The 992,721-nt window shown below is 48.6% G+C and overlaps 1 protein-coding gene and 1655 non-coding genes across 1656 annotated transcripts; 1117 read left to right on the top strand and 539 right to left on the bottom strand.

The window, feature by feature from the left end:
- The first annotated feature begins 121,908 nt into the window (after positions 1–121,908).
- Trnav-aac lies at positions 121,909–121,981 on the top strand. Its single transcript has one exon. It is a non-coding gene; the product is annotated as a tRNA-Val (tRNA).
- A 6,465-nt stretch (positions 121,982–128,446) lies between these two features.
- Trnav-cac lies at positions 128,447–128,519 on the top strand. Its single transcript has one exon. It is a non-coding gene; the product is annotated as a tRNA-Val (tRNA).
- A 156-nt stretch (positions 128,520–128,675) lies between these two features.
- On the top strand, positions 128,676–128,748 carry Trnav-aac. The gene has a single exon. It is a non-coding gene; the product is annotated as a tRNA-Val (tRNA).
- A 194-nt stretch (positions 128,749–128,942) lies between these two features.
- Trnap-agg lies at positions 128,943–129,014 on the bottom strand. Its single transcript has one exon. It is a non-coding gene; the product is annotated as a tRNA-Pro (tRNA).
- A 402-nt stretch (positions 129,015–129,416) lies between these two features.
- Positions 129,417–129,489, top strand: Trnav-cac. The gene has a single exon. It is a non-coding gene; the product is annotated as a tRNA-Val (tRNA).
- Positions 129,490–129,645: 156 nt separating this feature from the next.
- Trnav-aac lies at positions 129,646–129,718 on the top strand. Its single transcript has one exon. It is a non-coding gene; the product is annotated as a tRNA-Val (tRNA).
- A 194-nt stretch (positions 129,719–129,912) lies between these two features.
- Positions 129,913–129,984, bottom strand: Trnap-agg. Its single transcript has one exon. It is a non-coding gene; the product is annotated as a tRNA-Pro (tRNA).
- Positions 129,985–130,386: 402 nt separating this feature from the next.
- Trnav-cac lies at positions 130,387–130,459 on the top strand. The gene has a single exon. It is a non-coding gene; the product is annotated as a tRNA-Val (tRNA).
- A 156-nt stretch (positions 130,460–130,615) lies between these two features.
- On the top strand, positions 130,616–130,688 carry Trnav-aac. Its single transcript has one exon. It is a non-coding gene; the product is annotated as a tRNA-Val (tRNA).
- A 194-nt stretch (positions 130,689–130,882) lies between these two features.
- Trnap-agg lies at positions 130,883–130,954 on the bottom strand. The gene has a single exon. It is a non-coding gene; the product is annotated as a tRNA-Pro (tRNA).
- Positions 130,955–131,356: 402 nt separating this feature from the next.
- On the top strand, positions 131,357–131,429 carry Trnav-cac. Its single transcript has one exon. It is a non-coding gene; the product is annotated as a tRNA-Val (tRNA).
- Positions 131,430–131,585: 156 nt separating this feature from the next.
- On the top strand, positions 131,586–131,658 carry Trnav-aac. The gene has a single exon. It is a non-coding gene; the product is annotated as a tRNA-Val (tRNA).
- A 194-nt stretch (positions 131,659–131,852) lies between these two features.
- On the bottom strand, positions 131,853–131,924 carry Trnap-agg. The gene has a single exon. It is a non-coding gene; the product is annotated as a tRNA-Pro (tRNA).
- Positions 131,925–132,326: 402 nt separating this feature from the next.
- Positions 132,327–132,399, top strand: Trnav-cac. The gene has a single exon. It is a non-coding gene; the product is annotated as a tRNA-Val (tRNA).
- Positions 132,400–132,555: 156 nt separating this feature from the next.
- Positions 132,556–132,628, top strand: Trnav-aac. The gene has a single exon. It is a non-coding gene; the product is annotated as a tRNA-Val (tRNA).
- Positions 132,629–132,822: 194 nt separating this feature from the next.
- Positions 132,823–132,894, bottom strand: Trnap-agg. The gene has a single exon. It is a non-coding gene; the product is annotated as a tRNA-Pro (tRNA).
- A 402-nt stretch (positions 132,895–133,296) lies between these two features.
- On the top strand, positions 133,297–133,369 carry Trnav-cac. Its single transcript has one exon. It is a non-coding gene; the product is annotated as a tRNA-Val (tRNA).
- Positions 133,370–133,525: 156 nt separating this feature from the next.
- Trnav-aac lies at positions 133,526–133,598 on the top strand. Its single transcript has one exon. It is a non-coding gene; the product is annotated as a tRNA-Val (tRNA).
- Positions 133,599–133,792: 194 nt separating this feature from the next.
- Trnap-agg lies at positions 133,793–133,864 on the bottom strand. The gene has a single exon. It is a non-coding gene; the product is annotated as a tRNA-Pro (tRNA).
- A 402-nt stretch (positions 133,865–134,266) lies between these two features.
- Trnav-cac lies at positions 134,267–134,339 on the top strand. The gene has a single exon. It is a non-coding gene; the product is annotated as a tRNA-Val (tRNA).
- Positions 134,340–134,495: 156 nt separating this feature from the next.
- Trnav-aac lies at positions 134,496–134,568 on the top strand. Its single transcript has one exon. It is a non-coding gene; the product is annotated as a tRNA-Val (tRNA).
- Positions 134,569–134,762: 194 nt separating this feature from the next.
- Positions 134,763–134,834, bottom strand: Trnap-agg. The gene has a single exon. It is a non-coding gene; the product is annotated as a tRNA-Pro (tRNA).
- A 402-nt stretch (positions 134,835–135,236) lies between these two features.
- Trnav-cac lies at positions 135,237–135,309 on the top strand. The gene has a single exon. It is a non-coding gene; the product is annotated as a tRNA-Val (tRNA).
- A 156-nt stretch (positions 135,310–135,465) lies between these two features.
- On the top strand, positions 135,466–135,538 carry Trnav-aac. The gene has a single exon. It is a non-coding gene; the product is annotated as a tRNA-Val (tRNA).
- A 194-nt stretch (positions 135,539–135,732) lies between these two features.
- On the bottom strand, positions 135,733–135,804 carry Trnap-agg. The gene has a single exon. It is a non-coding gene; the product is annotated as a tRNA-Pro (tRNA).
- A 402-nt stretch (positions 135,805–136,206) lies between these two features.
- Trnav-cac lies at positions 136,207–136,279 on the top strand. Its single transcript has one exon. It is a non-coding gene; the product is annotated as a tRNA-Val (tRNA).
- Positions 136,280–136,435: 156 nt separating this feature from the next.
- Positions 136,436–136,508, top strand: Trnav-aac. Its single transcript has one exon. It is a non-coding gene; the product is annotated as a tRNA-Val (tRNA).
- A 194-nt stretch (positions 136,509–136,702) lies between these two features.
- Positions 136,703–136,774, bottom strand: Trnap-agg. The gene has a single exon. It is a non-coding gene; the product is annotated as a tRNA-Pro (tRNA).
- Positions 136,775–137,176: 402 nt separating this feature from the next.
- Trnav-cac lies at positions 137,177–137,249 on the top strand. Its single transcript has one exon. It is a non-coding gene; the product is annotated as a tRNA-Val (tRNA).
- Positions 137,250–137,405: 156 nt separating this feature from the next.
- Trnav-aac lies at positions 137,406–137,478 on the top strand. The gene has a single exon. It is a non-coding gene; the product is annotated as a tRNA-Val (tRNA).
- A 193-nt stretch (positions 137,479–137,671) lies between these two features.
- Trnap-agg lies at positions 137,672–137,744 on the bottom strand. Its single transcript has one exon. It is a non-coding gene; the product is annotated as a tRNA-Pro (tRNA).
- Positions 137,745–138,146: 402 nt separating this feature from the next.
- Trnav-cac lies at positions 138,147–138,219 on the top strand. Its single transcript has one exon. It is a non-coding gene; the product is annotated as a tRNA-Val (tRNA).
- Positions 138,220–138,375: 156 nt separating this feature from the next.
- On the top strand, positions 138,376–138,448 carry Trnav-aac. Its single transcript has one exon. It is a non-coding gene; the product is annotated as a tRNA-Val (tRNA).
- Positions 138,449–138,642: 194 nt separating this feature from the next.
- On the bottom strand, positions 138,643–138,714 carry Trnap-agg. The gene has a single exon. It is a non-coding gene; the product is annotated as a tRNA-Pro (tRNA).
- A 402-nt stretch (positions 138,715–139,116) lies between these two features.
- Positions 139,117–139,189, top strand: Trnav-cac. The gene has a single exon. It is a non-coding gene; the product is annotated as a tRNA-Val (tRNA).
- A 156-nt stretch (positions 139,190–139,345) lies between these two features.
- Trnav-aac lies at positions 139,346–139,418 on the top strand. The gene has a single exon. It is a non-coding gene; the product is annotated as a tRNA-Val (tRNA).
- Positions 139,419–139,612: 194 nt separating this feature from the next.
- Positions 139,613–139,684, bottom strand: Trnap-agg. The gene has a single exon. It is a non-coding gene; the product is annotated as a tRNA-Pro (tRNA).
- A 402-nt stretch (positions 139,685–140,086) lies between these two features.
- Positions 140,087–140,159, top strand: Trnav-cac. Its single transcript has one exon. It is a non-coding gene; the product is annotated as a tRNA-Val (tRNA).
- A 156-nt stretch (positions 140,160–140,315) lies between these two features.
- On the top strand, positions 140,316–140,388 carry Trnav-aac. The gene has a single exon. It is a non-coding gene; the product is annotated as a tRNA-Val (tRNA).
- A 194-nt stretch (positions 140,389–140,582) lies between these two features.
- Positions 140,583–140,654, bottom strand: Trnap-agg. The gene has a single exon. It is a non-coding gene; the product is annotated as a tRNA-Pro (tRNA).
- Positions 140,655–141,056: 402 nt separating this feature from the next.
- Positions 141,057–141,129, top strand: Trnav-cac. The gene has a single exon. It is a non-coding gene; the product is annotated as a tRNA-Val (tRNA).
- A 157-nt stretch (positions 141,130–141,286) lies between these two features.
- On the top strand, positions 141,287–141,359 carry Trnav-aac. The gene has a single exon. It is a non-coding gene; the product is annotated as a tRNA-Val (tRNA).
- A 194-nt stretch (positions 141,360–141,553) lies between these two features.
- Trnap-agg lies at positions 141,554–141,625 on the bottom strand. The gene has a single exon. It is a non-coding gene; the product is annotated as a tRNA-Pro (tRNA).
- A 402-nt stretch (positions 141,626–142,027) lies between these two features.
- On the top strand, positions 142,028–142,100 carry Trnav-cac. The gene has a single exon. It is a non-coding gene; the product is annotated as a tRNA-Val (tRNA).
- A 157-nt stretch (positions 142,101–142,257) lies between these two features.
- Positions 142,258–142,330, top strand: Trnav-aac. The gene has a single exon. It is a non-coding gene; the product is annotated as a tRNA-Val (tRNA).
- Positions 142,331–142,524: 194 nt separating this feature from the next.
- Trnap-agg lies at positions 142,525–142,596 on the bottom strand. Its single transcript has one exon. It is a non-coding gene; the product is annotated as a tRNA-Pro (tRNA).
- Positions 142,597–142,998: 402 nt separating this feature from the next.
- On the top strand, positions 142,999–143,071 carry Trnav-cac. The gene has a single exon. It is a non-coding gene; the product is annotated as a tRNA-Val (tRNA).
- A 157-nt stretch (positions 143,072–143,228) lies between these two features.
- Trnav-aac lies at positions 143,229–143,301 on the top strand. Its single transcript has one exon. It is a non-coding gene; the product is annotated as a tRNA-Val (tRNA).
- A 194-nt stretch (positions 143,302–143,495) lies between these two features.
- Trnap-agg lies at positions 143,496–143,567 on the bottom strand. The gene has a single exon. It is a non-coding gene; the product is annotated as a tRNA-Pro (tRNA).
- Positions 143,568–143,969: 402 nt separating this feature from the next.
- Positions 143,970–144,042, top strand: Trnav-cac. The gene has a single exon. It is a non-coding gene; the product is annotated as a tRNA-Val (tRNA).
- Positions 144,043–144,199: 157 nt separating this feature from the next.
- Trnav-aac lies at positions 144,200–144,272 on the top strand. The gene has a single exon. It is a non-coding gene; the product is annotated as a tRNA-Val (tRNA).
- Positions 144,273–144,466: 194 nt separating this feature from the next.
- Positions 144,467–144,538, bottom strand: Trnap-agg. Its single transcript has one exon. It is a non-coding gene; the product is annotated as a tRNA-Pro (tRNA).
- Positions 144,539–144,940: 402 nt separating this feature from the next.
- Trnav-cac lies at positions 144,941–145,013 on the top strand. The gene has a single exon. It is a non-coding gene; the product is annotated as a tRNA-Val (tRNA).
- A 157-nt stretch (positions 145,014–145,170) lies between these two features.
- Trnav-aac lies at positions 145,171–145,243 on the top strand. The gene has a single exon. It is a non-coding gene; the product is annotated as a tRNA-Val (tRNA).
- Positions 145,244–145,437: 194 nt separating this feature from the next.
- On the bottom strand, positions 145,438–145,509 carry Trnap-agg. The gene has a single exon. It is a non-coding gene; the product is annotated as a tRNA-Pro (tRNA).
- A 402-nt stretch (positions 145,510–145,911) lies between these two features.
- Trnav-cac lies at positions 145,912–145,984 on the top strand. Its single transcript has one exon. It is a non-coding gene; the product is annotated as a tRNA-Val (tRNA).
- Positions 145,985–146,141: 157 nt separating this feature from the next.
- Positions 146,142–146,214, top strand: Trnav-aac. Its single transcript has one exon. It is a non-coding gene; the product is annotated as a tRNA-Val (tRNA).
- Positions 146,215–146,408: 194 nt separating this feature from the next.
- Trnap-agg lies at positions 146,409–146,480 on the bottom strand. Its single transcript has one exon. It is a non-coding gene; the product is annotated as a tRNA-Pro (tRNA).
- A 402-nt stretch (positions 146,481–146,882) lies between these two features.
- Positions 146,883–146,955, top strand: Trnav-cac. Its single transcript has one exon. It is a non-coding gene; the product is annotated as a tRNA-Val (tRNA).
- A 157-nt stretch (positions 146,956–147,112) lies between these two features.
- Trnav-aac lies at positions 147,113–147,185 on the top strand. Its single transcript has one exon. It is a non-coding gene; the product is annotated as a tRNA-Val (tRNA).
- A 194-nt stretch (positions 147,186–147,379) lies between these two features.
- Trnap-agg lies at positions 147,380–147,451 on the bottom strand. The gene has a single exon. It is a non-coding gene; the product is annotated as a tRNA-Pro (tRNA).
- Positions 147,452–147,853: 402 nt separating this feature from the next.
- On the top strand, positions 147,854–147,926 carry Trnav-cac. Its single transcript has one exon. It is a non-coding gene; the product is annotated as a tRNA-Val (tRNA).
- Positions 147,927–148,083: 157 nt separating this feature from the next.
- On the top strand, positions 148,084–148,156 carry Trnav-aac. The gene has a single exon. It is a non-coding gene; the product is annotated as a tRNA-Val (tRNA).
- Positions 148,157–148,350: 194 nt separating this feature from the next.
- Positions 148,351–148,422, bottom strand: Trnap-agg. The gene has a single exon. It is a non-coding gene; the product is annotated as a tRNA-Pro (tRNA).
- Positions 148,423–148,824: 402 nt separating this feature from the next.
- On the top strand, positions 148,825–148,897 carry Trnav-cac. Its single transcript has one exon. It is a non-coding gene; the product is annotated as a tRNA-Val (tRNA).
- A 157-nt stretch (positions 148,898–149,054) lies between these two features.
- On the top strand, positions 149,055–149,127 carry Trnav-aac. Its single transcript has one exon. It is a non-coding gene; the product is annotated as a tRNA-Val (tRNA).
- Positions 149,128–149,795: 668 nt separating this feature from the next.
- Positions 149,796–149,868, top strand: Trnav-cac. Its single transcript has one exon. It is a non-coding gene; the product is annotated as a tRNA-Val (tRNA).
- A 157-nt stretch (positions 149,869–150,025) lies between these two features.
- On the top strand, positions 150,026–150,098 carry Trnav-aac. The gene has a single exon. It is a non-coding gene; the product is annotated as a tRNA-Val (tRNA).
- A 194-nt stretch (positions 150,099–150,292) lies between these two features.
- Positions 150,293–150,364, bottom strand: Trnap-agg. The gene has a single exon. It is a non-coding gene; the product is annotated as a tRNA-Pro (tRNA).
- Positions 150,365–150,766: 402 nt separating this feature from the next.
- Positions 150,767–150,839, top strand: Trnav-cac. Its single transcript has one exon. It is a non-coding gene; the product is annotated as a tRNA-Val (tRNA).
- A 157-nt stretch (positions 150,840–150,996) lies between these two features.
- Trnav-aac lies at positions 150,997–151,069 on the top strand. Its single transcript has one exon. It is a non-coding gene; the product is annotated as a tRNA-Val (tRNA).
- A 668-nt stretch (positions 151,070–151,737) lies between these two features.
- Trnav-cac lies at positions 151,738–151,810 on the top strand. Its single transcript has one exon. It is a non-coding gene; the product is annotated as a tRNA-Val (tRNA).
- A 157-nt stretch (positions 151,811–151,967) lies between these two features.
- Positions 151,968–152,040, top strand: Trnav-aac. The gene has a single exon. It is a non-coding gene; the product is annotated as a tRNA-Val (tRNA).
- Positions 152,041–152,234: 194 nt separating this feature from the next.
- Trnap-agg lies at positions 152,235–152,306 on the bottom strand. Its single transcript has one exon. It is a non-coding gene; the product is annotated as a tRNA-Pro (tRNA).
- Positions 152,307–152,708: 402 nt separating this feature from the next.
- Trnav-cac lies at positions 152,709–152,781 on the top strand. Its single transcript has one exon. It is a non-coding gene; the product is annotated as a tRNA-Val (tRNA).
- A 157-nt stretch (positions 152,782–152,938) lies between these two features.
- Positions 152,939–153,011, top strand: Trnav-aac. Its single transcript has one exon. It is a non-coding gene; the product is annotated as a tRNA-Val (tRNA).
- Positions 153,012–153,205: 194 nt separating this feature from the next.
- Trnap-agg lies at positions 153,206–153,277 on the bottom strand. Its single transcript has one exon. It is a non-coding gene; the product is annotated as a tRNA-Pro (tRNA).
- Positions 153,278–153,679: 402 nt separating this feature from the next.
- On the top strand, positions 153,680–153,752 carry Trnav-cac. The gene has a single exon. It is a non-coding gene; the product is annotated as a tRNA-Val (tRNA).
- Positions 153,753–153,909: 157 nt separating this feature from the next.
- Trnav-aac lies at positions 153,910–153,982 on the top strand. The gene has a single exon. It is a non-coding gene; the product is annotated as a tRNA-Val (tRNA).
- A 668-nt stretch (positions 153,983–154,650) lies between these two features.
- On the top strand, positions 154,651–154,723 carry Trnav-cac. The gene has a single exon. It is a non-coding gene; the product is annotated as a tRNA-Val (tRNA).
- A 157-nt stretch (positions 154,724–154,880) lies between these two features.
- Positions 154,881–154,953, top strand: Trnav-aac. The gene has a single exon. It is a non-coding gene; the product is annotated as a tRNA-Val (tRNA).
- Positions 154,954–155,147: 194 nt separating this feature from the next.
- Trnap-agg lies at positions 155,148–155,219 on the bottom strand. Its single transcript has one exon. It is a non-coding gene; the product is annotated as a tRNA-Pro (tRNA).
- A 402-nt stretch (positions 155,220–155,621) lies between these two features.
- Trnav-cac lies at positions 155,622–155,694 on the top strand. The gene has a single exon. It is a non-coding gene; the product is annotated as a tRNA-Val (tRNA).
- Positions 155,695–155,851: 157 nt separating this feature from the next.
- On the top strand, positions 155,852–155,924 carry Trnav-aac. The gene has a single exon. It is a non-coding gene; the product is annotated as a tRNA-Val (tRNA).
- Positions 155,925–156,592: 668 nt separating this feature from the next.
- Trnav-cac lies at positions 156,593–156,665 on the top strand. Its single transcript has one exon. It is a non-coding gene; the product is annotated as a tRNA-Val (tRNA).
- A 157-nt stretch (positions 156,666–156,822) lies between these two features.
- Positions 156,823–156,895, top strand: Trnav-aac. Its single transcript has one exon. It is a non-coding gene; the product is annotated as a tRNA-Val (tRNA).
- Positions 156,896–157,089: 194 nt separating this feature from the next.
- Trnap-agg lies at positions 157,090–157,161 on the bottom strand. Its single transcript has one exon. It is a non-coding gene; the product is annotated as a tRNA-Pro (tRNA).
- Positions 157,162–157,563: 402 nt separating this feature from the next.
- On the top strand, positions 157,564–157,636 carry Trnav-cac. Its single transcript has one exon. It is a non-coding gene; the product is annotated as a tRNA-Val (tRNA).
- A 157-nt stretch (positions 157,637–157,793) lies between these two features.
- Trnav-aac lies at positions 157,794–157,866 on the top strand. Its single transcript has one exon. It is a non-coding gene; the product is annotated as a tRNA-Val (tRNA).
- Positions 157,867–158,060: 194 nt separating this feature from the next.
- Positions 158,061–158,132, bottom strand: Trnap-agg. Its single transcript has one exon. It is a non-coding gene; the product is annotated as a tRNA-Pro (tRNA).
- Positions 158,133–158,534: 402 nt separating this feature from the next.
- Trnav-cac lies at positions 158,535–158,607 on the top strand. Its single transcript has one exon. It is a non-coding gene; the product is annotated as a tRNA-Val (tRNA).
- A 157-nt stretch (positions 158,608–158,764) lies between these two features.
- Trnav-aac lies at positions 158,765–158,837 on the top strand. Its single transcript has one exon. It is a non-coding gene; the product is annotated as a tRNA-Val (tRNA).
- Positions 158,838–159,505: 668 nt separating this feature from the next.
- Trnav-cac lies at positions 159,506–159,578 on the top strand. The gene has a single exon. It is a non-coding gene; the product is annotated as a tRNA-Val (tRNA).
- Positions 159,579–159,735: 157 nt separating this feature from the next.
- Positions 159,736–159,808, top strand: Trnav-aac. Its single transcript has one exon. It is a non-coding gene; the product is annotated as a tRNA-Val (tRNA).
- A 194-nt stretch (positions 159,809–160,002) lies between these two features.
- Trnap-agg lies at positions 160,003–160,074 on the bottom strand. The gene has a single exon. It is a non-coding gene; the product is annotated as a tRNA-Pro (tRNA).
- A 402-nt stretch (positions 160,075–160,476) lies between these two features.
- Positions 160,477–160,549, top strand: Trnav-cac. Its single transcript has one exon. It is a non-coding gene; the product is annotated as a tRNA-Val (tRNA).
- Positions 160,550–160,706: 157 nt separating this feature from the next.
- Positions 160,707–160,779, top strand: Trnav-aac. Its single transcript has one exon. It is a non-coding gene; the product is annotated as a tRNA-Val (tRNA).
- A 194-nt stretch (positions 160,780–160,973) lies between these two features.
- Trnap-agg lies at positions 160,974–161,045 on the bottom strand. The gene has a single exon. It is a non-coding gene; the product is annotated as a tRNA-Pro (tRNA).
- Positions 161,046–161,447: 402 nt separating this feature from the next.
- Positions 161,448–161,520, top strand: Trnav-cac. The gene has a single exon. It is a non-coding gene; the product is annotated as a tRNA-Val (tRNA).
- A 157-nt stretch (positions 161,521–161,677) lies between these two features.
- Trnav-aac lies at positions 161,678–161,750 on the top strand. The gene has a single exon. It is a non-coding gene; the product is annotated as a tRNA-Val (tRNA).
- A 668-nt stretch (positions 161,751–162,418) lies between these two features.
- On the top strand, positions 162,419–162,491 carry Trnav-cac. Its single transcript has one exon. It is a non-coding gene; the product is annotated as a tRNA-Val (tRNA).
- A 157-nt stretch (positions 162,492–162,648) lies between these two features.
- Trnav-aac lies at positions 162,649–162,721 on the top strand. The gene has a single exon. It is a non-coding gene; the product is annotated as a tRNA-Val (tRNA).
- Positions 162,722–162,915: 194 nt separating this feature from the next.
- Trnap-agg lies at positions 162,916–162,987 on the bottom strand. The gene has a single exon. It is a non-coding gene; the product is annotated as a tRNA-Pro (tRNA).
- A 402-nt stretch (positions 162,988–163,389) lies between these two features.
- On the top strand, positions 163,390–163,462 carry Trnav-cac. The gene has a single exon. It is a non-coding gene; the product is annotated as a tRNA-Val (tRNA).
- A 157-nt stretch (positions 163,463–163,619) lies between these two features.
- Trnav-aac lies at positions 163,620–163,692 on the top strand. Its single transcript has one exon. It is a non-coding gene; the product is annotated as a tRNA-Val (tRNA).
- A 194-nt stretch (positions 163,693–163,886) lies between these two features.
- On the bottom strand, positions 163,887–163,958 carry Trnap-agg. The gene has a single exon. It is a non-coding gene; the product is annotated as a tRNA-Pro (tRNA).
- Positions 163,959–164,360: 402 nt separating this feature from the next.
- Trnav-cac lies at positions 164,361–164,433 on the top strand. Its single transcript has one exon. It is a non-coding gene; the product is annotated as a tRNA-Val (tRNA).
- A 157-nt stretch (positions 164,434–164,590) lies between these two features.
- Trnav-aac lies at positions 164,591–164,663 on the top strand. The gene has a single exon. It is a non-coding gene; the product is annotated as a tRNA-Val (tRNA).
- A 194-nt stretch (positions 164,664–164,857) lies between these two features.
- On the bottom strand, positions 164,858–164,929 carry Trnap-agg. Its single transcript has one exon. It is a non-coding gene; the product is annotated as a tRNA-Pro (tRNA).
- Positions 164,930–165,331: 402 nt separating this feature from the next.
- On the top strand, positions 165,332–165,404 carry Trnav-cac. Its single transcript has one exon. It is a non-coding gene; the product is annotated as a tRNA-Val (tRNA).
- A 157-nt stretch (positions 165,405–165,561) lies between these two features.
- Positions 165,562–165,634, top strand: Trnav-aac. Its single transcript has one exon. It is a non-coding gene; the product is annotated as a tRNA-Val (tRNA).
- A 194-nt stretch (positions 165,635–165,828) lies between these two features.
- Trnap-agg lies at positions 165,829–165,900 on the bottom strand. Its single transcript has one exon. It is a non-coding gene; the product is annotated as a tRNA-Pro (tRNA).
- Positions 165,901–166,302: 402 nt separating this feature from the next.
- Positions 166,303–166,375, top strand: Trnav-cac. The gene has a single exon. It is a non-coding gene; the product is annotated as a tRNA-Val (tRNA).
- A 157-nt stretch (positions 166,376–166,532) lies between these two features.
- Trnav-aac lies at positions 166,533–166,605 on the top strand. Its single transcript has one exon. It is a non-coding gene; the product is annotated as a tRNA-Val (tRNA).
- Positions 166,606–166,799: 194 nt separating this feature from the next.
- Trnap-agg lies at positions 166,800–166,871 on the bottom strand. The gene has a single exon. It is a non-coding gene; the product is annotated as a tRNA-Pro (tRNA).
- Positions 166,872–167,273: 402 nt separating this feature from the next.
- Positions 167,274–167,346, top strand: Trnav-cac. The gene has a single exon. It is a non-coding gene; the product is annotated as a tRNA-Val (tRNA).
- Positions 167,347–167,503: 157 nt separating this feature from the next.
- Trnav-aac lies at positions 167,504–167,576 on the top strand. The gene has a single exon. It is a non-coding gene; the product is annotated as a tRNA-Val (tRNA).
- A 194-nt stretch (positions 167,577–167,770) lies between these two features.
- On the bottom strand, positions 167,771–167,842 carry Trnap-agg. The gene has a single exon. It is a non-coding gene; the product is annotated as a tRNA-Pro (tRNA).
- Positions 167,843–168,244: 402 nt separating this feature from the next.
- On the top strand, positions 168,245–168,317 carry Trnav-cac. Its single transcript has one exon. It is a non-coding gene; the product is annotated as a tRNA-Val (tRNA).
- Positions 168,318–168,474: 157 nt separating this feature from the next.
- Positions 168,475–168,547, top strand: Trnav-aac. Its single transcript has one exon. It is a non-coding gene; the product is annotated as a tRNA-Val (tRNA).
- A 669-nt stretch (positions 168,548–169,216) lies between these two features.
- On the top strand, positions 169,217–169,289 carry Trnav-cac. Its single transcript has one exon. It is a non-coding gene; the product is annotated as a tRNA-Val (tRNA).
- Positions 169,290–169,446: 157 nt separating this feature from the next.
- Positions 169,447–169,519, top strand: Trnav-aac. Its single transcript has one exon. It is a non-coding gene; the product is annotated as a tRNA-Val (tRNA).
- A 194-nt stretch (positions 169,520–169,713) lies between these two features.
- On the bottom strand, positions 169,714–169,785 carry Trnap-agg. The gene has a single exon. It is a non-coding gene; the product is annotated as a tRNA-Pro (tRNA).
- A 402-nt stretch (positions 169,786–170,187) lies between these two features.
- On the top strand, positions 170,188–170,260 carry Trnav-cac. The gene has a single exon. It is a non-coding gene; the product is annotated as a tRNA-Val (tRNA).
- Positions 170,261–170,417: 157 nt separating this feature from the next.
- Positions 170,418–170,490, top strand: Trnav-aac. Its single transcript has one exon. It is a non-coding gene; the product is annotated as a tRNA-Val (tRNA).
- A 669-nt stretch (positions 170,491–171,159) lies between these two features.
- Trnav-cac lies at positions 171,160–171,232 on the top strand. The gene has a single exon. It is a non-coding gene; the product is annotated as a tRNA-Val (tRNA).
- Positions 171,233–171,389: 157 nt separating this feature from the next.
- On the top strand, positions 171,390–171,462 carry Trnaf-aaa. Its single transcript has one exon. It is a non-coding gene; the product is annotated as a tRNA-Phe (tRNA).
- Positions 171,463–172,131: 669 nt separating this feature from the next.
- On the top strand, positions 172,132–172,204 carry Trnav-cac. The gene has a single exon. It is a non-coding gene; the product is annotated as a tRNA-Val (tRNA).
- Positions 172,205–172,361: 157 nt separating this feature from the next.
- On the top strand, positions 172,362–172,434 carry Trnav-aac. The gene has a single exon. It is a non-coding gene; the product is annotated as a tRNA-Val (tRNA).
- Positions 172,435–172,628: 194 nt separating this feature from the next.
- Trnap-agg lies at positions 172,629–172,700 on the bottom strand. Its single transcript has one exon. It is a non-coding gene; the product is annotated as a tRNA-Pro (tRNA).
- Positions 172,701–173,102: 402 nt separating this feature from the next.
- Trnav-cac lies at positions 173,103–173,175 on the top strand. Its single transcript has one exon. It is a non-coding gene; the product is annotated as a tRNA-Val (tRNA).
- Positions 173,176–173,332: 157 nt separating this feature from the next.
- Trnav-aac lies at positions 173,333–173,405 on the top strand. Its single transcript has one exon. It is a non-coding gene; the product is annotated as a tRNA-Val (tRNA).
- Positions 173,406–174,074: 669 nt separating this feature from the next.
- Positions 174,075–174,147, top strand: Trnav-cac. The gene has a single exon. It is a non-coding gene; the product is annotated as a tRNA-Val (tRNA).
- A 157-nt stretch (positions 174,148–174,304) lies between these two features.
- Positions 174,305–174,377, top strand: Trnav-cac. The gene has a single exon. It is a non-coding gene; the product is annotated as a tRNA-Val (tRNA).
- Positions 174,378–174,571: 194 nt separating this feature from the next.
- On the bottom strand, positions 174,572–174,643 carry Trnap-agg. Its single transcript has one exon. It is a non-coding gene; the product is annotated as a tRNA-Pro (tRNA).
- A 402-nt stretch (positions 174,644–175,045) lies between these two features.
- Trnav-cac lies at positions 175,046–175,118 on the top strand. Its single transcript has one exon. It is a non-coding gene; the product is annotated as a tRNA-Val (tRNA).
- A 157-nt stretch (positions 175,119–175,275) lies between these two features.
- Positions 175,276–175,348, top strand: Trnav-aac. The gene has a single exon. It is a non-coding gene; the product is annotated as a tRNA-Val (tRNA).
- A 669-nt stretch (positions 175,349–176,017) lies between these two features.
- On the top strand, positions 176,018–176,090 carry Trnav-cac. Its single transcript has one exon. It is a non-coding gene; the product is annotated as a tRNA-Val (tRNA).
- A 157-nt stretch (positions 176,091–176,247) lies between these two features.
- Trnav-aac lies at positions 176,248–176,320 on the top strand. Its single transcript has one exon. It is a non-coding gene; the product is annotated as a tRNA-Val (tRNA).
- A 6,141-nt stretch (positions 176,321–182,461) lies between these two features.
- Positions 182,462–182,534, top strand: Trnav-cac. Its single transcript has one exon. It is a non-coding gene; the product is annotated as a tRNA-Val (tRNA).
- A 157-nt stretch (positions 182,535–182,691) lies between these two features.
- Trnav-cac lies at positions 182,692–182,764 on the top strand. The gene has a single exon. It is a non-coding gene; the product is annotated as a tRNA-Val (tRNA).
- A 194-nt stretch (positions 182,765–182,958) lies between these two features.
- On the bottom strand, positions 182,959–183,030 carry Trnap-agg. The gene has a single exon. It is a non-coding gene; the product is annotated as a tRNA-Pro (tRNA).
- Positions 183,031–183,432: 402 nt separating this feature from the next.
- On the top strand, positions 183,433–183,505 carry Trnav-cac. Its single transcript has one exon. It is a non-coding gene; the product is annotated as a tRNA-Val (tRNA).
- A 157-nt stretch (positions 183,506–183,662) lies between these two features.
- Trnav-aac lies at positions 183,663–183,735 on the top strand. The gene has a single exon. It is a non-coding gene; the product is annotated as a tRNA-Val (tRNA).
- A 194-nt stretch (positions 183,736–183,929) lies between these two features.
- Positions 183,930–184,001, bottom strand: Trnap-agg. The gene has a single exon. It is a non-coding gene; the product is annotated as a tRNA-Pro (tRNA).
- A 402-nt stretch (positions 184,002–184,403) lies between these two features.
- Trnav-cac lies at positions 184,404–184,476 on the top strand. The gene has a single exon. It is a non-coding gene; the product is annotated as a tRNA-Val (tRNA).
- A 6,633-nt stretch (positions 184,477–191,109) lies between these two features.
- On the top strand, positions 191,110–191,182 carry Trnav-cac. The gene has a single exon. It is a non-coding gene; the product is annotated as a tRNA-Val (tRNA).
- Positions 191,183–192,054: 872 nt separating this feature from the next.
- On the top strand, positions 192,055–192,127 carry Trnav-cac. Its single transcript has one exon. It is a non-coding gene; the product is annotated as a tRNA-Val (tRNA).
- An 872-nt stretch (positions 192,128–192,999) lies between these two features.
- Trnav-cac lies at positions 193,000–193,072 on the top strand. The gene has a single exon. It is a non-coding gene; the product is annotated as a tRNA-Val (tRNA).
- Positions 193,073–193,229: 157 nt separating this feature from the next.
- On the top strand, positions 193,230–193,302 carry Trnav-aac. Its single transcript has one exon. It is a non-coding gene; the product is annotated as a tRNA-Val (tRNA).
- A 669-nt stretch (positions 193,303–193,971) lies between these two features.
- Positions 193,972–194,044, top strand: Trnav-cac. Its single transcript has one exon. It is a non-coding gene; the product is annotated as a tRNA-Val (tRNA).
- A 157-nt stretch (positions 194,045–194,201) lies between these two features.
- Trnav-aac lies at positions 194,202–194,274 on the top strand. The gene has a single exon. It is a non-coding gene; the product is annotated as a tRNA-Val (tRNA).
- A 194-nt stretch (positions 194,275–194,468) lies between these two features.
- On the bottom strand, positions 194,469–194,540 carry Trnap-agg. The gene has a single exon. It is a non-coding gene; the product is annotated as a tRNA-Pro (tRNA).
- Positions 194,541–194,942: 402 nt separating this feature from the next.
- Positions 194,943–195,015, top strand: Trnav-cac. The gene has a single exon. It is a non-coding gene; the product is annotated as a tRNA-Val (tRNA).
- Positions 195,016–195,172: 157 nt separating this feature from the next.
- On the top strand, positions 195,173–195,245 carry Trnav-aac. The gene has a single exon. It is a non-coding gene; the product is annotated as a tRNA-Val (tRNA).
- A 194-nt stretch (positions 195,246–195,439) lies between these two features.
- Trnap-agg lies at positions 195,440–195,511 on the bottom strand. Its single transcript has one exon. It is a non-coding gene; the product is annotated as a tRNA-Pro (tRNA).
- A 402-nt stretch (positions 195,512–195,913) lies between these two features.
- On the top strand, positions 195,914–195,986 carry Trnav-cac. Its single transcript has one exon. It is a non-coding gene; the product is annotated as a tRNA-Val (tRNA).
- Positions 195,987–196,143: 157 nt separating this feature from the next.
- Positions 196,144–196,216, top strand: Trnav-aac. The gene has a single exon. It is a non-coding gene; the product is annotated as a tRNA-Val (tRNA).
- A 194-nt stretch (positions 196,217–196,410) lies between these two features.
- Trnap-agg lies at positions 196,411–196,482 on the bottom strand. The gene has a single exon. It is a non-coding gene; the product is annotated as a tRNA-Pro (tRNA).
- Positions 196,483–196,884: 402 nt separating this feature from the next.
- On the top strand, positions 196,885–196,957 carry Trnav-cac. The gene has a single exon. It is a non-coding gene; the product is annotated as a tRNA-Val (tRNA).
- A 157-nt stretch (positions 196,958–197,114) lies between these two features.
- Trnav-aac lies at positions 197,115–197,187 on the top strand. The gene has a single exon. It is a non-coding gene; the product is annotated as a tRNA-Val (tRNA).
- A 194-nt stretch (positions 197,188–197,381) lies between these two features.
- Positions 197,382–197,453, bottom strand: Trnap-agg. The gene has a single exon. It is a non-coding gene; the product is annotated as a tRNA-Pro (tRNA).
- Positions 197,454–197,855: 402 nt separating this feature from the next.
- Positions 197,856–197,928, top strand: Trnav-cac. The gene has a single exon. It is a non-coding gene; the product is annotated as a tRNA-Val (tRNA).
- Positions 197,929–198,085: 157 nt separating this feature from the next.
- On the top strand, positions 198,086–198,158 carry Trnav-aac. The gene has a single exon. It is a non-coding gene; the product is annotated as a tRNA-Val (tRNA).
- Positions 198,159–198,826: 668 nt separating this feature from the next.
- Positions 198,827–198,899, top strand: Trnav-cac. Its single transcript has one exon. It is a non-coding gene; the product is annotated as a tRNA-Val (tRNA).
- Positions 198,900–199,056: 157 nt separating this feature from the next.
- On the top strand, positions 199,057–199,129 carry Trnav-aac. The gene has a single exon. It is a non-coding gene; the product is annotated as a tRNA-Val (tRNA).
- Positions 199,130–199,323: 194 nt separating this feature from the next.
- Positions 199,324–199,395, bottom strand: Trnap-agg. The gene has a single exon. It is a non-coding gene; the product is annotated as a tRNA-Pro (tRNA).
- A 402-nt stretch (positions 199,396–199,797) lies between these two features.
- Trnav-cac lies at positions 199,798–199,870 on the top strand. Its single transcript has one exon. It is a non-coding gene; the product is annotated as a tRNA-Val (tRNA).
- Positions 199,871–200,027: 157 nt separating this feature from the next.
- Trnav-aac lies at positions 200,028–200,100 on the top strand. The gene has a single exon. It is a non-coding gene; the product is annotated as a tRNA-Val (tRNA).
- A 6,288-nt stretch (positions 200,101–206,388) lies between these two features.
- On the top strand, positions 206,389–206,461 carry Trnav-cac. The gene has a single exon. It is a non-coding gene; the product is annotated as a tRNA-Val (tRNA).
- A 158-nt stretch (positions 206,462–206,619) lies between these two features.
- Positions 206,620–206,692, top strand: Trnav-aac. Its single transcript has one exon. It is a non-coding gene; the product is annotated as a tRNA-Val (tRNA).
- Positions 206,693–206,886: 194 nt separating this feature from the next.
- On the bottom strand, positions 206,887–206,958 carry Trnap-agg. Its single transcript has one exon. It is a non-coding gene; the product is annotated as a tRNA-Pro (tRNA).
- Positions 206,959–207,468: 510 nt separating this feature from the next.
- Positions 207,469–207,541, top strand: Trnav-cac. The gene has a single exon. It is a non-coding gene; the product is annotated as a tRNA-Val (tRNA).
- Positions 207,542–207,699: 158 nt separating this feature from the next.
- On the top strand, positions 207,700–207,772 carry Trnav-aac. The gene has a single exon. It is a non-coding gene; the product is annotated as a tRNA-Val (tRNA).
- Positions 207,773–207,966: 194 nt separating this feature from the next.
- Trnap-agg lies at positions 207,967–208,038 on the bottom strand. The gene has a single exon. It is a non-coding gene; the product is annotated as a tRNA-Pro (tRNA).
- Positions 208,039–208,548: 510 nt separating this feature from the next.
- Positions 208,549–208,621, top strand: Trnav-cac. Its single transcript has one exon. It is a non-coding gene; the product is annotated as a tRNA-Val (tRNA).
- Positions 208,622–208,779: 158 nt separating this feature from the next.
- On the top strand, positions 208,780–208,852 carry Trnav-aac. The gene has a single exon. It is a non-coding gene; the product is annotated as a tRNA-Val (tRNA).
- Positions 208,853–209,046: 194 nt separating this feature from the next.
- Trnap-agg lies at positions 209,047–209,118 on the bottom strand. Its single transcript has one exon. It is a non-coding gene; the product is annotated as a tRNA-Pro (tRNA).
- A 510-nt stretch (positions 209,119–209,628) lies between these two features.
- On the top strand, positions 209,629–209,701 carry Trnav-cac. The gene has a single exon. It is a non-coding gene; the product is annotated as a tRNA-Val (tRNA).
- Positions 209,702–209,859: 158 nt separating this feature from the next.
- Trnav-aac lies at positions 209,860–209,932 on the top strand. The gene has a single exon. It is a non-coding gene; the product is annotated as a tRNA-Val (tRNA).
- Positions 209,933–210,126: 194 nt separating this feature from the next.
- On the bottom strand, positions 210,127–210,198 carry Trnap-agg. The gene has a single exon. It is a non-coding gene; the product is annotated as a tRNA-Pro (tRNA).
- A 510-nt stretch (positions 210,199–210,708) lies between these two features.
- On the top strand, positions 210,709–210,781 carry Trnav-cac. The gene has a single exon. It is a non-coding gene; the product is annotated as a tRNA-Val (tRNA).
- A 158-nt stretch (positions 210,782–210,939) lies between these two features.
- Trnav-aac lies at positions 210,940–211,012 on the top strand. The gene has a single exon. It is a non-coding gene; the product is annotated as a tRNA-Val (tRNA).
- A 194-nt stretch (positions 211,013–211,206) lies between these two features.
- On the bottom strand, positions 211,207–211,278 carry Trnap-agg. Its single transcript has one exon. It is a non-coding gene; the product is annotated as a tRNA-Pro (tRNA).
- A 510-nt stretch (positions 211,279–211,788) lies between these two features.
- On the top strand, positions 211,789–211,861 carry Trnav-cac. The gene has a single exon. It is a non-coding gene; the product is annotated as a tRNA-Val (tRNA).
- A 158-nt stretch (positions 211,862–212,019) lies between these two features.
- Positions 212,020–212,092, top strand: Trnav-aac. Its single transcript has one exon. It is a non-coding gene; the product is annotated as a tRNA-Val (tRNA).
- Positions 212,093–212,286: 194 nt separating this feature from the next.
- Trnap-agg lies at positions 212,287–212,358 on the bottom strand. Its single transcript has one exon. It is a non-coding gene; the product is annotated as a tRNA-Pro (tRNA).
- A 510-nt stretch (positions 212,359–212,868) lies between these two features.
- Positions 212,869–212,941, top strand: Trnav-cac. The gene has a single exon. It is a non-coding gene; the product is annotated as a tRNA-Val (tRNA).
- Positions 212,942–213,099: 158 nt separating this feature from the next.
- Positions 213,100–213,172, top strand: Trnav-aac. The gene has a single exon. It is a non-coding gene; the product is annotated as a tRNA-Val (tRNA).
- Positions 213,173–213,366: 194 nt separating this feature from the next.
- Positions 213,367–213,438, bottom strand: Trnap-agg. The gene has a single exon. It is a non-coding gene; the product is annotated as a tRNA-Pro (tRNA).
- A 510-nt stretch (positions 213,439–213,948) lies between these two features.
- Positions 213,949–214,021, top strand: Trnav-cac. The gene has a single exon. It is a non-coding gene; the product is annotated as a tRNA-Val (tRNA).
- A 158-nt stretch (positions 214,022–214,179) lies between these two features.
- Trnav-aac lies at positions 214,180–214,252 on the top strand. The gene has a single exon. It is a non-coding gene; the product is annotated as a tRNA-Val (tRNA).
- A 194-nt stretch (positions 214,253–214,446) lies between these two features.
- On the bottom strand, positions 214,447–214,518 carry Trnap-agg. Its single transcript has one exon. It is a non-coding gene; the product is annotated as a tRNA-Pro (tRNA).
- A 510-nt stretch (positions 214,519–215,028) lies between these two features.
- Positions 215,029–215,101, top strand: Trnav-cac. Its single transcript has one exon. It is a non-coding gene; the product is annotated as a tRNA-Val (tRNA).
- Positions 215,102–215,259: 158 nt separating this feature from the next.
- Trnav-aac lies at positions 215,260–215,332 on the top strand. Its single transcript has one exon. It is a non-coding gene; the product is annotated as a tRNA-Val (tRNA).
- A 194-nt stretch (positions 215,333–215,526) lies between these two features.
- On the bottom strand, positions 215,527–215,598 carry Trnap-agg. The gene has a single exon. It is a non-coding gene; the product is annotated as a tRNA-Pro (tRNA).
- Positions 215,599–216,108: 510 nt separating this feature from the next.
- On the top strand, positions 216,109–216,181 carry Trnav-cac. Its single transcript has one exon. It is a non-coding gene; the product is annotated as a tRNA-Val (tRNA).
- Positions 216,182–216,339: 158 nt separating this feature from the next.
- On the top strand, positions 216,340–216,412 carry Trnav-aac. The gene has a single exon. It is a non-coding gene; the product is annotated as a tRNA-Val (tRNA).
- A 194-nt stretch (positions 216,413–216,606) lies between these two features.
- Positions 216,607–216,678, bottom strand: Trnah-aug. Its single transcript has one exon. It is a non-coding gene; the product is annotated as a tRNA-His (tRNA).
- A 510-nt stretch (positions 216,679–217,188) lies between these two features.
- Trnav-cac lies at positions 217,189–217,261 on the top strand. Its single transcript has one exon. It is a non-coding gene; the product is annotated as a tRNA-Val (tRNA).
- A 156-nt stretch (positions 217,262–217,417) lies between these two features.
- Positions 217,418–217,490, top strand: Trnav-aac. The gene has a single exon. It is a non-coding gene; the product is annotated as a tRNA-Val (tRNA).
- Positions 217,491–217,684: 194 nt separating this feature from the next.
- On the bottom strand, positions 217,685–217,756 carry Trnap-agg. The gene has a single exon. It is a non-coding gene; the product is annotated as a tRNA-Pro (tRNA).
- Positions 217,757–218,266: 510 nt separating this feature from the next.
- Positions 218,267–218,339, top strand: Trnav-cac. The gene has a single exon. It is a non-coding gene; the product is annotated as a tRNA-Val (tRNA).
- A 158-nt stretch (positions 218,340–218,497) lies between these two features.
- On the top strand, positions 218,498–218,570 carry Trnav-aac. Its single transcript has one exon. It is a non-coding gene; the product is annotated as a tRNA-Val (tRNA).
- Positions 218,571–218,764: 194 nt separating this feature from the next.
- Positions 218,765–218,836, bottom strand: Trnap-agg. Its single transcript has one exon. It is a non-coding gene; the product is annotated as a tRNA-Pro (tRNA).
- A 511-nt stretch (positions 218,837–219,347) lies between these two features.
- Trnav-cac lies at positions 219,348–219,420 on the top strand. Its single transcript has one exon. It is a non-coding gene; the product is annotated as a tRNA-Val (tRNA).
- Positions 219,421–219,578: 158 nt separating this feature from the next.
- Trnav-aac lies at positions 219,579–219,651 on the top strand. Its single transcript has one exon. It is a non-coding gene; the product is annotated as a tRNA-Val (tRNA).
- Positions 219,652–219,845: 194 nt separating this feature from the next.
- Trnap-agg lies at positions 219,846–219,917 on the bottom strand. The gene has a single exon. It is a non-coding gene; the product is annotated as a tRNA-Pro (tRNA).
- Positions 219,918–220,433: 516 nt separating this feature from the next.
- Trnav-cac lies at positions 220,434–220,506 on the top strand. Its single transcript has one exon. It is a non-coding gene; the product is annotated as a tRNA-Val (tRNA).
- A 162-nt stretch (positions 220,507–220,668) lies between these two features.
- Positions 220,669–220,741, top strand: Trnav-aac. The gene has a single exon. It is a non-coding gene; the product is annotated as a tRNA-Val (tRNA).
- Positions 220,742–220,935: 194 nt separating this feature from the next.
- Trnap-agg lies at positions 220,936–221,007 on the bottom strand. Its single transcript has one exon. It is a non-coding gene; the product is annotated as a tRNA-Pro (tRNA).
- A 392-nt stretch (positions 221,008–221,399) lies between these two features.
- Trnav-cac lies at positions 221,400–221,472 on the top strand. The gene has a single exon. It is a non-coding gene; the product is annotated as a tRNA-Val (tRNA).
- Positions 221,473–221,630: 158 nt separating this feature from the next.
- Trnav-aac lies at positions 221,631–221,703 on the top strand. Its single transcript has one exon. It is a non-coding gene; the product is annotated as a tRNA-Val (tRNA).
- A 194-nt stretch (positions 221,704–221,897) lies between these two features.
- Positions 221,898–221,969, bottom strand: Trnap-agg. The gene has a single exon. It is a non-coding gene; the product is annotated as a tRNA-Pro (tRNA).
- Positions 221,970–222,361: 392 nt separating this feature from the next.
- Trnav-cac lies at positions 222,362–222,434 on the top strand. Its single transcript has one exon. It is a non-coding gene; the product is annotated as a tRNA-Val (tRNA).
- Positions 222,435–222,592: 158 nt separating this feature from the next.
- Positions 222,593–222,665, top strand: Trnav-aac. The gene has a single exon. It is a non-coding gene; the product is annotated as a tRNA-Val (tRNA).
- Positions 222,666–228,835: 6,170 nt separating this feature from the next.
- On the top strand, positions 228,836–228,908 carry Trnav-cac. Its single transcript has one exon. It is a non-coding gene; the product is annotated as a tRNA-Val (tRNA).
- Positions 228,909–229,066: 158 nt separating this feature from the next.
- Positions 229,067–229,139, top strand: Trnav-aac. The gene has a single exon. It is a non-coding gene; the product is annotated as a tRNA-Val (tRNA).
- Positions 229,140–229,333: 194 nt separating this feature from the next.
- Positions 229,334–229,405, bottom strand: Trnap-agg. Its single transcript has one exon. It is a non-coding gene; the product is annotated as a tRNA-Pro (tRNA).
- Positions 229,406–229,797: 392 nt separating this feature from the next.
- On the top strand, positions 229,798–229,870 carry Trnav-cac. Its single transcript has one exon. It is a non-coding gene; the product is annotated as a tRNA-Val (tRNA).
- A 158-nt stretch (positions 229,871–230,028) lies between these two features.
- Positions 230,029–230,101, top strand: Trnav-aac. Its single transcript has one exon. It is a non-coding gene; the product is annotated as a tRNA-Val (tRNA).
- A 6,087-nt stretch (positions 230,102–236,188) lies between these two features.
- Positions 236,189–236,261, top strand: Trnav-cac. The gene has a single exon. It is a non-coding gene; the product is annotated as a tRNA-Val (tRNA).
- A 158-nt stretch (positions 236,262–236,419) lies between these two features.
- Positions 236,420–236,492, top strand: Trnav-aac. The gene has a single exon. It is a non-coding gene; the product is annotated as a tRNA-Val (tRNA).
- A 6,083-nt stretch (positions 236,493–242,575) lies between these two features.
- Positions 242,576–242,648, top strand: Trnav-cac. Its single transcript has one exon. It is a non-coding gene; the product is annotated as a tRNA-Val (tRNA).
- A 158-nt stretch (positions 242,649–242,806) lies between these two features.
- On the top strand, positions 242,807–242,879 carry Trnav-aac. The gene has a single exon. It is a non-coding gene; the product is annotated as a tRNA-Val (tRNA).
- Positions 242,880–248,824: 5,945 nt separating this feature from the next.
- On the top strand, positions 248,825–248,897 carry Trnav-cac. The gene has a single exon. It is a non-coding gene; the product is annotated as a tRNA-Val (tRNA).
- Positions 248,898–249,055: 158 nt separating this feature from the next.
- Trnav-aac lies at positions 249,056–249,128 on the top strand. The gene has a single exon. It is a non-coding gene; the product is annotated as a tRNA-Val (tRNA).
- Positions 249,129–252,382: 3,254 nt separating this feature from the next.
- Positions 252,383–252,455, top strand: Trnav-cac. The gene has a single exon. It is a non-coding gene; the product is annotated as a tRNA-Val (tRNA).
- A 158-nt stretch (positions 252,456–252,613) lies between these two features.
- Trnav-aac lies at positions 252,614–252,686 on the top strand. The gene has a single exon. It is a non-coding gene; the product is annotated as a tRNA-Val (tRNA).
- A 194-nt stretch (positions 252,687–252,880) lies between these two features.
- Positions 252,881–252,952, bottom strand: Trnap-agg. The gene has a single exon. It is a non-coding gene; the product is annotated as a tRNA-Pro (tRNA).
- A 402-nt stretch (positions 252,953–253,354) lies between these two features.
- Trnav-cac lies at positions 253,355–253,427 on the top strand. Its single transcript has one exon. It is a non-coding gene; the product is annotated as a tRNA-Val (tRNA).
- A 158-nt stretch (positions 253,428–253,585) lies between these two features.
- On the top strand, positions 253,586–253,658 carry Trnav-aac. The gene has a single exon. It is a non-coding gene; the product is annotated as a tRNA-Val (tRNA).
- A 194-nt stretch (positions 253,659–253,852) lies between these two features.
- Positions 253,853–253,924, bottom strand: Trnap-agg. The gene has a single exon. It is a non-coding gene; the product is annotated as a tRNA-Pro (tRNA).
- Positions 253,925–254,326: 402 nt separating this feature from the next.
- On the top strand, positions 254,327–254,399 carry Trnav-cac. The gene has a single exon. It is a non-coding gene; the product is annotated as a tRNA-Val (tRNA).
- A 158-nt stretch (positions 254,400–254,557) lies between these two features.
- On the top strand, positions 254,558–254,630 carry Trnav-aac. The gene has a single exon. It is a non-coding gene; the product is annotated as a tRNA-Val (tRNA).
- Positions 254,631–254,824: 194 nt separating this feature from the next.
- On the bottom strand, positions 254,825–254,896 carry Trnap-agg. The gene has a single exon. It is a non-coding gene; the product is annotated as a tRNA-Pro (tRNA).
- A 402-nt stretch (positions 254,897–255,298) lies between these two features.
- Trnav-cac lies at positions 255,299–255,371 on the top strand. The gene has a single exon. It is a non-coding gene; the product is annotated as a tRNA-Val (tRNA).
- Positions 255,372–255,529: 158 nt separating this feature from the next.
- Trnav-aac lies at positions 255,530–255,602 on the top strand. Its single transcript has one exon. It is a non-coding gene; the product is annotated as a tRNA-Val (tRNA).
- A 194-nt stretch (positions 255,603–255,796) lies between these two features.
- Positions 255,797–255,868, bottom strand: Trnap-agg. Its single transcript has one exon. It is a non-coding gene; the product is annotated as a tRNA-Pro (tRNA).
- Positions 255,869–256,270: 402 nt separating this feature from the next.
- On the top strand, positions 256,271–256,343 carry Trnav-cac. Its single transcript has one exon. It is a non-coding gene; the product is annotated as a tRNA-Val (tRNA).
- A 158-nt stretch (positions 256,344–256,501) lies between these two features.
- Trnav-aac lies at positions 256,502–256,574 on the top strand. Its single transcript has one exon. It is a non-coding gene; the product is annotated as a tRNA-Val (tRNA).
- Positions 256,575–256,768: 194 nt separating this feature from the next.
- Trnap-agg lies at positions 256,769–256,840 on the bottom strand. The gene has a single exon. It is a non-coding gene; the product is annotated as a tRNA-Pro (tRNA).
- Positions 256,841–257,242: 402 nt separating this feature from the next.
- Trnav-cac lies at positions 257,243–257,315 on the top strand. The gene has a single exon. It is a non-coding gene; the product is annotated as a tRNA-Val (tRNA).
- Positions 257,316–257,473: 158 nt separating this feature from the next.
- Trnav-aac lies at positions 257,474–257,546 on the top strand. Its single transcript has one exon. It is a non-coding gene; the product is annotated as a tRNA-Val (tRNA).
- A 194-nt stretch (positions 257,547–257,740) lies between these two features.
- Trnap-agg lies at positions 257,741–257,812 on the bottom strand. The gene has a single exon. It is a non-coding gene; the product is annotated as a tRNA-Pro (tRNA).
- A 402-nt stretch (positions 257,813–258,214) lies between these two features.
- On the top strand, positions 258,215–258,287 carry Trnav-cac. Its single transcript has one exon. It is a non-coding gene; the product is annotated as a tRNA-Val (tRNA).
- Positions 258,288–258,445: 158 nt separating this feature from the next.
- On the top strand, positions 258,446–258,518 carry Trnav-aac. Its single transcript has one exon. It is a non-coding gene; the product is annotated as a tRNA-Val (tRNA).
- A 194-nt stretch (positions 258,519–258,712) lies between these two features.
- Trnap-agg lies at positions 258,713–258,784 on the bottom strand. The gene has a single exon. It is a non-coding gene; the product is annotated as a tRNA-Pro (tRNA).
- A 402-nt stretch (positions 258,785–259,186) lies between these two features.
- Positions 259,187–259,259, top strand: Trnav-cac. The gene has a single exon. It is a non-coding gene; the product is annotated as a tRNA-Val (tRNA).
- Positions 259,260–259,417: 158 nt separating this feature from the next.
- On the top strand, positions 259,418–259,490 carry Trnav-aac. The gene has a single exon. It is a non-coding gene; the product is annotated as a tRNA-Val (tRNA).
- Positions 259,491–259,684: 194 nt separating this feature from the next.
- Trnap-agg lies at positions 259,685–259,756 on the bottom strand. The gene has a single exon. It is a non-coding gene; the product is annotated as a tRNA-Pro (tRNA).
- Positions 259,757–260,158: 402 nt separating this feature from the next.
- Positions 260,159–260,231, top strand: Trnav-cac. Its single transcript has one exon. It is a non-coding gene; the product is annotated as a tRNA-Val (tRNA).
- Positions 260,232–260,389: 158 nt separating this feature from the next.
- Trnav-aac lies at positions 260,390–260,462 on the top strand. Its single transcript has one exon. It is a non-coding gene; the product is annotated as a tRNA-Val (tRNA).
- A 194-nt stretch (positions 260,463–260,656) lies between these two features.
- Positions 260,657–260,728, bottom strand: Trnap-agg. Its single transcript has one exon. It is a non-coding gene; the product is annotated as a tRNA-Pro (tRNA).
- A 402-nt stretch (positions 260,729–261,130) lies between these two features.
- Trnav-cac lies at positions 261,131–261,203 on the top strand. Its single transcript has one exon. It is a non-coding gene; the product is annotated as a tRNA-Val (tRNA).
- A 158-nt stretch (positions 261,204–261,361) lies between these two features.
- Trnav-aac lies at positions 261,362–261,434 on the top strand. The gene has a single exon. It is a non-coding gene; the product is annotated as a tRNA-Val (tRNA).
- Positions 261,435–261,628: 194 nt separating this feature from the next.
- Positions 261,629–261,700, bottom strand: Trnap-agg. The gene has a single exon. It is a non-coding gene; the product is annotated as a tRNA-Pro (tRNA).
- A 402-nt stretch (positions 261,701–262,102) lies between these two features.
- On the top strand, positions 262,103–262,175 carry Trnav-cac. Its single transcript has one exon. It is a non-coding gene; the product is annotated as a tRNA-Val (tRNA).
- A 158-nt stretch (positions 262,176–262,333) lies between these two features.
- Positions 262,334–262,406, top strand: Trnav-aac. The gene has a single exon. It is a non-coding gene; the product is annotated as a tRNA-Val (tRNA).
- A 194-nt stretch (positions 262,407–262,600) lies between these two features.
- Trnap-agg lies at positions 262,601–262,672 on the bottom strand. Its single transcript has one exon. It is a non-coding gene; the product is annotated as a tRNA-Pro (tRNA).
- Positions 262,673–263,074: 402 nt separating this feature from the next.
- On the top strand, positions 263,075–263,147 carry Trnav-cac. Its single transcript has one exon. It is a non-coding gene; the product is annotated as a tRNA-Val (tRNA).
- A 158-nt stretch (positions 263,148–263,305) lies between these two features.
- Positions 263,306–263,378, top strand: Trnav-aac. Its single transcript has one exon. It is a non-coding gene; the product is annotated as a tRNA-Val (tRNA).
- Positions 263,379–263,572: 194 nt separating this feature from the next.
- Trnap-agg lies at positions 263,573–263,644 on the bottom strand. The gene has a single exon. It is a non-coding gene; the product is annotated as a tRNA-Pro (tRNA).
- Positions 263,645–264,046: 402 nt separating this feature from the next.
- Positions 264,047–264,119, top strand: Trnav-cac. Its single transcript has one exon. It is a non-coding gene; the product is annotated as a tRNA-Val (tRNA).
- Positions 264,120–264,277: 158 nt separating this feature from the next.
- Trnav-aac lies at positions 264,278–264,350 on the top strand. Its single transcript has one exon. It is a non-coding gene; the product is annotated as a tRNA-Val (tRNA).
- A 194-nt stretch (positions 264,351–264,544) lies between these two features.
- On the bottom strand, positions 264,545–264,616 carry Trnap-agg. Its single transcript has one exon. It is a non-coding gene; the product is annotated as a tRNA-Pro (tRNA).
- A 402-nt stretch (positions 264,617–265,018) lies between these two features.
- Trnav-cac lies at positions 265,019–265,091 on the top strand. The gene has a single exon. It is a non-coding gene; the product is annotated as a tRNA-Val (tRNA).
- A 158-nt stretch (positions 265,092–265,249) lies between these two features.
- Positions 265,250–265,322, top strand: Trnav-aac. Its single transcript has one exon. It is a non-coding gene; the product is annotated as a tRNA-Val (tRNA).
- A 194-nt stretch (positions 265,323–265,516) lies between these two features.
- Trnap-agg lies at positions 265,517–265,588 on the bottom strand. Its single transcript has one exon. It is a non-coding gene; the product is annotated as a tRNA-Pro (tRNA).
- A 402-nt stretch (positions 265,589–265,990) lies between these two features.
- Trnav-cac lies at positions 265,991–266,063 on the top strand. The gene has a single exon. It is a non-coding gene; the product is annotated as a tRNA-Val (tRNA).
- Positions 266,064–266,221: 158 nt separating this feature from the next.
- Positions 266,222–266,294, top strand: Trnav-aac. The gene has a single exon. It is a non-coding gene; the product is annotated as a tRNA-Val (tRNA).
- A 194-nt stretch (positions 266,295–266,488) lies between these two features.
- Trnap-agg lies at positions 266,489–266,560 on the bottom strand. Its single transcript has one exon. It is a non-coding gene; the product is annotated as a tRNA-Pro (tRNA).
- Positions 266,561–266,962: 402 nt separating this feature from the next.
- On the top strand, positions 266,963–267,035 carry Trnav-cac. Its single transcript has one exon. It is a non-coding gene; the product is annotated as a tRNA-Val (tRNA).
- A 158-nt stretch (positions 267,036–267,193) lies between these two features.
- Positions 267,194–267,266, top strand: Trnav-aac. Its single transcript has one exon. It is a non-coding gene; the product is annotated as a tRNA-Val (tRNA).
- A 194-nt stretch (positions 267,267–267,460) lies between these two features.
- Trnap-agg lies at positions 267,461–267,532 on the bottom strand. Its single transcript has one exon. It is a non-coding gene; the product is annotated as a tRNA-Pro (tRNA).
- A 402-nt stretch (positions 267,533–267,934) lies between these two features.
- Trnav-cac lies at positions 267,935–268,007 on the top strand. The gene has a single exon. It is a non-coding gene; the product is annotated as a tRNA-Val (tRNA).
- Positions 268,008–268,165: 158 nt separating this feature from the next.
- On the top strand, positions 268,166–268,238 carry Trnav-aac. Its single transcript has one exon. It is a non-coding gene; the product is annotated as a tRNA-Val (tRNA).
- Positions 268,239–268,432: 194 nt separating this feature from the next.
- Trnap-agg lies at positions 268,433–268,504 on the bottom strand. The gene has a single exon. It is a non-coding gene; the product is annotated as a tRNA-Pro (tRNA).
- Positions 268,505–268,906: 402 nt separating this feature from the next.
- On the top strand, positions 268,907–268,979 carry Trnav-cac. Its single transcript has one exon. It is a non-coding gene; the product is annotated as a tRNA-Val (tRNA).
- A 158-nt stretch (positions 268,980–269,137) lies between these two features.
- On the top strand, positions 269,138–269,210 carry Trnav-aac. Its single transcript has one exon. It is a non-coding gene; the product is annotated as a tRNA-Val (tRNA).
- Positions 269,211–269,404: 194 nt separating this feature from the next.
- Trnap-agg lies at positions 269,405–269,476 on the bottom strand. Its single transcript has one exon. It is a non-coding gene; the product is annotated as a tRNA-Pro (tRNA).
- Positions 269,477–269,878: 402 nt separating this feature from the next.
- Positions 269,879–269,951, top strand: Trnav-cac. The gene has a single exon. It is a non-coding gene; the product is annotated as a tRNA-Val (tRNA).
- Positions 269,952–270,109: 158 nt separating this feature from the next.
- Trnav-aac lies at positions 270,110–270,182 on the top strand. The gene has a single exon. It is a non-coding gene; the product is annotated as a tRNA-Val (tRNA).
- Positions 270,183–270,376: 194 nt separating this feature from the next.
- Trnap-agg lies at positions 270,377–270,448 on the bottom strand. Its single transcript has one exon. It is a non-coding gene; the product is annotated as a tRNA-Pro (tRNA).
- A 402-nt stretch (positions 270,449–270,850) lies between these two features.
- On the top strand, positions 270,851–270,923 carry Trnav-cac. Its single transcript has one exon. It is a non-coding gene; the product is annotated as a tRNA-Val (tRNA).
- A 158-nt stretch (positions 270,924–271,081) lies between these two features.
- Trnav-aac lies at positions 271,082–271,154 on the top strand. The gene has a single exon. It is a non-coding gene; the product is annotated as a tRNA-Val (tRNA).
- Positions 271,155–271,348: 194 nt separating this feature from the next.
- On the bottom strand, positions 271,349–271,420 carry Trnap-agg. Its single transcript has one exon. It is a non-coding gene; the product is annotated as a tRNA-Pro (tRNA).
- A 402-nt stretch (positions 271,421–271,822) lies between these two features.
- Trnav-cac lies at positions 271,823–271,895 on the top strand. The gene has a single exon. It is a non-coding gene; the product is annotated as a tRNA-Val (tRNA).
- Positions 271,896–272,053: 158 nt separating this feature from the next.
- On the top strand, positions 272,054–272,126 carry Trnav-aac. Its single transcript has one exon. It is a non-coding gene; the product is annotated as a tRNA-Val (tRNA).
- A 194-nt stretch (positions 272,127–272,320) lies between these two features.
- Trnap-agg lies at positions 272,321–272,392 on the bottom strand. The gene has a single exon. It is a non-coding gene; the product is annotated as a tRNA-Pro (tRNA).
- Positions 272,393–272,794: 402 nt separating this feature from the next.
- On the top strand, positions 272,795–272,867 carry Trnav-cac. Its single transcript has one exon. It is a non-coding gene; the product is annotated as a tRNA-Val (tRNA).
- Positions 272,868–273,025: 158 nt separating this feature from the next.
- Positions 273,026–273,098, top strand: Trnav-aac. The gene has a single exon. It is a non-coding gene; the product is annotated as a tRNA-Val (tRNA).
- Positions 273,099–273,292: 194 nt separating this feature from the next.
- Positions 273,293–273,364, bottom strand: Trnap-agg. The gene has a single exon. It is a non-coding gene; the product is annotated as a tRNA-Pro (tRNA).
- A 402-nt stretch (positions 273,365–273,766) lies between these two features.
- Positions 273,767–273,839, top strand: Trnav-cac. Its single transcript has one exon. It is a non-coding gene; the product is annotated as a tRNA-Val (tRNA).
- A 158-nt stretch (positions 273,840–273,997) lies between these two features.
- Trnav-aac lies at positions 273,998–274,070 on the top strand. The gene has a single exon. It is a non-coding gene; the product is annotated as a tRNA-Val (tRNA).
- Positions 274,071–274,264: 194 nt separating this feature from the next.
- Trnap-agg lies at positions 274,265–274,336 on the bottom strand. Its single transcript has one exon. It is a non-coding gene; the product is annotated as a tRNA-Pro (tRNA).
- Positions 274,337–274,738: 402 nt separating this feature from the next.
- Positions 274,739–274,811, top strand: Trnav-cac. The gene has a single exon. It is a non-coding gene; the product is annotated as a tRNA-Val (tRNA).
- Positions 274,812–274,969: 158 nt separating this feature from the next.
- Trnav-aac lies at positions 274,970–275,042 on the top strand. The gene has a single exon. It is a non-coding gene; the product is annotated as a tRNA-Val (tRNA).
- Positions 275,043–275,236: 194 nt separating this feature from the next.
- Positions 275,237–275,308, bottom strand: Trnap-agg. Its single transcript has one exon. It is a non-coding gene; the product is annotated as a tRNA-Pro (tRNA).
- A 402-nt stretch (positions 275,309–275,710) lies between these two features.
- On the top strand, positions 275,711–275,783 carry Trnav-cac. The gene has a single exon. It is a non-coding gene; the product is annotated as a tRNA-Val (tRNA).
- Positions 275,784–275,941: 158 nt separating this feature from the next.
- On the top strand, positions 275,942–276,014 carry Trnav-aac. The gene has a single exon. It is a non-coding gene; the product is annotated as a tRNA-Val (tRNA).
- A 194-nt stretch (positions 276,015–276,208) lies between these two features.
- On the bottom strand, positions 276,209–276,280 carry Trnap-agg. The gene has a single exon. It is a non-coding gene; the product is annotated as a tRNA-Pro (tRNA).
- A 402-nt stretch (positions 276,281–276,682) lies between these two features.
- On the top strand, positions 276,683–276,755 carry Trnav-cac. The gene has a single exon. It is a non-coding gene; the product is annotated as a tRNA-Val (tRNA).
- A 158-nt stretch (positions 276,756–276,913) lies between these two features.
- Trnav-aac lies at positions 276,914–276,986 on the top strand. The gene has a single exon. It is a non-coding gene; the product is annotated as a tRNA-Val (tRNA).
- Positions 276,987–277,180: 194 nt separating this feature from the next.
- Trnap-agg lies at positions 277,181–277,252 on the bottom strand. Its single transcript has one exon. It is a non-coding gene; the product is annotated as a tRNA-Pro (tRNA).
- Positions 277,253–277,654: 402 nt separating this feature from the next.
- Trnav-cac lies at positions 277,655–277,727 on the top strand. The gene has a single exon. It is a non-coding gene; the product is annotated as a tRNA-Val (tRNA).
- A 158-nt stretch (positions 277,728–277,885) lies between these two features.
- On the top strand, positions 277,886–277,958 carry Trnav-aac. Its single transcript has one exon. It is a non-coding gene; the product is annotated as a tRNA-Val (tRNA).
- A 194-nt stretch (positions 277,959–278,152) lies between these two features.
- On the bottom strand, positions 278,153–278,224 carry Trnap-agg. Its single transcript has one exon. It is a non-coding gene; the product is annotated as a tRNA-Pro (tRNA).
- A 402-nt stretch (positions 278,225–278,626) lies between these two features.
- Positions 278,627–278,699, top strand: Trnav-cac. Its single transcript has one exon. It is a non-coding gene; the product is annotated as a tRNA-Val (tRNA).
- A 158-nt stretch (positions 278,700–278,857) lies between these two features.
- On the top strand, positions 278,858–278,930 carry Trnav-aac. Its single transcript has one exon. It is a non-coding gene; the product is annotated as a tRNA-Val (tRNA).
- Positions 278,931–279,124: 194 nt separating this feature from the next.
- Trnap-agg lies at positions 279,125–279,196 on the bottom strand. The gene has a single exon. It is a non-coding gene; the product is annotated as a tRNA-Pro (tRNA).
- Positions 279,197–279,598: 402 nt separating this feature from the next.
- Trnav-cac lies at positions 279,599–279,671 on the top strand. Its single transcript has one exon. It is a non-coding gene; the product is annotated as a tRNA-Val (tRNA).
- Positions 279,672–279,829: 158 nt separating this feature from the next.
- Positions 279,830–279,902, top strand: Trnav-aac. Its single transcript has one exon. It is a non-coding gene; the product is annotated as a tRNA-Val (tRNA).
- Positions 279,903–280,096: 194 nt separating this feature from the next.
- On the bottom strand, positions 280,097–280,168 carry Trnap-agg. The gene has a single exon. It is a non-coding gene; the product is annotated as a tRNA-Pro (tRNA).
- A 402-nt stretch (positions 280,169–280,570) lies between these two features.
- Trnav-cac lies at positions 280,571–280,643 on the top strand. Its single transcript has one exon. It is a non-coding gene; the product is annotated as a tRNA-Val (tRNA).
- A 158-nt stretch (positions 280,644–280,801) lies between these two features.
- On the top strand, positions 280,802–280,874 carry Trnav-aac. Its single transcript has one exon. It is a non-coding gene; the product is annotated as a tRNA-Val (tRNA).
- A 194-nt stretch (positions 280,875–281,068) lies between these two features.
- Trnap-agg lies at positions 281,069–281,140 on the bottom strand. The gene has a single exon. It is a non-coding gene; the product is annotated as a tRNA-Pro (tRNA).
- Positions 281,141–281,773: 633 nt separating this feature from the next.
- Trnav-aac lies at positions 281,774–281,846 on the top strand. The gene has a single exon. It is a non-coding gene; the product is annotated as a tRNA-Val (tRNA).
- A 194-nt stretch (positions 281,847–282,040) lies between these two features.
- On the bottom strand, positions 282,041–282,112 carry Trnap-agg. Its single transcript has one exon. It is a non-coding gene; the product is annotated as a tRNA-Pro (tRNA).
- Positions 282,113–282,514: 402 nt separating this feature from the next.
- Positions 282,515–282,587, top strand: Trnav-cac. The gene has a single exon. It is a non-coding gene; the product is annotated as a tRNA-Val (tRNA).
- Positions 282,588–282,745: 158 nt separating this feature from the next.
- Positions 282,746–282,818, top strand: Trnav-aac. Its single transcript has one exon. It is a non-coding gene; the product is annotated as a tRNA-Val (tRNA).
- Positions 282,819–283,012: 194 nt separating this feature from the next.
- On the bottom strand, positions 283,013–283,084 carry Trnap-agg. Its single transcript has one exon. It is a non-coding gene; the product is annotated as a tRNA-Pro (tRNA).
- A 402-nt stretch (positions 283,085–283,486) lies between these two features.
- On the top strand, positions 283,487–283,559 carry Trnav-cac. Its single transcript has one exon. It is a non-coding gene; the product is annotated as a tRNA-Val (tRNA).
- Positions 283,560–283,717: 158 nt separating this feature from the next.
- Positions 283,718–283,790, top strand: Trnav-aac. Its single transcript has one exon. It is a non-coding gene; the product is annotated as a tRNA-Val (tRNA).
- A 194-nt stretch (positions 283,791–283,984) lies between these two features.
- Trnap-agg lies at positions 283,985–284,056 on the bottom strand. Its single transcript has one exon. It is a non-coding gene; the product is annotated as a tRNA-Pro (tRNA).
- A 402-nt stretch (positions 284,057–284,458) lies between these two features.
- On the top strand, positions 284,459–284,531 carry Trnav-cac. Its single transcript has one exon. It is a non-coding gene; the product is annotated as a tRNA-Val (tRNA).
- Positions 284,532–284,689: 158 nt separating this feature from the next.
- Trnav-aac lies at positions 284,690–284,762 on the top strand. The gene has a single exon. It is a non-coding gene; the product is annotated as a tRNA-Val (tRNA).
- Positions 284,763–284,956: 194 nt separating this feature from the next.
- On the bottom strand, positions 284,957–285,028 carry Trnap-agg. The gene has a single exon. It is a non-coding gene; the product is annotated as a tRNA-Pro (tRNA).
- Positions 285,029–285,430: 402 nt separating this feature from the next.
- Positions 285,431–285,503, top strand: Trnaa-cgc. The gene has a single exon. It is a non-coding gene; the product is annotated as a tRNA-Ala (tRNA).
- A 158-nt stretch (positions 285,504–285,661) lies between these two features.
- Trnav-aac lies at positions 285,662–285,734 on the top strand. The gene has a single exon. It is a non-coding gene; the product is annotated as a tRNA-Val (tRNA).
- Positions 285,735–285,928: 194 nt separating this feature from the next.
- Positions 285,929–286,000, bottom strand: Trnap-agg. The gene has a single exon. It is a non-coding gene; the product is annotated as a tRNA-Pro (tRNA).
- Positions 286,001–286,402: 402 nt separating this feature from the next.
- On the top strand, positions 286,403–286,475 carry Trnav-cac. The gene has a single exon. It is a non-coding gene; the product is annotated as a tRNA-Val (tRNA).
- Positions 286,476–286,633: 158 nt separating this feature from the next.
- Trnav-aac lies at positions 286,634–286,706 on the top strand. Its single transcript has one exon. It is a non-coding gene; the product is annotated as a tRNA-Val (tRNA).
- Positions 286,707–286,900: 194 nt separating this feature from the next.
- On the bottom strand, positions 286,901–286,972 carry Trnap-agg. Its single transcript has one exon. It is a non-coding gene; the product is annotated as a tRNA-Pro (tRNA).
- A 633-nt stretch (positions 286,973–287,605) lies between these two features.
- Trnav-aac lies at positions 287,606–287,678 on the top strand. The gene has a single exon. It is a non-coding gene; the product is annotated as a tRNA-Val (tRNA).
- Positions 287,679–287,872: 194 nt separating this feature from the next.
- Trnap-agg lies at positions 287,873–287,944 on the bottom strand. The gene has a single exon. It is a non-coding gene; the product is annotated as a tRNA-Pro (tRNA).
- A 402-nt stretch (positions 287,945–288,346) lies between these two features.
- Trnav-cac lies at positions 288,347–288,419 on the top strand. Its single transcript has one exon. It is a non-coding gene; the product is annotated as a tRNA-Val (tRNA).
- A 158-nt stretch (positions 288,420–288,577) lies between these two features.
- On the top strand, positions 288,578–288,650 carry Trnav-aac. Its single transcript has one exon. It is a non-coding gene; the product is annotated as a tRNA-Val (tRNA).
- A 194-nt stretch (positions 288,651–288,844) lies between these two features.
- On the bottom strand, positions 288,845–288,916 carry Trnap-agg. The gene has a single exon. It is a non-coding gene; the product is annotated as a tRNA-Pro (tRNA).
- A 402-nt stretch (positions 288,917–289,318) lies between these two features.
- Trnav-cac lies at positions 289,319–289,391 on the top strand. Its single transcript has one exon. It is a non-coding gene; the product is annotated as a tRNA-Val (tRNA).
- Positions 289,392–289,549: 158 nt separating this feature from the next.
- Trnav-aac lies at positions 289,550–289,622 on the top strand. Its single transcript has one exon. It is a non-coding gene; the product is annotated as a tRNA-Val (tRNA).
- A 194-nt stretch (positions 289,623–289,816) lies between these two features.
- On the bottom strand, positions 289,817–289,888 carry Trnap-agg. The gene has a single exon. It is a non-coding gene; the product is annotated as a tRNA-Pro (tRNA).
- A 402-nt stretch (positions 289,889–290,290) lies between these two features.
- Trnav-cac lies at positions 290,291–290,363 on the top strand. The gene has a single exon. It is a non-coding gene; the product is annotated as a tRNA-Val (tRNA).
- Positions 290,364–290,521: 158 nt separating this feature from the next.
- On the top strand, positions 290,522–290,594 carry Trnav-aac. The gene has a single exon. It is a non-coding gene; the product is annotated as a tRNA-Val (tRNA).
- A 194-nt stretch (positions 290,595–290,788) lies between these two features.
- Trnap-agg lies at positions 290,789–290,860 on the bottom strand. Its single transcript has one exon. It is a non-coding gene; the product is annotated as a tRNA-Pro (tRNA).
- A 402-nt stretch (positions 290,861–291,262) lies between these two features.
- Trnav-cac lies at positions 291,263–291,335 on the top strand. Its single transcript has one exon. It is a non-coding gene; the product is annotated as a tRNA-Val (tRNA).
- Positions 291,336–291,493: 158 nt separating this feature from the next.
- On the top strand, positions 291,494–291,566 carry Trnav-aac. Its single transcript has one exon. It is a non-coding gene; the product is annotated as a tRNA-Val (tRNA).
- A 194-nt stretch (positions 291,567–291,760) lies between these two features.
- Trnap-agg lies at positions 291,761–291,832 on the bottom strand. The gene has a single exon. It is a non-coding gene; the product is annotated as a tRNA-Pro (tRNA).
- Positions 291,833–292,234: 402 nt separating this feature from the next.
- Trnav-cac lies at positions 292,235–292,307 on the top strand. The gene has a single exon. It is a non-coding gene; the product is annotated as a tRNA-Val (tRNA).
- Positions 292,308–292,465: 158 nt separating this feature from the next.
- On the top strand, positions 292,466–292,538 carry Trnav-aac. The gene has a single exon. It is a non-coding gene; the product is annotated as a tRNA-Val (tRNA).
- A 6,040-nt stretch (positions 292,539–298,578) lies between these two features.
- On the top strand, positions 298,579–298,651 carry Trnav-cac. The gene has a single exon. It is a non-coding gene; the product is annotated as a tRNA-Val (tRNA).
- A 158-nt stretch (positions 298,652–298,809) lies between these two features.
- On the top strand, positions 298,810–298,882 carry Trnav-aac. The gene has a single exon. It is a non-coding gene; the product is annotated as a tRNA-Val (tRNA).
- Positions 298,883–299,076: 194 nt separating this feature from the next.
- On the bottom strand, positions 299,077–299,148 carry Trnap-agg. The gene has a single exon. It is a non-coding gene; the product is annotated as a tRNA-Pro (tRNA).
- A 402-nt stretch (positions 299,149–299,550) lies between these two features.
- Positions 299,551–299,623, top strand: Trnav-cac. Its single transcript has one exon. It is a non-coding gene; the product is annotated as a tRNA-Val (tRNA).
- A 158-nt stretch (positions 299,624–299,781) lies between these two features.
- Trnav-aac lies at positions 299,782–299,854 on the top strand. Its single transcript has one exon. It is a non-coding gene; the product is annotated as a tRNA-Val (tRNA).
- A 6,215-nt stretch (positions 299,855–306,069) lies between these two features.
- Positions 306,070–306,142, top strand: Trnav-cac. The gene has a single exon. It is a non-coding gene; the product is annotated as a tRNA-Val (tRNA).
- Positions 306,143–306,300: 158 nt separating this feature from the next.
- Positions 306,301–306,373, top strand: Trnav-aac. Its single transcript has one exon. It is a non-coding gene; the product is annotated as a tRNA-Val (tRNA).
- Positions 306,374–307,254: 881 nt separating this feature from the next.
- Positions 307,255–307,327, top strand: Trnav-cac. The gene has a single exon. It is a non-coding gene; the product is annotated as a tRNA-Val (tRNA).
- A 158-nt stretch (positions 307,328–307,485) lies between these two features.
- Trnav-aac lies at positions 307,486–307,558 on the top strand. The gene has a single exon. It is a non-coding gene; the product is annotated as a tRNA-Val (tRNA).
- Positions 307,559–307,752: 194 nt separating this feature from the next.
- On the bottom strand, positions 307,753–307,824 carry Trnap-agg. The gene has a single exon. It is a non-coding gene; the product is annotated as a tRNA-Pro (tRNA).
- A 402-nt stretch (positions 307,825–308,226) lies between these two features.
- On the top strand, positions 308,227–308,299 carry Trnav-cac. The gene has a single exon. It is a non-coding gene; the product is annotated as a tRNA-Val (tRNA).
- A 158-nt stretch (positions 308,300–308,457) lies between these two features.
- On the top strand, positions 308,458–308,530 carry Trnav-aac. The gene has a single exon. It is a non-coding gene; the product is annotated as a tRNA-Val (tRNA).
- Positions 308,531–308,724: 194 nt separating this feature from the next.
- Trnap-agg lies at positions 308,725–308,796 on the bottom strand. Its single transcript has one exon. It is a non-coding gene; the product is annotated as a tRNA-Pro (tRNA).
- Positions 308,797–309,198: 402 nt separating this feature from the next.
- Positions 309,199–309,271, top strand: Trnav-cac. The gene has a single exon. It is a non-coding gene; the product is annotated as a tRNA-Val (tRNA).
- Positions 309,272–309,429: 158 nt separating this feature from the next.
- Trnav-aac lies at positions 309,430–309,502 on the top strand. The gene has a single exon. It is a non-coding gene; the product is annotated as a tRNA-Val (tRNA).
- A 194-nt stretch (positions 309,503–309,696) lies between these two features.
- Trnap-agg lies at positions 309,697–309,768 on the bottom strand. Its single transcript has one exon. It is a non-coding gene; the product is annotated as a tRNA-Pro (tRNA).
- Positions 309,769–310,170: 402 nt separating this feature from the next.
- Trnav-cac lies at positions 310,171–310,243 on the top strand. The gene has a single exon. It is a non-coding gene; the product is annotated as a tRNA-Val (tRNA).
- A 158-nt stretch (positions 310,244–310,401) lies between these two features.
- Positions 310,402–310,474, top strand: Trnav-aac. Its single transcript has one exon. It is a non-coding gene; the product is annotated as a tRNA-Val (tRNA).
- An 885-nt stretch (positions 310,475–311,359) lies between these two features.
- Trnav-cac lies at positions 311,360–311,432 on the top strand. Its single transcript has one exon. It is a non-coding gene; the product is annotated as a tRNA-Val (tRNA).
- A 159-nt stretch (positions 311,433–311,591) lies between these two features.
- Positions 311,592–311,664, top strand: Trnav-aac. The gene has a single exon. It is a non-coding gene; the product is annotated as a tRNA-Val (tRNA).
- A 6,057-nt stretch (positions 311,665–317,721) lies between these two features.
- Trnav-cac lies at positions 317,722–317,794 on the top strand. The gene has a single exon. It is a non-coding gene; the product is annotated as a tRNA-Val (tRNA).
- A 158-nt stretch (positions 317,795–317,952) lies between these two features.
- On the top strand, positions 317,953–318,025 carry Trnav-aac. Its single transcript has one exon. It is a non-coding gene; the product is annotated as a tRNA-Val (tRNA).
- An 883-nt stretch (positions 318,026–318,908) lies between these two features.
- Positions 318,909–318,981, top strand: Trnav-cac. Its single transcript has one exon. It is a non-coding gene; the product is annotated as a tRNA-Val (tRNA).
- A 158-nt stretch (positions 318,982–319,139) lies between these two features.
- Positions 319,140–319,212, top strand: Trnav-aac. The gene has a single exon. It is a non-coding gene; the product is annotated as a tRNA-Val (tRNA).
- Positions 319,213–319,406: 194 nt separating this feature from the next.
- On the bottom strand, positions 319,407–319,478 carry Trnap-agg. The gene has a single exon. It is a non-coding gene; the product is annotated as a tRNA-Pro (tRNA).
- A 402-nt stretch (positions 319,479–319,880) lies between these two features.
- Trnav-cac lies at positions 319,881–319,953 on the top strand. The gene has a single exon. It is a non-coding gene; the product is annotated as a tRNA-Val (tRNA).
- A 158-nt stretch (positions 319,954–320,111) lies between these two features.
- Positions 320,112–320,184, top strand: Trnav-aac. Its single transcript has one exon. It is a non-coding gene; the product is annotated as a tRNA-Val (tRNA).
- A 194-nt stretch (positions 320,185–320,378) lies between these two features.
- Positions 320,379–320,450, bottom strand: Trnap-agg. Its single transcript has one exon. It is a non-coding gene; the product is annotated as a tRNA-Pro (tRNA).
- Positions 320,451–320,852: 402 nt separating this feature from the next.
- Trnav-cac lies at positions 320,853–320,925 on the top strand. Its single transcript has one exon. It is a non-coding gene; the product is annotated as a tRNA-Val (tRNA).
- A 158-nt stretch (positions 320,926–321,083) lies between these two features.
- Trnav-aac lies at positions 321,084–321,156 on the top strand. Its single transcript has one exon. It is a non-coding gene; the product is annotated as a tRNA-Val (tRNA).
- An 884-nt stretch (positions 321,157–322,040) lies between these two features.
- Trnav-cac lies at positions 322,041–322,113 on the top strand. The gene has a single exon. It is a non-coding gene; the product is annotated as a tRNA-Val (tRNA).
- A 158-nt stretch (positions 322,114–322,271) lies between these two features.
- Positions 322,272–322,344, top strand: Trnav-aac. The gene has a single exon. It is a non-coding gene; the product is annotated as a tRNA-Val (tRNA).
- A 194-nt stretch (positions 322,345–322,538) lies between these two features.
- Positions 322,539–322,610, bottom strand: Trnap-agg. Its single transcript has one exon. It is a non-coding gene; the product is annotated as a tRNA-Pro (tRNA).
- Positions 322,611–323,012: 402 nt separating this feature from the next.
- Positions 323,013–323,085, top strand: Trnav-cac. Its single transcript has one exon. It is a non-coding gene; the product is annotated as a tRNA-Val (tRNA).
- A 158-nt stretch (positions 323,086–323,243) lies between these two features.
- Positions 323,244–323,316, top strand: Trnav-aac. Its single transcript has one exon. It is a non-coding gene; the product is annotated as a tRNA-Val (tRNA).
- Positions 323,317–323,510: 194 nt separating this feature from the next.
- Trnap-agg lies at positions 323,511–323,582 on the bottom strand. Its single transcript has one exon. It is a non-coding gene; the product is annotated as a tRNA-Pro (tRNA).
- A 402-nt stretch (positions 323,583–323,984) lies between these two features.
- Trnav-cac lies at positions 323,985–324,057 on the top strand. Its single transcript has one exon. It is a non-coding gene; the product is annotated as a tRNA-Val (tRNA).
- A 158-nt stretch (positions 324,058–324,215) lies between these two features.
- Positions 324,216–324,288, top strand: Trnav-aac. Its single transcript has one exon. It is a non-coding gene; the product is annotated as a tRNA-Val (tRNA).
- Positions 324,289–324,482: 194 nt separating this feature from the next.
- Positions 324,483–324,554, bottom strand: Trnap-agg. The gene has a single exon. It is a non-coding gene; the product is annotated as a tRNA-Pro (tRNA).
- A 402-nt stretch (positions 324,555–324,956) lies between these two features.
- On the top strand, positions 324,957–325,029 carry Trnav-cac. Its single transcript has one exon. It is a non-coding gene; the product is annotated as a tRNA-Val (tRNA).
- A 158-nt stretch (positions 325,030–325,187) lies between these two features.
- Positions 325,188–325,260, top strand: Trnav-aac. The gene has a single exon. It is a non-coding gene; the product is annotated as a tRNA-Val (tRNA).
- A 1,113-nt stretch (positions 325,261–326,373) lies between these two features.
- On the top strand, positions 326,374–326,446 carry Trnav-aac. The gene has a single exon. It is a non-coding gene; the product is annotated as a tRNA-Val (tRNA).
- Positions 326,447–326,640: 194 nt separating this feature from the next.
- Trnap-agg lies at positions 326,641–326,712 on the bottom strand. Its single transcript has one exon. It is a non-coding gene; the product is annotated as a tRNA-Pro (tRNA).
- A 402-nt stretch (positions 326,713–327,114) lies between these two features.
- Positions 327,115–327,187, top strand: Trnav-cac. Its single transcript has one exon. It is a non-coding gene; the product is annotated as a tRNA-Val (tRNA).
- Positions 327,188–327,345: 158 nt separating this feature from the next.
- On the top strand, positions 327,346–327,418 carry Trnav-aac. The gene has a single exon. It is a non-coding gene; the product is annotated as a tRNA-Val (tRNA).
- A 194-nt stretch (positions 327,419–327,612) lies between these two features.
- Positions 327,613–327,684, bottom strand: Trnap-agg. Its single transcript has one exon. It is a non-coding gene; the product is annotated as a tRNA-Pro (tRNA).
- A 402-nt stretch (positions 327,685–328,086) lies between these two features.
- Trnav-cac lies at positions 328,087–328,159 on the top strand. Its single transcript has one exon. It is a non-coding gene; the product is annotated as a tRNA-Val (tRNA).
- Positions 328,160–328,317: 158 nt separating this feature from the next.
- On the top strand, positions 328,318–328,390 carry Trnav-aac. Its single transcript has one exon. It is a non-coding gene; the product is annotated as a tRNA-Val (tRNA).
- A 194-nt stretch (positions 328,391–328,584) lies between these two features.
- On the bottom strand, positions 328,585–328,656 carry Trnap-agg. Its single transcript has one exon. It is a non-coding gene; the product is annotated as a tRNA-Pro (tRNA).
- A 402-nt stretch (positions 328,657–329,058) lies between these two features.
- Positions 329,059–329,131, top strand: Trnav-cac. The gene has a single exon. It is a non-coding gene; the product is annotated as a tRNA-Val (tRNA).
- Positions 329,132–329,289: 158 nt separating this feature from the next.
- Trnav-aac lies at positions 329,290–329,362 on the top strand. The gene has a single exon. It is a non-coding gene; the product is annotated as a tRNA-Val (tRNA).
- Positions 329,363–329,556: 194 nt separating this feature from the next.
- On the bottom strand, positions 329,557–329,628 carry Trnap-agg. The gene has a single exon. It is a non-coding gene; the product is annotated as a tRNA-Pro (tRNA).
- Positions 329,629–330,030: 402 nt separating this feature from the next.
- On the top strand, positions 330,031–330,103 carry Trnav-cac. Its single transcript has one exon. It is a non-coding gene; the product is annotated as a tRNA-Val (tRNA).
- A 158-nt stretch (positions 330,104–330,261) lies between these two features.
- On the top strand, positions 330,262–330,334 carry Trnav-aac. The gene has a single exon. It is a non-coding gene; the product is annotated as a tRNA-Val (tRNA).
- Positions 330,335–330,528: 194 nt separating this feature from the next.
- Trnap-agg lies at positions 330,529–330,600 on the bottom strand. Its single transcript has one exon. It is a non-coding gene; the product is annotated as a tRNA-Pro (tRNA).
- Positions 330,601–331,233: 633 nt separating this feature from the next.
- Positions 331,234–331,306, top strand: Trnav-aac. The gene has a single exon. It is a non-coding gene; the product is annotated as a tRNA-Val (tRNA).
- A 194-nt stretch (positions 331,307–331,500) lies between these two features.
- Trnap-agg lies at positions 331,501–331,572 on the bottom strand. The gene has a single exon. It is a non-coding gene; the product is annotated as a tRNA-Pro (tRNA).
- Positions 331,573–331,974: 402 nt separating this feature from the next.
- Trnav-cac lies at positions 331,975–332,047 on the top strand. The gene has a single exon. It is a non-coding gene; the product is annotated as a tRNA-Val (tRNA).
- Positions 332,048–332,205: 158 nt separating this feature from the next.
- Positions 332,206–332,278, top strand: Trnav-aac. The gene has a single exon. It is a non-coding gene; the product is annotated as a tRNA-Val (tRNA).
- Positions 332,279–332,472: 194 nt separating this feature from the next.
- On the bottom strand, positions 332,473–332,544 carry Trnap-agg. Its single transcript has one exon. It is a non-coding gene; the product is annotated as a tRNA-Pro (tRNA).
- Positions 332,545–332,946: 402 nt separating this feature from the next.
- On the top strand, positions 332,947–333,019 carry Trnav-cac. Its single transcript has one exon. It is a non-coding gene; the product is annotated as a tRNA-Val (tRNA).
- A 158-nt stretch (positions 333,020–333,177) lies between these two features.
- Positions 333,178–333,250, top strand: Trnav-aac. The gene has a single exon. It is a non-coding gene; the product is annotated as a tRNA-Val (tRNA).
- Positions 333,251–333,444: 194 nt separating this feature from the next.
- Trnap-agg lies at positions 333,445–333,516 on the bottom strand. Its single transcript has one exon. It is a non-coding gene; the product is annotated as a tRNA-Pro (tRNA).
- Positions 333,517–333,918: 402 nt separating this feature from the next.
- Trnav-cac lies at positions 333,919–333,991 on the top strand. The gene has a single exon. It is a non-coding gene; the product is annotated as a tRNA-Val (tRNA).
- Positions 333,992–334,149: 158 nt separating this feature from the next.
- Trnav-aac lies at positions 334,150–334,222 on the top strand. Its single transcript has one exon. It is a non-coding gene; the product is annotated as a tRNA-Val (tRNA).
- A 194-nt stretch (positions 334,223–334,416) lies between these two features.
- Trnap-agg lies at positions 334,417–334,488 on the bottom strand. The gene has a single exon. It is a non-coding gene; the product is annotated as a tRNA-Pro (tRNA).
- Positions 334,489–334,890: 402 nt separating this feature from the next.
- Positions 334,891–334,963, top strand: Trnav-cac. The gene has a single exon. It is a non-coding gene; the product is annotated as a tRNA-Val (tRNA).
- Positions 334,964–335,122: 159 nt separating this feature from the next.
- Trnav-aac lies at positions 335,123–335,195 on the top strand. The gene has a single exon. It is a non-coding gene; the product is annotated as a tRNA-Val (tRNA).
- Positions 335,196–335,389: 194 nt separating this feature from the next.
- Trnap-agg lies at positions 335,390–335,461 on the bottom strand. Its single transcript has one exon. It is a non-coding gene; the product is annotated as a tRNA-Pro (tRNA).
- Positions 335,462–335,862: 401 nt separating this feature from the next.
- On the top strand, positions 335,863–335,935 carry Trnav-cac. Its single transcript has one exon. It is a non-coding gene; the product is annotated as a tRNA-Val (tRNA).
- Positions 335,936–336,093: 158 nt separating this feature from the next.
- Trnav-aac lies at positions 336,094–336,166 on the top strand. Its single transcript has one exon. It is a non-coding gene; the product is annotated as a tRNA-Val (tRNA).
- Positions 336,167–336,360: 194 nt separating this feature from the next.
- Trnap-agg lies at positions 336,361–336,432 on the bottom strand. The gene has a single exon. It is a non-coding gene; the product is annotated as a tRNA-Pro (tRNA).
- Positions 336,433–336,834: 402 nt separating this feature from the next.
- Positions 336,835–336,907, top strand: Trnav-cac. The gene has a single exon. It is a non-coding gene; the product is annotated as a tRNA-Val (tRNA).
- A 158-nt stretch (positions 336,908–337,065) lies between these two features.
- Positions 337,066–337,138, top strand: Trnav-aac. The gene has a single exon. It is a non-coding gene; the product is annotated as a tRNA-Val (tRNA).
- Positions 337,139–337,332: 194 nt separating this feature from the next.
- On the bottom strand, positions 337,333–337,404 carry Trnap-agg. The gene has a single exon. It is a non-coding gene; the product is annotated as a tRNA-Pro (tRNA).
- A 402-nt stretch (positions 337,405–337,806) lies between these two features.
- Positions 337,807–337,879, top strand: Trnav-cac. The gene has a single exon. It is a non-coding gene; the product is annotated as a tRNA-Val (tRNA).
- A 158-nt stretch (positions 337,880–338,037) lies between these two features.
- Positions 338,038–338,110, top strand: Trnav-aac. Its single transcript has one exon. It is a non-coding gene; the product is annotated as a tRNA-Val (tRNA).
- Positions 338,111–338,304: 194 nt separating this feature from the next.
- Trnap-agg lies at positions 338,305–338,376 on the bottom strand. The gene has a single exon. It is a non-coding gene; the product is annotated as a tRNA-Pro (tRNA).
- Positions 338,377–338,778: 402 nt separating this feature from the next.
- Positions 338,779–338,851, top strand: Trnav-cac. Its single transcript has one exon. It is a non-coding gene; the product is annotated as a tRNA-Val (tRNA).
- A 158-nt stretch (positions 338,852–339,009) lies between these two features.
- On the top strand, positions 339,010–339,082 carry Trnav-aac. The gene has a single exon. It is a non-coding gene; the product is annotated as a tRNA-Val (tRNA).
- A 194-nt stretch (positions 339,083–339,276) lies between these two features.
- Positions 339,277–339,348, bottom strand: Trnap-agg. Its single transcript has one exon. It is a non-coding gene; the product is annotated as a tRNA-Pro (tRNA).
- Positions 339,349–339,750: 402 nt separating this feature from the next.
- Positions 339,751–339,823, top strand: Trnav-cac. Its single transcript has one exon. It is a non-coding gene; the product is annotated as a tRNA-Val (tRNA).
- A 158-nt stretch (positions 339,824–339,981) lies between these two features.
- On the top strand, positions 339,982–340,054 carry Trnav-aac. The gene has a single exon. It is a non-coding gene; the product is annotated as a tRNA-Val (tRNA).
- Positions 340,055–340,248: 194 nt separating this feature from the next.
- Trnap-agg lies at positions 340,249–340,320 on the bottom strand. The gene has a single exon. It is a non-coding gene; the product is annotated as a tRNA-Pro (tRNA).
- A 402-nt stretch (positions 340,321–340,722) lies between these two features.
- On the top strand, positions 340,723–340,795 carry Trnav-cac. The gene has a single exon. It is a non-coding gene; the product is annotated as a tRNA-Val (tRNA).
- Positions 340,796–340,953: 158 nt separating this feature from the next.
- On the top strand, positions 340,954–341,026 carry Trnav-aac. The gene has a single exon. It is a non-coding gene; the product is annotated as a tRNA-Val (tRNA).
- Positions 341,027–341,220: 194 nt separating this feature from the next.
- On the bottom strand, positions 341,221–341,292 carry Trnap-agg. Its single transcript has one exon. It is a non-coding gene; the product is annotated as a tRNA-Pro (tRNA).
- A 402-nt stretch (positions 341,293–341,694) lies between these two features.
- Trnav-cac lies at positions 341,695–341,767 on the top strand. The gene has a single exon. It is a non-coding gene; the product is annotated as a tRNA-Val (tRNA).
- A 158-nt stretch (positions 341,768–341,925) lies between these two features.
- On the top strand, positions 341,926–341,998 carry Trnav-aac. The gene has a single exon. It is a non-coding gene; the product is annotated as a tRNA-Val (tRNA).
- Positions 341,999–342,192: 194 nt separating this feature from the next.
- Positions 342,193–342,264, bottom strand: Trnap-agg. Its single transcript has one exon. It is a non-coding gene; the product is annotated as a tRNA-Pro (tRNA).
- A 402-nt stretch (positions 342,265–342,666) lies between these two features.
- Trnav-cac lies at positions 342,667–342,739 on the top strand. The gene has a single exon. It is a non-coding gene; the product is annotated as a tRNA-Val (tRNA).
- Positions 342,740–342,897: 158 nt separating this feature from the next.
- Trnav-aac lies at positions 342,898–342,970 on the top strand. The gene has a single exon. It is a non-coding gene; the product is annotated as a tRNA-Val (tRNA).
- A 194-nt stretch (positions 342,971–343,164) lies between these two features.
- On the bottom strand, positions 343,165–343,236 carry Trnap-agg. The gene has a single exon. It is a non-coding gene; the product is annotated as a tRNA-Pro (tRNA).
- A 402-nt stretch (positions 343,237–343,638) lies between these two features.
- Positions 343,639–343,711, top strand: Trnav-cac. Its single transcript has one exon. It is a non-coding gene; the product is annotated as a tRNA-Val (tRNA).
- A 158-nt stretch (positions 343,712–343,869) lies between these two features.
- Positions 343,870–343,942, top strand: Trnav-aac. The gene has a single exon. It is a non-coding gene; the product is annotated as a tRNA-Val (tRNA).
- A 194-nt stretch (positions 343,943–344,136) lies between these two features.
- Trnap-agg lies at positions 344,137–344,208 on the bottom strand. The gene has a single exon. It is a non-coding gene; the product is annotated as a tRNA-Pro (tRNA).
- A 402-nt stretch (positions 344,209–344,610) lies between these two features.
- Trnav-cac lies at positions 344,611–344,683 on the top strand. Its single transcript has one exon. It is a non-coding gene; the product is annotated as a tRNA-Val (tRNA).
- A 158-nt stretch (positions 344,684–344,841) lies between these two features.
- Positions 344,842–344,914, top strand: Trnav-aac. The gene has a single exon. It is a non-coding gene; the product is annotated as a tRNA-Val (tRNA).
- A 194-nt stretch (positions 344,915–345,108) lies between these two features.
- On the bottom strand, positions 345,109–345,180 carry Trnap-agg. Its single transcript has one exon. It is a non-coding gene; the product is annotated as a tRNA-Pro (tRNA).
- A 402-nt stretch (positions 345,181–345,582) lies between these two features.
- On the top strand, positions 345,583–345,655 carry Trnav-cac. The gene has a single exon. It is a non-coding gene; the product is annotated as a tRNA-Val (tRNA).
- Positions 345,656–345,813: 158 nt separating this feature from the next.
- Trnav-aac lies at positions 345,814–345,886 on the top strand. Its single transcript has one exon. It is a non-coding gene; the product is annotated as a tRNA-Val (tRNA).
- A 194-nt stretch (positions 345,887–346,080) lies between these two features.
- On the bottom strand, positions 346,081–346,152 carry Trnap-agg. The gene has a single exon. It is a non-coding gene; the product is annotated as a tRNA-Pro (tRNA).
- Positions 346,153–346,554: 402 nt separating this feature from the next.
- Positions 346,555–346,627, top strand: Trnav-cac. Its single transcript has one exon. It is a non-coding gene; the product is annotated as a tRNA-Val (tRNA).
- Positions 346,628–346,785: 158 nt separating this feature from the next.
- Trnav-aac lies at positions 346,786–346,858 on the top strand. Its single transcript has one exon. It is a non-coding gene; the product is annotated as a tRNA-Val (tRNA).
- A 194-nt stretch (positions 346,859–347,052) lies between these two features.
- Positions 347,053–347,124, bottom strand: Trnap-agg. Its single transcript has one exon. It is a non-coding gene; the product is annotated as a tRNA-Pro (tRNA).
- A 402-nt stretch (positions 347,125–347,526) lies between these two features.
- On the top strand, positions 347,527–347,599 carry Trnav-cac. Its single transcript has one exon. It is a non-coding gene; the product is annotated as a tRNA-Val (tRNA).
- Positions 347,600–347,757: 158 nt separating this feature from the next.
- Trnav-aac lies at positions 347,758–347,830 on the top strand. Its single transcript has one exon. It is a non-coding gene; the product is annotated as a tRNA-Val (tRNA).
- Positions 347,831–348,024: 194 nt separating this feature from the next.
- Positions 348,025–348,096, bottom strand: Trnap-agg. Its single transcript has one exon. It is a non-coding gene; the product is annotated as a tRNA-Pro (tRNA).
- Positions 348,097–348,498: 402 nt separating this feature from the next.
- Positions 348,499–348,571, top strand: Trnav-cac. Its single transcript has one exon. It is a non-coding gene; the product is annotated as a tRNA-Val (tRNA).
- Positions 348,572–348,729: 158 nt separating this feature from the next.
- Trnav-aac lies at positions 348,730–348,802 on the top strand. The gene has a single exon. It is a non-coding gene; the product is annotated as a tRNA-Val (tRNA).
- A 194-nt stretch (positions 348,803–348,996) lies between these two features.
- Positions 348,997–349,068, bottom strand: Trnap-agg. Its single transcript has one exon. It is a non-coding gene; the product is annotated as a tRNA-Pro (tRNA).
- Positions 349,069–349,470: 402 nt separating this feature from the next.
- Trnav-cac lies at positions 349,471–349,543 on the top strand. Its single transcript has one exon. It is a non-coding gene; the product is annotated as a tRNA-Val (tRNA).
- A 158-nt stretch (positions 349,544–349,701) lies between these two features.
- On the top strand, positions 349,702–349,774 carry Trnav-aac. Its single transcript has one exon. It is a non-coding gene; the product is annotated as a tRNA-Val (tRNA).
- A 194-nt stretch (positions 349,775–349,968) lies between these two features.
- Trnap-agg lies at positions 349,969–350,040 on the bottom strand. Its single transcript has one exon. It is a non-coding gene; the product is annotated as a tRNA-Pro (tRNA).
- A 402-nt stretch (positions 350,041–350,442) lies between these two features.
- On the top strand, positions 350,443–350,515 carry Trnaa-cgc. The gene has a single exon. It is a non-coding gene; the product is annotated as a tRNA-Ala (tRNA).
- Positions 350,516–350,674: 159 nt separating this feature from the next.
- On the top strand, positions 350,675–350,747 carry Trnav-aac. Its single transcript has one exon. It is a non-coding gene; the product is annotated as a tRNA-Val (tRNA).
- Positions 350,748–350,941: 194 nt separating this feature from the next.
- Trnap-agg lies at positions 350,942–351,013 on the bottom strand. Its single transcript has one exon. It is a non-coding gene; the product is annotated as a tRNA-Pro (tRNA).
- A 402-nt stretch (positions 351,014–351,415) lies between these two features.
- Positions 351,416–351,488, top strand: Trnav-cac. The gene has a single exon. It is a non-coding gene; the product is annotated as a tRNA-Val (tRNA).
- A 158-nt stretch (positions 351,489–351,646) lies between these two features.
- Positions 351,647–351,719, top strand: Trnav-aac. The gene has a single exon. It is a non-coding gene; the product is annotated as a tRNA-Val (tRNA).
- Positions 351,720–351,913: 194 nt separating this feature from the next.
- On the bottom strand, positions 351,914–351,985 carry Trnap-agg. The gene has a single exon. It is a non-coding gene; the product is annotated as a tRNA-Pro (tRNA).
- A 402-nt stretch (positions 351,986–352,387) lies between these two features.
- On the top strand, positions 352,388–352,460 carry Trnav-cac. The gene has a single exon. It is a non-coding gene; the product is annotated as a tRNA-Val (tRNA).
- A 158-nt stretch (positions 352,461–352,618) lies between these two features.
- Trnav-aac lies at positions 352,619–352,691 on the top strand. The gene has a single exon. It is a non-coding gene; the product is annotated as a tRNA-Val (tRNA).
- A 194-nt stretch (positions 352,692–352,885) lies between these two features.
- Positions 352,886–352,957, bottom strand: Trnap-agg. The gene has a single exon. It is a non-coding gene; the product is annotated as a tRNA-Pro (tRNA).
- A 633-nt stretch (positions 352,958–353,590) lies between these two features.
- On the top strand, positions 353,591–353,663 carry Trnav-aac. The gene has a single exon. It is a non-coding gene; the product is annotated as a tRNA-Val (tRNA).
- A 194-nt stretch (positions 353,664–353,857) lies between these two features.
- Trnap-agg lies at positions 353,858–353,929 on the bottom strand. Its single transcript has one exon. It is a non-coding gene; the product is annotated as a tRNA-Pro (tRNA).
- Positions 353,930–354,331: 402 nt separating this feature from the next.
- Positions 354,332–354,404, top strand: Trnav-cac. The gene has a single exon. It is a non-coding gene; the product is annotated as a tRNA-Val (tRNA).
- Positions 354,405–354,562: 158 nt separating this feature from the next.
- On the top strand, positions 354,563–354,635 carry Trnav-aac. The gene has a single exon. It is a non-coding gene; the product is annotated as a tRNA-Val (tRNA).
- Positions 354,636–354,829: 194 nt separating this feature from the next.
- Positions 354,830–354,901, bottom strand: Trnap-agg. Its single transcript has one exon. It is a non-coding gene; the product is annotated as a tRNA-Pro (tRNA).
- A 402-nt stretch (positions 354,902–355,303) lies between these two features.
- On the top strand, positions 355,304–355,376 carry Trnav-cac. Its single transcript has one exon. It is a non-coding gene; the product is annotated as a tRNA-Val (tRNA).
- Positions 355,377–355,534: 158 nt separating this feature from the next.
- Trnav-aac lies at positions 355,535–355,607 on the top strand. Its single transcript has one exon. It is a non-coding gene; the product is annotated as a tRNA-Val (tRNA).
- Positions 355,608–355,801: 194 nt separating this feature from the next.
- On the bottom strand, positions 355,802–355,873 carry Trnap-agg. Its single transcript has one exon. It is a non-coding gene; the product is annotated as a tRNA-Pro (tRNA).
- Positions 355,874–356,275: 402 nt separating this feature from the next.
- On the top strand, positions 356,276–356,348 carry Trnav-cac. Its single transcript has one exon. It is a non-coding gene; the product is annotated as a tRNA-Val (tRNA).
- A 159-nt stretch (positions 356,349–356,507) lies between these two features.
- Positions 356,508–356,580, top strand: Trnav-aac. Its single transcript has one exon. It is a non-coding gene; the product is annotated as a tRNA-Val (tRNA).
- Positions 356,581–356,774: 194 nt separating this feature from the next.
- On the bottom strand, positions 356,775–356,846 carry Trnap-agg. The gene has a single exon. It is a non-coding gene; the product is annotated as a tRNA-Pro (tRNA).
- Positions 356,847–357,247: 401 nt separating this feature from the next.
- On the top strand, positions 357,248–357,320 carry Trnav-cac. The gene has a single exon. It is a non-coding gene; the product is annotated as a tRNA-Val (tRNA).
- Positions 357,321–357,478: 158 nt separating this feature from the next.
- Trnav-aac lies at positions 357,479–357,551 on the top strand. The gene has a single exon. It is a non-coding gene; the product is annotated as a tRNA-Val (tRNA).
- A 194-nt stretch (positions 357,552–357,745) lies between these two features.
- On the bottom strand, positions 357,746–357,817 carry Trnap-agg. The gene has a single exon. It is a non-coding gene; the product is annotated as a tRNA-Pro (tRNA).
- A 402-nt stretch (positions 357,818–358,219) lies between these two features.
- On the top strand, positions 358,220–358,292 carry Trnav-cac. Its single transcript has one exon. It is a non-coding gene; the product is annotated as a tRNA-Val (tRNA).
- Positions 358,293–358,450: 158 nt separating this feature from the next.
- Trnav-aac lies at positions 358,451–358,523 on the top strand. The gene has a single exon. It is a non-coding gene; the product is annotated as a tRNA-Val (tRNA).
- A 194-nt stretch (positions 358,524–358,717) lies between these two features.
- Trnap-agg lies at positions 358,718–358,789 on the bottom strand. Its single transcript has one exon. It is a non-coding gene; the product is annotated as a tRNA-Pro (tRNA).
- A 402-nt stretch (positions 358,790–359,191) lies between these two features.
- On the top strand, positions 359,192–359,264 carry Trnav-cac. Its single transcript has one exon. It is a non-coding gene; the product is annotated as a tRNA-Val (tRNA).
- Positions 359,265–359,422: 158 nt separating this feature from the next.
- Positions 359,423–359,495, top strand: Trnav-aac. Its single transcript has one exon. It is a non-coding gene; the product is annotated as a tRNA-Val (tRNA).
- A 194-nt stretch (positions 359,496–359,689) lies between these two features.
- Trnap-agg lies at positions 359,690–359,761 on the bottom strand. Its single transcript has one exon. It is a non-coding gene; the product is annotated as a tRNA-Pro (tRNA).
- A 402-nt stretch (positions 359,762–360,163) lies between these two features.
- Positions 360,164–360,236, top strand: Trnav-cac. The gene has a single exon. It is a non-coding gene; the product is annotated as a tRNA-Val (tRNA).
- A 158-nt stretch (positions 360,237–360,394) lies between these two features.
- On the top strand, positions 360,395–360,467 carry Trnav-aac. The gene has a single exon. It is a non-coding gene; the product is annotated as a tRNA-Val (tRNA).
- A 194-nt stretch (positions 360,468–360,661) lies between these two features.
- Trnap-agg lies at positions 360,662–360,733 on the bottom strand. Its single transcript has one exon. It is a non-coding gene; the product is annotated as a tRNA-Pro (tRNA).
- A 402-nt stretch (positions 360,734–361,135) lies between these two features.
- On the top strand, positions 361,136–361,208 carry Trnav-cac. Its single transcript has one exon. It is a non-coding gene; the product is annotated as a tRNA-Val (tRNA).
- A 158-nt stretch (positions 361,209–361,366) lies between these two features.
- Positions 361,367–361,439, top strand: Trnav-aac. The gene has a single exon. It is a non-coding gene; the product is annotated as a tRNA-Val (tRNA).
- Positions 361,440–361,633: 194 nt separating this feature from the next.
- Positions 361,634–361,705, bottom strand: Trnap-agg. Its single transcript has one exon. It is a non-coding gene; the product is annotated as a tRNA-Pro (tRNA).
- Positions 361,706–362,107: 402 nt separating this feature from the next.
- Trnav-cac lies at positions 362,108–362,180 on the top strand. Its single transcript has one exon. It is a non-coding gene; the product is annotated as a tRNA-Val (tRNA).
- A 158-nt stretch (positions 362,181–362,338) lies between these two features.
- Positions 362,339–362,411, top strand: Trnav-aac. Its single transcript has one exon. It is a non-coding gene; the product is annotated as a tRNA-Val (tRNA).
- A 194-nt stretch (positions 362,412–362,605) lies between these two features.
- Trnap-agg lies at positions 362,606–362,677 on the bottom strand. The gene has a single exon. It is a non-coding gene; the product is annotated as a tRNA-Pro (tRNA).
- A 402-nt stretch (positions 362,678–363,079) lies between these two features.
- On the top strand, positions 363,080–363,152 carry Trnav-cac. Its single transcript has one exon. It is a non-coding gene; the product is annotated as a tRNA-Val (tRNA).
- Positions 363,153–363,310: 158 nt separating this feature from the next.
- On the top strand, positions 363,311–363,383 carry Trnav-aac. The gene has a single exon. It is a non-coding gene; the product is annotated as a tRNA-Val (tRNA).
- A 194-nt stretch (positions 363,384–363,577) lies between these two features.
- Trnap-agg lies at positions 363,578–363,649 on the bottom strand. Its single transcript has one exon. It is a non-coding gene; the product is annotated as a tRNA-Pro (tRNA).
- A 402-nt stretch (positions 363,650–364,051) lies between these two features.
- Positions 364,052–364,124, top strand: Trnav-cac. The gene has a single exon. It is a non-coding gene; the product is annotated as a tRNA-Val (tRNA).
- Positions 364,125–364,282: 158 nt separating this feature from the next.
- Trnav-aac lies at positions 364,283–364,355 on the top strand. Its single transcript has one exon. It is a non-coding gene; the product is annotated as a tRNA-Val (tRNA).
- A 194-nt stretch (positions 364,356–364,549) lies between these two features.
- Positions 364,550–364,621, bottom strand: Trnap-agg. Its single transcript has one exon. It is a non-coding gene; the product is annotated as a tRNA-Pro (tRNA).
- Positions 364,622–365,023: 402 nt separating this feature from the next.
- Positions 365,024–365,096, top strand: Trnav-cac. The gene has a single exon. It is a non-coding gene; the product is annotated as a tRNA-Val (tRNA).
- A 158-nt stretch (positions 365,097–365,254) lies between these two features.
- Trnav-aac lies at positions 365,255–365,327 on the top strand. Its single transcript has one exon. It is a non-coding gene; the product is annotated as a tRNA-Val (tRNA).
- Positions 365,328–365,521: 194 nt separating this feature from the next.
- Trnap-agg lies at positions 365,522–365,593 on the bottom strand. Its single transcript has one exon. It is a non-coding gene; the product is annotated as a tRNA-Pro (tRNA).
- Positions 365,594–365,995: 402 nt separating this feature from the next.
- Trnav-cac lies at positions 365,996–366,068 on the top strand. Its single transcript has one exon. It is a non-coding gene; the product is annotated as a tRNA-Val (tRNA).
- Positions 366,069–366,226: 158 nt separating this feature from the next.
- On the top strand, positions 366,227–366,299 carry Trnav-aac. The gene has a single exon. It is a non-coding gene; the product is annotated as a tRNA-Val (tRNA).
- Positions 366,300–366,493: 194 nt separating this feature from the next.
- Positions 366,494–366,565, bottom strand: Trnap-agg. The gene has a single exon. It is a non-coding gene; the product is annotated as a tRNA-Pro (tRNA).
- Positions 366,566–366,967: 402 nt separating this feature from the next.
- Positions 366,968–367,040, top strand: Trnav-cac. The gene has a single exon. It is a non-coding gene; the product is annotated as a tRNA-Val (tRNA).
- Positions 367,041–367,198: 158 nt separating this feature from the next.
- On the top strand, positions 367,199–367,271 carry Trnav-aac. Its single transcript has one exon. It is a non-coding gene; the product is annotated as a tRNA-Val (tRNA).
- A 194-nt stretch (positions 367,272–367,465) lies between these two features.
- On the bottom strand, positions 367,466–367,537 carry Trnap-agg. Its single transcript has one exon. It is a non-coding gene; the product is annotated as a tRNA-Pro (tRNA).
- A 402-nt stretch (positions 367,538–367,939) lies between these two features.
- Trnav-cac lies at positions 367,940–368,012 on the top strand. Its single transcript has one exon. It is a non-coding gene; the product is annotated as a tRNA-Val (tRNA).
- Positions 368,013–374,572: 6,560 nt separating this feature from the next.
- Positions 374,573–374,644, bottom strand: Trnap-agg. The gene has a single exon. It is a non-coding gene; the product is annotated as a tRNA-Pro (tRNA).
- Positions 374,645–375,046: 402 nt separating this feature from the next.
- On the top strand, positions 375,047–375,119 carry Trnav-cac. The gene has a single exon. It is a non-coding gene; the product is annotated as a tRNA-Val (tRNA).
- Positions 375,120–375,277: 158 nt separating this feature from the next.
- On the top strand, positions 375,278–375,350 carry Trnav-aac. Its single transcript has one exon. It is a non-coding gene; the product is annotated as a tRNA-Val (tRNA).
- A 194-nt stretch (positions 375,351–375,544) lies between these two features.
- Trnap-agg lies at positions 375,545–375,616 on the bottom strand. The gene has a single exon. It is a non-coding gene; the product is annotated as a tRNA-Pro (tRNA).
- A 402-nt stretch (positions 375,617–376,018) lies between these two features.
- On the top strand, positions 376,019–376,091 carry Trnav-cac. The gene has a single exon. It is a non-coding gene; the product is annotated as a tRNA-Val (tRNA).
- Positions 376,092–376,249: 158 nt separating this feature from the next.
- Trnav-aac lies at positions 376,250–376,322 on the top strand. Its single transcript has one exon. It is a non-coding gene; the product is annotated as a tRNA-Val (tRNA).
- Positions 376,323–376,516: 194 nt separating this feature from the next.
- Trnap-ggg lies at positions 376,517–376,588 on the bottom strand. The gene has a single exon. It is a non-coding gene; the product is annotated as a tRNA-Pro (tRNA).
- A 402-nt stretch (positions 376,589–376,990) lies between these two features.
- On the top strand, positions 376,991–377,063 carry Trnav-cac. The gene has a single exon. It is a non-coding gene; the product is annotated as a tRNA-Val (tRNA).
- Positions 377,064–377,221: 158 nt separating this feature from the next.
- On the top strand, positions 377,222–377,294 carry Trnav-aac. Its single transcript has one exon. It is a non-coding gene; the product is annotated as a tRNA-Val (tRNA).
- A 194-nt stretch (positions 377,295–377,488) lies between these two features.
- Positions 377,489–377,560, bottom strand: Trnap-agg. Its single transcript has one exon. It is a non-coding gene; the product is annotated as a tRNA-Pro (tRNA).
- Positions 377,561–377,962: 402 nt separating this feature from the next.
- Positions 377,963–378,035, top strand: Trnav-cac. The gene has a single exon. It is a non-coding gene; the product is annotated as a tRNA-Val (tRNA).
- A 158-nt stretch (positions 378,036–378,193) lies between these two features.
- On the top strand, positions 378,194–378,266 carry Trnav-aac. Its single transcript has one exon. It is a non-coding gene; the product is annotated as a tRNA-Val (tRNA).
- A 194-nt stretch (positions 378,267–378,460) lies between these two features.
- Trnap-agg lies at positions 378,461–378,532 on the bottom strand. Its single transcript has one exon. It is a non-coding gene; the product is annotated as a tRNA-Pro (tRNA).
- Positions 378,533–378,934: 402 nt separating this feature from the next.
- On the top strand, positions 378,935–379,007 carry Trnav-cac. Its single transcript has one exon. It is a non-coding gene; the product is annotated as a tRNA-Val (tRNA).
- Positions 379,008–379,165: 158 nt separating this feature from the next.
- On the top strand, positions 379,166–379,238 carry Trnav-aac. Its single transcript has one exon. It is a non-coding gene; the product is annotated as a tRNA-Val (tRNA).
- Positions 379,239–379,432: 194 nt separating this feature from the next.
- Positions 379,433–379,504, bottom strand: Trnap-agg. Its single transcript has one exon. It is a non-coding gene; the product is annotated as a tRNA-Pro (tRNA).
- A 402-nt stretch (positions 379,505–379,906) lies between these two features.
- On the top strand, positions 379,907–379,979 carry Trnav-cac. The gene has a single exon. It is a non-coding gene; the product is annotated as a tRNA-Val (tRNA).
- Positions 379,980–380,137: 158 nt separating this feature from the next.
- Trnav-aac lies at positions 380,138–380,210 on the top strand. Its single transcript has one exon. It is a non-coding gene; the product is annotated as a tRNA-Val (tRNA).
- A 194-nt stretch (positions 380,211–380,404) lies between these two features.
- Trnap-agg lies at positions 380,405–380,476 on the bottom strand. Its single transcript has one exon. It is a non-coding gene; the product is annotated as a tRNA-Pro (tRNA).
- A 402-nt stretch (positions 380,477–380,878) lies between these two features.
- On the top strand, positions 380,879–380,951 carry Trnav-cac. The gene has a single exon. It is a non-coding gene; the product is annotated as a tRNA-Val (tRNA).
- A 158-nt stretch (positions 380,952–381,109) lies between these two features.
- On the top strand, positions 381,110–381,182 carry Trnav-aac. Its single transcript has one exon. It is a non-coding gene; the product is annotated as a tRNA-Val (tRNA).
- Positions 381,183–381,376: 194 nt separating this feature from the next.
- On the bottom strand, positions 381,377–381,448 carry Trnap-agg. The gene has a single exon. It is a non-coding gene; the product is annotated as a tRNA-Pro (tRNA).
- Positions 381,449–381,850: 402 nt separating this feature from the next.
- Positions 381,851–381,923, top strand: Trnav-cac. The gene has a single exon. It is a non-coding gene; the product is annotated as a tRNA-Val (tRNA).
- Positions 381,924–382,081: 158 nt separating this feature from the next.
- Trnav-aac lies at positions 382,082–382,154 on the top strand. The gene has a single exon. It is a non-coding gene; the product is annotated as a tRNA-Val (tRNA).
- A 194-nt stretch (positions 382,155–382,348) lies between these two features.
- Trnap-agg lies at positions 382,349–382,420 on the bottom strand. The gene has a single exon. It is a non-coding gene; the product is annotated as a tRNA-Pro (tRNA).
- A 402-nt stretch (positions 382,421–382,822) lies between these two features.
- Trnav-cac lies at positions 382,823–382,895 on the top strand. Its single transcript has one exon. It is a non-coding gene; the product is annotated as a tRNA-Val (tRNA).
- A 158-nt stretch (positions 382,896–383,053) lies between these two features.
- Trnav-aac lies at positions 383,054–383,126 on the top strand. The gene has a single exon. It is a non-coding gene; the product is annotated as a tRNA-Val (tRNA).
- Positions 383,127–383,320: 194 nt separating this feature from the next.
- On the bottom strand, positions 383,321–383,392 carry Trnap-agg. The gene has a single exon. It is a non-coding gene; the product is annotated as a tRNA-Pro (tRNA).
- Positions 383,393–383,794: 402 nt separating this feature from the next.
- Trnav-cac lies at positions 383,795–383,867 on the top strand. Its single transcript has one exon. It is a non-coding gene; the product is annotated as a tRNA-Val (tRNA).
- A 158-nt stretch (positions 383,868–384,025) lies between these two features.
- Positions 384,026–384,098, top strand: Trnav-aac. Its single transcript has one exon. It is a non-coding gene; the product is annotated as a tRNA-Val (tRNA).
- A 194-nt stretch (positions 384,099–384,292) lies between these two features.
- On the bottom strand, positions 384,293–384,364 carry Trnap-agg. Its single transcript has one exon. It is a non-coding gene; the product is annotated as a tRNA-Pro (tRNA).
- A 402-nt stretch (positions 384,365–384,766) lies between these two features.
- Positions 384,767–384,839, top strand: Trnav-cac. The gene has a single exon. It is a non-coding gene; the product is annotated as a tRNA-Val (tRNA).
- A 158-nt stretch (positions 384,840–384,997) lies between these two features.
- On the top strand, positions 384,998–385,070 carry Trnav-aac. Its single transcript has one exon. It is a non-coding gene; the product is annotated as a tRNA-Val (tRNA).
- A 194-nt stretch (positions 385,071–385,264) lies between these two features.
- On the bottom strand, positions 385,265–385,336 carry Trnap-agg. The gene has a single exon. It is a non-coding gene; the product is annotated as a tRNA-Pro (tRNA).
- A 402-nt stretch (positions 385,337–385,738) lies between these two features.
- Trnav-cac lies at positions 385,739–385,811 on the top strand. Its single transcript has one exon. It is a non-coding gene; the product is annotated as a tRNA-Val (tRNA).
- Positions 385,812–385,969: 158 nt separating this feature from the next.
- Positions 385,970–386,042, top strand: Trnav-aac. The gene has a single exon. It is a non-coding gene; the product is annotated as a tRNA-Val (tRNA).
- Positions 386,043–386,236: 194 nt separating this feature from the next.
- Trnap-agg lies at positions 386,237–386,308 on the bottom strand. The gene has a single exon. It is a non-coding gene; the product is annotated as a tRNA-Pro (tRNA).
- Positions 386,309–386,710: 402 nt separating this feature from the next.
- Trnav-cac lies at positions 386,711–386,783 on the top strand. Its single transcript has one exon. It is a non-coding gene; the product is annotated as a tRNA-Val (tRNA).
- Positions 386,784–386,941: 158 nt separating this feature from the next.
- Positions 386,942–387,014, top strand: Trnav-aac. Its single transcript has one exon. It is a non-coding gene; the product is annotated as a tRNA-Val (tRNA).
- A 194-nt stretch (positions 387,015–387,208) lies between these two features.
- Trnap-agg lies at positions 387,209–387,280 on the bottom strand. Its single transcript has one exon. It is a non-coding gene; the product is annotated as a tRNA-Pro (tRNA).
- Positions 387,281–387,682: 402 nt separating this feature from the next.
- Trnav-cac lies at positions 387,683–387,755 on the top strand. Its single transcript has one exon. It is a non-coding gene; the product is annotated as a tRNA-Val (tRNA).
- A 158-nt stretch (positions 387,756–387,913) lies between these two features.
- Trnav-aac lies at positions 387,914–387,986 on the top strand. The gene has a single exon. It is a non-coding gene; the product is annotated as a tRNA-Val (tRNA).
- Positions 387,987–388,180: 194 nt separating this feature from the next.
- Positions 388,181–388,252, bottom strand: Trnap-agg. The gene has a single exon. It is a non-coding gene; the product is annotated as a tRNA-Pro (tRNA).
- Positions 388,253–388,654: 402 nt separating this feature from the next.
- Trnav-cac lies at positions 388,655–388,727 on the top strand. Its single transcript has one exon. It is a non-coding gene; the product is annotated as a tRNA-Val (tRNA).
- Positions 388,728–388,885: 158 nt separating this feature from the next.
- Positions 388,886–388,958, top strand: Trnav-aac. The gene has a single exon. It is a non-coding gene; the product is annotated as a tRNA-Val (tRNA).
- A 194-nt stretch (positions 388,959–389,152) lies between these two features.
- Trnap-agg lies at positions 389,153–389,224 on the bottom strand. Its single transcript has one exon. It is a non-coding gene; the product is annotated as a tRNA-Pro (tRNA).
- A 402-nt stretch (positions 389,225–389,626) lies between these two features.
- Trnav-cac lies at positions 389,627–389,699 on the top strand. Its single transcript has one exon. It is a non-coding gene; the product is annotated as a tRNA-Val (tRNA).
- A 158-nt stretch (positions 389,700–389,857) lies between these two features.
- Positions 389,858–389,930, top strand: Trnav-aac. Its single transcript has one exon. It is a non-coding gene; the product is annotated as a tRNA-Val (tRNA).
- A 194-nt stretch (positions 389,931–390,124) lies between these two features.
- Trnap-agg lies at positions 390,125–390,196 on the bottom strand. Its single transcript has one exon. It is a non-coding gene; the product is annotated as a tRNA-Pro (tRNA).
- A 402-nt stretch (positions 390,197–390,598) lies between these two features.
- On the top strand, positions 390,599–390,671 carry Trnav-cac. Its single transcript has one exon. It is a non-coding gene; the product is annotated as a tRNA-Val (tRNA).
- Positions 390,672–390,829: 158 nt separating this feature from the next.
- Positions 390,830–390,902, top strand: Trnav-aac. The gene has a single exon. It is a non-coding gene; the product is annotated as a tRNA-Val (tRNA).
- A 194-nt stretch (positions 390,903–391,096) lies between these two features.
- On the bottom strand, positions 391,097–391,168 carry Trnap-agg. Its single transcript has one exon. It is a non-coding gene; the product is annotated as a tRNA-Pro (tRNA).
- A 402-nt stretch (positions 391,169–391,570) lies between these two features.
- On the top strand, positions 391,571–391,643 carry Trnav-cac. Its single transcript has one exon. It is a non-coding gene; the product is annotated as a tRNA-Val (tRNA).
- Positions 391,644–391,801: 158 nt separating this feature from the next.
- On the top strand, positions 391,802–391,874 carry Trnav-aac. The gene has a single exon. It is a non-coding gene; the product is annotated as a tRNA-Val (tRNA).
- Positions 391,875–392,068: 194 nt separating this feature from the next.
- Positions 392,069–392,140, bottom strand: Trnap-agg. The gene has a single exon. It is a non-coding gene; the product is annotated as a tRNA-Pro (tRNA).
- A 402-nt stretch (positions 392,141–392,542) lies between these two features.
- Positions 392,543–392,615, top strand: Trnav-cac. The gene has a single exon. It is a non-coding gene; the product is annotated as a tRNA-Val (tRNA).
- A 158-nt stretch (positions 392,616–392,773) lies between these two features.
- Trnav-aac lies at positions 392,774–392,846 on the top strand. Its single transcript has one exon. It is a non-coding gene; the product is annotated as a tRNA-Val (tRNA).
- A 194-nt stretch (positions 392,847–393,040) lies between these two features.
- Trnap-agg lies at positions 393,041–393,112 on the bottom strand. The gene has a single exon. It is a non-coding gene; the product is annotated as a tRNA-Pro (tRNA).
- Positions 393,113–393,514: 402 nt separating this feature from the next.
- On the top strand, positions 393,515–393,587 carry Trnav-cac. Its single transcript has one exon. It is a non-coding gene; the product is annotated as a tRNA-Val (tRNA).
- Positions 393,588–394,012: 425 nt separating this feature from the next.
- Positions 394,013–394,084, bottom strand: Trnap-agg. The gene has a single exon. It is a non-coding gene; the product is annotated as a tRNA-Pro (tRNA).
- A 402-nt stretch (positions 394,085–394,486) lies between these two features.
- On the top strand, positions 394,487–394,559 carry Trnav-cac. The gene has a single exon. It is a non-coding gene; the product is annotated as a tRNA-Val (tRNA).
- Positions 394,560–394,717: 158 nt separating this feature from the next.
- Positions 394,718–394,790, top strand: Trnav-aac. Its single transcript has one exon. It is a non-coding gene; the product is annotated as a tRNA-Val (tRNA).
- A 194-nt stretch (positions 394,791–394,984) lies between these two features.
- Positions 394,985–395,056, bottom strand: Trnap-agg. Its single transcript has one exon. It is a non-coding gene; the product is annotated as a tRNA-Pro (tRNA).
- Positions 395,057–395,458: 402 nt separating this feature from the next.
- Positions 395,459–395,531, top strand: Trnav-cac. Its single transcript has one exon. It is a non-coding gene; the product is annotated as a tRNA-Val (tRNA).
- Positions 395,532–395,689: 158 nt separating this feature from the next.
- Trnav-aac lies at positions 395,690–395,762 on the top strand. Its single transcript has one exon. It is a non-coding gene; the product is annotated as a tRNA-Val (tRNA).
- A 193-nt stretch (positions 395,763–395,955) lies between these two features.
- Trnap-agg lies at positions 395,956–396,027 on the bottom strand. The gene has a single exon. It is a non-coding gene; the product is annotated as a tRNA-Pro (tRNA).
- A 402-nt stretch (positions 396,028–396,429) lies between these two features.
- On the top strand, positions 396,430–396,502 carry Trnav-cac. The gene has a single exon. It is a non-coding gene; the product is annotated as a tRNA-Val (tRNA).
- A 158-nt stretch (positions 396,503–396,660) lies between these two features.
- On the top strand, positions 396,661–396,733 carry Trnav-aac. The gene has a single exon. It is a non-coding gene; the product is annotated as a tRNA-Val (tRNA).
- A 194-nt stretch (positions 396,734–396,927) lies between these two features.
- Trnap-agg lies at positions 396,928–396,999 on the bottom strand. Its single transcript has one exon. It is a non-coding gene; the product is annotated as a tRNA-Pro (tRNA).
- A 402-nt stretch (positions 397,000–397,401) lies between these two features.
- On the top strand, positions 397,402–397,474 carry Trnav-cac. The gene has a single exon. It is a non-coding gene; the product is annotated as a tRNA-Val (tRNA).
- Positions 397,475–397,632: 158 nt separating this feature from the next.
- On the top strand, positions 397,633–397,705 carry Trnav-aac. Its single transcript has one exon. It is a non-coding gene; the product is annotated as a tRNA-Val (tRNA).
- Positions 397,706–397,899: 194 nt separating this feature from the next.
- On the bottom strand, positions 397,900–397,971 carry Trnap-agg. Its single transcript has one exon. It is a non-coding gene; the product is annotated as a tRNA-Pro (tRNA).
- Positions 397,972–398,373: 402 nt separating this feature from the next.
- Trnav-cac lies at positions 398,374–398,446 on the top strand. Its single transcript has one exon. It is a non-coding gene; the product is annotated as a tRNA-Val (tRNA).
- A 158-nt stretch (positions 398,447–398,604) lies between these two features.
- Positions 398,605–398,677, top strand: Trnav-aac. The gene has a single exon. It is a non-coding gene; the product is annotated as a tRNA-Val (tRNA).
- Positions 398,678–398,871: 194 nt separating this feature from the next.
- Trnap-agg lies at positions 398,872–398,943 on the bottom strand. Its single transcript has one exon. It is a non-coding gene; the product is annotated as a tRNA-Pro (tRNA).
- Positions 398,944–399,345: 402 nt separating this feature from the next.
- Trnav-cac lies at positions 399,346–399,418 on the top strand. The gene has a single exon. It is a non-coding gene; the product is annotated as a tRNA-Val (tRNA).
- A 158-nt stretch (positions 399,419–399,576) lies between these two features.
- On the top strand, positions 399,577–399,649 carry Trnav-aac. The gene has a single exon. It is a non-coding gene; the product is annotated as a tRNA-Val (tRNA).
- Positions 399,650–399,843: 194 nt separating this feature from the next.
- Trnap-agg lies at positions 399,844–399,915 on the bottom strand. Its single transcript has one exon. It is a non-coding gene; the product is annotated as a tRNA-Pro (tRNA).
- A 402-nt stretch (positions 399,916–400,317) lies between these two features.
- Positions 400,318–400,390, top strand: Trnav-cac. The gene has a single exon. It is a non-coding gene; the product is annotated as a tRNA-Val (tRNA).
- A 158-nt stretch (positions 400,391–400,548) lies between these two features.
- Positions 400,549–400,621, top strand: Trnav-aac. The gene has a single exon. It is a non-coding gene; the product is annotated as a tRNA-Val (tRNA).
- A 194-nt stretch (positions 400,622–400,815) lies between these two features.
- Positions 400,816–400,887, bottom strand: Trnap-agg. Its single transcript has one exon. It is a non-coding gene; the product is annotated as a tRNA-Pro (tRNA).
- Positions 400,888–401,289: 402 nt separating this feature from the next.
- Positions 401,290–401,362, top strand: Trnav-cac. The gene has a single exon. It is a non-coding gene; the product is annotated as a tRNA-Val (tRNA).
- A 158-nt stretch (positions 401,363–401,520) lies between these two features.
- Trnav-aac lies at positions 401,521–401,593 on the top strand. Its single transcript has one exon. It is a non-coding gene; the product is annotated as a tRNA-Val (tRNA).
- Positions 401,594–401,787: 194 nt separating this feature from the next.
- Positions 401,788–401,859, bottom strand: Trnap-agg. Its single transcript has one exon. It is a non-coding gene; the product is annotated as a tRNA-Pro (tRNA).
- Positions 401,860–402,261: 402 nt separating this feature from the next.
- Trnav-cac lies at positions 402,262–402,334 on the top strand. Its single transcript has one exon. It is a non-coding gene; the product is annotated as a tRNA-Val (tRNA).
- A 158-nt stretch (positions 402,335–402,492) lies between these two features.
- On the top strand, positions 402,493–402,565 carry Trnav-aac. Its single transcript has one exon. It is a non-coding gene; the product is annotated as a tRNA-Val (tRNA).
- A 194-nt stretch (positions 402,566–402,759) lies between these two features.
- Positions 402,760–402,831, bottom strand: Trnap-agg. Its single transcript has one exon. It is a non-coding gene; the product is annotated as a tRNA-Pro (tRNA).
- Positions 402,832–403,233: 402 nt separating this feature from the next.
- Trnav-cac lies at positions 403,234–403,306 on the top strand. The gene has a single exon. It is a non-coding gene; the product is annotated as a tRNA-Val (tRNA).
- Positions 403,307–403,464: 158 nt separating this feature from the next.
- Trnav-aac lies at positions 403,465–403,537 on the top strand. The gene has a single exon. It is a non-coding gene; the product is annotated as a tRNA-Val (tRNA).
- Positions 403,538–403,731: 194 nt separating this feature from the next.
- Positions 403,732–403,803, bottom strand: Trnap-agg. The gene has a single exon. It is a non-coding gene; the product is annotated as a tRNA-Pro (tRNA).
- Positions 403,804–404,205: 402 nt separating this feature from the next.
- On the top strand, positions 404,206–404,278 carry Trnav-cac. The gene has a single exon. It is a non-coding gene; the product is annotated as a tRNA-Val (tRNA).
- Positions 404,279–404,436: 158 nt separating this feature from the next.
- Positions 404,437–404,509, top strand: Trnav-aac. The gene has a single exon. It is a non-coding gene; the product is annotated as a tRNA-Val (tRNA).
- A 194-nt stretch (positions 404,510–404,703) lies between these two features.
- Positions 404,704–404,775, bottom strand: Trnap-agg. The gene has a single exon. It is a non-coding gene; the product is annotated as a tRNA-Pro (tRNA).
- Positions 404,776–405,177: 402 nt separating this feature from the next.
- On the top strand, positions 405,178–405,250 carry Trnav-cac. The gene has a single exon. It is a non-coding gene; the product is annotated as a tRNA-Val (tRNA).
- A 158-nt stretch (positions 405,251–405,408) lies between these two features.
- On the top strand, positions 405,409–405,481 carry Trnav-aac. The gene has a single exon. It is a non-coding gene; the product is annotated as a tRNA-Val (tRNA).
- Positions 405,482–405,675: 194 nt separating this feature from the next.
- On the bottom strand, positions 405,676–405,747 carry Trnap-agg. Its single transcript has one exon. It is a non-coding gene; the product is annotated as a tRNA-Pro (tRNA).
- A 402-nt stretch (positions 405,748–406,149) lies between these two features.
- On the top strand, positions 406,150–406,222 carry Trnav-cac. The gene has a single exon. It is a non-coding gene; the product is annotated as a tRNA-Val (tRNA).
- A 158-nt stretch (positions 406,223–406,380) lies between these two features.
- Trnav-aac lies at positions 406,381–406,453 on the top strand. Its single transcript has one exon. It is a non-coding gene; the product is annotated as a tRNA-Val (tRNA).
- A 194-nt stretch (positions 406,454–406,647) lies between these two features.
- Positions 406,648–406,719, bottom strand: Trnap-agg. Its single transcript has one exon. It is a non-coding gene; the product is annotated as a tRNA-Pro (tRNA).
- A 402-nt stretch (positions 406,720–407,121) lies between these two features.
- Positions 407,122–407,194, top strand: Trnav-cac. The gene has a single exon. It is a non-coding gene; the product is annotated as a tRNA-Val (tRNA).
- Positions 407,195–407,352: 158 nt separating this feature from the next.
- Trnav-aac lies at positions 407,353–407,425 on the top strand. Its single transcript has one exon. It is a non-coding gene; the product is annotated as a tRNA-Val (tRNA).
- Positions 407,426–407,619: 194 nt separating this feature from the next.
- Positions 407,620–407,691, bottom strand: Trnap-agg. Its single transcript has one exon. It is a non-coding gene; the product is annotated as a tRNA-Pro (tRNA).
- A 402-nt stretch (positions 407,692–408,093) lies between these two features.
- Positions 408,094–408,166, top strand: Trnav-cac. Its single transcript has one exon. It is a non-coding gene; the product is annotated as a tRNA-Val (tRNA).
- A 158-nt stretch (positions 408,167–408,324) lies between these two features.
- On the top strand, positions 408,325–408,397 carry Trnav-aac. The gene has a single exon. It is a non-coding gene; the product is annotated as a tRNA-Val (tRNA).
- A 194-nt stretch (positions 408,398–408,591) lies between these two features.
- Trnap-agg lies at positions 408,592–408,663 on the bottom strand. The gene has a single exon. It is a non-coding gene; the product is annotated as a tRNA-Pro (tRNA).
- Positions 408,664–409,065: 402 nt separating this feature from the next.
- Trnav-cac lies at positions 409,066–409,138 on the top strand. The gene has a single exon. It is a non-coding gene; the product is annotated as a tRNA-Val (tRNA).
- Positions 409,139–409,296: 158 nt separating this feature from the next.
- On the top strand, positions 409,297–409,369 carry Trnav-aac. Its single transcript has one exon. It is a non-coding gene; the product is annotated as a tRNA-Val (tRNA).
- Positions 409,370–409,563: 194 nt separating this feature from the next.
- On the bottom strand, positions 409,564–409,635 carry Trnap-agg. The gene has a single exon. It is a non-coding gene; the product is annotated as a tRNA-Pro (tRNA).
- A 402-nt stretch (positions 409,636–410,037) lies between these two features.
- Trnav-cac lies at positions 410,038–410,110 on the top strand. Its single transcript has one exon. It is a non-coding gene; the product is annotated as a tRNA-Val (tRNA).
- A 158-nt stretch (positions 410,111–410,268) lies between these two features.
- Positions 410,269–410,341, top strand: Trnav-aac. Its single transcript has one exon. It is a non-coding gene; the product is annotated as a tRNA-Val (tRNA).
- A 194-nt stretch (positions 410,342–410,535) lies between these two features.
- Trnap-agg lies at positions 410,536–410,607 on the bottom strand. Its single transcript has one exon. It is a non-coding gene; the product is annotated as a tRNA-Pro (tRNA).
- Positions 410,608–411,009: 402 nt separating this feature from the next.
- On the top strand, positions 411,010–411,082 carry Trnav-cac. The gene has a single exon. It is a non-coding gene; the product is annotated as a tRNA-Val (tRNA).
- A 158-nt stretch (positions 411,083–411,240) lies between these two features.
- On the top strand, positions 411,241–411,313 carry Trnav-aac. The gene has a single exon. It is a non-coding gene; the product is annotated as a tRNA-Val (tRNA).
- Positions 411,314–411,507: 194 nt separating this feature from the next.
- On the bottom strand, positions 411,508–411,579 carry Trnap-agg. Its single transcript has one exon. It is a non-coding gene; the product is annotated as a tRNA-Pro (tRNA).
- Positions 411,580–411,981: 402 nt separating this feature from the next.
- On the top strand, positions 411,982–412,054 carry Trnav-cac. Its single transcript has one exon. It is a non-coding gene; the product is annotated as a tRNA-Val (tRNA).
- Positions 412,055–412,212: 158 nt separating this feature from the next.
- Positions 412,213–412,285, top strand: Trnav-aac. Its single transcript has one exon. It is a non-coding gene; the product is annotated as a tRNA-Val (tRNA).
- A 194-nt stretch (positions 412,286–412,479) lies between these two features.
- On the bottom strand, positions 412,480–412,551 carry Trnap-agg. Its single transcript has one exon. It is a non-coding gene; the product is annotated as a tRNA-Pro (tRNA).
- A 402-nt stretch (positions 412,552–412,953) lies between these two features.
- On the top strand, positions 412,954–413,026 carry Trnav-cac. The gene has a single exon. It is a non-coding gene; the product is annotated as a tRNA-Val (tRNA).
- A 158-nt stretch (positions 413,027–413,184) lies between these two features.
- Trnav-aac lies at positions 413,185–413,257 on the top strand. The gene has a single exon. It is a non-coding gene; the product is annotated as a tRNA-Val (tRNA).
- Positions 413,258–413,451: 194 nt separating this feature from the next.
- Positions 413,452–413,523, bottom strand: Trnap-agg. The gene has a single exon. It is a non-coding gene; the product is annotated as a tRNA-Pro (tRNA).
- Positions 413,524–413,925: 402 nt separating this feature from the next.
- Trnav-cac lies at positions 413,926–413,998 on the top strand. The gene has a single exon. It is a non-coding gene; the product is annotated as a tRNA-Val (tRNA).
- A 158-nt stretch (positions 413,999–414,156) lies between these two features.
- Positions 414,157–414,229, top strand: Trnav-aac. The gene has a single exon. It is a non-coding gene; the product is annotated as a tRNA-Val (tRNA).
- A 194-nt stretch (positions 414,230–414,423) lies between these two features.
- Trnap-agg lies at positions 414,424–414,495 on the bottom strand. Its single transcript has one exon. It is a non-coding gene; the product is annotated as a tRNA-Pro (tRNA).
- Positions 414,496–414,897: 402 nt separating this feature from the next.
- Trnav-cac lies at positions 414,898–414,970 on the top strand. Its single transcript has one exon. It is a non-coding gene; the product is annotated as a tRNA-Val (tRNA).
- Positions 414,971–415,128: 158 nt separating this feature from the next.
- Positions 415,129–415,201, top strand: Trnav-aac. Its single transcript has one exon. It is a non-coding gene; the product is annotated as a tRNA-Val (tRNA).
- Positions 415,202–415,395: 194 nt separating this feature from the next.
- On the bottom strand, positions 415,396–415,467 carry Trnap-agg. Its single transcript has one exon. It is a non-coding gene; the product is annotated as a tRNA-Pro (tRNA).
- A 402-nt stretch (positions 415,468–415,869) lies between these two features.
- Positions 415,870–415,942, top strand: Trnav-cac. The gene has a single exon. It is a non-coding gene; the product is annotated as a tRNA-Val (tRNA).
- Positions 415,943–416,100: 158 nt separating this feature from the next.
- On the top strand, positions 416,101–416,173 carry Trnav-aac. The gene has a single exon. It is a non-coding gene; the product is annotated as a tRNA-Val (tRNA).
- A 194-nt stretch (positions 416,174–416,367) lies between these two features.
- On the bottom strand, positions 416,368–416,439 carry Trnap-agg. The gene has a single exon. It is a non-coding gene; the product is annotated as a tRNA-Pro (tRNA).
- A 402-nt stretch (positions 416,440–416,841) lies between these two features.
- Positions 416,842–416,914, top strand: Trnav-cac. Its single transcript has one exon. It is a non-coding gene; the product is annotated as a tRNA-Val (tRNA).
- Positions 416,915–417,072: 158 nt separating this feature from the next.
- Positions 417,073–417,145, top strand: Trnav-aac. The gene has a single exon. It is a non-coding gene; the product is annotated as a tRNA-Val (tRNA).
- A 194-nt stretch (positions 417,146–417,339) lies between these two features.
- Positions 417,340–417,411, bottom strand: Trnap-agg. Its single transcript has one exon. It is a non-coding gene; the product is annotated as a tRNA-Pro (tRNA).
- Positions 417,412–417,813: 402 nt separating this feature from the next.
- Trnav-cac lies at positions 417,814–417,886 on the top strand. The gene has a single exon. It is a non-coding gene; the product is annotated as a tRNA-Val (tRNA).
- A 158-nt stretch (positions 417,887–418,044) lies between these two features.
- Positions 418,045–418,117, top strand: Trnav-aac. Its single transcript has one exon. It is a non-coding gene; the product is annotated as a tRNA-Val (tRNA).
- A 194-nt stretch (positions 418,118–418,311) lies between these two features.
- Trnap-agg lies at positions 418,312–418,383 on the bottom strand. The gene has a single exon. It is a non-coding gene; the product is annotated as a tRNA-Pro (tRNA).
- Positions 418,384–418,785: 402 nt separating this feature from the next.
- On the top strand, positions 418,786–418,858 carry Trnav-cac. Its single transcript has one exon. It is a non-coding gene; the product is annotated as a tRNA-Val (tRNA).
- Positions 418,859–419,016: 158 nt separating this feature from the next.
- Trnav-aac lies at positions 419,017–419,089 on the top strand. The gene has a single exon. It is a non-coding gene; the product is annotated as a tRNA-Val (tRNA).
- A 194-nt stretch (positions 419,090–419,283) lies between these two features.
- Positions 419,284–419,355, bottom strand: Trnap-agg. Its single transcript has one exon. It is a non-coding gene; the product is annotated as a tRNA-Pro (tRNA).
- A 402-nt stretch (positions 419,356–419,757) lies between these two features.
- Trnav-cac lies at positions 419,758–419,830 on the top strand. Its single transcript has one exon. It is a non-coding gene; the product is annotated as a tRNA-Val (tRNA).
- A 158-nt stretch (positions 419,831–419,988) lies between these two features.
- Trnav-aac lies at positions 419,989–420,061 on the top strand. Its single transcript has one exon. It is a non-coding gene; the product is annotated as a tRNA-Val (tRNA).
- Positions 420,062–420,255: 194 nt separating this feature from the next.
- Positions 420,256–420,327, bottom strand: Trnap-agg. Its single transcript has one exon. It is a non-coding gene; the product is annotated as a tRNA-Pro (tRNA).
- A 402-nt stretch (positions 420,328–420,729) lies between these two features.
- Trnav-cac lies at positions 420,730–420,802 on the top strand. The gene has a single exon. It is a non-coding gene; the product is annotated as a tRNA-Val (tRNA).
- A 158-nt stretch (positions 420,803–420,960) lies between these two features.
- Trnav-aac lies at positions 420,961–421,033 on the top strand. The gene has a single exon. It is a non-coding gene; the product is annotated as a tRNA-Val (tRNA).
- A 194-nt stretch (positions 421,034–421,227) lies between these two features.
- On the bottom strand, positions 421,228–421,299 carry Trnap-agg. The gene has a single exon. It is a non-coding gene; the product is annotated as a tRNA-Pro (tRNA).
- Positions 421,300–421,701: 402 nt separating this feature from the next.
- Positions 421,702–421,774, top strand: Trnav-cac. Its single transcript has one exon. It is a non-coding gene; the product is annotated as a tRNA-Val (tRNA).
- Positions 421,775–421,932: 158 nt separating this feature from the next.
- Positions 421,933–422,005, top strand: Trnav-aac. Its single transcript has one exon. It is a non-coding gene; the product is annotated as a tRNA-Val (tRNA).
- A 194-nt stretch (positions 422,006–422,199) lies between these two features.
- Positions 422,200–422,271, bottom strand: Trnap-agg. Its single transcript has one exon. It is a non-coding gene; the product is annotated as a tRNA-Pro (tRNA).
- A 402-nt stretch (positions 422,272–422,673) lies between these two features.
- On the top strand, positions 422,674–422,746 carry Trnav-cac. Its single transcript has one exon. It is a non-coding gene; the product is annotated as a tRNA-Val (tRNA).
- A 158-nt stretch (positions 422,747–422,904) lies between these two features.
- Positions 422,905–422,977, top strand: Trnav-aac. Its single transcript has one exon. It is a non-coding gene; the product is annotated as a tRNA-Val (tRNA).
- Positions 422,978–423,171: 194 nt separating this feature from the next.
- On the bottom strand, positions 423,172–423,243 carry Trnap-agg. The gene has a single exon. It is a non-coding gene; the product is annotated as a tRNA-Pro (tRNA).
- A 402-nt stretch (positions 423,244–423,645) lies between these two features.
- Positions 423,646–423,718, top strand: Trnav-cac. Its single transcript has one exon. It is a non-coding gene; the product is annotated as a tRNA-Val (tRNA).
- A 158-nt stretch (positions 423,719–423,876) lies between these two features.
- On the top strand, positions 423,877–423,949 carry Trnav-aac. Its single transcript has one exon. It is a non-coding gene; the product is annotated as a tRNA-Val (tRNA).
- A 194-nt stretch (positions 423,950–424,143) lies between these two features.
- Positions 424,144–424,215, bottom strand: Trnap-agg. Its single transcript has one exon. It is a non-coding gene; the product is annotated as a tRNA-Pro (tRNA).
- Positions 424,216–424,617: 402 nt separating this feature from the next.
- Positions 424,618–424,690, top strand: Trnav-cac. Its single transcript has one exon. It is a non-coding gene; the product is annotated as a tRNA-Val (tRNA).
- A 158-nt stretch (positions 424,691–424,848) lies between these two features.
- Positions 424,849–424,921, top strand: Trnav-aac. The gene has a single exon. It is a non-coding gene; the product is annotated as a tRNA-Val (tRNA).
- A 194-nt stretch (positions 424,922–425,115) lies between these two features.
- Positions 425,116–425,187, bottom strand: Trnap-agg. The gene has a single exon. It is a non-coding gene; the product is annotated as a tRNA-Pro (tRNA).
- Positions 425,188–425,589: 402 nt separating this feature from the next.
- Positions 425,590–425,662, top strand: Trnav-cac. The gene has a single exon. It is a non-coding gene; the product is annotated as a tRNA-Val (tRNA).
- A 158-nt stretch (positions 425,663–425,820) lies between these two features.
- Positions 425,821–425,893, top strand: Trnav-aac. Its single transcript has one exon. It is a non-coding gene; the product is annotated as a tRNA-Val (tRNA).
- Positions 425,894–426,087: 194 nt separating this feature from the next.
- Positions 426,088–426,159, bottom strand: Trnap-agg. The gene has a single exon. It is a non-coding gene; the product is annotated as a tRNA-Pro (tRNA).
- A 402-nt stretch (positions 426,160–426,561) lies between these two features.
- Trnav-cac lies at positions 426,562–426,634 on the top strand. Its single transcript has one exon. It is a non-coding gene; the product is annotated as a tRNA-Val (tRNA).
- Positions 426,635–426,792: 158 nt separating this feature from the next.
- On the top strand, positions 426,793–426,865 carry Trnav-aac. Its single transcript has one exon. It is a non-coding gene; the product is annotated as a tRNA-Val (tRNA).
- A 194-nt stretch (positions 426,866–427,059) lies between these two features.
- Positions 427,060–427,132, bottom strand: Trnap-agg. The gene has a single exon. It is a non-coding gene; the product is annotated as a tRNA-Pro (tRNA).
- A 401-nt stretch (positions 427,133–427,533) lies between these two features.
- Positions 427,534–427,606, top strand: Trnav-cac. The gene has a single exon. It is a non-coding gene; the product is annotated as a tRNA-Val (tRNA).
- Positions 427,607–427,764: 158 nt separating this feature from the next.
- Trnav-aac lies at positions 427,765–427,837 on the top strand. Its single transcript has one exon. It is a non-coding gene; the product is annotated as a tRNA-Val (tRNA).
- Positions 427,838–433,743: 5,906 nt separating this feature from the next.
- Positions 433,744–433,816, top strand: Trnav-cac. Its single transcript has one exon. It is a non-coding gene; the product is annotated as a tRNA-Val (tRNA).
- A 158-nt stretch (positions 433,817–433,974) lies between these two features.
- Positions 433,975–434,047, top strand: Trnav-aac. Its single transcript has one exon. It is a non-coding gene; the product is annotated as a tRNA-Val (tRNA).
- Positions 434,048–434,241: 194 nt separating this feature from the next.
- Positions 434,242–434,313, bottom strand: Trnap-agg. Its single transcript has one exon. It is a non-coding gene; the product is annotated as a tRNA-Pro (tRNA).
- A 402-nt stretch (positions 434,314–434,715) lies between these two features.
- On the top strand, positions 434,716–434,788 carry Trnav-cac. The gene has a single exon. It is a non-coding gene; the product is annotated as a tRNA-Val (tRNA).
- A 158-nt stretch (positions 434,789–434,946) lies between these two features.
- Positions 434,947–435,019, top strand: Trnav-aac. The gene has a single exon. It is a non-coding gene; the product is annotated as a tRNA-Val (tRNA).
- A 194-nt stretch (positions 435,020–435,213) lies between these two features.
- Positions 435,214–435,286, bottom strand: Trnap-agg. Its single transcript has one exon. It is a non-coding gene; the product is annotated as a tRNA-Pro (tRNA).
- Positions 435,287–435,687: 401 nt separating this feature from the next.
- On the top strand, positions 435,688–435,760 carry Trnav-cac. The gene has a single exon. It is a non-coding gene; the product is annotated as a tRNA-Val (tRNA).
- Positions 435,761–435,918: 158 nt separating this feature from the next.
- On the top strand, positions 435,919–435,991 carry Trnav-aac. Its single transcript has one exon. It is a non-coding gene; the product is annotated as a tRNA-Val (tRNA).
- Positions 435,992–441,897: 5,906 nt separating this feature from the next.
- Trnav-cac lies at positions 441,898–441,970 on the top strand. Its single transcript has one exon. It is a non-coding gene; the product is annotated as a tRNA-Val (tRNA).
- Positions 441,971–442,127: 157 nt separating this feature from the next.
- Trnav-aac lies at positions 442,128–442,200 on the top strand. The gene has a single exon. It is a non-coding gene; the product is annotated as a tRNA-Val (tRNA).
- Positions 442,201–442,394: 194 nt separating this feature from the next.
- Positions 442,395–442,466, bottom strand: Trnap-agg. The gene has a single exon. It is a non-coding gene; the product is annotated as a tRNA-Pro (tRNA).
- A 402-nt stretch (positions 442,467–442,868) lies between these two features.
- Trnav-cac lies at positions 442,869–442,941 on the top strand. Its single transcript has one exon. It is a non-coding gene; the product is annotated as a tRNA-Val (tRNA).
- A 157-nt stretch (positions 442,942–443,098) lies between these two features.
- Trnav-aac lies at positions 443,099–443,171 on the top strand. The gene has a single exon. It is a non-coding gene; the product is annotated as a tRNA-Val (tRNA).
- A 194-nt stretch (positions 443,172–443,365) lies between these two features.
- Positions 443,366–443,437, bottom strand: Trnap-agg. The gene has a single exon. It is a non-coding gene; the product is annotated as a tRNA-Pro (tRNA).
- Positions 443,438–443,839: 402 nt separating this feature from the next.
- On the top strand, positions 443,840–443,912 carry Trnav-cac. Its single transcript has one exon. It is a non-coding gene; the product is annotated as a tRNA-Val (tRNA).
- A 157-nt stretch (positions 443,913–444,069) lies between these two features.
- On the top strand, positions 444,070–444,142 carry Trnav-aac. The gene has a single exon. It is a non-coding gene; the product is annotated as a tRNA-Val (tRNA).
- A 194-nt stretch (positions 444,143–444,336) lies between these two features.
- Positions 444,337–444,408, bottom strand: Trnap-agg. The gene has a single exon. It is a non-coding gene; the product is annotated as a tRNA-Pro (tRNA).
- A 402-nt stretch (positions 444,409–444,810) lies between these two features.
- Positions 444,811–444,883, top strand: Trnav-cac. The gene has a single exon. It is a non-coding gene; the product is annotated as a tRNA-Val (tRNA).
- Positions 444,884–445,040: 157 nt separating this feature from the next.
- On the top strand, positions 445,041–445,113 carry Trnav-aac. The gene has a single exon. It is a non-coding gene; the product is annotated as a tRNA-Val (tRNA).
- A 194-nt stretch (positions 445,114–445,307) lies between these two features.
- On the bottom strand, positions 445,308–445,379 carry Trnap-agg. The gene has a single exon. It is a non-coding gene; the product is annotated as a tRNA-Pro (tRNA).
- Positions 445,380–445,781: 402 nt separating this feature from the next.
- Positions 445,782–445,854, top strand: Trnav-cac. Its single transcript has one exon. It is a non-coding gene; the product is annotated as a tRNA-Val (tRNA).
- A 157-nt stretch (positions 445,855–446,011) lies between these two features.
- On the top strand, positions 446,012–446,084 carry Trnav-aac. The gene has a single exon. It is a non-coding gene; the product is annotated as a tRNA-Val (tRNA).
- A 194-nt stretch (positions 446,085–446,278) lies between these two features.
- Trnap-agg lies at positions 446,279–446,350 on the bottom strand. The gene has a single exon. It is a non-coding gene; the product is annotated as a tRNA-Pro (tRNA).
- A 402-nt stretch (positions 446,351–446,752) lies between these two features.
- On the top strand, positions 446,753–446,825 carry Trnav-cac. The gene has a single exon. It is a non-coding gene; the product is annotated as a tRNA-Val (tRNA).
- A 157-nt stretch (positions 446,826–446,982) lies between these two features.
- Trnav-aac lies at positions 446,983–447,055 on the top strand. Its single transcript has one exon. It is a non-coding gene; the product is annotated as a tRNA-Val (tRNA).
- A 194-nt stretch (positions 447,056–447,249) lies between these two features.
- Trnap-agg lies at positions 447,250–447,321 on the bottom strand. Its single transcript has one exon. It is a non-coding gene; the product is annotated as a tRNA-Pro (tRNA).
- A 402-nt stretch (positions 447,322–447,723) lies between these two features.
- On the top strand, positions 447,724–447,796 carry Trnav-cac. Its single transcript has one exon. It is a non-coding gene; the product is annotated as a tRNA-Val (tRNA).
- Positions 447,797–447,953: 157 nt separating this feature from the next.
- On the top strand, positions 447,954–448,026 carry Trnav-aac. Its single transcript has one exon. It is a non-coding gene; the product is annotated as a tRNA-Val (tRNA).
- A 194-nt stretch (positions 448,027–448,220) lies between these two features.
- On the bottom strand, positions 448,221–448,292 carry Trnap-agg. Its single transcript has one exon. It is a non-coding gene; the product is annotated as a tRNA-Pro (tRNA).
- A 402-nt stretch (positions 448,293–448,694) lies between these two features.
- Positions 448,695–448,767, top strand: Trnav-cac. Its single transcript has one exon. It is a non-coding gene; the product is annotated as a tRNA-Val (tRNA).
- A 157-nt stretch (positions 448,768–448,924) lies between these two features.
- On the top strand, positions 448,925–448,997 carry Trnav-aac. The gene has a single exon. It is a non-coding gene; the product is annotated as a tRNA-Val (tRNA).
- A 194-nt stretch (positions 448,998–449,191) lies between these two features.
- Trnap-agg lies at positions 449,192–449,263 on the bottom strand. Its single transcript has one exon. It is a non-coding gene; the product is annotated as a tRNA-Pro (tRNA).
- A 402-nt stretch (positions 449,264–449,665) lies between these two features.
- On the top strand, positions 449,666–449,738 carry Trnav-cac. Its single transcript has one exon. It is a non-coding gene; the product is annotated as a tRNA-Val (tRNA).
- A 157-nt stretch (positions 449,739–449,895) lies between these two features.
- Positions 449,896–449,968, top strand: Trnav-aac. The gene has a single exon. It is a non-coding gene; the product is annotated as a tRNA-Val (tRNA).
- A 194-nt stretch (positions 449,969–450,162) lies between these two features.
- Positions 450,163–450,234, bottom strand: Trnap-agg. Its single transcript has one exon. It is a non-coding gene; the product is annotated as a tRNA-Pro (tRNA).
- A 402-nt stretch (positions 450,235–450,636) lies between these two features.
- On the top strand, positions 450,637–450,709 carry Trnav-cac. The gene has a single exon. It is a non-coding gene; the product is annotated as a tRNA-Val (tRNA).
- Positions 450,710–450,866: 157 nt separating this feature from the next.
- Positions 450,867–450,939, top strand: Trnav-aac. Its single transcript has one exon. It is a non-coding gene; the product is annotated as a tRNA-Val (tRNA).
- Positions 450,940–451,133: 194 nt separating this feature from the next.
- Trnap-agg lies at positions 451,134–451,205 on the bottom strand. The gene has a single exon. It is a non-coding gene; the product is annotated as a tRNA-Pro (tRNA).
- A 402-nt stretch (positions 451,206–451,607) lies between these two features.
- On the top strand, positions 451,608–451,680 carry Trnav-cac. Its single transcript has one exon. It is a non-coding gene; the product is annotated as a tRNA-Val (tRNA).
- A 157-nt stretch (positions 451,681–451,837) lies between these two features.
- On the top strand, positions 451,838–451,910 carry Trnav-aac. The gene has a single exon. It is a non-coding gene; the product is annotated as a tRNA-Val (tRNA).
- Positions 451,911–452,104: 194 nt separating this feature from the next.
- Trnap-agg lies at positions 452,105–452,176 on the bottom strand. The gene has a single exon. It is a non-coding gene; the product is annotated as a tRNA-Pro (tRNA).
- A 402-nt stretch (positions 452,177–452,578) lies between these two features.
- Trnav-cac lies at positions 452,579–452,651 on the top strand. Its single transcript has one exon. It is a non-coding gene; the product is annotated as a tRNA-Val (tRNA).
- Positions 452,652–452,808: 157 nt separating this feature from the next.
- Positions 452,809–452,881, top strand: Trnav-aac. The gene has a single exon. It is a non-coding gene; the product is annotated as a tRNA-Val (tRNA).
- Positions 452,882–453,075: 194 nt separating this feature from the next.
- Trnap-agg lies at positions 453,076–453,147 on the bottom strand. The gene has a single exon. It is a non-coding gene; the product is annotated as a tRNA-Pro (tRNA).
- Positions 453,148–453,549: 402 nt separating this feature from the next.
- Trnav-cac lies at positions 453,550–453,622 on the top strand. Its single transcript has one exon. It is a non-coding gene; the product is annotated as a tRNA-Val (tRNA).
- Positions 453,623–453,779: 157 nt separating this feature from the next.
- On the top strand, positions 453,780–453,852 carry Trnav-aac. Its single transcript has one exon. It is a non-coding gene; the product is annotated as a tRNA-Val (tRNA).
- Positions 453,853–454,046: 194 nt separating this feature from the next.
- On the bottom strand, positions 454,047–454,118 carry Trnap-agg. Its single transcript has one exon. It is a non-coding gene; the product is annotated as a tRNA-Pro (tRNA).
- A 402-nt stretch (positions 454,119–454,520) lies between these two features.
- On the top strand, positions 454,521–454,593 carry Trnav-cac. The gene has a single exon. It is a non-coding gene; the product is annotated as a tRNA-Val (tRNA).
- Positions 454,594–454,750: 157 nt separating this feature from the next.
- Positions 454,751–454,823, top strand: Trnav-aac. Its single transcript has one exon. It is a non-coding gene; the product is annotated as a tRNA-Val (tRNA).
- A 194-nt stretch (positions 454,824–455,017) lies between these two features.
- Trnap-agg lies at positions 455,018–455,089 on the bottom strand. The gene has a single exon. It is a non-coding gene; the product is annotated as a tRNA-Pro (tRNA).
- A 402-nt stretch (positions 455,090–455,491) lies between these two features.
- On the top strand, positions 455,492–455,564 carry Trnav-cac. Its single transcript has one exon. It is a non-coding gene; the product is annotated as a tRNA-Val (tRNA).
- A 157-nt stretch (positions 455,565–455,721) lies between these two features.
- Trnav-aac lies at positions 455,722–455,794 on the top strand. The gene has a single exon. It is a non-coding gene; the product is annotated as a tRNA-Val (tRNA).
- A 194-nt stretch (positions 455,795–455,988) lies between these two features.
- Trnap-agg lies at positions 455,989–456,060 on the bottom strand. Its single transcript has one exon. It is a non-coding gene; the product is annotated as a tRNA-Pro (tRNA).
- Positions 456,061–456,462: 402 nt separating this feature from the next.
- Trnav-cac lies at positions 456,463–456,535 on the top strand. Its single transcript has one exon. It is a non-coding gene; the product is annotated as a tRNA-Val (tRNA).
- Positions 456,536–456,692: 157 nt separating this feature from the next.
- Trnav-aac lies at positions 456,693–456,765 on the top strand. Its single transcript has one exon. It is a non-coding gene; the product is annotated as a tRNA-Val (tRNA).
- A 194-nt stretch (positions 456,766–456,959) lies between these two features.
- On the bottom strand, positions 456,960–457,031 carry Trnap-agg. Its single transcript has one exon. It is a non-coding gene; the product is annotated as a tRNA-Pro (tRNA).
- Positions 457,032–457,433: 402 nt separating this feature from the next.
- Trnav-cac lies at positions 457,434–457,506 on the top strand. Its single transcript has one exon. It is a non-coding gene; the product is annotated as a tRNA-Val (tRNA).
- Positions 457,507–457,663: 157 nt separating this feature from the next.
- Positions 457,664–457,736, top strand: Trnav-aac. The gene has a single exon. It is a non-coding gene; the product is annotated as a tRNA-Val (tRNA).
- Positions 457,737–457,930: 194 nt separating this feature from the next.
- On the bottom strand, positions 457,931–458,002 carry Trnap-agg. The gene has a single exon. It is a non-coding gene; the product is annotated as a tRNA-Pro (tRNA).
- Positions 458,003–458,404: 402 nt separating this feature from the next.
- Trnav-cac lies at positions 458,405–458,477 on the top strand. Its single transcript has one exon. It is a non-coding gene; the product is annotated as a tRNA-Val (tRNA).
- A 157-nt stretch (positions 458,478–458,634) lies between these two features.
- Trnav-aac lies at positions 458,635–458,707 on the top strand. Its single transcript has one exon. It is a non-coding gene; the product is annotated as a tRNA-Val (tRNA).
- Positions 458,708–458,901: 194 nt separating this feature from the next.
- On the bottom strand, positions 458,902–458,973 carry Trnap-agg. Its single transcript has one exon. It is a non-coding gene; the product is annotated as a tRNA-Pro (tRNA).
- A 402-nt stretch (positions 458,974–459,375) lies between these two features.
- On the top strand, positions 459,376–459,448 carry Trnav-cac. Its single transcript has one exon. It is a non-coding gene; the product is annotated as a tRNA-Val (tRNA).
- A 157-nt stretch (positions 459,449–459,605) lies between these two features.
- Trnav-aac lies at positions 459,606–459,678 on the top strand. The gene has a single exon. It is a non-coding gene; the product is annotated as a tRNA-Val (tRNA).
- A 194-nt stretch (positions 459,679–459,872) lies between these two features.
- Trnap-agg lies at positions 459,873–459,944 on the bottom strand. The gene has a single exon. It is a non-coding gene; the product is annotated as a tRNA-Pro (tRNA).
- Positions 459,945–460,346: 402 nt separating this feature from the next.
- Positions 460,347–460,419, top strand: Trnav-cac. The gene has a single exon. It is a non-coding gene; the product is annotated as a tRNA-Val (tRNA).
- Positions 460,420–460,576: 157 nt separating this feature from the next.
- Positions 460,577–460,649, top strand: Trnav-aac. The gene has a single exon. It is a non-coding gene; the product is annotated as a tRNA-Val (tRNA).
- A 194-nt stretch (positions 460,650–460,843) lies between these two features.
- Positions 460,844–460,914, bottom strand: Trnap-agg. The gene has a single exon. It is a non-coding gene; the product is annotated as a tRNA-Pro (tRNA).
- A 402-nt stretch (positions 460,915–461,316) lies between these two features.
- Trnav-cac lies at positions 461,317–461,389 on the top strand. The gene has a single exon. It is a non-coding gene; the product is annotated as a tRNA-Val (tRNA).
- Positions 461,390–461,546: 157 nt separating this feature from the next.
- Positions 461,547–461,619, top strand: Trnav-aac. The gene has a single exon. It is a non-coding gene; the product is annotated as a tRNA-Val (tRNA).
- Positions 461,620–461,813: 194 nt separating this feature from the next.
- Trnap-agg lies at positions 461,814–461,884 on the bottom strand. Its single transcript has one exon. It is a non-coding gene; the product is annotated as a tRNA-Pro (tRNA).
- A 402-nt stretch (positions 461,885–462,286) lies between these two features.
- Trnav-cac lies at positions 462,287–462,359 on the top strand. Its single transcript has one exon. It is a non-coding gene; the product is annotated as a tRNA-Val (tRNA).
- Positions 462,360–462,516: 157 nt separating this feature from the next.
- On the top strand, positions 462,517–462,589 carry Trnav-aac. Its single transcript has one exon. It is a non-coding gene; the product is annotated as a tRNA-Val (tRNA).
- A 194-nt stretch (positions 462,590–462,783) lies between these two features.
- Trnap-agg lies at positions 462,784–462,855 on the bottom strand. The gene has a single exon. It is a non-coding gene; the product is annotated as a tRNA-Pro (tRNA).
- Positions 462,856–463,257: 402 nt separating this feature from the next.
- Trnav-cac lies at positions 463,258–463,330 on the top strand. Its single transcript has one exon. It is a non-coding gene; the product is annotated as a tRNA-Val (tRNA).
- A 157-nt stretch (positions 463,331–463,487) lies between these two features.
- On the top strand, positions 463,488–463,560 carry Trnav-aac. The gene has a single exon. It is a non-coding gene; the product is annotated as a tRNA-Val (tRNA).
- A 194-nt stretch (positions 463,561–463,754) lies between these two features.
- Trnap-agg lies at positions 463,755–463,826 on the bottom strand. Its single transcript has one exon. It is a non-coding gene; the product is annotated as a tRNA-Pro (tRNA).
- A 402-nt stretch (positions 463,827–464,228) lies between these two features.
- Positions 464,229–464,301, top strand: Trnav-cac. Its single transcript has one exon. It is a non-coding gene; the product is annotated as a tRNA-Val (tRNA).
- A 157-nt stretch (positions 464,302–464,458) lies between these two features.
- On the top strand, positions 464,459–464,531 carry Trnav-aac. Its single transcript has one exon. It is a non-coding gene; the product is annotated as a tRNA-Val (tRNA).
- Positions 464,532–464,725: 194 nt separating this feature from the next.
- On the bottom strand, positions 464,726–464,797 carry Trnap-agg. The gene has a single exon. It is a non-coding gene; the product is annotated as a tRNA-Pro (tRNA).
- A 402-nt stretch (positions 464,798–465,199) lies between these two features.
- Trnav-cac lies at positions 465,200–465,272 on the top strand. Its single transcript has one exon. It is a non-coding gene; the product is annotated as a tRNA-Val (tRNA).
- Positions 465,273–465,429: 157 nt separating this feature from the next.
- On the top strand, positions 465,430–465,502 carry Trnav-aac. Its single transcript has one exon. It is a non-coding gene; the product is annotated as a tRNA-Val (tRNA).
- A 194-nt stretch (positions 465,503–465,696) lies between these two features.
- On the bottom strand, positions 465,697–465,768 carry Trnap-agg. Its single transcript has one exon. It is a non-coding gene; the product is annotated as a tRNA-Pro (tRNA).
- Positions 465,769–466,170: 402 nt separating this feature from the next.
- On the top strand, positions 466,171–466,243 carry Trnav-cac. The gene has a single exon. It is a non-coding gene; the product is annotated as a tRNA-Val (tRNA).
- A 157-nt stretch (positions 466,244–466,400) lies between these two features.
- Positions 466,401–466,473, top strand: Trnav-aac. The gene has a single exon. It is a non-coding gene; the product is annotated as a tRNA-Val (tRNA).
- Positions 466,474–466,667: 194 nt separating this feature from the next.
- Trnap-agg lies at positions 466,668–466,739 on the bottom strand. Its single transcript has one exon. It is a non-coding gene; the product is annotated as a tRNA-Pro (tRNA).
- Positions 466,740–467,141: 402 nt separating this feature from the next.
- Positions 467,142–467,214, top strand: Trnav-cac. The gene has a single exon. It is a non-coding gene; the product is annotated as a tRNA-Val (tRNA).
- Positions 467,215–467,371: 157 nt separating this feature from the next.
- On the top strand, positions 467,372–467,444 carry Trnav-aac. The gene has a single exon. It is a non-coding gene; the product is annotated as a tRNA-Val (tRNA).
- A 194-nt stretch (positions 467,445–467,638) lies between these two features.
- Trnap-agg lies at positions 467,639–467,710 on the bottom strand. Its single transcript has one exon. It is a non-coding gene; the product is annotated as a tRNA-Pro (tRNA).
- Positions 467,711–468,112: 402 nt separating this feature from the next.
- On the top strand, positions 468,113–468,185 carry Trnav-cac. Its single transcript has one exon. It is a non-coding gene; the product is annotated as a tRNA-Val (tRNA).
- Positions 468,186–468,342: 157 nt separating this feature from the next.
- Trnav-aac lies at positions 468,343–468,415 on the top strand. Its single transcript has one exon. It is a non-coding gene; the product is annotated as a tRNA-Val (tRNA).
- A 194-nt stretch (positions 468,416–468,609) lies between these two features.
- Positions 468,610–468,680, bottom strand: Trnap-agg. Its single transcript has one exon. It is a non-coding gene; the product is annotated as a tRNA-Pro (tRNA).
- A 402-nt stretch (positions 468,681–469,082) lies between these two features.
- Positions 469,083–469,155, top strand: Trnav-cac. The gene has a single exon. It is a non-coding gene; the product is annotated as a tRNA-Val (tRNA).
- Positions 469,156–469,312: 157 nt separating this feature from the next.
- Trnav-aac lies at positions 469,313–469,385 on the top strand. The gene has a single exon. It is a non-coding gene; the product is annotated as a tRNA-Val (tRNA).
- A 194-nt stretch (positions 469,386–469,579) lies between these two features.
- On the bottom strand, positions 469,580–469,651 carry Trnap-agg. Its single transcript has one exon. It is a non-coding gene; the product is annotated as a tRNA-Pro (tRNA).
- Positions 469,652–470,053: 402 nt separating this feature from the next.
- Trnav-cac lies at positions 470,054–470,126 on the top strand. Its single transcript has one exon. It is a non-coding gene; the product is annotated as a tRNA-Val (tRNA).
- Positions 470,127–470,283: 157 nt separating this feature from the next.
- Positions 470,284–470,356, top strand: Trnav-aac. Its single transcript has one exon. It is a non-coding gene; the product is annotated as a tRNA-Val (tRNA).
- Positions 470,357–470,550: 194 nt separating this feature from the next.
- On the bottom strand, positions 470,551–470,621 carry Trnap-agg. Its single transcript has one exon. It is a non-coding gene; the product is annotated as a tRNA-Pro (tRNA).
- Positions 470,622–471,023: 402 nt separating this feature from the next.
- Trnav-cac lies at positions 471,024–471,096 on the top strand. The gene has a single exon. It is a non-coding gene; the product is annotated as a tRNA-Val (tRNA).
- A 157-nt stretch (positions 471,097–471,253) lies between these two features.
- On the top strand, positions 471,254–471,326 carry Trnav-aac. Its single transcript has one exon. It is a non-coding gene; the product is annotated as a tRNA-Val (tRNA).
- Positions 471,327–471,520: 194 nt separating this feature from the next.
- Trnap-agg lies at positions 471,521–471,592 on the bottom strand. Its single transcript has one exon. It is a non-coding gene; the product is annotated as a tRNA-Pro (tRNA).
- Positions 471,593–471,994: 402 nt separating this feature from the next.
- Positions 471,995–472,067, top strand: Trnav-cac. Its single transcript has one exon. It is a non-coding gene; the product is annotated as a tRNA-Val (tRNA).
- Positions 472,068–472,224: 157 nt separating this feature from the next.
- Positions 472,225–472,297, top strand: Trnav-aac. Its single transcript has one exon. It is a non-coding gene; the product is annotated as a tRNA-Val (tRNA).
- Positions 472,298–472,491: 194 nt separating this feature from the next.
- Trnap-agg lies at positions 472,492–472,563 on the bottom strand. The gene has a single exon. It is a non-coding gene; the product is annotated as a tRNA-Pro (tRNA).
- A 402-nt stretch (positions 472,564–472,965) lies between these two features.
- On the top strand, positions 472,966–473,038 carry Trnav-cac. Its single transcript has one exon. It is a non-coding gene; the product is annotated as a tRNA-Val (tRNA).
- A 157-nt stretch (positions 473,039–473,195) lies between these two features.
- On the top strand, positions 473,196–473,268 carry Trnav-aac. Its single transcript has one exon. It is a non-coding gene; the product is annotated as a tRNA-Val (tRNA).
- Positions 473,269–473,462: 194 nt separating this feature from the next.
- On the bottom strand, positions 473,463–473,533 carry Trnap-agg. The gene has a single exon. It is a non-coding gene; the product is annotated as a tRNA-Pro (tRNA).
- A 402-nt stretch (positions 473,534–473,935) lies between these two features.
- Trnav-cac lies at positions 473,936–474,008 on the top strand. The gene has a single exon. It is a non-coding gene; the product is annotated as a tRNA-Val (tRNA).
- Positions 474,009–474,165: 157 nt separating this feature from the next.
- Trnav-aac lies at positions 474,166–474,238 on the top strand. The gene has a single exon. It is a non-coding gene; the product is annotated as a tRNA-Val (tRNA).
- Positions 474,239–474,432: 194 nt separating this feature from the next.
- On the bottom strand, positions 474,433–474,504 carry Trnap-agg. Its single transcript has one exon. It is a non-coding gene; the product is annotated as a tRNA-Pro (tRNA).
- Positions 474,505–474,906: 402 nt separating this feature from the next.
- Trnav-cac lies at positions 474,907–474,979 on the top strand. Its single transcript has one exon. It is a non-coding gene; the product is annotated as a tRNA-Val (tRNA).
- A 157-nt stretch (positions 474,980–475,136) lies between these two features.
- On the top strand, positions 475,137–475,209 carry Trnav-aac. Its single transcript has one exon. It is a non-coding gene; the product is annotated as a tRNA-Val (tRNA).
- A 194-nt stretch (positions 475,210–475,403) lies between these two features.
- On the bottom strand, positions 475,404–475,474 carry Trnap-agg. The gene has a single exon. It is a non-coding gene; the product is annotated as a tRNA-Pro (tRNA).
- A 402-nt stretch (positions 475,475–475,876) lies between these two features.
- On the top strand, positions 475,877–475,949 carry Trnav-cac. The gene has a single exon. It is a non-coding gene; the product is annotated as a tRNA-Val (tRNA).
- Positions 475,950–476,106: 157 nt separating this feature from the next.
- On the top strand, positions 476,107–476,179 carry Trnav-aac. Its single transcript has one exon. It is a non-coding gene; the product is annotated as a tRNA-Val (tRNA).
- A 194-nt stretch (positions 476,180–476,373) lies between these two features.
- Trnap-agg lies at positions 476,374–476,445 on the bottom strand. Its single transcript has one exon. It is a non-coding gene; the product is annotated as a tRNA-Pro (tRNA).
- A 402-nt stretch (positions 476,446–476,847) lies between these two features.
- Positions 476,848–476,920, top strand: Trnav-cac. The gene has a single exon. It is a non-coding gene; the product is annotated as a tRNA-Val (tRNA).
- A 157-nt stretch (positions 476,921–477,077) lies between these two features.
- On the top strand, positions 477,078–477,150 carry Trnav-aac. The gene has a single exon. It is a non-coding gene; the product is annotated as a tRNA-Val (tRNA).
- Positions 477,151–477,344: 194 nt separating this feature from the next.
- Positions 477,345–477,416, bottom strand: Trnap-agg. Its single transcript has one exon. It is a non-coding gene; the product is annotated as a tRNA-Pro (tRNA).
- Positions 477,417–477,818: 402 nt separating this feature from the next.
- Positions 477,819–477,891, top strand: Trnav-cac. The gene has a single exon. It is a non-coding gene; the product is annotated as a tRNA-Val (tRNA).
- A 157-nt stretch (positions 477,892–478,048) lies between these two features.
- Trnav-aac lies at positions 478,049–478,121 on the top strand. Its single transcript has one exon. It is a non-coding gene; the product is annotated as a tRNA-Val (tRNA).
- A 194-nt stretch (positions 478,122–478,315) lies between these two features.
- Positions 478,316–478,386, bottom strand: Trnap-agg. Its single transcript has one exon. It is a non-coding gene; the product is annotated as a tRNA-Pro (tRNA).
- A 402-nt stretch (positions 478,387–478,788) lies between these two features.
- Trnav-cac lies at positions 478,789–478,861 on the top strand. The gene has a single exon. It is a non-coding gene; the product is annotated as a tRNA-Val (tRNA).
- A 157-nt stretch (positions 478,862–479,018) lies between these two features.
- On the top strand, positions 479,019–479,091 carry Trnav-aac. The gene has a single exon. It is a non-coding gene; the product is annotated as a tRNA-Val (tRNA).
- A 194-nt stretch (positions 479,092–479,285) lies between these two features.
- On the bottom strand, positions 479,286–479,357 carry Trnap-agg. Its single transcript has one exon. It is a non-coding gene; the product is annotated as a tRNA-Pro (tRNA).
- A 402-nt stretch (positions 479,358–479,759) lies between these two features.
- Positions 479,760–479,832, top strand: Trnav-cac. Its single transcript has one exon. It is a non-coding gene; the product is annotated as a tRNA-Val (tRNA).
- A 157-nt stretch (positions 479,833–479,989) lies between these two features.
- Positions 479,990–480,062, top strand: Trnav-aac. Its single transcript has one exon. It is a non-coding gene; the product is annotated as a tRNA-Val (tRNA).
- A 194-nt stretch (positions 480,063–480,256) lies between these two features.
- On the bottom strand, positions 480,257–480,327 carry Trnap-agg. Its single transcript has one exon. It is a non-coding gene; the product is annotated as a tRNA-Pro (tRNA).
- Positions 480,328–480,729: 402 nt separating this feature from the next.
- Positions 480,730–480,802, top strand: Trnav-cac. The gene has a single exon. It is a non-coding gene; the product is annotated as a tRNA-Val (tRNA).
- Positions 480,803–480,959: 157 nt separating this feature from the next.
- Positions 480,960–481,032, top strand: Trnav-aac. The gene has a single exon. It is a non-coding gene; the product is annotated as a tRNA-Val (tRNA).
- A 194-nt stretch (positions 481,033–481,226) lies between these two features.
- Positions 481,227–481,297, bottom strand: Trnap-agg. The gene has a single exon. It is a non-coding gene; the product is annotated as a tRNA-Pro (tRNA).
- Positions 481,298–481,699: 402 nt separating this feature from the next.
- Positions 481,700–481,772, top strand: Trnav-cac. Its single transcript has one exon. It is a non-coding gene; the product is annotated as a tRNA-Val (tRNA).
- Positions 481,773–481,929: 157 nt separating this feature from the next.
- Trnav-aac lies at positions 481,930–482,002 on the top strand. Its single transcript has one exon. It is a non-coding gene; the product is annotated as a tRNA-Val (tRNA).
- Positions 482,003–482,196: 194 nt separating this feature from the next.
- Positions 482,197–482,268, bottom strand: Trnap-agg. The gene has a single exon. It is a non-coding gene; the product is annotated as a tRNA-Pro (tRNA).
- A 402-nt stretch (positions 482,269–482,670) lies between these two features.
- Positions 482,671–482,743, top strand: Trnav-cac. Its single transcript has one exon. It is a non-coding gene; the product is annotated as a tRNA-Val (tRNA).
- Positions 482,744–482,900: 157 nt separating this feature from the next.
- Positions 482,901–482,973, top strand: Trnav-aac. Its single transcript has one exon. It is a non-coding gene; the product is annotated as a tRNA-Val (tRNA).
- A 194-nt stretch (positions 482,974–483,167) lies between these two features.
- Trnap-agg lies at positions 483,168–483,239 on the bottom strand. Its single transcript has one exon. It is a non-coding gene; the product is annotated as a tRNA-Pro (tRNA).
- A 402-nt stretch (positions 483,240–483,641) lies between these two features.
- Trnav-cac lies at positions 483,642–483,714 on the top strand. The gene has a single exon. It is a non-coding gene; the product is annotated as a tRNA-Val (tRNA).
- Positions 483,715–483,871: 157 nt separating this feature from the next.
- Trnav-aac lies at positions 483,872–483,944 on the top strand. Its single transcript has one exon. It is a non-coding gene; the product is annotated as a tRNA-Val (tRNA).
- Positions 483,945–484,138: 194 nt separating this feature from the next.
- On the bottom strand, positions 484,139–484,211 carry Trnap-agg. The gene has a single exon. It is a non-coding gene; the product is annotated as a tRNA-Pro (tRNA).
- Positions 484,212–484,612: 401 nt separating this feature from the next.
- Trnav-cac lies at positions 484,613–484,685 on the top strand. The gene has a single exon. It is a non-coding gene; the product is annotated as a tRNA-Val (tRNA).
- A 157-nt stretch (positions 484,686–484,842) lies between these two features.
- Trnav-aac lies at positions 484,843–484,915 on the top strand. The gene has a single exon. It is a non-coding gene; the product is annotated as a tRNA-Val (tRNA).
- Positions 484,916–485,109: 194 nt separating this feature from the next.
- On the bottom strand, positions 485,110–485,181 carry Trnap-agg. The gene has a single exon. It is a non-coding gene; the product is annotated as a tRNA-Pro (tRNA).
- Positions 485,182–485,583: 402 nt separating this feature from the next.
- Positions 485,584–485,656, top strand: Trnav-cac. Its single transcript has one exon. It is a non-coding gene; the product is annotated as a tRNA-Val (tRNA).
- A 157-nt stretch (positions 485,657–485,813) lies between these two features.
- On the top strand, positions 485,814–485,886 carry Trnav-aac. Its single transcript has one exon. It is a non-coding gene; the product is annotated as a tRNA-Val (tRNA).
- Positions 485,887–486,080: 194 nt separating this feature from the next.
- On the bottom strand, positions 486,081–486,151 carry Trnap-agg. The gene has a single exon. It is a non-coding gene; the product is annotated as a tRNA-Pro (tRNA).
- A 402-nt stretch (positions 486,152–486,553) lies between these two features.
- Trnav-cac lies at positions 486,554–486,626 on the top strand. The gene has a single exon. It is a non-coding gene; the product is annotated as a tRNA-Val (tRNA).
- A 157-nt stretch (positions 486,627–486,783) lies between these two features.
- Trnav-aac lies at positions 486,784–486,856 on the top strand. Its single transcript has one exon. It is a non-coding gene; the product is annotated as a tRNA-Val (tRNA).
- A 194-nt stretch (positions 486,857–487,050) lies between these two features.
- Trnap-agg lies at positions 487,051–487,121 on the bottom strand. Its single transcript has one exon. It is a non-coding gene; the product is annotated as a tRNA-Pro (tRNA).
- A 402-nt stretch (positions 487,122–487,523) lies between these two features.
- Trnav-cac lies at positions 487,524–487,596 on the top strand. Its single transcript has one exon. It is a non-coding gene; the product is annotated as a tRNA-Val (tRNA).
- A 157-nt stretch (positions 487,597–487,753) lies between these two features.
- Trnav-aac lies at positions 487,754–487,826 on the top strand. Its single transcript has one exon. It is a non-coding gene; the product is annotated as a tRNA-Val (tRNA).
- A 194-nt stretch (positions 487,827–488,020) lies between these two features.
- Trnap-agg lies at positions 488,021–488,092 on the bottom strand. Its single transcript has one exon. It is a non-coding gene; the product is annotated as a tRNA-Pro (tRNA).
- A 402-nt stretch (positions 488,093–488,494) lies between these two features.
- Positions 488,495–488,567, top strand: Trnav-cac. The gene has a single exon. It is a non-coding gene; the product is annotated as a tRNA-Val (tRNA).
- Positions 488,568–488,724: 157 nt separating this feature from the next.
- Positions 488,725–488,797, top strand: Trnav-aac. The gene has a single exon. It is a non-coding gene; the product is annotated as a tRNA-Val (tRNA).
- Positions 488,798–488,991: 194 nt separating this feature from the next.
- On the bottom strand, positions 488,992–489,062 carry Trnap-agg. Its single transcript has one exon. It is a non-coding gene; the product is annotated as a tRNA-Pro (tRNA).
- Positions 489,063–489,464: 402 nt separating this feature from the next.
- Positions 489,465–489,537, top strand: Trnav-cac. The gene has a single exon. It is a non-coding gene; the product is annotated as a tRNA-Val (tRNA).
- A 157-nt stretch (positions 489,538–489,694) lies between these two features.
- Trnav-aac lies at positions 489,695–489,767 on the top strand. The gene has a single exon. It is a non-coding gene; the product is annotated as a tRNA-Val (tRNA).
- Positions 489,768–489,961: 194 nt separating this feature from the next.
- On the bottom strand, positions 489,962–490,033 carry Trnap-agg. Its single transcript has one exon. It is a non-coding gene; the product is annotated as a tRNA-Pro (tRNA).
- A 402-nt stretch (positions 490,034–490,435) lies between these two features.
- On the top strand, positions 490,436–490,508 carry Trnav-cac. The gene has a single exon. It is a non-coding gene; the product is annotated as a tRNA-Val (tRNA).
- Positions 490,509–490,665: 157 nt separating this feature from the next.
- Positions 490,666–490,738, top strand: Trnav-aac. Its single transcript has one exon. It is a non-coding gene; the product is annotated as a tRNA-Val (tRNA).
- A 194-nt stretch (positions 490,739–490,932) lies between these two features.
- Positions 490,933–491,004, bottom strand: Trnap-agg. The gene has a single exon. It is a non-coding gene; the product is annotated as a tRNA-Pro (tRNA).
- A 402-nt stretch (positions 491,005–491,406) lies between these two features.
- Positions 491,407–491,479, top strand: Trnav-cac. Its single transcript has one exon. It is a non-coding gene; the product is annotated as a tRNA-Val (tRNA).
- A 157-nt stretch (positions 491,480–491,636) lies between these two features.
- On the top strand, positions 491,637–491,709 carry Trnav-aac. Its single transcript has one exon. It is a non-coding gene; the product is annotated as a tRNA-Val (tRNA).
- A 194-nt stretch (positions 491,710–491,903) lies between these two features.
- Trnap-agg lies at positions 491,904–491,975 on the bottom strand. Its single transcript has one exon. It is a non-coding gene; the product is annotated as a tRNA-Pro (tRNA).
- Positions 491,976–492,377: 402 nt separating this feature from the next.
- Positions 492,378–492,450, top strand: Trnav-cac. Its single transcript has one exon. It is a non-coding gene; the product is annotated as a tRNA-Val (tRNA).
- Positions 492,451–492,607: 157 nt separating this feature from the next.
- On the top strand, positions 492,608–492,680 carry Trnav-aac. Its single transcript has one exon. It is a non-coding gene; the product is annotated as a tRNA-Val (tRNA).
- Positions 492,681–492,874: 194 nt separating this feature from the next.
- Trnap-agg lies at positions 492,875–492,946 on the bottom strand. Its single transcript has one exon. It is a non-coding gene; the product is annotated as a tRNA-Pro (tRNA).
- A 6,643-nt stretch (positions 492,947–499,589) lies between these two features.
- Trnav-aac lies at positions 499,590–499,662 on the top strand. The gene has a single exon. It is a non-coding gene; the product is annotated as a tRNA-Val (tRNA).
- Positions 499,663–499,856: 194 nt separating this feature from the next.
- On the bottom strand, positions 499,857–499,927 carry Trnap-agg. The gene has a single exon. It is a non-coding gene; the product is annotated as a tRNA-Pro (tRNA).
- Positions 499,928–500,329: 402 nt separating this feature from the next.
- Positions 500,330–500,402, top strand: Trnav-cac. The gene has a single exon. It is a non-coding gene; the product is annotated as a tRNA-Val (tRNA).
- A 157-nt stretch (positions 500,403–500,559) lies between these two features.
- Positions 500,560–500,632, top strand: Trnav-aac. The gene has a single exon. It is a non-coding gene; the product is annotated as a tRNA-Val (tRNA).
- Positions 500,633–500,826: 194 nt separating this feature from the next.
- On the bottom strand, positions 500,827–500,898 carry Trnap-agg. Its single transcript has one exon. It is a non-coding gene; the product is annotated as a tRNA-Pro (tRNA).
- Positions 500,899–501,300: 402 nt separating this feature from the next.
- Trnav-cac lies at positions 501,301–501,373 on the top strand. Its single transcript has one exon. It is a non-coding gene; the product is annotated as a tRNA-Val (tRNA).
- Positions 501,374–501,530: 157 nt separating this feature from the next.
- On the top strand, positions 501,531–501,603 carry Trnav-aac. The gene has a single exon. It is a non-coding gene; the product is annotated as a tRNA-Val (tRNA).
- A 194-nt stretch (positions 501,604–501,797) lies between these two features.
- On the bottom strand, positions 501,798–501,868 carry Trnap-agg. Its single transcript has one exon. It is a non-coding gene; the product is annotated as a tRNA-Pro (tRNA).
- Positions 501,869–502,270: 402 nt separating this feature from the next.
- Positions 502,271–502,343, top strand: Trnav-cac. The gene has a single exon. It is a non-coding gene; the product is annotated as a tRNA-Val (tRNA).
- Positions 502,344–502,500: 157 nt separating this feature from the next.
- Positions 502,501–502,573, top strand: Trnav-aac. The gene has a single exon. It is a non-coding gene; the product is annotated as a tRNA-Val (tRNA).
- A 194-nt stretch (positions 502,574–502,767) lies between these two features.
- On the bottom strand, positions 502,768–502,839 carry Trnap-agg. Its single transcript has one exon. It is a non-coding gene; the product is annotated as a tRNA-Pro (tRNA).
- A 402-nt stretch (positions 502,840–503,241) lies between these two features.
- Trnav-cac lies at positions 503,242–503,314 on the top strand. Its single transcript has one exon. It is a non-coding gene; the product is annotated as a tRNA-Val (tRNA).
- A 157-nt stretch (positions 503,315–503,471) lies between these two features.
- On the top strand, positions 503,472–503,544 carry Trnav-aac. Its single transcript has one exon. It is a non-coding gene; the product is annotated as a tRNA-Val (tRNA).
- A 194-nt stretch (positions 503,545–503,738) lies between these two features.
- Positions 503,739–503,810, bottom strand: Trnap-agg. The gene has a single exon. It is a non-coding gene; the product is annotated as a tRNA-Pro (tRNA).
- Positions 503,811–504,212: 402 nt separating this feature from the next.
- Positions 504,213–504,285, top strand: Trnav-cac. The gene has a single exon. It is a non-coding gene; the product is annotated as a tRNA-Val (tRNA).
- Positions 504,286–504,442: 157 nt separating this feature from the next.
- Positions 504,443–504,515, top strand: Trnav-aac. The gene has a single exon. It is a non-coding gene; the product is annotated as a tRNA-Val (tRNA).
- Positions 504,516–504,709: 194 nt separating this feature from the next.
- Positions 504,710–504,782, bottom strand: Trnap-agg. The gene has a single exon. It is a non-coding gene; the product is annotated as a tRNA-Pro (tRNA).
- Positions 504,783–505,183: 401 nt separating this feature from the next.
- On the top strand, positions 505,184–505,256 carry Trnav-cac. Its single transcript has one exon. It is a non-coding gene; the product is annotated as a tRNA-Val (tRNA).
- Positions 505,257–505,413: 157 nt separating this feature from the next.
- Trnav-aac lies at positions 505,414–505,486 on the top strand. Its single transcript has one exon. It is a non-coding gene; the product is annotated as a tRNA-Val (tRNA).
- Positions 505,487–505,680: 194 nt separating this feature from the next.
- Positions 505,681–505,752, bottom strand: Trnap-agg. The gene has a single exon. It is a non-coding gene; the product is annotated as a tRNA-Pro (tRNA).
- Positions 505,753–506,154: 402 nt separating this feature from the next.
- On the top strand, positions 506,155–506,227 carry Trnav-cac. Its single transcript has one exon. It is a non-coding gene; the product is annotated as a tRNA-Val (tRNA).
- A 157-nt stretch (positions 506,228–506,384) lies between these two features.
- Trnav-aac lies at positions 506,385–506,457 on the top strand. Its single transcript has one exon. It is a non-coding gene; the product is annotated as a tRNA-Val (tRNA).
- A 194-nt stretch (positions 506,458–506,651) lies between these two features.
- Trnap-agg lies at positions 506,652–506,723 on the bottom strand. Its single transcript has one exon. It is a non-coding gene; the product is annotated as a tRNA-Pro (tRNA).
- A 402-nt stretch (positions 506,724–507,125) lies between these two features.
- Positions 507,126–507,198, top strand: Trnav-cac. The gene has a single exon. It is a non-coding gene; the product is annotated as a tRNA-Val (tRNA).
- Positions 507,199–507,355: 157 nt separating this feature from the next.
- Positions 507,356–507,428, top strand: Trnav-aac. Its single transcript has one exon. It is a non-coding gene; the product is annotated as a tRNA-Val (tRNA).
- Positions 507,429–507,622: 194 nt separating this feature from the next.
- Positions 507,623–507,694, bottom strand: Trnap-agg. The gene has a single exon. It is a non-coding gene; the product is annotated as a tRNA-Pro (tRNA).
- A 402-nt stretch (positions 507,695–508,096) lies between these two features.
- On the top strand, positions 508,097–508,169 carry Trnav-cac. Its single transcript has one exon. It is a non-coding gene; the product is annotated as a tRNA-Val (tRNA).
- Positions 508,170–508,326: 157 nt separating this feature from the next.
- On the top strand, positions 508,327–508,399 carry Trnav-aac. The gene has a single exon. It is a non-coding gene; the product is annotated as a tRNA-Val (tRNA).
- A 6,873-nt stretch (positions 508,400–515,272) lies between these two features.
- On the top strand, positions 515,273–515,345 carry Trnav-cac. Its single transcript has one exon. It is a non-coding gene; the product is annotated as a tRNA-Val (tRNA).
- A 157-nt stretch (positions 515,346–515,502) lies between these two features.
- Trnav-aac lies at positions 515,503–515,575 on the top strand. Its single transcript has one exon. It is a non-coding gene; the product is annotated as a tRNA-Val (tRNA).
- A 194-nt stretch (positions 515,576–515,769) lies between these two features.
- On the bottom strand, positions 515,770–515,841 carry Trnap-agg. Its single transcript has one exon. It is a non-coding gene; the product is annotated as a tRNA-Pro (tRNA).
- Positions 515,842–516,243: 402 nt separating this feature from the next.
- On the top strand, positions 516,244–516,316 carry Trnav-cac. Its single transcript has one exon. It is a non-coding gene; the product is annotated as a tRNA-Val (tRNA).
- A 157-nt stretch (positions 516,317–516,473) lies between these two features.
- Trnav-aac lies at positions 516,474–516,546 on the top strand. Its single transcript has one exon. It is a non-coding gene; the product is annotated as a tRNA-Val (tRNA).
- A 668-nt stretch (positions 516,547–517,214) lies between these two features.
- Trnav-cac lies at positions 517,215–517,287 on the top strand. The gene has a single exon. It is a non-coding gene; the product is annotated as a tRNA-Val (tRNA).
- Positions 517,288–517,444: 157 nt separating this feature from the next.
- On the top strand, positions 517,445–517,517 carry Trnav-aac. Its single transcript has one exon. It is a non-coding gene; the product is annotated as a tRNA-Val (tRNA).
- Positions 517,518–517,711: 194 nt separating this feature from the next.
- Positions 517,712–517,783, bottom strand: Trnap-agg. Its single transcript has one exon. It is a non-coding gene; the product is annotated as a tRNA-Pro (tRNA).
- Positions 517,784–518,185: 402 nt separating this feature from the next.
- Positions 518,186–518,258, top strand: Trnav-cac. The gene has a single exon. It is a non-coding gene; the product is annotated as a tRNA-Val (tRNA).
- A 157-nt stretch (positions 518,259–518,415) lies between these two features.
- Positions 518,416–518,488, top strand: Trnav-aac. Its single transcript has one exon. It is a non-coding gene; the product is annotated as a tRNA-Val (tRNA).
- A 668-nt stretch (positions 518,489–519,156) lies between these two features.
- On the top strand, positions 519,157–519,229 carry Trnav-cac. The gene has a single exon. It is a non-coding gene; the product is annotated as a tRNA-Val (tRNA).
- A 157-nt stretch (positions 519,230–519,386) lies between these two features.
- Positions 519,387–519,459, top strand: Trnav-aac. Its single transcript has one exon. It is a non-coding gene; the product is annotated as a tRNA-Val (tRNA).
- A 194-nt stretch (positions 519,460–519,653) lies between these two features.
- On the bottom strand, positions 519,654–519,725 carry Trnap-agg. The gene has a single exon. It is a non-coding gene; the product is annotated as a tRNA-Pro (tRNA).
- A 402-nt stretch (positions 519,726–520,127) lies between these two features.
- Trnav-cac lies at positions 520,128–520,200 on the top strand. The gene has a single exon. It is a non-coding gene; the product is annotated as a tRNA-Val (tRNA).
- Positions 520,201–520,357: 157 nt separating this feature from the next.
- Trnav-aac lies at positions 520,358–520,430 on the top strand. Its single transcript has one exon. It is a non-coding gene; the product is annotated as a tRNA-Val (tRNA).
- A 194-nt stretch (positions 520,431–520,624) lies between these two features.
- On the bottom strand, positions 520,625–520,696 carry Trnap-agg. Its single transcript has one exon. It is a non-coding gene; the product is annotated as a tRNA-Pro (tRNA).
- A 402-nt stretch (positions 520,697–521,098) lies between these two features.
- Trnav-cac lies at positions 521,099–521,171 on the top strand. The gene has a single exon. It is a non-coding gene; the product is annotated as a tRNA-Val (tRNA).
- Positions 521,172–521,328: 157 nt separating this feature from the next.
- Positions 521,329–521,401, top strand: Trnav-aac. Its single transcript has one exon. It is a non-coding gene; the product is annotated as a tRNA-Val (tRNA).
- Positions 521,402–521,595: 194 nt separating this feature from the next.
- On the bottom strand, positions 521,596–521,667 carry Trnap-agg. The gene has a single exon. It is a non-coding gene; the product is annotated as a tRNA-Pro (tRNA).
- Positions 521,668–522,069: 402 nt separating this feature from the next.
- On the top strand, positions 522,070–522,142 carry Trnav-cac. The gene has a single exon. It is a non-coding gene; the product is annotated as a tRNA-Val (tRNA).
- Positions 522,143–522,299: 157 nt separating this feature from the next.
- Positions 522,300–522,372, top strand: Trnav-aac. The gene has a single exon. It is a non-coding gene; the product is annotated as a tRNA-Val (tRNA).
- A 194-nt stretch (positions 522,373–522,566) lies between these two features.
- On the bottom strand, positions 522,567–522,638 carry Trnap-agg. Its single transcript has one exon. It is a non-coding gene; the product is annotated as a tRNA-Pro (tRNA).
- A 402-nt stretch (positions 522,639–523,040) lies between these two features.
- Trnav-cac lies at positions 523,041–523,113 on the top strand. Its single transcript has one exon. It is a non-coding gene; the product is annotated as a tRNA-Val (tRNA).
- Positions 523,114–523,270: 157 nt separating this feature from the next.
- Trnav-aac lies at positions 523,271–523,343 on the top strand. The gene has a single exon. It is a non-coding gene; the product is annotated as a tRNA-Val (tRNA).
- A 194-nt stretch (positions 523,344–523,537) lies between these two features.
- On the bottom strand, positions 523,538–523,609 carry Trnap-agg. Its single transcript has one exon. It is a non-coding gene; the product is annotated as a tRNA-Pro (tRNA).
- A 402-nt stretch (positions 523,610–524,011) lies between these two features.
- Trnav-cac lies at positions 524,012–524,084 on the top strand. Its single transcript has one exon. It is a non-coding gene; the product is annotated as a tRNA-Val (tRNA).
- Positions 524,085–524,241: 157 nt separating this feature from the next.
- Trnav-aac lies at positions 524,242–524,314 on the top strand. The gene has a single exon. It is a non-coding gene; the product is annotated as a tRNA-Val (tRNA).
- Positions 524,315–524,508: 194 nt separating this feature from the next.
- On the bottom strand, positions 524,509–524,580 carry Trnap-agg. The gene has a single exon. It is a non-coding gene; the product is annotated as a tRNA-Pro (tRNA).
- A 402-nt stretch (positions 524,581–524,982) lies between these two features.
- Trnav-cac lies at positions 524,983–525,055 on the top strand. The gene has a single exon. It is a non-coding gene; the product is annotated as a tRNA-Val (tRNA).
- Positions 525,056–525,212: 157 nt separating this feature from the next.
- Positions 525,213–525,285, top strand: Trnav-aac. Its single transcript has one exon. It is a non-coding gene; the product is annotated as a tRNA-Val (tRNA).
- Positions 525,286–525,479: 194 nt separating this feature from the next.
- On the bottom strand, positions 525,480–525,551 carry Trnap-agg. Its single transcript has one exon. It is a non-coding gene; the product is annotated as a tRNA-Pro (tRNA).
- Positions 525,552–525,953: 402 nt separating this feature from the next.
- Positions 525,954–526,026, top strand: Trnav-cac. Its single transcript has one exon. It is a non-coding gene; the product is annotated as a tRNA-Val (tRNA).
- Positions 526,027–526,183: 157 nt separating this feature from the next.
- Trnav-aac lies at positions 526,184–526,256 on the top strand. The gene has a single exon. It is a non-coding gene; the product is annotated as a tRNA-Val (tRNA).
- Positions 526,257–526,450: 194 nt separating this feature from the next.
- Positions 526,451–526,522, bottom strand: Trnap-agg. Its single transcript has one exon. It is a non-coding gene; the product is annotated as a tRNA-Pro (tRNA).
- Positions 526,523–526,924: 402 nt separating this feature from the next.
- Trnav-cac lies at positions 526,925–526,997 on the top strand. The gene has a single exon. It is a non-coding gene; the product is annotated as a tRNA-Val (tRNA).
- A 157-nt stretch (positions 526,998–527,154) lies between these two features.
- Positions 527,155–527,227, top strand: Trnav-aac. Its single transcript has one exon. It is a non-coding gene; the product is annotated as a tRNA-Val (tRNA).
- Positions 527,228–527,421: 194 nt separating this feature from the next.
- Trnap-agg lies at positions 527,422–527,493 on the bottom strand. Its single transcript has one exon. It is a non-coding gene; the product is annotated as a tRNA-Pro (tRNA).
- Positions 527,494–527,895: 402 nt separating this feature from the next.
- Trnav-cac lies at positions 527,896–527,968 on the top strand. The gene has a single exon. It is a non-coding gene; the product is annotated as a tRNA-Val (tRNA).
- Positions 527,969–528,125: 157 nt separating this feature from the next.
- On the top strand, positions 528,126–528,198 carry Trnav-aac. The gene has a single exon. It is a non-coding gene; the product is annotated as a tRNA-Val (tRNA).
- Positions 528,199–528,392: 194 nt separating this feature from the next.
- Trnap-agg lies at positions 528,393–528,464 on the bottom strand. The gene has a single exon. It is a non-coding gene; the product is annotated as a tRNA-Pro (tRNA).
- Positions 528,465–528,866: 402 nt separating this feature from the next.
- Positions 528,867–528,939, top strand: Trnav-cac. Its single transcript has one exon. It is a non-coding gene; the product is annotated as a tRNA-Val (tRNA).
- Positions 528,940–529,096: 157 nt separating this feature from the next.
- Trnav-aac lies at positions 529,097–529,169 on the top strand. The gene has a single exon. It is a non-coding gene; the product is annotated as a tRNA-Val (tRNA).
- A 194-nt stretch (positions 529,170–529,363) lies between these two features.
- Trnap-agg lies at positions 529,364–529,435 on the bottom strand. The gene has a single exon. It is a non-coding gene; the product is annotated as a tRNA-Pro (tRNA).
- A 402-nt stretch (positions 529,436–529,837) lies between these two features.
- Trnav-cac lies at positions 529,838–529,910 on the top strand. The gene has a single exon. It is a non-coding gene; the product is annotated as a tRNA-Val (tRNA).
- A 157-nt stretch (positions 529,911–530,067) lies between these two features.
- Trnav-aac lies at positions 530,068–530,140 on the top strand. The gene has a single exon. It is a non-coding gene; the product is annotated as a tRNA-Val (tRNA).
- Positions 530,141–530,334: 194 nt separating this feature from the next.
- Positions 530,335–530,406, bottom strand: Trnap-agg. Its single transcript has one exon. It is a non-coding gene; the product is annotated as a tRNA-Pro (tRNA).
- A 402-nt stretch (positions 530,407–530,808) lies between these two features.
- Trnav-cac lies at positions 530,809–530,881 on the top strand. Its single transcript has one exon. It is a non-coding gene; the product is annotated as a tRNA-Val (tRNA).
- Positions 530,882–531,037: 156 nt separating this feature from the next.
- On the top strand, positions 531,038–531,110 carry Trnav-aac. The gene has a single exon. It is a non-coding gene; the product is annotated as a tRNA-Val (tRNA).
- A 194-nt stretch (positions 531,111–531,304) lies between these two features.
- On the bottom strand, positions 531,305–531,376 carry Trnap-agg. The gene has a single exon. It is a non-coding gene; the product is annotated as a tRNA-Pro (tRNA).
- Positions 531,377–531,778: 402 nt separating this feature from the next.
- On the top strand, positions 531,779–531,851 carry Trnav-cac. Its single transcript has one exon. It is a non-coding gene; the product is annotated as a tRNA-Val (tRNA).
- A 157-nt stretch (positions 531,852–532,008) lies between these two features.
- Trnav-aac lies at positions 532,009–532,081 on the top strand. The gene has a single exon. It is a non-coding gene; the product is annotated as a tRNA-Val (tRNA).
- Positions 532,082–532,275: 194 nt separating this feature from the next.
- Trnap-agg lies at positions 532,276–532,347 on the bottom strand. The gene has a single exon. It is a non-coding gene; the product is annotated as a tRNA-Pro (tRNA).
- A 401-nt stretch (positions 532,348–532,748) lies between these two features.
- Positions 532,749–532,821, top strand: Trnav-cac. Its single transcript has one exon. It is a non-coding gene; the product is annotated as a tRNA-Val (tRNA).
- Positions 532,822–532,977: 156 nt separating this feature from the next.
- Trnav-aac lies at positions 532,978–533,050 on the top strand. Its single transcript has one exon. It is a non-coding gene; the product is annotated as a tRNA-Val (tRNA).
- Positions 533,051–533,244: 194 nt separating this feature from the next.
- Trnap-agg lies at positions 533,245–533,316 on the bottom strand. The gene has a single exon. It is a non-coding gene; the product is annotated as a tRNA-Pro (tRNA).
- Positions 533,317–533,718: 402 nt separating this feature from the next.
- On the top strand, positions 533,719–533,791 carry Trnav-cac. Its single transcript has one exon. It is a non-coding gene; the product is annotated as a tRNA-Val (tRNA).
- Positions 533,792–533,948: 157 nt separating this feature from the next.
- Positions 533,949–534,021, top strand: Trnav-aac. Its single transcript has one exon. It is a non-coding gene; the product is annotated as a tRNA-Val (tRNA).
- A 194-nt stretch (positions 534,022–534,215) lies between these two features.
- Positions 534,216–534,287, bottom strand: Trnap-agg. The gene has a single exon. It is a non-coding gene; the product is annotated as a tRNA-Pro (tRNA).
- A 402-nt stretch (positions 534,288–534,689) lies between these two features.
- On the top strand, positions 534,690–534,762 carry Trnav-cac. The gene has a single exon. It is a non-coding gene; the product is annotated as a tRNA-Val (tRNA).
- Positions 534,763–534,919: 157 nt separating this feature from the next.
- Trnav-aac lies at positions 534,920–534,992 on the top strand. The gene has a single exon. It is a non-coding gene; the product is annotated as a tRNA-Val (tRNA).
- Positions 534,993–535,186: 194 nt separating this feature from the next.
- Positions 535,187–535,258, bottom strand: Trnap-agg. The gene has a single exon. It is a non-coding gene; the product is annotated as a tRNA-Pro (tRNA).
- Positions 535,259–535,660: 402 nt separating this feature from the next.
- Positions 535,661–535,733, top strand: Trnav-cac. The gene has a single exon. It is a non-coding gene; the product is annotated as a tRNA-Val (tRNA).
- Positions 535,734–535,889: 156 nt separating this feature from the next.
- On the top strand, positions 535,890–535,962 carry Trnav-aac. Its single transcript has one exon. It is a non-coding gene; the product is annotated as a tRNA-Val (tRNA).
- Positions 535,963–536,156: 194 nt separating this feature from the next.
- On the bottom strand, positions 536,157–536,228 carry Trnap-agg. Its single transcript has one exon. It is a non-coding gene; the product is annotated as a tRNA-Pro (tRNA).
- A 402-nt stretch (positions 536,229–536,630) lies between these two features.
- On the top strand, positions 536,631–536,703 carry Trnav-cac. The gene has a single exon. It is a non-coding gene; the product is annotated as a tRNA-Val (tRNA).
- A 157-nt stretch (positions 536,704–536,860) lies between these two features.
- Positions 536,861–536,933, top strand: Trnav-aac. The gene has a single exon. It is a non-coding gene; the product is annotated as a tRNA-Val (tRNA).
- A 194-nt stretch (positions 536,934–537,127) lies between these two features.
- Positions 537,128–537,199, bottom strand: Trnap-agg. The gene has a single exon. It is a non-coding gene; the product is annotated as a tRNA-Pro (tRNA).
- A 402-nt stretch (positions 537,200–537,601) lies between these two features.
- Positions 537,602–537,674, top strand: Trnav-cac. Its single transcript has one exon. It is a non-coding gene; the product is annotated as a tRNA-Val (tRNA).
- A 157-nt stretch (positions 537,675–537,831) lies between these two features.
- Positions 537,832–537,904, top strand: Trnav-aac. The gene has a single exon. It is a non-coding gene; the product is annotated as a tRNA-Val (tRNA).
- Positions 537,905–538,098: 194 nt separating this feature from the next.
- Positions 538,099–538,170, bottom strand: Trnap-agg. Its single transcript has one exon. It is a non-coding gene; the product is annotated as a tRNA-Pro (tRNA).
- Positions 538,171–538,572: 402 nt separating this feature from the next.
- Positions 538,573–538,645, top strand: Trnav-cac. Its single transcript has one exon. It is a non-coding gene; the product is annotated as a tRNA-Val (tRNA).
- Positions 538,646–538,802: 157 nt separating this feature from the next.
- Trnav-aac lies at positions 538,803–538,875 on the top strand. Its single transcript has one exon. It is a non-coding gene; the product is annotated as a tRNA-Val (tRNA).
- A 194-nt stretch (positions 538,876–539,069) lies between these two features.
- On the bottom strand, positions 539,070–539,141 carry Trnap-agg. The gene has a single exon. It is a non-coding gene; the product is annotated as a tRNA-Pro (tRNA).
- Positions 539,142–539,543: 402 nt separating this feature from the next.
- Positions 539,544–539,616, top strand: Trnav-cac. Its single transcript has one exon. It is a non-coding gene; the product is annotated as a tRNA-Val (tRNA).
- Positions 539,617–539,772: 156 nt separating this feature from the next.
- Trnav-aac lies at positions 539,773–539,845 on the top strand. The gene has a single exon. It is a non-coding gene; the product is annotated as a tRNA-Val (tRNA).
- A 194-nt stretch (positions 539,846–540,039) lies between these two features.
- On the bottom strand, positions 540,040–540,111 carry Trnap-agg. Its single transcript has one exon. It is a non-coding gene; the product is annotated as a tRNA-Pro (tRNA).
- Positions 540,112–540,513: 402 nt separating this feature from the next.
- Positions 540,514–540,586, top strand: Trnav-cac. Its single transcript has one exon. It is a non-coding gene; the product is annotated as a tRNA-Val (tRNA).
- Positions 540,587–540,743: 157 nt separating this feature from the next.
- Positions 540,744–540,816, top strand: Trnav-aac. Its single transcript has one exon. It is a non-coding gene; the product is annotated as a tRNA-Val (tRNA).
- A 194-nt stretch (positions 540,817–541,010) lies between these two features.
- Positions 541,011–541,082, bottom strand: Trnap-agg. The gene has a single exon. It is a non-coding gene; the product is annotated as a tRNA-Pro (tRNA).
- Positions 541,083–541,484: 402 nt separating this feature from the next.
- Trnav-cac lies at positions 541,485–541,557 on the top strand. Its single transcript has one exon. It is a non-coding gene; the product is annotated as a tRNA-Val (tRNA).
- Positions 541,558–541,714: 157 nt separating this feature from the next.
- On the top strand, positions 541,715–541,787 carry Trnav-aac. The gene has a single exon. It is a non-coding gene; the product is annotated as a tRNA-Val (tRNA).
- Positions 541,788–541,981: 194 nt separating this feature from the next.
- Positions 541,982–542,053, bottom strand: Trnap-agg. Its single transcript has one exon. It is a non-coding gene; the product is annotated as a tRNA-Pro (tRNA).
- A 402-nt stretch (positions 542,054–542,455) lies between these two features.
- On the top strand, positions 542,456–542,528 carry Trnav-cac. The gene has a single exon. It is a non-coding gene; the product is annotated as a tRNA-Val (tRNA).
- A 157-nt stretch (positions 542,529–542,685) lies between these two features.
- Positions 542,686–542,758, top strand: Trnav-aac. Its single transcript has one exon. It is a non-coding gene; the product is annotated as a tRNA-Val (tRNA).
- Positions 542,759–542,952: 194 nt separating this feature from the next.
- On the bottom strand, positions 542,953–543,024 carry Trnap-agg. The gene has a single exon. It is a non-coding gene; the product is annotated as a tRNA-Pro (tRNA).
- A 402-nt stretch (positions 543,025–543,426) lies between these two features.
- Positions 543,427–543,499, top strand: Trnav-cac. The gene has a single exon. It is a non-coding gene; the product is annotated as a tRNA-Val (tRNA).
- A 156-nt stretch (positions 543,500–543,655) lies between these two features.
- Trnav-aac lies at positions 543,656–543,728 on the top strand. The gene has a single exon. It is a non-coding gene; the product is annotated as a tRNA-Val (tRNA).
- Positions 543,729–543,922: 194 nt separating this feature from the next.
- On the bottom strand, positions 543,923–543,994 carry Trnap-agg. The gene has a single exon. It is a non-coding gene; the product is annotated as a tRNA-Pro (tRNA).
- A 402-nt stretch (positions 543,995–544,396) lies between these two features.
- Trnav-cac lies at positions 544,397–544,469 on the top strand. Its single transcript has one exon. It is a non-coding gene; the product is annotated as a tRNA-Val (tRNA).
- A 157-nt stretch (positions 544,470–544,626) lies between these two features.
- Trnav-aac lies at positions 544,627–544,699 on the top strand. The gene has a single exon. It is a non-coding gene; the product is annotated as a tRNA-Val (tRNA).
- Positions 544,700–544,893: 194 nt separating this feature from the next.
- On the bottom strand, positions 544,894–544,965 carry Trnap-agg. Its single transcript has one exon. It is a non-coding gene; the product is annotated as a tRNA-Pro (tRNA).
- A 401-nt stretch (positions 544,966–545,366) lies between these two features.
- Positions 545,367–545,439, top strand: Trnav-cac. Its single transcript has one exon. It is a non-coding gene; the product is annotated as a tRNA-Val (tRNA).
- A 156-nt stretch (positions 545,440–545,595) lies between these two features.
- Positions 545,596–545,668, top strand: Trnav-aac. Its single transcript has one exon. It is a non-coding gene; the product is annotated as a tRNA-Val (tRNA).
- A 194-nt stretch (positions 545,669–545,862) lies between these two features.
- On the bottom strand, positions 545,863–545,934 carry Trnap-agg. The gene has a single exon. It is a non-coding gene; the product is annotated as a tRNA-Pro (tRNA).
- A 402-nt stretch (positions 545,935–546,336) lies between these two features.
- Trnav-cac lies at positions 546,337–546,409 on the top strand. The gene has a single exon. It is a non-coding gene; the product is annotated as a tRNA-Val (tRNA).
- A 157-nt stretch (positions 546,410–546,566) lies between these two features.
- Trnav-aac lies at positions 546,567–546,639 on the top strand. Its single transcript has one exon. It is a non-coding gene; the product is annotated as a tRNA-Val (tRNA).
- A 194-nt stretch (positions 546,640–546,833) lies between these two features.
- On the bottom strand, positions 546,834–546,905 carry Trnap-agg. Its single transcript has one exon. It is a non-coding gene; the product is annotated as a tRNA-Pro (tRNA).
- A 402-nt stretch (positions 546,906–547,307) lies between these two features.
- On the top strand, positions 547,308–547,380 carry Trnav-cac. Its single transcript has one exon. It is a non-coding gene; the product is annotated as a tRNA-Val (tRNA).
- A 157-nt stretch (positions 547,381–547,537) lies between these two features.
- Positions 547,538–547,610, top strand: Trnav-aac. Its single transcript has one exon. It is a non-coding gene; the product is annotated as a tRNA-Val (tRNA).
- Positions 547,611–547,804: 194 nt separating this feature from the next.
- Positions 547,805–547,876, bottom strand: Trnap-agg. The gene has a single exon. It is a non-coding gene; the product is annotated as a tRNA-Pro (tRNA).
- Positions 547,877–548,278: 402 nt separating this feature from the next.
- Trnav-cac lies at positions 548,279–548,351 on the top strand. The gene has a single exon. It is a non-coding gene; the product is annotated as a tRNA-Val (tRNA).
- Positions 548,352–548,508: 157 nt separating this feature from the next.
- Positions 548,509–548,581, top strand: Trnav-aac. Its single transcript has one exon. It is a non-coding gene; the product is annotated as a tRNA-Val (tRNA).
- A 194-nt stretch (positions 548,582–548,775) lies between these two features.
- Positions 548,776–548,847, bottom strand: Trnap-agg. Its single transcript has one exon. It is a non-coding gene; the product is annotated as a tRNA-Pro (tRNA).
- Positions 548,848–549,249: 402 nt separating this feature from the next.
- Trnav-cac lies at positions 549,250–549,322 on the top strand. The gene has a single exon. It is a non-coding gene; the product is annotated as a tRNA-Val (tRNA).
- A 157-nt stretch (positions 549,323–549,479) lies between these two features.
- Trnav-aac lies at positions 549,480–549,552 on the top strand. The gene has a single exon. It is a non-coding gene; the product is annotated as a tRNA-Val (tRNA).
- A 194-nt stretch (positions 549,553–549,746) lies between these two features.
- On the bottom strand, positions 549,747–549,818 carry Trnap-agg. The gene has a single exon. It is a non-coding gene; the product is annotated as a tRNA-Pro (tRNA).
- Positions 549,819–550,220: 402 nt separating this feature from the next.
- Trnav-cac lies at positions 550,221–550,293 on the top strand. The gene has a single exon. It is a non-coding gene; the product is annotated as a tRNA-Val (tRNA).
- Positions 550,294–550,449: 156 nt separating this feature from the next.
- Positions 550,450–550,522, top strand: Trnav-aac. The gene has a single exon. It is a non-coding gene; the product is annotated as a tRNA-Val (tRNA).
- A 194-nt stretch (positions 550,523–550,716) lies between these two features.
- On the bottom strand, positions 550,717–550,788 carry Trnap-agg. The gene has a single exon. It is a non-coding gene; the product is annotated as a tRNA-Pro (tRNA).
- A 402-nt stretch (positions 550,789–551,190) lies between these two features.
- On the top strand, positions 551,191–551,263 carry Trnav-cac. Its single transcript has one exon. It is a non-coding gene; the product is annotated as a tRNA-Val (tRNA).
- A 157-nt stretch (positions 551,264–551,420) lies between these two features.
- Trnav-aac lies at positions 551,421–551,493 on the top strand. Its single transcript has one exon. It is a non-coding gene; the product is annotated as a tRNA-Val (tRNA).
- Positions 551,494–551,687: 194 nt separating this feature from the next.
- On the bottom strand, positions 551,688–551,759 carry Trnap-agg. The gene has a single exon. It is a non-coding gene; the product is annotated as a tRNA-Pro (tRNA).
- Positions 551,760–552,161: 402 nt separating this feature from the next.
- On the top strand, positions 552,162–552,234 carry Trnav-cac. The gene has a single exon. It is a non-coding gene; the product is annotated as a tRNA-Val (tRNA).
- A 157-nt stretch (positions 552,235–552,391) lies between these two features.
- On the top strand, positions 552,392–552,464 carry Trnav-aac. The gene has a single exon. It is a non-coding gene; the product is annotated as a tRNA-Val (tRNA).
- A 194-nt stretch (positions 552,465–552,658) lies between these two features.
- On the bottom strand, positions 552,659–552,730 carry Trnap-agg. The gene has a single exon. It is a non-coding gene; the product is annotated as a tRNA-Pro (tRNA).
- A 401-nt stretch (positions 552,731–553,131) lies between these two features.
- On the top strand, positions 553,132–553,204 carry Trnav-cac. The gene has a single exon. It is a non-coding gene; the product is annotated as a tRNA-Val (tRNA).
- Positions 553,205–553,360: 156 nt separating this feature from the next.
- Positions 553,361–553,433, top strand: Trnav-aac. Its single transcript has one exon. It is a non-coding gene; the product is annotated as a tRNA-Val (tRNA).
- A 193-nt stretch (positions 553,434–553,626) lies between these two features.
- On the bottom strand, positions 553,627–553,699 carry Trnap-agg. Its single transcript has one exon. It is a non-coding gene; the product is annotated as a tRNA-Pro (tRNA).
- Positions 553,700–554,101: 402 nt separating this feature from the next.
- Trnav-cac lies at positions 554,102–554,174 on the top strand. Its single transcript has one exon. It is a non-coding gene; the product is annotated as a tRNA-Val (tRNA).
- Positions 554,175–554,331: 157 nt separating this feature from the next.
- Positions 554,332–554,404, top strand: Trnav-aac. The gene has a single exon. It is a non-coding gene; the product is annotated as a tRNA-Val (tRNA).
- A 194-nt stretch (positions 554,405–554,598) lies between these two features.
- Positions 554,599–554,670, bottom strand: Trnap-agg. Its single transcript has one exon. It is a non-coding gene; the product is annotated as a tRNA-Pro (tRNA).
- A 402-nt stretch (positions 554,671–555,072) lies between these two features.
- Positions 555,073–555,145, top strand: Trnav-cac. The gene has a single exon. It is a non-coding gene; the product is annotated as a tRNA-Val (tRNA).
- Positions 555,146–555,302: 157 nt separating this feature from the next.
- Positions 555,303–555,375, top strand: Trnav-aac. Its single transcript has one exon. It is a non-coding gene; the product is annotated as a tRNA-Val (tRNA).
- A 194-nt stretch (positions 555,376–555,569) lies between these two features.
- Trnap-agg lies at positions 555,570–555,641 on the bottom strand. The gene has a single exon. It is a non-coding gene; the product is annotated as a tRNA-Pro (tRNA).
- A 402-nt stretch (positions 555,642–556,043) lies between these two features.
- On the top strand, positions 556,044–556,116 carry Trnav-cac. Its single transcript has one exon. It is a non-coding gene; the product is annotated as a tRNA-Val (tRNA).
- Positions 556,117–556,272: 156 nt separating this feature from the next.
- On the top strand, positions 556,273–556,345 carry Trnav-aac. The gene has a single exon. It is a non-coding gene; the product is annotated as a tRNA-Val (tRNA).
- A 194-nt stretch (positions 556,346–556,539) lies between these two features.
- Positions 556,540–556,611, bottom strand: Trnap-agg. Its single transcript has one exon. It is a non-coding gene; the product is annotated as a tRNA-Pro (tRNA).
- Positions 556,612–557,013: 402 nt separating this feature from the next.
- On the top strand, positions 557,014–557,086 carry Trnav-cac. Its single transcript has one exon. It is a non-coding gene; the product is annotated as a tRNA-Val (tRNA).
- Positions 557,087–557,243: 157 nt separating this feature from the next.
- Positions 557,244–557,316, top strand: Trnav-aac. The gene has a single exon. It is a non-coding gene; the product is annotated as a tRNA-Val (tRNA).
- A 194-nt stretch (positions 557,317–557,510) lies between these two features.
- On the bottom strand, positions 557,511–557,582 carry Trnap-agg. Its single transcript has one exon. It is a non-coding gene; the product is annotated as a tRNA-Pro (tRNA).
- A 402-nt stretch (positions 557,583–557,984) lies between these two features.
- Trnav-cac lies at positions 557,985–558,057 on the top strand. Its single transcript has one exon. It is a non-coding gene; the product is annotated as a tRNA-Val (tRNA).
- A 157-nt stretch (positions 558,058–558,214) lies between these two features.
- Positions 558,215–558,287, top strand: Trnav-aac. Its single transcript has one exon. It is a non-coding gene; the product is annotated as a tRNA-Val (tRNA).
- A 194-nt stretch (positions 558,288–558,481) lies between these two features.
- On the bottom strand, positions 558,482–558,553 carry Trnap-agg. Its single transcript has one exon. It is a non-coding gene; the product is annotated as a tRNA-Pro (tRNA).
- A 402-nt stretch (positions 558,554–558,955) lies between these two features.
- Trnav-cac lies at positions 558,956–559,028 on the top strand. Its single transcript has one exon. It is a non-coding gene; the product is annotated as a tRNA-Val (tRNA).
- Positions 559,029–559,185: 157 nt separating this feature from the next.
- Positions 559,186–559,258, top strand: Trnav-aac. The gene has a single exon. It is a non-coding gene; the product is annotated as a tRNA-Val (tRNA).
- Positions 559,259–559,452: 194 nt separating this feature from the next.
- Trnap-agg lies at positions 559,453–559,524 on the bottom strand. Its single transcript has one exon. It is a non-coding gene; the product is annotated as a tRNA-Pro (tRNA).
- Positions 559,525–559,926: 402 nt separating this feature from the next.
- Trnav-cac lies at positions 559,927–559,999 on the top strand. The gene has a single exon. It is a non-coding gene; the product is annotated as a tRNA-Val (tRNA).
- Positions 560,000–560,156: 157 nt separating this feature from the next.
- Positions 560,157–560,229, top strand: Trnav-aac. The gene has a single exon. It is a non-coding gene; the product is annotated as a tRNA-Val (tRNA).
- A 194-nt stretch (positions 560,230–560,423) lies between these two features.
- Trnap-agg lies at positions 560,424–560,496 on the bottom strand. The gene has a single exon. It is a non-coding gene; the product is annotated as a tRNA-Pro (tRNA).
- Positions 560,497–560,897: 401 nt separating this feature from the next.
- Trnav-cac lies at positions 560,898–560,970 on the top strand. The gene has a single exon. It is a non-coding gene; the product is annotated as a tRNA-Val (tRNA).
- Positions 560,971–561,127: 157 nt separating this feature from the next.
- Positions 561,128–561,200, top strand: Trnav-aac. The gene has a single exon. It is a non-coding gene; the product is annotated as a tRNA-Val (tRNA).
- Positions 561,201–561,394: 194 nt separating this feature from the next.
- Trnap-agg lies at positions 561,395–561,466 on the bottom strand. Its single transcript has one exon. It is a non-coding gene; the product is annotated as a tRNA-Pro (tRNA).
- Positions 561,467–561,868: 402 nt separating this feature from the next.
- Trnav-cac lies at positions 561,869–561,941 on the top strand. The gene has a single exon. It is a non-coding gene; the product is annotated as a tRNA-Val (tRNA).
- Positions 561,942–562,098: 157 nt separating this feature from the next.
- Positions 562,099–562,171, top strand: Trnav-aac. Its single transcript has one exon. It is a non-coding gene; the product is annotated as a tRNA-Val (tRNA).
- A 194-nt stretch (positions 562,172–562,365) lies between these two features.
- Positions 562,366–562,437, bottom strand: Trnap-agg. The gene has a single exon. It is a non-coding gene; the product is annotated as a tRNA-Pro (tRNA).
- Positions 562,438–562,839: 402 nt separating this feature from the next.
- On the top strand, positions 562,840–562,912 carry Trnav-cac. The gene has a single exon. It is a non-coding gene; the product is annotated as a tRNA-Val (tRNA).
- A 157-nt stretch (positions 562,913–563,069) lies between these two features.
- Positions 563,070–563,142, top strand: Trnav-aac. The gene has a single exon. It is a non-coding gene; the product is annotated as a tRNA-Val (tRNA).
- Positions 563,143–563,336: 194 nt separating this feature from the next.
- Positions 563,337–563,408, bottom strand: Trnap-agg. Its single transcript has one exon. It is a non-coding gene; the product is annotated as a tRNA-Pro (tRNA).
- Positions 563,409–563,810: 402 nt separating this feature from the next.
- On the top strand, positions 563,811–563,883 carry Trnav-cac. Its single transcript has one exon. It is a non-coding gene; the product is annotated as a tRNA-Val (tRNA).
- Positions 563,884–564,040: 157 nt separating this feature from the next.
- On the top strand, positions 564,041–564,113 carry Trnav-aac. Its single transcript has one exon. It is a non-coding gene; the product is annotated as a tRNA-Val (tRNA).
- A 194-nt stretch (positions 564,114–564,307) lies between these two features.
- Trnap-agg lies at positions 564,308–564,379 on the bottom strand. The gene has a single exon. It is a non-coding gene; the product is annotated as a tRNA-Pro (tRNA).
- Positions 564,380–564,781: 402 nt separating this feature from the next.
- Positions 564,782–564,854, top strand: Trnav-cac. The gene has a single exon. It is a non-coding gene; the product is annotated as a tRNA-Val (tRNA).
- A 157-nt stretch (positions 564,855–565,011) lies between these two features.
- Trnav-aac lies at positions 565,012–565,084 on the top strand. Its single transcript has one exon. It is a non-coding gene; the product is annotated as a tRNA-Val (tRNA).
- Positions 565,085–565,278: 194 nt separating this feature from the next.
- On the bottom strand, positions 565,279–565,350 carry Trnap-agg. The gene has a single exon. It is a non-coding gene; the product is annotated as a tRNA-Pro (tRNA).
- Positions 565,351–565,752: 402 nt separating this feature from the next.
- On the top strand, positions 565,753–565,825 carry Trnav-cac. Its single transcript has one exon. It is a non-coding gene; the product is annotated as a tRNA-Val (tRNA).
- Positions 565,826–565,982: 157 nt separating this feature from the next.
- Trnav-aac lies at positions 565,983–566,055 on the top strand. Its single transcript has one exon. It is a non-coding gene; the product is annotated as a tRNA-Val (tRNA).
- Positions 566,056–566,249: 194 nt separating this feature from the next.
- On the bottom strand, positions 566,250–566,321 carry Trnap-agg. Its single transcript has one exon. It is a non-coding gene; the product is annotated as a tRNA-Pro (tRNA).
- A 402-nt stretch (positions 566,322–566,723) lies between these two features.
- Trnav-cac lies at positions 566,724–566,796 on the top strand. Its single transcript has one exon. It is a non-coding gene; the product is annotated as a tRNA-Val (tRNA).
- A 157-nt stretch (positions 566,797–566,953) lies between these two features.
- Positions 566,954–567,026, top strand: Trnav-aac. The gene has a single exon. It is a non-coding gene; the product is annotated as a tRNA-Val (tRNA).
- A 194-nt stretch (positions 567,027–567,220) lies between these two features.
- Positions 567,221–567,293, bottom strand: Trnap-agg. Its single transcript has one exon. It is a non-coding gene; the product is annotated as a tRNA-Pro (tRNA).
- Positions 567,294–567,694: 401 nt separating this feature from the next.
- On the top strand, positions 567,695–567,767 carry Trnav-cac. The gene has a single exon. It is a non-coding gene; the product is annotated as a tRNA-Val (tRNA).
- A 157-nt stretch (positions 567,768–567,924) lies between these two features.
- On the top strand, positions 567,925–567,997 carry Trnav-aac. Its single transcript has one exon. It is a non-coding gene; the product is annotated as a tRNA-Val (tRNA).
- A 194-nt stretch (positions 567,998–568,191) lies between these two features.
- On the bottom strand, positions 568,192–568,263 carry Trnap-agg. Its single transcript has one exon. It is a non-coding gene; the product is annotated as a tRNA-Pro (tRNA).
- A 402-nt stretch (positions 568,264–568,665) lies between these two features.
- Positions 568,666–568,738, top strand: Trnav-cac. Its single transcript has one exon. It is a non-coding gene; the product is annotated as a tRNA-Val (tRNA).
- A 157-nt stretch (positions 568,739–568,895) lies between these two features.
- On the top strand, positions 568,896–568,968 carry Trnav-aac. Its single transcript has one exon. It is a non-coding gene; the product is annotated as a tRNA-Val (tRNA).
- Positions 568,969–569,162: 194 nt separating this feature from the next.
- Trnap-agg lies at positions 569,163–569,235 on the bottom strand. The gene has a single exon. It is a non-coding gene; the product is annotated as a tRNA-Pro (tRNA).
- A 401-nt stretch (positions 569,236–569,636) lies between these two features.
- Trnav-cac lies at positions 569,637–569,709 on the top strand. The gene has a single exon. It is a non-coding gene; the product is annotated as a tRNA-Val (tRNA).
- A 157-nt stretch (positions 569,710–569,866) lies between these two features.
- Trnav-aac lies at positions 569,867–569,939 on the top strand. Its single transcript has one exon. It is a non-coding gene; the product is annotated as a tRNA-Val (tRNA).
- A 194-nt stretch (positions 569,940–570,133) lies between these two features.
- Positions 570,134–570,205, bottom strand: Trnap-agg. The gene has a single exon. It is a non-coding gene; the product is annotated as a tRNA-Pro (tRNA).
- Positions 570,206–570,607: 402 nt separating this feature from the next.
- Trnav-cac lies at positions 570,608–570,680 on the top strand. Its single transcript has one exon. It is a non-coding gene; the product is annotated as a tRNA-Val (tRNA).
- Positions 570,681–570,837: 157 nt separating this feature from the next.
- On the top strand, positions 570,838–570,910 carry Trnav-aac. The gene has a single exon. It is a non-coding gene; the product is annotated as a tRNA-Val (tRNA).
- A 194-nt stretch (positions 570,911–571,104) lies between these two features.
- Positions 571,105–571,176, bottom strand: Trnap-agg. Its single transcript has one exon. It is a non-coding gene; the product is annotated as a tRNA-Pro (tRNA).
- Positions 571,177–571,578: 402 nt separating this feature from the next.
- On the top strand, positions 571,579–571,651 carry Trnav-cac. The gene has a single exon. It is a non-coding gene; the product is annotated as a tRNA-Val (tRNA).
- A 157-nt stretch (positions 571,652–571,808) lies between these two features.
- On the top strand, positions 571,809–571,881 carry Trnav-aac. Its single transcript has one exon. It is a non-coding gene; the product is annotated as a tRNA-Val (tRNA).
- A 194-nt stretch (positions 571,882–572,075) lies between these two features.
- On the bottom strand, positions 572,076–572,147 carry Trnap-agg. Its single transcript has one exon. It is a non-coding gene; the product is annotated as a tRNA-Pro (tRNA).
- A 402-nt stretch (positions 572,148–572,549) lies between these two features.
- Trnav-cac lies at positions 572,550–572,622 on the top strand. The gene has a single exon. It is a non-coding gene; the product is annotated as a tRNA-Val (tRNA).
- Positions 572,623–572,779: 157 nt separating this feature from the next.
- Positions 572,780–572,852, top strand: Trnav-aac. Its single transcript has one exon. It is a non-coding gene; the product is annotated as a tRNA-Val (tRNA).
- A 194-nt stretch (positions 572,853–573,046) lies between these two features.
- Positions 573,047–573,119, bottom strand: Trnap-agg. The gene has a single exon. It is a non-coding gene; the product is annotated as a tRNA-Pro (tRNA).
- A 401-nt stretch (positions 573,120–573,520) lies between these two features.
- Trnav-cac lies at positions 573,521–573,593 on the top strand. The gene has a single exon. It is a non-coding gene; the product is annotated as a tRNA-Val (tRNA).
- A 157-nt stretch (positions 573,594–573,750) lies between these two features.
- Trnav-aac lies at positions 573,751–573,823 on the top strand. The gene has a single exon. It is a non-coding gene; the product is annotated as a tRNA-Val (tRNA).
- Positions 573,824–574,017: 194 nt separating this feature from the next.
- On the bottom strand, positions 574,018–574,089 carry Trnap-agg. Its single transcript has one exon. It is a non-coding gene; the product is annotated as a tRNA-Pro (tRNA).
- A 402-nt stretch (positions 574,090–574,491) lies between these two features.
- Positions 574,492–574,564, top strand: Trnav-cac. The gene has a single exon. It is a non-coding gene; the product is annotated as a tRNA-Val (tRNA).
- A 157-nt stretch (positions 574,565–574,721) lies between these two features.
- On the top strand, positions 574,722–574,794 carry Trnav-aac. Its single transcript has one exon. It is a non-coding gene; the product is annotated as a tRNA-Val (tRNA).
- A 194-nt stretch (positions 574,795–574,988) lies between these two features.
- On the bottom strand, positions 574,989–575,060 carry Trnap-ggg. The gene has a single exon. It is a non-coding gene; the product is annotated as a tRNA-Pro (tRNA).
- Positions 575,061–575,462: 402 nt separating this feature from the next.
- Positions 575,463–575,535, top strand: Trnav-cac. Its single transcript has one exon. It is a non-coding gene; the product is annotated as a tRNA-Val (tRNA).
- Positions 575,536–575,692: 157 nt separating this feature from the next.
- Trnav-aac lies at positions 575,693–575,765 on the top strand. The gene has a single exon. It is a non-coding gene; the product is annotated as a tRNA-Val (tRNA).
- Positions 575,766–575,959: 194 nt separating this feature from the next.
- Trnap-agg lies at positions 575,960–576,031 on the bottom strand. Its single transcript has one exon. It is a non-coding gene; the product is annotated as a tRNA-Pro (tRNA).
- Positions 576,032–576,433: 402 nt separating this feature from the next.
- Positions 576,434–576,506, top strand: Trnav-cac. The gene has a single exon. It is a non-coding gene; the product is annotated as a tRNA-Val (tRNA).
- A 157-nt stretch (positions 576,507–576,663) lies between these two features.
- Trnav-aac lies at positions 576,664–576,736 on the top strand. The gene has a single exon. It is a non-coding gene; the product is annotated as a tRNA-Val (tRNA).
- A 194-nt stretch (positions 576,737–576,930) lies between these two features.
- Trnap-agg lies at positions 576,931–577,003 on the bottom strand. Its single transcript has one exon. It is a non-coding gene; the product is annotated as a tRNA-Pro (tRNA).
- Positions 577,004–577,404: 401 nt separating this feature from the next.
- Positions 577,405–577,477, top strand: Trnav-cac. The gene has a single exon. It is a non-coding gene; the product is annotated as a tRNA-Val (tRNA).
- Positions 577,478–577,634: 157 nt separating this feature from the next.
- Trnav-aac lies at positions 577,635–577,707 on the top strand. Its single transcript has one exon. It is a non-coding gene; the product is annotated as a tRNA-Val (tRNA).
- Positions 577,708–577,901: 194 nt separating this feature from the next.
- On the bottom strand, positions 577,902–577,973 carry Trnap-agg. The gene has a single exon. It is a non-coding gene; the product is annotated as a tRNA-Pro (tRNA).
- A 402-nt stretch (positions 577,974–578,375) lies between these two features.
- Positions 578,376–578,448, top strand: Trnav-cac. The gene has a single exon. It is a non-coding gene; the product is annotated as a tRNA-Val (tRNA).
- A 157-nt stretch (positions 578,449–578,605) lies between these two features.
- On the top strand, positions 578,606–578,678 carry Trnav-aac. Its single transcript has one exon. It is a non-coding gene; the product is annotated as a tRNA-Val (tRNA).
- A 194-nt stretch (positions 578,679–578,872) lies between these two features.
- On the bottom strand, positions 578,873–578,944 carry Trnap-agg. The gene has a single exon. It is a non-coding gene; the product is annotated as a tRNA-Pro (tRNA).
- Positions 578,945–579,346: 402 nt separating this feature from the next.
- Positions 579,347–579,419, top strand: Trnav-cac. The gene has a single exon. It is a non-coding gene; the product is annotated as a tRNA-Val (tRNA).
- Positions 579,420–579,576: 157 nt separating this feature from the next.
- Trnav-aac lies at positions 579,577–579,649 on the top strand. The gene has a single exon. It is a non-coding gene; the product is annotated as a tRNA-Val (tRNA).
- A 194-nt stretch (positions 579,650–579,843) lies between these two features.
- Positions 579,844–579,915, bottom strand: Trnap-agg. The gene has a single exon. It is a non-coding gene; the product is annotated as a tRNA-Pro (tRNA).
- A 402-nt stretch (positions 579,916–580,317) lies between these two features.
- On the top strand, positions 580,318–580,390 carry Trnav-cac. Its single transcript has one exon. It is a non-coding gene; the product is annotated as a tRNA-Val (tRNA).
- A 157-nt stretch (positions 580,391–580,547) lies between these two features.
- Trnav-aac lies at positions 580,548–580,620 on the top strand. Its single transcript has one exon. It is a non-coding gene; the product is annotated as a tRNA-Val (tRNA).
- Positions 580,621–580,814: 194 nt separating this feature from the next.
- Trnap-agg lies at positions 580,815–580,887 on the bottom strand. The gene has a single exon. It is a non-coding gene; the product is annotated as a tRNA-Pro (tRNA).
- A 401-nt stretch (positions 580,888–581,288) lies between these two features.
- Trnav-cac lies at positions 581,289–581,361 on the top strand. Its single transcript has one exon. It is a non-coding gene; the product is annotated as a tRNA-Val (tRNA).
- A 157-nt stretch (positions 581,362–581,518) lies between these two features.
- On the top strand, positions 581,519–581,591 carry Trnav-aac. Its single transcript has one exon. It is a non-coding gene; the product is annotated as a tRNA-Val (tRNA).
- A 194-nt stretch (positions 581,592–581,785) lies between these two features.
- On the bottom strand, positions 581,786–581,857 carry Trnap-agg. The gene has a single exon. It is a non-coding gene; the product is annotated as a tRNA-Pro (tRNA).
- A 402-nt stretch (positions 581,858–582,259) lies between these two features.
- Positions 582,260–582,332, top strand: Trnav-cac. Its single transcript has one exon. It is a non-coding gene; the product is annotated as a tRNA-Val (tRNA).
- Positions 582,333–582,489: 157 nt separating this feature from the next.
- On the top strand, positions 582,490–582,562 carry Trnav-aac. The gene has a single exon. It is a non-coding gene; the product is annotated as a tRNA-Val (tRNA).
- Positions 582,563–582,756: 194 nt separating this feature from the next.
- Positions 582,757–582,828, bottom strand: Trnap-agg. Its single transcript has one exon. It is a non-coding gene; the product is annotated as a tRNA-Pro (tRNA).
- Positions 582,829–583,230: 402 nt separating this feature from the next.
- On the top strand, positions 583,231–583,303 carry Trnav-cac. The gene has a single exon. It is a non-coding gene; the product is annotated as a tRNA-Val (tRNA).
- A 157-nt stretch (positions 583,304–583,460) lies between these two features.
- Trnav-aac lies at positions 583,461–583,533 on the top strand. Its single transcript has one exon. It is a non-coding gene; the product is annotated as a tRNA-Val (tRNA).
- Positions 583,534–583,727: 194 nt separating this feature from the next.
- On the bottom strand, positions 583,728–583,799 carry Trnap-agg. The gene has a single exon. It is a non-coding gene; the product is annotated as a tRNA-Pro (tRNA).
- A 402-nt stretch (positions 583,800–584,201) lies between these two features.
- Positions 584,202–584,274, top strand: Trnav-cac. Its single transcript has one exon. It is a non-coding gene; the product is annotated as a tRNA-Val (tRNA).
- Positions 584,275–584,431: 157 nt separating this feature from the next.
- On the top strand, positions 584,432–584,504 carry Trnav-aac. The gene has a single exon. It is a non-coding gene; the product is annotated as a tRNA-Val (tRNA).
- A 194-nt stretch (positions 584,505–584,698) lies between these two features.
- On the bottom strand, positions 584,699–584,770 carry Trnap-agg. Its single transcript has one exon. It is a non-coding gene; the product is annotated as a tRNA-Pro (tRNA).
- Positions 584,771–585,172: 402 nt separating this feature from the next.
- Positions 585,173–585,245, top strand: Trnav-cac. Its single transcript has one exon. It is a non-coding gene; the product is annotated as a tRNA-Val (tRNA).
- A 157-nt stretch (positions 585,246–585,402) lies between these two features.
- On the top strand, positions 585,403–585,475 carry Trnav-aac. Its single transcript has one exon. It is a non-coding gene; the product is annotated as a tRNA-Val (tRNA).
- A 194-nt stretch (positions 585,476–585,669) lies between these two features.
- On the bottom strand, positions 585,670–585,741 carry Trnap-agg. Its single transcript has one exon. It is a non-coding gene; the product is annotated as a tRNA-Pro (tRNA).
- A 402-nt stretch (positions 585,742–586,143) lies between these two features.
- Trnav-cac lies at positions 586,144–586,216 on the top strand. The gene has a single exon. It is a non-coding gene; the product is annotated as a tRNA-Val (tRNA).
- Positions 586,217–586,373: 157 nt separating this feature from the next.
- On the top strand, positions 586,374–586,446 carry Trnav-aac. Its single transcript has one exon. It is a non-coding gene; the product is annotated as a tRNA-Val (tRNA).
- Positions 586,447–586,640: 194 nt separating this feature from the next.
- Trnap-agg lies at positions 586,641–586,712 on the bottom strand. Its single transcript has one exon. It is a non-coding gene; the product is annotated as a tRNA-Pro (tRNA).
- Positions 586,713–587,114: 402 nt separating this feature from the next.
- On the top strand, positions 587,115–587,187 carry Trnav-cac. Its single transcript has one exon. It is a non-coding gene; the product is annotated as a tRNA-Val (tRNA).
- Positions 587,188–587,344: 157 nt separating this feature from the next.
- Trnav-aac lies at positions 587,345–587,417 on the top strand. Its single transcript has one exon. It is a non-coding gene; the product is annotated as a tRNA-Val (tRNA).
- A 194-nt stretch (positions 587,418–587,611) lies between these two features.
- Trnap-agg lies at positions 587,612–587,683 on the bottom strand. Its single transcript has one exon. It is a non-coding gene; the product is annotated as a tRNA-Pro (tRNA).
- Positions 587,684–588,085: 402 nt separating this feature from the next.
- On the top strand, positions 588,086–588,158 carry Trnav-cac. The gene has a single exon. It is a non-coding gene; the product is annotated as a tRNA-Val (tRNA).
- A 157-nt stretch (positions 588,159–588,315) lies between these two features.
- Positions 588,316–588,388, top strand: Trnav-aac. The gene has a single exon. It is a non-coding gene; the product is annotated as a tRNA-Val (tRNA).
- Positions 588,389–588,582: 194 nt separating this feature from the next.
- Positions 588,583–588,654, bottom strand: Trnap-agg. The gene has a single exon. It is a non-coding gene; the product is annotated as a tRNA-Pro (tRNA).
- Positions 588,655–589,056: 402 nt separating this feature from the next.
- On the top strand, positions 589,057–589,129 carry Trnav-cac. Its single transcript has one exon. It is a non-coding gene; the product is annotated as a tRNA-Val (tRNA).
- A 157-nt stretch (positions 589,130–589,286) lies between these two features.
- On the top strand, positions 589,287–589,359 carry Trnav-aac. Its single transcript has one exon. It is a non-coding gene; the product is annotated as a tRNA-Val (tRNA).
- Positions 589,360–589,553: 194 nt separating this feature from the next.
- Positions 589,554–589,625, bottom strand: Trnap-agg. Its single transcript has one exon. It is a non-coding gene; the product is annotated as a tRNA-Pro (tRNA).
- Positions 589,626–590,027: 402 nt separating this feature from the next.
- Trnav-cac lies at positions 590,028–590,100 on the top strand. Its single transcript has one exon. It is a non-coding gene; the product is annotated as a tRNA-Val (tRNA).
- Positions 590,101–590,257: 157 nt separating this feature from the next.
- Positions 590,258–590,330, top strand: Trnav-aac. The gene has a single exon. It is a non-coding gene; the product is annotated as a tRNA-Val (tRNA).
- A 194-nt stretch (positions 590,331–590,524) lies between these two features.
- On the bottom strand, positions 590,525–590,596 carry Trnap-agg. Its single transcript has one exon. It is a non-coding gene; the product is annotated as a tRNA-Pro (tRNA).
- A 402-nt stretch (positions 590,597–590,998) lies between these two features.
- On the top strand, positions 590,999–591,071 carry Trnav-cac. Its single transcript has one exon. It is a non-coding gene; the product is annotated as a tRNA-Val (tRNA).
- Positions 591,072–591,228: 157 nt separating this feature from the next.
- Positions 591,229–591,301, top strand: Trnav-aac. Its single transcript has one exon. It is a non-coding gene; the product is annotated as a tRNA-Val (tRNA).
- A 194-nt stretch (positions 591,302–591,495) lies between these two features.
- Positions 591,496–591,567, bottom strand: Trnap-agg. The gene has a single exon. It is a non-coding gene; the product is annotated as a tRNA-Pro (tRNA).
- Positions 591,568–591,969: 402 nt separating this feature from the next.
- Positions 591,970–592,042, top strand: Trnav-cac. The gene has a single exon. It is a non-coding gene; the product is annotated as a tRNA-Val (tRNA).
- Positions 592,043–592,199: 157 nt separating this feature from the next.
- On the top strand, positions 592,200–592,272 carry Trnav-aac. The gene has a single exon. It is a non-coding gene; the product is annotated as a tRNA-Val (tRNA).
- A 194-nt stretch (positions 592,273–592,466) lies between these two features.
- Positions 592,467–592,538, bottom strand: Trnap-agg. Its single transcript has one exon. It is a non-coding gene; the product is annotated as a tRNA-Pro (tRNA).
- Positions 592,539–592,940: 402 nt separating this feature from the next.
- On the top strand, positions 592,941–593,013 carry Trnav-cac. Its single transcript has one exon. It is a non-coding gene; the product is annotated as a tRNA-Val (tRNA).
- Positions 593,014–593,170: 157 nt separating this feature from the next.
- On the top strand, positions 593,171–593,243 carry Trnav-aac. Its single transcript has one exon. It is a non-coding gene; the product is annotated as a tRNA-Val (tRNA).
- Positions 593,244–593,437: 194 nt separating this feature from the next.
- Positions 593,438–593,509, bottom strand: Trnap-agg. Its single transcript has one exon. It is a non-coding gene; the product is annotated as a tRNA-Pro (tRNA).
- Positions 593,510–593,911: 402 nt separating this feature from the next.
- Trnav-cac lies at positions 593,912–593,984 on the top strand. The gene has a single exon. It is a non-coding gene; the product is annotated as a tRNA-Val (tRNA).
- A 157-nt stretch (positions 593,985–594,141) lies between these two features.
- Positions 594,142–594,214, top strand: Trnav-aac. The gene has a single exon. It is a non-coding gene; the product is annotated as a tRNA-Val (tRNA).
- Positions 594,215–594,408: 194 nt separating this feature from the next.
- Positions 594,409–594,480, bottom strand: Trnap-agg. The gene has a single exon. It is a non-coding gene; the product is annotated as a tRNA-Pro (tRNA).
- Positions 594,481–594,882: 402 nt separating this feature from the next.
- On the top strand, positions 594,883–594,955 carry Trnav-cac. Its single transcript has one exon. It is a non-coding gene; the product is annotated as a tRNA-Val (tRNA).
- Positions 594,956–595,112: 157 nt separating this feature from the next.
- On the top strand, positions 595,113–595,185 carry Trnav-aac. The gene has a single exon. It is a non-coding gene; the product is annotated as a tRNA-Val (tRNA).
- Positions 595,186–595,379: 194 nt separating this feature from the next.
- Positions 595,380–595,451, bottom strand: Trnap-agg. The gene has a single exon. It is a non-coding gene; the product is annotated as a tRNA-Pro (tRNA).
- Positions 595,452–595,853: 402 nt separating this feature from the next.
- Positions 595,854–595,926, top strand: Trnav-cac. The gene has a single exon. It is a non-coding gene; the product is annotated as a tRNA-Val (tRNA).
- A 157-nt stretch (positions 595,927–596,083) lies between these two features.
- Trnav-aac lies at positions 596,084–596,156 on the top strand. Its single transcript has one exon. It is a non-coding gene; the product is annotated as a tRNA-Val (tRNA).
- A 194-nt stretch (positions 596,157–596,350) lies between these two features.
- Trnap-agg lies at positions 596,351–596,422 on the bottom strand. Its single transcript has one exon. It is a non-coding gene; the product is annotated as a tRNA-Pro (tRNA).
- Positions 596,423–596,824: 402 nt separating this feature from the next.
- Positions 596,825–596,897, top strand: Trnav-cac. Its single transcript has one exon. It is a non-coding gene; the product is annotated as a tRNA-Val (tRNA).
- Positions 596,898–597,054: 157 nt separating this feature from the next.
- Positions 597,055–597,127, top strand: Trnav-aac. Its single transcript has one exon. It is a non-coding gene; the product is annotated as a tRNA-Val (tRNA).
- A 194-nt stretch (positions 597,128–597,321) lies between these two features.
- Positions 597,322–597,393, bottom strand: Trnap-agg. Its single transcript has one exon. It is a non-coding gene; the product is annotated as a tRNA-Pro (tRNA).
- Positions 597,394–597,795: 402 nt separating this feature from the next.
- Positions 597,796–597,868, top strand: Trnav-cac. Its single transcript has one exon. It is a non-coding gene; the product is annotated as a tRNA-Val (tRNA).
- A 157-nt stretch (positions 597,869–598,025) lies between these two features.
- On the top strand, positions 598,026–598,098 carry Trnav-aac. The gene has a single exon. It is a non-coding gene; the product is annotated as a tRNA-Val (tRNA).
- Positions 598,099–598,293: 195 nt separating this feature from the next.
- Trnap-agg lies at positions 598,294–598,365 on the bottom strand. Its single transcript has one exon. It is a non-coding gene; the product is annotated as a tRNA-Pro (tRNA).
- A 402-nt stretch (positions 598,366–598,767) lies between these two features.
- Positions 598,768–598,840, top strand: Trnav-cac. The gene has a single exon. It is a non-coding gene; the product is annotated as a tRNA-Val (tRNA).
- A 157-nt stretch (positions 598,841–598,997) lies between these two features.
- Positions 598,998–599,070, top strand: Trnav-aac. The gene has a single exon. It is a non-coding gene; the product is annotated as a tRNA-Val (tRNA).
- A 194-nt stretch (positions 599,071–599,264) lies between these two features.
- Trnap-agg lies at positions 599,265–599,336 on the bottom strand. The gene has a single exon. It is a non-coding gene; the product is annotated as a tRNA-Pro (tRNA).
- A 402-nt stretch (positions 599,337–599,738) lies between these two features.
- On the top strand, positions 599,739–599,811 carry Trnav-cac. The gene has a single exon. It is a non-coding gene; the product is annotated as a tRNA-Val (tRNA).
- A 157-nt stretch (positions 599,812–599,968) lies between these two features.
- On the top strand, positions 599,969–600,041 carry Trnav-aac. The gene has a single exon. It is a non-coding gene; the product is annotated as a tRNA-Val (tRNA).
- Positions 600,042–600,235: 194 nt separating this feature from the next.
- On the bottom strand, positions 600,236–600,307 carry Trnap-agg. Its single transcript has one exon. It is a non-coding gene; the product is annotated as a tRNA-Pro (tRNA).
- Positions 600,308–600,709: 402 nt separating this feature from the next.
- Positions 600,710–600,782, top strand: Trnav-cac. Its single transcript has one exon. It is a non-coding gene; the product is annotated as a tRNA-Val (tRNA).
- A 157-nt stretch (positions 600,783–600,939) lies between these two features.
- Positions 600,940–601,012, top strand: Trnav-aac. The gene has a single exon. It is a non-coding gene; the product is annotated as a tRNA-Val (tRNA).
- A 194-nt stretch (positions 601,013–601,206) lies between these two features.
- On the bottom strand, positions 601,207–601,278 carry Trnap-agg. The gene has a single exon. It is a non-coding gene; the product is annotated as a tRNA-Pro (tRNA).
- A 402-nt stretch (positions 601,279–601,680) lies between these two features.
- Trnav-cac lies at positions 601,681–601,753 on the top strand. The gene has a single exon. It is a non-coding gene; the product is annotated as a tRNA-Val (tRNA).
- Positions 601,754–601,910: 157 nt separating this feature from the next.
- On the top strand, positions 601,911–601,983 carry Trnav-aac. Its single transcript has one exon. It is a non-coding gene; the product is annotated as a tRNA-Val (tRNA).
- A 194-nt stretch (positions 601,984–602,177) lies between these two features.
- Positions 602,178–602,249, bottom strand: Trnap-agg. The gene has a single exon. It is a non-coding gene; the product is annotated as a tRNA-Pro (tRNA).
- Positions 602,250–602,651: 402 nt separating this feature from the next.
- Positions 602,652–602,724, top strand: Trnav-cac. The gene has a single exon. It is a non-coding gene; the product is annotated as a tRNA-Val (tRNA).
- Positions 602,725–602,881: 157 nt separating this feature from the next.
- Trnav-aac lies at positions 602,882–602,954 on the top strand. The gene has a single exon. It is a non-coding gene; the product is annotated as a tRNA-Val (tRNA).
- A 194-nt stretch (positions 602,955–603,148) lies between these two features.
- On the bottom strand, positions 603,149–603,220 carry Trnap-agg. Its single transcript has one exon. It is a non-coding gene; the product is annotated as a tRNA-Pro (tRNA).
- A 402-nt stretch (positions 603,221–603,622) lies between these two features.
- Positions 603,623–603,695, top strand: Trnav-cac. Its single transcript has one exon. It is a non-coding gene; the product is annotated as a tRNA-Val (tRNA).
- Positions 603,696–603,852: 157 nt separating this feature from the next.
- On the top strand, positions 603,853–603,925 carry Trnav-aac. Its single transcript has one exon. It is a non-coding gene; the product is annotated as a tRNA-Val (tRNA).
- Positions 603,926–604,119: 194 nt separating this feature from the next.
- Positions 604,120–604,191, bottom strand: Trnap-agg. The gene has a single exon. It is a non-coding gene; the product is annotated as a tRNA-Pro (tRNA).
- Positions 604,192–604,593: 402 nt separating this feature from the next.
- Positions 604,594–604,666, top strand: Trnav-cac. Its single transcript has one exon. It is a non-coding gene; the product is annotated as a tRNA-Val (tRNA).
- Positions 604,667–604,823: 157 nt separating this feature from the next.
- On the top strand, positions 604,824–604,896 carry Trnav-aac. Its single transcript has one exon. It is a non-coding gene; the product is annotated as a tRNA-Val (tRNA).
- A 194-nt stretch (positions 604,897–605,090) lies between these two features.
- Positions 605,091–605,162, bottom strand: Trnap-agg. Its single transcript has one exon. It is a non-coding gene; the product is annotated as a tRNA-Pro (tRNA).
- Positions 605,163–605,564: 402 nt separating this feature from the next.
- Positions 605,565–605,637, top strand: Trnav-cac. The gene has a single exon. It is a non-coding gene; the product is annotated as a tRNA-Val (tRNA).
- A 157-nt stretch (positions 605,638–605,794) lies between these two features.
- Positions 605,795–605,867, top strand: Trnav-aac. The gene has a single exon. It is a non-coding gene; the product is annotated as a tRNA-Val (tRNA).
- Positions 605,868–606,061: 194 nt separating this feature from the next.
- Trnap-agg lies at positions 606,062–606,133 on the bottom strand. The gene has a single exon. It is a non-coding gene; the product is annotated as a tRNA-Pro (tRNA).
- A 402-nt stretch (positions 606,134–606,535) lies between these two features.
- On the top strand, positions 606,536–606,608 carry Trnav-cac. Its single transcript has one exon. It is a non-coding gene; the product is annotated as a tRNA-Val (tRNA).
- A 157-nt stretch (positions 606,609–606,765) lies between these two features.
- On the top strand, positions 606,766–606,838 carry Trnav-aac. The gene has a single exon. It is a non-coding gene; the product is annotated as a tRNA-Val (tRNA).
- Positions 606,839–607,032: 194 nt separating this feature from the next.
- Trnap-agg lies at positions 607,033–607,104 on the bottom strand. The gene has a single exon. It is a non-coding gene; the product is annotated as a tRNA-Pro (tRNA).
- Positions 607,105–607,506: 402 nt separating this feature from the next.
- Trnav-cac lies at positions 607,507–607,579 on the top strand. Its single transcript has one exon. It is a non-coding gene; the product is annotated as a tRNA-Val (tRNA).
- Positions 607,580–607,736: 157 nt separating this feature from the next.
- Trnav-aac lies at positions 607,737–607,809 on the top strand. Its single transcript has one exon. It is a non-coding gene; the product is annotated as a tRNA-Val (tRNA).
- Positions 607,810–608,003: 194 nt separating this feature from the next.
- Positions 608,004–608,075, bottom strand: Trnap-agg. The gene has a single exon. It is a non-coding gene; the product is annotated as a tRNA-Pro (tRNA).
- Positions 608,076–608,477: 402 nt separating this feature from the next.
- Positions 608,478–608,550, top strand: Trnav-cac. The gene has a single exon. It is a non-coding gene; the product is annotated as a tRNA-Val (tRNA).
- Positions 608,551–608,707: 157 nt separating this feature from the next.
- Positions 608,708–608,780, top strand: Trnav-aac. Its single transcript has one exon. It is a non-coding gene; the product is annotated as a tRNA-Val (tRNA).
- Positions 608,781–608,974: 194 nt separating this feature from the next.
- On the bottom strand, positions 608,975–609,046 carry Trnap-agg. The gene has a single exon. It is a non-coding gene; the product is annotated as a tRNA-Pro (tRNA).
- A 402-nt stretch (positions 609,047–609,448) lies between these two features.
- Positions 609,449–609,521, top strand: Trnav-cac. The gene has a single exon. It is a non-coding gene; the product is annotated as a tRNA-Val (tRNA).
- A 157-nt stretch (positions 609,522–609,678) lies between these two features.
- Positions 609,679–609,751, top strand: Trnav-aac. Its single transcript has one exon. It is a non-coding gene; the product is annotated as a tRNA-Val (tRNA).
- A 194-nt stretch (positions 609,752–609,945) lies between these two features.
- On the bottom strand, positions 609,946–610,017 carry Trnap-agg. The gene has a single exon. It is a non-coding gene; the product is annotated as a tRNA-Pro (tRNA).
- A 402-nt stretch (positions 610,018–610,419) lies between these two features.
- Positions 610,420–610,492, top strand: Trnav-cac. The gene has a single exon. It is a non-coding gene; the product is annotated as a tRNA-Val (tRNA).
- Positions 610,493–610,649: 157 nt separating this feature from the next.
- Trnav-aac lies at positions 610,650–610,722 on the top strand. Its single transcript has one exon. It is a non-coding gene; the product is annotated as a tRNA-Val (tRNA).
- A 194-nt stretch (positions 610,723–610,916) lies between these two features.
- Trnap-agg lies at positions 610,917–610,988 on the bottom strand. The gene has a single exon. It is a non-coding gene; the product is annotated as a tRNA-Pro (tRNA).
- Positions 610,989–611,390: 402 nt separating this feature from the next.
- On the top strand, positions 611,391–611,463 carry Trnav-cac. Its single transcript has one exon. It is a non-coding gene; the product is annotated as a tRNA-Val (tRNA).
- A 158-nt stretch (positions 611,464–611,621) lies between these two features.
- Positions 611,622–611,694, top strand: Trnav-aac. The gene has a single exon. It is a non-coding gene; the product is annotated as a tRNA-Val (tRNA).
- A 194-nt stretch (positions 611,695–611,888) lies between these two features.
- Trnap-agg lies at positions 611,889–611,960 on the bottom strand. Its single transcript has one exon. It is a non-coding gene; the product is annotated as a tRNA-Pro (tRNA).
- Positions 611,961–612,091: 131 nt separating this feature from the next.
- Trnap-agg lies at positions 612,092–612,163 on the bottom strand. The gene has a single exon. It is a non-coding gene; the product is annotated as a tRNA-Pro (tRNA).
- A 402-nt stretch (positions 612,164–612,565) lies between these two features.
- Positions 612,566–612,638, top strand: Trnav-cac. The gene has a single exon. It is a non-coding gene; the product is annotated as a tRNA-Val (tRNA).
- Positions 612,639–612,795: 157 nt separating this feature from the next.
- Trnav-aac lies at positions 612,796–612,868 on the top strand. Its single transcript has one exon. It is a non-coding gene; the product is annotated as a tRNA-Val (tRNA).
- Positions 612,869–613,062: 194 nt separating this feature from the next.
- On the bottom strand, positions 613,063–613,134 carry Trnap-agg. The gene has a single exon. It is a non-coding gene; the product is annotated as a tRNA-Pro (tRNA).
- Positions 613,135–613,265: 131 nt separating this feature from the next.
- Positions 613,266–613,337, bottom strand: Trnap-agg. The gene has a single exon. It is a non-coding gene; the product is annotated as a tRNA-Pro (tRNA).
- A 402-nt stretch (positions 613,338–613,739) lies between these two features.
- On the top strand, positions 613,740–613,812 carry Trnav-cac. The gene has a single exon. It is a non-coding gene; the product is annotated as a tRNA-Val (tRNA).
- A 157-nt stretch (positions 613,813–613,969) lies between these two features.
- Trnav-aac lies at positions 613,970–614,042 on the top strand. Its single transcript has one exon. It is a non-coding gene; the product is annotated as a tRNA-Val (tRNA).
- Positions 614,043–614,236: 194 nt separating this feature from the next.
- On the bottom strand, positions 614,237–614,308 carry Trnap-agg. Its single transcript has one exon. It is a non-coding gene; the product is annotated as a tRNA-Pro (tRNA).
- Positions 614,309–614,710: 402 nt separating this feature from the next.
- Positions 614,711–614,783, top strand: Trnav-cac. The gene has a single exon. It is a non-coding gene; the product is annotated as a tRNA-Val (tRNA).
- A 157-nt stretch (positions 614,784–614,940) lies between these two features.
- On the top strand, positions 614,941–615,013 carry Trnav-aac. Its single transcript has one exon. It is a non-coding gene; the product is annotated as a tRNA-Val (tRNA).
- Positions 615,014–615,207: 194 nt separating this feature from the next.
- Trnap-agg lies at positions 615,208–615,279 on the bottom strand. Its single transcript has one exon. It is a non-coding gene; the product is annotated as a tRNA-Pro (tRNA).
- Positions 615,280–615,410: 131 nt separating this feature from the next.
- Trnap-agg lies at positions 615,411–615,482 on the bottom strand. Its single transcript has one exon. It is a non-coding gene; the product is annotated as a tRNA-Pro (tRNA).
- A 402-nt stretch (positions 615,483–615,884) lies between these two features.
- Trnav-cac lies at positions 615,885–615,957 on the top strand. The gene has a single exon. It is a non-coding gene; the product is annotated as a tRNA-Val (tRNA).
- Positions 615,958–616,114: 157 nt separating this feature from the next.
- Positions 616,115–616,187, top strand: Trnav-aac. The gene has a single exon. It is a non-coding gene; the product is annotated as a tRNA-Val (tRNA).
- Positions 616,188–616,381: 194 nt separating this feature from the next.
- Positions 616,382–616,453, bottom strand: Trnap-agg. The gene has a single exon. It is a non-coding gene; the product is annotated as a tRNA-Pro (tRNA).
- Positions 616,454–616,855: 402 nt separating this feature from the next.
- Positions 616,856–616,928, top strand: Trnav-cac. The gene has a single exon. It is a non-coding gene; the product is annotated as a tRNA-Val (tRNA).
- A 157-nt stretch (positions 616,929–617,085) lies between these two features.
- Positions 617,086–617,158, top strand: Trnav-aac. The gene has a single exon. It is a non-coding gene; the product is annotated as a tRNA-Val (tRNA).
- Positions 617,159–617,352: 194 nt separating this feature from the next.
- On the bottom strand, positions 617,353–617,424 carry Trnap-agg. The gene has a single exon. It is a non-coding gene; the product is annotated as a tRNA-Pro (tRNA).
- Positions 617,425–617,826: 402 nt separating this feature from the next.
- Trnav-cac lies at positions 617,827–617,899 on the top strand. The gene has a single exon. It is a non-coding gene; the product is annotated as a tRNA-Val (tRNA).
- Positions 617,900–618,057: 158 nt separating this feature from the next.
- Trnav-aac lies at positions 618,058–618,130 on the top strand. Its single transcript has one exon. It is a non-coding gene; the product is annotated as a tRNA-Val (tRNA).
- A 194-nt stretch (positions 618,131–618,324) lies between these two features.
- Trnap-agg lies at positions 618,325–618,396 on the bottom strand. The gene has a single exon. It is a non-coding gene; the product is annotated as a tRNA-Pro (tRNA).
- Positions 618,397–618,527: 131 nt separating this feature from the next.
- Trnap-agg lies at positions 618,528–618,599 on the bottom strand. Its single transcript has one exon. It is a non-coding gene; the product is annotated as a tRNA-Pro (tRNA).
- Positions 618,600–619,001: 402 nt separating this feature from the next.
- Trnav-cac lies at positions 619,002–619,074 on the top strand. The gene has a single exon. It is a non-coding gene; the product is annotated as a tRNA-Val (tRNA).
- Positions 619,075–619,231: 157 nt separating this feature from the next.
- On the top strand, positions 619,232–619,304 carry Trnav-aac. The gene has a single exon. It is a non-coding gene; the product is annotated as a tRNA-Val (tRNA).
- Positions 619,305–619,498: 194 nt separating this feature from the next.
- Trnap-agg lies at positions 619,499–619,570 on the bottom strand. Its single transcript has one exon. It is a non-coding gene; the product is annotated as a tRNA-Pro (tRNA).
- A 131-nt stretch (positions 619,571–619,701) lies between these two features.
- Positions 619,702–619,773, bottom strand: Trnap-agg. The gene has a single exon. It is a non-coding gene; the product is annotated as a tRNA-Pro (tRNA).
- A 402-nt stretch (positions 619,774–620,175) lies between these two features.
- On the top strand, positions 620,176–620,248 carry Trnav-cac. Its single transcript has one exon. It is a non-coding gene; the product is annotated as a tRNA-Val (tRNA).
- Positions 620,249–620,405: 157 nt separating this feature from the next.
- Trnav-aac lies at positions 620,406–620,478 on the top strand. Its single transcript has one exon. It is a non-coding gene; the product is annotated as a tRNA-Val (tRNA).
- A 194-nt stretch (positions 620,479–620,672) lies between these two features.
- On the bottom strand, positions 620,673–620,744 carry Trnap-agg. Its single transcript has one exon. It is a non-coding gene; the product is annotated as a tRNA-Pro (tRNA).
- A 131-nt stretch (positions 620,745–620,875) lies between these two features.
- On the bottom strand, positions 620,876–620,947 carry Trnap-agg. The gene has a single exon. It is a non-coding gene; the product is annotated as a tRNA-Pro (tRNA).
- Positions 620,948–621,349: 402 nt separating this feature from the next.
- Positions 621,350–621,422, top strand: Trnav-cac. The gene has a single exon. It is a non-coding gene; the product is annotated as a tRNA-Val (tRNA).
- A 157-nt stretch (positions 621,423–621,579) lies between these two features.
- On the top strand, positions 621,580–621,652 carry Trnav-aac. Its single transcript has one exon. It is a non-coding gene; the product is annotated as a tRNA-Val (tRNA).
- A 194-nt stretch (positions 621,653–621,846) lies between these two features.
- Positions 621,847–621,918, bottom strand: Trnap-agg. Its single transcript has one exon. It is a non-coding gene; the product is annotated as a tRNA-Pro (tRNA).
- Positions 621,919–622,320: 402 nt separating this feature from the next.
- Positions 622,321–622,393, top strand: Trnav-cac. Its single transcript has one exon. It is a non-coding gene; the product is annotated as a tRNA-Val (tRNA).
- Positions 622,394–622,550: 157 nt separating this feature from the next.
- Positions 622,551–622,623, top strand: Trnav-aac. Its single transcript has one exon. It is a non-coding gene; the product is annotated as a tRNA-Val (tRNA).
- Positions 622,624–622,817: 194 nt separating this feature from the next.
- On the bottom strand, positions 622,818–622,889 carry Trnap-agg. Its single transcript has one exon. It is a non-coding gene; the product is annotated as a tRNA-Pro (tRNA).
- Positions 622,890–623,291: 402 nt separating this feature from the next.
- Trnav-cac lies at positions 623,292–623,364 on the top strand. The gene has a single exon. It is a non-coding gene; the product is annotated as a tRNA-Val (tRNA).
- Positions 623,365–623,521: 157 nt separating this feature from the next.
- On the top strand, positions 623,522–623,594 carry Trnav-aac. The gene has a single exon. It is a non-coding gene; the product is annotated as a tRNA-Val (tRNA).
- Positions 623,595–623,788: 194 nt separating this feature from the next.
- Positions 623,789–623,860, bottom strand: Trnap-agg. Its single transcript has one exon. It is a non-coding gene; the product is annotated as a tRNA-Pro (tRNA).
- A 402-nt stretch (positions 623,861–624,262) lies between these two features.
- Positions 624,263–624,335, top strand: Trnav-cac. Its single transcript has one exon. It is a non-coding gene; the product is annotated as a tRNA-Val (tRNA).
- A 157-nt stretch (positions 624,336–624,492) lies between these two features.
- Trnav-aac lies at positions 624,493–624,565 on the top strand. Its single transcript has one exon. It is a non-coding gene; the product is annotated as a tRNA-Val (tRNA).
- A 194-nt stretch (positions 624,566–624,759) lies between these two features.
- On the bottom strand, positions 624,760–624,831 carry Trnap-agg. Its single transcript has one exon. It is a non-coding gene; the product is annotated as a tRNA-Pro (tRNA).
- A 131-nt stretch (positions 624,832–624,962) lies between these two features.
- On the bottom strand, positions 624,963–625,034 carry Trnap-agg. The gene has a single exon. It is a non-coding gene; the product is annotated as a tRNA-Pro (tRNA).
- A 402-nt stretch (positions 625,035–625,436) lies between these two features.
- Trnav-cac lies at positions 625,437–625,509 on the top strand. The gene has a single exon. It is a non-coding gene; the product is annotated as a tRNA-Val (tRNA).
- A 157-nt stretch (positions 625,510–625,666) lies between these two features.
- Trnav-aac lies at positions 625,667–625,739 on the top strand. Its single transcript has one exon. It is a non-coding gene; the product is annotated as a tRNA-Val (tRNA).
- Positions 625,740–625,932: 193 nt separating this feature from the next.
- Positions 625,933–626,005, bottom strand: Trnap-agg. Its single transcript has one exon. It is a non-coding gene; the product is annotated as a tRNA-Pro (tRNA).
- A 402-nt stretch (positions 626,006–626,407) lies between these two features.
- On the top strand, positions 626,408–626,480 carry Trnav-cac. The gene has a single exon. It is a non-coding gene; the product is annotated as a tRNA-Val (tRNA).
- A 157-nt stretch (positions 626,481–626,637) lies between these two features.
- Positions 626,638–626,710, top strand: Trnav-aac. Its single transcript has one exon. It is a non-coding gene; the product is annotated as a tRNA-Val (tRNA).
- A 194-nt stretch (positions 626,711–626,904) lies between these two features.
- Trnap-agg lies at positions 626,905–626,976 on the bottom strand. Its single transcript has one exon. It is a non-coding gene; the product is annotated as a tRNA-Pro (tRNA).
- Positions 626,977–627,378: 402 nt separating this feature from the next.
- Trnav-cac lies at positions 627,379–627,451 on the top strand. The gene has a single exon. It is a non-coding gene; the product is annotated as a tRNA-Val (tRNA).
- A 157-nt stretch (positions 627,452–627,608) lies between these two features.
- Trnav-aac lies at positions 627,609–627,681 on the top strand. The gene has a single exon. It is a non-coding gene; the product is annotated as a tRNA-Val (tRNA).
- Positions 627,682–627,875: 194 nt separating this feature from the next.
- On the bottom strand, positions 627,876–627,947 carry Trnal-aag. The gene has a single exon. It is a non-coding gene; the product is annotated as a tRNA-Leu (tRNA).
- Positions 627,948–628,349: 402 nt separating this feature from the next.
- Positions 628,350–628,422, top strand: Trnav-cac. Its single transcript has one exon. It is a non-coding gene; the product is annotated as a tRNA-Val (tRNA).
- A 157-nt stretch (positions 628,423–628,579) lies between these two features.
- On the top strand, positions 628,580–628,652 carry Trnav-aac. The gene has a single exon. It is a non-coding gene; the product is annotated as a tRNA-Val (tRNA).
- Positions 628,653–628,846: 194 nt separating this feature from the next.
- Positions 628,847–628,918, bottom strand: Trnap-agg. Its single transcript has one exon. It is a non-coding gene; the product is annotated as a tRNA-Pro (tRNA).
- Positions 628,919–629,049: 131 nt separating this feature from the next.
- Positions 629,050–629,121, bottom strand: Trnap-agg. The gene has a single exon. It is a non-coding gene; the product is annotated as a tRNA-Pro (tRNA).
- A 402-nt stretch (positions 629,122–629,523) lies between these two features.
- On the top strand, positions 629,524–629,596 carry Trnav-cac. The gene has a single exon. It is a non-coding gene; the product is annotated as a tRNA-Val (tRNA).
- A 157-nt stretch (positions 629,597–629,753) lies between these two features.
- Positions 629,754–629,826, top strand: Trnav-aac. Its single transcript has one exon. It is a non-coding gene; the product is annotated as a tRNA-Val (tRNA).
- Positions 629,827–630,020: 194 nt separating this feature from the next.
- Trnap-agg lies at positions 630,021–630,092 on the bottom strand. Its single transcript has one exon. It is a non-coding gene; the product is annotated as a tRNA-Pro (tRNA).
- A 402-nt stretch (positions 630,093–630,494) lies between these two features.
- On the top strand, positions 630,495–630,567 carry Trnav-cac. The gene has a single exon. It is a non-coding gene; the product is annotated as a tRNA-Val (tRNA).
- Positions 630,568–630,724: 157 nt separating this feature from the next.
- On the top strand, positions 630,725–630,797 carry Trnav-aac. The gene has a single exon. It is a non-coding gene; the product is annotated as a tRNA-Val (tRNA).
- Positions 630,798–630,991: 194 nt separating this feature from the next.
- Trnap-agg lies at positions 630,992–631,063 on the bottom strand. The gene has a single exon. It is a non-coding gene; the product is annotated as a tRNA-Pro (tRNA).
- A 131-nt stretch (positions 631,064–631,194) lies between these two features.
- On the bottom strand, positions 631,195–631,266 carry Trnap-agg. Its single transcript has one exon. It is a non-coding gene; the product is annotated as a tRNA-Pro (tRNA).
- A 402-nt stretch (positions 631,267–631,668) lies between these two features.
- Trnav-cac lies at positions 631,669–631,741 on the top strand. Its single transcript has one exon. It is a non-coding gene; the product is annotated as a tRNA-Val (tRNA).
- Positions 631,742–631,898: 157 nt separating this feature from the next.
- On the top strand, positions 631,899–631,971 carry Trnav-aac. The gene has a single exon. It is a non-coding gene; the product is annotated as a tRNA-Val (tRNA).
- Positions 631,972–632,165: 194 nt separating this feature from the next.
- Trnap-agg lies at positions 632,166–632,237 on the bottom strand. The gene has a single exon. It is a non-coding gene; the product is annotated as a tRNA-Pro (tRNA).
- A 131-nt stretch (positions 632,238–632,368) lies between these two features.
- Trnap-agg lies at positions 632,369–632,440 on the bottom strand. The gene has a single exon. It is a non-coding gene; the product is annotated as a tRNA-Pro (tRNA).
- A 402-nt stretch (positions 632,441–632,842) lies between these two features.
- Positions 632,843–632,915, top strand: Trnav-cac. The gene has a single exon. It is a non-coding gene; the product is annotated as a tRNA-Val (tRNA).
- A 157-nt stretch (positions 632,916–633,072) lies between these two features.
- On the top strand, positions 633,073–633,145 carry Trnav-aac. The gene has a single exon. It is a non-coding gene; the product is annotated as a tRNA-Val (tRNA).
- Positions 633,146–633,339: 194 nt separating this feature from the next.
- Positions 633,340–633,411, bottom strand: Trnap-agg. The gene has a single exon. It is a non-coding gene; the product is annotated as a tRNA-Pro (tRNA).
- A 402-nt stretch (positions 633,412–633,813) lies between these two features.
- Positions 633,814–633,886, top strand: Trnav-cac. Its single transcript has one exon. It is a non-coding gene; the product is annotated as a tRNA-Val (tRNA).
- A 157-nt stretch (positions 633,887–634,043) lies between these two features.
- Positions 634,044–634,116, top strand: Trnav-aac. Its single transcript has one exon. It is a non-coding gene; the product is annotated as a tRNA-Val (tRNA).
- Positions 634,117–634,310: 194 nt separating this feature from the next.
- Trnap-agg lies at positions 634,311–634,382 on the bottom strand. The gene has a single exon. It is a non-coding gene; the product is annotated as a tRNA-Pro (tRNA).
- A 131-nt stretch (positions 634,383–634,513) lies between these two features.
- Trnap-agg lies at positions 634,514–634,585 on the bottom strand. The gene has a single exon. It is a non-coding gene; the product is annotated as a tRNA-Pro (tRNA).
- Positions 634,586–634,987: 402 nt separating this feature from the next.
- Trnav-cac lies at positions 634,988–635,060 on the top strand. The gene has a single exon. It is a non-coding gene; the product is annotated as a tRNA-Val (tRNA).
- Positions 635,061–635,217: 157 nt separating this feature from the next.
- Trnav-aac lies at positions 635,218–635,290 on the top strand. The gene has a single exon. It is a non-coding gene; the product is annotated as a tRNA-Val (tRNA).
- A 194-nt stretch (positions 635,291–635,484) lies between these two features.
- Positions 635,485–635,556, bottom strand: Trnap-agg. The gene has a single exon. It is a non-coding gene; the product is annotated as a tRNA-Pro (tRNA).
- A 402-nt stretch (positions 635,557–635,958) lies between these two features.
- On the top strand, positions 635,959–636,031 carry Trnav-cac. The gene has a single exon. It is a non-coding gene; the product is annotated as a tRNA-Val (tRNA).
- A 157-nt stretch (positions 636,032–636,188) lies between these two features.
- Positions 636,189–636,261, top strand: Trnav-aac. Its single transcript has one exon. It is a non-coding gene; the product is annotated as a tRNA-Val (tRNA).
- Positions 636,262–636,455: 194 nt separating this feature from the next.
- On the bottom strand, positions 636,456–636,527 carry Trnap-agg. The gene has a single exon. It is a non-coding gene; the product is annotated as a tRNA-Pro (tRNA).
- A 131-nt stretch (positions 636,528–636,658) lies between these two features.
- On the bottom strand, positions 636,659–636,730 carry Trnap-agg. The gene has a single exon. It is a non-coding gene; the product is annotated as a tRNA-Pro (tRNA).
- Positions 636,731–637,132: 402 nt separating this feature from the next.
- Positions 637,133–637,205, top strand: Trnav-cac. Its single transcript has one exon. It is a non-coding gene; the product is annotated as a tRNA-Val (tRNA).
- Positions 637,206–637,362: 157 nt separating this feature from the next.
- Trnav-aac lies at positions 637,363–637,435 on the top strand. The gene has a single exon. It is a non-coding gene; the product is annotated as a tRNA-Val (tRNA).
- Positions 637,436–637,629: 194 nt separating this feature from the next.
- Positions 637,630–637,701, bottom strand: Trnap-agg. Its single transcript has one exon. It is a non-coding gene; the product is annotated as a tRNA-Pro (tRNA).
- Positions 637,702–638,103: 402 nt separating this feature from the next.
- Positions 638,104–638,176, top strand: Trnav-cac. The gene has a single exon. It is a non-coding gene; the product is annotated as a tRNA-Val (tRNA).
- A 157-nt stretch (positions 638,177–638,333) lies between these two features.
- On the top strand, positions 638,334–638,406 carry Trnav-aac. Its single transcript has one exon. It is a non-coding gene; the product is annotated as a tRNA-Val (tRNA).
- A 194-nt stretch (positions 638,407–638,600) lies between these two features.
- Positions 638,601–638,672, bottom strand: Trnap-agg. The gene has a single exon. It is a non-coding gene; the product is annotated as a tRNA-Pro (tRNA).
- A 402-nt stretch (positions 638,673–639,074) lies between these two features.
- Positions 639,075–639,147, top strand: Trnav-cac. The gene has a single exon. It is a non-coding gene; the product is annotated as a tRNA-Val (tRNA).
- A 157-nt stretch (positions 639,148–639,304) lies between these two features.
- On the top strand, positions 639,305–639,377 carry Trnav-aac. Its single transcript has one exon. It is a non-coding gene; the product is annotated as a tRNA-Val (tRNA).
- Positions 639,378–640,045: 668 nt separating this feature from the next.
- Trnav-cac lies at positions 640,046–640,118 on the top strand. The gene has a single exon. It is a non-coding gene; the product is annotated as a tRNA-Val (tRNA).
- Positions 640,119–640,275: 157 nt separating this feature from the next.
- Positions 640,276–640,348, top strand: Trnav-aac. The gene has a single exon. It is a non-coding gene; the product is annotated as a tRNA-Val (tRNA).
- A 194-nt stretch (positions 640,349–640,542) lies between these two features.
- Trnap-agg lies at positions 640,543–640,614 on the bottom strand. The gene has a single exon. It is a non-coding gene; the product is annotated as a tRNA-Pro (tRNA).
- Positions 640,615–641,016: 402 nt separating this feature from the next.
- Trnav-cac lies at positions 641,017–641,089 on the top strand. The gene has a single exon. It is a non-coding gene; the product is annotated as a tRNA-Val (tRNA).
- Positions 641,090–641,246: 157 nt separating this feature from the next.
- On the top strand, positions 641,247–641,319 carry Trnav-aac. Its single transcript has one exon. It is a non-coding gene; the product is annotated as a tRNA-Val (tRNA).
- A 194-nt stretch (positions 641,320–641,513) lies between these two features.
- Positions 641,514–641,585, bottom strand: Trnap-agg. The gene has a single exon. It is a non-coding gene; the product is annotated as a tRNA-Pro (tRNA).
- A 402-nt stretch (positions 641,586–641,987) lies between these two features.
- On the top strand, positions 641,988–642,060 carry Trnav-cac. Its single transcript has one exon. It is a non-coding gene; the product is annotated as a tRNA-Val (tRNA).
- A 157-nt stretch (positions 642,061–642,217) lies between these two features.
- On the top strand, positions 642,218–642,290 carry Trnav-aac. The gene has a single exon. It is a non-coding gene; the product is annotated as a tRNA-Val (tRNA).
- Positions 642,291–642,484: 194 nt separating this feature from the next.
- Trnap-agg lies at positions 642,485–642,556 on the bottom strand. The gene has a single exon. It is a non-coding gene; the product is annotated as a tRNA-Pro (tRNA).
- A 402-nt stretch (positions 642,557–642,958) lies between these two features.
- On the top strand, positions 642,959–643,031 carry Trnav-cac. Its single transcript has one exon. It is a non-coding gene; the product is annotated as a tRNA-Val (tRNA).
- A 157-nt stretch (positions 643,032–643,188) lies between these two features.
- Positions 643,189–643,261, top strand: Trnav-aac. Its single transcript has one exon. It is a non-coding gene; the product is annotated as a tRNA-Val (tRNA).
- Positions 643,262–643,455: 194 nt separating this feature from the next.
- Trnap-agg lies at positions 643,456–643,527 on the bottom strand. Its single transcript has one exon. It is a non-coding gene; the product is annotated as a tRNA-Pro (tRNA).
- A 402-nt stretch (positions 643,528–643,929) lies between these two features.
- Trnav-cac lies at positions 643,930–644,002 on the top strand. Its single transcript has one exon. It is a non-coding gene; the product is annotated as a tRNA-Val (tRNA).
- Positions 644,003–644,159: 157 nt separating this feature from the next.
- Positions 644,160–644,232, top strand: Trnav-aac. Its single transcript has one exon. It is a non-coding gene; the product is annotated as a tRNA-Val (tRNA).
- Positions 644,233–644,426: 194 nt separating this feature from the next.
- On the bottom strand, positions 644,427–644,498 carry Trnap-agg. Its single transcript has one exon. It is a non-coding gene; the product is annotated as a tRNA-Pro (tRNA).
- A 402-nt stretch (positions 644,499–644,900) lies between these two features.
- Positions 644,901–644,973, top strand: Trnav-cac. Its single transcript has one exon. It is a non-coding gene; the product is annotated as a tRNA-Val (tRNA).
- Positions 644,974–645,130: 157 nt separating this feature from the next.
- Positions 645,131–645,203, top strand: Trnav-aac. The gene has a single exon. It is a non-coding gene; the product is annotated as a tRNA-Val (tRNA).
- A 194-nt stretch (positions 645,204–645,397) lies between these two features.
- On the bottom strand, positions 645,398–645,469 carry Trnap-agg. The gene has a single exon. It is a non-coding gene; the product is annotated as a tRNA-Pro (tRNA).
- A 402-nt stretch (positions 645,470–645,871) lies between these two features.
- On the top strand, positions 645,872–645,944 carry Trnav-cac. Its single transcript has one exon. It is a non-coding gene; the product is annotated as a tRNA-Val (tRNA).
- Positions 645,945–646,101: 157 nt separating this feature from the next.
- On the top strand, positions 646,102–646,174 carry Trnav-aac. The gene has a single exon. It is a non-coding gene; the product is annotated as a tRNA-Val (tRNA).
- A 194-nt stretch (positions 646,175–646,368) lies between these two features.
- Trnap-agg lies at positions 646,369–646,440 on the bottom strand. The gene has a single exon. It is a non-coding gene; the product is annotated as a tRNA-Pro (tRNA).
- A 402-nt stretch (positions 646,441–646,842) lies between these two features.
- Trnav-cac lies at positions 646,843–646,915 on the top strand. The gene has a single exon. It is a non-coding gene; the product is annotated as a tRNA-Val (tRNA).
- A 157-nt stretch (positions 646,916–647,072) lies between these two features.
- On the top strand, positions 647,073–647,145 carry Trnav-aac. The gene has a single exon. It is a non-coding gene; the product is annotated as a tRNA-Val (tRNA).
- A 194-nt stretch (positions 647,146–647,339) lies between these two features.
- Positions 647,340–647,411, bottom strand: Trnap-agg. Its single transcript has one exon. It is a non-coding gene; the product is annotated as a tRNA-Pro (tRNA).
- A 402-nt stretch (positions 647,412–647,813) lies between these two features.
- Trnav-cac lies at positions 647,814–647,886 on the top strand. The gene has a single exon. It is a non-coding gene; the product is annotated as a tRNA-Val (tRNA).
- Positions 647,887–648,043: 157 nt separating this feature from the next.
- On the top strand, positions 648,044–648,116 carry Trnav-aac. Its single transcript has one exon. It is a non-coding gene; the product is annotated as a tRNA-Val (tRNA).
- Positions 648,117–648,310: 194 nt separating this feature from the next.
- Positions 648,311–648,382, bottom strand: Trnap-agg. The gene has a single exon. It is a non-coding gene; the product is annotated as a tRNA-Pro (tRNA).
- Positions 648,383–648,784: 402 nt separating this feature from the next.
- On the top strand, positions 648,785–648,857 carry Trnav-cac. The gene has a single exon. It is a non-coding gene; the product is annotated as a tRNA-Val (tRNA).
- A 157-nt stretch (positions 648,858–649,014) lies between these two features.
- Trnav-aac lies at positions 649,015–649,087 on the top strand. The gene has a single exon. It is a non-coding gene; the product is annotated as a tRNA-Val (tRNA).
- Positions 649,088–649,281: 194 nt separating this feature from the next.
- Positions 649,282–649,353, bottom strand: Trnap-agg. Its single transcript has one exon. It is a non-coding gene; the product is annotated as a tRNA-Pro (tRNA).
- A 402-nt stretch (positions 649,354–649,755) lies between these two features.
- Trnav-cac lies at positions 649,756–649,828 on the top strand. Its single transcript has one exon. It is a non-coding gene; the product is annotated as a tRNA-Val (tRNA).
- A 157-nt stretch (positions 649,829–649,985) lies between these two features.
- Positions 649,986–650,058, top strand: Trnav-aac. The gene has a single exon. It is a non-coding gene; the product is annotated as a tRNA-Val (tRNA).
- A 194-nt stretch (positions 650,059–650,252) lies between these two features.
- On the bottom strand, positions 650,253–650,324 carry Trnap-agg. Its single transcript has one exon. It is a non-coding gene; the product is annotated as a tRNA-Pro (tRNA).
- A 402-nt stretch (positions 650,325–650,726) lies between these two features.
- Positions 650,727–650,799, top strand: Trnav-cac. Its single transcript has one exon. It is a non-coding gene; the product is annotated as a tRNA-Val (tRNA).
- A 157-nt stretch (positions 650,800–650,956) lies between these two features.
- On the top strand, positions 650,957–651,029 carry Trnav-aac. The gene has a single exon. It is a non-coding gene; the product is annotated as a tRNA-Val (tRNA).
- Positions 651,030–651,223: 194 nt separating this feature from the next.
- On the bottom strand, positions 651,224–651,295 carry Trnap-agg. Its single transcript has one exon. It is a non-coding gene; the product is annotated as a tRNA-Pro (tRNA).
- Positions 651,296–651,697: 402 nt separating this feature from the next.
- On the top strand, positions 651,698–651,770 carry Trnav-cac. The gene has a single exon. It is a non-coding gene; the product is annotated as a tRNA-Val (tRNA).
- Positions 651,771–651,927: 157 nt separating this feature from the next.
- Trnav-aac lies at positions 651,928–652,000 on the top strand. The gene has a single exon. It is a non-coding gene; the product is annotated as a tRNA-Val (tRNA).
- A 194-nt stretch (positions 652,001–652,194) lies between these two features.
- Positions 652,195–652,266, bottom strand: Trnap-agg. Its single transcript has one exon. It is a non-coding gene; the product is annotated as a tRNA-Pro (tRNA).
- Positions 652,267–652,668: 402 nt separating this feature from the next.
- Trnav-cac lies at positions 652,669–652,741 on the top strand. Its single transcript has one exon. It is a non-coding gene; the product is annotated as a tRNA-Val (tRNA).
- Positions 652,742–652,898: 157 nt separating this feature from the next.
- Positions 652,899–652,971, top strand: Trnav-aac. The gene has a single exon. It is a non-coding gene; the product is annotated as a tRNA-Val (tRNA).
- A 194-nt stretch (positions 652,972–653,165) lies between these two features.
- Positions 653,166–653,237, bottom strand: Trnap-agg. The gene has a single exon. It is a non-coding gene; the product is annotated as a tRNA-Pro (tRNA).
- Positions 653,238–653,639: 402 nt separating this feature from the next.
- On the top strand, positions 653,640–653,712 carry Trnav-cac. Its single transcript has one exon. It is a non-coding gene; the product is annotated as a tRNA-Val (tRNA).
- Positions 653,713–653,869: 157 nt separating this feature from the next.
- On the top strand, positions 653,870–653,942 carry Trnav-aac. Its single transcript has one exon. It is a non-coding gene; the product is annotated as a tRNA-Val (tRNA).
- A 194-nt stretch (positions 653,943–654,136) lies between these two features.
- Trnap-agg lies at positions 654,137–654,208 on the bottom strand. The gene has a single exon. It is a non-coding gene; the product is annotated as a tRNA-Pro (tRNA).
- Positions 654,209–654,610: 402 nt separating this feature from the next.
- Positions 654,611–654,683, top strand: Trnav-cac. Its single transcript has one exon. It is a non-coding gene; the product is annotated as a tRNA-Val (tRNA).
- Positions 654,684–654,840: 157 nt separating this feature from the next.
- Positions 654,841–654,913, top strand: Trnav-aac. Its single transcript has one exon. It is a non-coding gene; the product is annotated as a tRNA-Val (tRNA).
- A 194-nt stretch (positions 654,914–655,107) lies between these two features.
- Positions 655,108–655,179, bottom strand: Trnap-agg. Its single transcript has one exon. It is a non-coding gene; the product is annotated as a tRNA-Pro (tRNA).
- Positions 655,180–655,581: 402 nt separating this feature from the next.
- On the top strand, positions 655,582–655,654 carry Trnav-cac. Its single transcript has one exon. It is a non-coding gene; the product is annotated as a tRNA-Val (tRNA).
- A 157-nt stretch (positions 655,655–655,811) lies between these two features.
- Trnav-aac lies at positions 655,812–655,884 on the top strand. Its single transcript has one exon. It is a non-coding gene; the product is annotated as a tRNA-Val (tRNA).
- Positions 655,885–656,078: 194 nt separating this feature from the next.
- Positions 656,079–656,150, bottom strand: Trnap-agg. Its single transcript has one exon. It is a non-coding gene; the product is annotated as a tRNA-Pro (tRNA).
- A 402-nt stretch (positions 656,151–656,552) lies between these two features.
- Positions 656,553–656,625, top strand: Trnav-cac. Its single transcript has one exon. It is a non-coding gene; the product is annotated as a tRNA-Val (tRNA).
- Positions 656,626–656,782: 157 nt separating this feature from the next.
- Trnav-aac lies at positions 656,783–656,855 on the top strand. The gene has a single exon. It is a non-coding gene; the product is annotated as a tRNA-Val (tRNA).
- Positions 656,856–657,049: 194 nt separating this feature from the next.
- Trnap-agg lies at positions 657,050–657,121 on the bottom strand. Its single transcript has one exon. It is a non-coding gene; the product is annotated as a tRNA-Pro (tRNA).
- A 402-nt stretch (positions 657,122–657,523) lies between these two features.
- On the top strand, positions 657,524–657,596 carry Trnav-cac. Its single transcript has one exon. It is a non-coding gene; the product is annotated as a tRNA-Val (tRNA).
- A 157-nt stretch (positions 657,597–657,753) lies between these two features.
- Positions 657,754–657,826, top strand: Trnav-aac. The gene has a single exon. It is a non-coding gene; the product is annotated as a tRNA-Val (tRNA).
- A 194-nt stretch (positions 657,827–658,020) lies between these two features.
- Trnap-agg lies at positions 658,021–658,092 on the bottom strand. The gene has a single exon. It is a non-coding gene; the product is annotated as a tRNA-Pro (tRNA).
- Positions 658,093–658,494: 402 nt separating this feature from the next.
- Positions 658,495–658,567, top strand: Trnav-cac. Its single transcript has one exon. It is a non-coding gene; the product is annotated as a tRNA-Val (tRNA).
- A 157-nt stretch (positions 658,568–658,724) lies between these two features.
- Trnav-aac lies at positions 658,725–658,797 on the top strand. Its single transcript has one exon. It is a non-coding gene; the product is annotated as a tRNA-Val (tRNA).
- A 194-nt stretch (positions 658,798–658,991) lies between these two features.
- Positions 658,992–659,063, bottom strand: Trnap-agg. Its single transcript has one exon. It is a non-coding gene; the product is annotated as a tRNA-Pro (tRNA).
- Positions 659,064–659,465: 402 nt separating this feature from the next.
- Positions 659,466–659,538, top strand: Trnav-cac. The gene has a single exon. It is a non-coding gene; the product is annotated as a tRNA-Val (tRNA).
- Positions 659,539–659,695: 157 nt separating this feature from the next.
- On the top strand, positions 659,696–659,768 carry Trnav-aac. Its single transcript has one exon. It is a non-coding gene; the product is annotated as a tRNA-Val (tRNA).
- Positions 659,769–659,962: 194 nt separating this feature from the next.
- Trnap-agg lies at positions 659,963–660,034 on the bottom strand. Its single transcript has one exon. It is a non-coding gene; the product is annotated as a tRNA-Pro (tRNA).
- Positions 660,035–660,436: 402 nt separating this feature from the next.
- On the top strand, positions 660,437–660,509 carry Trnav-cac. Its single transcript has one exon. It is a non-coding gene; the product is annotated as a tRNA-Val (tRNA).
- Positions 660,510–660,666: 157 nt separating this feature from the next.
- On the top strand, positions 660,667–660,739 carry Trnav-aac. Its single transcript has one exon. It is a non-coding gene; the product is annotated as a tRNA-Val (tRNA).
- Positions 660,740–660,933: 194 nt separating this feature from the next.
- On the bottom strand, positions 660,934–661,005 carry Trnap-agg. The gene has a single exon. It is a non-coding gene; the product is annotated as a tRNA-Pro (tRNA).
- A 402-nt stretch (positions 661,006–661,407) lies between these two features.
- On the top strand, positions 661,408–661,480 carry Trnav-cac. Its single transcript has one exon. It is a non-coding gene; the product is annotated as a tRNA-Val (tRNA).
- Positions 661,481–661,637: 157 nt separating this feature from the next.
- On the top strand, positions 661,638–661,710 carry Trnav-aac. The gene has a single exon. It is a non-coding gene; the product is annotated as a tRNA-Val (tRNA).
- Positions 661,711–661,904: 194 nt separating this feature from the next.
- Trnap-agg lies at positions 661,905–661,976 on the bottom strand. Its single transcript has one exon. It is a non-coding gene; the product is annotated as a tRNA-Pro (tRNA).
- A 402-nt stretch (positions 661,977–662,378) lies between these two features.
- Trnav-cac lies at positions 662,379–662,451 on the top strand. Its single transcript has one exon. It is a non-coding gene; the product is annotated as a tRNA-Val (tRNA).
- Positions 662,452–662,608: 157 nt separating this feature from the next.
- On the top strand, positions 662,609–662,681 carry Trnav-aac. The gene has a single exon. It is a non-coding gene; the product is annotated as a tRNA-Val (tRNA).
- Positions 662,682–662,875: 194 nt separating this feature from the next.
- Positions 662,876–662,947, bottom strand: Trnap-agg. Its single transcript has one exon. It is a non-coding gene; the product is annotated as a tRNA-Pro (tRNA).
- A 402-nt stretch (positions 662,948–663,349) lies between these two features.
- On the top strand, positions 663,350–663,422 carry Trnav-cac. The gene has a single exon. It is a non-coding gene; the product is annotated as a tRNA-Val (tRNA).
- Positions 663,423–663,579: 157 nt separating this feature from the next.
- Positions 663,580–663,652, top strand: Trnav-aac. The gene has a single exon. It is a non-coding gene; the product is annotated as a tRNA-Val (tRNA).
- Positions 663,653–663,846: 194 nt separating this feature from the next.
- Trnap-agg lies at positions 663,847–663,918 on the bottom strand. Its single transcript has one exon. It is a non-coding gene; the product is annotated as a tRNA-Pro (tRNA).
- A 402-nt stretch (positions 663,919–664,320) lies between these two features.
- Positions 664,321–664,393, top strand: Trnav-cac. Its single transcript has one exon. It is a non-coding gene; the product is annotated as a tRNA-Val (tRNA).
- Positions 664,394–664,550: 157 nt separating this feature from the next.
- Trnav-aac lies at positions 664,551–664,623 on the top strand. Its single transcript has one exon. It is a non-coding gene; the product is annotated as a tRNA-Val (tRNA).
- Positions 664,624–664,817: 194 nt separating this feature from the next.
- Trnap-agg lies at positions 664,818–664,889 on the bottom strand. Its single transcript has one exon. It is a non-coding gene; the product is annotated as a tRNA-Pro (tRNA).
- A 402-nt stretch (positions 664,890–665,291) lies between these two features.
- Positions 665,292–665,364, top strand: Trnav-cac. Its single transcript has one exon. It is a non-coding gene; the product is annotated as a tRNA-Val (tRNA).
- Positions 665,365–665,521: 157 nt separating this feature from the next.
- On the top strand, positions 665,522–665,594 carry Trnav-aac. Its single transcript has one exon. It is a non-coding gene; the product is annotated as a tRNA-Val (tRNA).
- Positions 665,595–665,788: 194 nt separating this feature from the next.
- Trnap-agg lies at positions 665,789–665,860 on the bottom strand. Its single transcript has one exon. It is a non-coding gene; the product is annotated as a tRNA-Pro (tRNA).
- A 402-nt stretch (positions 665,861–666,262) lies between these two features.
- Positions 666,263–666,335, top strand: Trnav-cac. The gene has a single exon. It is a non-coding gene; the product is annotated as a tRNA-Val (tRNA).
- A 157-nt stretch (positions 666,336–666,492) lies between these two features.
- On the top strand, positions 666,493–666,565 carry Trnav-aac. Its single transcript has one exon. It is a non-coding gene; the product is annotated as a tRNA-Val (tRNA).
- Positions 666,566–666,759: 194 nt separating this feature from the next.
- On the bottom strand, positions 666,760–666,831 carry Trnap-agg. The gene has a single exon. It is a non-coding gene; the product is annotated as a tRNA-Pro (tRNA).
- Positions 666,832–667,233: 402 nt separating this feature from the next.
- Trnav-cac lies at positions 667,234–667,306 on the top strand. Its single transcript has one exon. It is a non-coding gene; the product is annotated as a tRNA-Val (tRNA).
- Positions 667,307–667,463: 157 nt separating this feature from the next.
- On the top strand, positions 667,464–667,536 carry Trnav-aac. Its single transcript has one exon. It is a non-coding gene; the product is annotated as a tRNA-Val (tRNA).
- Positions 667,537–667,730: 194 nt separating this feature from the next.
- Trnap-agg lies at positions 667,731–667,802 on the bottom strand. Its single transcript has one exon. It is a non-coding gene; the product is annotated as a tRNA-Pro (tRNA).
- Positions 667,803–668,204: 402 nt separating this feature from the next.
- On the top strand, positions 668,205–668,277 carry Trnav-cac. The gene has a single exon. It is a non-coding gene; the product is annotated as a tRNA-Val (tRNA).
- Positions 668,278–668,434: 157 nt separating this feature from the next.
- Positions 668,435–668,507, top strand: Trnav-aac. The gene has a single exon. It is a non-coding gene; the product is annotated as a tRNA-Val (tRNA).
- Positions 668,508–668,701: 194 nt separating this feature from the next.
- Positions 668,702–668,773, bottom strand: Trnap-agg. The gene has a single exon. It is a non-coding gene; the product is annotated as a tRNA-Pro (tRNA).
- Positions 668,774–669,175: 402 nt separating this feature from the next.
- Trnav-cac lies at positions 669,176–669,248 on the top strand. The gene has a single exon. It is a non-coding gene; the product is annotated as a tRNA-Val (tRNA).
- A 157-nt stretch (positions 669,249–669,405) lies between these two features.
- Trnav-aac lies at positions 669,406–669,478 on the top strand. Its single transcript has one exon. It is a non-coding gene; the product is annotated as a tRNA-Val (tRNA).
- A 194-nt stretch (positions 669,479–669,672) lies between these two features.
- On the bottom strand, positions 669,673–669,744 carry Trnap-agg. The gene has a single exon. It is a non-coding gene; the product is annotated as a tRNA-Pro (tRNA).
- Positions 669,745–670,146: 402 nt separating this feature from the next.
- On the top strand, positions 670,147–670,219 carry Trnav-cac. The gene has a single exon. It is a non-coding gene; the product is annotated as a tRNA-Val (tRNA).
- Positions 670,220–670,376: 157 nt separating this feature from the next.
- Positions 670,377–670,449, top strand: Trnav-aac. Its single transcript has one exon. It is a non-coding gene; the product is annotated as a tRNA-Val (tRNA).
- A 194-nt stretch (positions 670,450–670,643) lies between these two features.
- Positions 670,644–670,715, bottom strand: Trnap-agg. The gene has a single exon. It is a non-coding gene; the product is annotated as a tRNA-Pro (tRNA).
- A 402-nt stretch (positions 670,716–671,117) lies between these two features.
- On the top strand, positions 671,118–671,190 carry Trnav-cac. The gene has a single exon. It is a non-coding gene; the product is annotated as a tRNA-Val (tRNA).
- Positions 671,191–671,347: 157 nt separating this feature from the next.
- Trnav-aac lies at positions 671,348–671,420 on the top strand. The gene has a single exon. It is a non-coding gene; the product is annotated as a tRNA-Val (tRNA).
- Positions 671,421–671,614: 194 nt separating this feature from the next.
- Trnap-agg lies at positions 671,615–671,686 on the bottom strand. Its single transcript has one exon. It is a non-coding gene; the product is annotated as a tRNA-Pro (tRNA).
- A 402-nt stretch (positions 671,687–672,088) lies between these two features.
- Positions 672,089–672,161, top strand: Trnav-cac. Its single transcript has one exon. It is a non-coding gene; the product is annotated as a tRNA-Val (tRNA).
- A 157-nt stretch (positions 672,162–672,318) lies between these two features.
- Trnav-aac lies at positions 672,319–672,391 on the top strand. The gene has a single exon. It is a non-coding gene; the product is annotated as a tRNA-Val (tRNA).
- A 194-nt stretch (positions 672,392–672,585) lies between these two features.
- Positions 672,586–672,657, bottom strand: Trnap-agg. Its single transcript has one exon. It is a non-coding gene; the product is annotated as a tRNA-Pro (tRNA).
- A 402-nt stretch (positions 672,658–673,059) lies between these two features.
- Trnav-cac lies at positions 673,060–673,132 on the top strand. Its single transcript has one exon. It is a non-coding gene; the product is annotated as a tRNA-Val (tRNA).
- Positions 673,133–673,289: 157 nt separating this feature from the next.
- Positions 673,290–673,362, top strand: Trnav-aac. The gene has a single exon. It is a non-coding gene; the product is annotated as a tRNA-Val (tRNA).
- A 194-nt stretch (positions 673,363–673,556) lies between these two features.
- Trnap-agg lies at positions 673,557–673,628 on the bottom strand. Its single transcript has one exon. It is a non-coding gene; the product is annotated as a tRNA-Pro (tRNA).
- A 402-nt stretch (positions 673,629–674,030) lies between these two features.
- Trnav-cac lies at positions 674,031–674,103 on the top strand. Its single transcript has one exon. It is a non-coding gene; the product is annotated as a tRNA-Val (tRNA).
- A 157-nt stretch (positions 674,104–674,260) lies between these two features.
- Trnav-aac lies at positions 674,261–674,333 on the top strand. Its single transcript has one exon. It is a non-coding gene; the product is annotated as a tRNA-Val (tRNA).
- A 194-nt stretch (positions 674,334–674,527) lies between these two features.
- Positions 674,528–674,599, bottom strand: Trnap-agg. The gene has a single exon. It is a non-coding gene; the product is annotated as a tRNA-Pro (tRNA).
- Positions 674,600–675,001: 402 nt separating this feature from the next.
- Trnav-cac lies at positions 675,002–675,074 on the top strand. Its single transcript has one exon. It is a non-coding gene; the product is annotated as a tRNA-Val (tRNA).
- A 157-nt stretch (positions 675,075–675,231) lies between these two features.
- Positions 675,232–675,304, top strand: Trnav-aac. Its single transcript has one exon. It is a non-coding gene; the product is annotated as a tRNA-Val (tRNA).
- A 194-nt stretch (positions 675,305–675,498) lies between these two features.
- On the bottom strand, positions 675,499–675,570 carry Trnap-agg. Its single transcript has one exon. It is a non-coding gene; the product is annotated as a tRNA-Pro (tRNA).
- Positions 675,571–675,972: 402 nt separating this feature from the next.
- Trnav-cac lies at positions 675,973–676,045 on the top strand. Its single transcript has one exon. It is a non-coding gene; the product is annotated as a tRNA-Val (tRNA).
- Positions 676,046–676,202: 157 nt separating this feature from the next.
- Positions 676,203–676,275, top strand: Trnav-aac. Its single transcript has one exon. It is a non-coding gene; the product is annotated as a tRNA-Val (tRNA).
- A 194-nt stretch (positions 676,276–676,469) lies between these two features.
- Positions 676,470–676,541, bottom strand: Trnap-agg. Its single transcript has one exon. It is a non-coding gene; the product is annotated as a tRNA-Pro (tRNA).
- A 402-nt stretch (positions 676,542–676,943) lies between these two features.
- Trnav-cac lies at positions 676,944–677,016 on the top strand. The gene has a single exon. It is a non-coding gene; the product is annotated as a tRNA-Val (tRNA).
- A 157-nt stretch (positions 677,017–677,173) lies between these two features.
- Trnav-aac lies at positions 677,174–677,246 on the top strand. The gene has a single exon. It is a non-coding gene; the product is annotated as a tRNA-Val (tRNA).
- Positions 677,247–677,440: 194 nt separating this feature from the next.
- Positions 677,441–677,512, bottom strand: Trnap-agg. The gene has a single exon. It is a non-coding gene; the product is annotated as a tRNA-Pro (tRNA).
- Positions 677,513–677,914: 402 nt separating this feature from the next.
- Trnav-cac lies at positions 677,915–677,987 on the top strand. The gene has a single exon. It is a non-coding gene; the product is annotated as a tRNA-Val (tRNA).
- A 157-nt stretch (positions 677,988–678,144) lies between these two features.
- Trnav-aac lies at positions 678,145–678,217 on the top strand. Its single transcript has one exon. It is a non-coding gene; the product is annotated as a tRNA-Val (tRNA).
- A 194-nt stretch (positions 678,218–678,411) lies between these two features.
- Trnap-agg lies at positions 678,412–678,483 on the bottom strand. Its single transcript has one exon. It is a non-coding gene; the product is annotated as a tRNA-Pro (tRNA).
- Positions 678,484–678,885: 402 nt separating this feature from the next.
- On the top strand, positions 678,886–678,958 carry Trnav-cac. The gene has a single exon. It is a non-coding gene; the product is annotated as a tRNA-Val (tRNA).
- A 157-nt stretch (positions 678,959–679,115) lies between these two features.
- Positions 679,116–679,188, top strand: Trnav-aac. The gene has a single exon. It is a non-coding gene; the product is annotated as a tRNA-Val (tRNA).
- Positions 679,189–679,382: 194 nt separating this feature from the next.
- Positions 679,383–679,454, bottom strand: Trnap-agg. Its single transcript has one exon. It is a non-coding gene; the product is annotated as a tRNA-Pro (tRNA).
- Positions 679,455–679,981: 527 nt separating this feature from the next.
- Trnav-cac lies at positions 679,982–680,054 on the top strand. The gene has a single exon. It is a non-coding gene; the product is annotated as a tRNA-Val (tRNA).
- A 157-nt stretch (positions 680,055–680,211) lies between these two features.
- Positions 680,212–680,284, top strand: Trnav-aac. Its single transcript has one exon. It is a non-coding gene; the product is annotated as a tRNA-Val (tRNA).
- Positions 680,285–680,478: 194 nt separating this feature from the next.
- Trnap-agg lies at positions 680,479–680,550 on the bottom strand. The gene has a single exon. It is a non-coding gene; the product is annotated as a tRNA-Pro (tRNA).
- Positions 680,551–681,077: 527 nt separating this feature from the next.
- Trnav-cac lies at positions 681,078–681,150 on the top strand. The gene has a single exon. It is a non-coding gene; the product is annotated as a tRNA-Val (tRNA).
- Positions 681,151–681,307: 157 nt separating this feature from the next.
- Positions 681,308–681,380, top strand: Trnav-aac. Its single transcript has one exon. It is a non-coding gene; the product is annotated as a tRNA-Val (tRNA).
- Positions 681,381–681,574: 194 nt separating this feature from the next.
- On the bottom strand, positions 681,575–681,646 carry Trnap-agg. The gene has a single exon. It is a non-coding gene; the product is annotated as a tRNA-Pro (tRNA).
- A 402-nt stretch (positions 681,647–682,048) lies between these two features.
- Trnav-cac lies at positions 682,049–682,121 on the top strand. The gene has a single exon. It is a non-coding gene; the product is annotated as a tRNA-Val (tRNA).
- Positions 682,122–682,278: 157 nt separating this feature from the next.
- Positions 682,279–682,351, top strand: Trnav-aac. The gene has a single exon. It is a non-coding gene; the product is annotated as a tRNA-Val (tRNA).
- A 194-nt stretch (positions 682,352–682,545) lies between these two features.
- Trnap-agg lies at positions 682,546–682,617 on the bottom strand. Its single transcript has one exon. It is a non-coding gene; the product is annotated as a tRNA-Pro (tRNA).
- Positions 682,618–683,019: 402 nt separating this feature from the next.
- Trnav-cac lies at positions 683,020–683,092 on the top strand. The gene has a single exon. It is a non-coding gene; the product is annotated as a tRNA-Val (tRNA).
- Positions 683,093–683,249: 157 nt separating this feature from the next.
- Positions 683,250–683,322, top strand: Trnav-aac. Its single transcript has one exon. It is a non-coding gene; the product is annotated as a tRNA-Val (tRNA).
- Positions 683,323–683,516: 194 nt separating this feature from the next.
- Trnap-agg lies at positions 683,517–683,588 on the bottom strand. The gene has a single exon. It is a non-coding gene; the product is annotated as a tRNA-Pro (tRNA).
- Positions 683,589–683,990: 402 nt separating this feature from the next.
- On the top strand, positions 683,991–684,063 carry Trnav-cac. Its single transcript has one exon. It is a non-coding gene; the product is annotated as a tRNA-Val (tRNA).
- A 157-nt stretch (positions 684,064–684,220) lies between these two features.
- On the top strand, positions 684,221–684,293 carry Trnav-aac. The gene has a single exon. It is a non-coding gene; the product is annotated as a tRNA-Val (tRNA).
- Positions 684,294–684,487: 194 nt separating this feature from the next.
- Trnap-agg lies at positions 684,488–684,559 on the bottom strand. The gene has a single exon. It is a non-coding gene; the product is annotated as a tRNA-Pro (tRNA).
- A 402-nt stretch (positions 684,560–684,961) lies between these two features.
- Trnav-cac lies at positions 684,962–685,034 on the top strand. Its single transcript has one exon. It is a non-coding gene; the product is annotated as a tRNA-Val (tRNA).
- Positions 685,035–685,191: 157 nt separating this feature from the next.
- On the top strand, positions 685,192–685,264 carry Trnav-aac. Its single transcript has one exon. It is a non-coding gene; the product is annotated as a tRNA-Val (tRNA).
- Positions 685,265–685,458: 194 nt separating this feature from the next.
- Positions 685,459–685,530, bottom strand: Trnap-agg. The gene has a single exon. It is a non-coding gene; the product is annotated as a tRNA-Pro (tRNA).
- A 402-nt stretch (positions 685,531–685,932) lies between these two features.
- Positions 685,933–686,005, top strand: Trnav-cac. Its single transcript has one exon. It is a non-coding gene; the product is annotated as a tRNA-Val (tRNA).
- A 157-nt stretch (positions 686,006–686,162) lies between these two features.
- Positions 686,163–686,235, top strand: Trnav-aac. The gene has a single exon. It is a non-coding gene; the product is annotated as a tRNA-Val (tRNA).
- Positions 686,236–686,429: 194 nt separating this feature from the next.
- Trnap-agg lies at positions 686,430–686,501 on the bottom strand. Its single transcript has one exon. It is a non-coding gene; the product is annotated as a tRNA-Pro (tRNA).
- A 402-nt stretch (positions 686,502–686,903) lies between these two features.
- Positions 686,904–686,976, top strand: Trnav-cac. Its single transcript has one exon. It is a non-coding gene; the product is annotated as a tRNA-Val (tRNA).
- Positions 686,977–687,133: 157 nt separating this feature from the next.
- On the top strand, positions 687,134–687,206 carry Trnav-aac. The gene has a single exon. It is a non-coding gene; the product is annotated as a tRNA-Val (tRNA).
- A 194-nt stretch (positions 687,207–687,400) lies between these two features.
- Positions 687,401–687,472, bottom strand: Trnap-agg. The gene has a single exon. It is a non-coding gene; the product is annotated as a tRNA-Pro (tRNA).
- A 402-nt stretch (positions 687,473–687,874) lies between these two features.
- On the top strand, positions 687,875–687,947 carry Trnav-cac. The gene has a single exon. It is a non-coding gene; the product is annotated as a tRNA-Val (tRNA).
- Positions 687,948–688,104: 157 nt separating this feature from the next.
- Trnav-aac lies at positions 688,105–688,177 on the top strand. The gene has a single exon. It is a non-coding gene; the product is annotated as a tRNA-Val (tRNA).
- A 194-nt stretch (positions 688,178–688,371) lies between these two features.
- Trnap-agg lies at positions 688,372–688,443 on the bottom strand. Its single transcript has one exon. It is a non-coding gene; the product is annotated as a tRNA-Pro (tRNA).
- Positions 688,444–688,845: 402 nt separating this feature from the next.
- Trnav-cac lies at positions 688,846–688,918 on the top strand. Its single transcript has one exon. It is a non-coding gene; the product is annotated as a tRNA-Val (tRNA).
- A 157-nt stretch (positions 688,919–689,075) lies between these two features.
- On the top strand, positions 689,076–689,148 carry Trnav-aac. Its single transcript has one exon. It is a non-coding gene; the product is annotated as a tRNA-Val (tRNA).
- A 194-nt stretch (positions 689,149–689,342) lies between these two features.
- Positions 689,343–689,414, bottom strand: Trnap-agg. Its single transcript has one exon. It is a non-coding gene; the product is annotated as a tRNA-Pro (tRNA).
- Positions 689,415–689,816: 402 nt separating this feature from the next.
- On the top strand, positions 689,817–689,889 carry Trnav-cac. Its single transcript has one exon. It is a non-coding gene; the product is annotated as a tRNA-Val (tRNA).
- Positions 689,890–690,046: 157 nt separating this feature from the next.
- Positions 690,047–690,119, top strand: Trnav-aac. The gene has a single exon. It is a non-coding gene; the product is annotated as a tRNA-Val (tRNA).
- A 194-nt stretch (positions 690,120–690,313) lies between these two features.
- On the bottom strand, positions 690,314–690,385 carry Trnap-agg. Its single transcript has one exon. It is a non-coding gene; the product is annotated as a tRNA-Pro (tRNA).
- A 402-nt stretch (positions 690,386–690,787) lies between these two features.
- On the top strand, positions 690,788–690,860 carry Trnav-cac. Its single transcript has one exon. It is a non-coding gene; the product is annotated as a tRNA-Val (tRNA).
- A 157-nt stretch (positions 690,861–691,017) lies between these two features.
- Trnav-aac lies at positions 691,018–691,090 on the top strand. Its single transcript has one exon. It is a non-coding gene; the product is annotated as a tRNA-Val (tRNA).
- A 194-nt stretch (positions 691,091–691,284) lies between these two features.
- Trnap-agg lies at positions 691,285–691,356 on the bottom strand. The gene has a single exon. It is a non-coding gene; the product is annotated as a tRNA-Pro (tRNA).
- Positions 691,357–691,758: 402 nt separating this feature from the next.
- On the top strand, positions 691,759–691,831 carry Trnav-cac. The gene has a single exon. It is a non-coding gene; the product is annotated as a tRNA-Val (tRNA).
- A 157-nt stretch (positions 691,832–691,988) lies between these two features.
- Trnav-aac lies at positions 691,989–692,061 on the top strand. The gene has a single exon. It is a non-coding gene; the product is annotated as a tRNA-Val (tRNA).
- A 194-nt stretch (positions 692,062–692,255) lies between these two features.
- Positions 692,256–692,327, bottom strand: Trnap-agg. The gene has a single exon. It is a non-coding gene; the product is annotated as a tRNA-Pro (tRNA).
- A 402-nt stretch (positions 692,328–692,729) lies between these two features.
- Positions 692,730–692,802, top strand: Trnav-cac. Its single transcript has one exon. It is a non-coding gene; the product is annotated as a tRNA-Val (tRNA).
- A 157-nt stretch (positions 692,803–692,959) lies between these two features.
- On the top strand, positions 692,960–693,032 carry Trnav-aac. The gene has a single exon. It is a non-coding gene; the product is annotated as a tRNA-Val (tRNA).
- Positions 693,033–693,226: 194 nt separating this feature from the next.
- Trnap-agg lies at positions 693,227–693,298 on the bottom strand. Its single transcript has one exon. It is a non-coding gene; the product is annotated as a tRNA-Pro (tRNA).
- Positions 693,299–693,700: 402 nt separating this feature from the next.
- On the top strand, positions 693,701–693,773 carry Trnav-cac. Its single transcript has one exon. It is a non-coding gene; the product is annotated as a tRNA-Val (tRNA).
- A 157-nt stretch (positions 693,774–693,930) lies between these two features.
- Trnav-aac lies at positions 693,931–694,003 on the top strand. Its single transcript has one exon. It is a non-coding gene; the product is annotated as a tRNA-Val (tRNA).
- A 194-nt stretch (positions 694,004–694,197) lies between these two features.
- Trnap-agg lies at positions 694,198–694,269 on the bottom strand. Its single transcript has one exon. It is a non-coding gene; the product is annotated as a tRNA-Pro (tRNA).
- A 402-nt stretch (positions 694,270–694,671) lies between these two features.
- Trnav-cac lies at positions 694,672–694,744 on the top strand. The gene has a single exon. It is a non-coding gene; the product is annotated as a tRNA-Val (tRNA).
- Positions 694,745–694,901: 157 nt separating this feature from the next.
- On the top strand, positions 694,902–694,974 carry Trnav-aac. The gene has a single exon. It is a non-coding gene; the product is annotated as a tRNA-Val (tRNA).
- Positions 694,975–695,168: 194 nt separating this feature from the next.
- Trnap-agg lies at positions 695,169–695,240 on the bottom strand. Its single transcript has one exon. It is a non-coding gene; the product is annotated as a tRNA-Pro (tRNA).
- A 402-nt stretch (positions 695,241–695,642) lies between these two features.
- Positions 695,643–695,715, top strand: Trnav-cac. The gene has a single exon. It is a non-coding gene; the product is annotated as a tRNA-Val (tRNA).
- Positions 695,716–695,872: 157 nt separating this feature from the next.
- Trnav-aac lies at positions 695,873–695,945 on the top strand. The gene has a single exon. It is a non-coding gene; the product is annotated as a tRNA-Val (tRNA).
- Positions 695,946–696,139: 194 nt separating this feature from the next.
- Positions 696,140–696,211, bottom strand: Trnap-agg. The gene has a single exon. It is a non-coding gene; the product is annotated as a tRNA-Pro (tRNA).
- Positions 696,212–696,613: 402 nt separating this feature from the next.
- Positions 696,614–696,686, top strand: Trnav-cac. The gene has a single exon. It is a non-coding gene; the product is annotated as a tRNA-Val (tRNA).
- Positions 696,687–696,843: 157 nt separating this feature from the next.
- On the top strand, positions 696,844–696,916 carry Trnav-aac. Its single transcript has one exon. It is a non-coding gene; the product is annotated as a tRNA-Val (tRNA).
- Positions 696,917–697,110: 194 nt separating this feature from the next.
- On the bottom strand, positions 697,111–697,182 carry Trnap-agg. Its single transcript has one exon. It is a non-coding gene; the product is annotated as a tRNA-Pro (tRNA).
- Positions 697,183–697,584: 402 nt separating this feature from the next.
- Trnav-cac lies at positions 697,585–697,657 on the top strand. The gene has a single exon. It is a non-coding gene; the product is annotated as a tRNA-Val (tRNA).
- Positions 697,658–697,814: 157 nt separating this feature from the next.
- Trnav-aac lies at positions 697,815–697,887 on the top strand. Its single transcript has one exon. It is a non-coding gene; the product is annotated as a tRNA-Val (tRNA).
- A 194-nt stretch (positions 697,888–698,081) lies between these two features.
- Trnap-agg lies at positions 698,082–698,153 on the bottom strand. The gene has a single exon. It is a non-coding gene; the product is annotated as a tRNA-Pro (tRNA).
- Positions 698,154–698,555: 402 nt separating this feature from the next.
- Positions 698,556–698,628, top strand: Trnav-cac. Its single transcript has one exon. It is a non-coding gene; the product is annotated as a tRNA-Val (tRNA).
- Positions 698,629–698,785: 157 nt separating this feature from the next.
- Positions 698,786–698,858, top strand: Trnav-aac. The gene has a single exon. It is a non-coding gene; the product is annotated as a tRNA-Val (tRNA).
- Positions 698,859–699,052: 194 nt separating this feature from the next.
- Trnap-agg lies at positions 699,053–699,124 on the bottom strand. The gene has a single exon. It is a non-coding gene; the product is annotated as a tRNA-Pro (tRNA).
- Positions 699,125–699,646: 522 nt separating this feature from the next.
- Trnap-agg lies at positions 699,647–699,718 on the bottom strand. The gene has a single exon. It is a non-coding gene; the product is annotated as a tRNA-Pro (tRNA).
- Positions 699,719–700,120: 402 nt separating this feature from the next.
- Positions 700,121–700,193, top strand: Trnav-cac. Its single transcript has one exon. It is a non-coding gene; the product is annotated as a tRNA-Val (tRNA).
- A 157-nt stretch (positions 700,194–700,350) lies between these two features.
- On the top strand, positions 700,351–700,423 carry Trnav-aac. Its single transcript has one exon. It is a non-coding gene; the product is annotated as a tRNA-Val (tRNA).
- A 194-nt stretch (positions 700,424–700,617) lies between these two features.
- On the bottom strand, positions 700,618–700,689 carry Trnap-agg. The gene has a single exon. It is a non-coding gene; the product is annotated as a tRNA-Pro (tRNA).
- Positions 700,690–701,091: 402 nt separating this feature from the next.
- On the top strand, positions 701,092–701,164 carry Trnav-cac. Its single transcript has one exon. It is a non-coding gene; the product is annotated as a tRNA-Val (tRNA).
- Positions 701,165–701,321: 157 nt separating this feature from the next.
- On the top strand, positions 701,322–701,394 carry Trnav-aac. Its single transcript has one exon. It is a non-coding gene; the product is annotated as a tRNA-Val (tRNA).
- A 194-nt stretch (positions 701,395–701,588) lies between these two features.
- On the bottom strand, positions 701,589–701,660 carry Trnap-agg. The gene has a single exon. It is a non-coding gene; the product is annotated as a tRNA-Pro (tRNA).
- Positions 701,661–702,062: 402 nt separating this feature from the next.
- Trnav-cac lies at positions 702,063–702,135 on the top strand. The gene has a single exon. It is a non-coding gene; the product is annotated as a tRNA-Val (tRNA).
- Positions 702,136–702,292: 157 nt separating this feature from the next.
- Positions 702,293–702,365, top strand: Trnav-aac. Its single transcript has one exon. It is a non-coding gene; the product is annotated as a tRNA-Val (tRNA).
- A 194-nt stretch (positions 702,366–702,559) lies between these two features.
- Positions 702,560–702,631, bottom strand: Trnap-agg. Its single transcript has one exon. It is a non-coding gene; the product is annotated as a tRNA-Pro (tRNA).
- Positions 702,632–703,033: 402 nt separating this feature from the next.
- On the top strand, positions 703,034–703,106 carry Trnav-cac. The gene has a single exon. It is a non-coding gene; the product is annotated as a tRNA-Val (tRNA).
- Positions 703,107–703,263: 157 nt separating this feature from the next.
- Positions 703,264–703,336, top strand: Trnav-aac. The gene has a single exon. It is a non-coding gene; the product is annotated as a tRNA-Val (tRNA).
- Positions 703,337–703,530: 194 nt separating this feature from the next.
- Positions 703,531–703,602, bottom strand: Trnap-agg. The gene has a single exon. It is a non-coding gene; the product is annotated as a tRNA-Pro (tRNA).
- Positions 703,603–704,004: 402 nt separating this feature from the next.
- On the top strand, positions 704,005–704,077 carry Trnav-cac. Its single transcript has one exon. It is a non-coding gene; the product is annotated as a tRNA-Val (tRNA).
- A 276-nt stretch (positions 704,078–704,353) lies between these two features.
- Trnav-aac lies at positions 704,354–704,426 on the top strand. The gene has a single exon. It is a non-coding gene; the product is annotated as a tRNA-Val (tRNA).
- A 194-nt stretch (positions 704,427–704,620) lies between these two features.
- On the bottom strand, positions 704,621–704,692 carry Trnap-agg. Its single transcript has one exon. It is a non-coding gene; the product is annotated as a tRNA-Pro (tRNA).
- A 402-nt stretch (positions 704,693–705,094) lies between these two features.
- Positions 705,095–705,167, top strand: Trnav-cac. Its single transcript has one exon. It is a non-coding gene; the product is annotated as a tRNA-Val (tRNA).
- Positions 705,168–705,324: 157 nt separating this feature from the next.
- On the top strand, positions 705,325–705,397 carry Trnav-aac. Its single transcript has one exon. It is a non-coding gene; the product is annotated as a tRNA-Val (tRNA).
- A 194-nt stretch (positions 705,398–705,591) lies between these two features.
- Trnap-agg lies at positions 705,592–705,663 on the bottom strand. The gene has a single exon. It is a non-coding gene; the product is annotated as a tRNA-Pro (tRNA).
- Positions 705,664–706,065: 402 nt separating this feature from the next.
- Trnav-cac lies at positions 706,066–706,138 on the top strand. Its single transcript has one exon. It is a non-coding gene; the product is annotated as a tRNA-Val (tRNA).
- Positions 706,139–706,295: 157 nt separating this feature from the next.
- Positions 706,296–706,368, top strand: Trnav-aac. Its single transcript has one exon. It is a non-coding gene; the product is annotated as a tRNA-Val (tRNA).
- Positions 706,369–706,562: 194 nt separating this feature from the next.
- Positions 706,563–706,634, bottom strand: Trnap-agg. The gene has a single exon. It is a non-coding gene; the product is annotated as a tRNA-Pro (tRNA).
- Positions 706,635–707,036: 402 nt separating this feature from the next.
- On the top strand, positions 707,037–707,109 carry Trnav-cac. Its single transcript has one exon. It is a non-coding gene; the product is annotated as a tRNA-Val (tRNA).
- A 157-nt stretch (positions 707,110–707,266) lies between these two features.
- Trnav-aac lies at positions 707,267–707,339 on the top strand. The gene has a single exon. It is a non-coding gene; the product is annotated as a tRNA-Val (tRNA).
- A 194-nt stretch (positions 707,340–707,533) lies between these two features.
- On the bottom strand, positions 707,534–707,605 carry Trnap-agg. The gene has a single exon. It is a non-coding gene; the product is annotated as a tRNA-Pro (tRNA).
- Positions 707,606–708,007: 402 nt separating this feature from the next.
- Positions 708,008–708,080, top strand: Trnav-cac. Its single transcript has one exon. It is a non-coding gene; the product is annotated as a tRNA-Val (tRNA).
- Positions 708,081–708,237: 157 nt separating this feature from the next.
- Trnav-aac lies at positions 708,238–708,310 on the top strand. The gene has a single exon. It is a non-coding gene; the product is annotated as a tRNA-Val (tRNA).
- A 194-nt stretch (positions 708,311–708,504) lies between these two features.
- Trnap-agg lies at positions 708,505–708,576 on the bottom strand. The gene has a single exon. It is a non-coding gene; the product is annotated as a tRNA-Pro (tRNA).
- Positions 708,577–708,978: 402 nt separating this feature from the next.
- Trnav-cac lies at positions 708,979–709,051 on the top strand. Its single transcript has one exon. It is a non-coding gene; the product is annotated as a tRNA-Val (tRNA).
- A 157-nt stretch (positions 709,052–709,208) lies between these two features.
- Positions 709,209–709,281, top strand: Trnav-aac. The gene has a single exon. It is a non-coding gene; the product is annotated as a tRNA-Val (tRNA).
- Positions 709,282–709,475: 194 nt separating this feature from the next.
- On the bottom strand, positions 709,476–709,547 carry Trnap-agg. The gene has a single exon. It is a non-coding gene; the product is annotated as a tRNA-Pro (tRNA).
- A 402-nt stretch (positions 709,548–709,949) lies between these two features.
- Trnav-cac lies at positions 709,950–710,022 on the top strand. The gene has a single exon. It is a non-coding gene; the product is annotated as a tRNA-Val (tRNA).
- A 157-nt stretch (positions 710,023–710,179) lies between these two features.
- On the top strand, positions 710,180–710,252 carry Trnav-aac. The gene has a single exon. It is a non-coding gene; the product is annotated as a tRNA-Val (tRNA).
- Positions 710,253–710,446: 194 nt separating this feature from the next.
- Positions 710,447–710,518, bottom strand: Trnap-agg. Its single transcript has one exon. It is a non-coding gene; the product is annotated as a tRNA-Pro (tRNA).
- A 402-nt stretch (positions 710,519–710,920) lies between these two features.
- Trnav-cac lies at positions 710,921–710,993 on the top strand. Its single transcript has one exon. It is a non-coding gene; the product is annotated as a tRNA-Val (tRNA).
- A 157-nt stretch (positions 710,994–711,150) lies between these two features.
- Trnav-aac lies at positions 711,151–711,223 on the top strand. Its single transcript has one exon. It is a non-coding gene; the product is annotated as a tRNA-Val (tRNA).
- Positions 711,224–711,417: 194 nt separating this feature from the next.
- On the bottom strand, positions 711,418–711,489 carry Trnap-agg. Its single transcript has one exon. It is a non-coding gene; the product is annotated as a tRNA-Pro (tRNA).
- A 402-nt stretch (positions 711,490–711,891) lies between these two features.
- Trnav-cac lies at positions 711,892–711,964 on the top strand. The gene has a single exon. It is a non-coding gene; the product is annotated as a tRNA-Val (tRNA).
- A 276-nt stretch (positions 711,965–712,240) lies between these two features.
- Positions 712,241–712,313, top strand: Trnav-aac. Its single transcript has one exon. It is a non-coding gene; the product is annotated as a tRNA-Val (tRNA).
- A 194-nt stretch (positions 712,314–712,507) lies between these two features.
- Trnap-agg lies at positions 712,508–712,579 on the bottom strand. The gene has a single exon. It is a non-coding gene; the product is annotated as a tRNA-Pro (tRNA).
- A 402-nt stretch (positions 712,580–712,981) lies between these two features.
- Positions 712,982–713,054, top strand: Trnav-cac. The gene has a single exon. It is a non-coding gene; the product is annotated as a tRNA-Val (tRNA).
- A 157-nt stretch (positions 713,055–713,211) lies between these two features.
- Positions 713,212–713,284, top strand: Trnav-aac. The gene has a single exon. It is a non-coding gene; the product is annotated as a tRNA-Val (tRNA).
- A 194-nt stretch (positions 713,285–713,478) lies between these two features.
- On the bottom strand, positions 713,479–713,550 carry Trnap-agg. Its single transcript has one exon. It is a non-coding gene; the product is annotated as a tRNA-Pro (tRNA).
- Positions 713,551–713,952: 402 nt separating this feature from the next.
- Trnav-cac lies at positions 713,953–714,025 on the top strand. The gene has a single exon. It is a non-coding gene; the product is annotated as a tRNA-Val (tRNA).
- Positions 714,026–714,182: 157 nt separating this feature from the next.
- On the top strand, positions 714,183–714,255 carry Trnav-aac. The gene has a single exon. It is a non-coding gene; the product is annotated as a tRNA-Val (tRNA).
- Positions 714,256–714,449: 194 nt separating this feature from the next.
- On the bottom strand, positions 714,450–714,521 carry Trnap-agg. Its single transcript has one exon. It is a non-coding gene; the product is annotated as a tRNA-Pro (tRNA).
- Positions 714,522–714,923: 402 nt separating this feature from the next.
- Trnav-cac lies at positions 714,924–714,996 on the top strand. Its single transcript has one exon. It is a non-coding gene; the product is annotated as a tRNA-Val (tRNA).
- A 157-nt stretch (positions 714,997–715,153) lies between these two features.
- On the top strand, positions 715,154–715,226 carry Trnav-aac. Its single transcript has one exon. It is a non-coding gene; the product is annotated as a tRNA-Val (tRNA).
- A 194-nt stretch (positions 715,227–715,420) lies between these two features.
- On the bottom strand, positions 715,421–715,492 carry Trnap-agg. Its single transcript has one exon. It is a non-coding gene; the product is annotated as a tRNA-Pro (tRNA).
- A 402-nt stretch (positions 715,493–715,894) lies between these two features.
- Trnav-cac lies at positions 715,895–715,967 on the top strand. Its single transcript has one exon. It is a non-coding gene; the product is annotated as a tRNA-Val (tRNA).
- Positions 715,968–716,124: 157 nt separating this feature from the next.
- Trnav-aac lies at positions 716,125–716,197 on the top strand. Its single transcript has one exon. It is a non-coding gene; the product is annotated as a tRNA-Val (tRNA).
- Positions 716,198–716,391: 194 nt separating this feature from the next.
- Trnap-agg lies at positions 716,392–716,463 on the bottom strand. Its single transcript has one exon. It is a non-coding gene; the product is annotated as a tRNA-Pro (tRNA).
- A 402-nt stretch (positions 716,464–716,865) lies between these two features.
- Positions 716,866–716,938, top strand: Trnav-cac. The gene has a single exon. It is a non-coding gene; the product is annotated as a tRNA-Val (tRNA).
- A 157-nt stretch (positions 716,939–717,095) lies between these two features.
- On the top strand, positions 717,096–717,168 carry Trnav-aac. The gene has a single exon. It is a non-coding gene; the product is annotated as a tRNA-Val (tRNA).
- Positions 717,169–717,362: 194 nt separating this feature from the next.
- Positions 717,363–717,434, bottom strand: Trnap-agg. The gene has a single exon. It is a non-coding gene; the product is annotated as a tRNA-Pro (tRNA).
- A 402-nt stretch (positions 717,435–717,836) lies between these two features.
- Positions 717,837–717,909, top strand: Trnav-cac. The gene has a single exon. It is a non-coding gene; the product is annotated as a tRNA-Val (tRNA).
- A 157-nt stretch (positions 717,910–718,066) lies between these two features.
- On the top strand, positions 718,067–718,139 carry Trnav-aac. Its single transcript has one exon. It is a non-coding gene; the product is annotated as a tRNA-Val (tRNA).
- A 194-nt stretch (positions 718,140–718,333) lies between these two features.
- Trnap-agg lies at positions 718,334–718,405 on the bottom strand. The gene has a single exon. It is a non-coding gene; the product is annotated as a tRNA-Pro (tRNA).
- Positions 718,406–718,807: 402 nt separating this feature from the next.
- Positions 718,808–718,880, top strand: Trnav-cac. Its single transcript has one exon. It is a non-coding gene; the product is annotated as a tRNA-Val (tRNA).
- Positions 718,881–719,037: 157 nt separating this feature from the next.
- Trnav-aac lies at positions 719,038–719,110 on the top strand. The gene has a single exon. It is a non-coding gene; the product is annotated as a tRNA-Val (tRNA).
- A 194-nt stretch (positions 719,111–719,304) lies between these two features.
- On the bottom strand, positions 719,305–719,376 carry Trnap-agg. Its single transcript has one exon. It is a non-coding gene; the product is annotated as a tRNA-Pro (tRNA).
- Positions 719,377–719,778: 402 nt separating this feature from the next.
- Positions 719,779–719,851, top strand: Trnav-cac. Its single transcript has one exon. It is a non-coding gene; the product is annotated as a tRNA-Val (tRNA).
- Positions 719,852–720,008: 157 nt separating this feature from the next.
- Trnav-aac lies at positions 720,009–720,081 on the top strand. Its single transcript has one exon. It is a non-coding gene; the product is annotated as a tRNA-Val (tRNA).
- Positions 720,082–720,275: 194 nt separating this feature from the next.
- On the bottom strand, positions 720,276–720,347 carry Trnap-agg. The gene has a single exon. It is a non-coding gene; the product is annotated as a tRNA-Pro (tRNA).
- A 402-nt stretch (positions 720,348–720,749) lies between these two features.
- Trnav-cac lies at positions 720,750–720,822 on the top strand. Its single transcript has one exon. It is a non-coding gene; the product is annotated as a tRNA-Val (tRNA).
- A 157-nt stretch (positions 720,823–720,979) lies between these two features.
- On the top strand, positions 720,980–721,052 carry Trnav-aac. The gene has a single exon. It is a non-coding gene; the product is annotated as a tRNA-Val (tRNA).
- Positions 721,053–721,246: 194 nt separating this feature from the next.
- Trnap-agg lies at positions 721,247–721,318 on the bottom strand. The gene has a single exon. It is a non-coding gene; the product is annotated as a tRNA-Pro (tRNA).
- A 402-nt stretch (positions 721,319–721,720) lies between these two features.
- Positions 721,721–721,793, top strand: Trnav-cac. Its single transcript has one exon. It is a non-coding gene; the product is annotated as a tRNA-Val (tRNA).
- A 157-nt stretch (positions 721,794–721,950) lies between these two features.
- On the top strand, positions 721,951–722,023 carry Trnav-aac. The gene has a single exon. It is a non-coding gene; the product is annotated as a tRNA-Val (tRNA).
- A 194-nt stretch (positions 722,024–722,217) lies between these two features.
- Positions 722,218–722,289, bottom strand: Trnap-agg. The gene has a single exon. It is a non-coding gene; the product is annotated as a tRNA-Pro (tRNA).
- A 402-nt stretch (positions 722,290–722,691) lies between these two features.
- Positions 722,692–722,764, top strand: Trnav-cac. Its single transcript has one exon. It is a non-coding gene; the product is annotated as a tRNA-Val (tRNA).
- A 157-nt stretch (positions 722,765–722,921) lies between these two features.
- Trnav-aac lies at positions 722,922–722,994 on the top strand. The gene has a single exon. It is a non-coding gene; the product is annotated as a tRNA-Val (tRNA).
- Positions 722,995–723,188: 194 nt separating this feature from the next.
- On the bottom strand, positions 723,189–723,260 carry Trnap-agg. The gene has a single exon. It is a non-coding gene; the product is annotated as a tRNA-Pro (tRNA).
- Positions 723,261–723,662: 402 nt separating this feature from the next.
- Trnav-cac lies at positions 723,663–723,735 on the top strand. Its single transcript has one exon. It is a non-coding gene; the product is annotated as a tRNA-Val (tRNA).
- A 157-nt stretch (positions 723,736–723,892) lies between these two features.
- Trnav-aac lies at positions 723,893–723,965 on the top strand. The gene has a single exon. It is a non-coding gene; the product is annotated as a tRNA-Val (tRNA).
- Positions 723,966–724,159: 194 nt separating this feature from the next.
- Positions 724,160–724,231, bottom strand: Trnap-agg. The gene has a single exon. It is a non-coding gene; the product is annotated as a tRNA-Pro (tRNA).
- Positions 724,232–724,633: 402 nt separating this feature from the next.
- Trnav-cac lies at positions 724,634–724,706 on the top strand. The gene has a single exon. It is a non-coding gene; the product is annotated as a tRNA-Val (tRNA).
- A 157-nt stretch (positions 724,707–724,863) lies between these two features.
- Positions 724,864–724,936, top strand: Trnav-aac. The gene has a single exon. It is a non-coding gene; the product is annotated as a tRNA-Val (tRNA).
- A 194-nt stretch (positions 724,937–725,130) lies between these two features.
- Positions 725,131–725,202, bottom strand: Trnap-agg. Its single transcript has one exon. It is a non-coding gene; the product is annotated as a tRNA-Pro (tRNA).
- Positions 725,203–725,604: 402 nt separating this feature from the next.
- Trnav-cac lies at positions 725,605–725,677 on the top strand. Its single transcript has one exon. It is a non-coding gene; the product is annotated as a tRNA-Val (tRNA).
- A 157-nt stretch (positions 725,678–725,834) lies between these two features.
- On the top strand, positions 725,835–725,907 carry Trnav-aac. Its single transcript has one exon. It is a non-coding gene; the product is annotated as a tRNA-Val (tRNA).
- Positions 725,908–726,101: 194 nt separating this feature from the next.
- Trnap-agg lies at positions 726,102–726,173 on the bottom strand. Its single transcript has one exon. It is a non-coding gene; the product is annotated as a tRNA-Pro (tRNA).
- Positions 726,174–726,575: 402 nt separating this feature from the next.
- Positions 726,576–726,648, top strand: Trnav-cac. The gene has a single exon. It is a non-coding gene; the product is annotated as a tRNA-Val (tRNA).
- A 157-nt stretch (positions 726,649–726,805) lies between these two features.
- Trnav-aac lies at positions 726,806–726,878 on the top strand. The gene has a single exon. It is a non-coding gene; the product is annotated as a tRNA-Val (tRNA).
- Positions 726,879–727,072: 194 nt separating this feature from the next.
- Trnap-agg lies at positions 727,073–727,144 on the bottom strand. Its single transcript has one exon. It is a non-coding gene; the product is annotated as a tRNA-Pro (tRNA).
- Positions 727,145–727,546: 402 nt separating this feature from the next.
- Trnav-cac lies at positions 727,547–727,619 on the top strand. Its single transcript has one exon. It is a non-coding gene; the product is annotated as a tRNA-Val (tRNA).
- A 157-nt stretch (positions 727,620–727,776) lies between these two features.
- Trnav-aac lies at positions 727,777–727,849 on the top strand. Its single transcript has one exon. It is a non-coding gene; the product is annotated as a tRNA-Val (tRNA).
- Positions 727,850–728,043: 194 nt separating this feature from the next.
- On the bottom strand, positions 728,044–728,115 carry Trnap-agg. The gene has a single exon. It is a non-coding gene; the product is annotated as a tRNA-Pro (tRNA).
- A 402-nt stretch (positions 728,116–728,517) lies between these two features.
- Positions 728,518–728,590, top strand: Trnav-cac. Its single transcript has one exon. It is a non-coding gene; the product is annotated as a tRNA-Val (tRNA).
- A 157-nt stretch (positions 728,591–728,747) lies between these two features.
- On the top strand, positions 728,748–728,820 carry Trnav-aac. The gene has a single exon. It is a non-coding gene; the product is annotated as a tRNA-Val (tRNA).
- A 194-nt stretch (positions 728,821–729,014) lies between these two features.
- Positions 729,015–729,086, bottom strand: Trnap-agg. The gene has a single exon. It is a non-coding gene; the product is annotated as a tRNA-Pro (tRNA).
- A 402-nt stretch (positions 729,087–729,488) lies between these two features.
- Trnav-cac lies at positions 729,489–729,561 on the top strand. Its single transcript has one exon. It is a non-coding gene; the product is annotated as a tRNA-Val (tRNA).
- Positions 729,562–729,718: 157 nt separating this feature from the next.
- Trnav-aac lies at positions 729,719–729,791 on the top strand. The gene has a single exon. It is a non-coding gene; the product is annotated as a tRNA-Val (tRNA).
- Positions 729,792–729,985: 194 nt separating this feature from the next.
- On the bottom strand, positions 729,986–730,057 carry Trnap-agg. The gene has a single exon. It is a non-coding gene; the product is annotated as a tRNA-Pro (tRNA).
- A 402-nt stretch (positions 730,058–730,459) lies between these two features.
- Trnav-cac lies at positions 730,460–730,532 on the top strand. Its single transcript has one exon. It is a non-coding gene; the product is annotated as a tRNA-Val (tRNA).
- A 157-nt stretch (positions 730,533–730,689) lies between these two features.
- On the top strand, positions 730,690–730,762 carry Trnav-aac. Its single transcript has one exon. It is a non-coding gene; the product is annotated as a tRNA-Val (tRNA).
- A 194-nt stretch (positions 730,763–730,956) lies between these two features.
- Positions 730,957–731,028, bottom strand: Trnap-agg. The gene has a single exon. It is a non-coding gene; the product is annotated as a tRNA-Pro (tRNA).
- A 402-nt stretch (positions 731,029–731,430) lies between these two features.
- On the top strand, positions 731,431–731,503 carry Trnav-cac. The gene has a single exon. It is a non-coding gene; the product is annotated as a tRNA-Val (tRNA).
- Positions 731,504–731,660: 157 nt separating this feature from the next.
- Trnav-aac lies at positions 731,661–731,733 on the top strand. Its single transcript has one exon. It is a non-coding gene; the product is annotated as a tRNA-Val (tRNA).
- A 194-nt stretch (positions 731,734–731,927) lies between these two features.
- Trnap-agg lies at positions 731,928–731,999 on the bottom strand. Its single transcript has one exon. It is a non-coding gene; the product is annotated as a tRNA-Pro (tRNA).
- Positions 732,000–732,401: 402 nt separating this feature from the next.
- On the top strand, positions 732,402–732,474 carry Trnav-cac. The gene has a single exon. It is a non-coding gene; the product is annotated as a tRNA-Val (tRNA).
- Positions 732,475–732,631: 157 nt separating this feature from the next.
- On the top strand, positions 732,632–732,704 carry Trnav-aac. The gene has a single exon. It is a non-coding gene; the product is annotated as a tRNA-Val (tRNA).
- Positions 732,705–732,898: 194 nt separating this feature from the next.
- Trnap-agg lies at positions 732,899–732,970 on the bottom strand. The gene has a single exon. It is a non-coding gene; the product is annotated as a tRNA-Pro (tRNA).
- A 402-nt stretch (positions 732,971–733,372) lies between these two features.
- Positions 733,373–733,445, top strand: Trnav-cac. Its single transcript has one exon. It is a non-coding gene; the product is annotated as a tRNA-Val (tRNA).
- Positions 733,446–733,602: 157 nt separating this feature from the next.
- Trnav-aac lies at positions 733,603–733,675 on the top strand. The gene has a single exon. It is a non-coding gene; the product is annotated as a tRNA-Val (tRNA).
- A 194-nt stretch (positions 733,676–733,869) lies between these two features.
- On the bottom strand, positions 733,870–733,941 carry Trnap-agg. Its single transcript has one exon. It is a non-coding gene; the product is annotated as a tRNA-Pro (tRNA).
- Positions 733,942–734,343: 402 nt separating this feature from the next.
- Positions 734,344–734,416, top strand: Trnav-cac. Its single transcript has one exon. It is a non-coding gene; the product is annotated as a tRNA-Val (tRNA).
- A 157-nt stretch (positions 734,417–734,573) lies between these two features.
- Positions 734,574–734,646, top strand: Trnav-aac. Its single transcript has one exon. It is a non-coding gene; the product is annotated as a tRNA-Val (tRNA).
- A 194-nt stretch (positions 734,647–734,840) lies between these two features.
- On the bottom strand, positions 734,841–734,912 carry Trnap-agg. The gene has a single exon. It is a non-coding gene; the product is annotated as a tRNA-Pro (tRNA).
- A 402-nt stretch (positions 734,913–735,314) lies between these two features.
- Positions 735,315–735,387, top strand: Trnav-cac. Its single transcript has one exon. It is a non-coding gene; the product is annotated as a tRNA-Val (tRNA).
- A 157-nt stretch (positions 735,388–735,544) lies between these two features.
- On the top strand, positions 735,545–735,617 carry Trnav-aac. The gene has a single exon. It is a non-coding gene; the product is annotated as a tRNA-Val (tRNA).
- A 194-nt stretch (positions 735,618–735,811) lies between these two features.
- Trnap-agg lies at positions 735,812–735,883 on the bottom strand. The gene has a single exon. It is a non-coding gene; the product is annotated as a tRNA-Pro (tRNA).
- Positions 735,884–736,285: 402 nt separating this feature from the next.
- Trnav-cac lies at positions 736,286–736,358 on the top strand. Its single transcript has one exon. It is a non-coding gene; the product is annotated as a tRNA-Val (tRNA).
- Positions 736,359–736,515: 157 nt separating this feature from the next.
- On the top strand, positions 736,516–736,588 carry Trnav-aac. The gene has a single exon. It is a non-coding gene; the product is annotated as a tRNA-Val (tRNA).
- A 194-nt stretch (positions 736,589–736,782) lies between these two features.
- Positions 736,783–736,854, bottom strand: Trnap-agg. The gene has a single exon. It is a non-coding gene; the product is annotated as a tRNA-Pro (tRNA).
- Positions 736,855–737,256: 402 nt separating this feature from the next.
- On the top strand, positions 737,257–737,329 carry Trnav-cac. The gene has a single exon. It is a non-coding gene; the product is annotated as a tRNA-Val (tRNA).
- Positions 737,330–737,486: 157 nt separating this feature from the next.
- On the top strand, positions 737,487–737,559 carry Trnav-aac. The gene has a single exon. It is a non-coding gene; the product is annotated as a tRNA-Val (tRNA).
- A 194-nt stretch (positions 737,560–737,753) lies between these two features.
- Positions 737,754–737,825, bottom strand: Trnap-agg. Its single transcript has one exon. It is a non-coding gene; the product is annotated as a tRNA-Pro (tRNA).
- A 402-nt stretch (positions 737,826–738,227) lies between these two features.
- On the top strand, positions 738,228–738,300 carry Trnav-cac. The gene has a single exon. It is a non-coding gene; the product is annotated as a tRNA-Val (tRNA).
- A 157-nt stretch (positions 738,301–738,457) lies between these two features.
- Trnav-aac lies at positions 738,458–738,530 on the top strand. Its single transcript has one exon. It is a non-coding gene; the product is annotated as a tRNA-Val (tRNA).
- A 194-nt stretch (positions 738,531–738,724) lies between these two features.
- Positions 738,725–738,796, bottom strand: Trnap-agg. The gene has a single exon. It is a non-coding gene; the product is annotated as a tRNA-Pro (tRNA).
- A 402-nt stretch (positions 738,797–739,198) lies between these two features.
- Positions 739,199–739,271, top strand: Trnav-cac. The gene has a single exon. It is a non-coding gene; the product is annotated as a tRNA-Val (tRNA).
- Positions 739,272–739,428: 157 nt separating this feature from the next.
- Trnav-aac lies at positions 739,429–739,501 on the top strand. Its single transcript has one exon. It is a non-coding gene; the product is annotated as a tRNA-Val (tRNA).
- Positions 739,502–739,695: 194 nt separating this feature from the next.
- On the bottom strand, positions 739,696–739,767 carry Trnap-agg. The gene has a single exon. It is a non-coding gene; the product is annotated as a tRNA-Pro (tRNA).
- A 402-nt stretch (positions 739,768–740,169) lies between these two features.
- On the top strand, positions 740,170–740,242 carry Trnav-cac. The gene has a single exon. It is a non-coding gene; the product is annotated as a tRNA-Val (tRNA).
- A 157-nt stretch (positions 740,243–740,399) lies between these two features.
- Trnav-aac lies at positions 740,400–740,472 on the top strand. Its single transcript has one exon. It is a non-coding gene; the product is annotated as a tRNA-Val (tRNA).
- A 194-nt stretch (positions 740,473–740,666) lies between these two features.
- Trnap-agg lies at positions 740,667–740,738 on the bottom strand. Its single transcript has one exon. It is a non-coding gene; the product is annotated as a tRNA-Pro (tRNA).
- Positions 740,739–741,140: 402 nt separating this feature from the next.
- On the top strand, positions 741,141–741,213 carry Trnav-cac. The gene has a single exon. It is a non-coding gene; the product is annotated as a tRNA-Val (tRNA).
- Positions 741,214–741,370: 157 nt separating this feature from the next.
- Positions 741,371–741,443, top strand: Trnav-aac. The gene has a single exon. It is a non-coding gene; the product is annotated as a tRNA-Val (tRNA).
- Positions 741,444–741,637: 194 nt separating this feature from the next.
- Trnap-agg lies at positions 741,638–741,709 on the bottom strand. Its single transcript has one exon. It is a non-coding gene; the product is annotated as a tRNA-Pro (tRNA).
- Positions 741,710–742,111: 402 nt separating this feature from the next.
- On the top strand, positions 742,112–742,184 carry Trnav-cac. The gene has a single exon. It is a non-coding gene; the product is annotated as a tRNA-Val (tRNA).
- A 157-nt stretch (positions 742,185–742,341) lies between these two features.
- Positions 742,342–742,414, top strand: Trnav-aac. The gene has a single exon. It is a non-coding gene; the product is annotated as a tRNA-Val (tRNA).
- Positions 742,415–742,608: 194 nt separating this feature from the next.
- On the bottom strand, positions 742,609–742,680 carry Trnap-agg. The gene has a single exon. It is a non-coding gene; the product is annotated as a tRNA-Pro (tRNA).
- Positions 742,681–743,082: 402 nt separating this feature from the next.
- Positions 743,083–743,155, top strand: Trnav-cac. Its single transcript has one exon. It is a non-coding gene; the product is annotated as a tRNA-Val (tRNA).
- A 157-nt stretch (positions 743,156–743,312) lies between these two features.
- On the top strand, positions 743,313–743,385 carry Trnav-aac. Its single transcript has one exon. It is a non-coding gene; the product is annotated as a tRNA-Val (tRNA).
- A 194-nt stretch (positions 743,386–743,579) lies between these two features.
- On the bottom strand, positions 743,580–743,651 carry Trnap-agg. The gene has a single exon. It is a non-coding gene; the product is annotated as a tRNA-Pro (tRNA).
- A 402-nt stretch (positions 743,652–744,053) lies between these two features.
- Positions 744,054–744,126, top strand: Trnav-cac. The gene has a single exon. It is a non-coding gene; the product is annotated as a tRNA-Val (tRNA).
- A 157-nt stretch (positions 744,127–744,283) lies between these two features.
- On the top strand, positions 744,284–744,356 carry Trnav-aac. The gene has a single exon. It is a non-coding gene; the product is annotated as a tRNA-Val (tRNA).
- Positions 744,357–744,550: 194 nt separating this feature from the next.
- On the bottom strand, positions 744,551–744,622 carry Trnap-agg. Its single transcript has one exon. It is a non-coding gene; the product is annotated as a tRNA-Pro (tRNA).
- A 402-nt stretch (positions 744,623–745,024) lies between these two features.
- On the top strand, positions 745,025–745,097 carry Trnav-cac. The gene has a single exon. It is a non-coding gene; the product is annotated as a tRNA-Val (tRNA).
- Positions 745,098–745,254: 157 nt separating this feature from the next.
- Trnav-aac lies at positions 745,255–745,327 on the top strand. The gene has a single exon. It is a non-coding gene; the product is annotated as a tRNA-Val (tRNA).
- Positions 745,328–745,521: 194 nt separating this feature from the next.
- Trnap-agg lies at positions 745,522–745,593 on the bottom strand. Its single transcript has one exon. It is a non-coding gene; the product is annotated as a tRNA-Pro (tRNA).
- A 402-nt stretch (positions 745,594–745,995) lies between these two features.
- On the top strand, positions 745,996–746,068 carry Trnav-cac. Its single transcript has one exon. It is a non-coding gene; the product is annotated as a tRNA-Val (tRNA).
- Positions 746,069–746,225: 157 nt separating this feature from the next.
- Positions 746,226–746,298, top strand: Trnav-aac. The gene has a single exon. It is a non-coding gene; the product is annotated as a tRNA-Val (tRNA).
- A 194-nt stretch (positions 746,299–746,492) lies between these two features.
- Positions 746,493–746,564, bottom strand: Trnap-agg. Its single transcript has one exon. It is a non-coding gene; the product is annotated as a tRNA-Pro (tRNA).
- A 402-nt stretch (positions 746,565–746,966) lies between these two features.
- Positions 746,967–747,039, top strand: Trnav-cac. The gene has a single exon. It is a non-coding gene; the product is annotated as a tRNA-Val (tRNA).
- Positions 747,040–747,196: 157 nt separating this feature from the next.
- Positions 747,197–747,269, top strand: Trnav-aac. Its single transcript has one exon. It is a non-coding gene; the product is annotated as a tRNA-Val (tRNA).
- Positions 747,270–747,463: 194 nt separating this feature from the next.
- Positions 747,464–747,535, bottom strand: Trnap-agg. Its single transcript has one exon. It is a non-coding gene; the product is annotated as a tRNA-Pro (tRNA).
- Positions 747,536–747,937: 402 nt separating this feature from the next.
- On the top strand, positions 747,938–748,010 carry Trnav-cac. Its single transcript has one exon. It is a non-coding gene; the product is annotated as a tRNA-Val (tRNA).
- Positions 748,011–748,167: 157 nt separating this feature from the next.
- On the top strand, positions 748,168–748,240 carry Trnav-aac. Its single transcript has one exon. It is a non-coding gene; the product is annotated as a tRNA-Val (tRNA).
- Positions 748,241–748,434: 194 nt separating this feature from the next.
- Positions 748,435–748,506, bottom strand: Trnap-agg. Its single transcript has one exon. It is a non-coding gene; the product is annotated as a tRNA-Pro (tRNA).
- A 402-nt stretch (positions 748,507–748,908) lies between these two features.
- On the top strand, positions 748,909–748,981 carry Trnav-cac. Its single transcript has one exon. It is a non-coding gene; the product is annotated as a tRNA-Val (tRNA).
- A 157-nt stretch (positions 748,982–749,138) lies between these two features.
- On the top strand, positions 749,139–749,211 carry Trnav-aac. Its single transcript has one exon. It is a non-coding gene; the product is annotated as a tRNA-Val (tRNA).
- A 194-nt stretch (positions 749,212–749,405) lies between these two features.
- Positions 749,406–749,477, bottom strand: Trnap-agg. The gene has a single exon. It is a non-coding gene; the product is annotated as a tRNA-Pro (tRNA).
- A 402-nt stretch (positions 749,478–749,879) lies between these two features.
- Trnav-cac lies at positions 749,880–749,952 on the top strand. The gene has a single exon. It is a non-coding gene; the product is annotated as a tRNA-Val (tRNA).
- Positions 749,953–750,109: 157 nt separating this feature from the next.
- On the top strand, positions 750,110–750,182 carry Trnav-aac. Its single transcript has one exon. It is a non-coding gene; the product is annotated as a tRNA-Val (tRNA).
- Positions 750,183–750,376: 194 nt separating this feature from the next.
- Positions 750,377–750,448, bottom strand: Trnap-agg. The gene has a single exon. It is a non-coding gene; the product is annotated as a tRNA-Pro (tRNA).
- Positions 750,449–750,850: 402 nt separating this feature from the next.
- Trnav-cac lies at positions 750,851–750,923 on the top strand. The gene has a single exon. It is a non-coding gene; the product is annotated as a tRNA-Val (tRNA).
- Positions 750,924–751,080: 157 nt separating this feature from the next.
- On the top strand, positions 751,081–751,153 carry Trnav-aac. The gene has a single exon. It is a non-coding gene; the product is annotated as a tRNA-Val (tRNA).
- A 194-nt stretch (positions 751,154–751,347) lies between these two features.
- Trnap-agg lies at positions 751,348–751,419 on the bottom strand. The gene has a single exon. It is a non-coding gene; the product is annotated as a tRNA-Pro (tRNA).
- A 402-nt stretch (positions 751,420–751,821) lies between these two features.
- On the top strand, positions 751,822–751,894 carry Trnav-cac. The gene has a single exon. It is a non-coding gene; the product is annotated as a tRNA-Val (tRNA).
- A 157-nt stretch (positions 751,895–752,051) lies between these two features.
- Trnav-aac lies at positions 752,052–752,124 on the top strand. The gene has a single exon. It is a non-coding gene; the product is annotated as a tRNA-Val (tRNA).
- A 194-nt stretch (positions 752,125–752,318) lies between these two features.
- Positions 752,319–752,390, bottom strand: Trnap-agg. The gene has a single exon. It is a non-coding gene; the product is annotated as a tRNA-Pro (tRNA).
- A 402-nt stretch (positions 752,391–752,792) lies between these two features.
- On the top strand, positions 752,793–752,865 carry Trnav-cac. The gene has a single exon. It is a non-coding gene; the product is annotated as a tRNA-Val (tRNA).
- A 157-nt stretch (positions 752,866–753,022) lies between these two features.
- Trnav-aac lies at positions 753,023–753,095 on the top strand. The gene has a single exon. It is a non-coding gene; the product is annotated as a tRNA-Val (tRNA).
- Positions 753,096–753,289: 194 nt separating this feature from the next.
- Trnap-agg lies at positions 753,290–753,361 on the bottom strand. The gene has a single exon. It is a non-coding gene; the product is annotated as a tRNA-Pro (tRNA).
- Positions 753,362–753,763: 402 nt separating this feature from the next.
- Positions 753,764–753,836, top strand: Trnav-cac. Its single transcript has one exon. It is a non-coding gene; the product is annotated as a tRNA-Val (tRNA).
- Positions 753,837–753,993: 157 nt separating this feature from the next.
- Trnav-aac lies at positions 753,994–754,066 on the top strand. Its single transcript has one exon. It is a non-coding gene; the product is annotated as a tRNA-Val (tRNA).
- A 194-nt stretch (positions 754,067–754,260) lies between these two features.
- Positions 754,261–754,332, bottom strand: Trnap-agg. The gene has a single exon. It is a non-coding gene; the product is annotated as a tRNA-Pro (tRNA).
- Positions 754,333–754,734: 402 nt separating this feature from the next.
- Positions 754,735–754,807, top strand: Trnav-cac. Its single transcript has one exon. It is a non-coding gene; the product is annotated as a tRNA-Val (tRNA).
- A 157-nt stretch (positions 754,808–754,964) lies between these two features.
- Trnav-aac lies at positions 754,965–755,037 on the top strand. Its single transcript has one exon. It is a non-coding gene; the product is annotated as a tRNA-Val (tRNA).
- Positions 755,038–755,231: 194 nt separating this feature from the next.
- Trnap-agg lies at positions 755,232–755,303 on the bottom strand. Its single transcript has one exon. It is a non-coding gene; the product is annotated as a tRNA-Pro (tRNA).
- Positions 755,304–755,705: 402 nt separating this feature from the next.
- Positions 755,706–755,778, top strand: Trnav-cac. The gene has a single exon. It is a non-coding gene; the product is annotated as a tRNA-Val (tRNA).
- Positions 755,779–755,935: 157 nt separating this feature from the next.
- On the top strand, positions 755,936–756,008 carry Trnav-aac. The gene has a single exon. It is a non-coding gene; the product is annotated as a tRNA-Val (tRNA).
- A 194-nt stretch (positions 756,009–756,202) lies between these two features.
- On the bottom strand, positions 756,203–756,274 carry Trnap-agg. Its single transcript has one exon. It is a non-coding gene; the product is annotated as a tRNA-Pro (tRNA).
- A 402-nt stretch (positions 756,275–756,676) lies between these two features.
- On the top strand, positions 756,677–756,749 carry Trnav-cac. The gene has a single exon. It is a non-coding gene; the product is annotated as a tRNA-Val (tRNA).
- Positions 756,750–756,906: 157 nt separating this feature from the next.
- Trnav-aac lies at positions 756,907–756,979 on the top strand. The gene has a single exon. It is a non-coding gene; the product is annotated as a tRNA-Val (tRNA).
- A 194-nt stretch (positions 756,980–757,173) lies between these two features.
- Positions 757,174–757,245, bottom strand: Trnap-agg. The gene has a single exon. It is a non-coding gene; the product is annotated as a tRNA-Pro (tRNA).
- Positions 757,246–757,647: 402 nt separating this feature from the next.
- Positions 757,648–757,720, top strand: Trnav-cac. Its single transcript has one exon. It is a non-coding gene; the product is annotated as a tRNA-Val (tRNA).
- A 157-nt stretch (positions 757,721–757,877) lies between these two features.
- Trnav-aac lies at positions 757,878–757,950 on the top strand. Its single transcript has one exon. It is a non-coding gene; the product is annotated as a tRNA-Val (tRNA).
- A 194-nt stretch (positions 757,951–758,144) lies between these two features.
- Trnap-agg lies at positions 758,145–758,216 on the bottom strand. The gene has a single exon. It is a non-coding gene; the product is annotated as a tRNA-Pro (tRNA).
- A 402-nt stretch (positions 758,217–758,618) lies between these two features.
- On the top strand, positions 758,619–758,691 carry Trnav-cac. The gene has a single exon. It is a non-coding gene; the product is annotated as a tRNA-Val (tRNA).
- A 157-nt stretch (positions 758,692–758,848) lies between these two features.
- Positions 758,849–758,921, top strand: Trnav-aac. Its single transcript has one exon. It is a non-coding gene; the product is annotated as a tRNA-Val (tRNA).
- Positions 758,922–759,115: 194 nt separating this feature from the next.
- Trnap-agg lies at positions 759,116–759,187 on the bottom strand. The gene has a single exon. It is a non-coding gene; the product is annotated as a tRNA-Pro (tRNA).
- A 402-nt stretch (positions 759,188–759,589) lies between these two features.
- Positions 759,590–759,662, top strand: Trnav-cac. Its single transcript has one exon. It is a non-coding gene; the product is annotated as a tRNA-Val (tRNA).
- Positions 759,663–759,819: 157 nt separating this feature from the next.
- Trnav-aac lies at positions 759,820–759,892 on the top strand. Its single transcript has one exon. It is a non-coding gene; the product is annotated as a tRNA-Val (tRNA).
- A 194-nt stretch (positions 759,893–760,086) lies between these two features.
- Trnap-agg lies at positions 760,087–760,158 on the bottom strand. Its single transcript has one exon. It is a non-coding gene; the product is annotated as a tRNA-Pro (tRNA).
- A 402-nt stretch (positions 760,159–760,560) lies between these two features.
- Trnav-cac lies at positions 760,561–760,633 on the top strand. Its single transcript has one exon. It is a non-coding gene; the product is annotated as a tRNA-Val (tRNA).
- A 157-nt stretch (positions 760,634–760,790) lies between these two features.
- Trnav-aac lies at positions 760,791–760,863 on the top strand. Its single transcript has one exon. It is a non-coding gene; the product is annotated as a tRNA-Val (tRNA).
- Positions 760,864–761,057: 194 nt separating this feature from the next.
- Trnap-agg lies at positions 761,058–761,129 on the bottom strand. Its single transcript has one exon. It is a non-coding gene; the product is annotated as a tRNA-Pro (tRNA).
- Positions 761,130–761,531: 402 nt separating this feature from the next.
- Trnav-cac lies at positions 761,532–761,604 on the top strand. Its single transcript has one exon. It is a non-coding gene; the product is annotated as a tRNA-Val (tRNA).
- A 157-nt stretch (positions 761,605–761,761) lies between these two features.
- On the top strand, positions 761,762–761,834 carry Trnav-aac. Its single transcript has one exon. It is a non-coding gene; the product is annotated as a tRNA-Val (tRNA).
- Positions 761,835–762,028: 194 nt separating this feature from the next.
- Positions 762,029–762,100, bottom strand: Trnap-agg. The gene has a single exon. It is a non-coding gene; the product is annotated as a tRNA-Pro (tRNA).
- Positions 762,101–762,502: 402 nt separating this feature from the next.
- On the top strand, positions 762,503–762,575 carry Trnav-cac. The gene has a single exon. It is a non-coding gene; the product is annotated as a tRNA-Val (tRNA).
- A 157-nt stretch (positions 762,576–762,732) lies between these two features.
- On the top strand, positions 762,733–762,805 carry Trnav-aac. Its single transcript has one exon. It is a non-coding gene; the product is annotated as a tRNA-Val (tRNA).
- A 194-nt stretch (positions 762,806–762,999) lies between these two features.
- Positions 763,000–763,071, bottom strand: Trnap-agg. Its single transcript has one exon. It is a non-coding gene; the product is annotated as a tRNA-Pro (tRNA).
- A 402-nt stretch (positions 763,072–763,473) lies between these two features.
- On the top strand, positions 763,474–763,546 carry Trnav-cac. The gene has a single exon. It is a non-coding gene; the product is annotated as a tRNA-Val (tRNA).
- A 157-nt stretch (positions 763,547–763,703) lies between these two features.
- Trnav-aac lies at positions 763,704–763,776 on the top strand. Its single transcript has one exon. It is a non-coding gene; the product is annotated as a tRNA-Val (tRNA).
- A 194-nt stretch (positions 763,777–763,970) lies between these two features.
- Positions 763,971–764,042, bottom strand: Trnap-agg. Its single transcript has one exon. It is a non-coding gene; the product is annotated as a tRNA-Pro (tRNA).
- A 402-nt stretch (positions 764,043–764,444) lies between these two features.
- On the top strand, positions 764,445–764,517 carry Trnav-cac. The gene has a single exon. It is a non-coding gene; the product is annotated as a tRNA-Val (tRNA).
- Positions 764,518–764,674: 157 nt separating this feature from the next.
- On the top strand, positions 764,675–764,747 carry Trnav-aac. The gene has a single exon. It is a non-coding gene; the product is annotated as a tRNA-Val (tRNA).
- A 194-nt stretch (positions 764,748–764,941) lies between these two features.
- Trnap-agg lies at positions 764,942–765,013 on the bottom strand. Its single transcript has one exon. It is a non-coding gene; the product is annotated as a tRNA-Pro (tRNA).
- Positions 765,014–765,415: 402 nt separating this feature from the next.
- Trnav-cac lies at positions 765,416–765,488 on the top strand. Its single transcript has one exon. It is a non-coding gene; the product is annotated as a tRNA-Val (tRNA).
- Positions 765,489–765,645: 157 nt separating this feature from the next.
- Positions 765,646–765,718, top strand: Trnav-aac. The gene has a single exon. It is a non-coding gene; the product is annotated as a tRNA-Val (tRNA).
- A 194-nt stretch (positions 765,719–765,912) lies between these two features.
- On the bottom strand, positions 765,913–765,984 carry Trnap-agg. Its single transcript has one exon. It is a non-coding gene; the product is annotated as a tRNA-Pro (tRNA).
- A 402-nt stretch (positions 765,985–766,386) lies between these two features.
- Trnav-cac lies at positions 766,387–766,459 on the top strand. Its single transcript has one exon. It is a non-coding gene; the product is annotated as a tRNA-Val (tRNA).
- A 6,559-nt stretch (positions 766,460–773,018) lies between these two features.
- Positions 773,019–773,091, top strand: Trnav-cac. The gene has a single exon. It is a non-coding gene; the product is annotated as a tRNA-Val (tRNA).
- A 157-nt stretch (positions 773,092–773,248) lies between these two features.
- Trnav-aac lies at positions 773,249–773,321 on the top strand. The gene has a single exon. It is a non-coding gene; the product is annotated as a tRNA-Val (tRNA).
- A 35,281-nt stretch (positions 773,322–808,602) lies between these two features.
- LOC124593767 (serine protease snake-like) lies at positions 808,603–899,947 on the bottom strand. Its single transcript, XM_047132116.1, has 7 exons — positions 899,910–899,947; positions 891,099–891,205; positions 888,511–888,770; positions 877,725–877,866; positions 873,631–873,755; positions 840,954–841,120; positions 808,603–808,909 (listed from the first exon to the last, which is right to left on the bottom strand). Exons 1-7 carry the CDS (start codon positions 899,910–899,912, stop codon positions 808,736–808,738), a joined length of 978 nt encoding a protein of 325 aa, XP_046988072.1. The 5' UTR covers positions 899,913–899,947; the 3' UTR covers positions 808,603–808,735.
- Positions 899,948–992,721: the final 92,774 nt, after the last annotated feature.

Genomic DNA, 992,721 nt, shown 5'->3' with positions numbered 1-992,721 from the left:
AAAAGGTCAAAGAGGAGATACAATAGATGCTCTATCAGGGGATAATTGAGTTCGCTGTGAGTTCATACATCAGCCTATTACACGTTGTTGAGAAGACCGACGATTCTATTACAGTTGTTCTCGATTCCATACAGATGAACAGTACAATACAACCGGAAACAGATCGACCACAAACACTGGACGAATTATTACAGACATTTCATGTTGTAAAGATAATGTCTTCTCTACATTTATCTTTTAGCAAATCGAATTACATCCTGAATGTAGGAAACGTACCATGTTTCTATGTTTTGGAAACTGCTGTCAGTTTCGAAAATTACCATTTTGTCTCAATGTTTCATCAGCAGCATTTGTTCAAGCTCTGAACACTATCTTAAGAAAACTCTTGAAAGATAGGATCTTCACGTGTGTTGACAACATTTTGATCACCGAATATTCGTGGACAGAACACAACCAAGTACTGAGCGAACTATTACAGACATTCCTTGAACATTGCATTACAGTCAATTTAGAAAAATCATGATACGGTAAAACGCAAATTAAATTTCTTGGTCACATTTTCTCTACGAAAGATATCTTATGCGATCCAGTAAATTTGAAAACAATATTAAGAGATGCCTATACCTACAAACAGAAGACAACTTAGGAGATTCATAGGTCTTTGGATCCTCTTAGGCCTTTTGAAGTTTCATCGGCGTTTCATCAGCTTACAGAGCTGGTCTACACTTAGACTATTTCGACTCACAGATAAGAGTACAGTTTGGGGTCTGGGATGATGGGGCCTATACCGAATATGATGATCTGAAAACTGCACTGCATAATGAACCCGTATTATCACATTCTGATTTATCTCGTGATTTTTGCGTTTAGGCGGATGGCTCAAAATTTTGTCTCCGTGTTCACTTGTTTCAAGTTGTAGAAAATTGAATTCTTACGCAGAAAAGTGCAGCCTTTGCCAGCCGAGTTTCAACCAAAGGTGAACATAACGATTCTGTCACCGAGCTAGAACATTAGCAATAGTATGGGCATTTGATAAATTTCGTTACTTTCTGCTAGGTAAGCACACTAAAGTATATATCGATCATTGGGCGCTTCAGTTTCTTATGATAAATAAACTAAATCATGATCATTGTTCATTCAGGAATTCAATTTCACTGTGATTTACTTTCTGGGTTCAGAAAACATTATTTCTGATGCACTCTCACGTGAACCTGTCAGTTTAGTCCAGAATAATGTGGAAGATTACAAAGAAAATAATTTTAGAGCGTTATATACGTGAACCCGAGCTTTTGAAAACTTTATTTTACCTTCATAATGTGATAATTCTCATGAACAGGAGAAGGATCCAATCCGGAAAGACATGAAATAGAAATCGGAAAACAAATGAAATACTGGGAGATGATATTTTACCTTGCACGTAACAGCATTTTATTCAGAGGTAGATGTCCTGACAGTCCTATTGGGGTTTTGTGCCTCCCAGACGAACTCGTCAATAAATTCATTTAGTACACACATCTCAGTTACGCACACTTTGGTGCTAAGAATTTTTTTCAGAAATTACGGGATGCATGTTACTTCAACGATGTGGCAAAGCGAATTTGTATAGTCTTAGCAAAACGCAAACTCTGCCGAAAGACAAAACCACCCATCGTTAAGCATAGAATACCACTAGTTCCGACTATTCCTGTGAAACTAAGAGAATTGACTATTGTTAACATTTTCCATCCAATTACGAGATCGAAACATCATCATTCGTGTCATTCACACCTTTATGGAAAGCAACTGCAAACTCTGTTTCTATAGCATTCGTAAAGCATTTTCTGGAAGAAATAGGGCATGTTACAAAGTAATTTCTGATGATGGCTCACAATTTCGTTCTAATATATGGATAAAATATGAGACACAGAAAAATTAAACCAATATTAATACCACGTTTTATGCCATCTTGTAACCCTTCTGAACGCATCATGACAAGATTAGGTAAACGTTGGGAGATATTATTGCTGTTGTCAACACAGAAACTTGTCTCATGTTGTCAGGTTTTCAAAATATCATTCTAACTACCTAATTACTCTACAACCTTACCTCCACTCCTTGTATTAAAGACTAAACCATCACCAGTTCATATAAAACAATTAATAGCCTTCCCTACGCCATGACATTTAAGACACCGTGAACTAATTTAGCATTGGAAAATATGAAGAAAGTTGGAGAGGAAAGGAGGAAGCTATAGAATCCGTGAGTTAACATTAAGTACTTACAGATGAGTCAGATAAGTCAGGAAGTGTTGCTTAAATACTATCATTTATATCATAACGAAAATTCTTTAATTAGCCAGCGTTTATTGGTGTATGAAGGTCCTTTTTGCGTACACCGAATCACACATGGAAACACTGTTGAACTGGAAACCATTCGCCCATCTAAATCTCGAGTTCTTCATCATCTATCAAACATTAAAGTACGCAAAGAGTAATACACTACAGGGTTTACAGTTCTTTATCAAACATATGCAGTGTAGAGCTTAAGAGCCCCAGCTGTTGAGTGCATTTTCTTCCTTAGCTTTCAACACAGTTTCATACCCTTCAACTAATATGTGTATCTGTTAATGAATATTTTACTGTCAATCTAATTAACAGGGAATTTTAAAAAATAATAACTATCTATGATTTATGTTGTCTGAAGAAAAGTACTTTGAATTTGCTAAGCATAAACTGACAAGGTAGTAATACAATGAAAGTAGACAATTTTCTTTCATCTATATATGCATTATTACAATAAGGAGTGTAATACTGTTATCTTATTTCTTGAATCTGGAACTTTTCTTTTGAGATCTTGGTATAGCGGAGTAGACTTGATTTTGAGTTTCTAAGATAACGACTTTTTTCAGCAACATAGTTTGCACACATAATGAAGTTTCTCGAATAAAATGTTCTCGTGTTTCCTACCGCGTCAATTGCTTAAAACTACACGAGCTTTCGGCCAAGCACTCCTTCGCCATTGTCAAGTCTTATAACTGCCAGTGGCTGTTGGTGCACCCTTATATACGCTAGCTGCCGGCTGTGACGTCACTGGTGCCCATGACATTGCCATATATGGGCATGTTTGAGTCGGCGTTCGATGTGCCCTCTTCAACCGCGCGATCGCTGGATCCCACGCAGTGCTGGGCTGCAAGTCACCGTCTCTATACAGGGTGTTTGCGGTAATTTTTATTTCAATTGCTTTCTTTATTAAACTGTCCCATAAGCCATTAGATCGAGCCACGACAGAGGTATCGTCAAATTTTATGTGGTGACCATTTTCTAACGCATGCTCAGCTAACGCAGATTTCTCTGGATACCGTAGGCTATAATACCTCTCATGCTCTTCCCTGTGTTGTTCCACAGTGCGCACTGCTTGTCCGATGTACTTCCAGCCACACTGACGAGGTACCTTGTATATATATATGTGTGTGTGTGTGTGTGTGTGTGTGTGTTTGTGTGTGTGTGTGTGTGTGTACATTTCTCTTAAGTATCTACTACAGAAATTGGATTATATGAACTTTTACTTTGTTTGCATATCTGTAATTCTGAATGTGATAATTTAAATCACATTTAATTAATATATATATATATAAACTATGCGATCTAAGATTAATTGCAACATTTTTTTGAATGTGTCACTATTAATGACTTTGGACGAGTTTCTATGTAATTCATTGATGTTATGTATCACATATTTCGCATGTTGTAGATCAAAATATGTACTTCATGGTATGCTGTATTCTGCACCATGAGAAAATGAATTTGTATAGCAAGTCTGTCACAATAACTGTGTGCCGGACCGAGACTCGAACTCGGGACCTTTGCCTTTCGCGGGCAAAGGTCCCGAGTTCGAGTCTCGGTCCGGCACACAGTTTTAATCTACCAGGAAGTTTCATATCAGCGCACACTCCACTGCAGAGTGGAAATCTCATTCTGGAAGTCTGTCACATTTAGGTAGTCATCTACGGTCATACAAGAGTCATTTACTGGGCACTGAGCCAATGTGCATGTTCACATGATGTACATTTCATACTGAACTGTATATAACTTACTCGATATAACTCATTTCTGCTATTATGTCATATAAGAGAGTTTTGATATTCTGTGTAAATTATGAGAACCTGTTTTCTCAAAGAGATCCAACTTCAACACTTTTATGATCTTATCTCGAAGTTTTTGGATTTTGATAAGGTATTCTTGTGCCTTATAAGATCAGTGTTGATTATGTACAGTATCTTTATCTGAATTTGAAAACGAGTTACACACTAAAACATTTTGGTGTGGTTTTCAGTGGATATAGTGTACATAGCTAGTCTCTGAGTCTGCTTACACATCCTACTTGTGTGTCCTCAAATGAATATATTATCATTTCAGCGTGGTTGTCAGTGGACACAGTATAAGCAACTAGTCCCTAAGTCTGCTTACAATTCAAACCTGTGTATTCTTAAACGAATATGTTAACATTTTGCGTGGTTGTTAGTAGACATAGAGTATGTAACTAGTCCTTGTGTCTGCTTACACCTTAAACGTGAGTCTCCTCAAACGAATAAGTTAACATTTTGGTATGGTTGACAGTGGGTGTGTATATAACTGGTCCTTGAGTCTGCTTATACCTTAAACTTCCATATCCTCAAATGAATATATTAACATTTCAGTGTGGTTGTCAGTGGACATAGCGTTTGTTCCCTGATTCTGCTGTACCAAAACATGTGTTTCTTTACTTTGTTTTCTACTGCCAGATGATTTTTACTTTCTAGAAGAACTGTAAATAAGATTTTGTTGTTTTGTCAAATGAACTACCGCCAAGTCATGCAGACATGAGTGTTTATCTACACAATGATTGTGTACGTATTTTATCTCTTTGCACTGTTTACAGTTCTACGTAACATTTGTATCTACACAATTGAAGGACATTTTTACATTCTTGGAGAACTGTAAATAACATATTGTTGCCCAGTCATATGAATTACTATTACTGTTGTGTGAATATGAGTGCTCATAGGCCAAATATGATACTTGCATATTTTTTTCCTTGACTACACTGTTCAGCTTAACATTTTCCTACTATGTAAATAAGTTATGTAATCTTCTGCTTATGTGCACGAATTTAATCACTTGTGTAAAGCACCTGATGCTATTTTTCTAAGTTTTAATATGTAATAATTTTGCATTTGCTGCTTGCTAACATATTACCCAAAAACCACCCCACAAAACTCTTAAAGTTGCTGGTTGAGGTTATGAAAATTGGACATTTATATCTTTTTTTTCGTTTAAAAGTTGGCTCCAGATTCTGCTGTTGCGCATACACAGACTCTGAGGTATTATTATCAAGAGTGGCAGCAGGCAAAAACCATATGGCAGAAGTCAGATGCAGAGTGGCATGGAGAGAAGCCACATCAGGAGAGGTTGCAGCCTGCCGTTACCATGCTAATAGCGCTGGAGAAGATTTTGGAATTAATAGGGCATTTTTAGCAATTTGCCTTTTTTAGTGCACATAGTTGTTACTTATTTGTGCAGTGAAGGGTTTTTTGTCAGATTTGTGTATGCATGCATTAAAAGAATATTCATATCTTTATTGTGACCGGATATGTGATTACTGATTATAGTCACTCTGGAATAACTAAAGCTTTTTACTAATCAAACTTTCCTAGGGAAAGAAAAGTGTGACCAAAGTTAGTCAGTGTATGAATCTTCAATTTTCAGGCTGTAGTAAATTATAAGTTTTTATTGATTTCTTTCATTTTTTTACACCGATTAAGACTTGTTGACCAAACCCCTCCTGATCATTCAGTTTCTATAAAAACAAAGGCGTAGTTGCATTAGTAGATGTGACCATGCACTGCACTCAGCGTGGATCGCAATATTTGTTTTGCATTATTTTAGCACTTGCTGGATGCTATATATTTACGCAGTTGCAGCAGCAAGAAGAGGTAAACTGTCTGTTGCATCAGGACCATTGCAGCAGAATTGTTAGGAGACGTTGGATAATATTTTTTTATTTTTCATGGTTTATAGGAAGAGTTTTTAATTTCTGTTTTTGTTCCCTATCCGAATACTGATGTGTCCGATAGTAGGAGGTCCCAGAAAATGTTTGAATAGTGTCATGTCAGAATAAGAGTTTCCCTTATACAAGTTTCGCAACTACTTATCAGATTTTACGATAATGATATTAAAGTTTCACTAAATTGCCTTGCAATGTTTAGAAAAAGAGTATGGGTAAAGATGTTATACATAAACAAACATATGCAAGACATTTTTAATTTTTCGATGGCATGTTATCTTATTACTATTAACTTATTTTGTACCATCCTATTAAATTTATATGTCAAATGTTCACTTTTGCTATAGTGATTGGCCCTCCATTACATTTTTTGGTCAGCTTTTATACAGTGGCTCTATATCCCACTAGATCATATGAAATTTTGTTAGGATACTTTTCCTGCATTTGTTTACAGATCTGAAGATGGTTGTGGAAATCAACCGAAACTATTTAATGTAATTTAATTATAATATGAAACTGCGGTCTTTTTTTATACTTTAAAAATATTTAGGCCTAATATACTACATTTAGACAGCCGTCTCCTCCTTGAAAATGTCAGACTTCACAAACGTTCTTTCAAGTCCTTTGCTGTCTCTGACAGAATTACAGTGTCATAACAAAACCTCAAAGTTTTTATTTTTTATCCATGAACTTTCATTCCTTCGTCATATTTATCTTTGTTTCACTTTTTTGCTTACTTACTGTGCATATTGAGTAACATCAGGGATAAGTTACAATTGTGTCTCATTTCCTTCTCAACTACTTCTTCCTTGTCATGCCCTTCGATTCTTTTAACTTCAGTCTGGTTTCTGAATAACCTGTATGTAATCTTTCACTTCCTGTACTTTGTCACTGTTGCCTTCAGAATGCCAAAGAGTCCATTCCATTCAACACTGGCAAAAGGTTTATCTAATTCTACAATTGCTATAAACGTAGGTTGGGCTTTCTTTAACGCTTCTTCTAAAGTAAGTCATAGGTTCAGTATTTCTAGACCCCAGTCTGATGTTTCCTGAGGTCAGCTTCCATCAGTTTTTCCATTCTTCTGCAAATATTAACGTCAGTATTTTGCAACCATGACTTACAAAAAGATTCAGAAATATCCCCCCTTTCTGACCCCTCCCAGCCAGCAGCTGCTCTCTTTGGAATTATAATCATTACATTCCTCTTCAAGCCTGATGGTATTTCATGCGTCTCATGTATCTTAGACACACACACACACACACACACACACACACACTTACAGATGGAACAGTTTCGTCATGGCTGGCTCCCCCATGGATCTCAGTAATTCTGAGGGAATGTTTTCTACTCCATGGGTCTTGTTTCTACTTAGATCGTTTAGTTCTCTGTCAGTTTCTTGTAGGAGTATCATTTCTCTTTTCTTATCTAAACTTACATGGTGTTTTAAAAAGAATGACCAGATTTCGGATGGCAATAGTTACGAAACATGGGACGTGCCGCCAAGGATATGTTAAACTTATAGGACTCTGTTTCTACCACTGCAGCGCAATGTGATTCTCAATCAATTGTCTGCAACAAGGTTTAGAGTGTAAAGACAGAAATGCCCATTTACTTCATTAAAGTAAAACAGCAAAATTAAGTTAAAAGAAATTTTGATCAGAGCTAATTCTCTGTGTAACGGGTGCTGCTAGTGGTAATTAGGAATAAGTGTAGAGTATTTCAGTATCGCAGCATCTATATAAATTACTTTTGATTAATTGACTATATTTTGCGATGAATCAACTACACTCCATATCCTCTGTTTTACTTCGGCTTATATGCATTTTGATTTCTCTTTTCAAGACACTCGCCATTCCGTTCAGCTTATCTTCTAATCATTATCTATGCCAGAATTAAATCATCGACAAACACTGAAGTTATTACGGCAGAGTGACTGTTGTAAAAGTTTCAGGTAACTAATCCCTTCCTAGATTTTATCTCTAACAACTTCAGAATTTCAAACATTCTGTTCAAGTCAAATTGTCGAAAGTGTTTCTAAATCGCAAATGCTATAAATATATGTTTGATTTTTTCATTCCAAGGTAAGACGTGAGGTCATTGTTGTCTACTTATTTCTATGTTTCTCCAGAATAGGTTCTCCCCTAAATCTCCTTGTATCAGCCGTTGCAATCTTTTGTTAGTAACTCGGGTATTTTGCAAACATAATATACGGTCTGGTAATACACCTGTCCTCTTCTGCCTTTTTTTTGTATTGCGATTATAGCATCATGAAGTCTATCTCGTCTGTCTTATACACTCTACATACCAGGTTTAACAGCCTCGTCATAGTTTAGTCTCCCTAGAATGTTAACGATTCCGTGAGAATGTCGTTCAGTACTGTAATAAATTCTTCACGCAATGTATTATCCACATCTCGTCTTTGTCCAGTTTATCTCCCATTTTAATAATATTCATTGCAAATACCTGCCCTATATTTATTCCCTCTATATATTACTCCCATATTTCAGTCTTCCCTCCCTTGGTTATTACTGGATTTACATAAAACCTGTGATGTTCATGCAACTGTTTCCCATTGCTCCAGATTTATTTCATTTTCTTCATGCAGCATCTAGACTCCTACCGATTTACATTTACCGCTAGCCATTCCTGCTACGCGTTGACTTAATGTCAATTGTAACGAAAAAAGAAATATATGGCCGGAGTTTTATGGCGCCGAAACAATGACGAACATGGACAGCACCAAACCTCGAACAGCGACATGTCGTACCTAGACTTTCTATTCACGGCTTTTATCATCTAATCTGCAAAAACAAAACTTAACACGACCCAACCACAACAGGAGAACGTGGACTGTGTAACGAAAAAATGGCTCTGAGCACTATGGGACTTAACTTCTAAGGTCATCAGTCCCCTAGAACTTAGAACTACTTAAACCTAACTAACCTAAGGACATCACACACATCCATGCCAGAGGCAGGATTCGAACCTGCGACCGTAGTGGTCACGCGGGTGTAACGAAACCTTTGGACGATATCACATAGAACTGTGCAGTAAAAGAGTGAAATCGATAAATGAATATGCAAAAATATAATATGTAAATGTAAAATGTTAAGCGAAGTAACTGTTTATGGCTATTTGGGTGAAATTTTATTAAATAATGTGATTTTTCGGAGGTGTTTCCATTTTGCACGCATCATTTGCTGCTTTTTATAGATTCTCCTTCTGTTAATTGCATTTAATGTCTACAGTGTTGTCGAATGAATATATACTTGGCCTTGTCCCTTTTCCCAGTTCTTTCTCTGCTGTGACAGCCAGTTCTTCTGACATAGCTATCCACGCTTCTTGCGTTGTATTTCGCATGTTTAAATCAGCTGTTGTTAACGCTTCCTCTGAAACTCTGAACATCATCTGGTGATGACTTATTAAATGTAGCAAAATTTACTGTTACATATTTACTTAGGTTGCTAAAGAAACACATAGTTACATTTGCAGTAGCTTCACGTTGTAGTACTAGCACAAGGACTACCATTGCAATCAAATGTTTCGTTCTCTGAAGTAGCACAGAAGAAGGCGCTGTTGTGGGAGAAACATCTTCCCCGACGGACCTCCGTAAAGCGCGGCGCGTCTCATTTTCCTCCGTGATTTACGGCCGAAGCTGCCACGTCTTGTTTGCCGTGGCAAGGGAGCATTAAAAGTCAGGCTGGAGCGTGGCGCTTTATGGGCAGTTTGGTGGTCACGGCAGGAAATTTATTTACTTTCGTAGTGAACAACACAGATTTCCCACGCGACGTTTCATCATCCAGCCCTGATGGCAGAAGCGATTATGGCGCAACGATATGCTTATAAAGCTGATCTTACTCTCAATTGACGTGCCACATTTGAAAAAAAAGTGTATGAGGTAAACCACAAAAGAACAGAAAATAAAGTACCATCACTTCAGTCCGCATTCTTCATCGGACACCAACTAGCTGTAACTTCCAAGAGAAATCCTTCGCATATGTTAACGACATACAACTTGTTTCAGAAGTCGTGATAAATACCTCAGGAAACTGTAGTACGGACGACACTGAATTACAAAATCGTTATAAATATGCGACAATTTTTTGTGGACGTAAAGCATGTCTCTCAGAAATGATCAATAGCAGACAAATCACGACTATAAAAATACTTAAATAATTAGCAATAGTTTAAATAAATTATTAGTTCAATACCCTTTTTAGCTCTCTTCTGACGAGGGGAGGGCACGACGTTTGGATCACGGGTTTACTTCAAATTTTGTACGCCATTTGTACGCTATTTAATAAACTAGCTGAGTCAGTTAAGAGTCTGAAGCTGAAAAAATTTACGATATTTGTAAGAACTTTATTAATTCAAAATTGTTTTCATACAATGGAAGATTTCTGTGAGCATAATTTCTAACATACATTAATTATTTGTGTATTTATTGTCATTGTTGTTTGTACATTTATTGACGTTGCTTATACAAGCTTTACATCCCTGTAAATGTTTTGTTTTTGGGCAATAAAAATCAATCAATCATTAAAACAACATACTTTGCAAGTAGTGACGTGCACTACTCTGACAATTCCGAGACAATCGCAAGAGAAATTTTACACTTCTATTTATGTAACTGATGTACCTATACGTCGATTCTGGACGTCAGAGTTCATGGTGGTCAACTAGTTAGCGTTTGAACTTCATAAGCTAAAGGTGTATCAGGCGACGGTTCGTCTCGCGCTGAAAACTTCATTTCTGTTGCACAGGTGTAGATTCTGTGAAATTAAAAAATTGGCCCCTACACTATTCGCTGTTGCTACATTAGCAACGTCGTGGCAAATGAGGCCTGCCTCTATGTCTGCAGCTCGAAGCGTCGAGGTGCAACGTAGTTCTGGGTACCTTACTAGACTGCGTGTATATGGGATTTCGCAAATCACGACAGGCATACATTTTCAGGAAAACTCTTTGAGTTTATTCATTTACTTGTCGATAGTTATAAATATGTTTGTTCTAATAATTAAATTTAATTATAAATAGTAAGTAGTCAAATAACAAGAAATTCACCAAAACGTCATTCAAACACACGTGTTTTTTAAAATTATGTTAGCTCTCCAATGCCATATAAATTAAATAATATGACCAGCGATGATAAACATTTAGATTAAAAGTTTAGTTTGAGGTGGTGGCTAGCCGTCCCCTCACACCCATTCGTCTTTCGTATCTTGTACGCTAACCACCTGACCATCATGAATTGTAACGTGCGGCACTTACGCAGGGGTACATCAGGTATATAACAGGCGCGTAAAATTTCTTCTGCGATTATCTCGGAATTGCCATAGTAGTGCACCTTGCTACGTGCACATTACGTTGTTTTAATGGCGTACTAAAGGTGAGCAATATTTGAAGTAAATCTGTTATATGAACTTTGTGGACTCACCTTGCCAGTGTTTAATGAAGCTTTACTAAGGCTGTTTTGGTATATTCGTCTGTGAGAACTGTTCTTATTGCAAGTGACAGTCCTCTGTGTTCTCTTTGTAACACGACCGGGAGTACTAATAGGTGTGGGGGACCCTTTTAAACTGGTAGTCGTTTCGGACCGTGCGCCCTGTCCACACCACGTACTTGGTAATCCCGCTGCGATCGTAATGTTCTGCTCCACACTGCTGCTGGCTTGCCTGAAATTATCTATCGAATCATGCAAGCGGGTTTAGGGGAGCCACTCAACGTTAAAACACAACACTGTTCGACGTCTGGTATGAATAACTGTATTCTGAGACGATTAAAGGAAAATCGCAGGTTGCACTGTTTACATTCTAATTCAGAAATGTTATCCCAATTAATGGATGATTAACAGTCCACAATATCATTCGAACGAGCGTACGCGTAACCGACACGACGCGGGTGATTGTTGACGATGCGGAAGCCGAACGATCGCACGAAGTTCTTACGCTCGTCACGCATGCACAGATAATTGGTGCCAGTCCTCCTTGACATTAGTAATGTGATTTTCACACTGTTCGTAAAGTTAGTTTTTCAGGTCTCAGTTCTCACTTGTACGAGCGTGCGCGTAACCGTCGCGGCGCGGCTGATTGTCGATAATGCGGAAACACGATGACCGAACGCACGTTCTCACATTCGCTACAAATCAGTGGCACTTGATTGCACTCTTTTATGGTAACTAATTTCTACTGATTCACATCAGTTCATTCTGGGAGACCGAACACGGCGCGGATGACTGATACTGTACGGTACGCGACGCAACGAGAGGATACACATATACTTTATCACTGTTCATTAGTACTTTACTTCTAGACGCACTTTCCTCTGAATCATTTACTTATTTTATCACTTTACTGTAATAACACTTGTAGCAACACTTCAACTTCCATACTAACAATACCTCTCACACGCAGACTCTCAAGACGCTGCAGCCCGCAAAGATACTCCACAACTAAACCAGCGATATGACAGTAGACTTACATCTTCTTCACTCTCTTCACTTAGCGCGACAGACAAAACTGTTTAATTGGGTGTCAAATGAAAATGATGGAAATGGAAAAAAATTAAGTAAACTGTTTAATGGTTCAAAGGTAATCGCAGTAATTCTCAATACAACTACCTTACTGAATGGAAAACTGTTCGCGGTTGCCGACATAATCATAACTGTACCCAGGCGCTCACCTCCTCGTCCGAAGCAAATCGACACCCACGATTGTCTTTCTTCAGAGCTTCAAAAATACGGAAATAGCATAGGGAGATATCGGGACTGTATGGATTATGTAGAAAGACTTCGCAGCGAAACTTCTGCAGCGTACTTCAGACAATTTTGGCAACATGTGGGCAGCCGTTATCCTACGTCGTAATGACTACCTTCCGACAACGTTCATGGTCGTTTGGACTAGATGGCGCGCTTCAGTTTTTGCAGAGTGTCCATGTACCACTGTACGTTAACTGTGAAGCCATGCTCCAGAAAGTCATGAATGAATAGTGGGTTAAGGGACGGCATCATTCTGTTGCGGGATGATTCCCGCGCACACGTTGCCATGGTTGTTTCGACTACGTTGCAGACTTTTCGCTGGGAAGACCTTACACATCCCCCACACAGTCCCGATCACTCCTCACACAGTTTTCATATTTCTGGAGTCCTGAAGAAAGACATTCGTGGCCGTCGATTTGTTTCGGAAGAAAAACTTTGTTCCGTGAAGACTTTCACCATTCTGTGTCAAAATCGGAGAAATGCATTAACAGTTATGGGGATTACTCTTGAAATAATGGACAGTTTATTTACTATGTCCCCTTTTCATTTGACTGGTCCTTTTAACAGATTAAGGTCCAGCAATGTTCGTGATGAGAATGATGAACAGCCGGACACAGATTTAACTGATATATTAAATGGCAAGTACATTCTCATTTACATCTATATTCCGCAAGCCACCTTCGGTGTGTGGTGGAGGGTACTTCGTGTACCACTGTCACTTCCCCCTTTCCTGTTCCAATCGCGAATAGTCTGCAGCTGGTAAACCTCTGTCTGTCCTACAATCTGTCTAATTTGACACTTTTGGGAAACGCCACAAACGAGCCCTGCACCATGAACTCGCTAAGAGGCCCAGATGACCAGATGATTATCACGTTGAATCAGAGAGAAGAGATATTAAAATTGTGCCCTAAATGATACACACATTTTCATCGGATCATAGAAACGAATCACATGTGAAAGAAGCATTATCAATCATAGTATGAATGGAATTATTCGGTAATTCTATGTAACCCACCAACAAAACACCTGTTGTCGATCTTGTGTATCAAATCTAATTTCCCAGATATTCTTGTTATGTCACTTCGGACCCCTATGTGGGGTGAGGGGAGGCAGTAATATTTTGTCCACCTCTTTACAAAACATACTCTCTCGAAGTATTAACAGTAAACTTCTCCATTATGCACAATGCCTCTCCTGCAGCGTCAGCCACTGTAATTTGTTTATCATCTCGGTTCAAACTGGCTCTGAGCACCATGGGACTTAACTTCTGAGGTCATCAGTCCTCTAGAACTTAGAACTACTTAAACCTAACTAACCTAAGAACATCACACACATCCATGCCCGAGACAGGATTCGAAACTGCGACCGTAGCGGTCGCGCGGTTCCAGACTGTAGCGCCTAGAACGGCTCGGCCACGCCGGCCGGCGATCATCTCGGTAACGCTCTCTCGCCAGGCGATTCCGTGATGAGAGCCGGCTTTTCGTTGGATCTTGTCTTCCCGCCTATTAACGTAAAGTGGTAAGGGCCCGAGACTGATGAGCAATAACTGAAAAATAGGTCTAACGAGTTTCGGGTCACGACTTTCGCTAAGGAATTAAATTTCCCTACGGTTCTTTCTACGAATCTCATTGAACAATGTGCTTTTATTACTCTTTGTTTTATGTGGTCATTCTATTTTGGATCCCATCTCGTTCGATATAGATTATTGTCACAATGCGTAGCCATCAGTTTCAAGAGTGTACACATCGGAACTCTGGCCAAGCAACTGTACATGCTTAGCAACAGAATACAGAACACCATAGTCCAGTTTAAGGTAGTTGTCACTTGAGAGTTAGCAGGATGGACTGTTCCCGCCAGGAATACACCAGTGGGAGTCTGGCAATGCCTTCTCTCATTTGTATTCGTTTTTCAGCTGACTGAAGCAATGATCCTGCCAGTTTTCAAATAGTAAACTTTTCCTGACGCAAAAGTTTCACCTGTTTAGAAAGAAAATGTAATCTGGATGTAATGATATCCGGTCACTGGGAATTCTGGTCAGAATCTCGACCCCTGGCTGGCAGCTTTCTCTTTTTATGCTGCGTGTCAGGGGCCAGAACGACGGACGCTCGCTAGTTTTACAATGTCTGTGGTCACTTTTCTTGGGAAGGATTCATGTTTTGGGCAAAAGGGAACCCGGCTGTTCGGCGCCACGCAGTGCTATTGTCTAGGACGTTTCGCCGAGCTCCTCGGGATAGCTGACAGAATGATGCCATAGGTAACAACCCAGTTATCATATACCGCTGGCGAACATCACCAGGAAGATATCCGCGCAAAGTCCTGGTAGAGGCTTTGACCGTCATATCTGTTCGCGGTTGCAGTCACCGTCGGGCACTGGCAGGAAGGAATCGTACTGGAGCCTAGGCTGACGGAGTAGTGTAGTGGGAGTCTAGAAGCATTTCTTGTAAGGCTATAATTGGCGGAAGCTTTCTATTTCAGTAACGACTGACTAAGTTCTTACGCAAGCAGTGCGGTCGCTCTCTGGGTGCAGGGCGGAAGAGCATCGGAGAGTTGTTTCTTGACGACCACGGGAGTCGCTCACCTACTTTGCCGCCCTTGTTGCAGAATAATATCGTTTTCAGTTTCACTTGTCCGGCCACTCGGACAAACCCTCCAATCAGCCTCCAAGGCGGAGCCCATCTCCTTGCAATGATCGACCACGAGTAACAGCCTTTCTCAGCACACCGCCTTGTGTTGTACTGTCGGTAATACAAGCAGTTCCAGCCTGTGGGGTTTCAACTGATTTTTCACCCGCCCAAAATCAGGTTTCTCAGCCGTGGCATCTGTAGAACCACTTGCTCCTTAGGTGACATCCTGATACTGCATCTGATTACCCACTTGTTTGTTGATATTATTCATTTCAAATATTCTCTTTGCTCCCTCTTCTCGTAGAAGAGAAGCACTCTAGATTCCATGCAGTGTCGTTTTTATGAGGTTCTCGCCGACACCTCAGTCAAGTGTTGTCTATTTACATGTGTTGTTTACATTAATATACATGACTGTTTGTTGTACAAATCCATGATCGGTTTTGTGTTCCATTTACAGAAAATAAATGTAATTGTAGATATTTTAGAATGGTATTTATCTGTTAAAGAGTCACACTCACCATAATCCTTCCCGATCATCATTTTTAGACGGGAACTTTGATCAATTAATTTGACGAATAAATTACGTGAAAAGCTGGCCACGCCATATAGGATTTATCCCAGGGCCACTATAAGATTGCATTACATACGTTGCGTGAATTCAGTATAAATCCACCTGCGTGTTATTTTCCTTAAATCATGATTCTACCCCCCAGATTGCATATCAGTTACGGGACCCACAATAGCAAACACGCGCCTAGTTTCTCATATACGTTAGATACTTTTCGGCAAAAAAATTGATTTTTACGGCAAATACCCCAAGTACTGAGCTAGAATGTAGAGCATATTTCTCGATACCAGTGGGATTCCCTCATTAGAAGAATTCTTGGGGTGTGTGGAGGGGCCGAGCTTGTACGACATTGACAGGCAGCACGATGACATCGACGAGTCAGGGGTTTGGGGGCCTGCAACGTGGAGATTTGGGGATTCGCGACAGCCTTTACGAGTCAGTGACACGATGATGTCTGGTTTCCGGGAGATATGGTATCACACTTGGCCAGAGCCAATGGTGTCAGAGTTCCTGAAACGCTTGCGTCAGAAAAGTGCTGACATAAGTGATTTTTGCCAGAATCGGCAGCGATACTCTACTTCGATGTGGTCTGCCGAAAGAGATTTATATAGTATGAAACATGAGACTTTGTATTCATTTTCTGAACAATATACGAGAATTAAGTGTGCACATAACTTGGGGTTCTTACAAATCTACTTTTAACTCCCCTGATCTTAATTAAAATTATCTCTGATGTGTTCCATTTCTCTGTATGTTTTTAGTTAACTATCATCTCGGACGTACTACCTTCTTTTTAACTGCATTTAAACCCTAGAAGGAATATACTGCCTTCAACAGTGATGGTGTTTTAATTTTAAATGAAATTTTACAGCTATGCAGGTAACTTCACGTTGCTGTGGAACGTCAAGATACGTGTTTGCGGAGACAGACTTCGATATAAAATTCTATTGTCACAGTAGTCATGTCTTTTGAATTTACTAGGTGTTGAAGGATATAGATCTCAAAAACACTTCCATCGCATGAATTACATCTATAAGGTGTAATTCATACACACGTACAAGAAGTGGTAGCATAAGGTATGTTTTCAGAATTACGGTTTCAGCTGTGTCTTGGTTTGGTTTCTGTTAACCCTGTTGCGCTTTGAGGAAGTTCTTGGCAACACTAAATCTGAAAACAAAGTTAGTCAAATTGTTCTCATTTGCACATTTGTCAGGTTTCATTTAAAGGGGAAATGTTTCTGGGCATTATGAGCTCAGAGATTACTGCAAAAAGAAGTACAAGGCTTCATTTGTTAAGCAGGATTCCTTCACTTAACAATCCTTTCACATATTCAGAAAGGTGGGTCATTGGATCAGAAAACCTTCACTCTGCATCCAGTTTTCCTTCTGGACCGTTACTTTGAACTAGGCATTTTAGAAATTACAATAAAATGAACACCCTTAGCTGCTTACAGGCGTTGACGTATGTCATCGGGGACAGATGAAAATGTGTGCTCCGGCCGGGACTCGAACTCGGGATCTCCTGCTTACAGGGCAGACGCTCTATCCATCTGAGCCACCAAGGATACAGACGATAGAGCGACTGCAGGGATTTATCTCTGCCACGCCTCCCGCGAAACCCACATTCTCAACGTATTGTGCCGCACTAAATTCGTCGTACCCCCGCCCATTATACTCGGTTATGTCCGAAAGAACAGATACCATCTTCGTATATATATTTTAGAAATTCACGTCTTTGGGCTTGGGTGAAAAGTAAAGTTTTCCTTACGCTATTACTCGGTATGCTTTGCGTCGCACAAAATTCGTGCAGCCCTGGAAACGGATGGAACGAACTGTAACTAAGAATGGATTGCTGGGCGGAGTTGTCCTGACCTGCTGCTGGCCGGGCTGCCCACGTTATCTGCGCGGCGCAGGCTCCGCCTCTCCCCCGGCTCAGTGTGCACCGGCAGCGGCGCGCTGCGTTACGCAAGCACGCAGGGGAGGCGCCGAGTAGTCCGTGACGAGAGGGCGTCGTGGCCTGGTTGTGGGGGATGACGGCTGCGGTGGGCGCCCTTGTCTCCTGCAGGAAACAAGCAACAGGCGAAAGGTGTTGCCAAGTGACGGAGGGCGTACAGCACCACACGCAAACGTAGCTACTAACAAGGGAAGCTCCCCATCGCACCCCCCCCCCCCTCAGATTTAGTTATAAGTTGGCACAGTGGATAGGCCTTGAAAAACTGAACACAGATCAATCGAGAAAACAGGAAGAAGTTGTGTGGAACTATGAAAAAAATAAGCAAAATATACAAACTGTATAGTCTATGTGAAACATAGGCAACATCAAATGGGAAGTGAGATCAGGAGCGCCGTGGTTCCGTGGTTAGCGTGAGCAGCTGTGGAGAGAGAGGTCCTTGGTTCAAGTCCTCCCTCGCGCGAATATTTCAATTTCTTTATTTTCGCAGTCATTATCCATCCGTTCGTTCATTGACGTCTCTGTTCACTGTAATAAGTTTAGTGTCTGTGTTTTGCGACCGCACCGCAAAACCGAGCGATTAGTAGACGAAAGGACGTGCCTCTCCAATGGGAACCGAAAACATTTGATCGCAAGGTCATAGTTCAGCCGATTCCTTCACAGGAAAACACGTCTGATATATTCTATACGACACTGGTGACGGCATTTGCGTCACATGACAGGAATATGTTGTCGACCCACCTAACTTGTGCACTTGGCGAATGGGTAAAAAGATTCTTCTACCTTGCCCGATTGAGGTATTCTTGTGGATGTGATAATCACTCCCAAAAAAGTGATGAAAACATAAGACTTTGTCTCATAAACTGCAACAAATGAATACAACAGTTTCACAGTCACACAGTTTTCCCTGTGCTCTGTCCAAACATATGTTTTTAACGCTTTCAAATTTTTCCGTGTGTAGACCGTCAAATCCTGCACATGTCCAAGCAAATCTGAACGTGTCCTGGAATTTTGGAGAGCGAAGTTGATTGTGTGTGTGTGAGCCTGAGCTTTGATAATTGTCTGAAAATAAAAAATTAAAATTATCTCTCGAGGGAAGACTTGAACCAAGCACCTCTCATATCTCTGCTGCTCACGCTAACCACGGGACCAGGGCGCTACTGAGGTAGAACTCTCCTTAATGTTTCCTATCTTGAGCGTGGACTACTCAGTTTGTATATTTTGCTTATTTTTTTCATAGTTCCACACAACTTCTTCCTGTTTTCTCGATTGATCTGTGTTCAGTTTTTCAAGGCCTATCCACTGTGCCAACTTCTAACTAAATCTGAGGAGGGTGCGATGGGGAGGTTCCCTTGTAAGCTTAGTGGCCGCCGTTGACCGCGTATGTTGAAAAGTGTTTGTTTTGTAGGAACTTTTCTTGTTCTGGATGTCTGAAATCGCGCTTGCAAGATCTGAAGTGCTTAGACACGCGCGCACAGCCTCGACAGAGATGCTGCACCGATCAGAGATGAGTCTTAGGTGATCTTCGTTCTGCCAAGATGCGCGCCAGATTTATCCGTTGATCGCAAGGAGAAGAAAGGAGACGGTTAGTAGTGCTTTGGTGTTAGATGTGAACAGTCGATTTTTGCTTTAGTGGCGGCAAGGGATAATGGAGATTTTAGGAATTATATTATGGGTCAGTATACAGTAGAAATCTGGAGGGACAAAAATTGATTTTTTACATTCGCGCGATTATATTTGTGAAGAATGGATTACAGGTAATGATTACGTTTGTTTTATTTACGGCAGCGGTTTGATATGGCTGCATTCTTGGTTCGTTAGACATACAGCATTCGCGTCCGAAGACATCTGGCATAAGAAGTGACCCTCATTCTGCCAACGGCCTTGTGAAAGAGGGGGGAGGAAGGGACAGAGGTTCTTGTCCTAAGGGTGGGAAGCTGCGCCTTTAGGGCGGAAGAATCAGCAATGATCAACGGAATGAGGATTCAGAAGGCAATGGAAAACCACTGCATTAAAGACACATAATGTGTATCCACAGTACATGGGACCTGTAGTTGAAGATTCCGGAATAGTCCCCCATACAGATCTGAGAGAGAGGAATGCCAAGTGGGAGGTTACCACGGGAAAAAAATTGAATAATCAACGGAGGGATAACATTTGTAACGCCGGAAATGCATATCCTCCTATCCTCCTATTTCCATCTATTGTACTATACATTTTTTTCCTTATTTTGTTACCTGAGGATATGACATTTCTGTGTTTTTATATATTGTAATCGTTTTACTATATATATATATATATATATATATATATATATATATATATATATATGTGTGTGTATGTATGTATGTATGTATGTATGTATGTATTTATGTCGATGTATAATTGGTTTGAAACTTCCTGGCAGATTAAAACTGTGTGCCCGACCGAGACTCGAACTCGGGACCTTTGCCTTTCGCGGGCAAGTTCTAGGTTCGCAGGAGAGCTTCTGTAAAGTTTGGAAGGTAGGAGACGAGGTACTGGCAGAAGTAAAGCTGTGAGTACCAGGCGTGAGTCGTGCTTCGGTAGCTCAGTTGGAAGAGCACTTGCCCGCGAAAGTCAAAGGTCCTGAGTTCGAGTCTCGGTCGGGCACACAGTTTTAATCTGCCAGGAAGTTTCATATCAGCGCACACTCCGCTGCAGAGTGAAAATCTCATTCTGGATATAATTGGTTTGTTTTGTAAATATTATTTGTATTTTTACGCTGGGTTTGGCCTAGAGAAAACCATGCTATCGAACGATTACATCGATAGGTCGTGTGGAGAACCAAAGTGTTTAGGATCTTTGGTAGTGTTGACTCTGCCGCATGGAGCACGTGCAGAGAGAGTCTGGCTGGAGTAGGGCGGTGGAGCAGGTGTGTTGTGTGACGCTCCCGCGAGTTGCCGCGCTTTCAGGGTTTGGCTGCATGTAATTGCTATGATGGTTTCTGACACGGTGTCGCGGACGGGAAGCATTAGCTGGCGCACATCAAGAGCCCATTTCGCCTGGTGACCATGTCGAGAAGAAGGCGCGTCAACGAGCAGTTTCTGCAACAGCTATGGCCGACAATGAGTGATTGTCGCCACCTCCTCGATCGACGAATTCAGACCTTCAATCAACCAACAAGGAAGACTGAAAGCACGTAAAGTTTTAGAACTGTACGGCAGCCGTCAGCTTTTCAAATTATTCCATTAGCAAAATACAGCAACTTAGCATGAACCTTTGTTGCTCGTTGTCCCAATTGCATTACCAAGCAGGATCCCTTCCATTTCCGGAATGAACCCAAGTGTCGTTGAAATTCAAACGCCAGCATTAAAGTAATATCATTCCATTTCACTGCTTTAATTTCAAAGTTCAGTTTAAGTATTCATAGATGGCTACAATATTTAGATTACACAAGCACAAATTAAGATTGCGAGTTTTGTTACCATATTTTAGCTTACCTGTGACTGCAGCTCAGCTTGGTATGTACTAAATTTTACTATTGTTAATTGTTCAGAATCATTTAATTCAAGTTCAAAGTTAAGTCTCTTATTTGTAAATTCCTTAGATTCTAGTAGCTTTTGAAATGATTGTTGAGGTAGCCCAAGACTGACCTTATTCTATTGAATTTCGTAGTGCTTCAGAAACAAAGTTCACTCTTAATTTCAGTCACTAAATTAACTTTCAGTTTTCTGGTTTCATTAATTATTTTGCTAAATTTAAGTCAGAGTGTAGCGAAATTTATTACTTCTGACAAACATTCAGTTTTCACACAACATGTGTCAACCTTCAGTTGCCACGCTTTTAGTGTCAATTATATGTGCATTAATCTTTCATTTTCAATTATTATAGTAGTTGTCCATAGGAATGGCGACTGTAATTTTCCCCAAATCTCAAATATCTAATTAACGCCAATTAATTGTTTATGTAACGACCGCTCATTTACTTTCTTTATTAATTTTACCCTTTTCTCAAAATTAATTTCCACCAATTTCATTTGCATTTTTCCTTTCATTAAGATGTAACCCTTTCCTCCCTCTTCACTGACAAATTAACTTCGGTGACGATTGCTTTTCCCAAATTTCCATTAGGTGCAGGGGGTTTAATTTTTCACTGTGATTAAGGTCGATAAGTGAGGGGGAGGTTACGCGTTGTACGAGTCGGGCTTGGAATGTCAGAAGCTTGAACGTGGTAGGAAAACTAGAAAATCTGAAAAGGGAAATGCAAAGGCTCAATCTAGATGTAGTAGGTGTCAGTGAAGTGAAGTGGAAGAAGACAAGGATTTTGGTCAGATGAGTATAGGGTTTTTTATATATATATATGGGAATATTACCTTGAATGGAGAACCCCTCAAAGTGGTAGAAAGTTTCACTTATTTAGGGATTGAAATATCTAGGGATGGAAGAATAACTAACGAAATTAATAGGAGGTTACAGAAGGGAGGGAATTTCTACCAAACAATAAAGCACCTGATTTGGAATACGGAAGTTTCAGAAAAAGCAAAACTCCTTATGTATAAGAATTATTTCCTCCCTATTGTCACCTATGGACAATGACAGAAAGGGACTGGAGCAGACTGCAAACAGGGGAAATGAAATTTCTCAGGGCAGCTAAGGGGAAAACAAGAATGGACAGAGTAAGGGATGTAGAGATTAGAAAGGACCTTAAACAACAAAGAATGAGAGAAGAAATTGAAAAAAAGAGATTAAGATGGTATGGGCATGTTAAAAGGATGCATGGGCAGAGACTCCCCAAAATTATGGAAGAACTAAAGGTGGATGGGAAAAGTCCTAGAGGGCGCCCAAGAACACTGTGGAAAGTGGGAGTGAGAATTTCTGTAGAAAGGAGAGGTGTGACTTGGTAGCAAGTGGAGGAAGAAAAGTGGTGGGAGGACTGAGCCAAATGGAGAGGACTCGTCAGCACCCAGACCTGGCAGTAGCTGGAGCGGGATTCGGATATAGATAGATAGATAGAGTATAGGGTATTATCAACAGCAGCAGAAAATAGTGTAACAGGCGTAGGATTCGTTATGAATAAGAACATAGGGCAGAGAGTGTGATTCTGTGAACAGTTCAGTGACAGGGTAGTTCTTATCAGTATCGACCGCAAACCATCACCGACAACGATAGTTCAGGTATACATGTCGACGTCGCAAGCTGAAGATGAAGAGATAGAGAAAGTGTATGAGAATATTGAAAGCTTAATAATGTATGTAAATGAGGATGAAAATCTAATAGTCATGGGGGATTGGAATGCAGTTGTAGGGGAAGGAGTAGAGGAGAAGGTTACAGAAGAATATGAGCTTGGGACAAGGAATGAGAGAGGATAAAGACTAACTGAGTTCTCTAACAAGTTTCAGCTAGTAATAGCGAATACCTTGTTCAAGAATCACAAGAGGAGGAGGTAGACTTAGGAAAAGATTTCAGTTAGATTACTTCATGGCCACACAGAGATTACGAAATCAGATACTGGATTGTAAGGCGTATCCAGGAGCAGTTATGTCTCAGATCACAATATAGTAGTGATGAATAGTAGGCTGAAGTTTAAGAGATTACTCAGGAAGAATCAATATGCAAAGAAGTGGGAAACGAAAGTACTGAGGAATGACAAGATACGCTTGAAGTTCTCTAAGGCTATAGATACAACCATAAGGAATAGCTCAGTAGGCCGTACAGTTGAAGAGGAATGGACATCTCTAAAAAGGGCCATCACAGAAGTTGGGAAGGAAAACATAGGTGGACAGAAGGTAACAGCGAAGAAACCATGGGTAACAGAAGAAATACTTCAGTTGATTGATGAAAGGAGGAAGTACAAAAATGTTCCGGGAACCTCAAGAATACAGAAATACAAGTCGCTGTGGAATGAAATAAATAGGAAGTGCAGGGAAGCTAAGACAAAATTGCTGCAGAAAAAATGTGAAGACATTTAGAAAAAAAAATTATTGTCGGAAGAACATATTCAGCATACAGGCATATAAGTGTAGATTAGATGTAGCTTGAATTCAGAGAAATAGTATAGGCAGCAATTGAGAGAATTATACCAAATAAATTAACGAACGACGGAGCTGATCCTCCTTGGTACATAAAACGGGTCAGAACACTTTTGCAGAAACAACGAAACAAACATGCCAAATTTAAACAGATACAAAATCCTCAAGATTGGTGTTCTTTAACAGAAGCTCGAAATTTAGCGCAGACTTCAATACGAGATGCGCATAACAGTTTCCACAACGAATCTTTGTCTCCAAACCTGGCAGATAATCCAAAGAAAAATGGTTCAAATGTCTCTGAGCACTATGGGACTTAACTTCTGAGGTCATCAGTCCCCTAGAACCTAGAACTACTTAAACCTAACTAACCTAAGGACATCACACACACCCCTGCCCGAGGCAGGATTCGAACCTGCGACCGTAGCGGTCGTACGGTTCCAGACTGTAACGCCTAGAACCGCCCGGCCACCCCGGCCGGCAAAATCCAAAGAGATTTTGGTCATATGTGAAGTATGTTAGCGGCAAGAAACAATCACTGCCTTCTCTGAGCGATAGCAACGGAGTTACTATCGAAGACGGTGCTGCCAAAGCACAGTTACTAAACACAGCCTTCCGAAATGCCTTGACAAAAGAAGACGACGTAAATATTCCACGAGCGGTCTAAGGCGCTGCAGTCATGGACTGTGCGGCTCATCCCTGCGGAGGTTCAAGTCCTCCCTCGGGCATGGGTGTGTCTGTTTGTCCTTAGGATAATTTAGGTTACGTAGTGTGTAAGCTTAGGGACTGATGACGATAGCATTTAAGTCCCATAAGTTTTCACACACATTTGAACATTTAAATATTCCAGAATTCGCATCAAGAACTTCTGCCAAGTAAACATCCTCAGAGTAGTGAAGCAACTTAAATCACTTAGTAAAAGCAAGTATTCTGGACCAGACTGTATACCAATTAGGTTCCTTTCAGAATATCCTGATGCATTAGCTCCATACTTCACAATCATATACAACCATTCGCTCGACGAAAGATCCGTACCCAAAGACTGGAAAGTTGCAGAGGTCACACCAATATTCAAGAAAGATAGTAAGAGTAATCCACTTAATTACAGGCCCATATCATTAACGTCTTTATGCAGCAGGATTCTGGAACATATATTGCGTGTCAAACATTATGAATTACTTCGAAGAAAGTGGTCTATTGACACACAGACAACATGGGTTTAGAAACATCGTTCTTGTGAAACCCAACTAGCTCTTTATTCGCATGAAGTGCTGAGTGCTACCGATAAAAAATTTCAGAGCGTTTCCGTATTTCTGGATTTCCAGTAGGCTTTTGTCACTATACCACACAAGCGGCTTATAGTGAAATTGCGTCCTTATGGAGTGTGACTGGATTTGTGACTTCCTGTCACAGAGGTCACAGTTCGTAGCAATTGACGGAAAGTCATCGAGTAAAACAGAAGTGATTTGTGGCGTCCCCCAAGGTAGTATTATAGGCCCTTTGCTGTTACTTATCCATATAAACGATTTGGGAGACAATCTAAGGAGCCGTCTTAGGCTGTTTGCAGATGACGATGTCGTTTATCGACTAATAAAGTAATCAGAAGATCAAAACAAACTGCAAAACAATTTAGATAATATATGTAAATGGTGCAAAAATTGGCACTTGAGCATAAATAACGAAAAGTGTGAGGTCATCCACATAATTGCTAAAAGTAATCCGTTAAACTTCGGTTGCACGATGAATCAGTCAAATATAAATGCCGTAAATTCAACTAAATACCTAGGAATTGCAATTACGAACAACTTAAATTGGAAGGAACACATAGAAAATTTTGTGGGGAAGGCTAACCAAAGACTGCGTTTTATTGGCAGGACACTTAGAAAATGTAACAGACCTACTAAGGAGACTGCCTACACTACGCTTATCCGTCCTCTTTAATCTTGAGTAAAAATTGTTATCACCAGATATTGAATAATAAAATAAACGAAAAGAATAAGAAGCAGTTAAAACAGTAGGGAAAAAATAAAGAAAAATATTAAACAATTAATTCATCTCAAACAAACCATTTCAAGAATTAAATGAATATTGCTGGGCGGTGTGGGAGCCTTATCAGATAGGAATGACGGAGTACGTCGAAAATGTTCAAAGAAGGGCAGCACGTTTCGTTTTATCACGAAATATGGGAGAAAGTGTCACTGAAATGATACAGGATTTGGGCTGGACCCCATTAAAAGAACGTCGTTTTTCGTTGCGACGGAATTTTCTCACGAAATTCCAATCACCAACTTTCTCCTCTGAATGCGAAAATATTTTGTTGACATAGACCTACATAGGGAGAAACGATTACCAAGATAAAATAAGAGAAATCAGAGCTCGTACGGAAAGATATAGGTGTTCGTTCTTTCCACGCGCTATACGAGATTCGAATAATAAAGAAATGTGAAGGTATTTCTATGAAGCCTCTGCCAAGCACTTAAATGTGATTTGAAGAGTATCCGTGTAGATATAGATGTAGATTTAAAACCAATTGTCAAAAACGTATGAACCAAGAACGACATCAATGATTTAAGAGTACACATTGCACGTCTGCTTATCTCTGTAGTTAGATTTTGCAGATCTGTTATCGAAACACGGAGTAACTACCAGAGCAGATTACACCCGAGTAAGACAAACTGAAAAAGGGAAATGGATAGGTTAAAGTTAGATATCGTGGGAATTAGTGAAGTTCGGTGGCAGAAGGAACAAGACTTCTGGTCAGGTGACTACAGGGTTACACACACAAAATCAAATAGGGGTAATGCAGGAGTAGGTTTAATAATGAATAAGAAAATAGGAATGAAGGTAAGCTACTACAAACAGCATAGTGAACGCATTATTGTGGCCAAGATAGATACGAAGCCCACACCTACTGCAGTAGTACAAGTTTATATGCCAACTAGCTCTGCAGATGACGAAGAAATTGAAGAAATGTATGATGAGATAAAAGAAATTATTCAGATAGTGAAGGGTGACGAAAATTTAATAGTCATGGGTGACTGGAATTCGAGAGTAGGAAAAGGGAGAGAAGGAAACGTAGTGGGTGAATATGGATTGGGGGAGAGAAATGAAAGAGGAAGCCGCCTGGCAGAATTTTGCACAGAGCATAACTTAATCATAGCTAACACTTGGTTTAAGAATCATGAAAGAAGGTTGTATACATGGAAGAACCCTGGAGATACTAAAAGGTATCAGATAGATTATATAATGGTAAGACAGAGATTTAGGAACCAGGTTTTAAATTGTAAGACATTTCCAGGGGCAGATGTGGACTCTGACCACAATCTATTGGTAGATTAAAACTGAAGAAACTGCAAAAAGGTGGGAACTTAAGGAGATGGTACCGGGATAAACTGAAAGAACCAGAGGTTGTACAGAGTTTCAGGAAGAGCATAAGGGAACAATTGACAGGAACGGGGGAAAGAAATACAGTAGAAGAAGAATGGGTAGCTTTGAGGGATGAAGTAGTGAAGGCAGCAGCCGATCAAGTAGGTAAAAAGACGAGGGCTAGTAGAAATCCTTGGGTAACAGAAGAAATATTGAATTTAGTTGATGAAAGGAGAAAATATAAAATTGCAGTAAAAGAAGCAGGCAAAAAGGAATACAAACGTCTCAAAAATGAGATCGACAGGAAGTGCAAAATGGCTAAGCAGGGATGGGTAGAGGACAAATGTAAGGATGTAGAGGCTTATCTCACTAGGGGTAAGATAGATACTGCCTACAGGAAAATTAAAGAGACCTTTGGAGATAAGAGAACCACTTGTATGAACATCAAGAGCTCAGATGGAAATCCAGTTCTAAGCAAAGAAGGGAAAGCAGAAAGGTGGAAGGAGTATATAGAGGGTCTATACAAGGGCGATGTACTTGAGGACAATATTATGGAAATGGAAGAGGATGTAGATGAAGATGAAATGGGAGATACGATACTGCGTGAAGAGTTTGACAGAGCACTGAAAGACCTGAGTCGAAACAAGGCTCCCGGAGTAGACAACACTCCATTGGAACTACTGACGGCCGTGGGAGAGCCAGTCCTGACAAAACTCTACCATCTCGTGAGCAAGATGTATGAAACAGGCGAAATACCCTCAGACTTCAAGAAGAATATAATAATTCCAATCCCAAAGAAAGCAGGTGTCGACAGATGTGAAAATTACCGAACTATCGGTTTAATAAGTCACTGTTGCAAAATGCTAAGACGAATTCTTTACAGACGAATGGAAAAGCTAGTAGAAGCCGACTTCGGGGAAGATCAGTTTGGATTCCGTAGAAATACTGGAACACGTGAGGCAATACTGACCTTACGACTTATCTTAGAAGAAAGATTAAGGAAAGGCAAAGCTACGTTTCTAGCATTGACTGCTGACTGGAATAGTCTCTTTCAAATTCTGAAGGTGGCAGGGGTAAAATACAGGGAGCGAAAGGCTATTTAAAATTTGTACAGAAACCAGTTGGCAGTTATAAGAGTAGAGGGACATGAAAGGGAAGCAGTTGTTGGGAAGGGAGTAAGACAGGGTTGTAGCCTCTCCCCGATGTTATTCATCTGTATATTGAGCGAGCAGTAAAGGAAACAAAAGAAAAATTCGGAGTAGGTATTAAAATCCATGGAGAAGAAATAAAAACTTTGAGGTTCGCCGATGACATTGTAATTCTGTCAGAGACAGCAAAGGACTTGGAAGAGCAGTTGAACGGAATGGATAGCGTCTTGAAAGGAGGATATAAGATGAACATCAACAAAAGCAAAACGAGGATAATGGAATGTAGTCGAATTAAGTCGGATGATGCTGAGGGAATTGGATTAGGAAATGAGACACTTAAAGTAGTAAATGAGTTTTGCTATTTGGGGAGCAAAATAACTGATGATGGTCGAAGTAGAGAGGATATAAAATATAGACTGGCAATGGCGCGGAAAGCGTTTCTGAAGATGAGAAATTTGTTAACATCGAGTATAGATTTAAGTGTCAAGAAGTCATTTCTGAAAGTATTTGTATGGAGTGTAGCCATTTATGGAAGTGAAACATGGACGATAAATAGTTTGGACAAGAAGAGAATAGAAGCTTTCGAAATGTGGTGCTACAGAAGAATGCTGAAGATTAGATGGGTAAATCACATAACTAATGAGGAAGTATTGAATAGGATTGGGGAGAAGAGAAGTTTGTGGCACAACTTGACCAGAAGAAGGGATCGGTTGGTAGGACATGTTCTGAGGCATCAAGGGATCACCAATTTAGTATTGGAGGGCAGCGTGGAGGGTAAAAATCGTAGAGGGAGACCAAGGGATGAATACACTAAGCAGATTCAGAAGGGTGTAGGTTGCAGTGGGTAGTGGGAGATGAAGAAGCTTGCGCAGGATAGAGTAGCATGGAGAGCTGCATCAAACCTGTCTCAGGACTGAAGACCACAACAACAACAAGACAAATTGTGTAGAGAACAGATTCTTTGTTAAATTTCACAGGGGCCAACTTCACTTTCAAAGTAATCCGTTTTCTTTTATCAAAGTTCATAATCAGATTTTGTGACTACAAGAAGTTTAAGAAAGAGCATGATTTTCATAAGAGTCTTGCACTTACGCTCGTTGTGAAGTTGAATTTTTGTCATCAAATGATAACATTACATGATCTGATGAAGTGTTTTTCGCTCACAAAAACAATTCGAAATATATATCTTTCAGTGTATTATTCCAGTTCTGCTAGCCCATCTCCTCCATTCCCCACTCTTTATCCACCTGTTCCGCTCTCCTCTCTGCCAATCTTCTTCTCCTTCTCTCCTCGTCCACCAACCCACACCGTTTACATCCCACTGGCCCTCTCTCTGTCCCTTTGCAACTGCGTCCCCCTCTTGTCTGCCCATGTCTTCCTCCTCCCTTCTCTCTCCACGTTATCACCCCCATTCCAATAAGATATTGCTGTTTCTGATGCCCAAAGTATTTCCTTCCAGATAGTACTGCACCAGGAGACTGTTGGGAGGGCGGAAGCGCAGATGGCTCGGTGTCCGGAGGCACTCTCCCAGTTCGCTTCACGGCAGTTCATCTCGGAAGGATGGTGGTGATTTGTTGTCGATTAGAGGTACAGTGGAAGACAATGCAGATTTACTTATTTTTTCCGTAAGTTACAATAAGTGACTTGACCTGCTGTTGACATCGGCTGTCGATGACCAGCCTTCAGCCCGCCCAAGGCAGCTTACGCTGTACTCGCCGTTCCTGGCCGGATCCTGCCATTGCGACTTGCCACCCGCAGAGGCTCTGAAGCTGATTGTATCGCGATGCTGTAGCAGTGAGTGAAGGTGGCGCGTTTGTTGGATTTACACAGGCCGGCGTGAAAGGTGCTCTGTCCCGCTCACCGCCGTTCTTCTCCATCTGTTGAATCGAGATGAGCCTCGCGGGGTAGCCTCACGGTCTGAGGCGCCTTGTTACGGTCCGTGCGGCTGCCCCCTTCGGAGGTTCGAGTCCTCCCTCGGGCTGCCCCCTTCGGAGGTTCGAGTCCTCACTCGGGCATGGGTGTGTGTGTTGTCCATAGCGTAAGTAAGTAGTGTGTAGGCTTAGGGACCGATGACCTCAGCAGTTTGGTCCCATAAGACCTTACCACAAATTTCCAAATTTGAATCGAGATGACTGTTGCCGTGTAGCCCGACGATCTTGGCCTGCCTTTCAGGTAGGCCCTGTCCATTCCACAGAAGTATCAGGAATGCTGATGTCCTGATCCGGGAAACCCCCCCCCCCCCCCCCCCCCAAAGGTCCACCCATTTGCGACAGCGGCACCCTGTGCTGTTAAATTTTGCAACTGGTGATTATGGCAGCCAACTCTCCCAGTAGCAGTTGTTATAGCTCAGTAGCATGCAGTAAGTCTACAAAAGACTTGTTCCAAACGTCACATTATTGTAATCAGGGTCCGCCATCGAACTGTCTGACCAAATGCCGTACGAACTAAAATGCACAAGTGTATATGGAGTGATGTAGTGCTTAATGTTTACCTGACGTCACTTGTCATGACCTCATGGATCTTGTTATTACGAAGGTGTCAATGGTGTCACTCTGCCGTGCTTGGTTAATGAGTTTGTTATGGTACAGAAATGGTTCGTAAAGGCTCTTGATATGCACTGTTGAATTAATAATAGCGTTTTTTTCATCACGTAACGAAGGTGAAGTTGTCCTTTTTAGCTGCTACGATCCACTACATTTCTGCTGAGGTCCATTGTCTGGCTTTCCAGAAGCGCGATTATTGTGTTTTCCCCAAACCCACTCTCGGTGGTGAAATGTTGTTCTTCGTGCCCACCTCGGGTCGACACCGCCTTAACGTAAACGAGATAGTTTCGCTCTGGAACTTCGAAATTTTCAACCAATTTCTATGAGTCAGAATGAGATTTTCACTCTGAAGCGTAGTGTGCCCTGATATGAAACTTCTTGGCAGATTAAAAATGTGTGCCGGACAAAGACTCGAAGTTGGGACCTTTGCCTTTCGCGGGAAAGAGCCCTACCATCTGAGCTACCCAAGCACCACACACGACCCTTCCTCACAGCTTCAATTCTACCAGTACCTCGTCTTCTGCCTTCCAAACTTTACAGAAGCTCTTCCGCGAACCTTGCAGAACTGGCACTCCTGGAAGAGAGGATATGGCGGAGACGTGACTTAGCCACAGCCTGGGGGATGTTTCCAGAATGAGATTGGCCATGCAGTGTGTGTACCAAGTCCGGTTGAAATCGATCCATGGGGTTAGGAGGACCCTTTTACCCGCGGCTTTGCCAGAGTACGCACATGTCACACATATTTAATACACGTAGTTCTACAGATATTTCACCTGTGTCTGTAGTGAATACGTTATGTAGTTTCCATTTCACACAACTCAACCTCCGTGGCGCCATGTCTCCTGAATAAATCTTTATACGATGCTAAAATTTTGCAGATAAATTCAGTTGTATATTTTTATACTCTCCGCGGAACACGCTGCAAATGCAGTTAGTAGTGAAGACAAAATAAATTAAAATATCATACAGGATGAAGCATTTTTCTCACGCACCTCAGTGTTTTCGCTGGTCGCCAGGGTTCAGTTCGAAGCGGGACTCATCACTGTACACAGTTCTAAGCTAGTTTTGTATTATCACGTAGTAGGGGAGAGAGTGTGGCAGATATGATACGCGAATTGGGATGGAAGTCATTAAAGCAAAGACGTTTTTCGTCGCGGCGAGATCTATTTACGAAATTTCAAACTTTCTCTTCCGAATGCGAAAATATTTTGTTGACCCCAACCTACATAGGTAGGAATGATCATCAAAATAAAATAAGAGAAACCAGAGCTCGAACAGAAAGGTTTAGGTGTTCGTTTTTCCCGCGCGCTGTTCGGGAGTGGAATGGTAGAGAGATAGTATGATTGTGGTTCGACGAACCCTCTGCCAAGCACTTAAATGTGAATTGCAGAGTAGTCATGTAGATGTAGATGTAGATGTAGTGAATGTGGTTCGAGGCCAAAGACGTGTCTGGAGATGCCCCGCCAAGATTTGGGACACAAATCTGACTGCCGCTGGCCATACGCCCCAACAATCAGAAGTGATGGTCTAGAGTGCCACTTCATTTCATAGCAGGACCATTTTGGTTGTTATCAGCGGTATCCTTACAACACAGTGGTACGTCGAAGATATTCAACGCCCTTCATCGCAAGCCATTCTGGGTCTACATTTCAGCAAGATAATGCCCGCCCGCACATTGCTAGAGTTTCTATTGCTTGTCTTCATACTTGCCAAACCGTTACTTTCGTCAACAAGGTCATTGGATCCCTCCCCAACTGAGAACATTTGGAGCATCATGGGAAGGGCCCTCTAAGAAGTTCGGGATGCATAACATCCCTCAGGAGGGCACCCAACAACTCTGTCAATCGATGACAAGCCGAATAAATGCCTACATATGAGCCATAAGTGCACCAACGCATTATTGAATTGCACAGTTTGTTAAGCTTTTTTCTCTAAAATGAAGCATCCAATTTTTCTGAAACCGTTATCATTTGTTTACTCTGTACATGTGCAGCACATCTATCGATTTCCGTCCAATTTGGATCGTTCCTTTCGTGGTGCGCCTTTTTTTTTTGTTTTGTTTTGTTTTGCTGTAGAGTGTATATCTTTCACCGTACAAAACAGGTATTGCTTAATGATTTATGGAAATCATTTAAGGACAAAGTGTTATCACAAAGGGGAAATAGGATCTCTCCCCATCGCTAGCAAGTTACTTATCACAACAGTCAGCATTCCTGACCAGAGTCTATCTCTGACATGAAGAACACTTGGGATAAAGAAAGTCAAATTTGCAAATCCGGAGTATTGGTAAATGGTTAGGACGAACACAGGCAGTCGTAGCAAGGACGAGAATTCACACGGTTAGCTGAACTCCCGACGCAGTTTCTTTACGTGATTTGGCTGTGAAGTCTGCAGTTTAGGCGACAGCTTCTTGCTTTGCGACAGCGCAGCGTCGGTGAATTACTAATGAAACTGTGACACAGTTGGTAAAATTAGGTCGCGTAAATCGTTAATGTATAGAGGAATGCCTGACCCTCCGCTAGCCAATACTTGCTAAACATTTGCATGTCTGCAACGCAGACAAAATGACCTCCCTAGGTAACGGCTTTTCTGCCAACGGTCCATATTCTTTGCTCTACCCAGGAAAACTCATCTCCAACAAAATCTAACACGAACAAAGCACAGGCACACTGTGAGAGTGATGCGAGAGATCCGCTAACAGTTTTATTAGCACGATTTTAAAAAAAGGAATGAATTAATTAAAAAAACACTTTGTTTGTGGGGAGAGGGACCTGAACGAAGTAACTGTGGTCAGATGTGCAACACAGTCCTCTCATTAGCCACCATATCGTGCATTTTAATTAATGAATCGACAACCAACGTCATCAACCGGAGTCACTTAGTTATAATGACTCCAGTAACTGCAGACGTTATTGACAGTTCTCCTTGCGCGTTCCAAAAATTTTACATGTGAAAAAATTCACCGTAAAGTTCCAGTGAGTCTGAACTAACTGACGTATCAAAATTTAAATTATTTGATCACTTCCCTCTAATATATACTATTTAAATAAATGTTCTTTAAGACAAAGCTCTCAATATATGATGTGCTACACCAACAGTGTCAAGTTGTGCCCTAAATTTCTTTTCTCCTCAGGTAGATCCATTGCTTCCTGATAATTAATTTGCTTCGCTTTTTTATAGCAGCACATCTCAAAATCTTCTGTTCTCTTCTTATGTAACCCATTTTCCGTACGACTCACTTCTGCTCAACACTTCAGCCTTCTGTGCTAGTATCTCCTGTGCAGATTTCTGCACCTCTACGTAATAATTGCATCCTGCATCTGTTTGAATCTGCTTACTGCAATCAACGTATGGTCTTCCTGTACAATTTGAAACCCACCCTCCCCACATCACTTTCATTTGTGCATCATCAACAAGTGCAGTCATAATATTTCTTCTTTCATGTTCACTAGCCTAAAACTAAAGTCGAAACTTCGTAACTGCGTGGCCATCAAGCGTGGACAGACCATTAACGTTTTCTGTTACTATTTACTTGGAGATCTGGATGAACAGGCGTTAATGATGATCGACAGCCGTCCAAAATTAATTCAGAATAAATTCGCTGAATGCTAATATCTTGTCATCAGCTAAGTTAATAATTGGTATACTTCCTAACAGAGATATGAAAATTTGTACCGTACCAGGACTCGAACCTGGTTTTCCAGCTTAACATAAACGGTCGCCTCAACCACTTCGGCTATCCGTGCACGCTTCCCGCACTGACCCAAAGTTCCAGATGCCACACTGTTTACATCACTATAACATAGACCTATAAATTCATAGAATTAATTTTGAATGAATTTCCGATGGTTGTCAATCCTGATTAATGTCTGTTCACATAGTGTTGCAAGGAAATATTAATGCCAGGGTGGGCACAAGACGACTATATCATGGGTCCCACCTCCTCGTAGTCTCGTTCTCACTTAGCTGGGACACACACAATGGGGCTCCGAACATTGACCACGGATGGCCGATTTATTTGAGGCGACCGCTCGCGACAAGCGAGAAATATGGTTTCCAGACTCGGTCTGGCACAAGTTCTCGTGTGACACCAATATACCTACCACAGCAGATGGCAAGATAGTTGCTTTGAGCGAATTCATTTGGAATTTATTCTGTTACTGGCCAATGGGCTATGCCCGCAATACCAGTACGTGGTCCAAGCCACCTAGAAAGGGGCATGGGCCGCTAGGAGGGTCTGGAATTATTTAAACCTGACCATTATTATGTCGTCAACATAAAACAAATAGTTTAGTTCAGCGAAAGAAAATGTGGTAGAGTCACAGCCATTGTGAGATTTATTTTTAAAATCAGTAACATGAACAAATATACACTACTGGCCATTAAAATTGCTACACCAAGACGAAATGCACATGAAAAACCGGTATTCATTGGACAAATATATTATACTATAACTGACATGTGATTGCATTTTCACGCAGTTTGGGTGCATAGATCCTGAGAAACCAGTACCCAGAACAACCACCTCTGGCCGTAATAACGGCGTTCATACGCCTAGGCATTGAGTCAAACGGAGCTTGGATGGAGTGTACAGGTACAGCTGCCCATGAAGCTTCAACACGATACCACAGTTCATTAAAAGTAGTGACTGGCGTATTGTGACGAGACAGTTGCTCGGCCACCACTGACCAGACGTTTTCAATTGGTGAGAGATCTGGAGAACGTGCTGGCCAGGGCCGCAGTCGAAGATTTTCTGTATCCAAAACGGCCCGTACAGGACCTCCAACATGCGGTCGTGCATTATCCTGCTGAAATGTAGGGTTTCGAAGGGACCGAAAGAAGGGTAGAGCCACAAGTCGTAACACATCTGAAATGTAGCGTTCACTGTTCACAGTGCCGTCAATGGGAACAAGATGTCACCGACACGTTTAAGCAATGGCACCCCATACCATCACGACGGGTGATACGCCAGTATGGCGATGTTGAAAACACGCTTCCAATGTGCGTTCACGGCGATATCGCCAAACACGGATGCGACCATCATGATGCTGTAAACATAACCTGGATTCATCTGAAAAAATGACGTTTTACCATTCGTCGTTTAGTACACCATCGCAGGCGCTCTTGTCTGTGATGCAGCGTCAAGGTTAACCGTAGCCATGGTCTCCGAGCTGCTGCAAACGTCGTCGAACTGTTCGTGCAGATGGTTGTTGTCTTGCAAACGTCCCCGTCTGTTGACTCAGGGATCGAGACGTGGCTGCACGATCCGTTACAGCCATGCGGATAAGATGCCTGCCATCTCGACTGCTAGTGATACGAGGCCATTGGGATCCAGCACGACGTTCCGTATTACCATCCTGAACCCACCGATTCCATATTCTGCTAACAGTCATTGGATCTCGACCAACGCGAGCAGCAATGTCGCGATACGATAAACCGCAATCACGATAGGCTACAATCCGACCTTTATCAAAGTTGGAAACGTGATGGTACGCGTTTCTCCTCCTTACACGAGGCATCACAACGTTTCACCAGGCAACGCCGGTCAACTACTGTTTGTTTATGAGAAATCGGTTGGAAACTTTCCTCATGTCAGCACGTTGCAGGTGTTGCCACCGGCGCCAACCTTGTGCGAATGATCTGAAAAGCTAATCATTTGCATATCACAGCATCTTCTTCCTGTCGGTTAAATTTCGCGTCTGTAGCACGTCATCTTCGTGGTGTAGCAATTTTAATGGCCAGTAGTGTATACATGAAAAGCTTTCGAGAACGTCATGACACAATAGGATATGGAGTTGTGATCACACAATTATGCTTTCACCTACAGATTTTACGTCTAAAGGATAGAAGGTAGATTAAGATTTAACGGATGAAGTCATCGGAGGTGGAGCACAAGCTCAGATTCATAGGATCCATCCCGATATTCGCTGGAAGCGATTTAAAGAAATGACCGGAACTCTACATGTACACTACTGGCCATTAAAATTGCTACACCACGAAGATGACGAGCTACAGACGCGAAATTTAACCGACAGGAAGAAGATGCTGTGATATGCAAATGATTAGGTTTCAGAACATTCGCACAAGGTTGGCGCCGGTGGCGACACCTACAATATGCTGACATGAGGAAGGTTTCCAACCGATTTCTCATATACAAACAGTAGTTGACCGGCGTTGCTTTGTGAAACGTTGTTGTGATCCCTCGTGTAAGGAGGAGAAATGCGTACCATCAAGTTTCCGACTTTGACAAAGGTCGGATTGTAGCCTATCGAGATTGCGGTTTATCGTATCGCGACATTGCTGCTCGCGTTGGTCGAGATCCAATGACTGTTAGCAGAATATGGAATCGGTTTGTTCAGGAGGGTAATACGGAACGCCGTGCTGGATCCCAACGGCCTCGTATCACTAGCAGTCGAGATGACAGGCATCTTATCCGCATGGCTGTAACGGATCGTGCAGCCGCGTCTCGATCCCTGAGTCTACAGATGGGGACGTTTGGAAGACAACAACCATCTACATCAACAGTTCGACGACGTTTGCAGCAACTCGGAGACCGTGGCTGCGGTTACCCTTGACGCTGCATCACAGACAGGAGCGCCTGCGAAGGTGTACTCGTCGATGAACCTGGGTGCACAAATGGTAAAACGTTATTTTTTCAGATGAATCCAGGTTATGTTTACAGCATCATGATGGTCGCATCCGTGTTTGGCGACATCGCGGTGATCGGACATTGGATGCGTGTATTCGTCCTCGCCATACTGGCGTATCACCCGACGTGATGGTATGAGGTGCCATTAGTTACACGTGTCGGTGACCTCTTGTTCCCATTGACGGCACTGTGAACAGTGAACGCTACATTTCAGATGTGTTACGACTTGTGGCTCTACCCTTCTTTCGATCCCTTCGAAACCCTACATTTCAGCAGGATAATGCACGACCGCATGTTGGAGGTCCTGTACATGCCGTTTTGGATACAGAAAATGTTCGACTGCTGGCCTGGCCACCACATTTTCCAGATCTCTCACCAATTGAAAACGTCTGTTCAATGGTGACCGAGCAACTGGGTACTGATTTCCGAGGATCTGTGCACCCAAATTGCGTGAAAATGTAATCACATGTCAGTTCTAGTATAACATATTTGTCCAATGAATACCCGTTTGTCATCTGCATTTCTTCTTGGTGTAGCAATTTTAATGGACAGTAATGTAGATGCCCGGAATCCGATTTAAGCTGCAGTTCTCCCGAATACGAGTCCAGTGTCTTACCACTAGGCCCCCTCGCTCCGTTACGCCTGCCATATAAAACAATGTATTGACTCCATGTAAATAAAGTTTTACAATTTCCTCCTTTTCTTTGCCAGCATTTTATATTAGTTCTCCTCCCAACGGGCGTCGCAGATATGTAGTAAAGGCAACGAATAAGTAGTTTGTTGTACATGTACTTACAGTAATTACAATTCATTAAACATGTAACAATATTTCGTATCACCCCTTGCGGCCGCCAATGTAACGCATCCTTCGTCGAGCGGCAGTGAACAAGGTTCAAAGTTTAATGAACCCGCCGAGTAGTATGCAGTGAATGAATTAAGGTTTGCGACGGAAGGAGGAGTAACAGAATAACGGAAGCGGTTGCGTGCCGTATTGAACATATTATCTCATTGAATATTAACGCGAATTTTTGTAAGAAGAGTGAAATTCCTATCGCCTACTGATCAGTGAGTGCATGAGGCCGTGGATGCTGATGGACGTACCGTACGATACGCAGATTGACCACGACAAGTCGTGCTTTAATTTCCACCTTAAACAGTGGTAGCAAAACTGAATCATACTTCGTATCTAAAGATGCAGGTTGTATTCGGAATACAATGCTCAAACAGCAAGACTCAGTCCACGATCGGTCCGATTGGTTTCGAATAATGTACGTTACCGTTCCTGACACACAGTCTCTAAAACAAAAAATACGTAACATGAAGATATATGTGAGATATCTATAGGTGACTACAGTAACGGTAGCCACTTTTGATAAATATGCCAAGCTATTATTTAGAACAATACAAAGTACAAGCTTTGTCAGTTACTCATACCTAAGTGTGCTTTGTGAGGCCGGAAAAATGAGAGTGATTAACGGGAAAGAACTTCTTCCCGCAACAAACTTACACTGCGTAACAATTGACTGATAATTTTATCATACATCGACATTTTGCCTCTCTACTGTTATGAACAGTCTATTCTCTTTTCATCATCTGGGTAAGTGCAAATTTTATTTTGACAGTATGGATACATAAAAAAGAATGTCCCATTATTTTATTTCTTACATTTGATTACCCTCCTGAATCCTGGAATTTATGGTTATATATGACCTCGCTTCCAGAGGTCAACCAATAATAACCATAATAACGCGCTCATTCAGTTGAACTGGTATTAGATTTACTTTTTGTTGTGTACGTGTTTTATAAATTGACAACTTATCACTTCGGAGCACATGTTTGGGCGTTTAATTGATCTTAAATTTATTTACATACATTTAGGTAATGTCCGATAACATTTTTTTTAATGCGTTCACCATCTGGCGCTGTACCAAGGGAAATGGAAAACTAAACCTCAGTATGAACGCTCAAACACCCAGAATCACATTGCCTTTTTTTTTTTTTTTTTTTTACAGAATATCTCGGATAACGGATGTATTGACGTACGTTATTAAAACAATGAAATATTTCTTTAGTTACTGGTCATTATAAATGCCATAATAAATATTTTAAACCCTCGTCGCCAGTTTTGTAAAGGCGTAGTTGCTGCTACTGTAACGGTAGGCCTAATTAATGAGTTCGTGAAACTGCTTCTGGTGCAGTATACCGCTAAGACAATTTCTCACTGTCACAATTACCCAGCTATGGCCCAGTGTCAGGTAACAGACTAAGAGAACGAAGGTTCTACAACTCTCCAACAAATTAGTCATGAAGACACACAAGTGAGTTAAAAAGCTTTACTTATCTTTGTGAGTAGTCGAATAAAAAAGTCTGCAGCACTGCTTGTAATATACCACAAAAAAGGTCCTCAATGGCTAAGTGCAAATAATCGTAAGCAGACTTCACAGTACATAGCACATGCAATTTACAACAACTGTATGTTCACTTCTAAGAATTCACTAAACAACGTTCCCCGTCTAAATCAGCCCTGGACGATGATCTATAACCAAGATGGCGCGAGCTGATCTTCTGTCTTCCGAGTAGGCCTCTGTCCTTTGGTCATTGGCAGGTTGTACTCGGCCGGTAATTTGCCAAGGCGAAGTCTATATCTTTACCCCTAGGGCCGCCCATGGCGCGAGTGGTACTCGCGCAACTGGAGAGTCTCTATGCCACGGTCACCAGCTCGCATCTTTGCGTCTGTGGTCCTTTTTCAATGGCTGTGTCTTGTTCAGACGACACAGCAATAAGCTCTTTGATCCCATTTTTTTGTTGTAACAGTTATTACCATTGTAGGAGATTTAATAGTGAATTTACGTTTATTTGTTTCATAACCAAGGAGTTTACTATATTCGTGACATGTCTTTTATATTATAACGAAATAGTTACATTTAATAACAGGGATTAACGTAGCTTCGATGTCCAGTTTTTAGGTAACTAGTCTTACACAAATAGTACCATTGTCGTCGTTAGGAACAAAGCATAGTTGAGTATATGCGTCGTGTATAGATGATTTGCTGTAACGCCCGGCTATCGTTGACAGGTGAGTGATCACGTGCTGGGCTGCCGCTTGCATTAGTCACAGTTGAGCTTCGGCGACAGAGTAACGGTTGGTTCGGCTTCGTGTTGAGATGCAGTTCCCCGTAGTTGAATGCATGAAAAATTCAGACAAGTATCAGTCTTCTACAAATACAACGTGTTCTACTGTGGAAAATGACAATATCTTTATTCGGTGTACGACTCGTATAGCTTTCTTAGTTCACAGTATTTTAAGATATCGGTTTTTAAATGCCTACATATATTTTATTTGAATCATGTTTTCGCATCGGAGAATTTCATTACGTATTTGTCATTATTGTTAAGTTTATTATAAGTTTATTCTCCTTTACATCCACAGTAAAATTATGCAGCCCTTCATTTATACGAGGCGTTATGTCCATTGTTAGTTTGTGTACAACCACGCTGAGTTCACTATCACATGTACTGCTTACAAACGTCCACGCATGGTAGTTCTTTTATTTGTAGCCTCTATCTAGTTCATTGTCACCGTGGTCATATACTTTCGCATTTCGAATACGACAACTGCCGCGCGTTGCTCTTCCTATAGTCGAGAGCGTACGGCGTTAGCTTAGCTCCACATGGTTGCCACGACAGTACACAGGGTTCAAAGTTCGAAAGTGTGCAGCATTACCGTCGTGGGAAGTGCAACACTTTTATTTTAAGAATTCGTTCGTTGCAGAATCTGTACTTGGATTAACATCAAAGCTCACGATTCGCCTAATGTAAGTGAACATTATACTGATTTTTATTCTTCACTGTTCTTTGTATCGAGGAACAAATCTTTGTTAACCATTAGCACTTACTAGAGCGCTCATGATTGTCCTTTCGTGTACTAACACCATCACTGCACTCACACTACATAGTTCAGGCATGAAACAGTTTCCTTTTTATATTGAAATACCTCGTGATCATTTTAATATTTCGTCTGGGAAATCTTGTTTTATTTCTATCTCATTGCATTTTATTTACAATACTTTGCAGAAAACAAAACCTAACATGTACATCCAGAATTAGAATATATTCATCCACTCCAGGGAATACATATTGGACCAACGGCCAGATACGAACAACCTTCTAATTTCGCGTTTTATTTATTTTTAGTTTGTGATTTTTGTGATATATACGTATATACATCCTAAATAATTCCTTTGCTTTAATTAGGACATTTCCGGTTACGCTCTCAAACCCAAAAACCTTTAGCTCCCCGAAAATAGCGTTCCAGAGCAACAACATACTACAGTACGCACCAAAAACATCTCCCGAAAGCACAAGCATGCCATATCCTACTTGGTCTAAGTCAATGAATCTTCAGATCTAGAGGAAAACTATCATAGCCCTTCCGTATATAGTTTTATCTACAACTAGCTTGGAAGTCGTTCATGAATGTATGAATTATCTATTAGCTAAAGTTTTCTCTTGTCCTACGCACTTACAAATACTATTACAAGTTACGACTTACATATACATACTTTATGTTTCTCTGTTGCTTTATTAGTGAAGGTCACTTAGCCTTTCTGCTACTTCAGCTCCTTGACAACTTACAATTGCTATCTCATAGAAACTAACCGCGGCCTTTATTTTACTACTGTTATTCTTTCCGTATCTTTGCAGATTAATATTTTATCATCATTCCAGCATTGATCGCCTTATACATTAAATGTAACCCACTATATAAAACAATAAACTTACATCGATCCTCATTTAGGGTTCTCATACACATCAGTACGGTTTGCTGCGGATACGCATGTTTCTCGTACATTATGTATTCAAGTTACGAATTTATATTCAAATTACAAAAACATTCATGAAAATAATTTGTTTCTTAGACTATAACAAACTATGTACAGATATCTATGTTTGTATACATCACTTTCCTTGTTCACTGCCCAGTTGTGCTATGGGTTGCTTGGTGCAGTACCACAAAATTATTACAACTTAGCGCTAAACATGTCCTTTATACGTTTATCTCAGTTTACGCATTAATGAAACACTACATAACCTATTTATATGTACTTCATATGTTAGAAGAATTGCTTGTCCACTATTGCTATTGATATACAGTAACATGTTCATGACATATATGATGATGATGATGATGAGGTCCCATACTCCTTGACAGAGAGTAGGGGACGATGCAAGAGATCCGCACCGCCGTACTCGGCAAGGTCCTAGCAGACGTGGTTTTCCATTGCCTTCCTCCGACCGTAATGGGGATGAATGGTGATGATTAGGAGGACGACACAACACCCAGTCATCTCGAGGCAGGTGAAAGTCCCTGACCCCTCCAGGAATCGAACCCGAGACCCAGCGTTCGGGAAGCGAGAACGCTACGGCGTGACCACGAGCTGCGGACATTACTTATACAACGGATTAACAACAGAAAATATTACTGCTAACACTACTAAGAGATAGTAGTACGGCGAGATCCGCTGTTCTATTACTCTCCAGTTGAACATTTTCATTATTTCTGTTTTTACAATATCACGCGTTGTTCACGGAATGGGCTATGTTGAGGAACTACCATGATACGCTGGTATCCCTTGATTTTTCCGAGATATTTCCGAAAATGCATCCATATATTTATTGTGGTACGTTGAGGCATTGCGACTGCGTACCTAAGCCCTAATGCGACTCTTGTTTATTTTCACATCGGCTCTTTTATGGGTCAAATGGCTCTGAGCACTATGGGACTTAACTCCTGAGGTCATCAGTCCCCTATAACTTAGAACTACTTAAACCTAACTAACCTAAGGACATCACTCACATCTATGCCCGAGGCGGGATTCGAACCTGCGACCGCAGCGGTAGTGCGGTTCCAGACTGTAGTGCCCTGTTATCTTTACATGCTTCTGGTTAATCCGTGTAATGAACCATATTTCGTTAACGTACAGTAATTTGTTTTATATTTACTGTATCCTTTTGCCTTGACAATTTCTGCCATGCTATGCTTCCGTCCTCAATAGTTCTACAAAGATTTCTTCACTATCAACATTTAACATCCGTATACCATGAGGAAGATCAGTTACACTGTTCCTTTCTCTCAGGATTTCTACCACAATTATGTAGCTCGCATTTAGTCCTTTTCTATTAGGAATGTGCAACTCTTGACTTCATTGTCCAGAATTATCTGCGTCTGTCAGTTTCCAGTCTGCTACGTGGCACCAATAGCACCTGGAATCATGCAGTTTTGCATAAGTAAAGTCGGTGTAAACTTTTTTTTGCTCATCCTGTCATAAGGGTTGCTGTCCATAACGTTTGTCATAGCTCCGATATAATTATTATGAGAGTATAAAATACTAACATTTTTACACTCATATCTGCTTGTACTAGATCTTTCATATGTTCATTTCACATGTCTGCGTCATCACACAATTCATCTAGAATACTAGGTTATCGTTGTGTTGCAGAATTTACATTTTATGATTTTCTGTACTGCCCTCATAGCCGCCTTTAGTTTGTGATTCGCCTTGGTTCAATGAAGGTAGCTCGTTTGTCGCCTCCACTACTGTGAAATGGTGTTGTGGTATCTAGTCCGGATTATTTTGGTGTGACCAGTTTGGGTTATTATGTGGCGACCAGTTTGGGTTGCTGTTATGCCTACTTCTGTCGTTATTTGTTTGATTCGTGTGGGGCAAAGCATTACCTATATTTTTAAAGTGATCTACGTGCTTTTCAAAGCATAATTTGAAGCTTTTTGCACAATTAATGTGAGCTCGATGGAATCGGTCAGAATTTCCGTCGATTTTAGCACAGTGACTGGTATTGCGTTCTGTCACTTGGTTTAAATTTGCATTCTTCATCGAGTAAACTTTCTGTTTCAATCAAAGGGAGAAAGCACGGAGAACAAGGAACCACTCCAAATGACCTCTTCTTCCAATCCAGTGAGGAAAATTGTCATTCAATCAACCTCTGACAGCTACAATAAAATGAGCAGGGACCCAACCTGCTGAAACGAGTCTGGAAGTCCCTCACCCAAACGCCCAATTTGAGGCATCTATTTGTGTTTCAGTTTGTTCAGGTAAGTTTTACCCGTTGCGTGTTCATCAAAGGAGAAAGGTCCTATCAGATGAGCTTTCCACAAACCACACGACACCATCAGCTTTCGTCAGCACTGCCGTCTGAATGGACTCATCTAGTGTGGATTGTCTTGAGACCAGTATCGAAGATTTTGTCTGTTCACTCCACCATGGACATAACTATTAATATTTATAGATTATACAATGTTTATTAGAATTTAGTAGAATTCCCTATGTACCCAGACTTTGTGGATGTCCTACACATGTGTGAGTTTCTCCTTCATGTCGTCTGGCAAGAAGGGCGTTAACAACTTCATCTCATTGTTCTTTGCCATCGGCTCGTCTTAGTAGCTAGTTTTATTTAAATAGCGCTCAAAACATATTCTAGGGTTATCTTGCTCTGGATTGTAGGATTCCGAATCACAGTGTTGTTTCCGTAATTTTTCCTGAACTGACGCGGCCAAGTACTGATATAGGAAGCCCTTTCGAACACACCATATGTTGGTGCCATTGTGTTTCATATACTGCATGTCTTACGGTGGTCGTTTATTACCATAAGTCGCTGACTTGTGTTTTGAATAGTTCCAATTCATGTGTCACATGATTATTAGGGATACTACACTGGCGTACTGTACACTCAGTTACATTCTGTGCTGCCACATGTAATTCGGTGTTAAAGGAATCTTTTATATGCTTTTCCTGTGCCTTTAAACTACGCAGAACCATCATTTGTCAGTTCCTGACGATGTGCGTCAAAACCTTCTTCCACATTATTTTCGTGTTCCATTGCTGAAGTTTGGAACTGGCTCGTTAGCTGACGCATTAAAGTTTTCGTTCTGGTCTTCTCTTTGTTCATTGCGCCTACTTCATCCTACAGTTGTCGTAATGTCTGCAGTACTGAGCGGTATGCTTCTTGTATTTTTGAAATAAGAAAGTCAAAGGAATTGGCCCTCCAGACGGTTGTTGCGAAACTGTTTCTACATGATCTGCATGAATTTCTGTACCAATTTCAATGGAGTCGCACCCACAACTTTGGCGCCCATCTAATCCATGTTGCCATTTTTCGACGTTTTGTAGGAGCTAAAATATATTTGTAGGTTCAACGATTTCTATTTTACCAGTTTTAGCCTTACCACAAAATATGCTTTAGTATTACATTCAATCGCTTTTCCTTCATTAGCATACTTATGGAAATGATCGTATGGTACTGTTGGCCAGGAGACCCCCATTTGGGGGAGTTCGGTCGCCTTATTGCAAGTCCTTTTTAGTTGACACCACTTCGGGGACTTGCGAGTCAATGATGATGGACACACAACACCCAGTACCCTGCCGGGAATCGAACCCGGGCCCCCTAAATGGTAGGCGGTAACCCTACCGCTACGCTACGGAGACACTTGCCATAAATAGCAATATTAAATTATCTCGCTCGAAGAAGTGCGCTGGAATGACAAACAAACTAGCGTCACATCGCCATCTTAACTACAATACAGGCATCAGCAGCCCTATTGAAGTTGCAGATTCTGAACTGAACAATGCTTACAACTAAATGTCTTGAAATTCAAACTGATATACGATGATGGGATAAGACAGTTGCCGGCCGCGGTGGCCGAGCGGTTCTAGGCGCTTCAGTCCGGAACCGAGCGACTGCTACGGTCGCAGGTTCGAATCCTGCTTCGGGCATGGATGTGTGTGATGTCCTCAGTTTAGTTAGGTTTAAGTAGTTCTAAGTTCTAGTGGACTGATGACCTCAGATGTTGAGTCCCATAGTGCTCAGAGCCACTTGAACCAACCATTTGATATGGCAGTTTACCTGCAAACTTCAAGGTTCGTGACAGCCGATGTTCAGAAACAAACTAAGAATGTCTTTACCTGATAAACTGTTCTTCGAAGAGCCAACAGATTTTCGTCTCTGATTGTGTTTGTCATATATGTATTGACTTTATGTAAATATAATTTTACAGTTTCTGCTTTTTCTTTGTCTGCATTTTACATTATTTTTTCTCTCCTCAGGAGTCGCATAGATGTATTACACCCAACAAAGAACTAACTTGTCACACATTTACATACTGTAATTACAATTCATAAAACATGTAGCAATATTTGAAATCGTCCATTGCGGTCACCAGTGTAACGTGTGCTTCGCCGCGAAGCAATGAGCAAGTATGAAAGTGATAAAGTTAAATGAATCTGCTCAGTCGTACACAGAGCTTGAATTAAAGGTCATAGAAGAGATAGCATGACGTATTGAATTTACAACCACACACCAAAAAATATTATCTCATTGAGTATTAATGTGAATTTCTGTAAGAAAAGTGAAATCGCTATCGCATGTTGATTGATGAGTAAATCAGGCCGTGGGTGGTGATGAACGTACCATTGTTCTATAAGCAATCAGACCGATCACAGATGGCGTCTTGCTGTTTGACCATTGTATTCCGAACAGAGCCTGCACCTTTGAATATGAAGTGCGTTTCAGTTTTGCTACCACTGTTTAAGGTGAAAGTTAAAGACTTTTCACGCTCAATCCGCTTATCGAACAATGGCACGTTCATCAGCACCCACGGCCTAATACTCTCACCAATCAGTAAGCGATAGTGATTTTACTTCTCCTACAGGAATTCTTATTAATACTCAATGAGATAATATTTACTGACGTTTGTGTGTTCATCCAATATGTCACCCTATCGCTTCTGTGATGTGTCCTTCCGTCGCCAAACCTTTAATTCATGCTATTGAGCAGATTGATTTAACTTTATCATTTCCATACTTACTCATTGCTGCTCGACAAAGAATACATTATAGCCTCTACACTCCATTACGTCTGCTGTACGATACAAGAAACAGCCTCTACATTTGATTTAGAGTTTAGGAAATAAAAATCAAGCAGAGTTTTCAAAATGTGGGGATCATAAATTAATGCGTAGTGTCTAGTAACTAAGAAAAATATAGAAAGCTCGTTCCAGTGATACCAATACCTCGGACAGAGCTGTGATCTGAAACAACGCAACTGTAAACGCGTGGGAAGTTTTGTGGTGAATTCCGTGTGAACTGATGCGAACGCTGATGCGGTTGGTAATGTTTGTGAATACGACCGCATTTCTACTTTGAATTAGATGAAAGGGCTACTAGATACCTCTCTAAAAATTACCCTACATGCTATTGTAATTACTTAACCGCTTATGTCACAAAGGGAAAGCCCATTTAGTTTCTGTGTACCGACTGCTATGACAACGAGACGATGTACAAACAAATCATTTACTTCAAAACTCTTTTACTAGTGGTTTTGGTGTATAACGCCTCCATTTATAAATTAACCTATAGTGAAATGGAATGAAGTGAATAAATATAAAAACTACATTGGTGTCTATGAGTCAGGAGTAAAACACCAAAAGATGATTAAGAGTCGTATTCATAAGTATTTTAAGTAGGCTGTTTAGGTTTTCTTACTGTATGAAAATCACTGGCTGTGCTGTGTGCAGTCTGTGGCTAGTTTGCATTGTTGTCTGCCATTGTAGTGTTGGGCAGCGGCAGCTGGATGTGAACAGCGCGTAGCGTTGCGCAGTTGGAGGTGAGCCGCCAGCAGTGGTGGATGTGGGGAGAGAGATGGCGGAGTTTTGTAATTTGTCATGAACTGCTATATATATTATGACTATTAAGGTAAATACATTGTTTGTTCTCTATCAAAATATGTCATTTGCTAACTATGCCTATTAGTAGTTAGTGCCTTCTGTAGTTTGAATCTTTTATTTAGCTGGCAGCAGTGGCGCTCGCTGTACTGCAGTAGTTCGAGTAACGAAGATTTTTGTGAGGTAAGTGATTTGTGAAACGTATAGGTTAATGTTAGGCAGGGCCATTCTTTTGTAGGGATTTTTGAAAGTCAGATTGCGTTGCGCTAAAAAAATATTGTGTATCAGGATAAACACAGTCATGTATAATTATTCTAAGGGGACGTTTCAGTATCAATTTTAAACACAGTGTAAAACAAATTCCTTTTTTAAATTTCTTTTCAGTTTTCTGACTGGTTTAAAGCGTCTCGCTATAAATTCTACCCTCGTGTAAACGTCTACATTTTCTAAATTATTTGTTAGATATATTTCAATGTCAGTCTCCTTCTGCAGTTTTTGCCCTCTACGGCTCGCTCAGGTAACGCGGAGGTTGTCCCTTGATGTTTTAACACTTGGCCTATCATCCTGTCCCTTATTCTTGTCATTGCTTGCCACATGTCCTTCATCCCACCGATTCTGTCAAGAATCACCTCATTTCTTATTAAACCACCAAATTTTCAACATCTTTCTGTAGCATCAGATTTCAAATGCTCCGATTCTCTTTTGCTTTGTTACAGTCCATGATTCATTGCCATACAATGGTGTGCTCCAAAAGAACATTCTCAAAAATTTCTGTTTCAAATTACAGCCTATTTCAGATACTAGTCAGCTAATTTTGTCCAGAAATGACCTCTTTTCCAGTGTTAGTCCGTTTTTTGTGGTCTCCTTGCTTCGACCGGCCTGTGTCACTTTGCTTCCAAGATAGAAGATTTCCTTCACTTTGTGGGTCCCTATTTTAAAGTTCAGTTTATCGCTAATCACATTTTTTCTACTCTTTATTACTTTCGCCTTTCTTCAGTTTACTCTGAATCCATAGTGTATACTCATAACTCTTCTTTCCGTTCATCAGGTCCTACAATTAATCCTCACGTTCGCCGAGAATAGCAATGTAGTCAAAGAATCTTGTTATTTACATCCTTCCACACTGAACTGACATCTATATTTTTTACCACTGCTCGCTTTAGAACGTCTTCCATAAAAAGCCACCAAGTTCCAGACAAAGATCTGATATAATATACGTTTTTATGTACGAAACCGATGAATCACTGTGTTTATGCACAAGTAACGTCAATACTTGGGCAGAGCAAGATGAATCTGCAGTTAGCAACTAACGTATTAGTAACAGGCAGGCACATGATGAGAGTAGCATACTACTGAAACGCATCTTGCCAATAAATATTCGAAAATAAATTTGACTGAAGCTGATAGAGCATTATTTTATAAAAAGACTTCAATACAGTGTACGACTACCCAAGGAGCAATACAGTTCACAGAGAACTCTGTGACCTTTTAGTAACGATGTCTATGAGGTTCAACAGCGCGGAAAAGTTCTTGAAAAGAAAATGAGTGCACCAATATGCCTCCCAGACACTGCACGAAATTCGGAACGACACGACGAGCTGGCCGCTCCACTCGCGAAAGTGCTATTCGTCCGTGAGGTGAGCCCCTTCTAGATTTGTGCTATCGTGTTGTCAGCGAATTGCACCGACATAAGACAGCACATGAAAAACAGGAATTGCGCTTCACAGTGCTGAAAGTCAAAGTTCTTCTGCCAAAGCCACGAAATTATAATTTAGGAATTTTGACAGCTGATGTTCAACTTACTTTTGCAAACAAATATTTCTAATTCTCCCATACTGTGATGTAGTTGGAACATATGAAAACACAGACATCGTTGTTTTGAAAAAAGATCTGCTTTAAGCGGAGCTTTCTCACAAACTTACCAGCAGCTTTAAATCTTCAATGTTAGGAAGAAAAATATGTGTGAAATACAATTGCAAAACGATGGACTTTCTCATACCAGACAAGAGTATACGCAGGGAGCCTTACAAAGTCCTTTTTACACAGATTATAAATGTTAGACATGTATAATGGTTTCTCAAAAGTTGTAACTATCCTGCAATTGGCAGAATACATTTGTCTTTATTCCACAGCCACGTCCGATAAAACAGCGAAAGAAGTTGCAGACCAAGTTGTTTGACATCTCATATCGAAGCTGTGAATTCGACAGAAAGAAAAGGATACGGAAACATCCGCAGGAAAGTCGTCAGCAGCGGTAGTCGTCTCTACGCGTAAAAGATTTCCGCACTACCTAGGCACTACACAGTGGGTGGAATAAATATGCCATTCACATGTCGAACAAACTTTCTGATCACAACAATTGGCCTTCATAATTCGAAAACTTGTTCCAATAATATTTCTACTGAGACAGTCGTTTCCACGCATAAAAGAATTCCGCACTACCTAGGTACTATGCAGTGGGTGGAATAAATATGCCATTCACATGTCAAACAAACTTTCTGATCACAACAATTGGCCTTGATAATTCTAAAACTCATTCCAATAATATTCCACTGAGATAGCCGCTTCCATGCGTAAAAGAATTCTGCACTACCTAGGCAATATGCAGTGGGTGGAATAAATATGCCATTCACATGTCGAACAAACTTTCTGATCACAACAATTGGCCTTGATAATTCGAAAACTCGTTCCAATAATGTTTCTACTGAGATAGATACAAATGTGATTGCAATGGGATACGTGGTCGGCACATTATCAAGTGTTTATTAAGAAATTCCCCTCTTCTTGAACAAAAGAGGCCAGGTCTATGGAAGCGTATGTTACGACAATAAGGAAAGAAACAGTATAACATAGCCTTCGGTATAGTTGAAATCAAATATGCATGACAGCCATGCTATCCACACTAAGAATTGATTCACTTTAACATCTTGGTGTTAAAACTCGAGAGTAAATACTTGTTTAAGCGAATCTCACAAACGGAGCGGACCTCACTTAACATATTAGCAAAGTATCAGAGAGACAGTAAAAAACGTAGGTACCTCACGAGAAACGAAGAACGCTGTTGATAACAAAATCTCTCGAACCGTGGTTGTTCTTTAATACAAAAACAGGAAAATTCTAAACTTTCTATGCCAAACCACAACACTGAATTTCATTTAACTACTGTAATGAAAAGTATTAGTGTTCGATGCAATTATTTAGCACAAAGACTGTCGTAACTAGACCTTACCGGCCGCTGTGGGCGAGCAGTTCTAGGCGCTTCAGTCCGGAACCGCGCTGCTCCTACGGTCGCTGGTTCGAATCCTGCTTCGGGCATGGATATGTGTGATGTCCTTAGGTTAGCTAGGTTTAAGTAGTTCTAAGTCTAGGGGACTGATGACCTCAGATGTTAAATCCCATAGCGCTTAGAACCACATGAACCATTTTGAACTAAACCTTGAAATCAACGTAATGTGACGCACCATATCTGTGAAATTAAAACAGATACAGATTGATCGAAGATCGCACACGTGTACACAGTGCCATGGGTAATACACTCGTAGCATATTATAACAGCCTAAGGAGGAGGCCTACAAAATCATTGTTTATAAGCCGTAGCAATTAGAGAATCTTTATATAAATGCAGATCTTGCATGCAAGGCTGTGTAGTGAATTAACTGTTTCCTTAATTTTTGGTGTCACAATTGTAACAACAGTGATTTTCTTTCGCAATATAAGAAAAAATAGTCAGTTGTAGCTCACAACAACAATCCATTTTCCTTTAACCGATTTCAGCAGAGAAAGAACATCTTCAGACCAGTATGCAACTCTGCAGTTAGTGAAGTAGGCCAAACATAACACAGCCATTCATGTTATGAAAAATTATGTAAGCAACACAGCTACAAAATAAAATATGTATAGGAAGAGGTCAGAATGATTCAAATCTAAGCCTAACAGTCTCGAAAAATGAGATTTCACTACGTATCGACTGTGTATAGGTAGGGGCATCTACTGCTGAAGTGGTTTGGTTATTTTTCAACAGATGGTGCAATAATATAAGCATATTTTAAATCATTAAAACTTATTGACTTGATTTATAAATTTTTCGAAATTTTTATTTCATTCTTCTCTTGGCATACGGTTGAATCATTGTGATCTCTTCATAAACACACTCAAGACGCGTGGAGCCAGTGGATAGAACTGCTCTGCCTGCTAAGTGGCACCAGTCAACAACTGCCCTCTAGCATACAGATACTAGACGTTATACCGAGAAGGCTCTGCCCACTGTTCCACGCATTATAGCAACCGATGAGCAATGTGATACACAATTAGCGTATGCACAATTATAATAAACTCATACTGTACCGTATGTATCGTGCCGTTGTAAATGTCAGTCAATGCAGTTCTTTATAAAATCTGTGTTATTAATGCAACTGCGTTAATTTAATGCAGACCAATGGCCACTAAAAGGCAGGACAAACAATAATGAAATGCAGAAACGGATTAAGAGAAACGAGTTCTGCTTGTGCGCAATCACAGACACTGTACTATCTGAAGGAAAACTGATAGGCGATGATTGGTATGCTGCCACACTGAAAGCTAAAATACGATCCGTTCGGAAAAAGAATAAGTTCACCAACGATCTACAGACCACTAGATACACTGATTCCCCGAAACATAACGACCACCCGATCAGCCTCGGATCTACGATATATACGAACCGAGAAAAAACTTGGTAGTAGTGCCCCATCCCCCTCCCCTCCCACTCGACGTTTTTTTTTTATTTTTCAAAAAACCGACTTTTGAAAAATATATTCATTTTGTAGCGCACTTTTTTCTGAAGACATTGATATATGTAAAACGTATATGTTTGAGTAAGTGTAAGACATATTATTTGGTCCTTGGTCTTAAGTGTGCCAAAGTGCCAGGTCACACCTCTTCACACAGCATCTTATATCGCACTTCACTGTATTTCGCTCCGTGAAATTCGAACGTGTTTAATTTGTAATGGAAGCCATCACACCTATATTCAGGACAGTGGAAATTAAAATGTCTTTTGATGCCTTCCAGTCCGCCGGTTTGGAAGCCGTCACTTTCATATTCAGGACAGTGGAAATTAAAATGTCCTGTGGTGCCTCTCCTGCTTCCAGTCTGCCGGTTTGACATCCTACTTTTCTTTAAGGTTAGACTCACAATTAATACTGGGTGGGATTGTTTGTGACCCGGAGAATAAGAACTCTTCAGAAAATTTGCACTCTTTGTTGCCTATTAGCTAATATTTTTTTCTTTTGCGTGACATGAAAGCAAAAACCAGTAAAGCTAAGAGACAAACAAGACAGTATACGTTTCTTCAATTCTTAGGTCTCAGCTTTTCTTTCTCTCTAATCTTGTTACTTATAGCTTTACAGCCTCGTGCTTCCTTTTCTCCGAAATAATCTATTACCTCATCAAAGTTCGTCGAACGTTTTGCTGCATGTGAAATCAAAATGTCGTTGTCCAATATTGAAAAAGTTGTTAATACGTATAGTACACAAGACTGGTGTGGTTTCTATTTGATTACGTCTCTTTTGTCACTGTCTGCTAGAGAAAAGAAAAATAGGCCTTGCTAATACTGCAGCAGTTGTAACACACGCCAAATAAGGGAGACTGTTTTGGCACTAATGGTCATTTTTATCTACCTCATTTACGTAAATAACACTACACAATATATTTGACGAAGAACTGGTGTCAATTGCCTATTACGCCCACTATAAGCAAAAAATTTTATTTTAGGAAATAGTTTCACACTTCGTTCATATGCCCTTGGAATCGCCATATTCTTCCATATAAGTTTTCTAAGGATGTCAAATTACACATCTTTCAGCTGTCAATTTTCAACCGTATTTTATTTGGCAACCAGTTTCAGCGTTTTAGCACGTCATCTTCAGGCCCCTGACCGATGTGTAGGAATAATCTACCTCGCTTGTGACCAAAACAGGTGCCAGCAATATTGGTATTGGTAGATATCTACTTGCTACAGTGATCATTTCGGTGATCTTCGGACCACGCCTAACTTGGATGGCAGGCGAAGTGGTTCGGCTGTAAGATCGGAGCTGGTTCGGCAGTGTCAGAAGACAGACATGTTGGCTGCCGCAGTCTGTGTCAGTTAACACTTTGTTAGCAATGCATGGGTTATAAATATCAGAGCTGGTTCGGCTATGTCGGGTGACAACATGTTGTCTGCCGTGGTCGGTGTCAGTTAAGACTTTATTAGTAATATGCCGTTTGATGTGAGAGCTGGTTCGGCAGACTCGGAGGACAGGCAGGTTGTCTGTTGCAGTCGGTGTCAAGACTTTTTAGCAATGTACGGTTATTTGGACATGTAGCTGTGAACGGTGTGATAATAATTGTGGAAACAAGCAATTCATTATTTTGTTGAATAATGGAAATTATTTGTAATTCTAATGTGTATTGTAATTGTGCAGTTTCTCATGTTCTGCTAATAAAAAGCGAGTGGCATCCCGTACAAATTAAATAATTGGAAATTTAATTATTCACATAATATCAGTTCCTCGCTGAGAGTTTCTCACAACCTAAAGATGGCGGATTCACGACCTACGTGTTGTTTTCTGAGCAATGGACAACAGCTGTAAAAGACTGCAGGTTGGTGAGCATTAACTAGAACTTATGCATTCCACTCAGAGCGGTGGAAGCGAATAGGCACTTCACGTGTACTGCAGTCGTAGTACAAATGAGATCACTGACACGTTATCTGTCGTAACACAGAGGTGGTATGAAGGAGAGAGTTTGTGGAAGGAAGAGGTTTAGGGTAGCACGTATATTTGTCCCTCTGTCTCCCGCTCTCTCTCTCTCTCTCTCTTTCAGCTTGCCATAGCAGCAATGTCGTCGATCATATTTTCACTGCTATTGCGCAGAGAAGGCATTGATAGCGTCTTGCCGCTAGCATACTTCACATACGACCAGACTCTCTGTGGATATTCTTCCCGGTCTCGAGACAAAATTTCGTTGTGGAAACTATTCTATTCACCTTGCATTGAAGCAAACGCTAAATTTCGAACTTCTCTGAGAGATCGCTAATCTAGTAGATTTTGCGTTCGTTTCAGTTTGGCATGATTTTTCGTTGTTTCTGCAACGGTTTTCTGCCCAGTTTTGTATACCATAGGGTATCAACTCGGTTGTTTGTTAATTTATTTGGTACAAATCTCTCAATTGATGTTGATACCATTTTTTTAAATTCAATCACATCTCGTCTACAATTACATTGTTAATTTGGAAGGAGTGTAGATTGTCTCCCAGGACGGCGTGAAGCGAATTTTATCTACTTTATTGAATAGGAATATTTTCCGTTTGGAGGATTTGGGGGCTACAACATTCAATCACGCTACAACAGCCCCGTGTTCACTGATCCATGTATTCGTTTTGATGCTCGTGTTAATTCAGGATTTTTGTTGGTAAGAGCTCAAGTGTGTTTTCACAGTCGTTCACTATTTGCCTTGCCTCATGAACTAACTGCTCGAAATAATTTTCAGAGAATGCGTTTAGCACAATTTCGTATGATGTTTTACACGTACCTCCGAATATAAACATGTATTTTCGCCAACGTATCGAGGGCAAAATGAAGTTGCTTCAAACTATAATTTTTTATTCAGGTACATGTTCGAAATTAAACTGAAATTGTCTTGAACCTTTCAGCAATTGTATCATTTGAGTTAGGAGGTCGATAAAAGAATCGAATTATTATTTTATTCCGGTTGCAAAAATGACCTCTGTCGATATTAACTCACAGGAACTATCTACGAGTACTTCAGTTTCACTACAAGATAAACTACCTCTAACAGCAACGAACACGATACTGCCAGTTATGTTTAGCCTGTTCTGTCGGAACACCGTTAGCTTCTTCGAAAAATATCAAGGGAACTTATCTCCGGCTTTAGCCAGTTTTCAGTGAGTATAAAGATTTGAGCATCATTGCTTTCAATTAGCGCTTGGTGCTCTTGTGCTTTCCCAGCAAAGCAACAACAATTTACTCCTGTTATACCGATGGTTCCTGTATTTACGTCCATTCTTTTTTCAACCTGTGCGCTCTGAAACTGAAGCCCTCTAACCCAAAAACCACCCAGTCCACGCCACACAGCTCCTGCTACCCGTGTAACCGCCTCCTGCGTGTAATGGACTGCTGACCGTTTCAGCGGAACCCGAAACCCAACCACACTATGGCGCATGTCGAGGGATCTGCAGCCTACACGGCTGCAAATCCGTCTGAGCCTTTGATTGAGACAGTCCACTCGGCTCTATACCGGTTGTCCGCCTTTGATTTGTCGACTATGCTGCAGATGGTAAGCCCTGTTTTCATCTCGCAGGCAAGACTGGCAGCCATTACCACTTCTGTTAGCCGCTGCAAACCAGAGAGAATCTCTTCTGACCCAAAGCAACACACATCATTGGTATCGATGTGAGCCACTACCTGTAGTTGTCTGCACCCTGTGATCTTCAGGGCATCCAGAAGGATCTGTTCCATGTCTGTGATGACTCCACCTAGTGTGCAATCCGAGTGCACCCATTGGCTTTCTTCCTCTACTTGGCAGCCATGTCCCTAAGGGGCCCCATAACGCGGCTAACATTGGAGCTCCCAACTACCAATAATCCCACCCTATGTGATTGTCCGGATCTTGCAGACTGAGAGGTTTTTTCTGAAACAGGACAAGCGACTGCATCTGGCTGAAGGATCGTGTCAGCCACAGACAGTACCTTGAATCTGTTTGTGTGATTAATCAGGGAGGCCTTACGTCCGGCCCCCTGGGAAGTCTTTCGCCGCGTGCGACGCCTGAGACGACCTCTCACTCAACCACAGGCGAGGGGTCAACCTCAGTGCGAGCAGTAACTGGGCTGGCCACCGGTGCCGAGCGATCGGCGGACTCAAGACGTGCTGGACGCACATTGGATCCCCACGGCCCGCTCACAACAGTGATGCCCATCCGCTGTAGCTTCAAGCTGTGTAACCGTAGCCATCACAGCCTAGAACTGAAAAAGAAGTGTTACCAACTCGCCTCGCATCCACACACAGCACTCACAGTCCCTAGCCATGCTGAAGATGTGGAAAACTACACTATGCAGACAAACAAGGACTATTGAAACACTCTACGGAGCTCTACTGTACTCACATAGTAAAATTCAAGGACAGTGTCCAACACATTAGATTAACACGATCTGACCTTAAGCTGGTCTATATGACTGCCACTTTTGTTCTTATGAATGAAAGTATAACTTCTGACTGGAAAAATAATTATTGTAAAAATTCAGCAAACCTTCTTTACACCAAATCCTATTCTTTACTATCCTGCGGTACATAAAGTTAAATGTGGCCACTGTAATTGTACTAGCGTAAGATAGTGTGGTTTTGCATACTAATATTAGATTATTTCTGGTTTTAATAGTCATTGCTTGTATACTCCATTTAACAGAACCTGTACGGAGTTTATTTTTTTACGAATTCTGATGTTTTATTAGGTTACATGGTGTTCATTTACTCAGTAAATATGTTTTAAACGCAACCACACAAACCGAAGCTACTCAGTAACTTTGGCTTGAGCAGAAATTAGTCTGTTTTTCTAAAGAGAGAAAATCAGAAATCCTAAAATGAGTGCAAAGCAAATTATTATGTACAGTCTGTGCCCATAATTCAAGGAAGAACAGAGGTGTTGTTTAACGCTGTCTCATATTTCCCTCTGCTGCGAAAAATTTATAGTTGATGCCCTTGAAATATAACTACAATCCAGAAAAGAAATTTTGCATAATCTCCTTGTTCTTAAATAAAATAATATTAGAGGTCAGTTATAATATCAAATTTATATGCCTTTATAGATGTCATCGTATTTCTATGAGTCTTCATGTTCAGTTTCATAAACAAGGTTGTACGATATGATTATGAAAGAATGAATGATTTGTATGTAGTACCTAATTATTAAATCGATTTCGAGTATGTGTATATTTTGAACACAAGACACAGACATGTGTGTGAGGTCTTTAGGAAACTGCCTTAATTCATAAATGTTATTAAACCAATTACTACATCTGGTCCTTCCCTTTTACTTACAAGTATCACAATTAAAGTTACGCTTACATCAGAGTACATGCATGTTGGAAGACTTCTGAGTAAGTGAGTATATGTATTTTCACGTTGTTGCCTTGGCAGCAGGTCAACCTTAGTCACATGATATATGATGGGTTACTCATCAGTTGATGATAATGCAAAACAAAAATAAAAAGTATTACCTATAGCTCAACAAAATGAACTTGCGCTACAGATTAATCTCAGAATAACTTCATCAACAACTATTTTGGAAACGATGAGAAGGCGATGTTGTGTATCAGTTTATGCCCAAACTGTCACAACACGTATTTTCTTACTTAGTAATGCAGATCCCATTAGTCAGTGTAGTCGTTTGTTTAACGGTTCTTGAAAAATGCGAACAGGGTTCACCACTGCCAATTACTGCACCGTTAATTACTTATTCACCTCTTTTGCTACTAATACAGTGAGGGGTCCAGTTTCCTTGTGGGCTTTTTGGCTGGCTCGTGACAGGGACGTTAACTTAGGAGAACAGGAGTGTCATAAAGTTGTTTTGTGCTGAAAGCCATCTCCACGCAGGGATGATAGTCTGCCATGTCTGCACAGCAGGAGCATCGAAGATGCAGGGCTGGATTCCATAAAAACTGTATTGTGCGAGAAACAAAAAGGAATTAGCTAGAGAAGGTCACAAAGCCAAGCGCAAACGTAGAGCTTCAGAGCTTGGGACTAGCCCTCAGAGCACTGCTGTGCTTTGCAAGAACAGCTCCTAGTGAGGGATCCTACGATTGGCTCAAATCAATTATTTCGGAAGTAGTGGTGAGTCCCTGCACAAGCATATGTGCAAGACTTCTGGTTCGCTGTGTCTGAAAATCAGTCGTCTATTGGGACAGATTTACTGGCTTCTTCCCCATGCCTTTATGGGTTAACCATTACAAAATCTGTGAAAGTAGGAAATTAATACACGCACTTATAAAATCGTTACAGGTCTGCTGTAGTTGGGTAGTGAGATTCAGTTACTGGGGAAACAGCTAAGTTTTGTAGGGTAGAGTCGTAAGACACTTGCAGCAGAGACACTGAAGGATCTCTTGTTTCAGGGACACCACCACAAATACTCACAGAGAGAAGTATCTCTCACCTATTGCAAAGTACAAAGGCTGAGCTGGGCTCAGAATTTCTAGCTGCTATTGCAGCCATCTTCCGCACTCATACCGTTTAAACCTGTAATCATTCGCCTCTGATGCACCCACCAAGGTGAGGGATGGAAATCTAGTTAATTTTCATCAGTGATTCATTGCGCAGATTTAACGTACACAGCCAGCACTCACCATGCACTTTAGCAAAAGTATAGGTGACCGTTCTTGCTTTTCCTGAGATCTTTCTTCAAACTACACTCCTGGAAATTGAAATAAGAACACCGTGAATTCATTGTCCCAGGAAGGGGAAACTTTATTGACACATTCCTGGGGTCAGATACATCACATGATCACACTGACAGAACCACAGGCACATAGACACAGGCAACAGAGCACGCACAATGTCGGCACTAGTACAGTGTATATCCACCTTTCGCAGCAATGCAGGCTGCTATTCTCCCATGGAGACGATAGTAGAGATGCTGGATGTAGTCCTGTGGAACGGCTTGCCATGCCATTTCCACCTGGCGCCTCAGTTGGACCAGCGTTCGTGCTGGACGTGCAGACCGCGTGAGACGACGCTTCATCCAGTCCCAAACATGCTCAATGGGGGACAGATCCGGAGATCTTGCTGGCCAGGGTAGTTGACTTACACCTTCTAGAGCACGTTGGGTGGCACGGGATACATGCGGACGTGCATTGTCCTGTTGGAACAGCAAGTTACCTTGCCGGTCTAGGAATGGTAGAACGATGGGTTCGATGACGGTTTGGATGTACCGTGCACTATTCAGTGTCCCCTCGACGATCACCAGTGGTGTACGGCCAGTGTAGGAGATCGCTCCCCACACCATGATGCCGGGTGTTGGCCCTGTGTGCCTCGGTCGTATGCAGTCCTGATTGTGGCGCTCACCTGCACGACGCCAAACACGCATACGACCATCATTGGCACCAAGGCAGAAGCGACTCTCATCGCTGAAGACGACACGTCTCCATTCGTCCCTCCATTCACGCCTGTCGCGACACCACTGGAGGCGGGCTGCACGATGTTGGGGCGTGAGCGGAAGACGGCCTAACGGTGTGCGGGACCGTAGCCCAGCTTCATGGAGACGGTTGCGAATGGTCCTCGCCGATACCCCAGGAGCAACAGTGTCCCTAATTTGCTGGGAAGTGGCGGTGCGGTCCCCTATGGCACTGCGTAGGATCCTACGGTCTTGGCGTGCATCCGTGCGTCGCTGCGGTCCGGTCCCAGGTCGACGGGCACGTGCACCTTCCGCCGACCACTGGCGACAACATCGATGTACTGTGGAGACCTCACGCCCCACGTGTTGAGCAATTCGGCGGTAAGTCCACCCGGCCTCCCGCATGCCCACTATACGCCCTCGCTCAAAGTCCGTCAACTGCACATACGGTTCACGTCCACGCTGTCGCGGCATGCTACCAGTGTTAAAGACTGCGATGGAGCTCCGTATGCCACGGCAAACTGGTTGACACTGACGGCGGCGGTGCACAAATGCTGCGCAGCTAGCGCCATTCGACGGCCAACACCGCGGTTCCTGATGTGTCCGCTGTGCCGTGCGTGTGATCATTGCTTGTACAGCCCTCTCGCAGTGTCCGGAGCAAGTATGGTGGGTCTGACACACCGGTGTCAATGTGTTCTTTTTTCCATTTCCAGGAGTGTACTAATCTATATCACGATTATTAGTTATATATGTGACACAGTTTCAAAGTGTTCTCTCATGTGCGCTCCTACTTGTGGCGAGCCTATAGTTCGTTTCTGCGATCTATTGTATACTTATTAAAGGTTTTATGTTTGATTCAGAGGGTAAATTTTATTTCATGTCTTATGGCAATAACCCAAAATTTTGTAGTGACCACTAGTTTCCTTTTGTAATTTGGTGGACCCTTCCATTAACACAATGAAGCGCCAAGGGAACAGGTATACGAATGCGTATTCAAATACAGAGATACGTGAACAGACAGAATCCGGCGCTGCGGTCGGCAACGCCTGCATAAGAAAACAAGTGTGTAGCGCAGTTGTTAGATCTGTTACTGCTGCTAAAATGTCATGGTATCAAGATTTAAGTGTGTTTGAACGTTGTGTTATAGTCGGCGCACAAGCAATGGGACACAGAATCTCCCAGGTAGCGATGAAGTGGGGATTTTCCCGTACTACCGTTTCACGAGTGTATCGTGAATATCAGGGATACAGTAAAAAATCAAATCTCCGACACCGCTGCGTCCGGAAAAATACCCTCCAACAACAGGACCAACGACGACTGAAGAGAATCGTTCAAAATGACAGAAGCGCAACCCTTCCACAAATTGCTGCAGATCTCAACGCTGGCCCATCAACAAGTGTGCGAACCATTGAACGAAACATCATCGATAGGGGCATTCGAAGCCGAAACCTCACTCCTGTATCCTTGATGACTGCAACACACGAAGCTTTACGCCTCACCTGGGCCCATCAACACTGACATTGGACTGTTGATGACGAAACAAGATGCATGGTCGGACGAGCCTCGTTTCAAGTAGTGTCGAGTGGATGGACGTGCACGGGTATGGAGACAACCTCACGAATCCATGTGCCCTGCACGTCAGCAGTGGACTGTTCAAGCTGGTGGAGGCTCTGTAATGGTGTAGGGCGTGTGCATTTGGAGTCATATTGGACCCCTGATACGACTAGATACGATTCTGACAGATGGCACATACGCAAACATCCTGTTGATCACCTGCATCCGTTCACGTCCATTGTGCATTCCGACGGACTTGGGCAATTCGAGCAGGACAATGCGACACCCCACACGTCCAGAATTACTACAAAGTGGCTCCATGAACACTCTTTTGTGCTTTCACACTTCCACTGGCAACCAAACTCCCCAGACATGAACATTAATGAGCGTATCTGGGATGCCTTGTAACGTTGTGTTCAGAAGAGATCTCGACCTTCTCGAACTCTGACAGATTTTTGGACAGCCCTGCAGCATTCATGGTATCGGTTCCCTCCAGCACTACCTCATACTTAAGTGGAGTCCATGCCACATCGTGTTGCGGGGCCCTACGCCGAATTAGGCAGGTGTACCAGTTTCTTTGTCTCTCCAGTGTATATTCGTGTGAGTTTTCGCCCCAGTCTTTCATGCTTAGTGGGAGCACGTCTGGTAGTTTTCATTTAATAAGACTTCCTCCATTTTGTCACATTGTTTCTCTTGAATCTGCATTTTTTGTGGGGCTTCCCATTCCTGTAGGTTACGAGGAACCAGATCCGTAGCTTATTAGGCGTATGCTTTTGTTTCAGTTGGAAAATGCCGCCTTTGTTGACTGTGGAAGAACGGGCAAAAACAGCAACTCGTTATGAGGTCTGGCGATCTGTGGTGCTAGTATAAAGGTGATGGGTGGCTGAACGAAGGATCTATGCAACATTGAATGAAAAAGCAATTAAAAATTGCCATACCAGATTACTAACAACAGGAAGTGTCACCGATGCAAGAAGATAAGTAAGCTCATCAGCTTCCGGGACGTCAGAGATTGTTGACAGAGTTCATGAAACGTTCACAAGGAGCCCCAAGAAATCACTGCGACAAGAATATCATGAAAGTGGTCTTTCACGTTACGCAGTTGCAACGATTCTTAAGAAAGATCTCACTTTTACCCCGTGGAAGCCAAATTATGTGCAGCAATAGTTTCCTTATGACTGTGACAGAAGAATGGAGTTTGGAGAGATTTGGTTGAATGGTGATAGAGCTGAACATTCTGTGAACTGATGACACAGTTTTCCATATTGGAGGATTTGTAAAGTGGAGTAACTGCCACTACTTGGCAGTCGAAAACCCATAGGAATGTGTTGAAAAAGCACAGGGGCGTCCGAAGGTGACAGTATAGTGTATTATCACATCATCCGAAGTTGTTGGTCCTTTCTTTTTTGCGGGGCACAATGAGTGGCGGAAGATACCTCTAATGCTGCAACATCGTGTATTGCCAATAATTTCACAATGGAACAAACCCACAGGTTTACTTCATGCAGGACGAAGTACCTGCACATTAGTGTGTCGGTTAGACCGTCAGCGAGAGCAGCATCGCTAGTTCCTGCTACTAATAAGGCGAGTACACCGTTCGCTTGTTACATATTTTTACGAGCCTCAAACAAGGGCGACTTATTTTCTGTTATCTGGATAGTTACTAGTTTATTTTTGTAATTTCTTGCGTGTTTGAGTGCTTACTAGGCACAACCTTTTGTTTAAATAACAGTGTAGCGTAGACTACCGCCGTTGTTATCGACGCTTGCATCGACCTTCGTATCGTACTGGCTTTTGTTTGTTTGGTTAGAACAGCTCAGTGTCGGTTAGAATGTCAGTGACAGCAGCACCGCTAGTTCCTGCTACTAGTAAGGCGAGTACACCATTCGCTTGTTACATATTTTTACGAGTTTCAAACAGGAGCGACTGCAGTAATGGAGAGGAATTATGATTGTTGTGTACAGACGTGAGCTGAGTTGGCGACCCTTCGCTCACAGCTCCAGGCTGCTTTGAGTTCCGTCACACAGCTTCAGGCTGCTGCCAAGGGGCGTCACTGTGTTGGATCGGACGCAGGGATGTGAGGGACGTTGAACACGTCCCACATGTCCTCCAATCAGTCCACTGCTGTGACCTTCCTGGGTACTGCCTGCACTGAGGTTGACCCCTCACCCGTGGTCGAGTGGGAGATCATTCCAAAGTCTGGCAGGCAGCGAAAAACTTTCCGAGGTGCCGATCGTAGGGCCTCCCCGGTTCGTTTGACGAACAGGCTTCGGGCGTTATCTGTGTCTGACGATGTCTCTTAGCCAGATGCACTCGTCCACCCTGTTCCAGAGGAAGTTTCTCGGCCCGCAAGATCTGGACATTCACGGAGGGTGGGATTGTTGGTAGTTGGGAGCTCCAACGTTAGACGCGTAATGGGGCCCCTTAGGAACATGGCTGCCAAAGAGGGGAAGGAAGACAGTGTGCACTCCGTGTGCATTCTGGGCGGAGTCATTCTGGATGTGGAAAGGGTGCTTCCAGATGCCATGAAGAGTACAGGGTGCAGCAAAATGCAGGTGGTGGCTTACGTCAGTACCAATGATGTGTGTCGCTGTGGATCGGAGCAGATTCTGTCTGGTTTCGGGTGGCTAGCGGAAATGGTAAAGACTGCCAGTTTTGCTTTCGAGATTAAGGCGGAGCTCACCATCTGCAGCATCGTCGATAGAACCGACTGTGGTGCAGAGCCGACTGTGGTGCAGCCGAGTGGAGGGTCTGAATCTGAGGCTCAGGCGGTTCTGTGAGCGTGTAGGTTGCAGATTCCTTGACTTGGGCCATCGGGTGGTGGGTTTCCGGGTTCTGCTTAATAGGTCAGGAGTCCACTACACACAGGAGGCGGCTACACGGGTAGCGGGGGCTGTGTGGAAGGGACTGGGCGGATTTTTAGGTTATAGGGCCTCAGGGAACCACAGAAGGGACGTCCGTCTAAAAGTGGGCAGGTAGAACACAGTAAGGTAGTTGCAGAAACGATTGGTACTGTAGTTGTAAATTGTCGTAGCTGTGTTGGGAAAGAACCAGAGCTGCAAGGCCTAATAGAAAACAATGAAGCTCAAATAGTTGTAGGTTCAGAGAGCTGGCTAAAGCCGGAAATAAGTTCAGCCGAAATTTTTTCAAACGATCTAAAAGTGTTCAGAAAGGATAGATTAAATACAGTTGGTGGTGGAGTAATTATTTCTGACAGAAGTAGTTTGCCTTGTAGCGAAACTGAAGTAGATAGTTCGTGTGAAATAGTCTGGGTAGAGGTTATACCTGACAATCGGACTAAACTATTAATTGGATCGTTTTACCGACCCCAGACTCAGAAGATATAGTTGCTGAACAGTTCAAAGAAAACTTCAGTCTCATTTCAAACACGTACCCCGCACATACAATTAGAGTCGATGGTGACTTTAATCTACCCACTATATGCTGGAAAAATTACACGTTTAAAGCTGGCGGCAAGCATAAAACGTCATCCTAAATTATACTGAATGCTTTCTCAGAAAATTATTTTGAACTATTAGTTCGTGAGCCCACTCGAAACGTAAAAGGTTGCGAAAGCTTACTTGATCTCTTAGCAACAAATAATCCTGAACAAATAGTGAGTATTGTGACGAATACAGGGATTAGCGACGACAAGGCAGTTGCTGCTAAGGCTGAATACCGTAACACCTACAACCATCAAAAAGAAACGCAAAGTATATCTATTTAAAAAAACTGATAAAAATGCTCTTATTGCCTTTTTAAGAGACATTCTTCACACATTCTGATATGATCATGTAAGTGTAGAAAAGTTGTGGAAGGTTTTCAGAGAGATAGTTGTTGTTGTTGTGGTCTTCAGTCCTGAGACTGGTTTGATGCAGCTCTCCATGTTACTCTATCCTGTGCAAGCTTCTTCATCTCCCAGTACCTACTGCAACCTACATCCTTCTGAATCTGCTTACTGTATTCATCTCTTGGTCTCCCTCTACGATTTTTACCCTCCACGGTGCCCTCCAATGCTAAATTTGTGATCCCTCGATGCCTCAAAACATGTCCTACCAACCGATCCCTTCTCCTAGTCAAGTTGTGCCACAAACTTCTCTTCTCCCCCACCCTATTCAATACCTCCTCATTAGTTACGTGATCTACCCACCTTATCTTCAACATTCTCCTGTAGCACCACATTTCGAAAGCTTCTATTCACTTCTTGTCCAAACTAGTTATCGTCCATGTTTCACTTCCATACATGGCTACACTCCATACAAATACTTTCAGAAACGACTTCCTGACACTTAAATCTATACTCGATGTTAACAAATTTCTCTTCTTGAGAAACGCTTTCCTTGCCATTGCCAGTCTACATTTTATATCCTCTCTACTTCGACCATCATCGGTTATTTTACTCCCTAAATAGCAAAACTCCTTTACTACTTTAAGTGTCTCATTTCCTAATCTAATTCCCTCAGCATCACCCGACTTAATTTGACTACATTCCGTTATCCTCGTTTTGCTTTCGTTGATGTTCATCTTATATCCTCCTTTCAAGACATTGTCCATTCCGTTCAACTGCTCTTCCAAGCCCTTTGCTGTCTCTGACAGAATTACAATGTCATCGGCGAACCTCAAAGTTTTTACTTCTTCTCCATGAATTTTAATACCTACTCCGAATTTTTCTTTTGTTTCCTTTACTGCTTGCTCAATATACAGATTGAATAACATCGGGGAAAGGCTACAACCCTGTCTCACTCCTTTCCCAACCACTGTTTCCCTTTCATGCCCCCCGACTCTTATAACTGCTATCTGGTTTCTGTACAAATTGTAAATAGCCTTTCGCTCCCTGTATTTTACCCCTGCCACCTTCAGAATTTGAAAGAGAGTATTCCAGTTAACATTGTCAAAAGCTTTCTCTAAGTCTACAAATGCTAGAAACGTAGGTTTGCCTTTTCTTAATCTTTCTTCTAAGATAAGTCGTAAGGTCAGTATTGCCACACGTGTTCCAACATTTCTACGGAATCCAAACTGATCTTCCCCGAGGTCGGCTTCTACCAGTTTTTTCATTCGTCTGTAAAGAATTCGCGTTAGTATTTTGCAGCTGTGACTTATTAAACTGATAGTTCGGTAATTTTCACATCTGTCAACACCTGCTTTCTTTGGGATTGGAATTATTATATTCTTCTTGAAGTCTGAGGGTATTTCGCCTATCTCATACATCGTGCTCACCAGATGGTAGAGTTTTGTCATGACCGGCTCTCCCGAGGCCATCAGTAGTTCTAATGGAATGTTGTCTACTCCCGGGGCCTTGTTTCGACTCAGGTCTTTCAGTGCTCTGTCAAACTCTTCACGCAGTATCTTATCTCCCATTTCGTCTTCATCTACATCCTCTTCCATTTCCATAATATTGTCCTCAAGTACATCGCCCTTGTATAAACCCTCTATATACTCCTTCCACCTTTCTGCCTTCCCTTCTTTGCTTAGAACTGGGTTGCCATCTGAGCTCTTGATATTCATACAAGTGGTTCTCTTCTCTCCAAAGGTCTCTTTAATTTTCCTGTAGGCAGTATCTATCTTACCCCTAGTGAGACAAGCCTCTACATCCTTACATTTGTACTCTAGCCATCCCTGCTTAGCCGATAGTATCGACAGCAATTGAAAGATATATATACCACATAAATTAATAAGTGATGGTACTGATCCCGCATGATACACAAAACGTGTCAGATCGCTTTTCCAGAAGGAGCGAAAAAAGCATTCCAAATTTAAAAGAACACAAAATCCCCAAGATTGGCAAAGTTGTACAGAAGTTCGAAATATTGCGAGTACTTCAATGTGAGTTGCGTTTAATAATTTCCACAGCGAAATTCTGTCATACATAAAGCACACCAGTGGCAAGACGTAATCAATACCTTCACTGCGCGATGATAACGGTAAAGTCATTGATGACAGTGCCACTAAAGCAGAGTTATTAAACACGGTTTTCCGTTACTCCTTCACCAAAGAAGACGAAGTAAATATTCCTGAATTCCAATCAAGAACAACTGCCAAAATGAGATACATAGGAGTAGATATCCTCGGAGTAACGAAACGGCTTAAATCACTTAATAAAGGCAAGGCCTCCGGTCCAGATTGTATACCAGTCAGGTTCCTCTCAGTGTATGCTGATAAAATAGCTCCATATTTATCAGTTATATGCAACCACTAGCTCACAGAAAGATCCGTACCTAAAGACTGGAAAATTGCTCAAGTCACACCAATACCAAAAAAGGGAAGTAGGAGTAATCCGCTGAATTACAGGCCCCTATCACTAACGTCTATTTGCAGTACGGTTTTGGAACATATACTGTATACGAACATTATGAAGTACTCGAAGAAAAGGATTTATTGACACACAGTCAACACAGATTCAGAATATATCGTTCTTGTGAAACACAACTAGCTCTTTATACTCATGAAGTAATAAGTGCTATCGACAGGGGATGTCAAATTGATTCCATATTTTTAGATTTCCAGGTTTTCGACACCGTTCCTCACAAGCGTATTCTAACAACACTGTGTGCCTACGGAGTATCGCCTCAATTGTACGACTAGATTCGTGATTTCCTGACAGAAAGGTCACAGTTCGTAGTAATAGACGGAAAGTCATCTAGTAAAACAGAACTAATATCCGGCGTTCCCCAAGGAAGTGTTATAGGCCCTCTGTTGTTCCAGATCTGTATTAACGACATAGGAGACAATATGAGTAGCCGTCTTAGGTTGTTTGCAGATGATGTTGTCATTTACCGTCATGTAAAGTCATCAGATGATCAAAACGACTTGCAAAATGATTTAGATAAGATATTTGTATAGTGCGAAAAGTGGCAATTGACCCTGAATAAGGAAAAGTATCAGGTTATTCACATGAGTACGAAAAGAAATCAGCTAAATTTCGATTACGCGATAAGTCACACAAACCTGAACGCTTTGAAATCAATTAAACACTTAGGGATTACAATTACATATAACCTAAATTGGAAAAAACTCATAGATAATATTGTGGGTAGAGCAAACCAAAGACTGCGATTCACTGGCAGAACACTTAGAAGGTGCAACAGGTCTGCTAAAGAGACAGCTTACACTACGCTTGTCCGCCCTATTCTGGAGTATTCTATCTACATCTACATCCATATTCCGCAAGCCACCTGACGGTGTGTGGCGGAGGGTACCCGAGTATCTCTGTCGGCTCTCCCTTCTATTCCAGTCTCGTATTGTTCGTGGAAAGAAGGATTGTCGGTATGCTTCTGTGTGGGCTCTAATCTCTCTGATTTTATCCTCATGGTCTCTTCGCGAGATATACGTAGGACGGAGCAATATACTGCTTGATTCTTCGGTGAAGGTATGTTCTCGAAACTTTAACAAAAGCCCGTAACGAGCTACTGAGCGTCTCTCCTGCAGAGTCTTCCACTGGAGTTTGTCTATCGTCTCCGTAACGCTTTATGGAATTAACTGCTTCCAGTTGCTGACCTGCTATTTTGTAGCTAAATGATAAGGGATCTATCTTTCTATGTATTCGCAGCACATTACACTTGTCTACATTGAGATTGAATTGCCATCCCCTGCACCATGCGTCAATTCACTGCAGATCCTCCTGCATTTCAGTACAATTTTCCATTGTTACAACCTCTCGATACACCACAGCATCATCTGCAAAAAGCCTCAGTGAACTTCCGATGTCATCCACAAGGTCATTTATGTATATTGTGAATAGCAACGATCCTATGACACTCCCCTGCGGCACACCTGAAATCACTCTTACTTCGGAAGACTTCTCTCCATTGAGAATGACATGCTGCGTTCTGTTATCTAAGAACTCTTCAATCCAGTCACACAATTGGTCTGATAGTCCATATGCTCTTACTTTGTTCCTTAAACGACTGCGGGGAACTGTATCGAACGCCTTGCGGAAGTCAAGAAACACGGCATCTACCTGTGAACCCGTGTCTATGGCCCTCTGAGTTTCGTGGACGAATAGCGCGAGCTGGGTTTCACACGACCGTCTTTTTCGAAACCCATGCTGATTCCTACAGAGTAGATTTCTAATCACCAGAAAAGTCATTATACTCGAACATAATACGTGTTCCAAAATTCTGCGACTGATCGACGTTAGAGATATAGGTCTATAGTTCTGCTCATCTTTTCGACGTCCCTTCTTGAAAACGGGGATGACCTGTGCCCTTTTCCAATCCTTTGGAACGCTCCTGTAGAGACCTAAGGTACACCGCTGCAAGAAGGGGGGCAAGTTCCTTCGCGTATTCTGTGTAAGATCGAACTGGTATCCCATCAGGTCCAGCGGCCTTTCCTCTTTTGAGCGATTTTAATTGTTTCTCTATCCCTCTGTCGTCTATTTCCATATCTACCATTTTGTCATCTGTGCGACAATCTAGAGAAGGAACTACAGTGCAGTCTTCCTCTGTAAAACAGCTTTGGAAAAAGACATTTAGTATTTCGGCCTTTAGTCTGTCGTCCTCTGTTTCAGTACCATTTTGGTCACAGAGTGTCTGGACAATTAGTTTTGATCCACCTACCGCTTTGACATAAGACCAAAATTCCTTAGGATTTTCTGCCAAGTCAGTACACAGAACTTTACTTTCCAATTCATTGAACGCCTCTCGCATAGCACTCCTCACACTACATTTCGCTTCGCGTAATTTTTGTTTGTCTGCTAGGCTTTGGCTATGTTTATGTTTGCTGTGAAGTTCCCTTTGCTTCCGTAGCAGTTTTCTAGCTCGGTTGTTGTACCACGGTGGCTCTTTTCCATCTCTTACGATCTTGCTTGGCACATACTCATCTAACGCATATTGTACGATGGTTTTGAACTTTGTCCACTGATCCTCAACACTATCTGTACTTGAGACAAAACTTTTGTGTTGAACCGTCAGGTACTCTGTAATCTGCTTTTTGTCACTTTTGCTAAACAGAAAAATCTTCCTACCTATTTTAATATTTCTATTTACGGCTGAAATCATCGATGCAGTAACCGCTTTATGATCGCTGATTCCCTGTTCTGCGTTAACTGTTTCAAATAGTTCGGGTCTGTTTGTCACCAGAAGATATAATATGTTATCGCCACGAGTCGGTTCTCGGTTTAACTGCTCAAGGTAGTTTTCAGATAAAGCACTTAAAAAAATTTCACTGGATTCTTGGTCCCTGCCACCCGTTATGAACGTTTGAGTCTCCCAGTCTATATCCGGCAAATTAAAATCTCCACCCAGAACTATAACATGGTGGGGAAATTTACTCGAAATATTTTCCAAATTATCCTTCAGGTGCTCAGCCACAATAGCTGCTGAGCCAGGGGGCCTATAGAGACATCCAATTACCATGACTGGGCCTGCTTTAACCGTGACCTTCACCCAAATTATTTCACATTTCGGATCTCCGTCAATTTCCTTCGATACTATTGCACTTCTTATCACTATAAACACACCGCCCCCTTCACTGTCCAACCTTTCTCTGCGGTATACATTCCAATCTGAGTTTAGGATTTCATTACTGTTTACGTCTGGTTTCAGCCAACTTTCTGTCCCTAGTACTATATGAGCGTTGTGACCGTTTATTAATGAGAGCAGTTCTGGAACCTTTCTGTAGACGCTCCTGCAGTTTACTATTAGCACATTAATATTGTTATTCCCTGTTGCATTTTGCCTACTCCTACCTTGCCTCGTCTCAGGAGGCGTCTTGTCGGGCCTAGGGAGGGAATTCTCTAACCTAAAAAAAACCCATGTGCACTCTACACTATAAAGGCACATTTGCATGCCGTGCGTGAGTTTCCTCGGAAACGCGAAATCTTAATTATATAATTAATCTCTGACAAATAAATAAAGCCTATGGTACAGAACTGCAGCGCTATGTCGCTGATAAAACAAAATACAATTAGGACACTCTTATGTTTCATTAAGAAGAAGGTCATGTACAACAACTGGTGCGGGAAGCACGTATATTTAATTAACTGGCACACCGCCATATTTGATGTTATATAAGAACACTGCGAGTTGTAATCTTACTAGGCACTCGATTCTGTAAAGAATTTATATTTATGAAAGTAAGTAGAATTATTTAAGTGTAGGCTTATTCGTTGAAAATATCTGATTTAACTAACTGTGTAAATTTCTTATGTTTAGTAGACAGTCACCTCTGTACGATGTATTGACATGGCTGGCAAATTATTCTAATATTGAGATTTAGATTTGAGTCCGCACCCACCGCAGCAGTCTTTGGAAACGATTTAAATACGAAGTCCGATTATTTGAATCACATTTCACGGTCAACTACGAATAACATTGCATTTACGAAAAAGCCATTGTCAAGCGTCTGATACCAAATAATTAAGCGTCCACGTTCCAGATAAGCAAATATTAATTACAACCAATCACTATCATACATATACAATAAATTAATATTTATTTATTTTATTTATTTTATATTGGCGACTGCGTGTCGGACTTGTTATTTTGTCATTTGTTACAATGTTCTCTTTGTTTCATGTGAAAAACCAACTTTCTGGACCTAGACGTGAATGTATGAGAAATAACAAAAATCTGAAGATATTTTCCAATTCTAAAATTTTGCGGGAAGACGCTATGAAGCTTCCAGCAAAATAAGGTAAGACGCAGCATTTGTTCATTGGCAGGCTTGACCAGACGCATAATTCAGTGTATTAGCTCTTCAATAGATTCTGTACTATTTCTTTCGCGCGTAGCAGTTTTCAGTGATAAATTTCATTTTCAGTGCTTTTCCTTAAACAATAACTTCTGCAACAATACCAATACACGAGTGTACAATATGGCCGACTTCTGTACGATACGTTGTTACATGGCCAGCAGCCATTAAGAATAATCCGATATTCAGTTTACATTTTTAAATTAACAAACAGCCATTGTTGCTAAGAGCGATTCATGTTCAACTGCATTTTATTTTAAAACCAGTGTCAAACTTTATTTTCGTGAAGCATACCATACGTGTGGCATGGTCATAACTAGAAAACAATACGCAAAGATGGAACAGCAAAGACATACTATTCAGACGCAATCCGACTCGGACGAGAGACAAATGTTAGAAAATGACTTTACGACAGCAACCGGTAGTGACGATTCATCAAATATTGACGCAAGCGTTAACGGAAATTTTGACAATAGGCCGTCCACCACAAAAATTTCAAAGTCTCAGTCAGAGCCCATGTTAATACATGACGTCACGTCTAATGACGCGGCGGGGGCAGAGACCTTGCAAACAGTAAACATTGCCAACATGTTACAAATGCTAATGAAACAAAACGCAGAAAATATGGCAACCTTAAGGATGCAGAACGCGTAAAACCTGACAACCTTAAAGACACAAAATGAACAGTTAAAGACACAAAATGACGAAATTAAATCTGACCTCATAGCAAACAAGGCATGTAATGACACTTTATGTAAACGTGTGGAACTTATAGACGCCACACTGACCAAACAGATGACTGAACTCAGTACGAAATTTTCCAAGCTTAATACGAGACAAGAAAAGACTACAAATGACGTGGCACTTTTACAGACACAAGTAAAAAACCTTAATGTCACGTGTGAAGCTCTTACTGAACAAATTCAAACATATCCTTCAGTACATGACAACCTTGAAAAACGAATTACTGATGTGCAGAATAAATATGGCGATGTTGAACAACAACTGACTGACAGATTACAATCTGATGCCACAGCTCATTTTCAAAATATTAGTAAAGAATTTCATGATTGGGTAGAGAGCAAAGCCAAACATTTTGATAGATGCATACGTGAAAATTTACCAACAATTGTGCACGACTCGGTAGTGGAATACATCACTAATAAGAAACAGCTGATTAGTGACGCAGTACAATCCGTCACTTCACCCATGAGACAATTCACCGATCAACCACAGTCTGAAGGTAACGAAAATATCGGTCAAAATGTACAGTTCAGAAACCAATATACATTCGAGTATGACGCACACATACCGCACACGACAAACACACAAGAACAAAACACACCACGACAACAACACATACCACAACGTGCAAACACAAACACAAGGTATTATCATGGTAAACCACAGCAACATTATCGTAATTACTCGCCATCTGAACATTACAGTAATTACAGTGGAACAAATCCATATCATAATGCAAAGGAAGAAGAAAGCTTAATAATACACAGGCAATTTCAGACTTTTATCCCAGAAAAACGAACCATTCATCCGGTGATTTTTCTTAAATCTTTTAGTAACGCATTTCCACGCACTTGGAGTGACCGGAAAAAGATTTCATATATTGTCGGTTACATCCAAGGCGATGCAGCTGTCTGGACATACAGTCAAGCTGACGTATGTACCACGTACAGTGAGTTTGAGCGTGCCTTTCTGAACAAATTCTGGTCGCAATCCGTCCAGGAGCGACTCAGGAGACAAATTTTAGAACCTGAAACTTTTAACAGTAAAAATGGTAACTTACGCAGATATTTTGAAAAATACTTGAACATGGGACATTTTTTTGGACGAACCAGTCGCAACACGTGATATACTCCGTGCGTTGAAGGCCAAATTGCCTTTCAACATTAAAGAAAACTCTTACATATTCCGAATGACGATCCAGATTATTTTTTAACGGCTTTAGATTCGGTTGACATGTTACTAGAAGATCAGCGCTTCGCGCGGCAAAACAGCAGCCACAATGTTTATACTAGTAGTATGGAAAACATGCAGGCTTGCCAACTCAATTCTGGCGCGCCCACAGTTGGATACGCGGTACAGCAAAAACAGCAAACTCACATGCCGTCTCAATACGGAAATCTAGATCAACACGCGTATTCCAATACAAACAACAATTACAACAGTAATAACACTTCATGCGGCAATCCATACAAAAGGCACCGCGGTAATAACAACAACGGTAACAACGGATACAAATGTAACAACAAAACACAAACAGAAATAGAAATAATAATAACTACGAGCCAAGACAGCATCAAGGCTGCACTCGTAGCGATCAATACTTTCATTCAAACACTGCTATACCACAGCAGCCACCAGGACAAAATTGGAGCATACCTTACGACCGACAGGTAAGTTATAATGCGCAACAGCAACAACAACCGCAAAAGTTTGGAGATCACAACAGGCAGTATCCGAATGTGAATACAATAGAAATGACACCTGATACACAACCTCAATCTGTGTCAGTACCTAATACAAATGCTAATCCAACAAACTAGAAACAGTCACTTCTATGCCCCGGGTCGTGGCTGAAGAATTCTTGGGGGGCGACTTCAATGTTAATCTGTTATTTGACACCACCATTGAACAACAAAATATTGATTTACCTAATAATTCTAAACAAAAACTACCTGCTTTATTTATAAGATACAACCACAATGAGAATATATCAGATGAACTTTTGCCAGACAGTACACAATGTCGTTCAAACACAAATGAAATTGTTTTAGCCTCTACTACTGGTGTAGTAGGTGGGATTCCAACTACTATTATCTTAGATACAGGTGCAGCTGTGAGCGTTTTGTCTTTTAATTTCTATAAAAAGATGTGTGAATTGGAGCCTGCGCCTGAGTTTCCTGCCCAAACCTGTAAAATAACTACTGCTCTAGGTAATAAGTCATGTAGGGTTACGAAGCAAGTTTTTGTAAACATTAAAATAGGTAATGGAATCGTACAATGGCCATTCCTGGTTGTACAAAACCTTTTGACAAATTGCATATTAGGAATAGATATTATGAGCGAGAAGGACTGCATTATAGACTTCTCCAAAGGTAAATGTATTTTAAATGATAAAGGCAGTGTAATTATTATTGATTTGGACAGGAGAACTCTAAAGCATGACAAACGCTGTACAGGGTACAAGGTTCAGTTAGTACTTGACAATGACATTCAAGACACGCACACACACTCATCTGACACAGAGCTAATGGACTTGAAAACATTGCTTGATCATAAGCTAAATGAAGCTACAGCTCTCAGTGTACATGAACGTATGAAACTACAGGAAGTGCTATCCAAAAATTTACAAGTTTTTACCAAACGATTAGGTGTTATCAACACGTATGTCTACAAGATTAAAGTTAAGCCTCACTAGATCTTCTACCACAAGACATATAACGTACTGTTATCTCAACGACCTGCTGTGTGGCAAGAACTAAAACAAATTACAACATAGATAATAAGTAGTACAGGAATTTTCATTTCAGCTGTACCAGTGACGCAGTTGAAGACAGAAGAACTTTTCTTTCAACGCCGCGGCACTACCAAGAAGACTGAATATTAAAGTAAAATTTATGATTACGTAGCAGTGAATGATATATTAATTTTTCACGGAACATTTGTGACTGTAGGTACCACTGACTTGGTATGACACCTGACGAACCGACAGGCGTCATCTGTGAAGGGACCTTTTACTTCGAGAAATGGATTAGACGCACATCTCTCAGCAAGAAAAGCATCTACCAGTAGCCAAGGCCACACAGACACAATAAACACACGCACAAAACGCGAGGAATCTAACAGTTTTCCGTCTCTTATTATTTTGAATATTTGTTGAGTAGTGAAAACGCCTGGTCTTGCCTACTGATGTAATGAATGTTGTGTCTAACCTATCTTAATTTCAGACGACATCACAAAAAAAAACATCGATAAAATCCCAGCAAAACCGTTAAAGAGAACGTAAATATCTGCAGTTCATGTAATCAAATGTGACACAATGTAATAATTTATAGCTATGTAACTGTATTATGTTTATGCTAAGAAAATATGTGAAGTGTATATGTATGATTACTTATGTTTTTTTTAAAAAAAATGATGTGTAATGTAACTGTTACTATGCGAAAATTTGAACGATAACGAGTGCCAAAATGTGAAAAACATAAAGAAAATTGCTTAGTGAACCACTGTTCACGGACATTAACGTACATTACTAAGTCTGCAACTACGCAGAAACCTATGTGAAAGGAACTGTTAATGACATTCATCATGCATCTTGTCTTTGTAAACGCGATGAACAATTTCTTTGATAAGTAACTACGAACATTTAGGTGAGCTACATTTTAAAAGAAAAACTGAAAATGTGAAGTGCATAATTGGTGCATCGTCTAGTGACATTACTACAGTACCTAACTTCAAGATGTTAACTGGATTAAATGGTCACAACGTGCCTGTCCAGAAAACAACACGACGAGTGGAAGAATTTTGGTTGGAAGTTCAGGGAATGGAATGTTCTCGAAATGTGACGGACACACTTACCTGGACTGTCCATGGATCGACGCCAGCTATGTGCCGTCTGAGGTTCTGCAACCAAGCTTCCACGGAATATCGAAAACGAACTGCATATGGACCAATTACTCGACGGGTCACGTCTGATCTGTAATAAACAATGCTTTTTGTCACAACGAACTGCATCACAACGACTGTAATGGAAATAGGAAATGGACATGCTTATGTATCAATTACGTTGCTATACAGCGATGTTACTGTGATCAAAAAACTTTACCACGACGACACTAACTTGTGAAAAATTATTGAGCAGCAGATGAATATAAACTGTAATAACGACACGATGTGTATAGGTCAACGCACCTGAAACAAAAAGACAATTTTCTTTGAAGCATTTCAATGCAATACTATGTAACTAAGAACATTCAACAATCTTAAGTTGTATTGTATTATAACAAATATTGTAATTTTAAAACTAAGTTACCTGTCATAGAATGTAGTCTTCATATGTAATCTTGGTGGAATATTTCCTTTATGCAACGACTAAAAAACGCGCGCGCACACGAACAATATGAACTGCAATACTGTGCCGCGTGATCTAAATTTACGATATAACGGCAGTGCCGGAGTCACATAGACGCTTCTGCGCATGCGCGCACTCTATTTTGCCAACATAAGAACTTTTACGGCGCACGCGCGTCATTCAAATTTTGTATATAATATACTGTATAATGTATGCCATGTAAATAGTTGTAGATAACTTAGATTTTCTTGTGCCTTTAGGTGAATTGCTCGCCTGCAGGTGTGTCCTTTCGCCTTGCAATTCAGGGGGCAATATAAAGGCACATTTGCATGCCGTGCGTGAGTTTCCTCGGAAACGCGAAATCTTAATTAAATAATTAATCTCTGACAAATAAATAAAGCCTATGGTACAGAACTGCAGCGCTATGTCGCTGATAAAACAAAATACAATTAGGACACTCTTATGTTTCATTAAGAAGAAGGTCATGTACAACAACTGGTGCGGGAAGCACGTATATTTAATTAACTGGCACACCGCCATATTTGATGTTATATAAGAACACTGCGAGCTGCAATCTTACTAGGCACTCGATTCTGTAAAGAATTTATATTTATGAAAGTAAGTAGAATTATTTAAGTGTAGGCTTATTCGTTGAATATATCTGATTTATCTAACTGTGTAAATTTCTTATGTTTAGTAGACAGTCACCTCTGTACGACGTATTGACATGGCTGGCAAATTATTCTAATATTTAGATTTGAGTCCGCACCTACCGCAGCAGTCTTTGGAAACGATTTAAATACGAAGTCCGATTATTTGAATCACATTTCACGGTCAACTACGAATAACATTGCATTTACGAAAAAGCCATCGTCAAGCGTCTGATACCAAATAATTAAGCGTCCACGTTCCAGATAAGCAAATATTAATTACAACCAATCACTATCATACATATACAATAATTAATATTTTATTTATTTTATAACACGTACTCCGCTATCCTTGTAGCCGCTTCCGGCGTGTAGTGCACGCCTGACCTATTCAGGGGGACCTACATTTCTCCACCCGATGGCGGAGGTCGAGAAATTTGCACCCCAGATCACCGCAGAATCGTCTGAGCCTCTGGTTTAAGCCTTCCACTCGGCTCCAAACCAGAGGATCGCGATCGGTTCTGGGAACGATACTACAAATAGTTAGCTCTGATTCCACCCCGCGAGCAAGGCTTTCCGCCTTCACCAATTCCGCCAACCGCCTGTACGAACTGAGGATGACCTCTGAACCCAGACGGCATGAGTCATTGGTGCCGACATGAGCAACAATTTGCAGTCGGGTGCACCCAGTGCTCTCTATCACCGCCGGCAGGGCCTCCACATCTCGGATGAGACCCCCCGGCAAGCAGACAGAGTGAACAGTGGCCTTTTCCCCCGACCTTTCCGCTATTTCCCTAAGGGGCTCCTTCACCCGCCTAACGTTGGAGCTCCCAATAACTAATAAAACCCCCGTGTGCCTGCTCGGACCTTGCTGAAGGAGCGGCCACATGTCCACTCTCAGGCAGAGCAGGCGGTGCCACACGGCCAGCCTCCACATTGACGCTCCGTCTCGTGCGCCGCGAACGCCGCTGAACCCGCCACTTCCCTTGGGCAGAGGGGGCCCAACTGCGCCCGGTACCCGCGAAGATGTCTCGACAGCAGGGACAGTGGCTGAAGCATGTAACACCTGGGGTGTGCCATGCGACGCACCAGACTCCCCACTGCCGCTACACTCCAAGGCAGCAGCCTGAAGACGGCTGACCGCGGCCATCAACACGCTCAGCTGTTCCCGAACAGTGGCCAGCTCCGCCTGCGTCCATACACAGCAGTCACACATCCTATCCATCATAAGAAATCAATTTTCTGTAGAGAGTTAATCAACTTTTAACTAGACTGCTAATTCACTAAAGGCGGCTGATTGTTGGCTAACCTGTGGCTGCTGGCCACTTCTTGTAGAAAACAATGAAAATAACACTACCTGTCTCTGGACTGTATTGAAAACAAACACTAGCACTACTGGCACTATGGTCGACTAAAGGGACTCTCTCTGACTGTATTCAAAACAAACACGAAATCTCTGAGGTGTGGGAAGCGCATCAGATGGGACTGACGGATGACATCGAAAAAGTATAAAAGAAGGGCAGCTCGTTTTGTACTATCGCAAAATAGGGGAGATGGTGTCACAGACATGATACGTGAATTGGAGTGGCAATCATTAAAACAATGGCGTTTTTGTTGCGACGGGATCTTCTCATGAAATTTAAAATACCAGTTTTCTCTCCCGATTGTGAAAACATTCTGTTGGCAACTACCTACATAAGGAGAAATGATCATCACGATAAAATAAGAGAAATAAGGGCTCGGACAGGAAAATTAAAGTGCTCGTTTTTCCCGCTTGCCGTTCGAGAATGCAACCGTAAAGAGAGTTTGAAGGTGGTCCATTGAACCCTCTGGCAGGCACTTTATTATGAATAGCAGAGTAATCACGTAGACGTAGATGTTGAAATGATGTCTGCGAATGGCTCATGATGATTTACCGTGTCGTTGGACTGTCGCACGTGGTGCACATAAATGGCTTTCTCGTAGGCGTGACGTAATGAATTGTGATTTTTTTTCTCTGGGGGTGTGCTAAGGAGGGTGTTTACGAGAGAAAACCATGGAAATTGGATGAACTGGAAGCAGTAATACCTTATGTATTAGCCAATGTTCCACCTAGCATGTAGCAAGCAGCAGTATCGCACGTACCAGTTCGTTTAAACAATGCGTAGTGAATGCTGGAGCTCATGTGAAGGTTTAGAATGATGTTAAACACAACGTCAAGGAGTTCTGGTTCTAACAAAAGAAATTCTAAGAAAATTGGTTCACAAATAAGGAAATTATAGCTGTTTAAAAATAGGGTGTGACTTACCACACAACCCGTAGAAACAAGATCATATATAGAGAGGGGTCCAAAAAAATGTACCCACTGTTTAAAAGTCCATAGTTTGCAAACTAATTGACGCAGTTGTCTCAGTTTTGGTGAAAGTGTGGCTTAACGTCCAACTTAAAGATATCACTATAGGTGTTCGAAACGGTCACCATTAACATCCACACACAAACGATGCCGCCGAACTGCAGCACGAACTACTGACTGCAACGTGTTCAGCTGGATATTTGCACATGAATGTACGATGGATTCTCGAAGTTCATCCAATGTGCGTGGTTTTTGTCGATAAACGACGTCCTTTAGTGTTCCTTACAGGTAAAAGTCCAGAGGCGTTAAGTTTGGCGAACGTGGTGGATACTCCACAGCACCTCTACAGCCTATCCATCATCCTGGTAATTTTCGTCGAGATATGCCCTAACACGATTTTGGCAGTGGGCAGGGCCACCGTCTTGTTGAAAGTAAACTCTTCCGTCTCCATACAAGTCTCGGATGACAGATAAAATGAATGTCTGAAGCTTCTGAAGGTACACTTCACCGGTAACTGTGCCGTCAAGGAGAATGGCCCAATCAAGCCCAGGTAAGACAACCCACATCACACCTTTACTCCTGGCAAAGTCACGGCTTTGTCTACATGGACGTTCGGATTTCCGGTGGCCCAGTAGATGCAATTGTGGCGATTTACTGTACCATTGAGATTGGACTGTGCCTCATCAGACCACACAGTCATCTCTGCAAACTCTTCATCGTTGCGCACCATGTCAGTAAACCACTCGCAGTACTCCACTCTACGATCTCGGTCGTCCTCGTTCATTGCGTGTAGCAATCGAGGGATGTACAACGCTTGTGTGGCGATTGCTGAAACTACAAACTATGACACTACCAAAGATGAGACAACTCCGTCAATTAGTTTGCCAGTTATGGACTTTTAAACAGTGGATACATTTTTTCGGACCCCTCGGTGTATTCCCTACCTGCAGTACATTTCAGTCTCAGCTCTATGTCTTCTCTTACGGCGAAAATAAAGTAGGAGGGGCGAAGATTTGGTACAGTGGAGGAGATTAAAGTGGAATTGCAGAGGACACTGAACTTCGTAACAAGAAGGATACCTGGATTCATTCCAAAATTGGAAGAAACCTTAGTACCGTGTATTTGCTCGCAAGGGTGGGAATGGGAACTAATAATGATTTTAAATAATATATTTCGTGAAATTTTTGAAGCCATCTAGTACTTAATGTCTTATCGAGGTGTCCCACGACCGCACTCGTTTCATGTGCTTTCCTTCCAGAGGAATGGTCTGAGAGTTTGTTCTCTGTGCAACTCGCCTCGCCTCTCTTCTCTCGAGTCGCAATAAAGCGGGAGCAGAAGGGGTCGAGAGACAGATAAGGCCTGACCCGTGACCAGGGACGCCTGAAAAGCCGTGTTGCCACTGCCGACGTTAATGGAACACTTTTTCAGAACAGATAGCGGCGGCTGGTCTGTGTCACCGCGTCGCCGCGGCTCCGCGGACGCTGCTACACAGTGCTGTGGACAGCAGCGAAGAGCCATGAGGCTCCCACAAGTACTGCACTCTCGGAGATCCTATTGCTTTGACGAACGAACAGTGTTTTGTATAGGTACAAACGTGAATCGCCTGTTATGTTAGATTCTGTGACCATTTTGGCTGATCAAGTCCATACCATGATACAATGATTTTTGCCCGATGACGATGCTGTGTTCCAAGACAACATTGACATCTGTTGTCACAGCTCATTTCGGCCAGGACTGGTTTTGTGAGCCGTGGAAGATGTGTCTCGTCCTTCCGGGCCAACGCAGTCACCAGATCCCAGTATCATTGAGCTTTGTGATTTAATTTGGAGAGAGAGTGCATAACCTACATCCACTTCCATCAACATTAGCTGAATATGCCACTATTTTGCAGGAATAAAATTTCATTTAAATCCGTACATGACTTGTAATTATCCACTGCTAAGCAACTAGATGCTGTTTTGAATGCTTGGGTCCTGCACCATTTTAGCAATGATACTGTGTTTTTGGTGTTTCCACATCTTCTTCCAGTCCTGTAGCCGACCGTAACACTTTGCGACATATGAAAATCAGTTGTCATATATGCTCAGCCGTCGGTAAGAGGGGAGGCAGACTTAAGAAGAATGGATGCTGAACGTGTGTACAAAGAAAGATAGCACGAATGCTCGCAGTTGTGTTTGAGTCGTGAGAGAACACTTGGGGATACACGCCATTTATCCCAGGACAGCCTACTTAAAAAGTTTCAAGAACCAGTAATAGGCGAATAATCTAGAAATATCCTTCAAGCCCTACATATCACTCCTGTAAGGACTGTATCTTACTTACGGATCTCGAAAATAGGGAATGTGACATTAGGGCGTTTGCACAGGCACAATGACAGACAATCTTCCTTCTCTTCTTTACTGAACGGGAATCGGAAGAAAGCCTCATATTTGGCATGCTCTCACTTGGTCCGAAAGATAGGCATACTATTCGACAGCTTTTGTTTTACCCGTTGATAGGCAGTGAGTAAGAAGAATCAGTTTTGCGTAGCAGCAAACACTAATTACAAACTTCCCAGCCGATCACAACGACCCCCTTTCTCCGTGTTGATGGGCACAGCCTTCCACGAGCTACACTCTTTCTTAATTTCAGCTCTTGCGTGAAACTGTGGTTCTACTTCTCACGAGAACGACAAACAGACACTCTGTAACACTCGTATTCTTTTCTAAAAGATGAAAATATTGAGCGAAAATTCCTTTATATCATATTTTTGGTAAGCACCGAACAAAAGAGACGTCCACCCCGCACGCAGCTTGCTCAGGGCCGTTTCTTCGTTTAAATTGTACCATGGTTTAGTTCTAATAAATTAATGACGTCTTTAACTTCTTAATCTCCTTTCACCCCACATCACATTATCCACCTTCCTGCCATACACTGAAGAGACAAAGAAATTGGTACACCTGCCAAATATCGTGTAGGGCCCCGCGAGCACGCAGAAGTGCCGCAACACGACGTTGCATGGACTCGACTAATGTCCCAACTAGTGCTGGAGGAAACTAACAGCATGAATCCTGTAGGGCTGACATTAAATGCGTAAGAGTTCGATGGGGTGGAGATCTCTTCAGATGTGCTAATTAATTTTCATGTCTGGGTGGTTTGGTGGCCTGCGCACATGTTTAAACGTAGAAGACTCCTCCTAGAGCCACTCTGTAGCAATTCTGGACATGTGGGGTGTCGCATTGTCCTGGTGGAATTTCCAAGCCCGTCGGAATGCACAATGGACGTGAATGGATGCAGGTGATCAGACAGAATGCTTACGTACATGTCACCTGCCATAGTCGTATCCAGTCGTCACAGGGGTCCTACAACACTCCTACTGCACACGAACTACACCATTACGAACCTCCACCAGCTTGAACAGTCCACTCCTGACATGCATGGTACGTGGATTCATAAGGTTGTCTTCATACCGGTACACGTCCATCCGCTCGATACAATAGGAAACGAGACTCGTCGGACCAGGCACCATGTTTCCAGTCATCAACAGCCCAATGTCAGTGCTGAAGGGCCCAGGCGAGGCGCAAAGCTTTGTGTCGTGCAGATATCAAAGGTGGGCCTTCGACCACGATCGCCCACACCGATGATTTTCCTTTGACTGGTTCGCACACTAACGCTGGTTGATGACCCAGCATTGAAACCTGCTGCAATTTGCCGAATGGTTGCACTTCTTTCACGTTGAACGATTGTCTTCAATCGACGTACGCCTCGTTCTTGCAGGATCTTTTTCCGGCCTCAGCGATGTTGGAGATTTGATGCTTTACCGGATGCCCGATTCTCACGGTACACTCTTAAAATGCTCGTACGGGAAAATCCCCACTTCATCGTTACTTCGAAGATGCTGTGTCCCGTCGCTCGTGCGCCGACTGTAACATCACGTTCAGACTCACAGAAATCTTGACAACCTGCCATTGTAGCAGCAGTAACCGATTTAACAACTGCACCAGGCGCTTGTCTTACGTAGGAGATGGCGACCGCAGTGCCGTAGTCTGCCTGTTTACATATCTCTGTATTTGAATATCTGTGCCCTTATCAGTTTCTTTAGCACTTCAGTGTATGATTCTGTGATAGTAGTTCTGGGACTTTTAAGAGACTTCCATCACGTGAGTTATCGTCTAGAGAAACAAGACCTCGTTTGAATTCTAGATAACTCTATCTTGCTATACAGATCTGTGCAGACTACGCATAAATTATCACCATCTTTAGAATAATTTTTATTGCTAATAAAATTTCCATAACTAAGTTTTTTACAGGTTATGTGGCATTATCTGGTATCGATTTGAATGAAACATGATAAGAGGACTTCGAAGAAACCTGTCCTTCAAATCAAGTTCATACTGGATAAAAGCAAAATTTATTGATATCAACACCATTTAGATGTCAGGATGACAACTTTCCAAGTCGCCCACGTAAGTGTGATATGCCTATGAGTTAAAAAATTGCGAGCACAGCCCACCAGATCGGTGGCGGCTGCGATAGTGCAATGTGGTAAACAATGAAGACTGAGTGGACACAAGTCATGGCATACCTCCTAATATGTCAGGCCTCCTTTTGTGCGGTACATTTCAGCAATTCGAAGTGCCATGGACTCGTCAAGTAGTTGGAAATCCCCTGCAGAAATAATGAGTCTTTCTGCCTCTATAGCCGTCCATAATTGCGATAGTGTTGGCGATGCAGGATTTCGTGCACGAACTGACCTCTCGATTACGTCCCAAAAATGTTCCATGAGATCAATGTCGGGCGATCTGGATGGACAGATCTTTTGCTCGAATTGTCCAGAATGCTCTTCAAACCAAACGCTAGCAGTTTTGGCCCAGTGTCATGGTACATCATTATCCACAAAGATTCCACCGTTTTTTGGGATCATGAAGTCCATGAATGGATGTGGTCCCCAAGCAGCTGAACATAAACATTTCCAGACAACGATCGGTTCAGGTGGACCAGAGGACCCAGTCCCTTCCATGTAAACACAGCCCATATCATTATGTAGCCACGACCATCTTGCACAGTGCCTTGACAACTTCGTGGGGTCTGCACCATACTCAGAATCTGCCATTAGCTCTTGCCAATTGAAATCGGGACTCATCCTAGCAGACCATGGTTTTCCAGTCTTCTAAGATCCAACCGATATGGTCACAAAACCAGGAAAAGCTTGCCAGGCGATGTCGTGCTGTCAGCAAAGGCACTCGCGTCGGTCGTCTACTTCATAGCCTTTCAACGCAACATTTCGCCTAACGGATACGTTCGTCGTACTACCCACATTGATTTCTGCGATTATTTCGTGAAACGAAAAAAAAAAAAAAATGGTTCAAATGGCTCTGAGCACTATGGGACTTAACATCTGTGGTCATCAGTCCCCTAGAACTTAGAACTACATAAACCTAACTAACCTAAGGACATCACACACATCCGTACCCGAGGCAGGATTCGAACCTGCGACCGCAGCGGTCACGCGATTCCAGACTGAAGCACCTAGAACCGCACGGCCACACCGGCCGGCTCGTGCAACGTTGCTTGTGTGTAAGCACTAACAACTCTTCGCAAACTGAGCTGTTCTCGATCGTTAAGTGAAGGGCGTTGGTCACCGTGTTGTTCGTGGTGATAGATAATGCCTGAAATCTGGTATTCAGGGCACACTCTTAACAGTGTGTATAACACTCCCCGTCTGCTAACTACTGTACCATAACCTCAATGCCAGAAGCAGGTTGTAACATAAAACAATTTTGTAAAAGTAACTATGGCACAAAGCAACAGAGCAGTGTTACCCTCTGAGAGGAATTTTGTTAAGTTGACCGTATTGTTCCTAATGGAAGTGGCTTATCGGAAATGAAAGTCAGAATTACGTTAATATTGGAATAGTGACAAACAAAATTTTGCCTAGCTATACTGATTATAGAATAAGGGAAACGGTCGCCAGCCTAATTAGGCAAGAGAAAGATTAACATTCTCGTTTATGAAAGTAGGTATAAGTAACTATAATGGACAACACAACAGACACAACCTAGACTTAGCAACACGCGAGTGCAATGAACTCTAACACACATATGTTTTAAGATTGAAGCTAACAGTTAGAGCAGCAGGAACTATTTTCAAAATTATAACAGGTACAGAAAAACACTATCACTTTCAGGGTTTACACAAACTGAGTGGTCTTTATACTGTTAATATGCACACAAGAGAGACAAACACTTGGCATACATGAGAATGTAACGTTTCACAACTGCAGCTTTCTCACTTTTACTACAACGAAACACGATGTTGACAAAATTGCAAGGAACTGACTCTCCTTTTTAGAATTTACTACAGACAACAACGTGATCATTTACTTTATAAGACTCAGCCTAAAGTTTGAAGTTGGTAACAGCACTTTAAATAACAGTTTCAATAGGAAAATTATTATTGGACAAATAACATTTGCTTTAACTCACTCTGTTACCACATTAGCTTTAACTATCTTTCTAATAAGTTCAAGAGGCATTATTTAACAAAGCTCTAGGCTTCAACGTACTTTCAGTAAGGACACTCGGTAATCACTTTACTTCAAACGGAGAGGACCCTGAGAGGTGTTATGATGAGGAGTAAAATCAAGGTAGGTAAATAAATTCCGATATGAATTACCTTATATTTCAGCACACTAACACATCCATTAGGCTGATCCTTCACTGTACATCAATATAGTATTACGTTACAGTGATTGCGCAATGTGGTGGCAACTGCATGCTGGTAGGTGGAATTACAGGTAGAATTGCCGGACTTTATCGTATCTTCATGGCGATGATTCATACAAATTCCAGAATAGATCCAGCTATTTATCCACCCATCCGAGGCATTGGAAAGAAGCAGTAAAAGCCTCTCTCTGAATCAGCATGATATGCACCTTTACATTGACAGTGCACAGACTGGTAGCTCCTTTCCGACTGGTGGCTCGTCTCCGACTGACTATCAGTTCCACCTTTTCCACCTATGCCAACCACAATTTGCGCGTGCTACGCATTTCCGTTCCAGAGGGGAACCACTACACCATTTACATACAAACTAACTAAGAACCCTAAGTGAGGATCAGCAATTTACATAACAGCAAACAAATACATTAAATAAAACAGAACATTTTCACATATTGACACTTCTACAAAAAATTATTCACACAAAATTACAATTACATACAATAAGTTCTGTTCCCTCCAAATGGGACAAAGAATACAAATTGCAGATACACTACTTTGCATAGAATCAAATCACGACATCAAAGGTTTGACAAAGAAAAGAATACACAATTTTATGCTATCGATTTGAACACATTCACAGGCGATCAACAATGTAACATTAAATAAAGCAAAATGAATCCATACAGCATAAGAGCTGTGGTGTTACATGTGGATCTCGTAATACTGAATTACCTAACGGTTTACGAAACATATTTACCCATGCTTGTTGCTCCAACTACCATTCCGCTTTCAAAGTCTGCTTACTCTCGTCGAGCGGCCATAATCGCTTCTGAAATTTTTCCATACGAATCATCTGAGTGCAAATGGAAACGGCGAAGGTGCTCGGATTTTCGCTCGCTGCTCTCATGTTCGTCTGTGGAAAGTGGTTGAAGGCTGTTGAACCCGGCACAGGCCACAACATGCTGGATGTCCACGCCTCTCTAGAGAAAGTAGAGGTCGGAGGCTTGCCCACTGTGTAAAGTAGAATAACAACGCTCTATGACAGAAGACAGACCTGACGACGTAGTATAATGCTGACGCAGGCACAAGTGTTTCGGCGAACACCGTTCAGTGCACATTCTTGAACATGGAGCCCCACAGCACACAGCACCTACATGTTTCCATTTTGACCCAGCTATATCGTCAATTACGATTGTAGTGGACATAGGATTATCGAGACTGGACCTCGTATACATGGAAAGTGACACCTGGTAGGGTGAAATACGTTTGTTCTTACAGCAGGTCGATGGTGGTACCATGAAAGTGCTTCTTAGAAAAATGCACCGTTACACGGACGCAATCCGGTGGGTACTGTATTGTGCTATGAGGGGAGGGGGGATATATATCTAGGATTCCATAGGTCTTGTGGCAGTAATCAAAGGCGTCATGATAGCTCTAGACTGTGTGAACATTATTGCGGACTACAATCTGCATCTCTTCATGCTTTATGTCTTTCCCGATAACGACATCTTCCAGCAAGACAACTGTACACTCTAAACCAGACTGAATACATATACACTACTGCCCATTAAAATTGCTACACCAAGAAGAAATGCAGATGATAAACGGCCATTCATTGGACAAATATATTATACTAGAACTGACATGTGATTACATTTTCACGCAATTTCGGTGCATAGATCCTGAGAAATCAGTACCCAGAACAACCAACTCCGGCCGTAATAACGGCCTTGATACGCCTGGGCATTGAGTCAAACTGAGCTTGGATGGCGTGTACAGGTACAGCTGTCCACGCAGCTTCAACACGATACCACAGTTCATCAAGAGTAGTGACAGGCGTATTGTGACGAGCCAGTTGCTCGGCCACTATTGACCAGACGTTTTCAGTTGGTGAGAGATCTGGAGAATGTACCGGCCAGGGCAGCAGTCGAACATTTTCTGTATCTAGAAAGGCCCGTACAGGACCTGCAACATGCCGTCGTGCATTATCCTTCTGAAATGCAGGTTTTCACAGGGATCAAATGAAGGATAGAGCCACGGCTCGTAACACATCCGAAATGTAACGCCCACTGTTCAAATTGCCGTCAATGCGAACAAGAGGTGACCGAGACGTGTAACCAATGGCACCCATACCATCACGCCGGGTGATACGCCAGTATGGCGATGACGAATACACGCTTCCAATATGCGTTCACAGCGATGTCGCCAAACACGGATGCGACCATCATGATGCTGTAAACAGAACCTGGATTCTTCCGAAAAAATGATGTTTTGCCATTCGTGCACCCAGGATGGTCGTTGAGTACACCATCGCAGGCGCTCCTGTCTGTGACGTAGCGTCAAGGGTAACCGCAGCCACGGTCTCCGAACTGATAGTCCATGCTGCTGCAAACGTCATCGAACTGTTCGTGCAGTATGGTTGTTGTCTTGCAAACGTCCCGATCTGTTGACTCAGGGATCGAGGCGTGGGTGTACGATCCGTTACAGTCATGCGGATAAGATGCCTGTCATCTCGACTGTTAGTGAATCGAGGCCGTTGGGATCCAGCACGGCGTTCCGTATTGCCCTCCTGAACCCACCGATTCCATATTCTGCTAACAGTCATTGGATCTCGACCAACGCGAGCAGCAATGTCGCGATATGATAAACCGCAATCGCGATAGGCTACAATCCGACCTTTATCAAAGTCGTAAACGTGATGGTACGCATTTGTCCTCCTTACACGAGAGACAACAACGTTTCACCAGGCAACGCCCATCAACTGCTGTTTGTGTACGAGAAATCGGTTGGAAACTTTCCTCATGTCACCACGTTGTAGGTGTCGCCACCGGCTCCAACCTTGTGTGAATGCTCTGAAAAGCTAATCATTTGCATATCACAGCATCTTCTTCCCGTTGGTTAAATTTCGCGTCTGTTGCACGTCATCTTCGTGGTGTAGCAATTTTAATGGCCAGTAGTGTAGAATACATCTGGCATGCTATCAGCTGCTAGCTCCACACCCACAAACTACCAGCCCCAATCTACAGAAATTTACTTACCTGTGAGTTAACTCTCGTTGCCATACATCATCGTATACATACTAAGGAATTGTTGAATCCATGCCACGGGTACTTGCTTCTGCATTGTGTTCCAAAGATGCACTAACACGCCCGTTGGCCGCTGGTCACTATATTTAGGCTCATCAATGTCCGTGTGCTGTCATAAAATTGAATGAATGGACTCTGAGCCAGAGGTTGCGTCTGCGAATGATACTTCACTGTGAACAACAATAAAAAACACTCAAGACTCAGTAACCATTCAAATTATGATAAATATTATAACAATTAAAAAGTCAAGAATATTGAGGTGTTTCCAAAAGCCGTTTAGCTGTACGAAGGTGCTTCATTCGTAAGTCCCGGTTTCATATCGGTATATACGCATATTCTGGTTTATAATGGTTATATTTCCATAATGTAGATAGATAATTACGGAGTCCCAGCTATCGCGAAGTTATCCACGTTAAGCGTCAAACCATAATGGTGGGTTGTCATAATGAGATGTAGAAAACCTCAGTGTATTATTAGCCTCCGCTGGCTGATACATCACATCGTCCTGTTAGCAATATGGCGGAGGTACGCACATCACACGACGTTTTAAGTTTTACTTACACTGGTTTTGCACAGCTGGTGTCTATCGGATCATATAATATATCCTGCAATGTGTTATCCGGCCGAGCTCATTCAGCAGTCATGCTTTGTACATTTCGACAAGCAACTCTTCGATATGCTCAGTTTTATTATGACAACCCACCAATATTGTTTGTATTTTAACGTGGTTAACTTCTCAAAAGCTGGAACTCCGTAGTTGTCTGTCTGCATTATGAAAATATAACCGTTATAGACATGAAGATTTGTCTATACTGATGTGAAACCGGTAGATGCGAGTAAAGTACCTTCTTACATCTACGCAGCTTTTGGAAACACTTCATCATTCTTGACATTTTAATTATTGTAAGTTTTGATTGCAAGCTGTTAAGTGTATCTTAATTCACTTCATTGTGAATTGGCCTTAATTTGTGCACCCGCAATGCTGAAAACTTTAAATAAGTACCGAAGCAGTCGATACACCACACTGTTGCGGAAACTGTCTGAGGTATCGGCGTAGGAAACTTCGATAACCTCTAACAAAAAAGCTATAAACTTGGCAGTCTGTGGTTGATGTCGTGGCACGCTGTGGCACTGCTGGAAACAAAATATATGTGAAAAACATAAATAGATAAATACAAGCAAGTATTATTCTTTACATAATCCGTGGGTTCTGTGTTGGTTTACATGCAACTAGTAGAGAGTTGTCACACATCGATCCCTAAGCGCTCTTTCAATGTTCATTCTGAATCTGTATGATAATCGTAGTAGCTGCGAATTAGCGTGAGATTAAACAACTAATTCTATTGCGGGGTTGGGGTACGGGAGAGGGGTTGGTACGTAATTACGAAACTCGAACGCCTGGTGTAATCACGAATAACACACACCCGTTCCCTGCTTCCACACCCGCCCAACAGTAAGTAAGGCCCCATTCGTCATCGCAGATTATGCACTCTCCACATAGCTACTTTCCCCAGTTTTCATCAACTTTCACACCCACTCTCCTCTCATTATTTAGCGTTAGTCCAGATGACTGTCCTGTGGCCAGATAATCACATTCTCTAAGAGCACCGCATGCACCCCTCTCGCAATAAATCCCCCACTGCATTACGGCTTGAAGCAGAGAAAGGAGAACGTGAAAGCCAGTGACTGTGATGGTTGCGAGCTTAGCATCCTTCTGTCTGAGGCAGATACAGGGTTGGTGTTATTGTTAGAATCATTTTACGTATAGATTTAATGGGCGATATGCCGCAGTAGTTAACACTCGGGACTCTGCAGTGGTTCCGCTCATTTTCAATTAGTCCACTTGTAATGTATGTCAGGCAGATTTTATCTTCAAAAGCTTGCGCATACCCATCTTCAACGTGGCCTACATTCACCTTGTTCGCTTTGAGAGCATAATAATTAGAATACTTCTGCAGTTCACTTAATCCTCCCGGATTTAGGCGTTTTAATATATTTTTGTGTGGGATCTAAAATTTAAAAACCTCTCTCACACCGGCCTGATTTAGCTTCACTGATCAGGATAGTAAAAACATGCGTATATTAAGGGAATTTTCATTGACAAAGCAGGCTTATCACATTCACACAGTTCAATACTGTTCTATCCTGATCAAATTGAGCTTAACTTAAACTCCATAAGGCAGTGAAGCAATTTCGAAGTCTCGGTGCGGCGAAAATTGTCAGTCGATCTCCTGGAAACATTGTAATAATTATTAACTTTCGGTGATCACGTGGGGAAAACCGGAGATCTGCTGGTAAGACCGTGTTAGCCTATTTATTTGAAGTAACTGGATATCTTGAGCATACAAAACGGCAGGTTCGTCCAGTGTAAATCAGACGTTCCCCACTGATCCAGTGCAACACAGCGTAGTAAGCAGACACTGTTAATAATAAACAGTTAAATAATACGCGAACACACTTACTTTAGTTTAGTTCATGTATTAAATTCCTTCTCATACACAATCTCATCAAGATGGCGACTAGCCCAACAATACATACATATACATCCTTCTCTCATGACTAATCGGCGAGAAGTCCTCTATTCTTTTCATAAGAGAAAACATAGATAACAGAGAAACTATTCCATGGAGTAAATGGACGCTCCAAGGAGTAATTGGGCTTGAAACTACTTTGCATTTATAATCGGTAAGATAAGAACAGATATTTCGAGATATGTACTGAGTTATATAATTTATAAAATTTCTGAAAATATCGCGGAGAGACCGCTGCAAGAGACATTACATCGCCCCTCGCAGCGCGCAAAGTTGATATGTATCCACTTTGCGAGCTAACTATTGGCTTACCTAACTAGTTAGAATTTGTGGAACATACGGTCCTATAAATTTTAAGAAGTTAGTAAGATTTTTTTTAATTACAAGAACTGAAAGAGATTTTTTATCTTCGTTACTAGATACCTAGTTGTTGCTTTCACGTGTACTGGGGCATACCCGCATCCCACGTACACAGCCAGGGAAGATGGACTTATATAGTTGTTAATCAGGTCTACCTATTCAGGAACTGGCCTTCACAGGGAAACCCCGGAAAACCTGGAGGCTTAGACCCCAACTAGGTATCACAGATGATAGGAAAGACAGAATAATTTAGAAATTTGAGAGTTATCTAGAATTCATAGGAAAGATAAAATCTGCCTCATAGCCAAAAAAAAAAAAATCTTTACACATGCAAATTTTTTTAAAAATCTTCTGAAAAATTTTCTTCATCGATGTCTTGCTGAACTGCGGTGAAACTGATCGAACAGGAACATGGGACACGGCACGGAGGACAGGCGTCGCATTGGCGTACCGGACAGGAGACGTAACGGATTTGAGAGACCAGAAGGAACCTCAGAAACTGGTACTCAGGATTGTGGCATGAAACAATCGAAATTCGTCTAAGGAATGGTCAACTACTAAAGATTCCTGGAAGAGAAGGGTTACTCGAATTTTTCCAGATTCATTTTGAACTCAAATATGGACCTGATCCATCCAATCTTCCATCTGAGGAATGGGAAAATCCATTCGTCTTATACTTTCCACACCTAGGTGCCTTAATCGATACTGTAGTTGCACAATATCACAACTCCAATCTTCCATCTGAGGAATGGGAAAATCCATTCGTCTTATACTTTCCGCACCTAGGTGCCTTAATCGATACTGTAGTTGCACAATATCACAACTCCAGATCGGAAAACAATTTTTGAAAACATGGATAATTTCATCCATCTTCTTGAGTAAGCCGAAAGGTTCTAATCCTGGATTTAATTATTTATTTATTTAATTTGTTTTTTCGTTGGCTTTTCCAGGTGGAAGTAGATCTGAATATTTCCTAATTTGGTTTCAAGTACGAATGTGGATAGCATGTCAGAATATTAAAAACTTTATTATTTGAGACAATTTCCAAAAAAAATTGTATCTTACTCATACATGATTAAAATGAAATTTTGCTGAAAGAGAACGTTTAATTAAGTCTTGCTGCATGATTTCTCCAGCTGAAATTAATCTTTGTTATTGACGATAAAATTTTTTCTCTTTTATACTCCAAATGCCGCATTTTCTCATGAACATATATGAATGCAATATAACAATAAACAAATCCAACTGGAAAATGACACATTATTACAAATTCAATGAAGAACTTTCTTATTAACTCTAATTTTATAAACACATACTAAGCTGGTTAATTAAATTCTCTTGAATAGAATTTAGCTCGCGCAAAACAAAAAAAAAAAAAAAAAACAGCGAGTCTTTATATCTGTGGACAGTAGCAATCGATTCTAATTTCCTAACGCGGTTCATTTGTTCTCCTGTGAACTGTCAGTTTACAAACACTAACTTCACACGCAAGCGCCGTATTCGACCATATAGTTTCAGTAAACTTATTCTCACTGGAGATTAACACTCCCTGAATGTATATTACTTCACACGTACAAGCTTCTTTGGTGATCATCGTGTAGACAGATAAACGTAAGTCTTCACAGCAGCAATAGCTACAGTTCCACTTACTTTTCTAAATATTCCTATACTATCACAGAAGCAATCGCTTACTGTTCATTGAACTATCACAGATGCTTGGCATGCTGTCATTTAACCTATCACAGTAGCTGAGGCATACTGTCCTTCGCACTTCATTTTTAACACCCAAATACTTCATACAGACTTTTCATTTAATTTGAAACATTTTCCTTAAAAGTACCTCTTTAGGTCTACTTGGGGAAATAATCCTTTTATTCTTCCAGAATCCGGATATGCTAATAAATACGCACCAGGATTCGGTATATCAACTATTATATATGACCTGTATAAATTAGATTCCATTTTCTGATGGTCTTCTTCAACCTTGATGACTTGATGTGTCTTCTTAAAAGAATTTTTTGTCCGATATTGAAAGTCTGAATCAGTTTGATGTTTCTGTCATGGATTTCCATTCGCTGTCTTGCTTTCTCCGTAATATTAATGAGAGCATTGCGAATTATTTCTTCCCATGACTTTTTTGTGTCCTCGAGTTTAGGCAAGTTATCTACCCAAAAGTTTCTTTCGTTATCTCTGAACATCAGTTCATTCTGGGTAAAGTTTGTAGAACTATGTGGTAAATTATTATAAATCTGCTCAAACTCGGTCAAATAGTTTATCCAGGTAGTTTGTTTATCATGACAGTACGTTTTCATGAATCTGTTTAGTTCTCGAAAAACCCGTTCAATTAAATTCCCTTGTGGATGATAGCAAGATGTAAATATCTGTTTTATTCCTAGTTGTGATACTAATTTTCTCCATAAATATCCAGTAAATATCTTCGCATTGTCGGAGATTATAGATTTTGGAATCCCTGCATGAGGAATGTAGTCATTTACAAACTTTACTGGGGCAGCTCTTGCAGTTGCTGATTTTATAGGATATAGTTTAACATATTTTGTAAACACATCACAGAATCCAATAACGTACTTAACACCACCTCTGGCTCTAGGAAGTGGTCCACAAATATCACATGATATAAGTGATCTTGGTGCTTCAGGTATTATTGAGTGAAGCGCAATTTTATTTCCCTTGTTGTCCGGCTTTGCCTTTTGACAGAGAACACATTTCTGTATGACTTTGTGCACTTTTCGCCTTATAGTTGGGAAGTAACAATAACATCTAATCTTATTAGCACACTTTACAACACCAACATGACCCCAGGTCAAATGTGTAAACCAAATTAATCGTTCCTTATATTCTTCGGGTATGCAGACACACCACTTTGGATTCTCAGCCTTCCCAGATTTAAAAAATAAAATATTATTCACAAGCCGGTACTATTCCAAATTGACCATAGGATTTTGTTGATTGAATTGTCGTATTATAGCATTCCATTGTCGATCCTTCTTCTGAAGCTGAGCCATTGTCTTACATAAATGAATATAATATAACTTGTAATTATTTTCTTGAAGAAGAAGCACTGGAAATTCTGCCTTGTTATTTACATCTAGTTCAGGTGTTATTCCTTCTGGAGATCTTGACAACGCGTCAGCTATAATATTTTCTTTTCCGGCTACATGAATAATTTGAAACTGATATTCTTGCAGCGCCAGCGTCCACCTTGACAAGCGAGGATGCAGCAACTTACAAGTTTGTAAAAATGCTAGTGATTGGTGAGAACAATAAACGGCTATCCTTGAGCCATATACATAATAATTAAACCTTTTCAAAGACCAAATAACTGCTAAAGCTTCTAATTCCGTAGTGGTATATGCTCTTTCACAGGTGTATAAAACTCTGCTATCAAATGCAATTGGACAAAAGGTTTTTACACCATCGATGTACCTAATTTGAGATAAACAAGATCCTAATCCGACATCTGATGAATCAGTGGCTAAACAGAATCCGACATTCATATCAGGGTGGTATAATAACGGAGCATTTATCAGTTGATCCTTAATTTCACAAAAAGCCTTTTCACAATCATTAGACCATTGCCATGGTACATCTTTCCTCAGGAGCCGGTTTAGTGCTTCAGAGTTCATTGCATGAGTTTTAATAAATCGACGAAAAAATGAAGCTAAGCCTATAAAGCCTTTCAGTTGTCTTCTGTTTCTTGGAGCTGGAAAATTTTTTATCGCACTAATCTTTGCTTATGTTGGAAGAATGCCTTTTGCATTTAATTCTCTGTAGAGAAAATTGGGATTTTTTAGATTTGCAGTTATACCAGTTTGTTTGAACACAGCAAAAATCCTCCTAATAAGTTGTACATGTTCCTCCCAAGTTTTAGAGGCAATTAATAGATCGACCACAAAAATTGTTATTCGACTACGTAGTTCTGGTCCTAGGGCATAGTCGAACGCAGAAATAAAAACTCCAGAGCTGATATTGAGACCAAACGGAACGACCTTGAACTGATTGCTTCTCCTTCCATATATAAAAGCAGCATATTTTCTTGAGTCCTTGTCTAACTGGACTTGCCAGAACGAACTTCTCAAATCAATACTGGTTAAATAGGATGCATCTTGAAATTTCTGTATTAACTCATCGATGTTCTCCGGATGTGTGCGCACAGGTACTATAATTTTGTTAATTTCCCATGCATCTAATACCAATCGAACTTTTCCTCCTGGCTTTGGTACAACAAGCAACGGAGAACAATATGGGCTGTTCGACGGTTCAATTAGATTCCAGTTTAACATTTTTTGTATCTCTTCCTGAACGGGTTGTTTTAATCGCCAGGGAATGGGACAGTGTGTGCGGCAAAATGTCTTATGGGGCTTAATCTGTAATGTACAAACATATCCACTAATAATTCCGGGCTTTTCATCGAAAACTGACTCATATTCTGTTAATATATTGAATAATTGTTCCCTCTGACTATCCGTTAGGCAATCTGACTCAGCAATCTTCTGTTCGACTGTTTGTCTGAAATCCTCTTCCTGAATTGACTTGATCGGCAGTCTGTACATATTATTATTTTCAGCACAAATCAACTGCACAGCAGCACCACGGAAATATCGCTCATACACTGCCTCCTTTCTCAGTAAGATCAGTGTAACAAATTGATCTTCGATTTTAAAATGCACCTTTCCTTCTACCAAGCCCAACTTGCAATTGCAGGCTTGCAAAGTTCCAATGCCAAGAATACAATCTACTAACAACTTTTCCACTACAAGGAATGTGCAGTGTTTAGCTACATTTCCCAATTTTATCTCTATAAGCGTTTGTATCTTGACGTTCCGGGATTTTGCTCCCACTGCACCTATAACTCGGCAATTTTGTACTGGTAGGACAAGGATTTTCTTAATTTTACTAATTCTGCGAAACAAATTTCCGGATACTATGTCTGTAGATGAAGCTGTGTCCAATACAACATTGGTTAAAATTCCTCCCACTTCTGTGATGATCTTAGACACAGGACCCTTTTATCTTCGACTACACAGGCCTCTAAGTCTCTTGTCAATTCATCTGTCATTAATTCGCCTTCATTATAGCTCAACACGGCCACGGAATTAATTTCGTTTAAAACAGGTTTTCCCCTTTTGTATTCCCCGGCCGACTTTACGGAGCATAAAGTGGCCCTCTTCAGTTTAAATGTCGATTATTATTTCCTCTTGAATCATCTACTACTTCTGTTATGACTGGTTGTTGTTGATGTCTGGTTGTGTTATTTGCTTCAAATCGAGTGTCAGAATCTCTGTACGCATTATTATTATTTGAAAACTGCTGGTTCTGATAATCTCTTGCATTTCCAAACATTGGGTTGTATCTGCGACCTGTTCGATTGTCTCTGAATCTGCCCCTCGCAGCACTGTTATTGAAATTTCCATTTCCGTTGCAATTGTTTCCGTTGAATCTCTGACTATTCCTAGTACAATAATTATTAAATCCGTTTCCTTTCCGGTTTGCATTTGGCGCCTCAATCGCTCTCCTCTGCATAACCGGTTGTCTTGGCCGATGTTCATCTTCCTCGATCATATCTATAGTGTCAAGCGTAGTCATGAAAGAGTCAAGGTCATGCTCATTAATATACAGCATTCTATTTCTGATGCTGGCCGGAAGTCGATATTTTAATATGCCAATCACGTCTTGTAGAGGCATAGGCTTATCCCCATACCGCGATTTGTTTATATATTCCTCAAAGTATTTCTTTAAAGACCCACGTGAAAAAGAAAAAGGTTCCGACCTCCTGCCTTAAACGTTCTTGTACTCCTTCGGACCAGTATTTGGATAAAAATGCTCGTTCAAAATCTTCATATGTGTCCCAAGTTGATATCATATAGCTCCTGACCCCTGAATATAACCGGTCATGAAACTAACCTTTTGCCACTCACTCCAAATTTTTGGCAATACTCCCCTAAAACTTCTTATAAACACTACGGGATGAACATTTTTCTTGTCTGGCTTGTAGATCTGGAATTGTCGTTGTTTCAGCATTTTCTCCTTAGTATTGCTTTTACAATTACAGGCATTATGACTACCCTCATAGTGTTGTGATTGATGTTGATTGCAAAACCGAACGTGTGCATTAATGTCCCTGTCTGTACTTGATCGGGTAAATAATGTAGCTTCATTGATAGATCTTGTCATGGGTTCATTTCCTTGCGTGGAACACAAATCTTCTCGAGATAGATTTAAAGATCACTCAATGTTTTCTTTCCATTGTTTAAGTTCTTCGCCTAGTTGTTCTTTGGCTTCTCGAAAACCTTTATTAAATAAATTTTCTTCAGAACTCACGGTCATAGAATGTATAGCTGCTCTGACCGTATGTTCAATATTGTCGGAACACAAATCTTCTCGAGATAGATTTAAAGATCTCTCAATGTTTTCTTTCCATTGTTCAAGTTCTTCGCCTAGTTGTTCTTTGGCTTCTCGAAAACCTTCATTTTAAGTTCTTCGCCTAGTTGTTCTTTGGCTTCTCGAAAACCTTTATTAAATAAAATTTCTTCAGAACTCTCGGTCATAGAACGTGTAGCTGCTTATTTTAAGTTCTTCGCCTAGTTGTTCTTTGGCTTCTCGAAAACCTTTATTAAATAAAATTTCTTCAGAACTCTCGGTCATAAAATGTGTAGCTGCTCTGACCGTATGTTTTTTTTTTTTAATGGACTTGTAGTCCGGGGTGATATGTTAAAATACAGCATCACCGGTCTATTGCGGTCTAACTGTGTTGGTGAGGCAGTAAATTTCCACAGGGCAGTGACTGCGTCACTGCAATTCACTTTGGAGGTGTGGCGGTGGGACTTGTGGTCCCGTACCACCCTCTGACGGTGATAGTTCTGCATGAGTCAGGCAGGAAAGTATTGCCTAACATGGGCAGGTGAAGGTGTGGCGTTTGCCATACGGTTATTTGCATGCTGACCGTATGTTCAATATTGTCTGAAGAAATGCTTTTCCTTTCTAAACTTAACTGCGAGAATTTTCCCGCGAGAATGTTTACCTTATGATCAACCTCGTCTTGTCTCTCCTTTATGTTATTTATGGATTTATCCAAATTTTGGATGTCCTTCGGGATCTTGTCTTGTGATTGTCTCAAATCTTGCATATCTGCTGACATCTCGTTTACTTGTTGCTTTAACTCATCTTGAACTTCAACTAATACCGGAATTACCGCGATAGAACATTGCCTCTGTTCTTGTGCTTGAACTATCTGTGGGATTGACTCGACCTGCTCTTTAATAGTATCAAGCTTAGTAGCAACATACTCAGTTAGCTCTAGGCGTAACTTCTTCGCATTTTCATTACACTGCTGAGTGACTTGCTCAATTTGAGCAGCTAATTTTAATTCTGTCTTTTCATTCTGAATTTTCAATTCTTCCGCAGTTTTATTTAATTTATCATCAAGTTTCTGAAAACCCTCTACTAATTTATTATTTAATTCCGCTTGATTAGCTTCTAATTGCTCCTGGAGTTTCACTTGATTGGCTGCTAATTGTTCATTTATTTCCCTTTTAATCTCTATTTGCGCTTTAGTTAATTCCCTTTTAGTCTCTATTTGCGCTTTAGTTAAGTCTGTTACATTTTTGGCTAACAGTGTTAACTGCTACATGATTACAGTCAATGGGTTTATTTCGTCCTGCTCAGATGACATCGAAACACTTAAGCTTTGTTGTGGGGCCTGACTAATGCTGCCGCTAGGCACTACTACAGTTAAGCTAGCGTCTAATTTTTCACTAACCTCAGAGTTGTGATTCGCTCTGTTGTTGCATTGCCATTTTATAAGCCGCCCTAGTAAGAACCATTAATATACAGAACAACAAACATATAAAGTCACTCGCATCTCAGTAAACAATGTTACTGACCTAAACTTTGGATAATACTCACTTCTAATAAACACTTCGTATCTAAAGCTCAACCCAGTCAATGTCACTGACCTAAACTTTGGATAATACTCACTTCTAATAAACACTTCGTATCTAAAGCTCAACCCAGTCAATCTGATTCAAACCGATAGACATTTAGATAGTTATTATAAATTTCTATCTACAAAAATTTAATTGTATATTGTCTGGCCTGAACGACGTTCTCGTGGGTTGTGGCGAAATTGTGACTTCTGGAACAGGCCTCGTCTTCTTTTGTCTCGTGCACATGCAACATAAAATTCACACAATGTTTAAGTAATGCTCAAAAATGAGTCCTGTCACAGTGAAGCCAAATTTAATATCTTTTTGTGTGGGATCTAAAATTTAAAAACCTCTCTCACACCGGCCTGATTTAGCTTCACTGATCAGGATAGTAAAAACATGCGTATATTAAGGGAATTTTCATTGACAAAGCAGGCTTATCACATTCACACAGTTCAATACTGTTCTATCCTGATTAAATTGAGCTTAACTTAAATTCCATAAGGCAGTGAAGCAATTTCGAAGTCTCGGTGCGACGAAAATTGTCAGTCGATCTCCTGGAAACATTTGTAATAATTATTAACTTTCGGTGATCACGTGGGGAAGACCGGAGATCTGCTGGTAAGACCGTGTTAGCCTATATATTTGAAGTAACTGGATACCTTGAGCATACAAAACGGCAGGTTCGTCCAGTGTAAATCAGATGTTCCCCACTGATCCCGTGCAACACAGCGTAGTAAGCAGACACTGTTAATAATAAACAGTTAAATAATACGCGAACACACTTACTTTAGTTTAGTTCATTTATTAAATTCCTTCTCATACACGATCTCATCAAGTTGGCGACTAGCCCAACAATACATACATATACATCCTTGTTTCACGACTAATCGGTAAGAAGTCCTCTATTCTTTTCATAAGAGAAAACATAGATAGCAGAGAATCTATTCCATGGAGTAAATGGACGCTCCAAGGAATAATTGGGCTTGAAACTACTTTGCATTTATAATCGGTAAGATAAGAACAGATATTTCGAGATATGTACTGAGTTATATAATTTATAAAATTTCTGAAAATATCGCGGAGAGACCGCTGCAAGAGACATTACAGCGTGATACAACTGAAACGACTATCAAATTAGATAAATTACTTAAATTTTTCGGAACGTACTCCTTAATTTGCCTTGGTAATGTCAGAATACCCTATCCTAAATACATAAACAGTATTTTTGTTGCAAATTTAATCACTAAGTTGGAAACATTTTACTGGAAACACTAGTCAGTAAAATTCAAAACCTTAACCCACAACTCTGTATTAAACAAAATAAATCCGACTTATATACGTATCACGTTTGTAGTTTCACAGTCTATTTCTATGCGCACACATTCACAAAAGCTATCATACTTATTACTTGGAAGCTTTTACACAATATACCTACTACATAGGTACAAGGCGACGACTTGCGTAAGTTCAATCTAACTTCTGCACCATTTCAGTGCAGTAATGTGTTCACTGTAAATAAGTATTACAGTAGTTGTATTACACTTTTATTACCTTATAAATAAATAAATAAAACATTTTTTTAGTTTTTTAAATTCAGTGCATTAATATTTGTAAAATGATTCTTTCATATAGTGTTCATTAAAAAATGACGATCATTCCACTTGGGCCCTGTGGAATGGTACATTAGCTTATTTGTTTGAGTTTTAAATATTTGTCATGTAATTTTGTTTTTCTGACATGTTCTTCATCCTGGAGGACCTCCACACTACGGATCAATTGGAATGAAAGAAAATCTAATTTAATCTAAACTACGTTTGCCATTAAGTAACAATCATCTTTCTCCGAAACGGAAGCGTTGTGTTGTTCAATTCATTAACTTTAAGCTAGCTTACTGTTAAGACTTTCAACACTGAGAGTTAATGATTTATTAATAAATGAAATGATCGTACGGCATTGTTGGCCAGGAGACACCCTGCGGAGTGTTCGGCCTCCGGAACTGGAGGTCCTTTTTAGCTGACGCCACTTCGGCGACTTGCGAGTCAATGATGATGAAAGACACACAACATCCAGTCATCTCGAGGCACAGAAAATCCCTGACCCCGCCGGGAATCTAACCCGGCACCCCGTAGGCGGGAAGCGAGAACGCTACCGCAAGACCACGAGCTGCCGGCTGTTTATCAATCTTTTGTTATTATAAACTGTGCAAGGCATTCTGTATAATAGAAATTCAGTGGACTGGGAATAACAGCAGACAAGTTCCAAAGTACAGGTTTATGAAACCTTGATCATAATTTCGATACTTCCTGGCAGATTAAAACTGTGTGTCCGACCGAGACTCGAACTAGGGACCTTTGCCTTTCGCGGGCAAGTGCTCTACCATCTGAGCTACCGAAGCACGACTCACGCCCCGTACTCACAGCTTTACTTCTGCCAGTTTCTCGTCTCCTACCTTCCAAACTTTACAGCGGATACATGGCTTAGCCACAGCCTGGGGGATGTTTCCAGAATGAGATTTTTCACTCTGCAGAGGAGTGTGCGCTGATATGAAACTTCCTGGCAGGTTAAAACTGTGTTCGAGTTCGAGTCTCGGTCGGGCACACAGTTGTCATGCTCAGAAAGTTTGCAAAAGTTTGCTTCTAGTTTTTTCTGCGTTTCTGCCATGTTGTGCTGCATGGCCAGATATGTAACAAAATCCTCCTCGTTCTTAACTTCAATACTAAAAATATAGTACACTGTGAGACCTATTAACCAGTTAACAGCATTTCGCTTTGTCTTGGAAAATAGGGTTGCATCAGGGTTGAGAAATTCGGCTGGCGTTATTGCAGACGTTTAAGTTCTCCTGATGTTTGACAATTTTTGCGTTGTGTAATCTTATATATTTTTCGTGGTACTAAGGACGAATATGTGTTCTTCGCTGTCAATTAGGTTACACGTTGTACACACTGGCGAGTCTGTTAAATGAATTGCATGAAGCCTAGACGGCTTCGGGATTTTTCTGTATACGGCAGCGTACCACGGCGCTTTCACCACACGGCGCTTTCACCTGTGAACTTAAGTAAGGACTGTCGGTGTTTACCCACGTCATATGCCAACTGTTGTTTGGAAATTTGTGTTGTATTACATTCCTTGATTTAGTTGCGATAATGGTCTTGTAGATTTTCTTAACTTTCGTTATATTCTTTTAAGGGACTGTCGTTTGTATATAACTTTACTCTAAGAGAAATTGCCAGAAGCGCTAGAGCGCCATAGGTACGAGGTGTACAACAACAAGCGGCTGAAGATCAGCTGGTAGAATTCAGTTCTGCAGATGGGTGGTCAGACTAGTCGGTGCCGTTTTCTACATCTCGTAGGTTTCGCATAAATAAAGAGTTTGCGCCCTTTTCTGCATATCGGTGACCTTCAGTCCTCCATCTCGTGTCGGTAGAGTCAAGGTCTCATATCTTACTTTAAAAATATGGCCACGACATATAAAGTGTCCAAGAGCTGACAGCATACTTTTGGCTAAATCTTTACGTATGGACAGTACTTGGGCCACATAATTTATTTTTGCAGCGATATAGATACTGGTTAGTACAACTTGTTGAAGCTCCTCTAATATCCTGAAACTATGTAACTTCTCACAAGCGCGAACTTTGATGAGCAACTGCTTATAACTGGAGGCGACGGTGTGGTAGATTGTGCTTCGAAAATCAACACCCAGACATTTCATCCTAGCGATCTCTTTTAATTGACCACGACGTACTGCGCCTATTCCTTTGCAAATGTTCATGATCCCGTATTTCATCCAGTTCAGTCGTGCACCGGATGTTCGTTCATATTTCGTTATGACCTGAAGAGCCCTCTCTACCTCAATGACATTAATGGCCAGGAAGGCAACATCTTCAGCGTAACCTCTGCACACCATCTTTTGTCTGTTTACTCGCAGTCCCTATAAGTGTCCCTTCAAGGTGACCAGCAGATGGCAAACAGCGCCATCGACATAGGGCGTCCCTGCCTAACAGAACTGTTTATCGGAATTGCGCTACGTGGCTGACCGTTAATGATGATTTCCGACGTACTATTCCGTAACAAATTCTGTATGATGCCGATGAACTGCGGAGGAAAACCCCGTGTCTTCATTACCATAAAAAGCTACGCGTAGTTCACCCAGTCGAACGCCTTTTCGAAAGCTTACACAGCAGATGTGATTCTGCAGGCGTCTGCAACAGATATTATATCGTTGTAGTGGGCTAGTGTTTGCGATATGGATCTGTCCTTTCTGGCTCTCGTCCGATGCGATCCAATGACGGTGTACATCACTGCTTTCATCTTGTTACCAGAATGCACCATATTCCATGTAAATAAATTTCTGCCACCTCTTGAAGCAAGGGGATGTCAATGTCGGCGGCATATAATAGATCTTTGATGTTGTTAAGATTGAGAAACTTCGTATCACATTTATATTTAAGGGACCATTTTTACATCGTTCAGGATCAGTCATTTATTTTCGTTTTAAAAGAATTGAGAGTCCTCTACTTTGTCTTCCTGGTGTGTATCCATAATCTCATCATCTTCTTCTGTTTCTGTTGTCCTCGAACGCTGTTGAGTAAGTCTGGAAGCCGCTGGAATCTTCTTCGCATTAGCATCCGCAGTCAGTGTTGCTGGAGTCCTTTGACATAAGAGGGTGACGTTGTTGATGTTTCTGTAACTGGTGTCCAACACTGTCACCGTAGTCTATCGACGTCTGTCTGGTAGCTTCGTGATAGTGCTCAGCTAGTATCACTGCACTATCCCCATCCTGCAGTAGTGCAGATGTTTCCATCTGTTGCTTTGAGGGTTCTAATGATGACGCAGTGAGTTTTTTCACTATTTGCTGCACCTTTCCCCGCAGCGATGCTGCCGCTTCCTCGTCATGCTTGTGGGCTAGCCTTCGTTTTACATTCTTCCGTGGGAATTTAGCAGTTTTTTTGACGCTCATAGGAATCCAAGGTTTCGTGTTGTGGTTGTATAGACAAGCATTCGTCAGTCACTGCTCTTGCCAGCATCTCGTTGCTGGAGGAATTTTGTTCAGGTGACACAGTCTGACATAGCGCTATGGATTCAGTTACTTCACGTACAGCGACTTGTTGCTCTTTCCTCTCAGGAACTTCCGTAGATCTCTCAGCCAATGACGGAATGTTAGCTTGGGGACGAAGTTCTACAACGGTGTCCACGGGCAGTTGGTCCGTCGGTTGGGAACGCGCCGACGTTGCGTAAGTATTGGACAGAGTTGTCATTTCCGGAGGCTTCATTGGTTCTCCTGTCAGCAGCTATTTTTTTTTTTTAATTGAGGGAATAGTCTCGGTGGTAAAGTGAACAGGGGTCACTGTACGAGGCCTGGACATGATGTCTCCGTCGCCAAACAGGAACATATGAAAGGGGCAAATGGCCAGGGAAGAATATTTACTTATATATTAACAAAAAATAAATTCGATTTTTCCATGACTTGTCTCTGAAAAAAAAAGAAAAAAAGATTGTGGAACACGTACATGGGGCGTCGATCTCCACAGACGCCGTCGCCCCATTTTCATAGCTTGTCTTCTTGTAATGCTGTACATGTACCGTTATCTATTCAACTCCTTGTGTGAATGTATCAAATTTATCTCCTGCAGTGAATGACCCAGCTACGGGGCGGATGGTGGAAGATGCTCCTCAAGAAGTTCAAAACATATTGACTGTACTCACGTTCCTTTTCAATAGCACAATGACGACCGTTTAAATAGTTCCAAAAATCCATGAGTTCTGTAACACCACCTCCAAATAAATGACCTCTGATCCATGTGGCAGCGCTGTATTTCGTCCTCGGGTAATGAACAGCATCTGGGTAGAGAAACGCTGCAGATAAAGTGGTTCAAATGCCTCTAAGCACTACGGGACTTAACATCTGAGGTCATCAGTCCCCTAGACTTAGAACTACTTAAACCTAACCAACCTAAGGACATCACACACATCCATGCCCGAGGCAGGATTCGAACCTGCGACCGTAGCAGCTGCGCGGTCCGGAATCAAGCGCCTAGAACCTCTCGGCTACAGCGGCCGACAAACAATGCAGCCGGCGTTCGTCTGCATCCTGGACGTTGCAGTTCACACGTAAAGGCGTTGACGTCCGCCATACTACGTTCCAGTGCACGGTAGGACATGTCGGTTTAACGACATTAAGCGACCGGCGGCGAAGTAGCGTGCAATAGATGTCACTGGCCTGTCACTGGCCTGTTCTTTAGAACCTTGAACCCTGAATATCATTCCAGCTCCGACAAAGGAACCGCATGCCGCCATGATGCTCCGAGCTATGCGTTTCGCCATCGATAGTGTTCGCGCTGCATGCGGAATTCTTGATGCCCGATAGAGATTTAAAAATTCGGTCTGTTGAAGGTCCAAAGCAAGAAGACGATGATCCACAAGTCCAGCACAGATGTGTTGCAAGAGGCTCCGATAACACAGGACAACGAAATTTTTTTTTTCCAAATTTTCTTTACTTTGATAGCTTCTTTATAGATTTTTATAAGCTGAATCCAAATCTAGCCTTAGTTTTTCCTTAGCACCCATAGTTTTCGAGCAATATACTTTTTACTAAATAGTATAAAAATCCTATGCTGTACGGTAAACGGGGAAATTAATGAAACGCTTTGTTACAACATAAGCACGGTTTGTATTTACAGTAAGCTACTTAAAAATGATGTGTGTTAATAGAGGTTTGATTTGTCAGCTAGGATTTATATTTTGTTTCTCTTTTTTGTTTGAAGCTTCTTGTGTAGCTTTTTCAACGATGAGTCGCTTGCCGAACTTCTCAGTGAAGTGACCAACAATAGCTCCCCGGCATGTTGGTGTTCCAGCGGCCTTGGTAGCGTTTTTCCATCACTTTAACGTCCTGGCGAAAACGTTTTCCTCGCTCCTCACTAACATCCCCCATATTGTCTGGGAAGTAATCAAGGTGACTGTTCAAAAAGTCAACTTTCAAGCTCATTAAACATCCGAAAGTTTTAAACTTCTTTAACATTGTAGCTGTAATAGAAATATATTCTCGATCTTTTTCATGTCCCAAGAACTTTGTAACCACTTGCTTAAATGATACCCATGTTTCTTTCTCATTTAAGGTCATTGTGGATTCAAAGTTAACATCAAACATCAATTTTCTAATGTCAGGTCCGACAAAGACGGATTCTTTTAAAAATTTCCTTGCAGATTAAAACTGTGTGCCGGACCGAGACTCGAACTCGGCTCTAGACTTCCTCTATTACAATGGAATTCATCATCATCTGGTTCATCTAAATCACACTGTACATCAAAAATACTTGTGTTGGAATAGAATTTAAATCATCTGGTGGCTCAGGAACAGGCAAATCTACACCATGCCTTACTGGTCGGATGGTGGACAGAAGGTTAGAGTAGCTTATTACCTTCTTGTTTTTCGAATTATGACCAGTAATATCAACACTGCAAAAGTAGCAATCATCGGAATGATTTCTTGGCTCCCTCCATATCATAGGAACAGCAAATATAAAGGCTGTTTTCTCCTTTTTGGGACATTTTATCAGATCTTCAACAAATGCATATCATAACTTGTTGTGCTTGGGTAGCTCAGTTGGTAGAGCACTTGCCCGCGAAAGGCAAAGGTCCCGAATTCGAGTCTCGGTCCGTCACACAGTTTTTATCTGCAAGGAAGTTTCATATCAGCGCACACTCCGCTGCAGAGTGAAAATTTCATTACGGATTCTTTTAGTTTAGCTTCTGAAAGGTGTGGAAACTTTTGGCAGTGATACTTAAAACATGGTCCATCTTTAGGCAAAGCCTTTACTAACTGTTCAATTTGAACTAACTTTATATGTAGAGGTGGTAGAGTACGTTTTTTGGATATACACGGTTTTTGTTTAGAATGTTCTTCTCACCAGGTTTTAAATACTCCCTGAAAGGTCTGCACCTGTGATGATCCCTAGCCCTACTTCCCATTCACACAAGAAAAATGGAAATTTGGTAAAGCCACCTGGCGGACCAAGGAGCATACATGTTACTTCTAGATCGCCACATATCATCCAACCATGAGCTGATTAGCCTATTTTATTTAGCACTATTTCTAGGTTTTCATAGCTTTCTTTCATATGTACAGAATGTCCAACAGGTATAGATGAATACATGTCACCACTTTGTAATGAAACAGCCTTTAAACTAGTTTTGGATGAATCAATAAACAGTCTCCAGATTTATAATCTGTGTAAAAAGGACTTTGTAAGGCTCCCTGCGTATACTCTTGTCTGGTATGAGACAGTCTATCGTTTTGCAATTGTATTTCACACAGATTTTTCTTCCTAACATTGAAGATTTAACGCTGCTGGTAAGTTTGTGAGAAAGCTCCGCTTACGGCAGATCTTTTTTCAAAACAACGATGTCCGTGTTCTCGTTAGTGATATAGGCCTGTAATTCAGCAGATTACTCCTACTTCCCTTTTTGGGTATTGGTGTGAATTGAGTAATTTTCCAGTCTTTAGGTACAGATCCTTCTGTGAGCGAGTGGTTGTATATAATTGCTAAATATGGAGCTATTTTATCAACATACTCTGAGAGGAACCTGACTGGTATACAATCTGGACCGGAGGCCTTGCCTTTATTAAGTGATTTAAGCTGCTTTTTTACTCCAAGGATATATACTTCTATGTTTCTCATCCTCGCAGTTTTTCTTGATTGGTATTCAGGAATATTTACTTTGGCTTCTTTGGTGAAGGAGTTTCAGAAAACTGTGTTTAATAACTCTGGTTTAGTGGCACTGTCATCAGTGACTTCACCGTTGCTATCGCACAGTGAAGGTATTGAATGCGTCTTGCCACTGGTGTGCTTTATGTATGACCAGAATCTCTTTGTGTTTTCTGCCAGATTTCGAGACAGAATTTCGTTCTGGAAATTATTAAAAGCATCGCGCATTGAAGTACGCACTATATTTCGAACTTCTGTAAAACTTTTTCCAGTCTTGGGGATTTTGCGTTCATTTAAATTTGGCATGCTTTTTTCGTTACTTGTGCAACAATGATCTGACCCGTTATGTTTACCATGGGGGATCAGTACCATCATTTATTAATTTATGTGGTATATATCTCTCAACTGCTTTCGATACTATGGCTTTGAAAACATTCCACAACTTTTCTACACTTACATGATCAGATCGAAAGGAGTGAAGACTGTCTCTTAAAAAGGCGTTAAGAGCATTTTTAACTGCTTTTTTAAATCGATGTACTTTGCGTTTCTTTTTGATGGTTGTGTATGTTACGGTCTACAGCCTAGCAGCAACTGCCTTGTGGTCGCTAATCCCTGTATTCGTCACAATACTCACTATTCGTCCAGGATTATTTGTTGCTAAAAGGTCAAGTATGCTTTCGCAACCATTTACGCTCACGGATCAATGTCCTGTGTCTGCGATTGCTTTCCATGGCTATGTGGTACTTGGAGGGCCGTTCGCTGGCGATTCCGACAGTTTGATGTGTACGAATGATGGTCCCTTTCAGGTGTTGACGCGTCAACGTAGAAATCTTCGCTTTTGCACGATTGACAGTCACCAGGCGGTCAGGTGTTGGGGGCTTAACGGAACACTACCTGAGAAATGCGTGGTAGAACTCTGTAGGGATGCGCCTCCATACCGCAGCTTCTCTACTAAAAGTCTTCAAAGTCTGTCGAAGGCTCGGCTTGGTACAATTCAGCCACCACTGTAAAGCAGAGGTATACCGGTATGTTCCTCGTCGTCGTAGGCACAGTTCCCACGTGTCACCCACTGCTGCTTGACATTCTGGTGAGGCCAGCTGAGTGGTGTTAAATTGCCAAGGGCTGCGCCTGTGCCACATTTGAAGGCGTCGAAGCGTGATGGTACTGACGTCAGCAGTGTGGTCAGTAAATGCTGCTCGCCACAACTCGGCTGCCGTCACCGCATCCCTGAGAGAGCGGGAGGTATATATCCTATCAATTGTGCTAGACAAATTTCCGTAAAGTGCGTGAAACCCTGTCTATCAGCATAGATGATGTCTCAGGTGTCTACCATGCCGAGCTCGCGAATGAGGGCGCTAGGTGGCGTGCATTATGAATGCTGAGGAATTAGGTCCTTGGGACACTGTGTACAATTTAAATCGCCCCCGATCACCATATCATCTATCCAGCCTTAACATAATTGTGTTAATTCCTCAGTAAAGAATAGCGAATGGTCACACTGAGCCGTGATAAAATTTGCTGGTTTGGAGAGCGCGCCACAGCGCATAGTGTAAAGCAGCCGCCCTCCGTTTCTGGCGGTGGCGCCGCTGTGCCAATCGCCTCTTTGGTGTCTCCCTCTGGTGTGAAAGGGGAAAGGTAGCCTGTTCACGTGCATTTAAGGGTCGCTATGAGCTCTCTAGGCGTAGGCAAAACCACCCCTTCCTTCCGCCTCCTCGATTTCTATGTCACCATCTATGGCCGTCCTATCGCCCTCAGCCCGACCCTTAAGTACTTTGGCGTCACCCTCGACTGTCACCTCTCCTGGACTCCCCATCTCCGGACAATCCAGGCTAAGGCACGCTCCTGGCTCCGTCTCCTCAAGCTCCTATCTGGTCGTACATGGGGTCTGGACCCGTCCACCATCCTCCACACATATAAAACCCTCAAAATGGTTCAAATGGTTCAAATGGCTCTGAGCACTATGGGACTTAATAGCTGTGGTCATCAGTCCCCAAGAACTTAGAACTACTTAAACCTAACTAACCTAAGGAAATCACACACATCCATGCCCAAGGCAGGATTCGAAACTGCGACCGTAGCAGTCGCACAGTTCCGGACTGCGTGCCTAGAACCGCGAGACCACCGTGGCTGGCTATAAAACCCTCATCTGCTCTATCCTCTGTTACGCCCATCCTGCCTGGATCTCTACCGCTCCTACCTTTTACAAATCCCTTCAAATCCTTGAATGCCATGCTCTCCGCCTCACCTATCGTATCCATCTCCCCTCCCCCATGTGAATCCTGTATGATCTTATTCCGTTCCCCCACCTCCTCCTCTTCTTCGAATGGATACGGATCCTATACACCTCCCATAAACTAGATCCCCCTCACCCGCTTGTCTCTCACATCCTCTCCCACCCCCGTCTGCTGCCGCACTTGTATTTCCACATCCCACCTGCTCTCCATCTCTCCACCCTCCTTACCCTCTCCCGAGGTGGCTTCCACCAGCTCCCCCTCCCTGATGATGCCCTCCTCCCCTCCATCTACCCCTCCTATCAACTTTGATCCTCCCCTCACACTTCCTGTGGTTTTTTTCCTTAGGGCAACCTCTCTCCCTTTTCTCCCCCCTCCCTCCCTCCTCCCTTTCTCCCCACTCCTCTCCTGGTTTCCCCTACCACCTTACCTTCATTCCTCCCCCCATCCCCTCTGCCATTGGCAACTTTGTTCTCTGCTCTCCCCCCTCCCCCTTCTTCCCCTCTCGGCAGGTCCCCAGACTCGCACACGTTACATGGACATTCGCGCGCCAGAGATAATCGCCATCAGTTTCTCATGTGTGTGCCATCGTGTTTGTGTGCTTTCACGCTCCTTCGTTCACCTGTGCCGTCGAAGTCGTCAGAGTTTGTGCGCCGTCCTGACAGTTTTTTGTGCTCTTTTTTCGTCGAGTGTGAACGGCTTCATGTTCTTTGTTTATGTGTCTACAGTTTTCTTGCCCACCGCTTTGTATTGTATCTTCTGTGTCTCCTTTGCATTTTCATTGTACAACTTGAGGCTGAAGAGTAGCGTAATATGCTGCTGCCAGCCCACCTTTTGTAAGGTGATTAAATAACAATAGTGTCTGTCCGTCTGTCTGTCGGTCTGCCGTACGTTAATAGCTGCCTCTGTCATGTTTGTTGGAATCGGTGTTAACGAATTTATTGCTTAAGGTGTAAAGGCCAAATTCCTCAAATATGTTTTTATCTTGCCTATCATCTTGAGAGGCGGTATATGTGTAATGTAGAGCATGTTTGTACATTTTATGTAAGCTGCGTTTAATGGGTTTTTATTTAAATGGTCATTTTAGTATATAAAGTTGCCACCCTTCTACCATAAGAGTTTTCGTTAAAAACAAGTTGCACATTCGATGGCAAGTTCTTTTTTTTTTTTTTAATGTGAGAGTTCTGTACCATTTCCATCCCTCCTACGTGGTGCATAGTTTATGTGTTTGTGTGAGTTGTTAAAATTTTTAGATTAAAGTAATCTGGTGTGTTGCAGATTTACACCAGTGTAGTCTTTCAGAGTTCGTTGTGAGCGGTCGTGACTAAGGCCGTGTTAAAAGGGAGCGGCAAGCTTCTCAGCCCAAAGCTCATACTGGTTAAAATAAATTGTTATTTCTGCCTCTCAATAAATTGTAACTTGATATTTAGAGGGTGCTTTCTGATTATAATTTTTAAATCTGTTTTTTTTTAAAAAAAAGGATTTTTACGAATAAAAATTTCCAGTTGTTGAAAGAAATTTGTTTTCATCAGTTACCTATTGGCAACTACTTCCACGCTCACATAGTGTGGTTAAATGCGTTAATGTTCTTGATGAATCGCTAGTAAATAAAGTAAATTCGTTAAGAAAAGGTTTTGAAAGTAAATTCGCGGTTCACACACTTCTTCCTGGTACTGGACTGTGCGTAAACTTTGACGAGGTGCATCCCTTAGACCGTAAGTACCATGCTCCTGGCATTCGGTAGGTAATGTATATCGGTGGATACTAACCCTTCTTTGAGAAGTATTCAGACGCCACTGCCCATATCGATATGCATGTCGTGTACCCAAAGATGTCCTGGAAGCCAAGGACGTATACCTCCTGCAATATGGCAACGTCGATGTCGTCCCTTTAAAGTGTGTCGCGTAACAATGACAACTTCTCGGCGACCGGATGGTACTGATTGAGCCGTGGCGCCAATGAATTAGTAGGCTGTTCTGTCTGGCGCCACTGACTCAGATCTAGTATCGATTTTCCCTCTTGCGGCCCCATTGCCAATATCTATGAGGAAGAGCTGTTATCTGTGGGTTGTGTCCTGAGAAGGTCTTTGCTTGCCGATATATAGACGCGGTTCACGGGCCCGAGAAGCAGGCACGAAGTTTGGGGATTGGCGGTAGCGTCACGACAAGAGGTGGTCACGAGGTCCGAGTGACCGAACCCACGAGCTGCGAAAGGAGGGTCTGTGCAGAGCGAAGATACCGGAGTACTTCACCGGGGTCAGCGTCGACTACAAGCAGCAGGCCGACATCCCGTCAGTTGGTTGGCGACATTCGTGTCGGACGACCGCTCGTGGCCTGGTTGCTCTCTTCTACCTGGCTTTCATCGGCACCATCAGTAACCGCTTCGACGCTCCGTGGATCCATGGAACAGCTTGCTGATCAAGGGGAATAACATTCTGTAACCCTCGTGGTGATTTGTTTCTTTTTCTACCTGCTCTCCTTATTATTTTCTGGTTTGTCTCCGACCCTCAGAGTCGTCTCTTTCATCGTAAATATAGGCAGTAGTACTGCACTAAGACACTAGTTGTCGTTTGAAATGGTATGGAGTCAGAAATGTCTGTTCCGGTCACGTTTAGCCACATTTTGTGTAAGTGCATGTGAAGTGAACCAGTGACCAAACATTGTGTGAAAAACCATGTGGAAACAGTACACTGAATAGCCGTTGATCGAGACACCAACCAGACACGCAACAGGACGCAAAAATCTGACATGCTGTCAAAAAAAAAAAGACGAAAAAGAGGACAAAAGAAACGGTATGTAATAATGCAGTTCAGTTAGTAGCGATGTAATTTTAAGAAACAAAAATTTGACCCAAACGAGATGACACATAGGTGTCGATACATGTCTGGGTAAAGTACAAAAATAAACAAATTGTGTCTGCATAAGGCTGAATTTCAAAACAACCCAAGTTTGAAAATTTGTCCCACTAACAAATTGCCCTTCTTTTCTGGTTTGTACCCGATTATCAATGTTCTAATTAATCAGTTCTTGGTCGTAAATACAGAAGGGACAATTGTACTAAGGCACAGGTTGCCGTTAAATAGAAGAGGGACCTTGTGGTTAAATTTATCTGTTAACCTGTTCGGTTCTTTGATTGTAATTGCATTTCTTAGTCATTAGTTATAATCTGAAATAGGTGTTGTACTGAGCTGCTCGTTTCCATGTTTGAAACACCGGATCATTATTGGTGTATTTTAGCTGTATCCTGTGGTTCCGTCGAGTGAGTTCTCTTCTAATAAGTGCCCACAAGTGATGTTTTAAGGCCGGCCTTGGTGGCCGAGCGTTTCTAGGCGCTTCAGTCAGGAACCGCACGACTGCTACGGTCGCAGGTTCGAATCCTGCCTCGGGAATGGATGTGTGTGATGTCCTTGGTTAGTTAGGTTTAAGTAGTCCTACGTTCTAAGGGACTGATGACCTCAGATGTTAAATCCCATAGTACTCAGATCCACTTGTACCATTTGATATTTTAAGACGTTCCTTCAGAGCGGTCTTAATAGCTGACAATCAGTTTAACCTTGAAAATATTAACAGCCAACTGTCATCAAGCCTTTGGTCAATTGTCTGAAAGGACGGATAGAGCTCCAGTTGCACCCTGGTTGCCGATTGAAATTAAGAGGTTGTTTGCTTCCAAGCAAGTCTTATCCTTTGCTACTCTGTTTTACCTTTAGGCACAGGTGCACATCATAACCCCGAACCTTTCAACACACTGCTTTCAAATTAAAAGTTAAGTCATTTCTTTTGAGTAATTGAATCACTCTTGTCGTCAATGGTGCTCATATAGTTTTCATATAATGCAGAAAGGCATTTAATAAGAGAGACTGCGTCCAGCGCGGTAGTAAACATCGCTGTTTCACCCGATAACGGGCGGGCTGCACGCCGGCCTTCTTGTAAACATTGTCATATTGTTTGCTGTTTTGCAGTACAGCACTCCAGATTTCTTTCGCAAAGATTAAAAGCTTATTCAGCTTGAGGTTTAAGGTCAAAAGAAATTTGCAAATTCGTTCATTTTGCTAAAGAAAATTTTATGGTTAAATGCTTCGTTTATCTGTAAAACACAGTTTATAAATTGTTAAACAAACGGGTGGTATGAAAAGAAAGTTATATTGGTGGGTCCCCCCTTGCACGTTTTCCTTAATTCCAGGAAGTACCACGTATCACTGGCGTTCATCATCGCTATCGATTCGACAGTAGTTCGTCCTCGAAGGCAGCGGCAGTCATCGGTGTACGCAGTGGCGACGAGTTTGGTCACCCCCGCACCACCCTGTCATATCTATTATCATGCTGTCTGCAGGAGATGTGGAGGATTCTACATCTACATCTACATTTATACTCCGCAAGACACCCAACGGTGTGTGGCGGAGGGCACTTTACGTGCCACTGTCATTACCTCCCTTTTCTGTTCCAGTCGCGTATGGTTCTCGGGAAGAACGACTGTCTGAAAGCCTCCGTGCGCGCTCGAATCTCTCTAATTTTACATTCGTGATCTCCTCGGGAGGTATAAGTATGAGAAAGCAATATATTCGATACCTCATCCAGAAACGCACCCCCTCGAAACCTGGCGAGCAGCTACACCGCGATGCAGAGCGCCTCTCTTGCAGAGTCTGCCACTTGAGTTTGCTAAGCATCTCCGTAACGCTATTACGGTTACCAAATAACCCTGTGATGAAACGCGCCGCTCTTCTTTGGATCTTCTCTATCTCTTCCGTCAACCCGATCTGGTAAGGATCCCACACTGATGAGCAATACTCAAGTATAGGTCGAACGAGTGTTTTGTAAGACACCTCCTTTGTTGATGGACTACATTTTCTAAGGACTCTCCCAATGAATCTCAACCTGGTACCCGCCTTACCAACAATTAATTTTATATGATCATTCCACTTCAAATCGTTCCGCACGCATACTCCCAGATATTTTACAGAAGTAACTGCTACCAGTGTTTGTTCCGCTATCATGTAATCATACAATAAAGGATCCTTCTTTCTATGTATTCGCAATACATTACATTTGTATATGTTAGGGGTCAGTTGCCACTTCCTGCGCCAAGTGCCTATCCGCTGCAGATCTTCCTGCACTTCGCTACAATTTTCTAATGCTGCAACTTCTCTGTATATTACAGCATCATCCGCGGAAAGCCGCATGGAACTTCCGACACTATCTGCTAGGTCATTTATATATATTGTGAAAAGTAATGGTCCCATAACACTCCCCTGTGGCACGCCAGAGGTTACTTTAACGTCTGTAGACGTCTCTCCATTGAGAACAACATGCTGTGTTCTGTTTGCTAAAAATTCTTCAATCCAGCCACACAGCTGGTCTGATATTCCGTAGGCTCTTACTTTGTTTATCAGGCGACAGTGCGGAACTGTATCGAACGCCTTCCGGAAGTCAAGGAAAATAGCATCTACCTGGGAGCCTGTATCTAATATTTTCTGGGTCTCATGAACAAATAAAGCGAGTTGGGTCTCACACGATCGCTGTTTCCGGAATCCATGTTGATTCCTGCAGAGTAGATTCTGGGTTTCCAAAAACGACGTGATACTCGAGCAAAAAACATGTTCTAAAATTCTAAAACTGCTCCTCGTCTGTGGGTAATGGGCCTACCAAAGAGCCGTCTTCCACGTCGTTCCCCCACGAGTCAGAGGAAAGAGGCTGTCGGTGCGGTTCGTCGGCTACCAAAGAGGCCATTGTTCTGATCCCTCGCGACTGCGAAGAAGTTCTATTTTCCCCCTTCATCTCCGAACGGGTGTACAGGAGAAAAAAAAAGTCCATCGTCTCAGTTCCTAAATTGTTAAATAAACAGGTGGTGTGAAAAGAAAGTTATATTGGTGGGTCCTCCCTCCGGAGCAAGGACATACACGACACTGTCGAAATCAGTACGATTGTGTATATCTGTCCCCAAGAGACAGTTGTCAAACGGAATCCGTCGGCGTTTCTTGTGTTTGAGGGGTGGTCGCTTCTCCCGAACGTACGTCTCCGTGCTAGAATGCGAATGTAGATCTGACTCTTCTGCGCCTTCCGAGAGGAAAGCTTGAGTTGGCACGACTCGTGGATCAACATCCATCCGCTCGTTTCGCGGTGGCAGTCGCTGATCGGTTTACCTGGCGACTCCGTCCGCTGAGAACGGGTGGTGTTTGCCTGATGAATAACATGTCCGTCTGTTTGCCATGGTAACCTATCGCGATCCCCACCGCTCGACGTCGCAAGTGCCGTATTTTGTGCGCCAGACGTCATAGGTGCCGCCACTTGTGCATAAGTAATTAGCATAATCGATGGAGGAACATATTGTACCACTTCTCCCGGTAGAGTCTGTGTGATCCACCGCTGCAAACAATTAGAGCAGGGCTTAACAACTGGCCGGTTTTGAGCGCGAGTACTCGCGTCTGCTCAGGAATGTGCTCGCGAGCAGGTGCACGGTCGCGGAGTAGGGAAGGAGGGGAGGGAGGGGAAATGCGCGCGCACGTTTGAATAGGGCCGCAGCATGCCTATTGAATTCGCACCGACTGTGTAACGTTTAAAAGTACTAAGATCAGCTCTAACAGTCACTTCGCTGGTTAAGGATCATGTCAAGTCGCCGTTGTGTAACCCCAACCATGCTTTCGCAGTTCAACCCCCATTGGGAGGAATTGTATCGGTTTACAGAAAAAGATGGAGTTGCAAAATGTTTAGTATGTCACAAAACGCTGAATTCTTTTAGGAAATTTAATTTGCAGCGACATTATCGTATGTCGTACCACGCGAAAGACTACGGAAGTGGAAAATGTGATGGACCAGATCGTGCACAGGAAGTTATTAAACTTAAAAGGAAGCTATCCGAAGAAGATCTGGACGACGAAGAAAAATCAACTGAGGCAGCTCTCAGAGTGAGTTACAAAATTGCTTTGCTTTTGGCAAAATCCCTGCGCCCCTTCACTGAAGACGATTTAATAAAAGAATGTTTGGTAACTGCAGCGGAACATTCGTGTCCATCTCAAGTTGAACAGTTTCTGATTGTGCTACTATCTAACATGACCATTATGCGTCGCATACAGGACATGGCAGACGACGTCCAGAGCCAGCTTGCAAATATCTGTAAAGATTTTATGGCGTATTCTCTAGCTCTGGACGAAAGCGTTGATATCACTGGAACACCGCAGCTTGCCACATTTATTAGAGGTGTTAATAGAGATCTTCAGGTGAGGGAGGATCTCCTCGATGTAGTAGCCATGAAGAACACATCAACTGGAGGTGATATTTTAAGTAGTGTTGAAGAAAGTGTTGAAAATATAGGATTGTCGTGGAATTCTTTAGTTTCAGTGTCTACAGACGGTGCACCAGCGATGACAGGGAAAAAATCAGGTTTCGTTGCGCTGTTGAAGGAGAAGATGCAAAAACTAACCGTGCCGAATGAAATAAGGGGCGTTCACTGTGTGATCCACCAGGAAAACTTATGTGCAAAGAGTATCACTCTAAAAAATGTGATGAGTGTTGTTCGTACAACCAATTATATATGGAAGCATGGGCTACAACACAGACAATTTAAAAACTTTCTTGAGGATGTAGAAAACCAGTATGGTAGCCTGCCTTATTACAGCGAAGTCCGCTGGCTTAGTCGTGGCGAATTATTAAATCTATTTTTTTGCCTATTATATGAGATAAATATGTTCATGGAAATAAATAACACGTGTGTTCCTGAATTGAAAGAGCCTTCATGGAAATGTGATCTCGCGTTCTTAGCAGATTTAACTAGCCATCTGAATGCTTTGAACATTTCACTACGAGGTAAAGATCTGCTAAGTACTCATTTCATAGATCGAATACGAGCTTTTAAAATGAAATTGACACTTTGGGTGAGTCAGCTGGAAACAGGGAATCTAGCTCATTTTCCTAAATTACCATCCATGCAAGATGTTCACAAAAACTGTGAACGTTATTCACATAGTTTAGTTGCCCTTAAGGAAGAATTTGATCAACGCTTTCAAGATCTGACAGCACTAGACAGTGATTTTGATCTGTTCTCCCCTCCATATTCAGCGAATATTGAAGAGATTCGTCCTGAGCTGCAACTAGAAATTATTGACCTGCAGTGTGACAGAGAATACAGAGACAAATTTCAGAACAGGAAAAACATTTTGGAATTCTACAGACACTTCCCTCAGCATAGAGTTCCTCGTTTGCCCAAACTGGCGGCTACAATAATATCAATGTTCGGTTCCACGTATGTTTGTGAACAACTGTTCCCTGGAATGAAATGTAACAAGACGCGCCTGAGAAACGCATTTTCTGATCGAAATTTAAATTGCACGCTGCGCCTACAATGCACAACAACAATCACTCCGAACATAAACGCAATTGTAAAGGGCAAAAAGTACAAGATAACCTAGAATCCCACACTTCAGTGACACCTTTTATTGTGTAACAGTTCACAAATTAATACGAATGTAGATGCATACACTAAGCTAATAAAATTATCTGGCACTGTACATTCTCATTTATTTGTTTCATTTGTCGCAGTAATAATTCGTGAGTGATATCCCTGCAGGTGGCCGCGGATTTACATTGACTGGCGGCAGCTGTTGTGTGCCCCACGTGACTCTCCCCACTCTACGCTCTGGTCCGGTAGTGGGGGTAGCGTGCTCGCGCTGCTCCGTGCTCGCGCCTTGCTGCTCACAGCTTGCTCCGCGAGCACGTATGTTGTGAAGCCCTGAATTAGAGCGAACATGACCCTCCTGCCCACATCCTGAGCATGTGTGCGATTGTCCATCGTACATGATAATTGCACGAACTCTGACAATGTTTTAATATGAGGAACTTATTCCGTCTATTCGATTTTGACATGTCTTACTCCGTTGAATATGGAAAACGTAGTAAAAGTCTCGCTACTAAGCTACGTGGCTAGCAACAATCCCGCACGGCTAAAAAGCGCAGATAACGGACTCCATGGGTACCTCAAAGGATAAATCAAATACCAGAAGGGTCCTCATGCCAAGGCAACGGTATTCAAAGGTAACAGCGCAGAAACGTCCAGGTTTGATTACAGCGCAAATAACTACCTTCGTGAACACTTCTTGATAACCATCTTACCATCAACTACACAGAGCGTGGTTGAAGTGTGAATGCCAGTTATGTCCTGGGGATCTGCACATAAAATGTTCGCGTCATGGTCGGCGGGGAGCTATTGGTTTCTACATGTAAAGCTACTGCAACTGGACTACCACTGCCTGCTGCTAGAAAAAAGGTTGAGGCAGTCAAAATAAATACCGTGTGCGCAAGCACGTACGGAGAAGAGCTGAGGCACCGTCGAATAGTCAAGCATGAAACCTTCATCACGTGTGCTTCACACGCAGAAGGTCCCCGGTTCGATCCCGGGCGGGAACAGTATTTTCCTGCCTATGTCGCATACTACTCCAGTGAGCCACGTCATGTGTGGATCTGCTGCATGTACCTTCGTCATGCAAGTGCCGCATTTATTGAATTTTTAAGTTACGATGGCAACCTTGTTACAAGTTCTCTGTGGAGCATGCATGGAAGCAGTAGTTTCCGTGGTGTAGCGGTTATCACGTCTGCCTAACACGCAGAAGGTCCCCGGTTCGATGCCGGGCGGAAACACTTCTTCATCACTTTAAACAAGACATACCGACAAGCATTTGCTACGATCTGTACCGAAATCTTGGTAATCACCTTCATACGTCGGACCAGAGGGTCAGTTCCTTAGAGCAAATATGAAATTAGTTTTACATTGACGAGCAACTTTTTGCGCTGACTCAGCCACCGACGTGCGACCACTTTGCACAAAACGCTAGGGCTCGTCTGGGATTTGAACCCGGGACTTCCTGCACCCTAAGCAGGAATCATACCCCTAGACCAACTTTTTTTTTTTTCTTAGAAAACCTCTGAGGCCAGTAGAATACTTGTCATAGGTTGTAGAACATCCCTTTCATTCAGTGTACTGCCATGTGTTAGATGCTGCTCGAGATAGCTCCGCTCCTTGCAGGAAGGTTTAAAAAATGAATGCCTTCTGTGAGGTTCAAACTCACGACCCCTGGTTTACGAGACCAGTGCTCTACCACTTTTTTTTTTCAGAACTGGAAAAAGTCGACCGTGACAGGATTCGAACGTGCAATCTTCGGATCCGAAGTCCGACGCCTTATCCATTTTTTTTCTTTTTTTTCTCTACGACTTTTTTTTATGTTTCCCTGTTTCTTTTGACGCCTTAACCACGTTTTTTTTGCTTTATTATTTTTTTATTTGTTTTGTTTTTTTTAATATATTTTTGTATTATTTTTTTTATGAAAAACGAAACCCTTAACCTTCTATGAAAATAAATTGGAATGGTGAAAATGACAACGAAAAGACTTCGCCCTTGGGCATAGTAGAAGTGCTGCTCGAAGAATAAACGTAACATAAACACAGCTTCTTATCTCACTCAATGAAAGGTCCTGTAGCCAGTGTCCAGCGAGTCAGTGAAGGCCGCAGTGTGAGGGGGGTCTGGACGCGACACAGAAGCAGTGGGGCCTCTTCGCGGCACTACTGGTGTCCCGCGGCCCGGCCTCACCCCTTCACACTCAGTTGACCTATCCGATACCCATGCGATGAAACGCTATTTTAAGCATATTGCCGAAGAGTTTCCCATGATTCGGGTACGTGCATGTTTTGGCGAATTCGATAGCCATAAACATCTTGAATTGCAAATAATTGTCACCGCCAAAATTATTAAAGATGTAGCTGGAATAGGTACCCAGCAACCACAAAACTGCATTGTTTTTCGTCTGCGGATAAAAATGCATATCGGGACGAGACAGTAGTGCTGACGAAACATTGGCGGTTGTAGTCCTGGTAATAAGAGCTATTTTTTCTCGAAGCCAAACCCAGTTCTGGAGACGTTCCCCGCAGGTGTAACGGTGGATAACTGTATCCGTCAGTTGGCAGCGACGACAGAGAGGGGTGTCACTGAGCCCGATTTTATGTAACCTCTCGTTCGTGCTAACCACATCATTGATGGCTTTGTACCAGGCAGTGCGAGCATCGGAACTGAGAACACGGGAACTGACATTGCGCCATACGATATCCCAGTTCATGCCACCGAGCTTCGTTGCCAATGGATTCGTTCCTTCGTGTTGTCTCCAGTCCGCTATTATGGCTTGTGCAGTTAAATGTTGAGAGTTTATGACCTCTTTACTGATGTAGCTCCGTGAAAGGTAATAATCTCTGATATGTTTTAGCCGATAACTGATGGGCTGAATATTCAGCGGTGGGTCAAGACTTTGCGGCCTGACGGCAGTGAATAATTGCGCTGTAATGCCGGAAGGATCATTGTTAATTATAGCGGCCGTCCTTGTAACATAGAGAGCCATCGCTTTCACCTTGATATCAACTAATCCCATCCCTCCATTCTGGGGGTGGAGTGTCGCAGTTTTGGCAGACACGCGAAAAATTTCCCCTCGCCAAATAAAATTGGTTACCTTCGACATAATTTGCTTAGCAATGACTGCAGGCAGTGGCAGGAGCTGCGCCGTGTAGAAGGCTTTGGATAAAATACAGGAGTTGACCAGATGAATCCGATCAAATTGATTGAGGCTTCTATGGGAATTGTCAATGAGAGCACCGTTAAGTTTACGCACTATTTCCCTCCAGTTTGTCGCCGCCATCTTTAAAGAGGACGCCGTCAATATGATGCCGAGAGCCTTGTGGACGCTGACTTCCTGAGCGTAGCCAACTCGCAAATGCTGGAGGCCACAGAGGTTAATAAATTTACTTTTCTGGTCATTCAATTTAGCCCCCGACGCCAAACAGTATTGCTGGAGGTGAGCCGCTAAAGTGGTGACGTCATTCTCATTGCGGACAACCACACCCACATCGTCGGCATAGGCGCCTACGACAGTTTTTTCTCCTTAAAGTGTTAGCCCTGTGAGTTTCGCCTGCAGTTGGAGTAACAGAGGTTCGAGTGAAAGAACAAAAAGTAACATGGACAAAGGGCTGCCTTGTGCAATCCCTCTGTTGATTTGAATCGGTTGGGTTAGTTGCGAGTTGACAGAAAGTCTTGCGTTGATCCCCAGTGCCATGTTTTTGATCATGTAAATCGCGTTCTGCAAGAAACCGAATCTTTTCATGGTTTCAAGGAGGTACTCGTGAGTGACGAGGTCAAAGGCTTTAAAAAAGTCCAGAAAGATCAGCCCACACTTCACGTTACTGGCGCTCGTTAAAGCAATGATATCCCGGTAGAAAGCTGCCGTTTGCAATACATTTCTCCCGAAGGCACATGTCTGCTGACGTCCAATGAATTTTGCAGTGAGGGGCATCATTCGCGTGTTGATTGCACGGGCGACTATTTTATAATCGGAGTTTAACAATGAAATGGGGCGGAAGTTGGCGATATTTTTGGTACCTCTGCTTTTAGGGAGAAGCACAATTGTGCATTCCTTAAAGGCAAGTGGTACAGGCTGCCCTTGAAAAACTTCGTTCACTAATTGGGTGATTTTGTCCCCGATGATGTGCCAATACCTCCTGTAAAATTCAATGGGTAATCCGTCAGGACCAGGGGACTTCCTGATCGGCGAGTGGCAGACAATCTCCAAAACATCTTTATTACTAAATGCTAATGAAATTGTGTCATTGTCTTCTCTAGTTATAGTAGAGGAAATGGCACTAAACAGTTCGTCATAGCAGCCGTCATGAGTAGCCGCTGACGTGTAGGTGTCAACAAAATAGTCGTGTAGTGCCTGGATAATCTCTCGCTGGGTGTCGACAGTCGTGCCATCACCGAGTTTCAGGGCCTCAATAAAGGTCCTCCTTCTGTTCTTAGCATGTTTGACAAGGTGGTATAGAGCGGCTGTTTCATCGTCCCTGACCGACTTCACTTTAGATTTGATCTTAAGATCTTCCAGTTGCATCCTCTTAAGATTGATTAATTTCGCCTTTATTTTTCGAATGTCGTCTATTCTGGTGTTCGCGGCGTCGGCTCTATCACAGAGGTCGCGTAGGATAGTGTAGTAGAACTCCATCGTCTTCTTTATCGCGGCTGCTCTGTCAATACCGAAGAATATAACAACTTTTCGCAGTTTGGGTTTTGCATGCTGAGTCCACCACGCTATGGTGCTACGAAAGTTTGTGGTAGCGCGCAAGGACTGCTCCCAAGCGCGTCGCACCGCCGCCTCTAGGTCAGCATCCGTTAATAAGGAGACGTTCAAGTTCCATTGATTTTTATACCAACGCGTTGGTTGTGGCACCAAATTCAGGCACGCAACGACACCACTGTGATCAGAGAAGCTGGAGGGTATTGTTTCAATTTGTAACAAGACATTCTCTAAAACGTCGGAAACATAAATCCTGTCAATTCTGCTGCAGGAATTCGCGACAATATGTGTGAATCGTACCAAGGTCGGGTACCTAATTTCCCACGCGTCTTTCAGTCTGAGGTCGGTCACGAGACGCTTTAATTCAGGCGAATAATTAAAATTCGGGGACTGATCTTTCTGGGATAAAACACAATTAAAATCACCTCCAATGATAACACGTTCGGGATTTTTCCGTAACAAATAGATGATTTGTTCATTAAAAAAGTTTGCTCGTTCCGCTCTATAGGTACTGCCAGAAGGCGCGTACAAGTTAATGATGGTGACGCCAAGAACGGTGACACCCACACCTCTACCGGAATCTAACTTGTCAACCTGAGTGGCGGGAATGCCTTCTCTAAGTAAGATGGCAGGCCCCACGTTCGAGTCGGGGGAAAAATTTGTAATAGCAACAAAACCAGGAAGAGTTAAGTGTGGCATGGCCACCTCCTGCAAAAGAGCGATATCGGTTCCCGACTCATAGAGATATTGTTTTAAGGCACTCAGTTTCACCTCCGACCGGATTTTATTAATATTTAATGTCGTGATCGTATATGCCTGCGACATAATGACAGTACGTTGGAGAGGCGGAAGGAGCAAATATCTTTAAAGGGCAACATCTTCATGCCATTCCATATTTGTGGCCGGGAAATTCGTGTCTGTGACGTCACTGAGTTGTATTCTTGCGTCTTTGTTCTTACTCTTTTTACGCACAGCATTTACATTAGGTTGCACTCGGATCCTGGGGCGGACACTGTGAAGCACCTCCGCAGCTGGCGGCGTGGGAGGGTCGTGGGTGACGTCAAGCTGCTCTCCCGGCACATCCCGCGAAGGGATCGCACGCGGCGACACCGCCGGCGAGCGAGCAGCTGAACTATCACCCGCACTATCAGCCTGTTTGGCAACATTCTCTGCCCGCAGCGGTTTGTTGTCACCGACAGACCCGGACAGCTGTGTTTGTATTATTTCCTGGAGTTGTTGACATTCCCCTTGTTGTGAGTCCTGAACCGAAGCGGCTGCCACGTGATGTGTACCGTCGGCGCTCAGAGATGTTTGTATACCACCATCACAGGCCTCTGTGTGTGTACGTCCTGCAGGAATGTGAGCCACACGTACAGGTTGGTCGGCCTGAGTTGGCTGTAGCGGAAGTTCTAAGGCACTAGCCAGTGGCAACTGCTTAACTTCCACGGAAGTATCGGCACTTGAAATTGTGGGAGGAGAAGCGTCCACAATAGCCTCACCTATTGGAGCTTTCGCTTCCGAGCCGGATTCCCGATCGTCCTTTATCGCGGTCTCATGCGCACTAGAGGTGTCGTTATCAGAGCCACTGCTGTCACAAGTTCTGCGCCTCTTATTGGTCGCGGCATCGAGTTTTGCAGGGGGCAGCGCACCTTTTTCTCTCCGAACCAGAACCGGAAATTCATCAGAGCGAATTTCTTGTTGCTGTTCCGAAGGCATTTCAGAACTAGGGAGCCCAATCTCTGTCATCGGCTTGGCCGCCACTACATCCGCCAAAGCAAGCCTTTTACGCTGCTGGAGGGAATTCTTTAACACAAACATGCGCCTGGGGCAGTCTTGACGCAAGTGACCACTCTCATTACAGATATGACAGGTCGGTGTTTGGCCAATGTAAGTAACGTGAGCCTTATAGTTACAAACAAGGATATGGGATGGAATATTCTGCTTGACATGCATTTCTACAGATCGAACGCCACTGTAACATTGCAACCTATGTTGACTTGACCACCGTTCATGTCGAATCTGTTTAACGTCACCGAATTTGGACAGTACCTCCTTCATATAACAATTTTCTACATCAGGGGGTAAGTTAAAAATACGCACGTTCGTGTAGTCTACATCGGCATTGGAAATGAGCACTGTACTTACAGAGTCGTCCCGGTGTCGGAAAATAGCACTTCCTCCGTACTTCGTCACGATCTTCTCCAGTAATACAGGATTCAGTAATTTAACAAAGAAACAATACTGCTCGGTATCATAATAGGCGGTGTGCACTTGGTCGGATGTAATCCCAATAACATCAACGATCCAGTCATGTATCTCCAGTGAACTCGGTTGCACAGATCAGGTGGACTTGTCGAAATCAAAACGGAGTGTACAGTTTCGCGAAAATAACCTGGACATTGCAGCAGATAGCGAGCGGTTAACCCGCTACAATGAGACCGCAACAAAAATACAAATGGAAAACGATAGAAACTGCAGAATAACACAACACTAGCAAACAGAAATATGAGTGAAAACACGCCTTGTGAACACGCGGCGGAGCGGAGCACTGATACGTCCGACCAGCACGGTGTCGCAAGCGCGACTGGACCAACGAGCCCTGTGACACGGCGAATGCCAATTATTCCAGTCCCTCGATGTCGTCCAGGGTGCCCCGGAAGTCTCGTGTACGCTGGCGAAATTGGGGCGGCGCGAATTCCCGCGGTCGGCGGCCTTCCTGGGCTACTGGTACCTTCATGTAGAGCTGCCGCTGGGCTCGCACTGCCTGCTGCTGAGAAAGTGATTGCTTTTGCTGATATGACTTGCAATAACGACTGCGCGAAACGCCGCTATCTCGTTAGGGGTGCTACGGCAGACACCCTCTCGAGCACCCCGAAGACTTCTTGAGCCCTCGGCTGTGATGGGCTCCAGGCTGACAAAAGAACTGTCGAGTGTGCATTCGCGGACGAGAGAAAGTCTGAGGCAAGTTCGAGTGAACAAGGATGGACTCCTCGGGTCCGTCGTTTCCGTAGTGTAGCGGTTATCACGTCTGCTTCACACGCAGAAGGTCCCCGGTTCGATCCCGGGCGGGAACAGTATTTTCCTGCCTATGTCGTATTGTCCTCCAATGAGCCACGTCGTGTGTGGATCTGCTGCATGTCCCTTCGTTTGCAAGTACCACATTTATTGAATTTTTAGTTACGATGGCAACATCACTATAAGTTGTCTGTGAAGTAATGTGCACACAGGCAGTTTCCGTGGTGTAGCGGTTATCACGTCTGCCTAACACGCAGAAGGTCCCCGGTTCGATCCCGGGCGGAAACACTTTTTCATCACTTTAAGCAAGACGTACTAACATGCATCTGCTACCATCTGTACCCGAAACCTTCGTTATCGCCTTCACGCGTCGGACCCGAGTGTCAATTGCTCACATCGAATAAGAAATTCATTTGATATTGACGGCGAGCTTTTTGCGCTGACTCAGCCACTGACGTGCGATCAGTTTGCACAAAACGCTAGGGCTCGTCCGGGATTTGAACCCGGGACCTCCTGCACCCTAAGCAGGAATCATACCCCTAGACCAACGAGCCCTGTGACACGGCGAATGCCAAATATTCCAGGCCCTCGATGTCGTCCAGGGTGCCCTGGAAGTCTCGTGTACGCTGGCGGGATGGGGGCGGCGCGAATTCCCGCGGTCGGCGGCCTTCCTGGGCTACTGGTACCTTCATGTAGAGCTGCCGCTGGGCTCGCACTGCCTGCTGCTGAGAAAGTGATTGCTTTTGCTGATATGACTTGCAATAACGACTGCGCGAAACGCCGCTATCTCGTTAGGGGTGCTACGGCAGACACCCTCTCGAGCACCCCGAAGACTTCTTGAGCCCTCGGCTGTGATGGGCTCCAGGCTGACAAAAGAACTGTCGAGTGTGCATTCGCGGACGAGAGAAAGTCTGAGGCAAGTTCGAGTGAACAAGGATGGACTCCTCGGGTCCGTCGTTTCCGTAGTGTAGCGGTTATCACGTCTGCTTCACACGCAGAAGGTCCCCGGTTCGATCCCGGGCGGGAACAGTATTTTCCTGCCTATGTCGTATTGTCCTCCAATGAGCCACGTCGTGTGTGGATCTGCTGCATGTCCCTTCGTTTGCAAGTACCACATTTATTGAATTTTTAGTTACGATGGCAACATCACTATAAGTTGTCTGTGAAGTAAGGTGCACACAGGCAGTTTCCGTGGTGTAGCGGTTATCACGTCTGCCTAACACGCAGAAGGTCCCCGGTTCGATCCCGGGCGGAAACACTTTTTCATCACTTTAAGCAAGACGTACTAACATGCATCTGCTACCATCTGTACCCGAAACCTTCGTTATCGCCTTCACGCGTCGGACCCGAGTGTCAATTGCTCACATCGAATAAGAAATTCATTTGATATTGACGGCGAGCTTTTTGCGCTGACTCAGCCACTGACGTGCGATCAGTTTGCACAAAACGCTAGGGCTCGTCCGGGATTTGAACCCGGGACCTCCTGCACCCTAAGCAGGAATCATACCCCTAGACCAACGAGCCCTGTGACACGGCGAATGCCAAATATTCCAGGCCCTCGATGTCGTCCAGGGTGCCCTGGAAGTCTCGTGTACGCTGGCGGGATGGGGGCGGCGCGAATTCCCGCGGTCGGCGGCCTTCCTGGGCTACTGGTACCTTCATGTAGAGCTGCCGCTGGGCTCGCACTGCCTGCTGCTGAGAAAGTGATTGCTTTTGCTGATATGACTTGCAATAACGACTGCGCGAAACGCCGCTATCTCGTTAGGGGTGCTACGGCAGACACCCTCTCGAGCACCCCGAAGACTTCTTGAGCCCTCGGCTGTGATGGGCTCCAGGCTGACAAAAGAACTGTCGAGTGTGCATTCGCGGACGAGAGAAAGTCTGAGGCAAGTTCGAGTGAACAAGGATGGACTCCTCGGGTCCGTCGTTTCCGTAGTGTAGCGGTTATCACGTCTGCTTCACACGCAGAAGGTCCCCGGTTCGATCCCGGGCGGGAACAGTATTTTCCTGCCTATGTCGTATTGTCCTCCAATGAGCCACGTCGTGTGTGGATCTGCTGCATGTCCCGTCGTTTGCAAGTACCACATTTATTGAATTTTTAGTTACGATGGCAACATCACTATAAGTTGTCTGTGAAGTAAGGTGCACACAGGCAGTTTCCGTGGTGTAGCGGTTATCACGTCTGCCTAACACGCAGAAGGTCCCCGGTTCGATCCCGGGCGGAAACACTTTTTCATCACTTTAAGCAAGACGTACTAACATGCATCTGCTACCATCTGTACCCGAAACCTTCGTTATCGCCTTCACGCGTCGGACCCGAGTGTCAATTGCTCACATCGAATAAGAAATTCATTTGATATTGACGGCGAGCTTTTTGCGCTGACTCAGCCACTGACGTGCGATCAGTTTGCACAAAACGCTAGGGCTCGTCCGGGATTTGAACCCGGGACCTCCTGCACCCTAAGCAGGAATCATACCCCTAGACCAACGAGCCCTGTGACACGGCGAATGCCAAATATTCCAGGCCCTCGATGTCGTCCAGGGTGCCCTGGAAGTCTCGTGTACGCTGGCGGGATGGGGGCGGCGCGAATTCCCGCGGTCGGCGGCCTTCCTGGGCTACTGGTACCTTCATGTAGAGCTGCCGCTGGGCTCGCACTGCCTGCTGCTGAGAAAGTGATTGCTTTTGCTGATATGACTTGCAATAACGACTGCGCGAAACGCCGCTATCTCGTTAGGGGTGCTACGGCAGACACCCTCTCGAGCACCCCGAAGACTTCTTGAGCCCTCGGCTGTGATGGGCTCCAGGCTGACAAAAGAACTGTCGAGTGTGCATTCGCGGACGAGAGAAAGTCTGAGGCAAGTTCGAGTGAACAAGGATGGACTCCTCGGGTCCGTCGTTTCCGTAGTGTAGCGGTTATCACGTCTGCTTCACACGCAGAAGGTCCCCGGTTCGATCCCGGGCGGGAACAGTATTTTCCTGCCTATGTCGTATTGTCCTCCAATGAGCCACGTCGTGTGTGGATCTGCTGCATGTCCCTTCGTTTGCAAGTACCACATTTATTGAATTTTTAGTTACGATGGCAACATCACTATAAGTTGTCTGTGAAGTAAGGTGCACACAGGCAGTTTCCGTGGTGTAGCGGTTATCACGTCTGCCTAACACGCAGAAGGTCCCCGGTTCGATCCCGGGCGGAAACACTTTTTCATCACTTTAAGCAAGACGTACTAACATGCATCTGCTACCATCTGTACCCGAAACTTTCGTTATCGCCTTCACGCGTCGGACCCGAGTGTCAATTGCTCACATCGAATAAGAAATTCATTTGATATTGACGGCGAGCTTTTTGCGCTGACTCAGCCACTGACGTGCGATCAGTTTGCACAAAACGCTAGGGCTCGTCCGGGATTTGAACCCGGGACCTCCTGCACCCTAAGCAGGAATCATACCCCTAGACCAACGAGCCCTGTGACACGGCGAATGCCAAATATTCCAGGCCCTCGATGTCGTCCAGGGTGCCCTGGAAGTCTCGTGTACGCTGGCGGGATGGGGGCGGCGCGAATTCCCGCGGTCGGCGGCCTTCCTGGGCTACTGGTACCTTCATGTAGAGCTGCCGCTGGGCTCGCACTGCCTGCTGCTGAGAAAGTGATTGCTTTTGCTGATATGACTTGCAATAACGACTGCGCGAAACGCCGCTATCTCGTTAGGGGTGCTACGGCAGACACCCTCTCGAGCACCCCGAAGACTTCTTGAGCCCTCGGCTGTGATGGGCTCCAGGCTGACAAAAGAACTGTCGAGTGTGCATTCGCGGACGAGAGAAAGTCTGAGGCAAGTTCGAGTGAACAAGGATGGACTCCTCGGGTCCGTCGTTTCCGTAGTGTAGCGGTTATCACGTCTGCTTCACACGCAGAAGGTCCCCGGTTCGATCCCGGGCGGGAACAGTATTTTCCTGCCTATGTCGTATTGTCCTCCAATGAGCCACGTCGTGTGTGGATCTGCTGCATGTCCCTTCGTTTGCAAGTACCACATTTATTGAATTTTTAGTTACGATGGCAACATCACTATAAGTTGTCTGTGAAGTAAGGTGCACACAGGCAGTTTCCGTGGTGTAGCGGTTATCACGTCTGCCTAACACGCAGAAGGTCCCCGGTTCGATCCCGGGCGGAAACACTTTTTCATCACTTTAAGCAAGACGTACTAACATGCATCTGCTACCATCTGTACCCGAAACCTTCGTTATCGCCTTCACGCGTCGGACCCGAGTGTCAATTGCTCACATCGAATAAGAAATTCATTTGATATTGACGGCGAGCTTTTTGCGCTGACTCAGCCACTGACGTGCGATCAGTTTGCACAAAACGCTAGGGCTCGTCCGGGATTTGAACCCGGGACCTCCTGCACCCTAAGCAGGAATCATACCCCTAGACCAACGAGCCCTGTGACACGGCGAATGCCAAATATTCCAGGCCCTCGATGTCGTCCAGGGTGCCCTGGAAGTCTCGTGTACGCTGGCGGGATGGGGGCGGCGCGAATTCCCGCGGTCGGCGGCCTTCCTGGGCTACTGGTACCTTCATGTAGAGCTGCCGCTGGGCTCGCACTGCCTGCTGCTGAGAAAGTGATTGCTTTTGCTGATATGACTTGCAATAACGACTGCGCGAAACGCCGCTATCTCGTTAGGGGTGCTACGGCAGACACCCTCTCGAGCACCCCGAAGACTTCTTGAGCCCTCGGCTGTGATGGGCTCCAGGCTGACAAAAGAACTGTCGAGTGTGCATTCGCGGACGAGAGAAAGTCTGAGGCAAGTTCGAGTGAACAAGGATGGACTCCTCGGGTCCGTCGTTTCCGTAGTGTAGCGGTTATCACGTCTGCTTCACACGCAGAAGGTCCCCGGTTCGATCCCGGGCGGGAACAGTATTTTCCTGCCTATGTCGTATTGTCCTCCAATGAGCCACGTCGTGTGTGGATCTGCTGCATGTCCCGTCGTTTGCAAGTACCACATTTATTGAATTTTTAGTTACGATGGCAACATCACTATAAGTTGTCTGTGAAGTAAGGTGCACACAGGCAGTTTCCGTGGTGTAGCGGTTATCACGTCTGCCTAACACGCAGAAGGTCCCCGGTTCGATCCCGGGCGGAAACACTTTTTCATCACTTTAAGCAAGACGTACTAACATGCATCTGCTACCATCTGTACCCGAAACCTTCGTTATCGCCTTCACGCGTCGGACCCGAGTGTCAATTGCTCACATCGAATAAGAAATTCATTTGATATTGACGGCGAGCTTTTTGCGCTGACTCAGCCACTGACGTGCGATCAGTTTGCACAAAACGCTAGGGCTCGTCCGGGATTTGAACCCGGGACCTCCTGCACCCTAAGCAGGAATCATACCCCTAGACCAACGAGCCCTGTGACACGGCGAATGCCAAATATTCCAGGCCCTCGATGTCGTCCAGGGTGCCCTGGAAGTCTCGTGTACGCTGGCGGGATGGGGGCGGCGCGAATTCCCGCGGTCGGCGGCCTTCCTGGGCTACTGGTACCTTCATGTAGAGCTGCCGCTGGGCTCGCACTGCCTGCTGCTGAGAAAGTGATTGCTTTTGCTGATATGACTTGCAATAACGACTGCGCGAAACGCCGCTATCTCGTTAGGGGTGCTACGGCAGACACCCTCTCGAGCACCCCGAAGACTTCTTGAGCCCTCGGCTGTGATGGGCTCCAGGCTGACAAAAGAACTGTCGAGTGTGCATTCGCGGACGAGAGAAAGTCTGAGGCAAGTTCGAGTGAACAAGGATGGACTCCTCGGGTCCGTCGTTTCCGTAGTGTAGCGGTTATCACGTCTGCTTCACACGCAGAAGGTCCCCGGTTCGATCCCGGGCGGGAACAGTATTTTCCTGCCTATGTCGTATTGTCCTCCAATGAGCCACGTCGTGTGTGGATCTGCTGCATGTCCCTTCGTTTGCAAGTACCACATTTATTGAATTTTTAGTTACGATGGCAACATCACTATAAGTTGTCTGTGAAGTAATGTGCACACAGGCAGTTTCCGTGGTGTAGCGGTTATCACGTCTGCCTAACACGCAGAAGGTCCCCGGTTCGATCCCGGGCGGAAACACTTTTTCATCACTTTAAGCAAGACGTACTAACATGCATCTGCTACCATCTGTACCCGAAACCTTCGTTATCGCCTTCACGCGTCGGACCCGAGTGTCAATTGCTCACATCGAATAAGAAATTCATTTGATATTGACGGCGAGCTTTTTGCGCTGACTCAGCCACTGACGTGCGATCAGTTTGCACAAAACGCTAGGGCTCGTCCGGGATTTGAACCCGGGACCTCCTGCACCCTAAGCAGGAATCATACCCCTAGACCAACGAGCCCTGTGACACGGCGAATGCCAAATATTCCAGGCCCTCGATGTCGTCCAGGGTGCCCTGGAAGTCTCGTGTACGCTGGCGGGATGGGGGCGGCGCGAATTCCCGCGGTCGGCGGCCTTCCTGGGCTACTGGTACCTTCATGTAGAGCTGCCGCTGGGCTCGCACTGCCTGCTGCTGAGAAAGTGATTGCTTTTGCTGATATGACTTGCAATAACGACTGCGCGAAACGCCGCTATCTCGTTAGGGGTGCTACGGCAGACACCCTCTCGAGCACCCCGAAGACTTCTTGAGCCCTCGGCTGTGATGGGCTCCAGGCTGACAAAAGAACTGTCGAGTGTGCATTCGCGGACGAGAGAAAGTCTGAGGCAAGTTCGAGTGAACAAGGATGGACTCCTCGGGTCCGTCGTTTCCGTAGTGTAGCGGTTATCACGTCTGCTTCACACGCAGAAGGTCCCCGGTTCGATCCCGGGCGGGAACAGTATTTTCCTGCCTATGTCGTATTGTCATCCAATGAGCCACGTCGTGTGTGGATCTGCTGCATGTCCCGTCGTTTGCAAGTACCACATTTATTGAATTTTTAGTTACGATGGCAACATCACTATAAGTTGTCTGTGAAGTAAGGTGCACACAGGCAGTTTCCGTGGTGTAGCGGTTATCACGTCTGCCTAACACGCAGAAGGTCCCCGGTTCGATCCCGGGCGGAAACACTTTTTCATCACTTTAAGCAAGACGTACTAACATGCATCTGCTACCATCTGTACCCGAAACCTTCGTTATCGCCTTCACGCGTCGGACCCGAGTGTCAATTGCTCACATCGAATAAGAAATTCATTTGATATTGACGGCGAGCTTTTTGCGCTGACTCAGCCACTGACGTGCGATCAGTTTGCACAAAACGCTAGGGCTCGTCCGGGATTTGAACCCGGGACCTCCTGCACCCTAAGCAGGAATCATACCCCTAGACCAACGAGCCCTGTGACACGGCGAATGCCAAATATTCCAGGCCCTCGATGTCGTCCAGGGTGCCCTGGAAGTCTCGTGTACGCTGGCGGGATGGGGGCGGCGCGAATTCCCGCGGTCGGCGGCCTTCCTGGGCTACTGGTACCTTCATGTAGAGCTGCCGCTGGGCTCGCACTGCCTGCTGCTGAGAAAGTGATTGCTTTTGCTGATATGACTTGCAATAACGACTGCGCGAAACGCCGCTATCTCGTTAGGGGTGCTACGGCAGACACCCTCTCGAGCACCCCGAAGACTTCTTGAGCCCTCGGCTGTGATGGGCTCCAGGCTGACAAAAGAACTGTCGAGTGTGCATTCGCGGACGAGAGAAAGTCTGAGGCAAGTTCGAGTGAACAAGGATGGACTCCTCGGGTCCGTCGTTTCCGTAGTGTAGCGGTTATCACGTCTGCTTCACACGCAGAAGGTCCCCGGTTCGATCCCGGGCGGGAACAGTATTTTCCTGCCTATGTCGTATTGTCCTCCAATGAGCCACGTCGTGTGTGGATCTGCTGCATGTCCCTTCGTTTGCAAGTACCACATTTATTGAATTTTTAGTTACGATGGCAACATCACTATAAGTTGTCTGTGAAGTAAGGTGCACACAGGCAGTTTCCGTGGTGTAGCGGTTATCACGTCTGCCTAACACGCAGAAGGTCCCCGGTTCGATCCCGGGCGGAAACACTTTTTCATCACTTTAAGCAAGACGTACTAACATGCATCTGCTACCATCTGTACCCGAAACCTTCGTTATCGCCTTCACGCGTCGGACCCGAGTGTCAATTGCTCACATCGAATAAGAAATTCATTTGATATTGACGGCGAGCTTTTTGCGCTGACTCAGCCACTGACGTGCGATCAGTTTGCACAAAACGCTAGGGCTCGTCCGGGATTTGAACCCGGGACCTCCTGCACCCTAAGCAGGAATCATACCCCTAGACCAACGAGCCCTGTGACACGGCGAATGCCAAATATTCCAGGCCCTCGATGTCGTCCAGGGTGCCCTGGAAGTCTCGTGTACGCTGGCGGGATGGGGGCGGCGCGAATTCCCGCGGTCGGCGGCCTTCCTGGGCTACTGGTACCTTCATGTAGAGCTGCCGCTGGGCTCGCACTGCCTGCTGCTGAGAAAGTGATTGCTTTTGCTGATATGACTTGCAATAACGACTGCGCGAAACGCCGCTATCTCGTTAGGGGTGCTACGGCAGACACCCTCTCGAGCACCCCGAAGACTTCTTGAGCCCTCGGCTGTGATGGGCTCCAGGCTGACAAAAGAACTGTCGAGTGTGCATTCGCGGACGAGAGAAAGTCTGAGGCAAGTTCGAGTGAACAAGGATGGACTCCTCGGGTCCGTCGTTTCCGTAGTGTAGCGGTTATCACGTCTGCTTCACACGCAGAAGGTCCCCGGTTCGATCCCGGGCGGGAACAGTATTTTCCTGCCTATGTCGTATTGTCCTCCAATGAGCCACGTCGTGTGTGGATCTGCTGCATGTCCCTTCGTTTGCAAGTACCACATTTATTGAATTTTTAGTTACGATGGCAACATCACTATAAGTTGTCTGTGAAGTAAGGTGCACACAGGCAGTTTCCGTGGTGTAGCGGTTATCACGTCTGCCTAACACGCAGAAGGTCCCCGGTTCGATCCCGGGCGGAAACACTTTTTCATCACTTTAAGCAAGACGTACTAACATGCATCTGCTACCATCTGTACCCGAAACCTTCGTTATCGCCTTCACGCGTCGGACCCGAGTGTCAATTGCTCACATCGAATAAGAAATTCATTTGATATTGACGGCGAGCTTTTTGCGCTGACTCAGCCACTGACGTGCGATCAGTTTGCACAAAACGCTAGTGCTCGTCCGGGATTTGAACCCGGGACCTCCTGCACCCTAAGCAGGAATCATACCCCTAGACCAACGAGCCCTGTGACACGGCGAATGCCAAATATTCCAGGCCCTCGATGTCGTCCAGGGTGCCCTGGAAGTCTCGTGTACGCTGGCGGGATGGGGGCGGCGCGAATTCCCGCGGTCGGCGGCCTTCCTGGGCTACTGGTACCTTCATGTAGAGCTGCCGCTGGGCTCGCACTGCCTGCTGCTGAGAAAGTGATTGCTTTTGCTGATATGACTTGCAATAACGACTGCGCGAAACGCCGCTATCTCGTTAGGGGTGCTACGGCAGACACCCTCTCGAGCACCCCGAAGACTTCTTGAGCCCTCGGCTGTGATGGGCTCCAGGCTGACAAAAGAACTGTCGAGTGTGCATTCGCGGACGAGAGAAAGTCTGAGGCAAGTTCGAGTGAACAAGGATGGACTCCTCGGGTCCGTCGTTTCCGTAGTGTAGCGGTTATCACGTCTGCTTCACACGCAGAAGGTCCCCGGTTCGATCCCGGGCGGGAACAGTATTTTCCTGCCTATGTCGTATTGTCCTCCAATGAGCCACGTCGTGTGTGGATCTGCTGCATGTCCCTTCGTTTGCAAGTACCACATTTATTGAATTTTTAGTTACGATGGCAACATCACTATAAGTTGTCTGTGAAGTAATGTGCACACAGGCAGTTTCCGTGGTGTAGCGGTTATCACGTCTGCCTAACACGCAGAAGGTCCCCGGTTCGATCCCGGGCGGAAACACTTTTTCATCACTTTAAGCAAGACGTACTAACATGCATCTGCTACCATCTGTACCCGAAACCTTCGTTATCGCCTTCACGCGTCGGACCCGAGTGTCAATTGCTCACATCGAATAAGAAATTCATTTGATATTGACGGCGAGCTTTTTGCGCTGACTCAGCCACTGACGTGCGATCAGTTTGCACAAAACGCTAGGGCTCGTCCGGGATTTGAACCCGGGACCTCCTGCACCCTAAGCAGGAATCATACCCCTAGACCAACGAGCCCTGTGACACGGCGAATGCCAAATATTCCAGGCCCTCGATGTCGTCCAGGGTGCCCTGGAAGTCTCGTGTACGCTGGCGGGATGGGGGCGGCGCGAATTCCCGCGGTCGGCGGCCTTCCTGGGCTACTGGTACCTTCATGTAGAGCTGCCGCTGGGCTCGCACTGCCTGCTGCTGAGAAAGTGATTGCTTTTGCTGATATGACTTGCAATAACGACTGCGCGAAACGCCGCTATCTCGTTAGGGGTGCTACGGCAGACACCCTCTCGAGCACCCCGAAGACTTCTTGAGCCCTCGGCTGTGATGGGCTCCAGGCTGACAAAAGAACTGTCGAGTGTGCATTCGCGGACGAGAGAAAGTCTGAGGCAAGTTCGAGTGAACAAGGATGGACTCCTCGGGTCCGTCGTTTCCGTAGTGTAGCGGTTATCACGTCTGCTTCACACGCAGAAGGTCACCGGTTCGATCCCGGGCGGGAACAGTATTTTCCTGCCTATGTCGTATTGTCCTCCAATGAGCCACGTCGTGTGTGGATCTGCTGCATGTCCCTTCGTTTGCAAGTACCACATTTATTGAATTTTTAGTTACGATGGCAACATCACTATAAGTTGTCTGTGAAGTAAGGTGCACACAGGCAGTTTCCGTGGTGTAGCGGTTATCACGTCTGCCTAACACGCAGAAGGTCCCCGGTTCGATCCCGGGCGGAAACACTTTTTCATCACTTTAAGCAAGACGTACTAACATGCATCTGCTACCATCTGTACCCGAAACCTTCGTTATCGCCTTCACGCGTCGGACCCGAGTGTCAATTGCTCACATCGAATAAGAAATTCATTTGATATTGACGGCGAGCTTTTTGCGCTGACTCAGCCACTGACGTGCGATCAGTTTGCACAAAACGCTAGGGCTCGTCCGGGATTTGAACCCGGGACCTCCTGCACCCTAAGCAGGAATCATACCCCTAGACCAACGAGCCCTGTGACACGGCGAATGCCAAATATTCCAGGCCCTCGATGTCGTCCAGGGTGCCCTGGAAGTCTCGTGTACGCTGGCGGGATGGGGGCGGCGCGAATTCCCGCGGTCGGCGGCCTTCCTGGGCTACTGGTACCTTCATGTAGAGCTGCCGCTGGGCTCGCACTGCCTGCTGCTGAGAAAGTGATTGCTTTTGCTGATATGACTTGCAATAACGACTGCGCGAAACGCCGCTATCTCGTTAGGGGTGCTACGGCAGACACCCTCTCGAGCACCCCGAAGACTTCTTGAGCCCTCGGCTGTGATGGGCTCCAGGCTGACAAAAGAACTGTCGAGTGTGCATTCGCGGACGAGAGAAAGTCTGAGGCAAGTTCGAGTGAACAAGGATGGACTCCTCGGGTCCGTCGTTTCCGTAGTGTAGCGGTTATCACGTCTGCTTCACACGCAGAAGGTCCCCGGTTCGATCCCGGGCGGGAACAGTATTTTCCTGCCTATGTCGTATTGTCCTCCAATGAGCCACGTCGTGTGTGGATCTGCTGCATGTCCCTTCGTTTGCAAGTACCACATTTATTGAATTTTTAGTTACGATGGCAACATCACTATAAGTTGTCTGTGAAGTAAGGTGCACACAGGCAGTTTCCGTGGTGTAGCGGTTATCACGTCTGCCTAACACGCAGAAGGTCCCCGGTTCGATCCCGGGCGGAAACACTTTTTCATCACTTTAAGCAAGACGTACTAACATGCATCTGCTACCATCTGTACCCGAAACCTTCGTTATCGCCTTCACGCGTCGGACCCGAGTGTCAATTGCTCACATCGAATAAGAAATTCATTTGATATTGACGGCGAGCTTTTTGCGCTGACTCAGCCACTGACGTGCGATCAGTTTGCACAAAACGCTAGGGCTCGTCCGGGATTTGAACCCGGGACCTCCTGCACCCTAAGCAGGAATCATACCCCTAGACCAACGAGCCCTGTGACACGGCGAATGCCAAATATTCCAGGCCCTCGATGTCGTCCAGGGTGCCCTGGAAGTCTCGTGTACGCTGGCGGGATGGGGGCGGCGCGAATTCCCGCGGTCGGCGGCCTTCCTGGGCTACTGGTACCTTCATGTAGAGCTGCCGCTGGGCTCGCACTGCCTGCTGCTGAGAAAGTGATTGCTTTTGCTGATATGACTTGCAATAACGACTGCGCGAAACGCCGCTATCTCGTTAGGGGTGCTACGGCAGACACCCTCTCGAGCACCCCGAAGACTTCTTGAGCCCTCGGCTGTGATGGGCTCCAGGCTGACAAAAGAACTGTCGTGTGTGCATTCGCGGACGAGAGAAAGTCTGAGGCAAGTTCGAGTGAACAAGGATGGACTCCTCGGGTCCGTCGTTTCCGTAGTGTAGCGGTTATCACGTCTGCTTCACACGCAGAAGGTCCCCGGTTCGATCCCGGGCGGGAACAGTATTTTCCTGCCTATGTCGTATTGTCCTCCAATGAGCCACGTCGTGTGTGGATCTGCTGCATGTCCCTTCGTTTGCAAGTACCACATTTATTGAATTTTTTAGTTACGATGGCAACATCACTATAAGTTGTCTGTGAAGTAAGGTGCACACAGGCAGTTTCCGTGGTGTAGCGGTTATCACGTCTGCCTAACACGCAGAAGGTCCCCGGTTCGATCCCGGGCGGAAACACTTTTTCATCACTTTAAGCAAGACGTACTAACATGCATCTGCTACCATCTGTACCCGAAACCTTCGTTATCGCCTTCACGCGTCGGACCCGAGTGTCAATTGCTCACATCGAATAAGAAATTCATTTGATATTGACGGCGAGCTTTTTGCGCTGACTCAGCCACTGACGTGCGATCAGTTTGCACAAAACGCTAGGGCTCGTCCGGGATTTGAACCCGGGACCTCCTGCACCCTAAGCAGGAATCATACCCCTAGACCAACGAGCCCTGTGACACGGCGAATGCCAAATATTCCAGGCCCTCGATGTCGTCCAGGGTGCCCTGGAAGTCTCGTGTACGCTGGCGGGATGGGGGCGGCGCGAATTCCCGCGGTCGGCGGCCTTCCTGGGCTACTGGTACCTTCATGTAGAGCTGCCGCTGGGCTCGCACTGCCTGCTGCTGAGAAAGTGATTGCTTTTGCTGATATGACTTGCAATAACGACTGCGCGAAACGCCGCTATCTCGTTAGGGGTGCTACGGCAGACACCCTCTCGAGCACCCCGAAGACTTCTTGAGCCCTCGGCTGTGATGGGCTCCAGGCTGACAAAAGAACTGTCGTGTGTGCATTCGCGGACGAGAGAAAGTCTGAGGCAAGTTCGAGTGAACAAGGATGGACTCCTCGGGTCCGTCGTTTCCGTAGTGTAGCGGTTATCACGTCTGCTTCACACGCAGAAGGTCCCCGGTTCGATCCCGGGCGGGAACAGTATTTTCCTGCCTATGTCGTATTGTCCTCCAATGAGCCACGTCGTGTGTGGATCTGCTGCATGTCCCTTCGTTTGCAAGTACCACATTTATTGAATTTTTTAGTTACGATGGCAACATCACTATAAGTTGTCTGTGAAGTAAGGTGCACACAGGCAGTTTCCGTGGTGTAGCGGTTATCACGTCTGCCTAACACGCAGAAGGTCCCCGGTTCGATCCCGGGCGGAAACACTTTTTCATCACTTTAAGCAAGACGTACTAACATGCATCTGCTACCATCTGTACCCGAAACCTTCGTTATCGCCTTCACGCGTCGGACCCGAGTGTCAATTGCTCACATCGAATAAGAAATTCATTTGATATTGACGGCGAGCTTTTTGCGCTGACTCAGCCACTGACGTGCGATCAGTTTGCACAAAACGCTAGGGCTCGTCCGGGATTTGAACCCGGGACCTCCTGCACCCTAAGCAGGAATCATACCCCTAGACCAACGAGCCCTGTGACACGGCGAATGCCAAATATTCCAGGCCCTCGATGTCGTCCAGGGTGCCCTGGAAGTCTCGTGTACGCTGGCGGGATGGGGGCGGCGCGAATTCCCGCGGTCGGCGGCCTTCCTGGGCTACTGGTACCTTCATGTAGAGCTGCCGCTGGGCTCGCACTGCCTGCTGCTGAGAAAGTGATTGCTTTTGCTGATATGACTTGCAATAACGACTGCGCGAAACGCCGCTATCTCGTTAGGGGTGCTACGGCAGACACCCTCTCGAGCACCCCGAAGACTTCTTGAGCCCTCGGCTGTGATGGGCTCCAGGCTGACAAAAGAACTGTCGTGTGTGCATTCGCGGACGAGAGAAAGTCTGAGGCAAGTTCGAGTGAACAAGGATGGACTCCTCGGGTCCGTCGTTTCCGTAGTGTAGCGGTTATCACGTCTGCTTCACACGCAGAAGGTCCCCGGTTCGATCCCGGGCGGGAACAGTATTTTCCTGCCTATGTCGTATTGTCCTCCAATGAGCCACGTCGTGTGTGGATCTGCTGCATGTCCCTTCGTTTGCAAGTACCACATTTATTGAATTTTTTAGTTACGATGGCAACATCACTATAAGTTGTCTGTGAAGTAAGGTGCACACAGGCAGTTTCCGTGGTGTAGCGGTTATCACGTCTGCCTAACACGCAGAAGGTCCCCGGTTCGATCCCGGGCGGAAACACTTTTTCATCACTTTAAGCAAGACGTACTAACATGCATCTGCTACCATCTGTACCCGAAACCTTCGTTATCGCCTTCACGCGTCGGACCCGAGTGTCAATTGCTCACATCGAATAAGAAATTCATTTGATATTGACGGCGAGCTTTTTGCGCTGACTCAGCCACTGACGTGCGATCAGTTTGCACAAAACGCTAGGGCTCGTCCGGGATTTGAACCCGGGACCTCCTGCACCCTAAGCAGGAATCATACCCCTAGACCAACGAGCCCTGTGACACGGCGAATGCCAAATATTCCAGGCCCTCGATGTCGTCCAGGGTGCCCTGGAAGTCTCGTGTACGCTGGCGGGATGGGGGCGGCGCGAATTCCCGCGGTCGGCGGCCTTCCTGGGCTACTGGTACCTTCATGTAGAGCTGCCGCTGGGCTCGCACTGCCTGCTGCTGAGAAAGTGATTGCTTTTGCTGATATGACTTGCAATAACGACTGCGCGAAACGCCGCTATCTCGTTAGGGGTGCTACGGCAGACACCCTCTCGAGCACCCCGAAGACTTCTTGAGCCCTCGGCTGTGATGGGCTCCAGGCTGACAAAAGAACTGTCGTGTGTGCATTCGCGGACGAGAGAAAGTCTGAGGCAAGTTCGAGTGAACAAGGATGGACTCCTCGGGTCCGTCGTTTCCGTAGTGTAGCGGTTATCACGTCTGCTTCACACGCAGAAGGTCCCCGGTTCGATCCCGGGCGGGAACAGTATTTTCCTGCCTATGTCGTATTGTCCTCCAATGAGCCACGTCGTGTGTGGATCTGCTGCATGTCCCTTCGTTTGCAAGTACCACATTTATTGAATTTTTTAGTTACGATGGCAACATCACTATAAGTTGTCTGTGAAGTAAGGTGCACACAGGCAGTTTCCGTGGTGTAGCGGTTATCACGTCTGCCTAACACGCAGAAGGTCCCCGGTTCGATCCCGGGCGGAAACACTTTTTCATCACTTTAAGCAAGACGTACTAACATGCATCTGCTACCATCTGTACCCGAAACCTTCGTTATCGCCTTCACGCGTCGGACCCGAGTGTCAATTGCTCACATCGAATAAGAAATTCATTTGATATTGACGGCGAGCTTTTTGCGCTGACTCAGCCACTGACGTGCGATCAGTTTGCACAAAACGCTAGGGCTCGTCCGGGATTTGAACCCGGGACCTCCTGCACCCTAAGCAGGAATCATACCCCTAGACCAACGAGCCCTGTGACACGGCGAATGCCAAATATTCCAGGCCCTCGATGTCGTCCAGGGTGCCCTGGAAGTCTCGTGTACGCTGGCGGGATGGGGGCGGCGCGAATTCCCGCGGTCGGCGGCCTTCCTGGGCTACTGGTACCTTCATGTAGAGCTGCCGCTGGGCTCGCACTGCCTGCTGCTGAGAAAGTGATTGCTTTTGCTGATATGACTTGCAATAACGACTGCGCGAAACGCCGCTATCTCGTTAGGGGTGCTACGGCAGACACCCTCTCGAGCACCCCGAAGACTTCTTGAGCCCTCGGCTGTGATGGGCTCCAGGCTGACAAAAGAACTGTCGTGTGTGCATTCGCGGACGAGAGAAAGTCTGAGGCAAGTTCGAGTGAACAAGGATGGACTCCTCGGGTCCGTCGTTTCCGTAGTGTAGCGGTTATCACGTCTGCTTCACACGCAGAAGGTCCCCGGTTCGATCCCGGGCGGGAACAGTATTTTCCTGCCTATGTCGTATTGTCCTCCAATGAGCCACGTCGTGTGTGGATCTGCTGCATGTCCCTTCGTTTGCAAGTACCACATTTATTGAATTTTTTAGTTACGATGGCAACATCACTATAAGTTGTCTGTGAAGTAAGGTGCACACAGGCAGTTTCCGTGGTGTAGCGGTTATCACGTCTGCCTAACACGCAGAAGGTCCCCGGTTCGATCCCGGGCGGAAACACTTTTTCATCACTTTAAGCAAGACGTACTAACATGCATCTGCTACCATCTGTACCCGAAACCTTCGTTATCGCCTTCACGCGTCGGACCCGAGTGTCAATTGCTCACATCGAATAAGAAATTCATTTGATATTGACGGCGAGCTTTTTGCGCTGACTCAGCCACTGACGTGCGATCAGTTTGCACAAAACGCTAGGGCTCGTCCGGGATTTGAACCCGGGACCTCCTGCACCCTAAGCAGGAATCATACCCCTAGACCAACGAGCCCTGTGACACGGCGAATGCCAAATATTCCAGGCCCTCGATGTCGTCCAGGGTGCCCTGGAAGTCTCGTGTACGCTGGCGGGATGGGGGCGGCGCGAATTCCCGCGGTCGGCGGCCTTCCTGGGCTACTGGTACCTTCATGTAGAGCTGCCGCTGGGCTCGCACTGCCTGCTGCTGAGAAAGTGATTGCTTTTGCTGATATGACTTGCAATAACGACTGCGCGAAACGCCGCTATCTCGTTAGGGGTGCTACGGCAGACACCCTCTCGAGCACCCCGAAGACTTCTTGAGCCCTCGGCTGTGATGGGCTCCAGGCTGACAAAAGAACTGTCGTGTGTGCATTCGCGGACGAGAGAAAGTCTGAGGCAAGTTCGAGTGAACAAGGATGGACTCCTCGGGTCCGTCGTTTCCGTAGTGTAGCGGTTATCACGTCTGCTTCACACGCAGAAGGTCCCCGGTTCGATCCCGGGCGGGAACAGTATTTTCCTGCCTATGTCGTATTGTCCTCCAATGAGCCACGTCGTGTGTGGATCTGCTGCATGTCCCTTCGTTTGCAAGTACCACATTTATTGAATTTTTTAGTTACGATGGCAACATCACTATAAGTTGTCTGTGAAGTAAGGTGCACACAGGCAGTTTCCGTGGTGTAGCGGTTATCACGTCTGCCTAACACGCAGAAGGTCCCCGGTTCGATCCCGGGCGGAAACACTTTTTCATCACTTTAAGCAAGACGTACTAACATGCATCTGCTACCATCTGTACCCGAAACCTTCGTTATCGCCTTCACGCGTCGGACCCGAGTGTCAATTGCTCACATCGAATAAGAAATTCATTTGATATTGACGGCGAGCTTTTTGCGCTGACTCAGCCACTGACGTGCGATCAGTTTGCACAAAACGCTAGGGCTCGTCCGGGATTTGAACCCGGGACCTCCTGCACCCTAAGCAGGAATCATACCCCTAGACCAACGAGCCCTGTGACACGGCGAATGCCAAATATTCCAGGCCCTCGATGTCGTCCAGGGTGCCCTGGAAGTCTCGTGTACGCTGGCGGGATGGGGGCGGCGCGAATTCCCGCGGTCGGCGGCCTTCCTGGGCTACTGGTACCTTCATGTAGAGCTGCCGCTGGGCTCGCACTGCCTGCTGCTGAGAAAGTGATTGCTTTTGCTGATATGACTTGCAATAACGACTGCGCGAAACGCCGCTATCTCGTTAGGGGTGCTACGGCAGACACCCTCTCGAGCACCCCGAAGACTTCTTGAGCCCTCGGCTGTGATGGGCTCCAGGCTGACAAAAGAACTGTCGTGTGTGCATTCGCGGACGAGAGAAAGTCTGAGGCAAGTTCGAGTGAACAAGGATGGACTCCTCGGGTCCGTCGTTTCCGTAGTGTAGCGGTTATCACGTCTGCTTCACACGCAGAAGGTCCCCGGTTCGATCCCGGGCGGGAACAGTATTTTCCTGCCTATGTCGTATTGTCCTCCAATGAGCCACGTCGTGTGTGGATCTGCTGCATGTCCCTTCGTTTGCAAGTACCACATTTATTGAATTTTTTAGTTACGATGGCAACATCACTATAAGTTGTCTGTGAAGTAAGGTGCACACAGGCAGTTTCCGTGGTGTAGCGGTTATCACGTCTGCCTAACACGCAGAAGGTCCCCGGTTCGATCCCGGGCGGAAACACTTTTTCATCACTTTAAGCAAGACGTACTAACATGCATCTGCTACCATCTGTACCCGAAACCTTCGTTATCGCCTTCACGCGTCGGACCCGAGTGTCAATTGCTCACATCGAATAAGAAATTCATTTGATATTGACGGCGAGCTTTTTGCGCTGACTCAGCCACTGACGTGCGATCAGTTTGCACAAAACGCTAGGGCTCGTCCGGGATTTGAACCCGGGACCTCCTGCACCCTAAGCAGGAATCATACCCCTAGACCAACGAGCCCTGTGACACGGCGAATGCCAAATATTCCAGGCCCTCGATGTCGTCCAGGGTGCCCTGGAAGTCTCGTGTACGCTGGCGGGATGGGGGCGGCGCGAATTCCCGCGGTCGGCGGCCTTCCTGGGCTACTGGTACCTTCATGTAGAGCTGCCGCTGGGCTCGCACTGCCTGCTGCTGAGAAAGTGATTGCTTTTGCTGATATGACTTGCAATAACGACTGCGCGAAACGCCGCTATCTCGTTAGGGGTGCTACGGCAGACACCCTCTCGAGCACCCCGAAGACTTCTTGAGCCCTCGGCTGTGATGGGCTCCAGGCTGACAAAAGAACTGTCGTGTGTGCATTCGCGGACGAGAGAAAGTCTGAGGCAAGTTCGAGTGAACAAGGATGGACTCCTCGGGTCCGTCCTTTCCGTAGTGTAGCGGTTATCACGTCTGCTTCACACGCAGAAGGTCCCCGGTTCGATCCCGGGCGGGAACAGTATTTTCCTGCCTATGTCGTATTGTCCTCCAATGAGCCACGTCGTGTGTGGATCTGCTGCATGTCCCTTCGTTTGCAAGTACCACATTTATTGAATTTTTTAGTTACGATGGCAACATCACTATAAGTTGTCTGTGAAGTAAGGTGCACACAGGCAGTTTCCGTGGTGTAGCGGTTATCACGTCTGCCTAACACGCAGAAGGTCCCCGGTTCGATCCCGGGCGGAAACACTTTTTCATCACTTTAAGCAAGACGTACTAACATGCATCTGCTACCATCTGTACCCGAAACCTTCGTTATCGCCTTCACGCGTCGGACCCGAGTGTCAATTGCTCACATCGAATAAGAAATTCATTTGATATTGACGGCGAGCTTTTTGCGCTGACTCAGCCACTGACGTGCGATCAGTTTGCACAAAACGCTAGGGCTCGTCCGGGATTTGAACCCGGGACCTCCTGCACCCTAAGCAGGAATCATACCCCTAGACCAACGAGCCCTGTGACACGGCGAATGCCAAATATTCCAGGCCCTCGATGTCGTCCAGGGTGCCCTGGAAGTCTCGTGTACGCTGGCGGGATGGGGGCGGCGCGAATTCCCGCGGTCGGCGGCCTTCCTGGGCTACTGGTACCTTCATGTAGAGCTGCCGCTGGGCTCGCACTGCCTGCTGCTGAGAAAGTGATTGCTTTTGCTGATATGACTTGCAATAACGACTGCGCGAAACGCCGCTATCTCGTTAGGGGTGCTACGGCAGACACCCTCTCGAGCACCCCGAAGACTTCTTGAGCCCTCGGCTGTGATGGGCTCCAGGCTGACAAAAGAACTGTCGTGTGTGCATTCGCGGACGAGAGAAAGTCTGAGGCAAGTTCGAGTGAACAAGGATGGACTCCTCGGGTCCGTCGTTTCCGTAGTGTAGCGGTTATCACGTCTGCTTCACACGCAGAAGGTCCCCGGTTCGATCCCGGGCGGGAACAGTATTTTCCTGCCTATGTCGTATTGTCCTCCAATGAGCCACGTCGTGTGTGGATCTGCTGCATGTCCCTTCGTTTGCAAGTACCACATTTATTGAATTTTTTAGTTACGATGGCAACATCACTATAAGTTGTCTGTGAAGTAAGGTGCACACAGGCAGTTTCCGTGGTGTAGCGGTTATCACGTCTGCCTAACACGCAGAAGGTCCCCGGTTCGATCCCGGGCGGAAACACTTTTTCATCACTTTAAGCAAGACGTACTAACATGCATCTGCTACCATCTGTACCCGAAACCTTCGTTATCGCCTTCACGCGTCGGACCCGAGTGTCAATTGCTCACATCGAATAAGAAATTCATTTGATATTGACGGCGAGCTTTTTGCGCTGACTCAGCCACTGACGTGCGATCAGTTTGCACAAAACGCTAGGGCTCGTCCGGGATTTGAAATCGGGACCTCCTGCACCCTAAGCAGGAATCATACCCCTAGACCAACGAGCCCTGTGACACGGCGAATGCCAAATATTCCAGGCCCTCGATGTCGTCCAGGGTGCCCTGGAAGTCTCGTGTACGCTGGCGGGATGGGGGCGGCGCGAATTCCCGCGGTCGGCGGCCTTCCTGGGCTACTGGTACCTTCATGTAGAGCTGCCGCTGGGCTCGCACTGCCTGCTGCTGAGAAAGTGATTGCTTTTGCTGATATGACTTGCAATAACGACTGCGCGAAACGCCGCTATCTCGTTAGGGGTGCTACGGCAGACACCCTCTCGAGCACCCCGAAGACTTCTTGAGCCCTCGGCTGTGATGGGCTCCAGGCTGACAAAAGAACTGTCGTGTGTGCATTCGCGGACGAGAGAAAGTCTGAGGCAAGTTCGAGTGAACAAGGATGGACTCCTCGGGTCCGTCGTTTCCGTAGTGTAGCGGTTATCACGTCTGCTTCACACGCAGAAGGTCCCCGGTTCGATCCCGGGCGGGAACAGTATTTTCCTGCCTATGTCGTATTGTCCTCCAATGAGCCACGTCGTGTGTGGATCTGCTGCATGTCCCTTCGTTTGCAAGTACCACATTTATTGAATTTTTTAGTTACGATGGCAACATCACTATAAGTTGTCTGTGAAGTAAGGTGCACACAGGCAGTTTCCGTGGTGTAGCGGTTATCACGTCTGCCTAACACGCAGAAGGTCCCCGGTTCGATCCCGGGCGGAAACACTTTTTCATCACTTTAAGCAAGACGTACTAACATGCATCTGCTACCATCTGTACCCGAAACCTTCGTTATCGCCTTCACGCGTCGGACCCGAGTGTCAATTGCTCACATCGAATAAGAAATTCATTTGATATTGACGGCGAGCTTTTTGCGCTGACTCAGCCACTGACGTGCGATCAGTTTGCACAAAACGCTAGGGCTCGTCCGGGATTTGAACCCGGGACCTCCTGCACCCTAAGCAGGAATCATACCCCTAGACCAACGAGCCCTGTGACACGGCGAATGCCAAATATTCCAGGCCCTCGATGTCGTCCAGGGTGCCCTGGAAGTCTCGTGTACGCTGGCGGGATGGGGGCGGCGCGAATTCCCGCGGTCGGCGGCCTTCCTGGGCTACTGGTACCTTCATGTAGAGCTGCCGCTGGGCTCGCACTGCCTGCTGCTGAGAAAGTGATTGCTTTTGCTGATATGACTTGCAATAACGACTGCGCGAAACGCCGCTATCTCGTTAGGGGTGCTACGGCAGACACCCTCTCGAGCACCCCGAAGACTTCTTGAGCCCTCGGCTGTGATGGGCTCCAGGCTGACAAAAGAACTGTCGTGTGTGCATTCGCGGACGAGAGAAAGTCTGAGGCAAGTTCGAGTGAACAAGGATGGACTCCTCGGGTCCGTCGTTTCCGTAGTGTAGCGGTTATCACGTTTGCTTCACACGCAGAAGGTCCCCGGTTCGATCCCGGGCGGGAACAGTATTTTCCTGCCTATGTCGTATTGTCCTCCAATGAGCCACGTCGTGTGTGGATCTGCTGCATGTCCCTTCGTTTGCAAGTACCACATTTATTGAATTTTTTAGTTACGATGGCAACATCACTATAAGTTGTCTGTGAAGTAAGGTGCACACAGGCAGTTTCCGTGGTGTAGCGGTTATCACGTCTGCCTAACACGCAGAAGGTCCCCGGTTCGATCCCGGGCGGAAACACTTTTTCATCACTTTAAGCAAGACGTACTAACATGCATCTGCTACCATCTGTACCCGAAACCTTCGTAATCGCCTTCACGCGTCGGACCCGAGTGTCAATTGCTCACATCGAATAAGAAATTCATTTGATATTGACGGCGAGCTTTTTGCGCTGACTCAGCCACTGACGTGCGATCAGTTTGCACAAAACGCTAGGGCTCGTCCGGGATTTGAAATCGGGACCTCCTGCACCCTAAGCAGGAATCATACCCCTAGACCAACGAGCCCTGTGACACGGCGAATGCCAAATATTCCAGGCCCTCGATGTCGTCCAGGGTGCCCTGGAAGTCTCGTGTACGCTGGCGGGATGGGGGCGGCGCGAATTCCCGCGGTCGGCGGCCTTCCTGGGCTACTGGTACCTTCATGTAGAGCTGCCGCTGGGCTCGCACTGCCTGCTGCTGAGAAAGTGATTGCTTTTGCTGATATGACTTGCAATAACGACTGCGCGAAACGCCGCTATCTCGTTAGGGGTGCTACGGCAGACACCCTCTCGAGCACCCCGAAGACTTCTTGAGCCCTCGGCTGTGATGGGCTCCAGCCTGACAAAAGAACTGTCGTGTGTGCATTCGCGGACGAGAGAAAGTCTGAGGCAAGTTCGAGTGAACAAGGATGGACTCCTCGGGTCCGTTGTTTCCGTAGTGTAGCGGTTATCACGTCTGCTTCACACGCAGAAGGTCCCCGGTTCGATCCCGGGCGGGAACAGTATTTTCCTGCCTATGTCGTATTGTCCTCCAATGAGCCACGTCGTGTGTGGATCTGCTGCATGTCCCTTCGTTTGCAAGTACCACATTTATTGAATTTTTTAGTTACGATGGCAACATCACTATAAGTTGTCTGTGAAGTAAGGTGCACACAGGCAGTTTCCGTGGTGTAGCGGTTATCACGTCTGCCTAACACGCAGAAGGTCCCCGGTTCGATCCCGGGCGGAAACACTTTTTCATCACTTTAAGCAAGACGTACTAACATGCATCTGCTACCATCTGTACCCGAAACCTTCGTTATCGCCTTCACGCGTCGGACCCGAGTGTCAATTGCTCACATCGAATAAGAAATTCATTTGATATTGACGGCGAGCTTTTTGCGCTGACTCAGCCACTGACGTGCGATCAGTTTGCACAAAACGCTAGGGCTCGTCCGGGATTTGAACCCGGGACCTCCTGCACCCTAAGCAGGAATCATACCCCTAGACCAACGAGCCCTGTGACACGGCGAATGCCAAATATTCCAGGCCCTCGATGTCGTCCAGGGTGCCCTGGAAGTCTCGTGTACGCTGGCGGGATGGGGGCGGCGCGAATTCCCGCGGTCGGCGGCCTTCCTGGGCTACTGGTACCTTCATGTAGAGCTGCCGCTGGGCTCGCACTGCCTGCTGCTGAGAAAGTGATTGCTTTTGCTGATATGACTTGCAATAACGACTGCGCGAAACGCCGCTATCTCGTTAGGGGTGCTACGGCAGACACCCTCTCGAGCACCCCGAAGACTTCTTGAGCCCTCGGCTGTGATGGGCTCCAGGCTGACAAAAGAACTGTCGTGTGTGCATTCGCGGACGAGAGAAAGTCTGAGGCAAGTTCGAGTGAACAAGGATGGACTCCTCGGGTCCGTCGTTTCCGTAGTGTAGCGGTTATCACGTCTGCTTCACACGCAGAAGGTCCCCGGTTCGATCCCGGGCGGGAACAGTATTTTCCTGCCTATGTCGTATTGTCCTCCAATGAGCCACGTCGTGTGTGGATCTGCTGCATGTCCCTTCGTTTGCAAGTACCACATTTATTGAATTTTTTAGTTACGATGGCAACATCACTATAAGTTGTCTGTGAAGTAAGGTGCACACAGGCAGTTTCCGTGGTGTAGCGGTTATCACGTCTGCCTAACACGCAGAAGGTCCCCGGTTCGATCCCGGGCGGAAACACTTTTTCATCACTTTAAGCAAGACGTACTAACATGCATCTGCTACCATCTGTACCCGAAACCTTCGTTATCGCCTTCACGCGTCGGACCCGAGTGTCAATTGCTCACATCGAATAAGAAATTCATTTGATATTGACGGCGAGCTTTTTGCGCTGACTCAGCCACTGACGTGCGATCAGTTTGCACAAAACGCTAGGGCTCGTCCGGGATTTGAACCCGGGACCTCCTGCACCCTAAGCAGGAATCATACCCCTAGACCAACGAGCCCTGTGACACGGCGAATGCCAAATATTCCAGGCCCTCGATGTCGTCCAGGGTGCCCTGGAAGTCTCGTGTACGCTGGCGGGATGGGGGCGGCGCGAATTCCCGCGGTCGGCGGCCTTCCTGGGCTACTGGTACCTTCATGTAGAGCTGCCGCTGGGCTCGCACTGCCTGCTGCTGAGAAAGTGATTGCTTTTGCTGATATGACTTGCAATAACGACTGCGCGAAACGCCGCTATCTCGTTAGGGGTGCTACGGCAGACACCCTCTCGAGCACCCCGAAGACTTCTTGAGCCCTCGGCTGTGATGGGCTCCAGGCTGACAAAAGAACTGTCGTGTGTGCATTCGCGGACGAGAGAAAGTCTGAGGCAAGTTCGAGTGAACAAGGATGGACTCCTCGGGTCCGTCGTTTCCGTAGTGTAGCGGTTATCACGTCTGCTTCACACGCAGAAGGTCCCCGGTTCGATCCCGGGCGGGAACAGTATTTTCCTGCCTATGTCGTATTGTCCTCCAATGAGCCACGTCGTGTGTGGATCTGCTGCATGTCCCTTCGTTTGCAAGTACCACATTTATTGAATTTTTTAGTTACGATGGCAACATCACTATAAGTTGTCTGTGAAGTAAGGTGCACACAGGCAGTTTCCGTGGTGTAGCGGTTATCACGTCTGCCTAACACGCAGAAGGTCCCCGGTTCGATCCCGGGCGGAAACACTTTTTCATCACTTTAAGCAAGACGTACTAACATGCATCTGCTACCATCTGTACCCGAAACCTTCGTAATCGCCTTCACGCGTCGGACCCGAGTGTCAATTGCTCACATCGAATAAGAAATTCATTTGATATTGACGGCGAGCTTTTTGCGCTGACTCAGCCACTGACGTGCGATCAGTTTGCACAAAACGCTAGGGCTCGTCCGGGATTTGAAATCGGGACCTCCTGCACCCTAAGCAGGAATCATACCCCTAGACCAACGAGCCCTGTGACACGGCGAATGCCAAATATTCCAGGCCCTCGATGTCGTCCAGGGTGCCCTGGAAGTCTCGTGTACGCTGGCGGGATGGGGGCGGCGCGAATTCCCGCGGTCGGCGGCCTTCCTGGGCTACTGGTACCTTCATGTAGAGCTGCCGCTGGGCTCGCACTGCCTGCTGCTGAGAAAGTGATTGCTTTTGCTGATATGACTTGCAATAACGACTGCGCGAAACGCCGCTATCTCGTTAGGGGTGCTACGGCAGACACCCTCTCGAGCACCCCGAAGACTTCTTGAGCCCTCGGCTGTGATGGGCTCCAGGCTGACAAAAGAACTGTCGTGTGTGCATTCGCGGACGAGAGAAAGTCTGAGGCAAGTTCGAGTGAACAAGGATGGACTCCTCGGGTCCGTTGTTTCCGTAGTGTAGCGGTTATCACGTCTGCTTCACACGCAGAAGGTCCCCGGTTCGATCCCGGGCGGGAACAGTATTTTCCTGCCTATGTCGTATTGTCCTCCAATGAGCCACGTCGTGTGTGGATCTGCTGCATGTCCCTTCGTTTGCAAGTACCACATTTATTGAATTTTTTAGTTACGATGGCAACATCACTATAAGTTGTCTGTGAAGTAAGGTGCACACAGGCAGTTTCCGTGGTGTAGCGGTTATCACGTCTGCCTAACACGCGGAAGGTCCCCGGTTCGATCCCGGGCGGAAACACTTTTTCATCACTTTAAGCAAGACGTACTAACATGCATCTGCTACCATCTGTACCCGAAACCTTCGTAATCGCCTTCACGCGTCGGACCCGAGTGTCAATTGCTCACATCGAATAAGAAATTCATTTGATATTGACGGCGAGCTTTTTGCGCTGACTCAGCCACTGACGTGCGATCAGTTTGCACAAAACGCTAGGGCTCGTCCGGGATTTGAACCCGGGACCTCCTGCACCCTAAGCAGGAATCATACCCCTAGACCAACGAGCCCTGTGACACGGCGAATGCCAAATATTCCAGGCCCTCGATGTCGTCCAGGGTGCCCTGGAAGTCTCGTGTACGCTGGCGGGATGGGGGCGGCGCGAATTCCCGCGGTCGGCGGCCTTCCTGGGCTACTGGTACCTTCATGTAGAGCTGCCGCTGGGCTCGCACTGCCTGCTGCTGAGAAAGTGATTGCTTTTGCTGATATGACTTGCAATAACGACTGCGCGAAACGCCGCTATCTCGTTAGGGGTGCTACGGCAGACACCCTCTCGAGCACCCCGAAGACTTCTTGAGCCCTCGGCTGTGATGGGCTCCAGGCTGACAAAAGAACTGTCGTGTGTGCATTCGCGGACGAGAGAAAGTCTGAGGCAAGTTCGAGTGAACAAGGATGGACTCCTCGGGTCCGTCGTTTCCGTAGTGTAGCGGTTATCACGTCTGCTTCACACGCAGAAGGTCCCCGGTTCGATCCCGGGCGGGAACAGTATTTTCCTGCCTATGTCGTATTGTCCTCCAATGAGCCACGTCGTGTGTGGATCTGCTGCATGTCCCTTCGTTTGCAAGTACCACATTTATTGAATTTTTTAGTTACGATGGCAACATCACTATAAGTTGTCTGTGAAGTAAGGTGCACACAGGCAGTTTCCGTGGTGTAGCGGTTATCACGTCTGCCTAACACGCAGAAGGTCCCCGGTTCGATCCCGGGCGGAAACACTTTTTCATCACTTTAAGCAAGACGTACTAACATGCATCTGCTACCATCTGTACCCGAAACCTTCGTAATCGCCTTCACGCGTCGGACCCGAGTGTCAATTGCTCACATCGAATAAGAAATTCATTTGATATTGACGGCGAGCTTTTTGCGCTGACTCAGCCACTGACGTGCGATCAGTTTGCACAAAACGCTAGGGCTCGTCCGGGATTTGAAATCGGGACCTCCTGCACCCTAAGCAGGAATCATACCCCTAGACCAACGAGCCCTGTGACACGGCGAATGCCAAATATTCCAGGCCCTCGATGTCGTCCAGGGTGCCCTGGAAGTCTCGTGTACGCTGGCGGGATGGGGGCGGCGCGAATTCCCGCGGTCGGCGGCCTTCCTGGGCTACTGGTACCTTCATGTAGAGCTGCCGCTGGGCTCGCACTGCCTGCTGCTGAGAAAGTGATTGCTTTTGCTGATATGACTTGCAATAACGACTGCGCGAAACGCCGCTATCTCGTTAGGGGTGCTACGGCAGACACCCTCTCGAGCACCCCGAAGACTTCTTGAGCCCTCGGCTGTGATGGGCTCCAGGCTGACAAAAGAACTGTCGTGTGTGCATTCGCGGACGAGAGAAAGTCTGAGGCAAGTTCGAGTGAACAAGGATGGACTCCTCGGGTCCGTTGTTTCCGTAGTGTAGCGGTTATCACGTCTGCTTCACACGCAGAAGGTCCCCGGTTCGATCCCGGGCGGGAACAGTATTTTCCTGCCTATGTCGTATTGTCCTCCAATGAGCCACGTCGTGTGTGGATCTGCTGCATGTCCCTTCGTTTGCAAGTACCACATTTATTGAATTTTTTAGTTACGATGGCAACATCACTATAAGTTGTCTGTGAAGTAAGGTGCACACAGGCAGTTTCCGTGGTGTAGCGGTTATCACGTCTGCCTAACACGCGGAAGGTCCCCGGTTCGATCCCGGGCGGAAACACTTTTTCATCACTTTAAGCAAGACGTACTAACATGCATCTGCTACCATCTGTACCCGAAACCTTCGTAATCGCCTTCACGCGTCGGACCCGAGTGTCAATTGCTCACATCGAATAAGAAATTCATTTGATATTGACGGCGAGCTTTTTGCGCTGACTCAGCCACTGACGTGCGATCAGTTTGCACAAAACGCTAGGGCTCGTCCGGGATTTGAACCCGGGACCTCCTGCACCCTAAGCAGGAATCATACCCCTAGACCAACGAGCCCTGTGACACGGCGAATGCCAAATATTCCAGGCCCTCGATGTCGTCCAGGGTGCCCTGGAAGTCTCGTGTACGCTGGCGGGATGGGGGCGGCGCGAATTCCCGCGGTCGGCGGCCTTCCTGGGCTACTGGTACCTTCATGTAGAGCTGCCGCTGGGCTCGCACTGCCTGCTGCTGAGAAAGTGATTGCTTTTGCTGATATGACTTGCAATAACGACTGCGCGAAACGCCGCTATCTCGTTAGGGGTGCTACGGCAGACACCCTCTCGAGCACCCCGAAGACTTCTTGAGCCCTCGGCCGTGATGGGCTCCAGGCTGACAAAAGAACTGTCGTGTGTGCATTCGCGGACGAGAGAAAGTCTGAGGCAAGTTCGAGTGAACAAGGATGGACTCCTCGGGTCCGTTGTTTCCGTAGTGTAGCGGTTATCACGTCTGCTTCACACGCAGAAGGTCCCCGGTTCGATCCCGGGCGGGAACAGTATTTTCCTGCCTATGTCGTATTGTCCTCCAATGAGCCACGTCGTGTGTGGATCTGCTGCATGTCCCTTCGTTTGCAAGTACCACATTTATTGAATTTTTTAGTTACGATGGCAACATCACTATAAGTTGTCTGTGAAGTAAGGTGCACACAGGCAGTTTCCGTGGTGTAGCGGTTATCACGTCTGCCTAACACGCGGAAGGTCCCCGGTTCGATCCCGGGCGGAAACACTTTTTCATCACTTTAAGCAAGACGTACTAACATGCATCTGCTACCATCTGTACCCGAAACCTTCGTAATCGCCTTCACGCGTCGGACCCGAGTGTCAATTGCTCACATCGAATAAGAAATTCATTTGATATTGACGGCGAGCTTTTTGCGCTGACTCAGCCACTGACGTGCGATCAGTTTGCACAAAACGCTAGGGCTCGTCCGGGATTTGAACCCGGGACCTCCTGCACCCTAAGCAGGAATCATACCCCTAGACCAACGAGCCCTGTGACACGGCGAATGCCAAATATTCCAGGCCCTCGATGTCGTCCAGGGTGCCCTGGAAGTCTCGTGTACGCTGGCGGGATGGGGGCGGCGCGAATTCCCGCGGTCGGCGGCCTTCCTGGGCTACTGGTACCTTCATGTAGAGCTGCCGCTGGGCTCGCACTGCCTGCTGCTGAGAAAGTGATTGCTTTTGCTGATATGACTTGCAATAACGACTGCGCGAAACGCCGCTATCTCGTTAGGGGTGCTACGGCAGACACCCTCTCGAGCACCCCGAAGACTTCTTGAGCCCTCGGCTGTGATGGGCTCCAGGCTGACAAAAGAACTGTCGTGTGTGCATTCGCGGACGAGAGAAAGTCTGAGGCAAGTTCGAGTGAACAAGGATGGACTCCTCGGGTCCGTCGTTTCCGTAGTGTAGCGGTTATCACGTCTGCTTCACACGCAGAAGGTCCCCGGTTCGATCCCGGGCGGGAACAGTATTTTCCTGCCTATGTCGTATTGTCCTCCAATGAGCCACGTCGTGTGTGGATCTGCTGCATGTCCCTTCGTTTGCAAGTACCACATTTATTGAATTTTTTAGTTACGATGGCAACATCACTATAAGTTGTCTGTGAAGTAAGGTGCACACAGGCAGTTTCCGTGGTGTAGCGGTTATCACGTCTGCCTAACACGCAGAAGGTCCCCGGTTCGATCCCGGGCGGAAACACTTTTTCATCACTTTAAGCAAGACGTACTAACATGCATCTGCTACCATCTGTACCCGAAACCTTCGTAATCGCCTTCACGCGTCGGACCCGAGTGTCAATTGCTCACATCGAATAAGAAATTCATTTGATATTGACGGCGAGCTTTTTGCGCTGACTCAGCCACTGACGTGCGATCAGTTTGCACAAAACGCTAGGGCTCGTCCGGGATTTGAAATCGGGACCTCCTGCACCCTAAGCAGGAATCATACCCCTAGACCAACGAGCCCTGTGACACGGCGAATGCCAAATATTCCAGGCCCTCGATGTCGTCCAGGGTGCCCTGGAAGTCTCGTGTACGCTGGCGGGATGGGGGCGGCGCGAATTCCCGCGGTCGGCGGCCTTCCTGGGCTACTGGTACCTTCATGTAGAGCTGCCGCTGGGCTCGCACTGCCTGCTGCTGAGAAAGTGATTGCTTTTGCTGATATGACTTGCAATAACGACTGCGCGAAACGCCGCTATCTCGTTAGGGGTGCTACGGCAGACACCCTCTCGAGCACCCCGAAGACTTCTTGAGCCCTCGGCTGTGATGGGCTCCAGGCTGACAAAAGAACTGTCGTGTGTGCATTCGCGGACGAGAGAAAGTCTGAGGCAAGTTCGAGTGAACAAGGATGGACTCCTCGGGTCCGTTGTTTCCGTAGTGTAGCGGTTATCACGTCTGCTTCACACGCAGAAGGTCCCCGGTTCGATCCCGGGCGGGAACAGTATTTTCCTGCCTATGTCGTATTGTCCTCCAATGAGCCACGTCGTGTGTGGATCTGCTGCATGTCCCTTCGTTTGCAAGTACCACATTTATTGAATTTTTTAGTTACGATGGCAACATCACTATAAGTTGTCTGTGAAGTAAGGTGCACACAGGCAGTTTCCGTGGTGTAGCGGTTATCACGTCTGCCTAACACGCGGAAGGTCCCCGGTTCGATCCCGGGCGGAAACACTTTTTCATCACTTTAAGCAAGACGTACTAACATGCATCTGCTACCATCTGTACCCGAAACCTTCGTAATCGCCTTCACGCGTCGGACCCGAGTGTCAATTGCTCACATCGAATAAGAAATTCATTTGATATTGACGGCGAGCTTTTTGCGCTGACTCAGCCACTGACGTGCGATCAGTTTGCACAAAACGCTAGGGCTCGTCCGGGATTTGAACCCGGGACCTCCTGCACCCTAAGCAGGAATCATACCCCTAGACCAACGAGCCCTGTGACACGGCGAATGCCAAATATTCCAGGCCCTCGATGTCGTCCAGGGTGCCCTGGAAGTCTCGTGTACGCTGGCGGGATGGGGGCGGCGCGAATTCCCGCGGTCGGCGGCCTTCCTGGGCTACTGGTACCTTCATGTAGAGCTGCCGCTGGGCTCGCACTGCCTGCTGCTGAGAAAGTGATTGCTTTTGCTGATATGACTTGCAATAACGACTGCGCGAAACGCCGCTATCTCGTTAGGGGTGCTACGGCAGACACCCTCTCGAGCACCCCGAAGACTTCTTGAGCCCTCGGCCGTGATGGGCTCCAGGCTGACAAAAGAACTGTCGTGTGTGCATTCGCGGACGAGAGAAAGTCTGAGGCAAGTTCGAGTGAACAAGGATGGACTCCTCGGGTCCGTTGTTTCCGTAGTGTAGCGGTTATCACGTCTGCTTCACACGCAGAAGGTCCCCGGTTCGATCCCGGGCGGGAACAGTATTTTCCTGCCTATGTCGTATTGTCCTCCAATGAGCCACGTCGTGTGTGGATCTGCTGCATGTCCCTTCGTTTGCAAGTACCACATTTATTGAATTTTTTAGTTACGATGGCAACATCACTATAAGTTGTCTGTGAAGTAAGGTGCACACAGGCAGTTTCCGTGGTGTAGCGGTTATCACGTCTGCCTAACACGCGGAAGGTCCCCGGTTCGATCCCGGGCGGAAACACTTTTTCATCACTTTAAGCAAGACGTACTAACATGCATCTGCTACCATCTGTACCCGAAACCTTCGTAATCGCCTTCACGCGTCGGACCCGAGTGTCAATTGCTCACATCGAATAAGAAATTCATTTGATATTGACGGCGAGCTTTTTGCGCTGACTCAGCCACTGACGTGCGATCAGTTTGCACAAAACGCTAGGGCTCGTCCGGGATTTGAACCCGGGACCTCCTGCACCCTAAGCAGGAATCATACCCCTAGACCAACGAGCCCTGTGACACGGCGAATGCCAAATATTCCAGGCCCTCGATGTCGTCCAGGGTGCCCTGGAAGTCTCGTGTACGCTGGCGGGATGGGGGCGGCGCGAATTCCCGCGGTCGGCGGCCTTCCTGGGCTACTGGTACCTTCATGTAGAGCTGCCGCTGGGCTCGCACTGCCTGCTGCTGAGAAAGTGATTGCTTTTGCTGATATGACTTGCAATAACGACTGCGCGAAACGCCGCTATCTCGTTAGGGGTGCTACGGCAGACACCCTCTCGAGCACCCCGAAGACTTCTTGAGCCCTCGGCTGTGATGGGCTCCAGGCTGACAAAAGAACTGTCGTGTGTGCATTCGCGGACGAGAGAAAGTCTGAGGCAAGTTCGAGTGAACAAGGATGGACTCCTCGGGTCCGTCGTTTCCGTAGTGTAGCGGTTATCACGTCTGCTTCACACGCAGAAGGTCCCCGGTTCGATCCCGGGCGGGAACAGTATTTTCCTGCCTATGTCGTATTGTCCTCCAATGAGCCACGTCGTGTGTGGATCTGCTGCATGTCCCTTCGTTTGCAAGTACCACATTTATTGAATTTTTTAGTTACGATGGCAACATCACTATAAGTTGTCTGTGAAGTAAGGTGCACACAGGCAGTTTCCGTGGTGTAGCGGTTATCACGTCTGCCTAACACGCAGAAGTTCCCCGGTTCGATCCCGGGCGGAAACACTTTTTCATCACTTTAAGCAAGACGTACTAACATGCATCTGCTACCATCTGTACCCGAAACCTTCGTAATCGCCTTCACGCGTCGGACCCGAGTGTCAATTGCTCACATCGAATAAGAAATTCATTTGATATTGACGGCGAGCTTTTTGCGCTGACTCAGCCACTGACGTGCGATCAGTTTGCACAAAACGCTAGGGCTCGTCCGGGATTTGAAATCGGGACCTCCTGCACCCTAAGCAGGAATCATACCCCTAGACCAACGAGCCCTGTGACACGGCGAATGCCAAATATTCCAGGCCCTCGATGTCGTCCAGGGTGCCCTGGAAGTCTCGTGTACGCTGGCGGGATGGGGGCGGCGCGAATTCCCGCGGTCGGCGGCCTTCCTGGGCTACTGGTACCTTCATGTAGAGCTGCCGCTGGGCTCGCACTGCCTGCTGCTGAGAAAGTGATTGCTTTTGCTGATATGACTTGCAATAACGACTGCGCGAAACGCCGCTATCTCGTTAGGGGTGCTACGGCAGACACCCTCTCGAGCACCCCGAAGACTTCTTGAGCCCTCGGCTGTGATGGGCTCCAGGCTGACAAAAGAACTGTCGTGTGTGCATTCGCGGACGAGAGAAAGTCTGAGGCAAGTTCGAGTGAACAAGGATGGACTCCTCGGGTCCGTCGTTTCCGTAGTGTAGCGGTTATCACGTCTGCTTCACACGCAGAAGGTCCCCGGTTCGATCCCGGGCGGGAACAGTATTTTCCTGCCTATGTCGTATTGTCCTCCAATGAGCCACGTCGTGTGTGGATCTGCTGCATGTCCCTTCGTTTGCAAGTACCACATTTATTGAATTTTTTAGTTACGATGGCAACATCACTATAAGTTGTCTGTGAAGTAAGGTGCACACAGGCAGTTTCCGTGGTGTAGCGGTTATCACGTCTGCCTAACACGCAGAAGTTCCCCGGTTCGATCCCGGGCGGAAACACTTTTTCATCACTTTAAGCAAGACGTACTAACATGCATCTGCTACCATCTGTACCCGAAACCTTCGTAATCGCCTTCACGCGTCGGACCCGAGTGTCAATTGCTCACATCGAATAAGAAATTCATTTGATATTGACGGCGAGCTTTTTGCGCTGACTCAGCCACTGACGTGCGATCAGTTTGCACAAAACGCTAGGGCTCGTCCGGGATTTGAACCCGGGACCTCCTGCACCCTAAGCAGGAATCATACCCCTAGACCAACGAGCCCTGTGACACGGCGAATGCCAAATATTCCAGGCCCTCGATGTCGTCCAGGGTGCCCTGGAAGTCTCGTGTACGCTGGCGGGATGGGGGCGGCGCGAATTCCCGCGGTCGGCGGCCTTCCTGGGCTACTGGTACCTTCATGTAGAGCTGCCGCTGGGCTCGCACTGCCTGCTGCTGAGAAAGTGATTGCTTTTGCTGATATGACTTGCAATAACGACTGCGCGAAACGCCGCTATCTCGTTAGGGGTGCTACGGCAGACACCCTCTCGAGCACCCCGAAGACTTCTTGAGCCCTCGGCTGTGATGGGCTCCAGGCTGACAAAAGAACTGTCGTGTGTGCATTCGCGGACGAGAGAAAGTCTGAGGCAAGTTCGAGTGAACAAGGATGGACTCCTCGGGTCCGTTGTTTCCGTAGTGTAGCGGTTATCACGTCTGCTTCACACGCAGAAGGTCCCCGGTTCGATCCCGGGCGGGAACAGTATTTTCCTGCCTATGTCGTATTGTCCTCCAATGAGCCACGTCGTGTGTGGATCTGCTGCATGTCCCTTCGTTTGCAAGTACCACATTTATTGAATTTTTTAGTTACGATGGCAACATCACTATAAGTTGTCTGTGAAGTAAGGTGCACACAGGCAGTTTCCGTGGTGTAGCGGTTATCACGTCTGCCTAACACGCGGAAGGTCCCCGGTTCGATCCCGGGCGGAAACACTTTTTCATCACTTTAAGCAAGACGTACTAACATGCATCTGCTACCATCTGTACCCGAAACCTTCGTAATCGCCTTCACGCGTCGGACCCGAGTGTCAATTGCTCACATCGAATAAGAAATTCATTTGATATTGACGGCGAGCTTTTTGCGCTGACTCAGCCACTGACGTGCGATCAGTTTGCACAAAACGCTAGGGCTCGTCCGGGATTTGAACCCGGGACCTCCTGCACCCTAAGCAGGAATCATACCCCTAGACCAACGAGCCCTGTGACACGGCGAATGCCAAATATTCCAGGCCCTCGATGTCGTCCAGGGTGCCCTGGAAGTCTCGTGTACGCTGGCGGGATGGGGGCGGCGCGAATTCCCGCGGTCGGCGGCCTTCCTGGGCTACTGGTACCTTCATGTAGAGCTGCCGCTGGGCTCGCACTGCCTGCTGCTGAGAAAGTGATTGCTTTTGCTGATATGACTTGCAATAACGACTGCGCGAAACGCCGCTATCTCGTTAGGGGTGCTACGGCAGACACCCTCTCGAGCACCCCGAAGACTTCTTGAGCCCTCGGCTGTGATGGGCTCCAGGCTGACAAAAGAACTGTCGTGTGTGCATTCGCGGACGAGAGAAAGTCTGAGGCAAGTTCGAGTGAACAAGGATGGACTCCTCGGGTCCGTCGTTTCCGTAGTGTAGCGGTTATCACGTCTGCTTCACACGCAGAAGGTCCCCGGTTCGATCCCGGGCGGGAACAGTATTTTCCTGCCTATGTCGTATTGTCCTCCAATGAGCCACGTCGTGTGTGGATCTGCTGCATGTCCCTTCGTTTGCAAGTACCACATTTATTGAATTTTTTAGTTACGATGGCAACATCACTATAAGTTGTCTGTGAAGTAAGGTGCACACAGGCAGTTTCCGTGGTGTAGCGGTTATCACGTCTGCCTAACACGCAGAAGGTCCCCGGTTCGATCCCGGGCGGAAACACTTTTTCATCACTTTAAGCAAGACGTACTAACATGCATCTGCTACCATCTGTACCCGAAACCTTCGTAATCGCCTTCACGCGTCGGACCCGAGTGTCAATTGCTCACATCGAATAAGAAATTCATTTGATATTGACGGCGAGCTTTTTGCGCTGACTCAGCCACTGACGTGCGATCAGTTTGCACAAAACGCTAGGGCTCGTCCGGGATTTGAACCCGGGACCTCCTGCACCCTAAGCAGGAATCATACCCCTAGACCAACGAGCCCTGTGACACGGCGAATGCCAAATATTCCAGGCCCTCGATGTCGTCCAGGGTGCCCTGGAAGTCTCGTGTACGCTGGCGGGATGGGGGCGGCGCGAATTCCCGCGGTCGGCGGCCTTCCTGGGCTACTGGTACCTTCATGTAGAGCTGCCGCTGGGCTCGCACTGCCTGCTGCTGAGAAAGTGATTGCTTTTGCTGATATGACTTGCAATAACGACTGCGCGAAACGCCGCTATCTCGTTAGGGGTGCTACGGCAGACACCCTCTCGAGCACCCCGAAGACTTCTTGAGCCCTCGGCTGTGATGGGCTCCAGGCTGACAAAAGAACTGTCGTGTGTGCATTCGCGGACGAGAGAAAGTCTGAGGCAAGTTCGAGTGAACAAGGATGGACTCCTCGGGTCCGTTGTTTCCGTAGTGTAGCGGTTATCACGTCTGCTTCACACGCAGAAGGTCCCCGGTTCGATCCCGGGCGGGAACAGTATTTTCCTGCCTATGTCGTATTGTCCTCCAATGAGCCACGTCGTGTGTGGATCTGCTGCATGTCCCTTCGTTTGCAAGTACCACATTTATTGAATTTTTTAGTTACGATGGCAACATCACTATAAGTTGTCTGTGAAGTAAGGTGCACACAGGCAGTTTCCGTGGTGTAGCGGTTATCACGTCTGCCTAACACGCGGAAGGTCCCCGGTTCGATCCCGGGCGGAAACACTTTTTCATCACTTTAAGCAAGACGTACTAACATGCATCTGCTACCATCTGTACCCGAAACCTTCGTAATCGCCTTCACGCGTCGGACCCGAGTGTCAATTGCTCACATCGAATAAGAAATTCATTTGATATTGACGGCGAGCTTTTTGCGCTGACTCAGCCACTGACGTGCGATCAGTTTGCACAAAACGCTAGGGCTCGTCCGGGATTTGAACCCGGGACCTCCTGCACCCTAAGCAGGAATCATACCCCTAGACCAACGAGCCCTGTGACACGGCGAATGCCAAATATTCCAGGCCCTCGATGTCGTCCAGGGTGCCCTGGAAGTCTCGTGTGCGCTGGCGGGATGGGGGCGGCGCGAATTCCCGCGGTCGGCGGCCTTCCTGGGCTACTGGTACCTTCATGTAGAGCTGCCGCTGGGCTCGCACTGCCTGCTGCTGAGAAAGTGATTGCTTTTGCTGATATGACTTGCAATAACGACTGCGCGAAACGCCGCTATCTCGTTAGGGGTGCTACGGCAGACACCCTCTCGAGCACCCCGAAGACTTCTTGAGCCCTCGGCTGTGATGGGCTCCAGGCTGACAAAAGAACTGTCGTGTGTGCATTCGCGGACGAGAGAAAGTCTGAGGCAAGTTCGAGTGAACAAGGATGGACTCCTCGGGTCCGTCGTTTCCGTAGTGTAGCGGTTATCACGTCTGCTTCACACGCAGAAGGTCCCCGGTTCGATCCCGGGCGGGAACAGTATTTTCCTGCCTATGTCGTATTGTCCTCCAATGAGCCACGTCGTGTGTGGATCTGCTGCATGTCCCTTCGTTTGCAAGTACCACATTTATTGAATTTTTTAGTTACGATGGCAACATCACTATAAGTTGTCTGTGAAGTAAGGTGCACACAGGCAGTTTCCGTGGTGTAGCGGTTATCACGTCTGCCTAACACGCAGAAGGTCCCCGGTTCGATCCCGGGCGGAAACACTTTTTCATCACTTTAAGCAAGACGTACTAACATGCATCTGCTACCATCTGTACCCGAAACCTTCGTAATCGCCTTCACGCGTCGGACCCGAGTGTCAATTGCTCACATCGAATAAGAAATTCATTTGATATTGACGGCGAGCTTTTTGCGCTGACTCAGCCACTGACGTGCGATCAGTTTGCACAAAACGCTAGGGCTCGTCCGGGATTTGAACCCGGGACCTCCTGCACCCTAAGCAGGAATCATACCCCTAGACCAACGAGCCCTGTGACACGGCGAATGCCAAATATTCCAGGCCCTCGATGTCGTCCAGGGTGCCCTGGAAGTCTCGTGTACGCTGGCGGGATGGGGGCGGCGCGAATTCCCGCGGTCGGCGGCCTTCCTGGGCTACTGGTACCTTCATGTAGAGCTGCCGCTGGGCTCGCACTGCCTGCTGCTGAGAAAGTGATTGCTTTTGCTGATATGACTTGCAATAACGACTGCGCGAAACGCCGCTATCTCGTTAGGGGTGCTACGGCAGACACCCTCTCGAGCACCCCGAAGACTTCTTGAGCCCTCGGCTGTGATGGGCTCCAGGCTGACAAAAGAACTGTCGTGTGTGCATTCGCGGACGAGAGAAAGTCTGAGGCAAGTTCGAGTGAACAAGGATGGACTCCTCGGGTCCGTCGTTTCCGTAGTGTAGCGGTTATCACGTCTGCTTCACACGCAGAAGGTCCCCGGTTCGATCCCGGGCGGGAACAGTATTTTCCTGCCTATGTCGTATTGTCCTCCAATGAGCCACGTCGTGTGTGGATCTGCTGCATGTCCCTTCGTTTGCAAGTACCACATTTATTGAATTTTTTAGTTACGATGGCAACATCACTATAAGTTGTCTGTGAAGTAAGGTGCACACAGGCAGTTTCCGTGGTGTAGCGGTTATCACGTCTGCCTAACACGCAGAAGGTCCCCGGTTCGATCCCGGGCGGAAACACTTTTTCATCACTTTAAGCAAGACGTACTAACATGCATCTGCTACCATCTGTACCCGAAACCTTCGTAATCGCCTTCACGCGTCGGACCCGAGTGTCAATTGCTCACATCGAATAAGAAATTCATTTGATATTGACGGCGAGCTTTTTGCGCTGACTCAGCCACTGACGTGCGATCAGTTTGCACAAAACGCTAGGGCTCGTCCGGGATTTGAACCCGGGACCTCCTGCACCCTAAGCAGGAATCATACCCCTAGACCAACGAGCCCTGTGACACGGCGAATGCCAAATATTCCAGGCCCTCGATGTCGTCCAGGGTGCCCTGGAAGTCTCGTGTACGCTGGCGGGATGGGGGCGGCGCGAATTCCCGCGGTCGGCGGCCTTCCTGGGCTACTGGTACCTTCATGTAGAGCTGCCGCTGGGCTCGCACTGCCTGCTGCTGAGAAAGTGATTGCTTTTGCTGATATGACTTGCAATAACGACTGCGCGAAACGCCGCTATCTCGTTAGGGGTGCTACGGCAGACACCCTCTCGAGCACCCCGAAGACTTCTTGAGCCCTCGGCTGTGATGGGCTCCAGGCTGACAAAAGAACTGTCGTGTGTGCATTCGCGGACGAGAGAAAGTCTGAGGCAAGTTCGAGTGAACAAGGATGGACTCCTCGGGTCCGTTGTTTCCGTAGTGTAGCGGTTATCACGTCTGCTTCACACGCAGAAGGTCCCCGGTTCGATCCCGGGCGGGAACAGTATTTTCCTGCCTATGTCGTATTGTCCTCCAATGAGCCACGTCGTGTGTGGATCTGCTGCATGTCCCTTCGTTTGCAAGTACCACATTTATTGAATTTTTTAGTTACGATGGCAACATCACTATAAGTTGTCTGTGAAGTAAGGTGCACACAGGCAGTTTCCGTGGTGTAGCGGTTATCACGTCTGCCTAACACGCGGAAGGTCCCCGGTTCGATCCCGGGCGGAAACACTTTTTCATCACTTTAAGCAAGACGTACTAACATGCATCTGCTACCATCTGTACCCGAAACCTTCGTAATCGCCTTCACGCGTCGGACCCGAGTGTCAATTGCTCACATCGAATAAGAAATTCATTTGATATTGACGGCGAGCTTTTTGCGCTGACTCAGCCACTGACGTGCGATCAGTTTGCACAAAACGCTAGGGCTCGTCCGGGATTTGAACCCGGGACCTCCTGCACCCTAATGTAGGAATCATACCCCTAGACCAACGAGCCCTGTGACACGGCGAATGCCAAATATTCCAGGCCCTCGATGTCGTCCAGGGTGCCCTGGAAGTCTCGTGTACGCTGGCGGGATGGGGGCGGCGCGAATTCCCGCGGTCGGCGGCCTTCCTGGGCTACTGGTACCTTCATGTAGAGCTGCCGCTGGGCTCGCACTGCCTGCTGCTGAGAAAGTGATTGCTTTTGCTGATATGACTTGCAATAACGACTGCGCGAAACGCCGCTATCTCGTTAGGGGTGCTACGGCAGACACCCTCTCGAGCACCCCGAAGACTTCTTGAGCCCTCGGCTGTGATGGGCTCCAGGCTGACAAAAGAACTGTCGTGTGTGCATTCGCGGACGAGAGAAAGTCTGAGGCAAGTTCGAGTGAACAAGGATGGACTCCTCGGGTCCGTTGTTTCCGTAGTGTAGCGGTTATCACGTCTGCTTCACACGCAGAAGGTCCCCGGTTCGATCCCGGGCGGGAACAGTATTTTCCTGCCTATGTCGTATTGTCCTCCAATGAGCCACGTCGTGTGTGGATCTGCTGCATGTCCCTTCGTTTGCAAGTACCACATTTATTGAATTTTTTAGTTACGATGGCAACATCACTATAAGTTGTCTGTGAAGTAAGGTGCACACAGGCAGTTTCCGTGGTGTAGCGGTTATCACGTCTGCCTAACACGCGGAAGGTCCCCGGTTCGATCCCGGGCGGAAACACTTTTTCATCACTTTAAGCAAGACGTACTAACATGCATCTGCTACCATCTGTACCCGAAACCTTCGTAATCGCCTTCACGCGTCGGACCCGAGTGTCAATTGCTCACATCGAATAAGAAATTCATTTGATATTGACGGCGAGCTTTTTGCGCTGACTCAGCCACTGACGTGCGATCAGTTTGCACAAAACGCTAGGGCTCGTCCGGGATTTGAACCCGGGACCTCCTGCACCCTAAGCAGGAATCATACCCCTAGACCAACGAGCCCTGTGACACGGCGAATGCCAAATATTCCAGGCCCTCGATGTCGTCCAGGGTGCCCTGGAAGTCTCGTGTACGCTGGCGGGATGGGGGCGGCGCGAATTCCCGCGGTCGGCGGCCTTCCTGGGCTACTGGTACCTTCATGTAGAGCTGCCGCTGGGCTCGCACTGCCTGCTGCTGAGAAAGTGATTGCTTTTGCTGATATGACTTGCAATAACGACTGCGCGAAACGCCGCTATCTCGTTAGGGGTGCTACGGCAGACACCCTCTCGAGCACCCCGAAGACTTCTTGAGCCCTCGGCTGTGATGGGCTCCAGGCTGACAAAAGAACTGTCGTGTGTGCATTCGCGGACGAGAGAAAGTCTGAGGCAAGTTCGAGTGAACAAGGATGGACTCCTCGGGTCCGTTGTTTCCGTAGTGTAGCGGTTATCACGTCTGCTTCACACGCAGAAGGTCCCCGGTTCGATCCCGGGCGGGAACAGTATTATCCTGCCTATGTCGTATTGTCCTCCAATGAGCCACGTCGTGTGTGGATCTGCTGCATGTCCCTTCGTTTGCAAGTACCACATTTATTGAATTTTTTAGTTACGATGGCAACATCACTATAAGTTGTCTGTGAAGTAAGGTGCACACAGGCAGTTTCCGTGGTGTAGCGGTTATCACGTCTGCCTAACACGCGGAAGGTCCCCGGTTCGATCCCGGGCGGAAACACTTTTTCATCACTTTAAGCAAGACGTACTAACATGCATCTGCTACCATCTGTACCCGAAACCTTCGTAATCGCCTTCACGCGTCGGACCCGAGTGTCAATTGCTCACATCGAATAAGAAATTCATTTGATATTGACGGCGAGCTTTTTGCGCTGACTCAGCCACTGACGTGCGATCAGTTTGCACAAAACGCTAGGGCTCGTCCGGGATTTGAACCCGGGACCTCCTGCACTCTAATGTAGGAATCATACCCCTAGACCAACGAGCCCTGTGACACGGCGAATGCCAAATATTCCAGGCCCTCGATGTCGTCCAGGGTGCCCTGGAAGTCTCGTGTACGCTGGCGGGATGGGGGCGGCGCCAATTCCCGCGGTCGGCGGCCTTCCTGGGCTACTGGTACCTTCATGTAGAGCTGCCGCTGGGCTCGCACTGCCTGCTGCTGAGAAAGTGATTGCTTTTGCTGATATGACTTGCAATAACGACTGCGCGAAACGCCGCTATCTCGTTAGGGGTGCTACGGCAGACACCCTCTCGAGCACCCCGAAGACTTCTTGAGCCCTCGGCTGTGATGGGCTCCAGGCTGACAAAAGAACTGTCGTGTGTGCATTCGCGGACGAGAGAAAGTCTGAGGCAAGTTCGAGTGAACAAGGATGGACTCCTCGGGTCCGTTGTTTCCGTAGTGTAGCGGTTATCACGTCTGCTTCACACGCAGAAGGTCCCCGGTTCGATCCCGGGCGGGAACAGTATTATCCTGCCTATGTCGTATTGTCCTCCAATGAGCCACGTCGTGTGTGGATCTGCTGCATGTCCCTTCGTTTGCAAGTACCACATTTATTGAATTTTTTAGTTACGATGGCAACATCACTATAAGTTGTCTGTGAAGTAAGGTGCACACAGGCAGTTTCCGTGGTGTAGCGGTTATCACGTCTGCCTAAAACGCGGAAGGTCCCCGGTTCGATCCCGGGCGGAAACACTTTTTCATCACTTTAAGCAAGACGTACTAACATGCATCTGCTACCATCTGTACCCGAAACCTTCGTAATCGCCTTCACGCGTCGGACCCGAGTGTCAATTGCTCACATCGAATAAGAAATTCATTTGATATTGACGGCGAGCTTTTTGCGCTGACTCAGCCACTGACGTGCGATCAGTTTGCACAAAACGCTAGGGCTCGTCCGGGATTTGAACCCGGGACCTCCTGCACTCTAATGTAGGAATCATACCCCTAGACCAACGAGCCCTGTGACACGGCGAATGCCAAATATTCCAGGCCCTCGATGTCGTCCAGGGTGCCCTGGAAGTCTCGTGTACGCTGGCGGGATGGGGGCGGCGCGAATTCCCGCGGTCGGCGGCCTTCCTGGGCTACTGGTACCTTCATGTAGAGCTGCCGCTGGGCTCGCACTGCCTGCTGCTGAGAAAGTGATTGCTTTTGCTGATATGACTTGCAATAACGACTGCGCGAAACGCCGCTATCTCGTTAGGGGTGCTACGGCAGACACCCTCTCGAGCACCCCGAAGACTTCTTGAGCCCTCGGCTGTGATGGGCTCCAGGCTGACAAAAGAACTGTCGTGTGTGCATTCGCGGACGAGAGAAAGTCTGAGGCAAGTTCGAGTGAACAAGGATGGACTCCTCGGGTCCGTTGTTTCCGTAGTGTAGCGGTTATCACGTCTGCTTCACACGCAGAAGGTCCCCGGTTCGATCCCGGGCGGGAACAGTATTTTCCTGCCTATGTCGTATTGTCCTCCAATGAGCCACGTCGTGTGTGGATCTGCTGCATGTCCCTTCGTTTGCAAGTACCACATTTATTGAATTTTTTAGTTACGATGGCAACATCACTATAAGTTGTCTGTGAAGTAAGGTGCACACAGGCAGTTTCCGTGGTGTAGCGGTTATCACGTCTGCCTAACACGCGGAAGGTCCCCGGTTCGATCCCGGGCGGAAACACTTTTTCATCACTTTAAGCAAGACGTACTAACATGCATCTGCTACCATCTGTACCCGAAACCTTCGTAATCGCCTTCACGCGTCGGACCCGAGTGTCAATTGCTCACATCGAATAAGAAATTCATTTGATATTGACGGCGAGCTTTTTGCGCTGACTCAGCCACTGACGTGCGATCAGTTTGCACAAAACGCTAGGGCTCGTCCGGGATTTGAACCCGGGACCTCCTGCACCCTAAGCAGGAATCATACCCCTAGACCAACGAGCCCTGTGACACGGCGAATGCCAAATATTCCAGGCCCTCGATGTCGTCCAGGGTGCCCTGGAAGTCTCGTGTACGCTGGCGGGATGGGGGCGGCGCGAATTCCCGCGGTCGGCGGCCTTCCTGGGCTACTGGTACCTTCATGTAGAGCTGCCGCTGGGCTCGCACTGCCTGCTGCTGAGAAAGTGATTGCTTTTGCTGATATGACTTGCAATAACGACTGCGCGAAACGCCGCTATCTCGTTAGGGGTGCTACGGCAGACACCCTCTCGAGCACCCCGAAGACTTCTTGAGCCCTCGGCTGTGATGGGCTCCAGGCTGACGAAAGAACTGTCGTGTGTGCATTCGCGGACGAGAGAAAGTCTGAGGCAAGTTCGAGTGAACAAGGATGGACTCCTCGGGTCCGTTGTTTCCGTAGTGTAGCGGTTATCACGTCTGCTTCACACGCAGAAGGTCCCCGGTTCGATCCCGGGCGGGAACAGTATTTTCCTGCCTATGTCGTATTGTCCTCCAATGAGCCACGTCGTGTGTGGATCTGCTGCATGTCCCTTCGTTTGCAAGTACCACATTTATTGAATTTTTTAGTTACGATGGCAACATCACTATAAGTTGTCTGTGAAGTAAGGTGCACACAGGCAGTTTCCGTGGTGTAGCGGTTATCACGTCTGCCTAACACGCGGAAGGTCCCCGGTTCGATCCCGGGCGGAAACACTTTTTCATCACTTTAAGCAAGACGTACTAACATGCATCTGCTACCATCTGTACCCGAAACCTTCGTAATCGCCTTCACGCGTCGGACCCGAGTGTCAATTGCTCACATCGAATAAGAAATTCATTTGATATTGACGGCGAGCTTTTTGCGCTGACTCAGCCACTGACGTGCGATCAGTTTGCACAAAACGCTAGGGCTCGTCCGGGATTTGAACCCGGGACCTCCTGCACCCTAATGTAGGAATCATACCCCTAGACCAACGAGCCCTGTGACACGGCGAATGCCAAATATTCCAGGCCCTCGATGTCGTCCAGGGTGCCCTGGAAGTCTCGTGTACGCTGGCGGGATGGGGGCGGCGCGAATTCCCGCGGTCGGCGGCCTTCCTGGGCTACTGGTACCTTCATGTAGAGCTGCCGCTGGGCTCGCACTGCCTGCTGCTGAGAAAGTGATTGCTTTTGCTGATATGACTTGCAATAACGACTGCGCGAAACGCCGCTATCTCGTTAGGGGTGCTACGGCAGACACCCTCTCGAGCACCCCGAAGACTTCTTGAGCCCTCGGCTGTGATGGGCTCCAGGCTGACAAAAGAACTGTCGTGTGTGCATTCGCGGACGAGAGAAAGTCTGAGGCAAGTTCGAGTGAACAAGGATGGACTCCTCGGGTCCGTTGTTTCCGTAGTGTAGCGGTTATCACGTCTGCTTCACACGCAGAAGGTCCCCGGTTCGATCCCGGGCGGGAACAGTATTTTCCTGCCTATGTCGTATTGTCCTCCAATGAGCCACGTCGTGTGTGGATCTGCTGCATGTCCCTTCGTTTGCAAGTACCACATTTATTGAATTTTTTAGTTACGATGGCAACATCACTATAAGTTGTCTGTGAAGTAAGGTGCACACAGGCAGTTTCCGTGGTGTAGCGGTTATCACGTCTGCCTCACACGCGGAAGGTCCCCGGTTCGATCCCGGGCGGAAACACTTTTTCATCACTTTAAGCAAGACGTACTAACATGCATCTGCTACCATCTGTACCCGAAACCTTCGTAATCGCCTTCACGCGTCGGACCCGAGTGTCAATTGCTCACATCGAATAAGAAATTCATTTGATATTGACGGCGAGCTTTTTGCGCTGACTCAGCCACTGACGTGCGATCAGTTTGCACAAAACGCTAGGGCTCGTCCGGGATTTGAACCCGGGACCTCCTGCACCCTAAGCAGGAATCATACCCCTAGACCAACGAGCCCTGTGACACGGCGAATGCCAAATATTCCAGGCCCTCGATGTCGTCCAGGGTGCCCTGGAAGTCTCGTGTACGCTGGCGGGATGGGGGCGGCGCGAATTCCCGCGGTCGGCGGCCTTCCTGGGCTACTGGTACCTTCATGTAGAGCTGCCGCTGGGCTCGCACTGCCTGCTGCTGAGAAAGTGATTGCTTTTGCTGATATGACTTGCAATAACGACTGCGCGAAACGCCGCTATCTCGTTAGGGGTGCTACGGCAGACACCCTCTCGAGCACCCCGAAGACTTCTTGAGCCCTCGGCTGTGATGGGCTCCAGGCTGACAAAAGAACTGTCGTGTGTGCATTCGCGGACGAGAGAAAGTCTGAGGCAAGTTCGAGTGAACAAGGATGGACTCCTCGGGTCCGTTGTTTCCGTAGTGTAGCGGTTATCACGTCTGCTTCACACGCAGAAGGTCCCCGGTTCGATCCCGGGCGGGAACAGTATTTTCCTGCCTATGTCGTATTGTCCTCCAATGAGCCACGTCGTGTGTGGATCTGCTGCATGTCCCTTCGTTTGCAAGTACCACATTTATTGAATTTTTTAGTTACGATGGCAACATCACTATAAGTTGTCTGTGAAGTAAGGTGCACACAGGCAGTTTCCGTGGTGTAGCGGTTATCACGTCTGCCTAACACGCGGAAGGTCCCCGGTTCGATCCCGGGCGGAAACACTTTTTCATCACTTTAAGCAAGACGTACTAACATGCATCTGCTACCATCTGTACCCGAAACCTTCGTAATCGCCTTCACGCGTCGGACCCGAGTGTCAATTGCTCACATCGAATAAGAAATTCATTTGATATTGACGGCGAGCTTTTTGCGCTGACTCAGCCACTGACGTGCGATCAGTTTGCACAAAACGCTAGGGCTCGTCCGGGATTTGAACCCGGGACCTCCTGCACCCTAATGTAGGAATCATACCCCTAGACCAACGAGCCCTGTGACAGGGCGAATGCCAAATATTCCAGGCCCTCGATGTCGTCCAGGGTGCCCTGGAAGTCTCGTGTACGCTGGCGGGATGGGGGCGGCGCGAATTCCCGCGGTCGGCGGCCTTCCTGGGCTACTGGTACCTTCATGTAGAGCTGCCGCTGGGCTCGCACTGCCTGCTGCTGAGAAAGTGATTGCTTTTGCTGATATGACTTGCAATAACGACTGCGCGAAACGCCGCTATCTCGTTAGGGGTGCTACGGCAGACACCCTCTCGAGCACCCCGAAGACTTCTTGAGCCCTCGGCTGTGATGGGCTCCAGGCTGACAAAAGAACTGTCGTGTGTGCATTCGCGGACGAGAGAAAGTCTGAGGCAAGTTCGAGTGAACAAGGATGGACTCCTCGGGTCCGTTGTTTCCGTAGTGTAGCGGTTATCACGTCTGCTTCACACGCAGAAGGTCCCCGGTTCGATCCCGGGCGGGAACAGTATTTTCCTGCCTATGTCGTATTGTCCTCCAATGAGCCACGTCGTGTGTGGATCTGCTGCATGTCCCTTCGTTTGCAAGTACCACATTTATTGAATTTTTTAGTTACGATGGCAACATCACTATAAGTTGTCTGTGAAGTAAGGTGCACACAGGCAGTTTCCGTGGTGTAGCGGTTATCACGTCTGCCTAACACGCGGAAGGTCCCCGGTTCGATCCCGGGCGGAAACACTTTTTCATCACTTTAAGCAAGACGTACTAACATGCATCTGCTACCATCTGTACCCGAAACCTTCGTAATCGCCTTCACGCGTCGGACCCGAGTGTCAATTGCTCACATCGAATAAGAAATTCATTTGATATTGACGGCGAGCTTTTTGCGCTGACTCAGCCACTGACGTGCGATCAGTTTGCACAAAACGCTAGGGCTCGTCCGGGATTTGAACCCGGGACCTCCTGCACCCTAATGTAGGAATCATACCCCTAGACCAACTTTTTTTTTTTTTTTTTTTTTTCATATTTTGCTCTCCCAACTTTTTTTTTTTTTTTTTATTTGTCTAACGCTCTCCCAACTTTTTCTTTTTTTTTTTTCTAGTATTTTTTTGCCAACTTTTTTTTTTTTTTTTTATTTTTTTATTTTTTTTTTTTTTTTTTTTTTTTTTTTTTTTTGCCGTAATCTTCTCATGTTAGTAGCGTGCGCGGGACTATATGTTATTATATGTTATATGTTGTTTTTTTTTTATTTTTTTTTTATTTGTTTTTTTTTTTTTTATTTGTTTTTTTTTTTTTGTTTTTTATTTTGTTGATTACTTTTTTTTCCTTTTTGTTCCTTTATTGTTCCTTATTTTTTTTTTTTATTTTTTTTTTTTTTTTTTTTTATTTAAAGCTTGGTTAGTTCGAGCGCCATTGGGTAGTTGGCAAAAAGTATTTTATACCTGGGGTTGCTGACAATTTGTGTCGCTTTACTTACACTGTAGATTCTGAAATCATCATACGTATCGTCTTTTCTTTTAGTCATAATATAATCTATTGTATGGCCTGCCAACCAGGTCCACATATTCCGCTTCGACGGGGGGAAAAGGTCGTTATCAGGCTGCAGTATCATCTCGGGTGTTATTGCCGTGATCGTAGTTCTCCCGACCAGCGCCAGTTGCCGCCGACACCATTCCCATATCTTTTTATTTTCCCCACAGATACATCTGTGCTGCAGTGTATCTATGAGGTCGCAGTCGCTGCACTTCTCGGTGGGTGCCAACTTGATTCTGTGGAGCTTTTCCTTAGTAGAAATTGTTTCGTTCACTACCTTATACCACGTGGATCTGATGCCCGTATCCAGAACCGTATTAGTTATGTTCTTCCAGACCTTGGACCACCGTATATGTGGGTGCTTGATTTCCATTCTGTTCGTTCGACCATTGTCGTTCAGATACTTATACAGCTCTGCTGTTGTTTTGTCGCGTAAGACAGTGGTCTGCCGCCGAAGGTAACTCATGTCAAGGAAAAACCTCCTGATGTGATTGAATGTAGGCGGTATGGAGTCCAAGCGGACAGGGGCCTCTAAACTAATGGGCCTGTGTGACTCGATGACAGCTCTGAGTACACTGTGTGGGTATTCGTGATAAATTTGGAGAGTTCTACGTATCAGAAGTGCTCGACATTTAGTGTCAACATCGACCACACCAAGGCCCCCGTGACTGGGGGGGAGTGTCGTCACATTGATTCCCACTTTGAAGATATCACCTCGCCAGAGGTACCAACCGACAGCTGCCATCACCCGACTGGCTATTTTATCAATTATAGGTAGTATTTGGCCCACATACCAAATTTTCGATAAGATTTTGGTGTTTACAAAATGTACCCTTTCTAGTAAATTTTGTACTCTACTGTTATTCTGTTGCAGGCACGCTCTCGTCATGTTGAGAATGTCCCTCCAAGCCGCCGCTGTCGTTTTCAGAAGGCAACTGGACATTTTGAGACCGAGAAGTTTCAGATTGTCGGTTCGCTCATATTCGTCAGTCCCGTGGAAAGGGAACCCATTCCCCAAAGGCAGCAATTTTGTTTTACGTCTGTTGAGTTTCGAACCGGACGCTTGTTCAAAGTCCTGAACGATAGACTGCACGTCGCGAAGGTCATGTGCAGAAGTAAGCACTACCCCCACATCATCCGCATATGCAATGCAAGTAATGGTGCTGCCATATATATTTATTCCTGGGAGCTGTTGATTGATCCTCCTAATGAGTGGCTCTATCGCAATGACAAAAAGCGTCATGGACAAGGGACAGCCCTGGCGGATAGACTTCTCTATAGGAATTGAGTGCGTAAGATGTCCATTAACGTTGATCTTTGACGTGGCCCGGTTCAAAAGATTTTTAATCATCTGGACGAATTGGTCTCCAAATCCAAGATGGGTCATCAACTGAAAAAGGTAATGGTGTCGGATCCTGTCAAAGGCTTTATTAAGATCGAGTGCTAAAATTGCCGCTTCCAGACCTGTAGTTGCGCAGTAGCTGATGATCTCTCTGTAGTCAGTCAGACTCTTAATGATCGTGCGCCCAGGAACCGCCGCCGTCTGACTAGGGTGTATTATGTTAGGAAGGACTCGTTTGATCCTGGCTGCCATGACGCGGGCTACTATCTTGTAGTCCGTGTTAAGTAAACAAATGGGGCGGAATTTATTCATGTCGTTACAGGGGTATTCTTTAGGGACGAGAACGATGATGCCGTCGTTGAAGCCTTCAGGTATATTTTGCCCTTCTTTAATTTCATTACATATTTCGACAAAACACCTTTCTAGCAAATACCAAAACTGTTTATAAAATTCCACCGGTAGCCCATCCGCACCAGGAGATTTATTTCCCTGCGCCTTTTGAAGCGCTGATGTGAGTTCTTGTGGGGTTATGTCCGCCACCAACAGGTCTACATCTGGTGGGTCCAGTCTTTCAGGTAGGCTAGTTTGCATACGTATCACAGACTCCTCGTCCGCGGGTTCCAAGGCATAAAGCTTAGTGTAGTATTCTGCTACACATGTCTTGATGCCGCCTTGATCGTTCACCTGGTTACCGTCCTCTGTCCGGAGACTACAGATCATTTTACGCTGTGCGCGACGCTTCTCTGCCCCAAGATGATATACCGAGGGTATTTCCCCCGCCGTGCTATGATGGTCCCTGGATCGGATCATAATACCTGCCATTCGTTTCCGCTTCAATGCCGTTAATTTCGCCTTGACTTTTTTAATTCGTAAAAAGGTGTCTGCTGTTGGACAATTGCTTTCATATAATTCCCGAAGGCAGCGGAAGTAAAATTCGAACATACTCTGTTGGTCGCGGTTTCGTTCATAACAGTACGTTTTTAAGCAACGGATGAGTTGAGGTTTCGCACATTTGTACCACCAGCATATGGTACTGGGGAAGTTCCGTCGTCGCCTGCTGCAGGTGCCCCACACGACTTCCATTCGTGTTCGCAAATCATCTTCTTGAAGAACAGCGACGTTGAGTTTCCACATGTTTCTGCCACGAAAGATGGTCTGTCGAGGCATTTTCAGGAGACAGTGATAGGCGAGATGGTCAGAAAAGTACACTGGCCACGTTTCAGGCCCACCGACATTTGCACATAAAGACTGTGTGACATAAATTCTATCAAGTCGACTGGACGACGTAGAAGTGTGGAATGTGAAGCAGGGACGGTCTCCATGAATGAGCTCCCACGTGTCAGTCAATCGCAACTCTCGTACGAGGCGGCCCAACTCCGCACTTTTATCAAAAGTCGGATGTTGATCTTTCCGCTTAAGCACGCAATTAAAGTCACCGGCTAAAACCATTCCCTCTCTAGCTCCTCTGATCAAATACAATAGGTCTTCGTCGTAAAAACGAGACCGTTGCTCTCGATTTTGGTGTCCGGAGGGGGCATAGATATTTACGAATCGAATCCCATTTATTGAACAAGATATTCCTCGGCCGCTTTCCAGCCGTTCAAAGTCAGATGCTACTATTCCATCCTTTAATAAGATGGCGGTGCCAGATGCGCTACGTAACGTTGTGTTTAAGAATACTGCATAACCTGCAATATTGATCCGGAACCCACTAGCAACCTCTTGTAACAAAGCAATATCAACGTCAGCGCTATAGAGGTAATCCCGGAGACTATCGACCTTCTGTATCGACGTGATTTTATTTATGTTCAGTGTGGCGATTTTATAAGTTTGCAGATGTGACATGTAAGGGAAGACGATCCTTTTTGGTGGGGATGTTTCGTTGTGTTTAATAGAGTTACTGATTTAAGTATTGATCATGTCCCTTTGTCAACGCTTACTGCAAATCGTATCATTATCAAGCATCACCAGTTGGCTAGCATGTTGGTGGACCACCACTCCCTGACGTCCGGAAGTTAACATTTTGGGGTGTCTGAATCCCGTATGTTGTACGCCCATCCGTTATCTGCAGTGCACGAATTAGTAAAATTCCGAGTCCTCATCATCCTTCTCCCGCGTGAACCGATCGCCTCCGTGTTCCTCGCCGTCGGTCTTTCCCTCCATCGTAGTAGCTGTGGGTGCATGTCCGCGGTCCTCGACATCGTCTTCCATCTCCTGGGCCCAGTCCAGCAAGGAATCGTCTGTGCGTGTACGTTTCTTCTCCTCGACCATGTCTAATGATTGTTTATCCTTCTTCTTTGGAGGGCGTGTTCCCGAACCTGTAGAGCCAGATGCGTCCAAAATGTCCGGCGCACGGTCTGGCACGTCCTCCTTCCGTGATTTCTTGAGCGTCTTCGGGCTCTGTTGGCGGTGTTCCGACGACGTTTCGTGCATTATATGACAAAACTGCGTCGCCTTTTCTCTCAACGGTGGGGCACATGTTGCCGCCCCCGCATGAGCAATTCTGCGCTTTTTGGTGTCCTGGGACAGTATCGCTGAGGCATTCGCGTTTGTCTCCATCATGTCAATATCCGATAAGTCTACCTTCCCCTCGTCGTGTGTGCGCATCACATTATTTCGTTGTAAGTCGCCGTCCATCTTTGACACCTCGGTGCTTCCGACCGGCGAGATCTGAGCGTCAGTTGCTGGCAAATCCGGACGGGGGGTATCCAAACGTACTTCATGCTGCAATAGAGCCCCAGTAGCAGTACTGTCGTCCTCTGTAGTAGATGTGGTGGTCGGGGGTTGACGGAGTACCGCGGCATACCTCACGGGCAGTTGCGACATATTGGATTGCACTTTCGCCTCACCTACTGGTATTTGCGTCACGCGTCTTTGGGGACAATCAGTGCGGACATGTCCGGGAGAACCACATGCTGCGCATGTCCTCGGTTGACCATCATACATAACTATTGCTCTGTACCCGCAGACATTGATGTACGATGGTATATGCTTTTGTAAATCAATTTTCACTTGGCGAATACCATTCAACACCGGAAATTTATGCATAGTAGACCACTTCTCCGCGACATTAGAGAGAACTGTACCGTAAGGTTTGAGCACTGAGTTAATTTGTTCGGCTGTAATTTCGAATGGCAGTTCGAAAATGCGAACGGTCCTAAGACCTAAACCAGCTTGAGTAACTTGTACCTCTCCGATAGTACCGTCCGAATGTTTAAATTTTAGGGTCCCTCCACAAGATTCAACAATCTTATCACACGTGACAGCATTTTTCAACTTAAGATAAACTGTACTACTACAGATCGACAAGTGAATTCCAATAAGATCGTCCATATTCAGTTTCAAAGAGTCTTCTATAAAGTTCTCTACTTCAAAAGATGTCGGTCGAACTAAAGACTGGTCAAACATCAACTTCAATGTGTCTCTTCGTGGTGGTTGTGCCATTACAAATTTCTAACCATGAATCGTTGTTACAGGGAAACAAGTACGCTAAGCGGCGTAACACTCACCACAACAGTCACGGCCAGCGGCGGCGAGAGCGTAAACACAGCGCGTCCGCACAGCTCGCTCGCCGAAACCAGACTATCGACCAACGAGCCCTGTGACACGGCGAATGCCAAATATTCCAGGCCCTCGATGTCGTCCAGGGTGCCCTGGAAGTCTCGTGTACGCTGGCGGGATGGGGGCGGCGCGAATTCCCGCGGTCGGCGGCCTTCCTGGGCTACTGGTACCTTCATGTAGAGCTGCCGCTGGGCTCGCACTGCCTGCTGCTGAGAAAGTGATTGCTTTTGCTGATATGACTTGCAATAACGACTGCGCGAAACGCCGCTATCTCGTTAGGGGTGCTACGGCAGACACCCTCTCGAGCACCCCGAAGACTTCTTGAGCCCTCGGCTGTGATGGGCTCCAGGCTGACAAAAAAAGAACTGTCGTGTGTGCATTCGCGGACGAGAGAAAGTCTGAGGCAAGTTCGAGTGAACAAGGATGGACTCCTCGGGTCCGTTGTTTCCGTAGTGTAGCGGTTATCACGTCTGCTTCACACGCAGAAGGTCCCCGGTTCGATCCCGGGCGGGAACAGTATTTTCCTGCCTATGTCGTATTGTCCTCCAATGAGCCACGTCGTGTGTGGATCTGCTGCATGTCCCTTCGTTTGCAAGTACCACATTTATTGAATTTTTTAGTTACGATGGCAACATCACTATAAGTTGTCTGTGAAGTAAGGTGCACACAGGCAGTTTCCGTGGTGTAGCGGTTATCACGTCTGCCTCACACGCGGAAGGTCCCCGGTTCGATCCCGGGCGGAAACACTTTTTCATCACTTTAAGCAAGACGTACTAACATGCATCTGCTACCATCTGTACCCGAAACCTTCGTAATCGCCTTCACGCGTCGGACCCGAGTGTCAATTGCTCACATCGAATAAGAAATTCATTTGATATTGACGGCGAGCTTTTTGCGCTGACTCAGCCACTGACGTGCGATCAGTTTGCACAAAACGCTAGGGCTCGTCCGGGATTTGAACCCGGGACCTCCTGCACCCTAAGCAGGAATCATACCCCTAGACCAACGAGCCCTGTGACACGGCGAATGCCAAATATTCCAGGCCCTCGATGTCGTCCAGGGTGCCCTGGAAGTCTCGTGTACGCTGGCGGGATGGGGGCGGCGCGAATTCCCGCGGTCGGCGGCCTTCCTGGGCTACTGGTACCTTCATGTAGAGCTGCCGCTGGGCTCGCACTGCCTGCTGCTGAGAAAGTGATTGCTTTTGCTGATATGACTTGCAATAACGACTGCGCGAAACGCCGCTATCTCGTTAGGGGTGCTACGGCAGACACCCTCTCGAGCACCCCGAAGACTTCTTGAGCCCTCGGCTGTGATGGGCTCCAGGCTGACAAAAGAACTGTCGTGTGTGCATTCGCGGACGAGAGAAAGTCTGAGGCAAGTTCGAGTGAACAAGGATGGACTCCTCGGGTCCGTTGTTTCCGTAGTGTAGCGGTTATCACGTCTGCTTCACACGCAGAAGGTCCCCGGTTCGATCCCGGGCGGGAACAGTATTTTCCTGCCTATGTCGTATTGTCCTCCAATGAGCCACGTCGTGTGTGGATCTGCTGCATGTCCCTTCGTTTGCAAGTACCACATTTATTGAATTTTTTAGTTACGATGGCAACATCACTATAAGTTGTCTGTGAAGTAAGGTGCACACAGGCAGTTTCCGTGGTGTAGCGGTTATCACGTCTGCCTAACACGCGGAAGGTCCCCGGTTCGATCCCGGGCGGAAACACTTTTTCATCACTTTAAGCAAGACGTACTAACATGCATCTGCTACCATCTGTACCCGAAACCTTCGTAATCGCCTTCACGCGTCGGACCCGAGTGTCAATTGCTCACATCGAATAAGAAATTCATTTGATATTGACGGCGAGCTTTTTGCGCTGACTCAGCCACTGACGTGCGATCAGTTTGCACAAAACGCTAGGGCTCGTCCGGGATTTGAACCCGGGACCTCCTGCACCCTAAGCAGGAATCATACCCCTAGACCAACGAGCCCTGTGACACGGCGAATGCCAAATATTCCAGGCCCTCGATGTCGTCCAGGGTGCCCTGGAAGTCTCGTGTACGCTGGCGGGATGGGGGCGGCGCGAATTCCCGCGGTCGGCGGCCTTCCTGGGCTACTGGTACCTTCATGTAGAGCTGCCGCTGGGCTCGCACTGCCTGCTGCTGAGAAAGTGATTGCTTTTGCTGATATGACTTGCAATAACGACTGCGCGAAACGCCGCTATCTCGTTAGGGGTGCTACGGCAGACACCCTCTCGAGCACCCCGAAGACTTCTTGAGCCCTCGGCTGTGATGGGCTCCAGGCTGACAAAAGAACTGTCGTGTGTGCATTCGCGGACGAGAGAAAGTCTGAGGCAAGTTCGAGTGAACAAGGATGGACTCCTCGGGTCCGTTGTTTCCGTAGTGTAGCGGTTATCACGTCTGTTTCACACGCAGAAGGTCCCCGGTTCGATCCCGGGCGGGAACAGTATTTTCCTGCCTATGTCGTATTGTCCTCCAATGAGCCACGTCGTGTGTGGATCTGCTGCATGTCCCTTCGTTTGCAAGTACCACATTTATTGAATTTTTTAGTTACGATGGCAACATCACTATAAGTTGTCTGTGAAGTAAGGTGCACACAGGCAGTTTCCGTGGTGTAGCGGTTATCACGTCTGCCCTAGTCGCGCTTCAGCTGTGCTACCGTGTGGACGCGTGTACTGCTGCGCTCCGATTGTGTTGTTTACATACGTGTTCTGCTGTTGTCTCCTTTGCTGGCTGTCCGTTCATCTTCGTGTTTGTGTATCGTCGTTAGTGTTTGGCTGTTCATCACCGTTCTGTCACTCGCCGGAATTTCGGTTTTTTAACCGGAGTTTCATCCCTGTTCTGAATCATGTCTACGAACGTCAGGAAAAACACACTGGTCTTCGCTTTCGACAAGGAAACCCGTCATATCCAGCCAACGTCACTGGAAATACACGATTGGATTACTGAGGTAATTGGTGTCAACTCTGATTCCGTCCATACAATGCAGTTAGACAATGATAAATACTGTATTTTTGTTAAGTTTGAGAGCTCGGTGACGATAGATAGACTTTTAGCAAAGTGGGGTAGTGAAGTAGAATTCATTCACAGAGACGGCTCGAAGAGCAAAGTTCGGATCTGGCGAGCTGATATTGTTTACACTACCGTTCGCGTGCTTAACTTACCTATTGAAATTGATAATGATTTAATTAAGGATGCGCTTTGCAAGTATGGTGACGTGAAATCAGTTAATAATGAACGTTGGTCTCGTCACTACAAACTGCAGTGTTTTAACGGAATTCGATCTGTGGAGATGGACATCAAGACCAATATTCCGTCTCATATATTTGTAAATGGCTACAGGGCGCAAATTGTGTATTCAGGTCAAGTACCGACCTGTCATGTTTGTAATGAGTCTGGCCACTTTAGACAGGATTGTCCGCGGCGGGTTTTTGTATTGAAAAGCAATCTAACGCAACGCCAGAAACTTACCCTAAACGATGTCTTGCCAAATAATGTATCTATCCCGCTGGGTGTGGATACTGCCCCAGCAAACCACTCTGATTTATCCGTAAATGATATTACTCAATTTCCATGTTTAGATAAAAAGGCTGATGTTGACACCCCCGCATCATCCGAACTGCAGACAAAAAAACGGCCCTATGAGATAACTGATAGCTGTTCTGACGACGAGTTGTCTGACAAATCTCACTCCGCACGCAAACAAAAACAATGCGAGGAGGAAGTAATGCCACAACTCCAGGAAATGCAGATGGAAGCTTGTAAACAATTAGAACGTAACCAATTGGGGGGAAACTGCGAAAACGGGGATGTTTCTAGCAATAACCGCGAAACATCAGGAGGGGACACAGTTTGCAAAGACGAGCAGCCTCCTGACAGTCACGAGGAACAATTAGTGTGTCTGGATCAACCCTCTGTAACGGCTAGTGCTTCCCCGAAGGGTACTGACCACACGACAGGGCTAAGCAGTACAGGCCGTGTCGTACAGTTGGACGACCCGACGGGATCGGCGTCACAACCGACCACCACAAAACCCGTCACAGAGCCTTCGGATGCTCCACGAAGGAAGTTAAAGCCACAACCGAATGTCAATGCTCCTCGTAATCAAGCGAAGTTAAAGAGCGTGAAAAGTGACACGAAACCACGAAATGTGCGTTACGAAACTGTCAGGCACGGGTCATTGAAAGAATCTCCTGAGGAACTTCCTGATAATCAATCTTCTACTGATTCAGGAGGGAAATCTCAAACCTAGACTGCACTAATACTGTAATTAGCAACCTCTCAATGGGACGTTCTGTTCTGTCTAAATTTTCTGTGTCTCCTAAGTAATAATTTAGTCGCATGTTATTTACTCACTGTCCTAACATCCAACGAGTAATAACGCAATGACCCAGTGTTATACTATTGCTACTGTCAATATTAACAAAATACGGTCGGCATTGAAAATAGCAGCGCTAAAAGAATTTTTATATGACTCGGGAACTGATATAGCCCTGCTGCAGGAAGTTGTCACGTCGGATTTAAATATTCCCGGGTATGTTGCTCACCTAAATGTCTCCCACGAAACTAGCGTGGGGACAGCTTTTTTAATCCGGGATGGGATTCCAGTAACGGAAGTAGAACGACTGGAATCTGGAAGGGGAATAGGGCTCAAGATTTATGACGTGTCCCTTATTAACTTGTATGCCCCTTCCGGCAGCTCACATAGATCTGACAGAACACGATTTTTTAAAGACGAGGTAATATACTTATTGCGCAAAAACCCCAGTCACCTTATAATGGGGGGTGATTTTAATTGCGTCCTCAACAGGAAAGATCAGAGTCCAAATTTTAATTATTCTGCTGAATTAAAACATCTCGTCACTAGCTTAAAGCTAAAGGATGCTTGGGAATGCAAACACCCTGCTGTTGTCGAGTACACTTATGCAACTTCCAATACATGCAGCAGAATCGACAGATTCTACATTACCGACAATCTCGAAACGGCTTTATTGAAAACAGAAACGGTTCCTGTTTACTTTTCGGACCATTCCGGTGTGTTGGCCTGTATAAATTTACAAGCGCAGCCAATACGCCGCTTCAAAAACCAGTGGAATTTAAATGTCTCGCTGTTACAAGACCGTGAATTAGAAGATCAGATAAAAGACGCATGGGCGTTATGCCTGCGTGCTCTTCCTAGATACGCGACTACCGTCGAATGGTGGACAAAAATGACAAAGCCGAAACTTAGAAAGACGATAATGCAATATAGCTTTCAGAGGGCCAGAGATCTTAAGAACACTATAGAGTTCTATTACTCAGTACTCAGAGAGCTATATGGTCAAACATCTGGTTCACATCTTCGCCTGACAGATATCAAAAAAATTAAGGCTAAATTACTCAGCATTAAGAGGCATCAACTGGAAGGACTTAAAATAAAATCCAAGGCGAAATCTGTCTCAGAGGACGAAACAACTTCCCTATACCACCTTCTGAAGCACGCTCAAAACAGAAGAACAATGCTTATCGACGAATTACGGACGGCGAATGGTACAAGTCTTAGGACACAGAAAGATATTTTGAATGAGATCTATCGCTACTTCGATAACCTATATTCCGAAAATTCCAGCTGCGAGGAATCTATTGATGATTTCCTTGACTTTCTTGTGCCACAGCTGACGGATGATGACAACGTTACCTTCCTGTCGCACGTCTGTAATGAGGACGTTTATGTGACTCTGTGTACCTCCCCTCTGAAAAAATCCCCAGGTCCTGATGGTCTACCTGCAGAATTTTATGTCCGCTATTGGCCGATAGTGGGAGGGACAATTACAGCGATTGTAAATGAAGTTCTTCAGGGCGCAATGATACCCTCTGAATTTAAAGAAAGTAAAATAGTCCTTATCCCCAAAACTAAAGGACACAAAGATCTTACTAACTTCCGACCGATTTCGTTGCTCAATGCGGACTATAAAATAATAGCCAGAATTCTCAACAAGAAAATTTCATCCTTAGCAAATAGACTGATTAGTCCGTATCAACACTGCATTGCAGGTAAAACTCTGTTTCACAATTTAGCGGAATTTCGGGATATAATTGCAATCACTTCCGTCACTAACATCAAATGTGCCCTGGTTTTCCTGGATTTTCATAAAGCATTCGATCTCGTGAATCATATCTACCTTTTCAAGACGTTAAAAAAGCTCGGTTTCCAGGAGCGAGCCTTAAACGTAATAAAAAACGTGGCGACAGGAATAAACGCATGCATAGCAGTTAACAGTCAGGCTACGAGAAAATTCCAAATACGACGCGGTGTTCCTCAGGGAAGCCCCCTTTCTATGTCACTATTTGCCATTTCACTGGACCCATTTCTTAAACGTATTCACGATAAATTAACAGGTATAACACTGTCAGGGTGCAAAACAGCTATAAAAGCTTATGCTGATGATGTAGGCGTCATAATCAGAAATAATGACGATGTAGCTACGTTAGCTGCAGTGATTCAGACTTACTGCAGTGCGTCTGGGGCAAATTCAAATGAAAAGAAAAGCAAAATTTTACATCTTAAGGGTTTTGAGCACATAAACGTAGAGTGGGCAAAGCTGGTCAGGCAGCATACGACGCTTGGTGTCACATTGACCGCATGCCCAATGAAAATGACTGCGTTGAATTGGAAAGCTGCGGCACGGAAAGTGCAGGGTGCTATAATGGAAAATTTATCACGGAATATGAATCAGATTCAGAGGATTAAGTACATCAACACGTGTATCTTAGCTATAGCATACCACACCGCTCAGCTCTTTCCACTACCCAAAATGATAGCCAAGAACATAACGTCCAGAATCACAAATTTTCTGTGGAAAGGAGAACTGTTTCGAGTAACCGCCAAAGTGGCTACCTTACATCCCCGAAATGGTGGTTTAGGTCTCATCAATATCACCAACAAAGCCTCTGCACTCTTCGTCAAAAGGCAACTAACTATCATTAGAGAAGTACCGGAAAGTATTTCAAGCCGACTTTTTGAAATTCTAAAACCTCGCAGCCTGCAGCCTCCTATTGATGTGCAAAAAATTAACAATCGTCTCCAGCACGTGCGAGCCTTTTATATTGAACTTAGCTACTTGAGGGACGAAGTTACACGGCTACGTCAACTAACGTCAAGAGATATTATGCGGGTCTGGGAGACGTGTGAAGGAAAGAATAAAGTAGAGAGACAGTTTCCTCACATACACTGGACTGCTATCTGGCAAAACATCAATTTAAAAGTTTTATCTTCTGACATAAGAACAGCATGGTACAAAGCCGTTAATAATATCATTAGCACCAACGAAAGATTATATGAAATTGGTCTCAGTGACACCAATCTATGTCAACGATGTCGACTAGTGGACACAATTATCCATCGATACACTTGCGGCGGCAATATACATATCTGGAATTGGCTCAAGGTGCAAATAGCTCTCATTACAAGGTCTTCACCTCAGTACATCTCGCTGTCAGTGCTGCACAGACCACAAGACCGTTATTTTCCAGAGACGAAGAATAATGCCGTCTATTGGCTCCTAGGAAATTATGTAACTTACGTAACTCATGACGCTGGAACTGACACCGTTACAGATTTCAAGATATACTTACAGTGCAAATACCACAAAATACGTACGTATGCAGACCACAAGAAGAAATATGGTAATATGCTACAAATTATATTTGATAGAATGGGGATAGGCTAACCACCATCAACCTAAAGCACACAGTATTGAGTGACTATATTACTATGTGCAGAATTATTGTCTGTTTCATTTCTTATACTTTCATTTTTGTTGATTTTCCACTATGACAAAATGGTCAAAAACGACAACAAATAAAAAATTTAAAAAAATTAAAAAAAAATGAAGGCAGGAACAACAAGTAGAAGATTGAGTTATATTTTTCATTTTATGCACATGGAGAGGTATTACTTATTTCACGAACGAATTCCTTTCATTTCATCATGATAATATAAAAAACCATAAAAAAAGAGGAAACACTAATTAAAAAAACTTAAAAACAAAAAAAAATGAAAAAATTGAAAAAAAACAAAAAAAAATAAATTTGCTAAAGTGGGCAGTTGTATTTTTGGATCATAGGAGCGACAAGGTCGAAAATCAGTGATGGGTATGGTGGAGACATTGTGGCCAGGCCTCAGATTATTCTTGACCCCTGCCCACTTTGCCTCCTTCTGCCTATTACTTATAAAAAAATTTAATAAAGAGTGGTTCAAAAAAAAAAACGGAAAAAAAATAAAAAAAAAAAGTGGTTAAGGCGGAGAAAAACAAAAAAAAAAAAAGTGGCAGAGCGCTGGTCTAGTAAAAAAAAAAAAAAAAAAAAAAAAAAAAAAAAAAAAAAAAAAAAAACACGCGGAAGGTCCCCGGTTCGATCCCGGGCGGAAACACTTTTTCATCACTTTAAGCAAGACGTACTAACATGCATCTGCTACCATCTGTACCCGAAACCTTCGTAATCGCCTTCACGCGTCGGACCCGAGTGTCAATTGCTCACATCGAATAAGAAATTCATTTGATATTGACGGCGAGCTTTTTGCGCTGACTCAGCCACTGACGTGCGATCAGTTTGCACAAAACGCTAGGGCTCGTCCGGGATTTGAACCCGGGACCTCCTGCACCCTAATGTAGGAATCATACCCCTAGACCAACGAGCCCTGTGACACGGCGAATGCCAAATATTCCAGGCCCTCGATGTCGTCCAGGGTGCCCTGGAAGTCTCGTGTACGCTGGCGGGATGGGGGCGGCGCGAATTCCCGCGGTCGGCGGCCTTCCTGGGCTACTGGTACCTTCATGTAGAGCTGCCGCTGGGCTCGCACTGCCTGCTGCTGAGAAAGTGATTGCTTTTGCTGATATGACTTGCAATAACGACTGCGCGAAACGCCGCTATCTCGTTAGGGGTGCTACGGCAGACACCCTCTCGAGCACCCCGAAGACTTCTTGAGCCCTCGGCTGTGATGGGCTCCAGGCTGACAAAAGAACTGTCGTGTGTGCATTCGCGGACGAGAGAAAGTCTGAGGCAAGTTCGAGTGAACAAGGATGGACTCCTCGGGTCCGTTGTTTCCGTAGTGTAGCGGTTATCACGTCTGCTTCACACGCAGAAGGTCCCCGGTTCGATCCCGGGCGGGAACAGTATTTTCCTGCCTATGTCGTATTGTCCTCCAATGAGCCACGTCGTGTGTGGATCTGCTGCATGTCCCTTCGTTTGCAAGTACCACATTTATTGAATTTTTTAGTTACGATGGCAACATCACTATAAGTTGTCTGTGAAGTAAGGTGCACACAGGCAGTTTCCGTGGTGTAGCGGTTATCACGTCTGCCTAACACGCGGAAGGTCCCCGGTTCACTTTAAGCAAGACGTACTAACATGCATCTGCTACCATCTGTACCCGAAACCTTCGTAATCGCCTTCACGCGTCGGACCCGAGTGTCAATTGCTCACATCGAATAAGAAATTCATTTGATATTGACGGCGAGCTTTTTGCGCTGACTCAGCCACTGACGTGCGATCAGTTTGCACAAAACGCTAGGGCTCGTCCGGGATTTGAACCCGGGACCTCCTGCACCCTAATGTAGGAATCATACCCCTAGACCAACGAGCCCTGTGACACGGCGAATGCCAAATATTCCAGGCCCTCGATGTCGTCCAGGGTGCCCTGGAAGTCTCGTGTACGCTGGCGGGATGGGGGCGGCGCGAATTCCCGCGGTCGGCGGCCTTCCTGGGCTACTGGTACCTTCATGTAGAGCTGCCGCTGGGCTCGCACTGCCTGCTGCTGAGAAAGTGATTGCTTTTGCTGATATGACTTGCAATAACGACTGCGCGAAACGCCGCTATCTCGTTAGGGGTGCTACGGCAGACACCCTCTCGAGCACCCCGAAGACTTCTTGAGCCCTCGGCTGTGATGGGCTCCAGGCTGACAAAAGAACTGTCGTGTGTGCATTCGCGGACGAGAGAAAGTCTGAGGCAAGTTCGAGTGAACAAGGATGGACTCCTCGGGTCCGTTGTTTCCGTAGTGTAGCGGTTATCACGTCTGCTTCACACGCAGAAGGTCCCCGGTTCGATCCCGGGCGGGAACAGTATTTTCCTGCCTATGTCGTATTGTCCTCCAATGAGCCACGTCGTGTGTGGATCTGCTGCATGTCCCTTCGTTTGCAAGTACCACATTTATTGAATTTTTTAGTTACGATGGCAACATCACTATAAGTTGTCTGTGAAGTAAGGTGCACACAGGCAGTTTCCGTGGTGTAGCGGTTATCACGTCTGCCTAACACGCGGAAGGTCCCCGGTTCACTTTAAGCAAGACGTACTAACATGCATCTGCTACCATCTGTACCCGAAACCTTCGTAATCGCCTTCACGCGTCGGACCCGAGTGTCAATTGCTCACATCGAATAAGAAATTCATTTGATATTGACGGCGAGCTTTTTGCGCTGACTCAGCCACTGACGTGCGATCAGTTTGCACAAAACGCTAGGGCTCGTCCGGGATTTGAACCCGGGACCTCCTGCACCCTAATGTAGGAATCATACCCCTAGACCAACGAGCCCTGTGACACGGCGAATGCCAAATATTCCAGGCCCTCGATGTCGTCCAGGGTGCCCTGGAAGTCTCGTGTACGCTGGCGGGATGGGGGCGGCGCGAATTCCCGCGGTCGGCGGCCTTCCTGGGCTACTGGTACCTTCATGTAGAGCTGCCGCTGGGCTCGCACTGCCTGCTGCTGAGAAAGTGATTGCTTTTGCTGATATGACTTGCAATAACGACTGCGCGAAACGCCGCTATCTCGTTAGGGGTGCTACGGCAGACACCCTCTCGAGCACCCCGAAGACTTCTTGAGCCCTCGGCTGTGATGGGCTCCAGGCTGACAAAAGAACTGTCGTGTGTGCATTCGCGGACGAGAGAAAGTCTGAGGCAAGTTCGAGTGAACAAGGATGGACTCCTCGGGTCCGTTGTTTCCGTAGTGTAGCGGTTATCACGTCTGCTTCACACGCAGAAGGTCCCCGGTTCGATCCCGGGCGGGAACAGTATTTTCCTGCCTATGTCGTATTGTCCTCCAATGAGCCACGTCGTGTGTGGATCTGCTGCATGTCCCTTCGTTTGCAAGTACCACATTTATTGAATTTTTTAGTTACGATGGCAACATCACTATAAGTTGTCTGTGAAGTAAGGTGCACACAGGCAGTTTCCGTGGTGTAGCGGTTATCACGTCTGCCTAACACGCGGAAGGTCCCCGGTTCGATCCCGGGCGGAAACACTTTTTCATCACTTTAAGCAAGACGTACTAACATGCATCTGCTACCATCTGTACCCGAAACCTTCGTAATCGCCTTCACGCGTCGGACCCGAGTGTCAATTGCTCACATCGAATAAGAAATTCATTTGATATTGACGGCGAGCTTTTTGCGCTGACTCAGCCACTGACGTGCGATCAGTTTGCACAAAACGCTAGTGCTCGTCCGGGATTTGAACCCGGGACCTCCTGCACCCTAATGTAGGAATCATACCCCTAGACCAACGAGCCCTGTGACACGGCGAATGCCAAATATTCCAGGCCCTCGATGTCGTCCAGGGTGCCCTGGAAGTCTCGTGTACGCTGGCGGGATGGGGGCGGCGCGAATTCCCGCGGTCGGCGGCCTTCCTGGGCTACTGGTACCTTCATGTAGAGCTGCCGCTGGGCTCGCACTGCCTGCTGCTGAGAAAGTGATTGCTTTTGCTGATATGACTTGCAATAACGACTGCGCGAAACGCCGCTATCTCGTTAGGGGTGCTACGGCAGACACCCTCTCGAGCACCCCGAAGACTTCTTGAGCCCTCGGCTGTGATGGGCTCCAGGCTGACAAAAGAACTGTCGTGTGTGCATTCGCGGACGAGAGAAAGTCTGAGGCAAGTTCGAGTGAACAAGGATGGACTCCTCGGGTCCGTCGTTTCCGTAGTGTAGCGGTTATCACGTCTGCTTCACACGCAGAAGGTCCCCGGTTCGATCCCGGGCGGGAACAGTATTTTCCTGCCTATGTCGTATTGTCCTCCAATGAGCCACGTCGTGTGTGGATCTGCTGCATGTCCCTTCGTTTGCAAGTACCACATTTATTGAATTTTTTAGTTACGATGGCAACATCACTATAAGTTGTCTGTGAAGTAAGGTGCACACAGGCAGTTTCCGTGGTGTAGCGGTTATCACGTCTGCCTAACACGCGGAAGGTCCCCGGTTCGATCCCGGGCGGAAACACTTTTTCATCACTTTAAGCAAGACGTACTAACATGCATCTGCTACCATCTGTACCCGAAACCTTCGTAATCGCCTTCACGCGTCGGACCCGAGTGTCAATTGCTCACATCGAATAAGAAATTCATTTGATATTGACGGCGAGCTTTTTGCGCTGACTCAGCCACTGACGTGCGATCAGTTTGCACAAAACGCTAGGGCTCTTCCGGGATTTGAACCCGGGACCTCCTGCACCCTAAGCAGGAATCATACCCCTAGACCAACGAGCCCTGTGACACGGCGAATGCCAAATATTCCAGGCCCTCGATGTCGTCCAGGGTGCCCTGGAAGTCTCGTGTACGCTGGCGGGATGGGGGCGGCGCGAATTCCCGCGGTCGGCGGCCTTCCTGGGCTACTGGTACCTTCATGTAGAGCTGCCGCTGGGCTCGCACTGCCTGCTGCTGAGAAAGTGATTGCTTTTGCTGATATGACTTGCAATAACGACTGCGCGAAACGCCGCTATCTCGTTAGGGGTGCTACGGCAGACACCCTCTCGAGCACCCCGAAGACTTCTTGAGCCCTCGGCTGTGATGGGCTCCAGGCTGACAAAAGAACTGTCGTGTGTGCATTCGCGGACGAGAGAAAGTCTGAGGCAAGTTCGAGTGAACAAGGATGGACTCCTCGGGTCCGTCGTTTCCGTAGTGTAGCGGTTATCACGTCTGCTTCACACGCAGAAGGTCCCCGGTTCGATCCCGGGCGGGAACAGTATTTTCCTGCCTATGTCGTATTGTCCTCCAATGAGCAACGTCGTGTGTGGATCTGCTGCATGTCCCTTCGTTTGCTAGTACCACATTTATTGAATTTTTTAGTTACGATGGCAACATCACTATAAGTTGTCTGTGAAGTAAGGTGCACACAGGCAGTTTCCGTGGTGTAGCGGTTATCACGTCTGCCTAACACGCAGAAGGTCCCCGGTTCGATCCCGGGCGGAAACACTTTTTCATCACTTTAAGCAAGACGTACTAACATGCATCTGCTACCATCTGTACCCGAAACCTTCGTAATCGCCTTCACGCGTCGGACCCGAGTGTCAATTGCTCACATCGAATAAGAAATTCATTTGATATTGACGGCGAGCTTTTTGCGCTGACTCAGCCACTGACGTGCGATCAGTTTGCACAAAACGCTAGGGCTCGTCCGGGATTTGAACCCGGGACCTCCTGCACCCTAAGCAGGAATCATACCCCTAGACCAACGAGCCCTGTGACACGGCGAATGCCAAATATTCCAGGCCCTCGATGTCGTCCAGGGTGCCCTGGAAGTCTCGTGTACGCTGGCGGGATGGGGGCGGCGCGAATTCCCGCGGTCGGCGGCCTTCCTGGGCTACTGGTACCTTCATGTAGAGCTGCCGCTGGGCTCGCACTGCCTGCTGCTGAGAAAGTGATTGCTTTTGCTGATATGACTTGCAATAACGACTGCGCGAAACGCCGCTATCTCGTTAGGGGTGCTACGGCAGACACCCTCTCGAGCACCCCGAAGACTTCTTGAGCCCTCGGCTGTGATGGGCTCCAGGCTGACAAAAGAACTGTCGTGTGTGCATTCGCGGACGAGAGAAAGTCTGAGGCAAGTTCGAGTGAACAAGGATGGACTCCTCGGGTCCGTCGTTTCCGTAGTGTAGCGGTTATCACGTCTGCTTCACACGCAGAAGGTCCCCGGTTCGATCCCGGGCGGGAACAGTATTTTCCTGCCTATGTCGTATTGTCCTCCAATGAGCCACGTCGTGTGTGGATCTGCTGCATGTCCCTTCGTTTGCAAGTACCACATTTATTGAATTTTTTAGTTACGATGGCAACATCACTATAAGTTGTCTGTGAAGTAAGGTGCACACAGGCAGTTTCCGTGGTGTAGCGGTTATCACGTCTGCCTAACACGCAGAAGGTCCCCGGTTCGATCCCGGGCGGAAACACTTTTTCATCACTTTAAGCAAGACGTACTAACATGCATCTGCTACCATCTGTACCCGAAACCTTCGTAATCGCCTTCACGCGTCGGACCCGAGTGTCAATTGCTCACATCGAATAAGAAATTCATTTGATATTGACGGCGAGCTTTTTGCGCTGACTCAGCCACTGACGTGCGATCAGTTTGCACAAAACGCTAGGGCTCGTCCGGGATTTGAACCCGGGACCTCCTGCACCCTACGCAGGAATCATACCCCTAGACCAACGAGCCCTGTGACACGGCGAATGCCAAATATTCCAGGCCCTCGATGTCGTCCAGGGTGCCCTGGAAGTCTCGTGTACGCTGGCGGGATGGGGGCGGCGCGAATTCCCGCGGTCGGCGGCCTTCCTGGGCTACTGGTACCTTCATGTAGAGCTGCCGCTGGGCTCGCACTGCCTGCTGCTGAGAAAGTGATTGCTTTTGCTGATATGACTTGCAATAACGACTGCGCGAAACGCCCCTTTCTCGTTAGGGGTGCTACGGCAGACACCCTCTCGAGCACCCCGAAGACTTCTTGAGCCCTCGGCTGTGATGGGCTCCAGGCTGACAAAAGAACTGTCGTGTGTGCATTCGCGGACGAGAGAAAGTCTGAGGCAAGTTCGAGTGAACAAGGATGGACTCCTCGGGTCCGTCGTTTCCGTAGTGTAGCGGTTATCACGTCTGCTTCACACGCAGAAGGTCCCCGGTTCGATCCCGGGCGGGAACAGTATTTTCCTGCCTATGTCGTATTGTCCTCCAATGAGCAACGTCGTGTGTGGATCTGCTGCATGTCCCTTCGTTTGCTAGTACCACATTTATTGAATTTTTTAGTTACGATGGCAACATCACTATAAGTTGTCTGTGAAGTAAGGTGCACACAGGCAGTTTCCGTGGTGTAGCGGTTATCACGTCTGCCTAACACGCAGAAGGTCCCCGGTTCGATCCCGGGCGGAAACACTTTTTCATCACTTTAAGCAAGACGTACTAACATGCATCTGCTACCATCTGTACCCGAAACCTTCGTAATCGCCTTCACGCGTCGGACCCGAGTGTCAATTGCTCACATCGAATAAGAAATTCATTTGATATTGACGGCGAGCTTTTTGCGCTGACTCAGCCACTGACGTGCGATCAGTTTGCACAAAACGCTAGGGCTCGTCCGGGATTTGAACCCGGGACCTCCTGCACCCTAAGCAGGAATCATACCCCTAGACCAACGAGCCCTGTGACACGGCGAATGCCAAATATTCCAGGCCCTCGATGTCGTCCAGGGTGCCCTGGAAGTCTCGTGTACGCTGGCGGGATGGGGGCGGCGCGAATTCCCGCGGTCGGCGGCCTTCCTGGGCTACTGGTACCTTCATGTAGAGCTGCCGCTGGGCTCGCACTGCCTGCTGCTGAGAAAGTGATTGCTTTTGCTGATATGACTTGCAATAACGACTGCGCGAAACGCCGCTATCTCGTTAGGGGTGCTACGGCAGACACCCTCTCGAGCACCCCGAAGACTTCTTGAGCCCTCGGCTGTGATGGGCTCCAGGCTGACAAAAGAACTGTCGTGTGTGCATTCGCGGACGAGAGAAAGTCTGAGGCAAGTTCGAGTGAACAAGGATGGACTCCTCGGGTCCGTCGTTTCCGTAGTGTAGCGGTTATCACGTCTGCTTCACACGCAGAAGGTCCCCGGTTCGATCCCGGGCGGGAACAGTATTTTCCTGCCTATGTCGTATTGTCCTCCAATGAGCCACGTCGTGTGTGGATCTGCTGCATGTCCCTTCGTTTGCAAGTACCACATTTATTGAATTTTTTAGTTACGATGGCAACATCACTATAAGTTGTCTGTGAAGTAAGGTGCACACAGGCAGTTTCCGTGGTGTAGCGGTTATCACGTCTGCCTAACACGCAGAAGGTCCCCGGTTCGATCCCGGGCGGAAACACTTTTTCATCACTTTAAGCAAGACGTACTAACATGCATCTGCTACCATCTGTACCCGAAACCTTCGTAATCGCCTTCACGCGTCGGACCCGAGTGTCAATTGCTCACATCGAATAAGAAATTCATTTGATATTGACGGCGAGCTTTTTGCGCTGACTCAGCCACTGACGTGCGATCAGTTTGCACAAAACGCTAGGGCTCGTCCGGGATTTGAACCCGTGACCTCCTGCACCCTACGCAGGAATCATACCCCTGGACCAACGAGCCCTGTGACACGGCGAATGCCAAATATTCCAGGCCCTCGATGTCGTCCAGGGTGCCCTGGAAGTCTCGTGTACGCTGGCGGGATGGGGGCGGCGCGAATTCCCGCGGTCGGCGGCCTTCCTGGGCTACTGGTACCTTCATGTAGAGCTGCCGCTGGGCTCGCACTGCCTGCTGCTGAGAAAGTGATTGCTTTTGCTGATATGACTTGCAATAACGACTGCGCGAAACGCCCCTTTCTCGTTAGGGGTGCTACGGCAGACACCCTCTCGAGCACCCCGAAGACTTCTTGAGCCCTCGGCTGTGATGGGCTCCAGGCTGACAAAAGAACTGTCGTGTGTGCATTCGCGGACGAGAGAAAGTCTGAGGCAAGTTCGAGTGAACAAGGATGGACTCCTCGGGTCCGTCGTTTCCGTAGTGTAGCGGTTATCACGTCTGCTTCACACGCAGAAGGTCCCCGGTTCGATCCCGGGCGGGAACAGTATTTTCCTGCCTATGTCGTATTGTCCTACAATGAGCAACGTCGTGTGTGGATCTGCTGCATGTCCCTTCGTTTGCTAGTACCACATTTATTGAATTTTTTAGTTACGATGGCAACATCACTATAAGTTGTCTGTGAAGTAAGGTGCACACAGGCAGTTTCCGTGGTGTAGCGGTTATCACGTCTGCCTAACACGCAGAAGGTCCCCGGTTCGATCCCGGGCGGAAACACTTTTTCATCACTTTAAGCAAGACGTACTAACATGCATCTGCTACCATCTGTACCCGAAACCTTCGTAATCGCCTTCACGCGTCGGACCCGAGTGTCAATTGCTCACATCGAATAAGAAATTCATTTGATATTGACGGCGAGCTTTTTGCGCTGACTCAGCCACTGACGTGCGATCAGTTTGCACAAAACGCTAGGGCTCGTCCGGGATTTGAACCCGGGACCTCCTGCACCCTAAGCAGGAATCATACCCCTAGACCAACGAGCCCTGTGACACGGCGAATGCCAAATATTCCAGGCCCTCGATGTCGTCCAGGGTGCCCTGGAAGTCTCGTGTACGCTGGCGGGATGGGGGCGGCGCGAATTCCCGCGGTCGGCGGCCTTCCTGGGCTACTGGTACCTTCATGTAGAGCTGCCGCTGGGCTCGCACTGCCTGCTGCTGAGAAAGTGATTGCTTTTGCTGATATGACTTGCAATAACGACTGCGCGAAACGCCGCTATCTCGTTAGGGGTGCTACGGCAGACACCCTCTCGAGCACCCCGAAGACTTCTTGAGCCCTCGGCTGTGATGGGCTCCAGGCTGACAAAAGAACTGTCGTGTGTGCATTCGCGGACGAGAGAAAGTCTGAGGCAAGTTCGAGTGAACAAGGATGGACTCCTCGGGTCCGTCGTTTCCGTAGTGTAGCGGTTATCACGTCTGCTTCACACGCAGAAGGTCCCCGGTTCGATCCCGGGCGGGAACAGTATTTTCCTGCCTATGTCGTATTGTCCTCCAATGAGCCACGTCGTGTGTGGATCTGCTGCATGTCCCTTCGTTTGCAAGTACCACATTTATTGAATTTTTTAGTTACGATGGCAACATCACTATAAGTTGTCTGTGAAGTAAGGTGCACACAGGCAGTTTCCGTGGTGTAGCGGTTATCACGTCTGCCTAACACGCGGAAGGTCCCCGGTTCGATCCCGGGCGGAAACACTTTTTCATCACTTTAAGCAAGACGTACTAACATGCATCTGCTACCATCTGTACCCGAAACCTTCGTAATCGCCTTCACGCGTCGGACCCGAGTGTCAATTGCTCACATCGAATAAGAAATTCATTTGATATTGACGGCGAGCTTTTTGCGCTGACTCAGCCACTGACGTGCGATCAGTTTGCACAAAACGCTAGGGCTCGTCCGGGATTTGAACCCGGGACCTCCTGCACCCTAAGCAGGAATCATACCCCTTTTTTTTTTTTTTTTTTTATTCCAACTACGTACTTTACTGGTGCCGCATTCTTGTTATATCCACGTGCTATAACAGGCGTCTACTCTTCATTGAGGAGCTGCAACCGGGGCTGAGTTCCACCTACGCTTCAGCACGGTCAAAATGGGAGGGCTCGTCCGGGATTTGAACCCGGGACCTCCTGCACCCAAAGCAGGAATCATACCCCTTTTTTTTTTTCCCAAAGCAGGAATCATACCCCTTTTTTTTTTTTTTTACCCCTTTTTTTTTTTTTTTTTTTTTTTAAATGCCTGCAATTCAGTCTCAGCTCATTATAAGCAAATGAAAGCGTAATTATTGTTCCTCTAACAAATATATCTATTGAAAAAAAAAAAAAATATTAAGGAACATCCACAACACAGCCACTTCAAAAGAAGTACACTACTGAAATTAAAATCCTAAAACATGACTATATAATGTAGACTGCTTTGTGAAAAAAAAAAAAAAAAAAAAAAAAAAAAAAAAAAAAAAAAAAAACACGGAAACTTCAGTCCTGGTGTAGAGAAGAAACATACATAAAGGCGGCAAATCCAGGAACAGTATAAAAGAAAATGGCTCACACAGGTGACCTTAGCCAACACCCTCTCTTTCAAATGTCAGGCTAAGCATATTGGCAAAATCATCTCGGAGGCCTGGCAATCGCAAGCGCTGCCAGTAAGCAGTAAGCATGTACTGCCGAAACGCTAGGTGTCCATCCTCTTCATGACAACTGATGACAAAATGTACGAAATGGCCAATCAACCACATGACGGTATGGAGCTTCGTTCGCGGAAAAAAGGAAGAATCGGGCCGGACAATGATGTCAATAGTATAAGCGGCTTCAGCAGACCTAGTGACAAAGGCAAGTTGTTTCCTGAGCCAACGCCAATTAGCAAGGTGCCCACAGCAGGTGAATCGATGTTCAAGGGTATCCACGAGACCACACCGAGTACAGGTGTCCGTGTCAGAAAGACCAATACGGTGCAGTCGTACATTGGTGGGGACCAAATTATTTATTACCCTATACCACGTGGACGCCACGGCCATAGAGTGGATCGGCAGACTAACATTCTTCCAGACGTTCCTCCAGGACACAGATGGAGACGCCAGTTCTATTGGATTGGGACCGGCCAGCCCCTCCCAGCGGGCAATCAAGCCCTTGGTCGTTGGCACCGGTCGCCGCAAGAAGACGTCACCGAGGTAACTCACCGCAATGTAAAATTCCCGAATGTGTTTCAACTTAAAATTTAGGCGTCCGACATCGACAGGTGGAGCAAGGCTCGCCGGACGCACAACAGTAAAAAGCCTGGATGTAATTGAAGTCACTTCTTGCGTAACAATTAGAGTCGTTCGGCGGACGTACAAAGCAGACGCCTTGCGAGTAATGTCAGAGAGGCCCAAGCCTCCGGAGATACGCGGTTTCGTCATTACCTCGTAACGTAACTTGAATAGATGGCCCTTCCATATAAACCTGCTAGACAATTGGCGCAACCTTTTCGCCACCATCATGGGAAGTGGGAACAGCTGAGCAACATAATAAGCTTTACATAGAACGTAGGTGTCTAAAATTCTGACTTTTTGCAAAATGGTAGCAGAGCGCTGCTCATGGACCATCAGAGCCCCCTGTATCTTCTCGGTGACAGATTTCCAATTGAGAGCCGCCATTTTTAGAGGACACCGATCAATGATAATCCCCAAGGACGTATGGCGATCGACAACAGTGGCCCAAGGGACGTCAGCATCGCGAAATCCTCGAATATCAAGGAACTTACATTTACCCTGATTGAGACGCGCTCCAGAGACACGACAGTATGCATCAACTGCCCCTTTCAACAACGGGATATCATCACGTTGACGGAGGAGAACAACGACATCATCCGCATATGCCTTAACCGAGAGCTTCCCACCAGAGAGGGACATACCCTGAAGCTTGAGAGCAATAGTCCGAAGCAGCGGTTCCAGGGACAATACGAATAAAGACATAGAGAGCGGACTACCCTGAGGCACTCCGCGGCGGATAGCAATGGGCGGCGTCAGCTGCCCATTGACTGACACCCGAGCTGTTATTCCCCTATACAAATTGCCAAGAACACCACGTGATGAAGCGTTAAAACCTATTGTACCTAAAACACGATCTAAAAACACATGACTGACGTGATCAAAAGCCTTATGAAAATCAAGGAAGGCAAAGGCACAATGTACGTTTGTAACCGCCGCAACCGAGACAACATCCCGATATTCGGCTACTGGTGTCAGAATAGATCTATCATGAAAACAACGTTGATGTGCACCAATCACACCCCGAAGCAGAGAGGACAACCGGCTATCGAGCGCTCTAGCAGCTGTCTTGTAGTCAAAATTCAGCAATGTGAGCGGACGAAGATTGGCAGCAGATAAACGACCAGAAGACTTCGGAATTAAAACAATTTTCCCTACTTTAAAATCGGCAGGCACATCCATCCCCCTGACAATCTCATTTAAAATCTGCGTAAAAATGCCACCCAAAAGAGGCCAAAAACGGAGATAAAATTCTTTAGGCAGGCCGTCTGGACCCGGCGATTTACTGGACGGAGAGCGAGCAATAAAATCGAAAACCTCATCTACCTGGAACTCCCGGAGAAATTCGCCGTTCGCGTCAGGCGCGATCGTCGCAGTTAGATCCCCAAAGACATCATCCGAAAGAGACTCACCAGAATCATCGGCAGAATAGAGACTAGTGTAATACTGATGAAGAGCACGAACCATTTCCTCCTGTGCAATAAGCTGCCGTCCATCATCCACCGTAAGAGAAGAGATGAAGGAGCGACGACGACGAGTGTGATGCCGTAGCAGGTGGTACAAGGATGTCAGTTCACCTTCAACAAGAGAGTGAGGTTTCGACTTAACTCGCAGACCATCCATCTGTCGTCGTTTAAGGCTCAAGAGCTTGGCTTTAATACGACGAACATCATGGATCCGCAGAGGAGAGGTACCCGCCGCGTCATATAGTTCACGCAGGACAGAGTAGTAATATTCATACGTGTTCTTAAAATCACGCGCCCTTGCAGCACAGTAAAAAATCAAAGTCTGACGAATCTTGGGCTTGGCAAACGCAGTCCACCAAACCAGCAAGGAGGGGTATCGCGGGACCGAGCGAAGACATCGCTCCCACACGCCACTTATAACATCATCCATAGCACTGTCGGCAAGGTGGGAAACATTTAACATCCACTGGGAACGATAAAGTTTTGCAGGTTGGTGACTAAGATTTACAGTTGCAGTAAAAGCACAATGGTCAGAAAAACTAGTAGGAATAACATCGACAGAAAGAATTTTATCACATAAAAAATCAGATAAATAGAATCTGTCGAGTCTACTGCATGAGGACGCGGTAAAAAACGTATATTTCACCAGGGTTGGATATTTGTGTTCCCAAACATCACACAGATGCATCGTACGAACTAAGTCATGTAAATCACGGCAATAATTAAAATTGGGGGACTGGTCTTCAGGGCGTAAAACACAATTAAAATCGCCTCCGAGCAGGAGACTCCGAGGACTCTGGCGCAAAAGATAAATAAGCTCTTCTTTATAAAAGCGCGAGCGAGCCACAGTGTGACCCGAACCAGAGGGGGCATACAAAACAACGAGGCGGAGATCAAAAAGACGACAACCAATCCCACGGCCAGAGTCAAGGAATTCAATGTCAGTAATAGGAATGCCCTCTCGAAAGAAAAGAGCAGTTCCTGTTGAATATTCCGGCGCGACATTAAAAACAGTTTGAAATCCAGGTAGAGAGAGATCAGAAAACAACACTTCCTGCAAGAACACTACGTCCGCACAGGCGTCGTAAATAAACTGCCGCAAAGAGGCAATGCGAACGTCGGACTCAATACGGTTAAGATTTAAGGTAAGAAAGGTGTATGCTTGAACCATAGAGAGAAAAGCGAGAAAGGAAATCACCTACACCGACGCACCAACGTCACAGTCCATAGCAGGGGAGACGGAGGCATCCGTGGGAGGGGGACTGGTACCCCGTTCCGCGGATCCCTTACGCTTCGGTTTTTTACGAACAGCATTAACGTTCGGCTGAACGCGTAACTTGCGTCGGCTGACGGGCAAGGAAGCTTCAGCCGCCGGTGACGTAGGAGGGTCAAGTTCTGTATCCGACACCACCCGCGCCGGTCCACATGCGGGATCCGGGGTCGCGGGGGGAAACTCCGACAAAACGGAATGGTCAACACTTACACTAGCTTCCGGCAAACATGGACTGCACGGAGGCGAAACGTGAGCAGGAAGGTCCGAGGCCGCAACGTTGGACGGAAGCGGAGCAGCTCCGCTGGCAGAGGTATGGGGCAGTGAAGCAGGAAGTTGTCGCGGCTCCACTTGTTGTGACATCGAAGTCGGTTCGGAAGACGGCGCCAACAGGCCCGACCGACGATCCGACTCGAGAGAAGCTGCGTCGGAGGCCGAAGGGGCGCCAGCAGCCGCCACCGTAACCGTTACCTCAGGAGAGCAGGGAGCAGCTACAGTACACAGTGGCTCGGAGGACGCCGGTCGCTCGGACTGGGGCATCTCAGGGAGATCCTCATCCGTACTATTTCCATCGTGTGGGCGACGCCTCTTATTATTCAAAAGTGGCACACCCACCTGAGGGACAGACGGAACAACATCAGATTTAGCACGCAAAGGAGGAAATTCTGTGTCAGGGGTGCGCAAAACCTGTGGCGGAGCGCTACTACCACTGGACCGTGCTACACCAAGAGCAGAACCACCTGCAACGAGGTCAGCGACCGTTAACTTGCGACGCTGTTCGAGAGAATTTTTTAAAACAAAAACCCTCCGCGGACAGTCGGTACGCACGTGACCACTTTCATTGCACAAAAAACAGGTGCCAACCTGACCACTATATGTTACATGGACACGATATCCACCGATCTGCAGGTGAGATGGAATATTCTGCTTAACGTGCATTTCGACTGAACGAATACCACTGTAACATTGCAGGCGATGTTGGCTTGACCAGCGTTCAAGGCGAATGCTCTTTACATCACCATACTTTTGTAGACCCTCCTTAAGATAGACATTATCCACCTCCGGTGGAAGGTTGTAAACACGAACATTGGTATACGTGATGGAAGCATTGGAAAGCAGCACGGTACTTACAGAATCATCCCGATGCCGAAAGAGAACTTGATGACCATATTTAGAAAGAATTTTATCAACCTGAAGTGGGTCCATAAACTTAATAAAGAAAACATACAGTTCGGTATCAAAATAAGCAGTATGCACCTGATCCGAATGAACACCAAAGGTATCTACCAACCAATCATGAATTTCAAGGGAACTAGGTTGCACATGGCGGGTTGACTTGTCAAAAGTAAAACTAACTGTAGCCTGACGAGGAATAACCTGGGACGACATTTTCAAAATATGCGGTCGAAACCGCTACACACAACACACTGAAATAAGGACAGAAAGTAACACAAGGTACTAAACAACGACGGAGAAACACTCACAGAAGTTGCAACACAACACGTAAACAAAAGCTATAGTCCACTATACGTAACGCTACGGCGGAGCGGAAGACTAGGCACGTCCACACTGCACGGCGTCTAAAGCGGAACTAACCCCTAGACCAACGAGCCCTGTGACACGGCGAATGCCAATTATTCCAGTCCCTCGATGTCGTCCAGGGTGCCCTGGAAGTCTCGTGTACGCTGGCGGGATGGGGGCGGCGCGAATTCCCGCGGTCGGCGGCCTTCCTGGGCTACTGGTACCTTCATGTAGAGCTGCCGCTGGGCTCGCACTGCCTGCTGCTGAGAAAGTGATTGCTTTTGCTGATATGACTTGCAATAACGACTGCGCGAAACGCCGCTATCTCGTTAGGGGTGCTACGGCAGACTCCCTCTCGAGCACCCCGAAGACTTCTTGAGCCCTCGGCTGTGATGGGTTCCAGGCAGACGTGTATGTGCATTCGCGGACGAGAGAATGGCTGCGGCAAATTGGAGTGAACAACGATGGACTCCTCGGGTCCGTCGTTTCCGTAGTGTAGCGGTTATCACGTCTGCTTCACACGCAGAAGGTCCCCGGTTCGATCCCGGGCGGGAACAGTATTTTCCTGCCTATGTCGTATTGTCCTCCAATGAGCCACGTCGTGTGTGGATCTGCTGCATGTCCCTTCGTTTTGCAAGTACCACATTTATTGAATTTTTTAGTTACGATGGCAACATCACTACAAGTTGTCTGTGAAGTAAGGTGCACACAAGCAGTTTCCGTGGTGTAGCGGTTATCACGTCTGCCTAACACGCAGAAGGTCCCCGGTTCGATCCCGGGCGGAAACACTTTTTCATCACTTTAAGCAAGACGTACTAACATGCATCTGCTACCATCTGTACCCGAAACCTTCGTAATCGCCTTCACGCGTCGGACCCGAGTGTCAATTGCTCACATCGAATAAGAAATTCATTTGATATTGACGGCGAGCTTTTTGCGCTGACTCAGCCTCTGACGTGCGATCAGTTTGCACAAAACGCTAGGGCTCGTCCGGGATTTGAACCCGGGACCTCCTGCACCCTAAGCAGGAACCATACCCCTAGACCAACTAGCCCTGTGACACGGCGAATGCAATTATTCCAGTCCCTCGATGTCGTCCAGGGTGCCTTGGAAGTCTCGTGTACGCTGGCGGGATGGGGGCGGCGCGAATTCCCGCGGTCGGCGGCCTTCCTGGGCTAATGGTACCTTCATGTAGAGCGCAGTCCCTCGATGTCGTCCAGGGTGCCCTGGAAGTCTCGTGTACGCTGGCGGGATGGGGGCGGCGCGAATTCCCGCGGTCGGCGGCCTTCCTGGGCTACTGGTACCTTCATGTAGAGCTGCCGCTGGGCTCGCACTGCCTGCTGCTGAGAAAGTGATTGCTTTTGCTGATATGACTTGCAATAACGACTGCGCGAAACGCCGCTATCTCGTTAGGGGTGCTACGGCAGACTCCCTCTCGAGCACCCCGAAGACTTCTTGAGCCCTCGGCTGTGATGGGTTCCAGGCAGACGTGTATGTGCATTCGCGGACGAGAGAATGGCTGCGGCAAATTGGAGTGAACAACGATGGACTCCTCGGGTCCGTCGTTTCCGTAGTGTAGCGGTTATCACGTCTGCTTCACACGCAGAAGGTCCCCGGTTCGATCCCGGGCGGGAACAGTATTTTCCTGCCTATGTCGTATTGTCCTCCAATGAGCCACGTCGTGTGTGGATCTGCTGCATGTCCCTTCGTTTTGCAAGTACCACATTTATTGAATTTTTTAGTTACGATGGCAACATCACTACAAGTTGTCTGTGAAGTAAGGTGCACACAAGCAGTTTCCGTGGTGTAGCGGTTATCACGTCTGCCTAACACGCAGAAGGTCCCCGGTTCGATCCCGGGCGGAAACACTTTTTCATCACTTTAAGCAAGACGTACTAACATGCATCTGCTACCATCTGTACCCGAAACCTTCGTAATCGCCTTCACGCGTCGGACCCGAGTGTCAATTGCTCACATCGAATAAGAAATTCATTTGATATTGACGGCGAGCTTTTTGCGCTGACTCAGCCTCTGACGTGCGATCAGTTTGCACAAAACGCTAGGGCTCGTCCGGGATTTGAACCCGGGACCTCCTGCACCCTAAGCAGGAACCATACCCCTAGACCAACTAGCCCTGTGACACGGCGAATGCAATTATTCCAGTCCCTCGATGTCGTCCAGGGTGCCTTGGAAGTCTCGTGTACGCTGGCGGGATGGGGGCGGCGCGAATTCCCGCGGTCGGCGGCCTTCCTGGGCTAATGGTACCTTCATGTAGAGCGCAGTCCCTCGATGTCGTCCAGGGTGCCCTGGAAGTCTCGTGTACGCTGGCGGGATGGGGGCGGCGCGAATTCCCGCGGTCGGCGGCCTTCCTGGGCTACTGGTACCTTCATGTAGAGCTGCCGCTGGGCTCGCACTGCCTGCTGCTGAGAAAGTGATTGCTTTTGCTGATATGACTTGCAATAACGACTGCGCGAAACGCCGCTATCTCGTTAGGGGTGCTACGGCAGACTCCCTCTCGAGCACCCCGAAGACTTCTTGAGCCCTCGGCTGTGATGGGTTCCAGGCAGACGTGTATGTGCATTCGCGGACGAGAGAATGGCTGCGGCAAATTGGAGTGAACAACGATGGACTCCTCGGGTCCGTCGTTTCCGTAGTGTAGCGGTTATCACGTCTGCTTCACACGCAGAATGTCCCCGGTTCGATCCCGGGCGGGAACAGTATTTTCCTGCCTATGTCGTATTGTCCTCCAATGAGCCACGTCGTGTGTGGATCTGCTGCATGTCCCTTCGTTTTGCAAGTACCACATTTATTGAATTTTTTAGTTACGATGGCAACATCACTACAAGTTGTCTGTGAAGTAAGGTGCACACAAGCAGTTTCCGTGGTGTAGCGGTTATCACGTCTGCCTAACACGCAGAAGGTCCCCGGTTCGATCCCGGGCGGAAACACTTTTTCATCACTTTAAGCAAGACGTACTAACATGCATCTGCTACCATCTGTACCCGAAACCTTCGTAATCGCCTTCACGCGTCGGACCCGAGTGTCAATTGCTCACATCGAATAAGAAATTCATTTGATATTGACGGCGAGCTTTTTGCGCTGACTCAGCCACTGACGTGCGATCAGTTTGCACAAAACGCTAGGGCTCGTCCGGGATTTGAACCCGGGACCTCCTGCACCCTAAGCAGGAACCATACCCCTAGACCAACTAGCCCTGTGACACGGCGAATGCAATTATTCCAGTCCCTCGATGTCGTCCAGGGTGCCTTGGAAGTCTCGTGTACGCTGGCGGGATGGGGGCGGCGCGAATTCCCGCGGTCGGCGGCCTTCCTGGGCTAATGGTACCTTCATGTAGAGCGCAGTCCCTCGATGTCGTCCAGGGTGCCCTGGAAGTCTCGTGTACGCTGGCGGGATGGGGGCGGCGCGAATTCCCGCGGTCGGCGGCCTTCCTGGGCTACTGGTACCTTCATGTAGAGCTGCCGCTGGGCTCGCACTGCCTGCTGCTGAGAAAGTGATTGCTTTTGCTGATATGACTTGCAATAACGACTGCGCGAAACGCCGCTATCTCGTTAGGGGTGCTACGGCAGACTCCCTCTCGAGCACCCCGAAGACTTCTTGAGCCCTCGGCTGTGATGGGTTCCAGGCAGACGTGTATGTGCATTCGCGGACGAGAGAATGGCTGCGGCAAATTGGAGTGAACAACGATGGACTCCTCGGGTCCGTCGTTTCCGTAGTGTAGCGGTTATCACGTCTGCTTCACACGCAGAAGGTCCCCGGTTCGATCCCGGGCGGGAACAGTATTTTCCTGCCTATGTCGTATTGTCCTCCAATGAGCCACGTCGTGTGTGGATCTGCTGCATGTCCCTTCGTTTTGCAAGTACCACATTTATTGAATTTTTTAGTTACGATGGCAACATCACTACAAGTTGTCTGTGAAGTAAGGTGCACACAAGCAGTTTCCGTGGTGTAGCGGTTATCACGTCTGCCTAACACGCAGAAGGTCCCCGGTTCGATCCCGGGCGGAAACACTTTTTCATCACTTTAAGCAAGACGTACTAACATGCATCTGCTACCATCTGTACCCGAAACCTTCGTAATCGCCTTCACGCGTCGGACCCGAGTGTCAATTGCTCACATCGAATAAGAAATTCATTTGATATTGACGGCGAGCTTTTTGCGCTGACTCAGCCTCTGACGTGCGATCAGTTTGCACAAAACGCTAGGGCTCGTCCGGGATTTGAACCCGGGACCTCCTGCACCCTAAGCAGGAACCATACCCCTAGACCAACTAGCCCTGTGACACGGCGAATGCAATTATTCCAGTCCCTCGATGTCGTCCAGGGTGCCTTGGAAGTCTCGTGTACGCTGGCGGGATGGGGGCGGCGCGAATTCCCGCGGTCGGCGGCCTTCCTGGGCTAATGGTACCTTCATGTAGAGCGCAGTCCCTCGATGTCGTCCAGGGTGCCCTGGAAGTCTCGTGTACGCTGGCGGGATGGGGGCGGCGCGAATTCCCGCGGTCGGCGGCCTTCCTGGGCTACTGGTACCTTCATGTAGAGCTGCCGCTGGGCTCGCACTGCCTGCTGCTGAGAAAGTGATTGCTTTTGCTGATATGACTTGCAATAACGACTGCGCGAAACGCCGCTATCTCGTTAGGGGTGCTACGGCAGACTCCCTCTCGAGCACCCCGAAGACTTCTTGAGCCCTCGGCTGTGATGGGTTCCAGGCAGACGTGTATGTGCATTCGCGGACGAGAGAATGGCTGCGGCAAATTGGAGTGAACAACGATGGACTCCTCGGGTCCGTCGTTTCCGTAGTGTAGCGGTTATCACGTCTGCTTCACACGCAGAATGTCCCCGGTTCGATCCCGGGCGGGAACAGTATTTTCCTGCCTATGTCGTATTGTCCTCCAATGAGCCACGTCGTGTGTGGATCTGCTGCATGTCCCTTCGTTTTGCAAGTACCACATTTATTGAATTTTTTAGTTACGATGGCAACATCACTACAAGTTGTCTGTGAAGTAAGGTGCACACAAGCAGTTTCCGTGGTGTAGCGGTTATCACGTCTGCCTAACACGCAGAAGGTCCCCGGTTCGATCCCGGGCGGAAACACTTTTTCATCACTTTAAGCAAGACGTACTAACATGCATCTGCTACCATCTGTACCCGAAACCTTCGTAATCGCCTTCACGCGTCGGACCCGAGTGTCAATTGCTCACATCGAATAAGAAATTCATTTGATATTGACGGCGAGCTTTTTGCGCTGACTCAGCCTCTGACGTGCGATCAGTTTGCACAAAACGCTAGGGCTCGTCCGGGATTTGAACCCGGGACCTCCTGCACCCTAAGCAGGAACCATACCCCTAGACCAACTAGCCCTGTGACACGGCGAATGCAATTATTCCAGTCCCTCGATGTCGTCCAGGGTGCCTTGGAAGTCTCGTGTACGCTGGCGGGATGGGGGCGGCGCGAATTCCCGCGGTCGGCGGCCTTCCTGGGCTAATGGTACCTTCATGTAGAGCGCAGTCCCTCGATGTCGTCCAGGGTGCCCTGGAAGTCTCGTGTACGCTGGCGGGATGGGGGCGGCGCGAATTCCCGCGGTCGGCGGCCTTCCTGGGCTACTGGTACCTTCATGTAGAGCTGCCGCTGGGCTCGCACTGCCTGCTGCTGAGAAAGTGATTGCTTTTGCTGATATGACTTGCAATAACGACTGCGCGAAACGCCGCTATCTCGTTAGGGGTGCTACGGCAGACTCCCTCTCGAGCACCCCGAAGACTTCTTGAGCCCTCGGCTGTGATGGGTTCCAGGCAGACGTGTATGTGCATTCGCGGACGAGAGAATGGCTGCGGCAAATTGGAGTGAACAACGATGGACTCCTCGGGTCCGTCGTTTCCGTAGTGTAGCGGTTATCACGTCTGCTTCACACGCAGAAGGTCCCCGGTTCGATCCCGGGCGGGAACAGTATTTTCCTGCCTATGTCGTATTGTCCTCCAATGAGCCACGTCGTGTGTGGATCTGCTGCATGTCCCTTCGTTTTGCAAGTACCACATTTATTGAATTTTTTAGTTACGATGGCAACATCACTACAAGTTGTCTGTGAAGTAAGGTGCACACAAGCAGTTTCCGTGGTGTAGCGGTTATCACGTCTGCCTAACACGCAGAAGGTCCCCGGTTCGATCCCGGGCGGAAACACTTTTTCATCACTTTAAGCAAGACGTACTAACATGCATCTGCTACCATCTGTACCCGAAACCTTCGTAATCGCCTTCACGCGTCGGACCCGAGTGTCAATTGCTCACATCGAATAAGAAATTCATTTGATATTGACGGCGAGCTTTTTGCGCTGACTCAGCCTCTGACGTGCGATCAGTTTGCACAAAACGCTAGGGCTCGTCCGGGATTTGAACCCGGGACCTCCTGCACCCTAAGCAGGAACCATACCCCTAGACCAACTAGCCCTGTGACACGGCGAATGCAATTATTCCAGTCCCTCGATGTCGTCCAGGGTGCCTTGGAAGTCTCGTGTACGCTGGCGGGATGGGGGCGGCGCGAATTCCCGCGGTCGGCGGCCTTCCTGGGCTAATGGTACCTTCATGTAGAGCGCAGTCCCTCGATGTCGTCCAGGGTGCCCTGGAAGTCTCGTGTACGCTGGCGGGATGGGGGCGGCGCGAATTCCCGCGGTCGGCGGCCTTCCTGGGCTACTGGTACCTTCATGTAGAGCTGCCGCTGGGCTCGCACTGCCTGCTGCTGAGAAAGTGATTGCTTTTGCTGATATGACTTGCAATAACGACTGCGCGAAACGCCGCTATCTCGTTAGGGGTGCTACGGCAGACTCCCTCTCGAGCACCCCGAAGACTTCTTGAGCCCTCGGCTGTGATGGGTTCCAGGCAGACGTGTATGTGCATTCGCGGACGAGAGAATGGCTGCGGCAAATTGGAGTGAACAACGATGGACTCCTCGGGTCCGTCGTTTCCGTAGTGTAGCGGTTATCACGTCTGCTTCACACGCAGAATGTCCCCGGTTCGATCCCGGGCGGGAACAGTATTTTCCTGCCTATGTCGTATTGTCCTCCAATGAGCCACGTCGTGTGTGGATCTGCTGCATGTCCCTTCGTTTTGCAAGTACCACATTTATTGAATTTTTTAGTTACGATGGCAACATCACTACAAGTTGTCTGTGAAGTAAGGTGCACACAAGCAGTTTCCGTGGTGTAGCGGTTATCACGTCTGCCTAACACGCAGAAGGTCCCCGGTTCGATCCCGGGCGGAAACACTTTTTCATCACTTTAAGCAAGACGTACTAACATGCATCTGCTACCATCTGTACCCGAAACCTTCGTAATCGCCTTCACGCGTCGGACCCGAGTGTCAATTGCTCACATCGAATAAGAAATTCATTTGATATTGACGGCGAGCTTTTTGCGCTGACTCAGCCTCTGACGTGCGATCAGTTTGCACAAAACGCTAGGGCTCGTCCGGGATTTGAACCCGGGACCTCCTGCACCCTAAGCAGGAACCATACCCCTAGACCAACTAGCCCTGTGACACGGCGAATGCAATTATTCCAGTCCCTCGATGTCGTCCAGGGTGCCTTGGAAGTCTCGTGTACGCTGGCGGGATGGGGGCGGCGCGAATTCCCGCGGTCGGCGGCCTTCCTGGGCTAATGGTACCTTCATGTAGAGCGCAGTCCCTCGATGTCGTCCAGGGTGCCCTGGAAGTCTCGTGTACGCTGGCGGGATGGGGGCGGCGCGAATTCCCGCGGTCGGCGGCCTTCCTGGGCTACTGGTACCTTCATGTAGAGCTGCCGCTGGGCTCGCACTGCCTGCTGCTGAGAAAGTGATTGCTTTTGCTGATATGACTTGCAATAACGACTGCGCGAAACGCCGCTATCTCGTTAGGGGTGCTACGGCAGACTCCCTCTCGAGCACCCCGAAGACTTCTTGAGCCCTCGGCTGTGATGGGTTCCAGGCAGACGTGTATGTGCATTCGCGGACGAGAGAATGGCTGCGGCAAATTGGAGTGAACAACGATGGACTCCTCGGGTCCGTCGTTTCCGTAGTGTAGCGGTTATCACGTCTGCTTCACACGCAGAAGGTCCCCGGTTCGATCCCGGGCGGGAACAGTATTTTCCTGCCTATGTCGTATTGTCCTCCAATGAGCCACGTCGTGTGTGGATCTGCTGCATGTCCCTTCGTTTTGCAAGTACCACATTTATTGAATTTTTTAGTTACGATGGCAACATCACTACAAGTTGTCTGTGAAGTAAGGTGCACACAAGCAGTTTCCGTGGTGTAGCGGTTATCACGTCTGCCTAACACGCAGAAGGTCCCCGGTTCGATCCCGGGCGGAAACACTTTTTCATCACTTTAAGCAAGACGTACTAACATGCATCTGCTACCATCTGTACCCGAAACCTTCGTAATCGCCTTCACGCGTCGGACCCGAGTGTCAATTGCTCACATCGAATAAGAAATTCATTTGATATTGACGGCGAGCTTTTTGCGCTGACTCAGCCTCTGACGTGCGATCAGTTTGCACAAAACGCTAGGGCTCGTCCGGGATTTGAACCCGGGACCTCCTGCACCCTAAGCAGGAACCATACCCCTAGACCAACTAGCCCTGTGACACGGCGAATGCAATTATTCCAGTCCCTCGATGTCGTCCAGGGTGCCTTGGAAGTCTCGTGTACGCTGGCGGGATGGGGGCGGCGCGAATTCCCGCGGTCGGCGGCCTTCCTGGGCTAATGGTACCTTCATGTAGAGCGCAGTCCCTCGATGTCGTCCAGGGTGCCCTGGAAGTCTCGTGTACGCTGGCGGGATGGGGGCGGCGCGAATTCCCGCGGTCGGCGGCCTTCCTGGGCTACTGGTACCTTCATGTAGAGCTGCCGCTGGGCTCGCACTGCCTGCTGCTGAGAAAGTGATTGCTTTTGCTGATATGACTTGCAATAACGACTGCGCGAAACGCCGCTATCTCGTTAGGGGTGCTACGGCAGACTCCCTCTCGAGCACCCCGAAGACTTCTTGAGCCCTCGGCTGTGATGGGTTCCAGGCAGACGTGTATGTGCATTCGCGGACGAGAGAATGGCTGCGGCAAATTGGAGTGAACAACGATGGACTCCTCGGGTCCGTCGTTTCCGTAGTGTAGCGGTTATCACGTCTGCTTCACACGCAGAAGGTCCCCGGTTCGATCCCGGGCGGGAACAGTATTTTCCTGCCTATGTCGTATTGTCCTCCAATGAGCCACGTCGTGTGTGGATCTGCTGCATGTCCCTTCGTTTTGCAAGTACCACATTTATTGAATTTTTTAGTTACGATGGCAACATCACTACAAGTTGTCTGTGAAGTAAGGTGCACACAAGCAGTTTCCGTGGTGTAGCGGTTATCACGTCTGCCTAACACGCAGAAGGTCCCCGGTTCGATCCCGGGCGGAAACACTTTTTCATCACTTTAAGCAAGACGTACTAACATGCATCTGCTACCATCTGTACCCGAAACCTTCGTAATCGCCTTCACGCGTCGGACCCGAGTGTCAATTGCTCACATCGAATAAGAAATTCATTTGATATTGACGGCGAGCTTTTTGCGCTGACTCAGCCTCTGACGTGCGATCAGTTTGCACAAAACGCTAGGGCTCGTCCGGGATTTGAACCCGGGACCTCCTGCACCCTAAGCAGGAACCATACCCCTAGACCAACTAGCCCTGTGACACGGCGAATGCAATTATTCCAGTCCCTCGATGTCGTCCAGGGTGCCTTGGAAGTCTCGTGTACGCTGGCGGGATGGGGGCGGCGCGAATTCCCGCGGTCGGCGGCCTTCCTGGGCTAATGGTACCTTCATGTAGAGCGCAGTCCCTCGATGTCGTCCAGGGTGCCCTGGAAGTCTCGTGTACGCTGGCGGGATGGGGGCGGCGCGAATTCCCGCGGTCGGCGGCCTTCCTGGGCTACTGGTACCTTCATGTAGAGCTGCCGCTGGGCTCGCACTGCCTGCTGCTGAGAAAGTGATTGCTTTTGCTGATATGACTTGCAATAACGACTGCGCGAAACGCCGCTATCTCGTTAGGGGTGCTACGGCAGACTCCCTCTCGAGCACCCCGAAGACTTCTTGAGCCCTCGGCTGTGATGGGTTCCAGGCAGACGTGTATGTGCATTCGCGGACGAGAGAATGGCTGCGGCAAATTGGAGTGAACAACGATGGACTCCTCGGGTCCGTCGTTTCCGTAGTGTAGCGGTTATCACGTCTGCTTCACACGCAGAAGGTCCCCGGTTCGATCCCGGGCGGGAACAGTATTTTCCTGCCTATGTCGTATTGTCCTCCAATGAGCCACGTCGTGTGTGGATCTGCTGCATGTCCCTTCGTTTTGCAAGTACCACATTTATTGAATTTTTTAGTTACGATGGCAACATCACTACAAGTTGTCTGTGAAGTAAGGTGCACACAAGCAGTTTCCGTGGTGTAGCGGTTATCACGTCTGCCTAACACGCAGAAGGTCCCCGGTTCGATCCCGGGCGGAAACACTTTTTCATCACTTTAAGCAAGACGTACTAACATGCATCTGCTACCATCTGTACCCGAAACCTTCGTAATCGCCTTCACGCGTCGGACCCGAGTGTCAATTGCTCACATCGAATAAGAAATTCATTTGATATTGACGGCGAGCTTTTTGCGCTGACTCAGCCTCTGACGTGCGATCAGTTTGCACAAAACGCTAGGGCTCGTCCGGGATTTGAACCCGGGACCTCCTGCACCATAAGCAGGAACCATACCCCTAGACCAACTAGCCCTGTGACACGGCGAATGCAATTATTCCAGTCCCTCGATGTCGTCCAGGGTGCCTTGGAAGTCTCGTGTACGCTGGCGGGATGGGGGCGGCGCGAATTCCCGCGGTCGGCGGCCTTCCTGGGCTAATGGTACCTTCATGTAGAGCGCAGTCCCTCGATGTCGTCCAGGGTGCCCTGGAAGTCTCGTGTACGCTGGCGGGATGGGGGCGGCGCGAATTCCCGCGGTCGGCGGCCTTCCTGGGCTACTGGTACCTTCATGTAGAGCTGCCGCTGGGCTCGCACTGCCTGCTGCTGAGAAAGTGATTGCTTTTGCTGATATGACTTGCAATAACGACTGCGCGAAACGCCGCTATCTCGTTAGGGGTGCTACGGCAGACTCCCTCTCGAGTACCCCGAAGACTTCTTGAGCCCTCGGCTGTGATGGGTTCCAGGCAGACGTGTATGTGCATTCGCGGACGAGAGAATGGCTGCGGCAAATTGGAGTGAACAACGATGGACTCCTCGGGTCCGTCGTTTCCGTAGTGTAGCGGTTATCACGTCTGCTTCACACGCAGAAGGTCCCCGGTTCGATCCCGGGCGGGAACAGTATTTTCCTGCCTATGTCGTATTGTCCTCCAATGAGCCACGTCGTGTGTGGATCTGCTGCATGTCCCTTCGTTTGCAAGTACCACATTTATTGAATTTTTAGTTACGATGGCAACATCACTATAAGTTGTCTGTGAAGTAAGGTGCACACAGGCAGTTTCCGTGGTGTAGCGGTTATCACGTCTGCCTAACACGCAGAAGGTCCCCGGTTCGATCCCGGGCGGAAACACTTTTTCATCACTTTAAGCAAGACGTACTAACATGCATCTGCTACCATCTGTACCCGAAACCTTCGTAATCGCCTTCACGCGTCGGACCCGAGTGTCAATTGCTCACATCGAATAAGAAATTCATTTGATATTGACGGCGAGCTTTTTGCGCTGACTCAGCCTCTGACGTGCGATCAGTTTGCACAAAACGCTAGGGCTCGTCCGGGATTTGAACCCGGGACCTCCTGCACCCTAAGCAGGAACCATACCCCTAGACCAACTAGCCCTGTGACACGGCGAATGCAATTATTCCAGTCCCTCGATGTCGTCCAGGGTGCCTTGGAAGTCTCGTGTACGCTGGCGGGATGGGGGCGGCGCGAATTCCCGCGGTCGGCGGCCTTCCTGGGCTAATGGTACCTTCATGTAGAGCGCAGTCCCTCGATGTCGTCCAGGGTGCCCTGGAAGTCTCGTGTACGCTGGCGGGATGGGGGCGGCGCGAATTCCCGCGGTCGGCGGCCTTCCTGGGCTACTGGTACCTTCATGTAGAGCTGCCGCTGGGCTCGCACTGCCTGCTGCTGAGAAAGTGATTGCTTTTGCTGATATGACTTGCAATAACGACTGCGCGAAACGCCGCTATCTCGTTAGGGGTGCTACGGCAGACTCCCTCTCGAGCACCCCGAAGACTTCTTGAGCCCTCGGCTGTGATGGGTTCCAGGCAGACGTGTATGTGCATTCGCGGACGAGAGAATGGCTGCGGCAAATTGGAGTGAACAACGATGGACTCCTCGGGTCCGTCGTTTCCGTAGTGTAGCGGTTATCACGTCTGCTTCACACGCAGAAGGTCCCCGGTTCGATCCCGGGCGGGAACAGTATTTTCCTGCCTATGTCGTATTGTCCTCCAATGAGCCACGTCGTGTGTGGATCTGCTGCATGTCCCTTCGTTTTGCAAGTACCACATTTATTGAATTTTTTAGTTACGATGGCAACATCACTACAAGTTGTCTGTGAAGTAAGGTGCACACAAGCAGTTTCCGTGGTGTAGCGGTTATCACGTCTACCTAACACGCAGAAGGTCCCCGGTTCGATCCCGGGCGGAAACACTTTTTCATCACTTTAAGCAAGACGTACTAACATGCATCTGCTACCATCTGTACCCGAAACCTTCGTAATCGCCTTCACGCGTCGGACCCGAGTGTCAATTGCTCACATCGAATAAGAAATTCATTTGATATTGACGGCGAGCTTTTTGCGCTGACTCAGCCTCTGACGTGCGATCAGTTTGCACAAAACGCTAGGGCTCGTCCGGGATTTGAACCCGGGACCTCCTGCACCCTAACCAGGAACCATACCCCTAGACCAACGAGCCCTGTGACACGGCGAATGCCAATTATTCCAGTCCCTCGATGTCGTCCAGTGTGCCCTGGAAGTCTCGTGTACGCTGGCGGGATGGGGGCGGCGCGAATTCCCGCGGTCGGCGGCCTTCCTGGGCTAATGGTACCTTCATGTAGAGCGCAGTCCCTCGATGTCGTCCAGGGTGCCCTGGAAGTCTCGTGTACGCTGGCGGGATGGGGGCGGCGCGAATTCCCGCGGTCGGCGGCCTTCCTGGGCTACTGGTACCTTCATGTAGAGCTGCCGCTGGGCTCGCACTGCCTGCTGCTGAGAAAGTGATTGCTTTTGCTGATATGACTTGCAATAACGACTGCGCGAAACGCCGCTATCTCGTTAGGGGTGCTACGGCAGACTCCCTCTCGAGCACCCCGAAGACTTCTTGAGCCCTCGGCTGTGATGGGTTCCAGGCAGACGTGTATGTGCATTCGCGGACGAGAGAATGGCTGCGGCAAATTGGAGTGAACAACGATGGACTCCTCGGGTCCGTCGTTTCCGTAGTGTAGCGGTTATCACGTCTGCTTCACACGCAGAAGGTCCCCGGTTCGATCCCGGGCGGGAACAGTATTTTCCTGCCTATGTCGTATTGTCCTCCAATGAGCCACGTCGTGTGTGGATCTGCTGCATGTCCCTTCGTTTTGCAAGTACCACATTTATTGAATTTTTTAGTTACGATGGCAACATCACTACAAGTTGTCTGTGAAGTAAGGTGCACACAAGCAGTTTCCGTGGTGTAGCGGTTATCACGTCTGCCTAACACGCAGAAGGTCCCCGGTTCGATCCCGGGCGGAAACACTTTTTCATCACTTTAAGCAAGACGTACTAACATGCATCTGCTACCATCTGTACCCGAAACCTTCGTAATCGCCTTCACGCGTCGGACCCGAGTGTCAATTGCTCACATCGAATAAGAAATTCATTTGATATTGACGGCGAGCTTTTTGCGCTGACTCAGCCTCTGACGTGCGATCAGTTTGCACAAAACGCTAGGGCTCGTCCGGGATTTGAACCCGGGACCTCCTGCACCCTAAGCAGGAATCATACCCCTAGACCAACGAGCCCTGTGACACGGCGAATGCCAATTATTCCAGTCCCTCGATGTCGTCCAGGGTGCCCTGGAAGTCTCGTGTACGCTGGCGGGATGGGGGCGGCGCGAATTCCCGCGGTCGGCGGCCTTCCTGGGCTAATGGTACCTTCATGTAGAGCGCAGTCCCTCGATGTCGTCCAGGGTGCCCTGGAAGTCTCGTGTACGCTGGCGGGATGGGGGCGGCGCGAATTCCCGCGGTCGGCGGCCTTCCTGGGCTACTGGTACCTTCATGTAGAGCTGCGCTGCCGCTGGGCTCGCACTGCCTGCTGCTGAGAAAGTGATTGCTTTTGCTGATATGACTTGCAATAACGACTGCGCGAAACGCCGCTATCTCGTTAGGGGTGCTACGGCAGACTCCCTCTCGAGCACCCCGAAGACTTCTTGAGCCCTCGGCTGTGATGGGTTCCAGGCAGACGTGTATGTGCATTCGCGGACGAGAGAATGGCTGCGGCAAATTGGAGTGAACAACGATGGACTCCTCGGGTCCGTCGTTTCCGTAGTGTAGCGGTTATCACGTCTGCTTCACACGCAGAAGGTCCCCGGTTCGATTCCGGGCGGGAACAGTATTTTCCTGCCTATGTCGTATTGTCCTCCAATGAGCCACGTCGTGTGTGGGTGGATCTGCTGCATGTCCCTTCGTTTTGCAAGTACCACATTTATTGAATTTTTTAGTTACGATGGCAACATCACTACAAGTTGTCTGTGAAGTAAGGTGCACACAAGCAGTTTCCGTGGTGTAGCGGTTATCACGTCTGCCTAACACGCAGAAGGTCCCCGGTTCGATCCCGGGCGGAAACACTTTTTCATCACTTTAAGCAAGACGTACTAACATGCATCTGCTACCATCTGTACCCGAAACCTTCGTAATCGCCTTCACGCGTCGGACCCGAGTGTCAATTGCTCACATCGAATAAGAAATTCATTTGATATTGACGGCGAGCTTTTTGCGCTGACTCAGCCTCTGACGTGCGATCAGTTTGCACAAAACGCTAGGGCTCGTCCGGGATTTGAACCCGGGACCTCCTGCACCCTAAGCAGGAATCATACCCCTAGACCAACGAGCCCTGTGACACGGCGAATGCCAATTATTCCAGTCCCTCGATGTCGTCCAGGGTGCCCTGGAAGTCTCGTGTACGCTGGCGGGATGGGGGCGGCGCGAATTCCCGCGGACGGCGGCCTTCCTGGGCTACTGGTATCTTCATGTAGAGCTGCCGCTGGGCTCGCACTGCCTGCTGCTGAGAAAGTGATTGCTTTTGCTGATATGACTTGCAATAACGACTGCGCGAAACGCCGCTATCTCGTTAGGGGTGCTACGGCAGACTCCCTCTCGAGCACCCCGAAGACTTCTTGAGCCCTCGGCTGTGATGGGTTCCAGGCAGACGTGTATGTGCATTCGCGGACGAGAGAATGGCTGCGGCAAATTGGAGTGAACAACGATGGACTCCTCGGGTCCGTCGTTTCCGTAGTGTAGCGGTTATCACGTCTGCTTCACACGCAGAAGACCCCCGGTTCGATCCCGGGCGGGAACAGTATTTTCCTGCCTATGTCGTATTGTCCTCCAATGAGCCACGTCGTGTGTGGATCTGCTGCATGTCCCTTCGTTTTGCAAGTACCACATTTATTGAATTTTTTAGTTACGATGGCAACATCACTACAAGTTGTCTGTGAAGTAAGGTGCACACGAGCAGTTTCCGTGGTGTAGCGGTTATCACGTCTGCCTAACACGCAGAAGGTCCCCGGTTCGATCCCGGGCGGAAACACTTTTTCATCACTTTAAGCAAGACGTACTAACATGCATCTGCTACCATCTGTACCCGAAACCTTCGTAATCGCCTTCACGCGTCGGACCCGAGTGTCAATTGCTCACATCGAATAAGAAATTCATTTGATATTGACGGCGAGCTTTTTGCGCTGACTCAGCCTCTGACGTGCGATCAGTTTGCACAAAACGCTAGGGCTCGTCCGGGATTTGAACCCGGGACCTCCTGCACCCTAAGCAGGAATCATACCCCTAGACCAACGAGCCCTGTGACACGGCGAATGCCAATTATTCCAGTCCCTCGATGTCGTCCAGGGTGCCCTGGAAGTCTCGTGTACGCTGGCGGGATGGGGGCGGCGCGAATTCCCGCGGTCGGCGGCCTTCCTGGGCTACTGGTACCTTCATGTAGAGCTGCCGCTGGGCTCGCACTGCCTGCTGCTGAGAAAGTGATTGCTTTTGCTGATATGACTTGCAATAACGACTGCGCGAAACGCCGCTATCTCGTTAGGGGTGCTACGGCAGACTCCCTCTCGAGCACCCCGAAGACTTCTTGAGCCCTCGGCTGTGATGGGTTCCAGGCAGACGTGTATGTGCATTCGCGGACGAGAGAATGGCTGCGGCAAATTGGAGTGAACAACGATGGACTCCTCGGGTCCGTCGTTTCCGTAGTGTAGCGGTTATCACGTCTGCTTCACACGCAGAAGGTCCCCGGTTCGATCCCGGGCGGGAACAGTATTTTCCTGCCTATGTCGTATTGTCCTCCAATGAGCCACGTCGTGTGTGGATCTGCTGCACGTCCCTTCGTTTTGCAAGTACCACATTTATTGAATTTGTTAGTTACGATGGCAACATCACTACAAGTTGTCTGTGAAGTAAGGTGCACACAAGCAGTTTCCGTGGTGTAGCGGTTATCACGTCTGCCTAACACGCAGAAGGTCCCCGGTTCGATCCCGGGCGGAAACACTTTTTCATCACTTTAAGCAAGACGTACTAACATGCATCTGCTACCATCTGTACCCGAAACCTTCGTAATCGCCTTCACGCGTCGGACCCGAGTGTCAATTGCTCACATCGAATAAGAAATTCATTTGATATTGACGGCGAGCTTTTTGCGCTGACTCAGCCTCTGACGTGCGATCAGTTTGCACAAAACGCTAGGGCTCGTCCGGGATTTGAACCCGGGACCTCCTGCACCCTAAGCAGGAATCATACCCCTTTTTTTTTTTTTTTTTTTTTTTTTTTTTTTTCTTTCTTTCTTTTTTTTTTTTTTTTTTTTTTTTTTTTTAGCGGACAGCAGCAACTTTCAACTAGTTTTGTAGTACTCAAACAACACAGTAAAACAGCATGCATCTTTTGCAGAACTGGAAAAACTCGACTGTGACAGGATTCGAACCTGCAATCTTCGGATCCGAAGTCCGACGCCTTATCCATTTTTTTTTTTTATTTTATTTTTTTTTTATTTTTATTTTTTTGGTTCGTTCCTTATCGTTTTTCGTTTGTTTTGACAAATTTTCCAAATGATATTTTTTTTTTTTTGTTCCTTAATCTTTAATCTCTTAGTTCGTTGGATTGTGGTTAGTCGTTTGTCTTCTGTCCATCTTCGTTGTTCGTTTTCTTTCTTCGGGTTTGCATTTTTCTTGATTCAAATACACCAAATTATGTATATTGTCGGAAGAACTGCTACTGGGAAGGAAAAATTCGTGAAATTCAGACGTTGTCATATGCATCATACCCAGGAGACAAATGAGTGTCTTCGCAGAGAGTATATCCTTCGACTGTAGTACAGGGATGACGAATTGTTGTAACAGATGTCCCACTTGGCCATGTTCTATGGCATCCCAAGGACGACGTGAAGAAAATGTTGAAATGTTGACTGATACCGGGGACCATATTGGCTGGTTGTGCGCCAGTGTTGTGTTGAGAGATAGACTTGAAAATCTAAGACATTAGGGGCACTGCCGGACAGAATATAGTTGATAAAATGTCCCACGAGCCATAGGTAACTGTTATGTTTGGCAGCTGGGAAAAGTCGGAAATCTGGGCGCAGAATGTCGTGGATCTGAATCGCATGAGGCGCAGTCCGGTTAAGCACAGCGAGTTTTTTGCGCGTCCAGTTCCAGATGTGCACTTGGTCCTTGCAGACAAACAGATGAGCAATAGTCGCCACCACGTGGCACAAGCCGCAGTAGGGACTCGGTGCAAGATTAATCCTGTGTCGCTTTTCTTGCGTCGGTACAGTTTCAGTGACCACGTCATACCATTTGGAGCGAACATCTGTCGGAAGTGTCGGATTATGAATGTTAGTCCAAACGAGGGACCAATTGCAAGCCGGATACTTCTTTTCCAAGGGGCCAGGCAGTGACGGCCGAAGTAAGTGGCGGTACAGTTGAACTGTCGGCTTCTTGAAAAGCTCGTCGTCGAGATAGCTACTTTCTAGATAATACAGTGCTATATGCTGAAAGTGTGGGCTGACGCGGCCAATGTCCACAGGCGGAGATAAGTTGCGAGGGCGGAACAGCTGATAGAGCCGCTTCGTGACGGTGTCTTCGCTGGCGGTGAGTATACGCCATGAGCGTTTCAGATACAGAGCCAAGGCGTGAATGCCGGGGTTTTTCAAGCCGAGGCCTCCCATATCGCATGGCAAAGCTGTCGTAGTGAAGGAAACCTTAAAAATATTGAGCTTCCAGACGTACCAGGCGGCCGCCGCTAGAAGTGATCTTGCTACTGTGGTTGGCATGGGTAGGACGGCGGCAACAAACTGTAATTTGGAGAGGGCATAAGAATTGACGAAAAAGGCTCGCTGCAAACGATCGAGGTGTCGCATATTTTGGTCACGCAGGAGTGCTTTTATCGCCTGAATTTTGGGTATCCAATTTTTGTGAGACATGTCCAGTGGCCGGGCCGTGACGTAGAGACCAAGGTGTTTTCTAGTCTGTACACAGGGCAGCCAAGCGTCGCCCGTGAGCGGTCGTTCCTGACCAAGCGTTAAGACGGCGGATTTATTGACGTTTAACATTGCACCACTATCGCTTTGGAATTCCTCAAGAATGCACTTCGCTGCGGTGACATCGTGAACATCATTAAGGAGCACGCTGACATCGTCGGCGTATGCTTGGACCACAGACTTGACACCATAAAACTGGAATCCAGGTAGGCTATGATGTAGGCGGCGCAACAAGGGTTCCATGAGGATCGCATAAAGCGTCGTTGAGAGAGGGCAGCCTTGCTTGATACCCCGTGAGAGCTGGATGTACTCCGTCAATGTATTGTTGATCAGGAACCGTGTACGTGTACCACTGATACAGTTGTTGATGAGGTGGATAAAATTAAGACTGAAGCCCATTGTTTCCATCACGCTACTGAGATAACGATAGTCAGCCCGATCGTAAGCCTTGTCAAAGTCGAGGAATGCTATGGCCATTGGAGTGCGGGTGTCCCAGGTGAGGGAGACTAGATCCCGATACAGCGCCAAAATGGTGGACAGTGAGCGGCCACGGATCGCACTCATTTGGTATGGTCCCAGAAGATCGGGTAACAGCTGCTGTAATCGGGCATTGAGGGCGCGCGTCAGAAGTTTAAAGTCCGCATTAAGCAAAGTAATGGGCCGCAGATCTTTGGTGGTGGTCGGCGTCGGCGTCTTAGGTAGTAAAACAGTTAACCCCTCTGTGAAGGCTTGGGGCAGAGCAATCCCACGTAGTATTTCATTGTACATCTCCGTGAGTCCGTCCCCTAATATAGACCAATATTTGACGTAAAACTCGACAGGGAGCCCGTCCGTGCCCGGAGATTTATTTCGTGGTGCGGCAAGCAGGGCATCCTTTAGTTCTTCGGTGGTAAAGGGAGCGAGCAAGTCCCGATTGTGGTCGTCGGTAATGCGGTACGGTGGGTGTCCAGAGTGATACCATTCTCGCACTTTCTCATGTGGTACACCCGCACGGGTGTAAAGTGCGGCAAAGTGGTGGGCAACATGGTTTTTGATGTCGCGTTGTTGGGTATAAAAGGCACCGTCGGCATCTTGCAACTTATGAATAAGTTTCCTGCGCGCCGCATGTAATTGTTGGACGATATGGTGAACAGACGTCTGCTGTTGCGGTAAGTTGGTGAAATCACGTGCACGAATCTGGTGGCCGATAGCGTTCCGTCCCATTAACGATGTAATTTTCGCTTGGAGTCTGCGTACGTGCGTGATGTTATTAGGCACCTGATGATAATCCCGGTACAATTCTCGCAGGGCGCAGAAATAGAATTCAGTGATTTCCTGCTCACCGCGCGCGCGAATCCTGGCGTGGTGTTTGAGGCAAGTAATGAGTTTCCTCTTTGCATAAAGCGTCCACCAATCAATCCACGTGGGGTACGTGGGCCTGCGTGATGTTACGGAATGCCAAACCGACCGTATCTCACGCTCTAAAGTGGCGTCTTGTAAGAGGCGACAGTTGAGGTGCCATCGTCCGAAGCCTCTGTAAACCTTCTGCGGTGAGTGATTAAAGACGGTGTGGTAAGCGATATGGTCACTGAAATTAACGGGCCAATATTCGCAAGTTCCCACGTCGGCTAAAAGACCGCGGTGCACATAGATGCGATCTAACCTGCTGGAAGACGTCGGCGTAAAGTGAGTAAAGGCAACATCATCTGGGTGTAAGGTCTCCCACGTGTCGACTAACTGCAATTCTGTGACCAGTGTCAGCAGTTCCTGACTGAAGTTAAAATTCGGCGTTTGATCGGAGCGGCGCAAAACGCAGTTAAAGTCACCACCCATAATAATACGCAGACGCAAGTCGGTGATTAAAGGCGCTATCTCTCCAGTATAAAACTCCTTCCTCGCCGCTCGCGCGCTGGAACCGGAAGGAGCGTACACATTAAGAAGGAGTACATCATGGAACTGGGCGGCAATGCCCCGTCCTGTAGGTAACATGGACAAACAAGAACATTCAATGCCTTCCCGATACAGAATGATGGTACCGGCCTCCGTTCCTATATTCACAATGGCGTCATAACCGGGGACGTCGGCTAGGAGTGGAGTCATTGCTTCCTGTACGAACAGAATATCTATATCAGCGGCCCGTAAATACTGTCGAAGGCTGTGGATTTTTGCTTGAGAGACAATGCGGTTTACATTCATAGTAGAAATCTTATAGGATTGTCGTGAACGGAGCGATATGGGACGACTGGTCATCGGCAGATGGAAACAGGTAAGATTTTTCTCCCTTCAGCAGTCGTCCGCTTCGGAGGTCGAATAAGTCTAGACGTCGCCGTCCGTGGAAGCTGCATTGCGCCGGGGCGTAGGCAGCGTATCATCAATCGCCATCGGTTCGTCACGGTCGGGAGTGCCGGACATATCTTCAGTGTCATCCGCCCAATTGACAACAGACACAGCCGTTGTCGCGCCTGCTGTGGCGGTTCCGGAACCGCATTGCGGGTCGTCACCCTGCGCATCCGGCACTTGGTCCGTCCGCGGTGGTGCACAAGTCTCTGCCCTCCCCGTGTCAAGGTTGGAGACATCATCGGCAATAGTCATGGGTGAGGCCAACGACGGAAGACAATCGTCGGTCCCCGAAGTGTCATGGTAGATCATGCGGCCTGCTTGTTTGGCCTTTTCACGCAAGAGGGGCGCCGATTGGGCTGCCTCAGGACGAGCGATCCGACGTTTCTTGTGTTTTTTCGGGGAGGACCTACCGACGGAGACTTCCGCATTCTCTAAAGGAAGAGGAAGAGTCCCTGTCTCTTGCCGTCTGTCAACATCGGTAGTAGCAGCCTCTACGCCGTCGACCCGAGCTGCCTCACGTGAGGCGTCACGGGGCACCGCGGCTAGTAATCCAGTGGCCGGCAAAGCTTCCTGAGTGGTAGATATTTCCATAGGTACATCTCCGTCATTCGTAATATCGGCCACACGAAGGCCCACGTCCACAGCCGGCGCCGTGGGTGTATTAGCACGAACCGCCGCTACATAAGTAGTCGGTAATATTGTCGGTTGCGTGGGAGTGGCTAGTTCACCCGCAGGCAGCTGTGTTACACGTCGTTGGATGCACTGTGCTCGGACGTGGCCTGTGGAATTACAGCCGGAACATGTACGGGGCTGTCCCTCATACATGATTATCGCCCTATAGCCACAAATCGTTAGGTAGGATGGAATATGCCGTTGCAATTCGATCTTAATTTGCCGCACACCATTCAAGACAGGGTACTTATGGAACGAGGCCCACTTTTCGGCAATGTTACTGATAATTTTGCCGTAGGACTTAAGAGAAGCATTAATTTGTTCGGCCGTGATTTCAAAAGGCAACTCGAAAATTCTGACGGTGCGAATACCAAGACCAGCGTGGACAACAGTCACCTCACCCACATTCCCGTCACTGTGTCGAAATTTATAAGTACCGCCACATGACTCGATGATTTTGTCGCACAATTCTGGGTCACGCAATTTGATATAAACCGTGCTACTAACAATAGACAAATGGATACCAATGATATCGGTGGGGGGTAATTTTACGTCTTCATCAAGAAATCGTTCGACTTCGTAATACTTCGGTCGAGAGAAACTGCCATCAAACATAAACTTCAAAGTATCTTTTCGCTCTGGATGATCCATGTTAGGTTCTAGTCGTTAACAACAAGATGTAATGCGCGCCGCAACGGCCCTCGACTCACCACGTGCCGCACCGCAAGCCGCAGCTGAGCACGTAAACAACGCTCCAGGCACGTCCGACTGGCACGACGGCCGCGCCTCGACTGAGACCAACGAGCCCTGTGACACGGCGAATGCCAATTATTCCAGTCCCTCGATGTCGTCCAGAGTGCCCTGGAAGTCTCGTGTACGCTGGCGGGATGGGGGCGGCGCGAATTCCCGCGGTCGTCGGCCTTCCTGGGCTACTGGTACCTTCATGTAGAGCTGCCGCTGGGCTCGCACTGCCTGCTGCTGAGAAAGTGATTGCTTTTGCTGATATGACTTGCAATAACGACTGCGCGAAACGCCGCTATCTCGTTATGGGTGTACGGCAGACTCCCTCTCGAGCACCCCGAAGACTTCTTGAGCCCTCGGCTGTGATGGGTTCCAGGCAGACGTGTATGTGTATTCGCGGACGAGAGAATGGCTGCGGCAAATTGGAGTGAACAACGATGGACTCCTCGGGTCCGTCGTTTCCGTAGTGTAGCGGTTATCACGTCTGCTTCACACGCAGAAGGTCCCCGGTTCGATCCCGCGCGGGAACAGTATTTTCCTGCCTATGTCGTATTGTCCTCCAATGAGCCACGTCGTGTGTGGATCTGCTGCATGTCCCTTCGTTTTGCAAGTACCACATTTATTGAATTTTTTAGTTACGATGGCAACATCACTACAAGTTGTCTGTGAAGTAAGGTGCACACAAGCAGTTTCCGTGGTGTAGCGGTTATCACGTCTGCCTAACACGCAGAAGGTCCCCGGTTCGATCCCGGGCGGAAACACTTTTTCATCACTTTAAGCAAGACGTACTAACATGCATCTGCTACCATCTGTACCCGAAACCTTCGTAATCGCCTTCACGCGTCGGACCCGAGTGTCAATTGCTCACATCGAATAAGAAATTCATTTGATATTGACGGCGAGCTTTTTGCGCTGACTCAGCCTCTGACGTGCGATCAGTTTGCACAAAACGCTAGGGCTCGTCCGGGATTTGAACCCGGGACCTCCTGCACCCTAAGCAGGAATCATACCCCTAGACCAACGAGCCCTGTGACACGGCGAATGCCAATTATTCCAGTCCCTCGATGTCGTCCAGGGTGCCCTGGAAGTCTCGTGTACGCTGGCGGGATGGGGGCGGCGCGAATTCCCGCGGTCGGCGGCCTTCCTGGGCTACTGGAACCTTCATGTAGAGCTGCCGCTGGGCTCGCACTGCCTGCTGCTGAGAAAGTGATTGCTTTTGCTGATATGACTTGCAATAACGACTGCGCGAAACGCCGCTATCTCGTTAGGGGTGCTACGGCAGACTCCCTCTCGAGCACCCCGAAGACTTCTTGAGCCCTCGGCTGTGATGGGTTCCAGGCAGACGTGTATGTGCATTCGCGGACGAGAGAATGGCTGCGGCAAATTGGAGTGAACAACGATGGACTCCTCGGGTCCGTCGTTTCCGTAGTGTAGCGGTTATCACGTCTGCTTCACACGCAGAAGGTCCCCGGTTCGATCCCGGGCGGGAACAGTATTTTCATGCCTATGTCGTATTGTCCTCCAATGAGCCACGTCGTGTGTGGATCTGCTGCATGTCCCTTCGTTTTGCAAGTACCACATTTATTGAATTTTTTAGTTACGATGGCAACATCACTACAAGTTGTCTGTGAAGTAAGGTGCACACAAGCAGTTTCCGTGGTGTAGCGGTTATCACGTCTGCCTAACACGCAGAAGGTCCCCGGTTCGATCCCGGGCGGAAACACTTTTTCATCACTTTAAGCAAGACGTACTAACATGCATCTGCTACCATCTGTACCCGAAACCTTCGTAATCGCCTTCACGCGTCGGACCCGAGTGTCAATTGCTCACATCGAATAAGAAATTCATTTGATATTGACGGCGAGCTTTTTGCGCTGACTCAGCCTCTGACGTGCGATCAGTTTGCACAAAACGCTAGGGCTCGTCCGGGATTTGAACGCGGGACCTCCTGCACCCTAAGCAGGAATCATACCCCTTTTTTTTTTTTTTGCTGCCTTCGTCGGCTAGCTTCTACGCTTTAAATTTATTAGTTTTTTTTTTTTTTTTTTTTTTTTTTTTTTTTTTTTTTTTTTTTAATGGTATAACATAAAGTAAATGAAAACAAAAGGGATGAGTGGCTTCGACTCATGAATGCCATCTCCGAGAAGAAATCCTCTGTATGTGCCGCCTCCATCGGCATTGTGGTTGTTCGTTATTTTTTTCAAATTACCTTTGGCAACCGTACTTTAGGGGCCCTCTTACGTCGGAAAACTGTAAGGTCGGCTTCTCGGGGTGCAATGTGTTCACTCCGTTGCGAGTTCGTCCTGTTTCATCGTGTGGTCTCTTCTCTTTACTGTCCTGTCTTGTCCACTCTTAGCTTTACACCCGCCAATTCTGTGGGGGATCCATGATCGCTTTAATGAGAAAATTTGCGTATTCCTGTTTGTAATGTGGAAGTTTGCGAAGTCCATCGTGCTGTGTTTGTAAATATGTCGAAAAGTCTCCAATACTACGTTCTGAGTTTGTAATAATATAGTAGATTGCTTGTCCTTTCAGCCAGGTTACGGCATTTCGTTTCGTGGTAGGGTAGAGGTCATCGTCCGGTAGAAGTAGACTCTTAAGGGTGATGGCTTGAGGGGACGTGCGTTGTAGAAATGCCAAGAGGTTTCTAACCGCTTTCCAGATGTCTTGCGCCGTACCGCATACGAATGTGTGTTCATCAGTATCTTGCACGTTACAGGTTGCACAAAGGGAAGTATCAGCCAAATGTATCGAATGTAAGCGGGAAGTCGTGGGAAGTTTCCTATTGACCACGTAATACCACAATGCTCTCACTCCCGTTGGCAAATGTGGATGATGAACACTTCTCCATACACGTGGCCAGACTGCCTCGGGGTACTTAACTTCAATACTGTTTCGGGCGTGCGTCGTGAGCAAATATTTGTACACTGCTCGCACTGTGACTATCTGTTCCTCAGGCATTCCCAGGCGGATGTAGCTATAGTCAAGCAAAAATTGCTTGATATGATGAAGGTCGTCTGGTATGTGATGAACATCCACAGGCGCGTCAAGATTAGCCGGCTTTATTTCGTTCAATAGAAAAGTGGTGATACTATTGGGCGAATTCTTCCATCTGCTAAATGTAGAACTGACGTACAGGGCCCGTGTCTTCGTATAGACGTCGGTGAGGTTGAGACCACCTGACGCCGACGGCAGAGTCAACGTAGAATACTTGACTTTGAAAATGTGGCCGCGGCTGACAAAGTGGCCGAAGGCAGCTAACAATCTGCTTGCCATCGGGAGGGGTAGCGGAAGTACGCGTGCCACATAGTTAATTTTAGAGACGAGATAAATGTTCACCAATGCCACGCGTTGTATTTCGTCCAGCGACCTGAGGGTATGTTGACGTATGCTCGCGCGCACCGTATTTAGCAAATCTTTGTAATTGATTGCAATCGTGCGTCGGATGTCACGAGTAAATTTCACTCCCAAGCACTTCATGACCGTGATCACCTTGATCTGTCCAGGAATAGGGGCCTTCAATCCGCGACCGATGTTCAGGACACCGGACTTCATTACATTCAACTGAGCCCCCGCCGCCTTCCTATACTGCTCTACTATGTCCATCGCCGTCCGTATCTCAGACGTGGTTCGCACAAGAAAGGCCACATCATCCGCGTAGGCGCGGCATACAAACTTGTGACCATACATCAGGACACCCTGGAGGTGTGAGGTCAGCGCTGTTAATAGCGGCTCGATGGCGATAGCAAACAGCGCCATCGACATAGGGCAGCCCTGTCTGACCGAACTTTCAATAGTTATCGGCCCCACTGATCGCCCGTTGAGCAAAATCGTGGACTGGGAGTGGCGCAGCAGTCGTGCGATGATGGTGAGGAAACGGTGGGGGAAGTTCATTGTCTGCATGGTTTTCAGTAAATACTCATGGTTCACACGGTCGAATGCTTTGTCAAAATCGAGAGCAACCAAGGCGCACGGAATGCGACAGGCGGCAGCTACCGCTATGACGTCGCGATAGTCACACAAGGTGTCGTGAATGTTGCGGCCTATACCGACACTCGTTTGTGGCGGGGCTGTAACCGTGTTCATCACCGGTTTGAGTCTCCTAGCTATAATCCTTGCAAAGATCTTATAATCACAGTTTAGAAGTGTGAGCGGGCGGTAGTGGTTTGCGGATTGCGCCAATGGTGACTTAGGAACCGGTATGATCAAGCCCTCACTGAATTGTCGCGGGATGTCTTTGTCGGGGTCCATTAATTCCTGGCATATGCACGTCAGTTTCGGTAACAACAGTCGTTTAAATGTGCGATAGAACTCCACCGGTAGGCCGTCTGGACCAGGTGACTTGTTCTCAGGGCCCGTCAGCAGTGCATCTTCTACTTCCTCTTCTGTAGGTTCAGCCAACAATTGAAGTGCTTCCGTCTGATTCATCTTGCGGGTTATACCCGACAGTAAAGCCTCCATCGCCTCGTGATCCACAGGGCCAGCGGCGTATAGCGTCGCATAATAGTGCTTCATCTCAGCTGATATCTCACGCTGCTGCAACAACAAACATCCGTCCTCCGTCCGTAGTTCAGTGACCAGTTTCCTGCGGCGACCTGTCCGCTCCTTAAGTACGTGATAGATGGAAGGTTGCTCGCCTGCGACACCGTCACGAAGTCGCGCCCTGACTTTGCACCCGATGAGCTTTTGACGCGTCAAAGCCGTAATCGTGGCTTTTATCCGTTGTATTTCCTGGTGATTGTCTATAATCGACGCGTCCGGGCGGTATAAGTCTCGAAGGACCTGGAAATAGAACTCGACCGTCCTGGTGTACCATTCCTTCCTGTCACGGGAGTATCTCATAAAGGCCTTCCTGATCGTCGGTTTTGCACAGTTTAGCCACCATTCCAACGCCGAGGCATATTGAGAAAAACCTCTCACACAAGCCGCCCAAGACGCAGCGAAGAGTTCATGGCATGCCTGTTCGTCCAAATGCGATACATTCAACTTCCAGTATCCTCTTCCACGGTACGTCCCTTGGCGTTGGAGGTTGAGTGTACAAATGTACGCCGCGTGGTCAGAGAAGACGGTCGGCCATATCTCCGTCTGCAAAAGTCTTCGACTTAAATCCAGCGTGACGTAAATACGATCGAGTCGGCTGGCGGAGTGAGTCGTGATATGCGTGAATCCTGGCCTATCGCCATTGACGTGTTCCCAGGTATCAATAAAATGAAAGTCCCGTATTATAGCCGCTAGATCCGGACATGTGTTAAAATGTGGCGTCTGATCTTTCGGAGATAGGACGCAGTTGTAGTCGCCACCGAATATAATGTGGTCGTAATGGCCTACAAGCAATGGTGCAATAGCATCGTTAAAAAACGCCGCCCGTTGCGGTCTATTACCAGTGCCTGAAGGGGCATAGACGTTGACAATACGAGTATCGTAAATGGTGAGTGCCATACCTCTCGCCGTTGGGAGGTACTCTACGTCAGTCGCTAGTATCCCTTCCTTTGTGAGGATGGCTGTTCCAAGTTCTTGCACAGTCCCGGGATGAGTGAAGGCTATATATCCACTAATCGTGGCGAGGTCTATGTTCTTCACCTCTTGTAGTAAGACCATGTCGAGTTCGGCCGCATATAACATATCACGGAAGGTCTGTAGCTTAAGATTGCTGCTGATACTGTCGATGTTGACAGTCCCTATCCTGTAAGCTTGTGCAGAAGTCATTCGCGGATGGAAGAAAGGAAGGCCTTTTCTGTGACTACACACACTATAGATTAGTGGTCGCTGGGGCGGGGGGGAAGCCCATCCGTATCATCCCCGACCCCGCGCATGACCGCTGTCCCCACACCAACCATAGGATCGTCATTCAAGTCCCCTCCTGGCGGAACGTTTTCCACATCATCGGCCCAGTTGCCGGTCGCCCGGAGGCCAACCTCCGTCGTGTCGCCGTCAAGTGTCTGCATGGGTATGTCATGCGGGGTCACCTCCCGTGTCGCGTGCACTACCATCCGTTCGGTGGGAGGGGTAGGTGGCTCGGCCGTCGCAAGAATGTCCGCCGGAATGAGGACCTGGTGGATGCCATCGTCTTGTGCTACCGGTGTTCCTCCAAGTGTGCGGGCAACCCGCTGAGCCTTTTCTCGCACCTCCTTCGCCGTCTGGTCCGCGTTCGGGGGCGCAATCCGTTGTTTTTTGCGTCTGCGGGGTGAGTGCCGTGGTCGGCCCATCTCATTATCGGAAGATACGGTCTGGTCCGGCTCCTGCGGGCCCTCCGGATCCTGGAGCACGACGTTTTCAGCCGCAGCAACTGCGGCATGGCCCTCGTCATCGGGAGTTACCTGTTGCTCTGACTGGGCAGCGGATAAGTTTGTCGCCGTTATCTGGTTCGTGACTATGGGCGCAACGTTGGTCTCAGGTGGTGACGGGCGAGGAGCCGCCTCCTCTACTAGTAAGTGGTCCGGTTCCGGTCCCCTGACTGCCGCAACGTAACTTACCGGCAACGACTGCATAGTCGTGGGCGCAACGTTGGTCTCAGGTGGTGACGGGCGAGGAGCCGCCTCCTCTACTAGTAAGTGGTCCGGTTCCGGTCCCCTGACTGCCGCAACGTAACTTACCGGCAACGACTGCATAGTCGCAGGTCTTTCGGATTCTCCCACTGGTAACTGCGCTATCCTCCGCTGCATGCAGTCCGAGCGAACATGGCCTTCCTTACCACAACCTGAGCACGTTCGGGGTTGCCCGTCATACATGACAATGGCTCTACATCCACTGACGTATATATATGAAGGGACGTGACGCCGAAGATCAATTTTGATCTGCCGCACCCCATTGAGAACAGGGAAGGTATTGAAAGTTGTCCACTTCTCCGCTGTATTACTTAAGACCGTGCCATATGTAGTAAGAACTTGATTGATCTGCCCTGCAGGCACCTCAAACGGAAGCTCAAAGATCCTAATGGTCCTGACGCCAAGTCCCGCCATTTCAACCGTCACATCCCCCACGTTACCGTCACAATGGGTGAACTTAAATCGACCTCCCGAAGAGGCTATTACTCGTGCACAGCAGTCTGTGTTCGACATCTTCACATAGACTGTTCGGCTAACTATCGACAAATGGATCCCGATTACGTCGCCAAATTGTAACTTCACTACATCGCGCAAAAAGGCCTCTACTTCGTATGGCTTAGGTCGTGCATAATGGTCGTCGAAACTAAATTTCAGTGTATTTGTACGGAAATGAGACTCCATCGTTACCACGTGTACATGATTAAATTCCTCGAGAAACGGCTAGTCCCACCGTGTTGACTCACCACTCGCCGCGGAGCTGGCCGGAACAGCGAGGACGTAAACAGCGCACGTCCGCTCACCTCGCCAGCCGCGAGTAGACTGCCGGGACCTCCTGCACCCTAAGCAGGAATCATACCCCTAGACCAACGAGCCCTGTGACACGGCGAATGCCAATTATTCCAGTCCCTCGATGTCGTCCAGGGTGCCCTGGAAGTCTCGTGTACGCTGGCGGGATGGGGGCGGCGCGAATTCCCGCGGTCGGCGGCCTTCCTGGGCTACTGGTACCTTCATGTAGAGCTGCCGCTGGGCTCGCACTGCCTGCTGCTGAGAAAGTGATTGCTTTTGCTGATATGACTTGCAATAACGACTGCGCGAAACGCCGCTATCTCGTTAGGGGTGCTACGGCAGACTCCCTCTCGAGCACCCCGAAGACTTCTTGAGCCCTCGGCTGTGATGGGTTCCAGGCAGACGTGTATGTGCATTCGCGGACGAGAGAATGGCTGCGGCAAATTGGAGTGAACAACGATGGACTCCTCGGGTCCGTCGTTTCCGTAGTTTAGCGGTTATCACGTCTGCTTCACACGCAGAAGGTCCCCGGTTCGATCCCGGGCGGGAACAGTATTTTCCTGCCTATGTCGTATTGTCCTCCAATGAGCCACGTCGTGTGTGGATCTGCTGCATGTCCCTTCGTTTTGCAAGTACCACATTTATTGAATTTTTTAGTTACGATGGCAACATCACTACAAGTTGTCTGTGAAGTAAGGTGCACACAAGCAGTTTCCGTGGTGTAGCGGTTATCACGTCTGCCTAACACGCAGAAGGTCCCCGGTTCGATCCCGGGCGGAAACACTTTTTCATCACTTTAAGCAAGACGTACTAACATGCATCTGCTACCATCTGTACCCGAAACCTTCGTAATCGCCTTCACGCGTCGGACCCGAGTGTCAATTGCTCACATCGAATAAGAAATTCATTTGATATTGACGGCGAGCTTTTTGCGCTGACTCAGCCTCTGACGTGCGATCAGTTTGCACAAAACGCTAGGGCTCGTCCGGGATTTGAACGCGGGACCTCCTGCACCCTAAGCAGGAATCATACCCCTTTTTTTTTTTTTTTTTTTTTTTTTTTTTTTGCTGCCTTCGTCGGCTAGCTTCTACGCTTTAAATTTATTAGTTTTTTTTTTTTTTTTTTTTTTTAATGGTATAACATAAAGTAAATGAAAACAAAAGGGATGAGTGGCTTCGACTCATGAATGCCATCTCCGAGAAGAAATCCTCTGTATGTGCCGCCTCCATCGGCATTGTGGTTGTTCGTTATTTTTTTCAAATTACCGTTGGCAACCGTACTTTAGGGGCCCTCTTACGTCGGAAAACTGTAAGGTCGGCTTCTCGGGGTGCAATGTGTTCACTCCGTTGCGAGTTCGTCCTGTTTCATCGTGTGGTCTCTTCTCTTTACTGTCCTGTCTTGTCCACTCTTAGCTTTACACCCGCCAATTCTGTGGGGGATCCATGATCGCTTTAATGAGAAAATTTGCGTATTCCTGTTTGTAATGTGGAAGTTTGCGAAGTCCATCGTGCTGTGTTTGTAAATATGTCGAAAAGTCTCCAATACTACGTTCTGAGTTTGTAATAATATAGTAGATTGCTTGTCCTTTCAGCCAGGTTACGGCATTTCGTTTCGTGGTAGGGTAGAGGTCATCGTCCGGTAGAAGTAGACTCTTAAGGGTGATGGCTTGAGGGGACGTGCGTTGTAGAAATGCCAAGAGGTTTCTAACCGCTTTCCAGATGTCTTGCGCCGTACCGCATACGAATGTGTGTTCATCAGTATCTTGCACGTTACAGGTTGCACAAAGGGAAGTATCAGCCAAATGTATCGAATGTAAGCGGGAAGTCGTGGGAAGTTTCCTATTGACCACGTAATACCACAATGCTCTCACTCCCGTTGGCAAATGTGGATGATGAACACTTCTCCATACACGTGGCCAGACTGCCTCGGGGTACTTAACTTCAATACTGTTTCGGGCGTGCGTCGTGAGCAAATATTTGTACACTGCTCGCACTGTGACTATCTGTTCCTCAGGCATTCCCAGGCGGATGTAGCTATAGTCAAGCAAAAATTGCTTGATATGATGAAGGTCGTCTGGTATGTGATGAACATCCACAGGCGCGTCAAGATTAGCCGGCTTTATTTCGTTCAATAGAAAAGTGGTGATACTATTGGGCGAATTCTTCCATCTGCTAAATGTAGAACTGACGTACAGGGCCCGTGTCTTCGTATAGACGTCGGTGAGGTTGAGACCACCTGACGCCGACGGCAGAGTCAACGTAGAATACTTGACTTTGAAAATGTGGCCGCGGCTGACAAAGTGGCCGAAGGCAGCTAACAATCTGCTTGCCATCGGGAGGGGTAGCGGAAGTACGCGTGCCACATAGTTAATTTTAGAGACGAGATAAATGTTCACCAATGCCACGCGTTGTATTTCGTCCAGCGACCTGAGGGTATGTTGACGTATGCTCGCGCGCACCGTATTTAGCAAATCTTTGTAATTGATTGCAATCGTGCGTCGGATGTCACGAGTAAATTTCACTCCCAAGCACTTCATGACCGTGATCACCTTGATCTGTCCAGGAATAGGGGCCTTCAATCCGCGACCGATGTTCAGGACACCGGACTTCATTACATTCAACTGAGCCCCCGCCGCCTTCCTATACTGCTCTACTATGTCCATCGCCGTCCGTATCTCAGACGTGGTTCGCACAAGAAAGGCCACATCATCCGCGTAGGCGCGGCATACAAACTTGTGACCATACATCAGGACACCCTGGAGGTGTGAGGTCAGCGCTGTTAATAGCGGCTCGATGGCGATAGCAAACAGCGCCATCGACATAGGGCAGCCCTGTCTGACCGAACTTTCAATAGTTATCGGCCCCACTGATCGCCCGTTGAGCAAAATCGTGGACTGGGAGTGGCGCAGCAGTCGTGCGATGATGGTGAGGAAACGGTGGGGGAAGTTCATTGTCTGCATGGTTTTCAGTAAATACTCATGGTTCACACGGTCGAATGCTTTGTCAAAATCGAGAGCAACCAAGGCGCACGGAATGCGACAGGCGGCAGCTACCGCTATGACGTCGCGATAGTCACACAAGGTGTCGTGAATGTTGCGGCCTATACCGACACTCGTTTGTGGCGGGGCTGTAACCGTGTTCATCACCGGTTTGAGTCTCCTAGCTATAATCCTTGCAAAGATCTTATAATCACAGTTTAGAAGTGTGAGCGGGCGGTAGTGGTTTGCGGATTGCGCCAATGGTGACTTAGGAACCGGTATGATCAAGCCCTCACTGAATTGTCGCGGGATGTCTTTGTCGGGGTCCATTAATTCCTGGCATATGCACGTCAGTTTCGGTAACAACAGTCGTTTAAATGTGCGATAGAACTCCACCGGTAGGCCGTCTGGACCAGGTGACTTGTTCTCAGGGCCCGTCAGCAGTGCATCTTCTACTTCCTCTTCTGTAGGTTCAGCCAACAATTGAAGTGCTTCCGTCTGATTCATCTTGCGGGTTATACCCGACAGTAAAGCCTCCATCGCCTCGTGATCCACAGGGCCAGCGGCGTATAGCGTCGCATAATAGTGCTTCATCTCAGCTGATATCTCACGCTGCTGCAACAACAAACATCCGTCCTCCGTCCGTAGTTCAGTGACCAGTTTCCTGCGGCGACCTGTCCGCTCCTTAAGTACGTGATAGATGGAAGGTTGCTCGCCTGCGACACCGTCACGAAGTCGCGCCCTGACTTTGCACCCGATGAGCTTTTGACGCGTCAAAGCCGTAATCGTGGCTTTTATCCGTTGTATTTCCTGGTGATTGTCTATAATCGACGCGTCCGGGCGGTATAAGTCTCGAAGGACCTGGAAATAGAACTCGACCGTCCTGGTGTACCATTCCTTCCTGTCACGGGAGTATCTCATAAAGGCCTTCCTGATCGTCGGTTTTGCACAGTTTAGCCACCATTCCAACGCCGAGGCATATTGAGAAAAACCTCTCACACAAGCCGCCCAAGACGCAGCGAAGAGTTCATGGCATGCCTGTTCGTCCAAATGCGATACATTCAACTTCCAGTATCCTCTTCCACGGTACGTCCCTTGGCGTTGGAGGTTGAGTGTACAAATGTACGCCGCGTGGTCAGAGAAGACGGTCGGCCATATCTCCGTCTGCAAAAGTCTTCGACTTAAATCCAGCGTGACGTAAATACGATCGAGTCGGCTGGCGGAGTGAGTCGTGATATGCGTGAATCCTGGCCTATCGCCATTGACGTGTTCCCAGGTATCAATAAAATGAAAGTCCCGTATTATAGCCGCTAGATCCGGACATGTGTTAAAATGTGGCGTCTGATCTTTCGGAGATAGGACGCAGTTGTAGTCGCCACCGAATATAATGTGGTCGTAATGGCCTACAAGCAATGGTGCAATAGCATCGTTAAAAAACGCCGCCCGTTGCGGTCTATTACCAGTCCCTGAAGGGGCATAGACGTTGACAATACGAGTATCGTAAATGGTGAGTGCCATACCTCTCGCCGTTGGGAGGTACTCTACGTCAGTCGCTAGTATCCCTTCCTTTGTGAGGATGGCTGTTCCAAGTTCTTGCACAGTCCCGGGATGAGTGAAGGCTATATATCCACTAATCGTGGCGAGGTCTATGTTCTTCACCTCTTGTAGTAAGACCATGTCGAGTTCGGCCGCATATAACATATCACGGAAGGTCTGTAGCTTAAGATTGCTGCTGATACTGTTGATGTTGACAGTCCCTATCCTGTAAGCTTGTGCAGAAGTCATTCGCGGATGGAAGAAAGGAAGGCCTTTTCTGTGACTACACACACTATAGATTAGTGGTCGCTGGGGCGGGGGGGAAGCCCATCCGTATCATCCCCGACCCCGCGCATGACCGCTGTCCCCACACCAACCATAGGATCGTCATTCAAGTCCCCTCCTGGCGGAACGTTTTCCACATCATCGGCCCAGTTGCCGGTCGCCCGGAGGCCAACCTCCGTCGTGTCGCCGTCAAGTGTCTGCATGGGTATGTCATGCGGGGTCACCTCCCGTGTCGCGTGCACTACCATCCGTTCGGTGGGAGGGGTAGGTGGCTCGGCCGTCGCAAGAATGTCCGCCGGAATGAGGACCTGGTGGATGCCATCGTCTTGTGCTACCGGTGTTCCTCCAAGTGTGCGGGCAACCCGCTGAGCCTTTTCTCGCACCTCCTTCGCCGTCTGGTCCGCGTTCGGGGGCGCAATCCGTTGTTTTTTGCGTCTGCGGGGTGAGTGCCGTGGTCGGCCCATCTCATTATCGGAAGATACGGTCTGGTCCGGCTCCTGCGGGCCCTCCGGATCCTGGAGCACGACGTTTTCAGCCGCAGCAACTGCGGCATGGCCCTCGTCATCGGGAGTTACCTGTTGCTCTGACTGGGCAGCGGATAAGTTTGTCGCCGTTATCTGGTTCGTGACTATGGGCGCAACGTTGGTCTCAGGTGGTGACGGGCGAGGAGCCGCCTCCTCTACTAGTAAGTGGTCCGGTTCCGGTCCCCTGACTGCCGCAACGTAACTTACCGGCAACGACTGCATAGTCGTGGGCGCAACGTTGGTCTCAGGTGGTGACGGGCGAGGAGCCGCCTCCTCTACTAGTAAGTGGTCCGGTTCCGGTCCCCTGACTGCCGCAACGTAACTTACCGGCAACGACTGCATAGTCGCAGGTCTTTCGGATTCTCCCACTGGTAACTGCGCTATCCTCCGCTGCATGCAGTCCGAGCGAACATGGCCTTCCTTACCACAACCTGAGCACGTTCGGGGTTGCCCGTCATACATGACAATGGCTCTACATCCACTGACGTATATATATGAAGGGACGTGACGCCGAAGATCAATTTTGATCTGCCGCACCCCATTGAGAACAGGGAAGGTATTGAAAGTTGTCCACTTCTCCGCTGTATTACTTAAGACCGTGCCATATGTAGTAAGAACTTGATTGATCTGCCCTGCAGGCACCTCAAACGGAAGCTCAAAGATCCTAATGGTCCTGACGCCAAGTCCCGCCATTTCAACCGTCACATCCCCCACGTTACCGTCACAATGGGTGAACTTAAATCGACCTCCCGAAGAGGCTATTACTCGTGCACAGCAGTCTGTGTTCGACATCTTCACATAGACTGTTCGGCTAACTATCGACAAATGGATCCCGATTACGTCGCCAAATTGTAACTTCACTACATCGCGCAAAAAGGCCTCTACTTCGTATGGCTTAGGTCGTGCATAATGGTCGTCGAAACTAAATTTCAGTGTATTTGTACGGAAATGAGACTCCATCGTTACCACGTGTACATGATTAAATTCCTCGAGAAACGGCTAGTCCCACCGTGTTGACTCACCACTCGCCGCGGAGCTGGCCGCAACAGCGAGGACGTAAACAGCGCACGTCCGCTCACCTCGCCAGCCGCGAGTAGACTGCCGGGACCTCCTGCACCCTAAGCAGGAATCATACCCCTAGACCAACGAGCCCTGTGACACGGCGAATGCCAATTATTCCAGTCCCTCGATGTCGTCCAGGGTGCCCTGGAAGTCTCGTGTACGCTGGCGGGATGGGGGCGGCGCGAATTCCCGCGGTCGGCGGCCTTCCTGGGCTACTGGTACCTTCATGTAGAGCTGCCGCTGGGCTCGCACTGCCTGCTGCTGAGAAAGTGATTGCTTTTGCTGATATGACTTGCAATAACGACTGCGCGAAACGCCGCTATCTCGTTAGGGGTGCTACGGCAGACTCCCTCTCGAGCACCCCGAAGACTTCTTGAGCCCTCGGCTGTGATGGGTTCCAGGCAGACGTGTATGTGCATTCGCGGACGAGAGAATGGCTGCGGCAAATTGGAGTGAACAACGATGGACTCCTCGGGTCCGTCGTTTCCGTAGTTTAGCGGTTATCACGTCTGCTTCACACGCAGAAGGTCCCCGGTTCGATCCCGGGCGGGAACAGTATTTTCCTGCCTATGTCGTATTGTCCTCCAATGAGCCACGTCGTGTGTGGATCTGCTGCATGTCCCTTCGTTTTGCAAGTACCACATTTATTGAATTTTTTAGTTACGATGGCAACATCACTACAAGTTGTCTGTGAAGTAAGGTGCACACAAGCAGTTTCCGTGGTGTAGCGGTTATCACGTCTGCCTAACACGCAGAAGGTCCCCGGTTCGATCCCGGGCGGAAACACTTTTTCATCACTTTAAGCAAGACGTACTAACATGCATCTGCTACCATCTGTACCCGAAACCTTCGTAATCGCCTTCACGCGTCGGACCCGAGTGTCAATTGCTCACATCGAATAAGAAATTCATTTGATATTGACGGCGAGCTTTTTGCGCTGACTCAGCCTCTGACGTGCGATCAGTTTGCACAAAACGCTAGGGCTCGTCCGGGATTTGAACGCGGGACCTCCTGCACCCTAAGCAGGAATCATACCCCTTTTTTTTTTTTTTTTTTTTTTTTTTTTTTTGCTGCCTTCGTCGGCTAGCTTCTACGCTTTAAATTTATTAGTTTTTTTTTTTTTTTTTTTTTTTTAATGGTATAACATAAAGTAAATGAAAACAAAAGGGATGAGTGGCTTCGACTCATGAATGCCATCTCCGAGAAGAAATCCTCTGTATGTGCCGCCTCCATCGGCATTGTGGTTGTTCGTTATTTTTTTCAAATTACCTTTGGCAACCGTACTTTAGGGGCCCTCTTACGTCGGAAAACTGTAAGGTCGGCTTCTCGGGGTGCAATGTGTTCACTCCGTTGCGAGTTCGTCCTGTTTCATCGTGTGGTCTCTTCTCTTTACTGTCCTGTCTTGTCCACTCTTAGCTTTACACCCGCCAATTCTGTGGGGGATCCATGATCGCTTTAATGAGAAAATTTGCGTATTCCTGTTTGTAATGTGGAAGTTTGCGAAGTCCATCGTGCTGTGTTTGTAAATATGTCGAAAAGTCTCCAATACTACGTTCTGAGTTTGTAATAATATAGTAGATTGCTTGTCCTTTCAGCCAGGTTACGGCATTTCGTTTCGTGGTAGGGTAGAGGTCATCGTCCGGTAGAAGTAGACTCTTAAGGGTGATGGCTTGAGGGGACGTGCGTTGTAGAAATGCCAAGAGGTTTCTAACCGCTTTCCAGATGTCTTGCGCCGTACCGCATACGAATGTGTGTTCATCAGTATCTTGCACGTTACAGGTTGCACAAAGGGAAGTATCAGCCAAATGTATCGAATGTAAGCGGGAAGTCGTGGGAAGTTTCCTATTGACCACGTAATACCACAATGCTCTCACTCCCGTTGGCAAATGTGGATGATGAACACTTCTCCATACACGTGGCCAGACTGCCTCGGGGTACTTAACTTCAATACTGTTTCGGGCGTGCGTCGTGAGCAAATATTTGTACACTGCTCGCACTGTGACTATCTGTTCCTCAGGCATTCCCAGGCGGATGTAGCTATAGTCAAGCAAAAATTGCTTGATATGATGAAGGTCGTCTGGTATGTGATGAACATCCACAGGCGCGTCAAGATTAGCCGGCTTTATTTCGTTCAATAGAAAAGTGGTGATACTATTGGGCGAATTCTTCCATCTGCTAAATGTAGAACTGACGTACAGGGCCCGTGTCTTCGTATAGACGTCGGTGAGGTTGAGACCACCTGACGCCGACGGCAGAGTCAACGTAGAATACTTGACTTTGAAAATGTGGCCGCGGCTGACAAAGTGGCCGAAGGCAGCTAACAATCTGCTTGCCATCGGGAGGGGTAGCGGAAGTACGCGTGCCACATAGTTAATTTTAGAGACGAGATAAATGTTCACCAATGCCACGCGTTGTATTTCGTCCAGCGACCTGAGGGTATGTTGACGTATGCTCGCGCGCACCGTATTTAGCAAATCTTTGTAATTGATTGCAATCGTGCGTCGGATGTCACGAGTAAATTTCACTCCCAAGCACTTCATGACCGTGATCACCTTGATCTGTCCAGGAATAGGGGCCTTCAATCCGCGACCGATGTTCAGGACACCGGACTTCATTACATTCAACTGAGCCCCCGCCGCCTTCCTATACTGCTCTACTATGTCCATCGCCGTCCGTATCTCAGACGTGGTTCGCACAAGAAAGGCCACATCATCCGCGTAGGCGCGGCATACAAACTTGTGACCATACATCAGGACACCCTGGAGGTGTGAGGTCAGCGCTGTTAATAGCGGCTCGATGGCGATAGCAAACAGCGCCATCGACATAGGGCAGCCCTGTCTGACCGAACTTTCAATAGTTATCGGCCCCACTGATCGCCCGTTGAGCAAAATCGTGGACTGGGAGTGGCGCAGCAGTCGTGCGATGATGGTGAGGAAACGGTGGGGGAAGTTCATTGTCTGCATGGTTTTCAGTAAATACTCATGGTTCACACGGTCGAATGCTTTGTCAAAATCGAGAGCAACCAAGGCGCACGGAATGCGACAGGCGGCAGCTACCGCTATGACGTCGCGATAGTCACACAAGGTGTCGTGAATGTTGCGGCCTATACCGACACTCGTTTGTGGCGGGGCTGTAACCGTGTTCATCACCGGTTTGAGTCTCCTAGCTATAATCCTTGCAAAGATCTTATAATCACAGTTTAGAAGTGTGAGCGGGCGGTAGTGGTTTGCGGATTGCGCCAATGGTGACTTAGGAACCGGTATGATCAAGCCCTCACTGAATTGTCGCGGGATGTCTTTGTCGGGGTCCATTAATTCCTGGCATATGCACGTCAGTTTCGGTAACAACAGTCGTTTAAATGTGCGATAGAACTCCACCGGTAGGCCGTCTGGACCAGGTGACTTGTTCTCAGGGCCCGTCAGCAGTGCATCTTCTACTTCCTCTTCTGTAGGTTCAGCCAACAATTGAAGTGCTTCCGTCTGATTCATCTTGCGGGTTATACCCGACAGTAAAGCCTCCATCGCCTCGTGATCCACAGGGCCAGCGGCGTATAGCGTCGCATAATAGTGCTTCATCTCAGCTGATATCTCACGCTGCTGCAACAACAAACATCCGTCCTCCGTCCGTAGTTCAGTGACCAGTTTCCTGCGGCGACCTGTCCGCTCCTTAAGTACGTGATAGATGGAAGGTTGCTCGCCTGCGACACCGTCACGAAGTCGCGCCCTGACTTTGCACCCGATGAGCTTTTGACGCGTCAAAGCCGTAATCGTGGCTTTTATCCGTTGTATTTCTTGGTGATTGTCTATAATCGACGCGTCCGGGCGGTATAAGTCGCGAAGGACCTGGAAATAGAACTCGACCGTCCTGGTGTACCACTCCTTCCTGTCACGGGAGTATCTCATAAAGGCCTTCCTGATTGTCGGTTTTGCACAGTTTAGCCACCATTCCAACGCCGAGGCATATTGAGAAAACCTTCTCTCACAAGCCGCCCAAGACGCAGCGAAGAGTTCATGGCATGCCTGTTCGTCCAAATGCGATACATTCAACTTCCAGTATCCTCTTCCACGGTACGTCCCTTGGCGTTGGAGGTTGAGTGTACAAATGTACGCCGCGTGGTCAGAGAAGACGGTCGGCCATATCTCCGTCTGCAAAAGTCTTCGACTTAAATCCAGCGTGACGTAAATACGATCGAGTCGGCTGGCGGAGTGAGTCGTGATATGCGTGAATCCTGGCCTATCGCCATTGACGTGTTCCCAGGTATCAATAAAATGAAAGTCCCGTATTATAGCCGCTAGATCCGGACATGTGTTAAAATGTGGCGTCTGGTCTTTCGGAGATAGGACGCAGTTGTAGTCGCCACCGAATATAATGTGGTCGTAATGGCCTACAAGCAATGGTGCAATAGCATCGTTAAAAAACGCCGCCCGTTGCGGTCTATTACCAGTGCCTGAAGGGGCATAGACGTTGACAATACGAGTATCGTAAATGGTGAGTGCCATACCTCTCGCCGTTGGGAGGTACTCTACGTCAGTCGCTAGTATCCCTTCCTTTGTGAGGATGGCTGTTCCAAGTTCTTGCACAGTCCCGGGATGAGTGAAGGCTATATATCCACTAATCGTGGCGAGGTCTATGTTCTTCACCTCTTGTAGTAAGACCACGTCGAGTTCGGCCGCATATAACATATCACGGAAGGTCTGCAGCTTTAGATTGCTGCTGATACTGTTGATGTTGACAGTCCCTATCCTGTAAGCTTGTGCAGAAGTCATTCGCGGATGGAAGGAAGGAAGGCCTTTTCTGTGACTACACGCACTATAGATTACTGGTCGCTGGGGCGGGTGGTAAGCCCATCCGTATCATCCCCGACCCCGCGCATGATCGCTGTCCCCACACCAACCATAGGATCGTCATTCAAGTCCCCTCCTGGTGGAACGCTTTCCACATCATCGGCCCAGTTGCCGGTCGCCCGGAGGCCAACCTCCGTCGTTGCGCCGTCAAGTGTCTGCATGGGTATGTCATGCGGGGTCACCTCCCGTGTCGCGAGCACTACCATCTGTTCGGTGGGAGGGTGAGGTGGCTCGGTCGTCGTAAGAATGTCTGCCGGAATGAGGACCTGGTGGATGCCATCGTCTTGTGCTACCGGTGTTCCTCCAAGTGTGCGGGCAACCCGCTGAGCCTTTTCTCGCACCTCCTTCGCCGTCTGGTCCGCGTTCGGGGGCGCAATCCGTTGTTTTTTGCGTCTGCGGGGTGAGTGCCGTGGTCGGCTCATCTCACTATCGGAAGATACGGTCTGGTCCGGTTCCTGCGGGCCCTCCGGATCCTGGAGCACGACGTTTTCAGCCGCAGCAACTGCGGCATAGCCCTCGTCATCGGGAGTTACCTGTTGCTCTGACTGGGCAGCGGATAAGTTTGTCGCCGTTATCTGGTTCGCGACTATGGGCGCATCGTCGGTCTCAGGTGGTGACGGGCGAGGAGCCGCCTCCTCGACTAGTAAGTGGTCCGGTTCCGGTCCTCTGACTGCCGCAACGTAACTGACCGGCAACGACTGCATAGTCGCAGGTCTTACGGCTTCTCCCACTGGTAACTGCGCTATCCTCCGCTGCATGCAGTCCGAGCGAACATGGCCTTCCTTACCACAACCTGAGCACGTTCGGGGTTGCCCTTCATACATGACAATGGCTCTACATCCACTGACGTATATATATGAAGGGACGTGACGCCGAAGATCAATTTTGACCTGCCGCACCCCATTGAGAACAGGGAAGGTATTGAAAGTTGTCCACTTCTCCGCTGTATTACTTAAGACCGTGCCATATGTAGTAAGAACATGATTGATCTGCCCTGCAGGCACCTCAAACGGAAGTTCAAAGATCCTAATGGTCCTGACGCCAAGTCCCGCCATTTCAACCGTCACATCTCCCACGTTACCGTCACAATGGGTGAACTTAAATCGACCTCCCGAAGAGGCTATTACTCGTGCACAGCAGTCTGTGTTCGACATCTTCACATAGACTGTCCGGCTAACTATCGACAAATGGATCCCGATAACGTCGTCAAATTGTAACTTCACTACATCGCGCAAAAAGGCCTCTATTTCGTATGGCTTAGGTCGTGCATAATGATCGTCGAAACTAAATTTCAGTGTGTTTGTACGGAAATGAGACTCCATCGTTACCACGTGTACATGACTAAATTCCTCGAGAAACGGCTAGTCCCACCGTGTTGACTCACCACTCGCCGCGGAGCTGGTCCGGAACAGCGAGGACGTAAACAGCGCACGTCCGCTCACCTCGCCAGCCGCGAGTAGACGACTGCCCCTAGACCAACGAGCCCTGTGACACGCCGAATGCCAATTATTGCAGTCCCTAGACGTCGTCCAGGGTGCCCTGGAAGTCTCGTGTACGCTGGCGGGATGGGGGCGGCGCGAATTCCCGCGGTCGGCGGCCTTCCTGGGCTATTGGTACCTTCATGTAGAGCTGCCGCTGGGCTCGCACTGCCTGCTGCTGAGAAAGTGATTGCTTTTGCTGATATGACTTGCAATAACGACTGCGCGAAACGCCGCTATCTCGTTAGGGGTGCTACGGCAGACACCCTCTCGAGCACCCCGAAGACTTCTTGAGCCCTCGGCTGTGATGGGTTCCAGGCTGACAAAAGAACTGTCGTGTGTGCATTCGCGGACTAGAGAAAGGCTGAGGCAAGTTCGAGTGAACAAGGATGGACTTCTCGGGTCCGTCGTTTCCGTAGTGTAGCGGTTATCACGTCTGCTTCACACGCAGAAGGTCCCCGGTTCGATCCCGGGCGGGAACAGTATTTTCCTGCCTATGTCGTATTGTCCTCCAATGAGCCACGTCGTGTGTGGATCTGCTGCATGTCCCTTCGTTTTGCAAGTACCACATTTATTGAATTTTTTAGTTACGATGGCAACATCACTACAAGTTGTCTGTGAAGTAAGGTGCACACAAGCAGTTTCCGTGGTGTAGCGGTTATCACGTCTGCCTAACACGCAGAAGGTCCCCGGTTCGATCCCGGGCGGAAACGCTTTTTCATCACTTTAAGCAAGACTTACTAACATGCATCTGCTACCATCTGTACCCGAAACCTTCGTAATCGCCTTCACGCGTCGGACCCGAGTGTCAATTGCTCACATCGAATAAGAAATTCATTTGATATTGACGGCGAGCTTTTTGCGCTGACTCAGCCACTGACGTGCGATCAGTTTGCACAAAACGCTAGGGCTCGTCCGGGATTTGAACCCGGGACCTCCTGCACCCTAAGCAGGAATCATACCCCTTTTTTTTTTTTTTTTCTTTTTTTTTTTTTTAGTTTTTTTTTGGGCCTCCCTTCTCCCCACACAGCCCATCCATACGCTCACCTTTGTGTGCCTTCTTCGGCTAGCTTCTGCGCTATAGTAGTGTATAATTTATTTATTTATTTATTTTTTAACTTTTTTTTAATTTTTTTTTTTTTTTTTTTTTTTTTTTTTTTTTTTTTTTTTTTATTTGCGTTGGTAGATCTCAGGATCACTTCGTCTCAAGCTCGTCTTCACGTAATAATGGCATAATGTTTCCGTGTCGTTCTGCATTCGTTGATGATTCAGTTTCCTGAAGGCATGATTCAAAGTCGTCATCTCTTAGCGTTGAGAGTAAGTTCGCCGAGATTACCGCCGTGGTGTTTTCTTGGAGTTATTAGCGAAAGTAACTGGTTACTAGTATGTGTTCCTTGAGTTAGTGGAGGCAAAAACAACAAGATCAGAGGTTTCTCTGTCAGCATCGTAAATAATAATAGAAATAAAGTTCCGTATAGAGGAAAAATGGGTATCTAGAAAGAAATACTGCCCCGTCTGTTAAACTTCGTCAAATTAAACTATACTTGTCTTCTGAGTAAAGTAAAAACAGAAATAAATACTGGCTTCACAAGTTTGGCATCCTGTTGCATGCTGCTTCTCGTTGACCTTTGGTGCCCACCTTGTACAACCTATGAAGCAATGGAGTCCTGAAAACTGACAATTAGATACCCTGATAACAGAAGAAATAAATAAAAAAAGCAATGATCGTACCCATTGGTTCGCACACTTAAAGCTTCCCATCATTCAAAGCAACGGTGAGAAAATTCTGAAACTTTTCTTTATACTTCCGTAATCGTTTGATCGCGTAATATTCGGCGATAAGATACAAATGAAAATCAGAAATTGTGGGTGTTTTAGTCGTCAGCATATAATATAGGTACTGTCCAATTAACCAGGTATAGCTATTATTCTTAGATTTCGGAAATAATTTCCAGTCCGGGTGGAATATATCTTGCAGTTGTATTGCGGATGGCGTCGTTCTATTAATAAGAGCCAGTTTCATTCTCGTCCAATTCCAGATTTGCGTCTGATCTCTGCAGTATAATATGTGTTGCAATGTTTCCACATGGCCACATGTGTCGCAAGTCGGTGTAGGCCGTAATTGGATCTTACACAATTTCTCTCCCGTGGGCATCACCTCGTTCACAACATCATACCACACGGAACGAACTCGGGAATGAAGAAAAGGAGCGCTGATATTCATCCAAATTTGTCGCCAGTTCTTGCCAGGATACTTCATTTCTATAGAGTTATTCTGTTGCCGATTCGTAAAGACACTGTAGACAGCAGCAGCAGTGAGTGGTTGCAGGTGTTGATGCACATAGCTGGACTCCACGTAATAACGGCGAATATGAACGAGCTCGTGATGGATATGTCCAACATTTATCGGTGGCGTCATATCCGGTGGTCGTAACTGCTGGAATAGACGCGCTGTAAGACCTGTCTGACTATATCGTAAGATCCTTGTTGTTCGAGCTAGAAAAATCGCTAAGCACTGTAATTCAACATTTTTAAGGGCTAAACCACCTTTATACTGAGGTAAAGCGGTAGCCTTGAAGGCGACTTTAAAAATATTACCTCGCCAAATGTACCAGCCTGCAAGGGCTAAGATTCTGTTGGCAATATCAGGAGGAATAGGGAGAACAGCGGCAACATGGTAAATCTTGCTGAGAACATAATAATTGACGAAATGTGCTCTCTGAATCCTGTCTAAACACCGCATATTGTGCTCTCGAATCAAAGCGCGAAGGACGTTGAGCTTCTGTTCCCAATTCACTCTTACCATTTCCCGTGGATTCGGAGTGAGAATCAAACCAAGGTGCTTGAGCTGGTTGGTTGCCTCTAACCAAACGGTGTCCGCGAAGCGAGCCTGCGGACCTAGATGCAAGACTTTGGATTTCCGTTCGTTAAGGCGTGCACCGCAGGCGCTGGCATACTGTTGTACAAGCCGTCGCACGGTATCGAACTCTTCGTCGTTGTTGATAAGGACGCTGATATCGTCCGCATAGGCATGACAGACGGTCTTTGTATTCAGCGTTTGAAGACCCGGTAAGGTGACGGAAAACGTTTTCAGTAGTGGCTCTATAGCAATGGCGAAAAGAGTCGTAGAAAGCGGGCACCCTTGTCGCAAACCTTGTTGAATGGGCACAGGGGCTGTTAACTGGCCGTTGAATTTCACGCGGGAAGACGTATTGCAGATACAGTTCCTGATGATCTGTACGAAATGATGGTTGAAACCCAGTTTGTCCAGCGTTCGGAATAGAAATCCATGGTTAGTCCGATCAAATGCCTTATCGAAGTCAAAAAAGACTATTGCCAACGTGGTCTTGCAAATCCAAGTCAAATATGCAATATCTCGGTATTCGCACAGGGCGTCTATCATCGATCGACCAGTAACCACGTTCATGTGGTATGAACCAAGCACTTTACTAAGGACTGGCTTGAGCCTGGCATTCAGAATCCGAGTAAAGATTTTGAAATCTGCATTGAGTAGGGTGATTGGTCGCAAGTTATTGAGTGAAGTCCCCCCCTAGACCAACGAGCCCTGTGACACGGCGAATGCCAATTATTCCAGTCCCTCGATGTCGTCCAGGGTGTCCTGGAAGTCTCGTGTACGCTGGCGGGATGGGGGCGGCGCGAATTCCCGCGGTCGGCGGCCTTCCTGGGCTATTGGTACCTTCATGTAGAGCTGCCGCTGGGCTCGCACTGCCTGCTGCTGAGAAAGTGATTGCTTTTGCTGATATGACTTGCAATAACGACTGCGCGAAACGCCGCTATCTCGTTAGGGGTGCTACGGCAGACACCCTCTCAAGCGCCCCGAAGACTTCTTGAGCCCTCGGCTGTGATGGGTTCCAGGCTGACAAAAGAACTGTCGTGTGTGCATTCGCGGACGAGAGAAAGTCTGAGGCAAGTTCGAATGAACAAGGATGGACTCCTCAGGTCCGTCGTTTCCGTAGTGTAGCGGTTATCACATCTGCTTCACACGCTGAAGGTCCCAAGTTCGATCCCGGGCGGGAACAGTATTTTCCTGCCTATGTCGTATTGTCCTCCAATGAGCCACGTCGTGTGTGGATCTGCTGCATGTCCCTTCGTTTTGCAAGTACCACATTTATTGAATTTTTTAGTTACGATGGCAACATCACTACAAGTTGTCTGTGAAGTAAGGTGCACACAAGCAGTTTCCGTGGTGTAGCGGTTATCACGTCTGCCTAACACGCAGAAGGTCCCCGGTTCGATCCCGGGCGGAAACACTTTTTCATCACTTTAAGCAAGACGTACTAACATGCATCTGCTACCATCTGTACCCGAAACCTTCGTAATCGCCTTCACGCGTCGGACCCGAGTGTCAATTGCTCACATCGAATAAGAAATTCATTTGATATTGACGGCGAGCTTTTTGCGCTGACTCAGCCACTGACGTGCGATCAGTTTGCATAAAACGCTAGGGCTCGTCCGGGATTTGAACCCGGGACCTCCTGCACCCTAAGCAGGAATCATACCCCTAGACCAACGAGCCCTGTGACACGGCGAATGCCAATTATTCCAGTCCCTCGATGTCGTCCAGGGTGTCCTGGAAGTCTCGTGTACGCTGGCGGGATGGGGGCGGCGCGAATTCCCGCGGTCGGCGGCCTTCCTGGGCTATTGGTACCTTCATGTAGAGCTGCCGCTGGGCTCGCACTGCCTGCTGCTGAGAAAGTGATTGCTTTTGCTGATATGACTTGCAATAACGACTGCGCGAAACGCCGCTATCTCGTTAGGGGTGCTACGGCAGACACCCTCTCAAGCGCCCCGAAGACTTCTTGAGCCCTCGGCTGTGATGGGTTCCAGGCTGACAAAAGAACTGTCGTGTGTGCATTCGCGGACGAGAGAAAGTCTGAGGCAAGTTCGAATGAACAAGGATGGACTCCTCAGGTCCGTCGTTTCCGTAGTGTAGCGGTTATCACGTCTGCTTCACACGCTGAAGGTCCCAAGTTCGATCCCGGGCGGGAACAGTATTTTCCTGCCTATGTCGTATTGTCCTCCAATGAGCCACGTCGTGTGTGGATCTGCTGCATGTCCCTTCTTTTTGCAAGTACCACATTTATTGAATTTTTTAGTTACGATGGCAACATCACTACAAGTTGTCTGTGAAGTAAGGTGCACACAAGCAGTTTCCGTGGTGTAGCGGTTATCACGTCTGCCTAACACGCAGAAGGTCCCCGGTTCGATCCCGGGCGGAAACACTTTTTCATCACTTTAAGCAAGACGTACTAACATGCATCTGCTACCATCTGTACCCGAAACCTTCGTAATCGCCTTCACGCGTCGGACCCGAGTGTCAATTGCTCACATCGAATAAGAAATTCATTTGATATTGACGGCGAGCTTTTTGCGCTGACTCAGCCACTGACGTGCGATCAGTTTGCATAAAACGCTAGGGCTCGTCCGGGATTTGAACCCGGGACCTCCTGCACCCTAAGCAGGAATCATACCCCTAGACCAACGAGCCCTGTGACACGGCGAATGCCAATTATTCCAGTCCCTCGATGTCGTCCAGGGTGTCCTGGAAGTCTCGTGTACGCTGGCGGGATGGGGGCGGCGCGAATTCCCGCGGTCGGCGGCCTTCCTGGGCTATTGGTACCTTCATGTAGAGCTGCCGCTGGGCTCGCACTGCCTGCTGCTGAGAAAGTGATTGCTTTTGCTGATATGACTTGCAATAACGACTGCGCGAAACGCCGCTATCTCGTTAGGGGTGCTACGGCAGACACCCTCTCAAGCGCCCCGAAGACTTCTTGAGCCCTCGGCTGTGATGGGTTCCAGGCTGACAAAAGAACTGTCGTGTGTGCATTCGCGGACGAGAGAAAGTCTGAGGCAAGTTCGAATGAACAAGGATGGACTCCTCAGGTCCGTCGTTTCCGTAGTGTAGCGGTTATCACATCTGCTTCACACGCTGAAGGTCCCAAGTTCGATCCCGGGCGGGAACAGTATTTTCCTGCCTATGTCGTATTGTCCTCCAATGAGCCACGTCGTGTGTGGATCTGCTGCATGTCCCTTCGTTTTGCAAGTACCACATTTATTGAATTTTTTAGTTACGATGGCAACATCACTACAAGTTGTCTGTGAAGTAAGGTGCACACAAGCAGTTTCCGTGGTGTAGCGGTTATCACGTCTGCCTAACACGCAGAAGGTCCCCGGTTCGATCCCGGGCGGAAACACTTTTTCATCACTTTAAGCAAGACGTACTAACATGCATCTGCTACCATCTGTACCCGAAACCTTCGTAATCGCCTTCACGCGTCGGACCCGAGTGTCAATTGCTCACATCGAATAAGAAATTCATTTGATATTGACGGCGAGCTTTTTGCGCTGACTCAGCCACTGACGTGCGATCAGTTTGCATAAAACGCTAGGGCTCGTCCGGGATTTGAACCCGGGACCTCCTGCACCCTAAGCAGGAATCATACCCCTAGACCAACGAGCCCTGTGACACGGCGAATGCCAATTATTCCAGTCCCTCGATGTCGTCCAGGGTGTCCTGGAAGTCTCGTGTACGCTGGCGGGATGGGGGCGGCGCGAATTCCCGCGGTCGGCGGCCTTCCTGGGCTATTGGTACCTTCATGTAGAGCTGCCGCTGGGCTCGCACTGCCTGCTGCTGAGAAAGTGATTGCTTTTGCTGATATGACTTGCAATAACGACTGCGCGAAACGCCGCTATCTCGTTAGGGGTGCTACGGCAGACACCCTCTCAAGCGCCCCGAAGACTTCTTGAGCCCTCGGCTGTGATGGGTTCCAGGCTGACAAAAGAACTGTCGTGTGTGCATTCGCGGACGAGAGAAAGTCTGAGGCAAGTTCGAATGAACAAGGATGGACTCCTCAGGTCCGTCGTTTCCGTAGTGTAGCGGTTATCACGTCTGCTTCACACGCTGAAGGTCCCAAGTTCGATCCCGGGCGGGAACAGTATTTTCCTGCCTATGTCGTATTGTCCTCCAATGAGCCACGTCGTGTGTGGATCTGCTGCATGTCCCTTCTTTTTGCAAGTACCACATTTATTGAATTTTTTAGTTACGATGGCAACATCACTACAAGTTGTCTGTGAAGTAAGGTGCACACAAGCAGTTTCCGTGGTGTAGCGGTTATCACGTCTGCCTAACACGCAGAAGGTCCCCGGTTCGATCCCGGGCGGAAACACTTTTTCATCACTTTAAGCAAGACGTACTAACATGCATCTGCTACCATCTGTACCCGAAACCTTCGTAATCGCCTTCACGCGTCGGACCCGAGTGTCAATTGCTCACATCGAATAAGAAATTCATTTGATATTGACGGCGAGCTTTTTGCGCTGACTCAGCCACTGACGTGCGATCAGTTTGCATAAAACGCTAGGGCTCGTCCGGGATTTGAACCCGGGACCTCCTGCACCCTAAGCAGGAATCATACCCCTAGACCAACGAGCCCTGTGACACGGCGAATGCCAATTATTCCAGTCCCTCGATGTCGTCCAGGGTGTCCTGGAAGTCTCGTGTACGCTGGCGGGATGGGGGCGGCGCGAATTCCCGCGGTCGGCGGCCTTCCTGGGCTATTGGTACCTTCATGTAGAGCTGCCGCTGGGCTCGCACTGCCTGCTGCTGAGAAAGTGATTGCTTTTGCTGATATGACTTGCAATAACGACTGCGCGAAACGCCGCTATCTCGTTAGGGGTGCTACGGCAGACACCCTCTCAAGCGCCCCGAAGACTTCTTGAGCCCTCGGCTGTGATGGGTTCCAGGCTGACAAAAGAACTGTCGTGTGTGCATTCGCGGACGAGAGAAAGTCTGAGGCAAGTTCGAATGAACAAGGATGGACTCCTCAGGTCCGTCGTTTCCGTAGTGTAGCGGTTATCACGTCTGCTTCACACGCTGAAGGTCCCAAGTTCGATCCCGGGCGGGAACAGTATTTTCCTGCCTATGTCGTATTGTCCTCCAATGAGCCACGTCGTGTGTGGATCTGCTGCATGTCCCTTCGTTTTGCAAGTACCACATTTATTGAATTTTTTAGTTACGATGGCAACATCACTACAAGTTGTCTGTGAAGTAAGGTGCACACAAGCAGTTTCCGTGGTGTAGCGGTTATCACGTCTGCCTAACACGCAGAAGGTCCCCGGTTCGATCCCGGGCGGAAACACTTTTTCATCACTTTAAGCAAGACGTACTAACATGCATCTGCTACCATCTGTACCCGAAACCTTCGTAATCGCCTTCACGCGTCGGACCCGAGTGTCAATTGCTCACATCGAATAAGAAATTCATTTGATATTGACGGCGAGCTTTTTGAGCTGACTCAGCCACTGACGTCCGATCAGTTTGCACAAAACGCTAGGGCTCGTCCGGGATTTGAACCCGGGACCTCCTGCACCCTAAGCAGGAATCATACCCCTAGACCAACGAGCCCTGTGACACGGCGAATGCCAATTATTCCAGTCCCTCGATGTCGTCCAGGGTGTCCTGGAAGTCTCGTGTACGCTGGCGGGATGGGGGCGGCGCGAATTCCCGCGGTCGGCGGCCTTCCTGGGCTATTGGTACCTTCATGTAGAGCTGCCGCTGGGCTCGCACTGCCTGCTGCTGAGAAAGTGATTGCTTTTGCTGATATGACTTGCAATAACGACTGCGCGAAACGCCGCTATCTCGTTAGGGGTGCTACGGCAGACACCCTCTCAAGCGCCCCGAAGACTTCTTGAGCCCTCGGCTGTGATGGGTTCCAGGCTGACAAAAGAACTGTCGTGTGTGCATTCGCGGACGAGAGAAAGTCTGAGGCAAGTTCGAATGAACAAGGATGGACTCCTCAGGTCCGTCGTTTCCGTAGTGTAGCGGTTATCACATCTGCTTCACACGCTGAAGGTCCCAAGTTCGATCCCGGGCGGGAACAGTATTTTCCTGCCTATGTCGTATTGTCCTCCAATGAGCCACGTCGTGTGTGGATCTGCTGCATGTCCCTTCGTTTTGCAAGTACCACATTTATTGAATTTTTTAGTTACGATGGCAACATCACTACAAGTTGTCTGTGAAGTAAGGTGCACACAAGCAGTTTCCGTGGTGTAGCGGTTATCACGTCTGCCTAACACGCAGAAGGTCCCCGGTTCGATCCCGGGCGGAAACACTTTTTCATCACTTTAAGCAAGACGTACTAACATGCATCTGCTACCATCTGTACCCGAAACCTTCGTAATCGCCTTCACGCGTCGGACCCGAGTGTCAATTGCTCACATCGAATAAGAAATTCATTTGATATTGACGGCGAGCTTTTTGCGCTGACTCAGCCACTGACGTGCGATCAGTTTGCATAAAACGCTAGGGCTCGTCCGGGATTTGAACCCGGGACCTCCTGCACCCTAAGCAGGAATCATACCCCTAGACCAACGAGCCCTGTGACACGGCGAATGCCAATTATTCCAGTCCCTCGATGTCGTCCAGGGTGTCCTGGAAGTCTCGTGTACGCTGGCGGGATGGGGGCGGCGCGAATTCCCGCGGTCGGCGGCCTTCCTGGGCTATTGGTACCTTCATGTAGAGCTGCCGCTGGGCTCGCACTGCCTGCTGCTGAGAAAGTGATTGCTTTTGCTGATATGACTTGCAATAACGACTGCGCGAAACGCCGCTATCTCGTTAGGGGTGCTACGGCAGACACCCTCTCAAGCGCCCCGAAGACTTCTTGAGCCCTCGGCTGTGATGGGTTCCAGGCTGACAAAAGAACTGTCGTGTGTGCATTCGCGGACGAGAGAAAGTCTGAGGCAAGTTCGAATGAACAAGGATGGACTCCTCAGGTCCGTCGTTTCCGTAGTGTAGCGGTTATCACGTCTGCTTCACACGCTGAAGGTCCCAAGTTCGATCCCGGGCGGGAACAGTATTTTCCTGCCTATGTCGTATTGTCCTCCAATGAGCCACGTCGTGTGTGGATCTGCTGCATGTCCCTTCGTTTTGCAAGTACCACATTTATTGAATTTTTTAGTTACGATGGCAACATCACTACAAGTTGTCTGTGAAGTAAGGTGCACACAAGCAGTTTCCGTGGTGTAGCGGTTATCACGTCTGCCTAACACGCAGAAGGTCCCCGGTTCGATCCCGGGCGGAAACACTTTTTCATCACTTTAAGCAAGACGTACTAACATGCATCTGCTACCATCTGTACCCGAAACCTTCGTAATCGCCTTCACGCGTCGGACCCGAGTGTCAATTGCTCACATCGAATAAGAAATTCATTTGATATTGACGGCGAGCTTTCTGAGCTGACTCCGCCACTGACGTGCGATCAGTTTGCACAAAACGCTAGGGCTCGTCCGGGATTTGAACCCGGGACCTCCTGCACCCTAAGCAGGAATCATACCCCTAGACCAACGAGCCCTGTGACACGGCGAATGCCAATTATTCCAGTCCCTCGATGTCGTCCAGGGTGTCCTGGAAGTCTCGTGTACGCTGGCGGGATGGGGGCGGCGCGAATTCCCGCGGTCGGCGGCCTTCCTGGGCTATTGGTACCTTCATGTAGAGCTGCCGCTGGGCTCGCACTGCCTGCTGCTGAGAAAGTGATTGCTTTTGCTGATATGACTTGCAATAACGACTGCGCGAAACGCCGCTATCTCGTTAGGGGTGCTACGGCAGACACCCTCTCAAGCGCCCCGAAGACTTCTTGAGCCCTCGGCTGTGATGGGTTCCAGGCTGACAAAAGAACTGTCGTGTGTGCATTCGCGGACGAGAGAAAGTCTGAGGCAAGTTCGAATGAACAAGGATGGACTCCTCAGGTCCGTCGTTTCCGTAGTGTAGCGGTTATCACGTCTGCTTCACACGCTGAAGGTCCCAAGTTCGATCCCGGGCGGGAACAGTATTTTCCTGCCTATGTCGTATTGTCCTCCAATGAGCCACGTCGTGTGTGGATCTGCTGCATGTCCCTTCGTTTTGCAAGTACCACATTTATTGAATTTTTTAGTTACGATGGCAACATCACTACAAGTTGTCTGTGAAGTAAGGTGCACACAAGCAGTTTCCGTGGTGTAGCGGTTATCACGTCTGCCTAACACGCAGAAGGTCCCCGGTTCGATCCCGGGCGGAAACACTTTTTCATCACTTTAAGCAAGACGTACTAACATGCATCTGCTACCATCTGTACCCGAAACCTTCGTAATCGCCTTCACGCGTCGGACCCGAGTGTCAATTGCTCACATCGAATAAGAAATTCATTTGATATTGACGGCGAGCTTTTTGAGCTGACTCAGCCACTGACGTGCGATCAGTTTGCACAAAACGCTAGGGCTCGTCCGGGATTTCAACCCGGGACCTCCTGCACCCTAAGCAGGAATCATACCCCTAGACCAACGAGCCCTGTGACACGGCGAATGCCAATTATTCCAGTCCCTCGATGTCGTCCAGGGTGTCCTGGAAGTCTCGTGTACGCTGGCGGGATGGGGGCGGCGCGAATTCCCGCGGTCGGCGGCCTTCCTGGGCTATTGGTACCTTCATGTAGAGCTGCCGCTGGGCTCGCACTGCCTGCTGCTGAGAAAGTGATTGCTTTTGCTGATACGACTTGCAATAACGACTGCGCGAAACGCCGCTATCTCGTTAGGGGTGCTACGGCAGACACCCTCTCAAGCGCCCCGAAGACTTCTTGAGCCCTCGGCTGTGATGGGTTCCAGGCTGACAAAAGAACTGTCGTGTGTGCATTCGCGGACGAGAGAAAGTCTGAGGCAAGTTCGAATGAACAAGGATGGACTCCTCAGGTCCGTCGTTTCCGTAGTGTAGCGGTTATCACGTCTGCTTCACACGCTGAAGGTCCCAAGTTCGATCCCGGGCGGGAACAGTATTTTCCTGCCTATGTCGTATTGTCCTCCAATGAGCCACGTCGTGTGTGGATCTGCTGCATGTCCCTTCGTTTTGCAAGTACCACATTTATTGAATTTTTTAGTTACGATGGCAACATCACTACAAGTTGTCTGTGAAGTAAGGTGCACACAAGCAGTTTCCGTGGTGTAGCGGTTATCACGTCTGCCTAACACGCAGAAGGTCCCCGGTTCGATCCCGGGCGGAATCACTTTTTCATCACTTTAAGCAAGACGTACTAACATGCATCTGCTACCATCTGTACCCGAAACCTTCGTAATCGCCTTCACGCGTCGGACCCGAGTGTCAATTGCTCACATCGAATAAGAAATTCATTTGATATTGACGGCGAGCTTTCTGAGCTGACTCAGCCACTGACTTGCGATCAGTTTGCACAAAACGCTAGGGCTCGTCCGGGATTTGAACCCGGGACCTCCTGCACCCTAAGCAGGAATCATACCCCTAGACCAACGAGCCCTGTGACACGGCGAATGCCAATTATTCCAGTCCCTCGATGTCGTCCAGGGTGTCCTGGAAGTCTCGTGTACGCTGGCGGGATGGGGGCGGCGCGAATTCCCGCGGTCGGCGGCCTTCCTGGGCTATTGGTACCTTCATGTAGAGCTGCCGCTGGGCTCGCACTGCCTGCTGCTGAGAAAGTGATTGCTTTTGCTGATATGACTTGCAATAACGACTGCGCGAAACGCCGCTATCTCGTTAGGGGTGCTACGGCAGACACCCTCTCAAGCGCCCCGAAGACTTCTTGAGCCCTCGGCTGTGATGGGTTCCAGGCTGACAAAAGAACTGTCGTGTGTGCATTCGCGGACGAGAAAAAGTCTGAGGCAAGTTCGAATGAACAAGGATGGACTCCTCAGGTCCGTCGTTTCCGTAGTGTAGCGGTTATCACGTCTGCTTCACACGCTGAAGGTCCCCAGTTCGATCCCGGGCGGGAACAGTATTTTCCTGCCTATGTCGTATTGTCCTCCAATGAGCCACGTCGTGTGTGGATCTGCTGCATGTCCCTTCGTTTTGCAAGTACCACATTTATTGAATTTTTTAGTTACGATGGCAACATCACTACAAGTTGTCTGTGAAGTAATGTGCACACAAGCAGTTTCCGTGGTGTAGCGGTTATCACGTCTGCCTAACACGCAGAAGGTCCCCGGTTCGATCCCGGGCGGAAACACTTTTTCATCACTTTAAGCAAGACGTACTAACATGCATCTGCTACCATCTGTACCCGAAACCTTCGTAATCGCCTTCACGCGTCGGACCCGAGTGTCAATTGCTCACATCGAATAAGAAATTCATTTGATATTGACGGCGAGCTTTTTGAGCTGACTCAGCCACTGACGTGCGATCAGTTTGCACAAAACGCTAGGGCTCGTCCGGGATTTCAACCCGGGACCTCCTGCACCCTAAGCAGGAATCATACCCCTAGACCAACGAGCCCTGTGACACGGCGAATGCCAATTATTCCAGTCCCTCGATGTCGTCCAGGGTGTCCTGGAAGTCTCGTGTACGCTGGCGGGATGGGGGCGGCGCGAATTCCCGCGGTCGGCGGCCTTCCTGGGCTATTGGTACCTTCATGTAGAGCTGCCGCTGGGCTCGCACTGCCTGCTGCTGAGAAAGTGATTGCTTTTGCTGATATGACTTGCAATAACGACTGCGCGAAACGCCGCTATCTCGTTAGGGGTGCTACGGCAGACACCCTCTCAAGCGCCCCGAAGACTTCTTGAGCCCTCGGCTGTGATGGGTTCCAGGCTGACAAAAGAACTGTCGTGTGTGCATTCGCGGACGAGAGAAAGTCTGAGGCAAGTTCGAATGAACAAGGATGGACTCCTCAGGTCCGTCGTTTCCGTAGTGTAGCGGTTATCACGTCTGCTTCACACGCTGAAGGTCCCAAGTTCGATCCCGGGCGGGAACAGTATTTTCCTGCCTATGTCGTATTGTCCTCCAATGAGCCACGTCGTGTGTGGATCTGCTGCATGTCCCTTCGTTTTGCAAGTACCACATTTATTGAATTTTTTAGTTACGATGGCAACATCACTACAAGTTGTCTGTGAAGTAAGGTGCACACAAGCAGTTTCCGTGGTGTAGCGGTTATCACGTCTGCCTAACACGCAGAAGGTCCCCGGTTCGATCCCGGGCGGAAACACTTTTTCATCACTTTAAGCAAGACGTACTAACATGCATCTGCTACCATCTGTACCCGAAACCTTCGTAATCGCCTTCACGCGTCGGACCCGAGTGTCAATTGCTCACATCGAATAAGAAATTCATTTGATATTGACGGCGAGCATTTTGAGCTGACTCAGCCACTGACGTGCGATCAGTTTGCACAAAACGCTAGGGCTCGTCCGGGATTTGAACCCGGGACCTCCTGCACCCTAAGCAGGAATCATACCCCTAGACCAACGAGCCCTGTGACACGGCGAATGCCAATTATTCCAGTCCCTCGATGTCGTCCAGGGTGTCCTGGAAGTCTCGTGTACGCTGGCGGGATGGGGGCGGCGCGAATTCCCGCGGTCGGCGGCCTTCCTGGGCTATTGGTACCTTCATGTAGAGCTGCCGCTGGGCTCGCACTGCCTGCTGCTGAGAAAGTGATTGCTTTTGCTGATATGACTTGCAATAACGACTGCGCGAAACGCCGCTATCTCGTTAGGGGTGCTACGGCAGACACCCTCTCAAGCGCCCCGAAGACTTCTTGAGCCCTCGGCTGTGATGGGTTCCAGGCTGACAAAAGAACTGTCGTGTGTGCATTCGCGGACGAGAGAAAGTCTGAGGCAAGTTCGAATGAACAAGGATGGACTCCTCAGGTCCGTCGTTTCCGTAGTGTAGCGGTTATCACGTCTGCTTCACACGCTGAAGGTCCCAAGTTCGATCCCGGGCGGGAACAGTATTTTCCTGCCTATGTCGTATTGTCCTCCAATGAGCCACGTCGTGTGTGGATCTGCTGCATGTCCCTTCGTTTTGCAAGTACCACATTTATTGAATTTTTTAGTTACGATGGCAACATCACTACAAGTTGTCTGTGAAGTAAGGTGCACACAAGCAGTTTCCGTGGTGTAGCGGTTATCACGTCTGCCTAACACGCAGAAGGTCCCCGGTTCGATCCCGGGCGGAAACACTTTTTCATCACTTTAAGCAAGACGTACTAACATGCATCTGCTACCATCTGTACCCGAAACCTTCGTAATCGCCTTCACGCGTCGGACCCGAGTGTCAATTGCTCACATCGAATAAGAAATTCATTTGATATTGACGGCGAGCATTTTGAGCTGACTCAGCCACTGACGTGCGATCAGTTTGCACAAAACGCTAGGGCTCGTCCGGGATTTGAACCCGGGACCTCCTGCACCCTAAGCAGGAATCATACCCCTAGACCAACGAGCCCTGTGACACGGCGAATGCCAATTATTCCAGTCCCTCGATGTCGTCCAGGGTGTCCTGGAAGTCTCGTGTACGCTGGCGGGATGGGGGCGGCGCGAATTCCCGCGGTCGGCGGCCTTCCTGGGCTATTGGTACCTTCATGTAGAGCTGCCGCTGGGCTCGCACTGCCTGCTGCTGAGAAAGTGATTGCTTTTGCTGATATGACTTGCAATAACGACTGCGCGAAACGCCGCTATCTCGTTAGGGGTGCTACGGCAGACACCCTCTCAAGCGCCCCGAAGACTTCTTGAGCCCTCGGCTGTGATGGGTTCCAGGCTGACAAAAGAACTGTCGTGTGTGCATTCGCGGACGAGAGAAAGTCTGAGGCAAGTTCGAATGAACAAGGATGGACTCCTCAGGTCCGTCGTTTCCGTAGTGTAGCGGTTATCACGTCTGCTTCACACGCTGAAGGTCCCAAGTTCGATCCCGGGCGGGAACAGTATTTTCCTGCCTATGTCGTATTGTCCTCCAATGAGCCACGTCGTGTGTGGATCTGCTGCATGTCCCTTCGTTTTGCAAGTACCACATTTATTGAATTTTTTAGTTACGATGGCAACATCACTACAAGTTGTCTGTGCAGTAAGGTGCACACAAGCAGTTTCCGTGGTGTAGCGGTTATCACGTCTGCCTAACACGCAGAAGGTCCCCGGTTCGATCCCGGGCGGAAACACTTTTTCATCACTTTAAGCAAGACGTACTAACATGCATCTGCTACCATCTGTACCCGAAACCTTCGTAATCGCCTTCACGCGTCGGACCCGAGTGTCAATTGCTCACATCGAATAAGAAATTCATTTGATATTGACGGCGAGCATTTTGAGCTGACTCAGCCACTGACGTGCGATCAGTTTGCACAAAACGCTAGGGCTCGTCCGGGATTTGAACCCGGGACCTCCTGCACCCTAAGCAGGAATCATACCCCTAGACCAACGAGCCCTGTGACACGGCGAATGCCAATTATTCCAGTCCCTCGATGTCGTCCAGGGTGTCCTGGAAGTCTCGTGTACGCTGGCGGGATGGGGGCGGCGCGAATTCCCGCGGTCGGCGGCCTTCCTGGGCTATTGGTACCTTCATGTAGAGCTGCCGCTGGGCTCGCACTGCCTGCTGCTGAGAAAGTGATTGCTTTTGCTGATATGACTTGCAATAACGACTGCGCGAAACGCCGCTATCTCGTTAGGGGTGCTACGGCAGACACCCTCTCAAGCGCCCCGAAGACTTCTTGAGCCCTCGGCTGTGATGGGTTCCAGGCTGACAAAAGAACTGTCGTGTGTGCATTCGCGGACGAGAGAAAGTCTGAGGCAAGTTCGAATGAACAAGGATGGACTCCTCAGGTCCGTCGTTTCCGTAGTGTAGCGGTTATCACGTCTGCTTCACACGCTGAAGGTCCCAAGTTCGATCCCGGGCGGGAACAGTATTTTCCTGCCTATGTCGTATTGTCCTCCAATGAGCCACGTCGTGTGTGGATCTGCTGCATGTCCCTTCGTTTTGCAAGTACCACATTTATTGAATTTTTTAGTTACGATGGCAACATCACTACAAGTTGTCTGTGAAGTAAGGTGCACACAAGCAGTTTCCGTGGTGTAGCGGTTATCACGTCTGCCTAACACGCAGAAGGTCCCCGGTTCGATCCCGGGCGGAAACACTTTTTCATCACTTTAAGCAAGACGTACTAACATGCATCTGCTACCATCTGTACCCGAAACCTTCGTAATCGCCTTCACGCGTCGGACCCGAGTGTCAATTGCTCACATCGAATAAGAAATTCATTTGATATTGACGGCGAGCATTTTGAGCTGACTCAGCCACTGACGTGCGATCAGTTTGCACAAAACGCTAGGGCTCGTCCGGGATTTGAACCCGGGACCTCCTGCACCCTAAGCAGGAATCATACCCCTAGACCAACGAGCCCTGTGACACGGCGAATGCCAATTATTCCAGTCCCTCGATGTCGTCCAGGGTGTCCTGGAAGTCTCGTGTACGCTGGCGGGATGGGGGCGGCGCGAATTCCCGCGGTCGGCGGCCTTCCTGGGCTATTGGTACCTTCATGTAGAGCTGCCGCTGGGCTCGCACTGCCTGCTGCTGAGAAAGTGATTGCTTTTGCTGATATGACTTGCAATAACGACTGCGCGAAACGCCGCTATCTCGTTAGGGGTGCTACGGCAGACACCCTCTCAAGCGCCCCGAAGACTTCTTGAGCCCTCGGCTGTGATGGGTTCCAGGCTGACAAAAGAACTGTCGTGTGTGCATTCGCGGACGAGAGAAAGTCTGAGGCAAGTTCGAATGAACAAGGATGGACTCCTCAGGTCCGTCGTTTCCGTAGTGTAGCGGTTATCACGTCTGCTTCACACGCTGAAGGTCCCAAGTTCGATCCCGGGCGGGAACAGTATTTTCCTGCCTATGTCGTATTGTCCTCCAATGAGCCACGTCGTGTGTGGATCTGCTGCATGTCCCTTCGTTTTGCAAGTACCACATTTATTGAATTTTTTAGTTACGATGGCAACATCACTACAAGTTGTCTGTGAAGTAAGGTGCACACAAGCAGTTTCCGTGGTGTAGCGGTTATCACGTCTGCCTAACACGCAGAAGGTCCCCGGTTCGATCCCGGGCGGAAACACTTTTTCATCACTTTAAGCAAGACGTACTAACATGCATCTGCTACCATCTGTACCCGAAACCTTCGTAATCGCCTTCACGCGTCGGACCCGAGTGTCAATTGCTCACATCGAATAAGAAATTCATTTGATATTGACGGCGAGCTTTCTGAGCTGACTCAGCCACTGACGTGCGATCAGTTTGCACAAAACGCTAGGGCTCGTCCGGGATTTGAACCCGGGACCTCCTGCACCCTAAGCAGGAATCATACCCCTAGACCAACGAGCCCTGTGACACGGCGAATGCCAATTATTCCAGTCCCTCGATGTCGTCCAGGGTGTCCTGGAAGTCTCGTGTACGCTGGCGGGATGGGGGCGGCGCGAATTCCCGCGGTCGGCGGCCTTCCTGGGCTATTGGTACCTTCATGTAGAGCTGCCGCTGGGCTCGCACTGCCTGCTGCTGAGAAAGTGATTGCTTTTGCTGATATGACTTGCAATAACGACTGCGCGAAACGCCGCTATCTCGTTAGGGGTGCTACGGCAGACACCCTCTCAAGCGCCCCGAAGACTTCTTGAGCCCTCGGCTGTGATGGGTTCCAGGCTGACAAAAGAACTGTCGTGTGTGCATTCGCGGACGAGAAAAAGTCTGAGGCAAGTTCGAATGAACAAGGATGGACTCCTCAGGCCCGTCGTTTCCGTAGTGTAGCGGTTATCACGTCTGCTTCACACGCTGAAGGTCCCCAGTTCGATCCCGGGCGGGAACAGTATTTTCCTGCCTATGTCGTATTGTCCTCCAATGAGCCACGTCGTGTGTGGATCTGCTGCATGTCCCTTCGTTTTGCAAGTACCACATTTATTGAATTTTTTAGTTACGATGGCAACATCACTACAAGTTGTCTGTGAAGTAATGTGCACACAAGCAGTTTCCGTGGTGTAGCGGTTATCACGTCTGCCTAACACGCAGAAGGTCCCCGGTTCGATCCCGGGCGGAAACACTTTTTCATCACTTTAAGCAAGACGTACTAACATGCATCTGCTACCATCTGTACCCGAAACCTTCGTAATCGCCTTCACGCGTCGGACCCGAGTGTCAATTGCTCACATCGAATAAGAAATTCATTTGATATTGACGGCGAGCTTTTTGAGCTGACTCAGCCACTGACGTGCGATCAGTTTGCACAAAACGCTAGGGCTCGTCCGGGATTTCAACCCGGGACCTCCTGCACCCTAAGCAGGAATCATACCCCTAGACCAACGAGCCCTGTGACACGGCGAATGCCAATTATTCCAGTCCCTCGATGTCGTCCAGGGTGTCCTGGAAGTCTCGTGTACGCTGGCGGGATGGGGGCGGCGCGAATTCCCGCGGTCGGCGGCCTTCCTGGGCTATTGGTACCTTCATGTAGAGCTGCCGCTGGGCTCGCACTGCCTGCTGCTGAGAAAGTGATTGCTTTTGCTGATATGACTTGCAATAACGACTGCGCGAAACGCCGCTATCTCGTTAGGGGTGCTACGGCAGACACCCTCTCAAGCGCCCCGAAGACTTCTTGAGCCCTCGGCTGTGATGGGTTCCAGGCTGACAAAAGAAATGTCGTGTGTGCATTCGCGGACGAGAGAAAGTCTGAGGCAAGTTCGAATGAACAAGGATGGACTCCTCAGGTCCGTCGTTTCCGTAGTGTAGCGGTTATCACGTCTGCTTCACACGCTGAAGGTCCCAAGTTCGATCCCGGGCGGGAACAGTATTTTCCTGCCTATGTCGTATTGTCCTCCAATGAGCCACGTCGTGTGTGGATCTGCTGCATGTCCCTTCGTTTTGCAAGTACCACATTTATTGAATTTTTTAGTTACGATGGCAACATCACTACAAGTTGTCTGTGAAGTAAGGTGCACACAAGCAGTTTCCGTGGTGTAGCGGTTATCACGTCTGCCTAACACGCAGAAGGTCCCCGGTTCGATCCCGGGCGGAAACACTTTTTCATCACTTTAAGCAAGACGTACTAACATGCATCTGCTACCATCTGTACCCGAAACCTTCGTAATCGCCTTCACGCGTCGGACCCGAGTGTCAATTGCTCACATCGAATAAGAAATTCATTTGATATTGACGGCGAGCATTTTGAGCTGACTCAGCCACTGACGTGCGATCAGTTTGCACAAAACGCTAGGGCTCGTCCGGGATTTGAACCCGGGACCTCCTGCACCCTAAGCAGGAATCATACCCCTAGACCAACGAGCCCTGTGACACGGCGAATGCCAATTATTCCAGTCCCTCGATGTCGTCCAGGGTGTCCTGGAAGTCTCGTGTACGCTGGCGGGATGGGGGCGGCGCGAATTCCCGCGGTCGGCGGCCTTCCTGGGCTATTGGTACCTTCATGTAGAGCTGCCGCTGGGCTCGCACTGCCTGCTGCTGAGAAAGTGATTGCTTTTGCTGATATGACTTGCAATAACGACTGCGCGAAACGCCGCTATCTCGTTAGGGGTGCTACGGCAGACACCCTCTCAAGCGCCCCGAAGACTTCTTGAGCCCTCGGCTGTGATGGGTTCCAGGCTGACAAAAGAACTGTCGTGTGTGCATTCGCGGACGAGAGAAAGTCTGAGGCAAGTTCGAATGAACAAGGATGGACTCCTCAGGTCCGTCGTTTCCGTAGTGTAGCGGTTATCACGTCTGCTTCACACGCTGAAGGTCCCAAGTTCGATCCCGGGCGGGAACAGTATTTTCCTGCCTATGTCGTATTGTCCTCCAATGAGCCACGTCGTGTGTGGATCTGCTGCATGTCCCTTCGTTTTGCAAGTACCACATTTATTGAATTTTTTAGTTACGATGGCAACATCACTACAAGTTGTCTGTGAAGTAAGGTGCACACAAGCAGTTTCCGTGGTGTAGCGGTTATCACGTCTGCCTAACACGCAGAAGGTCCCCGGTTCGATCCCGGGCGGAAACACTTTTTCATCACTTTAAGCAAGACGTACTAACATGCATCTGCTACCATCTGTACCCGAAACCTTCGTAATCGCCTTCACGCGTCGGACCCGAGTGTCAATTGCTCACATCGAATAAGAAATTCATTTGATATTGACGGCGAGCTTTTTGAGCTGACTCAGCCACTGACGTGCGATCAGTTTGCACAAAACGCTAGGGCTCGTCCGGGATTTGAACCCGGGACCTCCTGCACCCTAAGCAGGAATCATACCCCTAGACCAACGAGCCCTGTGACACGGCGAATGCCAATTATTCCAGTCCCTCGATGTCGTCCAGGGTGTCCTGGAAGTCTCGTGTACGCTGGCGGGATGGGGGCGGCGCGAATTCCCGCGGTCGGCGGCCTTCCTGGGCTATTGGTACCTTCATGTAGAGCTGCCGCTGGGCTCGCACTGCCTGCTGCTGAGAAAGTGATTGCTTTTGCTGATATGACTTGCAATAACGACTGCGCGAAACGCCGCTATCTCGTTAGGGGTGCTACGGCAGACACCCTCTCAAGCGCCCCGAAGACTTCTTGAGCCCTCGGCTGTGATGGGTTCCAGGCTGACAAAAGAACTGTCGTGTGTGCATTCGCGGACGAGAGAAAGTCTGAGGCAAGTTCGAATGAACAAGGATGGACTCCTCAGGTCCGTCGTTTCCGTAGTGTAGCGGTTATCACGTCTGCTTCACACGCTGAAGGTCCCAAGTTCGATCCCGGGCGGGAACAGTATTTTCCTGCCTATGTCGTATTGTCCTCCAATGAGCCACGTCGTGTGTGGATCTGCTGCATGTCCCTTCGTTTTGCAAGTACCACATTTATTGAATTTTTTAGTTACGATGGCAACATCACTACAAGTTGTCTGTGCAGTAAGGTGCACACAAGCAGTTTCCGTGGTGTAGCGGTTATCACGTCTGCCTAACACGCAGAAGGTCCCCGGTTCGATCCCGGGCGGAAACACTTTTTCATCACTTTAAGCAAGACGTACTAACATGCATCTGCTACCATCTGTACCCGAAACCTTCGTAATCGCCTTCACGCGTCGGACCCGAGTGTCAATTGCTCACATCGAATAAGAAATTCATTTGATATTGACGGCGAGCATTTTGAGCTGACTCAGCCACTGACGTGCGATCAGTTTGCACAAAACGCTAGGGCTCGTCCGGGATTTGAACCCGGGACCTCCTGCACCCTAAGCAGGAATCATACCCCTAGACCAACGAGCCCTGTGACACGGCGAATGCCAATTATTCCAGTCCCTCGATGTCGTCCAGGGTGTCCTGGAAGTCTCGTGTACGCTGGCGGGATGGGGGCGGCGCGAATTCCCGCGGTCGGCGGCCTTCCTGGGCTATTGGTACCTTCATGTAGAGCTGCCGCTGGGCTCGCACTGCCTGCTGCTGAGAAAGTGATTGCTTTTGCTGATATGACTTGCAATAACGACTGCGCGAAACGCCGCTATCTCGTTAGGGGTGCTACGGCAGACACCCTCTCAAGCGCCCCGAAGACTTCTTGAGCCCTCGGCTGTGATGGGTTCCAGGCTGACAAAAGAACTGTCGTGTGTGCATTCGCGGACGAGAGAAAGTCTGAGGCAAGTTCGAATGAACAAGGATGGACTCCTCAGGTCCGTCGTTTCCGTAGTGTAGCGGTTATCACGTCTGCTTCACACGCTGAAGGTCCCAAGTTCGATCCCGGGCGGGAACAGTATTTTCCTGCCTATGTCGTATTGTCCTCCAATGAGCCACGTCGTGTGTGGATCTGCTGCATGTCCCTTCGTTTTGCAAGTACCACATTTATTGAATTTTTTAGTTACGATGGCAACATCACTACAAGTTGTCTGTGAAGTAAGGTGCACACAAGCAGTTTCCGTGGTGTAGCGGTTATCACGTCTGCCTAACACGCAGAAGGTCCCCGGTTCGATCCCGGGCGGAAACACCTTTTCATCACTTTAAGCAAGACGTACTAACATGCATCTGCTACCATCTGTACCCGAAACCTTCGTAATCGCCTTCACGCGTCGGACCCGAGTGTCAATTGCTCACATCGAATAAGAAATTCATTTGATATTGACGGCGAGCTTTTTGAGCTGACTCAGCCACTGACGTGCGATCAGTTTGCACAAAACGCTAGGGCTCGTCCGGGATTTCAACCCGGGACCTCCTGCACCCTAAGCAGGAATCATACCCCTAGACCAACGAGCCCTGTGACACGGCGAATGCCAATTATTCCAGTCCCTCGATGTCGTCCAGGGTGTCCTGGAAGTCTCGTGTACGCTGGCGGGATGGGGGCGGCGCGAATTCCCGCGGTCGGCGGCCTTCCTGGGCTATTGGTACCTTCATGTAGAGCTGCCGCTGGGCTCGCACTGCCTGCTGCTGAGAAAGTGATTGCTTTTGCTGATATGACTTGCAATAACGACTGCGCGAAACGCCGCTATCTCGTTAGGGGTGCTACGGCAGACACCCTCTCAAGCGCCCCGAAGACTTCTTGAGCCCTCGGCTGTGATGGGTTCCAGGCTGACAAAAGAACTGTCGTGTGTGCATTCGCGGACGAGAGAAAGTCTGAGGCAAGTTCGAATGAACAAGGATGGACTCCTCAGGTCCGTCGTTTCCGTAGTGTAGCGGTTATCACGTCTGCTTCACACGCTGAAGGTCCCAAGTTCGATCCCGGGCGGGAACAGTATTTTCCTGACTATGTCGTATTGTCCTCCAATGAGCCACGTCGTGTGTGGATCTGCTGCATGTCCCTTCGTTTTGCAAGTACCACATTTATTGAATTTTTTAGTTACGATGGCAACATCACTACAAGTTGTCTGTGAAGTAAGGTGCACACAAGCAGTTTCCGTGGTGTAGCGGTTATCACGTCTGCCTAACACGCAGAAGGTCCCCGGTTCGATCCCGGGCGGAAACACTTTTTCATCACTTTAAGCAAGACGTACTAACATGCATCTGCTACCATCTGTACCCGAAACCTTCGTAATCGCCTTCACGCGTCGGACCCGAGTGTCAATTGCTCACATCGAATAAGAAATTCATTTGATATTGACGGCGAGCTTTCTGAGCTGACTCAGCCACTGACGTGCGATCAGTTTGCACAAAACGCTAGGGCTCGTCCGGGATTTGAACCCGGGACCTCCTGCACCCTAAGCAGGAATCATACCCCTAGACCAACGAGCCCTGTGACACGGCGAATGCCAATTATTCCAGTCCCTCGATGTCGTCCAGGGTGTCCTGGAAGTCTCGTGTACGCTGGCGGGATGGGGGCGGCGCGAATTCCCGCGGTCGGCGGCCTTCCTGGGCTATTGGTACCTTCATGTAGAGCTGCCGCTGGGCTCGCACTGCCTGCTGCTGAGAAAGTGATTGCTTTTGCTGATATGACTTGCAATAACGACTGCGCGAAACGCCGCTATCTCGTTAGGGGTGCTACGGCAGACACCCTCTCAAGCGCCCCGAAGACTTCTTGAGCCCTCGGCTGTGATGGGTTCCAGGCTGACAAAAGAACTGTCGTGTGTGCATTCGCGGACGAGAGAAAGTCTGAGGCAAGTTCGAATGAACAAGGATGGACTCCTCAAGTCCGTCGTTTCCGTAGTGTAGCGGTTATCACGTCTGCTTCACACGCTGAAGGTCCCAAGTTCGATCCCGGGCGGGAACAGTATTTTCCTGCCTATGTCGTATTGTCCTCCAATGAGCCACGTCGTGTGTGGATCTGCTGCATGTCCCTTCGTTTTGCAAGTACCACATTTATTGAATTTTTTAGTTACGATGGCAACATCACTACAAGTTGTCTGTGAAGTAAGGTGCACACAAGCAGTTTCCGTGGTGTAGCGGTTATCACGTCTGCCTAACACGCAGAAGGTCCCCGGTTCGATCCCGGGCGGAAACACTTTTTCATCACTTTAAGCAAGACGTACTAACATGCATCTGCTACCATCTGTACCCGAAACCTTCGTAATCGCCTTCACGCGTCGGACCCGAGTGTCAATTGCTCACATCGAATAAGAAATTCATTTGATATTGACGGCGAGCTTTTTGAGCTGACTCAGCCACTGACGTGCGATCAGTTTGCACAAAACGCTAGGGCTCGTCCGGGATTTCAACCCGGGACCTCCTGCACCCTAAGCAGGAATCATACCCCTAGACCAACGAGCCCTGTGACACGGCGAATGCCAATTATTCCAGTCCCTCGATGTCGTCCAGGGTGTCCTGGAAGTCTCGTGTACGCTGGCGGGATGGGGGCGGCGCGAATTCCCGCGGTCGGCGGCCTTCCTGGGCTATTGGTACCTTCATGTAGAGCTGCCGCTGGGCTCGCACTGCCTGCTGCTGAGAAAGTGATTGCTTTTGCTGATATGACTTGCAATAACGACTGCGCGAAACGCCGCTATCTCGTTAGGGGTGCTACGGCAGACACCCTCTCAAGCGCCCCGAAGACTTCTTGAGCCCTCGGCTGTGTTGGGTTCCAGGCTGACAAAAGAACTGTCGTGTGTGCATTCGCGGACGAGAGAAAGTCTGAGGCAAGTTCGAATGAACAAGGATGGACTCCTCAGGTCCGTCGTTTCCGTAGTGTAGCGGTTATCACGTCTGCTTCACACGCTGAAGGTCCCAAGTTCGATCCCGGGCGGGAACAGTATTTTCCTGCCTATGTCGTATTGTCCTCCAATGAGCCACGTCGTGTGTGGATCTGCTGCATGTCCCTTCGTTTTGCAAGTACCACATTTATTGAATTTTTTAGTTACGATGGCAACATCACTACAAGTTGTCTGTGAAGTAAGGTGCACACAAGCAGTTTCCGTGGTGTAGCGGTTATCACGTCTGCCTAACACGCAGAAGGTCCCCGGTTCGATCCCGGGCGGAAACACTTTTTCATCACTTTAAGCAAGACGTACTAACATGCATCTGCTACCATCTGTACCCGAAACCTTCGTAATCGCCTTCACGCGTCGGACCCGAGTGTCAATTGCTCACATCGAATAAGAAATTCATTTGATATTGACGGCGAGCATTTTGAGCTGACTCAGCCACTGACGTGCGATCAGTTTGCACAAAACGCTAGGGCTCGTCCGGGATTTGAACCCGGGACCTCCTGCACCCTAAGCAGGAATCATACCCCTAGACCAACGAGCCCTGTGACACGGCGAATGCCAATTATTCCAGTCCCTCGATGTCGTCCAGGGTGTCCTGGAAGTCTCGTGTACGCTGGCGGGATGGGGGCGGCGCGAATTCCCGCGGTCGGCGGCCTTCCTGGGCTATTGGTACCTTCATGTAGAGCTGCCGCTGGGCTCGCACTGCCTGCTGCTGAGAAAGTGATTGCTTTTGCTGATATGACTTGCAATAACGACTGCGCGAAACGCCGCTATCTCGTTAGGGGTGCTACGGCAGACACCCTCTCAAGCGCCCCGAAGACTTCTTGAGCCCTCGGCTGTGATGGGTTCCAGGCTGACAAAAGAACTGTCGTGTGTGCATTCGCGGACGAGAGAAAGTCTGAGGCAAGTTCGAATGAACAAGGATGGACTCCTCAGGTCCGTCGTTTCCGTAGTGTAGCGGTTATCACGTCTGCTTCACACGCTGAAGGTCCCAAGTTCGATCCCGGGCGGGAACAGTATTTTCCTGCCTATGTCGTATTGTCCTCCAATGAGCCACGTCGTGTGTGGATCTGCTGCATGTCCCTTCGTTTTGCAAGTACCACATTTATTGAATTTTTTAGTTACGATGGCAACATCACTACAAGTTGTCTGTGAAGTAAGGTGCACACAAGCAGTTTCCGTGGTGTAGCGGTTATCACGTCTGCCTAACACGCAGAAGGTCCCCGGTTCGATCCCGGGCGGAAACACTTTTTCATCACTTTAAGCAAGACGTACTAACATGCATCTGCTACCATCTGTACCCGAAACCTTCGTAATCGCCTTCACGCGTCGGACCCGAGTGTCAATTGCTCACATCGAATAAGAAATTCATTTGATATTGACGGCGAGCATTTTGAGCTGACTCAGCCACTGACGTGCGATCAGTTTGCACAAAACGCTAGGGCTCGTCCGGGATTTGAACCCGGGACCTCCTGCACCCTAAGCAGGAATCATACCCCTAGACCAACGAGCCCTGTGACACGGCGAATGCCAATTATTCCAGTCCCTCGATGTCGTCCAGGGTGTCCTGGAAGTCTCGTGTACGCTGGCGGGATGGGGGCGGCGCGAATTCCCGCGGTCGGCGGCCTTCCTGGGCTATTGGTACCTTCATGTAGAGCTGCCGCTGGGCTCGCACTGCCTGCTGCTGAGAAAGTGATTGCTTTTGCTGATATGACTTGCAATAACGACTGCGCGAAACGCCGCTATCTCGTTAGGGGTGCTACGGCAGACACCCTCTCAAGCGCCCCGAAGACTTCTTGAGCCCTCGGCTGTGATGGGTTCCAGGCTGACAAAAGAACTGTCGTGTGTGCATTCGCGGACGAGAGAAAGTCTGAGGCAAGTTCGAATGAACAAGGATGGACTCCTCAGGTCCGTCGTTTCCGTAGTGTAGCGGTTATCACGTCTGCTTCACACGCTGAAGGTCCCAAGTTCGATCCCGGGCGGGAACAGTATTTTCCTGCCTATGTCGTATTGTCCTCCAATGAGCCACGTCGTGTGTGGATCTGCTGCATGTCCCTTCGTTTTGCAAGTACCACATTTATTGAATTTTTTAGTTACGATGGCAACATCACTACAAGTTGTCTGTGAAGTAAGGTGCACACAAGCAGTTTCCGTGGTGTAGCGGTTATCACGTCTGCCTAACACGCAGAAGGTCCCCGGTTCGATCCCGGGCGGAAACACTTTTTCATCACTTTAAGCAAGACGTACTAACATGCATCTGCTACCATCTGTACCCGAAACCTTCGTAATCGCCTTCACGCGTCGGACCCGAGTGTCAATTGCTCACATCGAATAAGAAATTCATTTGATATTGACGGCGAGCTTTTTGAGCTGACTCAGCCACTGACGTGCGATCAGTTTGCACAAAACGCTAGGGCTCGTCCGGGATTTCAACCCGGGACCTCCTGCACCCTAAGCAGGAATCATACCCCTAGACCAACGAGCCCTGTGACACGGCGAATGCCAATTATTCCAGTCCCTCGATGTCGTCCAGGGTGTCCTGGAAGTCTCGTGTACGCTGGCGGGATGGGGGCGGCGCGAATTCCCGCGGTCGGCGGCCTTCCTGGGCTATTGGTACCTTCATGTAGAGCTGCCGCTGGGCTCGCACTGCCTGCTGCTGAGAAAGTGATTGCTTTTGCTGATATGACTTGCAATAACGACTGCGCGAAACGCCGCTATCTCGTTAGGGGTGCTACGGCAGACACCCTCTCAAGCGCCCCGAAGACTTCTTGAGCCCTCGGCTGTGATGGGTTCCAGGCTGACAAAAGAACTGTCGTGTGTGCATTCGCGGACGAGAGAAAGTCTGAGGCAAGTTCGAATGAACAAGGATGGACTCCTCAGGTCCGTCGTTTCCGTAGTGTAGCGGTTATCACGTCTGCTTCACACGCTGAAGGTCCCAAGTTCGATCCCGGGCGGGAACAGTATTTTCCTGCCTATGTCGTATTGTCCTCCAATGAGCCACGTCGTGTGTGGATCTGCTGCATGTCCCTTCGTTTTGCAAGTACCACATTTATTGAATTTTTTAGTTACGATGGCAACATCACTACAAGTTGTCTGTGAAGTAAGGTGCACACAAGCAGTTTCCGTGGTGTAGCGGTTATCACGTCTGCCTAACACGCAGAAGGTCCCCGGTTCGATCCCGGGCGGAAACACTTTTTCATCACTTTAAGCAAGACGTACTAACATGCATCTGCTACCATCTGTACCCGAAACCTTCGTAATCGCCTTCACGCGTCGGACCCGAGTGTCAATTGCTCACATCGAATAAGAAATTCATTTGATATTGACGGCGAGCTTTTTGAGCTGACTCAGCCACTGACGTGCGATCAGTTTGCACAAAACGCTAGGGCTCGTCCGGGATTTCAACCCGGGACCTCCTGCACCCTAAGCAGGAATCATACCCCTAGACCAACGAGCCCTGTGACACGGCGAATGCCAATTATTCCAGTCCCTCGATGTCGTCCAGGGTGTCCTGGAAGTCTCGTGTACGCTGGCGGGATGGGGGCGGCGCGAATTCCCGCGGTCGGCGGCCTTCCTGGGCTATTGGTACCTTCATGTAGAGCTGCCGCTGGGCTCGCACTGCCTGCTGCTGAGAAAGTGATTGCTTTTGCTGATATGACTTGCAATAACGACTGCGCGAAACGCCGCTATCTCGTTAGGGGTGCTACGGCAGACACCCTCTCAAGCGCCCCGAAGACTTCTTGAGCCCTCGGCTGTGATGGGTTCCAGGCTGACAAAAGAACTGTCGTGTGTGCATTCGCGGACGAGAGAAAGTCTGAGGCAAGTTCGAATGAACAAGGATGGACTCCTCAGGTCCGTCGTTTCCGTAGTGTAGCGGTTATCACGTCTGCTTCACACGCTGAAGGTCCCAAGTTCGATCCCGGGCGGGAACAGTATTTTCCTGCCTATGTCGTATTGTCCTCCAATGAGCCACGTCGTGTGTGGATCTGCTGCATGTCCCTTCGTTTTGCAAGTACCACATTTATTGAATTTTTTAGTTACGATGGCAACATCACTACAAGTTGTCTGTGAAGTAAGGTGCACACAAGCAGTTTCCGTGGTGTAGCGGTTATCACGTCTGCCTAACACGCAGAAGGTCCCCGGTTCGATCCCGGGCGGAAACACTTTTTCATCACTTTAAGCAAGACGTACTAACATGCATCTGCTACCATCTGTACCCGAAACCTTCGTAATCGCCTTCACGCGTCGGACCCGAGTGTCAATTGCTCACATCGAATAAGAAATTCATTTGATATTGACGGCGAGCATTTTGAGCTGACTCAGCCACTGACGTGCGATCAGTTTGCACAAAACGCTAGGGCTCGTCCGGGATTTGAACCCGGGACCTCCTGCACCCTAAGCAGGAATCATACCCCTAGACCAACGAGCCCTGTGACACGGCGAATGCCAATTATTCCAGTCCCTCGATGTCGTCCAGGGTGTCCTGGAAGTCTCGTGTACGCTGGCGGGATGGGGGCGGCGCGAATTCCCGCGGTCGGCGGCCTTCCTGGGCTATTGGTACCTTCATGTAGAGCTGCCGCTGGGCTCGCACTGCCTGCTGCTGAGAAAGTGATTGCTTTTGCTGATATGACTTGCAATAACGACTGCGCGAAACGCCGCTATCTCGTTAGGGGTGCTACGGCAGACACCCTCTCAAGCGCCCCGAAGACTTCTTGAGCCCTCGGCTGTGATGGGTTCCAGGCTGACAAAAGAACTGTCGTGTGTGCATTCGCGGACGAGAGAAAGTCTGAGGCAAGTTCGAATGAACAAGGATGGACTCCTCAGGTCCGTCGTTTCCGTAGTGTAGCGGTTATCACGTCTGCTTCACACGCTGAAGGTCCCAAGTTCGATCCCGGGCGGGAACAGTATTTTCCTGCCTATGTCGTATTGTCCTCCAATGAGCCACGTCGTGTGTGGATCTGCTGCATGTCCCTTCGTTTTGCAAGTACCACATTTATTGAATTTTTTAGTTACGATGGTAACATCACTACAAGTTGTCTGTGAAGTAAGGTGCACACAAGCAGTTTCCGTGGTGTAGCGGTTATCACGTCTGCCTAACACGCAGAAGGTCCCCGGTTCGATCCCGGGCGGAAACACTTTTTCATCACTTTAAGCAAGACGTACTAACATGCATCTGCTACCATCTGTACCCGAAACCTTCGTAATCGCCTTCACGCGTCGGACCCGAGTGTCAATTGCTCACATCGAATAAGAAATTCATTTGATATTGACGGCGAGCATTTTGAGCTGACTCAGCCACTGACGTGCGATCAGTTTGCACAAAACGCTAGGGCTCGTCCGGGATTTCAACCCGGGACCTCCTGCACCCTAAGCAGGAATCATACCCCTAGACCAACGAGCCCTGTGACACGGCGAATGCCAATTATTCCAGTCCCTCGATGTCGTCCAGGGTGTCCTGGAAGTCTCGTGTACGCTGGCGGGATGGGGGCGGCGCGAATTCCCGCGGTCGGCGGCCTTCCTGGGCTATTGGTACCTTCATGTAGAGCTGCCGCTGGGCTCGCACTGCCTGCTGCTGAGAAAGTGATTGCTTTTGCTGATATGACTTGCAATAACGACTGCGCGAAACGCCGCTATCTCGTTAGGGGTGCTACGGCAGACACCCTCTCAAGCGCCCCGAAGACTTCTTGAGCCCTCGGCTGTGATGGGTTCCAGGCTGACAAAAGAACTGTCGTGTGTGCATTCGCGGACGAGAGAAAGTCTGAGGCAAGTTCGAATGAACAAGGATGGACTCCTCAGGTCCGTCGTTTCCGTAGTGTAGCGGTTATCACGTCTGCTTCACACGCTGAAGGTCCCAAGTTCGATCCCGGGCGGGAACAGTATTTTCCTGCCTATGTCGTATTGTCCTCCAATGAGCCACGTCGTGTGTGGATCTGCTGCATGTCCCTTCGTTTTGCAAGTACCACATTTATTGAATTTTTTAGTTACGATGGCAACATCACTACAAGTTGTCTGTGAAGTAAGGTGCACACAAGCAGTTTCCGTGGTGTAGCGGTTATCACGTCTGCCTAACACGCAGAAGGTCCCCGGTTCGATCCCGGGCGGAAACACTTTTTCATCACTTTAAGCAAGACGTACTAACATGCATCTGCTACCATCTGTACCCGAAACCTTCGTAATCGCCTTCACGCGTCGGACCCGAGTGTCAATTGCTCACATCGAATAAGAAATTCATTTGATATTGACGGCGAGCTTTTTGAGCTGACTCAGCCACTGACGTGCGATCAGTTTGCACAAAACGCTAGGGCTCGTCCGGGATTTCAACCCGGGACCTCCTGCACCCTAAGCAGGAATCATACCCCTAGACCAACGAGCCCTGTGACACGGCGAATGCCAATTATTCCAGTCCCTCGATGTCGTCCAGGGTGTCCTGGAAGTCTCGTGTACGCTGGCGGGATGGGGGCGGCGCGAATTCCCGCGGTCGGCGGCCTTCCTGGGCTATTGGTACCTTCATGTAGAGCTGCCGCTGGGCTCGCACTGCCTGCTGCTGAGAAAGTGATTGCTTTTGCTGATATGACTTGCAATAACGACTGCGCGAAACGCCGCTATCTCGTTAGGGGTGCTACGGCAGACACCCTCTCAAGCGCCCCGAAGACTTCTTGAGCCCTCGGCTGTGATGGGTTCCAGGCTGACAAAAGAACTGTCGTGTGTGCATTCGCGGACGAGAGAAAGTCTGAGGCAAGTTCGAATGAACAAGGATGGACTCCTCAGGTCCGTCGTTTCCGTAGTGTAGCGGTTATCACGTCTGCTTCACACGCTGAAGGTCCCAAGTTCGATCCCGGGCGGGAACAGTATTTTCCTGCCTATGTCGTATTGTCCTCCAATGAGCCACGTCGTGTGTGGATCTGCTGCATGTCCCTTCGTTTTGCAAGTACCACATTTATTGAATTTTTTAGTTACGATGGCAACATCACTACAAGTTGTCTGTGAAGTAAGGTGCACACAAGCAGTTTCCGTGGTGTAGCGTTTATCACGTCTGCCTAACACGCAGAAGGTCCCTGGTTCGATCCCGGGCGGAAACACTTTTTCATCACTTTAAGCAAGACGTACTAACATGCATCTGCTACCATCTGTACCCGAAACCTTCGTAATCGCCTTCACGCGTCGGACCCGAGTGTCAATTGCTCACATCGAATAAGAAATTCATTTGATATTGACGGCGAGCTTTTTGAGCTGACTCAGCCACTGACGTGCGATCAGTTTGCACAAAACGCTAGGGCTCGTCCGGGATTTGAACCCGGGACCTCCTGCACCCTAAGCAGGAATCATACCCCTAGACCAACGAGCCCTGTGACACGGCGAATGCCAATTATTCCAGTCCCTCGATGTCGTCCAGGGTGTCCTGGAAGTCTCGTGTACGCTGGCGGGATGGGGGCGGCGCGAATTCCCGCGGTCGGCGGCCTTCCTGGGCTATTGGTACCTTCATGTAGAGCTGCCGCTGGGCTCGCACTGCCTGCTGCTGAGAAAGTGATTGCTTTTGCTGATATGACTTGCAATAACGACTGCGCGAAACGCCGCTATCTCGTTAGGGGTGCTACGGCAGACACCCTCTCAAGCGCCCCGAAGACTTCTTGAGCCCTCGGCTGTGATGGGTTCCAGGCCGACAAAAGAACTGTCGTGTGTGCATTCGCGGACGAGAGAAAGTCTGAGGCAAGTTCGAATGAACAAGGATGGACTCCTCGGGTCCGTCGTTTCCGTAGTGTAGCGGTTATCACGTCTGCTTCACACGCAGAAGGTCACAAGTTCGATCCCGGGCAGGAACAGTATTTTCCTGCCTATGTCGTATTGTCCTCCAATGAGCCACGTCGTGTGTGGATCTGCTGCATGTCCCTTCGTTTTGCAAGTACCACATTTATTGAATTTTTTAGTTACGATGGCAACATCACTACAAGTTGTCTGTGAAGTAAGGTGCACACAAGCAGTTTCCGTGGTGTAGCGGTTATCACGTCTGCCTAACACGCAGAAGGTCCCCGGTTCGATCCCGGGCGGAAACACTTTTTCATCACTTTAAGCAAGACGTACTAACATGCATCTGCTACCATCTGTACCCGAAACCTTCGTAATCGCCTTCACGCGTCGGACCCGAGTGTCAATTGCTCACATCGAATAAGAAATTCATTTGATATTGACGGCGAGCTTTTTGAGCTGACTCAGCCACTGACGTGCGATCAGTTTGCACAAAACGCTAGGGCTCGTCCGGGATTTGAACCCGGGACCTCCTGCACCCTAAGCAGGAATCATACCCCTAGACCAACGAGCCCTGTGACACGGCGAATGCCAATTATTCCAGTCCCTCGATGTCGTCCAGGGTGTCCTGGAAGTCTCGTGTACGCTGGCGGGATGGGGGCGGCGCGAATTCCCGCGGTCGGCGGCCTTCCTGGGCTATTGGTACCTTCATGTAGAGCTGCCGCTGGGCTCGCACTGCCTGCTGCTGAGAAAGTGATTGCTTTTGCTGATATGACTTGCAATAACGACTGCGCGAAACGCCGCTATCTCGTTAGGGGTGCTACGGCAGACACCCTCTCAAGCGCCCCGAAGACTTCTTGAGCCCTCGGCTGTGATGGGTTCCAGGCTGACAAAAGAACTGTCGTGTGTGCATTCGCGGACGAGAGAAAGTCTGAGGCAAGTTCGAATGAACAAGGATGGACTCCTCAGGTCCGTCGTTTCCGTAGTGTAGCGCTTATCACGTCTGCTTCACACGCAGAAGGTCCCCAGTTCGATCCCGGGCGGGAACAGTATTTTCCTGCCTATGTCGTATTGTCCTCCAATGAGCCACGTCGTGTGTGGATCTGCTGCATGTCCCTTCGTTTTGCAAGTACCACATTTATTGAATTTTTTAGTTACGATGGCAACATCACTACAAGTTGTCTGTGAAGTAAGGTGCACACAAGCAGTTTCCGTGGTGTAGCGGTTATCACGTCTGCCTAACACGCAGAAGGTCCCCGGTTCGATCCCGGGCGGAAACACTTTTTCATCACTTTAAGCAAGACGTACTAACATGCATCTGCTACCATCTGTACCCGAAACCTTCGTAATCGCCTTCACGCGTCGGACCCGAGTGTCAATTGCTCACATCGAATAAGAAATTCATTTGATATTGACGGCGAGCATTTTGAGCTGACTCAGCCACTGACGTGCGATCAGTTTGCACAAAACGCTAGGGCTCGTCCGGGATTTGAACCCGGGACCTCCTGCACCCTAAGCAGGAATCATACCCCTAGACCAACGAGCCCTGTGACACGGCGAATGCCAATTATTCCAGTCCCTCGATGTCGTCCAGGGTGTCCTGGAAGTCTCGTGTACGCTGGCGGGATGGGGGCGGCGCGAATTCCCGCGGTCGGCGGCCTTCCTGGGCTATTGGTACCTTCATGTAGAGCTGCCGCTGGGCTCGCACTGCCTGCTGCTGAGAAAGTGATTGCTTTTGCTGATATGACTTGCAATAACGACTGCGCGAAACGCCGCTATCTCGTTAGGGGTGCTACGGCAGACACCCTCTCAAGCGCCCCGAAGACTTCTTGAGCCCTCGGCTGTGATGGGTTCCAGGCTGACAAAAGAACTGTCGTGTGTGCATTCGCGGACGAGAGAAAGTCTGAGGCAAGTTCGAATGAACAAGGATGGACTCCTCAGGTCCGTCGTTTCCGTGGTGTAGCGGTTATCACGTCTGCTTCACACGCTGAAGGTCCCCAGTTCGATCCCGGGCGGGAACAGTATTTTCCTGCCTATGTCGTATTGTCCTCCAATGAGCCACGTCGTGTGTGGATCTGCTGCATGTCCCTTCGTTTTGCAAGTACCACATTTATTGAATTTTTTAGTTACGATGGCAACATCACTACAAGTTGTCTGTGAAGTAAGGTGCACACAAGCAGTTTCCGTGGTGTAGCGGTTATCACGTCTGCCTAACACGCAGAAGGTCCCCGGTTCGATCCCGGGCGGAAACACTTTTTCATCACTTTAAGCAAGACGTACTAACATGCATCTGCTACCATCTGTACCCGAAACCTTCGTAATCGCCTTCACGCGTCGGACCCGAGTGTCAATTGCTCACATCGAATAAGAAATTCATTTGATATTGACGGCGAGCTTTTTGAGCTGACTCAGCCACTGACGTGCGATCAGTTTGCACAAAACGCTAGGGCTCGTCCGGGATTTCAACCCGGGACCTCCTGCACCCTAAGCAGGAATCATACCCCTAGACCAACGAGCCCTGTGACACGGCGAATGCCAATTATTCCAGTCCCTCGATGTCGTCCAGGGTGTCCTGGAAGTCTCGTGTACGCTGGCGGGATGGGGGCGGCGCGAATTCCCGCGGTCGGCGGCCTTCCTGGGCTATTGGTACCTTCATGTAGAGCTGCCGCTGGGCTCGCACTGCCTGCTGCTGAGAAAGTGATTGCTTTTGCTGATATGACTTGCAATAACGACTGCGCGAAACGCCGCTATCTCGTTAGGGGTGCTACGGCAGACACCCTCTCAAGCGCCCCGAAGACTTCTTGAGCCCTCGGCTGTGATGGGTTCCAGGCTGACAAAAGAACTGTCGTGTGTGCATTCGCGGACGAGAGAAAGTCTGAGGCAAGTTCGAATGAACAAGGATGGACTCCTCAGGTCCGTCGTTTCCGTAGTGTAGCGGTTATCACGTCTGCTTCACACGCAGAAGGTCCCCAGTTCGATCCCGGGCGGGAACAGTACTTTCCTGCCTATGTCGTATTGTCCTCCAATGAGCCACGTCGTGTGTGGATCTGCTGCATGTCCCTTCGTTTTGCAAGTACCACATTTATTGAATTTTTTAGTTACGATGGCAACATCACTACAAGTTGTCTGTGAAGTAATGTGCACACAAGCAGTTTCCGTGGTGTAGCGGTTATCACGTCTGCCTAACACGCAGAAGGTCCCCGGTTCGATCCCGGGCGGAAACACTTTTTCATCACTTTAAGCAAGACGTACTAACATGCATCTGCTACCATCTGTACCCGAAACCTTCGTAATCGCCTTCACGCGTCGGACCCGAGTGTCAATTGCTCACATCGAATAAGAAATTCATTTGATATTGACGGCGAGCTTTTTGCGCTGACTCAGCCACTGACGTGCGATCAGTTTGCACAAAACGCTAGGGCTCGTCCGGGATTTGAACCCGGGACCTCCTGCACCCTAAGCAGGAATCATACCCCTAGACCAACGAGCCCTGTGACACGGCGAATGCCAATTATTCCAGTCCCTCGATGTCGTCCAGGGTGTCCTGGAAGTCTCGTGTACGCTGGCGGGATGGGGGCGGCGCGAATTCCCGCGGTCGGCGGCCTTCCTGGGCTATTGGTACCTTCATGTAGAGCTGCCGCTGGGCTCGCACTGCCTGCTGCTGAGAAAGTGATTGCTTTTGCTGATATGACTTGCAATAACGACTGCGCGAAACGCCGCTATCTCGTTAGGGGTGCTACGGCAGACACCCTCTCAAGCGCCCCGAAGACTTCTTGAGCCCTCGGCTGTGATGGGTTCCAGGCCGACAAAAGAACTGTCGTGTGTGCATTCGCGGACGAGAGAAAGTCTGAGGCAAGTTCGAATGAACAAGGATGGACTCCTCGGGTCCGTCGTTTCCGTAGTGTAGCGGTTATCACGTCTGCTTCGCACGCAGAAGGTCCCAAGTTCGATCCCGGGCGGGAACAGTATTTTCCTGCCTATGTCGTATTGTCCTCCAATGAGCCACGTCGTGTGTGGATCTGCTGCATGTCCCTTCGTTTTGCAAGTACCACATTTATTGAATTTTTTAGTTACGATGGCAACATCACTACAAGTTGTCTGTGAAGTAAGGTGCACACAAGCAGTTTCCGTGGTGTAGCGGTTAACACGTCTGCCTAACACGCAGAAGGTCCCCGGTTCGATCCCGGGCGGAAACACTTTTTCATCACTTTAAGCAAGACGTACTAACATGCATCTGCTACCATCTGTACCCGAAACCTTCGTAATCGCCTTCACGCGTCGGACCCGAGTGTCAATTGCTCACATCGAATAAGAAATTCATTTGATATTGACGGCGAGCTTTTTGAGCTGACTCAGCCACTGACGTGCGATCAGTTTGCACAAAACGCTAGGGCTCGTCCGGGATTTGAACCCGGGACCTCCTGCACCCTAAGCAGGAATCATACCCCTAGACCAACGAGCCCTGTGACACGGCGAATGCCAATTATTCCAGTCCCTCGATGTCGTCCAGGGTGTCCTGGAAGTCTCGTGTACGCTGGCGGGATGGGGGCGGCGCGAATTCCCGCGGTCGGCGGCCTTCCTGGGCTATTGGTACCTTCATGTAGAGCTGCCGCTGGGCTCGCACTGCCTGCAGCTGAGAAAGTGAATGCTTTTGCTGATATGACTTGCAATAACGACTGCGCGAAACGCCGCTATCTCGTTAGGGGTGCTACGGCAGACACCCTCTCAAGCGCCCCGAAGACTTCTTGAGCCCTCGGCTGTGATGGGTTCCAGGCTGACAAAAGAACTGTCGTGTGTGCATTCGCGGACGAGAGAAAGTCTGAGGCTAGTTCGAATGAATAAGGATGGACTCCTCAGGTCCGTCGTTTCCGTAGTGTAGCGGTTATCACGTCTGCTTCACACGCAGAAGGTCCCCAGTTCGATCCCGGGCGGGAACAGTATTTTCCTGCCTATGTCGTATTGTCCTCCAATGAGCCACGTCGTGTGTGGATCTGCTGCATGTCCCTTCGTTTTGCAAGTACCACATTTATTGAATTTTTTAGTTACGATGGCAACATCACTACAAGTTGTCTGTGAAGTAATGTGCACACAAGCAGTTTCCGTGGTGTAGCGGTTATCACGTCTGCCTAACACGCAGAAGGTCCCCGGTTCGATCCCGGGCGGAAACACTTTTTCATCACTTTAAGCAAGACGTACTAACATGCATCTGCTACCATCTGTACCCGAAACCTTCGTAATCGCCTTCACGCGTCGGACCCGAGTGTCAATTGCTCACATCGAATAAGAAATTCATTTGATATTGACGGCGAGCTTTTTGCGCTGACTCAGCCACTGACGTGCGATCAGTTTGCACAAAACGCTAGGGCTCGTCCGGGATTTGAACCCGGGACCTCCTGCACCCTAAGCAGGAATCATACCCCTAGACCAACGAGCCCTGTGACACGGCGAATGCCAATTATTCCAGTCCCTCGATGTCGTCCAGGGTGTCCTGGAAGTCTCGTGTACGCTGGCGGGATGGGGGCGGCGCGAATTCCCGCGGTCGGCGGCCTTCCTGGGCTATTGGTACCTTCATGTAGAGCTGCCGCTGGGCTCGCACTGCCTGCTGCTGAGAAAGTGATTGCTTTTGCTGATATGACTTGCAATAACGACTGCGCGAAACGCCGCTATCTCGTTAGGGGTGCTACGGCAGACACCCTCTCAAGCGCCCCGAAGACTTCTTGAGCCCTCGGCTGTGATGGGTTCCAGGCCGACAAAAGAACTGTCGTGTGTGCATTCGCGGACGAGAGAAAGTCTGAGGCAAGTTCGAATGAACAAGGATGGACTCCTCGTGTCCGTCGTTTCCGTAGTGTAGCGGTTATCACGTCTGCTTCACACGCAGAAGGTCACAAGTTCGATCCCGGGCAGGAACAGTATTTTCCTGCCTATGTCGTATTGTCCTCCAATGAGCCACGTCGTGTGTGGATCTGCTGCATGTCCCTTCGTTTTGCAAGTACCACATTTATTGAATTTTTTAGTTACGATGGCAACATCACTACAAGTTGTCTGTGAAGTAAGGTGCACACAAGCAGTTTCCGTGGTGTAGCGGTTATCACGTCTGCCTAACACGCAGAAGGTCCCCGGTTCGATCCCGGGCGGAAACACTTTTTCATCACTTTAAGCAAGACGTACTAACATGCATCTGCTACCATCTGTACCCGAAACCTTCGTAATCGCCTTCACGCGTCGGACCCGAGTGTCAATTGCTCACATCGAATAAGAAATTCATTTGATATTGACGGCGAGCTTTTTGAGCTGACTCAGCCACTGACGTGCGATCAGTTTGCACAAAACGCTAGGGCTCGTCCGGGATTTGAACCCGGGACCTCCTGCACCCTAAGCAGGAATCATACCCCTAGACCAACGAGCCCTGTGACACGGCGAATGCCAATTATTCCAGTCCCTCGATGTCGTCCAGGGTGTCCTGGAAGTCTCGTGTACGCTGGCGGGATGGGGGCGGCGCGAATTCCCGCGGTCGGCGGCCTTCCTGGGCTATTGGTACCTTCATGTAGAGCTGCCGCTGGGCTCGCACTGCCTGCTGCTGAGAAAGTGAATGCTTTTGCTGATATGACTTGCAATAACGACTGCGCGAAACGCCGCTATCTCGTTAGGGGTGCTACGGCAGACACCCTCTCAAGCGCCCCGAAGACTTCTTGAGCCCTCGGCTGTGATGGGTTCCAGGCTGACAAAAGAACTGTCGTGTGTGCATTCGCGGACGAGAGAAAGTCTGAGGCAAGTTCGAATGAACAAGGATGGACTCCTCAGGTCCGTCGTTTCCGTAGTGTAGCGGTTATCACGTCTGCTTCACACGCAGAAGGTCCCAAGTTCGATCCCGGGCGGGAACAGTATTTTCCTGCCTATGTCGTATTGTCCTCCAATGAGCCACGTCGTGTGTGGATCTGCTGCATGTCCCTTCGTTTTGCAAGTACCACATTTATTGAATTTTTTAGTTACGATGGCAACATCACTACAAGTTGTCTGTGAAGTAAGGTGCACACAAGCAGTTTCCGTGGTGTAGCGGTTATCACGTCTGCCTAACACGCAGAAGGTCCCCGGTTCGATCCCGGGCGGAAACACTTTTTCATCACTTTAAGCAAGACGTACTAACATGCATCTGCTACCATCTGTACCCGAAACCTTCGTAATCGCCTTCACGCGTCGGACCCGAGTGTCAATTGCTCACATCGAATAAGAAATTCATTTGATATTGACGGCGAGCTTTTTGCGCTGACTCAGCCACTGACGTGCGATCAGTTTGCACAAAACGCTAGGGCTCGTCCGGGATTTGAACCCGGGACCTCCTGCACCCTAAGCAGGAATCATACCCCTAGACCAACGAGCCCTGTGACACGGCGAATGCCAATTATTCCAGTCCCTCGATGTCGTCCAGGGTGTCCTGGAAGTCTCGTGTACGCTGGCGGGATGGGGGCGGCGCGAATTCCCGCGGTCGGCGGCCTTCCTGGGCTATTGGTACCTTCATGTAGAGCTGCCGCTGGGCTCGCACTGCCTGCTGCTGAGAAAGTGATTGCTTTTGCTGATATGACTTGCAATAACGACTGCGCGAAACGCCGCTATCTCGTTAGGGGTGCTACGGCAGACACCCTCTCAAGCGCCCCGAAGACTTCTTGAGCCCTCGGCTGTGATGGGTTCCAGGCCGACAAAAGAACTGTCGTGTGTGCATTCGCGGACGAGAGAAAGTCTGAGGCAAGTTCGAATGAACAAGGATGGACTCCTCGGGTCCGTCGTTTCCGTAGTGTAGCGGTTATCACGTCTGCTTCACACGCAGAAGGTCCCAAGTTCGATCCCGGGCGGGAACAGTATTTTCCTGCCTATGTCGTATTGTCCTCCAATGAGCCACGTCGTGTGTGGATCTGCTGCATGTCCCTTCGTTTTGCAAGTACCACATTTATTGAATTTTTTAGTTACGATGGCAACATCACTACAAGTTGTCTGTGAAGTAAGGTGCACACAAGCAGTTTCCGTGGTGTAGCGGTTATCACGTCTGCCTAACACGCAGAAGGTCCCCGGTTCGATCCCGGGCGGAAACACTTTTTCATCACTTTAAGCAAGACGTACTAACATGCATCTGCTACCATCTGTACCCGAAACCTTCGTAATCGCCTTCACGCGTCGGACCCGAGTGTCAATTGCTCACATCGAATAAGAAATTCATTTGATATTGACGGCGAGCTTTTTGAGCTGACTCAGCCACTGACGTGCGATCAGTTTGCACAAAACGCTAGGGCTCGTCCGGGATTTGAACCCGGGACCTCCTGCACCCTAAGCAGGAATCATACCCCTAGACCAACGAGCCCTGTGACACGGCGAATGCCAATTATTCCAGTCCCTCGATGTCGTCCAGGGTGTCCTGGAAGTCTCGTGTACGCTGGCGGGATGGGGGCGGCGCGAATTCCCGCGGTCGGCGGCCTTCCTGGGCTATTGGTACCTTCATGTAGAGCTGCCGCTGGGCTCGCACTGCCTGCTGCTGAGAAAGTGATTGCTTTTGCTGATATGACTTGCAATAACGACTGCGCGAAACGCCGCTATCTCGTTAGGGGTGCTACGGCAGACACCCTCTCAAGCGCCCCGAAGACTTCTTGAGCCCTCGGCTGTGATGGGTTCCAGGCTGACAAAAGAACTGTCGTGTGTGCATTCGCGGACGAGAGAAAGTCTGAGGCAAGTTCGAATGAACAAGGATGGACTCCTCAGGCCCGTCGTTTCCGTAGTGTAGCGGTTATCACGTCTGCTTCACACGCAGAAGGTCCCAAGTTCGATCCCGGGCGGGAACAGTATTTTCCTGCCTATGTCGTATTGTCCTCCAATGAGCCACGTCGTGTGTGGATCTGCTGCATGTCCCTTCGTTTTGCAAGTACCACATTTATTGAATTTTTTAGTTACGATGGCAACATCACTACAAGTTGTCTGTGAAGTAAGGTGCACACAAGCAGTTTCCGTGGTGTAGCGGTTATCACGTCTGCCTAACACGCAGAAGGTCCCCGGTTCGATCCCGGGCGGAAGCACTTTTTCATCACTTTAAGCAAGACGTACTAACATGCATCTGCTACCATCTGTACCCGAAACCTTCGTAATCGCCTTCACGCGTCGGACCCGAGTGTCAATTGCTCACATCGAATAAGAAATTCATTTAATATTGACGGCGAGCTTTTTGCGCTGACTCAGCCACTGACGTGAGATCAGTTTGCACAAAACGCTAGGGCTCGTCCGGGATTTGAACCCGGGACCTCCTGCACCCTAAGCAGGAATCATACCCCTAGACCAACGAGCCCTGTGACACGGCGAATGCCAATTATTCCAGTCCCTCGATGTCGTCCAGGGTGTCCTGGAAGTCTCGTGTACGCTGGCGGGATGGGGGCGGCGCGAATTCCCGCGGTCGGCGGCCTTCCTGGGCTATTGGTACCTTCATGTAGAGCTGCCGCTGGGCTCGCACTGCCTGCTGCTGAGAAAGTGATTGCTTTTGCTGATATGACTTGCAATAACGACTGCGCGAAACGCCGCTATCTCGTTAGGGGTGCTACGGCAGACACCCTCTCAAGCGCCCCGAAGACTTCTTGAGCCCTCGGCTGTGATGGGTTCCAGGCTGACAAAAGAACTGTCGTGTGTGCATTCGCGGACGAGAGAAAGTCTGAGGCAAGTTCGAATGAACAAGGATGGACTCCTCAGGTCCGTTGTTTCCGTAGTGTAGCGGTTATCACGTCTGCTTCACACGCAGAAGTTCCCCAGTTCGATCCCGGGCGGGAACAGTATTTTCCTGCCTATGTCGTATTGTCCTCCAATGAGCCACGTCGTGTGTGGATCTGCTGCATGTCCCTTCGTTTTGCAAGTACCACATTTATTGAATTTTTTAGTTACGATGGCAACATCACTACAAGTTGTCTGTGAAGTAAGGTGCACACAAGCAGTTTCCGTGGTGTAGCGGTTATCACGTCTGCCTAACACGCAGAAGGTCCCCGGTTCGATCCCGGGCGGAAGCACTTTTTCATCACTTTAAGCAAGACGTACTAACATACATCTGCTACCATCTGTACCCGAAACCTTCGTAATCGCCTTCACGCGTCGGACCCGAGTGTCAATTGCTCACATCGAATAAGAAATTCATTTAATATTGACGGCGAGCTTTTTGCGCTGACTCAGCCACTGACGTGAGATCAGTTTCCACAAAACGCTAGGGCTCGTCCGGGATTTCAACCCGGGACCTCCTGCACCCTAAGCAGGAATCATACCCCTAGACCAACGAGCCCTGTGACACGGCGAATGCCAATTATTCCAGTCCCTCGATGTCGTCCAGGGTGTCCTGGAAGTCTCGTGTACGCTGGCGGGATGGGGGCGGCGCGAATTCCCGCGGTCGGCGGCCTTCCTGGGCTATTGGTACCTTCATGTAGAGCTGCCGCTGGGCTCGCACTGCCTGCTGCTGAGAAAGTGATTGCTTTTGCTGATATGACTTGCAATAACGACTGCGCGAAACGCCGCTATCTCGTTAGGGGTGCTACGGCAGACACCCTCTCAAGCGCCCCGAAGACTTCTTGAGCCCTCGGCTGTGATGGGTTCCAGGCTGACAAAAGAACTGTCGTGTGTGCATTCGCGGACGAGAGAAAGTCTGAGGCAAGTTCGAATGAACAAGGATGGACTCCTCAGGTCCGTCGTTTCCGTAGTGTAGCGGTTATCACGTCTGCTTCACACGCAGAAGGTCCCCAGTTCGATCCCGGGCGGGAACAGTATTTTCCTGCCTATGTCGTATTGTCCTCCAATGAGCCACGTCGTGTGTGGATCTGCTGCATGTCCCTTCGTTTTGCAAGTACCACATTTATTGAATTTTTTAGTTACGATGGCAACATCACTACAAGTTGTCTGTGAAGTAAGGTGCACACAAGCAGTTTCCGTGGTGTAGCGGTTATCACGTCTGCCTAACACGCAGAAGGTCCCCGGTTCGATCCCGGGCGGAAACACTTTTTCATCACTTTAAGCAAGACGTACTAACATGCATCTGCTACCATCTGTACCCGAAACCTTCGTAATCGCCTTCACGCGTCGGACCCGAGTGTCAATTGCTCACATCGAATAAGAAATTCATTTGATATTGACGGCGAGCATTTTGAGCTGACTCAGCCACTGACGTGCGATCAGTTTGCACAAAACGCTAGGGCTCGTCCGGGATTTGAACCCGGGACCTCCTGCACCCTAAGCAGGAATCATACCCCTTTTTTTTTTTTTTTTTTTTTTTTTTTTTTTTTTAAATTTTTTTTACGCTCTACCAACTTTTTTTTTTTTTTTTTCAGCTCATTATGAGCAAATGAATGCGTAATTATTATTCCTCCAACAAATATAACTATTGAAAAAAATATTAAGGGACATCCACAACACAGCCACTTCAAAAGAAGTACACTACTGAAATTAAAATCCTAAAACATGACTATATAATGTAGACTGCTTTGTGAAATAAAGAGTTAAAAAAAGAAAACACGAAAACTTCAGTCCTGGTGTAGAGAAGAAACATACATAAAGGCGGCAAATCCAGAAACAGTATAAAAGAAAATGGCTCACACAGGTGACCTTAGCCAACACCCTCTCTTTCAAATGTCAGGCTAAGCATATTGGCAAAATCATCTCGGAGGCCTGGCAATCGCAAGCGCTGCCAGTAAGCAGTAAGCATGTACTGCCGAAACGCTAGGTGTCCATCCTCTTCATGACAACTGTTGACAAAATGTACGAAATGGCCAATCAACCACATGACGGTATGGAGCTTCGTTCGCGGAAAAAAGGAAGAATCGGGCCGGACGATGATGTCAATAGTATAAGCGGCTTCAGCAGACCTAGTGACAAAGGCAAGTTGTTTCCTGAGCCAACGCCAATTAGCAAGGTGCCCACAGCAGGTGAATCGATGTTCAAGGGTATCCACGAGACCACACCGAGTACAGGTGTCCGTGTCAGAAAGACCAATACGGTGCAGTCGTACATTGGTGGGAACCAAATTATTTATTACCCTATACCACGTGGACGCCACGGCCATAGAGTGGATCGGCAGACTAACATTCTTCCAGACGTTCCTCCAGGACACGGATGGAGATGCCAGTTCTATTGGATTGGGACCGGCCAGCCCCTCCCAGCGGGCAATCAAGCCCTTGGTCGTTGGCACCGGTCGCCGCAAGAAGACGTCACCGAGGTAACTCACCGCAATGTAAAATTCCCGAATGTGTTTCAACTTAAAATTTAGGCGTCCGACATCGACAGGTGGAGCAAGGCTCGCCGGACGCACAACAGTAAAAAGCCTGGATGTAATCGAAGTCACTTCTTGCGTAACAATTAGAGTCGTTCGGCGGACGTACAAAGCAGACGCCTTGCGAGTAATGTCAGAGAGGCCCAAGCCTCCGGAGATACGCGGTTTCGTCATTACCTCGTAACGTAACTTGAATAGATGGCCCTTCCATATAAACCTGCTAGACAATTGGCGCAACCTTTTCGCCACCATCATGGGAAGTGGGAACAGCTGAGCAACATAATAAGCTTTACATAGAACGTAGGTGTCTAAAATTCTGACTTTTTGCAAAATGGTAGCAGAGCGCTGCTCATGGACCATCAGGGCCCCCTGTATCTTCTCGGTGACCGATTTCCAATTGAGAGCCGCCATTTTTAGAGGACACCGATCAATGATAATCCCCAAGGACGTATGGCGATCGACAAAAGTGGCCCAAGGGACGTCAGCATCGCGAAATCCTCGAATATCAAGGAACTTACATTTACCCTGATTGAGACGCGCTCCAGAGACACGACAGTATGCATCAACTGCCCCTTTCAACAACGGGATATCATCACGTTGACGGAGGAGAACAACGACATCATCCGCATATGCCTTAACCGAGAGCTTCCCACCAGAGAGGGACATACCCTGAAGCTTGAGAGCAATAGTCCGAAGCAGCGGTTCCAGGGACAATACGAATAAAGACATTGAGAGCGGACTACCCTGAGGCACTCCGCGGCGGATAGCAATGGGCGGCGTCAGCTGCCCATTGACTGACACCCGAGCTGTTATTCCCCTATACAAATTGCCAAGAACACCACGTGATGAAGCGTTAAAACCTATTGTACCTAAAACACGATCTAAAAACACATGACTGACGTGATCAAAAGCCTTATAAAAATCAAGGAAGGCAAAGGCACAATGTACGTTTGTAACCGCCGCAACCGAGACAACATCCCGATATTCGGCTACTGGTGTCAGAATAGATCTATCATGAAAACAACATTGATGTGCACCAATCACACCCCGAAGCAGAGAAGACAACCGGCTATTGAGCGCTCTAGCAGCTGTCTTGTAGTCAAAATTCAGCAATGTGAGCGGACGAAGATTGGCAGCAGATAAACGACCAGAGGACTTCGGAATTAAAACAATTTTCCCTACTTTAAAATCGGCAGGCACATCCATCCCCCTGACAATCTCATTTAAAATCTGCGTAAAAATGCCACCCAAAAGAGGCCAAAAACGGAGATAAAATTCTTTAGGCAGGCCGTCTGGACCCGGCGATTTACTGGACGGAGAGCGAGCAATAAAATCGAAAACCTCATCTACCTGGAACTCCCGGAGAAATTCGCCGTTCGCGTCAGGCGCGATCGTCGCAGTTAGATCCCCAAAGACATCTTCCGAAAGAGACTCACCAGAATCATCGGCAGAATAGAGACTAGCGTAATACTGATGGAGAGCACGAACCATTTCCTCCTGTGCAAGAAGCTGTCGTCCATCATCCACCGTAAGAGAAGAGATGAAGGAGCGACGACGACGAGTGTGATGCCGTAGCAGGTGGTACGAGGATGTCAGCTCACCTTCAACAAGTGAGTGAGGTTTCGACTTAACTCGCAGACCATCCATCTGTCGTCGTTTAAGGCTCAAGAGCTTGGCTTTAATACGACGAACATCATGGATCCGCAGAGGAGAGGTACCCGCTGCGTCATATAGTTCACGCAGGACAGAGTAGTAATATTCATACGTGTTCTTAAAATCACGCGCCCTTGCAGCACAGTAAAAAATCAAAGTCTGACGAATCTTGGGCTTGGCAAACGCAGTCCACCAAACCAGCAAGGAGGGGTATCGCGGGACAGAGCGAAGACATCGCTCCCACACGCCACTTATAACATCATCCATAGCACTGTCGGCAAGGTGGGAAATATTTAACATCCACTGGGAACGATAAAGTTTTGCAGGTTGGTGACTAAGATTTACAGTTGCAGTAAAAGCACAATGGTCAGAAAAACTAGTAGGAATAACATCGACAGAAAGAATTTTATCACATAAAAAATCAGATAAATAGAATCTGTCGAGTCTACTGCATGAGGACGCGGTAAAAAACGTATATTTCACCAGGGTTGGATATTTGTGTTCCCAAACATCACGCAGATGCATCGTACGAACTAAGTCATGTAAATCACGGCAATAATTAAAATTGGGGGACTGGTCTTCAGGGCGTAAAACACAATTAAAATCGCCTCCGAGCAGGAGACTCCGAGGACTCTGGCGCAAAAGATAAATAAGCTCTTCTTTATAAAAGCGCGAGCGAGCCACAGTGTGACCCGAACCAGAGGGGGCATACAAAACAACGAGGCGGAGATCAAAAAGACGACAACCAATCCCACGGCCAGAGTCAAGGAATTCAATGTCAGTAATAGGAATGCCCTCTCGAAAGAAAAGAGCAGTTCCTGTTGAATATTCCGGCGCGACATTAAAAACAGTTTGAAATCCAGGTAGAGAGAGATCAGAAAACAACACTTCCTGCAAAAACACTACGTCCGCACAGGCGTCGTAAATAAACTGCCGCAAAGAGGCAATGCGAACGTCGGACTCAATACGGTTAACATTTAAGGTAAGAAAGGTGTATGCTTGAACCATAGACAGAAAAGCGAGAAAACAAATCACCTACACCGACGCACCAGCGTCACAGTCCATAGCAGGGGTGACGGAGGCATCCGAGGGAGGGGGACTGCTACCCCGTTCCGCGGATCCCTTACGTTTTGGTTTTTTACGAACAGCATTAACGTTCGGCTGAACGCGTAACTTGCGTCGGCTGACGGGCAAGGAAGCTTCAGCCGCCGGTGACGTAGGAGGGTCAAGTTCTGTATCCGACACCACCCGCGCCGGTCCACATGCGGGATCCGGGGTCGCGGCGGAAACATCCGACGAAACGGAATGGTCAACACCTGCACTAGCTTCCGGCAAACATGGACTGCACGGAGGCGAAACGTGAGCAGGAAGGTCCGAGGCCGCAGAGTTGGAAGGAAGCGGAGCAGCTCCGCTGGCAGAGGTATGGGGCAGCGAAGCAGGAAGTTGTCGCGGCTCCACTTGTTGTGACATCGAAGTCGGTTCGGAAGACGGCGCCAACAGGCCCGACCGACGACCCGACTCGAGAGAAGCTGCGTCGGAGGCCGGAGGGGGGCCAGCAGCCGCCACCGGAACCGCTACCTCAGGAGGGCAGGGAGCAGCTACAGTACACAGTGGCTCGGAGGATGCCGGTCGCTCGGACTGGGGCATCTCAGGGAGATCCTCATCCGTACTATTTCCATCGTGTGGGCGACGCCTCTTATTATTCAAAAGTGGCACACCCACCTGAGGGACAGACGGAACAACATCAGATTTAGCACGCAAAGGAGGAAATTCTGTGTCAGGGGTGCGCAAAACCTGTGGCGGAGCGCTACTACCACTGGACTGTGCTACACCAAGAGCAGAACCACCTGCAACGAGGTCAGCGACCGTTAACTTGCGACGCTGTTCGAGAGAATTTTTTAAAACAAAAACCCTCCGCGGACAGTCGGTACGCACGTGACCACTTTCATTGCACAAAAAACAGGTGCCAACCTGACCACTATATGTTACATGGACACGATATCCACCGATCTGCAGGTGAGATGGAATATTCTGCTTAACGTGCATTTCGACTGAACGAATACCACTGTAACATTGCAGGCGATGTTGGCTTGACCAGCGTTCAAGGCGAATGCTCTTTACATCACCATACTTTTGTAGACCCTCCTTAAGATAGACATTATCCACCTCCGGTGGAAGGTTGTAAACACGAACATTGGTATACGTGATGGAAGCATTGGAAAGCAGCACGGTACTTACAGAATCATCCCGATGCCGAAAGAGAACTTGATGACCATATTTAGAAAGAATTTTATCAACCTGAAGTGGGTCCATAAACTTAACAAAGAAAACATACAGTTCGGTATCAAAATAAGCAGTATGCACCTGATCCGAATGAACACCAAAGGTATCTACCAACCAATCATGAATCTCAAGGGAACTAGGTTGCACATGGCGGGTTGACTTGTCAAAAGTAAAACTAACTGTAGCCTGACGAGGAATAACCTGGGACGACATTTTCAAAATATGCGGTCGAAACCGCTACACACAACACACTGAAATAAGGACAGAAAGTAACACAAGGTACTTAACAACGACGGAGAAACACTCACAGAAGTTGCAACACAAACACGTAAACAAAAGCTATAGTCCACTATACGTAACGCTACGGCGGAGCGGAAGACTAGGCACGTCCACACTGCACGGCGTCTAAAGCGGAACTGTTAGACCAACGAGCCCTGTGACACGGCGAATGCCAATTATTCCAGTCCCTCGATGTCGTCCAGGGTGTCCTGGAAGTCTCGTGTACGCTGGCGGGATGGGGGCGGCGCGAATTCCCGCGGTCGGCGGCCTTCCTGGGCTATTGGTACCTTCATGTAGAGCTGCCGCTGGGCTCGCACTGCCTGCTGCTGAGAAAGTGATTGCTTTTGCTGATATGACTTGCAATAACGACTGCGCGAAACGCCGCTATCTCGTTAGGGGTGCTACGGCAGACACCCTCTCAAGCGCCCCGAAGACTTCTTGAGCCCTCGGCTGTGATGGGTTCCAGGCTGACAAAAGAACTGTCGTGTGTGCATTCGCGGACGAGAGAAAGTCTGAGGCAAGTTCGAATGAACAAGGATGGACTCCTCAGGTCCGTTGTTTCCGTAGTGTAGCGGTTATCACGTCTGCTTCACACGCAGAAGTTCCCCAGTTCGATCCCGGGCGGGAACAGTATTTTCCTGCCTATGTCGTATTGTCCTCCAATGAGCCACGTCGTGTGTGGATCTGCTGCATGTCCCTTCGTTTTGCAAGTACCACATTTATTGAATTTTTTAGTTACGATGGCAACATCACTACAAGTTGTCTGTGAAGTAAGGTGCACACAAGCAGTTTCCGTGGTGTAGCGGTTATCACGTCTGCCTAACACGCAGAAGGTCCCCGGTTCGATCCCGGGCGGAAGCACTTTTTCATCACTTTAAGCAAGACGTACTAACATACATCTGCTACCATCTGTACCCGAAACCTTCGTAATCGCCTTCACGCGTCGGACCCGAGTGTCAATTGCTCACATCGAATAAGAAATTCATTTAATATTGACGGCGAGCTTTTTGCGCTGACTCAGCCACTGACGTGAGATCAGTTTCCACAAAACGCTAGGGCTCGTCCGGGATTTGAACCCGGGACCTCCTGCACCCTAAGCAGGAATCATACCCCTAGACCAACGAGCCCTGTGACACGGCGAATGCCAATTATTCCAGTCCCTCGATGTCGTCCAGGGTGTCCTGGAAGTCTCGTGTACGCTGGCGGGATGGGGGCGGCGCGAATTCCCGCGGTCGGCGGCCTTCCTGGGCTATTGGTACCTTCATGTAGAGCTGCAGCTGGGCTCGCACTGCCTGCTGCTGAGAAAGTGATTGCTTTTGCTGATATGACTTGCAATAACGACTGCGCGAAACGCCGCTATCTCGTTAGGGGTGCTACGGCAGACACCCTCTCAAGCGCCCCGAAGACTTCTTGAGCCCTCGGCTGTGATGGGTTCCAGGCTGACAAAAGAACTGTCGTGTGTGCATTCGCGGACGAGAGAAAGTCTGAGGCAAGTTCGAATGAACAAGGATGGACTCCTCAGGCCCGTCGTTTCCGTAGTGTAGCGGTTATCACGTCTGCTTCACACGCAGAAGGTCCCAAGTTCGATCCCGGGCGGGAACAGTATTTTCCTGCCTATGTCGTATTGTCCTCCAATGAGCCACGTCGTGTGTGGATCTGCTGCATGTCCCTTCGTTTTGCAAGTACCACATTTATTGAATTTTTTAGTTACGATGGCAACATCACTACAAGTTGTCTGTGAAGTAAGGTGCACACAAGCAGTTTCCGTGGTGTAGCGGTTATCACGTCTGCCTAACACGCAGAAGGTCCCCGGTTCGATCCCGGGCGGAAGCACTTTTTCATCACTTTAAGCAAGACGTACTAACATGCATCTGCTACCATCTGTACCCGAAACCTTCGTAATCGCCTTCACGCGTCGGACCCGAGTGTCAATTGCTCACATCGAATAAGAAATTCATTTAATATTGACGGCGAGCTTTTTGCGCTGACTCAGCCACTGACGTGAGATCAGTTTGCACAAAACGCTAGGGCTCGTCCGGGATTTGAACCCGGGACCTCCTGCACCCTAAGCAGGAATCATACCCCCTTTTTTTTTTTTTTTTTTTTTTTTTTTTTTTTTTTTTTTTTTTTTTTTTTTTTTTTGCCTCCCTTCTCCCCACACAGCCCATCCATACGCTCACCTTTGTGTGCCTTCTTCGGCTAGCTTCTGCGCTATAGTAGTGTATAATTTATTTATTTTTTTAACTTTTTTTTTTTTTTTTTTTTTTTTTTTTTTTTTTTTTTTTTTTTTTTTTTTGCGGTGGTAGATCTCAGGATCACTACGTCTCAAGCTCGTCTTCACGTAATAATAGCATAATGTTTCCGTGTCGTTCTGCATTCGTCGATGATTCAGTTTCCTGAAGGCATGATTCAAAGTCGTCATCTCTTAGCGTTGAGAGTAAGTTCGCCGAGATTACCGCCGTGGTGTTTTCTTGGAGTTATTAGCGAAAGTAACTGGTTACTAGTATGTGTTCCTTGAGTTAGTGGAGACAAAAACAACAATATCAGAGGTTTATCTGTCAGCATCGTAAATAATAATAGAAATAAAGTTCCGTATAGAGGAAAAATGGGTATCTAGAAAGAAATACTGCCCCGTCTGTTAAATTTCGTCAAATTAAACTATACTTGTCTTCTGAGTAAAGTAAAAACAGAAATAAATACTGGCTTCACAAGTTTGGCATCCTGTTGCATGCTGCTTCTCGTTGACCTTAGGTGCCCACCTTGTACAACCTATGAAGCAATGGAGTCCTGAAAACTGACAATGAGATACCCAGATAAGAGAAGAAATAAATTTAAAAAAAAAAGAAGAAAAAAAAAAAAGCTATGATGGTACCCATTGGTTCGCACACTTAAAGCTTCCCATCATTCAAAGCAACGGTGAGAAAATTCTGAAACTTTTCTTTATATTTCCGTAATCGTTTGATCGCGTAATATTCGGCAATAAGATACATATGAAAATCAGAAAGTGTAGGCGTTTTAGTCGTCAGCATATAATATAGGTACTGTCCAATTAACCAGGTATAGCTATTATTTTTAGATTTCGGAAATAATTTCCAGTCCGGTTGGAATATATCTTGCAGTTGTATTGCGGATGGCGTCGTTCTATTAATAACAGCCAGTTTCATTCTCGTCCAATTCCAGATTTGCGTCTGATCTCTGCAGTTTAATATGTGTGGCAATGTTTCCACATGGCCACATGCGTCGCAAGTCGGAGTAGGCCGTAGTTGGATCTTACACAATTTCTCCCCCGTGGGTATCACCTCGTTCACCACATCATACCACACGGAACGAACTCGGGAGTGAAGGAGAGGAGTGCTGATATTCACCCAAATTTGTCGCCAGTCCTTGCCAGGATACTTCATTTCTATGGAGTTATTCTGTTGCCGATTCGTAAATACACTGTAGACAGCAGCAGCAGTGAGTGGTTGCAGGTGTTGATGTACATAGCTGGACTCCACGTAATATCGGCGAATATGAACGAGCTCGGGATGGATATGTCCAACATTTATCGGCGGCGTCATATCCGGTGGTCGTAACTGCTGGAAGAGACGTGCTGTAAGACCTGTCTGACTATTTCGTAAGATCCTTGTCGTTCGAGCGAGAAAAATCGCTAAGCACTGTAATTCAAAATTTTTAAGAGCTAAACCACCTTTATACCGAGGTAAAGCGGTAGCCTTGAAAGCGACTTTAAAAATATTACCTCGCCAAATGTACCAGCCTGCAAGGGCTAAGATTCTATTTGCAATATCAGGAGGAATAGGGAGAACAGCGGCAACATGGTAAATCTTGCTGAGAACATAGTAATTGACGAAATGTGCTCTCTGAATCCTGTCTAAACACCGCATATTGTGCTCACGAATCAAAGCTCGAAGGACGTTGAGCTTCTGTTCCCAATTCACTCTTACCATTTCCCGTGGATTCGGAGTGAGAATCAAACCAAGGTGCTTGAGCTGGTTGGTTGCCTCTAACCAAACGGTGTCCGCGAATCGAGCCTGCGGACCTAAATGCAAGACTTTGGATTTACGTTCGTTAAGGCGTGCACCGCAGGCGCTGGCATACCGGTGGACAAGCCGCCGCACGGTATCGAACTCTTCGTCGTTGTTGATAAGGACGCTGATATCGTCCGCATAGGCATGACAGACGGTCTTGGTATTCAGCGTTTGAAGACCCGGTAAGGTGACGCAAAACGTTTTCAGTAGTGGCTCTATAGCAATGGCGAAAAGAGTCGTGGAAAGCGGGCACCCTTGTCGCAAACCTTGTTGAATGGGCACAGGGGCTGTTAACTGGCCGTTGAATTTCACGCGGGAAGACGTATTGCAGATACAGTTCCTGATTATCTGTACGAAAAGCTGGTTGAAACCCAGTTTGTCCAGCGTTCTGAAGAGAAATCCATGGTTAGTCCGATCAAATGCCTTGTCGAAGTCAAAAAAGACTATTGCCAACGTGGTCTTGCAAATCCAAGTCAAATATGCAATATCTCGGTATTCGCACAGGGCGTCTATCATCGATCGACCAGTAACTACGTTCATGTGGTATGAACCAAGCACTTTACTAAGGACTGGCTTGAGTCTGGCATTCAGAATCCGAGTAAAGATTTTGAAATCTGCATTGAGTAGGGTGATTGGTCGTAAGTTATTGAGTGAAGTCCCTGGTGACGGTTTGGAGACTAAGACTATCAGACCCTCAGTGAACTGCGATGGAAAAGCAGTATGCGTTAACAGTTCATTATACATGATAGTCAGTTCGTCGCCGAAAACATCCCAATACCGAAGATAAAATTCAACCGGCAAACCGTCTGATCCTGCAGCTTTTCCTTTCGCCGCAGACGTAATGATTGACTTCACTTCGAAGTTAGTTATGTTTGCCAGGAGCTGTGCGTGGTCGTCCGGATCCACCGATGCCGTAATGTTAGACAAAAATTCCTCTCCCGCCTCTACATCTGTGTCAGGCAGTGAGTAAAGTTGCCGGAAATGATTCCGAATAAAAGCCTTAAGCTCGCCTTGCTCATCATAAACACGACCATCGTCATCTGTCAGTTGAGTAATGATTTTTTGTCTGCCTCTTTTAGCTTCCCGTATGACGTGGTACAAGGACGCTGACTCGTTAAAGGTGTCATCGAAAGCGCGTGCCCTGACTTGGGCTCCTGCCAGAGACTCACGAACCAATGCGGTGATTTTGGCTTTGGTACGTTTAATGCGAAGGAGATTGCCAGGCAGTGCAGAGGAATCGTTGTACAACTGGCGGAGAGCGGTAAAATAAAATTCCAACGTCTGTTTCTTCCAGTACGCCTTGGCCCTGGCAAACTGACAAATACATTTCTTTATGTGCGGTTTTACTAGCTCTGTCCACCAATGAACACGCTCCCTATACCTTTGTCGTCGCTGGAGGCACCATTGCCACGTTGCAATGAGATCCTTCTTCAGGTCGCCGTCGTCCAACAGTGCGACGTTCAGGTGCCTCGACCCAAAAAGGTTTTCTGCGAAACGTGCCGAAGCGTGATGTGATACGCACAGTGGTCGCTAAAATTAACAGGCCATATTTCACAATCCCTGGCAGCGCTTAAAATGTCTTTAGATACATAGAACCTATCCAGACGACTAGCGGAGGCAGCGGTAACATACGTATATCCGGTCACCTGCGGGCGAAGTGAGCACCAGGTATCTTGTAAGTCCAGCCCATCTATTAGATCTCGCAACTCCAAACAAAAATTAAAATTCGGACACTGGTCTTCTCTGCATATAACACAATTAAAATCGCCGCCCAATAAAACCTTCGAACAACCACAGGATAATAATGGCACAATTTCATCGCGATAAAAAACACTCCTATCCCTTCGGCCTACAGATCCAGTCGGGGCATAGACGTTGACCAAAAGCAAATCTTCGAATTGGACGGCAATCCCTCGACCCGTTTCTAAAATCGCTCGAGGTTTACAAGTGATGCCCGCTTTGTACAAAATTGCAGTCCCTGCCTCATCGCCAATATTTATGAGGGCCTCATAGCCTGTGACATTCCCGACTTTGGGTGTGACGACTTCTTGTAGGAATACGATATCTACATCGGCGGCATACAGATAGTCAGTCAAACATTTTAAGTTTACATCAGATGTTATTCGATTTATATTAGCAGTTGCAATTTTGTAATCCCGCATAAGAAGGGTGATGCCATATTAATGCGTATCGTCAGCCCAGGAAGTCTGCCTGCTCGACCCCGGCGAGTGAGCGGTATCCATAAATGTATCGGGTCCAGAACTGTCGACATGCATCCCCATATCGGGTTCCTCTGAATGCTGCACTACCTGTACTCCATCGTCTGTGACGAGTTTCTCACATTCATCCGTCCGGAACTGCTTGATAGTACGCTGCAGTTTCTGTTCAAGAGTACGAGTTTCCTCGTCACTCTGCTTACGGACCGATTTTTTTTGTCGGCCTTTCCGCTGAGGACGGGTGTCTTCGACTTGTTGGTTGATGTCAGATTTCGCAGCGGTAGGGGTAGCTCCCGTGGGAGACTGTTCCTTGCCGGAAACTACGCTGACTGGAGAAGTCACTTGAAGGGGATGGGAAACTCGCGGCTGGTCATCAGAGTCCTCAGGTGGAAGACTCTCCACAGATGGGAGCAAATGTTGATCGGGCAACAGAGGCGGAAGTTCCACACGGACCACGCCAGCATCGGAAGGGCGCAAATTTCCGGCCCCGTCGTTTGCATAGGTTTCTGCGTCAGAAGCACCGGGCAGTCGGCTCGCCGTAGCTGTGTTTACATCGGCGGCGGTCACATCTGGCACAACCTCAGCCGCGTGCAGCTGTGGCGCGCTAACGACAGACGGACCGACAAGGCTCTCGGCATACGTCGGCCTATTACCATCCTGCCCAACTACAAGGCCATCACGTTGTCGGAAAACACGACGCACTGGTTTAGAACGGGGACACGCGGCCTTCATATGGTCCGGAGAGCCACAAAGGACACATGTACGTGGTTGCCCCTCGTACATTACGAGTGCCCGGAAGCCTTGTACCACGACGTTTGACGGGATATGCTTGCATAGATCAATTCGCGCTACCCGGACACCATTATCCACATTGAAGTGTTTAAGTCCGCTCCACTGCTCTTGGTGAATTTCCAATACGTTCCCATACTGGGACAGACATTGCCGAATACGTTCAAGATCAATTTCAAATGGGAGGTTGAATACACGGACGGTGCGCAGGCCTAAACCAGCATGGGTAACGACAACTTTACAAATTTCACCATCAGAATGAACGAACTCGGCGGTACCCTTAGTTAAGTCCATTATACGTAAACAGGGCTCGTCACTAACAAGTTTCACGTAGACGGCATTCGCCAGAAAATCGTACGAAAATCCTAAAACTTCCTCGTCATTAAGACCCAATCTGTCGAAGAAAAAATCGACTAATTCGTAGACATGTGGTCGGCCAAACCCGAACGGAAATTGGAAACGCAACGTGTAACGGCGTAACTGATCATCCATAGCAAAGGCCATGATGTACTCACAAGACTAAACCAGCTGCAGGCGCCGCCTAACACGCGCGGAGCGAGCACTCCGGCACGTCTGCACACGGCCGCTGCTGGTACCCCTAGACCAACGAGCCCTGTGACACGGCGAATGCCAATTATTCCAGTCCCTCGATGTCGTCCAGGGTGTCCTGGAAGTCTCGTGTACGCTGGCGGGATGGGGGCGGCGCGAATTCCCGCGGTCGGCGGCCTTCCTGGGCTATTGGTACCTTCATGTAGAGCTGCCGCTGGGCTCGCACTGCCTGCTGCTGAGAAAGTGATTGCTTTTGCTGATATGACTTGCAATAACGACTGCGCGAAACGCCGCTATCTCGTTAGGGGTGCTACGGCAGACACCCTCTCAAGCTCCCCGAAGACTTCTTGAGCCCTCGGCTGTGATGGGTTCCAGGCTGACAAAAGAACTGTCGTGTGTGCATTCGCGGACGAGAGAAAGTCTGAGGCAAGTTCGAATGAACAAGGATGGACTCCTCAGGTCCGTCGTTTCCGTAGTGTAGCGGTTATCACGTCTGCTTCACACGCAGAAGGTCCCAAGTTCGATCCCGGGCGGGAACAGTATTTTCCTGTCTATGTCGTATTGTCCTCCAATGAGCCACGTCGTGTGTGGATCTGCTGCATGTCCCTTCGTTTTGCAAGTACCACATTTATTGAATTTTTTAGTTACGATGGCAACATCACTACAAGTTGTCTGTGAAGTAAGGTGCACACAAGCAGTTTCCGTGGTGTAGCGGTTATCACGTCTGCCTAACACGCAGAAGGTCCCCGGTTCGATCCCGGGCGGAAACACTTTTTCATCACTTTAAGCAAGACGTACTAACATGCATCTGCTACCATCTGTACCCGAAACCTTTGTAATCGCCTTCACGCGTCGGACCCGAGTGTCAATTGCTCACATCGAATAAGAAATTCATTTGATATTGACGGCGAGCTTTTTGAGCTGACTCAGCCACTGACGTGCGATCAGTTTGCACAAAACGCTAGGGCTCGTCCGGGATTTGAACCCGGGACCTCCTGCACCCTAAGCAGGAATCATACCCCTTTTTTTTTTTTTTTTTTTTTATTCACTAGAAACAGTAACAAAAATGGCTACAATGAAATGACATAAATAAGGTGACAGATAATTGCAGTCATGAATTACAGATTCAAAAAATGAGTCTTTAGTAGTAGCACAATTTAGCACCTTCACTGTCACCTTCAACTGGTGGCAGTTCAGCACGCACATTTTCTTCTTCTGCAGCCGGTTCCTCATCATAGACCAACGAGCCCTGTGACACGGCGAATGCCAATTATTCCAGTCCCTCGATGTCGTCCAGGGTGTCCTGGAAGTCTCGTGTACGCTGGCGGGATGGGGGCGGCGCGAATTCCCGCGGTCGGCGGCCTTCCTGGGCTATTGGTACCTTCATGTAGAGCTGCCGCTGGGCTCGCACTGCCTGCTGCTGAGAAAGTGATTGCTTTTGCTGATATGACTTGCAATAACGACTGCGCGAAACGCCGCTATCTCGTTAGGGGTGCTACGGCAGACACCCTCTCAAGCTCCCCGAAGACTTCTTGAGCCCTCGGCTGTGATGGGTTCCAGGCTGACAAAAGAACTGTCGTGTGTGCATTCGCGGACGAGAGAAAGTCTGAGGCAAGTTCGAATGAACAAGGATGGACTCCTCAGGTCCGTCGTTTCCGTAGTGTAGCGGTTATCACGTCTGCTTCACACGCAGAAGGTCCCAAGTTCGATCCCGGGCGGGAACAGTATTTTCCTGTCTATGTCGTATTGTCCTCCAATGAGCCACGTCGTGTGTGGATCTGCTGCATGTCCCTTCGTTTTGCAAGTACCACATTTATTGAATTTTTTAGTTACGATGGCAACATCACTACAAGTTGTCTGTGAAGTAAGGTACACACAAGCAGTTTCCGTGGTGTAGCGGTTATCACGTCTGCCTAACACGCAGAAGGTCCCCGGTTCGATCCCGGGCGGAAACACTTTTTCATCACTTTAAGCAAGACGTACTAACATGCATCTGCTACCATCTGTACCCGAAACCTTCGTAATCGCCTTCACGCGTCGGACCCGAGTGTCAATTGCTCACATCGAATAAGAAATTCATTTGATATTGACGGCGAGCTTTTTGAGCTGACTCAGCCACTGACGTGCGATCAGTTTGCACAAAACGCTAGGGCTTGTCCGGGATTTGAACCCGGGACCTCCTGCACCCTAAGCAGGAATCATACCCCTAGACCAACGAGCCCTGTGACACGGCGAATGCCAATTATTCCAGTCCCTCGATGTCGTCCAGGGTGTCCTGGAAGTCTCGTGTACGCTGGCGGGATGGGGGCGGCGCGAATTCCCGCGGTCGGCGGCCTTCCTGGGCTATTGGTACCTTCATGTAGAGCTGCCGCTGGGCTCGCACTGCCTGCTGCTGAGAAAGTGATTGCTTTTGCTGATATGACTTGCAATAACGACTGCGCGAAACGCCGCTATCTCGTTAGGGGTGCTACGGCAGACACCCTCTCAAGCGCCCCGAAGACTTCTTGAGCCCTCGGCTGTGATGGGTTCCAGGCTGACAAAAGAACTGTCGTGTGTGCATTCGCGGACGAGAGAAAGTCTGAGGCAAGTTCGAATCAACAAGGATGGACTCCTCAGGTCCGTCGTTTCCGTAGTGTAGCGGTTATCACGTCTGCTTCACACGCAGAAGGTCCCCAGTTCCATCCCGGGCGGGAACAGTATTTTCCTGCCTATGTCGTATTGTCCTCCAATGAGCCACGTCGTGTGTGGATCTGCTACATGTCCCTTCGTTTTGCAAGTACCACATTTATTGAATTTTTTAGTTACGATGGCAACATCACTACAAGTTGTCTGTGAAGTAAGGTGCACACAAGCAGTTTCCGTGGTGTAGCGGTTATCACGTCTGCCTAACACGCAGAAGGTCCCCGGTTCGATCCCGGGCGGAAGCACTTTTTCATCACTTTAAGCAAGACGTACTAACATGCATCTGCTACCATCTGTAACCGAAACCTTCGTAATCGCCTTCACGCGTCGGACCCGAGTGTCAATTGCTCACATCGAATAAGAAATTCATTTAATATTGACGGCGAGCTTTTTGCGCTGACTCAGCCACTGACGTGAGATCAGTTTGCACAAAACGCTAGGGCTCGTCCGGGATTTGAACCCGGGACCTCCTGCACCCTAAGCAGGAATCATACCCCTAGACCAACGAGCCCTGTGACACGGCGAATGCCAATTATTCCAGTCCCTCGATGTCGTCCAGGGTGTCCTGGAAGTCTCGTGTACGCTGGCGGGATGGGGGCGGCGCGAATTCCCGCGGTCGGCGGCCTTCCTGGGCTATTGGTACCTTCATGTAGAGCTGCCGCTGGGCTCGCACTGCCTGCTGCTGAGAAAGTGATTGCTTTTGCTGATATGACTTGCAATAACGACTGCGCGAAACGCCGCTATCTCGTTAGGGGTGCTACGGCAGACACCCTCTCAAGCTCCCCGAAGACTTCTTGAGCCCTCGGCTGTGATGGGTTCCAGGCTGACAAAAGAACTGTCGTGTGTGCATTCGCGGACGAGAGAAAGTCTGAGGCAAGTTCGAATGAACAAGGATGGACTCCTCAGGTCCGTCGTTTCCGTAGTGTATCGGTTATCACGTCTGCTTCACACGCAGAAGGTCCCAAGTTCGATCCCGGGCGGGAACAGTATTTTCCTGTCTATGTCGTATTGTCCTCCAATGAGCCACGTCGTGTGTGGATCTGCTGCATGTCCCTTCGTTTTGCAAGTACCACATTTATTGAATTTTTTAGTTACGATGGCAACATCACTACAAGTTGTCTGTGAAGTAAGGTGCACACAAGCAGTTTCCGTGGTGTAGCGGTTATCACGTCTGCCTAACACGCAGAAGGTCCCCGGTTCGATCCCGGGCGGAAACACTTTTTCATCACTTTAAGCAAGACGTACTAACATGCATCTGCTACCATCTGTAACCGAAACCTTCGTAATCGCCTTCACGCGTCGGACCCGAGTGTCAATTGCTCACATCGAATAAGAAATTCATTTAATATTGACGGCGAGCTTTTTGCGCTGACTCAGCCACTGACGTGAGATCAGTTTGCACAAAACGCTAGGGCTCGTCCGGGATTTGAACCCGGGACCTCCTGCACCCTAAGCAGGAATCATACCCCTAGACCAACGAGCCCTGTGACACGGCGAATGCCAATTATTCCAGTCCCTCGATGTCGTCCAGGGTGTCCTGGAAGTCTCGTGTACGCTGGCGGGATGGGGGCGGCGCGAATTCCCGCGGTCGGCGGCCTTCCTGGGCTATTGGTACCTTCATGTAGAGCTGCCGCTGGGCTCGCACTGCCTGCTGCTGAGAAAGTGATTGCTTTTGCTGATATGACTTGCAATAACGACTGCGCGAAACGCCGCTATCTCGTTAGGGGTGCTACGGCAGACACCCTCTCAAGCTCCCCGAAGACTTCTTGAGCCCTCGGCTGTGATGGGTTCCAGGCTGACAAAAGAACTGTCGTGTGTGCATTCGCGGACGAGAGAAAGTCTGAGGCAAGTTCGAATGAACAAGGATGGACTCCTCAGGTCCGTCGTTTCCGTAGTGTATCGGTTATCACGTCTGCTTCACACGCAGAAGGTCCCAAGTTCGATCCCGGGCGGGAACAGTATTTTCCTGTCTATGTCGTATTGTCCTCCAATGAGCCACGTCGTGTGTGGATCTGCTGCATGTCCCTTCGTTTTGCAAGTACCACATTTATTGAATTTTTTAGTTACGATGGCAACATCACTACAAGTTGTCTGTGAAGTAAGGTGCACACAAGCAGTTTCCGTGGTGTAGCGGTTATCACGTCTGCCTAACACGCAGAAGGTCCCCGGTTCGATCCCGGGCGGAAACACTTTTTCATCACTTTAAGCAAGACGTACTAACATGCATCTGCTACCATCTGTACCCGAAACCTTTGTAATCGCCTTCACGCGTCGGACCCGAGTGTCAATTGCTCACATCGAATAAGAAATTCATTTGATATTGACGGCGAGCTTTTTGAGCTGACTCAGCCACTGACGTGCGATCAGTTTGCACAAAACGCTAGGGCTCGTCCGGGATTTGAACCCGGGACCTCCTGCACCCTAAGCAGGAATCATACCCCTTTTTTTTTTTTTTTTTTTTTTTTTATTCACTAGAAACAGTAACAAAAATGGCTACAATGAAATGACATAAATAAGGTGACAGATAATTGCAGTCATGAATTACAGATTCAAAAAATGAGTCTTTAGTAGTAGCACAATTTAGCACCTTCACTGTCACCTTCAACTGGTGGCAGTTCAGCACGCACATTTTCTTCTTCTGCAGCCGGTTCCTCATCATAGACCAACGAGCCCTGTGACACGGCGAATGCCAATTATTCCAGTCCCTCGATGTCGTCCAGGGTGTCCTGGAAGTCTCGTGTACGCTGGCGGGATGGGGGCGGCGCGAATTCCCGCGGTCGGCGGCCTTCCTGGGCTATTGGTACCTTCATGTAGAGCTGCCGCTGGGCTCGCACTGCCTGCTGCTGAGAAAGTGATTGCTTTTGCTGATATGACTTGCAATAACGACTGCGCGAAACGCCGCTATCTCGTTAGGGGTGCTACGGCAGACACCCTCTCAAGCGCCCCGAAGACTTCTTGAGCCCTCGGCTGTGATGGGTTCCAGGCTGACAAAAGAACTGTCGTGTGTGCATTCGCGGACGAGAGAAAGTCTGAGGCAAGTTCGAATCAACAAGGATGGACTCCTCAGGTCCGTCGTTTCCGTAGTGTAGCGGTTATCACGTCTGCTTCACACGCAGAAGGTCCCAAGTTCGATCCCGGGCGGGAACAGTATTTTCCTGCCTATGTCGTATTGTCCTCCAATGAGCCACGTCGTGTGTGGATCTGCTGCATGTCCCTTCGTTTTGCAAGTACCACATTTATTGAATTTTTTTAGTTACGATGGCAACATCACTACAAGTTGTCTGTGAAGTAAAGTGCACACAAGCAGTTTCCGTGGTGTAGCGGTTATCACGTCTGCCTAACACGCAGAAGGTCCCCGGTTCGATCCCGGGCGGAAACACTTTTTCATCACTTTAAGCAAGACGTACTAACATGCATCTGCTACCATCTGTACCCGAAACCTTCGTAATCGCCTTCACGCGTCGGACCCGAGTGTCAATTGCTCACATCGAATAAGAAATTCATTTGATATTGACGGCGAGCTTTTTGAGCTGACTCAGCCACTGACGTGCGATCAGTTTGCACAAAACGCTAGGGCTCGTCCGGGATTTGAACCCGGGACCTCCTGCACCCTAAGCAGGAATCATACCCCTTTTTTTTTTTTTTTTTTTTTTTTTTTTCTAGACCAACTTTTTTTTTTTTTTTTTTTTTTTTTTTTTTTTTTTTTTTAAATGCCTGCAATTCAGTCTCAGCTCATTATGAGCAAATGAATGCGTAATTATTATTCCTCTAACAAATATATCTATTGAAAAAAATATTAAGGAACATCCACAACACAGCCACTTCAAAAGAAGTACACTACTGAAATTAAAATCCTAAAACATGACTATATAATGTAGACTGCTTGGTGAAATAAAGATTAAAAACACGAAAACTTCAGTCCTGGTGTAGAGAAGAAACATACATAAAGGCGGCAAATCCAGAAACAGTATAAAAGAAAATGGCTCACACAGGTGACCTTAGCCAACTCCCTCTCTTTCAAATGTCAGGCTAAGCATATTGGCAAAATCATCTCGGAGGCCTGGCAATCGCAAGCGCTGCCAATAAGCAGTAAGCATGTACAGCCGAAACGCTAGGTGTCCATCCTCTTCGTGACAACTGTTGACAAAATGTACGAAATGGCCAATCAACCACATGACGGTATGGAGCTTCGTTCGCGGAAAAAAGGAAGAATCGGGCCGGACGATGATGTCAATAGTATAAGCGGCTTCAGCAGATCTAGTGACAAAAGCAAGTTGTTTCCTGAGCCAACGCCAATTAGCAAGGTGCCCACAGCAGGTGAATCGATGTTCAAGGGTATCCACGAGACCACACCGAGTACAGGTGTCCGTGTCAGAAAGACCAATACGGTGCAGTCGTACATTGGTGGGAACCAAATTATTTATTACCCTATACCACGTGGACGCCACGGCCATAGAGTGGATCGGCAGACTAACATTCTTCCAGACGTTCCTCCAGGACACAGATGGAGACGCCAGTTCTATTGGATTGGGACCGGCCAGCCCCTCCCAGCGGGCAATCAAGCCCTTGGTCGTTGGCACCGGTCGCCGCAAGAAGACGTCACCGAGATAACTCACCGCAATGTAAAATTCCCGAATGTGTTTCAACTTAAAATTTAGGCGTCCGACATCGACAGGTGGAGCAAGGCTCGCCGGACGCACAACAGTAAAAAGCCTGGATGTAATTGAAGTCACTTCTTGGGTAACAATTAGAGTCGTTCGGCGGACGTACAAAGCAGACGCCTTGCGAGTAATGTCAGAGAGGCCCAAGCCTCCGGAGATACGCGGTTTCGTCATTACCTCGTAACGTAACTTGAATAGATGGCCCTTCCATATAAACCTGCTAGACAATTGGCGCAACCTTTTCGCCACCATCATGGGAAGTGGGAACAGCTGAGCAACATAATAAGCTTTACATAGAACGTAGGTGTCTAAAATTCTGACTTTTTGCAAAATGGTAGCACAGCGCTGCTCATGGACCATCAGAGCCCCCTGTATCTTCTCGGTGACCGATTTCCAATTGAGAGCCGCCATTTTTAGAGGACACCGATCAATGATAATACCCAAGGACGTATGGCGATCGACAAAAGTGGCCCAAGGGACGTCAGCATCGCGAAATCCTCGAATATCAAGGAACTTACATTTACCCTGATTGAGACGCGCTCCAGAGACACGACAGTATGCATCAACTGCCCCTTTCAACAACGGGATATCATCACGTTGACGGAGGAGAACAACGACATCATCCGCATATGCCTTAACCGAGAGCTTCCCACCAGAGAGGGACATACCCTGAAGCTTGAGAGCAATAGTCCGAAGCAGCGGTTCCAGGGACAATACGAATAAAGACATAGAGAGCGGACTACCCTGAGGCACTCCGCGGCGGATAGCAATGGGCGGCGTCAGCTGCCCATTGACTGACACCCGAGCTGTTATTCCCCTATACAAATTGCCAAGAACACCACGTGATGAAGCGTTAAAACCTATTGTACCTAAAACACGATCTAAAAACACATGACTGACGTGATCAAAAGCCTTATAAAAATCAAGGAAGGCAAAGGCACAATGTAGGTTTGTAACCGCCGCAACCGAGACAACATCCCGATATTCGGCTACTGGTGTCAGAATAGATTTATCATGAAAACAACATTGATGTGCACCAATCACACCCCGAAGCAGAGAAGACAACCGGCTATTGAGCGCTCTAGCAGCTGTCTTGTAGTCAAAATTCAGCAATGTGAGCGGACGAAGATTGGCAGCAGATAAACGACCAGAGGACTTTGGAATTAAAACAATTTTCCCTACTTTAAAATCGGCAGGCACATCCATCCCCCTGACAATCTCATTTAAAATCTGCGTAAAAATGCCACCCAAAAGAGGCCAAAAACGGAGATAAAATTCTTTAGGCAGGCCGTCTGGACCCGGCGATTTACTGGACGGAGAGCGAGCAATAAAATCGAAAACATCATCTACCTGGAACTCCCGGAGAAATTCGCCGTTCGCGTCAGGCGCGATCGTCGCAGTTAGATCCCCAAAGACATCATCCGAAAGAGACTCACCAGAATCATCGGCAGAATAGAGACTAGTGTAATACTGATGGAGAGCACGAACCATTTCCTCCTGTGCAATAAGCTGTCGCCCATCATCCACCGTAAGAGAGGAGATGAAGGAGCGACGACGACGAGTCTGATGCCGTAGCAGGTGGTACAAGGATGTCAGTTCACCTTCAACAAGAGAGTGAGGTTTCGACTTAACTCGCAGACCGTCCATCTGTCGTCGTTTGAGGCTCAAGAGCTTGGCTTTAATACGACGAACATCATGGATCCGCAGAGGAGAGGTACCCGCCGCGTCATATAGTTCACGCAGGACAGAGTAGTAAAATTCATACGTGTTCTTAAAATCACGCGCCCTCGCAGCACAGTAAAAAATCAAAGTCTGACGAATCTTGGGCTTGGCAAACGCAGTCCACCAAACCAGCAAGGAGGGGTATCGCGGGACAGAGCGAAGACATCGCTCCCACACGCCACTTATAACATCATCCATAGCACTGTCGGCAAGGTGGGAAACATTTAACATCCACTGGGAACGATAAAGTTTTGCAGGTTGGTGACTAAGATTTACAGTTGCAGTAAAAGCACAATGGTCAGAAAAACTAGTAGGAATAACATCGACAGAAAGAATTTTATCACATAAAAAATCAGATAAATAGAATCTGTCGAGTCTACTGCATGAGGACGCGGTAAAAAACGTATATTTCACCAGGGTTGGATATTTGTGTTCCCAAACATCACGCAGATGCATCGTACGTACTATGTCATGTAAATCACGGCAATAATTAAAATTGGGGGACTGGTCTTCAGGGCGTAAAACACAATTAAAATCGCCTCCGAGCAGGAGACTCCGAGGACTCTGGCGCAAAAGATAAATAAGCTCTTCTTTATAAAAGCGCGATCGAGCCACAGTGTGACCCGAACCAGAGGGGGCATACAAAACAACGAGGCGGAGATCAAAAAGACGACAACCAATCCCACGGCCAGAGTCAAGGAATTCAATGTCAGTAATAGGAATGCCCTCTCGAAAGAAAAGAGCAGTTCCTGTTGAATATTCCGGCGCGACATTAAAAACAGTTTGAAATCCAGGTAGAGAGAGATCAGAAAACAACACTTCCTGCAAAAACACTACGTCCGCACAGGCGTCGTAAATAAACTGCCTCAAAGAGGCAATGCGAACGTCGGACTCAATACGGTTAACATTTAAGGTAAGAAAGGTGTATGCTTGAACCATAGAGAGAAAAGCGAGAAAACAAATCACCTACACCGACGCACCAGCGTCACAGTCCATAGCAGGGGTGACGGAGGCATCCGAGGGAGGGGGACTGCTACCCCGTTCCGCGGATCCCTTACGTTTCGGTTTTTTACGAACAGCATTAACGTTCGGCTGAACGCGTAACTTGCGTCGGCTGACGGGCAAGGAAGCTTCAGCCGCCGGTGACGTAGGAGGGTCAAGTTCTGTATCCGACACCACCCGCGCCGGTCCACATGCGGGATCCGGGGTCGCGGGGGAAACATCCGATAAAACGGAATGGTCAACACCTGCACTAGCTTCCGGCAAACATGGACTGCACGGAGGCGAAACGTGAGCAGTAAGGTCCGAGGCAGCAGAGTTGGAAGGAAGCGGAGCAGCTCCGCTGGCAGAGGTATGGGGCAGCGAAGCAGGAAGTTGTCGCGGCTCCACTTGTTGTGACATCGAAGTCGGTTCGGAAGACGGCGCCAACAGGCCCGACCGACGACCCGACTCGAGAGAAGCTGCGTCGGAGGCCGGAGGGGCGCCAGCAGCCGCCACCGGAACCGCTACCTCAGGAGGGCAGGGAGCAGCTACAGTACACAGTGGCTCGGAGGATGCCGGTCGCTCGGACTGGGGCATCTCAGGGAGATCCTCATCCGTACTATTTCCATCGTGTGGGCGACGCCTCTTATTATTCAAAAGTGGCACACCCACCTGAGGGACAGACGGAACAACATCAGATTGAGCACGCAAAGGAGGAAATTCTGTGTCAGGGGTGCGCAAAACCTCTGGCAGGGCGCTACTACCACTGGACTGTGCAACACCAAGAGCAGAACCACCTGCAACGAGGTCAGCGACCGTTAACTTGCGACGCTGTTCGAGGGAATTTTTTAAAACAAAAACTCTCCGCGGACAGTCGGTACGCACGTGACCACTTTCATTGCACAAAAAACAGGTGCCAACCTGACCACTATATGTTACATGGACACGATATCCACCGATCTGCAGGTGAGATGGAATATTCTGCTTAACGTGCATTTCAACTGAACGAATACCACTGTAACATTGCAGGCGATGTTGGCTTGACCAGCGTTCAAGGCGAATGCTCTTTACATCACCATACTTCTGTAGACCCTCCTTAAGATAGACATTATCCACCTCCGGTGGAAGGTTGTAAACACGAACACTGGTGTACGTAATGGAAGCATTGGAAAGCAGCACGGTACTTACAGAATCATCCCGATGCCGAAAGAGAACTTGATGACCGTATTTAGAAAGAATTTTATCAACCTGAAGTGGGTCCATAAACTTAACAAAGAAAACATACAGTTCGGTATCAAAATAAGCAGTGTGCACCTGATCCGAATGAACACCAAAGGTATCTACCAACCAATCATGAATCTCAAGAGAACTAGGTTGCACATGGCGGGTTGACTTGTCAAAAGCAAAACTAACTGTAGCCTGACGAGGAATAACCTGGGACGACATTTTCAAAATATGCGGTCGAAACCGCTACACAAAAAACACTGAAATAAAGACAGAAACTAACACAAGGTACGAAACAACGACGGAGAAACACTCACAGAAGTTGCAACACAACACGTAAACAAAAACGATAGTCCACTATACGTAACGCTACGGCGGAGCGGAAGACTACGCACGTCCACACTGCACGGCGTCTAAAGCGGAAACTACCCCTAGACCAACGAGCCCTGTGACACGGCGAATGCCAATTATTCCAGTCCCTCGATGTCGTCCAGGGTGTCCTGGAAGTCTCGTGTACGCTGGCGGGATGGGGGCGGCGCGAATTCCCGCGGTCGGCGGCCTTCCTGGGCTATTGGTACCTTCATGTAGAGCTGCCGCTGGGCTCGCACTGCCTGCTGCTGAGAAAGTGATTGCTTTTGCTGATATGACTTGCAATAACGACTGCGCGAAACGCCGCTATCTCGTTAGGGGTGCTACGGCAGACACCCTCTCAAGCGCCCCGAAGACTTCTTGAGCCCTCGGCTGTGATGGGTTCCAGGCTGACAAAAGAACTGTCGTGTGTGCATTCGCGGACGAGAGAAAGTCTGAGGCAAGTTCGAATGAACAAGGATGGACTCCTCAGGTCCGTCGTTTCCGTAGTGTAGCGGTTATCACGTCTGCTTCACACGCAGAAGGTCCCCAGTTCGATCCCGGGCGGGAACAGTATTTTCCTGCCTATGTCGTATTGTCCTCCAATGAGCCACGTCGTGTGTGGATCTGCTACATGTCCCTTCGTTTTGCAAGTACCACATTTATTGAATTTTTTAGTTACGATGGCAACATCACTACAAGTTGTCTGTGAAGTAAGGTGCACACAAGCAGTTTCCGTGGTGTAGCGGTTATCACGTCTGCCTAACACGCAGAAGGTCCCCGGTTCGATCCCGGGCGGAAGCACTTTTTCATCACTTTAAGCAAGACGTACTAACATGCATCTGCTACCATCTGTACCCGAAACCTTCGTAATCGCCTTCACGCGTCGGACCCGAGTGTCAATTGCTCACATCGAATAAGAAATTCATTTAATATTGACGGCGAGCTTTTTGCGCTGACTCAGCCACTGACGTGCGATCAGTTTGCACAAAACGCTAGGGCTCGTCCGGGATTTGAACCCGGGACCTCCTGCACCCTAAGCAGGAATCATACCCCTTTTTTTTTTTTTTTTTTTTTTTATTCACTAGAAACAGTAACAAAAATGGCTACAATGAAATGACATAAATAAGGTGACAGATAATTGCAGTCATGAATTACAGATTCAAAAAATGAGTCTTTAGTAGTAGCACAATTTAGCACCTTCACTGTCACCTTCAACTGGTGGCAGTTCAGCACGCACATTTTCTTCTTCTGCAGCCGGTTCCTCATCATAGACCAACGAGCCCTGTGACACGGCGAATGCCAATTATTCCAGTCCCTCGATGTCGTCCAGGGTGTCCTGGAAGTCTCGTGTACGCTGGCGGGATGGGGGCGGCGCGAATTCCCGCGGTCGGCGGCCTTCCTGGGCTATTGGTACCTTCATGTAGAGCTGCCGCTGGGCTCGCACTGCCTGCTGCTGAGAAAGTGATTGCTTTTGCTGATATGACTTGCAATAACGACTGCGCGAAACGCCGCTATCTCGTTAGGGGTGCTACGGCAGACACCCTCTCAAGCGCCCCGAAGACTTCTTGAGCCCTCGGCTGTGATGGGTTCCAGGCTGACAAAAGAACTGTCGTGTGTGCATTCGCGGACGAGAGAAAGTCTGAGGCAAGTTCGAATCAACAAGGATGGACTCCTCAGGTCCGTCGTTTCCGTAGTGTAGCGGTTATCACGTCTGCTTCACACGCAGAAGGTCCCCAGTTCCATCCCGGGCGGGAACAGTATTTTCCTGCCTATGTCGTATTGTCCTCCAATGAGCCACGTCGTGTGTGGATCTGCTACATGTCCCTTCGTTTTGCAAGTACCACATTTATTGAATTTTTTAGTTACGATGGCAACATCACTACAAGTTGTCTGTGAAGTAAGGTGCACACAAGCAGTTTCCGTGGTGTAGCGGTTATCACGTCTGCCTAACACGCAGAAGGTCCCCGGTTCGATCCCGGGCGGAAGCACTTTTTCATCACTTTAAGCAAGACGTACTAACATGCATCTGCTACCATCTGTACCCGAAACCTTCGTAATCGCCTTCACGCGTCGGACCCGAGTGTCAATTGCTCACATCGAATAAGAAATTCATTTAATATTGACGGCGAGCTTTTTGCGCTGACTCAGCCACTGACGTGAGATCAGTTTGCACAAAACGCTAGGGCTCGTCCGGGATTTGAACCCGGGACCTCCTGCACCCTAAGCAGGAATCATACCCCTAGACCAACGAGCCCTGTGACACGGCGAATGCCAATTATTCCAGTCCCTCGATGTCGTCCAGGGTGTCCTGGAAGTCTCGTGTACGCTGGCGGGATGGGGGCGGCGCGAATTCCCGCGGTCGGCGGCCTTCCTGGGCTATTGGTACCTTCATGTAGAGCTGCCGCTGGGCTCGCACTGCCTGCTGCTGAGAAAGTGATTGCTTTTGCTGATATGACTTGCAATAACGACTGCGCGAAACGCCGCTATCTCGTTAGGGGTGCTACGGCAGACACCCTCTCAAGCTCCCCGAAGACTTCTTGAGCCCTCGGCTGTGATGGGTTCCAGGCTGACAAAAGAACTGTCGTGTGTGCATTCGCGGACGAGAGAAAGTCTGAGGCAAGTTCGAATCAACAAGGATGGACTCCTCAGGTCCGTCGTTTCCGTAGTGTAGCGGTTATCACGTCTGCTTCACACGCAGAAGGTCCCAAGTTCGATCCCGGGCGGGAACAGTATTTTCCTGTCTATGTCGTATTGTCCTCCAATGAGCCACGTCGTGTGTGGATCTGCTGCATGTCCCTTCGTTTTGCAAGTACCACATTTATTGAATTTTTTAGTTACGATGGCAACATCACTACAAGTTGTCTGTGAAGTAAGGTGCACACAAGCAGTTTCCGTGGTGTAGCGGTTATCACGTCTGCCTAACACGCAGAAGGTCCCCGGTTCGATCCCGGGCCGAAACACTTTTTCATCACTTTAAGCAAGACGTACTAACATGCATCTGCTACCATCTGTACCCGAAACCTTTGTAATCGCCTTCACGCGTCGGACCCGAGTGTCAATTGCTCACATCGAATAAGAAATTCATTTGATATTGACGGCGAGCTTTTTGAGCTGACTCAGCCACTGACGTGCGATCAGTTTGCACAAAACGCTAGGGCTCGTCCGGGATTTCAACCCGGGACCTCCTGCACCCTAAGCAGGAATCATACCCCTAGACCAACGAGCCCTGTGACACGGCGAATGCCAATTATTCCAGTCCCTCGATGTCGTCCAGGGTGTCCTGGAAGTCTCGTGTACGCTGGCGGGATGGGGGCGGCGCGAATTCCCGCGGTCGGCGGCCTTCCTGGGCTATTGGTACCTTCATGTAGAGCTGCCGCTGGGCTCGCACTGCCTGCTGCTGAGAAAGTGATTGCTTTTGCTGATATGACTTGCAATAACGACTGCGCGAAACGCCGCTATCTCGTTAGGGGTGCTACGGCAGACACCCTCTCAAGCGCCCCGAAGACTTCTTGAGCCCTCGGCTGTGATGGGTTCCAGGCTGACAAAAGAACTGTCGTGTGTGCATTCGCGGACGAGAGAAAGTCTGAGGCAAGTTCGAATGAACAAGGATGGACTCCTCAGGTCCGTCGTTTCCGTAGTGTAGCGGTTATCACGTCTGCTTCACACGCTGAAGGTCCCAAGTTCGATCCCGGGCGGGAACAGTATTTTCCTGCCTATGTCGTATTGTCCTCCAATGAGCCACGTCGTGTGTGGATCTGCTGCATGTCCCTTCGTTTTGCAAGTACCACATTTATTGAATTTTTTAGTTACGATGGCAACATCACTACAAGTTGTCTGTGAAGTAAGGTGCACACAAGCAGTTTCCGTGGTGTAGCGGTTATCACGTCTGCCTAACACGCAGAAGGTCCCCGGTTCGATCCCGGGCGGAAACACTTTTTCATCACTTTAAGCAAGACGTACTAACATGCATCTGCTACCATCTGTACCCGAAACTTTTGTAATCGCCTTCACGCGTCGGACCCGAGTGTCAATTGCTCACATCGAATAAGAAATTCATTTGATATTGACGGCGAGCTTTTTGAGCTGACTCAGCCACTGACGTGCGATCAGTTTGCACAAAACGCTAGGGCTCGTCCGGGATTTGAACCCGGGACCTCCTGCACCCTAAGCAGGAATCATACCCCTTTTTTTTTTTTTTTTTTTTTTTTATTCACTAGAAACAGTAACAAAAATGGCTACAATGAAATGACATAAATAAGGTGACAGATAATTGCAGTCATGAATTACAGATTCAAAAAATGAGTCTTTAGTAGTAGCACAATTTAGCACCTTCACTGTCACCTTCAACTGGTGGCAGTTCAGCACGCACATTTTCTTCTTCTGCAGCCGGTTCCTCATCATAGACCAACGAGCCCTGTGACACGGCGAATGCCAATTATTCCAGTCCCTCGATGTCGTCCAGGGTGTCCTGGAAGTCTCGTGTACGCTGGCGGGATGGGGGCGGCGCGAATTCCCGCGGTCGGCGGCCTTCCTGGGCTATTGGTACCTTCATGTAGAGCTGCCGCTGGGCTCGCACTGCCTGCTGCTGAGAAAGTGATTGCTTTTGCTGATATGACTTGCAATAACGACTGCGCGAAACGCCGCTATCTCGTTAGGGGTGCTACGGCAGACACCCTCTCAAGCGCCCCGAAGACTTCTTGAGCCCTCGGCTGTGATGGGTTCCAGGCTGACAAAAGAACTGTCGTGTGTGCATTCGCGGACGAGAGAAAGTCTGAGGCAAGTTCGAATCAACAAGGATGGACTCCTCAGGTCCGTCGTTTCCGTAGTGTAGCGGTTATCACGTCTGCTTCACACGCAGAAGGTCCCCAGTTCCATCCCGGGCGGGAACAGTATTTTCCTGCCTATGTCGTATTGTCCTCCAATGAGCCACGTCGTGTGTGGATCTGCTACATGTCCCTTCGTTTTGCAAGTACCACATTTATTGAATTTTTTAGTTACGATGGCAACATCACTACAAGTTGTCTGTGAAGTAAGGTGCACACAAGCAGTTTCCGTGGTGTAGCGGTTATCACGTCTGCCTAACACGCAGAAGGTCCCCGGTTCGATCCCGGGCGGAAGCACTTTTTCATCACTTTAAGCAAGACGTACTAACATGCATCTGCTACCATCTGTACCCGAAACCTTCGTAATCGCCTTCACGCGTCGGACCCGAGTGTCAATTGCTCACATCGAATAAGAAATTCATTTAATATTGACGGCGAGCTTTTTGCGCTGACTCAGCCACTGACGTGAGATCAGTTTGCACAAAACGCTAGGGCTCGTCCGGGATTTGAACCCGGGACCTCCTGCACCCTAAGCAGGAATCATACCCCTAGACCAACGAGCCCTGTGACACGGCGAATGCCAATTATTCCAGTCCCTCGATGTCGTCCAGGGTGTCCTGGAAGTCTCGTGTACGCTGGCGGGATGGGGGCGGCGCGAATTCCCGCGGTCGGCGGCCTTCCTGGGCTATTGGTACCTTCATGTAGAGCTGCCGCTGGGCTCGCACTGCCTGCTGCTGAGAAAGTGATTGCTTTTGCTGATATGACTTGCAATAACGACTGCGCGAAACGCCGCTATCTCGTTAGGGGTGCTACGGCAGACACCCTCTCAAGCTCCCCGAAGACTTCTTGAGCCCTCGGCTGTGATGGGTTCCAGGCTGACAAAAGAACTGTCGTGTGTGCATTCGCGGACGAGAGAAAGTCTGAGGCAAGTTCGAATGAACAAGGATGGACTCCTCAGGTCCGTCGTTTCCGTAGTGTAGCGGTTATCACGTCTGCTTCACACGCAGAAGGTCCCAAGTTCGATCCCGGGCGGGAACAGTATTTTCCTGTCTATGTCGTATTGTCCTCCAATGAGCCACGTCGTGTGTGGATCTGCTGCATGTCCCTTCGTTTTGCAAGTACCACATTTATTGAATTTTTTAGTTACGATGGCAACATCACTACAAGTTGTCTGTGAAGTAAGGTGCACACAAGCAGTTTCCGTGGTGTAGCGGTTATCACGTCTGCCTAACACGCAGAAGGTCCCCGGTTCGATCCCGGGCGGAAGCACTTTTTCATCACTTTAAGCAAGACGTACTAACATGCATCTGCTACCATCTGTACCCGAAACCTTCGTAATCGCCTTCACGCGTCGGACCCGAGTGTCAATTGCTCACATCGAATAAGAAATTCATTTAATATTGACGGCGAGCTTTTTGCGCTGACTCAGCCACTGACGTGAGATCAGTTTGCACAAAACGCTAGGGCTCGTCCGGGATTTGAACCCGGGACCTCCTGCACCCTAAGCAGGAATCATACCCCTAGACCAACGAGCCCTGTGACACGGCGAATGCCAATTATTCCAGTCCCTCGATGTCGTCCAGGGTGTCCTGGAAGTCTCGTGTACGCTGGCGGGATGGGGGCGGCGCGAATTCCCGCGGTCGGCGGCCTTCCTGGGCTATTGGTACCTTCATGTAGAGCTGCCGCTGGGCTCGCACTGCCTGCTGCTGAGAAAGTGATTGCTTTTGCTGATATGACTTGCAATAACGACTGCGCGAAACGCCGCTATCTCGTTAGGGGTGCTACGGCAGACACCCTCTCAAGCTCCCCGAAGACTTCTTGAGCCCTCGGCTGTGATGGGTTCCAGGCTGACAAAAGAACTGTCGTGTGTGCATTCGCGGACGAGAGAAAGTCTGAGGCAAGTTCGAATGAACAATGATGGACTCCTCAGGTCCGTCGTTTCCGTAGTGTAGCGGTTATCACGTCTGCTTCACACGCAGAAGGTCCCAAGTTCGATCCCGGGCGGGAACAGTGTTTTCCTGTCTATGTCGTATTGTCCTCCAATGAGCCACGTCGTGTGTGGATCTGCTGCATGTCCCTTCGTTTTGCAAGTACCACATTTATTGAATTTTTTAGTTACGATGGCAACATCACTACAAGTTGTCTGTGAAGTAAGGTGCACACAAGCAGTTTCCGTGGTGTAGCGGTTATCACGTCTGCCTAACACGCAGAAGGTCCCCGGTTCGATCCCGGGCCGAAACACTTTTTCATCACTTTAAGCAAGACGTACTAACATGCATCTGCTACCATCTGTACCCGAAACCTTTGTAATCGCCTTCACGCGTCGGACCCGAGTGTCAATTGCTCACATCGAATAAGAAATTCATTTGATATTGACGGCGAGCTTTTTGAGCTGACTCAGCCACTGACGTGCGATTAGTTTGCACAAAACGCTAGGGCTCGTCCGGGATTTCAACCCGGGACCTCCTGCACCCTAAGCAGGAATCATACCCCTAGACCAACGAGCCCTGTGACACGGCGAATGCCAATTATTCCAGTCCCTCGATGTCGTCCAGGGTGTCCTGGAAGTCTCGTGTACGCTGGCGGGATGGGGGCGGCGCGAATTCCCGCGGTCGGCGGCCTTCCTGGGCTATTGGTACCTTCATGTAGAGCTGCCGCTGGGCTCGCACTGCCTGCTGCTGAGAAAGTGATTGCTTTTGCTGATATGACTTGCAATAACGACTGCGCGAAACGCCGCTATCTCGTTAGGGGTGCTACGGCAGACACCCTCTCAAGCGCCCCGAAGACTTCTTGAGCCCTCGGCTGTGATGGGTTCCAGGCTGACAAAAGAACTGTCGTGTGTGCATTCGCGGACGAGAGAAAGTCTGAGGCAAGTTCGAATGAACAAGGATGGACTCCTCAGGTCCGTCGTTTCCGTAGTGTAGCGGTTATCACGTCTGCTTCACACGCTGAAGGTCCCAAGTTCGATCCCGGGCGGGAACAGTATTTTCCTGCCTATGTCGTATTGTCCTCCAATGAGCCACGTCGTGTGTGGATCTGCTGCATGTCCCTTCGTTTTGCAAGTACCACATTTATTGAATTTTTTAGTTACGATGGCAACATCACTACAAGTTGTCTGTGAAGTAATGTGCACACAAGCAGTTTCCGTGGTGTAGCGGTTATCACGTCTGCCTAACACGCAGAAGGTCCCCGGTTCGATCCCGGGCGGAAACACTTTTTCATCACTTTAAGCAAGACGTACTAACATGCATCTGCTACCATCTGTACCCGAAACCTTCGTAATCGCCTTCACGCGTCGGACCCGAGTGTCAATTGCTCACATCGAATAAGAAATTCATTTGATATTGACGGCGAGCTTTTTGAGCTGACTCAGCCACTGACGTGCGATCAGTTTGCACAAAACGCTAGGGCTCGTCCGGGATTTGAACCCGGGACCTCCTGCACCCTAAGCAGGAATCATACCCCTTTTTTTTTTTTTTTTTTTTTAATTCACTAGAAACAGTAACAAAAATGGCTACAATGAAATGACATAAATAAGGTGACAGATAATTGCAGTCATGAATTACAGATTCAAAAAATGAGTCTTTAGTAGTAGCACAATTTAGCACCTTCACTGTCACCTTCAACTGGTGGCAGTTCAGCACGCACATTTTCTTCTTCTGCAGCCGGTTCCTCATCATAGACCAACGAGCCCTGTGACACGGCGAATGCCAATTATTCCAGTCCCTCGATGTCGTCCAGGGTGTCCTGGAAGTCTCGTGTACGCTGGCGGGATGGGGGCGGCGCGAATTCCCGCGGTCGGCGGCCTTCCTGGGCTATTGGTACCTTCATGTAGAGCTGCCGCTGGGCTCGCACTGCCTGCTGCTGAGAAAGTGATTGCTTTTGCTGATATGACTTGCAATAACGACTGCGCGAAACGCCGCTATCTCGTTAGGGGTGCTACGGCAGACACCCTCTCAAGCGCCCCGAAGACTTCTTGAGCCCTCGGCTGTGATGGGTTCCAGGCTGACAAAAGAACTGTCGTGTGTGCATTCGCGGACGAGAGAAAGTCTGAGGCAAGTTCGAATGAACAAGGATGGACTCCTCAGGTCCGTCGTTTCCGTAGTGTAGCGGTTATCACGTCTGCTTCACACGCTGAAAGTCCCAAGTTCGATCCCGGGCGGGAACAGTATTTTCCTGCCTATGTCGTATTGTCCTCCAATGAGCCACGTCGTGTGTGGATCTGCTGCATGTCCCTTCGTTTTGCAAGTACCACATTTATTGAATTTTTTAGTTACGATGGCAACATCACTACAAGTTGTCTGTGAAGTAAGGTGCACACAAGCAGTTTCCGTGGTGTAGCGGTTATCACGTCTGCCTAACACGCAGAAGGTCCCCGGTTCGATCCCGGGCGGAAACACTTTTTCATCACTTTAAGCAAGACGTACTAACATGCATCTGCTACCATCTGTACCCGAAACCTTTGTAATCGCCTTCACGCGTCGGACCCGAGTGTCAATTGCTCACATCGAATAAGAAATTCATTTGATATTGACGGCGAGCTTTTTGAGCTGACTCAGCCACTGACGTGCGATCAGTTTGCACAAAACGCTAGGGCTCGTCCGGGATTTGAACCCGGGACCTCCTGCACCCTAAGCAGGAATCATACCCCTAGACCAACGAGCCCTGTGACACGGCGAATGCCAATTATTCCAGTCCCTCGATGTCGTCCAGGGTGTCCTGGAAGTCTCGTGTACGCTGGCGGGATGGGGGCGGCGCGAATTCCCGCGGTCGGCGGCCTTCCTGGGCTATTGGTACCTTCATGTAGAGCTGCCGCTGGGCTCGCACTGCCTGCTGCTGAGAAAGTGATTGCTTTTGCTGATATGACTTGCAATAACGACTGCGCGAAACGCCGCTATCTCGTTAGGGGTGCTACGGCAGACACCCTCTCAAGCTCCCCGAAGACTTCTTGAGCCCTCGGCTGTGATGGGTTCCAGGCTGACAAAAGAACTGTCGTGTGTGCATTCGCGGACGAGAGAAAGTCTGAGGCAAGTTCGAATGAACAAGGATGGACTCCTCAGGTCCGTCGTTTCCGTAGTGTAGCGGTTATCACGTCTGCTTCACACGCAGAAGGTCCCAAGTTCGATCCCGGGCGGGAACAGTATTTTCCTGTCTATGTCGTATTGTCCTCCAATGAGCCACGTCGTGTGTGGATCTGCTGCATGTCCCTTCGTTTTGCAAGTACCACATTTATTGAATTTTTTAGTTACGATGGCAACATCACTACAAGTTGTCTGTGAAGTAAGGTGCACACAAGCAGTTTCCGTGGTGTAGCGGTTATCACGTCTGCCTAACACGCAGAAGGTCCCCGGTTCGATCCCGGGCGGAAGCACTTTTTCATCACTTTAAGCAAGACGTACTAACATGCATCTGCTACCATCTGTACCCGAAACCTTCGTAATCGCCTTCACGCGTCGGACCCGAGTGTCAATTGCTCACATCGAATAAGAAATTCATTTAATATTGACGGCGAGCTTTTTGCGCTGACTCAGCCACTGACGTGAGATCAGTTTGCACAAAACGCTAGGGCTCGTCCGGGATTTGAACCCGGGACCTCCTGCACCCTAAGCAGGAATCATACCCCTAGACCAACGAGCCCTGTGACACGGCGAATGCCAATTATTCCAGTCCCTCGATGTCGTCCAGGGTGTCCTGGAAGTCTCGTGTACGCTGGCGGGATGGGGGCGGCGCGAATTCCCGCGGTCGGCGGCCTTCCTGGGCTATTGGTACCTTCATGTAGAGCTGCCGCTGGGCTCGCACTGCCTGCTGCTGAGAAAGTGATTGCTTTTGCTGATATGACTTGCAATAACGACTGCGCGAAACGCCGCTATCTCGTTAGGGGTGCTACGGCAGACACCCTCTCAAGCTCCCCGAAGACTTCTTGAGCCCTCGGCTGTGATGGGTTCCAGGCTGACAAAAGAACTGTCGTGTGTGCATTCGCGGACGAGAGAAAGTCTGAGGCAAGTTCGAATGAACAAGGATGGACTCCTCAGGTCCGTCGTTTCCGTAGTGTAGCGGTTATCACGTCTGCTTCACACGCAGAAGGTCCCAAGTTCGATCCCGGGCGGGAACAGTATTTTCCTGTCTATGTCGTATTGTCCTCCAATGAGCCACGTCGTGTGTGGATCTGCTGCATGTCCCTTCGTTTTGCAAGTACCACATTTATTGAATTTTTTAGTTACGATGGCAACATCACTACAAGTTGTCTGTGAAGTAAGGTGCACACAAGCAGTTTCCGTGGTGTAGCGGTTATCACGTCTGCCTAACACGCAGAAGGTCCCCGGTTCGATCCCGGGCGGAAACACTTTTTCATCACTTTAAGCAAGACGTACTAACATGCATCTGCTACCATCTGTACCCGAAACCTTTGTAATCGCCTTCACGCGTCGGACCCGAGTGTCAATTGCTCACATCGAATAAGAAATTCATTTGATATTGACGGCGAGCTTTTTGAGCTGACTCAGCCACTGACGTGCGATCAGTTTGCACAAAACGCTAGGGCTCGTCCGGGATTTCAACCCGGGACCTCCTGCACCCTAAGCAGGAATCATACCCCTAGACCAACGAGCCCTGTGACACGGCGAATGCCAATTATTCCAGTCCCTCGATGTCGTCCAGGGTGTCCTGGAAGTCTCGTGTACGCTGGCGGGATGGGGGCGGCGCGAATTCCCGCGGTCGGCGGCCTTCCTGGGCTATTGGTACCTTCATGTAGAGCTGCCGCTGGGCTCGCACTGCCTGCTGCTGAGAAAGTGATTGCTTTTGCTGATATGACTTGCAATAACGACTGCGCGAAACGCCGCTATCTCGTTAGGGGTGCTACGGCAGACACCCTCTCAAGCGCCCCGAAGACTTCTTGAGCCCTCGGCTGTGATGGGTTCCAGGCTGACAAAAGAACTGTCGTGTGTGCATTCGCGGACGAGAGAAAGTCTGAGGCAAGTTCGAATGAACAAGGATGGACTCCTCAGGTCCGTCGTTTCCGTAGTGTAGCGGTTATCACGTCTGCTTCACACGCAGAAGGTCCCCAGTTCGATCCCGGGCGGGAACAGTATTTTCCTGCCTATGTCGTATTGTCCTCCAATGAGCCACGTCGTGTGTGGATCTGCTACATGTCCCTTCGTTTTGCAAGTACCACATTTATTGAATTTTTTAGTTACGATGGCAACATCACTACAAGTTGTCTGTGAAGTAAGGTGCACACAAGCAGTTTCCGTGGTGTAGCGGTTATCACGTCTGCCTAACACGCAGAAGGTCCCCGGTTCGATCCCAGGCGGAAACACTTTTTCATCACTTTAAGCAAGACGTACTAACATGCATCTGCTACCATCTGTACCCGAAACCTTCGTAATCGCCTTCACGCGTCGGACCCGAGTGTCAATTGCTCACATCGAATAAGAAATTCATTTGATATTGACGGCGAGCTTTTTGAGCTGACTCAGCCACTGACGTGCGATCAGTTTGCACAAAACGCTAGGGCTCGTCCGGGATTTGAACCCGGGACCTCCTGCACCCTAAGCAGGAATCATACCCCTAGACCAACGAGCCCTGTGACACGGCGAATGCCAATTATTCCAGTCCCTCGATGTCGTCCAGGGTGTCCTGGAAGTCTCGTGTACGCTGGCGGGATGGGGGCGGCGCGAATTCCCGCGGTCGGCGGCCTTCCTGGGCTATTGGTACCTTCATGTAGAGCTGCCGCTGGGCTCGCACTGCCTGCTGCTGAGAAAGTGATTGCTTTTGCTGATATGACTTGCAATAACGACTGCGCGAAACGCCGCTATCTCGTTAGGGGTGCTACGGCAGACACCCTCTCAAGCGCCCCGAAGACTTCTTGAGCCCTCGGCTGTGATGGGTTCCAGGCTGACAAAAGAACTGTCGTGTGTGCATTCGCGGACGAGAGAAAGTCTGAGGCAAGTTCGAATGAACAATGATGGACTCCTCAGGTCCGTCGTTTCCGTAGTGTAGCGGTTATCACGTCTGCTTCACACGCAGAAGGTCCCCAGTTCGATCCCGGGCGGGAACAGTATTTTCCTGCCTATGTCGTATTGTCCTCCAATGAGCCACGTCGTGTGTGGATCTGCTACATGTCCCTTCGTTTTGCAAGTACCACATTTATTGAATTTTTTAGTTACGATGGCAACATCACTACAAGTTGTCTGTGAAGTAAGGTGCACACAAGCAGTTTCCGTGGTGTAGCGGTTATCACGTCTGCCTAACACGCAGAAGGTCCCCGGTTCGATCCCGGGCGGAAGCACTTTTTCATCACTTTAAGCAAGACGTACTAACATGCATCTGCTACCATCTGTACCCGAAACCTTCGTAATCGCCTTCACGCGTCGGACCCGAGTGTCAATTGCTCACATCGAATAAGAAATTCATTTAATATTGACGGCGAGCTTTTTGCGCTGACTCAGCCACTGACGTGAGATCAGTTTGCACAAAACGCTAGGGCTCGTCCGGGATTTGAACCCGGGACCTCCTGCACCCTAAGCAGGAATCATACCCCTAGACCAACGAGCCCTTTGACACGGCGAATGCCAATTATTCCAGTCCCTCGATGTCGTCCAGGGTGTCCTGGAAGTCTCGTGTACGCTGGCGGGATGGGGGCGGCGCGAATTCCCGCGGTCGGCGGCCTTCCTGGGCTATTGGTACCTTCATGTAGAGCTGCCGCTGGGCTCGCACTGCCTGCTGCTGAGAAAGTGATTGCTTTTGCTGATATGACTTGCAATAACGACTGCGCGAAACGCCGCTATCTCGTTAGGGGTGCTACGGCAGACATCCTCTCAAGCGCCCCGAAGACTTCTTGAGCCCTCGGCTGTGATGGGTTCCAGGCTGACAAAAGAACTGTCGTGTGTGCATTCGCGGACGAGAGAAAGTCTGAGGCAAGTTCGAATGAACAAGGATGGACTCCTCAGGTCCGTCGTTTCCGTAGTGTAGCGGTTATCACGTCTGCTTCACACGCAGAAGGTCCGAAGTTCGATCCCGGGCGGGAACAGTATTTTCCTGCCTATGTCGTATTGTCCTCCAATGAGCCACGTCGTGTGTGGATCTGCTGCATGTCCCTTCGTTTTGCAAGTACCACATTTATTGAATTTTTTAGTTACGATGGCAACATCACTACAAGTTGTCTGTGAAGTAAGGTGCACACAAGCAGTTTCCGTGGTGTAGCGGTTATCACGTCTGCCTAACACGCAGAAGGTCCCCGGTTCGATCCCGGGCGGAAACACTTTTTCATCACTTTAAGCAAGACGTACTAACATGCATCTGCTACCATCTGTACCCGAAACCTTCGTAATCGCCTTCACGCGTCGGACCCGAGTGTCAATTGCTCACATCGAATAAGAAATTCATTTGATATTGACGGCGAGCTTTTTGAGCTGACTCAGCCACTGACGTGCGATCAGTTTGCACAAAACGCTAGGGCTCGTCCGGGATTTGAACCCGGGAGCTCCTGCACCCTAAGCAGGAATCATACCCCTAGACCAACGAGCCCTGTGACACGGCGAATGCCAATTATTCCAGTCCCTCGATGTCGTCCAGGGTGTCCTGGAAGTCTCGTGTACGCTGGCGGGATGGGGGCGGCGCGAATTCCCGCGGTCGGCGGCCTTCCTGGGCTATTGGTACCTTCATGTAGAGCTGCCGCTGGGCTCGCACTGCCTGCTGCTGAGAAAGTGATTGCTTTTGCTGATATGACTTGCAATAACGACTGCGCGAAACGCCGCTATCTCGTTAGGGGTGCTACGGCAGACACCCTCTCAAGCGCCCCGAAGACTTCTTGAGCCCTCGGCTGTGATGGGTTCCAGGCTGACAAAAGAACTGTCGTGTGTGCATTCGCGGACGAGAGAAAGTCTGAGGCAAGTTCGAATAAACAAGGATGGACTCCTCAGGTCCGTCGTTTCCGTAGTGTAGCGGTTATCACGTCTGCTTCACACGCAGAAGGTCCCAATTTCGATCCCGGGCGGGAACAGTATTTTCCTGCCTATGTCGTATTGTCCTCCAATGAGCCACGTCGTGTGTGGATCTGCTGCATGTCCCTTCGTTTTGCAAGTACCACATTTATTGAATTTTTTAGTTACGATGGCAACATCACTACAAGTTGTCTGTGAAGTAAGGTGCACACAAGCAGTTTCCGTGGTGTAGCGGTTATCACGTCTGCCTAACACGCAGAAGGTCCCCGGTTCGATCCCGGGCGGAAACACTTTTTCATCACTTTAAGCAAGACGTACTAACATGCATCTGCTACCATCTGTACCCGAAACCTTTGTAATCGCCTTCACGCGTCGGACCCGAGTGTCAATTGCTCACACCGAATAAGAAATTCATTTGATATTGACGGCGAGCTTTTTGAGCTGACTCAGCCACTGACGTGCGATCAGTTTGCACAAAACGCTAGGGCTCGTCCGGGATTTGAACCCGGGACCTCCTGCACCCTAAGCAGGAATCATACCCCTAGACCAACGAGCCCTGTGACACGGCGAATGCCAATTATTCCAGTCCCTCGATGTCGTCCAGGGTGTCCTGGAAGTCTCGTGTACGCTGGCGGGATGGGGGCGGCGCGAATTCCCGCGGTCGGCGGCCTTCCTGGGCTATTGGTACCTTCATGTAGAGCTGCCGCTGGGCTCGCACTGCCTGCTGCTGAGAAAGTGATTGCTTTTGCTGATATGACTTGCAATAACGACTGCGCGAAACGCCGCTATCTCGTTAGGGGTGCTACGGCAGACACCCTCTCAAGCGCCCCGAAGACTTCTTGAGCCCTCGGCTGTGATGGGTTCCAGGCTGACAAAAGAACTGTCGTGTGTGCATTCGCGGACGAGAGAAAGTCTGAGGCAAGTTCGAATAAACAAGGATGGACTCCTCAGGTCCGTCGTTTCCGTAGTGTAGCGGTTATCACGTCTGCTTCACACGCAGAAGGTCCCAATTTCGATCCCGGGCGGGAACAGTATTTTCCTGCCTATGTCGTATTGTCCTCCAATGAGCCACGTCGTGTGTGGATCTGCTGCATGTCCCTTCGTTTTGCAAGTACCACATTTATTGAATTTTTTAGTTACGATGGCAACATCACTACAAGTTGTCTGTGAAGTAAGGTGCACACAAGCAGTTTCCGTGGTGTAGCGGTTATCACGTCTGCCTAACACGCAGAAGGTCCCCGGTTCGATCCCGGGCGGAAACACTTTTTCATCACTTTAAGCAAGACGTACTAACATGCATCTGCTACCATCTGTACCCGAAACCTTTGTAATCGCCTTCACGCGTCGGACCCGAGTGTCAATTGCTCACACCGAATAAGAAATTCATTTGATATTGACGGCGAGCTTTTTGAGCTGACTCAGCCACTGACGTGCGATCAGTTTGCACAAAACGCTAGGGCTCGTCCGGGATTTGAACCCGGGACCTCCTGCACCCTAAGCAGGAATCATACCCCTAGACCAACGAGCCCTGTGACACGGCGAATGCCAATTATTCCAGTCCCTCGATGTCGTCCAGGGTGTCCTGGAAGTCTCGTGTACGCTGGCGGGATGGGGGCGGCGCGAATTCCCGCGGTCGGCGGCCTTCCTGGGCTATTGGTACCTTCATGTAGAGCTGCCGCTGCGCTCGCACTGCCTGCTGCTGAGAAAGTGATTGCTTTTGCTGATATGACTTGCAATAACGACTGCGCGAAACGCCGCTATCTCGTTAGGGGTGCTACGGCAGACACCCTCTCAAGCGCCCCGAAGACTTCTTGAGCCCTCGGCTATGATGGGTTCCAGGCTGACAAAAGAACTGTCGTGTGTGCATTCGCGGACGAGAGAAAGTCTGAGGCAAGTTCGAATAAACAAGGATGGACTCCTCAGGTCCGTCGTTTCCGTAGTGTAGCGGTTATCACGTCTGCTTCACACGCAGAAGGTCCCAATTTCGATCCCGGGCGGGAACAGTATTTTCCTGTCTATGTCGTATTGTCCTCCAATGAGCCACGTCGTGTGTGGATCTGCTGCATGTCCCTTCGTTTTGCAAGTACCACATTTATTGAATTTTTTAGTTACGATGGCAACATCACTACAAGTTGTCTGTGAAGTAAGGTGCACACAAGCAGTTTCCGTGGTGTAGCGGTTATCACGTCTGCCTAACACGCAGAAGGTCCCCGGTTCGATCCCGGGCGGAAACACTTTTTCATCACTTTAAGCAAGACGTACTAACATGCATCTGCTACCATCTGTACCCGAAACCTTTGTAATCGCCTTCACGCGTCGGACCCGAGTGTCAATTGCTCACATCGAATAAGAAATTCATTTGATATTGACGGCGAGCTTTTTGAGCTGACTCAGCCACTGACGTGCGATCAGTTTGCACAAAACGCTAGGGCTCGTCCGGGATTTGAACCCGGGACCTCCTGCACCCTAAGCAGGAATCATACCCCTAGACCAACGAGCCCTGTGACACGGCGAATGCCAATTATTCCAGTCCCTCGATGTCGTCCAGGGTGTCCTGGAAGTCTCGTGTACGCTGGCGGGATGGGGGCGGCGCGAATTCCCGCGGTCGGCGGCCTTCCTGGGCTATTGGTACCTTCATGTAGAGCTGCCGCTGGGCTCGCACTGCCTGCTGCTGAGAAAGTGATTGCTTTTGCTGATATGACTTGCAATAACGACTGCGCGAAACGCCGCTATCTCGTTAGGGGTGCTACGGCAGACACCCTCTCAAGCGCCCCGAAGACTTCTTGAGCCCTCGGCTGTGATGGGTTCCAGGCTGACAAAAGAACTGTCGTGTGTGCATTCGCGGACGAGAGAAAGTCTGAGGCAAGTTCGAATGAACAAGGATGGACTCCTCAGGTCCGTCGTTTCCGTAGTGTAGCGGTTATCACGTCTGCTTCACACGCAGAAGGTCCCCAGTTCGATCCCGGGCGGGAACAGTATTTTCCTGCCTATGTCGTATTGTCGTCCAATGAGCCACGTCGTGTGTGGATCTGCTGCATGTCCCTTCGTTTTGCAAGTACCACATTTATTGAATTTTTTTAGTTACGATGGCAACATCACTACAAGTTGTCTGTGAAGTAAGGTGCACACAAGCAGTTTCCGTGGTGTAGCGGTTATCACGTCTGCCTAACACGCAGAAGGTCACCGGTTCGATCCCGGGCGGAAGCACTTTTTCATCACTTTAAGCAAGACGTACTAACATGCATCTGCTACCATCTGTACCCGAAACCTTCGTAATCGCCTTCACGCGTCGGACCCGAGTGTCAATTGCTCACATCGAATAAGAAATTCATTTAATATTGACGGCGAGCTTTTTGCGCTGACTCAGCCACTGACGTGCGATCAGTTTGCACAAAACGCTAGGGCTCGTCCGGGATTTGAACCCGGGACCTCCTGCACCCTAAGCAGGAATCATACCCCTACACCAACGAGCCCTGTGACACGGCGATGCCAATTATTCCAGTCCCTCGATGTCGTCCAGGGTGTCCTGGAAGTCTCGTGTACGCTGGCGGGATGGGGGCGGCGCGAATTCCCGCGGTCGGCGGCCTTCCTGGGCTATTGGTACCTTCATGTAGAGCTGCCGCTGGGCTCGCACTGCCTGCTGCTGAGAAAGTGATTGCTTTTGCTGATATGACTTGCAATAACGACTGCGCGAAACGCCGCTATCTCGTTAGGGGTGCTACGGCAGACACCCTCTCAAGCGCCCCGAAGACTTCTTGAGCCCTCGGCTGTGATGGGTTCCAGGCTGACAAAAGAACTGTCGTGTGTGCATTCGCGGACGAGAGAAAGTCTGAGGCAACTTCGAATGAACAAGGATGGACTCCTCAGGTCCGTCGTTTCCGTAGTGTAGCGGTTATCACGTCTGCTTCACACGCAGAAGGTCCCCAGTTCGATCCCGGGCGGGAACAGTATTTTCCTGCCTATGTCGTATTGTCCTCCAATGAGCCACGTCGTGTGTGGATCTGCTGCATGTCCCTTCGTTTTGCAAGTACCACATTTATTGAATTTTTTAGTTACGATGGCAACATCACTACAAGTTGTCTGTGAAGTAAGGTGCACACAAGCAGTTTCCGTGGTGTAGCGGTTATCACGTCTGCCTAACACGCAGAAGGTCCCCGGTTCGATCCCGGGCGGAAACACTTTTTCATCACTTTAAGCAAGACGTACTATCATGCATCTGCTACCATCTGTACCCGAAACCTTCGTAATCGCCTTCACGCGTCGGACCCGAGTGTCAATTGCTCACATCGAATAAGAAATTCATTTGATATTGACGGCGAGCTTTTTGCGCTGACTCAGCCACTGACGTGCGATCAGTTTGCACAAAACGCTAGGGCTCGTCCGGGATTTGAACCCGGGACCTCCTGCACCCTAAGCAGGAATCATACCCCTAGACCAACGAGCCCTGTGACACGGCGAATGCCAATTATTCCAGTCCCTCGATGTCGTCCAGGGTGTCCTGGAAGTCTCGTGTACGCTGGCGGGATGGGGGCGGCGCGAATTCCCGCGGTCGGCGGCCTTCCTGGGCTATTGGTACCTTCATGTAGAGCTGCCGCTGGGCTCGCACTGCCTGCTGCTGAGAAAGTGATTGCTTTTGCTGATATGACTTGCAATAACGACTGCGCGAAACGCCGCTATCTCGTTAGGGGTGCTACGGCAGACACCCTCTCAAGCGCCCCGAAGACTTCTTGAGCCCTCGGCTGTGATGGGTTCCAGGCTGACAAAAGAACTGTCGTGTGTGCATTCGCGGACGAGAGAAAGTCTGAGGCAACTTCGAATGAACAAGGATGGACTCCTCAGGTCCGTCGTTTCCGTAGTGTAGCGGTTATCACGTCTGCTTCACACGCAGAAGGTCCCCAGTTCGATCCCGGGCGGGAACAGTATTTTCCTGCCTATGTCGTATTGTCCTCCAATGAGCCACGTCGTGTGTGGATCTGCTGCATGTCCCTTCGTTTTGCAAGTACCACATTTATTGAATTTTTTAGTTACGATGGCAACATCACTACAAGTTGTCTGTGAAGTAAGGTGCACACAAGCAGTTTCCGTGGTGTAGCGGTTATCACGTCTGCCTAACACGCAGAAGGTCCCCGGTTCGATCCCGGGCCGAAACACTTTTTCATCACTTTAAGCAAGACGTACTAACATGCATCTGCTACCATCTGTACCCGAAACCTTCGTAATCGCCTTCACGCGTCGCACCCGAGTGTCAATTGCTCACATCGAATAAGAAATTCATTTGATATTGACGGCGAGCTTTTTGAACTGACTCAGCCACTGACGTGCGATCAGTTTGCACAAAACGCTAGGGCTCGTCCGGGATTTGAACCCGGGACCTGCTGCACCCTAAGCAGGAATCATACCCCTAGACCAACGAGCCCTGTGACACGGCGAATGCCAATTATTCCAGTCCCTCGATGTCGTCCAGGGTGTCCTGGAAGTCTCGTGTACGCTGGCGGGATGGGGGCGGCGCGAATTCCCGCGGTCGGCGGCCTTCCTGGGCTATTGGTACCTTCATGTAGAGCTGCCGCTGGGCTCGCACTGCCTGCTGCTGAGAAAGTGATTGCTTTTGCTGATATGACTCGCAATAACGACTGCGCGAAACGCCGCTATCTCGTTAGGGGTGCTACGGCAGACACCCTCTCAAGCGCCCCGAAGACTTCTTGAGCCCTCGGCTGTGATGGGTTCCAGGCTGACAAAAGAACTGTCGTGTGTGCATTCGCGGACGAGAGAAAGTCTGAGGCAAGTTGGAATGAACAAGGATGGACTCCTCAGGTCCGTCGTTTCCGTAGTGTAGCGGTTATCACGTCTGCTTCACACGCAGAAGGTCCCCAGTTCGATCCCGGGCGGGAACAGTATTTTCCTGCCTATGTCGTATTGTCCTCCAATGAGCCACGTCGTGTGTGGATCTGCTGCATGTCCCTTCGTTTTGCAAGTACCACATTTATTGAATTTTTTAGTTACGATGGCAACATCACTACAAGTTGTCTGTGAAGTAAGGTGCACACAAGCAGTTTCCGTGGTGTAGCGGTTATCACGTCTGCCTAACACGCAGAAGGTCCCCGGTTCGATCCCGGGCCGAAACACTTTTTCATCACTTTAAGCAAGACGTACTAACATGCATCTGCTACCATCTGTACCCGAAACCTTCGTAATCGCCTTCACGCGTCGCACCCGAGTGTCAATTGCTCACATCGAATAAGAAATTCATTTGATATTGACGGCGAGCTTTTTGAGCTGACTCAGCCACTGACGTGCGATCAGTTTGCACAAAACGCTAGGGCTCGTCCGGGATTTGAACCCGGGACCTCCTGCACCCTAAGCAGGAATCATACCCCTAGACCAACGAGCCCTGTGACACGGCGAATGCCAATTATTCCAGTCCCTCGATGTCGTCCAGGGTGTCCTGGAAGTCTCGTGTACGCTGGCGGGATGGGGGCGGCGCGAATTCCCGCGGTCGGCGGCCTTCCTGCGCTATTGGTACCTTCATGTAGAGCTGCCGCTGGGCTCGCACTGCCTGCTGCTGAGAAAGTGATTGCTTTTGCTGATATGACTTGCAATAACGACTGCGCGAAACGCCGCTATCTCGTTAGGGGTGCTACGGCAGACACCCTCTCAAGCGTCCCGAAGACTTCTTGAGCCCTCGGCTGTGATGGGTTCCAGGCTGACAAAAGAACTGTCGTGTGTGCATTCGCGGACGAGAGAAAGTCTGAGGCAAGTTCGAATGAACAAGGATGGACTCCTCAGGTCCGTCGTTTCCGTAGTGTAGCGGTTATCACGTCTGCTTCACACGCAGAAGGTCCCCAGTTCGATCCCGGGCGGGAACAGTATTTTCCTGCCTATGTCGTATTGTCCTCCAATGAGCCACGTCGTGTGTGGATCTGCTGCATGTCCCTTCGTTTTGCAAGTACCACATTTATTGAATTTTTTAGTTACGATGGCAACATCACTACAAGTTGTCTGTGAAGTAAGGTGCACACAAGCAGTTTCCGTGGTGTAGCGGTTATCACGTCTGCCTAACACGCAGAAGGTCCCCGGTTCGATCCCGGGCCGAAACACTTTTTCATCACTTTAAGCAAGACGTACTAACATGCATCTGCTACCATCTGTACCCGAAACCTTCGTAATCGCCTTCACGCGTCGCACCCGAGTGTCAATTGCTCACATCGAATAAGAAATTCATTTGATATTGACGGCGAGCTTTTTGAGCTGACTCAGCCACTGACGTGCGATCAGTTTGCACAAAACGCTAGGGCTCGTCCGGGATTTGAACCCGGGACCTGCTGCACCCTAAGCAGGAATCATACCCCTAGACCAACGAGCCCTGTGACACGGCGAATGCCAATTATTCCAGTCCCTCGATGTCGTCCAGGGTGTCCTGGAAGTCTCGTGTACGCTGGCGGGATGGGGGCTGCGCGAATTCCCGCGGTCGGCGGCCTTCCTGGGCTATTGGTACCTTCATGTAGAGCTGCCGCTGGGCTCGCACTGCCTGCTGCTGAGAAAGTGATTGCTTTTGCTGATATGACTCGCAATAACGACTGCGCGAAACGCCGCTATCTCGTTAGGGGTGCTACGGCAGACACCCTCTCAAGCGCCCCGAAGACTTCTTGAGCCCTCGGCTGTGATGGGTTCCAGGCTGACAAAAGAACTGTCGTGTGTGCATTCGCGGACGAGAGAAAGTCTGAGGCAAGTTCGAATGAACAAGGATGGACTCCTCAGGTCCGTCGTTTCCGTAGTGTAGCGGTTATCACGTCTGCTTCACACGCAGAAGGTCCCCAGTTCGATCCCGGGCGGGAACAGTATTTTCCTGCCTATGTCGTATTGTCCTCCAATGAGCCACGTCGTGTGTGGATCTGCTGCATGTCCCTTCGTTTTGCAAGTACCACATTTATTGAATTTTTTAGTTACGATGGCAACATCACTACAAGTTGTCTGTGAAGTAAGGTGCACACAAGCAGTTTCCGTGGTGTAGCGGTTATCACGTCTGCCTAACACGCAGAAGGTCCCCGGTTCGATCCCGGGCCGAAACACTTTTTCATCACTTTAAGCAAGACGTACTAACATGCATCTGCTACCATCTGTACCCGAAACCTTCGTAATCGCCTTCACGCGTCGCACCCGAGTGTCAATTGCTCACATCGAATAAGAAATTCATTTGATATTGACGGCGAGCTTTTTGAGCTGACTCAGCCACTGACGTGCGATCAGTTTGCACAAAACGCTAGGGCTCGTCCGGGATTTGAACCCGGGACCTCCTGCACCCTAAGCAGGAATCATACCCCTAGACCAACGAGCCCTGCGACACGGCGAATGCCAATTATTCCAGTCCCTCGATGTCGTCCAGGGTGTCCTGGAAGTCTCGTGTACGCTGGCGGGATGGGGGCGGCGCGAATTCCCGCGGTCGGCGGCCTTCCTGGGCTATTGGTACCTTCATGTAGAGCTGCCGCTGGGCTCGCACTGCCTGCTGCTGAGAAAGTGATTGCTTTTGCTGATATGACTTGCAATAACGACTGCGCGAAACGCCGCTATCTCGTTAGGGGTGCTACGGCAGACACCCTCTCAAGCGTCCCGAAGACTTCTTGAGCCCTCGGCTGTGATGGGTTCCAGGCTGACAAAAGAACTGTCGTGTGTGCATTCGCGGACGAGAGAAAGTCTGAGGCAAGTTCGAATGAACAAGGATGGACTCCTCAGGTCCGTCGTTTCCGTAGTGTAGCGGTTATCACGTCTGCTTCACACGCAGAAGGTCCCCAGTTCGATCCCGGGCGGGAACAGTATTTTCCTGCCTATGTCGTATTGTCCTCCAATGAGCCACGTCGTGTGTGGATCTGCTGCATGTCCCTTCGTTTTGCAAGTACCACATTTATCGAATTTTTTAGTTACGATGGCAACATCACTACAAGTTGTCTGTGAAGTAAGGTGCACACAAGCAGTTTCCGTGGTGTAGCGGTTATCACGTCTGCCTAACACGCAGAAGGTCCCCGGTTCGATCCCGGGCGGAAACACTTTTTCATCACTTTAAGCAAGACGTACTAACATGCATCTGCTACCATCTGTACCCGAAACCTTCGTAATCGCCTTCACGCGTCGGACCCGAGTGTCAATTGCTCACATCGAATAAGAAATTCATTTGATATTGACGGCGAGCTTTTTGCGCTGACTCAGCCACTGACGTGCGATCAGTTTGCACAAAACGCTAGGGCTCGTCCGGGATTTGAACCCGGGACCTCCTGCACCCTAAGCAGGAATCATACCCCTAGACCAACGAGCCCTGTGACACGGCGAATGCCAATTATTCCAGTCCCTCGATGTCGTCCAGGGTGTCCTGGAAGTCTCGTGTACGCTGGCGGGATGGGGGCGGCGCGAATTCCCGCGGTCGGCGGCCTTCCTGGGCTATTGGTACCTTCATGTAGAGCTGCCGCTGGGCTCGCACTGCCTGCTGCTGAGAAAGTGATTGCTTTTGCTGATATGACTTGCAATAACGACTGCGCGAAACGCCGCTATCTCGTTAGGGGTGCTACGGCAGACACCCTCTCAACCGCCCCGAAGACTTCTTGAGCCCTCGGCTGTGATGGGTTCCAGGCTGACAAAAGAACTGTCGTGTGTGCATTCGCGGACGAGAGAAAGTCTGAGGCAAGTTCGAATGAACAAGGATGGACTCCTCAGGTCCGTCGTTTCCGTAGTGTAGCGGTTATCACGTCTGCTTCACACGCAGAAGGTCCCCAGTTCGATCCCGGGCGGGAACAGTATTTTCCTGCCTATGTCGTATTGTCCTCCAATGAGCCACGTCGTGTGTGGATCTGCTGCATGTCCCTTCGTTTTGCAAGTACCACATTTATCGAATTTTTTAGTTACGATGGCAACATCACTACAAGTTGTCTGTGAAGTAAGGTGCACACAAGCAGTTTCCGTGGTGTAGCGGTTATCACGTCTGCCTAACACGCAGAAGGTCCCCGGTTCGATCCCGGGCCGAAACACTTTTTCATCACTTTAAGCAAGACGTACTAACATGCATCTGCTACCATCTGTACCCGAAACCTTCGTAATCGCCTTCACGCGTCGCACCCGAGTGTCAATTGCTCACATCGAATAAGAAATTCATTTGATATTGACGGCGAGCTTTTTGAGCTGACTCAGCCACTGACGTGCGATCAGTTTGCACAAAACGCTAGGGCTCGTCCGGGATTTGAACCCGGGACCTCCTGCACCCTAAGCAGGAATCATACCCCTAGACCAACGAGCCCTGTGACACGGCGAATGCCAATTATTCCAGTCCCTCGATGTCGTCCAGGGTGTCCTGGAAGTCTCGTGTACGCTGGCGGGATGGGGGCGGCGCGAATTCCCGCGGTCGGCGGCCTTCCTGGGCTATTGGTACCTTCATGTAGAGCTGCCGCTGGGCTCGCACTGCCTGCTGCTGAGAAAGTGATTGCTTTTGCTGATATGACTTGCAATAACGACTGCGCGAAACGCCGCTATCTCGTTAGGGGTGCTACGGCAGACACCCTCTCAAGCGTCCCGAAGACTTCTTGAGCCCTCGGCTGTGATGGGTTCCAGGCTGACAAAAGAACTGTCGTGTGTGCATTCGCGGACGAGAGAAAGTCTGAGGCAAGTTCGAATGAACAAGGATGGACTCCTCAGGTCCGTCGTTTCCGTAGTGTAGCGGTTATCACGTCTGCTTCACACGCAGAAGGTCCCCAGTTCGATCCCGGGCGGGAACAGTATTTTCCTGCCTATGTCGTATTGTCCTCCAATGAGCCACGTCGTGTGTGGATCTGCTGCATGTCCCTTCGTTTTGCAAGTACCACATTTATCGAATTTTTTAGTTACGATGGCAACATCACTACAAGTTGTCTGTGAAGTAAGGTGCACACAAGCAGTTTCCGTGGTGTAGCGGTTATCACGTCTGCCTAACACGCAGAAGGTCCCCGGTTCGATCCCGGGCGGAAACACTTTTTCATCACTTTAAGCAAGACGTACTAACATGCATCTGCTACCATCTGTACCCGAAACCTTCGTAATAGCCTTCACGCGTCGGACCCGAGTGTCAATTGCTCACATCGAATAAGAAATTCATTTGATATTGACGGCGAGCTTTTTGCGCTGACTCAGCCACTGACGTGCGATCAGTTTGCACAAAACGCTAGGGCTCGTCCGGGATTTGAACCCGGGACCTCCTGCACCCTAAGCAGGAATCATACCCCTAGACCAACGAGCCCTGTGACACGGCGAATGCCAATTATTCCAGTCCCTCGATGTCGTCCAGGGTGTCCTGGAAGTCTCGTGTACGCTGGCGGGATGGGGGCGGCGCGAATTCCCGCGGTCGGCGGCCTTCCTGGGCTATTGGTACCTTCATGTAGAGCTGCCGCTGGGCTCGCACTGCCTGCTGCTGAGAAAGTGATTGCTTTTGCTGATATGACTTGCAATAACGACTGCGCGAAACGCCGCTATCTCGTTAGGGGTGCTACGGCAGACACCCTCTCAAGCGCCCCGAAGACTTCTTGAGCCCTCGGCTGTGATGGGTTCCAGGCTGACAAAAGAACTGTCGTGTGTGCATTCGCGGACGAGAGAAAGTCTGAGGCAAGTTCGAATGAACAAGGATGGACTCCTCAGGTCCGTCGTTTCCGTAGTGTAGCGGTTATCACGTCTGCTTCACACGCAGAAGGTCCCCAGTTCGATCCCGGGCGGGAACAGTATTTTCCTGCCTATGTCGTATTGTCCTCCAATGAGCCACGTCGTGTGTGGATCTGCTGCATGTCCCTTCGTTTTGCAAGTACCACATTTATCGAATTTTTTAGTTACGATGGCAACATCACTACAAGTTGTCTGTGAAGTAAGGTGCACACAAGCAGTTTCCGTGGTGTACCGGTTATCACGTCTGCCTAACACGCAGAAGGTCCCCGGTTCGATCCCGGGCCGAAACACTTTTTCATCACTTTAAGCAAGACGTACTAACATGCATCTGCTACCATCTGTACCCGAAACCTTCGTAATCGCCTTCACGCGTCGCACCCGAGTGTCAATTGCTCACATCGAATAAGAAATTCATTTGATATTGACGGCGAGCTTTTTGAGCTGACTCAGCCACTGACGTGCGATCAGTTTGCACAAAACGCTAGGGCTCGTCCGGGATTTGAACCCGGGACCTCCTGCACCCTAAGCAGGAATCATACCCCTAGACCAACGAGCCCTGTGACACGGCGAATGCCAATTATTCCAGTCCCTCGATGTCGTCCAGGGTGTCCTGGAAGTCTCGTGTACGCTGGCGGGATGGGGGCGGCGCGAATTCCCGCGGTCGGCGGCCTTCCTGGGCTATTGGTACCTTCATGTAGAGCTGCCGCTGGGCTCGCACTGCCTGCTGCTGAGAAAGTGATTGCTTTTGCTGATATGACTTGCAATAACGACTGCGCGAAACGCCGCTATCTCGTTAGGGGTGCTACGGCAGACACCCTCTCAAGCGTCCCGAAGACTTCTTGAGCCCTCGGCTGTGATGGGTTCCAGGCTGACAAAAGAACTGTCGTGTGTGCATTCGCGGACGAGAGAAAGTCTGAGGCAAGTTCGAATGAACAAGGATGGACTCCTCAGGTCCGTCGTTTCCGTAGTGTAGCGGTTATCACGTCTGCTTCACACGCAGAAGGTCCCCAGTTCGATCCCGGGCGGGAACAGTATTTTCCTGCCTATGTCGTATTGTCCTCCAATGAGCCACGTCGTGTGTGGATCTGCTGCATGTCCCTTCGTTTTGCAAGTACCACATTTATCGAATTTTTTAGTTACGATGGCAACATCACTACAAGTTGTCTGTGAAGTAAGGTGCACACAAGCAGTTTCCGTGGTGTAGCGGTTATCACGTCTGCCTAACACGCAGAAGGTCCCCGGTTCGATCCCGGGCGGAAACACTTTTTCATCACTTTAAGCAAGACGTACTAACATGCATCTGCTACCATCTGTACCCGAAACCTTCGTAATAGCCTTCACGCGTCGGACCCGAGTGTCAATTGCTCACATCGAATAAGAAATTCATTTGATATTGACGGCGAGCTTTTTGCGCTGACTCAGCCACTGACGTGCGATCAGTTTGCACAAAACGCTAGGGCTCGTCCGGGATTTGAACCCGGGACCTCCTGCACCCTAAGCAGGAATCATACCCCTAGACCAACGAGCCCTGTGACACGGCGAATGCCAATTATTCCAGTCCCTCGATGTCGTCCAGGGTGTCCTGGAAGTCTCGTGTACGCTGGCGGGATGGGGGCGGCGCGAATTCCCGCGGTCGGCGGCCTTCCTGGGCTATTGGTACCTTCATGTAGAGCTGCCGCTGGGCTCGCACTGCCTGCTGCTGAGAAAGTGATTGCTTTTGCTGATATGACTTGCAATAACGACTGCGCGAAACGCCGCTATCTCGTTAGGGGTGCTACGGCAGACACCCTCTCAAGCGCCCCGAAGACTTCTTGAGCCCTCGGCTGTGATGGGTTCCAGGCTGACAAAAGAACTGTCGTGTGTGCATTCGCGGACGAGAGAAAGTCTGAGGCAAGTTCGAATGAACAAGGATGGACTCCTCAGGTCCGTCGTTTCCGTAGTGTAGCGGTTATCACGTCTGCTTCACACGCAGAAGGTCCCCAGTTCGATCCCGGGCGGGAACAGTATTTTCCTGCCTATGTCGTATTGTCCTCCAATGAGCCACGTCGTGTGTGGATCTGCTGCATGTCCCTTCGTTTTGCAAGTACCACATTTATCGAATTTTTTAGTTACGATGGCAACATCACTACAAGTTGTCTGTGAAGTAAGGTGCACACAAGCAGTTTCCGTGGTGTACCGGTTATCACGTCTGCCTAACACGCAGAAGGTCCCCGGTTCGATCCCGGGCCGAAACACTTTTTCATCACTTTAAGCAAGACGTACTAACATGCATCTGCTACCATCTGTACCCGAAACCTTCGTAATCGCCTTCACGCGTCGGACCCGAGTGTCAATTGCTCACATCGAATAAGAAATTCATTTGATATTGACGGCGAGCTTTTTGCGCTGACTCAGCCACTGACGTGCGATCAGTTTGCACAAAACGCTAGGGCTCGTCCGGGATTTGAACCCGGGACCTCCCGCACCCTAAGCAGGAATCATACCCCTAGACCAACGAGCCCTGTGACACGGCGAATGCCAATTATTCCAGTCCCTCGATGTCGTCCAGGGTGTCCTGGAAGTCTCGTGTACGCTGGCGGGATGGGGGCGGCGCGAATTCCCGCGGTCGGCGGCCTTCCTGGGCTATTGGTACCTTCATGTAGAGCTGCCGCTGGGCTCGCACTGCCTGCTGCTGAGAAAGTGATTGCTTTTGCTGATATGACTTGCAATAACGACTGCGCGAAACGCCGCTATCTCGTTAGGGGTGCTACGGCAGACACCCTCTCAAGCGCCCCGAAGACTTCTTGAGCCCTCGGCTGTGATGGGTTCCAGGCTGACAAAAGAACTGTCGTGTGTGCATTCGCGGACGAGTGAAAGTCTGAGGCAAGTTCGAATGAACAAGGATGGACTCCTCAGGTACGTCGTTTCCGTAGTGTAGCGGTTATCACGTCTGCTTCACACGCAGAAGGTCCCAAGTTCGATCCCGGGCGGGAACAGTATTTTCCTGCCTATGTCGTATTGTCCTCCAATGAGCCACGTCGTGTGTGGATCTGCTGCATGTCCCTTCGTTTTGCAAGTACCACATTTATTGAATTTTTTAGTTACGATGGCAACATCACTACAAGTTGTCTGTGAAGTAAGGTGCACACAAGCAGTTTCCGTGGTGTAGCGGTTATCACGTCTGCCTAACACGCAGAAGGTCCCCGGTTCGATCCCGGGCGGAAGCACTTTTTCATCACTTTAAGCAAGACGTACTAACATGCATCTGCTACCATCTGTACCCGAAACCTTCGTAATCGCCTTCACGCGTCGGACCCGAGTGTCAATTGCTCACATCGAATAAGAAATTCATTTAATATTGACGGCGAGCTTTTTGCGCTGACTCAGCCACTGACGTGAGATCAGTTTGCACAAAACGCTAGGGCTCGTCCGGGATTTGAACCCGGGACCTCCTGCACCCTAAGCAGGAATCATACCCCTAGACCAACGAGCCCTGTGACACGGCGAATGCCAATTATTCCAGTCCCTCGATGTCGTCCAGGGTGTCCTGGAAGTCTCGTGTACGCTGGCGGGATGGGGGCGGCGCGAATTCCCGCGGTCGGCGGCCTTCCTGGGCTATTGGTACCTTCATGTAGAGCTGCCGCTGGGCTCGCACTGCCTGCTGCTGAGAAAGTGATTGCTTTTGCTGATATGACTTGCAATAACGACTGCGCGAAACGCCGCTATCTCGTTAGGGGTGCTACGGCAGACACCCTCTCAAGCGCCCCGAAGACTTCTTGAGCCCTCGGCTGTGATGGGTTCCAGGCTGACAAAAGAACTGTCGTGTGTGCATTCGCGGACGAGTGAAAGTCTGAGGCAAGTTCGAATGAACAAGGATGGACTCCTCAGGTACGTCGTTTCCGTAGTGTAGCGGTTATCACGTCTGCTTCACACGCAGAAGGTCCCAAGTTCGATCCCGGGCGGGAACAGTATTTTCCTGCCTATGTCGTATTGTCCTCCAATGAGCCACGTCGTGTGTGGATCTGCTGCATGTCCCTTCGTTTTGCAAGTACCACATTTATTGAATTTTTTAGTTACGATGGCAACATCACTACAAGTTGTCTGTGAAGTAAGGTGCACACAAGCAGTTTCCGTGGTGTAGCGGTTATCACGTCTGCCTAACACGCAGAAGGTCCCCGGTTCGATCCCGGGCGGAAGCACTTTTTCATCACTTTAAGCAAGACGTACTAACATGCATCTGCTACCATCTGTACCCGAAACCTTCGTAATCGCCTTCACGCGTCGGACCCGAGTGTCAATTGCTCACATCGAATAAGAAATTCATTTAATATTGACGGCGAGCTTTTTGCGCTGACTCAGCCACTGACGTGAGATCAGTTTGCACAAAACGCTAGGGCTCGTCCGGGATTTGAACCCGGGACCTCCTGCACCCTAAGCAGGAATCATACCCCTAGACCAACGAGCCCTGTGACACGGCGAATGCCAATTATTCCAGTCCCTCGATGTCGTCCAGGGTGTCCTGGAAGTCTCGTGTACGCTGGCGGGATGGGGGCGGCGCGAATTCCCGCGGTCGGCGGCCTTCCTGGGCTATTGGTACCTTCATGTAGAGCTGCCGCTGGGCTCGCACTGCCTGCTGCTGAGAAAGTGATTGCTTTTGCTGATATGACTTGCAATAACGACTGCGCGAAACGCCGCTATCTCGTTAGGGGTGCTACGGCAGACACCCTCTCAAGCTCCCCGAAGACTTCTTGAGCCCTCGGCTGTGATGGGTTCCAGGCTGACAAAAGAACTGTCGTGTGTGCATTCGCGGACGAGAGAAAGTCTGAGGCAAGTTCGAATGAACAAGGATGGACTCCTCAGGTCCGTCGTTTCCGTAGTGTAGCGGTTATCACGTCTGCTTCACACGCAGAAGGTCCCAAGTTCGATCCCGGGCGGGAACAGTATTTTCCTGTCTATGTCGTATTGTCCTCCAATGAGCCACGTCGTGTGTGGATCTGCTGCATGTCCCTTCGTTTTGCAAGTACCACATTTATTGAATTTTTTAGTTACGATGGCAACATCACTACAAGTTGTCTGTGAAGTAAGGTGCACACAAGCAGTTTCCGTGGTGTAGCGGTTATCACGTCTGCCTAACACGCAGAAGGTCCCCGGTTCGATCCCGGGCGGAAACACTTTTTCATCACTTTAAGCAAGACGTACTAACATGCATCTGCTACCATCTGTACCCGAAACCTTTGTAATCGCCTTCACGCGTCGGACCCGAGTGTCAATTGCTCACATCGAATAAGAAATTCATTTGATATTGACGGCGAGCTTTTTGAGCTGACTCAGCCACTGACGTGCGATCAGTTTGCACAAAACGCTAGGGCTCGTCCGGGATTTCAACCCGGGACCTCCTGCACCCTAAGCAGGAATCATACCCCTAGACCAACGAGCCCTGTGACACGGCGAATGCCAATTATTCCAGTCCCTCGATGTCGTCCAGGGTGTCCTGGAAGTCTCGTGTACGCTGGCGGGATGGGGGCGGCGCGAATTCCCGCGGTCGGCGGCCTTCCTGGGCTATTGGTACCTTCATGTAGAGCTGCCGCTGGGCTCGCACTGCCTGCTGCTGAGAAAGTGATTGCTTTTGCTGATATGACTTGCAATAACGACTGCGCGAAACGCCGCTATCTCGTTAGGGGTGCTACGGCAGACACCCTCTCAAGCGCCCCGAAGACTTCTTGAGCCCTCGGCTGTGATGGGTTCCAGGCTGACAAAAGAACTGTCGTGTGTGCATTCGCGGACGAGAGAAAGTCTGAGGCAAGTTCGAATGAACAAGGATGGACTCCTCAGGTCCGTCGTTTCCGTAGTGTAGCGGTTATCACGTCTGCTTCACACGCAGAAGGTCCCCAGTTCGATCCCGGGCGGGAACAGTATTTTCCTGCCTATGTCGTATTGTCCTCCAATGAGCCACGTCGTGTGTGGATCTGCTACATGTCCCTTCGTTTTGCAAGTACCACATTTATTGAATTTTTTAGTTACGATGGCAACATCACTACAAGTTGTCTGTGAAGTAAGGTGCACACAAGCAGTTTCCGTGGTGTAGCGGTTATCACGTCTGCCTAACACGCAGAAGGTCCGCGGTTCGATCCCGGGCGGAAGCACTTTTTCATCACTTTAAGCAAGACGTACTAACATGCATCTGCTACCATCTGTACCCGAAACCTTCGTAATCGCCTTCACGCGTCGGACCCGAGTGTCAATTGCTCACATCGAATAAGAAATTCATTTAATATTGACGGCGAGCTTTTTGCGCTGACTCAGCCACTGACGTGAGATCAGTTTGCACAAAACGCTAGGGCTCGTCCGGGATTTGAACCCGGGACCTCCTGCACCCTAAGCAGGAATCATACCCCTAGACCAACGAGCCCTGTGACACGGCGAATGCCAATTATTCCAGTCCCTCGATGTCGTCCAGGGTGTCCTGGAAGTCTCGTGTACGCTGGCGGGATGGGGGCGGCGCGAATTCCCGCGGTCGGCGGCCTTCCTGGGCTATTGGTACCTTCATGTAGAGCTGCCGCTGGGCTCGCACTGCCTGCTGCTGAGAAAGTGATTGCTTTTGCTGATATGACTTGCAATAACGACTGCGCGAAACGCCGCTATCTCGTTAGGGGTGCTACGGCAGACACCCTCTCAAGCGCCCCGAAGACTTCTTGAGCCCTCGGCTGTGATGGGTTCCAGGCTGACAAAAGAACTGTCGTGTGTGCATTCGCGGACGAGTGAAAGTCTGAGGCAAGTTCGAATGAACAAGGATGGACTCCTCAGGTACGTCGTTTCCGTAGTGTAGCGGTTATCACGTCTGCTTCGCACGCAGAAGGTCCCAAGTTCGATCCCGGGCGGGAACAGTATTTTCCTGCCTATGTCGTATTGTCCTCCAATGAGCCACGTCGTGTGTGGATCTGCTGCATGTCCCTTCGTTTTGCCAGTACCACATTTATTGAATTTTTTTAGTTACGATGGCAACATCACTACAAGTTGTCTGTGAAGTAAGGTGCACACAAGCAGTTTCCGTGGTGTAGCGGTTATCACGTCTGCCTAACACGCAGAAGGTCCCCGGTTCGATCCCAGGCGGAAACACTTTTTCATCACTTTAAGCAAGACGTACTAACATGCATCTGCTACCATCTGTACCCGAAACCTTCGTAATCGCCTTCACGCGTCGGACCCGAGTGTCAATTGCTCACATCGAATAAGAAATTCATTTGATATTGACGGCGAGCTTTTTGAGCTGACTCAGCCACTGACGTGCGATCAGTTTGCACAAAACGCTAGGGCTCGTCCGGGATTTGAACCCGGGACCTCCTGCACCCTAAGCAGGAATCATACCCCTAGACCAACGAGCCCTGTGACACGGCGAATGCCAATTATTCCAGTCCCTCGATGTCGTCCAGGGTGTCCTGGAAGTCTCGTGTACGCTGGCGGGATGGGGGCGGCGCGAATTCCCGCGGTCGGCGGCCTTCCTGGGCTATTGGTACCTTCATGTAGAGCTGCCGCTGGGCTCGCACTGCCTGCTGCTGAGAAAGTGATTGCTTTTGCTGATATGACTTGCAATAACGACTGCGCGAAACGCCGCTATCTCGTTAGGGGTGCTACGGCAGACACCCTCTCAAGCGCCCCGAAGACTTCTTGAGCCCTCGGCTGTGATGGGTTCCAGGCTGACAAAATAACTGTCGTGTGTGCATTCGCGGACGAGAGAAAGTCTGAGGCAAGTTCGAATGAACAATGATGGACTCCTCAGGTCCGTCGTTTCCGTAGTGTAGCGGTTATCACGTCTGCTTCACACGCAGAAGGTCCCCAGTTCGATCCCGGGCGGGAACAGTATTTTCCTGCCTATGTCGTATTGTCCTCCAATGAGCCACGTCGTGTGTGGATCTGCTACATGTCCCTTCGTTTTGCAAGTACCACATTTATTGAATTTTTTAGTTACGATGGCAACATCACTACAAGTTGTCTGTGAAGTAAGGTGCACACAAGCAGTTTCCGTGGTGTAGCGGTTATCACGTCTGCCTAACACGCAGAAGGTCCCCGGTTCGATCCCGGGCGGAAGCACTTTTTCATCACTTTAAGCAAGACGTACTAACATGCATCTGCTACCATCTGTACCCGAAACCTTCGTAATCGCCTTCACGCGTCGGACCCGAGTGTCAATTGCTCACATCGAATAAGAAATTCATTTAATATTGACGGCGAGCTTTTTGCGCTGACTCAGCCACTGACGTGAGATCAGTTTGCACAAAACGCTAGGGCTCGTCCGGGATTTGAACCCGGGACCTCCTGCACCCTAAGCAGGAATCATACCCCTAGACCAACGAGCCCTTTGACACGGCGAATGCCAATTATTCCAGTCCCTCGATGTCGTCCAGGGTGTCCTGGAAGTCTCGTGTACGCTGGCGGGATGGGGGCGGCGCGAATTCCCGCGGTCGGCGGCCTTCCTGGGCTATTGGTACCTTCATGTAGAGCTGCCGCTGGGCTCGCACTGCCTGCTGCTGAGAAAGTGATTGCTTTTGCTGATATGACTTGCAATAACGACTGCGCGAAACGCCGCTATCTCGTTAGGGGTGCTACGGCAGACACCCTCTCAAGCGCCCCGAAGACTTCTTGAGCCCTCGGCTGTGATGGGTTCCAGGCTGACAAAAGAACTGTCGTGTGTGCATTCGCGGACGAGTGAAAGTCTGAGGCAAGTTCGAATGAACAAGGATGGACTCCTCAGGTACGTCGTTTCCGTAGTGTAGCGGTTATCACGTCTGCTTCACACGCAGAAGGTCCCAAGTTCGATCCCGGGCGGGAACAGTATTTTCCTGCCTATGTCGTATTGTCCTCCAATGAGCCACGTCGTGTGTGGATCTGCTGCATGTCCCTTCGTTTTGCAAGTACCACATTTATTGAATTTTTTAGTTACGATGGCAACATCACTACAAGTTGTCTGTGAAGTAAGGTGCACACAAGCAGTTTCCGTGGTGTAGCGGTTATCACGTCTGCCTAACACGCAGAAGGTCCCCGGTTCGATCCCGGGCGGAAACACTTTTTCATCACTTTAAGCAAGACGTACTAACATGCATCTGCTACCATCTGTACCCGAAACCTTCGTAATCGCCTTCACGCGTCGGACCCGAGTGTCAATTGCTCACATCGAATAAGAAATTCATTTGATATTGACGGCGAGCTTTTTGAGCTGACTCAGCCACTGACGTGCGATCAGTTTGCACAAAACGCTAGGGCTCGTCCGGGATTTGAACCCGGGAGCTCCTGCACCCTAAGCAGGAATCATACCCCTAGACCAACGAGCCCTGTGACACGGCGAATGCCAATTATTCCAGTCCCTCGATGTCGTCCAGGGTGTCCTGGAAGTCTCGTGTACGCTGGCGGGATGGGGGCGGCGCGAATTCCCGCGGTCGGCGGCCTTCCTGGGCTATTGGTACCTTCATGTAGAGCTGCCGCTGGGCTCGCACTGCCTGCTGCTGAGAAAGTGATTGCTTTTGCTGATATGACTTGCAATAACGACTGCGCGAAACGCCGCTATCTCGTTAGGGGTGCTACGGCAGACATCCTCTCAAGCGCCCCGAAGACTTCTTGAGCCCTCGGCTGTGATGGGTTCCAGGCTGACAAAAGAACTGTCGTGTGTGCATTCGCGGACGAGAGAAAGTCTGAGGCAAGTTCGAATGAACAAGGATGGACTCCTCAGGTCCGTCGTTTCCGTAGTGTAGCGGTTATCACGTCTGCTTCACACGCAGAAGGTCCGAAGTTCGATCCCGGGCGGGAACAGTATTTTCCTGCCTATGTCGTATTGTCCTCCAATGAGCCACGTCGTGTGTGGATCTGCTGCATGTCCCTTCGTTTTGCAAGTACCACATTTATTGAATTTTTTAGTTACGATGGCAACATCACTACAAGTTGTCTGTGAAGTAAGGTGCACACAAGCAGTTTCCGTGGTGTAGCGGTTATCACGTCTGCCTAACACGCAGAAGGTCCCCGGTTCGATCCCGGGCGGAAACACTTTTTCATCACTTTAAGCAAGACGTACTAACATGCATCTGCTACCATCTGTACCCGAAACCTTCGTAATCGCCTTCACGCGTCGGACCCGAGTGTCAATTGCTCACATCGAATAAGAAATTCATTTGATATTGACGGCGAGCTTTTTGAGCTGACTCAGCCACTGACGTGCGATCAGTTTGCACAAAACGCTAGGGCTCGTCCGGGATTTGAACCCGGGAGCTCCTGCACCCTAAGCAGGAATCATACCCCTAGACCAACGAGCCCTGTGACACGGCGAATGCCAATTATTCCAGTCCCTCGATGTCGTCCAGGGTGTCCTGGAAGTCTCGTGTACGCTGGCGGGATGGGGGCGGCGCGAATTCCCGCGGTCGGCGGCCTTCCTGGGCTATTGGTACCTTCATGTAGAGCTGCCGCTGGGCTCGCACTGCCTGCTGCTGAGAAAGTGATTGCTTTTGCTGATATGACTTGCAATAACGACTGCGCGAAACGCCGCTATCTCGTTAGGGGTGCTACGGCAGACACCCTCTCAAGCGCCCCGAAGACTTCTTGAGCCCTCGGCTGTGATGGGTTCCAGGCTGACAAAAGAACTGTCGTGTGTGCATTCGCGGACGAGAGAAAGTCTGAGGCAAGTTCGAATAAACAAGGATGGACTCCTCAGGTCCGTCGTTTCCGTAGTGTAGCGGTTATCACGTCTGCTTCACACGCAGAAGGTCCCAATTTCGATCCCGGGCGGGAACAGTATTTTCCTGCCTATGTCGTATTGTCCTCCAATGAGCCACGTCGTGTGTGGATCTGCTGCATGTCCCTTCGTTTTGCAAGTACCACATTTATTGAATTTTTTAGTTACGATGGCAACATCACTACAAGTTGTCTGTGAAGTAAGGTGCACACAAGCAGTTTCCGTGGTGTAGCGGTTATCACGTCTGCCTAACACGCAGAAGGTCCCCGGTTCGATCCCGGGCGGAAACACTTTTTCATCACTTTAAGCAAGACGTACTAACATGCATCTGCTACCATCTGTACCCGAAACCTTTGTAATCGCCTTCACGCGTCGGACCCGAGTGTCAATTGCTCACACCGAATAAGAAATTCATTTGATATTGACGGCGAGCTTTTTGAGCTGACTCAGCCACTGACGTGCGATCAGTTTGCACAAAACGCTAGGGCTCGTCCGGGATTTGAACCCGGGACCTCCTGCACCCTAAGCAGGAATCATACCCCTAGACCAACGAGCCCTGTGACACGGCGAATGCCAATTATTCCAGTCCCTCGATGTCGTCCAGGGTGTCCTGGAAGTCTCGTGTACGCTGGCGGGATGGGGGCGGCGCGAATTCCCGCGGTCGGCGGCCTTCCTGGGCTATTGGTACCTTCATGTAGAGCTGCCGCTGCGCTCGCACTGCCTGCTGCTGAGAAAGTGATTGCTTTTGCTGATATGACTTGCAATAACGACTGCGCGAAACGCCGCTATCTCGTTAGGGGTGCTACGGCAGACACCCTCTCAAGCGCCCCGAAGACTTCTTGAGCCCTCGGCTATGATGGGTTCCAGGCTGACAAAAGAACTGTCGTGTGTGCATTCGCGGACGAGAGAAAGTCTGAGGCAAGTTCGAATAAACAAGGATGGACTCCTCAGGTCCGTCGTTTCCGTAGTGTAGCGGTTATCACGTCTGCTTCACACGCAGAAGGTCCCAATTTCGATCCCGGGCGGGAACAGTATTTTCCTGTCTATGTCGTATTGTCCTCCAATGAGCCACGTCGTGTGTGGATCTGCTGCATGTCCCTTCGTTTTGCAAGTACCACATTTATTGAATTTTTTAGTTACGATGGCAACATCACTACAAGTTGTCTGTGAAGTAAGGTGCACACAAGCAGTTTCCGTGGTGTAGCGGTTATCACGTCTGCCTAACACGCAGAAGGTCCCCGGTTCGATCCCGGGCGGAAACACTTTTTCATCACTTTAAGCAAGACGTACTAACATGCATCTGCTACCATCTGTACCCGAAACCTTTGTAATCGCCTTCACGCGTCGGACCCGAGTGTCAATTGCTCACATCGAATAAGAAATTCATTTGATATTGACGGCGAGCTTTTTGAGCTGACTCAGCCACTGACGTGCGATCAGTTTGCACAAAACGCTAGGGCTCGTCCGGGATTTGAACCCGGGACCTCCTGCACCCTAAGCAGGAATCATACCCCTAGACCAACGAGCCCTGTGACACGGCGAATGCCAATTATTCCAGTCCCTCGATGTCGTCCAGGGTGTCCTGGAAGTCTCGTGTACGCTGGCGGGATGGGGGCGGCGCGAATTCCCGCGGTCGGCGGCCTTCCTGGGCTATTGGTACCTTCATGTAGAGCTGCCGCTGGGCTCGCACTGCCTGCTGCTGAGAAAGTGATTGCTTTTGCTGATATGACTTGCAATAACGACTGCGCGAAACGCCGCTATCTCGTTAGGGGTGCTACGGCAGACACCCTCTCAAGCGCCCCGAAGACTTCTTGAGCCCTCGGCTGTGATGGGTTCCAGGCTGACAAAAGAACTGTCGTGTGTGCATTCGCGGACGAGAGAAAGTCTGAGGCAAGTTCGAATGAACAAGGATGGACTCCTCAGGTCCGTCGTTTCCGTAGTGTAGCGGTTATCACGTCTGCTTCACACGCAGAAGGTCCCCAGTTCGATCCCGGGCGGGAACAGTATTTTCCTGCCTATGTCGTATTGTCGTCCAATGAGCCACGTCGTGTGTGGATCTGCTGCATGTCCCTTCGTTTTGCAAGTACCACATTTATTGAATTTTTTTAGTTACGATGGCAACATCACTACAAGTTGTCTGTGAAGTAAGGTGCACACAAGCAGTTTCCGTGGTGTAGCGGTTATCACGTCTGCCTAACACGCAGAAGGTCACCGGTTCGATCCCGGGCGGAAGCACTTTTTCATCACTTTAAGCAAGACGTACTAACATGCATCTGCTACCATCTGTACCCGAAACCTTCGTAATCGCCTTCACGCGTCGGACCCGAGTGTCAATTGCTCACATCGAATAAGAAATTCATTTAATATTGACGGCGAGCTTTTTGCGCTGACTCAGCCACTGACGTGCGATCAGTTTGCACAAAACGCTAGGGCTCGTCCGGGATTTGAACCCGGGACCTCCTGCACCCTAAGCAGGAATCATACCCCTACACCAACGAGCCCTGTGACACGGCGATGCCAATTATTCCAGTCCCTCGATGTCGTCCAGGGTGTCCTGGAAGTCTCGTGTACGCTGGCGGGATGGGGGCGGCGCGAATTCCCGCGGTCGGCGGCCTTCCTGGGCTATTGGTACCTTCATGTAGAGCTGCCGCTGGGCTCGCACTGCCTGCTGCTGAGAAAGTGATTGCTTTTGCTGATATGACTTGCAATAACGACTGCGCGAAACGCCGCTATCTCGTTAGGGGTGCTACGGCAGACACCCTCTCAAGCGCCCCGAAGACTTCTTGAGCCCTCGGCTGTGATGGGTTCCAGGCTGACAAAAGAACTGTCGTGTGTGCATTCGCGGACGAGAGAAAGTCTGAGGCAACTTCGAATGAACAAGGATGGACTCCTCAGGTCCGTCGTTTCCGTAGTGTAGCGGTTATCACGTCTGCTTCACACGCAGAAGGTCCCCAGTTCGATCCCGGGCGGGAACAGTATTTTCCTGCCTATGTCGTATTGTCCTCCAATGAGCCACGTCGTGTGTGGATCTGCTGCATGTCCCTTCGTTTTGCAAGTACCACATTTATTGAATTTTTTAGTTACGATGGCAACATCACTACAAGTTGTCTGTGAAGTAAGGTGCACACAAGCAGTTTCCGTGGTGTAGCGGTTATCACGTCTGCCTAACACGCAGAAGGTCCCCGGTTCGATCCCGGGCGGAAACACTTTTTCATCACTTTAAGCAAGACGTACTATCATGCATCTGCTACCATCTGTACCCGAAACCTTCGTAATCGCCTTCACGCGTCGGACCCGAGTGTCAATTGCTCACATCGAATAAGAAATTCATTTGATATTGACGGCGAGCTTTTTGCGCTGACTCAGCCACTGACGTGCGATCAGTTTGCACAAAACGCTAGGGCTCGTCCGGGATTTGAACCCGGGACCTCCTGCACCCTAAGCAGGAATCATACCCCTAGACCAACGAGCCCTGTGACACGGCGAATGCCAATTATTCCAGTCCCTCGATGTCGTCCAGGGTGTCCTGGAAGTCTCGTGTACGCTGGCGGGATGGGGGCGGCGCGAATTCCCGCGGTCGGCGGCCTTCCTGGGCTATTGGTACCTTCATGTAGAGCTGCCGCTGGGCTCGCACTGCCTGCTGCTGAGAAAGTGATTGCTTTTGCTGATATGACTTGCAATAACGACTGCGCGAAACGCCGCTATCTCGTTAGGGGTGCTACGGCAGACACCCTCTCAAGCGCCCCGAAGACTTCTTGAGCCCTCGGCTGTGATGGGTTCCAGGCTGACAAAAGAACTGTCGTGTGTGCATTCGCGGACGAGAGAAAGTCTGAGGCAACTTCGAATGAACAAGGATGGACTCCTCAGGTCCGTCGTTTCCGTAGTGTAGCGGTTATCACGTCTGCTTCACACGCAGAAGGTCCCCAGTTCGATCCCGGGCGGGAACAGTATTTTCCTGCCTATGTCGTATTGTCCTCCAATGAGCCACGTCGTGTGTGGATCTGCTGCATGTCCCTTCGTTTTGCAAGTACCACATTTATTGAATTTTTTAGTTACGATGGCAACATCACTACAAGTTGTCTGTGAAGTAAGGTGCACACAAGCAGTTTCCGTGGTGTAGCGGTTATCACGTCTGCCTAACACGCAGAAGGTCCCCGGTTCGATCCCGGGCCGAAACACTTTTTCATCACTTTAAGCAAGACGTACTAACATGCATCTGCTACCATCTGTACCCGAAACCTTCGTAATCGCCTTCACGCGTCGCACCCGAGTGTCAATTGCTCACATCGAATAAGAAATTCATTTGATATTGACGGCGAGCTTTTTGAACTGACTCAGCCACTGACGTGCGATCAGTTTGCACAAAACGCTAGGGCTCGTCCGGGATTTGAACCCGGGACCTGCTGCACCCTAAGCAGGAATCATACCCCTAGACCAACGAGCCCTGTGACACGGCGAATGCCAATTATTCCAGTCCCTCGATGTCGTCCAGGGTGTCCTGGAAGTCTCGTGTACGCTGGCGGGATGGGGGCGGCGCGAATTCCCGCGGTCGGCGGCCTTCCTGGGCTATTGGTACCTTCATGTAGAGCTGCCGCTGGGCTCGCACTGCCTGCTGCTGAGAAAGTGATTGCTTTTGCTGATATGACTCGCAATAACGACTGCGCGAAACGCCGCTATCTCGTTAGGGGTGCTACGGCAGACACCCTCTCAAGCGCCCCGAAGACTTCTTGAGCCCTCGGCTGTGATGGGTTCCAGGCTGACAAAAGAACTGTCGTGTGTGCATTCGCGGACGAGAGAAAGTCTGAGGCAAGTTGGAATGAACAAGGATGGACTCCTCAGGTCCGTCGTTTCCGTAGTGTAGCGGTTATCACGTCTGCTTCACACGCAGAAGGTCCCCAGTTCGATCCCGGGCGGGAACAGTATTTTCCTGCCTATGTCGTATTGTCCTCCAATGAGCCACGTCGTGTGTGGATCTGCTGCATGTCCCTTCGTTTTGCAAGTACCACATTTATTGAATTTTTTAGTTACGATGGCAACATCACTACAAGTTGTCTGTGAAGTAAGGTGCACACAAGCAGTTTCCGTGGTGTAGCGGTTATCACGTCTGCCTAACACGCAGAAGGTCCCCGGTTCGATCCCGGGCCGAAACACTTTTTCATCACTTTAAGCAAGACGTACTAACATGCATCTGCTACCATCTGTACCCGAAACCTTCGTAATCGCCTTCACGCGTCGCACCCGAGTGTCAATTGCTCACATCGAATAAGAAATTCATTTGATATTGACGGCGAGCTTTTTGAGCTGACTCAGCCACTGACGTGCGATCAGTTTGCACAAAACGCTAGGGCTCGTCCGGGATTTGAACCCGGGACCTCCTGCACCCTAAGCAGGAATCATACCCCTAGACCAACGAGCCCTGTGACACGGCGAATGCCAATTATTCCAGTCCCTCGATGTCGTCCAGGGTGTCCTGGAAGTCTCGTGTACGCTGGCGGGATGGGGGCGGCGCGAATTCCCGCGGTCGGCGGCCTTCCTGCGCTATTGGTACCTTCATGTAGAGCTGCCGCTGGGCTCGCACTGCCTGCTGCTGAGAAAGTGATTGCTTTTGCTGATATGACTTGCAATAACGACTGCGCGAAACGCCGCTATCTCGTTAGGGGTGCTACGGCAGACACCCTCTCAAGCGTCCCGAAGACTTCTTGAGCCCTCGGCTGTGATGGGTTCCAGGCTGACAAAAGAACTGTCGTGTGTGCATTCGCGGACGAGAGAAAGTCTGAGGCAAGTTCGAATGAACAAGGATGGACTCCTCAGGTCCGTCGTTTCCGTAGTGTAGCGGTTATCACGTCTGCTTCACACGCAGAAGGTCCCCAGTTCGATCCCGGGCGGGAACAGTATTTTCCTGCCTATGTCGTATTGTCCTCCAATGAGCCACGTCGTGTGTGGATCTGCTGCATGTCCCTTCGTTTTGCAAGTACCACATTTATTGAATTTTTTAGTTACGATGGCAACATCACTACAAGTTGTCTGTGAAGTAAGGTGCACACAAGCAGTTTCCGTGGTGTAGCGGTTATCACGTCTGCCTAACACGCAGAAGGTCCCCGGTTCGATCCCGGGCCGAAACACTTTTTCATCACTTTAAGCAAGACGTACTAACATGCATCTGCTACCATCTGTACCCGAAACCTTCGTAATCGCCTTCACGCGTCGCACCCGAGTGTCAATTGCTCACATCGAATAAGAAATTCATTTGATATTGACGGCGAGCTTTTTGAGCTGACTCAGCCACTGACGTGCGATCAGTTTGCACAAAACGCTAGGGCTCGTCCGGGATTTGAACCCGGGACCTGCTGCACCCTAAGCAGGAATCATACCCCTAGACCAACGAGCCCTGTGACACGGCGAATGCCAATTATTCCAGTCCCTCGATGTCGTCCAGGGTGTCCTGGAAGTCTCGTGTACGCTGGCGGGATGGGGGCTGCGCGAATTCCCGCGGTCGGCGGCCTTCCTGGGCTATTGGTACCTTCATGTAGAGCTGCCGCTGGGCTCGCACTGCCTGCTGCTGAGAAAGTGATTGCTTTTGCTGATATGACTCGCAATAACGACTGCGCGAAACGCCGCTATCTCGTTAGGGGTGCTACGGCAGACACCCTCTCAAGCGCCCCGAAGACTTCTTGAGCCCTCGGCTGTGATGGGTTCCAGGCTGACAAAAGAACTGTCGTGTGTGCATTCGCGGACGAGAGAAAGTCTGAGGCAAGTTCGAATGAACAAGGATGGACTCCTCAGGTCCGTCGTTTCCGTAGTGTAGCGGTTATCACGTCTGCTTCACACGCAGAAGGTCCCCAGTTCGATCCCGGGCGGGAACAGTATTTTCCTGCCTATGTCGTATTGTCCTCCAATGAGCCACGTCGTGTGTGGATCTGCTGCATGTCCCTTCGTTTTGCAAGTACCACATTTATTGAATTTTTTAGTTACGATGGCAACATCACTACAAGTTGTCTGTGAAGTAAGGTGCACACAAGCAGTTTCCGTGGTGTAGCGGTTATCACGTCTGCATAACACGCAGAAGGTCCCCGGTTCGATCCCGGGCCGAAACACTTTTTCATCACTTTAAGCAAGACGTACTAACATGCATCTGCTACCATCTGTACCCGAAACCTTCGTAATCGCCTTCACGCGTCGCACCCGAGTGTCAATTGCTCACATCGAATAAGAAATTCATTTGATATTGACGGCGAGCTTTTTGAGCTGACTCAGCCACTGACGTGCGATCAGTTTGCACAAAACGCTAGGGCTCGTCCGGGATTTGAACCCGGGACCTCCTGCACCCTAAGCAGGAATCATACCCCTAGACCAACGAGCCCTGCGACACGGCGAATGCCAATTATTCCAGTCCCTCGATGTCGTCCAGGGTGTCCTGGAAGTCTCGTGTACGCTGGCGGGATGGGGGCGGCGCGAATTCCCGCGGTCGGCGGCCTTCCTGGGCTATTGGTACCTTCATGTAGAGCTGCCGCTGGGCTCGCACTGCCTGCTGCTGAGAAAGTGATTGCTTTTGCTGATATGACTTGCAATAACGACTGCGCGAAACGCCGCTATCTCGTTAGGGGTGCTACGGCAGACACCCTCTCAAGCGTCCCGAAGACTTCTTGAGCCCTCGGCTGTGATGGGTTCCAGGCTGACAAAAGAACTGTCGTGTGTGCATTCGCGGACGAGAGAAAGTCTGAGGCAAGTTCGAATGAACAAGGATGGACTCCTCAGGTCCGTCGTTTCCGTAGTGTAGCGGTTATCACGTCTGCTTCACACGCAGAAGGTCCCCAGTTCGATCCCGGGCGGGAACAGTATTTTCCTGCCTATGTCGTATTGTCCTCCAATGAGCCACGTCGTGTGTGGATCTGCTGCATGTCCCTTCGTTTTGCAAGTACCACATTTATCGAATTTTTTAGTTACGATGGCAACATCACTACAAGTTGTCTGTGAAGTAAGGTGCACACAAGCAGTTTCCGTGGTGTAGCGGTTATCACGTCTGCCTAACACGCAGAAGGTCCCCGGTTCGATCCCGGGCGGAAACACTTTTTCATCACTTTAAGCAAGACGTACTAACATGCATCTGCTACCATCTGTACCCGAAACCTTCGTAATCGCCTTCACGCGTCGGACCCGAGTGTCAATTGCTCACATCGAATAAGAAATTCATTTGATATTGACGGCGAGCTTTTTGCGCTGACTCAGCCACTGACGTGCGATCAGTTTGCACAAAACGCTAGGGCTCGTCCGGGATTTGAACCCGGGACCTCCTGCACCCTAAGCAGGAATCATACCCCTAGACCAACGAGCCCTGTGACACGGCGAATGCCAATTATTCCAGTCCCTCGATGTCGTCCAGGGTGTCCTGGAAGTCTCGTGTACGCTGGCGGGATGGGGGCGGCGCGAATTCCCGCGGTCGGCGGCCTTCCTGGGCTATTGGTACCTTCATGTAGAGCTGCCGCTGGGCTCGCACTGCCTGCTGCTGAGAAAGTGATTGCTTTTGCTGATATGACTTGCAATAACGACTGCGCGAAACGCCGCTATCTCGTTAGGGGTGCTACGGCAGACACCCTCTCAACCGCCCCGAAGACTTCTTGAGCCCTCGGCTGTGATGGGTTCCAGGCTGACAAAAGAACTGTCGTGTGTGCATTCGCGGACGAGAGAAAGTCTGAGGCAAGTTCGAATGAACAAGGATGGACTCCTCAGGTCCGTCGTTTCCGTAGTGTAGCGGTTATCACGTCTGCTTCACACGCAGAAGGTCCCCAGTTCGATCCCGGGCGGGAACAGTATTTTCCTGCCTATGTCGTATTGTCCTCCAATGAGCCACGTCGTGTGTGGATCTGCTGCATGTCCCTTCGTTTTGCAAGTACCACATTTATCGAATTTTTTAGTTACGATGGCAACATCACTACAAGTTGTCTGTGAAGTAAGGTGCACACAAGCAGTTTCCGTGGTGTAGCGGTTATCACGTCTGCCTAACACGCAGAAGGTCCCCGGTTCGATCCCGGGCCGAAACACTTTTTCATCACTTTAAGCAAGACGTACTAACATGCATCTGCTACCATCTGTACCCGAAACCTTCGTAATCGCCTTCACGCGTCGCACCCGAGTGTCAATTGCTCACATCGAATAAGAAATTCATTTGATATTGACGGCGAGCTTTTTGAGCTGACTCAGCCACTGACGTGCGATCAGTTTGCACAAAACGCTAGGGCTCGTCCGGGATTTGAACCCGGGACCTCCTGCACCCTAAGCAGGAATCATACCCCTAGACCAACGAGCCCTGTGACACGGCGAATGCCAATTATTCCAGTCCCTCGATGTCGTCCAGGGTGTCCTGGAAGTCTCGTGTACGCTGGCGGGATGGGGGCGGCGCGAATTCCCGCGGTCGGCGGCCTTCCTGGGCTATTGGTACCTTCATGTAGAGCTGCCGCTGGGCTCGCACTGCCTGCTGCTGAGAAAGTGATTGCTTTTGCTGATATGACTTGCAATAACGACTGCGCGAAACGCCGCTATCTCGTTAGGGGTGCTACGGCAGACACCCTCTCAAGCGTCCCGAAGACTTCTTGAGCCCTCGGCTGTGATGGGTTCCAGGCTGACAAAAGAACTGTCGTGTGTGCATTCGCGGACGAGAGAAAGTCTGAGGCAAGTTCGAATGAACAAGGATGGACTCCTCAGGTCCGTCGTTTCCGTAGTGTAGCGGTTATCACGTCTGCTTCACACGCAGAAGGTCCCCAGTTCGATCCCGGGCGGGAACAGTATTTTCCTGCCTATGTCGTATTGTCCTCCAATGAGCCACGTCGTGTGTGGATCTGCTGCATGTCCCTTCGTTTTGCAAGTACCACATTTATCGAATTTTTTAGTTACGATGGCAACATCACTACAAGTTGTCTGTGAAGTAAGGTGCACACAAGCAGTTTCCGTGGTGTAGCGGTTATCACGTCTGCCTAACACGCAGAAGGTCCCCGGTTCGATCCCGGGCGGAAACACTTTTTCATCACTTTAAGCAAGACGTACTAACATGCATCTGCTACCATCTGTACCCGAAACCTTCGTAATAGCCTTCACGCGTCGGACCCGAGTGTCAATTGCTCACATCGAATAAGAAATTCATTTGATATTGACGGCGAGCTTTTTGCGCTGACTCAGCCACTGACGTGCGATCAGTTTGCACAAAACGCTAGGGCTCGTCCGGGATTTGAACCCGGGACCTCCTGCACCCTAAGCAGGAATCATACCCCTAGACCAACGAGCCCTGTGACACGGCGAATGCCAATTATTCCAGTCCCTCGATGTCGTCCAGGGTGTCCTGGAAGTCTCGTGTACGCTGGCGGGATGGGGGCGGCGCGAATTCCCGCGGTCGGCGGCCTTCCTGGGCTATTGGTACCTTCATGTAGAGCTGCCGCTGGGCTCGCACTGCCTGCTGCTGAGAAAGTGATTGCTTTTGCTGATATGACTTGCAATAACGACTGCGCGAAACGCCGCTATCTCGTTAGGGGTGCTACGGCAGACACCCTCTCAAGCGCCCCGAAGACTTCTTGAGCCCTCGGCTGTGATGGGTTCCAGGCTGACAAAAGAACTGTCGTGTGTGCATTCGCGGACGAGAGAAAGTCTGAGGCAAGTTCGAATGAACAAGGATGGACTCCTCAGGTCCGTCGTTTCCGTAGTGTAGCGGTTATCACGTCTGCTTCACACGCAGAAGGTCCCCAGTTCGATCCCGGGCGGGAACAGTATTTTCCTGCCTATGTCGTATTGTCCTCCAATGAGCCACGTCGTGTGTGGATCTGCTGCATGTCCCTTCGTTTTGCAAGTACCACATTTATCGAATTTTTTAGTTACGATGGCAACATCACTACAAGTTGTCTGTGAAGTAAGGTGCACACAAGCAGTTTCCGTGGTGTACCGGTTATCACGTCTGCCTAACACGCAGAAGGTCCCCGGTTCGATCCCGGGCCGAAACACTTTTTCATCACTTTAAGCAAGACGTACTAACATGCATCTGCTACCATCTGTACCCGAAACCTTCGTAATCGCCTTCACGCGTCGGACCCGAGTGTCAATTGCTCACATCGAATAAGAAATTCATTTGATATTGACGGCGAGCTTTTTGCGCTGACTCAGCCACTGACGTGCGATCAGTTTGCACAAAACGCTAGGGCTCGTCCGGGATTTGAACCCGGGACCTCCCGCACCCTAAGCAGGAATCATACCCCTAGACCAACGAGCCCTGTGACACGGCGAATGCCAATTATTCCAGTCCCTCGATGTCGTCCAGGGTGTCCTGGAAGTCTCGTGTACGCTGGCGGGATGGGGGCGGCGCGAATTCCCGCGGTCGGCGGCCTTCCTGGGCTATTGGTACCTTCATGTAGAGCTGCCGCTGGGCTCGCACTGCCTGCTGCTGAGAAAGTGATTGCTTTTGCTGATATGACTTGCAATAACGACTGCGCGAAACGCCGCTATCTCGTTAGGGGTGCTACGGCAGACACCCTCTCAAGCGCCCCGAAGACTTCTTGAGCCCTCGGCTGTGATGGGTTCCAGGCTGACAAAAGAACTGTCGTGTGTGCATTCGCGGACGAGAGAAAGTCTGAGGCAAGTTCGAATGAACAAGGATGGACTCCTCAGGTCCGTCGTTTCCGTAGTGTAGCGGTTATCACGTCTGCTTCACACGCAGAAGGTCCCCAGTTCGATCCCGGGCGGGAACAGTATTTTCCTGCCTATGTCGTATTGTCCTCCAATGAGCCACGTCGTGTGTGGATCTGCTGCATGTCCCTTCGTTTTGCAAGTACCACATTTATCGAATTTTTTAGTTACGATGGCAACATCACTACAAGTTGTCTGTGAAGTAAGGTGCACACAAGCAGTTTCCGTGGTGTAGCGGTTATCACGTCTGCCTAACACGCAGAAGGTCCCCGGTTCGATCCCGGGCCGAAACACTTTTTCATCACTTTAAGCAAGACGTACTAACATGCATCTGCTACCATCTGTACCCGAAACCTTCGTAATCGCCTTCACGCGTCGGACCCGAGTGTCAATTGCTCACATCGAATAAGAAATTCATTTGATATTGACGGCGAGCTTTTTGCGCTGACTCAGCCACTGACGTGCGATCAGTTTGCACAAAACGCTAGGGCTCGTCCGGGATTTGAACCCGGGACCTCCCGCACCCTAAGCAGGAATCATACCCCTAGACCAACGAGCCCTGTGACACGGCGAATGCCAATTATTCCAGTCCCTCGATGTCGTCCAGGGTGTCCTGGAAGTCTCGTGTACGCTGGCGGGATGGGGGCGGCGCGAATTCCCGCGGTCGGCGGCCTTCCTGGGCTATTGGTACCTTCATGTAGAGCTGCCGCTGGGCTCGCACTGCCTGCTGCTGAGAAAGTGATTGCTTTTGCTGATATGACTTGCAATAACGACTGCGCGAAACGCCGCTATCTCGTTAGGGGTGCTACGGCAGACACCCTCTCAAGCGCCCCGAAGACTTCTTGAGCCCTCGGCTGTGATGGGTTCCAGGCTGACAAAAGAACTGTCGTGTGTGCATTCGCGGACGAGAGAAAGTCTGAGGCAACTTCGAATGAACAAGGATGGACTCCTCAGGTCCGTCGTTTCCGTAGTGTAGCGGTTATCACGTCTGCTTCACACGCAGAAGGTCCCCAGTTCGATCCCGGGCGGGAACAGTATTTTCCTGCCTATGTCGTATTGTCCTCCAATGAGCCACGTCGTGTGTGGATCTGCTGCATGTCCCTTCGTTTTGCAAGTACCACATTTATCGAATTTTTTAGTTACGATGGCAACATCACTACAAGTTGTCTGTGAAGTAAGGTGCACACAAGCAGTTTCCGTGGTGTAGCGGTTATCACGTCTGCCTAACACGCAGAAGGTCCCCGGTTCGATCCCGGGCGGAAACACTTTTTCATCACTTTAAGCAAGACGTACTAACATGCATCTGCTACCATCTGTACCCGAAACCTTCGTAATCGCCTTCACGCGTCGGACCCGAGTGTCAATTGCTCACATCGAATAAGAAATTCATTTGATATTGACGGCGAGCTTTTTGCGCTGACTCAGCCACTGACGTGCGATCAGTTTGCACAAAACGCTAGGGCTCGTCCGGGATTTGAACCCGGGACCTCCTGCACCCTAAGCAGGAATCATACCCCTAGACCAACGAGCCCTGTGACACGGCGAATGCCAATTATTCCAGTCCCTCGATGTCGTCCAGGGTGTCCTGGAAGTCTCGTGTACGCTGGCGGGATGGGGGCGGCGCGAATTCCCGCGGTCGGCGGCCTTCCTGGGCTATTGGTACCTTCATGTAGAGCTGCCGCTGGGCTCGCACTGCCTGCTGCTGAGAAAGTGATTGCTTTTGCTGATATGACTTGCAATAACGACTGCGCGAAACGCCGCTATCTCGTTAGGGGTGCTACGGCAGACACCCTCTCAAGCGCCCCGAAGACTTCTTGAGCCCTCGGCTGTGATGGGTTCCAGGCTGACAAAAGAACTGTCGTGTGTGCATTCGCGGACGAGAGAAAGTCTGAGGCAAGTTCGAATGAACAAGGATGGACTCCTCAGGTCCGTCGTTTCCGTAGTGTAGCGGTTATCACGTCTGCTTCACACGCAGAAGGTCCCCGGTTCGATCCCGGGCGGGAACAGTATTTAGTCTCTTCGGAGTCGTGGGCCCGAACACATCGCGCGCTCGCTCCGGCGTGTCGGGCGGTGTTTACGGGTGCTTCGTGGCGGCGGCGGCGGTTGCTTCGCGGCGCGGTTTTTCATCTGTGCTGTACTTTTTAGTGAAGTGAGTACTATGGATCACGGTGATTCCGAGGATCGTCAGAATAACATTCAGTGCGCCTTTGATCGATCGGTAATTCGGCCGTCCGCTTTCGAAATTCATAAATGGCTTCGCGAGGATTTGAATTTAACGGACAGTGACGTTCTTGGTTTACAATTGGATTCCTTTTTGAACTCTTTGTTTTTGAAGTTGCCAACTCCCGAAATGTGTGACACTCTTGTATCGGCCAATGACGGTGTGCGACAATTTAAGCACTTTGATGGCAGAATTAGTAATGTTGTGTTGTCTAATGCTGGTTTCGGTATACGGACAGTGCGTGTTTTCAATCTCCCGTTTGAAATGAGGAACGAAACGATTTCGAGTGCTTTGACGCCTTATGGGACTGTTTTGTCGGTGTCAAAGGAAAAATGGTCTGCTGCTTATCTTTTTCAAGTGGATAACGGTATCCGTAGTGTAAAAATGATAGTGAAGAAACATATTCCTTCTTTTGTTTATATTAAAGGACAACGTGCTTTCATAACGTACAGCGGTCAGCCCCAGACGTGTTCTTTTTGTAATAGTACTGGTCATTTCCGGCAGGACTGTCCTGCGCGTAGGCGGCCGGTACAGCTGCCACGTGGCAGTAGTCAGGACGAGATGACGTGGGCAGCAGTCGCCATTGGTTCCACCCCCCGCGACGCGCGACGCGCTGAGGAAACCGCCGTACCGGCGGACGCTACTGAAATGGACACCTCACCCTCTTTGCCAATACATAGCGTTGTGTCGGAAGTGACTGTTAGTTCTCTTTCGGAAAATGTGACTGCGTCGCAGGACGTTTCCGTTAGTGCGCAACACACAGTGTCAGCACTCGTTCCCGAACGCGTGCCATTCACAGAATCTAGCCTCGTCACTGACGCTGCGTTCCGTACGGCTTCATTGTCTGCTCTGGCTGTTGAGACGCCATCAGTATTAGAATCCGCTACCTCAGTAAACTCTGTGGCAGTCTCGGAATCGGTCGCGGGAGATGTGACGCTGTCAGGATCAGAACCCGCCCCTGTGTTCCCCACGCGTGCTGCGTCCGCGAGTGTGGCTACTTCCGACCATGTTACTGGCCACCGCCACGAGAGTTTTTCGTTTCCAGAGGCCCCCAAATCGCGACGCGAGCGGAATACTGCCGGCACTAGCAACCCTCAACGTTTGCGCTGTGCCAGTACTTCTGGTCGATTGGAATCAGGTTTCTTTTCCGGACGGGTTCGCAGCCCGTCGCCGGTCCGTCGGGCCGTCGTGCCGTCCCAGTCCCAACCGACACAGCAAGGTTCGCAGCGGACCCCGCAGAGTGTTGAAGTTGCGTCCCGGCCGGCGTTGACGTCGGGCCGTGGCCAGCAACGACACATTTCTCGCAGTCAGCCGGCAAAGAAAACCACCCCTGCCGACAGTAAGCGTGACGTGGCTGTTCGCCGGCTTAAAGATATTTTGCGCACGCAGGGTTCCGAAACGGACGTTGACTTGGCCATGGACGCTGTGCCGTCTGCTCAAATGCCTGTCAAACGCAAATCTGGCGACCCACACCCTCGGCGCACTCATACGTCTGTGCGTGACCCTGGGTCGACACCTTCCTTAGCTTCCTCCCCCACGGTGGTGTCCGGATCTCCAGCAGACGCGCCTATGGAGTTTGCGAGCGTGCCCAAGCCCCCTCCTCCCCGTGACCAGCTGGATTGGTCGGCAGATGTGGAGGAAACGGATGACGGGACTTCAACCCGTGCATAACCTGTCTATTCTGCGGCACACATTTTAACTGGTGATGCAGGTTTTCCTGTTGTCTGTTCGTTTCTTTTGTGTTTTTTTATCTCCGTATGGCGTCTGATCCACGTCAGTGGAATGTTGTTACTGTCAATGTAAACAAAATGCGTAGTCAGTACAAGGTGTCCGCCCTGCACGCCTTTTTACGTGCCAATAATTGTCATATAGCATTTCTACAAGAAGTTACGCGTGACGCCTTGTCGTTTTTTGCTACTTTTACAGATTTTATTGTTATTGATAACGTCGTGTCATTGGAAGGTACAGGCACGGTGATTTTAGTCCGTTCTGGTCATGACGTGCAAGGTATTGACTGTTTGCCGGATGGCCGTGCTATTGCGTGTACTGTTCATGGTTTTGTTTTTGTTAATGTTTATGCCCCTTCTGGTAGCACGCCTGCAAGGAATCGATTTTATTCTCAGGACTTCTGTTATTTTCTTCACCGAAATCGGGACAACTTAGTTGTTGGGGGAGATTTTAATGCTGTTATAGACGACAGGGACCAGGAGCCTAGACCCAATAGGTGTCCGGGACTTTCTGCTCTAGTTGATGGCCTCCGGCTCCGAGATACGTGGCGTGTGCTCCACCCTCACACAACGGAGTTTACCTATTTTTATCCCACGGGCCATAGTCGTCTTGACAGGATTTATGTGTCGTCCCCGCTTGTGACTAATGTTTTGGAGGCAGAAGTTCATCCAGTACTTTTTTCTGATCACTGTGGTTATGTATGTCGACTCATTTTATCTCTTCCCCGTATTCCTCGTCGGAAGCCGTTGTGGAAGTTTAACTGCAGCCTTTTAAGTGATGTACATTTTAATCGAAAGTTTACCGTCATGTGGCAAAGCGTCTTGCAGACCAAGCCTGCAGCACGCAGCACTCTTGAGTGGTGGGTGAAGGTTGCTAAGCCGGCTATAAGGGCATTTTTAATTAATTTTAGCCGCGAAGCTGCACATTGGCGTCGTGAGACAGCGCGTTTTTATCAGAGTTGTCTGCGTGATCTCGCCCAGCGAGTTACAGCCCAGCCTGAACTTCATCCTACTCTCAAGCAGTTTAAGGCCAAACTGTTCCACGAACTGAGGCAGAAATGTGACGGCCCGGTTATTCGCAGTCAGCCGGTAGGTGTCGTGGATGGGGAGGCCTTATCTGTGTACCATCTAAATAGAGAGAGAAGGAGGCGCGCGAAGTTACGCATTGATACTTGGATCACACGTGACGGTACGAAAACCTCTGACGTGGGCCGAATTGAACGGGAAATTTCTGAGCACTTTGCGTCTCTTTTCAACGATGTCGCTGTGATTCCTGGAGCGATGCGGTGGCTATTGCAACAGACGCCAAATGTTTTGAGCCGCACCGATAGGGCTCATCTTAACGCACCCTTTACTCTTGAGGAACTAAGGGAGGCTGTTCACGGCAGTCCGCGGGGGAAATCTCCCGGTGTAGATGGGATACCGGTAGAATTTTATCTCAAGTTTTTTAATGTTCTGAGCGATACTCTACTTGCAGTTGCCAATGACATTCAAAACGGCATTGCTATACCGGCAGAATTTGAAGAGGGCTGTATTGCCCTCGTTCCGAAAACCACAGCTGTGCCGAGCATTGACAATGTCCGACCTATAACTTTGTTAAACTCGGATTACAAAATTGTGGCACGGTGTGTCGCAATTAGGATGAAGCAAGTTCTGCCGAAAGTCCTCAGTGACAATCAGACGTGCGCGGTAAGAGATCGAAATATCTTCGATGCTATTTTGGCATATAGAGACTGTATAGGATATGTCAAAAGTGCCAGGGTGCGGACTGCTGGGATTTTATTGGTAGATTTTAAAAATGCATTTGATCGAATAAGTCATTTTTATTTACGGAAAGTCATGACCAGAATGGGTTTCGGGCTGAAGTTTACACGGCTGATTCAAAATTTTTTGCGCAATGCCACGTCACGCGTTAGCATTAATGGCCATCTCAGTGATACAATACAAATAAGGCGTTCTGTGCGTCAAGGCTGCCCTCTATCGATGGGTCTGTATGCCTTAGCTTTAGACCCTCTCCTTCGTTCCATTTGCCATGAATGTCGGGGCATCAGAGTGGGTGACGAGCACCTAATCTGCAAAGCCTATGCTGATGATTTGGGGGTGTTTATTGAACAGCCGGGTGACATCGATAGGCTGTACAGTGCTCTGAAACAGTTTGAGGCAGCGACTGGGGCGGTCGTAAGTACTAATAAGACGGCTCTACTCCCCCTCACACCGCGCATGCGTGCTGTCCACCGTCACTGGTACTGTATTAAACAGCAGTACAAAGTTCTGGGCATTGTCCTGACGGACGACACCCAACGGATGGCGGCGCTAAACTGGCGCACGACGCTTCATCAGATTCGTGCACTGGCGAAAATCCACGCTGTCAGGAATCTGGCGCTTGGCGAAAAAGTATTCCTCATAAATACCTGTGTACTTGCCAAAGCGTGGTACTTGGCCCAGATTCTGCCACTGCCGAAAAAACTTGAACGTGCCATCAAACACGCAGTCTACTGGCTGTTGTGGAAAGGCAATATTTTTAAGGTGTCCATGGACACGTGCACTTTGAGCGTGACGGAGGGGGGGCTGGGTCTGGTTGATCTCCACGCCAAATGTGCGGCGTTGTTCTTTCGAAGGACTACTGCGGTGGTTGAAAAAGGGCCTCGTAGTGTGACGGCGGTTCTGTTTGCCAAATATCGACCACATTCGGTGGCTGCTCCAGTTTTTGTTTCTCATGTTCCTTATACGGTAAATTATGTGCGCCACTTCTACCTTTATGGTAGTTACGTTGTTAGCAGCGATGTCCGTGGACGCACGGTCAGTGATATCATACGAGCACTTCGCGGGAATCCATCGAAGAATAAATGGGAACGACGGCTGCCGCAGTACGACTGGAATACCGTGTGGAAAAACATTGCATCTAAGGTCGTCCCGGCGGAAGTACGTGCGACGTGGTACAAATTAGTGAACCGTACAATTTCGACGAACTCAAAATTACAGTCCATCCATCTTATCCAGTCTAGTGCTTGTGAAATGTGCGCTGAAGAGGACACTCTTGAACATCGCTTTGTGTGTCGCAAATTCAGAGTTGTTTGGGACACTGCACGTGATATGATACGCTTGATTAACAGAGTGGCTACGCATAATGTGACCGCGATGGACGCCATAGTGCCGCAGTGTAAGGCTTACCCTGTAGCCAAACGTAATGCCACGATTTGGATTATTGGACACACCATTCATTCTATGTTTTCTCTCGGATTGACTGATAAACTGGACTTCCTTACTTACCTTTGGACTGAACATAATACCGAACGCGTCCGTGCAACTTATCACGAGACTTTTTCCAATTTTTTGAATGCTGCTCTGTCTCATGTATTCAACACGAGTTTGAATTATTCTTGATTCTGATTAATTCCTTATATATAGTTTCCCTGTCCCGTCCATGACGTGAACAGATCTAGACAGGAACGTAACGTAACGAAAATATTAAATTGTATGTCTCTGTCATGTTCTGTATATGTTGCTCGACGAAATTTACTGTCGTGCGCACCTTGATGCTTTCGTCGTTCTCCGTCTTCCTTTCCTTTTTGATTACTCATCGAGTGGCCGATGTTCTGTTGCTTCTTTATTTTTTTCTTACAGCGGTGAACGCTTTTTGCTTTCCATTATTGTCTTTAGTGGCACGGACCTCTCTTGCAGCATTGTCCTTTGTGTACTCTTCTGCAGTTTCCTGTCGGTCTGTGCCTTGCCTAACCAATTGTTCCTTTTTTTTTGTGCTCATGTTGTGTCTTTACATCCGCTTTTATTTTTACTGCTGTGTGGCAATGACCGAGGTGGTCAATCGGCGTTTTCAGTTTCAAGTTGGTTGATGTGGTGCTTTCCAGGTACGGCTTTCAATGACGCACGGGTCGAATTCCTTTAAATTTGAGGTTAAGGTTCTTGTTTTTACTAGTTTTTCTAGGGAAGTTTCTTCTTTTTCTCTTTTCCCTTTTTTTTTTTTTTTTTTTTTTTTTTTTTTTTTTTTTTTTTTTTACCCCCGTATGTGTGCTGTTCGCTGCATACCAATACATTCTGTTGCATTATCTTGGAGGGATTTATTCATTTTTCATTTCGCATGTATGTTTCCACGTATTGGACCATCCGGAGGAACTCTTTGCTCTTACGCGGGAATATCTGGATCAACGGGGGAACACTCACGTTCATTGTCATCGGGGGAGCTACATCAACTAATTGTACAGCCACAGAAGCTCGCCAATGACGGCACTTATGGAGAGCGCAAGGCCGGGCTATAAGGGGAGTTGGGAGGCCCATTAAAAAAAAAAAAAAAAAAAAAAAAAAAAAAAAAAAAAAAAAAGAAAAAAAAGAAAAAAAAGAAAATAAAAAAAAAAAAAAAAATCTGCCTAACACGCAGAAGGTCCCCGGTTCGATCCCGGGCCGAAACACTTTTACATCACTTTAAGCAAGACGTACTAACATGCATCTGCTACCATCTGTACCCGAAACCTTCGTAATCGCCTTCACGCGTCGGACCCGAGTGTCAATTGCTCACATCGAATAAGAAATTCATTTGATATTGACGGCGAGCTTTTTGAGCTGACTCAGCCACTGACGTGCGATCAGTTTGCACAAAACGCTAGGGCTCGTCCGGGATTTGAACCCGGGACCTCCTGCACCCTAAGCAGGAATCATACCCCTAGACCAACGAGCCCTGTGACACGGCGAATGCCAATTATTCCAGTCCCTCGATGTCGTCCAGGGTGTCCTGGAAGTCTCGTGTACGCTGGCGGGATGGGGGCGGCGCGAATTCCCGCGGTCGGCGGCCTTCCTGGGCTATTGGTACCTTCATGTAGAGCTGCCGCTGGGCTCGCACTGCCTGCTGCTGAGAAAGTGATTGCTTTTGCTGATATGACTTGCAATAACGACTGCGCGAAACGCCGCTATCTCGTTAGGGGTGCTACGGCAGACACCCTCTCAAGCGTCCCGAAGACTTCTTGAGCCCTCGGCTGTGATGGGTTCCAGGCTGACAAAAGAACTGTCGTGTGTGCATTCGCGGACGAGAGAAAGTCTGAGGCAAGTTCGAATGAACAAGGATGGACTCCTCAGGTCCGTCGTTTCCGTAGTGTAGCGGTTATCACGTCTGCTTCACACGCAGAAGGTCCCCAGTTCGATCCCGGGCGGGAACAGTATTTTCCTGCCTATGTCGTATTGTCCTCCAATGAGCCACGTCGTGTGTGGATCTGCTGCATGTCCCTTCGTTTTGCAAGTACCACATTTATCGAATTTTTTAGTTACGATGGCAACATCACTACAAGTTGTCTGTGAAGTAAGGTGCACACAAGCAGTTTCCGTGGTGTAGCGGTTATCACGTCTGCCTAACACGCAGAAGGTCCCCGGTTCGATCCCGGGCGGAAACACTTTTTCATCACTTTAAGCAAGACGTACTAACATGCATCTGCTACCATCTGTACCCGAAACCTTCGTAATCGCCTTCACGCGTCGGACCCGAGTGTCAATTGCTCACATCGAATAAGAAATTCATTTGATATTGACGGCGAGCTTTTTGCGCTGACTCAGCCACTGACGTGCGATCAGTTTGCACAAAACGCTAGGGCTCGTCCGGGATTTGAACCCGGGACCTCCTGCACCCTAAGCAGGAATCATACCCCTAGACCAACGAGCCCTGTGACACGGCGAATGCCAATTATTCCAGTCCCTCGATGTCGTCCAGGGTGTCCTGGAAGTCTCGTGTACGCTGGCGGGATGGGGGCGGCGCGAATTCCCGCGGTCGGCGGCCTTCCTGGGCTATTGGTACCTTCATGTAGAGCTGCCGCTGGGCTCGCACTGCCTGCTGCTGAGAAAGTGATTGCTTTTGCTGATATGACTTGCAATAACGACTGCGCGAAACGCCGCTATCTCGTTAGGGGTGCTACGGCAGACACCCTCTCAAGCGCCCCGAAGACTTCTTGAGCCCTCGGCTGTGATGGGTTCCAGGCTGACAAAAGAACTGTCGTGTGTGCATTCGCGGACGAGAGAAAGTCTGAGGCAAGTTCGAATGAACAAGGATGGACTCCTCAGGTCCGTCGTTTCCGTAGTGTAGCGGTTATCACGTCTGCTTCACACGCAGAAGGTCCCCAGTTCGATCCCGGGCGGGAACAGTATTTTCCTGCCTATGTCGTATTGTCCTCCAATGAGCCACGTCGTGTGTGGATCTGCTGCATGTCCCTTCGTTTTGCAAGTACCACATTTATCGAATTTTTTAGTTACGATGGCAACATCACTACAAGTTGTCTGTGAAGTAAGGTGCACACAAGCAGTTTCCGTGGTGTAGCGGTTATCACGTCTGCCTAACACGCAGAAGGTCCCCGGTTCGATCCCGGGCCGAAACACTTTTTCATCACTTTAAGCAAGACGTACTAACATGCATCTGCTACCATCTGTACCCGAAACCTTCGTAATCGCCTTCACGCGTCGGACCCGAGTGTCAATTGCTCACATCGAATAAGAAATTCATTTGATATTGACGGCGAGCTTTTTGCGCTGACTCAGCCACTGACGTGAGATCAGTTTGCACAAAACGCTAGGGCTCGTCCGGGATTTGAACCCGGGACCTCCTGCACCCCAAGCAAGAATCATACCCCTAGACCAACGAGCCCTGTGACGCGGCGAATGCCAATTATTCCAGTCCCTCGATGTCGTCCAGGGTGCCCTGGAAGTCTCGTGTACGCTGGCGGGATGGGGGCGGCGCGAATTCCCGCGGTCGGCGGCCTTCCTGGGCTATTGGTACCTTCATGTAGAGCTGCCGCTGTTCTCGCACTGCCTGCTGCTGAGAAAGTGATTGCTTTTGCTGATATGACTTGCAATAACGACTGCGCGAAACGCCGCTATCTCGTTAGGGGTGCTACGGCAGACACCCTCTCAAGCGCCCCGAAGACTTCTTGAGCCCTCGGCTGTGATGGGTTCCAGGCTGACAAAAGAACTGTCGTGTGTGCATTCGCGGACGAGAGAAAGTCTGAGGCAAGTTCGAATGAACAAGGATGGACTCCTCAGGTCCGTCGTTTCCGTAGTGTAGCGGTTATCACGTCTGCTTCACACGCAGAAGGTCCCCAGTTCGATCCCGGGCGGGAACAGTATTTTCCTGCCTATGTCGTATTGTCCTCCAATGAGCCACGTCGTGTGTGGATCTGCTGCATGTCCCTTCGTTTTGCAAGTACCACATTTATCGAATTTTTTAGTTACGATGGCAACATCACTACAAGTTGTCTGTGAAGTAAGGTGCACACAAGCAGTTTCCGTGGTGTAGCGGTTATCACGTCTGCCTAACACGCAGAAGGTCCCCGGTTCGATCCCGGGCGGAAACACTTTTTCATCACTTTAAGCAAGACGTACTAACATGCATCTGCTACCATCTGTACCCGAAACCTTCGTAATCGCCTTCACGCGTCGGACCCGAGTGTCAATTGCTCACATCGAATAAGAAATTCATTTGATATTGACGGCGAGCTTTTTGCGCTGACTCAGCCACTGACGTGCGATCAGTTTGCACAAAACGCTAGGGCTCGTCCGGGATTTGAACCCGGGACCTCCTGCACCCTAAGCAGGAATCATACCCCTAGACCAACGAGCCCTGTGACACGGCGAATGCCAATTATTCCAGTCCCTCGATGTCGTCCAGGGTGTCCTGGAAGTCTCGTGTACGCTGGCGGGATGGGGGCGGCGCGAATTCCCGCGGTCGGCGGCCTTCCTGGGCTATTGGTACCTTCATGTAGAGCTGCCGCTGGGCTCGCACTGCCTGCTGCTGAGAAAGTGATTGCTTTTGCTGATATGACTTGCAATAACGACTGCGCGAAACGCCGCTATCTCGTTAGGGGTGCTACGGCAGACACCCTCTCAAGCGCCCCGAAAACTTCTTGAGCCCTCGGCTGTGATGGGTTCCAGGCTGACAAAAGAACTGTCGTGTGTGCATTCGCGGACGAGAGAAAGTCTGAGGCAAGTTCGAATGAACAAGGATGGACTCCTCAGGTCCGTCGTTTCCGTAGTGTAGCGGTTATCACGTCTGCTTCACACGCAGAAGGTCCCAAGTTCGATCCCGGGCGGGAACAGTATTTTCCTGCCTATGTCGTATTGTCCTCCAATGAGCCACGTCGTGTGTGGATCTGCTGCATGTCCCTTCGTTTTGCAAGTACCACATTTATCGAATTTTTTAGTTACGATGGCAACATCACTACAAGTTGTCTGTGAAGTAAGGTGCACACAAGCAGTTTCCGTGGTGTAGCGGTTATCACGTCTGCCTAACACGCAGAACGTCCCCGGTTCGATCCCGGGCCGAAACACTTTTTCATCACTTTAAGCAAGACGTACTAACATGCATCTGCTACCATCTGTACCCGAAACCTTCGTAATCGCCTTCACGCGTCGGACCCGAGTGTCAATTGCTCACATCGAATAAGAAATTCATTTGATATTGACGGCGAGCTTTTTGCGCTGACTCAGCCACTGACGTGAGATCAGTTTGCACAAAACGCTAGGGCTCGTCCGGGATTTGAACCCGGGACCTCCTGCACCCTAAGCAAGAATCATACCCCTAGACCAACGAGCCCTGTGACGCGGCGAATGCCAATTATTCCAGTCCCTCGATGTCGTCCAGGGTGCCCTGGAAGTCTCGTGTACGCTGGCGGGATGGGGGCGGCGCGAATTCCCGCGGTCGGCGGCCTTCCTGGGCTATTGGTACCTTCATGTAGAGCTGCCGCTGTTCTCGCACTGCCTGCTGCTGAGAAAGTGATTGCTTTTGCTGATATGACTTGCAATAACGACTGCGCGAAACGCCGCTATCTCGTTAGGGGTGCTACGGCAGACACCCTCTCAAGCGCCCCGAAGACTTCTTGAGCCCTCGGCTGTGATGGGTTCCAGGCTGACAAAAGAACTGTCGTGTGTGCATTCGCGGACGAGAGAAAGTCTGAGGCAAGTTCGAATGAACAAGGATGGACTCCTCAGGTCCGTCGTTTCCGTAGTGTAGCGGTTATCACGTCTGCTTCACACGCAGAAGGTCCCCAGTTCGATCCCGGGCGGGAACAGTATTTTCCTGCCTATGTCGTATTGTCCTCCAATGAGCCACGTCGTGTGTGGATCTGCTGCATGTCCCTTCGTTTTGCAAGTACCACATTTATCGAATTTTTTAGTTACGATGGCAACATCACTACAAGTTGTCTGTGAAGTAAGGTGCACACAAGCAGTTTCCGTGGTGTAGCGGTTATCACGTCTGCCTAACACGCAGAAGGTCCCCGGTTCGATCCCGGGCGGAAACACTTTTTCATCACTTTAAGCAAGACGTACTAACATGCATCTGCTACCATCTGTACCCGAAACCTTCGTAATCGCCTTCACGCGTCGGACCCGAGTGTCAATTGCTCACATCGAATAAGAAATTCATTTGATATTGACGGCGAGCTTTTTGCGCTGACTCAGCCACTGACGTGCGATCAGTTTGCACAAAACGCTAGGGCTCGTCCGGGATTTGAACCAGGGACCTCCTGCACCCTAAGCAGGAATCATACCCCTAGACCAACGAGCCCTGTGACACGGCGAATGCCAATTATTCCAGTCCCTCGATGTCGTCCAGGGTGTCCTGGAAGTCTCGTGTACGCTGGCGGGATGGGGGCGGCGCGAATTCCCGCGGTCGGCGGCCTTCCTGGGCTATTGGTACCTTCATGTAGAGCTGCCGCTGGGCTCGCACTGCCTGCTGCTGAGAAAGTGATTGCTTTTGCTGATATGACTTGCAATAACGACTGCGCGAAACGCCGCTATCTCGTTAGGGGTGCTACGGCAGACACCCTCTCAAGCGCCCCGAAAACTTCTTGAGCCCTCGGCTGTGATGGGTTCCAGGCTGACAAAAGAACTGTCGTGTGTGCATTCGCGGACGAGAGAAAGTCTGAGGCAAGTTCGAATGAACAAGGATGGACTCCTCAGGTCCGTCGTTTCCGTAGTGTAGCGGTTATCACGTCTGCTTCACACGCAGAAGGTCCCAAGTTCGATCCCGGGCGGGAACAGTATTTTCCTGCCTATGTCGTATTGTCCTCCAATGAGCCACGTCGTGTGTGGATCTGCTGCATGTCCCTTCGTTTTGCAAGTACCACATTTATCGAATTTTTTAGTTACGATGGCAACATCACTACAAGTTGTCTGTGAAGTAAGGTGCACACAAGCAGTTTCCGTGGTGTAGCGGTTATCACGTCTGCCTAACACGCAGAAGGTCCCCGGTTCGATCCCGGGCCGAAACACTTTTTCATCACTTTAAGCAAGACGTACTAACATGCATCTGCTACCATCTGTACCCGAAACCTTCGTAATCGCCTTCACGCGTCGGACCCGAGTGTCAATTGCTCACATCGAATAAGAAATTCATTTGATATTGACGGCGAGCTTTTTGCGCTGACTCAGCCACTGACGTGAGATCAGTTTGCACAAAACGCTAGGGCTCGTCCGGGATTTGAACCCGGGACCTCCTGCACCCTAAGCAAGAATCATACCCCTAGACCAACGAGCCCTGTGACGCGGCGAATGCCAATTATTCCAGTCCCTCGATGTCGTCCAGGGTGCCCTGGAAGTCTCGTGTACGCTGGCGGGATGGGGGCCGCGCGAATTCCCGCGGTCGGCGGCCTTCCTGGGCTATTGGTACCTTCATGTAGAGCTGCCGCTGTTCTCGCACTGCCTGCTGCTGAGAAAGTGATTGCTTTTGCTGATATGACTTGCAATAACGACTGCGCGAAACGCCGCTATCTCGTTAGGGGTGCTACGGCAGACACCCTCTCAAGCGCCCCGAAGACTTCTTGAGCCCTCGGCTGTGATGGGTTCCAGGCTGACAAAAGAACTGTCGTGTGTGCATTCGCGGACGAGAGAAAGTCTGAGGCAAGTTCGAATGAACAAGGATGGACTCCTCAGGTCCGTCGTTTCCGTAGTGTAGCGGTTATCACGTCTGCTTCACACGCAGAAGGTCCCCAGTTCGATCCCGGGCGGGAACAGTATTTTCCTGCCTATGTCGTATTGTCCTCCAATGAGCCACGTCGTGTGTGGATCTGCTGCATGTCCCTTCGTTTTGCAAGTACCACATTTATCGAATTTTTTAGTTACGATGGCAACATCACTACAAGTTGTCTGTGAAGTAAGGTGCACACAAGCAGTTTCCGTGGTGTAGCGGTTATCACGTCTGCGTAACACGCAGAAGGTCCCCGGTTCGATCCCGGGCGGAAACACTTTTTCATCACTTTAAGCAAGACGTACTAACATGCATCTGCTACCATCTGTACCCGAAACCTTCGTAATCGCCTTCACGCGTCGGACCCGAGTGTCAATTGCTCACATCGAATAAGAAATTCATTTGATATTGACGGCGAGCTTTTTGCGCTGACTCAGCCACTGACGTGCGATCAGTTTGCACAAAACGCTAGGGCTCGTCCGGGATTTGAACCCGGGACCTCCTGCACCCTAAGCAGGAATCATACCCCTAGACCAACGAGCCCTGTGACGCGGCGAATGCCAATTATTCCAGTCCCTCGATGTCGTCCAGGGTGCCCTGGAAGTCTCGTGTACGCTGGCGGGATGGGGGCCGCGCGAATTCCCGCGGTCGGCGGCCTTCCTGGGCTATTGGTACCTTCATGTAGAGCTGCCGCTGTTCTCGCACTGCCTGCTGCTGAGAAAGTGATTGCTTTTGCTGATATGACTTGCAATAACGACTGCGCGAAACGCCGCTATCTCGTTAGGGGTGCTACGGCAGACACCCTCTCAAGCGCCCCGAAGACTTCTTGAGCCCTCGGCTGTGATGGGTTCCAGGCTGACAAAAGAACTGTCGTGTGTGCATTCGCGGACGAGAGAAAGTCTGAGGCAAGTTCGAATGAACAAGGATGGACTCCTCAGGTCCGTCGTTTCCGTAGTGTAGCGGTTATCACGTCTGCTTCACACGCAGAAGGTCCCCAGTTCGATCCCGGGCGGGAACAGTATTTTCCTGCCTATGTCGTATTGTCCTCCAATGAGCCACGTCGTGTGTGGATCTGCTGCATGTCCCTTCGTTTTGCAAGTACCACATTTATCGAATTTTTTAGTTACGATGGCAACATCACTACAAGTTGTCTGTGAAGTAAGGTGCACACAAGCAGATTCCGTGGTGTAGCGGTTATCACGTCTGCCTAACACGCAGAAGGTCCCCGGTTCGATCCCGGGCGGAAACACTTTTTCATCACTTTAAGCAAGACGTACTAACATGCATCTGCTACCATCTGTACCCGAAACCTTCGTAATCGCCTTCACGCGTCGGACCCGAGTGTCAATTGCTCACATCGAATAAGAAATTCATTTGATATTGACGGCGAGCTTTTTGCGCTGACTCAGCCACTGACGTGCGATCAGTTTGCACAAAACGCTAGGGCTCGTCCGGGATTTGAACCCGGGACCTCCTGCACCCTAAGCAGGAATCATACCCCTAGACCAACGAGCCCTGTGACACGGCGAATGCCAATTATTCCAGTCCCTCGATGTCGTCCAGGGTGTCCTGGAAGTCTCGTGTACGCTGGCGGGATGGGGGCGGCGCGAATTCCCGCGGTCGGCGGCCTTCCTGGGCTATTGGTACCTTCATGTAGAGCTGCCGCTGTTCTCGCACTGCCTGCTGCTGAGAAAGTGATTGCTTTTGCTGATATGACTTGCAATAACGACTGCGCGAAACGCCGCTATCTCGTTAGGGGTGCTACGGCAGACACCCTCTCAAGCGCCCCGAAGACTTCTTGAGCCCTCGGCTGTGATGGGTTCCAGGCTGACAAAAGAACTGTCGTGTGTGCATTCGCGGACGAGAGAAAGTCTGAGGCAAGTTCGAATGAACAAGGATGGACTCCTCAGGTCCGTCGTTTCCGTAGTGTAGCGGTTATCACGTCTGCTTCACACGCAGAAGGTCCCCAGTTCGATCCCGGGCGGGAACAGTATTTTCCTGCCTATGTCGTATTGTCCTCCAATGAGCCACGTCGTGTGTGGATCTGCTGCATGTCCCTTCGTTTTGCAAGTACCACATTTATCGAATTTTTTAGTTACGATGGCAACATCACTACAAGTTGTCTGTGAAGTAAGGTGCACACAAGCAGTTTCCGTGGTGTAGCGGTTATCACGTCTGCCTAACACGCAGAAGGTCCCCGGTTCGATCCCGGGCGGAAACACTTTTTCATCACTTTAAGCAAGACGTACTAACATGCATCTGCTACCATCTGTACCCGAAACCTTCGTAATCGCCTTCACGCGTCGGACCCGAGTGTCAATTGCTCACATCGAATAAGAAATTCATTTGATATTGACGGCGAGCTTTTTGCGCTGACTCAGCCACTGACGTGCGATCAGTTTGCACAAAACGCTAGGGCTCGTCCGGGATTTGAACCCGGGACCTCCTGCACCCTAAGCAGGAATCATACCCCTAGACCAACGAGCCCTGTGACACGGCGAATGCCAATTATTCCAGTCCCTCGATGTCGTCCAGGGTGTCCTGGAAGTCTCGTGTACGCTGGCGGGATGGGGGCGGCGCGAATTCCCGCGGTCGGCGGCCTTCCTGGGCTATTGGTACCTTCATGTAGAGCTGCCGCTGGGCTCGCACTGCCTGCTGCTGAGAAAGTGATTGCTTTTGCTGATATGACTTGCAATAACGACTGCGCGAAACGCCGCTATCTCGTTAGGGGTGCTACGGCAGACACCCTCTCAAGCGCCCCGAAAACTTCTTGAGCCCTCGGCTGTGATGGGTTCCAGGCTGACAAAAGAACTGTCGTGTGTGCATTCGCGGACGAGAGAAAGTCTGAGGCAAGTTCGAATGAACAAGGATGGACTCCTCAGGTCCGTCGTTTCCGTAGTGTAGCGGTTATCACGTCTGCTTCACACGCAGAAGGTCCCAAGTTCGATCCCGGGCGGGAACAGTATTTTCCTGCCTATGTCGTATTGTCCTCCAATGAGCTACGTCGTGTGTGGATCTGCTGCATGTCCCTTCGTTTTGCAAGTACCACATTTATCGAATTTTTTAGTTACGATGGCAACATCACTACAAGTTGTCTGTGAAGTAAGGTGCACACAAGCAGTTTCCGTGGTGTAGCGGTTATCACGTCTGCCTAACACGCAGAAGGTCCCCGGTTCGATCCCGGGCCGAAACACTTTTTCATCACTTTAAGCAAGACGTACTAACATGCATCTGCTACCATCTGTACCCGAAACCTTCGTAATCGCCTTCACGCGTCGGACCCGAGTGTCAATTGCTCACATCGAATAAGAAATTCATTTGATATTGACGGCGAGCTTTTTGCGCTGACTCAGCCACTGACGTGAGATCAGTTTGCACAAAACGCTAGGGCTCGTCCGGGATTTGAACCCGGGACCTCCTGCACCCTAAGCAAGAATCATACCCCTAGACCAACGAGCCCTGTGACGCGGCGAATGCCAATTATTCCAGTCCCTCGATGTCGTCCAGGGTGCCCTGGAAGTCTCGTGTACGCTGGCGGGATGGGGGCGGCGCGAATTCCCGCGGTCGGCGGCCTTCCTGGGCTATTGGTACCTTCATGTAGAGCTGCCGCTGTTCTCGCACTGCCTGCTGCTGAGAAAGTGATTGCTTTTGCTGATATGACTTGCAATAACGACTGCGCGAAACGCCGCTATCTCGTTAGGGGTGCTACGGCAGACACCCTCTCAAGCGCCCCGAAGACTTCTTGAGCCCTCGGCTGTGATGGGTTCCAGGCTGACAAAAGAACTGTCGTGTGTGCATTCGCGGACGAGAGAAAGTCTGAGGCAAGTTCGAATGAACAAGGATGGACTCCTCAGGTCCGTCGTTTCCGTAGTGTAGCGGTTATCACGTCTGCTTCACACGCAGAAGGTCCCCAGTTCGATCCCGGGCGGGAACAGTATTTTCCTGCCTATGTCGTATTGTCCTCCAATGAGCCACGTCGTGTGTGGATCTGCTGCATGTCCCTTCGTTTTGCAAGTACCACATTTATCGAATTTTTTAGTTACGATGGCAACATCACTACAAGTTGTCTGTGAAGTAAGGTGCACACAAGCAGTTTCCGTGGTGTAGCGGTTATCACGTCTGCCTAACACGCAGAAGGTCCCCGGTTCGATCCCGGGCGGAAACACTTTTTCATCACTTTAAGCAAGACGTACTAACATGCATCTGCTACCATCTGTACCCGAAACCTTCGTAATCGCCTTCACGCGTCGGACCCGAGTGTCAATTGCTCACATCGAATAAGAAATTCATTTGATATTGACGGCGAGCTTTTTGCGCTGACTCAGCCACTGACGTGCGATCAGTTTGCACAAAACGCTAGGGCTCGTCCGGGATTTGAACCCGGGACCTCCTGCACCCTAAGCAGGAATCATACCCCTAGACCAACGAGCCCTGTGACACGGCGAATGCCAATTATTCCAGTCCCTCGATGTCGTCCAGGGTGTCCTGGAAGTCTCGTGTACGCTGGCGGGATGGGGGCGGCGCGAATTCCCGCGGTCGGCGGCCTTCCTGGGCTATTGGTACCTTCATGTAGAGCTGCCGCTGGGCTCGCACTGCCTGCTGCTGAGAAAGTGATTGCTTTTGCTGATATGACTTGCAATAACGACTGCGCGAAACGCCGCTATCTCGTTAGGGGTGCTACGGCAGACACCCTCTCAAGCGCCCCGAAAACTTCTTGAGCCCTCGGCTGTGATGGGTTCCAGGCTGACAAAAGAACTGTCGTGTGTGCATTCGCGGACGAGAGAAAGTCTGAGGCAAGTTCGAATGAACAAGGATGGACTCCTCAGGTCCGTCGTTTCCGTAGTGTAGCGGTTATCACGTCTGCTTCACACGCAGAAGGTCCCAAGTTCGATCCCGGGCGGGAACAGTATTTTCCTGCCTATGTCGTATTGTCCTCCAATGAGCCACGTCGTGTGTGGATCTGCTGCATGTCCCTTCGTTTTGCAAGTACCACATTTATCGAATTTTTTAGTTACGATGGCAACATCACTACAAGTTGTCTGTGAAGTAAGGTGCACACAAGCAGTTTCCGTGGTGTAGCGGTTATCACGTCTGCCTAACACGCAGAAGGTCCCCGGTTCGATCCCGGGCCGAAACACTTTTTCATCACTTTAAGCAAGACGTACTAACATGCATCTGCTACCATCTGTACCCGAAACCTTCGTAATCGCCTTCACGCGTCGGACCCGAGTGTCAATTGCTCACATCGAATAAGAAATTCATTTGATATTGACGGCGAGCTTTTTGCGCTGACTCAGCCACTGACGTGAGATCAGTTTGCACAAAACGCTAGGGCTCGTCCGGGATTTGAACCCGGGACCTCCTGCACCCTAAGCAAGAATCATACCCCTAGACCAACGAGCCCTGTGACGCGGCGAATGCCAATTATTCCAGTCCCTCGATGTCGTCCAGGGTGCCCTGGAAGTCTCGTGTACGCTGGCGGGATGGGGGCGGCGCGAATTCCCGCGGTCGGCGGCCTTCCTGGGCTATTGGTACCTTCATGTAGAGCTGCCGCTGTTCTCGCACTGCCTGCTGCTGAGAAAGTGATTGCTTTTGCTGATATGACTTGCAATAACGACTGCGCGAAACGCCGCTATCTCGTTAGGGGTGCTACGGCAGACACCCTCTCAAGCGCCCCGAAGACTTCTTGAGCCCTCGGCTGTGATGGGTTCCAGGCTGACAAAAGAACTGTCGTGTGTGCATTCGCGGACGAGAGAAAGTCTGAGGCAAGTTCGAATGAACAAGGATGGACTCCTCAGGTCCGTCGTTTCCGTAGTGTAGCGGTAATCACGTCTGCTTCACACGCAGAAGGTCCCCAGTTCGATCCCGGGCGGGAACAGTATTTTCCTGCCTATGTCGTATTGTCCTCCAATGAGCCACGTCGTGTGTGGATCTGCTGCATGTCCCTTCGTTTTGCAAGTACCACATTTATCGAATTTTTTAGTTACGATGACAACATCACTACAAGTTGTCTGTGAAGTAAGGTGCACACAAGCAGTTTCCGTGGTGTAGCGGTTATCACGTCTGCGTAACACGCAGAAGGTCCCCGGTTCGATCCCGGGCGGAAACACTTTTTCATCACTTTAAGCAAGACGTACTAACATGCATCTGCTACCATCTGTACCCGAAACCTTCGTAATCGCCTTCACGCGTCGGACCCGAGTGCCAATTGCTCACATCGAATAAGAAATTCATTTGATATTGACGGCGAGCTTTTTGCGCTGACTCAGCCACTGACGTGCGATCAGTTTGCACAAAACGCTAGGGCTCGTCCGGGATTTGAACCCGGGACCTCCTGCACCCTAAGCAGGAATCATACCCCTAGACCAACGAGCCCTGTGACACTGCGAATGCCAATTATTCCAGTCCCTCGATGTCGTCCAGGGTGTCCTGGAAGTCTCGTGTACGCTGGCGGGATGGGGGCGGCGCGAATTCCCGCGGTCGGCGGCCTTCCTGGGCTATTGGTACCTTCATGTAGAGCTGCCGCTGGGCTCGCACTGCCTGCTGCTGAGAAAGTGATTGCTTTTGCTGATATGACTTGCAATAACGACTGCGCGAAACGCCGCTATCTCGTTAGGGGTGCTACGGCAGACACCCTCTCAAGCGCCCCGAAGACTTCTTGAGCCCTCGGCTGTGATGGGTTCCAGGCTGACAAAAGAACTGTCGTGTGTGCATTCGCGGACGAGAGAAAGTCTGAGGCAAGTTCGAATGAACAAGGATGGACTCCTCAGGTCCGTCGTTTCCGTAGTGTAGCGGTTATCACGTCTGCTTCACACGCAGAAGGTCCCAAGTTCGATCCCGGGCGGGAACAGTATTTTCCTGCCTATGTCGTATTGTCCTCCAATGAGCCACGTCGTGTGTGGATCTGCTGCATGTCCCTTCGTTTTGCAAGTACCACATTTATCGAATTTTTTAGTTACGATGGCAACATCACTACAAGTTGTCTGTGAAGTAAGGTGCACACAAGCAGTTTCCGTGGTGTAGCGGTTATCACGTCTGCCTAACACGCAGAAGGTCCCCGGTTCGATCCCGGGCCGAAACACTTTTTCATCACTTTAAGCAAGACGTACTAACATGCATCTGCTACCATCTGTACCCGAAACCTTCGTAATCGCCTTCACGCGTCGGACCCGAGTGTCAATTGCTCACATCGAATAAGAAATTCATTTGATATTGACGGCGAGCTTTTTGCGCTGACTCAGCCACTGACGTGAGATCAGTTTGCACAAAACGCTAGGGCTCGTCCGGGATTTGAACCCGGGACCTCCTGCACCCTAAGCAAGAATCATACCCCTAGACCAACGAGCCCTGTGACGCGGCGAATGCCAATTATTCCAGTCCCTCGATGTCGTCCAGGGTGCCCTGGAAGTCTCGTGTACGCTGGCGGGATGGGGGCGGCGCGAATTCCCGCGGTCGGCGGCCTTCCTGGGCTATTGGTACCTTCATGTAGAGCTGCCGCTGTTCTCGCACTGCCTGCTGCTGAGAAAGTGATTGCTTTTGCTGATATGACTTGCAATAACGACTGCGCGAAACGCCGCTATCTCGTTAGGGGTGCTACGGCAGACACCCTCTCAAGCGCCCCGAAGACTTCTTGAGCCCTCGGCTGTGATGGGTTCCAGGCTGACAAAAGAACTGTCGTGTGTGCATTCGCGGACGAGAGAAAGTCTGAGGCAAGTTCGAATGAACAAGGATGGACTCCTCAGGTCCGTCGTTTCCGTAGTGTAGCGGTTATCACGTCTGCTTCACACGCAGAAGGTCCCCAGTTCGATCCCGGGCGGGAACAGTATTTTCCTGCCTATGTCGTATTGTCCTCCAATGAGCCACGTCGTGTGTGGATCTGCTGCATGTCCCTTCGTTTTGCAAGTACCACATTTATCGAATTTTTTAGTTACGATGGCAACATCACTACAAGTTGTCTGTGAAGTAAGGTGCACACAAGCAGTTTCCGTGGTGTAGCGGTTATCACGTCTGCCTAACACGCAGAAGGTCCCCGGTTCGATCCCGGGCCGAAACACTTTTTCATCACTTTAAGCAAGACGTACTAACATGCATCTGCTACCATCTGTACCCGAAACCTTCGTAATCGCCTTCACGCGTCGGACCCGAGTGTCAATTGCTCACATCGAATAAGAAATTCATTTGATATTGACGGCGAGCTTTTTGCGCTGACTCAGCCACTGACGTGAGATCAGTTTGCACAAAACGCTAGGGCTCGTCCGGGATTTGAACCCGGGACCTCCTGCACCCTAAGCAAGAATCATACCCCTAGACCAACGAGCCCTGTGACGCGGCGAATGCCAATTATTCCAGTCCCTCGATGTCGTCCAGGGTGTCCTGGAAGTCTCGTGTACGCTGGCGGGATGGGGGCGGCGCGAATTCCCGCGGTCGGCGGCCTTCCTGGGCTATTGGTACCTTCATGTAGAGCTGCCGCTGTTCTCGCACTGCCTGCTGCTGAGAAAGTGATTGCTTTTGCTGATATGACTTGCAATAACGACTGCGCGAAACGCCGCTATCTCGTTAGGGGTGCTACGGCAGACACCCTCTCAAGCGCCCCGAAGACTTCTTGAGCCCTCGGCTGTGATGGGTTCCAGGCTGACAAAAGAACTGTCGTGTGTGCATTCGCGGACGAGAGAAAGTCTGAGGCAAGTTCGAATGAACAAGGATGGACTCCTCAGGTCCGTCGTTTCCGTAGTGTAGCGGTTATCACGTCTGCTTCACACGCAGAAGGTCCCCAGTTCGATCCCGGGCGGGAACAGTATTTTCCTGCCTATGTCGTATTGTCCTCCAATGAGCCACGTCGTGTGTGGATCTGCTGCATGTCCCTTCGTTTTGCAAGTACCACATTTATCGAATTTTTTAGTTACGATGGCAACATCACTACAAGTTGTCTGTGAAGTAAGGTGCACACAAGCAGTTTCCGTGGTGTAGCGGTTATCACGTCTGCGTAACACGCAGAAGGTCCCCGGTTCGATCCCGGGCGGAAACACTTTTTCATCACTTTAAGCAAGACGTACTAACATGCATCTGCTACCATCTGTACCCGAAACCTTCGTAATCGCCTTCACGCGTCGGACCCGAGTGTCAATTGCTCACATCGAATAAGAAATTCATTTGATATTGACGGCGAGCTTTTTGCGCTGACTCAGCCACTGACGTGCGATCAGTTTGCTCAAAACGCTAGGGCTCGTCCGGGATTTGAACCCGGGACCTCCTGCACCCTAAGCAGGAATCATACCCCTAGACCAACGAGCCCTGTGACACGGCGAATGCCAATTATTCCAGTCCCTCGATGTCGTCCAGGGTGTCCTGGAAGTCTCGTGTACGCTGGCGGGATGGGGGCGGCGCGAATTCCCGCGGTCGGCGGCCTTCCTGGGCTATTGGTACCTTCATGTAGAGCTGCCGCTGGGCTCGCACTGCCTGCTGCTGAGAAAGTGATTGCTTTTGCTGATATGACTTGCAATAACGACTGCGCGAAACGCCGCTATCTCGTTAGGGGTGCTACGGCAGACACCCTCTCAAGCGCCCCGAAGACTTCTTGAGCCCTCGGCTGTGATGGGTTCCAGGCTGACAAAAGAACTGTCGTGTGTGCATTCGCGGACGAGAGAAAGTCTGAGGCAAGTTCGAATGAACAAGGATGGACTCCTCAGGTCCGTCGTTTCCGTAGTGTAGCGGTTATCACGTCTGCTTCACACGCAGAAGGTCCCCAGTTCGATCCCGGGCGGGAACAGTATTTTCCTGCCTATGTCGTATTGTCCTCCAATGAGCCACGTCGTGTGTGGATCTGCTGCATGTCCCTTCGTTTTGCAAGTACCACATTTATCGAATTTTTTAGTTACGATGGCAACATCACTACAAGTTGTCTGTGAAGTAAGGTGCACACAAGCAGTTTCCGTGGTGTAGCGGTTATCACGTCTGCCTAACACGCAGAAGGTCCCCGGTTCGATCCCGGGCCGAAACACTTTTTCATCACTTTAAGCAAGACGTACTAACATGCATCTGCTACCATCTGTACCCGAAACCTTCGTAATCGCCTTCACGCGTCGGACCCGAGTGTCAATTGCTCACATCGAATAAGAAATTCATTTGATATTGACGGCGAGCTTTTTGCGCTGACTCAGCCACTGACGTGAGATCAGTTTGCACAAAACGCTAGGGCTCGTCCGGGATTTGAACCCGGGACCTCCTGCACCCTAAGCAAGAATCATACCCCTAGACCAACGAGCCCTGTGACGCGGCGAATGCCAATTATTCCAGTCCCTCGATGTCGTCCAGGGTGTCCTGGAAGTCTCGTGTACGCTGGCGGGATGGGGGCGGCGCGAATTCCCGCGGTCGGCGGCCTTCCTGGGCTATTGGTACCTTCATGTAGAGCTGCCGCTGTTCTCGCACTGCCTGCTGCTGAGAAAGTGATTGCTTTTGCTGATATGACTTGCAATAACGACTGCGCGAAACGCCGCTATCTCGTTAGGGGTGCTACGGCAGACACCCTCTCAAGCGCCCCGAAGACTTCTTGAGCCCTCGGCTGTGATGGGTTCCAGGCTGACAAAAGAACTGTCGTGTGTGCATTCGCGGACGAGAGAAAGTCTGAGGCAAGTTCGAATGAACAAGGATGGACTCCTCAGGTCCGTCGTTTCCGTAGTGTAGCGGTTATCACGTCTGCATCACACGCAGAAGGTCCCCAGTTCGATCCCGGGCGGGAACAGTATTTTCCTGCCTATGTCGTATTGTCCTCCAATGAGCCACGTCGTGTGTGGATCTGCTGCATGTCCCTTCGTTTTGCAAGTACCACATTTATCGAATTTTTTAGTTACGATGGCAACATCACTGCAAGTTGTCTGTGAAGTAAGGTGCACACAAGCAGTTTCCGTGGTGTAGCGGTTATCACGTCTGCCTAACACGCAGAAGGTCCCCGGTTCGATCCCGGGCCGAAACACTTTTTCATCACTTTAAGCAAGACGTACTAACATGCATCTGCTACCATCTGTACCCGAAACCTTCGTAATCGCCTTCACGCGTCGGACCCGAGTGTCAATTGCTCACATCGAATAAGAAATTCATTTGATATTGACGGCGAGCTTTTTGCGCTGACTCAGCCACTGACGTGAGATCAGTTTGCACAAAACGCTAGGGCTCGTCCGGGATTTGAACCCGGGACCTCCTGCACCCTAAGCAAGAATCATACCCCTAGACCAACGAGCCCTGTGACGCGGCGAATGCCAATTATTCCAGTCCCTCGATGTCGTCCAGGGTGTCCTGGAAGTCTCGTGTACGCTGGCGGGATGGGGGCGGCGCGAATTCCCGCGGTCGGCGGCCTTCCTGGGCTATTGGTACCTTCATGTAGAGCTGCCGCTGTTCTCGCACTGCCTGCTGCTGAGAAAGTGATTGCTTTTGCTGATATGACTTGCAATAACGACTGCGCGAAACGCCGCTATCTCGTTAGGGGTGCTACGGCAGACACCCTCTCAAGCGCCCCGAAGACTTCTTGAGCCCTCGGCTGTGATGGGTTCCAGGCTGACAAAAGAACTGTCGTGTGTGCATTCGCGGACGAGAGAAAGTCTGAGGCAAGTTCGAATGAACAAGGATGGACTCCTCAGGTCCGTCGTTTCCGTAGTGTAGCGGTTATCACGTCTGCTTCACACGCAGAAGGTCCCCAGTTCGATCCCGGGCGGGAACAGTATTTTCCTGCCTATGTCGTATTGTCCTCCAATGAGCCACGTCGTGTGTGGATCTGCTGCATGTCCCTTCGTTTTGCAAGTACCACATTTATCGAATTTTTTAGTTACGATGGCAACATCACTACAAGTTGTCTGTGAAGTAAGGTGCACACAAGCAGTTTCCGTGGTGTACCGGTTATCACGTCTGCGTAACACGCAGAAGGTCCCCGGTTCGATCCCGGGCGGAAACACTTTTTCATCACTTTAAGCAAGACGTACTAACATGCATCTGCTACCATCTGTACCCGAAACCTTCGTAATCGCCTTCACGCGTCGGACCCGAGTGTCAATTGCTCACATCGAATAAGAAATTCATTTGATATTGACGGCGAGCTTTTTGCGCTGACTCAGCCACTGACGTGCGATCAGTTTGCTCAAAACGCTAGGGCTCGTCCGGGATTTGAACCCGGGACCTCCTGCACCCTAAGCAAGAATCATACCCCTAGACCAACGAGCCCTGTGACGCGGCGAATGCCAATTATTCCAGTCCCTCGATGTCGTCCAGGGTGTCCTGGAAGTCTCGTGTACGCTGGCGGGATGGGGGCGGCGCGAATTCCCGCGGTCGGCGGCCTTCCTGGGCTATTGGTACCTTCATGTAGAGCTGCCGCTGTTCTCGCACTGCCTGCTGCTGAGAAAGTGATTGCTTTTGCTGATATGACTTGCAATAACGACTGCGCGAAACGCCGCTATCTCGTTAGGGGTGCTACGGCAGACACCCTCTCAAGCGCCCCGAAGACTTCTTGAGCCCTCGGCTGTGATGGGTTCCAGGCTGACAAAAGAACTGTCGTGTGTGCATTCGCGGACGAGAGAAAGTCTGAGGCAAGTTCGAATGAACAAGGATGGACTCCTCAGGTCCGTCGTTTCCGTAGTGTAGCGGTTATCACGTCTGCTTCACACGCAGAAGGTCCCCAGTTCGATCCCGGGCGGGAACAGTATTTTCCTGCCTATGTCGTATTGTCCTCCAATGAGCCACGTCGTGTGTGGATCTGCTGCATGTCCCTTCGTTTTGCAAGTACCACATTTATCGAATTTTTTAGTTACGATGGCAACATCACTACAAGTTGTCTGTGAAGTAAGGTGCACACAAGCAGTTTCCGTGGTGTACCGGTTATCACGTCTGCGTAACACGCAGAAGGTCCCCGGTTCGATCCCGGGCCGAAACACTTTTTCATCACTTTAAGCAAGACGTACTAACATGCATCTGCTACCATCTGTACCCGAAACCTTCGTAATCGCCTTCACGCGTCGGACCCGAGTGTCAATTGCTCACATCGAATAAGAAATTCATTTGATATTGACGGCGAGCTTTTTGCGCTGACTCAGCCACTGACGTGCGATCAGTTTGCTCAAAACGCTAGGGCTCGTCCGGGATTTGAACCCGGGACCTCCTGCACCCTAAGCAGGAATCATACCCCTAGACCAACGAGCCCTGTGACACGGCGAATGCCAATTATTCCAGTCCCTCGATGTCGTCCAGGGTGTCCTGGAAGTCTCGTGTACGCTGGCGGGATGGGGGCGGCGCGAATTCCCGCGGTCGGCGGCCTTCCTGGGCTATTGGTACCTTCATGTAGAGCTGCCGCTGGGCTCGCACTGCCTGCTGCTGAGAAAGTGATTGCTTTTGCTGATATGACTTGCAATAACGACTGCGCGAAACGCCGCTATCTCGTTAGGGGTGCTACGGCAGACACCCTCTCAAGCGCCCCGAAGACTTCTTGAGCCCTCGGCTGTGATGGGTTCCAGGCTGACAAAAGAACTGTCGTGTGTGCATTCGCGGACGAGAGAAAGTCTGAGGCAAGTTCGAATGAACAAGGATGGACTCCTCAGGTCCGTCGTTTCCGTAGTGTAGCGGTTATCACGTCTGCTTCACACGCAGAAGGTCCCCAGTTCGATCCCGGGCGGGAACAGTATTTTCCTGCCTATGTCGTATTGTCCTCCAATGAGCCACGTCGTGTGTGGATCTGCTGCATGTCCCTTCGTTTTGCAAGTACCACATTTATCGAATTTTTTAGTTACGATGGCAACATCACTACAAGTTGTCTGTGAAGTAAGGTGCACACAAGCAGTTTCCGTGGTGTAGCGGTTATCACGTCTGCCTAACACGCAGAAGGTCCCCGGTTCGATCCCGGGCCGAAACACTTTTTCATCACTTTAAGCAAGACGTACTAACATGCATCTGCTACCATCTGTACCCGAAACCTTCGTAATCGCCTTCACGCGTCGGACCCGAGTGTCAATTGCTCACATCGAATAAGAAATTCATTTGATATTGACGGCGAGCTTTTTGCGCTGACTCAGCCACTGACGTGAGATCAGTTTGCACAAAACGCTAGGGCTCGTCCGGGATTTGAACCCGGGACCTCCTGCACCCTAAGCAAGAATCATACCCCTAGACCAACGAGCCCTGTGACGCGGCGAATGCCAATTATTCCAGTCCCTCGATGTCGTCCAGGGTGTCCTGGAAGTCTCGTGTACGCTGGCGGGATGGGGGCGGCGCGAATTCCCGCGGTCGGCGGCCTTCCTGGGCTATTGGTACCTTCATGTAGAGCTGCCGCTGTTCTCGCACTGCCTGCTGCTGAGAAAGTGATTGCTTTTGCTGATATGACTTGCAATAACGACTGCGCGAAACGCCGCTATCTCGTTAGGGGTGCTACGGCAGACACCCTCTCAAGCGCCCCGAAGACTTCTTGAGCCCTCGGCTGTGATGGGTTCCAGGCTGACAAAAGAACTGTCGTGTGTGCATTCGCGGACGAGAGAAAGTCTGAGGCAAGTTCGAATGAACAAGGATGGACTCCTCAGGTCCGTCGTTTCCGTAGTGTAGCGGTTATCACGTCTGCTTCACACGCAGAAGGTCCCCAGTTCGATCCCGGGCGGGAACAGTATTTTCCTGCCTATGTCGTATTGTCCTCCAATGAGCCACGTCGTGTGTGGATCTGCTGCATGTCCCTTCGTTTTGCAAGTACCACATTTATCGAATTTTTTAGTTACGATGGCAACATCACTACAAGTTGTCTGTGAAGTAAGGTGCACACAAGCAGTTTCCGTGGTGTAGCGGTTATCACGTCTGCGTAACACGCAGAAGGTCCCCGGTTCGATCCCGGGCGGAAACACTTTTTCATCACTTTAAGCAAGACGTACTAACATGCATCTGCTACCATCTGTACCCGAAACCTTCGTAATCGCCTTCACGCGTCGGACCCGAGTGTCAATTGCTCACATCGAATAAGAAATTCATTTGATATTGACGGCGAGTTTTTGCGCTGACTCAGCCACTGACGTGCGATCAGTTTGCTCAAAACGCTAGGGCTCGTCCGGGATTTGAACCCGGGACCTCCTGCACCCTAAGCAGGAATCATACCCCTAGACCAACGAGCCCTGTGACACGGCGAATGCCAATTATTCCAGTCCCTCGATGTCGTCCAGGGTGTCCTGGAAGTCTCGTGTACGCTGGCGGGATGGGGGCGGCGCGAATTCCCGCGGTCGGCGGCCTTCCTGGGCTATTGGTACCTTCATGTAGAGCTGCCGCTGGGCTCGCACTGCCTGCTGCTGAGAAAGTGATTGCTTTTGCTGATATGACTTGCAATAACGACTGCGCGAAACGCCGCTATCTCGTTAGGGGTGCTACGGCAGACACCCTCTCAAGCGCCCCGAAGACTTCTTGAGCCCTCGGCTGTGATGGGTTCCAGGCTGACAAAAGAACTGTCGTGTGTGCATTCGCGGACGAGAGAAAGTCTGAGGCAAGTTCGAATGAACAAGGATGGACTCCTCAGGTCCGTCGTTTCCGTAGTGTAGCGGTTATCACGTCTGCTTCACACGCAGAAGGTCCCCAGTTCGATCCCGGGCGGGAACAGTATTTTCCTGCCTATGTCGTATTGTCCTCCAATGAGCCACGTCGTGTGTGGATCTGCTGCATGTCCCTTCGTTTTGCAAGTACCACATTTATCGAATTTTTTAGTTACGATGGCAACATCACTACAAGTTGTCTGTGAAGTAAGGTGCACACAAGCAGTTTCCGTGGTGTAGCGGTTATCACGTCTGCCTAACACGCAGAAGGTCCCCGGTTCGATCCCGGGCCGAAACACTTTTTCATCACTTTAAGCAAGACGTACTAACATGCATCTGCTACCATCTGTACCCGAAACCGTCGTAATCGCCTTCACGCGTCGGAGCCGAGTGTCAATTGCTCACATCGAATAAGAAATTCATTTGATATTGACGGCGAGCTTTTTGCGCTGACTCAGCCACTGACGTGAGATCAGTTTGCACAAAACGCTAGGGCTCGTCCGGGATTTGAACCCGGGACCTCCTGCACCCTAAGCAAGAATCATACCCCTAGACCAACGAGCCCTGTGACGCGGCGAATGCCAATTATTCCAGTCCCTCGATGTCGTCCAGGGTGTCCTGGAAGTCTCGTGTACGCTGGCGGAATGGGGGCGGCGCGAATTCCCGCGGTCGGCGGCCTTCCTGGGCTATTGGTACCTTCATGTAGAGCTGCCGCTGTTCTCGCACTGCCTGCTGCTGAGAAAGTGATTGCTTTTGCTGATATGACTTGCAATAACGACTGCGCGAAACGCCGCTATCTCGTTAGGGGTGCTACGGCAGACACCCTCTCAAGCGCCCCGAAGACTTCTTGAGCCCTCGGCTGTGATGGGTTCCAGGCTGACAAAAGAACTGTCGTGTGTGCATTCGCGGACGAGAGAAAGTCTGAGGCAAGTTCGAATGAACAAGGATGGACTCCTCAGGTCCGTCGTTTCCGTAGTGTAGCGGTTATCACGTCTGCTTCACACGCAGAAGGTCCCCAGTTCGATCCCGGGCGGGAACAGTATTTTCCTGCCTATGTCGTATTGTCCTCCAATGAGCCACGTCGTGTGTGGATCTGCTGCATGTCCCTTCGTTTTGCAAGTACCACATTTATCGAATTTTTTAGTTACGATGGCAACATCACTACAAGTTGTCTGTGAAGTAAGGTGCACACAAGCAGTTTCCGTGGTGTACCGGTTATCACGTCTGCCTAACACGCAGAAGGTCCCTGGTTCGATCCCGGGCGGAAACACTTTTTCATCACTTTAAGCAAGACGTACTAACATGCATCTGCTACCATCTGTACCCGAAACCTTCGTAATCGCCTTCACGCGTCGGACCCGAGTGTCAATTGCTCACATCGAATAAGAAATTCATTTGATATTGACGGCGAGCTTTTTGCGCTGACTCAGCCACTGACGTGAGATCAGTTTGCACAAAACGCTAGGGCTCGTCCGGGATTTGAACCCGGGACCTCCTGCACCCTAAGCAGGAATCATACCCCTAGACCAACGAGCCCTGTGACACGGCGAATGCCAATTATTCCAGTCCCTCGATGTCGTCCAGGGTGTCCTGGAAGTCTCGTGTACGCTGGCGGGATGGGGGCGGCGCGAATTCCCGCGGTCGGCGGCCTTCCTGGGCTATTGGTACCTTCATGTAGAGCTGCCGCTGGGCTCGCACTGCCTGCTGCTGAGAAAGTGATTGCTTTTGCTGATATGACTTGCAATAACGACTGCGCGAAACGCCGCTATCTCGTTAGGGGTGCTACGGCAGACACCCTCTCAAGCGCCCCGAAGACTTCTTGAGCCCTCGGCTGTGATGGGTTCCAGGCTGACAAAAGAACTGTCGTGTGTGCATTCGCGGACGAGAGAAAGTCTGAGGCAAGTTCGAATGAACAAGGATGGACTCCTCAGGTCCGTCGTTTCCGTAGTGTAGCGGTTATCACGTCTGCTTCACACGCAGAAGGTCCCAAGTTCGATCCCGGGCGGGAACAGTATTTTCCTGCCTATGTCGTATTGTCCTCCAATGAGCCACGTCGTGTGTGGATCTGCTGCATGTCCCTTCGTTTTGCAAGTACCACATTTATCGAATTTTTTAGTTACGATGGCAACACCACTACAAGTTGTCTGTGAAGTAAGGTGCACACAAGCAGTTTCCGTGGTGTAGCGGTTATCACGTCTGCCTAACACGCAGAAGGTCCCCGGTTCGATCCCGGGCCGAAACACTTTTTCATCACTTTAAGCAAGACGTACTAACATGCATCTGCTACCATCTGTACCCGAAACCTTCGTAATCGCCTTCACGCGTCGGACCCGAGTGTCAATTGCTCACATCGAATAAGAAATTCATTTGATATTGACGGCGAGCTTTTTGCGCTGACTCAGCCACTGACGTGAGATCAGTTTGCACAAAACGCTAGGGCTCGTCCGGGATTTGAACCCGGGACCTCCTGCACCCTAAGCAAGAATCATACCCCTAGACCAACGAGCCCTGTGACGCGGCGAATGCCAATTATTCCAGTCCCTCGATGTCGTCCAGGGTGTCCTGGAAGTCTCGTGTACGCTGGCGGGATGGGGGCGGCGCGAATTCCCGCGGTCGGCGGCCTTCCTGGGCTATTGGTACCTTCATGTAGAGCTGCCGCTGTTCTCGCACTGCCTGCTGCTGAGAAAGTGATTGCTTTTGCTGATATGACTTGCAATAACGACTGCGCGAAACGCCGCTATCTCGTTAGGGGTGCTACGGCAGACACCCTCTCAAGCGCCCCGAAGACTTCTTGAGCCCTCGGCTGTGATGGGTTCCAGGCTGACAAAAGAACTGTCGTGTGTGCATTCGCGGACGAGAGAAAGTCTGAGGCAAGTTCGAATGAACAAGGATGGACTCCTCAGGTCCGTCGTTTCCGTAGTGTAGCGGTTATCACGTCTGCTTCACACGCAGAAGGTCCCCAGTTCGATCCCGGGCGGGAACAGTATTTTCCTGCCTATGTCGTATTGTCCTCCAATGAGCCACGTCGTGTGTGGATCTGCTGCATGTCCCTTCGTTTTGCAAGTACCACATTTATCGAATTTTTTAGTTACGATGGCAACATCACTACAAGTTGTCTGTGAAGTAAGGTGCACACAAGCAGTTTCCGTGGTGTACCGGTTATCACGTCTGCCTAACACGCAGAAGGTCCCTGGTTCGATCCCGGGCGGAAACACTTTTTCATCACTTTAAGCAAGACGTACTAACATGCATCTGCTACCATCTGTACCCGAAACCTTCGTAATCGCCTTCACGCGTCGGACCCGAGTGTCAATTGCTCACATCGAATAAGAAATTCATTTGATATTGACGGCGAGCTTTTTGCGCTGACTCAGCCACTGACGTGAGATCAGTTTGCACAAAACGCTAGGGCTCGTCCGGGATTTGAACCCGGGACCTCCTGCACCCTAAGCAGGAATCATACCCCTAGACCAACGAGCCCTGTGACACGGCGAATGCCAATTATTCCAGTCCCTCGATGTCGTCCAGGGTGTCCTGGAAGTCTCGTGTACGCTGGCGGGATGGGGGCGGCGCGAATTCCCGCGGTCGGCGGCCTTCCTGGGCTATTGGTACCTTCATGTAGAGCTGCCGCTGGGCTCGCACTGCCTGCTGCTGAGAAAGTGATTGCTTTTGCTGATATGACTTGCAATAACGACTGCGCGAAACGCCGCTATCTCGTTAGGGGTGCTACGGCAGACACCCTCTCAAGCGCCCCGAAGACTTCTTGAGCCCTCGGCTGTGATGGGTTCCAGGCTGACAAAAGAACTGTCGTGTGTGCATTCGCGGACGAGAGAAAGTCTGAGGCAAGTTCGAATGAACAAGGATGGACTCCTCAGGTCCGTCGTTTCCGTAGTGTAGCGGTTATCACGTCTGCTTCACACGCAGAAGGTCCCAAGTTCGATCCCGGGCGGGAACAGTATTTTCCTGCCTATGTCGTATTGTCCTCCAATGAGCCACGTCGTGTGTGGATCTGCTGCATGTCCCTTCGTTTTGCAAGTACCACATTTATCGAATTTTTTAGTTACGATGGCAACATCACTACAAGTTGTCTGTGAAGTAAGGTGCACACAAGCAGTTTCCGTGGTGTAGCGGTTATCACGTCTGCCTAACACGCAGAAGGTCCCCGGTTCGATCCCGGGCCGAAACACTTTTTCATCACTTTAAGCAAGACGTACTAACATGCATCTGCTACCATCTGTACCCGAAACCTTCGTAATCGCCTTCACGCGTCGGACCCGAGTGTCAATTGCTCACATCGAATAAGAAATTCATTTGATATTGACGGCGAGCTTTTTGCGCTGACTCAGCCACTGACGTGAGATCAGTTTGCACAAAACGCTAGGGCTCGTCCGGGATTTGAACCCGGGACCTCCTGCACCCTAAGCAAGAATCATACCCCTAGACCAACGAGCCCTGTGACGCGGCGAATGCCAATTATTCCAGTCCCTCGATGTCGTCCAGGGTGTCCTGGAAGTCTCGTGTACGCTGGCGGGATGGGGGCGGCGCGAAATCCCGCGGTCGGCGGCCTTCCTGGGCTATTGGTACCTTCATGTAGAGCTGCCGCTGTTCTCGCACTGCCTGCTGCTGAGAAAGTGATTGCTTTTGCTGATATGACTTGCAATAACGACTGCGCGAAACGCCGCTATCTCGTTAGGGGTGCTACGGCAGACACCCTCTCAAGCGCCCCGAAGACTTCTTGAGCCCTCGGCTGTGATGGGTTCCAGGCTGACAAAAGAACTGTCGTGTGTGCATTCGCGGACGAGAGAAAGTCTGAGGCAAGTTCGAATGAACAAGGATGGACTCCTCAGGTCCGTCGTTTCCGTAGTGTAGCGGTTATCACGTCTGCTTCACACGCAGAAGGTCCCCAGTTCGATCCCGGGCGGGAACAGTATTTTCCTGCCTATGTCGTATTGTCCTCCAATGAGCCACGTCGTGTGTGGATCTGCTGCATGTCCCTTCGTTTTGCAAGTACCACATTTATCGAATTTTTTAGTTACGATGGCAACATCACTACAAGTTGTCTGTGAAGTAAGGTGCACACAAGCAGTTTCCGTGGTGTACCGGTTATCACGTCTGCCTAACACGCAGAAGGTCCCTGGTTCGATCCCGGGCGGAAACACTTTTTCATCACTTTAAGCAAGACGTACTAACATGCATCTGCTACCATCTGTACCCGAAACCTTCGTAATCGCCTTCACGCGTCGGACCCGAGTGTCAATTGCTCACATCGAATAAGAAATTCATTTGATATTGACGGCGAGCTTTTTGCGCTGACTCAGCCACTGACGTGAGATCAGTTTGCACAAAACGCTAGGGCTCGTCCGGGATTTGAACCCGGGACCTCCTGCACCCTAAGCAGGAATCATACCCCTAGACCAACGAGCCCTGTGACACGGCGAATGCCAATTATTCCAGTCCCTCGATGTCGTCCAGGGTGTCCTGGAAGTCTCGTGTACGCTGGCGGGATGGGGGCGGCGCGAATTCCCGCGGTCGGCGGCCTTCCTGGGCTATTGGTACCTTCATGTAGAGCTGCCGCTGGGCTCGCACTGCCTGCTGCTGAGAAAGTGATTGCTTTTGCTGATATGACTTGCAATAACGACTGCGCGAAACGCCGCTATCTCGTTAGGGGTGCTACGGCAGACACCCTCTCAAGCGCCCCGAAGACTTCTTGAGCCCTCGGCTGTGATGGGTTCCAGGCTGACAAAAGAACTGTCGTGTGTGCATTCGCGGACGAGAGAAAGTCTGAGGCAAGTTCGAATGAACAAGGATGGACTCCTCAGGTCCGTCGTTTCCGTAGTGTAGCGGTTATCACGTCTGCTTCACACGCAGAAGGTCCCCAGTTCGATCCCGGGCGGGAACAGTATTTTCCTGCCTATGTCGTATTGTCCTCCAATGAGCCACGTCGTGTGTGGATCTGCTGCATGTCCCTTCGTTTTGCAAGTACCACATTTATCGAATTTTTTAGTTACGATGGCAACATCACTACAAGTTGTCTGTGAAGTAAGGTGCACACAAGCAGTTTCCGTGGTGTACCGGTTATCACGTCTGCCTAACACGCAGAAGGTCCCTGGTTCGATCCCGGGCGGAAACACTTTTTCATCACTTTAAGCAAGACGTACTAACATGCATCTGCTACCATCTGTACCCGAAACCTTCGTAATCGCCTTCACGCGTCGGACCCGAGTGTCAATTGCTCACATCGAATAAGAAATTCATTTGATATTGACGGCGAGCTTTTTGCGCTGACTCAGCCACTGACGTGAGATCAGTTTGCACAAAACGCTAGGGCTCGTCCGGGATTTGAACCCGGGACCTCCTGCACCCTAAGCAGGAATCATACCCCTAGACCAACGAGCCCTGTGACACGGCGAATGCCAATTATTCCAGTCCCTCGATGTCGTCCAGGGTGTCCTGGAAGTCTCGTGTACGCTGGCGGGATGGGGGCGGCGCGAATTCCCGCGGTCGGCGGCCTTCCTGGGCTATTGGTACCTTCATGTAGAGCTGCCGCTGGGCTCGCACTGCCTGCTGCTGAGAAAGTGATTGCTTTTGCTGATATGACTTGCAATAACGACTGCGCGAAACGCCGCTATCTCGTTAGGGGTGCTACGGCAGACACCCTCTCAAGCGCCCCGAAGACTTCTTGAGCCCTCGGCTGTGATGGGTTCCAGGCTGACAAAAGAACTGTCGTGTGTGCATTCGCGGACGAGAGAAAGTCTGAGGCAAGTTCGAATGATCAAGGATGGACTCCTCAGGTCCGTCGTTTCCGTAGTGTAGCGGTTATCACGTCTGCTTCACACGCAGAAGGTCCCCAGTTCGATCCCGGGCGGGAACAGTATTTTCCTGCCTATGTCGTATTGTCCTCCAATGAGCCACGTCGTGTGTGGATCTGCTGCATGTCCCTTCGTTTTGCAAGTACCACATTTATCGAATTTTTTAGTTACGATGGCAACATCACTACAAGTTGTCTGTGAAGTAAGGTGCACACAAGCAGTTTCCGTGGTGTACCGGTTATCACGTCTGCCTAACACGCAGAAGGTCCCTGGTTCGATCCCGGGCGGAAACACTTTTTCATCACTTTAAGCAAGACGTACTAACATGCATCTGCTACCATCTGTACCCGAAACCTTCGTAATCGCCTTCACGCGTCGGACCCGAGTGTCAATTGCTCACATCGAATAAGAAATTCATTTGATATTGACGGCGAGCTTTTTGCGCTGACTCAGCCACTGACGTGAGATCAGTTTGCACAAAACGCTAGGGCTCGTCCGGGATTTGAACCCGGGACCTCCTGCACCCTAAGCAGGAATCATACCCCTAGACCAACGAGCCCTGTGACACGGCGAATGCCAATTATTCCAGTCCCTCGATGTCGTCCAGGGTGTCCTGGAAGTCTCGTGTACGCTGGCGGGATGGGGGCGGCGCGAATTCCCGCGGTCGGCGGCCTTCCTGGGCTATTGGTACCTTCATGTAGAGCTGCCGCTGGGCTCGCACTGCCTGCTGCTGAGAAAGTGATTGCTTTTGCTGATATGACTTGCAATAACGACTGCGCGAAACGCCGCTATCTCGTTAGGGGTGCTACGGCAGACACCCTCTCAAGCGCCCCGAAGACTTCTTGAGCCCTCGGCTGTGATGGGTTCCAGGCTGACAAAAGAACTGTCGTGTGTGCATTCGCGGACGAGAGAAAGTCTGAGGCAAGTTCGAATGAACAAGGATGGACTCCTCATGTCCGTCGTTTCCGTAGTGTAGCGGTTATCACGTCTGCTTCACACGCAGAAGGTCCCCAGTTCGATCCCGGGCGGGAACAGTATTTTCCTGCCTATGTCGTATTGTCCTCCAATGAGCCACGTCGTGTGTGGATCTGCTGCATGTCCCTTCGTTTTGCAAGTACCACATTTATCGAATTTTTTAGTTACGATGGCAACATCACTACAAGTTGTCTGTGAAGTAAGGTGCACACAAGCAGTTTCCGTGGTGTACCGGTTATCACGTCTGCCTAACACGCAGAAGGTCCCTGGTTCGATCCCGGGCGGAAACACTTTTTCATCACTTTAAGCAAGACGTACTAACATGCATCTGCTACCATCTGTACCCGAAACCTTCGTAATCGCCTTCACGCGTCGGACCCGAGTGTCAATTGCTCACATCGAATAAGAAATTCATTTGATATTGACGGCGAGCTTTTTGCGCTGACTCAGCCACTGACGTGAGATCAGTTTGCACAAAACGCTAGGGCTCGTCCGGGATTTGAACCCGGGACCTCCTGCACCCTAAGCAGGAATCATACCCCTAGACCAACGAGCCCTGTGACACGGCGAATGCCAATTATTCCAGTCCCTCGATGTCGTCCAGGGTGTCCTGGAAGTCTCGTGTACGCTGGCGGGATGGGGGCGGCGCGAATTCCCGCGGTCGGCGGCCTTCCTGGGCTATTGGTACCTTCATGTAGAGCTGCCGCTGGGCTCGCACTGCCTGCTGCTGAGAAAGTGATTGCTTTTGCTGATATGACTTGCAATAACGACTGCGCGAAACGCCGCTATCTCGTTAGGGGTGCTACGGCAGACACCCTCTCAAGCGCCCCGAAGACTTCTTGAGCCCTCGGCTGTGATGGGTTCCAGGCTGACAAAAGAACTGTCGTGTGTGCATTCGCGGACGAGAGAAAGTCTGAGGCAAGTTCGAATGAACAAGGATGGACTCCTCAGGTCCGTCGTTTCCGTAGTGTAGCGGTTATCACGTCTGCTTCACACGCAGAAGGTCCCCAGTTCGATCCCGGGCGGGAACAGTATTTTCCTGCCTATGTCGTATTGTCCTCCAATGAGCCACGTCGTGTGTGGATCTGCTGCATGTCCCTTCGTTTTGCAAGTACCACATTTATCGAATTTTTTAGTTACGATGGCAACATCACTACAAGTTGTCTGTGAAGTAAGGTGCACACAAGCAGTTTCCGTGGTGTACCGGTTATCACGTCTGCCTAACACGCAGAAGGTCCCTGGTTCGATCCCGGGCGGAAACACTTTTTCATCACTTTAAGCAAGACGTACTAACATGCATCTGCTACCATCTGTACCCGAAACCTTCGTAATCGCCTTCACGCGTCGGACCCGAGTGTCAATTGCTCACATCGAATAAGAAATTCATTTGATATTGACGGCGAGCTTTTTGCGCTGACTCAGCCACTGACGTGAGATCAGTTTGCACAAAACGCTAGGGCTCGTCCGGGATTTGAACCCGGGACCTCCTGCACCCTAAGCAGGAATCATACCCCTAGACCAACGAGCCCTGTGACACGGCGAATGCCAATTATTCCAGTCCCTCGATGTCGTCCAGGGTGTCCTGGAAGTCTCGTGTACGCTGGCGGGATGGGGGCGGCGCGAATTCCCGCGGTCGGCGGCCTTCCTGGGCTATTGGTACCTTCATGTAGAGCTGCCGCTGGGCTCGCACTGCCTGCTGCTGAGAAAGTGATTGCTTTTGCTGATATGACTTGCAATAACGACTGCGCGAAACGCCGCTATCTCGTTAGGGGTGCTACGGCAGACACCCTCTCAAGCGCCCCGAAGACTTCTTGAGCCCTCGGCTGTGATGGGTTCCAGGCTGACAAAAGAACTGTCGTGTGTGCATTCGCGGACGAGAGAAAGTCTGAGGCAAGTTCGAATGAACAAGGATGGACTCCTCAGGTCCGTCGTTTCCGTAGTGTAGCGGTTATCACGTCTGCTTCACACGCAGAAGGTCCCCAGTTCGATCCCGGGCGGGAACAGTATTTTCCTGCCTATGTCGTATTGTCCTCCAATGAGCCACGTCGTGTGTGGATCTGCTGCATGTCCCTTCGTTTTGCAAGTACCACATTTATCGAATTTTTTAGTTACGATGGCAACATCACTACAAGTTGTCTGTGAAGTAAGGTGCACACAAGCAGTTTCCGTGGTGTACCGGTTATCACGTCTGCCTAACACGCAGAAGGTCCCTGGTTCGATCCCGGGCGGAAACACTTTTTCATCACTTTAAGCAAGACGTACTAACATGCATCTGCTACCATCTGTACCCGAAACCTTCGTAATCGCCTTCACGCGTCGGACCCGAGTGTCAATTGCTCACATCGAATAAGAAATTCATTTGATATTGACGGCGAGCTTTTTGCGCTGACTCAGCCACTGACGTGAGATCAGTTTGCACAAAACGCTAGGGCTCGTCCGGGATTTGAACCCGGGACCTCCTGCACCCTAAGCAGGAATCATACCCCTAGACCAACGAGCCCTGTGACACGGCGAATGCCAATTATTCCAGTCCCTCGATGTCGTCCAGGGTGTCCTGGAAGTCTCGTGTACGCTGGCGGGATGGGGGCGGCGCGAATTCCCGCGGTCGGCGGCCTTCCTGGGCTATTGGTACCTTCATGTAGAGCTGCCGCTGGGCTCGCACTGCCTGCTGCTGAGAAAGTGATTGCTTTTGCTGATATGACTTGCAATAACGACTGCGCGAAACGCCGCTATCTCGTTAGGGGTGCTACGGCAGACACCCTCTCAAGCGCCCCGAAGACTTCTTGAGCCCTCGGCTGTGATGGGTTCCAGGCTGACAAAAGAACTGTCGTGTGTGCATTCGCGGACGAGAGAAAGTCTGAGGCAAGTTCGAATGAACAAGGATGGACTCCTCAGGTCCGTCGTTTCCGTAGTGTAGCGGTTATCACGTCTGCTTCACACGCAGAAGGTCCCCAGTTCGATCCCGGGCGGGAACAGTATTTTCCTGCCTATGTCGTATTGTCCTCCAATGAGCCACGTCGTGTGTGGATCTGCTGCATGTCCCTTCGTTTTGCAAGTACCACATTTATCGAATTTTTTAGTTACGATGGCAACATCACTACAAGTTGTCTGTGAAGTAAGGTGCACACAAGCAGTTTCCGTGGTGTACCGGTTATCACGTCTGCCTAACACGCAGAAGGTCCCTGGTTCGATCCCGGGCGGAAACACTTTTTCATCACTTTAAGCAAGACGTACTAACATGCATCTGCTACCATCTGTACCCGAAACCTTCGTAATCGCCTTCACGCGTCGGACCCGAGTGTCAATTGCTCACATCGAATAAGAAATTCATTTGATATTGACGGCGAGCTTTTTGCGCTGACTCAGCCACTGACGTGAGATCAGTTTGCACAAAACGCTAGGGCTCGTCCGGGATTTGAACCCGGGACCTCCTGCACCCTAAGCAGGAATCATACCCCTAGACCAACGAGCCCTGTGACACGGCGAATGCCAATTATTCCAGTCCCTCGATGTCGTCCAGGGTGTCCTGGAAGTCTCGTGTACGCTGGCGGGATGGGGGCGGCGCGAATTCCCGCGGTCGGCGGCCTTCCTGGGCTATTGGTACCTTCATGTAGAGCTGCCGCTGGGCTCGCACTGCCTGCTGCTGAGAAAGTGATTGCTTTTGCTGATATGACTTGCAATAACGACTGCGCGAAACGCCGCTATCTCGTTAGGGGTGCTACGGCAGACACCCTCTCAAGCGCCCCGAAGACTTCTTGAGCCCTCGGCTGTGATGGGTTCCAGGCTGACAAAAGAACTGTCGTGTGTGCATTCGCGGACGAGAGAAAGTCTGAGGCAAGTTCGAATGAACAAGGATGGACTCCTCAGGTCCGTCGTTTCCGTAGTGTAGCGGTTATCACGTCTGCTTCACACGCAGAAGGTCCCAAGTTCGATCCCGGGCGGGAACAGTATTTTCCTGCCTATGTCGTATTGTCCTCCAATGAGCCACGTCGTGTGTGGATCTGCTGCATGTCCCTTCGTTTTGCAAGTACCACATTTATCGAATTTTTTAGTTACGATGGCAACATCACTACAAGTTGTCTGTGAAGTAAGGTGCACACAAGCAGTTTCCGTGGTGTAGCGGTTATCACGTCTGCCTAACACGCAGAAGGTCCCTGGTTCGATCCCGGGCGGAAACACTTTTTCATCACTTTAAGCAAGACGTACTAACATGCATCTGCTACCATCTGTACCCGAAACCTTCGTAATCGCCTTCACGCGTCGGACCCGAGTGTCAATTGCTCACATCGAATAAGAAATTCATTTGATATTGACGGCGAGCTTTTTGCGCTGACTCAGCCACTGACGTGAGATCAGTTTGCACAAAACGCTAGGGCTCGTCCGGGATTTGAACCCGGGACCTCCTGCACCCTAAGCAGGAATCATACCCCTAGACCAACGAGCCCTGTGACACGGCGAATGCCAATTATTCCAGTCCCTCGATGTCGTCCAGGGTGTCCTGGAAGTCTCGTGTACGCTGGCGGGATGGGGGCGGCGCGAATTCCCGCGGTCGGCGGCCTTCCTGGGCTATTGGTACCTTCATGTAGAGCTGCCGCTGGGCTCGCACTGCCTGCTGCTGAGAAAGTGATTGCTTTTGCTGATATGACTTGCAATAACGACTGCGCGAAACGCCGCTATCTCGTTAGGGGTGCTACGGCAGACACCCTCTCAAGCGCCCCGAAGACTTCTTGAGCCCTCGGCTGTGATGGGTTCCAGGCTGACAAAAGAACTGTCGTGTGTGCATTCGCGGACGAGAGAAAGTCTGAGGCAAGTTCGAATGAACAAGGATGGACTCCTAAGGTCCGTCGTTTCCGTAGTGTAGCGGTTATCACGTCTGCTTCACACGCAGAAGGTCCCAAGTTCGATCCCGGGCGGGAACAGTATTTTCCTGCCTATGTCGTATTGTCCTCCAATGAGCCACGTCGTGTGTGGATCTGCTGCATGTCCCTTCGTTTTGCAAGTACCACATTTATCGAATTTTTTAGTTACGATGGCAACATCACTACAAGTTGTCTGTGAAGTAGGGTGCACACAAGCAGTTTCCGTGGTGTACCGGTTATCACGTCTGCCTAACACGCAGAAGGTCCCCGGTTCGATCCCGGGCCGAAACACTTTTTCATCACTTTAAGCAAGACGTACTAACATGCATCTGCTACCATCTGTACCCGAAACCTTCGTAATCGCCTTCACGCGTCGGACCCGAGTGTCAATTGCTCACATCGAATAAGAAATTCATTTGATATTGACGGCGAGCTTTTTGCGCTGACTCAGCCACTGACGTGAGATCAGTTTGCACAAAACGCTAGGGCTCGTCCGGGATTTGAACCCGGGACCTCCTGCACCCTAAGCAGGAATCATACCCCTAGACCAACGAGCCCTGTGACACGGCGAATGCCAATTATTCCAGTCCCTCGATGTCGTCCAGGGTGTCCTGGAAGTCTCGTGTACGCTGGCGGGATGGGGGCGGCGCGAATTCCCGCGGTCGGCGGCCTTCCTGGGCTATTGGTACCTTCATGTAGAGCTGCCGCTGGGCTCGCACTGCCTGCTGCTGAGAAAGTGATTGCTTTTGCTGATATGACTTGCAATAACGACTGCGCGAAACGCCGCTATCTCGTTAGGGGTGCTACGGCAGACACCCTCTCAAGCGCCCCGAAGACTTCTTGAGCCCTCGGCTGTGATGGGTTCCAGGCTGACAAAAGAACTGTCGTGTGTGCATTCGCGGACGAGAGAAAGTCTGAGGCAAGTTCGAATGAACAAGGATGGACTCCTAAGGTCCGTCGTTTCCGTAGTGTAGCGGTTATCACGTCTGCTTCACACGCAGAAGGTCCCAAGTTCGATCCCGGGCGGGAACAGTATTTTCCTGCCTATGTCGTATTGTCCTCCAATGAGCCACGTCGTGTGTGGATCTGCTGCATGTCCCTTCGTTTTGCAAGTACCACATTTATCGAATTTTTTAGTTACGATGGCAACATCACTACAAGTTGTCTGTGAAGTAAGGTGCACACAAGCAGTTTCCGTGGTGTACCGGTTATCACGTCTGCCTAACACGCAGAAGGTCCCCGGTTCGATCCCGGGCCGAAACACTTTTTCATCACTTTAAGCAAGACGTACTAACATGCATCTGCTACCATCTGTACCCGAAACCTTCGTAATCGCCTTCACGCGTCGGACCCGAGTGTCAATTGCTCACATCGAATAAGAAATTCATTTGATATTGACGGCGAGCTTTTTGCGCTGACTCAGCCACTGACGTGAGATCAGTTTGCACAAAACGCTAGGGCTCGTCCGGGATTTGAACCCGGGACCTCCTGCACCCTAAGCAAGAATCATACCCCTAGACCAACGAGCCCTGTGACGCGGCGAATGCCAATTATTCCAGTCCCTCGATGTCGTCCAGGGTGTCCTGGAAGTCTCGTGTACGCTGGCGGGATGGGGGCGGCGCGAATTCCCGCGGTCGGCGGCCTTCCTGGGCTATTGGTACCTTCATGTAGAGCTGCCGCTGTTCTCGCACTGCCTGCTGCTGAGAAAGTGATTGCTTTTGCTGATATGACTTGCAATAACGACTGCGCGAAACGCCGCTATCTCGTTAGGGGTGCTACGGCAGACACCCTCTCAAGCGCCCCGAAGACTTCTTGAGCCCTCGGCTGTGATGGGTTCCAGGCTGACAAAAGAACTGTCGTGTGTGCATTCGCGGACGAGAGAAAGTCTGAGGCAAGTTCGAATGAACAAGGATGGACTCCTCAGGTCCGTCGTTTCCGTAGTGTAGCGGTTATTACGTCTGCTTCACACGCAGAAGGTCCCCAGTTCGATCCCGGGCGGGAACAGTATTTTCCTGCCTATGTCGTATTGTCCTCCAATGAGCCACGTCGTGTGTGGATCTGCTGCATGTCCCTTCGTTTTGCAAGTACCACATTTATCGAATTTTTTAGTTACGATGGCAACATCACTACAAGTTGTCTGTGAAGTAAGGTGCACACAAGCAGTTTCCGTGGTGTAGCGGTTATCACGTCTGCCTAACACGCAGAAGGTCCCCGGTTCGATCCCGGGCCGAAACACTTTTTCATCACTTTAAGCAAGACGTACTAACATGCATCTGCTACCATCTGTACCCGAAACCTTCGTAATCGCCTTCACGCGTCGGACCCGAGTGTCAATTGCTCACATCGAATAAGAAATTCATTTGATATTGACGGCGAGCTTTTTGCGCTGACTCAGCCACTGACGTGAGATCAGTTTGCACAAAACGCTAGGGCTCGTCCGGGATTTGAACCCGGGACCTCCTGCACCCTAAGCAAGAATCATACCCCTAGACCAACGAGCCCTGTGACGCGGCGAATGCCAATTATTCCAGTCCCTCGATGTCGTCCAGGGTGTCCTGGAAGTCTCGTGTACGCTGGCGGGATGGGGGCGGCGCGAATTCCCGCGGTCGGCGGCCTTCCTGGGCTATTGGTACCTTCATGTAGAGCTGCCGCTGTTCTCGCACTGCCTGCTGCTGAGAAAGTGATTGCTTTTGCTGATATGACTTGCAATAACGACTGCGCGAAACGCCGCTATCTCGTTAGGGGTGCTACGGCAGACACCCTCTCAAGCGCCCCGAAGACTTCTTGAGCCCTCGGCTGTGATGGGTTCCAGGCTGACAAAAGAACTGTCGTGTGTGCATTCGCGGACGAGAGAAAGTCTGAGGCAAGTTCGAATGAACAAGGATGGACTCCTCAGGTCCGTCGTTTCCGTAGTGTAGCGGTTATCACGTCTGCTTCACACGCAGAAGGTCCCCAGTTCGATCCCGGGCGGGAACAGTATTTTCCTGCCTATGTCGTATTGTCCTCCAATGAGCCACGTCGTGTGTGGATCTGCTGCATGTCCCTTCGTTTTGCAAGTACCACATTTATCGAATTTTTTAGTTACGATGGCAACATCACTACAAGTTGTCTGTGAAGTAAGGTGCACACAAGCAGTTTCCGTGGTGTAGCGGTTATCACGTCTGCCTAACACGCAGAAGGTCCCCGGTTGGATCCCGGGCCGAAACACTTTTTCATCACTTTAAGCAAGACGTACTAACATGCATCTGCTACCATCTGTACCCGAAACCTTCGTAATCGCCTTCACGCGTCGGACCCGAGTGTCAATTGCTCACATCGAATAAGAAATTCATTTGATATTGACGGCGAGCGTTTTGCGCTGGCTCAGCCACTGGCGTGAGATCAGTTTGCACAAAACGCTAGGGCTCGTCCGGGATTTGAACCCGGGACCTCCTGCACCCTAAGCAGGAATCATACCCCTAGACCAACGAGCCCTGTGACACGGCGAATGCCAATTATTCCAGTCCCTCGATGTCGTCCAGGGTGTCCTGGAAGTCTCGTGTACGCTGGCGGGATGGGGGCGGCGCGAATTCCCGCGGTCGGCGGCCTTCCTGGGCTATTGGTACCTTCATGTAGAGCTGCCGCTGGGCTCGCACTGCCTGCTGCTGAGAAAGTGATTGCTTTTGCTGATATGACTTGCAATAACGACTGCGCGAAACGCCGCTATCTCGTTAGGGGTGCTACGGCAGACACCCTCTCAAGCGCCCCGAAGACTTCTTGAGCCCTCGGCTGTGATGGGTTCCAGGCTGACAAAAGAACTGTCGTGTGTGCATTCGCGGACGAGAGAAAGTCTGAGGCAAGTTCGAATGAACAAGGATGGACTCCTCAGGTCCGTCGTTTCCGTAGTGTAGCGGTTATCACGTCTGCTTCACACGCAGAAGGTCCCCAGTTCGATCCCGGGCGGGAACAGTATTTTCCTGCCTATGTCGTATTGTCCTCCAATGAGCCACGTCGTGTGTGGATCTGCTGCATGTCCCTTCGTTTTGCAAGTACCACATTTATCGAATTTTTTAGTTACGATGGCAACATCACTACAAGTTGTCTGTGAAGTAAGGTGCACACAAGCAGTTTCCGTGGTGTAGCGGTTATCACGTCTGCCTAACACGCAGAAGGTCCCCGGTTCGATCCCGGGCCGAAACACTTTTTCATCACTTTAAGCAAGACGTACTAACATGCATCTGCTACCATCTGTACCCGAAACCTTCGTAATCGCCTTCACGCGTCGGACCCGAGTGTCAATTGCTCACATCGAATAAGAAATTCATTTGATATTGACGGCGAGCTTTTTGCGCTGACTCAGCCACTGACGTGAGATCAGTTTGCACAAAACGCTAGGGCTCGTCCGGGATTTGAACCCGGGACCTCCTGCACCCTAAGCAAGAATCATACCCCTAGACCAACGAGCCCTGTGACGCGGCGAATGCCAATTATTCCAGTCCCTCGATGTCGTCCAGGGTGTCCTGGAAGTCTCGTGTACGCTGGCGGGATGGGGGCGGCGCGAATTCCCGCGGTCGGCGGCCTTCCTGGGCTATTGGTACCTTCATGTAGAGCTGCCGCTGTTCTCGCACTGCCTGCTGCTGAGAAAGTGATTGCTTTTGCTGATATGACTTGCAATAACGACTGCGCGAAACGCCGCTATCTCGTTAGGGGTGCTACGGCAGACACCCTCTCAAGCGCCCCGAAGACTTCTTGAGCCCTCGGCTGTGATGGGTTCCAGGCTGACAAAAGAACTGTCGTGTGTGCATTCGCGGACGAGAGAAAGTCTGAGGCAAGTTCGAATGAACAAGGATGGACTCCTCAGGTCCGTCGTTTCCGTAGTGTAGCGGTTATCACGTCTGCTTCACACGCAGAAGGTCCCCAGTTCGATCCCGGGCGGGAACAGTATTTTCCTGCCTATGTCGTATTGTCCTCCAATGAGCCACGTCGTGTGTGGATCTGCTGCATGTCCCTTCGTTTTGCAAGTACCACATTTATCGAATTTTTTAGTTACGATGGCAACATCACTACAAGTTGTCTGTGAAGTAAGGTGCACACAAGCAGTTTCCGTGGTGTAGCGGTTATCACGTCTGCCTAACACGCAGAAGGTCCCCGGTTCGATCCCGGGCCGAAACACTTTTTCATCACTTTAAGCAAGACGTACTAACATGCATCTGCTACCATCTGTACCCGAAACCTTCGTAATCGCCTTCACGCGTCGGACCCGAGTGTCAATTGCTCACATCGAATAAGAAATTCATTTGATATTGACGGCGAGCTTTTTGCGCTGACTCAGCCACTGACGTGAGATCAGTTTGCACAAAACGCTAGGGCTCGTCCGGGATTTGAACCCGGGACCTCATGCACCCTAAGCAAGAATCATACCCCTAGACCAACGAGCCCTGTGACGCGGCGAATGCCAATTATTCCAGTCCCTCGATGTCGTCCAGGGTGTCCTGGAAGTCTCGTGTACGCTGGCGGGATGGGGGCGGCGCGAATTCCCGCGGTCGGCGGCCTTCCTGGGCTATTGGTACCTTCATGTAGAGCTGCCGCTGTTCTCGCACTGCCTGCTGCTGAGAAAGTGATTGCTTTTGCTGATATGACTTGCAATAACGACTGCGCGAAACGCCGCTATCTCGTTAGGGGTGCTACGGCAGACACCCTCTCAAGCGCCCCGAAGACTTCTTGAGCCCTCGGCTGTGATGGGTTCCAGGCTGACAAAAGAACTGTCGTGTGTGCATTCGCGGACGAGAGAAAGTCTGAGGCAAGTTCGAATGAACAAGGATGGACTCCTCAGGTCCGTCGTTTCCGTAGTGTAGCGGTTATCACGTCTGCTTCACACGCAGAAGGTCCCCAGTTCGATCCCGGGCGGGAACAGTATTTTCCTGCCTATGTCGTATTGTCCTCCAATGAGCCACGTCGTGTGTGGATCTGCTGCATGTCCCTTCGTTTTGCAAGTACCACATTTATCGAATTTTTTAGTTACGATGGCAACATCACTACAAGTTGTCTGTGAAGTAAGGTGCACACAAGCAGTTTCCGTGGTGTACCGGTTATCACGTCTGCCTAACACGCAGAAGGTCCCTGGTTCGATCCCGGGCGGAAACACTTTTTCATCACTTTAAGCAAGACGTACTAACATGCATCTGCTACCATCTGTACCCGAAACCTTCGTAATCGCCTTCACGCGTCGGACCCGAGTGTCAATTGCTCACATCGAATAAGAAATTCATTTGATATTGACGGCGAGCTTTTTGCGCTGACTCAGCCACTGACGTGAGATCAGTTTGCACAAAACGCTAGGGCTCGTCCGGGATTTGAACCCGGGACCTCCTGCACCCTAAGCAGGAATCATACCCCTAGACCAACGAGCCCTGTGACACGGCGAATGCCAATTATTCCAGTCCCTCGATGTCGTCCAGGGTGTCCTGGAAGTCTCGTGTACGCTGGCGGGATGGGGGCGGCGCGAATTCCCGCGGTCGGCGGCCTTCCTGGGCTATTGGTACCTTCATGTAGAGCTGCCGCTGGGCTCGCACTGCCTGCTGCTGAGAAAGTGATTGCTTTTGCTGATATGACTTGCAATAACGACTGCGCGAAACGCCGCTATCTCGTTAGGGGTGCTACGGCAGACACCCTCTCAAGCGCCCCGAAGACTTCTTGAGCCCTCGGCTGTGATGGGTTCCAGGCTGACAAAAGAACTGTCGTGTGTGCATTCGCGGACGAGAGAAAGTCTGAGGCAAGTTCGAATGAACAAGGATGGACTCCTCAGGTCCGTCGTTTCCGTAGTGTAGCGGTTATCACGTCTGCTTCACACGCAGAAGGTCCCAAGTTCGATCCCGGGCGGGAACAGTATTTTCCTGCCTATGTCGTATTGTCCTCCAATGAGCCACGTCGTGTGTGGATCTGCTGCATGTCCCTTCGTTTTGCAAGTACCACATTTATCGAATTTTTTAGTTACGATGGCAACATCACTACAAGTTGTCTGTGAAGTAAGGTGCACACAAGCAGTTTCCGTGGTGTACCGGTTATCACGTCTGCCTAACACGCAGAAGGTCCCTGGTTCGATCCCGGGCGGAAACACTTTTTCATCACTTTAAGCAAGACGTACTAACATGCATCTGCTACCATCTGTACCCGAAACCTTCGTAATCGCCTTCACGCGTCGGACCCGAGTGTCAATTGCTCACATCGAATAAGAAATTCATTTGATATTGACGGCGAGCTTTTTGCGCTGACTCAGCCACTGACGTGAGATCAGTTTGCACAAAACGCTAGGGCTCGTCCGGGATTTGAACCCGGGACCTCCTGCACCCTAAGCAAGAATCATACCCCTAGACCAACGAGCCCTGTGACGCGGCGAATGCCAATTATTCCAGTCCCTCGATGTCGTCCAGGGTGTCCTGGAAGTCTCGTGTACGCTGGCGGGATGGGGGCGGCGCGAATTCCCGCGGTCGGCGGCCTTCCTGGGCTATTGGTACCTTCATGTAGAGCTGCCGCTGTTCTCGCACTGCCTGCTGCTGAGAAAGTGATTGCTTTTGCTGATATGACTTGCAATAACGACTGCGCGAAACGCCGCTATCTCGTTAGGGGTGCTACGGCAGACACCCTCTCAAGCGCCCCGAAGACTTCTTGAGCCCTCGGCTGTGATGGGTTCCAGGCTGACAAAAGAACTGTCGTGTGTGCATTCGCGGACGAGAGAAAGTCTGAGGCAAGTTCGAATGAACAAGGATGGACTCCTCAGGTCCGTCGTTTCCGTAGTGTAGCGGTTATCACGTCTGCTTCACACGCAGAAGGTCCCCAGTTCGATCCCGGGCGGGAACAGTATTTTCCTGCCTATGTCGTATTGTCCTCCAATGAGCCACGTCGTGTGTGGATCTGCTGCATGTCCCTTCGTTTTGCAAGTACCACATTTATCGAATTTTTTAGTTACGATGGCAACATCACTACAAGTTGTCTGTGAAGTAAGGTGCACACAAGCAGTTTCCGTGGTGTAGCGGTTATCACGTCTGCCTAACACGCAGAAGGTCCCTGGTTCGATCCCGGGCGGAAACACTTTTTCATCACTTTAAGCAAGACGTACTAACATGCATCTGCTACCATCTGTACCCGAAACCTTCGTAATCGCCTTCACGCGTCGGACCCGAGTGTCAATTGCTCACATCGAATAAGAAATTCATTTGATATTGACGGCGAGCTTTTTGCGCTGACTCAGCCACTGACGTGAGATCAGTTTGCACAAAACGCTAGGGCTCGTCCGGGATTTGAACCCGGGACCTCCTGCACCCTAAGCAAGAATCATACCCCTAGACCAACGAGCCCTGTGACGCGGCGAATGCCAATTATTCCAGTCCCTCGATGTCGTCCAGGGTGTCCTGGAAGTCTCGTGTACGCTGGCGGGATGGGGGCGGCGCGAATTCCCGCGGTCGGCGGCCTTCCTGGGCTATTGGTACCTTCATGTAGAGCTGCCGCTGTTCTCGCACTGCCTGCTGCTGAGAAAGTGATTGCTTTTGCTGATATGACTTGCAATAACGACTGCGCGAAACGCCGCTATCTCGTTAGGGGTGCTACGGCAGACACCCTCTCAAGCGCCCCGAAGACTTCTTGAGCCCTCGGCTGTGATGGGTTCCAGGCTGACAAAAGAACTGTCGTGTGTGCATTCGCGGACGAGAGAAAGTCTGAGGCAAGTTCGAATGAACAAGGATGGACTCCTCAGGTCCGTCGTTTCCGTAGTGTAGCGGTTATCACGTCTGCTTCACACGCAGAAGGTCCCGAGTTCGATCCCGGGCGGGAACAGTATTTTCCTGCCTATGTCGTATTGTCCTCCAATGAGCCACGTCGTGTGTGGATCTGCTGCATGTCCCTTCGTTTTGCAAGTACCACATTTATCGAATTTTTTAGTTACGATGGCAACATCACTACAAGTTGTCTGTGAAGTAAGGTGCACACAAGCAGTTTCCGTGGTGTACCGGTTATCACGTCTGCCTAACACGCAGAAGGTCCCTGGTTCGATCCCGGGCGGAAACACTTTTTCATCACTTTAAGCAAGACGTACTAACATGCATCTGCTACCATCTGTACCCGAAACCTTCGTAATCGCCTTCACGCGTCGGACCCGAGTGTCAATTGCTCACATCGAATAAGAAATTCATTTGATATTGACGGCGAGCTTTTTGCGCTGACTCAGCCACTGACGTGAGATCAGTTTGCACAAAACGCTAGGGCTCGTCCGGGATTTGAACCCGGGACCTCCTGCACCCTAAGCAAGAATCATACCCCTAGACCAACGAGCCCTGTGACGCGGCGAATGCCAATTATTCCAGTCCCTCGATGTCGTCCAGGGTGTCCTGGAAGTCTCGTGTACGCTGGCGGGATGGGGGCGGCGCGAATTCCCGCGGTCGGCGGCCTTCCTGGGCTATTGGTACCTTCATGTAGAGCTGCCGCTGTTCTCGCACTGCCTGCTGCTGAGAAAGTGATTGCTTTTGCTGATATGACTTGCAATAACGACTGCGCGAAACGCCGCTATCTCGTTAGGGGTGCTACGGCAGACACCCTCTCAAGCGCCCCGAAGACTTCTTGAGCCCTCGGCTGTGATGGGTTCCAGGCTGACAAAAGAACTGTCGTGTGTGCATTCGCGGACGAGAGAAAGTCTGAGGCAAGTTCGAATGAACAAGGATGGACTCCTCAGGTCCGTCGTTTCCGTAGTGTAGCGGTTATCACGTCTGCTTCACACGCAGAAGGTCCCCAGTTCGATCCCGGGCGGGAACAGTATTTTCCTGCCTATGTCGTATTGTCCTCCAATGAGCCACGTCGTGTGTGGATCTGCTGCATGTCCCTTCGTTTTGCAAGTACCACATTTATCGAATTTTTTAGTTACGATGGCAACATCACTACAAGTTGTCTGTGAAGTAAGGTGCACACAAGCAGTTTCCGTGGTGTAGCGGTTATCACGTCTGCCTAACACGCAGAAGGTCCCTGGTTCGATCCCGGGCGGAAACACTTTTTCATCACTTTAAGCAAGACGTACTAACATGCATCTGCTACCATCTGTACCCGAAACCTTCGTAATCGCCTTCACGCGTCGGACCCGAGTGTCAATTGCTCACATCGAATAAGAAATTCATTTGATATTGACGGCGAGCTTTTTGCGCTGACTCAGCCACTGACGTGAGATCAGTTTGCACAAAACGCTAGGGCTCGTCCGGGATTTGAACCCGGGACCTCCTGCACCCTAAGCAAGAATCATACCCCTAGACCAACGAGCCCTGTGACGCGGCGAATGCCAATTATTCCAGTCCCTCGATGTCGTCCAGGGTGTCCTGGAAGTCTCGTGTACGCTGGCGGGATGGGGGCGGCGCGAATTCCCGCGGTCGGCGGCCTTCCTGGGCTATTGGTACCTTCATGTAGAGCTGCCGCTGTTCTCGCACTGCCTGCTGCTGAGAAAGTGATTGCTTTTGCTGATATGACTTGCAATAACGACTGCGCGAAACGCCGCTATCTCGTTAGGGGTGCTACGGCAGACACCCTCTCAAGCGCCCCGAAGACTTCTTGAGCCCTCGGCTGTGATGGGTTCCAGGCTGACAAAAGAACTGTCGTGTGTGCATTCGCGGACGAGAGAAAGTCTGAGGCAAGTTCGAATGAACAAGGATGGACTCCTCAGGTCCGTCGTTTCCGTAGTGTAGCGGTTATCACGTCTGCTTCACACGCAGAAGGTCCCCAGTTCGATCCCGGGCGGGAACAGTATTTTCCTGCCTATGTCGTATTGTCCTCCAATGAGCCACGTCGTGTGTGGATCTGCTGCATGTCCCTTCGTTTTGCAAGTACCACATTTATCGAATTTTTTAGTTACGATGGCAACATCACTACAAGTTGTCTGTGAAGTAAGGTGCACACAAGCAGTTTCCGTGGTGTACCGGTTATCACGTCTGCCTAACACGCAGAAGGTCCCTGGTTCGATCCCGGGCGGAAACACTTTTTCATCACTTTAAGCAAGACGTACTAACATGCATCTGCTACCATCTGTACCCGAAACCTTCGTAATCGCCTTCACGCGTCGGACCCGAGTGTCAATTGCTCACATCGAATAAGAAATTCATTTGATATTGACGGCGAGCTTTTTGCGCTGACTCAGCCACTGACGTGAGATCAGTTTGCACAAAACGCTAGGGCTCGTCCGGGATTTGAACCCGGGACCTCCTGCACCCTAAGCAAGAATCATACCCCTAGACCAACGAGCCCTGTGACGCGGCGAATGCCAATTATTCCAGTCCCTCGATGTCGTCCAGGGTGTCCTGGAAGTCTCGTGTACGCTGGCGGGATGGGGGCGGCGCGAATTCCCGCGGTCGGCGGCCTTCCTGGGCTATTGGTACCTTCATGTAGAGCTGCCGCTGTTCTCGCACTGCCTGCTGCTGAGAAAGTGATTGCTTTTGCTGATATGACTTGCAATAACGACTGCGCGAAACGCCGCTATCTCGTTAGGGGTGCTACGGCAGACACCCTCTCAAGCGCCCCGAAGACTTCTTGAGCCCTCGGCTGTGATGGGTTCCAGGCTGACAAAAGAACTGTCGTGTGTGCATTCGCGGACGAGAGAAAGTCTGAGGCAAGTTCGAATGAACAAGGATGGACTCCTCAGGTCCGTCGTTTCCGTAGTGTAGCGGTTATCACGTCTGCTTCACACGCAGAAGGTCCCCAGTTCGATCCCGGGCGGGAACAGTATTTTCCTGCCTATGTCGTATTGTCCTCCAATGAGCCACGTCGTGTGTGGATCTGCTGCATGTCCCTTCGTTTTGCAAGTACCACATTTATCGAATTTTTTAGTTACGATGGCAACATCACTACAAGTTGTCTGTGAAGTAAGGTGCACACAAGCAGTTTCCGTGGTGTACCGGTTATCACGTCTGCCTAACACGCAGAAGGTCCCTGGTTCGATCCCGGGCGGAAACACTTTTTCATCACTTTAAGCAAGACGTACTAACATGCATCTGCTACCATCTGTACCCGAAACCTTCGTAATCGCCTTCACGCGTCGGACCCGAGTGTCAATTGCTCACATCGAATAAGAAATTCATTTGATATTGACGGCGAGCTTTTTGCGCTGACTCAGCCACTGACGTGAGATCAGTTTGCACAAAACGCTAGGGCTCGTCCGGGATTTGAACCCGGGACCTCCTGCACCCTAAGCAAGAATCATACCCCTAGACCAACGAGCCCTGTGACGCGGCGAATGCCAATTATTCCAGTCCCTCGATGTCGTCCAGGGTGTCCTGGAAGTCTCGTGTACGCTGGCGGGATGGGGGCGGCGCGAATTCCCGCGGTCGGCGGCCTTCCTGGGCTATTGGTACCTTCATGTAGAGCTGCCGCTGTTCTCGCACTGCCTGCTGCTGAGAAAGTGATTGCTTTTGCTGATATGACTTGCAATAACGACTGCGCGAAACGCCGCTATCTCGTTAGGGGTGCTACGGCAGACACCCTCTCAAGCGCCCCGAAGACTTCTTGAGCCCTCGGCTGTGATGGGTTCCAGGCTGACAAAAGAACTGTCGTGTGTGCATTCGCGGACGAGAGAAAGTCTGAGGCAAGTTCGAATGAACAAGGATGGACTCCTCAGGTCCGTCGTTTCCGTAGTGTAGCGGTTATCACGTCTGCTTCACACGCAGAAGGTCCCCAGTTCGATCCCGGGCGGGAACAGTATTTTCCTGCCTATGTCGTATTGTCCTCCAATGAGCCACGTCGTGTGTGGATCTGCTGCATGTCCCTTCGTTTTGCAAGTACCACATTTATCGAATTTTTTAGTTACGATGGCAACATCACTACAAGTTGTCTGTGAAGTAAGGTGCACACAAGCAGTTTCCGTGGTGTACCGGTTATCACGTCTGCCTAACACGCAGAAGGTCCCTGGTTCGATCCCGGGCGGAAACACTTTTTCATCACTTTAAGCAAGACGTACTAACATGCATCTGCTACCATCTGTACCCGAAACCTTCGTAATCGCCTTCACGCGTCGGACCCGAGTGTCAATTGCTCACATCGAATAAGAAATTCATTTGATATTGACGGCGAGCTTTTTGCGCTGACTCAGCCACTGACGTGAGATCAGTTTGCACAAAACGCTAGGGCTCGTCCGGGATTTGAACCCGGGACCTCCTGCACCCTAAGCAAGAATCATACCCCTAGACCAACGAGCCCTGTGACGCGGCGAATGCCAATTATTCCAGTCCCTCGATGTCGTCCAGGGTGTCCTGGAAGTCTCGTGTACGCTGGCGGGATGGGGGCGGCGCGAATTCCCGCGGTCGGCGGCCTTCCTGGGCTATTGGTACCTTCATGTAGAGCTGCCGCTGTTCTCGCACTGCCTGCTGCTGAGAAAGTGATTGCTTTTGCTGATATGACTTGCAATAACGACTGCGCGAAACGCCGCTATCTCGTTAGGGGTGCTACGGCAGACACCCTCTCAAGCGCCCCGAAGACTTCTTGAGCCCTCGGCTGTGATGGGTTCCAGGCTGGCAAAAGAACTGTCGTGTGTGCATTCGCGGACGAGAGAAAGTCTGAGGCAAGTTCGAATGAACAAGGATGGACTCCTCAGGTCCGTCGTTTCCGTAGTGTAGCGGTTATCACGTCTGCTTCACACGCAGAAGGTCCCCAGTTCGATCCCGGGCGGGAACAGTATTTTCCTGCCTATGTCGTATTGTCCTCCAATGAGCCACGTCGTGTGTGGATCTGCTGCATGTCCCTTCGTTTTGCAAGTACCACATTTATCGAATTTTTTAGTTACGATGGCAACATCACTACAAGTTGTCTGTGAAGTAAGGTGCACACAAGCAGTTTCCGTGGTGTACCGGTTATCACGTCTGCCTAACACGCAGAAGGTCCCTGGTTCGATCCCGGGCGGAAACACTTTTTCATCACTTTAAGCAAGACGTACTAACATGCATCTGCTACCATCTGTACCCGAAACCTTCGTAATCGCCTTCACGCGTCGGACCCGAGTGTCAATTGCTCACATCGAATAAGAAATTCATTTGATATTGACGGCGAGCTTTTTGCGCTGACTCAGCCACTGACGTGAGATCAGTTTGCACAAAACGCTAGGGCTCGTCCGGGATTTGAACCCGGGACCTCCTGCACCCTAAGCAAGAATCATACCCCTAGACCAACGAGCCCTGTGACGCGGCGAATGCCAATTATTCCAGTCCCTCGATGTCGTCCAGGGTGTCCTGGAAGTCTCGTGTACGCTGGCGGGATGGGGGCGGCGCGAATTCCCGCGGTCGGCGGCCTTCCTGGGCTATTGGTACCTTCATGTAGAGCTGCCGCTGTTCTCGCACTGCCTGCTGCTGAGAAAGTGATTGCTTTTGCTGATATGACTTGCAATAACGACTGCGCGAAACGCCGCTATCTCGTTAGGGGTGCTACGGCAGACACCCTCTCAAGCGCCCCGAAGACTTCTTGAGCCCTCGGCTGTGATGGGTTCCAGGCTGACAAAAGAACTGTCGTGTGTGCATTCGCGGACGAGAGAAAGTCTGAGGCAAGTTCGAATGAACAAGGATGGACTCCTCAGGTCCGTCGTTTCCGTAGTGTAGCGGTTATCACGTCTGCTTCACACGCAGAAGGTCCCCAGTTCGATCCCGGGCGGGAACAGTATTTTCCTGCCTATGTCGTATTGTCCTCCAATGAGCCACGTCGTGTGTGGATCTGCTGCATGTCCCTTCGTTTTGCAAGTACCACATTTATCGAATTTTTTAGTTACGATGGCAACATCACTACAAGTTGTCTGTGAAGTAAGGTGCACACAAGCAGTTTCCGTGGTGTACCGGTTATCACGTCTGCCTAACACGCAGAAGGTCCCTGGTTCGATCCCGGGCGGAAACACTTTTTCATCACTTTAAGCAAGACGTACTAACATGCATCTGCTACCATCTGTACCCGAAACCTTCGTAATCGCCTTCACGCGTCGGACCCGAGTGTCAATTGCTCACATCGAATAAGAAATTCATTTGATATTGACGGCGAGCTTTTTGCGCTGACTCAGCCACTGACGTGAGATCAGTTTGCACAAAACGCTAGGGCTCGTCCGGGATTTGAACCCGGGACCTCCTGCACCCTAAGCAGGAATCATACCCCTAGACCAACGAGCCCTGTGACACGGCGAATGCCAATTATTCCAGTCCCTCGATGTCGTCCAGGGTGTCCTGGAAGTCTCGTGTACGCTGGCGGGATGGGGGCGGCGCGAATTCCCGCGGTCGGCGGCCTTCCTGGGCTATTGGTACCTTCATGTAGAGCTGCCGCTGGGCTCGCACTGCCTGCTGCTGAGAAAGTGATTGCTTTTGCTGATATGACTTGCAATAACGACTGCGCGAAACGCCGCTATCTCGTTAGGGGTGCTACGGCAGACACCCTCTCAAGCGCCCCGAAGACTTCTTGAGCCCTCGGCTGTGATGGGTTCCAGGCTGACAAAAGAACTGTCGTGTGTGCATTCGCGGACGAGAGAAAGTCTGAGGCAAGTTCGAATGAACAAGGATGGACTCCTCAGGTCCGTCGTTTCCGTAGTGTAGCGGTTATCACGTCTGCTTCACACGCAGAAGGTCCCAAGTTCGATCCCGGGCGGGAACAGTATTTTCCTGCCTACGTCGTATTGTCCTCCAATGAGCCACGTCGTGTGTGGATCTGCTGCATGTCCCTTCGTTTTGCAAGTACCACATTTATCGAATTTTTTAGTTACGATGGCAACATCACTACAAGTTGTCTGTGAAGTAAGGTGCACACAAGCAGTTTCCGTGGTGTAGCGGTTATCACGTCTGCCTAACACGCAGAAGGTCCCCGGTTCGATCCCGGGCCGAAACACTTTTTCATCACTTTAAGCAAGACGTACTAACATGCATCTGCTACCATCTGTACCCGAAACCTTCGTAATCGCCTTCACGCGTCGGACCCGAGTGTCAATTGCTCACATCGAATAAGAAATTCATTTGATATTGACGGCGAGCTTTTTGCGCTGACTCAGCCACTGACGTGAGATCAGTTTGCACAAAACGCTAGGGCTCGTCCGGGATTTGAACCCGGGACCTCCTGCACCCTAAGCAAGAATCATACCCCTAGACCAACGAGCCCTGTGACACGGCGAATGCCAATTATTCCAGTCCCTCGATGTCGTCCAGGGTGTCCTGGAAGTCTCGTGTACGCTGGCGGGATGGGGGCGGCGCGAATTCCCGCGGTCGGCGGCCTTCCTGGGCTATTGGTGCCTTCATGTAGAGCTGCCGCTGGGCTCGCACTGCCTGCTGCTGAGAAAGTGATTGCTTTTGCTGATATGACTTGCAATAACGACTGCGCGAAACGCCGCTATCTCGTTAGGGGTGCTACGGCAGACACCCTCTCAAGCGCCCCGAAGACTTCTTGAGCCCTCGGCTGTGATGGGTTCCAGGCTGACAAAAGAACTGTCGTGTGTGCATTCGCGGACGAGAGAAAGTCTGAGGCAAGTTCGAATGAACAAGGATGGACTCCTCAGGTCCGTCGTTTCCGTAGTGTAGCGGTTATCACGTCTGCTTCACACGCAGAAGGTCCCAAGTTCGATCCCGGGCGGGAACAGTATTTTCCTGCCTATGTCGTATTGTCCTCCAATGAGCCACGTCGTGTGTGGATCTGCTGCATGTCCCTTCGTTTTGCAAGTACCACATTTATCGAATTTTTTAGTTACGATGGCAACATCACTACAAGTTGTCTGTGAAGTAAGGTGCACACAAGCAGTTTCCGTGGTGTAGCGGTTATCACGTCTGCCTAACACGCAGAAGGTCCCCGGTTCGATCCCGGGCCGAAACACTTTTTCATCACTTTAAGCAAGACGTACTAACATGCATCTGCTACCATCTGTACCCGAAACCTTCGTAATCGCCTTCACGCGTCGGACCCGAGTGTCAATTGCTCACATCGAATAAGAAATTCATTTGATATTGACGGCGAGCTTTTTGCGCTGACTCAGCCACTGACGTGAGATCAGTTTGCACAAAACGCTAGGGCTCGTCCGGGATTTGAACCCGGGACCTCCTGCACCCTAAGCAAGAATCATACCCCTAGACCAACGAGCCCTGTGACGCGGCGAATGCCAATTATTCCAGTCCCTCGATGTCGTCCAGGGTGTCCTGGAAGTCTCGTGTACGCTGGCGGGATGGGGGCGGCGCGAATTCCCGCGGTCGGCGGCCTTCCTGGGCTATTGGTATCTTCATGTAGAGCTGCCGCTGTTCTCGCACTGCCTGCTGCTGAGAAAGTGATTGCTTTTGCTGATATGACTTGCAATAACGACTGCGCGAAACGCCGCTATCTCGTTAGGGGTGCTACGGCAGACACCCTCTCAAGCGCCCCGAAGACTTCTTGAGCCCTCGGCTGTGATGGGTTCCAGGCTGACAAAAGAACTGTCGTGTGTGCATTCGCGGACGAGAGAAAGTCTGAGGCAAGTTCGAATGAACAAGGATGGACTCCTCAGGTCCGTCGTTTCCGTAGTGTAGCGGTTATCACGTCTGCTTCACACGCAGAAGGTCCCCAGTTCGATCCCGGGCGGGAACAGTATTTTCCTGCCTATGTCGTATTGTCCTCCAATGAGCCACGTCGTGTGTGGATCTGCTGCATGTCCCTTCGTTTTGCAAGTACCACATTTATCGAATTTTTTAGTTACGATGGCAACATCACTACAAGTTGTCTGTGAAGTAAGGTGCACACAAGCAGTTTCCGTGGTGTACCGGTTATCACGTCTGCCTAACACGCAGAAGGTCCCTGGTTCGATCCCGGGCGGAAACACTTTTTCATCACTTTAAGCAAGACGTACTAACATGCATCTGCTACCATCTGTACCCGAAACCTTCGTAATCGCCTTCACGCGTCGGACCCGAGTGTCAATTGCTCACATCGAATAAGAAATTCATTTGATATTGACGGCGAGCTTTTTGCGCTGACTCAGCCACTGACGTGAGATCAGTTTGCACAAAACGCTAGGGCTCGTCCGGGATTTGAACCCGGGACCTCCTGCACCCTAAGCAGGAATCATACCCCTAGACCAACGAGACCTGTGACACGGCGAATGCCAATTATTCCAGTCCCTCGATGTCGTCCAGGGTGTCCTGGAAGTCTCGTGTACGCTGGCGGGATGGGGGCGGCGCGAATTCCCGCGGTCGGCGGCCTTCCTGGGCTATTGGTACCTTCATGTAGAGCTGCCGCTGGGCTCGCACTGCCTGCTGCTGAGAAAGTGATTGCTTTTGCTGATATGACTTGCAATAACGACTGCGCGAAACGCCGCTATCTCGTTAGGGGTGCTACGGCAGACACCCTCTCAAGCGCCCCGAAGACTTCTTGAGCCCTCGGCTGTGATGGGTTCCAGGCTGACAAAAGAACTGTCGTGTGTGCATTCGCGGACGAGAGAAAGTCTGAGGCAAGTTCGAATGAACAAGGATGGACTCCTCAGGTCCGTCGTTTCCGTAGTGTAGCGGTTATCACGTCTGCTTCACACGCAGAAGGTCCCAAGTTCGATCCCGGGCGGGAACAGTATTTTCCTGCCTATGTCGTATTGTCCTCCAATGAGCCACGTCGTGTGTGGATCTGCTGCATGTCCCTTCGTTTTGCAAGTACCACATTTATCGAATTTTTTAGTTACGATGGCAACATCACTACAAGTTGTCTGTGAAGTAAGGTGCACACAAGCAGTTTCCGTGGTGTAGCGGTTATCACGTCTGCCTAACACGCAGAAGGTCCCCGGTTCGATCCCGGGCGGAAACACTTTTTCATCACTTTAAGCAAGACGTACTAACATGCATCTGCTACCATCTGTACCCGAAACCTTCGTAATCGCCTTCACGCGTCGGACCCGAGTGTCAATTGCTCACATCGAATAAGAAATTCATTTGATATTGACGGCGAGCTTTTTGCGCTGACTCAGCCACTGACGTGCGATCACTTTGCACAAAACGCTAGGGCTCTTCCGGGATTTGAACCCGGGACCTCCTGCACCCTAAGCAGGAATCATACCCCCTTTTTTTTTTTTTTTTTTTTTTTTTTTTTTTTTCCTGGACCTCCTGGACCTCTTCCACTTCAGGCGTTGGCCCCTATCATCCATATCACCCCCAAAATCCTATCTAACCCAAAAAAAAAAAAAAAAAAAAAAAAAAAAATCTGTTGCCACCGCCACTTTCACCCTAACTTAACCTACTTTTTTATTTATTTTTTTCATTATTTTTTTTTTAAATATATAAAGGAACTGAATAATTCTTCTTGCCGTGACAATCTGTCCAATACCCGTGAAACAGAAGAACACGAAATCAATCAAGCACTTCTGATTTGTTTTATGTTACGGCTTCTGGCAAAATTAGTTTTCCTGAGGCACTTTCACTTGCTGTACTATAAAAATAAGTAAATAAATAAATGCCAACTTAATTATAATGAAGCACAATTAGTATCGACTCGCTGTAGTGTTGTGCACCAACCAAAAATAAAATAAAATAAAATAAAATTTACCGCTTCATTATGGCAAAGTGTGAAGTAAGAAATTTTGAAACAAAGCTTTGTATTTCCGACTCGTTTTAAGGTTGTAGTGTTCTTCCATTATATACTGTATATACTCGTCTATACTCGCATGTGTATTCGTAACTGCAAAATATGCAAACTGGCCGATAATCCAAGCATAGCTATTGTGCTTTGTTGCAGGAAAGAAATGCCAGTCTGGTTGAAGTACATCTTTAAGTGTTATAGCAGAGTCTGTGGTTCTAGTAATTATTGCGAGTTTTTTTCTAGTCCAGTTCCATATGTAGTATTGGTCGCGGCAGATGAGAATGTGTGCCAAGGTATCTACAGTATGGCAATGACCGCAGTACGGACTCTGCTTCATTTTGATATTGTGCAACTTTTCACCTGTGGGGACCTTCTCGTTCACAATGTCATACCACGTGGACACTACTTTGGAGTGGAGGATGGGATTGTTAATGTTTTTCCAGACGTTACTCCAGTTGACCGCTGGATATTTCGCTTCAATTGGGTTTTGCCTATGGTGTCTCGTGAGGTGGTAATAGGTCCTTCTGGTGTTAAGCAGCTGTGAAGTATCTTGAATATAGCTCATTTCCAGGTAATAAGTCCGGACGTGATCGAGTTGAGCGCTGATGCGACCAACATCGACTGGGGCCTTTTTGCTCGTTGGGGCTAACCTGTTGAATAAAGTTTTCGTAATTGTCGGATGGGGTGACTGCAGTATTTTGCGGATTCGGTCCATATATAGGGCAGTGCATTGGTTCTTGATGTCTTTGACGCCCAACCCACCAGCGGCGCGGGTTAACACTATGGTTGGCATGGCGACTTTAAAGATGTTTCCGCTCCATATGAACCAATACGCTGCAGCTAAAAGCTTTTGCGCTGTATCCTTGGGTACTGGTAACACTGCTGCGATGTGGTATATTTTGCTTAGCGCATAGCTGTTAATCAATAGAGCTCTCTGTATCCGATTGAGCGTTCTAGTTTTGTGTTCACGGAGAGTAGCCCTGAATATATGTAGTTTATGGTCCCAGTTGGCTACTGTCATCTCTCTGGGGTTGGCCATTAGAATCATACCTAAGTGGTTCGTCTTCTCTGTTCTTTGTAGCCATGTCCTTTGAATGGTCTCCGTATGGGGTCCGACAGGTAAAATTTTAGATTTTTGTTCATTGAGTTTGGCTCCGGAAGAAGTGGCGTAAGCGTGGATTATTTGTTGAACGACTTCCATTTCTGAGTGCGTGTTAACTACTACACTGACGTCATCAGCATAAGCGTGACACACGGTTTTTGTACCCGACACCTGTAGACCTTGTAACCTGTGATGCAGGTTTAACAGTAACGGTTCTACGGCGATTGCGTATAGTGCCATAGAAAGGGGGCATCCTTGTCTCACTGATTGCTTGATCGGGACTGGTGAACTTAGCTGACCGTTAATTTTGATTCGAGAGGAAGTGCCGACTATACATTTGCGTATGATCTGAATAAAATGAGCACTGAATCCCATCCGTTGCATTACAGTTAGTAGAAAGTGGTGGTTGATGCGGTCAAAAGCCTTATCGAAGTCTAAAAACATGAGACCAACATTGCATTTGCATAGCCACGACAAATATATTATGTCTCTATATTCACATAATGCATTCGACATTGATCTCCCTGGGACAGCACTCATTTGATAAGGGCCAAGTACTTTCGGCAGTACCATCTTCAGTCTACAGTTTATGAGTCGGGTGAAGATTTTATAGTCGGAATTGAGGAGTGTTAGTGGTCGAAAATCCTTCAGCGTAGCGCTACGTGGTTTTTTGGGGATCAGTACAATCATTCCTTCGGTAAACTGAGATGGCATCTGCACGTCTCCCAATAATTCATTGCATATTTTGGTGAATTCCGGTCCTATGATGTGCCAAAAACAAGCATAAAATTCTATGGGTAGGCCATCTAAACCAGCAGATTTCTTTGTAGGCGAGTCTTTGATTATGGCACATACTTCTTCCTCAGTTATGTGGGCTACAAGGTCGGCGTTGTCAGTTGGATGGACCGTGGATTGAATGTTGGATAAAAGCGGCTCACTTGCCGTCGCGTCAGTCGCCGATGCGGAGTAAAAATCTGTATAATGTTGCACCACGTAGTTTTTTACTGTGACCTGTTGATCGTATTCGTTCCCCTGTTCATCACTGAGAGTGTGGATTAACGTTTGTTTACCTCTCTTGGCTTCCCGTATCACGTGATATACGGACGTATTCTCCTGCGTCAGTTCAATCGGAGGACGCGATCGAACTTTTTTCCCCTCTAGTGATTGTCGTACCAACGCCGTTATTCTTGCTTTAGTGCGTTTTATTCTAGAGCTGTTTGCTGCTAATCCCATGGGGTCATCATATAGTTCGCGGAGGCAAAGAAAGTGATACTCCAAGGTGCGTTTTCGCCAGTACGCTTTCATGCGACCATATCGTGCGATGCATTTTTTTATCTGCGGTTTCGCAGACTGTAGCCACCACATGATGCGTGTTGGATATCTGGATTGCATCCGAAGACAACGCTGCCATGTAGCATGAACCTCCTGTTTCAGTACTGCGTCCTCCAAAAGTGACACGTTTAGCTGCCATACGCCCCTTCCCAGGAATGTTTTTTGTTTAGTATGCTTCGCGGTTATATGAAATGCGCAGTGATCCGAGAAGTTAAGAGGCCAAATTTCACAGTCAGTTATATTATGGATAAAACCTTTCGTTACATACAGCCTGTCTAGTCTGCTTGCCGAAGTACTGGATACGTACGTGTATCCTCGGGTGTGCGGGCGAAGGTGGCACCAAGCATCTATCATATCTAGCCCGTTAATTAACAGCAACAGCTCCTCACAAAAGTTGAAGTTCGGGATTTGATCTTCTGGACGCAATACGCAGTTAAAATCTCCACCCAAAATTATGTGCAGTCGAGGATCCGTTATTAATGGGACAATTTCGTCCCGGAACAGGTTGCCCCTTGCTCGTTTTCCGCTGGATCCAGAGGGAGCATATATATTAACAAGAAGCAGATCATATATTTGTGCAGTTATGCCTCGTCCAGATTCAAGTAATGCTTTTGCTGTACATGGTATGCCGTGTTTGAACAGTATTCCTGTTCCACATTCATTGCCTATGTTTAAGATCGCCTCATATCCATACACATCCGCTATTTTGGTCGTAACTACCTCTTGTAACATCGCTATGTCAATGTCGGCGGCATATAAGTAGTCCTTCACAGATTGTAACTTTACGTCCGAAACTATTCGGTTTACATTGAGAGTGGCGATTTTATACGCCTGCGTCATTCGCTAGTCCAACTAAGCGCATTCAGTGTCGTCAGACCATGCTGTCCCCGTATCAGTTCCGCAGCGGTCAACAGTGTCCATTGGTTCTTCAATTGGAGGGGCGAGGTTCATCTGTACGTCCTCATTCGGGTTGGGGATGTCTGGTTTTCCGATGTCTACCACGCCTTGCTTTCCGCTTCGATCTGTTTTAAGAATTTTTTTGGTACGGGAGAGTTTTTTCTCCAGTTCTTGGATCTCTTCAGGGCTCTGTTTTCGTGTTTGCCGTTTAGGTTTCACCGGCTGCTGTCTGATGTTGTCTTCCTCAGCATTCTTCAAATCTTCTAAGCGGGTGGTGTTTCGAGCTAAATTGTCGACCGTGCTCTTGGTGGATGATGGGGTCAATAGAGAAATCGGTTCACTATGAGGTTGCTCATTCCGGGATGGTTCTTGCATGTCATTCTCAACAGCGGAGGAATCGGGTAATTTGCTGTGGCTCCCAATATCTTTCGGTGTCTGTTGTGTTGAAACCGTTACAGCTGTCACGATTTCCTTAGGTTCGGGTGGTCTAGCTTCTGTCGTGTCAGTGGTGGCAATCTGGGCTTCTTCTCGGGTTGGATGGTTCTCCGTGTTCGCATCAGGGCTTGGGGTCAGGACTTGGCCGCGGGCTGCCGTAGCGTAAGTCGCTGGCAGCGCAGTCATAGCCGGCGGTCGCGGCGCCTCGCCAGCCGGCAGCTGCGCCACTCGCCGCTGTAAACACTCCGCGCGGACGTGGCCGGGAGAGTTGCACGCCGCGCACGTCCTCGGCTGGCCGTCGTATATGACGATACCTCGGTATCCACAGACGCTGATGTATGACGGTACATGTTTGTGCAAATCGACCTTTAATTGCCTCACTCCGTTGAGAACTTGGAATTTGCGCGCGTTGGACCACCGTTCGGCAACATTGCTGAGAACTTTACCGTACGGCGCTATCACTGCGTTTATTTGTTCCGCCGGTACTTCGAATGGTAGTTCGAATATCCTGATAGTTCGTATTCCAAACCCTGCATGCGTTACGGTGACTTCGCCTACGTTTCCATCACAATGTTTAAATTTCATAATTCCTCCGCAAGACTCAACTATTTTGTCACATAAGTTAGCATTCCTCAATTTCACAAATACAATGCTGCTCACTATCGAAAGATGCATTCCAATGACATCCTCTGAATCAACTTTCACTTCGTATTCCAACCAATCTTCGATTTCGTGTAGTTTAGGTCGGGCGTAATTACGATCAAACGAGAATTTCAAAGTATCTTGTCTGTTCAAGTGGGCCATCACGGATTCATATTTCAAATTTCAATATGCGTAGAAGTTCTGCAACGATGCAAGAAGCACTGCGACTTACCACGCCGAAGCACAGCAGACCGCGGCGCACGAAACTCAGCACACGTCCGCACAGCACGGCTGACGCGGCGAGACTTGCCCCCTAGACCAACGAGCCCTGTGACACGGCGAATGCCAATTATTCCAGTCCCTCGATGTCGTCCAGGGTGCCCTGGAAGTCTCATGTACGCTGGCGGGATGGGGGCGGCGCGAATTCCTGCGGTCGGCGGCCTTCCTGGGCTATTGGTACCTTCATGTAGAGCTGCCGCTGGGCTCGCACTGCCTGCTGCTGAGAAAGTGATTGCTTTTGCTGATATGACTTGCAATAACGACTGCGCGAAACGCCGCTATCTCGTTAGGGGTGCTACGGCAGACACCCTCTCAAGCGCCCCGAAGACTTCTTGAGCCCTCGGCTGTGATGGGTTCCAGGCTGACAAAAGAACTGTCGTGTGTGCATTCGCGGACGAGAGAAAGTCTGAGGCAAGTTCGAATGAACAAGGATGGACTCCTCAGGTCCGTCGTTTCCGTAGTGTAGCGGTTATCACGTCTGCTTCACACGCAGAAGGTCCCAAGTTCGATCCCGGGCGGGAACAGTATTTTCCTGCCTATGTCGTATTGTCCTCCAATGAGCCACGTCGTGTGTGGATCTGCTGCATGTCCCTTCGTTTTGCAAGTACCACATTTATCGAATTTTTTAGTTACGATGGCAACATCACTACAAGTTGTCTGTGAAGTAAGGTGCACACAAGCAGTTTCCGTGGTGTAGCGGTTATCACGTCTGCCTAACACGCAGAAGGTCCCCGGTTCGATCCCGGGCCGAAACACTTTTTCATCACTTTAAGCAAGACGTACTAACATGCATCTGCTACCATCTGTACCCGAAACCTTCGTAATCGCCTTCACGCGTCGGACCCGAGTGTCAATTGCTCACATCGAATAAGAAATTCATTTGATATTGACGGCGAGCTTTTTGCGCTGACTCAGCCACTGACGTGAGATCAGTTTGCACAAAACGCTAGGGCTCGTCCGGGATTTGAACCCGGGACCTCCTGCACCCTAAGCAAGAATCATACCCCTAGACCAACGAGCCCTGTGACGCGGCGAATGCCAATTATTCCAGTCCCTCGATGTCGTCCAGGGTGTCCTGGAAGTCTCGTGTACGCTGGCGGGATGGGGGCGGCGCGAATTCCCGCGGTCGGCGGCCTTCCTGGGCTATTGGTATCTTCATGTAGAGCTGCCGCTGTTCTCGCACTGCCTGCTGCTGAGAAAGTGATTGCTTTTGCTGATATGACTTGCAATAACGACTGCGCGAAACGCCGCTATCTCGTTAGGGGTGCTACGGCAGACACCCTCTCAAGCGCCCCGAAGACTTCTTGAGCCCTCGGCTGTGATGGGTTCCAGGCTGACAAAAGAACTGTCGTGTGTGCATTCGCGGACGAGAGAAAGTCTGAGGCAAGTTCGAATGAACAAGGATGGACTCCTCAGGTCCGTCGTTTCCGTAGTGTAGCGGTTATCACGTCTGCTTCACACGCAGAAGGTCCCCAGTTCGATCCCGGGCGGGAACAGTATTTTCCTGCCTATGTCGTATTGTCCTCCAATGAGCCACGTCGTGTGTGGATCTGCTGCATGTCCCTTCGTTTTGCAAGTACCACATTTATCGAATTTTTTAGTTACGATGGCAACATCACTACAAGTTGTCTGTGAAGTAAGGTGCACACAAGCAGTTTCCGTGGTGTACCGGTTATCACGTCTGCCTAACACGCAGAAGGTCCCTGGTTCGATCCCGGGCGGAAACACTTTTTCATCACTTTAAGCAAGACGTACTAACATGCATCTGCTACCATCTGTACCCGAAACCTTCGTAATCGCCTTCACGCGTCGGACCCGAGTGTCAATTGCTCACATCGAATAAGAAATTCATTTGATATTGACGGCGAGCTTTTTGCGCTGACTCAGCCACTGACGTGAGATCAGTTTGCACAAAACGCTAGGGCTCGTCCGGGATTTGAACCCGGGACCTCCTGCACCCTAAGCAGGAATCATACCCCTAGACCAACGAGACCTGTGACACGGCGAATGCCAATTATTCCAGTCCCTCGATGTCGTCCAGGGTGTCCTGGAAGTCTCGTGTACGCTGGCGGGATGGGGGCGGCGCGAATTCCCGCGGTCGGCGGCCTTCCTGGGCTATTGGTACCTTCATGTAGAGCTGCCGCTGGGCTCGCACTGCCTGCTGCTGAGAAAGTGATTGCTTTTGCTGATATGACTTGCAATAACGACTGCGCGAAACGCCGCTATCTCGTTAGGGGTGCTACGGCAGACACCCTCTCAAGCGCCCCGAAGACTTCTTGAGCCCTCGGCTGTGATGGGTTCCAGGCTGACAAAAGAACTGTCGTGTGTGCATTCGCGGACGAGAGAAAGTCTGAGGCAAGTTCGAATGAACAAGGATGGACTCCTCAGGTCCGTCGTTTCCGTAGTGTAGCGGTTATCACGTCTGCTTCACACGCAGAAGGTCCCAAGTTCGATCCCGGGCGGGAACAGTATTTTCCTGCCTATGTCGTATTGTCCTCCAATGAGCCACGTCGTGTGTGGATCTGCTGCATGTCCCTTCGTTTTGCAAGTACCACATTTATCGAATTTTTTAGTTACGATGGCAACATCACTACAAGTTGTCTGTGAAGTAAGGTGCACACAAGCAGTTTCCGTGGTGTAGCGGTTATCACGTCTGCCTAACACGCAGAAGGTCCCCGGTTCGATCCCGGGCGGAAACACTTTTTCATCACTTTAAGCAAGACGTACTAACATGCATCTGCTACCATCTGTACCCGAAACCTTCGTAATCGCCTTCACGCGTCGGACCCGAGTGTCAATTGCTCACATCGAATAAGAAATTCATTTGATATTGACGGCGAGCTTTTTGCGCTGACTCAGCCACTGACGTGCGATCACTTTGCACAAAACGCTAGGGCTCTTCCGGGATTTGAACCCGGGACCTCCTGCACCCTAAGCAGGAATCATACCCCCTTTTTTTTTTTTTTTTTTTTTTTTTTTTTTTTTTCCTGGACCTCCTGGACCTCTTCCACTTCAGGCGTTGGCCCCTATCATCCATATCACCCCCAAAATCCTATCTAACCCAAAAAAAAAAAAAAAAAAAAAAAAAAAATCTGTTGCCACCGCCACTTTCACCCTAACTTAACCTACTTTTTTATTTATTTTTTTCATTATTTTTTTTTTAAATATATAAAGGAACTGAATAATTCTTCTTGCCGTGACAATCTGTCCAATACCCGTGAAACAGAAGAACACGAAATCAATCAAGCACTTCTGATTTGTTTTATGTTACGGCTTCTGGCAAAATTAGTTTTCCTGAGGCACTTTCACTTGCTGTACTATAAAAATAAGTAAATAAATAAATGCCAACTTAATTATAATGAAGCACAATTAGTATCGACTCGCTGTAGTGTTGTGCACCAACCAAAAATAAAATAAAATAAAATAAAATTTACCGCTTCATTATGGCAAAGTGTGAAGTAAGAAATTTTGAAACAAAGCTTTGTATTTCCGACTCGTTTTAAGGTTGTAGTGTTCTTCCATTATATACTGTATATACTCGTCTATACTCGCATGTGTATTCGTAACTGCAAAATATGCAAACTGGCCGATAATCCAAGCATAGCTATTGTGCTTTGTTGCAGGAAAGAAATGCCAGTCTGGTTGAAGTACATCTTTAAGTGTTATAGCAGAGTCTGTGGTTCTAGTAATTATTGCGAGTTTTTTTCTAGTCCAGTTCCATATGTAGTATTGGTCGCGGCAGATGAGAATGTGTGCCAAGGTATCTACAGTATGGCAATGACCGCAGTACGGACTCTGCTTCATTTTGATATTGTGCAACTTTTCACCTGTGGGGACCTTCTCGTTCACAATGTCATACCACGTGGACACTACTTTGGAGTGGAGGATGGGATTGTTAATGTTTTTCCAGACGTTACTCCAGTTGACCGCTGGATATTTCGCTTCAATTGGGTTTTGCCTATGGTGTCTCGTGAGGTGGTAATAGGTCCTTCTGGTGTTAAGCAGCTGTGAAGTATCTTGAATATAGCTCATTTCCAGGTAATAAGTCCGGACGTGATCGAGTTGAGCGCTGATGCGACCAACATCGACTGGGGCCTTTTTGCTCGTTGGGGCTAACCTGTTGAATAAAGTTTTCGTAATTGTCGGATGGGGTGACTGCAGTATTTTGCGGATTCGGTCCATATATAGGGCAGTGCATTGGTTCTTGATGTCTTTGACGCCCAACCCACCAGCGGCGCGGGTTAACACTATGGTTGGCATGGCGACTTTAAAGATGTTTCCGCTCCATATGAACCAATACGCTGCAGCTAAAAGCTTTTGCGCTGTATCCTTGGGTACTGGTAACACTGCTGCGATGTGGTATATTTTGCTTAGCGCATAGCTGTTAATCAATAGAGCTCTCTGTATCCGATTGAGCGTTCTAGTTTTGTGTTCACGGAGAGTAGCCCTGAATATATGTAGTTTATGGTCCCAGTTGGCTACTGTCATCTCTCTGGGGTTGGCCATTAGAATCATACCTAAGTGGTTCGTCTTCTCTGTTCTTTGTAGCCATGTCCTTTGAATGGTCTCCGTATGGGGTCCGACAGGTAAAATTTTAGATTTTTGTTCATTGAGTTTGGCTCCGGAAGAAGTGGCGTAAGCGTGGATTATTTGTTGAACGACTTCCATTTCTGAGTGCGTGTTAACTACTACACTGACGTCATCAGCATAAGCGTGACACACGGTTTTTGTACCCGACACCTGTAGACCTTGTAACCTGTGATGCAGGTTTAACAGTAACGGTTCTACGGCGATTGCGTATAGTGCCATAGAAAGGGGGCATCCTTGTCTCACTGATTGCTTGATCGGGACTGGTGAACTTAGCTGACCGTTAATTTTGATTCGAGAGGAAGTGCCGACTATACATTTGCGTATGATCTGAATAAAATGAGCACTGAATCCCATCCGTTGCATTACAGTTAGTAGAAAGTGGTGGTTGATGCGGTCAAAAGCCTTATCGAAGTCTAAAAACATGAGACCAACATTGCATTTGCATAGCCACGACAAATATATTATGTCTCTATATTCACATAATGCATTCGACATTGATCTCCCTGGGACAGCACTCATTTGATAAGGGCCAAGTACTTTCGGCAGTACCATCTTCAGTCTACAGTTTATGAGTCGGGTGAAGATTTTATAGTCGGAATTGAGGAGTGTTAGTGGTCGAAAATCCTTCAGCGTAGCGCTACGTGGTTTTTTGGGGATCAGTACAATCATTCCTTCGGTAAACTGAGATGGCATCTGCACGTCTCCCAATAATTCATTGCATATTTTGGTGAATTCCGGTCCTATGATGTGCCAAAAACAAGCATAAAATTCTATGGGTAGGCCATCTAAACCAGCAGATTTCTTTGTAGGCGAGTCTTTGATTATGGCACATACTTCTTCCTCAGTTATGTGGGCTACAAGGTCGGCGTTGTCAGTTGGATGGACCGTGGATTGAATGTTGGATAAAAGCGGCTCACTTGCCGTCGCGTCAGTCGCCGATGCGGAGTAAAAATCTGTATAATGTTGCACCACGTAGTTTTTTACTGTGACCTGTTGATCGTATTCGTTCCCCTGTTCATCACTGAGAGTGTGGATTAACGTTTGTTTACCTCTCTTGGCTTCCCGTATCACGTGATATACGGACGTATTCTCCTGCGTCAGTTCAATCGGAGGACGCGATCGAACTTTTTTCCCCTCTAGTGATTGTCGTACCAACGCCGTTATTCTTGCTTTAGTGCGTTTTATTCTAGAGCTGTTTGCTGCTAATCCCATGGGGTCATCATATAGTTCGCGGAGGCAAAGAAAGTGATACTCCAAGGTGCGTTTTCGCCAGTACGCTTTCATGCGACCATATCGTGCGATGCATTTTTTTATCTGCGGTTTCGCAGACTGTAGCCACCACATGATGCGTGTTGGATATCTGGATTGCATCCGAAGACAACGCTGCCATGTAGCATGAACCTCCTGTTTCAGTACTGCGTCCTCCAAAAGTGACACGTTTAGCTGCCATACGCCCCTTCCCAGGAATGTTTTTTGTTTAGTATGCTTCGCGGTTATATGAAATGCGCAGTGATCCGAGAAGTTAAGAGGCCAAATTTCACAGTCAGTTATATTATGGATAAAACCTTTCGTTACATACAGCCTGTCTAGTCTGCTTGCCGAAGTACTGGATACGTACGTGTATCCTCGGGTGTGCGGGCGAAGGTGGCACCAAGCATCTATCATATCTAGCCCGTTAATTAACAGCAACAGCTCCTCACAAAAGTTGAAGTTCGGGATTTGATCTTCTGGACGCAATACGCAGTTAAAATCTCCACCCAAAATTATGTGCAGTCGAGGATCCGTTATTAATGGGACAATTTCGTCCCGGAACAGGTTGCCCCTTGCTCGTTTTCCGCTGGATCCAGAGGGAGCATATATATTAACAAGAAGCAGATCATATATTTGTGCAGTTATGCCTCGTCCAGATTCAAGTAATGCTTTTGCTGTACATGGTATGCCGTGTTTGAACAGTATTCCTGTTCCACATTCATTGCCTATGTTTAAGATCGCCTCATATCCATACACATCCGCTATTTTGGTCGTAACTACCTCTTGTAACATCGCTATGTCAATGTCGGCGGCATATAAGTAGTCCTTCACAGATTGTAACTTTACGTCCGAAACTATTCGGTTTACATTGAGAGTGGCGATTTTATACGCCTGCGTCATTCGCTAGTCCAACTAAGCGCATTCAGTGTCGTCAGACCATGCTGTCCCCGTATCAGTTCCGCAGCGGTCAACAGTGTCCATTGGTTCTTCAATTGGAGGGGCGAGGTTCATCTGTACGTCCTCATTCGGGTTGGGGATGTCTGGTTTTCCGATGTCTACCACGCCTTGCTTTCCGCTTCGATCTGTTTTAAGAATTTTTTTGGTACGGGAGAGTTTTTTCTCCAGTTCTTGGATCTCTTCAGGGCTCTGTTTTCGTGTTTGCCGTTTAGGTTTCACCGGCTGCTGTCTGATGTTGTCTTCCTCAGCATTCTTCAAATCTTCTAAGCGGGTGGTGTTTCGAGCTAAATTGTCGACCGTGCTCTTGGTGGATGATGGGGTCAATAGAGAAATCGGTTCACTATGAGGTTGCTCATTCCGGGATGGTTCTTGCATGTCATTCTCAACAGCGGAGGAATCGGGTAATTTGCTGTGGCTCCCAATATCTTTCGGTGTCTGTTGTGTTGAAACCGTTACAGCTGTCACGATTTCCTTAGGTTCGGGTGGTCTAGCTTCTGTCGTGTCAGTGGTGGCAATCTGGGCTTCTTCTCGGGTTGGATGGTTCTCCGTGTTCGCATCAGGGCTTGGGGTCAGGACTTGGCCGCGGGCTGCCGTAGCGTAAGTCGCTGGCAGCGCAGTCATAGCCGGCGGTCGCGGCGCCTCGCCAGCCGGCAGCTGCGCCACTCGCCGCTGTAAACACTCCGCGCGGACGTGGCCGGGAGAGTTGCACGCCGCGCACGTCCTCGGCTGGCCGTCGTATATGACGATACCTCGGTATCCACAGACGCTGATGTATGACGGTACATGTTTGTGCAAATCGACCTTTAATTGCCTCACTCCGTTGAGAACTTGGAATTTGCGCGCGTTGGACCACCGTTCGGCAACATTGCTGAGAACTTTACCGTACGGCGCTATCACTGCGTTTATTTGTTCCGCCGGTACTTCGAATGGTAGTTCGAATATCCTGATAGTTCGTATTCCAAACCCTGCATGCGTTACGGTGACTTCGCCTACGTTTCCATCACAATGTTTAAATTTCATAATTCCTCCGCAAGACTCAACTATTTTGTCACATAAGTTAGCATTCCTCAATTTCACAAATACAATGCTGCTCACTATCGAAAGATGCATTCCAATGACATCCTCTGAATCAACTTTCACTTCGTATTCCAACCAATCTTCGATTTCGTGTAGTTTAGGTCGGGCGTAATTACGATCAAACGAGAATTTCAAAGTATCTTGTCTGTTCAAGTGGGCCATCACGGATTCATATTTCAAATTTCAATATGCGTAGAAGTTCTGCAACGATGCAAGAAGCACTGCGACTTACCACGCCGAAGCACAGCAGACCGCGGCGCACGAAACTCAGCACACGTCCGCACAGCACGGCTGACGCGGCGAGACTTGCCCCCTAGACCAACGAGCCCTGTGACACGGCGAATGCCAATTATTCCAGTCCCTCGATGTCGTCCAGGGTGCCCTGGAAGTCTCGTGTACGCTGGCGGGATGGGGGCGGCGCGAATTCCTGCGGTCGGCGGCCTTCCTGGGCTATTGGTACCTTCATGTAGAGCTGCCGCTGGGCTCGCACTGCCTGCTGCTGAGAAAGTGATTGCTTTTGCTGATATGACTTGCAATAACGACTGCGCGAAACGCCGCTATCTCGTTAGGGGTGCTACGGCAGACACCCTCTCGAGCACCCCGAAGACTTCTTGAGCCCTCGGCTGTGATGGGTTCCAGGCTGACAAAGGAACTGTCGTGTGTGCATTCGCGGACGAGAGAAAGTCTGAGGCAAGTTCGAGTGAACAAGGATGGACTCCTCAGGTCCGTCGTTTCCGTAGTGTAGCGGTTATCACGTCTGCTTCACACGCAGAAGGTCCCCGGTTCGATCCCGGGCACGAACAGTATTTTCCTGCCTATGTCGTATTGTCCTCCAATGAGCCACGTCGTGTGTGGATCTGCTGCATGTCCCTTCGTTTGCAAGTACCACATTTATTGAATTTTTCAGTTACGATGGCAACATCACTATAAGTCGTCTGTGAAGTAAGGTGCACACAAGCAGTTTCCGTGGTGTAGCGGTTATCACGTCTGCCTAACACGCAGAAGGTCCCCGGTTCGATCCCGGGCGGAAACAGTTTTTCATCACTTTAAGCAAGACGTACTAACATGCATCTGCTACCATCTGTACCCGAAACCTTCGTAATCGCCTTCACGCGTCGGACCCGAGTGTCAATTGCTCACATCGAATAAGAAATTCATTTGATATTGACGGCGAGCTTTTTGCGCTGACTCAGCCACTGACGTGCGATCACTTTGCACAAAACGCTAGGGCTCGTCCGGGATTTGAACGCGGGACCTCCTGCACCCTAAGCAGGAATCATACCCCTAGACCAACGAGCCCTGTGACACGGCGAATGCCAATTATTCCAGTCCCTCGATGTCGTCCAGGGTGCCCTGGAAGTCTCGTGTACGCTGGCGGGATGGGGGCGGCGCGAATTCCTGCGGTCGGCGGCCTTCCTGGGCTATTGGTACCTTCATGTAGAGCTGCCGCTGGGCTCGCACTGCCTGCTGCTGAGAAAGTGATTGCTTTTGCTGATATGACTTGCAATAACGACTGCGCGAAACGCCGCTATCTCGTTAGGGGTGCTACGGCAGACACCCTCTCGAGCACCCCGAAGACTTCTTGAGCCCTCGGCTGTGATGGGTTCCAGGCTGACAAAGGAACTGTCGTGTGTGCATTCGCGGACGAGAGAAAGTCTGAGGCAAGTTCGAGTGAACAAGGATGGACTCCTCAGGTCCGTCGTTTCCGTAGTGTAGCGGTTATCACGTCTGCTTCACACGCAGAAGGTCCCCGGTTCGATCCCGGGCACGAACAGTATTTTCCTGCCTATGTCGTATTGTCCTCCAATGAGCCACGTCGTGTGTGGATCTGCTGCATGTCCCTTCGTTTGCAAGTACCACATTTATTGAATTTTTCAGTTACGATGGCAACATCACTATAAGTCGTCTGTGAAGTAAGGTGCACACAAGCAGTTTCCGTGGTGTAGCGGTTATCACGTCTGCCTAACACGCAGAAGGTCCCCGGTTCGATCCCGGGCGGAAACAGTTTTTCATCACTTTAAGCAAGACGTACTAACATGCATCTGCTACCATCTGTACCCGAAACCTTCGTAATCGCCTTCACGCGTCGGACCCGAGTGTCAATTGCTCACATCGAATAAGAAATTCATTTGATATTGACGGCGAGCTTTTTGCGCTGACTCAGCCACTGACGTGCGATCACTTTGCACAAAACGCTAGGGCTCGTCCGGGATTTGAACGCGGGACCTCCTGCACCCTAAGCAGGAATCATACCCCTAGACCAACGAGCCCTGTGACACGGCGAATGCCAATTATTCCAGTCCCTCGATGTCGTCCAGGGTGCCCTGGAAGTCTCGTGTACGCTGGCGGGATGGGGGCGGCGCGAATTCCTGCGGTCGGCGGCCTTCCTGGGCTATTGGTACCTTCATGTAGAGCTGCCGCTGGGCTCGCACTGCCTGCTGCTGAGAAAGTGATTGCTTTTGCTGATATGACTTGCAATAACGACTGCGCGAAACGCCGCTATCTCGTTAGGGGTGCTACGGCAGACACCCTCTCGAGCACCCCGAAGACTTCTTGAGCCCTCGGCTGTGATGGGTTCCAGGCTGACAAAGGAACTGTCGTGTGTGCATTCGCGGACGAGAGAAAGTCTGAGGCAAGTTCGAGTGAACAAGGATGGACTCCTCAGGTCCGTCGTTTCCGTAGTGTAGCGGTTATCACGTCTGCTTCACACGCAGAAGGTCCCCGGTTCGATCCCGGGCGGGAACAGCATTTTCCTGCCTATGTCGTATTGTCCTCCAATGAGCCATGTCGTGTGAGGATCTGCTGCATGTCCCTTCGTTTGCAAGTACCACATTTATTGAATTTTTCAGTTACGATGGCAACATCACTATAAGTCGTCTGTGAAGTAAGGTGCACACAAGCAGTTTCCGTGGTGTAGCGGTTATCACGTCTGCCTAACACGCAGAAGGTCCCCGGTTCGATCGCGGGCGGAAACACTTTTTCATCACTTTAAGCAAGACGTACTAACATGCATCTGCTACCATCTGTACCCGAAACCTTCGTAATCGCCTTCACGCGTCGGACCCGAGTGTCAATTGCTCACATCGAATAAGAAATTCATTTGATATTGACGGCGAGCTTTTTGCGCTGACTCAGCCACTGACGTGCGATCACTTTGCACAAAACGCTAGGGCTCGTCCGGGATTTGAACCCGGGACCTCCTGCACCCTAAGCAGGAATCATACCCCTAGACCAACGAGCCCTGTGACACGGCGAATGCCAATTATTCCAGTCCCTCGATGTCGTCCAGGGTGCCCTGGAAGTCTCGTGTACGCTGGCGGGATGGGGGCGGCGCGAATTCCTGCGGTCGGCGGCCTTCCTGGGCTATTGGTACCTTCATGTAGAGCTGCCGCTGGGCTCGCACTGCCTGCTGCTGAGAAAGTGATTGCTTTTGCTGATATGACTTGCAATAACGACTGCGCGAAACGCCGCTATCTCGTTAGGGGTGCTACGGCAGACACCCTCTCGAGCACCCCGAAGACTTCTTGAGCCCTCGGCTGTGATGGGTTCCAGGCTGACAAAGGAACTGTCGTGTGTGCATTCGCGGACGAGGGAAAGTCTGAGGCAAGTTCGAGTGAACAAGGATGGACTCCTCAGGTCCGTCGTTTCCGTAGTGTAGCGGTTATCACGTCTGCTTCACACGCAGAAGGTCCCCGGTTCGATCCCGGGCGGGAACAGTATTTTCCTGCCTATGTCGTATTGTCCTCCAATGAGCCACGTCGTGTGTGGATCTGCTGCATGTCCCTTCGTTTGCAAGTACCACATTTATTGAATTTTTCAGTTACGATGGCAACATCACTATAAGTCGTCTGTGAAGTAAGGTGCACACAAGCAGTTTCCGTGGTGTAGCGGTTATCACGTCTGCCTAACACGCAGAAGGTCCCCGGTTCGATCCCGGGCGGAAACAGTTTTTCATCACTTTAAGCAAGACGTACTAACATGCATCTGCTACCATCTGTACCCGAAACCTTCGTAATCGCCTTCACGCGTCGGACCCGAGTGTCAATTGCTCACATCGAATAAGAAATTCATTTGATATTGACGGCGAGCTTTTTGCGCTGACTCAGCCACTGACGTGCGATCACTTTGCACAAAACGCTAGGGCTCGTCCGGGATTTGAACGCGGGACCTCCTGCACCCTAAGCAGGAATCATACCCCTAGACCAACGAGCCCTGTGACACGGCGAATGCCAATTATTCCAGTCCCTCGATGTCGTCCAGGGTGCCCTGGAAGTCTCGTGTACGCTGGCGGGATGGGGGCGGCGCGAATTCCTGCGGTCGGCGGCCTTCCTGGGCTATTGGTACCTTCATGTAGAGCTGCCGCTGGGCTCGCACTGCCTGCTGCTGAGAAAGTGATTGCTTTTGCTGATATGACTTGCAATAACGACTGCGCGAAACGCCGCTATCTCGTTAGGGGTGCTACGGCAGACACCCTCTCGAGCACCCCGAAGACTTCTTGAGCCCTCGGCTGTGATGGGTTCCAGGCTGACAAAGGAACTGTCGTGTGTGCATTCGCGGACGAGAGAAAGTCTGAGGCAAGTTCGAGTGAACAAGGATGGACTCCTCAGGTCCGTCGTTTCCGTAGTGTAGCGGTTATCACGTCTGCTTCACACGCAGAAGGTCCCCGGTTCGATCCCGGGCGGGAACAGTATTTTCCTGCCTATGTCGTATTGTCCTCCAATGAGCCATGTCGTGTGAGGATCTGCTGCATGTCCCTTCGTTTGCAAGTACCACATTTATTGAATTTTTCAGTTACGATGGCAACATCACTATAAGTCGTCTGTGAAGTAAGGTGCACACAAGCAGTTTCCGTGGTGTAGCGGTTATCACGTCTGCCTAACACGCAGAAGGTCCCCGGTTCGATCGCGGGCGGAAACACTTTTTCATCACTTTAAGCAAGACGTACTAACATGCATCTGCTACCATCTGTACCCGAAACCTTCGTAATCGCCTTCACGCGTCGGACCCGAGTGTCAATTGCTCACATCGAATAAGAAATTCATTTGATATTGACGGCGAGCTTTTTGCGCTGACTCAGCCACTGACGTGCGATCACTTTGCACAAAACGCTAGGGCTCGTCCGGGATTTGAACCCGGGACCTCCTGCACCCTAAGCAGGAATCATACCCCTAGACCAACGAGCCCTGTGACACGGCGAATGCCAATTATTCCAGTCCCTCGATGTCGTCCAGGGTGCCCTGGAAGTCTCGTGTACGCTGGCGGGATGGGGGCGGCGCGAATTCCTGCGGTCGGCGGCCTTCCTGGGCTATTGGTACCTTCATGTAGAGCTGCCGCTGGGCTCGCACTGCCTGCTGCTGAGAAAGTGATTGCTTTTGCTGATATGACTTGCAATAACGACTGCGCGAAACGCCGCTATCTCGTTAGGGGTGCTACGGCAGACACCCTCTCGAGCACCCCGAAGACTTCTTGAGCCCTCGGCTGTGATGGGTTCCAGGCTGACAAAGGAACTGTCGTGTGTGCATTCGCGGACGAGAGAAAGTCTGAGGCAAGTTCGAGTGAACAAGGATGGACTCCTCAGGTCCGTCGTTTCCGTAGTGTAGCGGTTATCACGTCTGCTTCACACGCAGAAGGTCCCCGGTTCGATCCCGGGCGGGAACAGTATTTTCCTGCCTATGTCGTATTGTCCTCCAATGAGCCATGTCGTGTGAGGATCTGCTGCATGTCCCTTCGTTTGCAAGTACCACATTTATTGAATTTTTCAGTTACGATGGCAACATCACTATAAGTCGTCTGTGAAGTAAGGTGCACACAAGCAGTTTCCGTGGTGTAGCGGTTATCACGTCTGCCTAACACGCAGAAGGTCCCCGGTTCGATCGCGGGCGGAAACACTTTTTCATCACTTTAAGCAAGACGTACTAACATGCATCTGCTACCATCTGTACCCGAAACCTTCGTAATCGCCTTCACGCGTCGGACCCGAGTGTCAATTGCTCACATCGAATAAGAAATTCATTTGATATTGACGGCGAGCTTTTTGCGCTGACTCAGCCACTGACGTGCGATCACTTTGCACAAAACGCTAGGGCTCGTCCGGGATTTGAACGCGGGACCTCCTGCACCCTAAGCAGGAATCATACCCCTAGACCAACGAGCCCTGTGACACGGCGAATGCCAATTATTCCAGTCCCTCGATGTCGTCCAGGGTGCCCTGGAAGTCTCGTGTACGCTGGCGGGATGGGGGCGGCGCGAATTCCTGCGGTCGGCGGCCTTCCTGGGCTATTGGTACCTTCATGTAGAGCTGCCGCTGGGCTCGCACTGCCTGCTGCTGAGAAAGTGATTGCTTTTGCTGATATGACTTGCAATAACGACTGCGCGAAACGCCGCTATCTCGTTAGGGGTGCTACGGCAGACACCCTCTCGAGCACCCCGAAGACTTCTTGAGCCCTCGGCTGTGATGGGTTCCAGGCTGACAAAGGAACTGTCGTGTGTGCATTCGCGGACGAGAGAAAGTCTGAGGCAAGTTCGAGTGAACAAGGATGGACTCCTCAGGTCCGTCGTTTCCGTAGTGTAGCGGTTATCACGTCTGCTTCACACGCAGAAGGTCCCCGGTTCGATCCCGGGCGGGAACAGTATTTTCCTGCCTATGTCGTATTGTCCTCCAATGAGCCATGTCGTGTGAGGATCTGCTGCATGTCCCTTCGTTTGCAAGTACCACATTTATTGAATTTTTCAGTTACGATGGCAACATCACTATAAGTCGTCTGTGAAGTAAGGTGCACACAAGCAGTTTCCGTGGTGTAGCGGTTATCACGTCTGCCTAACACGCAGAAGGTCCCCGGTTCGATCGCGGGCGGAAACACTTTTTCATCACTTTAAGCAAGACGTACTAACATGCATCTGCTACCATCTGTACCCGAAACCTTCGTAATCGCCTTCACGCGTCGGACCCGAGTGTCAATTGCTCACATCGAATAAGAAATTCATTTGATATTGACGGCGAGCTTTTTGCGCTGACTCAGCCACTGACGTGCGATCACTTTGCACAAAACGCTAGGGCTCGTCCGGGATTTGAACCCGGGACCTCCTGCACCCTAAGCAGGAATCATACCCCTAGACCAACGAGCCCTGTGACACGGCGAATGCCAATTATTCCAGTCCCTCGATGTCGTCCAGGGTGCCCTGGAAGTCTCGTGTACGCTGGCGGGATGGGGGCGGCGCGAATTCCTGCGGTCGGCGGCCTTCCTGGGCTATTGGTACCTTCATGTAGAGCTGCCGCTGGGCTCGCACTGCCTGCTGCTGAGAAAGTGATTGCTTTTGCTGATATGACTTGCAATAACGACTGCGCGAAACGCCGCTATCTCGTTAGGGGTGCTACGGCAGACACCCTCTCGAGCACCCCGAAGACTTCTTGAGCCCTCGGCTGTGATGGGTTCCAGGCTGACAAAGGAACTGTCGTGTGTGCATTCGCGGACGAGAGAAAGTCTGAGGCAAGTTCGAGTGAACAAGGATGGACTCCTCAGGTCCGTCGTTTCCGTAGTGTAGCGGTTATCACGTCTGCTTCACACGCAGAAGGTCCCCGGTTCGATCCCGGGCGGGAACAGTATTTTCCTGCCTATGTCGTATTGTCCTCCAATGAGCCATGTCGTGTGAGGATCTGCTGCATGTCCCTTCGTTTGCAAGTACCACATTTATTGAATTTTTCAGTTACGATGGCAACATCACTATAAGTCGTCTGTGAAGTAAGGTGCACACAAGCAGTTTCCGTGGTGTAGCGGTTATCACGTCTGCCTAACACGCAGAAGGTCCCCGGTTCGATCGCGGGCGGAAACACTTTTTCATCACTTTAAGCAAGACGTACTAACATGCATCTGCTACCATCTGTACCCGAAACCTTCGTAATCGCCTTCACGCGTCGGACCCGAGTGTCAATTGCTCACATCGAATAAGAAATTCATTTGATATTGACGGCGAGCTTTTTGCGCTGACTCAGCCACTGACGTGCGATCACTTTGCACAAAACGCTAGGGCTCGTCCGGGATTTGAACGCGGGACCTCCTGCACCCTAAGCAGGAATCATACCCCTAGACCAACGAGCCCTGTGACACGGCGAATGCCAATTATTCCAGTCCCTCGATGTCGTCCAGGGTGCCCTGGAAGTCTCGTGTACGCTGGCGGGATGGGGGCGGCGCGAATTCCTGCGGTCGGCGGCCTTCCTGGGCTATTGGTACCTTCATGTAGAGCTGCCGCTGGGCTCGCACTGCCTGCTGCTGAGAAAGTGATTGCTTTTGCTGATATGACTTGCAATAACGACTGCGCGAAACGCCGCTATCTCGTTAGGGGTGCTACGGCAGACACCCTCTCGAGCACCCCGAAGACTTCTTGAGCCCTCGGCTGTGATGGGTTCCAGGCTGACAAAGGAACTGTCGTGTGTGCATTCGCGGACGAGAGAAAGTCTGAGGCAAGTTCGAGTGAACAAGGATGGACTCCTCAGGTCCGTCGTTTCCGTAGTGTAGCGGTTATCACGTCTGCTTCACACGCAGAAGGTCCCCGGTTCGATCCCGGGCGGGAACAGTATTTTCCTGCCTATGTCGTATTGTCCTCCAATGAGCCATGTCGTGTGAGGATCTGCTGCATGTCCCTTCGTTTGCAAGTACCACATTTATTGAATTTTTCAGTTACGATGGCAACATCACTATAAGTCGTCTGTGAAGTAAGGTGCACACAAGCAGTTTCCGTGGTGTAGCGGTTATCACGTCTGCCTAACACGCAGAAGGTCCCCGGTTCGATCGCGGGCGGAAACACTTTTTCATCACTTTAAGCAAGACGTACTAACATGCATCTGCTACCATCTGTACCCGAAACCTTCGTAATCGCCTTCACGCGTCGGACCCGAGTGTCAATTGCTCACATCGAATAAGAAATTCATTTGATATTGACGGCGAGCTTTTTGCGCTGACTCAGCCACTGACGTGCGATCACTTTGCACAAAACGCTAGGGCTCGTCCGGGATTTGAACGCGGGACCTCCTGCACCCTAAGCAGGAATCATACCCCTAGACCAACGAGCCCTGTGACACGGCGAATGCCAATTATTCCAGTCCCTCGATGTCGTCCAGGGTGCCCTGGAAGTCTCGTGTACGCTGGCGGGATGGGGGCGGCGCGAATTCCTGCGGTCGGCGGCCTTCCTGGGCTATTGGTACCTTCATGTAGAGCTGCCGCTGGGCTCGCACTGCCTGCTGCTGAGAAAGTGATTGCTTTTGCTGATATGACTTGCAATAACGACTGCGCGAAACGCCGCTATCTCGTTAGGGGTGCTACGGCAGACACCCTCTCGAGCACCCCGAAGACTTCTTGAGCCCTCGGCTGTGATGGGTTCCAGGCTGACAAAGGAACTGTCGTGTGTGCATTCGCGGACGAGAGAAAGTCTGAGGCAAGTTCGAGTGAACAAGGATGGACTCCTCAGGTCCGTCGTTTCCGTAGTGTAGCGGTTATCACGTCTGCTTCACACGCAGAAGGTCCCCGGTTCGATCCCGGGCGGGAACAGCATTTTCCTGCCTATGTCGTATTGTCCTCCAATGAGCCATGTCGTGTGAGGATCTGCTGCATGTCCCTTCGTTTGCAAGTACCACATTTATTGAATTTTTCAGTTACGATGGCAACATCACTATAAGTCGTCTGTGAAGTAAGGTGCACACAAGCAGTTTCCGTGGTGTAGCGGTTATCACGTCTGCCTAACACGCAGAAGGTCCCCGGTTCGATCGCGGGCGGAAACACTTTTTCATCACTTTAAGCAAGACGTACTAACATGCATCTGCTACCATCTGTACCCGAAACCTTCGTAATCGCCTTCACGCGTCGGACCCGAGTGTCAATTGCTCACATCGAATAAGAAATTCATTTGATATTGACGGCGAGCTTTTTGCGCTGACTCAGCCACTGACGTGCGATCACTTTGCACAAAACGCTAGGGCTCGTCCGGGATTTGAACCCGGGACCTCCTGCACCCTAAGCAGGAATCATACCCCTAGACCAACGAGCCCTGTGACACGGCGAATGCCAATTATTCCAGTCCCTCGATGTCGTCCAGGGTGCCCTGGAAGTCTCGTGTACGCTGGCGGGATGGGGGCGGCGCGAATTCCTGCGGTCGGCGGCCTTCCTGGGCTATTGGTACCTTCATGTAGAGCTGCCGCTGGGCTCGCACTGCCTGCTGCTGAGAAAGTGATTGCTTTTGCTGATATGACTTGCAATAACGACTGCGCGAAACGCCGCTATCTCGTTAGGGGTGCTACGGCAGACACCCTCTCGAGCACCCCGAAGACTTCTTGAGCCCTCGGCTGTGATGGGTTCCAGGCTGACAAAGGAACTGTCGTGTGTGCATTCGCGGACGAGAGAAAGTCTGAGGCAAGTTCGAGTGAACAAGGATGGACTCCTCAGGTCCGTCGTTTCCGTAGTGTAGCGGTTATCACGTCTGCTTCACACGCAGAAGGTCCCCGGTTCGATCCCGGGCGGGAACAGTATTTTCCTGCCTATGTCGTATTGTCCTCCAATGAGCCATGTCGTGTGAGGATCTGCTGCATGTCCCTTCGTTTGCAAGTACCACATTTATTGAATTTTTCAGTTACGATGGCAACATCACTATAAGTCGTCTGTGAAGTAAGGTGCACACAAGCAGTTTCCGTGGTGTAGCGGTTATCACGTCTGCCTAACACGCAGAAGGTCCCCGGTTCGATCGCGGGCGGAAACACTTTTTCATCACTTTAAGCAAGACGTACTAACATGCATCTGCTACCATCTGTACCCGAAACCTTCGTAATCGCCTTCACGCGTCGGACCCGAGTGTCAATTGCTCACATCGAATAAGAAATTCATTTGATATTGACGGCGAGCTTTTTGCGCTGACTCAGCCACTGACGTGCGATCACTTTGCACAAAACGCTAGGGCTCGTCCGGGATTTGAACCCGGGACCTCCTGCACCCTAAGCAGGAATCATACCCCTAGACCAACGAGCCCTGTGACACGGCGAATGCCAATTATTCCAGTCCCTCGATGTCGTCCAGGGTGCCCTGGAAGTCTCGTGTACGCTGGCGGGATGGGGGCGGCGCGAATTCCTGCGGTCGGCGGCCTTCCTGGGCTATTGGTACCTTCATGTAGAGCTGCCGCTGGGCTCGCACTGCCTGCTGCTGAGAAAGTGATTGCTTTTGCTGATATGACTTGCAATAACGACTGCGCGAAACGCCGCTATCTCGTTAGGGGTGCTACGGCAGACACCCTCTCGAGCACCCCGAAGACTTCTTGAGCCCTCGGCTGTGATGGGTTCCAGGCTGACAAAGGAACTGTCGTGTGTGCATTCGCGGACGAGAGAAAGTCTGAGGCAAGTTCGAGTGAACAAGGATGGACTCCTCAGGTCCGTCGTTTCCGTAGTGTAGCGGTTATCACGTCTGCTTCACACGCAGAAGGTCCCCGGTTCGATCCCGGGCGGGAACAGTATTTTCCTGCCTATGTCGTATTGTCCTCCAATGAGCCATGTCGTGTGAGGATCTGCTGCATGTCCCTTCGTTTGCAAGTACCACATTTATTGAATTTTTCAGTTACGATGGCAACATCACTATAAGTCGTCTGTGAAGTAAGGTGCACACAAGCAGTTTCCGTGGTGTAGCGGTTATCACGTCTGCCTAACACGCAGAAGGTCCCCGGTTCGATCGCGGGCGGAAACAGTTTTTCATCACTTTAAGCAAGACGTACTAACATGCATCTGCTACCATCTGTACCCGAAACCTTCGTAATCGCCTTCACGCGTCGGACCCGAGTGTCAATTGCTCACATCGAATAAGAAATTCATTTGATATTGACGGCGAGCTTTTTGCACTGACTCAGCCACTGACGTGCGATCACTTTGCACAAAACGCTAGGGCTCGTCCGGGATTTGAACCCGGGACCTCCTGCACCCTAAGCAGGAATCATACCCCTAGACCAACGAGCCCTGTGACACGGCGAATGCCAATTATTCCAGTCCCTCGATGTCGTCCAGGGTGCCCTGGAAGTCTCGTGTACGCTGGCGGGATGGGGGCGGCGCGAATTCCTGCGGTCGGCGGCCTTCCTGGGCTATTGGTACCTTCATGTAGAGCTGCCGCTGGGCTCGCACTGCCTGCTGCTGAGAAAGTGATTGCTTTTGCTGATATGACTTGCAATAACGACTGCGCGAAACGCCGCTATCTCGTTAGGGGTGCTACGGCAGACACCCTCTCGAGCACCCCGAAGACTTCTTGAGCCCTCGGCTGTGATGGGTTCCAGGCTGACAAAGGAACTGTCGTGTGTGCATTCGCGGACGAGAGAAAGTCTGAGGCAAGTTCGAGTGAACAAGGATGGACTCCTCAGGTCCGTCGTTTCCGTAGTGTAGCGGTTATCACGTCTGCTTCACACGCAGAAGGTCCCCGGTTCGATCCCGGGCGGGAACAGTATTTTCCTGCCTATGTCGTATTGTCCTCCAATGAGCCACGTCGTGTGTGGATCTGCTGCATGTCCCTTCGTTTGCAAGTACCACATTTATTGAATTTTTCAGTTACGATGGCAACATCACTATAAGTCGTCTGTGAAGTAAGGTGCACACAAGCAGTTTCCGTGGTGTAGCGGTTATCACGTCTGCCTAACACGCAGAAGGTCCCCGGTTCGATCCCGGGCGGAAACAGTTTTTCATCACTTTAAGCAAGACGTACTAACATGCATCTGCTACCATCTGTACCCGAAACCTTCGTAATCGCCTTCACGCGTCGGACCCGAGTGTCAATTGCTCACATCGAATAAGAAATTCATTTGATATTGACGGCGAGCTTTTTGCGCTGACTCAGCCACTGACGTGCGATCACTTTGCACAAAACGCTAGGGCTCGTCCGGGATTTGAACCCGGGACCTCCTGCACCCTAAGCAGGAATCATACCCCTAGACCAACGAGCCCTGTGACACGGCGAATGCCAATTATTCCAGTCCCTCGATGTCGTCCAGGGTGCCCTGGAAGTCTCGTGTACGCTGGCGGGATGGGGGCGGCGCGAATTCCTGCGGTCGGCGGCCTTCCTGGGCTATTGGTACCTTCATGTAGAGCTGCCGCTGGGCTCGCACTGCCTGCTGCTGAGAAAGTGATTGCTTTTGCTGATATGACTTGCAATAACGACTGCGCGAAACGCCGCTATCTCGTTAGGGGTGCTACGGCAGACACCCTCTCGAGCACCCCGAAGACTTCTTGAGCCCTCGGCTGTGATGGGTTCCAGGCTGACAAAGGAACTGTCGTGTGTGCATTCGCGGACGAGAGAAAGTCTGAGGCAAGTTCGAGTGAACAAGGATGGACTCCTCAGGTCCGTCGTTTCCGTAGTGTAGCGGTTATCACGTCTGCTTCACACGCAGAAGGTCCCCGGTTCGATCCCGGGCGGGAACAGTATTTTCCTGCCTATGTCGTATTGTCCTCCAATGAGCCACGTCGTGTGTGGATCTGCTGCATGTCCCTTCGTTTGCAAGTACCACATTTATTGAATTTTTCAGTTACGATGGCAACATCACTATAAGTCGTCTGTGAAGTAAGGTGCACACAAGCAGTTTCCGTGGTGTAGCGGTTATCACGTCTGCCTAACACGCAGAAGGTCCCCGGTTCGATCCCGGGCGGAAACAGTTTTTCATCACTTTAAGCAAGACGTACTAACATGCATCTGCTACCATCTGTACCCGAAACCTTCGTAATCGCCTTCACGCGTCGGACCCGAGTGTCAATTGCTCACATCGAATAAGAAATTCATTTGATATTGACGGCGAGCTTTTTGCGCTGACTCAGCCACTGACGTGCGATCACTTTGCACAAAACGCTAGGGCTCGTCCGGGATTTGAACCCGGGACCTCCTGCACCCTAAGCAGGAATCATACCCCTAGACCAACGAGCCCTGTGACACGGCGAATGCCAATTATTCCAGTCCCTCGATGTCGTCCAGGGTGCCCTGGAAGTCTCGTGTACGCTGGCGGGATGGGGGCGGCGCGAATTCCTGCGGTCGGCGGCCTTCCTGGGCTATTGGTACCTTCATGTAGAGCTGCCGCTGGGCTCGCACTGCCTGCTGCTGAGAAAGTGATTGCTTTTGCTGATATGACTTGCAATAACGACTGCGCGAAACGCCGCTATCTCGTTAGGGGTGCTACGGCAGACACCCTCTCGAGCACCCCGAAGACTTCTTGAGCCCTCGGCTGTGATGGGTTCCAGGCTGACAAAGGAACTGTCGTGTGTGCATTCGCGGACGAGAGAAAGTCTGAGGCAAGTTCGAGTGAACAAGGATGGACTCCTCAGGTCCGTCGTTTCCGTAGTGTAGCGGTTATCACGTCTGCTTCACACGCAGAAGGTCCCCGGTTCGATCCCGGGCGGGAACAGTATTTTCCTGCCTATGTCGTATTGTCCTCCAATGAGCCACGTCGTGTGTGGATCTGCTGCATGTCCCTTCGTTTGCAAGTACCACATTTATTGAATTTTTCAGTTACGATGGCAACATCACTATAAGTCGTCTGTGAAGTAAGGTGCACACAAGCAGTTTCCGTGGTGTAGCGGTTATCACGTCTGCCTAACACGCAGAAGGTCCCCGGTTCGATCCCGGGCGGAAACAGTTTTTCATCACTTTAAGCAAGACGTACTAACATGCATCTGCTACCATCTGTACCCGAAACCTTCGTAATCGCCTTCACGCGTCGGACCCGAGTGTCAATTGCTCACATCGAATAAGAAATTCATTTGATATTGACGGCGAGCTTTTTGCGCTGACTCAGCCACTGACGTGCGATCACTTTGCACAAAACGCTAGGGCTCGTCCGGGATTTGAACCCGGGACCTCCTGCACCCTAAGCAGGAATCATACCCCTAGACCAACGAGCCCTGTGACACGGCGAATGCCAATTATTCCAGTCCCTCGATGTCGTCCAGGGTGCCCTGGAAGTCTCGTGTACGCTGGCGGGATGGGGGCGGCGCGAATTCCTGCGGTCGGCGGCCTTCCTGGGCTATTGGTACCTTCATGTAGAGCTGCCGCTGGGCTCGCACTGCCTGCTGCTGAGAAAGTGATTGCTTTTGCTGATATGACTTGCAATAACGACTGCGCGAAACGCCGCTATCTCGTTAGGGGTGCTACGGCAGACACCCTCTCGAGCACCCCGAAGACTTCTTGAGCCCTCGGCTGTGATGGGTTCCAGGCTGACAAAGGAACTGTCGTGTGTGCATTCGCGGACGAGAGAAAGTCTGAGGCAAGTTCGAGTGAACAAGGATGGACTCCTCAGGTCCGTCGTTTCCGTAGTGTAGCGGTTATCACGTCTGCTTCACACGCAGAAGGTCCCCGGTTCGATCCCGGGCACGAACAGTATTTTCCTGCCTATGTCGTATTGTCCTCCAATGAGCCACGTCGTGTGTGGATCTGCTGCATGTCCCTTCGTTTGCAAGTACCACATTTATTGAATTTTTCAGTTACGATGGCAACATCACTATAAGTCGTCTGTGAAGTAAGGTGCACACAAGCAGTTTCCGTGGTGTAGCGGTTATCACGTCTGCCTAACACGCAGAAGGTCCCCGGTTCGATCCCGGGCGGAAACAGTTTTTCATCACTTTAAGCAAGACGTACTAACATGCATCTGCTACCATCTGTACCCGAAACCTTCGTAATCGCCTTCACGCGTCGGACCCGAGTGTCAATTGCTCACATCGAATAAGAAATTCATTTGATATTGACGGCGAGCTTTTTGCGCTGACTCAGCCACTGACGTGCGATCACTTTGCACAAAACGCTAGGGCTCGTCCGGGATTTGAACCCGGGACCTCCTGCACCCTAAGCAGGAATCATACCCCTAGACCAACGAGCCCTGTGACACGGCGAATGCCAATTATTCCAGTCCCTCGATGTCGTCCAGGGTGCCCTGGAAGTCTCATGTACGCTGGCGGGATGGGGGCGGCGCGAATTCCTGCGGTCGGCGGCCTTCCTGGGCTATTGGTACCTTCATGTAGAGCTGCCGCTGGGCTCGCACTGCCTGCTGCTGAGAAAGTGATTGCTTTTGCTGATATGACTTGCAATAACGACTGCGCGAAACGCCGCTATCTCGTTAGGGGTGCTACGGCAGACACCCTCTCGAGCACCCCGAAGACTTCTTGAGCCCTCGGCTGTGATGGGTTCCAGGCTGACAAAGGAACTGTCGTGTGTGCATTCGCGGACGAGAGAAAGTCTGAGGCAAGTTCGAGTGAACAAGGATGGACTCCTCAGGTCCGTCGTTTCCGTAGTGTAGCGGTTATCACGTCTGCTTCACACGCAGAAGGTCCCCGGTTCGATCCCGGGCGGGAACAGTATTTTCCTGCCTATGTCGTATTGTCCTCCAATGAGCCACGTCGTGTGTGGATCTGCTGCATGTCCCTTCGTTTGCAAGTACCACATTTATTGAATTTTTCAGTTACGATGGCAACATCACTATAAGTCGTCTGTGAAGTAAGGTGCACACAAGCAGTTTCCGTGGTGTAGCGGTTATCACGTCTGCCTAACACGCAGAAGGTCCCCGGTTCGATCCCGGGCCGAAACACTTTTTCATCACTTTAAGCAAGACGTACTAACATGCATCTGCTACCATCTGTACCCGAAACCTTCGTAATCGCCTTCACGCGTCGGACCCGAGTGTCAATTGCTCACATCGAATAAGAAATTCATTTGATATTGACGGCGAGCTTTTTGCGCTGACTCAGCCACTGACGTGCGATCACTTTGCACAAAACGCTAGGGCTCGTCCGGGATTTGAACCCGGGACCTCCTGCACCCTAAGCAGGAATCATACCCCTAGACCAACGAGCCCTGTGACACGGCGAATGCCAATTATTCCAGTCCCTCGATGTCGTCCAGGGTGCCCTGGAAGTCTCGTGTACGCTGGCGGGATGGGGGCGGCGCGAATTCCTGCGGTCGGCGGCCTTCCTGGGCTATTGGTACCTTCATGTAGAGCTGCCGCTGGGCTCGCACTGCCTGCTGCTGAGAAAGTGATTGCTTTTGCTGATATGACTTGCAATAACGACTGCGCGAAACGCCGCTATCTCGTTAGGGGTGCTACGGCAGACACCCTCTCGAGCACCCCGAAGACTTCTTGAGCCCTCGGCTGTGATGGGTTCCAGGCTGACAAAGGAACTGTCGTGTGTGCATTCGCGGACGAGAGAAAGTCTGAGGCAAGTTCGAGTGAACAAGGATGGACTCCTCAGGTCCGTCGTTTCCGTAGTGTAGCGGTTATCACGTCTGCTTCACACGCAGAAGGTCCCCGGTTCGATCCCGGGCGGGAACAGTATTTTCCTGCCTATGTCGTATTGTCCTCCAATGAGCCACGTCGTGTGAGGATCTGCTGCATGTCCCTTCGTTTGCAAGTACCACATTTATTGAATTTTTCAGTTACGATGGCAACATCACTATAAGTCGTCTGTGAAGTAAGGTGCACACAAGCAGTTTCCGTGGTGTAGCGGTTATCACGTCTGCCTAACACGCAGAAGGTCCCCGGTTCGATCGCGGGCGGAAACACTTTTTCATCACTTTAAGCAAGACGTACCAACATGCATCTGCTACCATCTGTACCCGAAACCTTCGTAATCGCCTTCACGCGTCGGACCCGAGTGTCAATTGCTCACATCGAATAAGAAATTCATTTGATATTGACGGCGAGCTTTTTGCGCTGACTCAGCCACTGACGTGCGATCACTTTGCACAAAACGCTAGGGCTCGTCCGGGATTTGAACCCGGGACCTCCTGCACCCTAAGCAGGAATCATACCCCTAGACCAACGAGCCCTGTGACACGGCGAATGCCAATTATTCCAGTCCCTCGATGTCGTCCAGGGTGCCCTGGAAGTCTCGTGTACGCTGGCGGGATGGGGGCGGCGCGAATTCCTGCGGTCGGCGGCCTTCCTGGGCTATTGGTACCTTCATGTAGAGCTGCCGCTGGGCTCGCACTGCCTGCTGCTGAGAAAGTGATTGCTTTTGCTGATATGACTTGCAATAACGGCTGCGCGAAACGCCGCTATCTCGTTAGGGGTGCTACGGCAGACACCCTCTCGAGCACCCCGAAGACTTCTTGAGCCCTCGGCTGTGATGGGTTCCAGGCTGACAAAGGAACTGTCGTGTGTGCATTCGCGGACGAGAGAAAGTCTGAGGCAAGTTCGAGTGAACAAGGATGGACTCCTCAGGTCCGTCGTTTCCGTAGTGTAGCGGTTATCACGTCTGCTTCACACGCAGAAGGTCCCCGGTTCGATCCCGGGCGGGAACAGTATTTTCCTGCCTATGTCGTATTGTCCTCCAATGAGCCACGTCGTGTGAGGATCTGCTGCATGTCCCTTCGTTTGCAAGTACCACATTTATTGAATTTTTCAGTTACGATGGCAACATCACTATAAGTCGTCTGTGAAGTAAGGTGCACACAAGCAGTTTCCGTGGTGTAGCGGTTATCACGTCTGCCTAACACGCAGAAGGTCCCCGGTTCGATCCCGGGCGGAAACACTTTTTCATCACTTTAAGCAAGACGTACTAACATGCATCTGCTACCATCTGTACCCGAAACCTTCGTAATCGCCTTCACGCGTCGGACCCGAGTGTCAATTGCTCACATCGAATAAGAAATTCATTTGATATTGACGGCGAGCTTTTTGCGCTGACTCAGCCACTGACGTGCGATCACTTTGCACAAAACGCTAGGGCTCGTCCGGGATTTGAACCCGGGACCTCCTGCACCCTAAGCAGGAATCATACCCCTAGACCAACGAGCCCTGTGACACGGCGAATGCCAATTATTCCAGTCCCTCGATGTCGTCCAGGGTGCCCTGGAAGTCTCGTGTACGCTGGCGGGATGGGGGCGGCGCGAATTCCTGCGGTCGGCGGCCTTCCTGGGCTATTGGTACCTTCATGTAGAGCTGCCGCTGGGCTCGCACTGCCTGCTGCTGAGAAAGTGATTGCTTTTGCTGATATGACTTGCAATAACGACTGCGCGAAACGCCGCTATCTCGTTAGGGGTGCTACGGCAGACACCCTCTCGAGCACCCCGAAGACTTCTTGAGCCCTCGGCTGTGATGGGTTCCAGGCTGACAAAGGAACTGTCGTGTGTGCATTCGCGGACGAGAGAAAGTCTGAGGCAAGTTCGAGTGAACAAGGATGGACTCCTCAGGTCCGTCGTTTCCGTAGTGTAGCGGTTATCACGTCTGCTTCACACGCAGAAGGTCCCCGGTTCGATCCCGGGCGGGAACAGTATTTTCCTGCCTATGTCGCATTGTCCTCCAATGAGCCACGTCGTGTGTGGATCTGCTGCATGTCCCTTCGTTTGCAAGTACCACATTTATTGAATTTTTCAGTTACGATGGCAACATCACTATAAGTCGTCTGTGAAGTAAGGTGCACACAAGCAGTTTCCGTGGTGTAGCGGTTATCACGTCTGACTAACACGCAGAAGGTCCCCGGTTCGATCCCGGGCGGAAACACTTTTTCATCACTTTAAGCAAGACGTACTAACATGCATCTGCTACCATCTGTACCCGAAACCTTCGTAATCGCCTTCACGCGTCGGACCCGAGTGTCAATTGCTCACATCGAATAAGAAATTCATTTGATATTGACGGCGAGCTTTTTGCGCTGACTCAGCCACTGACGTGCGATCACTTTGCACAAAACGCTAGGGCACGTCCGGGATTTGAACCCGGACCTCCTGCACCCTAAGCAGGAATCATACCCCTAGACCAACGAGCCCTGTGACACGGCGAATGCCAATTATTCCAGTCCCTCGATGTCGTCCAGGGTGCCCTGGAAGTCTCGTGTACGCTGGCGGGATGGGGGCGGCGCGAATTCCTGCGGTCGGCGGCCTTCCTGGGCTATTGGTACCTTCATGTAGAGCTGCCGCTGGGCTCGCACTGCCTGCTGCTGAGAAAGTGATTGCTTTTGCTGATATGACTTGCAATAACGACTGCGCGAAACGCCGCTATCTCGTTAGGGGTGCTACGGCAGACACCCTCTCGAGCACCCCGAAGACTTCTTGAGCCCTCGGCTGTGATGGGTTCCAGGCTGACAAAGGAACTGTCGTGTGTGCATTCGCGGACGAGAGAAAGTCTGAGGCAAGTTCGAGTGAACAAGGATGGACTCCTCAGGTCCGTCGTTTCCGTAGTGTAGCGGTTATCACGTCTGCTTCACACGCAGAAGGTCCCCGGTTCGATCCCGGGCGGGAACAGTATTTTCCTGCCTATGTCGCATTGTCCTCCAATGAGCCACGTCGTGTGTGGATCTGCTGCATGTCCCTTCGTTTGCAAGTACCACATTTATTGAATTTTTCAGTTACGATGGCAACATCACTATAAGTCGTCTGTGAAGTAAGGTGCACACAAGCAGTTTCCGTGGTGTAGCGGTTATCACGTCTGACTAACACGCAGAAGGTCCCCGGTTCGATCCCGGGCGGAAACACTTTTTCATCACTTTAAGCAAGACGTACTAACATGCATCTGCTACCATCTGTACCCGAAACCTTCGTAATCGCCTTCACGCGTCGGACCCGAGTGTCAATTGCTCACATCGAATAAGAAATTCATTTGATATTGACGGCGAGCTTTTTGCGCTGACTCAGCCACTGACGTGCGATCACTTTGCACAAAACGCTAGGGCTCGTCCGGGATTTGAACCCGGACCTCCTGCACCCTAAGCAGGAATCATACCCCTAGACCAACGAGCCCTGTGACACGGCGAATGCCAATTATTCCAGTCCCTCGATGTCGTCCAGGGTGCCCTGGAAGTCTCGTGTACGCTGGCGGGATGGGGGCGGCGCGAATTCCTGCGGTCGGCGGCCTTCCTGGGCTATTGGTACCTTCATGTAGAGCTGCCGCTGGGCTCGCACTGCCTGCTGCTGAGAAAGTGATTGCTTTTGCTGATATGACTTGCAATAACGACTGCGCGAAACGCCGCTATCTCGTTAGGGGTGCTACGGCAGACACCCTCTCGAGCACCCCGAAGACTTCTTGAGCCCTCGGCTGTGATGGGTTCCAGGCTGACAAAGGAACTGTCGTGTGTGCATTCGCGGACGAGAGAAAGTCTGAGGCAAGTTCGAGTGAACAAGGATGGACTCCTCAGGTCCGTCGTTTCCGTAGTGTAGCGGTTATCACGTCTGCTTCACACGCAGAAGGTCCCCGGTTCGATCCCGGGCGGGAACAGTATTTTCCTGCCTATGTCGCATTGTCCTCCAATGAGCCACGTCGTGTGTGGATCTGCTGCATGTCCCTTCGTTTGCAAGTACCACATTTATTGAATTTTTCAGTTACGATGGCAACATCACTATAAGTCGTCTGTGAAGTAAGGTGCACACAAGCAGTTTCCGTGGTGCAGCGGTTATCACGTCTGCCTAACACGCAGAAGGTCCCCGGTTCGATCCCGGGCGGAAACACTTTTTCATCACTTTAAGCAAGACGTACTAACATGCATCTGCTACCATCTGTACCCGAAACCTTCGTAATCGCCTTCACGCGTCGGACCCGAGTGTCAATTGCTCACATCGAATAAGAAATTCATTTGATATTGACGGCGAGCTTTTTGCGCTGACTCAGCCACTGACGTGCGATCACTTTGCACAAAACGCTAGGGCTCGTCCGGGATTTGAACCCGGGACCTCCTGCACCCTAAGCAGGAATCATACCCCTAGACCAACGAGCCCTGTGACACGGCGAATGCCAATTATTCCAGTCCCTCGATGTCGTCCAGGGTGCCCTGGAAGTCTCGTGTACGCTGGCGGGATGGGGGCGGCGCGAATTCCTGCGGTCGGCGGCCTTCCTGGGCTATTGGTACCTTCATGTAGAGCTGCCGCTGGGCTCGCACTGCCTGCTGCTGAGAAAGTGATTGCTTTTGCTGATATGACTTGCAATAACGACTGCGCGAAACGCCGCTATCTCGTTAGGGGTGCTACGGCAGACACCCTCTCGAGCACCCCGAAGACTTCTTGAGCCCTCGGCTGTGATGGGTTCCAGGCTGACAAAGGAACTGTCGTGTGTGCATTCGCGGACGAGAGAAAGTCTGAGGCAAGTTCGAGTGAACAAGGATGGACTCCTCAGGTCCGTCGTTTCCGTAGTGTAGCGGTTATCACGTCTGCTTCACACGCAGAAGGTCCCCGGTTCGATCCCGGGCACGAACAGTATTTTCCTGCCTATGTCGTATTGTCCTCCAATGAGCCACGTCGTGTGTGGATCTGCTGCATGTCCCTTCGTTTGCAAGTACCACATTTATTGAATTTTTCAGTTACGATGGCAACATCACTATAAGTCGTCTGTGAAGTAAGGTGCACACAAGCAGTTTCCGTGGTGTAGCGGTTATCACGTCTGCCTAACACGCAGAAGGTCCCCGGTTCGATCCCGGGCGGAAACACTTTTTCATCACTTTAAGCAAGACGTACTAACATGCATCTGCTACCATCTGTACCCGAAACCTTCGTAATCGCCTTCACGCGTCGGACCCGAGTGTCAATTGCTCACATCGAATAAGAAATTCATTTGATATTGACGGCGAGCTTTTTGCGCTGACTCAGCCACTGACGTGCGATCACTTTGCACAAAACGCTAGGGCTCGTCCGGGATTTGAACCCGGGACCTCCTGCACCCTAAGCAGGAATCATACCCCTAGACCAACGAGCCCTGTGACACGGCGAATGCCAATTATTCCAGTCCCTCGATGTCGTCCAGGGTGCCCTGGAAGTCTCGTGTACGCTGGCGGGATGGGGGCGGCGCGAATTCCTGCGGTCGGCGGCCTTCCTGGGCTATTGGTACCTTCATGTAGAGCTGCCGCTGGGCTCGCACTGCCTGCTGCTGAGAAAGTGATTGCTTTTGCTGATATGACTTGCAATAACGACTGCGCGAAACGCCGCTATCTCGTTAGGGGTGCTACGGCAGACACCCTCTCGAGCACCCCGAAGACTTCTTGAGCCCTCGGCTGTGATGGGTTCCAGGCTGACAAAGGAACTGTCGTGTGTGCATTCGCGGACGAGAGAAAGTCTGAGGCAAGTTCGAGTGAACAAGGATGGACTCCTCAGGTCCGTCGTTTCCGTAGTGTAGCGGTTATCACGTCTGCTTCACACGCAGAAGGTCCCCGGTTCGATCCCGGGCGGGAACAGTATTTTCCTGCCTATGTCGTATTGTCCTCCAATGAGCCACGTCGTGTGAGGATCTGCTGCATGTCCCTTCGTTTGCAAGTACCACATTTATTGAATTTTTCAGTTACGATGGCAACATCACTATAAGTCGTCTGTGAAGTAAGGTGCACACAAGCAGTTTCCGTGGTGTAGCGGTTATCACGTCTGCCTAACACGCAGAAGGTCCCCGGTTCGATCGCGGGCGGAAACACTTTTTCATCACTTTAAGCAAGACGTACTAACATGCATCTGCTACCATCTGTACCCGAAACCTTCGTAATCGCCTTCACGCGTCGGACCCGAGTGTCAATTGCTCACATCGAATAAGAAATTCATTTGATATTGACGGCGAGCTTTTTGCGCTGACTCAGCCACTGACGTGCGATCACTTTGCACAAAACGCTAGGGCTCGTCCGGGATTTGAACCCGGGACCTCCTGCACCCTAAGCAGGAATCATACCCCTAGACCAACGAGCCCTGTGACACGGCGAATGCCAATTATTCCAGTCCCTCGATGTCGTCCAGGGTGCCCTGGAAGTCTCGTGTACGCTGGCGGGATGGGGGCGGCGCGAATTCCTGCGGTCGGCGGCCTTCCTGGGCTATTGGTACCTTCATGTAGAGCTGCCGCTGGGCTCGCACTGCCTGCTGCTGAGAAAGTGATTGCTTTTGCTGATATGACTTGCAATAACGACTGCGCGAAACGCCGCTATCTCGTTAGGGGTGCTACGGCAGACACCCTCTCGAGCACCCCGAAGACTTCTTGAGCCCTCGGCTGTGATGGGTTCCAGGCTGACAAAGGAACTGTCGTGTGTGCATTCGCGGACGAGAGAAAGTCTGAGGCAAGTTCGAGTGAACAAGGATGGACTCCCCAGGTCCGTCGTTTCCGTAGTGTAGCGGTTATCACGTCTGCTTCACACGCAGAAGGTCCCCGGTTCGATCCCGGGCGGGAACAGTATTTTCCTGCCTATGTCGTATTGTCCTCCAATGAGCCACGTCGTGTGTGGATCTGCTGCATGTCCCTTCGTTTGCAAGTACCACATTTATTGAATTTTTCAGTTACGATGGCAACATCACTATAAGTCGTCTGTGAAGTAAGGTGCACACAAGCAGTTTCCGTGGTGTAGCGGTTATCACGTCTGCCTAACACGCAGAAGGTCCCCGGTTCGATCCCGGGCGGAAACACTTTTTCATCACTTTAAGCAAGACGTACTAACATGCATCTGCTACCATCTGTACCCGAAACCTTCGTAATCGCCTTCACGCGTCGGACCCGAGTGTCAATTGCTCACATCGAATAAGAAATTCATTTGATATTGACGGCGAGCTTTTTGCGCTGACTCAGCCACTGACGTGCGATCACTTTGCACAAAACGCTAGGGCTCGTCCGGGATTTGAACCCGGGACCTCCTGCACCCTAAGCAGGAATCATACCCCTAGACCAACGAGCCCTGTGACACGGCGAATGCCAATTATTCCAGTCCCTCGATGTCGTCCAGGGTGCCCTGGAAGTCTCGTGTACGCTGGCGGGATGGGGGCGGCGCGAATTCCTGCGGTCGGCGGCCTTCCTGGGCTATTGGTACCTTCATGTAGAGCTGCCGCTGGGCTCGCACTGCCTGCTGCTGAGAAAGTGATTGCTTTTGCTGATATGACTTGCAATAACGACTGCGCGAAACGCCGCTATCTCGTTAGGGGTGCTACGGCAGACACCCTCTCGAGCACCCCGAAGACTTCTTGAGCCCTCGGCTGTGATGGGTTCCAGGCTGACAAAGGAACTGTCGTGTGTGCATTCGCGGACGAGAGAAAGTCTGAGGCAAGTTCGAGTGAACAAGGATGGACTCCTCAGGTCCGTCGTTTCCGTAGTGTAGCGGTTATCACGTCTGCTTCACACGCAGAAGGTCCCCGGTTCGATCCCGGGCGGGAACAGTATTTTCCTGCCTATGTCGTATTGTCCTCCAATGAGCCACGTCGTGTGAGGATCTGCTGCATGTCCCTTCGTTTGCAAGTACCACATTTATTGAATTTTTCAGTTACGATGGCAACATCACTATAAGTCGTCTGTGAAGTAAGGTGCACACAAGCAGTTTCCGTGGTGTAGCGGTTATCACGTCTGCCTAACACGCAGAAGGTCCCCGGTTCGATCGCGGGCGGAAACACTTTTTCATCACTTTAAGCAAGACGTACTAACATGCATCTGCTACCATCTGTACCCGAAACCTTCGTAATCGCCTTCACGCGTCGGACCCGAGTGTCAATTGCTCACATCGAATAAGAAATTCATTTGATATTGACGGCGAGCTTTTTGCGCTGACTCAGCCACTGACGTGCGATCACTTTGCACAAAACGCTAGGGCTCGTCCGGGATTTGAACCCGGGACCTCCTGCACCCTAAGCAGGAATCATACCCCTAGACCAACGAGCCCTGTGACACGGCGAATGCCAATTATTCCAGTCCCTCGATGTCGTCCAGGGTGCCCTGGAAGTCTCGTGTACGCTGACGGGATGGGGGCGGCGCGAATTCCTGCGGTCGGCGGCCTTCCTGGGCTATTGGTACCTTCATGTAGAGCTGCCGCTGGGCTCGCACTGCCTGCTGCTGAGAAAGTGATTGCTTTTGCTGATATGACTTGCAATAACGACTGCGCGAAACGCCGCTATCTCGTTAGGGGTGCTACGGCAGACACCCTCTCGAGCACCCCGAAGACTTCTTGAGCCCTCGGCTGTGATGGGTTCCAGGCTGACAAAGGAACTGTCGTGTGTGCATTCGCGGACGAGAGAAAGTCTGAGGCAAGTTCGAGTGAACAAGGATGGACTCCTCAGGTCCGTCGTTTCCGTAGTGTAGCGGTTATCACGTCTGCTTCACACGCAGAAGGTCCCCGGTTCGATCCCGGGCGGGAACAGTATTTTCCTGCCTATGTCGTATTGTCCTCCAATGAGCCACGTCGTGTGTGGATCTGCTGCATGTCCCTTCGTTTGCAAGTACCACATTTATTGAATTTTTCAGTTACGATGGCAACATCACTATAAGTCGTCTGTGAAGTAAGGTGCACACAAGCAGTTTCCGTGGTGTAGCGGTTATCACGTCTGCCTAACACGCAGAAGGTCCCCGGTTCGATCGCGGGCGGAAACACTTTTTCATCACTTTAAGCAAGACGTACTAACATGCATCTGCTACCATCTGTACCCGAAACCTTCGTAATCGCCTTCACGCGTCGGACCCGAGTGTCAATTGCTCACATCGAATAAGAAATTCATTTGATATTGACGGCGAGTTTTTTGCGCTGACTCAGCCACTGACGTGCGATCACTTTGCACAAAACGCTAGGGATCGTCCGGGATTTGAACCCGGGACCTCCTGCACCCTAAGCAGGAATCATACCCCTAGACCAACGAGCCCTGTGACACGGCGAATGCCAATTATTCCAGTCCCTCGATGTCGTCCAGGGTGCCCTGGAAGTCTCGTGTACGCTGGCGGGATGGGGGCGGCGCGAATTCCTGCGGTCGGCGGCCTTCCTGGGCTATTGGTACCTTCATGTAGAGCTGCCGCTGGGCTCGCACTGCCTGCTGCTGAGAAAGTGATTGCTTTTGCTGATATGACTTGCAATAACGACTGCGCGAAACGCCGCTATCTCGTTAGGGGTGCTACGGCAGACACCCTCTCGAGCACCCCGAAGACTTCTTGAGCCCTCGGCTGTGATGGGTTCCAGGCTGACAAAGGAACTGTCGTGTGTGCATTCGCGGACGAGAGAAAGTCTGAGGCAAGTTCGAGTGAACAAGGATGGACTCCTCAGGTCCGTCGTTTCCGTAGTGTAGCGGTTATCACGTCTGCTTCACACGCAGAAGGTCCCCGGTTCGATCCCAGGCGGGAACAGTATTTTCCTGCCTATGTCGCATTGTCCTCCAATGAGCCACGTCGTGTGTGGATCTGCTGCATGTCCCTTCGTTTGCAAGTACCACATTTATTGAATTTTTCAGTTACGATGGCAACATCACTATAAGTCGTCTGTGAAGTAAGGTGCACACAAGCAGTTTCCGTGGTGTAGCGGTTATCACGTCTGACTAACACGCAGAAGGTCCCCGGTTCGATCCCGGGCGGAAACACTTTTTCATCACTTTAAGCAAGACGTACTAACATGCATCTGCTACCATCTGTACCCGAAACCTTCGTAATCGCCTTCACGCGTCGGACCCGAGTGTCAATTGCTCACATCGAATAAGAAATTCATTTGATATTGACGGCGAGCTTTTTGCGCTGACTCAGCCACTGACGTGCGATCACTTTGCACAAAACGCTAGGGCTCGTCCGGGATTTGAACCCGGACCTCCTGCACCCTAAGCAGGAATCATACCCCTAGACCAATGAGCCCTGTGACACGGCGAATGCCAATTATTCCAGTCCCTCGATGTCGTCCAGGGTGCCCTGGAAGTCTCGTGTACGCTGGCGGGATGGGGGCGGCGCGAATTCCTGCGGTCGGCGGCCTTCCTGGGCTATTGGTACCTTCATGTAGAGCTGCCGCTGGGCTCGCACTGCCTGCTGCTGAGAAAGTGATTGCTTTTGCTGATATGACTTGCAATAACGACTGCGCGAAACGCCGCTATCTCGTTAGGGGTGCTACGGCAGACACCCTCTCGAGCACCCCGAAGACTTCTTGAGCCCTCGGCTGTGATGGGTTCCAGGCTGACAAAGGAACTGTCGTGTGTGCATTCGCGGACGAGAGAAAGTCTGAGGCAAGTTCGAGTGAACAAGGATGGACTCCTCAGGTCCGTCGTTTCCGTAGTGTAGCGGTTATCACGTCTGCTTCACACGCAGAAGGTCCCCGGTGCGATCCCGGGCGGGAACAGTCTTTTCCTGCCTATGTCGTATTGTCCACCAATGAGCCACGTCGTGTGTGGATCTGCTGCAGGTCCCTTCGTTTGCAAGTACCACATTTATTGAATTTTTTAGTTACGATGGCAACATCACTATAAGTCGTCTGTGAAGTAAGGTGCACACAAGCAGTTTCCGTGGTGTAGCGGTTATCACGTCTGCCTAACACGCAGAAGGTCCCCGGTTCGATCGCGGGCGGAAACACTTTTTCATCACTTTAAGCAAGACGTACTAACATGCATCTGCTACCATCTGTACCCGAAACCTTCGTAATCGCCTTCACGCGTCGGACCCGAGTGTCAATTGCTCACATCGAATAAGAAATTCATTTGATATTGACGGCGAGTTTTTTGCGCTGACTCAGCCACTGACGTGCGATCACTTTGCACAAAACGCTAGGGATCGTCCGGGATTTGAACCCGGGACCTCCTGCACCCTAAGCAGGAATCATACCCCTAGACCAACGAGCCCTGTGACACGGCGAATGCCAATTATTCCAGTCCCTCGATGTCGTCCAGGGTGCCCTGGAAGTCTCGTGTACGCTGGCGGGATGGGGGCGGCGCGAATTCCTGCGGTCGGCGGCCTTCCTGGGCTATTGGTACCTTCATGTAGAGCTGCCGCTGGGCTCGCACTGCCTGCTGCTGAGAAAGTGATTGCTTTTGCTGATATGACTTGCAATAACGACTGCGCGAAACGCCGCTATCTCGTTAGGGGTGCTACGGCAGACACCCTCTCGAGCACCCCGAAGACTTCTTGAGCCCTCGGCTGTGATGGGTTCCAGGCTGACAAAGGAACTGTCGTGTGTGCATTCGCGGACGAGAGAAAGTCTGAGGCAAGTTCGAGTGAACAAGGATGGACTCCTCAGGTCCGTCGTTTCCGTAGTGTAGCGGTTATCACGTCTGCTTCACACGCAGAAGGTCCCCGGTTCGATCCCAGGCGGGAACAGTATTTTCCTGCCTATGTCGCATTGTCCTCCAATGAGCCACGTCGTGTGTGGATCTGCTGCATGTCCCTTCGTTTGCAAGTACCACATTTATTGAATTTTTCAGTTACGATGGCAACATCACTATAAGTCGTCTGTGAAGTAAGGTGCACACAAGCAGTTTCCGTGGTGTAGCGGTTATCACGTCTGACTAACACGCAGAAGGTCCCCGGTTCGATCCCGGGCGGAAACACTTTTTCATCACTTTAAGCAAGACGTACTAACATGCATCTGCTACCATCTGTACCCGAAACCTTCGTAATCGCCTTCACGCGTCGGACCCGAGTGTCAATTGCTCACATCGAATAAGAAATTCATTTGATATTGACGGCGAGCTTTTTGCGCTGACTCAGCCACTGACGTGCGATCACTTTGCACAAAACGCTAGGGCTCGTCCGGGATTTGAACCCGGACCTCCTGCACCCTAAGCAGGAATCATACCCCTAGACCAATGAGCCCTGTGACACGGCGAATGCCAATTATTCCAGTCCCTCGATGTCGTCCAGGGTGCCCTGGAAGTCTCGTGTACGCTGGCGGGATGGGGGCGGCGCGAATTCCTGCGGTCGGCGGCCTTCCTGGGCTATTGGTACCTTCATGTAGAGCTGCCGCTGGGCTCGCACTGCCTGCTGCTGAGAAAGTGATTGCTTTTGCTGATATGACTTGCAATAACGACTGCGCGAAACGCCGCTATCTCGTTAGGGGTGCTACGGCAGACACCCTCTCGAGCACCCCGAAGACTTCTTGAGCCCTCGGCTGTGATGGGTTCCAGGCTGACAAAGGAACTGTCGTGTGTGCATTCGCGGACGAGAGAAAGTCTGAGGCAAGTTCGAGTGAACAAGGATGGACTCCTCAGGTCCGTCGTTTCCGTAGTGTAGCGGTTATCACGTCTGCTTCACACGCAGAAGGTCCCCGGTTCGATCCCGGGCGGGAACAGTATTTTCCTGCCTATGTCGTATTGTCCTCCAATGAGCCACGTCGTGTGAGGATCTGCTGCATGTCCCTTCGTTTGCAAGTACCACATTTATTGAATTTTTCAGTTACGATGGCAACATCACTATAAGTCGTCTGTGAAGTAAGGTGCACACAAGCAGTTTCCGTGGTGTAGCGGTTATCACGTCTGCCTAACACGCAGAAGGTCCCCGGTTCGATCGCGGGCGGAAACACTTTTTCATCACTTTAAGCAAGACGTACTAACATGCATCTGCTACCATCTGTACCCGAAACCTTCGTAATCGCCTTCACGCGTCGGACCCGAGTGTCAATTGCTCACATCGAATAAGAAATTCATTTGATATTGACGGCGAGCTTTTTGCGCTGACTCAGCCACCGACGTGCGATCACTTTGCACAAAACGCTAGGGCTCGTCCGGGATTTGAACCCGGGACCTCCTGCACCCTAAGCAGGAATCATACCCCTAGACCAACGAGCCCTGTGACACGGCGAATGCCAATTATTCCAGTCCCTCGATGTCGTCCAGGGTGCCCTGGAAGTCTCGTGTACGCTGGCGGGATGGGGGCGGCGCGAATTCCTGCGGTCGGCGGCCTTCCTGGGCTATTGGTACCTTCATGTAGAGCTGCCGCTGGGCTCGCACTGCCTGCTGCTGAGAAAGTGATTGCTTTTGCTGATATGACTTGCAATAACGACTGCGCGAAACGCCGCTATCTCGTTAGGGGTGCTACGGCAGACACCCTCTCGAGCACCCCGAAGACTTCTTGAGCCCTCGGCTGTGATGGGTTCCAGGCTGACAAAGGAACTGTCGTGTGTGCATTCGCGGACGAGAGAAAGTCTGAGGCAAGTTCGAGTGAACAAGGATGGACTCCTCAGGTCCGTCGTTTCCGTAGTGTAGCGGTTATCACGTCTGCTTCACACGCAGAAGGTCCCCGGTTCGATCCCGGGCGGGAACAGTATTTTCCTGCCTATGTCGTATTGTCCTCCAATGAGCCACGTCGTGTGTGGATCTGCTGCATGTCCCTTCGTTTGCAAGTACCACATTTATTGAATTTTTCAGTTACGATGGCAACATCACTATAAGTCGTCTGTGAAGTAAGGTGCACACAAGCAGTTTCCGTGGTGTAGCGGTTATCACGTCTGCCTAACACGCAGAAGGTCCCCGGTTCGATCCCGGGCCGAAACACTTTTTCATCACTTTAAGCAAGACGTACTAACATGCATCTGCTACCATCTGTACCCGAAACCTTCGTAATCGCCTTCACGCGTCGGACCCGAGTGTCAATTGCTCACATCGAATAAGAAATTCATTTGATATTGACGGCGAGCTTTTTGCGCTGACTCAGCCACTGACGTGCGATCACTTTGCACAAAACGCTAGGGCTCGTCCGGGATTTGAACCCGGGACCTCCTGCACCCTAAGCAGGAATCATACCCCTAGACCAACGAGCCCTGTGACACGGCGAATGCCAATTATTCCAGTCCCTCGATGTCGTCCAGGGTGCCCTGGAAGTCTCGTGTACGCTGGCGGGATGGGGGCGGCGCGAATTCCTGCGGTCGGCGGCCTTCCTGGGCTATTGGTACCTTCATGTAGAGCTGCCGCTGGGCTCGCACTGCCTGCTGCTGAGAAAGTGATTGCTTTTGCTGATATGACTTGCAATAACGACTGCGCGAAACGCCGCTATCTCGTTAGGGGTGCTACGGCAGACACCCTCTCGAGCACCCCGAAGACTTCTTGAGCCCTCGGCTGTGATGGGTTCCAGGCTGACAAAGGAACTGTCGTGTGTGCATTCGCGGACGAGAGAAAGTCTGAGGCAAGTTCGAGTGAACAAGGATGGACTCCTCAGGTCCGTCGTTTCCGTAGTGTAGCGGTTATCACGTCTGCTTCACGCGCAGAAGGTCCCCGGTTCGATCCCGGGCGGGAACAGTATTTTCCTGCCTATGTCGCATTGTCCTCCAATGAGCCACGTCGTGTGTGGATCTGCTGCATGTCCCTTCGTTTGCAAGTACCACATTTATTGAATTTTTCAGTTACGATGGCAACATCACTATAAGTCGTCTGTGAAGTAAGGTGCACACAAGCAGTTTCCGTGGTGTAGCGGTTATCACGTCTGACTAACACGCAGAAGGTCCCCGGTTCGATCCCGGGCGGAAACACTTTTTCATCACTTTAAGCAAGACGTACTAACATGCATCTGCTACCATCTGTACCCGAAACCTTCGTAATCGCCTTCACGCGTCGGACCCGAGTGTCAATTGCTCACATCGAATAAGAAATTCATTTGATATTGACGGCGAGCTTTTTGCGCTGACTCAGCCACTGACGTGCGATCACTTTGCACAAAACGCTAGGGCTCGTCCGGGATTTGAACCCGGACCTCCTGCACCCTAAGCAGGAATCATACCCCTAGACCAACGAGCCCTGTGACACGGCGAATGCCAATTATTCCAGTCCCTCGATGTCGTCCAGGGTGCCCTGGAAGTCTCGTGTACGCTGGCGGGATGGGGGCGGCGCGAATTCCTGCGGTCGGCGGCCTTCCTGGGCTATTGGTACCTTCATGTAGAGCTGCCGCTGGGCTCGCACTGCCTGCTGCTGAGAAAGTGATTGCTTTTGCTGATATGACTTGCAATAACGACTGCGCGAAACGCCGCTATCTCGTTAGGGGTGCTACGGCAGACACCCTCTCGAGCACCCCGAAGACTTCTTGAGCCCTCGGCTGTGATGGGTTCCAGGCTGACAAAGGAACTGTCGTGTGTGCATTCGCGGACGAGAGAAAGTCTGAGGCAAGTTCGAGTGAACAAGGATGGACTCCTCAGGTCCGTCGTTTCCGTAGTGTAGCGGTTATCACGTCTGCTTCACACGCAGAAGGTCCCCGGTTCGATCCCGGGCGGGAACAGTATTTTCCTGCCTATGTCGTATTTTCCTCCAATGAGCCACGTCGTGTGAGGATCTGCTGCATGTCCCTTCGTTTGCAAGTACCACATTTATTGAATTTTTCAGTTACGATGGCAACATCACTATAAGTCGTCTGTGAAGTAAGGTGCACACAAGCAGTTTCCGTGGTGTAGCGGTTATCACGTCTGCCTAACACGCAGAAGGTCCCCGGTTCGATCGCGGGCGGAAACACTTTTTCATCACTTTAAGCAAGACGTACTAACATGCATCTGCTACCATCTGTACCCGAAACCTTCGTAATCGCCTTCACGCGTCGGACCCGAGTGTCAATTGCTCACATCGAATAAGAAATTCATTTGATATTGACGGCGAGTTTTTTGCGCTGACTCAGCCACTGACGTGCGATCACTTTGCACAAAACGCTAGGGCTCGTCCGGGATTTGAACCCGGGACCTCCTGCACCCTAAGCAGGAATCATACCCCTAGACCAACGAGCCCTGTGACACGGCGAATGCCAATTATTCCAGTCCCTCGATGTCGTCCAGGGTGCCCTGGAAGTCTCGTGTACGCTGGCGGGATGGGGGCGGCGCGAATTCCTGCGGTCGGCGGCCTTCCTGGGCTATTGGTACCTTCATGTAGAGCTGCCGCTGGGCTCGCACTGCCTGCTGCTGAGAAAGTGATTGCTTTTGCTGATATGACTTGCAATAACGACTGCGCGAAACGCCGCTATCTCGTTAGGGGTGCTACGGCAGACACCCTCTCGAGCACCCCGAAGACTTCTTGAGCCCTCGGCTGTGATGGGTTCCAGGCTGACAAAGGAACTGTCGTGTGTGCATTCGCGGACGAGAGAAAGTCTGAGGCAAGTTCGAGTGAACAAGGATGGACTCCTCAGGTCCGTCGTTTCCGTAGTGTAGCGGTTATCACGTCTGCTTCACACGCAGAAGGTCCCCGGTTCGATCCCGGGCGGGAACAGTATTTTCCTGCCTATGTCGCATTGTCCTCCAATGAGCCACGTCGTGTGTGGATCTGCTGCATGTCCCTTCGTTTGCAAGTACCACATTTATTGAATTTTTCAGTTACGATGGCAACATCACTATAAGTCGTCTGTGAAGTAAGGTGCACACAAGCAGTTTCCGTGGTGTAGCGGTTATCACGTCTGACTAACACGCAGAAGGTCCCCGGTTCGATCCCGGGCGGAAACACTTTTTCATCACTTTAAGCAAGACGTACTAACATGCATCTGCTACCATCTGTACCCGAAACCTTCGTAATCGCCTTCACGCGTCGGACCCGAGTGTCAATTGCTCACATCGAATAAGAAATTCATTTGATATTGACGGCGAGCTTTTTGCGCTGACTCAGCCACTGACGTGCGATCACTTTGCACAAAACGCTAGGGCTCGTCCGGGATTTGAACCCGGACCTCCTGCACCCTAAGCAGGAATCATACCCCTAGACCAACGAGCCCTGTGACACGGCGAATGCCAATTATTCCAGTCCCTCGATGTCGTCCAGGGTGCCCTGGAAGTCTCGTGTACGCTGGCGGGATGGGGGCGGCGCGAATTCCTGCGGTCGGCGGCCTTCCTGGGCTATTGGTACCTTCATGTAGAGCTGCCGCTGGGCTCGCACTGCCTGCTGCTGAGAAGGTGATTGCTTTTGCTGATATGACTTGCAATAACGACTGCGCGAAACGCCGCTATCTCGTTAGGGGTGCTACGGCAGACACCCTCTCGAGCACCCCGAAGACTTCTTGAGCCCTCGGCTGTGATGGGTTCCAGGCTGACAAAGGAACTGTCGTGTGTGCATTCGCGGACGAGAGAAAGTCTGAGGCAAGTTCGAGTGAACAAGGATGGACTCCTCAGGTCCGTCGTTTCCGTAGTGTAGCGGTTATCACGTCTGCTTCACACGCAGAAGGTCCCCGGTTCGATCCCGGGCGGGAACAGTATTTTCCTGCCTATGTCGTATTGTCCTCCAATGAGCCACGTCGTGTGAGGATCTGCTGCATGTCCCTTCGTTTGCAAGTACCACATTTATTGAATTTTTCAGTTACGATGGCAACATCACTATAAGTCGTCTGTGAAGTAAGGTGCACACAAGCAGTTTCCGTGGTGTAGCGGTTATCACGTCTGCCTAACACGCAGAAGGTCCCCGGTTCGATCGCGGGCGGAAACACTTTTTCATCACTTTAAGCAAGACGTACTAACATGCATCTGCTACCATCTGTACCCGAAACCTTCGTAATCGCCTTCACGCGTCGGACCCGAGTGTCAATTGCTCACATCGAATAAGAAATTCATTTGATATTGACGGCGAGCTTTTTGCGCTGACTCAGCCACCGACGTGCGATCACTTTGCACAAAACGCTAGGGCTCGTCCGGGATTTGAACCCGGGACCTCCTGCACCCTAAGCAGGAATCATACCCCTAGACCAACGAGCCCTGTGACACGGCGAATGCCAATTATTCCAGTCCCTCGATGTCGTCCAGGGTGCCCTGGAAGTCTCGTGTACGCTGGCGGGATGGGGGCGGCGCGAATTCCTGCGGTCGGCGGCCTTCCTGGGCTATTGGTACCTTCATGTAGAGCTGCCGCTGGGCTCGCACTGCCTGCTGCTGAGAAAGTGATTGCTTTTGCTGATATGACTTGCAATAACGACTGCGCGAAACGCCGCTATCTCGTTAGGGGTGCTACGGCAGACACCCTCTCGAGCACCCCGAAGACTTCTTGAGCCCTCGGCTGTGATGGGTTCCAGGCTGACAAAGGAACTGTCGTGTGTGCATTCGCGGACGAGAGAAAGTCTGAGGCAAGTTCGAGTGAACAAGGATGGACTCCTCAGGTCCGTCGTTTCCGTAGTGTAGCGGTTATCACGTCTGCTTCACACGCAGAAGGTCCCCGGTTCGATCCCGGGCGGGAACAGTATTTTCCTGCCTATGTCGTATTGTCCTCCAATGAGCCACGTCGTGTGTGGATCTGCTGCATGTCCCTTCGTTTGCAAGTACCACATTTATTGAATTTTTCAGTTACGATGGCAACATCACTATAAGTCGTCTGTGAAGTAAGGTGCACACAAGCAGTTTCCGTGGTGTAGCGGTTATCACGTCTGCCTAACACGCAGAAGGTCCCCGGTTCGATCCCGGGCCGAAACACTTTTTCATCACTTTAAGCAAGACGTACTAACATGCATCTGCTACCATCTGTACCCGAAACCTTCGTAATCGCCTTCACGCGTCGGACCCGAGTGTCAATTGCTCACATCGAATAAGAAATTCATTTGATATTGACGGCGAGCTTTTTGCGCTGACTCAGCCACTGACGTGCGATCACTTTGCACAAAACGCTAGGGCTCGTCCGGGATTTGAACCCGGGACCTCCTGCACCCTAAGCAGGAATCATACCCCTAGACCAACGAGCCCTGTGACACGGCGAATGCCAATTATTCCAGTCCCTCGATGTCGTCCAGGGTGCCCTGGAAGTCTCGTGTACGCTGGCGGGATGGGGGCGGCGCGAATTCCTGCGGTCGGCGGCCTTCCTGGGCTATTGGTACCTTCATGTAGAGCTGCCGCTGGGCTCGCACTGCCTGCTGCTGAGAAAGTGATTGCTTTTGCTGATATGACTTGCAATAACGACTGCGCGAAACGCCGCTATCTCGTTAGGGGTGCTGCGGCAGACACCCTCTCGAGCACCCCGAAGACTTCTTGAGCCCTCGGCTGTGATGGGTTCCAGGCTGACAAAGGAACTGTCGTGTGTGCATTCGCGGACGAGAGAAAGTCTGAGGCAAGTTCGAGTGAACAAGGATGGACTCCTCAGGTCCGTCGTTTCCGTAGTGTAGCGGTTATCACGTCTGCTTCACACGCAGAAGGTCCCCGGTTCGATCCCGGGCGGGAACAGTATTTTCCTGCCTATGTCGCATTGTCCTCCAATGAGCCACGTCGTGTGTGGATCTGCTGCATGTCCCTTCGTTTGCAAGTACCACATTTATTGAATTTTTCAGTTACGATGGCAACATCACTATAAGTCGTCTGTGAAGTAAGGTGCACACAAGCAGTTTCCGTGGTGTAGCGGTTATCACGTCTGACTAACACGCAGAAGGTCCCCGGTTCGATCCCGGGCGGAAACACTTTTTCATCACTTTAAGCAAGACGTACTAACATGCATCTGCTACCATCTGTACCCGAAACCTTCGTAATCGCCTTCACGCGTCGGACCCGAGTGTCAATTGCTCACATCGAATAAGAAATTCATTTGATATTGACGGCGAGCTTTTTGCGCTGACTCAGCCACTGACGTGCGATCACTTTGCACAAAACGCTAGGGCTCGTCCGGGATTTGAACCCGGACCTCCTGCACCCTAAGCAGGAATCATACCCCTAGACCAACGAGCCCTGTGACACGGCGAATGCCAATTATTCCAGTCCCTCGATGTCGTCCAGGGTGCCCTGGAAGTCTCGTGTACGCTGGCGGGATGGGGGCGGCGCGAATTCCTGCGGTCGGCGGCCTTCCTGGGCTATTGGTACCTTCATGTAGAGCTGCCGCTGGGCTCGCACTGCCTGCTGCTGAGAAAGTGATTGCTTTTGCTGATATGACTTGCAATAACGACTGCGCGAAACGCCGCTATCTCGTTAGGGGTGCTACGGCAGACACCCTCTCGAGCACCCCGAAGACTTCTTGAGCCCTCGGCTGTGATGGGTTCCAGGCTGACAAAGGAACTGTCGTGTGTGCATTCGCGGACGAGAGAAAGTCTGAGGCAAGTTCGAGTGAACAAGGATGGACTCCTCAGGTCCGTCGTTTCCGTAGTGTAGCGGTTATCACGTCTGCTTCACACGCAGAAGGTCCCCGGTTCGATCCCGGGCGGGAACAGTATTTTCCTGCCTATGTCGTATTGTCCTCCAATGAGCCACGTCGTGTGAGGATCTGCTGCATGTCCCTTCGTTTGCAAGTACCACATTTATTGAATTTTTCAGTTACGATGGCAACATCACTATAAGTCGTCTGTGAAGTAAGGTGCACACAAGCAGTTTCCGTGGTGTAGCGGTTATCACGTCTGCCTAACACGCAGAAGGTCCCCGGTTCGATCGCGGGCGGAAACACTTTTTCATCACTTTAAGCAAGACGTACTAACATGCATCTGCTACCATCTGTACCCGAAACCTTCGTAATCGCCTTCACGCGTCGGACCCGAGTGTCAATTGCTCACATCGAATAAGAAATTCATTTGATATTGACGGCGAGCTTTTTGCGCTGACTCAGCCACTGACGTGCGATCACTTTGCACAAAACGCTAGGGCTCGTCCGGGATTTGAACCCGGGACCTCCTGCACCCTAAGCAGGAATCATACCCCTAGACCAACGAGCCCTGTGACACGGCGAATGCCAATTATTCCAGTCCCTCGATGTCGTCCAGGGTGCCCTGGAAGTCTCGTGTACGCTGGCGGGATGGGGGCGGCGCGAATTCCTGCGGTCGGCGGCCTTCCTGGGCTATTGGTACCTTCATGTAGAGCTGCCGCTGGGCTCGCACTGCCTGCTGCTGAGAAAGTGATTGCTTTTGCTGATATGACTTGCAATAACGACTGCGCGAAACGCCGCTATCTCGTTAGGGGTGCTACGGCAGACACCCTCTCGAGCACCCCGAAGACTTCTTGAGCCCTCGGCTGTGATGGGTTCCAGGCTGACAAAGGAACTGTCGTGTGTGCATTCGCGGACGAGAGAAAGTCTGAGGCAAGTTCGAGTGAACAAGGATGGACTCCTCAGGTCCGTCGTTTCCGTAGTGTAGCGGTTATCACGTCTGCTTCACACGCAGAAGGTCCCCGGTTCGATCCCGGGCGGGAACAGTATTTTCCTGCCTATGTCGCATTGTCCTCCAATGAGCCACGTCGTGTGTGGATCTGCTGCATGTCCCTTCGTTTGCAAGTACCACATTTATTGAATTTTTCAGTTACGATGGCAACATCACTATAAGTCGTCTGTGAAGTAAGGTGCACACAAGCAGTTTCCGTGGTGTAGCGGTTATCACGTCTGACTAACACGCAGAAGGTCCCCGGTTCGATCCCGGGCGGAAACACTTTTTCATCACTTTAAGCAAGACGTACTAACATGCATCTGCTACCATCTGTACCCGAAACCTTCGTAATCGCCTTCACGCGTCGGACCCGAGTGTCAATTGCTCACATCGAATAAGAAATTCATTTGATATTGACGGCGAGCTTTTTGCGCTGACTCAGCCACTGACGTGCGATCACTTTGCACAAAACGCTAGGGCTCGTCCGGGATTTGAACCCGGACCTCCTGCACCCTAAGCAGGAATCATACCCCTAGACCAACGAGCCCTGTGACACGGCGAATGCCAATTATTCCAGTCCCTCGATGTCGTCCAGGGTGCCCTGGAAGTCTCGTGTACGCTGGCGGGATGGGGGCGGCGCGAATTCCTGCGGTCGGCGGCCTTCCTGGGCTATTGGTACCTTCATGTAGAGCTGCCGCTGGGCTCGCACTGCCTGCTGCTGAGAAAGTGATTGCTTTTGCTGATATGACTTGCAATAACGACTGCGCGAAACGCCGCTATCTCGTTAGGGGTGCTACGGCAGACACCCTCTCGAGCACCCCGAAGACTTCTTGAGCCCTCGGCTGTGATGGGTTCCAGGCTGACAAAGGAACTGTCGTGTGTGCATTCGCGGACGAGAGAAAGTCTGAGGCAAGTTCGAGTGAACAAGGATGGACTCCTCAGGTCCGTCGTTTCCGTAGTGTAGCGGTTATCACGTCTGCTTCACACGCAGAAGGTCCCCGGTTCGATCCCGGGCGGGAACAGTATTTTCCTGCCTATGTCGTATTGTCCTCCAATGAGCCACGTCGTGTGAGGATCTGCTGCATGTCCCTTCGTTTGCAAGTACCACATTTATTGAATTTTTCAGTTACGATGGCAACATCACTATAAGTCGTCTGTGAAGTAAGGTGCACACAAGCAGTTTCCGTGGTGTAGCGGTTATCACGTCTGCCTAACACGCAGAAGGTCCCCGGTTCGATCGCGGGCGGAAACACTTTTTCATCACTTTAAGCAAGACGTACTAACATGCATCTGCTACCATCTGTACCCGAAACCTTCGTAATCGCCTTCACGCGTCGGACCCGAGTGTCAATTGCTCACATCGAATAAGAAATTCATTTGATATTGACGGCGAGCTTTTTGCGCTGACTCAGCCACTGACGTGCGATCACTTTGCACAAAACGCTAGGGCTCGTCCGGGATTTGAACCCGGACCTCCTGCACCCTAAGCAGGAATCATACCCCTAGACCAACGAGCCCTGTGACACGGCGAATGCCAATTATTCCAGTCCCTCGATGTCGTCCAGGGTGCCCTGGAAGTCTCGTGTACGCTGGCGGGATGGGGGCGGCGCGAATTCCTGCGGTCGGCGGCCTTCCTGGGCTATTGGTACCTTCATGTAGAGCTGCCGCTGGGCTCGCACTGCCTGCTGCTGAGAAAGTGATTGCTTTTGCTGATATGACTTGCAATAACGACTGCGCGAAACGCCGCTATCTCGTTAGGGGTGCTACGGCAGACACCCTCTCGAGCACCCCGAAGACTTCTTGAGCCCTCGGCTGTGATGGGTTCCAGGCTGACAAAGGAACTGTCGTGTGTGCATTCGCGGACGAGAGAAAGTCTGAGGCAAGTTCGAGTGAACAAGGATGGACTCCTCAGGTCCGTCGTTTCCGTAGTGTAGCGGTTATCACGTCTGCTTCACACGCAGAAGGTCCCCGGTTCGATCCCGGGCGGGAACAGTATTTTCCTGCCTATGTCGTATTGTCCTCCAATGAGCCACGTCGTGTGAGGATCTGCTGCATGTCCCTTCGTTTGCAAGTACCACATTTATTGAATTTTTCAGTTACGATGGCAACATCACTATAAGTCGTCTGTGAAGTAAGGTGCACACAAGCAGTTTCCGTGGTGTAGCGGTTATCACGTCTGCCTAACACGCAGAAGGTCCCCGGTTCGATCGCGGGCGGAAACACTTTTTCATCACTTTAAGCAAGACGTACTAACATGCATCTGCTACCATCTGTACCCGAAACCTTCGTAATCGCCTTCACGCGTCGGACCCGAGTGTCAATTGCTCACATCGAATAAGAAATTCATTTGATATTGACGGCGAGCTTTTTGCGCTGACTCAGCCACTGACGTGCGATCACTTTGCACAAAACGCTAGGGCTCGTCCGGGATTTGAACCCGGGACCTCCTGCACCCTAAGCAGGAATCATACCCCTAGACCAACGAGCCCTGTGACACGGCGAATGCCAATTATTCCAGTCCCTCGATGTCGTCCAGGGTGCCCTGGAAGTCTCGTGTACGCTGGCGGGATGGGGGCGGCGCGAATTCCTGCGGTCGGCGGCCTTCCTGGGCTATTGGTACCTTCATGTAGAGCTGCCGCTGGGCTCGCACTGCCTGCTGCTGAGAAAGTGATTGCTTTTGCTGATATGACTTGCAATAACGACTGCGCGAAACGCCGCTATCTCGTTAGGGGTGCTACGGCAGACACCCTCTCGAGCACCCCGAAGACTTCTTGAGCCCTCGGCTGTGATGGGTTCCAGGCTGACAAAGGAACTGTCGTGTGTGCATTCGCGGACGAGAGAAAGTCTGAGGCAAGTTCGAGTGAACAAGGATGGACTCCTCAGGTCCGTCGTTTCCGTAGTGTAGCGGTTATCACGTCTGCTTCACACGCAGAAGGTCCCCGGTTCGATCCCGGGCGGGAACAGTATTTTCCTGCCTATGTCGTATTGTCCTCCAATGAGCCACGTCGTGTGAGGATCTGCTGCATGTCCCTTCGTTTGCAAGTACCACATTTATTGAATTTTTCAGTTACGATGGCAACATCACTATAAGTCGTCTGTGAAGTAAGGTGCACACAAGCAGTTTCCGTGGTGTAGCGGTTATCACGTCTGCCTAACACGCAGAAGGTCCCCGGTTCGATCGCGGGCGGAAACACTTTTTCATCACTTTAAGCAAGACGTACTAACATGCATCTGCTACCATCTGTACCCGAAACCTTCGTAATCGCCTTCACGCGTCGGACCCGAGTGTCAATTGCTCACATCGAATAAGAAATTCATTTGATATTGACGGCGAGCTTTTTGCGCTGACTCAGCCACTGACGTGCGATCACTTTGCACAAAACGCTAGGGCTCGTCCGGGATTTGAACCCGGGACCTCCTGCACCCTAAGCAGGAATCATACCCCTAGACCAACGAGCCCTGTGACACGGCGAATGCCAATTATTCCAGTCCCTCGATGTCGTCCAGGGTGCCCTGGAAGTCTCGTGTACGCTGGCGGGATGGGGGCGGCGCGAATTCCTGCGGTCGGCGGCCTTCCTGGGCTATTGGTACCTTCATGTAGAGCTGCCGCTGGGCTCGCACTGCCTGCTGCTGAGAAAGTGATTGCTTTTGCTGATATGACTTGCAATAACGACTGCGCGAAACGCCGCTATCTCGTTAGGGGTGCTACGGCAGACACCCTCTCGAGCACCCCGAAGACTTCTTGAGCCCTCGGCTGTGATGGGTTCCAGGCTGACAAAGGAACTGTCGTGTGTGCATTCGCGGACGAGAGAAAGTCTGAGGCAAGTTCGAGTGAACAAGGATGGACTCCTCAGGTCCGTCGTTTCCGTAGTGTAGCGGTTATCACGTCTGCTTCACACGCAGAAGGTCCCCGGTTCGATCCCGGGCGGGAACAGTATTTTCCTGCCTATGTCGTATTGTCCTCCAATGAGCCACGTCGTGTGAGGATCTGCTGCATGTCCCTTCGTTTGCAAGTACCACATTTATTGAATTTTTCAGTTACGATGGCAACATCACTATAAGTCGTCTGTGAAGTAAGGTGCACACAAGCAGTTTCCGTGGTGTAGCGGTTATCACGTCTGCCTAACACGCAGAAGGTCCCCGGTTCGATCGCGGGCGGAAACACTTTTTCATCACTTTAAGCAAGACGTACTAACATGCATCTGCTACCATCTGTACCCGAAACCTTCGTAATCGCCTTCACGCGTCGGACCCGAGTGTCAATTGCTCACATCGAATAAGAAATTCATTTGATATTGACGGCGAGCTTTTTGCGCTGACTCAGCCACTGACGTGCGATCACTTTGCACAAAACGCTAGGGCTCGTCCGGGATTTGAACCCGGGACCTCCTGCACCCTAAGCAGGAATCATACCCCTAGACCAACGAGTCCTGTGACACGGCGAATGCCAATTATTCCAGTCCCTCGATGTCGTCCAGGGTGCCCTGGAAGTCTCGTGTACGCTGGCGGGATGGGGGCGGCGCGAATTCCTGCGGTCGGCGGCCTTCCTGGGCTATTGGTACCTTCATGTAGAGCTGCCGCTGGGCTCGCACTGCCTGCTGCTGAGAAAGTGATTGCTTTTGCTGATATGACTTGCAATAACGACTGCGCGAAACGCCGCTATCTCGTTAGGGGTGCTACGGCAGACACCCTCTCGAGCACCCCGAAGACTTCTTGAGCCCTCGGCTGTGATGGGTTCCAGGCTGACAAAGGAACTGTCGTGTGTGCATTCGCGGACGAGAGAAAGTCTGAGGCAAGTTCGAGTGAACAAGGATGGACTCCTCAGGTCCGTCGTTTCCGTAGTGTAGCGGTTATCACGTCTGCTTCACACGCAGAAGGTCCCCGGTTCGATCCCGGGCGGGAACAGTATTTTCCTGCCTATGTCGTATTGTCCTCCAATGAGCCACGTCGTGTGAGGATCTGCTGCATGTCCCTTCGTTTGCAAGTACCACATTTATTGAATTTTTCAGTTACGATGGCAACATCACTATAAGTCGTCTGTGAAGTAAGGTGCACACAAGCAGTTTCCGTGGTGTAGCGGTTATCACGTCTGCCTAACACGCAGAAGGTCCCCGGTTCGATCGCGGGCGGAAACACTTTTTCATCACTTTAAGCAAGACGTACTAACATGCATCTGCTACCATCTGTACCCGAAACCTTCGTAATCGCCTTCACGCGTCGGACCCGAGTGTCAATTGCTCACATCGAATAAGAAATTCATTTGATATTGACGGCGAGCCTTTTGCGCTGACTCAGCCACTGACGTGCGATCACTTTGCACAAAACGCTAGGGCTCGTCCGGGATTTGAACCCGGGACCTCCTGCACCCTAAGCAGGAATCATACCCCTAGACCAACGAGCCCTGTGACACGGCGAATGCCAATTATTCCAGTCCCTCGATGTCGTCCAGGGTGCCCTGGAAGTCTCGTGTACGCTGGCGGGATGGGGGCGGCGCGAATTCCTGCGGTCGGCGGCCTTCCTGGGCTATTGGTACCTTCATGTAGAGCTGCCGCTGGGCTCGCACTGCCTGCTGCTGAGAAAGTGATTGCTTTTGCTGATATGACTTGCAATAACGACTGCGCGAAACGCCGCTATCTCGTTAGGGGTGCTACGGCAGACACCCTCTCGAGCACCCCGAAGACTTCTTGAGCCCTCGGCTGTGATGGGTTCCAGGCTGACAAAGGAACTGTCGTGTGTGCATTCGCGGACGAGAGAAAGTCTGAGGCAAGTTCGAGTGAACAAGGATGGACTCCTCAGGTCCGTCGTTTCCGTAGTGTAGCGGTTATCACGTCTGCTTCACACGCAGAAGGTCCCCGGTTCGATCCCGGGCGGGAACAGTATTTTCCTGCCTATGTCGCATTGTCCTCCAATGAGCCACGTCGTGTGTGGATCTGCTGCATGTCCCTTCGTTTGCAAGTACCACATTTATTGAATTTTTCAGTTACGATGGCAACATCACTATAAGTCGTCTGTGAAGTAAGGTGCACACAAGCAGTTTCCGTGGTGTAGCGGTTATCACGTCTGACTAACACGCAGAAGGTCCCCGGTTCGATCCCGGGCGGAAACACTTTTTCATCACTTTAAGCAAGACGTACTAACATGCATCTGCTACCATCTGTACCCGAAACCTTCGTAATCGCCTTCACGCGTCGGACCCGAGTGTCAATTGCTCACATCGAATAAGAAATTCATTTGATATTGACGGCGAGCTTTTTGCGCTGACTCAGCCACTGACGTGCGATCACTTTGCACAAAACGCTAGGGCTCGTCCGGGATTTGAACCCGGACCTCCTGCACCCTAAGCAGGAATCATACCCCTAGACCAACGAGCCCTGTGACACGGCGAATGCCAATTATTCCAGTCCCTCGATGTCGTCCAGGGTGCCCTGGAAGTCTCGTGTACGCTGGCGGGATGGGGGCGGCGCGAATTCCTGCGGTCGGCGGCCTTCCTGGGCTATTGGTACCTTCATGTAGAGCTGCCGCTGGGCTCGCACTGCCTGCTGCTGAGAAAGTGATTGCTTTTGCTGATATGACTTGCAATAACGACTGCGCGAAACGCCGCTATCTCGTTAGGGGTGCTACGGCAGACACCCTCTCGAGCACCCCGAAGACTTCTTGAGCCCTCGGCTGTGATGGGTTCCAGGCTGACAAAGGAACTGTCGTGTGTGCATTCGCGGACGAGAGAAAGTCTGAGGCAAGTTCGAGTGAACAAGGATGGACTCCTCAGGTCCGTCGTTTCCGTAGTGTAGCGGTTATCACGTCTGCTTCACACGCAGAAGGTCCCCGGTTCGTTCCCGGGCGGGAACAGTATTTTCCTGCCTATGTCGTATTGTCCTCCAATGAGCCACGTCGTGTGAGGATCTGCTGCATGTCCCTTCGTTTGCAAGTACCACATTTATTGAATTTTTCAGTTACGATGGCAACATCACTATAAGTCGTCTGTGAAGTAAGGTGCACACAAGCAGTTTCCGTGGTGTAGCGGTTATCACGTCTGCCTAACACGCAGAAGGTCCCCGGTTCGATCGCGGGCGGAAACACTTTTTCATCACTTTAAGCAAGACGTACTAACATGCATCTGCTACCATCTGTACCCGAAACCTTCGTAATCGCCTTCACGCGTCGGACCCGAGTGTCAATTGCTCACATCGAATAAGAAATTCATTTGATATTGACGGCGAGCTTTTTGCGCTGACTCAGCCACTGACGTGCGATCACTTTGCACAAAACGCTAGGGCTCGTCCGGGATTTGAACCCGGACCTCCTGCACCCTAAGCAGGAATCATACCCCTAGACCAACGAGCCCTGTGACACGGCGAATGCCAATTATTCCAGTCCCTCGATGTCGTCCAGGGTGCCCTGGAAGTCTCGTGTACGCTGGCGGGATGGGGGCGGCGCGAATTCCTGCGGTCGGCGGCCTTCCTGGGCTATTGGTACCTTCATGTAGAGCTGCCGCTGGGCTCGCACTGCCTGCTGCTGAGAAAGTGATTGCTTTTGCTGATATGACTTGCAATAACGACTGCGCGAAACGCCGCTATCTCGTTAGGGGTGCTACGGCAGACACCCTCTCGAGCACCCCGAAGACTTCTTGAGCCCTCGGCTGTGATGGGTTCCAGGCTGACAAAGGAACTGTCGTGTGTGCATTCGCGGACGAGAGAAAGTCTGAGGCAAGTTCGAGTGAACAAGGATGGACTCCTCAGGTCCGTCGTTTCCGTAGTGTAGCGGTTATCACGTCTGCTTCACACGCAGAAGGTCCCCGGTTCGATCCCGGGCGGGAACAGTATTTTCCTGCCTATGTCGTATTGTCCTCCAATGAGCCACGTCGTGTGAGGATCTGCTGCATGTCCCTTCGTTTGCAAGTACCACATTTATTGAATTTTTCAGTTACGATGGCAACATCACTATAAGTCGTCTGTGAAGTAAGGTGCACACAAGCAGTTTCCGTGGTGTAGCGGTTATCACGTCTGCCTAACACGCAGAAGGTCCCCGGTTCGATCGCGGGCGGAAACACTTTTTCATCACTTTAAGCAAGACGTACTAACATGCATCTGCTACCATCTGTACCCGAAACCTTCGTAATCGCCTTCACGCGTCGGACCCGAGTGTCAATTGCTCACATCGAATAAGAAATTCATTTGATATTGACGGCGAGCTTTTTGCGCTGACTCAGCCACTGACGTGCGATAACTTTGCACAAAACGCTAGGGCTCGTCCGGGATTTGAACCCGGGACCTCCTGCACCCTAAGCAGGAATCATACCCCTAGACCAACGAGCCCTGTGACACGGCGAATGCCAATTATTCCAGTCCCTCGATGTCGTCCAGGGTGCCCTGGAAGTCTCGTGTACGCTGGCGGGATGGGGGCGGCGCGAATTCCTGCGGTCGGCGGCCTTCCTGGGCTATTGGTACCTTCATGTAGAGCTGCCGCTGGGCTCGCACTGCCTGCTGCTGAGAAAGTGATTGCTTTTGCTGATATGACTTGCAATAACGACTGCGCGAAACGCCGCTATCTCGTTAGGGGTGCTACGGCAGACACCCTCTCGAGCACCCCGAAGACTTCTTGAGCCCTCGGCTGTGATGGGTTCCAGGCTGACAAAGGAACTGTCGTGTGTGCATTCGCGGACGAGAGAAAGTCTGAGGCAAGTTCGAGTGAACAAGGATGGACTCCTCAGGTCCGTCGTTTCCGTAGTGTAGCGGTTATCACGTCTGCTTCACACGCAGAAGGTCTCCGGTTCGATCCCGGGCGGGAACAGTATTTTCCTGCCTATGTCGCATTGTCCTCCAATGAGCCACGTCGTGTGTGGATCTGCTGCATGTCCCTTCGTTTGCAAGTACCACATTTATTGAATTTTTCAGTTACGATGGCAACATCACTATAAGTCGTCTGTGAAGTAAGGTGCACACAAGCAGTTTCCGTGGTGTAGCGGTTATCACGTCTGACTAACACGCAGAAGGTCCCCGGTTCGATCCCGGGCGGAAACACTTTTTCATCACTTTAAGCAAGACGTACTAACATGCATCTGCTACCATCTGTACCCGAAACCTTCGTAATCGCCTTCACGCGTCGGACCCGAGTGTCAATTGCTCACATCGAATAAGAAATTCATTTGATATTGACGGCGAGCTTTTTGCGCTGACTCAGCCACTGACGTGCGATCACTTTGCACAAAACGCTAGGGCTCGTCCGGGATTTGAACCCGGACCTCCTGCACCCTAAGCAGGAATCATACCCCTAGACCAACGAGCCCTGTGACACGGCGAATGCCAATTATTCCAGTCCCTCGATGTCGTCCAGGGTGCCCTGGAAGTCTCGTGTACGCTGGCGGGATGGGGGCGGCGCGAATTCCTGCGGTCGGCGGCCTTCCTGGGCTATTGGTACCTTCATGTAGAGCTGCCGCTGGGCTCGCACTGCCTGCTGCTGAGAAAGTGATTGCTTTTGCTGATATGACTTGCAATAACGACTGCGCGAAACGCCGCTATCTCGTTAGGGGTGCTACGGCAGACACCCTCTCGAGCACCCCGAAGACTTCTTGAGCCCTCGGCTGTGATGGGTTCCAGGCTGACAAAGGAACTGTCGTGTGTGCATTCGCGGACGAGAGAAAGTCTGAGGCAAGTTCGAGTGAACAAGGATGGACTCCTCAGGTCCGTCGTTTCCGTAGTGTAGCGGTTATCACGTCTGCTTCACACGCAGAAGGTCCCCGGTTCGATCCCGGGCGGGAACAGTATTTTCCTGCCTATGTCGTATTGTCCTCCAATGAGCCACGTCGTGTGAGGATCTGCTGCATGTCCCTTCGTTTGCAAGTACCACATTTATTGAATTTTTCAGTTACGATGGCAACATCACTATAAGTCGTCTGTGAAGTAAGGTGCACACAAGCAGTTTCCGTGGTGTAGCGGTTATCACGTCTGCCTAACACGCAGAAGGTCCCCGGTTCGATCGCGGGCGGAAACACTTTTTCATCACTTTAAGCAAGACGTACTAACATGCATCTGCTACCATCTGTACCCGAAACCTTCGTAATCGCCTTCACGCGTCGGACCCGAGTGTCAATTGCTCACATCGAATAAGAAATTCATTTGATATTGACGGCGAGCTTTTTGCGCTGACTCAGCCACTGACGTGCGATCACTTTGCACAAAACGCTAGGGCTCGTCCGGGATTTGAACCCGGGACCTCCTGCACCCTAAGCAGGAATCATACCCCTAGACCAACGAGCCCTGTGACACGGCGAATGCCAATTATTCCAGTCCCTCGATGTCGTCCAGGGTGCCCTGGAAGTCTCGTGTACGCTGGCGGGATGGGGGCGGCGCGAATTCCTGCGGTCGGCGGCCTTCCTGGGCTATTGGTACCTTCATGTAGAGCTGCCGCTGGGCTCGCACTGCCTGCTGCTGAGAAAGTGATTGCTTTTGCTGATATGACTTGCAATAACGACTGCGCGAAACGCCGCTATCTCGTTAGGGGTGCTACGGCAGACACCCTCTCGAGCACCCCGAAGACTTCTTGAGCCCTCGGCTGTGATGGGTTCCAGGCTGACAAAGGAACTGTCGTGTGTGCATTCGCGGACGAGAGAAAGTCTGAGGCAAGTTCGAGTGAACAAGGATGGACTCCTCAGGTCCGTCGTTTCCGTAGTGTAGCGGTTATCACGTCTGCTTCACACGCAGAAGGTCCCCGGTTCGATCCCGGGCGGGAACAGTATTTTCCTGCCTATGTCGTATTGTCCTCCAATGAGCCACGTCGTGTGAGGATCTGCTGCATGTCCCTTCGTTTGCAAGTACCACATTTATTGAATTTTTCAGTTACGATGGCAACATCACTATAAGTCGTCTGTGAAGTAAGGTGCACACAAGCAGTTTCCGTGGTGTAGCGGTTATCACGTCTGCCTAACACGCAGAAGGTCCCCGGTTCGATCGCGGGCGGAAACACTTTTTCATCACTTTAAGCAAGACGTACTAACATGCATCTGCTACCATCTGTACCCGAAACCTTCGTAATCGCCTTCACGCGTCGGACCCGAGTGTCAATTGCTCACATCGAATAAGAAATTCATTTGATATTGACGGCGAGCTTTTTGCGCTGACTCAGCCACTGACGTGCGATCACTTTGCACAAAACGCTAGGGCTCGTCCGGGATTTGAACCCGGGACCTCCTGCACCCTAAGCAGGAATCATACCCCTAGACCAACGAGCCCTGTGACACGGCGAATGCCAATTATTCCAGTCCCTCGATGTCGTCCAGGGTGCCCTGGAAGTCTCGTGTACGCTGGCGGGATGGGGGCGGCGCGAATTCCTGCGGTCGGCGGCCTTCCTGGGCTATTGGTACCTTCATGTAGAGCTGCCGCTGGGCTCGCACTGCCTGCTGCTGAGAAAGTGATTGCTTTTGCTGATATGACTTGCAATAACGACTGCGCGAAACGCCGCTATCTCGTTAGGGGTGCTACGGCAGACACCCTCTCGAGCACCCCGAAGACTTCTTGAGCCCTCGGCTGTGATGGGTTCCAGGCTGACAAAGGAACTGTCGTGTGTGCATTCGCGGACGAGAGAAAGTCTGAGGCAAGTTCGAGTGAACAAGGATGGACTCCTCAGGTCCGTCGTTTCCGTAGTGTAGCGGTTATCACGTCTGCTTCACACGCAGAAGGTCCCCGGTTCGATCCCGGGCGGGAACAGTATTTTCCTGCCTATGTCGTATTGTCCTCCAATGAGCCACGTCGTGTGAGGATCTGCTGCATGTCCCTTCGTTTGCAAGTACCACATTTATTGAATTTTTCAGTTACGATGGCAACATCACTATAAGTCGTCTGTGAAGTAAGGTGCACACAAGCAGTTTCCGTGGTGTAGCGGTTATCACGTCTGCCTAACACGCAGAAGGTCCCCGGTTCGATCGCGGGCGGAAACACTTTTTCATCACTTTAAGCAAGACGTACTAACATGCATCTGCTACCATCTGTACCCGAAACCTTCGTAATCGCCTTCACGCGTCGGACCCGAGTGTCAATTGCTCACATCGAATAAGAAATTCATTTGATATTGACGGCGAGCTTTTTGCGCTGACTCAGCCACTGACGTGCGATCACTTTGCACAAAACGCTAGGGCTCGTCCGGGATTTGAACCCGGGACCTCCTGCACCCTAAGCAGGAATCATACCCCTAGACCAACGAGCCCTGTGACACGGCGAATGCCAATTATTCCAGTCCCTCGATGTCGTCCAGGGTGCCCTGGAAGTCTCGTGTACGCTGGCGGGATGGGGGCGGCGCGAATTCCTGCGGTCGGCGGCCTTCCTGGGCTATTGGTACCTTCATGTAGAGCTGCCGCTGGGCTCGCACTGCCTGCTGCTGAGAAAGTGATTGCTTTTGCTGATATGACTTGCAATAACGACTGCGCGAAACGCCGCTATCTCGTTAGGGGTGCTACGGCAGACACCCTCTCGAGCACCCCGAAGACTTCTTGAGCCCTCGGCTGTGATGGGTTCCAGGCTGACAAAGGAACTGTCGTGTGTGCATTCGCGGACGAGAGAAAGTCTGAGGCAAGTTCGAGTGAACAAGGATGGACTCCTCAGGTCCGTCGTTTCCGTAGTGTAGCGGTTATCACGTCTGCTTCACACGCAGAAGGTCCCCGGTTCGATCCCGGGCGGGAACAGTATTTTCCTGCCTATGTCGTATTGTCCTCCAATGAGCCACGTCGTGTGAGGATCTGCTGCATGTCCCTTCGTTTGCAAGTACCACATTTATTGAATTTTTCAGTTACGATGGCAACATCACTATAAGTCGTCTGTGAAGTAAGGTGCACACAAGCAGTTTCCGTGGTGTAGCGGTTATCACGTCTGCCTAACACGCAGAAGGTCCCCGGTTCGATCGCGGGCGGAAACACTTTTTCATCACTTTAAGCAAGACGTACTAACATGCATCTGCTACCATCTCTACCCGAAACCTTCGTAATCGCCTTCACGCGTCGGACCCGAGTGTCAATTGCTCACATCGAATAAGAAATTCATTTGATATTGACGGCGAGCTTTTTGCGCTGACTCAGCCACTGACGTGCGATCACTTTGCACAAAACGCTAGGGCTCGTCCGGGATTTGAACCCGGGACCTCCTGCACCCTAAGCAGGAATCATACCCCTAGACCAACGAGCCCTGTGACACGGCGAATGCCAATTATTCCAGTCCCTCGATGTCGTCCAGGGTGCCCTGGAAGTCTCGTGTACGCTGGCGGGATGGGGGCGGCGCGAATTCCTGCGGTCGGCGGCCTTCCTGGGCTATTGGTACCTTCATGTAGAGCTGCCGCTGGGCTCGCACTGCCTGCTGCTGAGAAAGTGATTGCTTTTGCTGATATGACTTGCAATAACGACTGCGCGAAACGCCGCTATCTCGTTAGGGGTGCTACGGCAGACACCCTCTCGAGCACCCCGAAGACTTCTTGAGCCCTCGGCTGTGATGGGTTTCAGGCTGACAAAGGAACTGTCGTGTGTGCATTCGCGGACGAGAGAAAGTCTGAGGCAAGTTCGAGTGAACAAGGATGGACTCCTCAGGTCCGTCGTTTCCGTAGTGTAGAAGACGAGGTGGCCGAGTGGACATTCTGGCTTTAGCCGTCGCCGCGGTCGGACGTGCTTGTTGCTTGCTCCGCATACGCTTGCGCAATCGCCGGTGTTTTGTGTTTACGTACAGCTGTCTGTGCATTTTCGTAGTGTTATTGCATTTGGTGGTCCTGATAAGTGTTTTTGAAGTGTTATTGTCCATTCTCCGTTTCGTTCTTCGTCGCGATTTCGGTTTGTACCGGAATTTCGTCGGCACAGAAGATCATGTCTGACACCGTCAGGAAGAATACGTTAGTCTTCTCGTTCGAGAAGGAAACCCGGCCGGTCCAACCCACTGCACTGGAGATCCATGACTGGCTCACAGAGGTAATCTGTATCAATTCTGACTCTGTTCACACCACGCAGTTAGATGCTGAAAAATACTGTGTTTATGTTAAATTTCTGAACTCCGTGACTATCGATAAGTTACTTGCAAAATGGGGTAATTCTGTTGAATTTGTTCATCGAGATGGTTCAAAAAGTAATGTTTCTGTCCGAAAAGCTGATATCATGTACACCAACGTGAGGATTTTGAACGTTCCTATCGAAGTTGACAATCAGTTGATCAAAGACGCTCTATCTAAATATGGGGAAGTTAAATCCATCTATAACGAACGATGGTCGAAGCTGTACAAGATACAGTGTTATAATGGCATTAGGTCCGTCGAAATGGAGGTGAAAGCCAATATTCCGTCCCATATATCTGTTGCAGGTCATAAAGCACATGTTGTTTATTCTGGACAGGAGCGTACGTGTAATATTTGTAACGAGACAGGTCATTTCAGGCAAGATTGTCCACGCCGTGTTTTTGTCCTCCGGAATAATCTAACACAGCGTCAAAAATTGACCCTTAGCGACGTCTTACCAAGCAACAACTCCCCTCCTTCTGCTAATGACAGTGGTGCAGGTACTTCTACAATGCCCGCTGTAACTAACACAGAGTTCCCACCTCTGCAAGTAATAACAAGTCACCCTTCTGTTCCCGAATGCGATCTTCAGAATAAGAAACGACCGTTGGAGGTGACTGATGACGGCTCGGACGGCGAGTCCTCCCGCAACTCCCCCTCCACCCGCAAACAGAAGCAATGTGACGCAAATGTGTTAGAGGAAACAGACAGCACATGTATGGAAATGACGACAGCGGCTAAGACAACCCAACCGCTGTCGGCTGCCGCACAGGTACCAACCGACCACAGAGGCGAAGCAGTAACGGTTGTCGCGGCGACGGACGTGCCGCACTCCGAACCCCATGAGGTGACGGAGCAGAACCGCATTCACGAACTTACCGACCCCCAACCAACCGATTCAGTCAGTGCCCTGGAGTTAGTGCCGGAAGGACAAGGAAGTGGACGTCATGAACAGGACACTGTTGAGGCAGCTTCGGTCTCTACGGTGGTGACGATAGACAACGCGAAGGACGGCGCGTTGAACCACGATGTCCAAAGACGTAGACTCAAACCGCAACCTAATCTCAAAGCTTCCCGTAACCAAAGCAAACAACGACCTGGACAAGATGACGCAACGGCCAAGAATGTCCTGTATGAAATTATTACGGAAGAACCTAAGGATGTACCTTCAAGTACCATTACTGATGGAAAGCCCCTCTGCAAAACTAAAACCCGAGAACTTAGGAATACGCCACCACACTGAGGATCACCATTCACCAAAAAAAAAAAAAAAAAGGGGGAAAAATATCGTTGAACCGCTTTACGTTCTGATTGTCCTATTGTCTTAGTCATTTTTCGGAGGAACCAAACGCAGTGGTTCATGTATTTTCCATACTCATAGGTATTTCTCTGTAGATTATTCTTGCAGGTGCTTGTTGAAGTGGAATATTTTATCCCTTCTAGAAGCGACACAGCTCCCTGTTTTTATCATTATTTTACAATTTTTTTTTATTCCTTTATGTACATTTTTATGTAAACTAAATGTCCCAGGCGTATACTTTTGCAACTATCAATGTTAACAGGATTACATCGACGACTAAAATTGCGGCGCTCAAAGAGTACCTATATGAGTCAGGGACGGACATTGTTTTCCTACAAGAAGTTGTACTCACTAACCTTACAGTGCCAGGATATTTGTCTATTTCAAATGTCTCGCTTGACACTAACGTAGGGACAGCAATTTTAGTCAGGGAGGGGATCCCTGTCACAGATATTGAAAGATTGGAATCCGGCAGAGCGATAGGTATAAAAGTCTTTGGTTTTACTCTTATCAATCTGTATGCCCCTTCCGGCACATCCAATAGAATGGCAAGAGCACAGTTCTTTAAAGACGAGATCATTTATTTATTGCGGAAAAACCCAACGGATCTTATAATCGGCGGTGATTTTAATTGTGTGATCAATAAAAAAGACCAGGTTCCAAATTTTAATAACTGCAATGAATTGAAGCGTTTTGTCACTGTTTTACAGCTTAAAGATGCTTGGGAAATAACGTATCCCACATTTGTGGCTTTCACATATATCGGTCCTCAATCACGAAGTAGAATTGACAGACTCTACATATCGCAAAGTCTAGTCAGCTCTTTCATTAAAGCGGAGACGACTCCTGTCTACTTTTCTGATCATAGTGCCGTGCTTGCTACCGTCAACCTTACTGCGCAACCTACTCGTCGTTTCAGAAGTCAATGGCACCTTAACATGTCACTGATGCAGGACGACGGACTAGAGGAAAGTTTGACAGAAGCGTGGGCGATGTGCCTCCGCTCCGTAAACAGGCATGTCTCAGTACTAGACTGGTGGTGCAACAGGGCAAAGCCTAAACTGCGAAAAGTTCTCATCCATTATGGTGCACAACGATCGAAAGACTTGAAAAATTCCATAGAATTTTATTACACCGTGCTGCGAAATCTATACGAGCAGGCAGACACTTCCAACATCCGTCTGGTAGATATCAAGCGAACCAAGGCCAAATTGCTCAGCATTAAAAGACAGCAGATGGAGGGTCTGAAAATAAAATCAAAGGCTAAAACAGTCGTGGAGGATGAACATGCTTCCTTGTACCATCTACTGAGGCACGAAAGAAACAGGAGACGCACCTTCATCGATGGACTTCAGTCTGAAAATGGCGAGACACTCACGACTCAGAGAGACATCGTCAATGCAGTGCACAAGTATTACGAAGACCTATACTCAGTCAGTCCTGTATGTGAAGAGTCCTTCGATGATTACCTTAGTTCCATAGCTCCTCAGGTGTCGGATGAGGAAAACGAAAATCTTCTCGTCGAGTGTCCTAACGAAGAAATCTACAGAACCATCTGCAAGTCTCCTTTGAAGAAATCACCGGGACCAGATGGTTTGCCTGTTGAATTTTATATACGATACTGGCCTTTGATTGGTGACATGTTTACCCGAATCACAAACGAGGTGCTTCAGGGAAAACAGATACCTTCTGTTTTTAAAGAGAGTACAATAGTACTCATTCCAAAAACTACTGCAAAAACAAACCTTAATAACTTTCGTCCCATCTCTCTGTTAAACTCTGATTATAAAATTATCAGCAGAATTATCAACAACAGACTCTCACAGCTCGCTACAAAGATAGTAAGCCCATACCAGTCATGTGTTCCTCATAGGAGTATTTTTAAAAGCATAGCTGAATATAGAGATGTAATTGCAATCACTGCTGTGACCAATATCAAATGTGCTATCATGTTTATTGACTTCCAGAAAGCTTTTGATCGTGTGGATCATAGATTCCTTAATGCCACACTGAAGAAAATAGGTTTTAATGAGCGCGTCCTAAGTGTGATTAGAAATATTGCAACAGGAATCAGCGCTTGTATCTCAGTCAACAGCCAGAGGACAAAGCAGATCCAGATCAGGCGTGGCGTGCCTCAAGGCAGCCCCCTCTCAATGCTCCTCTTCGTGCTGTCTTTAGAGCCTTTTCTCCGCAGTGTTCATGTCACCCTGACTGGCCTCACATTATCTGCTCACCGAACTGTTATAAACGCCTATGCCGATGATGTCGGAGTCGTAGTGCGTAATGCCGAAGACATTTCGAAATTGGACATACTAATTAAGAAGTACTGTAGCGTCTCCGGAGCGAGTCTCAACGCAAACAAAAGCAAACTTTTAAACCTACGGGGTTTTCACCACACCACATTAGCCTGGGCGACAAAAGTCACCCAGTGCAAAGCACTGGGAATAACGCTGACGCCTTGTCCATTGAAAATGGCAGCTATCAATTGGAGAAATACGTCAGGACAAATTCTTGGAATAACAAGAGAAAACCTTTCCCGTAATATGAACCAGTTTCAGAGGGTACTTTTCATTAACAACTGCCTCCTCTCCAAAGGTTACTTTACAGCGCAGATCTTCCCGTTACCAAAAATGATTGGAAAACAGATAATGTCTACCATTGCCAGTTATCTGTGGAGAGGTGAAATATTCCGAGTAGCTGCAACAACAGCGACCTTAGATCCCAGGAAAGGAGGTTTAGGTTTAGTTGACATTAGAAATAAGGCGTCTGCACTTTTTATAAAAAGGACCGCCACTATCCTTAGCGACCACGCTGACAGCGTTACAACTAAATTATTTGAAGTTGTCAGGCCTGCAAGTCTACAGCCACCGGTGAATGTGCAAAAAATAAATAACCGGCTCCAGCACGTTCGAGTATATTTCGTGGAACTCAGCTATCTTGGCAATGCCATAATCAACTCACGACGGATCACGGCCCGCGATATTCTGTGTCATCGAAGGAAAATGGAGGGGAGAAACAAATTAGAAAGCCAATACCCACATTTTGATTGGGACGCCATATGGGAAAATATTCATATGCGTGGTCTTCCATCCGACGTCAAATCAACATGGTATAAAACAGTGAATGGGACCATCAGCACTAATGAAAGGCTACATGCAATCGGCATTAGCGAAACGAATCTATGTCTCAAATGCAAACTGATCGATACGTTAGTGCACAGATTAACGTGCGGTGGGAATCTACAAATCTGTAATTGGATTAGAGAACAACTTGCATTTCTTACGAGGTCTTCGGTAGAAAATTTTCCCCCTGTGACATTCCTCAGGCCTCAGACTCGCTATTTTCCCGCAACAAAAAACAACTCCGTCCACTGGTTAATGGGACACTATGTGAACTACGTAATTAATCACCTGGGATCTGACAATTCCATTGAGTTTTACGTGCACTTGAAGTTTGCTTTTTATAGAGCCCTGAAATATAAAGATCACAAGAAAAACTACGGCAATATGCTAAAAATAGTATTTGAGCGACTGGGCATTGGTTGACATGCGGCTGAGATAAACACAAATCATTTCTTTAAGCGAATGGACGCTTGTTTTCTAAAAACCAGGAAAAAAAAAAAAAAATTACAATTTTCCAGCTTCATATAACCATCAATTATACTCTGCTAACTCAGAAGGCTATTTTGTTCGTTCCACTGCAGAGGCCGAAAAAAAAACAAACAAAAAAACGTTAAAAAAAAAAGAAGAAAAAAAAATTAAGAACAAGAAACAACAAAAAATCACCATCGTAGGATACAGATAAGTTTTTTTTTTTTTTTACGATTTTATTACTAACATGGAAGTCTCATTTCTTTTAATGGAAGAGGATTTTTCTCCTTTTTTTTTTATTATTATTATACCTATCAAGAAGACAATAAGGCTATGGCAATAGTGCCTTACCTTAACACTTATTTTTTGCATTCAATGAAGATTCTTCCCTTACAAGAAAAAAAAAAGCGAAAATAAACCAAACCAACTAATACAAAAAAAAAAAAAAAAAAGAACTAGACCATGAGCAACCAAATATACACAATCAGCATCCATTGCTTCATGATTACTTTTTTGTTACAAAAAGGCATGTTTTTTGTTGTCACGAAGCAGTGGGAATAATATATATCTACTAAATAAATACCGCACACGCTACAAAAAAAAAAAAAAAAAAAAAAAAAAAAAAAAAAAAAAAAAAAAAGTGGTTAAGGCAAAAAAAAAAAAAAAAAGAAAAAAAAAAAAAGTAGTGTAGCGGTTATCACGTCTGCTTCACACGCAGAAGGTCCCCGGTTCGATCCCGGGCGGGAACAGTATTTTCCTGCCTATGTCGCATTGTCCTCCAATGAGCCACGTCGTGTGTGGATCTGCTGCATGTCCCTTCGTTTGCAAGTACCACATTTATTGAATTTTTCAGTTACGATGGCAACATCACTATAAGTCGTCTGTGAAGTAAGGTGCACACAAGCAGTTTCCGTGGTGTAGCGGTTATCACGTCTGACTAACACGCAGAAGGTCCCCGGTTCGATCCCGGGCGGAAACACTTTTTCATCACTTTAAGCAAGACGTACTAACATGCATCTGCTACCATCTGTACCCGAAACCTTCGTAATCGCCTTCACGCGTCGGACCCGAGTGTCAATTGCTCACATCGAATAAGAAATTCATTTGATATTGACGGCGAGCTTTTTGCGCTGACTCAGCCACTGACGTGCGATCACTTTGCACAAAACGCTAGGGCTCGTCCGGGATTTGAACCCGGACCTCCTGCACCCTAAGCAGGAATCATACCCCTAGACCAACGAGCCCTGTGACACGGCGAATGCCAATTATTCCAGTCCCTCGATGTCGTCCAGGGTGCCCTGGAAGTCTCGTGTACGCTGGCGGGATGGGGGCGGCGCGAATTCCTGCGGTCGGCGGCCTTCCTGGGCTATTGGTACCTTCATGTAGAGCTGCCGCTGGGCTCGCACTGCCTGCTGCTGAGAAAGTGATTGCTTTTGCTGATATGACTTGCAATAACGACTGCGCGAAACGCCGCTATCTCGTTAGGGGTGCTACGGCAGACACCCTCTCGAGCACCCCGAAGACTTCTTGAGCCCTCGGCTGTGATGGGTTCCAGGCTGACAAAGGAACTGTCGTGTGTGCATTCGCGGACGAGAGAAAGTCTGAGGCAAGTTCGAGTGAACAAGGATGGACTCCTCAGGTCCGTCGTTTCCGTAGTGTAGCGGTTATCACGTCTGCTTCACACGCAGAAGGTCCCCGGTTCGATCCCGGGCGGGAACAGTATTTTCCTGCCTATGTCGTATTGTCCTCCAATGAGCCACGTCGTGTGAGGATCTGCTGCATGTCCCTTCGTTTGCAAGTACCACATTTATTGAATTTTTCAGTTACGATGGCAACATCACTATAAGTCGTCTGTGAAGTAAGGTGCACACAAGCAGTTTCCGTGGTGTAGCGGTTATCACGTCTGCCTAACACGCAGAAGGTCCCCGGTTCGATCGCGGGCGGAAACACTTTTTCATCACTTTAAGCAAGACGTACTAACATGCATCTGCTACCATCTGTACCCGAAACCTTCGTAATCGCCTTCACGCGTCGGACCCGAGTGTCAATTGCTCACATCGAATAAGAAATTCATTTGATATTGACGGCGAGCTTTTTGCGCTGACTCAGCCACTGACGTGCGATCACTTTGCACAAAACGCTAGGGCTCGTCCGGGATTTGAACCCGGGACCTCCTGCACCCTAAGCAGGAATCATACCCCTAGACCAACGAGCCCTGTGACACGGCGAATGCCAATTATTCCAGTCCCTCGATGTCGTCCAGGGTGCCCTGGAAGTCTCGTGTACGCTGGCGGGATGGGGGCGGCGCGAATTCCTGCGGTCGGCGGCCTTCCTGGGCTATTGGTACCTTCATGTAGAGCTGCCGCTGGGCTCGCACTGCCTGCTGCTGAGAAAGTGATTGCTTTTGCTGATATGACTTGCAATAACGACTGCGCGAAACGCCGCTATCTCGTTAGGGGTGCTACGGCAGACACCCTCTCGAGCACCCCGAAGACTTCTTGAGCCCTCGGCTGTGATGGGTTCCAGGCTGACAAAGGAACTGTCGTGTGTGCATTCGCGGACGAGAGAAAGTCTGAGGCAAGTTCGAGTGAACAAGGATGGACTCCTCAGGTCCGTCGTTTCCGTAGTGTAGCGGTTATCACGTCTGCTTCACACGCAGAAGGTCCCCGGTTCGATCCCGGGCGGGAACAGTATTTTCCTGCCTATGTCGCATTGTCCTCCAATGAGCCACGTCGTGTGTGGATCTGCTGCATGTCCCTTCGTTTGCAAGTACCACATTTATTGAATTTTTCAGTTACGATGGCAACATCACTATAAGTCGTCTGTGAAGTAAGGTGCACACAAGCAGTTTCCGTGGTGTAGCGGTTATCACGTCTGACTAACACGCAGAAGGTCCCCGGTTCGATCCCGGGCGGAAACACTTTTTCATCACTTTAAGCAAGACGTACTAACATGCATCTGCTACCATCTGTACCCGAAACCTTCGTAATCGCCTTCACGCGTCGGACCCGAGTGTCAATTGCTCACATCGAATAAGAAATTCATTTGATATTGACGGCGAGCTTTTTGCGCTGACTCAGCCACTGACGTGCGATCACTTTGCACAAAACGCTAGGGCTCGTCCGGGATTTGAACCCGGACCTCCTGCACCCTAAGCAGGAATCATACCCCTAGACCAACGAGCCCTGTGACACGGCGAATGCCAATTATTCCAGTCCCTCGATGTCGTCCAGGGTGCCCTGGAAGTCTCGTGTACGCTGGCGGGATGGGGGCGGCGCGAATTCCTGCGGTCGGCGGCCTTCCTGGGCTATTGGTACCTTCATGTAGAGCTGCCGCTGGGCTCGCACTGCCTGCTGCTGAGAAAGTGATTGCTTTTGCTGATATGGCTTGCAATAACGACTGCGCGAAACGCCGCTATCTCGTTAGGGGTGCTACGGCAGACACCCTCTCGAGCACCCCGAAGACTTCTTGAGCCCTCGGCTGTGATGGGTTCCAGGCTGACAAAGGAACTGTCGTGTGTGCATTCGCGGGCGAGAGAAAGTCTGAGGCAAGTTCGAGTGAACAAGGATGGACTCCTCAGGTCCGTCGTTTCCGTAGTGTAGCGGTTATCACGTTTGCTTCACACGCAGAAGGTCCCCGGTTCGATCCCGGGCGGGAACAGTATTTTCCTGCCTATGTCGTATTGTCCTCCAATGAGCCACGTCGTGTGTGGATCTGCTGCATGTCCCTTCGTTTGCAAGTACCACATTTATTGAATTTTTCAGTTACGATGGCAACATCACTATAAGTCGTCTGTGAAGTAAGGTGCACACAAGCAGTTTCCGTGGTGTAGCGGTTATCACGTCTGCCTAACACGCAGAAGGTCCCCGGTTCGATCCCGGGCGGAAACACTTTTTCATCACTTTAAGCAAGACGTACTAACATGCATCTGCTACCATCTGTACCCGAAACCTTCGTAATCGCCTTCACGCGTCGGACCCGAGTGTCAATTGCTCACATCGAATAAGAAATTCATTTGATATTGACGGCGAGCTTTTTGCGCTGACTCAGCCACTGACGTGCGATCACTTTGCACAAAACGCTAGGGCTCGTCCGGGATTTGAACCCGGGACCTCCTGCACCCTAAGCAGGAATCATACCCCTAGACCAACGAGCCCTGTGACACGGCGAATGCCAATTATTCCGGTCCCTCGATGTCGTCCAGGGTGCCCTGGAAGTCTCGTGTACGCTGGCGGGATGGGGGCGGCGCGAATTCCTGCGGTCGGCGGCCTTCCTGGGCTATTGGTACCTTCATGTAGAGCTGCCGCTGGGCTCGCACTGCCTGCTGCTGAGAAAGTGATTGCTTTTGCTGATATGACTTGCAATAACGACTGCGCGAAACGCCGCTATCTCGTTAGGGGTGCTACGGCAGACACCCTCTCGAGCACCCCGAAGACTTCTTGAGCCCTCGGCTGTGATGGGTTCCAGGCTGACAAAGGAACTGTCGTGTGTGCATTCGCGGACGAGAGAAAGTCTGAGGCAAGTTCGAGTGAACAAGGATGGACTCCTCAGGTCCGTCGTTTCCGTAGTGTAGCGGTTATCACGTCTGCTTCACACGCAGAAGGTCCCCGGTTCGATCCCGGGCGGGAACAGTATTTTCCTGCCTATGTCGTATTGTCCTCCAATGAGCCACGTCGTGTGTGGATCTGCTGCATGTCCCTTCGTTTGCAAGTACCACATTTATTGAATTTTTCAGTTACGATGGCAACATCACTATAAGTCGTCTGTGAAGTAAGGTGCACACAAGCAGTTTCCGTGGTGTAGCGGTTATCACGTCTGCCTAACACGCAGAAGGTCCCCGGTTCGATCCCGGGCGGAAACACTTTTTCATCACTTTAAGCAAGACGTACTAACATGCATCTGCTACCATCTGTACCCGAAACCTTCGTAATCGCCTTCACGCGTCGGACCCGAGTGTCAATTGCTCACATCGAATAAGAAATTCATTTGATATTGACGGCGAGCTTTTTGCGCTGACTCAGCCACTGACGTGCGATCACTTTGCACAAAACGCTAGGGCTCGTCCGGGACTTGAACCCGGGACCTCCTGCACCCTAAGCAGGAATCATACCCCTAGACCAACGAGCCCTGTGACACGGCGAATGCCAATTATTCCAGTCCCTCGATGTCGTCCAGGGTGCCCTGGAAGTCTCGTGTACGCTGGCGGGATGGGGGCGGCGCGAATTCCTGCGGTCGGCGGCCTTCCTGGGCTATTGGTACCTTCATGTAGAGCTGCCGCTGGGCTCGCACTGCCTGCTGCTGAGAAAGTGATTGCTTTTGCTGATATGACTTGCAATAACGACTGCGCGAAACGCCGCTATCTCGTTAGGGGTGCTACGGCAGACACCCTCTCGAGCACCCCGAAGACTTCTTGAGCCCTCGGCTGTGATGGGTTCCAGGCTGACAAAGGAACTGTCGTGTGTGCATTCGCGGACGAGAGAAAGTCTGAGGCAAGTTCGAGTGAACAAGGATGGACTCCTCAGGTCCGTCGTTTCCGTAGTGTAGCGGTTATCACGTCTGCTTCACACGCAGAAGGTCCCCGGTTCGATCCCGGGCGGGAACAGTATTTTCCTGCCTATGTCGTATTGTCCTCCAATGAGCCACGTCGTGTGTGGATCTGCTGCATGTCCCTTCGTTTGCAAGTACCACATTTATTGAATTTTTCAGTTACGATGGCAACATCACTATAAGTCGTCTGTGAAGTAAGGTGCACACAAGCAGTTTCCGTGGTGTAGCGGTTATCACGTCTGCCTAACACGCAGAAGGTCCCCGGTTCGATCCCGGGCGGAAACACTTTTTCATCACTTTAAGCAAGACGTACTAACATGCGTCTGCTACCATCTGTACCCGAAACCTTCGTAATCGCCTTCACGCGTCGGACCCGAGTGTCAATTGCTCACATCGAATAAGAAATTCATTTGATATTGACGGCGAGCTTTTTGCGCTGACTCAGCCACTGACGTGCGATCACTTTGCACAAAACGCTAGGGCTCGTCCGGGGCTTGAACCCGGGACCTCCTGCACCCTAAGCAGGAATCATACCCCTAGACCAACGAGTCCTGTGACACGGCGAGTGCCAATTATTCCAGTCCCTCGATGTCGTCCAGGGTGCCCTGGAAGTCTCGTGTACGCTGGCGGGATGGGGGCGGCGCGAATTCCTGCGGTCGGCGGCCTTCCTGGGCTATTGGTACCTTCATGTAGAGCTGCCGCTGGGCTCGCACTGCCTGCTGCTGAGGAAGTGATTGCTTTTGCTGATATGGCTTGCAATAACGACTGCGCGAAACGCCGCTATCTCGTTAGGGGTGCTACGGCAGACACCCTCTCGAGCACCCCGAAGACTTCTTGAGCCCTCGGCTGTGATGGGTTCCAGGCTGACAAAGGAACTGTCGTGTGTGCATTCGCGGACGAGAGAAAGTCTGAGGCAAGTTCGAGTGAACAAGGATGGACTCCTCAGGTCCGTCGTTTCCGTAGTGTAGCGGTTATCACGTCTGCTTCACACGCAGAAGGTCCCCGGTTCGATCCCGGGCACGAACAGTATTTTCCTGCCTATGTCGTATTGTCCTCCAATGAGCCACGTCGTGTGTGGATCTGCTGCATGTCCCTTCGTTTGCAAGTACCACATTTATTGAATTTTTCGGTTACGATGGCAACATCACTATAAGTCGTCTGTGAAGTAAAATGCACACAAGCAGTTTCCGTGGTGTAGTGGTTATCACGTCTGCCTAACACGCAGAAGGTCCCCGGTTCGATCCCGGGCGGAAACACTTTTTCATCACTTTAAGCAAGACGTACTAACATGCATCTGCTACCATCTGTACCCGAAACCTTCGTAATCGCCTTCACGCGTCGGACCCGAGTGTCAATTGCTCACATCGAATAAGAAATTCATTTGATATTGACGGCGAGCTTTTTGCGCTGACTCAGCCACTGACGTGCGATCACTTTGCACAAAACGCTAGGGCTCGTCCGGGACTTGAACCCGGGACCTCCTGCACCCTAAGCAGGAATCATACCCCTAGACCAACGAGCCCTGTGACACGGCGAATGCCAATTATTCCAGTCCCTCGATGTCGTCCAGGGTGCCCTGGAAGTCTCGTGTACGCTGGCGGGATGGGGGCGGCGCGAATTCCTGCGGTCGGCGGCCTTCCTGGGCTATTGGTACCTTCATGTAGAGCTGCCGCTGGGCTCGCACTGCCTGCTGCTGAGAAAGTGATTGCTTTTGCTGATATGGCTTGCAATAACGACTGCGCGAAACGCCGCTATCTCGTTAGGGGTGCTACGGCAGACACCCTCTCGAGCACCCCGAAGACTTCTTGAGCCCTCGGCTGTGATGGGTTCCAGGCTGACAAAGGAACTGTCGTGTGTGCATTCGCGGACGAGAGAAAGTCTGAGGCAAGTTCGAGTGAACAAGGATGGACTCCTCAGGTCCGTCGTTTCCGTAGTGTAGCGGTTATCACGTCTGTTTCACACGCAGAAGGTCCCCGGTTCGATCCCGGGCGGGAACAGTATTTTCCTGCCTATGTCGTATTGTCCTCCAATGAGCCACGTCGTGTGTGGATCTGCTGCATGTCCCTTCGTTTGCAAGTACCACATTTATTGAATTTTTCAGTTACGATGGCAACATCACTATAAGTCGTCTGTGAAGTAAGGTGCACACAAGCAGTTTCCGTGGTGTAGCGGTTATCACGTCTGCCTAACACGCAGAAGGTCCCCGGTTCGATCCCGGGCGGAAACACTTTTTCATCACTTTAAGCAAGACGTACTAACATGCATCTGCTACCATCTGTACCCGAAACCTTCGTAATCGCCTTCACGCGTCGGACCCGAGTGTCAATTGCTCACATCGAATAAGAAATTCATTTGATATTGACGGCGAGCTTTTTGCGCTGACTCAGCCACTGACGTGCGATCACTTTGCACAAAACGCTAGGGCTCGTCCGGGACTTGAACCCGGGACCTCCTGCACCCTAAGCAGGAATCATACCCCTAGACCAACGAGCCCTGTGACACGGCGAATGCCAATTATTCCAGTCCCTCGATGTCGTCCAGGGTGCCCTGGAAGTCTCGTGTACGCTGGCGGGATGGGGGCGGCGCGAATTCCTGCGGTCGGCGGCCTTCCTGGGCTATTGGTACCTTCATGTAGAGCTGCCGCTGGGCTCGCACTGCCTGCTGCTGAGAAAGTGATTGCTTTTGCTGATATGGCTTGCAATAACGACTGCGCGAAACGCCGCTATCTCGTTAGGGGTGCTACGGCAGACACCCTCTCGAGCACCCCGAAGACTTCTTGAGCCCTCGGCTGTGATGGGTTCCAGGCTGACAAAGGAACTGTCGTGTGTGCATTCGCGGACGAGAGAAAGTCTGAGGCAAGTTCGAGTGAACAAGGATGGACTCCTCAGGTCCGTCGTTTCCGTAGTGTAGCGGTTATCACGTCTGCTTCACACGCAGAAGGTCCCCGGTTCGATCCCGGGCACGAACAGTATTTTCCTGCCTATGTCGTATTGTCCTCCAATGAGCCACGTCGTGTGTGGATCTGCTGCATGTCCCTTCGTTTGCAAGTACCACATTTATTGAATTTTTCAGTTACGATGGCAACATCACTATAAGTCGTCTGTGAAGTAAGGTGCACACAAGCAGTTTCCGTGGTGTAGCGGTTATCACGTCTGCCTAACACGCAGAAGGTCCCCGGTTCGATCCCGGGCGGAAACACTTTTTCATCACTTTAAGCAAGACGTACTAACATGCATCTGCTACCATCTGTACCCGAAACCTTCGTAATCGCCTTCACGCGTCGGACCCGAGTGTCAATTGCTCACATCGAATAAGAAATTCATTTGATATTGACGGCGAGCTTTTTGCGCTGACTCAGCCACTGACGTGCGATCAGTTTGCACAAAACGCTAGGGCTCGTCCGGGATTTGAACCCGGGACCTCCTGCACCCTAAGCAGGAATCATACCCCTAGACCAACGAGCCCTGTGACACGGCGAATGCCAATTATTCCAGTCCCTCGATGTCGTCCAGGGTGCCCTGGAAGTCTCGTGTACGCTGGCGGGATGGGGGCGGCGCGAATTCCTGCGGTCGGCGGCCTTCCTGGGCTATTGGTACCTTCATGTAGAGCTGCCGCTGGGCTCGCACTGCCTGCTGCTGAGAAAGTGATTGCTTTTGCTGATATGGCTTGCAATAACGACTGCGCGAAACGCCGCTATCTCGTTAGGGGTGCTACGGCAGACACCCTCTCGAGCACCCCGAAGACTTCTTGAGCCCTCGGCTGTGATGGGTTCCAGGCTGACAAAGGAACTGTCGTGTGTGCATTCGCGGGCGAGAGAAAGTCTGAGGCAAGTTCGAGTGAACAAGGATGGACTCCTCAGGTCCGTCGTTTCCGTAGTGTAGCGGTTATCACGTCTGCTTCACACGCAGAAGGTCCCCGGTTCGATCCCGGGCGGGAACAGTATTTTCCTGCCTATGTCGTATTGTCCTCCAATGAGCCACGTCGTGTGTGGATCTGCTGCATGTCCCTTCGTTTGCAAGTACCACATTTATTGAATTTTTCAGTTACGATGGCAACATCACTATAAGTCGTCTGTGAAGTAAGGTGCACACAAGCAGTTTCCGTGGTGTAGCGGTTATCACGTCTGCCTAACACGCAGAAGGTCCCCGGTTCGATCCCGGGCGGAAACACTTTTTCATCACTTTAAGCAAGACGTACTGACATGCATCTGCTACCATCTGTACCCGAAACCTTCGTAATCGCCTTCACGCGTCGGACCCGAGTGTCAATTGCTCACATCGAATAAGAAATTCATTTGATATTGACGGCGAGCTTTTTGCGCTGACTCAGCCACTGACGTGCGATCAGTTTGCACAAAACGCTAGGGCTCGTCCGGGATTTGAACCCGGGACCTCCTGCACCCTAAGCAGGAATCATACCCCTTTTTTTTTTTTTTTTTTTTTTTTTTTTTTTTTTTTTTTTTTTTTCAATTCCAACCACCGGCTCGTACACATTTCTAGAAACGAACGCAAAACACAGCGTCAGGTTCCACCGAGACTCGAACTCGGATCGCTGGATTCAAAGTCCAGAGTGCTAACCATTACACCATGTTTTTTTTTTTTTTTTTTTTTTTTTCGTAATCGCCTTCACGCGTCGGATCCAAGTGGCAATTGCTCACATCGAATAAGAAATTCATTTGATATTGACGGCGAGCTTTTTGCTCTGACTCAGCCACTGACGTGCGATCAGTTTGCACAAAACGCTAGGGCTCGTCCGGGATCCGAACCCGGGACCTCCCGCACCCCAAGCAGGAATCATACCCCTTTTTTTTTTTTTTTTTTTTTTTTTTTTTTTTTTTTTTTTTTTTGTTACTTTTTTTTATTGTAGTTTTCGCTAGATAACACCGTTCTGGCTGTGTGTGTATCAAGCTCAAGTGCATCTCCAAGCAGGAAATGGACAACAGCAACATTCAGACGATTTCGTACTGCTCAATAGCTACACTAAAACGGTGTGTTTCTTTTGCAGAATTGGAAAACCACGACCGTGACAGGATTCGAACCTGCAATCTTCGGATCCGAAGTCCGACGCCTTATCCATTTTTTTTTTTTTTTTCCCTTTTTATTATTTTTATTTTTATTTTTTTTTTTTTTTATATTTTTTCCATATTTTCATTTTGAAAATGCGGTAACAGGCAGGGAGAGGCAAGGAGGGCAGGGGTCATGCAATCTGAGGCCTGGCCATCCTGTCTCCCACCGTAACTGTCACCACGGCACCCTACCTCATGTGCGTACTGAAGAAATGCTGCGGCTTGACTCCGCCGCCAGTAACATAAAAACAGAAATTATTCCGGAGACAAAATGTTGCATCCATTTGCAGTGTAAATGAACATGTCCATTTTCATATGTATTCGGGAGAGCCGGGAATCCGTGCATTTTGCACCGCATGAGTGCGACTCACCCCACAAATCAGAGTTAGTATGGAATGAAAAATATAAATTAAAAGTCTTCTATCGTTATTTCTCTCCATCGGGTCGACTGTTACAATTAAGAAACTAGGAAACGTAGTTCTGTGCAGGGCATCCGCCAATGATACGGAACGCGCTACTACAAACATTCTGTTAATTTCTGAACGTGACGAATGATCCAAGTGACGCACTCGTAAATTAGTCTGTCCCGCACGTACTTCTTTGGTCTTCACTTCGGGCGTCCGAAGGAAGAACGGAATCCACCATGTCGGAAGAAATGGCTTTAAGCACTCCATCCTATACTGGCTGTGAAATGATCGTGTGACTTAAAAAGTTTGCAAAATGAGCTTTATAGTTTTTAGTCTTCTGTAGTCGGTGGTGCTGTATCATTAAATACAGGAGAAAGTCTTCTTTACTCGTTTCGTTCACATTGAAAAGATAGTAAACTGTGTGGCCTTTAAGCCAGTTTACTGAATTTCTTTTGGTCTGCGGGTAAGGCACGACCTCCGGAGTGAGGAAGTCAGCTGGCGTTATGGTCGCAGGGCTTGTTCTAGTGATGCTCGCCAACAACTGTCGTATGACCGCCCAAACATCTCGCACTTTTTCGCAGACAAATCGGTGTTCCTCGCTATCTTGTACCTGGCAAGTGTTGCATAAGGGTGAATCGGCCAGATGAATGGAATGGAGTCTGGCATTGGTAGCTATTTTACGATTCACCGTGAGATACCAAGACGCTCGCACGTGAGACGGTAAATGGCGTGAATGTATATTATCCCAAATGACCCGCCAATTGTGAGCTGTATATTTGTCTTCGATGTTATTCCTGGAGGTGGACTCGATCAAAGTCTTATAAAGTTGCTTCACCACCGTTATTTCCTTCGCCGGAATTCTTGTTCGAGCATAACTATATTCAAGCAGGAAGTATTTTAAATGATAAAGGTCGTGTGGAATATGATGTACATCAATCGGGGGGTTGAGGTTCGCTGGGGAGATTTCGTTGAGAAGGTGAGCAGTGAGACAGTGTGGAGATTTTGTCCATAGCTTATACATACTGCTTAGATAGAGCGCCTGTGCCTTTTTATAGACATCTGTGAGGTTCAATCCGCCCTTCCGAGGAGGGAGCGTCAACGTAACATATTTAACTTTGAAGATATTGCCTCTGGTCACAAAATGGCCCAGGGCAGACAGCATTCTATGTGCAATGCCACTGGGAAGAGGCAACACTTTGGCTACATAGTTAATCTTCGAGAGGATATAAGTGTTGACCAGTTCAATTTTTTGGAGAGCATTCAGTTTCCTCATGCTATGCAGTTGTACACATGCCCTAACTTTATGAAGTAAAGCTCTATAATTAACAGCAATGGTATTCTGTACCTTCCGCCGAAACTCAAGTCCTAAGCACTTTATACTGGTAAATTCTCGTAATCGGGTATGATTGGGTAGATTTATTCCCCGTCCGACATTCATGAGTCCGGATTTTTGCCAATTCACCTTCGCCCCAGATACCGCCTCATATCGTTGAAGTATTTGAAGTGAGGACCGCACTTCTTGCGCGTTCACGACAAGAAAGCCGACATCATCTGCGTACGCACGGCACACAATCTTCTGGCTATTGATTTCCAATCCCTGCAAATGTGCAGTTAGCGTAGCGAGCAGAGGTTCTATGGCGATGGCAAAGAGAGCCATCGACATCGGACAGCCTTGCCTCACCGAACACTCGATATCAATAGCGCCACTGAGGCGACCATTAATTTGAATTCGCGACGTACTATTACGGATCAGATTGTCGAGTACTTGGGTGAACTGGTGCGGAAACCCCAATTCCTGCATGACGCGGAAAAGGAAACGATGGCTCACCCTGTCGAACGCTTTTGCAAAGTCTATCATGACGAGGGCGCATTTTAACTTGCAAGCCTCCGCTACGGCAATGACATCTCTGTAATCCGTGAGCGTGTGGTAAATAGATCTATCTCTACCGACACTCGTTTGATACTGTCCTGTGATTGTGGTCATGACAGTTTTGAGCCGTTGGCTCAGAACACGGGCGAATAGTTTATAATCACTATTTAATAACGTGAGAGGTCGCAGGTTAGTGAGGTCGTTACTGCACGGGGTCTTGGGCAGTAAGACAACAATTCCTTGTCGAAATTCCTTCGGAATAACGTTTTGTGGGTTCATTAGTTCTTTACATATTGCAAGGAGTTTCGATTTCATCTGCGGCCAGAAGGTTTGATATACTTCTGCAGGTATTCCATCGCAACCAGGAGATTTATTCTTCGGACTCCTTAGGATAACGTCTGTTAATTCGTCTTCTGTCACCTCTGTCATCAGCTGAGTCGCCTCTGTGGGGCTGAGTTTCCGTGATAAATTTGTCGCAAACTCCGCAAACACGGTATCATCTGTCATTTTATTGGACATCAGGTCTCGATAGTACTCTTCAATCGCCCGCATAATGTCACGTTGGTTAGTAACTATTGCCCCGGTGCTGGTTCGGATGTGTGTAATGATTTTCCGACTGCCTCGTCGACTTTCACGTAACATGTGATACATGGCAGCCTCTTCTTCTTGCACCGTCTTAGGAACTCGCGCCCGAATTTGAAAACCTTCCAACTGTTTCCGTTGCAGCGTTAAAAGTTTCGCCTGAATTCTTTTGATCTTTGCAAAATTGCCAATAACGGTCGCGTCAAATTTATACAACTCCCGAAGACACTGAAAGTAAAATTCCATGGTCCGTTTGTGCCACAGACTTTTCTGACGGGAGTAAAACATTAAAGTTTTCCTAATTTGTGGTTTGGCGCATTTGAGCCACCACTCGATCGCGGAGTTGTAGGATCTGAATTTGCGTTCACATGCCGTCCAGGTGGACAGGAAGGCTTCTCGACATGCAGGATCACGCAAGTGTGCGATGTTGAACTTCCATAACCCTCGACCCCGGTATGTTTCCTGTTTTTGCATGTTGACGGTGCAGATATAGCCAGCATGGTCGGAAAATACAGTTGGCCATATTTCGGTATGTAGCAGGTGTTGCGTTAAATTACGCGATATGTAAATTCTATCTAACCTACTTGCCGAATGATTGGTAACATGCGTAAAACCCACTTCCACTCCGTGCATGTGCGTCCAAGTGTCAGTGAAGCGGAGTTCTTGAATGATCTGTTCTAATTCGACACACCGATTAAAGTGAGGAGTTTGATCGATTTGACGAAGCACACAATTGAAATCGCCGCCAAAAATGACATCACTGTAGTTGGTCCCGAAGAGCGGAAGGATCTCGTGGCGAAAAAATTCTGCACGGTGTTGCCTATTACTGGACCCAGAAGGTGCGTAAATATTAATCAGTCTGATGTTATTGACAGTGACTGCTATCCCTCTGCCGGTCACCAGTTTGGCCTCACAATTTGCAATGATCCCTTCTTTTAACAGTAACGCTGTTCCAAGTTCGAAACCGTTGCCAGGGTTCACGAAAGCGTTATACCCTGCTATGTGGTCTAACCTGATCTCACTCACTTCCTGAAGCATGGCTATATCGATGTCGGCTGCGTATAACAAGTCTTGTAAGTTCTTCAGATTCAAATCACTGCGTATCTTATTGATATTGAGAGTCAGGATCTTGTAGGCCTGCAAGGTGGTCATAGATGTTTCGTACGAAAGGAGCAAACGATAGGGTGCGTCATACAGCCTTCAATGGGAGGCGCTGACCGTGTCGGTCGTTTGAGTAGCCATGGCCACGTGGACGTCGTGTCCATCAACCGCTGATACGGGGGGCAAGGAGCCGGTCGAGGGTGTGGAATCCTCCTGCATCTCTACATCAGCTTCGTTCGTTTCAAACTCGTCCGCCCAATTGGGAGAGCAAAGGGTGCCTACTGGCTCAGAAACTGGTGGATTCGTATTCTGTGGCTCAGTTTGCTGAGTGGGCGTCTCATCTGGTCCGCTGTCGTACATCGTGGGAGTCTCCGACATGGTGTCGTCTGATCGTGTTGTGTCCCGCGAGCGCGAAGGCGAGGCGGCAGCGTCTGCGGGCCCTTCTTTTAAGTTCTGACCGATTAATTTGGCCTTTCCCCGTAAGCTCGGTGCTGTATCTTCCGCACCTTGGTGAGCCATCCTCCGCTTTTTATTTTTCTTCGGAGATCGATTACCACGTATTACTGTGTCGGAGTTGGGCATCGTTTCAGCGACTCGTTCAGACACGGGAGCAGGAGCCATGGACACCTCCACCAACTCGGCACCCCGTGAGGGCTGGTCCACCGCCATCTCACTGGTCCTGTTAGTTTCATGTGTTTCAGAAGCAGCCATCTCGGACGCGACTGGCGTGTCCGGAGACGTCACATTAACGACGGAACTGGGTCCGGCAGGTTTATCGCGAATCGGTTGTATTGACGGCTCACCGCGGGCAACCGACACGTACGATGGCTGTAATGTTGACATCGCGGGAGGGCTAACACTCTCTCCGGTTGGCAGTTGAACTACACGACGCTGTAAACATTCCGCACGAACATGTCCCGTCGAGTTACATCTGGCACATGTTCTAGGTTGGCCATCATACATTACGACGGCACGGTACCCACAAACCGTGACGTACGACGGAATATGTCGTTGCAAGTCAACTTTAAGCTGCCTGACGCCATTCAGTACCGGATACTTATGCGCCGGAGACCAACGTTCTGCAAAGTTGCTCAAAACTTTGCCATACGGCGATATCGCAACGTTTATCTGTTCTGCTGGGACCTCAAACGGTAGTTCAAAAATGCGAATTGTTCGAAGTCCAAGCCCGGCGTGGGAAACAGTAACCACACCCACATTGCCATCACTATGCTTAAACTTCAAACCAGAACTAAAGGAGGCAACTAGTTTGTCACAAAACTCGGCATCTCTCATCTTGATATAAACGATGCTAGACAGAATCGACAAATGTATACCGATAATCTCATCGAGGCCAATTTTCATCACTTCTTCGAGGAAATCCTCGATTTCGAAGGATGTTGGTCGGGCAAACGTGTTATCGAACGTTAACTTCAAGGTGTCTTTCCTCATAGTATGTGCCATCACTGAATTATCAACGTCATTCCACAAACGCAAGAATAACCGCTGCTAGCGAGCGACTTACCCCGCAGAAGTAAACAAGCCAGCCGCAGCGCGAAGCACAGACAACCGCACGCCACGGCCGCTGCAGGCAGACTGACCCCTAGACCAACGAGCCCTGTGACACGGCGAATGCCAATTATTCCAGTCCCTCGATGTCGTCCAGGGTGCCCTGGAAGTCTTGTGTACGCTGGCGGGATGGGGGCGGCGCGAATTCCTGCGGTCGGCGGCCTTCCTGGGCTATTGGTACCTTCATGTAGAGCTGCCGCTGGGCTCGCACTGCCTGCTGCTGAGAAAGTGATTGCTTTTGCTGATATGGCTTGCAATAACGACTGCGCGAAACGCCGCTATCTCGTTAGGGGTGCTACGGCAGACACCCTCTCGAGCACCCCGAAGACTTCTTGAGCCCTCGGCTGTGATGGGTTCCAGGCTGACAAAGGAACTGTCGTGTGTGCATTCGCGGACGAGAGAAAGTCTGAGGCAAGTTCGAGTGAACAAGGATGGACTCCTCAGGTCCGTCGTTTCCGTAGTGTAGCGGTTATCACGTCTGCTTCACACGCAGAAGGTCCCCGGTTCGATCCCGGGCGGGAACAGTATTTTCCTGCCTATGTCGTATTGTCCTCCAATGAGCCACGTCGTGTGTGGATCTGCTGCATGTCCCTTCGTTTGCAAGTACCACATTTATTGAATTTTTCAGTTACGATGGCAACATCACTATAAGTCGTCTGTGAAGTAAGGTGCACACAAGCAGTTTCCGTGGTGTAGCGGTTATCACGTCTGCCTAACACGCAGAAGGTCCCCGGTTCGATCCCGGGCGGAAACACTTTTTCATCACTTTAAGCAAGACGTACTAACATGCATCTGCTACCATCTATACCCGAAACCTTCGTAATCGCCTTCACGCGTCGGACCCGAGTGTCAATTGCTCACATCGAATAAGAAATTCATTTGATATTGACGGCGAGCTTTTTGCGCTGACTCAGCCACTGACGTGCGATCACTTTGCACAAAACGCTAGGGCTCGTCCGGGATTTGAACCCGGGACCTCCTGCACCCTAAGCAGGAATCATACCCCTAGACCAACGAGCCCTGTGACACGGCGAATGCCAATTATTCCAGTCCCTCGATGTCGTCCAGGGTGCCCTGGAAGTCTCGTGTACGCTGGCGGGATGGGGGCGGCGCGAATTCCTGCGGTCGGCGGCCTTCCTGGGCTATTGGTACCTTCATGTAGAGCTGCCGCTGGGCTCGCACTGCCTGCTGCTGAGAAAGTGATTGCTTTTGCTGATATGGCTTGCAATAACGACTGCGCGAAACGCCGCTATCTCGTTAGGGGTGCTACGGCAGACACCCTCTCGAGCACCCCGAAGACTTCTTGAGCCCTCGGCTGTGATGGGTTCCAGGCTGACAAAGGAACTGTCGTGTGTGCATTCGCGGACGAGAGAAAGTCTGAGGCAAGTTCGAGTGAACAAGGATGGACTCCTCAGGTCCGTTGTTTCTGTAGTGTAGCGGTTATCACGTCTGCTTCACACGCAGAAGGTCCCCGGTTCGATCCCGGGCGGGAACAGTATTTTCCTGCCTATGTCGTATTGTCCTCCAATGAGCCACGTCGTGTGTGGATCTGCTGCATGTCCCTTCGTTTGCAAGTACCACATTTATTGAATTTTTCAGTTACGATGGCAACATCACTATAAGTCGTCTGTGAAGTAAGGTGCACACAAGCAGTTTCCGTGGTGTAGCGGTTATCACGTCTGCCTAACACGCAGAAGGTCCCCGGTTCGATCCCGGGCGGAAACACTTTTTCATCACTTTAAGCAAGACGTACTAACATGCATCTGCTACCATCTGTACCCGAAACCTTCGTAATCGCCTTCACGCGTCGGACCCGAGTGTCAATTGCTCACATCGAATAAGAAATTCATTTGATATTGACGGCGAGCTTTTTGCGCTGACTCAGCCACTGACGTGCGATCACTTTGCACAAAACGCTAGGGCTCGTCCGGGATTTGAACCCGGGACCTCCTGCACCCTTAGCAGGAATCATAGCCCTAGACCAACGAGCCCTGTGACACGGCGAATGCCAATTATTCCAGTCCCTCGATGTCGTCCAGGGTGCCCTGGAAGTCTCGTGTACGCTGGCGGGATGGGGGCGGCGCGAATTCCTGCGGTCGGCGGCCTTCCTGGGCTATTGGTACCTTCATGTAGAGCTGCCGCTGGGCTCGCACTGCCTGCTGCTGAGAAAGTGATTGCTTTTGCTGATATGGCTTGCAATAACGACTGCGCGAAACGCCGCTATCTCGTTAGGGGTGCTACGGCAGACACCCTCTCGAGCACCCCGAAGACTTCTTGAGCCCTCGGCTGTGATGGGTTCCAGGCTGACAAAGGAACTGTCGTGTGTGCATTCGCGGACGAGAGAAAGTCTGAGGCAAGTTCGAGTGAACAAGGATGGACTCCTCAGGTCCGTCGTTTCCGTAGTGTAGCGGTTATCACGTCTGCTTCACACGCAGAAGGTCCCCGGTTCGATCCCGGGCGGGAACAGTATTTTCCTGCCTATGTCGTTTTGTCCTCCAATGAGCCACGTCGTGTGTGGATCTGCTGCATGTCCCTTCGTTTGCAAGTACCACATTTATTGAATTTTTCAGTTACGATGGCAACATCACTATAAGTCGTCTGTGAAGTAAGGTGCACACAAGCAGTTTCCGTGGTGTAGCGGTTATCACGTCTGCCTAACACGCAGAAGGTCCCCGGTTCGATCCCGGGCGGAAACACTTTTTCATCACTTTAAGCAAGACGTACTAACATGCATCTGCTACCATCTATACCCGAAACCTTCGTAATCGCCTTTACGCGTCGGACCCGAGTGTCAATTGCTCACATCGAATAAGAAATTCATTTGATATTGACGGCGAGCTTTTTGCGCTGACTCAGCCACTGACGTGCGATCACTTTGCACAAAACGCTAGGGCTCGTCCGGGATTTGAACCCGGGACCTCCTGCACCCTAAGCAGGAATCATACCCCTAGACCAACGAGCCCTGTGACACGGCGAATGCCAATTATTCCAGTCCCTCGATGTCGTCCAGGGTGCCCTGGAAGTCTCGTGTACGCTGGCGGGATGGGGGCGGCGCGAATTCCTGCGGTCGGCGGCCTTCCTGGGCTATTGGTACCTTCATGTAGAGCTGCCGCTGGGCTCGCACTGCCTGCTGCTGAGAAAGTGATTGCTTTTGCTGATATGGCTTGCAATAACGACTGCGCGAAACGCCGCTATCTCGTTAGGGGTGCTACGGCAGACACCCTCTCGAGCACCCCGAAGACTTCTTGAGCCCTCGGCTGTGATGGGTTCCAGGCTGACAAAGGAACTGTCGTGTGTGCATTCGCGGACGAGAGAAAGTCTGAGGCAAGTTCGAGTGAACAAGGATGGACTCCTCAGGTCCGTTGTTTCTGTAGTGTAGCGGTTATCACGTCTGCTTCACACGCAGAAGGTCCCCGGTTCGATCCCGGGCGGGAACAGTATTTTCCTGCCTATGTCGTATTGTCCTCCAATGAGCCACGTCGTGTGTGGATCTGCTGCATGTCCCTTCGTTTGCAAGTACCACATTTATTGAATTTTTCAGTTACGATGGCAACATCACTATAAGTCGTCTGTGAAGTAAGGTGCACACAAGCAGTTTCCGTGGTGTAGCGGTTATCACGTCTGCCTAACACGCAGAAGGTCCCCGGTTCGATCCCGGGCGGAAACACTTTTTCATCACTTTAAGCAAGACGTACTAACATGCATCTGCTACCATCTGTACCCGAAACCTTCGTAATCGCCTTCACGCGTCGGACCCGAGTGTCAATTGCTCACATCGAATAAGAAATTCATTTGATATTGACGGCGAGCTTTTTGCGCTGACTCAGCCACTGACGTGCGATCACTTTGCACAAAACGCTAGGGCTCGTCCTGGATTTGAACCCGGGACCTCCTGCACCCTTAGCAGGAATCATACCCCTAGACCAACGAGCCCTGTGACACGGCGAATGCCAATTATTCCAGTCCCTCGATGTCGTCCAGGGTGCCCTGGAAGTCTCGTGTACGCTGGCGGGATGGGGGCGGCGCGAATTCCTGCGGTCGGCGGCCTTCCTGGGCTATTGGTACCTTCATGTAGAGCTGCCGCTGGGCTCGCACTGCCTGCTGCTGAGAAAGTGATTGCTTTTGCTGATATGGCTTGCAATAACGACTGCGCGAAACGCCGCTATCTCGTTAGGGGTGCTACGGCAGACACCCTCTCGAGCACCCCGAAGACTTCTTGAGCCCTCGGCTGTGATGGGTTCCAGGCTGACAAAGGAACTGTCGTGTGTGCATTCGCGGACGAGAGAAAGTCTGAGGCAAGTTCGAGTGAACAAGGATGGACTCCTCAGGTCCGTCGTTTCCGTAGTGTAGCGGTTATCACGTCTGCTTCACACGCAGAAGGTCCCCGGTTCGATCCCGGGCGGGAACAGTATTTTCCTGCCTATGTCGTATTGTCCTCCAATGAGCCACGTCGTGTGTGGATCTGCTGCATGTCCCTTCGTTTGCAAGTACCACATTTATTGAATTTTTCAGTTACGATGGCAACATCACTATAAGTCGTCTGTGAAGTAAGGTGCACACAAGCAGTTTCCGTGGTGTAGCGGTTATCACGTCTGCCTAACACGCAGAAGGTCCCCGGTTCGATCCCGGGCGGAAACACTTTTTCATCACTTTAAGCAAGACGTACTAACATGCATCTGCTACCATCTATACCCGAAACCTTCGTAATCGCCTTTACGCGTCGGACCCGAGTGTCAATTGCTCACATCGAATAAGAAATTCATTTGATATTGACGGCGAGCTTTTTGCGCTGACTCAGCCACTGACGTGCGATCACTTTGCACAAAACGCTAGGGCTCGTCCGGGATTTGAACCCGGGACCTCCTGCACCCTAAGCAGGAATCATACCCCTAGACCAACGAGCCCTGTGACACGGCGAATGCCAATTATTCCAGTCCCTCGATGTCGTCCAGGGTGCCCTGGAAGTCTTGTGTACGCTGGCGGGATGGGGGCGGCGCGAATTCCTGCGGTCGGCGGCCTTCCTGGGCTATTGGTACCTTCATGTAGAGCTGCCGCTGGGCTCGCACTGCCTGCTGCTGAGAAAGTGATTGCTTTTGCTGATATGGCTTGCAATAACGACTGCGCGAAACGCCGCTATCTCGTTAGGGGTGCTACGGCAGACACCCTCTCGAGCACCCCGAAGACTTCTTGAGCCCTCGGCTGTGATGGGTTCCAGGCTGACAAAGGAACTGTCGTGTGTGCATTCGCGGACGAGAGAAAGTCTGAGGCAAGTTCGAGTGAACAAGGATGGACTCCTCAGGTCCGTCGTTTCCGTAGTGTAGCGGTTATCACGTCTGCTTCACACGCAGAAGGTCCCCGGTTCGATCCCGGGCACGAACAGTATTTTCCTGCCTATGTCGTATTGTCCTCCAATGAGCCACGTCGTGTGTGGATCTGCTGCATGTCCCTTCGTTTGCAAGTACCACATTTATTGAATTTTTCAGTTACGATGGCAACATCACTATAAGTCGTCTGTGAAGTAAGGTGCACACAAGCAGTTTCCGTGGTGTAGCGGTTATCACGTCTGCCTAACACGCAGAAGGTCCCCGGTTCGATCCCGGGCGGAAACACTTTTTCATCACTTTAAGCAAGACGTACTAACATGCATCTGCTACCATCTGTACCCGAAACCTTCGTAATCGCCTTCACGCGTCGGACCCGAGTGTCAATTGCTCACATCGAATAAGAAATTCATTTGATATTGACGGCGAGCTTTTTGCGCTGACTCAGCCACTGACGTGCGATCACTTTGCACAAAACGCTAGGGCTCGTCCGGGATTTGAACCCGGGACCTCCTGCACCCTAAGCAGGAATCATACCCCTAGACCAACGAGCCCTGTGACACGGCGAATGCCAATTATTCCAGTCCCTCGATGTCGTCCAGGGTGCCCTGGAAGTCTCGTGTACGCTGGCGGGATGGGGGCGGCGCGAATTCCTGCGGTCGGCGGCCTTCCTGGGCTATTGGTACCTTCATGTAGAGCTGCCGCTGGGCTCGCACTGCCTGCTGCTGAGAAAGTGATTGCTTTTGCTGATATGGCTTGCAATAACGACTGCGCGAAACGCCGCTATCTCGTTAGGGGTGCTACGGCAGACACCCTCTCGAGCACCCCGAAGACTTCTTGAGCCCTCGGCTGTGATGGGTTCCAGGCTGACAAAGGAACTGTCGTGTGTGCATTCGCGGACGAGAGAAAGTCTGAGGCAAGTTCGAGTGAACAAGGATGGACTCCTCAGGTCCGTCGTTTCCGTAGTGTAGCGGTTATCACGTCTGCTTCACACGCAGAAGGTCCCCGGTTCGATCCCGGGCGGGAACAGTATTTTCCTGCCTATGTCGTATTGTCCTCCAATGAGCCACGTCGTGTGTGGATCTGCTGCATGTCCCTTCGTTTGCAAGTACCACATTTATTGAATTTTTCAGTTACGATGGCAACATCACTATAAGTCGTCTGTGAAGTAAGGTGCACACAAGCAGTTTCCGTGGTGTAGCGGTTATCACGTCTGCCTAACACGCAGAAGGTCCCCGGTTCGATCCCGGGCGGAAACACTTTTTCATCACTTTAAGCAAGACGTACTGACATGCATCTGCTACCATCTGTACCCGAAACCTTCGTAATCGCCTTCACGCGTCGGACCCGAGTGTCAATTGCTCACATCGAATAAGAAATTCATTTGATATTGACGGCGAGCTTTTTGCGCTGACTCAGCCACTGACGTGCGATCACTTTGCACAAAACGCTAGGGCTCGTCCGGGATTTGAACCCGGGACCTCCTGCACCCTAAGCAGGAATCATACCCCTAGACCAACGAGCCCTGTGACACGGCGAATGCCAATTATTCCAGTCCCTCGATGTCGTCCAGGGTGCCCTGGAAGTCTCGTGTACGCTGGCGGGATGGGGGCGGCGCGAATTCCTGCGGTCGGCGGCCTTCCTGGGCTATTGGTACCTTCATGTAGAGCTGCCGCTGGGCTCGCACTGCCTGCTGCTGAGAAAGTGATTGCTTTTGCTGATATGGCTTGCAATAACGACTGCGCGAAACGCCGCTATCTCGTTAGGGGTGCTACGGCAGACACCCTCTCGAGCACCCCGAAGACTTCTTGAGCCCTCGGCTGTGATGGGTTCCAGGCTGACAAAGGAACTGTCGTGTGTGCATTCGCGGACGAGAGAAAGTCTGAGGCAAGTTCGAGTGAACAAGGATGGACTCCTCAGGTCCGTTGTTTCTGTAGTGTAGCGGTTATCACGTCTGCTTCACACGCAGAAGGTCCCCGGTTCGATCCCGGGCGGGAACAGTATTTTCCTGCCTATGTCGTATTGTCCTCCAATGAGCCACGTCGTGTGTGGATCTGCTGCATGTCCCTTCGTTTGCAAGTACCACATTTATTGAATTTTTCAGTTACGATGGCAACATCACTATAAGTCGTCTGTGAAGTATGGTGCACACAAGCAGTTTCCGTGGTGTAGCGGTTATCACGTCTGCCTAACACGCAGAAGGTCCCCGGTTCGATCCCGGGCGGAAACACTTTTTCATCACTTTAAGCAAGACGTACTAACATGCATCTGCTACCATCTGTACCCGAAACCTTCGTAATCGCCTTCACGCGTCGGACCCGAGTGTCAATTGCTCACATCGAATAAGAAATTCATTTGATATTGACGGCGAGCTTTTTGCGCTGACTCAGCCACTGACGTGCGATCACTTTGCACAAAACGCTAGGGCTCGTCCGGGATTTGAACCCGGGACCTCCTGCACCCTTAGCAGGAATCATACCCCTAGACCAACGAGCCCTGTGACACGGCGAATGCCAATTATTCCAGTCCCTCGATGTCGTCCAGGGTGCCCTGGAAGTCTCGTGTACGCTGGCGGGATGGGGGCGGCGCGAATTCCTGCGGTCGGCGGCCTTCCTGGGCTATTGGTACCTTCATGTAGAGCTGCCGCTGGGCTCGCACTGCCTGCTGCTGAGAAAGTGATTGCTTTTGCTGATATGGCTTGCAATAACGACTGCGCGAAACGCCGCTATCTCGTTAGGGGTGCTACGGCAGACACCCTCTCGAGCACCCCGAAGACTTCTTGAGCCCTCGGCTGTGATGGGTTCCAGGCTGACAAAGGAACTGTCGTGTGTGCATTCGCGGACGAGAGAAAGTCTGAGGCAAGTTCGAGTGAACAAGGATGGACTCCTCAGGTCCGTCGTTTCCGTAGTGTAGCGGTTATCACGTCTGCTTCACACGCAGAAGGTCCCCGGTTCGATCCCGGGCGGGAACAGTATTTTCCTGCCTATGTCGTTTTGTCCTCCAATGAGCCACGTCGTGTGTGGATCTGCTGCATGTCCCTTCGTTTGCAAGTACCACATTTATTGAATTTTTCAGTTACGATGGCAACATCACTATAAGTCGTCTGTGAAGTAAGGTGCACACAAGCAGTTTCCGTGGTGTAGCGGTTATCACGTCTGCCTAACACGCAGAAGGTCCCCGGTTCGATCCCGGGCGGAAACACTTTTTCATCACTTTAAGCAAGACGTACTAACATGCATCTGCTACCATCTATACCCGAAACCTTCGTAATCGTATTTACGCGTCGGACCCGAGTGTCAATTGCTCACATCGAATAAGAAATTCATTTGATATTGACGGCGAGCTTTTTGCGCTGACTCAGCCACTGACGTGCGATCACTTTGCACAAAACGCTAGGGCTCGTCCGGGATTTGAACCCGGGACCTCCTGCACCCTAAGCAGGAATCATACCCCTAGACCAACGAGCCCTGTGACACGGCGAATGCCAATTATTCCAGTCCCTCGATGTCGTCCAGGGTGCCCTGGAAGTCTTGTGTACGCTGGCGGGATGGGGGCGGCGCGAATTCCTGCGGTCGGCGGCCTTCCTGGGCTATTGGTACCTTCATGTAGAGCTGCCGCTGGGCTCGCACTGCCTGCTGCTGAGAAAGTGATTGCTTTTGCTGATATGGCTTGCAATAACGACTGCGCGAAACGCCGCTATCTCGTTAGGGGTGCTACGGCAGACACCCTCTCGAGCACCCCGAAGACTTCTTGAGCCCTCGGCTGTGATGGGTTCCAGGCTGACAAAGGAACTGTCGTGTGTGCATTCGCGGACGAGAGAAAGTCTGAGGCAAGTTCGAGTGAACAAGGATGGACTCCTCAGGTCCGTCGTTTCCGTAGTGTAGCGGTTATCACGTCTGCTTCACACGCAGAAGGTCCCCGGTTCGATCCCGGGCGGGAACAGTATTTTCCTGCCTATGTCGTATTGTCCTCCAATGAGCCACGTCGTGTGTGGATCTGCTGCATGTCCCTTCGTTTGCAAGTTCCACATTTATTGAATTTTTCAGTTACGATGGCAACATCACTATAAGTCGTCTGTGAAGTAAGGTGCACACAAGCAGTTTCCGTGGTGTAGCGGTTATCACGTCTGCCTAACACGCAGAAGGTCCCCGGTTCGATCCCGGGCGGAAACACTTTTTCATCACTTTAAGTAAGACGTACTAACATGCATCTGCTACCATCTGTACCCGAAACCTTCGTAATCGCCTTCACGCGTCGGACCCGAGTGTCAATTGCTCACATCGAATAAGAAATTCATTTGATATTGACGGCGAGCTTTTTGCGCTGACTCAGCCACTGACGTGCGATCACTTTGCACAAAACGCTAGGGCTCGTCCGGGATTTGAACCCGGGACCTCCTGCACCCTTAGCAGGAATCATACCCCTAGACCAACGAGCCCTGTGACACGGCGAATGCCAATTATTCCAGTCCCTCGATGTCGTCCAGGGTGCCCTGGAAGTCTCGTGTACGCTGGCGGGATGGGGGCGGCGCGAATTCCTGCGGTCGGCGGCCTTCCTGGGCTATTGGTACCTTCATGTAGAGCTGCCGCTGGGCTCGCACTGCCTGCTGCTGAGAAAGTGATTGCTTTTGCTGATATGGCTTGCAATAACGACTGCGCGAAACGCCGCTATCTCGTTAGGGGTGCTACGGCAGACACCCTCTCGAGCACCCCGAAGACTTCTTGAGCCCTCGGCTGTGATGGGTTCCAGGCTGACAAAGGAACTGTCGTGTGTGCATTCGCGGACGAGAGAAAGTCTGAGGCAAGTTCGAGTGAACAAGGATGGACTCCTCAGGTCCGTCGTTTCCGTAGTGTAGCGGTTATCACGTCTGCTTCACACGCAGAAGGTCCCCGGTTCGATCCCGGGCGGGAACAGTATTTTCCTGCCTATGTCGTTTTGTCCTCCAATGAGCCACGTCGTGTGTGGATCTGCTGCATGTCCCTTCGTTTGCAAGTACCACATTTATTGAATTTTTCAGTTACGATGGCAACATCACTATAAGTCGTCTGTGAAGTAAGGTGCACACAAGCAGTTTCCGTGGTGTAGCGGTTATCACGTCTGCCTAACACGCAGAAGGTCCCCGGTTCGATCCCGGGCGGAAACACTTTTTCATCACTTTAAGCAAGACGTACTAACATGCATCTGCTACCATCTATACCCGAAACCTTCGTAATCGCCTTTACGCGTCGGACCCGAGTGTCAATTGCTCACATCGAATAAGAAATTCATTTGATATTGACGGCGAGCTTTTTGCGCTGACTCAGCCACTGACGTGCGATCACTTTGCACAAAACGCTAGGGCTCGTCCGGGATTTGAACCCGGGACCTCCTGCACCCTAAGCAGGAATCATACCCCTAGACCAACGAGCCCTGTGACACGGCGAATGCCAATTATTCCAGTCCCTCGATGTCGTCCAGGGTGCCCTGGAAGTCTTGTGTACGCTGGCGGGATGGGGGCGGCGCGAATTCCTGCGGTCGGCGGCCTTCCTGGGCTATTGGTACCTTCATGTAGAGCTGCCGCTGGGCTCGCACTGCCTGCTGCTGAGAAAGTGATTGCTTTTGCTGATATGGCTTGCAATAACGACTGCGCGAAACGCCGCTATCTCGTTAGGGGTGCTACGGCAGACACCCTCTCGAGCACCCCGAAGACTTCTTGAGCCCTCGGCTGTGATGGGTTCCAGGCTGACAAAGGAACTGTCGTGTGTGCATTCGCGGACGAGAGAAAGTCTGAGGCAAGTTCGAGTGAACAAGGATGGACTCCTCACGTCCGTCGTTTCCGTAGTGTAGCGGTTATCACGTCTGCTTCACACGCAGAAGGTCCCCGGTTCGATCCCGGGCGGGAACAGTATTTTCCTGCCTATGTCGTATTGTCCTCCAATGAGCCACGTCGTGTGTGGATCTGCTGCATGTCCCTTCGTTTGCAAGTACCACATTTATTGAATTTTTCAGTTACGATGGCAACATCACTATAAGTCGTCTGTGAAGTAAGGTGCACACAAGCAGTTTCCGTGGTGTAGCGGTTATCACGTCTGCCTAACACGCAGAAGGTCCCCGGTTCGATCCCGGGCGGAAACACTTTTTCATCACTTTAAGCAAGACGTACTAACATGCATCTGCTACCATCTATACCCGAAACCTTCGTAATCGCCTTCACGCGTCGGACCCGAGTGTCAATTGCTCACATCGAATAAGAAATTCATTTGATATTGACGGCGAGCTTTTTGCGCTGACTCAGCCACTGACGTGCGATCACTTTGCACAAAACGCTAGGGCTCGTCCGGGATTTGAACCCGGGACCTCCTGCACCCTAAGCAGGAATCATACCCCTAGACCAACGAGCCCTGTGACACGGCGAATGCCAATTATTCCAGTCCCTCGATGTCGTCCAGGGTGCCCTGGAAGTCTCGTGTACGCTGGCGGGATGGGGGCGGCGCGAATTCCTGCGGTCGGCGGCCTTCCTGGGCTATTGGTACCTTCATGTAGAGCTGCCGCTGGGCTCGCACTGCCTGCTGCTGAGAAAGTGATTGCTTTTGCTGATATGGCTTGCAATAACGACTGCGCGAAACGCCGCTATCTCGTTAGGGGTGCTACGGCAGACACCCTCTCGAGCACCCCGAAGACTTCTTGAGCCCTCGGCTGTGATGGGTTCCAGGCTGACAAAGGAACTGTCGTGTGTGCATTCGCGGACGAGAGAAAGTCTGAGGCAAGTTCGAGTGAACAAGGATGGACTCCTCAGGTCCGTCGTTTCCGTAGTGTAGCGGTTATCACGTCTGCTTCACACGCAGAAGGTCCCCGGTTCGATCCCGGGCACGAACAGTATTTTCCTGCCTATGTCGTTTTGTCCTCCAATGAGCCACGTCGTGTGTGGATCTGCTGCATGTCCCTTCGTTTGCAAGTACCACATTTATTGAATTTTTCAGTTACGATGGCAACATCACTATAAGTCGTCTGTGAAGTAAGGTGCACACAAGCAGTTTCCGTGGTGTAGCGGTTATCACGTCTGCCTAACACGCAGAAGGTCCCCGGTTCGATCCCGGGCGGAAACAGTTTTTCATCACTTTAAGCAAGACGTACTAACATGCATCTGCTACCATCTGTACCCGAAACCTTCGTAATCGCCTTCACGCGTCGGACCCGAGTGTCAATTGCTCACATCGAATAAGAAATTCATTTGATATTGACGGCGAGCTTTTTGCGCTGACTCAGCCACTGACGTGCGATCACTTTGCACAAAACGCTAGGGCTCGTCCGGGATTTGAACCCGGGACCTCCTGCACCCTAAGCAGGAATCATACCCCTAGACCAACGAGCCCTGTGACACGGCGAATGCCAATTATTCCAGTCCCTCGATGTCGTCCAGGGTGCCCTGGAAGTCTCGTGTACGCTGGCGGGATGGGGGCGGCGCGAATTCCTGCGGTCGGCGGCCTTCCTGGGCTATTGGTACCTTCATGTAGAGCTGCCGCTGGGCTCGCACTGCCTGCTGCTGAGAAAGTGATTGCTTTTGCTGATATGGCTTGCAATAACGACTGCGCGAAACGCCGCTATCTCGTTAGGGGTGCTACGGCAGACACCCTCTCGAGCACCCCGAAGACTTCTTGAGCCCTCGGCTGTGATGGGTTCCAGGCTGACAAAGGAACTGTCGTGTGTGCATTCGCGGACGAGAGAAAGTCTGAGGCAAGTTCGAGTGAACAAGGATGGACTCCTCAGGTCCGTCGTTTCCGTAGTGTAACGGTTATCACGTCTGCTTCACACGCAGAAGGTCCCCGGTTCGATCCCGGGCGGGAACAGTACTTTCCTGCCTATGTCGTATTGTCCTCCAATGAGCCACGTCGTGTGTGGATCTGCTGCATGTACCTTCGTTTGCAAGTACCACATTTATTGAATTTTTCAGTTACGATGGCAACATCATTATAAGTCGTCTGTGAAGTAAGGTGCACACAAGCAGTTTCCGTGGTGTAGCGGTTATCACGTCTGCCTAACACCCAGAAGGTCCCCGGTTCGATCCCGGGCGGAAACACTTTTTCATCACTTTAAGCAAGACGTACTAACATGCATCTGCTACCATCTATACCCGAAACCTTCGTAATCGCCTTCACGCGTCGGACCCGAGTGTCAATTGCTCACATCGAATAAGAAATTCATTTGATATTGACGGCGAGCTTTTTGCGCTGACTCAGCCACTGACGTGCGATCACTTTGCACAAAACGCTAGGGCTCGTCCGGGATTTGAACCCGGGACCTCCTGCACCCTAAGCAGGAATCATACCCCTAGACCAACGAGCCCTGTGACACGGCGAATGCCAATTATTCCAGTTCCTCGATGTCGTCCAGGGTGCCCTGGAGGTCTCGTGTACGCTGGCGGGATGGGGGCGGCGCGAATTCCTGCGGTCGGCGGCCTTCCTGTGCTATTGGTACCTTCATGTAGAGCTGCCGCTGGGCTCGCACTGCCTGCTGCTGAGAAAGTGATTGCTTTTGCTGATATGGCTTGCAATAACGACTGCGCGAAACGCCGCTATCTCGTTAGGGGTGCTACGGCAGACACCCTCTCGAGCACCCCGAAGACTTCTTGAGCCCTCGGCTGTGATGGGTTCCAGGCTGACAAAGGAACTGTCGTGTGTGCATTCGCGGACGAGAGAAAGTCTGAGGCAAGTTCGAGTGAACAAGGATGGACTCCTCAGGTCCGTCGTTTCCGTAGTGTAGCGGTTATCACGTCTGCTTCACACGCAGAAGGTCCCCGGTTCGATCCCGGGCGGGAACAGTATTTTCCTGCCTATGTCGTATTGTCCTCCAATGAGCCACGTCGTGTGTGGATCTGCTGCATGTCCCTTCGTTTGCAAGTACCACATTTATTGAATTTTTTAGTTACGATGGCAACATCACTATAAGTCGTCTGTGAAGTAAGGTGCACACAAGCAGTTTCCGTGGTGTAGCGGTTATCACGTCTGCCTAACACGCAGAAGGTCCCCGGTTCGATCCCGGGCGGAAACACTTTTTCATCACTTTAAGCAAGACGTACTAACATGCATCTGCTACCATCTGTACCCGAAACCTTCGTAATCGCCTTCACGCGTCGGACCCGAGTGTCAATTGCTCACATCGAATAAGAAATTCATTTGATATTGACGGCGAGCTTTTTGCGCTGACTCAGCCACTGACGTGCGATCACTTTGCACAAAACGCTAGGGCTCGTCCGGGATTTGAACCCGGGACCTCCTGCACCCTAAGCAGGAATCATACCCCTAGACCAACGAGCCCTGTGACACGGCGAATGCCAATTATTCCAGTCCCTCGATGTCGTCCAGGGTGCCCTGGAAGTCTCGTGTACGCTGGCGGGATGGGGGCGGCGCGAATTCCTGCGGTCGGCGGCCTTCCTGGGCTATTGGTACCTTCATGTAGAGCTGCCGCTGGGCTCGCACTGCCTGCTGCTGAGAAAGTGATTGCTTTTGCTGATATGGCTTGCAATAACGACTGCGCGAAACGCCGCTATCTCGTTAGGGGTGCTACGGCAGACACCCTCTCGAGCACCCCGAAGACTTCTTGAGCCCTCGGCTGTGATGGGTTCCAGGCTGACAAAGGAACTGTCGTGTGTGCATTCGCGGACGAGAGAAAGTCTGAGGCAAGTTCGAGTGAACAAGGATGGACTCCTCAGGTCCGTCGTTTCCGTAGTGTAGCGGTTATCACGTCTGCTTCACACGCAGAAGGTCCCCGGTTCGATCCCGGGCGGGAACAGTATTTTCCTGCCTATGTCGTATCGTCCTCCAATGAGCCACGTCGTGTGTGGATCTGCGGCATGTCCCTTCGTTTGCAAGTACCACATTTATTGAATTTTTTAGTTACGATGGCAACATCACTATAAGTCGTCTGTGAAGTAAGGTGCACACAAGCAGTTTCCGTGGTGTAGCGGTTATCACGTCTGCCTAACACGCAGAAGGTCACCGGTTCGATCCCGGGCGGAAACACTTTTTCATCACTTTAAGCAAGACGTACTAACATGCATCTGCTACCATCTGTACCCGAAACCTTCGTAATCGCCTTCACGCGTCGGACCCGAGTGTCAATTGCTCACATCGAATAAGAAATTCATTTGATATTGACGGCGAGCTTTTTGCGCTGACTCAGCCACTGACGTGCGATCACTTTGCACAAAACGCTAGGGCTCGTCCGGGATTTGAACCCGGGACCTCCTGCACCCTAAGCAGGAATCATACCCCTAGACCAACGAGCCCTGTGACACGGCGAATGCCAATTATTCCAGTCCCTCGATGTCGTCCAGGGTGCCCTGGAAGTCTCGTGTACGCTGGCGGGATGGGGGCGGCGCGAATTCCTGCGGTCGGCGGCCTTCCTGGGCTATTGGTACCTTCATGTAGAGCTGCCGCTGGGCTCGCACTGCCTGCTGCTGAGAAAGTGATTGCTTTTGCTGATATGGCTTGCAATAACGACTGCGCGAAACGCCGCTATCTCGTTAGGGGTGCTACGGCAGACACCCTCTCGAGCACCCCGAAGACTTCTTGAGCCCTCGGCTGTGATGGGTTCCAGGCTGACAAAGGAACTGTCGTGTGTGCATTCGCGGACGAGAGAAAGTCTGAGGCAAGTTCGAGTGAACAAGGATGGACTCCTCAGGTCCGTCGTTTCCGTAGTGTAGCGGTTATCACGTCTGCTTCACACGCAGAAGGTCCCCGGTTCGATCCCGGGCGGGAACAGTCTTTTCCTGCCTATGTCGTATTGTCCTCCAATGAGCCACGTCGTGTGTGGATCTGCTGCATGTCCCTTCGTTTGCAAGTACCACATTTATTGAATTTTTTAGTTACGATGGCAACATCACTATAAGTGTCTGTGAAGTAAGGTGCACACAAGCAGTTTCCGTGGTGTAGCGGTTATCACGTCTGCCTAACACGAAGAAGGTCCCCGGTTCGATCCCGGGCGGAAACACTTTTTCATCACTTTAAGCAAGACGTACTAACATGCATCTGCTACCATCTGTACCCGAAACCTTCGTAATCGCCTTCACGCGTCGGACCCGAGTGTCAATTGCTCACATCGAATAAGAAATTCATTTGATATTGACGGCGAGCTTTTTGCGCTGACTCAGCCACTGACGTGCGATCACTTTGCACAAAACGCTAGGGCTCGTCCGGGATTTGAACCCGGGACCTCCTGCACCCTAAGCAGGAATCATACCCCTAGACCAACGAGCCCTGTGACACGGCGAATGCCAATTATTCCAGTCCCTCGATGTCGTCCAGGGTGCCCTGGAAGTCTCGTGTACGCTGGCGGGATGGGGGCGGCGCGAATTCCTGCGGTCGGCAGCCTTCCTGGGCTATTGGTACCTTCATGTAGAGCTGCCGCTGGGCTCGCACTGCCTGCTGCAGAGAAAGTGATTGCTTTTGCTGATATGACTTGCAATAACGACTGCGCGAAACGCCGCTATCTCGTTAGGGGTGCTACGGCAGACACCCTCTCGAGCACCCCGAAGACTTCTTGAGCCCTCGGCTGTGATGGGTTCCAGGCTGACAAAGGAATTGTCGTGTGTGCATTCGCGGACGAGAGAAAGTCTGAGGCAAGTTCGAGTGAACAAGGATGGACTCCTCAGGTCCGTCGTTTCCGTAGTGTAGCGGTTATCACGTCTGCTTCACACGCAGAAGGTCCCCGGTTCGATCCCGGGCGGGAACAGTATTTTCCTGCCTATGTCGTATTGTCCTCCAATGAGCCACGTCGTGTGTGGATCTGCTGCATGTCCCTTCGTTTGCAAGTACCACATTTATTGAATTTTTCAGTTACGATGGCAACATCACTATAAGTCGTCTGTGAAGTAAGGTGCACACAAGCAGTTTCCGTGGTGTAGCGGTTATCACGTCTGCCTAACACGCAGAAGGTCCCCGGTTCGATCCCGGGCGGAAACACTTTTTCATCACTTTAAGCAAGACGTACTAACATGCATCTGCTACCATCTGTACCCGAAACCTTCGTAATCGCCTTCACGCGTCGGACCCGAGTGTCAATTGCTCACATCGAATAAGAAATTCATTTGATATTGACGGCGAGCTTTTTGCGCTGACTCAGCCACTGACGTGCGATCACTTTGCACAAAACGCTAGGACTCGTCCGGGATTTGAACCCGGGACCTCCTACACCCTAAGCAGGAATCATACCCCTAGACCAACGAGCCCTGTGACACGGCGAATGCCAATTATTCCAGTCCCTCGATGTCGTCCAGGGTGCCCTGGAAGTCTCGTGTACGCTGGCGGGATGGGGCGGCGCGAATTCCTGCGGTCGGCGGCCTTCCTGGGCTATTGGTACCTTCATGTAGAGCTGCCGCTGGGCTCGCACTGCCTGCTGCTGAGAAAGTGATTGCTTTTGCTGATATGGCTTGCAATAACGACTGCGCGAAACGCCGCTATCTCGTTAGGGGTGCTACGGCAGACACCCTCTCGAGCACCCCGAAGACTTCTTGAGCCCTCGGCTGTGATGGGTTCCAGGCTGACAAAGGAACTGTCGTGTGTGCATTCGCGGACGAGAGAAAGTCTGAGGCAAGTTCGAGTGAACAAGGATGGACTCCTCAGGTCCGTCGTTTCCGTAGTGTAGCGGTTATCACGTCTGCTTCACACGCAGAAGGTCCCCGGTTCGATCCCGGGCGGGAACAGTATTTTCCTGCCTATGTCGTATTGTCCTCCAATGAGCCACGTCGTGTGTGGATCTGCTGCATGTCCCTTCGTTTGCAAGTACCACATTTATTGAATTTTTTACTTACGATGGCAACATCACTATAAGTGTCTGTGAAGTAAGGTGCACACAAGCAGTTTCCGTGGTGTAGCGGTTATCACATCTGCCTAACACGAAGAAGGTCCCCGGTTCGATCCCGGGCGGAAACACTTTTTCATCACTTTAAGCAAGACGTACTAACATGCATCTGCTACCATCTGTACCCGAAACTTTCGTAATCGCCTTCACGCGTCGGACCCGAGTGTCAATTGCTCACATCGAATAAGAAATTCATTTGATATTGACGGCGAGCTTTTTGCGCTGACTCAGCCACTGACGTGCGATCACTTTGCACAAAACGCTAGGGCTCGTCCGGGATTTGAACCCGGGACCTCCTGCACCCTAAGCAGGAATCATACCCCTAGACCAACGAGCCCTGTGACACGGCGAATGCCAATTATTCCAGTCCCTCGATGTCGTCCAGGGTGCCCTGGAAGTCTCGTGTACGCTGGCGGGATGGGGGCGGCGCGAATTCCTGCGGTCGGCGGCCTTCCTGGGCTATTGGTACCTTCATGTAGAGCTGCCGCTGGGCTCGCACTGCCTGCTGCTGAGAAAGTGATTGCTTTTGCTGATATGACTTGCAATAACGACTGCGCGAAACGCCGCTATCTCGTTAGGGGTGCTACGGCAGACACCCTCTCGAGCACCCCGAAGACTTCTTGAGCCCTCGGCTGTGATGGGTTCCAGGCTGACAAAGGAACTGTCGTGTGTGCATTCGCGGACGAGAGAAAGTCTGAGGCAAGTTCGAGTGAACAAGGATGGACTCCTCAAGTCCGTCGTTTCCGTAGTGTAGCGGTTATCACGTCTGCTTCACACGCAGAAGGTCCCCGGTTCGATCCCGGGCGGGAACAGTATTTTCCTGCCTATGTCGTATTGTCCTCCAATGAGCCACGTCGTGTGTGGATCTGCTGCATGTCCCTTCGTTTGCAAGTACCACATTTATTGAATTTTTTAGTTACGATGGCAACATCACTATAAGTCGTCTGTGAAGTAAGGTGCACACAAGCAGTTTCCGTGGTGTAGCGGTTATCACGTCTGCCTAACACGCAGAAGGTCCCCGGTTCGATCCCGGGCGGAAACACTTTTTCATCACTTTAAGCAAGACGTACTAACATGCATCTGCTACCATCTGTACCCGAAACCTTCGTAATCGCCTTCACGCGTCGGACCCGAGTGTCAATTGCTCACATCGAATAAGAAATTCATTTGATATTGACGGCGAGCTTTTTGCGCTGACTCAGCCACTGACGTGCGATCACTTTGCACAAAACGCTAGGGCTCGTCCGGGATTTGAACCCGGGACCTCCTGCACCCTAAGCAGGAATCATACCCCTAGACCAACGAGCCCTGTGACACGGCGAATGCCAATTATTCCAGTCCCTCGATGTCGTCCAGGGTGCCCTGGAAGTCTCGTGTACGCTGGCGGGATGGGGGCGGCGCGAATTCCTGCGGTCGGCGGCCTTCCTGGGCTATTGGTACCTTCATGTAGAGCTGCCGCTGGGCTCGCACTGCCTGCTGCTGAGAAAGTGATTGCTTTTGCTGATATGACTTGCAATAACGACTGCGCGAAACGCCGCTATCTCGTTAGGGGTGCTACGGCAGACACCCTCTCGAGCACCCCGAAGACTTCTTGAGCCCTCGGCTGTGATGGGTTCCAGGCTGACAAAGGAACTGTCGTGTGTGCATTCGCGGACGAGAGAAAGTCTGAGGCAAGTTCGAGTGAACAAGGATGGACTCCTCAAGTCCGTCGTTTCCGTAGTGTAGCGGTTATCACGTCTGCTTCACACGCAGAAGGTCCCCGGTTCGATCCCGGGCGGGAACAGTATTTTCCTGCCTATGTCGTATTGTCCTCCAATGAGCCACGTCGTGTGTGGATCTGCTGCATGTCCCTTCGTTTGCAAGTACCACATTTATTGAATTTTTTAGTTACGATGGCAACATCACTGTAAGTCGTCTGTGAAGTAAGGTGCACACAAGCAGTTTCCGTGGTGTAGCGGTTATCACGTCTGCCTAACACGCAGAAGGTCACCGGTTCGATCCCGGGCGGAAACACTTTTTCATCACTTTAAGCAAGACGTACTAACATGCATCTGCTACCATCTGTACCCGAAACCTTCGTAATCGCCTTCACGCGTCGGACCCGAGTGTCAATTGCTCACATCGAATAAGAAATTCATTTGATATTGACGGCGAGCTTTTTGCGCTGACTCAGCCACTGACGTGCGATCACTTTGCACAAAACGCTAGGGCTCGTCCGGGATTTGAACCCGGGACCTCCTGCACCCTAAGCAGGAATCATACCCCTAGACCAACGAGCCCTGTGACACGGCGAATGCCAATTATTCCAGTCCCTCGATGTCGTCCAGGGTGCCCTGGAAGTCTCGTGTACGCTGGCGGGATGGGGGCGGCGCGAATTCCTGCGGTCGGCGGCCTTCCTGGGCTATTGGTACCTTCATGTAGAGCTGCCGCTGGGCTCGCACTGCCTGCTGCTGAGAAAGTGATTGCTTTTGCTGATATGGCTTGCAATAACGACTGCGCGAAACGCCGCTATCTCGTTAGGGGTGCTACGGCAGACACCCTCTCGAGCACCCCGAAGACTTCTTGAGCCCTCGGCTGTGATGGGTTCCAGGCTGACAAAGGAACTGTCGTGTGTGCATTCGCGGACGAGAGATAGTCTGAGGCAAGTTCGAGTGAACAAGGATGGACTCCTCAGGTCCGTCGTTTCCGTAGTGTAGCGGTTATCACGTCTGCTTCACACGCAGAAGGTCCCCGGTTCGATCCCGGGCGGGAACAGTATTTTCCTGCCTATGTCGTATTGTCCTCCAATGAGCCACGTCGTGTGTGGATCTGCTGCATGTCCCTTCGTTTGCAAGTACCACATTTATTGAATTTTTTAGTTACGATGGCAACATCACTATAAGTGTCTGTGAAGTAAGGTGCACACAAGCAGTTTCCGTGGTGTAGCGGTTATCACGTCTGCCTAACACGAAGAAGGTCCCCGGTTCGATCCCGGGCGGAAACACTTTTTCATCACTTTAAGCAAGACGTACTAACATGCATCTGCTACCATCTGTACCCGAAACCTTCGTAATCGCCTTCACGCGTCGGACCCGAGTGTCAATTGCTCACATCGAATAAGAAATTCATTTGATATTGACGGCGAGCTTTTTGCGCTGACTCAGCCACTGACGTGCGATCACTTTGCACAAAACGCTAGGGCTCGTCCGGGATTTGAACCCGGGACCTCCTGCACCCTAAGCAGGAATCATACCCCTAGACCAACGAGCCCTGTGACACGGCGAATGCCAATTATTCCAGTCCCTCGATGTCGTCCAGGGTGCCCTGGAAGTCTCGTGTACGCTGGCGGGATGGGGGCGGCGCGAATTCCTGCGGTCGGCAGCCTTCCTGGGCTATTGGTACCTTCATGTAGAGCTGCCGCTGGGCTCGCACTGCCTGCTGCAGAGAAAGTGATTGCTTTTGCTGATATGACTTGCAATAACGACTGCGCGAAACGCCGCTATCTCGTTAGGGGTGCTACGGCAGACACCCTCTCGAGCACCCCGAAGACTTCTTGAGCCCTCGGCTGTGATGGGTTCCAGGCTGACAAAGGAACTGTCGTGTGTGCATTCGCGGACGAGAGAAAGTCTGAGGCAAGTTCGAGTGAACAAGGATGGACTCCTCAAGTCCGTCGTTTCCGTAGTGTAGCGGTTATCACGTCTGCTTCACACGCAGAAGGTCCCCGGTTCGATCCCGGGCGGGAACAGTATTTTCCTGCCTATGTCGTATTGTCCTCCAATGAGCCACGTCGTGTGTGGATCTGCTGCATGTCCCTTCGTTTGCAAGTACCACATTTATTGAATTTTTTAGTTACGATGGCAACATCACTATAAGTCGTCTGTGAAGTAAGGTGCACACAAGCAGTTTCCGTGGTGTAGCGGTTATCACGTCTGCCTAACACGCAGAAGGTCCCCGGTTCGATCCCGGGCGGAAACACTTTTTCATCACTTTAAGCAAGACGTACTAACATGCATCTGCTACCATCTGTACCCGAAACCTTCGTAATCGCCTTCACGCGTCGGACCCGAGTGTCAATTGCTCACATCGAATAAGAAATTCATTTGATATTGACGGCGAGCTTTTTGCGCTGACTCAGCCACTGACGTGCGATCACTTTGCACAAAACGCTAGGGCTCGTCCGGGATTTGAACCCGGGACCTCCTGCACCCTAAGCAGGAATCATACCCCTAGACCAACGAGCCCTGTGACACGGCGAATGCCAATTATTCCAGTCCCTCGATGTCGTCCAGGGTGCCCTGGAAGTCTCGTGTACGCTGGCGGGATGGGGGCGGCGCGAATTCCTGCGGTCGGCGGCCTTCCTGGGCTATTGGTACCTTCATGTAGAGCTGCCGCTGGGCTCGCACTGCCTGCTGCTGAGAAAGTGATTGCTTTTGCTGATATGACTTGCAATAACGACTGCGCGAAACGCCGCTATCTCGTTAGGGGTGCTACGGCAGACACCCTCTCGAGCACCCCGAAGACTTCTTGAGCCCTCGGCTGTGATGGGTTCCAGGCTGACAAAGGAACTGTCGTGTGTGCATTCGCGGACGAGAGAAAGTCTGAGGCAAGTTCGAGTGAACAAGGATGGACTCCTCAAGTCCGTCGTTTCCGTAGTGTAGCGGTTATCACGTCTGCTTCACACGCAGAAGGTCCCCGGTTCGATCCCGGGCGGGAACAGTATTTTCCTGCCTATGTCGTATTGTCCTCCAATGAGCCACGTCGTGTGTGGATCTGCTGCATGTCCCTTCGTTTGCAAGTACCACATTTATTGAATTTTTTAGTTACGATGGCAACATCACTATAAGTCGTCTGTGAAGTAAGGTGCACACAAGCAGTTTCCGTGGTGTAGCGGTTATCACGTCTGCCTAACACGCAGAAGGTCCCCGGTTCGATCCCGGGCGGAAACACTTTTTCATCACTTTAAGCAAGACGTACTAACATGCATCTGCTACCATCTGTACCCGAAACCTTCGTAATCGCCTTCACGCGTCGGACCCGAGTGTCAATTGCTCACATCGAATAAGAAATTCATTTGATATTGACGGCGAGCTTTTTGCGCTGACTCAGCCACTGACGTGCGATCACTTTGCACAAAACGCTAGGGCTCGTCCGGGATTTGAACCCGGGACCTCCTGCACCCTAAGCAGGAATCATACCCCTAGACCAACGAGCCCTGTGACACGGCGAATGCCAATTATTCCAGTCCCTCGATGTCGTCCAGGGTGCCCTGGAAGTCTCGTGTACGCTGGCGGGATGGGGGCGGCGCGAATTCCTGCGGTCGGCGGCCTTCCTGGGCTATTGGTACCTTCATGTAGAGCTGCCGCTGGGCTCGCACTGCCTGCTGCTGAGAAAGTGATTGCTTTTGCTGATATGACTTGCAATAACGACTGCGCGAAACGCCGCTATCTCGTTAGGGGTGCTACGGCAGACACCCTCTCGAGCACCCCGAAGACTTCTTGAGCCCTCGGCTGTGATGGGTTCCAGGCTGACAAAGGAACTGTCGTGTGTGCATTCGCGGACGAGAGAAAGTCTGAGGCAAGTTCGAGTGAACAAGGATGGACTCCTCAAGTCCGTCGTTTCCGTAGTGTAGCGGTTATCACGTCTGCTTCACACGCAGAAGGTCCCCGGTTCGATCCCGGGCGGGAACAGTATTTTCCTGCCTATGTCGTATTGTCCTCCAATGAGCCACGTCGTGTGTGGATCTGCTGCATGTCCCTTCGTTTGCAAGTACCACATTTATTGAATTTTTTAGTTACGATGGCAACATCACTATAAGTCGTCTGTGAAGTAAGGTGCACACAAGCAGTTTCCGTGGTGTAGCGGTTATCACGTCTGCCTAACACGCAGAAGGTCACCGGTTCGATCCCGGGCGGAAACACTTTTTCATCACTTTAAGCAAGACGTACTAACATGCATCTGCTACCATCTGTACCCGAAACCTTCGTAATCGCCTTCACGCGTCGGACCCGAGTGTCAATTGCTCACATCGAATAAGAAATTCATTTGATATTGACGGCGAGCTCTTTGCGCTGACTCAGCCACTGACGTGCGATCACTTTGCACAAAACGCTAGGGCTCGTCCGGGATTTGAACCCGGGACCTCCTGCACCCTAAGCAGGAATCATACCCCTAGACCAACGAGCCCTGTGACACGGCGAATGCCAATTATTCCAGTCCCTCGATGTCGTCCAGGGTGCCCTGGAAGTCTCGTGTACGCTGGCGGGATGGGGGCGGCGCGAATTCCTGCGGTCGGCGGCCTTCCTGGGCTATTGGTACCTTCATGTAGAGCTGCCGCTGGGCTCGCACTGCCTGCTGCTGAGAAAGTGATTGCTTTTGCTGATATGGCTTGCAATAACGACTGCGCGAAACGCCGCTATCTCGTTAGGGGTGCTACGGCAGACACCCTCTCGAGCACCCCGAAGACTTCTTGAGCCCTCGGCTGTGATGGGTTCCAGGCTGACAAAGGAACTGTCGTGTGTGCATTCGCGGACGAGAGATAGTCTGAGGCAAGTTCGAGTGAACAAGGATGGACTCCTCAGGTCCGTCGTTTCCGTAGTGTAGCGGTTATCACGTCTGCTTCACACGCAGAAGGTCCCCGGTTCGATCCCGGGCGGGAACAGTATTTTCCTGCCTATGTCGTATTGTCCTCCAATGAGCCACGTCGTGTGTGGATCTGCTGCATGTCCCTTCGTTTGCAAGTACCACATTTATTGAATTTTTTAGTTACGATGGCAACATCACTATAAGTGTCTGTGAAGTAAGGTGCACACAAGCAGTTTCCGTGGTGTAGCGGTTATCACGTCTGCCTAACACGAAGAAGGTCCCCGGTTCGATCCCGGGCGGAAACACTTTTTCATCACTTTAAGCAAGACGTACTAACATGCATCTGCTACCATCTGTACCCGAAACCTTCGTAATCGCCTTCACGCGTCGGACCCGAGTGTCAATTGCTCACATCGAATAAGAAATTCATTTGATATTGACGGCGAGCTTTTTGCGCTGACTCAGCCACTGACGTGCGATCACTTTGCACAAAACGCTAGGGCTCGTCCGGGATTTGAACCCGGGACCTCCTGCACCCTAAGCAGGAATCATACCCCTAGACCAACGAGCCCTGTGACACGGCGAATGCCAATTATTCCAGTCCCTCGATGTCGTCCAGGGTGCCCTGGAAGTCTCGTGTACGCTGGCGGGATGGGGGCGGCGCGAATTCCTGCGGTCGGCAGCCTTCCTGGGCTATTGGTACCTTCATGTAGAGCTGCCGCTGGGCTCGCACTGCCTGCTGCAGAGAAAGTGATTGCTTTTGCTGATATGACTTGCAATAACGACTGCGCGAAACGCCGCTATCTCGTTAGGGGTGCTACGGCAGACACCCTCTCGAGCACCCCGAAGACTTCTTGAGCCCTCGGCTGTGATGGGTTCCAGGCTGACAAAGGAACTGTCGTGTGTGCATTCGCGGACGAGAGAAAGTCTGAGGCAAGTTCGAGTGAACAAGGATGGACTCCTCAAGTCCGTCGTTTCCGTAGTGTAGCGGTTATCACGTCTGCTTCACACGCAGAAGGTCCCCGGTTCGATCCCGGGCGGGAACAGTATTTTCCTGCCTATGTCGTATTGTCCTCCAATGAGCCACGTCGTGTGTGGATCTGCTGCATGTCCCTTCGTTTGCAAGTACCACATTTATTGAATTTTTTAGTTACGATGGCAACATCACTATAAGTCGTCTGTGAAGTAAGGTGCACACAAGCAGTTTCCGTGGTGTAGCGGTTATCACGTCTGCCTAACACGCAGAAGGTCCCCGGTTCGATCCCGGGCGGAAACACTTTTTCATCACTTTAAGCAAGACGTACTAACATGCATCTGCTACCATCTGTACCCGAAACCTTCGTAATCGCCTTCACGCGTCGGACCCGAGTGTCAATTGCTCACATCGAATAAGAAATTCATTTGATATTGACGGCGAGCTTTTTGCGCTGACTCAGCCACTGACGTGCGATCACTTTGCACAAAACGCTAGGGCTCGTCCGGGATTTGAACCCGGGACCTCCTGCACCCTAAGCAGGAATCATACCCCTAGACCAACGAGCCCTGTGACACGGCGAATGCCAATTATTCCAGTCCCTCGATGTCGTCCAGGGTGCCCTGGAAGTCTCGTGTACGCTGGCGGGATGGGGGCGGCGCGAATTCCTGCGGTCGGCGGCCTTCCTGGGCTATTGGTACCTTCATGTAGAGCTGCCGCTGGGCTCGCACTGCCTGCTGCTGAGAAAGTGATTGCTTTTGCTGATATGACTTGCAATAACGACTGCGCGAAACGCCGCTATCTCGTTAGGGGTGCTACGGCAGACACCCTCTCGAGCACCCCGAAGACTTCTTGAGCCCTCGGCTGTGATGGGTTCCAGGCTGACAAAGGAACTGTCGTGTGTGCATTCGCGGACGAGAGAAAGTCTGAGGCAAGTTCGAGTGAACAAGGATGGACTCCTCAAGTCCGTCGTTTCCGTAGTGTAGCGGTTATCACGTCTGCTTCACACGCAGAAGGTCCCCGGTTCGATCCCGGGCGGGAACAGTATTTTCCTGCCTATGTCGTATTGTCCTCCAATGAGCCACGTCGTGTGTGGATCTGCTGCATGTCCCTTCGTTTGCAAGTACCACATTTATTGAATTTTTTAGTTACGATGGCAACATCACTATAAGTCGTCTGTGAAGTAAGGTGCACACAAGCAGTTTCCGTGGTGTAGCGGTTATCACGTCTGCCTAACACGCAGAAGGTCACCGGTTCGATCCCGGGCGGAAACACTTTTTCATCACTTTAAGCAAGGCGTACTAACATGCATCTGCTACCATCTGTACCCGAAACCTTCGTAATCGCCTTCACGCGTCGGACCCGAGTGTCAATTGCTCACATCGAATAAGAAATTCATTTGATATTGACGGCGAGCTTTTTGCGCTGACTCAGCCACTGACGTGCGATCACTTTGCACAAAACGCTAGGGCTCGTCCGGGATTTGAACCCGGGACCTCCTGCACCCTAAGCAGGAATCATACCCCTAGACCAACGAGCCCTGTGACACGGCGAATGCCAATTATTCCAGTCCCTCGATGTCGTCCAGGGTGCCCTGGAAGTCTCGTGTACGCTGGCGGGATGGGGGCGGCGCGAATTCCTGCGGTCGGCGGCCTTCCTGGGCTATTGGTACCTTCATGTAGAGCTGCCGCTGGGCTCGCACTGCCTGCTGCTGAGAAAGTGATTGCTTTTGCTGATATGACTTGCAATAACGACTGCGCGAAACGCCGCTATCTCGTTAGGGGTGCTACGGCAGACACCCTCTCGAGCACCCCGAAGACTTCTTGAGCCCTCGGCTGTGATGGGTTCCAGGCTGACAAAGGAAATGTCGTGTGTGCATTCGCGGACGAGAGAAAGTCTGAGGCAAGTTCGAGTGAACAAGGATGGACTCCTCAAGTCCGTCGTTTCCGTAGTGTAGCGGTTATCACGTCTGCTTCACACGCAGAAGGTCCCCGGTTCGATCCCGGGCGGGAACAGTATTTTCCTGCCTATGTCGTATTGTCCTCCAATGAGCCACGTCGTGTGTGGATCTGCTGCATGTCCCTTCGTTTGCAAGTACCACATTTATTGAATTTTTTAGTTACGATGGCAACATCACTATAAGTCGTCTGTGAAGTAAGGTGCACACAAGCAGTTTCCGTGGTGTAGCGGTTATCACGTCTGCCTAACACGCAGAAGGTCACCGGTTCGATCCCGGGCGGAAACACTTTTTCATCACTTTAAGCAAGGCGTACTAACATGCATCTGCTACCATCTGTACCCGAAACCTTCGTAATCGCCTTCACGCGTCGGACCCGAGTGTCAATTGCTCACATCGAATAAGAAATTCATTTGATATTGACGGCGAGCTTTTTGCGCTGACTCAGCCACTGACGTGCGATCACTTTGCACAAAACGCTAGGGCTCGTCCGGGATTTGAACCCGGGACCTCCTGCACCCTAAGCAGGAATCATACCCCTAGACCAACGAGCCCTGTGACACGGCGAATGCCAATTATTCCAGTCCCTCGATGTCGTCCAGGGTGCCCTGGAAGTCTCGTGTACGCTGGCGGGATGGGGGCGGCGCGAATTCCTGCGGTCGGCGGCCTTCCTGGGCTATTGGTACCTTCATGTAGAGCTGCCGCTGGGCTCGCACTGCCTGCTGCTGAGAAAGTGATTGCTTTTGCTGATATGGCTTGCAATAACGACTGCGCGAAACGCCGCTATCTCGTTAGGGGTGCTACGGCAGACACCCTCTCGAGCACCCCGAAGACTTCTTGAGCCCTCGGCTGTGATGGGTTCCAGGCTGACAAAGGAACTGTCGTGTGTGCATTCGCGGACGAGAGAAAGTCTGAGGCAAGTTCGAGTGAACAAGGATGGACTCCTCAGGTCCGTCGTTTCCGTAGTGTAGCGGTTATCACGTCTGCTTCACACGCAGAAGGTCCCCGGTTCGATCCCGGGCGGGAACAGTATTTTCCTGCCTATGTCGTATTGTCCTCCAATGAGCCACGTCGTGTGTGGATCTGCTGCATGTCCCTTCGTTTGCAAGTACCACATTTATTGAATTTTTTAGTTACGATGGCAACATCACTATAAGTGTCTGTGAAGTAAGGTGCACACAAGCAGTTTCCGTGGTGTAGCGGTTATCACGTCTGCCTAACACGAAGAAGGTCCCCGGTTCGATCCCGGGCGGAAACACTTTTTCATCACTTTAAGCAAGACGTACTAACATGCATCTGCTACCATCTGTACCCGAAACCTTCGTAATCGCCTTCACGCGTCGGACCCGAGTGTCAATTGCTCACATCGAATAAGAAATTCATTTGATATTGACGGCGAGCTTTTTGCGCTGACTCAGCCACTGACGTGCGATCAGTTTGCACAAAACGCTAGGGCTCGTCCGGGATTTGAACCCGGGACCTCCTGCACCCTAAGCAGGAATCATACCCCTAGACCAACGAGCCCTGTGACACGGCGAATGCCAATTATTCCAGTCCCTCGATGTCGTCCAGGGTGCCCTGGAAGTCTCGTGTACGCTGGCGGGATGGGGGCGGCGCGAATTCCTGCGGTCGGCAGCCTTCCTGGGCTATTGGTACCTTCATGTAGAGCTGCCGCTGGGCTCGCACTGCCTGCTGCAGAGAAAGTGATTGCTTTTGCTGATATGACTTGCAATAACGACTGCGCGAAACGCCGCTATCTCGTTAGGGGTGCTACGGCAGACACCCTCTCGAGCACCCCGAAGACTTCTTGAGCCCTCGGCTGTGATGGGTTCCAGGCTGACAAAGGAATTGTCGTGTGTGCATTCGCGGACGAGAGAAAGTCTGAGGCAAGTTCGAGTGAACAAGGATGGACTCCTCAGGTCCGTCGTTTCCGTAGTGTAGCGGTTATCACGTCTGCTTCACACGCAGAAGGTCCCCGGTTCGATCCCGGGCGGGAACAGTATTTTCCTGCCTATGTCGTATTGTCCTCCAATGAGCCACGTCGTGTGTGGATCTGCTGCATGTCCCTTCGTTTGCAAGTACCACATTTATTGAATTTTTCAGTTACGATGGCAACATCACTATAAGTCGTCTGTGAAGTAAGGTGCACACAAGCAGTTTCCGTGGTGTAGCGGTTATCACGTCTGCCTAACACGCAGAAGGTCCCCGGTTCGATCCCGGGCGGAAACACTTTTTCATCACTTTAAGCAAGACGTACTAACATGCATCTGCTACCATCTGTACCCGAAACCTTCGTAATCGCCTTCACGCGTCGGACCCGAGTGTCAATTGCTCACATCGAATAAGAAATTCATTTGATATTGACGGCGAGCTTTTTGCGCTGACTCAGCCACTGACGTGCGATCACTTTGCACAAAACGCTAGGACTCGTCCGGGATTTGAACCCGGGACCTCCTACACCCTAAGCAGGAATCATACCCCTAGACCAACGAGCCCTGTGACACGGCGAATGCCAATTATTCCAGTCCCTCGATGTCGTCCAGGGTGCCCTGGAAGTCTCGTGTACGCTGGCGGGATGGGGCGGCGCGAATTCCTGCGGTCGGCGGCCTTCCTGGGCTATTGGTACCTTCATGTAGAGCTGCCGCTGGGCTCGCACTGCCTGCTGCTGAGAAAGTGATTGCTTTTGCTGATATGGCTTGCAATAACGACTGCGCGAAACGCCGCTATCTCGTTAGGGGTGCTACGGCAGACACCCTCTCGAGCACCCCGAAGACTTCTTGAGCCCTCGGCTGTGATGGGTTCCAGGCTGACAAAGGAACTGTCGTGTGTGCATTCGCGGACGAGAGAAAGTCTGAGGCAAGTTCGAGTGAACAAGGATGGACTCCTCAGGTCCGTCGTTTCCGTAGTGTAGCGGTTATCACGTCTGCTTCACACGCAGAAGGTCCCCGGTTCGATCCCGGGCGGGAACAGTATTTTCCTGCCTATGTCGTATTGTCCTCCAATGAGCCACGTCGTGTGTGGATCTGCTGCATGTCCCTTCGTTTGCAAGTACCACATTTATTGAATTTTTTACTTACGATGGCAACATCACTATAAGTGTCTGTGAAGTAAGGTGCACACAAGCAGTTTCCGTGGTGTAGCGGTTATCACATCTGCCTAACACGAAGAAGGTCCCCGGTTCGATCCCGGGCGGAAACACTTTTTCATCACTTTAAGCAAGACGTACTAACATGCATCTGCTACCATCTGTACCCGAAACCTTCGTAATCGCCTTCACGCGTCGGACCCGAGTGTCAATTGCTCACATCGAATAAGAAATTCATTTGATATTGACGGCGAGCTTTTTGCGCTGACTCAGCCACTGACGTGCGATCACTTTGCACAAAACGCTAGGGCTCGTCCGGGATTTGAACCCGGGACCTCCTGCACCCTAAGCAGGAATCATACCCCTAGACCAACGAGCCCTGTGACACGGCGAATGCCAATTATTCCAGTCCCTCGATGTCGTCCAGGGTGCCCTGGAAGTCTCGTGTACGCTGGCGGGATGGGGGCGGCGCGAATTCCTGCGGTCGGCGGCCTTCCTGGGCTATTGGTACCTTCATGTAGAGCTGCCGCTGGGCTCGCACTGCCTGCTGCTGAGAAAGTGATTGCTTTTGCTGATATGACTTGCAATAACGACTGCGCGAAACGCCGCTATCTCGTTAGGGGTGCTACGGCAGACACCCTCTCGAGCACCCCGAAGACTTCTTGAGCCCTCGGCTGTGATGGGTTCCAGGCTGACAAAGGAACTGTCGTGTGTGCATTCGCGGACGAGAGAAAGTCTGAGGCAAGTTCGAGTGAACAAGGATGGACTCCTCAAGTCCGTCGTTTCCGTAGTGTAGCGGTTATCACGTCTGCTTCACACGCAGAAGGTCCCCGGTTCGATCCCGGGCGGGAACAGTATTTTCCTGCCTATGTCGTATTGTCCTCCAATGAGCCACGTCGTGTGTGGATCTGCTGCATGTCCCTTCGTTTGCAAGTACCACATTTATTGAATTTTTTAGTTACGATGGCAACATCACTATAAGTCGTCTGTGAAGTAAGGTGCACACAAGCAGTTTCCGTGGTGTAGCGGTTATCACGTCTGCCTAACACGCAGAAGGTCCCCGGTTCGATCCCGGGCGGAAACACTTTTTCATCACTTTAAGCAAGACGTACTAACATGCATCTGCTACCATCTGTACCCGAAACCTTCGTAATCGCCTCCACGCGTCGGACCCGAGTGTCAATTGCTCACATCGAATAAGAAATTCATTTGATATTGACGGCGAGCTTTTTGCGCTGACTCAGCCACTGACGTGCGATCACTTTGCACAAAACGCTAGGGCTCGTCCGGGATTTGAACCCGGGACCTCCTGCACCCTAAGCAGGAATCATACCCCTAGACCAACGAGCCCTGTGACACGGCGAATGCCAATTATTCCAGTCCCTCGATGTCGTCCAGGGTGCCCTGGAAGTCTCGTGTACGCTGGCGGGATGGGGGCGGCGCGAATTCCTGCGGTCGGCGGCCTTCCTGGGCTATTGGTACCTTCATGTAGAGCTGCCGCTGGGCTCGCACTGCCTGCTGCTGAGAAAGTGATTGCTTTTGCTGATATGACTTGCAATAACGACTGCGCGAAACGCCGCTATCTCGTTAGGGGTGCTACGGCAGACACCCTCTCGAGCACCCCGAAGACTTCTTGAGCCCTCGGCTGTGATGGGTTCCAGGCTGACAAAGGAACTGTCGTGTGTGCATTCGCGGACGAGAGAAAGTCTGAGGCAAGTTCGAGTGAACAAGGATGGACTCCTCAGGTCCGTCGTTTCCGTAGTGTAGCGGTTATCACGTCTGCTTCACACGCAAAAGGTCCCCGGTTCGATCCCGGGAGGGAACAGTATTTTCCTGCCTATGTCGTATTGTCCTCCAATGAGCCACGTCGTGTGTGGATCTGCTGCATGTCCCTTCGTTTGCAAGTACCACATTTATTGAATTTTTTAGTTACGATGGCAACATCACTATAAGTCGTCTGTGAAGTAAGGTGCACACAAGCAGTTTCCGTGGTGTAGCGGTTATCACGTCTGCCTAACACGCAGAAGGTCCCCGGTTCGATCCCGGGCGGAAACACTTTTTCATCACTTTAAGCAAGACGTACTAACATGCATCTGCTACCATCTGTACCCGAAACCTTCGTAATCGCCTTCACGCGTCGGACCCGAGTGTCAATTGCTCACATCGAATAAGAAATTCATTTGATATTGACGGCGAGCTTTTTGCGCTGACTCAGCCACTGACGTGCGATCACTTTGCACAAAACGCTAGGGCTCGTCCGGGATTTGAACCCGGGACCTCCTGCACCCTAAGCAGGAATCATACCCCTAGACCAACGAGCCCTGTGACACGGCGAATGCCAATTATTCCAGTCCCTCGATGTCGTCCAGGGTGCCCTGGAAGTCTCGTGTACGCTGGCGGGATGGGGGCGGCGCGAATTCCTGCGGTCGGCGGCCTTCCTGGGCTATTGGTACCTTCATGTAGAGCTGCCGCTGGGCTCGCACTGCCTGCTGCTGAGAAAGTGATTGCTTTTGCTGATATGGCTTGCAATAACGACTGCGCGAAACGCCGCTATCTCGTTAGGGGTGCTACGGCAGACACCCTCTCGAGCACCCCGAAGACTTCTTGAGCCCTCGGCTGTGATGGGTTCCAGGCTGACAAAGGAACTGTCGTGTGTGCATTCGCGGACGAGAGAAAGTCTGAGGCAAGTTCGAGTGAACAAGGATGGACTCCTCAAGTCCGTCGTTTCCGTAGTGTAGCGGTTATCACGTCTGCTTCACACGCAGAAGGTCCCCGGTTCGATCCCGGGCGGGAACAGTATTTTCCTGCCTATGTCGTATTGTCCTCCAATGAGCCACGTCGTGTGTGGATCTGCTGCATGTCCCTTCGTTTGCAAGTACCACATTTATTGAATTTTTTAGTTACGATGGCAACATCACTATAAGTCGTCTGTGAAGTAAGGTGCACACAAGCAGTTTCCGTGGTGTAGCGGTTATCACGTCTGCCTAACACGCAGAAGGTCCCCGGTTCGATCCCGGGCGGAAACACTTTTTCATCACTTTAAGCAAGACGTACTAACATGCATCTGCTACCATCTGTACCCGAAACCTTCGTAATCGCCTTCACGCGTCGGACCCGAGTGTCAATTGCTCACATCGAATAAGAAATTCATTTGATATTGACGGCGAGCTTTTTGCGCTGACTCAGCCACTGACGTGCGATCACTTTGCACAAAACGCTAGGGCTCGTCCGGGATTTGAACCCGGGACCTCCTGCACCCTAAGCAGGAATCATACCCCTAGACCAACGAGCCCTGTGACACGGCGAATGCCAATTATTCCAGTCCCTCGATGTCGTCCAGGGTGCCCTGGAAGTCTCGTGTACGCTGGCGGGATGGGGGCGGCGCGAATTCCTGCGGTCGGCGGCCTTCCTGGGCTATTGGTACCTTCATGTAGAGCTGCCGCTGGGCTCGCACTGCCTGCTGCTGAGAAAGTGATTGCTTTTGCTGATATGACTTGCAATAACGACTGCGCGAAACGCCGCTATCTCGTTAGGGGTGCTACGGCAGACACCCTCTCGAGCACCCCGAAGACTTCTTGAGCCCTCGGCTGTGATGGGTTCCAGGCTGACAAAGGAACTGTCGTGTGTGCATTCGCGGACGAGAGAAAGTCTGAGGCAAGTTCGAGTGAACAAGGATGGACTCCTCAAGTCCGTCGTTTCCGTAGTGTAGCGGTTATCACGTCTGCTTCACACGCAGAAGGTCCCCGGTTCGATCCCGGGCGGGAACAGTATTTTCCTGCCTATGTCGTATTGTCCTCCAATGAGCCACGTCGTGTGTGGATCTGCTGCATGTCCCTTCGTTTGCAAGTACCACATTTATTGAATTTTTTAGTTACGATGGCAACATCACTATAAGTCGTCTGTGAAGTAAGGTGCACACAAGCAGTTTCCGTGGTGTAGCGGTTATCACGTCTGCCTAACACGCAGAAGGTCACCGGTTCGATCCCGGGCGGAAACACTTTTTCATCACTTTAAGCAAGACGTACTAACATGCATCTGCTACCATCTGTACCCGAAACCTTCGTAATCGCCTTCACGCGTCGGACCCGAGTGTCAATTGCTCACATCGAATAAGAAATTCATTTGATATTGACGGCGAGCTTTTTGCGCTGACTCAGCCACTGACGTGCGATCACTTTGCACAAAACGCTAGGGCTCGTCCGGGATTTGAACCCGGGACCTCCTGCACCCTAAGCAGGAATCATACCCCTAGACCAACGAGCCCTGTGACACGGCGAATGCCAATTATTCCAGTCCCTCGATGTCGTCCAGGGTGCCCTGGAAGTCTCGTGTACGCTGGCGGGATGGGGGCGGCGCGAATTCCTGCGGTCGGCGGCCTTCCTGGGCTATTGGTACCTTCATGTAGAGCTGCCGCTGGGCTCGCACTGCCTGCTGCTGAGAAAGTGATTGCTTTTGCTGATATGGCTTGCAATAACGACTGCGCGAAACGCCGCTATCTCGTTAGGGGTGCTACGGCAGACACCCTCTCGAGCACCCCGAAGACTTCTTGAGCCCTCGGCTGTGATGGGTTCCAGGCTGACAAAGGAACTGTCGTGTGTGCATTCGCGGACGAGAGATAGTCTGAGGCAAGTTCGAGTGAACAAGGATGGACTCCTCAGGTCCGTCGTTTCCGTAGTGTAGCGGTTATCACGTCTGCTTCACACGCAGAAGGTCCCCGGTTCGATCCCGGGCGGGAACAGTATTTTCCTGCCTATGTCGTATTGTCCTCCAATGAGCCACGTCGTGTGTGGATCTGCTGCATGTCCCTTCGTTTGCAAGTACCACATTTATTGAATTTTTTAGTTACGATGGCAACATCACTATAAGTGTCTGTGAAGTAAGGTGCACACAAGCAGTTTCCGTGGTGTAGCGGTTATCACGTCTGCCTAACACGAAGAAGGTCCCCGGTTCGATCCCGGGCGGAAACACTTTTTCATCACTTTAAGCAAGACGTACTAACATGCATCTGCTACCATCTGTACCCGAAACCTTCGTAATCGCCTTCACGCGTCGGACCCGAGTGTCAATTGCTCACATCGAATAAGAAATTCATTTGATATTGACGGCGAGCTTTTTGCGCTGACTCAGCCACTGACGTGCGATCACTTTGCACAAAACGCTAGGGCTCGTCCGGGATTTGAACCCGGGACCTCCTGCACCCTAAGCAGGAATCATACCCCTAGACCAACGAGCCCTGTGACACGGCGAATGCCAATTATTCCAGTCCCTCGATGTCGTCCAGGGTGCCCTGGAAGTCTCGTGTACGCTGGCGGGATGGGGGCGGCGCGAATTCCTGCGGTCGGCAGCCTTCCTGGGCTATTGGTACCTTCATGTAGAGCTGCCGCTGGGCTCGCACTGCCTGCTGCAGAGAAAGTGATTGCTTTTGCTGATATGACTTGCAATAACGACTGCGCGAAACGCCGCTATCTCGTTAGGGGTGCTACGGCAGACACCCTCTCGAGCACCCCGAAGACTTCTTGAGCCCTCGGCTGTGATGGGTTCCAGGCTGACAAAGGAACTGTCGTGTGTGCATTCGCGGACGAGAGAAAGTCTGAGGCAAGTTCGAGTGAACAAGGATGGACTCCTCAAGTCCGTCGTTTCCGTAGTGTAGCGGTTATCACGTCTGCTTCACACGCAGAAGGTCCCCGGTTCGATCCCGGGCGGGAACAGTATTTTCCTGCCTATGTCGTATTGTCCTCCAATGAGCCACGTCGAGTGTGGATCTGCTGCATGTCCCTTCGTTTGCAAGTACCACATTTATTGAATTTTTTAGTTACGATGGCAACATCACTATAAGTCGTCTGTGAAGTAAGGTGCACACAAGCAGTTTCCGTGGTGTAGCGGTTATCACGTCTGCCTAACACGCAGAAGGTCCCCGGTTCGATCCCGGGCGGAAACACTTTTTCATCACTTTAAGCAAGACGTACTAACATGCATCTGCTACCATCTGTACCCGAAACCTTCGTAATCGCCTTCACGCGTCGGACCCGAGTGTCAATTGCTCACATCGAATAAGAAATTCATTTGATATTGACGGCGAGCTTTTTGCGCTGACTCAGCCACTGACGTGCGATCACTTTGCACAAAACGCTAGGGCTCGTCCGGGATTTGAACCCGGGACCTCCTGCACCCTAAGCAGGAATCATACCCCTAGACCAACGAGCCCTGTGACACGGCGAATGCCAATTATTCCAGTCCCTCGATGTCGTCCAGGGTGCCCTGGAAGTCTCGTGTACGCTGGCGGGATGGGGGCGGCGCGAATTCCTGCGGTCGGCGGCCTTCCTGGGCTATTGGTACCTTCATGTAGAGCTGCCGCTGGGCTCGCACTGCCTGCTGCTGAGAAAGTGATTGCTTTTGCTGATATGACTTGCAATAACGACTGCGCGAAACGCCGCTATCTCGTTAGGGGTGCTACGGCAGACACCCTCTCGAGCACCCCGAAGACTTCTTGAGCCCTCGGCTGTGATGGGTTCCAGGCTGACAAAGGAACTGTCGTGTGTGCATTCGCGGACGAGAGAAAGTCTGAGGCAAGTTCGAGTGAACAAGGATGGACTCCTCAAGTCCGTCGTTTCCGTAGTGTAGCGGTCATCACGTCTGCTTCACACGCAGAAGGTCCCCGGTTCGATCCCGGGCGGGAACAGTATTTTCCTGCCTATGTCGTATTGTCCTCCAATGAGCCACGTCGTGTGTGGATCTGCTGCATGTCCCTTCGTTTGCAAGTACCACATTTATTGAATTTTTTAGTTACGATGGCAACATCACTATAAGTCGTCTGTGAAGTAAGGTGCACACAAGCAGTTTCCGTGGTGTAGCGGTTATCACGTCTGCCTAACACGCAGAAGGTCACCGGTTCGATCCCGGGCGGAAACACTTTTTCATCACTTTAAGCAAGACGTACTAACATGCATCTGCTACCATCTGTACCCGAAACCTTCGTAATCGCCTTCACGCGTCGGACCCGAGTGTCAATTGCTCACATCGAATAAGAAATTCATTTGATATTGACGGCGAGCTTTTTGCGCTGACTCAGCCACTGACGTGCGATCACTTTGCACAAAACGCTAGGGCTCGTCCGGGATTTGAACCCGGGACCTCCTGCACCCTAAGCAGGAATCATACCCCTAGACCAACGAGCCCTGTGACACGGCGAATGCCAATTATTCCAGTCCCTCGATGTCGTCCAGGGTGCCCTGGAAGTCTCGTGTACGCTGGCGGGATGGGGCGGCGCGAATTCCTGCGGTCGGCGGCCTTCCTGGGCTATTGGTACCTTCATGTAGAGCTGCCGCTGGGCTCGCACTGCCTGCTGCTGAGAAAGTGATTGCTTTTGCTGATATGGCTTGCAATAACGACTGCGCGAAACGCCGCTATCTCGTTAGGGGTGCTACGGCAGACACCCTCTCGAGCACCCCGAAGACTTCTTGAGCCCTCGGCTGTGATGGGTTCCAGGCTGACAAAGGAACTGTCGTGTGTGCATTCGCGGACGAGAGAAAGTCTGAGGCAAGTTCGAGTGAACAAGGATGGACTCCTCAGGTCCGTCGTTTCCGTAGTGTAGCGGTTATCACGTCTGCTTCACACGCAGAAGGTCCCCGGTTCGATCCCGGGCGGGAACAGTATTTTCCTGCCTATGTCGTATTGTCCTCCAATGAGCCACGTCGTGTGTGGATCTGCTGCATGTCCCTTCGTTTGCAAGTACCACATTTATTGAATTTTTTACTTACGATGGCAACATCACTATAAGTGTCTGTGAAGTAAGGTGCACACAAGCAGTTTCCGTGGTGTAGCGGTTATCACATCTGCCTAACACGAAGAAGGTCCCCGGTTCGATCCCGGGCGGAAACACTTTTTCATCACTTTAAGCAAGACGTACTAACATGCATCTGCTACCATCTGTACCCGAAACCTTCGTAATCGCCTTCACGCGTCGGACCCGAGTGTCAATTGCTCACATCGAATAAGAAATTCATTTGATATTGACGGCGAGCTTTTTGCGCTGACTCAGCCACTGACGTGCGATCACTTTGCACAAAACGCTAGTGCTCGTCCGGGATTTGAACCCGGGACCTCCTGCACCCTAAGCAGGAATCATACCCCTAGACCAACGAGCCCTGTGACACGGCGAATGCCAATTATTCCAGTCCCTCGATGTCGTCCAGGGTGCCCTGGAAGTCTCGTGTACGCTGGCGGGATGGGGGCGGCGCGAATTCCTGCGGTCGGCGGCCTTCCTGGGCTATTGGTACCTTCATGTAGAGCTGCCGCTGGGCTCGCACTGCCTGCTGCTGAGAAAGTGATTGCTTTTGCTGATATGACTTGCAATAACGACTGCGCGAAACGCCGCTATCTCGTTAGGGGTGCTACGGCAGACACCCTCTCGAGCACCCCGAAGACTTCTTGAGCCCTCGGCTGTGATGGGTTCCAGGCTGACAAAGGAACTGTCGTGTGTGCATTCGCGGACGAGAGAAAGTCTGAGGCAAGTTCGAGTGAACAAGGATGGACTCCTCAAGTCCGTCGTTTCCGTAGTGTAGCGGTTATCACGTCTGCTTCACACGCAGAAGGTCCCCGGTTCGATCCCGGGCGGGAACAGTATTTTCCTGCCTATGTCGTATTGTCCTCCAATGAGCCACGTCGTGTGTGGATCTGCTGCATGTCCCTTCGTTTGCAAGTACCACATTTATTGAATTTTTTAGTTGCGATGGCAACATCACTATAAGTCGTCTGTGAAGTAAGGTGCACACAAGCAGTTTCCGTGGTGTAGCGGTTATCACGTCTGCCTAACACGCAGAAGGTCCCCGGTTCGATCGCGGGCGGAAACACTTTTTCATCACTTTAAGCAAGACGTACTAACATGCATCTGCTACCATCTGTACCCGAAACCTTCGTAATCGCCTCCACGCGTCGGACCCGAGTGTCAATTGCTCACATCGAATAAGAAATTCATTTGATATTGACGGCGAGCTTTTTGCGCTGACTCAGCCACTGACGTGCGATCACTTTGCACAAAACGCTAGGGCTCGTCCGGGATTTGAACCCGGGACCTCCTGCACCCTAAGCAGGAATCATACCCCTAGACCAACGAGCCCTGTGACACGGCGAATGCCAATTATTCCAGTCCCTCGATGTCGTCCAGGGTGCCCTGGAAGTCTCGTGTACGCTGGCGGGATGGGGGCGGCGCGAATTCCTGCGGTCGGCGGCCTTCCTGGGCTATTGGTACCTTCATGTAGAGCTGCCGCTGGGCTCGCACTGCCTGCTGCTGAGAAAGTGATTGCTTTTGCTGATATGACTTGCAATAACGACTGCGCGAAACGCCGCTATCTCGTTAGGGGTGCTACGGCAGACACCCTCTCGAGCACCCCGAAGACTTCTTGAGCCCTCGGCTGTGATGGGTTCCAGGCTGACAAAGGAACTGTCGTGTGTGCATTCGCGGACGAGAGAAAGTCTGAGGCAAGTTCGAGTGAACAAGGATGGACTCCTCAGGTCCGTCGTTTCCGTAGTGTAGCGGTTATCACGTCTGCTTCACACGCAAAAGGTCCCCGGTTCGATCCCGGGAGGGAACAGTATTTTCCTGCCTATGTCGTATTGTCCTCCAATGAGCCACGTCGTGTGTGGATCTGCTGCATGTCCCTTCGTTTGCAAGTACCACATTTATTGAATTTTTTAGTTACGATGGCAACATCACTATAAGTCGTCTGTGAAGTAAGGTGCACACAAGCAGTTTCCGTGGTGTAGCGGTTATCACGTCTGCCTAACACGCAGAAGGTCCCCGGTTCGATCCCGGGCGGAAACACTTTTTCATCACTTTAAGCAAGACGTACTAACATGCATCTGCTACCATCTGTACCCGAAACCTTCGTAATCGCCTTCACGCGTCGGACCCGAGTGTCAATTGCTCACATCGAATAAGAAATTCATTTGATATTGACGGCGAGCTTTTTGCGCTGACTCAGCCACTGACGTGCGATCACTTTGCACAAAACGCTAGGGCTCGTCCGGGATTTGAACCCGGGACCTCCTGCACCCTAAGCAGGAATCATACCCCTAGACCAACGAGCCCTGTGACACGGCGAATGCCAATTATTCCAGTCCCTCGATGTCGTCCAGGGTGCCCTGGAAGTCTCGTGTACGCTGGCGGGATGGGGGCGGCGCGAATTCCTGCGGTCGGCGGCCTTCCTGGGCTATTGGTACCTTCATGTAGAGCTGCCGCTGGGCTCGCACTGCCTGCTGCTGAGAAAGTGATTGCTTTTGCTGATATGACTTGCAATAACGACTGCGCGAAACGCCGCTATCTCGTTAGGGGTGCTACGGCAGACACCCTCTCGAGCACCCCGAAGACTTCTTGAGCCCTCGGCTGTGATGGGTTCCAGGCTGACAAAGGAACTGTCGTGTGTGCATTCGCGGACGAGAGAAAGTCTGAGGCAAGTTCGAGTGAACAAGGATGGACTCCTCAGGTCCGTCGTTTCCGTAGTGTAGCGGTTATCACGTCTGCTTCACACGCAGAAGGTCCCCGGTTCGATCCCGGGCGGGAACAGTATTTTCCTGCCTATGTCGTATTGTCCTCCAATGAGCCACGTCGTGTGTGGATCTGCTGCATGTCCCTTCGTTTGCAAGTACCACATTTATTGAATTTTTTAGTTACGATGGCAACATCAGTATAAGTGTCTGTGAAGTAAGGTGCACACAAGCAGTTTCCGTGGTGTAGCGGTTATCACGTCTGCCTAACACGAAGAAGGTCCCCGGTTCGATCCCGGACGGAAACACTTTTTCATCACTTTAAGCAAGACGTACTAACATGCATCTGCTACCATCTGTACCCGAAACCTTCGTAATCGCCTTCACGCGTCGGACCCGAGTGTCAATTGCTCACATCGAATAAGAAATTCATTTGATATTGACGGCGAGCTTTTTGCGCTGACTCAGCCACTGACGTGCGATCACTTTGCACAAAACGCTAGGGCTCGTCCGGGATTTGAACCCGGGACCTCCTGCACCCTAAGCAGGAATCATACCCCTAGACCAACGAGCCCTGTGACACGGCCAATGCCAATTATTCCAGTCCCTCGATGTCGTCCAGGGTGCCCTGGAAGTCTCGTGTACGCTGGCGGGATGGGGGCGGCGCGAATTCCTGCGGTCGGCGGCCTTCCTGGGCTATTGGTACCTTCATGTAGAGCTGCCGCTGGGCTCGCACTGCCTGCTGCTGAGAAAGTGATTGCTTTTGCTGATATGGCTTGCAATAACGACTGCGCGAAACGCCGCTATCTCGTTAGGGGTGCTACGGCAGACACCCTCTCGAGCACCCCGAAGACTTCTTGAGCCCTCGGCTGTGATGGGTTCCAGGCTGACAAAGGAACTGTCGTGTGTGCATTCGCGGACGAGAGAAAGTCTGAGGCAAGTTCGAGTGAACAAGGATGGACTCCTCAGGTCCGTCGTTTCCGTAGTGTAGCGGTTATCACGTCTGCTTCACACGCAGAAGGTCCCCGGTTCGATCCCGGGCGGGAACAGTATTTTCCTGCCTATGTCGTATTGTCCTCCAATGAGCCACGTCGTGTGTCGATCTGCTGCATGTCCCTTCGTTTGCAAGTACCACATTTATTGAATTTTTTAGTTACGATGGCAACATCACTATAAGTCGTCTGTGAAGTAAGGTGCACACAAGCAGTTTCCGTGGTGTAGCGGTTATCACGTCTGCCTAACACGCAGAAGGTCCCCGGTTCGATCCCGGGCGGAAACACTTTTTCATCACTTTAAGCAAGACGTACTAACATGCATCTGCTACCATCTGTACCCGAAACCTTCGTAATCGCCTTCACGCGTCGGACCCGAGTGTCAATCGCTCACATCGAATAAGAAATTCATTTGATATTGACGGCGAGCTTTTTGCGCTGACTCAGCCACTGACGTGCGATCACTTTGCACAAAACGCTAGGGCTCGTCCGAGATTTGAACCCGGGACCTCCTGCACCCTAAGCAGGAATCATACCCCTAGACCAACGAGCCCTGTGACACGGCGAATGCCAATTATTCCAGTCCCTCGATGTCGTCCAGGGTGCCCTGGAAGTCTCGTGTACGCTGGCGGGATGGGGGCGGCGCGAATTCCTGCGGTCGGCGGCCTTCCTGGGCTATTGGTACCTTCATGTAGAGCTGCCGCTGGGCTCGCACTGCCTGCTGCAGAGAAAGTGATTGCTTTTGCTGATATGACTTGCAATAACGACTGCGCGAAACGCCGCTATCTCGTTAGGGGTGCTACGGCAGACACCCTCTCGAGCACCCCGAAGACTTCTTGAGCCCTCGGCTGTGATGGGTTCCAGGCTGACAAAGGAACTGTCGTGTGTGCATTCGCGGACGAGAGAAAGTCTGAGGCAAGTTCGAGTGAACAAGGATGGACTCCTCAGGTCCGTCGTTTCCGTAGTGTAGCGGTTATCACGTCTGATTCACACGCAGAAGGTCCCCGGTTCGATCCCGGGCGGGAACAGTATTTTCCTGCCTATGTCGTATTGTCCTCCAATGAGCCACGTCGTGTGTGGATCTGCTGCATGTCCCTTCGTTTGCAAGTACCACATTTATTGAATTTTTTAGTTACGATGGCAACATCACTATAAGTCGTCTGTGAAGTAAGGTGCACACAAGCAGTTTCTGTGGTGTAGCGGTTATCACGTCTGCCTAACACGCAGAAGGTCCCCGGTTAGATCGCGGGCGGAAACACTTTTTCATCACTTTAAGCAAGACGTACTAACATGCATCTGCTACCATCTGTACCCGAAACCTTCGTAATCGCCTTCACGCGTCGGACCCGAGTGTCAATTGCTCACATCGAATAAGAAATTCATTTGATATTGACGGCGAGCTTTTTGCGCTGACTCAGCCACTGACGTGCGATCACTTTGCACAAAACGCTAGGGCTCGTCCGGGATTTGACCCCGGGACCTCCTGCACCCTAAGCAGGAATCATACCCCTAGACCAACGAGCCCTGTGACACGGCGAATGCCAATTATTCCAGTCCCTCGATGTCGTCCAGGGTGCCCTGGAAGTCTCGTGTACGCTGGCGGGATGGGGGCGGCGCGAATTCCTGCGGTCGGCGGCCTTCCTGGGCTATTGGTACCTTCATGTAGAGCTGCCGCTGGGCTCGCACTGCCTGCTGCTGAGAAAGTGATTGCTTTTGCTGATATGGCTTGCAATAACGACTGCGCGAAACGCCGCTATCTCGTTAGGGGTGCTACGGCAGACACCCTCTCGAGCACCCCGAAGACTTCTTGAGCCCTCGGCTGTGATGGGTTCCAGGCTGACAAAGGAACTGTCGTGTGTGCATTCGCGGACGAGAGAAAGTCTGAGGCAAGTTCGAGTGAACAAGGATGGACTCCTCAGGTCCGTCGTTTCCGTAGTGTAGCGGTTATCACGTCTGCTTCACACGCAGAAGGTCCCCGGTTCGATCCCGGGCGTTAACAGTATTTTCCTGCCTATGTCGTATTGTCCTCCAATGAGCCACGTCGTGTGTGGATCTGCTGCATGTCCCTTCGTTTGCAAGTACCACATTTATTGAATTTTTTAGTTACGATGGCAACATCACTATAAGTCGTCTGTGAAGTAAGGTGCACACAAGCAGTTTCCGTGGTGTAGCGGTTATCACGTCTGCCTAACACGCAGAAGGTCCCCGGTTCGATCCCGGGCGGAAACACTTTTTCATCACTTTAAGCAAGACGTACTAACATGCATCTGCTACCATCTGTACCCGAAACCTTCGTAATCGCCTTCACGCGTCGGACCCGAGTGTCAATTGCTCACATCGAATAAGAAATTCATTTGATATTGACGGCGAGCTTTTTGCGCTGACTCAGCCACTGACGTGCGATCACTTTGCACAAAACGCTAGGGCTCGTCCGGGATTTGAACCCGGGACCTCCTGCACCCTAAGCAGGAATCATACCCCTAGACCAACGAGCCCTGTGACACGGCGAATGCCAATTATTCCAGTCCCTCGATGTCGTCCAGGGTGCCCTGGAAGTCTCGTGTACGCTGGCGGGATGGGGGCGGCGCGAATTCCTGCGGTCGGCGGCCTTCCTGGGCTATTGGTACCTTCATGTAGAGCTGCCGCTGGGCTCGCACTGCCTGCTGCTGAGAAAGTGATTGCTTTTGCTGATATGACTTGCAATAACGACTGCGCGAAACGCCGCTATCTCGTTAGGGGTGCTACGGCAGACACCCTCTCGAGCACCCCGAAGACTTCTTGAGCCCTCGGCTGTGATGGGTTCCAGGCTGACAAAGGAACTGTCGTGTGTGCATTCGCGGACGAGAGAAAGTCTGAGGCAAGTTCGAGTGAACAAGGATGGACTCCTCAGGTCCGTCGTTTCCGTAGTGTAGCGGTTATCACGTCTGCTTCACACGCAGAAGGTCCCCGGTTCGATCCCGGGCGGGAACAGTATTTTCCTGCCTATGTCGTATTGTCCTCCAATGAGCCACGTCGTGTGTGGATCTGCTGCATGTCCCTTCGTTTGCAAGTACCACATTTATTGAATTTTTTAGTTACGATGGCAACATCACTATAAGTCGTCTGTGAAGTAAGGTGCACACAAGCAGTTTCCGTGGTGTAGCGGTTATCACGTCTGCCTAACACGCAGAAGGTCCCCGGTTCGATCCCGGGCGGAAACACTTTTTCATCACTTTAAGCAAGACGTACTAACATGCATCTGCTACCATCTGTACCCGAAACCTTCGTAATCGCCTTCACGCGTCGGACCCGAGTGTCAATTGCTCACATCGAATAAGAAATTCATTTGATATTGACGGCGAGCTTTTTGCGCTGACTCAGCCACTGACGTGCGATCACTTTGCACAAAACGCTAGGGCTCGTCCGGGATTTGAACCCGGGACCTCCTGCACCCTAAGCAGGAATCATACCCCTAGACCAACGAGTCCTGTGACACGGCGAATGCCAATTATTCCAGTCCCTCGATGTCGTCCAGGGTGCCCTGGAAGTCTCGTGTACGCTGGCGGGATGGGGGCGGCGCGAATTCCTGCGGTCGGCGGCCTTCCTGGGCTATTGGTACCTTCATGTAGAGCTGCCGCTGGGCTCGCACTGCCTGCTGCTGAGAAAGTGATTGCTTTTGCTGATATGACTTGCAATAACGACTGCGCGAAACGCCGCTATCTCGTTAGGGGTGCTACGGCAGACACCCTCTCGAGCACCCCGAAGACTTCTTGAGCCCTCGGCTGTGATGGGTTCCAGGCTGACAAAGGAACTGTCGTGTGTGCATTCGCGGACGAGAGAAAGTCTGAGGCAAGTTCGAGTGAACAAGGATGGACTCCCCAGGTCCGTCGTTTCCGTAGTGTAGCGGTTATCACGTCTGCTTCACACGCAGAAGGTCCCCGGTTCGATCCCGGGCGGGAACAGTCTTTTCCTGCCTATGTCGTATTGTCCACCAATGAGCCACGTCGTGTGTGGATCTGCTGCAGGTCCCTTCGTTTGCAAGTACCACATTTATTGAATTTTTTAGTTACGATGGCAACATCACTATAAGTCGTCTGTGAAGTAAGGTGCACACAAGCAGTTTCCGTGGTGTAGCGGTTATCACGTCTGCCTAACACGCAGAAGGTCCCCGGTTCGATCCCGGGCGGAAACACTTTTTCATCACTTTAAGCAAGACGTACTAACATGCATCTGCTACCATCTGTACCCGAAACCTTCGTAATCGCCTTCACGCGTCGGACCCGAGTGTCAATTGCTCACATCGAATAAGAAATTCATTTGATATTGACGGCGAGCTTTTTGCGCTGACTCAGCCACTGACGTGCGATCACTTTGCACAAAACGCTAGGGCTCGTCCGGGATTTGAACCCGGGACCTCCTGCACCCTAAGCAGGAATCATACCCCTAGACCAACGAGCCCTGTGACACGGCGAATGCCAATTATTCCAGTCCCTCGATGTCGTCCAGGGTGCCCTGGAAGTCTCGTGTACGCTGGCGGGATGGGGGCGGCGCGAATTCCTGCGGTCGGCGGCCTTCCTGGGCTATTGGTACCTTCATGTAGAGCTGCCGCTGGGCTCGCACTGCCTGCTGCTGAGAAAGTGATTGCTTTTGCTGATATGACTTGCAATAACGACTGCGCGAAACGCCGCTATCTCGTTAGGGGTGCTACGGCAGACACCCTCTCGAGCACCCCGAAGACTTCTTGAGCCCTCGGCTGTGATGGGTTCCAGGCTGACAAAGGAACTGTCGTGTGTGCATTCGCGGACGAGAGAAAGTCTGAGGCAAGTTCGAGTGAACAAGGATGGACTCCTCAGGTCCGTCGTTTCCGTAGTGTAGCGGTTATCACGTCTGCTTCACACGCAGAAGGTCCCCGGTTCGATCCCGGGCGGGAACAGTATTTTCCTGCCTATGTCGTATTGTCCTCCAATGAGCCACGTCGTGTGTGGATCTGCTGCATGTCCCTTCGTTTGCAAGTACCACATTTATTGAATTTTTTAGTTACGATGGCAACATCACTATAAGTCGTCTGTGAAGTAAGGTGCACACAAGCAGTTTCCGTGGTGTAGCGGTTATCACGTCTGCCTAACACGCAGAAGGTCCCCGGTTCGATCCCGGGCGGAAACACTTTTTCATCACTTTAAGCAAGACGTACTAACATGCATCTGCTACCATCTGTACCCGAAACCTTCGTAATCGCCTTCACGCGTCGGACCCGAGTGTCAATTGCTCACATCGAATAAGAAATTCATTTGATATTGACGGCGAGCTTTTTGCGCTGACTCAGCCACTGACGTGCGATCACTTTGCACAAAACGCTAGGGCTCGTCCGGGATTTGAACCCGGGACCTCCTGCACCCTAAGCAGGAATCATACCCCTAGACCAACGAGCCCTGTGACACGGCGAATGCCAATTATTCCAGTCCCTCGATGTCGTCCAGGGTGCCCTGGAAGTCTCGTGTACGCTGGCGGGATGGGGGCGGCGCGAATTCCTGCGGTCGGCGGCCTTCCTGGGCTATTGGTACCTTCATGTAGAGCTGCCGCTGGGCTCGCACTGCCTGCTGCTGAGAAAGTGATTGCTTTTGCTGATATGACTTGCAATAACGACTGCGCGAAACGCCGCTATCTCGTTAGGGGTGCTACGGCAGACACCCTCTCGAGCACCCCGAAGACTTCTTGAGCCCTCGGCTGTGATGGGTTCCAGGCTGACAAAGGAACTGTCGTGTGTGCATTCGCGGACGAGAGAAAGTCTGAGGCAAGTTCGAGTGAACAAGGATGGACTCCTCAGGTCCGTCGTTTCCGTAGTGTAGCGGTTATCACGTCTGCTTCACACGCAGAAGGTCCCCGGTTCGATCCCGGGCGGGAACAGTATTTTCCTGCCTATGTCGTATTGTCCTCCAATGAGCCACGTCGTGTGTGGATCTGCTGCATGTCCCTTCGTTTGCAAGTACCACATTTATTGAATTTTTTAGTTACGATGGCAACATCACTATAAGTCGTCTGTGAAGTAAGGTGCACACAAGCAGTTTCCGTGGTGTAGCGGTTATCACGTCTGCCTAACACGCAGAAGGTCCCCGGTTCGATCCCGGGCGGAAACACTTTTTCATCACTTTAAGCAAGACGTACTAACATGCATCTGCTACCATCTGTACCCGAAACCTTCGTAATCGCCTTCACGCGTCGGACCCGAGTGTCAATTGCTCACATCGAATAAGAAATTCATTTGATATTGACGGCGAGCTTTTTGCGCTGACTCAGCCACTGACGTGCGATCACTTTGCACAAAACGCTAGGGCTCGTCCGGGATTTGAACCCGGGACCTCCTGCACCCTAAGCAGGAATCATACCCCTAGACCAACGAGCCCTGTGACACGGCGAATGCCAATTATTCCAGTCCCTCGATGTCGTCCAGGGTGCCCTGGAAGTCTCGTGTACGCTGGCGGGATGGGGGCGGCGCGAATTCCTGCGGTCGGCGGCCTTCCTGGGCTATTGGTACCTTCATGTAGAGCTGCCGCTGGGCTCGCACTGCCTGCTGCTGAGAAAGTGATTGCTTTTGCTGATATGACTTGCAATAACGACTGCGCGAAACGCCGCTATCTCGTTAGGGGTGCTACGGCAGACACCCTCTCGAGCACCCCGAAGACTTCTTGAGCCCTCGGCTGTGATGGGTTCCAGGCTGACAAAGGAACTGTCGTGTGTGCATTCGCGGACGAGAGAAAGTCTGAGGCAAGTTCGAGTGAACAAGGATGGACTCCTCAGGTCCGTCGTTTCCGTAGTGTAGCGGTTATCACGTCTGCTTCACACGCAGAAGGTCCCCGGTTCGATCCCGGGCGGGAACAGTATTTTCCTGCCTATGTCGTATTGTCCTCCAATGAGCCACGTCGTGTGTGGATCTGCTGCATGTCCCTTCGTTTGCAAGTACCACATTTATTGAATTTTTTAGTTACGATGGCAACATCACTATAAGTCGTCTGTGAAGTAAGGTGCACACAAGCAGTTTCCGTGGTGTAGCGGTTATCACGTCTGCCTAACACGCAGAAGGTCCCCGGTTCGATCCCGGGCGGTAACACTTTTTCATCACTTTAAGCAAGACGTACTAACATGCATCTGCTACCATCTGTACCCGAAACCTTCGTAATCGCCTTCACGCGTCGGACCCGAGTGTCAATTGCTCACATCGAATAAGAAATTCATTTGATATTGACGGCGAGCTTTTTGCGCTGACTCAGCCACTGACGTGCGATCACTTTGCACAAAACGCTAGGGCTCGTCCGGGATTTGAACCCGGGACCTCCTGCACCCTAAGCAGGAATCATACCCCTAGACCAACGAGCCCTGTGACACGGCGAATGCCAATTATTCCAGTCCCTCGATGTCGTCCAGGGTGCCCTGGAAGTCTCGTGTACGCTGGCGAGATGGGGGCGGCGCGAATTCCTGCGGTCGGCGGCCTTCCTGGGCTATTGGTACCTTCATGTAGAGCTGCCGCTGGGCTCGCACTGCCTGCTGCTGAGAAAGTGATTGCTTTTGCTGATATGACTTGCAATAACGACTGCGCGAAACGCCGCTATCTCGTTAGGGGTGCTACGGCAGACACCCTCTCGAGCACCCCGAAGACTTCTTGAGCCCTCGGCTGTGATGGGTTCCAGGCTGACAAAGGAACTGTCGTGTGTGCATTCGCGGACGAGAGAAAGTCTGAGGCAAGTTCGAGTGAACAAGGATGGACTCCCCAGGTCCGTCGTTTCCGTAGTGTAGCGGTTATCACGTCTGCTTCACACGCAGAAGGTCCCCGGTGCGATCCCGGGCGGGAACAGTCTTTTCCTGCCTATGTCGTATTGTCCACCAATGAGCCACGTCGTGTGTGGATCTGCTGCAGGTCCCTTCGTTTGCAAGTACCACATTTATTGAATTTTTTAGTTACGATGGCAACATCACTATAAGTCGTCTGTGAAGTAAGGTGCACACAAGCAGTTTCCGTGGTGTAGCGGTTATCACGTCTGCCTAACACGCAGAAGGTCCCCGGTTCGATCCCGGGCGGAAACGCTTTTTCATCACTTTAAGCAAGACGTACTAACATGCATCTGCTACCATCTGTACCCGAAACCTTCGTAATCGCCTTCACGCGTCGGACCCGAGTGTCAATTGCTCACATCGAATAAGAAATTCATTTGATATTGACGGCGAGCTTTTTGCGCTGACTCAGCCACTGACGTGCGATCACTTTGCACAAAACGCTAGGGCTCGTCCGGGATTTGAACGCGGGACCTCCTGCACCCTAAGCAGGAATCATACCCCTAGACCAACGAGCCCTGTGACACGGCGAATGCCAATTATTCCAGTCCCTCGATGTCGTCCAGGGTGCCCTGGAAGTCTCGTGTACGCTGGCGGGATGGGGGCGGCGCGAATTCCTGCGGTCGGCGGCCTTCCTGGGCTATTGGTACCTTCATGTAGAGCTGCCGCTGGGCTCGCACTGCCTGCTGCTGAGAAAGTGATTGCTTTTGCTGATATGACTTGCAATAACGACTGCGCGAAACGCCGCTATCTCGTTAGGGGTGCTACGGCAGACACCCTCTCGAGCACCCCGAAGACTTCTTGAGCCCTCGGCTGTGATGGGTTCCAGGCTGACAAAGGAACTGTCGTGTGTGCATTCGCGGACGAGAGAAAGTCTGAGGCAAGTTCGAGTGAACAAGGATGGACTCCTCAGGTCCGTCGTTTCCGTAGTGTAGCGGTTATCACGTCTGCTTCACACGCAGAAGGTCCCCGGTTCGATCCCGGGCGGGAACAGTATTTTCCTGCCTATGTCGTATTGTCCTCCAATGAGCCACGTCGTGTGTGGATCTGCTGCATGTCCCTTCGTTTGCAAGTACCACATTTATTGAATTTTTTAGTTACGATGGCAACATCACTATAAGTCGTCTGTGAAGTAAGGTGCACACAAGCAGTTTCCGTGGTGTAGCGGTTATCACGTCTGCCTAACACGCAGAAGGTCCCCGGTTCGATCCCGGGCGGAAACACTTTTTCATCACTTTAAGCAAGACGTACTAACATGCATCTGCTACCATCTGTACCCGAAACCTTCGTAATCGCCTTCACGCGTCGGACCCGAGTGTCAATTGCTCACATCGAATAAGAAATTCATTTGATATTGACGGCGAGCTTTTTGCGCTGACTCAGCCACTGACGTGCGATCACTTTGCACAAAACGCTAGGGCTCGTCCGGGATTTGAACCCGGGACCTCCTGCACCCTAAGCAGGAATCATACCCCTAGACCAACGAGCCCTGTGACACGGCGAATGCCAATTATTCCAGTCCCTCGATGTCGTCCAGGGTGCCCTGGAAGTCTCGTGTACGCTGGCGGGATGGGGGCGGCGCGAATTCCTGCGGTCGGCGGCCTTCCTGGGCTATTGGTACCTTCATGTAGAGCTGCCGCTGGGCTCGCACTGCCTGCTGCTGAGAAAGTGATTGCTTTTGCTGATATGACTTGCAATAACGACTGCGCGAAACGCCGCTATCTCGTTAGGGGTGCTACGGCAGACACCCTCTCGAGCACCCCGAAGACTTCTTGAGCCCTCGGCTGTGATGGGTTCCAGGCTGACAAAAGATCTGTCGTGTGTGCATTCGCGGACGAGAGAAAGTCTGAGGCAAGTTCGAGTGAACAAGGATGGACTCCTCAGGTCCGTCGTTTCCGTAGTGTAGCGGTTATCACGTCTGCTTCACACGCAGAAGGTCCCCGGTTCGATCCCGGGCGGGAACAGTATTTTCCTGCCTATGTCGTATTGTCCTCCAATGAGCCACGTCGTGTGTGGATCTGCTGCATGTCCCTTCGTTTGCAAGTACCACATTTATTGAATTTTTTAGTTACGATGGCAACATCACTATAAGTCGTCTGTGAAGTAAGGTGCACACAAGCAGTTTCCGTGGTGTAGCGGTTATCACGTCTGCCTAACACGCAGAAGGTCCCCGGTTCGATCCCGGGCGGAAACACTTTTTCATCACTTTAAGCAAGACGTACTAACATGCATCTGCTACCATCTGTACCCGAAACCTTCGTAATCGCCTTCACGCGTCGGACCCGAGTGTCAATTGCTCACATCGAATAAGAAATTCATTTGATATTGACGGCGAGCTTTTTGCGCTGACTCAGCCACTGACGTGCGATCACTTTGCACAAAACGCTAGGGCTCGTCCGGGATTTGAACCCGGGACCTCCTGCACCCTAAGCAGGAATCATACCCCTAGACCAACGAGTCCTGTGACACGGCGAATGCCAATTATTCCAGTCCCTCGATGTCGTCCAGTGTGCCCTGGAAGTCTCGTGTACGCTGGCGGGATGGGGGCGGCGCGAATTCCTGCGGTCGGCGGCCTTCCTGGGCTATTGGTACCTTCATGTAGAGCTGCCGCTGGGCTCGCACTGCCTGCTGCTGAGAAAGTGATTGCTTTTGCTGATATGACTTGCAATAACGACTGCGCGAAACGCCGCTATCTCGTTAGGGGTGCTACGGCAGACACCCTCTCGAGCACCCCGAAGACTTCTTGAGCCCTCGGCTGTGATGGGTTCCAGGCTGACAAAGGAACTGTCGTGTGTGCATTCGCGGACGAGAGAAAGTCTGAGGCAAGTTCGAGTGAACAAGGATGGACTCCCCAGGTCCGTCGTTTCCGTAGTGTAGCGGTTATCACGTCTGCTTCACACGCAGAAGGTCCCCGGTGCGATCCCGGGCGGGAACAGTCTTTTCCTGCCTATGTCGTATTGTCCACCAATGAGCCACGTCGTGTGTGGATCTGCTGCAGGTCCCTTCGTTTGCAAGTACCACATTTATTGAATTTTTTAGTTACGATGGCAACATCACTATAAGTCGTCTGTGAAGTAAGGTGCACACAAGCAGTTTCCGTGGTGTAGCGGTTATCACGTCTGCCTAACACGCAGAAGGTCCCCGGTTCGATCCCGGGCGGAAACGCTTTTTCATCACTTTAAGCAAGACGTACTAACATGCATCTGCTACCATCTGTACCCGAAACTTTCGTAATCGCCTTCACGCGTCGGACCCGGGTGTCAATTGCTCACATCGAATAAGAAATTCATTTGATATTGACGGCGAGCTTTTTGCGCTGACTCAGCCACTGACGTGCGATCACTTTGCACAAAACGCTAGGGCTCGTCCGGGATTTGAACCCGGGACCTCCTGCACCCTAAGCAGGAATCATACCCCTAGACCAACGAGCCCTGTGACACGGCGAATGCCAATTATTCCAGTCCCTCGATGTCGTCCAGGGTGCCCTGGAAGTCTCGTGTACGCTGGCGGGATGGGGGCGGCGCGAATTCCTGCGGTCGGCGGCCTTCCTGGGCTATTGGTACCTTCATGTAGAGCTGCCGCTGGGCTCGCACTGCCTGCTGCTGAGAAAGTGATTGCTTTTGCTGATATGACTTGCAATAACGACTGCGCGAAACGCCGCTATCTCGTTAGGGGTGCTACGGCAGACACCCTCTCGAGCACCCCGAAGACTTCTTGAGCCCTCGGCTGTGATGGGTTCCAGGCTGACAAAGGAACTGTCGTGTGTGCATTCGCGGACGAGAGAAAGTCTGAGGCAAGTTCGAGTGAACAAGGATGGACTCCTCAGGTCCGTCGTTTCCGTAGTGTAGCGGTTATCACGTCTGCTTCACACGCAGAAGGTCCCCGGTTCGATCCCGGGCGGGAACAGTATTTTCCTGCCTATGTCGTATTGTCCTCCAATGAGCCACGTCGTGTGTGGATCTGCTGCATGTCCCTTCGTTTGCAAGTACCACATTTATTGAATTTTTTAGTTACGATGGCAACATCACTATAAGTCGTCTGTGAAGTAAGGTGCACACAAGCAGTTTCCGTGGTGTAGCGGTTATCACGTCTGCCTAACACGCAGAAGGTCCCCGGTTCGATCCCGGGCGGAAACACTTTTTCATCACTTTAAGCAAGACGTACTAACATGCATCTGCTACCATCTGTACCCGAAACCTTCGTAATCGCCTTCACGCGTCGGACCCGAGTGTCAATTGCTCACATCGAATAAGAAATTCATTTGATATTGACGGCGAGCTTTTTGCGCTGACTCAGCCACTGACGTGCGATCACTTTGCACAAAACGCTAGGGCTCGTCCGGGATTTGAACCCGGGACCTCCTGCACCCTAAGCAGGAATCATACCCCTAGACCAACGAGTCCTGTGACACGGCGAATGCCAATTATTCCAGTCCCTCGATGTCGTCCAGTGTGCCCTGGAAGTCTCGTGTACGCTGGCGGGATGGGGGCGGCGCGAATTCCTGCGGTCGGCGGCCTTCCTGGGCTATTGGTACCTTCATGTAGAGCTGCCGCTGGGCTCGCACTGCCTGCTGCTGAGAAAGTGATTGCTTTTGCTGATATGACTTGCAATAACGACTGCGCGAAACGCCGCTATCTCGTTAGGGGTGCTACGGCAGACACCCTCTCGAGCACCCCGAAGACTTCTTGAGCCCTCGGCTGTGATGGGTTCCAGGCTGACAAAGGAACTGTCGTGTGTGCATTCGCGGACGAGAGAAAGTCTGAGGCAAGTTCGAGTGAACAAGGATGGACTCCCCAGGTCCGTCGTTTCCGTAGTGTAGCGGTTATCACGTCTGCTTCACACGCAGAAGGTCCCCGGTGCGATCCCGGGCGGGAACAGTCTTTTCCTGCCTATGTCGTATTGTCCACCAATGAGCCACGTCGTGTGTGGATCTGCTGCAGGTCCCTTCGTTTGCAAGTACCACATTTATTGAATTTTTTAGTTACGATGGCAACATCACTATAAGTCGTCTGTGAAGTAAGGTGCACACAAGCAGTTTCCGTGGTGTAGCGGTTATCACGTCTGCCTAACACGCAGAAGGTCCCCGGTTCGATCCCGGGCGGAAACGCTTTTTCATCACTTTAAGCAAGACGTACTAACATGCATCTGCTACCATCTGTACCCGAAACCTTCGTAATCGCCTTCACGCGTCGGACCCGAGTGTCAATTGCTCACATCGAATAAGAAATTCATTTGATATTGACGGCGAGCTTTTTGCGCTGACTCAGCCACTGACGTGCGATCACTTTGCACAAAACGCTAGGGCTCGTCCGGGATTTGAACCCGGGACCTCCTGCACCCTAAGCAGGAATCATACCCCTAGACCAACGAGCCCTGTGACACGGCGAATGCCAATTATTCCAGTCCCTCGATGTCGTCCAGGGTGCCCTGGAAGTCTCGTGTACGCTGGCGGGATGGGGGCGGCGCGAATTCCTGCGGTCGGCGGCCTTCCTGGGCTATTGGTACCTTCATGTAGAGCTGCCGCTGGGCTCGCACTGCCTGCTGCTGAGAAAGTGATTGCTTTTGCTGATATGACTTGCAATAACGACTGCGCGAAACGCCGCTATCTCGTTAGGGGTGCTACGGCAGACACCCTCTCGAGCACCCCGAAGACTTCTTGAGCCCTCGGCTGTGATGGGTTCCAGGCTGACAAAGGAACTGTCGTGTGTGCATTCGCGGACGAGAGAAAGTCTGAGGCAAGTTCGAGTGAACAAGGATGGACTCCTCAGGTCCGTCGTTTCCGTAGTGTAGCGGTTATCACGTCTGCTTCACACGCAGAAGGTCCCCGGTTCGATCCCGGGCGGGAACAGTATTTTCCTGCCTATGTCGTATTGTCCTCCAATGAGCCACGTCGTGTGTGGATCTGCTGCATGTCCCTTCGTTTGCAAGTACCACATTTATTGAATTTTTTAGTTACGATGGCAACATCACTATAAGTCGTCTGTGAAGTAAGGTGCACACAAGCAGTTTCCGTGGTGTAGCGGTTATCACGTCTGCCTAACACGCAGAAGGTCCCCGGTTCGATCCCGGGCGGAAACACTTTTTCATCACTTTAAGCAAGACGTACTAACATGCATCTGCTACCATCTGTACCCGAAACCTTCGTAATCGCCTTCACGCGTCGGACCCGAGTGTCAATTGCTCACATCGAATAAGAAATTCATTTGATATTGACGGCGAGCTTTTTGCGCTGACTCAGCCACTGACGTGCGATCACTTTGCACAAAACGCTAGGGCTCGTCCGGGATTTGAACCCGGGACCTCCTGCACCCTAAGCAGGAATCATACCCCTAGACCAACGAGCCCTGTGACACGGCGAATGCCAATTATTCCAGTCCCTCGATGTCGTCCAGGGTGCCCTGGAAGTCTCGTGTACGCTGGCGGGATGGGGGCGGCGCGAATTCCTGCGGTCGGCGGCCTTCCTGGGCTATTGGTACCTTCATGTAGAGCTGCCGCTGGGCTCGCACTGCCTGCTGCTGAGAAAGTGATTGCTTTTGCTGATATGACTTGCAATAACGACTGCGCGAAACGCCGCTATCTCGTTAGGGGTGCTACGGCAGACACCCTCTCGAGCACCCCGAAGACTTCTTGAGCCCTCGGCTGTGATGGGTTCCAGGCTGACAAAGGAACTGTCGTGTGTGCATTCGCGGACGAGAGAAAGTCTGAGGCAAGTTCGAGTGAACAAGGATGGACTCCTCAGGTCCGTCGTTTCCGTAGTGTAGCGGTTATCACGTCTGCTTCACACGCAGAAGGTCCCCGGTTCGATCCCGGGCGGGAACAGTATTTTCCTGCCTATGTCGTATTGTCCTCCAATGAGCCACGTCGTGTGTGGATCTGCTGCATGTCCCTTCGTTTGCAAGTACCACATTTATTGAATTTTTTAGTTACGATGGCAACATCACTATAAGTCGTCTGTGAAGTAAGGTGCACACAAGCAGTTTCCGTGGTGTAGCGGTTATCACGTCTGCCTAACACGCAGAAGGTCCCCGGTTCGATCCCGGGCGGAAACACTTTTTCATCACTTTAAGCAAGACGTACTAACATGCATCTGCTACCATCTGTACCCGAAACCTTCGTAATCGCCTTCACGCGTCGGACCCGAGTGTCAATTGCTCACATCGAATAAGAAATTCATTTGATATTGACGGCGAGCTTTTTGCGCTGACTCAGCCACTGACGTGCGATCACTTTGCACAAAACGCTAGGGCTCGTCCGGGATTTGAACCCGGGACCTCCTGCACCCTAAGCAGGAATCATACCCCTAGACCAACGAGCCCTGTGACACGGCGAATGCCAATTATTCCAGTCCCTCGATGTCGTCCAGGGTGCCCTGGAAGTCTCGTGTACGCTGGCGGGATGGGGGCGGCGCGAATTCCTGCGGTCGGCGGCCTTCCTGGGCTATTGGTACCTTCATGTAGAGCTGCCGCTGGGCTCGCACTGCCTGCTGCTGAGAAAGTGATTGCTTTTGCTGATATGACTTGCAATAACGACTGCGCGAAACGCCGCTATCTCGTTAGGGGTGCTACGGCAGACACCCTCTCGAGCACCCCGAAGACTTCTTGAGCCCTCGGCTGTGATGGGTTCCAGGCTGACAAAAGATCTGTCGTGTGTGCATTCGCGGACGAGAGAAAGTCTGAGGCAAGTTCGAGTGAACAAGGATGGACTCCTCAGGTCCGTCGTTTCCGTAGTGTAGCGGTTATCACGTCTGCTTCACACGCAGAAGGTCCCCGGTTCGATCCCGGGCGGGAACAGTATTTTCCTGCCTATGTCGTATTGTCCTCCAATGAGCCACGTCGTGTGTGGATCTGCTGCATGTCCCTTCGTTTGCAAGTACCACATTTATTGAATTTTTTAGTTACGATGGCAACATCACTATAAGTCGTCTGTGAAGTAAGGTGCACACAAGCAGTTTCCGTGGTGTAGCGGTTATCACGTCTGCCTAACACGCAGAAGGTCCCCGGTTCGATCCCGGGCGGAAACACTTTTTCATCACTTTAAGCAAGACGTACTAACATGCATCTGCTACCATCTGTACCCGAAACCTTCGTAATCGCCTTCACGCGTCGGACCCGAGTGTCAATTGCTCACATCGAATAAGAAATTCATTTGATATTGACGGCGAGCTTTTTGCGCTGACTCAGCCACTGACGTGCGATCACTTTGCACAAAACGCTAGGGCTCGTCCGGGATTTGAACCCGGGACCTCCTGCACCCTAAGCAGGAATCATACCCCTAGACCAACGAGTCCTGTGACACGGCGAATGCCAATTATTCCAGTCCCTCGATGTCGTCCAGTGTGCCCTGGAAGTCTCGTGTACGCTGGCGGGATGGGGGCGGCGCGAATTCCTGCGGTCGGCGGCCTTCCTGGGCTATTGGTACCTTCATGTAGAGCTGCCGCTGGGCTCGCACTGCCTGCTGCTGAGAAAGTGATTGCTTTTGCTGATATGACTTGCAATAACGACTGCGCGAAACGCCGCTATCTCGTTAGGGGTGCTACGGCAGACACCCTCTCGAGCACCCCGAAGACTTCTTGAGCCCTCGGCTGTGATGGGTTCCAGGCTGACAAAGGAACTGTCGTGTGTGCATTCGCGGACGAGAGAAAGTCTGAGGCAAGTTCGAGTGAACAAGGATGGACTCCCCAGGTCCGTCGTTTCCGTAGTGTAGCGGTTATCACGTCTGCTTCACACGCAGAAGGTCCCCGGTGCGATCCCGGGCGGGAACAGTCTTTTCCTGCCTATGTCGTATTGTCCACCAATGAGCCACGTCGTGTGTGGATCTGCTGCAGGTCCCTTCGTTTGCAAGTACCACATTTATTGAATTTTTTAGTTACGATGGCAACATCACTATAAGTCGTCTGTGAAGTAAGGTGCACACAAGCAGTTTCCGTGGTGTAGCGGTTATCACGTCTGCCTAACACGCAGAAGGTCCCCGGTTCGATCCCGGGCGGAAACACTTTTTCATCACTTTAAGCAAGACGTACTAACATGCATCTGCTACCATCTGTACCCGAAACCTTCGTAATCGCCTTCACGCGTCGGACCCGAGTGTCAATTGCTCACATCGAATAAGAAATTCATTTGATATTGACGGCGAGCTTTTTGCGCTGACTCAGCCACTGACGTGCGATCACTTTGCACAAAACGCTAGGGCTCGTCCGGGATTTGAACCCGGGACCTCCTGCACCCTAAGCAGGAATCATACCCCTAGACCAACGAGCCCTGTGACACGGCGAATGCCAATTATTCCAGTCCCTCGATGTCGTCCAGGGTGCCCTGGAAGTCTCGTGTACGCTGGCGGGATGGGGGCGGCGCGAATTCCTGCGGTCGGCGGCCTTCCTGGGCTATTGGTACCTTCATGTAGAGCTGCCGCTGGGCTCGCACTGCCTGCTGCTGAGAAAGTGATTGCTTTTGCTGATATGACTTGCAATAACGACTGCGCGAAACGCCGCTATCTCGTTAGGGGTGCTACGGCAGACACCCTCTCGAGCACCCCGAAGACTTCTTGAGCCCTCGGCTGTGATGGGTTCCAGGCTGACAAAGGAACTGTCGTGTGTGCATTCGCGGACGAGAGAAAGTCTGAGGCAAGTTCGAGTGAACAAGGATGGACTCCTCAGGTCCGTCGTTTCCGTAGTGTAGCGGTTATCACGTCTGCTTCACACGCAGAAGGTCCCCGGTTCGATCCCGGGCGGGAACAGTATTTTCCTGCCTATGTCGTATTGTCCTCCAATGAGCCACGTCGTGTGTGGATCTGCTGCATGTCCCTTCGTTTGCAAGTACCACATTTATTGAATTTTTTAGTTACGATGGCAACATCACTATAAGTCGTCTGTGAAGTAAGGTGCACACAAGCAGTTTCCGTGGTGTAGCGGTTATCACGTCTGCCTAACACGCAGAAGGTCCCCGGTTCGATCCCGGGCGGAAACACTTTTTCATCACTTTAAGCAAGACGTACTAACATGCATCTGCTACCATCTGTACCCGAAACCTTCGTAATCGCCTTCACGCGTCGGACCCGAGTGTCAATTGCTCACATCGAATAAGAAATTCATTTGATATTGACGGCGAGCTTTTTGCGCTGACTCAGCCACTGACGTGCGATCACTTTGCACAAAACGCTAGGGCTCGTCCGGGATTTGAACCCGGGACCTCCTGCACCCCAAGCAGGAATCATACCCCTAGACCAACGAGCCCTGTGACACGGCGAATGCCAATTATTCCAGTCCCTCGATGTCGTCCAGGGTGCCCTGGAAGTCTCGTGTACGCTGGCGGGATGGGGGCGGCGCGAATTCCTGCGGTCGGCGGCCTTCCTGGGCTATTGGTACCTTCATGTAGAGCTGCCGCTGGGCTCGCACTGCCTGCTGCTGAGAAAGTGATTGCTTTTGCTGATATGACTTGCAATAACGACTGCGCGAAACGCCGCTATCTCGTTAGGGGTGCTACGGCAGACACCCTCTCGAGCACCCCGAAGACTTCTTGAGCCCTCGGCTGTGATGGGTTCCAGGCTGACAAAGGAACTGTCGTGTGTGCATTCGCGGACGAGAGAAAGTCTGAGGCAAGTTCGAGTGAACAAGGATGGACTCCTCAGGTCCGTCGTTTCCGTAGTGTAGCGGTTATCACGTCTGCTTCACACGCAGAAGGTCCCCGGTTCGATCCCGGGCGGGAACAGTATTTTCCTGCCTATGTCGTATTGTCCTCCAATGAGCCACGTCGTGTGTGGATCTGCTGCATGTCCCTTCGTTTGCAAGTACCACATTTATTGAATTTTTTAGTTACGATGGCAACATCACTATAAGTCGTCTGTGAAGTAAGGTGCACACAAGCAGTTTCCGTGGTGTAGCGGTTATCACGTCTGCCTAACACGCAGAAGGTCCCCGGTTCGATCCCGGGCGGAAACACTTTTTCATCACTTTAAGCAAGACGTACTAACATGCATCTGCTACCATCTGTACCCGAAACCTTCGTAATCGCCTTCACGCGTCGGACCCGAGTGTCAATTGCTCACATCGAATAAGAAATTCATTTGATATTGACGGCGAGCTTTTTGCGCTGACTCAGCCACTGACGTGCGATCACTTTGCACAAAACGCTAGGGCTCGTCCGGGATTTGAACCCGGGACCTCCTGTACCCTAAGCAGGAATCATACCCCTAGACCAACGAGCCCTGTGACACGGCGAATGCCAATTATTCCAGTCCCTCGATGTCGTCCAGGGTGCCCTGGAAGTCTCGTGTACGCTGGCGGGATGGGGGCGGCGCGAATTCCTGCGGTCGGCGGCCTTCCTGGGCTATTGGTACCTTCATGTAGAGCTGCCGCTGGGCTCGCACTGCCTGCTGCTGAGAAAGTGATTGCTTTTGCTGATATGACTTGCAATAACGACTGCGCGAAACGCCGCTATCTCGTTAGGGGTGCTACGGCAGACACCCTCTCGAGCACCCCGAAGACTTCTTGAGCCCTCGGCTGTGATGGGTTCCAGGCTGACAAAGGAACTGTCGTGTGTGCATTCGCGGACGAGAGAAAGTCTGAGGCAAGTTCGAGTGAACAAGGATGGACTCCCCAGGTCCGTCGTTTCCGTAGTGTAGCGGTTATCACGTCTGCTTCACACGCAGAAGGTCCCCGGTGCGATCCCGGGCGGGAACAGTCTTTTCCTGCCTATGTCGTATTGTCCACCAATGAGCCACGTCGTGTGTGGATCTGCTGCAGGTCCCTTCGTTTGCAAGTACCACATTTATTGAATTTTTTAGTTACGATGGCAACATCACTATAAGTCGTCTGTGAAGTAAGGTGCACACAAGCAATTTCCGTGGTGTAGCGGTTATCACGTCTGCCTAACACGCAGAAGGTCCCCGGTTCGATCCCGGGCGGAAACACTTTTTCATCACTTTAAGCAAGACGTACTAACATGCATCTGCTACCATCTGTACCCGAAACCTTCGTAATCGCCTTCACGCGTCGGACCCGAGTGTCAATTGCTCACATCGAATAAGAAATTCATTTGATATTGACGGCGAGCTTTTTGCGCTGACTCAGCCACTGACGTGCGATCACTTTGCACAAAACGCTAGGGCTCGTCCGGGATTTGAACCCGGGACCTCCTGCACCCTAAGCAGGAATCATACCCCTAGACCAACGAGTCCTGTGACACGGCGAATGCCAATTATTCCAGTCCCTCGATGTCGTCCAGGGTGCCCTGGAAGTCTCGTGTACGCTGGCGGGATGGGGGCGGCGCGAATTCCTGCGGTCGGCGGCCTTCCTGGGCTATTGGTACCTTCATGTAGAGCTGCCGCTGGGCTCGCACTGCCTGCTGCTGAGAAAGTAATTGCTTTTGCTGATATGACTTGCAATAACGACTGCGCGAAACGCCGCTATCTCGTTAGGGGTGCTACGGCAGACACCCTCTCGAGCACCCCGAAGACTTCTTGAGCCCTCGGCTGTGATGGGTTCCAGGCTGACAAAGGAACTGTCGTGTGTGCATTCGCGGACGAGAGAAAGTCTGAGGCAAGTTCGAGTGAACAAGGATGGACTCCCCAGGTCCGTCGTTTCCGTAGTGTAGCGGTTATCACGTCTGCTTCACACGCAGAAGGTCCCCGGTGCGATCCCGGGCGGGAACAGTCTTTTCCTGCCTATGTCGTATTGTCCACCAATGAGCCACGTCGTGTGTGGATCTGCTGCAGGTCCCTTCGTTTGCAAGTACCACATTTATTGAATTTTTTAGTTACGATGGCAACATCACTATAAGTCGTCTGTGAAGTAAGGTGCACACAAGCAGTTTCCGTGGTGTAGCGGTTATCACGTCTGCCTAACACGCAGAAGGTCCCCGGTTCGATCCCGGGCGGAAACACTTTTTCATCACTTTAAGCAAGACGTACTAACATGCATCTGCTACCATCTGTACCCGAAACCTTCGTAATCGCCTTCACGCGTCGGACCCGAGTGTCAATTGCTCACATCGAATAAGAAATTCATTTGATATTGACGGCGAGCTTTTTGCGCTGACTCAGCCACTGACGTGCGATCACTTTGCACAAAACGCTAGGGCTCGTCCGGGATTTGAACCCGGGACCTCCTGCACCCTAAGCAGGAATCATACCCCTAGACCAACGAGCCCTGTGACACGGCGAATGCCAATTATTCCAGTCCCTCGATGTCGTCCAGGGTGCCCTGGAAGTCTCGTGTACGCTGGCGGGATGGGGGCGGCGCGAATTCCTGCGGTCGGCGGCCTTCCTGGGCTATTGGTACCTTCATGTAGAGCTGCCGCTGGGCTCGCACTGCCTGCTGCTGAGAAAGTGATTGCTTTTGCTGATATGACTTGCAATAACGACTGCGCGAAACGCCGCTATCTCGTTAGGGGTGCTACGGCAGACACCCTCTCGAGCACCCCGAAGACTTCTTGAGCCCTCGGCTGTGATGGGTTCCAGGCTGACAAAGGAACTGTCGTGTGTGCATTCGCGGACGAGAGAAAGTCTGAGGCAAGTTCGAGTGAACAAGGATGGACTCCCCAGGTCCGTCGTTTCCGTAGTGTAGCGGTTATCACGTCTGCTTCACACGCAGAAGGTCCCCGGTGCGATCCCGGGCGGGAACAGTCTTTTCCTGCCTATGTCGTATTGTCCACCAATGAGCCACGTCGTGTGTGGATCTGCTGCAGGTCCCTTCGTTTGCAAGTACCACATTTATTGAATTTTTTAGTTACGATGGCAACATCACTATAAGTCGTCTGTGAAGTAAGGTGCACACAAGCAGTTTCCGTGGTGTAGCGGTTATCACGTCTGCCTAACACGCAGAAGGTCCCCGGTTCGATCCCGGGCGGAAACACTTTTTCATCACTTTAAGCAAGACGTACTAACATGCATCTGCTACCATCTGTACCCGAAACCTTCGTAATCGCCTTCACGCGTCGGACCCGAGTGTCAATTGCTCACATCGAATAAGAAATTCATTTGATATTGACGGCGAGCTTTTTGCGCTGACTCAGCCACTGACGTGCGATCACTTTGCACAAAACGCTAGGGCTCGTCCGGGATTTGAACCCGGGACCTCCTGCACCCTAAGCAGGAATCATACCCCTAGACCAACGAGCCCTGTGACACGGCGAATGCCAATTATTCCAGTCCCTCGATGTCGTCCAGGGTGCCCTGGAAGTCTCGTGTACGCTGGCGGGATGGGGGCGGCGCGAATTCCTGCGGTCGGCGGCCTTCCTGGGCTATTGGTACCTTCATGTAGAGCTGCCGCTGGGCTCGCACTGCCTGCTGCTGAGAAAGTGATTGCTTTTGCTGATATGACTTGCAATAACGACTGCGCGAAACGCCGCTATCTCGTTAGGGGTGCTACGGCAGACACCCTCTCGAGCACCCCGAAGACTTCTTGAGCCCTCGGCTGTGATGGGTTCCAGGCTGACAAAGGAACTGTCGTGTGTGCATTCGCGGACGAGAGAAAGTCTGAGGCAAGTTCGAGTGAACAAGGATGGACTCCTCAGGTCCGTCGTTTCCGTAGTGTAGCGGTTATCACGTCTGCTTCACACGCAGAAGGTCCCCGGTTCGATCCCGGGCGGGAACAGTATTTTCCTGCCTATGTCGTATTGTCCTCCAATGAGCCACGTCGTGTGTGGATCTGCTGCATGTCCCTTCGTTTGCAAGTACCACATTTATTGAATTTTTTAGTTACGATGGCAACATCACTATAAGTCGTCTGTGAAGTAAGGTGCACACAAGCAGTTTCCGTGGTGTAGCGGTTATCACGTCTGCCTAACACGCAGAAGGTCCCCGGTTCGATCCCGGGCGGAAACGCTTTTTCATCACTTTAAGCAAGACGTAATAACATGCATCTGCTACCATCTGTACCCGAAACCTTCGTAATCGCCTTCACGCGTCGGACCCGAGTGTCAATTGCTCACATCGAATAAGAAATTCATTTGATATTGACGGCGAGCTTTTTGCGCTGACTCAGCCACTGACGTGCGATCACTTTGCACAAAACGCTAGGGCTCGTCCGGGATTTGAACCCGGGACCTCCTGCACCCTAAGCAGGAATCATACCCCTAGACCAACGAGCCCTGTGACACGGCGAATGCCAATTATTCCAGTCCCTCGATGTCGTCCAGGGTGCCCTGGAAGTCTCGTGTACGCTGGCGGGATGGGGGCGGCGCGAATTCCTGCGGTCGGCGGCCTTCCTGGGCTATTGGTACCTTCATGTAGAGCTGCCGCTGGGCTCGCACTGCCTGCTGCTGAGAAAGTGATTGCTTTTGCTGATATGACTTGCAATAACGACTGCGCGAAACGCCGCTATCTCGTTAGGGGTGCTACGGCAGACACCCTCTCGAGCACCCCGAAGACTTCTTGAGCCCTCGGCTGTGATGGGTTCCAGGCTGACAAAAGATCTGTCGTGTGTGCATTCGCGGACGAGAGAAAGTCTGAGGCAAGTTCGAGTGAACAAGGATGGACTCCTCAGGTCCGTCGTTTCCGTAGTGTAGCGGTTATCACGTCTGCTTCACACGCAGAAGGTCCCCGGTTCGATCCCGGGCGGGAACAGTATTTTCCTGCCTATGTCGTATTGTCCTCCAATGAGCCACGTCGTGTGTGGATCTGCTGCATGTCCCTTCGTTTGCAAGTACCATATTTATTGAATTTTTTAGTTACGATGGCAACATCACTATAAGTCGTCTGTGAAGTAAGGTGCACACAAGCAGTTTCCGTGGTGTAGCGGTTATCACGTCTGCCTAACACGCAGAAGGTCCCCGGTTCGATCCCGGGCGGAAACACTTTTTCATCACTTTAAGCAAGACGTACTAACATGCATCTGCTACCATCTGTACCCGAAACCTTCGTAATCGCCTTCACGCGTCGGACCCGAGTGTCAATTGCTCACATCGAATAAGAAATTCATTTGATATTGACGGCGAGCTTTTTGCGCTGACTCAGCCACTGACGTGCGATCACTTTGCACAAAACGCTAGGGCTCGTCCGGGATTTGAACCCGGGACCTCCTGCACCCTAAGCAGGAATCATACCCCTAGACCAACGAGTCCTGTGACACGGCGAATGCCAATTATTCCAGTCCCTCGATGTCGTCCAGGGTGCCCTGGAAGTCTCGTGTACGCTGGCGGGATGGGGGCGGCGCGAATTCCTGCGGTCGGCGGCCTTCCTGGGCTATTGGTACCTTCATGTAGAGCTGCCGCTGGGCTCGCACTGCCTGCTGCTGAGAAAGTGATTGCTTTTGCTGATATGACTTGCAATAACGACTGCGCGAAACGCCGCTATCTCGTTAGGGGTGCTACGGCAGACACCCTCTCGAGCACCCCGAAGACTTCTTGAGCCCTCGGCTGTGATGGGTTCCAGGCTGACAAAGGAACTGTCGTGTGTGCATTCGCGGACGAGAGAAAGTCTGAGGCAAGTTCGAGTGAACAAGGATGGACTCCCCAGGTCCGTCGTTTCCGTAGTGTAGCGGTTATCACGTCTGCTTCACACGCAGAAGGTCCCCGGTGCGATCCCGGGCGGGAACAGTCTTTTCCTGCCTATGTCGTATTGTCCACCAATGAGCCACGTCGTGTGTGGATCTGCTGCAGGTCCCTTCGTTTGCAAGTACCACATTTATTGAATTTTTTAGTTACGATGGCAACATCACTATAAGTCGTCTGTGAAGTAAGGTGCACACAAGCAGTTTCCGTGGTGTAGCGGTTATCACGTCTGCCTAACACGCAGAAGGTCCCCGGTTCGATCCCGGGCGGAAACACTTTTTCATCACTTTAAGCAAGACGTACTAACATGCATCTGCTACCATCTGTACCCGAAACCTTCGTAATCGCCTTCACGCGTCGGACCCGAGTGTCAATTGCTCACATCGAATAAGAAATTCATTTGATATTGACGGCGAGCTTTTTGCGCTGACTCAGCCACTGACGTGCGATCACTTTGCACAAAACGCTAGGGCTCGTCCGGGATTTGAACCCGGGACCTCCTGCACCCTAAGCAGGAATCATACCCCTAGACCAACGAGCCCTGTGACACGGCGAATGCCAATTATTCCAGTCCCTCGATGTCGTCCAGGGTGCCCTGGAAGTCTCGTGTACGCTGGCGGGATGGGGGCGGCGCGAATTCCTGCGGTCGGCGGCCTTCCTGGGCTATTGGTACCTTCATGTAGAGCTGCCGCTGGGCTCGCACTGCCTGCTGCTGAGAAAGTGATTGCTTTTGCTGATATGACTTGCAATAACGACTGCGCGAAACGCCGCTATCTCGTTAGGGGTGCTACGGCAGACACCCTCTCGAGCACCCCGAAGACTTCTTGAGCCCTCGGCTGTGATGGGTTCCAGGCTGACAAAGGAACTGTCGTGTGTGCATTCGCGGACGAGAGAAAGTCTGAGGCAAGTTCGAGTGAACAAGGATGGACTCCTCAGGTCCGTCGTTTCCGTAGTGTAGCGGTTATCACGTCTGCTTCACACGCAGAAGGTCCCCGGTTCGATCCCGGGCGGGAACAGTATTTTCCTGCCTATGTCGTATTGTCCTCCAATGAGCCACGTCGTGTGTGGATCTGCTGCATGTCCCTTCGTTTGCAAGTACCACATTTATTGAATTTTTTAGTTACGATGGCAACATCACTATAAGTCGTCTGTGAAGTAAGGTGCACACAAGCAGTTTCCGTGGTGTAGCGGTTATCACGTCTGCCTAACACGCAGAAGGTCCCCGGTTCGATCCCGGGCGGAAACACTTTTTCATCACTTTAAGCAAGACGTACTAACATGCATCTGCTACCATCTGTACCCGAAACCTTCGTAATCGCCTTCACGCGTCGGACCCGAGTGTCAATTGCTCACATCGAATAAGAAATTCATTTGATATTGACGGCGAGCTTTTTGCGCTGACTCAGCCACTGACGTGCGATCACTTTGCACAAAACGCTAGGGCTCGTCCGGGATTTGAACCCGGGACCTCCTGCACCCTAAGCAGGAATCATACCCCTAGACCAACGAGCCCTGTGACACGGCGAATGCCAATTATTCCAGTCCCTCGATGTCGTCCAGGGTGCCCTGGAAGTCTCGTGTACGCTGGCGGGATGGGGGCGGCGCGAATTCCTGCGGTCGGCGGCCTTCCTGGGCTATTGGTACCTTCATGTAGAGCTGCCGCTGGGCTCGCACTGCCTGCTGCTGAGAAAGTGATTGCTTTTGCTGATATGACTTGCAATAACGACTGCGCGAAACGCCGCTATCTCGTTAGGGGTGCTACGGCAGACACCCTCTCGAGCACCCCGAAGACTTCTTGAGCCCTCGGCTGTGATGGGTTCCAGGCTGACAAGGGAACTGTCGTGTGTGCATTCGCGGACGAGAGAAAGTCTGAGGCAAGTTCGAGTGAACAAGGATGGACTCCTCAGGTCCGTCGTTTCCGTAGTGTAGCGGTTATCACGTCTGCTTCACACGCAGAAGGTCCCCGGTTCGATCCCGGGCGGGAACAGTATTTTCCTGCCTATGTCGTATTGTCCTCCAATGAGCCACGTCGTGTGTGGATCTGCTGCATGTCCCTTCGTTTGCAAGTACCACATTTATTGAATTTTTTAGTTACGATGGCAACATCACTATAAGTCGTCTGTGAAGTAAGGTGCACACAAGCAGTTTCCGTGGTGTAGCGGTTATCACGTCTGCCTAACACGCAGAAGGTCCCCGGTTCGATCCCGGGCGGAAACACTTTTTCATCACTTTAAGCAAGACGTACTAACATGCATCTGCTACCATCTGTACCCGAAACCTTCGTAATCGCCTTCACGCGTCGGACCCGAGTGTCAATTGCTCACATCGAATAAGAAATTCATTTGATATTGACGGCGAGCTTTTTGCGCTGACTCAGCCACTGACGTGCGATCACTTTGCACAAAACGCTAGGGCTCGTCCGGGATTTGAACCCGGGACCTCCTGCACCCTAAGCAGGAATCATACCCCTAGACCAACGAGCCCTGTGACACGGCGAATGCCAATTATTCCAGTCCCTCGATGTCGTCCAGGGTGCCCTGGAAGTCTCGTGTACGCTGGCGGGATGGGGGCGGCGCGAATTCCTGCGGTCGGCGGCCTTCCTGGGCTATTGGTACCTTCATGTAGAGCTGCCGCTGGGCTCGCACTGCCTGCTGCTGAGAAAGTGATTGCTTTTGCTGATATGACTTGCAATAACGACTGCGCGAAACGCCGCTATCTCGTTAGGGGTGCTACGGCAGACACCCTCTCGAGCACCCCGAAGACTTCTTGAGCCCTCGGCTGTGATGGGTTCCAGGCTGACAAAGGAACTGTCGTGTGTGCATTCGCGGACGAGAGAAAGTCTGAGGCAAGTTCGAGTGAACAAGGATGGACTCCTCAGGTCCGTCGTTTCCGTAGTGTAGCGGTTATCACGTCTGCTTCACACGCAGAAGGTCCCCGGTTCGATCCCGGGCGGGAACAGTATTTTCCTGCCTATGTCGTATTGTCCTCCAATGAGCCACGTCGTGTGTGGATCTGCTGCATGTCCCTTCGTTTGCAAGTACCACATTTATTGAATTTTTTAGTTACGATGGCAACATCACTATAAGTCGTCTGTGAAGTAAGGTGCACACAAGCAGTTTCCGTGGTGTAGCGGTTATCACGTCTGCCTAACACGCAGAAGGTCCCCGGTTCGATCCCGGGCGGAAACACTTTTTCATCACTTTAAGCAAGACGTACTAACATGCATCTGCTACCATCTGTACCCGAAACCTTCGTAATCGCCTTCACGCGTCGGACCCGAGTGTCAATTGCTCACATCGAATAAGAAATTCATTTGATATTGACGGCGAGCTTTTTGCGCTGACTCAGCCACTGACGTGCGATCACTTTGCACAAAACGCTAGGGCTCGTCCGGGATTTGAACCCGGGACCTCCTGCACCCTAAGCAGGAATCATACCCCTAGACCAACGAGCCCTGTGACACGGCGAATGCCAATTATTCCAGTCCCTCGATGTCGTCCAGGGTGCCCTGGAAGTCTCGTGTACGCTGGCGGGATGGGGGCGGCGCGAATTCCTGCGGTCGGCGGCCTTCCTGGGCTATTGGTACCTTCATGTAGAGCTGCCGCTGGGCTCGCACTGCCTGCTGCTGAGAAAGTGATTGCTTTTGCTGATATGACTTGCAATAACGACTGCGCGAAACGCCGCTATCTCGTTAGGGGTGCTACGGCAGACACCCTCTCGAGCACCCCGAAGACTTCTTGAGCCCTCGGCTGTGATGGGTTCCAGGCTGACAAAGGAACTGTCGTGTGTGCATTCGCGGACGAGAGAAAGTCTGAGGCAAGTTCGAGTGAACAAGGATGGACTCCCCAGGTCCGTCGTTTCCGTAGTGTAGCGGTTATCACGTCTGCTTCACACGCAGAAGGTCCCCGGTTCGATCCCGGGCGGGAACAGTCTTTTCCTGCCTATGTCGTATTGTCCACCAATGAGCCACGTCGTGTGTGGATCTGCTGCAGGTCCCTTCGTTTGCAAGTACCACATTTATTGAATTTTTTAGTTACGATGGCAACATCACTATAAGTCGTCTGTGAAGTAAGGTGCACACAAGCAGTTTCCGTGGTGTAGCGGTTATCACGTCTGCCTAACACGCAGAAGGTCCCCGGTTCGATCCCGGGCGGAAACACTTTTTCATCACTTTAAGCAAGACGTACTAACATGCATCTGCTACCATCTGTACCCGAAACCTTCGTAATCGCCTTCACGCGTCGGACCCGAGTGTCAATTGCTCACATCGAATAAGAAATTCATTTGATATTGACGGCGAGCTTTTTGCGCTGACTCAGCCACTGACGTGCGATCACTTTGCACAAAACGCTAGGGCTCGTCCGGGATTTGAACCCGGGACCTCCTGCACCCTAAGCAGGAATCATACCCCTAGACCAACGAGCCCTGTGACACGGCGAATGCCAATTATTCCAGTCCCTCGATGTCGTCCAGGGTGCCCTGGAAGTCTCGTGTACGCTGGCGGGATGGGGGCGGCGCGAATTCCTGCGGTCGGCGGCCTTCCTGGGCTATTGGTACCTTCATGTAGAGCTGCCGCTGGGCTCGCACTGCCTGCTGCTGAGAAAGTGATTGCTTTTGCTGATATGACTTGCAATAACGACTGCGCGAAACGCCGCTATCTCGTTAGGGGTGCTACGGCAGACACCCTCTCGAGCACCCCGAAGACTTCTTGAGCCCTCGGCTGTGATGGGTTCCAGGCTGACAAAGGAACTGTCGTGTGTGCATTCGCGGACGAGAGAAAGTCTGAGGCAAGTTCGAGTGAACAAGGATGGACTCCTCAGGTCCGTCGTTTCCGTAGTGTAGCGGTTATCACGTCTGCTTCACACGCAGAAGGTCCCCGGTTCGATCCCGGGCGGGAACAGTCTTTTCCTGCCTATGTCGTATTGTCCTCCAATGAGCCACGTCGTGTGTGGATCTGCTGCATGTCCCTTCGTTTGCAAGTACCACATTTATTGAATTTTTTAGTTACGATGGCAACATCACTATAAGTCGTCTGTGAAGTAAGGTGCACACAAGCAGTTTCCGTGGTGTAGCGGTTATCACGTCTGCCTAACACGCAGAAGGTCCCCGGTTCGATCCCGGGCGGAAACACTTTTTCATCACTTTAAGCAAGACGTACTAACATGCATCTGCTACCATCTGTACCCGAAACCTTCGTAATCGCCTTCACGCGTCGGACCCGAGTGTCAATTGCTCACATCGAATAAGAAATTCATTTGATATTGACGGCGAGCTTTTTGCGCTGACTCAGCCACTGACGTGCGATCACTTTGCACAAAACGCTAGGGCTCGTCCGGGATTTGAACCCGGGACCTCCTGCACCCTAAGCAGGAATCATACCCCTAGACCAACGAGCCCTGTGACACGGCGAATGCCAATTATTCCAGTCCCTCGATGTCGTCCAGGGTGCCCTGGAAGTCTCGTGTACGCTGGCGGGATGGGGGCGGCGCGAATTCCTGCGGTCGGCGGCCTTCCTGGGCTATTGGTACCTTCATGTAGAGCTGCCGCTGGGCTCGCACTGCCTGCTGCTGAGAAAGTGATTGCTTTTGCTGATATGACTTGCAATAACGACTGCGCGAAACGCCGCTATCTCGTTAGGGGTGCTACGGCAGACACCCTCTCGAGCACCCCGAAGACTTCTTGAGCCCTCGGCTGTGATGGGTTCCAGGCTGACAAAGGAACTGTCGTGTGTGCATTCGCGGACGAGAGAAAGTCTGAGGCAAGTTCGAGTGAACAAGGATGGACTCCTCAGGTCCGTCGTTTCCGTAGTGTAGCGGTTATCACGTCTGCTTCACACGCAGAAGGTCCCCGGTTCGATCCCGGGCGGGAACAGTATTTTCCTGCCTATGTCGTATTGTCCTCCAATGAGCCACGTCGTGTGTGGATCTGCTGCATGTCCCTTCGTTTGCAAGTACCACATTTATTGAATTTTTTAGTTACGATGGCAACATCACTATAAGTCGTCTGTGAAGTAAGGTGCATACAAGCAGTTTCCGTGGTGTAGCGGTTATCACGTCTGCCTAACACGCAGAAGGTCCCCGGTTCGATCCCGGGCGGAAACACTTTTTCATCACTTTAAGCAAGACGTACTAACATGCATCTGCTACCATCTGTACCCGAAACCTTCGTAATCGCCTTCACGCGTCGGACCCGAGTGTCAATTGCTCACATCGAATAAGAAATTCATTTGATATTGACGGCGAGCTTTTTGCGCTGACTCAGCCACTGACGTGCGATCACTTTGCACAAAACGCTAGGGCTCGTCCGGGAATTGAACCCGGGACCTCCTGCACCCTAAGCAGGAATCATACCCCTAGACCAACGAGCCCTGTGACACGGCGAATGCCAATTATTCCAGTCCCTCGATGTCGTCCAGGGTGCCCTGGAAGTCTCGTGTACGCTGGCGGGATGGGGGCGGCGCGAATTCCTGCGGTCGGCGGCCTTCCTGGGCTATTGGTACCTTCATGTAGAGCTGCCGCTGGGCTCGCACTGCCTGCTGCTGAGAAAGTGATTGCTTTTGCTGATATGACTTGCAATAACGACTGCGCGAAACGCCGCTATCTCGTTAGGGGTGCTACGGCAGACACCCTCTCGAGCACCCCGAAGACTTCTTGAGCCCTCGGCTGTGATGGGTTCCAGGCTGACAAAGGAACTGTCGTGTGTGCATTCGCGGACGAGAGAAAGTCTGAGGCAAGTTCGAGTGAACAAGGATGGACTCCTCAGGTCCGTCGTTTCCGTAGTGTAGCGGTTATCACGTCTGCTTCACACGCAGAAGGTCCCCGGTTCGATCCCGGGCGGGAACAGTATTTTCCTGCCTATGTCGTGTTGTCCTCCAATGAGCCACGTCGTGTGTGGATCTGCTGCATGTCCCTTCGTTTGCAAGTACCACATTTATTGAATTTTTTAGTTACGATGGCAACATCACTATAAGTCGTCTGTGAAGTAAGGTGCACACAAGCAGTTTCCGTGGTGTAGCGGTTATCACGTCTGCCTAACACGCAGAAGGTCCCCGGTTCGATCCCGGGCGGAAACACTTTTTCATCACTTTAAGCAAGACGTACTAACATGCATCTGCTACCATCTGTACCCGAAACCTTCGTAATCGCCTTCACGCGTCGGACCCGAGTGTCAATTGCTCACATCGAATAAGAAATTCATTTGATATTGACGGCGAGCTTTTTGCGCTGACTCAGCCACTGACGTGCGATCACTTTGCACAAAACGCTAGGGCTCGTCCGGGATTTGAACCCGGGACCTCCTGCACCCTAAGCAGGAATCATACCCCTAGACCAACGAGCCCTGTGACACGGCGAATGCCAATTATTCCAGTCCCTCGATGTCGTCCAGGGTGCCCTGGAAGTCTCGTGTACGCTGGCGGGATGGGGGCGGCGCGAATTCCTGCGGTCGGCGGCCTTCCTGGGCTATTGGTACCTTCATGTAGAGCTGCCGCTGGGCTCGCACTGCCTGCTGCTGAGAAAGTGATTGCTTTTGCTGATATGACTTGCAATAACGACTGCGCGAAACGCCGCTATCTCGTTAGGGGTGCTACGGCAGACACCCTCTCGAGCACCCCGAAGACTTCTTGAGCCCTCGGCTGTGATGGGTTCCAGGCTGACAAAGGAACTGTCGTGTGTGCATTCGCGGACGAGAGAAAGTCTGAGGCAAGTTCGAGTGAACAAGGATGGACTCCTCAGGTCCGTCGTTTCCGTAGTGTAGCGGTTATCACGTCTGCTTCACACGCAGAAGGTCCCCGGTTCGATCCCGGGCGGGAACAGTATTTTCCTGCCTATGTCGTATTGTCCTCCAATGAGCCACGTCGTGTGTGGATCTGCTGCATGTCCCTTCGTTTGCAAGTACCACATTTATTGAATTTTTTAGTTACGATGGCAACATCACTATAAGTCGTCTGTGAAGTAAGGTGCACACAAGCAGTTTCCGTGGTGTAGCGGTTATCACGTCTGCCTAACACGCAGAAGGTCCCCGGTTCGATCCCGGGCGGAAACACTTTTTCATCACTTTAAGCAAGACGTACTAACTTGCATCTGCTACCATCTGTACCCGAAACCTTCGTAATCGCCTTCACGCGTCGGACCCGAGTGTCAATTGCTCACATCGAATAAGAAATTCATTTGATATTGACGGCGAGCTTTTTGCGCTGACTCAGCCACTGACGTGCGATCACTTTGCACAAAACGCTAGGGCTCGTCCGGGATTTGAACCCGGGACCTCCTGCACCCTAAGCAGGAATCATACCCCTAGACCAACGAGCCCTGTGACACGGCGAATGCCAATTATTCCAGTCCCTCGATGTCGTCCAGGGTGCCCTGGAAGTCTCGTGTACGCTGGCGGGATGGGGGCGGCGCGAATTCCTGCGGTCGGCGGCCTTCCTGGGCTATTGGTACCTTCATGTAGAGCTGCCGCTGGGCTCGCACTGCCTGCTGCTGAGAAAGTGATTGCTTTTGCTGATATGACTTGCAATAACGACTGCGCGAAACGCCGCTATCTCGTTAGGGGTGCTACGGCAGACACCCTCTCGAGCACCCCGAAGACTTCTTGAGCCCTCGGCTGTGATGGGTTCCAGGCTGACAAAGGAACTGTCGTGTGTGCATTCGCGGACGAGAGAAAGTCTGAGGCAAGTTCGAGTGAACAAGGATGGACTCCTCAGGTCCGTCGTTTCCGTAGTGTAGCGGTTATCACGTCTGCTTCACACGCAGAAGGTCCCCGGTTCGATCCCGGGCGGGAACAGTCTTTTCCTGCCTATGTCGTATTGTCCTCCAATGAGCCACGTCGTGTGTGGATCTGCTGCATGTCCCTTCGTTTGCAAGTACCACATTTATTGAATTTTTTAGTTACGATGGCAACATCACTATAAGTCGTCTGTGAAGTAATGTGCACACAAGCAGTTTCCGTGGTGTAGCGGTTATCACGTCTGCCTAACACGCAGAAGGTCCCCGGTTCGATCCCAGGCAGAAACACTTTTTCATCACTTTAAGCAAGACGTACTAACATGCATCTGCTACCATCTGTACCCGAAACCTTCGTAATCGCCTTCACGCGTCGGACCCGAGTGTCAATTGCTCACATCGAATAAGAAATTCATTTGATATTGACGGCGAGCTTTTTGCGCTGACTCAGCCACTGACGTGCGATCACTTTGCACAAAACGCTAGGGCTCGTCCGGGATTTGAACCCGGGACCTCCTGCACCCTAAGCAGGAATCATACCCCTAGACCAACGAGCCCTGTGACACGGCGAATGCCAATTATTCCAGTCCCTCGATGTCGTCCAGGGTGCCCTGGAAGTCTCGTGTACGCTGGCGGGATGGGGGCGGCGCGAATTCCTGCGGTCGGCGGCCTTCCTGGGCTATTGGTACCTTCATGTAGAGCTGCCGCTGGGCTCGCACTGCCTGCTGCTGAGAAAGTGATTGCTTTTGCTGATATGACTTGCAATAACGACTGCGCGAAACGCCGCTATCTCGTTAGGGGTGCTACGGCAGACACCCTCTCGAGCACCCCGAAGACTTCTTGAGCCCTCGGCTGTGATGGGTTCCAGGCTGACAAAGGAACTGTCGTGTGTGCATTCGCGGACGAGAGAAAGTCTGAGGCAAGTTCGAGTGAACAAGGATGGACTCCTCAGGTCCGTCGTTTCCGTAGTGTAGCGGTTATCACGTCTGCTTCACACGCAGAAGGTCCCCGGTTCGATCCCGGGCGGGAACAGTATTTTCCTGCCTATGTCGTATTGTCCTCCAATGAGCCACGTCGTGTGTGGATCTGCTGCATGTCCCTTCGTTTGCAAGTACCACATTTATTGAATTTTTTAGTTACGATGGCAACATCACTATAAGTCGTCTGTGAAGTAAGGTGCACACAAGCAGTTTCCGTGGTGTAGCGGTTATCACGTCTGCCTAACACGCAGAAGGTCCCCGGTTCGATCCCGGGCGGAAACACTTTTTCATCACTTTAAGCAAGACGTACTAACATGCATCTGCTACCATCTGTACCCGAAACCTTCGTAATCGCCTTCACGCGTCGGACCCGAGTGTCAATTGCTCACATCGAATAAGAAATTCATTTGATATTGACGGCGAGCTTTTTGCGCTGACTCAGCCACTGACGTGCGATCACTTTGCACAAAACGCTAGGGCTCGTCCGGGATTTGAACCCGGGACCTCCTGCACCCTAAGCAGGAATCATACCCCTAGACCAACGAGCCCTGTGACACGGCGAATGCCAATTATTCCAGTCCCTCGATGTCGTCCAGGGTGCCCTGGAAGTCTCGTGTACGCTGGCGGGATGGGGGCGGCGCGAATTCCTGCGGTCGGCGGCCTTCCTGGGCTATTGGTACCTTCATGTAGAGCTGCCGCTGGGCTCGCACTGCCTGCTGCTGAGAAAGTGATTGCTTTTGCTGATATGACTTGCAATAACGACTGCGCGAAACGCCGCTATCTCGTTAGGGGTGCTACGGCAGACACCCTCTCGAGCACCCCGAAGACTTCTTGAGCCCTCGGCTGTGATGGGTTCCAGGCTGACAAAGGAACTGTCGTGTGTGCATTCGCGGACGAGAGAAAGTCTGAGGCAAGTTCGAGTGAACAAGGATGGACTCCTCAGGTCCGTCGTTTCCGTAGTGTAGCGGTTATCACGTCTGCTTCACACGCAGAAGGTCCCCGGTTCGATCCCGGGCGGGAACAGTCTTTTCCTGCCTATGTCGTATTGTCCTCCAATGAGCCACGTCGTGTGTGGATCTGCTGCATGTCCCTTCGTTTGCAAGTACCACATTTATTGAATTTTTTAGTTACGATGGCAACATCACTATAAGTCGTCTGTGAAGTAATGTGCACACAAGCAGTTTCCGTGGTGTAGCGGTTATCACGTCTGCCTAACACGCAGAAGGTCCCCGGTTCGATCCCAGGCAGAAACACTTTTTCATCACTTTAAGCAAGACGTACTAACATGCATCTGCTACCATCTGTACCCGAAACCTTCGTAATCGCCTTCACGCGTCGGACCCGAGTGTCAATTGCTCACATCGAATAAGAAATTCATTTGATATTGACGGCGAGCTTTTTGCGCTGACTCAGCCACTGACGTGCGATCACTTTGCACAAAACGCTAGGGCTCGTCCGGGATTTGAACCCGGGACCTCCTGCACCCTAAGCAGGAATCATACCCCTAGACCAACGAGCCCTGTGACACGGCGAATGCCAATTATTCCAGTCCCTCGATGTCGTCCAGGGTGCCCTGGAAGTCTCGTGTACGCTGGCGGGATGGGGGCGGCGCGAATTCCTGCGGTCGGCGGCCTTCCTGGGCTATTGGTACCTTCATGTAGAGCTGCCGCTGGGCTCGCACTGCCTGCTGCTGAGAAAGTGATTGCTTTTGCTGATATGACTTGCAATAACGACTGCGCGAAACGCCGCTATCTCGTTAGGGGTGCTACGGCAGACACCCTCTCGAGCACCCCGAAGACTTCTTGAGCCCTCGGCTGTGATGGGTTCCAGGCTGACAAAGGAACTGTCGTGTGTGCATTCGCGGACGAGAGAAAGTCTGAGGCAAGTTCGAGTGAACAAGGATGGACTCCTCAGGTCCGTCGTTTCCGTAGTGTAGCGGTTATCACGTCTGCTTCACACGCAGAAGGTCCCCGGTTCGATCCCGGGCGGGAACAGTATTTTCCTGCCTATGTCGTATTGTCCTCCAATGAGCCACGTCGTGTGTGGATCTGCTGCATGTCCCTTCGTTTGCAAGTACCACATTTATTGAATTTTTTAGTTACGATGGCAACATCACTATAAGTCGTCTGTGAAGTAAGGTGCACACAAGCAGTTTCCGTGGTGTAGCGGTTATCACGTCTGCCTAACACGCAGAAGGTCCCCGGTTCGATCCCGGGCGGAAACACTTTTTCATCACTTTAAGCAAGACGTACTAACATGCATCTGCTACCATCTGTACCCGAAACCTTCGTAATCGCCTTCACGCGTCGGACCCGAGTGTCAATTGCTCACATCGAATAAGAAATTCATTTGATATTGACGGCGAGCTTTTTGCGCTGACTCAGCCACTGACGTGCGATCACTTTGCACAAAACGCTAGGGCTCGTCCGGGATTTGAACCCGGGACCTCCTGCACCCTAAGCAGGAATCATACCCCTAGACCAACGAGCCCTGTGACACGGCGAATGCCAATTATTCCAGTCCCTCGATGTCGTCCAGGGTGCCCTGGAAGTCTCGTGTACGCTGGCGGGATGGGGGCGGCGCGAATTCCTGCGGTCGGCGGCCTTCCTGGGCTATTGGTACCTTCATGTAGAGCTGCCGCTGGGCTCGCACTGCCTGCTGCTGAGAAAGTGATTGCTTTTGCTGATATGACTTGCAATAACGACTGCGCGAAACGCCGCTATCTCGTTAGGGGTGCTACGGCAGACACCCTCTCGAGCACCCCGAAGACTTCTTGAGCCCTCGGCTGTGATGGGTTCAAGGCTGACAAAGGAACTGTCGTGTGTGCATTCGCGGACGAGAGAAAGTCTGAGGCAAGTTCGAGTGAACAAGGATGGACTCCTCAGGTCCGTCGTTTCCGTAGTGTAGCGGTTATCACGTCTGCTTCACACGCAGAAGGTCCCCGGTTCGATCCCGGGCGGGAACAGTATTTTCCTGCCTATGTCGTATTGTCCTCCAATGAGCCACGTCGTGTGTGGATCTGCTGCATGTCCCTTCGTTTGCAAGTACCACATTTATTGAATTTTTTAGTTACGATGGCAACATCACTATAAGTCGTCTGTGAAGTAAGGTGCACACAAGCAGTTTCCGTGGTGTAGCGGTTATCACGTCTGCCTAACACGCAGAAGGTCCCCGGTTCGATCCCGGGCGGAAACACTTTTTCATCACTTTCAGCAAGACGTACTAACATGCATCTGCTACAATCTGTACCCGAAACCTTCGTAATCGCCTTCACGCGTCGGACCCGAGTGTCAATTGCTCACATCGAATAACAAATTCATTTGATATTGACGGCGAGCTTTTTGCGCTGACTCAGCCACTGACGTGCGATCACTTTGCACAAAACGCTAGGGCTCGTCCGGGATTTGAACCCGGGACCTCCTGCACCCTAAGCAGGAATCATACAGCTAGACCAACGAGCCCTGTGACACGGCGAATGCCAATTATTCCAGTCCCTCGATGTCGTCCAGGGTGCCCTGGAAGTCTCGTGTACGCTGGCGGGATGGGGGCGGCGCGAATTCCTGCGGTCGGCGGCCTTCCTGGGCTATTGGTACCTTCACGTAGAGCTGCCGCTGGGCTCGCACTGCCTGCTGCTGAGAAAGTGATTGCTTTTGCTGATATGACTTGCAATAACGACTGCGCGAAACGCCGCTATCTCGTTAGGGGTGCTACGGCAGACACCCTCTCGAGCACCCCGAAGACTTCTTGAGCCCTCGGCTGTGATGGGTTCCAGGCTGACAAAGGAACTGTCGTGTGTGCATTCGCGGACGAGAGAAAGTCTGAGGCAAGTTCGAGTGAACAAGGATGGACTCCTCAGGTCCGTCGTTTCCGTAGTGTAGCGGTTATCACGTCTGCTTCACACGCAGAAGGTCCCCGGTTCGATCCCGGGCGGGAACAGTATTTTCCTGCCTATGTCGTATTGTCCTCCAATGAGCCACGTCGTGTGTGGATCTGCTGCATGTCCCTTCGTTTGCAAGTACCACATTTATTGAATTTTTTAGTTACGATGGCAACATCACTATAAGTCGTCTGTGAAGTAAGGTGCACACAAGCAGTTTCCGTGGTGTAGCGGTTATCACGTCTGCCTAACACGCAGAAGGTCCCCGGTTCGATCCCGGGCGGAAACACTTTTTCATCACTTTAAGCAAGACGTACTAACATGCATCTGCTACCATCTGTACCCGAAACCTTCGTAATCGCCTTCACGCGTCGGACCCGAGTGTCAATTGCTCACATCGAATAAGAAATTCATTTGATATTGACGGCGAGCTTTTTGCGCTGACTCAGCCACTGACGTGCGATCACTTTGCACAAAACGCTAGGGCTCGTCCGGGATTTGAACCCGGGACCTCCTGCACCCTAAGCAGGAATCATACCCCTAGACCAACGAGCCCTGTGACACGGCGAATGCCAATTATTCCAGTCCCTCGATGTCGTCCAGGGTGCCCTGGAAGTCTCGTGTACGCTGGCGGGATGGGGGCGGCGCGAATTCCTGCGGTCGGCGGCCTTCCTGGGCTATTGGTACCTTCATGTAGAGCTGCCGCTGGGCTCGCACTGCCTGCTGCTGAGAAAGTGATTGCTTTTGCTGATATGACTTGCAATAACGACTGCGCGAAACGCCGCTATCTCGTTAGGGGTGCTACGGCAGACACCCTCTCGAGCACCCCGAAGACTTCTTGAGCCCTCGGCTGTGATGGGTTCCAGGCTGACAAAGGAACTGTCGTGTGTGCATTCGCGGACGAGAGAAAGTCTGAGGCAAGTTCGAGTGAACAAGGATGGACTCCTCAGGTCCGTCGTTTCCGTAGTGTAGCGGTTATCACGTCTGCTTCACACGCAGAAGGTCCCCGGTTCGATCCCGGGCGGGAACAGTATTTTCCTGCCTATGTCGTATTGTCCTCCAATGAGCCACGTCGTGTGTGGATCTGCTGCATGTCCCTTCGTTTGCAAGTACCACATTTATTGAATTTTTTAGTTACGATGGCAACATCACTATAAGTCGTCTGTGAAGTAAGGTGCACACAAGCAGTTTCCGTGGTGTAGCGGTTATCACGTCTGCCTAACACGCAGAAGGTCCCCGGTTCGATCCCGGGCGGAAACACTTTTTCATCACTTTCAGCAAGACGTACTAACATGCATCTGCTACAATCTGTACCCGAAACCTTCGTAATCGCCTTCACGCGTCGGACCCGAGTGTCAATTGCTCACATCGAATAACAAATTCATTTGATATTGACGGCGAGCTTTTTGCGCTGACTCAGCCACTGACGTGCGATCACTTTGCACAAAACGCTAGGGCTCGTCCGGGATTTGAACCCGGGACCTCCTGCACCCTAAGCAGGAATCATACCCCTAGACCAACGAGCCCTGTGACACGGCGAATGCCAATTATTCCAGTCCCTCGATGTCGTCCAGGGTGCCCTGGAAGTCTCGTGTACGCTGGCGGGATGGGGGCGGCGCGAATTCCTGCGGTCGGCGGCCTTCCTGGGCTATTGGTACCTTCATGTAGAGCTGCCGCTGGGCTCGCAAAGCCTGCTGCTGAGAAAGTGATTGCTTTTGCTGATATGACTTGCAATAACGACTGCGCGAAACGCCGCTATCTCGTTAGGGGTGCTACGGCAGACACCCTCTCGAGCACCCCGAAGACTTCTTGAGCCCTCGGCTGTGATGGGTTCCAGGCTGACAAAGGAACTGTCGTGTGTGCATTCGCGGACGAGAGAAAGTCTGAGGCAAGTTCGAGTGAACAAGGATGGACTCCTCAGGTCAGTCGTTTCCGTAGTGTAGCGGTTATCACGTCTGCTTCACACGCAGAAGGTCCCCGGTTCGATCCCGGGCGGGAACAGTATTTTCCTGCCTATGTCGTATTGTCCTCCAATGAGCCACGTCGTGTGTGGATCTGCTGCATGTCCCTTCGTTTGCAAGTACCACATTTATTGAATTTTTTAGTTACGATGGCAACATCACTATAAGTCGTCTGTGAAGTAAGGTGCACACAAGCAGTTTCCGTGGTGTAGCGGTTATCACGTCTGCCTAACACGCAGAAGGTCCCCGGTTCGATCCCGGGCGGAAACACTTTTTCATCACTTTAAGCAAGACGTACTAACATGCATCTGCTACCATCTGTACCCGAAACCTTCGTAATCGCCTTCACGCGTCGGACCCGAGTGTCAATTGCTCACATCGAATAAGAAATTCATTTGATATTGACGGCGAGCTTTTTGCGCTGACTCAGCCACTGACGTGCGATCACTTTGCACAAAACGCTAGGGCTCGTCCGGGATTTGAACCCGGGACCTCCTGCACCCTAAGCAGGAATCATACCCCTAGACCAACGAGCCCTGTGACACGGCGAATGCCAATTATTCCAGTCCCTCGATGTCGTCCAGGGTGCCCTGGAAGTCTCGTGTACGCTGGCGGGATGGGGGCGGCGCGAATTCCTGCGGTCGGCGGCCTTCCTGGGCTATTGGTACCTTCATGTAGAGCTGCCGCTGGGCTCGCACTGCCTGCTGCTGAGAAAGTGATTGCTTTTGCTGATATGACTTGCAATAACGACTGCGCGAAACGCCGCTATCTCGTTAGGGGTGCTACGGCAGACACCCTCTCGAGCACCCCGAAGACTTCTTGAGCCCTCGGCTGTGATGGGTTCCAGGCTGACAAAGGAACTGTCGTGTGTGCATTCGCGGACGAGAGAAAGTCTGAGGCAAGTTCGAGTGAACAAGGATGGACTCCTCAGGTCCGTCGTTTCCGTAGTGTAGCGGTTATCACGTCTGCTTCACACGCAGAAGGTCCCCGGTTCGATCCCGGGCGGGAACAGTATTTTCCTGCCTATGTCGTATTGTCCTCCAATGAGCCACGTCGTGTGTGGATCTGCTGCATGTCCCTTCGTTTGCAAGTACCACATTTATTGAATTTTTTAGTTACGATGGCAACATCACTATAAGTCGTCTGTGAAGTAAGGTGCACACAAGCAGTTTCCGTGGTGTAGCGGTTATCACGTCTGCCTAACACGCAGAAGGTCCCCGGTTCGATCCCGGGCGGAAACACTTTTTTCATCACTTTCAGCAAGACGTACTAACATGCATCTGCTACAATCTGTACCCGAAACCTTCGTAATCGCCTTCACGCGTCGGACCCGAGTGTCAATTGCTCACATCGAATAACAAATTCATTTGATATTGACGGCGAGCTTTTTGCGCTGACTCAGCCACTGACGTGCGATCACTTTGCACAAAACGCTAGGGCTCGTCCGGGATTTGAACCCGGGACCTCCTGCACCCTAAGCAGGAATCATACCCCTAGACCAACGAGCCCTGTGACACGGCGAATGCCAATTATTCCAGTCCCTCGATGTCGTCCAGGGTGCCCTGGAAGTCTCGTGTACGCTGGCGGGATGGGGGCGGCGCGAATTCCTGCGGTCGGCGGCCTTCCTGGGCTATTGGTACCTTCATGTAGAGCTGCCGCTGGGCTCGCACTGCCTGCTGCTGAGAAAGTGATTGCTTTTGCTGATATGACTTGCAATAACGACTGCGCGAAACGCCGCTATCTCGTTAGGGGTGCTACGGCAGACACCCTCTCGAGCACCCCGAAGACTTCTTGAGCCCTCGGCTGTGATGGGTTCCAGGCTGACAAAGGAACTGTCGTGTGTGCATTCGCGGACGAGAGAAAGTCTGAGGCAAGTTCGAGTGAACAAGGATGGACTCCTCAGGTCCGTCGTTTCCGTAGTGTAGCGGTTATCACGTCTGCTTCACACGCAGAAGGTCCCCGGTTCGATCCCGGGCGGGAACAGTATTTTCCTGCCTATGTCGTATTGTCCTCCAATGAGCCACGTCGTGTGTGGATCTGCTGCATGTCCCTTCGTTTGCAAGTACCACATTTATTGAATTTTTTAGTTACGATGGCAACATCACTATAAGTCGTCTGTGAAGTAAGGTGCACACAAGCAGTTTCCGTGGTGTAGCGGTTATCACGTCTGCCTAACACGCAGAAGGTCCCCGGTTCGATCCCGGGCGGAAACACTTTTTCATCACTTTAAGCAAGACGTACTAACATGCATCTGCTACCATCTGTACCCGAAACCTTCGTAATCGCCTTCACGCGTCGGACCCGAGTGTCAATTGCTCACATCGAATAAGAAATTCATTTGATATTGACGGCGAGCTTTTTGCGCTGACTCAGCCACTGACGTGCGATCACTTTGCACAAAACGCTAGGGCTCGTCCGGGATTTGAACCCGTGACCTCCTGCACCCTAAGCAGGAATCATACCCCTAGACCAACGAGCCCTGTGACACGGCGAATGCCAATTATTCCAGTCCCTCGATGTCGTCCAGGGTGCCCTGGAAGTCTCGTGTACGCTGGCGGGATGGGGGCGGCGCGAATTCCTGCGGTCGGCGGCCTTCCTGGGCTATTGGTACCTTCATGTAGAGCTGCCGCTGGGCTCGCACTGCCTGCTGCTGAGAAAGTGATTGCTTTTGCTGATATGACTTGCAATAACGACTGCGCGAAACGCCGCTATCTCGTTAGGGGTGCTACGGCAGACACCCTCTCGAGCACCCCGAAGACTTCTTGAGCCCTCGGCTGTGATGGGTTCCAGGCTGACAAAGGAACTGTCGTGTGTGCATTCGCGGACGAGAGAAAGTCTGAGGCAAGTTCGAGTGAACAAGGATGGACTCCTCAGGTCCGTCGTTTCCGTAGTGTAGCGGTTATCACGTCTGCTTCACACGCAGAAGGTCCCCGGTTCGATCCCGGGCGGGAACAGTATTTTCCTGCCTATGTCGTATTGTCCTCCAATGAGCCACGTCGTGTGTGGATCTGCTGCATGTCCCTTCGTTTGCAAGTACCACATTTATTGAATTTTTCAGTTACGATGGCAACATCACTATAAGTCGTCTGTGAAGTAAGGTGCACACAAGCAGTTTCCGTGGTGTAGCGGTTATCACGTCTGCCTAACACGCAGAAGGTCCCCGGTTCGATCGCGGGCGGAAACACTTTTTCATCACTTTAAGCAAGACGTACTAACATGCATCTGCTACCATCTGTACCCGAAACCTTCGTAATCGCCTTCACGCGTCGGACCCGAGTGTCAATTGCTCACATCGAATAAGAAATTCATTTGATATTGACGGCGAGCTTTTTGCGCTGACTCAGCCACTGACGTGCGATCACTTTGCACAAAACGCTAGGGCTCGTCCGGGATTTGAACCCGGGACCTCCTGCACCCTAAGCAGGAATCATACCCCTAGACCAACGAGCCCTGTGACACGGCGAATGCCAATTATTCCAGTCCCTCGATGTCGTCCAGGGTGCCCTGGAAGTCTCGTGTACGCTGGCGGGATGGGGGCGGCGCGAATTCCTGCGGTCGGCGGCCTTCCTGGGCTATTGGTACCTTCATGTAGAGCTGCCGCTGGGCTCGCACTGCCTGCTGCTGAGAAAGTGATTGCTTTTGCTGATATGACTTGCAATAACGACTGCGCGAAACGCCGCTATCTCGTTAGGGGTGCTACGGCAGACACCCTCTCGAGCACCCCGAAGACTTCTTGAGCCCTCGGCTGTGATGGGTTCCAGGCTGACAAAGGAACTGTCGTGTGTGCATTCGCGGACGAGAGAAAGTCTGAGGCAAGTTCGAGTGAACAAGGATGGACTCCTCAGGTCCGTCGTTTCCGTAGTGTAGCGGTTATCACGTCTGCTTCACACGCAGAAGGTCCCCGGTTCGATCCCGGGCGGGAACAGTATTTTCCTGCCTATGTCGTATTGTCCTCCAATGAGCCACGTCGTGTGTGGATCTGCTGCATGTCCCTTCGTTTGCAAGTACCACATTTATTGAATTTTTTAGTTACGATGGCAACATCACTATAAGTCGTCTGTGAAGTAAGGTGCACACAAGCAGTTTCCGTGGTGTAGCGGTTATCACGTCTGCCTAACACGCAGAAGGTCCCCGGTTCGATCCCGGGCGGAAACACTTTTTCATCACTTTAAGCAAGACGTACTAACATGCATCTGCTACCATCTGTACCCGAAACCTTCGTAATCGCCTTCACGCGTCGGACCCGAGTGTCAATTGCTCACATCGAATAAGAAATTCATTTGATATTGACGGCGAGCTTTTTGCGCTGACTCAGCCACTGACGTGCGACCACTTTGCACAAAACGCTAGGGCTCGTCCGGGATTTGAACCCGGGACCTCCTGCACCCTAAGCAGGAATCATACCCCTAGACCAACGAGCCCTGTGACACGGCGAATGCCAATTATTCCAGTCCCTCGATGTCGTCCAGGGTGCCCTGGAAGTCTCGTGTACGCTGGCGGGATGGGGGCGGCGCGAATTCCTGCGGTCGGCGGCCTTCCTGGGCTATTGGTACCTTCATGTAGAGCTGCCGCTGGGCTCGCACTGCCTGCTGCTGAGAAAGTGATTGCTTTTGCTGATATGACTTGCAATAACGACTGCGCGAAACGCCGCTATCTCGTTAGGGGTGCTACGGCAGACACCCTCTCGAGCACCCCGAAGACTTCTTGAGCCCTCGGCTGTGATGGGTTCCAGGCTGACAAAGGAACTGTCGTGTGTGCATTCGCGGACGAGAGAAAGTCTGAGGCAAGTTCGAGTGAACAAGGATGGACTCCTCAGGTCCGTCGTTTCCGTAGTGTAGCGGTTATCACGTCTGCTTCACACGCAGAAGGTCCCCGGTTCGATCCCGGGCGGGAACAGTATTTTCCTGCCTATGTCGTATTGTCCTCCAATGAGCCACGTCGTGTGTGGATCTGCTGCATGTCCCTTCGTTTGCAAGTACCAAATTTATTGAATTTTTTAGTTACGATGGCAACATCACTATAAGTCGTCTGTGAAGTAAGGTGCACACAAGCAGTTTCCGTGGTGTAGCGGTTATCACGTCTGCCTAACACGCAGAAGGTCCCCGGTTCGATCCCGGGCGGAAACACTTTTTCATCACTTTAAGCAAGACGTACTAACATGCATCTGCTACCATCTGTACCCGAAACCTTCGTAATCGCCTTCACGCGTCGGACCCGAGTGTCAATTGCTCACATCGAATAAGAAATTCATTTGATATTGACGGCGAGCTTTTTGCGCTGACTCAGCCACTGACGTGCGATCACTTTGCACAAAACGCTAGGGCTCGTCCGGGATTTGAACCCGGGACCTCCTGCACCCTAAGCAGGAATCATACCCCTAGACCAACGAGCCCTGTGACACGGCGAATGCCAATTATTCCAGTCCCTCGATGTCGTCCAGGGTGCCCTGGAAGTCTCGTGTACGCTGGCGGGATGGGGGCGGCGCGAATTCCTGCGGTCGGCGGCCTTCCTGGGCTATTGGTACCTTCATGTAGAGCTGCCGCTGGGCTCGCACTGCCTGCTGCTGAGAAAGTGATTGCTTTTGCTGATATGACTTGCAATAACGACTGCGCGAAACGCCGCTATCTCGTTAGGGGTGCTACGGCAGACACCCTCTCGAGCACCCCGAAGACTTCTTGAGCCCTCGGCTGTGATGGGTTCCAGGCTGACAAAGGAACTGTCGTGTGTGCATTCGCGGACGAGAGAAAGTCTGAGGCAAGTTCGAGTGAACAAGGATGGACTCCTCAGGTCCGTCGTTTCCGTAGTGTAGCGGTTATCACGTCTGCTTCACACGCAGAAGGTCCCCGGTTCGATCCCGGGCGGGAACAGTATTTTCCTGCCTATGTCGTATTGTCCTCCAATGAGCCACGTCGTGTGTGGATCTGCTGCATGTCCCTTCGTTTGCAAGTACCACATTTATTGAATTTTTTAGTTACGATGGCAACATCACTATAAGTCGTCTGTGAAGTAAGGTGCACACAAGCAGTTTCCGTGGTGTAGCGGTTATCACGTCTGCCTAACACGCAGAAGGTCCCCGGTTCGATCCCGGGCGGAAACACTTTTTCATCACTTTAAGCAAGACGTACTAACATGCATCTGCTACCATCTGTACCCGAAACCTTCGTAATCGCCTTCACGCGTCGGACCCGAGTGTCAATTGCTCACATCGAATAAGAAATTCATTTGATATTGACGGCGAGCTTTTTGCGCTGACTCAGCCACTGACGTGCGATCACTTTGCACAAAACGCTAGGGCTCGTCCGGGATTTGAACCCGGGACCTCCTGCACCCTAAGCAGGAATCATACCCCTAGACCAACGAGCCCTGTGACACGGCGAATGCCAATTATTCCAGTCCCTCGATGTCGTCCAGGGTGCCCTGGAAGTCTCGTGTACGCTGGCGGGATGGGGGCGGCGCGAATTCCTGCGGTCGGCGGCCTTCCTGGGCTATTGGTACCTTCATGTAGAGCTGCCGCTGGGCTCGCACTGCCTGCTGCTGAGAAAGTGATTGCTTTTGCTGATATGACTTGCAATAACGACTGCGCGAAACGCCGCTATCTCGTTAGGGGTGCTACGGCAGACACCCTCTCGAGCACCCCGAAGACTTCTTGAGCCCTCGGCTGTGATGGGTTCCAGGCTGACAAAGGAACTGTCGTGTGTGCATTCGCGGACGAGAGAAAGTCTGAGGCAAGTTCGAGTGAACAAGGATGGACTCCTCAGGTCCGTCGTTTCCGTAGTGTAGCGGTTATCACGTCTGCTTCACACGCAGAAGGTCCCCGGTTCGATCCCGGGCGGGAACAGTATTTTCCTGCCTATGTCGTATTGTCCTCCAATGAGCCACGTCGTGTGTGGATCTGCTGCATGTCCCTTCGTTTGCAAGTACCACATTTATTGAATTTTTCAGTTACGATGGCAACATCACTATAAGTCGTCTGTGAAGTAAGGTGCACACAAGCAGTTTCCGTGGTGTAGCGGTTATCACGTCTGCCTAACACGCAGAAGGTCCCCGGTTCGATCGCGGGCGGAAACACTTTTTCATCACTTTAAGCAAGACGTACTAACATGCATCTGCTACCATCTGTACCCGAAACCTTCGTAATCGCCTTCACGCGTCGGACCCGAGTGTCAATTGCTCACATCGAATAAGAAATTCATTTGATATTGACGGCGAGCTTTTTGCGCTGACTCAGCCACTGACGTGCGATCACTTTGCACAAAACGCTAGGGCTCGTCCGGGATTTGAACCCGGGACCTCCTGCACCCTAAGCAGGAATCATACCCCTAGACCAACGAGCCCTGTGACACGGCGAATGCCAATTATTCCAGTCCCTCGATGTCGTCCAGGGTGCCCTGGAAGTCTCGTGTACGCTGGCGGGATGGGGGCGGCGCGAATTCCTGCGGTCGGCGGCCTTCCTGGGCTATTGGTACCTTCATGTAGAGCTGCCGCTGGGCTCGCACTGCCTGCTGCTGAGAAAGTGATTGCTTTTGCTGATATGACTTGCAATAACGACTGCGCGAAACGCCGCTATCTCGTTAGGGGTGCTACGGCAGACACCCTCTCGAGCACCCCGAAGACTTCTTGAGCCCTCGGCTGTGATGGGTTCCAGGCTGACAAAGGAACTGTCGTGCGTGCATTCGCGGACGAGAGAAAGTCTGAGGCAAGTTCGAGTGAACAAGGATGGACTCCTCAGGTCCGTCGTTTCCGTAGTGTAGCGGTTATCACGTCTGCTTCACACGCAGAAGGTCCCCGGTTCGATCCCGGGCGGGAACAGTATTTTCCTGCCTATGTCGTATTGTCCTCCAATGAGCCACGTCGTGTGTGGATCTGCTGCATGTCCCTTCGTTTGCAAGTACCACATTTATTGAATTTTTTAGTTACGATGGCAACATCACTATAAGTCGTCTGTGAAGTAAGGTGCACACAAGCAGTTTCCGTGGTGTAGCGGTTATCACGTCTGCCTAACACGCAGAAGGTCCCCGGTTCGATCGCGGGCTGAAACACTTTTTCATCACTTTAAGCAAGACGTACTAACATGCATCTGCTACCATCTGTACCCGAAACCTTCGTAATCGCCTTCACGCGTCGGACCCGAGTGTCAATTGCTCACATCGAATAAGAAATTCATTTGATATTGACGGCGAGCTTTTTGCGCTGACTCAGCCACTGACGTGCGATCACTTTGCACAAAACGCTAGGGCTCGTCCGGGATTTGAACCCGGGACCTCCTGCACCCTAAGCAGGAATCATACCCCTAGACCAACGAGCCCTGTGACACGGCGAATGCCAATTATTCCAGTCCCTCGATGTCGTCCAGGGTGCCCTGGAAGTCTCGTGTACGCTGGCGGGATGGGGGCGGCGCGAATTCCTGCGGTCGGCGGCCTTCCTGGGCTATTGGTACCTTCATGTAGAGCTGCCGCTGGGCTCGCACTGCCTGCTGCTGAGAAAGTGATTGCTTTTGCTGATATGACTTGCAATAACGACTGCGCGAAACGCCGCTATCTCGTTAGGGGTGCTACGGCAGACACCCTCTCGAGCACCCCGAAGACTTCTTGAGCCCTCGGCTGTGATGGGTTCCAGGCTGACAAAGGAACTGTCGTGTGTGCATTCGCGGACGAGAGAAAGTCTGAGGCAAGTTCGAGTGAACAAGGATGGACTCCTCAGGTCCGTCGTTTCCGTAGTGTAGCGGTTATCACGTCTGCTTCACACGCAGAAGGTCCCCGGTTCGATCCCGGGAGGGAACAGTATTTTCCTGCCTATGTCGTATTGTCCTCCAATGAGCCACGTCGTGTGTGGATCTGCTGCATGTCCCTTCGTTTGCAAGTACCACATTTATTGAATTTTTTAGTTACGATGGCAACATCACTATAAGTCGTCTGTGAAGTAAGGTGCACACAAGCAGTTTCCGTGGTGTAGCGGTTATCACGTCTGCCTAACACGCAGAAGGTCCCCGGTTCGATCCCGGGCGGAAACACTTTTTCATCACTTTAAGCAAGACGTACTAACATGCATCTGCTACCATCTGTACCCGAAACCTTCGTAATCGCCTTCACGCGTCGGACCCGTGTGTCAATTGCTCACATCGAATAAGAAATTCATTTGATATTGACGGCGAGCTTTTTGCGCTGACTCAGCCACTGACGTGCGATCACTTTGCACAAAACGCTAGGGCTCGTCCGGGATTTGAACCCGGGACCTCCTGCACCCTAAGCAGGAATCATACCCCTAGACCAACGAGCCCTGTGACACGGCGAATGCCAATTATTCCAGTCCCTCGATGTCGTCCAGGGTGCCCTGGAAGTCTCGTGTACGCTGGCGGGATGGGGGCGGCGCGAATTCCTGCGGTCGGCGGCCTTCCTGGGCTATTGGTACCTTCATGTAGAGCTGCCGCTGGGCTCGCACTGCCTGCTGCTGAGAAAGTGATTGCTTTTGCTGATATGACTTGCAATAACGACTGCGCGAAACGCCGCTATCTCGTTAGGGGTGCTACGGCAGACACCCTCTCGAGCACCCCGAAGACTTCTTGAGCCCTCGGCTGTGATGGGTTCCAGGCTGACAAAGGAACTGTCGTGTGTGCATTCGCGGACGAGAGAAAGTCTGAGGCAAGTTCGAGTGAACAAGGATGGACTCCTCAGGTCCGTCGTTTCCGTAGTGTAGCGGTTATCACGTCTGCTTCACACGCAGAAGGTCCCCGGTTCGATCCCGGGCGGGAACAGTATTTTCCTGCCTATGTCGTATTGTCCTCCAATGAGCCACGTCGTGTGTGGATCTGCTGCATGTCCCTTCGTTTGCAAGTACCACATTTATTGAATTTTTTAGTTACGATGGCAACATCACTATAAGTCGTCTGTGAAGTAAGGTGCACACAAGCAGTTTCCGTGGTGTAGCGGTTATCACGTCTGCCTAACACGCAGAAGGTCCCCGTTTCGATCCCGGGCGGAAACACTTTTTCATCACTTTAAGCAAGACGTACTAACATGCATCTGCTACCATCTGTACCCGAAACCTTCGTAATCGCCTTCACGCGTCGGACCCGAGTGTCAATTGCTCACATCGAATAAGAAATTCATTTGATATTGACGGCGAGCTTTTTGCGCTGACTCAGCCACTGACGTGCGATCACTTTGCACAAAACGCTAGGGCTCGTCCGGGATTTGAACCCGGGACCTCCTGCACCCTAAGCAGGAATCATACCCCTAGACCAACGAGCCCTGTGACACGGCGAATGCCAATTATTCCAGTCCCTCGATGTCGTCCAGGGTGCCCTGGAAGTCTCGTGTACGCTGGCGGGATGGGGGCGGCGCGAATTCCTGCGGTCGGCGGCCTTCCTGGGCTATTGGTACCTTCATGTAGAGCTGCCGCTGGGCTCGCACTGCCTGCTGCTGAGAAAGTGATTGCTTTTGCTGATATGACTTGCAATAACGACTGCGCGAAACGCCGCTATCTCGTTAGGGGTGCTACGGCAGACACCCTCTCGAGCACCCCGAAGACTTCTTGAGCCCTTGGCTGTGATGGGTTCCAGGCTGACAAAGGAACTGTCGTGTGTGCATTCGCGGACGAGAGAAAGTCTGAGGCAAGTTCGAGTGAACAAGGATGGACTCCTCAGGTCCGTCGTTTCCGTAGTGTAGCGGTTATCACGTCTGCTTCACACGCAGAAGGTCCCCGGTTCGATCCCGGGCGGGAACAGTATTTTCCTGCCTATGTCGTATTGTCCTCCAATGAGCCACGTCGTGTGTGGATCTGCTGCATGTCCCTTCGTTTGCAAGTACCACATTTATTGAATTTTTTAGTTACGATGGCAACATCACTATAAGTCGTCTGTGAAGTAAGGTGCACACAAGCAGTTTCCGTGGTGTAGCGGTTATCACGTCTGCCTAACACGCAGAAGGTCCCCGTTTCGATCCCGGGCGGAAACACTTTTTCATCACTTTAAGCAAGACGTACTAACATGCATCTGCTACCATCTGTACCCGAAACCTTCGTAATCGCCTTCACGCGTCGGACCCGAGTGTCAATTGCTCACATCGAATAAGAAATTCATTTGATATTGACGGCGAGCTTTTTGCGCTGACTCAGCCACTGACGTGCGATCACTTTGCACAAAACGCTAGGGCTCGTCCGGGATTTGAACCCGGGACCTCCTGCACCCTAAGCAGGAATCGTACCCCTAGACCAACGAGCCCTGTGACACGGCGAATGCCAATTATTCCAGTCCCTCGATGTCGTCCAGGGTGCCCTGGAAGTCTCGTGTACGCTGGCGGGATGGGGGCGGCGCGAATTCCTGCGGTCGGCGGCCTTCCTGGGCTATTGGTACCTTCATGTAGAGCTGCCGCTGGGCTCGCACTGCCTGCTGCTGAGAAAGTGATTGCTTTTGCTGATATGACTTGCAATAACGACTGCGCGAAACGCCGCTATCTCGTTAGGGGTGCTACGGCAGACACCCTCTCGAGCACCCCGAAGACTTCTTGAGCCCTCGGCTGTGATGGGTTCCAGGCTGACAAAGGAACTGTCGTGTGTGCATTCGCGGACGAGAGAAAGTCTGAGGCAAGTTCGAGTGAACAAGGATGGACTCCTCAGGTCCGTCGTTTCCGTAGTGTAGCGGTTATCACGTCTGCTTCACACGCAGAAGGTCCCCGGTTCGATCCCGGGCGGGAACAGTATTTTCCTGCCTATGTCGTATTGTCCTCCAATGAGCCACGTCGTGTGTGGATCTGCTGCATGTCCCTTCGTTTGCAAGTACCACATTTATTGAATTTTTTAGTTACGATGGCAACATCACTATAAGTCGTCTGTGAAGTAAGGTGCACACAAGCAGTTTCCGTGGTGTAGCGGTTATCACGTCTGCCTAACACGCAGAAGGTCCCCGTTTCGATCCCGGGCGGAAACACTTTTTCATCACTTTAAGCAAGACGTACTAACATGCATCTGCTACCATCTGTACCCGAAACCTTCGTAATCGCCTTCACGCGTCGGACCCGAGTGTCAATTGCTCACATCGAATAAGAAATTCATTTGATATTGACGGCGAGCTTTTTGCGCTGACTCAGCCACTGACGTGCGATCACTTTGCACAAAACGCTAGGGCTCGTCCGGGATTTGAACCCGGGACCTCCTGCACCCTAAGCAGGAATCATACCCCTAGACCAACGAGCCCTGTGACACGGCGAATGCCAATTATTCCAGTCCCTCGATGTCGTCCAGGGTGCCCTGGAAGTCTCGTGTACGCTGGCGGGATGGGGGCGGCGCGAATTCCTGCGGTCGGCGGCCTTCCTGGGCTATTGGTACCTTCATGTAGAGCTGCCGCTGGGCTCGCACTGCCTGCTGCTGAGAAAGTGATTGCTTTTGCTGATATGACTTGCAATAACGACTGCGCGAAACGCCGCTATCTCGTTAGGGGTGCTACGGCAGACACCCTCTCGAGCACCCCGAAGACTTCTTGAGCCCTCGGCTGTGATGGGTTCCAGGCTGACAAAGGAACTGTCGTGTGTGCATTCGCGGACGAGAGAAAGTCTGAGGCAAGTTCGAGTGAACAAGGATGGACTCCTCAGGTCCGTCGTTTCCGTAGTGTAGCGGTTATCACGTCTGCTTCACACGCAGAAGGTCCCCGGTTCGATCCCGGGCGGGAACAGTATTTTCCTGCCTATGTCGTATTGTCCTCCAATGAGCCACGTCGTGTGTGGATCTGCTGCATGTCCCTTCGTTTGCAAGTACCACATTTATTGAATTTTTTAGTTACGATGGCAACATCACTATAAGTCGTCTGTGAAGTAAGGTGCACACAAGCAGTTTCCGTGGTGTAGCGGTTATCACGTCTGCCTAACACGCAGAAGGTCCCCGGTTCGATCCCGGGCGGAAACACTTTTTCATCACTTTAAGCAAGACGTACTAACATGCATCTGCTACCATCTGTACCCGAAACCTTCGTAATCGCCTTCACGCGTCGGACCCGAGTGTCAATTGCTCACATCGAATAAGAAATTCATTTGATATTGACGGCGAGCTTTTTGCGCTGACTCAGCCACTGACGTGCGATCACTTTGCACAAAACGCTAGGGCTCGTCCGGGATTTGAACCCGGGACCTCCTGCACCCTAAGCAGGAATCATACCCCTAGACCAACGAGCCCTGTGACACGGCGAATGCCAATTATTCCAGTCCCTCGATGTCGTCCAGGGTGCCCTGGAAGTCTCGTGTACGCTGGCGGGATGGGGGCGGCGCGAATTCCTGCGGTCGGCGGCCTTCCTGGGCTATTGGTACCTTCATGTAGAGCTGCCGCTGGGCTCGCACTGCCTGCTGCTGAGAAAGTGATTGCTTTTGCTGATATGACTTGCAATAACGACTGCGCGAAACGCCGCTATCTCGTTAGGGGTGCTACGGCAGACACCCTCTCGAGCACCCCGAAGACTTCTTGAGCCCTCGGCTGTGATGGGTTCCAGGCTGACAAAGGAACTGTCGTGTGTGCATTCGCGGACGAGAGAAAGTCTGAGGCAAGTTCGAGTGAACAAGGATGGACTCCTCAGGTCCGTCGTTTCCGTAGTGTAGCGGTTATCACGTCTGCTTCACACGCGGAAGGTCCCCGGTTCGATCCCGGGCGGGAACAGTATTTTCCTGCCTATGTCGTATTGTCCTCCAATGAGCCACGTCGTGTGTGGATCTGCTGCATGTCCCTTCGTTTGCAAGTACCACATTTATTGAATTTTTTAGTTACGATGGCAACATCACTATAAGTCGTCTGTGAAGTAAGGTGCACACAAGCAGCTTCCGTGGTGTAGCGGTTATCACGTCTGCCTAACACGCAGAAGGTCCCCGGTTCGATCCCGGGCGGAAACACTTCTTCATCACATTAAGCAAGACGTACTAACATGCATCTGCTACCATCTGTACCCGAAACCTTCGTAATCGCCTTCACGCGTCGGACCCGAGTGTCAATTGCTCACATCGAATAAGAAATTCATTTGATATTGACGGCGAGCTTTTTGCGCTGACTCAGCCACTGACGTGCGATCACTTTGCACAAAACGCTAGGGCTCGTCCGGGATTTGAACCCGGGACCTCCTGCACCCTAAGCAGGAATCATACCCCTAGACCAACGAGCCCTGTGACACGGCGAATGCCAATTATTCCAGTCCCTCGATGTCGTCCAGGGTGCCCTGGAAGTCTCGTGTACGCTGGCGGGATGGGGGCGGCGCGAATTCCTGCGGTCGGCGGCCTTCCTGGGCTATTGGTACCTTCATGTAGAGCTGCCGCTGGGCTCGCACTGCCTGCTGCTGAGAAAGTGATTGCTTTTGCTGATATGACTTGCAATAACGACTGCGCGAAACGCCGCTATCTCGTTAGGGGTGCTACGGCAGACACCCTCTCGAGCACCCCGAAGACTTCTTGAGCCCTCGGCTGTGATGGGTTCCAGGCTGACAAAGGAACTGTCGTGTGTGCATTCGCGGACGAGAGAAAGTCTGAGGCAAGTTCGAGTGAACAAGGATGGACTCCTCAGGTCCGTCGTTTCCGTAGTGTAGCGGTTATCACGTCTGCTTCACACGCAGAAGGTCCCCGGTTCGATCCCGGGCGGGAACAGTCTTTTCCTGCCTATGTCGTGTTGTCCTCCAATGAGCCACGTCGTGTGTGGATCTGCTGCATGTCCCTTCGTTTTGCAAGTACCACATTTATTGAATTTTTTAGTTACGATGGCAACATCACTATAAGTCGTCTGTGAAGTAAGGTGCACACAAGCAGTTTCCGTGGTGTAGCGGTTATCACGTCTGCCTAACACGCAGAAGGTCCCCGGTTCGATCCCGGGCGGAAACACTTTTTCATCACTTTAAGCAAGACGTACTAACATGCATCTGCTACCATCTGTACCCGAAACCTTCGTAATCGCCTTCACGCGTCGGACCCGAGTGTCAATTGCTCACATCGAATAAGAAATTCATTTGATATTGACGGCGAGCTTTTTGCGCTGACTCAGCCACTGACGTGCGATCACTTTGCACAAAACGCTAGGGCTCGTCCGGGATTTGAACCCGGGACCTCCTGCACCCTAAGCAGGAATCATACCCCTAGACCAACGAGCCCTGTGACACGGCGAATGCCAATTATTCCAGTCCCTCGATGTCGTCCAGGGTGCCCTGGAAGTCTCGTGTACGCTGGCAGGATGGGGGCGGCGCGAATTCCTGCGGTCGGCGGCCTTCCTGGCAAAACGCTAGGGCTCGTCCGGGATTTGAACCCGGGACCTCCTGCACCCTAAGCAGGAATCATACCCCTAGACCAACGAGCCCTGTGACACGGCGAATGCCAATTATTCCAGTCCCTCGATGTCGTCCAGGGTGCCCTGGAAGTCTCGTGTACGCTGGCGGGATGGGGGCGGCGCGAATTCCTGCGGTCGGCGGCCTTCCTGGGCTATTGGTACCTTCATGTAGAGCTGCCGCTGGGCTCGCACTGCCTGCTGCTGAGAAAGTGATTGCTTTTGCTGATATGACTTGCAATAACGACTGCGCGAAACGCCGCTATCTCGTTAGGGGTGCTACGGCAGACACCCTCTCGAGCACCCCGAAGACTTCTTGAGCCCTCGGCTGTGATGGGTTCCAGGCTGACAAAGGAACTGTCGTGTGTGCATTCGCGGACGAGAGAAAGTCTGAGGCAAGTTCGAGTGAACAAGGATGGACTCCTCAGGTCCGTCGTTTCCGTAGTGTAGCGGTTATCACGTCTGCTTCACACGCGGAAGGTCCCCGGTTCGATCCCGGGTGGGAACAGTATTTTCCTGCCTATGTCGTATTGTCCTCCAATGAGCCACGTCGTGTGTGGATCTGCTGCATGTCCCTTCGTTTGCAAGTACCACATTTATTGAATTTTTTAGTTACGATGGCAACATCACTATAAGTCGTCTGTGAAGTAAGGTGCACACAAGCAGCTTCCGTGGTGTAGCGGTTATCACGTCTGCCTAACACGCAGAAGGTCCCCGGTTCGATCCCGGGCGGAAACACTTCTTCATCACATTAAGCAAGACGTACTAACATGCATCTGCTACCATCTGTACCCGAAACCTTCGTAATCGCCTTCACGCGTCGGACCCGAGTGTCAATTGCTCACATCGAATAAGAAATTCATTTGATATTGACGGCGAGCTTTTTGCGCTGACTCAGCCACTGACGTGCGATCACTTTGCACAAAACGCTAGGGCTCGTCCGGGATTTGAACCCGGGACCTCCTGCACCCTAAGCAGGAATCATACCCCTAGACCAACGAGCCCTGTGACACGGCGAATGCCAATTATTCCAGTCCCTCGATGTCGTCCAGGGTGCCCTGGAAGTCTCGTGTACGCTGGCGGGATGGGGGCGGCGCGAATTCCTGCGGTCGGCGGCCTTCCTGGCAAAACGCTAGGGCTCGTCCGGGATTTGAACCCGGGACCTCCTGCACCCTAAGCAGGAATCATACCCCTAGACCAACGAGCCCTGTGACACGGCGAATGCCAATTATTCCAGTCCCTCGATGTCGTCCAGGGTGCCCTGGAAGTCTCGTGTACGCTGGCGGGATGGGGGCGGCGCGAATTCCTGCGGTCGGCGGCCTTCCTGGGCTATTGGTACCTTCATGTAGAGCTGCCGCTGGGCTCGCACTGCCTGCTGCTGAGAAAGTGATTGCTTTTGCTGATATGACTTGCAATAACGACTGCGCGAAACGCCGCTATCTCGTTAGGGGTGCTACGGCAGACACCCTCTCGAGCACCCCGAAGACTTCTTGAGCCCTCGGCTGTGATGGGTTCCAGGCTGACAAAGGAACTGTCGTGTGTGCATTCGCGGACGAGAGAAAGTCTGAGGCAAGTTCGAGTGAACAAGGATGGACTCCTCAGGTCCGTCGTTTCCGTAGTGTAGCGGTTATCACGTCTGCTTCACACGCAGAAGGTCCCCGGTTCGATCCCGGGCGGGAACAGTATTTTCCTGCCTATGTCGTATTGTCCTCCAATGAGCCACGTCGTGTGTGGATGTGCTGCATGTCTCTTCGTTTGCAAGTACCACATTTATTGAATTTTTTAGTTACGATGGCAACATCACTATAAGTCGTCTGTGAAGTAAGGTGCACACAAGCAGTTTCCGTGGTGTAGCGGTTATCACGTCTGCCTAACACGCAGAAGGTCCCCGGTTCGATCCCGGGCGGAAACACTTTTTCATCACTTTAAGCAAGACGTACTAACATGCATCTGCTACCATCTGTACCCGAAACCTTCGTAATCGCCTTCACGCGTCGGACCCGAGTGTCAATTGCTCACATCGAATAAGAAATTCATTTGATATTGACGGCGAGCTTTTTGCGCTGACTCAGCCACTGACGTGCGATCACTTTGCACAAAACGCTACGGCTCGTCCGGGATTTGAACCCGGGACCTCCTGCACCCTAAGCAGGAATCATACCCCTAGACCAACGAGCCCTGTGACACGGCGAATGCCAATTATTCCAGTCCCTCGATGTCGTCCAGGGTGCCCTGGAAGTCTCGTGTACGCTGGCGGGATGGGGGCGGCGCGAATTCCTGCGGTCGGCGGCCTTCCTGGGCTATTGGTACCTTCATGTAGAGCTGCCGCTGGGCTCGCACTGCCTGCTGCTGAGAAAGTGATTGCTTTTGCTGATATGACTTGCAATAACGACTGCGCGAAACGCCGCTATCTCGTTAGGGGTGCTACGGCAGACACCCTCTCGAGCACCCCGAAGACTTCTTGAGCCCTCGGCTGTGATGGGTTCCAGGCTGACAAAGGAACTGTCGTGTGTGCATTCGCGGACGAGAGAAAGTCTGAGGCAAGTTCGAGTGAACAAGGATGGACTCCTCAGGTCCGTCGTTTCCGTAGTGTAGCGGTTATCACGTCTGCTTCACACGCAGAAGGTCCCCGGTTCGATCCCGGGCGGGAACAGTCTTTTCCTGCCTATGTCGTATTGTCCTCCAATGAGCCACGTCGTGTGTGGATCTGCTGCATGTCCCTTCGTTTGCAAGTACCACATTTATTGAATTTTTTAGTTACGATGGCAACATCACTATAAGTCGTCTGTGAAGTAAGGTGCACACAAGCAGTTTCCGTGGTGTAGCGGTTATCACGTCTGCCTAACACGCAGAAGGTCCCCGGTTCGATCCCGGGCGGAAACACTTTTTCATCACTTTAAGCAAGACGTACTAACATGCATCTGCTACCATCTGTACCCGAAACCTTCGTAATCGCCTTCACGCGTCGGACCCGAGTGTCAATTGCTCACATCGAATAAGAAATTCATTTGATATTGACGGCGAGCTTTTTGCGCTGACTCAGCCACTGACGTGCGATCACTTTGCACAAAACGCTAGGGCTCGTCCGGGATTTGAACCCGGGACCTCCTGCACCCTAAGCAGGAATCATACCCCTAGACCAACGAGCCCTGTGACACGGCGAATGCCAATTATTCCAGTCCCTCGATGTCGTCCAGGGTGCCCTGGAAGTCTCGTGTACGCTGGCAGGATGGGGGCGGCGCGAATTCCTGCGGTCGGCGGCCTTCCTGGCAAAACGCTAGGGCTCGTCCGGGATTTGAACCCGGGACCTCCTGCACCCTAAGCAGGAATCATACCCCTAGACCAACGAGCCCTGTGACACGGCGAATGCCAATTATTCCAGTCCCTCGATGTCGTCCAGGGTGCCCTGGAAGTCTCGTGTACGCTGGCGGGATGGGGGCGGCGCGAATTCCTGCGGTCGGCGGCCTTCCTGGGCTATTGGTACCTTCATGTAGAGCTGCCGCTGGGCTCGCACTGCCTGCTGCTGAGAAAGTGATTGCTTTTGCTGATATGACTTGCAATAACGACTGCGCGAAACGCCGCTATCTCGTTAGGGGTGCTACGGCAGACACCCTCTCGAGCACCCCGAAGACTTCTTGAGCCCTCGGCTGTGATGGGTTCCAGGCTGACAAAGGAACTGTCGTGTGTGCATTCGCGGACGAGAGAAAGTCTGAGGCAAGTTCGAGTGAACAAGGATGGACTCCTCAGGTCCGTCGTTTCCGTAGTGTAGCGGTTATCACGTCTGCTTCACACGCAGAAGGTCCCCGGTTCGATCCCGGGCGGGAACAGTATTTTCCTGCCTATGTCGTATTGTCCTCCAATGAGCCACGTCGTGTGTGGATCTGCTGCATGTCCCTTCGTTTGCAAGTACCACATTTATTGAATTTTTTAGTTACGATGGCAACATCACTATAAGTCGTCTGTGAAGTAAGGTGCACACAAGCAGTTTCCGTGGTGTAGCGGTTATCACGTCTGCCTAACACGCAGAAGGTCCCCGGTTCGATCCCGGGCGGAAACACTTTTTCATCACTTTAAGCAAGACGTACTAACATGCATCTGCTACCATCTGTACCCGAAACCTTCGTAATCGCCTTCACGCGTCGGACCCGAGTGTCAATTGCTCACATCGAATAAGAAATTCATTTGATATTGACGGCGAGCTTTTTGCGCTGACTCAGCCACTGACGTGCGATCACTTTGCACAAAACGCTAGGGCTCGTCCGGGATTTGAACCCGGGACCTCCTGCACCCTAAGCAGGAATCATACCCCTAGACCAACGAGCCCTGTGACACGGCGAATGCCAATTATTCCAGTCCCTCGATGTCGTCCAGGGTGCCCTGGAAGTCTCGTGTACGCTGGCGGGATGGGGGCGGCGCGAATTCCTGCGGTCGGCGGCCTTCCTGGGCTATTGGTACCTTCATGTAGAGCTGCCGCTGGGCTCGCACTGCCTGCTGCTGAGAAAGTGATTGCTTTTGCTGATATGACTTGCAATAACGACTGCGCGAAACGCCGCTATCTCGTTAGGGGTACTACGGCAGACACCCTCTCGAGCACCCCGAAGACTTCTTGAGCCCTCGGCTGTGATGGGTTCCAGGCTGACAAAGGAACTGTCGTGTGTGCATTCGCGGACGAGAGAAAGTCTGAGGCAAGTTCGAGTGAACAAGGATGGACTCCTCAGGTCCGTCGTTTCCGTAGTGTAGCGGTTATCACGTCTGCTTCACACGCAGAAGGTCCCCGGTTCGATCCCGGGCGGGAACAGTATTTTCCTGCCTATGTCGTGTTGTCCTCCAATGAGCCACGTCGTGTGTGGATCTGCTGCATGTCCCTTCGTTTGCAAGTACCACATTTATTGAATTTTTTAGTTACGATGGCAACATCACTATAAGTCGTCTGTGAAGTAAGGTGCACACAAGCAGTTTCCGTGGTGTAGCGGTTATCACGTCTGCCTAACACGCAGAAGGTCCCCGGTTCGATCCCGGGCGGAAACACTTTTGCATCACATTAAGCAAGACGTACTAACATGCATCTGCTACCATCTGTACCCGAAACCTTCGTAATCGCCTTCACGCGTCGGACCCGAGTGTCAATTGCTCACATCGAATAAGAAATTCATTTGATATTGACGGCGAGCTTTTTGCGCTGACTCAGCCACTGACGTGCGATCACTTTGCACAAAACGCTAGGGCTCGTCCGGGATTTGAACCCGGGACCTCCTGCACCCTAAGCAGGAATCATACCCCTAGACCAACGAGCCCTGTGACACGGCGAATGCCAATTATTCCAGTCCCTCGATGTCGTCCAGGGTGCCCTGGAAGTCTCGTGTACGCTGGCGGGATGGGGGCGGCGCGAATTCCTGCGGTCGGCGGCCTTCCTGGGCTATTGGTACCTTCATGTAGAGCTGCCGCTGGGCTCGCACTGCCTGCTGCTGAGAAAGTGATTGCTTTTGCTGATATGACTTGCAATAACGACTGCGCGAAACGCCGCTATCTCGTTAGGGGTGCTACGGCAGACACCCTCTCGAGCACCCCGAAGACTTCTTGAGCCCTCGGCTGTGATGGGTTCCAGGCTGACAAAGGAACTGTCGTGTGTGCATTCGCGGACGAGAGAAAGTCTGAGGCAAGTTCGAGTGAACAAGGATGGACTCCTCAGGTCCGTCGTTTCCGTAGTGTAGCGGTTATCACGTCTGCTTCACACGCAGAAGGTCCCCGGTTCGATCCCGGGCGGGAACAGTCTTTTCCTGCCTATGTCGTGTTGTCCTCCAATGAGCCACGTCGTGTGTGGATCTGCTGCATGTCCCTTCGTTTTGCAAGTACCACATTTATTGAATTTTTTAGTTACGATGGCAACATCACTATAAGTCGTCTGTGAAGTAAGGTGCACACAAGCAGTTTCCGTGGTGTAGCGGTTATCACGTCTGCCTAACACGCAGAAGGTCCCCGGTTCGATCCCGGGCGGAAACACTTTTTCATCACTTTAAGCAAGACGTACTAACATGCATCTGCTACCATCTGTACCCGAAACCTTCGTAATCGCCTTCACGCGTCGGACCCGAGTGTCAATTGCTCACATCGAATCAGAAATTCATTTGATATTGACGGCGAGCTTTTTGCGCTGACTCAGCCACTGACGTGCGATCACTTTGCACAAAACGCTAGGGCTCGTCCGGGATTTGAACCCGGGACCTCCTGCACCCTAAGCAGGAATCATACCCCTAGACCAACGAGCCCTGTCACACGGCGAATGCCAATTATTCCAGTCCCTCGATGTCGTCCAGGGTGCCCTGGAAGTCTCGTGTACGCTGGCAGGATGGGGGCGGCGCGAATTCCTGCGGTCGGCGGCCTTCCTGGCAAAACGCTAGGGCTCGTCCGGGATTTGAACCCGGGACCTCCTGCACCCTAAGCAGGAATCATACCCCTAGACCAACGAGCCCTGTGACACGGCGAATGCCAATTATTCCAGTCCCTCGATGTCGTCCAGGGTGCCCTGGAAGTCTCGTGTACGCTGGCGGGATGGGGGCGGCGCGAATTCCTGCGGTCGGCGGCCTTCCTGGGCTATTGGTACCTTCATGTAGAGCTGCCGCTGGGCTCGCACTGCCTGCTGCTGAGAAAGTGATTGCTTTTGCTGATATGACTTGCAATAACGACTGCGCGAAACGCCGCTATCTCGTTAGGGGTGCTACGGCAGACACCCTCTCGAGCACCCCGAAGACTTCTTGAGCCCTCGGCTGTGATGGGTTCCAGGCTGACAAAGGAACTGTCGTGTGTGCATTCGCGGACGAGAGAAAGTCTGAGGCAAGTTCGAGTGAACAAGGATGGACTCCTCAGGTCCGTCGTTTCCGTAGTGTAGCGGTTATCACGTCTGCTTCACACGCAGAAGGTCCCCGGTTCGATCCCGGGCGGGGACAGTATTTTCCTGCCTATGTCGTATTGTCCTCCAATGAGCCACGTCGTGTGTGGATCTGCTGCATGTCCCTTCGTTTGCAAGTACCACATTTATTGAATTTTTTAGTTACGATGGCAACATCACTATAAGTCGTCTGTGAAGTAAGGTGCACACAAGCAGTTTCCGTGGTGTAGCGGTTATCACGTCTGCCTAACACGCAGAAGGTCCCAGGTTCGATCCCGGGCGGAAACACTTTTTCATCACTTTAAGCAAGACGTACTAACATGCATCTGCTACCATCTGTACCCGAAACCTTCGTAATCGCCTTCACGCGTCGGACCCGAGTGTCAATTGCTCACATCGAATAAGAAATTCATTTGATATTGACGGCGAGCTTTTTGCGCTGACTCAGCCACTGACGTGCGATCACTTTGCACAAAACGCTAGGGCTCGTCCGGGATTTGAACCCGGGACCTCCTGCACCCTAAGCAGGAATCATACCCCTAGACCAACGAGCCCTGTGACACGGCGAATGCCAATTATTCCAGTCCCTCGATGTCGTCCAGGGTGCCCTGGAAGTCTCGTGTACGCTGGCGGGATGGGGGCGGCGCGAATTCCTGCGGTCGGCGGCCTTCCTGGCAAAACGCTAGGGCTCGTCCGGGATTTGAACCCGGGACCTCCTGCACCCTAAGCAGGAATCATACCCCTAGACCAACGAGCCCTGTGACACGGCGAATGCCAATTATTCCAGTCCCTCGATGTCGTCCAGGGTGCCCTGGAAGTCTCGTGTACGCTGGCGGGATGGGGGCGGCGCGAATTCCTGCGGTCGGCGGCCTTCCTGGGCTATTGGTACCTTCATGTAGAGCTGCCGCTGGGCTCGCACTGCCTGCTGCTGAGAAAGTGATTGCTTTTGCTGATATGACTTGCAATAACGACTGCGCGAAACGCCGCTATCTCGTTAGGGGTGCTACGGCAGACACCCTCTCGAGCACCCCGAAGACTTCTTGAGCCCTCGGCTGTGATGGGTTCCAGGCTGACAAAGGAACTGTCGTGTGTGCATTCGCGGACGAGAGAAAGTCTGAGGCAAGTTCGAGTGAACAAGGATGGACTCCTCAGGTCCGTCGTTTCCGTAGTGTAGCGGTTATCACGTCTGCTTCACACGCAGAAGGTCCCCGGTTCGATCCCGGGCGGGAACAGTATTTTCCTGCCTATGTCGTATTGTCCTCCAATGAGCCACGTCGTGTGTGGATCTGCTGCATGTCCCTTCGTTTGCAAGTACCACATTTATTGAATTTTTTAGTTACGATGGCAACATCACTATAAGTCGTCTGTGAAGTAAGGTGCACACAAGCAGTTTCCGTGGTGTAGCGGTTATCACGTCTGCCTAACACGCAGAAGGTCCCCGGTTCGATCCCGGGCGGAAACACTTTTTCATCACTTTAAGCAAGACGTACTAACATGCATCTGCTACCATCTGTACCCGAAACCTTCGTAATCGCCTTCACGCGTCGGACCCGAGTGTCAATTGCTCACATCGAATAAGAAATTCATTTGATATTGACGGCGAGCTTTTTGCGCTGACTCAGCCACTGACGTGCGATCACTTTGCACAAAACGCTAGGGCTCGTCCGGGATTTGAACCCGGGACCTCCTGCACCCTAAGCAGGAATCATACCCCTAGACCAACGAGCCCTGTGACACGGCGAATGCCAATTATTCCAGTCCCTCGATGTCGTCCAGGGTGCCCTGGAAGTCTCGTGTACGCTGGCAGGATGGGGGCGGCGCGAATTCCTGCGGTCGGCGGCCTTCCTGGCAAAACGCTAGGGCTCGTCCGGGATTTGAACCCGGGACCTCCTGCACCCTAAGCAGGAATCATACCCCTAGACCAACGAGCCCTGTGACACGGCGAATGCCAATTATTCCAGTCCCTCGATGTCGTCCAGGGTGCCCTGGAAGTCTCGTGTACGCTGGCGGGATGGGGGCGGCGCGAATTCCTGCGGTCGGCGGCCTTCCTGGGCTATTGGTACCTTCATGTAGAGCTGCCGCTGGGCTCGCACTGCCTGCTGCTGAGAAAGTGATTGCTTTTGCTGATATGACTTGCAATAACGACTGCGCGAAACGCCGCTATCTCGTTAGGGGTGCTACGGCAGACACCCTCTCGAGCACCCCGAAGACTTCTTGAGCCCTCGGCTGTGATGGGTTCCAGGCTGACAAAGGAACTGTCGTGTGTGCATTCGCGGACGAGAGAAAGTCTGAGGCAAGTTCGAGTGAACAAGGATGGACTCCTCAGGTCCGTCGTTTCCGTAGTGTAGCGGTTATCACGTCTGCTTCACACGCAGAAGGTCCCCGGTTCGATCCCGGGCGGGAACAGTATTTTCCTGCCTATGTCGTATTGTCCTCCAATGAGCCACGTCGTGTGTGGATCTGCTGCATGTCCCTTCGTTTGCAAGTACCACATTTATTGAATTTTTTAGTTACGATGGCAACATCACTATAAGTCGTCTGTGAAGTAAGGTGCACACAAGCAGTTTCCGTGGTGTAGCGGTTATCACGTCTGCCTAACACGCAGAAGGTCCCCGTTTCGATCCCGGGCGGAAACACTTTTTCATCACTTTAAGCAAGACGTACTAACATGCATCTGCTACCATCTGTACCCGAAACCTTCGTAATCGCCTTCACGCGTCGGACCCGAGTGTCAATTGCTCACATCGAATAAGAAATTCATTTGATATTGACGGCGAGCTTTTTGCGCTGACTCAGCCACTGACGTGCGATCACTTTGCACAAAACGCTAGGGCTCGTCCGGGATTTGAACCCGGGACCTCCTGCACCCTAAGCAGGAATCATACCCCTAGACCAACGAGCCCTGTGACACGGCGAATGCCAATTATTCCAGTCCCTCGATGTCGTCCAGGGTGCCCTGGAAGTCTCGTGTACGCTGGCGGGATGGGGGCGGCGCGAATTCCTGCGGTCGGCGGCCTTCCTGGGCTATTGGTACCTTCATGTAGAGCTGCCGCTGGGCTCGCACTGCCTGCTGCTGAGAAAGTGATTGCTTTTGCTGATATGACTTGCAATAACGACTGCGCGAAACGCCGCTATCTCGTTAGGGGTACTACGGCAGACACCCTCTCGAGCACCCCGAAGACTTCTTGAGCCCTCGGCTGTGATGGGTTCCAGGCTGACAAAGGAACTGTCGTGTGTGCATTCGCGGACGAGAGAAAGTCTGAGGCAAGTTCGAGTGAACAAGGATGGACTCCTCAGGTCCGTCGTTTCCGTAGTGTAGCGGTTATCACGTCTGCTTCACACGCAGAAGGTCCCCGGTTCGATCCCGGGCGGGAACAGTATTTTCCTGCCTATGTCGTATTGTCCTCCAATGAGCCACGTCGTGTGTGGATCTGCTGCATGTCCCTTCGTTTGCAAGTACCACATTTATTGAATTTTTTAGTTACGATGGCAACATCACTATAAGTCGTCTGTGAAGTAAGGTGCACACAAGCAGTTTCCGTGGTGTAGCGGTTATCACGTCTGCCTAACACGCAGAAGGTCCCCGTTTCGATCCCGGGCGGAAACACTTTTTCATCACTTTAAGCAAGACGTACTAACATGCATCTGCTACCATCTGTACCCGAAACCTTCGTAATCGCCTTCACGCGTCGGACCCGAGTGTCAATTGCTCACATCGAATAAGAAATTCATTTGATATTGACGGCGAGCTTTTTGCGCTGACTCAGCCACTGACGTGCGATCACTTTGCACAAAACGCTAGGGCTCGTCCGGGATTTGAACCCGGGACCTCCTGCACCCTAAGCAGGAATCATACCCCTAGACCAACGAGCCCTGTGACACGGCGAATGCCAATTATTCCAGTCCCTCGATGTCGTCCAGGGTGCCCTGGAAGTCTCGTGTACGCTGGCGGGATGGGGGCGGCGCGAATTCCTGCGGTCGGCGGCCTTCCTGGGCTATTGGTACCTTCATGTAGAGCTGCCGCTGGGCTCGCACTGCCTGCTGCTGAGAAAGTGATTGCTTTTGCTGATATGACTTGCAATAACGACTGCGCGAAACGCCGCTATCTCGTTAGGGGTGCTACGGCAGACACCCTCTCGAGCACCCCGAAGACTTCTTGAGCCCTCGGCTGTGATGGGTTCCAGGCTGACAAAGGAACTGTCGTGTGTGCATTCGCGGACGAGAGAAAGTCTGAGGCAAGTTCGAGTGAACAAGGATGGACTCCTCAGGTCCGTCGTTTCCGTAGTGTAGCGGTTATCACGTCTGCTTCACACGCAGAAGGTCCCCGGTTCGATCCCGGGCGGGAACAGTATTTTCCTGCCTATGTCGTATTGTCCTCCAATGAGCCACGTCGTGTGTGGATCTGCTGCATGTCCCTTCGTTTGCAAGTACCACATTTATTGAATTTTTTAGTTACGATGGCAACATCGCTATAAGTCGTCTGTGAAGTAAGGTGCACACAAGCAGTTTCCGTGGTGTAGCGGTTATCACGTCTGCCTAACACGCAGAAGGTCCCCGTTTCGATCCCGGGCGGAAACACTTTTTCATCACTTTAATCAAGACGTACTAACATGCATCTGCTACCATCTGTACCCGAAACCTTCGTAATCGCCTTCACGCGTCGGACCCGAGTGTCAATTGCTCACATCGAATAAGAAATTCATTTGATATTGACGGCGAGCTTTTTGCGCTGACTCAGCCACTGACGTGCGATCACTTTGCACAAAACGCTAGAGCTCGTCCGGGATTTGAACCCGGGACCTCCTGCACCCTAAGCAGGAATCATACCCCTAGACCAACGAGCCCTGTGACACGGCGAATGCCAATTATTCCAGTCCCTCGATGTCGTCCAGGGTGCCCTGGAAGTCTCGTGTACGCTGGCGGGATGGGGGCGGCACGAATTCCTGCGGTCGGCGGCCTTCCTGGGCTATTGGTACCTTCATGTAGAGCTGCCGCGAGGCTCGCACTGCCTGCTGCTGAGAAAGTGATTGCTTTTGCTGATATGACTTGCAATAACGACTGCGCGAAACGCCGCTATCTCGTTAGGGGTGCTACGGCAGACACCCTCTCGAGCACCCCGAAGACTTCTTGAGCCCTCGGCTGTGATGGGTTCCAGGCTGACAAAGGAACTGTCGTGTGTGCATTCGCGGACGAGAGAAAGTCTGAGGCAAGTTCGAGTGAACAAGGATGGACTCCTCAGGTCCGTCGTTTCCGTAGTGTAGCGGTTATCACGTCTGCTTCACACGCAGAAGGTCCCCGGTTCGATCTCGGGCGGGAACAGTATTTTCCTGCCTATGTCGTATTGTCCTCCAATGAGCCACGTCGTGTGTGGATCTGCTGCATGTCCCTTCGTTTGCAAGTACCACATTTATTGAATTTTTTAGTTACGATGGCAACATCACTATAAGTCGTCTGTGAAGTAAGGTGCACACAAGCAGTTTCCGTGGTGTAGCGGTTATCACGTCTGCCTAACACGCAGAAGGTCCCCGGTTCGATCCCGTGCGGAAACACTTTTTCATCACTTTAAGCAAGACGTACTAACATGCATCTGCTACCATCTGTACCCGAAACCTTCGTAATCGCCTTCACGCGTCGGACCCGAGTGTCAATTGCTCACATCGAATAAGAAATTCATTTGATATTGACGGCGAGCTTTTTGCGCTGACTCAGCCACTGACGTGCGATCACTTTGCACAAAACGCTAGGGCTCGTCCGGGATTTGAACCCGGGACCTCCTGCACCCTAAGCAGGAATCATACCCCTAGACCAACGAGCCCTGTGACACGGCGAATGCCAATTATTCCAGTCCCTCGATGTCGTCCAGGGTGCCCTGGAAGTCTCGTGTACGCTGGCAGGATGGGGGCGGCGCGAATTCCTGCGGTCGGCGGCCTTCCTGGCAAAACGCTAGGGCTCGTCCGGGATTTGAACCCGGGACCTCCTGCACCCTAAGCAGGAATCATACCCCTAGACCAACGAGCCCTGTGACACGGCGAATGCCAATTATTCCAGTCCCTCGATGTCGTCCAGGGTGCCCTGGAAGTCTCGTGTACGCTGGCGGGATGGGGGCGGCGCGAATTCCTGCGGTCGGCGGCCTTCCTGGGCTATTGGTACCTTCATGTAGAGCTGCCGCTGGGCTCGCACTGCCTGCTGCTGAGAAAGTGATTGCTTTTGCTGATATGACTTGCAATAACGACTGCGCGAAACGCCGCTATCTCGTTAGGGGTGCTACGGCAGACACCCTCTCGAGCACCCCGAAGACTTCTTGAGCCCTCGGCTGTGATGGGTTCCAGGCTGACAAAGGAACTGTCGTGTGTGCATTCGCGGACGAGAGAAAGTCTGAGGCAAGTTCGAGTGAACAAGGATGGACTCCTCAGGTCCGTCGTTTCCGTAGTGTAGCGGTTATCACGTCTGCTTCACACGCAGAAGGTCCCCGGTTCGATCCCGGGCGGGAACAGTATTTTCCTGCCTATGTCGTATTGTCCTCCAATGAGCCACGTCGTGTGTGGATCTGCTGCATGTCCCTTCGTTTGCAAGTACCACATTTATTGAATTTTTTAGTTACGATGGCAACATCGCTATAAGTCGTCTGTGAAGTAAGGTGCACACAAGCAGTTTCCGTGGTGTAGCGGTTATCACGTCTGCCTAACACGCAGAAGGTCCCCGGTTCGATCCCGGGCGGAAACACTTTTTCATCACTTTAAGCAAGACGTACTAACATGCATCTGCTACCATCTGTACCCGAAACCTTCGTAATCGCCTTCACGCGTCGGACCCGAGTGTCAATTGCTCACATCGAATAAGAAATTCATTTGATATTGACGGCGAGCTTTTTGCGCTGACTCAGCCACTGACGTGCGATCACTTTGCACAAAACGCTAGCGCTCGTCCGGGATTTGAACCCGGGACCTCCTGCACCCTAAGCAGGAATCATACCCCTAGACCAACGAGCCCTGTGACACGGCGAATGCCAATTATTCCAGTCCCTCGATGTCGTCCAGGGTGCCCTGGAAGTCTCGTGTACGCTGGCGGGATGGGGGCGGCGCGAATTCCTGCGGTCGGCGGCCTTCCTGGGCTATTGGTACCTTCATGTAGAGCTGCCGCTGGGCTCGCACTGCCTGCTGCTGAGAAAGTGATTGCTTTTGCTGATATGACTTGCAATAACGACTGCGCGAAACGCCGCTATCTCGTGAGGGGTGCTACGGCAGACACCCTCTCGAGCACCCCGAAGACTTCTTGAGCCCTCGGCTGTGATGGGTTCCAGGCTGACAAAGGAACTGTCGTGTGTGCATTCGCGGACGAGAGAAAGTCTGAGGCAAGTTCGAGTGAACAAGGATGGACTCCTCAGGTCCGTCGTTTCCGTAGTGTAGCGGTTATCACGTCTGCTTCACACGCAGAAGGTCCCCGGTTCGATCCCGGGCGGGAACAGTATTTTCCTGCCTATGTCGTATTGTCCTCCAATGAGCCACGTCGTGTGTGGATCTGCTGCATGTCCCTTCGTTTGCAAGTACCACATTTATTGAATTTTTTAGTTACGATGGCAACATCGCTATAAGTCGTCTGTGAAGTAAGGTGCACACAAGCAGTTTCCGTGGTGTAGCGGTTATCACGTCTGCCTAACACGCAGAAGGTCCCCGGTTCGATCCCGGGCGGAAACACTTTTTCATCACTTTAAGCAAGACGTACTAACATGCATCTGCTACCATCTGTACCCGAAACCTTCGTAATCGCCTTCACGCGTCGGACCCGAGTGTCAATTGCTCACATCGAATAAGAAATTCATTTGATATTGACGGCGAGCTTTTTGCGCTGACTCAGCCACTGACGTGCGATCACTTTGCACAAAACGCTAGAGCTCGTCCGGGATTTGAACCCGGGACCTCCTGCACCCTAAGCAGGAATCATACCCCTAGACCAACGAGCCCTGTGACACGGCGAATGCCAATTATTCCAGTCCCTCGATGTCGTCCAGGGTGCCCTGGAAGTCTCGTGTACGCTGGCGGGATGGGGGCGGCACGAATTCCTGCGGTCGGCGGCCTTCCTGGGCTATTGGTACCTTCATGTAGAGCTGCCGCTGGGCTCGCACTGCCTGCTGCTGAGAAAGTGATTGCTTTTGCTGATATGACTTGCAATAACGACTGCGCGAAACGCCGCTATCTCGTTAGGGGTGCTACGGCAGACACCCTCTCGAGCACCCCGAAGACTTCTTGAGCCCTCGGCTGTGATGGGTTCCAGGCTGACAAAGGAACTGTCGTGTGTGCATTCGCGGACGAGAGAAAGTCTGAGGCAAGTTCGAGTGAACAAGGATGGACTCCTCAGGTCCGTCGTTTCCGTAGTGTAGCGGTTATCACGTCTGCTTCACACGCAGAAGGTCCCCGGTTCGATCTCGGGCGGGAACAGTATTTTCCTGCCTATGTCGTATTGTCCTCCAATGAGCCACGTCGTGTGTGGATCTGCTGCATGTCCATTCGTTTGCAAGTACCACATTTATTGAATTTTTTAGTTACGATGGCAACATCACTATAAGTCGTCTGTGAAGTAAGGTGCACACAAGCAGTTTCCGTGGTGTAGCGGTTATCACGTCTGCCTAACACGCAGAAGGTCCCCGGTTCGATCCCGGGCGGAAACACTTTTTCATCACTTTAAGCAAGACGTACTAACATGCATCTGCTACCATCTGTACCCGAAACCTTCGTAATCGCCTTCACGCGTCGGACCCGAGTGTCAATTGCTCACATCGAATAAGAAATTCATTTGATATTGACGGCGAGCTTTTTGCGCTGACTCAGCCACTGACGTGCGATCACTTTGCACAAAACGCTAGGGCTCGTCCGGGATTTGAACCCGGGACCTCCTGCACCTTAAGCAGGAATCATACCCCTAGACCAACGAGCCCTGTGACACGGCGAATGCCAATTATTCCAGTCCCTCGATGTCGTCCAGGGTGCCCTGGAAGTCTCGTGTACGCTGGCGGGATGGGGGCGGCGCGAATTCCTGCGGTCGGCGGCCTTCCTGGGCTATTGGTACCTTCATGTAGAGCTGCCGCTGGGCTCGCACTGCCTGCTGCTGAGAAAGTGATTGCTTTTGCTGATATGACTTGCAATAACGACTGCGCGAAACGCCGCTATCTCGTTAGGGGTGCTACGGCAGACACCCTCTCGAGCACCCCGAAGACTTCTTGAGCCCTCGGCTGTGATGGGTTCCAGGCTGACAAAGGAACTGTCGTGTGTGCATTCGCGGACGAGAGAAAGTCTGAGGCAAGTTCGAGTGAACAAGGATGGACTCCTCAGGTCCGTCGTTTCCGTAGTGTAGCGGTTATCACGTCTGCTTCACACGCAGAAGGTCCCCGGTTCGATCCCGGGCGGGAACAGTATTTTCCTGCCTATGTCGTATTGTCCTCCAATGAGCCACGTCGTGTGTGGATCTGCTGCATGTCCCTTCGTTTGCAAGTACCACATTTATTGAATTTTTTAGTTACGATGGCAACATCACTATAAGTCGTCTGTGAAGTAAGGTGCACACAAGCAGTTTCCGTGGTGTAGCGGTTATCACGTCTGCCTAACACGCAGAAGGTCCCCGGTTCGATCCCGGGCGGAAACACTTTTTCATCACTTTAAGCAAGACGTACTAACATGCATCTGCTACCATCTGTACCCGAAACCTTCGTAATCGCCTTCACGCGTCGGACCCGAGTGTCAATTGCTCACATCGAATAAGAAATTCATTTGATATTGACGGCGAGCTTTTTGCGCTGACTCAGCCACTGACGTGCGATCACTTTGCACAAAACGCTAGGGCTCGTCCGGGATTTGAACCCGGGACCTCCTGCACCCTAAGCAGGAATCATACCCCTAGACCAACGAGCCCTGTGACACGGCGAATGCCAATTATTCCAGTCCCACGATGTCGTCCAGGGTGCCCTGGAAGTCTCGTGTACGCTGGCAGGATGGGGGCGGCGCGAATTCCTGCGGTCGGCGGCCTTCCTGGCAAAACGCTAGGGCTCGTCCGGGATTTGAACCCGGGACCTCCTGCACCCTAAGCAGGAATCATACCCCTAGACCAACGAGCCCTGTGACACGGCGAATGCCAATTATTCCAGTCCCTCGATGTCGTCCAGGGTGCCCTGGAAGTCTCGTGTACGCTGGCGGGATGGGGGCGGCGCGAATTCCTGCGGTCGGCGGCCTTCCTGGGCTATTGGTACCTTCATGTAGAGCTGCCGCTGGGCTCGCACTGCCTGCTGCTGAGAAAGTGATTGCTTTTGCTGATATGACTTGCAATAACGACTGCGCGAAACGCCGCTATCTCGTGAGGGGTGCTACGGCAGACACCCTCTCGAGCACCCCGAAGACTTCTTGAGCCCTCGGCTGTGATGGGTTCCAGGCTGACAAAGGAACTGTCGTGTGTGCATTCGCGGACGAGAGAAAGTCTGAGGCAAGTTCGAGTGAACAAGGATGGACTGCTCAGGTCCGTCGTTTCCGTAGTGTAGCGGTTATCACGTCTGCTTCACACGCAGAAGGTCCCCGGTTCGATCCCGGGCGGGAACAGTCTTTTCCTGCATATGTCGTGTTGTCCTCCAATGAGCCACGTCGTGTGTGGATCTGCTGCATGTCCCTTCGTTTGCAAGTACCACATTTATTGAATTTTTTAGTTACGATGGCAACATCACTATAAGTCGTCTGTGAAGTAAGGTGCACACAAGCAGTTTCCGTGGTGTAGCGGTTATCACGTCTGCCTAACACGCAGAAGGTACCCGGTTCGATCCCGGGAGGAAACACTTTTTCATCACTTTAAGCAAGACGTACTAACATGCATCTGCTACCATCTGTACCCGAAACCTTCGTAATCGCCTTCACGCGTCGGACCCGAGTGTCAATTGCTCACATCGAATAAGAAATTCATTTGATATTGACGGCGAGCTTTTTGCGCTGACTCAGCCACTGACGTGCGATCACTTTGCACAAAACGCTAGGGCTCGTCCGGGATTTGAACCCGGGACCTCCTGCACCCTAAGCAGGAATCATACCCCTAGACCAACGAGCCCTGTGACACGGCGAATGCCAATTATTCCAGTCCCTCGATGTCGTCCAGGGTGCCCTGGAAGTCTCGTGTACGCTGGCGGGATGGGGGCGGCGCGAATTCCTGCGGTCGGCGGCCTTCCTGGGCTATTGGTACCTTCATGTAGAGCTGCCGCTGGGCTCGCACTGCCTGCTGCTGAGAAAGTGATTGCTTTTGCTGATATGACTTGCAATAACGACTGCGCGAAACGCCGCTATCTCGTGAGGGGTGCTACGGCAGACACCCTCTCGAGCACCCCGAAGACTTCTTGAGCCCTCGGCTGTGATGGGTTCCAGGCTGACAAAGGAACTGTCGTGTGTGCATTCGCGGACGAGAGAAAGTCTGAGGCAAGTTCGAGTGAACAAGGATGGACTCCTCAGGTCCGTCGTTTCCGTAGTGTAGCGGTTATCACGTCTGCTTCACACGCAGAAGGTCCCCGGTTCGATCCCGGGCGGGAACAGTATTTTCCTGCCTATGTCGTATTGTCCTCCAATGAGCCACGTCGTGTGTGGATCTGATGCATGTCCCTTCGTTTGCAAGTACCACATTTATTGAATTTTTTAGTTACGATGGCAACATCACTATAAGTCGTCTGTGAAGTAAGGTGCACACAAGCAGTTTCCGTGGTGTAGCGGTTATCACGTCTGCCTAACACGCAGAAGGTCCCCGGTTCGATCCCGGGCGGAAACACTTTTTCATCACTTTAAGCAAGACGTACTAACATGCATCTGCTACCATCTGTACCCGAAACCTTCGTAATCGCCTTCACGCGTCGGACCCGAGTGTCAATTGCTCACATCGAATAAGAAATTCATTTGATATTGACGGCGAGCTTTTTGCGCTGACTCAGCCACTGACGTGCGATCACTTTGCACAAAACGCTAGGGCTCGTCCGGGATTTGAACCCGGGACCTCCTGCACCCTAAGCAGGAATCATACCCCTAGACCAACGAGCCCTGTGACACGGCGAATGCCAATTATTCCAGTCCCACGATGTCGTCCAGGGTGCCCTGGAAGTCTCGTGTACGCTGGCAGGATGGGGGCGGCGCGAATTCCTGCGGTCGGCGGCCTACCTGGCAAAACGCTAGGGCTCGTCCGGGATTTGAACCCGGGACCTCCTGCACCCTAAGCAGGAATCATACCCCTAGACCAACGAGCCCTGTGACACGGCGAATGCCAATTATTCCAGTCCCTCGATGTCGTCCAGGGTGCCCTGGAAGTCTCGTGTACGCTGGCGGGATGGGGGCGGCGCGAATTCCTGCGGTCGGCGGCCTTCCTGGGCTATTGGTACCTTCATGTAGAGCTGCCGCTGGGCTCGCACTGCCTGCTGCTGAGAAAGTGATTGCTTTTGCTGATATGACTTGCAATAACGACTGCGCGAAACGCCGCTATCTCGTGAGGGGTGCTACGGCAGACACCCTCTCGAGCACCCCGAAGACTTCTTGAGCCCTCGGCTGTGATGGGTTCCAGGCTGACAAAGGAACTGTCGTGTGTGCATTCGCGGACGAGAGAAAGTCTGAGGCAAGTTCGAGTGAACAAGGATGGACTCCTCAGGTCCGTCGTTTCCGTAGTGTAGCGGTTATCACGTCTGCTTCACACGCAGAAAGTCCCCGGTTCGATCCCGGGCGGGAACAGTCTTTTCCTGCATATGTCGTGTTGTCCTCCAATGAGCCACGTCGTGTGTGGATCTGCTGCATGTCCCTTCGTTTGCAAGTACCACATTTATTGAATTTTTTAGTTACGATGGCAACATCACTATAAGTCGTCTGTGAAGTAAGGTGCACACAAGCAGTTTCCGTGGTGTAGCGGTTATCACGTCTGCATAACACGCAGAAGGTCCCCGGTTCGATCCCGGGCGGAAACACTTTTTCATCACTTTAAGCAAGACGTACTAACATGCATCTGCTACCATCTGTACCCGAAACCTTCGTAATCGCCTTCACGCGTCGGACCCGAGTGTCAATTGCTCACATCGAATAAGAAATTCATTTGATATTGACGGCGAGCTTTTTGCGCTGACTCAGCCACTGACGTGCGATCACTTTGCACAAAACGCTAGGGCTCGTCCGGGATTTGAACCCGGGACCTCCTGCACCCTAAGCAGGAATCATACCCCTAGACCAACGAGCCCTGTGACACGGCGAATGCCAATTATTCCAGTCCCACGATGTCGTCCAGGGTGCCCTGGAAGTCTCGTGTACGCTGGCAGGATGGGGGCGGCGCGAATTCCTGCGGTAGGCGGCCTTCCTGGCAAAACGCTAGGGCTCGTCCGGGATTTGAACCCGGGACCTCCTGCACCCTAAGCAGGAATCATACCCCTAGACCAACGAGCCCTGTGACACGGCGAATGCCAATTATTCCAGTCCCTCGATGTCGTCCAGGGTGCCCTGGAAGTCTCGTGTACGCTGGCGGGATGGGGGCGGCGCGAATTCCTGCGGTCGGCGGCCTTCCTGGGCTATTGGTACCTTCATGTAGAGCTGCCGCTGGGCTCGCACTGCCTGCTGCTGAGAAAGTGATTGCTTTTGCTGATATGACTTGCAATAACGACTGCGCGAAACGCCGCTATCTCGTGAGGGGTGCTACGGCAGACACCCTCTCGAGCACCCCGAAGACTTCTTGAGCCCTCGGCTGTGATGGGTTCCAGGCTGACAAAGGAACTGTCGTGTGTGCATTCGCGGACGAGAGAAAGTCTGAGGCAAGTTCGAGTGAACAAGGATGGACTCCTCAGGTCCGTCGTTTCCGTAGTGTAGCGGTTATCACGTCTGCTTCACACGCAGAAGGTCCCCGGTTCGATCCCGGGCGGGAACAGTCTTTTCCTGCATATGTCGTGTTGTCCTCCAATGAGCCACGTCGTGTGTGGATCTGCCGCATGTCCCTTCGTTTGCAAGTACCACATTTATTGAATTTTTTAGTTACGATGGCAACATCACTATAAGTCGTCTGTGAAGTAAGGTGCACACAAGCAGTTTCCGTGGTGTAGCGGTTATCACGTCTGCCTAACACGCAGAAGGTCCCCGGTTCGATCCCGGGAGGAAACACTTTTTCATCACTTTAAGCAAGACGTACTAACATGCATCTGCTACCATCTGTACCCGAAACCTTCGTAATCGCCTTCACGCGTCGGACCCGAGTGTCAATTGCTCACATCGAATAAGAAATTCATTTGATATTGACGGCGAGCTTTTTGCGCTGACTCAGCCACTGACGTGCGATCACTTTGCACAAAACGCTAGGGCTCGTCCGGGATTTGAACCCGGGACCTCCTGCACCCTAAGCAGGAATCATACCCCTACACCAACGAGCCCTGTGACACGGCGAATGCCAATTATTCCAGTCCCTCGATGTCGTCCAGGGTGCCCTGGAAGTCTCGTGTACGCTGGCGGGATGGGGGCGGCGCGAATTCATGCGGTCGGCGGCCTTCCTGGGCTATTGGTACCTTCATGTAGAGCTGCCGCTGGGCTCGCACTGCCTGCTGCTGAGAAAGTGATTGCTTTTGCTGATATGACTTGCAATAACGACTGCGCGAAACGCCGCTATCTCGTGAGGGGTGCTACGGCAGACACCCTCTCGAGCACCCCGAAGACTTCTTGAGCCCTCGGCTGTGATGGGTTCCAGGCTGACAAAGGAACTGTCGTGTGTGCATTCGCGGACGAGAGAAAGTCTGAGGCAAGTTCGAGTGAACAAGGATGGACTCCTCAGGTCCGTCGTTTCCGTAGTGTAGCGGTTATCACGTCTGCTTCACACGCAGAAGGTCCCCGGTTCGATCCCGGGCGGGAACAGTCTTTTCCTGCATATGTCGTGTTGTCCTCCAATGAGCCACGTCGTGTGTGGATCTGCTGCATGTCCCTTCGTTTGCAAGTACCACATTTATTGAATTTTTTAGTTACGATGGCAACATCACTATAAGTCGTCTGTGAAGTAAGGTGCACACAAGCAGTTTCCGTGGTGTAGCGGTTATCACGTCTGCCTAACACGCAGAAGGTCCCCGGTTCGATCCCGGGAGGAAACACTTTTTCATCACTTTAAGCAAGACGTACTAACATGCATCTGCTACCATCTGTACCCGAAACCTTCGTAATCGCCTTCACGCGTCGGACCCGAGTGTCAATTGCTCACACCGAATAAGAAATTCATTTGATATTGACGGCGAGCTTTTTGCGCTGACTCAGCCACTGACGTGCGATCACTTTGCACAAAACGCTAGGGCTCGTCCGGGATTTGAACCCGGGACCTCCTGCACCCTAAGCAGGAATCATACCCCTAGACCAACGAGCCCTGTGACACGGCGAATGCCAATTATTCCAGTCCCACGATGTCGTCCAGGGTGCCCTGGAAGTCTCGTGTACGCTGGCAGGATGGGGGCGGCGCGAATTCCTGCGGTCGGCGGCCTTCCTGGCAAAACGCTAGGGCTCGTCCGGGATTTGAACCCGGGACCTCCTGCACCCTAAGCAGGAATCATACCCCTAGACCAACGAGCCCTGTGACACGGCGAATGCCAATTATTCCAGTCCCTCGATGTCGTCCAGGGTGCCCTGGAAGTCTCGTGTACGCTGGCGGGATGGGGGCGGCGCGAATTCCTGCGGTCGGCGGCCTTCCTGGGCTATTGGTACCTTCATGTAGAGCTGCCGCTGGGCTCGCACTGCCTGCTGCTGAGAAAGTGATTGCTTTTGCTGATATGACTTGCAATAACGACTGCGCGAAACGCCGCTATCTCGTGAGGGGTGCTACGGCAGACACCCTCTCGAGCACCCCGAAGACTTCTTGAGCCCTCGGCTGTGATGGGTTCCAGGCTGACAAAGGAACTGTCGTGTGTGCATTCGCGGACGAGAGAAAGTCTGAGGCAAGTTCGAGTGAACAAGGATGGACTCCTCAGGTCCGTCGTTTCCGTAGTGTAGCGGTTATCACGTCTGCTTCACACGCAGAAGGTCCCCGGTTCGATCCCGGGCGGGAACAGTCTTTTCCTGCATATGTCGTGTTGTCCTCCAATGAGCCACGTCGTGTGTGGATCTGCTGCATGTCCCTTCGTTTGCAAGTACCACATTTATTGAATTTTTTAGTTACGATGGCAACATCACTATAAGTCGTCTGTGAAGTAAGGTGCACACAAGCAGTTTCCGTGGTGTAGCGGTTATCACGTCTGCCTAACACGCAGAAGGTCCCCGGTTCGATCCCGGGAGGAAACACTTTTTCATCACTTTAAGCAAGACGTACTAACATGCATCTGCTACCATCTGTACCCGAAACCTTCGTAATCGCCTTCACGCGTCGGACCCGAGTGTCAATTGCTCACATCGAATAAGAAATTCATTTGATATTGACGGCGAGCTTTTTGCGCTGACTCAGCCACTGACGTGCGATCACTTTGCACAAAACGCTAGGGCTCGTCCGGGATTTGAACCCGGGACCTCCTGCACCCTAAGCAGGAATCATACCCCTAGACCAACGAGCCCTGTGACACGGCGAATGCCAATTATTCCAGTCCCTCGATGTCGTCCAGGGTGCCCTGGAAGTCTCGTGTACGCTGGCGGGATGGGGGCGGCGCGAATTCCTGCGGTCGGCGGCCTTCCTGGGCTATTGGTACCTTCATGTAGAGCTGCCGCTGGGCTCGCACTGCCTGCTGCTGAGAAAGTGATTGCTTTTGCTGATATGACTTGCAATAACGACTGCGCGAAACGCCGCTATCTCGTGAGGGGTGCTACGGCAGACACCCTCTCGAGCACCCCGAAGACTTCTTGAGCCCTCGGCTGTGATGGGTTCCAGGCTGACAAAGGAACTGTCGTGTGTGCATTCGCGGACGAGAGAAAGTCTGAGGCAAGTTCGAGTGAACAAGGATGGACTCCTCAGGTCCGTCGTTTCCGTAGTGTAGCGGTTATCACGTCTGCTTCACACGCAGAAGGTCCCCGGTTCGATCCCGGGCGGGAACAGTCTTTTCCTGCATATGTCGTGTTGTCCTCCAATGAGCCACGTCGTGTGTGGATCTGCTGCATGTCCCTTCGTTTGCAAGTACCACATTTATTGAATTTTTTAGTTACGATGGCAACATCACTATAAGTCGTCTGTGAAGTAAGGTGCACACAAGCAGTTTCCGTGGTGTAGCGGTTATCACGTCTGCCTAACACGCAGAAGGTCCCCGGTTCGATCCCGGGAGGAAACACTTTTTCATCACTTTAAGCAAGACGTACTAACATGCATCTGCTACCATCTGTACCCGAAACCTTCGTAATCGCCTTCACGCGTCGGACCCGAGTGTCAATTGCTCACATCGAATAAGAAATTCATTTGATATTGACGGCGAGCTTTTTGCGCTGACTCAGCCACTGACGTGCGATCACTTTGCACAAAACGCTAGGGCTCGTCCGGGATTTGAACCCGGGACCTCCTGCACCCTAAGCAGGAATCATACCCCTAGACCAACGAGCCCTGTGACACGGCGAATGCCAATTATTCCAGTCCCACGATGTCGTCCAGGGTGCCCTGGAAGTCTCGTGTACGCTGGCAGGATGGGGGCGGCGCGAATTCCTGCGGTCGGCGGCCTTCCTGGCAAAACGCTAGGGCTCGTCCGGGATTTGAACCCGGGACCTCCTGCACCCTAAGCAGGAATCATACCCCTAGACCAACGAGCCCTGTGACACGGCGAATGCCAATTATTCCAGTCCCTCGATGTCGTCCAGGGTGCCCTGGAAGTCTCGTGTACGCTGGCGGGATGGGGGCGGCGCGAATTCCTGCGGTCGGCGGCCTTCCTGGGCTATTGGTACCTTCATGTAGAGCTGCCGCTGGGCTCGCACTGCCTGCTGCTGAGAAAGTGATTGCTTTTGCTGATATGACTTGCAATAACGACTGCGCGAAACGCCGCTATCTCGTGAGGGGTGCTACGGCAGACACCCTCTCGAGCACCCCGAAGACTTCTTGAGCCCTCGGCTGTGATGGGTTCCAGGCTGACAAAGGAACTGTCGTGTGTGCATTCGCGGACGAGAGAAAGTCTGAGGCAAGTTCGAGTGAACAAGGATGGACTCCTCAGGTCCGTCGTTTCCGTAGTGTAGCGGTTATCACGTCTGCTTCACACGCAGAAGGTCCCCGGTTCGATCCCGGGCGGGAACAGTCTTTTCCTGCATATGTCGTGTTGTCCTCCAATGAGCCACGTCGTGTGTGGATCTGCTGCATGTCCCTTCGTTTGCAAGTACCACATTTATTGAATTTTTTAGTTACGATGGCAACATCACTATAAGTCGTCTGTGAAGTAAGGTGCACACAAGCAGTTTCCGTGGTGTAGCGGTTATCACGTCTGCCTAACACGCAGAAGGTCCCCGGTTCGATCCCGGGAGGAAACACTTTTTCATCACTTTAAGCAAGACGTACTAACATGCATCTGCTACCATCTGTACCCGAAACCTTCGTAATCGCCTTCACGCGTCGGACCCGAGTGTCAATTGCTCACATCGAATAAGAAATTCATTTGATATTGACGGCGAGCTTTTTGCGCTGACTCAGCCACTGACGTGCGATCACTTTGCACAAAACGCTAGGGCTCGTCCGGGATTTGAACCCGGGACCTCCTGCACCCTAAGCAGGAATCATACCCCTAGACCAACGAGCCCTGTGACACGGCGAATGCCAATTATTCCAGTCCCTCGATGTCGTCCAGGGTGCCCTGGAAGTCTCGTGTACGCTGGCGGGATGGGGGCGGCGCGAATTCCTGCGGTCGGCGGCCTTCCTGGGCTATTGGTACCTTCATGTAGAGCTGCCGCTGGGCTCGCACTGCCTGCTGCTGAGAAAGTGATTGCTTTTGCTGATATGACTTGCAATAACGACTGCGCGAAACGCCGCTATCTCGTGAGGGGTGCTACGGCAGACACCCTCTCGAGCACCCCGAAGACTTCTTGAGCCCTCGGCTGTGATGGGTTCCAGGCTGACAAAGGAACTGTCGTGTGTGCATTCGCGGACGAGAGAAAGTCTGAGGCAAGTTCGAGTGAACAAGGATGGACTCCTCAGGTCCGTCGTTTCCGTAGTGTAGCGGTTATCACGTCTGCTTCACACGCAGAAGGTCCCCGGTTCGATCCCGGGCGGGAACAGTATTTTCCTGCCTATGTCGTATTGTCCTCCAATGAGCCACGTCGTGTGTGGATCTGCTGCATGTCCCTTCGTTTGCAAGTACCACATTTATTGAATTTTTTAGTTACGATGGCAACATCACTATAAGTCGTCTGTGAAGTAAGGTGCACACAAGCAGTTTCCGTGGTGTAGCGGTTATCACGTCTGCCTAACACGCAGAAGGTCCCCGGTTCGATCCCGGGCGGAAACACTTTTTCATCACTTTAAGCAAGACGTACTAACATGCATCTGCTACCATCTGTACCCGAAACCTTCGTAATCGCCTTCACGCGTCGGACCCGAGTGTCAATTGCTCACATCGAATAAGAAATTCATTTGATATTGACGGCGAGCTTTTTGCGCTGACTCAGCCACTGACGTGCGATCACTTTGCACAAAACGCTAGGGCTCGTCCGGGATTTGAACCCGGGACCTCCTGCACCCTAAGCAGGAATCATACCCCTAGACCAACGAGCCCTGTGACACGGCGAATGCCAATTATTCCAGTCCCTCGATGTCGTCCAGGGTGCCCTGGAAGTCTCGTGTACGCTGGCGGGATGGGGGCGGCGCGAATTCCTGCGGTCGGCGGCCTTCCTGGGCTATTGGTACCTTCATGTAGAGCTGCCGCTGGGCTCGCACTGCCTGCTGCTGAGAAAGTGATTGCTTTTGCTGATATGACTTGCAATAACGACTGCGCGAAACGCCGCTATCTCGTTAGGGGTGCTACGGCAGACACCCTCTCGAGCACCCCGAAGACTTCTTGAGCCCTCGGCTGTGATGGGTTCCAGGCTGACAAAGGAACTGTCGTGTGTGCATTCGCGGACGAGAGAAAGTCTGAGGCAAGTTCGAGTGAACAAGGATGGACTCCTCAGGTCCGTCGTTTCCGTAGTGTAGCGGTTATCACGTCTGCTTCACACGCAGAAGGTCCCCGGTTCGATCACGGGCGGGAACAGTATTTTCCTGCCTATGTCGTATTGTCCTCCAATGAGCCACGTCGTGTGTGGATCTGCTGCATGTCCCTTCGTTTGCAAGTACCACATTTATTGAATTTTTTAGTTACGATGGCAACATCACTATAAGTCGTCTGTGAAGTAAGGTGCACACAAGCAGTTTCCGTGGTGTAGCGGTTATCACGTCTGCCTAACACGCAGAAGGTCCCCGGTTCGATCCCGGGCGGAAACACTTTTTCATCACTTTAAGCAAGACGTACTAACATGCATCTGCTACCATCTGTACCCGAAACCTTCGTAATCGCCTTCACGCGTCGGACCCGAGTGTCAATTTCTCACATCGAATAAGAAATTCATTTGATATTGACGGCGAGCTTTTTGCGCTGACTCAGCCACTGACGTGCGATCACTTTGCACAAAACGCTAGGGCTCGTCCGGGATTTGAACCCGGGACCTCCTGCACCCTAAGCACGAATCATACCCCTAGAACAACGAGCCCTGTGACACGGCGAATGCCAATTATTCCAGTCCCTCGATGTCGTCCAGGGTGCCCTGGAAGTCTCGTGTACGCTGGCGGGATGGGGGCGGCGCGAATTCCTGCGGTCGGCGGCCTTCCTGGGCTATTGGTACCTTCATGTAGAGCTGCCGCTGGGCTCGCACTGCCTGCTGCTGAGAAAGTGATTGCTTTTGCTGATATGACTTGCAATAACGACTGCGCGAAACGCCGCTATCTCGTTAGGGGTGCTACGGCAGACACCCTCTCGAGCACCCCGAAGACTTCTTGAGCCCTCGGCTGTGATGGGTTCCAGGCTGACAAAGGAACTGTCGTGTGTGCATTCGCGGACGAGAGAAAGTCTGAGGCAAGTTCGAGTGAACAAGGATGGACTCCTCAGGTCCGTCGTTTCCGTAGTGTAGCGGTTATCACGTCTGCTTCACACGCAGAAGGTCCCCGGTTCGATCCCGGGCGGGAACAGTATTTTCCTGCCTATGTCGTATTGTCCTCCAATGAGCCACGTCGTGTGTGGATCTGCTGCATGTCCCTTCGTTTGCAAGTACCACATTTATTGAATTTTTTAGTTACGATGGCAACATCACTATAAGTCGTCTGTGAAGTAAGGTGCACACAAGCAGTTTCCCTGGTGTAGCGGTTATCACGTCTGCCTAACACGCAGAAGGTCCCCGGTTCGATCCCGGGCGGAAACACTTTTTCATCACTTTAAGCAAGACGTACTAACATGCATCTGCTACCATCTGTACCCGAAACCTTCGTAATCGCCTTCACGCGTCGGACCCGAGTGTCAATTGCTCACATCGAATAAGAAATTCATTTGATATTGACGGCGAGCTTTTTGCGCTGACTCAGCCACTGACGTGCGATCACTTTGCACAAAACGCTAGGGCTCGTCCGGGATTTGAACCCGGGACCTCCTGCACCCTAAGCAGGAATCATACCCCTAGACCAACGAGCCCTGTGACACGGCGAATGCCAATTATTCCAGTCCCTCGATGTCGTCCAGGGTGCCCTGGAAGTCTCGTGTACGCTGGCGGGATGGGGGCGGCGCGAATTCCTGCGGTCGGCGGCCTTCCTGGGCTATTGGTACCTTCATGTAGAGCTGCCGCTGGGCTCGCACTGCCTGCTGCTGAGAAAGTGATTGCTTTTGCTGATATGACTTGCAATAACGACTGCGCGAAACGCCGCTATCTCGTTAGGGGTGCTACGGCAGACACCCTCTCGAGCACCCCGAAGACTTCTTGAGCCCTCGGCTGTGATGGGTTCCAGGCTGACAAAGGAACTGTCGTGTGTGCATTCGCGGACGAGAGAAAGTCTGAGGCAAGTTCGAGTGAACAAGGATGGACTCCTCAGGTCCGTCGTTTCCGTAGTGTAGCGGTTATCACGTCTGCTTCACACGCAGAAGATCCCCGGTTCGATCCCGGGCGGGAACAGTATTTTCCTGCCTATGTCGTATTGTCCTCCAATGAGCCACGTCGTGTGTGGATCTGCTGCATGTCCCTTCGTTTGCAAGTACCACATTTATTGAATTTTTTAGTTACGATGGCAACATCACTATAAGTCGTCTGTGAAGTAAGGTGCACACAAGCAGTTTCCGTGGTGTAGCGGTTATCACGTCTGCCTAACACGCAGAAGGTCCCCGGTTCGACCCCGGGCGGAAACACTTTTTCATCACTTTAAGCAAGACGTACTAACATGCATCTGCTACCATCTGTACCCGAAACCTTCGTAATCGCCTTCACGCGTCGGACCCGAGTGTCAATTGCTCACATCGAATAAGAAATTCATTTGATATTGACGGCGAGCTTTTTGCGCTGACTCAGCCACTGACGTGCGATCACTTTGCACAAAACGCTAGGGCTCGTCCGGGATTTGAACCCGGGACCTCCTGCACCCTAAGCAGGAATCATACCCCTAGACCAACGAGCCCTGTGACACGGCGAATGCCAATTATTCCAGTCCCTCGATGTCGTCCAGGGTGCCCTGGAAGTCTCGTGTACGCTGGCGGGATGGGGGCGGCGCGAATTCCTGCGGTCGGCGGCCTTCCTGGGCTATTGGTACCTTCATGTAGAGCTGCCGCTGGGCTCGCACTGCCTGCTGCTGAGAAAGTGATTGCTTTTGCTGATATGACTTGCAATAACGACTGCGCGAAACGCCGCTATCTCGTTAGGGGTGCTACGGCAGACACCCTCTCGAGCACCCCGAAGACTTCTTGAGCCCTCGGCTGTGATGGGTTCCAGGCTGACAAAGGAACTGTCGTGTGTGCATTCGCGGACGAGAGAAAGTCTGAGGCAAGTTCGAGTGAACAAGGATGGACTCCTCAGGTCCGTCGTTTCCGTAGTGTAGCGGTTATCACGTCTGCTTCACACGCAGAAGGTCCCCGGTTCGATCCCGGGCGGGAACAGTATTTTCCTGCCTATGTCGTATTGTCCTCCAATGAGCCACGTCGTGTGTGGATCTGCTGCATGTCCCTTCGTTTGCAAGTACCACATTTATTGAATTTTTTAGTTACGATGGCAACATCACTATAAGTCGTCTGTGAAGTAAGGTGCACACAAGCAGTTTCCGTGGTGTAGCGGTTATCACGTCTGCCTAACACGCAGAAGGTCCCCGGTTCGATCCCGGGCGGAAACACTTTTTCATCACTTTAAGCAAGACGTACTAACATGCATCTGCTACCATCTGTACCCGAAACCTTCGTAATCGCCTTCACGCGTCGGACCCGAGTGTCAATTGCTCACATCGAATAAGAAATTCATTTGATATTGACGGCGAGCTTTTTGCGCTGACTCAGCCACTGACGTGCGATCACTTTGCACAAAACGCTAGGGCTCGTCCGGGATTTGAACCCGGGACCTCCTGCACCCTAAGCAGGAATCATACCCCTAGACCAACGAGCCCTGTGACACGGCGAATGCCAATTATTCCAGTCCCTCGATGTCGTCCAGGGTGCCCTGGAAGTCTCGTGTACGCTGGCGGGATGGGGGCGGCGCGAATTCCTGCGGTCGGCGGCCTTCCTGGGCTATTGGTACCTTCATGTAGAGCTGCCGCTGGGCTCGCACTGCCTGCTGCTGAGAAAGTGATTGTTTGTGCTGATATGACTTGCAATAACGACTGCGCGAAACGCCGCTATCTCGTTAGGGGTGCTACGGCAGACACCCTCTCGAGCACCCCGAAGACTTCTTGAGCCCTCGGCTGTGATGGGTTCCAGGCTGACAAAGGAACTGTCGTGTGTGCATTCGCGGACGAGAGAAAGTCTGAGGCAAGTTCGAGTGAACAAGATTGGACTCCTCAGGTCCGTCGTTTCCGTAGTGTAGCGGTTATCACGTCTGCTTCACACGCAGAAGGTCCCCGGTTCGATCCCGGGCGGGAACGGTATTTTCCTGCCTATGTCGTATTGTCCTCCAATGAGCCACGTCGTGTGTGGATCTGCTGCATGTCCCTTCGTTTGCAAGTACCACATTTATTGAATTTTTTAGTTACGATGGCAACATCACTATAAGTCGTCTGTGAAGTAAGGTGCACACAAGCAGTTTCCGTGGTGTATCGGTTATCACGTCTGCCTAACACGCAGAAGGTCCCCGGTTCGGTCCCGGGCGGAAACACTTTTTCATCACTTTAAGCAAGACGTACTAACATGCATCTGCTACCATCTGTACCCGAAACCTTCGTAATCGCCTTCACGCGTCGGACCCGAGTGTCAATTGCTAACATCGAATAAGAAATTCATTTGATATTGACGGCGAGCTTTTTGCGCTGACTCAGCCACTGACGTGCGATCACTTTGCACAAAACGCTAGGGCTCGTCCGGTATTTGAACCCGGGACCTCCCGCACCCTAAGCAGGAATCATACCCCTAGACCAACGAGCCCTGTGACACGGCGAATGCCAATTATTCCAGTCCCTCGATGTCGTCCAGGGTGCCCTGGAAGTCTCGTGTACGCTGGCGGGATGGGGGCGGCGCGAATTCCTGCGGTCGGCGGCCTTCCTGGGCTATTGGTACCTTCATGTAGAGCTGCCGCTGGGCTCGCACTGCCTGCTGCTGAGAAAGTGATTGCTTTTGCTGATATGACTTGCAATAACGACTGCGCGAAACGCCGCTATCTCGTTAGGGGTGCTACGGCAGACACCCTCTCGAGCACCCCGAAGACTTCTTGAGCCCTCGGCTGTGATGGGTTCCAGGCTGACAAAGGAACTGTCGTGTGTGCATTCGCGGACGAGAGAAAGTCTGAGGCAAGTTCGAGTGAACAAGGATGGACTCCTCAGGTCCGTCGTTTCCGTAGTGTAGCGGTTATCACGTCTGCTTCACACGCAGAAGGTCCCCGGTTCGATCCCGGGCGGGAACAGTATTTTCCTGCCTATGTCGTATTGTCCTCCAATGAGCCACGTCGTGTGTGGATCTGCTGCATGTCCCTTCGTTTGCAAGTACCACATTTATTGAATTTTTTAGTTACGATGGCAACATCACTATAAGTCGTCTGTGAAGTAAGGTGCACACAAGCAGTTTCCGTGGTGTAGCGGTTATCACGTCTGCCTAACACGCAGAAGGTCCCCGGTTCGATCCCGGGCGGAAACACTTTTTCATCACTTTAAGCAAGACGTACTAACATGCATCTGCTACCATCTGTACCCGAAACCTTCGTAATCGCCTTCACGCGTCGGACCCGAGTGTCAATTGCTCACATCGAATAAGAAATTCATTTGATATTGACGGCGAGCTTTTTGCGCTGACTCAGCCACTGACGTGCGATCACTTTGCACAAAACGCTAGGGCTCGTCCGGGATTTGAACCCGGGACCTCCTGCACCCTAAGCAGGAATCATACCCCTAGACCAACGAGCCCTGTGACACGGCGAATGCCAATTATTCCAGTCCCTCGATGTCGTCCAGGGTGCCCTGGAAGTCTCGTGTACGCTGGCGGGATGGGGGCGGCGCGAATTCCTGCGGTCGGCGGCCTTCCTGGGCTATTGGTACCTTCATGTAGAGCTGCCGCTGGGCTCGCACTGCCTGCTGCTGAGAAAGTGATTGCTTTTGCTGATATGACTTGCAATAACGACTGCGCGAAACGCCGCTATCTCGTTAGGGGTGCTACGGCAGACACCCTCTCGAGCACCCCGAAGACTTCTTGCGCCCTCGGCTGTGATGGGTTCCAGGCTGACAAAGGAACTGTCGTGTGTGCATTCGCGGACGAGAGAAAGTCTGAGGCAAGTTCGAGTGAACAAGGATGGACTCCTCAGGTCCGTCGTTTCCGTAGTGTAGCGGTTATCACGTCTGCTTCACACGCAGAAGGTCCCCGGTTCGATCCCGGGCGGGAACAGTATTTTCCTGCCTATGTCGTATTGTCCTCCAATGAGCCACGTCGTGTGTGGTTCTGCTGCATGTCCCTTCGGTTGCAAGTACCACGTTTATTGAATTTTTTAGTTACGATGGCAACATCACTATAAGTCGTCTGTGAAGAAAGGTGCACACAAGCAGTTTCCGTGGTGTAGCGGTTATCACGTCTGCCTAACACGCAGAAGGTCCCCGGTTCGATCCCGGGCGGAAACACTTTTTCATCACTTTAAGCAAGACGTACTAACATGCATCTGCTACCATCTGTACCCGAAACCTTCGTAATCGCCTTCACGCGTCGGACCCGAGTGTCAATTGCTCACATCGAATAAGAAATTCATTTGATATTGACGGCGAGCTTTTTGCGCTGACTCAGCCACTGACGTGCGATCACTTTGCACAAAACGCTAGGGCTCGTCCGGGATTTGAACCCGGGACCTCCTGCACCCTAAGCAGGAATCATACCCCTAGACCAACGAGCCCTGTGACACGGCGAATGCCAATTATTCCAGTCCCTCGATGTCGTCCAGGGTGCCCTGGAAGTCTCGTGTACGCTGGCGGGATGGGGGCGGCGCGAATTCCTGCGGTCGGCGGCCTTCCTGGGCTATTGGTACCTTCATGTAGAGCTGCCGCTGGGCTCGCACTGCCTGCTGCTGAGAAAGTGATTGCTTTTGCTGATATGACTTGCAATAACGACTGCGCGAAACGCCGCTATCTCGTTAGGGGTGCTACGGCAGACACCCTCTCGAGCACCCCGAAGACTTCTTGCGCCCTCGGCTGTGATGGGTTCCAGGCTGACAAAGGAACTGTCGTGTGTGCATTCGCGGACGAGAGAAAGTCTGAGGCAAGTTCGAGTGAACAAGGATGGACTCCTCAGGTCCGTCGTTTCCGTAGTGTAGCGGTTATCACGTCTGCTTCACACGCAGAAGGTCCCCGGTTCGATCCCGGGCGGGAACAGTATTTTCCTGCCTATGTCGTATTGTCCTCCAATGAGCCACGTCGTGTGTGGTTCTGCTGCATGTCCCTTCGGTTGCAAGTACCACATTTATTGAATTTTTTAGTTACGATGGCAACATCACTATAAGTCGTCTGTGAAGAAAGGTGCACACAAGCAGTTTCCGTGGTGTAGCGGTTATCACGTCTGCCTAACACGCAGAAGGTCCCCGGTTCGATCCCGGGCGGAAACACTTTTTCATCACTTTAAGCAAGACGTACTAACATGCATCTGCTACCATCTGTACCCGAAACCTTCGTAATCGCCTTCACGCGTCGGACCCGAGTGTCAATTGCTCACATCGAATAAGAAATTCATTTGATATTGACGGCGAGCTTTTTGCGCTGACTCAGCCACTGACGTGCGATCACTTTGCACAAAACGCTAGGGCTCGTCCGGGATTTGAACCCGGGACCTCCTGCACCCTAAGCAGGAATCATACCCCTAGACCAACGAGCCCTGTGACACGGCGAATGCCAATTATTCCAGTCCCTCGATGTCGTCCAGGGTGCCCTGGAAGTCTCGTGTACGCTGGCGGGATGGGGGCGGCGCGAATTCCTGCGGTCGGCGGCCTTCCTGGGCTATTGGTACCTTCATGTAGAGCTGCCGCTGGGCTCGCACTGCCTGCTGCTGAGAAAGTGATTGCTTTTGCTGATATGACTTGCAATAACGACTGCGCGAAACGCCGCTATCTCGTTAGGGGTGCTACGGCAGACACCCTCTCGAGCACCCCGAAGACTTCTTGAGCCCTCGGCTGTGATGGGTTCCAGGCTGACAAAGGAACTGTCGTGTGTGCATTCGCGGACGAGAGAAAGTCTGAGGCAAGTTCGAGTGAACAAGGATGGACTCCTCAGGTCCGTCGTTTCCGTAGTGTAGCGGTTATCACGTCTGCTTCACACGCAGAAGGTCCGCGGTTCGATCCCGGGCGGGAACAGTATTTTCCTGCCTATGTCGTATTGTCCTCCAATGAGCCACGTCGTGTGTGGATCTGCTGCATGTCCCTTCGTTTGCAAGTACCACATTTATTGAATTTTTTAGTTACGATGGCAACATCGCTATAAGTCGTCTGTGAAGTAAGGTGCACACAAGCAGTTTCCGTGGTGTAGCGGTTATCACGTCTGCCTAACACGCAGAAGGTCCCCGGTTCGATCCCGGGCGGAAACACTTTTTCATCACTTTAAGCAAGACGTACTAACATGCATCTGCTACCATCTGTACCCGAAACCTTCGTAATCGCCTTCACGCGTCGGACCCGAGTGTCAATTGCTCACATCGAATAAGAAATTCATTTGATATTGACGGCGAGCTTTTTGCGCTGACTCAGCCACTGACGTGCGATCACTTTGCACAAAACGCTAGGGCTCGTCCGGGATTTGAACCCGGGACCTCCTGCACCCTAAGCAGGAATCATACCCCTAGACCAACGAGCCCTGTGACACGGCGAATGCCAATTATTCCAGTCCCTCGATGTCGTCCAGGGTGCCCTGGAAGTCTCGTGTACGCTGGCGGGATGGGGGCGGCGCGAATTCCTGCGGTCGGCGGCCTTCCTGGGCTATTGGTACCTTCATGTAGAGCTGCCGCTGGGCTCGCACTGCCTGCTGCTGAGAAAGTGATTGCTTTTGCTGATATGACTTGCAATAACGACTGCGCGAAACGCCGCTATCTCGTTAGGGGTGCTACGGCAGACACCCTCTCGAGCACCCCGAAGACTTCTTGAGCCCTCGGCTGTGATGGGTTCCAGGCTGACAAAGGAACTGTCGTGTGTGCATTCGCGGACGAGAGAAAGTCTGAGGCAAGTTCGAGTGAACAAGGATGGACTCCTCAGGTCCGTCGTTTCCGTAGTGTAGCGGTTATCACGTCTGCTTCACACGCAGAAGGTCCCCGGTTCGATCCCGGGCGGGAACAGTATTTTCCTGCCTATGTCGTATTGTCCTCCAATGAGCCACGTCGTGTGTGGATCTGCTGCATGTCCCTTCGTTTGCAAGTACCACATTTATTGAATTTTTTGGTTACGATGGCAACATCACTATAAGTCGTCTGTGAAGTAAGGTGCACACAAGCAGTTTCCGTGGTGTAGCGGTTATCACGTCTGCCTAACACGCAGAAGGTCCCCGGTTCGATCCCGGGCGGAAACACTTTTTCATCACTTTAAGCAAGACGTACTAACATGCATCTGCTACCATCTGTACCCGAAACCTTCGTAATCGCCTTCACGCGTCGGACCCGAGTGTCAATTGCTCACATCGAATAAGAAATTCATTTGATATTGACGGCGAGCTTTTTGCGCTGACTCAGCCACTGACGTGCGATCACTTTGCACAAAACGCTAGGGCTCGTCCGGGATTTGAACCCGGGACCTCCTGCACCCTAAGCAGGAATCATACCCCTAGACCAACGAGCCCTGTGACACGGCGAATGCCAATTATTCCAGTCCCTCGATGTCGTCCAGGGTGCCCTGGAAGTCTCGTGTACGCTGGCGGGATGGGGGCGGCGCGAATTCCTGCGGTCGGCGGCCTTCCTGGGCTATTGGTACCTTCATGTAGAGCTGCCGCTGGGCTCGCACTGCCTGCTGCTGAGAAAGTGATTGCTTTTGCTGATATGACTTGCAATAACGACTGCGCGAAACGCCGCTATCTCGTTAGGGGTGCTACGGCAGACACCCTCTCGAGCACCCCGAAGACTTCTTGCGCCCTCGGCTGTGATGGGTTCCAGGCTGACAAAGGAACTGTCGTGTGTGCATTCGCGGACGAGAGAAAGTCTGAGGCAAGTTCGAGTGAACAAGGATGGACTCCTCAGGTCCGTCGTTTCCGTAGTGTAGCGGTTATCACGTCTGCTTCACACGCAGAAGGTCCCCGGTTCGATCCCGGGCGGGAACAGTATTTTCCTGCCTATGTCGTATTGTCCTCCAATGAGCCACGTCGTGTGTGGTTCTGCTGCATGTCCCTTCGGTTGCAAGTACCACATTTATTGAATTTTTTAGTTACGATGGCAACATCACTATAAGTCGTCTGTGAAGAAAGGTGCACACAAGCAGTTTCCGTGGTGTAGCGGTTATCACGTCTGCCTAACACGCAGAAGGTCCCCGGTTCGATCCCGGGCGGAAACACTTTTTCATCACTTTAAGCAAGACGTACTAACATGCATCTGCTACCATCTGTACCCGAAACCTTCGTAATCGCCTTCACGCGTCGGACCCGAGTGTCAATTGCTCACATCGAATAAGAAATTCATTTGATATTGACGGCGAGCTTTTTGCGCTGACTCAGCCACTGACGTGCGATCACTTTGCACAAAACGCTAGGGCTCGTCCGGGATTTGAACCCGGGACCTCCTGCACCCTAAGCAGGAATCATACCCCTAGACCAACGAGCCCTGTGACACGGCGAATGCCAATTATTCCAGTCCCTCGATGTCGTCCAGGGTGCCCTGGAAGTCTCGTGTACGCTGGCGGGATGGGGGCGGCGCGAATTCCTGCGGTCGGCGGCCTTCCTGGGCTATTGGTACCTTCATGTAGAGCTGCCGCTGGGCTCGCACTGCCTGCTGCTGAGAAAGTGATTGCTTTTGCTGATATGACTTGCAATAACGACTGCGCGAAACGCCGCTATCTCGTTAGGGGTGCTACGGCAGACACCCTCTCGAGCACCCCGAAGACTTCTTGAGCCCTCGGCTGTGATGGGTTCCAGGCTGACAAAGGAACTGTCGTGTGTGCATTCGCGGACGAGAGAAAGTCTGAGGCAAGTTCGAGTGAACAAGGATGGACTCCTCAGGTCCGTCGTTTCCGTAGTGTAGCGGTTATCACGTCTGCTTCACACGCAGAAGGTCCCCGGTTCGATCCCGGGCGGGAACAGTATTTTCCTGCCTATGTCGTATTGTCCTCCAATGAGCCACGTCGTGTGTGGATCTGCTGCATGTCCCTTCGTTTGCAAGTACCACATTTATTGAATTTTTTAGTTACGATGGCAACATCACTATAAGTCGTCTGTGAAGTAAGGTGCACACAAGCAGTTTCCGTGGTGTAGCGGTTATCACGTCTGCCTAACACGCAGAAGGTCCCCGGTTCGATCCCGGGCGGAAACACTTTTTCATCACTTTAAGCAAGACGTACTAACATGCATCTGCTACCATCTGTACCCGAAACCTTCGTAATCGCCTTCACGCGTCGGACCCGAGTGTCAATTGCTCACATCGAATAAGAAATTCATTTGATATTGACGGCGAGCTTTTTGCGCTGACTCAGCCACTGACGTGCGATCACTTTGCACAAAACGCTAGGGCTCGTCCGGGATTTGAACCCGGGACCTCCTGCACCCTAAGCAGGAATCATACCCCTAGACCAACGAGCCCTGTGACACGGCGAATGCCAATTATTCCAGTCCCTCGATGTCGTCCAGGGTGCCCTGGAAGTCTCGTGTACGCTGGCGGGATGGGGGCGGCGCGAATTCCTGCGGTCGGCGGCCTTCCTGGGCTATTGGTACCTTCATGTAGAGCTGCCGCTGGGCTCGCACTGCCTGCTGCTGAGAAAGTGATTGCTTTTGCTGATATGACTTGCAATAACGACTGCGCGAAACGCCGCTATCTCGTTAGGGGTGCTACGGCAGACACCCTCTCGAGCACCCCGAAGACTTCTTGAGCCCTCGGCTGTGATGGGTTCCAGGCTGACAAAGGAACTGTCGTGTGTGCATTCGCGGACGAGAGAAAGTCTGAGGCAAGTTCGAGTGAACAAGGATGGACTCCTCAGGTCCGTCGTTTCCGTAGTGTAGCGGTTATCACGTCTGCTTCACACGCAGAAGGTCCCCGGTTCGATCCCGGGCGGGAACAGTATTTTCCTGCCTATGTCGTATTGTCCTCCAATGAGCCACGTCGTGTGTGGATCTGCTGCATGTCCCTTCGTTTGCAAGTACCACATTTATTGAATTTTTTAGTTACGATGGCAACATCACTATAAGTCGTCTGTGAAGTAAGGTGCACACAAGCAGTTTCCGTGGTGTAGCGGTTATCACGTCTGCCTAACACGCAGAAGGTCCCCGGTTCGATCCCGGGCGGAAACACTTTTTCATCACTTTAAGCAAGACGTACTAACATGCATCTGCTACCATCTGTACCCGAAACCTTCGTAATCGCCTTCACGCGTCGGACCCGAGTGTCAATTGCTCACATCGAATAAGAAATTCATTTGATATTGACGGCGAGCTTTTTGCGCTGACTCAGCCACTGACGTGCGATCACTTTGCACAAAACGCTAGGGCTCGTCCGGGATTTGAACCCGGGACCTCCTGCACCCTAAGCAGGAATCATACCCCTAGACCAACGAGCCCTGTGACACGGCGAATGCCAATTATTCCAGTCCCTCGATGTCGTCCAGGGTGCCCTGGAAGTCTCGTGTACGCTGGCGGGATGGGGGCGGCGCGAATTCCTGCGGTCGGCGGCCTTCCTGGGCTATTGGTACCTTCATGTAGAGCTGCCGCTGGGCTCGCACTGCCTGCTGCTGAGAAAGTGATTGCTTTTGCTGATATGACTTGCAATAACGACTGCGCGAAACGCCGCTATCTCGTTAGGGGTGCTACGGCAGACACCCTCTCGAGCACCCCGAAGACTTCTTGAGCCCTCGGCTGTGATGGGTTCCAGGCTGACAAAGGAACTGTCGTGTGTGCATTCGCGGACGAGAGAAAGTCTGAGGCAAGTTCGAGTGAACAAGGATGGACTCCTCAGGTCCGTCGTTTCCGTAGTGTAGCGGTTATCACGTCTGCTTCACACGCAGAAGGTCCCCGGTTCGATCCCGGGCGGGAACAGTATTTTCCTGCCTATGTCGTATTGTCCTCCAATGAGCCACGTCGTGTGTGGATCTGCTGCATGTCCCTTCGTTTGCAAGTACCACATTTATTGAATTTTTTAGTTACGATGGCAACATCACTATAAGTCGTCTGTGAAGTAAGGTGCACACAAGCAGTTTCCGTGGTGTAGCGGTTATCACGTCTGCCTAACACGCAGAAGGTCCCCGGTTCGATCCCGGGCGGAAACACTTTTTCATCACTTTAAGCAAGACGTACTAACATGCATCTGCTACCATCTGTACCCGAAACCTTCGTAATCGCCTTCACGCGTCGGACCCGAGTGTCAATTGCTCACATCGAATAAGAAATTCATTTGATATTGACGGCGAGCTTTTTGCGCTGACTCAGCCACTGACGTGCGATCACTTTGCACAAAACGCTAGGGCTCGTCCGGGATTTGAACCCGGGACCTCCTGCACCCTAAGCAGGAATCATACCCCTAGACCAACGAGCCCTGTGACACGGCGAATGCCAATTATTCCAGTCCCTCGATGTCGTCCAGGGTGCCCTGGAAGTCTCGTGTACGCTGGCGGGATGGGGGCGGCGCGAATTCCTGCGGTCGGCGGCCTTCCTGGGCTATTGGTACCTTCATGTAGAGCTGCCGCTGGGCTCGCACTGCCTGCTGCTGAGAAAGTGATTGCTTTTGCTGATATGACTTGCAATAACGACTGCGCGAAACGCCGCTATCTCGTTAGGGGTGCTACGGCAGACACCCTCTCGAGCACCCCGAAGACTTCTTGAGCCCTCGGCTGTGATGGGTTCCAGGCTGACAAAGGAACTGTCGTGTGTGCATTCGCGGACGAGAGAAAGTCTGAGGCAAGTTCGAGTGAACAAGGATGGACTCCTCAGGTCCGTCGTTTCCGTAGTGTAGCGGTTATCACGTCTGCTTCACACGCAGAAGGTCCCCGGTTCGATCCCGGGCGGGAACAGTATTTTCCTGCCTATGTCGTATTGTCCTCCAATGAGCCACGTCGTGTGTGGATCTGCTGCATGTCCCTTCGTTTGCAAGTACCACATTTATTGAATTTTTTAGTTACGATGGCAACATCACTATAAGTCGTCTGTGAAGTAAGGTGCACACAAGCAGTTTCCGTGGTGTTGCGGTTATCACGTCTGCCTAACACGCAGAAGGTCCCCGGTTCGATCCCGGGCGGAAACACTTTTTCATCACTTTAAGCAAGACGTACTAACATGCATCTGCTACCATCTGTACCCGAAACCTTCGTAATCGCCTTCACGCGTCGGACCCGAGTGTCAATTGCTCACATCGAATAAGAAATTCATTTGATATTGACGGCGAGCTTTTTGCGCTGACTCAGCCACTGACGTGCGATCACTTTGCACAAAACGCTAGGGCTCGTCCGGGATTTGAACCCGGGACCTCCTGCACCCTAAGCAGGAATCATACCCCTAGACCAACGAGCCCTGTGACACGGCGAATGCCAATTATTCCAGTCCCTCGATGTCGTCCAGGGTGCCCTGGAAGTCTCGTGTACGCTGGCGGGATGGGGGCGGCGCGAATTCCTGCGGTCGGCGGCCTTCCTGGGCTATTGGTACCTTCATGTAGAGCTGCCGCTGGGCTCGCACTGCCTGCTGCTGAGAAAGTGATTGCTTTTGCTGAGATGACTTGCAATAACGACTGCGCGAAACGCCGCTATCTCGTTAGGGGTGCTACGGCAGACACCCTCTCGAGCACCCCGAAGACTTCTTGAGCCCTCGGCTGTGATGGGTTCCAGGCTGACAAAGGAACTGTCGTGTGTGCATTCGCGGACGAGAGAAAGTCTGAGGCAAGTTCGAGTGAACAAGGATGGACTCCTCAGGTCCGTCGTTTCCGTAGTGTAGCGGTTATCACGTCTGCTTCACACGCAGAAGGTCCCCGGTTCGATCCCGGGCGGGAACAGTATTTTCCTGCCTATGTCGTATTGTCCTCCAATGAGCCACGTCGTGTGTGGATCTGCTGCATGTCCCTTCGTTTGCAAGTACCACATTTATTGAATTTTTTAGTTACGATGGCAACATCACTATAAGTCGTCTGTGAAGTAAGGTGCACACAAGCAGTTTCCGTGGTGTAGCGGTTATCACGTCTGCCTAACACGCAGAAGGTCCCCGGTTCGATCCCGGGCGGAAACACTTTTTCATCACTTTAAGCAAGACGTACTAACATGCATCTGCTACCATCTGTACCCGAAACCTTCGTAATCACCTTCACGCGTCGGACCCGAGTGTCAATTGCTCACATCGAATAAGAAATTCATTTGATATTGACGGCGAGCTTTTTGCGCTGACTCAGCCACTGACGTGCGATCACTTTGCACAAAACGCTAGGGCTCGTCCGGGATTTGAACCCGGGACCTCCTGCACCCTAAGCAGGAATCATACCCCTAGACCAACGAGCCCTGTGACACGGCGAATGCCAATTATTCCAGTCCCTCGATGTCGTCCAGGGTGCCCTGGAAGTCTCGTGTACGCTGGCGGGATGGGGGCGGCGCGAATTCCTGCGGTCGGCGGCCTTCCTGGGCTATTGGTACCTTCATGTAGAGCTGCCGCTGGGCTCGCACTGCCTGCTGCTGAGAAAGTGATTGCTTTTGCTGATATGACTTGCAATAACGACTGCGCGAAACGCCGCTATCTCGTTAGGGGTGCTACGGCAGACACCCTCTCGAGCACCCCGAAGACTTCTTGCGCCCTCGGCTGTGATGGGTTCCAGGCTGACAAAGGAACTGTCGTGTGTGCATTCGCGGACGAGAGAAAGTCTGAGGCAAGTTCGAGTGAACAAGGATGGACTCCTCAGGTCCGTCGTTTCCGTAGTGTAGCGGTTATCACGTCTGCTTCACACGCAGAAGGTCCCCGGTTCGATCCCGGGCGGGAACAGTATTTTCCTGCCTATGTCGTATTGTCCTCCAATGAGCCACGTCGTGTGTGGTTCTGCTGCATGTCCCTTCGGTTGCAAGTACCACATTTATTGAATTTTTTAGTTACGATGGCAACATCACTCTAAGTCGTCTGTGAAGAAAGGTGCACACAAGCAGTTTCCGTGGTGTAGCGGTTATCACGTCTGCCTAACACGCAGAAGGTCCCCGGTTCGATCCCGGGCGGAAACACTTTTTCATCACTTTAAGCAAGACGTACTAACATGCATCTGCTACCATCTGTACCCGAAACCTTCGTAATCGCCTTCACGCGTCGGACCCGAGTGTCAATTGCTCACATCGAATAAGAAATTCATTTGATATTGACGGCGAGCTTTTTGCGCTGACTCAGCCACTGACGTGCGATCACTTTGCACAAAACGCTAGGGCTCGTCCGGGATTTGAACCCGGGACCTCCTGCACCCTAAGCAGGAATCATACCCCTAGACCAACGAGCCCTGTGACACGGCGAATGCCAATTATTCCAGTCCCTCGATGTCGTCCAGGGTGCCCTGGAAGTCTCGTGTACGCTGGCGGGATGGGGGCGGCGCGAATTCCTGCGGTCGGCGGCCTTCCTGGGCTATTGGTACCTTCATGTAGAGCTGCCGCTGGGCTCGCACTGCCTGCTGCTGAGAAAGTGATTGCTTTTGCTGATATGACTTGCAATAACGACTGCGCGAAACGCCGCTATCTCGTTAGGGGTGCTACGGCAGACACCCTCTCGAGCACCCCGAAGACTTCTTGCGCCCTCGGCTGTGATGGGTTCCAGGCTGACAAAGGAACTGTCGTGTGTGCATTCGCGGACGAGAGAAAGTCTGAGGCAAGTTCGAGTGAACAAGGATGGACTCCTCAGGTCCGTCGTTTCCGTAGTGTAGCGGTTATCACGTCTGCTTCACACGCAGAAGGTCCCCGGTTCGATCCCGGGCGGGAACAGTATTTTCCTGCCTATGTCGTATTGTCCTCCAATGAGCCACGTCGTGTGTGGTTCTGCTGCATGTCCCTTCGGTTGCAAGTACCACATTTATTGAATTTTTTAGTTACGATGGCAACATCACTATAAGTCGTCTGTGAAGAAAGGTGCACACAAGCAGTTTCCGTGGTGTAGCGGTTATCACGTCTGCCTAACACGCAGAAGGTCCCCGGTTCGATCCCGGGCGGAAACACTTTTTCATCACTTTAAGCAAGACGTACTAACATGCATCTGCTACCATCTGTACCCGAAACCTTCGTAATCGCCTTCACGCGTCGGACCCGAGTGTCAATTGCTCACATCGAATAAGAAATTCATTTGATATTGACGGCGAGCTTTTTGCGCTGACTCAGCCACTGACGTGCGATCACTTTGCACAAAACGCTAGGGCTCGTCCGGGATTTGAACCCGGGACCTCCTGCACCCTAAGCAGGAATCATACCCCTAGACCAACGAGCCCTGTGACACGGCGAATGCCAATTATTCCAGTCCCTCGATGTCGTCCAGGGTGCCCTGGAAGTCTCGTGTACGCTGGCGGGATGGGGGCGGCGCGAATTCCTGCGGTCGGCGGCCTTCCTGGGCTATTGGTACCTTCATGTAGAGCTGCCGCTGGGCTCGAACTGCCTGCTGCTGAGAAAGTGATTGCTTTTGCTGATATGACTTGCAATAACGACTGCGCGAAACGCCGCTATCTCGTTAGGGGTGCTACGGCAGACACCCTCTCGAGCACCCCGAAGACTTCTTGCGCCCTCGGCTGTGATGGGTTCCAGGCTGACAAAGGAACTGTCGTGTGTGCATTCGCGGACGAGAGAAAGTCTGAGGCAAGTTCGAGTGAACAAGGATGGACTCCTCAGGTCCGCCGTTTCCGTAGTGTAGCGGTTATCACGTCTGCTTCACACGCAGAAGGTCCCCGGTTCGATCCCGGGCGGGAACAGTATTTTCCTGCCTATGTCGTATTGTCCTCCAATGAGCCACGTCGTGTGTGGTTCTGCTGCATGTCCCTTCGGTTGCAAGAACCACATTTATTGAATTTTTTAGTTACGATGGCAACATCACTATAAGTCGTCTGTGAAGAAAGGTGCACACAAGCAGTTTCCGTGGTGTAGCGGTTATCACGTCTGCCTAACACGCAGAAGGTCCACGGTTCGATCCCGGGCGGAAACACTTTTTCATCACTTTAAGCAAGACGTACTAACATGCATCTGCTACCATCTGTACCCGAAACCTTCGTAATCGCCTTCACGCGTCGGACCCGAGTGTCAATTGCTCACATCGAATAAGAAATTCATTTGATATTGACGGCGAGCTTTTTGCGCTGACTCAGCCACTGACGTGCGATCACTTTGCACAAAACGCTAGGGCTCGTCCGGGATTTGAACCCGGGACCTCCTGCACCCTAAGCAGGAATCATACCCCTAGACCAACGAGCCCTGTGACACGGCGAATGCCAATTATTCCAGTCCCTCGATGTCGTCCAGGGTGCCCTGGAAGTCTCGTGTACGCTGGCGGGATGGGGGCGGCGCGAATTCCTGCGGTCGGCGGCCTTCCTGGGCTATTGGTACCTTCATGTAGAGCTGCCGCTGGGCTCGCACTGCCTGCTGCTGAGAAAGTGATTGCTTTTGCTGATATGACTTGCAATAACGACTGCGCGAAACGCCGCTATCTCGTTAGGGGTGCTACGGCAGACACCCTCTCGAGCACCCCGAAGACTTCTTGCGCCCTCGGCTGTGATGGGTTCCAGGCTGACAAAGGAACTGTCGTGTGTGCATTCGCGGACGAGAGAAAGTCTGAGGCAAGTTCGAGTGAACAAGGATGGACTCCTCAGGTCCGTCGTTTCCGTAGTGTAGCGGTTATCACGTCTGCTTCACACGCAGAAGGTCCCCGGTTCGATCCCGGGCGGGAACAGTATTTTCCTGCCTATGTCGTATTGTCCTCCAATGAGCCACGTCGTGTGTGGTTCTGCTGCATGTCCCTTCGGTTGCAAGTACCACATTTATTGAATTTTTTAGTTACGATGGCAACATCACTATAAGTCGTCTGTGAAGAAAGGTGCACACAAGCAGTTTCCGTGGTGTAGCGGTTATCACGTCTGCCTAACACGCAGAAGGTCCCCGGTTCGATCCCGGGCGGAAACACTTTTTCATCACTTTAAGCAAGACGTACTAACATGCATCTGCTACCATCTGTACCCGAAACCTTCGTAATCGCCTTCACGCGTCGGACCCGAGTGTCAATTGCTCACATCGAATAAGAAATTCATTTGATATTGACGGCGAGCTTTTTGCGCTGACTCAGCCACTGACGTGCGATCACTTTGCACAAAACGCTAGGGCTCGTCCGGGATTTGAACCCGGGACCTCCTGCACCCTAAGCAGGAATCATACCCCTAGACCAACGAGCCCTGTGACACGGCGAATGCCAATTATTCCAGTCCCTCGATGTCGTCCAGGGTGCCCTGGAAGTCTCGTGTACGCTGGCGGGATGGGGGCGGCGCGAATTCCTGCGGTCGGCGGCCTTCCTGGGCTATTGGTACCTTCATGTAGAGCTGCCGCTGGGCTCGCACTGCCTGCTGCTGAGAAAGTGATTGCTTTTGCTGATATGACTTGCAATAACGACTGCGCGAAACGCCGCTATCTCGTTAGGGGTGCTACGGCAGACACCCTCTCGAGCACCCCGAAGACTTCTTGCGCCCTCGGCTGTGATGGGTTCCAGGCTGACAAAGGAACTGTCGTGTGTGCATTCGCGGACGAGAGAAAGTCTGAGGCAAGTTCGAGTGAACAAGGATGGACTCCTCAGGTCCGTCGTTTCCGTAGTGTAGCGGTTATCACGTCTGCTTCACACGCAGAAGGTCCCCGGTTCGATCCCGGGCGGGAACAGTATTTTCCTGCCTATGTCGTATTGTCCTCCAATGAGCCACGTCGTGTGTGGTTCTGCTGCATGTCCCTTCGGTTGCAAGTACCACATTTATTGAATTTTTTAGTTACGATGGCAACATCACTATAAGTCGTCTGTGAAGAAAGGTGCACACAAGCAGTTTCCGTGGTGTAGCGATTATCACGTCTGCCTAACACGCAGAAGGTCCCCGGTTCGATCCCGGGCGGAAACACTTTTTCATCACTTTAAGCAAGACGTACTAACATGCATCTGCTACCATCTGTACCCGAAACCTTCGTAATCGCCTTCACGCGTCGGACCCGAGTGTCAATTGCTCACATCGAATAAGAAATTCATTTGATATTGACGGCGAGCTTTTTGCGCTGACTCAGCCACTGACGTGCGATCACTTTGCACAAAACGCTAGGGCTCGTCCGGGATTTGAACCCGGGACCTCCTGCACCCTAAGCAGGAATCATACCCCTAGACCAACGAGCCCTGTGACACGGCGAATGCCAATTATTCCAGTCCCTCGATGTCGTCCAGGGAGCCCTGGAAGTCTCGTGTACGCTGGCGGGATGGGGGCGGCGCGAATTCCTGCGGTCGGCGGCCTTCCTGGGCTATTGGTACCTTCATGTAGAGCTGCCGCTGGGCTCGCACTGCCTGCTGCTGAGAAAGTGATTGCTTTTGCTGATATGACTTGCAATAACGACTGCGCGAAACGCCGCTATCTCGTTAGGGGTGCTACGGCAGACACCCTCTCGAGCACCCCGAAGACTTCTTGCGCCCTCGGCTGTGATGGGTTCCAGGCTGACAAAGGAACTGTCGTGTGTGCATTCGCGGACGAGAGAAAGTCTGAGGCAAGTTCGAGTGAACAAGGATGGACTCCTCAGGTCCGCCGTTTCCGTAGTGTAGCGGTTATCACGTCTGCTTCACACGCAGAAGGTCCCCGGTTCGATCCCGGGCGGGAACAGTATTTTCCTGCCTATGTCGTATTGTCCTCCAATGAGCCACGTCGTGTGTGGTTCTGCTGCATGTCCCTTCGGTTGCAAGTACCACATTTATTGAATTTTTTAGTTACGATGGCAACATCACTATAAGTCGTCTGTGAAGAAAGGTGCACACAAGCAGTTTCCGTGGTGTAGCGGTTATCACGTCTGCCTAACACGCAGAAGGTCCCCGGTTCGATCCCGGGCGGAAACACTTTTTCATCACTTTAAGCAAGACGTACTAACATGCATCTGCTACCATCTGTACCCGAAACCTTCGTAATCGCCTTCACGCGTCGGACCCGAGTGTCAATTGCTCACATCGAATAAGAAATTCATTTGATATTGACGGCGAGCTTTTTGCGCTGACTCAGCCACTGACGTGCGATCACTTTGCACAAAACGCTAGGGCTCGTCCGGGATTTGAACCCGGGACCTCCTGCACCCTAAGCAGGAATCATACCCCTAGACCAACGAGCCCTGTGACACGGCGAATGCCAATTATTCCAGTCCCTCGATGTCGTCCAGGGTGCCCTGGAAGTCTCGTGTACGCTGGCGGGAGGGGGGCGGCGCGAATTCCTGCGGTCGGCGGCCTTCCTGGGCTATTGGTACCTTCATGTAGAGCTGCCGCTGGGCTCGCACTGCCTGCTGCTGAGAAAGTGATTGCTTTTGCTGATATGACTTGCAATAACGACTGCGCGAAACGCCGCTATCTCGTTAGGGGTGCTACGGCAGACACCCTCTCGAGCACCCCGAAGACTTCTTGCGCCCTCGGCTGTGATGGGTTCCAGGCTGACAAAGGAACTGTCGTGTGTGCATTCGCGGACGAGAGAAAGTCTGAGGCAAGTTCGAGTGAACAAGGATGGACTCCTCAGGTCCGTCGTTTCCGTAGTGTAGCGGTTATCACGTCTGCTTCACACGCAGAAGGTCCCCGGTTCGATCCCGGGCGGGAACAGTATTTTCCTGCCTATGTCGTATTGTCCTCCAATGAGCCACGTCGTGTGTGGTTCTGCTGCATGTCCCTTCGGTTGCAAGTACCACATTTATTGAATTTTTTAGTTACGATGGCAACATCACTATAAGTCGTCTGTGAAGAAAGGTGCACACAAGCAGTTTCCGTGGTGTAGCGGTTATCACGTCTGCCTAACACGCAGAAGGTCCCCGGTTCGATCCCGGGCGGAAACACTTTTTCATCACTTTAAGCAAGACGTACTAACATGCATCTGCTACCATCTGTACCCGAAACCTTCGTAATCGCCTTCACGCGTCGGACCCGAGTGTCAATTGCTCACATCGAATAAGAAATTCATTTGATATTGACGGCGAGCTTTTTGCGCTGACTCAGCCACTGACGTGCGATCACTTTGCACAAAACGCTAGGGCTCGTCCGGGATTTGAACCCGGGACCTCCTGCACCCTAAGCAGGAATCATACCCCTAGACCAACGAGCCCTGTGACACGGCGAATGCCAATTATTCCAGTCCCTCGATGTCGTCCAGGGTGCCCTGGAAGTCTCGTGTACGCTGGCGGGATGGGGGCGGCGCGAATTCCTGCGGTCGGCGGCCTTCCTGGGCTATTGGTACCTTCATGTAGAGCTGCCGCTGGGCTCGCACTGCCTGCTGCTGAGAAAGTGATTGCTTTTGCTGATATGACTTGCAATAACGACTGCGCGAAACGCCGCTATCTCGTTAGGGGTGCTACGGCAGACACCCTCTCGAGCACCCCGAAGACTTCTTGAGCCCTCGGCTGTGATGGGTTCCAGGCTGACAAAGGAACTGTCGTGTGTGCATTCGCGGACGAGAGAAAGTCTGAGGCAAGTTCGAGTGAACAAGGATGGACTCCTCAGGTCCGTCGTTTCCGTAGTGTAGCGGTTATCACGTCTGCTTCACACGCAGAAGGTCCCCGGTTCGATCCCGGGCGGGAACAGTATTTTCCTGCCTATGTCGTATTGTCCTCCAATGAGCCACGTCGTGTGTGGTTCTGCTGCATGTCCCTTCGGTTGCAAGTACCACATTTATTGAATTTTTTAGTTACGATGGCAACATCACTATAAGTCGTCTGTGAAGAAAGGTGCACACAAGCAGTTTCCGTGGTGTAGCGGTTATCACGTCTGCCTAACACGCAGAAGGTCCCCGGTTCGATCCCGGGCGGAAACACTTTTTCATCACTTTAAGCAAGACGTACTAACATGCATCTGCTACCATCTGTACCCGAAACCTTCGTAATCGCCTTCACGCGTCGGACCCGAGTGTCAATTGCTCACATCGAATAAGAAATTCATTTGATATTGACGGCGAGCTTTTTGCGCTGACTCAGCCACTGACGTGCGATCACTTTGCACAAAACGCTAGGGCTCGTCCGGGATTTGAACCCGGGACCTCCTGCACCCTAAGCAGGAATCATACCCCTAGACCAACGAGCCCTGTGACACGGCGAATGCCAATTATTCCAGTCCCTCGATGTCGTCCAGGGTGCCCTGGAAGTCTCGTGTACGCTGGCGGGATGGGGGCGGCGCGAATTCCTGCGGTCGGCGGCCTTCCTGGGCTATTGGTACCTTCATGTAGAGCTGCCGCTGGGCTCGCACTGCCTGCTGCTGAGAAAGTGATTGCTTTTGCTGATATGACTTGCAATAACGACTGCGCGAAACGCCGCTATCTCGTTAGGGGTGCTACGGCAGACACCCTCTCGAGCACCCCGAAGACTTCTTGAGCCCTCGGCTGTGATGGGTTCCAGGCTGACAAAGGAACTGTCGTGTGTGCATTCGCGGACGAGAGAAAGTCTGAGGCAAGTTCGAGTGAACAAGGATGGACTCCTCAGGTCCGTCGTTTCCGTAGTGTAGCGGTTATCACGTCTGCTTCACACGCAGAAGGTCCCCGGTTCGATCCCGGGCGGGAACAGTATTTTCCTGCCTATGTCGTATTGTCCTCCAATGAGCCACGTCGTGTGTGGATCTGCTGCATGTCCCTTCGTTTGCAAGTACCACATTTATTGAATTTTTTAGTTACGATGGCAACATCACTATAAGTCGTCTGTGAAGTAAGGTGCACACAAGCAGTTTCCGTGGTGTAGCGGTTATCACGTCTGCCTAACACGCAGAAGGTCCCCGGTTCGATCCCGGGCGGAAACACTTTTTCATCACTTTAAGCAAGACGTACTAACATGCATCTGCTACCATCTGTACCCGAAACCTTCGTAATCGCCTTCACGCGTCGGACCCGAGTGTCAATTGCTCACATCGAATAAGAAATTCATTTGATATTGACGGCGAGCTTTTTGCGCTGACTCAGCCACTGACGTGCGATCACTTTGCACAAAACGCTAGGGCTCGTCCGGGATTTGAACCCGGGACCTCCTGCACCCTAAGCAGGAATCATACCCCTAGACCAACGAGCCCTGTGACACGGCGAATGCCAATTATTCCAGTCCCTCGATGTCGTCCAGGGTGCCCTGGAAGTCTCGTGTACGCTGGCGGGATGGGGGCGGCGCGAATTCCTGCGGTCGGCGGCCTTCCTGGGCTATTGGTACCTTCATGTAGAGCTGCCGCTGGGCTCGCACTGCCTGCTGCTGAGAAAGTGATTGCTTTTGCTGATATGACTTGCAATAACGACTGCGCGAAACGCCGCTATCTCGTTAGGGGTGCTACGGCAGACACCCTCTCGAGCACCCCGAAGACTTCTTGCGCCCTCGGCTGTGATGGGTTCCAGGCTGACAAAGGAACTGTCGTGTGTGCATTCGCGGACGAGAGAAAGTCTGAGGCAAGTTCGAGTGAACAAGGATGGACTCCTCAGGTCCGTCGTTTCCGTAGTGTAGCGGTTATCACGTCTGCTTCACACGCAGAAGGTCCCCGGTTCGATCCCGGGCGGGAACAGTATTTTCCTGCCTATGTCGTATTGTCCTCCAATGAGCCACGTCGTGTGTGGTTCTGCTGCATGTCCCTTCGGTTGCAAGTACCACATTTATTGAATTTTTTAGTTACGATGGCAACATCACTATAAGTCGTCTGTGAAGAAAGGTGCACACAAGCAGTTTCCGTGGTGTAGCGGTTATCACGTCTGCCTAACACGCAGAAGGTCCCCGGTTCGATCCCGGGCGGAAACACTTTTTCATCACTTTAAGCAAGACGTACTAACATGCATCTGCTACCATCTGTACCCGAAACCTTCGTAATCGCCTTCACGCGTCGGACCCGAGTGTCAATTGCTCACATCGAATAAGAAATTCATTTGATATTGACGGCGAGCTTTTTGCGCTGACTCAGCCACTGACGTGCGATCACTTTGCACAAAACGCTAGGGCTCGTCCGGGATTTGAACCCGGGACCTCCTGCACCCTAAGCAGGAATCATACCCCTAGACCAACGAGCCCTGTGACACGGCGAATGCCAATTATTCCAGTCCCTCGATGTCGTCCAGGGTGCCCTGGAAGTCTCGTGTACGCTGGCGGGATGGGAGCGGCGCGAATTCCTGCGGTCGGCGGCCTTCCTGGGCTATTGGTACCTTCATGTAGAGCTGCCGCTGGGCTCGCACTGCCTGCTGCTGAGAAAGTGATTGCTTTTGCTGATATGACTTGCAATAACGACTGCGCGAAACGCCGCTATCTCGTTAGGGGTGCTACGGCAGACACCCTCTCGAGCACCCCGAAGACTTCTTGCGCCCTCGGCTGTGATGGGTTGCAGGCTGACAAAGGAACTGTCGTGTGTGCATTCGCGGACGAGAGAAAGTCTGAGGCAAGTTCGAGTGAACAAGGATGGACTCCTCAGGTCCGTCGTTTCCGTAGTGTAGCGGTTATCACGTCTGCTTCACACGCAGAAGGTCCCCGGTTCGATCCCGGGCGGGAACAGTATTTTCCTGCCTATGTCGTATTGTCCTCCAATGAGCCACGTCGTGTGTGGTTCTGCTGCATGTCCCTTCGGTTGCAAGTACCACATTTATTGAATTTTTTAGTTACGATGGCAACATCACTATAAGTCGTCTGTGAAGAAAGGTGCACACAAGCAGTTTCTGTGGTGTAGCGGTTATCACGTCTGCCTAACACGCAGAAGGTCCCCGGTTCGATCCCGGGCGGAAACACTTTTTCATCACTTTAAGCAAGACGTACTAACATGCATCTGCTACCATCTGTACCCGAAACCTTCGTAATCGCCTTCACGCGTCGGACCCGAGTGTCAATTGCTCACATCGAATAAGAAATTCATTTGATATTGACGGCGAGCTTTTTGCGCTGACTCAGCCACTGACGTGCGATCACTTTGCACAAAACGCTAGGGCTCGTCCGGGATTTGAACCCGGGACCTCCTGCACCCTAAGCAGGAATCATACCCCTAGACCAACGAGCCCTGTGACACGGCGAATGCCAATTATTCCAGTCCCTCGATGTCGTCCAGGGTGCCCTGGAAGTCTCGTGTACGCTGGCGGGATGGGGGCGGCGCGAATTCCTGCGGTCGGCGGCCTTCCTGGGCTATTGGTACCTTCATGTAGAGCTGCCGCTGGGCTCGCACTGCCTGCTGCTGAGAAAGTGATTGCTTTTGCTGATATGACTTGCAATAACGACTGCGCGAAACGCCGCTATCTCGTTAGGGGTGCTACGGCAGACACCCTCTCGAGCACCCCGAAGACTTCTTGAGCCCTCGGCTGTGATGGGTTCCAGGCTGACAAAGGAACTGTCGTGTGTGCATTCGCGGACGAGAGAAAGTCTGAGGCAAGTTCGAGTGAACAAGGATGGACTCCTCAGGTCCGTCGTTTCCGTAGTGTAGCGGTTATCACGTCTGCTTCACACGCAGAAGGTCCCCGGTTCGATCCCGGGCGGGAACAGTATTTTCCTGCCTATGTCGTATTGTCCTCCAATGAGCCACGTCGTGTGTGGATCTGCTGCATGTCCCTTCGTTTGCAAGTACCACATTTATTGAATTTTTTAGTTACGATGGCAACATCACTATAAGTCGTCTGTGAAGTAAGGTGCACACAAGCAGTTTCCGTGGTGTAGCGGTTATCACGTCTGCCTAACACGCAGAAGGTCCCCGGTTCGATCCCGGGCGGAAACACCTTTTCATCACTTTAAGCAAGACGTACTAACATGCATCTGCTACCATCTGTACCCGAAACCTTCGTAATCGCCTTCACGCGTCGGACCCGAGTGTCAATTGCTCACATCGAATAAGAAATTCATTTGATATTGACGGCGAGCTTTTTGCGCTGACTCAGCCACTGACGTGCGATCACTTTGCACAAAACGCTAGGGCTCGTCCGGGATTTGAACCCGGGACCTCCTGCACCCTAAGCAGGAATCATACCCCTAGACCAACGAGCCCTGTGACACGGCGAATGCCAATTATTCCAGTCCCTCGATGTCGTCCAGGGTGCCCTGGAAGTCTCGTGTACGCTGGCGGGATGGGGGCGGCGCGAATTCCTGCGGTCGGCGGCCTTCCTGGGCTATTGGTACCTTCATGTAGAGCTGCCGCTGGGCTCGCACTGCCTGCTGCTGAGAAAGTGATTGCTTTTGCTGATATGACTTGCAATAACGACTGCGCGAAACGCCGCTATCTCGTTAGGGGTGCTACGGCAGACACCCTCTCGAGCACCCCGAAGACTTCTTGAGCCCTCGGCTGTGATGGGTTCCAGGCTGACAAAGGAACTGTCGTGTGTGCATTCGCGGACGAGAGAAAGTCTGAGGCAAGTTCGAGTGAACAAGGATGGACTCCTCAGGTCCGTCGTTTCCGTAGTGTAGCGGTTATCACGTCTGCTTCACACGCAGAAGGTCCCCGGTTCGATCCCGGGCGGGAACAGTATTTTCCTGCCTATGTCGTATTGTCCTCCAATGAGCCACGTCGTGTGTGGATCTGCTGCATGTCCCTTCGTTTGCAAGTACCACATTTATTGAATTTTTTAGTTACGATGGCAACATCACTATAAGTCGTCTGTGAAGTAAGGTGCACACAAGCAGTTTCCGTGGTGTAGCGGTTATCACGTCTGCCTAACACGCAGAAGGTCCCCGGTTCGATCCCGGGCGGAAACACTTTTTCATCACTTTAAGCAAGACGTACTAACATGCATCTGCTACCATCTGTACCCGAAACCTTCGTAATCGCCTTCACGCGTCGGACCCGAGTGTCAATTGCTCACATCGAATAAGAAATTCATTTGATATTGACGGCGAGCTTTTTGCGCTGACTCAGCCACTGACGTGCGATCACTTTGCACAAAACGCTAGGGCTCGTCCGGGATTTGAACCCGGGACCTCCTGCACCCTAAGCAGGAATCATACCCCTAGACCAACGAGCCCTGTGACACGGCGAATGCCAATTATTCCAGTCCCTCGATGTCGTCCAGGGTGCCCTGGAAGTCTCGTGTACGCTGGCGGGATGGGGGCGGCGCGAATTCCTGCGGTCGGCGGCCTTCCTGGGCTATTGGTACCTTCATGTAGAGCTGCCGCTGGGCTCGCACTGCCTGCTGCTGAGAAAGTGATTGCTTTTGCTGATATGACTTGCAATAACGACTGCGCGAAACGCCGCTATCTCGTTAGGGGTGCTACGGCAGACACCCTCTCGAGCACCCCGAAGACTTCTTGAGCCCTCGGCTGTGATGGGTTCCAGGCTGACAAAGGAACTGTCGTGTGTGCATTCGCGGACGAGAGAAAGTCTGAGGCAAGTTCGAGTGAACAAGGATGGACTCCTCAGGTCCGTCGTTTCCGTAGTGTAGCGGTTATCACGTCTGCTTCACACGCAGAAGGTCCCCGGTTCGATCCCGGGCGGGAACAGTATTTTCCTGCCTATGTCGTATTGTCCTCCAATGAGCCACGTCGTGTGTGGATCTGCTGCATGTCCCTTCGTTTGCAAGTACCACATTTATTGAATTTTTTAGTTACGATGGCAACATCACTATAAGTCGTCTGTGAAGTAAGGTGCACACAAGCAGTTTCCGTGGTGTAGCGGTTATCACGTCTGCCTAACACGCAGAAGGTCCCCGGTTCGATCCCGGGCGGAAACACCTTTTCATCACTTTAAGCAAGACGTACTAACATGCATCTGCTACCATCTGTACCCGAAACCTTCGTAATCGCCTTCACGCGTCGGACCCGAGTGTCAATTGCTCACATCGAATAAGAAATTCATTTGATATTGACGGCGAGCTTTTTGCGCTGACTCAGCCACTGACGTGCGATCACTTTGCACAAAACGCTAGGGCTCGTCCGGGATTTGAACCCGGGACCTCCTGCACCCTAAGCAGGAATCATACCCCTAGACCAACGAGCCCTGTGACACGGCGAATGCCAATTATTCCAGTCCCTCGATGTCGTCCAGGGTGCCCTGGAAGTCTCGTGTACGCTGGCGGGATGGGGGCGGCGCGAATTCCTGCGGTCGGCGGCCTTCCTGGGCTATTGGTACCTTCATGTAGAGCTGCCGCTGGGCTCGCACTGCCTGCTGCTGAGAAAGTGATTGCTTTTGCTGATATGACTTGCAATAACGACTGCGCGAAACGCCGCTATCTCGTTAGGGGTGCTACGGCAGACACCCTCTCGAGCACCCCGAAGACTTCTTGAGCCCTCGGCTGTGATGGGTTCCAGGCTGACAAAGGAACTGTCGTGTGTGCATTCGCGGACGAGAGAAAGTCTGAGGCAAGTTCGAGTGAACAAGGATGGACTCCTCAGGTCCGTCGTTTCCGTAGTGTAGCGGTTATCACGTCTGCTTCACACGCAGAAGGTCCCCGGTTCGATCCCGGGCGGGAACAGTATTTTCCTGCCTATGTCGTATTGTCCTCCAATGAGCCACGTCGTGTGTGGATCTGCTGCATGTCCCTTCGTTTGCAAGTACCACATTTATTGAATTTTTTAGTTACGATGGCAACATCACTATAAGTCGTCTGTGAAGTAAGGTGCACACAAGCAGTTTCCGTGGTGTAGCGGTTATCACGTCTGCCTAACACGCAGAAGGTCCCCGGTTCGATCCCGGGCGGAAACACTTTTTCATCACTTTAAGCAAGACGTACTAACATGCATCTGCTACCATCTGTACCCGAAACCTTCGTAATCGCCTTCACGCGTCGGACCCGAGTGTCAATTGCTCACATCGAATAAGAAATTCATTTGATATTGACGGCGAGCTTTTTGCGCTGACTCAGCCACTGACGTGCGATCACTTTGCACAAAACGCTAGGGCTCGTCCGGGATTTGAACCCGGGACCTCCTGCACCCTAAGCAGGAATCATACCCCTAGACCAACGAGCCCTGTGACACGGCGAATGCCAATTATTCCAGTCCCTCGATGTCGTCCAGGGTGCCCTGGAAGTCTCGTGTACGCTGGCGGGATGGGGGCGGCGCGAATTCCTGCGGTCGGCGGCCTTCCTGGGCTATTGGTACCTTCATGTAGAGCTGCCGCTGGGCTCGCACTGCCTGCTGCTGAGAAAGTGATTGCTTTTGCTGATATGACTTGCAATAACGACTGCGCGAAACGCCGCTATCTCGTTAGGGGTGCTACGGCAGACACCCTCTCGAGCACCCCGAAGACTTCTTGAGCCCTCGGCTGTGATGGGTTCCAGGCTGACAAAGGAACTGTCGTGTGTGCATTCGCGGACGAGAGAAAGTCTGAGGCAAGTTCGAGTGAACAAGGATGGACTCCTCAGGTCCGTCGTTTCCGTAGTGTAGCGGTTATCACGTCTGCTTCACACGCAGAAGGTCCCCGGTTCGATCCCGGGCGGGAACAGTATTTTCCTGCCTATGTCGTATTGTCCTCCAATGAGCCACGTCGTGTGTGGATCTGCTGCATGTCCCTTCGTTTGCAAGTACCACATTTATTGAATTTTTTAGTTACGATGGCAACATCACTATAAGTCGTCTGTGAAGCAAGGTGCACACAAGCAGTTTCCGTGGTGTAGCGGTTATCACGTCTGCCTAACACGCAGAAGGTCCCCGGTTCGATCCCGGGCGGAAACACTTTTTCATCACTTTAAGCAAGACGTACTAACATGCATCTGCTACCATCTGTACCCGAAACCTTCGTAATCGCCTTCACGCGTCGGACCCGAGTGTCAATTGCTCACATCGAATAAGAAATTCATTTGATATTGACGGCGAGCTTTTTGCGCTGACTCAGCCACTGACGTGCGATCACTTTGCACAAAACGCTAGGGCTCGTCCGGGATTTGAACCCGGGACCTCCTGCACCCTAAGCAGGAATCATACCCCTAGACCAACGAGCCCTGTGACACGGCGAATGCCAATTATTCCAGTCCCTCGATGTCGTCCAGGGTGCCCTGGAAGTCTCGTGTACGCTGGCGGGATGGGGGCGGCGCGAATTCCTGCGGTCGGCGGCCTTCCTGGGCTATTGGTACCTTCATGTAGAGCTGCCGCTGGGCTCGCACTGCCTGCTGCTGAGAAAGTGATTGCTTTTGCTGATATGACTTGCAATAACGACTGCGCGAAACGCCGCTATCTCGTTAGGGGTGCTACGGCAGACACCCTCTCGAGCACCCCGAAGACTTCTTGCGCCCTCGGCTGTGATGGGTTCCAGGCTGACAAAGGAACTGTCGTGTGTGCATTCGCGGACGAGAGAAAGTCTGAGGCAAGTTCGAGTGAACAAGGATGGACTCCTCAGGTCCGTCGTTTCCGTAGTGTAGCGGTTATCACGTCTGCTTCACACGCAGAAGGTCCCCGGTTCGATCCCGGGCGGGAACAGTATTTTCCTGCCTATGTCGTATTGTCCTCCAATGAGCCACGTCGTGTGTGGTTCTGCTGCATGTCCCTTCGGTTGCAAGTACCACATATATTGAATTTTTTAGTTACGATGGCAACATCACTATAAGTCGTCTGTGAAGAAAGGTGCACACAAGCAGTTTCTGTGGTGTAGCGGTTATCACGTCTGCCTAACACGCAGAAGGTCCCCGGTTCGATCCCGGGCGGAAACACTTTTTCATCACTTTAAGCAAGACGTACTAACATGCATCTGCTACCATCTGTACCCGAAACCTTCGTAATCGCCTTCACGCGTCGGACCCGAGTGTCAATTGCTCACATCGAATAAGAAATTCATTTGATATTGACGGCGAGCTTTTTGCGCTGACTCAGCCACTGACGTGCGATCACTTTGCACAAAACGCTAGGGCTCGTCCGGGATTTGAACCCGGGACCTCCTGCACCCTAAGCGGGAATCATACCCCTAGACCAACGAGCCCTGTGACACGGCGAATGCCAATTATTCCAGTCCCTCGATGTCGTCCAGGGTGCCCTGGAAGTCTCGTGTACGCTGGCGGGATGGGGGCGGCGCGAATTCCTGCGGTCGGCGGCCTTCCTGGGCTATTGGTACCTTCATGTAGAGCTGCCGCTGGGCTCGCACTGCCTGCTGCTGAGAAAGTGATTGCTTTTGCTGATATGACTTGCAATAACGACTGCGCGAAACGCCGCTATCTCGTTAGGGGTGCTACGGCAGACACCCTCTCGAGCACCCCGAAGACTTCTTGAGCCCTCGGCTGTGATGGGTTCCAGGCTGACAAAGGAACTGTCGTGTGTGCATTCGCGGACGAGAGAAAGTCTGAGGCAAGTTCGAGTGAACAAGGATGGACTCCTCAGGTCCGTCGTTTCCGTAGTGTAGCGGTTATCACGTCTGCTTCACACGCAGAAGGTCCCCGGTTCGATCCCGGGCGGGAACAGTATTTTCCTGCCTATGTCGTATTGTCCTCCAATGAGCCACGTCGTGTGTGGATCTGCTGCATGTCCCTTCGTTTGCAAGTACCACATTTATTGAATTTTTTAGTTACGATGGCAACATCACTATAAGTCGTCTGTGAAGTAAGGTGCACACAAGCAGTTTCCGTGGTGTAGCGGTTATCACGTCTGCCTAACACGCAGAAGGTCCCCGGTTCGATCCCGGGCGGAAACACTTTTTCATCACTTTAAGCAAGACGTACTAACATGCATCTGCTACCATCTGTACCCGAAACCTTCGTAATCGCCTTCACGCGTCGGACCCGAGTGTCAATTGCTCACATCGAATAAGAAATTCATTTGATATTGACGGCGAGCTTTTTGCGCTGACTCAGCCACTGACGTGCGATCACTTTGCACAAAACGCTCGGGCTCGTCCGGGATTTGAACCCGGGACCTCCTGCACCCTAAGCAGGAATCATACCCCTAGACCAACGAGCCCTGTGACACGGCGAATGCCAATTATTCCAGTCCCTCGATGTCGTCCAGGGTGCCCTGGAAGTCTCGTGTACGCTGGCGGGATGGGGGCGGCGCGAATTCCTGCGGTCGGCGGCCTTCCTGGGCTATTGGTACCTTCATGTAGAGCTGCCGCTGGGCTTGCACTGCCTGCTGCTGAGAAAGTGATTGCTTTTGCTGATATGACTTGCAATAACGACTGCGCGAAACGCCGCTATCTCGTTAGGGGTGCTACGGCAGACACCCTCTCGAGCACCCCGAAGACTTCTTGAGCCCTCGGCTGTGATGGGTTCCAGGCTGACAAAGGAACTGTCGTGTGTGCATTCGCGGACGAGAGAAAGTCTGAGGCAAGTTCGAGTGAACAAGGATGGACTCCTCAGGTCCGTCGTTTCCGTAGTGTAGCGGTTATCACGTCTGCTTCACACGCAGAAGGTCCCCGGTTCGATCCCGGGCGGGAACAGTATTTTCCTGCCTATGTCGTATTGTCCTCCAATGAGCCACGTCGTGTGTGGATCTGCTGCATGTCCCTTCGTTTGCAAGTACCACATTTATTGAATTTTTTAGTTACGATGGCAACATCACTATAAGTCGTCTGTGAAGCAAGGTGCACACAAGCAGTTTCCGTGGTGTAGCGGTTATCACGTCTGCCTAACACGCAGAAGGTCCCCGGTTCGATCCCGGGCGGAAACACTTTTTCATCACTTTAAGCAAGACGTACTAACATGCATCTGCTACCATCTGTACCCGAAACCTTCGTAATCGCCTTCACGCGTCGGACCCGAGTGTCAATTGCTCACATCGAATAAGAAATTCATTTGATATTGACGGCGAGCTTTTTGCGCTGACTCAGCCACTGACGTGCGATCACTTTGCACAAAACGCTAGGGCTCGTCCGGGATTTGAACCCGGGACCTCCTGCACCCTAAGCAGGAATCATACCCCTAGACCAACGAGCCCTGTGACACGGCGAATGCCAATTATTCCAGTCCCTCGATGTCGTCCAGGGTGCCCTGGAAGTCTCGTGTACGCTGGCGGGATGGGGGCGGCGCGAATTCCTGCGGTCGGCGGCCTTCCTGGGCTATTGGTACCTTCATGTAGAGCTGCCGCTGGGCTCGCACTGCCTGCTGCTGAGAAAGTGATTGCTTTTGCTGATATGACTTGCAATAACGACTGCGCGAAACGCCGCTATCTCGTTAGGGGTGCTACGGCAGACACCCTCTCGAGCACCCCGAAGACTTCTTGCGCCCTCGGCTGTGATGGGTTCCAGGCTGACAAAGGAACTGTCGTGTGTGCATTCGCGGACGAGAGAAAGTCTGAGGCAAGTTCGAGTGAACAAGGATGGACTCCTCAGGTCCGTCGTTTCCGTAGTGTAGCGGTTATCACGTCTGCTTCACACGCAGAAGGTCCCCGGTTCGATCCCGGGCGGGAACAGTATTTTCCTGCCTATGTCGTATTGTCCTCCAATGAGCCACGTCGTGTGTGGTTCTGCTGCATGTCCCTTCGGTTGCAAGTACCACATTTATTGAATTTTTTAGTTACGATGGCAACATCACTATAAGTCGTCTGTGAAGAAAGGTGCACACAAGCAGTTTCCGTGGTGTAGCGGTTATCACGTCTGCCTAACACGCAGAAGGTCCCCGGTTCGATCCCGGGCGGAAACACTTTTTCATCACTTTAAGCAAGACGTACTAACATGCATCTGCTACCATCTGTACCCGAAACCTTCGTAATCGCCTTCACGCGTCGGACCCGAGTGTCAATTGCTCACATCGAATAAGAAATTCATTTGATATTGACGGCGAGCTTTTTGCGCTGACTCAGCCACTGACGTGCGATCACTTTGCACAAAACGCTAGGGCTCGTCCGGGATTTGAACCCGGGACCTCCTGCACCCTAAGCAGGAATCATACCCCTAGACCAACGAGCCCTGTGACACGGCGAATGCCAATTATTCCAGTCCCTCGATGTCGTCCAGGGTGCCCTGGAAGTCTCGTGTACGCTGGCGGGATGGGAGCGGCGCGAATTCCTGCGGTCGGCGGCCTTCCTGGGCTATTGGTACCTTCATGTAGAGCTGCCGCTGGGCTCGCACTGCCTGCTGCTGAGAAAGTGATTGCTTTTGCTGATATGACTTGCAATAACGACTGCGCGAAACGCCGCTATCTCGTTAGGGGTGCTACGGCAGACACCCTCTCGAGCACCCCGAAGACTTCTTGCGCCCTCGGCTGTGATGGGTTGCAGGCTGACAAAGGAACTGTCGTGTGTGCATTCGCGGACGAGAGAAAGTCTGAGGCAAGTTCGAGTGAACAAGGATGGACTCCTCAGGTCCGTCGTTTCCGTAGTGTAGCGGTTATCACGTCTGCTTCACACGCAGAAGGTCCCCGGTTCGATCCCGGGCGGGAACAGTATTTTCCTGCCTATGTCGTATTGTCCTCCAATGAGCCACGTCGTGTGTGGTTCTGCTGCATGTCCCTTCGGTTGCAAGTACCACATATATTGAATTTTTTAGTTACGATGGCAACATCACTATAAGTCGTCTGTGAAGAAAGGTGCACACAAGCAGTTTCTGTGGTGTAGCGGTTATCACGTCTGCCTAACACGCAGAAGGTCCCCGGTTCGATCCCGGGCGGAAACACTTTTTCATCACTTTAAGCAAGACGTACTAACATGCATCTGCTACCATCTGTACCCGAAACCTTCGTAATCGCCTTCACGCGTCGGACCCGAGTGTCAATTGCTCACATCGAATAAGAAATTCATTTGATATTGACGGCGAGCTTTTTGCGCTGACTCAGCCACTGACGTGCGATCACTTTGCACAAAACGCTAGGGCTCGTCCGGGATTTGAACCCGGGACCTCCTGCACCCTAAGCGGGAATCATACCCCTAGACCAACGAGCCCTGTGACACGGCGAATGCCAATTATTCCAGTCCCTCGATGTCGTCCAGGGTGCCCTGGAAGTCTCGTGTACGCTGGCGGGATGGGGGCGGCGCGAATTCCTGCGGTCGGCGGCCTTCCTGGGCTATTGGTACCTTCATGTAGAGCTGCCGCTGGGCTCGCACTGCCTGCTGCTGAGAAAGTGATTGCTTTTGCTGATATGACTTGCAATAACGACTGCGCGAAACGCCGCTATCTCGTTAGGGGTGCTACGGCAGACACCCTCTCGAGCACCCCGAAGACTTCTTGAGCCCTCGGCTGTGATGGGTTCCAGGCTGACAAAGGAACTGTCGTGTGTGCATTCGCGGACGAGAGAAAGTCTGAGGCAAGTTCGAGTGAACAAGGATGGACTCCTCAGGTCCGTCGTTTCCGTAGTGTAGCGGTTATCACGTCTGCTTCACACGCAGAAGGTCCCCGGTTCGATCCCGGGCGGGAACAGTATTTTCCTGCCTATGTCGTATTGTCCTCCAATGAGCCACGTCGTGTGTGGATCTGCTGCATGTCCCTTCGTTTGCAAGTACCACATTTATTGAATTTTTTAGTTACGATGGCAACATCACTATAAGTCGTCTGTGAAGTAAGGTGCACACAAGCAGTTTCCGTGGTGTAGCGGTTATCACGTCTGCCTAACACGCAGAAGGTCCCCGGTTCGATCCCGGGCGGAAACACTTTTTCATCACTTTAAGCAAGACGTACTAACATGCATCTGCTACCATCTGTACCCGAAACCTTCGTAATCGCCTTCACGCGTCGGACCCGAGTGTCAATTGCTCACATCGAATAAGAAATTCATTTGATATTGACGGCGAGCTTTTTGCGCTGACTCAGCCACTGACGTGCGATCACTTTGCACAAAACGCTCGGGCTCGTCCGGGATTTGAACCCGGGACCTCCTGCACCCTAAGCAGGAATCATACCCCTAGACCAACGAGCCCTGTGACACGGCGAATGCCAATTATTCCAGTCCCTCGATGTCGTCCAGGGTGCCCTGGAAGTCTCGTGTACGCTGGCGGGATGGGGGCGGCGCGAATTCCTGCGGTCGGCGGCCTTCCTGGGCTATTGGTACCTTCATGTAGAGCTGCCGCTGGGCTCGCACTGCCTGCTGCTGAGAAAGTGATTGCTTTTGCTGATATGACTTGCAATAACGACTGCGCGAAACGCCGCTATCTCGTTAGGGGTGCTACGGCAGACACCCTCTCGAGCACCCCGAAGACTTCTTGCGCCCTCGGCTGTGATGGGTTCCAGGCTGACAAAGGAACTGTCGTGTGTGCATTCGCGGACGAGAGAAAGTCTGAGGCAAGTTCGAGTGAACAAGGATGGACTCCTCAGGTCCGTCGTTTCCGTAGTGTAGCGGTTATCACGTCTGCTTCACACGCAGAAGGTCCCCGGTTCGATCCCGGGCGGGAACAGTATTTTCCTGCCTATGTCGTGTTGTCCTCCAATGAGCCACGTCGTGTGTGGTTCTGCTGCATGTCCCTTCGGTTGCAAGTACCACATTTATTGAATTTTTTAGTTACGATGGCAACATCACTATAAGTCGTCTGTGAAGAAAGGTGCACACAAGCAGTTTCCGTGGTGTAGCGGTTATCACGTCTGCCTAACACGCAGAAGGTCCCCGGTTCGATCCCGGGCGGAAACACTTTTTCATCACTTTAAGCAAGACGTACTAACATGCATCTGCTACCATCTGTACCCGAAACCTTCGTAATCGCCTTCACGCGTCGGACCCGAGTGTCAATTGCTCACATCGAATAAGAAATTCATTTGATATTGACGGCGAGCTTTTTGCGCTGACTCAGCCACTGACGTGCGATCACTTTGCACAAAACGCTAGGGCTCGTCCGGGATTTGAACCCGGGACCTCCTGCACCCTAAGCAGGAATCATACCCCTAGACCAACGAGCCCTGTGACACGGCGAATGCCAATTATTCCAGTCCCTCGATGTCGTCCAGGGTGCCCTGGAAGTCTCGTGTACGCTGGCGGGATGGGGGCGGCGCGAATTCCTGCGGTCGGCGGCCTTCCTGGGCTATTGGTACCTTCATGTAGAGCTGCCGCTGGGCTCGCACTGCCTGCTGCTGAGAAAGTGATTGCTTTTGCTGATATGACTTGCAATAACGACTGCGCGAAACGCCGCTATCTCGTTAGGGGTGCTACGGCAGACACCCTCTCGAGCACCCCGAAGACTTCTTGCGCCCTCGGCTGTGATGGGTTCCAGGCTGACAAAGGAACTGTCGTGTGTGCATTCGCGGACGAGAGAAAGTCTGAGGCAAGTTCGAGTGAACAAGGATGGACTCCTCAGGTCCGTCGTTTCCGTAGTGTAGCGGTTATCACGTCTGCTTCACACGCAGAAGGTCCCCGGTTCGATCCCGGGCGGGAACAGTATTTTCCTGCCTATGTCGTATTGTCCTCCAATGAGCCACGTCGTGTGTGGTTCTGCTGCATGTCCCTTCGGTTGCAAGTACCACATTTATTGAATTTTTTAGTTACGATGGCAACATCACTATAAGTCGTCTGTGAAGAAAGGTGCACACAAGCAGTTTCCGTGGTGTAGCGGTTATCACGTCTGCCTAACACGCAGAAGGTCCCCGGTTCGATCCCGGGCGGAAACACTTTTTCATCACTTTAAGCAAGACGTACTAACATGCATCTGCTACCATCTGTACCCGAAACCTTCGTAATCGCCTTCACGCGTCGGACCCGAGTGTCAATTGCTCACATCGAATAAGAAATTCATTTGATATTGACGGCGAGCTTTTTGCGCTGACTCAGCCACTGACGTGCGATCACTTTGCACAAAACGCTAGGGCTCGTCCGGGATTTGAACCCGGGACCTCCTGCACCCTAAGCAGGAATCATACCCCTAGACCAACGAGCCCTGTGACACGGCGAATGCCAATTATTCCAGTCCCTCGATGTCGTCCAGGGTGCCCTGGAAGTCTCGTGTACGCTGGCGGGATGGGGGCGGCGCGAATTCCTGCGGTCGGCGGCCTTCCTGGGCTATTGGTACCTTCATGTAGAGCTGCCGCTGGGCTCGCACTGCCTGCTGCTGAGAAAGTGATTGCTTTTGCTGATATGACTTGCAATAACGACTGCGCGAAACGCCGCTATCTCGTTAGGGGTGCTACGGCAGACACCCTCTCGAGCACCCCGAAGACTTCTTGCGCCCTCGGCTGTGATGGGTTCCAGGCTGACAAAGGAACTGTCGTGTGTGCATTCGCGGACGAGAGAAAGTCTGAGGCAAGTTCGAGTGAACAAGGATGGACTCCTCAGGTCCGTCGTTTCCGTAGTGTAGCGGTTATCACGTCTGCTTCACACGCAGAAGGTCCCCGGTTCGATCCCGGGCGGGAACAGTATTTTCCTGCCTATGTCGTATTGTCCTCCAATGAGCCACGTCGTGTGTGGTTCTGCTGCATGTCCCTTCGGTTGCAAGTACCACATTTATTGAATTTTTTAGTTACGATGGCAACATCACTATAAGTCGTCTGTGAAGAAAGGTGCACACAAGCAGTTTCCGTGGTGTAGCGGTTATCACGTCTGCCTAACACGCAGAAGGTCCCCGGTTCGATCCCGGGCGGAAACACTTTTTCATCACTTTAAGCAAGACGTACTAACATGCATCTGCTACCATCTGTACCCGAAACCTTCGTAATCGCCTTCACGCGTCGGACCCGAGTGTCAATTGCTCACATCGAATAAGAAATTCATTTGATATTGACGGCGAGCTTTTTGCGCTGACTCAGCCACTGACGTGCGATCACTTTGCACAAAACGCTAGGGCTCGTCCGGGATTTGAACCCGGGACCTCCTGCACCCTAAGCAGGAATCATACCCCTAGACCAACGAGCCCTGTGACACGGCGAATGCCAATTATTCCAGTCCCTCGATGTCGTCCAGGGTGCCCTGGAAGTCTCGTGTACGCTGGCGGGATGGGGGCGGCGCGAATTCCTGCGGTCGGCGGCCTTCCTGGGCTATTGGTACCTTCATGTAGAGCTGCCGCTGGGCTCGCACTGCCTGCTGCTGAGAAAGTGATTGCTTTTGCTGATATGACTTGCAATAACGACTGCGCGAAACGCCGCTATCTCGTTAGGGGTGCTACGGCAGACACCCTCTCGAGCACCCCGAAGACTTCTTGCGCCCTCGGCTGTGATGGGTTCCAGGCTGACAAAGGAACTGTCGTGTGTGCATTCGCGGACGAGAGAAAGTCTGAGGCAAGTTCGAGTGAACAAGGATGGACTCCTCAGGTCCGTCGTTTCCGTAGTGTAGCGGTTATCACGTCTGCTTCACACGCAGAAGGTCCCCGGTTCGATCCCGGGCGGGAACAGTATTTTCCTGCCTATGTCGTATTGTCCTCCAATGAGCCACGTCGTGTGTGGTTCTGCTGCATGTCCCTTCGGTTGCAAGTACCACATTTATTGAATTTTTTAGTTACGATGGCAACATCACTATAAGTCGTCTGTGAAGAAAGGTGCACACAAGCAGTTTCCGTGGTGTAGCGGTTATCACGTCTGCCTAACACGCAGAAGGTCCCCGGTTCGATCCCGGGCGGAAACACTTTTTCATCACTTTAAGCAAGACGTACTAACATGCATCTGCTACCATCTGTACCCGAAACCTTCGTAATCGCCTTCACGCGTCGGACCCGAGTGTCAATTGCTCACATCGAATAAGAAATTCATTTGATATTGACGGCGAGCTTTTTGCGCTGACTCAGCCACTGACGTGCGATCACTTTGCACAAAACGCTAGGGCTCGTCCGGGATTTGAACCCGGGACCTCCTGCACCCTAAGCAGGAATCATACCCCTAGACCAACGAGCCCTGTGACACGGCGAATGCCAATTATTCCAGTCCCTCGATGTCGTCCAGGGTGCCCTGGAAGTCTCGTGTACGCTGGCGGGATGGGGGCGGCGCGAATTCCTGCGGTCGGCGGCCTTCCTGGGCTATTGGTACCTTCATGTAGAGCTGCCGCTGGGCTCGCACTGCCTGCTGCTGAGAAAGTGATTGCTTTTGCTGATATGACTTGCAATAACGACTGCGCGAAACGCCGCTATCTCGTTAGGGGTGCTACGGCAGACACCCTCTCGAGCACCCCGCTGGGCTCGCACTGCCTGCTGCTGAGAAAGTGATTGCTTTTGCTGATATGACTTGCAATAACGACTGCGCGAAACGCCGCTATCTCGTTAGGGGTGCTACGGCAGACACCCTCTCGAGCACCCCGAAGACTTCTTGCGCCCTCGGCTGTGATGGGTTCCAGGCTGACAAAGGAACTGTCGTGTGTGCATTCGCGGACGAGAGAAAGTCTGAGGCAAGTTCGAGTGAACAAGGATGGACTCCTCAGGTCCGTCGTTTCCGTAGTGTAGCGGTTATCACGTCTGCTTCACACGCAGAAGGTCCCCGGTTCGATCCCGGGCGGGAACAGTATTTTCCTGCCTATGTCGTATTGTCCTCCAATGAGCCACGTCGTGTGTGGTTCTGCTGCATGTCCCTTCGGTTGCAAGTACCACATTTATTGAATTTTTTAGTTACGATGGCAACATCACTATAAGTCGTCTGTGAAGAAAGGTGCACACAAGCAGTTTCCGTGGTGTAGCGGTTATCACGTCTGCCTAACACGCAGAAGGTCCCCGGTTCGATCCCGGGCGGAAACACTTTTTCATCACTTTAAGCAAGACGTACTAACATGCATCTGCTACCATCTGTACCCGAAACCTTCGTAATCGCCTTCACGCGTCGGACCCGAGTGTCAATTGCTCACATCGAATAAGAAATTCATTTGATATTGACGGCGAGCTTTTTGCGCTGACTCAGCCACTGACGTGCGATCACTTTGCACAAAACGCTAGGGCTCGTCCGGGATTTGAACCCGGGACCTCCTGCACCCTAAGCAGGAATCATACCCCTAGACCAACGAGCCCTGTGACACGGCGAATGCCAATTATTCCAGTCCCTCGATGTCGTCCAGGGTGCCCTGGAAGTCTCGTGTACGCTGGCGGGATGGGGGCGGCGCGAATTCCTGCGGTCGGCGGCCTTCCTGGGCTATTGGTACCTTCATGTAGAGCTGCCGCTGGGCTCGCACTGCCTGCTGCTGAGAAAGTGATTGCTTTTGCTGATATGACTTGCAATAACGACTGCGCGAAACGCCGCTATCTCGTTAGGGGTGCTACGGCAGACACCCTCTCGAGCACCCCGCTGGGCTCGCACTGCCTGCTGCTGAGAAAGTGATTGCTTTTGCTGATATGACTTGCAATAACGACTGCGCGAAACGCCGCTATCTCGTTAGGGGTGCTACGGCAGACACCCTCTCGAGCACCCCGAAGACTTCTTGCGCCCTCGGCTGTGATGGGTTCCAGGCTGACAAAGGAACTGTCGTGTGTGCATTCGCGGACGAGAGAAAGTCTGAGGCAAGTTCGAGTGAACAAGGATGGACTCCTCAGGTCCGTCGTTTCCGTAGTGTAGCGGTTATCACGTCTGCTTCACACGCAGAAGGTCCCCGGTTCGATCCCGGGCGGGAACAGTATTTTCCTGCCTATGTCGTATTGTCCTCCAATGAGCCACGTCGTGTGTGGTTCTGCTGCATGTCCCTTCGGTTGCAAGTACCACATTTATTGAATTTTTTAGTTACGATGGCAACATCACTATAAGTCGTCTGTGAAGAAAGGTGCACACAAGCAGTTTCCGTGGTGTAGCGGTTATCACGTCTGCCTAACACGCAGAAGGTCCCCGGTTCGATCCCGGGCGGAAACACTTTTTCATCACTTTAAGCAAGACGTACTAACATGCATCTGCTACCATCTGTACCCGAAACCTTCGTAATCGCCTTCACGCGTCGGACCCGAGTGTCAATTGCTCACATCGAATAAGAAATTCATTTGATATTGACGGCGAGCTTTTTGCGCTGACTCAGCCACTGACGTGCGATCACTTTGCACAAAACGCTAGGGCTCGTCCGGGATTTGAACCCGGGACCTCCTGCACCCTAAGCAGGAATCATACCCCTAGACCAACGAGCCCTGTGACACGGCGAATGCCAATTATTCCAGTCCCTCGATGTCGTCCAGGGTGCCCTGGAAGTCTCGTGTACGCTGGCGGGATGGGGGCGGCGCGAATTCCTGCGGTCGGCGGCCTTCCTGGGCTATTGGTACCTTCATGTAGAGCTGCCGCTGGGCTCGCACTGCCTGCTGCTGAGAAAGTGATTGCTTTTGCTGATATGACTTGCAATAACGACTGCGCGAAACGCCGCTATCTCGTTAGGGGTGCTACGGCAGACACCCTCTCGAGCACCCCGAAGACTTCTTGCGCCCTCGGCTGTGATGGGTTCCAGGCTGACAAAGGAACTGTCGTGTGTGCATTCGCGGACGAGAGAAAGTCTGAGGCAAGTTCGAGTGAACAAGGATGGACTCCTCAGGTCCGTCGTTTCCGTAGTGTAGCGGTTATCACGTCTGCTTCACACGCAGAAGGTCCCCGGTTCGATCCCGGGCGGGAACAGTATTTTCCTGCCTATGTCGTATTGTCCTCCAATGAGCCACGTCGTGTGTGGTTCTGCTGCATGTCCCTTCGGTTGCAAGTACCACATTTATTGAATTTTTTAGTTACGATGGCAACATCACTATAAGTCGTCTGTGAAGAAAGGTGCACACAAGCAGTTTCCGTGGTGTAGCGGTTATCACGTCTGCCTAACACGCAGAAGGTCCCCGGTTCGATCCCGGGCGGAAACACTTTTTCATCACTTTAAGCAAGACGTACTAACATGCATCTGCTACCATCTGTACCCGAAACCTTCGTAATCGCCTTCACGCGTCGGACCCGAGTGTCAATTGCTCACATCGAATAAGAAATTCATTTGATATTGACGGCGAGCTTTTTGCGCTGACTCAGCCACTGACGTGCGATCACTTTGCACAAAACGCTAGGGCTCGTCCGGGATTTGAACCCGGGACCTCCTGCACCCTAAGCAGGAATCATACCCCTAGACCAACGAGCCCTGTGACACGGCGAATGCCAATTATTCCAGTCCCTCGATGTCGTCCAGGGTGCCCTGGAAGTCTCGTGTACGCTGGCGGGATGGGGGCGGCGCGAATTCCTGCGGTCGGCGGCCTTCCTGGGCTATTGGTACCTTCATGTAGAGCTGCCGCTGGGCTCGCACTGCCTGCTGCTGAGAAAGTGATTGCTTTTGCTGATATGACTTGCAATAACGACTGCGCGAAACGCCGCTATCTCGTTAGGGGTGCTACGGCAGACACCCTCTCGAGCACCCCGAAGACTTCTTGCGCCCTCGGCTGTGATGGGTTCCAGGCTGACAAAGGAACTGTCGTATGTGCATTCGCGGACGAGAGAAAGTCTGAGGCAAGTTCGAGTGAACAAGGATGGACTCCTCAGGTCCGTCGTTTCCGTAGTGTAGCGGTTATCACGTCTGCTTCACACGCAGAAGGTCCCCGGTTCGATCCCGGGCGGGAACAGTATTTTCCTGCCTATGTCGTATTGTCCTCCAATGAGCCACGTCGTGTGTGGTTCTGCTGCATGTCCCTTCGGTTGCAAGTACCACATTTATTGAATTTTTTAGTTACGATGGCAACATCACTATAAGTCGTCTGTGAAGAAAGGTGCACACAAGCAGTTTCCGTGGTGTAGCGGTTATCACGTCTGCCTAACACGCAGAAGGTCCCCGGTTCGATCCCGGGCGGAAACACTTTTTCATCACTTTAAGCAAGACGTACTAACATGCATCTGCTACCATCTGTACCCGAAACCTTCGTAATCGCCTTCACGCGTCGGACCCGAGTGTCAATTGCTCACATCGAATAAGAAATTCATTTGATATTGACGGCGAGCTTTTTGCGCTGACTCAGCCACTGACGTGCGATCACTTTGCACAAAACGCTAAGGCTCGTCCGGGATTTGAACCCGGGACCTCCTGCACCCTAAGCAGGAATCATACCCCTAGACCAACGAGCCCTGTGACACGGCGAATGCCAATTATTCCAGTCCCTCGATGTCGTCCAGGGTGCCCTGGAAGTCTCGTGTACGCTGGCGGGATGGGGGCGGCGCGAATTCCTGCGGTCGGCGGCCTTCCTGGGCTATTGGTACCTTCATGTAGAGCTGCCGCTGGGCTCGCACTGCCTGCTGCTGAGAAAGTGATTGCTTTTGCTGATATGACTTGCAATAACGACTGCGCGAAACGCCGCTATCTCGTTAGGGGTGCTACGGCAGACACCCTCTCGAGCACCCCGAAGACTTCTTGCGCCCTCGGCTGTGATGGGTTCCAGGCTGACAAAGGAACTGTCGTGTGTGCATTCGCGGACGAGAGAAAGTCTGAGGCAAGTTCGAGTGAACAAGGATGGACTCCTCAGGTCCGTCGTTTCCGTAGTGTAGCGGTTATCACGTCTGCTTCACACGCAGAAGGTCCCCGGTTCGATCCCGGGCGGGAACAGTATTTTCCTGCCTATGTCGTATTGTCCTCCAATGAGCCACGTCGTGTGTGGTTCTGCTGCATGTCCCTTCGGTTGCAAGTACCACATTTATTGAATTTTTTAGTTACGATGGCAACATCACTATAAGTCGTCTGTGAAGAAAGGTGCACACAAGCAGTTTCCGTGGTGTAGCGGTTATCACGTCTGCCTAACACGCAGAAGGTCCCCGGTTCGATCCCGGGCGGAAACACTTTTTCATCACTTTAAGCAAGACGTACTAACATGCATCTGCTACCATCTGTACCCGAAACCTTCGTAATCGCCTTCACGCGTCGGACCCGAGTGTCAATTGCTCACATCGAATAAGAAATTCATTTGATATTGACGGCGAGCTTTTTGCGCTGACTCAGCCACTGACGTGCGATCACTTTGCACAAAACGCTAGGGCTCGTCCGGGATTTGAACCCGGGACCTCCTGCACCCTAAGCAGGAATCATACCCCTAGACCAACGAGCCCTGTGACACGGCGAATGCCAATTATTCCAGTCCCTCGATGTCGTCCAGGGTGCCCTGGAAGTCTCGTGTACGCTGGCGGGATGGGGGCGGCGCGAATTCCTGCGGTCGGCGGCCTTCCTGGGCTATTGGTACCTTCATGTAGAGCTGCCGCTGGGCTCGCACTGCCTGCTGCTGAGAAAGTGATTGCTTTTGCTGATATGACTTGCAATAACGACTGCGCGAAACGCCGCTATCTCGTTAGGGGTGCTACGGCAGACACCCTCTCGAGCACCCCGAAGACTTCTTGCGCCCTCGGCTGTGATGGGTTCCAGGCTGACAAAGGAACTGTCGTGTGTGCATTCGCGGACGAGAGAAAGTCTGAGGCAAGTTCGAGTGAACAAGGATGGACTCCTCAGGTCCGTCGTTTCCGTAGTGTAGCGGTTATCACGTCTGCTTCACACGCAGAAGGTCCCCGGTTCGATCCCGGGCGGGAACAGTATTTTCCTGCCTATGTCGTATTGTCCTCCAATGAGCCACGTCGTGTGTGGTTCTGCTGCATGTCCCTTCGGTTGCAAGTACCACATTTATTGAATTTTTTAGTTACGATGGCAACATCACTATAAGTCGTCTGTGAAGAAAGGTGCACACAAGCAGTTTCCGTGGTGTAGCGGTTATCACGTCTGCCTAACACGCAGAAGGTCCCCGGTTCGATCCCGGGCGGAAACACTTTTTCATCACTTTAAGCAAGACGTACTAACATGCATCTGCTACCATCTGTACCCGAAACCTTCGTAATCGCCTTCACGCGTCGGACCCGAGTGTCAATTGCTCACATCGAATAAGAAATTCATTTGATATTGACGGCGAGCTTTTTGCGCTGACTCAGCCACTGACGTGCGATCACTTTGCACAAAACGCTAGGGCTCGTCCGGGATTTGAACCCGGGACCTCCTGCACCCTAAGCAGGAATCATACCCCTAGACCAACGAGCCCTGTGACACGGCGAATGCCAATTATTCCAGTCCCTCGATGTCGTCCAGGGTGCCCTGGAAGTCTCGTGTACGCTGGCGGGATGGGGGCGGCGCGAATTCCTGCGGTCGGCGGCCTTCCTGGGCTATTGGTACCTTCATGTAGAGCTGCCGCTGGGCTCGCACTGCCTGCTGCTGAGAAAGTGATTGCTTTTGCTGATATGACTTGCAATAACGACTGCGCGAAACGCCGCTATCTCGTTAGGGGTGCTACGGCAGACACCCTCTCGAGCACCCCGAAGACTTCTTGCGCCCTCGGCTGTGATGGGTTCCAGGCTGACAAAGGAACTGTCGTGTGTGCATTCGCGGACGAGAGAAAGTCTGAGGCAAGTTCGAGTGAACAAGGATGGACTCCTCAGGTCCGTCGTTTCCGTAGTGTAGCGGTTATCACGTCTGCTTCACACGCAGAAGGTCCCCGGTTCGATCCCGGGCGGGAACAGTATTTTCCTGCCTATGTCGTATTGTCCTCCAATGAGCCACGTCGTGTGTGGTTCTGCTGCATGTCCCTTCGGTTGCAAGTACCACATTTATTGAATTTTTTAGTTACGATGGCAACATCACTATAAGTCGTCTGTGAAGAAAGGTGCACACAAGCAGTTTCCGTGGTGTAGCGGTTATCACGTCTGCCTAACACGCAGAAGGTCCCCGGTTCGATCCCGGGCGGAAACACTTTTTCATCACTTTAAGCAAGACGTACTAACATGCATCTGCTACCATCTGTACCCGAAACCTTCGTAATCGCCTTCACGCGTCGGACCCGAGTGTCAATTGCTCACATCGAATAAGAAATTCATTTGATATTGACGGCGAGCTTTTTGCGCTGACTCAGCCACTGACGTGCGATCACTTTGCACAAAACGCTAGGGCTCGTCCGGGATTTGAACCCGGGACCTCCTGCACCCTAAGCAGGAATCATACCCCTAGACCAACGAGCCCTGTGACACGGCGAATGCCAATTATTCCAGTCCCTCGATGTCGTCCAGGGTGCCCTGGAAGTCTCGTGTACGCTGGCGGGATGGGGGCGGCGCGAATTCCTGCGGTCGGCGGCCTTCCTGGGCTATTGGTACCTTCATGTAGAGCTGCCGCTGGGCTCGCACTGCCTGCTGCTGAGAAAGTGATTGCTTTTGCTGATATGACTTGCAATAACGACTGCGCGAAACGCCGCTATCTCGTTAGGGGTGCTACGGCAGACACCCTCTCGAGCACCCCGAAGACTTCTTGCGCCCTCGGCTGTGATGGGTTCCAGGCTGACAAAGGAACTGTCGTGTGTGCATTCGCGGACGAGAGAAAGTCTGAGGCAAGTTCGAGTGAACAAGGATGGACTCCTCAGGTCCGTCGTTTCCGTAGTGTAGCGGTTATCACGTCTGCTTCACACGCAGAAGGTCCCCGGTTCGATCCCGGGCGGGAACAGTATTTTCCTGCCTATGTCGTATTGTCCTCCAATGAGCCACGTCGTGTGTGGTTCTGCTGCATGTCCCTTCGGTTGCAAGTACCACATTTATTGAATTTTTTAGTTACGATGGCAACATCACTATAAGTCGTCTGTGAAGAAAGGTGCACACAAGCAGTTTCCGTGGTGTAGCGGTTATCACGTCTGCCTAACACGCAGAAGGTCCCCGGTTCGATCCCGGGCGGAAACACTTTTTCATCACTTTAAGCAAGACGTACTAACATGCATCTGCTACCATCTGTACCCGAAACCTTCGTAATCGCCTTCACGCGTCGGACCCGAGTGTCAATTGCTCACATCGAATAAGAAATTCATTTGATATTGACGGCGAGCTTTTTGCGCTGACTCAGCCACTGACGTGCGATCACTTTGCACAAAACGCTAGGGCTCGTCCGGGATTTGAACCCGGGACCTCCTGCACCCTAAGCAGGAATCATACCCCTAGACCAACGAGCCCTGTGACACGGCGAATGCCAATTATTCCAGTCCCTCGATGTCGTCCAGGGTGCCCTGGAAGTCTCGTGTACGCTGGCGGGATGGGGGCGGCGCGAATTCCTGCGGTCGGCGGCCTTCCTGGGCTATTGGTACCTTCATGTAGAGCTGCCGCTGGGCTCGCACTGCCTGCTGCTGAGAAAGTGATTGCTTTTGCTGATATGACTTGCAATAACGACTGCGCGAAACGCCGCTATCTCGTTAGGGGTGCTACGGCAGACACCCTCTCGAGCACCCCGAAGACTTCTTGAGCCCTCGGCTGTGATGGGTTCCAGGCTGACAAAGGAACTGTCGTGTGTGCATTCGCGGACGAGAGAAAGTCTGAGGCAAGTTCGAGTGAACAAGATTGGACTCCTCAGGTCCGTCGTTTCCGTAGTGTAGCGGTTATCACGTCTGCTTCACACGCAGAAGGTCCCCGGTTCGATCCCGGGCGGGAACGGTATTTTCCTGCCTATGTCGTATTGTCCTCCAATGAGCCACGTCGTGTGTGGATCTGCTGCATGTCCCTTCGTTTGCAAGTACCACATTTATTGAATTTTTTAGTTACGATGGCAACATCACTATAAGTCGTCTGTGAAGTAAGGTGCACACAAGCAGTTTCCGTGGTGTAGCGGTTATCACGTCTGCCTAACACGCAGAAGGTCCCCGGTTCGATCCCGGGCGGAAACACTTTTTCATCACTTTAAGCAAGACGTACTAACATGCATCTGCTACCATCTGTACCCGAAACCTTCGTAATCGCCTTCACGCGTCGGACCCGAGTGTCAATTGCTCACATCGAATAAGAAATTCATTTGATATTGACGGCGAGCTTTTTGCGCTGACTCAGCCACTGACGTGCGATCACTTTGCACAAAACGCTAGGGCTCGTCCGGGATTTGAACCCGGGACCTCCCGCACCCTAAGCAGGAATCATACCCCTAGACCAACGAGCCCTGTGACACGGCGAATGCCAATTATTCCAGTCCCTCGATGTCGTCCAGGGTGCCCTGGAAGTCTCGTGTACGCTGGCGGGATGGGGGCGGCGCGAATTCCTGCGGTCGGCGGCCTTCCTGGGCTATTGGTACCTTCATGTAGAGCTGCCGCTGGGCTCGCACTGCCTGCTGCTGAGAAAGTGATTGCTTTTGCTGATATGACTTGCAATAACGACTGCGCGAAACGCCGCTATCTCGTTAGGGGTGCTACGGCAGACACCCTCTCGAGCACCCCGAAGACTTCTTGAGCCCTCGGCTGTGATGGGTTCCAGGCTGACAAAGGAACTGTCGTGTGTGCATTCGCGGACGAGAGAAAGTCTGAGGCAAGTTCGAGTGAACAAGATTGGACTCCTCAGGTCCGTCGTTTCCGTAGTGTAGCGGTTATCACGTCTGCTTCACACGCAGAAGGTCCCCGGTTCGATCCCGGGCGGGAACGGTATTTTCCTGCCTATGTCGTATTGTCCTCCAATGAGCCACGTCGTGTGTGGATCTGCTGCATGTCCCTTCGTTTGCAAGTACCACATTTATTGAATTTTTTAGTTACGATGGCAACATCACTATAAGTCGTCTGTGAAGTAAGGTGCACACAAGCAGTTTCCGTGGTGTAGCGGTTATCACGTCTGCCTAACACCCAGAAGGTCCCCGGTTCGATCCCGGGCGGAAACACTTTTTCATCACTTTAAGCAAGACGTACTAACATGCATCTGCTACCATCTGTACCCGAAACCTTCGTAATCGCCTTCACGCGTCGGACCCGAGTGTCAATTGCTCACATCGAATAAGAAATTCATTTGATATTGACGGCGAGCTTTTTGCGCTGACTCAGCCACTGACGTGCGATCACTTTGCACAAAACGCTAGGGCTCGTCCGGGATTTGAACCCGGGACCTCCTGCACCCTAAGCAGGAATCATACCCCTAGACCAACGAGCCCTGTGACACGGCGAATGCCAATTATTCCAGTCCCTCGATGTCGTCCAGGGTGCCCTGGAAGTCTCGTGTACGCTGGCGGGATGGGGGCGGCGCGAATTCCTGCGGTCGGCGGCCTTCCTGGGCTATTGGTACCTTCATGTAGAGCTGCCGCTGGGCTCGCACTGCCTGCTGCTGAGAAAGTGATTGCTTTTGCTGATATGACTTGCAATAACGACTGCGCGAAACGCCGCTATCTCGTTAGGGGTGCTACGGCAGACACCCTCTCGAGCACCCCGAAGACTTCTTGAGCCCTCGGCTGTGATGGGTTCCAGGCTGACAAAGGAACTGTCGTGTGTGCATTCGCGGACGAGAGAAAGTCTGAGGCAAGTTCGAGTGAACAAGGATGGACTCCTCAGGTCCGTCGTTTCCGTAGTGTAGCGGTTATCACGTCTGCTTCACACGCAGAAGGTCCCCGGTTCGATCCCGGGCGGGAACAGTATTTTCCTGCCTATGTCGTATTGTCCTCCAATGAGCCACGTCGTGTGTGGATCTGCTGCATGTCCCTTCGTTTGCAAGTACCACATTTATTGAATTTTTTAGTTACGATGGCAACATCACTATAAGTCGTCTGTGAAGTAAGGTGCACACAAGCAGTTTCCGTGGTGTAGCGGTTATCACGTCTGCCTAACACGCAGAAGGTCCCCGTTTCGATCCCGGGCGGAAACACTTTTTCATCACTTTAAGCAAGACGTACTAACATGCATCTGCTACCATCTGTACCCGAAACCTTCGTAATCGCCTTCACGCGTCGGACCCGAGTGTCAATTGCTCACATCGAATAAGAAATTCATTTGATATTGACGGCGAGCTTTTTGCGCTGACTCAGCCACTGACGTGCGATCACTTTGCACAAAACGCTAGGGCTCGTCCGGGATTTGAACCCGGGACCTCCTGCACCCTAAGCAGGAATCATACCCCTAGACCAACGAGCCCTGTGACACGGCGAATGCCAAATATTCCAGTCCCTCGATGTCGTCCAGGGTGCCCTGGAAGTCTCGTGTACGCTGGCGGGATGGGGGCGGCGCGAATTCCTGCGGTCGGCGGCCTTCCTGGGCTATTGGTACCTTCATGTAGAGCTGCCGCTGGGCTCGCACTGCCTGCTGCTGAGAAAGTGATTGCTTTTGCTGATATGACTTGCAATAACGACTGCGCGAAACGCCGCTATCTCGTTAGGGGTGCTACGGCAGACACCCTCTCGAGCACCCCGAAGACTTCTTGAGCCCTCGGCTGTGATGGGTTCCAGGCTGACAAAGGAACTGTCGTGTGTGCATTCGCGGACGAGAGAAAGTCTGAGGCAAGTTCGAGTGAACAAGGATGGACTCCTCAGGTCCGTCGTTTCCGTAGTGTAGCGGTTATCACGTCTGCTTCACACGCAGAAGGTCCCCGGTTCGATCCCGGGCGGGAACAGTATTTTCCTGCCTATGTCGTATTGTCCTCCAATGAGCCACGTCGTGTGTGGATCTGCTGCATGTCCCTTCGTTTGCAAGTACCACATTTATTGAATTTTTTAGTTACGATGGCAACATCACTATAAGTCGTCTGTGAAGTAAGGTGCACACAAGCAGTTTCCGTGGTGTAGCGGTTATCACGTCTGCCTAACACGCAGAAGGTCCCCGTTTCGATCCCGGGCGGAAACACTTTTTCATCACTTTAAGCAAGACGTACTAACATGCATCTGCTACCATCTGTACCCGAAACCTTCGTAATCGCCTTCACGCGTCGGACCCGAGTGTCAATTGCTCACATCGAATAAGAAATTCATTTGATATTGACGGCGAGCTTTTTGCGCTGACTCAGCCACTGACGTGCGATCACTTTGCACAAAACGCTAGGGCTCGTCCGGGATTTGAACCCGGGACCTCCTGCACCCTAAGCAGGAATCATACCCCTAGACCAACGAGCCCTGTGACACGGCGAATGCCAATTATTCCAGTCCCTCGATGTCGTCCAGGGTGCCCTGGAAGTCTCGTGTACGCTGGCGGGATGGGGGCGGCGCGAATTCCTGCGGTCGGCGGCCTTCCTGGGCTATTGGTACCTTCATGTAGAGCTGCCGCTGGGCTCGCACTGCCTGCTGCTGAGAAAGTGATTGCTTTTGCTGATATGACTTGCAATAACGACTGCGCGAAACGCCGCTATCTCGTTAGGGGTGCTACGGCAGACACCCTCTCGAGCACCCCGAAGACTTCTTGAGCCCTCGGCTGTGATGGGTTCCAGGCTGACAAAGGAACTGTCGTGTGTGCATTCGCGGACGAGAGAAAGTCTGAGGCAAGTTCGAGTGAACAAGGATGGACTCCTCAGGTCCGTCGTTTCCGTAGTGTAGCGGTTATCACGTCTGCTTCACACGCAGAAGGTCCCCGGTTCGATCCCGGGCGGGAACAGTATTTTCCTGCCTATGTCGTATTGTCCTCCAATGAGCCACGTCGTGTGTGGATCTGCTGCATGTCCCTTCGTTTGCAAGTACCACATTTATTGAATTTTTTAGTTACGATGGCAACATCACTATAAGTCGTCTGTGAAGTAAGGTGCACACAAGCAGTTTCCGTGGTGTAGCGGTTATCACGTCTGCCTAACACGCAGAAGGTCCCCGTTTCGATCCCGGGCGGAAACACTTTTTCATCACTTTAAGCAAGACGTACTAACATGCATCTGCTACCATCTGTACCCGAAACCTTCGTAATCGCCTTCACGCGTCGGACCCGAGTGTCAATTGCTCACATCGAATAAGAAATTCATTTGATATTGACGGCGAGCTTTTTGCGCTGACTCAGCCACTGACGTGCGATCACTTTGCACAAAACGCTAGGGCTCGTCCGGGATTTGAACCCGGGACCTCCTGCACCCTAAGCAGGAATCATACCCCTAGACCAACGAGCCCTGTGACACGGCGAATGCCAATTATTCCAGTCCCTCGATGTCGTCCAGGGTGCCCTGGAAGTCTCGTGTACGCTGGCGGGATGGGGGCGGCGCGAATTCCTGCGGTCGGCGGCCTTCCTGGGCTATTGGTACCTTCATGTAGAGCTGCCGCTGGGCTCGCACTGCCTGCTGCTGAGAAAGTGATTGCTTTTGCTGATATGACTTGCAATAACGACTGCGCGAAACGCCGCTATCTCGTTAGGGGTGCTACGGCAGACACCCTCTCGAGCACCCCGAAGACTTCTTGAGCCCTCGGCTGTGATGGGTTCCAGGCTGACAAAGGAACTGTCGTGTGTGCATTCGCGGACGAGAGAAAGTCTGAGGCAAGTTCGAGTGAACAAGGATGGACTCCTCAGGTCCGTCGTTTCCGTAGTGTAGCGGTTATCACGTCTGCTTCACACGCAGAAGGTCCCCGGTTCGATCCCGGGCGGGAACAGTATTTTCCTGCCTATGTCGTATTGTCCTCCAATGAGCCACGTCGTGTGTGGATCTGCTGCATGTCCCTTCGTTTGCAAGTACCACATTTATTGAATTTTTTAGTTACGATGGCAACATCACTATAAGTCGTCTGTGAAGTAAGGTGCACACAAGCAGTTTCCGTGGTGTAGCGGTTATCACGTCTGCCTAACACGCAGAAGGTCCCCGTTTCGATCCCGGGCGGAAACACTTTTTCATCACTTTAAGCAAGACGTACTAACATGCATCTGCTACCATCTGTACCCGAAACCTTCGTAATCGCCTTCACGCGTCGGACCCGAGTGTCAATTGCTCACATCGAATAAGAAATTCATTTGATATTGACGGCGAGCTTTTTGCGCTGACTCAGCCACTGACGTGCGATCACTTTGCACAAAACGCTAGGGCTCGTCCGGGATTTGAACCCGGGACCTCCTGCACCCTAAGCAGGAATCATACCCCTAGACCAACGAGCCCTGTGACACGGCGAATGCCAATTATTCCAGTCCCTCGATGTCGTCCAGGGTGCCCTGGAAGTCTCGTGTACGCTGGCGGGATGGGGGCGGCGCGAATTCCTGCGGTCGGCGGCCTTCCTGGGCTATTGGTACCTTCATGTAGAGCTGCCGCTGGGCTCGCACTGCCTGCTGCTGAGAAAGTGATTGCTTTTGCTGATATGACTTGCAATAACGACTGCGCGAAACGCCGCTATCTCGTTAGGGGTGCTACGGCAGACACCCTCTCGAGCACCCCGAAGACTTCTTGAGCCCTCGGCTGTGATGGGTTCCAGGCTGACAAAGGAACTGTCGTGTGTGCATTCGCGGACGAGAGAAAGTCTGAGGCAAGTTCGAGTGAACAAGGATGGACTCCTCAGGTCCGTCGTTTCCGTAGTGTAGCGGTTATCACGTCTGCTTCACACGCAGAAGGTCCCCGGTTCGATCCCGGGCGGGAACAGTATTTTCCTGCCTATGTCGTATTGTCCTCCAATGAGCCACGTCGTGTGTGGATCTGCTGCATGTCCCTTCGTTTGCAAGTACCACATTTATTGAATTTTTTAGTTACGATGGCAACATCACTATAAGTCGTCTGTGAAGTAAGGTGCACACAAGCAGTTTCCGTGGTGTAGCGGTTATCACGTCTGCCTAACACGCAGAAGGTCCCCGTTTCGATCCCGGGCGGAAACACTTTTTCATCACTTTAAGCAAGACGTACTAACATGCATCTGCTACCATCTGTACCCGAAACCTTCGTAATCGCCTTCACGCGTCGGACCCGAGTGTCAATTGCTCACATCGAATAAGAAATTCATTTGATATTGACGGCGAGCTTTTTGCGCTGACTCAGCCACTGACGTGCGATCACTTTGCACAAAACGCTAGGGCTCGTCCGGGATTTGAACCCGGGACCTCCTGCACCCTAAGCAGGAATCATACCCCTAGACCAACGAGCCCTGTGACACGGCGAATGCCAATTATTCCAGTCCCTCGATGTCGTCCAGGGTGCCCTGGAAGTCTCGTGTACGCTGGCGGGATGGGGGCGGCGCGAATTCCTGCGGTCGGCGGCCTTCCTGGGCTATTGGTACCTTCATGTAGAGCTGCCGCTGGGCTCGCACTGCCTGCTGCTGAGAAAGTGATTGCTTTTGCTGATATGACTTGCAATAACGACTGCGCGAAACGCCGCTATCTCGTTAGGGGTGCTACGGCAGACACCCTCTCGAGCACCCCGAAGACTTCTTGAGCCCTCGGCTGTGATGGGTTCCAGGCTGACAAAGGAACTGTCGTGTGTGCATTCGCGGACGAGAGAAAGTCTGAGGCAAGTTCGAGTGAACAAGGATGGACTCCTCAGGTCCGTCGTTTCCGTAGTGTAGCGGTTATCACGTCTGCTTCACACGCAGAAGGTCCCCGGTTCGATCCCGTGCGGGAACAGTATTTTAATGCCTATGTCGTATTGTCCTCCAATGAGCCACGTCGTGTGTGGATCTGCTGCATGTCCCTTCGTTTGCAAGTACCACATTTATTGAATTTTTTAGTTACGATGGCAACATCACTATAAGTCGTCTGTGAAGTAAGGTGCACACAAGCAGTTTCCGTGGTGTAGCGGTTATCACGTCTGCCTAACACGCAGAAGGTCCCCGTTTCGATCCCGGGCGGAAACACTTTTTCATCACTTTAAGCAAGACGTACTAACATGCATCTGCTACCATCTGTACCCGAAACCTTCGTAATCGCCTTCACGCGTCGGACCCGAGTGTCAATTGCTCACATCGAATAAGAAATTCATTTGATATTGACGGCGAGCTTTTTGCGCTGACTCAGCCACTGACGTGCGATCACTTTGCACAAAACGCTAGGGCTCGTCCGGGATTTGAACCCGGGACCTCCTGCACCCTAAGCAGGAATCATACCCCTAGACCAACGAGCCCTGTGACACGGCGAATGCCAATTATTCCAGTCCCTCGATGTCGTCCAGGGTGTCCTGGAAGTCTCGTGTACGCTGGCGGGATGGGGGCGGCGCGAATTCCTGCGGTCGGCGGCCTTCCTGGGCTATTGGTACCTTCATGTAGAGCTGCCGCTGGGCTCGCACTGCCTGCTGCTGAGAAAGTGATTGCTTTTGCTGATATGACTTGCAATAACTACTGCGCGAAACGCCGCTATCTCGTTAGGGGTGCTACGGCAGACACCCTCTCGAGCACCCCGAAGACTTCTTGAGCCATCGGCTGTGATGGGTTCCAGGCTGACAAAGGAACTGTCGTGTGTGCATTCGCGGACGAGAGAAAGTCTGAGGCAAGTTCGAGTGAACAAGGATGGACTCCTCAGGTCCGTCGTTTCCGTAGTGTAGCGGTTATCACGTCTGCTTCACACGCAGAAGGTCCCCGGTTCGATCCCGGGCGGGAACAGTATTTTCCTGCCTATGTCGTATTGTCCTCCAATGAGCCACGTCGTGTGTGGATCTGCTGCATGTCCCTTCGTTTGCAAGTACCACATTTATTGAATTTTTTAGTTACGATGGCAACATCACTATAAGTCGTCTGTGAAGTAAGGTGCACACAAGCAGTTTCCGTGGTGTAGCGGTTATCACGTCTGCCTAACACGCAGAAGGTCCCCGTTTCGATCCCGGGCGGAAACACTTTTTCATCACTTTAAGCAAGACGTACTAACATGCATCTGCTACCATCTGTACCCGAAACCTTCGTAATCGCCTTCACGCGTCGGACCCGAGTGTCAATTGCTCACATCGAATAAGAAATTCATTTGATATTGACGGCGAGCTTTTTGCGCTGACTCAGCCACTGACGTGCGATCACTTTGCACAAAACGCTAGGGCTCGTCCGGGATTTGAACCCGGGACCTCCTGCACCCTAAGCAGGAATCATACCCCTAGACCAACGAGCCCTGTGACACGGCGAATGCCAATTATTCCAGTCCCTCGATGTCGTCCAGGGTGCCCTGGAAGTCTCGTGTACGCTGGCGGGATGGGGGCGGCGCGAATTCCTGCGGTCGGCGGCCTTCCTGGGCTATTGGTACCTTCATGTAGAGCTGCCGCTGGGCTCGCACTGCCTGCTGCTGAGAAAGTGATTGCTTTTGCTGATATGACTTGCAATAACGACTGCGCGAAACGCCGCTATCTCGTTAGGGGTGCTACGGCAGACACCCTCTCGAGCACCCCGAAGACTTCTTGAGCCCTCGGCTGTGATGGGTTCCAGGCTGACAAAGGAACTGTCGTGTGTGCATTCGCGGACGAGAGAAAGTCTGAGGCAAGTTCGAGTGAACAAGGATGGACTCCTCAGGTCCGTCGTTTCCGTAGTGTAGCGGTTATCACGTCTGCTTCACACGCAGAAGGTCCCCGGTTCGATCCCGGGCGGGAACAGTATTTTCCTGCCTATGTCGTATTGTCCTCCAATGAGCCACGTCGTGTGTGGATCTGCTGCATGTCCCTTCGTTTGCAAGTACCACATTTATTGAATTTTTTAGTTACGATGGCAACATCACTATAAGTCGTCTGTGAAGTAAGGTGCACACAAGCAGTTTCCGTGGTGTAGCGGTTATCACGTCTGCCTAACACGCAGAAGGTCCCCGTTTCGATCCCGGGCGGAAACACTTTTTCATCACTTTAAGCAAGACGTACTAACATGCATCTGCTACCATCTGTACCCGAAACCTTCGTAATCGCCTTCACGCGTCGGACCCGAGTGTCAATTGCTCACATCGAATAAGAAATTCATTTGATATTGACGGCGAGCTTTTTGCGCTGACTCAGCCACTGACGTGCGATCACTTTGCACAAAACGCTAGGGCTCGTCCGGGATTTGAACCCGGGACCTCCTGCACCCTAAGCAGGAATCATACCCCTAGACCAACGAGCCCTGTGACACGGCGAATGCCAATTATTCCAGTCCCTCGATGTCGTCCAGGGTGCCCTGGAAGTCTCGTGTACGCTGGCGGGATGGGGGCGGCGCGAATTCCTGCGGTCGGCGGCCTTCCTGGGCTATTGGTACCTTCATGTAGAGCTGCCGCTGGGCTCGCACTGCCTGCTGCTGAGAAAGTGATTGCTTTTGCTGATATGACTTGCAATAACGACTGCGCGAAACGCCGCTATCTCGTTAGGGGTGCTACGGCAGACACCCTCTCGAGCACCCCGAAGACTTCTTGAGCCCTCGTCTGTGATGGGTTCCAGGCTGACAAAGGAACTGTCGTGTGTGCATTCGCGGACGAGAGAAAGTCTGAGGCAAGTTCGAGTGAACAAGGATGGACTCCTCAGGTCCGTCGTTTCCGTAGTGTAGCGGTTATCACGTCTGCTTCACACGCAGAAGGTCCCCGGTTCGATCCCGGGCGGGAACAGTATTTTCCTGCCTATGTCGTATTGTCCTCCAATGAGCCACGTCGTGTGTGGATCTGCTGCATGTCCCTTCGTTTGCAAGTACCACATTTATTGAATTTTTTAGTTACGATGGCAACATCACTATAAGTCGTCTGTGAAGTAAGGTGCACACAAGCAGTTTCCGTGGTGTAGCGGTTATCACGTCTGCCTAACACGCAGAAGGTCCCCGTTTCGATCACGGGCGGAAACACTTTTTCATCACTTTAAGCAAGACGTACTAACATGCATCTGCTACCATCTGTACCCGAAACCTTCGTAATCGCCTTCACGCGTCGGACCCGAGTGTCAATTGCTCACATCGAATAAGAAATTCATTTGATATTGACGGCGAGCTTTTTGCGCTGACTCAGCCACTGACGTGCGATCACTTTGCACAAAACGCTAGGGCTCGTCCGGGATTTGAACCCGGGACCTCCTGCACCCTAAGCAGGAATCATACCCCTAGACCAACGAGCCCTGTGACACGGCGAATGCCAATTATTCCAGTCCCTCGATGTCGTCCAGGGTGCCCTGGAAGTCTCGTGTACGCTGGCGGGATGGGGGCGGCGCGAATTCCTGCGGTCGGCGGCCTTCCTGGGCTATTGGTACCTTCATGTAGAGCTGCCGCTGGGCTCGCACTGCCTGCTGCTGAGAAAGTGATTGCTTTTGCTGATATGACTTGCAATAACGACTGCGCGAAACGCCGCTATCTCGTTAGGGGTGCTACGGCAGACACCCTCTCGAGCACCCCGAAGACTTCTTGAGCCCTCGGCTGTGATGGGTTCCAGGCTGACAAAGGAACTGTCGTGTGTGCATTCGCGGACGAGAGAAAGTCTGAGGCAAGTTCGAGTGAACAAGGATGGACTCCTCAGGTCCGTAGTTTCCGTAGTGTAGCGGTTATCACGTCTGCTTCACACGCAGAAGGTCCCCGGTTCGATCCCGGGCGGGAACAGTATTTTCCTGCCTATGTCGTATTGTCCTCCAATGAGCCACGTCGTGTGTGGATCTGCTGCATGTCCCTTCGTTTGCAAGTACCACATTTATTGAATTTTTTAGTTACGATGGCAACATCACTATAAGTCGTCTGTGAAGTAAGGTGCACACAAGCAGTTTCCGTGGTGTAGCGGTTATCACGTCTGCCTAACACGCAGAAGGTCCCCGTTTCGATCCCGGGCGGAAACACTTTTTCATCACTTTAAGCAAGACGTACTAACATGCATCTGCTACCATCTGTACCCGAAACCTTCGTAATCGCCTTCACGCGTCGGACCCGAGTGTCAATTGCTCACATCGAATAAGAAATTCATTTGATATTGACGGCGAGCTTTTTGCGCTGACTCAGCCACTGACGTGCGATCACTTTGCACAAAACGCTAGGGCTCGTCCGGGATTTGAACCCGGGACCTCCTGCACCCTAAGCAGGAATCATACCCCTAGACCAACGAGCCCTGTGACACGGCGAATGCCAATTATTCCAGTCCCTCGATGTCGTCCAGGGTGTTAGGCAGACGTGATAACCGCTACACCACGGAAACTGCTTGTGTGCACCTTACTTCACAGACGACTTATAGTGATGTTGCCATCGTAACTAAAAAATTCAATAAATGTGGTACTTGCAAACGAAGGGACATGCAGCAGATCCACACACGACGTGGCTCATTGGAGGACAATACGACATAGGCAGGAAAATACTGTTCCCGCCCGGGATCGAACCGGGGACCTTCTGCGTGTGAAGCAGACGTGATAAGGTCCCCGGTTCGATCCCGGGCGGAAACACTTTTTCATCACTTTAAGCAAGACGTACTAACATGCATCTGCTACCATCTGTACCCGAAACCTTCGTAATCGCCTTCACGCGTCGGACCCGAGTGTCAATTGCTCACATCGAATAAGAAATTCATTTGATATTGACGGCGAGCTTTTTGCGCTGACTCAGCCACTGACGTGCGATCACTTTGCACAAAACGCTAGGGCTCGTCCGGGATTTGAACCCGGGACCTCCTGCACCCTAAGCAGGAATCATACCCCTAGACCAACGAGCCCTGTGACACGGCGAATGCCAATTATTCCAGTCCCTCGATGTCGTCCAGGGTGCCCTGGAAGTCTCGTGTACGCTGGCGGGATGGGGGCGGCGCGAATTCCTGCGGTCGGCGGCCTTCCTGGGCTATTGGTACCTTCATGTAGAGCTGCCGCTGGGCTCGCACTGCCTGCTGCTGAGAAAGTGATTGCTTTTGCTGATATGACTTGCAATAACGACTGCGCGAAACGCCGCTATCTCGTTAGGGGTGCTACGGCAGACACCCTCTCGAGCACCCCGAAGACTTCTTGAGCCCTCGGCTGTGATGGGTTCCAGGCTGACAAAGGAACTGTCGTGTGTGCATTCGCGGACGAGAGAAAGTCTGAGGCAAGTTCGAGTGAACAAGGATGGACTCCTCAGGTCCGTCGTTTCCGTAGTGTAGCGGTTATCACGTCTGCTTCACACGCAGAAGGTCCCCGGTTCGATCCCGGGCGGGAACAGTATTTTCCTGCCTATGTCGTATTGTCCTCCAATGAGCCACGTCGTGTGTGGATCTGCTGCATGTCCCTTCGTTTGCAAGTACCACATTTATTGAATTTTTTAGTTACGATGGCAACATCACTATAAGTCGTCTGTGAAGTAAGGTGCACACAAGCAGTTTCCGTGGTGTAGCGGTTATCACGTCTGCCTAACACGCAGAAGGTCCCCGTTTCGATCCCGGGCGGAAACACTTTTTCATCACTTTAAGCAAGACGTACTAACATGCATCTGCTACCATCTGTACCCGAAACCTTCGTAATCGCCTTCACGCGTCGGACCCGAGTGTCAATTGCTCACATCGAATAAGAAATTCATTTGATATTGACGGCGAGCTTTTTGCGCTGACTCAGCCACTGACGTGCGATCACTTTGCACAAAACGCTAGGGCTCGTCCGGGATTTGAACCCGGGACCTCCTGCACCCTAAGCAGGAATCATACCCCTAGACCAACGAGCCCTGTGACACGGCGAATGCCAATTATTCCAGTCCCTCGATGTCGTCCAGGGTGCCCTGGAAGTCTCGTGTACGCTGGCGGGATGGGGGCGGCGCGAATTCCTGCGGTCGGCGGCCTTCCTGGGCTATTGGTACCTTCATGTAGAGCTGCCGCTGGGCTCGCACTGCCTGCTGCTGAGAAAGTGATTGCTTTTGCTGATATGACTTGCAATAACGACTGCGCGAAACGCCGCTATCTCGTTAGGGGTGCTACGGCAGACACCCTCTCGAGCACCCCGAAGACTTCTTGAGCCCTCGGCTGTGATGGGTTCCAGGCTGACAAAGGAACTGTCGTGTGTGCATTCGCGGACGAGAGAAAGTCTGAGGCAAGTTCGAGTGAACAAGGATGGACTCCTCAGGTCCGTCGTTTCCGTAGTGTAGCGGTTATCACGTCTGCTTCACACGCAGAAGGTCCCCGGTTCGATCCCGGGCGGGAACAGTATTTTCCTGCCTATGTCGTATTGTCCTCCAATGAGCCACGTCGTGTGTGGATCTGCTGCATGTCCCTTCGTTTGCAAGTACCACATTTATTGAATTTTTTAGTTACGATGGCAACATCACTATAAGTCGTCTGTGAAGTAAGGTGCACACAAGCAGTTTCCGTGGTGTAGCGGTTATCACGTCTGCCTAACACGCAGAAGGTCCCCGGTTCGATCCCGGGCGGAAACACTTTTTCATCACTTTAAGCAAGACGTACTAACATGCATCTGCTACCATCTGTACCCGAAACCTTCGTAATCGCCTTCACGCGTCGGACCCGAGTGTCAATTGCTCACATCGAATAAGAAATTCATTTGATATTGACGGCGAGCTTTTTGCGCTGACTCAGCCACTGACGTGCGATCACTTTGCACAAAACGCTAGGGCTCGTCCGGGATTTGAACCCGGGACCTCCTGCACCCTAAGCAGGAATCATACCCCTAGACCAACGAGCCCTGTGACACGGCGAATGCCAATTATTCCAGTCCCTCGATGTCGTCCAGGGTGCCCTGGAAGTCTCGTGTACGCTGGCGGGATGGGGGCGGCGCGAATTCCTGCGGTCGGCGGCCTTCCTGGGCTATTGGTACCTTCATGTAGAGCTGCCGCTGGGCTCGCACTGCCTGCTGCTGAGAAAGTGATTGCTTTTGCTGATATGACTTGCAATAACGACTGCGCGAAACGCCGCTATCTCGTTAGGGGTGCTACGGCAGACACCCTCTCGAGCACCCCGAAGACTTCTTGAGCCCTCGGCTGTGATGGGTTCCAGGCTGACAAAGGAACTGTCGTGTGTGCATTCGCGGACGAGAGAAAGTCTGAGGCAAGTTCGAGTGAACAAGGATGGACTCCTCAGGTCCGTCGTTTCCGTAGTGTAGCGGTTATCACGTCTGCTTCACACGCAGAAGGTCCCCGGTTCGATCCCGGGCGGGAACAGTATTTTCCTGCCTATGTCGTATTGTCCTCCAATGAGCCACGTCGTGTGTGGATCTGCTGCATGTCCCTTCGTTTGCAAGTACCACATTTATTGAATTTTTTAGTTACGATGGCAACATCACTATAAGTCGTCTGTGAAGTAAGGTGCACACAAGCAGTTTCCGTGGTGTAGCGGTTATCACGTCTGCCTAACACGCAGAAGGTCCCCGTTTCGATCCCGGGCGGAAACACTTTTTCATCACTTTAAGCAAGACGTACTAACATGCATCTGCTACCATCTGTACCCGAAACCTTCGTAATCGCCTTCACGCGTCGGACCCGAGTGTCAATTGCTCACATCGAATAAGAAATTCATTTGATATTGACGGCGAGCTTTTTGCGCTGACTCAGCCACTGACGTGCGATCACTTTGCACAAAACGCTAGGGCTCGTCCGGGATTTGAACCCGGGACCTCCTGCACCCTAAGCAGGAATCATACCCCTAGACCAACGAGCCCTGTGACACGGCGAATGCCAATTATTCCAGTCCCTCGATGTCGTCCAGGGTGCCCTGGAAGTCTCGTGTACGCTGGCGGGATGGGGGCGGCGCGAATTCCTGCGGTCGGCGGCCTTCCTGGGCTATTGGTACCTTCATGTAGAGCTGCCGCTGGGCTCGCACTGCCTGCTGCTGAGAAAGTGATTGCTTTTGCTGATATGACTTGCAATAACGACTGCGCGAAACGCCGCTATCTCGTTAGGGGTGCTACGGCAGACACCCTCTCGAGCACCCCGAAGACTTCTTGAGCCCTCGGCTGTGATGGGTTCCAGGCTGACAAAGGAACTGTCGTGTGTGCATTCGCGGACGAGAGAAAGTCTGAGGCAAGTTCGAGTGAACAAGGATGGACTCCTCAGGTCCGTCGTTTCCGTAGTGTAGCGGTTATCACGTCTGCTTCACACGCAGAAGGTCCCCGGTTCGATCCCGGGCGGGAACAGTATTTTCCTGCCTATGTCGTATTGTCCTCCAATGAGCCACGTCGTGTGTGGATCTGCTGCATGTCCCTTCGTTTGCAAGTACCACATTTATTGAATTTTTTAGTTACGATGGCAACATCACTATAAGTCGTCTGTGAAGTAAGGTGCACACAAGCAGTTTCCGTGGTGTAGCGGTTATCACGTCTGCCTAACACGCAGAAGGTCCCCGTTTCGATCCCGGGCGGAAACACTTTTTCATCACTTTAAGCAAGACGTACTAACATGCATCTGCTACCATCTGTACCCGAAACCTTCGTAATCGCCTTCACGCGTCGGACCCGAGTGTCAATTGCTCACATCGAATAAGAAATTCATTTGATATTGACGGCGAGCTTTTTGCGCTGACTCAGCCACTGACGTGCGATCACTTTGCACAAAACGCTAGGGCTCGTCCGGGATTTGAACCCGGGACCTCCTGCACCCTAAGCAGGAATCATACCCCTAGACCAACGAGCCCTGTGACACGGCGAATGCCAATTATTCCAGTCACTCGATGTCGTCCAGGGTGCCCTGGAAGTCTCGTGTACGCTGGCGGGATGGGGGCGGCGCGAATTCCTGCGGTCGGCGGCCTTCCTGGGCTATTGGTACCTTCATGTAGAGCTGCCGCTGGGCTCGCACTGCCTGCTGCTGAGAAAGTGATTGCTTTTGCTGATATGACTTGCAATAACGACTGCGCGAAACGCCGCTATCTCGTTAGGGGTGCTACGGCAGACACCCTCTCGAGCACCCCGAAGACTTCTTGAGCCCTCGGCTGTGATGGGTTCCAGGCTGACAAAGGAACTGTCGTGTGTGCATTCGCGGACGAGAGAAAGTCTGAGGCAAGTTCGAGTGAACAAGGATGGACTCCTCAGGTCCCTCGTTTCCGTAGTGTAGCGGTTATCACGTCTGCTTCACACGCAGAAGGTCCCCGGTTCGATCCCGGGCGGGAACAGTATTTTCCTGCCTATGTCGTATTGTCCTCCAATGAGCCACGTCGTGTGTGGATCTGCTGCATGTCCCTTCGTTTGCAAGTACCACATTTATTGAATTTTTTAGTTACGGGCGGGAACAGTATTTTCCTGCCTATGTCGTATTGTCCTCCAATGAGCCACGTCGTGTGTGGATCTGCTGCATGTCCCTTCGTTTGCAAGTACCACATTTATTGAATTTTTTAGTTACGATGGCAACATCACTATAAGTCGTCTGTGAAGTAAGGTGCACACAAGCAGTTTCCGTGGTGTAGCGGTTATCACGTCTGCCTAACACGCAGAAGGTCCCCGTTTCGATCCCGGGCGGAAACACTTTTTCATCACTTTAAGCAAGACGTACTAACATGCATCTGCTACCATCTGTACCCGAAACCTTCGTAATCGCCTTCACGCGTCGGACCCGAGTGTCAATTGCTCACATCGAATAAGAAATTCATTTGATATTGACGGCGAGCTTTTTGCGCTGACTCAGCCACTGACGTGCGATCACTTTGCACAAAACGCTAGGGCTCGTCCGGGATTTGAACCCGGGACCTCCTGCACCCTAAGCAGGAATCATACCCCTAGACCAACGAGCCCTGTGACACGGCGAATGCCAATTATTCCAGTCCCTCGATGTCGTCCAGGGTGCCCTGGAAGTCTCGTGTACGCTGGCGGGATGGGGGCGGCGCGAATTCCTGCGGTCGGCGGCCTTCCTGGGCTATTGGTACCTTCATGTAGAGCTGCCGCTGGGCTCGCACTGCCTGCTGCTGAGAAAGTGATTGCTTTTGCTGATATGACTTGCAATAACGACTGCGCGAAACGCCGCTATCTCGTTAGGGGTGCTACGGCAGACACCCTCTCGAGCACCCCGAAGACTTCTTGAGCCCTCGTCTGTGATGGGTTCCAGGCTGACAAAGGAACTGTCGTGTGTGCATTCGCGGACGAGAGAAAGTCTGAGGCAAGTTCGAGTGAACAAGGATGGACTCCTCAGGTCCGTCGTTTCCGTAGTGTAGCGGTTATCACGTCTGCTTCACACGCAGAAGGTCCCCGGTTCGATCCCGGGCGGGAACAGTATTTTCCTGCCTATGTCGTATTGTCCTCCAATGAGCCACGTCGTGTGTGGATCTGCTGCATGTCCCTTCGTTTGCAAGTACCACATTTATTGAATTTTTTAGTTACGATGGCAACATCACTATAAGTCGTCTGTGAAGTAAGGTGCACACAAGCAGTTTCCGTGGTGTAGCGGTTATCACGTCTGCCTAACACGCAGAAGGTCCCCGTTTCGATCCCGGGCGGAAACACTTTTTCATCACTTTAAGCAAGACGTACTAACATGCATCTGCTACCATCTGTACCCGAAACCTTCGTAATCGCCTTCACGCGTCGGACCCGAGTGTCAATTGCTCACATCGAATAAGAAATTCATTTGATATTGACGGCGAGCTTTTTGCGCTGACTCAGCCACTGACGTGCGATCACTTTGCACAAAACGCTAGGGCTCGTCCGGGATTTGAACCCGGGACCTCCTGCACCCTAAGCAGGAATCATACCCCTAGACCAACGAGCCCTGTGACACGGCGAATGCCAATTATTCCAGTCCCTCGATGTCGTCCAGGGTGCCCTGGAAGTCTCGTGTACGCTGGCGGGATGGGGGCGGCGCGAATTCCTGCGGTCGGCGGCCTTCCTGGGCTATTGGTACCTTCATGTAGAGCTGCCGCTGGGCTCGCACTGCCTGCTGCTGAGAAAGTGATTGCTTTTGCTGATATGACTTGCAATAACGACTGCGCGAAACGCCGCTATCTCGTTAGGGGTGCTACGGCAGACACCCTCTCGAGCACCCCGAAGACTTCTTGCGCCCTCGGCTGTGATGGGTTCCAGGCTGACAAAGGAACTGTCGTGTGTGCATTCGCGGACGAGAGAAAGTCTGAGGCAAGTTCGAGTGAACAAGGATGGACTCCTCAGGTCCGTCGTTTCCGTAGTGTAGCGGTTATCACGTCTGCTTCACACGCAGAAGGTCCCCGGTTCGATCCCGGGCGGGAACAGTATTTTCCTGCCTATGTCGTATTGTCCTCCAATGAGCCACGTCGTGTGTGGTTCTGCTGCATGTCCCTTCGGTTGCAAGTACCACATTTATTGAATTTTTTAGTTACGATGGCAACATCACTATAAGTCGTCTCTGAAGAAAGGTGCACACAAGCAGTTTCCGTGGTGTAGCGGTTATCACGTCTGCCTAACACGCAGAAGGTCCCCGGTTCGATCCCGGGCGGAAACACTTTTTCATCACTTTAAGCAAGACGTACTAACATGCATCTGCTACCATCTGTACCCGAAACCTTCGTAATCGCCTTCACGCGTCGGACCCGAGTGTCAATTGCTCACATCGAATAAGAAATTCATTTGATATTGACGGCGAGCTTTTTGCGCTGACTCAGCCACTGACGTGCGATCACTTTGCACAAAACGCTAGGGCTCGTCCGGGATTTGAACCCGGGACCTCCTGCACCCTAAGCAGGAATCATACCCCTAGACCAACGAGCCCTGTGACACGGCGAATGCCAATTATTCCAGTCCCTCGATGTCGTCCAGGGTGCCCTGGAAGTCTCGTGTACGCTGGCGGGATGGGGGCGGCGCGAATTCCTGCGGTCGGCGGCCTTCCTGGGCTATTGGTACCTTCATGTAGAGCTGCCGCTGGGCTCGCACTGCCTGCTGCTGAGAAAGTGATTGCTTTTGCTGATATGACTTGCAATAACGACTGCGCGAAACGCCGCTATCTCGTTAGGGGTGCTACGGCAGACACCCTCTCGAGCACCCCGAAGACTTCTTGCGCCCTCGGCTGTGATGGGTTCCAGGCTGACAAAGGAACTGTCGTGTGTGCATTCGCGGACGAGAGAAAGTCTGAGGCAAGTTCGAGTGAACAAGGATGGACTCCTCAGGTCCGTCGTTTCCGTAGTGTAGCGGTTATCACGTCTGCTTCACACGCAGAAGGTCCCCGGTTCGATCCCGGGCGGGAACAGTATTTTCCTGCCTATGTCGTATTGTCCTCCAATGAGCCACGTCGTGTGTGGTTCTGCTGCATGTCCCTTCGGTTGCAAGTACCACATTTATTGAATTTTTTAGTTACGATGGCAACATCACTATAAGTCGTCTGTGAAGAAAGGTGCACACAAGCAGTTTCCGTGGTGTAGCGGTTATCACGTCTGCCTAACACGCAGAAGGTCCCCGGTTCGATCCCGGGCGGAAACACTTTTTCATCACTTTAAGCAAGACGTACTAACATGCATCTGCTACCATCTGTACCCGAAACCTTCGTAATCGCCTTCACGCGTCGGACCCGAGTGTCAATTGCTCACATCGAATAAGAAATTCATTTGATATTGACGGCGAGCTTTTTGCGCTGACTCAGCCACTGACGTGCGATCACTTTGCACAAAACGCTAGGGCTCGTCCGGGATTTGAACCCGGGACCTCCTGCACCCTAAGCAGGAATCATACCCCTAGACCAACGAGCCCTGTGACACGGCGAATGCCAATTATTCCAGTCCCTCGATGTCGTCCAGGGTGCCCTGGAAGTCTCGTGTACGCTGGCGGGATGGGGGCGGCGCGAATTCCTGCGGTCGGCGGCCTTCCTGGGCTATTGGTACCTTCATGTAGAGCTGCCGCTGGGCTCGCACTGCCTGCTGCTGAGAAAGTGATTGCTTTTGCTGATATGACTTGCAATAACGACTGCGCGAAACGCCGCTATCTCGTTAGGGGTGCTACGGCAGACACCCTCTCGAGCACCCCGAAGACTTCTTGCGCCCTCGGCTGTGATGGGTTCCAGGCTGACAAAGGAACTGTCGTGTGTGCATTCGCGGACGAGAGAAAGTCTGAGGCAAGTTCGAGTGAACAAGGATGGACTCCTCAGGTCCGTCGTTTCCGTAGTGTAGCGGTTATCACGTCTGCTTCACACGCAGAAGGTCCCCGGTTCGATCCCGGGCGGGAACAGTATTTTCCTGCCTATGTCGTATTGTCCTCCAATGAGCCACGTCGTGTGTGGTTCTGCTGCATGTCCCTTCGGTTGCAAGTACCACATTTATTGAATTTTTTAGTTACGATGGCAACATCACTATAAGTCGTCTGTGAAGAAAGGTGCACACAAGCAGTTTCCGTGGTGTAGCGGTTATCACGTCTGCCTAACACGCAGAAGGTCCCCGGTTCGATCCCGGGCGGAAACACTTTTTCATCACTTTAAGCAAGACGTACTAACATGCATCTGCTACCATCTGTACCCGAAACCTTCGTAATCGCCTTCACGCGTCGGACCCGAGTGTCAATTGCTCACATCGAATAAGAAATTCATTTGATATTGACGGCGAGCTTTTTGCGCTGACTCAGCCACTGACGTGCGATCACTTTGCACAAAACGCTAGGGCTCGTCCGGGATTTGAACCCGGGACCTCCTGCACCCTAAGCAGGAATCATACCCCTAGACCAACGAGCCCTGTGACACGGCGAATGCCAATTATTCCAGTCCCTCGATGTCGTCCAGGGTGCCCTGGAAGTCTCGTGTACGCTGGCGGGATGGGGGCGGCGCGAATTCCTGCGGTCGGCGGCCTTCCTGGGCTATTGGTACCTTCATGTAGAGCTGCCGCTGGGCTCGCACTGCCTGCTGCTGAGAAAGTGATTGCTTTTGCTGATATGACTTGCAATAACGACTGCGCGAAACGCCGCTATCTCGTTAGGGGTGCTACGGCAGACACCCTCTCGAGCACCCCGAAGACTTCTTGCGCCCTCGGCTGTGATGGGTTCCAGGCTGACAAAGGAACTGTCGTGTGTGCATTCGCGGACGAGAGAAAGTCTGAGGCAAGTTCGAGTGAACAAGGATGGACTCCTCAGGTCCGTCGTTTCCGTAGTGTAGCGGTTATCACGTCTGCTTCACACGCAGAAGGTCCCCGGTTCGATCCCGGGCGGGAACAGTATTTTCCTGCCTATGTCGTATTGTCCTCCAATGAGCCACGTCGTGTGTGGTTCTGCTGCATGTCCCTTCGGTTGCAAGTACCACATTTATTGAATTTTTTAGTTACGATGGCAACATCACTATAAGTCGTCTGTGAAGAAAGGTGCACACAAGCAGTTTCCGTGGTGTAGCGGTTATCACGTCTGCCTAACACGCAGAAGGTCCCCGGTTCGATCCCGGGCGGAAACACTTTTTCATCACTTTAAGCAAGACGTACTAACATGCATCTGCTACCATCTGTACCCGAAACCTTCGTAATCGCCTTCACGCGTCGGACCCGAGTGTCAATTGCTCACATCGAATAAGAAATTCATTTGATATTGACGGCGAGCTTTTTGCGCTGACTCAGCCACTGACGTGCGATCACTTTGCACAAAACGCTAGGGCTCGTCCGGGATTTGAACCCGGGACCTCCTGCACCCTAAGCAGGAATCATACCCCTAGACCAACGAGCCCTGTGACACGGCGAATGCCAATTATTCCAGTCCCTCGATGTCGTCCAGGGTGCCCTGGAAGTCTCGTGTACGCTGGCGGGATGGGGGCGGCGCGAATTCCTGCGGTCGGCGGCCTTCCTGGGCTATTGGTACCTTCATGTAGAGCTGCCGCTGGGCTCGCACTGCCTGCTGCTGAGAAAGTGATTGCTTTTGCTGATATGACTTGCAATAACGACTGCGCGAAACGCCGCTATCTCGTTAGGGGTGCTACGGCAGACACCCTCTCGAGCACCCCGAAGACTTCTTGCGCCCTCGGCTGTGATGGGTTCCAGGCTGACAAAGGAACTGTCGTGTGTGCATTCGCGGACGAGAGAAAGTCTGAGGCAAGTTCGAGTGAACAAGGATGGACTCCTCAGGTCCGTCGTTTCCGTAGTGTAGCGGTTATCACGTCTGCTTCACACGCAGAAGGTCCCCGGTTCGATCCCGGGCGGGAACAGTATTTTCCTGCCTATGTCGTATTGTCCTCCAATGAGCCACGTCGTGTGTGGATCTGCTGCATGTCCCTTCGTTTGCAAGTACCACATTTATTGAATTTTTTAGTTACGATGGCAACATCACTATAAGTCGTCTGTGAAGTAAGGTGCACACAAGCAGTTTCCGTGGTGTAGCGGTTATCACGTCTGCCTAACACGCAGAAGGTCCCCGGTTCGATCCCGGGCGGAAACACTTTTTCATCACTTTAAGCAAGACGTACTAACATGCATCTGCTACCATCTGTACCCGAAACCTTCGTAATCGCCTTCACGCGTCGGACCCGAGTGTCAATTGCTCACATCGAATAAGAAATTCATTTGATATTGACGGCGAGCTTTTTGCGCTGACTCAGCCACTGACGTGCGATCACTTTGCACAAAACGCTAGGGCTCGTCCGGGATTTGAACCCGGGACCTCCTGCACCCTAAGCAGGAATCATACCCCTAGACCAACGAGCCCTGTGACACGGCGAATGCCAATTGTTCCAGTCCCTCGATGTCGTCCAGGGTGCCCTGGAAGTCTCGTGTACGCTGGCGGGATGGGGGCGGCGCGAATTCCTGCGGTCGGCGGCCTTCCTGGGCTATTGGTACCTTCATGTAGAGCTGCCGCTGGGCTCGCACTGCCTGCTGCTGAGAAAGTGATTGCTTTTGCTGATATGACTTGCAATAACGACTGCGCGAAACGCCGCTATCTCGTTAGGGGTGCTACGGCAGACACCCTCTCGAGCACCCCGAAGACTTCTTGAGCCCTCGTCTGTGATGGGTTCCAGGCTGACAAAGGAACTGTCGTGTGTGCATTCGCGGACGAGAGAAAGTCTGAGGCAAGTTCGAGTGAACAAGGATGGACTCCTCAGGTCCGTCGTTTCCGTAGTGTAGCGGTTATCACGTCTGCTTCACACGCAGAAGGTCCCCGGTTCGATCCCGGGCGGGAACAGTATTTTCCTGCCTATGTCGTATTGTCCTCCAATGAGCCACGTCGTGTGTGGATCTGCTGCATGTCCCTTCGTTTGCAAGTACCACATTTATTGAATTTTTTAGTTACGATGGCAACATCACTATAAGTCGTCTGTGAAGTAAGGTGCACACAAGCAGTTTCCGTGGTGTAGCGGTTATCACGTCTGCCTAACACGCAGAAGGTCCCCGGTTCGATCCCGGGCGGAAACACTTTTTCATCACTTTAAGCAAGACGTACTAACATGCATCTGCTACCATCTGTACCCGAAACCTTCGTAATCGCCTTCACGCGTCGGACCCGAGTGTCAATTGCTCACATCGAATAAGAAATTCATTTGATATTGACGGCGAGCTTTTTGCGCTGACTCAGCCACTGACGTGCGATCACTTTGCACAAAACGCTAGGGCTCGTCCGGGATTTGAACCCGGGACCTCCTGCACCCTAAGCAGGAATCATACCCCTAGACCAACGAGCCCTGTGACACGGCGAATGCCAATTATTCCAGTCCCTCGATGTCGTCCAGGGTGCCCTGGAAGTCTCGTGTACGCTGGCGGGATGGGGGCGGCGCGAATTCCTGCGGTCGGCGGCCTTCCTGGGCTATTGGTACCTTCATGTAGAGCTGCCGCTGGGCTCGCACTGCCTGCTGCTGAGAAAGTGATTGCTTTTGCTGATATGACTTGCAATAACGACTGCGCGAAACGCCGCTATCTCGTTAGGGGTGCTACGGCAGACACCCTCTCGAGCACCCCGAAGACTTCTTGAGCCCTCGGCTGTGATGGGTTCCAGGCTGACAAAGGAACTGTCGTGTGTGCATTCGCGGACGAGAGAAAGTCTGAGGCAAGTTCGAGTGAACAAGGATGGACTCCTCAGGTCCGTCGTTTCCGTAGTGTAGCGGTTATCACGTCTGCTTCACACGCAGAAGGTCCCCGGTTCGATCCCGGGCGGGAACAGTATTTTCCTGCCTATGTCGTATTGTCCTCCAATGAGCCACGTCGTGTGTGGATCTGCTGCATGTCCCTTCGTTTGCAAGTACCACATTTATTGAATTTTTTAGTTACGGGCGGGAACAGTATTTTCCTGCCTATGTCGTATTGTCCTCCAATGAGCCACGTCGTGTGTGGATCTGCTGCATGTCCCTTCGTTTGCAAGTACCACATTTATTGAATTTTTTAGTTACGATGGCAACATCACTATAAGTCGTCTGTGAAGTAAGGTGAACACAAGCAGTTTCCGTGGTGTAGCGGTTATCACGTCTGCCTAACACGCAGAAGGTCCCCGTTTCGATCCCGGGCGGAAACACTTTTTCATCACTTTAAGCAAGACGTACTAACATGCATCTGCTACCATCTGTACCCGAAACCTTCGTAATCGCCTTCACGCGTCGGACCCGAGTGTCAATTGCTCACATCGAATAAGAAATTCATTTGATATTGACGGCGAGCTTTTTGCGCTGACTCAGCCACTGACGTGCGATCACTTTGCACAAAACGCTAGGGCTCGTCCGGGATTTGAACCCGGGACCTCCTGCACCCTAAGCAGGAATCATACCCCTAGACCAACGAGCCCTGTGACACGGCGAATGCCAATTATTCCAGTCCCTCGATGTCGTCCAGGGTGCCCTGGAAGTCTCGTGTACGCTGGCGGGATGGGGGCGGCGCGAATTCCTGCGGTCGGCGGCCTTCCTGGGCTATTGGTACCTTCATGTAGAGCTGCCGCTGGGCTCGCACTGCCTGCTGCTGAGAAAGTGATTGCTTTTGCTGATATGACTTGCAATAACGACTGCGCGAAACGCCGCTATCTCGTTAGGGGTGCTACGGCAGACACCCTCTCGAGCACCCCGAAGACTTCTTGAGCCCTCGTCTGTGATGGGTTCCAGGCTGACAAAGGAACTGTCGTGTGTGCATTCGCGGACGAGAGAAAGTCTGAGGCAAGTTCGAGTGAACAAGGATGGACTCCTCAGGTCCGTCGTTTCCGTAGTGTAGCGGTTATCACGTCTGCTTCACACGCAGAAGGTCCCCGGTTCGATCCCGGGCGGGAACAGTATTTTCCTGCCTATGTCGTATTGTCCTCCAATGAGCCACGTCGTGTGTGGATCTGCTGCATGTCCCTTCGTTTGCAAGTACCACATTTATTGAATTTTTTAGTTACGATGGCAACATCACTATAAGTCGTCTGTGAAGTAAGGTGCACACAAGCAGTTTCCGTGGTGTAGCGGTTATCACGTCTGCCTAACACGCAGAAGGTCCCCGTTTCGATCACGGGCGGAAACACTTTTTCATCACTTTAAGCAAGACGTACTAACATGCATCTGCTACCATCTGTACCCGAAACCTTCGTAATCGCCTTCACGCGTCGGACCCGAGTGTCAATTGCTCACATCGAATAAGAAATTCATTTGATATTGACGGCGAGCTTTTTGCGCTGACTCAGCCACTGACGTGCGATCACTTTGCACAAAACGCTAGGGCTCGTCCGGGATTTGAACCCGGGACCTCCTGCACCCTAAGCAGGAATCATACCCCTAGACCAACGAGCCCTGTGACACGGCGAATGCCAATTATTCCAGTCCCTCGATGTCGTCCAGGGTGCCCTGGAAGTCTCGTGTACGCTGGCGGGATGGGGGCGGCGCGAATTCCTGCGGTCGGCGGCCTTCCTGGGCTATTGGTACCTTCATGTAGAGCTGCCGCTGGGCTCGCACTGCCTGCTGCTGAGAAAGTGATTGCTTTTGCTGATATGACTTGCAATAACGACTGCGCGAAACGCCGCTATCTCGTTAGGGGTGCTACGGCAGACACCCTCTCGAGCACCCCGAAGACTTCTTGAGCCCTCGGCTGTGATGGGTTCCAGGCTGACAAAGGAACTGTCGTGTGTGCATTCGCGGACGAGAGAAAGTCTGAGGCAAGTTCGAGTGAACAAGGATGGACTCCTCAGGTCCGTAGTTTCCGTAGTGTAGCGGTTATCACGTCTGCTTCACACGCAGAAGGTCCCCGGTTCGATCCCGGGCGGGAACAGTATTTTCCTGCCTATGTCGTATTGTCCTCCAATGAGCCACGTCGTGTGTGGATCTGCTGCATGTCCCTTCGTTTGCAAGTACCACATTTATTGAATTTTTTAGTTACGATGGCAACATCACTATAAGTCGTCTGTGAAGTAAGGTGCACACAAGCAGTTTCCGTGGTGTAGCGGTTATCACGTCTGCCTAACACGCAGAAGGTCCCCGTTTCGATCCCGGGCGGAAACACTTTTTCATCACTTTAAGCAAGACGTACTAACATGCATCTGCTACCATCTGTACCCGAAACCTTCGTAATCGCCTTCACGCGTCGGACCCGAGTGTCAATTGCTCACATCGAATAAGAAATTCATTTGATATTGACGGCGAGCTTTTTGCGCTGACTCAGCCACTGACGTGCGATCACTTTGCACAAAACGCTAGGGCTCGTCCGGGATTTGAACCCGGGACCTCCTGCACCCTAAGCAGGAATCATACCCCTAGACCAACGAGCCCTGTGACACGGCGAATGCCAATTATTCCAGTCCCTCGATGTCGTCCAGGGTGCCCTGGAAGTCTCGTGTACGCTGGCGGGATGGGGGCGGCGCGAATTCCTGCGGTCGGCGGCCTTCCTGGGCTATTGGTACCTTCATGTAGAGCTGCCGCTGGGCTCGCACTGCCTGCTGCTGAGAAAGTGATTGCTTTTGCTGATATGACTTGCAATAACGACTGCGCGAAACGCCGCTATCTCGTTAGGGGTGCTACGGCAGACACCCTCTCGAGCACCCCGAAGACTTCTTGAGCCCTCGGCTGTGATGGGTTCCAGGCTGACAAAGGAACTGTCGTGTGTGCATTCGCGGACGAGAGAAAGTCTGAGGCAAGTTCGAGTGAACAAGGATGGACTCCTCAGGTCCGTCGTTTCCGTAGTGTAGCGGTTATCACGTCTGCTTCACACGCAGAAGGTCCCCGGTTCGATCCCGGGCGGGAACAGTATTTTCCTGCCTATGTCGTATTGTCCTCCAATGAGCCACGTCGTGTGTGGATCTGCTGCATGTCCCTTCGTTTGCAAGTACCACATTTATTGAATTTTTTAGTTACGATGGCAACATCACTATAAGTCGTCTGTGAAGTAAGGTGCACACAAGCAGTTTCCGTGGTGTAGCGGTTATCACGTCTGCCTAACACGCAGAAGGTCCCCGTTTCGATCCCGGGCGGAAACACTTTTTCATCACTTTAAGCAAGACGTACTAACATGCATCTGCTACCATCTGTACCCGAAACCTTCGTAATCGCCTTCACGCGTCGGACCCGAGTGTCAATTGCTCACATCGAATAAGAAATTCATTTGATATTGACGGCGAGCTTTTTGCGCTGACTCAGCCACTGACGTGCGATCACTTTGCACAAAACGCTAGGGCTCGTCCGGGATTTGAACCCGGGACCTCCTGCACCCTAAGCAGGAATCATACCCCTAGACCAACGAGCCCTGTGACACGGCGAATGCCAATTATTCCAGTCCCTCGATGTCGTCCAGGGTGCCCTGGAAGTCTCGTGTACGCTGGCGGGATGGGGGCGGCGCGAATTCCTGCGGTCGGCGGCCTTCCTGGGCTATTGGTACCTTCATGTAGAGCTGCCGCTGGGCTCGCACTGCCTGCTGCTGAGAAAGTGATTGCTTTTGCTGATATGACTTGCAATAACGACTGCGCGAAACGCCGCTATCTCGTTAGGGGTGCTACGGCAGACACCCTCTCGAGCACGCCGAAGACTTCTTGCGCCCTCGGCTGTGATGGGTTCCAGGCTGACAAAGGAACTGTCGTGTGTGCATTCGCGGACGAGAGAAAGTCTGAGGCAAGTTCGAGTGAACAAGGATGGACTCCTCAGGTCCGTCGTTTCCGTAGTGTAGCGGTTATCACGTCTGCTTCACACGCAGAAGGTCCCCGGTTCGATCCCGGGCGGGAACAGTATTTTCCTGCCTATGTCGTATTGTCCTCCAATGAGCCACGTCGTGTGTGGTTCTGCTGCATGTCCCTTCGGTTGCAAGTACCACATTTATTGAATTTTTTAGTTACGATGGCAACATCACTATAAGTCGTCTCTGAAGAAAGGTGCACACAAGCAGTTTCCGTGGTGTAGCGGTTATCACGTCTGCCTAACACGCAGAAGGTCCCCGGTTCGATCCCGGGCGGAAACACTTTTTCATCACTTTAAGCAAGACGTACTAACATGCATCTGCTACCATCTGTACCCGAAACCTTCGTAATCGCCTTCACGCGTCGGACCCGAGTGTCAATTGCTCACATCGAATAAGAAATTCATTTGATATTGACGGCGAGCTTTTTGCGCTGACTCAGCCACTGACGTGCGATCACTTTGCACAAAACGCTAGGGCTCGTCCGGGATTTGAACCCGGGACCTCCTGCACCCTAAGCAGGAATCATACCCCTAGACCAACGAGCCCTGTGACACGGCGAATGCCAATTATTCCAGTCCCTCGATGTCGTCCAGGGTGCCCTGGAAGTCTCGTGTACGCTGGCGGGATGGGGGCGGCGCGAATTCCTGCGGTCGGCGGCCTTCCTGGGCTATTGGTACCTTCATGTAGAGCTGCCGCTGGGCTCGCACTGCCTGCTGCTGAGAAAGTGATTGCTTTTGCTGATATGACTTGCAATAACGACTGCGCGAAACGCCGCTATCTCGTTAGGGGTGCTACGGCAGACACCCTCTCGAGCACCCCGAAGACTTCTTGCGCCCTCGGCTGTGATGGGTTCCAGGCTGACAAAGGAACTGTCGTGTGTGCATTCGCGGACGAGAGAAAGTCTGAGGCAAGTTCGAGTGAACAAGGATGGACTCCTCAGGTCCGTCGTTTCCGTAGTGTAGCGGTTATCACGTCTGCTTCACACGCAGAAGGTCCCCGGTTCGATCCCGGGCGGGAACAGTATTTTCCTGCCTATGTCGTATTGTCCTCCAATGAGCCACGTCGTGTGTGGTTCTGCTGCATGTCCCTTCGGTTGCAAGTACCACATTTATTGAATTTTTTAGTTACGATGGCAACATCACTATAAGTCGTCTGTGAAGAAAGGTGCACACAAGCAGTTTCCGTGGTGTAGCGGTTATCACGTCTGCCTAACACGCAGAAGGTCCCCGGTTCGATCCCGGGCGGAAACACTTTTTCATCACTTTAAGCAAGACGTACTAACATGCATCTGCTACCATCTGTACCCGAAACCTTCGTAATCGCCTTCACGCGTCGGACCCGAGTGTCAATTGCTCACATCGAATAAGAAATTCATTTGATATTGACGGCGAGCTTTTTGCGCTGACTCAGCCACTGACGTGCGATCACTTTGCACAAAACGCTAGGGCTCGTCCGGGATTTGAACCCGGGACCTCCTGCACCCTAAGCAGGAATCATACCCCTAGACCAACGAGCCCTGTGACACGGCGAATGCCAATTATTCCAGTCCCTCGATGTCGTCCAGGGTGCCCTGGAAGTCTCGTGTACGCTGGCGGGATGGGGGCGGCGCGAATTCCTGCGGTCGGCGGCCTTCCTGGGCTATTGGTACCTTCATGTAGAGCTGCCGCTGGGCTCGCACTGCCTGCTGCTGAGAAAGTGATTGCTTTTGCTGATATGACTTGCAATAACGACTGCGCGAAACGCCGCTATCTCGTTAGGGGTGCTACGGCAGACACCCTCTCGAGCACCCCGAAGACTTCTTGCGCCCTCGGCTGTGATGGGTTCCAGGCTGACAAAGGAACTGTCGTGTGTGCATTCGCGGACGAGAGAAAGTCTGAGGCAAGTTCGAGTGAACAAGGATGGACTCCTCAGGTCCGTCGTTTCCGTAGTGTAGCGGTTATCACGTCTGCTTCACACGCAGAAGGTCCCCGGTTCGATCCCGGGCGGGAACAGTATTTTCCTGCCTATGTCGTATTGTCCTCCAATGAGCCACGTCGTGTGTGGTTCTGCTGCATGTCCCTTCGGTTGCAAGTACCACATTTATTGAATTTTTTAGTTACGATGGCAACATCACTATAAGTCGTCTGTGAAGAAAGGTGCACACAAGCAGTTTCCGTGGTGTAGCGGTTATCACGTCTGCCTAACACGCAGAAGGTCCCCGGTTCGATCCCGGGCGGAAACACTTTTTCATCACTTTAAGCAAGACGTACTAACATGCATCTGCTACCATCTGTACCCGAAACCTTCGTAATCGCCTTCACGCGTCGGACCCGAGTGTCAATTGCTCACATCGAATAAGAAATTCATTTGATATTGACGGCGAGCTTTTTGCGCTGACTCAGCCACTGACGTGCGATCACTTTGCACAAAACGCTAGGGCTCGTCCGGGATTTGAACCCGGGACCTCCTGCACCCTAAGCAGGAATCATACCCCTAGACCAACGAGCCCTGTGACACGGCGAATGCCAATTATTCCAGTCCCTCGATGTCGTCCAGGGTGCCCTGGAAGTCTCGTGTACGCTGGCGGGATGGGGGCGGCGCGAATTCCTGCGGTCGGCGGCCTTCCTGGGCTATTGGTACCTTCATGTAGAGCTGCCGCTGGGCTCGCACTGCCTGCTGCTGAGAAAGTGATTGCTTTTGCTGATATGACTTGCAATAACGACTGCGCGAAACGCCGCTATCTCGTTAGGGGTGCTACGGCAGACACCCTCTCGAGCACCCCGAAGACTTCTTGCGCCCTCGGCTGTGATGGGTTCCAGGCTGACAAAGGAACTGTCGTGTGTGCATTCGCGGACGAGAGAAAGTCTGAGGCAAGTTCGAGTGAACAAGGATGGACTCCTCAGGTCCGTCGTTTCCGTAGTGTAGCGGTTATCACGTCTGCTTCACACGCAGAAGGTCCCCGGTTCGATCCCGGGCGGGAACAGTATTTTCCTGCCTATGTCGTATTGTCCTCCAATGAGCCACGTCGTGTGTGGATCTGCTGCATGTCCCTTCGTTTGCAAGTACCACATTTATTGAATTTTTTAGTTACGATGGCAACATCACTATAAGTCGTCTGTGAAGTAAGGTGCACACAAGCAGTTTCCGTGGTGTAGCGGTTATCACGTCTGCCTAACACGCAGAAGGTCCCCGGTTCGATCCCGGGCGGAAACACTTTTTCATCACTTTAAGCAAGACGTACTAACATGCATCTGCTACCATCTGTACCCGAAACCTTCGTAATCGCCTTCACGCGTCGGACCCGAGTGTCAATTGCTCACATCGAATAAGAAATTCATTTGATATTGACGGCGAGCTTTTTGCGCTGACTCAGCCACTGACGTGCGATCACTTTGCACAAAACGCTAGGGCTCGTCCGGGATTTGAACCCGGGACCTCCTGCACCCTAAGCAGGAATCATACCCCTAGACCAACGAGCCCTGTGACACGGCGAATGCCAATTATTCCAGTCCCTCGATGTCGTCCAGGGTGCCCTGGAAGTCTCGTGTACGCTGGCGGGATGGGGGCGGCGCGAATTCCTGCGGTCGGCGGCCTTCCTGGGCTACTGGTACCTTCATGTAGAGCTGCCGCTGGGCTCGCACTGCCTGCTGCTGAGAAAGTGATTGCTTTTGCTGATATGACTTGCAATAACGACTGCGCGAAACGCCGCTATCTCGTTAGGGGTGCTACGGCAGACACCCTCTCGAGCACCCCGAAGACTTCTTGCGCCCTCGGCTGTGATGGGTTCCAGGCTGACAAAGGAACTGTCGTGTGTGCATTCGCGGACGAGAGAAAGTCTGAGGCAAGTTCGAGTGAACAAGGATGGACTCCTCAGGTCCGTCGTTTCCGTAGTGTAGCGGTTATCACGTCTGCTTCACACGCAGAAGGTCCCCGGTTCGATCCCGGGCGGGAACAGTATTTTCCTGCCTATGTCGTATTGTCCTCCAATGAGCCACGTCGTGTGTGGTTCTGCTGCATGTCCCTTCGGTTGCAAGTACCACATTTATTGAATTTTTTAGTTACGATGGCAACATCACTATAAGTCGTCTGTGAAGAAAGGTGCACACAAGCAGTTTCCGTGGTGTAGCGGTTATCACGTCTGCCTAACACGCAGAAGGTCCCCGGTTCGATCCCGGGCGGAAACACTTTTTCATCACTTTAAGCAAGACGTACTAACATGCATCTGCTACCATCTGTACCCGAAACCTTCGTAATCGCCTTCACGCGTCGGACCCGAGTGTCAATTGCTCACATCGAATAAGAAATTCATTTGATATTGACGGCGAGCTTTTTGCGCTGACTCAGCCACTGACGTGCGATCACTTTGCACAAAACGCTAGGGCTCGTCCGGGATTTGAACCCGGGACCTCCTGCACCCTAAGCAGGAATCATACCCCTAGACCAACGAGCCCTGTGACACGGCGAATGCCAATTATTCCAGTCCCTCGATGTCGTCCAGGGTGCCCTGGAAGTCTCGTGTACGCTGGCGGGATGGGGGCGGCGCGAATTCCTGCGGTCGGCGGCCTTCCTGGGCTATTGGTACCTTCATGTAGAGCTGCCGCTGGGCTCGCACTGCCTGCTGCTGAGAAAGTGATTGCTTTTGCTGATATGACTTGCAATAACGACTGCGCGAAACGCCGCTATCTCGTTAGGGGTGCTACGGCAGACACCCTCTCGAGCACCCCGAAGACTTCTTGCGCCCTCGGCTGTGATGGGTTCCAGGCTGACAAAGGAACTGTCGTGTGTGCATTCGCGGACGAGAGAAAGTCTGAGGCAAGTTCGAGTGAACAAGGATGGACTCCTCAGGTCCGTCGTTTCCGTAGTGTAGCGGTTATCACGTCTGCTTCACACGCAGAAGGTCCCCGGTTCGATCCCGGGCGGGAACAGTATTTTCCTGCCTATGTCGTATTGTCCTCCAATGAGCCACGTCGTGTGTGGATCTGCTGCATGTCCCTTCGTTTGCAAGTACCACATTTATTGAATTTTTTAGTTACGATGGCAACATCACTATAAGTCGTCTGTGAAGTAAGGTGCACACAAGCAGTTTCCGTGGTGTAGCGGTTATCACGTCTGCCTAACACGCAGAAGGTCCCCGTTTCGATCCCGGGCGGAAACACTTTTTCATCACTTTAAGCAAGACGTACTAACATGCATCTGCTACCATCTGTACCCGAAACCTTCGTAATCGCCTTCACGCGTCGGACCCGAGTGTCAATTGCTCACATCGAATAAGAAATTCATTTGATATTGACGGCGAGCTTTTTGCGCTGACTCAGCCACTGACGTGCGATCACTTTGCACAAAACGCTAGGGCTCGTCCGGGATTTGAACCCGGGACCTCCTGCACCCTAAGCAGGAATCATACCCCTAGACCAACGAGCCCTGTGACACGGCGAATGCCAATTATTCCAGTCCCTCGATGTCGTCCAGGGTGCCCTGGAAGTCTCGTGTACGCTGGCGGGATGGGGGCGGCGCGAATTCCTGCGGTCGGCGGCCTTCCTGGGCTATTGGTACCTTCATGTAGAGCTGCCGCTGGGCTCGCACTGCCTGCTGCTGAGAAAGTGATTGCTTTTGCTGATATGACTTGCAATAACGACTGCGCGAAACGCCGCTATCTCGTTAGGGGTGCTACGGCAGACACCCTCTCGAGCACCCCGAAGACTTCTTGAGCCCTCGGCTGTGATGGGTTCCAGGCTGACAAAGGAACTGTCGTGTGTGCATTCGCGGACGAGAGAAAGTCTGAGGCAAGTTCGAGTGAACAAGGATGGACTCCTCAGGTCCGTCGTTTCCGTAGTGTAGCGGTTATCACGTCTGCTTCACACGCAGAAGGTCCCCGGTTCGATCCCGGGCGGGAACAGTATTTTCCTGCCTATGTCGTATTGTCCTCCAATGAGCCACGTCGTGTGTGGATCTGCTGCATGTCCCTTCGTTTGCAAGTACCACATTTATTGAATTTTTTAGTTACGATGGCAACATCACTATAAGTCGTCTGTGAAGTAAGGTGCACACAAGCAGTTTCCGTGGTGTAGCGGTTATCACGTCTGCCTAACACGCAGAAGGTCCCCGTTTCGATCCCGGGCGGAAACACTTTTTCATCACTTTAAGCAAGACGTACTAACATGCATCTGCTACCATCTGTACCCGAAACCTTCGTAATCGCCTTCACGCGTCGGACCCGAGTGTCAATTGCTCACATCGAATAAGAAATTCATTTGATATTGACGGCGAGCTTTTTGCGCTGACTCAGCCACTGACGTGCGATCACTTTGCACAAAACGCTAGGGCTCGTCCGGGATTTGAACCCGGGACCTCCTGCACCCTAAGCAGGAATCATACCCCTAGACCAACGAGCCCTGTGACACGGCGAATGCCAATTATTCCAGTCCCTCGATGTCGTCCAGGGTGCCCTGGAAGTCTCGTGTACGCTGGCGGGATGGGGGCGGCGCGAATTCCTGCGGTCGGCGGCCTTCCTGGGCTATTGGTACCTTCATGTAGAGCTGCCGCTGGGCTCGCACTGCCTGCTGCTGAGAAAGTGATTGCTTTTGCTGATATGACTTGCAATAACGACTGCGCGAAACGCCGCTATCTCGTTAGGGGTGCTACGGCAGACACCCTCTCGAGCACCCCGAAGACTTCTTGAGCCCTCGGCTGTGATGGGTTCCAGGCTGACAAAGGAACTGTCGTGTGTGCATTCGCGGACGAGAGAAAGTCTGAGGCAAGTTCGAGTGAACAAGGATGGACTCCTCAGGTCCGTCGTTTCCGTAGTGTAGCGGTTATCACGTCTGCTTCACACGCAGAAGGTCCCCGGTTCGATCCCGGGCGGGAACAGTATTTTCCTGCCTATGTCGTATTGTCCTCCAATGAGCCACGTCGTGTGTGGATCTGCTGCATGTCCCTTCGTTTGCAAGTACCACATTTATTGAATTTTTTAGTTACGATGGCAACATCACTATAAGTCGTCTGTGAAGTAAGGTGCACACAAGCAGTTTCCGTGGTGTAGCGGTTATCACGTCTGCCTAACACGCAGAAGGTCCCCGTTTCGATCCCGGGCGGAAACACTTTTTCATCACTTTAAGCAAGACGTACTAACATGCATCTGCTAGCATCTGTACCCGAAACCTTCGTAATCGCCTTCACGCGTCGGACCCGAGTGTCAATTGCTCACATCGAATAAGAAATTCATTTGATATTGACGGCGAGCTTTTTGCGCTGACTCAGCCACTGACGTGCGATCAGTTTGCACAAAACGCTAGGGCTCGTCCGGGATTTGAACCCGGGACCTCCTGCACCCTAAGCAGGAATCATACCCCTAGACCAACGAGCCCTGTGACACGGCGAATGCCAATTATTCCAGTCCCTCGATGTCGTCCAGGGTGCCCTGGAAGTCTCGTGTACGCTGGCGGGATGGGGGCGGCGCGAATTCCTGCGGTCGGCGGCCTTCCTGGGCTATTGGTACCTTCATGTAGAGCTGCCGCTGGGCTCGCACTGCCTGCTGCTGAGAAAGTGATTGCTTTTGCTGATATGACTTGCAATAACGACTGCGCGAAACGCCGCTATCTCGTTAGGGGTGCTACGGCAGACACCCTCTCGAGCACCCCGAAGACTTCTTGAGCCCTCGGCTGTGATGGGTTCCAGGCTGACAAAGGAACTGTCGTGTGTGCATTCGCGGACGAGAGAAAGTCTGAGGCAAGTTCGAGTGAACAAGGATGGACTCCTCAGGTCCGTCGTTTCCGTAGTGTAGCGGTTATCACGTCTGCTTCACACGCAGAAGGTCCCCGGTTCGATCCCGGGCGGGAACAGTATTTTCCTGCCTATGTCGTATTGTCCTCCAATGAGCCACGTCGTGTGTGGATCTGCTGCATGTCCCTTCGTTTGCAAGTACCACATTTATTGAATTTTTTAGTTACGATGGCAACATCACTATAAGTCGTCTGTGAAGTAAGGTGCACACGAGCAGTTTCCGTGGTGTAGCGGTTATCACGTCTGCCTAACACGCAGAAGGTCCCCGGTTCGATCCCGGGCGGAAACACTTTTTCATCACTTTAAGCAAGACGTACTAACATGCATCTGCTACCATCTGTACCCGAAACCTTCGTAATCGCCTTCACGCGTCGGACCCGAGTGTCAATTGCTCACATCGAATAAGAAATTCATTTGATATTGACGGCGAGCTTTTTGCGCTGACTCAGCCACTGACGTGCGATCACTTTGCACAAAACGCTAGGGCTCGTCCGGGATTTGAACCCGGGACCTCCTGCACCCTAAGCAGGAATCATACCCCTAGACCAACGAGCCCTGTGACACGGCGAATGCCAATTATTCCAGTCCCTCGATGTCGTCCAGGGTGCCCTGGAAGTCTCGTGTACGCTGGCGGGATGGGGGCGGCGCGAATTCCTGCGGTCGGCGGCCTTCCTGGGCTATTGGTACCTTCATGTAGAGCTGCCGCTGGGCTCGCACTGCCTGCTGCTGAGAAAGTGATTGCTTTTGCTGATATGACTTGCAATAACGACTGCGCGAAACGCCGCTATCTCGTTAGGGGTGCTACGGCAGACACCCTCTCGAGCACCCCGAAGACTTCTTGAGCCCTCGGCTGTGATGGGTTCCAGGCTGACAAAGGAACTGTCGTGTGTGCATTCGCGGACGAGAGAAAGTCTGAGGCAAGTTCGAGTGAACAAGGATGGACTCCTCAGGTCCGTCGTTTCCGTAGTGTAGCGGTTATCACGTCTGCTTCACACGCAGAAGGTCCCCGGTTCGATCCCGGGCGGGAACAGTATTTTCCTGCCTATGTCGTATTGTCCTCCAATGAGCCACGTCGTGTGTGGATCTGCTGCATGTCCCTTCGTTTGCAAGTACCACATTTATTGAATTTTTTAGTTACGATGGCAACATCACTATAAGTCGTCTGTGAAGTAAGGTGCACACAAGCAGTTTCCGTGGTGTAGCGGTTATCACGTCTGCCTAACACGCAGAAGGTCCCCGTTTCGATCCCGGGCGGAAACACTTTTTCATCACTTTAAGCAAGACGTACTAACATGCATCTGCTACCATCTGTACCCGAAACCTTCGTAATCGCCTTCACGCGTCGGACCCGAGTGTCAATTGCTCACATCGAATAAGAAATTCATTTGATATTGACGGCGAGCTTTTTGCGCTGACTCAGCCACTGACGTGCGATCACTTTGCACAAAACGCTAGGGCTCGTCCGGGATTTGAACCCGGGACCTCCTGCACCCTAAGCAGGAATCATACCCCTAGACCAACGAGCCCTGTGACACGGCGAATGCCAATTATTCCAGTCCCTCGATGTCGTCCAGGGTGCCCTGGAAGTCTCGTGTACGCTGGCGGGATGGGGGCGGCGCGAATTCCTGCGGTCGGCGGCCTTCCTGGGCTATTGGTACCTTCATGTAGAGCTGCCGCTGGGCTCGCACTGCCTGCTGCTGAGAAAGTGATTGCTTTTGCTGATATGACTTGCAATAACGACTGCGCGAAACGCCGCTATCTCGTTAGGGGTGCTACGGCAGACACCCTCTCGAGCACCCCGAAGACTTCTACAGCCCTCGGCTGTGATGGGTTCCAGGCTGACAAAGGAACTGTCGTGTGTGCATTCGCGGACGAGAGAAAGTCTGAGGCAAGTTCGAGTGAACAAGGATGGACTCCTCAGGTCCGTCGTTTCCGTAGTGTAGCGGTTATCACGTCTGCTTCACACGCAGAAGGTCCCCGGTTCGATCCCGGGCGGGAACAGTATTTTCCTGCCTATGTCGTATTGTCCTCCAATGAGCCACGTCGTGTGTGGATCTGCTGCATGTCCCTTCGTTTGCAAGTACCACATTTATTGAATTTTTTAGTTACGATGGCAACATCACTATAAGTCGTCTGTGAAGTAAGGTGCACACAAGCAGTTTCCGTGGTGTAGCGGTTATCACGTCTGCCTAACACGCAGAAGGTCCCCGTTTCGATCCCGGGCGGAAACACTTTTTCATCACTTTAAGCAAGACGTACTAACATGCATCTGCTACCATCTGTACCCGAAACCTTCGTAATCGCCTTCACGCGTCGGACCCGAGTGTCAATTGCTCACATCGAATAAGAAATTCATTTGATATTGACGGCGAGCTTTTTGCGCTGACTCAGCCACTGACGTGCGATCACTTTGCACAAAACGCTAGGGCTCGTCCGGGATTTGAACCCGGGACCTCCTGCACCCTAAGCAGGAATCATACCCCTAGACCAACGAGCCCTGTGACACGGCGAATGCCAATTATTCCAGTCCCTCGATGTCGTCCAGGGTGCCCTGGAAGTCTCGTGTACGCTGGCGGGATGGGGGCGGCGCGAATTCCTGCGGTCGGCGGCCTTCCTGGGCTATTGGTACCTTCATGTAGAGCTGCCGCTGGGCTCGCACTGCCTGCTGCTGAGAAAGTGATTGCTTTTGCTGATATGACTTGCAATAACGACTGCGCGAAACGCCGCTATCTCGTTAGGGGTGCTACGGCAGACACCCTCTCGAGCACCCCGAAGACTTCTTGAGCCCTCGGCTGTGATGGGTTCCAGGCTGACAAAGGAACTGTCGTGTGTGCATTCGCGGACGAGAGAAAGTCTGAGGCAAGTTCGAGTGAACAAGGATGGACTCCTCAGGTCCGTCGTTTCCGTAGTGTAGCGGTTATCACGTCTGCTTCACACGCAGAAGGTCCCCGGTTCGATCCCGGGCGGGAACAGTATTTTCCTGCCTATGTCGTATTGTCCTCCAATGAGCCACGTCGTGTGTGGATCTGCTGCATGTCCCTTCGTTTGCAAGTACCACATTTATTGAATTTTTTAGTTACGATGGCAACATCACTATAAGTCGTCTGTGAAGTAAGGTGCACACAAGCAGTTTCCGTGGTGTAGCGGTTATCACGTCTGCCTAACACGCAGAAGGTCCCCGTTTCGATCCCGGGCGGAAACACTTTTTCATCACTTTAAGCAAGACGTACTAACATGCATCTGCTACCATCTGTACCCGAAACCTTCGTAATCGCCTTCACGCGTCGGACCCGAGTGTCAATTGCTCACATCGAATAAGAAATTCATTTGATATTGACGGCGAGCTTTTTGCGCTGACTCAGCCACTGACGTGCGATCAGTTTGCACAAAACGCTAGGGCTCGTCCGGGATTTGAACCCGGGACCTCCTGCACCCTAAGCAGGAATCATACCCCTAGACCAACGAGCCCTGTGACACGGCGAATGCCAATTATTCCAGTCCCTCGATGTCGTCCAGGGTGCCCTGGAAGTCTCGTGTACGCTGGCGGGATGGGGGCGGCGCGAATTCCTGCGGTCGGCGGCCTTCCTGGGCTATTGGTACCTTCATGTAGAGCTGCCGCTGGGCTCGCACTGCCTGCTGCTGAGAAAGTGATTGCTTTTGCTGATATGACTTGCAATAACGACTGCGCGAGACGCCGCTATCTCGTTAGGGGTGCTACGGCAGACACCCTCTCGAGCACCCCGAAGACTTCTTGAGCCCTCGGCTGTGATGGGTTCCAGGCTGACAAAGGAACTGTCGTGTGTGCATTCGCGGACGAGAGAAAGTCTGAGGCAAGTTCGAGTGAACAAGGATGGACTCCTCAGGTCCGTCGTTTCCGTAGTGTAGCGGTTATCACGTCTGCTTCACACGCAGAAGGTCCCCGGTTCGATCCCGGGCGGGAACAGTATTTTCCTGCCTATGTCGTATTGTCCTCCAATGAGCCACGTCGTGTGTGGATCTGCTGCATGTCCCTTCGTTTGCAAGTACCACATTTATTGAATTTTTTAGTTACGATGGCAACATCACTATAAGTCGTCTGTGAAGTAAGGTGCACACAAGCAGTTTCCGTGGTGTAGCGGTTATCACGTCTGCCTAACACGCAGAAGGTCCCCGGTTCGATCCCGGGCGGAAACACTTTTTCATCACTTTAAGCAAGACGTACTAACATGCATCTGCTACCATCTGTACCCGAAACCTTCGTAATCGCCTTCACGCGTCGGACCCGAGTGTCAATTGCTCACATCGAATAAGAAATTCATTTGATATTGACGGCGAGCTTTTTGCGCTGACTCAGCCACTGACGTGCGATCACTTTGCACAAAACGCTAGGGCTCGTCCGGGATTTGAACCCGGGACCTCCTGCACCCTAAGCAGGAATCATACCCCTAGACCAACGAGCCCTGTGACACGGCGAATGCCAATTATTCCAGTCCCTCGATGTCGTCCAGGGTGCCCTGGAAGTCTCGTGTACGCTGGCGGGATGGGGGCGGCGCGAATTCCTGCGGTCGGCGGCCTTCCTGGGCTATTGGTACCTTCATGTAGAGCTGCCGCTGGGCTCGCACTGCCTGCTGCTGAGAAAGTGATTGCTTTTGCTGATATGACTTGCAATAACGACTGCGCGAAACGCCGCTATCTCGTTAGGGGTGCTACGGCAGACACCCTCTCGAGCACCCCGAAGACTTCTTGAGCCCTCGGCTGTGATGGGTTCCAGGCTGACAAAGGAACTGTCGTGTGTGCATTCGCGGACGAGAGAAAGTCTGAGGCAAGTTCGAGTGAACAAGGATGGACTCCTCAGGTCCGTCGTTTCCGTAGTGTAGCGGTTATCACGTCTGCTTCACACGCAGAAGGTCCCCGGTTCGATCCCGGGCGGGAACAGTATTTTCCTGCCTATGTCGTATTGTCCTCCAATGAGCCACGTCGTGTGTGGATCTGCTGCATGTCCCTTCGTTTGCAAGTACCACATTTATTGAATTTTTTAGTTACGATGGCAACATCACTATAAGTCGTCTGTGAAGTAAGGTGCACACAAGCAGTTTCCGTGGTGTAGCGGTTATCACGTCTGCCTAACACGCAGAAGGTCCCCGTTTCGATCCCGGGCGGAAACACTTTTTCATCACTTTAAGCAAGACGTACTAACATGCATCTGCTACCATCTGTACCCGAAACCTTCGTAATCGCCTTCACGCGTCGGACCCGAGTGTCAATTGCTCACATCGAATAAGAAATTCATTTGATATTGACGGCGAGCTTTTTGCGCTGACTCAGCCACTGACGTGCGATCAGTTTGCACAAAACGCTAGGGCTCGTCCGGGATTTGAACCCGGGACCTCCTGCACCCTAAGCAGGAATCATACCCCTAGACCAACGAGCCCTGTGACACGGCGAATGCCAATTATTCCAGTCCCTCGATGTCGTCCAGGGTGCCCTGGAAGTCTCGTGTACGCTGGCGGGATGGGGGCGGCGCGAATTCCTGCGGTCGGCGGCCTTCCTGGGCTATTGGTACCTTCATGTAGAGCTGCCGCTGGGCTCGCACTGCCTGCTGCTGAGAAAGTGATTGCTTTTGCTGATATGACTTGCAATAACGACTGCGCGAAACGCCGCTATCTCGTTAGGGGTGCTACGGCAGACACCCTCTCGAGCACCCCGAAGACTTCTACAGCCCTCGGCTGTGATGGGTTCCAGGCTGACAAAGGAACTGTCGTGTGTGCATTCGCGGACGAGAGAAAGTCTGAGGCAAGTTCGAGTGAACAAGGATGGACTCCTCAGGTCCGTCGTTTCCGTAGTGTAGCGGTTATCACGTCTGCTTCACACGCAGAAGGTCCCCGGTTCGATCCCGGGCGGGAACAGTATTTTCCTGCCTATGTCGTATTGTCCTCCAATGAGCCACGTCGTGTGTGGATCTGCTGCATGTCCCTTCGTTTGCAAGTACCACATTTATTGAATTTTTTAGTTACGATGGCAACATCACTATAAGTCGTCTGTGAAGTAAGGTGCACACGAGCAGTTTCCGTGGTGTAGCGGTTATCACGTCTGCCTAACACGCAGAAGGTCCCCGTTTCGATCCCGGGCGGAAACACTTTTTCATCACTTTAAGCAAGACGTACTAACATGCATCTGCTACCATCTGTACCCGAAACCTTCGTAATCGCCTTCACGCGTCGGACCCGAGTGTCAATTGCTCACATCGAATAAGAAATTCATTTGATATTGACGGCGAGCTTTTTGCGCTGACTCAGCCACTGACGTGCGATCACTTTGCACAAAACGCTAGGGCTCGTCCGGGATTTGAACCCGGGACCTCCTGCACCCTAAGCAGGAATCATACCCCTAGACCAACGAGCCCTGTGACACGGCGAATGCCAATTATTCCAGTCCCTCGATGTCGTCCAGGGTGCCCTGGAAGTCTCGTGTACGCTGGCGGGATGGGGGCGGCGCGAATTCCTGCGGTCGGCGGCCTTCCTGGGCTATTGGTACCTTCATGTAGAGCTGCCGCTGGGCTCGCACTGCCTGCTGCTGAGAAAGTGATTGCTTTTGCTGATATGACTTGCAATAACGACTGCGCGAAACGCCGCTATCTCGTTAGGGGTGCTACGGCAGACACCCTCTCGAGCACCCCGAAGACTTCTTGAGCCCTCGGCTGTGATGGGTTCCAGGCTGACAAAGGAACTGTCGTGTGTGCATTCGCGGACGAGAGAAAGTCTGAGGCAAGTTCGAGTGAACAAGGATGGACTCCTCAGGTCCGTCGTTTCCGTAGTGTAGCGGTTATCACGTCTGCTTCACACGCAGAAGGTCCCCGGTTCGATCCCGGGCGGGAACAGTATTTTCCTGCCTATGTCGTATTGTCCTCCAATGAGCCACGTCGTGTGTGGATCTGCTGCATGTCCCTTCGTTTGCAAGTACCACATTTATTGAATTTTTTAGTTACGATGGCAACATCACTATAAGTCGTCTGTGAAGTAAGGTGCACACAAGCAGTTTCCGTGGTGTAGCGGTTATCACGTCTGCCTAACACGCAGAAGGTCCCCGTTTCGATCCCGGGCGGAAACACTTTTTCATCACTTTAAGCAAGACGTACTAACATGCATCTGCTACCATCTGTACCCGAAACCTTCGTAATCGCCTTCACGCGTCGGACCCGAGTGTCAATTGCTCACATCGAATAAGAAATTCATTTGATATTGACGGCGAGCTTTTTGCGCTGACTCAGCCACTGACGTGCGATCACTTTGCACAAAACGCTAGGGCTCGTCCGGGATTTGAACCCGGGACCTCCTGCACCCTAAGCAGGAATCATACCCCTAGACCAACGAGCCCTGTGACACGGCGAATGCCAATTATTCCAGTCCCTCGATGTCGTCCAGGGTGCCCTGGAAGTCTCGTGTACGCTGGCGGGATGGGGGCGGCGCGAATTCCTGCGGTCGGCGGCCTTCCTGGGCTATTGGTACCTTCATGTAGAGCTGCCGCTGGGCTCGCACTGCCTGCTGCTGAGAAAGTGATTGCTTTTGCTGATATGACTTGCAATAACGACTGCGCGAAACGCCGCTATCTCGTTAGGGGTGCTACGGCAGACACCCTCTCGAGCACCCCGAAGACTTCTTGAGCCCTCGGCTGTGATGGGTTCCAGGCTGACAAAGGAACTGTCGTGTGTGCATTCGCGGACGAGAGAAAGTCTGAGGCAAGTTCGAGTGAACAAGGATGGACTCCTCAGGTCCGTCGTTTCCGTAGTGTAGCGGTTATCACGTCTGCTTCACACGCAGAAGGTCCCCGGTTCGATCCCGGGCGGGAACAGTATTTTCCTGCCTATGTCGTATTGTCCTCCAATGAGCCACGTCGTGTGTGGTTCTGCTGCATGTCCCTTCGGTTGCAAGTACCACATTTATTGAATTTTTTAGTTACGATGGCAACATCACTATAAGTCGTCTGTGAAGAAAGGTGCACACAAGCAGTTTCCGTGGTGTAGCGGTTATCACGTCTGCCTAACACGCAGAAGGTCCCCGGTTCGATCCCGGGCGGAAACACTTTTTCATCACTTTAAGCAAGACGTACTAACATGCATCTGCTACCATCTGTACCCGAAACCTTCGTAATCGCCTTCACGCGTCGGACCCGAGTGTCAATTGCTCACATCGAATAAGAAATTCATTTGATATTGACGGCGAGCTTTTTGCGCTGACTCAGCCACTGACGTGCGATCACTTTGCACAAAACGCTAGGGCTCGTCCGGGATTTGAACCCGGGACCTCCTGCACCCTAAGCAGGAATCATACCCCTAGACCAACGAGCCCTGTGACACGGCGAATGCCAATTATTCCAGTCCCTCGATGTCGTCCAGGGTGCCCTGGAAGTCTCGTGTACGCTGGCGGGATGGGGGCGGCGCGAATTCCTGCGGTCGGCGGCCTTCCTGGGCTATTGGTACCTTCATGTAGAGCTGCCGCTGGGCTCGCACTGCCTGCTGCTGAGAAAGTGATTGCTTTTGCTGATATGACTTGCAATAACGACTGCGCGAAACGCCGCTATCTCGTTAGGGGTGCTACGGCAGACACCCTCTCGAGCACCCCGAAGACTTCTTGCGCCCTCGGCTGTGATGGGTTCCAGGCTGACAAAGGAACTGTCGTGTGTGCATTCGCGGACGAGAGAAAGTCTGAGGCAAGTTCGAGTGAACAAGGATGGACTCCTCAGGTCCGTCGTTTCCGTAGTGTAGCGGTTATCACGTCTGCTTCACACGCAGAAGGTCCCCGGTTCGATCCCGGGCGGGAACAGTATTTTCCTGCCTATGTCGTATTGTCCTCCAATGAGCCACGTCGTGTGTGGTTCTGCTGCATGTCCCTTCGGTTGCAAGTACCACATTTATTGAATTTTTTAGTTACGATGGCAACATCACTATAAGTCGTCTGTGAAGAAAGGTGCACACAAGCAGTTTCCGTGGTGTAGCGGTTATCACGTCTGCCTAACACGCAGAAGGTCCCCGGTTCGATCCCGGGCGGAAACACTTTTTCATCACTTTAAGCAAGACGTACTAACATGCATCTGCTACCATCTGTACCCGAAACCTTCGTAATCGCCTTCACGCGTCGGACCCGAGTGTCAATTGCTCACATCGAATAAGAAATTCATTTGATATTGACGGCGAGCTTTTTGCGCTGACTCAGCCACTGACGTGCGATCACTTTGCACAAAACGCTAGGGCTCGTCCGGGATTTGAACCCGGGACCTCCTGCACCCTAAGCAGGAATCATACCCCTAGACCAACGAGCCCTGTGACACGGCGAATGCCAATTATTCCAGTCCCTCGATGTCGTCCAGGGTGCCCTGGAAGTCTCGTGTACGCTGGCGGGATGGGGGCGGCGCGAATTCCTGCGGTCGGCGGCCTTCCTGGGCTATTGGTACCTTCATGTAGAGCTGCCGCTGGGCTCGCACTGCCTGCTGCTGAGAAAGTGATTGCTTTTGCTGATATGACTTGCAATAACGACTGCGCGAAACGCCGCTATCTCGTTAGGGGTGCTACGGCAGACACCCTCTCGAGCACCCCGAAGACTTCTACAGCCCTCGGCTGTGATGGGTTCCAGGCTGACAAAGGAACTGTCGTGTGTGCATTCGCGGACGAGAGAAAGTCTGAGGCAAGTTCGAGTGAACAAGGATGGACTCCTCAGGTCCGTCGTTTCCGTAGTGTAGCGGTTATCACGTCTGCTTCACACGCAGAAGGTCCCCGGTTCGATCCCGGGCGGGAACAGTATTTTCCTGCCTATGTCGTATTGTCCTCCAATGAGCCACGTCGTGTGTGGATCTGCTGCATGTCCCTTCGTTTGCAAGTACCACATTTATTGAATTTTTTAGTTACGATGGCAACATCACTATAAGTCGTCTGTGAAGTAAGGTGCACACGAGCAGTTTCCGTGGTGTAGCGGTTATCACGTCTGCCTAACACGCAGAAGGTCCCCGTTTCGATCCCGGGCGGAAACACTTTTTCATCACTTTAAGCAAGACGTACTAACATGCATCTGCTACCATCTGTACCCGAAACCTTCGTAATCGCCTTCACGCGTCGGACCCGAGTGTCAATTGCTCACATCGAATAAGAAATTCATTTGATATTGACGGCGAGCTTTTTGCGCTGACTCAGCCACTGACGTGCGATCACTTTGCACAAAACGCTAGGGCTCGTCCGGGATTTGAACCCGGGACCTCCTGCACCCTAAGCAGGAATCATACCCCTAGACCAACGAGCCCTGTGACACGGCGAATGCCAATTATTCCAGTCCCTCGATGTCGTCCAGGGTGCCCTGGAAGTCTCGTGTACGCTGGCGGGATGGGGGCGGCGCGAATTCCTGCGGTCGGCGGCCTTCCTGGGCTATTGGTACCTTCATGTAGAGCTGCCGCTGGGCTCGCACTGCCTGCTGCTGAGAAAGTGATTGCTTTTGCTGATATGACTTGCAATAACGACTGCGCGAAACGCCGCTATCTCGTTAGGGGTGCTACGGCAGACACCCTCTCGAGCACCCCGAAGACTTCTTGAGCCCTCGGCTGTGATGGGTTCCAGGCTGACAAAGGAACTGTCGTGTGTGCATTCGCGGACGAGAGAAAGTCTGAGGCAAGTTCGAGTGAACAAGGATGGACTCCTCAGGTCCGTCGTTTCCGTAGTGTAGCGGTTATCACGTCTGCTTCACACGCAGAAGGTCCCCGGTTCGATCCCGGGCGGGAACAGTATTTTCCTGCCTATGTCGTATTGTCCTCCAATGAGCCACGTCGTGTGTGGATCTGCTGCATGTCCCTTCGTTTGCAAGTACCACATTTATTGAATTTTTTAGTTACGATGGCAACATCACTATAAGTCGTCTGTGAAGTAAGGTGCACACAAGCAGTTTCCGTGGTGTAGCGGTTATCACGTCTGCCTAACACGCAGAAGGTCCCCGTTTCGATCCCGGGCGGAAACACTTTTTCATCACTTTAAGCAAGACGTACTAACATGCATCTGCTACCATCTGTACCCGAAACCTTCGTAATCGCCTTCACGCGTCGGACCCGAGTGTCAATTGCTCACATCGAATAAGAAATTCATTTGATATTGACGGCGAGCTTTTTGCGCTGACTCAGCCACTGACGTGCGATCACTTTGCACAAAACGCTAGGGCTCGTCCGGGATTTGAACCCGGGACCTCCTGCACCCTAAGCAGGAATCATACCCCTAGACCAACGAGCCCTGTGACACGGCGAATGCCAATTATTCCAGTCCCTCGATGTCGTCCAGGGTGCCCTGGAAGTCTCGTGTACGCTGGCGGGATGGGGGCGGCGCGAATTCCTGCGGTCGGCGGCCTTCCTGGGCTATTGGTACCTTCATGTAGAGCTGCCGCTGGGCTCGCACTGCCTGCTGCTGAGAAAGTGATTGCTTTTGCTGATATGACTTGCAATAACGACTGCGCGAAACGCCGCTATCTCGTTAGGGGTGCTACGGCAGACACCCTCTCGAGCACCCCGAAGACTTCTTGAGCCCTCGGCTGTGATGGGTTCCAGGCTGACAAAGGAACTGTCGTGTGTGCATTCGCGGACGAGAGAAAGTCTGAGGCAAGTTCGAGTGAACAAGGATGGACTCCTCAGGTCCGTCGTTTCCGTAGTGTAGCGGTTATCACGTCTGCTTCACACGCAGAAGGTCCCCGGTTCGATCCCGGGCGGGAACAGTATTTTCCTGCCTATGTCGTATTGTCCTCCAATGAGCCACGTCGTGTGTGGTTCTGCTGCATGTCCCTTCGGTTGCAAGTACCACATTTATTGAATTTTTTAGTTACGATGGCAACATCACTATAAGTCGTCTGTGAAGAAAGGTGCACACAAGCAGTTTCCGTGGTGTAGCGGTTATCACGTCTGCCTAACACGCAGAAGGTCCCCGGTTCGATCCCGGGCGGAAACACTTTTTCATCACTTTAAGCAAGACGTACTAACATGCATCTGCTACCATCTGTACCCGAAACCTTCGTAATCGCCTTCACGCGTCGGACCCGAGTGTCAATTGCTCACATCGAATAAGAAATTCATTTGATATTGACGGCGAGCTTTTTGCGCTGACTCAGCCACTGACGTGCGATCACTTTGCACAAAACGCTAGGGCTCGTCCGGGATTTGAACCCGGGACCTCCTGCACCCTAAGCAGGAATCATACCCCTAGACCAACGAGCCCTGTGACACGGCGAATGCCAATTATTCCAGTCCCTCGATGTCGTCCAGGGTGCCCTGGAAGTCTCGTGTACGCTGGCGGGATGGGGGCGGCGCGAATTCCTGCGGTCGGCGGCCTTCCTGGGCTATTGGTACCTTCATGTAGAGCTGCCGCTGGGCTCGCACTGCCTGCTGCTGAGAAAGTGATTGCTTTTGCTGATATGACTTGCAATAACGACTGCGCGAAACGCCGCTATCTCGTTAGGGGTGCTACGGCAGACACCCTCTCGAGCACCCCGAAGACTTCTTGCGCCCTCGGCTGTGATGGGTTCCAGGCTGACAAAGGAACTGTCGTGTGTGCATTCGCGGACGAGAGAAAGTCTGAGGCAAGTTCGAGTGAACAAGGATGGACTCCTCAGGTCCGTCGTTTCCGTAGTGTAGCGGTTATCACGTCTGCTTCACACGCAGAAGGTCCCCGGTTCGATCCCGGGCGGGAACAGTATTTTCCTGCCTATGTCGTATTGTCCTCCAATGAGCCACGTCGTGTGTGGTTCTGCTGCATGTCCCTTCGGTTGCAAGTACCACATTTATTGAATTTTTTAGTTACGATGGCAACATCACTATAAGTCGTCTGTGAAGAAAGGTGCACACAAGCAGTTTCCGTGGTGTAGCGGTTATCACGTCTGCCTAACACGCAGAAGGTCCCCGGTTCGATCCCGGGCGGAAACACTTTTTCATCACTTTAAGCAAGACGTACTAACATGCATCTGCTACCATCTGTACCCGAAACCTTCGTAATCGCCTTCACGCGTCGGACCCGAGTGTCAATTGCTCACATCGAATAAGAAATTCATTTGATATTGACGGCGAGCTTTTTGCGCTGACTCAGCCACTGACGTGCGATCACTTTGCACAAAACGCTAGGGCTCGTCCGGGATTTGAACCCGGGACCTCCTGCACCCTAAGCAGGAATCATACCCCTAGACCAACGAGCCCTGTGACACGGCGAATGCCAATTATTCCAGTCCCTCGATGTCGTCCAGGGTGCCCTGGAAGTCTCGTGTACGCTGGCGGGATGGGGGCGGCGCGAATTCCTGCGGTCGGCGGCCTTCCTGGGCTATTGGTACCTTCATGTAGAGCTGCCGCTGGGCTCGCACTGCCTGCTGCTGAGAAAGTGATTGCTTTTGCTGATATGACTTGCAATAACGACTGCGCGAAACGCCGCTATCTCGTTAGGGGTGCTACGGCAGACACCCTCTCGAGCACCCCGAAGACTTCTTGCGCCCTCGGCTGTGATGGGTTCCAGGCTGACAAAGGAACTGTCGTGTGTGCATTCGCGGACGAGAGAAAGTCTGAGGCAAGTTCGAGTGAACAAGGATGGACTCCTCAGGTCCGTCGTTTCCGTAGTGTAGCGGTTATCACGTCTGCTTCACACGCAGAAGGTCCCCGGTTCGATCCCGGGCGGGAACAGTATTTTCCTGCCTATGTCGTATTGTCCTCCAATGAGCCACGTCGTGTGTGGTTCTGCTGCATGTCCCTTCGGTTGCAAGTACCACATTTATTGAATTTTTTAGTTACGATGGCAACATCACTATAAGTCGTCTGTGAAGAAAGGTGCACACAAGCAGTTTCCGTGGTGTAGCGGTTATCACGTCTGCCTAACACGCAGAAGGTCCCCGGTTCGATCCCGGGCGGAAACACTTTTTCATCACTTTAAGCAAGACGTACTAACATGCATCTGCTACCATCTGTACCCGAAACCTTCGTAATCGCCTTCACGCGTCGGACCCGAGTGTCAATTGCTCACATCGAATAAGAAATTCATTTGATATTGACGGCGAGCTTTTTGCGCTGACTCAGCCACTGACGTGCGATCACTTTGCACAAAACGCTAGGGCTCGTCCGGGATTTGAACCCGGGACCTCCTGCACCCTAAGCAGGAATCATACCCCTAGACCAACGAGCCCTGTGACACGGCGAATGCCAATTATTCCAGTCCCTCGATGTCGTCCAGGGTGCCCTGGAAGTCTCGTGTACGCTGGCGGGATGGGGGCGGCACGAATTCCTGCGGTCGGCGGCCTTCCTGGGCTATTGGTACCTTCATGTAGAGCTGCCGCTGGGCTCGCACTGCCTGCTGCTGAGAAAGTGATTGCTTTTGCTGATATGACTTGCAATAACGACTGCGCGAAACGCCGCTATCTCGTTAGGGGTGCTACGGCAGACACCCTCTCGAGCACCCCGAAGACTTCTTGCGCCCTCGGCTGTGATGGGTTCCAGGCTGACAAAGGAACTGTCGTGTGTGCATTCGCGGACGAGAGAAAGTCTGAGGCAAGTTCGAGTGAACAAGGATGGACTCCTCAGGTCCGTCGTTTCCGTAGTGTAGCGGTTATCACGTCTGCTTCACACGCAGAAGGTCCCCGGTTCGATCCCGGGCGGGAACAGTATTTTCCTGCCTATGTCGTATTGTCCTCCAATGAGCCACGTCGTGTGTGGTTCTGCTGCATGTCCCTTCGGTTGCAAGTACCACATTTATTGAATTTTTTAGTTACGATGGCAACATCACTATAAGTCGTCTGTGAAGAAAGGTGCACACAAGCAGTTTCCGTGGTGTAGCGGTTATCACGTCTGCCTAACACGCAGAAGGTCCCCGTTTCGATCCCGGGCGGAAACACTTTTTCATCACTTTAAGCAAGACGTACTAACATGCATCTGCTACCATCTGTACCCGAAACCTTCGTAATCGCCTTCACGCGTCGGACCCGAGTGTCAATTGCTCACATCGAATAAGAAATTCATTTGATATTGACGGCGAGCTTTTTGCGCTGACTCAGCCACTGACGTGCGATCACTTTGCACAAAACGCTAGGGCTCGTCCGGGATTTGAACCCGGGACCTCCTGCACCCTAAGCAGGAATCATACCCCTAGACCAACGAGCCCTGTGACACGGCGAATGCCAATTATTCCAGTCCCTCGATGTCGTCCAGGGTGCCCTGGAAGTCTCGTGTACGCTGGCGGGATGGGGGCGGCGCGAATTCCTGCGGTCGGCGGCCTTCCTGGGCTATTGGTACCTTCATGTAGAGCTGCCGCTGGGCTCGCACTGCCTGCTGCTGAGAAAGTGATTGCTTTTGCTGATATGACTTGCAATAACGACTGCGCGAAACGCCGCTATCTCGTTAGGGGTGCTACGGCAGACACCCTCTCGAGCACCCCGAAGACTTCTTGCGCCCTCGGCTGTGATGGGTTCCAGGCTGACAAAGGAACTGTCGTGTGTGCATTCGCGGACGAGAGAAAGTCTGAGGCAAGTTCGAGTGAACAAGGATGGACTCCTCAGGTCCGTCGTTTCCGTAGTGTAGCGGTTATCACGTCTGCTTCACACGCAGAAGGTCCCCGGTTCGATCCCGGGCGGGAACAGTATTTTCCTGCCTATGTCGTATTGTCCTCCAATGAGCCACGTCGTGTGTGGTTCTGCTGCATGTCCCTTCGGTTGCAAGTACCACATTTATTGAATTTTTTAGTTACGATGGCAACATCACTATAAGTCGTCTGTGAAGAAAGGTGCACACAAGCAGTTTCCGTGGTGTAGCGGTTATCGCGTCTGCCTAACACGCAGAAGGTCCCCGGTTCGATCCCGGGCGGAAACACTTTTTCATCACTTTAAGCAAGACGTACTAACATGCATCTGCTACCATCTGTACCCGAAACCTTCGTAATCGCCTTCACGCGTCGGACCCGAGTGTCAATTGCTCACATCGAATAAGAAATTCATTTGATATTGACGGCGAGCTTTTTGCGCTGACTCAGCCACTGACGTGCGATCACTTTGCACAAAACGCTAGGGCTCGTCCGGGATTTGAACCCGGGACCTCCTGCACCCTAAGCAGGAATCATACCCCTAGACCAACGAGCCCTGTGACACGGCGAATCCCAATTATTCCAGTCCCTCGATGTCGTCCAGGGTGCCCTGGAAGTCTCGTGTACGCTGGCGGGATGGGGGCGGCGCGAATTCCTGCGGTCGGCGGCCTTCCTGGGCTATTGGTACCTTCATGTAGAGCTGCCGCTGGGCTCGCACTGCCTGCTGCTGAGAAAGTGATTGCTTTTGCTGATATGACTTGCAATAACGACTGCGCGAAACGCCGCTATCTCGTTAGGGGTGCTACGGCAGACACCCTCTCGAGCACCCCGAAGACTTCTTGAGCCCTCGGCTGTGATGGGTTCCAGGCTGACAAAGGAACTGTCGTGTGTGCATTCGCGGACGAGAGAAAGTCTGAGGCAAGTTCGAGTGAACAAGGATGGACTCCTCAGGTCCGTCGTTTCCGTAGTGTAGCGGTTATCACGTCTGCTTCACACGCAGAAGGTCCCCGGTTCGATCCCGGGCGGGAACAGTATTTTCCTGCCTATGTCGTATTGTCCTCCAATGAGCCACGTCGTGTGTGGATCTGCTGCATGTCCCTTCGTTTGCAAGTACCACATTTATTGAATTTTTTAGTTACGATGGCAACATCACTATAAGTCGTCTGTGAAGTAAGGTGCACACAAGCAGTTTCCGTGGTGTAGCGGTTATCACGTCTGCCTAACACGCAGAAGGTCCCCGTTTCGATCCCGGGCGGAAACACTTTTTCATCACTTTAAGCAAGACGTACTAACATGCATCTGCTACCATCTGTACCCGAAACCTTCGTAATCGCCTTCACGCGTCGGACCCGAGTGTCAATTGCTCACATCGAATAAGAAATTCATTTGATATTGACGGCGAGCTTTTTGCGCTGACTCAGCCACTGACGTGCGATCACTTTGCACAAAACGCTAGGGCTCGTCCGGGATTTGAACCCGGGACCTCCTGCACCCTAAGCAGGAATCATACCCCTAGACCAACGAGCCCTGTGACACGGCGAATGCCAATTATTCCAGTCCCTCGATGTCGTCCAGGGTGCCCTGGAAGTCTCGTGTACGCTGGCGGGATGGGGGCGGCGCGAATTCCTGCGGTCGGCGGCCTTCCTGGGCTATTGGTACCTTCATGTAGAGCTGCCGCTGGGCTCGCACTGCCTGCTGCTGAGAAAGTGATTGCTTTTGCTGATATGACTTGCAATAACGACTGCGCGAAACGCCGCTATCTCGTTAGGGGTGCTACGGCAGACACCCTCTCGAGCACCCCGAAGACTTCTTGAGCCCTCGGCTGTGATGGGTTCCAGGCTGACAAAGGAACTGTCGTGTGTGCATTCGCGGACGAGAGAAAGTCTGAGGCAAGTTCGAGTGAACAAGGATGGACTCCTCAGGTCCGTCGTTTCCGTAGTGTAGCGGTTATCACGTCTGCTTCACACGCAGAAGGTCCCCGGTTCGATCCCGGGCGGGAACAGTATTTTCCTGCCTATGTCGTATTGTCCTCCAATGAGCCACGTCGTGTGTGGATCTGCTGCATGTCCCTTCGTTTGCAAGTACCACATTTATTGAATTTTTTAGTTACGATGGCAACATCACTATAAGTCGTCTGTGAAGTAAGGTGCACACAAGCAGTTTCCGTGGTGTAGCGGTTATCACGTCTGCCTAACACGCAGAAGGTCCCCGTTTCGATCCCGGGCGGAAACACTTTTTCATCACTTTAAGCAAGACGTACTAACATGCATCTGCTACCATCTGTACCCGAAACCTTCGTAATCGCCTTCACGCGTCGGACCCGAGTGTCAATTGCTCACATCGAATAAGAAATTCATTTGATATTGACGGCGAGCTTTTTGCGCTGACTCAGCCACTGACGTGCGATCACTTTGCACAAAACGCTAGGGCTCGTCCGGGATTTGAACCCGGGACCTCCTGCACCCTAAGCAGGAATCATACCCCTAGACCAACGAGCCCTGTGACACGGCGAATGCCAATTATTCCAGTCCCTCGATGTCGTCCAGGGTGCCCTGGAAGTCTCGTGTACGCTGGCGGGATGGGGGCGGCGCGAATTCCTGCGGTCGGCGGCCTTCCTGGGCTATTGGTACCTTCATGTAGAGCTGCCGCTGGGCTCGCACTGCCTGCTGCTGAGAAAGTGATTGCTTTTGCTGATATGACTTGCAATAACGACTGCGCGAAACGCCGCTATCTCGTTAGGGGTGCTACGGCAGACACCCTCTCGAGCACCCCGAAGACTTCTTGAGCCCTCGGCTGTGATGGGTTCCAGGCTGACAAAGGAACTGTCGTGTGTGCATTCGCGGACGAGAGAAAGTCTGAGGCAAGTTCGAGTGAACAAGGATGGACTCCTCAGGTCCGTCGTTTCCGTAGTGTAGCGGTTATCACGTCTGCTTCACACGCAGAAGGTCCCCGGTTCGATCCCGGGCGGGAACAGTATTTTCCTGCCTATGTCGTATTGTCCTCCAATGAGCCACGTCGTGTGTGGATCTGCTGCATGTCCCTTCGTTTGCAAGTACCACATTTATTGAATTTTTTAGTTACGATGGCAACATCACTATAAGTCGTCTGTGAAGTAAGGTGCACACAAGCAGTTTCCGTGGTGTAGCGGTTATCACGTCTGCCTAACACGCAGAAGGTCCCCGTTTCGATCCCGGGCGGAAACACTTTTTCATCACTTTAAGCAAGACGTACTAACATGCATCTGCTACCATCTGTACCCGAAACCTTCGTAATCGCCTTCACGCGTCGGACCCGAGTGTCAATTGCTCACATCGAATAAGAAATTCATTTGATATTGACGGCGAGCTTTTTGCGCTGACTCAGCCACTGACGTGCGATCACTTTGCACAAAACGCTAGGGCTCGTCCGGGATTTGAACCCGGGACCTCCTGCACCCTAAGCAGGAATCATACCCCTAGACCAACGAGCCCTGTGACACGGCGAATGCCAATTATTCCAGTCCCTCGATGTCGTCCAGGGTGCCCTGGAAGTCTCGTGTACGCTGGCGGGATGGGGGCGGCGCGAATTCCTGCGGTCGGCGGCCTTCCTGGGCTATTGGTACCTTCATGTAGAGCTGCCGCTGGGCTCGCACTGCCTGCTGCTGAGAAAGTGATTGCTTTTGCTGATATGACTTGCAATAACGACTGCGCGAAACGCCGCTATCTCGTTAGGGGTGCTACGGCAGACACCCTCTCGAGCACCCCGAAGACTTCTTGAGCCCTCGGCTGTGATGGGTTCCAGGCTGACAAAGGAACTGTCGTGTGTGCATTCGCGGACGAGAGAAAGTCTGAGGCAAGTTCGAGTGAACAAGGATGGACTCCTCAGGTCCGTCGTTTCCGTAGTGTAGCGGTTATCACGTCTGCTTCACACGCAGAAGGTCCCCGGTTCGATCCCGGGCGGGAACAGTATTTTCCTGCCTATGTCGTATTGTCCTCCAATGAGCCACGTCGTGTGTGGATCTGCTGCATGTCCCTTCGTTTGCAAGTACCACATTTATTGAATTTTTTAGTTACGATGGCAACATCACTATAAGTCGTCTGTGAAGTAAGGTGCACACAAGCAGTTTCCGTGGTGTAGCGGTTATCACGTCTGCCTAACACGCAGAAGGTCCCCGTTTCGATCCCGGGCGGAAACACTTTTTCATCACTTTAAGCAAGACGTACTAACATGCATCTGCTACCATCTGTACCCGAAACCTTCGTAATCGCCTTCACGCGTCGGACCCGAGTGTCAATTGCTCACATCGAATAAGAAATTCATTTGATATTGACGGCGAGCTTTTTGCGCTGACTCAGCCACTGACGTGCGATCACTTTGCACAAAACGCTAGGGCTCGTCCGGGATTTGAACCCGGGACCTCCTGCACCCTAAGCAGGAATCATACCCCTAGACCAACGAGCCCTGTGACACGGCGAATGCCAATTATTCCAGTCCCTCGATGTCGTCCAGGGTGCCCTGGAAGTCTCGTGTACGCTGGCGGGATGGGGGCGGCGCGAATTCCTGCGGTCGGCGGCCTTCCTGGGCTATTGGTACCTTCATGTAGAGCTGCCGCTGGGCTCGCACTGCCTGCTGCTGAGAAAGTGATTGCTTTTGCTGATATGACTTGCAATAACGACTGCGCGAAACGCCGCTATCTCGTTAGGGGTGCTACGGCAGACACCCTCTCGAGCACCCCGAAGACTTCTTGCGCCCTCGGCTGTGATGGGTTCCAGGCTGACAAAGGAACTGTCGTGTGTGCATTCGCGGACGAGAGAAAGTCTGAGGCAAGTTCGAGTGAACAAGGATGGACTCCTCAGGTCCGTCGTTTCCGTAGTGTAGCGGTTATCACGTCTGCTTCACACGCAGAAGGTCCCCGGTTCGATCCCGGGCGGGAACAGTATTTTCCTGCCTATGTCGTATTGTCCTCCAATGAGCCACGTCGTGTGTGGTTCTGCTGCATGTCCCTTCGGTTGCAAGTACCACATTTATTGAATTTTTTAGTTACGATGGCAACATCACTATAAGTCGTCTGTGAAGAAAGGTGCACACAAGCAGTTTCCGTGGTGTAGCGGTTATCACGTCTGCCTAACACGCAGAAGGTCCCCGGTTCGATCCCGGGCGGAAACACTTTTTCATCACTTTAAGCAAGACGTACTAACATGCATCTGCTACCATCTGTACCCGAAACCTTCGTAATCGCCTTCACGCGTCGGACCCGAGTGTCAATTGCTCACATCGAATAAGAAATTCATTTGATATTGACGGCGAGCTTTTTGCGCTGACTCAGCCACTGACGTGCGATCACTTTGCACAAAACGCTAGGGCTCGTCCGGGATTTGAAACCGGGACCTCCTGCACCCTAAGCAGGAATCATACCCCTAGACCAACGAGCCCTGTGACACGGCGAATGCCAATTATTCCAGTCCCTCGATGTCGTCCAGGGTGCCCTGGAAGTCTCGTGTACGCTGGCGGGATGGGGGCGGCACGAATTCCTGCGGTCGGCGGCCTTCCTGGGCTATTGGTACCTTCATGTAGAGCTGCCGCTGGGCTCGCACTGCCTGCTGCTGAGAAAGTGATTGCTTTTGCTGATATGACTTGCAATAACGACTGCGCGAAACGCCGCTATCTCGTTAGGGGTGCTACGGCAGACACCCTCTCGAGCACCCCGAAGACTTCTTGCGCCCTCGGCTGTGATGGGTTCCAGGCTGACAAAGGAACTGTCGTGTGTGCATTCGCGGACGAGAGAAAGTCTGAGGCAAGTTCGAGTGAACAAGGATGGACTCCTCAGGTCCGTCGTTTCCGTAGTGTAGCGGTTATCACGTCTGCTTCACACGCAGAAGGTCCCCGGTTCGATCCCGGGCGGGAACAGTATTTTCCTGCCTATGTCGTATTGTCCTCCAATGAGCCACGTCGTGTGTGGTTCTGCTGCATGTCCCTTCGGTTGCAAGTACCACATTTATTGAATTTTTTAGTTACGATGGCAACATCACTATAAGTCGTCTGTGAAGAAAGGTGCACACAAGCAGTTTCCGTGGTGTAGCGGTTATCACGTCTGCCTAACACGCAGAAGGTCCCCGGTTCGATCCCGGGCGGAAACACTTTTTCATCACTTTAAGCAAGACGTACTAACATGCATCTGCTACCATCTGTACCCGAAACCTTCGTAATCGCCTTCACGCGTCGGACCCGAGTGTCAATTGCTCACATCGAATAAGAAATTCATTTGATATTGACGGCGAGCTTTTTGCGCTGACTCAGCCACTGACGTGCGATCACTTTGCACAAAACGCTAGGGCTCGTCCGGGATTTGAACCCGGGACCTCCTGCACCCTAAGCAGGAATCATACCCCTAGACCAACGAGCCCTGTGACACGGCGAATGCCAATTATTCCAGTCCCTCGATGTCGTCCAGGGTGCCCTGGAAGTCTCGTGTACGCTGGCGGGATGGGGGCGGCGCGAATTCCTGCGGTCGGCGGCCTTCCTGGGCTATTGGTACCTTCATGTAGAGCTGCCGCTGGGCTCGCACTGCCTGCTGCTGAGAAAGTGATTGCTTTTGCTGATATGACTTGCAATAACGACTGCGCGAAACGCCGCTATCTCGTTAGGGGTGCTACGGCAGACACCCTCTCGAGCACCCCGAAGACTTCTTGCGCCCTCGGCTGTGATGGGTTCCAGGCTGACAAAGGAACTGTCGTGTGTGCATTCGCGGACGAGAGAAAGTCTGAGGCAAGTTCGAGTGAACAAGGATGGACTCCTCAGGTCCGTCGTTTCCGTAGTGTAGCGGTTATCACGTCTGCTTCACACGCAGAAGGTCCCCGGTTCGATCCCGGGCGGGAACAGTATTTTCCTGCCTATGTCGTATTGTCCTCCAATGAGCCACGTCGTGTGTGGATCTGCTGCATGTCCCTTCGTTTGCAAGTACCACATTTATTGAATTTTTTAGTTACGATGGCAACATCACTATGAGTCGTCTGTGAAGTAAGGTGCACACAAGCAGTTTCCGTGGTGTAGCGGTTATCACGTCTGCCTAACACGCAGAAGGTCCCCGTTTCGATCCCGGGCGGAAACACTTTTTCATCACTTTAAGCAAGACGTACTAACATGCATCTGCTACCATCTGTACCCGAAACCTTCGTAATCGCCTTCACGCGTCGGACCCGAGTGTCAATTGCTCACATCGAATAAGAAATTCATTTGATATTGACGGCGAGCTTTTTGCGCTGACTCAGCCACTGACGTGCGATCACTTTGCACAAAACGCTAGGGCTCGTCCGGGATTTGAACCCGGGACCTCCTGCACCCTAAGCAGGAATCATACCCCTAGACCAACGAGCCCTGTGACACGGCGAATGCCAATTATTCCAGTCCCTCGATGTCGTCCAGGGTGCCCTGGAAGTCTCGTGTACGCTGGCGGGATGGGGGCGGCGCGAATTCCTGCGGTCGGCGGCCTTCCTGGGCTATTGGTACCTTCATGTAGAGCTGCCGCTGGGCTCGCACTGCCTGCTGCTGAGAAAGTGATTGCTTTTGCTGATATGACTTGCAATAACGACTGCGCGAAACGCCGCTATCTCGTTAGGGGTGCTACGGCAGACACCCTCTCGAGCACCCCGAAGACTTCTTGAGCCCTCGGCTGTGATGGGTTCCAGGCTGACAAAGGAACTGTCGTGTGTGCATTCGCGGACGAGAGAAAGTCTGAGGCAAGTTCGAGTGAACAAGGATGGACTCCTCAGGTCCGTCGTTTCCGTAGTGTAGCGGTTATCACGTCTGCTTCACACGCAGAAGGTCCCCGGTTCGATCCCGGGCGGGAACAGTATTTTCCTGCCTATGTCGTATTGTCCTCCAATGAGCCACGTCGTGTGTGGATCTGCTGCATGTCCCTTCGTTTGCAAGTACCACATTTATTGAATTTTTTAGTTACGATGGCAACATCACTATAAGTCGTCTGTGAAGTAAGGTGCACACAAGCAGTTTCCGTGGTGTAGCGGTTATCACGTCTGCCTAACACGCAGAAGGTCCCCGTTTCGATCCCGGGCGGAAACACTTTTTCATCACTTTAAGCAAGACGTACTAACATGCATCTGCTACCATCTGTACCCGAAACCTTCGTAATCGCCTTCACGCGTCGGACCCGAGTGTCAATTGCTCACATCGAATAAGAAATTCATTTGATATTGACGGCGAGCTTTTTGCGCTGACTCAGCCACTGACGTGCGATCACTTTGCACAAAACGCTAGGGCTCGTCCGGGATTTGAACCCGGGACCTCCTGCACCCTAAGCAGGAATCATACCCCTAGACCAACGAGCCCTGTGACACGGCGAATGCCAATTATTCCAGTCCCTCGATGTCGTCCAGGGTGCCCTGGAAGTCTCGTGTACGCTGGCGGGATGGGGGCGGCGCGAATTCCTGCGGTCGGCGGCCTTCCTGGGCTATTGGTACCTTCATGTAGAGCTGCCGCTGGGCTCGCACTGCCTGCTGCTGAGAAAGTGATTGCTTTTGCTGATATGACTTGCAATAACGACTGCGCGAAACGCCGCTATCTCGTTAGGGGTGCTACGGCAGACACCCTCTCGAGCACCCCGAAGACTTCTTGAGCCCTCGGCTGTGATGGGTTCCAGGCTGACAAAGGAACTGTCGTGTGTGCATTCGCGGACGAGAGAAAGTCTGAGGCAAGTTCGAGTGAACAAGGATGGACTCCTCAGGTCCGTCGTTTCCGTAGTGTAGCGGTTATCACGTCTGCTTCACACGCAGAAGGTCCCCGGTTCGATCCCGGGCGGGAACAGTATTTTCCTGCCTATGTCGTATTGTCCTCCAATGAGCCACGTCGTGTGTGGATCTGCTGCATGTCCCTTCGTTTGCAAGTACCACATTTATTGAATTTTTTAGTTACGATGGCAACATCACTATAAGTCGTCTGTGAAGTAAGGTGCACACAAGCAGTTTCCGTGGTGTAGCGGTTATCACGTCTGCCTAACACGCAGAAGGTCCCCGTTTCGATCCCGGGCGGAAACACTTTTTCATCACTTTAAGCAAGACGTACTAACATGCATCTGCTACCATCTGTACCCGAAACCTTCGTAATCGCCTTCACGCGTCGGACCCGAGTGTCAATTGCTCACATCGAATAAGAAATTCATTTGATATTGACGGCGAGCTTTTTGCGCTGACTCAGCCACTGACGTGCGATCACTTTGCACAAAACGCTAGGGCTCGTCCGGGATTTGAACCCGGGACCTCCTGCACCCTAAGCAGGAATCATACCCCTAGACCAACGAGCCCTGTGACACGGCGAATGCCAATTATTCCAGTCCCTCGATGTCGTCCAGGGTGCCCTGGAAGTCTCGTGTACGCTGGCGGGATGGGGGCGGCGCGAATTCCTGCGGTCGGCGGCCTTCCTGGGCTATTGGTACCTTCATGTAGAGCTGCCGCTGGGCTCGCACTGCCTGCTGCTGAGAAAGTGATTGCTTTTGCTGATATGACTTGCAATAACGACTGCGCGAAACGCCGCTATCTCGTTAGGGGTGCTACGGCAGACACCCTCTCGAGCACCCCGAAGACTTCTTGAGCCCTCGGCTGTGATGGGTTCCAGGCTGACAAAGGAACTGTCGTGTGTGCATTCGCGGACGAGAGAAAGTCTGAGGCAAGTTCGAGTGAACAAGGATGGACTCCTCAGGTCCGTCGTTTCCGTAGTGTAGCGGTTATCACGTCTGCTTCACACGCAGAAGGTCCCCGGTTCGATCCCGGGCGGGAACAGTATTTTCCTGCCTATGTCGTATTGTCCTCCAATGAGCCACGTCGTGTGTGGATCTGCTGCATGTCCCTTCGTTTGCAAGTACCACATTTATTGAATTTTTTAGTTACGATGGCAACATCACTATAAGTCGTCTGTGAAGTAAGGTGCACACAAGCAGTTTCCGTGGTGTAGCGGTTATCACGTCTGCCTAACACGCAGAAGGTCCCCGTTTCGATCCCGGGCGGAAACACTTTTTCATCACTTTAAGCAAGACGTACTAACATGCATCTGCTACCATCTGTACCCGAAACCTTCGTAATCGCCTTCACGCGTCGGACCCGAGTGTCAATTGCTCACATCGAATAAGAAATTCATTTGATATTGACGGCGAGCTTTTTGCGCTGACTCAGCCACTGACGTGCGATCACTTTGCACAAAACGCTAGGGCTCGTCCGGGATTTGAACCCGGGACCTCCTGCACCCTAAGCAGGAATCATACCCCTAGACCAACGAGCCCTGTGACACGGCGAATCCCAATTATTCCAGTCCCTCGATGTCGTCCAGGGTGCCCTGGAAGTCTCGTGTACGCTGGCGGGATGGGGGCGGCGCGAATTCCTGCGGTCGGCGGCCTTCCTGGGCTATTGGTACCTTCATGTAGAGCTGCCGCTGGGCTCGCACTGCCTGCTGCTGAGAAAGTGATTGCTTTTGCTGATATGACTTGCAATAACGACTGCGCGAAACGCCGCTATCTCGTTAGGGGTGCTACGGCAGACACCCTCTCGAGCACCCCGAAGACTTCTTGAGCCCTCGGCTGTGATGGGTTCCAGGCTGACAAAGGAACTGTCGTGTGTGCATTCGCGGACGAGAGAAAGTCTGAGGCAAGTTCGAGTGAACAAGGATGGACTCCTCAGGTCCGTCGTTTCCGTAGTGTAGCGGTTATCACGTCTGCTTCACACGCAGAAGGTCCCCGGTTCGATCCCGGGCGGGAACAGTATTTTCCTGCCTATGTCGTATTGTCCTCCAATGAGCCACGTCGTGTGTGGATCTGCTGCATGTCCCTTCGTTTGCAAGTACCACATTTATTGAATTTTTTAGTTACGATGGCAACATCACTATAAGTCGTCTGTGAAGTAAGGTGCACACGAGCAGTTTCCGTGGTGTAGCGGTTATCACGTCTGCCTAACACGCAGAAGGTCCCCGTTTCGATCCCGGGCGGAAACACTTTTTCATCACTTTAAGCAAGACGTACTAACATGCATCTGCTACCATCTGTACCCGAAACCTTCGTAATCGCCTTCACGCGTCGGACCCGAGTGTCAATTGCTCACATCGAATAAGAAATTCATTTGATATTGACGGCGAGCTTTTTGCGCTGACTCAGCCACTGACGTGCGATCACTTTGCACAAAACGCTAGGGCTCGTCCGGGATTTGAACCCGGGACCTCCTGCACCCTAAGCAGGAATCATACCCCTAGACCAACGAGCCCTGTGACACGGCGAATGCCAATTATTCCAGTCCCTCGATGTCGTCCAGGGTGCCCTGGAAGTCTCGTGTACGCTGGCGGGATGGGGGCGGCGCGAATTCCTGCGGTCGGCTGCCTTCCTGGGCTATTGGTACCTTCATGTAGAGCTGCCGCTGGGCTCGCACTGCCTGCTGCTGAGAAAGTGATTGCTTTTGCTGATATGACTTGCAATAACGACTGCGCGAAACGCCGCTATCTCGTTAGGGGTGCTACGGCAGACACCCTCTCGAGCACCCCGAAGACTTCTTGAGCCCTCGGCTGTGATGGGTTCCAGGCTGACAAAGGAACTGTCGTGTGTGCATTCGCGGACGAGAGAAAGTCTGAGGCAAGTTCGAGTGAACAAGGATGGACTCCTCAGGTCCGTCGTTTCCGTAGTGTAGCGGTTATCACGTCTGCTTCACACGCAGAAGGTCCCCGGTTCGATCCCGGGCGGGAACAGTATTTTCCTGCCTATGTCGTATTGTCCTCCAATGAGCCACGTCGTGTGTGGATCTGCTGCATGTCCCTTCGTTTGCAAGTACCACATTTATTGAATTTTTTAGTTACGATGGCAACATCACTATAAGTCGTCTGTGAAGTAAGGTGCACACAAGCAGTTTCCGTGGTGTAGCGGTTATCACGTCTGCCTAACACGCAGAAGGTCCCCGTTTCGATCCCGGGCGGAAACACTTTTTCATCACTTTAAGCAAGACGTACTAACATGCATCTGCTACCATCTGTACCCGAAACCTTCGTAATCGCCTTCACGCGTCGGACCCGAGTGTCAATTGCTCACATCGAATAAGAAATTCATTTGATATTGACGGCGAGCTTTTTGCGCTGACTCAGCCACTGACGTGCGATCACTTTGCACAAAACGCTAGGGCTCGTCCGGGATTTGAACCCGGGACCTCCTGCACCCTAAGCAGGAATCATACCCCTAGACCAACGAGCCCTGTGACACGGCGAATGCCAATTATTCCAGTCCCTCGATGTCGTCCAGGGTGCCCTGGAAGTCTCGTGTACGCTGGCGGGATGGGGGCGGCGCGAATTCCTGCGGTCGGCGGCCTTCCTGGGCTATTGGTACCTTCATGTAGAGCTGCCGCTGGGCTCGCACTGCCTGCTGCTGAGAAAGTGATTGCTTTTGCTGATATGACTTGCAATAACGACTGCGCGAAACGCCGCTATCTCGTTAGGGGTGCTACGGCAGACACCCTCTCGAGCACCCCGAAGACTTCTACAGCCCTCGGCTGTGATGGGTTCCAGGCTGACAAAGGAACTGTCGTGTGTGCATTCGCGGACGAGAGAAAGTCTGAGGCAAGTTCGAGTGAACAAGGATGGACTCCTCAGGTCCGTCGTTTCCGTAGTGTAGCGGTTATCACGTCTGCTTCACACGCAGAAGGTCCCCGGTTCGATCCCGGGCGGGAACAGTATTTTCCTGCCTATGTCGTATTGTCCTCCAATGAGCCACGTCGTGTGTGGATCTGCTGCATGTCCCTTCGTTTGCAAGTACCACATTTATTGAATTTTTTAGTTACGATGGCAACATCACTATAAGTCGTCTGTGAAGTAAGGTGCACACGAGCAGTTTCCGTGGTGTAGCGGTTATCACGTCTGCCTAACACGCAGAAGGTCCCCGTTTCGATCCCGGGCGGAAACACTTTTTCATCACTTTAAGCAAGACGTACTAACATGCATCTGCTACCATCTGTACCCGAAACCTTCGTAATCGCCTTCACGCGTCGGACCCGAGTGTCAATTGCTCACATCGAATAAGAAATTCATTTGATATTGACGGCGAGCTTTTTGCGCTGACTCAGCCACTGACGTGCGATCACTTTGCACAAAACGCTAGGGCTCGTCCGGGATTTGAACCCGGGACCTCCTGCACCCTAAGCAGGAATCATACCCCTAGACCAACGAGCCCTGTGACACGGCGAATGCCAATTATTCCAGTCCCTCGATGTCGTCCAGGGTGCCCTGGAAGTCTCGTGTACGCTGGCGGGATGGGGGCGGCGCGAATTCCTGCGGTCGGCTGCCTTCCTGGGCTATTGGTACCTTCATGTAGAGCTGCCGCTGGGCTCGCACTGCCTGCTGCTGAGAAAGTGATTGCTTTTGCTGATATGACTTGCAATAACGACTGCGCGAAACGCCGCTATCTCGTTAGGGGTGCTACGGCAGACACCCTCTCGAGCACCCCGAAGACTTCTTGAGCCCTCGGCTGTGATGGGTTCCAGGCTGACAAAGGAACTGTCGTGTGTGCATTCGCGGACGAGAGAAAGTCTGAGGCAAGTTCGAGTGAACAAGGATGGACTCCTCAGGTCCGTCGTTTCCGTAGTGTAGCGGTTATCACGTCTGCTTCACACGCAGAAGGTCCCCGGTTCGATCCCGGGCGGGAACAGTATTTTCCTGCCTATGTCGTATTGTCCTCCAATGAGCCACGTCGTGTGTGGATCTGCTGCATGTCCCTTCGTTTGCAAGTACCACATTTATTGAATTTTTTAGTTACGATGGCAACATCACTATAAGTCGTCTGTGAAGTAAGGTGCACACAAGCAGTTTCCGTGGTGTAGCGGTTATCACGTCTGCCTAACACGCAGAAGGTCCCCGTTTCGATCCCGGGCGGAAACACTTTTTCATCACTTTAAGCAAGACGTACTAACATGCATCTGCTACCATCTGTACCCGAAACCTTCGTAATCGCCTTCACGCGTCGGACCCGAGTGTCAATTGCTCACATCGAATAAGAAATTCATTTGATATTGACGGCGAGCTTTTTGCGCTGACTCAGCCACTGACGTGCGATCACTTTGCACAAAACGCTAGGGCTCGTCCGGGATTTGAACCCGGGACCTCCTGCACCCTAAGCAGGAATCATACCCCTAGACCAACGAGCCCTGTGACACGGCGAATGCCAATTATTCCAGTCCCTCGATGTCGTCCAGGGTGCCCTGGAAGTCTCGTGTACGCTGGCGGGATGGGGGCGGCGCGAATTCCTGCGGTCGGCGGCCTTCCTGGGCTATTGGTACCTTCATGTAGAGCTGCCGCTGGGCTCGCACTGCCTGCTGCTGAGAAAGTGATTGCTTTTGCTGATATGACTTGCAATAACGACTGCGCGAAACGCCGCTATCTCGTTAGGGGTGCTACGGCAGACACCCTCTCGAGCACCCCGAAGACTTCTACAGCCCTCGGCTGTGATGGGTTCCAGGCTGACAAAGGAACTGTCGTGTGTGCATTCGCGGACGAGAGAAAGTCTGAGGCAAGTTCGAGTGAACAAGGATGGACTCCTCAGGTCCGTCGTTTCCGTAGTGTAGCGGTTATCACGTCTGCTTCACACGCAGAAGGTCCCCGGTTCGATCCCGGGCGGGAACAGTATTTTCCTGCCTATGTCGTATTGTCCTCCAATGAGCCACGTCGTGTGTGGATCTGCTGCATGTCCCTTCGTTTGCAAGTACCACATTTATTGAATTTTTTAGTTACGATGGCAACATCACTATAAGTCGTCTGTGAAGTAAGGTGCACACGAGCAGTTTCCGTGGTGTAGCGGTTATCACGTCTGCCTAACACGCAGAAGGTCCCCGTTTCGATCCCGGGCGGAAACACTTTTTCATCACTTTAAGCAAGACGTACTAACATGCATCTGCTACCATCTGTACCCGAAACCTTCGTAATCGCCTTCACGCGTCGGACCCGAGTGTCAATTGCTCACATCGAATAAGAAATTCATTTGATATTGACGGCGAGCTTTTTGCGCTGACTCAGCCACTGACGTGCGATCACTTTGCACAAAACGCTAGGGCTCGTCCGGGATTTGAACCCGGGACCTCCTGCACCCTAAGCAGGAATCATACCCCTAGACCAACGAGCCCTGTGACACGGCGAATGCCAATTATTCCAGTCCCTCGATGTCGTCCAGGGTGCCCTGGAAGTCTCGTGTACGCTGGCGGGATGGGGGCGGCGCGAATTCCTGCGGTCGGCTGCCTTCCTGGGCTATTGGTACCTTCATGTAGAGCTGCCGCTGGGCTCGCACTGCCTGCTGCTGAGAAAGTGATTGCTTTTGCTGATATGACTTGCAATAACGACTGCGCGAAACGCCGCTATCTCGTTAGGGGTGCTACGGCAGACACCCTCTCGAGCACCCCGAAGACTTCTTGAGCCCTCGGCTGTGATGGGTTCCAGGCTGACAAAGGAACTGTCGTGTGTGCATTCGCGGACGAGAGAAAGTCTGAGGCAAGTTCGAGTGAACAAGGATGGACTCCTCAGGTCCGTCGTTTCCGTAGTGTAGCGGTTATCACGTCTGCTTCACACGCAGAAGGTCCCCGGTTCGATCCCGGGCGGGAACAGTATTTTCCTGCCTATGTCGTATTGTCCTCCAATGAGCCACGTCGTGTGTGGATCTGCTGCATGTCCCTTCGTTTGCAAGTACCACATTTATTGAATTTTTTAGTTACGATGGCAACATCACTATAAGTCGTCTGTGAAGTAAGGTGCACACAAGCAGTTTCCGTGGTGTAGCGGTTATCACGTCTGCCTAACACGCAGAAGGTCCCCGTTTCGATCCCGGGCGGAAACACTTTTTCATCACTTTAAGCAAGACGTACTAACATGCATCTGCTACCATCTGTACCCGAAACCTTCGTAATCGCCTTCACGCGTCGGACCCGAGTGTCAATTGCTCACATCGAATAAGAAATTCATTTGATATTGACGGCGAGCTTTTTGCGCTGACTCAGCCACTGACGTGCGATCACTTTGCACAAAACGCTAGGGCTCGTCCGGGATTTGAACCCGGGACCTCCTGCACCCTAAGCAGGAATCATACCCCTAGACCAACGAGCCCTGTGACACGGCGAATGCCAATTATTCCAGTCCCTCGATGTCGTCCAGGGTGCCCTGGAAGTCTCGTGTACGCTGGCGGGATGGGGGCGGCGCGAATTCCTGCGGTCGGCGGCCTTCCTGGGCTATTGGTACCTTCATGTAGAGCTGCCGCTGGGCTCGCACTGCCTGCTGCTGAGAAAGTGATTGCTTTTGCTGATATGACTTGCAATAACGACTGCGCGAAACGCCGCTATCTCGTTAGGGGTGCTACGGCAGACACCCTCTCGAGCACCCCGAAGACTTCTTGAGCCCTCGGCTGTGATGGGTTCCAGGCTGACAAAGGAACTGTCGTGTGTGCATTCGCGGACGAGAGAAAGTCTGAGGCAAGTTCGAGTGAACAAGGATGGACTCCTCAGGTCCGTCGTTTCCGTAGTGTAGCGGTTATCACGTCTGCTTCACACGCAGAAGGTCCCCGGTTCGATCCCGGGCGGGAACAGTATTTTCCTGCCTATGTCGTATTGTCCTCCAATGAGCCACGTCGTGTGTGGATCTGCTGCATGTCCCTTCGTTTGCAAGTACCACATTTATTGAATTTTTTAGTTACGATGGCAACATCACTATAAGTCGTCTGTGAAGTAAGGTGCACACAAGCAGTTTCCGTGGTGTAGCGGTTATCACGTCTGCCTAACACGCAGAAGGTCCCCGTTTCGATCCCGGGCGGAAACACTTTTTCATCACTTTAAGCAAGACGTACTAACATGCATCTGCTACCATCTGTACCCGAAACCTTCGTAATCGCCTTCACGCGTCGGACCCGAGTGTCAATTGCTCACATCGAATAAGAAATTCATTTGATATTGACGGCGAGCTTTTTGCGCTGACTCAGCCACTGACGTGCGATCACTTTGCACAAAACGCTAGGGCTCGTCCGGGATTTGAACCCGGGACCTCCTGCACCCTAAGCAGGAATCATACCCCTAGACCAACGAGCCCTGTGACACGGCGAATGCCAATTATTCCAGTCCCTCGATGTCGTCCAGGGTGCCCTGGAAGTCTCGTGTACGCTGGCGGGATGGGGGCGGCGCGAATTCCTGCGGTCGGCGGCCTTCCTGGGCTATTGGTACCTTCATGTAGAGCTGCCGCTGGGCTCGCACTGCCTGCTGCTGAGAAAGTGATTGCTTTTGCTGATATGACTTGCAATAACGACTGCGCGAAACGCCGCTATCTCGTTAGGGGTGCTACGGCAGACACCCTCTCGAGCACCCCGAAGACTTCTACAGCCCTCGGCTGTGATGGGTTCCAGGCTGACAAAGGAACTGTCGTGTGTGCATTCGCGGACGAGAGAAAGTCTGAGGCAAGTTCGAGTGAACAAGGATGGACTCCTCAGGTCCGTCGTTTCCGTAGTGTAGCGGTTATCACGTCTGCTTCACACGCAGAAGGTCCCCGGTTCGATCCCGGGCGGGAACAGTATTTTCCTGCCTATGTCGTATTGTCCTCCAATGAGCCACGTCGTGTGTGGATCTGCTGCATGTCCCTTCGTTTGCAAGTACCACATTTATTGAATTTTTTAGTTACGATGGCAACATCACTATAAGTCGTCTGTGAAGTAAGGTGCACACAAGCAGTTTCCGTGGTGTAGCGGTTATCACGTCTGCCTAACACGCAGAAGGTCCCCGTTTCGATCCCGGGCGGAAACACTTTTTCATCACTTTAAGCAAGACGTACTAACATGCATCTGCTACCATCTGTACCCGAAACCTTCGTAATCGCCTTCACGCGTCGGACCCGAGTGTCAATTGCTCACATCGAATAAGAAATTCATTTGATATTGACGGCGAGCTTTTTGCGCTGACTCAGCCACTGACGTGCGATCACTTTGCACAAAACGCTAGGGCTCGTCCGGGATTTGAACCCGGGACCTCCTGCACCCTAAGCAGGAATCATACCCCTAGACCAACGAGCCCTGTGAAACGGCGAATGCCAATTATTCCAGTCCCTCGATGTCGTCCAGGGTGCCCTGGAAGTCTCGTGTACGCTGGCGGGATGGGGGCGGCGCGAATTCCTGCGGTCGGCGGCCTTCCTGGGCTATTGGTACCTTCATGTAGAGCTGCCGCTGGGCTCGCACTGCCTGCTGCTGAGAAAGTGATTGCTTTTGCTGATATGACTTGCAATAACGACTGCGCGAAACGCCGCTATCTCGTTAGGGGTGCTACGGCAGACACCCTCTCGAGCACCCCGAAGACTTCTTGAGCCCTCGGCTGTGATGGGTTCCAGGCTGACAAAGGAACTGTCGTGTGTGCATTCGCGGACGAGAGAAAGTCTGAGGCAAGTTCGAGTGAACAAGGATGGACTCCTCAGGTCCGTCGTTTCCGTAGTGTAGCGGTTATCACGTCTGCTTCACACGCAGAAGGTCCCCGGTTCGATCCCGGGCGGGAACAGTATTTTCCTGCCTATGTCGTATTGTCCTCCAATGAGCCACGTCGTGTGTGGATCTGCTGCATGTCCCTTCGTTTGCAAGTACCACATTTATTGAATTTTTTAGTTACGATGGCAACATCACTATAAGTCGTCTGTGAAGTAAGGTGCACACAAGCAGTTTCCGTGGTGTAGCGGTTATCACGTCTGCCTAACACGCAGAAGGTCCCCGTTTCGATCCCGGGCGGAAACACTTTTTCATCACTTTAAGCAAGACGTACTAACATGCATCTGCTACCATCTGTACCCGAAACCTTCGTAATCGCCTTCACGCGTCGGACCCGAGTGTCAATTGCTCACATCGAATAAGAAATTCATTTGATATTGACGGCGAGCTTTTTGCGCTGACTCAGCCACTGACGTGCGATCACTTTGCACAAAACGCTAGGGCTCGTCCGGGATTTGAACCCGGGACCTCCTGCACCCTAAGCAGGAATCATACCCCTAGACCAACGAGCCCTGTGACACGGCGAATGCCAATTATTCCAGTCCCTCGATGTCGTCCAGGGTGCCCTGGAAGTCTCGTGTACGCTGGCGGGATGGGGGCGGCGCGAATTCCTGCGGTCGGCGGCCTTCCTGGGCTATTGGTACCTTCATGTAGAGCTGCCGCTGGGCTCGCACTGCCTGCTGCTGAGAAAGTGATTGCTTTTGCTGATATGACTTGCAATAACGACTGCGCGAAACGCCGCTATCTCGTTAGGGGTGCTACGGCAGACACCCTCTCGAGCACCCCGAAGACTTCTACAGCCCTCGGCTGTGATGGGTTCCAGGCTGACAAAGGAACTGTCGTGTGTGCATTCGCGGACGAGAGAAAGTCTGAGGCAAGTTCGAGTGAACAAGGATGGACTCCTCAGGTCCGTCGTTTCCGTAGTGTAGCGGTTATCACGTCTGCTTCACACGCAGAAGGTCCCCGGTTCGATCCCGGGCGGGAACAGTATTTTCCTGCCTATGTCGTATTGTCCTCCAATGAGCCACGTCGTGTGTGGATCTGCTGCATGTCCCTTCGTTTGCAAGTACCACATTTATTGAATTTTTTAGTTACGATGGCAACATCACTATAAGTCGTCTGTGAAGTAAGGTGCACACGAGCAGTTTCCGTGGTGTAGCGGTTATCACGTCTGCCTAACACGCAGAAGGTCCCCGTTTCGATCCCGGGCGGAAACACTTTTTCATCACTTTAAGCAAGACGTACTAACATGCATCTGCTACCATCTGTACCCGAAACCTTCGTAATCGCCTTCACGCGTCGGACCCGAGTGTCAATTGCTCACATCGAATAAGAAATTCATTTGATATTGACGGCGAGCTTTTTGCGCTGACTCAGCCACTGACGTGCGATCACTTTGCACAAAACGCTAGGGCTCGTCCGGGATTTGAACCCGGGACCTCCTGCACCCTAAGCAGGAATCATACCCCTAGACCAACGAGCCCTGTGACACGGCGAATGCCAATTATTCCAGTCCCTCGATGTCGTCCAGGGTGCCCTGGAAGTCTCGTGTACGCTGGCGGGATGGGGGCGGCGCGAATTCCTGCGGTCGGCTGCCTTCCTGGGCTATTGGTACCTTCATGTAGAGCTGCCGCTGGGCTCGCACTGCCTGCTGCTGAGAAAGTGATTGCTTTTGCTGATATGACTTGCAATAACGACTGCGCGAAACGCCGCTATCTCGTTAGGGGTGCTACGGCAGACACCCTCTCGAGCACCCCGAAGACTTCTTGAGCCCTCGGCTGTGATGGGTTCCAGGCTGACAAAGGAACTGTCGTGTGTGCATTCGCGGACGAGAGAAAGTCTGAGGCAAGTTCGAGTGAACAAGGATGGACTCCTCAGGTCCGTCGTTTCCGTAGTGTAGCGGTTATCACGTCTGCTTCACACGCAGAAGGTCCCCGGTTCGATCCCGGGCGGGAACAGTATTTTCCTGCCTATGTCGTATTGTCCTCCAATGAGCCACGTCGTGTGTGGATCTGCTGCATGTCCCTTCGTTTGCAAGTACCACATTTATTGAATTTTTTAGTTACGATGGCAACATCACTATAAGTCGTCTGTGAAGTAAGGTGCACACAAGCAGTTTCCGTGGTGTAGCGGTTATCACGTCTGCCTAACACGCAGAAGGTCCCCGTTTCGATCCCGGGCGGAAACACTTTTTCATCACTTTAAGCAAGACGTACTAACATGCATCTGCTACCATCTGTACCCGAAACCTTCGTAATCGCCTTCACGCGTCGGACCCGAGTGTCAATTGCTCACATCGAATAAGAAATTCATTTGATATTGACGGCGAGCTTTTTGCGCTGACTCAGCCACTGACGTGCGATCACTTTGCACAAAACGCTAGGGCTCGTCCGGGATTTGAACCCGGGACCTCCTGCACCCTAAGCAGGAATCATACCCCTAGACCAACGAGCCCTGTGACACGGCGAATGCCAATTATTCCAGTCCCTCGATGTCGTCCAGGGTGCCCTGGAAGTCTCGTGTACGCTGGCGGGATGGGGGCGGCGCGAATTCCTGCGGTCGGCGGCCTTCCTGGGCTATTGGTACCTTCATGTAGAGCTGCCGCTGGGCTCGCACTGCCTGCTGCTGAGAAAGTGATTGCTTTTGCTGATATGACTTGCAATAACGACTGCGCGAAACGCCGCTATCTCGTTAGGGGTGCTACGGCAGACACCCTCTCGAGCACCCCGAAGACTTCTTGAGCCCTCGGCTGTGATGGGTTCCAGGCTGACAAAGGAACTGTCGTGTGTGCATTCGCGGACGAGAGAAAGTCTGAGGCAAGTTCGAGTGAACAAGGATGGACTCCTCAGGTCCGTCGTTTCCGTAGTGTAGCGGTTATCACGTCTGCTTCACACGCAGAAGGTCCCCGGTTCGATCCCGGGCGGGAACAGTATTTTCCTGCCTATGTCGTATTGTCCTCCAATGAGCCACGTCGTGTGTGGATCTGCTGCATGTCCCTTCGTTTGCAAGTACCACATTTATTGAATTTTTTAGTTACGATGGCAACATCACTATAAGTCGTCTGTGAAGTAAGGTGCACACAAGCAGTTTCCGTGGTGTAGCGGTTATCACGTCTGCCTAACACGCAGAAGGTCCCCGTTTCGATCCCGGGCGGAAACACTTTTTCATCACTTTAAGCAAGACGTACTAACATGCATCTGCTACCATCTGTACCCGAAACCTTCGTAATCGCCTTCACGCGTCGGACCCGAGTGTCAATTGCTCACATCGAATAAGAAATTCATTTGATATTGACGGCGAGCTTTTTGCGCTGACTCAGCCACTGACGTGCGATCACTTTGCACAAAACGCTAGGGCTCGTCCGGGATTTGAACCCGGGACCTCCTGCACCCTAAGCAGGAATCATACCCCTAGACCAACGAGCCCTGTGACACGGCGAATGCCAATTATTCCAGTCCCTCGATGTCGTCCAGGGTGCCCTGGAAGTCTCGTGTACGCTGGCGGGATGGGGGCGGCGCGAATTCCTGCGGTCGGCGGCCTTCCTGGGCTATTGGTACCTTCATGTAGAGCTGCGGCTGGGCTCGCACTGCCTGCTGCTGAGAAAGTGATTGCTTTTGCTGATATGACTTGCAATAACGACTGCGCGAAACGCCGCTATCTCGTTAGGGGTGCTACGGCAGACACCCTCTCGAGCACCCCGAAGACTTCTTGAGCCCTCGGCTGTGATGGGTTCCAGGCTGACAAAGGAACTGTCGTGTGTGCATTCGCGGACGAGAGAAAGTCTGAGGCAAGTTCGAGTGAACAAGGATGGACTCCTCAGGTCCGTCGTTTCCGTAGTGTAGCGGTTATCACGTCTGCTTCACACGCAGAAGGTCCCCGGTTCGATCCCGGGCGGGAACAGTATTTTCCTGCCTATGTCGTATTGTCCTCCAATGAGCCACGTCGTGTGTGGATCTGCTGCATGTCCCTTCGTTTGCAAGTACCACATTTATTGAATTTTTTAGTTACGATGGCAACATCACTATAAGTCGTCTGTGAAGTAAGGTGCACACGAGCAGTTTCCGTGGTGTAGCGGTTATCACGTCTGCCTAACACGCAGAAGGTCCCCGTTTCGATCCCGGGCGGAAACACTTTTTCATCACTTTAAGCAAGACGTACTAACATGCATCTGCTACCATCTGTACCCGAAACCTTCGTAATCGCCTTCACGCGTCGGACCCGAGTGTCAATTGCTCACATCGAATAAGAAATTCATTTGATATTGACGGCGAGCTTTTTGCGCTGACTCAGCCACTGACGTGCGATCACTTTGCACAAAACGCTAGGGCTCGTCCGGGATTTGAACCCGGGACCTCCTGCACCCTAAGCAGGAATCATACCCCTAGACCAACGAGCCCTGTGACACGGCGAATGCCAATTATTCCAGTCCCTCGATGTCGTCCAGGGTGCCCTGGAAGTCTCGTGTACGCTGGCGGGATGGGGGCGGCGCGAATTCCTGCGGTCGGCGGCCTTCCTGGGCTATTGGTACCTTCATGTAGAGCTGCCGCTGGGCTCGCACTGCCTGCTGCTGAGAAAGTGATTGCTTTTGCTGATATGACTTGCAATAACGACTGCGCGAAACGCCGCTATCTCGTTAGGGGTGCTACGGCAGACACCCTCTCGAGCACCCCGAAGACTTCTTGAGCCCTCGGCTGTGATGGGTTCCAGGCTGACAAAGGAACTGTCGTGTGTGCATTCGCGGACGAGAGAAAGTCTGAGGCAAGTTCGAGTGAACAAGGATGGACTCCTCAGGTCCGTCGTTTCCGTAGTGTAGCGGTTATCACGTCTGCTTCACACGCAGAAGGTCCCCGGTTCGATCCCGGGCGGGAACAGTATTTTCCTGCCTATGTCGTATTGTCCTCCAATGAGCCACGTCGTGTGTGGATCTGCTGCATGTCCCTTCGTTTGCAAGTACCACATTTATTGAATTTTTTAGTTACGATGGCAACATCACTATAAGTCGTCTGTGAAGTAAGGTGCACACAAGCAGTTTCCGTGGTGTAGCGGTTATCACGTCTGCCTAACACGCAGAAGGTCCCCGTTTCGATCCCGGGCGGAAACACTTTTTCATCACTTTAAGCAAGACGTACTAACATGCATCTGCTACCATCTGTACCCGAAACCTTCGTAATCGCCTTCACGCGTCGGACCCGAGTGTCAATTGCTCACATCGAATAAGAAATTCATTTGATATTGACGGCGAGCTTTTTGCGCTGACTCAGCCACTGACGTGCGATCACTTTGCACAAAACGCTAGGGCTCGTCCGGGATTTGAACCCGGGACCTCCTGCACCCTAAGCAGGAATCATACCCCTAGACCAACGAGCCCTGTGACACGGCGAATGCCAATTATTCCAGTCCCTCGATGTCGTCCAGGGTGCCCTGGAAGTCTCGTGTACGCTGGCGGGATGGGGGCGGCGCGAATTCCTGCGGTCGGCGGCCTTCCTGGGCTATTGGTACCTTCATGTAGAGCTGCCGCTGGGCTCGCACTGCCTGCTGCTGAGAAAGTGATTGCTTTTGCTGATATGACTTGCAATAACGACTGCGCGAAACGCCGCTATCTCGTTAGGGGTGCTACGGCAGACACCCTCTCGAGCACCCCGAAGACTTCTTGAGCCCTCGGCTGTGATGGGTTCCAGGCTGACAAAGGAACTGTCGTGTGTGCATTCGCGGACGAGAGAAAGTCTGAGGCAAGTTCGAGTGAACAAGGATGGACTCCTCAGGTCCGTCGTTTCCGTAGTGTAGCGGTTATCACGTCTGCTTCACACGCAGAAGGTCCCCGGTTCGATCCCGGGCGGGAACAGTATTTTCCTGCCTATGTCGTATTGTCCTCCAATGAGCCACGTCGTGTGTGGATCTGCTGCATGTCCCTTCGTTTGCAAGTACCACATTTATTGAATTTTTTAGTTACGATGGCAACATCACTATAAGTCGTCTGTGAAGTAAGGTGCACACGAGCAGTTTCCGTGGTGTAGCGGTTATCACGTCTGCCTAACACGCAGAAGGTCCCCGTTTCGATCCCGGGCGGAAACACTTTTTCATCACTTTAAGCAAGACGTACTAACATGCATCTGCTACCATCTGTACCCGAAACCTTCGTAATCGCCTTCACGCGTCGGACCCGAGTGTCAATTGCTCACATCGAATAAGAAATTCATTTGATATTGACGGCGAGCTTTTTGCGCTGACTCAGCCACTGACGTGCGATCACTTTGCACAAAACGCTAGGGCTCGTCCGGGATTTGAACCCGGGACCTCCTGCACCCTAAGCAGGAATCATACCCCTAGACCAACGAGCCCTGTGACACGGCGAATGCCAATTATTCCAGTCCCTCGATGTCGTCCAGGGTGCCCTGGAAGTCTCGTGTACGCTGGCGGGATGGGGGCGGCGCGAATTCCTGCGGTCGGCGGCCTTCCTGGGCTATTGGTACCTTCATGTAGAGCTGCCGCTGGGCTCGCACTGCCTGCTGCTGAGAAAGTGATTGCTTTTGCTGATATGACTTGCAATAACGACTGCGCGAAACGCCGCTATCTCGTTAGGGGTGCTACGGCAGACACCCTCTCGAGCACCCCGAAGACTTCTTGAGCCCTCGGCTGTGATGGGTTCCAGGCTGACAAAGGAACTGTCGTGTGTGCATTCGCGGACGAGAGAAAGTCTGAGGCAAGTTCGAGTGAACAAGGATGGACTCCTCAGGTCCGTCGTTTCCGTAGTGTAGCGGTTATCACGTCTGCTTCACACGCAGAAGGTCCCCGGTTCGATCCCGGGCGGGAACAGTATTTTCCTGCCTATGTCGTATTGTCCTCCAATGAGCCACGTCGTGTGTGGATCTGCTGCATGTCCCTTCGTTTGCAAGTACCACATTTATTGAATTTTTTAGTTACGATGGCAACATCACTATAAGTCGTCTGTGAAGTAAGGTGCACACAAGCAGTTTCCGTGGTGTAGCGGTTATCACGTCTGCCTAACACGCAGAAGGTCCCCGTTTCGATCCCGGGCGGAAACACTTTTTCATCACTTTAAGCAAGACGTACTAACATGCATCTGCTACCATCTGTACCCGAAACCTTCGTAATCGCCTTCACGCGTCGGACCCGAGTGTCAATTGCTCACATCGAATAAGAAATTCATTTGATATTGACGGCGAGCTTTTTGCGCTGACTCAGCCACTGACGTGCGATCACTTTGCACAAAACGCTAGGGCTCGTCCGGGATTTGAACCCGGGACCTCCTGCACCCTAAGCAGGAATCATACCCCTAGACCAACGAGCCCTGTGACACGGCGAATGCCAATTATTCCAGTCCCTCGATGTCGTCCAGGGTGCCCTGGAAGTCTCGTGTACGCTGGCGGGATGGGGGCGGCGCGAATTCCTGCGGTCGGCGGCCTTCCTGGGCTATTGGTACCTTCATGTAGAGCTGCCGCTGGGCTCGCACTGCCTGCTGCTGAGAAAGTGATTGCTTTTGCTGATATGACTTGCAATAACGACTGCGCGAAACGCCGCTATCTCGTTAGGGGTGCTACGGCAGACACCCTCTCGAGCACCCCGAAGACTTCTTGAGCCCTCGGCTGTGATGGGTTCCAGGCTGACAAAGGAACTGTCGTGTGTGCATTCGCGGACGAGAGAAAGTCTGAGGCAAGTTCGAGTGAACAAGGATGGACTCCTCAGGTCCGTCGTTTCCGTAGTGTAGCGGTTATCACGTCTGCTTCACACGCAGAAGGTCCCCGGTTCGATCCCGGGCGGGAACAGTATTTTCCTGCCTATGTCGTATTGTCCTCCAATGAGCCACGTCGTGTGTGGATCTGCTGCATGTCCCTTCGTTTGCAAGTACCACATTTATTGAATTTTTTAGTTACGATGGCAACATCACTATAAGTCGTCTGTGAAGTAAGGTGCACACGAGCAGTTTCCGTGGTGTAGCGGTTATCACGTCTGCCTAACACGCAGAAGGTCCCCGTTTCGATCCCGGGCGGAAACACTTTTTCATCACTTTAAGCAAGACGTACTAACATGCATCTGCTACCATCTGTACCCGAAACCTTCGTAATCGCCTTCACGCGTCGGACCCGAGTGTCAATTGCTCACATCGAATAAGAAATTCATTTGATATTGACGGCGAGCTTTTTGCGCTGACTCAGCCACTGACGTGCGATCACTTTGCACAAAACGCTAGGGCTCGTCCGGGATTTGAACCCGGGACCTCCTGCACCCTAAGCAGGAATCATACCCCTAGACCAACGAGCCCTGTGACACGGCGAATGCCAATTATTCCAGTCCCTCGATGTCGTCCAGGGTGCCCTGGAAGTCTCGTGTACGCTGGCGGGATGGGGGCGGCGCGAATTCCTGCGGTCGGCGGCCTTCCTGGGCTATTGGTACCTTCATGTAGAGCTGCCGCTGGGCTCGCACTGCCTGCTGCTGAGAAAGTGATTGCTTTTGCTGATATGACTTGCAATAACGACTGCGCGAAACGCCGCTATCTCGTTAGGGGTGCTACGGCAGACACCCTCTCGAGCACCCCGAAGACTTCTTGAGCCCTCGGCTGTGATGGGTTCCAGGCTGACAAAGGAACTGTCGTGTGTGCATTCGCGGACGAGAGAAAGTCTGAGGCAAGTTCGAGTGAACAAGGATGGACTCCTCAGGTCCGTCGTTTCCGTAGTGTAGCGGTTATCACGTCTGCTTCACACGCAGAAGGTCCCCGGTTCGATCCCGGGCGGGAACAGTATTTTCCTGCCTATGTCGTATTGTCCTCCAATGAGCCACGTCGTGTGTGGATCTGCTGCATGTCCCTTCGTTTGCAAGTACCACATTTATTGAATTTTTTAGTTACGGGCGGGAACAGTATTTTCCTGCCTATGTCGTATTGTCCTCCAATGAGCCACGTCGTGTGTGGATCTGCTGCATGTCCCTTCGTTTGCAAGTACCACATTTATTGAATTTTTTAGTTACGATGGCAACATCACTATAAGTCGTCTGTGAAGTAAGGTGCACACAAGCAGTTTCCGTGGTGTAGCGGTTATCACGTCTGCCTAACACAGTTCCGCCGCGGCCGCGGCCGTGTGCAGACGTGCGGTGGTGGTCGCTTCGCTTGTGCTTAAGAGCGCACGCAGCTGTTGGTACTGTAAGTACTACTTCACGAAAGTGATGGAGGATGAGTTGAGATGTTATACGCTACGATTTGGATTTCCGTATGGATATGCTCGACCACATGTTCACGAACTTATTGACTGGTTTTACGATCGATTAGGACTGCGAGATGACGAAGTTCTTGGGTTTTCGTATGATTTTCTTGCGAACGCTGTTTATGTAAAATTGATTAGTGACGATCCTTGCGTTCGTATTATGACCCTCACGGAAGGCACTGTGGATTTTGTGACTTCTAAAGGCGAAATTTGTAAAGTATCTGTTAGTCATCCTGGACTAGGGCTACGAACCGTCCGTATATTTAATCTGCCTTTCGAAGTTAGCTTCGATAGAATTCGGCAAGCTTTGTCTCCCTACGGTAATGTCTTGCAAATTCATGCCGAGCAATGGAGGGGTTACAAACATTTCAATGTTGATAACGGCGTTCGGAATGCTAAAATTGATTTAACGAAGCACATCCCGTCCAACATTTTGGTGCAGGGTTTTCGAGCGCTGGTGATGTACGAAGGACAACCGCGAACTTGTGTAATATGTGGTTCTACCGACCATTTAAAATCTGCTTGTTCCCGTGTCCGGGCGGGTCGCCGAGGAATGCAACATCGTCTTACACCTCTCGATGGGCACGATGGCAATCGGTTGTCTTACGCGCGGACATTGATGGAGTCGCCTACGACACAACCGACGCTCCACCAACCGGCTGCGGTGACCCCAGACGCCGGCGCGGTCATTGTCAACAACTCTGCGGCAACCCCCGAATGTCCCGTTCGTAGTGATGTCACCGATATCGACAGCCATGCTGCACACCTGCAGGTTTCCCCGACTGTCGGCCTTCGTGCCGACCATGCCGGACCGACTCCTGTCCCTACTCCAACTACGTCCGTCGAGCTGAAACAGTTGTCGGATGGTGGCGACAGGTCGCGCGTTTCTTGCCCCCCTGACGTTGCGCCCCCCACTCCCCTCCTTCTCGGCAGTGACCTATCTGAGGAAGGCTCTACACACAGCCGCTTGACGGACGTCAAAACCGTTTCTGACGCTGACGCACCTCCCCCAAGAACTGGGAAATCTAAGCGGTCGGCACGGAAGCAGAGTGCGGAGGAGATCCGCACTCTGGAAAAGAAACTGCAGCGCACTATAAAGCAGATCCGAAAAGACGGCAGTGAACGCGGCGGCACAGATGAAATGGGTTCCGTCGCGCGCCACGTGGGGGAGGCCGATATGGAGATGCATGTCGACCGTCCGAGTCCTGAGCTGATGGATACTGGCCATCAGCATACGCCAGCCGAGAAGTCTTGGGCAGACGAAAGTGAATAACACGGACCCTTTCTATCCCCACCATGCAAGATTATAAACTTGCCACAGTTAATTTAAATAGGATCACATCCGATGTCAAACTTAAATGCTTGACCGACTATCTATATGCCGCCGATATAGATATAGTTTTCTTCCAAGAAGTTGTGTCCCCCAAGGTTGGAGAAATACCTGGGTATGATGCCATATTAAATCTTGGCACTGAAGCGGGCACTGCGATTTTATTCAAAGCTGGCATCGCTTACCAACCTACAGCGATTTTAGAAACGGGACGCGGCATTGCCGCCCAATTACAGGATTTGCTTCTCCTGAACGTGTACGCCCCGACAGGGTCCGCTGGCAGAAGGGACAGAAGTGAATTTTTTAGGGCTGAAGTTGTGACCTTATTGCCGAACGTTCGACTGAAGATCATCCTGGGTGGGGATTTCAACTGCGTTTTACGCAACGAAGATCAAAGTCCGAATTTTAATTTTTGTCCCGAGCTACTAACGTTAACAGATGGACTGCATTTACAAGATAGTTGGTGTCACCTTCGACCAGACACGATGGGCTATACCTATGTGAGCGCTGCTTCTTCTAGCCGTCTGGATAGGTTTTATGTTTCTCAAGATCTTTTACATACCATTCGTGATTGTGAACTATGGCCGCTCAGTTTTAGTGACCACACCGCATACCATCTAACGATTCGGCATGTGCGGCAGAAGACATTTTTGGGACGCGGCACGTGGCAGCTGAATGTCTCGCTGCTAGATGAAGCGGATTTACGGTGTTGCCTCGTTGACACCTGGCAGCAGTGCCTCCAGAGGCAAGCTCGGTATAGGGAGCGCGTTCTTTGGTGGACGGAGTTTGTTAAGCCGCGGATTAAGAAATGTATTTGCCAGTTTGCCAGGACCAGGGCTTATTGGAGGAAACGGTCTCTAGAATTTTATTTCCTCGGTTTACGCCAGCTGTACAGCGATCCATCTGCTTTGTCCGACAACCTGATCCGCATCAAGCGTATCAAAGCCAAAATTACTGCTTTAGTTCGTGACGCACTTGTTGGCACTCGGGTCCGATCGCGCTGTTCTGATGACGTCTCCCACGAGTCCGCATCGTTATTCCATATCATACGGGAAACCAAACGTGGTAAACAAAAAATTATTGCTCATCTGAAGGATGCTGGCGGGAATCTGTACAATGAACAGGGTGCTATCAAGACGCATGTCTTCAATTATTTTCGACAACATTATTCCGAGTCAGATACCGATCTATCCGCGGGGGATGATTTTTTAAACGACATCGCCTCCACAGTGGATCAGGATGATAACGCTGCTCTCTTGGCCACTGTCACCAACTCTGAAGTTAAGTCCATCCTTGCGTGCGCTGCCAAGAACAAAGCTGCCGGCTTAGACGGCTTGCCGGTCGAATTTTATTCACGGTTCTGGGATGTGATCGGCGACGAATTGACCGCCATGTATAACGAACTGTTATCGCATGCTGCCTTCCCCCCGCAGTTCACGGAAGGCATGGTTGTCCTGGTTCCTAAAACATCCAATCCGACTATGTTAAATGACTTTCGGCCAATTACGTTGCTTAACTCTGATTTCAAGATCTTGACTAGGATTATAAACACCAGGCTTAAAGTACTTCTTGGCAAAGTACTTGGCCCTTATCAGACGGGTGCAGTCAGTGGTCGATCGATGTTGAATGCCCTGTGTGAATATCGCGACCTGACTTATTTAACTTGGATTACCAACACTGATTTGGCGTTATTGTTTCTCGACTTCGATAAGGCGTTTGACAGAATTAATCACGGTTTTTTATTGCGCACAATGAGTCAAATGGGATTCAACCAGCGTTTTCGACAGCTTATTCAGAAATGTATCTGCGGAACGTCTTCACGCGTGAAGGTTAACGGCCAGTTAACCGCCCCCGTGCCCATACGACAAGCAGTGCGACAAGGGTGCCCCCTTTCTATGACGTTATTCTCGATCGCTATAGAACCACTTCTTAAAAAGTTTTACGTAACTTTACACGGGTTGCAAACGTTACACACCAAAACGGTCTGCCACGCCTATGCCGACGATATCAGTGTGCTTATTACTAACACCGAAGAGCTGGGGTCAGTTCGTCGGATTGTCCATCAGTACTCTGTCGCTTGTGGCGCTCGACTTAATGAGCGAAAGTCCAAAATCATGCCGTTAGGTCGCAACCCCAATTCCATCGATATTTCTTGGTTGGACAGGACCGAAGACCTGTGGCATCTAGGCCTGGTTATATCACCGAACCCCCAGGCCATGCTCCACGTGAATTGGGAACGCAAGCTTACCATCTTACGTGCGGTGATCAAAGAACATAACATGCGGTCTTTAGACCGGATGCAGAGGGCACAGTTTATTAATAGTTACGTTTTCAGTAAGCTCTATCACACTGCCGCTGTTTTACCAATCCCGACAGCCATTGCGAAAAAAATTTTAGCACTTGCTTGCTGGTATGTCTGGAGAGGGAACATTTTTAAAGTTTCCTTTAAAGCTACCTCGTTACTTCGTTCCCGAGGTGGCTTAGGCGTCAAAGACGTTGAATCCCAATGTGTGGCGACTTTTTTAACTCGTACTTCCCGCATACTACACAGTAACCCAAATAGTCTCACTGCACGGCTTTTCAACACCTTACGTCCAAAGGATTTGTCTGCGCCTGCGTCTGTGGGCCACATTCATCCTGAGCTTGGCTATATCCGGCGGTATTATGTGGAGCTAAGCTATGTTCAGGACAACCCGCATCCGTTCAACACGGCGGCCACCTATCGTGCTCTTACTCAATGGCAGCTGGATAACCCAATCGAGAAGAAATATTTAGGCAAAAACTGGAGAAATGTCTGGAAGAACATCAGTTATTCGCTCCTTCGCTCCAGAGTTCGAGCTGTTTGGTATGACGCTGTCAATGAGGTGATTCCCACTGGAGAGAAATTGCACAAAATCAAGCTGCGGCCCACCCCGTTTTGTGAGAAGTGTAACCTAGTGGAAACGCTGCCGCATCTCTTCCACTGCAGGGATCAAACACAAATATGGCAGTGGACACGAAAGAAACTCGCTGTCATTAATAGGACGTCGGATACTTCCATTCAACTTCAAGACGCGCTCCAACCAGACTGGCAGCTTTATCCTCAATCTAAGAATAATAGTTATGTCTGGCTCATGGGCCAGTTCGTCTATTACATGCTTGTCCATACAACGCCAACGCTACACGATTATCAGATGTACCTCATCGAAGAGTATTATGCGATTAAGAAATTGCGACAGTATAAAGACCAGTTTCAAAATTTTCTCACTATTGCTTTAAGTGATGGAAGAATTTAAGTTTACAGATCCATTGGACGGAGTTTTCTTTCTTTTTTTTCACTACTTTGTTATATTGTTTGTTTCCATGGATTTGGTCTGCTCCGCACCATCAGATGCGGGTGATTTGCATCATGGGTCACACGACGGTACAGAGTGCACTGCACTCGGCCTCGAACATTTAATTGTATTTGGGAGTTCCTTTTCATTTTCAAATGACAGCACTTTACTTTTGGTTCCGCAGGGCGTCACCCAGAAGAGGCACCTCATTTGTTTACTTTCATTTCGCATTATCTTCATCAAAGCTGCACGACGATTTCGTACGAACCAGGAGTTTCCAGCAGCCTCTCTTCCTCCTATCAAGAGGCTTTACGAGACGGGAAATGGTTGTTTGGCATGTCCCTGCTCTTGGTGTCACCACGTTACCAGCGCTCATCTTCCAACGCATGGCATGCTCAGGGTTTTGAGAAGCAGCAATCCACAATCAACCATCGGGAAACCGAATGCACAATACTCATCAACGACATGGCCACTGGGACAATTATTCTACGTGAAGACCAACTTTGAGTATCTGCTGTGCTGGATTCATGGTGTGCTGCGTAATCCACAGACCAGACATGGATTTCTTTTTATCATTCTGTTTATATCTATAAACATAATGGAACACACATGACGCCACCTTGCAAATTAACCAAAATATAATAATGAATACATAACAATAAAATCAAATCACAAAACCATGCAATTGGGTGCGGGGTATGGCGGTGACATCGTGGCCAGGCCTCCGGATTGCGACCCCTGCCCACCTTGCCGCCGGCTGCCTAGCACTCACGTGCATAAAATAAAAATTGCAAAAAAATAAAAAACAAAAAAATAAAAAAAGGATTAAAAAAAAGAAAAAAAGTGGCTAAAAAAATGGTGTAACGGAAAAAACAAAAAAAATGGATAAGGCGTCGGACTAAAAAAAAACCAGAGGTCCGTGGATCGAAACCACGCTCTGCTAAAATTATTTCAAAAAAAAAAAAAATAAAAAAAAAAACAAAAAAAAACAAAAAAAAGGTGGCCGAGTGGTAATAAAAAAAAAAAGAAAAAAAAATAAAAAAAAAAGTGGCGCAATTGGTTAGCGCACGGTACTTATAAGACAGAAAACAAAATAAAAAAAAAAAAAAAACACGCAGAAGGTCCCCGGTTCGATCCCAGGCGGAAACACTTTTTCATCACTTTAAGCAAGACTTACTAACATGCATCTGCTACCATCTGCCGCTGGGCTAGCACTGCCTGCTGCTGAGAAAGTGATTGCTTTTGCTGATATGACTTGCAATAACGACTGCGCGAAACGCCGCTATCTCGTTAGGGGTGCTACGGCAGACACCCTCTCGAGCACCCCGAAGACTTCTTGAGCCCTCGGCTGTGATGGGTTCCAGGCTGACAAAGGAACTGTCGTGTGTGCATTCGCGGACGAGAGAAAGGCTGAGGCAAGTTGGAGTGAACAAGGATGGATTCCTCGGGTCCGTCGTTTCCGTAGTGTAGCGGTTATCACGTCTGCTTCACACGCAGAAGGTCCCCTGTTCGATCCCGGGCGGGAACAGTATTTTCCTGCCTATGTCGTATTGTCCTCCAATGAGCCACGTCGTGTGTGGATCTGCTGCATGTCCCTTCGTTTGCAAGTACCACATTTATTGAATTTTTCAGTTACGATGGCAACAGCATTACAAGTTGCCTGTGAAGTAATGTGCCCACAAGCAGTTTCCGTGGTGTAGCGGTTATCACGTCTGCCTAACACGCAGAAGGTCCCCGGTTCGATCCCGGGCGGAAACACTTTTTCATCACTTTAAGCAAGACGTACTAACATGCATCTGCTACCATCTGTACCCGAAACCTTCGTAATCGCCTTTACGCGTCGGACCACAGCGTCAATTGCTCACATCGAATAAGAAATTCATTTGATATTGACGGCGAGCTTTTTGCGCTGACTCAGCCACTGACGTGCGACCAGTTTGCAGAAAACGCTAGGGCTTGTCCGGGATTTGAACCCGGGACCTCTTGCACCCTAAGCAGGAATCATACCCCTTTCTTTTTTTTTTTTTTTTTTTTTTTTTTAAGAGGGACATACGCTGAAGCTTGAGAGCAATAGTCCGAAGCAGCGGTTGCAGGGACAATACGAATAAAGACATAGAGAGGGGACTACCCTGAGGCACCCCGCGGCGGATAGCAATGGGCGGCGTCAGCTGCCCATTGACTGACACCCGAGCTGTTATTCCCCTATACAAATTGCCAAGAACACCACGTGATGAAGCGTTAAAACCTATTGTACCTAAAACACATGACTGACGTGATCAAAAGCCTTATAAAAATCAAGGAAGGCAAAGGCACAATGTACGTTTGTAACCGCCGCAACCGAGACAACATCCCGATATTCGGCTACTGGTGTCAGAATAGATCGATCATGAATACAACACTGATGTGCACCAATCACACCCCGAAGCAGAGAAGATAATCGGCTATTGAGCGCTCTAGCAGCTGTCTTGTAGTCAAAGTTCAGCAATGTGAGCGGACGAAGATTGGCAGCAGATAAACGACCAGAGGACTTTGGAATTAAAACAATTTTCCCTACTTTAAAATCGGCAGGCACATCCATCCCCCTGACAATCTCATTTAAAATCTGCGTAAAAATGCCACCCAAAAGAGGCCAAAAACGGAGGTAAAATTCTTTAGGCAGGCCGTCTGGACCCGGCGATTTACCGGACGGAGAGCGAGCAATAAAATCGAAAACCTCATCTACCTGGAACTCCCGGAGAAATTCGCCGTTCGTGTCAGGCGTGATCGTCGCAGCTAGATCCCCAAGGACATCATCCGAAAGAGACTCACCAGAATCATCGGCAGAATAGAGACTAGCGTAATACTGATGGAGAGCACGAACCATTTCCTCCTGTGCAATAAGCTGCCGTCCATCATCCACCATAAGAGAAGAGATGAAGGAGCGACGACGACGAGTCTGATGCCGTAGCAGGTGGTACAAGGATGTCAGCTCACCTTCAACAAGAGAGTGAGGTTTCGACTTAACTCGCAGACCATCCATCTGTCGTCGTTTAAGGCTCAAGAGCTTGGCTTTAATACGACGAACATCATGGATCCGCAGAGGAGAGGTACCCGCCGCGTCATATAGGTCACGCAGGACAGAGTAGTAAAATTCATACGTGTTCTTAAAATCACGCGCCCTTGCAGCACAGTAAAAAATCAAAGTCTGACGAATCTTGGGCTTGGCAAACGCAGTCCACCAAACCAGCAAGGAGGGGTATCGCGGGACAGAGCGAAGACATCGCTCCCACACGGCACTTATAACATCATCCATAGCACTGTCGGCAAGGTGGGAAACATTTAACATCCACTGGGAACGATAAAGTTTTGCAGGTTGGTGACTAAGATTTACAGTTGCAGTAAAAGCACAATGGTCAGAAAAACTAGTAGGAATAACATCGACAGAAAGAATTTTATCACATAAAAAATCAGATAAATAGAATCTGTCGAGTCTACTGCATGAGGACGCGGTAAAAAACGTATATTTCACCAGGGTTGGATATTTGTGTTCCCAAACATCACGCAGATGCATCGTACGAACTAAGTCATGTAAATCACGGCAATAATTAAAATTGGGGGACTGGTCTTCAGGGCGTAAAACACAATTAAAAGCGCCTCCGAGCAGGAGACTCCGAGGACTCTGGCGCAAAAGATAAATAAGCTCTTCTTTATAAAAGCGCGATCGAGCCACAGTGTGACCCGAACCAGAGGGGGCATACAAAACAACGAGTCGGAGATCAAAAGGACGACAACCAATCCCACGGCCAGAGTCAAGGAATTCAATGTCAGTAATAGGAATGCCCTCTCGAAAGAAAAGAGCAGTTCCTGTTGAATATTCCGGCGCGACATTAAAAACAGTTTGAAATCCAGGTAGAGAGAGATCAGAAAACAACACTTCCTGCAAAAACACTACGTCCGCACAGGCGTCGTAAATAAACTGCCGCAAAGAGGCAATGCGAACGGCGGACTCAATACGGTTAACATTCAAGGTAAGAAAGGTGTATGCTTGAACCATAGAGAGAAAATCGAGAGAAGAAAACACCTACACCGACGCACCAACGTCACAGTCCATAGCAGGGGAGACGGAGGCATCCGAGGGAGGGGGACTGCTACCCCGGTCCGCGGATCCCATACGCTTCGGTTTTTTACGAACAGCATTAACGTTCGGCTGAACGCGTAACTTGCGTCGCCTGACGGGCAAGGAAGCTTCAGCCGCCGGTGACGTAGGAGGGTCAAGTTCTGTATCCGACACCACCCGCGCCGGTCCACATGCGGGATCCGGGGTCGCGGGGGAAACATCCGACAAAACGGAATGGTCAACACCTACACTAGCTTCCGGCAAACATGGACTGCACGGAGGCGAAACGTGAGCAGGAAGGTCCGAGGCCGCAAAGTTGGAAGGAAGCGGAGCAGCTCCGCTGGCAGAGGTATGGGGCAGCGAAGCAGGAAGTTGTCGCGGCTCCACTTGTTGTGACATCGAAGTCGGTTCGGAAGACGGCGCCAACAGGCCCGACCGACGACCCGACTCGAGAGAAGCTGCGTCGGAGGCAGGACGGGCGCCAGCAGCCGCCACCGGAACCGCTACCTCAGGAGGGCAGGGAGCAGCTACAGTACACAGTGGCTCGGAGGATGCCGGTCGCTCGGACTGGGGCATCTCAGGGAGATCCTCATCCGTACTATTTCCATCGTGTGAGCGACGCCTCTTATTATTCAAAAGTGGCACACCCACCTGAGGGACAGACGGAACAACATCAGATTTAGCACGCAAAGGAGGAAATTCTGTGTCAGGGGTGCGCAAAACCTGTGGCGGGGCGCTACTACCACTGGACTGTGCTACACCAAGAGCAGAACCACTTGCAACGAGGTCAGCGACCGTTAACTTGCGACGCTGTTCGAGAGAATTTTTTAAAACAATAACTCTCCGCGGACAGTCGGTACGCACGTGACCACTTTCATTGCACAAAAAACAGGTGCGAACCTGACCACTATATGTTACATGGACACGATATCCACCGATCTGCAGGTGAGATGGAATATTCTGCTTAACGTGCATTTCGACTGAACGAATACCACTGTAACATTGCAGGCGGTGTTGGCTTGACCAGCGTTCAAGGCGAATGCTCTTTACATCACCATACTTCTGTAGACCCTCCTTAAGATAGACATTATCCACCTCCGGTGGAAGGTTGTAAACACGAACACTGGTGTACGTAATGGAAGCATTGGAAAGCAGCACGGTACTTACAGAATCATCCCGATGCCGAAAGAGAACTTGATGACCGTATTTAGAAAGAATTTTATCAACCTGAAGTGGGTCCATAAACTTAACAAAGAAAACATACAGTTCGGTATCAAAATAAGCAGTGTGCACCTGATCCGAATGAACACCAAAGGTATCTACCAACCAATCATGAATCTCAAGAGAACTAGGTTGCACATGGCGGGTTGACTTGTCAAAAGCAAAACTAACTGTAGCCTGACGAGGAATAACCTGGGACGACATTTTCAAAATATGCGGTCGAAACCGCTACACAAAAAACACTGAAATAAGGACAGAAAGTAACACAAGGTACGAAACAACGATGGAGAAACACTAACAGAAGTTGCAACACAACACGTAAACAAAAACGATAGTCCACTATACGTAACGCTACGGCGGAGCGGAAGACTAGGCACGTCCACACTGCATGGCGTCTAAAGCGGAACTGCCCCCTAGTCCAACGAGCCCTGTGACACGGCGAATGCCAATTATTTCAGTCCCTCGATGTCGTCCAGGGTGCCCTGACAGTCTCGTGTACGCTGGCGGGATGGGGGCGGCGCGAATTCCCGCGGTCGGCGGCCTTTCTGGGCTATTGGTACCTTCATGTGGAACTGCCGCTGGGCTCGCACTGCCTGCTGCTGAGAAAGTGATTGCTTTTGCTGATATGACTTGCAATAACGACTGCGCGAAACGCCGCTATCTCGTTAGGGGTGCTACGGCAGACTCCCTCTCGAGCACCCCGAAGACTTCTTGAGCCCTCGGCTGTGATGGGTTCCAGGCTGACAAAAGAACTGTCGTGTGTGCATTCGCGGACGAGAGAAAGGCTGAGGCAAGTTGGAGTGAAGAAGGATGGACTCTTCGGGTCCGTCGTTTCCGTAGTGACCTACGCTATCAAACGGCTTCTCGAAGTATAATGAAACTGATGCCCGTTTAATTCGGCAGACACATGCAGTTGAAACTATATACCTATAGTCGCATATATTCTGATGGATGTTCCTGTCTTTGCCTACACCTGTTTGGTAACTACCAGTTATAGAGTGTATTACCCTTTTCATTGTTCTCGCTAATACGCGGGCCATGATCTTGTAATCACTGTTGAGTAATGTAATTGGATGCAAAAAGTCCTTTGCTAACTGAGTTTTTTGGAATTACAACTATTATCCATTAAGGAAATTCTTTTGGAACGTGACATTTTCGTTCACAGTTCTTTGAACATGTATAGCATCTTGCTTTCAGTGTGCCCAGAACACTTGGTAGAATTCGACGAAGATACTATCAGCTCCCGAAGATTTAATTTTAGGACTCTGTGCTATTGCATCTTTCATTTCGTCCTCCTTTGTCTCATCTGAGATATTTTCTGCATGCTGTGCGCTAATTCTGCCTGATACGTTCCTAACAAGATATTCCCGCGCCTTGTTGTCGGTAGGTCTGTTGCACATTGTAACTGATATGTGTTTGTGAACCGCATCTTTATTTTCACTCTGTTTTGTGAAACTGGTTCCACTAGTTAACTTCCGTCAAAATGTTTCTGTTTGCTCTGTTATTATCACGTATCACATGGTACATATCCGTTTCTTCCCATTTTGTGATATTTTGTATGCTTGCTCTTATTTTAAAACCTTGTGATTGTCGCGCGCTTCAGCACTACAAGTTTTGCTTTGATTTTCTGAATCCGGGTATAGTTCTCCATTACTCGTGTGTCCAAGTCTGTAAGGCAGCTAAACTAAAACTCAGTCGTCTTTTTAATCCAGAAGCTTTTCTGTCGTGAGTAGTCGATCGGCATTCTTCGTATTCTTGGATTAACACACTGCAGCCACCAAGCTATGGCAGGACTGTATTGCGGGAATCTTTTTTCGAAATTTTTCCATGCATAATAAATACCACGTGACATTCCTTATCTTGTAGGAGTGTAGTGTTAAGCTTCCATGTGCCCCTATCTCGGTAGCCGGCCGGGGTAGCCGAGCGTTTCTAGGCGCTACAGTCTGGAACAACGCGACCGCTGCGGTCGTAGGTTCGAATCCTGCCTCGGGCATGGGTGTGTGTGATGTCCTTAGGTCAGTTAGGTTTAAGTAGTTCTACGTTCTAGGGGACTGATGACCCCAGAAGTTAAGTCCCATAGTGCTCAGAGCCATTTGAACCATTTTTGAACCTATCTCGGTAAGTCTCTTATGTTTCCAAGAACGATTTCATTTTTTAAAAATTCCGCTGTAGCGCGGCTGTTATTGTTGCCATACGGAGAATAACGATGAGATGCGGGCGTTATTAACGGTCGCCGCAATGCCTCTACGGTTTGCAAGTTTTTCTATTTGTGTGACATGGACGTCTTCTTTCGTGAGAACGATGGTTCCCAGATTTGCACAGATGCCAGGGTTTGGTTATGGCATTGTACTCACGTATCTAACTACTCTAACTTAACATGAGTTATTTCCTGTAACAGTAGTATATCAACATCAACTGCTTAAAAGAAGTCTTGTAGATGGTGTAAATGCAAAGAGGAGAATATCCTCTTAACATTCAACATGGCGATTTTGTAGGCTTGTGCTGCCTTCATATCATCTTACTCTTTATCGGTGACAATATTTGTTATAAGAAGTGCTGTCGAAAGCATACCCTTTTTCATACGTCTGGTCCAACAAAGTTCTATCCATCGCGTTCGATTATCTTCTTGTTGGGCAGGAATAGGTCCCACCCCTGCATTTTCAGTCATTTCTCCACCTTATTTCATTTAGTCCGACTTCAAGTGTTTTCTTTTATTTCTAATCTCAGGGAGAACCCACTCTGTATCGTAATTGGCTCTCAGCTGCAATCTTTCGGGTGACAAACGGTCCAGTGACACGGGGCGTGGTGTACGAGGGTACGTGCTTTTGTAAATCTACTCGCAGTTGCCTAATTCCACTCAAGACGGGGAACCTGTGAGCGGAAGACCACTTTTCTGCAAAACTACCGATTATTCTTCCATAAGGAGCTTATCACTGAACTGGTCTCATCGGCAGTGATTTCAAAAATAAGACCAAAGATACGAGCAGACCTAATTCGAAATCCAGCATGCGAAACACAAGCTCTACTAATATTTCCTTCATGATCTACATCTACATCTATATGGATACTCAGCAAATCACACTTTCACAATTTTCTATTATTCCAATCTCGTATAGCGCGCCGAAAGAACGAACACCTATATTTTTCCGTACGAGCTCTGCTTTCCCTTATTTTATCGTGGTGATCGTTTCTCCCTATGTAGGTGTCAACAAAATATTTTCACAATCGGAGGAAAAAGTTGGTGATTGGAATTTCGTGAGAAGATTCCGTCGCAACGAAAAAGGCTTTTCTTTTAATGAAGTCCAGCCCAAATCCTGTATAGTTTCTGTGATCCTCTCTCCCACATTTCGCGATAATACGAAACGTGCTGCCTTTCTTTGAACTTTTTCGATGTACTCCGTCAGTCCTACCTGTTAAGGGTCCCACACCGCGCAACAGTATTCTAAAAGAGGACGGACAAGCGTAGTGTAGGCAGTCTCCTTAGTAGGTCTAATACATTCTCTAAGTGTCCTGCTAATAAAACGCAGTCTTTGGTTAGCCTTCCCCACAACATTTTCTATGTCTTCCTTCCAATGTAAGGTCTTCGCAATTGTTATACCTAGGTATTTTGCTGAATTTACAGCTTTTAGATTAGACTGATTTATCGTGTAACCGAAGTTTAAGGAGCTCCTTTTAGCACTCATGTGGATGACCTCACACTTTTCGTTATTTAGGGTCAATTGCCAATTTTCGCACCATTCATATATCTTTCCTAAATGGTTTTGCAATTTGTTTTGATCGTCTGATGACTTTATTAGTCGATAAACGAAAGCGTCATATGCAAACAACCTAAGACTGCTACTTAGCCGTGCGGTCTAGGGCGCTGCCGTCATGGACTATGCGGCTGGTCCCGGCGGAGGTTCGAGTCCTCCCTCGGGCATGGGGGTGTGTGTTTGTCCCTAGGATAATTTAGGTTAAGTAGTGTGTAAGCTTAGGGACTGATGACCTTAGCAGTTAAGTCCCATAAGATTTCACACACTTTTGAACATTTTTGAACTGCTGCTCAGATTGTCTCCCAAAACGTTTATATAGATAAGGAACAGCAAAAGGCCTATAAAACTACCTCGGGGAACGCCAGAAATCACTTCTGTTTTACTAGATGACTTTCCGTCAATTACTACGAAGTGTGACCTCTCTGCCAGGAAATCAGAATGTTTGTATTTAAATCTTCCACCACTAGATTTTACAATTTTGTCACACATTTCCGTGTTTTTAAGCTTTACGCACACTAAGCTGCCTCTCAAACGTAATTTTGCACGACTGCCTTTAGCCATGTCTCAGTTTCGAACGAATTGGGTCTCGGAACATTCTACGTTCCTGGCCATTAAAATTGCTACACCACGAAGGTGACGTGCTACAGACGCGAAATTTAACCGACAGGAAGAAGATGCTGTGATATGCAAATGATTAGCTTTTCAGAGCATTCACATAAGGTTGGCGACGGTGGCGACACCTACAACGTGCTGACATCAGGAAAGATTCCAACCGATTTCTCACACACAAACAGCAGTTTACCGGCGTTGTCTGGTGAAACGTTGTTGCGATGCCTTGTGTAAGGAGGAGAAACGCGTACCATCACGTTTCCGACTTTGATCAAGGTCGGATTGTAGCCTATCGCGATTGCGGTTTATCGTATCGCGACATTGCTGCTCGCGTTGGTCGAGATCCAATGACTGTCAGCAGAATATGGAATCGATGGGTTCGGGAGGGTAATACGGAACTCCGTGCTGGATCCCAACGACCTCGTATCACCAGCAGTCGAGATGACAGGCATCTTATCCACATGGCTGTAACGGACCGTGCAGCCAAGTTTCGATCCCTGAGTCAACAGATGGGGACGTTTGCAAGACAACAACCATCTGCACGAACAGTTCGACGACGTTTGCAACAGCATGGACTATCAGCTCGGAGACCATGGCTGCGGTTACCCTTGACGCTGCATCACAGACAGGAGCGCCTGCGTTGGTATACTCAACGACGAACCTGGGTGCACGAATGGCAAAACGTCATTTTTTCAGATGAATCCAGGCTCTGTTTACAGCATCATGATGGTCGCATCCGTGTTTGGCAACATCGCGGTGAACGCACATTGGAAGCGTGTATTCGTCATCGCCATATCCGGCGTGATGGTATGGGGTGCCATTGGTTACACGTTTCGGTCACCTCTTGTTCGCACTGACGGCACTTTGAACAGTGGAACAGTGGACATTACATTTCAGATGTGTTACAACCAGTGACTCTACCCTTCATTCGATCCCTGCGAAACCCTGCATTTCAGCAGGATAATGCACGACCGCATGTTGCAGGTCCTGTACGGGCCTTTCTGGATACAGAAAATGTTCGACTGCTGCCCTGGCCAGCAGATTCTCCAGATCTGTCACCAATTGAAAACGTCTGGTCAATGGTGGCCGGGCAACTGGCTTGCCACAATGCGCCAGTCACTACTCTTGATGAACTGTGGTATCGTGTTGAAGCTGCATGAGCAGCTGTACCTGTACACGCCGTCCAAGCTCTGTGTGACTCAATGCCCAGGCGTATCAAGGCCGTTATTACGGCCAGAGGTGGTTGTTCTGGGTACTGATTTCTCAGGATCTATGCATCCAAATTGCCTGAAAATGTAATCACAAGTCAGTTCTAGTATAATATATTTGTTCAATGAATGCCCGTTTATCATCTGCATTTCTTCTGGGTTTAGCAATTTTAATGGCCAGTAGTGTAGTTAAACACAAATTCCCACGCGTCTCTTCTATTAGGCTGATTCATCTCTCCCCCTAATATGACTCCATCAAGAGTCTCAAATAAAGCAGCTAACTACTGCAACAGGCGCTTTGACTTATCGAGCGAAGCGCATGGCACAGCATACGCTGGAGGTCCGCTTTCCACAACCGCCAAATGCCTCCAAATGCCGCTAAATGCCGACTGCCCTTAGACCAGCATGCCCTATTACGGCACGATCGCGAAATTTTCCACTGCAGTGTTTCCCTAGGAATTTTCTAGGGGCGCACCATGAGTCTGATGCGAATTGGCAAGATAAGAGAATCGCCTTCTGCGGGCAGTACCGTCCTTCGACAGAATTTGAGGTGACACGAAATACTGCAAACAATCCCGATATCAGGAACCGCCGTTGCTTGCGATCGACAGCCTTCAGGAGCAACTGGCACCTCCATGAAGTGTTGCTATCTCTGGGTTCGCACGGTCAGCTGCTAACTAAGTGACTGTCTCCTGATATGGTTTGCAATCAAGACTGCTCGAAACGGCGCTATCTCGCTCGGGATGCTACGGAAGACCCTCGCTAGAGCACCCCGGACACATTTTGAGCATTTACTTGTGACGGGATTCGGACAGTCACAAGCTTCACTTTTTCACTACGGTGAACAAGACATACTTACATATGTTCACTACGGTGTCTACGCAAAACCTTTGAAATAATCTTCGTTGGCCCATTAGAGCGTAGATTGCTCAGATCAAATATGAAATTCATTCAGTATTGAACGGACATTTTCTTTTTTTTTTTTTGCGATGACTTGGAAAGCTTCAAATGCTGGAGGTAACCACCGACATGCGACAATTTAAAAAAAAAAAAAACCCAAGGTCTCGTCCAGGATTTAAACCCGGGGTCTTCTTCACACTGAGCAGGAATCGTACCACTAGAGTTCTTTTTTTTTCTTTTTTAACGATACAGGTTTTCCTCCAGGGAACTTAGTAACCACCTACCCGCTAGATGACGATAGTTGTAGAAATTCACTTTTTCACTTTGTACCACGGCGTACTCCTGACATATTTCGTGATAACGAACGCCAGCAGTCATGAAACCAAACTGCACCGATGAAACCTGTCATTGCACCGCGCACTGTGGTATTACAATTCACAAGAAAGACACTCACGCATTGGGTGCTCTGTTTCGTTTGCAGATGACGAGTGCTCCTATCTTCGAGACAGGAAACATGAGACCTTTGGCTTTTTCCCCATTTCCTCATAGAATTAAAAAAAAATCGAACAGTAAACAAGTAATAATGTTGGCAGTCAGCTGCAGACCGGTTATGACGAAACTGGCGAGTGTCGAATTCCAAGGGTTTGTCACGATACTCCCCCCCCCCCCCCCTCCCTGTCAATGGGATGCCCTCACACATGGTTTTTTTCTATTTTTTTTCCTTTTTTGTCTATTACAATGGACGTTAACAAACATAACGATAGCATGGATGGAAAAAAGAAGTCAGCTGCCCACAGACCACAACTGTGGTAGTGATACCCATGAACAAATTGCAAAGAACAGTACGTGATGCAGCAGTAAAACCGCTTTTATCCAAAACATATTCTAAAATAACATGGCTGACGTGATCAAAGGCCTTATAAAAATCTAGAAAAACCAAAGCCACAACGGATATTAGATTACATCTCGGTATTCCGCTACGGCGGTCAAAGTAGAACGACCAGGCAACCAAACCTGATGCGCACCGATCACAAATGGTTCAAATGGCTCTGAGCACTGTGGGACTTAACATCTACGGTCATCAGTCCCCTAGAACTTAGAACTACTTAAACCTAACTAATCTAAGGACATCACACAACACCCAGTCATCACGAGGCAGAGAAAATCCCTGACCCCGCCGGGAATCGAATCCGGGCGCGAGAACACCGATCACATCACCAGGCGGAGACGTCAACCTGCTATTAATCGCCCTATCAGCAGTCTTAGAATCGAAGTTCATCAACATGAGGGGGCGGAGACGGTCAACAGAAAAAGGACCAGATGTTTCTGGATCTGAAACAGTTTTCTCCTTTAAGCTTCCTGGCACATTAAAACAGTGTGCCGGAACGAGACTCGAACTCGGGACCTTTGCCTTCCACGGGCGAGAGCTCTACCGACTGAGCTCCAGTCACCACTCACGACCCGTCATCACACCTGTACTGCCGGCAGTACCTCGTCTCCAACCTTCCAAACTTCGCAGAAGTTATCCTGCGACCCGTGCAAGACTAGCACTCTCAGAGGAAAGGATATAGCGCACACTCCACTACAGAGGGAAAATTTCATCCTGGAAACATCTCCCAGGTCGTGGCTAAGTCATGTCTCCGCAAAATCCTTTCTTCCAGCATTGTTAGTCTTGCAAGGTTCTCAGGAGAACTTCTGTGAAGCTTGGAAGGTAGGAGACGAGGTACTGCCAGAAGCATAGCTGTGATGACGGGTCGTGAGTCGTGCTTGGACAGCTCAGTTGGTCATCGGCACGGTAGCTCAGCGTCTTCTGTAATAAAAAACTGAATGAATGGACCAACAACGAAATTCAATAGGTGTCATGGGACGTACACCCCGAACAAATGTAACTAACAATAACGAACAAAATGAGATTTTTAGGAAAAAAAGGAAGTTGGTAGAGCACTTGCCCGCGAAAGGCAAAGGTCAAGTGTTCGAGTCCCTGCCCGGCACAAAGTTTTAATCTGCCAGCAAGTTTCAAGTCAGCGCACACTCCGCTGGACAGTGAAAATTTCGTTCTGGAATTTTCCTCATCTTAAAATCTGCAGGAGCTGACACCCCTTCACAATACCATTTATATCTGCGTGAAAGTACCACACAAAGGACATCAAGAAAAGAGATAAAATTCTTTAAGTAAACCGTCCGGACCTGGCGATTTACAGGACAGAGGTCTAATAATAAAATCGAAAACAAATCGACCTGAATTTCTTCGAGAAAGTCACCGTTCTGGGTGGATGCGTTATTCACATCAAGGGCTCCAAGTGCATCTTCCAGACTTGTCCCTGAAGACTCATCTGCAGAATACTGAGTCCCATAATACTGACAGAGGGCACGTACCACTTCATCTTGTACGGTTAGATGGTGTCGGTTATCTACCGTAACAGAAGCAGCGACGACGACGAGCTGAGAGTCGTAGCAGATGGTTCAAGGAGATCAGTTCACCTTCAACAAGAGAGTGAGGGTTAAACTCAACTCATAAACCACCCATCTGTTGTCGCTTAAGGGTCAATAACTTGGCTTTAACACGGCGAACATAGCGGATCCACAGAGCAGCCGCATCCACTCTATCATATCATTCACGCAGAGTAATAAAATTCATATTTTTTCTTAAAATCTCTCACCGCCCTGTCAGCACAATAAGAAAACAACGTCTGACGGATCTTCCGCTTGGCAAAAATAGTCCACAAATCTAACAACGATGGTTAACGCGCAACAGAACGGAAGTATCGCTTCCACAGAGCACTAACCACATCATCAAGTGTTCTATCCTGAAGGTGGGAAACATTCAACATCCACTGAGAGCTGTGATGGGAAACTGCGGCATCTTAAGAAGCCGCAAGAGTTTGCTGGAAGCACTGGGCCTAAGGGATTTCAAATGCTTCATTCACTGGTTTAATACATACACATCATTTATGAACCAATTTTCGTTACAAATTACATAAATTTTGTCATAAAACTTAATGTAAGGTTAGAAATACACTGTAACAAACAGCAATTGCTCCAAGTAACAAGTTCCTTTTTAAAAAATTACAAGCATTTAAAATATAAACGAATAACAACTTTAATAAGAGCAATAACTTAGAACTGGCGGATTACCAGTATACAAATACCCCTGGATAATATGAACACACAGCACCCTATAATGCACAGTACACATAACAAAACCTACTTTCAAATAACGACGGACAAGAGCCGTCCTTTAACAAAGCGTTTAAAATAGGAACTTTCGGTTTGAATTTAATAAATGATAACTTACACTGCAGTTTTAAATCAATAAGGAATTAAGTTAGATTCCAGATTCCCCTATTTTAGAGAAAATACCCTGATGTGCTTTCAAAGAAATATTAATTTACTAAATACGTTCAAATGGTTCTGAGCACTATGGGACTTAACATCTGAAGTCATCAGTCCCCTTTTTTTTCTTTTTTTTAAAATCTCATTTTGTTCGTTTTCGTTCATTGTATCTGCTCTGGGCGGACGTCGAAAGACACCCGTTCCAGTTCGTTGTTGATCCATTAACTCAGTTTTTTTATTACAGAGGGCAGCTAGCCCTCTGACCGAACTGGCTGAGCTACCGTGCCGGCTCCTAGAACTTAGAACTACTTAAACCTGACTAACCTAAGGACATCACACACATCCATGCCCGAGGCAGGATTCGAACCTGCGACCGCAGCGGTCGCGCGGTTCCAAACTGAAGCGCCTAGAACCGCTCGGCCACACCGGCCGGCTACTAAATAGGAACTTAATTGTAAATGGAACGTCAGTAAGAGTGGCTAAGGGCCCACTTAACCAGGTTAGTTGTCAGAGACCTCAGGAAGCCCTGAAAGCTGACACTCATGTAGTGCCTAGAGAACCGATATGTCCAGAAACTTAACTTGTACACAATACAGGTGAGCGGCACTGTGGCCTCGGTCAGTGCTGAGTGAAGCGGATGCGTGGCGTGGCGGCAGGGGAGCAGGCACCGCGACCGTGCTTAAGCAGCATGACGTCACGCTAGCAGGAGAGCGGACCGCTTCCACACGAACACGTCACCGACGATCCCCTTAAGCCGTCGGCACACGGACCGTGCATCCGAACGTTGAGCGTTGAGCGTGCCGAGTTTCTGACGTCATAGCGTGCAATAGCACTTTCGGGAGTCTTTCCGAACGTGCAGAGCAACATCTGGCATGTCAGATATTCTGAGCTTGCATCTGACCGTTGACCAATGAGATGGCACAACGCCATCTGCGTCACACGCACGCCGTCTCTCTTCAGTACAGAGTTGTGAGGCGCCATATTGGCATTCATTTCAAGCCTATATGTATATATGCCGTTTCTGAGCACCAGCAAATTGAGAATCACTGGAAAACTCGTTGTTAACTGTGTGATTCGTTCCAATAAATTAATGAGACACATCATATTCGTGGCAAAAGAATTATTGCAACTTCCATATTATGAAAGTAGACTATTTGAAGGCAGCGACAAACTGAAGATCCACCCAAAAACGCATTGTTCTTGGTACAATTTGTTATAATTAAATTTCAATTAGTAACATATCTACGATTAAGGTTTTCAGCAATGCGTAACATACTGTGATTAGACAGAAATGGTATGTCGTCGGTGTAGCGTAGTAACTAGTGCCACTTGCCACTTCCAAAATTTTTTTCCTAACATTACTGTTTTTATTAGGTTCTGGTACTTTATTATTAGTTTGATATAAGTATGTACTATAATATTTGATGTTATGTAAATATAAGTTCACTCTCTTTTGAGGGGTGACTGTTCGATTGGCTTAATCTACAGGACAGCTACTTGTATAAGATATTTTGCTTCTTTTTCTTTTACGCATCGTAATTCACATGTTGCAAAGATTCTGCTACTGGGTAGGAACAGTGATCAAGTAAGACTGACCTTGGGGTTTTACTAAAATGTGGTAATGATGAAATAATGTTTATCTTATGCGGAGAAGTATTCCAAATTTGTACCGCACTGCTTGTAACGGAACTTTTACAAGCCTGTGTCCTTATTGATTGGACATGGTACTTTCCTTTTCGTGGACGATGGAGGAAATGTGCGCTTCAATAGAGCTAACGTGGGAATTTTACGAGCGCCCGTTGAGTAAACAGTGTGATTTACGAACTAGAAACATCCCTCAACTGCCGCTGGAGAGCGTTGCGATCGCGTATACCACGTTGGGGGCCCACGTACCGTATGCACAAATCGCATCGTTCCTGAGCGTTCAGCAGCACATTGAACTTGGTACGCTCAACGTTAATGTTCGACAGCACGGTCCGTGTGCCGACGGCTTTAGAGAAAGCTCAATGACACGTCCCTGCAGCACACAATAGTGACCTTAAGATATGGACTACTGTATAAACACTACCACGTTATCCACTCCCAAACACGTATTATAGTGCCAGACACTACAAGAGATGGGAAATGGTCTCCTTTAAGAAGAAAATAACAATCTAACGGCCTCAGCAGGGCCAACAAACATCAAAGAATTTTATTTTTTTTACTTTAAGCCTTAAAACAAAATTTCAACTAAAATAGTGAATTTGTATCGCACAGTGTATACGATGGAGGCGTAGGAACTCTTCTGCAAATCGACTTAGCACCTCATAATCAAGTCAACTCTGCGGAGAAACCTTGAGACACCATTGTTGAGTATGTGCTGAAAAAGACTGGTTACTGAGTGAGTCACTGTATTACAATAAGCATATGTCACTCAGCCACTGCAGGGAAACCACAAACTAGAATAATTTTAATTTAAGGCTGATACTTAGGAGAAATAGTATGTCGTGATTAATCATCCAGTAAATATGCATCAACTCTTTCCACACTGAAAGAAATTTTGTTTAACCTTTACCTGAGATGTACCAATTTCCATGCATTGTGGCCTACAGAAACAAGTAAAAATACTGAAAAATCTCTCATGGTGACAGTTTGTCCAAAACGTCTCTAGCATTATTGCAGGCTTCACAGCGCGATTCCTCACGAGTACACCCGGCAGAAAAAGGACGTTACAGAATGGCAGTCTGGCAACACTGTAACCACACGTATAGTAATTACGATGTCAGCATAGTTCATGAGTGCTGTACAGTTGGTGCAGTGGATAGAGTTTTGTGTTCGGACGCAGGAGGGCAAGGGTTCGATCCTGGGTTAGGGCGCATTTTTTTATTTGCTAATTTCATTCAGACATTTCACATTATAATATACACCGTTTCTTAATTCACATGCATCCTAAACTTACAACATTTTGTTTAGCGGGTTAGTCAAATAAGAAATAGACCGTTGAAACAAATGACCTTTCATTGAACAATAACTACAACCACATTACCAATTTCGAGATGCTAAAGATGACCACACAGTACAATAACACAACGTCTACTTGTCATTTATACTAGATGTAATATGAGCGCTCAGATGTCGCACATTAGCAACCAGTGACAATAATAATGTCTATGTTAATGACCACATGACTTTCACAACAGAATACGTTGTTCTCAGAACAACAGATGCTCAAAGCGACCTCCCTACACGTCCAAACATTTGGTAATCCACCAGATCATATAGCTCCGGAGCCTTCACAGCAAAGCTGCATCCACAGTAACAAGAGCAGCATGAACACGCGCTACCAATTCTTCCACATTTGTCAGCGGAGTACAGTACATACGCTCGTTCAGCTGTCCCCACAGAAAGAAATCCAGGGGATTTAGGTCAGGTAAACAAGGTGACCATACAACTGTACCTCCACGTCTGAGCCATTTCCTTGGAAATGTTCTGTCCAAATACTGTCACACACTAATTCCAGAGTGTGCAGTTTCACCATTATATTGGGTCCATATCCTTTGCCGAACATGTAGTGGAACATCTTGCAGCGCATCAGGCAGACAGCTTGAGAGGAATGCATGATACTTTCATGCACTCATCTGGTCAGGCAACATGTAGGGGCCCAAACACCTGTCGCCCAATATTCTGGCCCAGACAATGATATCAAAGCGACCTTGATATCCACAGCTGCGGGTGACATGCGGGTTAACGTCACACCAATGGTGGGCATTGTGCACCTTGAAGACATCCTCACAAGCGAATGCTGCTTCATCTGACCATATTACGATGTTCACGAAGTCATCGTTAGTGTCCTGTTGTTTTCGGAGCCATTCACGGAATTGCATCCGCTGATGGCGACCTGCAGGATGCAGGTGTTGCATGAAAGCATAATGATAGGTGTGCAGCCCATGCTCATTCAGCATGCTAACGACCATGGGCTGCGAGACACACATCTGCCTTGCTATGCTACATGTACTTCGCTGAGGTTCTTCATGTATGACTTCCAGAATACCTTCCTCAGTAGCTGGAGAACAGCAAGTCCATGAATGACCTCTGGATGGTGGAAGGAGAGAACCTGACTCCCGAAGGTGCAGATCCAAATGACAAACACATTTTTATCTGGATGGCATCGACGAGGATATCTAGCAGTAAATTCACGAGTGGCAACACCAGGCCGGTTATCAGATTCACCAAGGACCAGAAGCATATCCGCATATTCACTGTCTATGGATGCCATACGTCTGCCACACTGGTTTCGAGGTTTACAATCACAAAATTCGATGCGTGTATGTATGTACAGTCTTAGACAAAACGAGCGAAACCCCTCGCCTTTTCGTCATGCTGATCCGCACAGCTTTAAAGTCCGCTACACAGCATAACAGGCAGGGCGACGAAGTTCTACAAACATACTATGCACATGTGTGAAATTGAAAAACTATCCGAGCTTTGTCAGACTGTTTCCAATCATGTGTAAGACTATATTAATGCTGATTTGTGTGTTAAACACAACACGTAAATATAAGATATAAATGAAACAAGAAACGCTAATTAGTATGAACTGTACTAATAAAAATGAATTTCAGCTTATCGAGATAACATAACTGTTCTAGTAAGACAAAGTACCCCAAATCGTTACGTATTAACAAAATATTATGCGCATTCGGTCGCGAAACGGTTTGTGTCAAGGTGCAAACCAGTCATACTGGATTACCGTTGCTGACCTACCATGAAAATGCGCCAATTCAGCAGTGCCTGAAGATTCATAACGAAATGCAGGAAAAATCATTCAGTGCCACACTTAAGTCAAATCAGTTATTGACAGAAGCGGAAAAAGTAGGCAGTAACGAGTATGAAATTCTACAAGAGTATCATATCGACATCCGCTGGACGTCAGTACAGAATAAAGGTAGCAATAAAACGTAACTCGCATTCGGGAGGACGACGGTTCAATCCCGCGTCCGGCCATCCTGATTTAGGTTTTCCGTGATTTTCCTAAATCGATCCAAGCAAATGCTGGGATGGTACCTTTGAAAGGGCACGGCCGACTTCCTTCCCCATCCTTCCCTCATCCGATGAGACCGATGACCTCGCTGTTTGGTCTCTTCCCTCCAAACAAACAACAACAACAACAACAAAACGTACTGGGGGCACGAGAATTTCTTAAAATTATTTTACTGATAGTCTATCTGGCTAAATCGAGATTAGAACCGAAAACAAACCAGACCTCCCTTCCAGGAGCAAACACCTTTCACTATGCTAGCAGACAACCCAGGCAAACAGCCCTCTATTATAACCCCAGACATGATTAAGCCAGCAACATACTTTTGTGGGGAAGGCAAACGAAAGACTGCGCAACAGGTCTACTGAAAGCACTGCCTACACTACGTTTGTCCGTTCACTGCTATAGTATTCCTGCACGGTATGGGATCCTTGACAGACGTGATTGACGGTGAACGCAAAAAACGTCCAAGGAAAGATAGCACGATTTGTAATGTCACGAAATAGGGGAGAGAAAGTCCCAGAGTTGATACGCGAATTGGAGTGACAGTTATGAAACCAAGAGAGTTTTTCTTTGCCGCGAGATCATTTCACGAAATTTAGATCACCAACATCTGTTCTGAATGCCAAAACATTATTTCCTCGTGAAGTTACACAGGAAGAAATGACCATAATAATAATGTAATTCAGGGCTGTTAAAGCGTGGGACGGTAGAGAAATAGTCCGAAGGTGGTTCGATGAACCCTCTGCCAGGCACATAAGTCTGGATTGCAAAGAAACCCTGTAGATGTAGTCATGTAGATGTAACAACGAAATTATGTTGTAATTGCGATATGTGAGATACATTTGATTTGAACATCGAAATTCTTTGCTGTTTATTGATTTTTTGTTCATTATTTTCAGCCATAGACAAACACCTAGATGCGTTGAATTGATACTGGAATAAAGGACTAATAACAATAAATTCTTAACTACTTGTTACGGTACTGCAGTATCTGCCAGCATCTTCAGAAGTGGATATCGCAAGCGACGTTCCTAGGATGTTTATAAGTGGATATTGCAGACGACTTCAAACAAAATTTGAATGTAGCTTCGTAAAAGTTCCCTGATATAACGATCTGAGTTGCTGGTGAATACAGTGTATCCTCACTAGACAGTATATATTATAATTATACATGAGGTGAAAAAGGTTTCGCCGGGTGCGGTGGCCGAGCGGTTCTAGGCGCTTCAGTCACGAACCGCGCGGTTGCTTCGTCGCAGGTTGGAATCCCACCTCGGCCATGGACGTGTGTGATGTCCTTAGGTTAGTTAGATGTAAGTAGTTCTAGGTATAGGGGACTGATGAACTAAGCAGTTTCGTCACATAGTTCTTAGAGGAATTTTTTGACCTTTCGTGTAAATTTTCTTTACATAAAGGGCCGCATCATTAGATTGCGTTGACATAGAAGCTCACATTTTTACACCACCAATGGACCTTATACCGCAGGAACTGCGATACATTTCCGCTTATTATGTCTACCCGTACTCGAGGTAAACTGGTGTTAAGGGTTTGGTAGACAGATAGCCGGTCAAGAAAGTGAGACTAGAAGGGATCCATTTTTATCGATTTAGGTGAGGAAATCCTAACGACAAAAATAGCTGCGACAGTTACTGAAGATGAGGGCTGCATAAATAATTCCCCCTACTCTTTGTTCGAAATGTTCTAGTTGCAGTCGATACATCAGCATATTAATCGTAGCTACGCTTTCGATCCAAATCACATTTACAGGAATGCAAATAAAATCCATTTGCCTATACACGTGGTAATCCAGATCCCAGTATTAATGCCACCGCGTTTTAGAAGTGCGGGCATTCCCATTGCTAGCTAGCTTAAGAAACACTTGGGCTAATGAACGTTTTCTGGCTGTGGTGAGTCTAATGGAGAATTCGAAACATTGTAGAATACGTTTGGCAGCTATGTCGGGTGGTGCAAAATTATCCTACTAAATTTACTTGCTAATAACAGTATTTGTTATGTCGATAAACATCCCCAGTGATTGTCACATGAGCGGTGACGTAAAGGCAGAAAATTCATGTTTTTGAGTCCACAAAACTCTATGCAACAGAAACTGCAGATCATTTTGCCATTTTCATTGCGAAATTGCCGGCTTTATCATGTCTGGGGTAATAATAGAGGGCTGTTTGCCTGTGTTGTCTGCTAGCGTAGTGAAAGGTTTTTGCTACTGGAAGGGATGTCTGGTTTGTTTTCGGTTCTAATCTCGATGGAGGCAGATAGACTTTCAGTAAAATAATTTTAAGAAATTCTCGCGCCCCCAGTACGTTTTATTGCTACCTTCATTCTGTACTGGCGCCCTGTGGATGTCAATATGAAACTCTGTAGAATTTCATACTCGTTACTGCCTACTTTTTCCGCTTCTGTCAATAATTGAATTGACTTCCGCGTGAAACTAAATGATTTTTACTGCAGTCCGTTATGAATCTTCACGCATTGCTAAATTTGCTCACTTTCGTGGCAGGTCAGCAACGGTAATCCAGTATGACTGGTCTGAATCTTGAGACAGACCGTTTCGCGGCCGAATGCGCATAATATTTTGCTAATACGTAACGATTTGGGGTAATTTGTCTTACTAAAACAGTTATGTTATCTCGATAAGCTGAAATTCATTTTTATTTGTACAGTTCATACTAATTAACGTTTCTTGTTTCAGTTATACCTTATATTTACGTGTTGTGTTTAACACACAAATCAGCATTAGTATAATCTTACACATGGTGGGAAACAGTCTGACAAAGTTCGAATAGTTTTTCAATTTCACGCCTGTGCATAGTATGTTGGTAGCACTTCGTCGCCTTGCCTGTTATGGTGTGTAGCAGACTTTAAAGCTGTGCGGATCAGCATAACGAAAAGGCGAGGGATCTTGCTCGTTTTGCCCACGAGTGTATAGTCTGTCTGTAAACTGAAGAGCGAGCGGCGTTTTTGGTGGGGGAAGTGGCCTTTCCCGGAAGAACCCTGCCACTGGCCTACAGGGCAACCCAAAATCTATTGCCCGTTACCTATGTAGCGGTGTATTTCGGCGTGCAGTGATGTACGTCGTTTCTGTTCGTGGGATCTTAGTTGCCGACCTCAGTCAGTTGACTCAGTGTACTCACTGATATACTTCAGTATCCGTAAGTGATGGATAATCGCCCTGCATTGCACGGAAACGTGTAGAATACGAAGAAGATACTTGCGCAGAACGATCGTCTCTAACGTTATTACAGCGTGTGTTAAGGAGGCGTCACAGAAAGAATTGTTGCCTAATGTTACCAGTCCCAATGAAAGGGCTGCAGTTTATTCAAACGTCAGCCTCGCCAAAATAGGACGCATAAGGAAAGGAGGCGCATGGTTTACTGGACTCGCCGCGAAGGAAAACTAATAATTTAGGGCGGAAACCCATCGTTATAGACAGTTTCACAAAATCGGTCTTTTGAAAAAAAAATGGTTCAAATGGCTCTGAGCACTATGGGGCTCAACTGCTGAGGTCATTAGTCCCCTAGAACTTAGAACTAGTTAAACCTAACTAACCTAAGGACATCACAAACATCCATGCCCGAGGCAGGATTCGAACCTGCGACCGTAGCGGTCTTGCGGTTCCAGACTGCAGCGCCTTTAACCGCACGGCCACTTCGGCCGGTGGTCTTTCGACAAACGATGGAGGACTTTTACATAAACCAAAAAATAATGCCCACATTACGGAAATTACTCACTGGCGTGAAACAAAAAATACATTTTCGTTGCAAAAAGATGTTTTACACAACACATTGCGTGAAATGGGATTTACCTGGGAATACTTTTTAGACATGTTTACGAAGACAATGACAAAAAAAAGCAGTGCGAATCGAACTAATACAACACACGTAATTATAAATTTCTAGTTACTTTTTAAACATTCTTCGTGTTGCAAGAATTGTTAAGTTTTGATGCAGCCCTTCAAAGAAAACTTCTACCTTTTAGTAGAAACACAAAGTAAGAAAAAACCTTAAATTCTACAAACTGATTGCACTAAATCTGGTTCGTATTACGAATAGAGGAACATACATTCATATGAATAGGCATTCGGTTCTATGTTTGTACTAGAATCCCGACTTCCGTTCTTATGTTAATATTATTTACTCTATAATGTTTTGTTTCGAAGAAGCTATCGTCTTTTGTTTTCCTTATAATCTTAACGCATTTGTTTAAAAATAAACGCACACGGGACGTATCTGTACACAGCGTCCTCACAGATTTAAACCGCGCGCCGCGGCAGGGACCGTACTACGTTGTGAAACAGCCTGTAGAAGCGCCCTGTGACGTAGCAGGTCAGGCAGAGTGGGGACTCGCGCGCTCGCTCTTCAGTTTACCGACAGGCTATACACACTGAAGTCTGTCACGGGCGCGTTACACCACTCGCAACTAGTCCCTGTCTGTTGGACAGAACATACAGCATAAACACACCATCATTCCTGTGCGCTGTTCCACCTAATGTGCATTATCCCTCTGACAGATATTGTTCTGCATGATTCATCACGACATCGCTAATTGTGAAATGTTTGTTTCGAATTACACTGTTCCCATAACAGTAATTTACGTGACGTTTCCACAATCCCATAGATAGAACAATAATAATAATAATAATAATAATAATAATAATGCATTGAGATACACACTAAACAGCATGCGGTTACCAGATTCAATGGTGAAAGGCATAATTAGTGGGACCATGGTGATAACACATACAAATAGTGACCGAGTTTCGACATTATCCGCAAAGCACGTTGCTAGTCCTACCGGTAAAGTAAGGCCCTAACGAAATGTAATGGACCTGAACGATGTACTAATCTATGGGACCACTGGAAGAGGGTACAAAGACACCAGGTTTGGCATGTAGTAGATGAAGTGGCGCGAATAAATTTATGCCCAAGATGTGGAAAGGGCTTCTTTCAAAGCTGACCAGTCTTCCATTTCTACGATTGTAGGGTGTAAGTGCAAATGTTTTCTAGAAGACCCACTGCAATCGCTATTGACGATTAAGATGCCAGATACCGTACCACCTGGTCTACCTTTACCAAATTAAAAAAAAAAAAAAAATTTAAAAAAAATTAAAAATAAGTATGCCTCAACCCAGGAACGATTCCTCGACCTCTCGCAGGGTAACCCAAAACTCTAGCCACTACACCAACTATACTACACGAATGATCTCGGCTTACACATAGTTACCGTACATGTGGTTACCGTGTTGCCAGATTGCCACTCTTTAACGTCCTTTTTCTACCGGATGTACTCGCCGGACGAAATTTTGTGACAGACATTTTTTTTATCGCTGGCACGTGAGGAATCACGCTGCGAAGCCCGAGTGTGCGAATTTCGCTTCATCTTGTATATTTAATCATACTCTCCCAGTCTAAAATTATGCAGGAGTGGCCTTAAACTAACGAAATGTAGGAAAATATATGACACTTACTCCAAGGGAGGAATGCCCCTGTCTTCTAATTAAGGTTTGAAATCATCTTTTGCACTCTGGTGGTCACAAAATTAAAAACAAAACAGTAACAAATGGAAGGCGGGAACTGGACAATCGTTGCACGCCGGAGTGATGCAGGAAAGTGATGTAGTGAAGCCACCGCAAATTAAAAACCAAACCCGCACAATCGTGCAGGTAAGGGTGGAAAGGTTTAACGAATAAAGCCCCATAAGTCGGGTTACATATTTTAGTGCTGACATAGCAAACCCGAGCCAACCCAAATATGATAATTCATTCCACTAAAATAATTTGACATAGGATAGAATTTACAACATTAATTCGTGACACGTGCCTCAGACATCCTCGAGAATTACAATCTGGAGTTCCTTTAAACACCAAGCGGAGTTACCAAACTGCCATGAGGCAAAAATATGGCATGTATGAAAACACAACAAGAGTCGGGGCTGCTTAGCATAGTGATCTCCTCCTTTCAAGAACACTTGACATCAATAACAGGCCATTAAAACAATCCAAGAAGATAACAATTTTCATTCAACGGCACATCAGAGTCAAAGTTCCAGAATACAACTTGAAAGTCTCATAGAAACAATATTTAAAAAACCTTGATGTCAACTCGCTCTCTTAACCGCAGGAAAGCCACTGCAACCGACCACCATGGAGAAGAGACTATCCACGAATCTAACACCGTAGACAAACACCTGTAAGCAACTCCATGATCCTCAATGCTGCTGAAATATCAATATAAAGTTCCTTCAAGCCGCGATGTCGACAGAGCCCTATTGCACCGACAGACCGGACGCGGCCAGGAAACTCACTTTTGTTTCTGCTACACAGCCCATTCTGTCACGACAGGAGAAACCAAATCCCCAGTTAGCTATCCCCCCTCTCGGCGACTCCCAAAGTCAATATTGCCCGATAAGCCGCAACGGCTCAGGAGCGATAAAGTTTAACAGGTCGACGACAAAGACTGATAGCGGCAACAAAAACGCAGTCGTCCGAGAAACAAATAGAAATATCAAGAGCAAGAATTTGGTCTAGTAAAACATCAGATAAGTAGTATCTGTCGAGTTTGCTATGGTTGGTCACGGTGAAAAACGTAAATTTCACTAAGGTCGGACATTTGTGTTCCAAAACGTCCCACAAGTGCATCTACCAGACCAGTAGACCAATTCACGAAAGTCACGGCATAAATTAGAAATAGAGGATTGGTCTTCAGGGTTCAAAAAAACACAATTAAAGACACCTTCCCCCCCCCCCCCCCCCCCCCTCGCGTAAGACACCGAGAGCTCTTGCACAAAAGATAAATAACCTGCTACTTACAAAACTGTAATCGACCCACAGCACGACTCGAACCAGAAGGTGCATACAAGACAACGAAGGTGAGGTCAAAAGGGCGACAGCCAATCGCTCATCCAGAGTCAAGAAATTCAACATCGGTAATGGGATACACTCACGAAAGAGGAGGGTAATACCAGTCGAACATTCGGGGATCACAATAAAAACGGTTTGAAATTCAAGGAGAGAGGGGGATACCGGAAAACAACATACTATGTCAGCACAGGAATCGTAAATACACTATTAACATTTAAAGTAACAAATTTATATGCCTGAACCATTGAGGGGAAAGAAAGAACACTGTCCATCCCACCGCTCCAACGTCACAGTCCTTAGTAGGGTCCATGGATGAGTCCAAGGGAGTGGGCTCGACCCCGTTCATGGAATCCTCACACTTCGACTTTTTACGTACAGTACTGACTGTCGGCTGCGCGCATAACTTGCGCCATCTAGCAGGCAGGAGAGACTTCAGCCAGCGGCGAAGTGGGAGGATCGACTTCAACGTCTGATACGACCCGTGCCGGTCCATAGTCGGAATCAGACGTCACGGCGCCGACGCCCGGTGTAACTGACTGGCCCTCATTAGTAATAACGTCTACATCACAACAGGCAAAACCTGTGCAATAGCGTCCGAAGCCGGAATCTCCAACGAAAGTGGAACAGGAAATTGTTGCGCCACCACTTGCTGTGACAATGGAAGACGACGCTAGCAAGCCCGACTGCCGATGTGGTTCGAGGGGGGCCGTGTTGGGGACTGGAGTTACGTCAGAAGCTGCCACCAGAACCATCGCTTCGCCGGGGCAGGGAGCATCTACGCAACATGGTGGTTCCAACGATGCTGGTCGCTCGGACTGAGGCAACTCAGGGGCTCCTCATCGTTGCTACTCCCATCTTGGGTGCAGCGACGTTTATTGTTCAAGATCGGAGCGTCCACTTTAGAGGCAACCTGAAAAACATCCGTCTTCGACCGTAAAGGGGGAAAGTCGCCCCCAGGTAATTGAAAATCCTGCTGCTGCATACCACTAGTGGTGCTGTGACAATGGAACTGCTCAACAGTTTCTTAAAACTAAAACCCTGCATGGATAGTTGGCTACTCTCACTGCATAAAAAAACATCCCACTGTGATCACTACACGTGAGATGCACGCGACAGCCACAAATCTCGTGTGATGGATAGTCATTTCGAAAGAGCAAATGCCACTGGAACACTGTTTCCGATGTTGGCTAGACCAACTGCCTAGGCGAATACTCTTACCACCACCACACTTTAGTAATCCCTATTTAAGAAAGGCATGTCAGCTTCCGGCAGGAAGCTTATAAACACGAACACTTGCATGTTCAATAGAACCATTGGAAATCAGCATCCTATTACGCTACCAATACCAACGAGTCCTCTTACAGCACGACAGCAACATATGGCAACGCAGCCCATCCCCTGGAATCCTCCAGGGCACAGCACACGTCTGATGTAAATTGGCAAGACGAGAGAAGCGCTTTCGGTAGGCAGTGAATCAAGCCCTGTTGTCAGAAAGCGTCGTGGCTCGTGGTCTGTGGCTTTTCTGCGGTATTTGTAGTATCTTCATGTAGTGCCGCTGCTGAGCCCGCAGTGCCTGTTGCTAAAAGAAGTGATTAGTTTTTGTTTTTGCCGATATAATTTGCAGTAACGACTGCGTGAAATAGCGTTATATTGCACAGAATGCCACGGAAGATACGTCCTCAAGCGGGCGACATGTTTCCATAATCGCAGTAGGAGTGACGTAGAAAATTTTCTTGTTAAAGATGATTCGCTTGAAGGAATAACCTGTAAGATACACTGTGTTGTATGAATTCGGGAGTATTGATATTAAGACTACTTTAGCACAACAGTATGAGTTTAAAATAAAAACTGCCTATGCTGTCTGATTGCCATTACTGTTTTGTCCTTAAATAAAAAGCAAATGAAAACTGTCACTGTGATTGACAGTGATTGAAAGAATAAAGCAAACTGAAAAGCACATATTTATTGTAAGAACCAAGATAATACACTCCTGGAAATTGAAATAAGAACACCGTGAATTCATTGTCCCAGGAAGGGGAAACTTTATTGACACATTCCTGGGGTCAGATACATCACATGATCACACTGACAGAACCACAGGCACATAGCCACAGGCAACAGAGCATGCACAATGTCGGCACTAGTACAGTGTATATCCACCTTTCGCAGCAATGCAGGCTGCTATTCTCCCATGGAGACGATCGTAGAGATGCTGGATGTAGTCCTGTGGAACGGCTTGCCATGCCATTTCCGCCTGGCGCCTCAGTTGGACCAGCGTTCGTGCTGGACGTGCAGACCGCGTGAGACGACGCTTCATCCAGTCCCAAACATGCTCAATGGGGGACAGATCCGGAGATTTTGCTGGCCAGGGTAGTTGACTTACACCTTCTAGAGCACGTTGGGTGGCACGGGATACATGCGGACGTGCACTGTCCTGTTGGAACAGCAAGTTCCCTTGCCGGTCTAGGAATGGTAGAACGATGGGTTCGATGACGGTTTGGATGTACCGTGCACTATTCAGTGTCCCCTCGACGATCACCAGTAGTGTACGGCCAGCGTAGGAGATCGCTCCCCACACCATGATGCCGGGTGTTGGCCCTGTGTGCCTCGGTCGTATGCAGTCCTGATTGTGGCGCTCACCTGCACGGCGCCAAACACGCATACGACCATCATTGGCACCAAGGCAGAAGCGACTCTCATCGCTGAAGATGACACGTCTCCATTCGTCCCTCCATTCACGCCTGTCGCGACACCACTGGAGGCGGGCTGCACGATGTTGGGGCTTGAGCGGAAGACGGCCTAACGGTGTGCGGGACCGTAGCCCAGCTTCATGGAGACGGTTGCGAATGGTCTTCGCCGATACCCCAGGAGCAACAGTGTCCCTAATTTGCTGGGAAGTGGCGGTGCGGTCCCTTACGGTACTGCATCGGATCCTACGGTCTTGGCGTGCATCCGTGCGTCGCTGCGGCCCGGTCCCAGGTCGACGGGCACGTGCACCTTCCGCCGACCACTGGCGACAACATCAATGTACTGTGGAGACCTCACGCCCCACGTGTTGAGCAATTCGGCGGTACGTCCACCCGGCCTCCCGCATGCCCACTATACGCCCTCGCTCAAAGTCCGTCAACTGCACATACGGTTCACGTCCACGCTGTCGCGGCATGCTACCAGTGTTAAAGACTGCGATGGAGCTCCGTATGCCACGGCAAACTGGCTGACACTGACGGCGGTGGTGCACAAATGCTGCGCAGCTAGCGCCATTCGACGGCCAACACCGCGGTTCCTGGTGTGTCCGCTGTGCCGTGCGTGTGATCATTGCTTGTACAGCCCTCTCGCAGTGTCCGGAGCAAGTATGGTGGGTCTGACGCACCAGTGTCAATGTGTTCTTTTTTCCATTTCCAGGAGTGTATATGTGACTATGTTTCTTTGATACGATCTATAAACTTATAGTCTCAAAAATGAGGTATTTAAATTGCATGTAAGGCAAATGAAACATTCTGTACCAGATTGTTCAAATAAACATTTTTTTATTTTATCAGTTTTGATTTTGATGAAATATTGTATAAATTACACACATGAAAAGCCTAGTATTTAGCATGTGTGAAAAATAATGTTGTGGCAACAATTCTTTCCATTATTTTCTGGGAGGGATAGTAAAGTTTAAGGCTTTCAAGATTGGAAGTCAGGGAGAATGAACTTAAAATTTAATCTGTAGTAAGGCCAACCATGTTGAAGAGAAACCTGAGTTTCTCACCTTCTCAAATTATTTTTCCCTCCCAATGTAATGAAAAAATAAGGAAGTGTTGTTAATTTGTAAGAAAATATTGGCTATCATGCCCGTATCTTGGGCAAATTGGCGATATTAAACTTTTATTACCTCCTATGTTGCAGTGTATTAATTGCAACTATATTTATCCATTTTCCCAAACGAAAGTTTCATTAACATAAACAAAATCACTACAGGCTATCCAAAACACGAGAACCATTCACAAGTGTCTACTGTAAACTTTCGTAGTCTGCCTCTAGAAAGCGCCAAGAGCTGTAAAACTGACGCCAGCCGAGTGCAGCCAATTGGCACCAAGATTTACTGTCACCAGACAAGTCCAATAATAGTGGTACTTCAATTATCGGGAAGAAAACCTGTGTCTGGCCGCTCAACAGATTCCCCTCCGTTGTGGTTGCACCTACGGTACGGCTATCTGTATCGCTGAGGCATGCAAGCCTCCCCACCAACGGCAAGGTCCATGGTTCATGGGGGGGGATATAACTAACCTTACATCCACAGAAAGAATTGCAGTCCACCATCTAAAGACTGATCCCGATCTTATAATCCTATCTGCAGACAAAGGCTCCACCACCGTAGTTTTGCACTGCAAGGATTACCTGGCAGGAGGATACTTCCACCTACAAACCGTGCCACAGTGATCCCATTCCAGCAATCCACCAGGATCTCCAGTCACTACTCAAATCCTTAGGCCCATCCCAGAACCTCTCCCCAGAGTCCATCTCTCTACTTACCCCTACCACTCCCCACACTCCCACCTTCTACATGCTTCCTTAAGCCCATAAATCCAACCACCCAGGACGCCCCATTGTGGCCGGTTACTGTACCCCCACTGAGAGAAACTCTGTTCTCGTAGACCAACACCTTCAACCTATTACCCGGAACCTATCCTACAATACCAAAGGTACCAACCATTTCCTCGACCGACTCTCCACATTTCCTTTCCCTTTACCACACGGTGCCCTGCTCATCTCTGTTGATGCCACCTCCCTGTACACTTAACATTCCTAATGTCCATGGCCTTACTGCTATCAAACACTACCTTTCCAGACGCCCTATGGATTCTAAACCAACAACCTCCTTCCTAGTCTCCATGACCAACTATATCCTCACCCACAATTACTTCTCCTTTGAAGGCATTAACTACAAACAAATCTGCGATATGGCTATGGGCACCCATATGGCACCATCCTATGCTAACTTATTCATGGGCCATCTAGAGGAATCCTTGCTAAAAACCCAGAATCCTAAACCTCTCACCTGGTTCAGATTCATTGATGACATCTCTGCTATCTGGACTGAAGGTGAGGACACCTTATTCACATTCCTCCAGAACCTCATCAACTTCTCCCCCATTTGCTTCACTTGGTCCTAATCAACCCAACAAGCCACCTTCCTAAATGTTGACCTCTACCTCAGAGATGGCTACTAGAGTCCTGCATGACCGAGTACGCGAGCACGAAATACGAGATGGGGCGAGCACACCCTAACTGGATAGGCTGCCCGCACTAGTTCTTGTGACCGAGTATAGAAGCCGTGACCGAATACGTAGCATGGAACTTCAAACACATTAGACGTGTCATTATCTGTGTGAGACTGCAGCCAGTACGGGCTTCTCATTTGTGGTGTGTGTCTCTCTCTGTAATCAAGCAGCACGAGGAAGCCAGTGCAGTAAGACCTAAGATTGAAACCATTGTTTACACATTGAAGGAATGGGAAGGTCTAAAAAGCCAAGTATGGAGTACATTTCTGTTGGTTGTAGACGAAAACAGTGCGACTACTGGGTTCATATCGTGCATAAACGGCTCCACATTATTGTGTTTCCAGTCGAGAAACCCTCATTTAAAGGAACACAGTTGCAGGAAACCTTGGTCACAAAGATACAGCTCCCTCAGGAATACCAGCACTAATAAAAAATAGTATTACAGCAAAATGTGTTGCAATCTGTGCTAAAGATATGAGACCTTTTAATGCTGTTTCCGGTAAAGGTTTCAGAGAATTAGGCCAAGAATTACTACATCTAGGAGCACATTATGGAGAAGTTAACGCGGCAGATATCATGCCACATCCCTCTACTATAAGCAGACATGTCAAAGAACAAGCTGATGCAATGCAAAGCAGCATAATGCCTTCTGTTATTGCGGAAGTTATTAATAAAACAAGTGCTGCGACAGTTGATATGTGGACTGATTCGCGTAATCAGGTGCACTGTTTGACACTTACAACACATTACTTTAACACAGATTGGTCTCCTGTGAACAACAAGATTCCCTGACGTTAAGAAGACGGGAGTAAATATTATGAAAGTAATTGAAGAGAGGATGGCTGATTGGGACATTTCGCCGCTCATGTTGCACAGTTTTGTTTTTGTCTCCGACCAGGTTGCTAATGTAATAAAGGCTTTGGAAAATCAAGAAAGGATTCCTTGTGCTGCTCATTGTATAAACACAGCACTTAGCCATACTTTCGATGAAGATAACTTCTTGTTAAATCATGCCCGAACATCACATCAACAATATATACTGCATTGTAAGGTTCATTAAGAAAAATGGCCTCTGCTCATCTTTGAAATAATCGTTGAAACAAAAGGTCTGCACATGCTGGACCAGCTTGTACACTATGCTGGAATCCTTACACACTCAGTATAAGGAAGTTGCTGCTTTGCTGACGGAAAAGCACTCCGCTTACAGATTGCAAGAATATGATAGTGAGCTTGGAGGAAAAATTGCGCATTTTCTGAGACCATTTAAAGAGGCCACAGATGAATTAGAAGGCGAAAAAGAACCGACAATCCAGTTAGTTCTTCTTCGGTTTCACAAACTGCAACAAATTTGCAGTGTCAATGACACTGACTGGCAGGTGAGTAATTATTGCAGTTAAAAGCACTGTTTCATTATGACACGCGATAGATTTATAATTTAACTAGCATAATTGATGTGTAGTAACAGATATGTATTTTTTAAGAGGAGGTACGAAGGATTAAATATCGACCCTTGACTTTCGTTTGTGAGAAGACTGTGATCACTTCCAGACATAAAATTGCTACATCTCCTATCCGCGATTATGTTGAAATATGATATTACTTTACAAGTGCTTTATGAATTTAGCTGTGTCACGTACTCGTTCTTGGAAACGTTACTTTTGTATTAAAAGAGAGGAACAGAGATAAATACAGTGTGTGTGTGTGTGTGTGTGTGTGTGAGAGAGAGAGAGAGAGAGAGAGAGAGAGAGAGAGAGAGACGTTGGACTAGTACAGTACAGTGCAGCGAGCCGGGGAGAGGCAAGGTGAGACGTCAGCGGTGACCGGCCATGCTCGGTTATCCGCGTGCACGGGATCCGGACAACAGACATGGGGCGAGTACGTGACCGAGCCGAGTCGTGTGGGGCCGGACATGAGCGGCTCGGTCCCCCCGTCAACTGGCGAGCGGTGACCGGTCAAACATTGAGCATTGCTGCACTCTAATGGTTACATCAGTACCTCCGTCCATATCAAACCTACTAACCACCAGCAATACCTCCACTTCAACAGCCAATAGTTTCATACCAAGAAGTCACTTCCATACAGCCCAGCCACCCGTGGTCGTCGCATCTGCAGTGACGAGCAGTCCCTCTCTAAATATACCGAGGGTCTCACTGAAGCCTTCACTGCAAAAGGGAAAGGTGCTGAGTTCAAGTCTTGGTCCAGCACACAGTTTTAATCTTCCAGGAAGTTTCATGTGCAACTCAGTTTGCTCTGTTTAATTATGAAATACAGAAGTTTGTAAACAGTAAAGGTCATGTTCATATCATATATTTATTGACTTTCAGAAGGTCTTTATTACAGTTCTGCACCAATGTCCAGTAAATATAATACATGCATACTAAATATTGTGTCATTAGAAACATGTCAGAAAATGTAACACTACTTACAGATGACCAACATTTTATGCAAAGGTTGGCAGCTAATTCTAAATATAAGTAAATGTAACACAGTTCATTTAACTAGACAGAAAGATCCAATAGCACTGAAGTAAGTGTTCAGTGACCAATGACTGGAACTTATCACAAGTTTGAAGTATTTAGAAGTACCTATCATCAATAATTAAGGTGGAATTACCATACAAATCTATCAATGGGGAAGGAAGGTGCCACTATCATTTACTGAATGAATCATAAGGAGGAAATTAGTGTTTAGTGTCCTGTTGACAATGAGGTCATTAGAGACAAAGCACAAGTTTGGAGTAGAGAAGGACTGAGAAGTAAATCAGCTGTGCCCTTTCAAAAGGACCATCCTGGCATTTGTCTGAAGCGATTTAGGGAAATCACAGAAAACCTAAATCAGGATGGCCAGATGCAGGTTTGAACCATCATCCTCCTGAATGTGAGTCCAGTGTACTAACTACTGTGCCACCTCACTTGGTAAAGAATCCTAAGGATGTGTAATTTCATGCACAAGAGATCACTTACAAAGTCCCCACTTCATTCATTCTTGAGTACTCTCCTTCTGTGTGTGTGTGTGTGTGTGTGTGTGTGTGTGTGTGTGTGTGTGTGTGTGTGTGTTTTAGAAGAAGGCCTGTTCACAGCCTTAAAAGCATTTTAAATAAAGACAAGTAGAATGCTCTCATAGATTTAAGGGCCACATAAAGTGAGGAAGTGTAGGGCATTAATAAGTCATTCAAAGGAGACAAGAGTAAAACAAAGGTGACTGCTTGCAGTTTTCTTGAAAACCATTATTCATGAAAGTCACAGTATTCCACATCCACAATGTGCGAGAGTCTTTATGTTTCAATCAGTCCATTAATTTTTACTGTTATCACCAGTGTTTCTTCAGTTTATGACTAAAAGATTGACCAGCTGTGATAGATAAGAATTTCATGTTACTATTGTACTAGACTGTACTATACTGTAATATTATTTTACCAACAAGAGTGAAACCTATGAGTTTTAGTCTTTACTACTGCCAAGAGTCATAATATGACAGGAGCTGTGGTATTGCTTTACTGTTATATTTCCTTTTCTGTTGTATGATTATGGTTGTCAGTTGAATTTTTCTACATGGTGTTCACACCTAGTCAACTGTGCAGGGAACTTACCTTTCATCCTATTGGTACTGTACCATTTCATCATTCGCAAAGTTACCAATATCCCATAATTACTGAAATAAGATAGTTAGTGTTGATGACATCATTATCATCTCATTTTTTCTCTATATATATGATCTCACACTAGATACTTGTAGCTAGAATATAGGGTTGATTGTTTGGAGAAAAAAAAGTAAGTCACTTTGCCTGATATTTTCTTGATATTATACACCATGTAGGCCTATATATTATATAAGTATAATGAAATGCATTATCAGTGTATGTGTCACATACATACATTTTGCTGTTTTTCATCATAAAACTTATAGATGACAACTTTCAAATGTGAATACATAGTGGTAATTTATGCTTACTGCACTCACATTGATACAGATCTGACACAGCTTAAGTCTAACTTTATTCACAAAGAAGCTCATTACAAATTTTATCTATGTAGAAAAAGACAGATTGGCACGTAATGTAAAGAAGACATGCCAAGATGCAGATGGGCACAATTAAAAGCCACTTACATACAGCTTTCCGCCACAGCATTCTTCAGTAAAAGAGAGACACACACATCTAGGCCCAAGATGCTGGAGCAAGTGGTGTGCATGAGGTTTGCTTGCTGCTTGCTTTGTGTGTGTGTGTGTGTGTGTGTGTGTGTGTGTGTGTGTGTGTGTCTTTTACTGATGAAGGCTGCAGCTGAAAGCTATATGTAAGAAGTGTCTTTTAATTGTGCCTGTCTGTAACTTGATGTGTCTTCTTTACGGTAAGTAGCAATCTGTCTTTTCCTGCATTGTTGATATTCCTATCTGGAGTTTCCATCATTTCATTACAAATTTTAGTATTTTCACTAGGTGCCTGTAACATTTTAGTGTTAGTAAAAAAAAGGGGTGGGGGGCAATATTGGTTATAATGTACATTGAAGTAAGTGATTTTGTTTACGGTGCTCTTATGAAGAGAGAAAAACTGTGATGTTATTGTTCTTCAAGTTATGAGATTTGTGATTAAAGTTCTTAGTCAAAGTTAAATGCCGCAGATAGAAGAATCCATATTTATATCAAAATTAAAATGTCAATTTTTTGTTTAAAGTAAGGCCATTTTATACGTAATGGAAAATGTTTGATAGCATATGTAGTGAATTGATTTTAACAACTTTTTGGCTGAATATCTGAGTGTCAGATCTGTAACCACAACATACACCGATGAAACAATCAGGTAACCACATGAGACATTCCTGATTTCAGCTTTAAATTTAAAATATATGACAAGGCTGACTTTTAAAAACTTTTCTCAAATTAGTGATCCGTTCTTTAAGCTAACCATCTGGCCACACAATGCTCTCAATCCATGGAATAAAAGAAGAGAGACGTGTATATATTCCTGGTGAATCTTCTCCAGCACAGTAACTCCCAAATGATGTCACTCCAATAACATGATATACACATTGATTTCCTTTGGTAGATATCTGAATTGGTCCACCAGAATCACCCTGTAAAACAAAAACTGTTTATAAATTTATCACAGTGATGGCATAATGATTCAAGAGAAAAAATTTGGAATGCATTTAATGTTATGTAATTGATTTGGTTCTGGTATTATTGAAACAAGGTTTGCTAACTTTCTTGGAAATCTTATGATGCAAAACATAGGATCTAATATGGTGAAATCATCTTTTCCATTTCAGGAAAAATACAGTTAAACTTGATGAACTGGCAGGGAATTCCGTACACAGCAATTCTCACTCTACACAATAGAGACTATTAACTTTCAGTTGAATACTTTGAATAGTGACTGATCAGCTTTGAAACATAAAACAAACTTGCTGCATAATGCATACAACAAAGCTTTGCTATCACTAACACAAAATGTCAAAATCAACATACTGATCAAAAGGCACAATGAAAAAGACTGCTTAAATATTGAAGCTAGTACCCCAATGGCCATATGTTTGCAAGTTGTTTTTGTGTGAATGAGTGTGCTTTTTATTCCAGAAGGAGGACTTTTCAGAAAGCTTTTTAGTTTAAGAGTCTACTTCTTTGTGCCTGCTTGCAACTCAACACCTCCTCGGTCTGATGAGTAGCAGTCTATTCCTTCAATATTATTGTTTTTCGTTCAGGAATTTCCATTGTCAGACTAATAGAAATGCTTACTGATACATTCACTACGTAAAAAAAAAAAAAAAAAAAAAAAAAAAAAAAAAAAAAAAAAAAAGGGGGCAACTGTACTGTTACTATTAATTACTAAGGTACCTCACTTCCACCAGATACACACGAGCTCCCTCCCTTGGCAGTAGTGTTATTAAATGGACAATTAGAACACAAAATTAATGACTGTCAGGCTGTTTTTCAAAATGGATGAGCTGATGTGAAACAAATGAGGAATCTGAAAGCATTACTGAACGACAGAAATAAGAAATACATAGTTGTTTTTTACATTATGAAAGCTTGTGGTCTTTGTAATATGTGTGAACTTTATGAAATACATGTAGATACATAAATGAGTACTAAGGCACTGCTAATAATAAAATGTGTTGTCAAAAGAATCATTGCAAGAGTTAAATTCACGGATGAGATTTTGGGATCACTTGAAATGAAAATAAGCTTAAAATGAGAGTGTGGTCTACCTCCATTCCTTTTGAACAGTTTCCTTGTTAAAGCCATCAAAGACTCATGAAAAAACACTTGAAGAATAAGGAATTACAGGCAACATTACAGGTTGCAGGTAGGAGAGCACTCCTGTCAGTTGATTATTATAAATTGGTAATCATGCATAATTATCAAAACATGCTCGATTGTTCATTGTAGGTTAATGTGTTCAAGGTGATAGCTTTGAAAACAGACCTACAAATCTCGTTAGGGAAGACAAGGTGTATCACAAGTAATAAGAAATCCCTGAAACCCATGTTAACGTTTGGAGTAACTGTCAAGGTTGGTCAGTATCTTCATAATACTATTCAAAGCTGGCACTCTATCTAATGAAAAATCCCTTTAATAAGTAGTAAGCACCACATATATATGGCAGAATACTAAGCAGTATATAAGAGCAAAGCATTAACATCTTTGGAGACACCTCAAGAATTAGCCACAGTAATCATTTATCATTTAGCAACAACCCCAGCAGAAAAAGCAAATCATATGGAACATGGTTTATTATTGTCAAAAAAATATCTGCAATGTATTACAGTTGTAGAACTTTAAGAAAACACATACACTATGTGATAAAAAGTATCTTGACACCTGGCTCAAAATGACTTACAAGTTCGTGGCGCACTCCATCGGTAATTCTGGATTTTAATATGGTGTTGGCCCACCCTTAGCCTTGACGACAGCTTCCACTCTTGAAGACATATGTTCAATCAGATGCTGCAAGGTTTCTTGGGGAATGACAACCCATTCTTCATGGACTGCTACACTGACGAGCGATATCGATGCAGGTCGGTGTGCCAAAACATCCCAAAGGCGTTCTATAGGATTCAGGACAGGATTCTGTGCAGGCCAGTCCATTACAGGCACGTTATTGTCATGTAACCATGCTGTCACAGGCCGTGGATTATGAACAGGTGCTCAATCATGTTGAAAGATGCAATCACCATCCCTGAATTGCTCTTCAACAGTGGGAACCAAGAAGGTCCTTAAAACATCAATGTATGCCTGTGCTGTGATAGTGCCATGCAAAGTACCAAGGAGTGCAAGCCTTCTCCATGAAAAACTCGACCACACCATAACACTACCGCCTCCAAATTTTACTGCTGGCACTAAACACACTGGCAGATGACATTCACCGAGCATTCACCATACCCACACCCTGCCATTGGATCGCCACATTGTGTACTGTGATTTGTCACTCCACACAACGGTTTTCCGCTGATCTATTGTCGGTTGTTTACATTCCTTACACCAAGTGAGGTATCATTTGGCATTTACCAGCATGACATGTGGCTTATGAGCAGCTGCTTGACCATGAAATTAAAGTTTTCTCACCTCCCACCTAACTGTCATAGTACTTGCAGTGGATCCTGATTCAGTTTGAAATTCCTGTGTGGTGGTCTGGATGGATGTCTGCCTAGTACACAACTGTCGGTGGTCTCTATCAGTCAACAGATGAGGTCAGCCTGTATGCTTTTGTGCTGTACATGTCCCTTCACATTTCCACATCACTATCACATAAGAAAGAGTGGACCTAGAGATGTCTAGGAGACCACATTCGAAGTCCACAAGTTTCACGGAGTGCCCCATCTGCTCTTTCACCATGTCTAATGACTTCTGAGGTCACTGATATGGAGTACCTGGCAGGAGGTGGCAACACAATGCACCTAAAATGAAAAACATTTGTTTTTGGGGGTGTCTGGATACTTTTGATCACATAATGTATGTACACTGTTGGCCACTAATATTGCAACACCAGGAATGGTAGGAAACACTAATAATTTACTTATTGTGCATATACAGGATAGTAGTAAGAATATATTATTGAATTTGTAGGTGATTTGAGGGCACAGAGTGTGTAAAATTTAGTATAGAGCGCTGCCAAATCTGGTAGAAACAATAGCACTAACTTGACTAGAAAATGACTCAAATTCATCCTACATGACAGATACAGGTACATCTTTCCACGATGTTTCAACTTTATTCCAGACTTGATCAGTCTTACTGGCTGGCAAATGATGGCATTCCTATCTCATCGTAACCTATGACCAAACTTTTTGGTGGGCGAGAGGTCTGGAGAATGTGACAGCCATGGTAATAACCACCCCCCCCCCCCCCCACACACACACAGAGATATATATATATAAAAACAAAGATGATGTGACTTACCAAATGAAAGTGCTGGCAGGTCGACAGACACACAAACGGACACAAACATACACACAAAATTCAAGCTTTCGCAACAAACTGTTGCGACATATTTAAATATGTCTGCTTGTGTCTGTATATGTGTGGATGGATATGTGTGTGTGTGTGTGTGCGCGCGAGTGTATACCCGTCCTTTTTTCCCCCTAAGGTAAGTCTTTCCGCTCCCGGGATTGGAATGACTCCTTACCCTCTCCCCTAAAACCCACATCCTTTCGTCTTTCCCTCTCCTTCCCTCTTTCCTGATGAGGCAACAGTTTGTTGCGAAAGCTTGAATTTTGTGTGTGTGTTTGTGTGTCTATCGACCTGCCAGCACTTTCGTTCGATAAGTCACATCATCTTTGTTTTTATATATATATATATATATATATATATATATATATATATATATATATATATATATATATATATATATATATATATATCAAACAAAAGCGCTGGCAGGTCGATAGACACACAAAAAAACACAAACATACACACAAAATTCTAGCTTTCGCAACCAATGGTTGCCTCGTCAGGAAAGAGGGAAGGAGAAGGAAAGACAAAAGGATATGGGTTTTAAGGGAGAGGGTAAGGAGTCATTCCAATCCCGGGAGCGGAAAGACTTACCTTAGGGGGAAAAAAGGACAGGTATACACTCGCACACACACACATATCCATCCACACATACACAGACACAAGCAGACATTTGTAAAGGCAAAGAGTTTGGGCATTTATTGGGCAGAGATGTCAGTCGGGGCGGATCTACAGAGGCAAAGATGAAGCTGAAAGACAGGTGAGGTATGAGCGGCGGCAAATTGAAATTAGAAATTAGCGGAGATTGAGGCCTGGCGGATAGCGAGAAGAAAGGATATGCTGAAGGGCAAGTTCCCATCTCCGGAGTTCTGACAGGTTGGTGTTAGTGGGAAGTATCCAGATAACCCGGACGGTGTAACACTGTGCCAAGATGTGCTGGCCGTGCACCAAGGCATGTTTAGCCACAGGGTGATCCTCATTACCAACAAACACTGTCTGCCTGTGTCCATTCATGCGAATGGACAGTTTGTTGCTGGTCATTCCCACATAGAACGCTTCACAGTGTAGGCAGGTCAGTTGGTAAATCACGTGGGTGCTTTCACACGTGGCTCTGCCTTTGATCGTGTACACCTTCCGGGTTACAGGACTGGAATAGGTGGTGGTGGGAGGGTGCATGGGACAGGTTTTACACCGGGGGCGGTTACAGGGGTAGGAGCCAGAGGGTAGGGAAGGTGGTTTGGGGATTTCATAGGGATGAACTAAGAGGTTGCGAAGGTTAGGTGGACGGCGGAAAGACACTCTTGGTGGAGTGGGGAGGATTTCATGAAGGATGGATCTCATTTCAGGGCAGGATTTGAGGAAGTCGTATCCCTGCTGGAGAGCCACATTCAGAATCTGATCCAGTCCCGGAAAGTATCCTGTCACAAGTGGGGCACTTTTGGGGTTCTTCTGTGGAAGGTTCCGGGTTTGAGGAGATGAGGATGTGGCTCTGGTTATTTGCTTCTGTACCAGGTCGGGAGGGTAGTTACGGGATGCAAAAGCTGTTTTCAGGTTGTTGGTGTAATGGTTCAAGGATTCCGGACTGGAGCAGATTCGTTTGCCACGAAGACCTAGGCTGTAGGGAAGGGACCGTTTGATGTGGAATGGGTGGCAGCTGTCATAATGGAGGTACTGTTGCTTGTTGGTGGGTTTAATGTGGACGGACGTGTGAAGCTGGTCATTGGACAGGTGGAGGTCAACGTCAAGGAAAGTGGCATGGGATTTGGAGTAGGACCAGGTGAATCTGATGGAACCAAAGGAGTTGAGGTTGGAGAGGAAATTCTGGAGTTCTTCTTCACTGTGAGTCCAGATCACGAAAATGTCATCAATAAATCTGTACCAAACTTCGGGTTGGCAGGCCTGGGTAACCAGGAAGGCTTCCTCTAAGCGACCCATGAATAGGTTGGCATACGAGGGGGCCATCCTGGTACCCATGGCTGTTCCCTTTAATTGTTGGTATGTCTGGCCTTCAAAAGTGAAGAAGTTGTGGGTTAGGATGAAGCTGGCTAAGGTAATGAGGAAAGAGGTTTTAGGTAGGGCGGCAGGTGATCGGCGTGAAAGGAAGTGCTCCATCGCAGCGAGGCCCTGGACATGCGGAATATTTGTGTATAAGGAAGTGGCATCAATGGTTACAAGGATGGTTTCCTTTCCTGTCGTCTTATTTCCTCCTTCTGTTTTTGCCATCACTTTCTATTCACCTTCTCCTTTTTTACCGTAATCCAGTATACAATTTTATCCCGTCGATATACACTCAATAATACGTAATAATACGTAAATCACTTCCAAACCATAACCAAAAAAATTTTTTTCCGCTTTGCTGCTATAAAATCCACCGTTTCCAGTCCACAAACAGTTCCTTTCAGCTATTAAACAACCCTTTCGGCAGTTTTAATAACTTTTGCTTTATTTCCATTTCCGTTTTTCTCACATCACCGATCATTTTTAGCCGCTTCCCACAGGTTTTAACGTCATTATTTCTTCATCAAACAATTGTTAGCTTCATTTCCATAATCTGCCACCACCAAACCACTCCTTTTAATACATCCTCACGTAGTTTTTTCGAAATTTTCCCGAATTTCTCCACCCTTCAACGTGTTTTGGCGGCAACACAACCACCTAACCTTTATGCACATCATTATCTACCTACACAAGTTCACCACAGGATCAACATAGCCCAGCCCTAACCAACCCTTTTTCGCCTTTTTTCACACCAGATCTCCATTTGCTTTCTAATTTTACCTTTATCTCTCCCCATATATTTTTTCATATTTATTCTCATTTTCATTTCAGCCTCGTGTTCCACTTTCCACCTTCTAGTACCATGTCACCCTCACAACACCTTCACAACGACCCCATTAAGTTTTATTTACATTCCCTCCGCAAACATGCCTTCGCCCTAGCCAGATTACACTCCCATATTTTATTTTCTCAGGCTTGTCTGACATTTGGCATCACCCCCAAAGGCCTTACACTTAAAGTTCCCATCTCTGGCTGCAACCCTTCTTTCCATCAGTCCCTATACCAGTTCCAAACCAAACAATCCATTGCCCTCACCCACCTAATCCTTCACCTACACATCCACTCAGCCAATCAACACGCCCATCAACTCCTATCCTTTATAAAAATCCTCAATCTTTCCTCTCCCACATCCACACCTGTTGTTCAGAGCATCCTCCTACAGGCCAACCGCAAATTAGAGCAGCATGCCACCCTCCACCTTAAAAAACTATCCAATCTCCTGGTTTCCCACCTCCGGAAAGGCAACTCACTCACCCTTCACAACCTTTCCAGCAAACCTCAACCTCCTCTCATTGCACACAAACCCAGTCTCTCCCATCTACTCAATCTCCCACTTCCAGCTCCACTCCCTCCAAAACCTCAAAATTCCAATCAACGCAATCTGGAACCACAACACCCCAATTCAGTAGTTAACCTTTCCTCCAAACCTCTCTCCCAATCCGAAACCTCTGTCCTATCCAAAGGCCTCACCTTCAGCCCCACTCCCAGATTTAACCAAACAGCCCTCGTCAAAGATTTACTGTCCTACACCCGTACTCTCTGCTGGAAATATCACTTTGCCACGAAGAAAAATGATCCTAATCCTACTCCTAAGGATCCAACTCCCCAAGACACTATCCAAATTGAACCATGCCTGGAACAGTTCCGTCCTCCGTCACAGCGGGACCCACCTCCTCTTCCTCAAAATCACCCTCTCCTAACCTTCCAGGAATTTCTGACTTCCAGCCTTGCCTCTCAATCCTTTTTAAAAAACCTTAATCCTACTCCCAACATCACCACTGCTGAAGCCCAGGCTATCCGTGATCTGAAGGCTGACCGATCCATCGTCATTCTTCCGGCGGACAAGGGTTCCACAACTGTGGTACTTGATCGTCGGGAGTATGTGGCTGAGGGACTGCGTCAGCTTTCAGACAACACTACTTACAAAGTTTGCCAAGGCAATCCCATTCCTGATGTCCAGGCGGAGCTTCAAGGAATCCTCAGAACCTTAGGCCCCCTACAAAACCTTTCACCCGACTCCATCAACCTCCTGACCCCACCAACACCCCGCAACCCTACCTTCTACCTTCTTCCCAAAATTCACAAACCCAATCATCCCGGCCGTCCCATTGTAGCTGGTTACCAAGCCCCCACCGAACGCATCTCTGCCTACGTAGATCAACACCTTCAACCCATTACATGCAGTCTCCCATCCTTCATCAAAGACACCAACCACTTTCTAAAACGCCTGGAATCCCTACCCAGTCTGTTACCCCCGGAAACCATCCTTGTAACCATTGATGCCACTTCCTTATACACAAATATTCCGCATGTCCAGGGCCTCGCTGCGATGGAGCACTTCCTTTCACGCCGATCACCTGCCGCCCTACCTAAAACCTCTTTCCTCATTACCTTAGCCAGCTTCATCCTAACCCACAACTTCTTCACTTTTGAAGGCCAGACATACCAACAATTAAAGGGAACAGCCATGGGTACCAGGATGGCCCCCTCGTATGCCAACCTATTCATGGGTCGCTTAGAGGAAGCCTTCCTGGTTACCCAGGCCTGCCAACCCGAAGTTTGGTACAGATTTATTGATGACATTTTCGTGATCTGGACTCACAGTGAAGAAGAACTCCAGAATTTCCTCTCCAACCTCAACTCCTTTGGTTCCATCAGATTCACCTGGTCCTACTCCAAATCCCATGCCACTTTCCTTGACGTTGACCTCCACCTGTCCAATGACCAGCTTCACACGTCCGTCCACATTAAACCCACCAACAAGCAACAGTACCTCCATTATGACAGCTGCCACCCATTCCACATCAAACGGTCCCTTCCCTACAGCCTAGGTCTTCGTGGCAAACGAATCTGCTCCAGTCCGGAATCCTTGAACCATTACACCAACAACCTGAAAACAGCTTTTGCATCCCGTAACTACCCTCCCGACCTGGTACAGAAGCAAATAACCAGAGCCACATCCTCATCTCCTCAAACCCGGAACCTTCCACAGAAGAACCCCAAAAGTGCCCCACTTGTGACAGGATACTTTCCGGGACTGGATCAGATTCTGAATGTGGCTCTCCAGCAGGGATACGACTTCCTCAAATCCTGCCCTGAAATGAGATCCATCCTTCATGAAATCCTCCCCACTCCACCAAGAGTGTCTTTCCGCCGTCCACCTAACCTTCGCAACCTCTTAGTTCATCCCTATGAAATCCCCAAACCACCTTCCCTACCCTCTGGCTCCTACCCCTGTAACCGCCCCCGGTGTAAAACCTGTCCCATGCACCCTCCCACCACCACCTATTCCAGTCCTGTAACCCGGAAGGTGTACACGATCAAAGGCAGAGCCACGTGTGAAAGCACCCACGTGATTTACCAACTGACCTGCCTACACTGTGAAGCGTTCTATGTGGGAATGACCAGCAACAAACTGTCCATTCGCATGAATGGACACAGGCAGACAGTGTTTGTTGGTAATGAGGATCACCCTGTGGCTAAACATGCCTTGGTGCACGGCCAGCACATCTTGGCACAGTGTTACACCGTCCGGGTTATCTGGATACTTCCCACTAACACCAACCTGTCAGAACTCCGGAGATGGGAACTTGCCCTTCAGCATATCCTTTCTTCTCGCTATCCGCCAGGCCTCAATCTCCGCTAATTTCTAATTTCAATTTGCCGCCGCTCATACCTCACCTGTCTTTCAGCTTCATCTTTGCCTCTGTACATCCGCCCCGACTGACATCTCTGCCCAATAAATGCCCAAACTCTTTGCCTTTACAAATGTCTGCTTGTGTCTGTGTATGTGTGGATGGATATGTGTGTGTGTGCGAGTGTATACCTGTCCTTTTTTCCCCCTAAGGTAAGTCTTTCCGCTCCCGGGATTGGAATGACTCCTTACCCTCTCCCTTAAAACCCATATCCTTTTGTCTTTCCTTCTCCTTCCCTCTTTCCTGACGAGGCAACCATTGGTTGCGAAAGCTAGAATTTTGTGTGTATGTTTGTGTTTTTTTGTGTGTCTATCGACCTGCCAGCGCTTTTGTTTGGTAAGTTTCATCATCTTTCTTTTTAGATATATTTTTCCCACGTGGAATGTTTCCCTCTATTTTTTTTATATATATATATATATATATATATATATATATATATATGATATCAATATAATAGAAGGAAACATTCCACGTGGGAAAAATTATATATAAAAACAAAGATGAGGTGACTTACCGAACAAAAGCGCTGGCAGGTCGATAGACACACATACAAACACAAACATACACACAAAATTCAAGCTTTCGCAACAAACTGTTGCCTCATCAGGAAAGAGGGAAGGAGAGGGGAAGACGAAAGGAAGTGGGTTTTAAGGGAGAGGGTAAGGAGTCATTCCAATCCCGGGAGCGGAAAGACTTACCTTAGGGGGAAAAAAGGACAGGTATACACTCGCACACACGCACATATCCATCCACACATACAGACACAAGCAGACATATTTAAAGACAAAGAGTTTGGGCAGAGATGTCAGTCGAGGCAGAAGTGTAGCGGAGATCTCCGCTAATTTCAAGTTGCCGCCACTCATACCTCACCTGTCTTTCAACAACTTCTTTGCCTCTACACTTCTGCCTCGACTGACATCTCTGCCCAAACTCTTTGTCTTTAAATATGTCTGCTTGTGTCTGTATGTGTGGATGGATATGTGCGTGTGTGCGAGTGTATACCTGTCCTTTTTTCCCCCTAAGGTAAGTCTTTCCGCTCCCGGGATTGGAATGACTCCTTACCCTCTCCCTTAAAACCCACTTCCTTTCGTCTTCCCCTCTCCTTCCCTCTTTCCTGATGAGGCAACAGTTTGTTGCGAAAGCTTGAATTTTGTGTGTATGTTTGTGTTTGTTTGTGTGTCTATCGACCTGCCAGCGCTTTTGTTCGGTAAGTCACCTCATCTTTGTTTTTATATATATATATACACACACACACACACACACACACTGTATCCATGTATGTCAGGACAGCACAGACAAAATTAAATCTTACATTAATTTTGTTGAAAGATAAGGCCAGAGAGAACTTGAAGGTAGGGCACAGTCACAGACTTTAACACTTAAGAAATTTAACAACTGTTGTCTGAATTACTAACTGTGTGAACTAGAAGTGATCATGTACATCTACATCCATACCCTGCAAGCCACCTTAGGTGTGAAGTGGAGTTTGCCATATGTACTGGTGTCAGCTCCCCCTTTCCCTGCTTCAATCACATATGGTTCACAGGAAGAACAATTAATTGCTGGTAAGCTTCCATGTGGGCTTGAATCTGTCTAATTTTATCTTAAACATCGACGTCTATAGCTACTTGATTATTCTGAAATTCACAATTGCATGCCTACCAGAGAGTTTGTTGAACCATCTTCAAGCTATTTCATTATCATTCTACTCTTGAACAGCACATGGGAAAAATTAACACATCTTTCCAAGTGAGCTTTGATTTCTCTTATTTAATTATGATGATCATTTCTCCCTACGCAGGTGAGTGACAGAAAAGTAATTTCACACTCTAAGGAGAAAGTTGGCGACTGAAATTTCACAAGAAGATCCTGCTGCAATGAAAGACACCTTTGTCTTAATAATTGCCACTCCGCTTTGTATATAACATCCATGGCACACACTCCATTATATTGTGGTAATACAAAAACAGAAGGTGGCAGACAATTGTAAAGTAATTAAACTCTGCAGTAGACCTGATGCATTTTCTAACAAGTCTGCCAATAAATCACAGTCTTTGGTTTGATTTCCACACAACATTATTTGTGTGATGTTTTCAGTTTAAGTTATTCATATATGTAATCCTGAAGTATTTATATTTGTGTGATTTATCATTCAACTGAAGTGTAGTGGAATCCTTCTAGTACTCATGTGAATGAATTTTCATTATTTAGTCAGTTGCCACTTTTTGCACTGTACACACAGCTTATCTGTAACATTCTGCAATTGGTTTTGATCATCTGATGACCATAAGAGATGGTAAATGACAGCATTGTATACAAACAATATAAGAAGGCAGCTCAGACTACATCCTTAATCACTTATATATATCAGGAGGAGCAGAGGGCCTGTAACATTTCCTTGCGAAACAGAAGACATTACTTCTGTTTTATTTGATTTTCCATCAATTACTGCATATTGTGACCTTTCTGACAGGAAATCCTGAATACTGTCTCACAGCTGAGATGACATTCCACAGGCAAGCAATCTGATTAGAAATCATTTGTGAGGAATGCTGTCAAAAGCCTTCTGGAAATCTAAAAATATGGAACCCACTTGACATCCCATTTTGATATTACTCATTGCTTCATAAGAATAAAAGGCTAGTTATGTTCCACAGGAACAATATTTTCTGAATCTGTGTTGGCTATTCGTTAATAAATAATTTTCTTCAAGGTAATTCATAATGTTTGAACACAGAATGTGTTCCAAAATTGGGTATTGGTGTAATTTGTGCAACTTCCCAGTTTTTAGGAACAGATTTTTCAACTAGTGAGCCAATGTATATGACTGTCAACTATGGAGCTATTGTATCAGCATATTCTAAAGGGACCTGACAGGTATACAATTGGGACCAGAGGCCTTGCCTTTATTAAATGATTTAAGCTGCTTCGCTACACCTAGGGTCCAACTTCCAAGTTACTCATGCTGGCAGTTGTTTTTTATTCAAATTCTGGAATACTTACTTCATCTTCCTTGGTGAAGGAATTTCAGAAAACTGTTTAGTAACTCTGTTTTAGTGGCACTGTAATCGGTCCTTGTCGTTGTGTAGTGAAGGTACTGATTGCACCTTGCTGCTGGTATAAATACGACCAGAATCTCTTTGGGTTGCCTGCTAGACGTCGAGATGGAGTTTCATTATGGAAACTATTAAAAGCATCTTGCATTTGGAACTTCTGTACAACTTCACAAATCTTGACAGTTTTACATTCTTATAAATTTGACATGTTTTTCCCACTGCTATTGCAATAGTGTTGCGAGCTGTTTTGTGTACCATGGAGAATCAGTACCATCTCTTATTAATTTATTCTGTATATATCTCTCAATTGCTATTGATACTATTTCTATGAATTTAAGCCACATCTGGTCTACACTTATGTAGTCAGATTGGAAGCAGTTGAGATTGTGTTTTAGAAAGTCATCAAGTAAATTTTTATCTGTGGTACTTTTTGATTTACTCGGTCTCCCTAGGTCACTAATCCCTATATCCATCATGATGCTCCCTATTTGTTCAGAATTATTCATTGAAAGAGGGCAAGTATGTTATCAGAACAATTTACTGTCCATGTGGGCACCTACACAGAAGAGCCCAAGAAACTGGTACACCTGTCTAATATCGTCTAGGGCCCCCCAGAGCACACATAAGTGCCCCAACACAACATGGCATGGATTTGACTAATGTGTCAAGTAGTGCTGGAGGGAACTGACACCATTAATCCTGGAAGACTATACATTAATCCGTAAGATTACGATCGGGTGGAGATCTCTTCTCAAGAGCACGTTGCAAGACATTCCAGATATGCTCAATTATGTTTTTGTCTGGGGAGTTTGGTGGCCAGTGGAAGTGTCTGAACTCAGAAGAGAGTTCCTGGAGCCACTCTGTAGCAATCAGGATGTGTGGGGTGTCGCATTGTCCTGCTGGAACTGCCCAAGTCAGTCAGAATGCACAGTGGACATGAATCGTTGCAGGTGATGGCACAGGGTGCTTACGTACATGTCACCTATCAGAGTCATATTTAGATGTATCCTAGCATGCAGCGTCCATGGATTCCTGCTTTTCATGGTACACTCGTGAAATGGTTGTACAGGAAAATCTCCCCGCTTCATCACTACCTCAGAAATGCTGTGTCCAATTACTCATGCACCGACTATATCATGACATTAAAACTCACTTATACCTTGATAACCTGCCATTGCAGCAGCAGTAAACAGATCTAACAACTGCACCAGACACGTGTTGGTGTTCTGCCTGTTTACATATCTCTGTATTTGAATATGCATGCCTATACCAACCCAACTTCTTTGGCACTTCAGTGTACACTAATTGTTCAACATAATTTTCTGAAAAGCATTTGGTACAATTTTGGATGATGATTTATGCCTATCACCAGTTTTAAACACATATTTTAGCCATTCAGGGTAGACTGAAATTGCCACAAACTATATTTGTGTGAGTGGGGTACCTATTTGATATGACACTATAGTTTTCCTTGAATTGTTCAGCAACAGTATCATCTGCGTCAGCAAGTTGGTAAAAGGAACCTATTATTAATTTATTCTGGTTGTGAAGTTACAGAATATGTTAATGAAAAGACCCAATATTACAGTACAACTAACAATGTAATAGTGGTTGCTAGATCAAATGTTAGTTACAATGAAGAGGAACCATACCTGTTCTGAAAAGCTGTTAATGAAATAATACAAACCAAAATTCAGACAAAATTGATATTGTGTACAATCCCATACAGATATGAAATTCCAATCAAAAACCACTCTATTTATAAATTAAACAGCCAAATAATTAAAGCAGCAGCTAAGCATGATTATGTTACAGTAACTGACATAAACACCTTCCTAAGCAGAAATGATTATACAAGGCATGGCTGCAAATGACCCCTGCGAGAGTCACTAGAATTGATTAGTCAGAAGTTTGACGAGAAGACCACTGAACTTTTTAGGCATGTCTTGACTTCCACGTATTTTCTTTTTAATGGAGAATACTACGAACAAACGGAGGGAGTCGCCATGGGTAGCCCACTCTCACCGGTGGTAGCGAATTTGTACATGGAGAACTTCGACGAGAAAGCCCTGTCGTCATCCGTATGGAAACCTACTTGCTTTTTCCGTTACGTGGACGACACTTTCGTCATCTGGCCACATGGTATGGATAAACTCCTTGACTTCCTTACACATCTAAACTCCATACACCCCAACATCAAATTCACTATGGAGACTGAAACGGAGGGCAAATTACCTTTCCTTGACGTCCTGGTCAAGAGAAGGGCTGACGGCACCCTAGGTCATGGGATGTATCGGAAGACAACGCACACTGATCTGTATTTGCACGCAGACAGCTTCCACCACCCTTCACAGAGGAATGGGGTACTTAAAACTCAAGTACATAGGGCGCGCACTATCTCTGACGCAGAGTCTACCCCAGGAATTGGAACATCTGAGAACTGTATTTCGAAAAAATGGGTACTCAGAGTGGCAGATTCAATGTGCTCTCCGCCCAACCACTGCAGCACAACCTGTTGAGATGGATGAAGTCACAAGGGAGGAGGTAGGCACTGCATTTATTCCATACACAGGCACACTCTCGGGGAAAATCGCCCGCATTCTGAAGAAACACCGGGTTGGAACTGTGTTTTGTCCTCCAAATAAAACTCGTGCACTGTTGGGGAGCGCCAAAGATGACCTCAGTTTGAGGAAGGCCGGCGTGTACCAGATTCAGTGTCAATGTGGCAAGTCGTATATTGGTCAGACAATGCGTACCGCCGAGGATCAATGCCGTGAACACCAGAGGCACACTCGACTGATGTATCCGAGCAAGTCGGTGATCGCTGAACATTGTTTGTCGGAAAATCACGCCATGGAGTATGACTGCACGAGGATTCTGGTAGAGACGTCGAGATACTGGGACAGTGTTGTTAGAGAGGCCATCGAAATTCGCACCAATGACGACCTCATAAACCGTGACTGTGGCTATAATCTTAGCAAGGCTTGGGAACCAGCGATTGGGTTAATCAAGAGTAAATCGAGCAAACGTAAAGTTGTGACGACCACGGCGGACAGAGCCATCACACCGACGTCATCTCAGACGCCGTCGCAATCTGTTCCACCGCGCAACCGTGGCGCGGGGCGCGGACGGCGGAGGGAGCGCGTCGTGGGCGGAGGGTATTTAAATCGGCCGCCGCCGCGACCGAACCCAGTTCCCTCTGAGCAGCCTTAGCGTACAGATCTCCGTGCCGGCACGGTCACAGGAGCTCAGTCTGTCAGTTCACCTGATGATGGCGACATGTATGATCGCCGAAATATTGTGCCCGTTGGACACTATAGACCGGCAGCACACCCGTGGATATTCTGATTATCAAATACGCCGGGAGAAACTCAAGAATCACAAGAAAGAAACAGCTTTGTGTGACAGAATGAATAAGTGAGATAGAGAAAAATTCATTGTCAATATATCTACAAAATCCAAAACAGCTATCCAACATTTATCTGACAATAATGATCTGATCTATGAGATCTCCACAGTAGAAATAATGAAACTAATCCAAAATCTGCCACCAAGAAGAAACAATGTCACTGCAAATTACACCAGTAGACAAAAGCAGTGATGAAGAGTGGCAACAAGTAGCTAGGCTTAATGAGACTGAACTGAACTGTGAGATACCCTCAACAGAAATGCAGACAGTGATTAAAAACATAAAATCCTCTGTGGAAGAGGAGTGTATGTCACTGAAACTAAGTGCACAAAACAAAACCAACAAATCTGATGAGTAGCAGCAAGCAGCAGTTACACTAAGGAAAAAATAAAACCTAAGTGACTAGTGCCCACCAAGAGCTTCAGTAAGAAAAAGAATGGCATTTCAACAATTGGTCAGTGATTTTGTGTGGCACAGCAACGAAGGAAAAAAAATTTAATTTAAATATCAGTGGCAAGAAATATGAACATGATAACCAAATAGAGACTAAGAACTTACTCATTGAGGGAAAAGATATAACACTCAGAATTCTGCATCAAAGTATGCAATACATTAGCAATAAAAACATTTGAAGCAGAAATACTTACAAATGAAACATGCCCAGACATAATACGTGTATGTGAACATGGATTAAAAGAGAATGAAATATGCAATTTTCCTAAAAAAGAATGTTCTTACAAACTAGTTCTGTAGTCAGAATAAAAAGGTGGAGAGGTAGCAATATTTATTAAAACAGCTGAGAATTATGACAACAATTTGAATGATACATACAAAAGTTTACCCAGAAGTAAAGAGAAAGATTTTGAGATTCCAAGTACAGCATACAATGAGTTAAAAGTATTCTGTGTGCACCGACTACCAAGTGGCAAAATACATACTTCTTCAAAAAAAAGTCGTCTACTCGGGGGGGAAAAAAGGAAAAGAAAGATTGTGTAGTATGTGGTGATTTTAATGTTGATATGGGAAAAGAGGACACAAAGAAACCAAAAATTTGAGGAGATACTAATACATCACAACATGAAGGCAACTGTAATGAAACCTACAAGATTAACTTTGGAAACTGAGTCAATTGTTGATAATATTATCACTAATATAGGTATCAATGTATATACCACAAAGGCTCTACAAACAGGACTTTCTGATCATTTAGGACAGCTATGTGAAGGATATGGAAATCTGAACTCATGAACAGAAGATAAAAATGTAGAAAGAGGTATTAGACATTTCAATCAACAAAACATCAACATATGTAAAGTAATATTGAGAAAAGAACATTGAACAGACATTCTGCAAGCTCAGGTAACACATCACAAAGACAATGCTTTTCAAGTAACTTAATTATTACTTCAATACAGCTTTTTCAAAAACCAAAAGGAAAAGAAAAATCTTACAAAACAAGCAGGGGATTATGGAGGAAATATATACCTTAAGAGTGATGAAACAGAGGGAAAGTACTGAAACCTACAAATAGCACCAGAAGAAGTACAGACAGTTGATAAGACAAAAAAAGCCAAATCAATTAATGAGAGTATTTCAACATCAACAATAAGATGAAAACAGCCTGGGACATATTCAACTCTGAGAGCGGCAACAAAAATCACATGCAGAAAATAAATGAAATAGAAATTATGAAAGTGAGTAACAAAATCATTACAAACAAAACAGAAATTGCAAACTTCATGAATAATAACTACATAGATACAGTAGCAAACCTAAAGCATGTATGCAATAGTCAAGGAACTCATCAGACCACAATGAAAGATAAGTCAAGCCAGTCAATGTTCCTGAAACCAGTATCTAAAGAGGAAATGACAAAGGCTACAAATAAAGCTTAGTGGAAAAAAGTCTGCTGGATATGATGAAGTGTCAAACAACCTAATCAAGCAGGTGGCAGCAGAAACAATTACACCACTGCTGCACAATGTCAACTGCTCATTCCAGGAAGGAGTATTTCCTGATCAATTTAAATTAATTAAGGTATAAGGGACATACAAAAAGGAACGAGTTGGAGGCACAATTACAAAAACCAGCACCTGTATGTTACAAGTATTGACCCTGGCTGTTGAGATGCTTGTCCCACTGTGACACAAGCCAGTGAATGGCTGTCTCATAAAATTCCCGGGGCTGCAATGTTAACCAGTTCCGCACGTACAGCTGGATGTCATCATCCGAGGCGAATAATTTGCCCCTCAGTACCTTTTTAAGGGGACCAGAAATGGAGTAATCACAGGTAAAGAGGTCCAGACTGTATTGAGGATGGCCGAGAACCTCCCATTTGAATTTATGCGGGAGTGTTGCGACTATGTTGGCCATATGAGGCTTTGCATTGTCGCAGAGCAGAATGAACCCATGGGTGAGACTGCCAGGCCATTTTTATTTGATCACTTGGAGCAGGGTGGTCAAGGTTTGCGAGTAACACTGGGCATTCGCTGTTGTCCTGTGTTGCATGAAGTGAATCAGAAGGGGGCCATCTTGCTCAAAGACGAACATCAGCATAATGATTCACCTCAGATGACGATGTCCAGCTACACGAGCAGAACTGGGTTACATTGCAGACCCAAGAATTTTATGAGACAGCCATTCACTACCTTGTGTCACACTAGGACAAGTGTCTCAATAGTCAGGGTCAATACTTCTAACATACAGGTACTGGTTTCTGTAATTAAGATTCCAGCTCATTTCTTTTTGAAAGTCCCTTATAGGACTTGCATAAAAAAAGGGAAAGGATGATGCTCGTAATAATTACAGGCCAGTATACTTAGTCCCAGGATTCTCCAAAATATTAAAAATGCTCATGCTCAACAGAATAACAGAAAACCATAATATACGCACTCCAGCACAACACATACACCAGAAAGGGAAATCAATGGAAACAGCAATTTAAACATTAACAGAATTTATTCTATAGCCCTTGGACAACCAGACAGTAGTGTCTGACATTTTTCTTCACTTATCCAAAGCATTTGACACAATCATGCAATCCTAGTAAAGAAACTAGAGAATACTGGTATTCATGGACAAGCATCAGGTAGAATAACATCATATCTCAGTAACAAGAGGCAATATTTAACATTAACAACTTACATGGATCAGAAGTTAGAAGGATTAAGTATGCTATACCTCAAGGATCTGTTATGGGACCTATCCTCTTCAATTTATTTGTAAATAATGTACAAAATGTATGAAAATGAAAATAAGATACCGTATGCAGGTGATATGACTGTACTAAATCTTTCCAACAGTTTTGAAGCACTTGAGAAAAACAATTCGTATCAGTCCATAATACAATACAATGGCTCAAGAACAATGAGTTCATTATTAATTTGGAAAAAAAAAAACTATGTACATGGTTTTCAACACTACACAAAAGGAAGAACATATAGATGTTTCTATAGGTGAAAAAGAACTGGAAGAAGTAATTTCAATTAAGTTATCAGCCATAACAGTAGACAGTGAGCTTAACTGGAAGCAGCAGATAAATACTGAATCCAACAAGCTAAGCTCAGTGATATTTGTAATGAAATAACTGGATCAGTATGCAAATCAAGACCTCCTGTGCACTGCCCTCATGGACTTTTCGTACCATACATGCAATATGAAAAAGGTATTGGGAAACTCAATAATTACAGGAATGAAAAGAGTGTTCACCCTACAGTAGAAAGCCATTTGAATGATATTGAAAAAAGAAGCAAAAAGAATCTTGTAGCAACTACTTCAAAGAACTTAATATTTTGACATTTCCATCACTGTATATATTCAAGATGATTGTGTCTGCACTGTGAGATCCCATAAAACTGAAGATCAGCAAGACTGTTGATCCTCATGACACAAGGAACAGAAAAAATTGTGTTGCATTTCGCACAGACACAAGCTTTGTCAAGGGAGTCACAAAACCTCAATGTTCCCTGCATCTCTAAAAAAGTTTTTAATAGAAGAATTCTACAGTGTGTCTGAGTTTGTAAACAGAAAGCGAGAAAAAGTTCATACTGTGAATGATAAATGTTATGTGCAATATTAATCCAGCAAGGATGTGGTAGGGTCAATTTGTTTTGTTGGCAGTTCTTTGTTATGCAGTTGCACATTGCTGAAGTTATTAGTAGCTGAAATTACTGAACTCATCTCCCTAATGGATGCATGCACTCAGTCGGCTGCCATCCATGAAAGAGATAAATGAGTGCAAATGGTAAGAGGGTATTTCTGACTCCTCCACAACTGGGAAGTAGTAATTCTGTGCCATTTTTCAATTTATGTTTCGTATTTTTTGATGTTTTCAATCAAAATGGACAATGAAGAAAAGGAGGCTGAGCTTATACGTCATTGGCTGGTGGAATTATCAGACAGTGGAATTGACTTTATTACAGATGGTAGTAAAAATGAAGATTGTGTAAGTGAGCGCAATTGCAGTAGCGGTACTGAGTAAGGTCCAAGTGAAGGCAGTGACAAAGAAGATAATATACCACTATATGATCTACAAAATAATTCCCACAATGCTGTGTTACCAGAATTAGTCAATAGCGATTGGAAAATCAGGTACACAGTTCATTTTATTTTGGTAAAGATGGATCCAAGTGGTGCAAAAATCCACCTCAACAACAAGTTTGGGCACGTTCTGAAAATATCATCAGGCGGGTACCTGGTGTGAGTTTAGTGGCAAGATTAACGAAGACAGAGCTTCAATGCTGAAGTCTTTTTTGCTATGAAAATATGCTTAGTATTATCTTGAAGTACACAAACTTGCAAATTGCAGAACAGAAAGCAGCTTGTGAAGTAGTTGCAAATGGAAATGACCATGAGTGAGCTGAAGGCTTATATAGGCTTGTTGGACATTGCTGGATTTTACTGAACACCACTGACCTTTGGGCTTTGTATGGAACAGGCACTGAAATATTTCAGCTGACATTACATGGCAATGTTTTCATTTTATTCAAAGCTGTCTTTATTTTGACAACAAATCCACACATGAAGAAAGAGAAAAGCTTACCACAAATACATTAGATACTTGAAATATTCATTGAAAAGTGCAAGAAGGCCTATTTAATAGGAGAATATACAGCAACAGATGAAATGCTAATTGCATTCAGAATCAGATGCAAGTTTAGACTAATATATTCCATCAAAACTGGCCAAATATGGCATAAAAATATTTGTCTTGACTGACACAAAGAATTTTTACATCTTCAGCCTCCAAGTATATGCTGCAAAGCAGCCAGAGGGACCATTTTCACTGATTAATGAATAAACCATTTTACGTGGAGAATCAGCTGGTACAACAAATTAAAAAAAAAAACAAGCTTTAATGTTAATTTCTATAACTGATTTACAAGCTATAAAGAAGTGTCACATCTGCTGAAAGTAAACAAGCTGACTTCTGTGGCAACAATGCATAAGAACGAGAGGCAAATCCCTACTGAATTTTGTAAACCTCATGATAGAGAAATCCACTCACCTAAGTTTGGTGAAAAACAAAGCTGTTTTTCTCATGTCTAGTCTTCACCACAATGCTGAAATTTATCAACTGACAAGAGATAAACATGTTTTATAATTTTACAAAAGGTGGAGTTGACGTTGCAGATAAGCTGAGACTTATGATTTAAGACGCAACTCAAAATACTGAATACGGCCAGCATAAATGCTGCTGTAGTTCAGTGATCAAATAACAATAAAAACTGAAAGTATCATAATTTCATAAAAACACTAGGCCAGGTGCTCGTAAGTGAATACTTGAGTGCCCAACAAGGAACACCTCAACTGCCAAGCAGTTTTCATAAGAGACTCAGAGAATTTAGTGGAGAACTTTCACAAGAATTGACTGTTGAAATCTATGGTGTACAAAAAAGATGCCAAGTGTCCCTATGCTAGACATCATAAGACACCTCATGTTTGTGAAGTTCATTTGTCAAGAACACACTGTTCCATTTGGCTAACAATGTGCTATGGCAAGAGATGATTAACAGCTTATGTCAAAAGTTTATTGTTCATTTTGTGTTCAAAGAAGATTTATCTCATAAATACTTAGCAAACAAATCCAAATTACTGATGACATTGTATGGTTTTGTAGATTTTAAAAAATATGTAACCTTAAGAGTTGTTAAAATGATTATTTTGTAGACTTTATGTAAAAATTAAGAAATAATGAATTTGTATGCTTCATGGTGTTTATTTCTATGAAAATCCTTTAATTAATAAATAATTCATAAATTTAATTCCTATCTTTTGTTTAAAAGTGCCAATAAATACTTAAAATATATAAATGACAAACAGGGTCAAATATGAATCTCCACATACTTGATGTACACTTTTTGCACCACATCCTCATAGGTTTAAGAGAAACTAGAATTACACATTACACAAGAAACTAAACTACTTTAAAGCACTCATGTACAATATATGATTCACAAAAATGTATTTTAACTCTGATGTAAGTCATTTAGCTTTCTGTTCATCCTGTGCAAGCTATTGTATTTTTTTACTGTGTAGCCTATTATATGTATAATGTCTAGATGTAAGCAAAATGATGCACTTTATATTACATACTTGTACTAAAGGTAATTTACAATAGCAATATACATCACAACTGCAATCACCCCTATTCATATTAGCTCATGGGAACCATCTATTTCAATTTCACTAGAAGTTAAAAACTACGACCACCAACTGCATTTAATCCATCCCATCTGAACATTGTTAGGTCCCTTGCAAGAATTAATGCTGAACTTATTTCTGGCTTTATCCATCTTTCAGTACCTATAACCATTTGAACTTCAGCACTTTGTATTAGTGCCTGGAGCTCTGGTCCTTTTCCAGCTTAGCTATGACAGTTTGAAACTACAATGCTGATAGTTGATAGATCTACTTTCCTGTGTTTGACTTCCATCCTCTTTGACTGACACCTTTTCTATTCTTTCTCTAGACCCTCTAACCTGAAATACTTCCCATTCCTCTCCACAAAGCGCCCACGTCCATTTAGCTGCCTCCTGAGTAGTGGACCCCTAACCTGTCATGCGAACCCAGACACCAACAACCCTAGGGTGCAAGTCGAGGTATCCTACAAAGTTGCACTACCTTCTGAGCCTCTGGTTCTGGTCTTTGTACCAAAGAATTGCTGTCAGTTGTGTTGATAGTGCTACAGATGGTGAGCTCCACCTTCACCTCCCAAGCAAAACTGGCAGTCTTTACCATTTCAGCTAGTTGCCTAAATCCAGAGAGGATCTCTTCCACTCCAAAGTGATGTACATTATTAGTACTGGCATGAGCTACCACCGGCATGAGCTACCACCAGCAGTTGGCTGCACCCTGTGCTCTTTAAGGCATCCAAAAGCAACCTTTCCCCATCTGGAATGACTGCTCCTTGTCTGCACACTGAGAGCACACTGGATTCCTTCCCCTCCTTGGCAGCCATATCCCTAATGGACCTCATCACACACTTTATGTTGGAGCTCCCAACTATCAGTATTCCCATCCTCTGTAAATGCCCAAACTTTACAGGCCAAGAGGCTTGCTCTTGAACAAGGCGAGCTAGAGCATCTGGCACACGACTTCATCAGCAAGAGACAGTGCCGAAAACCTGCTCGTCAGGGAGGCCCTGTGATTGGCCACCCAAAAAGTCTCTCACTGCCTGCCATACTTTGGAATGACCTGCCGGTAGACCATGAGTGAGGCAACATCCTCAGTGAGGGTAATACTCCGGGCAGCCACTGTAATAGACCAATCAGGGGACCCATGGGCCATGGTGGACATGCCTCAGATCACTACACCCAGTCCCCCACGGTGATGCCCATTGGCAGTAGCTGTGCAACCGAAGCCAACACCATCTGGAGATGTGAGCAAATGGTCACCAACTCTACTTGCATATGAACACAAAAATCACAGTACCTATCCATTCCAAAGACAGCAAAACTCTGCCCTGCACAATTATTGGGACACTCGACCATGCCTAGTAAGCACACAAACACACAAGAAATTAAAAAAACTGAGCTAGTAAACACACAGGTAAGTGAAAATAAGTCGCTCCAGTTTGAAGCTCATGAAAAAAATTCACAAACAAACAGTGTATGCTGTATCTGTAGCAGTAATGCAAGATGGTGTTCCATTAACAATCTTGATTGTGTTTTTGTGAGAGATGCTCCACATAGGAAGAAGTCATATAATGGTGAAATCTTCTAGGAACATATGTACTTGAAACTTGAATGGTAGACAACATCATGTTGTAGAACACCTCTCTTACAGTATCTGCCAATGGCATTGGCTGAGTATGTGCATGACATTTTCTCACTTACTAAATTATCCTGTAACAGACTGTGCTGTTCTTCTTCGGATCTTCTCTGATTCCTACACTGGTCCCATCTGGTATGGACCCCATACTTATGAACATTATTCAAGTACTGGCCGAACAAGTGTTTTGTAAGCTACTCCCTCTGTTGATGGACTCTTGGTGAGTCTTCAAATGAATCACAGTCTGGCATCTACCTTACCTGTGATTAATTTTATGTGGTATTTCCACTTTAAATTGCCCCATATGCGTATTCCTAGGTATTTCATGGAAGTAAGTGCTTCCAGTGACTGTTCTGCAGTTTTGTAATCATCTGTATATGTATTTGCAGTACATTATATTGTTTATGCTGAGGGTCAATTTCCACTCCCTCCACCAAATGTTAACTCTATGCATGTCTTCTTGCATTTTGCTACAATTTTTCGAGGTCATGACTTCTATGTATACCACAACACCATCTGTGAAAAGCCTTGTTGAACTTCCAATGCCGGCCGGGGAGGCTGAGTGGTTCTAGGCGCTACAGTCTGGAACCGCGCGACCGCTACGGTCGCAGGTGTGAATCCTGCCTCGGGCATGGATGTGTGTGACGTCCTTAGGTTAGTTAGGTTTAGGTAGTTCTAAGTTCTAGGGGACTGATGACCTCAGAAATTAAGTCCCATAGTGTTCAGAGCCATTTGAACCATTTGAACTTCCAACAATATCTACTCATACAGGGTCATGTATTATGAGGGTGGTTTTAAAAGTTCTCAGAATGTAATAGAAAAAAAGTACTTACATAACTGAAACTTTTTTTATTTTTCAATGTAGTCTCCTTGTAGAATAATCCACTTGGTGCAACGATGTTCCAGTGCCTTGATCCTATCTTGAAAATGAGTTTCCTCCAGGCCTCCAAAATAGTTGCCAACTCCAGCTATCAATTCTTCATTTGAAGTGAATCTTCGTCCACCAAGAAAAATTTTTAGTTTTGGAAAGAGATGGAAGTCTGATGGAGCCGTATCAGGTGAATAAGGTGGGTGGGCAACAATTTATACCTTAGTTCATGTAATTTTTCCATGGCAACGGCACGTGTGGGCATGCATTGTCTTGATGGAAGATGAATTTCTTCCTTGCTATATCTGGCCTTGTTTGGCGTACCTTTTGTTGCAATTTGTCCAGGAGGTTAGTATAGTATTCTCTAGTAATTGTTTATCCAGTGGTGGAGATAATCTACAAACAGAATCCTCTTCACATCCCAGAACACTGATGCCATGACCTTTCCCGCTGAAAGAATTGTCTTTGCTTTCTTTGGTGGTGGAGAATCAGCATGTTTCCCACTGCTTTGACTGTTCTTTTGTCTCTGGGATATAGCAGTGCACCCAAGTTTCATCTGTGGTCACAGACTGACACAAAAAATCATCTTTGTTTCTCCTAAAATGGACCAAACATTGTTCCAATATGTCCACATTTTAACTGAAAAATTAGAAATCTAGCATCAAGAGTCGTGGCACCCATCTTTCAGATGACATATGCGAAGCGTGAGCAATTTCATGCACTTTGTGTACGATGGGGAAGGCATGCAATCTATCCGAGTTTTACTAAGGGCAGGTTGTGATAGCCTGAAGGCTTGGCAGGAGCATTTCACAAACTGTATGACTTGTCTGGTGTTTGAAGAGTGCTGTAATGAGTATCTTCAACACATGGCAAAACCGAGATGAAACCATGTCCAGGCTTCATGGGGTTGGGTGGCCACCCGTCATTAAAGAAGTCAGATGTCATAGGCTGAACAGATTGGTAAAACAGGACAGGTGGTGAACAGTGGAAGACCTAATGTCAGACTTTAATGCTGGACAGAGTACAAGTGTGCCTGAACACACAGTGCACCGAACTCTCCTAATAATGGGCCTCCGCAGCCTAAGACCCATACTTGTGACACTGCAAACATCACAACAATGGCAGCTACAACTGAAATGGGCATGTGACCATCAGCACTGAATGTTGGCAGTGGCAGTTGAATCCTGATGCCTTCTTCATCATGCTGATGGGAGGGCACGAATCTGTCATCTTTCAGGGAACAGCTCCTTGGCAACTATACTCCGGGACAGAGACAAGCTGGCAGCAGTTTCATTACACTCTGGGGAATATTAACGTGGGCATCCACAGGTCCAGTGGAGCTCTTGTAAGGCACCATGACTGCCAAGAAGTATCATACACTGATTGCAGACCACATTCACCCCTTCAGGTAGATAATGTTTCCTAATGGCAGTGACACTTTTCAACAAGATAATGCACCACACCACAAGGCCCAGAGTGTGATGGAATTGCCTGAGGAACAAAGTGGCAAGTTCTAATTGACACGCTGGCTTCCCAGCTCACCAGGTCTGAACCCAACCGAATACATCATTGAAATCATTGAACGTGGCGTCACATATCCCCCCCCCCCCCCCCCCCCCCCGAAATTTATGGTACTTAGGTAACCTGTGTGTGCAGATGTGATGCCAACTCCCTCTAGTGACCTACCAAGCCCACATCACTTCCATGTCAGGATGCGTCACCACTGTTATCTGTGGTGATTGTGAACATACCAGCTATTAGGTAGGTGATCATAATGTTGTAGCTGATCAGTGTATATGACAATGGCAAATGCTATCTGGTAATATTCACTCTTCTTAGAGCCTCCATGCATGGATATATTTTTTGTGATGCTACACACAGAAATGTGGTGCCACACTGTGTCATGGTTTGTTGTAGGCAACATCACTATCAGTCTGCCTCTCTGCTGCTGTATCAAGAAAAGCTGCAACAATGGTCACCATGTTGACAGTCTGTACTGCATCAATCATCATTACTCTGTCTGTGTGGATATGTATCTTGCTATGAACAAGCCATATCCTGAATCAAGGTATGTAACATCAATGGAGGCTCCTGCATCCCTGAGTGAACAGTACATCTATTCCCTCAGATGCTAGTTGTACAGGGTGTTGAGTTTGGCCCCTCATGAAACCATGATTTCATATTTGCACGGTAGTCACAGGACCCTTACCAGTGCAAGAGGCATTGTAGTCAATCAACAAACTGTAGTCTTGATAAACCACAATCCTGATACTGTTGAATTTTAATTCCATCACATGCTATATTTTTCTTCTTCCTGCACACGACATATAACACGATCTTTTCAGAAACAATCAACATTTAAATGCAGTGTCAAAATGAGAAACCTGCTGTGTAATCTTTCCTTGGATGCAAAATACAGATTGCATTACTCCTCCCAATTTTTTATGGTGCAGTAAAATGCTAATAACCTGTATATCCAAGAATGTAGTACACTTTACTTTTTTCATTCTGTTTCCACGGTATCAATTTTAATCGTCAATAATGAATTTTAGGTGTTCCAGGAAGTTTCCCTCCAGATCTATGAGTATTTTTATCCCACCAATTACTCACTGTCTCATCAGAAAGAGGAACTTCTCGTACAAGAAGATAGTATTTCCACTACCTTCTGTTTGTGCTTCTCTTTTCTGAAGGCTGGTAAGAATGGTTCTTATTTTCCTCTACAGGGTGTATATGTGTACAAGGAAAAAAAATCCCAGATTTCCTGGTTAAAAATACACATTTTCCATGTAAAGTTACAGTATACTTTCCTTCGGGGCTGTAAAATTTATCAATCTTATGAATGGTTAAGGTTTTATACACCGGTGTAGAACTTTCTGGTACTTTAGAAAACAGAACACGGAAAAAAACGCTACATATTTTTGTGTTACAAAAGTATAAATTCGAATTCCACCAAACACAGCACATTAGTTTCCAAAGCATTGAAATCAAGATTATGATGTGCTGTTTTAGGCCAATCATAGCTCATGTCATGTGATATCACCAGCCGATGACAGCAGATATTCCACAGTCTGTCAATATTCAGAGCTCAGGCAACATGATGTTGTCAGTCAATACAACATTATTGTTAAGTAGCGCGAACACAAATAGGAAAAGTTTATGGTAATATACATGATGTACATATAGTGCATATATAATATTGGTCATTTTTTGTGTGTGTTACACTTTAAGATACATCACACAAATGTATCACAAAAATTTTAGATAATTAATAAATGTGTGGTTCTCTGGGCTCGAAATTCTTCTAAGCAGCTGGTTCTTAAAGTGATGTTTTAAATTAGAGTCAAATGCTCTGAGAATTAAGAAATTCATCCAACATTCTCAGACGTAACATAATCCATCTTGCGTAAAGGATATTTACTTTGAAACTAATGCTTCTCAAACTAACATTCGTAATATTTGCCTGCGGCCTGTTAGAAACAGGTTCATTTTAGCAGCTGCCAGAGAGCATCAGAAAACAGGCATTACTGCGCTTCCATAGCTACGATGCCTTAGGAAGCCCATATGTTCATACAAACTCACATTATGTCATAAAAGAAACAGGACATCAGAGGCTGTTTCAGAAGCATCAGAATTTGGTAAACCACACTAAAATGCATAATTCCAATGTAAGTGGACATTTGTATGTCCAAATTCACAATGGAGGAGGCCCTAATCAGATATTAAGCTTTTCAGAGTGGTTTTTGGGACGTAAATTTTCTTGGAGTGCCACTATTGTATTTTCTCATGTTAGGTTCTTTATCATGGCTTAACCTTCCAATTGGTGGGCAAATGTGTCAGATACGCAGCGACAATGTTTGTTACCTTTCCTTGGAAAGCAGGAGGGAGGGAAATCCCCCCTTTGTTCTAGCCTCCTCATTTGACCCCACCCTACTTCAGTCCTGACCGCTGCCCGCTACGGTAAACAGCAAGCTAATAACAAGTGTTTCGTATCTGAGTAATACACGCAACCCTCCATTTAAGTTTTTAACTTTATATTTTCCATTATTTATTGCTAAATGTTTAATGCTTATTAGTAATTTAAAGTAGCGTACATTATGAATTTATATGTGTCTCAAATCGACAATGAAATTAAGTTAAATCGTATGTCAGATACGCGTGACCTTCAATGCTTCCATCATGTTATTTATTCAGTTTCATTTCATATTTATTTCTTAGGTACTATAATTTAAACAATCCTTTGGATGTTGAAGCTGTCTAAATGCAATTCTGCACGACACCGACGATTAATATGATCAGGACAACAGTTTTATAGAGGACAATGACAGTGATGAAGACGAGCACATATCGGAAAGAGATAATGATTCTGATACGGAAATGAATGCTCAGTTCAGCTCAGAAGGTGACAAAGATGAGAGCACCAAATCAACATTTAAAGCTGTTCAAAGGGAAAAAAAGTCAAGGTTGGGGATAAAAAAAAAAGGAACAGGCGAAGGCAAGGAAAACCAAATATTTTACTTCATCTGCCCGGAGTAATCAGACCTGCGAAAAACATGACTAATATTCTAGATTCTTGGAAGTGCCTCCTATCTTACACAAGGATTCAATGTATTGTAGAAAATATAACCAAATTGATTATTACAATACAAGATAACTATTCTCGTTCAAGGGACGATCAACAGACAGACACAGTGGAAGTGAAAGCCTTATTCAGGCTGCTTTATCTCGCTAGGTTGTAGCACACGAATCGTCTGAATCTCAATGACTTATGGTGGATGGATGACTTCCTAACCGTCGTGAGTATAGAAAGATTTCAGTTCTTAATGTGATCTATTCGTTTTGATGCTGTGGAAACAAGAGAAGAATGAAGAAAAACTGACCGCCTTGCTCCTATAAGAATTATTTAAGAAGAATTCATTGTGAACTGCCAAAAGTGCTATTCACTTGGTAAAAATGTCACAGTTGATGAAAAACTCGAGGCTGTTTGAGGTAGATGTGGTTTCATACAATATATGCCAAAAACCAAGCAAATATGGCATAAAAATTTATGCTTTAGCCAACTCTCGGCTATTTTATACATATAATATACACTGGAATGCAACCAGAAGGTCCATTTAGTGTAAGCAATAAACCTTCTGATGTTGTGAAAAGGTTAGCAGCACCCATCATCTACAGTGGGAGAAATATGATGGTTGACAGTTGGTTTACGGATTACAATTTGGTAAAGGAATTGGCATAAAAAAAATTTCATACGTTGCCAAGTTACGAAAAAATAAGCCCCAAATTCCTCCAGAATTCACTGCAACCCCACTCAAGTCTGTTTGGTTTCAGCAAAGAGACAACACTTGTTTCATACATGACAAAAAAGTGCAAGAATGTTTTGTTGATATATAGGTGATCTCAAGAAACCAGAAATTATAACTTTTTATAATCACACAAAAGGAGGTGTTGACACTGTCAACGAACTTCGTGGGTCTTTCAATGCTGTGAGAAACACAAAGCGATGGCCTCTGGTGGTGTTTCTTTTGATGATGAATGTTGCTGTCATAAAGTCATTTATAATCTGGAGAGGCAACACAAGCAATAATCTCAAGAGAAGAAAATATCTCAGATATATGTTGAATGAACTTGTGCAGGAACATGTAAAACGGAGAAGTGCTAAACTGGCTAGAGACCTCCGCACAAAAGTTTTAAATTTGTTGCACACAGAAGGTGAGCAGCAACAGCAACAAAGAAGAGGAGAGGAAGATCAATCTCTGGAGCCTCTGAAGAAAAGATGTAGGCCGTGTTTAGTCAGTAAGAAAACGAGAATCACCTGTTTCAAATGTGAAGTATGTGGATGGTTTGTTTACAACATTCAAGAAATGTTTGCAGTGATTGCATTTCAGCTTCTAAATAATCACTCGTTTCAAATGTGTGAGATATAGATGGTATGTTTTGGTTACATCATACAAGAAGTGTTTGCATTGATTGTATTTCAACTTGTAAATAACTTTAGAATATTGAGAAACCAAAATTTCAAGCATAATCCTGTATAAATTTGACATTTGTACACGGAAAGTAAGTATCAGTATCTCGAGAAGCTGTGGGAAGAAAATGTGTTTTGAAACATAACTTTATTTCTAAATAAATTTTTTACCTTGCTCCTGTTTGTATAACCTGTGAATAATACCTAATATTACTTTTATGATAAAAAAATTAATGTTTAAAAAGACATAAAGTTTATTAACAACAAGTGGTATCTGTAAGATACGCGCAACCGTCCTTGTCTGACTAGATGATGCGCCTATCAGAAGGTTAATGCTATATGTGCCAGAAGATGAAAAAGTGCATTTGAAATTCAGCAAACAGTTGAAACTAGCTAACAGTTTGGACTAAAACACTTCATTTCAAATAAATTGACTACCTCTGTGGAAAAGGTTAATAAAAGCCAATTTTTTTTAGCGAACTGACATAAATAACTTCATTGTTCTGTAAGGTGCTTAATTCCACAGCCAAAAATGTGATAATAAAGTTAAATCATAAAACAAGCTAATAACAATTTTAGCCTTCCATAATTATGTGGAAGTATTTTAATTCACTTGATAGCCCAAGCCAAAGAAATCCATTTTGTTTTCATTTGACGTGTGAACTTTAAGTGAAGAGAAAACAGCAAAATCACTAACATCCACACTTAAAATAACCAGAAGCAGGAAACTGCTCATACACAACTAAACTAAGGATGTGCATGAGCCTGCTGGAAAGTGCTCAAATGAACCTAATGCTAACAATTGTGACATTATGTTCATTCTTAAGCAGTGTTGTTATGAAGTATTGTAGAGTCTTTGTCATAAAGCCTTTAACACATTTTGCTGTTGATAGACGTTACAGTATAGTTCTTACAAGTCAAAATTACAAAATGTTAACCAAAAACTAGAACACTAAAAAATTCCCAGCTTTTTCCCAGTTGTCCCAGGGTGTATACATCTTGCTCTAATTAATAATTTTCTTGATATGAGGTACCACAGCAATGTAATCATGCATAATTAAATAAATGCATACAAACAACTGCGAGAAGTGGAACCTCTACAATGTCTGTTTAGTAGATAGTTGTTGTTTCCTTTAGTCATCTGCAAGAGGTTTTCATGTATAATCAGTGACAGTTGTTCACCCATTGAACCAAATACTACACATGCGTATGAGAACTATGCACAGAAAACTGTCACCCTGAATTTGTTTTTTATTCATTGAAGTGCTAACTATGTTAACAGATCTATTACACAGTGCAGATATAATAGATTACCTGCAGTAGTATAGCACATTACAATAGCATACCTGACAAGTGTCTTTGCCACCTGTAAGGACCCCAGCACACATCATTGATGGTGCAATTCCACGAGGCAGACTTGTGAGCTTGCGAAGACTTTTCCATAAGTTATTGCACATTTCATTATCTATTATATCAAGAACAACTTTCCGCAAAGTGTCACTTGTTTTTCCAGCTGCAACATAGAACACAAACAGAAATGAAAACAATATCAGACAGTAAGACTTTACTTTTAGGTGTGGCTTTTAACATATTACTTACACTGGTCAACATGAGAGATCAAAAGATTTGTTTTATAATTAAACATCATTTAAGTGTGAAGGAAATGGTAGTGTCAGTATTCAAACTAGATAGTTATAGCTAGGTATGTGTGTGGATTAACTGCATAATACAGACTAAAAATATCAATAAAAATAATCAGTTTTTGAAAATATAAATGGATAGACAAAAAAATCTTCTCACCAAACAGTGGCAGGAGAACACACACAACAGTTGACAAAATACAGGGTGTCCCACTCAAACCTCCCTGACTTCAAGGACCTAGTACAGGAAAACCACAGTAGATATAACAGTGAAAAATGCACCACGTTGTAGAGAATCTCAAAGAATTTATATTCCCATGTCAGAAGTGCCAAGTATCGTTGCCAGAGTACAGCATGGTCGCATGAATTTAAAATGGTGACTCCACAGCAGCGTGTGCAAGGAGAAACAAAATCGCTGATTAATGTGCAAAGAAATTATTATCATGTGTATGAATGTGATCCACCTGTTGTTAAAACAATTAAGGAATGGAAGTTTCTGGCAACAGGAAGTGTTCTGAAACATTCTCGCGGTGCACATTATGGAGTTTCAGAAGAGACAGTGGATGACATCAGACAAACATTTCTCAGAAGCCCACGTAAGTCAATTCGTCAAGCATCTAGGCAATTTGATGTACCTCAGTCAACACTGAATCATGTAGTTCACCAGTGTCTTCTTATGTGTGCTTACAAAGCGGGAATTCTGCAACATGTGACACCAAACGACAAACCACACCGACAACAATTTGCTGTGGATATGCTGCAGCGTATTGATATGGATGCCAGCTTCCTGGAAAAATGTTTATTCTCAGATGAGGCAACCTTTCATCTATTAGGAAGTGTTAATAGACATAATGTTCAGATTTGGGGTTTGAAAAATCTGCACATTGTCATTGAACATGTTCGTGATTGCCCTAAACTAAATGTCTGGTGCGGGCCAATGCATGACAGGATTGTTGGACGATTCTTCTTTGAGAAACAAACAGAGAATGGGTCAGTTGTTGGAGCAGTTTGTGTACCCTCAAATACAGGTAAGATTAATGACTCAGTACCTGCACAACAAGACGGAAAGTATCCCACTACTTCCAACCATTGCAGTTAAGTCAGAAGCATTTCCAACACTGTAAAAGACAGGGTGATGCATGAGAGCTGCCATGTGATGTACCAGCTATGTCGCAATTACTGTGCAGAATATTCTATGAGCATAATAATAAAACAGATAACCGTCTACTTGCATGAGTTGCCACTGACAAATTGCAGCCAACTGCAAATGTGACTATCCAGTTGCTGAACATGCTGCAAACCATAACACAAATGACTAAAAACTACTTCATTGTATGTGGCATTTGGATATTCCTTCCAGAACAGGTTTCTCTGAACTACATATTTGGGAACTGTGTGTCTAGAAAATCCTGTATTCTTGCAATCCCCCTCTCCTAAACCTCCACTAACCTGTTTCCCACTGTCTCATCTTAGCTTTTCCCTTCTCTCACCTGTCTACACCTCTCCTTCCCTTTTCATCACCACCTTACTTTCCATTCCTCACCTTCCTGCCCCTCCTCTCTCCCCCTTTTTTTCTCTCTATCCCTTATATGCTCTAGCCTCTGATCTACTTTCATCTTATTCTACAGGCACTGAGTCATTTGATGAAAGTCCTGAGTCATTTGATGAAAGTCCTGCCTCATACAACCATGCTACAACCTCCTTGCCTCACATGTCCTACCCTGCCCCTTCTCACCTCCATCTACCCAGAACACTGCTTTCAGTAATTGATATTCAATTATGAGTCTCACCACTACCATGAGCATGTAAATTTGTGTGTGTGTACTTTTACAAGAAAAAGGGCAAGGACTAGAAAAAGAGAGCAACTGTTTTCTATTACCTGTTTCTGTGCAGCTCACACCAGTCCTCTATAGTTAAGTCATTGCCTTTGCCTTACATTACACACAGGCAGTTGTATATTTCTAGGTAGAACACTTAAAGCAGGTTCCTGAAACTTATAATTAGTCTTTTGTGGGATAGTTTATGTCTGTCTTCAAGTGTTTGCTAGATCATTTCTTTCAGCATTTCCATGCTGCTTTTCCATGGCTAAACAGAAAAATGGGAAAGAAAAGAAAACAACAGTGACCATTCATACAGTCCTTATTAGCGTATGTTCAATATCTCTTGTTAGTTCTATTTGGTGTGGGTCACACACAGTTGGGAAGTGTTATAAACTAGGGCACATGTGTGTATTATAAGCTATCATCTTTGTGGACTCACTGTATTTCTTTAGTAGTCTACCAATGAACCAAAGTCTGCCACATGGTTTACCTATGACAGTCTACGCAGCTGATCTATTTCATATCCCTACCAGTTGTTAGAATCAATTATTTGTATGACTAAACTGGTTCTAATTGTGACTCACTGACTTGTTTGCATAGGATACTCCATACTTTCCTATTTTGAGGTGCACCATTTTGCATTTCTGAACATTTAAAGCTAACTGAACATTTTCACTCTACTTTGAACTCTTATCAAGATCTGGGAGCCGTCCAGCTTGGTTTTACCAAATTCTTTTGTGATGGTTTTGCTACACCTTCTAACTTCATGGATAATTCAATTGTTCTCCCAAAATGTTCCCATCAGACGATTTCTTGTGCAGTGAGCACAAGCCTATATGGACTTGTGTGGGTTTCTGTGGGGTTCTGTTTGATAGAAGCACTAAGTGGTTATCCATAAGATGTTGCAAACTGATGCAGATGGCAATGACAAGTGCTTGGGCAGTCAGGTGTAGTGCATCCTGAAGAGCAGATCAGGAGACTGTGTGCTATTTTGAAATTCTGTGGAATGGGCTCTTGTGGAGTCTGCAATGAATTGATGACATTGTGGCAGCAGTGAGAATTTCTGTATTATTTATACTGTTCCCATTCCCTGGTTACATTTGAAAGCCGAATTATGTTTAATCACATGTCAACATTTGAACAGTGCTGTGACCTCAAGTTTGTTGTGTTTTGTTAACATTCTAATCAATAACTACTGCATGTAACAAGTGAATAAATGCCATCCCTCTTGTTTTAGTTATGTTGGTTGGTACTAGTAACAAATCTATGTTTCAGGTATTTGTACTTGAGTGTTGTTCTTTATTACTGCAAATGACTGATGTTTCGTTAAAAACCCAGGAAGGAGTCATTTGACAGTGGAGCTTGTAATGGGACACCTTCCTCCAGAATTACCTTTTTTTATAGAAATAACCGATACTATGTATGCTATCGAATCTTGTATAGGTGAAAATTATAACATCTGTTTAACTGAATGAACTTCATATGATTTTGTGTATGGTGTATTATATTTCAGGCTAAAATGTATAAAAAGAAAGTAATTTGTTACAATCGATGTGTACTAACAGTTAAAATTTATTCTTGTTATAGAAATATTTCAAATTCGAAATTCTGGCATACTTAAAATTCATATTATTAATTGTACAATCTAACAACAATTATTAAATTTATTTCTGGGTTCATTTACAAAATAATGATATATTTTAGTGAAGATTCTTCTTTTGTTAAGAAAGTTTGTAAGCTCTTTTGCTTTGTTAACTCTTTGGAATATTGTGAATACCGCAGACTGTTAAGAGTAGTGGGCATGCCTCTCATGGAAACATAAGCATTTTGCTAATCTTCTCAATAACAATGTAATTGAAAGATTTATGAAAGTTGAGCTTGTGAAGTCAGTGTAATATAGAACAATGGGATAAAATGAAATAAGTATACACACAAATCTTCATAAGTTATTCAGTCATCAAGAACCCACAATGTAAAATCAAAATTTCAGCTGCAAGAATGTACCCCTCAACACAAAACTTGGTGCCAACAACAAGAAGAGAAAAAGAAGATATAAAAAGTTCTTCTTTTTTATATCTTATGCCTCTTAACCCCCTCCCCCCCCCCCCCTTCCCATGAACCATGGAGCTTGCCGTTGGTGGGGAGGCTTGCGTGCCTCGGCAATACAGATGGTCGTACCGTAACAGAGGGGTATCTGTTTACAGGCCAGACAAACATGTGGTTCCTTAAGAGGGGCAGCAGCCTTTTCAGTAGTTTCAGGGGCAACAGTCTGGATGATTGACTGATCTGGCCTTGTAACTCTAACCAAAACGGCCTAGCTGTGCTGGTACTGTGAACAGCTGAAAGCAAGGGGAAACTACAGCCATAATTTTTCCCGAGGGCATGCAGCTTTACTGTATGGTTAAGTGATGATGGCGTCCTCTTGGGTAAAATATTCCGGAGGTAAAATAATCCACATTCGAATCTTTGGGTGGGGACTACTCAAGAGGATGTCGTTATCAGGAGAAAGAAAACTGGCATTCTAAGGATTGGAGCGTGGAATGTCAGATCCCTTAATCAGGCAGATAGGTTAGAAAATTTAAAAAGGAAAAATGATAGGTTAAAGTTAGATATAGTGGGAATTAGTGAAGTTCACTGGCAGGAGGAACAACACTTTTGGCCAGGTGAATACAGGGTTATAAATACAAAATCAAATAGAGGTAATGCAGGAATAGGTTTAATAATGAATAAAACAATAGGAGTGCGGGTAAGCTACTATAAACAGCATAGTGAACGCATTACTGTGGCCAAGATAGACACGAAGCCCATACCTACTACAGCAGTACAAGTTTATATGCCAACTATCTCTGCAGATGATGAAGAAATTGATGAAATGTATGATGAGATAAAAGAAATTATTCAGGTAGTGAAGGGAGACGAAAATTTAATAGTCGTGGGTGACTGGAATTCGAGAGTAGGAAAAGGGAGAGAAGGAAACTTATTAGGTGAATATGGATTGGGGGTAAGAAATGAAAGACGAAGCTGTCTGGTAGAATTTTGCACAGAGCATTACTTAATCATAGCTAACACTTGGTTCAAAAGTCATAAAAGAAGGTTGTGTACATGGAAGAACCTTGGAGATACTAGAAGGTATCAGATAGTTTATATAATGGTAAGACAGAGATTTAGGAACCAAGTTTTAAATTGTAAGACATTTCCAGGGACAGATGTGGACTCTGACTACAATCTGTTGGTTATGAACTGTAGATTAAAACTGAAGAAACTGCAAAAAGGTGGGAATTTAACGAGATGGGACCTGGATAAACTGACTAAACCAGAGGTTGTACAGAGTTTCAGGAAGACCATAAGGGAACAATTGACAGGAATGGGGGAAAGAAATACAGTAGAAGAAGAATGGGTAGCTCTGAAGGATGAAGTAGTGAAGGCAGCAGAGGATCAAGTAGGTAAAAAGACGAGGGCTAGTAGAAATCCTTGGGTAACAGAAGAAATATTGAATTTAATTGATGAAAGGAGAAAATATAAAAATGCAATAAATGAAGCAGGCAAAAAGGAATACAAACGTCTCAAAAATGAGATTGACAGGAAGTGCAAAATGGCTAAACAGGGATGGCTAGAGGACAAATGTAAGGATGTAGAGGTTTATCTCACTAGGGGTAAGATAGATACTGCCTACATGAAAATTAAAGAGACCTTTGGAGAAAAGAGAACCACTTGTATGAATATCAAGAGCTCAGATGGAAACCAGGTTCTAAGCAAAGAAGGGAAAGCAGAAAGGTGGAAGGAGTATAGTGAGGGTCTATACAAGGGCAATGTACTTGAGGACAATATTATGGAAATGGGAGAGGATGTAGATGAAGATTTATTTATTTACACGTCAAGTTCCGTAGGACCAAACTGGGGAGCAAATCTCCAAGGTCATTGAACGTGTCAGTACATGAACTTACAACATAAAAGTAATAACAGATAAAAATAAATGTTCATGAACCCAAAAAAAAGTCAGTCAATAAGTTTAAGTAAACGCTATCAGCAATACAATAAGAATCAGCTTAATTTTTCAAGGAACTCCTCGCCAGAATAGAAGGAGTGACCCATGTGGAAACTCTTCAGTTTTGATTTGAAAGCACGTGGACTACTGCTAAGATTTTTGAATTTGGGTGGCAGCTTATTGAAAATGGATGCAGCAGTGTATTGCTCACCTTTTTGAACAAGAGTTAAGGAAGTCCGATCCAAATGGAGGTTTGATTTATGCCGAGTATTAACCGAGTGAAAGCTGCTTATTCCTGGGAATAAACTAATATTGGTAACAAGAAACGACAATAAGGAATATACATATTGAGAGGCCAATGTCAAAATACCCAGACTCGTGAACAGAGGTCGACAAGAGGTTCGTGAACTCATACCACTTATTGCCCGAACCACCTGTTTCTAAGCCAAAAATATCCTTCTAGAATGGAAAGAGTTACCGCAAAACATAATACCATATGACATAAGTGAATGAAAATAAGCAAAGTAGACTAATTTACATGTCGAAGTATCACTCACTTTTGATACCATTCGAATAGTAAAAATGGCAGTATTAAGTCTTTGAACAAGATCCTGAATGTGGGCTTTCCACGACAGCTTACTATCTATGTGAACACCTAGAAATTTGAACTGTTCAGTTTCACAAATCATATGCCCGTTCTGTGAGATTAAAATGTCAGGTTTTGTTGAATTGTGTGTTAGAAACTGTAAAAATTGAGTCTTACTGTGATTTAAGGTTAGTTTATTTTCTACAAACCATGAACTGAGGTCATGTACTGCACTATTTGAAACCGAGTTGCACACAACATCCTTTACTACCAAGCTAGTGTCATCAGCAAACAGAAATATTTTAGAGTTACCCGTAATACAAGATGGCATATCATTTATATAAATAAGGAACAGGAGCGGCCCCAACACTGATCCCTGGGGTGCCCCCCCACTTGACAGTACCCCACTCAGATCCCACATCACAGCTGTTATCAACATTGTGAATAATTACCTTTTGCTGCCTGTTGCTAAAGAGGTGAACCAATTGTGAACTGCTCCCCTTATTCCGTAATGGTCCAACTTCTGGAGCAATATTGTGAGATCAACACAGTCAAACACCTTAGTTAAAACAAAAAATGTTCCAAGCGTTCGAAACTTTAGTGCTCAGAGCCATTTGAACCATTTTACTTTATGAAGCACTGAAATCGAGATTGCAATGCACTTTTGTAAGCCAGTCAGAGCTCATGTCATGTGATCTCAATAGCCGATGAAGTGGATATTCAGAGCATAGGACACTTGATGTAGTCAGCCAATAGCAATGTCACTGTTAAGTAGTGTGAACACACAAAAGGAAAAGTTAATGGTTTAAATTAATATACATAATGTTGCTACAAGATAATATTGGTCTCTAAGGTTAATAAGCTGCAAGAGAAGCTAAGCTTTCACATGGACATTACACATCAAGTAATGACCTGCCAACCAAAACAATATTTGATCAATTTTTTAATGCATTCTTGACCCTATTTAACCATAGTATTCCCATAAAGAAAATCAAAATAATGGACAGCAGCCACAAATCCAGATCTCAAAACAGACAAAATAAATGGTACACTAAACAGCTGACAGAACTTAAGAAACAAGTTTTGTTACTGTACAACATATACAATAGTATGAAGTCTGACTGTGCCAAATCAGCCAATGTGGACTGCAGGAATGAATACAAAAAAGCCATCCTGCAAGCCAAAAAAACCTACAATGCCAACAGCATACATAATTCCACCATTAAATGCCAAACTGCTTGGAAAGTAATTAACAGTGCTGCCACAGATACTAAAAAAGACAAAATTAATATCCCACCACAAACACTCAATGAGTTTTTTATTAATTCAGTGAAAGAAATAGGAGACGCAATTATCAAACCAGACATTAGTCCATCAGAGTTACTCTCCCAAAATTGGGGTAGACAGTCACTAAATACAAGCATGCTAACCTTCTCCGAAGTATCGCCTAGATATGTACAAGGGGTCATAAAACAACTGAAATCATCTGATAGCTTAGATATATATGGCATATCATGCAACCTGCTAAAAAAAGTGTGTGATTGCATTCTGTACCCTTTAACCCATTGCATAAACAAGTGCTTACTTGAGGGATATTTTCCTGATGAGTTAAAACTGCCTAGGATCGTCCCAGTATACAAAAAGGGAGATAAAGACTCTCCATCTAGTTACAGGCCTATTTAAATAGTACCCGCATTCTCCAAGGTAATAGAATGCATTATGTACCAACAATTATCATCTCACTTTGAGAATCTAGGAATAATTAATGCTACACAATACGGATTTAGGAAGAATCTGTCAACCATTGATGCAATCGACACGATAGTCAGTTACATCCTCAAAGTTTTTGAGAACAAAGGCATTGCTCAGGTCTCATTCTGTGACCTAAGCAAGGCCTTCGACTGTGTTGAGCACACGCCACTACTAGAGAAATTAGAATTCTATGGCATCAAAGGAAACAGTCTCAGACTATTAAAAGCTTATCTCAACAACCGTAAACAGTTAGTTTGTGTTGGTAAGGAAATGTCAAACATAGAAAATGTTAAAGTAGGTGTGCCTCAGGGATCTGTACTGGGGCCCTTCCTGTTTCTAATAATGATCAATGACCTCCCCTCGTTTATTAGATCCACCACTGTATTGTATGCAGATGATACGACTTTTCTTCATAGCAGTAACAATCTTACTGATCTTAAAACCTGTGCTGTTAATACATTCACTCATGCAGCATATTGGTTCAGAGCAAATGGTTTCCTGCTAAATGAAAATAAAACTCAGCAGATAATCTTCACTCTAAGAGACAAGCCACTATCTGATGAACCTAGTTCTGTTAAATTCCTGGTTGTTTATTTAGACGAAAATTTGTCCTGGGGCCAACATGTAAACTATATTAGTAGTAAGCTATCTAGAGTAATTTATTTATTGAGACAACTCAGAAATTGTGTACCTGAAACATACATCAGATCAGCTTATTTTGCATTTTTTCCAAAGTATAATATCCTATGGCATTATCTTGTGGGGTAACTGTAGTCATATACATGACATCCTATTATTGCAGAAGAAAGCCATTAGGATAATTACAAATTCTTCACTTAAGGCTCACTGCAAACCCGTATTTACTAAACAAAAAATTATGACAGTAATAAACCTCTATATTTACAATGTCTTAATCTTTACGAAGAAGAACCTACAAGATGTGAAACATAGAGAAAATGTACATTGTTACAACACAAGAAGCATCAAACACATATACACGCCTTACCATAGACTATCAAAATCAATAAATAGCTATGAAGTCACAGGGCACAAACTATTTAATAACCTGCCACATGCTATACAGGATCATCCTGAACATACGTTCAAAGAAAGATTGCATGAATGGTTTATTGCCCACCCGTTCTATGATATCAATGAATTCTTCAACTGTAAAATGCAGTAATCCAACAGATGACCCACTGTACATTTATTGTAATATAAGCTAAAATATTTCAGTAGTCAATACCTTATCACACTGTATTATAAATTGTAACTTCATTTGACATTGTCAATTGCTGTAATGGCCTAAAGACAATAAAATCTTTATTATTATTATTATTATATAATGTTGACCTTTTTCACGCGTGTTACACTTCAAGATATATCACACAAATGTGACTGTAAAATTTTTAGTAATGACAGAAGTGTTTGGTCTCCTGGGCTCGAAATTCTTCTAAATGGCTCATCATCAAAGAGTTCATTTTTAAATGAGGGTCAGACATTCTGTGATTTAAGAAGTTCATCATACATTCTCGCACATAATTCAACTTGTGTAAAGGGAAATTTACTTTGAAAGTAACACTTTTCAAACCACCATTCACAATATTTTCTTGCAACCTGTTAGAAATAGGTTCATTTCAGCAGCTGCCAGAGAGAGCAAGGTAACAGGTGCCATTGCACTTGCACAGCTACGATGACGTAGGAAGCCCTTATGTTTGTACGTGTAAAACATTTAAAGATCTTTCATTATGTCATAAAAGAAACAAGAAGTCAGAGGATACTCCAAGAGCATTGGAATTTCATGAACCATACCAAAATGTGCACAGTTAAAGTGCATACTTACAGTGCACAACTGTATGTCCAGATTCCCAATGAAGTAAGCCTCAACCTGGTATTAAGCTTTTCAGTGTGGTTTTCAGGATGTAAATTTTCTTGGAGCACCAGTACTACATTATCTCATATTTGGTTCTTCATTATGACATAATGCCGTACATGCTAGAAGATGAAAATGTGCACTTTAAATGCAGCAAACAGTTGAAACTAGCCAATAGTGTGGAATTAAACACTTTGTTTAAAATACATTACTACCTCAGTGGAAAAGATTACTAAAAGCCAGATTTCTCTAGCAAACTGACAAAATTAACTTCACTGTTCTGCAAGGCAATTAATGTTTGTCTGTCAGAAAGATAAAAATAAAATAAAATCTGAAACTAATAACAAAAATAAAATAAAATCTGAAACTAATAACATATTTTAGCCTTCCGTAATTATGTGAATAAATTTCAATTCACTTGAATCCATTTTGTTTTCATTTGACGTGAGAGCATTAACTGAAAAGGAAACAGCAAAATTACTAAATGCAAATATGGGTCGTGTGGAGACTACTCAGTTCCTCACTATAACCCATACTGCTCTGTGCATCAGCCCCGGATCTACGATATTTTCGAACCAGGGCAGCACTAGACAGTGACGGCCTCCCCTCCCTCGAGTGTTTGAGATAGGACATAACAAAAATAAAAAATAAATCGAATTTTCAAAAATTTATTCCTTTTGTAGCACACATCTTTTTCAAGAGTCTGATGCATAGAACATATGTTTTCAATAAAATTTAAGGCATGTTACTTGGTCTTAAGTGTGCCAAAGTGGATTGCCACAGCTCTTCACACAGGATTCTTCTATCGCACATTACTGTATTTTACTCTAAGGAATTGAAACATGTATATTTTGTAAAGGATGCCATCAAACTATATTCAGGACAGTGGAAATCAAATTGTCCTGTGTTGCCTCTCCTGCTCCCATTCTGCTGGTTTGACATCCTGCCCCTCTTTAAAAAAAACTCATGATTAGTACTGGATGGCATTATTTGTAATCAGGAGAACACGAACTCTTCAGAAAATTTGCACTCTGTGTTGCCTATTAGCTAATAACTTGCTGTTTGTGTGACATAAAATTAAACGTAGGGTACATAAAACCAGTATTATTTACACTCTGGTCACCTGAATCTATAGATTTCAGTAGTAATTATAACAATGCTGATCATTTGCAAACCCAATCAAACACAAAATCAGACAGTGATTGGGATTCATCTGTTTGGATTCACTCTGGTCAGCTCGTGTAGCCCCATCCCCTTTTGTCTGCAGGAAAGTTTATTACTAGATGCGATGAGGATTCTCCTCTATACACATACTCTATGCATGCATTCAAAAATCAATTTATGATTTGTTCAGAAATCAGCTTAGAATGTGTTCAAAAATGTTCAAAAACCAACAGGAATGAGTTTCAAGATCATATGAATAATCAATAGACCAACGTGTGCTGTGTGCTAGGCACTTTGTGAAACAGGGGTTTTTCCTAAAGAATATGAATTTGTAACACCCCCCCCCCCCCCCTCCCCCCTCCAAAATTGCCACCCAGGTCAGATATCACAGTTTTCTGGGCAGCAGGAGCTGTTTTGTACAGCATCTCTGTTTCAGATGAACTTTAGGTATGACAGCTGCCTGTCATCTGTGTGGGCAGTAAACAGAAAGGCCCAAACAAGTAATGACAGTTAGATGAGTGGAAATGCACCATTCTGGTGACAAAAGATGCAACTGAATGAGCCACTTTGCTGACCTTTACAAGTTATATTAATGTTTTTTTTTTTTTTTTAATTAATGTGCTTTTAAATTTATAAGTGAATGAATTAGATTGCAGTTTTGGATTTCTATAATGCTATTGTTCGTTTCAGATGTTAGTAATATTATTACTGGTATGAAGTGAATCTTTTCAAGTAAGAATGCAGGGGGTCCAGTGTAGATAATTTTAATATAGAGATAAGTAGACATAGAATGACTGGGAACATACAAAAGGTTCACACTAAAATCTGTGTTGGAATAACTGTGGGCTTATCTGCCTTGTTAGTATTACAGTGTTGTTATTATCACTGTGAAAGGGATACTTGTATGTCTGGAAATGAGTGTCAGGGAATCTGTGATGTGTTGCTTTTGAGTGTAAGTGAACTTGAAGCATCATGATCCTTAATGTCTTTCTGTAATGACTTGTCAACCATAAACTGTTCTTGCTCTGGAACCTAATTGTATTATATTTTCTATGAAGGTTTTTTCATGACAGGTTGTAACATATTACATAATGTAATGTTAATGTTGTAATAAATGTCACTCTGTACTCATTTTCTGAGTTTAATTTGTGTAACTGAAGTTCCATGGCACACCTCACACCCTGGTTTTGGACTGTGGTCCTCAGTTCACAGCACATGGACTTTCATACACATAATGGCATTTGCGTCATCATGGAGCTTCCCTTCATTCACAGTCAAAGAGTGAAGCAGGATGCCTTGTCCAAATGTTTAAGATGCAGATGCACAAGTATATAGAAGATTTCCCAACCAAGGAGATTCCCTTACTTTTTAAAAAACTCTTACAGAGTGCCACCAATTGGGACCAAGAGTCCTGCCAAGATCTTGCAAGGACATCATACATAGACGGTACTCAACTTCTTGCTGCCAGGCAGGTGTCCCTCAGTGGCACTGGTGTTGTCACTGTTCATGCCTCGTGCACCAGTCTGAGCCAGGGTGTTTGGACAATGCCACTGTGATGAAGCAAGCTGGGATCTGTTTACTTCCTCTGTTGTTTTGCTATCTGCCACCTTAAATTCATTTTTTCATTTTTGACTAATTACCATTAACATAAAGGAGTATAATCTGCATTTTTATAAAAGAGAAAGGTTGGCTCTCAGTCTCAAGAAATATAGCACCAGATCTAACTTTGTGCTTAGTTTTGTGTATGTAATTAATTCCTCATTTATTTTGACAATTCCTAGTTAATATCTTTTGTTAAAGTGTGAAATCAGTAATTGTTTCATGACTTAGATTCTATTGTGACTTACCAACAAATACAAATTCAGTAATAATTATAAACATTTGGAAGAAGAACTACCAGGATTCTTACAGTATTTATTTGGTTCCATTTAAAAACATATTAGCAAAGCAAGCCCTTAATAAATTCCAAAATAATTACCAGGTTTGTCAAAAGCATTGTTTGCATAACTATATCGGTTAATTTCATTATTTAAACAAATGATTTGGCCTGACCTATGTGGTAGAAGAAAGTGTTGAAAAGAAGGAAGTTTTTGAGGTACTCAGTTAATTGAATGAGTTATGTTTTAATTGTAATTTCTGTAACTTAAACATTGGATGATGTGTAGTTTCAGTGCCTATTATTGTGAGGATGTATAAAGGCCCAATTTCTTGTCCCAAGACAGTCAGTCCACAGCCAATTATGAGATGTGAAGTCCATATCAGTTAGCGTAACAATAATGCATTAAAATAACAGTGGAATTTGTGTAACATAAATAGGTCATGTGTTAAAATGATAGCAGTGTCTGTTCAATTTATTTGAGAAATAGTGAACTGTGTGGTTAGGTATTTACTGCTCATAGATGTTCAACAGCAAACTACTGTAGCAGGATGCTGATGTTTGCCAGTATTAATGAGGCTTATCAAAAGTTAACCAATAGTGAACTGGCCATATAACTATGTAATATTGGGGGTTTCGAACTGAAAGTAAAGAACTGTGGAACGCAACTGTGCAAGTGTCAGCTACATCATTTACAGTAGACAGTGTTTAACTTCCACCCCCCCTCCCTCCCCCCCCCCCCCCCCCCCCCCGCCCCCATTTTTCAACCATTATAACAATATAGTACATTGACACCAAGGACTATCAATTAAGAAATAAAGCAGGCGAACGTCACACCATCATTGGTTTCCAGCCCTTGTCCACAGCCAGTGCCGTCACTACATCTTCTTTGGTTCACACCAAAGATTAACTTGGGGCATGTCATTTGAAACAGTTGCATCCCAGGATGGGCACAGGGCCTCCTCCTCCTCAGTCTATTGGCCTGATGACCCTTCATTGGCCCTAACCATTCTGGGGGTTCGATCCGGCCTTGTTGTGCCCACCTACCCTGGCAGTTGGGGCTTCATCAACACCAACACATGGTTTCCTCCCGGCAGATGGAGCCAGTGCATCCCATTGTACTGAGCAGGTGCAACAGCCATGAAGAACAGAAGCCCGGTCTCTTTCAGCACAGTCTCACCTCTCCCACCCACGACAATCACTGCCCATGCCATATGGCTCCTGCCTCCTTATTGCTGGTGTTATCCACGGGTTACCCCTGTGTCTGTAGGTGGCAGGCGTGCCCTCATCTCACTCACTTTCATTCATATGCACAGGTCAGGGTGAATCAGGAACTTTTCACACCTTTAGCTGCCATCCAAGGACCGCCATGGGCATCTCTTCAGTTACAACATTGTGAATGGTGATGCCAGGTCCTTCCCTTTGCAAGGAAACGGTCTGTTACTTCACCTACCACTCACAGCGGATGTAGGCTGGGCTACTGTGGCAAGCACCATTCAAGCAGCATGTATGTAAGTACTAGAAGTGGGCACCACAGGCAGCTCAGTCACCAAATGCTGTCACCAGGACCACCGTGTGCACGCAGCATTAAACTAGTGAGACCTGATTTGATAATGCCTTTATACAACCATAGATGGGCTTCCAGGTCCTCAGTTGTTAAATGTGTTCATGATATGTGATCTACTTTCATTGTATTCTTGTCGCTGTCACTCTGTGATCCAATAAACTGTACATATTTTACAGCCATGTGTTTCCTTATCTGCTTTGTGAGAAAACACTAAAGGTACTGAAAAATGTGCCATCCATCAGCTACAGTTACATCCCCCGAGTAGCATTTATCATCATCTTTGTCACTGAAAATATGTGAATCATTCTAAATCACAATAACAATACAAATTTAAAGAATTTAACAATTTTCAAACTAAGGAATATACTTTAAAACAAAAGAAGACATCAGTTATTGGTTGTGCAGTCACGGCTGCTGAAGTGCACAAAACTCCATATTGCAATACCAACAATATAAGGAAGCGATAGATTGCTATTCAACATGAAGATGGCATGTTGAGTTGCAGACAGGCACGACAAAAAGACTTTTACACAACTGGTTTCAGCCAAAGCCTTCTTCAGAAAAGGAAAGAAAAGCACACACACACACACACACACACGCACACACACACACACACACACACACACACACACAAGAAGTACACCTTGTGCTTACGTAACTGCCCTCCAGCAGCTCAGGCTGGAGTAAATTCATGGACGTCCTGTAGAAACCTCTTCAAAGAACTGGGTATACTAACTACTGCCTCTCAGTATATTTACTCCTTAATGAAATTTGTCCTAAATAATATATCTCTTTTTCCAACAAACAGCTCAGTTCATACATTCAATACCAGGAACAAAAATGATCTGCACGAGGACTTAAAAGCACTTACTTTAGTTCAAAAAAGGGTCCACTACTCAGGAACACTCATCTTCAATAATTTGGCAACAAACATAAAAAATTTAGTTACAAATAAAGATCAGTTTAAAAGGAGCCTGAAAGACTTACTACTGGCCAACTCCTTCTACTCCACTGACGAATTTTTTAATAGAAACAAATGATGTATTTTATATATTCATACTATTACAGGGTGCATACAGGGACAAGGAAAAAAAATTCCTGGATTATTCCTGGATATCCCGTTTAAAAAAAAAATATGCTTTTTCCCACACGAAAATACACTTTTTCCTTGCTAAGTGACAGTAAGTTTTCTGCAGATTTTCCCTCGGAACTGTAAATGTTGTTGTGGTCTTCAGTCCTGAGACTGGTTTGATGTAGCTCTCCATGCCACTCTATCCTGTGCAAGCTTCTTCATCTCCCAGTACCTACTGCAGCCTACATCCTTCTGAATCTGCTTAGTTTATTCATCTCTTGGTCTCCCTCTACGATTTTTACCCTCCATGTGGCCCTCCAATACTAAATTGGTGATCCCTCGATGTCTCAGAACATGTCTTACCAACTGATCCCTACTTCTAGTCAGGTTGTGCAACAAGCTCCTCTTCTCCCCAATTCTATTTAATACCTCCTCATTAGTTATGTGATCCACCCATCTAATCCTCAGCATTCATCTGTAGCATCACATTTCGAAAGCTTCCATTCTGTGCTTGTCCAAGCTATTTATCATCCACGTTTCACTTCCACACATGGCTAGACTCCATACAAATACTTTCAGAAACGACTTCCCGACACTTAAATCTATACTCGATGTTAACAAATTTCTCTTCTCCAGGAACACTTTCCTTGCCATTGGCAGTCTACATTTTATATCCTCTCTACTTTGACCATCATCAGTTATTTTGCTCCCCAAATAGCAAAACTCCTTTACTACTTTAAGTGTCTCATTTCATAATCTAATTCCCTCAGCATCACCCGACTTAATTCGACTACATTCCATTATCCTCGTTTTGCTTTTGTTGATGTTCATCTTATACCCTCCTTTCAAGACACTGTCCATTCCGTTCAACTGCTCTTCCAAGTCCTTTGCTGTCTCTGACAGGTTTACAATGTCATCGGCGAACCTCAAAGTTTTTATTTCTTCTCCTTGGATTTTAATACCTACTCTGAACTTTTCTTTTGTTTCCTTTATTGCTTGCTCAATATACAGATTGAATAACATCGGGGATAGGCTACAACCCTGTCTCACTCCCTTCCCAACCACTGTTTCCCTTTCATGCCCCTCCACCCTTATAACTGCCATCTGGTATCTGTACAAATAGTAAATAGCCTTTCGCTCCCTGTATTTTACCCCTGCCACCTCCAGAATTTGAAAGAGAGTATTCCAATCAACATTATCAAAAGCTTTCTCTAAGTCTACAAATGCTAGAAACATAGGTTTGCCTTTCCTTAATCTTTCTTCTAAGATAAGTCGTTGGGTCAGTATTGCCTCACGTGTTCCAGTATTTCTACGGAATCCAAACTGATCTTCCACAAGATCAGCTTCTATCAGTTTTTCCATTCATCTGTAAAGAAATCGCGTTAGTATTTTGCAGCTGTGACTTATTACACTGACAGTTCGGTAATTTTCACATCTGTCAACACCTTCTTTCTTTGGGATTGGGATTATTATATTCTTCTTGAAGTCTGAGGGTATTTCGCCTGTCTCATACATCTTGCTCACCAGATGGTAGAGTTTTGTCAGGACTGGCTCTCCCAAGGCCGTCAGTAGTTCTAATGTAATGTTGTCTACTCCCGGGGCCTTGTTTCGACTCAGGTCTTTCAGTGCTCTGTCAAACTCTTCATGCAATATCATATCTCCCATTTCATCTTCATCTACATCCTCTTCCATTTCCATAATTTTGTCCTCAAGTAAATTGCCCTTGTATAGACCCTCTATATACTCCTTCCACCTTTCTGCTTTCCCTTCTTTGCTTAGAACTGGGTTTCCATCAAAGCTCTTATTATTCATGCAAATGATTCTCCTTTCTCCAAAGGTCTCTTTAATTTTCCTGTAGGCAGTATCTATCTTACCCCTAGCGAGATAAGCTCCTACATCCTTACATTTGTCCTCTAGCCGTCCCTGCGTAGCCATTTTGCATTTCCTGTCGATCTCACAATTAAATTCAATATTTCTTCTGTTACCCAAGGGTTTCTACTAGCCCTCATCTTTTTACCTATTTGATCCTCTGCTGCCTTCACTACTTCATCCCTCAGAACTACCCATTCTTCTTCTACTGTATTTCTTTCCCCCATTCCTGTCAATTGTTCCCTTATGGTCTTCCTGAAACTCTGTACAACCTCTGGTTTAGTCAGTTTATCCTTTATCCAGGCCCCATCTCGTTAAATTCCCACCTTTTTGCAGTTTCTTCAGTTTTAATCTACAGTTGATAACCAACAGATTGTGGTCAGAGCCCACATCTGTGCCTGGAAATGTCTTACAATTTAAAACTTGGTTGCTAAATCTCTGTCTTACCATTATATAATCTATCTGATACCTTCTAGTATCTCCAAGGTTCTTCCATGTATTCAACCTTCTTTTATGATTTTTGAACCAAGTGTTAGCTATGATTAAGTTATGCTCTGTGCAAAATTCTACCAGACGGCTTCCTCTTTCATTTCTTACCCCCAATCCATATTCACCTACTAAGTTTCCTTCTCTCCCTTTTCCTACTCTCGAATTCCAGTCACCCACGACTATTAAATTTTTGTCTCCCTTCACTTACTTTTTTACTTTTACTTACTTTACACGTGGCTAAGGCCTTATCGACCATACACCTGCTCTATGAGCCTCTTCCAATTATTTCTATCCAGGGAAATTGTTGTCCAATCAGAGTTGATGTCCATCCTAGCTGCATCTTCCCGGATATTCTCCATCCACCTAATTCGAGGTCTTCCTCTTCTTCTCTTTCCTTCTAATTTCTTAGTGGATGCTATTTTGGGTAGTCTGTTCTCCGGCATCCTTGCTACATGACCAGCCCAGTTCAGTCTTCTCTTCTTTAACATTTCCACAATGGTACTATGTTTGTACAGCTCCCGTAGTTCCTCATTTTTCCTTATCCTCCACTCCATGACATTTTCATCGAAGATTGGTCGAAATATTTTTCTTAGTATTTTTCTTTCAAATATCAACAGTTTTTCTTCATCTTTTTTCCTGAATGTAATAGCTTCACATCCATATAATGCTACTGGTACAATAGTTGACTGATAAAAACGGATTTTGAATTCAGTAATAAGTGATCTCATCCTTAAAATTTTGATACAGCTGTAAAAAGTTCTATTAGCTGCTGCTAGACGGGCATCTATTTCTATTTCTGCTCTATTGTCTCTGCTAAAAAGACTCCCTAAGTACTTGAAGTGGTCAATTGCCTTGAAAGTGAGACCATTTACGGTCAGTGGTGTATTCTTTTGGAGTTTTTTACTTATGACTAGATATTCTGTCTTTTCTTCATTCACATGAAGCCCAGCTTTCTCAGCTATTTTGTAATAATTTTGCATCATCCTGATTAATTCAGCTTTTGAAGTGCTTATTAAGGCTACATCATCTGCATAAGCAAGTCTAGTAATGTTCTGTCCCTGCAGTTGGATCCCTTGTGGATTAGTTTTGGTGAATTCTCTATCAATCTTCTCTAAGATAATATTAAATAGAATAGGTGAGATGGCATCCCCTTGTCTCAGTCCAGTGTACACCTTAAAATTTTCAGTCTCTCCTGCAGGTGTCTTAACTTTGCATATGGTTTCTTCCAAACACATTTTAACTAATTTGATTAATTTTAATGGTATTTCAAATTCTTTCATGGTGTTTAAGAGTGTCTGTCGGTGTATGCTATCATAGGCCTTCTTGAAGTCTATAAATAGAATATGGATATCTACATTAAATTCCCATGCCTTCTCATTTATTTGTCTCAATGTGAATAAGTGATCCAAAGTGGATCTGTTAGTGCGGAAACCACATTGGTAGTCCCCAGTCAGTTCTTCGGTTATGGGAATCAGTCTGTGTAGTATACACATCGACAAAATTTTATACGTGACATCGAGTAGGGCAATTCCTCTGTAGTTATCACGGACAAGGGGATCATTCTTCTTAAAGATGGGGCATATAATTGCAGTTTTCCAATCGGCTGGTATGTTTTCTGTTTCCCAAATTGTTTCAATTAAGGAATGTAGTTCTATTTCCAATTGTGGTCCTCCATTTTTTAAAAGCTCAGCATATACCTGGTCTTCCCCACAGGCCTTGTTGTTCTTTAATTTCTTTATTGTTTGTCTTATTTCATTTACTGATGGTGTGGTGACTTGTATATCAACTGTATCTGGTTCTTCAAATGTAAAGTAATATTGTGGATCATTGCAGTTGAGCAGCTGTGTAAAGTATGTCTTCCATGTTTCTTGTATGTCATTCTTGTTTGTAAGTATTTTCCCATTATGGTCCTTTATAAACTGTTCCCTTTTAGTGAATTTTCCCAAGGACTTTTTTATATTCTGGTACATCTGCCTTGCTCTGTGATGCTTGAAATCATCCTCCGCTTCTCTTACCATGTTGTTGTAGTGTTTTCTCTTCTCTTGTCTTAGAGTTCGTTGTGTTTCCTTGCGGATTTTATAGTATCTCTCCTTTAGTGTAATATTGTCCATGTCTTGTAGCCATGCCTTCCTCGCATTTTGCCTCTCCAGTACTCTTTCTTGGCACTTTATATTAAACCAGATTTTGTTAGTTCGTTTTCTTTTACCTATAGTTTTGGAAGCTACATCTTGAATACTGTTTCTGAGGTGTCTCCATCTACTTTCCACGTCTTGCTGGTCACTATGTGTCAGTCTAGATTCCGATAGGTTAATTTCCATTTCTTTCCTAAAGTTTTCTTTTATTTTTTCTTCTGCCAGATTTTCTACATCGTACCTTTTAATTTCAACCCTATTTGTACTTTGTTTCTTTTTTAGCTTTATTTTCATTTGAGCTATGATTAACATATGATCTGTCTCACAATCTGCTCCCCTAAAAGTTCTAACATCTTTAATACTGTTTTGAAATCGTCTTTGGATGGCGACATGGTCAATCTGGTTCACTATTTTTCCATCTGGTGATATCCATGTCCCTAAATGAATGCATTTGTGTTGGAATTTTGTGCTGCTTAATGTGAGACCATTTGCCATTGCAAAGTTTATGAGTCGCACACCATTCTCTGAACTTTCATCATGTAAGCTGTAATTCCCAATGGTTGGTTTGTAAATTTCTTCTTTTCCTACTTTGGCATTAAAGTCTCCTAACGCTATTGTTACGTTATGTCTACTTATTGAATTATATGTCTGTTCCAGTTGACTATAAAATTCTTCTTTCACGTCATCTTCCTTATCTTCTGTGGGTGCATGAACATTTATAAATGTAATATCAAACCACTGAGCCTGAACTGTAATGTGTGATATTCGGTTATTAATTGATTTGAATTCCTTTATTGTGTCAATTGCTGTTTTATGAATGTAAAAGCCCGTTCCAAATTCATGACGCTGACCGCAGTCTCCATACATTATTGTCCCGTCTCCTATTTTCATTGATCCCGTTCCCTGCCATCTTATTTCTTGGAGTGCTACCAGTTGTACCTTGTATTTTCCTAGTTCGTTTATTAGTATTTGTGCGCTTCCTGGGCGGTATAGACTTCTGACATTCCACGAACCAAAAGAGAAATCCTTGTAACTTTGCCAATTTCTGTTCCAGTAAATTCTGTCCTGTTTCCGAGGCATACCTTGAGTGTCCTGACCGGCCATTTTTTTACATGAGTGGGTTGGTAGCCCTCTGCACAACCCCCAACCTGGAGGACCAGGAGTCTTGATTTTGGGGTACTCTACCCCTAGGGATTTGCCTTCACCATGGCTTAACGAGTCTTCCCTACCCGTGCTAGTTTTGGTCCACCCCAGGTATTTTATTTCCCCGGTACCCCCCATATCTGGAGAGCATTCCCCAATCCGCCACCCGGGGAGGCGCCCGATGGGGGACTAGCAACCCCACACGGGTGTCTCCCTTCACTACCTGAATAATTTCTTTTATCTCATCATACATTTCATCAATTTCTTCATCATCTGCAGAACTAGTTGGCATATAAACTTGTACTACTATAGTAGGTATGGGCTTCGTGTCTATCTTGGCCACAGTAATGCGTTCACTACGCTGTTTGTAGTAGCTTATCCGTACTCCTATTTTTTTTATTCATTATTAAACTGACTCCTGCATTACCCCTATTTGATTTTGTATTTATAACCCTGTATTCACCTGACCAAAAGTCTTGTTCCTCCTGCCACCAAACTTCACTAATTCCCACTATATCTAACTTTAACCTATCCATTTCCCTTTTTAAATTTTCTAACCTACCTTCCTGATTAAAGGATCTGACATTCCACGCTCTGATCTGTAGAACGCCAGTTTTCTTTCTCCTGATAACAACGTCCTCTTGAGTAGTCCCCGCCGGGAGATCCGAATGGGGGACTATTTTACCTCCGGAATATTTTATCCAAGAGGACGCCATCTTCATTTAATCATACAGTAAAGCTGCATGCCCTCGGGAAAAATTATAGCTGTATTTTCCCCTTGCTTTCAGCCGTTTGCAGTACCAGAACAGCAAGGCCATTTTAGTAAGTGTTACAAGGCCAGATCAGACAATTATCCAGGCTGCTGCCCCTCTTCAGGAAGGCAAGGTCCATGGTTCATGTGGCGGGGGGGTGGGGGGTGGGGGACTAGTAAAACTTATCAATATTTTGAATGGTTAACGTTATACACACTCGCATAGAACTTTCCATAAAACATAAAAAAAAAAAAAGAAAAGACAGGGAGAGAAGTTTTGGAAAGACTTTTAATGAAAAAACAGGAGAGACGATTTGGAAAAATCTCTGATTTGCAGCAACATATACACTGCATATTTTTGTATTACAAAAGTATAAATTCGAATTGCACCAAACACAGCGCGTTAGTTTTCGGAGCGTTGAAACCGAGGTTGCGATGTCCTTTATAAGCCAATCATATCTCATGACACGTGATCTTGCCAGCCGATGACAGCAGATATGCAGAGCATAGGACACGTGTTATAGTCAGCCAACAGACATATCACTGGTTACGTAGCGCTAACACACAAAGAGGAAAAGTTAAAGGTTTATATTTATATACATAGCTACAAGAAAAGCTAAGCTTTCACATATAATATTGGTTTCTACGATTAACAAGCTACAACAGAAGCTAAGCTTTCACGTGTAATATTGATCTTTTTCTGGATGTGTTGCGCTTTAAGATACATCACACAAACGTGCCAGTAAATTTAAAATTATGACATAAATGTCTGGGCTTGAAAGTCTTATAAGTGGCTGGTCCTCAACTATTCAGTTTTAAACGCTCTGTGATTTAGAAATCCATCCCACTTTCTCACAAATAACATAATTCATCTTGCGTAAAAAGAAATTTACTGTGAAAGTAATGCTTTTCCAACCACCGTTCGAAATACTGCCCAGAGACTGTTAGAAATAAGTTCAATTTAGCAGTAGCCAGAGAGCGCCAGAAAACAGGCACTATTGCGCGTGCGCTGCTGCAGTGGTATAGGAAGCCCGCAAGTTCTTATGTATAAAGCACTAAGAGAAACTGGGGATCAGAGGATGGTCCCAAGGGCATTGTAATTTCGTAAACCATACTAAAATGCATAATTCGGCTTGAAGTGCACATTGTTTTTTTTTCCAGATTCAGAATGAAGTAGGTCCCATCTGATACTCTATGATCTCATTTTTGGTTCTTTATTATGGCATAATGCCATACATGACAGAAGATGATAACGTGCACTTGAAATTCAGCGAACAGTTGGAACTAGCCAATACTGTGGAATGAAACACTTCGTTTCAAATAAAATGGTTGCCTCAGCAAAAAGATTAATAAAGCCTAATTTCTGTAGCAAACTTGCAAAAATAACTTATAATGTTCTACAAGGTGATTAATGCTTGACTGCTAATAACTTGGAAATAAAATTAAATCAGAAAACTGAAACTAATTATATATTTTTGCCCTCCATAATTATGAGAATGTATTTTAATTCACTTGATAGCTCCCAGCCACAGAATTTCGTTTTGTTTTCATTTGATGTGGGAGCTGTAAACCAAGAGAAGCAGCGAAATCACTTAACGTCACTTAATGCAAATACGGGTCACATGGAGACTAACCCCCTCCCCACTACCACTCAGACAACTTAGCACATGCACAAATCTGGCAGCTAGGGTGCACGGGAAAAATTTTTCTCGTTTACATCTGGCTGTTTGCTGCTACTGCCCATACAGCTAACAGCCACACTTCAAGGAGCGGGAAGCGGGAGAAGGTACTGCTCATACGCGAGTCAACTACGCATGCGCATCAGCCCGCTGGCAAGTGGTCAAACGAACCTAATGTGAACAGTTGTGATGTCATGCTCACAGCAAGCAGTTTATTGTTACGAAGAATTACATAGTCTTCGCACTACGGCCTTTGATATATTTTTGTTATTTGCAGATGCTTGTGCGTGTACGGTGTTTTGTTGTTGTAAATTGCGCATTTCCTTTGCCACTAAAGTTTTATTTTTTCCTCTCTTTTATGTTTTATCATTCTCCAGTTGCAGGATACAGGAACATTCTTTTCTAAAGAATAAATTCTTACCAGTCAAAATTACAAAAATTTAACTGAAAGCTAAAACAATTAAAAATTCCTGGAATTACGAAAAATTCATGGGTTTTTCCCGGTTTTCTCCCGGATGAAAAAATTCCCATGTTTTTCCCAGATTTCCCGGTTGTCCCAGGTCATATACACCCTGTATTAGTATTGTTATTTCATCTTTAAAAAAAATATAAAAAACAAAAAAATAAAAGATTGACATGTTCCACATCCATAAGGACCTCCTCAGCACGGACCCATGGAATGAAAAATTAATCTAATCTTATCTCTAATCTAGGCTGGAATTCAACCTGTGACACAGGATAGAAGCAACAATCTGGAGGGGGAAGGGAATGCTGGGACTGGACTGCCAACAATGCAGTGTTGTTGGGAGGCTGTGGGCAGAAAAGTGGGGTTGGCAGACATTGGTACACAAAGAGGCAGAGTGTACAAGAATAATGAGGAGGTGATAGGACAGAGGGTGTGGAAACTGTTTGGTAGAGGGTTTGGGGACATTAAGTTATGGCAAGTCAAGGCTGGGATATTTTTGTGACTGGAGGATATTTTGTAAGGATAACTTCCATCTGCACTGTGGCTTGGGTAGTGAAACATCCATTGAAATCAAGCACATTATGCACTTGGGTCTTCCACAGGGATAAGATCCCTTGATGCAAGGGATTAGGATTTGGAATAGCATAGGGATAGACTGTGACGTGGAAGTTGGTTGGGCAATGGAACACCACTTTAGGAGGTGTGGGAATGATCCTGGGTAGCATGTCTCTCATGTCAGGGTGTGATTGCGAATAATCAAAGCACTAGTTAAGGATATGATTTAGTTGTTCCAGTCCAGGGTGGTATTGGGGGATGAGGGAGTTGCTTCATTGTAGCTATCCCTTTGGGTGATGGGATGACTGGAGGTGTGTGGGACAATAACTGGAAATCTTTTCGCAGACACGGTCTGTGGGACAGTGTCTGTCTGTGAAGGTCTTGAGATGGTCAGCATACTGGGCAAGGGAGTTTGTGTCAGTGAAGATACTCCATGCTCAGGTGGCCGGACTTTACAAGAGGGACTTTCTGGTGTGGAAGGGATGACAGCTGTTGAAATACAGGTGGTTTGGCAGATTTAATGTTGACAGAGGTGTGGCTGGAACAATAAGAGAGGAGGAGGGCAACGTCCAGGAAGGTGAAGAGGAGGGCTGAAGAGGACCTGGTGAAGCATATGGAAGAGAAGGTGTTGAGGTTGTGAAGGAATGAGGGTAGGGTTTCTTGGCCCTAAGTCAAGGTCATGAAGATATCATCAGTGAACCTGAACCAAGCCAGGTGATGATGATGATGAGGGTGATGGTGGTGATGATGAAGTGATGGTTTGTGGGGTGCTCAACATCGAGGTCATCAGCACCCATACAAGTATCCAATCTTTCCAGTTCCAATCTCACCACTTCCCAAATGATGGCGAGATGAAGACAACACAAACACCCAGTCCCCAGGTGGAGAAAATCCCTGACCTGGCCAGGAATCAAACCCAGGACCCCGTGATCCAGAGGTAGCAATGCTTGCCACTAAACTACAGACACAAACCAGGCATTAGGCATTTTGGAAGATGAGGAACATCTGCTCTGTATAGCACAGAAACAGGTTCACATAGGAGAGTGCTACGCAGGTGCGCATGACTGTACCACAGATTTGTTTGTATAAATTCCCTTCAAAGAAGACATAGTTGTGAATTCAGATAAAGTTCGCAAGGTATATTTGGAATGAGGGTTTGGAGTGCAAAAGATGTTTGGAAAGGTAGAGTGCAGTAGCCTTAAGACCATGGGCATGAGGGATGTTGGTGTATCGGAAAGTGGTATCAACAGTGGCAAATAGGGATCCATGAGTTGAAGGGGTGAAGTTGGTGGAGAGTTGGTGATGGAGTGAGTGGTACCTTTGACATGGGAGGCTAGCTTACAGGCAATTGGTTAGCCATCTTCCAGGAATTCCTCACCTTAAACTTGGGCTCAGTGTCCTTCCCCAGGTTCCATCCTCAGAACCCCAAACTTTATGCAGAAGAAAGGGCAGACATACAACATCTCAAAAAAATCCTAACTTAATAATACTAACTGCAGACAAAGGTTCAACCACCATTGTTATCAATCACAGTGACCAACTGGTGGGAGGCCTCTTCCAATTATCTCACTACTCCACCTACAAACTCTGCCAGAGTGATGCCACCCCAGAAGGCCAGTGTAACTTCCAATCCCTGCTTAAAGATTTAGGCTCTTCGCAGAACCTTTCCTGTGAGTCCATTTCCCTCCTCACCCTTATGTACACCACACACACACCTTCTATATGCTCCCCAAAATCCACAAACCCAACAGTCCAGGACATCCCTTGTAGCTATGAAAGAATTTTGGCTCTCACTGACCAACATATCTAACCAAATGCCCATAATCCAGTCTCCTGTATCAAAGATACCAACCATTTCCTTCACTCACTCTCTGCCATCCCCACCCCTTTATCTCATGGATCCCTACTTGTTACTGCTGATACCACTTCCCTATACACCAACATCCCTCATGCCCATGGTCTTACAGCTACTGACCACTATCTTTCCAAACATCATTCACACTCCAAACCCATTCCTTATTCCTAATACACCACACCAATTTTATCCAAACTCACAATTACTTTTCCTTTGACGGAAAAGTATACAAACAAATCCATGGCAAAGTCAAGGGCATCCTCATGGCACCCTCCTATGCCGACCTACTTATGGAACATCTAGAGGAGATGTTCTTAGTCTCCAAAATGACTATCTTAGGTTCATTGATAATATCTTTATGATCTGGACTCAGGGCCAAGACACTCTACCCTCATTCCTTCACAACCTCAACACTCTCCCTCCCATCTGACTATCCTGGTTCTCTTCATCCCGGCATGCCATCTTATTGGATGCTGACCTCCTCCTCTATGATGGCCGCATACACATCCATACTGGATGGCATATCTTCTGTGACAAGAACTCCCTTGCCCAGAATGCTGAGCATCTCATCAAGACCTTCACAGACAGGCAGTATCCCATAGACTTAGTACGCAAAATATCTACCGTGTCATTTCCCCACTCAACCTCATTCCCCCCACCACACCCAAGAACCAACTACAAACGAGTGCCCCCTCCATCATTCAATACCACTCCAGACTGGAACAGATGAATCACATACTTAATGAGTGCTTTGATTACCTATTGCCATGACCTGAAATGAGGGGCATACTAGAGCAAGATCCTTCCCACTCATCCTAAAGTGGTGTTCCATCAACCATCCAACCTTCAAACATCCTAGTCCATCCCTATGCCACTCTCAATCCTAACCCCTTGCCACAGGGATCATATTCCTGTGGAAGATTTAAGTGCAAGTCCTGCCCAATCCACTCACCCAGTACATCTTGTTCCAGTCCTGTCACAGGCACATTCTTCCCTATCAGAGGCCAGGCCACCTCTGAAAGCAGCCATTTCATTTGCCACCTCTGTTGCAATTATTGCACAGCTTTTTATGCTGATGTGACAATCCACCAGCTGTCCACCAGGATGAATGGCCTTTGCCAAACTGTGGCCAGGAGCAAAATAGACCACACTGTGGCACAACATGCACCTGAACATAACAGGCTTGATTTCAATAGCTGCTCACTTCCTGAGCTATCTGGGCCCTCCCCAGCTTTTCTGAAATGCACAGATGCGGGTTACCCTTACAACACACCCCCTGTATCCAAAATTATCCTGGCTTTAACCTACAGCAATTCACTGTCCCAAAATCCTCCATGCAACAGTTTCCACCCCCACTGTCTTATCACCACCTCAGTGTTGTCTATAAACCCTCTTTGTATGCCACCCTCTGCCAATACCCCTGTATGTGTCTCTCCTTCCCTGCTCCTCTCCTTTTTCTCTCCTTGTTTACTCCCACCTTCCACGCCACTTCACTGCCCCACAGTCTCCTGATACTGTGCCTGTTGTCAGTCTAATCCCTGCACCCTCCACCAGACAACACATTTCTCTCCAACACCTGCACCCTGCTATCCCTTCTCCCTCCTTGCCCCCTCCAGATTATCGCTTCCATTCTTTGTGACAGTTGCATTCTGATCAGAGCTGCCAGAGGTGGCCGTTACATGTGTGTGATCTGTGTTTGCTTGTGTGACTGAATGTGTGTGTTTCCTTTTCTGAAGAAGGCTTTGGCCAAATGCTAATGTGTATGTGTATGTGTCTTTTCACTGTGCCTGTTTGCTTCTCAATGTGTCATCTTTATGGTGAGTAGCAATCTATCTTTTCCTTGTATTGTTAAAGTACACAGAACAAAATTTGAAAATGACATCACTGGACAGTTCCAGTTCCCTGAGTGCTGTTTAGGAGGCTCTTCCATTTCCTTCTGTCCATGAATAAACTGTCATGGAGAACAGCATTAATTGTCCTTCCTCTGGCAGTGAGGTTTTCATTGATCATGTCCTTCCACCTCTATTTTCAGATTTATTTGGGCTGTTCTTGCACGCTGCAGCCTCATTAAATGCCTGTATTAATGTAGTCTGGGCATTCCAATCTGATCCATAAGGGTTGTCTTAATTCCTGCTTTCTCTCCAACCACCTCATCATCCATCTTGGTCTTCTGGATACTAGATCCAAGGGATTTTATTTCTGATGCCTGGAATCTCGATAACACACATTCTGTGATGGTGTAGGCTTTGATACCATACGTCAATACTGCAGTTCAACATGACTAATTATGCTTTTTCTGTAATCTTGCAATCTTGTAGAATCATTCTCACCTGTTGGTAGGATTCAGCACTCTTTCACACTGTGTTGGTCATCTTCTACATCTACATCTACATCTACATTGATACTCCGCAAGCCACCCAACGGTGTGTGGCGGAGGGCACTTTACGTGCCACTGTCATTACCTCCCTTTCCTGTTCCAGTCGCGTATGGTTCGCGGGAAGAACGACTGTCTGAAAGACTCCGTGCGCGCTCTAATCTCTCTAATTTTACATTCGTGATCTCCTCGGGAGGTATAAGTAGGGGGAAGCAATATATTCAATACCTCATCCAGAAACGCACCCTCTCGAAACCTGGCGAGCAAGTTACACCGCGATGCAGAGCGCCTCTCTTGCAGAGTCTGCCACTTGAGTTTATTAAACATCTCCGTAATGCTATCACGGTTACCAAATAATTGAATTTCCTTGGAGATTGTTCTTCCAAGGTACTGTCCACAGACACTCGCTGGTGGTCTCCTAGTTTCACATTTCCAGCATGCGTACCTCTACTGACTACCACCACTACTGTTTTGACTCACTGATGTGGAGGCTGTATTCCTGGAACTGATATGTCCATAAGTTGAATATTATCTGAACTTCCTTTCCTGTTTTTCCCCATCTCTGCCTAGCTGAATTCCTCTTGTGGTCTGAAACCATGAAGGTCATCCTTCTTAAACTTGTTCACAGCTAGTACAGTTCTTGTACTGTGTTATAAGTTAGCAAATAAAACTGTAAGAGATGATCTAATTACAATTATGTCATGAGAATTTCCTTGTGCAATGTGAACATCTCTCTCTCTCTCTCTCTCTCTCTCTCTCTCTCTCTCTCTCTCTCTCTCACACACACACACACACACACACACACACACACATTACATAAAATCAACAATTATCAGTTCCTTCTGTTGCTATTTCAGATCTGTTATGAACAGAACAGTGGTGTGATAAACTAGACAAGTTAGCTGAATGTGATACACAAAAGGCCTAGGAATACCTGAGAACCACAAATAAAAAAATCCCAACATGACTGAAATCCATGCATACCAGTCATCCACGCCATAAAGATTTTCTGGTGCAAGTACCAACATCAATATCAATACACCTAGGTACAAATTAAGTGCCAGCAATGGCCTGGGAGCTTTGTCTATTTATAAAGTAGCTGTAGCTGGTAGTCTGAATGCAAAATAAGTACTCACTAATTAAAATTATTTGATGAGACAAAATAAGCAGCTCTCAAGAAAAATAAGCAGCTCTCAAGATAAGAAACTGATATACAATATGTGGAAATAAAATCTGTAATTAAAAGCAAGTTAAAATGTGTAAGGAGTAACAATGGAAAGCTGGCAAAGTAAATATCATATCAATGTACAAAAGTCAGAACAATAGATACAAAAGTACTCATCATATCAAATGTATTCATATAAACCTTTCTGTTTGACAAAGCAATTAAATATAACCAACTGTGGAAGATAATTAACAGGATAATGACTAATTATTTAATGTCTCAATGTTTAATAACACTTTCAGAGTGGAATCTAGCTGATGGCACCATGCTGCTTCCTTGTAATTAGTTTTTGTTTTCCTGTGGCAGAGATCATGGAAGAAGGCCCTATCTCCTCACTGCTGGTGGCTCACACACACATACAGCTGCCCACAGAGCTGCCATTGTGCATGAGACTGTTGTAATTAGTAGGTTCCTAAATATATCAAAAATAAGCTTTCAAGTTAAATCTGCTTTGTCCTTTTAGCATTTATCCCAATTACATTTTTCCATGTATATTAATTTCCATTTCATCCAGTACATGTCATACTTGTCCTTTGGTGCCTTTGTAATACTTCCATATTATCCTGTGTATTTTCTTTATCCAAATGTTTGCCAAATACACTCTTATTTTGGATATATGCATATTCTTTAAAATCGATCTTGAAATTTCTATTCGTCTCATCAATATAAAAGTTTTCCCACAAACAAATCTAGTCATCTGAGTCAGTTATCCCCTCCTTGTCATGTACTGCTGATCTTATCTTGTTACAAAGGTTTTTGGTGCCTCTAGCATCTTTGTACTAACTTTGTTCTATTCTCTCTCGGTGCACAACTTTTGTACTACCATGTTGATCTCACTTACTTCAGTGCCAAATAAATGTATAAACAACATCAAAGTGTGTTATTACCACCCTACAATAAGTGATAACCACAGTGATGACCCCAACATCGTCACTGTATGTTTGAGAGTTATTTTGTGCTTCTGTTCATCATTAACAGACTTCATGTGCCAACCCACATAGTCTTTGGAACAATAGACCTACCAGTGTCTTTTGGTGCTAGTACTATGCATCCTATTAACTGTGCTTGTGACCATGAGTGGTCACATGTACATAATGTGTGTTTAGTTAAAAGTGAATGATTGTCTATGCCCAGCCACACCGGTGGCCACTTAACCATAACTGATTCAACATGGCCACCCTCAAGTGCAACTAAGCAGCAACGGCCGCTATATGGACAGTGCACACTGCCTAGGGACATTATGAATGACAACCCAGTTAAGGACGTTGTGGTTTACCCATCGGCTATGCAGTCTCCTGTTTGGTTTGATGTGCAGGCAAAGTTCCAGAACTGTGAATCGAACATTCTAGTGCACGGAGTTGCACATTCTTATATAGCTAATGTTGCAACACCGCCCCTCGTATACTGTTTCAGCGATGCCAATAGCCTCGACCGTGCCGGTATCTGCGACCGTTGCTCTGTGGTTACACCATGATCGCCTTATGCCCACTTTCGTAATGGCACTGGCCGTTCTGCTTGCACCGGTTACTGGATCAGCTCCCCCATGGTTGCAATGCGACTGCCTTCTGTCCACTGTTGCAACAGCACTGGCCGTTACAACCGCGGCGTGTTCGTCAACAGGCCTGCAATTGGGACACATTGTGCCATCTGTTTCACCTGCTCATTCCACATCGTGAGTTACTTTCGGCCGCCCCCACACGCAGGCCTCGGGTGACAAACCATCCACTGCTACTGCACTACCGGTGTCAGGGGCTTCCTGCCCCACATGCACAGCTCTTTGCCTGCCAATGCTGCATCAACATGTGTTATCCGGCAGTTTTCCTAAGCTGCCTGCTTTGCAAAAGGACAACCCTAAACTTGGTTCGCATTGGTGGATCACCTAATGGATATCCACAGGAGTTTGGACGATGACACACGTTTCATCTGCCTGATGAGTGACCTCCATGCTCATCCATACCTCATCAGTGATGTGTTCCTCACACCACCTGGCTTCAGCTGCTTATCATTCTCCTATCACGGTCCTTGGCTCCATCAAGATGTCACTTCACCTGTCACCAGTTGCCACCTTCCTTCGGACTTTCCACGTAGCCAGAGTGGATGAACTTGTGATCAGGTTAGACTTTCTACACCATTACAAACTTTCACCAGACCTGCAGTCCACCATGCATCTGGTTCTACTGTTCCATGCTCGAACGAGTTCAGCACGACTTCGCTCTCCAACTCCTTGGCTACACTTTCCTCATGTGCATCTCTGCTCGAGTGCATTACTGCACAGCTGTGTGATTTGTCAGATGTGCACTCACTAATCGATGAACTCCACAAACAGAACAAGGCATTACACACCTGCATTGCCGGCACCTCTGCTGAATTGTCACATGCAAACAGTATGATTCATGGCCTTCCTGCAGAGCTGCAACTAGAGGAACCAACACTCACATCTACTGTGTTTTCGCACTATATTGCTCCAGTGTCGAGCTTTCCTCTGCCTGCTGCCGTTTCTGCAACACTGCAGGCGATTCTACAGGACTATCATGCTCTCATTTCATGGGATTTCTCGCATCGCGTGGCTACTGCGCCTTATCGTCTGCATCCAACTTCCCACCCATGCTGTTCCGGGCCAGCAAGGTCAGTGAACTGTCGTCACATCTGCCCCCCCATCCTCTCAGCCCCCCCCCCCCCCCCCCCCGCCATCAGCAAGGGCACTTTTCATAGAATCTGCACCACAGCCGGCCCAGACATACGTTATAAAGCTAGACACCTTAACGCTTCCAAACTTCTGCACACAAAAGAAACAATTCAAGATTTATGGCTTCAAGCATGCTCCAACCATCCGACAGCAACTGGTCTTCACCTATCCACCTTCTCCTAAGAAGGATGGCTCCTTAAGCATTTGCAGGGACTACAGGTCCCTTAATGCCCAGACAATTATTGGTAACTATCCCATTCCCCATATCCAGGATTTCATGCAATTACTACATGGCTCCAAGTTCTTCTCTGTGTTAGATTGTTCAAAGACATATCACCAAATCCCTACACACCAACCAGATATTCCGAAGATGGTCATCATCACACCCTTCAGCCCTTTTTGAACACTGTTACATGTCTTACGGCTTGAAAAATTCTGTGCAGACACGACAACGGTTCATTGATTCCATTTTGCTACCTCTGCCTTTTGCTTTTGCGTATTTGTACGACATTCTGATTTTTATCCTCCTCTGCTGAGGAGCACCAGGTTCACCTCGATGCTGTCCATTCGGCCCTCATGACCAATGGTGTGGTGATCAACCATGATCAATCTCAACTCCGTTCTACATCAGTTACATTCCTGGGCCCATACTGTTTCAACCGACGGCCTCCGACCAATGGATTCTCATGTTGAAAGCATTCTTGCCCTGCCTCTTCCTGAAGATTATGCTCAGCTCCATCGTTTTCTGGTTATGGTAAACTTTTACCAATGTCATATCCCTCAGGCTGCCTCTGTCCATTTGGCCCTCACCGACTCCTTCTCCAGCAAAAATAACATGGGGAAATTTAAGCTGGACTGGACCAAACCCTTTCTCAGAGCATTCGATTATAATAAAACTGCCCTCGCCAAAGCTGTCACACTCACCCACCCCAATCCTGGAGCCGATGTTTCTATTACAACTAACGCTAATGACTCAGCTGTGGGCGCTGTTTTACAACAGCACACTGCCAACTCCACCCACACACTCTACTTCTTTTCGAAGACACTAGAAGCCAGTGTAAGTGTTCGGCTTTTGACCATGAACTTCTCAGGGTTTATGAGGCAATCAAACACTTCAGGAGTGATCTCAAGTGGTGACCTTTTATGATCTACTTGGATCACAAGCATCTCGTGGATGCAATATGCAACCCAGCTTAGATCTTTCTGCCGAGACGTTTCCACCATATGGACTATATTTGTCAACATTCTTCAGACGCCTGCTACATAAGTGATGCGGATAATGTTGTAACTGACTATCTACCTTGTATCTCAGTGCTTACCACGCCCTTGAACTTAGATGACCACATCCAACTCCAGACTGAAGACACTGATACAAAGCGAGTCATCACTTGCTATCCAACCTCTAGTCTTGCACGGGTTGATGACTTCAGTCCATTGTGACGTTTCTATGGGCACTCCTCACCTCTTCGTGCCACCCACTCTTTGGTGCAGGATCTTCAATGCTTTACACAAGTTGGCCCACACCAGAATGCAGGCCATGATGAGGCTAGTCACTGAACACTTCATCTGGCCTCATGTGTGGTACGACAGCCTCACTTGGACCTGCGAATGTGTCCCATACCAGCATAGGAAAGTTGGCAGACATGTGCAGCCTCCACTAGGCAAGTTCAATACCCCAAGCAATCACCTTCGGCATGTCCACATCAACGTGGTTGGACCACTCCCCCATTCTGACAAGGGAACCTCCCCATCGCACCCCCCTCAGATTTAGTTATAAGTTGGCACAGTGGATAGGCCTTGAAAAACTGAAGACAGATCAATCGAGAAAACGGGAAGAAGTTGTGTGGAACTATGAAAAAAAAATAAGCAAAATATACAAACTGAGTAGTTCATGTGCAAGATATGCAACATTAAGGACAATGTGCGTGCAGGAGTGCTGTGGTCCCGTGGTTAGCATGAGCAGCTGTGGAACGAGAGGTCCTTGGTTCAAGTCTTCCCTTGAGTGAAAATTTTACTTTCTTTATTTTCACAAAGTTATGATCTGTCCGTTCGTTCATTGACGTCTGTGTTCACTGTAATAAGTTTAGTGTCTGTGTTTTGCAACCGCACTGCAAAACCGTGCGATTAGTAGAGAGGCACGTCCTTTCGTCTACTATTTGCATGGTTTTGCGGTGCGGTCGCAAAACATAGACACCAAACTTATTACAGTGAACACCGACGTCAATGAACGAACGGACAGATCATAACTTTGCGAAAATAAAGAAAGTAAAATTTTCACTCGAGGGAAGACTTGAACCAAGTACCTCTCGTTCCGCAGCTACTCACGCTAACCACAGGACCACGACACACCTGAACTCACGCTCTCATTGATGTTGCCTATGTTGCGCATGGACTACTCAGTTTGTATATTTCGCTTATTTTTTTTGTACTTCCACACAACTTCTTCCTGTTTTCTCGATTGATCTGTCTTCAGTTTTTCAAGGCCTATCCACTGTCCCAACTTATAACTAAATCTGAGGGGGGTGCGATGGGGAGGTTCCCTTGTGAGAGGTACAAATATATATTATCTTGATCGACCGCATAACTCGTTGGGTCTGCAGAGACCTTCACTCGGTCTTTCATATTTGTGAGGGTCGAGAGGTCCGGCTGCCCTCTTTCCCTCACTACTGATCAGGGACAACAGTTCAAATCCACACTTTTTGCTCTACTGTGTGAGCTGTGCAGTGTAGCCAAATAGCACACCACGGCTTATCACCCACAGGCAAAAAGCCTGGTCGAACGGCGGCACTGAACTCTCAAAGCCGCACTCATATGCCAAGGTGAGTTATGGCCCAACGCCCTTCCTTGCGTCTTACTCGGCATCCGCTCCACCCATAAGGAAGATCTGAATGCATCGCTGGCAGATACTCTATACAGAGAGCCCCTCCTCCTTCCAGCAGAGTTTGTGGAGGACGCACCTCCGGCTGCTGCCATCGATCTTCCGGCCCTTGTGGAATGGGTACCTGCACACGTCACTCACCTGCACACCCCCCTGCTTCGCGCTCATTCCACACTGCCAGTGTTCATCCACAAGGAACTTGCATCATGTGAAATTGTGATGCTGCACGATTGCTCCATGCGAGCGGCCTTGCAAACACTTTATTCGCGACCACACCACATCTTACTTTGTGGAGTGAATAGTTCATAATTGATCTAAATGAACGACCTCAAACAGTTTCCATTAACCACTTAAAACCAGCGTGGTCCAGCTCCAACCCGCTTTCCAATGCTTGCAATCTTTCTGCCATCACTGCTGCTCCGCCTCCTGACACCACAGATGCTTCGAGCAACATTCTGTTGCCTACACAGCTGTTCGATGCACGAAACTCTGGCAGCGCAGTTTCCAACGTGCCAACTTCTTGCTCTGGACGCTGTATTCAACCAGCACGCTTGCACGATGATTACGAGTACTACATTTGTTCTATTGTCTCTCAGAAGGCAACATTTGTACTGCCATGTTGTTCTTGCTTACTTCAGTGCTAAATAAATGTATAAACGACATCTAAAGTACGTTATTACCGCCCTATGATATGTGATAACCACAGGTTCATTATATCATGATCTTTGTAGCCAGTTTCCCTGGCTACTTGTTTAGTCACATTCAACTCTTCTGCTTCATCACCATGGGTGAGTGGTAGTTTTAGCAGCCTCTCAATCATGGCTGCAAAGTAAGCACTTTTATGGTTTTTAGGCTGACAGTATTTTGCATTTATAGTCATTTCAGTAGCTGTTGCCTTCCTAAATATGACAATCTCATGTGTGCCACCTTTTATAGTTAACCTATGATCCAAAAAACTTAAACTTCCTTCTTCCAGTTGCACTGTGAACTTAATTTGTTCATTCATCAAACTTGTTGTTTCTGCTATCTTACATATTTCCTTTTCATCATCTTTGTACAGCAGTACGATGTCATCCACAGAATGTCTGTAATAAATATTTTCTTTCTTTTTAATACATCATGTTTTTGTTCAAAAGTTATTGTCTAGTTCACTCACAAAGATCTCAGCTGCAGAATCTGACAAACAGTCACCTGCTCCAAGTCTCTCCTTTTGATAAAAAATAAATTTGAAACAATTAAATGACAACACATGTTCTGAAATTATGAAGTGTTCTACTATTTCCATGGGACAAACCATCTTGTGTATTAACAGGTTCTTTCTTATTATTACTTATGTGTCACTTACTGGGGCATTAGCATGTAGATAACAAAGAAAGCCTACATAGCTTCTGCTGGGATCAGTACATCTATAATATCTCTTGTACACTCTTAACAATTTTTAACAATATATGTCCTTTTGTGAGTTTATGTTGCTCTCAGTCTTTGGTTGCATTCTCAGTTAATATTATAACTGGGATGTGATACGTTCTTAATTTGGCCTAATTGGTTCCCTTATCTTAAGTAACAATTTGTGATTGTAGCATTGGAATATTCTCTTTCCTTTCCATAAACAAAAAACCCTATTTTCTGTTTTTTCTCTATTTCTAATTGAAATTTATTCACAGGACATGTCTTAATCTCAACTATGTTGTTATATGCATAAAGATCTTTGGTTTTTTGGATGTAGTCACAATAGTAAATTGTGACAGCAGCCTTCCCCTTGTTGGCTACTGGTACATTTACAATTTAGGTTTTTAACTGTTTGGCTCTGGCTCTGAGCACTATGGGACTTAACTTCTGAGGTCGTCAGACCCGTAGAACTTATAACTACTTAAACCTAACTAAACTAAGGACATCACACACATCCATGCCCAAGGCAGGATTCAAACCTGCGACCATAGCGGTCACGCGGTTCCAGTCTGTAGCGCATAGAACCACTCGGCCACTCCAGCCGGCTTTAAGTGTTTCTATATGTTTTGTCTTACTATGTTCATCATGAACTGTTTTGTTCTACTTTAAGGTGCAAAAACAACTAGGATCATATGTGCCCCACCAAAACTGTAGAATATGAAGACAAAGAGAGGACTTAAAAATGTCTACATATTAATCCCAATTGATGGGAGGGAAAAAAGCTAAAAACAGGGATATGGAGAAAGTTCTATAAAATATGCGATAGAGAAACAAAGGTCCTGAACTAAAAATTAAATGTCCTTCACCATATGGCTACAATGCATGAAAAGTAAAACACAAGCAACAGCCTGCACATCATTCATTAAAATGACCAATAACTCAGATTTAAAACACCAATGAGAATTTGAATGGTTAAAAAAAGGGCATTCCATGAGGAAATGGTGGGCTGTCAAAGGTTGGGCACAATGAGCACAAAGTCGTGGGGGAGCACCACTTAACAAATGGCGATAGCTAAAAAGACAGTGCCCAATACACAACCTAGCTAAAATGATCTCCTCATGGTGAGACGGCTGAGAGGAGATCGCCCAAGTTGCTGGGAGAGGCTTCATAACCTGGAGCTTATTCCCAAGAAGGGAGGACCAATGGTGATGCTGAAGTGACATCACCTGCTGGTAGATGGCAACACAGAGATCACTGGAGGGAATATAAGAACTACTTACTGAGGTACAAGTACTGCAGCCTTGGCAGCAGTGTCAGTGGCCTCGTTTCCTGTCAGACCAATGTGAACCACATAAACATCCCAGTGGCTCCATCAAGAGTGAGCAAGTGACAGCTTTCCTGGACTGGTTGCACTAAGGGATGGATGGTGTACAGCACAAAGAGGATCAGAAGGGTACTAAGAGAGTCAGAGCAGATGACAGATGAAAAGCCTGTGTCACCAGCTGCACTGCATGGCCTGATACAGGGCCAAGATCTCTGCTGTAAATACTGAGCAGTGTTCCTGAAGCTGATACTGAAAAACATCAGTGCCAATGACAAAGGCATATCCAACACCACAGTCAGTCCGAGAGCCATCAGTGTACACAAATGTACTATCGTCACGCTCCATGCAAAGGTTGAAAAACTTATGATGATAGAGCAAGGCTGAAGAAGTGTCCTTAGGAAGCGAATGAAGACCAAAGTGAACAGGGGCCACTGCACAAAGCCAAGGCAGTGACGGGTTGACACTCATCAGGAAAGTGGCAGGTACTGAGAAGTTAAGTTGCCAGACCAAGAGCCGAAGGCAAACAGGAGGGATGCATTAAATACTGGTGATCCAAGGAGTCACCAAAGAAGGGGGCATCGGATGGGTGGATACACATGTTGGATAAACGGCAGGCATATTTGCTGAGGAGAAAATCGTGGTGGTTCAATCTGCTCCCCAGGAAGTACCACTGAGATACTTAGGACATTGAGGGTCCGCGTACAGTGGATTGCCAGGTAAGACACATGGGAGGACCAAGAAAGTTTCCTATCCAGGAATTTTGTAGTTTCAATGAAAGGAAGAGCAATAGGCCCAAGATTTAAAGATGGTGTAATAAACCAATTGTGCTGCCAAAAATTAATATGAATGATTATGTCAGTGGAGAAACAAAAGCCATTGTCGATGCTCCATGAGTGAAGATGATTGAGATGTCACTGAAGATGCTGCTCAATGAGACAAGTCTGTGGAGAACTGCAATAGATGCCAAAAACATCAACGAAAAGTGAGCCAGAGATGCTCAGCAGGAGACAGGCCATTATAGGGTTAATGGCGATAGCAAAGAGGGTGATGCCAAGAACAAAACTCTGAGGCACACCTTTTTCCTGGATAAAGATGTCTGACAAGGCAGAACTCACACATACCTTGAAAATTTGGTCTTTTAAGAATTCCTGAAGGAAATGGGGTATGTGGCCATGGAAGTCCTACATGGAGAGTGTACAGAGGATACCAGTCCTCCAGCAAGTGTCATAGCCTTTCTCCAAATCTAAAATCATGGCTACAGTCTGGGATTTCTGCATAAAGCTATTCATGACCTGGGTGGATAAAGTGATGAGATGGTCAACTGCAGAACAGCACACTCAATATCCACACTGTGGAGCCACTATATCAGCTGGGCATGAACCATATGTTCCATCACCTGGCAAGCGCAGATGGTGAGAGAAATGGAGCATTAGCTAAAAGGAAGGTATTTGTCCTTATTGGGCTTAGGTATGAGTATAACATTGCTTCACATGAGCATCTGGGAAATGCACCCTCTGACCAGATGCAATTGTAGGAATGAAGCAGAAAGTGCTTGCCTGCAAGAGCAATGTGCTGAACATCTGAATGTGAACATCATCTGCCACTGGGTCAGAGGATTGGGATGAAGTGAGAGCATGATCTAGCTCCCTCACAGTAAAGGCAGCATTGTAGCACTCACGGTTCTGAGAAGAGAAGAGTATCACCCGAGCCTCCTCTGCTTGGACCAAGGTGTTGGAGATAGCAACAGGGCCCTCTATGACATCATCTACTTCTGTCTGGCTGGAAATTGGGGACTGGATCTTGGTCCCAGAGAACTGCTGGAAGTTGGCCCACATGACAGAAGAGGGAGTGGAACTGTTAAAGGAACTAGTGAATGAAATCCAGCTAGCTTTTTTTGCTATCCCAAAGATGGCGATGACATTGTGCACACAACTCTTTATAACGAATGCAGTTTGTCATTGTAAGATGATGGTTAGTTAGTTAGTTAGTTACGTGTTCCATTGATCAATAGCACGGAAAACAGTTATGATGTGGAACATGTCAAATGCACAAGAAATGCACATAGGCAACAAGATTTTTTTTTATTTTTAATTTTTTTTTACATTGTACTGTTATACCTAAATATTTCTATTATCTATTCCATTCCCTTGAATGGTGCAAAATGCATATATTATATCTCCAGATTTATTTACTCATATTCAAGAATTCATCTATGGTATAGAAGGAGTTGTCAAGGAGGTATGATTTCAATTCGTTTTTGAAACTATTACTGCTGTCTGTCAGACATTTTATTTCATCTGGTAATTCATCAAAAAGTTTTATAGCAGCATAATTTACCCCTTTCTGTGCCAATGATAGGTTAAGTACAGGATAGTATAGGTCTTTCTTTTTTCTGGTATTGTAATCATGAATGTCGCTGTTGATTTTAAACTGGTCCATGTTGTTGAGAAAAAACTTCATTACTGAGTAAATGCACTGTGAAGCAGTTGTAAGAATTCCTAGCCTTTTAAACAGATACCTACAAGATGTGCGACTATGAACCCCACACATTATTCTAACTACTTTCTTTTGAGAAGTGAATACCTTTTGCCTAAGTGTTGAGTTGCCCCAGAATATTATTCTATATGACATTGGAGAGTGGAAGTATGCAAAGTATGTTAGCTTACTAATTTCTACATTCTCAAAATTGGCAATAATTCTGATTGCAAAAGTTTCTAAACCTAGTTGGTTTTGGAGACCCAAAATATGAATTTTCCAATTAAGATTCTGATCTATATGTACACACAAAAACTTAGTATGCTCTACCCTGGCTACTGGCTTCTTTTGATGTGTTATATTTATTGTAGGAATTATACTTTTTGCAGCAGAAAATTGGATGTTCTGTTTTTTTTTTCAAAGTTCAGAGCAAGCCCTTTCACAGAAAACCAATTAATAACTTTTCCAAAGACCTTATTTGTATCATTATCTATCAGACTTTCTTTTACTGGATTAATAATTATGCTTGTATCATCAGCAAACAAGTGTCAGTTCAGCATCTTGTTTCACATAAGAAGGGAGGTCATTCACATATATCAAGAACAGGAGGGGACCCATGATCGAACCTTGTGGAACACCTAATGTAATTTCACCCCAGTTAGATGAAGTGGCAAACTCCTTTGAATCACTTGAAGCTTATAATGAGACTTTTTGCTTCCTGTTCTGTAGATATGACTTAAACCACTCATATGCTGTTCCATTTATACCACAGAATTGTAATTTCTCTGACATAATGTCATGGTTCACACAATTAAATGCTTTTGATAAGTCACAGAATATTCCTACTGGTGACATTTTACTATATAAAGACTCTATTATGTGGACAATGAAATTGTGTATTGCTGTCTCAGTGGAACAGCATTTCTGAAATCCAAACTGTGATTTACTAAGTATCCCATTACTGTTGAGATGGCTAACCACTCTTGAGTACATTACTTTCTCAAATATTTTTGAAAATGCTGTAAGCAAGGATACTGGCTGCTAATTACTGACATCTGTGGTTTCCCCCTTTTTGTAGAGAGGCCTGACAATGGCATAAATGAAGAGAGCCCGTCTCCACATGCAAAATGCATTGCGGCATGCCTCAGTCCACCAAGCGACCGGGACATGGTGTGGAAAAGAGGAAGTGTGAGGAATGGAATGTTCTGCGATAGTAAGGGTAACATTTGTAAGATATTCTACCTGATTATCACAACTCGGGAAATGTTGTTCATCAAATGCCATCAGGGAGGAGTAAAGCCTACAGTTGGCCTTAGTAAACTGCCATTTGGGAGAGCACATAGGTGGGGTAGGAGTCAGCAAATGGATAGCACAAGGGAAATAGTCACTCAAGTATGTGTCTGAGACAACAGATCACTCGAGGTGATGGGCAAGCTGGGCAGTACAGACGAATAGGTCTGAAAGGAATGTGAGTGCTCCTGTGTTAAGGGAGATGAGGTTAAGTTGATTGAGAAGGTCAGCCAAGAGGGCACCTCTCAGACAGGTTCTGGGAGAACCCCAAATGGGATGGTATGCATTAAAGCCACTGAGCAGCAGAAAGGGGTGAGGAAGTCTGCCCTGGTGACACTGAATGACAGAGGGATGTAAATGGTACAAAGGGAAAAGACCTAGTGAGGAAGAAAAAGGTGAAATGCAACAGCTTGAAGATAGGTAGTCAGAGAGATGGGATGACTTTAATCAGCATCCCACATGAGCAGCATGACTCCCCCATGAGATGGAATGCCTTCTTCAGGAGGAAAGGTCAAAACGACCAGGAAGAAATGAAAGAACTCAAAGCAGTCGCAAGTATGTAATTTTGTTTCCTGGAGGCAGAGAACAAGTGGATGCTGCAACTCTAAAAGCAGCTGTCAAATCTCTTTGTTTGACCAAAGACCACAAACATTCCATTGAAGCAGGGTCATAACAAGTAAAGGGGAGAAGGGAAGACATTAAGGGGTGTTATCTCTGCAGCTGCTCAGTGCCAGCCTTCAAAGATCACTGCTATGGGGTGCAGAGGATCCTGCTCCATGAGATCTACAGAGGTGTCAGTATTCTCCCTCTGTCGATCTGTGGGGTCCAGGGCGGAAAAACAGTTGGCAGTGTTCACCAGTGACATGGAAGTCGGCCAGGTGAGGGTATCATGAGGCAACACTATCGAAGAGGATCTCCAAGTCTGTGAAGGAGAAGAGCATTTGCCTTTTTTTGACTTCTTTGAGCATTTCCAGTTGGCAGAGGAAGACTCAGATGTTTGTTGGCTAGAGGGACATAGGAAGTCTTCACGGGATTATTACTTCTGTCCTTCCAGCCTGCTGGTTGTACACCAGGTGACTTCAGCCCAGGAGGTGAATGTTTGGTCACCTGTTGCATGGCTGGATGAGAATACGGTGATGCTACCATGGCAGTGGGTGATTTCACAACCACAATACTGCATTTGTTGTCGCATGTGTGTGGCCATGTACTACACGGAGTAGGATGTAGAAAGAACAGTACTGTAGGTGCCAGATGGTAGAACACAGGGTTTGCGTCTAGCCAACAACTTGCGAGGGACCAGGTAAGGTACTTTTTCCTTTACCCAGATCTCCTGGACAGACTTCTCTTCAAGATACATAGGGCGATCTCTAGAGGAGGCATCACTGTCACCATTGCAGTTGATACAACAGGGAGGTGGGCAGTCACCTTTGTGCACATCCCTGCCACAGGTTACACATTTGGCCGAGTCTCGACAGGACATTTGAGAGTGGTTGAAACAATAGCACTGGTAGATCATGACCTGCTTTGGATAGACATTTGTTAGCTTTTACTGCTCAGTCCATTTGTTTAAATTTATTGAGTTTGCCAACATCAAAGCCAATGTTTCTTTCTGAATTAGTGTTTTTCATTGTGCCTGACCTCAGGTAAAAAGTAACATTAAAAAGTAGATCCTTATTTAGAAGACCCACTTCATTATGTCATTTTTACATTCATAAGATAGACTACTTTGCCCAAAAACATGTTTGAATTACGTATCCAAGGTGAACAGGTAGCCAAGTCAAATGAGTGTAAGGAACATGACCTAATGAACATTTATAGCAAGCTATGGTCAATGTACATGACAAGAATGAGACAATAGATTCACATAAAAAAGAGATCTATTATTATGTCATGAAACACTGCACTTTCCAAACAAGTTGCACAGACATTCTGAAAAAGTAAAAACTGTATTTAAAACAAAAGGCACAGTTGGTTCTAGGCTATGCCACAAAGTTAACAACAACAGCGACAAATATTTGGAATCCTGCCTCTACACGATCAACCACAAGGACGATCAGTCAAATAAGAACGCATTTCACAAATAATTATAGGGAATGTGTATAACCACAATAAGAGTGCATTTGGTACACATTTTGATAAATAAAAGCATGTGGGAGGAAATCTACAAGAAAAGAGGTGTTTATTGATAATGTACCAAAATGACAAATGTTGAGTCTCCTGGAGGAAATGGGAATTGATGTGTATAGAAAATGGCAACCAGGGTAATGCTGAACAAACAGAGTGAAATTAACCTGAATGCTTATTTATGATCTACTGAGAGCTGCTTCACTCATTGCAGTGGACTGGCTTGCAGCATGTGTGCAGTCCACCAGCAGCAAGGAGACTGGGCCTCCTCCTGCAAGCTCTGCCACACGAAAACAAGAACTTCTTGCACAGAGGCCACTATACATACTAGCTAGATTCCACTGCAAATGCGTTATCAATTATCAAGAGTCTAATTAAATAGTCATTGTTTTGTTAATTATATTCCACCTATGGTTATGTTAAATTGATTTGTCAAGCTAGAATGTTTCTATTAATACATTTGAAGTTACTTCCTCATCTTTTATTATTACTTTTTGAAATGATATGATATTTACTTTGCCGGGGTAGTGGCTTTCTATTGTAACTCTGTACACACTGTAAATGGTTTTAAGTAAGGATTTTGTTTCCACATTTTGTATGTCAATTTATGTTTTATTGTTAGATTCTCATTTTGCCATATGAAGTATTACTAATTAATGACTACACATATTGCATTTTTTACCTCTGAATTTACCATACTTTTCTCTTATGTTCATTAGTTCAGTGCTGCCTCTATATAATGCCCCCAGGACATCACTAGCACTTACTATGTACCGAGGTGTTTAGATATTGTTGATATATATATTGGTGTGGCGGAAAAAATATTGTAAATGATAGTTACTTTGTTATGTCATTATAATAGGCACTTAAATTGTCTGTGCAGGCTTTACACCTACCTTTGCCATTTACAAGAACCTGAAAATTATTTTTTGCTGTCAGCCAGAAAGTGCTGGGGAACATACAGACCATAATTTTCAGTTTGCAAGTCTGCGTTTCCCTTTGTGTTCACTGAAAGGAAATGTTCTTACTTTTTGTTTACTCGGCACGATCAGCAACTATGACTATAAATAAAAGTTTCTGAATTTTTACTGTCTGATATATTCTATAGAAGTCCACCTGCACAAAATACAATAATACCCCTATTGGTAACAACACTGTTGAATAGTCTATTGCCCTGACTTTTAACCACTAAAAGTTAATTGCTTGTCTTAAAAGTGGAAAATGGATTCAAGTCTGCCCAGCCCTTATGTCATCCAAGGCCAGACTCATGCAGACCTTTGACTAACATGAACAGATTGCTATCTTGGCGTGAAGTGTCTCTTCCCACTGCCTGTCTAGCTGTATTTATACATGGACACAGCAGACCACCAAATGGAACATTTGCTATCAACTGCCCAACACACAGGCAGCAGCATCTAAATGGCCCCTTTCTCAGACATATATTAATTAATAGTTCTGTGATTTGCAGTCTTCTTAATTTTTACATAAATAGAATTAAGTTTACTTTAGTTACTGAAAATTTTTTAGCTCAACAGCAGTTAAACTTTGTAATTAGAATTTTTAGAACGCAACCAACAGTAGAACATGATGTCTGAATTGTTTTTAACATTCCTTGTATTCATAGCTATTTACAACACATTTTTGAAACTTGGTGCAGCTGTATTATTACATTATTGTAATCCACTCTATTACAAACACTAATTAAGCTTTATCTATCATGAATATGGACATTTTCATTCCAAAACTGGTTTTTAGTAAATAACTTGGAAACTGTTGTTGTTGTTGTGGTCTTCAGTCCTGAGACTGGTTTAATGCAGCTTGGAAACTAGGTGTCACATATTTACTGTTTTTCTGTAAAACTGAGGCTAACATATAAATTTTCATCTTTCTGTGTCTAACATTTGGCACCTTCAGTTTTTGGTTTAAAAAAAATGACCAAAATTATAGTTCTGATGAGAATGAGACTTGTAAGTTTTAATGGAGACATGCTTTTGCATATTCTGACCAATTTTCAGATTCCTACTTTTTTTTTTTTTTTTTTTTTTTTTTTATATTTTGCATAACTTATTCATTTGAACATTCTGAGACCTAACAATGTTAACATTAATATACTGAAGCATACACTGATGATTATTGTGTAGTCCTTTGTATGTTGAGCACAGGCATGTTATGATGACGTGGCAGCTCTCTCTCTTGCCTCTGTACCTCTTACAATGATACAGTGCTTGTCTTGCGTCAGTATGTATGACTGTATTGGATGGTTGTTAGTCATGTTATTGTTTTCTTATTTGTCACTCGTGTATTTCTAGGTGTTTTGTAGATTAACTTAAGTTAATTCATGGGTTTATCATACCATTGTTGTTCCATTCATAACAGATCTGAAAATTGCAATAGCTGAAACTGCTGATTGTAAACTTATGTAATCAAGACAGACCTTTACAAATAACATGTATATATGTTGCCACCTAAATTCTTATCTGGTTACATTAAGCTGTCAGAAATGATATTCACTGAATATCTACACAGAAGGTAGTTGAATGGGTTTGGAAATCTGCAGATGCTCATTGGTGCCTATGTTTCTGATGCTCTGTAGCAACATTAGGTTAGCTTCCTGGACACTGCTACTATCCTCACTTCGTTCTTGCAGGTACCTTCTACAACACATTTTGTATGTGGTTTTAGAACATGTTGTACTTGTGAATTAGGTAATAACTAGTTACTTTGGAAGTATTATGCAGAGCAGTTCATTACAGCTTAAAGTTGCATGACTTATATAAATTTCCAGGTAAGTAATTTTTTGTTCTTACATTTTTGCAATGGTGTGTATTTTTTAAAATTTAATGTGTTTCACTTTTTATACTCACCATATTCAATTTTACCCCAACCAGTAGCAACTGTCTTGCTGACAGAGAATTTATCATGTGTGTAGAGACAAGCAGGTCGTATAAACTTGTTGAAATCCACACGCTCACTAAGACGTAACAGAGCAATATCATTGTATTTGCTTGGTCCTTTGTATTCAGGATGGCGCACTAAATCTGCAATGTGATAATCCACAGGATGTGCTCCATCATCATCACGTTTCAGATTCATCTCACCAAGACGAACTATCACTGCAGGATACCTGTAATTTGTTAAAGAACCTTTCTGTTAAGAAATAAGTAAAAATAAGTTTCTATAGTATGTGTTTAAAGACAAGTTAGTAACATTTTCTATAACTGACATCAGTATGGTTCACAGTTTGTATATGAAACACTGCAAATACAATGTTTCGTTTTAGCAGCTCAGATGTAATGACTGTTAACAAAAATTAATGTGCCTTAAATAAAATTGTATCATATTGATGGAAGATAACTCCCCTGTCTATGAAGATGTTGCTGTTACATGCACTGTCTTTAGTGTTTGAAGATGTCTTACGAATTCTTGAATGTTGTTAGTAATAGAATTTCCAGTAAACAAAAATAACAGAGAAGTTATTGAATCAAGAATTTTGTGGAACTGGAGCACAATGACATGAGGGAGTGGATTGGGAGGGGTTGACATAACAGAGGGAACTATTTAAAGGTGTGTGTGGGTGCAGGTGGTTAGTGGAGACTGAAGCCAAGAGGATTATTGGTATGGCGGATATACTGGAAGGGTAACTAGTATCTATGTAGTTCAGAAAAGATGGAGTTGGGAAGAAGGATCTAAATGGCAGGGGCTGTGAAGCAGCTACTGAAATCAGGCATGCTGTGTTAAGCAACAAGCTCCACCACTGGGTGCCAGCAACAAGCTCCACCAGTGGGTGCCACAGTTTGGCAGTGAACATTTATTTGAGTGGACAGTTGCCTGGTGATCATATTCGTATAAAATATTGTGCAGAAACTGCAGCAGAGCTGGTATATAACCTGGCTGCTTTCACTGGCAGCCCCACCTCCGATAGGGAAACACAGGCCTGTAACAGGAGAGGAGAAGAACGCATCGGGTGAGTGAATCTTGCAGGTGTTGCACCTGGGTGCTCCATAGGTATATGGTTCATGTGGTAAGAGGTTGGGCATGGAAGTGGCACAGTGATAGGGGCAGACTAGGTTATGTGTGTACATTGGATGGGCTGCAGATAACCACTTTAGGAGTGTGAGAATTATTGTGAATAGGATGTTCCTGGATTCTTGGCATGTTAATAGATAGCTAAGGATAGTTAAAGTGTTAATGAAGGGCATAGTTCTATTGCTCCAGTCTGCAATGGTATTGTGTTATGAGGGGTCAATTCTTTTGCAGCTGGCTCTTAAGTATTATGGAAGGATTGGGCATGTTTAAGGATGTGGCATGCAAAAATTGTTTATGAACTAGATTTGGGGGACAGTGCCAGTGTGAAGATCTTAGCAACACCTTCAGTACATCGGGGAACAAAATTATGGCCACTCAAGATACAGTGTCCACAGGTGACCATAATATAAGGAAGTGATTTCTTGGTCAGGAATGGATAACAGCTTTCAAAATGCAGATACTGTTGTTGGTTAGTGGGCTTAGTATGGACATAAGTATGGATGGAGCCATCAGAATGGTGGAAGTCAGTGTCCAGGAATGTGGCACATTGAGCTGAGGAGGATGCTGGGAAGTGAAATGGAGAGAAGTGGGAGTTGGAAGGATGTTGGAGTGGTAGTGTTTGATAGCACAAGGCTGTGGACTTGAGGGATGTTAGTGTCTATGGGGAAGGCATCAACAGTGATGAGTGTGCACCCAGATGATAATGGAGTGGGAATTGTTGAGTGTCAGTGAAGGATGTGGTTCACATCTTTAACATGAGAACTGGTTAGTGGTGTTCATTGACAGGAGCATAATATCTTTTAGTGGGAGCACAGTAACCAGCTACAGCGGGGCATCATGGATTATTGGATTCTACTGTTTGGTGAGCTGTTACCTTTAGTCTTAAATAATTTACATTCTGCCAGGACTTTCCACACCACATTAATGAAATAAATGTTAAGTTCTCCAAATTATCTTGAGATTTACTGTAAATGTTTTGTGCATGTCTTTTCAAAATGCAATCTCAATGAACATCATGTGTGTAGTGCATGTATGGAAGAGGCACACGGGGATGTGGAGGGTGATGGTGATCCTAAGTTGAATTCCACTGTAGTGTTAATGCAGGTACATTCAGCAACAAATTCTCAGTAATACAGCTGATGGTGACTAATTTTGAACTTAATTCACAATTTAGTGCGATCTGTGTGCGACTCATTATTTATACATAGGTAAGTCATTACCTTTCTAATCTGTTGTTTTGTGTAAATGTGATCAGTAACTATATATGATGACATTTTGTTTAATTTTATTAAATTTACAACTAACACTAATAGACAATATTAATGAGAACACTTTTGTTTTGTTACATTGTGTCTTTGACTAACATGTAAAACAGCAATAATGGTTAGCAGAATACAATCCTAGTTGTTCTGGTGTCTATACTCACTTTCCAATATGTGTGCAGTGTGCAGCAGTAAGGACATAATATTCACTGATTAATGATCCCCCACAGTTCCATTCCAGATTACCATCAACTTGATAACCAATAGCAGCCTGTTAACATATATTGTTTATCACACATATGTAGCTAAGTAGTGGTGGTGGTAGTAGTAGTAGTAGTAGTAGTAGTAGTAGTAGAGAAGTTTTAACATGATAGGGAAGATAGAAAATCTGAAAACCAGTGGAGTGAAATGGAAATAAGGTAAGGTTATCTGGCCAGATGAGTACAGGATAACAGCAACAACAGTAGAAAGTGGTGTAATGGGAACGGGATTCATGAACAGGAAGGTAGGGCAGAGAGCGAGTTACTGTCACCATTACAGTGATAGGGTTGTTATCAGAATTGACATAAATGAACACCAACAACAATAGTTTTGGTATGAATACTGATGCTGCAAGCAGAAAATGTAGAAAGAGAAAAATGTATATGTGGATACTGAACAGGTAATTCAGTATGTAAAGGGAGATGAAAATCTAATAGTCACGGGGCATTGGAATGCATTTTTAGAGGAAGGAGAAGAAAACAGGCTCATGGAAGAATATGGGCTTGGCAGTATTAATGAAAAGACAAAGACTCAGTTCTGCTACATGTTTTAGCTTGTAACAGCAAATGGTGTCTTGAAAAATCACAAGAGGAGAAGGTACACTTTGAAAAGACCAAGAGTTATGGGAAGATTTCAGAAAGATTACATCATGGACAGGCAGAGATTCTAAACTGAGATACTGAATTGTAAGGCATACCCGAGAGCAAATATAGACTGAGATCACAATGCAGTAATGACGAAGAGTAGGCTAACTATAAGAGACTGGTAAGGAAAAATCAGTGCACAAAGAAGTGAGATACAGCAGTACTAAGGAATGAAAAGATACACTTGAAATCCTCTGAGGCTGTAGACACTGTGATGATGAATAGCTCAGTTGGCAGTTCAGTTGAAGAGGAATGGACATCTATAAAAAGGGCAATCACTGAAGACAGACATAAAAACTTTGGTACAGGGTAGGTAACTGCAAATAAACCATGGGTAACAGAAGAAATACTTCAGTTGTTCAATGAAAGAGTGAAGTACAAATATGTTGAGCAAAATTCATTGATACAGAAATAAAAGTTACTTAGGAATGAAAGAAATAGAAAGGGCATGGACCTAAGGCAAAATGGTTGTATGAAAAATGTGAAGAAACTGAACACAAAATAATTGTTGGATGGACTGATTCTACGTACAGAGGGGAAAGACTTGTCTGATGGTGTGATAGAAAAAGAAACAGGAATAGACAGGGAAGTGCTGTGGGATCCACAATTAGAATCGTACTGAAAAGAACTTTGGAAGATCAAAGATAAGGTAGACAGGATAGAGGTAACATTCCATCAGAACTTCTAAAATCATTGAGTGAAGTGGCAACAAAACCACTATTCATATTCGGGAGTAGGATGCGTAAGGTTGGCGATATCTCATTAGACTTTTGGAAAAATGTCATTCACACAGTTTTGAAGATAGTAAAAGCTTAACAGCTCATGCAACTGAGTTGCTGACAAGAATATATGTGGACGAACAGAAAACAAAACTTAAAATCTGTTAGATGATTATTAGTCTGGATTTATGAAAGGTAAAGGGACCAGAGAGGCAGCTCTGATGTTACAGTTAATAATGGAAGCAAGACTGAACAAAAATCTAGAAACTCTCATAGGATTTGTTGACTTAGGAAAAGTGTTTGACAGTGTCAACTGGTGAAAAATGTTCTAAATTCTGAGAAAATGGGGGTTAAGGTGTAAAGTTACTCATAACAGATTGAGATTTTCTGGTCTGCACCACACATCATTCAACTGAAGATGAGTGGTTCCCTTTCCTTATGTTCTGCTTGTTGTTTTCATCCTAGAATTAAAATTATGTAGTAACAACAAAAAATGTATTTCACATAAAGTAACTGAAGAAAACTTCATCTCAACTAAAAACATCACTTAGAATATAAAAAAATAACAAATATGAAAAATGAACACTTAAATCATTCTGAGGGAGCTCGAATTTATCTTATTTTATTAAAGCGGTCATTTCTCCCTATATATGTGGGAAACAACAAAATATTTTCACATTTGAAGGAGAAAATTGGTGACTGAAAATTTATGAAAATCTCTCACCACAACAAGAAACAATTTTAATTATTGGTATCCTATTTGTGTAATACTCTCTCCCTTTTTAGCAATTATATCTTTCTTTAAACTTTCTCAGTGTCCACCTTCAATCTTTACTCTGTAAGGATTCCATACTGTGCAGCAAAACTGCAGGAGAGGATGGGTGAGCACAATGTAAGTGGCCTCTTTGGTACATATGTTACATCATCTAAATATTCTGCTAATATATCACACACTTTGGTTTGCATTCCAAACTACATTTTCTATGTGATAATAGCAAATTAGGCTGTTCATAATTGTAACCCCCAGGTATTTAGTTGAATCCACAGCTTTCAAATTTGTGTGATTTATGACATAACCAAAATTTAATGGATTCCCTTTAGTACTCACCTTGATGATCTCTCACTTTTTACTGCCAGTTTTTGCACCTTACAGGTATCACGTATGCATTATTTTGCAATAGGTTTTGATCTTCAGATGACTTTACTTGATCATAAATGATAGGATCTTCAACAAATAATCTAAGAGGGTGGCTCAGAGTCTCTCCTAAATTGTTTATATAAATTAGGGACAGTAGGAGGGTCTGCTACGGTTCCTTGTGGAACGCCAGATATCATGGATCCAGTTGTGCAACTATATCAACACACTCTAGGCACACAATTTTATTAGAATCCACTTGTAAGGAACTGTGTCAAAAGCCTTCTGGAAATCTAGACATATGGACTTCCTTAAGATCATTCATTCATGTGAACAAAGAGAGAGCTGTGTTTCACAAGAATATTTTCTGTATCTGTGCTATGTATCAATAGATCATTTTCTGAATCCTACTGCCAATCGATGTTAGTGACAGGGGTCTGTAATTCAGGAGATTAGTTTCTTTTCCTTTCTTAAATACTGGTGTGACCTGTGCAACTTTTCCTGAGTACAGATCTTTCAGGGAGCAAACAGTTATATATAATAGCTATGGCACTATTGTGACAGCGTACTCTGAAAGAAACCTATATGATATATAGTCTGTATTAGAAGCCTCGCCTTTATTTACAGATTTAAGCTGCTTAGCTCACTGAGGACATAGACTTCTAAGTTACTCGTGTTTGCAGCTGTTCTTTACTAATTCTGGGAAACTTAGTCTTCTATGCCAAAGGAGTTTTGGGAAACCATGTTTAGGAACTCTGCTTTATTGGCACTGATACTGGTAACATCACTGCTATCACGCAGTGAATGTATTGATTGTGTCTTGCCAATGATCATATCTCTGAATTATGTATTTCTGTTGATGTATAATGGAAAATAAGAGAACAATATTTGTTGAAATTGCTGGTATGCAGTATATTTAGGAATGCATTGTGAAAGGAGAGTATAATTTTGATTCTTCTCAGAATGAACCTTTCTATCTGCAGTGAAGTGTATCTTATTTAAAAACCTCCATTACTGAGGAAAACTGTTTGCCAGACCAGAACTCAAACCTGGAACCTTGCCATTTGCATGCTTTGCTCTTACCAACTAAGTGACACAGCCATAACTCACAGTCAGCTTCAAAGATTTATTTCTTCCACTACAACTCTCCTACTTACCAAACTTCACAAATTTTACACTGATAGTCATAACTAGACACTCACAGCCTCAAGCTGTCATGAGACACACCTAAATACTCAGCAGTATGGGCACAGCATGCAAGAGACAAGGTCCCAGGGAGGCACGCAATTTTAATCAGTCAGGAATATTTCAATTTTTATTTTTGTTTGTAAGATAAAATTGTGCTGTTGCTGATATGAACATGATGCTGGAAAATACTGGATGCAATATAAATAATGAAATAATGGGAAGAGTAATGGTAACTATTCATGAGATAGTTGAACAGTTGACATGCAGATAGACATAATTGTAATTTTGACTTAGTTTTCAAACTAGGACTCTTCAGAGCTAGTACACGCAGAAACACTCCTCCCTACACAAACACAGACATAGAAAAACAAGAGAATATGGCTGCATTGTCCTGGCATTTGAAATGTGTATGGGGTATGTAAACTACCTTACTGAAGTAGTTGATCCAAATCTCTGGTACATTTCACGATACAAACTTTCTTATGTATGACACAGTACAGATAGTATGTATTGGGTCTCATCACTTTGGGTTATCGTCAAGTTTTTCATCTCATGAATTATTCTGGGACAGAAGACATACATAGAGATCCAAAGGAAAACCTACCTATATGTTTAATACTGTAGTTTTCTATTATACGATCTATTAAATACGAAATGAATAATATTCAAACTTATACAAAATGGATTTAGAATGTTTTGGTTTGAAGGTTATTATTCAGTATTTAGTCATCAGCACCCTGAAAGTAACAATATAGTTTGTTGTGTTAAAAATGTTTTATTTAAAGAGAAATCATATGACATACAGGTCATCTGGTAAGTCTTCTCTGCCCCAGGGTTTTGGGTGTCTTATGAACTCTCTCCTTTTCCTAAACCTCATCAGTCTCTTTCCTTGTGCCCTCTTCCATCCCCTTCAATGCTTCTTCCAGAAGGAGGAGCCACTGGCTTAAATGCCTTTACATGTTTTCTGCTGCCACTTGATGAGCAGATATTTTATCCATCCCATTACATTATATACCACATCTACAACTACACTATGAAAATCACCATGAGGTGCATGGCAGAGGGTATGTTCCACTGTAATTGTTATTAGTGTTTCTTCTTGTTCCATTCACGTATGGAGAGTGGGAAGAATGATTGTTTGATGCCTCTGTGTGTGCAATAATTATTCTATTCTTACCCTCATGATCCCTATGTGGGGGTACACAGGGGGTTGCAATATATTCCTAGAGTAATCATTTAAAGCCAGTTCTTGAAATTTGTTAATAGACTTTCTCAGGATACTTTATGTTTGTTGTCAAGAGTCTGCTAGTTCATTTCTTTCAATATTTATGTAACACACTCCCATGGATTAAAAACAACCTGTAACCATTCATGCTGCCCTCCTCTGTATACATTCAATAATCCTGTGTAACACCTTTTTTATTTATTTATTTTTCACAATATCATACCTTTTTATTTTTTTCTCATTATTAATTTCTATGAATGGTTTCTTTTCCTCATTAGTAATAAGAAATTTGTACATTGCCACAGAAGATGGCAAAGATAGGCTCTTAAAATTATCTTTGTAGCAAAAGAACAATGTCCAGACAATATTCAATTTTTTTAAACAACTTTTATTACAATTTCACTTGAGAGTACTTATGTTTCAGATTTCACACAAAAAGGATGTGTAACGTTTACTCATGCATCAACAATATGTTTAGTAAATGATGTGTGTGATAAAAAAATGCAAGAAAATACCTACACTAAGAGTTATCATAGACGTAAGAATATTTTTATTGAAACTTCCTGGCAGATTAAAACTGTGTGCTGGGCCGAGACTCAAACTTGGGACCTCAGCCTTTCGCGGGCAAGTGCTCTACCAATTGAGCTACCAAAGCACGACTCATGCCCCATCCTCACAGCTTCAGTTCCACCAGTACCTCGTCTCCTACCTTCCAAACTTCACAGAAGCTATCCTGCATACCTAGCAGAATGCAGTTTTAATCTTCCAGGAAGTTTCATATCAGCGTACACTCCGCTGCAGAGTGAAAATTTCATTCTGAAATATTTTTATTTGTTACGTAAATATTCATTCACAAGCATAACTTCTGCCTGCAATTACAACAAGAGTCAATAATTTCTTCCATCGTGCAAGACTGACTTTTTGTTACACACCAAGTTTGCTGCAAAATATGGCTTGTGTGATATCAGTATTGGTATGTTGCATTATATTTTTCTTATGTTGCGAGGAAGACTATTCATGGCACCAATTTCGTTTCAACCAGAATTCATGCCTTAATTCCAGTACCGCAAGAACTAATTATCTCTCATTATGTGAATTTCATGTCGATTCATACTCGTTGTGTTATCTGTTAGGCTGCCTCCCAACACATTTATTCCAAAATCAACCAACAGACCTAACGCTATTGATGACCGATTTTCCAGGACAAAGTCACAGCTACACATTGTAATGGTACTTGAATTACGTAACCATTACAGCACCTCACCCCTTTTTCTTTTTGGATTTCTCTCGCTGCTGTTTGGGTTTCCCTGGCTGGGAGGACTTCACTGATTCAATCTGCGGGACTGAGGATGAGCTTGAAGCCCTAAGATCAGCTGCTTTAGGGCTCTTCAGCCACTGGCGGGTGTCATCTTTGCCACTAGCAGAAACCTGGGAATGGAGTGACCCAAGGGACCCCTTCCTAGTGAGAGAAGCTGAAGACGACTTACGCTTCTCCTGCTTAGGAGGAGGCAGGTGTAGTCTTCCAGCTCTGAGATGTGACTGGGGTTGGTGAAACTGATGGTGCCAGAACTGTTGTAGCAGTTGCATAAGACTATGTCATACACACAGGATGCAGGCACTCGAATTTTCTCTTAGCCTCAGTGTAGGTCAGTCGGTCCAGGGTCTTGTACTCCATGATTTTCCTTCCTTTCTGGAGAATCCTGCAGTCTGGCGAGCAAGGTGAATGGTGCTCTCCGCAGTTGACACAGATGGGAGGCGTGGCACATGGAGTATTGGGATGTGACGGGTGTCCACAATCTTGACATGTGATGCTGGAAGTACAGCGGGAAGACATATGGCTGAACTTCCAGCACCTAAAGCACCGCATTGGGGGAGGGATATAGGGCATTACATCACAGCAGATCATCATCTTGACCTTCTCGGGCAATGTATCAGCCTTGAAGGCCAAGATGACGGCACCGGTGGCAACCTGATTATTCATCGGATCCCGGTGGACATGTCGGATGCAGTGTACACCTCGCAGCTCTAAATTGGTGTCATCATCAGACTGCAAAAGAAGGTCCCTTCGAAATATGATACCCTGGACCATATTTAAGCTCTTATGAGGCATGATGGTTACAGGAACATCCCCCAGCTTGTCACAAGCGAGTAAGGCCTTTGACTGGGCAGAAGACGCTGTTTCGATCAAGACTGACCCAGATCTCATTTAGGACAAGCCCTCCACCTCCCCAAACTTGTCCTCTAAATGTTCAACAAAAATCTGAGGCTTCATCGGCATGAAAGATTCCCCATCAGCTCTCAAACATACAAGGTACCATGGCGAATAAGATCTGCTGCCATCTTTAGCCTGATTTGGGGAACGATTTGGGGTCATAGTTCTGTGGGGTCATACTTCTGTACTTCTGAGCTCATGAACACTTAGAGTCTGCTAGTGTTTTACCACCAGCAAGAGATGAGGGACTATGTTTCATCGTGTGTCATCCACCCTGATGCCACCCACTCCAACCAGGGGCCCTCCTCACGGGTGCCACCTTGCCACAGCAAAGGCCACCTGGCAGGATGGCCATTGCCGGGAGTCCTGATGCCCCAGGGGAATGGGTATTTACCCCTTGGCATATGTGGGGAGTTAACGGAACAGGCATCAGCAGAGCATTACCAGTGTGGTCAGGGGGCTACAACCAACAGGGTACATGGTGGCCTCACCACAACGGACTGGCTACCGTGCTGGATATCAGGTGCAAAAAATTCCATGGTCATCGTTGACACAGAAAGCAACACTGCATAGTGCATGGTGGAAAATGCACACAGGAAGGTGTCCTTGCCCAAGAGATGGAGAATGGGCGGGACTGCAATGCGACGACAAGAATGTGGGCCAAACCCTCAATGAATGGATACAATGCACCATGTAAGGCACCCTTCCCCAATTGGCTCGCTCTTCAGGAAAATTTTGAGGATTGGAGGTCAAACCCTACAGGGGACCATCACATAAAAGCCAAAACTTGTGAAGCTCCTTTTAGTCGCCTCTTACAACAGGCAGGAATACCTCCGGCCTAATCTTACCCCTGGACCAGCAGGAGGGTTCAGCAGTAGATAGACCGTGAACGTGGGGGATGTTGGCATAGGGGGATTAAATATGATGTTCACCCTAATGACTGTATGCTCAGCTTTTAAAACAACCAGTTCAGTGTTCACGTAAAATGCCTTAGTTCACATATGAAAGAATGAGAAGTTTTGGTAGTGTGTTCCGTTATTTGTATTTGATGTAAAAGATTCTTATGTTGTAAACATTTTATTAAAATCATTTACTTAGAAATTCTGATAATGACTCTGTATAGTAACAATTTATGATTTTCACTTATTACTTTGTTGAATAGTACAGTTAATTGCAGATCTGGAGGATATTCTTTATTACAGTTATTCACCGTGAAGGTGCTACTTTTTTAGTTTTCCTTTTTCCTGCATAAATACAACACAAAAGTTAATTCAATCAAAGGTAAAGATTACTTGAGAAAGCTATAAAATTACAAAAAGGCACAATGGCCAGCTGACCTGTACAAAGCAGCACAATTTAATTACTGCCAACAGATTCACTTGAAAGTGAAAACATTTATCTTAGCTTAGCTTTTTCCACCTGTGAAAGTAACTAATTGTTTTGCAAGTTTAGATTAGTGTTTTCACTTCTGAATGTATAGGAATTCTGCCTTGTGAAATTAAGTACTGGTCAGACAATCTGTGTCTTTTGCAATTTTACAAGAAAAGTTAATTTAAAATACATAGTAAGAATTAACTACTTGCATATTTACCATGTGAGGAAACTCTCCAACATCAGTGTCCTCCCCTCCAACAATTAGTGGCAGATTCTCAAAATCACATTTGTCCACTTTTATAATTAGTGGATCAGCATCTGGAAGGAGTGGTAGAGCTTCAAATATATCTTGCACCGACCTTGTATACTCGTCACATTCTGAAAAGAAGAATTTAGAAAAGTGTTTTGCATACATAATCTCCATGAAAATGTGATAACAAACTTGGGTGATACACAAGTTGACTACAATCTATGTAGGACAGCACATAAATTAATATTATATTTTGATTTACCTTGGGTTATAATGAAGTGTACCAAAATAAAATGCTGACATCTTCAGCAGGCAAGGTAACAGTGCACACAAAGTGACAAAGTATCAACTGCCTAGTCCCTTGGTGCTTAACAGAGCTATGTTGTAGTCTCCCACTTGTTCTTACAGCACTCTTGACATCAATACATGTTTCTTCTTTACTAGGTATTCTTTTGTTAGAATAAATATACAATAAGAAACTTTCTGGCCGATTAAAACTATGTGCCAGACCGAGACTTGAACTCGGGACCTTTGCCTTTCACAGGCAAGTGCTCTACCAACTGAGCTACCTAAGAACGACTCACGCCCCGTCCTCACAGCTTTACTTCTACCAGTACCTCGTCTCCTACCTTCCAAACTTTACAGAAGCTCTCCTGTGAACCTTGCTGAACTAGCACTCCTGAAAGAAAGGATACTGCACAGACATGGCTTAGCCACAGCCTTGGGGATGTTTCCAGAATGAGATTTCCACTCCGCTGCAGAGTGCAAATCTCATTCTGAAAATATACAATAGTTACATAAAATAGCTAATTTATTATTCATGATTTATTTAATTGACATTAGTATTCACTGGAGAGTTTTCAGACTACTGATAATAGTAACACATTCACTTGTAAAAATACTGTCTTTGAATGATTTACTATACATGCACATCACACAGAGAGAAAAATTTCAAAACTCCTGCAGTCTGCAACGTTCCAATCTTAAACAATGATAATTTCCAAACTTAAGTACCCCAGTTTTATAGGCCTGTTTTTCTGATTCCAAATATTCCTACTTCTACTAGAATAACGTGTTAGTTGTTTTAATACTCAATTGGAAAATTGGAATTTCTTGACACTTTTGATGTCTATACAGAAATCAGAAATCATCCTTGTTAAATAGTACATATTACACACACACACACACACACACACACACACATACGCACAATTATCCTAATGGTATGGGAATTGGCAGATGTGTGTAAATGTACAAACAAATGATTACAATTCAGAGATATTGGATAATTTATTGAAGTGAAAGAGCTTCACAAATTGAGCAACTCAACAGTGCACTGGTCCACCTCTGGCCCTTACGCAGGCAGTAATTCAGCTTGGCATTGATTGATAGAGTTGTTGGATGTCTTTCTGAAGGACATCATGCATAATATTGTCCAATTGGTGCATTAGATAATCAAAATTCCAACATTGTTGGATGGCCCAGTCCATAATACTCCAAATATTCTCAGCTGGATAGAGAGATCTGGCAACCATGAAGGTCAACAAAACAGTTCATAGAATGTCATCTAAGTACCACTGTGCTTCAAGGGCACTGTAGATGACAAAGCGATCCTGCTATGACAAGAAATGGTACCCCAGACCATAACTCATGGTTGTCAGGCTGTAAAGCATGCAACAGACAGTTTGTTATCCCACCACTCTTCATGACATCTCCAGACACGTCTTTGCCCTGGAATCTCACTGACTGGAGTAGAACTGTCATCAGTGATTAGTCATGCTTTGAATGAAGTCCCAATGATCAGCAAAGATGTGTTTGAGATGCCCCAGAAATGGTAGGATAGGAACCTGACTCAACAGTCATATGTCCTGAAAACCAGGTATAATAGTCTGGGGTGCCATTTCTTTTCGTAGCAGGTCCCCTTGGTTATCACCCATGGTAACTTTACAGCACAGTGGTACATCAATGATATTCTATGCACCAATTAGTTGTCCTTCATGACAAGCCATCTGGACTTCGATTTAAGCAAGATAATGTCTGCCCATACACAGCAAGAGTTTCTACTGCTTTTCATCATGCTTTTCAAAGTCTATCTTGGAAAACAAGGTCGCCAGATCTCTCCTCAACTGAGAACATTGAGAGCATTATGAGCAGGGTCCTCCAACTGGCTCAGGATTTTAGTGACCTAACACACCAATTGGACAGAATTTGGTGCAACATCTCTCAGGAGGACATCCAACGACTATCAATCAATGCCGAGCTGAGTAACTACATGCATATGGGCTATAGGTGGACCAACATGTTATTGACTTATTCAATTTGTGAAACTGTTGCTCCTTACATCATATAGTTTTCCTGAAATTTTAATCATTTGTTTGTCTCTACATGTACATCAAATTTATTGATTTCCATACCATTCAGATAATCACTTTGTGCTGCGTAGTTTTTTCCCTTCCTTAGAATATAGACTATTTTCTACTTATGCAGCTTGTAGTTAAAAACATTTGCTTCTTTGCCGGATGTATCTTTGTTTGTCCTCTGATTTTCCAATTTTTTTATGTCATTATTCGAAATGTAATAAGAAAATATTATTTTTAATTTTTCACATAGCTATTAATCGGCTTGATATACAAAGACACAGCCAGTTGTTAGTTCGCACTCATTGTGAGAACAACATGCAGCCAATAATTTATGAGGCTGGGCCTAACAGTCAGCTAGTACTCGATCTATGTTGCGTGATGCAATTTTCAATGGGTCTAGTGAACACACAAATCCATTCATTAAGTCATTGTTGTAGTTGTTTTCAGTCTGAAGACTGGTTTGATGAGGCTCTTCACACTACCCAACCCTATGCAAGACTCTTCATTCTGGAATAGCTACTGCAACTTACATCCTTCTGAATCAGCTTTCTGTATTCATCTCTTGGATTCCCTTTAAGATTTTTAGTCCTGTCCCCTCTCTTCCACACAAACACACACACACACACACACACACACACACACACACACACACACACATATTTACATTTCCCTCCAGTACTAAACTGGTCATCCATTAATGTATCAGAATATGCCACATGAACCGATCCCTTCTTGCCAATTCTATTCAGTACCTCCTCATTGGTTACATGATCTACCCACCTAATCATCATGATTCTTTTGTAGTACCACATTTCAAAAGCCTCTATTTGATTCTTTTCTGAACTGTTTATTGTCCATGTTTCACTTCTATTCAAGACTCATTCCAGACAAATACCACATAACAGACTTCTGAACACTTAGATCTATATTCAGTGTTAAATTTCTCTTCTTCAGAAACACTTTTTTGCATTACTGGACTACAATTTATATGCTCTCTAATTTGGCCAACATCAGTTATTTTGCTGCCCAAACAGGAAAACTAGTTTCATTGATTTGTTTCATAATCTAATTCATCCAGTATTGCATGATTTAATTTGACAAAATTCAATTCCCTATGCTTTGCTTTTCTTAATGTCCATCTTATCATCTCTGTTCAAGACACCACCTATTCTGCTCAACTGCTTTTCCATGCCCTTTTTATCTCTGACAATCAGAATGTGACAAGCAAAACTCCAAGTGTTCATTTCTTCTTCTTTCCCGCTCCAATTTTTTCTTTGATTTCCTTTACTGCTTGCTAAATGTACAGATGGAATAACATTGGGGATAAGCTACAACCCTGGCTCCCTCTCTGTAGTCACAGCTTCCCTTCCATGTCCCATTGACTCTTATAGCTGTCATCATGTGTCTGTACAAGTTACAAATAGGCTTTGACTCCCTACATTTTACTGCTGATACCTCCAGAGTTTCAAAAAGTGTACTCCAGTTGAAACTGTCAAAAGCTTTCTCCAACTTTACAAAAGCTTTAAATGTAGATTTGACTGTTGTCAGCCTATCTTCTATGATAAGTTGTAGTGCAAGTGCTGCTTCACAAGTTCATACATTTCTCCAGAATCTGAACTGATCTTGTCCAAGGTCAGCTTCTACCAGTATTTCTATTCTTCTGTAAATAATTGATTTTAGTACTTTGCAACCATTACTTATTAATCTGATAGTTCTCTAATATTCACAACAGTCAGCACTTGCTTTCTTTGCAGTTTGAATTATAACCTCCTTCTTGAAGTCTCAGGGTATCTTGCCTGTCTCATTCATCTTGCACTCCAAGTGGAATAGTTTTCCTACAGCTGGCTTTCTCAAGGATATCAGTAGTTCTGAGGGAAGGTTGTCTACTTTGGGGACTTACAACTTTCAGTGGTTTGCCAAATTATTCTTGCAGCATCATATCTCCTACCTGATCATCTACATCCTCTTCACTTGCCTTCAAATTCATTTCCCTTGTGCAGTTCCTCTACACACTCCTTCCACCCTTCAGCTCTTCCTTCATTGCTTACAGTACTGGTTGTCCATCTGAGCTCTTTACGTTCATGCAGTTGCTTTTCTTTCACAATGTCTAATTTTCCTATAGGCAGTATCTATCTTTTCCCTACTTACCTATGCTTCTATATCAACATTATGAAAAGGAGAGATTGTTACTGAGTGTACCAATGGTGCAGGTGTAGAGTCTTTGACTAGTAGTCACAACATCCTGGATACTGGGTTCAAACCTACACACTTCTTAAATTTTGAATAAAAATCATCATCATCAGTTGTAGCCAAAAACAAGTGGCATAAGAAGTCACCCTCATTCTGCTGGCAGCATTGCCAAAGAGGGTGGAGTTGCAGACAGGGGTTCAGAGCACTCTTTTGTCCTTGGGGTGGGAAACAACCTGAAAGGTGGAAGAATCAGCAATAATCAACAATATGAGGATGCAGAAGGCAATGGAAACCGCAACATTAAAGACAAATAATGTGTATCCACAAGACATGTGGAATGTTATTGGAAAAGTGTAAAGTTGATCTCTGCGGTGGCCTGAGATTCTAGGCTAGGCCTACATTTGGATCTCCAGGAGGGGACTGCCAATGGTTAGATGACTATTAGAAAAAAGACTGAATAACCAATAAAATCGTAACACTCTATGAATTGATGCATAAAATGCCAGAAATTTGAATGTGACAGGGAAAATAGAAAAACTGAAAAGAGAAATTGTGACGTTCGACTGCTTTATTTCTTCACTGATTATCCTTGGTGTCAACAAACTGCATTGCTACACTGGCTGAAAAATAGGGCGGTAGAAGTTCAACACTGACTACTTTAAATGATGTAGCCGACAGGTGCACATTTGAGCCAGCCCTGACAAAACTCTACCATCTGATGAACAAGATGTATGAGACAGGTGAAATAACCTCAGGCTTCAAGAAGAATTTAATAATTCCAATCCCAAAGAAAGCAGGAGCTGACAGGTGTGAAAATTACTGAACTATCAGTTTAATAAGTCACAGCTGCAAAGTACTAACATGAATTCTTTACAGATGAATGGAAAAACTGGTAGAAGCCGGCCTCAAGGAGGATCAGTTTGGATTCTGTAGAAATGTTGCAACACATGAGGCAACACTGATCCTATGACTTATCTTAAAAGAAATATTCAGGAAAGGCAAACCTACATTTCTAGTATTTGTAGAGTTAGAGAAGGCTTTTGACAATGCTGACTAAGATACTCTCTTTCAAATTCTAAAGGCGGCAGGGTAAAATACGGGAAGAGAAAGGCTATTTACAATTTGTAAAGAAACCAGGTGGCTTTTATAAGTCAAGGGGCATGAAAGGGAAGGAGTGGTTGGGAAAGGAGAGATACAGGGTTATAGGCTATCCCCAATGTTATTCAATCCGTATATTCAGAGGGCAGTAAAGAAAACAAAAGAAAAAGTTGGGAGTAGGAATTAAAATTCATGGAGAAGAAATAAAAACTATGCGGTTTGCTGATGACTTCCTTTTTTTTTTTTTTCTTTTTTATTTTTTTTTTTTTTTTTTTTGGTTTTAGAGCATAAAACTGCTATGGTCATAAGCGTATATTCTGTGGCTTCGGGAAGGGTAAAAAACTGAATGTGAAATCAGCAGCAATGGGAGCGAAACTCAAGAAGGAGAGAAACTAAGAATGGAAGGAAATCTTAGAAAACTGCTATGGAAGGGGGAGTTGCATTCCCCAAAAAGGAGCTTCAAATGACCGATGTCATCTCACTGACACTGATAAACGCCAGGACTCAATCAGCTGAGCACTTGTCATCTACTAAAAGGGAAGATATATCAGGCGACAACTGTAAACTGGCGCGTTGCAGATTAAAATGGGTGCACTGAAGTAAAAGGTGTCTCACTGTCCATGGTTGAGAGCAGTGAGGACAAAGTGGGGGAAGATCACCAATTAAAAGATGTCAATGGCTAAAAAGACAGTTCCCTATCCGGTGTCTAGTTAAAATTACCTCCCCTCAATGATGAGGCCAGCAGGAAGAGGTTCAAGCACAGGGAAGAGGTTTTATGTCTCATAATTTATAATCGGGAAGTGTAGACCAATGTTTGTCCCATAACAGAGTAACACAACGACATAAAATGCTCTGTAAATCAGCAAAGGAAACCATGCAGACAGCAGGCCGAGGAAGACAGACTGCAGCCTTGGACGCTATATCAGCTGCTTCATTTCTGTAGCTACCAACATGCCCTGGGATCCTGGGATCCAGAGGAATGCCACAGAGACTCCCCCCAAGTAGAGCAAGTGGTGGCTGTCCTGAATCCAGTTGATCAGTGGGTGGACAGGATAAAGAGCTTGGAGGCTGAGAAGAGAGTTGAGCGAATCCAAGCATATAAGATACTGTAGCCACTTATAGCGATGGATATATTGGACAGCCTCGAGAACAGCATAAAGCTCCGCAGTAAAAACCAAACACTGGTCAGGAAGCCAAAATCTATTAGGGGCTTTGCCAAAAATATAGGCACTCCCAACACCAAATGTGGTCTTTGAGCCGTCAGTGTAAATAAATGTGGCATCCTCCATTTGTGCGCGTAGAGCAGCAAATAACCAACGACAAACTACAGGGGGGCTACCATCCCTGGGAAGATGACAAAGGGCACAGAGAAGGCAGGTCCGGGGATGAAGCCAAGATGGCACTGTACCCCCATTTGTCAAAAAAGTTTTAGGAAAGTGGAAGGAAAGAGAACGTAGTAGAGAGGAAGGGTGCCCTGCAACCCTAAATCCAAGGAGGCATTGAAAAAACGGGCATGTGTAATGACTCAGGAGGACAGCTCACCGATTGGACAGCGGAGGTTCAGCAGTCTCAGCGTAAAGGCTCTTCACAGGGCTGGTATAAAAAGCTCCAGATGCTAAACTCAGTCCACTGTGGCGGACAGAGTCGAGATGCCAGAGAATAGACAGACATGCAGAGGAGTAAAGTATGCTTTCGTAGTCCAATTTCGAGCGCACTAAGGCACAAAAGGGGCGCAGGAGGACCACTCAGTCCGCTCCCCAGGAGGTACCACTCAGAACACGTAGGGTGTTGAGGGAGTGCATACAGCGAGCTGAAAGATATGAAATGTGGAAGATCAGTACAGTTTTCTGTCAAACATAAGTCCCAAGAATTTGGCTATGTCGGTGAACAGAAGGTCGACAGGACCTATGCGTAGAGAAGGTGTACGATGCCAAAATTTTTCACAGACTGTCTTACTGGGAGAAAAGCAGAAGCCAGTGTCAATGCTCCATGAGTGAAGGCGATCGAAGCATCCTTGAAGGCTGATCCGTTGAGAGCTGTAGTAGATTGTAAAATCGTCGACAAAGAGGGAGCCCGAGTCATCAGGAAGGAGACAATCCATAGCTGAATTTATGGCGATGGCAAACAGTACAACACTCTGCATGGAGCCCTGGGGCACCCCATTTTCTTGGGAGAAAGAACAGGAGAGAGTGGTATGCACACACACCTGAAAGGTGCGCTCTGCCATAAATTCAAAAATAAAAATGGGTAGCTGACCTCGAAAGCCCCAAGAGAACAGTGTGCAGAGGATGCCTGTCCAACAGATATCATATGCTCTTTCCAGGTCAAAAAATATCACTATTATTCGGCATTTCCCAAGAAAATTATTCATGATATAAATGGAGAGAGCAACAAGATGGTCAACTGCAGAATGATGCTTTCGGTAACCACATTGGTCAGGTGTTAAGAGGTTTTGAGACTCTGGCCACCAGCCTAAACAGCAATTCACCATACACTCCAAAACATTGCAGACACCACTCGAAAAAGATGTGGGGCGATAGCTAGAGGGGAGACGTTTGTCCTTTCCAGGTTTCAGAACAGGAATGATGATAGCTTCCCGTCATCTTCTGGGAAAGGTACTGTCAGTACAAATTCTATTATAAAGGTGAAGGAGGTAATGCAGACTATGGTGTGATAAAAGCAGCAACATTTGGACGTGGATGCCATCTGGTCCTGGGGTGTAAGAGCAACAGTGTTCCTGCATAGAGAAAACAGTATTATAGCTTTCGCAATTTTGAGAGGAGAAAGCAAGAGGTCGCACTTCTGCTGCCCATTCCTTCGGGAGAAAGGCTGGCAGGTAATTTGACGAGCTCAAAATCTCAGCAAAGTGTTGACTCATTGAGTTAGAAATTGCGACTTGGATCACTAAGGTATCAGGCGCACCAGTGAGCCCAGAGATCGGGCAGAAACTAGACATGCCAAATAACCATCGAATTTGACTCCAAACTACAGATGAGGGAGTGAAGGAATTAAAGGAGCTGGTAAAGAAGTCCTATCTTGTGTTCTTGCTATGTGGATGATGCCACAGCATTGTACACATAATTGCTTATAGCGGATACAGCTGGCCAATGTAGGATGGTGGCAGGAAATACGAAGAGCATGTCTCCGCTTGCGTACTGCATCACGGCACATCTTGTTCCACCAAGGAACTGGGGGTGGGGGGGGCACTGAGGCAAAGGGGAGGTACAAGGTATTGAACATACCGCAGCTGTAAGAATAACTTCTGTAACATGAGTGACCTGATCATCGATGCTAGGAAAGTAACGGTCATCGAATGTCGCTAGAGAGGAGGAAAGTGTCCAATTGGCTTGGGAAAACTTCCAGTCTTGGGCACATAGATGGCAGTTGTGGCTGTAATCGAAGGACACATGGAAATTGGCCACTCAAATGTGTATTAGCATGAGTGAACCATTCATAGTGCCAAGCTAGCTGAACACTACCGACTGTAAGGTCCAAATGAGAGAAGTTTGACGTGGAGGCAGACAAAAATGTAGGTTCCCCACTGTTGAGGCAAACAAGATCCACTTGGTGGTAGAGGTCAATCAATAGGGAGCCTTGCAGACAAGGACGCGGAGATCGCCAAAGCAGGTTGTGGGCAATGAAGTCCCAGCTGACCAAGGAGATGAAGGGGATTGGCTGTGGCTATTGTCATTGGTGTGGACGATGGAATGTATATTGTACAAAGGGAGGTGTATCCAGAAAGGGAAAGATGTACACCAACAGCTTGGAAGGAACTGTTTAAGGGGGTTGAGTGATAATGGACAGTATCATGGTGAAGAATCATAAGTCCCCTGTGTGCCAGAGTGCCATCAACAGAGCGGAGATCAAACAGGACCGACTGGAAATGAGGGAAGGGAAGACAATGCAGTCATGGGGATGTAGCTTTGTTTCCTGAAGACAGAAGTTGACCGGGGAGTAGGAATGTACGAGGATCGACAATTCATCCTAAATGGAGCAAATTCCACAGATATTCCAATAGATAATTGACACAGGGCAGACAGAAAAAGGGAAAAATCTCACCATGGTTGCCGTCAAGTCAATGACCACTGAGAGCTGGTAGCCGATGGCATGGAACGGCATTCAGCCAAAGGCAGAAGATCCAGATCCATAGGTTGCTCGGAGGCAGCTCCTGCTGCCAGTGATCGGCTGGTGGATCGGCCACCAGCAGCACATCTCGGCGACACAGAAGACGGCCGAGGGCGGCTACCACTGACTGGCGCTGTAGATAAGACACGCCGTGGCAGAGAAGGAGAGGAACTGTGTTTCTTTTGAGCCTTCGTGGAAGCAGGACAGTGAGAGGAGAGAGAAATCGATGGTTGGGAGGTTGGGGTACGTAAAAATCTCCACGAGTGGGCTCTTTTAGAAGGCCGGGCATCCGATTTTTGGGCCTGTGATTTAGCAGGAGCCAATGAAGGGTGAGCTTGAGAGTGAGCCAGGTGATAGTGGGGAGGATGACCGGGCAATCTTTGAGCTAGCTGATCTGACAACCGTAGCACTAAAGGTGAGATCATGAGTCTGTGTCGCTACTTCCTTAGTAGGCCGAGGAGATGCAAGGACAGTGCTGTATTTTCCCACTGGGAGCACAATGGGCTTTCTACCAGCAAATAACTTATGAACAGCAAATGTTGACACCTTTTCCTACACTTGGATTTTCTGAATAATTCATTCATCTTTGAAAATAGGGCAATCTCTAGAAGAGGCACCATGGTCACCCATACAGATGATGCAATGAGGGGATGGAGGTGGACAATCACCCTCATGGGCATCCCTGCCATATATAACTTATGTGGCCAGATTGGATCATGACTGGCTGGTATGATTAAACCGTTGACACCGATAGCAACACATAGGGTTGTGGATGTAAGGGTGAACTGAAATGATCTCGTATCCCACTTTAATGTTCAATGGAAGTTGAACTCCGTCAAACATTAAGAAGAGAGTATGTGTTGGTACCAAGTCCTAGTCAACCCTTTTCATGACTCAATGTATGGTCATTACGCCCTTGTCAGGCAGGTAATGTTAAATGTCCTCATTGGATAATCCTTCGAGTGAGCATGTATAAACCACCCCACGTGATGAATTTAAAGTACGGTGCACCTCCACCCAGACAAGGATGGTGTGTAGCAGTGTAGTTTGCAGCAATTTTTGTGCCTGGAGGCACAACAATGTGCCATTCCGTAATTGGGATTAAGACTTTACAGGACCTGCAATTGCGTCAACTCCTTTCTGAATAATGAATTGTTGACCTTCGTCAGACTAAGAAACAACTAGGAACTTTGACACTGATGGAAGAATTGTCCGTGGCTGAGACTCATCTTGCTTTCTCTTGTAGGCAGAAGTTGTAGGAGTAGAGGAAATCATTGCAAAAGTATCCCCAAAGATTACCAGTGTCTCCGATGGTGCAATCCTTCCTCATGGGGGCCCCTCTCTGAGAGCACTCCCGCCATTGGTGATTGTCCACACCTCAGGTCACACCTCTCGAGAAACAGATGGAGGGACCAATCGGCACATTCAGAAGGTACCACCTTGGGTAATCACCCCTCTCCGGGCATGGCCTTTACCAGGGGGTACGTACATGTCCTACTTGTCTACTTGGGGTGGGGAATTACGCATTACCCCATCACCGGCTATGTGTGGGAACACGTTGGTTGGCCTTCAGACAAGCACAGGGAGGAAAGAAAGAGAAAGGGGGAAACAAAGAAAAGGAAAGAAGAGAGGTCTCAAATTCCACAGTGAAGAAGAGGGTGAAGAGAAAAAGCAAGGAAAAGAGAAGGATAAAGAGAGGACAGATACTTTCCAGCAGAGAGAACAAAGAAGAGAAACTATGTCTTTGAGCTTTAACCAATTCTATTTGTGCAGTTAATTTTCGTTCCGTCTCTTCGGCCTGATCTTTAAGTTCCTTGTCTCTTCGGCCTGATCCGCTGCTCTAATTCAGAAAAACTGCTATTCACATTCAAAATAATGAATATGTGAAAATCATTCAGTTAAATTACACTTATTTTATAACATACGCTTCTCTGGTCATGTACAGAAATCATATTAAGAAACGCAAGTAAGACTACAACATTTTAAATAAAAAAAAAAGGCGTAGAATGACAGTTATTAGACATGTACATAAATTTGATGTAGGTATAATTGCAAGCAATCTGTTTAACATATCACTGATAGTGTAATGGTGAACGGAAAGCATCGTAATCCGGACATAGGCACGAAACATGCTCCCAAATAGAAGGAGAAGGGGAAGGGAAGAGGTGGGGGGGGGGGGGGGGGAGGTGGCAGGGAAGGAGGGGTTGACAGGGAGGAATGTGGAAAAGGAAGGTATGCAGCCTGGAAAGGAAAGAGAGTCACACTAGTTCGGGGTCCAATGTTCGCCATGCACGTATCCACAAAGGAGCTGTGGACCCCCTGGGCGGCCTATGACATTGTAGTTCTGTCAGAGACAGCAAAGGACCTGGAAGAGCAGTTGAATGGAATGGACAGTGTCTTGAAAGGATATAAGATGAACATCAACAAAAGCAAACAAGGATAATGGAATGTAGTCAAATTAAATCAGGTGATGCTGAGGGAATTAGATTAGGAAATGAGACACTTAAAGTAGTAAAGGAGTTTTGCTATTTTGCGAGCAAAATAACTGATGATGCTTGAAGTAGAGAGGATATAAAATGTAGACTGGCAATGGCAAGGAAACCATTTCTGAAGAAGAGAAATTTGTTAACATCGAGTATTTGTATGGAGCATAGCCATGTATGGAAGCGAAACATGGACGATAACTAATTTAGACAAGAAGACAACAGCTTTCGAAATGTGGTGCTACAGAAGAATGCTGAAGATTAAATGGGTAGATCACATAACTAATGAGGAGGTACTGAATCGAATTGGGGAGAAGAGGCATTTGTGACGCAACTTCACTAGAAGAATGGATCTATTGGTAGGACATGTTCTGAGGCATCAAGGGATCACCAATTTAGTGTTGGAGGATAGCGTGGAGGGTTTGTTTGTTTGTTTTGTTTTAGGGCACAAAAACAACTGGGGTCATACAAGCCCAAGTCAAAACTATAGTACACAAACACAGAGACGAGATAAACAACTATATTTCAGTCCCAATACACAGAACAGGAGACAGCTAAAATAGGCATATGGAAAGAGGGCTAAAAAAACACAGAAAAATGGAGGTCCAAAACCAAAAATTAAATGGCCTTCGCCATATTGCTTTGGTGAATAACGATGGCTAAAAAGGCAGTGCCCAATACGCAGCCAAGTTAAAATAATCTCCTTCCGGCGGGAGAGCCGAGAGCAGTCGTCCAAGGTGCCGAGATAGCTTAATAAGCTGAAGCTTATTCCCATGAAGGGAGGACCATTGGCGACGCCAAATGGACACCACCTCCTGACAGATGACAATGCAGAGATCATCGGAGGGAATATAGGTACTCAAAGGCTAAGGTAAGAGGACTGCAGCCTTGGCAGCATCATCAGCAGCCTCGTTTCCTGGCAGACCGACATGACCAGGGACCCACAGAAACATGACATTGGCTCCACCAAGAGTGAGCAAGTGACAGTTTTCCTGGACCTGCTGCAGTGTACAGCACAGAGAGACTTTGGAGGGCTGAGTGAGTCTGGGCAGAGGACACAATTGGAAAGGCTGTGTCACCAGACGTACTTCGTGGCCTGATACAAGGTGAAAAGCTCAGCTGTAAATACTGAGGACTGTACCTGAAGCCAATGTTGAAAGACATGGGTGCCAATGACAAAGGCACACCCAACCCCACAGTCAGTCCAAGAGCCATCAGTGTATACAAAGATACTATCGCTAAGTTCCATGCAAAGGTCGTGAAACTGAAGGTGATAGACTGAGGCTAGGCTAGAGTCCTTAGGAAGTGAATGAAGGCCAAGGTTAACATGGGCCGCTTCAAGAAGCCAAGGTGGTGAAGGGTTCACACCCACTGGGAAAGTTGCAGGTAGCGTGAAGTTAAGCCGCCATAGCAAGTGGCGAAAATGGACTCCAGGAGGTAACAGAGAAGAGGGTCAAGCCCCATACTGACGATCAAAGCAAACATAAAAGAAGGAGGCATAGGTGGGGTGGCAATGCATGGCAGACAAACGGCATGCGTACCTGCTGAGGAGAAAATCACTGCGGTAGGACAGTGGTAGTTCAGCAGCTTCAGTATACAGACTCTCAACCAGGCTGGTGAAAAAGGCACCCGTGGCCAAACAGACACCATGATGATGGACAGTGTTGAGATGGCATAAAAGGGATGGGCATGCAGATGCACATCAAAGCACCCGTAGTCGAGTTTCGAACGGACAAGGAACTGGTACAAATGGAGGAGGGTGGTTTGATCAGCACCCCAAGAAATACTATTAAGGACACTTAGGACATTGAGCGACAATGTACAGCAGGCTGCGAGGTAAGAGACATTGGAGGACCAAGAGTGTTTCCTATCGAGCATGAGCCCCAGGAATTTCGTAGTGTCAGCAAACAGAAGGGCAATATGCCCAAGATGTAGAGATGGTGGGAGACGGTTTTGTCAGTGGAAAAGTGAAAGATATTGGTAATACTTCAGGAGTGAAGATGATCAAGACAGCGCTGAAGATGCCACTCAGAGAGACAGGTCCTTGAAGAACTGCAGTAGATGGAAAAATCATTGACAAAAATGGAGCCGGAGATGCCCGGCAGGAGGCAGGCCCTTATAGGGTTAATGGCAATAGCAAAGAGAATGATGCTCAGGACAGAATTCTGAGGCACACCATTTTCCTGAATAAAGGTGTCCAACAAGGCAGGACCCACATGTACCTTGAAAACTCGGTCTCGTAAAAATGCCCGAAGAAAACAGCCCACAGAAGCCCACTTGTAAAGAATACGGAGGATCCACTTCTCCAGCAGGTGTCGTAGGCCTTCTCCAAATCGAAAAAAACAGCCACAGTCTGGGATTTCCACAGAAAACCATTCATAACATGTGTGGACAAAGTAATGAGATTGTCAACTGCAGAATGCCGCACTCGAAATCCACACTACGCATTCATGAGTAAATGGCAAGACTCAAGCCACCACACCAGCCGGGCATGAACCATATGTTCCATCACCTTACAAATGCAACTGGTAAGAGTGATAGGGTGGTAGCTAAAAGGAAGGTATTTGTCCTAATCAGGTTTAGGTATGGGTATGATGGTGGCTTCACACCAGCAGCCAGGAAATGTGCCCTCAACCCAGATGTGATTGTATGTGTTAATGAGAAAGTGCTTGCCTGCAAGAGAGAGGTGCTGCAACATCTGAATGTGGATGGCGTCTGGTCCTGGGGCGGAGGACCGGGATGAACTGAGAGCATGATCTAGCTCCCTCATAGTGAAGGCGGCAGTGTAGCACTCACAATTCGGAGAGGAGAAGGGTATTGCCCAAGTCTCCTCCACTCGTTTCTGATGGATGAAGGCAGGGTGATAGTGGGAAGAGCTCAAAACTTCCACAAAATGGCAGCCCAAGGTGTTGGAGATAGCAAAAGGATCCATGATGACATCAGCACCTACTGTCAGGCCGGATGTGGTTCCAGAGAGCCGTCGAAAGTTGGCCCAAACGACACAGGAAGGTGTGGAACTGTTAAAAGAACTAGTGTAGGAAATCCACTTAGCTCGTTTGCTATCCTGAAGAACTCTATGACACTTAGCATGCATCTGTTTATAATGAATGCAGTTTTCCAGCATTGGGTTGCAGTTGTAAGGATAACGTTAGTGTGATAGTCCACCTGGTCATCACAACTGGGGAAATCTTGTTCTGCGAAGGTCGCCAGAGAGGAGTAAAACAGCCAGTCAGCCTTAGTAAGCTGCCATTTGGGCATGCATTTGGATGGGGTAGGAGTCAGCAGATGGAGAGCCCATGGGAAATGGTACCTTGAATAGGCGTCAGAAAGAACTGACAACTCAAGACGATGGGGAAGCTGGGCATTGCAAAAGGATAGGTCCAAATGGGAAGTGTGCAAGGAGTCAGAAAGGAAAGTGGGTGCTCTAGTGTAAAGGCAGAAGAGGTAGAGTTGGTTAAGAAGGTCAGCCAAGAGCGCACCTCTCTGGCATGACCCAGGAGGACCCCAAAGGGGATGATGTGCATTAAAGTCACTGAGTAGTAAAAAAGGGGGAGGGAGCTGCCCAATAAGCTGAAAGAAGTCTGCTCTGGTGACATCGAAGGATGGAGGTATGTATATGGTACAAAGGGAGAAAGTCAGATGGGGAAGGAAAAGGCAAACGGCAACAGCTTGAAGGTGGGTAGGCAGGGAGATGGGTTGACTATGAAGATCATCCTGTATAAGCAGCATGATGCCCCCATGAGATGGGATGCCGACCTCAGGGGGAAGGTCAGAACTAATCGGTAAGTAATGGGAAAGCTCAAAGTGGTCTTGAGGGCGCAGGGCACAATTTCATTTCCTTAAGGCAGAGTACAAGGGGATGCTGCAATGCTAGAAGCAGCTGTAAATCCTCTTTGTGAGACTGAAGGCTGTAAACGTTCCATTGGAGGACAGTAATGAGGCGGAAGAGATTTAGTGGTCTCAACTCAGCAGCTGCCGAGGGACAGTTGGTGTAGAGTCGCTACTACAGGGCATAGAAGCAGGAGGATCCTGCTCCATGGGATCCACAGAAGCATCAGTGTGCTTTTGCGGTCAGTCTGTGGAGTCCAACGATGAAAAATGGTTCATGGTGTGAACTGGCAAGACAGAGGTTGCCGGGCTAAGCGAGCACGTGGCAACACCATCGAGTAGATCTTCGAGTTGGTGATGGAGAAGACCATTTGTCTTTAGAAGACTTCTTTGAGCCCTTCTGGTTAGAGGAAGACTTGGGTGTTTGGCTGGAGGGATGGAGGAAGTCTTCTCGGGAGTACTCCTTCTGTCCTTTCCTGCCACATGGGTGTGTAGTGGGTAGCTTCGCCCCTTCAGGCCAGAGTTTGACGGCTTGTTGCACAGAGGGATGGGGCAACGGTGATGCTACTTTGACACTGGGTAACTTCAAAACCTCAGAGCCAAATTTGAGGTTGCATGTCTGCGTGGCCATGTCCTTTATGGAGCAAGGTGTAACAAGAACACAACTATAAGTGCCAGATGGGAGAACACAGGGTTTTTGGCTAGCCAGTAATTTGCGAGCTACTGGGTAAATCCCTTGAACAGCCTGTTCATCTAGATACAAGGGACAATCCCGAGAGGAGGCAGCATGGCTGCCATTGCAGTTGATACAGCGGGGAAAAGGAGGCGGACATTCGCCCTCGTGTGCATCCCTGCCACAGGTTTTGCATTTGGCTGGGTGTCGACAAGATGCTCGAGTATGGTTTAAATGATGACACTGGTAGCAGTGCATCAGATTCAGAATGTATGGCTGGACTCTGATGGTTTCATAGCCTGCTTTAATCTTGGGCAGCAGCACCACTCTATCAAAGGTGAAGAAAAGAGTGCGGGTGGGCACCAAGGAGGAATCGACCTTTTTCATTACACGATGGACAGCAATGACACCCTGATCAAAGAGGTAAGATTGTATTTCGGCCTTGGTAGACCATCAAGCAGCCTCGACACAAACAGGGTAGCCCTGGAGAAGTGAGGCAGCAAGCAGTTGTTGTGCTTGAGAATCAGAAGCCATCTCCAAAAGCAGAGTTCCATTCTGTAAACGAGAGCAGGATTTCACAGGGCCAGCAAATGGCATCAACACCTTTCTGAATAATAAACAGAATATCCGTGGCAAAGGACTGACAGTCTTCAGTAAGTGATAACACAAGGAATTGCGGTGCAGTAGGAAGGGTCTTCGAATCAGTAGCCTCATTACGTTTACATTTCGTCGACGTCGATGGAGAGGATGATTGACTCATTGTGAGGAAATCCCCCATGATTGCCAGCATCTTCGAAGGCACTCTCCTTCTGACTGGGGGCCCCCTTCAGAAAGGGGTCTACCCACCTTAGGTGATTGGTCACACCTCCTGAATACCTGACAGAGGGACCAATCAGCAATTTGGGAAGGTTAATGCTCAGGCAATCACCCCTCCCTGGGCCTGGCCTGTACCAGGGGTTTTTGCGAACCCCACCTGTTGACCTGGGACTGGGAATTACACGTTACCCAGTCACCTGTTATGCATCAGCACACAGAGAGGAAGGAAAGAAAGAGGATCCTCAGACACTGAAGTGGAGGAACGAGAGAAGAAGGCAAACAAAGAAAGGAAAAGTGAGCAAAAAACAATGGTGAGATGGTTCTTACGTCAGCAACACACAATACAGAATATTTCCCGTAACACCCCAGACATTTTCCCCAAGGGAGGGGAAAAAGAATAGCAAGAGGATAGACATACAGCATGGAAGGAAAAAGTGCTGCAAAGGCTGGGGCCCCATGGTAGCCAAGCACGAACCCACCAAAGAGTGGCGAGCCCCCTGGGTGGTTGTGGAGGGTAAATACCACAGAGGGAGACCAAGAAGTGAATACACTAAGCAGATTCAGAAGGATGTAGGTTACAGTAATTACTTGGAGATGAAGAAGCTTGAGCAGGATAGAGTAGCAGGGAGGGCTGCATCAAACCAGTCTCTGGACTGTAGACCATAACGACACACTGCTTGTAACATGAGTCATATGTAGACGCCATTTTGATGCTGCACTATGGCTTTCCATCTGCCAGAATGATTTGAAACTTCACCAGTGCACAGAACAAACATCAAATGTGAAGCACCAACAAGGATGCTTGTCTATGTATATTAATATCTTCTTTAAAAAATGTGGGTCAAACCTCTTATCTTAGACACTGTAGCTACAAAAAGGCAGACCTTGTTGACAGTGTTAATACAGAGACAAAGATTAGCAGTCACATCATTATGGCAACCACAGTTACGAAAGTTAATAATTCAGTCAAGAAACTATGAGAGTGTTTCTACTAAATAGGGCAGATACGTAGTTGTTAGCATCTCATGCAAACATTGTTAGCATCTCATGTAAACAGTGAACTGACATCTCTCAATTCCAGTAGCATAGATGTAGAGGAACTATGGCCAAAGTTTAAGCAAATTGTATATCGTAGTCTTGAGAGTTACATGCGTAGTAAGTGGATAAAGAATGTGAAAGACCCACCATAGTTTAATGACAACATTTGGAAGATGCTGATGAAGCAAAGACTGTTGCACTCTCGGTTTAAAAGAGAGTACACAAATGACAACAAGCAAAGGTTGGTGGATATTCATGTATTCAAGAGTAGCTTCACATATCTGTAAAAATGAAGTACTAACAAAATGTCAGTTTGGTTTCCAGAAAGGTTTTTCAACAGAAAATGCCATATATGCTTTCACCAGTCAAATTTTGAATTATCTGAATAACCGAACACCACCCATTGGGATTTTTTGTGATCTCTCAAAGGCTTTTGATTGTGTAAATCATGAAATTCTGCTAGACAAACTCAAGTATTGTGGCATGAGTGGGACAGTGCACAAATGGTTTAATTCGTACCTAACTGGAAGAGTGCAGAAAGTTGAAATAAGTAGTTCTCGTAACACGCAAAGATCAGCACATTCCTCAAACTGGGGAACTATCAAGAATGGGGTTCCACAGGGGTCAGTCTTGGGTCCTTTGTTGTTCTTATTATATATTAATGACTTGCCATTCTGTATTCATGAAGAGGCAAAGTTAGTTCTCTTTGCTGATGATACAAGTATAGTAATCACACCTGAGAAACAAGAATTAACTGATGAAATTGTCAATACTGTCTTTCAGAAAATTACTAAGTGGTTCCTTGTAAACGGACTCTCACTGAATTTTGATAAGACACAGTACATACAGTTCCGTACAGTGAATGGTATGACACCATTAATAAATATAGACCTTAATCAGAAGCATATAGCTAAGGTAGAATATTCCAAATTTTTAGGTATGTCCATTGATGAGAGATTAAATTGGAAGAAACACATTGATGATCTGCTGAAACGTTTGAGTTCAGCTACTTATGCAATAAGGGTCATTGCAAATTTTGGTGATAAACATCTTAGTAAATTAGCTTACTACGCCTATTTTCACTCATTGCTTTCATATGGCATCATATTTTGGGGTAATTCATCACTGAGGAATAAAGTATTTATTACAGAAAAGCGTGTAATCAGAATAATAGCTGGAGTCCACCCAAGATCATCCTGCAGACATTTATTGAAGGATCTAGGGATATTCACAGTAACTTCTCAGTATATATACTCTCTTATGAAATTTGTTATTAACAACCAAACCCAATTCAAAAGTAATAGCAGTGTGCATAACTACAATACCAGGAGAAAGGACGATCTTCACTATTCAAGATTAAATCTAACTTTGGCACAGAAAGGGGTGAATTATACTGGCACTAAAGTCTTTGGTCACCTACCAAATAGTATCAAAAGTCTGACAGATAACCAACAAGTATTTAAGAAGAAATTAAAAGAATTTCTGAATGACAACTCCTTCTACTCCATAGAGGAATTTTTAGATATAAATTAAGAAAAAAAAATATTAAAAAAATAAAAAATAAAGAAAAACAAAAAACACAAAAAATAAAGTTGTTATATTAACTTAAGTATGTTGTTAAATTAACCTAATTATGTCATGTATTGGAAAATTCGACTCGTTCCCCATCATTACGAAATATCGTATTCATGATCCATGGAACTAGTATTAATCTAATCTAATCTAATCTAATCATGCATCTATGAAAAGATCTATGTGCAAAGCATATGACTACCACCGTAACACCTTAGCAAAAATCTGAAAGAGAACCCGAGAAAATTCTGATCCTATGTAAGACTGCTAAGAAGGCTTGCATTTAGTACCTTGTTGACCAGTCTGGTGTGGCAGCTGAAGATAGCAAAACAAAAGCAGAATTTTTAAATTTCAGTTTCAGATATCACTCACACAGGAGAATCAAATAAACATACTGTCATTCGACCATCGAACAAACTCCCATAAGGATGACTTAGTAATGAGCATCCCTGGCATAGAGAAACAACTAAAAGATTTGAAAGCAAAAAAATCACCAGGTCCAGATGGAGACCCAATTTGGTTTTACAAAGAGTACTCTATGGCATTGGCTCCTTACCTATATTGCATTTATCTTGAATCTCTCATCCACCATAAAGTCCCAAGTGACTGGAAAAAAGTGCAGGTGACTCCAGTATTTATGAAGGTTAGAAGAATGGATCCACAAAATTACAGTCCAATCTTGCTAGTTACAGTTTTCTATAGAATCCTTAAACATACTCTCAGTTTGAATATAATAAACTTTCTTGAGACTGATAAGCTTATATCCACACATCAGCACGGTTTCAGATATCATCGCTCATATGAAACTCTGCTTCCCCTTTTCTCACATATATAGGGTGGTCCATTTATAGTGACCAGGCCAAATATCTCACGAAATAAGCATCAAACGAAAAAACTACAAAGAACGAAACTCGTCTAGCTTGAAGGGGGAAACCAGATGGCTCTATAGTTGGCTCGCTAGATGGCACTGTTATAGGTCAAATGGATATCAACTGCATTTTTCTAAAATGTGGAACCCCATTTTTATTACATATTCATGTAGTACGTAAAGAAATATGAATGTTTTAGTTGGACCACTTTTTTCACTTTGTGATAGATGGCGCTGTAATAGTCACAAACATATAAGTACATGGTATCATGTAACATTCCGCCAGTGTGGACAGTATTTGCTTTGTGATACATTACCCATGTTAAAATGGACCGTTTACCAATTGCGGAAAGGGTTGATATTGTGTTGATGTATGGCTATTGTGATCAAAATGCCCAACGGGCGTGTGCTATGTATGGTGCTCCGTATCCTGGATGACATCATCCAAGTTTCCAGACCGTTCTCCGGGTAGTTAAGTTATTTAAGGAAACAGGAAGTGTTCAGCCACATGTGAAACATCAGCCACGGCCTGAAACGAATGATGATGCCCAAGTAGGTGTTTTAGCTGCTGTCGCGGCTAATCTGCACATCAGTAGCAGACAAATTGCATGAGAATAGGGAATCTCAAAAATTTCGGTGTTGAGAGTGCTACATCAACTTCGATTTCACCCGTACCATATTTCTATGCACCAGGAATTGCATGGAGAGGACATCATGTACAGTTCTGCCACTGGGCACAAGAGAAATTATGGGGAGATGACAGATTTTTTTGAACACGTTCTATTTAATGACGAAGCGTCATTCACCAACAGCAGTAACGTAAACCAGCATAATATGCACTATTGGGCAACAGAAAATCCATGATGGTTGCGACAAGTGGAACATCAATGACCTTGGCAGGTTAATGTATGGTGCGGCATTATGGGAGGAAAGATAATTGGCCCCCATTTTATCAATGGCAATCTAAATGGTGCTATGTATGCTGATTTCCTACGTAATGTTCTAGTGATGTTACTACAAGACGTTTCACTACATGACAGAATGGCGATGTACTTCCAACATGATGAATGTCCAGCACGTAGCTCGCGTGCGGTTGAAGTGGTATTGAATATCATATTTCATGACAGGTGGATTGGTCATCGAAGCACCATACCATGGCCCACACATTCACCGAATCTGATGTCCCCGGATTTCTTTCTGTGGGGAAAGTTGAAAGATATTTGCTATTGTGATCCACCAACAACGCCTGACAACATGCGTCAGCGCATTGTCAATGCATGTGCGAACATTATGGAAGGCAAACTACTCGCTGTTGAGAGGAATGTCATTACACGTATTGCCAAATGCATGGAGGTTGATGGACATCATTTTGAGCATTTATTGCACTAATGTGGTATTTACAGGTAATCACGCGGTAACATCTTGCATTCTCAGAAATGATAAGTTCACAAAGGTACATGTATCACATTGGAACAACCAAAATAAAATGTTCAAACGTACCTACGTTCATTATTTTCATTTAAAAAACCTACCTGTTACCCATTGTTCGTCTAAAATTGTGAGCCATATGTTTGTGACTATTACAGTGCCATCTATCACAAAGCGAAAAAATTGGTGCAACTAAACCATTCATATTTCTTTATGTACTACATGAATATGTAATAAAAAATGGGCGTTCCTATTTTAAAAAACGCAGTTGATATCCGTTTGACCTATGGCAGCACCATCTAGCAGGCCAACCATAGTGCCATCATTTCCCCCTCCAAGTTAGACAAGTTTCATTCTTTGTAGTTTATTCGTTTGACCCTTATTTCGTGAGTTATTTGGCCTGGTCACGATCAATGGACCACCCTGTATACTGCGAACAATGGATGAAGAGCAACTGGCTGATTCCATGTTTCTAAATTTCTGGAAAGCATTTGACATGGTGCCCCACAGCAGGCTGCTAATGAAGGTATGATAGTATTGGTTAAGTTCACAGGTATGAGAGTGGCTCGAAGGCTTCTGAAGTTGTAGAGCCCAGTATGTTGGCCTCGACAGTGAGTGTTCTTCAGTGACAAGGGTATCATCGGGACTGCCCCAGGAAGTGTGATGTTGTTGTTGTGGTCTTCAGTCCTAAGACTGGTTTGATGCAGCTCTCCATGCTACTCTATCCTGTGCAAGCTTTTTCATCTCCCAGTACCTACTGCAACCTACATCCTTCTGAATCTGCTTAGCGTATTCATCTCTTGGTCTCCCTCTACGATTTTTACCCTCCACGCTGCCCTCCAATACTAAATTGGTGATCCCCTGATGCCTCAGAACATGTCCTACCAACCGATCCCTTCTTCTAGTCAAGTTGTGCCACAAACTTCTCTTCTCCCCAATCCTATTCAATACTTCCTCATTAGTTATGTGATCTACCCATCTAATCTTCAGCATTATTCTGTAGCACCACATTTCAAAAGCTTCTATTCTCTTCTTGTCCAAACTATTTATCGTCCATGTTTCACTTCCATACATGGCTCCACTCCATACGAATACTTTCAGAAATGACTTCCTGACACTTAAATCAATACTGGATGTTAACAAATTTCTCTTCTTCAGAAACGCTTTCCTTGCCATTGCCAGCCTACATTTTATATCCTCTCTACTTCGACCATCATCAGTTATTTTGCTCCCCAAATAGCAAAACTCCTTTACTACTTTAAGTGCCTCATTTCCTAATCTAATTCCCTCAGCATCACCCGACCTAATTCGACTACATTCCATTATCCTAGTTTTGCTTTTGTTGATGTTCATCTTATATCCTCCTTTCAAGACACTGTCCATTCCATTCAACTGCTCTTCCAAGTCCTTTGCTGTCTCTGACAGAATTACAATGTCATCGGCGAACCTCAAAGTTTTTATTTCTTCTCCATGAAGTGTGATAGGACCACTGTTGTTCTCCATAAACGAAAATGATTTGGTGGACAGAGTGGAGGGTCATCTGCAGTTGTTTGCAGATGATGCTATCATGTACAGTAAGGTGTCAAAGTTGAGTCACTGTAAAAGGATATAAGATGATATAGACAAAATTTCTAGTTCATGCAATGAACAGCAGCTAGTTCTAAATGTGAAAAAATGAAAGTTAATGTAGATCACCGTGAAGAACAAACCTGTATTGTTTGGATCCAGTATTACTAGTGTCCTGCTTGGCACAGTCAAGTCTTTTAAATATCTGGGTGTAAAATAGCAGAGTAACATGAAGTGAAACAAGCATGTGAGAACTATGGTAGGGAAAGTGAATCGTCAACTTTGGTTTATTGGGAGTATTTTAGGAGAAAGTGGTTCACCTGTAAAGGAGACCACATATAGGACACTGGTGCGACCTATTCTTGAGTACTGCTCAAGTGTTCGTGATACGTACCAGGTCAAATCAAAGGAAGACATCAAAGCTTTTCAGAGGCAGGCTGATTGATTTGTTACCAGTAGGTTGAACAACACACAGGTGTTATGAAGATGCTTCAGAAACTCAAATGGGAATCCTTGGAGGAAAGGTGACTTCTTTTCAAGAAACATTATTGAGAAAATTTAGAGAACCAACATCTGAATCTGACTGTCCAAAGATGTTACTGCTGCCATCATACACTGCAGCTAAGGACCACAGACATAAGATTTGTGAAACTGGGGCTCATATGGAGGAATATAGATAGTCATTTTCCCCCTCACTCTATTTATGAGTGGAACCCATAAGGAAATGACTTTAGTGAGTCATGCACCGTACAGTGGCTTGCGGAGTATCTACGTAGATGTAGATGTAGGTGTAAGTGTAGGTGTAGATATAGATATAGACAGAAATATTAATTAACTAAAACCATAAAAAAGCAAATGTAATTAGATTTTTAAAAAATGATTGCCAATTCTTGCATAAGAAATTAACTTTAAGCCATAAAGAGTTCAATGCTTTACATGACAAAATCCATACAACGTAAATTCTTTCATATATTAATAAGGCAATCAATCAAGCAAACATAACATCTGAAAATTCAAAAACCTTAAGAAAAATTGCAACTTACTCTCTTCACTAATACTCCTCCTAGTTTTCTGACTGGAAGTGTTACCAAATTGTGTAGTAGGAGGCTGGAACTCAGAGCCAAACCTTCTGTTTGGTTGTTTGGTTGGTGATTCAGGTAGTCCATTTGGTGGTGTTTCTGGCTTTCTGTAGGAATGAAAAATCCACTTTAGCTACGAACAATGCGACACAGCAGTAACAGTTATTGAAAAAGCATATATCTTATGATAATATACAGAAATATGTAGATTTTGTAAATTTATGACTTTTCAACAATGAGAATTACAACAGAATACACTTCATATTAGTTGCCAAACAATGGAAAATCCAGGATGAAATGTAACAATATTATGAAACGGAAAGTTGCTACTCACCATGTAGCGGAGGTGCTGAGTCACAGATATGCACAACCAAAAGAATGTCACAAATAAATAAAGCTTTTGGCCTTTAAAGGCCTTTGTCAACAATAGACATAGACATAGACATACACAAAACACACACACAGCTCTCTCTCTCTCTCTCTCTCTCTCTCTCTCTCTCTCTCTCTCTCTCTCACACACACACACACACACACACACACACACACACACGCACGCACGCAAGCGCCCGCACACACACACACACACACACACACACACACACACACACACACACACACACACACACACACTTGGAAAGCTTTATTTATTTGTGCCTATCTGCAACTCAGCATCTCCACTATATGGTGAGTAGCAACTTTCCTCTTCATAATATTGTAATATTAGTTGTATGTGTTTTATATTTAGATGCCAGTCTAAGATGAACAGCCATTTAGAAAAATTAATATGATGTTTCCCTTTAACACCTCATTTGAAAACAGATCGGCAAATAATTTTGGATTGTTTATTCACCAGGAATCTTCAATAATAAATAAAACTAATTGAGTCCTGTTTATAGCAAAGTATTTCATTTGAAAATCAACTTCAGGGCTACAGGGCTTTGGTTTGACACATCAGTTATCTTCCCTGAAGTACTGCAGAGTGTATACCAAGCCAACATTGTGTAAGTCCTATTTTAACATTCCTGTTCAAATGTTCATTATGTTGCGTTATAACTAAATTGCTTGTAAGTTATGTAGTGTATTCTCCATTTTTAATGACAGTATGAGGGAAGACAACTACTCACTGCACAGTAGATTATTTATTTTGCCTGAAATGATTTAGGAAAACCACAGAAAACCTAAATCAGGTGAGTAATTGTCTTTATTCATTCCATTATTTGTATTCCATCGCTGATTTTCAAACGCTATAGTGCCTTCCTCTATTTCATATATTTCTATGCACTATTGTTATGGCAACTGTACTATTCATTCACTCAGTCATTCCTTAATTATGATCTGACAATCACATAATCCAAGAGATTCTACTGGAATTTGGCACAAACCAAGGTATAAACAAACATGGTGAAGCAGCAATTAGGAACTGAATTACTAACTGCTATCAACTATTTATGTTTACTTGAGCTAAATTTAACACAGTAAAATTAACAAGAAACTTTTGCTTTGAAAAAGGTTGTAGCTTCCTTAATTACACTATGTAGTTGCTGCTGATCTACTTCTAGCTTATTATGAATAGAACCACAGTGCTTTTCCTCACCGAACAACAGTTCTCTTTGAACACTTATTACTATTCTCACTACATGATTTGGAGCACTGTACGTTTTCATCAAATGATGTGTGCTGTGTGTGTGTGTGTGTGTGTGTGTGTGTGTGTGTGCGTGTGTGTGTTTGTATTTTGTTGGTGTCCAACAGCGAGGCAATCAGTGCCCTTACACTGATCAAAAGAAATTAATGTGGAGATAAACTAAGATTGTTGTACACTCATGCACTTGAAATGACCATACAGTCACACTATCCCACATGCTCCAAAACCAATTAGGAGAGAAAGTAACTATACATGAAATTAAAACACAGAAATCGAAACACAGAAGAGCTAAGAGAAAATGCAGAGGAGTGTGACTGGCTGACCCTTACAAAAAACTTGGGTGAGCCAGTCACAATGTTGACACACTAAACACATCTCCCTAGAATCTTGCTAAAAATGTTGGACAATTTACAAAACTTTAAACACATTCTTTGGAACATTGCTTAAAATAGAAGGCAGATCTGTCAGCAAACCCACCATAGTCTGCTAGTCGGCAAATAATAATGCAGTGCAATAAATTGTAGTTGTGATGGGGCTGTGGTTTATGTGAAGACAAGTAAGAAGGACCTTATCCCATCGACATGGCTGAAAAGAAGTACGTCACGGCCAAGTTGTGGGCTTTACTACACAGAGCTTCTTGTAAGTCACTTCCAGCCATTTGTCTTCCCCTGGATACATGACCTTGTACCCCAACAGCAAGGTGACAGTATGCAGGGAGATGGCACGCTGAAGTACCCACAGATCATGACATGCCTTCTTGGCTGCTTGATCTGCCCTTTCATTCCCCGCAATTCCAATGTGCCCAGGGACCCAACATTGTAGTTGGAGTATGGCATCCTGGATATTCTGGATGACTTTATCTGCTGGGTACAAACTTGGAGAGAGTAAAGGATGCTCAGAGAATTTGAACAGACAAGAAATTTAGCACCGAAAGAATGTTGCATCTGCTCCAGTGCCTGCAAGATCACATGTAATTCTGTGTCAAAGATGGTAAATTCCTGAGGCAGTACTACCTTGAGGGCGTGATCTGGAAAAATGACAGAGTAACCAACAGAGTCTCCCTGCTTAGACCCATCCATAAAGACAGCTACATAGTTGCAGTGTACATATAAAATGTCTGTAAATATTGAACTAAAAACAGAAGCAGGAATACAATCTCTCCTGTACTGCACTAAATCTAAAATGACGCTGGGTCTCTGTAGTAACCAGGGCAGCAGGTGGTTAAAACCCTGGATTTAGGGTTGTACTTGCTCCACACTGAATGACTCCAGCGCACACTGCACATGGATCCCAAATGGCTGTGTGGCTTGGGGACAGTTGAAGAAAAGGTGTTCCAGAGGCAGATGAGCAACAGTATGGTGTGTGGGTGGAGTCGGAGCTGCAAGGAACTTACATGCCTGATGCAGCATGAGGAGCTGCTGCCAGATGGTAAGTGGCAGTTCCTTGACATCAGCATAGAGGCAGGGTATGGGGTTGGTCTTATAAGCACCCGGGGCCAGCTGAATCCCCTCATGGTGGATAGGCTCAATGATTGACGGTCTTGCTGATCCATACACCATGTAGCCACAGGCTTGCTATGAACACACCAAAGCTCTATAAAACTGGAGCACATGTGCCCATCTGCTCCCCAAGACCTGCGGCTAAAGCACTTTAAGATACTCAGTGTCTTGAGGGTTCTGGCTTTCAGGTCTCTTGGGTGAAGCAATAACGGCAATTTTGAGTAAAAAATGTGGCTCAGAAACAGCACTGAGTCTCTAAAATGTCCAAGTCAGGCAAATTAAAAGAAACAATAAGAATTATTAAAAGAAACATACACACTTATCTGCAGAAAACTGAAAACCCATCTTTGCAACCCACTTCCCTAACCTCTGCACTGTAAATTGCAACTGACTGCTTGCTGTTGCAACACTGTAGGAGGAACAGAAAACAGCAAAACCATCCACAAATAAGGAGCAGTGTACAGGAGTCCTTACCATAGACGTGATATCATTTACAGCCATGGCAAACAGGGTAACACTTAAAACACTGCCTTGAGGGACACCTTTCTCCAGCTCAAAACAATCTGACAGCGAGGTGCCAACTCAGGTCCGGAAAAACTGTTAAGACCGTATGAAGAGAGGGAGGTGGCTACGAAAGACCCATTGATACAGTTGTGCAAGAATACGGTGTCTCCATGTATTATAATACGCCTTATTGATGTCGAAGAATATACCAGTACAATGATGGTTGAGTAGGAAAGACTGCTGAATAGCTGTTTCTAGCAGGGTCAAGTTGTCGATAGTGGACCGAAATCTCTGGAATCCACACTGAGAGCAGTTAAGGAGTTGTCTGGTCTTTAACAACCCGACCAAAAGACTTAACCATTTGCTCCAGAAGACAGTTAACCATTTGCTCCAGGGCCTTTCCTACACAGCTTCTTAAGGTGATACCCCTGTAACTACTGGGAGATGTTTGGTCCTTTCCCAGTTTCAGGAGAGGTACCAGAACTGCCTCCCTTCTTGAGTTGGAGAGGTTACCTTTCTACAATATAAGATAAAAATGTTTGAGGTAGATTTCTCTGACAGTGCTGATTCGAGCTACCACATGGAGAAAGGATACCTACATCACCTGAAGTTTTTGCAAAATGTTCAGGCAGTGTCTGAGCAATGTCTATGGGCTTCATTTGGAGACACCCCTGTTTCAGCATTGCTGCTATTGGTGAAAGACTACCTTTACTGGAAATCCTCCTGATGGCTTCCAATACTTTTGTAGAACAAGTGGAACCTTAATGGAGTCTAGGAACGCTTACCATGACCGTTTTTTGCTCTCCTTAATGATGTGCCGAGCCTTGGCTCTAGCGACTCGAAAGGCAGTGCGGTTGTCTGCTGTCAGGCAGTATTTACACCATTGAAGAGCCACACATCTGACCCAGATGGCTGAACAGCACTCTTCTGTGCACCAAAGTACAGGCCACCTCCTAAAGGACTGAAAGGCTGTGGTAGAGAGAAGTCAGCGGCATGATCAATCATAGCCGTGATGTTGTCCACCCATTTCTGGATGCTGTCATGGTGTTCAAACACAGTCAACTGGCTGAAAAGGGTCCAGTTAGCCCTGCCAGTCATCCATGTCGGTGGCTTCTGTTCCAGCAATGCACCATCCAGCAGGTGACTGCAGATTGGGAAGTTGTCACTGGACTGAAGGTCATCAATGACCTCCCATGAACAGAGTCAGCAAGGGCTGGAGAGCAGAGAGATACGTCAATGGCCGAGAATGACCCAGTAGCAGCATAAAAATGTGTGGGAGTACCAGTGTTTAGGATGCACAGCTCTTGAGATGTCAGGAGTCTCTCCAAAACCTGACCCCGAGGGAAAGTAGAGGTCAAGGCCTACACGAAATGAGCACTGAAGTCTCCCAGGAGGAGAAATGGTCGAGGGAGTTGTTCCACAAGATCTGTGAAAGCCTCAGAGCCTACTGCATCCAGAAGAGATAAATACAGAGAGCAAACCATAAGCCACCCAAGTGCATGAATTTCAACTGCTACTGCTTGCAGGTCAGGGGGAGAGCAGAAGAGTGGTGCACATTAGTGACAAACACTGCAACCCCTCTCTTTGCTCTTTTCCGCAATAGGTCATTCTTGTACAAAAGCGTATGCCCCCTAGCACGGGGATGTCTGCATTTTTAAAATTCATTTCTTGTGAACACAAGCATAAGGCATGTGCCTGTTTTAGAAGTTTCAGTTGCTCCAAATGAGTCCTTAACCCGTTCATGTTCCACAGAAGTATAGGAGTCGTGCCACTAGTGTGGTTTTAATGTACCTCCACCTTTGCACGGGGGAGGTGAAGCACTTGTAGAGTGAGAGCAAGTGAAGGGGCTGCCTGGATCAGAGGCATCTAACTCCATGACATCCTCCTCATCAGTCACATATGCCAGAGTGATTTCTGATGATGTAGTGCCCAGGACAGCTTATGACCTGAACATTGGATCCTTTCCCTGCGCCCTGTCCCATTGAGGATGAGGGGTAAAGGGATGCTGAGGGGCACTGTTTGATATGTACCTTTTATGTATTTATTATCGTTTTTTGCATATAGTCACCAACTGGTGACTTTTGACATGTCATACCATTTTTATACAATTTTTGTACAAACAGTAGGAATTTGCAATTCACATGTATAAGAAGCCTCTTACGGGTGACATACTTGGCAATGTATGGTACAGTACTTCATAATGCAACATACACTTGTTACATAGCATAGGTATTTGAATTTACAGCATCTTGTTGCAAAAATAATATATTTCAAGATTTTAAACATGGCTGCAGCAGAAACTGTTAAAATTCTTCACAATAAAGGATGGCAGCCAAAAACAGTTGCAGGATAGAATATTTTTTAATTGAAATTCTTGACCAAGGTTTCGGTACATATAAATATACCTTCATCAGAAGTAAAACTTCTAAAATTACATCATGCACTGGAGAATAATAAAACAATTATGCCAAAAGGCGTCGTCAGTAATTAAAATATCATCTCCATTTGTACAACATGTGTAATGGGCACAGGATCAAAGCGAACAGTTTAACAATGTTACTTCGCCTATGAACTGTGTGTCTCAACAGTTCATAGGCGAAGTAACATTGTTAAACTGTTCGCTTTGATCCTGTGCCCATTACACATGTTGTACAAATGGAGATGATATTTTAATTACTGACGACGCCTTTTGGCATAATTGTTTTATTATTCTCCAGTGCATGATGTAATTTTAGAAGTTTTACTTCTGATGAAGGTATATTTATATGTACCGAAACCTTGGTCAAAAATTTCAATAAAAAAAATTCTATCCTGCAACTGTTTTTGGCTGCCATCCTTTATTGTGAAAAATAATATATATTACAATCACCTCAGAATAGTACATTGTATAGATATAAGAGTTAGGCCTACATTTAAGAATAGCTACATTTTAATATCAGTATTCATTCAGTGAGTACAAACATTTGAGAGTTAAGAATGATTTTAATTCCCTTTTGAATACTTTACCTCTGTGGCATCTTATAGCACTTGGCAGTTTGTTAAACCATATCTGGCCATTAATCCAAGGACTATGATCTGTTGTCTTTGGTTTAGTTCTGTTTCTGAAGAAGCAATCTTTTTGTCTTGTGTTATGGGTATGCACATCAGAGCACTTAGTTTCATTATTTTTATAGTCCACAAAAAATGTTGTTATTTGTACAGATACAAGGAATATACTGTTACATATTTACGTTGTACAAAGGTTTCCCTACATGAATCTCTGTTTCCTAGTCAATGCATGGTCCTGATTGCTCTTTTCTGCAGTGTTAGGATTCTGTTCATGTGTCTATCAGCAGCACATCCCAATACCTCTATTCCATAATTAATATATGCAAATATTGTCCCATAATAAGCCGTTTTTAATGTTTGTTCAGAGACTAATTTTGACAGTTTGCTAATTAAGTGCAGCGAACCGCTGATTTTATTGCATATGAAATTGATATGGTCAACCCATCTAAGATTTTCATCTAGGTATAGCCCCAAAAATTTATATTTGTCAGTGTCTACTTTTTTGATGCCACTTATATTATCAATACAGGTTTGGTATGAATTACCAAGTTTAAATGGTAATAGCTGGGATTTGCTAATATTGACTTTTAGACCTTGATCATGGAAGTAAGTAGTTATTTGACTGAAGCCATCAGCTGCAGCCAATATTAAGTCTTTAATTTGTTTGCAAAAGAACAAAAGTGAGTTGTCATCTGCATAACTTACTAATTGGAAGTACAGAAGTGCCTCTAAATCATTAATGTAAACCAGGAAAATGAAAGGGCCCAATACGTAGCCCTGAGGTACATCTTGTTTTACTGTTTTACTGTTTTGTAGGTGGATTGGAAGTGTTTGATCTGACCATTAATTTCATAACTCAGCTTTGTACACTGCTTACGATTGGTTAGATAAGTGATCTGTAGTTGTACGGATGTGGCATTTATATTGTAAGTTTCCAGTTTGCTTAGTAGTAGCTCATGGTTCACCGAGTCAAATGCTTTAGTACGGTCTAGAAATACCCTGCTGTCTGCATTCTCTCATCCAGGGCATCATACACCTTGTGGAGAAATTCGGTAATTGCCATAATGGTACGGTGATGCTTTCTGAAGCCATGCTGTGTTTCTGCTAGTAAATTATTCATTATGAAATAATCAATAAATTGCGTCAACAAAACAATTTCAAATATTTTACTGAATATTGGTATTAGTGATATGGGCGTGAAGTTTCATAGCTTTTCTTTCGATCCTTTTTTATGCACAGGTTTAACTGTACTTTTCTTCAATATATTTGGGAATGTGTGCTCCCTGATACCACTGTTGATCATATGGGTAATTATTCCAACTAATTCCTTATTGCATTTTAAAATTATAATACTACTTAGTCCATCCCAGCCAGATGAGGTCTTATTCTTTAAGTTATTTATTATTTTTCCTATTTCCTCCACACTCACTTACTTAAATTCAAAAGCGGTTTCCAGCCTAGGGTAAGGCTTTACCATCCAAGTCGGACCTGTGTTATTAACTGGATTCACAGCTGAAGATATAAAATATTCATTAAATATATTACAGATTTTATCTGGATTTTTAATATGGTTTCCTTCATGTTGGATTCTGTCAATGTGAGCATCTAACTTAGGGGTGGCTTTGCGATATCTATTTATTATATTCCATGAAGTCTTCCCTATATTTGTTGACTGAGCAATTTCCTTATCTAGGATCTGTTTTCTTAAATCTGAGAGCTGTTCCTGAAATTGTTTTTAGCTTGATTGTACTTATCCTTAAATATTTGCAACTTGGTTGACACTTAGATCCTCAATATTTTGCCTGAGTTTAATCAAGTAAGCTGGAAGAGTCAGTCTGGTGTTTTTGACATTTTGGTTGTGAGTTACTACTTTCTTAATTTCTTTCACTGGGCAGCAAAAATTAAGATATTGTAAAATAATATCATAAAATTGGGCCCATTTGTAATTTGACTCTTTTTGCTGAAGAACTAGTTGCCATTTCTCAGATGCTAGTTTACTTTTAAAAGCATTAATGTTTTTCTCTTTAAGCATTCTTTTGTGTTCTATGACCTGAGTCCTTTCTTGGATGCTTGTGTGTTCATAGTCTACAAATTGACATTTGTGGTCTGAGTAGTCGTACTGCACATTCCAGCATCTAATATTATCCTTTACCTCTTTACTTAGTATTATGTAGTCTATTCTACTAGAGGTAGTTACTCTTGCATCTGAATTTACTGCATTCATAAGATTATAGGAGTTAAGGGTATCTATTAGCCTGCTGTTATGATAATTGCAAGATGTTGCCTCTATATTCAAGTCACCAAGTATTGTTACCTCGTTTGGGTCACAGTGTCCCACTATTCTACTAAAAGTATCTATGAAACGCCCTACCTCTGATTTTGGTGGACGATAAATCCCAATAATTTTCTGTTTCATTGTGCCCTTTCCGCAACCTTTGATATGGAGTTCAACACCTGTCACTTCAGTCAAGCCTTCATTATTATAAAGATCTAGATGGTTTAATTTATTTACTTTGAGCTGCTCTCTAACAAATACTGTTCAATCTCCCCTTTAAGATGCTGTCTACAGTAGCTATTTCCTAGGAAATAGCCATCTAGTTTAAAGTAAATAATTTCCTCAGGTTTCAGTCCATGCTCGGTTAACGCAACTACATGATGTTAATGATCATTTACAGAAGTCTGCAAAATATTGAGCTTATTTCTAAGATATTGTATATTTATTGCAAGAGCCTTAATGGATGCTCACTGTGTAATTGTTGTTGGTACTTCCTATTGCGGCTGCATGATTGCTTTGTCCATACTCTTTTTTCCCTTGGCAAATACACATGCAAGTACAGGTGCTTGTGGTGGATACAGGTATGTTAGATGTCATCTGTGTTGAAGTGTCCACCTTGGGAATAGGTTTCTGCACCATGGAAGAAGACGGTGTTTCGTCACCTTATATTCTTTTATGGCTTCAGCACAGGGGAGCTGCTTGGTCACTTTCATTTCCTGTATTTTGCGTTCCTCAGCAAAAACAGGGCAGTCTTGGCTCAGGACTGGGTGATTCCCAGAGCAGTTGAAGCAGATTGCCGGAGATGGTCAGTCAGTCCCAGCATCAATGCCTTCTTTTCTACACTTCTCTAAATTCGCTTCACCTCCACCACTCATGTTGTATGGCCATAATGTTGGCATTTATAGCACTGCATAGGGTTTGGTATGTAAGGCCGAACATTAAGCTGAAGGAATCCGACCATAATATGTTCAGGCAGCGTCAGAGAACTGAATGTGACAATGAAAGGGGCAGTCTTTTCAGTGTCTCCATTGGTTCTTCACATTCGCTGCTCCACATTGACTATTCACTCGGTTTCCTATTCTTGTTTCAGTTCTGCTATGTCCATATCCATGATATCTCGGCATGCGACAACACCCTTACTGGAGTTGAGAGAGGTTTGCATCTCAACAATGATATCATATTCATCCAGTTTCTGTGATTTCTTAAGAAGTTCCATCTACTTTGAAGTGTTAGTTTCAACCAAGAATGAGTCATTATGCTGTTGTTTTTTAGATTTTAAAGTGCCAGTAAGGCCTTCCAAACCCTTATGGATATAGAAGAGGAACACACTTACAAACGTCCCTTCCTTCCGCTTTATCACCAAAAACATATCACTATTCAAGACTCCATAAGCAATGTTACTGGGGTCCAAAGTATTCTTATCATCAGGAGGCCTAGTGTCTCATTCTCTTGGCTGAATGGGTGTGAATATTTCCTGCCGGTTCACCTTTCCTGCTGGGAGGAGAACATGATTTCAAGGGCTCTAAGTCGGTCCCACAAGCAGCTAGGGAAATAAGTGTCCACTCAGACAGAGCCCCACATGCCTGAGTAAGCCTTATACAACTGAGATGTGACAGGTTTCCTCATCAGCATGCAGCACACCTTGAGATTGAGGGTTTTTTTATATATGTGTTTATTCCATCCTCTCCATCCGGGCAGTCAAGACAAGATCCCTGTTCCCTGAGACACACCACATTCCACTGCCACGCTGCACAGTGGTCGCTGAAGCATGCCAAAAGCTTACGGTCACGGGAGACTGGCAGCATTTACCAATCCCCAGCTCCCACCAACGCTGAGCCCCTGAGGGCATCAGATCATGTGGCATTATAACAACATATCTTATGTTCATCAGTTGTGAGTTTGGTTTTATTCCTGTAGTGTATTTTGTTAACATTCTCCTCTGTTTTCTCCGATGAAGCTGAAGCTTAGCCATATTTACCCATGCCAATATGTTCTCGGCAGCAATGCCTCCATCAAATCTGACCGAAAATTTGGTGGTGGAGACAATATATTACAAATTACATGGCTCACAGAGAATCTGCAGTTCAAACACTCTAGTTGCAATTCAGTTTTTGAATGAACTACTGTTTATGGCCAGATCAAGTGTCGTCTATTACAATTTATGCACAGATAAACAGCTAGCCACACGCTACACTCTGTTAATGTCCTGTAATGTGACTAAGTGCAATAACCCAATTGTTTAACATGTAACAAGTGAAGTATTAACACAGTTACCGAGTAAAGTTGACAAATCACTGTCCTTGAAATCTAACAGTCAACTCGACTGGTTGGTTTAAGATTTAAAGGAACCAAATTACAAGGTCATCAGCTCTTCCTACATGGAATGGGCAAGTCAACAATACTACACATCACAGAAAGGCCTAGTGCACAAAACCCAAGGAAACAAAATACCAAGGTTTACCAGAGGTCAACAAAGCCTAGAGAAAGAACAAGAAAGAAGAAAAGGTGGAAAGCAAGAAGGCGGGCGAGGTGCCCACTTCAGGGAGCAGCCAGAGGTTCTCGAAGGCAGTAACTTTGATGGAGGGACATACCCTATGAGTTACCAGGGGCACCCCTCCCAATAATAGACAGTAAAGACTAGTGAATGGACAAATCACAATGGTGGAACCCCCGCCTCTGCTAAGAGGCTGATCATAGGGCTAGTCCAAAAGGTGATAGTTGCCAGTCATATCCACAAGGAAAAGACATCCCAATCCACATTAGTATAGGTCCACCTGGAAGGCCATTCAGGCAAGTGATGCTGAAAAAAAGATAAGATGGTCAGAAAATGATCACTGTTGCAGAAATCAAACTCCCCATCTAATGGAAGGGAGGAATCCAGGGCTACAGATTGAAAGATCAATTGTCTAGGAAGTACTGTGTGCCACACTGAAATGTGTGGGGGCTCTAGTGTTGAAGAGGCAGAGATCAAGCCCTGCTAGTAGGCTTTAACAATCCTGCCCCCATTGCTGGTTGCAGTACCACCCCACCGAGGATTATGGGTGTCAAAATCCACATAAGAAGGACGGGAGGCAGCAGCTGTTGAAGGAGGGCAATAGGAGCAGGAAGTGTAAAGATTCCATATTGTTATTGCAGAGTCTAAATCGATCCAAACAGCCACCACTCCCAGTGTGGTATGAAGAGGAGCTAACGAACCACCAATGTCCATGTCGACCAATGTACAGACACCACTGGAGGCTCACAAAGGGTTGACCCAGTTCTGACAGAAGGCTTGGTAATCATGAAGAGTCAGTGAATGAATATCCATGAAATGAGATTCCTCATATACAACAAAAGCTACAAAGTACATAGAAAGAAGAGACTGCAATTCCAGAAGGACACAATAATAACCATTACAGTTCCACTGGTGGAGAGTAGCACTAAAGCCCAGATGGATGTCTAGTAGTCGACAATTGATCATAGTGCCAAGTCAGTATCTGTAATGGTAAGGACAGAGTGGTGTCCATGAATGTAAGAACAGTCCCTGATTGAGAGGGAGAGGCCATACCCCTTGGATGTCTGGGGCAGACATCCAAAGGCATACGCATAATCTTCTCCTTTGGGGTGAGAGAAGGTGTGATTGCGAAGAGAGCAAGTTGCAGCATTATCAGAATCCAAAAGAGAACAAGCAGCCTTGAGGCCCACAGAGTGTGGATCCCATGTCCAGTGTAAACTAACAGGCTTCTTTTCCTGGAGATACCAGAGAGTCCTAGAGAGAGTCTCATCCCCAACAAGGCCGAGAGAAGAGAATTTCTTCTCTGAGCGAGGGGACGGAGTTGTTCTATGAAGTTATGGTACAGGAACTGCCAGGGACGAGGAAATGAAAAGGAAGTGGGAGATCATGGAGGTAAAGAGTTCAGGAGGAGGAGGAGGAAGAGGAGGAGGAGAAGGGGAAGGAGGACACAACAGAAGCGAAGGCAGATGTTGAAGATACTGGATGGAGATAGTCAAATTTCTGTCAGGCCTCAGAGTAAGACAGATGGACAGGAGTTTAGAATTTCTGAAACTTTCTTCACTTTTTATTCATCGGGCAGTCTGGCGAGTGAGGGGAATGAGGACTGGAACAGTTCATGGACTTGGGAGGTGGGGCGCAAGGGCTCCCTACATGGAGAGGGTGGCTTCAGTCACCCCAAATAGGAGTCGTCACACATCATGAAGATGTGTGACCAAAGCAGAGACACTAGAAATGGCACATGGGAGGTAGGCTATAGGGATTCACATTGCAACACTAAATCATAACTTCAAGTTCTCCATAAGCATACCCCCCTCATAAGCCAGGATGAATGTGCTGCTATCAACATGTTTGTCCTTAGGACCTCTCCGGACTCGCCTGATGAAATGAATGCCACACCGTGCCAGATTAGTCCTGAATTTCTGAATTTTCTGAAGAAAATAATGCCTTTAGACTGTTGAGGGGTAATGTTCACTAGGATGTCTCCTAAGTGCTCACAAGCACTAAAGGGAGCCAACTGATTGGCAGAAGAGGTTTTAATTAGTAGAGAACCAAATTGCCTTTTTCTAAGAGTGTCAGCTTCAATGTTTTCTACAAAAAAAAAAGTGGTTTGGTAGTGGCGAAAGTCTCTCTGTCTCTCCTGTAACAAATAACGTAATCAGGAGAGGGGTTTCACTCCAAGCCATCACTGGCCCTCCTCCCAGAGAGAGAGAGAGAGAGAGAGAGAGAGAGAGAGAGAGAGAGAGAGAGAGAGAGAGAGAGAGAGAGAGCCCAGTGATGAGAAGGACGCAGATGCCAAAGTAGGAGTAAAGAGAGAACCGTTCCTACCTGGAGAGAGAAGAGCAGAAGTGTGGAGCTTATCACACTTCAAGTGCAGAGTGTCTGCCCTGGTACCACCCATTCTGATTGGGGGCTCAGCCTGTGGGCACCACCCAATCACAGCATGGGCCACCCGGCACAGTGGCTGTTGCTGGGTGTTCAGATGCTCCAAAAAGGTGAGAAACCACTTCTAGGCACACACAAGATGGTGATAGCTCGGGTACCAAAAGTGTGATCCCTGAGTAGTTATGGGATTCAGCCAGATAGGTACATAACAGCACCACCACATGGACTGGCTACCTTGTTGGTGACCTAGTGGGTGTGGAAGGGGTGTAGCCTACAGCAGGGAAGGAAGGGCAAAAGAGGGGGGGGGGGGGGAGGGGGGGGTAGGAGGAACCCATGCTGGAGACACTAAAGATGGAATTCTTCTCCAAATGGCTCACACTATGGAAACACTTTAGAAAGGAAGGTTGAAATCCAAGGGGGACCAGAAAAAGCTGAAAAAAAGAAAGGGAGAGTAGAAACATGAGACAAGACCATAAAGGAGTAGCAGAATCAAGGGAACAGCCAGGTCATCATAAAGAAAGAAACAGGGGATGCAGGAGGGGGAGAAGACAAGATGGGAAAGAGTGGATAAGGGAAACGGAATGGAGTCCAGGAGAGAAGAAAGGCTATGATAGCATGGGGCACCTTTGCATGCCACACACATTCGCACTAAAGAGCTGTAGGCCTGCTGGAGAGGCAATCAATTCAGTATGAAAATGATGTGCACATTAAGTATCTTTTGTATATAAAAACAAAGATGAGGTGACTTACCGAACAAAAGCGCTGGCAGGTCGATAGACACACAAACAAACACAAACATACACACAAAATTCAAGCTTTCGCAACAAACTGTTGCCTCATCAGGAAAGAGGGAAGGAGAGGGGAAGACGAAAGGAAGTGGGTTTTAAGGGAGAGGGTAAGGAGTCATTCCAATCCCGGGAGCGGAAAGACTTACCTTAGGGGGAAAAAAGGACAGGTATATATTCGTACACACGCACATATCCATCCACACATACAGACACAAGCTTGTGTCTGTGTCTGTATGTGTGGATGGATATGTGCGTGTGTACGAGTGTATACCTGTCCTTTTTTCCCCCTAAGGTAAGTCTTTCCGCTCCCGGGATTGGAATGACTCCTTACCCTCTCCCTTAAAACCCACTTCCTTTCGTCTTTCCCTCTCCTTCCCTCTTTCCTGATGAGGCAACAGTTTGTTGCGAAAGCTTGAATTTTGTGTGTATGTTTGTGTTTGTTTGTGTGTCTATCGACCTGCCAGCGCTTTTGTTCGGTAAGTCACCTCATCTTTGTTTTTATATATAAATTTTTCCCACGTGGAATGTTTCCTTCCATTATATTAAGTATCTTTTGGATATAACACGGTTCATGGCTGGAAGCTACTCTCCCAGTTTGCAGAATGCATTGTTAAAGATTAATACAGATCCAAATATTCATTGCAAGATCACAGTGTATCATTAAAAACAGTCACTGAGTAAACTCTTGGACATGCAATTTAGGAAAAAGGCAATATATTTTCTGACTAGTGACGGATGCTAAATCATCTGCAATACACTTTCCCATTTTTTAGCAAACAGATCTTGCAATTTTATAATCATCTGCAGACTGAAAACAGATTCCAGTAGCCTCTCTTTTATCAGATTAAGTAATTAGAACTACATTTATCTATTGTTGTAGTGGTACATAGCAACACATTTCATTTTCCTTTCACTAGACTGATGAAAGATATGCATGTAAAAAAACACGACTTTAATCATTAGTAGTGTAAAGAGCATACACTGTACCCAGTTTGTTGGACTCTATGTGCAGATGTGAGAAAGAAAAATGTGGGCACAGCACAGAAACTGACAATGGATAGGTAATTTGAACTGGACGGCGAGGGGTCACTTCCACTTTGCAGTTGTGCCTTGGGGGTGCTGTGAAACCAGAGAAGAAAGAGGCCTGATGGCAGTGGTTGAGTACTAAAGAAAAGTGAATGTTGTTATATAGACACTCTGCCATGCTATCGCACGTGAAGTATGGACTTATGGTTTTGGTCAAGCATTGAAGCATAATATATGAACATGTTGTCTGGAAAACTTTGTTAATTAGCAGTTTTTGTGGGTTGAAACCTTATTTGAATGTATGTAGGAGAATTATGGAAACCATGCTTTGTGATTTTGAAGTGAGTTGTTTAAATGTAGAAACTATCTTGTAGCCCTCGCCCCTCTGCAATCAGAAAAGAAGTCAGCAATCAAACATGTGGCACTGCATAGCAGAACCACAACATTGAGAGAAAGCAAGATGTTGACTGGGAAATTTGGAAAAGTAGGTAACTTATTACAGAGAACAAGTAAAGACTTGGCATCTTGCAATGAATCGATCATATAAAAATCAACCCACAACAAGAAAAATACCTCTTTGTTAACTGGCTTTTTAAAAATTACAATTAAAAATATACATTTCTAATTAACTGAACAGTGAAGTGAGGTTCTTTTCAATGTGAACATTTGGATACAACAGTTAAGGATACTGAATTATACTGTCCAGTTCGCCAAAATACGATATTATTTTTCAATAACACTGCTGTAACTATGACATCGAGTATAGATTTAAGTGTCAGGAAGTCGTTTCTGAAAGTATTTGTATGGAGTGTAGCCATGTATGGAAGTGAAACATGCACGATAAATAGTTTGGACAAGAAAAGAATAGAAGCTTTTAAAATGTGGTGCTACAGAAGAATGCTGAAGATTAGATGGGTAGATCACATAACTAATGAGGAGGTATTGAATAGAATTGGGGAGAAGAGGAGTTTGTGGCACAACTTGACAAGAAGATGGGACCGGTTGGTAGGACATGTTCTGAGGCATCAAGGGATCACAAATTTAGCATTGGAGGGCAGCATGGAGGGTAAAAATCGTAGAGGGAGACCAAGAGATGAATACACTAAACAGATTCAGAAGGATGTAGGTTGAAGTAAGTACTGGGAGATGAAGAAGCTTGCACAGGGTAGAGTAGCATGGAGAGCTGCATCAAACCAGTCTCAGGACTGAAGACAACAACAACAACAACTATGACTGCTAATTACTCTGAAACTAAATGAGATTAGAAGCTGGTAACATATTTTTGACAATAGCTGTGTAAATGCTACCATCCTTCACACAGCTTTTTTTATCTACTTATCAGTAAGCTAACCATCAGGTATATGTTTACATACGAATGAAGTTTGAAATTACTGGTATTTGTAATTAATGCAGTTTGTAGGTAATGTAGTAACACCAATGAATTCTAACTAAAAGAGTGAATTTAATGGATAATAAAGTTAAGTTGGATAAGCCCATAAGTTAATATTAGAGATTTTGGATAATGTGCTCATGCCAAATAAATAATATTGAAAGCTGTAACAGGAGTAAAAAAACTACAAGGTTTGTTACAAAGGGAAGACTCAATCCTTGCAACAAAGCTGTTATTAATACTGCAACAGTTCCATTCACTGTTTATGGTCAACACAATGAAAAACATCGCCGAGGTTACAGAGTAAACCGGAAAGACTTTTTTTTCCAGGTCCACCAGGTTTCCAAGCATGGTACCATTAATAGGGACCCATTTACATAATGTAACTGACAGGCAGTTAAAAGTTATGAAGTGAAAAATGAGAAGTATGTAATATCAGAAAGTACTCCCCCCCCCCCCCCCCCCCCCCCCCCAACAGAAATTATTTGCCTTCAGAGATATCCTGATGTGAATAAATAGATAAACTTGATTTTAATATTGATACCTGAACTTAGAAGCAGTAATTTCTGTAGCACTTCTGGTTAAGCAGTCCAATAAGGACTCAGTGTTGTGTACTTTCAGTGCAGTTGTATTTTTAGTTAATAGTACAAGATGCAGTCGGCAGTTATCATGACTGTTCAGTAAGTTAAGGCATGTTCAGGCAAAAGAATATTTAGTTAGTTATTATATGAAGTCTGTAATATGTGGTTTCACAATGTGGTTCTATTTAACCCTTGAGCAGGCACGCCAACTTGTGTAACAAGTGGGAGCATAGTATACTTTGTACACATTAAAGAGTAGCTGCCTATGTGTTAACAAGGGAAAAAAATCACAGTTTAATCTTAGTTTAATGAAACAACAACAAAAAATGTATTATGTGTGGTAAATCACTGTTCAACGGAACAATAATAAAATACACATTCATCGTATCACTCTGTCACTGTGTTCAAGTATTACCCAACAGTGAAACTGTCTCTATGCGGGATCATGTTGTTATCTCAGAATCTGGATCATTTTCTTGCATGGATCATAAACTTTTTTCTCACTCATCTTCCTGCTTATTTTGTGTAACTGTGGCTAGCATGGATGTATGACAACACAACTTTTCACTGCACTCGCTAAAGCAATGATGAAGGAATAGGCATGCAACTGTAAAACAACAGAATAGTACAAGACAATATTATTTGTAGCTCGAACACTGTTCGAGCAAAAATACACTGGGAGAAGTTGAACAATCACAATATGATTTGTGATTAGTGCACTTTATACACAAAAGTGCCCACTCAAGGGTTAACTGAATCTGTGCTTAATTGTGAAATCCTACTTTGTGTCAAAGCAAAATTCAATTGAGAAAACTGATAAATTATGTGACGGAATTACTGGCCAGGAGATTAAAAGTACAGTTCCACCAATAGACATATGTGAAAGCGAAAGGGACACACTACCTAGCTTTGAGAACTAACAGATCCTTCATTGGGCATGAGCGAGGTATATGCTGGGGAAGGTTAAAGTGTTAAAATGGAGCAGCAGCTCACTCAGAACCCAGGACATGTGAGACCCACTTGTAGTAAGGACTAGAGTTGTGTCTGACTCGTTACTCACCTGTTATGTGTCTTATGGTTGTTTTAGGAAACTGTCAGAATGGTATACAAAAACTACTCCAGATCATGTCACACTATCTTAAATTAATATTAAATGTTACCATTCAGCCATTTATAACAGTGAAGTATGGAAGCAAACCTTTTATCGAGCACTGGCAATAGATTTATAATGTAGTCTATTTTACAAATATTTTAGTTTAAATAACTTTCTTATTTTTCTAAGACTGGAAATAATGAATAATAGAAGTGATTTGCTTATTTCCTTTTTATATTTTCATGTTAAGTCTCCATGATTATGTCTACTGGAAAATGGCCTTGCCCCATGAAGTTATAATAAAGATGTCTGAAGGACAGTGCTGCATAGTTAGCACAAGATTTTAATACTCTTCTAGAAAACATGACTAGAATTATGCGACTTATGGCTCTTCAGTGTAAGTTTTTGGATTTCTTTCTCGGGCTCTCTCTTTCAAAAACATAGGTCTTTGTTGTGACTAATTCAATACATCTGTACTTGACTGATTATTATACAGAGTTGTGTATCGAGTATTTCATGCCCATCCATATCCAGATTCCTTTACACTGATACTGATATCAGTACTCCTGCAGATGACTTTTCAAAGTTACATTTAAAAAAAAATGATCAGAATTTAAAGAATTTCACATATATATATATATCTGTGTGCGTGTGTGTGTGTGTGTGTGTGTGTGTGTGTGTGTGTGTGTGTGTGTGTGTGTGGTTATAATAGAGGGAAACATTCCACGTAGGAAAAATATATCCAAAAACAAAGATGATGTGACTTACCAAATGAAAGTGCTGGCAGGTCGACAGACACACAAACGAACACAAACATACACACAAAATTCAAGCTTTCGCAACAAACTGTTGCCTCATCAGGAAAGAGGGAAGGAGAGGGAAAGACGAAAGGATGTGGGTTTTAAGGGAAAGGGTAAGGAGTCATTCCAATCCCGGGAGCGGAAAGACTTACCTTAGGGGGAAAAAAGGACGGGTATACACTCGCACACACACACATATCCATCCACACATATACCGACACAAGCAGACATATTTAAAGACAAAGAGTTTGGGCAGAGATGTCAGTCGAGGCAGAACTGCAGAGGCAAAGATGATGTTGAATGACAGGTGAGGTATGAGTGGCGGCAACTTAACTTGAAATTAGCGGAGATTGAGGCCTGGTGGATAACGGGAAGAGAGGATATATTGAAGAGCAAGTTCCCATCACCGGAGTTCAGATAGGTTGGTGTTAGTGGGAAGTATCCAGATAACCCGTACGGTGTAACACTGTGCCAAGATGTGCTGGCCGTTCACCAAGGCATGTTTAGCCACAGGGTGATCCTCATAACCAACAAACACTGTCTGCCTGTGTCCATTCATGCGAATGGACAGTTTGTTGCTGGTCATTCCCACATAGAATGCGTCACAGTGTAGGCAGGTCAGTTGGTAGATCACGTGGGTGCTATCACACGTGGCTCTGCCTTTGATCATGTACACCTTCCGGGTTACAGGACTGGAGTAGGTGGTGGTGGGAGGATGCATGGGACAGGTTTTACACCGGGGGCGGTTACAAGGGTAGGAGCCAGAGGGTAGGGAAGGTGGTTTGGGGATTTCATAGGGATGAATTAAGAGGTTACGAATGTTAGGTGGACAGCGGAAAGACACTCTTCGTGGAGTGGGGAGGATTTCATGAAGGATGGATCTCATTTCAGGGCAGGATTTGAGGAAGTCGTATCCCTGCTGGAGAGCCACATTCAGAGTCTGATCCAGTCTCGGAAAGTACCCTGTCACAAGTGGGGCACTTTTGTGGTTCTTCTGTGGGAGGTTCTGGGTTTGAGAGGATGAGGAAGTGGCTCTGGTTATTTGCTTCTGTACCAGGTTGGGAGGGTAGTTGCGGGATGCGAAAGCTGTTGTCAGGTTGTTGGTGTAATGCTTCAGGGATTCCGGACTGGAGCAGATTCGTTTGCCACGAAGACCTAGGCTGTAGGGAAGGGACCGTTTGATGTGGAATGGGTGGCAGCTGTCGTAATGGGTACTGTTGCTTGTTGGTGGGTTTGATGTGGACGGACGTGTGAAGCTGGCCATTGGACAGGTGGAGGTCAACATCAAGGAAAGTGGCATGGGATTTGGAGTAGGACCAGGTGAATCTGACAGAACCAAAGGAGTTGAGGTTGGAGAGGAAATTCTGGAGTTGTTCTTCACTGTTAGTCCAGATCATGAAGATGTCATCAATAAATCTGTACCAAACTTTGGGTTGGCAGGCCTGGGTAACCAAGAAGGCTTCCTCTAAGTGACCCATGAATAGGTTGGCGTATGAGGGGGCCATCCTGGTACCCATAGCTGTTCCCTTTAATTGTTGGTATATCTGGCCTTCAAAAGTGAAGAAGTTGTGGGTCAGGATGAAGCTGGCTAAGGTAATGAGGAAAGAGGTTTTAGGTAGGGTGGCAGGTGATCGGCGTGAAAGGAAGTGCTCCATCGCAGCGAGGCCCTGGACGTGTGGAATATTAGTGTATAAGGAAGTGGCATCAATGGTTACAAGGATGGTTTCCGGGGGTAACAGATTGGGTAAGGATTCCAGGCGTTCGAGAAAGTGGTTGGTGTCTTTGATAAAGGATGGGAGACTGCATGTAATGGGTTGAAGGTGTTGATCTACATAGGCAGAGATACGTTCCGTGGGGGCTTGGTAACCAGCTACAATGGGGCGGCCGGGATGATTGGTTTGTGAATTTTAGGAAGAAGGTAGAAGGTAGGGGTGTGGGGTGTCGGTGGGGTCAGGAGGTTGATGGAGTCAGGTGAAAGGTTTTGTAGGGGGCCTAAGGTTCTGAGGATTCCTTGAAGCTCCGCCTGGACATCAGGAAAGGGATTACCTTGGCAAACTTTGTATGTGGTGTTGTCTGAAATCTGACGCAGTCCCTCAGCCACATACTCCCGACGATCAAGTACCATGGTCGTGGAACCCTTGTCCGCCGGAAGAATGACGATGGATCGGTCAGCCTTCAGATCACGGATAGCTTGGGCTTCAGCAGTGGTGATGTTGGCAGTAGGATTAAGGTTTTTTAAGAGGGATTGAGAAGCAAGGCTGGAAGTCAGAAATTCCTGGAAGGTTTGGAGAGGGTGATTTTGAGGAAGAGGAGGTGGGTCCCGCTGTGACGGAGGATGGAACTGTTCCAGGCAGGGTTCAATTTGGATAGTGTCTTGGGGAGTTGGATCATTAGGAGTAGGATTAGGATCATTTTTCTTCGTGGCAAAGTGATATTTCCAGCAGAGAGTACGAGTGTAGGACAGTAAATCTTTGACGAGGGCTGTTTGGTTGAATCTGGGAGTGGGGCTGAAGGTGACATATTTAAATATGTCTGCTTGTGTCTGTATATGTGTGGATGGATATGTTTGTGTGTGCGAGTGTATACCCATCCTTTTTTCCCCCCTAAGGTAAGTCTTTCCGCTTCCGGGATTGGAAGGACTCCTTACCCTCTCCCTTAAAACCCACATCCTTTTGTCTTTCCCTCTCCTTCCCTCTTTCCTGACGAAGCAACTGCTGGTTGCGAAAGCTAATATTTTGTGTGTTTGTTTGTGTTAGTTTGTGTGTCTATCGACCTGCCAGCGCTTCGTTTGGTAAGTCACATCATCTTTGTTTATTTTTCTGATAAGTGTGTTTTGTAGTTCTGCAATTTAGATATTTTTTCCACAACTTATTTTACTGTTATTATTAGACACAAATGGTCAGATATGCCAAGATCTTTTACAGCTATGTCACACTTTTCAGTGACTATATTTGTGGCCAAATGGTCAGTTATTGATGCAGTCATTGTAGTAATCTTTGTTCCACTGCTGACAAACAGACACATCCCATACCTCTGAAGGATATTTATGAGGGTGCTAGTAGTTTCATTTTTGATATCTTTGTTTGTGCCTTCACAAAAAATTATGCTTACTTTTGTACTTCAGAATTTATCTGTGATGTCTGTTAATTTATTGAAAAAAGTGTCCACACTACCAATGGGAGATTGATAGATAAACCGAATGATCAATTTCTTGGTGATATCAAGCCCTTTTAATTCTATAACTGCTATTTCAAATCTAAACTTACAGTACTAATGTCATGCCTTGATTTGGATTGTTTTCTTTTTCAACTATAAATACATGGTCCTCCATCCTGTGAAGTAGTCCTACAGTAAGTCTGTCCTTTCTTAGAATGATAATACTATATGTTTAATTTCTGTGTCTCTACACCAGCACTCAGTGACAGTAACTACTGTGCAGTTAAAAGAATGGAGATCAATTTCTAATAGTTGTATTTTACTTTTTATTAAATGTTTGTTTTGTTGATAGATAGTTAAGCCTGAAAAATGTTCCATGTTGCTTTCCACAATGGTTTCTTTTCCTTTATGAAACAGTATATGTATGATTTGGTTTTCAACCCCACCCACTATCACTATATGGTCTTCTTTCATAAAATCATTATTTAAAGACTATAAGTCCTCTAGCACTAGACTTAACCCAGCATATCATTTGAATATGTTGGTGGCCTTGTACACTGCCCTTAAGCTTTCCTGTAACTGAAGGCATACACCCAGCCATGACTGCTGCCTAGCAGGACCACTTTATTTTTCCCCACAATTTGCACATTCCTAGGCTTCCTGATCTTGGCTGAAGTTTGCTGCACATTTCCAGATCCTAGCCCTAGCTAAGAGTCTTCTCAATTAATGAAGATTTAACGAAGAATAATGTAGACTTGTGATTTTGTACTCTGAGAAAGAGTTTATATATCACAACAGACAGTAAATATGCTGTAGTGCGAACATTAAGTTACAAGAGATAACTAAGCATCACGTTGTGCAAACAAAACAGCAATATTTTGTCAGGGCTGCCTTGTGTGTGAATCATGTTTACAGTACTACCTACAACTATCCCTTAGTCAACACTGTTGAGGCACATTAAGTACAATTGTATCTACCATCAGTTATGACATAATTTTAATGCAAGATATTATTTGTCATCATATCCAATGAGAGTGTGGCACATGATATACTTAAAGCTGTCAGCTGTCACTCAGTCATACTACTATTTACTAGTATCTACTGTTTTAACAATACTGAAGTGCTACATGAAAAGAAAGTTATAAGGTAATGTTATGTACCTAGCTGGTCGATCTCCTGCAATTACTTGACTGGAGGCAGCAGGATCTTCACAACACACTATGGCTGCACTGCCTTGGAAACCACATATGTCCAGCTCGATACCTTTATACACCCTGTGGATGGCTGATGGACATAAGCTGATATGCAGGCACTTCCCAGAGCCTCCATTTTTTGAATGGCACAGTTCACCCTCTGTAACAATAATAATATATGTAATTGAAGTAATTAGACTCCTTTAAATGATCTAATGCCACCTGAAATTGTCTTTTTTTTCTTTATTCATTGTACAGTTACACCTTTACTAATGATGCTTGTGATACCAATTTTACAACTACTACGACACCTATACTCAAGCACTATGGTGATCAACAAATATTTTGTGAAGACATTTGCTAATGGGCTAACATCAAAATCGTGCAACTGACTGACAAATAAAGAAGAATATCACAGCATCACCCGACATTAAATCATTTAAATAATTCAATGCAGCTGTGGATGCAGTATCAATGGAGATCATCAAATGATATTTTCTTGCAATAGCTACATGAGCATAGGGCAGAAACTGCTAGTAATGTAATTGACATAAGCTATCACTGGTAACTACAGCATGCCACAAATTTCATAATAATTTTGGAAGCCCTTTGACATATTTTCAACTCCACTGATTTGAAATTTGATAATGACCACACAGTTCTCTCTATCAGATTATGGAAATCAGCGGCAGGTTAGAATACACAATGCATGGTCAGTACATGTGTGTATTTTAACACTCAATGCGTCAGTTACTTTGTAACAAACCATGTAACTGTCACATCTGCTGGCATATAGAGATAGTTTAGTACTTGTATTTCAGTAAATTAAATTTGTATGTTGTGTAATAAAGGTGGGCTCTTGCCTATTGAATTGGAAAGTTGTCTGAACTGTAAGATGAGTCCCAACTGGTGCTTTGTACCAATCTCTCTCTCTCTCTCTCTCTCTCTCTCTCTCTCTCTCTCTCACACACACACACACACACACACACACACACTAGGATTGCCAACTTTTTACACAGAAAATAAGGGATTGAGGAGGAAGCCTACAATATAAACAATTCAAATAGTTTTTGTACTTTCAACATTGCAGCACTGTCATCCAATCATGATAATCTAATATATAAGAAACTATCAGCCTTGATTGCGGATACCGCAACTAGTTTCACTAGTTTCTTATTTATTAATTCGAATAGTGTTTTCTACAAAGAAATATATTTTAAATGTGCATACATGTCGTACTTTATATTATTACTTGTATTTATTTACAGACTTTCCTTCGTTTTGCAAAGATTTGTTGAATTTTACATACTTAAAGAATTCTCTACAATTAAAATTCACTGCTGTTTGCAGTTTTGCTTTTATAAGCTTGGTGGTACATTTGTTGCACACCTCTGCCATTTATGGTTCATTAGAGAAAAAATTCTTTCTGCCTCTGCATTTGAACCAGGAATGCTTAATGCAAAGCTAACTGTTGTGTACATAGTTCCGCGTAGTCAGAGCGTACACAACTTTCCCACTAGATCGCACCCTGCTAAGCAACACAGCGCAGGCGCAGCGCTCATCTGTCTCCACACTACGAGATGGCGCTGCCTTAGAGACGGACCAAATTCTGCTTCCGCCGATCCGCGTATTAATATGTAACGCAGCCAATGAGATTGCTGCTAACATAGAACCTTTTCCCCTGCGGATCACACTCGCGCAGTGATACCTGAACGTGCGAGGTATTATAACGAGTGTACAGACCTCCGATTACTCAATCTGCATTTGTCTGCATCAGTCCGTACCAGTCTGCATTAGTCTGTACCAGTCTATAGTCAAGTTTCAGTCTGCACCTAAGAAGATTATCATATTCCTGTACATAGCCATGAAGATAAATGTATAGACACTTTGTCAAGTATCAGAGACATGTGAGAATAAGATTAATGTACCAAAACCAAAGTAACTTCAGATTGTCAATTGTAAATTGCATCCAGAATCAAGTTATGTAATGTTTATGCTTGTTATTATTTTAATAAATGTGTGTGAAAATTAATCAAGTTCTGTTTAATGTTGGTCACTGTCAATCTGCTACTCTAAGCGTGCAAGTGGCATTTCTATCGTCTGACGTAACGGCAGAAGATAAACACGCCACGATAAGACCACGAGACATATTTCTGACACTTGCCTACTTCGTTAGAGCAACAAGTCAAATAATCTGATGGTGTGTGTACCAAAGGTCTTACAGTATGCACACCACACTAACATTTTCAGCAAATTGGGGATCTGAACATTTTCGGTTCTCAAGGTACAGAAAAAATTAGCTCACCGTCCGTTTGCGTTGCCTTCCACAGATATGCTTTGTTCCAAACTCTTCTTTACTTTGCAAAATTCCACACACAAATAATCTTCACCTAACTCTTCAGGCTTTCCCGGCGATCTAATGACATATTGGGTTGTCGGGTGTTCTGCCGGATATCAGCGTCGTACTTGCACGATATTTCGGTCACGTAGCTCGAGACCTTCATCAGGTGCGACCTGAGACTGCTCCTCGAGTGGACCTGGTCCAGTATTTATGCCTATGGCCTTCCCCCTCCACCAACGGCTGCAGGCACTTCCTCTGTGGTCCGCGCCCATTCCCTGTGACCTGCTGGAGCGTTGCTGCTCCGTTTTCCGTCCGCTGCGGTTCTAGGTGTTCCCTCTGCGGTCCGTGCCCACCAAACCCGCTGCTGGGGGTTTCATCTACGGTCTGGGGTACCAGGCGTTCCCCCTGCGGTCCACGCCCGCTCACCACGACCTGTTGGAGCGTTGCCGCTCCGTTTTTCGTCTGCTGCGGCTCTGGATGTTCCCTCTGCGGTCCGCGCCCACCAGTCCCACTTCTGGGTGTTCCATCTTCGGTCTGGTGCTCCTGGCAGTCCATCAGGGGCTCGTTTACCATCTCCATGTCTCTGGTTCTTCTGTTTGTGTAGTGTTGCAGCTGGCCCCGTTGCTCCTTTTCTGGCAAATACTGGTACCACTTCTCCATCTCGACACCTCAGCAAAAAACTGAGACAACTCAGCATCTTCCCTTTCTTCTGCCGTAGCTTGTCCAGCTTCTTGATATTCTGATACATCTCCTCCCCGTAGAGACTTTTGATGTAACTCTTCAGGCTTCCCCGGCAATCTAATGACATCTTGGGTTGTCGGGTGTTCTGCCGGATATCAGCAGTTAAATAAAAGTTAACTCTTCTTCAGTGTTGTCAGAATCATTTAAAAATAGCTGAGTGGTCAGCGCGACAGACTGTCAATCCTGATGGCCCGGGTTCGATTTTCTCCGCTCAGGGACTGGGTGTTGTGTTGTCCTAATCATCATTTCATCCCCATCAACGCGCAAGTCGCCGAAGTGGCGTCATATCGAAAGACTTGCACCCGGCGAACGGTCTATCCGATGGGAGGCCCTAATCACACGACATTTACATTTTTATCAGTACTTTTCATATAACTTTTAATGGGTTCCCAATTTGTAATGATTGTGTCAACTGCTTGTGTTGAAGAAAGCCATCTAGTAGGTACATATCGTAGAATTTCACTCCATTCTACATCTACATATTCAAAAAATATAAATTCCCTTTGATTTGAAAAAAGTGAAAAGTTACCATATAATTGTAGGACCAAATTTTCAAGATTAACATCTAAGGTATCACAGGCATGTTTCATCGCATTATGCAAAATGTGATTCGATCAGTTTGCCTTGCTATTTGTTTGTTATCATCATTTAACAGTCAAAATACTGAATTATGCTTTCCAAAACTAACGTTGGTATTATCAGCACAAAAAGCACTACAGCTGTTTCTATCAAGTTTGTGGGACTCCAAGGAACGTTTCAACAAATTGTAAAGAGACATTGCTGCTTCACTGCTCTCTTCTACAAAATTCTGAAGTTTATTTTGAATTCCAATTTCGGGTTCAAACATCAAAACAATCGGAAACATCTTCCCATTTTAATGGTTTGAAGCATCAGTTGCTATAGAGAAAAATTTACTTGACTGATTGAGATTGTTTTAAAACTGTAACAAAATCTGAAACACTTTTTGGAGCCAAAACTTTGTTCTGCTTCAGTGCGCCCACAATATATTTTTTCTGTAACACTAGAACCACTGAATACACCCTTCGCCATTTTAACATTGCCGTCCAAGCTATTATAACTGAGATTATGTTTAAGTGTGTGACATACAAATGTCAGTTCTCCTTCAACAGTTCCGTGCAATCCACTTGTGGTGAAACCACTAGCAGGAAAGAAGGTGGAAATCGTGGAAGACTCCTTCACGTCTTTCTCCTTGTTTGTATGGCCTAATGATATTAAAGATATTTATTACTACATTGAATTCATATTTATGTAATCTTAAATTGCACCAAACAAAGTAATACAATGGTACTACAAAATTGATTTATAGCTTACCTGTAGTTTCCGCATTCTGAGAACAGTCAGTATTGCCTCCATGTACCACATTAATTTCCCGTTTGCAGGTACAACAGAAGGCTTTGAAACAATTAGCTTTCACTGGACGAATCCAGAAATATGTGTCTTCCCAACATGAACGGTAAAACACATGTTTCTAGTTCTCTTCCTTGTGGGTGATTTCACCCAGTCGTCATCACTACTCATCTTAAATCAAGAAATCACAAACTCCGAATCTGACCACAACAACGTCACATCCTCTACTGCAATCATGTGTTTACGAGCTTCCACAAAAGCAGCTATGCACCCAACTGAAGTAACCAGTTGGCAGTTACACACTTGGTGCCATTGAAATTGATATCACTATTAGTACTGATGAGTTAAGTAAGGAAAAAACCTTTTGAAAAGTATGTATCGGTCATCAAAATAAACGCAAAATTAGGAGTAGATATGAATTGCAAAGTTGACGACAATGCAGACAGCAACTCAGTCAACCCCGGCTATTAGTACGTTGCACAGTTGGCATTGGCAATGAACATCTGTAAATCGCTACGAGACGAAATCCTCCGACAGCTACCGATCAGAAACAAAGGAGCCCGCGTGCCAAGTTACAGTTCCACGCAAGTGTATGTGTATTGGGAAAGAAATGTCCAGTATAGAACAAGTTAAGGTAGGTGTTCCACAGGGATCCATGCTGGGCCCTTTCCTTTTCCTAATAATGATAAATGAGCTGCCATCATTTATTAAATCCAGAACAGTACTCTATGCTGATGATACAACGTTTCTGAACAGCTGTAATGATCTTAATAGCCTCAAAACATGTGGTACAGAGATAACTGAGCAAGCTTCACTCTGGTTTAAAGCAAATGGGTTCTTGCTTAATGAAAGCAAAACCCAGCAGATGGTATTTAGTTTAAATGACAAGTTTCCATCAGATGATCCTAGTTGTGTTAAATTTTTGGGGGTATATTTGGATGATAAACTTTCTTGCAATCCACACATTAAGTATATTAGTGGTAAATTATCTAGGGTAATCTATTTGTTAAGGCGATTAATGCACTGTGTACCTAAAAATTATGTTAAGAGTATCTCACTACTCATTTTTCCAAAGCATCATATCCTATGGTATTATTTTATGGGGAAACTCCACTTATGTGCATGATATACTACTGCTGCAAAAGAAAGCTATTGGGATAATTACAGGCTCACCATACAAGGCTCACTCCAAACCTTTGTTTACTCAACAAAAAATCATGACAGTAATAAACCTATATATTTATTATGTTTTAATCTACACAAAAAAGAACTTACCTAAAGTAAAATGCAGGGCAAATATACATTGTTACAACACTAGGACAAACAGCTGTATCTGTACGCCCTACCACAGACTGTCAAAATCAGTTAACAGTTATGAACTTATAGGCCACAAATTGTTTAAGAAACTTCCACAAGCAGTACAAAATTTACCAGAGCAACAATACAAACAAACACTTTATGACTGGTTAGTTGTAAACCCATTCTACAATATAAAGGATTTCATGACCTGTGATATTAAACTGTAACGTTATTAACAATTCTGTTCTTTTACAGCATGTACTGTATTGTATTATGTGTATGACTTTGTCTATTGCTGTAATGGCTTAGAGACAATAAAATAATAATAATAATAATAATAATAGTTATTATTATTATTATTATAGACGAACGTTTATTTCACGTGCAGCATCGCCACACGGCGACTCTCTCACGTAGTGTGAATCCCCTTGGCTACGACCACATTTCTTTCACGCGCGTTTGTAAGGCAAGTCATGCCGCTAATACAGATCACTATTTGTTTTAGTACTGCTTCGGTGCAAGCTGCGGCAACTTTTACTGTGCACAGTTAGTATCAACTGTGAGTGCGAAAGGCGAAATACAAAAGAAGTAATGTCTTCGACTAGCAATCAAAACGTCCTTAGTCCAAGTTCGACCCCAGCACTGCTTAAATTTTGAATAAAAATCATCAGCAATGGCGGCCAAATGCTTCCAGAATGAGAGGTCACACTCATTTTGACAATGGCCTTGTCAAAGAGGGCGGACAGGCAAACACGTTCAGGGGCTCTTTAGCCCTTGTGATAGGAAACGGCACCTAAAAGGTAGAAGAAACAGCATTGATCAAAGGCATGAAGATGCAGAAGGCAATGGAAACTACTGCATTACAGATACACAATGTGTATCCACATGACATGAGGCCTGTAATAAAGAAAATTAAAAAAATTAAAAAAAGTGTTTATGATCTCTCCATTGGGAAAATATTCTGGATCTCAGAGGGGTACGCCAAGAGGGAAGTGATCATGAGAAAAATACGGAATAGTCAACAACAAAATTAAAATATAAGAGTTGGGGCTTGGAATGTCAGCATGTCAGAAGTTTTAATATGATAGTGCAGGCCAGTGAAGTGAAATGGAAAGAAGACAAGGATTTCAGGTCAGATGAGTATAGGGTAATATTAACAGCAACAGAAAATGGTAAAATAGAAGTAGAGTTCATTATAGGTAGGATGGTAGGGCAGGGGAGTGAGTTATTGTTAACAGTTCAGTGACAAGGGCAGGGGGTGAGTTACTGTTCAATGACAGGGTTGTTTTAACCAGAATCAACACAAGCGAACAACAACAATAGTTGATTTATACATGCTGATGCTGCAAGCAGAAGATGAAGAGATAGAAAATGTATTTGAAGATATTGAATTTGTAATTCAGTATGTAAAGGGATATGAGAATCTAACAGTCATGGGAGATTAGAATGCAGTTGTGGGGGAAGGGGGAGAAGAAAGGATTACAGGAGAATGTGGACTTGGTAGTAGAAATGAGAGAGGAGAAAGACTAACTTAGTTGTACTATAAATGTCAGATTGCGACAGCGAATACTTTCTTGAAGAATCACAAGAGGAGGAGGTAGGTCTATATTTGGAAAAGGCCAGGAGATACAGGAAGATTCCAGATTGATTACATCATGGTCTGGCAGAGATACCAAAATAAGATACTGACTTGTGAGGCATAGCCACGAGCAGATATAGACACTGATCACAATTTAGTAATAATGATGACTATGCTGAAGTTCAAGAGAGTGGTCAGGAAGAATAAATGAGCAATGAAGTCGAATACAGAAGTACCAAGGAATGAAGACACATGCTTTAATATCACTGTGGCTATAGAAACCATAATGATGAATAGCTCAGTAGGCAGTTCAGTTGAAGAGGGATGGACATCTATAAAAAGGGCGATTACAGAAGTTGGAAAGGAGAACATAGGTATACTGCAAAGAAATCATGGGTAACAGAAGAAATACATCAGTTGATCAACGAAAGAAGGAAGTACAGAAATGTTCAATGCATTTCAGGAAGTCACTTAGGAATGAAATAAATAGGAAGTGCAGGGGAGCTAAGGCGAAATGACTCCTTGAAAAAATGTGATAAAAGCGAAATGAAAGGATTGTCAGGATAGACTCAGAATACAGAAAATTCATAACAACCTTCGGTGAAACTAAACGCAAGGGCAATAACATTAAAAATGCAATGGGGATTCCACTGTTAATTGCAAAGGAGAGAGTGGATAGATGGAAGAAGTACATTGAAAAACCTCTAGGAGGTGGAGGATTTATATGATGGCATGACAGAAGAAGCAGCAGCATGAGGTGATAGGGAAGAGAGAGAATATTCAGTATTAGAATCAGAATTTCGAATAGCTTTGGACTCTTAAGACCAAATGAGGCAGAAGCAATAGTTAACATTCCATCAGAATTTCTAAAATCATTGGGGAAGATGCAACAAAACGACTATTCACTTTGATATGTAGAATGTATGGGACTATCGACATGCCATCAGACTGTCAGAGAAATGTCATCCACACATATCCTAATATTGCAAGATCTGGCAAGTGGGAGAAATATCACACAATCGCATAACAGCTGATGCATTCAAGTTGGTGACAGAAGTAATATACAGAAGAATGTAAAAGAAAATTGAGGGTCTGATAGATGAAGACCAGTTTGGCTTTGGGAAAGGTAATGGCACCTGAGAGGCAGTTCTTATGTTGCAACTGATAACGGAATCAAGACCGAAGAAAAATCGAGACACGTTTGTAGAATTTGTCGGCCTGAAAAAAGCATTCGACAATGAAATATGGTGTAAAACGTTGGAAATTCTGTGAAAGATAGAGGTAAGCTATGTGAAAAAATACGCATTATGTACAGGAACCAAGAAGGAACAATAACACTGAAAGACCAAGAACTAAGTTCAAATGGCTCTGAGCACTATGGGACTTAACATCTATGGTCATCAGTCCCCTAGAACTTAGAACTATTTAAACCTAACTAACCTAAGGAAATCACAGAACACCCAGTCATCACGAGGCAGAGAAAATCCCTGACCCCGCCGGGAATCGAACCCGAGAACCCGGGCGCAGGAATGCTACCGCAAGACCACGAGCTGTGGACCCAAGAACTAAGTTCTCAGATTAAAAGAAGTGTAAGACAGGGATGAAGTCCTTAGCCCCTGCTGTTCAATCTATACATCGTAGATCAATGACAGAGATTAATGGGAAGTAGAGGAGTGCCATTAAAATTCTAGATGAAAGTGCATCAATGACAAGATTCACTGACGGTAAGGCTATCCTCCGTGAAAATGGAAAAGAATTACACGAACTGTTGAATGAAATGAATAATATATCAGTTTAATCGGCGAAGTTTGTGGCGTATTTATTGCAGTAAGATAGGTCTACTCGATAATATCCAGTGAGGTTGTTATGGATTCTGAACGTGAATGAATCTGGGTGAGGTTAAGCACCAAAAGTCGGTCAAAACTGGTAATGGGATGCTTTTATTGAGCGGCTGGGTCAGGAGCTGTACCGATAGAGAACTTCAGAGAGAACTATAGTGCGCGTCATTTACGACGGCGGCCGAGTTTAGGTTCGTTCTGTGCATCTGACATCACAAAAAGTGTGTCATTTACGACGGCGCCCGAGTTTTGGTTCGTTCTGTGCATCTGACGTCACAAAACACAGTCAACACAGAGAACAACGTTGCCAGAGCTCGACTGCAATGCAGAGCACGGACGAGTGTCTTCAGTTTTAGAAATGTTCAGTCATAAATAAAGTAACTGAACAAAAACAATGTCTTGATAGCAGACTTTCGTTTATAGAAAGTTTGGAAAAAGCATTCTTTATACCAGTTGCTTCAAATTCTATTATTAATTAAACCAAACAAGTAACAAGCCTCCTAATTCAGGCGACAGCAAGGAAAGGTGTTTCTATCATTCTCACTAACCGCTTTTTTGCAATAAATAGCAGTGGTAATTGTTTATTTCCTATTGTACTTCGAAGAAATGTGAATAATTCTTAGTCGTACCAACAGTGGTTGTCGGTATTTTGCGTGACAGTCCTCCAGGAATTCTGTTGAATGACGAGCTTCATTATCGTAATGGTTCAGATGTTTGGCTGCTAAGTGAAAGGTTATGAGTTCAAACCTTGATCAATGCTTGATATTTTCTTTATTTAAAAACAATATCGAAGTGTCTTACTTCATGAATTTTATTCGTTTGAATTTAATTTTTTGAAATTTCTAGTGCTCTGTCTCTTCATTATAATCATAATAAGTTATCGGTTTTTCTAATTTTGTTCTCCAATATTTCTTTTCACAGAAATTAAAAACAATGAAAAGGCACACACACTATTCATATTATCTGTTTTGTTTGTATATCTTCTCTTCCGCAATCGCTGTTTTACTATTCACATTGAGATATATTCTTTTGGACTGATGGCCATAGATGTTAAGTCCTATAGTGCTCAGAGCCATATATTCTTTTGTGACAGTATTAAAAGTATTATTTAGAGCAGAATTTCGGCTCGTACGTTGCCAAGCTACTTGACTGTCTGGCGCAATTCTTTGCTTCGGTGCTTTGGCAACATTATATTCAATGTTTTCGTCGACTGATCTACGTTTTGGCAAGTGTTTGCTGTCCATTGTGACAAACACAAATTGTTTACGCACTGCGCCTCACTGACAATATATGTTAGTTTCTATGTTTAATTACCTCCACAATTCAGTTTTGTGTACTTCGCCAACTTTTGTTTAATCAGAACGTTTTGGAAAAAAGCGAAATGACTCTGGTATAAATAAAAGTTTTATTACAGTCGCTAAAGATGGAATATTTCCCAATATTACATACACCTATCTGGTACTTAAATTAAATGAGACATTGTTACACAGTAAATTTTATATAAAATTTAGCTATCTTCTCCACATTTCATTCTCAACATTGTGGCAACTAAAATCGACCATACAGAAAGTATATGCTATGGATTTTTACCTCTGCAAACTCTTCAAAATTTCGTGCAATGGTTTACTACATTTAATGCTGCACAATAACTGCGTTGAACATCGAAACAAAATTAAATCATTTATGGGGAGAGGTATCAGTCAAGATGTGTAAAAATCAAATTTTTGGGCCAAATAGTTTTTGAGAGATCGATTGATAAGTGTATCAGTCAAAGCAGTAGGAACACCATGTGTCTGCACAGGCAAGGCAGTGCAGTGATGACAAAATTGCGCACAGCGCGAAATGCGGGGAGCACGTCTCTGTAGCAGCGAAAGGGTTAATGCGGCCGTGGTGGCTTTAGTTCATAAATGCGCGCTCCCCCCTAAACGTAAGTTTGTGAACTATGCTTAACCATGGCGCTGCTTCTCTTGGCGCGTGCGTCGTTTGCAACTGGCAACGCAGCAATCTCCCGCGTCTGGGCGGGCATGCGCGAGCTGCTAAGATAAAAGAATTGAACTATAACAGAATATCGTTGGTAATTTTTCTGATCATGCTGTTGTAATCGGAGGTGACCTCTACTTACCAGATATAGACTGGGGAGTCATGCTATCAACACTGGTACTAGAGACAGGAATTCGTATGTTATTATTTTGAACGTGTCCAAAAATTACTTGGAGCAGATACATAGAGAACCAGCTCTCGGGGGTAACGTCTTAGACCTCCTAGCAACGAAGAGACCTAATCTTATCGGCTCAGTTAACATATGTATCAGTGATCTTAAGGCTGAGATAGCAACTATGACTTGTGTTTTTACAAGAAATGAAGAAACCCAGGAAGGTGTTTCTGCGTAGAAAGTGTGACAGGATGCAGATTATCTGAAAATTCAGTATCAAATATTCAGTGATGATGTGGAGCACAAATGGGAAAAATATTTAAAAGAATCGTTCAGTATATTCCGAGAAAGGTCTTAATGGACGCAAAACACCCACCAATGGTTTAATAGCCGTGTTAGAAAACTGCTCTGTAAACAAAGAGAGCTAGATTCAAGAGAAGTCGAAACTTCGCTGACAAACAAAAGCTGAAAAATGGCTCTGAGCACTATGGGACTTTACATCGGAGGTCATCAGTCCCCTAGAACATAGAACTACTTAAACCTAACTAACCTAAGCACACCACACACATCCATGCCCGGAGCAGGATTCGAAACTGCGACCGTAGCGATCGCGCGGTTCCAGACTGAAAAAAAGCTGAAGGAAGCGAAAATTAACGTAAGGAGAGCCATGAGAGAAGCCTTCAGTGACTGTGAAAGTGAAATTTTGCTAACCGATCCGAGTTAAAACAGTAAGAGGTTTTGTTCTTATATAAAATCAGTAAGTGATTCGAAATGATGTTTTGATTCATTCAGAGACCATTCTGGCAATGAAACGGAAAATAGCAGAAATTCCGAAATTGTTTTACTACACTAGATAGTACACAGTCCCTCCTATAAATCATCGTACGAATGTCGAAATGGAAAAAATTGAGCTAACCCACCAGCAACTGTAACAGTCGTAGAATTATGGAGCATATTTTATGCCCGAGAATAACGACGTTTTCGGAGAACGAAAAGTCCTCTGTACAAATCAACATGGATTCTGCAAGCAGAGATCTTGCAAAGCTCAGCTCTCTCTGTTCCTCAGTGAGATCTACAGCGCTATAGACGATGGCGTTTGGGTTGATGCCGTGTTGCTGTACTTCAGTAAGGCATTTGAGACAATCCTGCACTGCCGTTTAGTGAAAAAGAAAATACAAGCTTGTCGAGCATCGGGCCACATTTGCAGCTTCCTTACAGACAGAATTCAACACGTCGCTCTTAACGGAAGAAAACATGCAGGTGTAGAGGTAATTTCCGGAATACCCCAAGGAAGTGTAATACGACCGTTATTTTATGTAAATGATCTAGAAGAAAGCGTCGAATGCTCTTTAAAACTGTTCAGAGAGGATGCAATTGTATACGAATAAGTATCAACGCCAGAAAACAGCATCGATTTGCACAGTGCCTGCAGAAGATTCATGAATGGTGCAGGCTATGGCAGCTGACACTGAACGTAAATAAATATAACATATTGCGCGTACATAGGAAAAGCAAGCCACTTCTGTGCAACTACATTATTGATGAGAAACTGCTGGAACCAATATCTACCATAAAATGTCTAAGAGTAACTATCCAGAGCGACCTTAAGTGGAATCACCGCCTGAAAGAAACAGCACGAAAAGCAGATGCCAGACAGATTCATAGGAAGAATCTTAAGGAAACGTATCTCATACACTAGGGAAGTGGCTTATATGGCGCTTGTTCGCCCGATTCTTGAGCACTGTTCATCAATATGGAATCCTTACCAGGTAGGACTGGTTGGGAGTGGGGGGCGGGGGGGGGGGGGGGGGTAGAGGGAGAAAAGTGGGGCGGTTTGTCATAGGATCGTTTAGTCAGAGCGAAGGGACATTCTCAACAAACTCCACCGTCCGCTGCTACAAGAGGCGTTCCGCATCACCGAGAGGCTTACTACTGAAATTTAGAGAGAGCGATTTCTGGAAAGAGTCTGGAAGAATAGGATGACACAAGACGACTTAGACGAAGTTTTTAAGTTGGTGTTATGAGTGGCAGCTGGTTCTAAACGGAGAAAAATGCAAGTTAATGCGGATGAGCAGAAAAAAGAAACCTGTAATACTCGAATGCAGTTTAGTAGTGTCCAGCTTGACACTCATGTCGTTTAAATATCAGGGCGAAACTTTACATGAAATATATTTGCAGCTGCGAACACGAACAACCATCGCTTATATAAGGAACTGACGACAATGAAAATTTGTGCCGGACCTGGACTTGAACGTGGACTTCCCTATTTATCCGAGCGGTCACCTTAACCGTCGGGCTGTCCATGCATGACTCTTGGTCGACCATAGCGTCCATATGTCTTCGTTCCTGTGTCAAACCTTTACCAATACACACATTATGTAATTCCAATACAGGTACAGAGGACGATATTTTATAACAGAGGTTCTGTACAGTATTAGAAGGATACATACAACATTGCAGTGCCTCAGTTGTTAAGAAGAACGATACCATGTTCCTACCGCCATGGATGAGTTTCGGATGTAACAGGCACCGTGCCGACTGCACCCAGCCGGCCGAAGTGGCCGTGCGGTTAAAGGCGCTGCAGTCTGGAACCGCAAGACCGCTACGGTCGCAGGTTCGAATCCTGCCTCGGGCATGGATGTTTGTGATGTCCTTAGGTTAGTTAGGTTTAACTAGTTCTAAGTTCTAGGGGACTAATGACCTCAGCAGTTGAGTCCCATAGTGCTCAGAGCCATTTGAACCATTTGACTGCACCCATCATCAAATACATGAAATCATTCGCAGTTGCAAATGCCAACAGCCATCAGCTGTGTAAGGGAATGCATGCATGTCCGAAGGAACAATGCATTGTTCTTCTTAAGAATACAGGTACTGCAATATCATACATACCACTTTATACTGCATCCAAATGTTTTTTTATGATTCCAGGTACTTATGACTTGGTTGGAGAATGCTACATGATTTATAATAAAATAACACTTCCGTTTCCTCACACACAAACAGAACCAGTGGATGTATGATAATTTTGTCTTGTCTTTCAAAATTGCACCATTGTTCTACTACTAAGTGAAATATAATGACACACCCCTCCTGCCTCTAGTCGTTACAGTCCGTCTCGAATGATTATCCCATCTGTATAGTTTTCTCTGACTATATCTGTGATGTAATATCTGCCCTCCCTCTGTATAAATAAGAAAATCCGCATCTTTCTTTCAAGGGCCGTGTGACTAGCAGATCTCCGTAAATTTTACATTAGACCCCTTGGAAAAAAATATATGGATGTTGTTAATTATACAGAGGGAGGGATAGACATGGCATCACTGATAAGCATAGAAAAGACAAAATCGCCATACGGATGGAGTAATTTGACGAGAGGGACTGTGAAAAGTAGATATGAGAGAGAAACTGATACCACCTAGGATTTAATTGTGGAACGACAGTGCATTCTTGAGAGACAAAACGAAATTGTCATACTCTTACTACACTGAAGAGCCAAAGAAACTGGTACACCTGCCTAATGTCGTGTAGGGCCCCGCGAGCATGCAGAAGTGTCGCAACACGACGTGACATGGAATCGAATAATGTCTAAAGTAGTGCAGGAGGGAACTCACATCATGAATCCTGCACGGTTCTCCATAAATCCGTAAGAGTACGAGGGGTTGAGATCTCTTCTGAACAGCACGTTACAAGGCATCCCAGATATGCTCAATAATCTTCACGTGTGGGGAGTTTGGTGGCCAGCGGAAGTGTTTAAACTCAGCAATTCTGGACGTGTGGAGTGTCCCATTGTCCTGCTGGAATTGCCCAAGTTCGTCGGAATGCACAACGGACATGAATTGATGCAGGTGATTAGACAGGCTGCTTACGTACGTGACACCTGTCAGGGTCGTATCTAGACGTATCAGGGGACCCATATGACTCCAGCTGCACAAGGCCCACACCATTATAGAGCCTCCACCATCTTGAACAGTCTCCTGCTGGCATGCAGGGTCCATGGATTCATGAGGTTGTCTCGATACTCGTACACGTCCATCCGCTCGATACATTGTGAAACGAGATTCGTCCGACCAGGCAACGTGTTTCCAGTCATCAACAGCCCAATGTCGGTGTTGAGGGGTCCAGGCGAGGCGTAAAGCTTTGTATCGTGCATTCATCAAGGATACACGAGTGGTCCTTTGGCTCCGAAAGCCCATATCGATCATGTTTCGTTGAACGATTCGCACTATTGAAATCAGTAGAAAATTGTAGAAGGGGTGCACTTCTGCCACGTTGAACGATTCTCTTCAGTCGTCGATGGTCCCGTTCTTGCAGGATCGTTTGGCCGCAGCGGTGTCGGAGATTCGATGTCTTACCGGATTCCTGATATTCACGGTACACTCGCGAAATGGTCGTACTGGAAAATCCCCACTTCGTCGCTACCTCGGAGATGCTGTGTCCCATCGCTCGTGCGCCGACTGTAACACCGCGTTCAAACTCGCTTACATCTTGGTAGCAGCAGTAATCGATCCAACAACTGCGCCAGACACTTGTTGTCTTATATAGTCGTTTGCCTATCGCAACGCTGTATTCTGCCTGTTTATATAATCCTGTATTTGAATACGCAAATCTATACCAGTTTCTTTGGCGCCTAAGTGTAGCTCTGTCTCTCTGCGAGGAAATAGTAGTGTTGTTTTATTCTGAATGTTCTGACATTTTCCACGCAATACATGTTAGTCGCAAGTAAAATGTATTTGACATCACAGAGAAATATTTGGACGCAGGTTAAAGTGGTACGATTTCAGAAGCGAAAGAATCGACACACGTTACTGCATATTGACGTTACTATAGATGAAATAATGAGAAGTTTGCTGACGGATGATGACAAGGGGCTATGTGGACAACATGGATAGCATAATTTTTAATCTACATAATTTATATTAGCTTGTAATATTATTGCTTGGCGCATGTCTAATTTTTAAACGCATTTATCATACAATGGTATCAGCTGTGGGAAATTTACTGCTTTCAATACTTCCACAATGGAGTACTTTGGAGGGTATTCCTGCGATGCTGTCGGCGCAATTGCCATTTCGTGTCTCCTCCTTAGTACAACGCTGTATGGTAGATTACCGCTATCTTGCAGCTGAATAGTCAGCATCATCCAATAACTATATCCTCCTACCCACCTGCGTTGTTATGAAACTAGTATTGCCACTAGAGATGGGCAAACTGAAACACACAATGAAGGAGTACAAGTGTGAAACAGTTTGAGTTTTGTAATAATAGGCCCTCACATTGTATTATCTTGAGTGTCTGCTGTAAAAATATTGTCACAAGAACACAAATGAGGTGCGAGAGGGCCAATCATATCGAAGAATGACCACACAATCTTACTTCATAAATTAGGGCAAATAGGAGTAAGAGGTGTGTCAAAGAAGTGGTTCAAATCATACTTGGAAAACAGAGTTCAACGAGTTGAGATACAACAAGTTTCAAACAATTCCATTGTAAAACACCTGTCTGACCCAGAACATGTGAATACAGGCGTCCCACAGGGAAGTGTATTAGGCCCAATATTGTTTCTTATATACATTAACGACTTCCCACAAAGTATCAGACATGGAGAAAAAATACTTTTTGCTGATGACAGCAACACAGTAATGACAGGTGAAAATCCAACACAACTGTCAGAAAGAGCAAACAAGGCTCTCAATGATGTCCACAACTGGTCATTAAAAAATAAAGTAACTCTAAATGTAAAGAAAACTAACTATATTAACTTCCAATTGAACAAAAAACACAATACCACTAGAATAAAAGTTAATAATAATGAATTAGAATGTGTAACAAGTACCAAATTCTTAGGGATGAATGTAGACAGCCAACTGAAATGGACAAACCATGTCAACATTTTGGCAAAGAAATTATCCACAGCATGCTATGCTCTTAGAATCCTTGCACCGGTATGCAATAATACCTGCCTTAAAATAACATATTACGGATATCTACACTCAGTCCTCAGCTATGAGATCATGTTTTGGGGAACAAGTGCCAGTAACATACAGACTGTGTTCAAAGTACAAAAAAGAGCCATAAGGATAATAACAAACAGCAACAACAGGGCCCACTGTCTAGAATTATTTAGAAAGCTAGGCATTCTCTTTCTTGTGAGTATATCTTTCAGAACATAATATCTTTCGATTAGAAAAATCTCAACATGTATAACACAAACAGCCTAATACATGACCATGAAACAAGATCTTGTGACCATCTCCATCTAGATAGAAAGAACAAGGCAAAGATGCAAAAAAGTATATTTTATAATGGTATAACATTGTATAACAAATTCTCACAGGAAATTAAAGAAATAAATGAGCCCCTCACTTTCAGACAAAAGCTTAAAACCTTCTTAGCAAGTAAAAGTTGTTATACTGTAAAAGATTATTTAATGTAGATGTAGATTATTAGCAACATATGACATTACCACCAAAATATGATGTAATTATAAATGTGTGTATGACTAGTTATAAAAACTACACAAAATATGAGAAATCTGTTTCATTGTAAATGTAAATGTATGCTCATGTATTATAAACTGACGACATCCATACAATATATATTGTTCCACGGATGAATAAATAAATAAAAAAAGTATGAAACTTTCACTTAGGTGTCTTTGCAGTTCCATATTTCCTGTAGCAAATGCGCTGCTTTCATGTCATGTGACTTTCATACTTTCCAACTGGCTGAGGACAGACTTCATATGTTTCACATAACAGATTTTGCCAAACTCGTTTCCCTGCATTCCAGTGCCTAATTTTGATAGGTTTTATGAGTGATAATCTGTACGTGCTCTTAAAAAGACATATCATTAGATATAATTTACTAAGAAAACATTTTGGGAAGCGAGACATTGAATTAACGTTTATGAGTGTGCCACTCACACTTTTCTTACTCACAGTTAAATTTTCCATTGTTTGTCACACAGGGCAGGATGCAATGACTGATGCACACAGATCAAAATATTACTGTATCAGACTGGAGTATGTAGCACAGTGGTCAAGTATGGCAGTTTTTCATCAAACATTCACAAGTTATCTGGATAATCTCATGATATATACACTTGATAGAGCTGGAAAACATGTTAAAACATTTCAAGGTAACTGAAATGCAGAGATCGGTATGTTTCCTTGAAGTATAAAATCCAGCTAAAATTTAGAACAATTCATACAGAGTAATGTCTTTGTGATACCTATATCATGGCAGATCTGGCTCTACACCAAAGAAGTTTGTTTGAGTTACAGGTATATGGAGTTCCCTCAAGTACTCACAGTAAGCAGATGTATTATCATTTTATTATAAGCTTCTCCAGGAAATCAGAGATGAAGTTCCTGTTGAAATGCAACTTTTGTCACAGTATCTGAACGCCAATAACAGAAGTATCAAAGTACCAATGCTGATTTTCCTGCGAATTATTTATGATACACAAGTATCAAGATGCGTTTAGTATAATAACCAAACGTAGCACATTTACAAAAATAAGCACACAAACATACACTTTCATAAATCAGATAATTATTATCAAACACATAAATAAATAGCATACTCAAAAGAAATTAAACTCCTTGAATGGTGAGCAAAAACGCGTCTTCCGTGTGCAACAAATTTCAGAAAAATATCCTTGCAAGATAGCTACATGTAGGATTTAGTGGACTAAACAAAATACAGTCAAATACAAATTCAGTGCACACTGTCCATAGAAGAACAAAATCAATTAAAATTTTACTGTTTCATTTCTGAGTACATCTGCTGTACCTGTTCTACGTTGTAGTTTAGAAACATCATTTTTTAAACTTTTTCGCTTGAAAGACGGGATCGTCTGTCTGTTATTGTTTGCCCCTGCTTTGAAAATACGTGCTAGCATGGAACAGAGGTGGCCATAATACAAAGACGTCATTTCATTATTTTAAACAGTGTAGGAATTAACACATGACTTTCTTTCCACCACAGCAAGGGATCCTGTGATCTGTGTATCAGTGGGATCTTCATATATTTTTCAATCCCGACTACGCTTGCAGCACGTGGTTTGTCTACACTTTGGATCAAGCCACCTACAGCTTGGTCAAAATCTTGCCAAATGTTGTCATTGCTAGAGTTGAATGTGCTCACTACAACTGGTCTGGCTGGTGGTGGATTATCTGTAGAACAACCGAGTGGGTTTCGGTCGTATTGCACAGCACTTGTTAATTATGACATCTTTTGTTTCTTTTAATCGATGGTTAGTTTTTGGGAATCCATGCTCCCTGAAGCGAGGTTCCAATAATGTTTCTTCTCAAGCAATTGCTTTATCTGCAAACTTTTGTACGAGGCGGGTATAGATTCCATCCTCAAGTTTAGCAGTTACAGTATTAGTGGCTTCATTACTGTGATCTGAGTTTTTCAGTCTCAGATAATGACTTTGTAAACCTTTGCTTAATAAGACAACTTTTGACAAGGTTACGTTTCATTCGCTGCTAATTTCAGTTGGGACTTGTTCAAAAGGAGATAGTATTTCACAAGATTTTTCAAAAAATAGTTCATATGGCTCTGAGCACTATGAGACTTAACTTCTGAGGTCATCAGTCCCCTAGAACTTAGAACTACTTAAACCTAACTAACCTAAGGACATCACATACACCCATGCCCGAGGCAGGATTCGAACCTGCGACCGTAGCGGTCGCGCGGTTCCAGACTGTAGCGCCTAGAACCACTCAGCCACCCCGGCCGGCTCAAGATTTTTCAATAACTGACCAGTCTTCATTGGACAGTTTTCTTTGTGAGTCCACACTGAGGATGGCGAGGGTGCTATGCAAACATTTCACACGTGGAATTCCGTCTTGCAGGGCAATCTGATTTCGGTGTTAAAGTAGGGAAGCCCATTTCCCTATGAATATTGTGTAATTTCTCAAGTGCTTGAGTACTTCTTTTCAAAAACTCCGCTATTGACTTCACTTTTGCCCTTGTGTCTGTAATTGGTTCAAGGCTTGAATGCACAATTAAATTCAGTGTGTGTGCAAAACAAGATACATGCCACCGTCTACACATCATCACTACCTTCACCATATTAGGTGCATTATCTGTAGTACAAGCTACATTGTTATTGGTAAAACCGCAACCTGAAGTCACATTTTGTAATTTACTGGAAATGTTTTCTTCTGTACACTTGTCATGGAATTTAAAGCCACATAACAAATGTGACTTCAGATTTCAGTTTTCATCAAAGACGCGAGCAGTCACTGCAATATAATTATCATTTTTCACAGATGTCCATCCATCAGTCGTAATAATAATAATGGCGTGTGACGAGGGCCTCCCGTCGGGTAGACCACTCGCCTGGTGCAAGTCTTTCAATTTGACGCCACTTCGGCGACTTGCGCGTCGATGGTGATGAAATGATGATGATTAGGACAGCACAACACCCAGCCCCTGAGTGGAGAAAATCTCCGACCCAGCCGGGAATCGAACCCGGGCCCCTAGGATTGATAGTCCGTCGCGCTGACCACTCAGCTACCGGGGGCGGACATCAGTCGTAATGCAGATGTAGGCTGCAGCTTGCACTGCAGTTCTTCCTCACACTAGTGTGCTGTCGAACACTTTTCACAGATGTCCATCCATCAGTCGTAATGCAGATGTAGGCTGCAGCTTGCACTGCAGTTCTTACTCACACTAGTGTGCTGTCGAACACTTGAAGAGTAAACTGTAGGAGAGTGTTTTTCTACTGGTAGGTACATAGTTTCCATTTAATAAATAAGTCATTTTTCTAAACTCTACACTCTCAACTACATTAAATGGAAGATATTCTTTAACGACAAGTCTTAAAATCTGTTCGTCTACTTTGGCTCGTTTGGATGAAGGCACTGTCTTGATGCAAATCCAATAATCTTTGTTTGTCTAACACACCTACTCAGAACTGAACCGGTGGAAGTGCTGGGCATTTATTGCACAGATTGTTCATCTTGAGGCACAGGCACTGAAATACCAGATTCCTGAACTGTTGCTGTGGGAACTGAACTGGCTTCGTCACTGCCCAGATTCATGAAAACTGGTTTCGAAAGAGTTTCACTTAAATTACCTGTTGGATGCTTATGTCGCAAGTGTCTGTTTAAGCAAGAAGTTGAACTGCTTTTAAACGACAACACTGCCGAGCACAAGTTATATTTAATTTTCTCAGGGTTTATCTTCATAAAATAATCCCACATCGGGCTTCATAACGCTATAGCTGAAGACAGAAGAACCAACATGAAAGGAACTGTAGGCGGGAGCAAACTGCAGAAACAACGGATATGCTACGGGGATTCCCACATTTCGTTAGTATGGATGGTATACCCGTCCTGATAATTTCCATGCACACGGAAGGAGTCATTGTGGGGAATAGGCACATTGACCGTAGACTCACAAATAAAGCCACATAATTCGAATAAATAACAAAATATAAGAGAAAAAATTTCTGTCCCCCAAGGTGTTTCGAACCATTATTATAAACCCACCATGCTTCCCAGCCCTTCCCGTACACCACTACACCATCAATGATCCGTCAATCACATTGCTTGAAAGTACATCCAATTTATGTATATGTCTAAAAACTGCCACTCTACGCCTTTTTTTCATTCAAAATGTTCTAGGTTTACTTGCGTTTTTTTATATGATTACTGTACATGAACAGCGGTGCGCATGTTATAAGAGATGCGTAATTTAACTGAATGATTTTCACACTTTTATTATTTTGAAAGCGAATAGTGTGCGTTATTTCATTGTTTGTTAGTGTTTATAAAGCATATATTACGCCATTTCGGAATAAGGCAGTCAATCAGAAATGAAGCTTTATTTTCGGAAATCTTAAGCTTCATGCTGTTGTGTGTCACAAAGATTTCGACACTCTTGGAAGTGTTTTATGAAGTAGTATGTTAAACGTATTTCAGTATCTGTGCCGTGCCTTACTCTCGTCCGAGACAGAGCGAAATGAAACATCACCGTTTCGATACAATTAGTCCGTTCCAAGCACAAGTGGACTGAAACAGCGTTATTTTGAATGAACGATACAGTTTCCGTGTCTGGCTCGAGATCGAATCTGGTCCCGTTATCCGACGCAGAGCGGCATGAAACACCACTGTTTCGAAACAGTGAAACATAGACGTTACGAAACACTGAAACAGTTCCACGCGTCGATACACTGTATCGAAACATAGAAACAGTGGCCAAGTCTCATTACCACATTGCACTCAGAATCGATCGGTTGACGGTTTTATAATGTGCGTGTAGTGTCATATGAACAGTGCGCACCAGGTGGCAGCATCGGAGTTGCCGACTCCAGGGAGGACGTATAGCCCAGCGACTGCCGTACCAGGCGGGGAAGTCGCATCGGCTGCGCCATCAGACAAAAGATATGAGCCAGCGCCACAGCAGAACGGGCAGTTCCAACTCAACTGGACTAATAACAAGACCGCCTTCTACTTGTGTACATCGCACTGCATTGTCCGCTTCTAGAGCGTCCGCACCAGCCCATCTTCAGTGAACATTTTTGTAGAACAACTGTCCTTAGCTTCTGAAATAACAGTTGAAGTTCAAGATTTGCTGTCTGAGCTGATCTGTACAAAGTTGAGTATTCGTCAGTAAATGTGGATGTTCTTGTCACTAATCATTATCAGGGTTTCATTGTTCTTCTCGTGCTCCTTAGCGGTTCCCTCAGCGTACGGTAAAATGACGACGAGCCAAATCTCCTTCTCTGGTTGCATTAAATTCAGGATACAAGTTGCTATTTATTTTAGAAATGTTAGGAAAAACATGTCTAAATGATTTTATTTGCGAGTAGCTTAATAAAAGAACGTGAAGTGAGTGGTCAGACACATTTTAAAACACAAAGCAATTTGAAATAGAGACCTATTTCTCCGGGAATCTGCCCACTTCTACCTATCTTTCCTAACATTAAGTTACATTACGCAGAACAATACTGACCGATGCGATGATTAACCGTCTTCATGTAATTTAGAATATGGAACTGAAAAAAAATTGATCCTGTAAAAAAAAAAAAAAATAAACAGTTAAATTTTTATCATTAAAACAGTCTATTTCCTCGATTTTTAACGATTTTAATCCTGAATTTAGAAAAAGAAGTTTAGATAATTTAGTTCCTAGAAGTATGTTTCTTTGTGGGTGAAGGTTGCACCGGCAGCCGAGAACAAGCACCCACTCGCCATGGATGTGGTGACGACAGGAAGATATACCTTTGAAATGTTTTGCAACATTTGGGAGAAGTGACTTCAAGCCCTCACAGATTTCGATACAATCTTCTTTTTTGGTGTTCCAAAGAGACGGCAGATGCATCTGAACCTCATTTTCACTAATGTTTCCAGAATATGTTGATCACTTACTTGTCACAGTGTAGTTTTAATGGCTTATTCGGTAGTGGCAGGATGTAATAGCTAGATATACTACTTAAAAAAGGAGACAATGAGGACCTATGTTGGTTTATAAAACTGTGCGCCTGCAGTTTTAACATGAAAATCAATTACACAAAAAACAGTGATACTGGCAGCTATTTAGTAACGAATGTGATGGTGGAATTCAGAGTTAATGTGCCTGATGATTGAAATCATCTCGTCTGCCCACGTAATTTCCTACAGAACCAAGACAGGGAAACTAGCCTTATTATGCGCTCACAGTTATGGCTGGCAGTGACATTGCTTTTCCATATACAGGGTGAAAAGTATTTAAACCGACAAACTCTGGGAGGTTGTAGGGGACATCAAACCAAACATTTTTCCCTAATGTCATTTTTTCCTATGAGGAGTATTTAAACCGATGGAGGCCGTAACGATCTTCTGTTGTTAGAGGGCCGTATTACGATCTTCAGTTGTAGGCAACTGCTGTGCACCAGTGTAGTAGTGCATTGTCTCTGTTTACTAATGGAGCGATACACCTGGAGTGAGTACACTGATATGGTTGGTACGTACTACGTAGCACACCACAACGGACGAGCTGCATAGCGGGTTTATCAACAACAATATCCTAGTCGCCGTATCCCGCATCATACGACCTTTGCTGCTGTGTACCAACGTCTGCGTGAGACCGGGTAATTTAGCAGATTACCTGGACAGGGATGCCGTCGCACGGTAAGAACGCTGCAATTTGAGGAAGCTGCCTTGCAGCATGTGGAGGGGGATCCTTCAATCAGCACTCGTGCAATTGCACGTAACATGGGGACGAATCAGACGAATGTAAGAACAGTCCTTCGAGAGCAATTGTTACGTCAATTTCACTTACAGCGTGTTCACAACCTGGGACTAGTTGACTATCCACCCAGTTCACAGTTTTCGCAGTGATACTTGGAACAGTGTGAAATGCATTCTACATTTCCATCCTCTGTGTTGTTTACCAATGAAGCAACGTTCTGGCGTGATGGAGTCTTCAACATGCACAATTCGCATGTTTGGAGTGAGGATAACCCACATGCCACAGTTACTAGCGCTCGTCAAGTGCGGTTCCTCGTTAATGTGCGGGTCGGTGTTGTTGGGGATTGTTTAATTGGGCCGTATCTCCTACCTAGGCCATTAAATGGCAGGCACTATTACAATTTTCTCGCCAGAGCATTGCCAGAATTACTGGAAGACGTACCGCTCCCTCCAAGACAACGCATGTGGTTCCAACATGACGGGGCGCCGGCACATTTCAGTAGTTGATTCCTGGACCGACGGTTCCCAGAAACGTGGATTGGTAGAGGTGGTCCTCCACCATGGCCTGCTCGGTCCCCGTATATGTTCCCTCTGGACTTTTTTGTGCGGGGAGAGATGTGCAGCTTGTTTACGCAAGTCCTGTTGCGTCAGAAGAGGATCTGGTTGCCCGGATAGTAGCGGCAGCAGCAGGAACAGTTCAGGATACTCCTGGGGTTTTTACCCGTGTCAGACAGAACATGATCCTACAGTGTAACCTTTGTTTACGTGTCAATGGAGGCATTTTTGAAAATCTACTGTAATTGAAATTGGGTTGAGTTAATGTGTTGTATCTCGGTCATAAAAAAATGGAAAAATGGTTTTTGGTTTAATTAATTTGCCGCCAGAGAAATATTTCCCTACTGGTTTAAATACTCCTCATAGGAAAAAATTACGTTAGGGAAAAATATTTGTTTTGATGTCCTCCACAACCTCCCAGAGTTTGTCGGTTTAAATACTTTTCACCCTGTATGTCATGGTTCCACTACACAGTGCTAATGTCAGTATGTTGTTGTAAATAAATGCCTATGAAGGACTTTCAATCGGTAATTATTAATTACATACATAACATATAGAAGATTTTCGTGTTGTGTTACAACAAAACACGAGATTTTAGCGATAGTCTGAGACACCTACTAAGCTGGTTTAATGGATGTGGGCTATAATAATGAATGGTTTGGTGCAAGAATGAGGCAGCTCCACTATCTACTTTTCTGGCAAATTAAAAAAAAGTTTTAAAAATTCGGTTTTCACCGAAACCAAAAGATAGTCACCCTTGTTTTAGGTTGTGGGGCATCTAATACTACTGACCAGAATACACACAAACGGATGCAATCAGGTACGTTCAATGGAGTTTTGAATTTTGGTGCTGCCACAGTTTTGCTCCAAAGTGAATGAAAAACTCTTCGTAGGGCCATTTTCTCCATAATTAACCTTATTAAAAAACATTAATAAAGAAAGCACAACATTATTAGCATAAAACATCAATATGTACCGTTCTTCTTCAGTCTTCTAGCTCCCCTCAGTCTCCTCAGGGTCGTTTGAAGCATCTGGTCGTAAAACCACATTTCGTTTTGCACAACATATTTTCTGGCCAGCTCTTTGACATCTTTAAGCTTTTGGTCTTTAAGCGGGAGAGGGCAATCATAAGCTTGATGAAGGTGGTCCATTGTTATGAGACTCGCAGGTCCTTGGTTGCATATTTGCGCATTCTCGAAGACAGTCATCACTACGGTCGCACTTCATTTGAATAATCCCTTCACCGATGTATGGCTGTCCATAGAGAAGTATTTTGTACTTAGTGGTTAAATATTTTCCTCTTTTACAGTTCGATAATGATACGTGAACAAAAGTTCAACTTGTCAACTAAGTTGAAAGTAAATCTCTGGTCCACTTCAGTAACATGAAATTAGTCCATCGTCCTGAAACACATTTCTATATTACCGAACGCTCTGTCGCATGGTATAAAGCTGTGGCCCGGTTCTGGGAATCGATGAAAGGTCTTTGTAAAGCTATAAAACAAGTACTGCGTTAACGAATGATTTTTATCTTGTGAGACACGGTTATCAGAAAATAGGTGAAGTATTTTCATATCATCTGTTAGAATGTGGTTGATGTAGCGATGTACAAAACTTATTGGCTCATTTGGCGTCTTTTTTCCGATGGTTTCATCATAGGGATAAAAATGATGTTTTCCAGTCTTACCAGACGAAATCGCAATGTTGTAGACACACAACTGGCGTTTATAAAATGTGGCCTTAGAGGCAACTTTGGGGAGGAGCATATTTTGTTTGTAGTCGAAGCACATCATCATCTGGGTGTCATTATTACGTTGTGCAAGTGTCATCTTGTCTTTAGTATCTTGATAAAATGATTCCGCCCGACTCTGACGAAGTAACTTGGCACCCTAGAGCTCCTTAAGTCTCTCATCTGAGACAGAAGAGGCACTGAGTTCCCTTTGCATGTTGTCACACTTTTGACACGTGTTCGATCTTGGGCGCCCGAATATGATGTTGAAGTGTGTCCTGAAGTACCGAAAGTAAAAATCATATTCTACTGGAGATTCAGAGTGATTCTCCATGTACAAACGATGAATTTCTTTGATAGTGAGGTCGGCAGTTTTGTCTATTGCCATTGTCTCGTCGACTGCAATGCGATTCTCGCCTAGGAAAACTGTAAGTGTGACAATGAACGTTTTGCACAGTTTCATCTGAAATTTTGTTGCTTCTTGTATTATGCTTTCCCCTGCCATCTGGTTTTGGTGTGATAGCTCCGTCAAAAGAAAGTTCTTTGCACTATTTTCCACTCGCTTTCTGGACACACCATGCAGTGAAGCAAACTGCTTTTTTACAGACTCTTGCATTACTCTCACCGACTCTAACAGTACAGAGATTTGAAAACGCTCTAGGCTTTGCTGTTCCACTTTTTGGCCTATTTGTTTTTACAAGTAAACCTTTAATGCAACCAGCCAAATACACATCTTGAGTATGCTTATTCGTTAGGCCATCAAAAGCATTAACAATACGATGTCTTGCTTCAACGCCAGATTCAGCAAAACACTTGTATTTGCAACTGCAATCATTACCTATAGTCCGGTGAGGCATGTTTTTTCCACTCGGGCTCTTGTACTGCTTTCCGTCAACCATCTGCTGTTTTCTGTTCCGTTTCCATTATTCCTCGCGCGATCCTTTTTTCCTATTCAGTGGCCCAACAACTGTGTCTCTGCTTCTTGAAGCTTCTGAATCAGTTGACATCTCATCTTCACCTGGCTCGCAGTTTTCTGATGAGTCACAATTAAACACACCTTCCTCTTCTGATTCACTCACCTTGACAGAAACATGAAATCAAAAGACGATGAAATCACAAAAAAGATCGTAAACTCGATAAAAAATATCCCTTACAGAGAACGTGCATTATTTACACCTGTCTTATGAACACTATATAACATAACCTCCTTCCTGATGTCGTTTGGGGGAAGAACGAGGCAGCTTCCAGAGCTGTACTCTGAGTACATTCAGCTCCATCTGCTGGGTTTCTCTGGACCTAGCGGGTGGAGCTGCCTCCTCCTTGCACCAAACTAAGCGGCTTTTATTTTTGTATGGGATAGGACGCTCAACTAATTATTGTGAGAACCACTCCCATGGAGGCTTCTTTTGCAGACTGTCCAGTGCTTACATACGTATAATTTCGGGTCATGAAACTATGATGACTCTTGTAATTCTTTTCTCCCCCCCCCCCCCCGCCACACACACTTGCACACTCACTATACCCCACCCGCCGTATTCTCCAGACGTCGTTGCTCCCTCTATCACCAGTTTAAATCAAAGGTGCATGGCCTGGCTGACCAACACTTCCAATCTCATGAAGAAGTCACAAATTGGATCGATTTGTGGATCGCTTCAAAAGATGAACAATTTTTTCAACGCGGGATTCATACACTGCTCGGAAGATTGGAGAGAGTAGTGGCCAGCGATGGAAAATACTTTGAATGATACATGTGTAACCAATTTGTTTCATTAAAGCCTCAAATGCTGGAGGAAAAACGGCGGAAACAAAGTTGTACACCTTGTAGTTCAATAATTCTTACCCTGTAACTTGTGTATTACGGTGACAATGGATACCGTGCTATGAAGTGTGGTCAGCAAGTTTATAAAACCACATTATGGAATTTGTAATGTTATGTGAGCCTCACTGCCCTTTTTTTAACTAATTTGTGGCTGATTTTATATTGAGAAGCTCAGTAATGTATGTAAATACCGTAAATGTAAATGTGATTCAAAAAGTACTTGAAGTGAAGTGAATCGCAGCTGGACAGCACGAAACTCTTTAGCGCGCAATCCCTGCAACGATAGTAGTTGTGAATCTTTGAGTATGGACTCTAAAAAAAGACAATTGATTTATTAAAAACAGGGGGACTGTTAATCTGTATCTTGTGGAAAGAGGACGAGATGTTAGGTCGTCACTCAGAACGTATTGTTACATGTAATGTAAATTGCTATTGTATTGATAAAACTGTGTAGAGTATGTGTAACAGTTGCCAAACATTTGCGTATACAAATTGTCTGGAAGTGTTTTTGGAAAAGGAGGTGAACTTCATTGTCGTCGCCGGCTATCAATCGACAGAATTGTAAGTGTAAAAAGTTCACTAAAATACTGGAAAAGAAATGCATTGTCTATAGGTTTCATTCAATACGTAACAACCTCTCACAATTTATTGGATTATGATCTTGTACAATAGTATGGTGCTGAACTCCACTGACCTATTTTGATGTAGCAGGCCGTGTAGTTTGAAGGAAGTTTGTGTGGCGAGCAATCTCGTTTTCTCGCGAAAAGCAGATTGCTGTTTGATCGTATTTACTTACAGCAGTGGTCCCTTAGGTATAAGCTACGAAAACTAGAGCTCAAAGCTATCCGCAATACGACCAAGTAACCAACAGAGTCGTACTTTAAATCTTAAAGAACAATAACGTCCTCCAAATTACATCACCAATTGGTGAAGAAGCTGATCATTTTAGGAGGCAGCAACCAAAATCAGGTACCAGTTACGACTTAAAAGTCTCAATCAAAAGCAATCTCTCTCTCTCCAAACACATATATAAATATTCATATTATTAAAAGTCATTTTATATTGGCGCCCGAACAGGGACGCGAAACGAAATTAAAATATTTCATGCTGTTGTTCGAAACGTCTTTGTAATTATCTTCTATTTGTTAGACTTGAAATATTTAAGATATTGCAAAAAAAATTTCTATTTCATTGTTGCTAATCGATGTCACTTATTTGCATGTACCACGACAAAATTATGCCGCAAACAATACTGATTTGCTGAGCTGGTAAATAAAAAGCGGAACGGATGATAAAATTTGCTGTGAAAAGAACATTTTGGACTTTGGAAAATTCGCCAGCAGTTGCAGATACGCAAGAGTGAGTACCTTTTTATTTCAGTTGAAAAGCTTCATTAATGCCCTCTCATGTAACAAGATTCTATGTTTTTTCCATCAACCTATCCAAATCCAGTAGAAAGTGCATGGAGGTATTTTGTAGGTAGACATTTAGTTGCATTGTATAATTTCAGGTATTGTTATAGTCATTATTAGCTTTAAAAAAATCATTTGTTTGCACATCCATATTGCATAAACGGCGTTGGCATTCAGTTGTCTCTGATCAGTAGCATACATTGTGTCATTTTGTGCGAGCGTAGGCAATTGTTAGGTATACGTCATCATTACGTCAGTGCATCCCAGAAGGCTTAGCAAGCTACTGCATAACTTTCTCGCGCAGGAATTTCATACAACCCTGTGCGCGAACCAAATAACGGCAGAGGGCAGACCACATTCCGTTGTAGATGACAGTGAAGAAATAGTTGACACAAAATACCAACTTAGATCGCAAATCGTACCGACCAGGAATGAACTATCACCTGATAGGCCAGATGAAATAATCACCACACATAGTACTGTAGTAAACGTATCGCCCAGCAGCGTACAGGTACTACAAACCACTCAGATAATACCAACTTCAACCTCCAAAGATGTTTCAAATTTAATCGAAGCCTTGTTTGCGCGCCTGGTGACACAAAGGGAACAAGAGAAACAGCAGGAACGAACACAGAGGGAACAGGAAGGACAAGAATTTATCCATAGTTTAGATGATAAGTTCGAAGCTCAAACCAAAAGTTTTGACGAAAAGCTTGATTCAAAGTTAGATTCTAAATAAGAAGCGCTAACGAATAGCCTCGATGAAAAGTTAGAAAATCTAGTAACTAAGATTGAACTTGATAGCATTGCAACAGCTATGGATGGTGACCTCGAGACTAAAGTAGTTACTGCAGTTCAAGATGCAAAACAAGAGTTAATCACTGAACTTCATCAGATGTTAGAGACATAGAGTAATAAGAAACAGCAAGAAATTAATGATAGGATTCAGAAAAGGTATGACGAACTTGCGAAGCAGACGGAGGATAACGTAAAACAATATCAGAATGACGTATATGAAGTAAAATCAGAAATCGTGCTAGTTAACAAACAAGTTGTTATCTGTAAAGACACTTTACACATACACATAGTGAATGACAAAGTAAAGCAGTTGACTGACAAATTCTCTCAGTTGGCTGTGAATGGAGAAAAAAAGTGGAACAAAAGTTAAAAGAACAAATACAATACTTTAGTGAACAATGTACAGACTGGTTAGCGGAGAAAGATAAAATGATCGAAAAAAAATAATAAAAACCGAGTTAAATGACACTGTTAAGGATACCACTCTTAACATATTAGCGGCACCAGGTACCTCTGGAGATACTGTTTTCATAGAATTAGGTGGTATCAGAACAGTATTTACACTTGCCTGCTTGGAAAGAACAGGTTACTCAGAAAATACAAAGCTTGGAGCAACAATTTCAAAACAAAGACAGAGAAACATGTCACGGCTATCAACACTGTGTTTTCACTCAGTTATATAAGCAATGATGGTCCTGAGCAGCAAAACACAAAACATCAAAGTAGGGAATATTCACCACCCAGAACACAACAAATTCCAGTAAATGACTCTAATTCATTAGTGCAGTTAATGAAAGAGGAAAGCCTATTAAAACACAGAAACTTTCAGTTATTTAATCCCGAAAAGAGAAACCTCCATCCGATCGTGTTTCTCCGATCATTTTCCGGAATTTTTCCGCCAAGTTGGTATGATAGGCAAAAGATACAGTTTGTAATCGGACATATTACGGGAGGATCTGCTATTTGGGGAACCGAAATGGTCGATCGATGTCTTGCTTACCGTGATTTTAAACAGGCATTTTTAGCCAAGTTTTGGAACGAGGAAGTTCAGAAAAGGCTGAGGAAAGAGGTATATCAAGCAGAACCTTTCGATCCGAGAAATGGAGGCTTAAGGAAATATTTCGAAAAGTATTTGGGGAATATTAGATACTGGGATACACCAACCTCAAGTAAGGATGTGATTATGATCTTGAAGTCGAAATTGCGGGTATCAATTCAAGAAAAATTAGTTAACGTCAATGATGATGACGAAGAGACATTTCTTTCCATATTAGACTCATCTGACCTTATACATGAGGAACAGAGTGCAAACAATAAGCAGAAATCGCGTAACAACAGGTGGAATTCCTCAACAATGGTACACACATTTCAGATAGAAAAAGGCATTTTAACGGGCACGATCAGTATTGTGGCAAGCAGAATGGAAATGGACAATTTAAAGGTAATAAGAACTACAACCGAGCGAGATATCACCGACAAATCAGATAAACAATTTTAACTACGGCAACAAGCCACAGCACACTGCGTATGGCAATAAATACGGCAACAAAAGTTGGCAGCGCGGATTCCCACAGCAAGTGCAAGAATGGAATCCTGGCGCGCGGAACACGAATGTATACTATCAACATACAAACCCAATAAATACTCAGCAAAAATTTAAGCCGAATAATCAGCAATTTGAAACATCGGCACCAAACCAACGACAAATGCATGAACGAGAATTTCAGACGCAATTTGAACCTCAGAATAGAGGAAATAACCAAATGCAAAGAAACGGTACAACCCAGCGGTATTTTTCACTCAAGCTGACAATCTTCCGACTTTTAATCCAGTAAATGAACCACAACAGTTTCATACCCAAGTAATTCACAACACTCAGTTTTATTCGCTGCAATCAACTGAAATAAGTGTACAACCTGATAGGAATAACAATGGCTGTACCACCAACTGTTCAACACCGGAAAACTAATCACAGCATCTTATCACTCCCTACAAGGTGCTGTGCGGCAGGAAGAGAGTAATGACAACCCAAATCACACTAGCAGGATACGTAACTGCAGCAATACTGGATACTGGTGCAAACGTAAATGCAATCTCACTATGTTTTTTCAAACAGATAACAGGCACACAAAAAATACCCACAGTACCCGTACAAGGAATTTGCATTACAGGAGCTATTAGTTCACACACACAGGAACTGCAGATGCAAGCTTTGATCCCTGTCAATGCAAGCTTTGATCCCTGTTATTATACACACAGTAACAATTGAATGTATTTTCCTGGTAGTAAAGAACTTGTCAATACCCTGCTTGTTAGGTATTGAGTTTCTCAAATAGACGAAGGCCAAGATTGATTTCGCCGAAGGAACTTGCACTCTAAATGCAAATGAACAAGTAATCACTATCAGACTCACACATGGGAAAGTACGTAGTTATCCCCCGGGAAACATTTTCAGACTACATAAACTTATCAGAAAAAGCACACTAATACACAACGGCTGGAACAGTTCCGGCTGTGACATACAAGGGCCAGATGAAACAGATTACTTACCAGACAGAGACGAAATTACAACTAAAGCGGCAGAATCCACTAATTTGATAGATGAAGAGAGACAAGAATCATTTCAAATCCTTTTTGACTTCAGATCTGCTTTCTCGACGAGACCTGGAATAATTCGAGACTTTCAATACAGAATGGAAGTTATACCCCACCTCACCTTCTGTCGCACCACATGTTCGATACCATTTTCGAGAAGGGAGGCTGTAAAAACTGAAATTAGAAAAATGTTAACGTGGAAGGTGATTGAACTATCTGATTCACTGTATGGTAGCCCCTTGCTAACTATACCCAAGACTGATAATACTGTACGGCTAGTTCTTGATGCTAGGAATATAAACAAAATTATTGTACCAGTCAGAACTCGTCCTGAAGCCATAGACGAACACCTACAGAAATTTTATGATGTGAGATATCTGACCAGCACTGACCTAAAAATGTCATATTGGCAGGTGCAACTACATAAAGAATCTAGAAAATATACTGCATTCATCTTTGCAGGGCATTCTTGCCAATTCCGGGTTATGCCCTTTGGATTGAACGTTAGTTCAGGTGTATTCATATCCACTTTGGATCATGTGTTAGGAGATGACTTAGTTGATCAAGTTACCATTTACGTTGACGATCTCCTCATTGCCATAAAAACTTGCGAAGAGTATCTTTACCTTATACACCGTATATTTAAGAAATTCAGAGAATTTGGAGTGACTGCAAATCTTCAAAAGTCCCGATTAGCTCAATCAGAAATCAAATTTTTAGGTCACATTATTTCGCCCTCTGGAATAAAACCGGATCCTCAAAAGATTAGTGACATTAGAAATTTTGCAAGACATACTTCCAAAAGTCAGCTAAAAGGATTCCTTGGCGTGTGCTCATTTTTTCGAAAATTTTTGTTTGGATGGATTTTAAATAGTACACCTTTGTTATCATTGCTAAAGAAAAATGTCTATTGGAACTGGAACGACGAGTGTCAACAAGCTTTTGATTCCATTACGAATGCCTGTAAGAATGCCTTGGTAAATAGTCCCATCTTACATCATCCTGATATGAACAAGGAATTTTGTATCGCTTCAGATGCCTCTTGCCAGGGAATCGGTTCAGTTTTGTTTCAACTCGAGGAAAGGAATGAACAAAAAGAAATCCGAATTATCAGTTTTGCAAGCAGAGTCCTCACTGAAGCAGAACGATTTTACTCTGACAGAATTGGAAGCTCTTTCTATTGTTCGGGCTTTCAAGCGTTTTAATCATTATATATACAGATGCAAGGTAAAAGTTTTTTCTGATCATCTAGCATTAAGTTCTCTGTTGTCATGCAAATTATTTCACCCTCGATTGACACGTTGGTGTCTATTTCTTCAGGAGTACGACTTCGAAATTGTGCATATAAAGGGGTAAAGACAATATAATAGCTGACACCTTTAAGCGCAAGATCGCACAATATTGTTATGTTCCAAGTCTTCATGCTAAAATACACAAGCTACTGCGAAACTGCGTGATTTGTCAAAAGGCCAAACCCTTTAATTTATCCAATGCATTACCTTTGAATCCAATTTTAACAATGAAACCCTTAGAGATCATAGGAATTGATTTTGCCGGTCCGTATCCTCGTGGTCGTGGAGGCTTACAGTATGTTGCTTATATTATTGATCTGTTCACAAAACATGTAAGACTATGTGCAATGAAAACAGCAAACACCAAGCCACTTATTAAGCGTATAGAAAGTGACTACTTTCCAAGATTTGGCATTCCTAAGAAAATGTTGTCAGATAATGGTCCCAAATTCGTTAGTAAACTTTGGAGATATTTTTTAAGCAACAGCAACATACAACAGATCTTGATCTCGAAGTTTAGGCCACAAAGCATCCCAGAAGCACGAGTTTTTAAAGAGCTGAATAGATTTATAAGAACATACATACCTAACCATAACACAAATTGGGTCGATTACATTTCAGCCTTTGAAGAAATTGTAAATCACTTACCACACATTTCGACAGGATTTACTCCTTGTGAGTTAATGGTGCATCGACTGGAAAGTAATGAATGGACAACACCAATTCCCAAAATCCCTAATCAAGAAGCTGATTTGGAAGCCAAAGTAAGACAGGCATTACATAATCTCACCACCCAAGCACAACTCCTAAAGAAAGCATTTCATTCTAAGATCAAGAAAGTAGTAGAATACAAACAAGGTGAAAGAATTCTAATAAGAACGCATTTTAAGCCATCTCTTTTATACAAGTGAAACAAGAAATGGAAAGAACTTTTTCGAGGCCCATACATTATACTCAGAAAACCGCATACAGGGTGTTATCTCATCGCCAATCCGATTACTGGACGCGTCAAAGGCCGTTACCATCATGCTGACCTCAAAAAGTATCACTGTTCAACTTAAAATATATACAACACATATACACTGATATATTTAGCAGAAGAAAAACATTAAGAAACTCAATGTGATAACGTGTTTACAAGAGACAAGTCATGACAAGTATAATAAGTACTCCTGGAATACTGATCTTTACAGTAGGCCTAACCTAATGTGGAAATAGGAAGCATACATATTGTAAGTGAAAAACGTCAAGCACGTCAGAAAATTGAAGGGAAGCTTCGTATCTGAATGACATTTAGATTTAAGTCATAATTATAAGTTAATGTCAGATTACACTGAGCCAAAGAGCCAGGTAAGTCTACAAAAGAAGAGAAGGACGATTCGACGCGCTGACTTATTAGTTATAAGGTACCCAATGTTTGAGGAACGAAGTATTTCTAAGAATAATGATGTATAAATGCGCAGTGTAAAACTTTTCTAGTTGTCTGAACAACAGAAACGCGAATTCACCACAACAAATTAATACATACTTTACAGGGAATATTAGGCTAACGTCAATTGAAAGAGTAAACATGAGTTTGATGATGTCACTTTTTAGAGCAAGCGCTTGAAGTGAGAATAAGTTAATGTGTTCAACTAACAGTGATGTATACATATCCATGAGATGCACTTTAGAATAACAGTACAAGATGGTAAAACTTAGGTCTATATAAGAATATGCGGTGATTCTGAAAAGCAAAGCCCTTGAGATATGTATGTAAGTTAGATATGTTCTTGTGGGAGAATAAATCTAGGTAACACCCTCCCATTCGAGTTTTGACACATGTTAGCGCTGATTAGAACACGACTGAATAAGAAACACACGCATCGCTGAGGAAGCTTGCGTGGTGCAGTTTTGGAAAGCAACATTGCAACATTTGAATGCAAAATAGCTATATTCTTTTATTAAAATACCTGAAAGTTTTCCCATGTAATTTGAATTTCTTTTGTTTACATGCAATCTAAAGTTTATGCATATAATGTACATCCGATCTTTGTGAACCTATCCATAAAAAAAAAACACATCAAAGAGTTTGTGACTTGAGAGTGTGCTAATGGAATTTCGTACCCTTGATGGAAATAGAAACGAGAACCACTCGTATTTTTTTTTTTCTCTCTCTCTCTTCTCGGGAAACGCTACGATAACGAGTGCAGTATTGCAGCGGCCCAATACTAAAGAGAATGGATTCATTGTTAACAATCCGTTCTCAACACTGAGAGAGAACAATTTTAATAGAGAGATACAATTTCCGTAATGTCATATACTTATCAGAAGTTAAATATGCAATTTTGTTAATGAGTAACAGTAATGCCGAGTAACGGTAATTTTGCAAGGTTAATGAGAGGATAAGTTAGTAAGAGAGAATTGCAAATGAGAATGCATTATTCTGAGCTCATAGGAAGTCATTCACGAACTGATATTAGTTAAAGAACATTCCATGAAACAATGATAGACTGATATGGAAAGATATACACGAACATTACGTTTATAAAGACAACATTAAAATGAAAATGACATCTGATAGTTGCACAATACTGTTGTTTCAATAAATGAATCGTGCAACGGATAAATTTAGTATTCACTGTTTAATACCGCAGTATCGGCGAATTCAGCAGATAATATTGCGTGTGACAAGTTTTAACCCCCGTGTGCATCGCAATCAGCTAAGTGATCAGTGACAAGTGTATTTTTTCAGTAGCATGATTTTGCGACAACTTGGGCTTACCTTTTGAAGCTCACTGTTTCTGCAGATATGACTCATTGTGTTGACGGTGTAGTGGATCCAATCGAGTTTTCACTTCACTAAGTCTTCATGAGTAACACATAGCAGCGAAGGAAATTACGACTGTCGCATGTAAATAACAGCCAGGTGCGCGCGCAACTGGTCACGTGCGCTCATCAGCAGCACGCCACTGGCCATGCGCAGCTACTTCCGCCCATCTGCCCTCGTGCTTAGCTCAATATTTCCGAATGTCAAAAGATTTACAGAGTATAAACAGTTCTACGAACGCTCAGGAGGAGCGCAAATATAAACCAAATGACATTTTATTTCCCATGATGATACGAAAGAGACACACGAACTGGATAGTTACTGTAGCCAAAACAGTAAATACAATATACGAAAGACCAGAAGCTAATCTCGGTGCTTTCAAAAGTTCGATGTAAATAAAAGCACAACTCCAAAAATACCATCCTTTGACCATAAAACCTTAGACATAAATTTTTTGAGCACCTAATTAATCCTATGTATTTTCTGTTCTTTTGCGGGCAAGTGCTCCACCACTGAGCTACCCAAGCACGACTCACGCCCCGTCCTCACAGCTTTACTCCTGGCAGTACCTTGTCTCCTACCTTCCAAACTTTACAGAAGTTCTCCTGCGAACCTTGCAAAACTAGCACTCCTGAAAGAAAGGATATTGCGGAGACATGGCTTAACCACAGCCTAGGGGATGTTTCCAGAACGAAATTTTCACTCTGTAGCGGAGTGTGCGCTGATATGAAACTTCCTGGCAGATTAAAACTGTGTGCCGGACCGAGGCTCGAACTCGGGACCTTTGCCTTTCGCGGGCAAGTGCTCTACCTTTTTTTTTCTTTTCTTTTTTTTTTTTTAGGGCCTCCCATATGCCCTTCTAGCCCTTCCAAATCATGTAATTCTTTTAGATAAGCTAAATCATTATGGTTTGAGGGGGGCAGTGCACAAATGGTTTAATTCATACTTAACTGGAAGAATGCAGAAAGTTGAAATAAGTGGTTCATGTAATGTTAAAACAACAGCTGATTCCTCAAACTGGGGGGCTATCAAGTACCGGGTCCCACAGGGTTCGGTCTTAGGTCCTTTACTGTTCTTGATATACATTAATGACTTACCATTCCACATTGATGAAGATGCAAAGTTAGTTCTTTTTGCAGATGATGCAAGTATAGTAATAACATCCAAAAACCAAGAACTAAGTGATCTAATTGTAAATGATGTTTTTCACAAAATTATTCAGTGGTTCTCAGCAAACAGACTCTCTTTAAATTTTGATAAAACACAGTATATACAGTTCCGTACAGTAAGTGGCACAACTCAACTCTTGTAATAAATATAGACTTTGAACAGAAGTCTGTAGCTAAGGTAGAATTTTCAAAATTTTTAGGTGTGTCCATTGATGAGAGGTTAAACTGGAAGCAACACATTGATGGTCTGCTGAAACGTCTGAGTTCAGCTACGTATGCTATTAGGGTTATTGCAAATTTTGGTGATAAGAATGTCAGTAAATTAGCTTACTATGCCTACTTTCATTCACTGCTTTCGTATGGCATCGTATTCTGGGATAATTCATCGTTGAGTAGAAAAGTATTCATTGTTCAAAAACGTGTAATCAGAATAATTGCTGGAACCCACCCACGGTCATCCTGCAGACATCTATTTAAGGATCTAGGGATCCTCACAGTAACCTCACAGTATATATATTCACTTATGAAATTTGTTATTAATAATCCAGCCCAGTTCAAAAGTAATAGCAGTGTGCATAGCTATAACACCAGGAGAAAGGATGATCTTTACTATGCAGGGTTAAATCTGACTCTGGCACAGAAAGGGGTAAATTATGCTGCCACAAAAGTCTTTGGTCACCTACCAAACAGCATCAAAAGCCTGACAGATAGCCAACTAACATTTAAAAATAAGTTAAAAGAATTTCTAGATGACAACTCCTTCTACTCATTGGCTGAATTTTTAGATATAAATTAAGGGGGTCCAAAAAAAAAAAAACTTAAACATTAGTGTCATGCAATATTTTGTGTAATGTAATATCTTGTACAGACATCTTTTATTAACCGACACGTTCCACATCATTAAGAAGCGTCGTATTCATGATCTATGAAACAAGTATTAATCTAATCTAATCTAATCTCCTTCATGCGCCTTCTTCAGCGAGCTTCAATGCCCCAATTTAAACAAAAATGAGAGAGAAGCAAATGTAGAAATTAAGAGAGGAAATTAAGCTTCTTCAGTGATGCACGTCTTATGCATTGGAATAGTTTTTCCGTACTATTCTTGTGATGTGACATGACTCTTGTTACTTTTTGGGAAAACATGCTTTCTCGGGGTTCTGTTGACGCCTTCACGGCTACAGTATCGGTCGCGGGGCACACGAAGTCCCCACCGTATTTCACCCTCAACAGCAATCCCCTACTTTGGCAGTCTATCTTCTTCCGTCGACTGCATATTATTTAGGTATTAACTGATGCCTTGTTTCTGAAACAAAATTTGCATCATATCATTTTATGGTCTTTGTTCCGGCATATTTTGAAGTATTCGTCTTTCATATATTCTCGATATTCATGTAGATTGTCATTGCTTTTGTTGTTGACAACATAATTGACAAAATTTCCGAATAGCCACAAGATGAAATTGTTTTTTTGTGATGGAAAGGAAACTTCTTCTGGGAAGAGTATATCGTGTAGTGTGATTTCTCTTCCATCGGTCCGTTTGAGAAAAGCGACTTGCAATACACTGTCATTCCAAATATTCTTGTATCCATTACAGATGAAGCTATGCTTTAAGGAGTCCAAATTGTGACATTTTTGGCACACATTGGTTGCATGTAGTCCTATTGAATACAGTTTTTCATTGGTACTAATTATGTTGTTGACAACTCTGTACCACGACGCTTGCGCTTCCTTAGTCAGTGTTTTGTTATTTATATCAGTCCATATTTTTCCCAGTTTTTGTTGGGATACTTCAGCTCCATTTTATTTTGGTTTTCGCGTGATTGTAACTTCTCTACTATATATTTACTTGTCCTCTGAAAGGTGGCTACACTGAGCCACTGCGCCAGAGATTGCGCCAAAGAGTATTATTCTGCCGCCTCCACAGTGCTTGGAGAGAGCTCGTAGTAGTCAGTGCTTGTCGAGAGCTCGTAGTAGTCAGTGCCTGTTAAGAACTCGTAGTAGTCAGTGCGTGGGCAGAGCTCGTAGAAGACAGTTCGTGTTGAGATGTGCTAGTGGGCAAGGCTTGTCGAGATGTTGTAGTAAGGAGTGTTTGTTCCATGTTTTATCCAGTTATTTGATGGGAGAGATAGCAGATGTTATTGTAATGATCAGAGGGCATTTCGTCAATATATATGAAGGTAAAAACCACAATGTTCTTTTATTATTTGTGTGTCAGAAATAATGCGTCATTACAGGTTCAGTCAACAAAGCATCTGGCTTGTGTTCTTGTATTAGAGTGAATTCTGGTTTTCTTGCGTAATTATAGTTTTTCTAATTTTCTTTTATCACGTCAGTATTATTGGTATTTAAAAATTCTTGTCTTGTTGGAGAAGAACCGTGCCAGATGTGTACGTTGAGTCACACTCCCACATACAGAACAGTTACTCTTGTGCTTATTGGTTTTGTAGGTTTTATAGTTGCTGGGGGCTTAATTAATTAACTGTGTTTACGAAAATTTTCTTTCATTGTTTGTTGCAGTCAGATTGCGTAATAATTCTAGTCAGGGCCAACCGTTTACGAGAATAGCGTAATCGGGCACACAGCTACAAAAAAATCTAAAAATATTTTCAATCATATTTAATTAAGCCCCCATGCACCTCTTATTTTTGTCTGCCGGCCGCGGTGGCCGTGCGGTTCTGGCGCTGCAGTCCGGAACCGCGGGACTGCTACGGTCGCAGGTTCGAATCCTGCCTCGGGCATGGGTGTGTGTGATGTCCTTAGTTCGGTTTGTCTGTTTGTCTGTTAAAATGCATGTCAAGTAGCTTAATTCTACATAAAAATCCTTAATATGCTTTAGATTGTAATTTATGTTGTGAACATCTACTGACGGCTGCATGCTTCCGGGTTTAAGAAGGTCAAATAGAGCGGCAGTTATGCTGTTCGGCTGCGTCTCTATAAGTTTTAGCGTTCTTTTAATGAAGGGCAGTGTTTTTCCTCCGAAGGCCTGTCAGCCCTAGGCCTCCGTTTTCGGGGTCGATGTAGTCGTTCCTACCGCTACTCTAAAAATATGATCTTGCCATACGTATCAAAAATGGTTCAAATGGCTCTGAGCACTATGGGACTTAACATCTCAGGTCATCAGTCCCCTAGAACTTACAACTACTTAAACCTAACTAACCTAAGGACATCACAAACATCCATGCCCGATGCAGGATTCGAACCTGCGACCGTAGCGGTCGCGCGGTTCCAGACTGAAGCGCCCAGAACCGCTCGGCCACCAGCGGCCGGCTCCATACGTATCGACAGATTATGCTCATTATAGATTTCGCTATGTCTGGAGGTGTTAGTAAAATCTGAGCAACATACTCAGCTTTCGAAAGAACTGCACAGTTTATTAGTTTCATTCTTTGCTTGATATTTAAGTCTCTCGTTTCATGCAGTATTAAGCTGCCTCTGATTTTTCCTAACACCTGTTTCGAGTTAGCAGCCGTCGTTCTTAATGGGCAACTGTAAAAATTTCTGCCCATAGCAGTGTGACGGTCCACCCTGTTTGCCCACGGTAGCTGCAGATTGTCAAGACCTTGTAAATTTAAAAAGGAACTTTTCGTTTCAATTATCCTCGCACCAGTTACCCTGCTATAAAGCAATAATTTGTCCGTTAGCTGTGCACAGTCATCATCGCTCCTTACTAGAACTCCCACATCGTCAGCGTATGCATTTGTAACCGTCTTCAGCCCAGCTATTGTTATGCCTTCTAAGGTTGTGTTCAAAAGCCGTAAAAGGGGTTCCAGAGAAACCACATAAAACAACATGGACAGGGGAATTCCCTGAGGAACTCTATTAGATATCAATACTTCATTAGTATATTGTCCATTGATTGAGATTTTGGTTCGTATGCCTCTGACGATGTTCATTAAAACCGCTAAGTTGCCATCATTGAAACCTATGTGTTTCAAGGTTCTGAACAGATATCCGTAGTTGACTCTGTCAATCGCTTTAGCAAAATCAATGAAGGCAATGCCTCCATTCGCTGACGATAATGAGAAAATAGGAATAATGTCTCTATATTCAAATACAGTCTTAAAAATGGTACGTCGAGGGAGACACGTCTGGTGGCATCCAATGACTTTTTCTAAAATCGGAACCATTAGTTCTTTAATTACACGTGCAACTACCTTGTAATCTGAGTTCATTAGACTGATCGGTCTCATTTTAGTAATATCTTTCGTGTCCGTACTCCTTCCCTTTGGAAGTAGTACAGTTACACTTTCCTTGAAAGCAGCAGGAATTTCCTCTCCCCTCAAGACGTCATTAACTACTTCTGTGAATTGGGAACCTATTAGATGCCAAAAGGTCCTATAAAACTCCACAGGTAGGCCGTCTTGGCCGGGAGACTTCCGTGAAGGTGAAGATTTTAGTATATCAAAAACCCGTCATTCGTAATTTCTAACGTTAAACCTCTGTTCTCCTCCTCTGTAACAACTGCGTCTATTTCGGAGTTCTGTAAAAACTCTTGTACTGAGTTGTCGTCAGTAGCATTTCCAGAATATAATTGCTGAAGAAATCTATGTGCTTCATTTAAGATATCCCTTTGTTCTGTCAGGACTCTTATCTTCCGTTCTGAGGCTGGCAATAAAATTTCTTCTTCTGCTTTTTGTGTGTTTTATCAAGTGGTAGATTGAGGTGTTTTCTACCTCCACCGTCGTTCCAGTGTGTGATTTGATTTGTAATCCCTCCAAATGGCCGGCCGCGGTGGTCTAGCGGTTCTAGGCGCTCAGTCCGGAACCGCGCGACTGCTACGGTCGCAGGTTCGAATCCTGCCTCTGGCATGGAAGTGTGTGCTGTCCTTAGGTTAGTTAGGTTTAAGTAGTTCTAAGTTCTAGGGGACTGATGACCACAGATGTTAAGTCCCATAGTGCTAAGAGCCATTTGAACCATTTGAACCCTCCAAATGTACCCTTTAACGGTTGTAATATTGACAAAGACGTCTTGAGACATTGGTTGGTCGTAAAGGTCTCTTAATCAAGAGTAGTAAATCTCAATTGTGTGTCTTGACCACATTGCCCTTTCTTTGGCTTAAGATATCAGCGCTGCTCTTATCTTTTTCTTAGCAGCCATAGTCC

The sequence above is a fragment of the Schistocerca americana genome, chromosome 2 (assembly GCF_021461395.2).
Source record: "Schistocerca americana isolate TAMUIC-IGC-003095 chromosome 2, iqSchAmer2.1, whole genome shotgun sequence".
Classification (NCBI taxonomy): domain Eukaryota; kingdom Metazoa; phylum Arthropoda; class Insecta; order Orthoptera; family Acrididae; genus Schistocerca; species Schistocerca americana.
This window is presented reverse-complemented; position numbering and strand designations above follow the sequence as displayed.

What these genes read in the sequence shown, in the direction of transcription:
- LOC124593767 (XM_047132116.1), bottom strand. An exon ending in CACTGCACACATATTGGAAA is followed by an intron (nt 888,771 to 891,098) that starts GTGAGTATAGAC and finishes AACAAATTACAG; the next exon opens with GTATCCTGCAGTGATAGTTC. An exon ending in TTATCACATATCATAGGGCG is followed by an intron (nt 873,756 to 877,724) that starts GTAATAACGTAC and finishes CAAATCACACAG; the next exon opens with CTGTGCAGTAATGCACTCGA.